The sequence below is a fragment of the Cyrtonyx montezumae genome, unplaced genomic scaffold (genome assembly GCF_038088225.1).
Source record: "Cyrtonyx montezumae isolate F1298 unplaced genomic scaffold, pur_monq_1.0 scaffold_0, whole genome shotgun sequence".
In the NCBI taxonomy this organism is placed as follows: Eukaryota; Metazoa; Chordata; class Aves; order Galliformes; family Odontophoridae; genus Cyrtonyx; species Cyrtonyx montezumae.
In genome coordinates, this window is record NW_027071824.1 from 31,261,726 (window position 1) to 32,415,158 (window position 1,153,433).

A 1,153,433-nucleotide genomic window follows, 5' to 3' on the forward strand; every position below is an offset into this window, starting at 1 on the left:
GTGCAGAACAAAATACATATCAGCTTTAGCTCTGGGGTGCTTAATAAACCTGTCACTCCTTGTGTGAAGTGATTTAATTGACGTAATATTCATGGACTGTATATATTCTCTTCCAAATATATGAGACTCATAAGAAATTAATTTATTTACAATCATTCTACATTATAAAACTATTTGATAAGCTGTTAATATGTTTCCACCAGCTGCAGTAATGCAAACTGATGGCAGAATATTAATTCCCCTCATGCTTCACAGAACACCTCAACAAAGTCATGCAGCACATTTTCCCTCATTAGCAGATGGTCAGCAAAGCCTAAGAAGAACAAATCCAATGGCTTAAAAGACAGCACATCATCTCTGAAGGCATTTTTGCCATTTAATGCTTCTCACGCCATGTTGGGATTAGGTGTGAATGGTATCATTCTCTGATTTCTTTGTTTCAAGTTGAAGAGGAGAGACTTACTGCTTATGTCTTAAACTTGTCCATCATTGAGTTTGTCGTTCTCTCCAGCTGCCTTGTGCCATACAGGTTGACACTAGTGGACCTTCTGTCACTGCTTCATCACTGGTCATGGTTTCCTCCACTGGGGACAACACCGGTCTCTTTTGAGAGCCATCAGCACAGAGCAGCATCCGCACACGCTGCTCCCATGTGGAGCCTCTCAGCCTGTGGGTGTGGTGCTTTCCTGATCGCCAGTGGGATAGAGCGCTTCACCAAGTGAAAATCTCACAAGCCCTGCACTCTGGGGGCTCTGGGATAAGCAGTGCAAATAGTTACCTCCTAATTTTACCCCGCTCCTCATGGTTCCCTTTAGTTTGATCTTGTTCACCACTGCCCAAAAGAACCTGCAGCAACAAAGACCCCAGATGAGGCTTTGCGTCACACATCATTGTCACTGTGACAGCATTTCTCATCTTTGCCATGCCCATCAGATTCAGGAGCATTTTGAAATCTGGAACTTCTAAATCAGTGTCGTTCAGACTGCGTTACACTTCTGTCTTGTCCAACGCCATTAGCTGCTGTGCAAACGCATTGGTCTGCCTCTGTGTGAGAGATGGAGTAGGACGAGGTCTGGGAGCTGGTTCAGACAGTAGGGCAGAGAGCCCTGAAGGATGGGGCAGAGATGGCCATTTGAGAACAGGAGCAGAGGCAGGACAGGACTGAGTGGGAAACCCAGGAGTTCAGGCATGAGGTGGGTGTGCATTTCTGAATTCTTAGGACTATAAAGAGAGTCAATCACTATGCAAGATTGCCCAGGAAAATTTCTGAGCCTTGAGCACAAAGCGAAGTGAAAGCCTGACTCCAGGGACTGGCAGTACAGTGGGAGTACACCTCACCAGCTGCTCCTCCCAGGAAAGAACAGGAGGACAGATCCCAGCTGGGCTCAGGGAGGCCAAAGTGCTGGAGCAAAGCCTGTCTTGGCTGCAAGGTCTCTGGGGGAACCACAGAAAAAGCCACCTACGTTCACTAACCAGAAAGATTTGTTCAAAAGCTGGACAACAGAAACCAAGCATGGTGCTAAAGGGTGGGAAGGATGGAGAGCAGCAGGAAAGAAGCACTGCCCCCGACTGCAGGCTGCCCATCCCTCTCAGGGGCTGTGCCAGCCCTCAGGCCTGTCTGCTCAAAGGGGCTGTGTGGGCCTTGAACTGATGTGGCACCTTTTGTCTGGCGCAGATCAGGGGGTGAGCAAATAAAAGATGCCTAAGGGATTATGGAAGAGCTCCAGCTGCCTTTCTGTCCCCATCAGCATGCTTTTCAGTTGTACTTATCATAGGATCATAGAATGGCTTGGGTTGGAAGGGACCCCAAAGATCGTCAAGTTCCAACCTCTCTGCCACTGGCAGGGTTGCCAACCGCTAGATGAAGTACTTGATCAGATTGCCTGGGACCCCATCCAACCATAAACACCTCCATGGATGGGGCATCCACAGCCTCTCTGGGCAGCCTGTTTGAGCACCTCACCACTCTCAGTAAAAAATTCCCCCTGGCATCTCATCTACATCTCCCTTCCTTAGTTTAAAACCATTCCCCATTGACCTGTCACTAGCTACCCATGTAATAAGTTGACTTCCCTCATGTTTATAAACACCTTTAAATACTGGAAGGCCACAATGAGGTCTCTCTGCAGCCTTCTCTCCCTTCCATTGTGATGCCCCCGGTTGCAGACACCCCCCAGCACCCCTCACTGAGCCCCACATATGTCCTGTGGGATCAGTTCCCATGACCCAGCAGCCTTATTGGAGCAATGACATCAAGCAGTTCCAGTCCCACATCCCAGGGGAGGGGCAAGACTCAAGTGGTGTAGGCAGCTGTGGGAGCTTGTGTGTTTGCAAATCCTCTTCTTTATGTAGAAATAACAATGTCTACTGAAGGTGTTTCAGGTGCAGAACGAATCATTTCTGTGTGGTGAGTGAATGTTGCTTGTCCAGTTATGCTGGCTCTAAGTAGTTTTTTAAACAATGGGAAATTATAGCCAGGCATGAACTTTTGGAATCAAAAGCTGGAGGCAAAGCAGAAATTTCTAGCTACATCTTTTAAAGCAAGCTCAGAACATGCGACAGCTGCACCCGATCACTAGAGCCAAGTCTTATGAAACAAATAAAATATTCTGCATTAGATCAAAGTACAGAAAAGGGGCTGTTGATGATTCTCCCACTGATTTCAATGCTTAGAAATTCAGATGAACCTCGGGGGTGTCAGTGGTATTACTATTTGGAATTGCCATTGAAGCCACAAGCAATAAAAATGCTTTAAGACAGAGTTTGGACTACTACTTTTTTTTTTTGTTGTTGCATAATGAAGAATGTTTGGGAGTTGGGCTCTTTTTTTCATAACCCTCACTATCAGTACAAGCAGGAGGATATAAGGATGGAGCACAGCCCTGCTGAAAAGGAATGGGGGGTCCTGGTGGAGGGCCAAGAGCCAGAAATGTGCTCTCACGACCCAGAGAGCCAACCATAACCCAAGCTGCATCAAAAGAAGCGTGGCCAGTAGGGTGTGGGAGGTGATCCTGCTTCTGCTCTGCACTGGCAAGAGCTCACCTGGAGTGCTGCATCCAGAAGTGCAGTCCTCAGCATAGCAGAGCTGTGGACCTGTTGGAGCATGTCCAGAGGAGGGCCACAATGATCCAAGGAATGGAACATCTCGCCTACAAGGACAGGCTGTGAGAGCTGGAGCTGTTCAGCCTAGAGAAGGCTCTGGTGAGACCTGATAGTGGTCTTTCAGTATCTAAAGGGTAGCTGTAAGAAAGAGGAGGGCAGACCCTTTAACAGTCTACTGTGATGGGAGTTTTAGGTTAGATGTAAGGTAGAAATTTTTTACAATAGGACTGGTGAGGCACTGGAACAGGTTGCTCAGAGAAGTGGTGGGTGGGTGCCCCATCCTTGGGGACACCCAAGGTCAGGCTGTATGGGGCTCTGAGCAACCTGATCAAGCTGTAGGTGTCCTTGTTCATTGCAGAGGAGCTGGACCAGATGGCCTTTAAATTCAGTGACCTTCCAACTCAAATGATTGTATGAATGAAATTTCTCAACAACAATCTGCCACAATGGTATTTTAATGTGAGAATACTGAGCTCCTCTGCTGCCAGACTTCCACCCTGAGAGGTCAATAGCAGGAGATGCCCTGAGAGGATACCCAGTGGAATAGAGACATTAACTCAGAAAATAAAAGATATCTAATCATAAACATCTGTCAAAAAAAAAAAAAAAAAGCATATCAAATTGTTCTTGGAAAGATAAATTCTGACCCAAAATGCTCCATTTGCAGGGTTAGATAATTATCAGAGATCTTTACAACTGTTTCACTGGCATTATTCTTTCCAACTTAGAAGCTAAAGTAAAACCATCTAATGGTGCTGAGTTTCTCAATGACTGCTGTTAGGAACTCTGTTGTAGTTTCAGCCCTGATTTTAGGAGGCAGCAGGTTTGATTTCTGAGCTACCAGCTCTTGAAGCCACTCAGCAGCCCTGAGGTGCACTTCTTCAGAGCTGTAGTGACAAGGCAGGTTGCACCACTTCAAATAGGTTTCACAAGAACAAGAAGCACCCCCGCTCCTTGTAGAAGGCGTGTAGGAATGTGTACCACGAGAACTACTCCTGATACTTCAACTTTGGTTAGTAACAATTCCCCAGTCTAGAGAAAAAGCAACAGCTGAGGTCAGAATGGCCATGTTCAGGGAGATTCTGTCTTGATCTAATGCTGCTTACAAAAATCTGAAAATCTGTTCCCACAGCTAAAATTTGCTGCTCTGATTTGTCAGTCTGGCCCCCAGCTAAACCATTTCATGGGAATTGACTGCTAGTACATCTGACTGATGTCTTCAAAAGGCTCTGAGCAAGTGACCTTGGGTTATTACACACTTGTTTCTGAAAATCCACCCCTGAGGAAGAGAACATATTCAACCTTCTCACATTTCTTCTTCATGTATATAAGCTGAATGCAAATGTAACTGGTACATAGTAGGAGTACCTAGTGGATCTACAGTGTGTTAAGTTCTCCCAACTATAACACAGGAAAGCCAAGCCTTGATTCACTACAATATTTTACTTCACAAGGTGAGCCTGTGCCTTGGAGGAGTGGAAAGTATTGTCAAACCTAAGGGGTCTTTACCAAAAAGGGGTGAGAGGAGCTCTGCTTTACTCTGAAATGAAGCTTGTTCTTGAAGCTTGTTCTTGTAGATGAATTGAGAGAGAAATTGGTATTGCTAGGAGCTGATTCACCATTCGTCTGTGTGTCATATGGAAAAGAAAATGGGAGAAAGGAACCAAAATTTAAAGACAATACAATCAACTTCTTTGTTACTTAAAGTGCATGTGCTCTTAAAGTGCTTCTCAGAGGTAACAACTTCTATAACCTCACACTCCTTAGACTGTAAAGATGAAAAGTAAAAGGCTTTACCCTCCCCCCCACCCCCAAATTTTAAGTAGCTATCTGAAAGTGAGAACTTTCCCAAACCACACAGTTCAGAACCTGTGCTTTCCTTGACACAAGGATATCTCTAGTGATGCTAAAAGACAGGAGGAATGACAGAATAAACAGGGAGATACTTGCACTGGTATTTAAAGGAACGCTGTGACAGAAATCCCCATTACTGAAGGGGTTAAAAAAAAAGTCAGATCCGTTACTTGGCTGGCTAGAAGCTATCTTATGAAACAAGAGCTGCAAACCACACGCTGTGCTGAGCTCAAGAACCACATCTGAAGATACAGTGCCCTTTTCTCCAGCACATCAGCAGAGCAGTTATCCATGAGCAACAGAGTGCCAAGCAGACTGCAATAATGTCGTTGCTCTAAGGTCCTCCACCAGAAATAAGCATTTTAGGGTAAAGTAAGGGCAGATTCTATATATTATTTGACTCTGGGCACTGTTAAATTAGGTGCTGACTGATGAAATCTAGAGACCGTTATTTGGACATCACGAATCAGCAGGTTGTTTTTAAGAAGGAAATTTATTAAAAAAAATGTCTTAAGCTTGCAGTCCCTGGGCTGCCAAACAGAGCAGCTGTACCAGACTGACCAACAATGCACACCTGGTGGTATCTTTGGACAAAGGAGCACTCACATGCTGTGCACTAGAAGCAAATGGAAATTGATGCCAACTCACCTGACCTGTGTATATTCTACAAATTGGAAGCCAATAAATTCCCATTAGCTGTGATTATCTTCAGCTCTATCACTGAAATGCACAATGCTCACAGCACTGTAAGTCATTTTATATTCTCAGTAATACTTCATGAGCCTCTGGAGTGGCTTCTGCATCAACTCTGCTCATTTCCAATTGGTAACAGTGACATTTCCCCTGCTTTACAACTGCCGTTAAAAATAGTCTTGTCCATTTCATAACTTCCAGAACTTCAGCACAAATGTGTTCTATGCAGCAGAGCAAGCACTGAGAACATACTGGCTCGTGAATAGCTGCAAAGAACCAATAGAAGATCAAAGTAAATCAGTCATAAAAGAACAATGTGCACCTCTGCAGGAGGGGGTGGTCCTTTGAACAGATAACAAAGAAACACGAACTCAACCCAACACATCCTGTTCAAAACCACTTCTCCAAGAAAGCAATTAAAAACACTATTCTTTTTGCTCATGCTTTATTGAATGAAATGAAAATGAAACACAACAAAGCAAACATTCAAAACGAACAAACAAAAAAATGATCTGTTCCTCAGGGCTCATTTGAGAGAGTTATGGCGAACAGGAAGGAGCTCCTCCAAGCACAAAGGCCAACAGAGACCACAGTGCCACGATACCAGAGACTCTAAAGGGCAAGAATGATAAAACACTGATAATTTTATTCTTGTTTTATTCTTTTCCAGTCTGTGTCACAAAATCACAGAATTGGAGGGGTTGGACGGGACCTCTGTGTCACACCATAAATGCACTACAGACAAGCATTGCTGTCACTGCCTCTCCGGAGAAACATTATTTTGAATCTGGAATTCCCTCCTACTACTGAGTTTTCAGCTCTTCTGTAGAAAGAAACACAGCCATCCCACACCTGGAGACTCTGCCTCTTCCCCCCAGGCTCAGAGCTGGCACTGCAGCTCATCAAGGTCATCCTCTGTCTGTTACCATAGCACATGCTATCTACCCATGGGGAAACCTTCCCTAGTTAATAGAACAAAGTTAATGTCCAACTGCTCAGGGGTGAAAGCTCATAAGCAGTATCCCACAGTCAGCACAGGAGTCTGCTTCTGAACCCCCTGTTCTCTGAGACATGGCTAGAGAGCAGCAGACTGCAGCTGTGACAGAGCCCAGGCACTGAAAGAAATGCCTTTCTCCCCCCTCCTACCCGTTAGATTTCCCTAACTCACTTTAACAAGCAGTTCACGTTTGGAGAGTGCCTCCAGTGGCGATAGACAGAGATGTGCAGCTTAGGGTGATGTCTGTAGTCACGCAGAACACGAACAACACTGTAACAAGAACAGATGTCATTAACCACGGCTCACAGGCTGCTTATGGCATCTCACAGATCAGGGCAGGAATCTCTCTGTTTAAACAGAACGATACAGGAGAGAGCGGGAGAGAACTTGGATTAGAGGGTTAAGGTACAGGAAGTTAGGATTTACTGGTTACTCACTGCTTGTATCTATTGGAGAGCAAAATGAATTGGTTCTCTGAAAGCCGTCTAATATCAAAGCGACAAAGAGGCTGTAGCTCCTGGTAGATCTGCCTTTCATCCAGCCGAGGCCAACCTCGGACATAGACAACCAAGGGAGGGGGGTAGTGGCAGGAAGCATCCTCCCCACAAAAATTCTGGAAAATGTGCAATATTGAGGCATATCTGAATCCAGAAATACGGCAGAAGCACTACTAACAGGACCAGAAAACATGCAAAACGCAACACAAAAATAAGACAGTCCTCCGTACAACACAGCTGATGGTGTGAGATTATGTTTCATCTGCCCTAGGATTTTTTTTCTAAATGTGAGTCATAAAAGCAAACTCACAATTATCGCATAGAAAAAAAAAACAGAAACAGCAACAACATAAGCGGACTAATGCCACCTTCCAGGATAACAAATTCCTTCTGGCAGAAATTCAACCCATCCATGTTTTGAAAGGTCACTTGTGCCAATTGCACGGAGACAACTTCTGCCAAGGTGGGCCCAGGCAAGGGTGGACAGTTCTCCTCTAACGAACAGCTGGGCTATGGACCTACACACCCCACCACCAGGTTACAGACCTGCAATTCATACGTACAATGCTCGAGACGCTGCCTCGGATGAAGTTCACCTTGTTCAAATACTCAGCTAACGTGGTGAGATACTGAGAGAAACAAGGATTGGCCTTCACTGCATCTCTACGTCAGGAAACAAAATGGAACAATACTGTGTTTCTCCAGCAATGCACTGCCACACAAGGTCTCTGAAGCACAGAGCCCTAAATTAGTGAGAAAATGGGTACTTCGAAACTTGGCATCGTCTACAGAAGCCAAAAAGTTGCAAGAAGAGGGAAGGGATTTGAACAATAGCTTAACTGAAGTCACTGAATCACGCAAATTTCAGAAGTGGAAACTAATGGAAAATGATTTGACCCTTAACCAAGTGAACTGACCCCAAGAGAGCTTGTCCAAGGATAAAGGATTCACTGCGCCATTTCCCAACCTCTGAGCAATCTCATGGCCCACGATTTCATTTTTTAAATGTCAGCTTTTACATAAAGCTACTCCTTTCAGATTTATAAAATAACAATCTAATTAGAACAGTGACATTTTCGATGATGCTCTCTTTTATGCAAAAGGAAAGCCTGACCAGAGAACGATAGCCAGAGCCAACTCACGACTTGTTTTCCCTAAGACCCGTCCGTGTAACCATTCCTAATAAACCCTTAAGCTCCACTCACTCTGTCAATCTGCACAGTTGCAAATGAGCTGACTTCAGAAGAACTAGGAGGAGGAACAGTGAGGCAGCATTAGAACAGAACTGTACAAACACAACTGAAGGAAATTTCTTTATAAAGTACGAAACTCACTGAAGTGCTGCGTCACTAAGAACAACGTTATATAAACAAATGCTACTTACCATTAAATAAACAGAGCTACAGGGCAGGAAAGGAATTGTCACGTTGGAACAAAAACTTTCAAGAAGTGCTGAAGCAGCATTTTACCTGAACCACAGAGAAAGGCATCATACGCTGCCTCATGAGGAGACTTCTTATCAGCTGTAAGTGTCCAACAAAATAAAAAAGAAACAAACACATCTAGCACACTGTGGAAATTGCTCAGCCACAGAACCTTAATGTCTGTAAGATCCATTCTGTTCATTCCTCCATTGTTCAGCTGTTCCCTCCCTCCCCTCAAAGCCCTTACATCCTATGGCATGCCTATGATTCTACTGGGTGTTTTAAAACGATCCCAACAAGAAGGCAGCAGTTATACCAACATCTGAAGAGCTCAGTGGGATGCACACAAAAAGAACAAAATCAACTTTCGTGAAGACCTAAACTAAATTGTGATTTATGCTACTGATGGCATGGGAACTGCTTATCAGAATGTCAATGTAAACTCAGCAGTCCTTCCTACTCATACTCATCAATGCTGTGCCTGTGGATATCCACAGATTAAAAAAAAACCCCAACTTGACAAGTGTGCCTAAAAACCGTACCGTATCGCGCAGAGTCACTTGCAAGAGCAATCACTGGACACACTGGATCCATGGGATTTAGGTCGCTGCTGAAGATAAGTGGATGAGTAAGATTTTTGTCTTTCCTCAGTGTGCTAAAGTTACATGCCTGCTCTCCAGTAACCTGTGGCTTCGTTCTAGAAAAGGCTACTGAACATTTCAGAAGGAACTTATAAATTATCCCGTGAGAAGGGGGAGATGCTTTGCTGAATGCAATCTTCCAACTTTTCTGAAAACTAACTCCTAAATACTACTTCAGCCTCTTCCATTCAACCCTGCTAAGGAGTGTATGTGTTCTAACTGCACACAAAAATGTGAATTAAACTGAAAATGAATGGGCTGGACTGAATTTATACTCATGGAATGGCTGAAATGGAAGAACAAAAAACACAAGACCTCTGAGAATCTGCAGTCTGAAACAGCTAAAAACAGTAGCAACACCCACCACAGAATAATACTGTTTTTATAAGCTCTAATTTTCTACCTGATTCTTGGGAGTGGGGTTGAAGGTTGACGGGGGAAATTTTGCTTTTCCTACCAAGTATTTACAACATACAGAAGCAACGTATCCACAGAACAAATGAATAAAGGTAAGTCTAACACACCGCAGCTAAGCTGATGAAATATGGTACCTACTGATGCTCCACTTGATTACTGCACTTAGTCACAGCTTTCAGCTCAGTGCTAAGAGAAGCTTTCTCCTGGGAGCTGGTATTTGAAATCAGTGTTTTCACTGACAACTTAAACTCACTCCTTTCATAACATGCCATAAGCAATATCCAGCTGTACAGCTGTGTATAAGGCTATTTGCAAACAAACCTTGAGACCAATTAAACAAAGGCAGAAAGCCATTACAAAGCTATGAAGTCCTGCTTGGTATTTTGGAATGCAGGCATCTCTACGACCACAAAACTAGAACCAAAGAATACCTCAAGTTAGGAGGAGCCAACAAGGATCAATGAGTCCAACTCCTGACTCCATGCAGAACCAAACAAAATTCAAACTCTCTGTTTGAGAGCAGTGTCCAAATGCTCCTTGAACTCCAGCACTTGGGGCTGTGCCCACTGTCCTACTGTGTAACTGCGCAGTTACACAACAGACACTACAATACACCTTACGGACTCCAGTCCCATAGTGCTATACAAAATTTGACTTATAAAACAAAAATATGATTCCACAATTACTTTATAACAAATACAAGCAAATCTTAAACTCTTAAATTTAAGAAGAAACAAGCTTGAAAACTTTTGGGAGGAAGAAAATTATGAACATACAAAATATTTTTCCCACGAAAACAAAGGAACTACAGAAGCTTTAGACTCCACCACTGACCTGCACAAAACCTCATACGCCTCCAGGAGATTAGATACATGAGGAAACTGGTAGTCCTGCAGAACAAAGCTATGTTAGAAAACCACTTGAGATCATTCACTAGTCTTGCTGCCTTATTAAATGGGATCTGAAATCAGACCATTTCAAGGCAACACTTAGAACTGGTTACAGCTCTGCGACATTCGGGAAAGGTATCTTCTTTTATGGATGAAAGAGATTAAAATCCACATAAAAAGTTCTTTGCATCTCACCTTCCAGATGGATTTTGTTACAGTCTTGGTGTCTATGAGGACAGGAAACAGGTGGTGAATATTCCTTTTAAACTCCTCATAGCTTTCTGAAAGCGAACCACATGAGTAAAGACATGATGAATTTGAGGAGAAGCCAATGGTATTTCAAACGATTAAGAAAAGGAAGTGTACTCAGAGGAATGATGCCCTGCTCCAGCAAGACACAGAAGAGCTGACCAGCACTGCTGCTTGCTAAACTCTGTGGGTGGCTGGAGTGGCGAAGGGTCACCGTCTCCCACCCTCCCATCCCTGCTGCAAGGTACCTGCTGGCAACACAAATCCTGGGGACAGCAGATACACACAGCATTACCTGGCAGGGGGTTGTAGAACTTGTCGTGGAGATGACAGAGGTCCATTAGCATGTTGTGTCCCACCAGGGGCTATTGGAAGAACAAATATAACAGCTCGCTGTGGCACAGTTTTGCAGGACTCAGATGTAACCAACCTCAGGCCTACTCAACAGCTGTAATCCTTTCCTCCCATTGGCAGCATCCACATGCACTCGCACAAAAGTCATTCAGGATGCATGAGTTATATCAGACTAATGCTTTCAGGAAATCAAATTTGTGATCTTTCCGAAGAGGGTATTTTTTTTAGCAGTACTCTATTTTGAGTGGATTTAAGGAACTATGGGATAGATTCCCAGTTCAACTGAGCAGTGGTAGTGTCTTCCAGTGATCAGATCTACAGTCCTATCCAGAATGGGAAGGACATCCTCTGCTTATCACCCATGAAGCCCTCTGAAGCTGAAATTCATTCAATGATCTGGATACAGAATGCAAGAATTGCCATCTATAATCATACCAAGGGTCTACATGGTCCAAGAAACAGGGCTGCCACATGCTAAGAATCATAACTTGTCCAAAAGGCAAAAATCTGCTCAGCTTTCTTAGATGGAGACTCATGCAGTCTAACAAGGATTCTGTGTTGCAGACCCCTGTGTTTACTCAAGCAGACAACTAAACAAACATTGAATGAGCTGAGTCATTTAATACAGACTACTTTATCTTTTATCACGCTTTTACAGACAGCATAGCAAGTTAAATAAAAGATCAAAAAGAAAAAATGAGAGTAGTGATGGGTCATTTTACCTTTCTAGCTTTAACAATTATCTGGAAAAGGTTGGTAAAGCCCCGGGCAGATGTGAGAATGAGCTCTTTCCGGCAAGAGTCATGAGAAGAGCTTTCCAGAAGGTAACGATGCTGTGGACTCACTTTTTTCACCATTATCTAAAAAGAACAGTTACTGGATATCAGCCTTGACACTACTTGTGTATACGGAATGCTGAAGACTCAAGATCCACTTCTAGGCCATGAAAAATGGAGAAAAAATGAGAAAACCTGCATCCCTGAGACCTCAGAGCAGTTTCACTTCTCATTCTTACTGAGATCAGTGCCCCAGTAATACAAGACCTCTTCTAATGGTACCTTATTAATCCTTCTCTTTTTAACAGGATGGATCACAGAATTGTAGGGCTTTTCTCACTCAAAGTATTTTGTGAACATAGGAAAAACAGAAACCAAAGTTATTCAATGTGAGATCCCAAGAAATTATATTCAGAATCAATACTTCCCAGAACATTCCTTCATCACTGCCCTCTCCTCTTAGACCCTTATCATTAAAAGCACAATTAAAAGCACTTCAGAGTTTCCTGTGAGAATGTCAGTCTATTTAGGTGGAAACTCTTTTCAAAAGGTCCAAGGTTACAGCTCACCTCATTTTGTCCAAGAGGCTGTGTCCAAATGTTCTGGAAAGCTTCTCTCAGAACCAGTTGAACATCAAGCATCTGAGAATCTAATACAGAAAAGAAATAGTAAAACCTTTAGAGGTGCAAATAACTCTATTTAGGAAAACACTTTTTTTCTAGACAGAAGGACTAACCAGATGGTTCTGCTCCAGGCTACAAAAAGAAAAGTCCTGAATGATATGATCTTAGTACAGTACTGCACACATGATGACAGCAAAAAATAAAAACAACAACAAAAAAAGCCACATGGAAAATTTCAATCAAATAAGCTTATGGGAGACACAGAGGAAATGAAAAGACCAACTGAAAAGGAGAGGAAGGGGGAAGACAATGAGAGTTCTGAGGAAAAAAAAAAAAAAAAGCTGTGTCTGTGAAAGGTGTCAGAGCAATACAAGCCGCAAGTGGGCTCCTATCCCCACTAGCACTATTTTCCCTGTGGCCTTGTGAGCCTTTCTTGTTGCTGCACATGATCAGTAATATACTCTGGAAGAAGAGCCATCTTCTTCCAAATCATGCTGAACTGAAAACAAGCCTACTGCAGACAAAACCAAAGCTCTCCTGTTTCAGAGCAACTAAGAATTCTCCAGCTGCTACTCAGAAGCACAAAATGGAAGCCAATGACTGCAAAGCAAGCTCTTCTGCCCCGAGCACTCAGACATCCATTTCTGCTGCAGGAAAACCCAATGCCATAACAGCACAGAAAAGCAGAGCTCAGAAACAAATTCCTGATGAAAATGGAGGCATGGACAGAGGCAGGAAAAGACAAGCAGCACCAGACATTCAGAAGTGACGAAGCCACTCAGAGCCTACAGGAAGGCACTCTGCTTCATACCGCTCAGATCCTGCAGAATCACTGTGTCCCCTTCCTTGGCTGCTACCAACCAACAGGTCACTTCATCAATAGCCTTCTTCACCACCTTCATGTTCAGAGCACTAAAACAGGATCAGGGATAAAGGAGAGTGGGGGAAATCGTTTTGTTTGTTTCCATAGACGGAGACCGCTGTGGGGATGCAGAAAAATTTCCCAACTATTCAGCCAAATATCCAGACTGCATCCTGTGATCCTTTCCACCTAAGTATCAGGAAGCACTTCTTTACTGCCCAAGTGAAGAAGCACTGGAATAGGTTGCCCAGAGAAGCTGTGTAAACTTTCTGAGGACCTCTCTCCCTCTTTGGAGATGATCAAAAGCTGCCTGGACGTGGTCCTCGCAAGTAGCTCTTGGTGTCCTGAGCAGAGGCTGGAGCAAATTGCCTCCAGAGACCCCTGCCAGCCTTAGCCATTCTATGATTCCATGATCTAAGTCCTTCTTAGGATAGACCACAGCATGTGGGATCAACAGGTTTTACTCATTTTACAAAACATGATCTGAGAAAAGATAGCTGTCAGCAGCATTGTTATGGGAGCCATCTCTCTGATCAATGCTCACCTGCAGACTTTCCAGCTACCCTCTAGGAGACGCTGGCTAAGCATCTTCTCCTGTAACTCATTCATGTATGGGATTCCATCTTTCAGGAACTGAAGGGGAAAAAATGCCAGGTTGGTTATTCTCCCCTGGCCTTTCTTGCACCAGATTAGGGAACAGCAGGTTAGCCAGGTTCAAACCTGGAAAGTATCTGGAAGATGAGTTTGTGTCTCATTTTAAAAAATACCCTCTTAGAAAATACCAACTGTTGTTAATTTAAGATACATTTTTACATAAAGGAAGGCATGAGCTTTTGTTCTGCTTTCACCTTTCCATTAAGGAAATAATTCACGTGTCAACATAAAAATCACACAACACTACCTGCTTAGAATTGCTAACCAGTGCTGTTATCAACATAGCCTCAGTTTTACGGGAAATGCAGTGATAGAAAAGATGCAGGTAAACTGAGAGCTTCCCACCCTCATGGCTAGCAAAGGCCCTCTGAGCTCTTGTTTACTGACTTGTAAGCTTACTAGAGATGACTCTTGCTCTTCAAAGATGGGGAAATCTGCCTTAGTCTGACAAAGATGTGGTTATTGCCTCTAAGGCACTTCAGAAAGCCACTGCTCCCTCTCCCCATTGAAAATAAACCACACTATGTATTCATACATTAGCAAGAAGCTCTCTACCCCATGAGTATGTGGACTTCAATTCTAATTTCTCCTGTAATTGCACAGACTTCATCTGTTCTAGATTCCTAACTCAGAGACTACCTACCTTATTATAGTCAAAGCCATAGTGAGACAGGAATTGGATGCTAGATGCAGAGAGGGTGAGTTCAGCATCCGTAACTCCCAATGTTGAGGGAAAGAGAAAGAAATTGTATGAATGCACCACGTACCTACAATGAAAAGAAAAACTCCACTAGAAGATAATGACAAGAAATTACATAATCTTCTGCAAGAGACTTCTCCGTAATAGTACAACCACAACTCCTTCATTTTAAAAGAGACAGCGAGGTAACGTGGAAAAGTTGATTTTTACTTACTTGTTTGAATTTTCTTCTGAGAATATTGCTAGCCCTGCAGAAAAGAAATTTTAATTGGAGTGGTGATGTTGGGCTGGTATCTACAAATACTGTGACAATTAGGAACGTGATGACCCTGAGAGAGTGCATTAGCAACTTTAGACCAGTGAGAATTACACGGCCCGCAAGACTTCAAGTTACTTACAGTGTTAAAAGCTGATTCTATTAAACCACGGAGAAGAACAAGCAAGCAACCACAGTAAACCAACAGCAATGTGCACAGAACACAAACACAGCTGCCTGCAGGGCTCAGCAGTAAGGCTGGAGACAATGGGCTCCCTGCCAGCATGGCACTCACCCAGCTGCGCAATGGTGAAGTGCTGCACGCTCTGCCTGATCTTCTGGTACCGCTCAGCTGGGGAGTCCAACAGGCTGATAAATGATAAATGGGGTGGGGAAAGGGATGAGAGTAAGAGGAGCTGCAGTGCACAGGTTTGCTGCCAGAACACATGAGCAGCAACCCTTCCCCACACGTGATGTCCAACACCCTCACCTGGGCTGGTTATTTTGTGGGAAAGCTGAATGTAGGCCGGTAAACTCCAAATCCAGGCCTGTTAAACAACAAACAAAAACATGGAAAGGAAGCACGCATTGCACCTGAGCAAGGACCGTTCCTCAAACCCATCAAGATCAAGCTCCAAAGAGAAGAGATCAACTGTGACCAAAGCGCAGGCTGCACGAGCTGCACAGCGAGATGGCAACAGAGCACAGGGGCCTCAGCCACAAGCCAGGATCGCGGCGGTTCTTGATAAATGAGAGCAGCACCCGCTGTCTTTCTGTTTGCTATGGGGTCTTTATGGAGAAGGCCCTGGAGGGCTTCTCAGCGCACTGCCATTTTCCTTCCAGCGGTCTCCACACGCTTTCACTCCGCAACAGCAACCTCACATCCCCCCCTCCACCCCTTTCCAGCAAACGCTTAGTTCCGGAGGCGCAGCGCCCGAAGGCGGCGGGGCGGGCAGCAGCCACACCACGCAGCCCGCGGCGCTCACCCAGGAAGGCGGCGCGGCCGACGCGGTCCCGCACCCAAGGCAGGCAGCCCGCGAAATCCGACGCCCCCACGTCCATGGCCGCCGCCGGACAGCACGCTCCGCCCGCGGGGCTGACGGGACGGGCAGGCGCACAGGGGCCGGCGTGCCCCGCAGCTGCGCTCCTCGGCCCGCGCGTAGCCGCAACGGGGTGCGGGCTGCAAGGAGTCGTTATGCGAGCGTCAGCTTTTCGGTTTCCTTTTTCACGAAGCGTTGCACGCAGCTTTGGTACTGTTCTAAACTTTCACGTGGTAATGGCGTTTTGCTAAGTCACACACACAGGCACCCGAGTGATAAAGCTGAACCATGACAACGCTTCATTCCAGTTTTAGAAGAAAGGTGTTGTTTAATTTCAGAACCTGAAATATGACACTTCTATTTATTTACAAATATTTTATTATTGGATGCCACGTTCCAACTCTTTCCATTTTCAGTCCCTCGCTGTGCCTGGACACACACACCCAAGGAAGGGAGTGCTGTTCTTTGGAAGTTGCCCCAGTGGTCTCCATGTTACTGGTAGATTCTCCGTGGCTCTCGCAGAACAACACCACCCTCCGTCATCGCTTTTTCAAATTCCTGGATCTTGTTGGAAAGAGAGATGTGAATAAATAGAGAGAATGCAGTCAGTACCCAAACAACACTGTGAACACAGAGCGTGCAGCTTGTCAGGGTCACCTTTTGAACCGTTGCAAGAAAGAACAGGCAAGCCACATAAGAAAAGTAATGGTGAAAATACATAAATTAGTGATTAGAAAGGGAAAAAAAAAAACACTCATCAAGTATAAGGAGACAGGTACTTGCCGAATCACAGCGGTATTCCCAAGGAATAACAGCTTTAAAGTTCACAAAGTTGATTCCCGCTTCCAAACAGCGCTGCGCCATAACGCGGCCAAGGTTTCTGCAGGCTGCAACGCCCTTAGGACTGTACAGCTGCCTCTTTATAGCCCACTCCCGAGTAGAGGCAGATAACACAACATCGCCATTACTGCGCTCCACAAAGGCTTCCACATAATGCTGCGTCCGCTCCAGCCGTAACCTGGGCGAGGGAAAAACGCACCGTGCAGAATGATGCCTTCCCCAGAGAGAACACACTGAAATGCAGTAACCAAAGTTCTGTGTTTTATAACATTGAATGCACTGGAACTATTAATATAATGATTTCTCAATACTGCTTTTATTAACTTGGCAGGCTTTCTTTCTTACTTTATTTGGACACAAAATAGGACTCCTTTTACCAGTTAAAAGGACTGAAGTTCCAGGAGTGACTTTTCAGCAATCACGTGCCTAGCCATAGAGTGCTTCGCATGCACTCGCCCCAAAAACAAACACTGTGCATCTGTACCATGCTGTCTGCATGGGGGAACCGCTCCAGCTGAAAAGAAGCTCTAGGTTTGTCACATAGCCTCTTGAAGTCTAATGCTAAAGGGTCAACTCATTCAATAACCCAAAAAGTACATTTTATGGAAATTCCACATAGTATATATATCACTGATTTTTATTTCTTTTGGAGTCTTCACCTCCTCTAGTGGTCTTCCAACTCACCTGTGCCAGAATTCACGCTTTGGCCACGTTGTCTTCCAGCCACGCTCTTTCCTAGCAAGTGCCAACTGCTCCAGGTTCCGAGGGTTCCTGTTAGTGAACTCTGGGGAAATCACCTCATTCTCCCTTGTGTCTATTTCACTCTCAGATTGGAGGCCAGCTGTAGCTGATGCATAACGGATACCTTAAAGGAAAGCATGAAAAAAAAGAAAACAGGAGGGGAGAACAAACAAAATCACAACAAGTTAGGAATTATATATAACACAAGTAGTAGACCAAATACAAAGCAGTGGGTAACCAGAGCTCGGCCTCTTTCTTCAACTTGTGAGATGGAACATAAGCTAAAAATTGAAGGTACATGGAACATTCAACTATGTTTTAAGAATGTAATACAAACTGGAGAATAATTACAAGATTCTTAGAATTAAAACTCCAAGAAATACCGAAAGTGAACTGCACAAGGAACCAACTGACTACTAAAGAAGTAAAAACCCATCAACCTTGCCCCATCACCAACCATGCTATCACCTTAGGCTTGCAAACTCACTCCGCCACGCGTCTTTTACGTCCTGAACGGCAGCGGGAGCCCCTCCAGCAGGCTACGTCTCAGGGCCCCGCCTCATCCCACAGCAGCCGTTCCCGGTGGCACTACGGGTCTGAGCAGGGCGGAGCAGCCGCACCGTGACACCGACCTGGCAGTACAGGGGCTCGACGCCTCCTGCCGGAGAAGTCTGGCTCAAAGAATACCAGAGCAATCGAACCTACCCGTTCCCCGCGCCTGCAGCCGGCCAGCCGCCAACAACACGCAGCCGCGACCGCCCAGCGCCATGGAGAGCCGGCCCCGCCGCGGCCTCAGACGACAGTGACCTCTCGGGCGCTCAGAGACCGCTGGGCGCCGCCATCTTGGGTGAGGCCGGCACCTCCCTCCGGAAGCCGGAGGAGCACTTCCGCCCACAGCGGGCTGTCACGTGGGACCATTGGGCGGGCTGCTGCGCGCTTATTACGCGAGTTATCCCGGTGTGTGCTTTGTAGGTAGCGCGTTAACGGGGAGAGCCCCGGGAAGCGCGGTGGCTTTGAGTGCCGGCCACTCGTCGCCTTTCTCTAGAGCTAAAGGAAGAAACTCGGGCTCGAGACGAAACAGATCGTGGCTTTGTAACTAGGAGAATAATAAATTCAGTTCAAAAGCGAAGTAACGCATTGTAATACTATTGTCAAAAGTGCGGAAACGCCACACCACAAGATGTCGTGTTAGATCTAGCCGCAGTCCAGAGAAGAGCAATTCCGTACCCACCCAGACAGCCGTTCCCGCCCTACCGGGACAGTGCCGCCAGAGGTCAGCGCGCTAACGCGCATGCGCAAAGCAGCCGCGCACCACCCCGCTTTCTAGAACCTCCTGGAAGCGCTGCCGCCTCTTCTTCGGTCCAGTGGCTTTGTTCAACGGCAAGGACCAATCACGGCTCGAGGCTGGCCGCGCCGCGCCTCCGGATTGGGCGGCCAGGCCACGGTCCCGCCCCTCGTGCCCACGGCCTGCCCACGCCGGTCTCGGGCAGAGCTCCCAGCATTCCAAGGCGGCCCGTTGGGTGTTGTGCGGCTAGGCCTTGCGTCTCTCTGTGTCGCGCCGAGGCCCGGCGGGAAGATGGCGGCGATGGAGGGGCCCCTGGCCGTGTTCGGCGAGCGAACCAGCGGCGACACCATTCGCACGCAGAACGGTAATGGCCGTGCTGCTAGCGGGGCCTGCTAAGCGGGGAGGGAGCGTGGAGGAGGGAACATGGCGCTGCCATGTGCTTCCCCGCCCCGGCTGCTGCCGTAGGGTGCCCGGTGCTGCTGGGGAAACGGGCGCCGTCCGAACTGTGCTTTTCACAAGCATCACACGGCTTTCGCGTTTTTAGTGTGCATCCTTAGGGTGGGGCTACGTGTCCTGGGATTGTCTGTATTTGCGAGAAGGTAAAAGGTATTGAAGGAGCTGATCTGCCTCCTGGTGATTGTGAGGGTTGTTCGGTTCTGATGTGCACTTAAGGTCAGGATTGCCTTAATCTGGCTGAGATGCTCGGTTGTTGCAGCTCTTTTAAAAAAGCTGCTCTAAAGAGCAGCAGTTACACCTTTTGAAGCTCAGAGTGAGGGCCTGCATTGAAGCTGTTCCCATTATACTACCACTTTTTCAATCTCCCGAGGAAGTGGCTATGCTTGTGGGATAGAGGAAAAACTTGCCACGGTCTGAAGGAAAAGGTTGATTGTATCTTTTTCCTACATGAAGTTGGCAGAACAACACATAAATAAGCTGCTTTGTTAGATGCTCCATTATCATTTCAGTGCCTGAACGCCCCTCACTTTAAACTTTCATGACTAAAAGGGTTTTAAGTATTTATGTTAGTTACAGACTTAATTAAGGCAAGAAGATAGGTTATTAGTTCTTATATCTTACGTTATATGGTTGTACCGTAGGTGTGTATCTACCTTGCTACGTGCTTCTTGTATTTCATACTGCTTAGTACCAGCAAACAATTAGAGTGTTTAGGCAAACTGAAATTGATCCTAAGTTAGTTTATTTCATCTAAAGTTTCTGAAAGTTTTTTTTTTTTTAACCTTGATTTTTTGTTTTTCATTTATGCAGTTACTGCTGCATCTGCTATTGCCAACATTGTGAAAAGTTCCTTGGGGCCAGTTGGTCTGGATAAGATGTTGGTGGATGAAATTGGGGTAAGTAAGTAAGTTTTTTCTTAAGTGGAAGTTACCAGGAAGTTTTTTATTCCTGTACAAGTGCTTCCACCTAGCGTGCTTCCTAGGTCTCATGTTCGTGTACTTGTTTGGAGTTCATATGGTGTGGAAGGAGGAGCACTTAAGTTAAGTAGCACTCAGGTGGTTCATGCTGTATCGCATCAGCAGTTTTTGTATTACAGTTGGTCTTTTTCTACATATAAAAACTACTACTTGAAAAAATCACTTTGACTCAAATGAATATCAAATGCTGAAGTCAGACCTCGTGATGGTGTTGACTTGTATACCCTGATATCTTCACTCTGAGGCACAACAGAATAGTGATTTCAGCTAACTCTTAACAACTCTAAAATCTGCTTTTTTGCAATTCAGATTATTCAGAGTTTTCATTGTAGAGTACCACAATAAAATACAGTATTGGAGGTGATTCACTACTTCGTTGTGAGCATGATACGTGCAGAACATTTGATATCTAACTAGTATTTCTGATGATAATGAAGTGGCAGTCCTGCCCTGGTAACAATGGGTCACTTGGTTACAAAAAATAAACATTTTGTATAAATAGCCATTTCACAAGTATTTATGAAGAAAAAATAGTGTTCTGTTATATTAACTTTGTGAAATGTGACAGAAAAAACAATAGACATTTTGTACTAATATTCAATTTCTGAAAACTAGGATGTGACCATTACTAATGATGGTGCCACCATTCTGAAACTGCTGGAGGTCGAACATCCTGCTGCAAAAGTCCTGTGTGAGCTGGCAGACCTACAAGACAAAGAAGTCGGTGATGGGACAACCTCAGTGGTATGCAAAAAGTTGTACAGGCAGATGCAACAAATGTCAGTGTTTTGTGATCTCATTTTTTCTTAAAGTGGGTTACAGAATACAGAAATCAGTTGTGTGCTTATATTTTATAGATGGTTTTTTTCTATATGCAGTTGGTGTACTGGGATGAAACTTAATCCCTGCAGAATATTAGTTGATTTTTTTTTCCTTTCTTGAAATCAGGGCTAGGTTTTGAATTGACATTTTTAGTTTCTAAGCAGTGTGAAAGTAAAGCACTAAAACTAATGGGTAAGAATGGTGAGTGCTGTAAGAAGTTCTAGGGAAGTGAAAACTATTAAGCTGTTTACAATTGGGTGGCTTTTTCATAAGGTCAGTTTTAGGAGTTTTTTTTCTGCTGAATAGAGAGTGAACCATTGGGGATTTGACTTTGTACTGTATGACAGCAGTCAGTTGTTTTGGTTGTATGGAATACGTATGTTTGGTGTTTGTATTTCAAACAGGTAATCATTGCTGCAGAACTGCTGAAAAATGCAGACGAACTAGTCAAACAGAAAATCCATCCTACCTCCATTATTGGTGGCTACCGACTTGCTTGCAAGTAAGGAACAGATAGATTTGAATTATATTGCATTTTCCAGGTACAATAACTGCGTGCTTTTTGTTCTGTTTTTATAACTGCATTAATGAAGATTTCTTTGTGCAAAAAGGATACTGTGGTTTCATTGTTCTTAACTGTTTTAATTCTGCATTTGCATACTGTCATGTAAGTCATTTAACTGTCTGAGGAGAACTGATTTGGTTTCTGTGTAACACTTAGCAGGGCTGAGGGCATGAGATTTGTCTTCTGTAAAGGTGGCGTTCTTTATCAGCATTTTGTCTTTATTCTACAGGGAAGCAGTTCGCTACATCAATGAAAACCTTATTATTAACACAGACGAGTTAGGCAGGGAATGCCTAATTAATGCTGCTAAAACATCTATGTCCTCGAAAATTATAGGAATGTATCCTTTAACTTGGTTCAGTTATTTTGTGCTCAGAGAGCTTGATCGGTTGGGCTAGTTTCTTTTACAGCAGCAGAAAAGATAAAGTATTCTCCCGTTCATAACAAGGATGCGAAGAACATTTCACTGGTGTTGTTATCTGGCATGGGAGAGCATGTCCAGACCTTTCCAAGTTATTTGAACCTGAATAAGGACACCGTAATAGATGGAACTGTATTTCTTCCTTACTACTGTACATGCTAATGCTCTGTGTAAAGGAACTAAATGAAATTTCATAAGTATCAGAGGAGTGAAACTGCAGGAAAGAAGGTTGTGTTTTGGTTGATAGTGACAGAAACAACTGTATTCCTTGACCTTTGTGCTAATGGGATATGTACTGTAATAGATGTTTCTGTTAAGTGCAAAAAAGAGTGTCAAACACGAGCTTTGCACCAGTGTGTCCTAATTTTCTTCTCATTGTTCCAATGAGTTGCTCATTCCTTTAAAAAAAATCATATTTTATACAAGAAAGTCAGCTTTTTTTCTTTTCCATTCCTTAAGCACAACAGTAGTTTTCATCCTGAGTTTTAACCTTGACAGCATTTTAGAGATGGTGATTTCTTTGCAAATATGGTGGTGGATGCTGCGATGGCAGTTAAATACACAGACCAGAAGGGGCAGGCCCGGTATCCAATCAACTCTGTTAATGTTTTGAAGGCACATGGCCGTAGCCAAAAAGAGAGCATTCTTGTGAATGGTTATGCTCTGAACTGCGTGGTGGGCTCACAGGGTAAGAACATATACTGTGTTTCATAAAGTTTTTGTGTGAGTTTGGTACTTAGTCATTCTGCATGGATCTTCTGACTGACATTGGGAGACTTCTGGTGTTTCGATTCCCAAATAGAGTTGCTTTGTGGTTAAGTAACATAGAAGTGTGTGAGACTGATGGTTAGAAGTCTCTGTTAGTATTTTCTTACCCTCAGGCAGAACTGGAGATTGAAAAAAACAAGTTGATTAAATAACTGACATGTAAAAGCAGCGTTATTTTCTGATGTGAACTTGAGGGTCTGTTAATTCAGTTTGACACAGCCATTTTCCTTCTTCCCTTTTGTACTCTGTCCTTAGGTATGACAAAGAGAATAGTTAATGCAAAGATTGCGTGCCTTGACTTCAGTCTGCAGAAAGCAAAAATGAAGCTTGGTGTTCAGGTTGTTATCACGGACCCTGAGAAGCTGGACCAGATAAGGCAAAGGTGTGTGGGAGGTTGACTTAACAGCCAGTGGGATTCAGAGGCTTAATTGATCTCTTCAGTTCGTTTCAAAGAAATGCACATACACTTGGGTAGTGCTTCATTCTTGCAGAACTCTGCATGGCGATTTCAGGACATTGGTTAATGGAACTTAATTATGAAATCCTAAATCTGTTTTTAATTTACACATTGCCCTTGCAGAGAATCAGACATTACAAAAGAAAGGATCCAGAAGATTTTGGCCACCGGTGCTAACGTTATTCTAACCACTGGAGGTATTGATGACATGTGTCTGAAATACTTTGTTGATGCTGGTGCCATGGCAGTACGAAGAGTTGTAAAGAGGGATCTTAAGCGGATTGCGAAGGCATCAGGAGGTATGTTGTGGGGTAAATAACTCACAAGGATGGTACTTCACAAAGAAATAGTATAGATGATGGTATATTTTGAGTAGGTCTATATAGACAGTATACAAATAATACAAAAGAGAAGATGGCTCACCTTCAGGATGACAAGGCTCACGGGGAACTCCACATGGGAGAGATCTCCGAGAAGGGATCCATCCCTGGTGGTGGTCAGCCCTTAAATGGGGTCTGGGAGAGGTGGAACCAGGCTCCACCCCTTCCAATCACACAGGTATATCACCTTCACCTGTGCCCCCATGGCTGACTTGGTGCTCACCTCAGGTGACCAATCAGTGGCTCGGGCCGTGATCAGCAGTTCCCATACATATGTGTATGTGAAAAGCTTCTTCAAATAAATGCTGTAACTAATGTTCAAAGTAAGTCCTCAAGGCGTGTGGGCCATGCAAGGGGAGGATAAGGAATGCTCAACCACTTCCATTGTGTTTTAACTTTACCATTCCTCTTAAGGAACTTCTGGTTCTTGAAAATGCTGCAAAAACTGAGCAAAACCAATAACACTGATGACAAACTGTAGGGTACCATTGCTATGTGAGATTTAATTAATCTTTGCTCTGCTGAGGTGCTGCTAATTGAAGAAAAAATTGCTTACTCTGCTTGTACTTGTTTTGTGTGTCTGATGTGCTTCTGAGAAGTTGGCAAAGGATGTGTTGGAACTGAATGCTAATTTCACGGTTTTTTTGTTTGTTAAAGCAACCATATGTTCAACCCTTGCAAACCTTGAAGGTGAAGAAAGTTTTGAGGCATTAATGCTGGGACAGGCAGAAGAAGTGATTCAAGAGAGAATCTGTGATGATGAACTGATCTTAATCAAGAAGTAAGGACCTCTTTGAGAATACTGTTTTGTGTATGATTTTTCTCTTGGATTTGAGATAAAATCCCATTTATTTGCTTCCATGCTATCTCAGTGGCATGAGTAGTTATACGCATGGGAAAGAGTATATCAAGTCCACTGCAAATGAGAGGTGAAAGTAGCAGTATTTCATCTTGTCTGCTGGGGCTGGACAGCTGTTACAGCAACCATGATTTATCAGATGGTTAGATAGGCTGTATTTAACATTTAGTTATAGTTTCTTTAACAAGAATATACTTGTGTATTGACTTAGCTTCTTTTGATCTCGGTGTTCAGTGATCTCAGTGTTCAGCTTACTGTAGTCTCTTTCTGTAGTTGTTTCTGAGGGAATCAAATACACTTACTCACTTGTATGACAGCTTTTTGTGTGTTTTTTCAACAAAGCTGCCTTCTTATTCCTGTATTTCACAGCACAAAGGCTCGTACTTCAGCATCCATCATTTTACGAGGAGCTAACGACTTCATGTGTGATGAAATGGAACGATCTATACACGATGCTCTCTGTGTTGTTAAAAGAGTATTGGAATCCAAGTCTGTGGTTCCAGGTGGTGGTGCTGTAGAGGCAGCACTTTCAATATATCTTGAAAATTATGCAACAAGTATGGTGAGTGTTAAACAGACAAGTAACAGCACACGTGTGTTTTGTTAGGACAGCATGGATATTCTTCCTTCTACCAGAAATCAGTTGTATGGTTCTTGAAAGCATAATCATTTTACAGAGTTGTAAGATGCTTCTTACAAACAGAAAACATGAATTGCTGATAATTCAACTAAATGTGAAAGATGTTTTGTCCTGCTGTCTTAATTGTGGCTGTGCTTTTCTTATCCCATCAGCGACAGTGAGTTAGTTTTAAAACTGTTCTCTTTTTAGGGATCACGTGAACAACTTGCAATAGCAGAATTTGCAAGATCTCTCTTAATAATTCCAAATACACTGGCAGTGAATGCTGCTCAAGATGCTACAGATCTTGTTGCAAAGTTACGAGCATTCCACAATGAGGCTCAAGTTAATCCTGATCGCAAAAATCTGAAATGGCAAGTATCAGTATGGAAGTATCTCTAAGTGGGTGGGAGAGTTGGGTGGAAAACTGTTCTGATGGTTTAGGGAGCCATAATTTGCCTGCGGAACAGTGTAGGCTGTCCCTGAATTATTTTCCCTCTGACCTTCAGTTCTGTGTGTCACCAGGAGCTAGTATTAAAGAAACAGCGTGCTCTCTGGATTTATTTCTACCTTTCCATCTGATGATAGTTTTTCTTTCCAGGATTGGTCTTGACTTGGTCAATGGAAAGCCTCGTGATAATAAACAAGCTGGTGTCTTTGAACCAACTGTGGTCAAAACTAAGAGCTTGAAGTTCGCAACAGAAGCTGCAATTACTATTCTTCGAATCGATGATCTTATCAAACTGCACCCTGAACCTAAAGAGGACAGAGGGTGCTATGAAGATGCGGTTCACTCTGGAGCACTTGAAGAATAAGTAGGCTTTATTTATGTTTATCTAACTTACACTTCCCACTCTTGTAACTGAAACATTAATAAAACAAGTGGTTGAATGCTGCTATTTTTTATGTGGAAAAAAATTATTTTCAGAAGTGAGAATTACAGTGTATTAACCCTTCATCTTAGTTGACAAGGCAACCGAAGAATAAGCACAAAAAGCATTTTAGTAAGCCTCCTTTAATTGTAGGGAAAACAAAAACAAGTCAGTTGCGTGATTAGACATCTGCTAGTAAACTAAGGCAGTTACTCATCTCTCAATGCACATGGCTATTCCCATTCCTCCTCCTATGCAGAGAGCAGCAACACCACGTTTTCCTCCTGCTCGTTCCAGTGCATGTAACAGAGTCACAAGGATGCGGCAACCAGAGGCGCCCAGCGGGTGGCCAAGAGCAATGGCTCCACCATGGATATTGATCTGGGGGGGAGGAAAGAACATAAGGTCAGGTTCAAAAGTCATCTAACCCGTGTGAGTTTTGACATCACTGACATCACACTGGGTACAGTCTCTGATAGTGACTAAGTCAATCTGCTACACATACCTCAAGGAAAACTAGATCCAGGCTGTATAAGCTGTTAAAGGCCTGAGTAGTTAAAGGAAATGCCTCATGTGGTATCATCTATACCAACAGGACTGCTCCACTTCAGCTTTGAATACAATCTGAATAGAATCAATGCAACACAACCTCATGTTTGTTACCTTTTCTGGATTCACTTTCAATTCTTTTGCTATTGCAATTGATAGTGATGCAAAGGCTTCATTGATTTCAAACAAGTCAACTTGGTCCAGAGCCCAGCCAGCTTTGTCAGTCTGAGAGAACAAAACAGAAGTTTTAGCAGGAGCTTTGTTTTCCACAGCACCTGAGGGAGGAAGCTGTTAATGAGACTTGTATCAGTGGTACAAATTCTGTACCACTATTAAAAAAAAACTACAGGACAACAGGCATCGTTTCACAGGGTCAGCAAAAAAAAAGTTCAGCGTGTTCCCTGCTGGTAAAACTCACAGGTTAATGTTTCACCACCAATGGGGATGTTAGCAATTGCAGGGAGTCAAACTGCACACGGTGCCAAGCAAATAACATCTTCAAGTATTGGTTTTAGCAGATTTAAAAGTAAGTTTTTACAAACCTAAGATGAATTTGTTAGAGATTCTGAATGCTTAATGTAATTTGTGCATACAAGAAACAGTGAAACGATCATTAGTGGTGGGTGTCAGGGTAATAGCTCCACTCCTGCATTTATTGAGAAGTTGCCACTAAAGCTTTCATGGTGCCACTCTAAAGGACAGTTTGATTAATGCTTTCAGGCGAGAACTGCCTGCTTAGGTATGGGCTCAGGCATGTTTTATGTATTTAAATGTTTACTTCCACTGGCTGTTTCTAACAGCAGTGCTTTATCAGCAGAATCATCTGCAGCAATGATGTTTTGCAACCAGCTAAGCTCTCCTGAGTCAAGGCTGAGAGCCCCTTTGTACTACACACAAGAGCCACCTCTTTCTGAGAAAGCAGTATCTTAAGATTTACAGTGTTGCAGCACTGAAAAAGGTGACCTTGTACCAGTTTCTCTGAAGAGTGACTGAAGTTCTGAAGCAAACTCATTGAGAAGTACTTGGTAACTTTACTACAAAGCTCACATTAAGCACCCTTTTTCAGAGTACCTATACAATTTTAGTTAGAAATATTTGTAGTTGTCTATCCTACAGTTTAAACTAAAAACGTGTATTGTGTATACAAAAAAACCAGCATTTATGGCACTGATTTAGAAGAACAGGTCAGATAAAAGGTTGATATACACTTCCAGTAAATTCAATATTAAGGCTCTTAGGTGATCGAGGAGGCCTATAAACTTGATCACATTACATTCTAAAGTCTATACGTACTTATTTGAACTATTTATTCAATGAGTAGGCACTGCCAGAAAATGAAAAGAGATTATAAACAAGTATTTTATTAATGGATAGACAGATAAACAATTACTTACAGCTTTCTTTATTGCTGAAATGGGCCCTACTCCCATTATAGATGGATCTATACCTGTCTGAGCCCAAGATACGATCCGGGCCATAGGCATAAGACCTCTCCTAGCAGCTTCAGATTTCTTCATTAGAATCACAGCTGCAGCTCCATCATTTAAACCTGTGGAATGACAAACAGCTGCTGTATGTTTGCTGGGTAACTGCAATCAAGCATTACTATTGTCCAAACACTTGCGTTACTTCACAGAAAGCAAGCAAACAAAATACATCTCCTCAGGTAAGAAGCCCTTCACAGTAATATTTGAGTTTATATATATTGTCAAACACTGCCACTTCCTTTAAAGTGCATTTAGTAGTGACCACACAGCAGCCACACCTCTTGCACGCCCTTCCTTGAGCTACAGCAACTATTGTAGTCTTTCATTTGAGATTCAGCCTGACTGACCAACCTGAAGCATTAGCTGCTGTTACTGTCCCGGTTCCATCAGTCAGAAAGCAGGGCTTTAACTTCGCCATTGCTTCCAGGTTGCTCCCATGTCGAGGGTATTCATCTGTTTTAACTTCTATAGGACCTGCAAAGCAGAGTGTTAGACACACGGGAGACCCTGGACACACATACACACACCTTAAACACAGAGCTGACAGAGCCAACAGGGTGACTGGGAATTTATGCCATATTCCTTTCTACCAACAAATCAGTGCAAATTAAGGTTCCCTCCAGCTGCTTCTGGCAGGACAGGCAGCTGGGTTTTGTGAAATAAATGCTAGCAAGCAAAATACTGTCTAGCTGTACAAAAGCATACATCGTTCTTGCTCTTCCTAATAGAACCCCTTCTCTTCCAAGTGGAAAGCTGTTATAAGAATATCACAGGAATGAACAGTCAAGTAACATGAAATATAATCTAAACTAGTTTTAGGAAAGTCCTGAAGGCCTAATGCCAGATCTTTTCCCACAGGAGCTACTCGGTGCAAACACAAATGAGTCATCATTTCTCCTTGAAAAATTCAGGTTTTGTATCCACCTCACAAAAAGGTTGAGGGAGTGGGCCTAATAGAAACAGACCTTTGGCTCATGTCCCGTAAGAGGCCTGCTTAAATCCTAAGCATACCTAAAGAGAAACACATACAACCTCTGTAACAGGACCTAGTTAATTAACTAGTAATTCTAACTGTTGTTACTGTGTATTTTACTAGGCGGTCAAGACTTGCTTGATCAACATGACTGTTTTTTGTCTAACAAAACAATACTGATTTTAATACAGCCTCCAAAGATGAGAACCTATGTTAAGCACAAGTGCCTGTGCTGTAATTACTTCTCCGATAAAACAGACAGCAGAACTATTTGCATAGAACCACATTTGAATATTCCATATTTGCATTGCTTCTCTTATTTCAAAAAATAAGACCTGGAAATTGGAAAAGAGCGCAACAAGTCACAGATTTACAGAACAGCGTATGTAATGGGCTGCATAACTGGGAAACCACGTAGTAGAAGAGACATGATAGAAGACATTATTTTCTTTAAAATTAGCTGTAATCCTCCATTTAACACCTACCTTTTTTGGAAGGTACAAGAACAGGAACAATTTCTTTTACAAAATAGCCAGCTTTCTGTGCTGCCTCTGTCCTGTTTTGAGACTGTAGAGCAAGTTGGTCTTGTTCCCCTCTGCTAACTTGCCACTGATTGGCCACGTTTTCAGCTGAAATTACAATGAAATGCAAATTACTGACTGTACCACCTATAGCTGTAAGCTTTAAATTGAAAGCATGCAGGTACTCATTAATGTCTGCTGTAGTGAGCAGTTAAACTCACTGAACAGTTTTCACTCCGATTTCTTGTTTGGTTGCTCGTGATTCTCTGCTACATTTCATTTTGCAGGTGTACAGTTCTGTGCACGATCTCCTCCCAGGAAATAAATCAAGCTAAATACAAAAGCCAACAAGCTTTCCTAGTTGCTCATCTGAATCAGATGATCAGATCAGATCTCTCAACAAGCAGTTGGCTGACTATGCCATCCAGGATGCAATAACCTACGGTTGCAAAACTACATGCATCCACACTACATTTCACCCAACTCCTCCCCACCATAAATCTGTGCTGCGGAATGCTTCAATTACATAGGAATTAATTTTGTCACTTTTCCTGAAATTAATTTAAATTGCTAAGAAAGAAAAGAGGTGTGGTGAGATGAGGTGCCAACAGGCACGAGCCAGGGAGTCTGAAGATGTACTCCTCCAGGTCAACATTTTATTTGCTCAGATAGGGAGAAAACAAAACAAAACAAACAAGCAAAAAAAAAATACTGAGTGCACTCTTCTCCCACCTTCCCACTTAACCATTTGATTTTCAGGACTGTCACCACTTACCTGTTATACCCATATGATACTGATAAAAAGCATCCGTAAGGCCATCACGGATTATAGTATCCTGCAAGGAAGCCTCTCCCATTTTCACCCCAGCTCGCATGTGAATTACATGAGGAGCCTGAAAGAAGGTATTTCAGAAGTTAGATAGGTTCTATCAGCTGTATGCAACACAGCTAAGACAGCAGGACAGAGAGACAGATCTCCACCTTGGGGCTGCAGGTAGCAATCCCTTCTCACAGTCTCCCTCGCACACATACCCCTCCTGCTCCCCAAACCACCCACCTTAGGTCCTTTTCTCACACTGCAGGATAGAATAAGAAGTAAGAGGTCAGTTAGGGTCCTTGGCCAGTCAAAACATGGGGCTCCTCAGCTGGCTGCTCTGCCTCTCCTTTCAGGGTCTGATAGCTGGCATGGTGCTTGCATTTCTCAGGCAGCACAGATCAATAAGCAGCGAATGTTTTCTCAGCACAGATGGAATCACACAGTACTGTGGGGCAATACAAGCTGCGCATCCCTCTAAATGTACATCCCTACTGTACTCTAAGTGCTACCAGGGAGCACCAACCTCACCCTAAGCACTTAAGACAGCCAGTGAGCCTCTGCATTAGATCATTTCCCAAGCACCAACCCATGACACAGCCTTGGGCGGAAGACCTTAAAATGGAAGCATCTTGTTTCCTTTCCAAATTCATATTTCAGGTTACTTACTGACTAATTAGTCTGCAAGAGAATAACATTTCCAGTCATTCATTCTTTGAGCCTCTTGCAGCACAGAAACCCTCTCTCCATTGTCAGCTGTCACAAGTAATTCAACAGTACAGGACTAGATGGCAATTAAAACAGAACTTTAAATGCAGTGTGTGTTTGCATGCAATCTTTTCAGTAGCTATAGAATCATTAAAAAGAAGAAAAGCTACCAAGTCCATTTTTGCATATGTAAATTCACTTTCAAGTGCAAGAACTGCCTCCAGAGTGTTAACCTTGAAACATGTGGTTTCAGCATCACTTACTGCTATCCTCAATAAGCCAGAAAATGAGAGAGAAATCTCTTGCTTTACCTTGCTCATGCTTTCCATGCCTCCTGCGACCACAATACTGGAGTCTCCCGTCATGATGGACTGTGCCCCCAGACAGACTGCCTTCAGGCCAGACCCACAGATCATCTGACAGCTCCATGCCGGCACTGAGTATGGGATTCCCGCTCCAACACTCGCCTGCCGAGCTGGGTTCTGGCCAGCACCTGCAAGAACAGACAGGGGATGTCCTTATGAACTCTTTAAATGAAAGATGGATCCCACCACATTCTATGACTGTGCCCCAGTTCCTTCAAAATGTTGAGCTTACTCCCATTATTAACTGGTAGATAAATCTTTGCACTGCAACTCAGTTCCCTCCCTCATTTAATTGGCTATTTGCTACTGATACTTTATATGTGCAACCCCGCTTCTGACTGTGGGTGAGATGAAGCACCAACTATTCAACGTCAAAACGGCACCAACCTGTTGCACGTGTATAAGAAATACACTCACTTAAACTGCTGCTAGCTGAAGGGTTTCTTTCAGACATCTTCTGTACATTATGAATCGACAGTTTTTGCTACAAACTCCCTTGAAAGCCATAAGCACATTTGTGCAAGGTCAGCCACAAAAGCGCCCATTCTTGCTCGCAACCTTGATGTAGAGAATAGGAGCACTATATTCAGATACCATATTCTTCATCTACATCTCCTCCAGGCCAAAGCGATGCCGGCTCTTTTGTTCACAAAGGAGCAGATAAGCAGAGCACAGCACACAGCCAGCTAAAAACATACAGATATCCAAACCAGCTTTAAGTGTGATGTTCAACTATCTATTTCCTCTGTCTTTAAAGCACAACGCACCCGACTGCTTAAACACCACCCCGCTGTAGCTCCACCAAATCAAGTGACCCTCTCCCAAGCCCGCAGCCGTGCCGCAGCCGCCCCACGGGCGGCCTTCATCCCGCAGCGGCGGAGCCGTGGCCACGCACACCGTCACACTCACGAGAAACGACGCCCGAGGTGCGCGCGGGCGCAGCCGTGCCCTACCTGCGGCCAGCACCTGGCCCAGCACCACCTCGGACACCTCCTCAGGGCCCAGCCCGGCCCGCCGCAGCGCCTCGCGGATGACGGCGGCGCCCAGCTCGTGCGCGGGCAGCGCGGACAGAGCGCCGTTGAAGGAACCTGAAAGGGAGAGAGACGAGAGCCGTCACCGCCCGCAGCCCCGGCCGCGCCGCGCCCCGCGGACATACAGCCGGCCCCTCACCGATGGCGGTCCGCACGGCCGCGACGAACACAACGGGGTCGGCGCTCATGGCGGCAAAGCGGAGGCTGCGGGAGTCAGCCGGAGCGTGCACGGGTCCGGCGGCGGGAGCGGGGCCGCCCCTCGCGTGTTGCCGGGGCCGCCCCTCGCGTGTTGCCGCGCGGGGCGGGGAGGGCGGGGATAGGGGCGGGGAGGAGCCCGCACCGACACTCGGAGGAGGCAGCTGGGGCTTCAAAAAATGAAGGTGTTTGCTGCTAGAAATCACGAGAACTCTGCCATCAGGCCTCCCCTGTGCTCTCCTCTGGGCTGAACAAACGCAGGGACCTCACCACTTCTTACACACCTTGCTGTCTAGACCTTTCTCCATCTTCACGTCTATCTTCAGATCTTAGTTTCCTTTTATGATAAAAGGAAACTAAGATAATTAAAGTTAGTTGACCAAGGAAAGCCAGCTGATATAATCCTGTAGGATTTCAGCAGATAGAGAACATTTCTCATGTTATCCTTCCAGACAAAATGTCCAGCTTACAGCTCGGCAAAAACATAATGCAATGGGTAAAGAATTGGCATTTAGTAGAGAATGACACAGGTGTACAAAGGCAGCACCGAGATACCTAGTTTATCAGCTGTCCCATATGCCAATAACGTCATTCTTCGTGCAATATTTGACTGATTACAATTCGAGGTCATCAATGCAAATAGAAAACCACTAATGTAAGAGATGAGCTCAGACTAACAAGTGTCAGCAGGTGTACAAAGTCCAAATATTCTAATACAGCTACTGTGAGTCTTACAGGATCCCTCTGCATTTCAAATTGAAATAGAGCATAGAATGTGGATTCGAATCCTTTTCTCCCCACATTTGATCTTTACCCGCTATTCAATCAGAGTTTGAATTTGGAGGCCTAGTGACCTCATGACAGCTGATCTGCTTCAGCTTTGTTCTCAACCACAAACAGCAGAACTGTTTTCTAACTCTAGAGAAGTGGGAGACCAGACAGTAATAATGGGCCAGCCTGAAATCAATAAGAGATATCCTTTTTTTTTTTTCTGTTTGACTTGTGCTATCCTATATAACTTTGCTTGTACATAATGTCCAGGATTGAGATTCAAATGCATTACAGGAATGCTTAAAGGAAAAAAATAAAAAAACAACAAAGAAAACCATAGCAATTGCATGAAGACAAATAATTGGGAAACATGTATGGTACAGATCAAAGTTATTTAAACAAACAGAAACACAGCGATGACTCACTAAGCAGCTGTGCTTTGAATTCACTGTAGTTAATGAACAGCACAATATCCAATAACAACCTGCTGCCTAATATTGGTACATTTTCACATTTCTTAGAAATCTAGGCTCTGTGAAATTCAGACAGGAAGAATTAGGACTTCACCCGGAACAGTGAATTTACGTGCTACTATTCAAGAATTAGGGCTATGTTGTGCAAAGTTTATTTTCCTGTAAGCACAATGAAGTGGACTTATGCCTTGTGTGAAACACTCAGAATACTCAAAGGTTTTGGAAGATTCTTTTGGTATTGGATAGTTCAGTTTTATTAGGAATAGGCTAAAATGTAGAACATTTCAGTGTTCACTAATTTACCCTCCTCAAAATGCTTTCCACATTTAGCCTATGCAGATATAATTGTTACCAGATAACACTTTTTACTGTAAGTCTGACACGTGGTCAGTGAACATTTACAAAAGTAATTTTGCTGGGGGAGTGACTTTGATACAAACTAAGTTGCATCTTCTATAGGCCAGGAAAAAAAAATATGTGCAAGCAACTGTTAATTTAAATTAAAAAATCAAGATAGAAAATAATTCCATAATTAAAAACAAAAACAAAAACAAAACCCCTAATTTTATAACTTTAATATAAAGATTTATAATCCTTAGTATCTCCTGCCAAATGGTACAGATTCATATTTTATGGAATTGGCTCTTTGCAGTAATGTAAGATATTCATGGTAATTAAGTTTAAGGTCAAATAATTGACCAACATTTTGGACTTCTGTTACTAACAGTAATGAGGGTATCCTGCTTTTCTGTTTTTCTTTCTTTTGTAATTATTCTTTCTCAGAAGCATGAGACACATTTTGACTACTTTGGTACAATGTACATTAAAACAAGCATCCTCAAAGCTAAGAGTCAAATATTACCACAGTAATTATATGGCACTTCATAATATTTGATCCTTGTGGGGTCTGCAGCTCTCATCTGAGCTCATTAAAAAGGCATTTACTCTGTGCTTTAAATATTTGAAAATATTATTCCTCTGAAGTAATAGGACTCGTTCTTTGGGTGGTTTCAGCAAAAACAACAACAACAACAGAAAAAAAACCCAGCAAAGTCACATTATTTTTTGTTTGTTAAAAAAAAAAAAACAAAAACAAAAAACAGTTACCAAAACAAGTTAGCTTAACAGCTAGCAATATTTCATGAAAATCAAATCTTGAGATCTGAGAAAGGTTTTTCCTCTCTCCACATACTTTGGCATTGTGCTGGGATAATACAAAGCATTCAGATTTGCTGAGCACCTTTAGCATCTTGAGGCCCTTTCTGAGGTCTAGACAGAACATCCTTTTTCTAGGTTGTCTCATTGGAAGACTGGCACTTACTTGTCTATGGGTAGGTCCAGCATATAAGGTATACTTCAAAGAACAGACTGTTTTCCTAGTGCAGATTAGATTTACATTTTCTAACACTCTTAAACCTCAAATTTCATCCTCAATAGCTTCGTTCTTGGAAGTCAAGATTCTGATAAGCAAAATACGTTTTTGTCTGTATTAAGGGAAATCTTCGTTTTCCTCGCTTCTGTTTTTGTCAGGAAAAGCTCATAATCTAATCAGTATTTACTAAAAAACGCGGTCTTCCCCTCAGACAGAAATAACATTGTGATATTAAAACGTAATGACTTTAACATGGCTTAAAAACAGGTGTAGTAAATACCTAATTTCATATCCTTAGTAACTAACTATATACACATCTGTATTTCAAATGCAAGCACAGCGTCTGCTAGGCATCCCGAACCTGAGCATAACTGAGTCACCATTTGGCTGTAATTGTAGCTTAACTGATTGATTGCCATTTAGGTGATGTCTTGAGGAGACCCTCTGCAACTTACATTCCTAACCACTGTATTGCATGCAGCAACTCACAGGTGTGCAGTGGTATCACAAGTGTTGCAGATGAGTGTTAAATCAGCTCCACACAGTAGTTATAAAATCACATGTAGGACATTAACACTGTAGACAGTGCTGTGGTGCTGTCTGAATGTTGCTTCGGCACTGCTGTTTGCAGAACATTGTGCGCCTGTTCATGTTAGGACTAACAGTGCTGCTGGGAGTTATCACAGTACCTAAAAACAAGGAGAAAGTGACTGCAGCTACCACACTGTGAGCACAACTCGGTGCAGGCGTTAGTGTGTGTATTCCAGCACAGAACAAAGCCCCAAAACGCATTATGTGCATTTTTAGCGTTGTAGCATTTAGATTTGAGCACGAGGGAATCGAGTCAGTTTGGTTTAAATATGTAGTAAGGCCTGTAACACCTACCCTCACTTTATCTTCATTTAAAGCAAACACTTGCAAGGGATTTGTGAAGGAAGCAGGGCAGGAAGTCCTAAAGAGCAATCACAGTTCACGTTTTACAGTTCAGAACTAAGATAAAGCTTTGAAAGAACTCGAGCCTTCTGTTGCTGTGGTCACTGTTCACGAACAATTTGTGCTTTTTTGTGTAACCACACCAAATCCGCGCGTGCCTTACGCCCTCAGGATCCTTCCATCGCTCACTTAGAAACAGTTGCTTCGGCCCTATACAAATACAGATGCAGGGAGTATACACGTTTGGATCCCTCCCGCAGCGAGTACGCTCGTTTTGCTACCAGTTAACGCTCCTATTTCAGCGAGGGGGTGGACTACCTCCAGAAGCCCCTTCCTGCCCCCGCGGTTCTGTGACGCTAAGAAACACTACAACCATCTAAAGCAGGCCGGAGCGCCGAGCTCCAGGCGGGCGCTCCATAGGAGGCGGGCGCTCCATAGGGAGGTGCCCGCGCAGCAGCGCCTCCCGGCACGAGCTGCGGTATCCTTCCGCCCGTCCCATGCCGCCCCGCGCTAGCCGCCCTCCCCGCCCGTTTCATTGACAGCTTTGAAACCAACATTCCGAAAAGCGACGAAACGGCCGCTGCGACACAGTGGGCGCAGCCCGGCACCGCCTTCCGCGGGAGAAGCGAGCTGCCGAGGGATGCCCCTCACGGGCCGTGCCGAACGCACCGCAGAGCGCGCCGCCGATAGAGGCGACATTGCCGAAACGGCTCCCGGCGCGCCTCGCGAGTTGCGCGCGCAGCCGCCGCCCTGTGGCGCGGGGCGGGCGGTGGGAGGGGCGGCCGGGCGCTCATTTCCTCCTTGGGCGCCATTTTGTAGCGCAGAGAATCCGCAAATAAAGAGCGGGCGGGAGCGGCGCACGGGGACGTGCGAGTAAGGGGGACGCGGCGGCGGCGGCGCCGGCTGCGGAGCGGCGAGCCCGGCGGAGCCAGCGGCGGGCGCGGAGGCGGCGGGCGACGCGAGCGGCGGCGACGGCGTTCGGGCCTCGATGTGACGGGTGCGGCCCAGGCGATAGAGTGCGCTGCTGAGAGAGCTGGGCCTCCCCACGGCCGTCGGGAGGTGAGTGGCCGCGGCGGCGGCGCCGCCGCTCCCCCGCTGTGGAGCGCCCTGCGGGCGGCGGCGGCGATCAGAGAACGGCACGCACCCAGAGGCCTGGCCCTCGTCTCAGGCGGGAGGGCAGCGGAAGCGCCTAGAGCCATTTTGTGCCGGGCCCGGCGCCCCGCGGGAGCCCCCGCCCTCCGAACCGCCGCGCCTCGGCGCCACTAGCACTGAGGGAGGCGGGCGGGGCCGGAGCGAGGGAGGGGGAGGATCGCGGGGTCTGCAGCTGCGGCGGGCCCGGGCCGCGGGGCTCCGCGCAGGAGGCGGGGCTGGGACTCGGCGAGGGGCGGGGGCGGGCGCGGGCGCCGAGGCGGTGTGAAGTCATCCGCGGAGCCTCGGCGTGAAGTGCGCGTGTGTGTGTGTGTGTGAGAGAGAGAGAGAGAGTGGGGGTGCTCATTTCTCTATTTCCCTTTTTTGCCGGAGCCCGGAAGCTTTGCAGGGGTTTCCCTACAACGCTCTTTTACATATCGTTAACGTAGTTGGCAGTTACTTTCAACTAGGAAAGCTGCAGCTCGCTCGCATCTAACGCTTAACTACTTAGCTTCTTGACTTCCTTTTTCTATCCAAACTCCCTGCTCGATAAGTGTAGTCAGTGAAAGCTGTGCAGGCTTGCAAAAGCTTTTTCTGTTTTGAACTATATGTGCTTAAATTGCCATAACAAACTCTGTTGAAATTCCATGAACACTCTGTTAATGCATTAAAATCAGACTATAATTTTAAACTGAGAAAACGTAGAGAGACCGAGGTGTAACAGCTGACGTTGCCCAAGCGATGGTGGGAGTGCTCAGCTGGGATGCCGTGGTTAAGTTGTTCATCATGTAAATGAACTTAAAAAAAAATGGTTATATGGAAGCATTGTTTTCTTTGTACTTTTTATTGTAGAAAATTACGTTTGATTGTGTTCTTGAAAAATGTTTCAGAAGCGTGTAGTGGAGATCAGCCCTTTTTCAGAGGGCAGATGAGTGACGAAAATGCTCATAATGCTTCCAGAAAACACCGAGTGTGATGGTAGAAGTTTGTTTTAGACCACTAATAAATTCCTGACCTCTTTATAAGTTGTTTTAGACCCCCAAGCATGCATGGGAGTTGGGAGATGACATTCATCCATACAGGAGAAGCACTGTTATCTCACTCTGTATATGCAGGCAACCTAAGTTTTCCAAGATAACTTGTTGAGTACTTTTAGTAAACTTTCTGTGGCAGTGTTTTTTATGTCTATCACTGTAAAAAATAAGTGATAGTAAGACTTAAGTTCTGTAATGCAGTTGCTGTAACTTCCTCAGTTTTTTTTGAAGTGAAGATGGCAGGAGGCACCATTATAAATGGTGGAGGTGTGAGTAGCCTGCTGTGCTGCTGCTGTAGAGAAATAAGTGTCAGGATCTTGTGCTTGCCCTGGAGATGCCAGGTGGCCCAGCCTTACAGAACTTAATTTTTCTCCACAGTTGTAGTATTTGACAATTATATTTGTGGTTATATAACACTATATACATTTCATGTTGGTGCAGAGATCACGAGCCAAGTGTTTGGGCAAGCTCATGTTTTTTTGTCATTTGCATGCTTCTGTTACTTTTTGCAGGACCATGCAGTTAAATGCTTGCATTATCTTCGCGTGATTTCATTGGTGATGCTGTTGTTTCAGTTCCCTTGAACATAGGAAGTTATGTTTCTGTCAGGGACTTGAATGCTGCTTAAGTTTTCAAGGCTGGTATTCCAAACGTGGAAGGAGTAAAAGATTCCTAAAAACACTTAGGAAAATTGTATTGGAAGTAATAGGTAACTTAAATACAGGGTCACTAGCATTCTCTTCTGAGTTATTCTGTATTAGTTTGAATGACTGAATTGAGCACCATCAGGTTTGTATTTAGCTTCTTGAATGTATTTAAGGTATGTTAGGTGGAACAGGAGCCTTGCCCAGAAATTAAAGCAAAATGAGCAAAGTGCCTCAGCACTGAGGAGTGGGGAGGAGAGGGCTTACTATCTTGGGGAAGCACTTCGGTGTCTGCCACAGGAAGCTTCCATTCATCAGTGAGATGCTTCTACTACATAGTTCTAGAGCCATTCCTGTGGATTCTGATGTCAGCTTCTATTTTATGAAGGGCTTAGCATCTGTTTTCTCTGCACTTTGCCTACTGTCTTGTTTGTTTTTTTAAACAATATTTGAAGGTTGTACTCTGTATTTGTCAGTAGTTGGTTAGTGTCAGTTGAAGCAGTTGCGCTTCATTTGGCATGTATTTGTGTTATTGCCAGTAATGGGGCCCCCTTAGGATTTGTAAGAGTTACATTAGTTCACTGGGTGCCTTTGTGAATATACCAAAGATGCTTTGTGCAAATCTTTCTGAGACTGTTTTTTTTAATTGAAAGGTATTGTTTTAGTGAAGCTGTGTTCATGACCAAGGATTTGACCATGTGCTTTTTCTGGTATATGTAATTTGCATCAGCTTTACAAACCTGTCAAAAGTATTTGCCACTTACTTTTGGAAGGCGAGTTGCAGAGATGCGTGGCTTCCTTGTTAAATATGCTTGTAGTACTGTATGTTTATGAGTTTTGTAGGCCTAATCTTTAAGGTTACCACTTACTTAAAAAAATCTCAATTTGCAGGTAAGGAAGCATGTCTAGTAACTCAGGGAAGTGTGAATATTTAACTTAGCACAAATGCAATCCTATTATGGTGCATACACACAAGGCAAATTGAATTTGATAGTGTACCCAAGCCATTAACTGACATACTACCTTCCCTAAAAATAGCCGTGAGGGTTTTTAAGTAACTGCTTAATATTTTTTGTCTGTAACAATTTTAAAAGTAATGCAAGAGTTGAAAACATAGTTTTAACATAGCCCAAACTTTATTGGCAATGTCTCCAAATCATTTGTGTTATTCTAAAATGGCAATAAAGTAGTAGTAAGAATTGCTTTTATAGCTGGTGTTAATCTCCTTTCTTGTAAAATGCTGCATTAAATAATTCTGGTCAAACAGGGAATGTCACTTTGCATGTATTGTTTAAATTAACGAAGTTTGATGTTTTGTTCTTAGTTAAGTAGGAAGAAAGATTACTGTTAGCATTTTTAAACACTAAAGAAACCTTTGGGTAACTTCTAGAAAGTCTGCTGACTTTGTATCTAGATAACAACAGTAAATGTGTCTTAGTTCTATTTTGTACTCTGGCTCTGTGTGGAGCCAATACTTCAGTAACCTAATATCAGAAACAGAGAAATTATGAGTTCAGGTGAAATTAAGAAACAAGTTAAGTAGAGGTGTCTGACTTATTGTTTCATACACAGTAGTACCTAAACTAAATAACACTTCTTTTCCTCCCCTTCAGAGTTCACAATGACGAATGAAGAGCCTCTCCCGAAGAAGGTAATTTTTTAAATATTTCTGACACCCCCTTCCCCTCCTGCTCCCAAGCGCAGTAGTTATGATAACTTGGTAAGTTGTGCTTCTACCTTTGTTCCACAGGTTCGCCTTAGTGAAGCAGATTTTAAGGTTTTGCCCAGAGATGAGCTTATCCTAAGGTAAAGCATCAGTTTTTTTCTTTGACAGCATTTCAGTGAATTCTTTATGGAAGGTGTATCCTACCCCTCCTGTTGTTTTCAGCTCTTGTTCTGAAAATCTGTAGCATTTTCACAATGCATCTTTTTTACTGTTTTCATACTCAGAAATGTTTTCATATATAGTTTGTGTCCTTCAGGAAAAAGTGTTTGCCCTGAAAGTGCTGAACAGTGTTTTCTAATCCAGAAGTAGGAGTTGTTTTTCCTTCGCTTGCAGCTGTAGAAGACAAAGCTGTGTACATTCCTTGCTAGAAAGAGAGTTATTTAAAAATATCAGAAAAAGTAAGCTACATACTTCTGCAGTGTTTTAGACCCTCCTGGTCCATGCAGTTTTCTTCTCAGCACATTCAGGTATTAACTTCATTTTTTACATTTTACTTTATCATGTGAAACTTGCACAAAGAAGAGCCCAGTTATGTTTTTCACCTTACTGAAAATTTAGAGCCACTATGAAAAACAGATCAGTGGTTCTGTTGTATAGACCACTTGATTAAAGAAACAGACCTAAGCCACAAGTATACAGAGCCTGTGTACCTGAGTTTCCTGATTGATAAACAAGAAACTAATTCAACGAGTAATCCGTAGGTCATTTATTTATCTCCTAGAGTAGTTTGTGCATTTGGAAAAGCTTTAGCTCTTGTTTTGTACATTGTGAGTTATTTGCGTTATTGCGGTCTCTTGAGTTGGTTATATATTGCCATTTCATAGATGAGTTTTAAAGACTAAACTGTATAGAAACATGAGGATATTGGTACTACACAGCTTGTCCCTCTTCTGCTGGAGTGATATTTTATTCCACTAGGGTCAGTGTTAGTTGTTCTTTGTTTCAGACTGGTCTCTGGCTTCATCTACTCCCAATATCTTTTTGATAGTGAAGAGTAAGGTGTTACATAGTAGAAAGATGCTGCTCTGGTGTTGGGTGGTTTAGGTCTTGGGAGCCTTGAACAGAAACTTCTGTTCTCAAGAATGTCTCTGGGAATGTTTTTGATTACTTTCTGCCATAGAAGAAATTTATTTCTGTTTATTGAAAGGAGAATATGGTTGGAATCTGCCCAAGGAGCTGAAGTATGTCAGCAAATAAATTGAACTGATGAAAAGAGGGGAGGGAATGGGCAGGAGGGAATGGTGACACCTTTGTTGCTGTTGTCTTCCTCTTAATGTAGACAAAACAACTTTTGTTCTCAGAAGGGTGTTACTGCTTTAAGGACGGTAACTGTCCTTACTTAAGTGCCACTGTGGGTATGTCCATTTTGTTTGCATTCAGCAGTCCTGCAATATTTTTTAACTTGATATGCATGTGAATGTTTTACACTAATGTTGCTTTTGTTTTTGGCTTTGTGTGAAGCTGGCAATTATTCCACTCCCTGCTAATACCGTTGGAATAAAATGTTATGCAATTATGCGTGGATCAATTTAATTAAAGGCATCTCCTCTGCTTTCAGGCGTAGAAAAACATGTTGACCCCTACCAGATCATTTTAAAATAAGATGGAGAGTGTTTTTATTTTTTTTCCCCACATTTCAATGGAGCAAAGGCTTTTAAAATAATGTGTGTCATCTGTGGTTTTCATCTTAGAGCTTGGTGCATTATCTCTGTGCAAGTTGCACTGTAAAGTGCACATATGAAAAGTACTGATGCTTTCTGTTACTTCCTGAGTGTTGTGTTGGAACTTCACAATTGTTTTCCACACAGCATGTAATTGAGGTTTGTTTGCTGTCACTTCCATTGACTGAAAGCAAGCAGGAGCAACAAGACATTGTCTGGCCTTTCTGGTCACTTACAGCTATGCTGTCACCTGCTTTATCTTCCCTTTCTCTTCAATGACACGGGCACTTAAATCCTTACCTCAATCTGTGAGGGAGGAAGAGCCAGGAACATGATAGCGAAGCACTCTCCGGATTGTAGCTAAAGAAACTTATCTCTGTTCCCTGGGTGGTTTAACTTATTGATCAGTATGTACAGTGTTGAAGTACCTATATTTACTCAAGTGGTGGATGAAATGCAGTGCTTTTACTGACTTGTACTCAATGTGGACATATACCCAGTCAGTTTTGGAACTGGGCTCAGTGCTGTTTATTCCTTCAACTTAGATTCAGAAATGTGCTCAAGAAATGTTTTGTTGGTATGCTTGCTAGATATTGTCTTAGTAAGCTTGTGATGTGTCAGGTATTTTTGTGGTTAAAGAATTGTAACTCCAAATTGAGTTGAAGAGGAATTGATCAACCTTCAGTGTGGGCCTGTGAGTGTGTTTGCTTATTTTTCAGAACATTGGTCATTTTTTTTAATAGGAATGAACTATTTGTTTCACATGGATAGTTATATATGTTAGAGCTTTTTATTTCATTTTCTGTTCTGATGCTTTTAGCTTAGTAGATCGTTTTAATGGTTTAAAAAGAGTACTAAATAATTGTACTAAATAATTGATTTTTTTCTTTGTAATTGTTAGCTTTTTGGTTTGCCTGAAGTGAGGTAAAAATCTGATCACTAGTACAGAGTTTGAGATCTGTAGTTGTACCAAAATGACTGAGACCACGCTTGTGTACAAAATAGAAGCAGCTTTAAGAGAAAACCTCTAATTTTTGGATGGCTTCATTGCTGGAGGAGTTCTCTCTGTGATGATCGCGGGTTTGTTCTGAACGGTTTCTTAAACCTTGGAGAGTAACTGTTGAAATATTCAGCAGGTTTTGTCTGTTGTGACAAAGTGTAAATAACTTTGCCTTCAGGGTCTCTTCTCTAGAGGAGTTGGTAGTCATGTAATTTGAAAAATGTGACGTTCTTATTCAGCCTATTTTATTTTCCAGAGCCTAGGACTTGTTGAGAGGTGGTCTGTAGAGATGTTAGCTCTGACTTGAATAGTGACTGCTGGCCACATGTTTTCTTTTTGATAGTGATCTGTTAAAACTTCTGTTTCAGGGCTTCAGTTTGCTCGCTTTGTCTAACTCCCGTTACTATCAAGGAGTTGCAGTACTGACAGAGCTGTTATTTTTAGGCTGTGAGAAATAACTCAGCAAAGTAATGCTGCATCTGTATTTGAAGACTGGCTTTATTCTGTCATGTAATTAATTCGTAGAAAATACCGGTTGTTTCTTTCTGTCTTTGCTCTTTAGTAGACTGTTTCCATTTCCATTTTTGAGGGTTGACATTGAGTTAATATTAAGCTTCCAGTGGTTGACCATGAAACCTTTGTTTCTGACCAAATGTGTTTTTAAGAGCAGTGAAGATGCTAAGTTTAAGGGTTCAGTGGGAGTGGTACTGCTCTCCTACAGGTCTTAAACGATCTAACCCATTTCTTATTCAGCTGAAGAGAGTTTTTTTTTTCTTTTACTGCTAGAAGGAAGAGATCTTCTGCATACCTTTGTGTTTCTCAGTGATGTGATTTCACATGCTGATATGCATCACGTGCTTCACAGGCATGTTTCTTGGGCTGCTTGTTTACTAAACCATTCAGATCTTACAGTTTGGAGGTAGTATTGTAGGTTAGGAGGTAGTTATAGCAGATCTGGCATAGAATGGTGGGGAGAAAGAGCGCAAGTTTGGAGGGAGGGAAGATAAGCCATCCCTTTCTCTAGTGGTAGAGTTTATTAGTTGAGCTTATTTAATCTTGTGGAATTTTAATGTTGAGAAGAAGACATACAGATAATAGTACTCTTGCCTCCCAAAACAAACAAAAAAAAAAAGACAACCCAAACAAACCCAATGTCAACAACCAAACAGGAGGAACCAAAACAAAAGCAGCCACAACAAACAGCAATGCACAGAGCTTGTTGATAAGACATGTCATGGTAAACTTTACTGTGGACTTAGCTATTGAATCAAATGCAATGCTATTTCTCAGTGTCAACTTTTCTGAATCTGGGTCATTTTAACGGCATACCTTTGAAGAGTTATTTAACTGGTTGACTGTTCAGTAAATATTGTCAGTATGGTCTTGCTTTAAATGAGGTGGAATAACTTCTTAACCTAGACTGAAAAATTGTAGCATAGTATTGAGATATATATATATTACTTCTACTTGCTATGCTGTACACGTGGCAACAGACATGTGGTGTTGTATTATACTTCTGTTACAGAATCCTGTTTGCAGTGTGCTTTGAGAATGTGAGGCTTCCTGAGCACTTAGCACAGATAACTATGTAATAAGCCATTGATTCTAATGTTTGTCAAAAATATTGGAAGTAGTTTTTAAGGTGTTCTTTATTACCACTTAACATTTACTACTCTTGTATTCTTCTGCAATGCAAAGTAGAGTTGTATTTTCCCATAGAATTGTCTTTTATTCAGTTGTGTAATTCTCTTGACATTTCTGATTTTTGTATAAATAAATAACCTAAAAGTTTAAATCGGATGCTTTGATTCTATCTATTAATAAATAGCTTCAGAAAAATATTTTTCTTTCTGTAATAGGTGGAAACAGTATGAAGCATATGTGCAAGCTTTGGAGGGCAAGTACACAGATCTTAATTGTAAGTTAGCAAAATTTCAAAACTGTGAGTTGCCTTAATGTTTTGAATGTTTGTGTAAAATAGAGTGGTCAAGTAATGTCATATTACTGTTCACTACAATGTCTTTTTTCTATTTTTTTAGAAAATACTCTATTTTTCCTAGTAAGAATGTTTAGACTTTTCCAACTGTTTAACGAACTTTTTTTTTGCCAATATTAAATGAATTCTAAAAGTTCTGCTTTTGCATCTGTGGAACCATCTATACATGGACTGTTAGGAAAACATGTCTACTTTTAGAATTCTTGCAACAGTGAAAGTTTCCCTCTATCAGAATATTGTTTGTGCTTTCAGTATTCTTACACAATTGTAAATCATTTGGGAGTGACAACAGTTCCTAGAGGTCAAGAGCTAAAATGAATACCCCACTGATTCTTTATCTGATTGAGTAATTTGAATTAGCAACTTAAATGTTGATTTTTGTTGTCTTTAAACTTTGGGCTGCACTTCAGTCTTTTGAAAGTGAGACTGTGGGAGAACTTCATCCTGCTCTCAAGAGAAGATCTGAATTGAAAATGACTGAATTGCTAGTCTGAAGTCAGTTTTAAAAGTTATGGGAGCAGTTTGAGACTCTTCTCCTGTCTTCTGTTCACCTTATTATTCGCCTTATCTATCTAAAATCTTGGTAGCAGTAATTCTGAAGGGGTTTACTTTTGTCAATCCAGACAGATGTTGTCTTACCTCTGATGTTAAATCTCTCATCTACTGCCACGTGTGCTTTGTTAATTAGTACTATTATATGCAACAACAGCAAATTAGAAATAATAGCTCTGAAGCAAGTTGTGACGTTTATAGTTTATATTTAAAGCAGGTCTAGTAGTTGTCTAAAAAATAAAAAAATACACACACAAAAAAGACCTTAATTATTCCAACTTTCAATCATTTTGTATTTGACAAGTAGCAGAATAAATATATTCTGCTTGCATGTATTCCAGTTCAGGTAACTTGAACAGTGGCTTTCTTTCATGTTTCGTATATTAACTTCTATGAATCTTCATAGATCAGAAGGCTATATGTGGCTGAACTGTCATTTCTGAAGTTCTCCACTAACTTACTGTTCCCTCTTAAGTGTTGAAGCCACTTTGAGAACTGATCCTATGTGGCACCATTCTACACACAGGATTTGTTACAGGTGTCAGAGTTCCTGACATTTTCACATCCCCAGTTTCACAATGCAAGCAATAGTGGTGAATGATGAGGCAGTTTAATTAATGAAAATTTAATTATTATATAAAGTGTGGAAACATTTTCAAGTTTTGTATTAAGTACCTAGATGTATTTAAAAAGAAACTTCATCAAGCTTTTCTAACACCTAGTGATACTTGGATCTTTTTATTTCTCCTCCTTAATATTTGGTTAATTGAACTCCTTGCTGCCTATGAATTTGGCTTTGTTTTTTAAGATGTCTTTAAAAAAATCCTTGTGAAAGGATGCATTAAAACCTAGGCTTTTTGTGTTAATTTTATCAGCTAATGATGTGACAGGATTGAGAGAATCTGAAGAGAAATTGAAACAGCAACAGCAAGAATCTGCCCGAAGAGAAAATATTCTTGTCATGAGGCTGGCAACTAAAGAACAGGAGATGCAAGAGTGTACTGTAAGTATTTAGAAATGTGTTTTAAGAGTCTTACAGGAGTTGATGGAGAGTACTTGTGCTGTGCTTTTCATACATCTGTAACATTATAGTTTGTGATTAAAAAAAATGGCAGGGTACCAAATTAGTAAATAACATTCTGTAAAGTGTTTTTTTTTATTTTTTAAAACATTGGTTATTTCAGTTGATTTTCAGCAGCATTTATGCTTGGAAGGGCATTGCAGTGCTTACTGTACATATGTGCCATAAATGTTACTTTTATCTATCTCTGCATGTGGGAAGAATTTGAAACCTGAGGATAAGATTCAGTATACTGGATTTTGTTCAGTTTTTCAGGCTGATGTATATGGTGGATCAGATAACTGTCTAATGCATCCATTTGTCTGGTTAGGGAGTCCTTTTGAAAGGAGTCAGATCTGCTTCTTGGGTTTCTAATTTTCTTTGGACCGAATGCTTTTGTTGCTGTTCTGTTTTCCCTCTCCTCTATTTCTGTTGGTTTTCTGTGATTTGTTTTGGTTTCTTGAAACTGCCTTTTGCCGATTCAGGGTTCACTAATGGTTTTGCATTATCTTCTTCATTTTCACCCTGCTTCTTCAACTAGCAGCTCCTGAGAGAGAGGATTGTAAAAAGCTTCTTAATGCTAGTTTTTGTAACATACCATGAGAGCTTCTCTTAGGAAGAATGTAAGCTTTCTGAAAAAACAGTAACTAGTTTTGTCGCTTTCCTGTTATTTCCTTCTTTTAGCCTTCCTTTTCTCCTGTAGGAGTCCTGAGCTGTCAGGTATTGCAAGTAGTGTAAGACTTCTCCCTGTACACTTCACTTTCCTAAGTCTGTAAGATGGTATACATTACTCTGTACTAAGTGTTTGTATGAAAAGAAACAATTGGAAGAGTAGAACTTACTTTGCAATGGTTAATTAAAAAGAAGTTAGATATCTCACTGGAGTTGAAAGGGACTTGTGGATATTGTCTGGTCTAATCTACCTGCTCAGAGCGGGGTCAGCTGGAACAGGTTACTTAAGAGCTAAGTCAGGTTTTCAGTACCTTCTGGAATGGAGACAGAATCTTTCTGGGCAGATTGTGCCACTGTTCAACCACCTTCTCAGTATAAAGCATTTTCTTATAGTTAAATGGAATTTCTTGTATTTCAATTTGTGCCCATTGCCTTCTGTCCTTTTCAGTGGGCATCACTGAGAAGAGCCTGGCTCCGTCTTCTTTACTCCCCCCACCAGGTATTTATGCATGTTGGTAAGATCCTCCCTCAGCCCTTTCTTCTCCAGGCTGAACAGTTCCAGCTCTCTCAGCCTCTGCTTGTATGTCAGATGCTTTGAGCTCTTCATTTTGTCCTTCATATAACCCTTCATTGGCTTCACCCTAGTATGCCCATATCTCTTACTGGGAAGCCCAGAACTGAACCCAGTGCTCCAGATGACTCACCAGCGCTGAGTAGAGATGAAGAATGGCCTCCTTCAACCTGCTGGCAGTGTTCCTCCTAATGTAGCCTGAGGTGAACACCCATGTAATTCAAAGAAGCATTGGAGGATTTCTTGGCTTGTATTGTCAGATGTTTTTTTCCCTGTAAAGTGGCAGTAGCAAAATAAATCATTACTTGTAAGCTGCAAAGCTAATCTATAAGTTGCTAAATCATTTGGTAGATGAAGAAAAACTAGCCACCATATCATAAATGAATGTTAGGTAGCACATCCATAGAATAACTTCCTTAACTTGTAGCACTTAGCTGTTTTGAAGTCCATATTTACATGCAAAATATTCTAGTGACACTGAGTTATCTGAAACTTTTTCAGTCACATTCAGTGTCTCTCTTGTCAAGTTTAACTAAAGGCAGTTATTTTCTGTATAATACCTAGTGATCATATTATTCTTAACATATTTGGTGGGGCGCTTGCTTTGTGTGAAAACTTAGCACATTCAAGTCTTGCAAATTTAAATGGAGAAAATCTAAAGTACTGTACCATATTCAAATAGTGGTAGTTTACAGACATGAGCAATTTTTGTGCTTCTGAAGGTGTATAAACAAGGTTTATAAACAAGATGTATAAATGCTATTAAAATTCAGTAGTTTAAATTGAGTGTTACAGGCTCTGTCTTGGTTACCTTTAATTTTTACCCTTTTTCCATTTTAAATACAAAGCACAGCAAATTCCTGTTAACTGACGGAAGTCACTTGTGTTCTTGAACCTTTGTTGACAAGTATGTCAACAGCAACTGCTGTTTATTATAACAACTTATTATAATATCAAATAAACGTGAAGGTAGTTGAGTGCATACTTCCTTTCTCTGTTGGGCTCTGTTTTGAGTCTGGTTGGCAGAGTGTGTGGATTTCTTCTGAGCTAGGAGCTTACAGAGTCTGATAGGTGTTGGCGACTTACTTTGTGTAATTCAGATTGACTACTTGAAGGACTACTTCGTGGTTTATGGATTTAATATTTCAAATACCCCACTGTAAACAGCTATTTTTTACCTTACTTTCCCTACCCCCCCAAAAAAGAAAGACTGGTAGTACAGAAGGACAGGTAAGGTATTGACTGTTGTCTGCAAAGAGCTTTTACGCGTTCAGCAGAGATAGAGATTGTTACTTTAGGGAAAGACTTTTAACCACTCCTCAGCTACTGCTTAGCTGCTGTAGCAGGCAGGTATTGGGAAGTGCTTGCTTCTCAGTGGTTTTTCTGTGGAACAGATAGCAATAATTAATGTAAACTTGTAGGTGAAGATGGATTGTAGTACTGTGAAAGTAAGTTAATAATCATTTACTTGTGGTTTAGGTTACAAACGTTTTTTTCTTCATGTTTCCTCCTTCCTGCTTTTTTTTCTGACACAAAGTATTATGCTTGCTTAGATGACTTGTACTTCTTGTCAAACAGTTGCTTTATGTTTATGTTCTTCATGTCGGAGTGTCTGTTCTTTGTGGATGTCTTTGGATAGCCTTGCTGAAGGGCTTCAGCTGTTTCGAGAAAGTAAGAGGCAGAGTTGAAAAAGAAGTCCACCCAAACTAAAATGCATGCAGCTTAATGCTGTCCTGTCTGGAATACTTCAGCATTCTCTTACCTTGGGTTAGAGCAGACAAGAAGAATATATAGTTACTGATTCTGCTTGTGAAAATTCCTCCCTGTTTGATCACCTAAGAGACCTCTCAAAAGTACCAGCAGCACTTCAGGAATGTGAACAGCCAATAGGTATTTTAGGTGCTTGTGTATGTTTGGAGCTCAAGCAGTTGACACAGTAGCCTGTAATTGAGTAGTTGGACCTGAATGCAGGCAGGCCTTTGCTCTTCACCTCTTGAACTCGGGAATATAGAGAGGAAGAAAGGCATGGTAGGGAATTTTAGGAAGTGAGAATGGGAGACGTGGACTGGCAAAGCAAGAAGGTAAATGGAATAAGGAGTTAGATTGGATTAGTAGGTGTGGATTTGTTTTAGTGGTGCAGTGGATCTGGGTAAATGACAAGTCTGGCAAGTGACAACTCTGGAGTTGCTACTGGAAAAAGTGGTTGTGGAGGTATGGATAAAACTGGACGCATAAATGATCTTTTAAGTTTGGGGACGGAGTAGACAAGAGTTGGTCATCTCAGGCAGACTTCTCCTACGCTGTTTCAGGAATGACAATTGAGGTACTGTACAGAGCCCACGCAAATTCTCCCTGCTTGGCCTAGTTATGTGAGCTGGAGATATCCAAATTATGTGCTTTAAATAATTGACACTGGACAGAATCATCTGGGTTGTATTGAGCTTTTTAGTTCTGGCCATAATTCTTTGTGCTAGTGATCCAAGGAATCTGGCATTACAAAAGGGAAAGAGCTAGGTCTGGGTAAGGCAAAGAATTACTTTTTTCTCAGTGATGCCTTTCTAGAAATGGATTGCAAAACTGTGTTACTGTAGGATAACATTGCCAGCTGGAGGAGTGTCTCTGCAGAGGTCAGTTAATAAAGTGGTTTCACTTTCTGCTAGCAGTAGCTCTCAGAGTGACAGATTGTTGAAATACTTCCAGTAGTGCAGACATCAGAAATGTGAGTGAGTTTAACAGTAAATTAAATAACTTAGTGAATGAGAGTCTGTGTGTTCAGTGAGGTGGAGTTTCTGTGGGGGGTGCAATGCTATACTAGAAATGTTAGGATAATCTTTATTTGGGCTTCCTTTTTATCAGTAGTATTTGTATTGATGGGTTCTTGACTTCTACATTTCTTGAAAGTTTTTTTTATTCAGTGCTTTACTCCTTTTCTGGGCACAGAGAAGTTTATCTACTTAAAACTGTTTAAAGAAGTTTGATCATTTCAAGTATTCTTGAGTAGCTAAGTATTTATATTTTGATAGTATCATGTGAATAAGAAGTCAGTTTAAACTATTTCATCTATTTCAGTAGCTTTGAAGTGGCATATATTTGAAAAAGAATCCAAGTATTGATGCTGTTCAATACATGAATTAAACCATGTCTTCCTAAGTAAGTGACTGAGGTTACTACTGCACATTTTTGTAATGAAACAGTATGTTTATACTTGCACTTTTCGTTTCACTGTTGTGTGGAAGCTTTCTGTGGAGGTGATTAGGCTGACTGCTATTGACTGTGCGGTGTTCTTAAGTAAAGCGAGCAGTGGGGGGAGGCTAACTCTTTCCTCAGTAATGCTGGTACTGACTTGTACTGTGCTCATTTTAACTGTTGCTGTCAACCTGGTCACAAGATTTGTCTGCAGCAGAAGACAAAACCCCTGACTTTGAACTAATGTTTCTTATTCAATCTTGTGTAAATTTACCTCTTGGTGACCAAGAAATGTGTAATATGAGGAGCATCAGAAATTCACCTTTCGAATGAATACTTTCTGTGCAGGTTGATGTGATTTTACTCACTGTCTGAATGAAGATTCAAGAAACTTTAAAAAATGCATTAATCAACTATAAGTACAATTAAGTTCTGATTAGTAAGCGCTATATTTAAAAATACAGTTACCAAAATTTCAGGAGTAAATATAAGGCTGTTCCTAGGGTTGTGCTTACTGCAAGAGAGCCAAATCAGTCTAAACTTATTTACTTGATGTGAATGGCTCTAAATGATTTTTTACCAAAAGGAAAAGGTGGAAACTTGCATCATAGCTACTGCACTTAAAATAAATAAATAGGTGTTTAGAAAGGCCTTTCAGTAGCTACGTAAAGATACTACATACCAACAGTAACCTCAGTGTTCTAGAATAACTTTCATTTAAGTTACATGGAAATTAGTCTTCTAAGCAGGCAACTCTTAGTATAAATATTTTTCTTTGAAAGTACACAAGCATTTTTAAAAGAAAGGGGGAACTATAATGTTCCAGTAATTCAGGCAATATAAAAAACAATTTGAAACCAAACAGAAAGAGATCAGCTTTGAAAGTAGTTTTGAAGGCCTTGGCAGGGTTGGGGTTGGGAAATTGGGTGAATGTGCTTACTTATAGGGCATAAGTGGGCAGAGGTTATTTTTTATCCCATCCTTAACAGGTTAGAGTGTTGTAAGAAGTCAAGTTTCCTCGATGTCGCTTTTGGAATAACTTTTTAATCCTACCTAAATAATCATAATTGTACTGAATTATGTATAAATAAACATCTTTTCTTATTTTGTGCAGAATCAGATTCAGTACCTCAAGCAAGTCCAGCAGCCTAGCGTTGCCCAACTGCGATCAACAATGGTGGACCCAGCCATCAACTTGTTTTTCCTAAAAATGAAAGGTGAACTGGAACAGACTAAAGACAAACTGGAACAAGCCCAAAATGAACTGAGTGCCTGGAAATTTACGCCTGATAGGTAAACAAAACAAATACTCCCCAGTCAAGACTTCCCTGACAGTCCCACTACGAGAATGCTATGGTGGGACAGCCAAGTACTCGTTTCCACACCAAGACTCAGACGTTTTGAGGCAAAAGCCACATTCTTATACTGTCCAGCTTGTAATGCTTAATGTAAAACTTATCAGATGAACCTTGTGTTTCAGCTTTTTTTCTCCCCCTTTGCTTCAGAGGCCTGACAGCGTCGGACTATTCTGAAGAAATTGCCATCTCCGAAAAAAAAATATTTTCTAGAACACGTAGACATTTGCAAAATTGTTCTATTTGAAGAAAATAGAGGGGAAAACAGAAGTCTTAAGTCTGTGGCACACTGTGTCTACAGACAGTTTGGAGGAAAGAACCTAGAGATTATAAATCATGAATTGAACATGTAAAATTCCCGTAAAATGTAGAAGTGGAATATGCTTCACTCTTAACCTTGAGCCTAGTGACTTAGAGGCACTAAGTCAGTTTTCCAATAAGACTGTGGACTTCCTGCTTGTTCACTGAACTGCTGGGTCAAAACTCGATGAGGTGAATTTTGCATTAAAGAGTTTACTTGCTAACCAGTTTTGAATAGCCATGACAGTGCTATTTGATATCACGTCAGTGGTAGTGTACACATTTGACTGTTAAGCATTTGGGCTCTGTGGCACTTGACGGAGCCCTTAAGTCAATGTTGCTAAATAATGAACTGTTCTGGATGGTTGGTAATGCTGTGGACGCCTCAAAATTAGGATTGTACAAGAACGTACATTCTATCTAATTGCAGGTTTGAAGTTGTTGGAAGCAGTATATATTTGATCACAACTAGTATGTGTAAGAAAAAGTAGTTGTGATAAGTTTTCGCTGCATGTTTTCATGCAGAAATGAGATTTTTTTTATCTTCTATATTAACTCATCTCATGCTCTATGCAGAAGGCACACAACGGCAGCTGTCTTCAGTGTTGGTGGGGTGTTTTTATTCCTTTGTACACCTGTTTTTTTTGTATTGCACTTCTATATAAAATGTGCCTTGAAATAGTTGTGATATATAGTTCAAGGAACACTATTGGTTATTGTTGTACTGTGAAACTCCTGGGATGAACGAGAATCAAACAGATTGTTGTTTCTGCATTGTCTCGTTCTCTGAATTAAAAAAAAAAAAAGACACTATTTTAACAAAGCACAATAAGTTAAATGCATGCATTTTTCCTTGGTGGAATCAGCGAAGGAACGTTTGCTACTCTGTTGATGCCTCTGTTCTGTTGTCCCAAGTTATTTGTAAGATTAGCAGTAGGGGACAGCTGAGAGTGCAGATCTGAGGTGTGTAAAGTGAAATGTGGATTTGATACAGCATTTGTATATTTTTTTATCTTGGCAAATTGAGCTCTAGTAAACTAAGGTTTTCTTTTTTTTTAAATCAGTTGGGTGATATTTTATGGTTGTCTGATTCTAGAAAATTCAGTTTTAAGTTGCAAAGAGATTCAGCTGTCACAGAAGGTGATGTATTCTCTTTGAATGATTTTAACTAAGGTAATGTTACGTATTTAAGTTAAAAGTATCACCTGTGCTTTAGATGGATTAATACGGGATTGAAGATTAGTGTACTTACACGGATTTATTCTTTTGCATGAGTAATGATTTAACAGCAAAGGAAAACATACAGAAAAACTTTTAAAACTGATTCATCTGGGATTATTTTGCTATAGCAGAGTCTAAGATTTTAATGATCTAGCATCAAAACAGAGGTAAGACTTGCATTATTAAACTGTTAATGTGTTTCCAAGGCATTTGTAAAGCTTACTATGTGTTGATAGATACATGCCATGTAGATTGCTTGTTTTACTTGGAGTTCAGACATGATTTAAATACCATTAAGTGCAGGTTGGTTGGCTTCATCAGGTTCTGACTCGTAAGCGTGTATACAACTGAGACACCAGTAACATAATAGTTTCTTTCAAGCAAAAGTATCAAATTTTTGTCATTTTGTAGTTATATTGTGCTTTAATATGCATCATATAATTTTAAGTCTCAGTGGTGTGAATGTGCCTTCTTCAATATGCAGTAGTTGGAGTAGAGAAGATTAAGATTTATTTCTTGGTATAGAATTGAAGCTATCTTCATAACTGGTTATGATTTTATTGAGTTTTTTAAAATATTTCTGAAAAGGAAAAAAAAGATTACTCATGTAAAACACTTACAGAATTTTAGATTCTTTGCCCTTCTTTCCCCAGTTGGTTTTAATTGTCCTTCCTTGTATGCAACCACTCTTATTTCATGATATCTGACCTAATATTTAAAAGAGCTGATGCTTCTATTCACATCACCAACTTGTGTGTTGTTAATATATTGACTGCAACTCTAAGCAGTACTAGTTCTGGATCTTAACCAAAGATAAGAGTGTACAGTATAATCCTTACAGTGCCTAGGAGGGAGAAACAGAAGGGCATGTGGTTGAGGGAATGGCTATGTTAAGCTATTTTAATCGTCATTACACGTACAATGTACATTTGAATTAAAAATCAGTAATATCATTTTTGCAAAAGCTTTATACAACAAACTAGCTTTTTGAAACTTAACCATTTGATTCCTACAGGTTTTGTTGCGTGTGTTCAAGTGGATTTGTGAAAACGATGCCAAGTTTAGTTGTAAAGCTAAGAGGAATTACTTTATAGTTACTGGATTTGATTTTCTTGCATGTGTTGTCTTCTGTGTAAATTGCAAGGGAAGGCTACTTGGTGCCTCGCTAATTCAGAACATCTGGAAAAAACTTGATGGCAAGAAATAGCATTATAGGTAACTATGCAAATTTCTATACAGGTAATAAATATTTTACAATAAATTTTACTATAAATATTTTGGCAGGAATTACGTGAAGGTATTAATGGGATTTTTAAAACTGTCCCAGTGTCCAGCTGCCTGGTATTTCTAATTCTGCAGATGACATTGTTTTGTGGAGAGAAAAAACAGTAAATGACTTCAGCACTGTGAACTTCTTAAACTTGCAGTGAATGATGAATACAGTAACAAGGATTTGCAAATGCCTAAAAATCAATACACGTCTGCCTTAAAGCTTGTGGGGTTCATCACATTTGGTCATCTCCAAAGTGGTCCTGCTTCTTTACACAGAACGAGCATCTCTAAGAAAACTTGCATCTTGTGTTACAATGGATTGTATTAGCTCAACACAGTTTAAACTTCAAGGACCCGACATTGGACATCACATCAAGAAAAAGAAACAGGTTGCTGCCTTTAGCAGAGTTGCAGGCTTCCAGGACCTTACTGCAGCCAGATTCCTTCTGGAGCAGCCCATCTGAAAGATTTGGGAGTGTCAGTTGGAAAATGTTCAGTGAGGCAGAGTTTGCAGGAATTGTTTAAGGCTTGAATGTTTAAAAGGTAGTTGATAAGAAAATTATTTAAAATTCTTTTTGTTGGTTGTATTGGTTGCAGTAGAAAAAGAACTATGGCTGTGAATTGCAGTAGTGGAAGTTTCCAGTTCCTTTTTTTAATCCTTAGAATTACTTTCTTTGTCAATTTAAGATAAAATGACCTTGCTTTTGGAAAGTAACGCAGATCCTGCCCTGGAATTCACAACAATGACTTATTTATTTAGCTACAGAGCTTATGCTTCTGTAGAAAAAGACAGCTTCATTACGTTGCTGAGCCTCATAAAATAACTGATTATGGTTGCTTATTCTGACTTTGGCCAACAGTTTTGAAGAACTTTTGAACTCTTATATGGAGTCAGACATATTGCCTATATATTAATTTGCATACTATTTCCTATAATGCTTTACAATACAATTTAATTCATGAAGATTAAAGATGTGATGTTACCTGTTCAGGAGAGAAAACCTTGACAGTTCAAAGTGCTTTTTTCTGCCCACTTTTCAAAGAAACTGGATATCCAAAAAAATCTATGATCTGAACCTGTTGCTCTAAATGAGTATTACAGCTTACTTCATTGCCTGCCAATTTTTAACTGCATTTTTCTTTATCCTCATCATGTAAGGTTTGTGTATCAAAAGGTGACTATCATGTATCATGAAACACTGTATACGACTGTCAGATACACAAATAGAGTTGAAAAGTAGACATGCAACTCTTCTAAACATTCTTTTGAATGTCTTAGCCTCCCAAAGACAAAAATGGATGTCACTTAAAAAAATTAACATTGTTTTTATTTTCTCTCATCTTTGTTCTTAGTTTTACTAGTATGATAAAGGAAGACTGTTAAGTAGTGAATTAAAAAATGGGCAAACTGAACTATTAATCTTTATAATTGCAAGGCACATCTTTAATCGCTTAAACTCAGTTGAAAATTAGCACATGCAAGGTTGTGCAGACTGATAATCCAGATGTTGGTATCAAAAAAGAGCAATGTTTGTTCATATCTGCAGTAATAAAACTTGCCTTCCACTTTATGGGACGCCGACAGAAGATCAACTGACTCTGGAACAGCATGTGGTAATACAGGGAGATTTTCTGCTATGGCAATTACGTTGAGACATAATGTTCTGTGAATTGTGACATGCAGAAATTGTCTCCTTTTTGTCTGTAATTGTGATTGAGGAAGATTACAGAAGGTTTTATATTCAATTTGTGATAGATTGGTTCTTTCCTTTGCAGCCAAACAGGCAAAAAGTTAATGGCGAAGTGTCGAATGCTTATCCAGGAGAATCAAGAGCTTGGAAGGCAGCTGTCCCAAGGACGTATTGCACAGCTTGAGGCAGAGTTGGCTTTACAGAAGAAATATAGTGAGGAACTTAAAAGCAGTCAGGATGGTAAGGGATTTTCTTAAGAAAATGGAAGTTGCCTTGCACTTCTGCTAGCTCAATTTTCTGATGATACGGATACTGTAAAACCTTTGCCAGAATTAAAGGGCAACGTCAAGTAAAATATGACTGTTGTAAGTCTATTGATAGCCTTAATTAAAAAAAAAATGCCACCAAAAACTATAGTACAGGCTAAACTTGACAATATTGGTGGGGTTTGCAGCTCCCGGTAACGCAGGATTTGAACATGAAGCTACTAGACTTCATAGGTCTTGCTATTTAATATGGGATATTAAGGTAAGCGTGCACTGAAAACAGAAAGCTTCTTGTTAACTGACTTGTTTTGAAATTACTTGAAGGGTAAAGAAATGTAAGAGTAAAAATGCAGTTTTTGATTAAATAACTCAGATTAATTGAAATGTTCCATTACTGTATTCATAGTCCAGATTTTACAGCATTGTGAACCTGAATTGAAATTAGCTGTGAACTCTGGCCTCTTGTACATTTTTTTAAATGGAGGGGAAATGCTAATGTTAAAAATCTTCAGCTGAGAGTTCAGTGTAGAGTCTGTGCTCCTTGAGATGCTTGATGAAAGTACTTGTAGTTGGTAGAAGGTTACACCTGATGATTACACTAAATCTTGAGAAAGCTAATTAATTAAAGACAGGTGTTTCACACCTTGCATCTGAAAGATAGCATGGATGTGAATTGACATTTATCTAATATGTCCTGCATTTTTAAGAGTGTTTTTTTTAAGTAGCTAAGTGGTTCTTGCTGTAGTGTTGTTGAAATAGTTACCCTTTTGCTTCTCAATTACTGTTTATAAATAAACTTACCTAGTTCATAACTGAAGCAAATATAGACATCTCTTTGAAGTTTTCTGCTCTTGAGTGCAGTGTAGTAAAGTAATTTTCAGATTTGTGACGTTCTTAGGCCCTAGCTTCTTCCACATATGAACAATGACTATGATATTCCTGATGTTTTTCAAGTGATTTTTTTTCCGTAGCAGTGGACTTTATAACTTTTACAATAGTAAGCAGTTTGCATGTTATTTGCTCAATTGCTTAAACATGCAGTTGAATTTGGGCTTCAGTGTTTATCTTTCAGGTCAAAATTCTTTCTGGTCCAAAATGCAGTCCCATTTGTAAAGGATTTTTTCTTTGTACATAAGTATTTTGTAGAATTAGGAACTTTTGTTGATAAGAAATCCAACAAAAGTTTACCTTTTCTCTTTGTGTTATGTTACACAGAATTAAATGTATAAAAAAGCAGTGAGCTGATGTTTCCTTAAAATGTGACTAATTTTTTTTGTCACAGAGTAGGTTTTTGTAATTATCAAGAACTATCATATGCATATGCAGCTTATGCTCACTTTTACAGTATTTCTGCAATGTCTTGCGCTTCAGTAAAATTAGTTATGTTAGAATCTTCTTGCAAAATACTAATTATTGGAATTGAGCTGCTTTCCATGAATCATCTTGTCCAGAAATTAGTTTCTTCTCACATATGCAAAGTTGTGGATATAAGAAGTATAGCTGATGGTTTAGCATCTCCTTCAGAGGCAGAGTATCAAAATGGTGTGCATATCTAATGATTGGAAAAGTTGGTTGAATAACTTCAGCGTAAAATGTTGCTAGAGGATTTAAATGTTCTTGTGTGAGATTCGAGCTGTATGTGGGTTATTAAGTATTTGCAACACATGTGTTTTCTTTACATAGAATTGAATGACTTCATCATCCAGCTTGATGAGGAGGTAGAGGGTATGCAGAGTACCATTCTAGTGCTTCAGCAGCAGTTGAAGGAGACTCGCCAGCAGTTGGCGCAGTACCAGCAGCAGCAGTCCCAGGCCTCCAACCCAGGTACCAGCAGGACTCCATCTTCCGAGCCTACAGACCAGGGAGAGGCTGTGGGTAAAGACTGCAGCCGTCTGGCTAACGGACCAAGCAATGGTAGCTCCTCCCATCAGCGGACGTCTGGGCCTGGATTTTATAGGGAGGGTAGCAGCACGGAAGATGACTTCCTGGCTTCTCCAGGGAATGGTAATAAGCTGTCCAACCACTCTGAAGATAGAACTGGTAGAGGAGGTGGTAGCTACATAAACCAACTCAGTACTGGGTATGAAAGTGTAGACTCTCCCACTGGCAGTGAAAACTCTCTCACTCACCATTCAAATGACACAGACTCCAATCATGATCCTCAGGAGGAGAAAACAGTAAGCATGAAAGGTAACAGAACTGCGGGTTCTCGGCATGTCCAGAATGGTTTGGACTCCAATGTAAATGTGCAGGGTTCAGTTTTGTAACATTTTTCTGCAGCATTTTTATACAGTGTCATTTAAATTGGGAGAGGATACTGTTCAGAAGCCGTTTAAATTAGTGCATACTTGTCACAATTTTTGCCTTTTTGTGGATTTCTTTTTGCTTCAATACCTCTGCCACTTTGGAAATTTTAACAGTTAATTACATTGAATGTTGCTAAGAGGACATTTGTGTAGCTCAAGTTATTTTTATATGAGTTAATGTGAAGTTGAAATGGAAGTTATTTCCATAAAGTATAACATAAATGATGTCTGTACAAATCTGTGTATATCTAGAACCTGTGCTGTGTAAGGGCATTCTTACTCATACTGTTATACTTAACACCACCTTCAAGATTTGTCATGATAACTGTGGGTTTATGACTGCCACGTTTGCCCAGTACAGTAGTTTTATCACTAAAAGATGGACTTGCTGAAGGAGTCCTTTAGTAGTTTCAGTGTTAATTACAGTTTTTCCCACCATACATCTGTGCATTTTCTCCTTAGGTGACCGAATGTTTATGAATTGTGTGCATAGTTACTCAGTTTTTAAGAACTGTTGTATCCTGTTTATGCATATTGCTCTGTGACTCCAATATTATCTTACCTGTACTGACCAAACCTAAATAAAGACTTTTAATAATGTAATTTCCTCATTGTTCTCCATTGGCTTACATGGCTCGCTTGTAGGCGGTGTTTTTTACAGTACATTTTTTTTTCCATTGAATTTGTTGCTGTGCCAATCCTATCTAATTCAGTTTATGCCAAGTACCTGTGCTTATAACTGTCATGTTAATTTCAGACCAGCCTTTTAGTATTCTACAGAGATTTTTTTTCATGGTTGGAAACTGGCTCTTATTAAAACCTAGGAAATATCTTGGAGGTAAATGTATGAATTAAATTATGACACTTCTAAGAGGTTGAAGTTCTTCAATGGATGGGATTCTTGTTTTTGAGTACTCTCCATGAGGGGAAGCTTAGTGAGCCGACTTTGCAGGTGGGGAAAAAACAAAGTACATTGCTAGTGAACAAAAGCAAGTTAGGAATTTCTCAGTACATGAATTTCTCGTGATTGTTTTGTCTACTAGTTTGTGGTGGCAGCAATAAGCAAGGTGATGAAGAGGGTACTGACTTGAGTAAGCGCTGTTCAAAGGGCAAATAAAAGTATTTAACTGTACTTTCAAGTAGACTTAAGTCTGTGGATTCAACATTTTCCCAACTGAGAATCCTGCAATTACCAGACAGCTGGTGCAGTTCTCGCATGTGACCACTAAGTAGTAAATTGCTTACAGTTTGTAGTTCACTTTGGAAGTGCTGAAACTGTTGTTTGGAAGCACTGTTTCTCTAAAGTTAGGAGATGTTTGGATGTAACCGATGTTTAGTTTAAATTGTAAATCATAGAAGGGTTTCCACGGTATTAAATGAGAACTAGCACCTGCAGTATTACTGTCCAAGAAAAATGTAATCCGTTGTAACTACTAGTAGCTATCTTGTGTGTTGGAAACATACTAGTCCTTTAACTTCATAGAGCTCAGGTAAAGGTTTAAAACAACTTGGCAGTCACTGGAAGCATGAATTCCATTGGCAATACCTGATGGTTTTTCTTTGGAACATTCCTTCAGCCCTTAATGCCTGAAAAGTAGCAGTTACTGGATAGTTGAGCATATAGAAATGAAGTGATACATACAGGAAAAAAAAGCACTGGCATCTGAAGTAATGTCTGGTTTACAGAAATCACTGATAAAAAATAAATCACCAAAATATAAGTTGCTGGAGCTTTACGTTTGGCTTTAGTATCACCTGATTTTAGTGTGAATATATGTATACAAGATACTTCATGGATGTTGCTGTAAGTTTAAAAGGATAAGAAATTACAAAATCGTGCTTTTAGACCATTAAAAATGATTTGATAATGCATATGGGAGAAAGCCTTGTGAGAATGGTGGTGGTTCAAATCTGAAGTAGGAAAGCAACTCATGATGCCATCTTCTCAACTAGTATAAGGAATTAGTAAGGTAATTCTTCTCTTCAAAGTAATGGCTGTTGTGCTTTAAGGTAGGGACAGCTTTTCACTTAAATTTGACAGTTGTGGGAAATCAGGCCTTATCCTCTCATGAGGATTTGAATTTTCTTCAAGACTCTGTGGTGCTTGTTGAAATAGTTACACAGCTAAACCATAAAGCTTAGCTGAAAAATTAGAAATACAAATTATACCTGCATGCTAAAAGTTGGCTTAGCTTATAGGAAAATAAATGCAAAGCAAGAAAAACCATTTGATTTGTCATTCTCTACATACATTACTTCCTAAATAAGCAGGCTGGGATGTTAGTTGTTGTTTTTAATTATTTTAAATGAAAGCATAATTTAAAAACAGTCCATATAATTGGCTTGCTTTCTAGCAATGATTACTGCAAAAAAAGTAGTGAAATGCAGTGTAATAATTCACAGGTAAATGCTAAAATTGATCATGTTCTGGCTGTCAATGCACATGGCCTATACTGTGGCTTTTTATAATCCCAAAGATGACTGTTGATGGTTTGTTTTCAGGAAAATCCTGTTTTCAGATTGATTTTGGGTTCGAATAATTCATCTTGTGTCATATCTACTGATAAACTAGATAATTTCAGTGTTGAGATTTCCAGAGTGCAGCTGGCTGGTAACACTTAAGTTTGCATGTTTTTCTAGGGCTCTTTGAAAGGGCACTGAAGGAGAACTACCATTCTGTACATCTGTGTGTTACAGTGCACTTTGATTCCCTTTGTGGCTCTCTCCATGTGGATTTGCTGGCAAATTCCAAGAGGAGGTAAGTTATCCTGAACACGGTTGTTCAGTCTTTACCCCTTCTGATTTATTTTAGTCCTATAAATTTAGGTTAAGAGCTTTGAACAAAAGCTCTTATGATAATGAGTGGTTTGTGTTACTGTGTTAGTCGTGTTTTTCCCTAATTGAATTAAACTTCATCTAGTGTTAGTCTTGATCTTGCAGAATGCTTTGTAACCTTGAGGGAAGGACTCTCTTCACTGGCCTTAAGGGAGAACTAATTTTTCATGGTTTCTAGAACTCCTTCGTGCAAACTATTCAATCCTGATTATTTTAGCTGATGGAGTTAAGGTACACGAAGCATTCTCATGAGCACTGAGGGCCGTGGATGTTGGGAGAAAACAGATACTGGAAAATAAGGTATGCAGAGATGGGAAGAACTGAAATGGAACAAAGAAGTAAGTAAATCAGATAACACGGTGTTCTTGCCTTGTTCCCATCAATTAGGTGGGTAGCTCCTAATGGCAGCTGACCTTTGAAGGGGGATACCTGCAAGGCTTCTTACAAGCTCTGGTGCAAGCTGCTGCCTTGCTTCTGCTTTTGCAATACTGGGACCGATAGGTTTCTGGTGTTAATGGCTTCTGCTGTATGCCCAGGCATTACAGGATGAAGTGACGTACGAAGTTGAAGACCTCTGTATTCACTTTCTGTTAAGAAATTGACTTGTTGCTTCACGCTGTGATACACTGAAAATGCTGAAATGTGGAGCATTCTGCACATACCTGCTCCACCAACTATCGCGTTTAAGGGTGAGGGATGGCTATGTTCGATATGTCTGCTGTAATAAAAAATAAAGGCTAGGGAAAGGGTTAACTCCTGTAATTCAAATGAAGACTGCAAATCTAGTTTGGTCTAGTTCAACCACAGATCTTTTTGCCTATGCTATGTGTGGGTGAAACAAAGTGCTCGTACAGTGGTTCTATTTATGATATTCTACTAGATATGTTGCAGGGAGGGGGGCTTAAGATGGATTTATCTCAGCTTGAAGAAATAGGATGATTCCAGCATTATCTCATATATACTAAGACACAGCTGCAAACTTGAGGAAATTATTTAATGAAATGTTTCACCTATACAGGTTTCTTTTAAAACTGGAGAGGAGGATGTGTCTGTTCTACAGTTATTTCTGTAGCCCACTGCTACTGTATTACGAAACCCTGAGAACATCCTGCTCTGCATGTGTCAAATTCTGACAGATTCATACAGTTTATGGCTTGTACAAAACACAATTATAAATGGGGAAAAATATATGTTGACTCCTGAGGCCAAAGGGAACTGCTGTGGTGCCTGCTACCTCAGGCCTGCTGCCAAGCCTTGCTCCAGTGGGCTCTCAGGGCTGAACTGCCTGCAACGCAGTTCTGCACAAGTGAGCTGCACACAGCAAGGTGCAGGCTTCTTTTTTAGAGAGCTTTACCTTGCTCTCCTCAATAACCTCCGTTTTCTCTCTGTTCCAGAGTTATTTTTGGAGCACTGTGCCTAGTAGTCTCACTAGTGTCACTTGGAAAAATGGCCTCTTTCTTGTGTCTCATTTTAATATCTGAAACGTCTAATGGTGGATTAAACAACTTCTTCAGTGAATTGGATTAAGCATGCTGTATGTGACTCATTTTTTTCACATATTATTATTTCAGATGGACTTAATGTGCTGCAACTGGTCCTCAAAGCAGTGTACCTCTTCTTCTTTATCCCGTTGATCTTCGTGTCACCTGCTGACATATTCTCCAAGGTCATGGTTACCACCAGGACTGCTGGCTCAGGCCCTGACCCCACAGGTGGAATCCTGTTAGCCGTGGTTCACCGCAGCCCTCCCACCTTCTGCCGTACGGGCTATTAGCGGGGCGCACACCCGTTAAGTACCGACGGTGAGGCATCCCCTCGGAGCCATCGCTATAGCGGTCCTCCCTCAGACGCCCGCCCCGCCGGCAGAGCCCGCCCCAGCAGTGCGGGCGCAGGCGCGGTGTGCCGCGGTGTAGTGCCCGCAGCGAGTTGGCAGCCATGTTGTGCCGCTGGGCTTCGGCGGGCAGGTGAGCGCCGGGACGGAGCCGGGGGCCTCCGTATCCGGGCCGCGGGAGGGGACGGCGGAGGGTTCGTCCCCGCCGTTTCGGGCAGGAGGGGGTGGCGGTGCCAGCGATGGCCCCGCAGGGTGCGGCCGGGATCGGCCTCTTTTAAGGCTGCGGGATTTCCAGCCGTTTTCGTACCAAGGTCACCGGTGCGGGGCCCTCGGGGCTGGCCTTCTTCCCGTCCTTGCGACGCACGGATGCGGCTTGCGAGGTGGCAGCTCAGCATCGAGATGCCCCATGTATCTGTGACCTTCACGTGGGCAGCCGGCCGTAGCGGGCCTGGTTTCGGTCCGCTGAAGCGATGAAGCACGAGTGCTGCACGGGACTGCTTCCTTCTCTCGTTTCTCATCCAGGAGCAGGGCCGCGCTGGTAGCACCGTTGGGGTGCTTAGGTGCGAGGCACAAGCACACTCTTCCTGACCTGCCCTACGACTATGGCGCGCTGGAGCCCCACATCAGCGCGGAGATCATGCAGCTGCACCACAGCAAACACCACGCTGCCTACGTGAACAACCTGAACGTTACAGAGGAGAAATACAAAGAGGCGCTGGCAAAAGGTGCGTATGTCCATCGTCAACGCATGAGGACAGACAGTGTGAGCTGTTACGGATTCACACTGGTGACTGGGACCGAAGGCAAAGTCAGTAGAAGGTTGCCCCTGAGAAATACCAATGATGTGCTTGAATAAGGAATGTTGATTTACCTGTGAAAGTTTAGAAATTTTCAAGTGGCCTCATAATCCTAAAAATGTGCAGTCTAAATTAACCTAACAAATGAGGTTTGATGAAGAATCAAGCAAACAAGATTGGCTGCTGCTTTGTCCTGCTAGTGGTGGAGCCAGGAAAACTGTATTCCAGGGATGTGTGCAACTGAGGAAGGAAACCAGAGTATAAGAAAGCTGTGTGCCTGCTACTGGTATTGTTACTGCTGTATAATGGCAAAGGATTCTGCCCTTGGTGGAGGTGGAAACATGCATTTTTTGGGTCCTCTGAGGTATTTAAAAGAAAGAAAAAAACAACTCTGCAGAAGGATAGCTTACTGTCCTTTAGTACACTATTACTACTTGCTCTTGGTGATAGCATGTCTGGAGGTAAAACTTAACTTTTCATAAGGATTTTGCTAGTATTATTCTGCACCATGTTGGTGATGGTCACAGGCAACAAAGCATGCTTACAGCGTTTTTGTGTTTGTTTTGTGTTGGCTTATTAGGTGATATGCTTGTATAGAACGTGTAATCTGATCCTCACTGGAAAGACTAAGGCCAGGTTTTAGAAAAGGGTAAAGTCTGAATTGCCACCTGTTTTTGTCAGTATTGTGATTCTCTTCCCACACTTTAAAACTGAACCTGGTCGAAACTCCTGCACAGCACTTTGGTTGTGCAGCATATCTCATGACTGATTAATATCTCTTCTGGATAACAGACCCTTGAGGCTGACTTTTCTAAGCAATAGTAAGTAAAATTTTCAGATGAACTTTGATGTTTCCTTAAGCTATCTGTATCTGTTCTGGTAACTCAGAAGCTGCCTTGAGTTGAGCCCGTTGTCTCCTGTTATTAGTTCTTCTGAAAACAAGTCTGCACATCTCTGATAAGGTCCTGTGCAGGAACTAGTAACTTTGTTCCAGAAAGCTTCGGTGTAAGCTGGTTCTGATTACTACTTCATCAAAATGTACAGGATATTGCCAGTTGAAGGATATAACCACGAAACTTACTTTCACTGAAAATTTGTACCTACCAGAATTTTCCTGTTTTTTTTTTTCTGACAGTAATTTGACCTGCAGTTTGCTCTTAGAATCGAATGATTGAGTAGACTGTGAAACTGAGCTGACTGGTCTCTTGAGCACCACTTCTTAGCTGGACTGTCCAGTGTGGCTGTGTTAAGGAGTGTGGTAAGCTAGAGCAAAGGCAAGGGCTCTGTATACAAGTAGATTCCAGGATACTTTGTGGTATCTTTTGAGCTAGTTACATTTTTCCATCTTCTTTTCCGCTGCTGTGTTCGTCAGGACTTACTTGATAGTGCCACAAATACTGTGCTTTAAGACAGTGATCAAATGTCATTTCTACGTAGTGATCTTGGAGAGTAAGCTCCTCTAGGGCATGGCGGGATGAACAATAATGAAGATGTTGCAGATATCCTGGGTTATTTTTGAGTTCCTGGCTTATTGTATGTAGGATCACATGCATGAGCTTGATTTCCTAAAGGCATGCGAAATTCAAGGAAAGTGTTCTGAAAATTCTGTTCAGCTAGATGTGAGAGACATGTCACATCCTCAGCTTGATACCCAAATGCTGTAAATAGTGTTGGTACTAGCTGCGTTGCATGCTTTGTTTCAGGACTGTTCTCATCTGGTTTTCTTGTGCTAGGTATGATTATGGAGGTAAGGTGACTCAAAAACAGTCTGTAACTAATATCTAGCTTATAGATGTTTTTCTGAATGATAAAAATTAAACTGTCTGGCTCATTTCTTCCTTTAGGAAGTCTGCTACCACTCTTGGTGAGTGAGGGAAGCAGCTGCCTGTACTGATTCCTTATTAGAGAATGTATTGGAGTAGCGGAAAAAGCCTCAAACATTGCAATGTTCCAATTCTTTTAAAGTCAAAAATAATGTTGAAAATACTTGTGTCAAGGTGGTGTAACACCTGTCAGACACATAAGGCACAGCAGAGTTATTTAAAGGAGTATGACATTTTTTGGAGGAGGTTTGGGGCCTCCTGATATTTGGGTGATGTTATGGTTGGGGGCTGTTGCAGGGTTGTAAGCAAGGGTTAGCATTACATGTAAGCTATTAAGATATGTTATGGATGCTTCTAGATGAACTTTGATTTTTCTCTTGAAGTTAAGGCTTACTGAACTTTGATTTTTCTCTTGAAGTTAAGGCTTACCTGGACTGAGAAATTATAGGGAGTTAACCAGTGTTAAACAGTGGTATTTAGGTGCAGAGGTCTGTTATGTTCAGTAGAATGATCTTGGTCATTACTTCTTCCTGCAAACATCTCCCTCTAAAAAAATAAGAAGCACCTCAACCAACCAAACAAAAGTCTTCCTCCCCAGAACAAATGAAAAATTGGAAGGAAAGAATATCTTGTTTGTGTATTTTCTTACTGCACTTGTCAACTGTTCCTGGAATGCATGCTGCTTACCCTCTATATGATGTTTAAGGAATTTAAAACTACTTAGTTTGAAGATCAGCATCTTGAAGGATTAACAGTGTTCTTGTCCAGTAATGGTAATACTGAATGATTTTCTAGTGCTAGATCCTTAATTCATTCTGGCACTGCTGTTAGTTTTGTTTAGCTGTAGAATGGCAGTAGATACTGTAATGGTACTGTAGATATAGTATGAGTTGCCTGGTACGTGCAGTATTGGCACATTACGTACAGTTACAGGACAATAAAAAAGTCTTTGTAGTTTGTCAGCAACTATCTGAAACACGAGTAAGAGTCACAAACCCTGTCTCTTCTGTAGTTGTGTTACAGCCTAGTAAGACTTGATATCTGTGGGGTATTGGTGGAGACCTAGTGGCAATTTAATGACTGCTGTGGTGGTGATGTTGTTATTTATGTATATATTTATCTTCTGCATCCTCAGGTGATGTTACAGCTCAGGTGTCGCTTCAGCCTGCGCTGAAGTTCAACGGTGGGGGTCATATCAATCATACCATCTTCTGGACAAATCTTTCTCCCAGTGGAGGAGGAGAGCCTAAAGGTTAGTGCTTGTTATGAGTGTTCATTGACTCAGTTTTGACTGACCAGTAGAACTGATGATCTTTCTTCTCTTTGGAAGTTTAAATCTTCATTTTTCTGAGTTAATTTGCCTTTCTGTATGACAACTGCCATAGTTCTGAGGAATTCAGAGTCTTGTGGATCTAAGTGAAAAGCTAACTGTGTTCTAATTACATTTAATTTTTAAAGATGATTATATATCCATTGCAAAATGCTTTACTATTGCTACATGTTGTCCTTTTCACTTTCGTAAGAGAAAGTACTTATCCAGAACTGTGCTAATTGGCATCATATTTGCATACTCAGTTCACAGAAAAGGATGAAATATGCTGCAGACTTCCCAGCCTAGTGAATGGATGTAAGCTCCTTTTTCAGTTAGGGATAGTTTGGTGGTTAAAACCTAAAGGATAAAATCTCATTGGGAGGATAGAGGAATGGTAATCTACAGGTGATTTGCAATTAAAGGCAATGGACCTATAAAACAGGTCTAACGAAGGCTGATGTGTTAAACTTGAGGATTCTCAAATGAGACACATATACTCATCTGTAAACTGTTCTGCTTCAGATGCATGAAATATTGGAAGCTGAAACTTCAGCTAGTAGTTCTGTCTGTTTCTAGCAGAGTTAGAAGAGTTAGAGTTCTAACAGAAATAAAGAATGTAGAATTCTCCAGCTTTGTCCTGTATGTCCTATTGATAGCACCACGACTATGTCTTTGATAACAGCATGTTTGACTGCTGTTTTGATTTCTTTCCTGTCTGCTGTCTGGAGCAGGTTGGGACAGTATCGCTCATGATGCATCTGTTCTGTCTAGAGAGTTCCATCAGAGCCCAAATACATCTGCATCTCTTTTCTTCTATTTCCAGGTGGCATCTGGAAATCAAAATATGTTAAATATGTGATATTTAGTGATGTTTGTGGTGTTGTTTTTTTTTAAAGGAGAATTGATGGAAGCCATCAAACGTGACTTTGGTTCCTTCGCAAACTTCAAGGAAAAACTAACAGCTGTATCAGTTGGTGTTCAAGGATCAGGCTGGGGGTGGCTTGGCTATAATAAGGAGCAGGGACGTCTGCAGATAGCAGCGTGTGCAAATCAAGACCCTTTGCAAGGAACAACAGGTCAGGTTTCTTTCTTCCTTCTCTGCTTTTTGTAGATTTCAGAGGGGATGTATGAGATGCGAGAAGGTTTTTATGAGGAAATGTCTGGAAAATTGAGTATCACTTCTAGCAGAAGCAAAGAACAGTTGCAGTTGTTTGTAAAGCAGGACTTAGAAATTCTGTTTTGTACTAGGTTTTGCTAGCAGTCTGTCTAATCAAAAGGGAAATAGATGGGGGGTATATTTTGAAAGAGCATTGGACGTTAAATTTAATTTAGGTTCCTTTGGACTGTTTCTGAGTAATGGGCATAGCCTGCCTGTCAGAGTGTTGGGAAAATCAAGTCTCTTACCTCTACATTATTTTCTCATGAGAAGCTGTTAATGGATCTGTTGGTGTAAATGAGACACCAAGAGAGGGGAAGATGTGTATAATATCCCTTGTTATGAAACAGGCTAAGTATAAAACAGAACACTTACAGTGTGCTTCTTTACTGTTGATAGATAGTGATGAATGACAGAATAAGGTTTGGATGGGGGATAACACTTATGGCTAGATAAGCAGCTTATTACTGGCTGAATTAACTTCTGAAGATATGTTTGTTTGCTTATTGAGATATTGCAGTGATGAAGACAGCTTGGACACACTCACAGAGGAAAGAGCTAATCCCCAGTGAGAATTCTGTTGTGATGGCTGTTGTTCAAATCCTGTTACAGATGTCTTTAAAATACGTTCTGTGTAATGCACAGAGAATGACAGAGAATATCATGTGTTTTCCTTGTTTGAACTTTTACAGTGATCTGTGCACTACTTATCAGTGGGGGAAAAAATAAAAAAGAGCAGTTTTAGTATTGAGACAGATTATAATGTGATAAATTTTACCCTCTCCCACATGTTGAAAACTCCCTACTAAAAATTTAACTAGAAAGATGTTCTAGCACAAAAAGAAGGAAAGCAATGAAACAATGAAGCAAAAAGTTAAGACTTTGCAGATGAAGCATTTTTTCACAGACTTTAAAGATGTTATCCTCCTTTTTTACAGGTCTCATTCCATTGCTGGGAATCGATGTATGGGAACATGCCTATTATCTTCAGTATAAAAATGTTCGACCTGATTATTTGAAAGCTATCTGGAATGTGATCAACTGGGAGAATGTATCTTCACGATATGCGTCTTGCAAAAAGTAGAGTGGAATTCTTGCACAGACTACAAATATGGCACCACTTCTACTTTGGTTTCACTCTTGTCATAGTTTCTGTGGCATACAAATGAATTACTCTAATACAGAAAACACTTAGTTCATTCAACAAAAGCATTTCATAATCAAGCAACGTGTCTGCTTGTCTAATCCTATGGAAAGTGTTTGCTTAGGTTTTTGAAGCTTTAAACTGTTATGTGACAAAGGGGAGAAGTAATCTGTTACATCGCATATAGAAACATAGCTCACTTTGCTGAAGCTTAATGAGGTAATGGATTTCTTTGTTGCACTTAAATACCTAAGTGGAAACGTACGCTTTGTGTTACTACGAACAAATAAAAGAATCTTATGGAGCCATCTATAACGGACTCTTTTATGGTAGCAGCTGCTCTGGTTACTAGATTTGAAAAGGGTTGGGGAAGGGAAGTGTTTTTTGCTATTTGTTGTGTTACAAGCAATGGAACTTTCTTAGAAATCAAGAAGATAAATGAAGCAGAAAATAGACATTGCGGTGCCTGGCTGACTTTGATCTTCAGTCATCCCTACCCTTTCCTGGGTTACTTGTATGAGATCTTTATGTGGTGTAGCAGTATAATAGCTCTTGAAATGTCATCTTGGGCAAGTGGTTATAGTACTAATCAGACTAAATTGTTTATATAGGGACTGAATAATATCATGTGGTACCTGTTTCGTAATAGTTATTTGAATATGTCCTAAAACTACTAGCTCTAGAGACTGATTACATGCATCTACAAGTATAAACTGTCATTCCATAGCAGTGGCCCTGAAGCAGTAGATTATGAACTTAGTACTTCGTTCCCATCTCAAGTGTTGTCTGGTATTACAGAAGCATTCTCAGGAGGTCATCAGAAGTACAAGAAGTTGGTGTGTTTGGGTTGCTTTGTTAATTCTGTTGCAGGTAGTTCAGATAGAATGCTACTGAATGTATGTAGTACCTTGTGTATGAATTTTCTTTGAGCATTTCCAGAATGCTCCTTTAAATTAAGGATGGATTATCAGAGAAACAAGAAATATGTTTGCATTACCAGACTACTAGGCTCCTGTTTTGAAGTATCGTGTAAAGTTAAAGTTGGAGATCTTAATAAAAATAAAAATAAAAATCATCATCAGTTGATGGTGGGAGAGAAACTGCTACCACAGTCTTCAGTCTCAAACCAAAACTCTGAATGTCCAGTGTAAATTGGAGTGTGTTGCACATGACGGCTTATTTTACAGTTAAAATGTTTGAGGGGTTTTTTTTGTCCTACTTGGGATATTCTCTAGACCTAATTCTCATCTCAGATATGCAGCTTGAGCTGCTTAAATCTGTATTGTCTCATATATTATTTAAAACATATTTGTCATAGCTTTCATATCCTTCTCATTGTGAACAGTGATAAAGGAAAGTAGCTCTGCTGGTAATCAGTCTGACAGCTTTGACTTGCATTAAAAACAACAACAACAAACAAAAAACTCCAAAACAAACAAAAAAGGCAAACTGTTGGAGTCCGTACTCATACTGTCCCAATTCCACTGGAAGTCTGGAGGGCTGGTGTGGAAGTCTTTATCATGAATTATGCATGGTGTTTCTTCTTAGCAAGCCTCAATCTCCAGGAGTAAAGTCTAGCACCACACTTGTCCTCTGGTGGATACTTCCACATAGAAAGGATTACACTTTCAGGAGTCACTTCTATTAAATGAAGCTACATCTTTATTTACTGGGATGTGGAGTTTATTCCTTACTTAGTGTTTGGATCTGTGTCTTTATTTCCTTCTAAGCACTTGAGAATGCTTCAAGTAATTCATCCCATAATAATCCCGATAGATTACCACTGAGGCAATTCCTTTTTTAATATTGTTGCAGAAATGCCTAATATTGCTGACAACTTGGGGAAGAAAGAAACAGCGTTTACGTTAGCTTGTAGATTCTGTGTATTAGTCAGCAGCTACCTATAGATATAAAGCTTAATTTAAGCAAGTTGATTGCTGAATGGGTTGATACATGAGTTATGCAGTTGTGTTTTGGATTGGGGTTTTTTTTTGCTTTTTTTTTCTGCTATTGAGTTGGCATCTGGATTAGTAAGTGTTGATAGTTAGGTTTCAGTTGTTAATCTTCTGCTTACTGTGGTCCTGCAGAGAAATTGGATTGGGTGACATTTTTCTAGATGAAGTACAGCAACTTCAGATGAGAAGAGAATCCTTTATTTCTTACTTTCCAGAAGTATGTTCAAGATATGGATGAGGTATGTTGTGTTTACAATGGAATCTACTCAAAGTTGAAGGAAACAACAATTTTCTTCTGCTATTGAGACTACATAGTGTGGTGAAATACCACATAGCAAAGAGATCCAAGAAGCTTTCCTAGAAGTAAATGCTGAGGCAATGCTTTGGTAACAAGAGCCATAATGCACATAATGGGTATCAGATTGGTACTGTGTGCTTTTGAAGAGCAAAGATGGATGTGCCTGCATGCTGATGGCCTAGGAGGGAACATTTAAGCTGTGCAGGAAGTCTGCATTATCTTCAGGCCACGAGGATGCAAACCACGGAGATCTCCTCAAGCAGGCCCAGCTCTTGCTCAGTCTCTGAAGCCTGGCACATACTGGTAAGGCTCAGTTTGTGCTGTGCACCTGGTTAAGAACACTTCTCTTGCTTACAGTCAGCTGGTGAGGTTGTCTGGATGCCTTTGAGTGCAGGGAACTTGAAAGCTGTATACAAACTGGAATAAGAAAATTGAGCCGATGAAGGCAAATGCTATGAACTGTGAAGCAATGAAATTGATTCAGTGCCTGTTCTACTAAATAATTAAAAAGGACTGGTGGTGTGTGTGTCTGCCTTGTGAAGGAAGGGCTTGATAGTAGGAAGTAGCTTTGGAAGCAAGCAGGCATGTCCCTACGTGAGCTGAGGAACAGGAAGGTAGACAATGACAGCCAATCTCAGGTGCCATATCTGAAGGGACAAGTCTGAGATGGGTTACTCAAGATCTAAACTGCTAATGTGATTTGTTTCACCTAGAACTTCCTGGGCAAGTGCAGGAGGAGTGTGTCTGTAAGTGCCATCGTAAGGGATGTGCCTGTGAGCTGGCACAGACTTAGACATATTGAAAACTACTCACAGAAGACACAACTATCTTTTTGTTTTATTGACAATAATTTAGTTTCCTTTAGCATAGCAAAATAAATTTAAAACGCTGCTGTGCCCTTCTGCTTACATTTGAACAGTCCTAGTGCAGTGACCTCGCAGTACTTAGTCGTTATGATTGCACAGAGGAAGACTTCTGTTTGTAGTCATGTCTAATGCTGAACAGGTAATGTAGTGGTACCTTCATAGGCTTAACGCGCCTTTTTATTGTACCTTCTGCTTGCAGAGTTGGAACCGTTCCTATCGTGGATAACCAGAGCCGTGCACTCGCCGCTAGGTGGGGGTGCGTGTCTACTTCATTAGGTTTTCTCAGCCGTCTTTCCGAGAGGCAGATAGATAGAGGAGCGCGGGAGGGGAACTGTTTGGGCTGCTGCTTCCTCGTTGTAAATAGCCAGGGTGACTGTTGTCTCTGAAGCTGTCAGTAAGCAGTATGTGGGGAGGAGGCAGTGCTGCTGTAGAGAAGATGGTTTAATAAATACGGGCAAATGTAGGTCTTCCTCTAACTAGAAACAGGCACACAGAGCCTAAGGAGAGATGCTACTAGTTAAAGTAAAGATGTTTCTAAGATTTCCACCTGGTTGCCTCATCATGCTCTAGCTTTGTCTGTGTGGGGATGTGCGTTGTCTGTGACATCCTGAGCAGTCTTTCAAACCCAGAGATTTGACAGCAGGGAGTGAAGTCTCTTTCGTTGATGTAATTAAGACAAGGTTGCAAAGAACTCAGCAGGCTACGAGGTTTCACAGTTACAGCTGTGTTGCCTTGCAGAGTGGTTGCTGCTCTGCAGAAACTCCAGCTTTTCACTGGATCTTTTTACCTGGAGAGATGAATACACTGACAGATCAGCAAACTTCCTGCCCTGGGTCCCCCTTGGGACCTGCAGAGCTGCTGGTTTCCAGCGTATCCTTACAGCACCACAGAGAAATTTTTGAGATAAATTTAAAAGTTTTCATGCTGTTGCAGAGACTGTCATTGCCATGGTGGAACCTGAGTGTGTTGGAGGTCTGGAAACTAGGAGGTATAGAGAAAGAACATCTGTTAATGTAAGAGTGGGGATTTGAAGGTAATCCTGCAATTCTGAGAAAAGCTAATTCATACTATTAGACTATTTGGCTTCAGCAGGAATGGTAGTATTGCCGTTTCTGTTATAGCTCTAGAAATTCGGACCTGAAGTAGCTAAAAGGAAGGGCTCCTGGTTTGCAGAAGTTTTGAAATTTGGCTATGGTCAATACTGGCCAGAATAAAAAAACTTGTCTGTATTTCCAGGAATCCAGAAGCAACCCAGGCCCTACAGCTGCCAGAGAAGTCTGATGTTTCTGTCTGTCCCAGCAGCTGTCATGGGCTTCGAGCCTCAGACTTTTCTGAAGGTCTTTCAAGTAGAACTACTTCAAACAAAGTTTTGGGACTCACCAAGGCTGCATCCCTCTCCCACTGTATCTGATATCTGTATTTTGACTGAATGTTTCACTGGGCTATTACTAGCCACTCTCATCCCTCAAGCAGAATTCTGCTGAGGAAGATGTGTAGGGAGGAGGGGAAATGGAGGCTCTCTCATCACTAAACTATTTTTGTCTTCTCCCTCCCGTAAAAGATGCACACAGACCTGGCTAATGGGTCAGTCTGGCTGAAGAGAACTTGACACTTGGGTCCTTGGAGTGTTGTAGTTCATTTCCAAAGCTGCTGAGACAAACCTGAAGTATGTCAGAAACTGTGTACTCTCTTATTCAGCCTGGATTACCCCACTTCCACTTAAGATTTCAGGCTATTTCAAAGGACCTTGGACCTGATTACGATGTTGTATTGATGTTTTCAAGGAAGAAATGCTCATGAGGTTTCTACCTATTAATGTTTCTTACAAAAGAACAAGGATCACAAAACCAAAACTTTCACCTTGGTTTTGGTGGAGGAATGGAGGAGTATTATTTCTCACAGCTAAGTGTAGGGTTGATGCCTATTTGCATAACTAAATGAGATGAGAACAATAAACTGGAATTAGCCTGTCTGAGGGTCAAAAACTCCAGAGGGAGTTCTTTCCTTGTCTATATGGGACCCAGGTCGATTAAAAGCAGTTCAAAGCTGGAACTGCTGCTTTTCTGTATTATCTAGCTGGGAATTGGAGTTGTTCCTGGAGTTGTAGTAGTTAAGTGGTTGTTGTTGTCCATCTGTTGTTACTCACTGCTGTTCCAATTGCATTCTCTGCAGCTGTTTTAGGGCTGTACAATGCACACTGTGTGTGACAGGCAAAGCCATGCTTTTCATGGGTGAAAGTACACGATATTAATTGGAACTGAATGATTTTCTTCCAAATGTGCTTGTCGGACATAGATGCTGGGATGGATACAGGTGTGAGCTGGCAGTGAGGCTTCAGTATTGAATGTGGCCATTGAAAGTAACATCTGCACCTTCTGGTTCTGGACCTGACTTGCCCAGATTTTTCTCCAGTGAGCTATGATTTCAGCTTCACTAGAAAGAATTGTGCTTCTGTGGCCTCAAGTGAAGTATTCCAGGAGCTGCTGGGATATAGGACTGTGGTATCAAAGCTTTCCTTTGCCTGAGCCCTTTGCATCAGAAGATGTGGATGTGTCAACAGTGTTGTGATCTTCCCCTCTGTGTTTGTTACTCTAAATTGCACAGAGCTCACTGTAAGTTTTGAATGGGCAACAGAAGCAAAGCTCTCCTTAGCCAACTGGGAATTTGACCTCAAATGCTGTATCCTGGAGCGTGTTTGGGGCCGGCTGTAGGAGAATGCTGTAGGCTGGGTCTCTGGGCAAGTCCCAGTGTGGAGGCAGTGATGCAGGGAAGTCCTCCTCATCTGGCTGCTGCTCACTTGGAACTTGTTGCAGACCTCAAGCTGGACATGACACGTGAAAATCCCAACTATGCTACCCAGTTATGGATCCTTGCAGATTACAGATTTGAAGGGGCTAATGTGTATGTGCCTAAAGATGTCTTTATAAGCTTATCTGTGTGCATTGTTCTGTTAACCACTACTAGGTGTTTAGAGAAAAAATGTCAGAAAAAACAGCTGATTGCAACTTACTCTTGCAATCCAACAGATTCACAATCTGCACAGTGAGGGTGATGGAGCACTGGCACGTGCTGCCCAGAGAGGTGGTGGAGTCTCCTTGTAGAGACCTGCCTGGACGCCTACCTGTGCAATTTGGTCTAGGGAGCTGCTTTGGCAGAGGGGGTTGGACTGGATGATCTCTAGGGGTCCCTTCCAACCCCTACAATTCTGTGATTGTGCGAACATCTGCCTGCCAAACTCAAGAGGCAGTGTAATCCCTGCTCATGTGGTTTTTGTACTTTGATTTCCCACTAAGACCAAGTGCTGGAGAGGATCTCACCCCTCTGTGGCAGAGCGCAAGCTGATAGTGTATTGGTAGGACAGAGGGCATCTATAGTTGGACCTTGTTTACATCCCAGCATTTCCAGATTAATCAGAGGGGCAGTATATATGTATTGTTCTTGTATTGCTTCATTACTGAAGCCTTGGACTTAGGAAGCTATTGCTTGGGCTGGAACTGCTTTTGCAGTTACTCAGATGGGTTGTAGAGGTGAAATGCTGGTTCTGTGCATTCATGTGTCTCAATAAATGAGGACCAGTGGGTATACTGGTCAGGTCAGGCAAGATTTCCACTCTTCACTACAGTCATTTCCAGATGGGGCTCTAGTTATGAATGGTTTTCCTGTTAGCCACTGAACTGATTTCTGAGAAATAAGTGTTTTGTTTTCTTCCCACTACAGTGAAATGAGACCTCATGCCTTCTCTTGAGTTATTTCTGGATGACAGCACCATTCATTGAAGAAGCTTCGAGGTGAGAGCTGTAGCTTCACTTCTCTCTCTGGGTGGTAGGCTGTTAGGACATTCCTTTAAAAAATGCAGAACAGTAGTGAATTCTTCTGCTGCTTAAGTGGACCTAATGTGCCTCTGCTACCGGAGTACTCTACCTGGTCATCCGAGTAGCATTTTGAAGGTGATAAAATCTGAGTTTCTGTGGACAAAATTTCGGAAATGTTTGTTAGCAGTCAGACAGATATGATTCTCCACAGCCTATGCCTGAGCTACTCACCTAAAAGGTATGATGTGGGTTTCAAAAAAATACTGCAGGCAGTATCCTGACTACTCAATGGAAGCTGCGTGCCCACAACATGGTCTCATTCTACTAATTTAGTCTTATGTCCTCTTTCTGGCTCCAACTGCTTGATGTCTTTGGATGAATTGGCAAGACATTTTGAATCAGTCAACATCTGATATTCAGTAAATAAGTTATGTGCTTCCCCTAGTCTTGCCCAGAGCATTTTCCAGCTCCATAAAACTCTTTTCTGTTGGTTTGAAAGGGAAACAGGAATGAAGTACATTTTTTAACTCAGTCATAGAATGTGTAATGGCAGCTGAACAAGAACTCTGATTTAGTGATTTTCATCAGAATAAAATTTAGACTTCTTCATCTACAGATATTTAGACTGCAGAGTGGGCGTTGTTGGTCTTCATTTTTTTCCCTTCCCCAAAATAATTTACAATGAATTAGTTCATCTCATGTCAGCATGGCCATCTCGGTGGCAGTTGGCAGTGATGCTTGGGTTGTACTAGATTGAGTACAAAACTAAACATAGTGGCAAGTAGGAATCAGCAGTCTGAAAAACAATGGAAAAAAGAGGAAGAAACTTCTTGGAACACTGCAGGTCAAGATGAGAGAACTATTGGAAACTTACTACATTGGTATTTTATGTTAATATTTTTCAGGGAAAAACAGACTATAGGCTAAAAATTGGCATAATTTTCAAGAAAAAAACCCAACAACACAGTGACTGGGATGAGTGAATGGATTCCACCCTCAGCTAGTTTGCTGATGATATGAAGTTGAGAGGAGTGGCTGACAGACCAAAAGTCTGTGCTGCCATTCAGTGAGAGCTGGACAGACTGGAGAGTTGGGCAGTGAGGAGCCTGATGAGGTTGAACAAGAACAAGCGTAGAGTCCTACACAGGGGAAGGAATAACTGCATGCAGCAGTAGAGGCTGGGTCTGATCTGTTGGAGAGGAACTAGGTAGAGAAGGACTTGGGTGTCCTAGTGGTCAACAGGTTGGCCATGAGCCAATAGGGTGCCCTTTGTGGCCAAGAAGACCAATGGTATCCTGGGGTGCATTTAAAAAAAAGTGTGGCCAGCAGATTGAGAAAGGTGATCCTCCCCCTCTACTCTGCCCTCATGAGGACTGTGTTCAGTTCTGGGCTCACCATTTCAAGAAAGACAGGGAACTGCTGGAAGGAGTCCAGCAGAAGGCCACAAAGATGATTGAGGGGTCTTGGAGCATCTCCCTTAAGAGAAAATGTTGAGAGACCATCTAGCTGCTGAGACTGGAGAAGACTGAGAGGTTTTATCAATGCTTCTAAGTATGTAATGGGTGGGAGTCAAGTGGGTAGGACCAGGCTTTTTTTGGTGGTACCCAGTGACAGGACAAGGGGCAAAAGGCACCAACTAGAACACGAGAAATTCCATCTGCCCATAAGGAAAATATTTTTCTTTGTGGGTGACAGAGCATTGAAACTAGCTGCCCAGGGAGGTTATGTAGTCTCCTCTGGATATACTCAGAAACTTGCCTGGATGCTTTCCTGTACCCCCTACTTTAGCAGACTGCATACCCAGACGTCCCTTCCAACCCTTGTGACTCTGTGAAAACAATCTCAACGTCTCATGGAGAAATGATTGAAAGAGACAGAGGGGAGAGATCCTTGGTTTTGACTTTTTTATAAATAGAGTAGTTCAGTTGGAAAGGACAACTAGTCCAACTGGCTGATGACTTCAGAACTAACCAAAAGTTAAAGCATATTATTGAGCGCATTGTCCAAATATCTCCTGACCACAGCACCCTGTTGTGTTTGTAGAAAGAAAATTATTTAATCATCTATTACCAGTAACTTTATGATGGAAGATTCAAAGCTGCTCACAGAAGACCAACATCTACCCAAAACAGCCCGTCCATCTCCTTTGACCTTATCTGTCAAGCAGCAGAGACCAGAAAAACTGCACTGTTCCTGCTAAATCATGTCTGATTTGTGTGTGTAGTTAGAGAAAGCATGAATACCCTGAGTAATGTTTTGTGCAGTTGAACTGGGAATTGAAAGAGACCTTAGGGGCTCCATCCAGGAGGACACCAATCTATGAATGAATGATAATGCTGGATTAGAACAGCTATGAGTGAATGGGGTATGAGCTTTTCTTTCATTGCAATTTAACAAATTAAATTTAAGAAAGTTAATTTGGTGAAATGTTCTGCTTAAACATTTACTGCTGGGGCTGCTGTAGTGTCTAGAAGATCATTCCCCAAATTATTGGCCTGAGTGAAATTTATATTAAAAGAAGACTCCTTGTAAGTAGAGCCCAGAGACCATTCTTTGGCTTTGCATAGGACAGATGATACTGTCTGCTTACTTTTCCTAAAGCACAACCATAAATACTACTGTAGTAATGTGAGATCATAATAAAATCTGAGGTTGCTTTTGCTGTAAGGGATGCTTTGTCAGAAGAAGCTTGAATGTGTTCTCTGATTAGGAGATCTAGTTCATCTTTTTGAGATTACCTTGCTAATATATTGGCTACAGCTGAAGTATTTTTACACATACGAACAAAAGTTTACACCTGCTGTTTAGAAGAGGGTATATAAATGTATATAGGATACATGAATTCCTCAAAAATAGACATGACCTCTGTTCTCAGAACAACAACTAATCCCCAGTTAAATCACGCTGATGTAATACATTTTTTTTTCCAGTAGGCTGAGGAGTTTGGAAAGGAAACTCTCATGGGAAAACTAAAAACCTATGGTACTAATGTGGAGAGAGGATTCATATTGCTAAGAAGTTGAATTATTTGTGGTGAACTGTGGGCTTTTCTGTAAACAAACAAATATAGAACCCCAACAAGTAATTAATGTCTTCACAAGCCAGTTTCATGTTGCCATGCCTTGCTTTTTTAACCTCAGATGCCAAAAGTCATATCCTGTATGGTCTCTCACTGATTCCATGGACATGAACACCACCCAAGGGTGAGATTTTTCTTGCTGCTAGTCTATGAGCCTGCTTTAGTTTTCCAATGTCCCTTTGTGATTGTCATCTTGGTGCTTCGAATCTCCTTGTCGTGCCTTCACCAGTGCTGTGAGAGTGAGAACATCCACTAGTGATGCTTAATACTCTTGTTTACTCACCACAGCATCCCATGAGCTCTGCAAAGAATCTCAGGCTGTTGTTTTCTGGAGAATGGAGGTTAAGAGAAGTGGTGTACTAGAGAGAGCTCAAAAATAGTTCCTGGTGATTATGTTGCAACTTCAGAGAAGTCTGAAGTGAAAAGCCTCATGTCAGAAACAAACCCTCTAAAACCACAAACTCAATACCTAACAAAAAAATCCCGCCATGGCTGTGGAGGGATGGCTGGCATGTTTTTTCTTCTCTCTGCAGAGAAAGTGTATTGCTGTTTGGAGAGGAGGTGTACCTGAGGAGGTGTACATGTCTCTCCTTCTACTGCAGAACATGGAGCTTGGGATACAAGGAGTCAGAAGGGAGCTCTTTTCACACCTTTTAGAGATTTTATGCTAAACAATTCTTTTGAGTCCATGGAAAAGCTGAAGGCACTGCTCTTTTGACTGATGACTGCACAGAAATCTGTGGAGAAGCATCCTGCTGTTGTGCAAGATGGGCTCCATCCTGAGAACCACCTTCTGCAAATCTGGGATACTGTTGTTGCAGCATGTGACTTTTCTCATTGGTTCCTGGGAATAAGCCTACCTTGTTATGTGTGACCATGCCACCTCTTTTGGAGCCTTTCAGGATACTTTCCCACCCAGCTTCTGTTGTGCTGGTAGTCGTTAAATCAGGGTGGTAGCTGATCAGCCATGCCCTTTAAGAACAGTACTTAGTATAATATTACCTTTTTGGCCAATGTTTTTTTAATGTACTATACTGCTTTTCTTTTAATAGCTGTAACTGTTGGAAGAAAAATGCAAAAGTAAAAATGAAACAAACTGGAAAACTGGGAAGTGTAAACTTAAATCATCAGCCTATGTGAAGTTATGCAGTGGTGTGGTTTTCAGTAATAAACCTTCCGTGAAGGGCTGAGATATCTTTTTTTCAGTAGTAAGAAAGTCAAGTGACAAGTCCAAAACGAAAAGAGAAGAAAATCACACTCCCATATGAATTGCCAAGTGAGCACATAATAGCTGCACTTATTTTATTAGCCTTCTGACCTTTCCTTTCTCTGATGAGGTTTCTTTTTCCTATTAGCTCTACTAGGACGTCTACTGAGATGGCAACAAAACAAACACTGTTATTGTTGGCTAATTCATCTTTTCTCTGTGCAGGGATCACAGACATGGAGGCCCATGAGCTGATGCCTGCCTTGTAGCATACACGAGAACCACCCTATGCCCATGGGGTACTGGGAAGAACACAGCTGTGTTGGGGGCAGCACATCCATGCTCTCACAGCAATTCAAGTCGTGCTTGGAGCCTGCAAGCAGTTTCCTTGCCTCCAATGGAGCAGTGTCATTTTGTTCAATACCAGACATATATTTTTGCACAGATATGGTATTTCTTCTTTGCTTTTTTAGCAGCTGCTTCGCAACACCATATTCTCTGGAAATGATTAGCACCAGACCACGTGGGAAGGGCTTGGTACTTCCAGTCCCCACTGTTTCTGGGGAAGACTGGTTTGCTGCAAAGTGTTGCTGGAAAGATGGGTATGTTAACTGTGGCAACACTTGCCCAAAGTCCTGAGTTTGGTGTCCTTAATTTACTGATCAGTGTAACCAACTGCTCAGCATCAGTGGGACTGAGTGCTTCAACACTTTCTACCAAGCAGCAGTAAGGGTTGGCTGTCGCGCTGCCACGGAGCGAGACTATGGAATTTTTGGACTTATATGGAAATCTGAGGAAACTTCAGAAATAATTCTGGAATATGCCCAGCAGACTGCATGGTAACAGAGGAGCTGGCTGAAGAATTTATAGCTGTGGAGAGAGAATAATAATCTTTTTTCTAAAGAAATGTTGACCCAGGGAAAGGAAAAAACAACTCAGAATGTTAATGTAGAATCTGTTGATTTTTTTTTTTATTTTTATTTTTTCTGGTGGGTGACTTATGTGGGACCTATACCCATAAATCACAAATAACACAAACACAGCTGCAATTAACCAGAAACATTTAGACAGAATTTGGGGTGAGGATCACTCCAGCTTTCTATAATGCCAAGACTGCAGTGCCATGTTGTTCTAATGTCAGTCACTTCCAGCAGATAAGGTTGCATATAAACCACAACCCATCTGCAATTTCAGAAGGGCCAAACCAACCCCTTTAGCAATGACTAAATTGCTACTTCTTGAATCTAAGTGGCAGCATGATAAATGTAACCCATTTGATGTTAACTCCAGGGAAGCGTAGCCAATTTTTCTTTAGTTTAGCCTAAGGGAAAAAGCATATTAAATCTTTGCACGTTGACGTTTAAAGTCTTTTCAGAACAATATCACACCATTTTAGAATTTAAGATTGAATCAGTTACTGTTATACATTTACTTTGTTAAATTACTTTGTTCTATTAATTCATTTCCAGACTCTTTCACCATTCAGGAACCTTAGTTACTTGCCATGATCCATAGTACTAGACACTCTTAAACACACAGAGCCCCAATAGTTGAAAGAATAGTTAAGAACATCTTTGTCTGTTTTTTCTTTCTTTTCCATGTGTCTGATCCAGGCTCGTTATCAGGGTTCCCATGGACCACTTTAGCACAATAACATTGGTGTGAACAAGTAGCATCCTGTTCTGTTTTAGCCTCCTAGGCGCTGTTCTTACAACGCAAGGAGCTATGCACAGATACTCCTGCAAAATCCCAGTTTGAAGACAGAGAAGATTACAATTGCTCACCCGTTTCTGAAGTGTGAGTTAGACCCAGGTAATATCTTTAGTTATGTTGATTGGCTCAGCTAGAAATATTTGAGTGAGCGTAGCAAAACATTCTATGTTTTCATAGTGGTTGTTGGTCTCTTGCTATTTTTTCAGCAGTCAAGAGAGTAAGAGTCAAAGAAGTTCCTACCCAATGGATTCATAGCATCACATTTAATAACACTGAAGCAAATAGTGTGCATTGCCTTAACGATTCCTTCCAGTTTAATAGCTGGACCACCTCTGTATTTTTCAAATAACTGAGATTGTAAAGTTTTCTGCTGTTTAACTAGATTGTTTCTGGTGTCAGTTAATGTCGTGTTTTATTGAGTCAATGTACTGGTTTCCCGCCAGTCGTATTTCATGTTTTACAGACAAGTCATCTCTATAGGGTACTATTAGAAAATATTTTATAACGTCTCATGTCTATTTGCAAACCACAAACAGTCTCTCTGGTAAAAACAGAATGCATTCAATTATCTTAATTTTTACTAATTTCACTTTTCTCTGAAAAATCCCTTCTGATGTGGAAAATGCAGCTGTGGAGGAGGAAGCCAAGAGCAGCCCAGAGAGAAAACATCAGTGTTGTCAGAGTGGTGGGAGCCGTGGCAGGGCAGGAGGAGAGCCAGGCTGACAGCACAGGAAGGGCTCTGTGCTCCAGCTGGGACCTTCACAGCTCCACCAGTCCCTGCAGCACTGAGGCGGTTAACCTGGGGAGGCTGAGGCTGTCCCATCTGCAGGTGACAAGGGCACAGATGGAGGTGTACCAGCCCTTGCTGGTGGTTTTGGCGTGGTCTTGTGTGACAACTCCACGGCAGCAAATACTGAGGAGTGAGTTAAGCAAAGCAGTGACAACAAAAACCATGCTGCTGTCCACTTTCTCTTCTATAGAGATGTGGACTGGCACAGCCCTGTGCTTTGGGATCTGCCCAGAAGGTTCTTATTGCTTTCCTTTCTGGAGAAAAAGGGTAGAACAAGCAGGCTAACCCAGGAAAGCTGATTGTCTTGCCTTTGGGGTATACATGGCTTGTAATCTTGGGAGGTTGGTTAACATCAACCTCTGTTAATGAGAGGGGCTGTCCTCAGCTTGGACCTCCATTTGGGATGCCAGATCTTGACCAACTTCTTCAGCCCCCTTTAATAGAAGGCAGCTGCTCCAAAGACTTTATTTTGAAGGTTCAAAATTCTTACTATGTTTTTTTTCAATATATTTTCCACACGATTTTGTTTTAAATCCTGCATGTGGCCCTGTGGCCAAAAGACTTCTTCAACTCTGCAAGCATGTGAATGTGAAATAAACCCCACAAGGTAAAAGCTCTGAATCATGTGAGAAGTTGAATCGTTATGTTGGAAGCAGGGACTGACAAGTGTAAAGAACAAAGCTGAGCACATTCTCTCACTGCAAGGTGGTAAATATGTGCTGGTTATAATTCCTATTTATACTTGTATTCCAAAACTACCAAAAATCAAAACCTAAGATGGCTCTTTTCTTCACACAGTGGAATAAAGCGCTCATCCCACCCTGGGCATGGATGCCCAGGCAAAAGAAGAAAGGAAAAAAAAAGGAAGCAGCTGGTAAGACAACAAATTGATAAACAATAAATAACTCCGTTGATCAAACTTGCTACAAAATGCATCTATGGGAATATAAGAGCTGCCAAGTGGGTCAGGACAGAGATTCACCCCTCCTGACTATCTGTGTCCTGCCATCCCTGGTACTGGATGCGAAGGGATGTTTCTCCATTCTCCAGCAGCTTGTATCTGAGCCAGGAAGGAGTGCCTCTGTATTATCTCTTGATGTGTTTTTTGTATGTGAATTCTCCTGGAAAGAGTCCAACAGAGGGCCACAAAGATGATAAAGGGCCTGGAGCACCTCTCTTATGAGGAAGGGCTGAGAGACCTGGGTCTGTTCAGCCTTGAAAAAAAACGACTCAGAGGGGATCTGATCCACGTCTGTAAATATCTAAGGAGTGGGAGGCAAAGGGATGAGGCTGGACTCTTCTCAGCAGTGTGTGGTGATAGGATGAGGGGAAACGGCCACAAACTGAAGCACAGGAATTTCCACACAAATGTGCATGGGAACTCCTTCCCAGCACAGTGACAGAGCAGTGGCACAGCTGCACAGAGAGGTGGTGGAGTCTCCTTCTCTGGAGACGTTCCAGACCCGCCTGGACGCCTACCTGTGCAACCTGGGCTAGGGAGCTGCTCTGGCAGGGGGTTGGACTCCGTGATCTCTGGAGGTCCCTTCCAATTCTGTGATTCTGTGAATTTATAAAGCTACATCTTAAACCCAAATAGACTTCTATACCTGCAGTATCTTGTGCTGAACATATTTGAAATGGGAAGAAACTAATGCTGGGTTCTCATGACATGAACAAAACTGAAGGTTTTATCTGCCCTTCTACCACAGTCAGCAGTCTTACTTACAGATTTTTTTTTTTTGTAACAAGATGATGCAAATGACTTGAGATTAAATATTTAGTAGTTATAAACATAACATATGCTAGGCTTTTGATACATAGGGTCTGCAGCTATGTCTGCCTTCTGAGGTTCCCATATACCCAAAGAGCCATGACACCTAGTGCAGTGTTTTTCACACCTTATTTCTGTGTGGTTATTTCTCCATCTGGAATCCTTTATTCACAGCAACTACTCTTCCAGGTTCCTGTTTCTTTTTACTTTGCTCTATTTCCTTTGGGGTTTCTTTCCACTCTGGGGAAGAGAAGTGGGTATGGAGATGATATTGCAGTGTGAGAGAGTGCATGCTGTCAGAGCAAGCAGCTGCTGTCATCAGCTTCTCTGGTTTTGTTAGGGCTCCGGTACTTGTCCTTAGCTGCCTTCATCCAGAAAAATCCCTGAGTAACAGCAGGACCCAGCATTCATCCCTTGCTGCACAGGTGGCATGCCAGCCAGGCTGTGCCCTGTCTTTATCTGTTACTCAGAATGCAAAGTGTAAAGACACTGAAGGCAAAAGCTTGTGTTCTTTCCTAGGGAAGCTTAAATCTGCTGCTGCCACTGTCTGCCTACAGGTCATAAACCAAATACAATTAAATGCACAAGACAGGGCAAGTCACTGCTTCCTACTGGGTGTCCTCTTGCTTTGTTTACTAGGGCAGTGAGGAAGTAGCTTATTTGTCAATAAAAGGAGAGAAACCCATCCCTCAACTCCCCTGAAGTGAAAGAACCAAAGAAAGCAGAAAGGAAGCAAGCAAACACAGAAAGACAGGTCTTGTGACCTATTAGGTCTCTTGTTTGCAGTAGGAATTACTCTGTTATAAACATAAATTTGAGCACATAATTGAGCTTTACTTACAAATCCATTGCCAGTGATTACAGGCAGAGTGCCTTGTAAGACAGTGCCTACAGCCCCGTGTTGGTGTGGTCCGGGGGGCCTCAGGGAGGGGGACAGTCTCAACAGTCGCCACAGTATTTTCTGTGAGCAGCTCTGTAGCTAGAAACAGATGCTCCATGCTGCAGTTCATGCAGCAAAGTAATGTAAAAAACACTACAAAGATACCCATCAAAACATTATTTGCTAGAGGGAGGGGAGGGAAGAGGGGAGCAGAGGAGAGAGGAAAGTGTTGGATTTATTCATGAATCTTGGAAACAAAAAGGCCACCACCATTTTTATGGAGGCAGCTTTTGAAGCCTTATGACGTTTCACAGCTGCTGTAAGAAAGTGCAGTCGAAAGGGGAGGATTCTTGCCCTTCCAAGTGAAGGCGCTCTGCCAACTCCCGTCATCAGCATAGGAACATGCCATTAATGTTCTCTGGGTAGGGTGTATGTAACCACTCACTGGAAATCCACTGCCTTTTGGGGTGAGGGTGTCATGATCTCTAGACCAAGGTTGGAGGAAGTCTTTGAATGTCACATACTGCAGCCCCACTATTGACACGGCACTAAGGTTAAGTGAAATCTGCCACACCACTGCGTGTAGTCATAGTCTGCTTTTATATCATCTGGCACCAGTGGGACCAGCTTTGCTACCTTCATATCCCTCAGCTTTCTGCCGTGTGGCTGATGCATTCTGTTACACAGGCAGCACCTGCAACCACCTGGTGGTAGGAGAAGTGATGCTGGGGCAGGGGCACACGGCCACCTTGATTTGTCACTCCCCCCACTGTTAGGACAGGTGATCTAACAGCCTGGAGTAGATGTCTACATTGCAGACAGTAAAACTGGATGAAATGACACCCGTGGTTTGTCAGACTTTTCTAACCACGTGTGTTAGACTCGCAGGGCTTTTATAAGGAATGAAAGTTGAGATCTTCATCTAATCCAGATGCTTGCAGGAGTGGGGACTTCATTAAATACTTAGTATCAGCAACTCATGATACAATTGCAAAAGTTGGCAGCGCTGAATTTCTGTTCGCCAGCGTTTTTAGACGCCAGAGTATGCAGTGAACAGTGGCAAGGATTGCAATTTTCCCCTCCATTTTAGAAATGGTTGTAACTCTTTGTAATATCCCCGGGACCCACCTGCTGACATTCTTAGGTAACGTTTTCTGACTGATTGCTTTATACAAGCACTTAACAGCTCTCGCTGGGCAAGTTCTAGTTTACTAATGACAAATTCAGAGCAGAAAGCAGATATCAGTGCCCACAAAAGAAAAACAAAAGCCAAATTGTATGTAATTTACAATAAGATGATGTAGTTAGCTCTGTTTAACATATGTTAGCGATGAGGGCAGTGGTGTTAGGTTTAATTGAATCCAGAAAAATGATGAAGATTAGTCCCTCTAGAATTATTGCTGGTGAATCTCCAGGAAGATTTGCAAGTGTTTTAATAGATTGAAGACAAATGGAAAATAATAATAATAATAAAAATTAAAATAAAAAAAAAAAGGAAGGAAGGAAGGAATGAAGGAAGGAAGGAAGGAAAATAAACTTTGTTTTCTTCTTGTTATCACACAGATTCTATTTTCAACCCCCCATGGCCCTCTAGGATGCTGCACTGAACCAGCATCTTCACCTTTGATGGTAAAAGTAGCTGCAGAGTTGGCTCCAGCTTTGTTCAGCTATGAGCTGAGGATCCTAGAGGCAGAACATTTGTTAAAGTTGAGCTAAAAAGACAGTAAGATAGCTCTCATAAGCAATTTTCTTTCAAGGATCCCCCACTGGAGGTGAGTATAGACTTATCTCCTCCTGGTGGGGATTAAACTGCAGTTACACCCTCACAACTGCTGTGAACTGATGTGAGCTGCCCAGAACAAACAGCAGAGCAAAGCAGATTGCCGCCCAATGCATATGCGTGGTCCTGTGTCTACAGAATTAGCCAAAATTCCCAGTGCAATGGCTACAACAGTTCTGTGCTTTTTGCAAGTTCAAATGAATGGTCCCTGCCCTGAGAACACGGGCAGCACATAGCTAGTACTGATCAGTACTTCCTCCCAGCTTGGTATCATCTGCAAACTTACTGAGGGTGCACTCAATCCCCTTGTGCAGATGATCAGCAAAGATATTAAACAGGGCCAGCCTCAGTACTGGCCCTGGGGGAACACTGCTCATGTCAAAGATTCTCTGTACATTCAAAGCCATGCTTGGCAATCAGGAGAAAGCTGCTTATCCTGAAGGAAAGAAAGAAAGAAAATCAATTACAAGGGTACTTTTGAGGCATATATATTACATCATCCATATACTGGCTTTAATTACTACCTCTGTGTCAAGTACCAGAGGCAGTTTACCTTCACTTGCAACTACTTCAGTACTGCTTTCCATTAATCTGGATCTGACAACATATGAATTTCTGTTGCTCTCACCCTTATTTGAAACCCAAATTATTTTTTGAATAATTTGCTTGGAATCAAAAATCCATTCCTATAGCCAGGGCTCTGTGATCCTCATGGAATATCCCTTCCAGTTTGGGATATTCTATGATTCTACGGAAAACAAAACAAAGCAATGCTTTTACAGTGCTGCAATCATATTTCTCATCCACAGGAGAAAACCTGAAGTGACATTTTTGCTTATGGAATAGCTGGACCTCAGGAAGATATAAGGAAAGGGAGCTGTAAGGGAGCATTAAGAAAATCAAACAAAATGTCATCAGTGTCAGAATCTCTGCAGAAATAGGGATTTTTCTTGAGATGCATCATGCAGAATGGGAAAGAAATCTTAAGAATCTTGTAAAGGCACAATGGGAATCTGGATTGGAAAAGGCAGTAGAGGAAGAGGAAGTTCTTGTTGCTGAAAAAAAGGCACTTTTGGCTTGGAAGAATTGAGCCAAATAAAGATGAAAAATAAAAATAATAAAAAAGACAGAATAAAGAAAGACAGCATGTATTAAAGTTTAACTCAAAAAGAACAGCAAAAGGATGTGGCATGTACCCAGCAGAAAAGATGCTGAAGAAAGAAGCAAGGTGACCAAGTGGAGGAGCTACAAGTGGAAGTTCAGGAGTAGCTATGTCTGGGTGCTTGCTGCAAGTGGGCTTTGGCACAGAGGAGAAAACAGTTTGTTAGGCTGCAAGAACCTAATAACCAGAATCCTGAAACTGGGCTGGTGCAGCGAGAGACAGGGTGGGGATCTGTTTTCCAACAATGTGCACATGCTAAGAAGCAGAGTGCCTTCAGCAGACCAAAGAAGCATTTCTCTGCTAAAGCAGAGGTGCTTCTCTGCTATAGACTGAGCAACCCACTTGACCATAACATAATACAGAATGCTGTATTATCCAAAGCAAAGGAATGAACGCCCCTCCTCAAGCTTTTTGCTGAGAAATGGGAGGTCACTGAGGGGCCAGGCACTGGTGATGAGATCAAGGAAGAGATTTTAAGAAATAGCAGATGGTGACATATTTTAAAAAGGTTATAAAAAGGGGAATCCTGAGGGCAGATGTTTTCTCAAAGACATCGGAACAAAGCACTGCAACGACTAGGAAGTATGTGGAAAATGTGTGGCTGTTAGAAGATGGCAGCAGCCACATGGTTCAGATTAACGGCAATGAGTGCAAAGACAAAGTGCAGCAGCAGGTGGGTCCAGCCTCAGCAGAGCCACAGCTGTGCAACAGGTCCTGAATCCCCTATTCAATTTACAGTGATGGAACCACCTGGAAAGGTGACTTCAGACATCACTCTTCATCTTAAATGTTAAATTCTACAACAATCTCTGCTTTATGCCTTTTTATTATTATTATTTTTATTTGAAGGGATAAGAAGGCCTGGAAAGAGAATAGCCAAGGGAAAAAACTGGCCAAAACAATGTACATGAGAGACTTTGGAAACAAAAGAGCATGAGCCTGTGAATGTATAGATCTGTCCTACAGGCACAAGCTGTGTAATGGGTGCAGCCCCAGTCTCTGTTGTAGAAAAGCCAACAGTGCTGGCTACCATCTGAAAGGATGCAACCACTTGGGATTACCAGGCTGTCAGTATAAGCTGTTTTGGCAAGCCCAGCACTGCCCTGTGGTTTGGGCAACAGGAGCTGAAGTAGGGCAGGTTCCTGAGGAGTGTTAGACTCATTTAGCTTGGCTCCTGCTCAGCAAGATCTGTTTTATTAGTTTTCCTCTTTGTACAGTGAAATTTTATGCTTCATTTTTACTGTATAGGAATTATCTGCACATTTTGGACAGAATGCTTGAAAAAAACTTACTTCTGTTGCTCCAAAGCATAAGAATATTAAAAAAAAAGCCTCTTAGCTCCAGTGCTGAAAACGTGGCATTTGTGCACAGATGTCGTCCTCTCCAGAGACACTCTGGCAAGGGGAGGTCAAAAAGCAACAGGACTTCTAGGGCTTTCTTCTTGCAATGCAGTGAACAGGACCTGCTTTTTCTGAATCATTCTCTATTAACAGAATACGACTCATCATTAACATTTGGCCAGTAACATTTTTTATTGGGTTGTCTGAAGCTTGGCTAGAAGTTTAGGCAGGCACTGAACTTATGTGTTTCTAAGCAAACATTACAGAACTTTAAAAGTCATCAAAATTTAACATCTATTTGAGGGTGAAAAATAAATTTTCAATAAAACATTTGAATATCAACGTATGTCAGCTGTACAATTAACTTTTTTATAAGTCAGTGCCAGAATCATAGAACCAAAGAATACCCCAAGTTGGAAGATACCCACGAGGATCATCAAGTCCAACTTCTGGCTCCACAGAGAACCACTCAAAATTCAAACTCTGTATGTGAGAGTTGAGAGTGTTGTCCGAATGCTTGGTGCTGTGCCCACTCCTTTGGGGAAGCTGTTCCATGCCCACTGCCCTCTGATGAGGAACCTGTCCCTAACCCCCAGCTGCCCCTCCCCTGGCACAGCTCCATGCCATTCCCTCAGGCCCTGTCACTGCCACAGAGAGCAGAGCTCAGTGCTGCCCCTCTACACCCTGTGAGGAGCTGCAGAATCTGGTACCTGCTCTTCTTAAACTTCATGCTTTTGGTGACTGCCCAAGCCCTACAGTTTGTTAAGATTTCTTTGCGAGGCTCTCTACCCTTGAGGGAGTCAACAGCTCCTCTCAGTTTTGGGTCATTCACAAACTTGGATACAGGACTCTAAAGTATACTAAGCCACTGATGAAAATGTTGCAGTGAGATGGCCCTGAAATGGAGCCCTGGGGTGCAACACTAGAGACTGGCTGCCAAGCTGATGCCATTTACTGTGAACCCATCAGCCAATTGTTCACCTACCATGTTTTGTTTTTGCCTAGCTATAAACCAGACATTTTGTCCATAAGAATACTGTGGGAACAGTTTTGAAATCACTGCTGAAGTCCAAAGTTAACATCAACTGGCTTCCCTTGGTCAACTTGGGCAGCCTTGTCATCAAAGGAGATTAAGCTTGTTAAACTGGACTTGTCCCTTGTAAACTCATGCTGGCTGTGACCAACGATTGCATTGTCATTCAGGTATTTTTCAGTAACTCCCAGAATGAGTTCCCAATAATACCCAAAATGTGGAATTATACATTTTTTGACTTACATGTATCCCTAGCTGCTGAAGCGTGAACTCGGAAACATCAGCATGAACATCAAGAAATCATGATATGAAACTCTGAAGTACTGTTACATGCCTGCCCCACCTGTCTCCCCTCAGAATAAAGTGCACTTGTTACATTCAAACTGTTGTCTTTTCAACCTTATAGTTTAACTGCATTCAACATGTGCCTTTATTGTATGCCTGCTGCTCCTTAAGAATAATCTCTATAACCTTCTGCATTTATTGCACTGTCTACTGAGAGCTTTGTCAGGCCCTTTCAGGTAAGTCTCACAGGGTGTCCATTGGTTCTCAGCAATATTTTTCAACTCATTTTTCCCTCTACCTCCCTAGCTCTTTAGAGATTTATGCTGCAGTGACAACAGTGGTGTTTTCACATCTCTATCCAACATCTGCAGATACCACATTAATGATGTTCTCTAAAGGGGTTTTGTTCCTGCCTTTTAACAGCATCACAGATGAAGACATGGAACATCAGCATCAAATGGATTAAAATCATCCCTGGCAACTGGTCTGTAACATTCTGACTTACCTAAGAGTTTATTATATTTCATTGTTACCAACAACAAATTCTTCCCTAGCTCACAGAGAAACCATAAAATAAGGGAAAGCTTTCTACCGGTTGGTTAGCTGCAGGGAATGGATAATTTAATGAGAAAAGTTGAGGTCAGTGCACTGCAATCAGGAGCACAGCTGGAAGCCTTTGCCTGTTGTTTAAATCAAGAAGCTGGCAGCTATCTCCTACTCACTGAGCAGGATGGTGGCTGCAGGAAGAGGCAAAAGCTCTGCCAGTGGAGACACAATGGAGCTGAGAGCAAGGAGAAGGGAAAAGTTGGACTAAAACCATGGCTCCCAGGATGCTGCTATTCTTTTGTTTTACCTCTGGCAGGTTTGTGCTCACTGAGAAAAGCTTGCAGCTTTTGACTGGGTCTTGCACTTGTCACTTGAGCTCCTCTAAGGACATGTCAAACTCTTGTCTCTGCTGGGCTCTCTGAGCAGCCCTTCTACAGGAGGAGGCAGAGGCACAACACTTCTTACAGATATTTCTGTTTATTTCATTAGAGAAAAATTCACCTCTGGACAAATGTGTTTTCAAGCTGATGCTATGGTAATGACTTAGGAAGTTAGCAGAATTGGCATGTTCATACTTCACACAAAACCTCTGAATATTTCAGTGTTCTTCCACTGAAGGAGGAAAACCCAGCCAGCCACCTCAACCTACAGCCTGGAAAATTATCATTCACCTCCTTAATAGATAATGCAATTTGTGCCAAAGTCTTTGCATACTCATCCTTAAACAGCATCCCATGGGAGACAGCAAGTGCTTTAAGAATAAGAACTATTTAGTGGTGGATTTGCCATCATGAGGAGATAGATCTTTTCCATATATGTACATATATATAGCTATGTTTATGTATCTATTTTACATACGCAGATGATTTCTTTGTGACCAACTGCATTGGCTCATTCATACAGCTCTACAGCTGACCTGTAAGGTCTACAGGGAACTGTCTTCAGGCAATATTACAGACATCCCACCCTACCCACACATTAAATGTTTTATTTCAGACAGTTAAAAAAGCAAAGGAAACAAACAGCTTAAAACAAAACACCCAAGAAGGCAGCAGTGGTCACCCACTTTTTCCCCATGGATCCAGATCCATGACTACTTGTGTTCTTTGAGCCATCTACTCTTACAGTGTCCATATGAGAGACATTTTGCACCTGAATGCTTCTACACTGTCCTCCAACAGCATTCACTCTTTAAAAAGATGTGCTGAAAGCCATCAGCTCCAATAGTATTCAAAATTGTCACAGAAAGAAGTATTTGGCCTCAGGCACACGTAGACAGAAAGGCACAATTGCATCTTTAAACTCAAGCATGAGAGTTTTTCTTCTTTTTAAATTTAAGTGAAGCAGTTAAATGAGTCACAGGTTCTCTTATATTTAGCTTCCCTGATTAAAATACATGAGATAAAATGTGGGTGCAAGGTGTCTCACTGATCCCAGCTTGGTATGTAGGGAAGGAAGGAAAGCTGACTAACTATATTGCTCACAGCAGCTACATGAAAAGCAGGATTACACTCCTCTTAGGGCTTTGTATGCCACCAAGATCTCATCACAATGTCCAGCATAAACAAAAATCACTAGGTTGAACTCTGGCTCTACTGCATTCAGTCAGGTCAGGGACAATTGCCAGGTGCTGGGGACAGGATCTGAGCTTCCCCTGGTGAAGATGTCTGAGACATGGTGCAGTAAACGATAGAGGGAATGTGCAGTCACTCCTTCATGAGCAGCCACTGCCACACAGACGTTCAGCAAAGGCCCCCAAGCAGGCATTCACTTGAACCTGGAAAAACAAGGTTACCTATGATGGTGAGCCAGAGATAAGGACAAGCTCAACAGCCTGCTCCAACCCAACACAACCATGCCTGCTGTTGTTCCATTCAAAATTATATTCACAACCGCTCACGAATCAAAGCAAACCATTCTTACACCGAAATTTTATGATACATAGTTTTTCTTTCCTAATACTCTGTATGTTCTCATTCATTCTTCTCTTTTGCTTTGATCATAGACTTGAAAGAGGGTAGAGAATCATTCTGTCATGTGTTTGCATAACACCTTAACAAGCTGAGCACTGGTCTGTGCCTAGAATTTCTAGGCACTGGCTTGATATAAATAAATACTAGTAATCAATACCTCTGAAAAAGACCACAAGGCAGTAAGTTTGATGTTCACATAAACATCCCAAGTAAGAAATAACAGAGCTTCAGTTCTCACAGCTGAGGGAATGTCAGATACACTATTTGAGAGTCACCAACAATAACAGCCTAAACAGTAACAGATACTGTGATTCATATCATAAACACCATATGCCTGCTAAGAACATAGCTTTGGAAATCCACTGACACCAGATGAGATAAGGGGTGAGGTACAGGGGAAGAGGTTGCTGCAGCAGAACACATGCAGAAAACCCAAACAGCTTCAGCATCTTGCTCCTCACCAACTCATGCTCATGCACAGCCTGTCACGTGGATGAGAGGCCAGCTCAGGATGGATGCGAGCAACACAGCAAAAGCCAAGTGATACACCTGCTTTTTCTATTTGTCTCATTCGTGCTCTTACCACTTTATCAGTTCCACAGGAGATGGAGAACAGTTTATCTACTGTTTGTGCCTGGTGAGGTTAACAGGCAAGTGAGAGGGTACAGAATAAGCCAGACAGTGCTTGGAGGAGTTAGACCTGGCAACTACTGCTGCAAAGTCAACTTTCTTTCATGCAAATGCCATTTACTCTGTTGGTAGCCACATCAAATTTAACATCAGTAGCCCCTAAATGGCACAAGCAGCTCTTCATCAGCTTCTTAAACACAAACACACCTTCAAGCTTAAGTACTTTGTATGACAACAGTAATGTGATGGAAAGTACAGCAATAGTAGCAAGGTGGTACAATCTTAGGCTGCTGCAAATGAGAACAAGCCCAAATCAGCAGCCATAGACACAGAAACAAAGGAAAAATAACTGCTTACATTTGGAAGACCTCAGGTAGGCAGGAATCTCCAGCAAGATACTCTTATGTTCACTGCCAACCCTTAAATGAGGTCTGAGAAGGGGTGGATACTGGCTCCACTCCTTCTGATCACTCAGGTGCCGCGCACCTGAGCTCCCCTGGGTTGGGTCTGCCTTTCCACCAGGTATTCCATCACTGTTTAAAGCTGTGACTTAGCATTTGTGCTGCAGCACCTTTATCCGTGACTGGGTTAGCATGTATTGTGAATGAGGGGTCAGTAAAACCAGATCTGTTTATCTGGAGAGTGTAGGAATGGAAATGGTGGGTGAGCTCAGCCCCACAGGACTAGCAGCAGGGGCTAGGTTTTAGGCATGAAAGATTTGGGCTTCCTGCCCATCTTTTGACATTCATTGACAGCACTACATTGACCTCATGCCCGCAACTGTCTCCTGGACTTCACAGCTGCTTTAGCAAACTCCAGACTCTTAGTAGATGTCCATAAGTCACCAGTGTGGGGTACCAAAGCAGACAGGTAGAGCACTGACCATGGGTTCCCACACTGAACTTGTTCCAATTAAAAGTCCCAATATTGTGCTATATGATTTTTCTTTCAGGCTCTCTTTTTGCTGGTCTGGAAGTACCTTTGTCTCCACAGGTGTTCCAAACATGGTTTCCTCTCATGCTGATATGAGCAAGTTTCCTTCAAACCACCTTCATGAATGTCAGCCTGAGCTCTGCCAGGACCAATGCTGTGATCCACTAGGAGCTCCTGTCCTCATAAGTCAAATGCCAGTTTGCATTTTCTGGTTTTATATAAGTATAAATGCACTTTCAATATCACATACAATAAAAAGCCATGCTTCTTTCCCTGGGAATTCATTATTCCTTAAGCACACACAAAGCCCATAAAGCTTCTTGGGATTTCATTCTTGGCAAAGGATACCATCCATATTTTAATATATAGTGATCTTAGGATCCTATGAGATATTTATATGGAAGAATGATTTATACATGAACTGTTCATCTTTACAATGAGTCCTCTAAGACTAATATTCTTCTCTGTCAGCTGTGGAAGAGAGTAACAGCATGCTCTGGATATACACAGAATCTGAATGAAGAACTGATTTTGAGCACCTGCAAGGCTAGTAAATATTTAGTCGATCACTTAATTTAATATATTAATGAGCTCCAATAAGCATGGAAATGTAGCAGTAGTTACTTTGGACTTGATGGACTTGTCTCTCACTGGTATCCTTTCAAAATCCTATCACCATTGCTTTCCAGTATAGGATTACAAGGAACTTGGCTCCTCTGTGCTTTCTCATGTCAAACGTACTGTAGCCTCCATAAAGCAGAGGACCTGACCAGACCTTCCTAATTAAAACTTCAGTGGTTCTGACTGCACTTCTCACCCCAGGATCCCTTTCCACTGCATTTTCCCCAGGGGAGATAAAGATGCTGCCAGCAGAAGCATCTCATCTCCTGCATGCCCCTGCCCCAGTGCCCATGGTCCTGGCTGCACCACAGTGAGGAGCCTGAAGACTCTTGCATCTCATGCAATGCCTTGCACACCACAGCCTTGCAAGCTAGAAATGAAATTGCCTCTAGACAAGCATTTCTCTAGCCTGGACTAAGACTACAAGGAAGGATTTGTCAGTTTATCTGAGAAAGCAGCTTCTGGGATGGCTCCATGAGCATCTGTGACACCAAGAGCAGGGAGCAGAGTTAGTAGCTCTGCTTTGCAGGTTCCTTGGCCTCTTCCCAGACTGACAAAGACCCACAGCATATCATATCCTTCCAGATGGGACAACAGAGGGCTGTCCTATTGGTAATTTTAGTATGTCAATAAGCTAAGGCCTATGTATGCTGGGCCATATCTGAGCCATATGGAATCTGGAGTCTTGTAATATCTTGTATGTAGAGTGCCTGAAAGCAAGACAAGAGGGATCTCAGCAAGCTGCAAGGAGCTGTGTACATGCTGGAAGGCTTGGGAGCCCCGGCATTTCCTGGAGAAGTTTCCTGTGATGAGTACATGGGGAAGGAGATTAAGCAGGTCTCCTTGGTTGGTTTCCTTCAGATCCTCCAAAGACAGCTCTTCTGCACTTGGCAGGGGGCCTCAGGCAGCAGAGATGGAGTTGGGCACAGCTCTGACACCAATTTCAATTCAAAAAATGCATGTTATTATTATTATTATTTTTACTGCAGAAAAGTATTTATGGAATGTCAGGGACTGTGGGTCCAAACTGTGCCCCAAATAACTGCCTGCTTCCTCCTGGGACAGTGATTTTGATGGGGTGGGTGCTTTATGCTAGGAACTCAGTAAGATGTCATTTCTTATCTTATCTTCATCACATTTCTTTGGGCGTGTTTGAGGTCTCCCAGCTGACCATTTTTGCACTTATATGAAAAACAATTTTCTATTTCTATTAACTTTCTAGTCAGTCTGAGTTAATACACTGTGAGAGACAATAATGTGTTTCTGAGTGGTACGTTTTAATGTAATGGTCGACTGCTCTTTGTCTTTGGACAAATCTTGATACTGCAGTGTCTGGTGAGACTGAAATACTTAAATACAAGTTACTTACTAGTGGACACTTATTTTTTTTGTCATACATGAATTATTCTATCCTGCTCTATTGCTGCAATTACGTGAAATCAGCCCATTTCATTTTCTTGAAAATTCAAGGCTGACACTTCCATTCCTATCATGCTTAACTGGACATGATAGATACTTGCTCATTGATGATTTTAGCAGAGCTGAAGGCTCAATTCTTCAGCAACCTTTTTTTATGTGAAGGAATTGAGAAGTTACATGGGACTAGTTTCACAAAATTTGCAAGAGGTGCCCCTTCAAGACAAAGTTTCCTTACAGCAAATGTAACAGAATTTTGGTGAAGGTATATTCCAACCCACATATTAAGACTTAGGAGTTTTATAGATTTGTATAAACAAGGTCTAATATCCTTTGTGGTGACCTGCAGGTTACTGCCTATGAAATAATAGGGGGTCTCCCATTATTCCTCTACCAAAGTTTGATCCAGAGTATCATAGATTTGGCTGAGAGTGTGGAAAGCTGGAGATTTAACAGAAGGTGATATTGTACATCTGCACTGATTTCTAGCTTACTTCTGAGTGCAAAAAAGCATGTTTTAGGCAGGGATGCTCTCTGTACATTTCAGTGCCCATGTCTGCATGTAAGGAATGGTTGGATTATGGCCAAATCCAATCCCTGGATCACCCTATTCACTTTGTGCATGGCTCTTCCCATTAGGGACATGTCTGAAAGGATCTTCCAGGATTATGAGTTTGCCTTTGTCCAGTTGAGGAGCCTGAGGTGACCAAGGGGAAAACAGAAGACCCTTCTGCTACTTGTAGACCACACAGAAATCTTCACACCGAACTTCACCTGCAGACTTGCTATATCAGTGCACTTGGACAGATGTGAGAAACGCAGCAAAAGCCAAATGATACACCTGTTCTTTCTATCTGTCTCACCCATGCTCTGTCATTTTGCCAGTTTTGCAGGAGATGGAAAACAGGTTATCTACTGTGTGTGCCTGTGGAGGGTAACAGGCAAGATACTGACTTATTTACATTTAGCAGATCTTTGCTGGCATGTGTCACTAACACTTCCAGAAATGACTGACATCTTGGATAGCAGGCTTTTAAAAGTGGTCAGAGAGATTTAGGAACATAAGTCAATCTAAAAGAGGTTTCAGAATCCCAGTGCTCAATTCCAGCTGTACTGGTATGTAGAAGAGAAGGCCAAAGATCTGGTTTTGATCTAAATAACTCCATGTACTGAGCTTACGATAAAGGACACTTGCTGCTTGTGGTCATGGTAAACTCCTACTATGATTGTTGGCATTGTCAGAAATTGTGAAAATTGTCGGTACTGTCAGAAGCACCATGTCTGTTCCCCAGGTTTTCTGGTGTGAGATCATCACATCTTGTCAAGCCTCGAAGTTAAGGGCAGCTAGTGGTCACTAGGGACTGCAATTTTCAGGTTCCAGCAAAAAATTGTCTCTTTGCTCCCATGAACTCTCTTTTCTAAATGAATGACTTCTTTGTGTAGATTTCTTGAATATCTCGGCCTTTGGGAAATTATGATACCATTACCTCATCCTTCTATCTTCCATTCTAATGCTTCTTCTCTCCTAGTGTTTTTCCTACAGTAATGCCTGCTTTAAAGTAGTTATGGTAGAAAAAAAAATCTCTCATGGGAAACACATTTAGAAGATGGGATTTCACATATATAAAATTCAGACTACTAAACCCTTGGAATGCAGGACTCCCTAGGAAAAAATGAGCTACAGAAAATGAGTTTTCTTCCAGCTCTTGTAAGGTCTGCTGCAACCTTTGGAAATCTGCAGACTGCTCCGTGGATGACCAGTTAACTGCAAAAAATTCCAAGAAAGCTTGCAGTCAAAATTCCAGGCTTTTCTGAAAGGACCGAATAAAAAGCATCTGTCTGAGCTAATGCATAATCTCTTTTGATCTGAGTTCAGATATGAGGTTTTACAGTGGTTTATGTCAATCAGGGTATGAAACTATCATAACATGCAGATGATACTAAATTTGTTACAACAAAGTCAATAGCATATAATGATTTTACTCAATGGGGCTGCAGCAAGAGCCATCCAAATATTTTTAGCACGTATTAGGGAACAGACATCAGGGTGGATCCCTTCTTTGCTATGCGTTTACTTCTGCTTTTGTAACTTCGAGGCAAAAGTGAATAACTTTGTCCTCTTGCAGAACAATTATTATAATATCAATAATATAACCCAAGAATCTTTAAGTCAGATATTCTTGTACCAGTCTGATGTAAATAGCCATTGATATCAACACTAGTCTTGAATAAACCATACAGACTTTATCTTGTAAAGTTTTTGCTCTCTCTGCATCTGAGATGCTCTGAAGAAGTAACAAAGGTGTTAACCTCACAGCAGGTATAAACCGACATTGCACTATTAACTTCATGGAATCTGGTGCCTTAGAGGGATGTCAGGTGGTGAGATGTACCGTGGCTCTAACAGAAGTTGGTCAGTCGTTCTCCTGGGGATTAAATGTGTCATACTAATACAATTTTTTGTTGAGCCCCTAGGTAGCTCTGATCCATGTTGCTGGTGGCAGCCTCCACACCACACCACAGCCACCCAAGCCTGGTGCTGGGAGTTCTTATCCTCATCTCAGGTCTGCCACAAGCTTATGTGGCTAGTGTCAAGACCCACTTAGAGACTAACACAATCAGGGGCTGCTTCCATTATCAGTGTGTACAGTTCCCATTGTTAGTGATAAACAAAATCTAGAGCTTCTCATCGCATAATGCTTATTCTATATTCTATATTCCTCTGCAATGCTGTGGAGAATAAATTATTTCTGTTTTGATTTTGGCTTGCTGTGAAAAAACAGAGTGCTTTTGGTTTAGAAGGAATACTTCATCTTCTGTTTTCTTTAATCATTAACATCAGAATTAAGTCTCCAAGCAGGCTGTTTTTTGTTAACCCCAGCACTTCCTTCCTTCTCTTTCATGTGTGCTGGTGACTCACCAAGGGCAGCAGCACAGTGAAGGTGAGTTACAGGGTTGTTCATAATATGTATTGGAGAATTTCTAAACACATCCTTCCATTTGCAAATGATCAGCTGAGATGCAGACCCCTTCCTTACAAAATAAAATAAAAATAAATCCCACATGAGTTTTACATTTCTATCTTCTCCAAAAAAAAAAAAAAAAAAGAGCCTTTGAAGAGATATGTTATTCAGGGCTGCCTATAGGCATATGCAGAGCTTGACCTTTTGCTGCATGTTGACTGTCCTCATCCTTTTCCCTGTTGATTTTCAGGTATTTCTAGTCACCGTTGTATCTTTGTTATGCTGTCCCTGAGATATTCTATTGCTTCCACTCCAACCAGTCTGGCATACACAATCTTTTTTTCTCACACTCTTGCTGTTCCTTCCAAACATTCTTTTCAAGTAGTCCTCTGTTCTTAGCGGCAGTCAGAAACAAAGCCACAAGTTCTGGGCTTGGTTGAAAAACTCTACCACAGCTGTTCTGGGTGGGGCTGGAAGCCAGTGACCTTTTTCAGTGAAATAAGTGTTGAAGTTCTGAAGTAACATTTTCTGTTGCATCTTAATTGTTCAACCCAGGCAGACTTGCACTTAAGTTCAAACAGCTAACATCTGATGTTTTCCTCTCCTCATGTCTACATTTGAGGGTAATGATCTGCTTCACTATATTGTATCACAGTTTTGGAAGTGTTCCTTTGGTTGTTGAATTATATCTACTCCAGCTGAAAGCAACCAGTTCTGTAAGCGTTCTTATCAAATGTTTACCTAGATCAGACTCTATTTGAAACCTACATGGCTGTCCCACATCTTGTCTCACAAATGGTCAAGAGACTCCTGACACTTGAAGTTCTACCAGTTCTACTCACTAGGGTCTTTGTGCTACAGTTGCTCTTTCTTTCAACAAGTCTTCCTGAATTCATTCTGATTGATGCATTTTTAGAGAGCAACTGCATGTATTCAAACTTGTTTTTCTCTTCATTCCATGTAGAATAATTTCTCCAGTCACTTTATCTCCGTGGTAGTCTTTCTTTGCATTGCTGCAATTTCATGTATTTCTTTTAGAGTAGGGGTAACCAAAATTGTCCGCAGCATTACAGATGGACTACCATAGAGCTTTTGTGTAATCTCATTGACTCATGGGAAATATTTGATTCATCTTATGATCATGACTGCCTTTTTTGTAGATCCATGACATTTATGGCTTGACATCACTCTAAGTAATACACTGAAGTCTTTCTTCTCAGCTTCAAACAAATTATCTCCTGGGCAATCACAGATATCCCTCCTATTAGATACGAAGCATAGTTCAATTTCTGTTGCTCCAGACTTCAAGATCATCTAGTTTTCCCAAATGATATTGCAGTCCTCCCTTGGCAGTTTTTTTTCTATGCTGTGTTAGCGGCAAATTTCATTAACATATGATGAACTGTAGTTAAATCATACAGACCATTGCTAAAGTGCTACCATAAAATCCAATACTTTCTGCTGGAAGAACTCCACTAATAATCTCCCATCGGTGCAACCGTTCCCTTTATGTGGAGTCTGCTCTCTGTTTTTAGCCAATGTACTGTTTCTTGTAATAATTTCCCCAAGCAATATATCCCCAAGAAAATGTTCTACTGATGGGTCTACCATTTTCTAAAAGTATTGTATCCCCAAAATCATATCATCCCTACTAAATGCATTTTTTGTTTTGTTCCCTTTTCCTCTTGTCACTGTACATTTAATTATTTTGACTTCACCACTTTCCAGCTGCAAATACTATCTTTTCCAGAATTTGGGGAGAAGGAATGTATGTTCAGTCTACATTTACTGCAATATCTTCTTTCAAATTTACTTACACTGTAGTTTAGGGCAACAGCTCTTTACTTCTATCACTGTTCTTAACCATTGCAGCTATGTTCCCATATTCAAGATGACCACTTCTAGCCAAAGCTCAGATCTTGGTCCTTGTATAAATTATCCTTCAATTCAACCTTCTTCATGCTGCCCACTGGAGTCCCTCTTGCATCCTTCTACTCTTTCTATATGTGATAGAAAACTTTCTTCATTTCTAAGTTTTTGCCTTTTTAATGTCAATAGCTGTACTCCTTGAATTCTTAATCAGAAGCTTCTTTGTTAACTACTTCTTTCCCATTCCCTATATCCTTCAAGCACTTCATCTGTTTAGATGCAGCCCTTGTGTATGAGATGTATATAAGATATTTTTGTTATCTGAAATAAAAGCTGGAATTAGTTGTTCCACCTGTGATAAAAGCTCTTCTAACAGATGTCTAGAGTAATTTGCATTTGGATGAATTTTGCAAAAGCGAAGTGTCACTCCTGTTTTTGTGCCTGTTCACACTAATTTTAACTTGTTTCTTAGTGTAATGATGGCATGTAAATGAAATAAATATCAGTTAAGGATAGCTTTATTGAACTGATTGACCATGTGCAAATCAGATAATGAAATTAATCTGATTTTATAGTAGACAATGAGGATGCAGGAAGAATGCAGATTTCAGTTCATGGTCCTTTGCTAACAAGAGACATAATATCTCAACTATTTTGGCAAATGCTGTTATTTTTGCATATTAGAATGATCTAATCCTAAAGTCGGACTGTCTTTGCAAAGTGTTGCTTGTATCTGTTTAGTTTTGCACAGCTTTTATCTTAGTGTGTTTTCTTGATTCTAGAAGAAGCAATAAAAATAAAATCATTCTACACTGCACAGCCTTCCAGGCCTGGTAATGACCTGTGGTGTCCAGCGTGGTTGGAGCCCATGGCAGGTTGATTATATAAACCATAACAGAGCCCAAGCCATCTGTGTCACATTTTCATGTCATTTTCAGAGCTGGCAGCTCCAGAGTCTCCAGGAAGTTCTCCACAAGCTGAGCTGGCAGCTGGAAAGGAGTATGGGGGCACCCAGATTGGGCCTCCACCAGCAGATAGCATTACCATCTTCTCAGTGTCTGCTGCCTCACTGAAGGCACCAGATGTGTGGGGACACAGTGGCTCTCCTTGCTTCTGAGAGGCAGCAGCAGATTCCACCAGTGTGCCGGGTACAGGCAACCCTGAAGGCTCCTACTAATCTTGGGTTACAGTGGTTTGAAACACTGCTTCCGTCTGCATCTCTCATCACTATACTTTAGCCTCAAATTGATTCTGAATATGAAGAGGGGAAAAAAAAGAAGTGTCTGACTGGCAACTGTGCTAAGTATCACACCTCAAGGATGGGATTTCTGTGGGGAAAAAGCCCCCAGATGAGACTTATTCCTGCATATTAACCTTAGCTAATGTAAGCAATCTTCTTTTTAAGTCCTCTCAAGTATGATACCTTTTAATTTACTTCAGGTCACACAAGAGACAAAGTACTTTGAAATGTAGACAAAGGCCACAGGATTGTTTCCACTGAGAGGACCAGAATGTGTAGGATTGCATCTGAAGGATGGCACAGAACCAAGCAGTGTGGTGTAATTGAACGTACTAGCCTGCAAGAACAAACATGAGCACAAACTCCCCCCTTCAGGAGAAGAAGCCCATGGGAGGAGGTAGAGATCTGATGAAATTCCAATCCTACTGAAGTGGGTGGAAATTTTGCCATTAATTCTTCAAGAGGGGACTTTTCCCTGCAGACCTGTAAGGAATTTTTTTTTAATTGGATGGTAAAGTGTGATGGGAAATATGGTAATATGATGGGGAACATTTGGTGCTTGGATAAATGAACCATAGATATTGCATCTGTTAAATTGTGTTTCACCAAAGGGCCTCTTCTCCAGTAAGGAGAGAGAAATGTATGAAGGAGCAAAAAGAGCCCATTTCCTGCCCAGTTAGCTGTGACTTATGCCAAGAAAGCCACAATGCTGCACTAGCGCTTGTGGCTCTTCTTCAAAGGCTTCAGTTCAAACAATCAGAGCTGATGAGGATTGCCCCTAATGTGCTCTTTTGTTTTCTAACATAGCCTTGTTGGAAAATATGATGTTACAATATTGGCCTGTCAGTTGGTCTGTCATTTTTGGTTTGCCTCTTCTGTTGTAACATGATACTGGTTTTTCTCATCAGCCTTAGAACAGGATACAAAATGCTGACTTCCTCCCAAACCTTTGGATTCCATTGGGATCTCCTCTTCGCTGGCCTGCTTACATTTGAGGCTTCCTTCCAGGTAGTTTTTGGCATCCTCTGTAGAGCTGCACCTCTGGTTTATCGGTAAGCATTTCTCTTGCAGCCTTCACTGGATATCTGACTTCCTCACAAACATAAGTAGTCATTTCACAATAGCCTTGTTAGAAAAGGAGGAATTATCACTTTTACTTGGATTACAAATGCATGGGCTTTCATAGTGACCACAAACATACAGCTGCCAAAAACTGATAGACTTTCCCGTGGGGAATACATTGTGTTCTTGTCCAGAGGAGATGAATCTTTCCTGAGCTGGTGGAGGTTCCTCTGCTGACATGGGGTGCAGCAGAAGTTACTGAGGTCCATCCCTGGAGAAGTGCAGTCACTAATTTCAGTGACTGCTGAAAAAGGATATTCCCTCATTTTGGCTGGCAAGCGTGTGGGGTCGGTTTAATAAACTACAAGGAATTTTTTTTTTAATTAAAAGAAGGAAGGGATATGTTCAGTTTGTAAACACAAATGCAAACACATTTGGTAACTAGGCAGTTTGGCAAGTATTCTGCTTATGAAGGACAAAGTTTGCTGTTAGGCTTTGGAATAAAAGCATGTGGCAGTAGACTGAACATTTGTCATTGAGTGATTTCATTTTCTGTGCTAAAGTAGTCTACCCAGCACAGAGAATGATATTTTTAAAAAGTTAGACGTGCCAAAGGGAAAAGTTAATCCCTCAGACAAAGAATAACATACTGATTAGACTTCTTACTTTGAGCTATATGAATATGCATTTAGATCATGCTGGTTTTAACATTTCAAGACCTGGATGCAGCTCCTAACAAATATCAGCTCCTAAGAATGTTAAAAATGCTTTTATTTTTAAAGAAAATAAACATTTTTTTCTGTACTTTTATGGCTAACATCTTTTAATATTAAAATTCAAATATAAAAAACACTGAAATAATTGATGGACATTGATACTGTACGTTTACATATTACATTTTGTCTGTGTGTGTGTGTGTGTGTGTATGGATACTGAAAATAGGTTAAGTGATTACTGACTTTGTTTTCAGAAAATGCCAGCATCAGATTCCTATTAACACATTGTGTCAGCATTGGACAGCTCTGCCTAAAATCAGCCTGCCATTGTGAGATGCAGAACTGAAGGGACACCATCAAAGTTTAAAGTACAGTTTTACCTCACAGATGTGTTCTGAAGAAGGTACCCTGTAAGATGTGACTAGAGGAAGAAATGCAGAAATAGGAGAAAGATGATTTTTCTTGACACAGCTTGGCTGCAAAGACATTGTACTTCTGTTGGTTGCCAGTGTGTGGAGGTTGAAGGATGTTTCCACATCTGAGGCAGTTAAACTCTCCTTTTTATGTCATCGTTTTTTCCCTTTGCTACTCTAAAACAAAGTGAACCCCATTGATTTCTAAACGTTTAAAAGGATTTCATCAAGGAGTTGCTCTGTTCACTAAATGTCTTTATTTATTCAAGTCTAATTCATAGGCTACTGACATTTTCTTGTTTTTCTATTTCTAGGAAAGAAATGGGGCTTTAAACTGAGACCTTTACTATGCCTTAACTGATCAGAAATATTGTTTATGCTGTAAATCTCTTAATCTCCTGACAGTATGTTATATCATTAATGGCATATCTTTATAGTCTGATTTTCTGGTTCCTGCATAGCATTTAAGAATGATTTTTCTGATGGCTAGATTTGTGGGCATCCAGGGGCAGAGATTTATGCAGCTCTGAGAAAGACACTTCTAAGGAAACCAGACTTTATATCTCCATAGGCATATTGGCTCGAGGGGTTGTGAATCTTTCCTATACATTATAACTCAAGGCTGAACAACTGTTACATAACTTAATGGTACAGAACCTGAAATGGGAGTGTTCATGTCCTGACCAAACATAAGTCACTTTTATGAATTTGAATTTATTTTTGCTCTGCAGCAGCTGACTGCTTGGCATTAGCTGGGGGCATCTAGGATCTGACTTCTGCCCCTAGTTAGATTTCTGCATCACTGCACCACTGACCCTGAGTCCAGCGTCCCACCTTATATCTCCTCTCCTGGCTCACCACTGGCTGCTTACTGAGTGTGGATGAGAGTAATTCAGTGAGCATTTTCTGATCTGCGGTGGAACTTTGGGACACATCTGTTATAAACAAGAAGAGTTTCTAAACCACTTGCAAATTTTTGGAAAATTTTACTCTTGTTCTTGCAGATTGGTAAATATCTGCTTCCAAAAAGCAATGTATTTACTGACTCAAAACCCAGAGAACAGAAGCTTTAAAAGCAAAGGAAGAGCTCCAGCATTCCCTAATCCAGTGGGTTTGGTGTATGCCAGCAGTCATGTGTAATTGTCCTCAAAGGGACACATGCATCACTGCTGCGAGCTCCCTCAGAAAACTTCCCTCATCAAATCCTGCTCTCAGAGTCTCCCCAGCAACCTCCTCCCACATGTGGCAGTGCACGGAGGTAACTTGTCAGAACTCGGTTGGTTGTCTGTGCTCAGAAGATAATGAAGAGGATAAAGTGGGTTTTACTTATTCCTTCTGATTTAATACTTACTGTGTCAGCACTGCTTTCATTTAGTATACTTATATTGGAAAAATGGGGGCTTTTGTTGTAAGATTTACTTCTTAGCAATGAAAAACTTGATATAAACCATAGTTCAAGTAGTCTGTCATTTTGCAACAGACCAGCTTTAAATCTAGCGCTGGCAGAGAGCACAGACTCTGTGTGTAGTATAGATTTGGACCCATTTTCACAGGAACATGGGGGCAGAAAGTTTTACTGCTGGAATGCTGTAAAATCCCTTGAGTGGCCATCTGTCTTCCCCACACAGGCACCGTGAGGAGGACGTGGGCACATGAGCACACACGGAACAAGCAGAGTAGGATCTTGCAGCAGATCAGCTTTCTGATAAGCAATTTAATGACCCTTTCAAACTTGAAGAGATTTTTTCTCTGATCTTGGTAGGTTAACTCCCTCCAAACTCTTCTAATGCCTTTGATCTTGCTTGTGACACAGGACTGCCCCTGTCCTGCAGAAGGGGCAGCATCTGCTGCCTCAAGACCAAACTATCTACAGGGTCAAAAGAGATCTCTCTGGTCAAATGTATCTTCAGGATAGGGACTGACTTTGCTACTATTGCTTCATCCTATCTAATCTTTTCTTCCTCAATTTTTGTTTGTTTGTTTGTTTGTTTACACTTTTTATTCAATTATCTTCTCTGATTACTTTTCTCTCCACTCATCACTTTGCATTTTTCTCTCTCCTTTTTTCTCATTTTTCCTGTCAGTTTTCCATTATGTTTTCCTTTTCTTTGCCTTTCTCATCCACTGCCTTCTCTCAGGTTATTTCTTTGCTCTCTATTTGATTCCTTTTGTCTAGCTTTTTCTGCTCATCAGACACATTACAACAGCGAGGAGCAGCTCACAGAGGCAGGACCAGCTTGGATACATCCCAGCAAGAGCACCTGCTGCCCAGAATGTAGAGCAGAGATGCCTTGAGATGTTTTTGGTTTCGAGCATGTGATAAAGATAGGGAGGGAGGGGAGCATTTTTCAATAGACCTGCTCACTTTGCACATATGGCACAGCCATGGGAGGCAGCAGCAGAAGGACAAGCTCTGAATGCATGGTGAAAGGAAATCCAGGGAGGAGGTACAGCTTTGCAATGCAAGACAGCAAGCCAAGGAAAAATCTTTGAGAGTAGGGCAGAGCTCTATGCTGTGCCTGTCAGGCCCAGCATGATGAGGTTTGACTTTCTATATGTGAAGGAAGCAAATGCTGAGCATGGTCCTGCTCCTGACCAAACTCTGCATTCTGGGTATATTTTTCAGGAGAATATTTCCTGGCTTGTTAACCGTGATTCTCTTTGATAGGATGGGAATGGGCATCCACTGAACATGTGCAGAAGTGCTGAGCAGCATGTGTGAGCAGTGACAAGGAACTACGATTAAAGGAAAACTCATAGAGGCGGAGTTGGGGGCTGAGTTAAAAGACAGTGTAAACAAAATCATCCACCAGATGCAAGGCTTTTCTGAATGAACATTAGCATCAACAGCAGTTGTGATGCACACTGCTGACTGTGGTTGTTTCTGGGTCCCCACAAGCCATCAGCCATATGACATGGTTTGTGCACTGCTGGTGGTACTTATATCTGTTCAGAAACTCTGATTCTGACTTTCCTCTTCCTCTCAGAGAACAATTTTGTGGAAGAGTCTATAACACTCTGTGATGAAGATGAGGGGTGGCCTGAGGTGTACCAGGAGTTTATATGTTAAGTTACTTAGTGTGGGAAGGGGAAAGAGGATGCTGGGGCTTGGCTCCTGGCTTCTACTAAGTAAGATGGAGCAGCACAGAAAGGCTGTTGGAGGGAGGCCACTGGCGATGCTGGGCTCCAAGGAGAGCTTTCATATGTGTGAGTAAAGGAGAGTGGGGGGATGTCCAGAGAACTGCTGTGCAACAGCATGTTTAGGCTAATCCCACGTTGCTAAGAAGCCCTACACATGTTTGGTATTGACTCCTGCTACTCTGCAGTCCTTCCTCAGGTGGCCACCCCCTCCTCCCAGCAAAGTCCATCTGTTTGGCCATGAATCTCATGACTTCTGGCTCTGTTAAGATGCAGCATGTCACGAAACCCCTGAGTGTGCCTTTCTCAGCCTCGATGAGACTCCAAGCCCAGCACTCTAGCACTGATGAACATCTCCAGCTGTTTCTTGACAAGCAACTCATGCCTGAGTCAGAACCCTTTACAGCTCTGTCCTGAGGGGTGTGCTGGACGTGGGCAGGGAGATTTCTCTGGCTCTTGAACTTATTCTTCTGAGGAGAGCTTTTAGTCATGTCCAAAGCAGCTCTCCAGGGCAGACATCCCTTTGAGCTGAGGAAATGCAGGTCTGCTGGACACCACTAAGTCAGCCAGCACCTCTGGAATGTTCCTGAGATCCCTTAAATCCCAGCCTCGTGCTGAACCTCCTGAGGTGTTCTCCTAGCACAGTAAGCACCTATCTGTCTGGAGTTGTCCTGTGGAAAGTGGCACTCAGCAAGAGCTGAGGTCTGCAGTTGAGTCCATGTCTGGTCTTTCCTGCCCAGGGTTGTCTCTATGGTGCAGTTCCTGCCTCACTGACAGTGGTGTGCACCATAGGGAATATGTGCATGAAGCCTTTCTAGCTGGGGTTGCTTTTAGAAGAGGGTATCCCAAAATGCTGATCCACACAACCATTACCTGGGGTGCCAATGTGGCTGCACCCCACAGAGCCACCAGTTCAGATGCAGGCAGCAGCAAGTCCCAAATGTGCCCTTTCTGCCACAGTGCAGGGAACTGTTCCCTGGTGCCACAATGTCTGGGAACTCCCATGCCATGGGCTCTGAGGCTGGTTCAGCCAGAGCCTCTTTGAAACTGGGGAAGACCCTGCAAAGATCTGAGCTATCACACCTCCATCCTGCCCTAGCCTGAGGGACAACATGATTTTGCCACTGAGGAGGCTCAAAGGAAGGAATTCTGGTGCAGCAGCCAGGGCCTTGGCCAGGCTATGGGCAATGTGCATGCTGTAGTGCAGAGACATGGTATCATTTCTTCATGAGTAGCTGGGGAGAACTCCTGGCCTGGCATGAGAATTTTATTACCAGTCAGGGTGAACAGCAGCACTTCGCAGAGACATGGCCTGCAGAGTGTGGGGAAAGGCAGTGCAGGACATCTCCTCTTTCTGTGTTCACAGGGAGTAGTCAATGTGGATGCCACCTCAGTGAGAAGAAGCTCTTCAGCATCATGGCAAGAAGACACTGTAAGTTATCTGAGTGGCCCAAGGAGAACTTGGTTCTTGTCTTCAGGGCTCTGCTACTGGAAAGGATGTTCCCAAGATGACCTGCTTTCCCTTAAATGTCACATTTGCCAAATGTAGATATCAGCCCTTCAGGACTAAGTTGTTATGTGTGAACTATCCTCTAAAACAACAACGTAGTTAAGAAAAGATAGGACTAATGTTTCCTATACAATGTCAGCCAATCTTGATACCTTTATAGCATTTTCTCTGTCTTAGAATCTCTTCACTGTCTCCAACTTCACATTTCTTTTAGTAGAATCTTCTACCTCTCTCCCGTTTTTCTGCCAGCTCCAGTCCTTTACTATTCCTGCCGCTTCTACTGAGCCTCCCTGAAGTTGTTAGCTCCCAAGAACAGAGGCTGCAGGCTGTGTTCTTTAGACTACAGGGGCTGTGGCTGGGGCTGTCAGAAAAGTGAAGGCATTTCTCAGTTAATCTGACGGTTTCAGTTATTACCTTCCAGGGATATGAATTCACAGAATATCACAGCAACAGGTCTGTGATATTTTCATGAGGCAGAACTGCTTTTCAGGCTGTTACCTTTTGCTGGCATGGTAATTTTTTTGTGGACATGACACAGGATGTGTAATGCTGTGGGGTTTTCAGCTGAAGTCACAGTCAGCAAATAGAAAGCTCTGAGTTATGATCATACGATGCCATAAACTGCCCTCCAGGTTGAGGGAGGCTGGCTGGTCAGAACCTGTGCAGATGGCTTTAAAATATCACGGAATGAGTTTTGTTTGGAACAACTCTGAAGACCTCTTCTGGCTTTTCTGGAAATCTCGGCTCCAAGCTTCTAATGTCAGCCAAAAATATGTAAAATGAGCATTAGACAGGTTGGCACTTCAGGCAAAGTTTAGAAACCATGGTTATAAATGTAACCTGACCGAGTAAACAAAACTACTTCTTCACATGATTGTATACCACCCCTTTTGTGCTAAAGAAAGAAGAAACAGGCTGTGAGTTAGCTCAGTGACATACTTCCAGATCCAGATCCATTTTGTGAAGTGCCTATAATCACAATTCCTGAGTAGTTGCTATGACATCTGAGTCAGCAAGTTTGTTCCAATAAGTGCGTTGCTGGCTGAAAATAAAGAGTAAATGCGGAATTACTTTATCCAGACAGCGACAAACTGTTGGGTGAAACAAGCTAGCTCAGAAAATTATTGTTTATTGATAGGGATTGGTAGGGATGGTTTTCTTTTGATTGGCAGAATGCCCATCTCCACTTATTAGAATTATTACAGAGGTGCATCAGAGCTAAAGAGAGATAATGTTCTGCATGCCTGGCTAACAGTTTGATGACATGGGTGGGATGCTCAGACAAGCTATTGTATAATAAATAACAGGTTTTGTTTTTTAGCAGAACTTACTGTTTTCTACTCAGAGAAAGGAGATACTATGCCTTCTGAATATTCAGAACTGCATCAGTTTAGGATAAAATCCTGGTGAGATTTTCCAGGTTTCCTGCTATCTGAGCCAAATCTTTCCACAGATGTGACTGTAGGTTAGACAGACCTGCAGAGTTTTGAGGATTCAGTTTAGAACCAAAACTTGAAGGGAAAGCTGGGAATTATGGGTGAATCTGCTGCCTCTCTTGAATCCCAGAGAAACAGGTATTTTTGGTTTGCATTTGGCTCAGCATCTATGCAGCTGGCATTCTGGAAGACCACATATGAAGCAAAACAAACCAGTCAAATTAATCATCATGCCATTTTACTTGTTGTTGATTTGTAAGGAGAAGAAAGCACTGATCATATTTCACCTACTTGCCTTTTGCAAGTTTCCCACAATACAGGTAACGTGTTTTATGCTTTATATTCTGCATTGTTTAGCAGCAGCCTCATGAGTTCCTTTTCAGGTGTACAGGTCTTTGTTCTACCTTGGAGGTCTCTCATGTGGGTGCTCTGGAATTTTTGCCTCTATTCTTCTCAGCTACTTAAAGCTTTTTGGCCAGGAATTTGGAAGAAGAAACTAGCTACAGGAAACACTCAAGACATGATGGTTCAAAGTAAAACAATCCCCTGCTGTTTGCCTCCAGCAGCTGTCTCTGATGTACCTGCCTGTACCTCTGGCCCTCAGCCACCACCCACCTCCCAGCCATTCCTCTCCTGCTTCTCCTCCACCAGTTTCCCATCACCTGTAGAAAAGACTGGAGTTCCCCTCAAAGTTGCTATGCTATTTTTGAGGCTAGTTTCCTCCTTTGTGATTATGCCATGACCTCGGAAAGAACAGCCTCTATATGCATAGCTAAGATGCTTTTTCTCCCACTACAGATCTTCTTGTGTGAGCACCAGCGAGCTGCTCGTGCCTCCTTCTGTCTCCTGATCACACCAAACCTCTGTCCCACAGCCCAGTCTAAAAGCAAGCTCCCCGGCTGTGTGCAAAGGGCTGAGCAGCCACTGAGGCATCCCTGAACCGCTCCTAGAGCTGGAACAGCTCAGGATCTGTTGGCCTATCAATAGCAGTCCTCACATGTGTCATTACACAACCATATAATATTGCTCGTTAAATCACTTGTTGACATGAATTTGATTTTCAGCTCATTTACGATACTAGCTCTGCTGAAAGAAAATTTGATTTAATTATTACCGTAAGTTCTTTCCACAAAATATTATGCGTTATTTTGAAATGCCTGGCTGTGATATAACTTTAACATTTTTGTAAGCCTCTAGTGAAACAGTGTGAGATTGTCCTTATCCTTCCTTCTCATTGTCAAATGAATCAAAGCAAACACATCTCTGCAAATTTTAAATAAATTTCCCCTTCAACTTTTGCATAAATCTTATGATACAATTCAAGTAAAACTAAGTTGATATATTTTTTACAAGTTCCTAGGCATAACGTGGTTTTATTTGTAGATCAGAATGTGCTGAAATGATTGAGATTCACATAGCTTAGGCAGGTCCCACCACATTCCTGCTCTTGCTGCAGCCTTGGAATCTGGGACCTTTTATCAAACACGTAACGAGTCTGGCAAACATGGGATATCTTCCTTGGGGGCCGCAGCTGGACGTGCTCTCCTTGGCCTGTGTTCCCAACTGAGAGGAGCTGCAAATTGGCTGGCCCCAGAAGCACTGTGCCCAAGGCCATATCCCAAAGCACAGCAGAAACAGGGATCCCTGGTCAGCTCTAGACCTCATGGTCGTTGCTCTAGGAACAAACTTTTTTAGACTGGTGTTGTAGAAAGTGGGAAAAGTGCGTTCCTCAACAGCCTCTCCTCAGACAGATTCAGCCTATGGAGAGAGGAGAGCCCCTACACTGCATACACTGTGTTTTGGTAATGCAATAATCCTACACCTCTGAAATACCTTTATTATTTTTTTCCTCAGAATAATGATCTCATGTTTCTGAATGGCAGACCTATTGCTGTAGACCCTAAGCACTTGCGGTCATTAATCTTTTTTTACCCGGCTGCAATGGTGGTGAGGTCTGTGTCTGTTTCTCCATGTTAATTCAAACAGAAGAGATGAGATCTCTGTGGTAGAAATTGTTTTTCCTTGATACCTAGAATATTTGGGCCAGATGTCAAAAAAGAAGTGAAAGATCCTACAGTTCCCTAAAGGGCTCCAATACCACTTCTATGGGAGAGGCAGAAGCAGAGCCAATTAATCCCTGTATCCGAAACAGAGTATCTACTTTGGCAGTGGATAAGACCTTTAAGGGTCCCTGCTCTGGGCTGAGAAAAAGCTGTGCAAAAACACTGTCATTGCAATATGAAGGTCCATCCTGAGGAGCCAGCCCAAGGAATTTGAGTGCCTGTCCCCAGCAGGCCTGGGGGCTGGAACCAGTGCAGCCATATCCATGTGGCTTTTCTGGACCCTGGCCATGGGCTGGTAAACTCTCAGCAGAATGCTGGGTCAACATAATGAGCATGGCATCATGCAGCAATGTGCTGACTTCAGCTAGAATTGAGCTTATTTTAATAAAAACCCTCAGGATGCTCAATTACAGATGCATCCCCCTCCTCCTTTTGAAGCAAAGCAGCCCAGTGGCATGTAAACTGGAGGAGCGGAGAACTGTCAGGGTGCTGACCCTGCTCCTGAAGATGTTCCACGATAGCACACACACATCCAGCCCGGCTGGAGCTACTGACTTCTTTGAAATGACAATTTGTTCTTTGCTTTGTATATTTTCCAGATGTTACCTGCTGGCTTCAGGCAGAGGGGAAAAAATAATGTGAAGAAACTATTTTAGTAATTTGCCTGAAAAGCCAGGTGCCTCTCCAAGCAGCTTGAACTACTTTCAAAAACTTCAGTAGGAAGAGAGTGGGGATTTCACCACAGGCAACTGTAAAATAGAGCAACCAGCTACCAGAATGTCTTGAGAAAGAGTGTTTTGCCCTCAGACTGAAACATACCCTTAAAGAGCCTGAAAACATTATAAAACATGGAAAAAATATGTCCATGTAATATGCAGTAGTGTCATAATTTCCCCTATTAACACACATTAAAACAGAGCAAAATGATGGCACTACATTTTAGTGAGCCTGTTTTTAGGAAGGTGATCCTCATACTTCTTGCGCAGTCTCTTATATTCATTAGTTAGGCAAAAAGAGATGTAAAATAGCATCTTTCTTGTTGGTGCCTAAAGAAACAGAGTTCGGTTCCTGGCAACTGTAAATTAATCCCATTGCTTCCTGGAAGTCTGTCAGACTGATGGGACTTTTTTCTTCTTTTTTGAGTCAGGAAATATGCTATTTTGAGAGAAGAATATCCTTGCATTCTTGGCGCCCTTTTTTGCTGGCTTGGAGTGCAGAGAATCAAGGCAGGTTTAGGTATTTTTGAGTAAATGCAGAAAAGATTGAGGGGAATATTTTCCTCCTAGGATTAAGGTATACACCAACATTCCCTCCCATCCTGTCCCCAGGCACTACTGTATTAAACAGTCTTGCAGTGGTGCATGAGTTTTAGAGAGAAATCACTGCAAAAATGAACTATTAATACATGTATTTCTATATTTCTTTGCTTACCTCTTCAAGAAGTACTTCATGAAGCCAATTAACTTTTTTCAAACAATTAAAAATAGTTTATCAGTGGAAATCAGTGCCTTTCTTAAAATCTCAGTGTTCATGTCTTCCAAAGAAACAGCAGCCATGAATCCTTGGTTTGTTTTTTGAATTTCAGCAGATAAGGACTATTTTCTGGTTTTGCTCTTTCTCTTCACTCTCTCCCACACTTTTTTTTTTTTCTTGACAATGGAGAGAGAAAGAAAAGGTGGAGAAACAGCAAAACGTGAACCATTATGAACATGAAAAAGCACAAAAGCAGGTTATATCTATCTATCTATCTATCTATCTATCTATCTATCTATCTATCTATCTATCTATCTATGCATCCAGGACTGGGGCCCCAACTCAAGAAAGACCCAGAGCTCTTGGACCTGTTCCAAGAGGAGGGCCACTAAAAAGATCAGAGGGTTGGAGAACCTCTCCTATGAAGGAAGGTTGAGGGAACTGGACTTGTTTAGCTTGGAGAAGAGAATGGTCTGGGGAGACCTCACTGTGGCCTTCCAGTACCCAAAGGGTGCATATAAACAGGAGGGGGAATGACTGTTTTCATAGGTTGATAGTGACAGGACAAGGGAGAATGATTTTAAACTAAGACAGGGGAGATTTATGTTAGATGATGGGGGAAGTTTTCGCTCAGAGGGTGATGATGCACTGGAACATGTCCCATCCCTGGAGGCATTCAAGGCAAAGCTGAATGTGGCTCTGGGCAGCCTGGTCTAGTGGTTGGTGACTCTGCCCATGGCAGAGGGGTTGAAACTAGATGATTTTTGAGGTCCTTTTCAACTTAGGCCGTTTTATGACTCTATGATTCTATGATCTATCTATCTCAACCACATTCAATGATCTGCAGATAAGCAAAGACTAACAATTCTGACACTCCTGGGTAGCCACTCCCATTCTTTTTAGTCCTGCACAAAGGAAGGAAACCAAAATCATAACTATTTTGGATGACATGTTCCACTCATCTTTTACTTTATCTCGCTACTGGACAACTGGCATTGCTGCTGAGGTGTTTGTCATGGGCAGTACACTGTGTGACAACCCATGGACATGTCATTGTGGCTCATTGTATGGACAGCATGGCTGACCCAGTGTTTGCTCCTGAGAAAGGCTTCTGCCCTCTTCCTTTACTACAGCCCTTTCTCTGCCTGTGTAAAACATTTCACCTCATCAAACATTGATATTCCCATTGCCTCTCTGCATCCTCCTGTCCATCCTTCTAGCTCTGCTGCAGGAGCTGGCAAGGCAGGAATGGCATGTCAGAACCTGACTTTTTATCTCAAGGAAAATCTCACCAAAGTAAGGCTGGATAGTGCTGGACGAGCCACTTGCAATTTGGGTTCCACTTGAGCATGCATTTCTCTATGCAATTTTACCATTACAGCCAATTCTTGGTGTACAACTAGAGATGACCAAGAAATTAGACTGTCTGGGTTTAGAACTTGTGTATAACCAGCCCAGGAACAGCAACCATACATCTGCTACTAAACCTACCAAGTTCACTGCATCAAAGACTATTTTCAGATTCAGACCTAGACTATGATCTAGTTTTGTACATAAATCCTGGAAAAAAAAATCCCAGTCCTTGGCAGTTTAACCTTTTGTTTCAGTTCAATAAATATCTCCTTTCAGCACACTGTAGATTTGCAAACATTGATTCACATCCTCCTGCCATCAGTGAATAATCTGGCAGACAGCTCTGCTCCTGCCCTTCCTCCCTGACAGAGCAGACTTTAAGCAAAACACCAAAGCACTGGGTACAGATCATTTAGAGAATTCTTAATCAACCAGTGATAACTTCTTCTTGTGAAGCCAAAGCTGCATTCTGTGCTATACTGTAGGGTTTTCAGGAAGCTTGTTATCTGAGTGGAACAAATGCAGTCTGGCCCATTACATTTTCCTGGAAATTTTTGAAATTTTTGTGAACTTAGTAAAAAAAAAAAAAGTCAGGTTTAATATATTCAGTATTGTTCCTTCTGTAATTTTTCTGGGATTTATTTCCTTTGCCATTTGTATTCACTCTCCTCCTTTACACAAGATGCTTAGGGACATTTTGTAATTCAACATAAGATAATGTTCTGTTTCCTCCTTGCAGAGATAATGAACTTCAGCTGACTGTGCTGGGGAATATTTGGTACATACAGGGGGGAGGCTCTGTATTGCAGTGAGGAGAGGGTAGAGAACAAACTTGCCTTCATGTGTACTGGCACAGACTGGGTCGATTCTGTTCTTATATCATTAACAGAGCTGGAAGGACATTGTTTGACTATATCTGCACAAGCATATGCAACAGCTTCTCTGTGTCTGCAGTCTCGTAGGAGTTCATCTCTGCATTGTCATAGTCTTTCCTACTTACAGTCTACTTTCTGAAGGCACATCTCACCCATAACTTTCAAACTTCTCTTGATTTCTTGACACTTCCTCAGAAGCTCAAGTGGGCCTGGAGATGAATGCCAGGGTCACAAATTTCCATACTCTGAGCTATAACTACTGTATGATGTAGCTGCGTCCAAGGTCTTACCCACGTCCATCAAAAAAGCATGTAAACAACTTCTTGCTGCATTAATTTGAAGAGCACTCTAGCACTGGGCTCGTCTGGTACTGACAAACAAGTTCATGATTCCTGGTGTAAGGGTAGTGATGGCCAGTTCACATTCACTGGAACATCTTACATTTTTTCCTCCCTCTGTTATTTTTTTTACACTATTATTACATTTACAGACAACAACAATGTTCATTTTCAGCCTTTGCTTACTTCTGGTTGAAAAGCCAAACTCATCTATTCTTCAGATGGCCTTACCATATCCCCATGGTCAGCACCTGCTGTACTTTCACTTCATCTATTACGTAGTGGGTATATGGGAGCTCCTTTGAGAATGATGGGATTGGATTCAGACCCTTCCAGAATCAAAGCAGGGAAGTGCCTGACATCTGGCATGGTCTCAAGTGAGCATGGGTCATGTACTCATCATGAAGATGAATGCACTGACTTTCACGCTGCAAACACCCTCTCTGTGATAAGGTTGGAAAGAAGTGTCCTTCCTGATTAATTCAAGAGAGCCATTGAGTAGGAATGAAAGAAACCAGTGAAAAAAAAACAGGGATAGTAGCTTGACTGAACTATCTGAAAGCAAGAAATGAAAAAAAATATTTTCACTGCAGTTAAAACCACAAAATTTCCTGATGTTGTATATGACTTTGTAAAAAATATTTTTCTGTGATCATCATAACAAAAAAGCATGGAATTGAAAAACCATCTTGAACAGAAAACATGTTTTAGCATCTTTTGGTCACAACAAAGTGTGGTGGGAAAATGCAGTCTGAAAGTAGTAAATTGACAGGTAAATAGGTCAAACTTGAATATTTTTTGTAATTTTTTACTTTGCAGTAGGTCCATAAATTAAAGTACCCTTTGCCTTTCTCTATTGTTAATTTAATTGTAAGTAGGAGACAAAAAGCTGACAGAAATGCAAAATGTTAACAAACAATATCTATGTTGAACATACCCATTCAACTATGTACTCAGATAAATAGGACATTCATAAATCATACAAAACAGACAGACTTGTGCAGATCGAATACATTCCATGCTAGGGTGAGAAGGTTAAACTTGCAAATAATCCCCAAACCTGGGTTTTTACCTTGGGAGAAATTTAAGAGCTGAACAGGTAGATTATGTCATTCTTTCTTTCTTAAAGATAGCCAACATCATGAACTGACATTGAATCCAACTAGTCTGTCACTACTGATGACCAATCTCTATCCTACATGGAAGAAAAATGAAAGATCATAGGAGTCCCACTGCTGGATCACCATGTGATCCAGGGGAGGGGTTGTGTTAAGTCTCTGCTGCAAAGGAAGCATCTCAGCTAATAGTGATCTGAACCCAGATGCAGTCATGAGAACAATTCTCCCCAGATTCCTGGCATTCTCATTTACCCTCCTATAGGCATTGCTTGAACCTTCCACAGTACTGTCCATGATGAAGGTATCACAATATCACCAGGTATGATAACACTCAGAAACATCTTGGACGTGGGATAAGTGGCATCCAAAAGACTGCTAGATGCCAGTGGGGCAGTGGCAAGCCACTAACAGTTGCTTCCCAGATTATATCTGATTATAGACATTAGGCAGTTTGTGAAGTACACTGAAGGCAGGGAAACTTCTCCATAATTTTCTAGGCTTAGGCCTTTTATCTGGCTTCCTTTCAGAGACCTTAATATGCAGCAGCATTGCTGAGGAAAAGAAGGCATGCATTTAGCACCATCCTAGCTCTGGTAACAAGGAGATGAGATAGAGGTGCAGGTACTGTGAGAATGGATGCTGCTAAGTACAACAAAACTTGCAAAAAGTTGCAAAAGGTGGTATCAACAGTGTGCAGATTAATCTTACTATCATAAATACCATGAAAATACCAACAACCAATTTCAGTATTGCATGCATTTAAGTTCACTGTCTTCTGGTAGCCTGGTATGACTATGGCTGTAGTGACACTTCCTTGTGAGAATAGACTTGTAAGTGCCTGTTACTCTCTTGCCTAGTATTCCCCTGGAAACAAACTCCCCAAACAAAGTACAAGTAAATAAAATACTCAAAAAGTGATGTTGTGTGCCTTCAGCCAAAGCAAAAGTGAGGAAACACTGACTTTTAAGAAAACTTCCACTAACGGAAAAGCCAAACTCCCACTAATTCCAAAAGAATTTGATGTCTTTCGTGTAAGTCACAATAATAAATGAGGGAGTATATAAGATTCAAGATGTGGTGAAATATCATGATGTGGTCTGAAGACTGATAGGGTCCAGGTTTTCCATGGGTAAAATGAAGGCAGCTGTAAGTGACCAAATGAAACTGGCACAGTAAACTGCAGCACTTGGCAGAGACGCCAGCTGTTTCCCTGCTGTGTGTAGAGCAGAATGAGGACTGTATTCTATGTCTGCAGAAGTCCTGAAAACCTACCATTGAATTTGCAGTACATTATACTAGAGCCTTCCAGCACTGTTTATCTCATTAGCCAGAGATACAGCATCTATGTCTTTTTCAGCTGAAGCAAATCATATTAGTGATATATTCACATAGATACTAAAAAAAAAAAAAAGAGTAATCCATGTCTGACCTCTTTCAGTACTTCTTCTTGCTAGGTAGCTGCAAATTTCTGCTACAGAGCTGACAGATATTATCGTGATGCAATGTTTTTCTTTGGATTTTTACAAAAGGTCTTGGCTTTGATCAGTAGTTGCTGTTTTGGTAGTGGTGAACCAATCCACCATGGCTCTACTTTCAGATAAACTCTGCACATACTTGTGTCTCCACCATGATTTATAGTGCTGAACTTTCCAGCCCACAATGGCAGGTGATAAAGGTTATCCCAGCTACCAGAAAGAAATCTGCCCTGCAACAGATGTGAGGTGTTTACGTAGCAATCACAGACTTTCAGATCAAGTCCATACTCTGAACAGAAGCAAGGATGCCAGCTTTTGTTCTCTGGATTTAATTTCATGAGTACATTTCCGTGAGCCATTTGCCAAGATCTCTGAACAAAGAATTTGACCAAGAAGCCAAAACCAAAATTTGTTCAAAAAGAAAAGAGCATCCATTTCTGTCTTTCACTATCAGTGTGTTGGAGCTATCTGAATGTGCTTTCCAACTTGCATTAGTGGGCATTCAGACCAGCTGCCTACTGTTCACAGATCTTCTTAGAATATAAAGATTCATCTGAAATGACCCAACCTGGTAACAACAGCTGGTACTTTTTTTGTGTAGCAGAACAAAATGTCCTGTGATGTGAGGCAGATAAATGATAAAGCTGAATGCCTCTCTGTGTAAAATCCTGCATAACTGCAGCAGTGAAAGGCTGCAAGACCCTTAGCCAAAGGTATGGACTGTATTTGACATTCACTGGTGCCAAGACAATGTTGTCATGTCAGCCATGCAGTGGATGCAGAGCAGTGGATGGGCCCAGATGAAACCTGCAGCCTGTGCACATCCACTTAGATACTTAGATAATGCTGTCAAATCAGAGAGCCTCTTCCAGTCCTTTGATTCTTTGCCACATTCAGTAGTCCTGTGGGTTGACACCTCTGAGCCAACTACATGCTTGTTGTGTGGAACCCAAATAACCTCTTTCGGGGGAGCTTTTGAGGTACAATTTAAAAATAGCTCAGTACTAAACTTTTTGCCTTGGCATGACTATTCCTATAAGATCTCTGCTTGAGACCTGCTCTATCCCTGTTTGTCCCCAACATGGGGGGGGAAATTATGAAATCTCAGTTTCTCAGAGCCCAAAACCACAATGCTAAAATGCTGAAGCAGCAAAGAGAATCCTATAGCTCCCTTTTAAAGCCTCAAGTCCTCTTCTAAAATATGCTATTGTAAAATAAGAAGATATCCATTCATTTTGGTTCAAGTCTGTACCTTTACTGTAGATGGATAGAAGATTTAAACACAAGGAAAGAAAATTACTGCAGAGCTTTTTTTTTTTTTTTTGCCAGGGCAGAGAGAGAAAAAAGAGAAGCCAACAAATGATTAATCTTTTGTTTCTTGATGGTTCAAGTATCCATTCATGTATGAGTCATATGTCTAAATATTCAAGGTCACCAGTGACCTCGTCTTGGACAGCTTTGCAAAATTTCTCCCTAGCTGAAGTGTCTAGATGCACTAAATCCTCTTATCTTTCTGGGCTTTCCCAGATCTATGCTTTTCTTTTGATCTCTGGGGACAAGTGACATATTATATATAAAAAAAAAGAAAGCATTCTTCTTCCTGTTGTGGTTTCCATTGTCCTTATGATTTACCTGTCTTTTCTACGCATTTTTGCTGGGTAGAACATAAATTGTATTTTATGTGGAAATGAAGTATTCAAATAAAGTGCACTCCTAGCCTTAACAAGTTTCATAGAAACCTTATTTTGAATCAAACTGATAGAGATGATAGCAGTTACAGAATGACATTTATAGAACCATTAATGGCCAAAGTTACTCCACAAAACAGGAATAAGCAAATATTCACTGGTTAATTTAACTGGGCAGGAGGCATCTGAGACAGTACCCACTCATTGCTCTACATCTCTGGCCTCTGGAAGTTCAACATCTAGAACATTAAAAAATACTACAAGACTAAAACATGTTAAATGAATAAATAAATAAAAAGTGGCTATATTTTAAATTCTCTGCTAACTAATTTTTTAGGTTGTGCTATTTGCACATCCACACCTTTGAGTGATCCACAGTGATATTTGCTCTAAACTGTCTGAGTTAAGATGAGAGCAAGATTTAGGAACTTGTTCCTACAGATGTTCACAAGGTTAGGTGAAGGAACTGCTAGAGTTATGGTCAGGAATCAAAGCTATTCAAGCATTTACTGATCATATTTTAATTCTTCATAAAATAAATTACAAGTATAAGAAATTAGACATGTGAGAAGTATGTATTTGACTATGTGAGTGCTAAGTAGTACAGCAGTGCAAATAGGAACTTGATAGTCAAGGAGAGGAATATAAAGAACTTTATAGATTTCCACAGAAAGCAGTTAACACCTAATGGACATATGAGCTCTCTGCAGTCTCAGTATACCAGTATGTATCCTATGCCTTGGTTCTGACTCTGTTCCTTACTGCTTTTATTACCCCATTTTTATTTATTTATTTATCTACAGCAATTATACCATTCATTTCCACGGATTTACATTCAGTTTAGATTTTTATTAAGCAACATATTTAATCATTACTACAGAACAGGAGATGAAGCTGGTGAGGGGTGTGTAAGGACTAACAATTCTTGAATTAAAAATAACTAACAATAGAATGTTGTACAGAAAGCAGGAAAACCCACAGCTTGTCTTGTACTGGCATCTAATTACACAAGTGTAATTGTGTAATTATGTATTCCACAGGAGTTAATTTTTCAGCTTTGCTCAGTGTGGGTGAGGTCTTCACTGGAGTACTGTGTCAGCTTTGGGGCCATGCACTTGATGAAAAATGGAGATTCATTGGAGAGGAGCCAGAAGAGACAAACAAGAATAATGAGAAAGTTGGAAAACATGATCTATGAGAAAAGGTTCAAGGAACTGCTTTTTAAACATTTCTTTTTGTCTAGAAGAAAAAGCTTCTTGAGATGAGACATGATGAAAGACTTTCAGTACTTTTAAGCATTACTGGTAAAGACAATGATGAATTATGCCATAAAGAATATGGAGAAAATGAGTTTAGTTTTTGTCAAAAGTTAGACATTAGAAAAACATCTCCTACTGTTAGGAAAATCCAGAACTGGAGAAAAACACCCAGGGTTGGTCTTATTATTGGAGTTTTTAAGGATGAAACAGACACAAATTTGATAGAAGAGCCAAGTGCATGGCATGGGCAAGGTGCTCTCCTGATATCCATTACAGCCCTGTGTTTCTGTGATTTATGGTCTCAGTGAGACAGAGCTCCACTGATCCCTCAGATTACAATCACCTAGACATCAAAGGCTTCATCCGGGAAGATTCACTGGCTGGCCAAGTGCCGAACAGCTTTCCATTCTGGGAGGAGAAAGTATCTCTACAATGGACAGTTTGCTGCCTTGCTCATTAGTTGAAATGTGTCTGCAGCAGCATGGTAAGAAAGCTGGAAGTTTCTGTAGAGGTTTTACCAAGGATATTTGAATGAACCCAGGAAGCACCAGGAGCTGATTGACTGCCCTTTGCACAGTGTTTCTGCACTGTTCTGCATCGTTCTTGCCAGTGCCTTGGTGTTGGAAAATCCTTCAAGAGCAGTGTTCAAGTGGAAGAAAGATGCTCAAGGGTCAGAAGGGCAGCCAAAAGATAAAAGCTGAGGTTTAGGTAAAAACGGGTGTGGAGAAAGAGTTGTCCAAGGAAAAAAAAATGAAAACATGAGCACACCAAACTTCTCAAGGCTTTATTTCCTATGAAGAGAAGTCAGCCTTCAGAGTCCCTGTGTGCACATAACCAGGACAGGATTGCTGTGTTGGTGTTCATGTTTCCTCCTTCCAGGGTCCACAAGGTCAAGCGATTAGAGAAGAAGGGCTCTCAGTTCCAATTTTCACTCAGATGTCTTCTCCACTGTTTTTGTATGAATTCTGTTACTGGTGATCTGCCTTGGACTTTCAAGAAGATCATTTTTTCTGCTATATGCAATTCTATTTGCCGTGTGTCATCAGATACAGCACTGACTGCTGACCTTGGCCTTACACAGTTGTCCTGCCCTCATCTGTCAGCAATGGTCCCAGGCACTTCAAGCTCAGCTGGTGCGAGCTATGAAGTGGTCACAGAAGAGTGATGATGCAGAAGTAAGGACTGAAATTGAAGATAGCAAACGTTAGTTATCTGTAAGAGATGTACTGCCACAATGATGATAGAGATACCACCATCCTGTAAAACATACAGCAGATAAATGTAGTAAAGAGTTGTTTCTAGTTAATAAGTTTTCCTTAGAATTTCTTTTCTCTTGATGTTTCCTTTGATCAGTGCTGCAATCTGAAATCCCGTTTGGCCACTGGAGGGCAATCCAAACTCTTTAGCACAAATATTTCCAATTTACCATTTGTCAAGTCACAGTATCTAACTGTGGCTCTCCCTCTCTGTACCCTTGCACACACAGACCACCAACAGGCTTGTACCTGTGAAATTTTATTACCACAGAAAGCCTTTCCAGCAAAATGCCGTACCAAATCAAAGCCATACCGAATCAAGCTCCTTCTCTGCTATGATTTATAGAATCATAGAAGTGCTGAGGTTGGAAAAGACCTTCAAGATCATGAAGTCCAACCACAACCAAACCATACTACCCTAACTCTTAACAACCCACTGCTAAATCATGTCTCTGAACACCACATCCAAATAGTTTTTAAACACATTCAGGCATGGTTACACAATCACCTCCCTGGAGAGCTTATTCCAGTGTTTAACGACACTTCCTGTAAAGAAGTTCTTCCCTATATCCAGCTTAACACTCTGCTGGTGCATCTTGAGCTTGAGGCCATTTCTCCTTGTCCTGTCACAAGTCAGAAGAGACCATCCCCACTCTCACTGCATTCACCTTTCAGGTCATCTCCTATTTAGTCCTGTAGGGAATGTTTAACCTTAGCAGATATGCTCCATGGTCCATAGGATGTATACATAGCCATCAGTCATAGGCATTTAACCATGCCAAGCACAGAAATGACGAGTTGCATAGAGGTGGATTTCATTCTGTTGTATTTTGCAGGTGGTATGTTATACAGGACTGACAACTTTTAACTTGGGAAGACATCTAGACACTTCAGAGAAAAGCACTCTTCACTCAGTACAACACAAGACACCCTGCCATCTGTCTACCTATAAGATTAGGAGTGTCCCTGCTCCTGCCTAAAATTGCAGGGTCAACCAATAAGAATAAGGGACAAAAACATTTCACTTTGTGTATTCTAAATTTGAGGATGACCATCTTTTTACTTCAGGTTATGCCATTCTGGGTCAAAAACAGGGACCCAAACATCTTGTATCTGGTTCAGAATAGTAACGTGAGGTGTTTTTTCTCTAGTTTCAAGGTCTAATGAAAGTTTGAGTGTAACTGGAAGATTTTCAGCAATTCCTTAGCAGCCTTCAGTCTTCCACTGAGCAAATTCTTTCTTTCTCCTACAATTCCCATGAGACTGGGCACAATAAAAGCCTCACCAGCTGTGGCTGCCTCTCAGAAAACCTGCCACCCAGAGAAGTCAAATATCGTCTTCACGAAGGGAGAATGTCAGCACACAAAATACCTCCTGACCTTAACTTTACAATCACAAAGCTACAAGAAACCTTGTCCAATACTCAAGCCCAGTGTCCCAGGCAACGTGCATCACTGTGGTGTTTCAGCAGCTCCCCATCCCACTGGCTTTGGCAGAGCTCATCCATAGGCACATAATCTTTCCATCCATTCTGCAGACTGTATGGTACCTAGCCCACTCCTCCGAAGTCCTGCAGGAAGTGGGAAACTCTGGGGTGGGCACTGCTGCACACGTGTGTCCATACCCTGGGTTTGCAAAGCCCATCAATGTGCACTGATCATTCTCTTGCGCCATTACCTATGAAACCTGCACTCTTCGGTCTCAGCTGGCTTTTCAGGTTAAAGGTAGACGTGTGAACTAGAAAGACCCCGTCTAACAGTATAAGATGGGTTTCATGGGCTTAATAGTCAAATTGGTCACCAGAAAGAAATTGGAGAGGGGAAATCTAAAATAAATGCATTCAAATGAAAGCAAGCAGTACACTCACAATTCTGTATCCAAGTTAAACACTTTTTTAAATGAGAGTGCGAAATTAATATGAAGGGCAAGGGTGTAATAGAAAATGAAAAATAATTAAATGTATGCGACCACTCAGGTGTTCTTAGCCAGCAGGTGTGATCTAGGATATTGCCTCAGAGGCTCTCCCTGTTTTTTTGTTAACTGCACTCCATGGGCTGGTCTCTGACCTGGCATGCTTTCTGTGGCACAGTACTATGTAACTCTAATTCAATTTGGGCACAATTTTGACTCCTGTCTTTCTTCTGTGTTCAGTGGGAAGAAGATCAGGTGGTCTATTTTTGCAATGGTTTATTTTTTCAAAGCATCTTGAGTGTCTGTAGTAGTCAGTGGTTCACATTGCAATGCAGGTCATAAGACATCCTTGAACACTTTGTCACCCTGTAATTTCTTCTTGTCTCTTCTGCAGTGTTTCCAGAATAATTCCCTGCCTCATTCTACAGAGGGAGTTCAGGACAGATCAGTTAAGTCCTTGGGTCTATTCCTTTACAGTTACTGGCAACTGCCCCCAGATGCTGGTGCAGAAGAGTTCACACAGTATTTGTTTCCTAAACCCCATATATCAAAAGCATTTACTGATACCCTTAACAAGCATACTAAATTTAGCTTAAAAGATCAAAGGCCCCAAAACTGCACAATGTACATCAGGAAGAGGGAAGGAGATAAAGCATAGAGGTCATGGATGTTTTAGGTTTCTGAATACCAGAACATATCTTTGGAGAAAAGCTGATTTTAGAAAACATATGTTGCCACAAAGAAATCCAACTGCTGTCTCCTAACTTACCCTTCTACTCCCCTAACCCCATGTGAGCAACACATGCACCAAGGTTTGTAGGTTTTTAGTACCTAGGAGCACAAACTGTGTACACCCTAATAGCTCATCTCTGGTACATCACTGAATGACAAAAACTTATTTCTGAAGATAAATATTAGGAAGCACAGTGAAAAAAAGGTCTTTCCTTATCCCTACAGACCTCTATCAAAAGCCTGAAATGTAATAATACCATATCAGCTGGCTTCAACATATTTTGAAGTCCTTCTACTTCAAGCACCTAGATCTACGGAACTGAAATGCCCAGCAAGCACAGCCCATTTAACCTTGTACTTCAGGTACCTCCTGTGTCTTGCTTTGGGATGGCTGCAGGACTGTATTTCTGAGTGCTTGGGAGAAGAATATCTCCTCAGGTCTCTGCAGATACCTCTCTCCAGGCTCCTCTCTCCAGGCTCATTTCTGTATGTGCTGTGCAGGCAGCCCCACTGCAGCAAGGCATTTGTCCCAGCACCAGGACAGTCTGTGGAATGCCAAGAAGTTCGTTTCCTCTCTTGGGAGGCTGTTGTATGGGCACCTCATCTCTTAGCAGCCTGCCTCGTGGTTTCTGGAGAGCTTCTAAACACCCAGCTTCAACCTCAGCCCACAGGAGAGGCAAGGCTGGAGCTTTCAGGCTCCTATGGCACAGTTCCCAGTCAGTCTAGGTGGTGGTGAACTGGCAGAATGCAAGCCACAGGGCCTGGGCTTCAAGCTGTCCAAGTCACTTGAGTAGTTCACATCTTCCTAGCTCCCCTAGAAGTCACCAGGTGGGATATGCAGGGTCTGGAAGTTCCGGAAATACAGACTGCTGGCTCCCATAGCAGCTAGCAAGCCACACCAACATTCTGTTTGCCCATTCTGGGGCTGCTCTCTTCATAAGCACATTGGTGACAGCTTAGTGCCCAGCCTGTACAAAGCATTGCTTCTGTCATAAACAGGATCTCTTAAACTCCTTTTTCTATGCTAAAAATAATCCTGTATGTAGGACACTCTGCCTAATGGTTGGTAGCCCTACCTATGGCAGAGGGCTGGAACTGGATGATCTTTAAGGTCCCTTTCAACTTAAGCCATTTTGATTCTATGATTGATTCTATGATTCTGAGGTATAGGATAAAATTATAAAATTATAAAATTTTACAGCCCTTCCTTTAGTTTTTCCTTTTGAACTCATAAGAACAACAACAAGTTTTTCTATAGATAAGACATGACATGTAAAATCTCCTGGGAAGTGGGAAAGGAAAAGAAATTCAGACACAAAAAGCTGTTTTAAATGAGATTCAGGAAGGGGCTATGCATTTTCCATCATCCAGGCTTTAAGGGGACTGGGACACAAAACAAAATCCAAGCCAAATACTGAGAGCAATGTAACCAATGAAACAATGGGAAAGTTATTTAGCAACATACACAGCTCTGGAACAGCCACGGTGTAAGTTATGCACGCACACCAAATGTATTTTGGACTGCTGGTGCCAGAGTTCTCATCTAACCCTCTGAAAAGAACTCAGATGCAGCATGCTTACATTTCTCTCTCCACAACAGCTTGTGAGGTAATCACTGCAAAGGAATATACACTCATTTGTTTCAAATAGCCACTCGTGCAAAACAGCTTGGGCTCCGTGATGCTAACCAGATGCTCTCTAGCAACGCCACATGCAAGGTGCACGGCACTGCTCCTACATACATTCCCAGAGTAGCATGAGCTGCTCCACTGTGCTCTGTCCTGGGCACCCCGGACTGCTCCACGCTTCATCTTTCTGCTAAGCATCGCCTCTCCTGAAATGACACATGCAGGACCATTTCTGCCACACCAGAGACATTCTGGTCTTTCTCTCTCTTAGAAGGGATGCCCTTTCTTTCTGGTAAAATGAAGCTATTACTGACTGACACACTGGATGCATTGGGCTTCCCTTTGACCCAAGGCCTCTCTTCACACCAGGATTCTCCCTGGACTGAAATCTTGTTGCAACTAGAAGAGATGCTGCCAATCTTGCTAAAGCTTGCTTGCTCTCCTCTGGCCCTCTGAGGATGGTTTGGCTGAAAGCTGATGTAAAACTCACTTTGAAGGCTGAATTCATAAGGAATGATCAAATTCAGGGGAACAACCAAACTGAAGGGCCCGTGTTCTCTGCCATCATGCAGAAGTGTCTCACAAACTTGTGTGAGGGATTTAAAGCAGCCCACATTTCTGCTTGGATTGTTTCCTTGGCAATGTTAGAAGAATATTTCATTTGTTTGTGATGGATCTACACATAGAAGAATGCTGACAAAAAGCACTGATTTTCCTGTGTTTTTTCCGCCCCATGTCTAGGAAGAGAAGAGCTTCAGTATTTTCCTTCCAGTTTCCTTTCCAGTAAAGCCTTGGGAAGACTCTGTAATCCTGAGCCTGGAGAGCAGTGGAGTACACAGCATCATCCAGCACAGAGCATGCCATGGGGGCATCCTGCATCCCCACAGCTGGATGGGAGCAGTAGGAGCACTGTGTTTCCTCTGTATGATAACATTCCTCCTCCTTTTCAGCAGGATTATATCTGCACTTGCCACCCAGAGCCTGCTGGCTCCCACAGGGAAGTCCTTAGCATAACTTGCTGTTTCTGTTACAGAAAGCAAAGGATTCAAGATGTATTTTTCAGAATTGAATTTTTTTCTTTCAGGAATATTATGGAATCATAGAATCCTTAGAGTTGGAAAGGATCTTTAACAGTCCTCTAGTCCAACTCCCCTGCAATGAACAGGGACACCCACATCTAGATCAAATTTCCCAGGGCCTGATCCAGCCTTGCCTTGAAAGTCTCTAGGGACAGGGCATCAACCACATCTCTGGCAATCTGTTCCAGTGCCTAACCACCCTCACTATATAAGACTTTTTCCTTATATCCAACCTATATCTACCCTATTTGAGCTTGAAACCATTTCCTGTTGTTTTATCACAACAGACTCTACTAAAGAGTCTGTCTGACTGTCCCAAAGCAGCCATTAGAACTGCCCTCCTCAGCACTGTAGTGAGAAAGCATGTGGTTTAGGTGAGGAGATGACATTTTCCCATATCTAATCACTGTCAAAATTGAGGGGGTTTCCTCTTATTCCATTGTTTTAATTGTACAAGGTTATGAAAATCATGTGGCTGGCTCGCACAGATGTGAGCTCAGAGTACACTGAGTAATGAATCGTTGCTGAGTGCTGAGCCTGCCAGGCGAGGTTGACATTGAAGAGACACAAACCTCTCTTTTTTGAGTTTTCTGGGCCAAGAACAAGGTCTTCTTCCAACGAAGTCTTGATTCCTCCTGCATTTTTAGAGTGCTGTTACTGGACAAGCAAGTCAGAATAACTGAGAAATCCTGTTAGGCTGAAATCAGTTTGACCAAAATGGAAGGAGAGAAGCAGGAATCCTGGACCAGGGTCCTGCCAGAGAAGCACACACCTTGGCATGCGTTTGAACTTGCTCAGTATTTTGACTCCTACTCTGCAACTCTGGGAACTGTCTAGTTGGCTTTATTTTAAAAGAAACTGGAAAGAGGAATGCACTCCAAAAGTCATGAAGAGGTGTGAGGAGCCAGCTTGTCCCAGAAGGTTGATTTTGGACACTGAGTCCAAGAAGTCATGTTTAGGCTTGCCTGGGCCTGGTTAGACTTGCTGGTACTTCAGGATCAGCCTCTGTCACAAACCCTGTTGCATTTTAATTGTTTCAGAGGCAGACTGTTAGAGGACACAGTTAGCCACACAATGTTCTACCACTACTTGTCATTTACTGGGTCACACCAAGCAACCTCAGAATGTCCGTATCATGCTCATCCCCAAATCCTTCTCTGAAACTCAATGGGAGCTCCACAGTTTTGGTTTGTACCATATTTGCCATTATTACTACAATTAACTGAGACTATTGACCAGCCACAAAAATGGAAATAATGCAAGCAAATGTGCATATGATGTATTCCATGGGCTAAATGTGAGCAAGTTTAAGCTTAACAGACATGGAGAATAGATGCTGTGTGTGTTTTCGTGATGGGGTTTGCTTTTGCCCATCAGTGAATTTGAGGGAGAGCAGTAGGGCAAGTTATGTAAATGCTGGCATATTAATGCCTTTGTGGTAGGTACCAGAGGGCTGCACTGCCATCCAGAAGGATCTCAGCAGGCTAGGGAGTGGGACAGGGGATCCCTCACCACATTCAATAAAGAGAAATGTAATGCATTACAAGGAGCATCACCATCAGCTTGAGGGAGGTGATCCCTGCCCTCTGCTCAGACTGGTGAGACTTCTGCAGTGCTGGGTACAGGGATGAGTGAGGCTGGGAAAGCTGGGAGTGTTCAGAACACAGAAGAGATTCAGGGGCTCCTATCAATGCTGTCACTGCAGCTACATAAGAGCTGCCACAGACAAGTTGGAGATGACATTCACAAAACACACAGCATGGGAAATATAGGCATTCATGTCAGCTGGGGATTTGGTTTTGGAGTTTACTGGAAGCAACAGCACAAGACAAAAGTCACAATAAAAAGAGTATTGCTGTTGGAAGCCATATCTGGGGTGGACTTCTTCCCAATCACTGAACATGAAACAAACAGCTGAAGGAAAATCATTGCATTCTCGTGGCACTTCAAGTGGAATTATAGAACAGTAGAATCATTGGGGTTGGAACAGACCACTAAGATCATCTAGTCCAACCATCAACCCATCACCACCATAAAATAGTTAAACTCTGGAGGAAAAGTATCCTTAACTTGGAGGTGGAATAGTGACCTGGAAATAGAAGTTCTAGGGGTGGATAAATCAGATCTTTTCTTGGTGTCTTTCCTTTCTCAAACCCATTTGGATAACAAATGAAGAGAAGGCAAGGTTGTCTTAGGACATGGGACAAACTGACTCATCTTGGAAGATGGCTTCCAAGTTTTTTAATGGTTCTGAGAAAGCAGATACCTGGAGGACAGGGACACATGAGGCAGTCAAATACAGGAACAATTTCCTTACTGTGAGAGTCTTAAGAGCTCTGAATATTTATCACAACTAAACAACAAGAAAAACAACCTGAAAACAGCTTGCCTGCTAATTCCTCCTTGGGAAGAAAACCCAGGGCGTTGAAGAGTGATTTAATCTTGTTGAACTAACAGGAATCAAAGGCTAGAGAACGTAAGCAGATGAATTCAAACAACATAAGGCCCAAGGGGAAAGGCAGCCACGGGAGATGTTCTCCCTGTTTCCTCCTTGAAGCCACATCTCCTCTATGCAACTGAAGAAAGTACAGATGGAGGGGAAGAGTACCTGGCCCCGACAAAGTGTTGGGATGAGATGTGCCTCAGGCAGGTGTCTCTCACCATGGCATTCCCCCCTCCCTGACTCTCTCCACAGAGACCAACCTCCCCTTTCAACTGAGGAGCCATCACCACCAAGAGCAGACACTCCTCTTAACAAACACCCAACTGCATGGCCCAAAACAAGGTGAATGCACATAGCTACTCTACTGACCAGGCTGAGTGAGCTGGATAGTTTGGTAGGTCCTGCAGGAACCTTGGGTAGTGTGCGTGCATTGACTCTACAGCCCTTCATTAATTAGGAATGTTTCAGTACACTGTTTTTACACATGGATCTACTCTGATGTGCATCTGGCAATTAGTTTACTCCCAAGAATGTGAAGTAATTTTTGGCATCTAAATCTAAGGCGTGAGATTCTGTTTTTTAACTCTTTGCTACCTCTGGATGTTCATACAGCACAGGATGCTGCACAAGAAATGGCTCTCCCTCTGCTCAAGCAGTTGCTGCACAGATAAGATTCAGGGACATGTGGGAATGAGTGGCTTACTTGTTACTATTGGAAAGGCTTTCACTATAATGAATGTCAGAACTCAACAAATCACTTCAATGTAAGGCTTTTGCTATTTTTAAGTAGGCAGGGGAGCACTCTGGAAAAGCATAGACGGATTTGGCTGTTACCTTACTGGTTATTAACATTTTGTATTATATTTTTCATATATTTTCTTAGGAAAGGAATTTTTTACTTCTGAAATCTTTGTTTATGCTAGCTTTGGCTGAAGGACCAAGTACCATCTAAAAATGCTTTATTGCAGATTTCTGTGTTGAAATCCAAAAACATTTAATCAGACAAAGATAAATGTTTTACATAACTTGAATCAGCATTTATTACTTTAAATCCCATGATCTAACTCTCCCAGGATGCACAGGTTTTCTATTGCAGAGGATAATGTGTAACTGGGTGATGTGCACAAGAACGTTTTGGCAGCAGAAGGAATATTGTGAATCCTTAAATGTTTGAGATCACATGCATCCATGTGTACACACAGACAGCTGGATAATTTTCCTATGCAAAAAGAGTAAAGAAGGGGAAACACTGATGAGCAGATGGTTTGGGTGTCAGTTTTATGTTCTCCTTATGGCTGTTAAAATAATGCTGCAAAGAGAACCTGGACATAATATGACGTCAGTGGAGCTGATAAGCAGTGGAAAGAAAATACATTAATATTTTTATTATTACTCATACTAGGCACAAGATAAAAATGGTACACACTGTTAGTCATTTAGTTCTGAAGTCTGAGCTTCTTAAGGAATGAGAACTGAGTAACAAGTGTTCCAGACGCTTGCTGCTGCAGGTTGTATGCCATAACTTACAGAGTGTGGCATTTTCTCTGTTCCTCCTTTTCCCACATGGGATAACTCACTGCTACTGGGTTGTCACCTAAAACGTGCCTGCAATGTGAAACGGAAATCATGCTTAGAGGTAGATAATCCATCTTCTCAGAACAAAAACTAGAGATCAGAGGTGTTGTCTGTCTGTGGCTCTTCCTTTAATCCTTGGGGATGACCTTTGTTCTGTGAGAGATGCTACATCTAGCACATGGATAAGTGCAGAGACCTTCAAGTTCTCACTCCTACCCATAGGAACACGGGCAGAGAGACAAAAAGGAAGAGAAAAAAAAATACAGTTATTTTCTGCAATCCCCCCCTTCACACAGCAGTTTTGTAATTCCTGATAGAACCCAAAAGACATAAAATCATGCAGTCCTGATAAGGTGGTATTTGGTACCTTTTTAAACTTGGATGCATAGTGAGGTACTGAGCTCTGGGGAATCACACTCTCTTCTTAGTGTGATTTCTTGCATCATTCGCTTTCCTTATCTTCTTATGTGCTCTAATATTGACTTCTGGTCAATTCACCACTTAGAAAAGAGCACTGCAGCCCTGGTGTGGATCCATGTTTGAATGGCAACTGGAGGTACTCTCTGCCTCTGACAAGGTTACATGAGACTGACTGGGACAAGATGATAAAGGGCAAAACTCACTAATCTCCTCCACTGACTGTTAAAGTTCCATTTAACACTGTTACAGGACTCCTACAGGACCCCAAAGCCCTGGTGATGAAGCCATGTCCTTACAGTTGCAGTCTAATGTCTGGGAGTTAATCTTATGAAGTTGCACCCTGTCTAGGAATCATCACTACCCCTACAGACTTTAGACTGGAGCACTGGGCGTGCCCCTTTGAGTCTTTCAAGCTGCAGCAGAAAGCAGCTTTTCTTTTCTGATCATCTGAACTTTTTGAAAGTAATGGGCATTCATTTTTTCTCTCTTTTCTTTCTCTTGTTTTCAGGCTAAGACTGGAAAGCAGTCTGGCTTTCCTGCATCTTCTCAAGCCTCTGGCCTCCCTGCATCTGACCTGGAAATGAGCAATGACCCTGAGCAAGCCCATTTGTTTGAGCTAACAGTTTGCTAGGACACCTGGCTTCTCCCAGAGAAACTGGGAGGATCCAGCATGAATAAACAAGCTGAGTCATCTACATACTCACTGAGAGCAGACTCCCAACCCCATCACTCTCCCCTTGCACTGGAGAGAGAGGGTTGTTGTGAGGAGGAGCTCATGTTTACCACTATTTATGCATGTGCATAAGAGGCAGTCAGTACAGCAATGTGGCTGCATGTGCCAGGTTGGGGTTTGAGGTTTGTTCTCACACAGGTGCAGCAAAACAACTCTGATGTGTGAGTCCCTCCAGTCCACATCTGCTGGATACAAAGCCGCTTTGCTAGCTTCAAAATGGAGATACAGCTGTCCTCATTCTTGCACTGTCCAACATGTCACTTTACCCTTGCCTGATCCCTTCAGCCAGGTACAGCTCAGCCTTATTCCTCTACTTCAATTTTCCTCTCTCAGTGTTTGCCTTTTACCTCTTTTCCTCCTGTTCAGACAGGGTCTGGCTGCCTCCCAAGTCCTCCTGTGGCTCTCAGACACCTACTATAACAGAGATGCTCATAGGATTCTGTTACTTCTGTGGGCCTTTACCAATACTTTCGTGTGGTGTAGACCATCAAGACCCACCCAGGGGAACCTGCATCCTTTTGGTGAAGCCACAGGAGTGGTACAGCTCAGCCTTGAGGATGATGCACAAACATCTTCAATGTCACTGAGAAGGGGGCTCTGAAAGTAAGGGAAGCTGTGGTTGCTGGAGGTGGTGTTTTGTCAGGAACCCCAGCTTGTGTTGCCATTCCTGGTGGGATAACTGTGGAGAAGGAGAAAAACAAATGAACAGACTCCAGTGTGCCTAGTCTTCTGGAATGGACTGGAGCAACTGATTGCTCACCTGCTGGTCATCAAGGACTCTCTAGGGTGGAAGCAATGCAGCTGGAGGCTGTGCATCTGCATAAATTTTACGAATTCATGTCATGACTCCTACATGTTATCCTTATCCATTATGGGAATGGGAGTTACCTCTCGAGTAACCATCTGGAGCTCAACAGCAGTGTTGCTATGAAAAATAAGTACATAGTGCAAAAGTTGACCTCTAATAAATTGCTTCCTACTTTTCATACCATTGATAAATGCTCTCAGTATGTCCATCAGGCTGAAAAATAAGCCAGGATTCTGTCTTAACTGTACTAAATCATGAAGTACCTGTCACTCCCACTCTGTTGTGGTGGTTGTTTTGTCAACAGTCTGTAAAGCTTTTACATTGGTAGTGATCCAAGGCTGTGTACCTGTAACTTAGAGGAAGAGACAGCAGGCCTAAAAATGTCAGTTGAAAAATGTTCAGCCTCTTAGCTATGTGTGTTTTGGATGCTGCATGCTCCTTTGCTGTGCTGGCTTTGTAAATTCTGGGACAGAAAAGCACACCATGATGCACTGGAAATGCACAGTCTACAAGCTCTTGGAAGTGACCCTGGGCTGCTGGAGCTACTTTTCAACCTATGGCCAAGGTATGCTGTAGTCTCAGACTACCCCAGCCCTGTAGCATCTCCAGGACAATGTCCATGGAACTGGACACTGCCAAGGAAAGGAAGGACTGAGCCTAAAGGCCAAGAAGCTCCCAATGCTGGTGTCTGCACATCGTACATCTGTGTTGGCTTTTCTTTGGGTAAAAGGTTCCTTTCTGCTTCCTGATCACATCTGAGTCACCCTGGGGTGACAAGTGAGGTGAGAACAAGAAGACAAAACACAAACACAACCTTATGAGGCTTTTGAAACAAGATGTAGTCAGCATAGTTTTCCTGGAATCCCTGGGAACTTAGTGCTGTGATTTTACCCACCTCTACACTCACATTTTTTCCATTATTGCACAAATAACATAGTGAGTGACTACAAAAAGGAAAACTGAACAGTGCAGAACATCAAGTTCCAGGAAAGTATATGCTTAATCCATGTTCATGTGAAGCACCATGAAAGCAAAGTGATGGTGTATGCTCTGTTTTACTGACTGAGAAAAAGAAAAAAGTATACATACATTTTTCAATTATTTTATTCTTTTTGGAGCATTTCTGACACTGGAATTACTGTTGTTCATTGGACAGTTATGCCAAATTTGGAAGCAGATCACACCTATGTGTCTAGAGGGACAATGTTGTGTTAGATTGGCTTCAATCCACTCACTTAGAAACCTACCCAGAAAATCTGTGAACTTGCCTCTGTGTTTCTTATCATGAGCAATGTGTGGGCTTTTATGGGACTGGCCTTGGTAGTAAAGCACAGCAGGTGTGTGTGCTTACAGAACTGAGAACTCTATAGAGAACCCACCTATTTTTGCAAAAAACAAAGAAAATTTATATTTAAGGGAACTGAAAACAGTGCTGTATAAAGGCAGCCAAAGCAGAGAGATTTTAGATTGTTTTTGTTAAGTTTTATGATTGTTCCAGTAGTCTTATTGAAACTATTATCAAAATCATGGCAAACCCTTCTGCTTCAGAAAAATAAGAATGGCTTGTTGAAGTGGCAACGCTTTCAGCACTGGTGTTTGTGGAGCCCTTGGACTAAATTCAGCACCAGTCAGGGGCTTCCTGCAAACAAGTGCTTGTTGTTGGGATATGTGGGAGTGGAGACGAAGCTGGGTAGCTAGAGCCTGGCTTATGGAAACACAACCATGACTAGCTGTTCACACACCCACTCACTCTGTAGCCAACAAATAAATTCCCTTAATAACTAAACCCTGAATGTACGTGATCTTTGTTGGCTTAAATTTCACTTCTGCCATAACAATATTCCTGTCAGTGGAGTTGATGGAGTTGTTCATCGGGACACTTGTGTTTATCCTTGATGCCTTTCCCTTAGCTTTGTGTTTAGGTTTTTCTAATGTCTCTTTTTAGCTGTTGCCCTCTGGCACACACTTATTCCTCAGGAAACAATAGGCCCCTTGTCCTGAGAAGGACCTCACTGTCACCCACAAGCTCTGTAAGCAGTGTGTTTATACAGCATTTTGGACTTTACATAGTGGTTTGGGAAATGCATAGGTATTCAGATGATTGTTCTTAGAACCGCGTATGTGGTGGTGTGCAAATATTTGAGGTGCACAACATGTGTAACAGATAAAATTTATTTTCTATTATTCCTATCTGTTACTCCTAACCAGAAAGGCCCTCAGCCTGAGTCTCAGCTGGTGGTGGTGCTGACATCCGCTCTAAGCTTGTTGGGGCTGCCAGTGGATGCCACATGCATGGGAGAAGAGCCCAGAGCCTGCCCACAGGTGGCACGCAGCCTGTGGCTGCTGCTGGCTGTGCCCAGGCTCTGAGGTCTAGGCCTGGCCACTTCTCACATTTCCATGTCCAGGCCTGGCCAACTCTCATGCCAGTGCCTGGGGCTATGCTTTGGTCATGGAGGCAAGGGGTAAATGTATAAACCAGTTAAAATATTTGCTCTGATATAGGCTGGAGGTGTTAAAAGTGAATCCTTAAGTAGTTGTTAATATGCTTCCTTGCCCTTACCCAAGGGAGAACCATTTATTATAAAACAAAATGGAATGCTTTCTGTGGAACCTGCTACCTGTTCTCCCTGGTGAGCAACAGCAACAGCTCAGATATCCATGTCAGGGGCACATGCTCATAGGAAATCTCCAGTTGTCCTAATGGAGTTTCTGGTCTACCACACTAATTTTGCCACTAGCTTTTTACAACAGTGCACTATCTACACTATCTAGTCAAACTAGCCCCTTTAGACCATATGGCCCATGTGTTTGTTTAATTTGCTAATGCCAAGAGTGTCCTAAAAATATCCACTCAAGTTTCTATGCATAGGTGGGTTGTTTTTTTTTTTGTTTTTTTAAGACTCATCATTTTTTTGTATCATCTTTCAAAGAAGCTGCAAAGGGTCTGGCACTCAGACAGCAAACCTGTGCAACAGATTAGGTGGTCAACTCATGTTACACCTGGTGGAGAGAATAATAGCACTAAAGGCAAAGTAACTACATGAAAGAATATGTTGCTTTCTATTTGATGGCCTCTCATGGTCTTTAACTTCATCTGTTCAGCAGATATTGAACAGCCACTGTACTCTTTCATACTTCTGAGAAAGGTGTTTGCTCTGCATGCATTTGTTCCAGCATCCAGCACTTGAGATGTATTTAATAATTGAAGCCCTTCTGCCTTCAGAGTTACTAAAAAAGGAGTCTCCTTAAGAAGCCAAAATTTGAGAAAGATTCCCCCAAATCAGTTTCTGTAAATGAATATTTTGACTAGAAATAAACTTAAGTTTTGCTCCTGAACGCTTCTTTCACACTTGAACATCTGCTAAATGTAAATTCTTTTGCAGTCACAATTGACCATATTTCTCAAATCAAGGCTTGAAATGACAAAGGTTATTTGCAAGAAATGTTTTAGTTCCCATTAATTACTTTGATATATTATAGCTTCTTCAGAGAGAGACAGATTTGTCTGTCTCTTGAAGTAAAATTATGTATGGAGAATATTAAATGCTGTTTTTTTTTAACTGACTTTTCCTACAACTGGTCAAATGAAAAATATTGTCTGGAAAGATGCAACACTGATGCCATTTGGAACAAGGTGCACTACACTCTTCTTTACTGTGACTCAGACATTAGGTCTTTAGAAAAAAATTTACTTTTTTCTTCTTTTCATTTGGTGATGAAAAACAAGGCACTGAAAATGAACATTCTATAGAAACAGAAACATTTCCTCTATGAGAGAAAAAAGAAACAAATGAAAAAAAGCCAAGGACTCCTTGACCCATAATTTTCCATAGTGTGCTACTACAGGAATTAAAATGAATGCTAGCAGATGAGGAGTGGAAAACTTTGCTGCTGCTGCTAACACTGAGGTGATGTTGCTGTACTTAAATGCAAAAGGAAGGACCATTTCCATTTTATTCAGTATCGCCTGCACTTCTCAGATTTGTCCCCAATGCATCTACATGAGTTTGGTCATTTTTTTTGGTCATCAATCAAATAAAGAACTAGGAAATACTCTTTCTGTACTCTTCCATCTCTCCAAGTCCTTTGGCATGTGTTTGTTTCTGCAGACCAGTACATATCTGTACAACCAAGATCGACACATAGTATTTGAACAATAGGTAAAAAACTTCTTGTCAGGCTGGTGTTCAATAAGTCTCTGTTCAGTAAGATACTTACACGCCTATTTAAATCCATCAGTGAAGCACTGAGCCGTGAGCTTAATGACATTCACATGCTTAGTTCCATTAGCTTTAATGGTGTTTAAATCCACACTGAAAAACAGATGCACACTTCAGGATTTTCAGAAGAGTAATGGCTTACCTGGGAAATCAGAAGCCTAGGGACTAGGGCTGACCTGGTCACCAGGTAGTTTGTCTTCTGTAAGTAGAAATGATCCATGACTGCTAACATGGAAGGGGTGGTGGTCAATCCCACACAGCAAACAGATGTACATGGAATGGAGTGGGTGGGACACTGAGCAATCTGCTTTAGAGATCTGTGTTGGGTGAATTTCTGGGTGGAGACCTTATTTGAAATTGAAATTGAGGCAAAGGCATTACTGGGAACCACTTGGCACTTTTCCCAATAATGTTGCTTGAAAGGCTCTGCTGTTAACTACAAACTTCTTCAGTTCAAATCTAGACTGAGAAGTTTTTCAGGATATCAAAATACACTATCTCAAGCAAGAATAAATTTGTTTTTGGAGAAGGTTAGGAAACGCCTCTTGCACCCTGAGGGTAGCAATCTTCCCTGAGTGCTGATGGACATCTACAGAGGCAATGGAGTTTTGCCCTTTTTCAGTAGCTGAGTATGTGGCCTAAGGGGAATTGGATGGATGCACATAACATGCAAAGAAGGAAGGGGAAGGGTTTTCCATGCAAAAGGAACCTTACTTTTACCAAATTTTCAATTAAGAACAAAAGGGGGTGGAAAATAGACAGATGAGGGGAAATTGCCCACTGATTGCAAATACAAATGGAGAGTCCAAAGAAAACAGACTTTTCAAGAGTGCTATGGAGAGGTTACCATAAAGTTTCTCTTCACCTTTTGACCCATCCTGTGACTCACTCCAAGATAACACTGAGCAGAGGATAGTCATATGGGAAACTAAGTAAAGGCAGTTCTTCACAGAGATAAATAAACACTGTACCCAAGGGGAATTAGAGAAATATAAATTTGATCTCGCTTCCCCTTTATATATATATCCTTATATTATAATATCCTTTATTTTTGTGTTTCTGGGCATTGGTACTTGAAATACTGTGGAATAAAACCCAACCCTAGCCCTGAGCTCAGAACCTAGTAAGTAAAATGAAGTAAAGAGTTACAGATTATAACAATAGCCCTCTGCCCTTCGCCACCTACAGGAGCTCATTGTCTGTGCAACCATCTTATCTCCAATTGGGTTCCAACAAGCAGCAATCAACTTCTACAGAAAGATTCCCATGATCTGCAAGTGAGTTTATAGTGGGCCAACTGAAATTAGTGGCAAACTTCTGTCAGTGTCTGGGATGGGATCCATCCCATATTCTGCTGCTGACGCGAGAACCTTTGTGTTGAGTGATTGCACAGGAGAGCCACTGAGCTAACAATACCCTATGCTCATATTAGGGTTTACAGAAGTCACACAGAACTTTGAATGGCACAGCAGAGCAGAGCTAAAACTGACTACTTTCCAGGTGGGTTTTGAGGACACATATTGTACTAGAAAATCTGCACTTATTTCCAGTTCCTAAAGAGTGAACATGCATAAAACCATTGTGACCCTCCAAGAAGCTGAAGTGATGATTGTGATTGGATAGCCCTAATTTAGTCACAGCCTACAGAATAAACATGCATGTTAAAATGTCTTGAGCTGTTGCTGACATGCGTTTGGCTAGATTTTTATTTATCTATTGGACTTCAATGCACCATTTTGGTAATGATAATAATATTTCTGTCTCTGAGGGGAAAAAAAAAAATTGCCTGATAACTGACAGCCCAGCTTTCCAGTGACTGTCACCAAGCCTACCCCATTATGGGAAGGGAGGGAATATGCACAGCTGAATGCTATGAATATAAGCCATGAGGAAATGGTGAGGCTTACTACATAAAAGTATTTTTGGAACACCACTTCCGTATAAAGTATCTGTGATAATGAACGCAAACAAAAGAACCAGCTAGTAAATGCAAGCAGATGGTATTTCCAGATGCTCCCAGTAGTTTCTCTAACACAGAGTCACAGTAGTCAGCCCACTGTAACTATGCTGCCAATTGAGGAATGGGTGACATATAAAGATAAGAAATGATCTGAGCTTATTTTTAGCAATGCTCATTTTCTCTTACAAAATCTTTAATTTTATCTGTGCTAACACTATCATTCTACTAATTTTATTTCCATTTATTTGGAGAGTCTTCTACTTTTTCTCACAATAAAATTGGCATTTATCACCTTGGAAAGAGGAACTGTAGGAGTAAGAGCCCACCAATTCAAATCTAAATGACTTCTCTTCCATCACCTCTCCTCATTTCCAACCCCTTGCATATATCCTCATCAGAACCCCTCAGAAGCCTGGGGATGGCATCTTAAGTGGCATTAACTGACAGATGAGCAAGTGTTTTATTTTCAAAAAAATTTTGCCATTTCAAAGCCAAATGACAGACAAGATTTTAAAAACCTCTTCCGTCTCTAAAGGTTCTTGCATTCTGGTTTTGGCAGGAGAGGAACAAGATAGAGTGTCCTCCCCAGACCTAATGGGGCAATCTCATCCTTATTGCATCTCCCACAGCAGGTGTTTAATTTATCACAATGAATTGCTGGAATGTCATGGTCAAGGCTGGCTCTTTGATATGTAAAAGTGAAACAGAACCCAACCGAAATACCACAAACCCAAAGGAAACAGATTGTGTTTTGCTGACAAAAGCCTGACAGTTACAAGCTAAGGCCCCATTTCCCCCACAGGCTATCAAAGAGTAACTTGATCAAGACATATGAGATAAATGTAGATGACAGTCCTGCTGGGACTGGAAACGTGCCTCCAGCAGTGGCAGCAGTGTGTATGTTTGTGAAGGGAATTACAAGGGTCTTACTCGATGTCTGGAGGTGCAGGTTTCTGCTTCAAACAGCTGCTATGAGCTAGTGTGAACATGCTTGGCCCTTGCTGTCCCAGTCACTAACAGTGGTGAGAAACTGGGACCTCCCTACAGACAAAGTCTCACGCAGTGCAGTGAGAATAACTCTGCTTTGTGAAAACCTGAGAGGCTTTAAATGCCTTTTGTAGGAAAAAAAAAAAGCTGAAAACACAAGTCTGTTTGAAACTTCTAATAAAAAAACTATCAGAGAGCAGAAAACATTTTACTGTGTGATTGCTATCCTTACCAGAACCCCAAGAAGTGGGATCTGGTCTGCTCCAAGTTTCTGTCTGCTCTAGCTTATGTGGTAATTATCAGGCTATTCTGGGGTTACAGCATTCCTCCAGCAAAAATTACATCCTGCACTCAAGATGAGGTTGATCAGTGCCAACATATATCCGCAGAGCAGTTTGGTTGTTAATGAAATGGCATTTTCGACTAAAAAAGGTGTTTTGTTGTTGTCTTTTGAAAAGTATTTCCTTTGTTCAGGTGCTTTTGCACTGCCTCCAAATGTCTATGGTACCAAGTGGTTTGCTAGCATTCAAATGCTCTACATTTTCTGTTCAATATCTGAAAAAAAAAGTGCTTAAAACTTGTGAAACATAAGGCAAAGCCTGTTCTTGTAGTCAGGTAAACCTATAGTAGAGACATGGTTTGAAAATTTTAATGACATTTTTTTTTATTTTATATCTAGATACTGACTTGATGTTGAAAACATTTTGCAAAGATAAAGTGTTTGCAAAAGTATTGTTGATGGGATAACTCCTTAGGCACTGAGATAAAAGAGAATGATATGGAGATAGAAGCTATGATTGTGTTCTGGAAAGCATTTGGTTTTCTTCCTAGTCTGGGTCGAAAACAGCTTTACGCTCCTGTGTACATTTGTCACATAGCAGCATTATTTATTGCTGAATTTGATAACACAGGCCAGGTGTTCTGTTCTTAGCAAATCCTTGAGAAATCTTTGGAACAGACTACAAAAAGGAGTGTCAGAGCCCACATAAACCTCCTTAAAGCCCTCATCTTCAGGTTAGTTACAATTAATTTTATGCCAGCTATGACTCTCTTTTTTGGGTGCCACAGGCATTTTCTCTGATGTCAGAGGTGCCTCAAAGTTTTTATGTGGCTTTCAGCACTTGCAAGGCTGTGGGATTCCTTGGCTTAGGTTCTATTTCAGCTGACACTAACAGCAAGGAAATGGCCATCAGCATTGCTGCTTAGGTTGTTGCCATTATGCATTTCTTTCAGCAATCCCAGAAAATGCTCAATAGTGCTGTTCTGCACACATGCCACTTCTCTGATGGAATTTCTCTGATCATCCCATCTGGAAAGCCAGGAAGTCAGATTGTAGAGGTTCAAGATCCCAAGACCACTCTCCCCTCATCCAAAGTACAAAAGGAGGGTGAAGGGGTTGTGTGTCAGTCCCCACTACATTCCTGTGCTGCTGCAGAGCTCTCACATTCAGGATGAGAAGATGGGTTTTGGGAGAGGAAGAGTGCTCCCTCATGTGAGACTGCAGGGAATGGAGTCATCCACAGCAGGGTCATGGCGTCTTTATTCACATGTAGGATGATGCTCACCTGTAGACTTACCAGTTTGGGAAATCTGAAACCTTTGTCACTGATACAACATGAGCATTTCCTAGCTCTATAGTCTACTTGCAAGGTCATTTCAGTCTAGTTTAGGAGCAGTGAAATTCAGAATAATGACAGCAGCTACCTTATGTTAATCAGTATGTGATTTATAGAAATACATGCTTTTTAGAATTTGTGCCTTCTCTACTGGAGAGGAAGATGTCTCCATAGACCTGCTTCAGAGATCCAGAGAGAACAGTGTTCTTTTCACAAATGTTATTATTTAAAATTCACCATGAAAGAAAAAGCAAATGGTCTGTATTTTGCAGCACATACACTGCAATTCCAGGTAGTAGGAGCTTTTCTCCACAATGAAATTAGAAAAGTTTATAATTCTTTTCATACACAACGTACTATCTCTCACATAGGGGATTTCATTGTGTATGAAATGTATGCAAATGTCAGCTGCTTAAGGCACACAGTTCAAGTAGGTATAATCTGTCATTTTCCACAACATTTATTACAGTGATAATTTGAGTAGAACCCAGGTGTTAAGGGGAAGAAATCCCTCCTCTTCTGTAGACAGCACTCTCTTACCCTCGGGTAGAAAAAATCTTTTCAAAGTGATTCCCAGGTATTCATTTCCTCAGCCTGTAATTAGATTTCCTAATCTTTCTCGATTCAGAGTCATGGTCCTTTACAATTTTATAGCTGGCTGTGTGTCTGAGTTCTGGAAGTATGGATGATCAAACCAAAAATGTACCCCCACTCCAGGCTTCGCTGATACCATCTCACAGCTTTGTTGCTGTCATTGTTTGTAGTGCATTCTAGTTATGGAAAAGTGATGATAGCTCAGTCACATTCTCTTTTGCAGAGGTTCATCTGAAGTGGAGAGTAATCATTTGAGAATTTTTGCCATTTCAGAAGTCTTTGTCAGGAGTCCCTAAAACAAGGAAATATTTTTTTCTTGTCCTTCTTCCAAAATCTCCATCATATTCATACTTCTTATGAGTGGGCACTGCCTGTGCACAAACAATAGATGTAGCCAGAGTGAAGGGGAACAGAAACCCACAGCAGGGATAGGTGTCTTCCTAGCCAGTGTCACATCCTCTGAGGGATGGTGCCCACTGATTAGAAATAAAAAGTAGAACTATGTTTTTTGTCCTTCAAAAGGATCGGAGAACTACTGTGCAAGCTGCAGTTCAGTGGGTGGAGATCTGCATGACTACAGCAATTCCTCCAGCAGAAATTTGGAATTCCATTGACCAGTGACACACCAGATTGCAGGTACTGTATGCATCATGGGGGTGTCCAGCTGGCCACTAGAATTACTTCAGTGTAGTAACCCAGACCACCCAACAAGGGGTGGGAGCCATTCTCTCAGATCCACCATCTCGTGGAGTCTCTCTGAAGCCAGGTACTCAGAATCTCCATAGAGGAAGGTCACCTCTGCTCCCAAACATGGCTCCCTGTTTCCCACGCACCTACTGTGGGGTAGATGCACTGATAGGCTACAGGCCCTGAATTGTGCTCCAGGGAAAAGGCATTTCCAAAGCCCACATCAACTTTGTGGAAAGTCTTCATGGCATGATCTGGGGCTGCTCTGGTCCACCCTAGTGTGACCGAGGTGTAGGGAACCTGCTTTGGCAGGGGGTTGGACTCAATCTCTAGAGGTCCTTTCCAACCCCTATGATTCTGTGATTCTGTGATTCTAGTGAATGCTAGCAGGTCCAAGAGCATACCCATGACCTGCTGATGTTTGACCATGCTTGAGCTCCCCCTCATGTGGGCACTGGGCAGGATGGAGGGAGGAGAAAGTGAGAGCTCTCCAGGGGACATGCTGAAAGCAGGGATGGTGTTACAGACACTGTCCAGTCCTTGGCACCCGCTGCAGTGACAAAGCCTGGGGAAAGCCTGAGTAAGTGTTAGAGGCTGGCTTCTGCCTCCATCTATACAGCAGATGCATTCTCAGCCCACCTAGCTCACAGAGAGATGTACTAATGGATTTGGACTTGTCCCAGAAGGACAAGGGCTGTAAACCTCCCCTTCCTACAGAGAGCTTTATATCTTCTGTAGCTTTTTGACGAAGGTGCATGTTTGTTTTTTCAAGGATACAGTTGATACTCTAAAGGAAGTGGTACCCCAAACAGATATGAAATTTTAGGATATTTTTTTTCCTAAAGAAAGTAAGTATGGTGGGATAGCATTTTTGGGCCTTCAGTGACATGCTGTAGTGTGTGAAAATGCCTCTGTGGGAAAGCAGACTCCATCTGAGGACAGCTGGATGTACTGGGGGCATCCTGAGTGCCCTAAGCATGTTTGACTGCCTTCCCTTTAATCTCTGATCATTAGGAACTTTTCTTTCACCCTTCCAAGATATAACTTCTGACTCTTGCCTGTGTAACAAGACGGAAGACAACAGATAAACCTTGTGAAACTCCAGGTGTAACATACTGAAGACAAAGTAGAAATCACAACATGTTCCACTTAAAAAACAAATCTAAGGTATAAAATGTTATTGTCGGTACAAAGTCTTACTAAGTAGTGCAAAGGCACAAATGATCTTTCATTCTTACAAGTGGTCTGAGAATTCAAAAGACTCTGGGATAGTATTTATGTCAGATAAGACATTTTCATTTACACTGAGAAATGGACATTCGGGAAAGCATACTTTGTTGGGTTGGTATTATTTCCAGTACATGCAGCACATTTATCTTTGGACAGCAAGACCCCAGGAATGTTGTAAAACAGTCTGTCATGGACCCATTTGTGTTAATGTGTCATTGTCACAGAGAAATGTTCAAAAGCTGCTGTCAAAACTTGTGATTGTTCAAGCAATAGGCAGATGTGGAAAATGGAGTGTGTCCTTTCTCACACACTTTTTCCAGAACACCTGATCTCTCTGCTCTCTTGCTCTCCCTGAGCAAGACTCTCAACTTGGAACTCATGAGCATCTCCGACCCACCAAGCATAACAAACTTAAGGCATCTTTGCATGAGGTTGTAGCTTCCTAATGTTTCACTCCTGAAGAATATTTTTATAACCCCACATTACTGCACGTCAAAGTTTTCTTACAGAACTAGCTCTAGTCTTCCTTCAAAGTGAACACTGAGCAATCCTGATATGAAATCTGTACATCCCATGTTACAAGAAGTGCTAGTGCAGTAACTAATGGTCTAAAAATCCCTTACAGTTACCGACATTAACATGCAACCTACAATACTTGCCAAGACAAACATGAAGTATCAGAGGCCGAGCAATTTGTTATCACCATTTTTAAATTATCTTGTTACCATAAACTGAAACATGTTTCCATGTTGTCTCTGGAAGAATACAGTTTTCTGTTATTTGACCCCTGCTATATTAAATAGAGGTGGGATAACATCTGATTTTGAATGATGTCTGAGCAAGGGACTGGGGATTTGAGAATGGTTAAAAAATATGTATATTGAATGAATGTATATAAATACATTTTCCAGAGTTTTATGTTTTTAACTGATTTCCAGGTTTTCTGTCTTTAATACATACTTGCATTTTGTTGTAATTCTCCCTATGAGATCATCTGCATTTGAACCAAAGTACTGAAATGTCTTTTGACCAAGATGACTATTTTTGAGATAGATTTACAGAGTATATTGGCAGAAGCATGTTCTTAACTTTGGTTTTGGCACAGTAGCACTTTCATCAAGAGGAAAGATGGAGAAAAGTTTCCACACCAGTATTGGCAAAAGTTGTCAGTGTGCTATGAGAGAACCACAGCCAAAGCTTCTCCTCCTAAGGGGTAGGAGCTCTGCTTCATGCAGAGCTTTGGAGGTTGCCTGGCTCCGTGTTTTTGTGCTGGAGGGTGACTTGGTCCCCACTTCCTAAAACAAGGCATTTGAAAATGGACTATTTTGACTGTGTAGGCTCCTCTGGTCAGGAGCTCGAATGGGCTGACCAGAGGGGTGATGGAGTCACCATCCCTAGCGGTGTTCAAGAAACATTTAGATGTTGTATTAAGGGACATGGTTCAGTGGGAAATATTGGTGGTAAGTGAATGGTTGGACGGGATGATATTGGAGGTCTTTTCCAACCCTGGTGATTCCATGATTCTATGATCTCTACATCACTATAGACTATGCCTTTCTCTTTCCATAAAAATATTATGCAGCAATAAGTTCATGCATTTGAGGGGCTGTACTACCTCACCTGTACCATTATACTTTAAAATATGCTGGAAAGTGTTCTGCTGGGTGTGTTATGCTGGTGTGAAGTGAGCTGCACTACAGGCTGCTCTACCTTTTAGATAGACATGGAAATAGCTGTTACAAGCAGCTCAGCACAGCAAGTACTGCTGTTCAATACACATATTAATGCAAACCAGCTTTTCTTGTCAGAAACACTCAGGAATCAGTCCCTATCAGGATAGGTTTAAGGCTTATGAGGCAAAGGAGAGATTTATTCAGAGGTGATGTGAAAGAGTGCTGTGGCACCTTTTTCTCTCTGGCCCAGAGCTGCCCAGAGACTAAAATGGCTCCCAGCACTAACAGGAGGAAATGGTATACCTCTGCTGACACATTTGCCATCTCCCATATCTTTATGCAGAGGGAGAAGCCCCTCAATCTATGTTTGGAAAGGGCAAGAGTAGATGTCTCAAACTGATTTCAAAAGGTATTTATTGGTTAGGTGCTACTTTTGTGATTCATTTACTCATTACCTTAAATAAATCCTATCATATGGGTTATATGTATGTCATCTTAGCTTCAGTGTATTTCAAAATCCTATACTAACCTGTGTATGGATTGAAAAGAAAGTACTTTGAGTAGTAATTTCTCTCCAGGCTATTCAAGATGGAAAAAAATGTTATGTGAAAATATTTCTCTCTTTGTATGTTGTCTTCTGTTGATACAGAAGACTAAAATTTGGAGCACTGTGTGCGAAGACATACATGCCAACAATTGCCATTCACATAAGAACAGATTTCCCTGAGCTCCACCCCTGAGACACGTCTCACTCTTCAATTATATGAGGAAATATGCACCTCACACAGCACTGCATGATGGATAAAGAAGAGGCACAGGTTGTCCCAAATGCTGCAGTTCTGGAGGTAGGTACTGATCAGTGAGTGGAAATCCACAAGTGCAGCTGCAAGACCCTGAGGAGACACAGGCAGAGAAGAGTTACAAGAGTGAACCTAATTCTGTACCCTCTGGAAGGTGATGAGCCCAAATAGAGGTGACCACGAGAAAGGAGTGATTTAAGGAACTGGTGGAGTGGAAGTCCTGATGTTACAAAGTATGGGCAGACAGGCAGTTAAAATCTGGAAGAAGCAGTAGAGGAGCAAGTGGCCTGTAAAGGATGCTGCCTTCCTCCAGAAGGGCTGGAGCTGTCAGGTCAGCCAGTATGCTCAAGATTCCGATCTCCCAAATGATGAGATTTGATCTTGTGCTTGTGAGGGCTTAGTACTGAATAACAAGGGAAAAATGGGCCAGAAATATTTAGCTTTATTAACTCTTATGAAAACATGCAACACAGGCTGATATTCATTCTCACTGCTTGGAAACATTGAACAAAACTTCTTTAACTTAGACAACATCTCCACTTCTGAGGAATTCTGTGACAAGAAGAATCATTCTCTTGGTCTCACAAGACCAGGGCCTAGCTCTCTTGTACTGCTCTAATAAAGCCAAGTCCTATAGTTCATTTTTTTTCTATTAGCTCTGTTCCAAAAGGATACTGCTTGTGTAGCAGATACAGATGGGTTCAGACGTATCAGTCCCAACTGTTGTGCATAACAGGAAAGAGAACGGAGAGATCAGCAATCACTGCCAGGAAAGTTCCTACAGAAGAAAATCTTGGTGCTGGTACCATTGGGAACCCACTACAATGAGAAAATAGGGTGATTTCTGTGCAAGAGAAAGGAGTGGAGAAATATTTGTATATACCTCAAAACCTAGTTTTAAATTTTGATCCACGGGGTATTCCCCACATAAGCAATTCTTATGGTGTGAAAAAACACAGGATTAGGGCAACTACCATAGATACTGTGGATGACTGCAGCAGTCCCTGGGGTTACATGATGGCTATTGCAGTATAGCCTTCAAGGACTAAGATATATCTAAGTGGCTATGTCCAAACTCGAGGCAACAGAGATGCTCTCATGTGACAGAGCAACAGAGCTGAAATTAATTTTACCAGCTTCTTAAAGGCAAGCTTTCTGTGCCCTTTTTACAAAACAGATGAAAAATGGGAGCGTGTCACAGAAATTTGGTACAATATGTTAAAGCAGAAGAGGCCAGGCGCAGATGTTCTTGCAGAACTGGGGCCTCAGGTAAATGCAGAGTTTTCATTGATATTGCTCATCAAAGAAACATTGTCCACAGCTGGATAAAGGGTTTTAATGAGATCAGACAGGATTACAATCAGTTATTTACAGGCAGAGCTGCTGAAATCTCTACTGATCTGGCTTGTTTAGGGAACAATGTTTTAAAGCTTTGAACTGTTATCTGTTCAATCAAGTATCTACTTGTTCATTTGTATCTCTACAGCGACCATGGCAAACCTCAGAGATGTGGAGATCTTTCCAGATTAGCAGCTTCAAGTGAGATTTCTTCCTTTCTGCTGTGCTTTATTCTTCTTTAGCTTAGTGGCATCACATCTTACGGAATCAGTCTTGTCAAAACTGAACATTCTTGTCTTGTTCCAACAAATACGTAGCACAGCCATTCTCTTGCCATTTTGTCAATTCTAGTCCTGGTATCAGTATAAAATGAAAACTAAAAACTGTAGTTACACATTCCTTTTTGTTAGAAGAAATCACCAGAAAGTTTACTCTAAGGGTTCTTGAAATGGTTCAAGAGAAATTGAGTCTGTTTCTTGACTGAAGTGTTCAGCACTTAACTAGGAAAAGATATTAGGAAGAACTCTGCCACATTATGGACAGTTGTATGGGAACTGTTGAATCACGGCCTGAAACCACTGATCACCTGAGGCAAGCACTGAGTCAGCCGCAGGGGCACAGGTGAAGGCAATTCACTTGTGTCACTGGAAGGGGTGGAGTCTGACTCCACCTCTCCCAGACCCCATTGAAGGGCTGACCAGCACTCGGGAAGGATCTCTTTCTGGAGGTTGGTCCTTTGAAGTTTCCTACTGTGAGCCTGGGATACGGGTGAGCATTTTTCTTTATTTTGGTTGTCTCCATCATGATAATCTTTCTAACTATACCATCTGTAAAATATCTTGGCTGCAATACTATTTGACATTATTCGTTCTGTTAGCCGTACAACCATGAAGCAGATAGAACAGATTTCCTGGTGAGCCCGTATATTTTTCCATCAATGTAGGAAGAAGTTACACAAGAAGCAGTCAGTGATTACACAGTTCTTCCTACTCAAGGGTAGGGTAATGGAGTGGATGGTCATTCTGTTCTCTGTCTGCAAGAGGACAAATGTTCAGCCAGAAACAAACAGGACAGCAATTTCATGTGTTGTTCTCATCAATGATCTCATTGCTGTAAAGGTCTTGAATAATCAAGAGGATTATTTAAATGACTGTTAAACATAACTTTAAAGTAGCTGAGCTAAGTCAGTAAGTATTCGTTAAAGGTTGCTAGTTGCACTTGGTGTGATTAAATCCTCAGGGACACTTTGCTCACATGCTTAATTAGGCATCCTAGACGCTAAAGAGGCTTTTGAGTGTGTTGAGTTGAAAATCATGCAGTATGGAGAGGTTAGGAGAGCACTAGGGCCATTTTTTATAGAATAAGCCTAAAGTTTATGTAAGTGGCCAGCTAGTCTGAGGGAGCAATTCATCAGGTTTTCTCTTTGCCTCTCTCCTATATCCTTATGCGAGGGGAAAAAAATAATAAAGCTGATGTGATCCAGATGGGTTGAGCAGACAACACAGATTATCCCTTTGGATGCTGTTTGGCTGTTTTTACTTCTTGGTCAAAAAATCAACTGGCACACCCTATCATATGTGGAAAAGAAGGCAAATGTATGTAGGGCAGTTATATTTGAACATTTTTTCCTGAAACAAATACGTGCACAGTAGGTGACCTTTGTAGGTAAATGTGATGCTTAAATATTAACAATGACATCCAAAAAAATAAAGCTTTGTGGGTTGCTATTATATATGAGGTATAAAAAGATAGCTTTTAAAATATTAATGGATAGCTTATTTTCCGTTTTCTTTGTTCAGCCTTTCAATCAAAATTATGCACAGTCCAAGAAGGCCGCTTGCCTAAAAGAATCTTTGTGTGCAGATATCACGTGGCCACACACTTAAGATTTTATCTTGCTTTATTTGCTATTTAAGCTGCTTTTTGGAACCAAATGTTTTTTCTTATATCACCTCTAAGAAAATATCACCTCTAAGAAATGTTGATCAACTAGAAAGACAGACATTCCTTTTTTATTATTTATACATAGAAAAAAGTTATGCCTTTAACTTAGGGTCAGGAAACCAGCTTTGACTATTCCTGCTGAAGCAAACCATATTTTAGCTACTGAAATTTGTTAAAATGTCAATCAAATAATAAAATTGTATAATGATGTGCAACAATTAATCTGTTGTCTACTTCACAAAGGCTGGTTTAGACTGTTGGACCATCAGCCGACAAACCTCTGTGGATTTCATTGGAGCTTCAGCATTTCACAGCAGCAAGGGAGCTGGTGGAATATGTACCATGTTGAAGAAACCCATCAAACAGTTTGTGACTCTTTATGAAGGCCTGCCTTGCAATGAGTTAAACCTTGAGAACCTGAGGTTCTTCAGCATTTCTTGAGTAGGTGCGTTTGTCTCCAAGTCCACACCACATAACATTGCTGGGTGTGAGCAGAGAGGTTTCTCCACTCCTCCTGGAAGCCTGCCTCAATGGACTGTAGGAAAATTAATTTATGGACAGCTCTAGTTGAACACTGTGAGCAGTGGCTAACTGAACAGTACATGCAAGGGCTCTGGAGACATACATAGCACTGTGGAGCTAAGATGTTTTCCCCAGGGAAGGGCCTGGTTGGTACAGCTGAGCACCATCAACTTGCATAGCCATTAGGTATGTCTTCAGAGTTCAGAAGTTGTGCAGCCCTGAGCAGTATCCAGCGCCTCATATGAGCAAGAAGGGACTATCAAGTCTTAAACAAATTTCTTATTTTTAGCACGTGAACTGAAATGCAGTTAACATATATATGGAGGTGCTAACTACATGGAAACTCACTTAGCTCTGTTGGACTCACTGCAGCCCAGCTTATAGCATACTGCCTTCTGAGCAGTCAGATAGGAGGGGAAACAGTACATCACTGACACTGTTACCAGTTAATGCTATAACTTATCTAGCATTGGTATCATGCACTGGTTGTGTCTCCCTGCCTGCATGCTCAGTGGGCTTTGAAGGAGTATTGCTGAGAAAAGGGACCAATGTGGTGATTTTGTTTAAAATAAGCCTGCTGGCAAGAACTGATCTTTCCCTCTCATTTGTCTTTCAGCTGGAGGGAACCATGCCAGCCAGTATGTTGTAGATGATTCAGATCCTGGCAGGAAAAAATCAATATCAAAAGGCAAGTTTTGGGTGGGAAGGAAAAGCTTTGAATCAAACATGCTCTTTATTCTTTTTATTGGGTGCCAAGAGTTCTGAGTGATCTGAGTGGAAGCTGTAAGCACTTGAAACCCTCTCCTCAGAAGGTTGTTCAGACCTCCCTCTAAACTTTGCAATAGGATGGGTGAGAGCCTCGTCACCTCCATTCTATACCTAAAAACTGATTACCTAAACCCAAGTCAGTCACCTCAAGTCTATTGGGGAGAAAAACCTTTCTGCCTTAAAATATCTGGATGCCTGTTTCTCTTCACTGGCTACAGGAAGAGGCCTCGGTGCCTTCATCAGTCTCATACCTCTGAACTTTTTAATGCCTGAAATTAATATGAAAATTCACTAATCAAATTCTGAAAGAGAAATATGAGTAAACATACTGGGTGACATCCAGAGTTCACCTAGGCAGATGGACTATTGTGTGCCTCTCTTCAATCGTAGGTAATTGGAAAGGACACAGAAATAGGGGAAGACTACCGAATAATTTCAGGCATTGGTAATTTCTTATTCAGGGACTTCATCCCATCAGGATCCTCAGTCAGTTTTTTTTTTTGTTTGTTTGTTTGTTTTTTTGAGAAGTTAAAACCAGCAATAGCCTGCTCAAGACAGAAACTTTTTCATTCCAACTCTGCTTTCAAAGATCTATACGCAACATCAATTCAGAGGCCCGTGAACAGCTTTGTGTACTCCCTGAAAACAATCTGCTGGAAATACCTGGGTTCATGAACATCTGAGTATTGTCTAATTCAATGGAGACACACTGTGAAGACCTTCTTGTGTAGGTTCAGATGTAAGCTAGTCAATGGTGTTGAGTTCTGCGTTTAGGATTGCCTAAACCTTATGTTCCCTTCTGCACCCCATCTGGCCCACCTATGCAACTCTGTCAGGGTGTGGGTCTTCTGTAGGTTTGGTGTTCAATCTATGATCCATCCAGAGGGACCTGGACAGGCTGGACAAGTGGGTCTGTGTGAATCAAATGAGGTTGCATTGCAGGCACCCAGTGCTTTCTTCTCTTTGTTGAATATGATGCTTTAATGACAGTGTTAAAGCCCCATTTCTCCTTTTGACTCCTTTATTTTTAAGATTAATTAGGAAATGAAGATAAGTTGTTTGAAGAAGAAAAAAAAAGCACAAACTGAAAGATGTGTAGCAAAAAAGGCTCCAAATAGTTATGTGATTGATCACTGTGCTAGCACCTCTTTGTCTACAGTGGTATGAAGCAAGTCCCACAGATTTGAGTGCATCTACGACAAGCTAAAGAGCAAGGGAAAAGTAAGCACGCTTTACAGCCACTAATTTGACTTCAGTAGACTCAGCTTCTCACTGTCTGCCCAAAAAACAGTAGCTTGTCTTTGCAAGCTTTCTTTCCTTTGATTGGACTTATGCTCATTTTAATTTCTGAGCCTTTCCATCACCTTGTTCTAAGGTGTGGGGCAAGTAGACACTCCTTGTCACAGAAAGGATCACTGGTGATATGTGCAGAGCAGATGGGTGAAGGGGTCAGGCCTCAGCTTTCTCCCCCAGGCAGCTGTGTTGGAGTCCAAAGTAGGGGATGCCCATGTGTCTTGTGCCCTTCTAAAAGGCACTAAACACTTGAAACTGGCTCCAAGTGGGAGCAATTTCTCAGTTATTCCTCACCTTCTGAGACACACTTGAGAATAAATACATGTTTTTATTAAAACTTAGAAACTACATTCTCAGTTCTCAGATATCTAAAGGACAACTGTGCTGCTAGTTTCAGTTATTTGAACCATCACCATTCCATATGTTTAGATAAAAGGGTGAAGATGTTCCTCTTGTTATCTGCAAGAGTCAGTAGTGGAAACATAAGGGGTTTGCTTGTTAGAGCTCCTTAAATTTAAGTTCAAAGCCAGCTGTGGGCTTTATTTTTATTTATTCTTGGAATTCTTCTCTTCACCTACCTTTTTTTTTTTCCTTCCGCTTCTTCTTTTGAAGGTTCTAAAGTCTGTTTTATTGGTTGGGATCTAGAATCCACATTTCTTTGTTGGATGGCATTTCTTCAAGCTGCCACTGTACTCAAGAGGATCATTCAGTGGAAGAGAGCATGTCCTGACACAGAAGGTAATATGTCAAGTTTCCATTAAGAATTGCCAGAGTAGCACAAGCTGACTCTCTATTTATCTGTCAGAGCTTCCCTTTTGTAAGCTGAGGATGTTTATGTGCATCAAATATATGCATATATCATAAGGATTCAGACATCTGCTGTGGAAAACACAAGTACATTGAAAGCAGACCCAATATGTTCAGTTTTCATATCATCCAAGAGTCCTCAAAACAATGACCTGTGTGCAACAGTCTTCCCCAATATCTAGACTTGATGTCTGGAACTGAGTAGTTGATCCACCATGATCATTCCAACATACTTATTCATTAGTCTCCATTGAACTAAAACCAACAGTTCTTTAGTTTCACACAGGCTTGCTCATCTGGAGCTCTTCCTCATCTTGTTTAAGTCTTCTTGCCAAGAGTCATGGGGAAAACTGTTAAGAGTCCAAAAAATTATCCCAAAACAAAAACAATCTTTTATTTCCCACATTCCAAATCCCCCCAGAAGACCCAGCTAGCCAACCAAAAACATTTGTAAAATTGTCATTACAAAATAAAACAAACCATGTTAATTTTCCATTTTTGGTCCTTCATAAGTAGGAAGATCAGAGTGAGGGGTAGAGGTGAGGCAGCATAGGGAGTATCTACACACAGAGGGAAGAATGGGGGGGAATGTAGGTCATATGTCTGGAAACATTTTCTCTCTCTTCCAGTGAGAGATGTGTAAAAGAGGCCCTTCTAAAACAGAGAGCAGCAGGAGGGTTTCATCTGTGAAGGGCCTTCTCCAATGTGACGCTGGTGGAATGCAGGGTTCTCCATGTGTGGGCTGACTGCCTTCCCACACCTGACCTTTCCAGGTAGAATGCATCAGTGGGGTTCTCAGAGCTCAGGTGAAGCAGGGGACAGCAGCCATAATGGCAGCATGGCATTTAGTGGCACACTGCATGGATGGCGACAGTGTTGCTCTCTTTGGCCTTGCTTCGTGCAGCTGTGATGGCTGTGCTATCAGCCCTACCAAAACTGAGCTCATCTGGAGTGTCTGTACTTCTTTTAGCCAGAGGTACTGGGAAGCCCAACTCAGCCAGCATGGCTGGTACTGAGCTGGAAATCATGCCAGCAGTAACACTAAACTCTGTGCTGCCCAGCCCTATGAGCACATCTGCACCTCTGTCTCTAGAGCCCTCCCTGCCTTTCAGGATGTCAATTGCCAAAATGCAGTACTAATCCCAGGTGGCTCCATGCAGACAGAGCTCATAGAGCCAAGGCAGACACACCAGTGGAGGATGCAATGCAGACACTGCTCACCAGCAGTCCAGGGAATAGCCCAAACCCAGACAAAAGAAAGCAAAACCAGAGTTGGAGAATCTGGATGGACTCCAGATGTCCCACGGCCACTGCATAATGCTCCCAACAAGGACTGCATCAAAAGCAGAACAGCAGCCCTTCTCTCCTTGCATAACACTGAGCAGACTGCACTGATTCCTTTGCAGGAGCTAGCTGAAGGCAGATCCCAGTGACCAAAAGCAACAAACCCAAGCAAGCACAGCGCTTACTACTTCTGATTATGGGGTCTTCATGTTCATTGATAGAGTGAGGGTAGGATCCATCTCACCTAACAGCTGAGCTTGTAGGTCAGGCTGCATTTACACCTTGAGAAAAGGACATCATTTAGCTTCTAAAAAAGAATATTCACTCTGTGCAAATGTATAGTAGAGCAGGATGAAACCAGCTACAGAAGTCCAGCTTTTCAGATCTTTTTTTTTTTCCTCTAAAAAACTGAATTGCAATTTGCACATATTGATCCACATTACACTGGATCCAGTTGCTCCATTTTCAGCCTGCATAGATTCCAAGTCGAGGAAATTAGTTACAACATCGCAGTCCAACATACACAACCTTTGCTCTTTCTTATTCTCAGCCACTTCAGATTTTATAGGCTATTATTTCAAACTCTATGCAGAGGGGAGCAGGAAAATGGGTGCCATTTCAAGTACACAAGATCAGAATAGCAATAGCAGAAACCTCTTGCAGACCGTATTATTGTCTACAACTAGATGCATATTTTTCTTAATTGAAGAGGACTGTTTATAAATAAGAAATCTCTGCTTATGTGTGATCTCCAAAAAAAAAAAAAAAAAGATTAAAGGATTATAAAGTTATTTACCAGATGTTTAATAGATGCTACATAGCTAGGATCTCCTCTCCTTCTTCTCTCTCACTTAAAAGCATGTTTGAATTCCTCAGCTTCAGCTGCTAGCCTACAAAGAAATCTCAAAGAACTGAATCCCCTTTACAATCCACCTACCTTCTCTACACATGCATTATCTTCTGAACATAGATAGCTACTATAGTAATCATGAAGTGCACTTGGAGATTAATTATTTTTAAAAAACACATCTTGTTAAAATTGTACAGTAAATATTTGTGGAAGAGGTTTACATTCTTATTTTTCCAAGTATAAATAAATGGGGTCAAAAAAAGCTATTGCATTAGCAACTGGCAAGCTGCACAGTTAATCCATTTTGTTTCCATAACTGCAGAGCTCAGAGGGCAAGGACAGGCACCAGGCACTGACAGGCTTCCCTCTCAAATTGTTGTGATCTCACGTGCAAAATGCATACCCGCAGATATAACCTTTGTGAAAGTTACACTTTGCTAACAGGCCTTGCCTGATCTCCTGAGTAAAGATAAGGACTGTACTGGGGCTTAATGTGCACATTCTGCACCCTGTTCCTCTTCTCCATAGAGTTGCATGGGATCACACAGAACGACTTGAGTTCCAACCCCCTGCCATGGGCAGGGCTGCCACCCACCAGATGCCACCCACCAGGCTGCCCAGGGCCCCATCCAACCCAGCAATGAACGCTTCCAGAGATGAAGTATCCACAACCTTGCTGGGCAACCTGTTCCAAGCACCTCACCAGCCTCTGAGAAAGTAATTTCTCCCTAACATCTAACCTAAATCTCCCTCATTTTAGATTAAAGCCATTTCCCCCTTATCCTATCACCATTAGACCATGTAGAAAGACAGGCCCCTTCTTGCTGGTAATCTCCCTTCAAGTACTGGAAGGCTATAACAACATCTCCCCAGAGTCTTCACTTCTCATAACTAAACAAGCCCAGTTCCCTCAACCTTTCTTCATAGGAGAGGTGCTCCAGCCCTCTGATAATCTTTATTGCTTCCTCTGGACTCACTCCAACAACTCCACATCCTTCCTTCACCATAGCCCTAGGCCTGGACACAGTGCTTAAGTATCCCCATCTGGAGTAAAGGGCAAATCACACTGAAGTCATTATTGACAAGGACAGCCCAGTATCTCCTCAGTACTTTTGTACCTTCTAACCACCTCTGAGCTCTGTGTTTTGTCCATTTAAGCTCCATTCTCCAAACTAAAATAATTTAGATAAAGTGAAGGAAGAATGCTATATATCTGAACACCTGGCATACTGCACAGAACAACAGTGTCCAACTTAATTTTAAGTCAGGCTGCTGGTAATGAAGTTAATTAGCCAGTCTGATATGGCAAGACCATAGATAAATGGTCAGAGCAGCACACATAAAAGTATTGATGGAGAACAATGTCAGGGTTTGGTTTAGTATTTGATATTTGCCATAGTAATAAAGACAAACTGAAAATAGTTTTGAAACCTCAGCTTCTCCCTGTGTGCTGTGAGAGGACAGATGGCTGAGTCTATCTCTCCAGGCCTAAAGCTATCACGAGTGTCTGGATGACAGCACACATCCTGCTGCAATGCAACAGCCTGCAGCATCAGAGCTGTAAGAAGTCTTGCCATCGTCCTATTGCTAGGCAGTCCTTTCCTCTGCTAGAGAAGCACTCCTTCTAGCAGCTGGCACCTGATGATTCCAGTCTGTAATCCTAACCACGCAGATTAACAATGTCTGTAGACCAGAATTTTAAATTCCCAAATCCATCCCAAAGTCTGGCATCTCCAGGGCTTTATTTGTTCACACTGGTTTATTTAGATCTGCTGCTATAGAAGCAAACGCAAACCTTGTTCTCACCTGAGATCACACTGCACATCCACCAAAGCACAAAAGCTTTCAAGCAGTCATGCCAACATGAGCAAAATCCATCCTACTAGCCTGGACAAAACCAGAAAAATTTTATATGTTCAGTTTAGAAAGTAGTTGTCTGAATTCTTAGTTCTATATCTCAGTTGGAATACAGAAACAGAAAACCCAAGATGATTTCCCTAGGTTTTTCAATGTGCTTAGGTTCCTCTAGTCCATTAATAAACCAATTCAACAACACTCCAAAATCTTGTCCATGATTTCTCTCTCTTCAAAGCCAAACATTTCCATATAATTTTTCTGGGTTATATTTTATTAGAATAAATCCTCAGGGTATCTCTGAGGACCTCACCTTATTTCTCTTCCTACTGACTGATCTACTCAGACTTTTCAGACTTGATTGGCTTATATCTGAGAATGCAAATAAAATGCACTCCAGCTTGCTTGCACTGAGTTCCTTTTATTGTGATAATAATTCTCTGGAATGTGATTTCCTTTTTTCTTCCTTACCTTCTTTCCTAGGAAGCCAATTTAAACCATTTTTCTTGACTTCCTTTTTTCAAGTTTTTATTGGCTTTATAATGTATTTCAAAAGCCACATATCCAGGCATGTTTGTGGCAGTGCTGTTCTTATAGACCTTACCCATTACATATTAACATAGCAGATCACCAAACTGGCACTGGGAAGACTTTTAAAAAATATATATATATTTTCACCCTTTTGTCAGTTTATGGTTTCACAGGTTCATTGCAGATTTTAACTCAGCAAGTGTTTGCTGTACTAGTTCTGGCATGGAAAGTTCAGGAAAAAAAAACATTCCAGTGAGACTTCAAGCCAAAGCAGCAGAAATATTGCACATGGTTTTCATTCCTTAGAGCTTTCATGTTCACACCCAAGGGCTCTTGCAAGAACAATTGTCTTTGAAATTGACAAGTTTCTTCAAGTTTGGTCTTAAAAATTAGATACCATTTCACCTCTAAAGTGAGAAAAATCTATTTCAACATCAGATCTATGGTACTGGTGGATTCACTAGCTATTACTTTCTCTGGAAAAGGAAGCCATGCCTAACTTCGGCTAGTTTGAAAACCATGAAGAACACTTTTCATATGTATTGCACATGTTTTTATGCTGTGGAGAATTTCAAGGATCCTCAGGCAGACCAATTACAGCAGTGTCCCTGGAAAAATGGCAGGAAGGAAATAATTATTTTGTCAGATTAAAAGGGTAATATATGCGTTATGATAGAAATAATTCTTTGCAGCTTAATGCCCTCTTAACCAACACCATACTTCAGCTCTTTTAGCTGATAAGGCATTTATAGCTAGGCTTCCTTTTGCCTACCCTCACTGGTACCATCTCATAGAAAAACAATCTAGTCATGTATTATGTACAGGACTTCACATCATCCCATCAGTAAAAACAAAAATAAATAAATAAAAATGACCTCAACTAAGTTCTGCTACATTCTCACATCTAGCATCAAAAGATTCCTGCAGGAATTTCATTTATATGATACTTTCTTTGTAAGTATCCACTCACACAAATACTTATGTCTTGCAAAGGATTGAGTTTGAACCAAAAAAAGTGATAGTGACCACTATTTATTTTCATATCTTTCAGAGTTCTCACCAACAAGATAAATAGAGTGGATTTACTCTGTTCCTGTGGATTTTTACATAATAGCTAAGTGTAAAACACATACACACCCACCCATACACTCTAAAACTGTCTACTCTTTTGGCTCTCTACTGTCCTAACACAGGTAATGAAGCAAGTATGGTGAAAAAGCTCACAAGCCGTGGCATGATCTGACACCTTGCATAGACACTATAGGCTGCAAGGACCCCATGCTGCAATGCTGTGCAACTTCCACATACCACCATGGTCAGAGGGTAAAAACCTCCTAGAATTTAACAATAGCCTCACAGATCTCTAAGTACTGCATAATGCAATGGAAAGTATAGTATATATGTATAGTATATATATATATATATATATAGACATATATAGTATATATGTCTAACACTGCAGTACAAGTGACCACTCAACACTAATAAAAGCACTGTTAACAATGATAAGTTTCTCGAGAGTAAGACAGTGAATATAATAAAAATTCAAATGCTGATTTGAGCAAATGTTACACTTGCACGTAAGCACTGTTTTGTTAAGGTGCTGGAAATTCTTCTCAAGCTTAATGCTATTGAAATCCTAAGTGGCCACATAAACCAAAGGCTGACCAATTAAATACCATTTATCAGCAGACTTTCAAGAACCATTATTATTTCCTGTATTCCTGACAAATATAAAAAATATCGCCTGACTCAGAGTGATACTTACGTTCAAAGCACCACATTAGACTTCCACAGTGATGAAAATCAACTTTGTCTCTATTTCTTCAATATTCAGAAAGGGTCCCTGAAAATCTGCTCTTTCCTGAACATTATAAAGATTTTTTATTTTTCCCTAAATTATTGCTTTAGATAGATAAAGACTCCTATCTTTCTTTTAACCTTCCTTAATTCTGTATGCCTTACAACATTTCTGACTATTAATTCCAATAATATGTCTGTTTTTTTCTGCAACTATCTGACACTGTTGATTCAGTATATCACCATGTGATAGACATGTCTAATCCCCAGGTCTTCTTCTAAAGACCTACAATCTTGCCAAAATACTCAATCTTGTACTGAACCAGACAATTTTTTCCAATCCAAACATGGCACTTAGCACTTTGTTTGCTGAGTTTTTCTCACATCATTTCAGACCTCTGCTTCAGCTTGTCAAGATCATTTTAAACTCTCACCCTCTCTTTAAGCATTTCGGAAATTTGGCAGCAAATCCTATTTAATAAGCATATTTTTTATTTTATACTTACTGAAGCAGTGACTAGTGCTGAAAAGGCAAAAAGGACCAGCACGAACAAGGAGATGTTACAAAGGAAGGAAAAGTGAATGCATACCCACCCCTGAGGATCTAGACTCACAGGGAAAGAACTCCAGAAGTAAGGATCTCCAACAAGAGATACCTCCTCAGTGGAAGTCAGCCCTTAAATGAGGGCCTTCAGCTGTGCCTCCAGGGCTGACCGAGTTTTTCCTTCAGGTGCGCAGGCAGTGGTTCAGGCTGACTCAGCAGTCCCCCAAGCAAGTGCTGTCACAGTGAGAGATAAACCCAGTACCCAACTTCCAGTGTAATGCTGCCTCTGTAGTAGCTACTCTTTTATTCAGTTTTCTATCCACTTTGTTCCTCCTTCTCAAATTCTCTTATAAGGATAATTTGCAAAATATCAGGATAAAACTTTCCAAAGTAAAGATGCATTATATCTTTGCTTCTCCCCCATTCATCCTTGATGAGATGGGATGGAATTATTTGCCACTGAGTTATTGAGTTAATTGTTCTTCAGCACTTTGTATCTTCTAGGAATCCCAACATAAACTATTTGACGACTTTCTGATCTTACTCTGGATAACTAAAATTATACTGTTCAGTTTGTCATTCCCTCAGTCTTGTTTATCCCCTCCTCTAAGGGAAGGTCACTATCTCTTCTTCAGCCTCCAGGAGCATGGATTGTCTCTTTCAGGCTATGTAAGCTTGGTATATCTCTGTCTTGCCGCGTGGATTTCTCCAGGTCAGGTCCATGGCCTTGTGCACAACATAGTCATTGTTGAGATTCCCCTTGCCACTTGGAAGACTACACATGGTGCTAGATTTATTCTTGCCCTGGATGCTGTAGTCCCACTCCTATATAGGACCCAGCTCCAGAAGATGAAAGATATAATACCCCAAATATAGCAAAATATACATGGAGATGGCAGCCAGACTATAATGATAATTTATGAACTTGTGGTCCATTTTAATTTCTTTCCTTCAGGTTAAATATATATATATATATATATTCTGATATTGAATTTTCTTTCAAGTCATAATACTCCTGCGCTCCTATTAGCAAGTCTAAGGTGTTTCAAGTGTTTCTGCATGTATCAACATCTCATTCATTTCCCTGCCTTGCAGACTGTATAGAAAAGAGCTTTCCTCTCATTTTCTTTAAACTAATTATCCTTCTCAAATATCATCTTTGTAACAAGGCTGAAGTATTGCCTTCATTGCAATCATGCTTTCAATTTTATTTTTTTCATCTTGAAAATCAGCCCTCCTGGTGTTCTGAGCATCACATACTGTTTGTTCCCATCTGCCTCTTCTTTTGTCTATTCATCACAGCCACATCCTTGCTGTGGGGTTCAGCAGACTATTGGTCACCAGCAGCTTCATATACCATGTACTGGCAGACAGTGCAAGGGAATTTCCATCTTGCAAAAACTGAACTGGCTTTTTACTGAGACAAAAGTTTCTGGAGTTGCTATGATCAAGCTAACACTCTGAGCAAGTACATGCAAGCTGTCTTCCTTGTTTCCCTATAAAATAACCCCATCTTGTCCTACCCTTGAAGATTCCATGCAAGCTGTTTTGTTCAAGAATGATGGAGTCCAGAAACCTCGGTGTAAATGCCTGGGGAAGTCTGGGGAAGCCTCAATTTGCTGTTCTCTGATTTGAACCAGCTCCTCTCGTGTCCTGTTCCGTGTATTGGTCTGTGGAGATGGTTTAGAGTGCATAATGACCGGAGACAGTCCTAATGAATCACATTATTTGCTGTAGAAACACTTGATGGCTATACAGACAGCTATAAAGGAAGAGTGTGTATTTGGTGCCTAAGTAAATAGCCCTCTTAAATGTTTCACTCAATTCCTTGGGCAGCTCAGGCTCAGCAGTGAGCAGTTTTACAGCCACTTCATAAGGGAGGAGGACGGGAAACAGTAATTAAACTATCTCCTTTTGGCAGCCCAGCTCCTGTCACTCAGTCTAATGGGGAAGTCTGGTGCCAAGCAGGAAGGCGCACTCGGCGTACAGGATGGGAAGCACTCCCTGAGGATGGCCAGTCTCCAAAAATACCTTCTGAGGACAGACTGTACCTGAGATCTGTTCAGTCCTACTTCTCAACTCCCTGCCCAGCTGGGGAGGAAGCAGGTGCTGCAGCTGTAAAAAGGATGAAGGTCTCTAACATACGTGCATACTCCTAGCTGTCCGGGCAAGAGCTTTGTACAGCTACATTTTTGTCCTGGCTCTCCAATCTCACAATTATTTTATACCAGTTGCAATACATCCAGCCTCACTGTTTTGCCTGGGGAGCATTTCTCTCAGGGAGCCATGGGCAAGCTGAAAAATGTTGATCAGTTTTCCAACTGCTGGTGTTCCACTCACACTATCCAAGCTGCCGACAGCCTGCTCTTGAATTGGCCAGGCCCCTGGTTCTGGGTCATAGCTGTGTTTCAGTGGCTGCACAAACTGGTAGGCATGGAGATGTTTGACTGGGAACTGATGGAGCCAGCTCTCTGCACAGACTGCTGCTGGGCCTTTCTAGGGATGCAGGTCAGCAGCACTTTAACAGGATTTGGCTGAAGGCTGTTTGAGCCTGAGATGGTAACCGACATCCATTGTGGTAATGCTGACAGCCTTTCCACAGGAATTTCTGCTCAGACTTTCCTTCATTCACTGTTTCTGCCTGGGAAGCTTAGGCTTTTGTCTTCACCCAGAAGTACTTGGGGAGCAGAGGCTTCAGCATTACCCACTCAGTGAGTTACCCATTAAATCAGAACTACTGCAGCTCTTGTGGAGGAGTTTGACCCCTTTCAGTACCAGTTCTTCCACTGATATGTGGCTTATCTGAGACTGCTGTGCAGCCAAGCTTTGTACCCAGAAATAGTCGGTTAGGTTCATTTATCTGACTTATTTTGAAATCCATTTTCAAAAATACTATGTGGGATTGTTTTTCTTTTCCTTGCCTCCAGGTTTTTGAGCCTTCAAGATTGTTTTACTGGTCTGCATTATTTTGGATCATTTTCTAAAGGAGATCAAGGCCAGCATTCCTCTCTGCCATGGGACTGCATATTGAAGAAATGTCATTGGATACTGCACTAAAGCCGTGACTGCTCTTTCTGCTTCCTACATTCATTTTCCACTGTGGAGTTGAGAGAAATGCTTGTGGAAGTCTATCTGTGTTCTTCTAGTCACCTGAGACCTCTGATATTTGTCATCATTAGTGCAGTAGAAAATCTGAATAAAGATGGCACAAAGGAAAATCTTTATTCTGAGCTTGGCACCCCAGCTAAACTACCTAATTTATTGCATCTGGCCTGCCTACAAAAACACAAGACAAAAACATTTCCAGCATTTCAGTAACAAACTTATCCAAAAAGCACCAGCTAGTTCTTTCTTTATGAGACATTAGCTTGCTCATGACTATTCCAACACACCCTATCATTCCAACAATTTGTAAAGCCTGGTCAACACCCCTGATTCCCGAATGACTTCTGCTTTAATCCTCTTAGAGCAGGAATGCTGGCTTTATTTCTTGGCTCCAGTCACAGACTCTGTGGTTTTAGGGATATTTGAGTACCAATATTGGTTTTCTCTTTAACTGTTTATGCTTTTCCAAGGCTGCAAATGCAGTTAAACTGCCATTGAATGCAATATTTTTCAAATCTGTCTTACTCATTACAGTATGAGATACTAGCTGAAAGTATAATCTGTATTAGAAGCCTGCATTTCTTCTGGTATTGGGTAATGGAACATGCTGAAGATATTTCCATGTTGCCAAAAACAACAATAAAATGAAGAGACAGCGTGTCGCATTTCCCTTATAGACAGATCCAGCTGTTCTCAAGTGCCTGGAAAATCACAAGGGTGAGCAGCCACAATAGTTAGTTCATCCACACTACTCATTTGGCTGCCAGAATCAGCTGATCTGAACCTTCAGTAGCTACATTTTATAGGCAGTGCCCGTAACTGTCTTGAGAGTGCAGACTTTTTCTCCCATCTAACCTGAGTTTCTCTTGCATGAAAACAGAGACAAGAAGGAATAGGCATCCACTCATTTTGTCCCAGGCTGGCAGTTGCCTATGGGCAGCTCCAGATAGAATTGTCTTTTTATTTTCCTGATGAAGAACAACACATGGTGGACTGAGATTTGCTTGAGCCCTGAGATGCAAGAAGTCAAGTAGTGTGTGTGTGCTCTTCGTACCCCTGTGAGAGGACAGCAAAGTTTATATTATGCAATTTCTTCAAGGCATATCTAAGTCTGCAATTGAGATTGGTGTTCTCATCTCTGACCTCAGTTTGAGGCTTAACCTGTACCTAGAATGACATTTCTCTCTGGGGACAGACTTTTCAAAATGCTTTTATGTCAAAGATTTACATGAATTGTGGCAGCACAAATAAACCAAAGAGTCCTTCTGTGCTCCTACACCAAGTCTCTTTTCAGTGATATTTTTTGTCTTACAGTGATTTTGCAGTCATTTAACGCCCTGATGCCTACCCTGGCTGAGTGATCTAACCTGAGCAGAGCAAGTGGTGTAGCCTGCTTTGACCCAGAGAGGGTCTCATTAGGGCAAATCTTCTGCGAAGAGGCACAAGGTGAGGATACTCCTTCTTAAACTCAGTACTTACTTAGCAACCAGCTCTGAATTGCCTTGATATGACAGATCTGTATGATATCAGTAGCATTATTTTGGATGTGCTGCACTTCTACACTCATATGATTTTCCTTCTTTCTTAAGTTCTAAGAGACTTCACCAAGAAGCTATCAAAAGCAGGAAGGGTCAAGAAAAATCTCATACTTGCCACACTCTTGAGTAAAGATGAAGCTGGACAAATTCAAGCATAGTTACCAGCAGCACATTAAGGAAAGGCATATGTGTTGGAGCTTTTTAAAAGAAACTAGTTCTTCATTTAGATTCAATTAGAGTTGGAAATCGATTCAGACTAAACATTTCAGTTATGAATATAGTGCCTTAATGCCAAAAATTGCTTGTAAACAGACCATGACTTCTCCTGAAAAACTTACTATTAGCTGCATGTTTTCCACCAGTAAACATCTGTCTGTGACTGGCTCTCAAGCTGTTCACCAAAACTATTTGTTCACATATTTGAGCTACATGATTAGTTAGTATAAGCCATATTGTGTTGCTTGTCTTTTCAGACACATCTAGATGTCTACAGAAGCAGCTTCGGCACAATTCTTATTGAAAATTCTGCATGTATGTGATCATTCACCACTCTTGCAGCAAATGCTGTCAAAAAATAGATCTATCCCTTTTCTCTTCAGATTAGTGACTGTAATATTTACAAAAATAAATGAGTCACAATACATTTAAGGATTAAACAAAATATTTGCAGAATTCTTCACTCAGTTCTGGTTTCTGCTTAATTTACCATACCTTTGTCAACAAACATGCTGCCTGTCATTTAAGGGCTTTGACTAATCGATCTTGTATTGAAAGCTTTTATGAAGCATACACTTGCCTTTCTGGCCCTTTCAAGGGCCACAAGCAGAAGTGAAGGAGCTTGATTACAAAGTCATTATGGTCTCAAAGTGTGAGTGAGCCCCAGCTATGTTTAAGAAATTGTGCTATACATTTCAGTAAAGTGTTATGTAATTATCATCCTTTCTGGCTTGTTTTTTTCTTCAAGAAGATCTAATCTGCTTTTGTAGTACAAGGTCAGCCTTTATTGTCAGTGTAAGTAGACTTGCTTTCAACAATTATAAGTAAAATATGTAATTTTACAGTCTGAAGGCAAGAAAGCATTTCCCTAAATAGAAGCACTGAAACCAAATGCTGGAGAAAAGATAAAGGAGTTTTCAAAAGCCTTATCTCTCTGTCACTCTTCTCATGTTGAGATGTGATGCAATTCAGGAAGGAACTGAGATAGAACCAGTTCAAGTATTTTTGAAAACCTCACTCAGATTTTTATAGTGTTATTTTATATTGTTCCAGTTTACCCACAAACATAGAATCATAGAATCATTAAGGTTGGAAAAGACCTCTAAGATCATCTAGTCCAACCATCCACCTACCACCCATATTACCCACTAAGTCCTGTTCCTTAGCACTACATCCACATATTCCTAGAACACCTCCAGGGACAGTGATTCAACCACCTCCCTGGGGCAACACATTTCAGTGCATGATGACTCTTTTGGAGAAGGAATTTTTTGTAATGTACAACCTGAATCTCTCCTGGTGCAACTTGAGGCCATTTTGTCTTGTCCTGTCACTGGTTACCTGAGAGAAGAGACTCACCAAAACCTCTTTATGGCAACCATAAAAGTTTCAGTACCTCATGACCTACAAAACAAACTGTTGAACATTGTTAAATACTGCCTTTAAGGACTATGTAAGTTTCATGTTAAAATCTACTGTCCTAGTTACCCAGACTTCTTTAAACACTGACTTTTTTTGACTTACATACAGTGCTACTAAGTCCTGCAAATATTCAAATAGGACTTCTGGATGGTTTTCTTGGCTTTCTTCACTTCAGGTTCCTAGAATTTCCAGTACCGCAGGCTTGGATTTCTCTGTCCTTGTAAGTCTGTGTTCTGAAAACAAGAGTTTTATTTGGTTTTTAGGGGACAGAACTGTGCCCATTCTAACCCACAAAGCTAATAGGACAGTTAATAATGAGTAAGTGAAGAACTTGGCCCAGAATCTGCCAATTTGACAAGTTGTTTTGGGAAGAAGGTAGCTTATGTTTAAAGATATTGTTAGCAGAATCACAGAGAGGCAGGAACCTCCCACTACAGTTATTCCAGAAAATTCATATGTCAATGTTCGAGTATAAATTGTGTCTCCAACTTCTTTAAAACTAAGTAAGGAGTGTCCACTAGTAAATTTTCTACTTGAAGTATTAGCAGTTTTATTTTGGAACTTTTCATTTCAGTGATTCTGTGAGAAAGAGCCTGGGTCAGTTTACATCAGAAGATGTACAATTATGAAGCAAACCTTGGCAAACTTTGCTGAGACAAGTTTAGTAGTCTCCAATAGCAGACCTTGACACTTTGCTTAGGGACATTTTTTATCTATTTTATTTTATTTTTATTTTACTTTATTTTATTTTATTTTATTTTTTTTTTTTTTTTTTTTTTTTTTTTTTTTTTTTTTTTTTTTTTTGTCTAAGTCTCCATCCCATTCTCTCCACACCCATGACGGTAGTGGGCTGAGTCATTCTGAGAAGTCTGGATGTAAATTATTAGAAGTTTCTGTTCTTCATCTTCTGAAAGCTTTGCCAAGGAGCTGGCAGCCTGAAAAACCTAGCAAAGTCAGGGCCAAATCAAAGGCCATACAGCCATTTAAATTTGCTGCCTAAGCTCAGCAAACTGCAAGTGTCAGGGAGTATTTTCCACCTAGAAGCCCACAGCAGTCCAAACTGCCTCTGGCAGAGAGCCCAGTGAGTATGAAAAACAGGGAAATTATGAGGACCAAGATATCTTTATGTCGTATGGGATAATAAATCATTACAGGTCACTTACAACTTTTCAGGGCTGGAGTGGGAGAACAGTCCCCACAAGTCTGGGGTGTTTCAAGGGGCACTGGGCTGAGTGGGCAAGAGGCAGTAGCCTAGCCCCTAGCGGTTCTGCTGTTTCTCAGCCTTGTGCTCTACCATCTTAGGGACTATGAGCAAGCCAAGCCTCCCCATTGCACAAGATGTACACTGAAATGGCTTTTGTGGTGAGCTGGGTAAATATGCTGTGCTGGAGTAACTCAGAGCACATGTCATCTGTGGCACTGAAAACTGTGTTTACTGAGATATGTTGTCCAAACCAGCATCCTTCTGGAGAGAAGACCCTGGTTTGGAAGGACATTTGCAGTAAGCTTGGGATATCACACAAGAATGTGTCATGATATTCTCTGATCTTCTCTTGAAGTGATGAAGCAGCCAGGCTCTGGTTTATATTAATTTTGTGGTGCATGCATCACTCTGTCCCCTCCTGCCCTTTTGACAGGTGTTTCACCAGCATCCGTGGTTTTAGCCACAGAGCACTCAGACCCCTTCATCGAAAGACAGCAAATTCTCCTGTGCTCTTTAAATAACTCAGGCATCAGCATGGTGTCCATGGTGCTTAGGCTGTTAACAAAGCAATTAATACAGCTTAAAACAAGAGTGAAGAGTTAAAAACCATCAGCAAGATATTATCAAGACCTGACTGCCTCCAACTTATCTAGTTTCTTCCACTGCAGGGATAATTCTCCTGGAGAATAATGGAGAAGCTTGAGTTCTTGTCATTGTCTAGTCCAAATTTCTTATGTGAAACCAATCAAAACTGTCCTTGTGGAACTACTCGCACATGGATGTTTAAACACATGCAAGCAAGTTATCTGTGTCATGTTGTCCACCTCAGCAGAAATATCCTGCAAAATCCAGAGGTCTGCTCCATACCTTTATCTTATGTACAGTTTGAATCTGAGGACAGAGAAAATTCCTGTAAAACTTATTCACAAGACAGGAAGACAGGAGAGAACAGTCACCAAAACGAATTATTTTAATAAATCAGAGAGGTGGTGTTCTATCTTCTTTTTGTTTTGTTTTCAAATAGCTGTTTGACATTTCTCTATAATATTCATGTATATTTCTAGGCTGACTATTTTCCTTTTTTTACTTGTAGCACTTCCTTTTTTTACTTGCAGCACTTCTCATTCCTCTTTTACCAGTTTACTTCATAGATGAAAGCGGAAGACAGGAAAAAATTTGCAACAAAGAAAGTTACAGATCAATATGAGGGAAGACTGTGAATTCTGGGATGGGAAAATATTGCTTTCAGTGAAGGACAGATTATGGACTACCTTCTACAAGTGTCTCTGAAGAGCAGATTTGACAAGCGTCTTTCAGATCTGGTCTCAAAGTTCTGAACCAGATGTGACTGAAGACTCTTCCAGCCCTGTGTTCCTATGATCAACTTCAGGAGACATCTCTTGAAGATCACGAGCTATAAAATTTATAAAATGTATAGCTAGGTTTTGTTGTAAAATATAACATTTCCAGACTGTCCTCAATTATAGGCAGACAAGTCATATCGCATCTGCACTTCTGAATTCTTCACACAATCCTCCTATCACATCTGCTTGTGGAGAGCCACACTGCAGATTACAGCCCTTATGAGAGCCCTGCTGGGACAACCCAGTCAACACCAGCTGCAGGAGTTGGGAACTAATTAGCCCCAAACCAAATGCTACAAATAGCATGATTTCTTGCATGCAACATGGTGCCTGGCTAAGTTAAGTATTTTCAAATTATGTGCTACACTCTGGGAGAATGGTGTTTCCTGGGCATATTCAAGTTAAGTATATTCACGGTGAAAGAAAACAGCTTTTAGAAGCCATAAAAATTTCTGTATTCCTACAATAAACAAGAAACTCAGTTATGCTTTAGAATCTTATGGATCTGTGGAGAAAAAACAACTCTATCCTAGCTGAAACTAAGACAGCAGTTTAGATCCTAAAATCCTCTGGTTTTCTCCATTAGCAAGATTCTCAAGAGGCCTTTCAAAAATGAGAACAAACTGACTGAAGGAAAGCATATCAGGTCAATCTCACTTGTTAAAAATAAATTTTCCCTAGAAAATGGAAAGTCTCAAATAATCCTACACAGTCCATTTTGGTATATGAGGATACTTGTTCATTCATTCATGCTTAAGTTTTTCAAATAAACAAAAAGTTTGGCAGCAACCTAAAATGATCTAATTTGATGGAATTTCTTTCCTGGTCTGCCAGCACAACTCTTCATAATGCCTATCTCTCCAGGGATGTGCCTGAGACTGACTGGATGTGTCAAGGGACTTGTTAGAAAGTGGCAAGACATCATCATGTCTAGTTCTCAGCTCAATGCTGAGGATGGGCTTCCATAGCTGCTGCTGACTGGAGCCACACCAAAGATGCAGAAGGAATGGTTTTCAGGAGACAGCATGGGATGTGTCAATCTTCCAGTGTTAACTAAGCTGTTGTTGTAGGTACTAACACAGCTTCTTGGCAAACATGGTCAGCATGAATTGGTTGTGGTGCCACAGGCATACCCTGCCTCTTGAGACTGCAGCAGTGCCTCTGCTCCTGCCCAGCCAGTGCCCTCCAGCAATGGAGTTGGTGGTTCCTGTGCACTGTTTGTCATCCACTTACCTAAATTCTGGGAGTCCCACGCACTTATCTCCACCAGACTCTGAGATTTTTTGCAAGATGGCACCAAAAAGGGCACTTAGAAGAAAAGCTGAACCCTGTGTCCTGGACAGGAGTGTAAGTTGTACAGCTTTCTTTTGAAACAACTGCCATTTGCCTTTTCCTTTCTCTCTGCATAAGGTCAGCAAGGGATTATCACCAAAGGAAAGCATTTCTAATATCCATCTAAGCCACCTTCAGCACGCCTTTATGTTCCACCCCAGCTGCACCCTTTCCCTCTGTTATCTTTCTGGTATCGGCAAATGGAAATGTTTAGAGATGACTGTGACTGGACCTGATACAGAAGCTGGCTTATTTTATCTGGGCTGCTCTAATTCTGTGGTTCGATGCTGGCAGCCAGCCGGAGAGACAGAAAATGAGCATTATTATTTCCAAATGAATCCCCAAGAGTGCATTCAATTAGAGAGGTTGTTTTTTGACCTTTTGCAGGCTTCATTAAAACCCCTATCACTTCTCCAGAAAAAACAATTTTGAAAACAGATGGGAGTAAATGAAAAATTTATGCTTGCAATGCCACGTGGCTGAAAATGAGTAGTCTTGAACAATCTCTGCTGTGTACCATAATGTACAATTAAAAGGACATGTATGAAGCCTTCATACTCTGAAGTGCAAAGATTTGCCTATAACCTACTGGGAAGAGCCTCACAATAGACAATAACATACACTCTATTAATGGAGCTAGTATGGAGTTTTGCATGTGGATCATAAAGTGACTCAGAAGCTGGGAGCTTGTGGAGGCTGGTATTAATCAGTATGTAATGATACAGAGCAGGAAAAAATAGGGGAAATTATTACTTCTTAGAAACAGATTTTTAAAACACATAGAAAAACTCTAAGAAAAAACAACAACAACCAGGAAATAGGTTTGGGAAAGACCCAAGAAAGTTATCTCAGGTGCCTAAACTAAGAAATGCTAGAGAGATGGGATAGTTGTCAGGTCAGTAGTGCAGGACAGTGTTCAGAAGAGGTGACATTACTCATAAAAATTAAACATTGCTTAATGGGCACATGTGGTCCTGTGTTATTTTTAGCCCTTATGTGACTCTGCCTAATTCCCTTTTGGATCCAGACTAGAAGTCCTTCTTATACCTGGAAGAATTGTCCATTTAGTGGAGCTGGAATTTCTTTTTGGAGCTGCTCTGTCCACATGCACAATGCGATGTGCTATGTCTGCTGCATGCTTGGTAATGCTCTCCTGGTTTAATCACAACAAGCTGCTGCCCCAAAAGTGAGCTACAGCCCATCTTACTTCCTTACTTGGAGCAGTTTAAATGGGAAATAAAGATTGGAATTCCTTTAATTCATTTTATCTGTATCTCCATCATGTGCTCTATTCAGTGTTCTCACGCAGTGTTTGTAAAAAAGACTGTGGCAGGAAGGATTAAGGTACCCATGTACCAGCTCTGCAGACAAAGCTTTTCACTCAGCTACTTGAAATGTGAATGAGTGAAAATGATCACAGTCCGTTGCACTTCAGATGACTGTAGCAGAGCTTTAGGTGTCAGGGCAGGACCAAAATACAGTGTTATTCTTTGCTGAAGTCAGAGCAATCATATTAGGTGAATACTGTGCAGAGTAGGGCTGCCAAGTCTTGCTGAGCAAGCCCAGAAGTTCAGCACAGCATTGCATAACAATACTTGGTTGTCCATCTATCTTCAAAAAGCAGTTTGGCCTTTGGCCACAAAACAAGCGTGCTGGTGCTTTTGTCATTAAGTTCACTCCATGTATACCCTCTGTCACTGATCCTTGCCATTTATTTTAGTACAGTCACAGGGAGTGACCTGAGTGTTCAGCATCACAATTTACTAACAGTTCATTGGTATTTTCTCCAAAATTATTCCTATCCCTCTGTCCTACAGAAATTCTTGCTGATATCTGTGCCCCTGGTCAGCACTCACACGATGCAGAGTGGTGACACCGCTTCACCCCAGGTGACAGGGCTCTGCACCATGCTGCTGGGGACTGCGAGTGCCCAGGTAGGTGAATCACTCCTGGCCTGCTGGGGGAAAGGGAAGAGTTTGTCCAGTCTGCAAAGTGAGCATATGTGTAACTGTATGGAGAACATATGAATCAATTTCCTTATACCCAGCTGCTTACTTTGTTTCTCTGGAAATATACTTTAAGAATCATTACTGTCCATATGATGGGCAGCAGTATGGATAAAATGAGCTTAGTCTGGAATAAGATTAAAAGGGGTTATTTTACTATGCCAGTGGCAGTCTGTTTATGCTGGGTAAGAAGCATTTAACAATTCTGTTGTCACAACCAATGTTTGGTCATGCAGGCACATGACTTCTGACATTTGCAGCCGTGTATATGACTAAATGTCAATTCTAAATATAAAGAAATAAATCAAAGATCATGCTTTCCTATGGAAAAAGACAGCTCTTAACACTGGTATTTTTAAAGATATTTATTTAGTGTGTGAACATCTGAAAATTATACCCTGACCTATGACATTTTTTTACAATTAATCCTAGTTCTTCTTGACTGAGAATGACAGGGAAGAAGGAAGGAGGAGTATCTGAACCTGCTTCTGCCAAGCTGACACTCACAAAATTAGGCTTATTATGCTCATAATAATTTCCTGCTACAACTTAATATCACCCTGTAGTCTATCTATTAAAAGGAAATAAACAACAATAACAAACATAAGGTTATAATTTATAACATCAGTGAAATCTGCTCCTCTGGAGATGCCACAAGCATGAGCTTCCTTCCCTAGCTCTGCAAGTGCTCAGAGACTCTCTGCATCCCCTATCTGGCTGCACTCTGCTGACAAACCAGGAGTGTGTTGCAGTGCCGTCAGCCCCATGTAGCTCATTGCCAGAAGAAGGCAGCAAGGGAGAGCCAGCCAAAGCCAACAAGGTCCTCCACACTGGGGAAGAGGTGCTCTATGCTGTGCCCCAACCTAGGTTCCCAAGAGGTTCCTTAGCAAGAGTGCCTCTGCTCCTATGGGTTTGCTGCAAGGAGGAAAATCTGCAGCTGGAAAGAGCAGCTCTAGAAAGAGACCCTTGCTGTCCTGGAGGTATCCATTGCTAGACTTTTTTTGCAACTCTTTGCAGCATATGCCTTGTGAATCAGAAACCATCTAGCAGGCAGGAAATTTGAAGTGAAGAATCAGAATATGCAGCAAGGATTTAGATTAGAGGATGCTGGGCCAGTATTAAAATTGTCACTTCTAAGTGACTCCCCATCCTGTCTCCATTTCTTTTCAGAGCAACGTTTTACACTTTTAAAAAGGGCACAAGAAGGAAGCTATTTGCTGTTACTTGGAATTAGCAATTTAAAGAGGGAGAAGATTGAAGGAGTTTCCAGAGAGAATGTGAATTGCTGAGATTCAATTCTCCTTTGCTGCAGGGAGCTCCCATTGAGGCAGGCAATCTCCCTGCACCCTTGGCTGAAGCTGTTTCTAGCACCTCACTCTTTTGTAGGTTTTAGAAACCCTATCCCAGTTTCTTCTCTTTCAGGAAAGCATGTGTAACCAGCAGAGATCCAAAGTTACTTAAGCATCATATAAAGAAGAGAAAAGCTTTTTTTCTGTGCATCTAGCCATCCTGCTTCTGTTTACATTGGCCAAGACTTTAGGGGAATACCTAAAAACTGAGGTTTTTAAATGCACAAAGTCCAACATGAGCAACATAAAGTAATTAACACTTCATGCCAGTGTTCTCCCTCTACATGCTTCTTCCATGTGATCCAGAAGCTTTGAGACAACTGATGTAATTGATTTTTTTATACAGATGACAGGTTACATGGCAATGATATTGCACTCTTTATTAAATCCCTGAAGCTGGCCTATTGCTTGCTGTTAATTCATTTAGTGACTCTTGTCTTGAACTGAAACAGATGGAATTAGCACAAATCTGGTTGTTAAGGTTCAGCACTTGGCAAACAAAAGTGCTTTGTTGCTAGGAAAGCAATTTCTAACAGTACATTTTTAAAATAGAAATTAATGCCTTACTCTTTGCTTGTGTGATCCAGTGTCATGTGCCTCTAGAATTCATTTCTCTTCTTGGAGCAAAAAATTCCACTCCTCAAGTCCAAACTTTCTCGTCTGCTTGGGAGCTATGAGCATATAGTACACAGGAAAAAGTAAGGCTTATCCAGAAACAAGTTACTTCTCAGCGTTAAGAGCTGGATATTGTCTTCACATTGAAGCACCTCTGTAAAATAAGCAGCTTTTGTTAGTGAGGAATCCAGGCCCATGTCTCGAATCCATGGGATTCTTACTGGAATAATTACTGGCCCATAATCAAATGTGGCCAACATACCATTCTTGCGTGGAGAAGCGGAAGAAGTCATGTTACTGTACACAGGGACATTTGGAAAATGACCATGAAGCAGGCACAGATCAAATCTAGTTATGCTGTGCACAACGAAGTTGATGACAGGCCATGATGGAGGCAGGACTGTACTCTGAGTGCACTAGCTATGCTCAGAAGAGATCAGGCTGCATTGGCACCATTTTGGGTAGCACATCCATGCCAAGGGCCTGCATCTGACTGCCCCAGAAGTGGGTGCTTCAGCTCCATGGCAGGAGCAGTACCCTGCTGCTGGCATATGCCCCAGGGTGGGATGGCAGCTAGCAGCAGCTGGGAGAGGTGAGGGAGAGTCACAGGGGAAGCCAAGGGAAGGGTGAGTTGTGTAGACTTGTGCGGGAGTGTGAGGGGAAGTCTGGAGCCAGAGAGGGGGAGCAGAAGGAGAAGAAAATTGCAATGAAGACTCCTTAGGATAAGAGAAGGTGCCTGAGAAAGGGGGTCAGTTTGGCAAGCAATATAAAGAGCCTTTATTTTCCTATCCAATTACTGGCTGCTTTTACAGTCCAAAATTAACTACTGTAGTCCAAAACAATTACAGGCTTCATTAAAACCATGGGAAAATGAGCTGTCAGACCGAAGAGCTGTCAGGCCTTTCATCTATGGAGAGAGTGAGAGGCTGCAGACTGCTGTGAGCCACACTAAAGGCAGCCTCAACAAAGGAGCAGGGCTTTCCTCTGGAAATGGGACAGTGTGCATGCTGGAATGGCAAAGCCAGGAGGACTTGTGCCCAAAGTAGGCTGCAGCTCAAGCTCCAATAGCCACCAAGTAGGCAGGTTTGGGAACAGCTGTGTAGGCAGGCACTGCTGCTGCTCCTTGGCCCTTTGGGGATGGGGCTCCCATGTGCTCTAGCAACACCTGGCAAAGCCATGTTACATAGCCTGCATGTATACATGGCACTCCTCATTAAAACCATCCTCCAGATGCTCTGATTTTCTTCAGCTTTACAATATCTCTGGCTGGGCAATGACAGGCATCTAAAGAGACGCATTTCAGCCTACAAGAACAGCTTTATGTAACTTGAGAGCGTGGAGGGGATGTGAAGACGGCACACTCTGCACAAAGAATAACTGAGATAGATGGCTTATCACACTGAAATGAGCATGCCATTGTTCAGCTGGTTTCACATCAGCCAGATGAATGGCTTGCACCTGCCAGATGAAGTGCTGGACAGTGTATGCTCAGTATAACACTTGCAGTTGCCATGGCATGGAAGACTCCTTGCAATCAATTCCATCTCCTTCTTCTTCCAAGTGTTAAACTTACATACTTCCTCTTCTCTGGGACATGAAATAGAATTTGAAGAATACTTAATGCTTAAAAAATTTGTGCAGTTGTGTTCTATTTAAGACAGCAGTTTTACATGGAAAATGTGTTGTTTTTTCCAAATTGTTAACTTCTCACAGCTCTGCTTGCCAGTTGTAGATCCTCACTTTCAAGCAATTGATGAGCCTCAGCATCTGTTTTTCTGGGCATCCAGGCCTTTTGCAGATTCTTTCAAAGCAAAAGCCATGAAATATTAATTCCACAAATTGATTGGCTATCTTCCAGATTTGGAGTCAATTAGTGAAATAGGCCTTCAATGTATTGTTGACAAAATATTGCAAGAAGAGTATTTAGAGGACTTGTTCATTCACTGTAAAGCTAATACAACCATCTCTCACGCTAACCTGAGCAACAGAGGACTCCCAGGAGCCAGCATGGGAGTGGAGAAGTCAGTCTTCCCAATAAATGGCAAGTTCAGAAACCAGTTTTGAATATGGCTAAGCCTAGCTGCTCTTTATGTCTGAGTTACAACACAGTCTCCTTATGTTGAAAACAGACCAAACATTTAAGAAGGAAAAAAGTGCATGCAAAATCTCTGGTTAAAACTAATAGTATTTTTTCAGCTAGCAACATCAGACCCCTGTGCTTTTTAGACAATAAGAAGAGTATTCAGCAGATGTCTGTGAATCTAGCCAAAGTTTTGTGACAGATTGCCACTTCTTTGCTATACAGCCAAGTTTTGTCCATGGAACATTTCAATAGTATTGCTTTCAGTATTCAGTGACTCTCACAAAGGAAAGAGTGCACCTTATCCATCACAGCTAATAACCAGGTAAGCAGTAGAGCCCAGACAGAGAGTAGGCCTTTTGCAAAGCCTCTCTGAAGGAGGGCTTATCGTTTCTTATGGATAGATGAGTTTTAAGTTTTCCCAAGTGATGCACAGAGCGACACATTTTTATCACTGCTGAAGTGATGTGGAGAAAATGCCTTTCTTTTCATGCTAATTGACAAGCCTGGGAAAGAAAAGTGTGGCTGGCACAACATGATAACCGAATGTGTTGCCAGTGACTGCAAAGTGGCTTTCATTGTATCTTTTGCTGTATTAGAGTTGTCTGCACATTCTGGGCCACTGTCATTTTAGGGACACAAGGAACTGGAAACTTTTATGTTGGAAACGGAGTCAACCCCAAGGTCTGTCACAACTCTACTCTCTTCCCCATGCACATCCTCCCTGAGAAAGCCAAGGAGAACAGATCACTTTCTTGGAACTTGTTGGTACAGCACCCATGTGCCCATGGCATAAACCCATCAAGCCCTTACCCAGTAAAGCAAACCCACACTGAAACAGGAAACGAGCAGGAATGAATTACGACTGTTTTCAGTGTATCTATCCCTTGGTCCAAACACAAGTCCATTAATCAAGATCTTTGTTTTCCCTTTTTTTCCTTTTTCATCAAGTTAGTCCTCCACAGACATTTTTCTCTCTCAGTTTTTCCCCCCTTTAATCATGCTGGTGACAACAGCCCTCAGATAAATGTGTTCACAGACCAGAGCGGGGTTGGTATCTGGAGATCCTCCCCACTGTAGACAATAGTATGACTTCACACACTGGCAACGCAGTAGCCAGCAAGGAGTTGCCAATGGGTGTTGTGTTGCAGGTGGTGGCCAGGCAGCTCCCGCCTCACTCCTGGCACCCACAGAGACCTCAGACCAGCAGGAGATGGAGACACAGCATGCTCCCAAGGAGTAGAGCCCCAGTGGCAGGTGGGGAAATAGATTGTGATTGTGTGTTTACTCTACTTAATGTGGGAGGACTCTGGGCAGGCCCAGGTGCACACAGCAGGACCACCCAATTCTATCCTCCAGTTTTCAGACTTGGAGATAGAAAGTTGTTTTATAAAGGGCTTCCTTACAACTTTGTAAACAGGAGAAGTTCCCAGATCTACTTCATCATTTCTCTGCTGCTGCACAGACTGAAGACAGTGATGGTACCTTTATCTTGCACCCTGCTTTTCTAAGGCACACACTCATTTTTGTAGTATCTTATTTTTGTATCTGAAGGGCTGGAGTTTGAAGAGCCCATTGCGCAACTGTGCTTGGGTAAAATGCATGTTTTAACAGATATCACAGAAATGCAGAAGACAAAGGATAGTAAATTATCAGTGAATCGTGTCACAGTGTACTCTTTCTAGTACTAGTTCTAATGCTGCATGTGCTGTGTGGGAACAGAAGATAGCAGAAAACAAAAATTCCCTGCAGATGTTTAATAAGAAGAAGGCCAAATCTGAGATGCAGCTTTACATGTCCCTCTCTACTTCCGTTACAAGCTTTTAAGTAACAAGAGAAACATATGTGGTTCCACCTGATAAACTTCAGCTTGTTGTAGGACTTTAAAATGGTCACCACTGCACTGTAGAGGGACAGAACAAACACAATTAACTGGGGCGTTATAAAAGAGATGTTTTTCTGCTCTGTTTTCCCACAGGAAAGTTGCTGCACATGGGGAATAAGGAAAAGCTGAAACTGTGCGCAAACAGATGAAGAAATAAATCCAAGGGAAACAGGTGCTTGGAATCAAATAACTTTACACAGGACTGTGTGGTTTTTGACAGCACTGCCACCCACCAATGTGCAGAATCATCAGCTCCACCCACGAGGTCAGCCAACACTGTTAACAAGTAGTTTCACTATTAGGAACACAGAGCTCTCATGTAGAAGAGATCAGATCCCAGTGTGAAAATCCTCGACAGCATGCTGTGATCAAAGTGACTATCTATATAAAAATGTGCATGATTCCAAATTGTTGTACATATCAGCAAATTATAGACACCCTACTGATACTCTTTTTCTGGTGCCCTTGGGTCAAAATTTAATTTATAGTTCAAAAGATCACTGCCGTTTCCAGTCTGATCTCCTCCAAGTTTTATTTCCGTATGAAAAAAAAACCCAAAACCAAAAACAATTAAGGTGAAAAGTATGTCCACATAACTGCGGGAGTGATCCCTGCAGTAAGGAACTTGTCTTCTGTGCCTTTGCATCCTTTATTTACAACACTTTCTGGGACCTCAGACTTCAGTGTGAGGTCCCCCAGGAAGCTTTGCACAGAAAGGAGTAATGTTACGTACACATACTAGCAAACGTACTCTACATCAGTTGCATCAACTTCTTCCTAAAAGCACGGGGAAAGAAGCTGATGTGGACGATGTTTACCCCGCAGCCCATAGGGAAGCTGAGATGTCTCTGCTGGCCTCACCCTACCCAAGTCAGGCATCTGCTAAGCAGCCTGCTGGGGAACTTTGTGCTGCAATGGCTGTCCTGTTTCTGGTAGTTGGATCACCTTGTTCAAGACAGGTTTATCTGTGCTATTCTGTGGTCTGTGGTGTAGATGTTTCCCTGGAAATCCAATTTCCCAAATAAGTAGGACAAAACTGAAAGCCAAATTTCTGGAACCCTCTCCTAGCTATATTTAGTTCTGCATTAGCTTTGCAAAAACTCAACTGAAACTTCAATCACACACCAGCATCCCCCTAAAGGAAAGAAAGAAAACAAAGACAGAAGCTATCCTTCAGAATTTCTGTTCCATTCAAGGTTTTAGCAGGGCTAGGTCTTGCTTGTGAAATATATCAGACAGCCAGTGGGGTGGTGCAATCAATAGCAAGATATATATATATATATTTCCCTCAGCATTAGTTTCCTGTTCTCCTTTCATGTGAAAGGCTACCTGGACCAAGAACAGTGCCTGGTTGGCCTTCTATGCCTTTCCACATAATTATAAAACATAATGAGACCAGAAACTGTTCAGGGAAGATTTTTATCAACCAAAACTAAGGGTTTACTGTGGAGGGCCTCCAACATAAATTTCCTTTTTCTCACCACAATTTTATATGGGATTAAAATCATATTCATCAGCCCTTTTGTAAATGTTTTTCACTGACATTACAACTGCCCATGTCTGATGTTTTCACTTAAAAAATCTCTTGTTAAACATCTTGATCAATTACCAAGCATAAAAATTTCCCCATGATTCCATCTGTGTTGTAAGAAGGGGTATATTTTAGCAAGCTCTGGAAATTTCTGTTTACCGTAGCCATCTGTTTGACATAGCTCTCTCAAATTTGAGTCATAGTGGTTTGTTTGCTTCTTCCTTGGTTGGCAGTCTGGCCATAACCGAGGCTTCTTTGTTCATTACCCCATTGGTGCACGTGGGGACTAACAGTGCTTGTACAGATGGGTGAAAAATCAGGGTTTGGAAAGAATGAAAGAAGAGTAAAGGTCCATTGAAGACTGCAGTACCCTGTGCAGCCCTTGTGCAACAGACGGTTCACATATAAGGAGATTTCCCTACCTGATTCATCTCGTGAAAATGATCCCCTGCAGACTGTCCCCTCAACATGGGGAATAGTATGTTGCTTCTGGAGAACAAGAATCCTAGAAATGATTCTGTAATGGTTGCAAATGTTACAACAGTGAGTGAATGGCATATACATACACACTGGCCCTCTGTCCCCTCAACTTTGCTTCACTCCAGTACCCCAAAGTTATTGTGGGAATTTGCACATGCACCCTCTAATACCCTGTACAGGGTCTAACCAGTCTAACCTGCTAGTTTCCCCCACTATCTACCAAATACATGTAGGGCTTGTCATTTCAGAGCTTCTCTCTCCACACATGACAGGTAAGAAAACTCTTAAATAAAGGGTTTTACCTTACCTAAATAATAAGCTGTTGTTGGTTTCAAAATCTCCCAAAACACATTGAAAAAGTGTTTAAAGAGGAGATATTGTTTTATCTCTGTGCAAGGAGTAGGGTGGGTAATCTCCACAAATAGAGTGAGCCCCAGTCATCACACTATCCACTATTTAAAATCCAGAAGTTCACAATATACACTTATCTATCATGTAGGGCGCATCTATCACATATTCATGAGATTACTGTGATTACAAGGCTACACAAATATATTTGAATCTTCTGTGCTTGTGCAGAAGGTCTCCACTCTCTTTGGTGATCATTTGGGGAGATGTCCCCATGCTTGTTTTGTCCATATACAGGCACAGGTTTTCTAAGGACACCTGGTTTCCACCTTGTTTGCACTGATTGGTTTCTGTTTCAGACTTGAGCCCCCATTTAGAGGATGTTGCTCTTATTATAGAAGCCTTGTGGTTAGGAAGGACACCTATCATAGATAAGAAATATGTACCTTAATTAGACAAAATATCAAATCTTCAAGGACATTGCTCTAATTATCTTGTGCAGAACTACACTTGGAAATCATAAGCACCAAAAATGGCAAGTAATTTTTTTTCAGACAACAAAGTAACACTGAGCTCAGTATTTTGTACCTGGCTTAAATCTGAGACCTAAATTAAATCAAGCTGAGAGTTTAAGGCCTGACCCAGCATTCATGGCCTCTGTGTCTCATCCCACTCAGTGGGTTGTGAGCCAGATGAATCTTAGGAATCCCACTGAATAGCTCCAGGGGTCACCAAAGCAACAGGTTCAGACTATGAGCCAAAGGAAGAATACAGGACAGGATTTCCAACAACAAAACGACTACTTTGAGGCAAAATCAGGCAATTTTTCAGATTTAGTAAGCAAGTACTTTAAGACAAATATAGGCGATGGCTACTTGAAGAAGAGTGAATAGAAAAAAATCTAGAAGAAAGAGGAGAGAAACAGAGGCTGAGCTTTAGAGATAAAAGATACTTCATCATTCCTGCCTGGATCCACCATTGCCTGCCATCTGTGATCTGTCAATGGTGGGTCAACAAAGGCAAACGTGTGTGTTCACTCTTACATATTCTAGTTGGTCCAAGACGGCCCTTTGAGGTGACACCCCACTTATGTCTAGGAGATTTGGGAGTATTTGACAAAGATATTTGATAATCATGCACCTCTCCTCCTTTTTCTGAGGTTTATCTGCTGTGAGCAGCCATGAGAAGAAGGTAAGATAAACAGTCTATTGCTCTGCCTTTGCAGAGTGATGTTCTGTAGACCTTACAGCTTCCAACTTGAGTCCTTAGGGCTCCATGCTTTCATTCACAGATACTAATTAAGGCTAGCTGACAGTCGTTAAGGAAAGCTCCATTCTATCTAGTTGTTTGAGTCAACAAGTTGCAACAAGTTCATTGTAAGGCTCGACAGCCTCACTACACAATCCCACAGTGCTCTTATAAGGTGTTAAGATCCCATAAGAGCTAAATCCTGGCATGAAAGAGTTTTGCACTGTGGAAAAGAGAGCATGAACTCATCTAGTACAGTGATGCACTTCTCTGAATGAATAACAGCTTAAACAGATTTCCAGGGTAATTCTAACAGTTTACCTTCCATACATTGGATTGAATACACAGAAATCCAATTACTACATCAGTTGCCACCACACTGTTTCCTCCTGCCACAAGCACTGCAATTCCTCCTGTTCACAGTATTGTGCCAACAGGTAACACATTTATTCTATCATCTCTTCCAGACCTAGGCAAACTCTTGCTGGTCCTTGAAACGCTATCCCCAAAGCCAGTGATGAACATCTGTATTTAATGGCTAGGAAGGAAGATTTCCATTAGTCAAGCCAGTTCTGTTTCTTGACAGCTCATGCCAAGAATCAGCTTTGCAGTAAGTAGGTTTATGATTGATTCTGACTTGCTGCATGCTGAAGACTGGGCCATAGCTTAACTGCCATCGTCTCCTACAATGGCTTTTGCAGTCAGGCTTCAGTCTGACTTGCCTCTTGCCAAGAAGTCCTCTTAGTGGCTCACCCTTTTAAAGGAGAGCAAGCAGCAATATATTCAGACCAGTGCTGTCTGACATGCATGTTTTCTGGTCTGCTGGCAATTCTGGTACTTCAGGACATGTTTTCACCCTGAAATGCACCAGAAGTGCCTCATTCTTGTAAGAGGAAACCTCAAGAAAAGAAAAAGAAATGCAGTGCTTGGGACACTTAGAAATTTTAGAGTTTTATGCCTCCTTTCTGGGACTCTGTCCTCCTGTGACTGAGAGTCGTTTCATTCCTCCTGTCTTTGGATGCTTCAGGCCAGTAACACACAGCAAGCAGAGCAGTTCCTCATGCATAGCAATGAGATGCACTGTCATGACCAGTTTATTCCATTGATGTTTGGACAAAACAGTAATTAGAATAAAATGCAATGGGACAAGATCTCCAAATCTATGAGTGGTTTATTGTTTACTGGCACTGTATATACCGATGTGAGCTCAAATTGTTGACCATTAGATGTAAACTAGGGTGGAAAAATGCCTAGGGATGTTACAAGAGCAGTTCGAAAGCAATGAAGAAAGTTGTAATGATTTTGTGTGGTCATAAACAGCCCAGAACTGAGCAGGACTCCTCCGTGCTATATATAATCACCTTCTCAAGGAGAAATAATTTTGGCTTTCACTTCTTTTCAGATACTTTGTGTAGATACTTTCCTTCTCTGTGGACTCAGAATCCTTCAGTACTTTGTGTCAGTTTTCCAAACACTTGTTATATGAAAATAGTAAATATTTTTAATCTTTGAATATGAATCTCAAAAGGCATGGAGCAAACAAACAGCTGGAGAATGTATCATGAACATCTGCATGTATAGGTTCAGACATCATGAAAGAGGCCAAAGGCAAATGCAAACCAGGCCCAGCTCCTGCTCTGGCCTAGGGACCAGCTCTGGATCCAGCACTTGGCATCCAGCAAGCGGTGTGTCTTCAAACAGGATATTGGACAGCAAACTGGAAACTGAGGTCAAACAAGACCTCCTGCAGACTGATTTGAAACCATCACATGTTGTTATGGCCCTGTACCCCCTATCAACATCCTGCTAGCCAGCAAAACTAGGTTCTACCAAATGGAAAAGGGTTAAAAGTAGATGTAAGATCCTTTGTGTTCTACCCATTCTCATTGCTGGCTATACTGGATCTAGCACAGTTCAAAACAAGGCAGGCAGCCTTTAGATTGCTGTCATTTGTCTGTGATAGCTTTTGACCCTTCAGGCTGTTTTCCAAACTCTGTTGGGGTACAGGCACCCCATAGCCCTGTACTCTCTGCCCCACACCATATGTCTCACTGTTTTTAACCACTGTAGTCTTTACAAGCTTATAACAAGTGAAGCTTTGGATGTAGTGTGACAGGAATAAACCCTGTGTGGCCTTAAGACAGCTACTGTTCCCTACTGTCCTGCAACTTTGAATGTCTGAGAAAAATCTGCCTTTCTTTCTCTTTTTTTCTGTTCTCCTTTCTGCCCTGTAAAGCTGAAAGCCAGGTGGAGGGTAGCAAAAAAATGATGTCCCAGCTGTGAAACTGGGCTAGAAATGCTCATCTGATTCACAGTGTGCCGCTAGGGCAGTATTTATCTTCTCCCTTTCCAAGCAGACCCAGAGCCTGAGGTCATTAAAGATGCCTGACATGAACAATGAAGGCACCCAGAGAGCATGGGTTTGTCACTGTCCTCTCCATCCCAGTAACCAGCTCCTCATTGCTGTGTCCCAACTCAGGCTTCTACAGTGGAAGTGGCAATGGTGCACATGGACCTCAAGGACTTATCACACTGCGGAGCAGGAAATGTAGGAGGTAGTTCTCATACTGGCTAGCTACAGATCTGTTTAAGTCTTCATGTCCTGGCTTGTTTTTTCTCCAAGGCTCCTGCTCATTCTCCAGTTGGTTGGAGCAACTCAGGAGAAGTTGACCACACTCTGAACAGTCAAAAACTTCACTTGAAGTCTTCATATTCATCAGTGTCCTGTTTCTTGGAGCACAGGAGTAGAAAGAACACAAAGATCTGCATTTTCTACTGGCAGAAGCAATGGGGATGATGTTTTCTGGATGCAGAAATATTTATTAGATCTCATCCCTCTTTGGCTGATTTTATTTTTTCCCATTAACTAGCAGAGATAGGCTTAGCCCTTTGAGCATTGAAATGCCTGTAATCAAGATTATTGTTATTACTATTTTTATTATTATTAATGAAATAGTAATAAACACCTCTGAGCCAGAATCTCTTCATGGGATACACTGTCATTTTTGTCCTCATCCTTTCAGAAGGGCAGAATATTGTAATAGTGATTGGGCAGACTCTCCTTGCTTTCCCAGTCACAGAACTTTCCCTATTTAACATGCTATCCTCTCAAACTAATCTTTTTTTTTTCTTTGTGTGTGTGTAAAAAAAATATTCCTTTGACTGATGGCATAACTCAGTCTCCATCAAAATTAAAGCCACAGATTCCCCATAGCAGCCAAAACCACTGAGCAAGGGAGTCTGGCTTGGAAGGATTTAGAGGAGAGACATTTTGGGAACTCAGGTGTGAGATGCCTGGAAGGTGCTCATACTGTGGTGCAACTCAGCTGAGGGCCTTCTGGCTGTCATAAGTTGTGCTCCAGAGAGGAAGAGCTAGAGAATCATTGTTTCTGACAGGCAAGTCAATAAAACTGAAATTTGTTAGTTTTACATATCAGTTTAAGACACAATCCTAAAGCCAAGGTGTCTCATCTTGTGACAAGTTCAAAAAATATTTCACTAAAATCTGTTAGATGTCCGCTTTTCCCCAAGAATTAAGGTCCTTTCCACACATGAAGAGGTCCATACTTTCCACACTCTCTTGCTAGTTTTTCCCCACATTATGAAATAGCCAGCCAACATGAACAGAACATGCAGAGAGCGCCCATCTCCTTACCAGGTGCATATCTGGTTCATGTCTGAAAGGGACAGGAGGCAGCACCTGTCTTTTGAGAAGGACTGGTTTGGTCAGAAGCAAACTGGGATAGGTCAGTCCTGAAATGAGTCTATTGAGGACCGTAAGTACCTCCAGTTGACTCAGCTGACAAGTACAGGCATGTACACATGGCTTTAAGTCAAAAACTCTCTTGCATGTACCTTCTACATGGAGTGGGAGACAGCTCAGGTGCGAGTGCAGGTCCTCAGGGACTCTGCAGGAGCAGGCAGTAGCAGCCTGGCCCCAGCACTATGCCATGGGCAGAGTCCCCACCACTCTCTGCCTTTGATCACCCCTATGTTGCACTGAGGAGCCATTGGTGCACAAAGCTCCTGCACCCGTGCAGTGTCCCACAGCCAAGAGGAAAGTTTGGGTATAGCTGGAATATTTGGCCACTCTGATGTGCCAAGAATTTACTTTCTAACATTTTTAATGTCATTTCAGTTTGAAAGGTTTGGGAAGTCATTTCAGAAGAAGAAAAAAAGTATTTGGAAACATTTTTAAAAGGTCAAAATCAAAATAAATGTTTGGAAAATAAAAAAATCTGCTCACCCAGTCTGAAATGTTCATTTCCTTTGGATTTGCTGTGCATATTTTTTTTTTTTTTCCAGGGCTTCAACATTTCTTCTGTTCTGGTCAGAAAAGAATGTCAGATTCTGACAGTTCCTGTGGGGCAGAAGGAACCTCTCCCACTCTGCCCTTCTGTGTATGCAATGTTCATATGAGAAATGGGCCCTTGAATTGTACACCAGCTGAGCAATTTGCTTCCAAAAGGAAACCACCACCAGAGTAGAAAAAGATGTTGAGAACAAAAGTTATTGTTTAATGCGATAAAGGAAATCAGTGTTGAAAACAGCTTCCACTGCATGCCATCTCCTACAGCTCTGTCATCTGGAAACAAAGAGCCCACTCTCTCTCTTCCGCAGACTTGACTTAAAGCTTATCTTTCTCTTGGTTGTGTGTCACTTCAATTCTATGAATTTTATGCTCCCTGCAGTCTCTCTGACTTTGCTTGGCAGGTCCACGGGCAGGATATTTTTGTTACACATTTTCCAAAGCACAGTGGGCTACTGCTCCCTGATGCAGGCACTATACCAGTACAGATAATAAATAAAGAGGACCGTGCCAAGCTATACAACAGTTAGAACTTTGAAGTTTTCTTTCTTTTCTGTTTTTCTCATTGCAATTTTAATATAGCCATTGAGAAGTCAATATATTTCACCCTTGCTGCTCACTAAATATTCTCTGATCAGCAGAGATGTAGAGATGTTGAACACGCTTAAAGCAAGAACGAGAAACTGTTTGCCAAACAGATGTAGAACATTATTACTAATTTCTTGTTTTTCATCATTCCTCCTCAGTCAAAGAAAAAAAAAAAACAATTGAAGTCTGAAACTAGAAACAAACCTTACGGCATTTGGATTCTAAAGTAAAAGAGAAATGCGGAATCGGCCACCATCCTCCCATTTGTCCTTTAGCCTTCTTGTGTTTGTTGTCCTTGGTGTTATTTTTAAAGCATTTCTACCTCAGAGGTTATCTTTCGACAAGAAGGGATTTCTGAGGTGTTAGTGGTGCCCTCTCCATAACCCAGTGAAGGGAGTAGGCTGAGAAGGCTGTGATATCTCTGAGTATCCCACATAGGGATGTCAGTAAGTACAGGCTCAATTAACCTAAATGCAACAAAGCCAGGACAAATGCTGTTTTCCCCCTATAATGCAGGTTTCCAAATTCCCAGCAATGCTCCTCACACACTTGTGATGTCACCATGCATATTTTCAGAACTCCTGATTTTCCTTATCTTACAAGTCTTCTAAATCCATACCCAGTGTGATAGGGTTTCAGAGCTGCAACAAATGTTTGGCATTCCTAGAAGGAAGGATCTCATGTGCTGACACTGACACATCAGAGGGTGTTCAAAACGTGTGAACTCAAAATGATAAACATAGAGCTCTTTGTGCTTTGCCAGCCCCTTGCACCCCTAGTCATTCATGTTGGATTGTCAAACTCTGATGTCCAAGAAGCAAAAAATGGACTGAAGAGAAATCAGCTTTGGCTTTTCAGTGACTTCACAGCAGCTGCTGAGAGGCCATGCCCATTTTAGCTCACAATTCCTAATCTGCTGCCTGAGCTCTCCTCAAGTGTGGGAAAGGGGCTGAGGGCAAGGTGCCCCAGCTGGACCATATTCACCATGTGATCTGCATTGCTGTAGGCCTGGTTCAGGATCAGACCCTGATCTCTCCCTGAGTTCAGTTTTGTAACCAATTGAAAGTTTTGTGGCTGCACACTCCTCCCTCAGTTGATGCTAAAGGTGAGCAGTGCTCTGAGGTGAAACCTTGTTCAGCTAAAGGTGAAGAAAAATCTACTAACTTCACTACTTTAAGGCTTTAACCCTCATTTCTGTGTTCCAAGTATTTATATCGTCTTCTAAATAAGTAAAGGGTCTCCAGCCAAGAGACAAACAGCTCTAAGGTCTCAAAGTGGATCAGAAGCTCCCTCAAAAGCCGTGCACTTGCCCAGGGATGCTGCAAGAGGTTCTGCAAACAGCAGCACAACAAGAAGCCAGAGGAGGCTGCCAGAGATGGAGGTGGTTTGGGAGGAGGTTAGAGGAAGATGAGGTGAAGACTTTTCTCTAAACTGTGTGAAAGTTCATCTGGAAAGTGGGTGAAAGTTGAGGGCTGTGCTGCTTTTATCCAAGCCAGATTTCCTAACTTCTCTCTCCATGTGCAGAATTATTTTTCAGTTACTATTTCCTTTCTTCCCTTTTGCTGCTTGCAGTTATCCTGAAGGACATTCAGCTATTTTCAAAACTTTGAGCTTCATTGCCAAGGTGGGTTTTGGGAAAGGCCACAGCCTTACTTTCATCCACAAGCAGTGTGGCACAGTTAGAGCAGATCTCTGGAGTGAGCTGGTGCTGAGGACCCAGCCTCACCCATACAGATGCTGAGGGTTCCTTTCAGTCAGTCCCAGCCTGGCCAGTTGCCCATTAGGTGGCATGCACCAGGAATGGTGTTGGGCAGAACCTCTCCCCATAGGCTTGCCCAGCTGAAGCTTCTGCAGAACAAACCTCAATGGGTTGTACCTGGGGAAGGCACAATCACTTTGTGATTTTGTGTAAATTGCAGCAATTAGACAGCCCTCTCTAAGGTTAAGGACTAGCTAAACTTGTTCTGACTTCTCTTCCATGTGCTTGCTGCCTCCTTGTCCAAGAGTGGATTCTCAACACTGAGTAGAGTTCAAAACATTCAGCTTGAATTACCAAAGCCTTTTACTAGAGCTGTCAAGACATAACTCCTGGGCTTAAGCTGGAAATGTGTTGAATAGGAAATAAGTATTCCATGTTCTGATCCTACAAATGCCCATGAGTCATTAAATCTAAGAAAGCTGCTCGTGCACATAACCATTTGCAGAACTAGGTCCCCAAAAAGGATCTTCATGGTAATGATCAATAAATAATGGATAGAGGTCCAGTGTAGAAATTTGGATGCTTATTATACACTTATGTAAACCTTTTGAATTGACATCACTTGGCTGCAAATATGCAGCCTAAGACAACAGAAAGTGTTGTAGCACTTCTACTATTAGTCAGACCCCTGAAGAGCAGAGAGCATCACGGAGAAGAAAAAACACTGGAAATGAAACAAACCAAACTTTGCTGAAATAGCAATAAAAGCTTGTTGCAGATGGAAATAATATGATATATTACCAGAAATGATTAACCTTTCCAGGTCCATCGCAGTCAACACTTTGGCATGTTTGTAACTTGAATACTCTCATCTGAAACTGAACATGTCACCGCTCTGGCTCCTGAGCGCAGTCATGCTGCTTCCAGTGTCGTACTGGCTGGTGGCATCTGTCCTACCATGCTTCCAGGACACTGTGGCAGCTGATCGGCAGCTGGTGCATGTGTTTCACAGTCAGAACCATGACCATAGGTACAAAGCATATAAGGAAGAAATCACAGGTCTAAATAGGCAGTTCAGCTTAATGAAGGGATACAGTATTTTTCTTCAACTCTCACTGACTTCATACAGCCAGCATTTCACCCTAAGTCTGTATTTCCTTATCACTTTCCCAGTGCAATTTTGGATACAGCTACATCATGATGAAGAACTCTGTAATCTTGCATCTGGAGATGGGACCCCTCACAAGGGAGCATATTTGTCCCTCAGAGCAGCGCAGTTGAGGAATCCCGGAAGAGTGATACAGCTCCCTTAAGTGCCAGAAATTTCATAGACTTTGTCATGTGCATTGACCATATGGATGTAGGAAAGTTGAAAAGAAGTTAAAGATCCAGTCTGAGAGCACTATGTCTGGTGCCCACAGGGAGGAAGTGCCTGCCCAGCAGCCTCTTCATGGATTTTGCTGTATGGATAAGATAAATGTTCTGTTTCCTTTACTTTCATCCTTTGAAGTTTGGTGGTTAGTAGTTTAAAAATTTATTGGTTTTTGTGGCTTGACATATTTTACTTATTTTTAAAACTGGTTTCTACATCCCTCTGTTGCCCCCCTCCTCAACTCATGAGAGGAAACAAAACACAAGTACTGAAGGCTATTTAGTCTGATGCTCTCATGTCTACCAGGATAAAGTTAGTGACTCATTTAAGCGTGAGCAGAGTCTGCCCAATGACAATAAAGAAGGCCAGAGACACCACCACTGCCTGAGCAGAAGCACTGCCAGCAGAATGAGGGAAGTAACTACTCCTACTCAACACTCAGTAGCCCACATCCAGAATACTGTGTCCAGTTTTGGATGGCCCAGTGTAAGAAAGTGATCAATAATCTGAAGAATTTTCAGTGGAGGGTTACAAGTATAACCAGGACTGAAGTGATTGCTTTATGAGAAGAGGTTTAGGGGCTGGGATTTTTCAGCCTTCAGAACAGACAATTTTGGGGAGAAAGAGGATGGAGACAAGCTTTATACAGTGGTGGATGATAGGAGAATAAGAGACATCAGGCATAAGTTGAAATAAAAGTGATTCAAGTTGGATGTATGGAGAAGCCCTTTCACCCTTCAGAGAGTCAGGCAAGGAAAGAAATTGCCCAGAGAGGCTGTGGAGTTTCTTCCCTTGGGAGTTTTCAAGATCAGACTGGGCAGCCTGCTCTGACCTCAGCATGCTCCTACCTCGAGCACATGGCTGGGTTAGAGACCTCCTGAGGTCTCTACCAGTCTGAATTTTCCTGTGATTCTATGACAAGGGAAGCCTGGTATTTTGAGAGATTCCCCAAGGCAAGCCTGACCGCTGAACCTTCTGTGAGCTGCTCATCACCTGTTATATCCAAAGTAAAAAGAGAACATAGTGCATTGTGTCAAGGACTGACAGGGTGACAGATAGACATATTGCTAAGGCTTGGACACAAGTGGAGGAGCCCTTCTCTTCATGTCTATGCAAAGTTTGTACATTAAAGCAATGTCTATTTCAGGTGTAGCAGCAAAACTTTTATCACTAGTGACTATTTGGGGGGGGGGCATTCTGAATTGGGTTGGGTAATTAATAATTAATTATTAATTAAGACATCAATTGTTCTACAACCAACATCAGTGATAATGACTTAAAAGAAATATTATCTTCCAGTATCCCTTCATTGGGATGTTTTTGGAAATAGTTAGCTATTAAGACATTAGAGATTCACAGACATTATAGATCTTAAAAGGTATCTTATATTGCCCACTACTTGGTAATTAAATAAAAAATTAAAACATTTGGTCCAGACACATTGATACATAATAATCTCTTAGACTGATTTACTAACTCTACCATAGAGTTTCTTTTTACTACTTGTAGTTTTATTAAATTCCTGGCACTGAAGCAAAGGAGAATAATAATAATAGCTGGTAACTGTTAGTATCCAATTTAATTTCGTTCTGCCTATTGTAAACTCATCCAAAAGTGTCTCCTTTAGAATTTCTGGTGGTCTTTTTTAATTCCATCCAGTGCATTACACTACTAGCTGTGGCTAATGTGGAGATAGAAGTACATACAAGGATAGAGAGAAGTATGGTATGGAAGTCTAAGAGTCAGGAACAGAATTATGTACATATTGTAAGGATTTATAGATGAGGAAACAGTGACATTAATTTTAGAGGAGAGACTGGCCTCACTTGACTTTTTAAGGTATTTAAGAGAGCCAGCTGTAACTCTCCTTGGGACACTTTCATGACGTTTTTTTCCAGTTCATATAAGATGCCAAAGCAGTTCTTCTGTTGGTTGCACTGTGATATTTCCAGGATCCTTGAATTTATGAAACACAAAGTTTAGACATTCTAGCAAGAAAATGATATCTGATAACACTGCCAAAGCTGTGTCCTGTACTGTCCAGCAACATATGGAGGACTAGTGACAGAAATATGATCATGTTCGTACTGACAAGTCAACAGAAAGGGTGAAATGTCCCCACCACTACTTTTTTGTTTGTTGGTTGGTTTGTTTCTGTTCTCTGCAGTCATATAGATATCCTAGGTATAAAGCAAGTTGTCTTCTGTTCTGACCTCCGGAAATGCCAGGAACTGCTAGGAGGTGATTTACCTGGGTTTATGACAGACTGTTGTGATGCGCTCAGCCCTGTACTAGTTCATCCCTAGAGGAGGACCCTGGCTCTGCAGCTGGTAACTTGCTCTATCAGCCAGTAGAAATGACACCTTGCTTTGCAGAGAACTTTCTGTGGGCTCAGTCAAAACTGGTGCTTGGTGCATTACTGACAGCTTGAAACTATCATGAACAGAAGGTGGGGAAAATTTTTTTGTTTGTTTTTTGTTTTTGCTTTTATTTATTTTTTATTTTTCCCCACATCTGATGGTGTTAATAAGAAAATTGAATTGCCTCTGTAGTTCCCACTGGAGTCTGTATCAAGTATAATGCTCTTTCATGGAAATATTCCTCACCTCTGCCCTGAAGGAAACATCACATTTCAAAAGTATACGTGTATTCAGGTAGCTCAGCATTTTGCTATCAGAGGATGCTACCTTCAGATCAGATCTTTTGTATCTAGTGGATTCCTAGTGAGACTTACGATGGATGAGAATGTTGGGCTCTTCAGGAGGTCTCTGCACCGCATGACACTCCAAAGGGTTTACTGTTGTCCTTCAAAGTGCCAAATGGTATTTAATGTGGGTCTACATTTCAATGGTATTCTAGCTTCTGTATTATATCCATGAAGTGGAAAATGTACAATAGTAGTAGAACCTATAAACCTCAGAAAATCTACCCTTGCTTCCAGGAGCTAACAGAGATCTTAGTAGGATGTCTTACTTGCAAAGAGAAGTAACGGGGCTTGAAAAGCACAGGATTAGAGCTGCCCAGTACCAGCTGGTGCAGCTGGCCATAGTCTGGATAACAAACATAGGAATCTGCCTTGAACGTTCTGGCTCTGTTAGATCTTCTGTCTTTTCACTCTCAAACCTTTCTTGTCCTTCATAGGCTTGAGAAAACTCTTCTAAGTGTGGATGAGGGAGCAATACTCCAGAACTTACAGTACCAGGTTCTGTGTATTTTGGAATGCCTTTTCAGCAGAAGTGGAACCACTGAAACTCTGAGCCAAACTGATGATTTTTCATTGCTCGAGGGCTTTCTGAGCCTGCCCCCATTGGAAATGGCAAGGCTTAGGAATGTAACTTTTAAAATTTATTTTCAGTTCAAAACTTCCAAACACTTTTCCAGTGCTCTTTGGGAAAAAAAAAAAAAAAGACACTTCCGTTCTTAAAGCTTTACTAGTAGTGGGGAAAAAGGAATGAATATTGGCATATAAATAATGTGTGAATTACAACAAGGGTAAATTTAAATTAAGTGTTTTTTTTAATTTTCAACTCACTGTACTTTTGTCCTTTTTTTTTTTAGCTCAGCAGAACATTTAGCCAGCTCAGATGTTTCCTCAGGGACCCATAAAAGCTCTACAGCCCAGAGCAAGCCCCATAAAATAAGTAAAATCTCCCAGTGTAACGTTCTGCCTCCCTCCCACTCAGCAATTAACTCTTCTTCCTCTCACTTACATACAAGTCAGCTTCCCACACAGTTAATGCCAAGTTTTCTGCTACTTATTTTTCACACCAACCTCAGGAGAAGGGGAAGGGATTTGTAACCACCCTCTCCTTGGACTATTCTGGGTCCTTCTCATCTTCAGGTCTCTCTTGGGACATCTGCAGTCTGATACTGGCTTGTCTTGATTTCTCAGCCATAGGACACTCAAATCTACATCCTTTCAACAACTTCGCAGATAAGAACATGTCCTACCCAACCTATGTGCTCTCATCCCCCTGATTACCACCTATGCTACTTATTTAGAAAGAATTAAACACTTCAGTTCCTGAAATCAAAATTCAGGTGAAAGTCTTGGCGTTCATTTGGCAGAACTTTAGCCTAGCTCCAGGAACAAAGAAAGGTTATAGTAAAACTCCATGGTCTCAGATAACTCACACATTTCCCTGTGACTTAGCCCCAAATCTTTTCTAGCTCCCATTCATCCTTTGCTCTTGATGACAGACCTGCAGCACCTCTCTTTGAACACACACATTAGCCTTGTTAATCATATTTTTGCCGCTGGAGGATGAGGAATGATTTATGCTCTACATTTCACTTTCCCACAATTATAATTGCTTAGTGACTGAGTTTGTTTGCTCAGAAAAAATACAGTGCAGTTTATTTTAAAGACCATATGCAAGAGCAAAGTATAAAATGCTGGTAACTGTGCAGCACTTACAAGATAGAGTTCCCCCTTTAGCATGTTCATATGAAGTATTCATCACATAACATCATAAAAAATATTTGACACTGACTAATTGTTCTCAGAAACAGCAAAGTCTCTTCAGTAGCTGGCTTCCAGCCCCTCTACAGCTGGCTAGCTACTGCTGGTTTTACAGGGACAAACTGGATGAGTAAATGCATGTGTCTGAATGTGGCCTATTCTACACTCAGTATAAAAATCTAAAAGCTTTGGAAGACAAATCTTTGAAATCTTTGAAAAGAATCAAGACATGTTCAGATGTGGATGCACCATTTCTTGAGATACTGTCTGGAGTTCAAGACCAGGTTAAGCATCCCATGTTGAGATAACCAACACATGGAATATCCACACAACAAGGGAGCCAAATGTGAATCTGGCACCGTTCATCAGCTTCTCTGTGGTTGTTCCAGACATTAAAATCTCAGTTTCCCACCTAAGTGGAAGAATTGTGATTCATTTGGATTTGAGTGTCTCCATCTAACCATATCTGTGCATTCTGCCATGTATTATTTCCTGCTAGATCTACTCAGATCTTGAGGAAGAATCACTTCACAGTTCATCATCATAAGGCACAAAAGAATATAACAGTAGCCAAATAAACATTTCTCATGAAATAGGACAAGGCATTGATAATGTGCATGAAGAGAAGGCACGAGAACATTTGCTGTGTGAGTAGAACAGAGTCCTAGAGTCAGTAAGAACTGGAGGAAATAGCTTATGTGGGGAGGCTTTGCATCCACTTACATGGCAGCATTCATTCTTTCTAAAATGCAGATTTTCTTGTGGTCACTTCTAAACCTAAAAATAATGAGTCTCTGAGATGAAGCACAGCAGAGGCATCTCCACTGATGCACCATGCTGGCATACTGACATGGCTGCTCTGCATTACTGGCAGCACATGGAGGCAGAAACTGCAATTTGAACCCAATACAGTCATTTAGTTTATTGCATTTGTAAACAGTTTGTTGTTCAATTTTGTACACCAATTCAAACTCAAGACCACTAAATGTTCCTCTCCTGAGGCTGACAGCTGATGCGAGACCATAATTCCAATGCATTTCTGAGGCAACCAACTACTCCTATTTAATGCCCTATTTTAACAGGAAACCTCAGATTTCAGAAGGCGTATTTTGCATTTTCAGGAAGTGAAAACATCTTCTGCTATCACCTAGGGAAAGATGTGGGGATTATGAAGCTCCTCTTTCCCTGTGTCTGTTAGCAGATGGCTGACCTACACCCCGTGTCTCTAGGAGCCTATGATTCTGGCTGTTAGTTGAGTTCCTGCTGAAGGAATACAGATGCGTGTGTGCAAAACATGCAGATCCTGTACCAGAGATATTTCAGGCTCAATGGCAATTACAAAAACAAAAGGTTGTGGAAAAGACATGAGAAGATTAGAAACAAGATCCAATGTGAAGCAGTTTTGCTTGTAACTGGACTTTGTAAACAATGCACCAGCCTCCCAGAAGAGATGAGACTTAAAGGAACCCATGGACAGATTTTGATCCACTCTGAAGGATCCCCAGAGTCACTGAATCTAGCCCTGTGAAGCGTCTTAAAGTGGTGAAAATTCTAGATGATCCTTTTTATACTTGCCTAATTGCGTAAAGCAACATTAAGACAGATCTGCAGAAATACATGTGGTGAATCTTGTGGTAAACGCTGGAAAATGGCTGACCAGTTGAGATATGGACAGTTCAAAGAAGCTCTGACCTAACCTGGATCATCTCAGTGCCAAAAGCAAGAGTGAAAACTGGGTATCAGAAATCTCACTGTTTCCTACCAGAGGAAGATTTCCCATCACCTTGGAAGTCATGTCATGCTTTTCAGAAAGACCAGTTCTGAGCCTTTGCAGACAGAGTAGTAGAGTATCTGTCAGGGGACCTGGTGGGCTGCATGGATGCTCTGTGTAGTTTACTAGTAGGCAGTTTTGAAAAGTAAACATTCAGAGCCAGAAAGTACTAAAAAAATAAAAATAAAAAATTGCAGAGATAAAAATAACCCATTGACTTCATAACTTAGAATTAACAGACACATCTTCATTCCAAATAGTTATCTGATTGTCAGGTTATGCTGCCTGAAACCAGTACTGACACTTTTATTCACTGTGTAGGTTGCGCTTTTCTCTCCTTCAAGGGGCAGAAATGGTAACATTCACAGCTTGGACCCATTTTCTCTTGTTTGTTCACTGCTGATTAACAGTGTAAACTGAATAGGATCTCTGCTGACTTGTATTTATATACTCTATTGTTTGGTTAGAGAAAAAAACACATGCACATCTACCCTTCGCAGCCTGTGGACCGCTCTTATCCATGTGCTGGTGCCTTTAGGCAGCTCTGCCTGTAAGGGTGTCCATATCACATGGGCTTGGGTTCTGATCCTGCCCTACCATGAAGGACAGGACTGTCAGCATACGCCTGTGGAGGCCTGGAGGGACAAGGGGTGCAGCTCTGCAGATGTCCTCTTCCTTTCTGAAAGCTGTCTCAACCAGAAAGCAGGGGAACCAGGACCTTCTGAGAAGCCATTTGGAACCGCCCCTTCCTTCCTCACCACAGCCTATCCAGGAATGCCAGCCTTTCAAGGCTGGACAAAGCACTCCTCACCTGGTCTGATGGCACACACAGCCTGGTGGAAGGAGCTGACCTGATGGTGTGTGATCAGAGCCCGCGGGCCTGCTTGATGAAATGTTGAAAGCAATTCACTGAGCAGAAACACTATTGCAATTATATTCCAGAAGAATTTGAAAGTACATTTTCCCTCCTAGAAATGTTCAGTGATGTTTTTGCTTCTACTGCAAGATAAACCGGTTCTTGCTTCCCACAGAACTTCAGGGCAAAATCACAGAGCCGGCAATTTCAAGAGCAGTATCTCCTGAGAAAGCACAGCAGGAGGGCATTGTCTATTTGCACTTTGTCTGGTTCTACTTATAACCTTCCAATCCTGCAGATGTAACAGACCATAAATTTTGTGAGGAACGGGCAGTCTTTCTAAAATGTTGTTTCTAAGGGCTGGGAATGGACTTTGCTGCACCTGAATCAAAACTGGGCTCCTGTTAATACTGTTTTCTGGCTGTGCATGTGAAACGCTGAATGTACATGCCGTCTGCACTGCTGCCACTCGTCTCTGTTGCAGGGAGCTGCTAGAAAGTCTGGCCAAATAGCATCTCCTGCCATCTAGAGGCTTACTGCACACGTGTGAGGGTATCACCAACACTCATGTGTCACCTGCTCCCCAGAGGCAGCTGTGAGCTTGCACAGATCGTATTTGGAGAAACGTGCAGGAACAACTCACAGTGAGAAGCCAAGCTCAGAAATTCTTCACAGGAGTCCAGAAGACTTCTCTCTTTTCTTTTGTTCTCTCACAGCCTTCCTTACAAGTGCTTACTTCCTTTTCTGTGAGCCACTTTGCAACTTACATTTAGAAAAAATCCATCAACAAAAAATGTTTCTTTTTTTCTTTGTTGTGTTTTGAATAGCATTCATTTCCAAAAAGAAAAGTATGACATTATGGTCTTGTAGACAGATTTAAAGGTGCTGATTTCCCATAGCAAGGGAATATTTTCTAGCACATCTCTATGGAATGACAAATTCAATGACAATTATGAAAATCTTCAGGTTTGGAGTTCCCTTCACCTCTCTGGGCTGCTGCTCCTGTGCCTGATCACACCCATATTAAAAACAGTTTCCGAAAACTTCACCAAACTGCCCCATGTTGCAGTTTGTTTCTATTGTGCTCCCTCCTTTCACAGTGTGCCTCTGAAAAAAAGTGTGGATCCATCTTCTTTACAGCCTCATTAGGATGTTGGAGATACCAGTTAGATCCACCTCACTGCCATAGCTTCCCTCCCCAGGACCAAATAACTGAAGCACTCAGCATCTCCTGTACATCTTGTGCATATTCTGCTCTGAGTCCTTCCCACCATGGCCATCCTTTTCACCAACAGCTGCACTGAAGTGGGCACAGTGATGTGGTACAAGTCCTGTGGGAGTATTCCCAGCTTTATGAGACATGAAAGTATGATGATAAAGGAAGCTGAAATACAAGGCATGGCTTTGTTTTCAAATGTTGCTAGCTCTGATCTCTCAGGCAGGCTGGCTGCTCTCCAGGGGTGGGATTTTTCAGACAATTGCTGATGCCAGCCTCATCTCAGGAGGAAGCAGAGTCACACTGCTACAGCACTGACCTCATTCCCTTCTCTTTACCTCATTCTCTTCTGGTGGAGGAAGGCAGTTTTTCACAAGGATCTGTATCTGCCAGGCTGCAAAAAAGGACATGGGCTTTGGGGATAGGAAACCATGAAATTTCTTGTAGGGAGAAACCACAAGGAGCATTCTACATTGTTCTGTGGGCTGGGTTACCTCCTGCCAGGGCCTTCAATTATCTTTCCAAGTGACGCCCAATGCTTCCTTCATCACCAAAGAGCTCTTCCTGGGTCTGCATGCTGGGCTTTGGCTGCCCCCAAGAACTCTTGGCATTTCTCACATGCTGACAATTGTTCCTGCTGCCTTCGAGGCAAAAATGCCAATTCTCACAAAAAATATGGTGCAGCGAGCAAAGATTAGCATCTGGAACTGACCAGGGTCAGACAATGCTTCAAGCAACTTCTCTGCCTCTCTCTTCCTCCCCACCCCTTCTCCCGCTGTGTTTTTCTCCCTTTATTTGCTAGCTCTATAGAATTCCCTACCAGGCAGGGCCCTCACATCCCTCCACCCTGGAGTGACTTGGACAAGAGACAGTGCCGGAAAAATCTGTGTATTCCCCTACAAGGATCCTCCCTCTTTTCCATTCCATTCCCTCAAGGATTGCTCAGAGGAGAAGACAGGGTTGGTGCAACACCACTCGGAGCCTGTGAAGGGACATGGTATTCACCAGTCTGACGCCAAGGGTTTGGAGACCAGACACAAATGTGAATTTGCCAGCGGGAGGGGCATGGGAGGAGAGATGGAGGGAAAGACCTACCCCTCTTTCTTTAGCAACATCTACAGCAGTGCAATGTTCCCTTTTAGATAGTGCAGTCACAAAGCTGCACAGATATTTTGATAACATAAGGTTTTACCTGGCACATGGGCACACTGTTTGTCCTACTGCTTGTTCTGTGAAGCAGCAGACCAGTGTATCATGGGGACAGTGGGGAAAGGAGGCAGCAAAAGGGAGGATGGCTTCCTGGGATCAGGGCAGTGCCAGAGCCTGAGAAAGAGGATTGGAAGAGAAGTGGCTTTCCTGACTCATGCCTTCAGTTTCCTCTTTCTGATTCCACCACCTTGTAGATAAACAATGAGCACTGTTCAGAAATAGTATCGTCCAGATACAGTATTGTCTCTTCAGAGAACTACCTATTATCACAGTAATGTGCTACCTTGTTCATGGGGTAAATGTGTTGATCAGATCAATTCACACAGGTGACTTATCCTTACTCTAGATGGAGGGAACATATTGCATGCTACAACTACCTGAAGGAAGGTTTTGGTAGGCCAGGCGTTGGCCTCTTCTCACATGTAACTAGCAACAGGACTAGAGGGAATGTCCTCTAGTTGTGCCCAGGGAGATTCAGGTTGGATGTCAGGAAATATTTATTTTCCAAAAGATTAGTCTGGTGCTTTAACAGGCTGGTGGTGGAGTTATAGTCCCTCGAAGTGTTCAAGAAACATTCAGATGTTGTACTAAGGGTCACGGTTTAGTGGAAAATATTGGTGATAGGTGAATGGTTGGACTGAATGGCCTTAGAAATCTTTTCCAACCTTGGTGATTATATGATACCATTGCATCTCAGGTGTTTTTCTCTTGTGTCCTGCTGCTGATTTGGTGCTGGTTGGCTTAGCCTCATCGAAAATTTACACTGGAGACTAAAAACAGGCAATGTCCTCCACCCCTTCTCCCCAGCACTTCCCAACTATTCCTCAGCTGAGACCGTGGGAAAAAATTATACTCCGAGCTATTCACTCTGAATGGGACTGCCCAATTCAACCCCTGAATAACAATCCCTGAATAGGGTTACCCCACCTCAGGGGTATTTCCAGCAGGAGATGGAGGAAACAGATCTCTGTATATGAGGAAATCAAAACCTACCCACGGTCTTCAAGAGTAAAAATACAGAATGCATTGACCGTAGAAGGTAATATTGATCTTCAAAGAGTAAGCCAGACGATGACTGGTGAAACCAGGCACTGCTCTTCCAAGTCAGTGGCAGAAGCCCTGTTCATCACTCATAATGAAGACTGGGCTCCAGGCCAAGCTATGATTTTGATTTAATAATGGAAAAACTATGTTTTATTATGGGATGTCTGCCCTAGAATCATGACAAGTCACTGAATAAATTATAGTGGAATAGATCTCTGCAGTACTTATATTCAATCCGTTGTTCACAAGGATCCCAAGTCCTCTTCAGCAAAGCTGCTCCCTAGAAATTAAGTCTCAGCCTGTATTGCTGCAAGGAAATACTCCATCTCACACTCCGGACTTCATTTCCCTTCGCTGAACTTCAAGACACTCCTGTCAGCTCATTTCTCCAGTCTGCCAAGGTCTGTCGGAACAGCAACTGCCTCCAATGTGTCATCCGCTTCCCAACCCCAGTTTAGTATCAGCTGCAAGCTTGCTGATGGTGCATGCCTTCCCATCATCCAAGTCATTAGACAGTACTGCTCCCAGTACTGGACTCAATAAGTCATTTGGACTTACTGATGTCAACCCTTTGAGTTCAGTCCCTTGAAAAAAGTCAATACCTCTTCTCCTAATGAAGACTTCAAAGAAGTGAGTAAATTGTCACATATTCAGGTTGCTTGACACAGATGACCAAAAAGGATGGAATAGAAATGGAACAATGTATCATAGGTTTATTAGGGGAAGAAGGTGTTTTCCAAGACCAAAAATTTGGCACTGTATAGAAGCAAAATCTGAGAACAATTAAAATATTAAAACTCATTTCACCTTGAAAAATAAAATGTTCTCTAATCACTTTGGTTCCTCTTCTCCCCGTACAATTTACAAAAAGTACTCAAAGGAACTCAAAAGGTGTTAGTGCTATGGTAAATGTAAGTTGGAAGGAGACCTGGGCTGTCAGAATAGCGGAGACTTACTAATATAAACAAAGGAATTGAAGTGTTACAAGGAAATGTTAAGACTACAAAAGTTACTTAGTAAACAGTTAGTGCTAGATTGCCCAGGAGTACCTAAATCTTACATTATTAGAAGCCTACAAATTATAGCTTTCAGCCGTGTCAGCTTTAGCTTTCTGATCTGGATGGAAGAGATTATAAGCATTTTAAAGGAAGTGCATCCCAATTTGTCTTAGGATGGATCAAAGTCAGAGGAGTTTCCTGCTATTTGAATCTTGTAATAGCTTGGTGGCTTTGGCTTCCTTTTGGAAGACAAATAAGTTAAGAGCAGTTTTCCATTTGCAAGTTACCTGTCCCATGCCACCACAGAGTGAAGTGAAACATAAGGAAGGAGCAAAGAAATAAATAATACACTCATTTGATGAAAATTGATTGAAGAAAGGTTGCACTAAACCTGTCCGTATCTCAACCTACAAGCTTATAGTATTTCCCTCCCATGTTATTGAGGAGGTAGAATGAGAGTGGTGTGGTGAAGCTTAGCTACTTAATGGCGTTAGACCACCACACTGTATGGGACAGAAAGTTTAATTGATGGTGATAAACTGCTGGATAAATGTTTCCACTGGAACATATGTTGCCACTCTAATATGGACAGAGCAGTAGATTCCTCTTGAACATTCAGTCCATAGGTTACCAAGGCAATGGGACACAGGTGTCTAATCAATAATCCATATGTCAGATCAAGAGTACTCACAAGAAGAATATAGCTCTTTCCTTGGTTAATATATTGTGCATAGTAGTATTTCAAAGAATTAACAGCACCTTTTACATAAAAATTCCAAATATATTTATCTAGTGAACAAGAAAATCTCAGCATCTCTAAGCAATACTTCTGCAGATGTACAGTACTGTATTTATATAGATATACATAGATATATATATATATCAAAGTGAATTTACACTGTGACCTGGTGATTAGACCAGCAGCGAGTGAACCCACAAGAACCCACAGAGTAAGTCTTCAGGAAAACAGATTGCCTTTGGCGAGCGGCCATCTATGAGACATGACTGCATAGGGAAGCCCTGGCAGCACCCGCTGCTGGCAACGAAGGACAGTTTAGCATTCCATTCAGCAAGCACAGCATGCTTAAGTCATTCCTGCAAGATATAAGAAACTTCCACATTTTCATGGCTAACACAGTTCTAGTTTTCACAGGTCACGCGTGTTGCAACCACCTCTCTCTGCCTTAATAATCCAGAGGAGGAAGGTAGTACACCAAACCTAGATCCTGTCCATGCTTCCAAGTGGAAGTCAAGCAGTACCAGAGATTTAGAGATTTAGGCTTGTGAAGTCAGGACCACATCTGGTTTCGCAGGGGTTTCTTGAGCAGATGGTCTTCACTGGTGTGCTTAATTTCTGTTTGCTTTTCTTTTTTTTTTTTTCTTTTCTGACTCAGCTGCTCACAGTCCTCTGGTAGAAATCATTTAAAAAGCATAGTCATCCTGTCCTGCCTAAAATGGGAAAGCAGACTGCTACCATTTTCCTGGGATGGGCACACCACACTCATACCAGCCCACGTAGTAGTAGGGTGTAGTATATCCAATGCGTCCAAATGATACAGGCTCCTGGCGGTACTGGCGATAATATCCTATAGGGAAAAAGACAGAAATCTAACAAAAGTGACAGACACAGTGGGAGTCAATCCTACAGTCCAAATGAAAGCATACAAGCTGTCTGCTAGTGAGTTTTATCAAAAGGATATTTGTTAGTCCTAGTATTTGGCCTAGGTCTTACTTGAATGATTTAACTCTGGTCTTTTATATTTCCTGTAGTTTTGATTGGTTTTACTGCTCAAAATCTTTTCAGCTATTGTGTAATGCTGTGGTCTGCCAAAGAGCTTCTGCATTTCACTCCAAAGGTGGCTATATTTCAGCAGCTTTTATGAAGTTTGCAGATTAGTTTAAATATGTGAAGTACTCTGGGGCAAAAAATACCATCAGATCATATTATCTCATCGGGCTCAAGAGACTACCAATAAACATCAGCTTTTCACAAAATAAAAAGGTATCATTTCATGCAGTAAATACAAAGTTAAGGCTTTTCTGCCCATCTGGTAGTCTTCTTCATCCATAGAAAGAATGCAACTGCTTAATGCATTAGGAGAGGCTCAGCATTCTTCTCTGCATAGCTTGTGCACTGGAATATCTGAAACACTGATATGTTGGGCCAAAAACATAATTCCTGTGCGCTCTTTATCTCTGTCCCCTAGACCTAGTGATACATCATTCCTCATTTTCCTACTGAACAGAGAAATGCAATACTTCTCAGGAATATATAAACATCAGTGACCAGTTCAATTTCTTCCTGGTAACATCACTATGAAGAGAATATCAACAAATAGCATGGAAAACATTAAAGCCAGCTGAATAATTTATATCAACCGATTCTTTTAAAAGATTGGCTGAATGTCATGATTGAGTTTTCTTTTGTGGAGTAAGCCATCAGCCTGTTGGCTGTGTTAGTTGAGCAGTGTCTCAGAAGAGCTCCTTCAAAGTGACAATTTTGACTTGGAAAGAAGTTTTACCAGGCCAGAATAAAAGTGCTGCAGTCTGACCTAGACACAATCCTGTGTATTTTGTACTGAATGAATTGTTCAGAAACCACTTGCAGAGTAGACTGTTGAGCTGTAGCTGTCCTTTGTGTCAAGTGGAAGAGTTTCTGCTCTTGGATTCAATAAAGCTGGTCTTAAAAATGGGGAGAAAGATTTTATAAGCGTATACAATGTCTTTCTTCCTTCCTGTTTTTACACTTTGTTCATGTAAAATTATTTGTATGATGTGCCCTTCTTTCTCTTTCTTCCTGTGCCTGCTTCCTACCCCTTAACCCTATAGATAGAGTGACAGGCACTTGACCAGTATCTCTCTCCCACATCGCCATACCTCTGATAGTGGGCAGGGCTTCAATGTACGACTGAGGTCCCGTTCTTCCATCGAGGTGTGAATCCACAAACTGGCAATGGTCTTCACCCCTTCCCCAGCTATCCCCAATGCTATAGAAGGTATCTGAAGAGTAAAAGACACATTATTTGATTCAGCATTATTTTTGTTTGAGATGCTCTTCTACCACTTGGGAAACAGATGTGAAAGATAGCAGGAAATATATTACAGTTAAAAACACATCACCACCCATGAACAAACAGTGGCTGAAAAGAGAGAAAATACCACTTTCACATTACAGAAATAGAAATCATGGAAAAGATAAATGTTTTATAACTCAGTAAGGAACATTCCCCGTTTTTCAAGTTTATAGACATTGTACCACAGATGATAGGTACAGAGAATTTCATTGCAATACACGAAACACAATTGCATAATCTGCAAAGCCATTGAGACTGCAGAATCACAGAATGGCCCAAGTTGGAAGGGACCTCAAGGACCATGAATCTCCAACCCCCCTACCACAGGCAGGGCCACCAACCACTCTGTTTAATACTAGACCAGGCTGCCCAGAGCCCTATCCAATCTGGCCTTGAACACCTCTAGGGACAGGGCATCCACAACCAATCTGGGCAGCCCGTCCCAGCACCTCACCACTCTAAGAACTTCCCCCCTGACATCCAAATGACTGCAGTACCCCAGATCAACCACATGGAAAGTTTTGTTCATTATCCCTCAGCAAATACATCCATACAGGAACTACTGTTAACCCATGGGAGTACCGCTCCTCAACCTCTGTGATACCAGTCTTTCCTCCTCCGTTCCCATCTGGATCTGCTTCAGAGATCTCAAGGGCACATTGTTCTGTTTAGCCATGTGCAACCAGTGATCACCTGTCCACGGGGCAGGTATGGATCTTCCCAGGAAGATGTGTGGGGAGCAGTACACTGCTTTCAAGGGACAAAGCACAATGTCCCCCTCAGGGTAAAAATGTGCATATGTTTTTCAAGTGAAAATTTCTGCTCTGTCTCAAGAGTTCTGCCTGAAATGCTATTGTAGGAAGAAAATGCGGAGGGGCAAGGCAGCCTGGCTATCATACTGAACCTTCTTGAGAAGACTCCCAGATAACCACCACACAAGACTCAGCAAGAAGTTAAGAAGGTGAGAAGGTGGCAATGACATCAAGTAATCATATAGCAGGAAGATTATCTCAGTGCCTACCTTTCAGGTCATCACTGAGGTAAATCTTATACCTTAAGGAGTTACAAAGAACCACTCCTACAAACTTGCGATACCACGTTCGCTTCACGTACTGTTTGCCACTGCAATCTGAATAGGTGGGGTCATACTTGAAAGTGAATGGGATCCAGATAGGCTCACCACCTTGGAGGAAAAAAAATCAACATTACGGACAGACATTAGCAGTTTTAAGTAAAAACTCACTGAATTTATTAAGAGACTTCTGTACCTAGTGATACTTAGTTTCTTTTCTAAAAAAGGCTGATGGTAGTTCTGACAGTGACACTGCCTAAATAAATACAGCCATCTGCACTTTAACCCAATGTAGAAAGCTTATCTCTTTTGGTAAGCAGATGTTCAAAACTCTATGCTGGCTAACAACTTGTGATGTGAAGTAAAGTCTTTTCTTGCTATTTTGTTACAAAGATGAAATGAGAAACCTACTTTTATATTTTGTGTTCTCATATTACATCAAAACAGAGGGGGTTCCAATAAAAGACAAGTGAGTTGCTTTGCGGAGAATTCTGCCCAAAGCACTAAGGACTAAAGAGCACAACGAAGTAACACTGCTTAGTGCTTACTACCAAGCAATGAAAGCTGTCATACCAGGCAGAAGATGGTCCCAGATCAAGCTCATAATCTAACAAAAATTTAAAGTGTTTATTTTCAAAGATAAAAGAGTATGGTGCCCTAAAACTAACACTGTGAACTATTTCTCTCTCCTGCATAAAACTGCAACTCCAACTATCTGTTAGCATGCTTCTAACATGTATGTTCTAACTGTTTTTCACAAATATTATGCACCCAATGCAAAAAAAAAAAAAAAAAAAAAAAAAAAAAGGAAAAAGACTTACCAGGTGGTCTGACAATAAGGAGGGGATTATCTAAAAGAATGAAATAAATACAAAGGGAATCTTAGTATTTTAATCCAGATCTTATTTTATAATACAAAATGTACAGTATCTCTCAAGAAAACAAAGGTGAAGAGTAATTGCCATTAATTATGCTGTGAATGTGGGATTTATGCCTCACTAATTTGCAGAGCTAAGCAGTGTAAGTAACACATGCAGGTCCAACTTCCAAAGGAGAAAGTAACCAACCTTTTGCATGGAAACCTTAGTCTCACACATTCATCATGTTAATTAGCACTGTTGTATAGTGGTATTCATTAACATGTGAAATTTATCATTTTAACTTCTCATATCACAGTGATTGATTTTCAAGAGCCACCTGGACAGTGCCGGGAGCTCTGTCCAACACATCAGGAGCTTCTGCTAGCTTGAAATACTTTCTTTTTTAACTTAAGGAGGATGGAGTAGGTGTGGAATAAGGATGACATACCAACAGTATCTAATGAGTGAACTTCTTCATATTCACCACAATGCCACTTCTGTTGTATCTTAACTGGCCCATATTATACACGAAGTACCCGAAGAAAAAGTATGGTGCATATATACTGATGAGGAAAATAAACTCTAGGGAGTATTTACAGTTTGATGAAAGAAAACAATCGATTTCTTTTCTCCAGTACATTATTGAGGGTAAGATGTGGTATTTTCAGTAAGCTACTTGATCCAACGATAGCATTCTTTATGGAATACTCTCATCAGCGGAAATCTTCCAATTGTGCTCAAACAGCACTCAGAACCAGCAGTTTCTCTCTTTTCTGGTCCATTAGGTAACTGTAACTATACCATTTGGCTTCAGTTTTAGCAACTGCTTTTGTATTTGTGCCAGCTGGAAAGCCATCTTTGGCCATGTGACAAGGATCAGTGCTGCAAATAAAACTTCATTTAACAAGTTAATCCATCAAAATTAAAGATCATAAGGTGGCTGGAAAAACTGTTTTTTGGTTGAAAAAACTGGGCAATTCAGAACTGCGTACTGGTAGTTAGCTGATCAGCAAAACTCCCCACAAGATACAGCATGCTGTATTTGCCCAGTGCCAGACCTCTTTGGATTTATAATTGAGCTTCTCTTACTCCTATAAAAAGAACTCAATAATGTTACACAGGACCATTCACTTCTCTTGCACTTTTGTCTCCCTTCTGTGTAGACTTTCTTTCCGTTGGTTCTTAACCGCTCTTCTGAGGTGAGCACTACAGGTGGAAGCTAAATGACCAACTGTAAAGATTACATAAGCCCCATGCTGTCAAAAGGGCAAAATTCATAAGAGACAACTGACCTATTGCTCAAGCAAAGATTAAAGAATTCGCCCTTTATTTATTCAGTGGAATCATTGGCCTTTGGCTCAACAGAAGAAGAAATGGGTAAAAATAGCTCACTTAACACACTATTTTTAGAAGAGGATGTTACTTTTGAGCACACTATTAGCCCTGTAAAAGAGAAGCATGCTTTGTCAAGAAAAAGAACAGAGAACTTCACCCAATTCATGGAACAATTGTTTCCTATATTTCTTCCAGAGACAGCCACTCCCAACTGCTCAGCTGTTCACAATTAGGAAACCAATTTACCAAATGTTTGGTCAATCTATCAATGACATTAAACTTCCCCATTGCTTCTGTATTTTGGAACATCAGTAGTCTTTTGTATTTTAAATTTAACTTCCTGTTCCCCTGAAACTTATATGTCACATATTTTTACAGCAGTGTTATGACTGCAAATTATTTTCCTAGCTTTACTGAAAACAAGTAATTAACCTAAAAAAAAAGTCTTGAAGTAGTGATTTCAGGATAATCACCATTATTACTATATTTATTTCAGTAACTGCCCTCCCACATCTTTTATTATGCATTCAGTTTTGTGATGAAAAGTAAAAACAGAACGTACCAGATTCTGTGATAAATGAGACTGAAGAGCTAACAGGTCCATAACCAAAGGGATTCTTTGCTTGGACTTTAAAATAATACCTGAAACACAATGAGAAGAAAAATAAGATTAAGCCATTGATTCTACTGCAAATTAGAAATAGAGTAAATTAGAGTAAATTAGAAATAATATTAAAATTAGGAGATAATCCACACAATTCCAGGGAGTTTGGGTGACCTTTCTATTACATCGCAGAATTGTAGAATGGGGTTGGGTTGGAAGAAACATTAAAGACCATCCAGTTCCAACCCCCTGCCATGGGCAGGGCTGATACCCTCTGGACAAGGCTGCCCAGGGCCCCATCCAACCTGGCCTTAGGCACATCCAGGGATGGGGCATCCACAACCTCTTTGGACAATCTGTTCCAGCACATCACCACTCTCTGAGTAAAGTATTTCTTCTAACATCTAACCTGAATTTCCCCTCTTTTAGTTTAACACCAATCCCCCTTGTCCTATCACTATCTTCCTGTATAACAAGTTTATTTCCCTCCTGTTAGCAATCTCCTTTTATAAACAAGACTTTGGCCTTGGATACTCAGCCAGTCTATGAGTTGGGTGTTACATACAAATTTCATCTTTTTCTAATTCTCATTTATTTTTATCATCCTTACAATTACGCCCACTTTATAAAAAACAAGGTGACAAAGAATCAAATTCTGATCTCAGGAACCTTTATCCAGATTAGTTCCCAGGAAAGCAGTGGTATAAGCTGCAAACTAAAAATGTATGAGATTTACACGAGATCAGAAGCTAAGCTTTTGACCTTTCAGCACAAACTCTAGCAGCATCAAGTTTATTTAAATCACATGCTTAAATTAAAGCACATGACTAGCCACTAGAAGTCCATTCTTTGCTTGACAGAAACAAAATTATTATTCTGACTCAGGGGGAAGAATGTGTAAGCATATTTTCATTTCATTTCCAAATATCATGATTTTTATTTGCTGCCAACCCCGACATTTATTTTTATGTTTTTACCCAGTCCAGCAGAAACAAACAAGAATGGAAGATTACTGTAAAAATTTCCAGCACAACATTTTTTAAGTGCCTGTGTTTAGGATTCCCTTTCTTGTGTGCTTGCTCAACTCCAGTCTTGTAAATAAACTAGGGAAAATAAATAAATAAATATAAAAATCTCTGTAATATCCACACAGCCTAGAGCTAGCTTTTCATCTAAAAGCAGACATCTTTAAAACTACATTGTGTGATCCACAATATTGGGCAAGCACTTACAGGGATGGGTGCCACCAAGCATTGACGGGCAACGTCTCATGCAAGTGGCATGTCTGATGCTAGTGAAAGTGAGCTCTATGAAAAGCGTCAGCCTGCTCATGGTGACAGAGCTCTACCCATCCTGCACAGAAACCTTTTATCACTGCTGTGCTTGAATGGCGCAGCAGCAGAGTGGAGTGGGTTAAGAGAAAGCTTCATAGCAAATGTGGTCTGCCATCCCCTGGAAGCTTCTGCCACCTGCCATAGTCTGCATACAAACTATAGACGCCATCTACATCAGAAGCTTTACTCCCCTTCCTTCACTTCTGTGCACTAGAAATGGCAATAGTTCCTGCAGTGTAGGAGCATAACATGCGGCTTAATGACGAGAAAGATGCTCATGCTCTCCAAGCTAGCAGGCAGCAAGCAAATTAAACACCATCCAATTGCAGGAACCTTGCAGTTTCTAGTCTTCCACTGAGTTTTTACCACATGCACTTTCCTGTACCACGCGTCTGTTCCACAAAGACTTGGCCTCAGAGCAGAGCTGGGATGGCTGCTGAGAGGAACCTCTCCATTCAAAGCACTGGTTCAGAACACACAAAACTATTAGCACTGATAAAGTGGAAAGGACCCTGTTGAGCCAGCCCTGTGGCAAAGGTGGATCTCTTTTTTCATTAAAAAGAATGCTTTTTTTTTATTGTGTGCAGCAAACTCTAGATCAAACTGATCCCTATGAAAAGACTGAAAAGTTGTGCCAATAACATCCAGTTCTTCAGCAGGATGGTTGTCATGTGAGCAGAGGTTTGCTGTGGAGTAAGTGGGCAGCAGGAGTGAGAGCATTCAACATTCCTGACACAAAGGGCACACGGTTTTCTTTTAAAAGACAAACACACTGTGACAAAATGAAACCACATTAAATAGTGAAATTTAGCAAGGCTGTGTTTTTTTGATCATTCCTAGCATAATCCTGGCTAAAGTCCTGTCCTGTGGTTTCAGCTGTTGGCCTTGATTTCCTGACAACAGCTTGTGAGTGTTCAGTGTGGTTGGGGAAAGAGGACAGGGAGGCAAAATCCTCCTGTGCACCCCTGTACTTTGGCCCTCAAGCAGAGCATGCAGCTGAGGACTGCTTCCATTCCCAAGGGACCCTCACACCAGGGACCATGGTCCATTCATACCTCCTTCACTACTCACACTGGGGCAGGGAACACTGGGTGGGCATGAGGCTGCTCACATGGATGGGATGCAGGCAATGCTTCCTCTGAAATGGTGGCAATGCAGCAGCCAGCTCTTGGTTTTACTGCTTTAGAAAAGCAGGATATAATGTTTGCTAGCCAGAAAGTGCAAGCCTTTTGATACCCTTATTTAATGTGTATTAATATTAGGGTGAAAACACTTCTATTAGATATATTGGTGCCACAATCCACATTTAAAATAGGAGTAAGCATCCCACAAATCTCCTACACAAAATGCATCTACACATAAGCAGAGAAAAGCATGCAGCTTTGTATTCAATGCTCAATGCAGTATCTGATTACCTAACTAATCAGGGCAATTGTACTCTCAGGCATCCTACTGTGCACATAAAAAGCCTACCCAAGGTACATGATTTGTGGGGTAGCCTGATTCACTGTCTGGAAAAACAGTGATGAAGTTATGAGTACGTTTCTCTTCACTAAATTGGAAAATTAGTTTCTAAGCCTTTAAATATACAGGAAGCCTTTCATAGTGCCAAAAAGAAAGCCAGGACTCATGACATGCTGACCTGTGATTTAAGCATAGACTGTGCTATGCTTGCTGTATTAAGCAAATCAATAAAATAATGAAGTTGGGATATATTTATTTTTCAGACATGACAAATAAGAAAGAAATTGCCAAAGCCTTTCTAGGCCAGGCATCTGACATTTTCATTAGTCAGAATCTTATTTGCATTAAGGTTGGTGGATTTGCCAAGAAGTCTCAAAATCATTATAACTCAACTGTTCTTCATCACATAAATACACAAAGAAAAACTGTAGTGTGGAAGTTGATTGTGCTTTTATTACACTTTGCTCAGCCAGACTTGTAATAAATTGTTACCAATAGGCATATAAGAGTCTCCACTGAAACAGATGCAATACTGTTTGTTTTTAAACACAGACACGAAACACTTTTTTTCCTAAAATTAACCTCCTTTGAGATTTCATATACCACCATCTACTGACATGTAAAGAAGATATTTAATAAATGCAGCAGAGCAATGAATGTGTGATATTTATGTTCATTTACACTATCAGACTATTCCTATCACCATACCTGTCACTTGGAGCAAAATGATTTTGACTTAATTCCAAGTGTCTCCTTCCTGCTGGAAATTAATTGCTGGCACTTGTAGCGACAAAGGGAGATCATCACTCAGCAGAACAGTTAGGGAAGCAGCTGTTGCTAGGAAGATTAATCATTAACAAATCACTTCCCAGGTCCCACCAGCAATAGCCTGAGATGATGGGGCATGTAGGCTGTACCATGTGCATGCCCTCTGCCTTACCAGGGATGACCTCAACGCCACGGCTGCATGTTAGTGAGGGGTTAAGGAGGGACTGCAGCTTCTGATACCCCCTCAGCACTGGAGGAATGGGATGGCGGCTGTGCAGAGGCAATGTGGGTAACAGGGCCTGCTCCTAGCAGGGAGGAAATGGCGCTTGCACCTGACCTGACTGCTAGGAGGAGACCTACGTGGGTGCTGCCTCCAACAGAAAATGGCTCAGCGCCAAATATATCATGAGTATTTATAATAAACGTAATAATTCACTAGAGTGGTGCTGGAAGAGAGGTTTACTGCATAGCTGTGGTCAGGTAGGTAAGCATCAATAGGTCTACTGCTTGCTTGAGAGGAGGGTTTCATCCACATCTTACCTCTTTCGTGCTGCTTTCTGGTGACACAGAGCAGCCAGTTGTGGATGATGCTTCATTTAATGGAGATAGAAAAGGAAACAAATTTTTGGCCCATTTGGCCCTTAGAGCCAGAAAGTCAGAACCTCCTTTGACATGCTCTGCACAACACTAGAAGTGGTAGCAGACACTCTGGGGTCAAAACAACCCCGAAGGGAACAGAAACCAGAAAGGGAAGGTTTGGAGATATGGCAGCAAAAGAGCTTGTTGGAAAGCGTAGTGCTATCTAACTCCTACTGTAAGGCACTGCCACAGCTTTCACGTAGAAAGGCAGGGAAAAGCCTAGCCACATTGAAGAAGGAGTTGGAAATGCTTACGAAGAGAATTATGTGATTGCAAGAGATCAGATTTAGTGGTCAAGAGGATGCTCTCCAGCCCTTTTCATTGCCTTTCTGTGAAGGCTAAGAATTAAGCTTAGGGAAGGGACATTGTCAAGACTTTAAAGATTTAAGGTTTGAAGTAATTTTAGCATCTACATTCCTGTATCATGAGGAAGCAACTCCTGTACCCACCAAAGCTCACCAGCATTTTGCAAATGGAAAAATTTCCACTTCTCAACTGGAGGCTAGGCCAGGCTTCCAAAGAAAATTTATCATATGGGCTAAATTTAGACTTCAGTTTTGTTTGTAAAACCTAAATACCAGGCAGACATTTTCCAGGACATGCTGACAGCTTCAAGTCTTCTCTGGAACTGACTTCTGACACAATATCAACCCCTTTCTGGTATACTGTGCATGCTACAGATTGTACCGCCAATAACCCCACAAGGAACACCCACCACTCAGCATTACTTGCATACAGCAATCTGACTTAATCAGAGATTTCTCACACTATACATTCCTAAGGCAAATATAGAATTTTTAGACCAACTTCAGATACCACACCATGTTTTCTTAATTAGAATGGGGTTCTTTCCCAGTGATTAGGGAGTTATTTTTAAGACTACAAATATGCAATCAATTCAGCCTGTGGATGTGGAGAATGTGAATGAGATTGGCTGATACACACAAATTTTCTGTTGTAAAGAACCCTCCTTCACCACCACAGACCCCACACAACGCCTCTCTTTCTTTCACAGTGCATACAACAGAGGCCAATGGATTACACTGTTCTTCAGAATTAACAAATGGATTTTGTTTCAATCTCTCTACTTTGAAAGAGTCTTCATGTTGAACAAAGAAGTCAGTAGATTTCTGGAAATGCAAAGACCTTGTTGTTCCTACCAAAATTCATTCCATTACTGTGATCTTCTGAAACCTGGAGTTCACATACATCTCAGCAGACCTATCACTGGTTGGCAGCTCAATTCCTACTGATTCCTCTGCTCAGAGCATGGCCAAGGCTCCATGGGATTTTCACTGCAATTGCACTGCCTGGTGACTGAAAACCCTTGAGGTTTTGGGCACAATAAAGCAGACATATAGTAGACATTTTATACTGTCCTTGGGGCAGCAGGAGGCTTGACTGAAAGACATTTAGAGGATGAGAAGCTGGGGCTAGAAGGTGGAAAGGGCAGAGAAACAAATGATGGAAGAGCCTTCACAGAGGAAGCTGGGGCACAGGGGCAAGTGCCTTTCTGGCCTGCACAAGGTAGAGTGAGAGTTGGGGAGTGGAGGAGAAGCTGATGAAGAGGAAGAGGGGATGTAAAGGAGTCTGGGTTGTGGAAGCAGAAACTGGTACTAGAGGCAAGAAGGAAGAGGTTTAGGGAATTGATATCCTCAGGGAACAAAGACATACACACAAAGGCAAGAGGGTCTGCATCTGCTTCTCTCACTGACTAGGAACAGAGTTTAGGTAATCTTAAATGTCTTCTGTCTTGTTCTAACAGGCGAAATCCAGAGGTAAACAGTGCCCCACACCTTCCTCAATATTTTCATAACAATGATATTTTATAATAGGGACGCTAGCAGATGCAAAACATCCAGATGCAGTTCTCTGCTGTACAAATAATCCTGCCCTAATGCACCATGCACAACTCATAAAAGACTTAAGAGGTCTAGATTAATAATCCTTAGTATAGGTGTAACACGTTTAAGCAATTTAGATAAATTTTTATTTCTTGAACACATTCCTGCAGCAGTCAACAGGAACATGGCAAACTCTTCATCAGTGCATTTCACAGCTAGTTCCTGCTCAGCATTACTCTATCACTGACAAGGAATTCTGCACCTTAATATTGTCCTTGGGAGCTATGATAAGATTGACAATAGCTGGGCAAAATTTCTCTATAAAGCACAGTGCCATGGTCAGAAAAAATATGGCAAGTCAACTTTGAGACCAAAATACTACACTGAATTTACTTTTCCTAAATTATTTAATTAATTATATGTTCAGATAGCTCTTCTGTGCTTTCTAGGTTGAGGTTTATGGTTTTATCAATTAACCAGACTCTTGAATGATGTGAGAAGTTATACAACAGTTAAAACAAGTGAGATTACTCTCAACTGCTTTTAACACTCATCCACAAATCATTTAGGAAAGAAAAGATCCTTCAAAGAACAGTGTGTCTCTCTTCTGTGTTACTGTGGCACAGTTTTTGTGTGCCTGTTCTAAGAGTCACTGGTCTGATTTATACCTTCTCATCAAGTAAGGCATGCTAGTCACCAGGTTCAATCCCAGTGCATCTCCCAACACTATCAAAAACATAAGCTGCACATGACACCAGTGCTTACAAGACTGTAGTCCTCATAAAGAGCCATCATCTAGCAAACAGCAACAACAGAAGTCTTTCAGACTTGGAATCTGAGAGAACAGTATTGAAAGACACTGAGTATCTGCCAAAATCAGTAATTTTAACATATTCCCTCTGCACCCATTCACTTCCCACCCAATCACCATAAAATATTCCAACATCACGCACAGCATGCATTCTTGTTTTGAGACTTCAGTGAGATTTTATGCAAGATAAAAAGCTACAGCTCATCCCAAACTGACTTCTGAGCAAGTCTCATTGCCACTTTATACCATGAAGTCTCCACTATTGGCACAACTGATGTGAGCAGACAGCAAAAACACCCACAGAGCGTTGGCACCTCTTCCCACCACCCTCTAACTACTAAATCTTGGGTATGCTGGTATGTCAGAATAGCCACATCACATTACAACAAAAGTACACGTTAATATCTCTTCCCACAAAATTTGATTCAATTATGCATATGACTAGAACATAAAGTTTTTAAATGAAATTTTCTCTTATTGATAAGCATTTTTAAATACACAACACATACTTTGTACAGACAGTCATCTACTCTAGGATTAACATGGTAAATGTATCATATAAACAGCAGTGAGATTTATAAAACCATTTTCTGACAAACAGAATGATTAAAATCTAGATCAGGCATAGGCATTTATACTAAGGCCAAGAAAAAAAATGATTGTAAATCGCCAAATTTGTTTTACTCCCCTTCCAGAACTGAAAAGAATGGATCAATTCCTTACCGTGTGTTTGGCTTCAGGTTCTCAATTGGCAGATGAGTAGTACCTGCAGTCCTGGTTGACCACTTGTTTTTTAAAAAGTCATCGTAGGATGCACTGTAAACCAGATAGCCTATAAAAAGGAAAGACAAAGAGTTGAGAGGATTTTAAACTGAAGTGTTATCCCAAACCTTAGGTGTCATGCTAAATTTCATGAATTAAAAGGAACGTAAGCATCTTTGAATTTGTGAGTTGATGCCTAGGTCTCCTGGAACATCCCAGACTACAGAAATGTCCTGTCATTAGCCAATAATGACAGTGCATTGTATTATAGGATGGTACCAATACACAATTACTGATTTAAAAGACACCAAAACCAAAAAGATGACAGAGTCATCCCCTTTGCTACTTTAGGTTAGACACTGGCTATGCAGAAACTAATATATTTAGAGATGCATAAATTATATATTCACCTCAACACCGTAATGTCACATTTATTTGTTTATCTTTAGGCAAACTATGCTCTGTGAGGTACTGGATCTACAGTCTTGAAGAACGCAGTGCTGTAGACAGACACCAAATGCGCTGTTCAGTTGCAGCCCAATCCCTTAGAAACCTTTACCACTGTTTTGGCTCTGCTAGTTCCCATCCCTTTGCTACTGCTGTCATCCACAGAGGTGGAAGCAACAAAGCAGTGGCCCTTTCCATGGCTTACTTCAGATTTTTTGGGCCTACTGGCAAATGGGCTTTATTTTTCTTCTAAAAATATTTTGGTCATTTATTCCAGTGATTTTTAACAAATTTTGAGATTTACTTTTGAAGTCAGTGCTTTTCTGAGGCTCTTAAAAGATCTGAAACTGCCTTAGCTCAGAGCAGACTGAACATTAATGTGAAAGATGCTCCAAAGGCAAATCTGGGAAGTGCCTACAGTGGTGCTGAGTGCTACCCAGGGGCAGAAGTAGTCAGTCAAATTAAGTGCTATCACAGACACTGCACTGGTGAGAAATAATGTCTTCACAACTGCTGGCACAAAAGCAGAACTGATATCTGAAATATCTGGACCAGCACTAGAAGGTAAATCTGGCACTGAAGGATGACAAAAGGACCTTTCTCATCCCTAAGAAAGCAGCTCATCTCCCTCAGAGAACTGTAATAGAGAGAGAATTTCATGAGCAGTTGGCTCAGTTTGATAAAAATGGTAAAAGGAGAAAAGCCCAGCCTACCCATGTGCTGGGGATACCAGCTCTGCAGTACCTGTTACCATGTCTCCTTGAGCAGGCTTGTCCCAGTCCACGATGACAAAGGAGTGACAGCCTTCCACTGCCACCACGGTGATGTTGTGAGGGGCTTTGAGGGGACGTGTGTCTTTCTCTTTAAGGTCATTAGGGATGATCTCATCAAGGCTTTCCACTTGGAAGTGCTCCAGAGCCTCTGTCAAGGAGCAGGGAGCTGCTGGATCTTTATTTAGATAGGTCACGTAAGGTGCTGGAATGGACAGGGAAGGGTGGCATTTAGCACTTTGTAGACTTCACAGAGTAACATACAAGCTGATGATAACCACGTGATTCCTACAGCTCTGAGCAATAGACAGGGACCTCTGTGGCTTAAGCCACTTGGGATCACACCAGGACTTCCTGTGTTTCAGGTTATGCCCACTGCTTTCTCTTTTTAGTGGGCACGAAATGAGTAGAGCCTGGCTCTCTCTCCTTTACTGTCATCATCAGCTATTTATGCACATTGGCAAGGTTCCCCTTGGTTTTCTCTTCTTCATGTTCAAGAGCCCCAGCTCTCCTCAACTCCTCTTCATACATCAGGCATTCCAAACCCTTTATCACTTTCATTTGCCCTAGCAGCTTCCTACATTTCTGCCTGGGCAATTCTAGCTGTCCAGTCCGTTCATAATTCTTTGTAATTTAAGGTGACAGTTCCTGAACTGGTCTCAGCCAAGTTGCGTGGACTTCCTCACGCTATGGCAGTAAACCTGAACTAAAGGAACAACATAAAAAACAAAAACAAAAAAATACCATGGCAGAGGAAATGATTGGTGCTGCTTGTGCTCTCCTTTAGCCTTTCCTTAGCTTATGCTCCTCAGACCAGACTCTTGCACTTTACCAAAGGAATTTAGAAATGAAAGCTAAGATTTTGGTGGTCTTCAGGTAAGCAAACAGCGTTCAAATGCCATCAGCTTTGGATTATGGCCTTGCCCTTGCTTGGCAGACAGGAATCTTCTTGTGAATGTTATCTCATTCCATACAGAAATCATCTCCATGAGGGAGGTGTGCAAGAAACCATTTACTGGTCTTTGTAATCAGAAACCACTGCAGCAACAGAGCATGGTTCCTGCTCAATTTGATTCATAAACAGGGGAAAGTGAGATGCCCATATTCAGGGGTACCCCACACACGCACAACTGTACCCAATTACCTAAAGAGAGGAGGTCCATTTTTACTGCAAGAGGCAGAAGAGAGTAGTCTGGCTACAAGACCCTCTGCACGCTACCTACAGCTGCTCTGGGTTGTTGGGTGGAAACATCACACGCATTCTCGGCATTTTACATGTGGGAACAGATCCCTGCCAGGGCCTTTGATCAATATCTAAGAGTTTACCAGGTCCTGCACAAACATTCTGAAACTACGCTGAAACAACAAATGAGCAAGAATAATAACTCCAAAGCAACGCATGAACACTTAAACAAAGCAGTTAACACAGTGGTCCCCTGGGTATTAAGGGACTGGGAGTAATGAGTTTCCACCTTTCAGAGACACAACCTGTAATTTCTATTTTTAGAATCTTTATACTGACTGGAATTGCACTTTGGCTCAGTAAATAGATTAGACCACCTTGTTATTTATTTAAATGTCACAATAACATTCAAAGTAAGGACTATAACACTTGCCTTCTGAAATGTTTACTCAGTTGCAAATGAAATGGTAATGTTTTTTCCATAGTGCCTTTAAATGCTCATAAACTAACGTTTCTTGGTTTACCTTATTAGATTTCATGCCCTTAGGGATTTTTTCCAGATCTTGCAATGAAGCTATTTTTAGCCCCTCTAGCTAAATGAATCAAGAAGCACTGTCAGTGAAAGAGCTGAACAGAAACATCATGAGATTGTTTGGACAGCAAAACTGAAGATGCAGTGGAAAAAGCCTTAGCAAATATAAAAACAAATATTTCACTCCAGCAGCAGAGCTGCACTGTAAGCCACGTGAAACCTGCAGATGTTGGAATGGAAGGCAAGACATGAATCAAAGATGACTCTCCATCCCCTTGAACTCACATCTGAAATGCCAGGCAAGCTAACACATAACCTGACCTCAGTTCAAAGTCCAGACATTTGCAAATGTCTACCAGGGATCTAGCAATCTTCCTGGAGGCTGAAATACAATGACCTAGCACCTCAAAATCCCTCCAGTCTGATCTCAAGCTGCTTCTCTGACACAGAAGCAGAGCAGCGATGCCTATCTACACACTTGAATGGCTCACATATGCTGGAGCAATACTCATACCTCATGCCAGCATACTGTGGGTTCATTCCCTATGCTTCTACAGAAGAAAGAAATAGCAAAACCAAATTTATGCCTGCAGGTTTTACTTTTTGGAAAGTTCATATCCAAAATACCATTCATTTCTTGACTTTCCTGAAGCACACCTTTGACATACATGGTGAAATCATAGGCGTTACATGAGGCAGTGAAAAGAGCTAAGTCCTCCAGAGGATGACTCACATCTATGTGAGACTTGCACTGCCTGAACTAATGGTGTGAAATTGAAGTGATGCAGTTGAGCTTATTAGAGCACCAAAGTAGACACACTTATTTTCTCAGTGACTTTAAGTAAACTGAATGTGATGCAGGATATGAAGCAGAATACTTACATTATAAGAGTAGAGAAAGGTTTGCATTGCTTCAACAGTACTGGTGCGAGTCCACATGTAGATGTGAAAACATGAGCAAAGTACTACTGTTTAGGTTTCCCTGGTGACAGTCCTTACAAGGACCCCACTGTTGGTCATATTCATGCAATAGCCTTTGCTTAACGGCTTATCTTCCGACAAGAATTACTTGCAGCACTAGCAGCAAGCTATGTAATACAAAGGATATCCTTACCAGTGAACCGTTTCTTCCCAGCAATGTCATACTCTGATACAGGGCCGGTACCAACAACACTAGTCTCTGGATAGACAATTTCTGATTCTGTTGTTGTAGTCGTAGTGACAGTGGTGGTGGTCGGTAGCAAAGTGCTCTCGAAAAACTCATAATCTTCAAAGGAAACATAACATAAAAATGTTAGTCTGTTTTCACATCATTTTGGCTTAAATATGAGAAGGAAAACATTTCTGTGACCAGAGACAGTCCCAAAGAAGTGCTGCTGATCCTACTACAGCTACTGTACATTCTTTATGGGCCTCGAAGTCAGTCAATCACACTTCAGTCTTGCAAGGGTTTCCACTAAACTGATGGACAGCAAGCACAAAGCCTTAGAAAACGAATGCCACTGCTGACTGGGACCTCATTCACACAGGTAAAAAGAGTGACAATGAACAAATGTATATCCTATATTCTACATTTCTATATAATCTATATTCTGAATGTGTCTTATCTGCCATCTCCCTTACCACCCCTAAAAGAAGACTCCACAGTAACTGAATCTATCCACAGCCTTCAAATGCCAAAGGAGGGAAATAAAAGAGTAGAAAATATAACTCTTTAAGCAACCTCTGTGTTACTTATCTAAAATCTTAGAGCTGATTCACACTGATCTTAAAACCCTCCTGTAACTAACTGACATGGTGTCTTTGTACTTGCCATTTGTGGTCCCATTAAAGGAAAACAAATTGGCACATACAAACCTCCTCACATTCAGTCTTCCTTGATATCCAGTCCCATTAAATTCAGAGCTCTTTGAAAAGCCATCATGCTACAAGACTGACTGAAAGGAAAGAAGCATTTGACATCCCTGCCATATCGTCATATGGGCTATGAAAACTCATCTGATTACTTGGATTGCTTTTCCCCAAAATTGCTGATGTCTTCTGTAGGTGACCTGCCCCTATAAGGAGCCTCAGCAAAAGACCTGCATGCTCAGGATGTAAAGAACATAGACGGTAGGGCTTGTGCAGTTTTCAGTCCATTTTCTCCTCCGCAAATTCTAAATGCCAGCCTCAGTATGAGGCTACTAGAATAATAAGCACAAAACTCTCAGGCATTTTTCTCTCAGCTGCTGCACCCTCTTTCTCAGAGCTTATTTTGGTTGGTTGGTTGGTTTGACTTATATTCCCAGCACCACATCCACAAAGAAAAACTTTTTTTATTCTAAAGCCACAAATTCTACTACAAAGCCAATACTAAAAGCTTTGAGTTCAGCAAAGGCCTGTATTTATCTGCTTTAATATGTGGGTGTAGGAGGTGGAATCTGAGAAATAAAAGAAGCAGAACATCAGAAATCAGTGGTGGTGTACAGTGAATACTATTCCCAGTAATTTATTATTTGTTTTCCTACTAGAAACCTATAATTAAACGCCAGGACTTGAAGCTTCCTCGTTACCTAACTTTTGCGTGTCCTGACTTACAGCACCAAAATGGCATGAATATAACTGCAAAAACATTTCCCTCTTCTCCTTTTATCTGTTTTCAAATTTCTTTAATTTAAATTCTACAAGGATTCGGCAGACTAATTACTTTATATCTAGGTGATCTCATTCAGAATGAGAATGTTTTATAGTCTAAATGCAGACTAAACATACAAAAAAGACAAGAAAATATTCATAATGCTGGGTTTGTAATTCATTGGCACACTAGTGCTAAAAACACGTTTCCAAGACTCAGACAGTACTTTGATTTTCTATTTTAAAACAATTCAGTGATTTTGGACTAGATGTTGTACCAGAGAATGTCTAGCAGTGAGTGCATGAACCAGTTCTGAATGTAATTTATTTCCAGAATAGGCTCCTGTTATATTGCAGACAGAAAAGGACCCTCGTGTCCAGAAACAGCTGCACTTACACCACTGTTCTTCACATATGATGCAAGACTATGGAAAGATTTTCCATTCCAGCTCATCAATGCTTGCTTAAGCTTCTGCGTATGTGCATTAATCAGTCATGCAAACTCAATTTCAAAGAAAGAAAAAAATGCAATCCAAAACATGTCATTTGCAATAGATACTTATGGTTAAACTGTACCATCATCGTATATCACATATGCCTCTGGAGTTGCTGTCACTTCTGAATCCAGTCCTGAGAATGTATCTACTGAAAGAAAAAAAAAATGTTGTAACAACTCAGTGGTCTCATCTTCACACTCCTATAAAAATATTAAAATAAAGTTTTAAATTAAAATCTTTATCTGGTTGATTTACAAAGAAATAAGACAACTGCCAAGCTTGCTGGATAACACAATGACAGTCCGTTCTGCATATTTCATGTTTAGAATAACAGATGAGTAGCTAACCACAACAGCTAGGAGTTTTGCTGGAGAAAAATAGTTTGAGAGCTGTAACAAAAAAATAAGAGTAATACACTTTCCAGGGGCTCTGCACTGGGCCCCAGGGCTCTTGGAGCAAAGGCAGATTATCTACAACCACATAACACTCACATCAGAACAATATTTTATAGTCTCGAGCGTAGCATATATAAGAAATTTATATTAAAAGAAAAAAGAAAGAAAAATTCAAAGCAATTCAAATAAACTGAAAAGTTCCATTTAAATATCTTTTGCAAGGTATGAAAAAACAAGCAATCCACAAATGGCTATCACTGAAGTCTGAAATGCATGGATTTGTACAATGATGCAATTGGTGCTGGGTCTCCCAGTGTCCAGCACCCAGATCCAGAAGACTGAATGCCCATTGCATAATTGGGGCACATGCATGCAGTCCTGAAGTCCTGCACTGACTTAATCCAAAAGAAATTGAAATTGTTCACAGAGATTGCCCCAAGATACAGACAAAAGCACGGCAAGTAAAGATGACTGGGAGGTGCACATCAAAACCCCCCAGTTCAACCCGAAGGCTAATGCAAATGCTTCTAAATTGCCACTCATGTAAATCATCTTAATCTCTTTGCAGAGCAGGTATGTAGCACCTGATACACCAACTGCCAGGTAACTCATCTTGTGAATTCTGAAGGCTACCCAGCGTGCTTGGAGAAATTTCTCCACGATATTGTAAGTACAAAAAGCTCAGATCAACCATGGAAAACAATGCAAAAATATCAGAAGTGTGGTGCTGAAACCCACAGCAGGTAAAATCAGAAGTCTTCAGCTGAACACTGAGGTTGAGGGGAGGGCAGTGTGCAAATAGAAGAGACAGTCAGCAAAGACCTCCGGGTAACTATGCTGAATTTGGAGTTTGTGTATTACTTGACATGAGAGAAAGAAATGTGATTTTCACCAGGTCAGTACTATGAAGACTGGAAATTTTCAACTCCCAGTAATAAAACTACGAATTTGAATGATACATATTGTATTGCTTTTTTAAAATTTAGAACCAACAATTATTGTAAAAGACCATTTTCTTTTCTACTATGTGAAGTTTCTTTTAAAAATGAATAACACAGCAGTAATTTCAACTCCAAACTAAGCTATGAAAACACAGGAAATTGGTTAATTCTTGCCAGACTTTCACACCAATTCTGACATTTTCTAAGAGTACATTTAGGCTACATTTAGTACATTACAGAAGATCAGCCCCTTGAGAGCCACTTTGACAGTCTAGATTTTCTGCAGAATTATGCAGATCTTCTCACCACACTGGTATCAGCCAGTATCAGAACAGTAATGCACACTGTTCTCTTTGACCCCATCAGAGTCATCAGGAGGCTCAGATGTGCTAGAAATTTGAAGTCTATTGTAGGTAGATTTCAACTCATTCAGTCCTATTAAATGCTCAGCCTTTGTTTATATAGAATCCAGCATAAATGAATAGATTGTATTTTCAATTTTTATATCTGTGCAGACTCTTCTGTTTCACTTTCTGTGTTTTGTGAGCACTAGCAATGGCATGAAGAAGATGGGGTTGTCCCCAGAAGACCTGTTATTATCATTTTCTCCACATATACCAGCTGTGTTTCCCCAGCTTGCTCTAAGCACCCTTGTTGCATCTTTTCAGTTAACCCTGCCCGTAACAAGTAATGCTATCTCATTTCCCATGGTCTTTTGCCATCTGTGAAAACTGCTCAAGCGCCAATTGATTTTATCACACAAAGCAAGTGACTGAGGCTCCACTTTTAATCTGTGTGAGATCACCAAAAAATCTAACTGATTTCACTGTCAAACCACTCCAGCAGAGTCAATCCCCTTCCTGAAAGTTCAAGACTGCTGAATCAAGTGAAATGCTGGTAATATATTCTGTTGGGTTAAGCAAAATTTCTGCCAGAGAGTAAGAGAATTTGCCAAAGCTTAAGTAGAACACGTGGTGGTGTTTTTTGGCACTTGCAGCCTCTGACTGTTTTAGGAGTAAAGCTCTCAGAAACAAAATATCAAGCTTTGGAATAATAACCATTTCACTAAATGAACTGGAGCATTTTCCAGATGCAGATTAAAATGAAAGACAAAATTAAAATATGATTTGGAAACCTTCAATGGAGAACAGTATGAAATGTTTTGATAATTTAAGCAGTAGTTGTTTATCCCTCTCAAAACAGACATTGCACTTGTTAAACAAACAAACAGCAATTGTTAAGTAATTACTATCTTCATGCTTTCTTTCCTCTGTGGAACAGGCAGGTTGTTTCACTGCATTCATTAATTGTTGAAGTAGGACACCAGGATGAACAGGGAAAAAAAACAGATGGAAGAAAATCCTAATAACCACTCTTCAGGCAAACTTTCATACTTGTTAGGTAGGAAGCAATGCTGCTCAAGTTATGTAACAGTAAGGAGTAGAAATCCAGTACCATCTTGTAATTGTACACCTCAATGCATTTGCAGACTTATTGTTGAAAGGCCAGACAGTTTAGGAGTGACTTTGAGAGTCATTCTCACTGAACACACAACGTGCACAAAAACAGTTTCTCGTTCATGGCTCTGACAAAGTTCAACACATCATCACGCTACCTGGTGTACGTTGAGGGTTTTATTTTGCTTTCTACCATGCATGATGTTTTTACATGTTCCTAAAAATCACAAGAAAATTCCTTAATCCACACTTCTCCTAAATCTTTCCTAAAAATAATACTCCAGAGCTTTTTATTTGGAGCTTGTTCCCGGATTTAGAACAGACATGCTTCATGAAATGTTATTATTCTTATACATTTTCAGAAGTCATTCAGGTATCAAACAGCACAGGTGGTGGGAATGGGAGAGACAGTACCAAAAATACAGTCCCATTCAGGAAACTTTGAAAATATCACGCTGACCACGTACAGAAATATTTATAACACATTCATAACTAAATATAAAAGCAGTGAAAGTACCAAAGGGAAAATTAAAAATCTTCAAAGAAACATTTAATGACATAGACAACCATGGGGCTAAATATAACACTAATGTTTATCTGACAAATTATTGTAATTCCATCTGCTTAAGGCAATAACGTCTCTACCTTATTACTTACCCAATGAAACTGGTAAGAAATTTTTTTGTCTTCTCAGATCATTTCCAAAGCTGCCATCTTCACACTCACTACTATTTGCTGATGCCACATCTTTCCATATCTTCTGTACTCTTCAATGTGACAGTTCAAATTCTCAGGCAATGGTTACATAACCTACTTGTATATCTACTTCAGCTTCAGAGACACAGGTGTACGAGGAAAAGGTAAACAGGCGTAGTTACCCATTGAAACTAGCTACTCCAGATGGCAGATGTCTGACTACCAATTCTTTCTTTAGGTTATAGCCATGCTTCTGCTGCCCCTGGGTAGACTGAGCTGGAGTCTACCTGTAAGTGGAAAGAATAAGGACTGCCATGGTGGTCCTTGATCCAGTTTTGTAAAATAAGTAGCTAACTGATTTTCAATGCAACATTCAAGCGATGAAAGGATAAAACCTGATAGGAACAAGCTCAGAAGACTTGTGAGAAGACTGGATTCAACAAAAGGTGAGGATTTTCCTGAAATCAATATATTTCTGTGATAAGCTTCAGCTCAGGGGAAAACTGACATTTCCTAGTAAAAAAATATAAAACATTTAATATGCAAACCCTTCTGTAGCTCCTCTAATCTCAGCTCCTTATCTTATCATGAGGACCACAACCTTCAGAAGTAGATTCTTTTCTGCTTTATGTTTATCCAAGCATGCTGTACAAAAAGCACAACCAAACAATTTCCAACAGTAAAAAAAGAAGTTACCTTCTGCATTGCACTCTGGCAGGCCATCAAACCCTAACAGCAACTTGCCCTCGTCATCATACTGTGCATAGGTACCCGGAGGACAGGTAGGGGGTGGTTTCTCAGTGGGAAGTTCAGTTGTAGTTGGTTCGGGAGTGGTAGTTGTAGCAGTTGTTGTGGTGGTTGTAGTTGTAGTAGTAGGTGTTGTAGTTGTTGGAGGTGTTGTTGTAGTAGTAGTAGAAGGAGTCGTTGTTTTCTTAATCATTTCAAGACCAATTAGAGGTTTTCCTCCAAGGCTTATTATTGGTTTATCTTGTGCACTTGCTACAGGCTTGCTAAATCTGCCATGTCCAAACAAAGGTAATCCATCAGGACTCACCATTGGGGCACCCTTTTCGTCTAGGAGAGAACAAAGGCAAAATATTTCATTTATTATAATCACAGGTTTCCTGCAGGCACTGAATCTGCACTTAAGATAAATATTCAGATTAAGTGATATCAAACCAGCAGTGTTTTCACAAATCATACACAGGGCTTTTCGCTATTTGTAGTCAGTGTCAGAAAACAAACAAACAAAAAACCATTACATATACATGACTGGTACAGTTCAAGTAGGGGAATAATTATTTCTATGTACAGAAATAAACAAACAAGTTATCAATCTCTATTCTGGCTCAGTTCTGCAGTCCCTTCTAATGCTCATACATGTGGGAAAGACTTGGATGATTCTTGATGCATCATACTCAAGAACCCTGCATTGTGCCCTCATGCATCCCCAGATCCTGAGATGCGCTGACTGATGGTGACCTGAAGTACAGTAATCCCAAATGGCTTGCACAAGACCTAGGAATGCTTGGAGCCCTGAATGGCTCAAAGATTTGTACCATGTGCACAAAAACTTTGTATTTTTCTGTATGTATTTTTGTATTTTTTCCTGTATTTTTTCTTGTATTTTGTATGTATTTTTTCTGTAAAATGGAAGCTGCAACTTACCAACAATTGTACGTCCATCCCCTCCTAATTTCACTCGAAGTGGGTTGCCTTGGGAATCTTGGAGGTATTTTCCTTCAACATTTAGCACTAGTCCTCGGTCAAGATCTACAATCTAAAAGGAACAGATGGGACTCAAATTTAGCTAACATAAGAGAATATGAAATGAAATTTCACAGCAGCAGAAATCCTGGGGAAATTCAGATGTTAAGTGTGATGAAGAACATGTACAACACCTTCAGACAGACTTGGAAGTGAGTATAGGAATCACTGAAAAATTACTGCTGAAGAAGGCCCCAGGAGCTAGGCTCCAGAGTTGCACAAGCACCAAATATGTATTGGCTTCTGTAGTGCTGGCATGTACAGGAGCAACTCCCTTGACTTGTTGCACTGAGTTGCTTGGGCTGCACTACTCCTAAAGCAGATTAATGTAATGCTTATCTGAGTGTGACCCCAAGTCCTTTTAAAAGCAGTACTTAAAAGCATACCCACTAATCAAAAAAAGAGAAAAATTAAACTAGTTAATTTAGATTGAAATAGCAGTGAAAACAAAGTAACTAAGATTTTAAGTGAGGTAGGAGACTGAAGAAAAGCCTGTCTCATAAAACAAATCTGCCTGAGAGTCTGGACTGAATTTAAGAGGTTACTTCAAATCCAGTCCTCATTGCTGTTTCAGCCCAAAACAGCTGAACTGTGTGCTGTTTTAACCTGAGTTAATATACACTGTGCCACAGAACACAAAAATACAAAAGCTGCTAGCTGCTGAGAAAGAACTGGGAAGAGGATAAGAGCAGCACATTCAAGCTGGCAAGGAAAAACTTGAATTTGGTGTTGCAGAAAAGACTGCAGCAGGAGGAAAGTAAATCACGAGATCAGGCCGCCTGCTGTTGCAGTCTCTGGAGGCCTCCAGGCACCAGATGATGACAGACTATTTCTCTTGCTTTACAAAATATTTAGAAGGTTCTGCATATAGCAATGTCCTCCTCTGCTGCAGCAGGGACAGATGCCCCACAGTCTCCCTAGCACCTCTCTGGCCCACTTTCTGAAGTCTATCTAAAGGGTCTTGGACTTGCTTTTCAAAATGCCTCCCTTGAATGTGAGTTACCTGGTGCAATTCTCTGTGCTCCTCTAATACAATCAAGAAGATTGAAATGGCCATAAAATAATTGGTATTATGCCCCTTCTTTTACTTGTATCATGTAGTGTTCTACTGTATGAGCAGCTCTACTGACACCACTGAAGCTGGTCAGAGCCTTACCCTACTCAGTGTTCGAACAGCCACACATGAAACACTATTTTCTTCGCTACACTGGTTGGTTATAAACTGACTGGAAAGGTAAAAGGCAAGCATTTAGGCATCTAGCAGGACTTGCCATTAATGGTGCCAAGTTCTTCTGAAAGTACCACTAGAAATCTGACTGAAACACAGAACAGTAAAAAGTATAACTTCGAGGCCTGTCACCCCAGGAAAATACTGTGACATACTTGTTTTTACAGCACCATGCCATTTATGGAGCAACTTCTCATGCTGACAGTCTTGTTCATGAGCTTCTCCCAGGAGCATGAATTTGGAAGAAGCATCATCACAGTGCCCATCTTTCATGGGAACTATGTTGGACAATTACTATTCACATTGTGCAGCAGTGTCCTGAGTCACTGGGGAGCACAAATTCCACTGACAGTGAGGAAAAATATTTCGCTAAGCCTATGGGAGTAACACTGTAGTTAAGCATTCAGGGTTTTAAATTAGATATTTGAAATGTTTGAATAATGAAATGGAGTATTTATCTTTAGATTTTAATTAAACAGTGGAATTACATCATTAAACATGACCTCATTTTACAGCTTCTTTGACTAGGGACAGTGTTTCTTCTCTTTTCTCAGTGAAAAAGTAAAACAAAAGGCCAAAGCATCTCGAATGTGCAGAGGTCACCCTACCCACTTTGTTCCTTGAGGGCCATTGATTACTCTCTGTCCACTTGGTTTTCCATTATTACCAGCTAATATTTTTCCATTTCCATTCTTCGTTGTAAGATTAGGTCGGCCATTGTAACCTGAAATACATAAGAAAATACACTGGTTAGACAAAAACTGTGCATACTACAAACCACAAAAAGCAAAGGTCTTCAAAACCTCTTATGAATATATGGTTACATGCAAATCCCGTATAGGTGTTTTACTGGTAAAGGCTCTAAGAAGACTCCTACTAGCAACCCTTAACTTTGTTAAACAGATGCATATATTCCAGACTTCCTCATTATGATACATCTCAGAATCTGTAATCAATATTCAAACAGTAAGCAGCTGAACCAACATGTAACATCACTGCTGGATCTCAGAAGCCATAACAGACCTAATTCAACAGCATGTTTGGGCTGCCATGCATTGCAGCAGAGATGGAAACACAGCCATTAAGATATTCTTGAACTTTGTAAATATCTGGGAAGTGTAGTGAGAGAATGTATCATTATTAAACAGAACAACTTTCCTAATCTGAAGTCCCAGAAATCATTATGGATAATTGGACCCTTTGCAGATCAGACTGCAGGACCAAAGGCCTAGAGCACATCACACAGATCAGACAACGTCCTCAAAAACAGGGCTCCCTGAAAACATCTGAAATAACTATGTTATACCGAACAACTTAGTTTGCTTTCTGATAGAGAACTTTTCATCTAATTGTTGATCTTATGAAAACCTCAATTCAGCAACAGTACTAGAACAAAGACAAGATACCTTGTCTATAAGGAGGTCTAACAAACTGCCGCTGGGAAGGGCTCCGTAGCCTGGAGTTCAATAGTCGTTGGCGAGGGGACAAAGTGGAAGAGGAAACTGCTGGAGGAACAGTGTGTGTGGTTGTAGATTGAGAAGAATGTGGCCAGATGAAGCTTGGTTTAGATGGGGTATGTTTGTTAGAAGAATGAATAATCCGTGATGCTACAGCAGAGCTGCCTGGTGATTCAGGAGAAGAAATTTTTAATGTTGGAGTTCCTTCCTTCTCTTCCTCTTCAGATCTCAGTTTGTGAGGTAGAAGACTGTCCATAGATTTCCTCTTATTGCTAGTAGTGTCATCATATGTTTTTTTATTATCTCTAGAAAGAGAAGGGGACCACTTTGCTGCCAAAGATGTAGGTTTCTCTTCCACCTCTTTCTGACCATACTCACTGCTATCATCATTCTCTTCATCAGAAACTGACTGACGAGATTTAGAAGAGGATGAAGAAGGAACTTTTCGAGGAAGTGCAGTTTGGGACATTTTAGATGGTAACAGGTCATATTTTTTCTCTGTATGGGACACTATTCTTGTAGCAGCCCTTGACTGACTAGGTAATGAGGGATGAGTTTGTCTTGACATGGATGACAACTTTGAATTATACTGGTTGTCTTTTACTTTACCACTGGCAGAACTGGAGTCAGGCTGAGTAAGCTTTGATTTGTAAGAAGGTACCTGAGAACCTGGCTGCTGTTGCTTTGAGAGAGATGAACTTGAGCTTCCCTGAGAGAAAGATGTAGGCAATCCCCTAGAAGTGGACAACTCCTTAGGAAACATAGAGTGGCTGCTGGCTCGGTCACTGTCTTCTGTTACATCCTCATCATCATCTTCCTGCAATTCTTCATTACTCTGGGATGAAACAGGAGATGGCAGCCGCCGGCCCCTGGAATGAAGTAAGGAAGGACTGGTTTGTACCTTCTGCAGAGGTTCTGAGGGGAAGGTCTTATGGGTTTTTTGTGATGGAAGATGAGAAGAGAATGTCTTTTTAGGCAAAGACACACTTGGATGACTTGGGTCCACCTCATGAGTTACAACAGACTGCCGATTCGATGGTAAACCCAGGAGACCAGACTCTGTTGTTTTAGAAGGCACTTTCACCAGCAAAGGATCTGGCCTTTCTTCCACATTGCCAGAAAGATCATTATTTTTGGCAGGCAGAGAATGGGTAGAGGCTTTAGGAGAAGGCACATTAGAGTTACTTTGCCTCAGTTGCTTTGTTTCATTATCTGAGTACTTTGGAACAGATGAGGCAGAAGAGCGTTGTGCAGAGGATGGTGACAGTGCTGATGGCTCACGTTTCTCTGTGCTACTCTGTCGTGACAACTCTGATGTGCGAGTTCGAACAGGGGTCCCCCCTGAGGCAAGAACAGGATGGATGGTCCGACTGGAGGACAAGGGTCTAACAATCCTCCTGTGATCCTGGGCTTTTGGTAATGCCGTTGGAGCTTCTTCTGATGAATCATGATCCTCTGTCACTTCAGTAGATTGGAGATCGAGTTCCAGCTCTCCTGTCCTTCTGGAAGGTAACTGAGATTTATTCAGAACACCTCCTCGAGTCAAGACTTTATTCTTATATTCAGAAAGAAGATTCTTTTTATCCCCAGCACCAGGTGAATGAACAGATGACTGCTTAGAGGAAAGTGACACCTGCCCTTGTGAAGAAATAGAGGATCTCTGAGAAGGAGATGAACCAGCATTCACAGGTTTTTTAGCCTCTGAATTGTCTTGAACCTTTGTTTGTTGCTGAGCAACTGAATCCTCATTACGATCTGAAAAAAAAAAAAATGATTGTGTTTATTCGTAGCAATAGCAGAACAAAATACAAGAAGAGAAACCAGTCAGGTAGCAAGAACAAGACTACTTAAGAGATGGTGAGATGGTATTTATCTCTGTACTAATCCACTTCTGTGGATTTTTCATAACTCACGTAAAACTACAAGCAATTAAAATAAAAAATCTAAAAGTGAGGACTGCAACATTCAGTCAGCAGAATCGTACCATTAGCAGAACTCAGTCATGTTTACAACAGTATGCTGCATTGTTCTGTCTGAGGCAGGATACATTTTTAGTTTAGAACTCAGTAAATCCCCACAACAGCACCTCTTTGGCAAGGAGGCAGACCAGTTTAGCTGACTTTAAAGAGCAGGAGTTGTAAGGAACAGTGCAACTGTTTAGTATAGTTTTACTTGGCCTTTGCATAGCAAGAGCACATGTATTCCTGCAGCATACCAGGGAATAGAGTATGGTGTGCCCTTATTTAAAATGTTACAATGTCCATAACGTCACATGTTACAGAGCAATGAATGCTTATCTTCAAGTATCTCTGGACAATGTGATGATGAAAAGAGTTAGCAAAAAGAGTGTTGAAGAAGTAAAATCCCATGGGTTAGATGAAGGGTGTGCAGGAGAAGCTAAGAAAAGTCACAGAGTAAACACAAGTGGAACCAAGGCAAGTAGAGACAGACTAAGCAATTAGTGAGTGGCTTGGTGCTTACCTGCTGGTATGGCAACACTGAAGGCTTTAGACTGAGGACCGGGTCCCCTCCTGTTTGCTGCACGAATTTTGAAAATATAGCGTTCCCCAGCCTGCAGACCATCTATTATGGCTGATGTTGTAGCTCCAGAGTAGGTGATGGACTTTGCTCCAAAAGGCTTGAGAGCAGGGGCGTATGAAAGAATGTATTCTGAAATGATTTGGCAGACGGTTGGAAGGAGGAAACTGAAAACAGTCCTGTTTCCAGCGGACAGACTGTATGGGTAGGATGAATTAGAACGTGCATTACTAAAATTAATACACTAGCAATGCACGCCGAGTCAATAGCTGGAGTACAAAGACATGATATATCTATAGATAGATAAGTTAAATAAATATTTGTTCATCTTAATAGAAAGATAAAAACGAATCATTTCAATGACTTAATGACTGAGATGACTTAAGAAATTTGCCTTGCTCTCATCTTTCAGATTAGGATTGCACATGTACCCTACTAGTTTTCTGTAGAAAGGGATAATTGTGGGCACGAAGAGGAGCTTAGCCACATGCAGGTTTCCTTGTCTTTTGCCTTGGTCTGTAAGAAGCCATATAAACTCCACGTGAATAAATGAAAAACTCTAGAAGCATAACACTACTAAGAACATGGAAATTATTCTTTTTTAATCTAAAAATGAGACTGCATTAATTGCATTAAGAAATAATCCAAGCACATGACGTCAAAACCAAGAAAAAAAGTCATCAGTATGGAAGCATATTTGCTGCCGAGACAAAACAAACACCACACGGTATCAGAAGGCATCGTGAACTTTGATTTAGACTTTTGTTTGTTTGTTTGTTTTGGAATGCAGAGGAAACATTTTAATTACAGAAACACTGGCGTTACTCCTGGTAGCTTTCAAATGGCTACCAGAGGGCAGTTCTTTAATATGTGGTATAAATACGTAAAAGGGAAAGAAATGACTATGAAGTGCTAATTCAGTGGTTTCACTTAGCCAGTGTAAATATCATGTATGCTGCTTATTTAGTTTAAATATAAGGTTTCTCTTGTAATACTTCATACCCAAGCAAAATGTAATGATATATCAAGTGCATATAAGTGTTCAGACCTTCCATCTGGTTGAATCATCTAAAGATCAGCAGACCAATTTGGAAGAAGGCTTACAGGCTGCTCAAAATTAGGAGCAGATTTTAAATTTCAGATAATGTCCCTGCATGATCTTACTTCAAGAAATAGTAATTCTTAGACAGAATTTCAGTTCTACTGAAGTAATTGGCAAAATTCCTTCTGACTTCAAAGAGGAAAGAATTCCAACACTGCCTTGAAGAATGCATACAGTAGATCTTTTACAGGGTCACAGTACACTTCCCTCCAGGATTGGGACTTTTTAAACTCTGAGATGCTACAGTGCTGATAAGACACTTCCAGAAACTTGTGTAACTGGAGAACACAATCTCATCAATCATGAGGAATGAGGGCAGCCAAAAATCCTGCCTATTTCTTTTTGGAGATAAAAAGGGGGAAAAAAATCCAAGAAAGCTTTTTTATTTTTATTTTTTTAAAACATTCTATGCAAGTAATGCTACTGACAAATGAGCTTTCCACCCTCATATGGCAATGCTACACTGCACAAGTTTTACTTGTGAAATCTGCTGAAATCTCTATTTGTGCTTGCTTTATAAGCAGAGGCTTCCCTTCCACAATAAGCCAGAAATTAAACAGTACAATCTCACTCATTTTCTTGTCAGCCACTCAACTCTTCCTTAACTTTTATTTACGTATTTATTTGTTTGTTTTTGTTGCCTAACTGTTACAAATCTATTGGGAAACATCCTTCCTGAGCTCCATTTCAACCTGCTTAATGATGAAGAGGTAAGAATACATATGTGCTTTGTGATATCCTGGGGACAAGTTGATGGCTTCCCAGCTGTGCAGAAGCTGAATCTGGGCTGGAAACAAGGAAACCTTGCTTGGGTGTGAGCCACTAACAAACCAAGTAGTCCCAGGCACAGTAAGCAGTTTCAGCTTGCTGTAGTGCGGCAGTCTGCTTTTGAGAAGATTAGATCCTTTCCAGAGTTACAAACTGAGAGTGATGACTTACCTTTGACTTTTCCTTCACTCTCTGGGAGAGCATCCCAGGATGCTGCTACAGAGGTTGGCTTACCCTTCAATGGCCAAACATCTAAATTTTCAGGTGCACTTGTAGGAGCTGTAAAACAGAGAGACATAGAAAAGGCAATTAAGAAAGCATGACCCACATGGTGTATGCTTTTTGCTCCTTCTTCCCATAGCAGAAACGCCTATATGCTCATTTCAAAGACAAATACAAAGTACATACAGAGCTCAAGTCCACACATGCCCATTTACATCTCTGCATAAGGCTGATACATCCAAAGGAAGAGACAAGTCCAAGCTGCTGTGCTGTTTCCCAGTCATACCCAAACCACCTCTCCCACTCCCTTCTCACTGCAGCAGCACCAGAACCTTTCTATACACACCTGCCTCCGGGGTTCGCTGAAAAACAGACACGCTCCATTTGCCTTCCTTTTCTCCATCCATGATTTGGACTGCAAACTCATACATGGTGTCTGGTGCCAAGTTCTCCACCAGTGCCCGTCGGTTGGACACCTGCTTGTAGTCCCACCTTGCTGATTCTCCTTTTTCCCGATAACGAACATTGTACTGTCTGGGATTAGATACAGGAAAACAAAAGTTCAAACACAAAGCACATCAGCAGAGCAAAAACAACAGCCTCCAAGGTCCCAGCCCCATGCTGCTGCATAGCCCCATCCCACGGTGGTTTCTCTGCTTATTTTTTTCTCCAAATGGTGAAGCACTCCCTACCAGCCACTATCACAGAGTTACTCAAGCTCCTGTACCCAAAGCTAAACTGTTCCTATTACCAACTGTTAAATAAATGCAGAAGGAATCAGTACTGCACTGTCAGCATTTCACCTCTACTATCTATTCAGAAAAGGACACGTGGGCTGACTACCTGTTTGCTGCAACCTTCTGCTTCTCATACTGTGGGTCCGTCCAAGCAACGAGCACAGACTGAGAGGACATCACTCGAACAGTTATGTCCTGAACCACCTCCACCTCTTCCTCCTCTTAAATTAGAAAAAATGGCACATCAATAACAAGAATAGTTGAGAACTCATTAAATCAAATTAAAAAAGAACTCAGTAATTTATGCTATAATAGACAGACCACATGGTTGTATAGCAAAGACAACAATACTGGAAAAGCACACGTATTTGATTAGAGGACTTGAGTACTCATATATTTCACAGTCATTTAATATTTTGCTCACACAAGCAGCTACAAAGCACATTTCACTTCTTCCAAATGGGTTTTTAGTACAGATGGTTCTCAGACAATACAAGATTTTCCAGTGTAAACAAACTCACCTCTACAGTGGTGAAGAGGTCTTATCTACTACTCAAAAGTGGCTTAGAGGACCTAATTGCAAAGAACACACATTTTTCACCACCTCTCATGATGGCAGCATCTCATAAACAAGCCACAGAAGTGGAAACCTCTGCCTTTCTCCTAAAAGTGGTTGCTTGCAATGGGAGCATGTGAAAGGAGAAAGCAAGCATGAGAAGTTGGTGGAAGCACCTCCACAAAGAATATGCAAGTTCTGACAAAGGTATTTTCCAACAAATACTTGAAACAAATCCATCCACCCTACACTGTTCCAATCTCCTGTGACTGCTGACTGGAAATCAACCCTGCAGAAAACAAGGCAGAAGTGTGACAAAAAGGCATCCAGTTGTGGAGGTGCTGGCTTCAATTTAATCAAGTCTTCACATGCAGTTACTGCAGTCTGTAAGGTCTGCCAATAGCTGCAGCAGAGGAGATTAAAAACAATAAAGAAAAAACAGCAAAAACTCAACCATATTGTAATATTCTGTTATTTTATTAATACTGCGTGAGTCAGAGGAGCAGAGACAACCATGAAGCTCTTTAAAACCCACACAGAAAAACCTACCTCAGGCACTTGCAGTCGAAAAACAGAAAGCTATCTTAATTCATTCAAATGTCTCCAAGAATCAATAGTTGATGTAAAAGAAACATACCTATGACTTTCCTTTTAGTTAAGGATGACCTATAGACAGGTTGACTGCGTCCTTGGGTACTCCGTGATGGCAAAGAAACCACATGAACTGATTCAGAGGCTGTATGTGGAGGGAAAAAACAGTCTCTTCTGTAAACTTGTATTTGTAAACAACAACAACAAAAAAAAACCAAAAAACTTCAGTCTTTACAGGTAGAAACACATTTCATTATTTCTTAAGATACAAAAGGATCAGTAATTTATTTTGATTCATTCATTATTGTTATTCACATAATATTTCATAAGTTTCACAGCGCATATGGTAAGAACAATAAAGATGGTTCTAGAAGTGGGAAAGGAAATTATTAACATGAAAAAAACACCTTACAAGATTTCTGTATTCTAGGTTTGAGCTCTTCTCCTGATCATTTGATTATTCAAAAAATATTTGTCCTCCATCTTGAAAAAAGTGAAGTTTAAAAGCAATAAAAACAAGATACTTGAAATCACATTATATAGAATTTCTCATCAAGATGCACTATAATATTGAATATCCACCAAAACTGTGGCTAAAAAGAAACGATAAAACAAAACAAAACCCCACAATATCTAATACCTAGAGACAACCTCATCCTGAAGAAACTTAGAGTACAGATGAAAGTATAAGAAACAGAAGCAGCAGCAGCAAACACAGCAGCCAGGCACTATAGGGAAACCAGAAGAGTACTGGATTGCCAACACAACATTAGCACAGACGTGGAACCACTGTCAGCTACAGTGAGTCTCTTTCCAGAGCTGTTCTCAGAAGAAAGATGAAAAAAGATGAAAAGTGAAGAGAAGGGATGAGAATAGTTAGGAGATCCCTGCTAGGAAAGGCTGTGAAACCCTGGAATAACTGATAAAGGGTGACCTAGAAGTTCTCTCTCTTTGGATAGACCAAGATAAGTATGTTCTTTTTGTACAAAGCCTACAAAATAAAAGAGGAAATAGATATTTAGTTTACAACGCCAGGAATTCTGGCAGCCATGTGTGATTTTTGAACTATCCCCAGCCTTGTAATCCATGACCAGACTGTCTGTGGGATAAGCTTCCAATATACAGGAGAGATTAAGAAGTTTAACCTTGAGCAAATGCATCTGAACAGCTGAAACTTCCAGGAAGAAGGTCAAAGTAAGAGCCATTAGTGCAGACCTTGAGCCCACTCAATGTAGAAGAGCTCACCGAACAGACAGGTAAGAGAAGAATTACATAACCTACACCAAAAAAAAATCTTCTGCCTCTGGAGAAACAAAACTGCTGCAAACCCCATGATTACAGCAAGCTAGAAGTCCTCCAAGTGCATATGAACTAATGAAGGAGAGCAAATCATTATAGTATGGAGGGACAGGACAGGAAGCACAGCAAAGGCCAAAACCTGACTGTCTCAGGAGCCCACAGTGAATAGGACCTCCCTAGGGAACTGCTGAGAACATGGGCACATGAAGGTAACAATCCAGCATGGAGATCATGGAACCGTTCTACTGGTAAACATGAATACATTTAATTAGGGTTAGCTTTTTATCCACTGGTCTGAAATAATGCAGGGGCACAATTTTTAAGAAGAGGAGAAGAACCAATGGATTTGAGAGGTGCCCCACCACGTGCAAAGAGACTGTGAACTATGCCTCTTCTTCTCTGTCCTCCCTCTACTATTAATATGGGTAACTTGCACACGGTCTCTCTTTGATGCTGCATCACATTGTACTATACTTTCCAGCTTGGTAATCACATTTTCATGTAACACCAAATACACTTACAGCAAATGTTTTCATTTATAAGAGGAAATCATTCTGATGGCTACAATAATGTGATCGATGGCCACGTAGAAGCAACAAGCATTTACAGAAGATGGCTTTTTGCCTGGAGAGCAGCCTTGCCAGATATAGAAAGAGAAACCAAAGACACAGAACAAATCGATGGGGTAACTGCCAAGGGCAGTCTGGCAGCAGGTCTCACTTAGGTGTTATCATAGAAATCCGGCTTACCAAGTTTTCTTGCTTCCTGGCTTTGCCGTTCTTGCGGCAGTGGGACATAGCTCATCCTTCGGCTGCTCTCTCCATACCCACGGATCTGTGATCTGCTGCGTGGACTCCTGAAGCCTGCTCCATAAGGTGGCCTCCACCGAAAAGAAAACCTGCCATCTGGAGCCTGGGCACGAGCTCTCAGAGGTCTGCTTGGCATGTCCTTCTCTTCAAAAAACAAGCAAACACACAAAAAACCCCACCACAGTTATTATGAAGCATGTGACATATATAGCAGCCCACATACACCTGTTGCAAGCACACCTTAACTGACATCAGAACAAATAATTTAATTTTACAGTTTCTTAATTTTGCTATAAAACCCAACTGCAGAAAGAAGCTTTCCTAGCAGGATGCTCAATACTCTACAATGCCTTTTCTCAGGCATTCAGACAGGGTGGTGCAGGACACCCAAAGTGAAAACACACTGTAGTACAAGAACTGCTGCCAGAAACTAGGATTGTCTTGCAGCCTTCCTGTTTAATCTTTCCCCATTTTTTATAAATCTCCTTTCCATAGTTGAGGCACACAAGAACATTATTTTTCTGGCAAGTGCTAAAGGTCAGCATATAACAAAGCACAGAACAATTTCACTATTTTTAAACTTTACTGTAGAAAACAACCTACATTAAAAGCAGGTACTCCTCTCCTAAATCCCTCACTAATGTTTCTGCTCACTGACAGCCTCACATTTAACAGGTCTGTTCTACAAATGCCTCTGCTCTTGACTTCACAAACTCCCATGTCATGACACTTGGGCATTCTGCACTGTAAGAGCAACTCATGCAAGCCATTTGTCAAGTTAGCAGTACTCTTTTAAGAAGCAGCATTAAAACAAAGATTTCCCAAACATCTAGTTTGCCTGTTCTCAAACCCTCTCACTCACTGGCTAAGCCAGTGCTATTGCAACTATGGAAGTGTCCGAAGAACAAGAGCCTGGGACAGTACCAGCTGCAGAGACCTGGGTAGACATCAGTGCATGGAAGTACCCCCTTCCAGAGCAGCAGTGAGATCCTCTTTCCAGCACCAGCTTGGTAGTTCCTACTTATTTCCATTTAAATTATGTTACTCGAACTATGTATTAATGCCCCCATGTCCTCACATACACCCAAAGCAGATTCTGTGTAATGTTCCTGTTCAGTGACGCATCTAAACCACACTTTTCACTGGTCTTGATCTGCTGACAAAGTTGCATCTTCTCACACTCTACCAATAAACTTTATCCTATTAACTTATCCTTTGGAAAGAACCACAGTGACTCCCAGAGCTGTCTGCAGACCTCTCTTTGAGACCTCAAAGAAATGCAAGGTTTCAGTGCTAAACAGGTATATAACACACACAGAGAACAGCACACTCCAAGGGAACTCTGCTATTGCACTAGAACACTGGGCAACAGTTCAGCATGATAAACTCTTATTTCAAAGTTTCAGCACCTACAGGAAGACAAGAACATCATTTTAAACACACAGACTTAGCTGTGCCTCCCTGGTGGCTGCTGCTCACCAGTCCACCAAAACGAAGCAGCTATAAACACAGATTAATCAGCCAATTAAATCAGTACAGTAAAGAGAATTTCTTTCATGAGGCTCTCCATTCACTTTTCAAGGAATATTCAGTCCCATGCTGTCAAACACCTGCTTCCACAGAGTCTCTTCTTGCTCTCCTGAGCAGTTGCTGAGCACAGATTTCAGAAGATCAGCAGTCACTGATCATGCAGACAGAAGCCTTTATTCACAGATCACCGTGGGGAAACAAAAGAAAGCAAAACACAAGCTGGAAGGAAGCCTCAGAGGTCTCCTCTCTGACACTCTCCTCAAAGCCAGACCACCTCTGACACTGAGCAAGGCCAGCTCAGTCTTCAAAACCCACACGGACAGGGTTCATGTAGTCTTCCTGGGGGCTGGCTCCTGTGATGCACCAGCTGCCCAGAGGGAAAGTTTTCCCAAATGTCCTACACAAACCTGCCAAACTGCAACTTGTGGCTGTTCCTAGCAGCCTGAAAAAAACAACCTGACAACCCCAAGGAGCAGCTTTCTTGTAGCCCAGGTTCAAGCAATAGTTAGCTGCTGTGAGCTATCCCCTCACCCTGCTCTTGGCCAGCCAGACAAGCCCCTCTCCCACAGCCTCTCCCAACAGCCCAAGTGCAGCTGGCAGCCACAACCTCCTCATATCTCAACATCCCTCCTGAGCCCCATCCTTAGAGAGCCATTGAAGCCCAGGCTGGGGGCCTGGGCAGCCTGATCTGGTAGGTGGCAGCAACTGCTGGAGCATTATGATCTTTAAGGTCCCTCCCTTCTAACCTAAGCCATTCAATGATGTTAAAAACTGGGTCCCATTGGACAGCAGGACAACAGACGCCTTTGTGGCTGCCCATCCCTGTCCAGATTTCCTCTCAGCAGTTCTGAACACTGTTGAGCACTGAGAGCCTGCTGATGCAGGGAGCAGGGAGGGACACTGCAGCCCATCAGCTCTGCTTCACCAGCTGAAGCTGAAGCCATGGCTTCCAACTGGAATCAAAACAGAGAACTGTAAGTGACAAAGGATACAAAAGAAACCATCCTAGCCAGAAAGCCATATGGCAAGAGTTCAATTTAAAACAAATGTGGCCTTAAGCAAAGAGAATTTTACCGGTATTGATGCTGAGTGAAGGACATCAGCTGAGATTTTAAAACCTATACTTCCTTAAGGATTAAGTTACTTTCCTCGCTGTAGCACATTTACTGCCTGTTGTTTCTATTTTGCTAGTTAGCTTCACTTTTATTTATCTTTTCTCATTACAGTTTGACCAACAGGAAAGCATCCAGGATAGCTCTGATGATAAGCGTGGAACCACCAAAAACAGTATTTTTATATGAAGCATGCTCCCAGCTAGGCAAGAAAGTTCTCTCTCAATAAGAACAAAGAGCAGTTTAATTAAACACCAGGTAGGAGAAAGAAAGAAATACAGTGCAGCATTCAAAGTAATTCAGTTCCTAAGGTAGTGATTGCTGTGGGGAGCCTGAACTCAGGAACAATGGTCTTGAACAGCTCACAGTTCATGAAAAAAGAAAGGTCAAAGCACTACAAAGGACAAATTCCAATACCTTCTTCTGTCACTGGGATCCCATTCATAGCACAATCAAGTGCTAGATGTGCACATGGAAATGGCAAGACTTGGATTTATGTATGCAGTTTGTTTATTTGCCTTTCTGGGCTAAAGAAAACAAAAGAAAGCAAAACCTCCTGAAAAAAAATCAAGGCATTATTTTCAGTCGGACTGTGAAGAAAAGAGGCTGAAATGATGAAGAACCAGGTAAGTAACTACTTTATGACAACTGTATTAAATATTATAGTAATACTAAAGGCAACATGGAAATATGAATACAAATGGAAATTTGATGTAATCTAGGAAAAAAGCAGTGCTGAAATTGAAAAAAAAAGTACAAGAGAGAAGTACAAGACAGAAATGAGGGATGGACAACCACAAAGTGGATCCACTGGAGTGATGCTGGGTTTCATCTACTTTCAACTGGCCTTTGTACAAATTCTTCAGCTTCTTCCAAACAGATTAACGTGACAGTAAGAACTGCCTTACCTATGCACAAAAGTCCAACATGTACGTAAGTACATGTACTCAACAACAAGTAATCCTGACAGGAATCTCTCTTTTACAATAGTCTAAACATAGACAAGTTGCTTGAATTCTCAGTAGAAGATAACTCCGAAAGACACAAAGACTTCAGATCAGTGTGAAAACTGAACAGCTGACAGATATGACAGTCCCTGTGACTTCTCCTATGAGACACAGTAGATCTGACATTTATACAAGCACACAAGTCTGCAGTTATTGTTCCCCAGTTAATACCTACTCTGGCACACTAGGAATTCAACTGGATTTCAGCAAACTCAATAGGAATTCAAATGGATTTCAGCAAACTCTTGATGAGGTTCCAAAACCGTAGCAATGAAAAGACACACTGAAAACACATTCACTCCCAATCATTTTTTTCTAATAATTTTTGGGATTGACTACCAAGTGATTGACTGAACTGAAAACTTATACTTGGCCACCTCCCCAGTAGTTGCACCTAGAAGTATGATGAGGCTTTTTGCCTGAAAACTGGTTAAACAGTTTTGTGGATCTCCATTCTGTGCAAACTACAAAGGTCAACTACAGACCATCTTCAGACCTCTTCAAAAGTGCTCTCTGCAATCAAACCAAAATCAAGTCCTTTCCCACATTAAGGACAATTAGAAGGAGTGACTCCCCCCTCTGCTCTCTTCAGCACAGAAATCCAACATTACCTACAGCTGCAGGAATTTGTATATTGCATCTTAGACCCAAAAATGCAGGGCTGATTAAAGCCCTGGTACTGACATATCATAGTTGAAACATCCACTAGTATTGCCAATGTTTCTGTGTGTGTCAGGAGTATGGGAGAACGTTTTATAAATGATGTAAGCCTAAAGTTTGAGGTCTAAGCTGAGGATAAAACATCCTCTAAACAACCACACAAGAAGGTAGCTTGCACTTGCCAAATCACACAGATTCTTCAGAAGGCCTCATCAATTATTGAGCAATGGAAAAACAGATTAGCTCCAGATGAAAAGGAGAGTACTGACCCTTAGTAATCAATCTGTAACTGTGGGGAAAAAACATCCTAAGCAATTCAAGCCTATTAGAATATGAATGTAAAAAGTAGCTGAAATCTGAAGCCACCAAAAAAATAGAAAAAATTATAAAAAAATTCAGGCACTGTTAACTTACCACCACAAGTCTAAGTGTGAAATGTTTGCTTTTGCCCTTCACAGTCAGCAAGAACTTTTCGGCATTTTCCTTCCATATGTCATCACTTTCAGGCCTGGAAAACTGGACCTATAAAATGTGTTCCACTGCAGAGAGAACACGTATTTGGCAGAGATGGTAGACAACATTCATATAGTCTGTAAACATCTACCAATCTTTTCATTCCACGCAGAAGATTGGGAGGCTAAGCACAGTGTCCCAAACTAGCAGACTAACAGACTGAAAAGAGACACTGATTGGTGATAATGAGCTCATCAGAAAGTGATCAAATGCACCTATTAGCGAAGGCCAAAAATGCCAGCTGGGAAGGAAATCCTGACATGGACTGCTCTGCTAAAAATCATCATGTCTACTCTGTAACAGTAAGCTGGTGAATTTTTTTTATAAAGACAGAAATATATTCAATATGTTAGGTTTTCAGATAAGACTGACTGACTCCATACCCTGTATTTGAGACCTTTTACCAAAAAATAAAAAAATAAGGACGACTAAATAAAATGTGCCAAACTGCTTACTTTGTTCACCCTCCTGAAAGAGTGGATCCTTGTCTCAGGAAGTTCTTAACTGCTCCCTGAGCACAATCAATTGTCCTCCGAGATAATAACATTGCACCACTGCCAAACTGCAAGAGCTATCCAGTTTCAGAGCTAAGCAATTCAGTTTACGAAAACTCTACAGCATCTCTTCCCAGGACCCACCACCAAGGCTAGAAAAATACATTATCTCAACCAGCAACAGTTAACTACATCTCTGAGATAATTCTTTAGGCTATAACACTATTGTATACCATGCACTCTCTTAAGCATTTGAGCCCTGCCATGGTGGAGGAGGAGACAAATATACCAGCTGTACATGTACCAAAGAAAACAACAGAAAACAAACAGAAAAGAGAGGCACTATATTTTTATTCTTCAGTTGGCAACGCAAAAATTAATTCCACTTGTGAGGCAAGACACTTTGTAAAACATCAGCACTCTGTAGCTTGTTATATCAACCTCCTCTAAATGCAACTGCTGAAAAATGTACATTTGGTGATGCTTAAGTTTGATGCTTGTGGCAAATGCAGCCACAGAAGGCACCAGGAAAGCCAAAGAGTGTTCATGCAACAAGGCCTGTATCACAGCCAGACCTCTGCCAGGAAAAGAGTTTATTGTTTTCAAAAATACTTCGCAACATGATCTCCTGTCATTTCTTCATGCCCGCAATGGGTCTTGTTTTCCACACAGCTCTCCATAGTCCTCCAGCAGGTAAACCACTTAATACACTGGTTTTAAGGGTTGGGACAATTTGGATAAACCATTCCATTTTTCCATCCAATTTGAAATAGACTATGAATCTGAAAAAGGAGAAAGCAAACCTTCAGTAGCAGAGCCAAACATCTAACGTTCTGCAATTCTTTGTGCAGCTCAAGGCTTTCTATCCAGCAGCAAAAGAAAAGCCACACTTTACCATCACTGAGAGGCACCATGGAAAGCACACAACTACCTTCCACATTCAGCAATCCACGCAGGGGTGGCTGCTTTGTTCCCTGCTTTCACATACTCAGTGTTACTTATCTTCATACAGCTATCCCAAAGCCACATCAGCAGAAAAGTAAAGACAGAGAACGGACAAAATAACACAGGAAGATATTTGATTTCTACCCAAAAATTAATGCACTGTGTCACTTTGGCAAAATACTAATGGATTTCTCCTTTTTTTTTTTTTTTTTTAGCTGATAGCTTGATCCAAGGTTCATTGAGAAAATGGGAGCAATTCCACTAGTTTCATCGAGGGCTGGACTTGGGCCATCCTGTGAGGAGTTCACTCCTCAAAGATATTTCCTGCAGTTGGTGAGCCAGCAGTGCTGATGTGGCCCTCTGAATTGAGATTCTTTGCCTGCTCCAGCTGCACAAGACCCTGTCCTTGACTTACTTCAGCTTGGCTACATCACAGAGCATGGCACTAACTCTAGCAAGGCACTTCATAGCACTGAGGCACTTAATATACAGAAAAGTGGAAGTATCTAATTAGAGAAAGTAGGAATGAAATGGGAGCCCAAGTCCAGCCTCAGGCTTACCAGGAGTAGGCACTGTCAACCTTGACCCTATGTGGACCGATTATTCCTCAGATCTCTCCCTGGCAATAAGCCGATCAGTTGAAGTAGCAGAGGCAAGTGACACACAAATCCTTGTTTCTTACAGAAAATCCATTTAACACATTTCCACACACTTAGGTTTGCCCATGGGGAGCAGGGACTGGAACACTTCAGTTCCTGTAAAGCACAACAGTAAGTGTGCCATAATTCACCAGGCTCCAGCAAGGAGCTTTGGACAGAGGACCGGTATCCAATGCTAATGTTTGATTTATGCAGAGCTATTCATTATACATCCACAGAAGAGTTACCTGGCACCCAGGAGACATTCCTTAAATTAACAGCATTAACAGAAGTTTCCAGGGCTCCCTCCGAAGATCCATCTGAATGCCAAGTAGAGCAAAACTACAGCAATTTGCAAACTCAACAACATACTTGTATGTGTTTAACAGGCAAATTACAACTTAAGAACAACAGATAGCAAGTTACTGAAGGCTTCAGATTCTTCTGTATGCAGGTTTCCTTCTGTCCCAGTGCCCTTCAAAGGAAGCCCATCAAGCCTGGGTCACCCTCCACTCTCACATTTGATGCTGCTGGACACCTTAATTTGAGGAGACTCTAGTGTCCAAATCACCAAGGCCAACTTCCACTGTTAAAATCCCAAAATCCTGCATGGGTTGCAAAAGCAAACTACAGCCCTGCCTTGGTCTGCAGGAGCTCATCTGGCATGTTGTTCACCACCCTGACACCAGATAGGGCCACTTCCTCAGCATCCCCAGGAGCAAGGGCTGGGGGAGCAGAGGGAGGGTCTGTAAGGAAAGGGGAATACGTGCACACACCCCCCACATTGTATACAGAGCAGAGATGTTTAAGAGAATAAGAAGCACTTCTACCATCAGCACAGGAAAGCAAAGGGGCCACAAGTTTATTTCAAAATACTTTTCATTTTGGATCCTCTTTCCACATCCTGACCATTAGGTCTATTCATCGGTCCATTCACTTACGTGAGCAATTACATTCAGTCATAAATAGTCTGTGTCCAGCTCTGCAAGCTTCACATCTCCCTTATCAAAAAGATGCACAACAGTGAGACACTCTCTTCTTGGCTCTCCATCAGTAAGTTTGTAAGAAAAGGCAGAAGATCTGTGAGTGGCACAGCAATGTGGGATACCATGACATCCACACAGATGACATATTCATTCCTACTTTTTCCAAGGAATACAAAATGACAGATGTACATATTTTCACTATGGTAGCATCCACCAGCAAAAATAATTCCAAATGCTGTTCCAGACTATGAGAAAGAGCCAAGTCCATAAATCATATTATCAGTTTAACATTTATTCTGAGCTGACTTCTTACTGAACCAACCAACCACATAAGCAGACTTTCACAAGTTCTGCTGTAAGAGCTGTGCTAAGTCATTCTGATACAGGATGAAGATTCAATGCTCCCAGTTCCTCTGGGACAGACTTCAGCAATGCTGTGCTGATAAAACTGCAACTTTAAATGGAGTTCCCTGAATTTAAAGCTTTAACACTAACACTCATGAAAAATGAGGTAAACGTGTAATAATAAATACATTCTAGTAGCGTGTGCTTGCAAGTTTAACATTTCCCTGCGGTTATATATACGTGGATATAAATTCCAGGTACATCTATACGATGCGCTGACAAAATCTATACTACACATTGGAAGATTAAAAAAGACATCAAAGTAAAGATGAAATGAAGAATACTATGCAAAGGAGCAGCAGCATCATTGCTCCCATACTGACCAAAGTAACAACATAAAGCCATAAAAAAAACCAACAGTGTAATTCTAGCTGTATTGGTTGGAGATTATTCTAATCCGCAGTGCAATAAAGCCTTTCTGCTGTAAGAACAGTGTTCCACAGCCAGTCATTATGTTTTAAGAAGGATATGGGCCCACCAAAGAAACTCAAAGGAGAATTAGAAAGATGTTAAGAGAACTAAAACATGTGACCACAGAGCTAGAAGAAAGGAGGAACATCATAGTGCCTGGGACTGAGGCATTAAGCGCTGTCTCTGAAAATGAAGGGTCAAATTACAGCTGGAATTCTCATGAGAAACACTCGCAAAATGTCTGCAAGGGGTACTTCCTATTGAACATCAGTATTTTCTGAAGAATGTTCTGTAGTCCTCTATTCCATAGAATACCCTATTACTTAATTTTTTTTTTAGTCAGTGCAATGTATTCAAGAAGGCAATTTTGTTTTTTTTTTAACATGCAAAAATATGTTTCCTTCTCAGCTGCTTGATTCCCTATTATCTACTGATAACAAGATATTTATTCACAGATAAATAGGTAGGTCTGACCAGACAGCTTGAACCACCGTCAAAGAAGATGGAGAAGCTTCTGCCATCTGGAGCATACCCTTTGGGAAGGGACTGCCCACAAAGACCCCAAGACAAAACCAATGATAAATCAAGCACAGAAACACAGGGATGGATTAAAGCTCACTTCTGATTACACAAAGAATGACAACTACAAAAGGCACTGACAACATCTCACAACCAACCAACATGGGAATGGTGTAAAAACACAGCTTTTGGAACACTAACAAACACTTAAAAGTATCTCTCTTTGAATTCTTTGATTCAAAACTTCATCCAAAGCTCTTTGGTGGTCATCAAGGTGAGACCTTGGTATCACACCGTACCCAGCTTATTTTGTAAGCTACTCCCTCTCTGGAGGGAGAGGAGGCAGCAAGTCATTGCTTCTTCCCATTCGTGGTGAAGATAATAAATAAATAAATAAGAACCTCACTCTAACCATCCAGCAAAGCTGAGCAGGAGGGCCCTGGGCTCTCTTGGCTGCATGGCTCAGACCCCAGGGCTCCCTGCTGCAACCCACACAAAGCACGCTGCCTGGGCTCCAGAGCATATGGTTTACATCAAGCCACTGTTTCAGCTCCTGGAGAACTATGGCAACTGCTTGACTCAGCAGCAATTTCTGGGAGTATAAAACATGAAACCCATTTCAATACCAGGTCTACTGAACACTTCCAGGTGCTGAGCAGGAGATGGAGATGGATATAGCACAGACTATAAAATCAGGTACAATACATAGAACTGTAACCCATCTACAGTAAAATCTTCAATTGCAAAGAGAAAACAGAGCAACATTGAGAGAATAATGTATGTAATAAAAACTTTAATTATTCTCAACTCCCTAATAAACAATAAATGGAGAAAGCTGAACATTTGGCAGAACCATTTCAGAAGTGTTTTTAAAACCAGCTACTTCAAAAGCAGTACCAGAAAGTGGCTTTTAAATCCACCTCTTGAGTCATTTCTTTGTCTACATGCACCTTCTCCACCTGCTGCTTAACTCACATTGGTATTACTCTGTTCTCCATGCTAGAACCTTCCTTTCTAAGTTCAATTACAGATTCTCTTCAATGCATCTTTTGTCACTATAATATTATTAGCTTGCTTACATTTGAAGTTCTTCATTTGGCAAATGTAATCTTTATTTCTAGTACATCATTCTCCTTTATATGGCTCAACTGTATCAGTTAGAAGCACTACCTGAATGACTGAGAAGGTAAGGATTCCTTTTCCCACACAGGACAGAGCCACAAATTCAACATCAACTGTTCTTTGAGAGTCTGGTGAACCATCCCAGGGGAAGAGTACATCTCTAATAGGTGTTACCATCAACAGAATTAGGCTTACGGCCTTGAGGTTTTTGATTGCAATTAAATTTCAGATCTCTAATAGCTAAGTTTCAATTGTATATGCAAGTATCCTTTTAATCTTTTTTTTTTTTTTTTTTTTTTTTTTTACCAACTTAGTTTTAACTTTTCTCAGGCTTTAAAAGAGAAGCAGGTAAGAAGGCTCTGGCCTCTGTGTTACTCCAAGTTTGACTCAATGTTCCCTGGCCTCAGGGAGGGAAATGCTCCTTTATCACACCTTTCACAGGAAATTAGGTTTGCAAAAGTGGAACTCGCTGATTTAAAGACAAGCTGTCAGTGGACCTGATAAAGCCATCAATCCCATCTAATTCCCCCAAGCACATCCCTTCAGTTGCCCGTCCTTCCAAAGGAGGGAATTTGGTGCTTCTCCTCTGCCATGCACTTGAGGTTTCCTAGTGCTGACCCTGTGCTGCTCTGCAGGACTCCTGGCTGTGTCAGCTGTGGGCTCTGATGGCTCACAGACCCAAAAAAATGGGCAAGAAATTCACACTTCCAGGCTTCAGTGTACATCCAACTGCAGAAAGAGCACAAACATCAACTTACAACATCTTAAGCTCTGAGATAAATCAGAGCCTAAGGGTGCTTGCTCTAAGTGGTGAGGTCTGAATTTAATCTGATAGCAATCAAAAACATGTCAGAAGCAAAAAATAAAGATAATAGAGTTTGTTTTCCTCTAGATAATCCTTTCACAAGCTGTTTCCTAGCTCTGATCAGAAATTCAATGACAGTCAGGAGACCTGCTAGAGAAAATCAGAACACAAATCCACATAAAGCTATTTATGCCATGGCAGGACACTGTCTGGAACAAAAAAAGGCTGCTTCAAAGCTTGTGTCATCCACTGTGGATGCAACTCTAGTCTCCACATTATTTACACACGGTGGTTTTCATATTCACATTCCTCTTTCACTCAATTTTGAGTGACAATTCTCTGGTCAACCCATTCCAGCACCTCAACACTCTCTGACATAACCTAAATCTTCCCTCTTATATCTTAATGCCATTCTCCCTTGTCCTGTCACTCACTGTGTAAAAAGTTGGTTCCCCTCCTGCTTGGACTCTCCCTTCAAGTACTGTAAGGCTGCAATGCGGTGTCTCTAAAGCCTTCTCTTTCCCAAGCTAAACAAGCCTAACACGCTCAACCTTTCTTCACAGATGTGCTCCTTTGACTACCTTCGTAACCATCTTTCAGACCCACTCCAACAGCTCCACATCCCTCCTATACTGGGGGCTGCAGGTCTGAACACAGTACTCCAGATGGAGCCTCACAAGGACAGAGTAGAGGGGACAGTCACCTTTGTCTTCCTGTTGGCCACTCCTCTGCTGATACCACCCAGGGTACTTTTGGCCTTCTAGATTGCATTAGCACACTGCTAGCTCATGTCTAGATTTTCATCCATCAAGACCTCTAAGTTCTTCTCTGCAGGGTCGTTCTTAATGAGTTCTTCACAGAATCATAGAATGGTTTGAGTTGGAAGGGATCTTCAAGATAATCTATTTCCAACCCCTCTGCTGTTGTCAGGGACACCTCCCACTAGACCATATGCTCAAAGCCCCATCCAGCCTGGCCTTGAATGCCTCCATGGTGGGAGCATCCAAAACATCTCTGGGAAACCTGTTCCAGTGTCTCATCACCCTCACACAGTAAAGAATTTCTTCCTAATATCTAGTCTAAATCTACCCTCTTCCAGTTTAAAGTCATTTCCCTCCATTCTGTCACTACATGTTCATACAAAAAGTCACTCCCAAGCTTTCCTGTAGGTCCCCTTCAGGTAATGAAAGGCTGCTACAAGGTCCCCCTTGAGCCTTTTCTTCTCCATGCACTCCCCAGTTCTCTCAGTCTGTTCCCATAGGGAAGGTGCTCCAGCCCACTGATCATCTTCACGGCCCTCCACTGGACCAGCTCCAACAGCTCCATATCCTTCCAGTGTTGGGGTCCCCAGGACTGGCTGCAGTACTCCAGGTGGAGTCTCACAAGAGCAGAGCAGAGGGCCAGAATCACCTCCCTCAATCTGCTGGACATGCTTCTCTTGATGCAAGCCAGGATATTGTTGACCTTCTGGGCTGCAAACACACTGCTAGCTCATGTTGAGCCTTTCATCAATCAACATCGCCAAATCCTTCTCCTCAGGGCTGCTCTCAAGCCATTCTCCACCCAGACTGTATCTGTGCTTGGGATTGCCCTGACCCAGATGCAGAGCCTTGCACTTGGCCTTTGAACTTCATGAAGTTGGCATGAAGCCACCTCTCAAGGTCCCTCTGGATGGCATCCCTTCCTCTAGGATGTTGACTGCACCATTCAGCTTGGTGTCATCTGCAAACTTGCTAAGGGTGCACTCAAACCCACTGCCCAGTATGCCTACAAAGATGTTAAACAGCACTGGGACCAGCACCAGTCCCTGAGGAATGCCTCTCGTCACCAGTCTCCACTTGGACACTGAGCCATTCTTCTCTCAGTCTGTACACATACCTGGGATTGCCTCAACCCAAGCACAACACCTTGCACTTGGCCTTATTAAATTTCATTAGATTCCCCTGTGCCCAATTTTCAAGTATATGTAGGTCCCTCTGGATGACGTCCCTCCCTGCTATTGTGTTAACTGCATCACTCAGTTTGGTGTAATCAGCAAACATGCTGAGGGTACATTCCATCCCACTGTCATTAATAAAAATACTGAAGAGCACTGGTCCCAAGATGGACCCCTGGGGTACGCCACTCATGACCAGGCTCCATCTGGACACAGAGCCGTTAACAACTCTATGGCTACAACCATCAAAAACTCTGCCAGGAATTGGCACAGAGGTAACAATTCTAGAATAACACAGATGCTCTCTCCAGCACTGATGCCTGCATGATGCTGTTCTGCCCAATCTGGACCTATGTCTGGGCATCACTTCATCACACCTTGTCCACAAGTTCTTATCCCCGTCTGCAGGTGAGCCAGCCTCTTCCCCTGCAGTGGGCCTCCAATACCTGCAGACCAGGTAACAAAAGAGAGAGCTCATTGTTCCTGGGCTGTCAAGCATTCCCTCCCCATCCCATGTCCCAGCAGTTAGCTTTGAAGTGGGTTGGCAAGGAACGTAAGTCAGAGCTTGAGCATGTACTTTTGTGAGCCAAACCCCCATCCTGCTGCCTGCAGTCATGGCCATCGATCTCCAAGCAGGAAAACACACCTATGAAAATTGCACTGCTCATTAAGAGGCCAACTAAACCACAGAAGCGTCCTTGTGTTGTGCACCTGGATCATTTCTTATGAACTCAGATCCCTATTCCATTGCTCTGTTTTCACATTAGTGCAGTTTATTAAAATCACTGGCACATTACTGAGGCAGTGGAGTGAAGAACATGGCCCTGCTCCTTCAAAGGTTGAAGGAAACACTGTACATAATTATCCCGATGGGAGATATGGACAAGGCTTATGGAAACTCACAGCAGGAGGTACAGTCCTCTGTCCACACCAGCTTTCACTCCAGCCCTGCCAAACAGTGGTTACTCACACACAGAAAGCACGAGACTTTATACCCTTAATATTACCCTTATTACTCACTTTTTATGCCTAGTTTCATTCAATGCAATACACCCATTCAAACACCTAATTTTCTTCCAAACTTTCCTCAAGTCTTGGCTGCTAGGATATTTTATGGCAGATCGACAAAGCACAAGATGAATACTGCACTTCTTGGTACTGGTTTGGGATGTTGTGTTAAGCGGGAATTGATGCCTCTCAGCTACATTCAGTGCTATATGTCATCATTTAAAACTTTTGAAGAAAGAGTTCGTCTTAGGTACCTTAACATCCACTAAATGGATTACCCTACTCACTTGCAGAAACAGTACCAAGTGCTAACTGAGCCGTAACTAGCCAAAAATTCATAGCTTCAGCTGTTCTTCAGGTACCTTAACCACAATTTTGAGCCCCCACCAAAAAATGAATAAATAAAAAAGGTCAGTGAGACACTTCTGAAGCAAAGATTAATTTTGGACCCAAAGTCTCATCAATTTGGGTGCTGTGGCTCTGATTTTGTCTCCTTTCTTTATGTATAACACCAAAATTGCCCTCCCTAAGTGCTCTGGAGAACTTGCATACGGAAGGGCTGGTTTACTCCTTTCTCTAAAGCCACCTCAATATATGCTAAACCTGCTTCTTTACCCTGTAAAGTAGCATAGATTTTTTTAATCTACCAGAGATTCACATGTTTATGTAAAGTTTTTCCATTCCATCTCTAGTTGAAGTGCACGTTTAACTTTCCACTCAAAACTGCCAAAAATTCCTCAGGCTCACAAAGTCAGAAAGTAGGAATTTAAACTTCACCATGCACTGAAGGAAAATAAGTTAAAACTCTCCATATATTTTTCACATTACAAACCTTTCATAAATCAGAAAAGTTTGAGTTTCCCAAAGCACATGTTTACTAAGAACAAAACACTGGCTCTGCACTAATCTCTGCTCCTTATTAGAAGCCTTTAGAGATTTCTTCAAAAAGATTTGAAAAAGTACATCCTAAAATAACACAATCAAACTTGCTTCTTCCTATTCAAAAAAGAAATGAAAATAAAAAGCATTAAAACATTACTTAATGACCTGTAATATACAAGTGGTCACAATTCACATCTTGAATTAATACCAGCTCTGATTCTTCTAAACAACTTTAATACACGTTGTTTACTGTAAAAGATCTTTCAAAAAAAATACATGCACAGGTCTGTACCCTGAAAAAGGAAGCTGGCTGCACATACTCCAAATCTCCCAAAGTTCAAAACTCATAGATACTGGAAAAAATTACAGAGTAATATTACCATTGTCTTTTCAGAACTCTACACTAGGTTGGACTCAGACAACAAATGGATATGCATAGATTTTTCTTGGTGATAAACAACCTTCCTATTTCCTTTCATTTTTATAAAGAAAACACCATCAGTCAAATCCAAAGTAATGCCTTCATGCAATGCCCAGGGTTGTACTCCGCATTACTCTATATCCAGTCCTATAACATCTGAGCATATATGACAGAGGTAAATGGCAACAGACCCCTGCAGTCACATCAGTTACAGACTGGGGTCTGCCAACTATTAGCTGGGGAGGATCAGCAAAGATTTTACCCAATTAAAACCCTTTGAAAAAAGCTGAATGTAGCTTTTTTCAAAAAAAATTTCTGAATGAAAAGACACACATCTCTGCAGGTTTGTGAAAGAGAATCCACTGACATCCATAGTCTAAACCAAGGGAGATATCTACAACTCTATACACACAGGTTCCTGCAAAACTATTTGTAGACTGGTACATTATCAGTCAGCACAACCTGCAGCCCGCTGTTATTAATTCACCTGTTTCTGAGCGGCCAACATGGGAGATTTGGTAAGAAGGGTAGAGGGAAAGGGGTAACTGGTGCTATGAAGAAAAGAGAGATAAAGAACTGAAGATACATTTTTTTCTTGACACAAACGCCCTTCAAAACAATCTTTTTTTTTTTGTATTTGCTTTCATAATGAAGAAAGTCCTCTCCATTCATTGCAGTAATCACCACCAATAGGTCTGCCAGCCAGCATCAGCTGTTTTCTATTACCAGGACAGGGAGCTGTAACAGTGTCACTGCATCCTAAGCACAGCTATGCTGTGGCTCTGTCACAATGTCCAGCAAGATCTTGCCTCCAGCACAATTTCCTACCATTGTCCTCAGCATAACAGTCACTGGCCACGCTGACTGGAAGGGAAGTAGGGCAGATGTTGGCTTTTAGGATACTACAGCAGTACATATGGGGGTTTGAGACTTTCCAAAGACATGGGGAGTTTTAAATATTCCAGAAGATAATTGATCATAGAGTTCTGCACCATCAACTGTCTTTTATATACTTGGAGTCAGATTATATCTATTCAGTCATAGTAAGTCTATCCTGCTGCATGTACCAGCATTAACTTCAGGGAATCTACTAACAGAGTAACTATCAATATGCACATGCAAATGTAGAAGAATCTGCTCTTCTCTCCCAGTTTCTGTTTGCAAACTTCAACTACGGTCTTCAAGGAGTACTACAGTAATTGCTGGTTAAATAAAATCACCGAGGCAGGACAATCTTACCCATGATTCTGAGAAAGAAAGACTAAATAAAAGGAGTAAGGAAGAGAGAAAAGAACAAGTGAGGTTAGAAAACTCAGAAAAAGAAAAAAGGTAATTAAAGCTGCTCTTACCTCAGTGTCAAGATGGAAAACAAGAATCCCTGCCCAGTCCATAGCAGAGGACTTGCAATTAGGAAAAAGGAAGAAGTATTTCACTGCATCTCGATAACGTGAAGAAGCAGTGCAATTGCTCATTTAGCATTGTCACCAGGATCAGATTTGGCATAGGCCTGGCACAGGTCCAGCGAGAACACAACTCTGTGCGGACAAAATTACAATAACAGAACAACCAGCTCAATAGCAAGAAACCCAACAAACCAGCCCTCTTGTTTATACTATTACCAGTGCTTTTATTACCACTGTTATTTGTGTCAAAAAATACACTGGATTAGTGAAATATAAACCCAAGTCAATCCTTTTGGTTTTGATCTTGAATTTTTTTTCTTTGTGTGTTGTGTTGTTTTTTTTTGTTTTGTTTTATTTTTAAAGCATACAATGGTGCAGCACTCTAAAGTCAATTCTCAGCTTGAGAGTCCTAAAAGCTTACTCCTTTCCTACCTGTGCCAGCACCAAGCAGAGCTCACAGGAGTGCAAGGGTCATCCTTGTGCCTGGTACCATCTGCACACAAATAAAGGTAAATACCAGGCCCAGAGATCTTGCTTTGAAAAGCAGCTCTTGAAATCCAGCTTGGATGAGCACAGCCCAGGCTCCTCTCTGACTGCTGGTGGATGGCCCTCTGATGCTGAGCTGGAACCAGCACAGCTCAGAGACAAAAATGTTTTCAAATATCAGAATGCGCATGAGGCATTGCCTGCTGCTTGTAAACTGTGAACATCCCCTCATGAACACTAGCCGGTTCCCAGAATGAGCTCCTGCTGAAAACCAACCCAAAAGTTCCATATCAACAACACGTACCACCACTGGGCTTTGACTGAACCTGCACAGCATGCAAGGTGCTGTTCAGCATAGGCAGCCTGGATCTTGAAGTTCTGTACTGAGGAAGCAGCTCTGCAGGTACAACAAAGACAGAACTCAACCTCCAGTCCCTCTAACCAAGGCTGCTCCCTACTGGCAAGGCAACAAAGTTTGCACTGCTCTATAAATAGTTGAAGCAATTTGCTACAGTCTCCTGGATTGGCCACCTGCTATCATTCAAAAGCACAAACATTCTGTTAAAGAAGTGAAGCTCCCTGAAAACACAATTTTCACAGCCCAAAAATACTTAAAAGCTCCTGCAGACAATTTGAAGTTTTAATATCTGTCCTCTCCATTTTTACAGGGAACACTTGTAGAAATTATAAGTTTAAAAGGTAAGCAAATAAAAATAAAACCTAAAACTATTTACACAGCACAAACAGATTCAGACATATATTCTGGAGGCCCCTCTTGCTCTAAGAGCCAAATGGGTCCTTTATCATTGCCAAAAATCTTGCAAACTCTACGGCTTTAATGGGGGCTCTCACATTTCCATTGGAGTCTGTTTCCACCACCTTTATTGCAATTATTGCAGCATGCTCTGTGTGACACTGGCCTTAGGAAAAAGTCTTCCTTCTCCCCAAGCAACAGGTTGAATGGTGGCAATGTGCTAACACGACTCACTCCCTGCTTCAGGCATCCTGTCTTTCAGAAACACTATGCTACTCAGCTACTCTGATGCTTGTCCTCACCAGAACCGGAAGTCCTTCAAATGTCTGAGCTCTCACTCCAGCACTCTTCACTGCACTGACATTCTTACTTCTGGATGCTCAGAAACAAGCCCATGGTTTGTGTATGACTGCCTATCAAGATGTTTGTACAAACAATGCAACTGTGTTGCCCACCTGCAGCAAAAAAAAAAAAAAAAAAAACAAACCAATAAAAATCTTCACCCTTTTTACCAAAAAGTCCTGATGGAAGCCTAGCCCAGAGCCATCTTCACACCCAGGATATTCTCTGCACTAGGGACAATTACCCCCAAATAAGTCTAAATCACATAGCATCTCCAGGAGGTGACAATCCTGAGTCCTGATGGGAAAAAAGAGACAACATCACAAAAACTATTAGAATGTAAGTATTACTACCAATACTGAACCTTCTCTTTGTGCAAAAAATCATCCTTTTTTTCTTCTTTGTTTTAAAATGTATGCTCAGGAGACCTCCCCTCTCCTTTAGGCAAATCAGCTGAGCCCAAACAGACAAGTTCCCTGCAGCGCTCCCAATAAGGCCATTTCTAGATGGTGCCAGCTCTCAAAATAAGCTCACTCTTTAAGATCCGCACAAATCTCCCACTATTCTGAGATATCAACACACTCTGCTCTCCACATACCTTTGCTCAGGACACCCATATTTATCACATACCCTAATTTAGATACTGCTTTTCTGCTTCCCTCCTGTCCTCTCTGACCACAGACCAGTAAGACTCTCCTAAACACAGCCACCCGAAAATCTCTTTCCACACCCAACCAAGCAAGTAAGCTGGACTCATTCATTCATTTCACTGTGTACAATCTTTTCCTTGTATTATCCTCTATCAGTATGCTCCCCTTCCACTGCTGGTCCTGGAAAAATACTTTTTTTTCTCTTTTACTCCCTCGTCCTGATACTAATATGGGCATTGCTTCCTTCAGCCTTAATGGGGAGCATGGAAACTGTACTCTCCTGGAAGCTCTCTCAGTGCACAGCTGTGCAGACACTGCGATGTCTAGGGCAGCCTTCCTGTGCCAGCACAGTGTGGGACAGCCCCTTGTCATCACCCCAGGAAGAGACGTGAGAAGTACAAAGCCATTTCTCCTTTAGTTTTGCTATAGTGTTGATTTAAAATCTATTCCCACTTCTCCTAGGTTTCACATTCATTCCCATCTACCTCACACCATTAGCTCAGCCACCCTGATGTTAGTCAGGAAGAGCTATCACCTAATGCATGCCATACCCACCTCATCCTTGACGTGGCATATCCCAGGGCTGCCTTGCGTGATGGCAGCCAGGAGAAGCAAACAGCAGGAGCCCAGAGCTCTGCCATGGGCAACACTGCACTGCAAACAAAACACTACATTGCTTCGCACAGCTAATGAGAATATTTGGCTTCCTAAGATTGTTTTAAAGTTCACACTTTCTAGGTTTTCACTGCTGTAGCTGTGCAGCCACAGAAGAGCCTATTTTTTTCCATTGCATTTCATTTTCTTTTCTTTTCTGGGGGAACTGACCCATTTCTTCAAGTGGTGGATGCCTTCCAGGACCTCCTTGGCAGACCACCACAGTGGTGAAGACATTCGGGTCTTCACACCACAGATACCAAGGGCAGCTCTTCCTCTCTCCTCTGGTACATTCATACACCCTGTAACTGAGGACTGTAGCATCACCAAGATTTCTAAGATACTACAATACCATTGGCATCTAGATCGACAAAGTTATCCCACTCACAAACCAAACAAATTAAGGAGCTCAGAAATGAACAAAAAGCAGGAATTAAGAAACAGTCCCAAGCAGAACTTAACATTTACTGATTGAAATAAATGGAAATGGGAGGTCTGGGCAACTCTTGCATTTTCAGGCTCTCCCAATCTGCACTCAGAGTCTCTTCCAACAGAAAACACGAGCTGATCACTAAGCTGAATTTATTCAACCACACCTCTGTGTGGTACAGCTGGATCCTCAGATGTCAGAGACAGACACCATGCCACAAGAGTTTATGGACTCACTTAAGCAAAATAATATGCACTTAATCATAATGTGTATTTAATCACAGAATCATAATATCATTTGAGTTGGAAGAGACCATTAAATGTCATCTAGTCTGACTTCCCTGCAATGAACAGGGAAACCTACAGTTTGATTAGGTTTCTCAGAGCCCTCTCCAGCTAACCCTGAGCATCTCCAAGGACATGGCTTCCACATCTTTGGGAAAACTGTTCCAGTGCTTCACCACCCTCATTGTAAAAGAAAAACTTCTTCCTTATATCCAAACTCAATCTCCCCTCTTCTACTTAGAATCCATTTCCCCTTTGTCCTACCACAACAGGCACTGCTAAAGAGTCCCTCCCCTTATTTCTTACACCTCCCTTTAGACACTGAAAGGCTGCTAATAGGTCCCCCCAGAGCCTTTTCTTCATGCTGAACAGCCCCAGCTCTCTCAGCCCATCTTCGTAGGGGAGGTGTACCGAACCTTGGATCATTTTTGCGGCCCTCCTCTGGAGGTACTCTAACAGGTCCACGTCTCTCCTGTTCTGAGGACTCCGCATCTGGACACTTCTGGAGGCAGGCCTCACCAACACAGAGCAGAGGGGCAGGATCCCCTCCCTCGACCTGCTGTCCATGCTGCTTCTGATGCAGGCCAGGATCCAGCTGGCTTTCTGGGCTGTGAGGGGACACTGCTGGCTCATGTCCAGCTTCCCATTTACCAGTACCCCCAAGTCCTGTGCTAAATCCTTTCACCTCCCAGCTTGTATTGGTAGTGGGCATTGCCATGACCCAGGCACAAGACCTTGCACTTGGTTTTGTTAAACACTGTGAGATTCATCTAGGCTCACTCTTCAAGCCTGCCTAGATTCCTCTGGCTAGCATCATTGTGTTGACTGTACTACATAGATTGGTTTCATCCACAGACTAGCTGAGGGCGTACTCAATCCCAACGTCAGTGCCACTGATAAAGACATTAAATAGTACTGGTCCCAGGACTGATCACTGATGGACACCACTCGTCACTCATCTCCATCCAGACACTGAGCCATTGACCACCACTTTCTGGATACAGTCTTGCAACCAGTTCCTTATCTTTCAGCTATGCCTAGGACCAGCACTTCAGCAGATAAGCAGGTGTACAAGCACTGAGTAAATCACAGCACCAAACAGAGGGAGACTACAGCAGCAACAAGAATAATAATTTGCTTCCTGAGCCACAGAGGGGAAACCTGAGCTCCTGCACTATTGTCCTCCAAGAAGGGTTCCAAACAGAAGAGACCAGAAGGCTGAGGCTGGACATCACTCAGGCACCAGGTCTTCAGAACTGGAAAAGCGGAGCTGAGGAAAGATGAGATATCACACTGAAAGTCTGTCTCTGACATGAATGGAAGCAACTCTGCTGTTCTCCAGCCCTCTGCCCCTGCAGTAAGATCCCAGACACTTAGCAAATATGTGTATTAAAAACACATGCAGAACAAAATCACATTAAAGCCTCTGTCCACCTGAGCCACATGGAGCCTTTCTATCACTGCCGTTTGCTCTTTAATTGTTTATAATACATTTACTTTGGGAGACCACAAACACCAAGCTGATGGCACAGCTCTGAGAGAAACTGAGGCAAAGCTTGTCTGATGCCGATCACGGCACAGCAAACACATAACCAAGAGCACCTACTCCTGTGAGCGCTGAGAGCCCTCTGCCAAGCTGGCTTCAAGCCACTGATGGCCCCTCTGTGCTTGAGCTGAAGGGCCATCTGCAAAGGATCCAGCACTAAAAACCCCACACAAATACGTCATCAAACTCAGCACAGCTTCAAAAGGTGGCAAATACATTCAGACTATGTGGAAGTGCAGCTCGGTTGTTCATGTAGGTCATGATGTTGGTACTGTGATGTATTTCAGTGGGTCTGCAATGTGAAGCAAGACGTTATCCAGCAGGAATAGCAGCATTAAAATCCAGCTTTCCATCTACCTGGATGGAGGGATGGAGCACTCCCTTACAGAACACCCAGACAAATTATGTTGACTATGCAGTTTCTCTTACTTCTGTCTTTTTTTCCTCCTTCTTTTTTGATACAAACGAATGGGAAAACCAACATTCCAGCTCCAGCAATTCCGTACTTTCTTCCAAACAAGAATTTCAGCCAAAAGTATTGCAGCCAACTATACAGTAAACATGACGACAAATAGTCATTGAAGAGTTGCCTTTACTTTACAGCAGACATGTATATTAAGAATGACTGACTCCTCCACTGGAAAAGTAATCAGTATAATGCCAAAAGAATACAACAGTCAGAAAGATTTGCTGGAACAGGGACTGATGCGAGATGCCCAAAAGGACTTGATGAGTAACAGTGAAATAGCTATGATGGAACGATGAAGTAGGAACACACTCCATAGCCCTCGAAGGGTAATTCACTATTTAATGAAGGGCTGATTTGATGATCAAGTTACCTCAATGAATAGAGGTGATGTAAAATGCTCACTTCTCCAGACCCCATTCTAACAGGTTCATAAGTAACTTGGATGCACATTTTAGGTTTCCTTCCAGAGCAAGAAACTTGGATTAACTTCCTCATAGCCCTATTTCAGTATTTCATCTGTGGTAATCAATCATAATCCATGAGTTTAGGAAAAGCTCTTTACTTAGGACATACAATGTGTACGTGACTAGGGTTACTCCTTCACCTTTCTTAATTTCCCCACTACTTAGGGCTGTCTGCTCCCAGCATAGACCAACTCTGCCAAACACAAGTCATGCACCAAAACAGAGAACAGAGCCACACACACAAACTGATTGCAGGGACACTGCAGGTTGTGCAGGCTCCTTTACCACAAAGGCTTGGAGTAACAGGAAATCCACGGCCAACAGGCTTCCCACAGGCTCTGGCTTTTACAGATCATTTCCCTTCATTTGTGGTAGCTGCTTATGCCCTGCTGCCACCACACAAGCACTGAAGAACCCTTGCCACAGTTGTTATCCCCATAATGAGTTGCAGGACTGTCCTGAGCTGTAACAAGCAGTACAAAATGTGCTTGAGCTTGGACATACATTTGCAGAAGCTCTGAGGAGCAGCAGAGAGAGGGCTCAATGTTACATCCCTGAGAGCAGACCCTGGAAGCCAGGGAAGAGGAACTGAAGTTGGCTGAGCTGTGAGCATCAGAGAGCCAGCAGCTGCCTGCCATGGGAGAGAGGGATATAGGAAGAGAAGTCCACAGAGATACATGTACCCAGAGAGAAATGAACCCACAGAATGCAGAGGTGGAGGGTGCTTGAATGCCATCACAGGTCCTGCTGGGGACACAGCAGTAATCACCACAACCTCCCCAGTCTCCAGGCTGCCAACACCACACAACGAAGGAGTCACCAAGAAAACACCTTTGATATTGTCCTTGATAGCAGCAGAGTGCTTAGGCACATGGCCCACGTTATTATAGACTTCTCTCAATTGCACGCAGGAAATCTGACACTCCCCAGGTGCCTGTTTGTCTCCAGAGCACCTGGGTCCCACAGTCCTACTACAGGGTCCTGCCAACAAGCACTGCAGCTGGGAATAAATCAGGGCTGGGATCAGAGCTTCAAGGAGTTCAGACAGACACGCAGTCACTGCAAAACCCCTCTAGTGCATACACAGGCTGTGGAGTTGCAGGCTAAGCTGCCAGCCCTCTAGATCCCAAATATTCAAGGGTGTGGATTAAAGCTTAAGAACGTGTGTCCCTGAGACCCAGAGAACAGACAGGAAAGCAAAACATCTCAGCCCTTCTCAATTTTAAATCCTGGGCTTTCTAAGCCACTGTCTTGATCTTGGCAGTGCTTATCTTGGCACTGCAGCCTGCGAACATTCAACACAAGCTGCAGGCTTTCTGAGCCAACAGCACAGACAGACTATAGCAAATACATAGACAAAAATGTAAACCTGAGATCAGCAGCTTCACACTGGTCATGCACAGCGGACAATCTCCCAGGCTGCCTCCTGTTGCTTCAGGAGTCCCACTTCTCCTTTCCAGCCCTGAAGACATGAGCCACCCCCCTCCTCAGGGGAGTAAAAGCACTTGGTGGTGTAACATATCAGCAAAACAGCTGCTGCTTTACAGCACTGAAAGCAGAAGAAACAAATGGGATTTTCAGGGAGGGAACTGCATCAGCCACCAGCTGAAAGTGCACACCGCCTGGTGGCAGCACATCCACATGCCACCTCAGCCGCACTCCTGTCCTCAGTGACGGTAACACTAGGTGACACTGGGACCAGCTGCCAGCCTGAGAAACCATAGCTCCAGAACACCTGGTAAGCATACCGCTCTGCTTCAGTGTCTGAAGACAGCAGAGCACCTGCAGGCAGTTCTGCACCACTTGGAGCAGACACGAATTCCAGCCTCAGTTATTCAGGAGCTTAGAAGCCATGTTTACCACTTCAGTGCCCTGCATGAGAAATGCTAACATCACTCAGGCACTGCACGTATATGGGGGAAAGGAGGACTTGTCTATATGAATGCACTCAGTACATAGAATCATAGAATGGAATCACAGAATGGCCTGGGTTGAAAAGGACCTCGAAGATCATCTAGTTTCAATCTCCCTGTCATGGCCAGCGCTGCCAATCACCAGACCAGGCTGCCTAGAGCCACATCAGGTCACACAGACAGGATTCCATTCCTCCCACTGCCACAATGTACACCATGTCTTCTTTTGAGCTGTGACCTACGCCTTCCCCATAGCCCAGCTTCTGCAAGTTTCTTCTTAACCACACATCCAGACAGCCAAGGTCCTTGTGCAGTCTGCAGGGCTGGAATTACATGCTTAAATAGCACAAGGGTTTTCACACCTCTGCACACCCAGCAGCCGGTACAGAGCTACACAGTTAAGACCATTAGAGCACCATTTTAAGTAGCTGAGAAGATACATTACAGAATTGTAGGGGTTGGAAGGGACCTCTAGAGATCACGGAGTCCAACCCCCTGCCAAAGCAGCTCCCTAGCCCAGGTTGCACAGGTAGGCGTCCAGGCGGGCCTGGAACGTCTCCAGAGAAGGAGACTCCACCACCTCTCTGTGCAGCTGTGCCACTGCTCTGTCACTGCGCCCTGAAGAAGTTCCCATGCACATTTGTGCAGAACTTCCTATGCTTCAGTTTGTGACCATTTCCCCTCGTCCTATCGCCACAAACTGCTGAGAAGAGTCCGCCCTCGTCCCCTTGCCTCCCGCTCCTTTGATACTTATAGACCTATCTATATTACATAGAATCAGCTGAAGTGGAAAGTTCCCTTGAAGGCTCCACAGCTCTCTCTGTGCATGTCACATAGCGTGGACAAGGAGGGAGCACGAGAGCTGGCTCTGCTGTCAGTAAGGCTCTCATTCTGAGCTCAGCTTTGTAACGTTCCTCCAAGTTTTTTTTCCCCATCCACGGACGGTGCTTCAGTGCTCTTCGTATGAGAGCAGCCAAGGAAGGGTTGCTCCCGCGGGAGGGCAGCTTTCCATGCGTCTGTCAGTAGGAGCTCGGCACCCTTCCACCCGCGGGACTCGGCAGCAGGCAGCGACGGTCCCTGTGCAGCGCACAGCCGCATCTCCCGCAGCCCTGCTCCGGCACAACACCCCGCTCTGCCGCCTCCTTGGCCCGAGCGGCTGCCCCAGTTCGACTGAGGCGACAGTGCAAGGCCAGAGCTCACCAGGGAAAGCCTTTTCTTTCTTTCCAGACAAAAAACACAGGGCTCCTTCTCTCCCTTCGCCACGGTTCCCCCTCGCTGAGCTCAGACAGCCTCCCCGTCCCCCACGCACAACTCTAGGCGAAATCTCGCAGACGCGGAGTGAATTTGGGACCGGTTACTTCAGCAGGGGAGCACCAAGGCAAGGGAAAGGGAACAGAACCGCTTCAGACGTTGCGGTTGCGGTCAGACGAGCAGCTGGCTGCCTCTATCCCGAGCAGTGGCACTTCTCACTAACATCGCCCGTGCAAACCAACTACCCTCTTCATCCCCTTCTTCTGACGTTTAGGAGACCCGTGGCCGGGCTCTCCTCCCGAAAGGATGCTCGGCGCGGGGCCGCCCCTTCGCGCAGTTACGGGACGGCGGGAACGCGCCCGGGCTGGGAGCGAGAGGGACGCGGAGCGGCGACAGGTGCGGCCCCACGCGGGACACGGTCCCGCTCGCTCCGGGGCCGCCCCCGCGTGCTGCCTACCTGCGGCGGCGGGGAGCAGCGCGGCGAGCAGCAGCAGCATCGGCAGCAGCGCGGCCCGGGGCTGCGGCGGGGCCGCGGGGACCGCCGCCATGGGACCGGGGAGCGGCGGGGAGCGGAGCTGCCGCCCGCCCGGCGTCCGTCTCCGCGGGGCTACCCCGCTCCTTCCTGCGCGCCCCACCGTCTCCTCCTCCCGGGCTGCCGGGACACTGCAGCGGGGCGGCCCTGCGGAGGCGGGCTCCTGCCCTCCGCCCCCCGCCGGCCCCGGCCCTCGGTCCGTCCCCTCCCGCCCTGGGGAGTGAGGGCTGCCCGGCACCTCCTTCTTCCATCTACAGGCTGTGCCGACACCCGCCCTGAGTGCAGCTGTAGCGAGTGCGAGACTGCGGGCACCGCTCTGCCAAACCGCACCTGCGCTTCTGCTGCTCGGTGTACCGCTCCAGGGCCCCTCGCTGCTCGCAGCCCTTGCCCATGGGAGCGCAGCGCTGAGGTCTAAGCTGTCGAGAGCAGTACTCAGTTCCCCTTAAGCCCAAGGTGCCAGAAATTAAGTGCAGACAGCGGTCCGTGGTTTTATGGCAGAACACTGCGGGCTGTACGCTCTGGTGATGCTACACTGCTATATTGGGGGCGGTGCCCACTCATCCTTGCTGGGTTTGTGACAATACCCCCCGAAGAACCGCAGCAGTGTTTGTTTCCCAGCAAAGTGACTCCTCTGCCCTGATGGGCGCCTGGGGGCTGGCTGAGGTGGATGCGGCCATGGGGCTGTAGCTGAAAAGTGAGCTGGAGATCCAGGCTGTGGCAGCAAGGCACAGCAGTACTGACTAACTAAGGGAGCTGGTCCCAACCCTCAGCTGTAGGAGTCTTCAGAAAAACACCTTTCAACACTTCTGGAGTATTTCCTCCAGAACCTTACTGCTATGACATAGAAAAGACTTTTAGAAGCAAAGCTGCCCACCGAGGAGGAAAGGAGCCTCCAGATGGTGGGATTCAGGCAGCTAGAGCTAAGGATCAAGTACCACCTCCCATCCAAATCTCAGAGTCTGGGATCTCAGCATTGGAAAAGTCCAAATCCTGCCTGAGATCTGTAACAAAAACATTTGATTGTGAAAGTTTGGTTGGACAGGGCAGCCATCTGGGAGTTGTACCTGCTTTGCATCTGTCCCAATGGAAGTGTCCTCCCAACCCACCTGCGTGTGCCATACTCCAGAAAGGTCTTTCACTTAAAAGGCAGAATTCCATCAAGACTGTGAATAACTCATGAATCAAGCAGGGTGCCACATTCTCATGAGTAGGGACTTGTTCCCATGGTAATGTGGAATTTGTTTTTCTGCAGTAAAGGCACTTGCTGTAATTATCCATTAGCCCAGCTGACTTCTGGTATTAACATATAGCCCAGACCAAGACAAGGAATATTTGGGATTGCTCTCTTCTTTATGCAAACATTTCTCTTCCAAGCTATGTGCAGCCAGGCAAATTATCACTGAAAGTCCCAGAGCAGAGAAAATGAAGCACTGGGAGCCTGCTTTCTGGATTTTTGAAAACTCACTGGAGCAGATCCTTCACTGGCAGAGCTTAGCTTCTAACAGAGCTTCTTGTCTCATCTCCTTTGATCCCCTTTTGCACTTCACTAATTATGAGGTAATGAGAAAGCTTTGTGCATTTGGCAAACAAATTTCTTCACTGCTGACTTTTCAGAACATTTGTCATCATCTTGCAGCCTCTAGGGCAATCCCCCAGGTTCACTGAGGCGGGTTTATAAGCAGAAGACAGACAGGGGCACATTAAAGATGAACTTTAGTAAGCAAAATTTGCCTAGATATTTACTGAAAACCTCAAGGGTTCTGGGCAACTTATCTCCTGTGCAATCCAGAAGATGGACTTGGACACAGCCGAGCAGGCTTCAGCCCCAGCACTGGTGTGGATATGGAGGTGGCAGTGTGGGCTGCAGGATGGGCAGCTGGCTTCCACACAAGATGCAGTCTTATCTTTGGATGCAAGTGAAAACACTGCAGCTTTTCATGAATGACAGCAATGTTTCCTTTGCTTACACACATAAAATTAGGACTGCTATATTAAAGGAATTAGAATAACTAATGCTTTTCATCACAGCATTGAGAAAATTGTTTGAGACCTGCAAGAAGTCCAAGAATTACATGTACAGATTAAGCCTAAACATCTATTTCACTTCAAGATGAATAGAAAACTAATGTTAATCACATAATGCTTTTGAGTTGAAGTGTACGCTTCTGTTTGAGGCCAGCAGCCCTCAGCAGAGAGAAACAGGATGGAAGAGAGCCAGGTATTGCCTTCCAGCTATATAACACTCCTGTGAGCACCTGGTAACCACCCCCTTCCCTGCAGATCGTTCTCCTTCAGTATCAGAGTACACACAGGTGTTAGAAGCACAGGCAGCTGCTTCTCATAAAATGCATTTTGTGCTCATCTTGTATCAGAACTCTGAAAAAGAAGGCAATGTAGAATATATTCTTGTTAGGAATGGCTCACTAGCAGTAATAATTCATTGGCTGAACTTTGTCTCTCCTGGTGATCAATGTTTACAAATAGTTTCTTAAGGTGTTTGTTAATTATATCCGTTTATATGTTCACTTACATTTGTATGCCCCCCACCAAATCCAAAAGAAAGATTCTCATTGTTTTAATAATGAAATGATTCTAGACCACCTTCATGAGGCTTGTAGATACATTTAAGAAGAAAAGCTGTCAAAAGAACTGAAAAGTAAAATGTTAAAGTGAAGCAACTGGTGGAATGTCAGCGTAGTCTGGGTTCCTGTGCCCATCTGGTAGACTCATTTAAGCAGAGATGAAAGAAGAGGTGGTTGTGTCACACAGTGTCTGCACGTGGACACACAGCAAGCATGGATTTTCAAACAGCAGTAGAGCTGGTGTTTTGTGCTTTTTGAGTTGTTTGTGTCTGAAATCAGTCTTTTCAATGCTGTTCTGATCACAGAAACGCTGATGTTTTGATGCAGGTCCCAAATGCCTGGCACTGCTGCTGCTGCTTTGCTCTGTTTGGCATCCCCTCCTTCCTGCGGGGCCATATGAAGGCAGCTGGGCCTCCAGCCCTGCAGCACTAAATAGAATGACCCAAGGTGTGCCTGTCTCCCCCATGCAAACATGCATTCCATGCAAGCACACATTGGTCCAGAAAGCCAGACCCACAAAAAAAGGCTTATGAGGCCACCACCATTGAGGCCAGCCAGCCAGGAGCATGTTCATAAGTTCATAAGTTCATAAGGTTGGAAAGGACCTATAAGATCATCTAGTCCAACCATCCTCCTATCACTATCTCTACCCAACTACTAAATTAAGTCCTTAAGCACCTCATCTAAACGCTTCTTGAACAGCGCTAGGGATGGTGCCTCAACCACCTCCCTAGGCAGGCCATTCCAGTGCCTGACCACTCTTTCAGAAAGTGTTGGTGGAGGCTGAGTAGACCACACAAAGCACAGCAGGTCAAGATGACTGAGGGGTCATGACTGCATTCAGGACAATGGTTTTATGGTCAGAGTTCAGTGGGAGATGAGGAAGGTGCTGTGCTTGGTCTTGCCTCCATTGCGTCACAGGCCTGAACCACCCTGCAGCAGTGAGGCCAAGGGCTGCAGCAGCTTCTGACTCTGCCCTGATTCTTCTCTTGCTTTCCTGAAGCACCTTCCTGCAGCATCTCCTTTTTAGCTTTTTCTTCTGGGGAAAAAAAAGATCCAAAAAGTGTGTCTCTGTAGTTGATCTGAACAAATTCCAATTTACTATTGACAAAAAAACTGAAAAATTAGTTATTATCATAGGCCCAACCCAAACTTCAGTCATGGATCTGAAATAACTCTGCCTTCAGTGTATATCCTGAAGTTCATTATATCAGTCTATTTATTCTAAGGTTCTTTCATTTGGTCTTTTTTATCAGTCCGCCTAAGGAGACATGTCTCAGTCACTACTGCTGCTGCCCCCAAATCCTAATTCTCCTCCTCCCAGTGCTCTGTCTGCACAGAGACTTATTATCCAACACTGTGAGAGTAGGTAGTGGTAAGAGCTCCTCTCTATTAAACAGCTTCTGCTCCTAGAATAAATGATTTCCTTTGAGTGTTTACGGATATGGAGATAGCACTGTATTATTCTAAAATGTGATCTGTCATAACAGTGAACATAATGATGACATGATTCCCCATTCCTCATCTCTTGGCGATTTTCTTTATGAGTCTGCGTTGATGTAATTCAACCATACAGAGTTGTAATCTTTACTACTTCACCAGACACCTTTCAGCCCTACCAATAGTCAGCAGTAAAATAGCAGAATATCAGAAATCTGATTCTGAAAGTGTTTGCAAAATTTATGCTTAAAGCCTCAAGAACATGTTTCCTTTGCTCTAGCAAGGTTTCACAAAACCCAAGCCTAGCTCTGGGACTGACAGCTTAACCAAAAATGAGGTGGGTAGATGCAGCAAGCCCTAAACTTTATCACATGTGAGTGTTGCTGTTGTCTGCCTGGAGCATACAATGCTCAGAAGTATAGGACCTCTGCCAGTGTGATGCCTGGAGAGGAATGTTCACACCTTGGGGACTAACAGGAGAAAAACTCACTCACTTGAAATCCAATAACAGGCACCATGAGAAAGCCAAGCTTGTCTAACTGGGTTTAAGGTTTCAACTGCTGAAACTAACAGTCAGCACAAAGAAGTATTGAGTCCTGTAAGTATCATCTTGGCAAGCAGCAGCCTAACAAAAAATGTGTCACCTTGGCCACTCTTACTGTGGGTTCTTCCAAATTAAACACAATGGTAGTTGCTGCTAAAATGAAGAAAAATGTCTTGTACTTCTGCACTGAGCCCTCAGCAACAGAAGATCATTTAACTGGAGTGGCATACTGAGTTTCAAAGCTGTGGTTCCTGCATGGCTTTCATATCTCCACAATGAAGCTGGTGGTGATGCTGAGACACCTGAAAAAAAAAATTAAAAAAAAAAAAACAAAACTGAAGGAGAGACAGAATTTAGGGCTCTACACAAAACCCCAATTTTAGCCACTTTGACAAAATAAACTGGTTTCCATCACAGCTCCAAGGGAGCTCCCCCTAAGTCATACAGAAGGAGTTATGCACTCTGCCAGAAATTCGGAGCACTGAGGACACAGAAGGGGCTGTCCATATTCACCCCCCTTTTCAGGGCCAGAATCTCAGAGGAAGCCAGCCCAGGGGCAGGGATCTCCACTCTTGTGAAGAATGGGCTTTCTCCAGGCTTGGAACTCATGGGGATTGTTCTCTCCATCTCTTTAGACTACATATTTGTAGGGATTGTGTGAAGATCGGCGATGCTTCATGAAACTGAAAGTCTCAGAGGAGTTATCTCTCAACTCTCATAAATGTCTGCAGGACCCATGTAAATTCTGTTAATTTAGCAATTTGTTCATACTCATTTTCCCTAACTGTCTCCCTCCACCCAATCAGGAAACAAGCAACAGGCCCACTCCTGATAGGCACCCTCTAAGAAATACATTTTCCTAAAACTCTGGAGTACAACCCCCCTTTTTCACATCAGTGCCAGACACAACTTCTGATTAATTACATGGATGGAAAAACCTTTTTCTAAGTTAACAGCTCTTCCCAAAAATATGATGTTCTCCTCCCTCCCCCTCAAAAAGAAAATCCTGACATTGTATGTATTTTCAATTCAAGGTTTCCTGAAGAGCTTTGCATCATGCCACATGGTAACCATAAAGAAAAATGGATGATTCAGACCTAATAAACACACTAACCCACATGCAGCAGGGTTTGTTATCTCTAGTTTTAAAGGGGGATCCTGATTAAGGCTTCCATGCAGTTTGTGCATGGGACTTAGTCATCGCGCCCCTGATTCTTCACACAATTCAGGCAAATCTTCTGCAGCACTAAGATGCTTGTGCTTTCCTTCATTCTTCAGAAAGAGTCCCCCTGGGCAAGAAGTAAGGAGCTCCATTGCCTAAATGTGTCAGTCTAGCGACTGGAAACAATGCTGCTATTGCATAAGTCAATCCCCCAAACATTGATGAGTTGTGCCCAGTTTCTTCATGAATGGTCTCTCTGTCACCAGGGCCATGAGGAAGGCCAGATCCCCACTCCAAGCCCTAGCTACCACCCTGCAATAGCTGGATATTTCCACTACAGTGCTGGGCAGCAAGCAGTGTTGTTGTTCAGCTGTTAGAGCTCAGCACCAATTAAGGTTTCCATGGCCAAGAGGTTGTCCTCCCGGCTGGATCCACAGCTGGGAGGGCAGCACATCCCACAGGCACAGCTGGAGCTGTGGGATGGGCTGGAGAATGCTTCCACAGGTTCCAGCTGTGCCCATGACTCAGGAAGAAGAGGGATGCTTGGCTGGCATGTGAAGTTCTCTGAGCTAAGTGGAGACAGCCCTGCTGCTACTGCCTTTGGAGAAAGATATTCCTAACAAACAATATCTCTGCATGATTTAAAGGGCTGGTTTGGAAACCGAGCGTAGGGCCACTGTGGCAAAACTCTTCTGCAGTATTTATCTTATTCAGGGTGCTTTATCTTTCAGCTTTGCTAGGATGAAATTCTTTCTCTGCTTCAGGGACCAAGTACTTTTATTAAGATTCCTGGCCTGGGAGTGTGGACTACAGACTATTGATATCCAGGTACTGTAAAGGGAGTTGGAGTTCAGCTTGGCAACAGGAGCCAGTGATAACATTGCTGTTGCAGGCAGCTTGAGTCCAAGCAGCATTTTCAGAAGTTCTTCCCCAGCTGCACCCACTGCCCTTGTCTTCTACAGCTCTGTGGTTTTATCACATCTCATTTTTCATTTGCATAGTCTAATTTTTTCACTTCTCAATTTTCATCAATCTTCCTCAGACTATATTGTATCACTGTTTCCTTCTACTTCTTCCTTTTCTCCCTTACAGTGTTCTCAGCAATCAAGTCTAGTCCTCTGTCCCAGGGAGACAGAAGCTGCTGGACTTTTCATGGTAACTGATTCCAGTACCTGCCCATTCTTCCTCACCCTGTTCCCATAATCACCACTCATCCAATGCTTCTTCCTATCGCGGCACTGCTGTCCCCTGACAACCTTTCAGTGTTCTCTCTTGAGCTCTGACTTTCCCTTACTTCATTGCCTCCTAACTCACCAACTCTCACCTTGACACTGCTGCCCATTTGATTACCAGGCATCCTTGCCCTTTTCCTTTGATTTGCCCTGTATCTGCATGTTTCAGACTCCATGAAAAAAAACCTCCCTTTGTCACGGACTACTTTGCTGTTGGTCTGCTGTGATGATGACATCTACTTTAGCACTGCCTCCTGTGTTTGTCAGGTCAGTAAAAGATTTCACTAGGTCCCCTCAGTCCTTTACACTAAAGGAGTGCTTCTACCTCTGAATAAAACTGCTTCTTTGTCTCAGTTTCCTTCACCTTCTGTAGTCTCTCTAAAATCTTCCTTAACTCACATCATTTCACAGCTCTCCTCCTTCCCGGTTGTATAGCACTCCCTTCAGAGTGCTACTCTAAATCATTTTCTCTCCATTTCTACCCTCTGTCTTCCCAGCACCTACTCGCTCCATCTCATCAAATAGTAGCTCCTCTTTTCATTTTTCAGACTCTTTTCTAGGTGAACACTTTTAGCCTCTATCATTCCTGAGACTTTGACATCTCCTTGCTTTATTCCATGTAGAACTTCTGCATGTGAAAATTTGCTGTTAAGGGCTGATCCCCGTGTAACCCTCATCTCTTAAAGAAGGGACTCAGCTCTCTGTTTTCTCACCCTGTCTAAGCAGAATGACTCCTATTCCTTCCCACCCCCAGCACCAGCTTGGAAAATGAAGTTGTACCGTGGCCAGTGAAGTGAAACTGGCTTGATAACAACAGCTATGTCATCCTCACCTTGATGGAGAATAGCTATACAAATGGATGGAGGTGGGATTTAAGCAATCTCCAAAACATTAAATACTTCCAGGTAATCTAAATTACTTCTGCATGCATCCAAGCTTAATAAAAGAAAGACCACATCATGGTTGACGCTTAGCAGTTTCTGGTGCCCAGCTATTTTACGTCTTTTTCTTTTCTGCCTGTAGGCACTTCTTGGCAGAGTTTGTCTCATTTCTCCTGCTGTACAACAGCCAGAAGAACACAACCTCACTCTCAGTGGGGCTCTGGCAGCACTGAAGTAGATGGCAGTGCTCCATTCAAGCAGCACTGCAAAGGCAATCGGCTTGAATTTTCTGGTAGGAGGTGAAGAGACTGCCTGAAGGGAAACTGCTGTTGCAAGTGGGATGCAAAACTCAGTATTTCCTCATACTTTGAATGTTTGGCACAGAAGTTAGGAAAATGAAGGACAATCAACTTTTTTCTAGGGAAATAGATACAAAGATAATTTTGATGGAAATTCTTTTTATAGACCTATTTCCCCCATGAGAATGCTGGCAACCAAATGTATTCTAAAAGCAAAGAAAAATGCTTAATTTGTCCTCTGCTGCCAGACAGGAACACTGCATTTCAGATTTGTCTCAAGAACTTCCTGAGCAAGTGAGTTTGACGTGTTAACCTCTCTCTTAGTTGTGGTTAACTTCTGCTAAGTGCCAGTTCTGCTAGGAGTTTATTGATTGCTTTTCAGGCTGAAGAACAGAGGAATGTTTTGAATATCCATTGGGACTTCACATTTAAACAACCACACACTAATTTTTATGGAGATAAGACTATTGTAGATCAGACCTTTTGAAATAAAATGTGCAGAAAACAATTTCTCATGTCTTTTTCATGAGAGGACAGTGAAGCATTGATTCTGATTCAATTCATTGAATTTCACCTCACCTGGCTTTTACTGTCTTAAGTGAATGGTCAATGAATGATGAAGACCAGAAGAACTAGATCTTTTAATCAATTTTGCCAGTACCTAGATGGTTAACCAAAGGAATCTATTGCATTCAATGCTAAGATGATTGCCAGTGGGTCCATTAGAGCCAAACATTTTTCACAGTGTTTCTAAATGGAAGTGGTGAGAATTCAGATGTGGGACAAACAGGAACTATGAAAACTAGTACTAGAGGTGCTAAAAGTCTCTAAGAGGTCAATCAAATATAAAGGTATGACCTCTTGTTCAGTGAATCCTTCAGCTGGAGTTCACTGCTGCTCAAATGAGTAGTGCAGGGAGCAATCACTGTACACTGGCTCTATTCTTTATTCTCTTGCCTAGGTTCTGTCTTTGGCCATTGCCAAAAAACAGACACTAGTCTAAGTGAAAATAGTGTGTGATTCAAACCAGACTCTTCTGTGGCTGTAATGCAAGTTGCAGGTAAGCAGAGCAGCTGCTCTGGTCACCCAGTTTCAGTAGAAAGTAGTCTGTTGTTAATATACAGCTAGGGAAAGAATCAGTGCCTCATCTCACCTGTGTCCTCCAGGAAGACTGTCTAGATGAACTTGCACCAAAAATATCTGAATCCAGATTGCATCTTTCTGGCTTGTAAAGAGGATCATGAACAAAGGCTATTCTGACACAACCCCTTCATAATCCAGAGAGGGAAGCTTTCACAGAATGGCATGGGTTGAAAAGAACCTCAGAGCTCACCTAGTTTCAACCCTCCTGCCATGGGCAGGGTTGGCAACCAGAGCCACATCCAGCCTTGCCATGAATGCTTCCAGGGATGTGGTATCCACAACCTCTCTGGGCAGCCTGTTCCAGTGCATCACCACCCTTTAAGTGAAAAACTTCTTCCTAATATCTAACCTAAATCTCGATGGTCTTTGTTTAAAACTATTGCCCCTTATCCTATCCTCCTTTCCTTCCCCCCCAACTACCACTGAAGAAAGCTGAGGGAGATGCTCTGGCTTTAATCAAGTACTGATCAGGATGAAGTCTTGGTCCTAAGCACATATATAAAGCAGCTAGCTGAAGATTGCCAACTTCCAAGCTACCTACCTAAGCATGATCTAACATGAACATTAATATATTTAATCAGCACTCTGTATCTAAGGAGAAACACTGAGAAAGCCCCTTCTTACACAGACTGTTGCTGTGCAGCATCTTAGTAACAGGTCACTGTAGATATCCTCACCCATCCTCTGTTGCTCTGTGACAGCCCCACGGAGAACTGATTCACATTCAATATCTGAGACATTTATCCCTGAGGCACTGTGGGGTATGGATCTCTGCTATCCAACCGACTTTCCACTGCTGCAGTGTGATTGAGGTTGAGGAGTTAATGAGCTCTTCCCACTGCTAGCCAGCAGCCAAGTACCAAACAGGGTTTTCTTGAGAGTTGATGTGACACCAAGATTCCAAGAAACATGCAAACTATAACATCAGAATTGGCCATGTAGGGATCAGGCCAACCAGTTGCTGATCCACAGATACACAGTGTGCCCAGTGCCTGCTAACATGGACACAAACATGAGGCAAACCTCCTCTCATTCCATTCATTAGTTTCCCAGTAAACCTGAAGAATATTGGTAATATCTCCAGCAACACAATTATTTGTGCTCTTGGTACAAAGATTCTGAACTTCGATATATCGTGGGGGATATTTTTGCTTAATTAGATTGTGCTGGGATTAGACAAACTGGGACTATTTGAGACCTCTGAGTCTGAGGTTTTATGGTCCAGTGAACTGATGATCCAGAAGGATTTCCTCTGCAAAACAGGGAGAGGACAGATTTCAAGCCCTCAAATCCAAAGGACTTTGTGAATTCTAGTACACTTACAAGACATTAAGCCCCACCTTCTGGTGAATGTCTCAATAGCAGGATGAGATACAGCTCTAGGTTAAATAAAAAAAATAAAAAAGGGAATTTTTACAGGGCAATAGTATTCAAGTAATAAAATGCTTTAAGTATACTTACAGTATTTTAGTAAATACACCAATTTCCACCAAAATGTCAACAAGAAAGTTTTAAAAACCATCACAGTGTTTTATTTCAAGAGGTTTTAATGTGTTACATTCCATGTTCATCACTTGGTATAAACTGTCATGCTATAAAATAAACATTATGTTTCAACTATTCTTAATCAAAACAATTTGGAATGCCCTGCTGCACAAAACCTTTCAGTATTTTGATTTTTCATTTTGTTAAAGCGAATAAAAATACACATTGAAATGTTACAGTTTCTCTGAGGACAGGGAATGCTTTCCAGGCAACGCCCCAGAGCCTTAAAGTCTCACACTGCTCACTGTCAACCACTTCTCTTTTCTGCATACTGCAACAGATGCAGCCCCAACAGATGTTACTGATGTGTGTTCCCTGGCTCATCAGTAAACAACTTGTGAACATCAGTGAAGTGATCTTCCTCCACAGGACTCAGAAAGGGGCTGTGCATACTGTGTACTGGGAAGAAAGGGGAGGAAAAGCAGGAACTGTGGCAGCTCTTTTTCACATTATAGCAAATGAATATTTTAAGAACGGATTGGAATCTGAAAGCAGACATTAATATAGCAGGGTTTTCCTATAGGTGCACAGGTCAAAAAAGGAGAAATCACAATGGGAGAGTATTCTTTCCAGTAGGCACAACAATCTTAATGTGTTATATCAGCTAGTTGTAAAATCAGAGTAAAAAACAGCATGACAAGAACTATGGTTGTGCTGACTGCAGTGCTGATCCTTGTCCTTTTCAAGTTTGGTTTCTGGCACATGCTTGTTCCTGGCACATCCAATAAGTTGCTGCAGAATTCTTAAAGAAAGTGAAGGGGGTTGTTTGTAGGCTCTTCACATCCACAGAACATCCACACAGTGTGAAATGACAAACAAAGCCGCATCCTTGGGAACAACATGTTTTCACGAGTCACAGTGTCTAGAAAACAGACTTGCCAAGACAAATCAGTCTTCCTTCGGTTAGCAAGAGAAAGATAAATATCTGAGGTATGCCAAGATGATTTTGGAAGCAGTAGCACTTAAAAATATATTATCCAACTGTTAGCCAGGTCTGTGTATAGTGTACGCATATATATACAGTGTCAGTTCATCATGAGTTTTTTTTAGCTGCTGCCCAAAGGCCCAGGGCTCTCTTTTTTAATGCTGCAAGAGATAAAATAATGCAAGTTAGACTGTCTGTTTCAAAGAGCAATTTGGATGCTTTTTTGGAAGGTAGGAGAAGGGCTGGATCCTGTGGGATGTTGGGCCTGTCTTTCATTACAGCACTCAGGCTGCGGGCTGCATGGCCTGGTGCCATGGAAATAAGCTTTGCCCTCATCACTCCTCTCCTTCTCTGATTGCTCCCTCTCCCAGCCATAGCAGACCCATGTTGATGGGAAATATTCCCTTCTGGCTAATCAGCCTCAGTGGTTCCTATGCTGACATCTTCTAACTGCTTGGATCTCAGGAGAAGGCCATCTTTCTCTGTAAAATCATGCTTTCCTTGCTGTAGAAGCTGGGAGTTGTGGGCAAATCAGTCATGACTTGGGAGGAGCTGACAGATGGTCTTGCTGTCATGGAATCTGCATTTAGCTCTGTGGGACTGGGGGCCTGACCGGAGGATTGGGGATGATCTACAGGGACACCACAAACACAAAAAGCAATTGGAGCTGCACATTGTTCTTCAAGTGACTATAGAGAAAAATTCAGCTCTGGAGAGTTTCCAGCCCAATTCTGTGATACTCATGCATGAATATCTCAAAACATATATATAGAATTCATCTGGAACTGCAGTCTTCCCCATATTATTCCTCTGGGCATCTGATACAAACCAGTTGCTTACTGACAGACCAAAGTAGAGCAATTAGTCATAGGCTAATGGGCTTGGCCAAATATTTTTTTTTCTCTTCTAACATCATTGATAGACAGAAGCAGATTTATCAGCACCAGGAGCTGTTGCTAGGCTGAGACATCAAGCAGTAGCATAACACTGCTAGTGCTTGGAATGCTATGCTAACTGTCTGCTAAGAGAAAAAATGAGATGAAAAACACAGGCAAAAAACAGAGTAAGAGAAGGAGTTACATGAGAATTGTCCCTAGTTAAAGCAGAAAGAAGGAAATGTGGAGAAAAAACAGTCAGTCATTTGACTTACCTGATGTACCCTATAGTACCTCAGCAGAAGGCAAATCAGAGAGGGCACAGCTGGCAGGGGGAGGAAATAGGCCAGCAAAGGTTGCAGCTGCCCTCTGAAGTGCAAAGTTCTTCCCAACTGCAAAAATTTTCAATCTTAACCATGGTCTTCCAGGTGCCACAGACTGGGACTCAACAGCAGGATACAAGACTTCCATAAGCAGGAATGGGAGGCCAGAGAAAGACCTAACCCAGAGAGATTACGAGGACTTGCAACTCTCTCTAGAATTCAGTGGGAAGCTCCAGATGAGATGTTCAAAGCTGAGTAAGATCCAGGTCCAGATGCCCAATAGATTGAATACCCAAGTGACCTGCCCAGGTGGGAAGTCCTAGCCTGAAAGTAAACAGAGTGTTGCAGGGCCAGACTGTGGCCCTGCATTGCTCCATGTCTTGACATTCCTCCAAGTCAGTCATCCTGTGCTGCTGCTGGGATACCACAGGCCTTGTTGCTTTCTGTGGCTCGCTTAATGAACATATGGATCGTTTCTTTCCCTTAAAGCCTCGTCATAAACAACTGGTCAGAAAATACTGGGAATGCAATCACAAAGCAGAGTCTGGAGGGAGCTATCTGCCAAAGGGCTCACTCTAGCTCTCCCAGGTCATCCCAGGACAGCTGCCGATAGCTCTGCAGCACAACAAGTTAAATTGCTCACAGATTTGTCTGCACATAACTGCTTCAGAACCAATTGCTTAGAAGGAAAATATTTTAACAAGCAGTGAAAAGCAGCATACAGCTCCTCAAACAACAGACTTTAATGCCACTTGTGTGAAGGCATTCTGCATCTACTCAGCAACACCACAAAGCCCTGCTGTGGGTGCAAGCCTCTTTCCCAAGATGTGGACAGTCCTGTCACACTCTCAGGGCAGCCTGTGGAGGTACAGCCCCATAGGTCCAGCCCATGATGCCTCAACAGAGCCCACTTCTAAGCCCCACACTTTGAACGGCATCCCAAAGCCACTGCTAAGTAGCTGAAGGGGAGGCCAGGAGTTTAGCCATTGTCATTGTGGTAATCCCCGAATGAATACTAACAGTGGTCTAAAAGGGTGACAGGTACCCTTGACCATTTCATGTATAAAGCACTGAATCTACATACTGCCACCCAAGATGTCCAGATAGGAACTGAGTTAAGCAAGTAGCATCCTGTCAGCAGTAAACAGAAAGCACAGGTCTACTCTTCTCCATTCATTATCATCATATATCCACTTTTTTCAGTGTTTATTTGTTCTGATAGAATACAAAATAAGAATGCTACAGAGTTCAGAAAATCTTGCCCCAGACTCAGCGCAGCCCAAGGCCAATCATCAGCTTTATCTGCAATCACAAGAGCGCATCAGGGAGTCATGCTGTCATGCCAAGACAGCAGGAAGTTAGTTTGCTTTTCATAAACCTGATGCTTTACAGACTTAACAGAAAGAAACAATACTAAAGAAGCACATTTCCCTCTAGTTCTTATGTCTTTTACTAGAATATAGATTGAATAAGAGCCTATTCTCAAACATTAACATGAAGACTGAAAAAGTAAGAGGCAAGAAGAACCAGATTCTGTCTTTGACATGTTCCTCCTTGTTTGATTGTGTTTCATGTTCTAGTCATTCTTCAAATTTTAGTTCAGATAGCTACAGCCTGAATGTTTTACATACAACATTGTCTTGGCAGGAGTGTTGCCAGCACCACCACCAGATGCAAATGCTACAGAAATGAGACACCTCAGAAAACTGAACCTAGGGATCTGTTATCTGTTCATACCCTTACATCTGAGTTAGCTCTCAGCATAATTTTAGAAAGGAAGAGCCATAGTATTGTAAAGGTTAGAGAAGACCTCCAAGGTCAACTAGTCCAACTGTCCATCTATAGCCAGTATCTCCCCACTAAACCTTAGTACAACATAAAAATGTTTTTTGAGCACCTCCAGGGGAGGTGGCTCAATCATCTTACTGTTCCAGTGCCTGACCACTCTTAGAAGAATTTTTTCCTAATATCCAACTTGAAAGAAGTGTCAGGTCAGACAGAAGTATCTGTTACAGAGCACAGACTGACAGACATGGCCTCCCACATGGCTGCTGCAGACAAGAGCTGCCAACTAGACAGACAGACAGAGGTGACCAGACATATTGTTGCTGAGGAAGCTTTCATGTCACATTTCTTCTCAGTTAGAAGAACCAGATCCAACAGGAACAGAGGAACTTGCAATGGAGTTACAAGTCAAGGATGTATCAAGACATCAGTAAGTGGAGATCAACAGCCTAGGCATAGGAAGCAGTAAAGTCTTTAAAAGCACTGTAACCTGACTGTGCTAAGGGATAAGCTTTAATAATATGCCTAAACAATAAACTTCAATAAAGCATGTTTGCAAGTGATGACACTGTCATGCTGCCATGCTATTAGATTTGGAAGATGTTACTGTAACAAGCCACACTGACACTGATGAAAGACAGCTATGTCCTTCAACACAATCCTTGAAAGCTGGATGATTTTTACAATACAAAACCATATTAACCCCGTGTTAGAAAGACATGAGAGGCATTGAGAGAACCCCTATAATCTTAACAACTGCCTTGATGCTTGTCAGATCAAACAAAGGATTCTATTTTTCTCAATATGAAAGATTTCCCTCCCATTCACATCAGCCTCTACTCCCCCAGAAAAGTGGACTGGTGTAGGGTGAACGGGGTTGCTTAATTTCCTTCCATGACTTTTCATTCCATTTAGGAAGATAGTAACTAAAGTCACCATTTCCCTAACATTACATGTTCCTCCAGGAAGTTTTGTCTGAATAGTAACATTAAGAGGAATATTTAAAGATCGGGTCCATGCTATCTCTGGAAAAGGTGGAATAGGAAAAAAAGATGCTTAAAACGTAACTAATTTTATCTAGATACTGAACATGACATTGGGAGGTCACTGTTCTTGAAAAACTACATTTAACAATAGCACTTCCACTGCCTTTAGATAGCACTTCTTCATGAATGCTGTAGGTCAAACAGCAAGCACAAAAAGCATGATGCATACAAAAACTGTAGGGATTAACCCTAGTTGCTGATATATACTAGGAAAATTGTTAGAGTGAAAACAAAAAACAAACAAATAAAAACAAATTTGAGTTTTATGCTGAATATAACTAAAGTGAAAAGTGACCTCGGTTGGATTGTGTGCAGGAAATAACTCACTAGTGCAATTGTTTCACTGTGCAAGTGCTAACTAAGGCACTGCTGGCATTCCAATGCATCAGAACAAAAAAGTACTCAAATATACAGCTATAGTACTGAACTAGGTTTTCCATATTGCTCTTTTTACCTATTCAGAATAAAAGGTATAATGTATGTTCTGAACCTTAGAACTGTCCCATAGGAAAAAGCTCAGTATTTCCCTATTGCTCTCTTCCAATATCTGAAAGGTGCTTACAGTGAGAGCGGGGTTGGTCGCTTCTCACTGGTGACAGGTGACAGGGCAAGGGGAAATGGTTGCACAAGAAGGGGAAAAGTTGCACCGGGGTAGGTTTAGGTTGGATACCAGGGAACACTTCTTTACAGAAAGGCTTGTTAAGCACTGGAATAGGCTCCCCAGGCAGGTGGTTGAGTCACCATCTCTGAATGCGTTTAAGAACTATTTGGATGTGGTGCTCAGGGATATGATTTAGCAGAGGGTTGTTAAGAGTTAGGGTAGTATGGTTAGATTGTGGTTGGACTCGATGATCTTTAAGGTCTTTTCCAACCCGAGTGATTCAGTGATTCGATGATTCTGCCTACTGCTAAGTTTTAGCAATTTTTTTAAGTATCCATCCATTTCTTTCAAAGGAACTTTGCAAGATAACACGCAATTCTATTTATTTCTAGTAATAGCATGTTGAACAACACTATCATTTGCTGCCCCCCAGTGTCATAAAAAAGAAAAACCACTTATGTTGGAAATCAGAAATGCAGAAATTGAGTAAACTGGCAAGATCTCCTAATTTCCAGAATGACTCAGTAATCCTCACATTTCTACCTAGTATATAAGGTGGGCACGTTACCAAGAAAATGGTAACAAACAGAATTAAAAGCAAAGGTAGTAGTGCACTTCTATTTTAATGTTCTCTATATCGAGTATATCCCTTTTATTAGTAAAATGAACTCTCTCAGCTCAAAGCTTTGCATCCTTCTTCTGTAAGAGTCAAACTTGACTCTCCCCTTGAATAATCCATAACTAAAGCACTGTGAGCAAGCCTTTCTCCTCCACTTACACCTGCCATCCTCAGTTTATTCAGAAATCTTACGTAAGTCATTTTGGTATTGTATTCTTAGCTCATTCATGATTAAATATGTAACATTCGATTTTTTAATTAAAAGTATCAATAGAATAGTATGTATACATTCTACTCCACAGAGAACTTAGGAAAGTGGGATAGCTGGCAGAACACGAGCAGATGAAATTCCTTTGTGCCAAATACAATGCACATCTACATTAGAAACAAATTATATTTCTCACATTTCATTTTATCTGACATTAAGCTACATAAATTCAGGAAATTGAGATGGAGATCACAGTGGAAAACCAAATTAAAGGCAGACTGCTTGGACAGAAGAACAAAGGCAAAACATTAAGCCATTTAATAGATCAACAGCATCCTTCATCTCCAAATTGGGATTGAGGTGAAAAACAAGTGCATCCCAAAGGGCTTGGTAGATTACTATGTTCTTTACACTTCTACAATATCAAAATGAGAAAGAGTTCACTGTCTTCACTGAATGGTTTTGAAAATGCTACGAGACTGAGGAAGTGTCAAAAGTTAGAAACGTACTTTTCACTTTCTCCCAGTTGTATCCAAGTCCGACCGGAATCCTTAGGAATACTAACTACACTTCAGGATTCTGCAGTTCCTAAGACAGTGTTTGTAATGTTTCACAATCAGAACTTAGTATAGCTTCTTTAAAATCTTTTCCCAACCACACTAAGAGGCACACATGCTTAAGTGAGATCCTAGTGAGCATACACAGCAGAACCTGCAAGCAGGTTAACTCATCACATAACTCAGACTTTTCTCAGAAGGCAGTTCTGATTATATCAAAAGAGGCCATGCAGGAGGGAGGTGTACAGCTCCACCCACGTGGCCTACCCTTGTGGCTCACATTTCATATATTCTGTGAGTACTGAGTATCTGTGGATGGAGCTGTTACTAGTTTAGACTACAAAAAACTGCCTTGAAAATTTCCTTCTCCTTTTTTGCAGGATTGAGTGGCATAGTTTATGATTTTCTATCCATGAAAGATATTCATTATTTGTTTTAATAAAATATTGCAAATTTGTTTTCCAATCTGTAAAATAATTCCTCCATGCTCTCAGTGTATCCTTAGACACTGCACTGAGGCTCAAGTTCCTGGCTTCTTCCTCCCCAAAACTCCCAAAAAGAAAGTATAAGGGTAAGAATGTACAAGTAACTGCAATATATGCACAGCAAGAGAAACAGGAATAGCAGCTTTCCAAGAGGGATTCCCTCAGGCCACCTTTTTCCATTGAGCATACTGCCCATTCATACGGGGAAAAGGCAAGTTCCTAAGCTTTGCTTTGGAACAGACTTTCATTAAAAATAGCAACAAGGAAACTTGCTTGAGTTATACTCGATTTTTGCAAAACTGTATTGCATGTCTACTTTTAAGTATCTCATTCAAGGAAAATTTTTCAGCGATGTTCCATAGCTGCTAAGGAACTGATTCTCTTCACACATACTGAGTGCTTGCACACATATTTCAAGCTGTTCTGCTACACAAACTTTAAATCTCTTCAACAAATACCAATTTTAAACATGAATTGCACTAAAAGTGCAAAAGAGATTTTAAAAATTTACTTCTACATATTAATTTCTTGAAAACTGCTGCATTCCCCCACAAATCTGTGAAGTTACATTTATTTAGGATCATTTCATCTTTACCTTCATTGTATATGCAACAAAAAAGCTATTTCTAAGTTCTTCAGATGGATATCGTGGCTTGAATGTGACCTCAGGACCTGTTCTTCCTTTACTCCAGTATTTTGAACAGCTTAGTTTTATAAGACTCAGTACAGAGTATGAGGTATTTATTGCTCAGTCTTGAGATCACCAGCTTCAAAAATGCCCTTAGTAAACTTGCATACAGCCTTTTTGTTTTACTCTGAGGTTTCTTTCCTATCAGAAATCAAAATCTACTATTACTGCTATAAGGGAAAGCCTAATTTAGGTGACAAACCTAATATCCATTTTGTTTGCAGTCTGAATATAACTAAACCGAAAGACAGCTCATGTGGATTTCCAGGCATTTTACTTTGAAGTAGTAATAATTTTTTTTTTCCTTGCAGGAAGGAAAGAAACATTGAGAAGACATCTGGCAAAGTGGTTTCTTTTCTCTTTTGCTTCCAAATCACCCCTATTTACAGGGCCTAACCCCACATTCATACTCACTTGCACAGTGAATCATGGAAACATTTTTAAATTGCTAGATGGCTACAAACATAAGTGAAAAAGAAGCTAAGGTGGAATAGAGACAATAAAAATTTGGAAGATGCAACACACAGGGTAAAGAAGATTAAGCATAGGTTCATAAGGTTGGAAAGGACCTACAAGATCATCTAGTCCAACCATACTCCTATCACTATCCCTACCCAACTACTAAATCAAATCCCTTAGCACCTCATCTAAGCGCTTCTTGAACAGCGCTAGGGATGGTGCCTCAACCACCTCCCTAGGCAGGCCATTCCAGTGCCTGACCACTCTTTCAGAAAAGAAATGCTTCCTCAGGTCTAATCTAAATCTTCCCCGGTGCAACTTGTGGCCATTCCCTCTCGTCCTGTCATTATTTATCAGGGAGAAGAGGCCTACCCCCTCCTCACCACAACCCCCCTTCAGGAAGTGGTAGAGTGCAATAAGGTCTCCTCTGAGCCTCCTCTTCTCCAGACTAAACAATCCCAGCTCCCTCAGCCGCTCCTCATAAGACTTGTGTTCCAGACCCCTCACCAGTTTTGTTGCCCTTCTCTGAACACGCATGAAACAGTATGTGAAGAAAAGTCATTCTGGAGTTTCAGGGCCCTTAAGCAACTGATTTGTGTTTTAATCAGAGATCACTCTATTCAGGAAATGTCCTGATCAAACAAATCAAACCCTTTCAGTGCCAACGGGCTTCCTCCTCTCCAACACACAGTGCTGGTGACAAGTACCAGTCAGCAGGGAAGGTGATTCCATACAATCTGTTAACCATCCAGTTACACTGAAAAACTTATACATCAGTATTCCCTTTAAAACGAGAAGCAGATTACTACGCAAAACGTTAGAAATGCCCAGTAGGTTTTATTTCCCATTAAAAAAAAACAAACAAACACCGAGGGCCAAACCAAGAGAAACGCAACTGTCCAAGAGCGGGCGTTTTGTAGAGCTTCCTTCCCCCTGCAGCACCCTTAGGCAAACAGAAGACGCTGGACACGAGAATCGGGGTGACTCCGTCCATGTGTCCGCGGGGTCACAGCGGGGCTGAGGCCGGTGCCGGCGGGCAGAGCTCCGAGCTAGGACTCGTCGGGCTTGTCAGCGGGCGGCCCGCAGGGCTGCAGCATCTTCTCCATGAGGTTGAAGCGGACGCGCGCCTTGCTCTCATTCTCGGCGATGGCGAAGTAGTTGAGCAGATCGAAATGGCCCATGTAGGAGCAGTACGAGTCGCGGTGCTGGTTCACCAGCCACTCCCACTTGGTGGTGTCGGCGTGGCCCGTCCCGATGTACTTGGACTGGAGGTGCTCGAGCTGGCTGTGGATGGTGTAGCGGTCCGTCATCGCGCCGACAGTCAAGCCCAATGGCGGCCGGAAGTGACGTAACAGCTTTTCCGCTCTCCCTGGGCCGAAAGCGGAAAGGATTTCATTGACTTCCTCGGACAGGACGGGCATATCGCAGTGCGCATGCGCGCCTGGAAAAGCATGCCGGGAGATGTAGTCCTGGGCAGGGCAGCGCTGTGTTGCGCTGCCACTGAACGGAGGGCTTCGCGTCGGGGGCTTCGGGGGCGTCCGAGCCGCGTTGGGGAACGGGATCGCGGCGGGAGGGACCCACAGCCCTGCCAGCGCTCGGCTACGGGGCGAAGCGACTGTCTAAACACCTGCACCGTTAGGGGCACCCTCGGAGACTGCTGTCAGTCTCCCTGAGATCGGTATACAATACGAAATGAAATCACTTATTATTAATTACTCGGAGCCATCTAGTAGTGAGCCAGGTGATGGTTATGACTGCAGGCCAATGTCTGTACACAGAAAAGCAGAAAGCTGTGCTTTGGGGACCTGGTGTTCCCAAGGCAGGCACAGGGCTGTGTCTACTGGCAGCCAGCAGCAAAGCCTTGCTCTATAGGCTAAAGCCTCAAGTTAATTGCTAAAGGAAAAACACAGTCCAAGCATTATAAATGCTGCTGAATTTACCCACGTGAGGTTCTGGTGATCCTAGCACAAGCTACCTAGATCTGTGTAAGTTATGGAGATAATAGGAGAAAATCTTCTTTGAAAGAGTGGAGAGACAGTGGCACAAGCTGCGCAGGGAGGCAGTGGGGTCACCATCCCTGGAGGTGTTCAAGAAACATTTAGATGTTGTACTGAGGAACGTGGTTTAGTGGGAAATATTGGCGATAGGTGAATGGTTGGACTGGATGGTCTTAGAGGTCTTTTCCAACCTCGGTGATTCTGTAGCTCTATAATGGGGCTTTGGGAACAAAACTAGAACATCTCCATTTTATCAGGAAAGACCAGAAAGCAAAATTAATGGAGTGTTTCCTAAAGCTCATGTTTGCCTATCTCTGTACAGATTATGTCTTATTTTGCTTTTAAACAAGTGACACAGGAAACCTCACTCTGGAGGAAGAGAGCTCTAACAAAAATAGCCACGAGATGTTAACACTTTGTCATTAGCCCTTTGCTTAAAGGGCAGCACAGCACTTCTGTGGTAACTCCATTACAGGAGCTCTTTGTTGAGAAATGCTAAAAAAGTGCATTGAATTTGAGGGTCCCCCGAAAGAAATATTTTGGTAAGGGTAATTTAGTTACAGTTAGCTGAGTAAAGGTACTATATATCCCATCCTATTTCCTTTATGTGAAGCAGAGCTCCTACTTTTCCCCAGGCAGACTTCACAGCTGAGCAGGTTCAAGGGATACAATTAAGCCAAAATTAAATGTTACTGTTGGAAAAGATTTTTCTTTTTCTTTTGCTGTTGCAGGTAATATTTCATGTGGATATTAAACTCATGAGCAGATATAAAAATCATAATTTATAATTTCTATCACCTATCTAACTTGTTCAAAGTTGAGATTGAAATAAATTCTATTATTCATTAGATAAGTAGTCTTTCTTCTCTAGCTCTCTTCAAGAGAGCTGTTTAAAAATTCATGTTAGATTTAAAAAGCCTGGAACAATACATGCTTTCATATGGGAGTGCTGACTTCAACTACTTGCTTTAAAATAGGAAAGTCATGTAGCCAGAAGTTTTCTGATAGGACACTTGTAAGTTATTTCTTGCTTTCCTTGTAAATGCTATGTAGTCCAAAGAAATCCACGGAAATCTAATCCAGATGATTCAAGGCCCCTTCTTTAAAAGTAAGCATCTTATAAAGCCAAGGCCATGGAAAGCAGTGTCAAAGCAATAAAGCAATATCCTAAACTGTCTATACCTATTGTTGCAATGAACTAAATGAGGACTATAATTTTTGTTTTGCTTTGCTTCTGTGAGGATCTGTAGAGTCATTATCTAGGCTTACTTAGCAGGAAGCAGTTTCACACAGCTGGATACAGCAATTGCATTCTGTAGCTGCTTCCATAAAGACCAAGAAAAAAAAGAAAAAGAAAAAAAATTAAAACACCACTGCTGCAGAAAAAAGGCAGAGGTATCCCACTTTTGGAACTTAGAAAAAGCTGTCTGTGATTTATATATTTTAAAAATCCAGGCCAAAGACAATCAGGAAGGAAACTCATTGGTCAAACAAATAAGAAGTGAAGTATATTCTTAGACTGTGTCAGGTAAGAGAGGCTGCAAGTTGGTTTTATTTTCTTGAAGAAAAAATAATGTCAAACGTGTAAAATTACATTTTTGGGGGAAATCACATGAAGCGCTTGAGATACTGTCTACAGTTGAGAGACTGAGTGATTGATCAGAGAGGTAATCTAAGGAAACTGTTTCAGAAGGCTACAGCAAGCTTTCTACTATTAGTGGCCTCTTGTTTCAACCCAGAATTGTTTGTACATGACTGTTGTTTATAGTTCATTTCATAATGTCTTCCTTCTCGCTCAGCCTTCCAACCTTAGTCCTACAAGTGGTACAGTTTAACATGGTGAGCAACTCAGAGATTGCATACATAGTTATTGAGAGTAGGGTGAATAGGGATGACCTCGATAAGGGAAAAGCCAAAAAGGTTTATTTTACTAGAATAAACATCACTGAGATGCTTGAGAGCCACCTGTTTTGCGGTGAAGGAATGCTGATATATAGAAGGGCATGGAAAACCATACTTAGAATGTGGGAAAACATTTGTTTCTTTTTAACGTTGTATCTTTATAAGGAGTGGGACTGTATGAAGAACATAACTATTTGGTAGTTGTTCAGAGACAACACAATGACATATAGGTTTGACCTCTGTAGTTTTCAAATTGCCACCTCAAGAACTATAAGCTAGCACGTGTATTGATTAAAATAATCCTTTTTTTTTTTTTAATAGAAAGATGCTCAGGAGCTTAACCATCTCTTGCAGGACTTTATAGGAGCAGCAGCTGTGTTAAACAAAAGAAACGTTAGACTTTTAGTTAAAAAATATGTATATATCCTGGAAGGGAAGTTTAAACCTGAATTTTTCATCAAGCTTGAAAATGGGACAGATTAAGACATTGAACTCTGGGAAAATATGCACAAAAATGTCACTGTGTATTTGATAAAAAACAACTCTGTGAATACAAGACAAGCTAACCAGAACCAAGGAGAAAAAAATAGGTTAAATTATTAGTCAGTAGGCAAGGAACAAATATTTATAAGCAATTCTCCTAATTCAATGATCATCTAAAAAGAGATGTGTGTGCATGCACAGATGTGGAGTTATAAAGAGAGAATTATTACTGAGTTCTAATGTGCTTGTGTGGTTGGCATTTCTGAATAATTCAGCATTCACAGAATCACAGAATTGTAGGGGTTGAAAGGGACCTCTAGAGATCATCGAGCCCAACCATCCACCAAAGCAGGCTCCCTAGCCCAGGTTGCTTGAAAGGCTTGAAAGTTTTCATACTGAATTCTATTAAATATAATTATAAAAATATTTTGTATTTGTCTGGGCCCCTGTTGGAGTGTTAATAAATACTTAAGAGTTCTAAACAACAGAAGCTTACCTATGGAAATCTCAGAAAGGCATTGGTTTTAAAGCTGAAATGGTCTTTTTGGCGATAAAAGCCGTATCAATAGAAGCCAAGTTTGAAATGCTCTGGAATCCAGGAGCACGTCAGGAGTGAAATGGCCGCTGGGTGTCAGAGCTGTACCTGCAGCAACCGTGTACCCACAGCACGGGAGCTGTAGATGAGGCAGATGCGCCAGCAGAGGGTGATAGTGACTGTCCCCTTCAAGGTATTACCGGGTTTTCACATTTCCTTCAGGCTCTTTGGGTGAAAGAGTAAAGACACAGTTGCCCCTCCGAAAAGGGGGGAAGGATTACTCTGAAAGATAAATGCAACAAATGCCCACACAGGTGATGAAATGAAGACAAGGATGTCATAATCTTTTTGAGAAATTCCTCTATTTTTCACTGTATTGATTTATCATACAAACTCAATTTCAGAGCAAAAAAGTTGTTTGAAGTTATGTTGGACTAGAAGGAATGAAGATTTCTTGTGATAGAAATTAAGTAAAGTCGATAAATTAACATATTTATGTGGGAAATGACATTTATTTTGAAATATGTTGCTTCCACTGTAACAGGATTCTTAAATCCTTACTTGCAGAGGCCACATTACAAATTAGCAATGTTAGGCTGCAGAAATTATCAGACACGGGTTGCATGTTCTTTTAGTATGCTTTTTTTTTCTCAGATTTCCTGTGTCATTACGTACACTGTGAAATCCTTTCAGTAGTGTATACAGTTTGTCAAGCGTTGTCACAGCCTACAAACATAAACGGCCTCAGGAAATGCTTCTTTTGGCCACGTAACAGGTGGAAGATCTTTTCACTGTTTTTTCTCAGAGGTCCCGTGAAAAACCTGTTTCATAAGCACGCATCTTTCTTCACCTTGTCTTGCGTAAGCTCCTGTAATTTATTCCCCTCGCTGTCATAACTGTAGTTCTGCTCTAGATACAAAAATAATGCCTTAATGCTGTGGCCACTTGCAGGCTTTGGGACTGATCCTGAGATGGGGGAAATGCAGTCACTGGAAGCACAGTTGAATTTTAAACATTCCCTTCTAGGCCTAACACTAGAAAATGTGTTTTGCTATTGCTTTGAAAGCATGAATTTACAGTCTAGATATCCCCAAATATCTGAAAGCTGCTTTTAGGGTTGTGCTGCTAATTCTTAGCCAAGAAGAACAGGAAATAAGCAATAGGAAAAGAAGCAATACCGTGTCTCCTGCCATTCAAGCACGCACTTAAACTGAGCGTCAGTGTTCTGGAGAAGGAAACCATATTTCAGATCAGCCTGCAACATTTAATTCTTTAGTCAGATACAAAATTCACTGCTGAAAAATCATCTTGTCCTGAAGTTCAGGAGAAGCAGCATTTAGTACTGGGCAGCACCATGCTCAGTCTTTGATATGGTGTGTCAAGAACTGGGACAGGAGGCTTTTGTACTGAGTGGTTTGCAACTTGCTGGAAGTTAAATTAAGGAATGAAAGTCCTAAACTTCTTATAGTGCCAATTTCAGAACTTCCAGGTAATTTTTGTTTTGTTTTCATTACATTGTATCCTGACACAAAACTCCATGAAGTATTTCTGAAATAATATGTTCTAGAGCACACTGCTGATACAATGTAAAAGACTTGATCAAATGACCTGATGCTGCATGAAACCCTTCGCAGTCAAACTGAGCAGGTCTGTGACCTGCCTTCAGGGTCCCTGCCTGGGAGCAGAGCAGCTTAACAGAGTGCTGAGGGTCTGCCTAGCAGCTTCAGCACTCCATTGCTTGAGTGTTAGCATGTCACTGTACTGCATACATCTGATTGCCTTAGGTCTGCTCTACAGTTCAATTAGCTGAATTTAGAAGTTAGAAGCCATTTCCTAGTATTGTGTAGGAGCACCCTGAAAGTACAGTCACAGTACCATAGCACAGTGCTTACAGGTGGGACTCTGAAATACTGCGAGCTGATTAATGTGGAGCACCACTACCAGGAGCGCACCCGGGCTCTGGGACAGGCAGCAATTGTTTGCTATCTTAGAGGGAATATTTATTATCCAAAGCCATTACTTGAGAACATAAAAATCCTCCCACTAATATGAGCCTGCTTCAGGCTGATAATAGAGCTTAGTTTGTGTCAGGTGAATTGAAATTGCCTGTGTCCATATGCATTTTTGTAGTGAGGAAGGATTGTTCTTTCCATGCATTTTGAAATAAAATGAATGGATAATAGTAAATGCAACAAAACTAGAAAAGACTGCAAGACTATCCAAGATGCAGCTGTACTCTGACCAAATTTTTCTATGCCTTTGCTTCATTCACTCCACATGAATTGTCACAGCTCAGGCAATTAATAATTGTGTTCAATAAGGTATGCAAGAATAGAAATGATGAAAGACAAATCTTTAAATATGCCTTAGAGAAGATACCAGATATTCATATGAGCTTAAATTAGAAGAAATTGATTTGACCATTGGGCTCTGTGTATCATGTTACTATCTTCCAATATGCAAGGTAGAGTTAAAGACACAGGAGATGATTTTCCTTTTCTAAGTTTGACTCTCGAAGTTGATCAGTGCAGCTCTTATTTTTTTATTTACCACGTAAATATTGTGTTTTAAATACACTGATTTCTTAAAAGTGTTCTCTGCTAAGAAGCCTGTCTGTAATTAGGTTTTTTTCCCACTCCAGCTCCCCCCTGCACACATGCACACATTTCACCTCTCTCTCTGGAGTAAGCATGGAGAACATCAGTGTCATAAACCTTGTCTCGACAGAACTCCAGCATGTGCAAAGGGCAAAGCTCATCTGCTAGTGCACAGCTAAGAGTCACTAAGAGTAAAAATAACAGCAGGAGAAGTGTGGAGACAATGGCATCAGGCAGTCGTCCACTCATCTGTCTGTAGCTGGCAGTACTATTTCATGCTAAGAAATGCCATTCTGTGGGTTGCTCATGCAGCAGACAGCAAAGGAGAGGGGGAGCAGTAGTGGCTGTTTAGGAAATTAATTCTATTACAGAAGAAAGAATTTGACTGTTCCTTCCTTGTATCTCTAGGAAGAGTCAAGCCAGTAACTGTCAGCTAACCACTTGTTTCTCTATTTCCTCACATGAAAGAAGAAATGGGCATGACCCTCTTGCATTTAGTACAAAAGCATAGCTTCAGTTGTCACTAATAATGCAATGCAATACATTCTGCTTTCAGCTTTATCAAAGTATTGCTTTTAATTAAATTTAAGGCATATAGCCATGAAAAAACACACATGTTCAAAGAACATAAGATAAATATCCTCCTCACAGGTTTATTTCCTGAGAATATCTTGTTTTTCAGAAGCTGAACAGCTTGGAATGCACCAGACCCTGAGAATACAAAAAAAGTAAATTCAGATTGTTAAGACTTGGCAAGAAAAAAAAAACACTGAAAGGAAGAGAGCTGTAATCAAGATTGGGCAAGATTCATAATGTATGGTGATAGCCATCGCACCCATGCATTTTGGCATGTGATTTAAGAGCATGAGAGAGAACTGTTGATTTTGGAAAGCAAACATATGCAAGGAGTGCAGCAGAAAGATTTTATCTGTTTTAGAAGTAGTCATTCTCTACTCCTCAGCATCATGCAGATTGAGAAACCTTGAACTGGACAAAATCCAAACATCTGCTGAGCAAAGTATTGTCAAACACAGGCCCTCAGAAGTCAGCTGAACCTGGAAACTTTTAAGTGAGCTTTTAAAACTGTAGGGGACTATTTTGATGTTGGTTTGTGGTTTGTTTGTTTGTTTGTTTGTTTGCTTGCTTGCTTTGTTTTGTTGTTTTGTTTTCTTGCACTTTTAGATTCTATGTTTCATCTAGTTCGTATTTGCTTTTCTCTGTATGTATTAGAAAGTGTTCATTTACATGATGTTTGAAAGTACATATTTTTAGAGAATTAAAGCCAGACTTTTCATGTATTCAAGTGACTGCAGGGGCAGAAGCTCTAAGAAAAGTGTCAGTCATTGTGAAAGCTGTCAGCACTGGGGGTATGATCTGGGACTCAACAGAACATGCATCCATCATACAGAGGACAGCTGATATAGCTCTCAGAGCAGTCATGAGGAACAGGCATTCTGACACTCACATACTGCAGGTACTCCATCCACCTGTGTATTGAAACTCATTTTTGATGTCTTGGAAAAGCCACTTGTGTGAAATTATAACTTTTGCAACCGTAAGTCTCTGATCCCTTTTCCCTATCTCCTTCAGCCTCTCATAGCTTGACTATGAAGTCCTCTTCCGCAAGACATTCTCACAGTGTTTGCACTGCAATTCACCCACTTGGGCCTCATTCACAGCCTTGTTGTGGGATTATTATAACAACTAATGTAGCTGCTGGTGAAGTTTGCCTCTGGGGCATGAGTGTAAAGATACCTTTTTTTGAACAAGAGTAATTGTATATATATATTCCTTACAGGTAGAGAGGGGGAAGTGCAATCTACGCACTTTGTTCTTTGCTTTCATCTCCAAATAAAGCCTAACTTTCTCTCACTAGGCATTAAGGATTAATTAGATATTTCAAATGTGAAGATGACTGGTAACAGTCATTCATACCCAGCACCTCAAAAAAAATAAAATCTGAGAGGTAAGGATAGATTGGTAAGGAAAGATTGTTAACTTAGATGTGCCAATAAAAATGTAATCCCTCCGAGATGAGGATGGGGAAGCAGTTCCCATGCCAAAGTGTGTATGTGTTTGTGACTGCCTTTAACTGCCATGATAATTCAATCCATGTGACAATAAAGCATAGGAAATTATTTCCAACCCTTAAAAAAAAGTTAAAGATAATGAAGCAATTCATTCTAGACTACAATAGCAATTACAAGAAGTTTCCTGTTGATTTTTATGGACAAGGGATGAACCCGCACCAGTAGAAACAGAAAATGCTATGGGAAAAGAGAATCTAATCTCTTTCTTTTAGTACAGGACTGTGAACACCACTCAGTGTAATCCCATGACAGCTTTTTATTCCCTCTTGCAGTTAGTTTCTTGTGTGAAGATGAGCTGAACATTATTCTGCATTAAAAATGTATTTATTCCATTTCACATAGGTAAGAACATGCAGAATAAAGGCTAAATTTATCACGGTAGGAAGGGCTGCAGGATGCATTGGTCTCCTCAGTGGAGAAGAGCTGTGGAGATGCTGAGTCACAAACTCATCTGCGTAATTGGAAGGTTGAAACTAGTTTGTTGAGTGACTCAATTCGCCATTTGATACCAGACTCATTCCCACATGCACACACACCTGTATTTTGGAATAGCAAAGACAGGTAATTGCAGTTTGAATCATTTCAGTAGCACCCATGGAATGTCTCCTTCAGAAATGCTCTTCAGTTCTATTTCTGTTCCATAATCCCTGGTGTCCAGCTAAGCACTTACTACTCATTCCCAGGGAAGTAAATCTGTGTTTTCCTTTACATCTAAAACCAATCAATGCTAGTTTCCCCACTGATCCTCAAGTACAGTTTAAAGGAAATAAAATCTTCTATGCATGTGTAATATTCAGAAACAGTGGCATAGAAATCATAAGCTAAACATTTTCTTGCAGATAAACGTATTTATTTCTACTGCATTGAGGGAGGAGAAAAAGTTGGCCTTTCAGCTCAGACCTGACACTCAAGAGGAATTAGAAAGCACTTTGCATTGAGAGATTGTTTGTCCAATGTTCTGTCAACCAAAGGAACAAAAACATGTAACTGTGCTTTAAGAGAAAGTGAGGTATACATCTAGAGAAAAAATAGTGTTGAGGACAGACATCTACTTTACAGATGTCACTGTTTCCTTTATAAAACGTATTAAGAAGTGTAATAGTCTTTCATCTGGGATCTTTATTGTGTCCTACAAGCACTAACTCTTGATAGCTGCACTAAGAAAGAAAAATAAAGCTAGAGCAATGGAACAGTCTAGAAGCTGACACAAACCACAGTGACACTGCCTGCCAGGCGTGACATGGCAGCAAGGCAGGGCTCTTGTAGGCCTTCATGTGTTCAGCACCCTGATGAGGCCCACTGCTCCATGCACATCTCCTGACTCAGTACATTGCACCTAGGTGAGACTCATTTATAACTGCAGTGGTTTGTTTGGGGTAGGTTAGCCCTTTGGAAAATTTCATTGTCAGTTAAATTTCTTGTTTCCTCCCACGTTCTTGAGCGGAGTCTGCTGAGCCCACACTTGCGCTGACACATTTCTCACCCTGCTCACACTGCAAGCTGAGCTCCTCTGAGATCCACATGTTGATTTATTTGCATGAACAGTCCTGGGTTCAGTGCCACTGAGCTCTGTCACCTTTACAGCAAATCTGATAACTGTCACTGTCTTACTCAAATCAAAACAAAACTCTGCTGGGATGGGCTGAGGAGCAGGGCGCATCTGAGTATGCTTTCAAAGTGCTACTACCAATGTGCTCCACACAAACAACACCTTGCATGGGTAGGCTCTTAGCAGAGCACCATCTCAAGAGAAAGGTCACACTCTTCAACATGTTTCTTAGTTTTCTCCTGAAAGTTGTTCACAGCTTGTGAAAGAACTAACTTGAGGCTTAAAGGGGCCTTTGATAGAAGCTCTTTTCTAAGGAATGAAGGTACTTTGGTATAAAATATCTATGATAGATGAGTGGAAGCAAGGGTCTTGGATTGTTGCCCCATCTCTGGGTGTGATCCCATCCTTCTCAAGGCTTGGGGCACTATGGATCAGCCCCCAGGTAGGTGGGACAGTCACTAGTCTGGTCATGATTGGCTCTGTGCAAGTACCTGAATTTCAGGTGATAGTTTGGGCTTGTTTCAAGGATCTGGAAGGCATTTCATCAAAAATATATGTTGGAACTGCCAAAGCCACATATTTAAATGCCAGAGCATTTAAATAATTAATTTCAGCTTGCTTTCTGGTTCTTGTCTTAAGGGCTTTGACTAGATGACATGCACAGTCTCTTCACTCACCTGGGCACAATTACTGTGTTTTCATTCTTCTTTGTACCAGTATAAGTGCAGGCAATGACCTATCTTCCATCTCACATCTGTATTTTTTTATATATTGGGCCTGATTCTGACCCTTTTGATGGTCAAACTTCCACTGCCTTCACTGAAAGAGGAATTAGGCAATTAGTTGCTACTGGCACAGGTTTCTTATTGAGTAAGACACAGTATTTTCTATGCCAACTGCATAGTATTTTTATCTAAGAAATTATTAAGAAAGAAGGAGAAAAATTACTGTATGAAGGCATAAGCCTGATGGGAAGAATATCTCTACAAGAAAATGGCAGAGATGTGAAAAGACACGTAATCTTTTTGCGAAAGGAGAAGACTAGCACTTGGGGGAATTTGGATGCAACTTCCACTTAGATTAAGGTTTTCTCAACTCCTGCAGGCATTCTGATGCTTTCTGTGATTTCTTTCCCATCTATAATATACGAGTAACCATATACATAGAAGTATTTTTAAAGTAATTGCTTGCAAATTGCTTTAGATAGCATGAAGTGGAACATAGTTAAAAAATGCAGTGCAATATTTGTTATCACATTAATTGAAAATCAAGTTTAGTCCATCAGCTTAATTTGTCACCAATATCACATGCATGGCAAGGCTTCTAAGATTATTTAGCAATCACCTTGCAAGTGAAAGTGTTACATTCAAGAACTGGCATGTCTATCTCCTTTCATCTTCAGAGAATAAGGATTTGAAAATTCCCACGTAGTATAGGTTTGAAGGCTGATGGGCATATTACCCTGTGTGTCAGATAAACTGGAGAGTGATTGTTTGCACCTGTTCAATCTGTCTTTAGGACTTGTAATGTACAGGAAACACCTGTTAAACTTTTAAGCTACCTGCTAATATTCTTTGACGGTGACATGGACAGCTTGGATACACCTCAGCCATTTTGCAACATATGCTGCCAGGCCACCATTTTATGTCTTGCACTGATAGACAGAGGGCAGAGAGGTTGCTCTACTCAGACACCTCAGCAAAGACAGAATTGCTCTCAAAGAAGGCTATGAACTGTTAAACTGCAGATACATATGATCAGCACAATAAACTTATGGAAAATAAGATCAATAGATTGGTAACTGAGTTTAAAATCAGATGTATGTATGTTGCAGTGAGAATGCTGACTAATGACTGTGCTGTACCAGCTCACTAACCTGTCTGAACCAACATTCATGCAGTAGTAGGCACTAGAATTTGTCTGTCTGTAAGTTATTAAATGCATCTGTGTTAGGCTGTAAGTCACAAAGTTTGTGACTCTTCGCTGGATTTGTAAAGCTCATTCAGATCACCTTCATACTGGGAGTCCCCAAGCTGCTGACTGCCTCATGAAAGAAGCGAGTGAGCAAGAACTCTTCCTAAACCTGCAGCAGACACTCTGGGTCATGTAGCTCCATCGCAATAGGGAAGGTTATTTATCTGCTTGCTCTTTCTCAAGAGTAAGCAAAATGTAGGACACCAAAAAGACCATTACTAAAGCAGAGCCGTGTAGGTAAGGAAATGACATTAAGAAAACTGTATATTACAAGGTATCTGGAGATGGAAATGTAGGGAGTTTGTCTTCTCTGTGCATCTTTTGGCTCTCCATATCTGCTGCTAGAAGATTTAAAGGAGGGAGGCTACAGGGCAGGTGGCCTGGATGCCTGGAGAAATGAAAGGGGAGAAAAAGCCTCTAAAGAAGGATTATCTTCCATGTAATTAATTTAAGTGTCAGTACACCTGCAGATACGGCAAGATTGCAAATACCACTTGGAAAATTTTCTTGTCATAGAAAAGAAACATTTGTCATCAGAAATTTATGTGTCTATCTCCCGTCATCTTCACATAGTGAGCACATAAAATTTGATATGCAGGTATTTGGTGTGTTATTTGGAATGGAAATGAAGTATAGATTTGCTCCTCTGCATGTACACAGAGTACTGACTACTGGTGAACTTTAAATAAATTTGCTGTTGGGTATTTCAGGAGATTAATTGTGTTTATGTGATGCTGAATGCTTTTGTTAAGTTATAGTTCATTTTAGGTCCACAACAAATTAGTATTACAGCAATTGTAGATGATACACAGTTAATACTAAACGTGAACAGTATTGTCAACTATTGTTTATGGAGGATCTTCTCTTGCTTTCTTTCCCTTACTGTGTTGTAAAAGATTTATTCTGTATGATGGAAAACATATTTCACATTTTTCTTATCAATACATGTCTAGCACTGCCATTATTATCTATCAGCTTTGCCATAAAACCAACGGTCATGCAGTATAATGGCAGTATCATTTTCTGTGTATATTCCTTTTCAGTGTACTTCTGTTAGGTAAATGTCTGTTGATCTCGGACAAGAAGAGTTTATTTTATTAGGCAATACACAAATGTGTATTAGATGATATATCGTCTCATAATTTATTTTTTTTCAGTAAAAGGATTTGTGAACTCACTTCTTGGGATTAAAATTACATCTTCCTGAACTGTATGAAGTTACTATATCTTGCAATCTAGTAGAAATAACAGATTTTATGTAATTTCTCAAAACCTTACAGTGTTATTGTAACTGTTTCTTGGCTCAAAATGATATATGTGCTTAAAACAATATATGCACTCTTAAACTTTTATTTGAATTTTGGAGAACTGACTTTGCCTATCTGAGGCCTTAGTCTTATATTTTAATGTATTTTAATATTCTATGTTTTTATAAACATTTAAGTACATCTTAACACATTTTAATAAGATGTAGAAAATAAAATTCGAGAAGTAATACCATCCATCAACCATCTCCACTTAAAGTCAGCTCTCTACATAAGGAAAAATTATTTTTATGACAAGTTTAGTGAAGCTCTGGAACAAGTTACCCAGAGAGGTGGTGGATGGCCTGTTCCTGGAGACATTCGTGGTCAGGCTGGATAGGGCTCTGAACAACCTGATGGAGCAGTCGGTGTTCCTGTTCACTGCAGGGGACTTAGAGTAGATGGCCTTTAAAGGTCCCTTCCAACTCAAACAATTATATGATACCTGAATCATTCCTACCAGATGTTTTCCTAGCTTAAGAAAGTTCCACAGCTCAATGTAGGTGAAACTACAAGGAAAGAATAAGGATGGAATATGTATGCACAGCACAGTCCTTTTCTGCTGTGGTAACACAACCTATACAGAGATGCTACTTGTAAGGCACATATGTAAGTATATAACATGCTTTCCAGACCATATAATTCTCTAGGTCGACACACTGGAACAAAGGCTCTGTGCTCTGGTTTTGATTCATCTGTTGGGACTTCCCCATTCATTTACTCACTCAGCTATGAACTGAGCCAACAAAAAAGCTAGCGTGTCCAATGCTTTCAAAGATCTGGAAGTTAAAGGGTATATGTAACAATGCCAATGTCCAGACCTATCCTGATGCTGATGTGCACAGTTAATAAACTAGAAACTAATAGTTGCATTCTAGTAAGCTATAACCACATGCTTTGGCTGCTGCACAATCCTTCCTACCTGTGATGCTTCCTGAGCTCAGAGCCAGGTGGGAGGCCGGCAGGAGCTGACAGCCATGCAAGACCCCAGCAGATTTGGTCAGGTTTCTTCTTTCTGGAAGCTCCAACCAAGGCAGATACATCTATCAAAAGTGGTAGCTCACAAACATAAATAAATAAAAAGCTGTCATTAAGCTGCCTTTCTGCCATACCCACCTTCATGTATAGATGCCATTTATAAACAGAGATACTTCCTGACTGGAGATAAGTGAATCTACAAGTGCTGGTGGCATTTGTGTAAGTATTTATAGTTGTTTGGTGCCCACAGTAAAGTTTGCATTTCTTACCTGTAAGACTTGATAACAAGTGCATCCTGGAAACCTGAAATACTTGCAACAGTCTACAGACAGGTCTGAAAGATAAAATATATGCCTTCACTTTTCTCAGATAGGTTTTGCAGGTTCTCTGACAAATACCTCTGTATCTTGACACACATCATTAATTTTTAACTTTTCCCAGCTAAAACACTACCCTGTAAAATATAACCGTACAAATGACTTTGTTTCATTCCATGGAGATCTGTCATGACATTGCTGTGTCACATATAACTTGCTTATAGACTCTCCACTGGGTGAGACCTTTAGACAGCAACTTGTGCTGTGAAATGTATTGCCCTCGGGCTGTGTATTCCAAGCTAGAGAAAATCCCAAGTGATTCTTCCCTCACCTTCAGCTCACCAAAAAGCACATTTTCATCTTAGATCTGTCACACACAGCTACCATGCTAACCTTGGGTTGACTTGCTGCAGAGCATTTAGATCTAGCCACAAAGCCATTTGTGCAGCATGCTTTCAGAGCCTGCATGGTGAAGAAGCACAGTACACCATCTCTGGAGGAATATGGTTATCTTGTTGAAAAGCACTGGCAGCAGGGGTTAGGTGAACCAGGCCACGTAAAACCAAGGAGTTCTAACACAGAGGTGTTCAATTTCATTGAAACATGTTAGTTGTAAGAAAAGAATGTATTTTCTGACTAATTATTTGAAAAGGATGCTCCATACAAACTACATATGTTTTCATTTTCTGATGGCTCCTTGTGAAGGTTTCTTTAGTCTTTACCACACTCTTACCAGGCTCTCAGCCCCTGGCTGTCCCTAACCCCCCAGGTACTTCTCCCTTCACTCTCAATTTACAGCCTGCCTATCCTCTGATCGGAGAACACTGTTGAAAGGAAAATGAGGAAGTACATTTTGGCAATGGGAACCTGCCCTAGATCCTGATATTACCCAAATCTGAGCTCCTGCTACCTGCTTCCCATCCAGGCTTTTCAGTCAGTCCTGTCACAAAGACTTCTGAGCCTCTGCCCTGCCAGACAACAGAGTGCTCCCTCTGTTGCTGAACCTGCTGTTAATTGAAGGGTAAGTGTAGAGAAGATACCTCATTCCCCTCTGATAACAGGTGTCAGAACGTGTCTTTATGGAACACAGAAACAGCTAGGAAACACTTTTCACTAGGCCAACGGTTGTGATAGGATCGTTGAAATGCTGAGTATGTAGGACTATACCCTTGTGTTCAAAAGCCATGGCAGCAGAATAGACAGCCAGTGGTTTACTTGATAACAACCCAAGCCTTCAGCTTGTGGAAATCAGTTTTGCTCCATTGGTTTCAGTTAACAATTTTTTTTTATGTCCACCATGTGAAAATATTTTAAGTATGCTCATTTATCAATTACTAGCTCAATAATTAAGATTCCATCACCTCCAGAGTCAACACAAGAGCCAGGGCTATTCCCCTTCTGTCCAATCTGGCATTTAATAGAATCTTAATTAGATTTGCAGCTCTTTAAGCACTTGTGTACGTGCAACTAACCTTCAGAGCCATGCATGAGAGTGAAGCTGTGGTTCGCAAGGAATTCAGGGACATTAAGCCCAGGGCTGGCTCCACTTGCCTTGCTGGCGTAACTGGAAATAATGTTAACTCCTTTCCTAAAGAACAAAGAGAAATAGCCCTGTCATGGGCTGTCCTACACCTCTGAGAGCACCTCTGTCTGCACAGCTTTCAGCAGCCCCTCCTTTTCTAACATTTTTCTTCATTCCCAGTCAAGGGGAGAAAAGGAGAGTTAGAAGAAAAACAGCTGCAGGGCTCAATGCTGTTCTTCGCTATCCCTCGCAAATCCAAACAACACTATGAACTTCAGCAAAGAATTAAGCTGGATTTAGCTAGCTAGTAGAAGGCCTTGACTTCTGAATTCTTGTCAGCAGCCCATTCCTCATACAAGTGAGCAGGATCTCACTGAGTCACTAACGTTTAGTGAAGAAGCTGTTCTGTGAGATCCCCTGCTTTTGCCAGAGGCTGCAAGGACAGTGAAGGCTCAGCAGAGGAGTGCTTGAGCATCATCACTTCGAAGTGGGAGTGCTGCAGCTGGAGACTCCTGAGTGAAGACATATAATGCGACTTCCTAGCATCACTCTAAGCCTTCCTGCACTCATCTTGGAAGCTGTCAACTCATTTGATTTTGGGTCCGCTTAACAATCCATGAGGTTGGAAAGAGAAGAGTTGGCATTAATATCAAGTTATCTGTCCAGGACCATGAAGCAGTAATTCAGTTAATCCACAACGTGCGAGGTTGCACCAGACTTAATTCTAGCTTAAAAGAGGCTTGTTTGGATTATCCAGAAAAGTAAAAATAAATGTTAGGTGTCTGAGAACGGGTTCTGTGATGCAGAACTGAACAGGCAGCAATGAGCTCTATTTTTAGCTAAAAAAAATGTCACAAGTATACATTATTAATCAACGTTAACTCCGTAACAGCTAGCAAGGCTACTTGTCCCCAGAGATACTGTCTGTTGTGCTGCCCAACCCCTATTTAAGAAACAATAGGTATCACTACAGTAGTCAGTTCTGCCTTTAGCTATGTGATCAGAGTTATTTTCCTTTCACATTTTCACAGAATGTCTCTAGTTTAATAGCATGAAGTGGAGAAAAAAAACAAAACAAAACATACTTTGTTACTTTTGTAGCTTTGCAAATAATGTCTATCAGGATTTGGAGAAAAATAAATTGATAAGGCTGAAAACTCTCAGTCTTGTTTATGGGTTTAATCACTTTGTTTAATCACTTTCATTATTTCAAACATTACAGAAATGAGCATAATAAATGCTCGTAATAATAACATTCACAAGAAATGAGCATTAAAAGTTTTTCTCATGACACAGTCTTTACATGTGACATACCTGGTTATGTTCCTCTTAACCTTTTTAAGTTGCACCAGGGGAGGTTGAGGTTGGACATTAGGGAAAAAATTCTTCTTATGAAGAGTGGTGAGGCAGTGGCATAGGCTGCCCAGGGAGGTGGTGGAGTCACCGTCCCTAGAGGTGATGAAGAACTGTGTGGATGTGGCAGTGAGGGACATGGTCAGTGGGATGGTGCGGATGGGTGGACAGTTGAACTGATGATCTTAGTGGTGTTTTCCAACCTTAATGAGTCTGTGATTCTATGATCCATGCAAAGCAGACTGTGTCTATGCCCACCACGCAGTTATATTAACATTCAGCTTCATTTTCAGCTCTGTCTGTATTCAGTCCCAGCATCCTGGAGTTCAAGACTCCACATGGAAAGAACCAAGGAGTGCAGTCTTAGGTGTTTCGCCTTATCCCTCAGGCAGATGGTCCTCGCCGCAGCACTGCGTGGACCTCGCCTCCTCTCTCACACAGAACGGCAGCAGAGGTTCGATGCGTGCACCCAGTAGCCATTCCGGCACGGCATCTCCGCGCCCACGTCCGAAGCGCTCAGGAAGGGGCCGGCGGTACCCAGGGCGCCGGCTGCCAGGCAGGGCCACCCCGCGCTCGCCCATTTCCCGTACAGCTCCGCCCCCCGCAGCCGATGGGCGGTGAGCCGGGCCGCGGGCGGGGCGTTCCGCCGGCACCGGCGCTGGCCTCGACGGCGCGGACTCTCCCACGGTGCTTGAGGCTGCGGGAGCGGCGCGTCCGGTGCGGGAGGTGAGTGCTGGGACGGCATCTTCCGCGCTGGTCCTCGGCGTCGCCGTCAGCGCTGAGTGCCGCTCGAAAAAGGGTCCGCGGGGTGCGAAGAGTGCCGTGCGGTTTGGCTTCGCGTGAGCCGCGAGGGAAGCGTGAGGTCGGCAGCAAGGGAGTGGGCTGTAGGTGCGGTTCCGTTTATAGCCGTGGTCACCTGGAAGGGGCAGAGAGCATCGCTTGGTTTCTGGCAGCGCATGGAGGTGCTTGCCTTCGTAAGGTAACAGCTTGTAACCTCTTCTCCTTGCGCATCCCCGAGGCCAGGTCTGTGAGCTGGGCGGGAGTTAGCGCTCTTTGATTGCTTCCTATTAAGCTGGCCTTAGTTTCTTGTCCTGCCGAGGAGCGCTGCTGTAGTGTGTGTGTCTGAGATAGCAGCGGGAGGAAATGACAGGGAAAGTATCGCTGACCTACAGTGATGCTTCTTGTTCCTGGGGTATTTTTGGAATCTCTTTTTTTAATTATTTTTTTTAAGCTGCCAGGGACCCAAATGGAAATGCTTTTTAAGATGAGAATGCCACTTGGATGCTGGCTTCCTGTTAATGGTGTCACTTGCTGTTAAAACAGTTTTTCTATGGGAGTGGTGGGACTACAAGAGGAGCACAAGTTAATTCAAAAGAACGGACAGAAGCTTTAACAGAGCAGAGAAAAACAGGGCAGAACGCCTCCTTGCAAAAGGATGCTTTAGACGCCTAGCACTTCTGAAGACCTTCTCTTGCCTCTTTTTTCTCGCTGCCTCTGTTGTATCACCACTGCTCTGAAACTGTCATTGCATGCTAAAGTAGAGGACAATTAAATATGGTGTTTTGGCTGAGGCTAAAGCCACATGTTAACTTCTGTTGTCGTAAGAGATCTTTATCCAGAAAATAAACATGATAAAGAAGATCTCTCAACATGTTAAAATGCCACTGCATACTGCTCCACAGTCTTGCAGATTTGGGGTGGTGCAGGGTTAGGCTCAGTATCTGACACCTTGTGTTGTGCGGTGCATACTGTTTTTGGAGAGGGAAGCAAGAGAGCGCCTTCTGTGAGGAAAGACACGATGCTAACATAACTAACCTAGATCTGCTCCAAAGAAGAGATGCTCAGTGATAACAGAAAGAGATTCTGGGTGGAGGATCCACTAGGACTTCCCTGGCTGCAAGGGAGCTGGCTGACCATGGACAAGTAGGGCCACGGAGAGATTTTAAGGCATGGCTCAGTCCATTCTGGGGCAGCAGACCAGTGTCTCCAGAGCAGGCCTGTAGGGTGGTCCTGTTGGTGACCTCTGAGGACGAGGGCTCCGTGGTGTTCCTGTGGAGAACTGATCCTGTTTTATCGTATCACAGCTAGTTCTGTGTAACTCACATGTAATCAAATGGAACAAAAAAACATTTATTTTTTATGAACTCCTTTTGTACATTAGTGTGGTGTGTTTAGGCCCCATCCCTTGAGGGACTGAAAGCCCCAGGGCCTGATCTGGTAGGTGGCAGCCCTGCCTGTGGCTGGGGATTGGAACTGAATGGGCTTTAATCTACCATCCAACCCAAGCCATTCTGTGATTTCTATCTGTTTTTTTTTTGTAAAGAACAAACTTATGTTCTCCTCTTCGTTCAAGCTTGTGGTTTCTAAAGCATTTGGAGATGCTATTCAGTACCCTGTGACTTTCCTAGCTTGGTAATGGGTGCTGGATACAGTATTCCAACCAAGGCCTTACTGATAACAAGCAGGGTACAACTGGTGCTTCCTATGCCACCTCTCATACAAGTCACATATGTTCTGTTTTGTTTTTACAGTGGCTTTATACTGTGAACTTGCATTATAGCTTGTAATCTACCGTAATGCCGCTGATACTTTCTTGCTTTTAACCCACATGTTCCCTATTTTCTATTTGTGCAAATAATTTGTTCTAAAAGTGCCATCCTCTGAATTTCCTTTAATTTTTCGTAGATCTGCTATGACTTGCCAGGCTTATCCTGCATTCTAAATGTTTCCCCTCTGCCACCAAATGCTTGGCTCTGCCCCCTCCAAGTTCAGTGTTGTCTGGAGGCTGTGAAGGCTCATTATCCAAGTTGCTAATTGAAATTACGGGTAACCTCTTAGACTGACAGAAGGCCATCATAATGTTGGCATATTTGAAAACAGTTATGACAGAAGATAACTACCAAACATGAAGGTGCCTGAACAAATACAGCCTCCCTTATAAGTCAGGTGAAATATTTGATTCCTCTCTCATCCTTGCAGTGCAGAGGTGACAAGACATGGTGCAGAAATATGTGAGGTAATGCTAATTTAATTTAACCTGATACTTTTACCTCAGCCTCAGGTGCCGTCTCACCATACTGATACAGCCTTGCAGAGAAGCCATTTCTGGGGGTGCAGCTCCGGGCCTGCCCCTGGCCATGCCCATGCTCTGTGGCTGTGCCACGCAGCTGGGGAGCCAGCAATGTGGTTCAGCTTCTGCCTTTTTGTTCTGCTGTTTTGATAGCTTCTGCTGATTGTGTCACCATCCTGCTATCTCATCTAGCCTTCTGCACACAGTGCTCAGTGCTTCTCATCTAGGCCCTGCTTCAGTAGTTAATCACAGTGTATCACGGGACCTGACTTTGTGAGGCTGATCATGTGTGCAGCTTCTGCTCTATCTGCTGGGCAGTAAACAGGGAAGCAAGTCTAACTGATGTGGTGTAAGATTATTCTTGATAAACTTGTATCAATAAAAGATGGGGAAAGATTCCCTGAGTTCTGGTGGCACCATATTCCCAATTACATCTGTACCTTGTCTCAGTGTCTCTGGTACTTTGAAGAGGCCTGTGAACACCCATAGGTGGTATGTGGTGACTGCTGTACTGCTGACTAGCATGTCCTGGGGTTGAGACTTTGCCTGTGCACGTGTGTGTGAGCACGTGTTTCCTGGCTGAACCTCTCTGGTCCAGTCACAGGGGTGTAGGTTTTGTAGGAGGACCCAGAACTCAGCTTCCTGTACTGGCCCGTGTGAGCAAATACCAATATGACACCCCATATGAAATGTAAAGGGATTTTTTTTCCTTTTTAAGTAGAACAGTTGATCTCGGATTGTAACTCTGTACTTTAAGCTCTAAATATGCATATATTAAAAAATAAAATAAAATGCTGTTGTGCAAATTTAAATGCTTCTAGAACACTTTGCTTCTGACTGATATCACATGCAGATGCCAGCCTAATGTCTTAATTGTGTCTAAATACCATTTGGTAGTAGCAGTGGTAGTTATGTACAGCCTGTACCCAGTTATTCTGCTGGACAGACCTGTGTCAGGCCTGCTGAGGTGATTCACCAGAGCAGGATTCACCTGTGGCACTCAGTGATGGCATCACGCAGATTTCCACATACCGTGACTCAACATGGTACTCAGCTGCAGTAATTGGCAGGAATGCATGGATGGCCATCTCACTGTTTTATGTTTCTGTATGACTATGTGCGAAGGCTGGGGAAGTATAGTCCGTATTCCCTTTCCCCATCCTGTTTTAACTGAAGACTTGGGCTTTGCCTATCACAGGAAGAAAGGGCATGCTGCAGTAGTTAGTCTGTAACATACTACATGAGAAGTACACAAAGGAGAACAAAAGTGGGATTTTTTCACTCCTCTGTGATAAAATACATTCTTATGTCCATGCAGCTGCCTGTAGTAGCACTGAATTTTCAGAAAGCCAGGCATGCTCTCAGCTCTGAGGCAGTAAGGGTTCCAGCTGTACAGTGTTTCAGAACCTGCAGCTGATAACCATAGGGTTCATAAAGTCCTTGGGAAAAAGCAGCAGCTAAATTTGGGATGTACGTTATACTTGCTTGTTTTCATTCCAGTCACATATAGGAGCGTGATGACTGTACACGTGAAGACTATTATTTTTTTTAATGGGCCATGTCATGAACATGGAGAAACTTTTTTGTCTACATGTCTGGTTGTGGAGGATTGGCATAGGCCCCACACGACAAGACAAAAACAAAGCTAGTTGCAATTGTAAAGCAGTGGTACTTGTGAGGAAAAATGCTCAGAGAAGATAGTGAGAATCCATCTTACTGTCTGTGCAGGTCAGAAGACTTGTCAGTGGTGATCCATAGCTTCCCAGCAAAAGTGTAGGCAGCCCAATAAATAGTAACAGCAGATGCCAGGATAATGTTTAATTACCATGTAAGCTGTGTAGTAGTAATGTAAAACTAAAGATTTTTTTCTTTTGCAGCCTCTTCATAAATATATGAAAAATCATGTGCATGTAATGTGTACAGCAGCTTCTCTTGTGCCTGGAAAACCTTATAACCAGTCTCTGGTAAGTACTAAAATAGTTAATGCTGCTGAATAATCTGTGAAGCAGGAGACGCGCTAGATCCTTGGATTTATAATATGCTCTGGTGCAAAAACTGAGAGTTACTTTGCTTAATACTGTAGGAGAAACCTGGGTAAGTCAAAGAAGCTCAAAAGCTATCAGCAGTCAAGCAATTATGTCTCATTACTTTGAGTTAGAGGAAACAACCTATTTGAATGTATGTGGTTTTTCTCCCCCCCCGTGCCTTTCTAAATAGCCTTTATGGTATGAAAGAAAGCAAGGTAGACATGGAGATTCAGATAACTGTAAATAGTCTGCAGACAATGAGTCCTCCATGTTTCTCTGAATGTAGCAGCTTGCAAACAGAAGTCAATGCTCTGTGTAAGGTTTGGAAAAAAAACGTTCCTAAGACACCTGCGGTTTCATGCACTCTTGCTTGTGTGACTGGAAGTAGGATGGGGGTGTTTGCTGCAAACAGGCGTTGACTACAGTATATGAAGTTGTTTTGTCTAATATTCTCTGGATACATTTTCAACTTTGTGATGAATTTGTGCAGCTTTATAGCTGGTGTTCTGTATTACTTTCAATCCTGAATGCACTTGGTGTATTTTAAAACACTGCCGAATACAAGGAACACTGGAGAAAATAACTTCCTTTCAGTGAGGCTACAAAAAGATTTCAGCATGCTGATCTCCATAGTGTTTGTTAATATTGGAGAAGGAGATACAGATGAAATCTTAAAACAGTTCCAGAAGGCATGGTACCTTAACCACTAGGTTATGATTTTTTGGTCTTCTGTCAAGCTTGCACAGATGAGGAGCAAGAAAAAGAGAAGCCTGCCATTCCACCAGTTAGGCATCATGGAATTAGGTCTGGAAATATGGCTTGCATTATGGAATTAGGTCTGGAAATATGGCTTGCATTATGCTCTGATTCAATTAGAAACTTTCTCTTTTTTTTTTTTTTTTGGATAGTGGAAATCCTATTGCAAACAATAGTCTGTTTTCCAAGTTAATATTATCTAACCTATTATTGGAAAACAGATACCAGACAAAATGATTGAATCTGCTCTAAAACAGAAATATAATTATTAAATATGACACTCCAACTCTCATTTGCATTTACTATAAATTATTCAGATTTTTGTGTAGCAGCAGCACATTATTTTCCTCACAGTTGAGTATAGAGGACTCTGGAAGTCGTAGCATCATAGAATTGCTCAGGTTGGAAAAGACCCTCAAGATCATAAAGTCAAACCTCAACCTAAGCATACTACCCTAAATCTAACAACCCAGCATTGAGTCCCATCTGTGAGCATTACATCCAGACAAAATTGCATCAGTACTGTGTGGTCCATAAAAAGTATAGAAAGTCAATGGAATGTGCTGATATAAAAGTGGCTATAAAATAATTCTGCTTAGGAGCAGAGTTGTTCACCACTTGTTTCTTGGGTCACATCTGTTGTGTTTCACACAAGCAGTAGCACATGGCATTCAGGGGTAGGGTACCAGGCCAGTTGAGCCATGGGGACTCATACTGAAGCACTTAGTGACTTTTAGCTTCTGAGGGAGTGAAGAACTGTAGGTAGAAATGGTATTAAATGACTTATTTTGGATTATCTGTTGTTCCTCAAGTAGGCCACTTCAACTGAACTAAGACTTTCATCTTCTAAGGTCTTACTCAAGGATGAAACAATTACTGACTAGACTTTTGTTAAGCTACAAACCACTTCTAGCTAGCAGCTGCCTTTTGGGAATGATGTAAAAAGCAAAAATACACACTGGCTTCCTTCCCAGCTGCTTGTGATGCAAATGTAGATGCTGTGCTGAACCTGCTGGTTTATTTCACTCCTTCTCACCAAACTCAGTGATGTGGACATACAAATGTTAACACTGAGACAAATAAGTGTGCAACTTGTTTGCTTTTATATATTACTCTCCAGCCTTTCTTATTTCTACTTAGATAACAGGATGGAAAACATTAGCACAGTAGTGGAAATACATGCTCGTAGTGCTGCTTTGCATAACACGCTCTTACAGCCAACATTTGTTACTGCAAATAGCTTATTTTATCAGGTATTTTATGCTACCAGTCATTCAGGACTTCTTGTCTGTACACGGGGCTTTTGGGAAGCAGTTTTCTGCAGCTTTTAACTTTCAGAGTGGATATCCTTTTCTGAAATCCCATGTCATGCAGTCTTATTGCAACAGAATAGCTTGCAACTTTCTTGTGCATCATGGGAAAGTTAGTCATAGTGATTAACACCAAGAAGCAGCGTGCTAGCATGAAGAGGTGAATGCTGAATATATCCCCTACTGACTCTGCTTGGTGGGTATTTGGCTTCAAAGCTGTAACCTTTGTGCTCATTACCTGGCTTGTATTTCCTGTGTGTGTATGTTTGGGTGTACACACCATGATGGGTTGCAGAAGGAACTTGATTTTAACAGACAGATTTATCTACCCCAAAAATACAGACAGGAAGGTAGATGTTGCAGTTTGAATATATGCACAGTATTTTAAAATAAAATCAAACCAGCAGCACATCTATTAGAGCACGTATTTGTAGAATGAAGGTATTTATATACAGGGTGCCTGGTGTCTTGATACTATAATGTGTTGAACATATCTTAAATAAAGTTGTGCAAGTCGTAGGATATATTTATCCCACATTCAAATTATCAGACTTTAGACCTGAGGCTGTGTAATAGAACAAATTATACTGGAGGGAACTTCTGGACGTCTTCTAACCCAGCGACCTTCAAACCACATGCAGGTAGATCAGGTAGCTGAAGGTGCCGTCCAGGATGCACATTCCAGAATTTCTTTTGCCATTTATTCCAGTATTCATGAGTCTGTGTTTGTTTGGTGTTACCTGTTTTCTTTTCTCTATTTTCTGGTTCCCACTTTGGTCTGCTGCCCCTGGTGTTGTACACCTCATGTCTGGTAGGTGCTGGCAGTAGTTAGGATCTCCCCTGAGCTTTCTATTTTCCAGGCTGAACAGCCCCAATTTTCCTGGACTCCCCTGACACAACAGGGGCTCTGGCACCGCAGGCCAACTTGGTGGCCTCCCTGGGACTCACTCCATGGTGTCTGTATCTCTTGCAATATACAGCATTCCAGATACAGACTCTCCGATGTCAGATGGGGGGATGAATCACTTCCCTCGACCTGTTTTGCTGTTCATGCCCACAATGCTGTTGGAGACCTGTGCCACAAGGGTGCAGAGCTGATTTATGTTCAAGTTGATGTCTACCAGGACCCCAAAGTCAGAGGGATCTGGATAGGCTGAACAGCTGGGCTGAGGTCAATGGGATGAGGTTCAATAACGCTAAGTGCCGGGTCCTGCACTTTGGCCACAATAACCCCATGCAATGCTATAGGCTTGGGGCAGAATGGCTTGAAGAATGTAGAGAGGAAAAGGACCTGGGGGTGTTGGTTGATGCTCGGCTCAACATGAGCCGGCAGTGTGCCCAGGTGGCCAAGAAGGCCAACAGCATCCTGGCCTGTATTAGAAATAGTGTAGCCAGCAGGAGCAGGGAGGTGATCATCTCCCTGTACTCAGCTCTGGTACGGCCGCACCTCGAGTACTGTGTTCAGTTTTGGGCCCCTCACTACAAGAAGGACATTGAGGCCCTGGAGCGTGTTCAGAGAAGGGCAACAAAACTGGTGAGGGGTCTGGAGCACAAGTCTTATGAGGAGCGGCTGAGGGAGCTGGGATTGTTCAGTCTGGAGAAGAGGAGGCTCAGAGGAGACCTTATTGCACTCTACCACTTCCTGAAGGGGGGTTGTGGTGAGGAGGGGGTAGGCCTCTTCTCCCTGATAAATAATGACAGGACGAGAGGGAATGGCCACAAGTTGCGCCGGGGAAGATTTAGATTAGACCTGAGGAAGCATTTTTTCTCTGAAAGAGTGGTCAGGCACTGGAATGACCTGCCTAGGGAGGTGGTTGAGGCACCATCCCTAGCGCTGTTCAAGAAGCATTTAGATGAGGTGCTAAGGGATCTGATTTAGTAGCTTAGTGGGTAGGGATGGTGATAGGAGGATGGTTAGACTAGATGATCTTGTAGGTCCTTTTCAATCTAATGTATCTATGAATCTATGCAAGTTCTCTTTGCAGAGATGCTTCCTAGCCAGAGAGGCTCAGTTTCTCCTGCTGCATGGGGCTTTATATAAAGGAAGAGATTGCTGCAGCTATCCCTAACAAATAGTAATGTACTGTATGTCACGTTAACATATGTGTTTAAATTACAAACAGTGCTATCAACATGTAAGTAAATGTAACTAAACTTTCCTGAGTAACAACAGGAACAGAGGTCAACTTTTTTAAACACTGGTCCATTTTACAAATGACTGGTCCCCTCTGCTCTCCCTTTTTTCTTTGTTTGTTTGTTTCAGTTCTTTTTTGTCACTTCTGTCACTGATACTATCAAAAGAATGGTTGGAAGTTACTAGCATCTCTTGGGAAGATGTGTTTCCCCTTTGTTTGAAATGGGGAAGACTTCTGTAATGCCACTGCATTTGAGTTTGTTTTTCGTTGTGAGAATCTCCTATATTAGCCTTTCTTACCCTTTTTTACTCCCCTTGCCAAGACCATTTCCAGCTGGGCCTTGGCCTCCTGACTCGAACCCTACACAGCCTATCAGCATACCTATAGTCTTGGGTAACCTGTCCACGCTTCTACTGCCTGTGCATTTTCTTCTTGCTCTCCATATTGACTAGCAGGTCCTGGTTCAGCCATGCTAATCTCTTGCCTTTCTTTCCTGACTTCCTATGCTTGAGGATGGAGAGCTCCTGTGCCCTGGGGAAAGCTTCCTTAAAGATCTGCCAGTTCTGCTGAATCCCTTGTCCTTCAGGACAGATTCCCAGGGATTTTGTTGATTAACTCTGTGAAAAGCTCTAGTCTTTCAGAGCTAAGCACTGAGAAACTGGAAATCCTCATGATGAAGATTGCCTACAAAACTTTAATTTGATCCCTCTGTTCATATTTAGAATTGGATTCTACTGGATCACAGAGATCGTAGAGGAAGCTGCATGTGTCTTTGGAGATGAACATCTCATGAATGGCCTAGATCCATGTGTTTGTTCACCAATGTCCAGCTTGTTACTTTGGGATCTTACATGGTCAAGTCCCTGAGACCAGCAGCAGTGGCTAAAGTCAGGAGCTGACTTCCAAATTTACAAGGTACAGAGCAATGTGCTTTGAGTGTCTTAAGTTGGCATTGTAACTCATCAAGAGTGATGCTGTTGTCCATAATCACTCTATGCTGAAATCTGTGTCTGTGGATGGGCTGTTAGAAGTGCCCTCCCCAAAGGACTATGAGGAGTGTGTGGAGCATTCTGGGGATATCACAGGAGAAAACTCTGAGGAAATGCGCTGTATTAACACAGTAAATGAGATATCTGACCGTGAGCTGAATGATGAGTATTACATTTTATGTTGCAGAACATTTTCTTCAGCACACACAGATTGTAGACAGACTTGGTGGAAGTGATAGGATGTAGGCCAGTGTTTAATTCCGTGATTGTTCTGTGTATGGGCAACATTACAGTGCAATCTGAGGCTATACTTGGGAGCTCTTTGCTCTTATTTTGTTGCTTCACTTTTTAACTTTTTATGTGTGTTGTATTAAATAAACAAAAACAAACAAACAATACTTTTATGGATATGCTGCAGAATTAATATCCATATACATTTATTACAGCATTAGTAATTTTCATGCTATGAATTACTGTGTTTCTACTTTTCCATTTGTTCTTATTGTTGCTTTATCTAACGCTTTAGAATACTAGTGAATAAGAAAGACAAATTGCAGAGTGCACCCTTGAGGGTAGAGGAAGGAAGTGTAGACCTATTCCTGCAAAGTTATCACATTATTGTGCAAGGGTTCTTACTCAATGTAGTTCTCTGTTTAAATGTACTTTCCCCAGTCTTGGCCTAGAACTCTTGCTTAAGTTTTGAACAAACAAAAAGCAGTTATTACTCATACCAAACTCATGATGTCTGTGCATACTGGAGAGCATCTCTGGATTAAAATCATTGGTAGATGCCTACATTCCTTGAAGTTTGGAAGAACACAGCATAGTGGCTAGTAGATATAACTGTTCTTATTTTTCCAGAGAAGCTCAACCCCTTTATTAAGCCCAAAAATAAAGAAGTATTAATTGTTGAGCCACTTCTAAGGCTGCTGTGGAGATTTCTTTAGGAAGTCTGCTGAGATTTAGTTTTCCTCAAGTTGAAGGACCATTCCTGTAAGCATGGGGGCAGTGTAAGCCTGCACACACATGATGTGCAGAAGTGAGATGCCATCTGCATAAAATAGATGATCACTTTAAGGTTTGGGCATAAAAAATATTGTTTCCAAATGTAGATGTTAAAACACCAAATAAATAAATCGCTGAGCACAACACATGGCGGTTCAAGGATCGGGCTAAAAGTGGGAGGACTCTAGGGAAGCCATTAACAGTCAGGAATGCTGTCAGACTAGCAGTGTGTGACTGCTTTTCAGACCCACATCTACATTTCAGGTGAAAAGCTCAGAAACAATTCGTTACTAGAAGAGATCTAAATAATCCCGAGCCATTGCAAGATGGCTCTTTTTTCCTTTTCCACCACGCTGTCTAGAGAACATTCCAATAACCATTTCCAGACATGGACAGTAGATATTCTAGCTACACTGACTGTAGGTAATCTTGGCCATGCAGTTTTCAAGTCAAGCAAACTAGTCATTAAAGCTGCCCTATGCAATTTTGTTTTCACTGTAGGTGGGGATTTTTCATCTCAGTGTTGTGGCGTGAGGTGTAGGTCTTGGTTTTGTTATTGCTGTGGGAGGTGGTGGAAAACCTTTGATATCTGAAAGCTTTCTCCCTATAATTGAATTACATCTATGAGGCTTCTGGTTTAAATTCAAACAGTTGTTACATATGTAGATTCCCGACTGAAAGCTCATTTTTCATCATATTCTTGGACTTGTTTTTTGTTTCATATTGCTTGGAACAATTAGTTTAGGTTGAAAAACTTTTTTTCACCAGTGTACATGAGATTCTAATCAGAACACTTCTGGATATCAGTGTGTACTCACTGAGCTGAAGAGTCTGTGTCTGCGATGGAATCTTCCTTCTCCTCCCCAACATCTTTAACATATCTAGCAATCCCAAGAAATTGGCTGTAAAACATAAGTCTTAATTCACATTGGATTTAGGCTTGTTATCCTAAGTATGTTCACGTGGGAGTAACTGATAAACATACAAAGGGATGTGTCCAGAGCAGTTAATGTGTTTATAAATGATCGTGAAGGTATTCTAATTCCTGGAAAAAATAAAGATGATTCCTCTAGACACAGAGATCTGGCAATGTCATGCTTGTTATCACTTCTTAATTTGGTTCTCTTTCTTATTAATTTAAATGATGTCATGGGAGATACAGTTTTTGTGATGGGAAATTTTCAGCTTCCTGCTTGCTGTAATACTTAGTACAGGGCTCTCAATGAAGCTTTCAGTCTTACTTTTAGCAAATATTTTAGCTCTAGAATTTCAAATGAATAGGAAATTTACAGGAGATTTATGTCTTGTTATCGCTTAACTAGTCTATACAGATTACTCATTCTGCATCTGTTGTAGAGAAATTTACAGCTAAATTTAGGTCTGAGGCAAAAGAACAGATCCTGACCTGTAACAACAGTGTTACTTTATCCTATCTGTAAGGTGTTTCCATCATACAAAAATAAGTAAGACTTAGTTAGTTGGTTTTACTTAGAAAATTGAACTATTGCTGTGTTTTTTTTATGCCTGGTGCACTATGATTAACAACAGCATCTGAAGACCCTATGTTATATATATGCGTATGCATATATATACACATATATATCTTGCTGCTTTTTACACCTCCTTTCTTTCCCAACAATATTGATTAAAGCTGTATACTTTCCTGAGAGGCTTTTGCTCTTCCAGGAAAAGCAAGCTTAGAATGATAGAGGACCTGCAGTATTTTGGTTTATCTTTAATGTATCATTAGTTATGAACTTGTAAAGCAATACTTTACTTACTGTAAATTTTTTTCTTTACTTTTCCTCTGTTATACAGGCAGAATGAAAGACCGGCTAAATGAGATGCGTGAACTTGCCAGGTTGCACAACCAAGAGTTTTCTTATAGTGAGGATGATGAAAATTCACCCCGTGACATTCTCCTTTATGAGACTGATTATGCCTTGGAAACTCTTCACAAGGACATAGAGAACATCCGGACTGAAAACAACCTCCTAAAAGAGGATGTCAAGCGTCTAAGAAAGCAAAACAGCCGCTTCCTTACTTCCATGCGTCGTCTTAGTAGCATTAAACGGGATACTAATGGTATTGCCAGAGACATCAAGGCCCGTGGAGAAAGCATCCACAGGAAACTCCAAATAATGAGAGATTTCTGCGAAGATGCAATAACAAAATATGGGGTTATGTCTGTCATTGCCAGGGTAGCAAAGAACCATTATGTTGACCTCATGCATGCCTTCCAGGAAGCTATGTTTGAGTACAATGCAACAGAAATGAACCAACGGGAGAACTGCAAGATCCGAATTCAGCGTCAGCTAGAAATCATGGGCAAAGATGTTTCTAGCAACCAGATTGAGGAGATGATTGAGCAAGGCAGGTGGGATGTCTTCTCTGAGAATCTCTTGACGGATGTGAAGGGAGCTCGGTCAGCCTTGAATGAGATAGAGACACGTCACAAGGAGTTGGTGAAATTAGAAGGTCGTATCAAGGAGGTTCACGAGCTCTTTCTGCAGGTGGCTCTGCTGGTGGAAGAACAGTCAGACACCTTTGACGTCATTGAGATAAACGTGCAAAACGTTGAGGACTACGTAGGAGAATCCAAAGAGCAAATAAAAAGAGCTTTAGAGTACAGAAGAAAACACCCACTCATGACAATCCTCTGCTGCTGCTTTTCGTTTTGCAGAAGGTGACTATCCTGAAGATATCATGGACCAACATGAATGTTTTCAAAATCAGATATTCTTTTCAATGATTTTTCTTTAATGACAAACCCTGTAAGTGTTGGAGCTATTGCACAGTTTGTTTTGTTTGGTAACGTGTTCCTAAATGTGCTGAAAAATCGTTCTATTTGTGGCCTGCTAGAAGTATTGATAAAACTATTTTCCACTATTTTTAATTGAAACTCACTCTCTTGTTGTAACTAGAGGTGCAAGTACTCAGAAGATCTCCGTGCAATGGTACTTGTTCCAGTCAAGAAAGAGGAATGAAGGATAGGCTGATAACAGCCTAGGGAAAATGACAAATTTCAAGTTTATTTAGTTCTTATTAGTCAAAGTGGTCTGCAGGCAGTGCATGTCTGTGGTGACACAATACACCACAGAATCAGGAGGTTGGAATTCCAACTAGTTTGGAGCCTACTTGATGCAAATACTTGAAGAGACTTTTGCTCTGCTTGTGCGACAAAGTACTGAGCCTGTAACCAGGAGCAGGATGCAAAACTAGTTTGTGTTTCAACTTTATTTTTATCTGTCACTGATCTTAACAGAAGTAAGCTGCACCTTAAAGCATAATAGGCACGTTTTCTCTGTTTGTGTTCAGGTAATTGTTTTTCTCCATCGTGAGTACCCATAACTGCAACATGGAAGCATCACACTGACTCTTTTTGAGTTATTGAAAGTCTTTATTTAAAAACTGCCACGCTTTTAGGTTTCAAATATGTGTTTCTGCCAATTGACATATAAGACAGCAAAAGAGATGTGTGCAGTGGCCCTCTGTAGAAGCATCCATAAGAAAGACGACAGCTGGGAGACAAAGAAAGCATTTTAGACTCCTGTGCTGGTGTTATACACACAAGCAGTTTTAGTTGCAGGACTACCCTGTCAACAGACTCTTAATAAGCACTCGTTTAAATCTGGAAATTTTATATATATTTTTAATAGCATGAAGGATTAAATTTATTAACATTGAGTTTTACTGGTTTACTGGATTTTCTCTCAGCATCTCTGAGGAAAGAAAAAGTCAGGTGTATTCTTCAGTGCACCTGAAGGATAAACAACATTTTAATGTCATTTCAGTGCCCTTTTCAAGCTTAAAAATAATCTTTCCTTTTATGTAAGAGAAGTCTGCCCATAGTTGGTTTGACAGATGAGGAGAGAATAGAACATTTGCAGCCCTGGAAACCACTGAGCATTGTCAGAGAAAGATGTATTCATAAGGTCTGGGGAGTGATTGTAGCTCCTACTTCTGTAAGTTTTCCAACTGGAATATTTCTAGGTGGCTTCCTGTTACACTGTGATCTGTTGGTATCCTTTGAATTAATGCAGGACATTTTTTCAGTGACTTCTTTTTTTAAATTCTTGTAATATTTATAGTTATTTTAACAAACACATTTAAACATTTCAAGTATTTTGTATTTAGAATTTTTGCCTAAATGTGCATAACCATCTTCCCTCACCGATCGCAGTGAAACTTCCCTTCTTAACTTTTGCACACTAATTTTTTATGTTAAAAGATTACCCGAACATTTCGTGCTATTTATATTGATATATTACAAAACAGCAAAAGAAATTCAGCTTCCAAGCTTTCACATCCTTGTGGGAAATGCTTCTTTGCCAGATAGGCTTTTTACACAAATAGAAGCTAAACAGAATTTTCAGAAACAGGAAGTCTCTTTAGCTGAAGTGCCTGTCTGTAGTAACATGGAAGCGTGAAGAACACTGCTCTTCTAAACTAGAAGAAATTTTGATATTTGGTGATGTCTTGATGATATCAGTGTTACCCTGAGACTCTCCCAACCCAAAATTCAAACTTGAAGTGGGAGAAAAAAACCTCCGTGGGTATTGACATTAAAGTCAATGGAATTGTGTTTGTAGAGAAATATCCTAAAGTGCCAACGGTCAGAACGTGGATGTAAATCAATGGGAATTAAAAAACATATTTCATTTTGTCTGCATATTCTTAGTACTTAACAGTGCTTTTGATAAAAAATATGTACCTGCTTGTTGTTGGTTTCTTTTTTGCACACGTGTATGTGTCCACAAAGGCAATAAAATATTTAATAAGAAAAACTGAAAATGCAGAGTGTTGTGCATCGAGTCAACAGCTCTGAATAGTTGCTTACATAGTCTAAGTTTAGTTTAAAAGCTTCTGGACTAAACTGTAAATTAGTGAAAGAAGACTAATGTCTAAAAGAACGTCCTCAGAATATTTGTTGCCACAGTAAATCAAATACATTGCATACTGAGATAGACTTATCATAATTTTTCCTATAAAAAACACGAAGTATGAGCTTCGTACATTCTAAGATGATTCTCTATTGCAAGAAAAAATAGAAATTTATTCTGACAGTTCAGAACTATCTTGATGATTTTGTTATTAGAAATGCAAAGCTTATATTCAGATCCTCAGTCTGATTTGAGGCAAAGCAGAAGAGAGTAAAAACATGAGGAAAAAGCTAATTAGAGTCCTTGACTTGACTTAAAGCTGTTGCTGTGGGGAAGAAACTACGAATCATTGAAATCCACTTAGTCCCCATAAAACTATTTCTCAGTTGCATTGTGAATTAGAAACATTTGAAAAGCTATTCCCAGTAACTAAAGAAATCATCTTCCTTTCAAACTTGTTCATTGCTTAATACTAAGGTTTTTGGTTTTTGTTGTTTTTTCTTTTTTTTTTTCCTGTTATGTAAGAACTCCATGAATTTGCACAGTAACAGCCAAACAGGCTTCTGAAAAAAAAAAAAATAGATTACACTACAGTTGCAAAGAATAATGCCACACAGGATGAGTGGAAGAAGATGATAAAAGTAAAGGCCTGATGCTGTTAACATACTACTAAATGAAGCTGCAGAATGGATGACTTCAAGCTTGCTAAGGAGAGCTGCCTTCTCAAAGTCAACACAGCTCCTATGGTGATGCAAGTAGTATAGCCTATGGATTTTTTTTTTTTCTTTACAAGATGTGAAAAACCTTATAGCTGGGTCTGAGGAGGTTGCAGTAAAAAGTGAGATGGGTCACTTTAGCTATTAGGGTTACTGGTATTTTTTGTTTCAGATCTTTCTGAGGAGCAAAGAGGATTGACAGCCAGGTTTCCATTGTTCTTTCTTAAAATGAAAGAGATAATTGTATAAATATGAAAGAAAAAAAATCCCTATTGCAAAATATAATGTATGGTAAACAACACTGAACTTCTTGTTTCCATTTCATCTCAGGGCGTTTTAAAATTTTGTCTTATTTTATTTTGAAACACAATTTTAGAGACACAGAGAAGCCTGTTACCCCAATGAGAAGGTCTACAGATGCACTTGTGTACTTGAGCAGGCATCTCTCTAGCGTCTTGGGAGAAACTTCTGGAAGTAAAGTCATAGAACTTAGTTTAATATACAGGTTTTTTTTATTTATTCTATTAAGAGGAGAGAACCTGAGGGTGAGCTTAATATCTGAACTGCTGTTTTTATAATCCAAATTTGTAGAGGCCAGTCTTCATCAAGAATTATTGAAATCACACCCTTAGCTGTATTTTCTAATTTCTTGAGAACAAAACAGGAGTTTTGAGCCATGGCAGATGTTTGAAATAACAGCTCTGAAAAAGAGCTATGAGCTACACATGGTTGTGTTTGTGTCTCTATAACACCACACGTGATTAAAGCAGGAAGCTGTCTTTTAATAGATACTGTATGTGATTACAGTTCATTTATTTCAGAAGTAATGTGATTATCATGTGAAGCCATCATATTTGTTTCTCTGATATGTAAGAACAGGTTTATCTTCTTGCATATTTTTACAGCGCTTTCCTAATAGCTGAGTTGAAGCCTATAATGGTCACTGGACAGATACAGTTCTGCTATCATACCTCACCTTATGAGGGTGCTGCGTTTCTTTGCCCCTTGGTCAGTACCATGGCAGGACCACCCTACCTGTTTATCCAACCACTGCTTCTTCCAAATTCCTAATGATCAGGATCCTATAACCTCCCTGGTAACGCATTCGCAGCTGTAATTTTTGTTGTTGCTAGAAAGCTTTTCTTGGCTCTGGTTTAAGAATCTCTTAAGTAAAACAGGGCACATTGCAGCCTATTCTCTTTGTAGCAAGTTTCCTTCACCAATGCATCCCTCCACTTTTCAGTTATCTCCAGGATGCCACGTGCCTTGACAGGAAGCTGAGAAATGACCTTGGCCTGGTCCATAAGATACCTTTTCCAGTGCAGCTGCTTCCTGAAGAGCTTCTGAGCTGCAAAGCAGAATCTGTTCTGACAGAGGATGCTTCTAGGTGTGTATTAGTGTAGCTGGCCATCAAAGCGCAGCCTGACACATTAAGAGAATCAGGATCCTCTTCCTCTTGACCAAGGAAGAGGAGCATGCACAAAGCCTTCACAGGAAAAACTAACATTTTACTTTGTCTCTCAGAAATAATTTCACACATGAGCAGGAAAGAAAATGATGATGCTTCTTAAAGGCATTTGCAGGGGTGCACCACCACATTGAATGTAGAACACCACTGGCAAATAGTGTAGCATGGTAAATGACAGTCAAGGCGCTGTTCTTTCATCAGTGGACATCGGAGCATGAATTATAAAATTAAGGATAAAGAGGCTGTGTGTTAGCATGTCCTATATCCCTGAAGGCTGACAACAACACGACCAGGTCGTCTATTTTCCAGAGGAAAAGTAAGCATGGCAAGAGCAGGAGCGTGGGGGAAGGACAGACGCAGGGCACGCCGCCAACCCTTCCCAAGCCGGGAAGGGCAGCAGTTCCCAGTCCCGCCTTCCCCGCTTCCCCCTTCCGCTCAGGCCCCGGCGCCCGCCAGAGGCACGCGGCGGAGGGGTGGGGCAGGCGCCCGGTCCCGGCTGGGCGAGGAGGGCAGGCCCGAGGCGGGGACGGGCCGCCGTCACCTCCCCGCACCGCAGGTCCCGTAGCAGCCGAACGGGGCCGCCCGCGCGCTCCGCGCTGCGCGTTCTGCGCCCTTCGGCGCTGGAAATGAAGGCGGGAGGGAGCACGGCGGGGGGGGGGGGCTCGGCGGCAGCCCGAAGGTCGGCGGGGTGCGGGAGCGAGCGGGTGAGCGGCCTTGTATGTAGGAACGTCTGCGGGCGGCTCCTGTATGTGCACCAGGATGGCCGAGTGGTTAAGGCGTTGGACTTAAGATCCAATGGACGTATGTCCGCGTGGGTTCGAACCCCACTCCTGGTAAGTGGTGAATTTTTTTTCCGGAGCGTCACGAATTTGCCGAGGAGGGCGCGGGCCGAAGCGGAAGCGTGTCCTGGTGGCGGGCGGCGAGCGGCGCCACGTGCGGGCACTCGGAGCCGGCCGGGCCTGCGGGAGCCGCGCTCAGCTCGGCTCGGCCGGCATCAACGCACCGCTGCGGCTGCTTTATCTTTTATCCTACGTTTAGTTTTGTCTTTTAAACCCTGTAACCTCAGCGCTTCAGCTTAAACTTGGCCTCACAGCTTATTTTTGTAGTGTTTATTTTTATTTTTTTTTTATTTTTAAACTCAGTTCTATTTACTCATCATTCCAGACGGCGTTTTTTGTTTCGACAGGAAAGGATCTGTGCATCCCGGGCTCTGCAAGGGTGGGAAACACAAACCCAGCACCGACGGACACGCTCTGAGTTATGCCCGGCGCGTTGCCCCCATCACATGAACTCAGGTACGTGTCGGTGTTCGCAGCCATCCGCTCTGTGTCACTGCAGCTGAAAAAATGCTTCTGAAGTGGCCCAGCTGAGCTCTCATGTTTGATTGTTTTAACTATTTCACCGTTCCTGCAATTAAATTGTAAATGTGAAACAGCGCCTTCTAGAGCTGCTCATTAAAAGCAGTACTGTTGGGTTCAAATGTTTTGTTAAGTAAACTTTCATTCCTGTTGCTCATTCAGAAACAAATGAGTAAAAATGGGCCTGTATTTGAATGCACGTTTTACTTGCAATATTGCAGCAGAAAATGACTGCCCTTGAAAACCCACAGCTTTGCATACAAATGGAGTAATTCTGCTGGGGCCTGTATGTACAAACAGCAGATGCACTGTAAATGTTTGGGATGCAGTTGAGATGAAAAGTCCTGACTGTGTCAGCCATGGGATGGGTTAGTGGCCTGCTGTTCAACATCCTAAGAAAGAAAAAAGAAAGTTTTTATTTTTATTTTTTACAAGAGCACTAATCACTCAAAAAAAAACCAAAAAAAAAACAAAAAAAAACAAACACAAAACCAACCAACTCTTTTCACATTAAAATGATACAGAAGACAGAGTTCCAGGTTGCAAATTCTGCTACAGGCCTAGTGCTTCCTATAAGAGATTTCTTTTGCAGGGGGCTTTGCTTTGTCCAATGGTGAAACTGTTCCCTGCTTTCTGCCATGACTTGCTGGAACATGCCAATCAGGGATTCTCCAGCCTTTCCTTTTGTCATGAAATACCCATACAGTCTACTGACAGCAAACGTGTCCCAATCTCTTCCTTCATTTTTCCATGAAGACAGGCATAATCTGCTCATTTGTTGGTCTCTGTTTAACGTGAAATGACAGAATGGTGTAATGTGAATATGCCTTTCAGCTCCGGAGCTGACCATGATTCTCATTTAAGGCTTTTATTTTATCAAGCAAGTAGTTTTCTTTCTTTGTTCTCCTTCATTAGTTTCCATGTTAAAAATTCATGAATCATTGGTTCTGGCCTTTGCAGTTTGACAGTCTTACGTGCTCTGGCCTTTAGTTAAACAGGTACTGGTTTTGGTTGGATTCCATTCTGTGAATGATTTGCCTTTCTATAAAGGTCATAATCTATAGGATGCTTGCATCATTTTATGAAGAAATTGGAAAATGTATAGTGGCTAATGCTAGAATCTGGAATAAGAAAAGAGCTTCTTATGAGTACAGTTGAGTGCTACTCTACAGAACTGCGTACTTGGCCACTGCGTATTTGCTGTCAGGTGAGGAACTGGTAGGTCAAAACAGATTTTTTGCAAGCAGTCATTCATTTTCACGTTCCTCATTTTGTGGTAACCAACTTGAGAACCTCAGTCTTGATTTGCAGAAATGCAAATCATGAGCACAGGTGAAACCAACCGTCATCTGTATTTTAAGCATTCTCTGAAAAAAATGCATGCTATATGTCTCTAAGTGAGCAGTCAAGTTACTGGTGTTATTGGACATTGATCTTCCCATACCTCAGTTTTCCATTGTGTAAAGTAAACATAACAGAAATTAACCATCTACGAAATGGTTCGCTCTGAAGTATCATTTTTTTGTGAAGAGAGTTCAGACTCTTCAATAATCCAGTTATGTTAGAAAAGCCCATGAATGGAATATCAGTTAATTCAGAAAATAACATGAAATAAATAAGGCTTGGAACCACACTTTGTGCTGTGAAGTATGGAAAAACTGGTTAACCAACAAGCTCAACATGATGTGTGTTGAACAAAGTGGGAGTTTTATAGCCATAATTTTAAGTGAAAATTATCTCTTCCTTCATAAACAGGAGACCAAATCAGTAAGAAGGCAACCTGCTGGTGAAATAGAATTGAGATTGTTTCAATGTCGTTTGTTCCATTTTAAAAATGTGAAGCAGCTGTCACTTTCTTCGCTTACATTTAGGAGTGTATCCTTTGTTAATTCAGTTGAACCATTTTCCATCATTCTTGGTGACCAAAACCTCAAGGAAGAGGATATAAAAAAGCTCTGAAGTTCTTGGTCTGCTGTATAATGCTGTAAAAGCATGCTAACATGCCTTCTTCTGGAAGTTTTCATTGCATCAAGATACTCTGAATGAATGGATTCTTTGTCAGGGAGGAGCTTTCGTCTGAAGACCAGAGAATATTTATAAATTGTAGTGGAGGTGATCTTACGTCTACAATTTGAAAAATGCCTTCATTCTCTAATGATTTTAGGAAGTGATTGCACTCTCCAGGTTTCTTCATTTGTTTGATTGTTTTTCCTTCAGACCTCATATGAAGAACACGCTGGAGCTCCTCTAGTTCAGCTCCCAGCACTGAGCAGGGTCAGTTCATGTATGTTGTATTTTGCCCAGTTGAATATCTCCAAGAACTGAGACTTTCTGGGCAACCTGTGTTAGTGTTTGACCACCCATTTAAATAAAACAGGAAAGTTTTCTTATGCATTAAAAAAAAAGATAAGTATTTTCTTGTGTTTAAAGCATTTTCTTATGCAGAAGCTTAACTCAAACTTAAAGATCCTTGATCTGCCTGCTTGCAAACTTCATGTGATTGTGTGTTTTCTCAGTGCTTAGATTTCTGTTCCTAAACTCCCCAAGGTAAAGTGAAGGAGCTGCACATGGCACCACAGGTGCTAGGACACACAGTGGATACATGGGTTTGCTGCCATGTGCATTTTACTGAGAGCTCTATTGAATGAAAAAAAAAAAACCAACAGTACAAAACCCTGCAAAGATCTAAGCATGTGCTTAGTTTTAGGTCCTGAAAGCAATTCTTCACATAATTTTTTTTTCATCAAGAGAAGTGAATTATTCTGTTGGCATGTTTGTACAGATCACTTCCTATAAGAAGTGAACACTTGAGTTGGCTTTATCCTATGTATCAGAAGACCTTTCTGGTGACACAATTCAACTTTGTCATCTGCACAGTTAGGTTACTGTGATTCAGTGTGAGTTCTTCAAAGTGGTGTCACAGCTGTAGTATTAATAAGCTGTGTCTGTCTGCTGAGTTGAGGGAAGGTGATACAGCTGATAGCTCTCACCTTCACCCTGTGCAATTTTCTTTACTATATTCAGAACACAAATAATTGTTGTATTTAAGTATTTTGACTTCTTCTGTCATAGTATTTTGATTTTTTTTGTGGTTTTATGGGTTGCTTTGCTATGAGAATAGCTGGTTTATTGATAAAATGTATGTTTAATTTTTATTCAGTTAATTTCATAGCCATGGCTTGCACATTGTGTATTTTGATAGCACAGTCACAATGCAAGATATATCTATGGCAGATAACAAATCTTACGGTGTTCTGTAACTGAAAAGACATGCCCGACCTGTTGTACTGCATTCATGCAGATGACCTGCCCCAAAACACACCTGACACATCAGTAGAGATTGCTGAAAGAAACTGGATTCAGGTTTTTTTGTTTGGTTTGTTATTTATTATTATGTCTGCCTGTCCAGCCCCCACAAACAAAATATTTTTCTACAGAAACAAAAGAATGATCGGATAAGGTAAGAATGCCATGGTATGAATGCATGAGCCAGATTTCTGTGAAAGGAGAAAGTAGTTAATGCCTCCCAGTGTATAAAACATAAAAACGCTGTGCATAGATAAAGTCAGTTTTCTGTAGAAAAGAATTAGGGTGAGAACTCAGCCATTTACACGTGAAGGAGGAGTGGGGTGGAATTGAGCATCTCAGAACTGTAATCAACTTCTTTTTGAGCTTTTTATTGTGGTTAGAAAAATTTTTCCTATACCTGCTTCTATTATTTTTCTTGGTAAGTTGTCTCAAAGAGGGATTTAAGTAGAGTTTCAGAGCGCACTTATTTTAGGTTGAGGTCTGCACAGAATGTGTTAGCAGATATTAATGTGCATGGTGGTGGTACGCACATCCCCAAAAAGCTGCCTGTGCAGGTTCTCTTGAGCCAGTTCAAGAACATGGACATCTGCGAGTGCTTTGCAGGCTTGTCTTCATAACCAAGAATTGAACCTTAATTTTAACGTTAACTATCAGAATGCTGATGGTTGTTTTTTTTTAAACCAGAATTGCTATATTAAGATACTGTCAGACTGGGCTATCTATACTTTGTAATGTACTTTGCATTGTTCCTTTTATCTACTGTTGCCGTTAACAATGTTGGTGTTACTGCTTCCCACGTTGTAAGTACGTTCTGGTGTAATTAAAGTGTTTGGCTTCCTTTGCAGATAATATCTCTGGAGGGAGACACTGGGAACTAACCAAGGAGTTACTGGCTGCTGTTTATCTGTAAACCAGTACTTCTGGAAGTATATTCCTGAAACAGCATCTCTGACCACCCCTATGTATCCAGGTACCTGCTCTGGTACGTGTGCATAAGTCATTACTTTGCCTAAAATAACACTGTATTTTTTTCAGCAACTTCTTTTTGTAGCCATTTGTGTGTGGAAGCAATTTGAAGACTTGTACATCATTCATATGAATATCCATTTGAAAATATAACTCAGTCAATTCTTAACCAGATAGCTGACTTCCCACAGGGAGATACTCATGTCGGGCACTTTGAGGATAGACCTTATTAGCTCTGCTGCTGCAGCCAGCATTTATGGATATAAACTCATGAACACTAATCCTGTGACAGTCTGTGTAAGCAGATTGTTTATCACTGAAGTTTTGAACAGGCACAGAGGCCTGTTTATATAATGAAAGTTGTGGTGTCGGCACAATAAGTTACACACTTAAAATTACTGTGCCTCAGCCTCATCTCCCCCTGTTGATCTTCAAGCATGCACAACATGAAATAGAAAATGTAAGTAGCTCCAGCAAAATTCCATTATGGCCTTTAAGGAGTATAGGATTTGGCAGAGTTTGTGTGCAAAAACAGGATTACAATGTTTTCTCTATCTCACAGAGATGTCTAAGAGGCATTAGTATTATGAGATGCAAAGAGACATAAGTCTGTATGGAAAAACAAAAAATACGCATAAGTAGTTAGACTGCAGAAAAAGAAGAGCCATAGGGTGTTAACTCTTCGGAAAGCCCTTATCCCATACCACTAGGTCATTTAAATAATGAATTTTTGGGAATTTGTTGAGTTGCAGAGACTAGAGTGGCTGTAACTTTGTGTAAGTGAGAAAGGAAATACAACTATTAATCTTGAGGGTTTAAAAACTAAAGGCCCAGTTAGCATTAATGAGGTTGAGCTGGATGACTTGGAAAAAACACTTGGATTCTTTCCTCTATGTTATACCCAGAAGCCCAGATGCAATTCAGGTGACTCTCTGCATGATATGTCAGGCCATGAACATGCAAACAAATTCATCTTCTGTGCCACTTGTCTGTCTTTCAGTGCTTGATTTATCCTTTCTGATATGTTGTACTAAATCCCAGATTTAGTCTGTGGGTGCAGACAATTCCCAAAAGGAATGAAGTGCCTTTCAGGCAGCAGTGCTGCCCCTTTCATGGATACAGCTGCTTCTGATGCAGAAGGGCCAGAGGAGCTGGGCAGTGGCCAGCAGGCTGAGTTACATGACTCCTCACTTTAGCTCAGTTGCCAAACCATTGCACTGCTTCTCTGTTAGGTGGCAGAAGTGTGTTTCTCTCGGGGTATTGACTAAAGAAACAAATTCCGTGGTGTGGCTACCACATCTGAGGTGGGTTAGTGAAGGTTAGTGAGAGGTGCAATTAAAATGAGTTCCCTGTTTCTTATATGATTATCTTGCCACACTCATTTCACTCCTTTTATGCTAATCTACCCTTCTTTTTGCCCACAGAAGTTTCTGATGGTCCAGCAGTTTTCTGGTCAGAGTGAATGTCCCCACAAAGCTGGGGGGGAGCGGGTTGGGGGGGGGGCCAGCAGGGCCCTAGTCATTAGTAGAAATTATCATCCAGCTTTTAGCCTTACTGGCCAATTTGTACTTTCTAGTTCCTTCATGGGAGAAGGGAGTGTGATTTGCAGTGGGAATCTGTTGCCTGCATAATTGCTTGTGATTTAGGCTTCTATGGTCACAATTCAGGGGGGCTGATGGCTGCCTGTGCATTAAGAATATTGGCACAAAGTCTGGGAAACGTGCACGGCTTCGGGCGTATCCTCCATTACATGGAACCAGAGGGCAGCCCTGGGGCACAGCAAACCAGTCAGACTCCACTAGAAGTGAAACTGTTTATGGAAGTCGGCTGTTTTCTCTTGCGATTTGGGTACGTTGTCTCTTGTTCACCCAGGCTCTGAGCTCTTATCACTTTGCAGTTAAATATAGCTTTCCCAGGTTTCCAGATCAACTGTTTTCCCAGAGGAGTGTCTGTTCCTGGCATGTAGCTCTCTTACATCATACCAATAACTATCTCAATCACTGAGAGTTGGTGGCTTGTGGTAGATGACCAGGAGCTTTAAAGATGGCTGACTACCACCCCCATCAGACTGAGGTTGTGGCATTCTGGTTCCGGTCATCCTGCCTCCTAGTTTCTTCCTCCCTTGCCATAATCCACAGAGGAGGTTTGCCTTCTGTACAGTCTGAGGTAGGTGGTAGTAGGGTTCATGGAAACAAGTGCACACCCAGCAGGTGTTTTGTCATGGCTTGTGACACCTACCTGGATCCAGTTCTCATATGCTTAATTGGCAGGGACAGTGCCTCAGTGCACGTGACAAAGCTGTCAAAATCAAGTGTTGTTTTTGTACCTTAGTCAAATAAGCTTTCTGTAACTTAGTCAAATACTGTACTTGAAGGAAAATCTTCTCAGGACTCTTGACTGAATGATATCCATAGATGGCATCTTAAATACAGATACATAGCACTTCTTTAACTTCATAGTTGATATATAATTAATATAATAGTAATTAATTATGTGATATAACTACAATGAGAAACACCTTTCTTGCATGCTTTTCTTTATAAAAAGCTTGATTCCATATGATTTAGTCCTCAAACCAAGCCTCATATTTGCATAACTTTTTGAGTCATTCAAAGCTGCAGTACGCTTGCACATCTGTTACTGCAAGTGTGCCATGCCTAGTGATGTTTTGCAGAACTCTTTAGTTCTGTTATTCTCACTTCAGGCTAGAGAGATGAAAGGTCTGGTGTTTTTAGGGATTTGGCACTTTCAGATAAAACATGGTGCACTCCATGCATGTCCAGTCTCTAAAGATAAGGAGAGAGGAATAGGGTAGAAGCCTGCTAGCTCCTTGGAAAGGATAGTCAGGATGTAATTTGCATAAGTACTGTGCATTGTAATGGCTTTCATTCTTCAGTTTACCTTTGTTTTTGTTTTCTACTTGCAATAAAGCCTTTTTCACTTTTCTTTTTTCCTTTTTTTGGTATTGATTGTGTGAACATTTGATGCCCGCTGTGTGAAGATTTTGTCATTAAAACAATTGCTTCTCAGCATTTCAATTGTTCGGGCAGAGTCCTACAAATGATTATAGCTTTTGGGACTTCCAACTGATGTTATTTTAACATATGGTAACAGTATTTGATAGTTTCCTCTGGGAATCCCACCCACTGTGTTAGCTGCAAACAGCCATATGAAGAATGCTGTTCTCATGTTTTAAACACTTGTAATGCTGTCCCACCCAATGTAACCTCAATTTGAGAATGACTTCTAATCCATGAAATAAGTAGTGGAGCTGTATGTTACTGTCTCTCTGATTTAAATGCATTTCTTCCAAGTAAGTTAGCACGGAGCTTCCTCAGTTTTACTCTTAATAAAAATACAATTGTGTAATTATAAAAAAAGAAGACAAGTGCTCCATCTGCTTTATTAAAGAAATGTACCACTGAGTTGCTTCTAAAGGAGGGTGTAGAATTATCTTAGTTCAATTGAGTAAAATACAGAGTATGACAGGATACATTTTCCTAAGTGAAACAGAAAATTGGCTTACGTTAGGTAAAACATTAATGGCAGTTTCATTAAAATGAAATCTTAATGCTGAAGTTCTATCTGTGCTGTAATTTAAGACTAGAAATCTTTCTAGAAATTCAGCCCATGCTGCTATAATGCAGGACTGTTTTAAAACAGAAGCAATTTCATCATGGCATGTGCATGGTTTGCAAAATTCAGAAGTGTCCCAGGTTATCCCATCTTGATAATATAAGAATTTTTTTATTTGATGAGAATCTTTGGATGATTTCTTCTGTAATGCTTTTCCCCCTCATTTCCATACTGCTGCTGCTAGCATTTTGTACCAGATGCTGTTCTGTCATGAAAGCAACTGCTTCTTGATTTTTTTTTTTTTGGTGCCTGAAAACTTATCTACCTTTTCTGAGTTTATTAGTTGGTTCAGTAAAATCTATTTCCAATCTCTTCATATCTCATTATGCTTTTCAAGTTGGATGTTAAGAGAAATTTCTTCTCAGAAGGAGTGGTGAGTAGTTAGAACAGACAGCCCAGGGAGGTGGTAGAATCACCATCCCTGGAAGTGTTCAAGAAATGCATAGATGTGGCTCTGAGAGACATGGGGAAGGCATGGTGGTGATGGCTGATGGTTGAACTAGATGGTCTTGGAGGGCTTTGTCAACCTTAATGATTCTATGATCCTTTCCACTTGTTCCATTGTGCAGTTTAATGGTTGAGTGAGTTTAAATGGAGGCCAAAGCAGGTGATGCTTTTTCCTTCTATGCCCTTGGCATCACTCTCCCACTGCTGCTGTCAGTACTGAAGCAGTTTGCTTAGAAGTCAGTTGAACAGCTGTGCTGGAGAAGCAGACCCAGTGGAAACACACAGGTGAGAAGAGAGAGAGCATCTAATTGTCTGGCAGCTGCTGTCTGGCTCAGCCATGACATGGAGCTGCTTGTCTGGATGCCTGCCTGGCCTTGCAAGGTGCCAGCACTTTGGCTCTACAAATCCAAAGCAATCGAGTTGTTGAGGAACTGTGTGGATTACAAAGGCCATAAAAGGTGAATATTGTCTGAAGATAAAGCTTCCACCGTCAAGGGAGTCAGGGCTTTTAAGTTTCCAAGGAAGATTAAATGATTCAGAAAGCAGACTCTTGAGAGGATGCATTGCAACATATGTTTTCTGGAAAAAAAAAAAAAAAGACTCCCCTGGAGCTCCCTTGCAATCTTCAGACTTCCCCAGACTAAACCTAAGGACTAACCTTCCTGTAAATAAAGAGGGAGCAGGCTCTGAAGGCCATCAAGGCCTCTGTTTGTGCTGGTGTGGGAGGGAAGGAGCTGTGGGTGCCAGCAGGAACACCACACTGCCAGCTGGTTTGGCTTTCCTGTACCCTGCAGCTGAGGGAGGCCAGCAAGGTTACTGGGATGTCTGACACATACAGAGCCTGATGTAGGCTTTCTCCCAGATTGCTTTCTGCCTGTCCTGGTGTGGGAAGGTTTCCAGCTGAAATGCTTGATGGAAAATTCCTGCTAAGGAAGAAAAAGCAGAGGCTTAACCCTGGTAAAAACCTTAATGGTGGACTGGGGTGAAACCTGCTAAAGCTGAGACTTGGAGTGGTGCCATCCCACTTTACCTGTGCTGTGTGAGGGATGTGCAGATGCTTCTGCTGTTATCAGGCTGCAGGGTGGTGATGCAGGGATCTTTGCTGGTTGTTCCTTTCTTACTTCACCAAATGATCAGAAGAAAATCTAAGCTCAGCACCAAAGCCAAGCTAAGCAAGGAGCTTTGGGAGGGGAGGCCCTGTGAGGAAAATGCAGAGAGCAACTAAATCACCACCCACTGAAATACTCTTCAGATAAAGTTGTGTTGTTTAATTATAAAGCTCACGTTGAAATGATGTAATCCTGAATGTGTATGGGGGAGAGCACCCAAAAATTATTACCTTAATTATTAGTGACAGCTTTGGCTGAATTTGAAAGTGTATCCTAAAGGCAAAAAGCAATCCTTGGGTTTACAGGATTTCTACATCAGCTCTAGGACTTGCAGGCATTCTCAGTCATTGCTGAAAAGGTTTTGTTTTCCTTCGTTTTTCATCTTCTAATTTGGTAATGATCCTTCCCTGTTGCTAGTGCTCCCGTGCTCTGTTTATTGGTTGTTGTTCCTAAAAAAATAAATATCCGAGCTTAGATTTTCGTGGGAAAAACATGTAGAGCAGAGAAACAGAGGAAGGCCTTCTGGATGATCTGTGGCAAATGTTACAAACAAGGCCAACAGCTATTTAAAAGAACTGTTCAACTGGTTGATTTGTAAAGAAAATAGTGGAGGCCAAAGAAGCTCTTACCTGCTCTGTTGTGAGTCTTGGGATATTCTGCCCATGGTATTTATCCCCCTACTGCATGCTTTATCTTCTGCTGGCCTCCTGGAGGATTTTATCACACACTGCTTATTTCACTCTGTTGCCCTGAGATGCCGGTGCAGTTTTGCACGTGGAATGCGTTATAAATAAATCATCCGTTTTCACAAAGCAATCATTTGCTCTTTGAGGTGAACAGAATATTTTAATGGCATATAAATTCAGAATCATGAATTTTAGAAGTTGGGTTTGTAGTTTTGATCTGCTGTTGTTTGCATTTATGTCCAGGCAGGTACAAAGAGGAAGCCTGGCTGACGGGCAACTGTAGCAGAGACGCAGGAGATACTGGGAAGTGAGCTGCTGGTGAGTCTGGTTGTCTGTCTATCTCCTAGCCTCCAGAGGTCATTCCCGCTCCTGTAGGGGTTGGCAGGCACTGCTGGAGGAAGCTCACTTAAAGCCCCTCTGCATCAGTTAGCTGTTGGTTTGGCAGGCTCTGGCTACCTCATAGCATCCATTTGGGGGCCAGGGACATTCCTAACTGGGGAATTTTAATTTAGTTCTGTGTTGCATTGACACATAATTGAGGCTTCACTGGTTATTTTTGGCAAAGAAGACCCCTTTGGGCTCAGCGCCGCATGGAAAAGGCATCCAGGCATTTGTCTCTCTTTTTAAGACAGGACATCCAGGAGCAGTCACACACCTCATTCCACACTCAAAATAGCATAGCTCTTTCTATGGAAAAGTAAACTCCCAGTTCCTGAGGGAAGAAACAGTGCTGAATAGTGCTATGTAGACTTCAGTACCATGCTCACGACAGTGAGGGCATGCTTCAAGGGACTGTAAGGACAAGGTGGGGCTGAACTCATAGGGCTTCCTGCTGAGAACTGGGCTGTTGCAATTGGTAACCCCAGTGAAATTCTTCCACAGACGTTTGCGTCCAGAGCACACTGTAGACTCCCTTCAAACATTTTTTTCTTCCTTCTGCACCTCCCTGCTTTGCACCCCTTGTCCAGATGATTTCTGTTCTGTGCTGGCTAAGTGCTGCCAGCTGATGATTGCTACTTCAGGGCAAGGGCAGATGGTTTTATATTTCATAATGAATGTTTCACAAGATTTGCTGTTTCTTTTTTCTCAGGTATCTTTACTAATTGTACAATTTTCTTTATTGTTTTCTTTTTTATTGTGTTCACAGCCTCCTATTTCAGACTACATTAAAACTCCGAAGCTCCCAGACTCAGGTGCATTTGTATTTTAAATGGCACATTTGTCCTGGCAGTAGCTACATTTGCTGGCTGAGGTGGGCAGTTTTGCAACACCAGCTGCCCCAGCCCAGACTCACTCTCTCAGGATAAGGGACTTTGCTGCTCTGTGTTTACATTTTGTCTCACACAACAGCAGCTCGTCCTGGCAGAGCCCTTTGGTACTACTGTGCTATAAATAATCTGGCTCTGGTGTATCTTGTAAATGTTTTTAAGATTTGTCTGTAAGTACTACAAGTGTAAGTGCTTGGGTATTATGTTACAATTATGTTATAATGGCATAGTATAGTGGGCCCTGTAGGAAAAATCTTGGTCTAACGTGCTTGGAAAATGCTTTGAATGAATCCTTATTCTCTGAGGTACAAAGTTATTCCCTTCAAAGTAGCATTGTTCCCTTCTTGAGCACTTGGCCTCTGCCTGCCTCCTCCAGTTAGATAGATCAGTGATGCATTAAGGTTTTCTGTTGTTCCCTCATTTTCTTTTGACAGAAACTCCAAAAAAGGCTTTTTTCAGAGTAGGAAAATTGTTTAAATCATCTTTGTATTCAGTTTTGTGGTCTCTTTCTTCGTTTCAGTGATTAGGGACTTGGCAAGGCTGGGCTTCTTTTTTGATTTGGAAGATAGCTTTGGTTTGGAACATCCCAAAATAAACGATGTCCAAAAGTTTCCTCTTTGTCTGCTGTGATTTCAAAGCAATTTTCATGGCTCCGTTCAGGACTGCCTAATAGAAGAAAATGCAACAATAATTACTGCCTGCAGAGATTCTAACACAGCAGTTATTTAAGTAGGGTCTGACAAACATCTCTTAGAAGCACTCCCGCTCCATGAAGAACTGCAGACTTTGAGCCAGACCCTTCTGCTGGAACTGACTGCACAGCTCCTGCCGCACTCAAGCGTGCAGAGCATGGGAAGAGCTGGTGCTCCTCAGAGCTGTGAGGCTCACACCCATCATCATTGCCCCAAGTGCACCCTGAGTGGCACGGCTTCTGCAGATCACGCCATGCACTCCTAATGTCATAAATCAGCGTGTTTGTCCTGCTGCAAAACCCACAGCGCTCACTAGGTTCAGATCTCAGTCTTAAACTGCTGACTGGAGAAGCTGTAACTACTTTTGGTGGTCGCTGACTTTACTCATGACAGCTTTTCTTGGAACAAGTGTTAAAGTGTGAAGCGGTGCAGAGCAAGGTGACACAGGCAGCACAGGGATCTGTGCGTGCACTTTGTCCAATGCCATGGCGTGCAGAGCACATGCCAGCTCGGGTGTTTTGAAAATATGGTGCCAGTGATAATTGTGTGAACCCAGAGTTAGCCCCAAAGTGGGGCTTTCTGTAGGGCCCTGTGGTGTGTCTGCATTGGCAGGCATGGCACATCCTAGTCAGACTTCATGCTGTCCATCCGTGCCCTGGAGGCCAAATCTGCGAACATCTGTTCAGGGCTGTGGGAGCAGCTACACAGCTTCTGGTCCGCAGCTGGAGAGATCAATGCCAAGGAATTTCTAGGCTGGCTCTTGTCCACCTTGGTAACCACCCGTGTCCTTGCATGATTCAGGAGGGTAAAAGCTATGGTCTATGAAGCACAGTCTGTGCAAGAAGATTCACAGAACAGTAAAGTTAAACTTTTTATGTTTTCTAAGAATAAATTTCATCTTCTTCTACTGCCTGCCTTGGAAATAAAAAGATATCCCAACACCCTGTCCTCACTTCCACGAGTTTCTGCAGCGTGGTGAGCGCTTTCATTTTGGAAATGTTTCCAAGCTGTCTGACTACTGTATGATTTAATTGAAATACAAATGCTGCTATGATGGAAGATGTTACTGGTGAGCTAAGAGTGAACCAAGTTACTACAGGAATGAGGCAAGTTCCCCAAGTTTGTGTGTTGTATTAACACAGGTGCCCTGCTTCCTATTGTAACCACTAACTGATAAATGCTGGAGTTATCAAAGCCTTATGTGTTTATTCATTTAGCCACTAAACACACCTGTGCTGACACACAGAACCACTCTTCAAAGGAGGAAGAAGCATCACAAAATAAATAAAAATAGCCAGGAGTGAAAGAAAAAAATAGCCAGGAGACAATTTGTACTTGACAATTTGTGATTTTGACTCACAACGTTCACCTGCCCTTGCACACTGGCAGAATGATGTTGACCAAAGGTTTCTGTCTTTTGATGATGGTGGTTTTCTGCTCCATCTTAAGAGTTATGTTGGGAGGGTAAATTGATGACTGCAATTGTTCATTAATGCACTCTTGTTTAATGTACTTTTAGGGTTGTATTCTTCAGAACAATGATAAATTACAATAGCTGCAATTAATGTCTCTGCAGTTAAAAGGATGTCAGCGTTTCTATTAATGCAGGGTAATTTTGGGGGGTTTTATAATAAAAGCTATTAAAAATGGCTGAAACTTAAGATACAAAGTCCCAGTGTACTTTTTTGCACACAGCATTCCCTTGATTCTAATCTAATCAATAGATGTATCCAATCTAATGAGGTAAAAATAGAATTGAGAGAACCTTCTGAAGATTCACATCCCAACTTGTGGATATGGAAATACAGGTAGATGAATGATGCAGGGACAACCAGAAGGAAACATGGTGAAGGCGATGGGCGCTTTTCTAGAAGGGCACTCAACCCCCAGCCTGTTCTGTTCGTTGGGCTGTGGGCCCACCCACCTTGCTTTCTGTACCAGCTGCTTTCTGACGCGCTCCTCCTGACACCTGGTTTGCTGTCTGTGGCAAAACAGTTCTGAATTTCATCAACATGCGTGAGTGGGTGCTGCTGGATGGGGTGCTATAAGGAAGTGAGATGGGGCCGTGTCTGCAGCATCTCCCATGCAAAGACAGGAGTCAAGTGCCTTCCTCACTGCAGCTGGAAGTGAGGCAGTGGGGCCAGGCTTGCTGCTGTGGGGCTTGGGAGAGAGGTGGATGGCCAGGGCCACTCCACGTCTGTGTCCCTGGCATCCTCTGGTAACAGCGGTGAGAAGGAGCAGCGGAAAAAGTGACGGAACAAAAATACATTAAATATTAACAAGATGGGTGATGTAGAGGAGCTCTGAGGGAGCTAATACACAAAGGCAGCCGAGCTTCAACTAAAAATAAGCAACCTAATGATAAAATCGGGTCCTCGACTGAGCAAGTGAGGGTAGGAAATGCTGTGCCCGCCTTTAAAAAAGCGGTAGGCATGATTTTCAATATTTCAGATAATCAGTTGAACAATATAGAGATCCTCAGGCACTTAGATTACAGCAAAAGAAAGGAGAAGAAACAAGCTACGTGTGGCTCTCAGTATACTCACTTTTGCGAAAGGTACTGCCAGAGGTGTCAGATAGGACCAACCCAAGCTTTTGTTAAAACCTGAATATTTCCTCACAGAGGAAATGTACAGAGAGAATTTCTAATTAATATGCTTTTTTTTTCTTTTTTTTCTCTGGTTTTTCCTTCAGAGGAGAGTTAATGCAGTCAGGGGGGACTTGCTCTGAGCGGTTGATGTGACACAGAAGCACCAAGGAGCTGTTACATCAATTAGGATGCAAGTTTTGCTAGAAATGTATGGGTTATATGGGGAGGGACATAAGGGACAGTCTCCTGACAGAGCAGAGCAGTTTGTTATCTCCTCTCTTCCCAAATATAGAACAGTTTTCTGAGATTATGACTAAACATTGATGAATGCATTATTATAGTGGTCAGTTTCCAGGTGATGAGATACAAAGAATTCTTGGTTATAGCAATCCTATACAGGTATGGGTGTTTTCCAAAAATAGAAATGCTGAGAGCAAAGACAAAGAGCCAAGGCAAGGTGTACTCAGTCTCGCGACTCTTGTTTCCATGCATTATGGAATGAGGTGTTATTTGCTTTCTGGTCAGAGTTCAAGGACTCCACATCTCAGCACGTTTCTTCTCAGTTTCTTTTTCTGCATTCCACTTGTCTTTGCCTTAATGTTGTTGGAGGGCTTCGGAGGCTTTTCCTTTATTTTCCTAATTTATTCTGCATTATGCAGAAAGGTAAACTCACAATGCACGGGATATTGATGGCCTGCAGCAACCAGGACGTTTGTAGATGAATGTTGGTTTTAGAAATATGACCCAGTGGGGATATTGCTGTTAGACATTAAATGCGTGCTAGTCATTATTTTCTAATTTCTCTAAGCACCGGAATACAAAATTAGAGAGACCTAACGTGTGCACGTGTACAGAGTATTAAAGTTATATCTATTTTTTCTATCTTTTTTCTTTGTTTCCTCGATGGTCTTTGCGCTTAAAGACCCGAATAGAAGAGGTCCTCAACGCCGCCGTGGCAGTCACGGCGGCAGAGCCCGGCGCCGCCTCCCAGGTGCGGCCGGGGAGGTGCCGGGGGCGGGGCCGCTCCGACCACGCCGTGCCGCGCCCGCCCCGCGGGAGCCCCGGCCTGGGGGCCGCGGGGGCCGGGGGAGGAGCCGCGTCCCGCCCCGCCCCGCCCCGTCCCGGCCGTGTCCCGCGGCGGGCGCCGCCCCGCCCCTCGGAGCGAGCCCTGGGCGCTCTCCCGCAGCCGCCGCGTCGCCCGGCTAACAAAGGGGGCCGGGGGAGGAGCCGCGCGGCCCGGTGGCTCGCAGGAAAGTTGTGGCTTCGGCGGCGCCGCGGGACGGGGGGAGCCGCGCGGAGGAAAGCGGGGCCGCTCCCGCAGCCGCGTCCGAGCGGTGAGAGGCGGCGGGGCGGAAGGCGCGGAGAGGGGCAGGACGGGGCCAAGTTCGTTCCCGGCTTCCCGCCGGACGAGGGGCCGGGGCGGGGAGCGCCGGGGCGGGCTGGCTTCCTGCCGCTTGCCCCCGGGCTGGAGCGGGGCGTCGGGCCGCCCCCGGCACCCCCTTCCGGGCCGGGTCGCGGCGGGGGTGTGGCGGCCGCGTCACGCCTCCTCTTTGCTCGTCCCCAGGTGCTGAGTCGCGACCCATGCGGGCCCCCGGGCGGGGGGTTTAGCGGCGCGGCGGCAGCGGAGCCGCATCGCGGCGGCATGGCCCGCGTCGTCCCGGCCGAGGAGGGGGCGGCCGCGCCGCACGGAGAGTTCGGAGACATCATCAAGTCCCGCTCCGGTAAGCGCCGCGACGTCTGCGCGTGTCCGCGGGGTCCTGCGGCTGTCCCGCCGTTGAGTGGCTGGAGTTGCGCGTCTCTCTCCCGCTTGTTTTCTATTTATTTTTATTATTGTTATTAATTTTTTTAACTCGTTTGTTTGTTTGGGATCCACCTCTCGCATTGTAATTACCTCTGCTTTTGTAAATAACCGTGTGCTTACAGTGTTCTTATGCAACCCGCCGTTGGCAGCTCTTGTATTCATCCCCGCACGGAGCAGCGATGCCATAGAGCGCACCGCGGTGCTGCCCGGGCTGTAAACCCGTGCTTTTCGCTCTCCACGTAAAGCAGCCATCTGACGCTCCCGGCTCGGGCGCTTCCTCCGGCAGATATGAAGGTTAACGAGGAATGTGCGTCGTTTTGGTACATCTTAGTCTTTCTGAGGCTCAGCATCCTCGTGTCAGCAGTGGAGGCTCAGTAGGTTCGGAAGGGTGTTGCTTACGCTTTGGCGGAGAGCTGCATGTGTCCAATTTCTGGCTGCCCACGGCTTTAACATTGAAGACTTTTCCTTCTTAAGCACCATGTGCCACCCGTGTCAGAGGAAGAGTTTTCTTTGATACATGTAACTTATATAATGTGCTTTCTTAAAAAAGAAAGGAAGTTCCATACATGAGGAAAACATAACTCCTCCGCTGACTGTGACTTGATCTGTCAGATGGAGCGTGTGTGCATTTGAATCTGGATCACCGTGGTGCTTGCATAGACAGTTCCCAGGTGTTTCTTTTACAAGAGCTGTGGTGGATGGAGTCTGCCTTTGCCAAAAGTGCAGTTTAGGAAACAAACACTTGTGGTTTGGAGTCTTGAGTGCTGTGGTGCTCGCATACATTTTCTTATGTTACCTTTAAAGCTTTGGACGTGACTTTTACTTGACTAACCTGTCAGTGCTCTGGGTTGGGGATGGCATGCAAACAGTTCATGTGTAGCATGAACATGTGTAACACATACTGTGTATCCAGAGGTACATCTGAGGAAGCACAGCTGTGTTTGAGGTTTTTCCTCGGATGCGCAGATTGTGACTGCTGTTTTAGTGTGGGCAGCTGACTGTAGCTCTCCCACTGAAATCACTGTTACTTTTCTCTCTCAATGAGAAAGTCATGTACGTTCTGAGACTTGGAAGGCTAATGGATCTGTGTGCTATGCTAAAATTGTGAGCAGAGATTGCTCTTAAATAATTGATCTTTTAAAAAACGATGCTCTGGCTTGGATCTGAATGAGTGATCTTGTGAAGCTAATCACTGTACAGCGTGGCTGGGTCTCAACCTTTCCAATCAAGTGAACCCACGGGAGGAATTCCCTAATGAAAGGGCTGAAGTTCACTCCAGTACCCATGGCAGCAAGTTAAAGGCCAGCTGTCAGGACTGGGGAAAATATTACTGTCTGTGCTTCCATTTTTCACAGCTACATGGAAAGGAGAGAGTTTTTCCTTTTAAAGTGTCAATATGAGCAGAGTTGTTTATTGCTGGACTGGTTTCTCCAGCATGGAATGGCCTTCACAGTGTGACAGGAAAACAGTAGGAGAGTTACCTTGTAACTTGCTGCTATTTGAGGTGTCCAGTCTGCCTCTGTTTTGAGGGCACAGAGGGCTGAGCCAGCCAAGGTTTATGGTCTCTGCATTATTTTCCTTTTCCAATAGGAAATGAGTGGTGTTCTGTTCTTGGAGGTGTTCAAGAAACATGTAGAGGTGGCAGTGAGGGACATGAGTTAGTGGGCATGGTGGTGATGGGTCAGTGGCTGGGCTTGATAGTCATAGCAGTCTTTGCCAACTTTAACGATTCTGCAGTTCTGTAAGATCATAACCAGTGATGTGGACCATATCTAGGAACAAATGGAGAGTGCATGCAGATATGCATTTAATTTGTTATAATTTGGAGGAAAAAAAAATCATTTGCAATGGAAGTGTTTTCCAGACATAGGCCTTTAACTGGTAAGAATGTTTATAATTACTTACATGTAAGTGTAAACTTTAGCAACCTATTGGACACAAAATGTTGTTGTATTTTGTAGTTGTAGCTTTAGTTGTCTTGTGTAGGGGAACTATAAAAGTTCTAAAGATGGCAGGAATGCAGCAGTAGTTTATTGAAAGCCTGAATGTGGGTCTAACACTGTTCTTGTGAGAATGCAGTTAAGACTTGTGGAGTTGTGCTGCTGCCCTGCACTGCGTGGTGCCTATCTGCACCCGTTCTTAGGAGAGGAACTGGCTGAGAGACTTCTTTCTTAATGACTTGTCGTGGGAAAGCTGCCAACAGATCGCAAGAGGAATAGAAGATGGCTGCAGCAAATCGTAATTTTTCTATAGAGCAATCAAAATAAATTAACAGGGGGTTGGGGTTTTAAGTATATCACTTGTGCAATCTTGTATCACAGGATTTCACAGATGGAAAAAGTGACATTGCGGGTATCTAATTCATGCCCGAACAGAGGATGGAGGGGGGAAAAAAGCATCTGAACAGCGATTCTTGTACATTTTTGATTATGTTGAAAATACTCTCTCCTTCAGCATTCTGCAAGAAAACTTGTGGGAGTGCTATGTGCTGTAACTGTTGTAAGTGACAAATGCTTGACTATGGAAGGGAAAAGTGTTGGGCTTGTCCAGTGATCTCACTTTTGTGATTTGTGATGCTAAGGAAAGAGAATAAGACTTTTCTTGTCCTGTTAGCCTTTGTTTTCTGCCCTGGATGTGGCTGTCCTTTGACCAGATGGTTTCAGTGCAGTAGATACAGGCTGGTTTTGATGAGACATCTTCTGCGCTTAGAATAGACTGTGGCAGCAACTAAAGCTGCCTCTAAAATAACTGTGTTGCTGTGGATTACCAAGGGGAGGTTGCCTCATGTTTGCCTCCCTTCCTGGAAGCCCAGAGCTGGAGACTCATTGGCAGGCTGCTTGCTCCTGGGTGGCTTTGCTGGGTTTGTAAGTTGGATATTTAGCATGTATGTAATCTGTGCTATGCCTGTGCCTCTGTATGGCTGCTTGCTGTGGAAAAGCAGTTTTTCTGTTCTGCTTCCCTGTGTTATGAAGTCATATGTACAAAGCCAGTTTGTTTCTTCAGACAGTGTCTTGTGCAAATAGGTGATCTTCCCTCTGCTTTTGGAAAGGAGTGCTGATTGCCTTGCAGTGGTGAAAGCAGTGCTGTCATTACCATGCTTGAAGAACAGGTGAATCTTTGCTATGATTAATTATGGAAAAAAGAAGAACTTGCTTAAAATCTGTCGTGGTAGTTTGGATTGGCAATATGTAATTAAACAGTAAGACATGACAGGAAAAACATTTCTGGAAGATTACTGTATACCGCTGGTGAATTTAAATATACGAGTTCCTGTCTAAATGGAGAGGAACTTAATTCTCCTCATCTACCTTACATTTTTAATTACATTTAATACATTTTGTTGAAAGACTGCTTTAAGAAACTTAATTTTGTAGTTCCTGAGCAACTCTCCTGAGAAGTACTGCTGTTTGTCCTCATGAAGTGATGGCTGTAGCCTCACTGCCCTGGAACACTGCTTTGATTCTGGAGGCAGTTCCTTCAGTCTGGCCCCATGCAGCTGTTTCTCTGTCACTTTGGTTCCATCAGTGTGAGATGGCTGCAGGCATGCCCTTAGGATCTCTGTCTGGTGTGCACAGGATGGGCACAGCTGGTTTTGCATTATGTGATCTTTTCAGGGGTGTTTGTACAAGGCATGTGCTAGTGAGGTGACACAGATGAATGGCAAACTCACAACTCCTTATTTCTAGCTGCTGAAGTGGAGTTGTCTAAAATAAACTTCAAGGTTGCTTCAGGCTGGCTCCTTTCTGTCAGCTATAGCTGCCTTGTCCTGTGTGGACAGATTGGGTACTGCGATGAAGACAGTTCTAGGGTGATGCTATAGCTTTAGCAAAATGGCAAATATATATATACCAGACTAGTTTTCTCTAGTCCCTTGATTGGTAGCTGAAGAAATAACATATGCTGTACCATGTGCTTGAAGCATGACTTTGCCTTGGAATAGAAAGCAAGGCTCCTCAGGGAAAGAAAGAAAAACTCAAACCATAAAAGCAGCCCATTGATTTCTGTGCACTCTGCCGGGAAATGAAGAAATAACCTTGAGCAGGAGCTGCTGCGTGAGGCACTCACTGCCTGTTGTAGTTTGAATCCCTCTGAAGGGGTTGCAGTGAGGAAAAGTGTCTGCTACTGTGATGGACCTTTGCTTCCAAGGATGCCTTGGGGAAGGGATGGACAGGCAGCAGGAAACCAGGAGACCTGCAGTATTCCTCCCCTCAGCCCTGGGGACTGATGAAGAGGGAAGAATCTCAAGAATAAGGAAAATAATGTGTGTATATGTAAATGAACGGCTGAAGTTCACAACATCAGCTAGTTTAACAAAGATTGAGCCATATCTCCATAATGGCTTGTCATTTTCTTGCCTATCCTTGGATGTTTGTCCTGACAGGGTCACCTCTATGTGATGTCTTTTGTGAGCAGGAAAGAGTAAGGTAGTATTTCTGTTAATGACTTCAGCATGTGTTCGAAGAACATTTGGACGTTGTGTTGAGGGACATGGTTTACTGAGAACTATTTGTGATGGGTGGATGGTTGGACTGGGTGATTCTGTGGGTCTTTTCCAACCTTGGTGATTCTATGTGGAGAAGTGAGGGGTATGGACTGGCATATGTAATTCAGCATTTGTGTGGCAGTGCGTGGAGAAAGCAATGAAGGTGTACTCCAAGTGAGCTGGTTTTGTTTTGGGACAGTGCAGCTGCTCTGCTGGTAGGTAGCTGTGTAGATTAGTGTGCTCAGAGCCTGCAGAATTTGCTGTTTTTGTGATGCTGTGTCTTTCCTCTGAAGAAAAATTCTCCATGAGAATCCCACAGCTGTTCACACCAGTCTTGGGAGCAGAGATGCTTGTAGCCCAAAGTTGGGGAGAGCTGCATCTAGTTTGGATGACTTAATAACAGCCTGAAGAATGAATAATATAGGGTTTAAACGTGGTGAGGTGGGAGGAAGGAGTTTTCATTGTCTGACTTCTTATTGTGTCGATGAAAGATTAAGTTTTAGTGTTCGTAGTTTGTCAGAAGTATGCTTTATGTCCTCCTCCCCTCTCTCAAGTTTCTGGAACTAAATGAGGAAGTGAGCTGAGCTATAATTTCCAAAAGTGACAGTGTATGTTCAGAAGAAAACCGGGACTTTGAAGATAGTGACAAAAATAGCAAGCTAAGTAAATAGGAGATCTCTCTGGCAATTTTGTATTTGACAGAAAGCAACAATACAGTTCTGTTGCAAGCTGTAGTTTTGGGAGTGAAGCAAAAGTTGACTGCCTTGTAGATAGATGCAGCTGCAAAGTTGGTGGAACATCTGTTATCAAAGGAGTCAGAAATCACTATTTATTTATTAGGATGTGACATTTTGGGCCTTTTTCTTTGAAGAGACTCCCAGAACATCTCATGGTCTCTTTGGAGTGAGAGAGTGAGAGGAACAGCTTATTTTGATCATGGGAATTGAGCTGTGCCATGTCAGGAGTGCTGCCAGGAGGTGGCTGGCTGCAGCAGGGAGCGTGCAGGCAGTTGTGGTTCCTCCTGCCCGGTTCTCATGGTGCCTGCAAGCAGAACTGAGGCTGTCTGAGTGCATCCAGGCTGTGTGTTGCCTCTGACCATCAGGCTTGGGCAGGAACCCCAGTGATGCAGTGGGCCTTGCTTATTAGCACTGTCCAGTCTCATCTGTAGATTTCTCTTGAAATTTAAATGCACCATTCCTGTCAAAATGAAGCTTTCTCTGGTGGTCTGTCTGCTTTTTGGGAGTGGGTGTTTCTCACTAAGTGTAGTGAAGCACTGCTGAGTCTTCAGCTGGTGGAAACTGGGATGGCTCCCTGTTTTGGTAGAGGTGCAACTTATATCTCAGAAATACTGTATGGGCATTATTAGGAAAAGATGTGGCTAAGTGTCAGAGATTAGATGTGTTTTCATAGCATTACTTCACTGGTTAATTTTAGGGAGTGGGCAGCCAAGAATTATTGGTAACAAAGGTCCCTTCTGGACTTTGGCACCTTTTCTTCTTGCCTGGTGGAAAACAGAATTATTATGCACCATCCAAGAAGTATTTCCCAATCTCTTGTAGAAGAATTCAACATCTTTATGGACTGTCACTGGCTTATGCATTTAGCTATGGAGAAACATGCACTTAAGCCATAAACCAGCATTCTTTGATGGGTCTGTGTAATTCATTTCACAAGTAACTCCAGTTAATTCTTTTGTACTCTGCTTTTATTATCTAGCATCAAATGTCGTTTTTGCTCTGTTCCCAATTTAGATCATGGCAGAGGACCAAAGGTGGAATATGCTCCTGACATACAATGTTACAAAGTATTGATTGGAGAAAGTAGTGTGATCTGTAAATTCTGAAGTGCTTTGCTAGATTTTTTTTATCGTTATTGAATCACCACAGTATCCTGGGTGGACAAAGAATACTCTGTGTATGAATAACAAATGGAAAAGATTTATTTGAAAAATTATGGGATCAAGCTTAGTATAGGGCAGAGCCTTTCGGTATCTGTGTTAATTTAATTGTTACATTATAAAATATGATTACACTAAGAGCACAAGTAAAGAAGTATTTTAATGCTAATAGAGCAAGACCTTACCATTCCTTCTTTCTAGGCTTTAACTTCTGTTATGACTTAATAATGAACAACAGCTATCATCAGCATAAATAATTTCCAAAGAGAGTTCATTGCTCTCACTCTCTTCTGGTTTCCACACATACATCTTGTTCTTGGGTGAGGCTTCTTGTAAAGCTTCATGGGAATGCATTTTGTTGATTTGCTGCCTCTTGAGAAAAGACTTTGTGGAAGCTCAAAGGCTGGTAGTTTTTTTTTTCTGAATATAGTTTTGCTCTCTAGATGTGTAATCCTTCTGTTTTGGATGCTTTTCCCATGTGTTTGGGAATGTTTCTTTTGGACTTGGCTGTAGTGCTCACTTTAGAGCTTCCTGGTTTATTTTACTCAGCAATTTTGAAATATAATTTTAGTCTATTTTTAAGTAATTTAATGCACTGATATAAGGTGACGTTAACACAATGAATAATACCAAATGGTATTATAGCCACGATATTTTATAGATGGTGTAGTTAAACAGATTATTGTGATGGAAAAGAGACAATTGAAATAAAGGGGGGGGGGAAATGCTCACCCATGTCCTAGACTGGCAATAGGAAACTCTGAAGGAGTGATCTCCAACAAGAGATCCTTCTCTAGTGGTGGTCAGCCCTTAAATGGAGTCTGGGAGAGGTGGAGTCAGACTGCACCCTTCTGATCACACAGGTACATTGCCTTCACCTGTGCCCCTGTGGCTGACTCAGCTTGCCTCAGGTGATTAATCAGTGGTTCAGGCCGTGATTCAACAGTTCCCATACAACTGATCATTAGGAAGAGAGTTTATTAAATGTAATTTGAGAGTTGTAAGTCACAGTACAGATGTGAAATGTTCACTCTGGCCTTCCTGAGAAATGCATGCATGTTTTATGGTCTGTGTAGTATAGTGTGTCTGGTGGGGCCTCAGGTAAGAGCTGTGCCCAGGGAGAGGCAGATAAGGACACAGTGTGCTCCTGACATGTTGAGTGCAAGAGCAGACTCTCCAGGCTGCTGCAAGTTCCCCTTGACTTAGGTCCATAGCACCATTGCATCCACAGGCTTCTGTGCTTCTTCCTTCTGACTGGTGCATCAGAAGAGAATGCATTTCATGCAGTTCCTCTGTAACATTTTTATTTTTATTTTATTTTTTACAATTTGAGCACTACTGTTCGAACATCAAGATAAATGGTCCTTTTTCCTTAGATTAGGTGGAAACAACTAAAAAAGAAAAATAACCCAGACAAATGCTGTTCTGGATTCACTGTCCATTTGAGAATTTATTAAAGCTGTGAAGCATGCTGCAGCTTCTGGAAGGTCTTGTTGCTATCTTGGTAAGAGAAATCAAATGTTGAAGGTTGTATTGATGTGGAAGTGAGTTCTGTACTGGACTGTACAACCAGTCAAAATTGAACAGAGTAAAGAGAAGGAGCATTCCCATTTGAGCTCTCACCTTTGCAAATGTTGTACCACTTTGGGTTTGTTCCTTTTTAGGTTTCAACTGCCTTAAAAAAAATAAATTGAAGTTCACTTTTGCTCTACCCTCTGAACATTAACTGAAAGTTCATTCTCAGTTACAGGAAAAAAAAGCAGTGAAGGAATGGAGAATCTTTGATTTCCATGACTTCACTGTGATGCTTTACAGGTGTGCTGTGGATGCTGGGCTCTTTTCCTAGTGATCTGTGCTACTGCTTTACTAAGCCCCTTATTGCTCTACTAAGCCCTCTTCATCTATCCTCAGGTGTAATGTTGAGTTTTGCAGCTTTAACAACTGTAGTCCAGTTCTAGTGAGACTGCTTCAGGTGCCAGGATACTTCATGATACTTTTTCTTCTGTTTGTGGTGCAGCATATTTCCATGTGGATGCTTTTCTCTGTACTATCTGATCTGGAGAAAACTAGATCTAACAAAACTTCCAGGGCTGTTAAGGTGTCAGGGAGGAGCAACTACTGTGTCACTTGAGTTGTTACTGCTGTCCTACAGCAGTGCTTCTAAGTGACACCTTTTCAGAGCTGGACAAAGTGCTTTTTTTGTGCCAGAAGGATTAGTACACTGTCTACATCTCTGTTCCACGTTCATGTGCATGGCAGGGGGAGTGTGAGGTCCTGCCACAAGACCTCTGGACTGATTTCTCAGCAACTATTTTTGTAGCGCTTCTGAAATGTTTTCATTCATTCTGTAATGGAGTTAAGTGGTTCCAAAACTCAGGAAACTTGAAGTTAGCAATTCTGTATGAATTGTATGTTTTTATTTGTTTGCTTTAAGAGGAGAAATAACTTCCATAGTAGGTCATGAAGGCTATTTGTTTTTCCTACTCTTTCTGGGGAAAAAAAATAAATATCCTGATTCTTGGATGCTTTTTCTCTACCTGTGAACTGCTGGAGGTTTTCTGTCACTGTGTGACAACAACCTACTCTTCTCATTAGACAGTATGAAAAACTTAAGCATCGTAGCTACCATCTTTAAACAGTGTTTACATACTGGCAGTATTGTGTGTGTTCATCTCCGTGAAGAAAGCAGTCATAACCTACATTTATTTTTAATTAAAAAAATAAATTGATCCTAACTTTAAGTCTCTCAAATTCTTTTCTTTGAAAGATCTCTTAATTTTAAGCCATGCACACAGCATGGTTAGGGTGTGACAGAGCTCTTTGCATGTCATGAGGTACCCTAATTGAGAAGAAAGGAACCAGGGTTAATCTTTAAACAGTTTTATTTCCCTTATGTGAGGAGATGGAATGGTTTGCTGCTGCTGTCATGAAATGGGTGGTTTTGGGGGGGATGATCTCTCCCAGATTGTCTGTGGTCAAAATGAAGTATGTGTTCTGTTCCCTCTCAGAGAAACTAAACTTTATGCTAGACATGCAGAGGGAAAAGTGAGGTTCTGTTGTCTGGCCATGCTGAGTCATGTAGCAGGATGGTCTCGGTGGCAGTGCATGCTGTCTTTGTGTTGCATGCTGTAAGACAGCCTCCAGAATAGATGGGCTCAATTAGAAGAACATGTGTTGTACAGAAGCAAACTTTTCCCACCCATCTTCTATGATCACTAGTAGTGAAGCTTAGACACTGATGCTTTTCAATTTTAGGCTCAGTGTTAACAATTATAAAGTACAATAGGCCTCTCTCTGCCCAAGTATCTAAACCTGCCTTTCTGTGTGTATCTGGCTGGGCTGGCACGATCAATATTTGAAAGATGTGTTCTGGAGTAACTGGAGTTAAGATATCCTGAATCTGATGTGATGCAGTCTGTTTTATTAAGGCCAGGTGTTAGCTGCATAGGAGCCAGGAGCTGGGTGGTTCATGTGAAAGGTGATGATGGCACAGAATGGTCAGCTGAGCTAATTTCCAGCAAGGGCATTTTGTAGTTGTTTGTGGCCTGATTTAGTACCAGTTGTCTCTCCAGATGGTTGGTGATGGAATGAATAATATTTAAAAATAGATGTCCTGTTGAATTCCGAGTATGAGAGAGATGATTTTTGGACATGACACACAGTTAAAAATAATTACCTAAAATAAATATCTCCAAACTTTGCTTTTTGAAAATCGTAACTTCCATTCTTCTCAGCAGTTGCTCTTTTTGTGTATGCTCTCCCCTAAAGTAATAGCTTCATGTTTTTTCCTTTTGGCTGGAGGAAGGCTGCTGTGACTGAGGCTGTGTCTGCTGCATGATGTATGTGGAGAAGACCAAAAGATCTGGAGAGGCACTTTTCCATACTGTCCTCAACCCTATATGAGCAAAGGGTGGGAGGATGGACTAGATGGCACTGGGTCCTGCTGCTCTGGAAGTCTGTTCACCTGTGGCTGTAGCAGGGCTGTGCCTGCGGATATCCCTGCTCCTGCATTCTAGGTACTATCTCTTCTGCAGTGTGAATAGAAAACAGCTCAATGAGCAAGTCTAAAAATCCAGTGAATTGGATGGAGGAGGTCATGATACAGCTTTCATGCTACACTCTACTACCTCTCTCTCACCTCCCTGATTCAGAAAGCATGTGCAGGGAGGAGACAAAGAATTTACCTGCTGTTCCAGTTGTCTTCATGGGAGATAACTGGTGAAGATTGAGTTACTTTACTGAGATGCTGCTATGAATGTTTGTACAGAGAAAACTTGGTGCAGAATGAGCTGATGGTTACTATGTAGGCCTAGACTAGAAAACATTTCAGGTACCTAGTGAGAAATCATGGACCTGGTGCTTCCAGAGCCATGAGTAGCTATCTTCAGAGACCCGGAGTGTTCTAAGGCGTTGTCCTCAAAACTTAATTAAACAGCTATTGTTTAGTCCTGAAGTTTGCTACCAGTTTATTATAGTATCATTACAGAAATAATGAGGGAGTTTTGTCATGGCTGAAGCCTGGTGCAGTGTCCATATTCCTGTGTCATCTCAAGGGCCACAGCTGTCAGGGATGATGACAAACATGCAGGTGTTATTTTTTCCAAAATAGTTACAGGAGGGTGGGGGGAGTTTGGGGTGGTGCCCATCTTTCCTGTAATTGCCTCTTAATTAGAGCCCTCGTGTTGACTTGTCACTCTTGAAATGCCAGTCCAAATTTTCAAGTGGTTTCCAGCCACTGACCATTGCCTTAAGCACCAGGCAGGAGTGCAGGGTGAGTTGTGGTTTGTTCTCCTTGTGTTGCACAGTGAGAATGGGCCAGAGAGGATGTAAGAGGGTTGAGAGCATTCAGTGTGTTTCTTATGAAGTCAAGCACAAGATTCAGACATGTTCTGGGGGAAGTTTTTGTATATATTTTTGCACTAGAGATGTACTGCTTGATGATTGTGTCTGAGACTTAAAGCCAGAAGAGGATTTAACGAGCTTGCCCATCTGCTGAAGCTTACATTGAGACCTCTGTACCAGAATTTGGTGCTGAAAGTTGCTCATCTAAGCTGAAGAGCAGGCTTGCAGCAAGCCTTGATATTTTTCCCAGGAGAAAGGCATTGCAAGGTCATTAATCAAGAGCTAGAGAAAAGGATCATTGGTCTCCCTTCCCCTCCCAAAAATAAAACAACCCAAACAAACCCTTGTGTTGCTGGCATTAGCAACCATCTGGTCACTGCTGTAGTTGGTGGCTGCAGAAGAACTTAGCATTACCACGATAAACAGCCCTTGTATTGCAGGGTGGCTGGCCTGCATGCAGGGACAGTTCTGGTAATAGAAACACAATGCAGAGGTAAAAAAAAAAAAAAGGGGGGTTGTTGTTGTAGTCACTTGCCCTGTATAAGATGACAATTCTGAAGTTTATATTAGTGTCACACTTCAAATAAATGAAAAGCCTAGAAAGGAGAGGACCTTAGGTTTATACACCACATAACTTTAGATACTTTTGACAAAAAGTAGAGTCTGTGTTTGACCTGAAGAAACATGGGAGATATGTTTGGAGAATTGTTGGGTTTGCCTGATGCTGGCCAGTGAGTGTTTAGCTATGGTGCTGCATATTGCAGAGCTTGCTAACTTGAGGAGGGGAGTTGTAGCATGGAGCTGACAGGTGTGCTCCTAGTTGGACTGTGCAGGATTATCCTGGTTAAATGCCTCCTGAGGTTGCTGTTGTTTGGGGCTGCTAAATTCCCACAGGAATTGTGTGCTAGGGTGCGATGCATGTCAGTGCAGCTGAGAAGGTCCCAGCCTTGCAGAAGAATGTGTGAGTGAAACATCTGCTCCAGGGTGCTCTCCCATTGTGGCTATTCCTGATTCTTGCTGCTATGTCAGTGTTCTCTTGGAACGCTTGTTTTTTGCTTGGTCATTTGATGCTACACCCAAAATGAGGGGTTACTGGGTTAGATCAGGGCCAACTCTAGCATATGATCCTTTTTTTCGAAGGCAGAATGCTTTTTCTTCAGGAGAAAATGGGATGGAAGAAGTACGTAGAATACCCAGTGGATCCTGTTGTTTTTAGCTTTATAAAAATATAGTTCAATCCCATGTGGTGTTTTTTTTTATTTTAGGCCAAAGTGTCACATGGGATGTGGTGGTCTGCTCATCTATGGGCTGGACGTAATACCTTTGGAACTGAGAAAACTAGCATGGGAGAAATGAAGGGTCCTAGAAACCTTAACCTATTTTACACATCAGATTTGCTTTTGTTCTTCATCACCTTCCAATATTAGGTTCAAGAAATTCTGGGCCATTGCATTCATCCTTAATGGATTCAAGTTTAAGTGATAAATTTTGAGATGAAGCCTGTACTTGACAGTGAACTAATACAAATATATTGAACAGACCCTTGGAGGAGATAAAAGCCACTGCATATTGTACCACTGGAGCTGACTAGGAAGGTGTATGAGTAATTTACACCATGTGATCTATTTTCGTAGAAGTTTTGGTTTTAACATGATTTGGACAGAAAAAATGTCCATATCTTGGAATTTCCTGCCAACTGTTGCCTGGGAAGTTCTAGTGCATCCTTTGCTCTGTAGTGCTGTCAGGGAAGGGGAGCATGAATCATTAGCCAGGCAATGATGATGAACTGTATGTAATACCCAGGTAGAAGGATTAACTGCTGAGAAATGTTTTGCTGGTTTATTTATTTTCCAGTCTGCTTCTTGCCACCTTTTATTAGAGGATCTTATTTTGGCCTTCCTTTCTTTGGTTTTAAGTTGTAGTCATGTGGTCATATAATAAAAAGACTTAAAAGTGGAGCTCCATTTTTTTGCCTGGGGAAAGAAGAAAAGGGTGAAAGAATATGAATTTTTGTGATGGAATGCATGGCTGAAAGCTGCTAACATACTGTAGTGGTCATCTGAATTAACAACTTAGGTGGCCTGCAACTGGTGCAGCCTGTAAGTGAAAGTGTTCTGCATAATTTGTGTGGGAATGGGAAGGAGGAGAGAAATTGTGCAATGTTGCGTCTTTGTTTCGTAAAACTTTTCTTATTATTTTCTTCTTATTATTTTTTATATTATTATTCCTATGTCTACTAAACTGATGCTTTTTTCCCCCTTTGTATCAAAAATGCACTCAATTGTTTTTTTCCTTCATGGGGTTGGAAGATGGAGGGCAGAAAAAGGAGTTTTGTTCTTCCCAAGACATTATATCTGCCTGGTATTCCCATTTGCAGTAAGGCTCCTTTCATGCTGTTCCAGCACTCTGTAAGGGTCTTAACTTGCTATCCTTTTAGGAGCCTCTTGTGCTGCCAGAAAAATGTAAAGAGGCTGTAGACTTTCAGGGCTCAGCTCTCATCTACGGCACAATGAAGAGAAGGAAATAATGCAGTCTTGGCTGTCCAGAATTTAGCATTGCCAAAAGGTTATTGGCTGACAGAGTAGATGAATTGTGATGATCACGACTTACGTTACTGACAGTCTTTAAAAACATTTGAATTAATTATATTTGATATTAGTGAGAATCTGTGGCTGTTGTGATAGATTTTAATCTGCATCTGTTATCTGGAGTGCAATGTTGTAAGTGAAGAAATAAAATGTGTGTGAATTATGTGACTCTATATCTTCTTTGTACCTCCCTATTATTGCATACTTAGATAACATCTTTTCTTTTAAAAATTTTTCATCTTCTTTTTGGATTAAGAAGTGGAACGCTGCTGCAGTTTGGAATCTGCAAGGTATCATGAAAGCTTTTTTTTAAAGTCTGTCAAATTGTGAAACCTAATTTCAGTGAGAATGTACAGTTTTCTCCTGCTGTAAAAGGTGGCTGTAACTTAAAAATATTATAAAACCTATTTGTCGGACTGATTTCCTCCACAATTGTTTAATTAATGCACAAAAGAAGAACAAAGAATTTTTGGTTAAATTTCAAATAATGCAGCCTTAAGCAAAGGGGGTAAGATAGGATTTTATGGCATAAAAAAATCCTTCTATACAGTGACTTTAAGACTTACTCTAACCTTCCTTTGCAGAATTCAGAATGACAAGAATAGGGCTGAAAGCCTGGGTAGGTCAGCCAGGTCACATCTCTGAAAGTCAGCCAGCTCATAACAAATAATAATCTGCTGTTTATTTAAATAAATGTGTAACCTACTGCTATACAATCCCAGCGTGTGTTTTTAAAAAGAGTAGTGCCATTTTTTTCCAAGTAAGAGGAAGCATCTTTAATTGCATCTCTATAATAAAAGGTTGTGCATTAAAACAAGGTGTGTGGTTTTTCTCTGCTGAAAACTAAACAAAAGCTGATCTGGTGATTGCAATTTCTTTTTCATAATAAGCAGAACTAGTTAAGCAAGTCCTTTCAGCTTTAAGGAGCTTCCTAAAAACCCTATTTCAGATTTCCTTCTGTAAAATAACTAAATTCAATATGAATAACCACATATTTAATTTTGAAAAAGATAATTTACTTTAAATTCCCATGTAAGTAAGAATATATATGCACGAACGACTAATTTCACCTAGCTGTACACTATATATACTATATTGTGTATATATGTATATAATACCTCCTTGGCCCTGAGTTCTTTCGTTGTTTTTTTCTTCAAAAATGACATATGCCTCTTCACTGTGGATGAAAAAATGTGGAAATAAAAACCCCACGAACACCTGATCTTACATTTTTCCTTTATGCTTAACCCAGTTTTAGACTCAATGTTAGTACGAAACAAGCCTATCTGTTCCCAAACTTATTTTAATTTTGCTTTGCTGGGTATATAGTTCTTGACCTGGTAATCAGCTGTGGAGGATGCAGATGGCTATCTTTAGCCTTTTTGAGCTTCTACGTTTAGCTGTGATGTGATACTCTAAGGTCTCAGGATAATCTTCTGGTAGTTTTGTTAGTTAAGGAATGCTTGCTGTACAGAGTGGTTGCCATTTCCTCTGTCCCTCTGTAAATATGCATATGGAATTTCATTCTGACAGGAGTTGTTCACGTCTGCTTTTGATTTGTTGTTGGGTAAAAGTCTGTAAGCAGCAGCTTACTTTGTTCCAAATGGAGTTTTATATATGCTCCATCTGCAAGGAAAATTGGATGTTCCTGCTTTAGTCAAGATAGCTAAATAACTTGGCATAAGAGTGCCCTGGGCTGGCCAAAATGCTTTTTATTGGTGGCTTCTCCACCCATTTCAGTGGAACTTTGCTGAATTCTCAGAAAAATTCTTACAACCTGACTATTTCCATTCCAGGGACGAGCGTTAGTGCACTGAGCAAAGTGTGGATGTGGCCGTGTAGCTATAGAACCACATGTACAGCAGTTACTCATGAATATATTTGAATATTTATATGGTGAATGAGCACCATGGTGTCACAGAGCTTTGGCAGAAGTCTTTTTAAGGATCTTGCAAGCTGCTCCATGCAAAGTTTGTGGTTTCTTTGTAAAAGTGCAAAAGAAACAAAGAAAAAAAGGCACAGATGTGCTGAATAAGGATGTCTGGAGTTGAATCTGGCTGTGTTTGATTCTGTAAATGCATCTTGTGTTATGGATTGTCATTTATTCTGTCAGATCTTCAGTTTTGAACTGCTTACGCAAGGGAAAAGCTTTGTACCTTCTCCAGTGGATATCTACGTTTCACTGAAATTCAAGCAGTTGTGCTGTAGACTCTCTTTAAAATAAAAAGCATTCACTAAAGGTTTCTGTGATATTAATGGGCTGGAGAAGGGAAGATCCTCTCTTTCCAGTTCAAGTGAAATTCTTCATTTCATGGAGACATTTGAGGAGCGCTCGCTTCCTTTCCCTAATTTTTTTCAAGCTGATTTTCTTCTTCAAATGGCCTTGTTCTCCTGTGGCATCCTGCCCAGACTGAGGGGAGCCTGCACAAGAGGTAAGGGGAAGCTCACTTCCAAGAATAAAACTTGGCCAATCTAGAAGAGCAATGGAGATATAAAAGTCAGGAGACAAGGGTTGGCCATAAAAAAAAAAAAAGTTCAAATCACACTTCACCCCTTGAGGCTGTATGCAGTGTGAACGTGGACTATTCGGCATGTGATTGAGGTGGGAAGGCAGGGCTAAGGTCAGCCAACTGTAGGCAGTTAAAATTCAGGACAGAAGGATAGGATGTTATACCCACTGCCAATCTTTCCTTCATTAACCAGACCTATGTAAATGAAACCTGGTCTGTTTAAAATTTAACCTTAACTGATTGAGTCTTCTAGTTTGGAAGGATCAGTGTTGATGCATAAAAATGGAGAGTGGATGGAAGTGCTTGAAATGCTTCTGAAAACTCTTCCAGTTTAAGAGAAAAGAACAACTGGAAAAAAGAAAAGCACTTTCTAAAAGCACTTTCTACACCTGAATATTAAGTGTAGTATGCTGTTGTATCCGGCCGGTACTGGATGGACAGTGCAACTGACTGATATGAACTGTGTGCTTCTCTGTTTAAAGCACCTATTAATGAGTTTGGATCCACTTTCTAATTTTAGGAGCCCTCTCATTTTCCTAACAGTTAAACCTGATCTATATACTGAATTTTGATATGGCTGCATTTGTTCATTTGTTTGCCCTTCTTTCATCCCACTCTCTCTTTTTTCCCTTTTTAATTTATCAGCAGAAATAATAGAATGTAGCACTAAAGCAACTGAAACTTTTCCATGTGTAGTTTTCCTGAACTTGGTTTGTAGTTGGTGGAACTTTTTGAACCACTGAATTACATTTGAAAACCTTCTGGTTCCAGTTGGATGCAATCTGTCAGTGTAACGGATTGCTTGCAGTAGTTTGCTTCTTACCAATCTGTCTTTGGTTCCTTAAGTGAATGACCCACTGTACTTTATAGGATAAACTTTTTTGTGACTGTCTTCTTCAACCTATGCAGCTCTTAATGTCAGGGCCTTCTTATCAAGATGGTTATGCTGGTAAGGAAGACTGTACTTCAGAGTGCACGTGGAGCTGAAATTTGAAGTGCTGAAGAACTCTTTGTGGTATCATCATAGTTTTGGAGCACTATCACACTTGCTCATTTTCAAGGAGCTGGTTTCTTTGGAGATGAGGCCTCCTTATACTGCTGAAAAGTGTTTCTTTCCTTTAGCAATTGGAAAGGAAAGCTATAAAATCAGTTACCACTGTGCTTTCAGTCACAGACTTTGAGCTTGACAGATGCATATGATGTTCAGGTTATTTGCGACTCAGATCTGCATCTTTGTCCAGGAAATATTGATGACATCCAGGAAGATCAGCCTTTACCTTTAACGCTGCAGCCTTGTTTCATTTAAGAAAACAAACAAGTCATAAAAAAGCAAACAAAAAAGCTTACCACAGCTTCCTGCTCCTTTCTCTTACCACTGCAAATGTGGAGTAGGCCTTCCATAATGGGAAGAAGACAGAGGTTTTAAATTTGTTAAGAATGTAATCCTTTAGTAACTTTAGTTTCACTCCTTATAGTAACACTCCTGAAAGGAGTGGCACATCTAGAAAGCTGCTGTTGTGCCCTTCCCCTGCCCGGAAACAAATGGTAAAATAACAAAAAATGTGTTTACACATCTTTGTTCTGGAGATTTCTTTGTGATGTGTAAAATGCCAACCCAATCACAGAATCAGAGACTGTTTTCATGTAATGGGGCCTGAAGCAGTGGCATTTTTTTGATCATCGTTGTAGTGTGTTTAAAGGTGAGGGAGTTTGTGTATATATAGGCTTTGTGTGCATGTGTATGTACATTCATATGGCCCTTCTAGGAATTATTTGGGAATAGTGAAATTCCTGAGCAATTGCATTCCTTAGAAGTTGAGAGTCATCATATGACAGTGTGTGGATCTGAGATTTTTGTCAGAAGTCTGTAACAGAGTGTTTCCAGTTCTCTGCTTGGGCAGTTCTGTTGGACAGACAAAGAATCAACCTCATTAGGTGTGAGTTCTTGTCGCCTGTCTGTCCACAGATACCTGGCAGCTTGTGGCATATCCAGCTTTTTTTTTCTCCCCTTCTGCCTCAGTTGTCCCTGGCTTGTGGGGGTGAACAGGAGACACCCAGGAGTCTGAAGCACACGTGCTGCCGCTCTGACACAGCTGGAGCAGACCAAGGGGTTAGCAGCCAAGGTGCAGCAAAGGCTCCTGTAGTGGGGATACAGGGTATGGGACTGATGAAACTCTTGTATGATAGCAGCATATGCAGTCCTGAGGTCCTTTTTTTTTTTTTTTGTAGGACCTACCTTTGGTCTAGTGTGTTAGCTTGCTATCTCCTTTCTTTTCAGTGCTCTTTCTTACTTGCAAGTGTGCAAATTGTGACTGAACTGCTCAACTGAATGAGCATAGATGAGGGCTGGTTTCATGGGCTAGGGCTGGAAAATGCTAGCTTTGTTCTTAGCAGGAAATCACTTGCTGCTGGGACCATGTGCTGTGCTGTGGTGGCCGTGCCAGGTGTGTACCTGAAAGGTTGTCTTTGTAAAAATTGAATGCTGGCTCAGCGTTTAAGCATCGTGGATAGAACTTGCTATTGGTTCCTGTTTGTACGATGTTGTACATTACCACCTCTCATGTGCACCCAGCTTTTTAAACAAGGGAACTGTTTTATGATTTTTTTCTTCCGTTTCCTGCATGTGTTCTTCATAAATCTTAGCCAGAGGTTTCACAATCACTTGCTAATGCAAACACGCGACATACAGTTGCTGTAGTCTGCCTAGCTTATGCTTTTGTAATGGATTTTATTTATGAACTCAGGGAATTTATATATGTGGTGATTGCTCCTGTCTCCTCCTCCCTTGTCTATCACTTGCTGCCAGTTGGACTGCTCGGTGCCAGAAAGGAAGAACTGGCTGCAGGGCTGAGCTCAGCTGTGCTTTACTGGAAGGCACTGGGAGCCTAGTGGCAGTGCTCTGGAAGATCTTTTGGTGAAGGTGATCTCTGCAGTGCATGCTTTGTAGCCTGCACTATGTAAAATGAATTTGGGTTATGGCAAAACTGTTTTGGAGAGCATCTGCTCAAGCTGACTGCTTGGAACACTTCTGCTGCATTTGTATGAAGTTGTTGTGGATGAGATCACTACTTTCTACTTACTGTGCTCGCAGAGCTCTTCCAACATCATTCCAATGTGTAGGTCTTTTTTGGTCAATAAAGAACTCTTCGGCGTGGGCTTAATATCCATCTTTTTTTTTATAGATAGCGAAGAATCCCTGTTGCAGCTAATATGTATAGCAGTAGTGATAGAATTACTGTGGTTTTATACTACTGCCAGCATGATGCAACGAGTGCTTCCAGGGCAGCAGAAATTGAAACGAATGAAATGGAAGCTTCTTTAGTCTTACAGCAGTTTTAGTCATGCAATTTTATTAAAGAGACTGATATATATATATATATATATATATAAATAAATATTAATCTTCAGAAAAAAGTTTGGCTCGAGCTGTGAAGCTCGGTGTTTTCCCCATGTAGTTTTTGTTAGCAGTAGACAGGGTTGGAAGACCGTCTGCTTAATTTCTACCTCTCAAGCCCTGTGTGGCTTTGACAGTGCTGCAGCTTGAACCTTCTTGCTCCCTGTCAGAAATAGACTATGACCATGACTTGTACCTCTCAAACCTTGGCTATCCTGTGACAGAAAGTGGAATTCAGATGAAGGAAAGATGTCTGAATAAACACTGTTTTCTGCTCACAGGGTCTGTTTTGTGTTTCATTCTTGGTCTCTGTGGTGTGTGTGGGCCATAGGATTGGCCATGACTCAGAGATGGCATGTTGGGACTCCCTTTCTGATGTCACTGCTGTTCTAGTGTGACTTCCAAGCAGACTTCCTTATAGGAGCAGTGGTTTTTATCATATGCAGCCTTTTTGGAAGCAGGCTTTTGATGAGGTTGGTTTGCTGAAGCAGTGGAACAAATGTCAGGCCAACTTACATTAGTAGTGCCCTTGGTGGTTTTGGCTGGAACTGATTGTTGAGGGTGTGGGAAACTGGATGGCCATCATAGCAACTGAGAAGATCTCTGAATGTTTCCATGTTAGTCATACTGGAATGGGAGGTGCAACGTTGCTTGTGTAATAGGGCCTGATGGTCACATGGGAGTGAGGAGAGTCAATGAACTCTCTTGTAATTTGCTTTGTGAGCTGATTTTTTTTTTAATGTCAGTGAGGTGGCTTACTGTATTTTTGCAGAGTTTTATTTTTAACTGAGTGTATGGAGGCAAGTGGTAAGAAGGGTGATGGTAGATGGGGATTGTTAGTTGGATGTAAAGGATTTGGAGTCAAAACAGATTTCTTAAGCTGTGGAGTAATGCATCTCTTGGTGACTCTTCGTGGTCATTTGACTGCATCTACCCCAGATCTGCTTTTCAGTGACCTTTGACCTTGCATATACTCAGTAGCAGAAGTTTTACTATGGTAGCTAGTGCTGTGGTGTTAATACAAAAAAGGAAAAAAAAATGAATTACACTTGCACAGAATTCTATTTCTAATTTACCACAGGCCTAGCCAAACTTCTAAGTTAATGTGCTCATCTTGCAAAATAAGCTCTTAAAGTCTTTATCATGGAGATGTCTGTTTATCCATGTTTAGGAGTACTGTATACAGTGGGAGGATTGGTTTATTTTCCTGCCTCCTCCTGTGGCTGATCTGAAGTACTTTACTGATAGGAAGTGATATTGAGACAAACTTGTGTAACAAGGAGTGGAATACGTCAGAGCTAACAGCGATTTTAAAATGCAATGCAAAAAAGCATCTACAAGCAGATCCAAGAAAACAACAAGAAAAAGTTTAATTCTGTAATTGTGATATAAATTAAAAAAAAGCAGCAATGAAATTTTACAGTGCTTCATTTATGTAACTGTCTTAAATGATACGTAAACAGTATAAAAGTTTATATGAGAGTATATGTGGATACTACAGTTAAAATTACATTACATAATGAACACTGATGTCAGATTGAATTTAGGCATGGTACAGAAGTACTCAAATCTTGGGTGAGCTGAAGGCAGAAAAAGAGACCGGGAGGGCTGCATGCTTGTATGCCAGTTGCAACTCACCAGCATAATTACAGCTTGCCTTGGTGTTCTGTTTTTTCTCTCCTTAAGATTAGTAGAACTCCAATATAGAAAGAGAGACGGAAGACTGCTGAACGTGCACCTTTAAACAACCTTAATGCAACTTGACTCACTAATAGCTTTGTTGGTTCAATGCGACTGTTGCCCATGTGTTGACAGTCTGTCAGAGAAAAAGGAGAACTGCTTTTTAGCAGCACCCTGTTGCCTCTCAGGAATGAGTTAAGGTAGTAATGAAATAAACTTATGAGAACACCTCCCCAGTGATTGCTAGAAGCAGCAAGAGCAATTAGGATTGAAGGAAAGACTAGACAAAGTAAAGAATAAATTAGCAGCTGTGTTGTGCTGCTCAGAGTACTTTACTTGTCATGCTGTGGAGATTGTGGTGTTAGGAATTCCCATCAGCTGAGTGGAATGAGGATCCCGAGCTCAAGAGGTGGTGTGTGGTATTTCGGAACTGTAATTTCATCCACTTTGGTGTAAAACCTTTCATCAGTTACTCATGTGTTGCGTACTCGTGAACTCATAATTATAAGTACAAATATACTTGCTACCTACGTACTTCAAAGTGCATTAAAGCTTTGTGTAGAATTTCCTTTTCTCTGAATTTTAGAGCTTCAGCTTTACTTCCACAGGAACATTTTAATGTAAAGTTTTATTTTACTTGTTGTAAGGCTGTTCTGGTAAACACCATATGGCTTCATGACAAATGCTGCAAACTGGACTAGAGAGAGGGAATGAATTAGCAGAAATGATGATGTTCAGACAATTAAAAATGTTTGCTTGCTTACACTTCAAGTTTAAGGTGTGATGTGTCACAAAATGATGGATAATACTGTCCATATATAGCATATGCATCTTTTTCAGCCGTCAGAGTAGTTTAAATCCAGGTGAACTTACATTTTTTACATTACATTTTTATGAGAGTGTTGTGTTGCATCTCAGTAATTCTGAAGCAGAAATCATTTCAGGGCTTCATTTTTCAGGACTGGGAATGTGTGTGGTTTGCATGAGTGTCTTGTACAGGAGGGCTTCATGAGACTTACGGTATCTTTGTCTGTGTTTCACTTTTTGCATGTGATGTAATCTTTAAATTCAGCTAATTCTTGTTCCTGATCGTGACACAAACCATACTGGTGATCGCAGTAGCAGTGTCTCAGCATCATTATACTTGTGAAAGGTAGAAGAATTCTTGAGACTGATAGTGAGTGATGTCAGGCTCACTCCTGCATGGTAGTGCTGACTTTGCTTAGGAGTTTACTGGGAATTTTATTATGATTACTTAGTGGGTGGTGGCATGTGGAGAATAAAAGAATGCAATCCTTCTGTCCAGTGAAGCTTTGGTAATTACTCCTCCACACACTTGAGCTTGGATAACTGAGCCCAGTGTTTTCCATCTGACCTGACATAAGGCTGCAAAAGATACACACAAAGAGCTTGCTAGTAGTCCTTGAAAACAAGCGAGAGTAAACACAGCCTTTTGCTGGCTTGCAGAATTGAATCCTTTATTGTCTAGTAGCTGCTTCCCACCACGTTTCTGCAGTTGGTGCACTGTGCCTGAGCTTTTCCTAGTTCGTGAGGTTTCAGCTGGCCTGGCTGTCATGCACTGTGGGATGGGCTGATCTTTGACCTGCTTGGGAACTGGGGTGAGAGGCTTGAGATGATGCACTGTGCTTGGAAAGGGTGTGTGCCTGTCCTCAGTGCTGCTGGTTCTCTGCCTGTGGCTTTGTGTGCACAGTAACTTTTTGGAAGTCTTGTTTTGTTTTGTTTCCCCTCCAGGTAACTACTTCATGTGCATTGTTTCCACTCTCTTCTCCTTTCCTAGGGTATCCAGAAACAATATGCTTAACTGAAGAGCTGCCCCACGGGAGCTTCAGTTCTGTTCTCTTTGGAGATGAGGCAGTCTGGCTTTTGCTGCTTTTTTTGCTCCCGTCTGACCTTGTGGCCAGGTATTGTGGCATGGCACTGTGACTGTATGATGGCCCTCCATGAAGTGACCTTGGTCATGGGCTAGCTTAAGAAGTCATTACTTGGCAGATTCCAGTAGGTTCACTGTTTAATAAAGGATGTGGTTTCACCTCAGTTTTTCTTGCAGCTGTAGTTGTATGAAGGAGGGGAAAAAGAAGGCCATGCATTTTAATGGTCCTTTTAATGATGCACTTATTGTATCTGACAAGTTCAGTGCAGCAGCATTTTATTATACAATTTTTGTACTGTGTTATACCAAGCAAAATGTTTGGTGCCGAGTTATCTATTGAAGTGTACTCTCTGGCCTTGTTGCAGTTTTGGCAACCTTATACACAGTGATTTGTGGTTAGTAGTTGTTAAAAGGGAGATCAGTGGCTAAGGCTCTGAGTTGGTGTCTAAGCTTTTAGCAGTGAGTGGCTTTTACTAGGGAAAATTAGCAAGAGGTACAGTAAACTTGCAGTTAACTGGAGGCTTTAGAGAGGTTTGAGCTGGAACATGCATTGTGTGTGGTGGTGTGCTTTTGTGGTAAAGGAGTCTTTCATGAAAGGAAAGCCTTATGTTTTGTTCTGTGTAGTTGTGCCAGCTCCTTTGTACCCAGCACTGCCTTCCTGAGCTGAGTTGGCATGCTATTTTTTTCCTTGTCTTTCTTCTGACTCTGATAAAGTCAGTGCTGTTTTGGAAAGAGATGCTTCTGCTGAGGCTTTGTCAGGGGACAGGTTTATCTTCTGGGGAGAGGAGATCTTTACAGTACTCCTGCTAGGAACTCGTAGTGGCTTTCTGCAGTACCCTTGTTTCCAGGCTAATGAGACTCTGTCCACAGTGTTGCCACTGTAGAAGTCCCAAGCACTTAGGTAAAGGTGCTGCAATGGGCAGAACAGCTCTGCAAAATGCTGTCCTTTGCTCAGCGTGGCTTTGCTTTTCAGAAGAGAGTGAATAAAGTACATGTTTCGAAGAGAGAGGGAAGTAGACTGTGTGGGAGAAATTTAATGCTAATTTTACAAAGACTGGTAATAAATGTGTACTTTTGATAGCTCAGCAGCAATAGAAAAATAAATATTATGTGTTCTAAATGGTATGATTGAAAAGTTAATGTCCAGCAGGGCACTGTTTGATCACTCAAGTGTCCTTGAAGGGCGTAAAATTGAAACCAGAACCAACCTTAGTGATGTTTGATGGTGCAGTTACCCATGGCACTTTGTTAACTGCCATCCCCTCAGTCATCACTGTAAGCATACTGCTGTGGAAATGTGCCTCGGATAAATTTTAACTCAGTCATCTCCTTTCCTTTTTCCCAGCAGTAGGAGATCAAGGAATGTGGGTATGCTTTCAGGATGGAGGCAGCATTAGCTGATGGAGCCTTCCTTAGCTGAGGCCCAAAGGCCTTGGCAAGCTGAGGGCCATGTGCTTGTTCTTGCTTCAGAAGGGCTTCTTCCTCCACCTCCCTTCTCTTCTGCCCGGAGGCTGAACCCACCATCTCAGCACAGCCTTGCCTGCCTTCCTGGGGAGAGCTTGCTCATGTTTATGGAATGGTTCAGTTGGAAGGAACATTCAGGAATCATGGTCCAACTGCCTGACCACCTCAGAGCTAACCAGAAGGTCTTAAAGCATGGTACCGAGAGCATTGTCTGAATGCCTCTTGAACACTGGCAGACATGGAACAGCTCTTGACTTAGTAAGGTCTGCTGCTGTTTGGAGTGCGTGTACATATATAGTGTGCATACTGTATGTATGTTGCACCTTTTGCTTTCAGCCACTTGCCCCATCCCAGAGTGTGGAACCCGAAGTTAGAAGCTGGTTGGTACTGCTGCTGTAGCTACTACAGAGGAGAGGAGTTGGCTCCTTCAGCATGGGTCCTGTCTCCTCTGTACATCAGCCTGTAGGCTTCAGAGTACTTCTTTGCTCTCACACTGTTGGTGGGACTGCTCTGCAAGTATGCACTATTGATGTGCACCTTGGCCAGCATTTGTTCTCAGAAAACCATTTAACTGAAGCAGATGAGAATGGGATACCCGTGGATTTCTACTCAAAATAAAATCAACTTGCATTAACTGCGGTTAAGAATAAAATCTTACAGGTTTGTCATTCCTCCAGCCTACATTTTCTATGTAGATTGGAAAGAATGTATCAAAAGACACTTTCTGAAGAAAAATCCCTATGAAATTCAGTTTTGAAATGTTTCTGTTTTGGAGGCGGAAACTGGCATTTACAAAAAGAGTGACTATTCTGTGCAAGGACAAGGCTCCTACTGAAATACGTGTTGTACCTCAGTCAGTGTACAAGTGCTGAGCTGTGTGTCTGTGTGGCATGGGTTGTGATTCCTTTTGTAAAGGTGCCTACAAATAGGAAGAAACCTTTTTTTTTTTTTTTTCAGCAGGAGTGCTTAGCATTTTGAATGTGAAGCAAAATGCAGAAGGTACCTGTGCCTCCTGTTGAGCTGCTCTGGCTCCTCTGGTGCTGCTGGAAACTGGTGGCTCAGGGTACTTTGTGGAAGGGTGGTGCTGGTTGTGTTTCCCAGGTATGACTGCAATGTAATCAAATCTGAGCTACTAAAGTGCTACAGAAGTTTGCCTAGAATTTACATTTTAACTGCTCTGTTCAGTGTCTGTATGAGAGGAAAAAGATGATGATTTCCTCTTTTCCAAGTCAAAGCATTCAGGGCTCTTGAAAGGCTCCCAGAACCAGATGGCAAGGAAGAAGTGGAAACCAATCTCACTGCACATGATTTTATTGCTTAAAGGGTATTTTTATAACTAAAGGATGTTACCCTCTGCTCCAGTTAATGATTGCAACTTTAATTTTACTTCGAACCTTGCGCTGGTATTGTTCGGATGGGATAGATAAGTGGTCTTAGGTATTTCTTAGTTCATCTTCAAATGAATGGATGCAGTTATTATTTTTATTCTTCTTCTTTCCTCTTTTGTGGTGTGCTTTCTCTCTTCTCATTTCCTGCGTAGTACTTTGTGTAGGAAATATGACATTCAGGCCTTCTCTTAAGATCTGAGTTGCCCTCTAAGCTGCTGTCTTGAAAACTGTTTAAGTGTTGTGTTGAGTCAAGCCTTGTTCTCCATGATTTGTAATACATGGGTAAGCATAAAAGCGTGTGATTTCTACTGATTAGGCATTTTTACTTAGGCCTAACTCTACTTTTTGCTTCTTATTGCTGTTTCAGCTGGTCTGTTTGGTTGGTCATTTTTATCTTACAAGATAAGAAGACTAGGCAGGCAGCCATCTGCTGTTGAACTATAATAGAGTTGGTGGTATGTACAAAATTTGATTACTGCTGTCAACACCGATGTGAGTAAAAGAGAGTACATACTTCAGGCAGGGAGCTGCTAAATAAATGGCCTATTGAATTCAGTAGTAGTAGGAATAGACCTTCCAATGAATGAAGTGCTTGTGGATAGTGTGTGCAAGTGTGTAGAACTCTTGAGTGTATTTTTTTGAAATAATCTCTTTTGCCTTCTTCAATTGCTTTCCCCCAGGGCTCCCATTTCTTTCTTGCTTATCGGTTCTTGTGGTTAATGCACAGACTTTACACCTCGTATTTCAGATTTTGGCAGAGGCCATAGCCTCGCTTTCTAAAATTCAGCATAAAAAAAAAAAAGAATTCCTGAATCTTAACTTCTTTGTTAAGTTGACAGTTCTGCTACTTGTGCCTGGTGGATGAGGTCTTAATTTGGGTATGGTCTTGTGAGGAGAGAGACAGGGACAGTCTGCAGTAGTGAGATGATGCATTGGATTGATGGGAGGGAGGGCTGTCCTAGGGAACGTGGGGCTGTTGGTAATGCTTCTGGCATGCATGCATGGCTGGCTGCAAATTGTTATATACTTGGTAGAATTGGTAGTATTTCTGTCTTGTGCATTTTAAGTATATTATAAAGTTTAAATTTGTATTTGCTATGGAAAAATAAATTATTTTTGGTTTGTCTCTAAAATACAAATCCTAGATGTAAAATAACATTTTCGTGGTTATTCTTGCTTGCGTGTTCCATGGGAACGTTTGGACACAAAAGCCTGATTTAGCTCCATGAATGTATGATTGTCTTTATTCATGGAAACAGAACTCTTTTTGTATGTATTTTTCAGTCTCCAACTTTGAGGAATTCTTAGAATTGGAGGTAAAGGGGAAAAAAAAAAAGTGCCCCACAAAACAAAGCAAGATTGATTCCTGTAAATAAAGATGAAAGGTTTTCCTTTTATGTATTTTCTTTCCCTGTCCCCCTGTAGTGTCTTTCGGGTATGTGATACAGTAAACTGTCACGCAAGCTGCTTATGTGAACTGTTCTTATTGTGTAATACACCAATACAGGCAAATCAAATAGCATCTGCTTTCCTGCTGGAGAAACCAATTCAGTAGCTCCTCTCCGAATGTGATACGTGTGCTTCTGTGTTACGCTTAGTTCTTCCCTTGCATTACTTTTTTTCTGCTGCTGGAATCCTGTACAGCTCAATATCCTAACGTGTAGTTTGGAATGGCATGTCATTCAAAGCTACAGAATTAAAAGTCCTCTGATTATAAAATCGACAACAGGATGTTGAAGGTTGAGGGACTAGATTCCCCTTCTGTACTGATGGTAAATGTAGTTAAAAGTCCCATTGTAAAATAAATCTTGTGTGATAGCCTTACTGTATTAATCTCCTGTTTTGCTTCTTTGGAATTACCAGACAGTGGAACCTGCATACCTAATCAAAGTATGTGATTTCTTTCTTTTTTTTTTTTTTTTTTTACCTTGGTGCTCTTTTTGCTTTTGTGCTGAAGACTTGTGCCAAATTTATTTTGCACCCTTTTGAATACCGTTGAATGATGTGACTGCTCACCTTGCAGCTTGGTTGTGGTTTCATGTTTTATCAAGTGTGTGGAAAAAGTGCTAAGGTAATATTGCAAGTTGTTTGTAAAGTAAATGCTAAAATTTTCAGGATTCTTAAATATTCCATTTGTCCAGTCAGTTTGATTTGAACAGAAAAAGACAGTTGCCACCTTCTTTCCTGTTTTCTGAACGTAGGCTGAAACCTGCCAGTGCTTGAAAGCTTGAGTGTTCTTCTGTTTTTATAAGGAGCAGCAAAGCAGTAAGTTTGCTTGTTTTTGAAGAGGAAGAGCTTTAATTTGGTTGAAACCTGTTACTTTCTTATGCAGGTTTTTTTTTTATTTTAAAGGTTTGTTTCCTGTTTGATTTGTCAGTCTCCGTGTAACTGAACGTGTCAAACCCTCTGAGGAAAACCAATGCTTCCCTCCCCCTCAGGTCCCGGCATGCTGTTCTTGTTGTGGGTATTAGTGTGCGCTTCCTCTCCATCTTCACTTTCCTGTTATTCAAAGAGCAAGCTTGATCATGAGTGTTCAAACAGACAAAAAAATTGCATGGAAAAAGTACAAGGTTGCTGTGCTGCAGGACCCTGCCATACAGAGCTGTTACCCTCCGCTAGGTAAGAGTGTGCTTAAATGTGTTTTCGATGCTGTAGTGGGTAAAAGCATCAGCCACATGGGTCTGTTCTTGTCTTCTGTACAAGCTGCTTTTACTGACTTTGTTCAGGTTTGCTGGTTGTAGCAGGAGTAGATTGTCAAAGGCATGGCAGAAAGCAGTTCAAGGAAAAGACTTTTTTATCTGTTTTGGTTTTGGGTGCTGCTCTGCTGCAAGCACTGACAGCCATGGCTGTTCAACAGCTACTGCTTCAGGACCTGCTCCTTAATGCTTGTCACAGCTTTTCCTTTCATGTATGAAATGCTATTTCTTCAGCCAATTCAGTTCTTCCTACTTGAAAGACTTAGTACCTGCACTTTTCTTAAGCTATATGTTATGATGATTTCAGTATTGATATTATTCTGTGTGGTTCTGCTTAATGAGTATTGTGGGACTTTTGATGCTACATACTTAAAACGGTTCCTTCAACCCTGAGGCTTTTTTTCTTTTAATTTTGATGGTATCTCGAGGGAAAAATATTTTGTGTAGCGTGGAAGGAATATTTTTTGGGCAAGGATGCCAAAGAGGAGAAGAAATTGGGAGTGTTTCCCTTTCCTTTTCTTTTGGCCATCCTGTCCCACCCATCCCTACTGAAATTTCACAGGTTAACTATTGCATTATTCTGTAACTAGGCTGACATGGTAGAAGTGAATTTGGGGATTCCTAATACTCGAGAGCATGCATTTTAGAGGCAGTAGTTGTCAGATGAGGGCTGATTATTTTCTGAATTGATGTCAGGACTACGCAGTTGTAGAACTGACCAACCCACAGAGACAACAGTCAATTTCATTTGACTTGAATTTGGACACGACATATGTAGCTGTACAAAAGCTGGAGTCTGAACTTTTTTATGGCAAAAAAAGAAAGGCTTCTTGACACATAGTGTGAAAATGGCTAATTTTAAATAAATAAAATGATGGGCTGAGGCTCTGGTCTTACGTGAGCTGGCTTTTATAACAATGAAGCGTGTTTGGATTTATGCCAGTTGAGCTGAGATCAGAAACTTTTCCTTTATGGCTCAATCTGAACTGTTAGAACTGTCGAAAATATTGAGAAAGCTCTGTAAATTGAGCAGAGTTGCTTTCCACAGTGACTCTGGAGAACTTGTTACATTGCAGGTCAGATACCTGGAGTTTTTCAGAGTCTGCATGTATTCATCCTGTTAAGGAGGTTCAATTTCAGTTGATTTCTTTTGTATGCAGATAAGAGGGATGTTTTTGTGCGTGTTTCATTTCTTTGATGCTGCCTGTCCTGACTGGGGCTAGGCTGGTGTGTGAAACTGTCAGTGTTAAGGACAACTACTTTGCTGATGTGCAAGAAATTTCTTGTACTACAATGTAGTGGACTTCTCATGAAGTGTAGGGCTGTAGACTTGCTTTCTGGGAGACTGATACACTCAAATTCACTATTGTCTGTTCGCTCTTAAATACTTTTTCTACTGTGTATTTGGAGGCTTTGACAGATTTGTGACTTCAGACAATTGAGAAATTACCAGAGAAGAAGAAAGCAAAAATCTCAAATGAAGGTAGGAGGAGAGAGGCATGGAAGCAAAGAGTAGAGAAGAAAAAACTGAAAGTGAAAGGTGAAATCTCAGTGCAGGGTCAAGAAGCAATCTTTCTCCAAATAAAAGACTGAATTTTTAAATTCAGCACTAGAAGAGTGTGGGGGGAAATAAAGGGTAAAAAAAAAAATTGTCGTTGGTGGTGTAATTGTTTCTTCTTCACACTCATCAGCATTCACGTAAATCCAGAATGTAAATAACAAGATGTTTAGAGAAGTTTATGAAGCACCTTGTGTGCAGGCAACTCTTTGGCCAGAAGGTTTAGAGGTTATTTATTAGCTTGTAAATTTTGCAGTGTTGGCAGAGGTGCAGCTCTGGTCTTATTGGTTTGTTTGTTCAAATGCTATGCATTTCCTGAACTGCAAGAAACACAGCTGTGTGAGCACTGGTGGGGGCTGGGAGCAGGGAGATAGGAGCTCGTATTGGAAGAAATGTGCAAATGTAAATGAGTTATTTCAGGTGAAGCCTCACTGGATGAAAGTTTTCTGTCCTCTGAAGCCTGAACACCATAGGAAGAAGGTGGAGGGAGGTTGTCTCCTCCCCCCCCCCCCAACCTGACATACATAAGTGACTTTCATTTCTCTGAGCAGTCTTGAATCTGCTTGTGGTTTCTTGGTTGCACAACCAGTATTAACAACTTCCTACTGTTCTCCTGTCCCCTTGTTTATGTACGCATCGCTTACCTGAACTGAGATTGTCGTGAGCCCATCTTTGCATGGGATTGACTTGCTTTATAATGGAATTTGTCAAAACCTGAAATACTTGTGATGTGGACTCTTATTTGTGAAGTAGTGTTAAATGCTTTGAAAAACAGTGCAGGAAAGCCTATAGTGAAAACTGAAGTGTCAGCTCTTTGAAATCAGTGTGTTATGTTGGAGTTGGAGACATACTAAGTATCAATTTAGGTAATGTAGTAGGGTGTCCTTATTTATGTATTAAGGTTCGATCCCCTAAAAACCTGGAAAGCTCTCAGATCAGTGCTGAGTGCGGTAGCACTTGTGGTGCCCAGCTGTGGCCTGAGCTGGATCTACATCTGAGGGGGCATGAGCACAGCTCTCCTGGTCTTTGGTGTTCCATGCAATGGCAAAGGATTTATATTCTTTCAGGGAAAACTTCTGAAACTGTTCCAGGAAAGCTATTGGGCTACACTGTATTCATATTTATATATACATACTCTACCTAGCAGTGTTTTCTGTTGCTTGTCTTTTAAAATTATTTCTTCCTACCTTAATTACCTAATTATTAGGTGGATGTTACCCTGCCACCTGAAGGGAGATTCCTTGCCCCATATTAAGGAGGTAGAAAAAGTTGCTGGCTATATGAAGCCTTCTAAATGGGATCACCCTGTGTCACAGCTTCCAAAAAATGCCAGCTCTTGAGACCAGTATAGCACTTTGCATTAATTGAATAACTCTTGTTACTCCTTGTCCATAAAGTTGTGAACAGAAGTAAAAGAGATCAGTTTACACCTTGTGTGATTTAATGGTTGTTCAGTACTCCCCACTATCTTTTATAAGAGTTTAACAATAGCTCCACAGTGCTTAGGGGTATTCTTTTGCATTGTTTTGTTTTTAATCTTGCATTTAGCTTCTCTTAACGGTTGGGTATCCCTTCTTGCTCCCATAGCTTCCCTTTGGAAATCCTGGGAATGCTAGATTATGAATTAATAGCTTCCTGTCAGGTGGGGAAGGGATTTATCTGTGTTCTCACAACATACATACACTGATAGCAGCTTGAAATTGTTCTATCATGAGGCCATAAGCTGCTACAATAGTAAAAATAATATTTACTGTATTGCTCATGTTACTGTGAGCAGTTGTAAAGCCCTGGGTCTGTTAGTTTGCTTAGCAGAGTTATGCTGAAGGATCAGATTTGTTTCATTTAAAACAACTCTGGCTCTTGAACACATGGAAACTGTATATTTCTTTCTTGGCAACAGACAATGCTGAATGTGTTCTGAAATACAGTTTAGCTTTAGATGAAGCACACAAGAACAGTTAGTTTTCATATTACAGAGTTATATTTTAAATTTCCACATGAACTACTTTTAAGGATTCTTTTTAAGCTCTCGTCTTCTTAAATATGTTGAATTACTGCATGCGTATATACACTGAAAAGCTGGATAACATTTTTTGTTTTCCTGTAACCCAGTCACTTCTCCAAGCCATGGGGGTGTTTTTTGCAGTTGGATGAAGTCTGTGCCCCTTGCATTGTCGGATGCAGCAGTGGCCGTGACTCACTCTTGCCGTATGGAGAAAATGTTCTTTCTTGCTGGTGAATAATCTGATGTTGGTTCACTTTTATGTTTTCACTGAAATGTTCTGACCCTTAACTGGAGGGCTCCGTATGCTTCCTGTTCTGGTCCCTTATGAATAGGCAGGAATTGGCAAGAATATGCTCTGTTATGTGACCTAATTTGTGCGGCGTCTGGGTGGAGTGCATTGTGATCGTCACTGAGCGGGTGGCTGAGAAAGCGAGCCGGAGCAGTTCCCTCACTGACCCTTCCAGCAGAGAAATGTGCACTTGTTTTACAGAGGCAGAGGAATTGTGATCTGCCACTGGTTATGCTCCGAGATTAAACATATCTGAGTATCCAGAAGAACTGCAAAAAGAGCCAGTTAGAAGGCTCTCTCAGAAACAGAGGGGTGGTGGCTGAGCCTGTGCAGTGTGAAGCAACAGCCCGCAGCTTTCCCTTCTACCCTGACTAAGCCTGGCACGGAGCAGCGCTCACTGATGACTTCATGTAGTGTTTGGCATTCACTATCATCTATGTGGATTACGGCAGGAGGGTTATAGCTGTCTTTTGCTAATTGTGGATTTCATAACGAGCCTATGAAATCTTTTTTTTTTATTGCTATAAAATAATATTCAGGCTTGGTTAGCTGTTCTGGGTGTGATTAACTGGAAATTAGGGCCTGAGATGTGCTAATTTACAGTGTGTAGATGCAATGTTGATTTATGCTTGGAATGCAAAGTGGGCTGGGCACATACTGGAACTATGACCATCTTAGCAAAAGATCACATTTTCCATTGTCCTAGTAAACTATCTAAATGGGGAAAATGTGGAGTTTTTAGCTAAGGCTGACTTCGTAAGGAGACAAGTGTGTGTGGGATGATTTGGCTGGTTCTGTCCTCGTGTGTTCCCACTTGTGTTGGTGGCTGGCTTGAGCCTGGCATTTTGGTGGGTCCAAGTCTGAGCTGTGTGTCCATCCTCACATCAGTGCTTCAAAGTTACCATCCTTGGATGGAAAGAAAATCATGCTGTGTTTCAGGGCTTGCTAGAGCAGAGCCTGTACTATCACTTATTTCATTTTCCTTCAGATGTACTGTTCTGGTACAGAAAAGGGGAAAGATATCACTCAATTGCTTGAAGCTTCAGATTCTTTTAAAAGGTCCTTAGCTGGTTTAGTATGCTGCAACACAAAATACTTTTAAAGTGATTCACAAAACACACTGTGCAGACTACTGAAATGATTTTTTGCCCCAAGCTATAGTTAAACTAATATTTACTTGGCCTATGTGACCGAAGGAAAATATTCTTTTCCACTGCAGTTTTCAAGGTAGCAAGGTGATAATAAAGTCTGTACTTTCTGAAAGGACAAGTCCTCCCCCCTCCCCACCCCCCAAAAAAAATATATCTGATAAAACTGTATTATAACTGATAGCAACAGTCTCTATGCAAATGTAAGATATACCACTTCATAAAATGTTAAATGCTGCTTCTCCATTTCTAACCCAGAAAGCAAATAAATAAGATTGAGGTCTTTCTAGTAGCTGAAATAAAAACCTGGAATTGAATATTTCAAGATAAATCTGTGTAACTAAGTAACATTCATTTTATTTTTTTCTGATGTTTTGTTGTGGAAGTCTTTTTTTTTTTACCAATAACTTGCTGTGAATTCTTTAGTAGTTTTCCTATCAGTGAATATGTTTTAAGATTCATTTTGCCTATGACGAATCAAGACTCAAAATTATACTTTGCAAAAAAAAAAAAAAAAAGGAAAATACTGTCAGTTGATGTCTCACCATCATTCCTGTATCTATTTTTTTAATCTCATGTCAGTGTTTCTTATCTAATCTACAAGGAATAAATAGCTTTTGGGCAGGGGGGTGGGAGGAAGTTCCCAGTAGGCATTGGGACGCTCACAGATAACTATCTTGAAGGGACATGTCTTTTCTTTTGCAATTATGACTAAGATTTGCTGGTTTATTAAAAGTGAGAGAAAATGTTATTGATACACTTAAACTTGAATGATGACTCGCTGACAGTGTACTTTGTTTGATGGTTAAATAGAAGTGGGTTTATTTATTTATTTTTTTAACTCCCCGTCTGTAGACATAGCTGATTGAGGCAAAGTTAATGTTAGCATCAAGGGTTGCAGGTAACCAAACCAATCAAACCAATTGCGGTATCTCTCCTATGGCTTTAGGTGTCTGATGTGATTTCATTGCTGTGTTTGATATTATCTTGGGGAGAACAAAAAGCTATTTCCTTTCCAGTATACAGCCTTCTATTGGAAATGTATTAATTTTTTTGAGTAACTTATCCAAGATTTTCCCCAAGTGTCTTTTGCTGTTTTTGCAATGGAAAGAGAAACAAAAACACTGCAGGTGAACCACAATACGTAGTTCTTCAGTGATGTTTCACTTTGGCAACAGATGAATATCAGAAAACAGTGATGTTTAAATTTGTTAGCATCAAATGATTTATATGGATGATAAGTGCATTACAGGATTGTGCATTCTTTTGTGTGTAGAACGTCCATCTTGTCTCTGTGGGGTATTTTTCTGAAATTTCTTAGCAATAAAAATAGCTTCAGGAGTGATATTCTCAAGAGTTGAGCTGGAATTATTTTATGGCTAGGTAAACTGTGTTATGCTGTCTTATCTGAAATTCTTCCTTGAGCTATCGAAAAACATTTTTCTGTATGAAGAACAGAAAGGATTCCTTATGGCAGTTGATAATGTCTTTTTTTTTTTAAATGCAAACAGCTTTGTTGTTCAGCCTCTGTGCTGGGTTGACCTGGCTGGCTGTCAGGTGCCCTCCCCCTCCTCAGCAGGACTAAGGGAGGAAAAAGGAAAAAAGAAAAAAAAAGAAAGGAAAAAAGATAGAAAAGCTTGTGAGTTGAAATATGGGCATGGAGTTTGCTTGCCAGTTACTACTGAGGGCAAAGCAGACTTGACTTGAGGAAAAGTATTTTCATTAGCAGTAAAACAAATTAAGAGTTGGATAGTGAGAAACAAAACTTAGAACACCTCTCTATACCTTACTCCTTCTTGCTGGACTCATCTTTTACTGCACTTCTTTCTTCCTGACTGCACTACCCTTTGAACAGTGCAGGGTGATGGGGATGGGGATGTGATCAGTTCACAGCAGCTCCTCTCTGTTGCTCCTTCTTTCCTTACTATAGTTTCCTGCTCCAGCAGGCATTTTTTTCCATGGGATGCAGTCCTTCAGGGCATATACATTATGTTCCCTGTGGGGAGTCTTTACGCAGGGGGACCGCATCTTCTACCAGTCTTCTGCATGGACTGCAGGGGAGCTTCCACTTGGTGTTTAGAGCACCTCCAGCCCTCCTTCTGCACTGACCTTGGTGTCCATAAGGCTGTTTCTCTCTCATTTTTCACTCCTTTGTGTGCCTTGCAGTTTGTCCTCTCTTAAGTGTGTTTCCCAGGTTCTGGGCTGAGCAATGCCCAGTGCAGGTCAGCCTGGCCAATCCTTGCAGAGGAGCTCAGCAGCCCCCTGCCAGCTCCTGGGTACTTGTACTCCAGGCCAACATACTTTTTTGCTCTAGGGATTGCTTGTGTGTGTAGAGGACATAAATGTTACATGGATTTAAGCCCTGACAGCTTGTTCTACTGTGATGTGGGTCCACTGCAGATTTTCCTCATAATAAGTACAGGGGAAAAAAACAAAAAAAAAAACTTTTCTGGACATGCAGTCTGCTGGCGTACCAGGTAATGATAGCTGTGCACCTTCGAGGTAGATGAGAGCTCTCCTGGCAATTGCATCTTTTTTACATTTCATTGGCAAGTGGTATTCTTTTTAATGTATGCTTTCCAAGAAGCCTCAGCTGTGGTGCACAGATGAAACCCAATGTTACCCTCCAAAAGAGACCCAAATGTTTGCAAATTACAGTGTAAATATTAAATAAATGCAGAGACATACATAACTCCTAAACTTTTATTGCAGACCACTTTCAAGATTGCAAGTAAAGCAGACATCTTGAGTAGGAGCTGAACAATACATGAATAGAAATGTAGGGAGTGTGAGTCCCAGGGCAGTGTCTTTAAGCAGTGCCTGAGTCAGGTGTGTCCAGATGAAGTAAAGCAGGAATCGCCTTTATGGCTTCAGGTATAGCTCATGTGCAGCACAAAACAGAAATCATATTTTATGTTGCTGCTTTTGTAGGCTCTTAATTTTGATGTAGAGTATATAGGAAGGTTGAGTGTGCATGTGGAATGCTTTTTATGTCCACTTTTGAGTGGCTGACTTCCTGTTTAAAAGCAACTTTGGGTTGAGAGAAACTGAATTTGTAAGCAGACTGCACTCGTATGGTGTATCTTGATAGTAAAGTTTTTAGGGGTTTGTCTTTTAATATGTTATGGAAATTTGAAGATCAGTGGGAATGAAAAAGCCTGTATATTTAGATTGTCTTTAAATAGGGTTGTTTTTTCGTTATGAGAAAAGCTAGCTTTTCTTGACAGGCGTGTGCAGCCAACCCTTAACAAGTGCATGAGCTTAAAACTGTTATCTGAAAAATTCCAGATAGTAAAAAAAAAAAAAAAAAAAAAAAAAAGTTTTAAATATAAATAATTAAAATACTATTTGTTAAAATATTTATATTTATAAATATAAAAATAGTTTTGAAAAAAAATAGATTGGAAAATAATTCAAAATATTATTCAACAAATACGTTAATACTGGTGGAAGAAAAATTTAGCTGATTGCTTAGTGTTTTCATGTACCTTCCTCAATAGTATATGATTCTAAAAAACAACAAAAACTGAACCTTTTTAGAGAGGGAAACAGACTTGTGTTAGATATTTGGCAGTCTTCGAGATAGTGGTGATCAGCTGCTAAGCAGGTGTACTGTTATGCTGTACTGTGTTTAATCATTGTATTATCATTTTTCATGGCCTCAAATGAAGTAGCCTGCAGGAGCAGTAGGACTGGTTTACATCCAAGGATATACAGGACAAGCAGATGCTTTCCAGTGCTCTTGCTGGTGTCTTGTGGCATGCCTTACACCTTCTCCCTGCCCTCTCTCTGGTCCCTATTGCGGTGTGCACAATATTATGAGCTCTGAAGCTGGCCCTGTCCAGGGCGATACGGGATGAGTCAGGCCACAGTGACAGAACTTCTGTATTCATATGATAGTGTTGTCCTAGCAAATATTCTTGAACGTTATGCACAGCAGTCTTCGCTGGCAAATAATTAGCTATTGTTTTGACTTTGTTAAAGCACTCTTTATCTTTAAGATGGGAGACATTTGGCTAGCCTAACAAAATGCACTGTAGCTATTCAAAATAAAAGGCAAGTGTATTCATTTGTGCACACAAATTGTTGGCATCCAGAGAATCTTAGGAAAATAAATATTCTTCAGCAGATCTGTAGTTTAGCATGCAGTCCTTCCTTGTCCATGTATCCCAATTCAATTACAAATTGGATATTGCAATATGAATAAATTCTTCATAACGTAGTCCACAGGAGCACATCAGAGTTGTAGCTAGTGTTGGTAGAAGTTCTTGTAAAATGGCTCAGCCTAGAAAGCAATGGGTTTTGAGGGAAAAGATTTACTGTTTTAGCAGTAACTCATGAAATCTTTTGAAACAACTAGATCATCCGAACGACTTGTTTTATTATTGATTGCTTTACAGTGGAAAAATACTCTATTTTTCCCTCCTTCCCTATGTAGTATAGCCTGGCAGCTGGAGTTCTTTATCTTCTAATGCTCCCTTACTGATCCCAAATTACACTGTGCATTTGTAGGGCTGAAGGGTTGTAGTTGGCCTTCATTGCTGTTCCTTTCTTTCTGTAGCAGTATAAAGACTTCAGGAATAAAAAAGAAGCATTGTAACATGAATAGAAGAAGTAGAACAATGCAACTCTGATTATAGACAACGGTAGAGCTTCTGAGCTTTTATTTATTTAGCCTTTGGTGAGTTGTTATTTTTTTTATTGTACGCTTATCTACTTATCTCTGCAGGACTACGGAGAAGCCTCTTGCATATGGAAGACTGTAATTAAATGCATCAAAATTCAAACTGGTGTCACATCTTGAGAAGGCAGTACTTAGTTGCACTAATTATTTTGAGAGCAAAATTCTTGCTTTATATTCCTTTTCTTGAATCTTAGAGGTCTCCTCTTTGACGTCCTGGTGATCCTTACTTTTCAGTCTTTTCATTCACTCTGTTTTTCACTTGTCATCTAAAACATTTGGGAGTTGTTTATCTGAATAAACAGAAGTTTGCAGAAGTGTTCTACTGCAGCCAGTCATGCCAGTCCATAGCTGAGCTGTGTAATTTTGAGGGGGAATGATAGCAGCATTTAATAACGTAACTGTACAACAAGGGGTAGTCTGTATTGCTTCTGATCACTTGATTTACAATTCAGGAGAGAATTTTAGTTTGGAAACATTATGAACAGTGATGATGTTTCTTGAGCTGTTTGAGCAAATAGCAGGTGGGTCACTATTCAAAGGGCCATTGGTCCTGCTCTGCCAACTCACAGTCTGAATGTGTAGTTGCAGGAATTCCTTCCTAGCTGCTTTTAGGTGATAAGCTTCATGAGTATCTGGGTCTTTTAAACGATTCTGCTCCAGCCCCAGGCTGGTCGTATCTGTCAGCAGAGGAAATATGAGCAGCATACTGCAGCCTGCTCTGTGATGTTTCAGACAGCTGTGTGCAAGAGTTCACGTGCTCATTATGACTGTTCAACAGCTTTGCTTGTGTGCTATGGTTAACAAAATAGTTCAACTTTCAAGAGTACCTTAGCAAAGCAGTAGTGTGGAAAATCAAAAGTGGTGGGTGGCACTCAATTATGGATCTTCAGATGTGAAGATCCGCTTTGTGGTATGCTAGTTATATTGTGTTGCAGGCAAACTGTGTGTAGGCTTGTTTTTTAACAAAAGAACAAAATCATGAAAACAAATAATGAACAAAAAACTCCAAACATGTTTGATTATGTGATTGCTTTTTGGACTGTTTTCTGAAGTAACAAACAGCTGAAGAAAAATCTTAGGCTGTTTAGTTTTAAGGCATTCAAAGCTTTCAGCTGTATTCGTACTATAATACTTAAGGTAATGTGATAAAGTGGAACAATTCAAGAGAGCTGTGTGGGTGAAAAATGGAATCTAACTAAATTTTAGTCTTGGTAACACTGCTAAGTGTCATAAATCCTTGGCAATCACCAAGTAGCCAGATATTCTTACTGCTGTGCTTTGTAGTTTGTCATAGGTTAGATGCATCATTTTGTTGGGACTTTGAAATTTGAAAATCTTAAATGTCTGTGAAGTTAATTTGTTACAGTAGCTTTCTCATTCAGAGAAGTGTAAATACGTGTTAAATGGAAGCAGTTGAATAGAAAGTCTATCTTTTCCTCATTCGAAAGCCACATAGAAGTGATTCTCCTTTGGTAAAGAGCCTATCCTTTTGTGTGCTGCTGAGATTGTATGCCTGCTTTTTCCATGTCCTCTCCCTCTCTTATTTGCCCCTTCACCTCTGTATGAATAAACATTAATCCAAACCCTTGACGGCCTGCTCAAATGTGATCTGGCTTTGCTTCATCACTGCTGTTAGTTTCTCAGGAGTGCACCCATGGTCATGTCTGATAGGCCTGGCCTTTAGCTCCACGAAGGTGTGCAACTCCTGTTGTTTTAGCAATGCTTATTCCATGCATTTCTGAAGGGAAGTTTTCTGCAGATATATATATATATTTTTCCCCTGGTATTATTTGTTTGTAGTAAGAAATTATATTTGTTGCTACTTGCAGATAATGTTTTTTTTTTTTTTGGGGGGGGGAGGGTGGAGTGAGGGTGGTGATGGTATGAAAGATTCTGAAGAAATTCTTCCTTGCATTCTGTGGGTCAGCAGTGGTGATGCAGTCTTGGCTTCTTTTCAGGTTTTAAGTACTGATCTTGTTTTTAATCCAGTGTTACAGTGGAAAAACATAAATAATTTTATTGATTAAAATATCTCAGGTGAAACACTCTGAATTTCAAGATAAAGTTTTGAATTGAGCAAATTACCATTTTATGTTGCATCGTTGTCAGCTACAGAAGTTGCATTGTGTATTTGTTTTCTACTCTGGTGTAGAGCCTCCCTTTCTCCCTGGCAGTAAGAGTTAATCTACCGTGAAGTTGTGTTCTTCCCCTCAAAATAAATGAATGAAGCCAGAAAAAAGCTCTTTTTCCTTGACATGGGTTTGGCTGTATAAGATATTTGTAATAACTGATGTCCACGTGTGTTTTCCATAAACCAAACTAATGTATTGGTGCTACCAAAACTTAGCCATGTATGTCAGTGCTTAGGTGCTGGCTTATGCCCATTGGTGGTTTAAAAAGTGTTTCTTCCTATGTTTACAGCTAGTTCTCATTACAGAGGTCATTTGAAGGTAGAAGTTCTTGTAGAAGTAATTCCTTCTTTAGGAAAATTTCTAGGTAGAGTTAGAACATATGTTTTTAGAAGGTCTTGACTGCTATTACCAAAGTAGTCTCATAATTTGGCAGTTTGAACATTGAAATTGGTGCAATGGCACTGTTTATTCTACTTGCATATCTTCAAACCATGTGCTCTGATTCACTATTCCTCTTGAATTTGGGCGAGATGCTCAAGGGACTACTGTGCTCCTGGAAGCGCTCTGCTGCCTTCAGCTTGGTGTGATCCCTGTGGTAGTATCCACAGGTTGATGCCATATGCTTGCTCTTCCATAATTAAAACTTCAGCAGTGCTTCCTCTAATATGCCTTACTTCTCAGTGGTTTGCATTTCTTTATCCATAAATTATAACCACCATTCTGTGGACTCTTAATTCCACAAGCTTATCTCCCAGCTTTTTAAGCTCATTTGTATTGGTGTCCTCATTTGTCTTGCTTTCACTGGTCTTTACTGTCATTAATTTTGGTACTCAGGCTGCAAGCTTCAGCCTTGCTGAGGCGAGGGAACCCTGTGCTGCAGTAATCTTTGTCAATGGGTGAAGGAGAGAGCTGGGGATGCAGATCTCTGGAGCTGGGTCTGCTTGGCAGTTGTCTCTAGGTGAAGTCTGAATCCTGAGCCTGGATGGTACAGGTCTGCTTAACAGCCATGAAGGTGTGCAAAACCCTTCTGGAAAATGCACCCAGAAGAGGGTTATGCCTGTAAGCATAACTGGTCTATTGGAGTTGTTGCTGGAGGCAGTAGTAATAATCTGATTTGTAATTGCCTGCTCTCATTAGGTGAGTTTGCTTTCCGTGTAGTCTGTTTCTAGGTAGGTGAAACATCTATTTCAAATTTTATGTGCTCTAACAAAACCTTTCGATGACAGTGCTCAAAATCCACATTATTACAGGTTTCAACACAGTCCTAAAAGTTGGCCATTAAAATAATAAAGGCACAGAGTTTAGGACTAAGTACACATAATCCTTTACTTAAACAGCTGGCTACTAGTTTCTTGGCTCAGGTTCTACCAAAGCCTGACAAACTTTGAGCTTAGGTTGCTCAGTTCATGTGTTCCTGAGTCTTCTCCAGTTTTAGGTACCCTATTTGGAGTGGTATGTCCTGCAGGAACTTTCTGAAATGAAATGAGAAATTTCACGTGGGGTCACACTGATGATCACTGCTTTGTTTGTATAAGTGCTATTATGCATTCCGATATTCATCCTGTAATTGTTAAACAATTCATGTACTTCCAAAGCAGTTAATCAGGGAGGGGCTCAACTTAGGGGGGTAATTAATAACTAAGCTAGGTGTGGAAACCAGAGTGCAATTGGATGCAGAACTAAAAGTTCCTCAACCTTCTGCTGAGCTGATCAAACAACAGATTTGCCAGAAGCCATAAGAAAGGACCATTCATAATTGTGCACTCTACTTCATCTTCTGTTCTTTCCTCATTAAGACGTCTCACTAAATATGTAAATTGGATGAGACACCTTTAACTGAGGTGCTTCTTTTTTTCTGAAGCAAGAATAGTAACTTCCCAAGCAAACCGTTGAAAGCTCTGCTTTAGATCATGTTTTCTGCACAAAGATTTCCTAATCCTCATTGACGCAATATCGCTTTTTCTTTGTTAAGCAAAAGAAAGTAGTTTAGAAATGAAATAATTTATCTCAAAACACAGACATGCTTTTTTGCTTCTTCTTTCTCACTAGTAGTGGTAACAGAACAGAACACTGCATCCATTTTTTATAGATAATGTAAGTATAGGAACGGCTCTACTTATGGTCCTGGTTTCTGTAGTGAACTTGCTGCAGTATTTTAGGAGCAGATATGAGGGAATACTTGGTGTGGCTTGCTCTGACATACTTTGGATTTTGATTCTTCACTCACCCTATTCATTCTTTTTATTTGTTTCTCCTTTAAGTTTAGAGCACCACTAGGGCAAATAGATTTTATGGGCTTCCTCTAAGCCTTCTACATTTCAGGTTTCCTCTTAGTAATTACAAAGGTTAATAGGCTGAGGTAAATAATTTACAGGCATCAGCATGATTCTGTTCCTTGACAAAATAATGGAATAGCTAATGAAGCTCAGGCTTAAAAGATCTGAAGGCAAGTAGAGGAAGAAAGTATAAATTGTTTTATTTTTTGCAACATCGAAGTTCAACTTTGTTGCTGATGTCAGTGTGGAGCAGGTTGAGTTAAGGAATACATTATATTTGGAGATTGTTTCCTCTCTGTATTCTGTCTTCAAACATTACTTGCACTGAGGATTAGTAGGAGTAATAGGGGTTGGTGCAAGTCCAGGTTGTGAAGCTACGGATAAATTGTTACAAGCTAAATGCAGAAGAATGTAGAATCTTTCACTTACTCCTGCAGTTTAATGACACTGTAAAGGAGCAGCTTTCCAGCAAGTAGCTTGATGGGCTTTAAGGTAGATGCTGGCAGGTTTATGGAAGAAGGTTGTGCAGCATGCTTGGCAGTAGCAGAAGCAATTCTCAGTCACTGGGGAGCTTTATTTCTTGCTTTCTTTTCATTCTTTACCACAAACACATTGTGTGTTCGTGGACATGTTCCCCTCTTCTCAGCACTGGTGAGACCACACCTACAGTGCTAAGTCCAGTTCTGGACTCCCCAGTATAAAAGAGGTATGGATATACTGGAGAGAATCCAGCAAGGGACCCCAGAGCTGATGAAGTGACTGCAACATCTCTTCTGTTGGCTTTTTTCCCTGTTTGAAATGTGTAGATGTCTTTTCTGTTGCCTGGTGTGTGTGTGTGTATGTGCTGCCAGAACCTGGTGTGTGGAAAAAGTGGCTCGGTACTTGCAGAGAGAGCAGGAAAAGCTGTTTGACCTAGAGAGGTTTAGAACAGGAATGATGAAGGGCTGTGGTGGTAGGAGATTTTGGTAGGGAGAGATGGGTGGAAAAGCCTGGGAAAATAATTGATTACTCTGAAGAGAAGGGTGTGACAAGACAGAATAGAAAAGGAGAGGAATTGGAAATTGCAGCCTTTGAGATCAGAAAAAGGATAGGAAAATGTCTGGTTTAAGAGCACTGGGTTAAAAGACTCTTCACTTGGAGAGAATAGAAGGTCCCCTGTTTTAAACAAGAATTTCGCAGAGTGCTTTTGTCCTTACCTGCCTGTAAAAGAAAAGAACATAATCTGTCCAGCTGTTTTTTTGTGGGTTTTTTTTTTTTTTTTTGTCATCTGAAGCTTACAGCAAGTCAGCCTTCTTGGCTTGGCACAGATGATATGGGTCCAGGGCAGAGCTCCAGGACTGTGAAGAGCAATACATGGAGTATATTGCAACTCTGATAATATTTCTGAGAAGTTGTCTATGGGATATTTCTGTAATTCCTGCTGCCACATCAGAGCAGTTTTTTTTTTTCCCCCAGTCAATTATTAAAAAAAGTTTTGAAAAAAATTGTTATTATGTGCAAGATTGTTATTCTATTCTAAGGAAGCTTGTCATAGGGTATGACATAAATGGAAAATGACATTAAGTCTTTTGTACCATGACCATTGTTTCCTGAAGAAGTTAAAAAAGGTTGTTTGGTATGTCGATCCATTCTGAAACTGCTGTAAGTAGCAGAGAGATCTGCATGTATACAGTTTACGGCTTGGTTTCCTCCTCTGCCCTGGCAGTATTGTTTGACTGGATTTGTGTAGGGTATTTAACATCAGTCATGTGTCCACTGCCTTCTGGTATGCAGATGGATCTTTTGTGGGAATGGCTCCTGTGTTATGCGGGAGATTGCACTAGATGTTCACAATGATCCTTATGACCTTATATCCTGTGAATCACCTCCGCAAATGCAAGTGAACCTAATAATAGTTCTAATTTGGACAGAGAAGAAAGAGCAGATGGCTAACATGAACTTGTAGAAAGCAATTCTATTTTCTCTGTAACCACTCAGAAATGCGAAGACCTAATTCGTGTTCATAATAAAATGAGCTGCATTAAATGTAGTTTGTATTCACTGCCTTTTTATTTATGCCTTTTGATTTACTGCATCTCTTTCAGTGCCGTCCTGTTTGCTTAGAAGTATCTCAGTTGTCAGATTTTGGTCAGGAGTTATCCCCCTTTCTCTCTTCTTTCATGTGCCAGCCGTGCTGGCCAGGATCATATAATCATAGAATGGCTCAAGTTGGAAGGGACCCCAAGGGTCATCAAGTTCCAGCAGCCCTACCACAGGTAGGGTTGCCAACCGCTAGATCAAGTACTTGATCAGATGGCCCAGGGCCCCATCCAACCTGCCCTTAAATACCTCCACGGATGGGACATCCGCAGCCTGTTCCAGCACCTCACCGCTCTTAGTAAAAAAAACAAACTGCCCCCTGCCGTCTCATCTGAATCTCCTCTCATTCAGTTTAAAACCACTCCCACTTGCCCTATCACTGTCTACTCTCATAAAAAGTTGATTTCCCTCATGTTCATAAACTCCCTTTAAATATTGGAAGGCTGCAGTGTGGTCTCCCCTCAACCTTCTTTTTAACATGCTGAACAAGCTGAGTTCCTTCAGCCTGATTTCCAGGAGAGATGGTTCGGCCCTTGGATCATCTTTGTGCCTCTCCTCTGGACCCTTCCAAAAGCTCCACATATTTCCTGTGTTGGGAGCCTCCAGACCTGGATGCAGTACTCCAGATAGGGCCTCATGAAGGCTGAGTAGAGGGGAACAGTCACCTCCCTCTCCCTGTTGTCTACTTCTAATGGAATTTCTAATGGCTTTCTGGGTTCCAAGTGCTCACTGCTGGCTCATCTTAAGTTTTTCATCAACTGGGACACACCTAAGTCCTTCTCAGCATGGCTACTGTCAGGGAGTTATTTTTCCCAGTTTGTATACATACCTGGCGTTACCTCGACCCAAGTGCATAACTTTGCACTTTGCTTTGTTGAACCTCATAAGGTTCACAGAGGCCAACCTTTTGAGCTTATCACGGTCCCTTTGGATGACATCCCTTTCTTCTGCTGTATCTACCACACTGTTCAGCTTGGTATTGTGAGCGAACTTGCTGAGGGTGTACTCAACCCCTTCATCTATTTCATTGCTGAAGATATGAAGGAGTACTGGACCCAAGGTGGACCCCTGCGGGGCACCAATTATTACCAGACATGGAACCACTGACTACAACCTCCTGCCTGCTACCTTCCAACCAGTTGCTTATCTGCCAAATATTTCACCTTCACATCCAAATCTCACCAAGTTAGAGATAAGGATGTGGTTAGGGACCATATCAAAGGCCTTGCAGATGTCCAGGTAGATGGCATCAGTTGCCTTCTGTGCCATCAGTTTGAATCTTGAAGAGATAAGAGGAACTTCGTCTTTCTGTCTCTATGGGTAAAGCTTGTCCTAAGATACCTATGGGGCACATATTAACCAAGGCAATTACTCTCATTATTAAGATTTTTGGGATACCTTTATTTTAGTCTTTTTTTTTTCCCTGCAGCGCTTTTTGCTGGTAGCTGAAACCCTTTGCACTGATATGTGATTCACTCTAGCAAATTGCCAGGAGAAAATTTAGTGACCTTGTTTGAAAATGTTAAGTTTGTAGTGGAAACTTTTATAGCTTCTAATTCAGATGTATGATCACTGGCAGTTTGTGAAATTTGTATCATACCCAAAGACATTGCAGTACAGTCCTCCCCTGGGAGCTGGTGATGGTTATCTTGACTGAAAGTTATGGATCTGTTGGACTGAAATGGGGAGCCTGCTATTGGAGAGCTCTGCCTAAATGATCAGGAATTTTCTTTTGTGAGCAATGTTTGCTGTCACCGAAGTGTCTCCGTTTTCTCAGTTGTAGCTGGCTTACCACAGTCAGCATGTGTGACTTGCCAAAGCTGTGGCAGCTTGGGGCTGATCCTTGAGGCCTGGTTTGGAAGGGAGTAGGCCTAAAATGTGTGCCTTCCACTCTCCAGCCCTTTCCACCTACACCCTGCCCTCCTGTCACTCTCTTTTGTCCCAGTGAGAATGGGGAGCTGTCATGCGTGCTCCAGAACAGCCCTATGTAAGTACTGGGGATGCTTTGCCTGGGACCCTTGGTTCTTCAGTATCATCACATGGAAGCAGTCAGGTGGCTGGCTGGTGAGCGTGGGAGTTAGAAAAGGCCTGTGGTGTGGTGTTGCAGCATTATTTCTGTCTGAGAGCTTTGTGCTCCCTTTAAATACCATTCCAATGTGCTGAGACCATCAGTGTGGAGTGTTGGATTGTTTTTGCTGGGAGGTATGGGAACAGCTATTTTAATATTGCTTCAGCTGTGAGGATTCCTTCTTCTTAGTTATCAGTTGCTGGGGAATTTTTTTTATTGTGAAGTAAATCCAATTTAGCTTATACTCACAGCACACTTGAGTGAAAACCACAGGGGTTCCTCATTACTACTCTGTGGTGCTTTGTTTCAGATGGTGTTTGGGAAACACCAGGGAGTGAGGTGTGAGGTTATTTTGATCTGTTTTTCTTTTACTAGTGCTTATTTCATAGTTTGGTCTATACAGAGAATTTATGATTTGGGCAACTGCGTTTTGTTGCTGTAGGCAGGTGCCATTACTCTCTTCTGTTAGAGGAACCCTTGCTAAAACTGGGTTCTTGCCCAACTGCTGACATTCAACGTGAGAGAAGGAATGAAGGAAACCACTGTGCTGGCCACTGATTGTGGGGCTGAAGATGTGATGGAAAGGCAGAAGCTTACAGAGTGAATACTTCATTTTTGCAGCCATTTATTTTCTTACAGTGGTGCAACAGAAGGGGATCCGCACAACAACCCTAATTTTTTTTTATTTTTTAATTAAAAAAAAAAAAAACACAAAAAACAAATCAGACCATCAACAACATAAGAAAGAGCTGCTAATTAAGCTTAGTCTGTGTTAATGAAGTCAGGGCCCAGTATACACTGATGAGTGTTAAAGAAGCCATGTGGTTGTGAACTCCAGTGCTTTGTAGTTTGCTCAGCTTTTCATCTCTTGCTAGTGGGGATGAAAACCACTCTGGTTTCCAGCTTCACATTTCAGTGTTTATTTTTGTGTCTTTAAATGTGAGTTAGTCTGAGTTGATATGATGAAAGAATGGTTACTTTCAAGATTGTTTTTCAGTCCAAAAAATCCTGTGCGCAAGAATAGAAGCACCTATTCCCTCTGCTAATGTGAGGCTGTCAAGATGTGCTAGTCCTGGGTGGGGCAGTGCCTGGGATAGATACTCTTGCCTGCCTAGAGGCGTAGGCAAAGGGATGTTTCTAACTTTGTTACATTCCTAGTGCCTTAATGGAAACCCACAGGCTAATTCCTTCTTTTATTTCTAAATTCCTTCACTGCACTTAAGTGAGAACTTAAATAAAGAGGCGAGAAAGGCAAACTTAAGTCTTAAAATGTGAGCTGACTACTGGCAGCTTGTGTTGAACTGATTAGTAAGTAAAATGCTGAATTTCTCCTGTTTGTCTGTTTGCTTCTCCAGGGCACTTCCATTCTAGTGCTGCTCTGCCAGCTACTTTGGGTGTGATAACTTTTGTCTTTCAAAAACTGAATAGCGCAGTTCTGTCATGTAAGCATGTAATGCGTTTTGGGGAAATAAGGGAGGTGGCTCTCAGTATGAAGCTGAGGTTAAATAAAGGGCAAACAGCAATCCAGTGACGTTTTTGTTTTTTACCTCCCTATTTTTAGTTCATTTGGATTCCTTTTTGCTCCTGAACATGGTTGTAAGGTAATAGTTTGAACCTGAACTGTACTTCCAAAGTGTCTCGGTAGAATCAAGGTACAATGCTTAGAGCGGAGGAGGTACATAAGACTGTAAACATGACTTCAGCTGGTGATCAACTGCCAGTTCTCATGAGCCATTTGTTTTGGGAGTACCCCAGTTGTGTAGATGTGCATGTCCTATAACAGAAGCCAACATTCAGATAGGAGGCTTTTCCCTTCTGTTGTCATCACAAGAGTTTAATTGTGTGTGTGTTGGTTTCTTTTTACTTCCTCTTAAAGGAACAAGTTGTTCTGACATCAGCTGTTAAAAGCCCATTAAGTGACTGGAGGGCATGCAGAGCCATATTTTTCAGAGGAAACAATCGGTATGATGGTGAAGTAAAAGTTGGCCCACGCTCTGTCCTTTGCTGCTATGCAGTTCTATTCAGTGTGAGGGTGTATGGCAGTGTGAAAGGAAACAAGTGTTTTAGCAACTTGGTAAATTTGTTTCGCACTCAGCTACAACTCACTGACATTTTTAATGTCTCGTGTGAAAACTGGTGTGTAGTACCATGTGTTTCAGTGACTGGTAATATAGCTTTTTGGCTGAATGTTGCTTATTTGTTATCTGAATCATAATGTTGGCCTTCAGGGATTAACTTTACGGACTCATAGGAATCTAAAGAAAATCAATTTGAGGGATAAAATAACTTGTCGCTGCTGTTAACAAAGCAGCAGTATTTTGGTTGCAGATTGTTTTCCAGTGATTTATAGCAGAAGGCTTGACATCACCCTAGATATAATGGCCAATTACAAAAATCCTAGTTTTAGAGGCTTTTATAAAGCAAATATGGAAGTGTAGTCTAAGTGGGAAGGCATCTCCAGTTGGTTTTATTGCTGAGCAGAATGCTTTGGAGAGACAAAAGTAGTGAGGACTCTCGTTCTTTGCTCAACTAGAAAGGACACTCTGAGAGATGAGGTTTATGAATCTGTATCACTTCTGCCTCTGTTGCAGATCAAGTTACTTTGTGTCATTGGGATTTTTGTTTGTTTCTCTCTCTTTCCCTGGGAAACTTTTTTTGAAATGAGAGAAAAGGGGCTGGATTTTTAGTAGATGTCCCATATGCTACTGCAATGCACAGTATAAGCACTAAAATTGAAGAGAGCCTTAAGTTTGTAAGCCAGGGCTGGGGGACTGGTACTGCAGCAGTGTGGCCTGACCAGCTGGATCTGGTATAATGCTGGAGAGTGGAAGAGTCTGTGTGTATGTTCTGGGAGGAGGGTTCACTCGGAGAAAGACAGAAGTTACTGAATGATATTTAAAAAGAGATTGAATTTTAAAGCTCAATGTATTCAGTACAGATAGTACTTGCAGTTAGTGTGAATGGGAAGCTTTATCAGTAGATGAATAGAATTTTGGATTGGATCTTGTACAAGGCTAACTTTCTGGTCTACCAATATCAATACAGTCTGTTTCCATCTCAAAGGAAAAGAAAAAAGCCTACAAAGTGGGGAAAAAAAGTCAAAATATTTGGTATATCTCAAGTTTGAATCTTGATTCTAACAGTCTCTTATGAGGTGAGTGCTTGGCATGGAACATCTCTATAATTACAGCTGACTCCCAGATGACATCCTTAAAAAGGAGACATCTCCCTGCTAAGCTGCAGGCTGCAGCTCCTCCCTGTGCTTTAACCTGTAGATTCTCTCCTGTCCTTCCTCCTCATCTTGCTGGGTCCCGGGCTGAGGTATGCTGATCCTGCACCAGTAGATGCCTGCCTGGCTGCCCAACCCTTTCACACATGGGTTAGTGACAGTTCACTCACCTTGTTTGTGATTCAGCTGCAAAACCAAGCTGGGGGTAGGTAGGCAGGCACGTGAGTGCTTCTAGGGCTGTCCTGGCACATTTGTTGCACTGTTGAAGGAGGCTATTAGCTGCATCACAAACTTCACTAAAGACCTCGGTGGCTTATGGAGTAATGCATCAGGGCTAAGAAGTGGTGACAAAGTGTTGATGAAAAGACTGTGGTTTTGTAAGCTGCTGCTCTTCACCAGCTGGGAAGCTTGTGATTTTGATATGTATGTCATTGTCCATCCCAGTGCTGGCGAGTGCTGTGAAGCTGAGCTTAAAAAGGAGGCACAGTGGTTTCTGTCAGAGCTGAAACTATACCAAAGCTTTGTGTAGGCTTCAACAGATAAAGATACCTCTGCTATTGAGTTTGGGTGCTGTTTAGTATTACCTGTTTTTAACAAGCTAAGATGAAGAGCAATACATTCTCACTCATGGCTTTCTTATTGTCTCTCTCCAGATGAACACAATGATGTACAGAAAAAGACGTTTACAAAATGGATAAATGCTCGGTTTTCCAAGGTAACATCAGTTTGAAAATACTTCTTTATTCTATTTGATTCATTGCTTAGAATGCTATTGGTTAAGAATACTTTGCACTTTTGTAGAATGTGTCTAGTAAAACGTGTCAAAATATTTAATGAAAGCGTACATCTGCTAGACAAATCAGTGTTTATTTCTTCATTTTCACCACATACATAAGCATTTCCCACAAAACAAAAATACTGCATGCCTTGTTTAAAAGCTCACTATGACAGATTCTATTTGTTGTTGTTAAAATACACTGTTGTCTGCATAGTGGTGTCTGGTCTTTAGTCATCTTTAAACAGTTTATTTTTGCATGCAGCTTTCTGAGTGTATTAAAGTAGATTCTGAGCAGCAGTCATCGTGTTTACTCTGTGCTGCTGAGTCAGCTTTGCTCATCTAAAATGCTCTGCAAACCTCCAGCTGAGGCCACCTGGTGTTGCCACTTTAAGTATTGACTGTGAAATTCTGTATAATTCCTTGCTCTTTCTGAATTTTCTCTGGCTCTTATGCTGTACATTTCTTGTTTTAATTCTCTGTATTGACTTGAGAGTTCCTGAGGTTCTTGTTTTATATTTTGGGATGAGAAGGGAAGTGGTAGTTGCTTTAGGATGCTATTTAAAGCCCACTTTTTATGCCATTCTGCTAATAGTGAAAAATGACGCATTGCCCAGGAGTGCTGTGCCTGTGGGAAGTTGCCCTGGTTTACAGTTTGGGTGTGCAGAGGAGCCTGGGTTATGATCAGAGAAGAACCATGGTTTTTTTTTTTTTCCCATTTTTCTTCTCTCTAGCCAGTATGGTGCTGGGTGGAATAAGGATAACTGCTAGTTATCCTGCTTTGAAAAGGGCCTCATGTGAAATCCCAAAAGTCAATGCATGAGTAGAAGGAATGTTTTGGTGCCTTTGAAATACAGCAGTGTGACAGTGCTATGGCAGTGAATGGTTGCCTCTGATATCAGAGCTATGGTCAGCTAAAAGAATGTTTTACCTTCCTTCCGAGCTTCCTATGCAATCAGACACCGGGCAGTGCAAAGTTTCTGCCCTCAGCTGATTCCTTTTGGCCTAGGTTAGTTTTGGCTGGAAGCTGATATCCTGTACTCTTTATCCAAGGCATGCATGTCTAGCTTCCTCTTTAGGGGAGCAGTCTGTACACATAACTGATTGTTCTTGATTCTGCCTTTACTGCTGAAGCAGAAGGGCATTTCTGGGGGAGCAGTTGGGTAGGGCAGGATTGTGTAAGGTGTGAAAACTTGGTAGGAAAAGAAGGCCTATTTTTAGAGGCTTACCTTGTCATAACGATGGCATGGTCTTAGAAATGATGGTGATGACAAGGAGGTGTTATTTGGCTTGTTGGTAGAGATTATGGACACAGCATTCTATGGAAATAAATACAATTGTTTCCAGTCTTTATATACCCATGAATATATTATATGAAAAGGCTTTTCCATTTATGTTATGTATTCATACAAATCCTGCTTGCTCTCTGGCAGGAAATTCTAGGTGTCATGGTCAGATACTAGTTGTGTTTGAAATAACTTGGTAACTTAATGGCCCATTAAAATATCCCTAGCTATGCAAGCCATGTTAATAATTAAAGAGATTTATATTTAAGGACATACTCCAGACTAGCACACATCTAATTCAAACTTGAGCATGTCCACTTTGCCATGTCAGGATCCGGACTTAGGAAGATTCACAAAGTGCTGTATTCAGATTGCAAGGAAATTGCAGATGTGAAACAGAAATCTCCTCAAAGAGCCTAGTTTCAACTGTACTTTGAAAATGGACAGAGATTGATCACATTGTTACTGAAGCTTTTTGCATTGTTTATAATTTCTTTAAAGTGAACTAGGCTGAGTGAGCTGCTTTGTAGGACTGAGAGATTTTTGGAGGCTGGGTGAATGTATTTGACTTGCGTGTCAGGAAATGAAACATTGACTGAGAAATATATGCTATTGCAAAGTTCACTCTAAGAATGTTAACTGTCCTTCCACATTAACTATATTATAGTGCCCCTTCATCTAGATGTGTAAATAAAAACAAGTAACTGAGGCTCTGCAGCCTGTTTTTATAACTGGGATTTTTGTATGCCATTGTGTAAAGTACTCAAGATTGCTAAACTTGATTAAAGCAATTCAGTATAGATTTAGGAAGGATCTAGAAAGGGAGACATATCTCTCCCTTTTTCTCATCAGAGGATAGGTAGGTGAAGGAGACACATAAGGCTCAACCGTGCTATAAGACACTGATAGCTGCTTTGGGCACCTATCCCACAAAATGCAAGTTCTTGCTCTATTTTAGAGTACACTGACTTGTTTTGTGCCCATTTAGATCTTAAATGCTTCTTACTTGAAATTTCTTTTGTAATGAAGGGACAGGTAATTTAAAGCAGATAGAGAATTAAAGACAATGAATGTGCTCAGCCAAACCTCAGTGCTTGCTGTAGGAATCTGCACTTCAGAAGAGCAATGTAATAGAACTCACAAGCTTGTGATAGTTACGTAGCATGAATATTTTGTATAATTTTAAACAAAATTAGCTGTTTTGTAAATTATAGTTACTATAAAATTGTTAGATAATCTATTTCACAAAGCTTTAACCAATACAGATTTGATTTTGAAAGAAATGTTTACGTAGAAACAGAGTGGCTTGGGTTGGAAGAGACCCCAAGGTTCATCAAGTTCCAGCGCCTCTACTGGAGGCAGGGTTGCCAACCGCTAGATCAAGTACTTGATCAGATGGCCCAGGGCCCCATCCAACCTTAAACACCTCCACGGATGGGACATCCACAACCTGTTCCAGCACCTCACTACTCTCGATAAAAAAAATCTCCCCCCTGCCATCTCATCTGAATCTCCACTCCTTCAGTTTAAAACCACTCCCACTTGCCCTATCACTGTCTGCTCTTGTAGAAAGTTGATTTCCCTCATGTTCATATACTGGAAATATAAATACTAGAAGGCCACAGTGTGGTCTCCCCTCAACCTTGTCTTTAACATGCTTCCAGGAGAGATGGTCCAGCCCTTGGATCATCTTTGTGCCTCTACTCTGGACCCTTCCAAAAGCTCCACATATTTCCTGTGTTGGGGGCTCCAGACTTGGACACAAGTCCATGATCTCATCTAACAATTCCTTAAAACAACCTGTGCTTTGCTCTCCTGAAGTTCAGGGTCCTTACTCCACTCTTTGCCAGGCCCATGCTGCTTGAGGTCACAAACTCAAGCAGGGCATGGTCACTGCAATCCAGGCTGCCTTTGATCTTAATATCATTAGCAATCAAAAGTGATTTTTTTCTCCCATGAAATGAAACTCTTTCCTCCAACCAGCCCTACTAACCGATGCAGATTGCAGCTTGCCTGACACATGGGTACAGCCGGAGCCTCAAAGGCCGGGTAATCCACAGCTCCTCAGTCAATGCCCCTAGGCTATAAAACACTCAAAAAAGTGAGGAATCTCACTTTAATACCTCGACCATGAAGTCATTGCTTGTTCCTACTCACTTCTTTCAGTACCATTCTCAGAAGTAGATTAAAAGGTTGCTCTTTTTAGTGTCACTGGAGACCTTCTGGCTAAAGGTAGAGTTGGAATCTATTTCCACAGAATAGATTTCTGCTCTGTCATCTGTAACACCAGTCTTTTCCTTTTTGCAATATTCACCTACGTTTAATAAATGCTTTAATAAGGCAGGACCTCTGGATCTTCCTCTTCACAGCAGTAATTTGCTCCTTGAGCCGATCTGGTCTGTGTGCAGAATAAGTCCAGGAGAAGGTAGAGAAATCGTTTAATAATGCACATGCATACAGTATTTGCTGCACATAAGTAGTGCGAGTGAACAGAGACTGTTGTGGAAAACTCTATAAGTGTACTAGATTTCATAGGCACATTGAGTCAGCAATAAGTACTTTACACCCTGCAAGCACAGGCATTCTGCCCTGTTTCTTTACAGCTCCTATTTACATTACCCTGTTCTTTTCTCCTTACTACCACAGCCTCCTGTGTTTGAAGGCCTGACTGCCCAGCAAATTCTGGCAAATCTGGAACTTTTAATCACACTGCCTATTCTGTTCTCACTTCTTTGTCACTTAGTTATATATCCAGTGAGACCCAGTTTTTCTTGACAAAGGTGCAGACGTGATCTGTCTTTCCTTCCTTTTTCCATCTTCCACTTGACATCTCCTCATCTTCTCATCCCTTACAGGATTTGATTCTTGCATTGTTGATAATGTTTTTGCATCTTTTGCCCTGTTTTGCCCTTTTTATCTCCTGGCAAAGAGTCAGTCTCTGATGGCTTTCGTGTTCCTATTTTCCAAGGTATTATTTCCCAAGTTTGCTTTCAGACTGTTTTTTTTTTTTTTGTTCCTCTCCTGCTGTTCCTGAACTTGGCAGGTAGGAGCCACAGTCAGTGCAAGAAACATGATGCCCTATATCTTAATTTAGATCCATGGAGTCGGATCTGTCTCAGCTTGTCGGAACTTTGCAATGTCACTCTAGAGGAAGTTCACTCATCCTGTATGGGCAAATTGAGACCTTTTCCCAAGGAATCTTATCTTCCATTTCATCTGGGAAATTCTTTCTCAGGGATGGCAAAAACACTATTGTTAAGAAAGTTGTGTTCTGCTGGAAGAACACTAAACCCCTGGTGATGTTTATAGTATATATATGTATGTGTAACATACGTATATGAGAAGGGCACTGATTTTTCCTTTTTCTTTCTCAAGTTGTGAGTGCAAATGAACATTCTTGGACCTAGGACTTGCTAACATTCACAGAGACAGATCTCTCAAGCTTACAGCATTGTAAGCTCTCTCCTGCTCTGTGATTTTTCCAGAATTTAGGGTTAAAGAGCAAAGAGGAAGCTAATGAGAGGAGACAGCATCATCCAGTGCAGCTTCAGTGAAGCCTGCAAGGAGGCAAATGTTTGGTATAGGGCTTCTGTGTGTGTATGTCCTGGGCTCTAGTACGTCCCCTCTCCTAGATAAGTACCTAATAAAACAGAGAAGGTGGCAGTGTACAGGTGATCTTGAACTTAAGTGCTTAGTGATAAGATGGATTTTGTGTGTCTTTAAAATTAACACATTCCCTCCTCTACTAGGAATTAATTCTTGTGAATACTGCAACGTCTTACCTAACTTTCTAAGTGGTATGCTGTATAAATATTTTCCAGCATTTTTGCTTTTTAATTTTCTTCTGTTCTCCAAGGATGATTTTGCTACGCAATAAGCATCTGACTCCATACTTATGAAGACATATTGTTGCTCTACTGCTGCCTCTTAGCAAATGTGATAAATCTTTTTAAAGACAGAAGTATGCCTATTCAAGGCAATTAATTTCACGTGACCTGGAAAACCTGAAGTCAAAGATCTTTTGGAAGGGATTTTTTTTGAGCAGTAAAATTCTGGAGTTAAGTATGTGAGAAGATAGATCAAAAAGATTGATTAGGCAATTTAGTCTGTCCTGGTAAATGTGACCTAAGATGGTCTGTAGTTCTCTTTCCAGTTGAGTCTTTGTGGTACCAGCGAGGAAATACTTGCCTGCTTGTAAAATAATCCACATTCTGCCCATTCCTACTGTTTTCTAATGCTCAATTAAACTGTAAGATGTAGCTTCACTCAAAAAGGTTAGCCAAGTTTTATTTAAAAAACAGAAAAGAAGAAAGAGAATTTGTCTACCTGAGAGACAACGTGAGTGGAAAAGAATTGGTGTTTGTATGAGCTGACAAAAAGCCTTGAAACATTTATTTGGTGCACTTTTGTTTCTTATGTGGATTATTACTTGACCTCTTCTCAGAGGGAGGCAGTGGCAATGCAGGAAATTATTTTTCTCTTCTAATAGGCTCTGAAATGTGATAAGGATAGTGAGGCAATAATAAATTCATCTCTTTTGCATTTAGATACAGCATGAGAATGGCTGTTTTTCAGCCTTTCTTGTAACTACTGTTGGCCTCTGCTCTACTAAGAGTGTGGAGTCAGCATCACCCTTGCTGGACTTAAAAGCTTACGATGGTGATATGGACTGTAACTGCTGATTTTAGTTAATGCTCTGGACTTTGAATTAGAGTTTGACTATAATTCATGGTCTCAGTTACTATCTCAGTTGTTGCAGTGTTTGTCTGTTCATCTTCAGGCATGACAGCTGAATCTGGTGTAGGTACTGAAGTGAAGTTGTTCCTTTATCTGGTCAGCAGGACTCTTTTTTTTTTTTTTTAAAGGATCCAAGTTACCATGCTGAAGTTTAAGTACAGGTTCATGTTAGTTCTGTTACGTTAAACATATATTAATGTAAGGTAATATAAATGCATTACTAGTAACTCTGGGACATAGGGAAAATACTCAGTTACTGATGACTTGTTTGTTTTGCTGGCTTCCTGTGTCTGATATTTCCTCTTTTTAATGTGTTGTCAACCAAGTATCTCAGGTGTCCTGTGTAATGAGCTGTCTTTAGGTTTTCAATTCCTTAAGTGATAGGTCTTAATTTTTTTTCTTGTTAGTCTGCAGTAGCTATTTAGTATTTTTTTTAGGTCTTAATTTTTTTTCTTGTTAGTATGCAGTAGCTATTTAAGTAGCTATTTAGTTGCTTTTAATTACTTTAGTGATATTTAATTCTGTCTGTAAGGTGTTTTCCTCCTGCAACTGTAAATTCTTATTTTATATTCAGTACTAGTTCTGTATACTGATTACACTTGGACATATTCAGCAAAGAAGTACCAAGGGGAATGGAGTGTACTCAAATTACATCTGCCAGGTTGCAGCACATCTAATAGTTACATCTGCACTTCCGTAGCTCCTCTGTGTCAGTGGCAGGAAAATGGAAAGAAATATTACTTTTTAATGATAATAAAGTTATATAACCAATGCTTGTGGTCTCAAATTAGAAATTGACAGGATTTAGCAGTTCTTATTTGTTGACATGATTGTTTACTTTCTTCATTGACCTTTTTGCTTTCTGAATTTTCCCACGTTGAATTCCCATGTACTGGTCACATGCTGTAGCAGCACTGGACATTTTTAGTCTGTATTAGTCATAATAAAGTATAGTTCTTACTCCTTGTGTTGTTTGTAACTGAGTTGAAACTGAGTAAGTGGTGTCCATGAATTTCCTGGGAATGTCTGAACGTGACCAGTGGTTCATGTTGTTCATTAAGCACTAAACTTATTCAGGGTTTCTCAACATAAAAAGGGGAAAGGGTCTTTGCAACTCTACTGCTATCTACTAAATACTTATCTGTTAGTTACAAACAAACAAAAGCATCAGTGCAAACAACAACTAAATAAATCTAACATCATGCAAAGTCATTGAAGCTCTGCATGGTTTTTATTCCACAGACTGCAATTCTGATGGCTGATCTTTGTGCTGTCCAGTAGCATTGAATGATTCTTTAGGAAAAGATAAATAAAATCTGTACCAGATTTTTATCTTTATAGCTTCCTTTATTTTTGGGGAGCGCTTTTTGGCAAAGGGAAGGAATCATTTCTGCACAGTCATGTTGACAGGCCTAAATGATCTTTCCTTGCATCTCCCTCACACAGCAATTAATCCCAGATGCATGTAAGGATGTGAGCCCGTCTTAGAGCTTATCGAGGTAGAGAGGCTTGAAGATGGCCAGCAGGCATGTAAGGACTGCTGCTGTCAGGATGAGGTCACTGGTTGCTCCTGCCCAGGTGGGGTGTGGCTCTCTTGCTAGAATGTGCAAAGCTGATGCCTGTGCTGATTTGGTCTTGCTCCTTATGGCCCTTGCCTTTCTCCAATTCAGAGGTCACTAAGAAGAGGCAGCTGCTGCCTGAGACTTAGAATTGTAGAATCATTTAGTTTGGAAAAGACCTTTAAGATCATCAAGTCCAACTGTCAGCATAACAGTACCAAGTGCACCACTAAACCGTGTCAATAAGCTCCATGTCCACATGTTTCTTTAGTATTTCCGAGGATAGGCTTCCCTGAGCAGCTCATTTCAATGTCTAACCACCCTGTCTGTGAATAAATTCTTCCTGATACCCAGTTTTAACTTCCTGACACAACTTGAGGCTATTTCTTCACATCCTATCACTTGACACCTGAGAAAAGAGGCTGATATCCTGCTCAATGTAGCCTCCTCTCAGATAGCTTCTCTCCTCTCCAAGTTTGCGAATCAGCATTAAATCCACTTTCTGATGTAGACAGCAGAAGTTCTTTCTGTGCCCTCCTTGCCTTACGTTATGGCAAGGGCTGGCACCGGCAGTGCTGTCCAAAATCAATGTAAGAAGGGTGGGCTGTTTCTGATCCTTGCTTGTGAATCCTCTGGTGGATAAAACACAAATGTTGCCATGTTGCTGAGGTTATAGCAGACCTTTTTTTTGAGATTACCTGCAGTCATTAGTTCTTTCTCTTTCCTTCCTATTGCTCTGCCTGCCTTTCTTCTCCCTCTCTCCGTCTTTCTCTTATGCCAGTCCCTATTGGAGTGAATCAGCGACTTTCCTGCTGCCAGCTGAAAGCATTTGGGAACCGACTTGGCCTTTTCTTAAGTCTGTTAATTATGTTCTTTTGTCTATCTTACGAAGCCCTTTTCTCTATTGTAGAAACTGTGCCTGCAGCTCTGCTGGCAAAGCGCTTTCAGGCTGTGAGAAGTTTTTGCCAATTTCATTTATTTATTTATTTTTGCTGTCACAGAAAGGGAAAAACTACCTTCTGTTCACTGATACAAGTGTTCAGTGAGGGGGATGTGAATGTTTTACACCCTATACTGGCACAGTTCTTCTGGTACACTCTGTGTCCCTGCCTGTCCTTTATACTATCTTGGTAGTGTAATCGGGGCCCTGTTTTGTCTTTGAGAAAGGACTCTTTATCTGCCTTGTGTTTGTATAGTGCTTAGCTGGCCCTTAAGTACTTACCAAAGCAACCGTGACTAGCAATTTGCCCTTGCTTGAGGGCTTAGTATGGTTTATCACTGTCAGTCTTATAATGCACATACTTGCATTTCTTCATCTATTATGTTTGGTGATGGACTGCTGCTACTCACGGAATGCTGGAGGAGGGTGAACTGTGTTCTGCTTGTGTCATCTTGAAGTAGAAAGCGAATAAAATACTGTCAGTTCTGAAAAGGCAAAATTTAGATTGGCTTAGCATATTGTGGACTCTGCAAGAGGATGCTTTTTTATCTTTCTCAAATATGTATATTTATGTGTGTGTCAGTGCATATCTGCATGTAGACTTTTTTCAGGAGGACAGATTTCTTTCTGGAGATGAGATGTGTGGGTGTGGGAAGAACTGATGGGGGAATCAACCTGCAGAGCCCCAGGGCCTTACCTGCAGGGTGGGAGAGGACTTCTGCCTGTCCCTTCTGCCTGAGCTCTGGTGGCTGCAGCACACCAGCACAGAGCTGTCCTTGAGGCTGCATACTTTGCCACAGTATGACTTGAGGCAGTGCCCAGTGGGCTGTGGTGACTTCATGTTGGTGGGCAGCTCAGCTCCACCACACTGTTCTTTAGTTTCCCCCCTCAAAAGAACAGGGAGAAAACACAATCTAAAAAGAAAGCTTACGTGCTGAGGTAAAAACAGGAAGGTCACTCACCAATTATCATCCTGAGCAAAACAGACACAGTGCAGGGAGATGATTATAGTTTATTGTCAACTACTTACAGACTGGAGTATGGAGAACTAAAGGTGAGTTAAAAACACCTTTCTCCTACCATCCATCCTGTTCTAACCTCCTCCCTGAGCAGTGCAGGGGAATGGGAGTTGTGGTCAGTCCATAACACTTTGTCATCTGCATCTTCAAGGTTATGCTCTTCCCCTGCCCCACTGCAAGCTGCTTCCTATGGACTGCAGCTCCATCCCTGGGTTCTCCATGGGCTGCAGCTCCTTTCAGGCCTCATCTGTGCTGCACCGTGGGCTCCTCCATGGCTGTGCATGGAGATGTGCTCTACATGGTGCCCATGGGTTGTAGGGAGCAGTCTGCTCCCCTGTGGGCCTCTCCTGGGCTACAGGAAGCTGCTGCTCTCTTCCTGAGCACCTCCTGCGCTGATCTTGGGGCCTGCATGACTGTTTCTCTCACATTCTTACTCCTCTCTCCCAGTTGCTGTTCTGCAGCCTTTTTTTAACGTTTCTTAAACGTGCTCTCACAGAGATGGGACCAGTATTGCTCACTGGCCCACCTTTTTGATCTGGCTGGAACTGACCCTTAACCAGCTTGGAGCAGCTTGTAGACTCTGCTTGCAGAAACCTTTGCAGTTTTTTCTCCCCCCACCTTTATCAAAACACTGTTGCAGAGACAAAACACATGGGGCAACTGGGGTGATGGTGTGTCATAGCCAGTGCTCAAAGTGTTCCTGGCCCCATTGGAACCTGGTTTGGATCTTTGACTAGACAGGTCAAACTAGGCAGGTTAGGGGTCTTGTGTTGTGGCCCCTATCTGCTACTGCGCTGCCCCAGCAGCATCCCAGCTGTGTGGTAGGCCCCACAGTCTGAGGTGCAGCTGTACGTCTATGATCGCAGTGCCTGGCCTGCCTTAGGGCAGGCTGGTGCCTGGGCAGAGGAGGACTCTTTCTTCTGTCAGCATTGCCCCAGAGTCATTCCTTGTCTTCCCTTGGGAAATGGATGTATGGAAGCATCTGTGTGATGGTAGCAATGTGGGCTGGCTTTGTACCCTGGTGGACAGGCTGCAGCCACCTGGGGGAATACTGCTACTAGATGCCTGTGTGTCTCTCAGGTGCACCCATGGGAAGCCAGGGAAGCAAATTTCTGGCTTTGATGATGGCTGTTCTTCAGTGGAGGTGGTGATGGGCAATGGGTGGGTACTGCTGCCCCTCCTTGCCAACCTGTGTGCTTTACAGTTTCCTGTGAACTGAATTCCTTCCTGGAGAGCACTTTGATATGCTAAACCCATTAAATAAGAGGCTTTTAATGTTGCTCTGTCTCCATTATGGGAATAGCTGATACTTTAATAAGGAAGGAGTAGTTTGGATTGCAGAAATAATTTAATATTCTTTTGTTTTCTCTCTAAACGGACAGAATTATGTGGTACTTTGAGGGCCAATGAAATGAAAAATTCTCTTGAGAAAGCAAATCTGCATTATTTCTGCTATTGCAGCAGGGTGCGATGCATGGGGCTGGGATGTACCATGACCTGTTGAAATGAAGGGCTGCATGCTTTCAGCATCTTTGGTGCACTGTATTAAATGATGCATCTTTCTGCTTTTTCAGCAGTTTTTTAAGTTTACTTTTTCAAACTTCTAGTTCTATGGCAATGAACTTATTGAGGATATATAGCTATAGCATTCTCAGTTTTGAAGTTTTCAATCTGGGTGTTACATGTATGTACATTTCTTTAATTGTTTAATGGTCTGTTATGTGAGAAGGTGCCTAGTTTATGTGTCTGTGTGCAGAGCCTGGCTTTGACGGCTGTCAGTATGTAGCTGGAATAATTCAAATGCTTTCTGTAATTTTAAGTATACTAGTAGTTGTTCAGAAAGCTTCTTGCCAAGGGGAAGAAATCCATAGGCGCTTGCAGTGGAACATGTCTGAATTCCTCTGCCTTGTATTGTATGTGCTGTGCTTCCATGCTGCCTGCTTGTGATAGGCTGTGCACAGCTACTTTATGGCTAATGGGCATCTGCTATTACAGCTAGTGTTTGAATGGTATTACATCCAGCCAGACCTCTGCTAGCTCCTGTCTCTCCTGAAAAGCAAACCATTTCTCCATGCCCTTACCAACAGACTTAGAGTATCTTCTGTGTGGTGATGCAAACCAAATCTAAATCAGCTGTCTTGTCCTTGTGAATCTTCTCCTCCCATTACATACCGCAAACTACATGAGAGGTTTTTTGTCCTGCAGCTCCAGCATGCCTTAAAGGTTTAGTCAGGTTGCTATGAGAAGCAAAGCATCTGAGAAGTGCATGCACTAGGATGAAAGTTTTGTGCTCTAGAAAGGGTATGGCTGAGCTTAGGCAGTATGTAATGACAAAACATTATCAAATGCTGGGGTTTAGTGAATGCTCCTACTAGCTGTGTATCTTTCTACATCCTTTATCTAAGCGTGTGTGAATGTGTACACACACACTTTCAGGCAAGACTTGTGAAAGTAATTAGAAATAAATTTGTCAGGAAAACTCATTTTGGGTCTGATTTACCATTAGAAAGAGGCCAGTGTCTGTGTGTTTTAACTAAATGGCCTTACTTATATGCTTATCCTTTTTTGCCGTTAGGTCAGCTGGCTGAAACTGAGTGAGTGAGATGTGTTTCTGTACAGGAAACTGAAATGTGGCACTACAGCTACTCAATCTCTGATATTGTGTGCATAGTTCTAGTTCTATCTAGTTTCTACTATCAAACCCAATACAACTTGACATTTAAGGAAAGCTCGAATGACTTTTTGAAGAAAACAGATATTTTGTCAGAAAATGGGATTGAGTTGGTGGTTGTCTTTTTTTTTTTCTTTTTTCAAATTACTAATGGACATCAAGGCAGAAGGAGGAGAGTGAAGGTACAGAAGATTTATGTCAGCTAATTCACATCAGATGGATTTTTAGCACCTTTTTTTCTGAATAGCAATGTTACAAAACAAAGCAATAGAAAAAAACCTATATTAGAGTCTTAGATTTTTTTTTTTTTTAAGAAAGTATTTATTTCAAATTGACTTTTCAAGGGGACAATGATAGCAGCAGCTTAATTGATCTCCTGGCAGCCAGCAAAAGAGTAGTAAAGGGAAAATGCACTTAATGACATGGTCAGCAGCTGTCTTAATCCCCCCTCACTCTGAAAGAATTTGTCCCAATAGATTCTTTCTGAAAAGCCTCAGTTACCTCTTCCTCTACATATAGTTAGACCAAAACATTCTTTCACAAATAATTCCTCATATATGCCACGTTGTATTTTTAGCCATTTTTGCATTTGTCTAGTGTTTGCCAGGACATGCTCATTTTCGGTATTAAGCTGCTGATGGAAAAAAGACAGGGATATCTTCCTGATCACTATCATAGTCCTGTGGTTTTTATCTACTACATTCAGTAACAAATAAGTGCATTAACAGATAAAAAAGAAAAAAAAATGTCCTTTTCAGGAGTGTACTGCTTAAATTATGTTTTTATTACCACGTTTGTTTGTTCTGCAGAGTGGGACGCCCCCAGTCAAGGACATGTTCACAGATCTAAAAGATGGAAGGAAGCTTTTGGACCTTTTAGAAGGTCTGACAGGGAAACCTCTGGTAAGAGAAACGTGTATGAGTTGTATTTCTGTTGAGAACAAAACAAACTGTTCTGTGATTGTTTTTTGCTTGTTTGTTTTAATAAATATTTCTACCATGAAATCTGACTTAATGTCTACAGTTCTAGTGAATTTCCTCACAGCTCTACTGGTAGGATATATAGAGTTAGTTGGAAACCATTTGTGTAACTTGCATTTAAGAGTTAGCATGCTGTTTAGCAAAGCAAATAAAAGCCAGTGATATTGTTCATGCAGTAAATATTTTTAATAGAGGTCTTCAGAGGTCTCTTTGCTGTTGATTCAGAAGAGTGAACTACTTCTAACATTCTCTTGAAGGATCCCTTAAATAAATGAGGAAGAAAGAAAGACAACATTTAGAAGGCAAAACAAAAATGTACATCTCCATTGGAAAAATCTTTTGTGATCTGAGGAGTTTGAAAAGGCTGAAAAATTACACAAGTTTTGTTTAGATTTGAGAACATGCTTTTGAGGCTGAGAACTCTTAGCTGTTAACACTGAGTCAGAGAAATGAGGTGAAACTTGTGCCATTACATGGGACTAACCTCTTGATTTAACTTTTTATAGAGATCTCAAGTTGGTTTATTGCTCTTAACAGGAAATCTTCAGCCATTTAAATTTTTTACCTTTGAAGTTTGCCTTTTATTTTTTTGAACTCAAGCATTTAACTACTAAGTACTTAAAATGACTTAGGGTCTGATTTGAAGTCTGTTGAAGTCAATAGGAATTTCTTGGTTTCTAATTCAGCTGATTACTGTATTCCACGTTCAGCTCCCAACTCTTGCAGTTTGGTGATGTTCTATTGCAGGAATTGAATTGTGGTGATTAAAAACAAATGGAGTGGTAGATACTGTCAAGAGTTGCAGTATTTTTTTTCTTCTGATTTAAAGAGAAGAGAAAGGTCGGGAAGCATAACTTCTTCCCAGAGTGCGAAGATTTAGCACAGCTTTGGTGCCAGAAGACTGAATTGCTGCTTGTTCCCTCTTGGGAGCAAAAAAAATTCCAGCTACTCTGGCAAACATTCAAAACCCTCAGATTTTCCCTCAGAACTCTCATTTTGCTGTGCGTAATTTTGCAGATGCTGGAAATAAGGATTGTAGCTTAAGATGAAGTGAAATATACTTAAAATCCAAGGCTTGTATTGTGCCTTAGATGGAGGAATTTGGTTCTGGCAGGTTTTCATCGTGATGATTATTTTGAAATTATTGTGGGTGAACATTTTTTTTCTATTAAAAAAAAGTCATGAAAAAAGAAAGATACATTTTTCTATTGCACACTCACTTATATTGCTTTGATCAGCTAAATTTGTTCTGATACAGATTGTCAATCTTTTTCAGCCTAAAGAACGAGGTTCCACAAGAGTACATGCCTTAAATAATGTCAATCGAGTACTACAAGTGTTGCATCAAAACAATGTAAGCATGCTTTTCCACAACCCTTTTTTATATACTGTTTAGTTTATTCCTGTGCGAATGTGAGTTCAAAATGCAGATAATAAAGATTGTAGCACTTAAAATGAGAATTCAACAGGATAGGTAAATTGTTCTCAGTTTTCTTCATCCAGTGTTATTTCAATGTCTGGCAACTTTGTGAAATCCTAAAATGCCAATTTAATCCTAGTATAACTAAGCTCTGTTGGTATTACTATGATGTGTTCTGCTCTGTAAAGAAAGCTGACTTGTAACCCTGCAATGCATAACTCATGAGCATGACAGGACAAATAGCTAATTTTCAGTGAAGATTCATGACTTGTGCAAAAGTCTCTGAGGTTATGACAGGTACTCTGTCTCTGTATTTTCATGTCCTGCTCTCAAAATCCATGGAGATCTTTCCAGTGACATGTCAACTCTGTCATATCTTTCCTGAGTGTTCCTGCCTTTCAACTTTGTTAATTGATCAGGAGAAGCAAACAGAAAATTCCAGCCACTCATCTTTAAGAAAAATGGGAATAATAGCTGTTTGCTTTATTTTAATTTTAATTTTTATTCTTGCTGACTGGAAGCTAGTAGTTCTATAGCAAAGTAATTTTATTTTTCCCCAGTTAACAATTCCTGATAAGCATAGTTGTCTATAATTAGAATTTCTATTTGTGTATATCAAGGCACTGAAATAGTTTAATAACAACATTCTGGCAAAGAAATTCATCTAGTGAAAAAGGCACTGATATATTTGTGTAAACTGCTGATTGAAGGGTTACATGAACATGCTATCTAATACTGCAATTTCCATTCCACATTCATAAACTAGTGTCAAATTTCTAGGAAGCAGCCAAGTTTTAGTGGTGGGTTGTTTGTTTTCCTTCTTTGAGGTACTGTAAATATTGATTTTTTTTTTGTAAGGATAAATAATAGATCTTTCCTGCTTGAAATTAATTTAATTTATGAATATAATAAATGATACGGTATTGAGTTACAATAATTAATTAGTTCTTCCATAAGCTAATGTTTCCAGAAGTAAACAGATGGTATTAGTTATCTGAAAGTTACTGAGGTCAGGTATGATTTATACCTACTGCTTAGCTTCATTAGAAGGTGTCTGTGTTTAACGTGAAGGGAAAACCAGGAAGCAGTTGCCTTCTGTGATCTGTGACTTTGTGGCCTGTACGGTTTTTATAACTTTGAAAACAAAGTCAGGAGATTTTTCAAATCTATATTGTGAAGAACAGGCAAGCCTAGAGATGTAGGTGTTTAAATGATGGGATTAAATGATGTTTAAATGATTGGGATTTCATATATCTGATGAGCAGACTGACGCTATGTAATGAATTCCAACTTCTTTTTGATTTATAGACCTTTTTTTTTATTTTAAAGCAAGCAAAAGGAAAAAAAACACCACCTAAATCATTATATATAGCCAATATCTATCTTTTTTCAGTAGTATTAGAAGTCTACTGTTAGCATTGTTTTATTGGTTGACTTCACTCAAGTCTTAGTTGTCCATTAACCATTTAGTGAATTGCTGGCTGTGTGCTGAAAAACATTGGTTTAATAAATAAGTCATTAAAATATAAAATTGGGTGTATGGTTTCTTTCATGTTTGGTGTAGGTTGCAAGGGAAATACAGTGCTTACCATAATAATTATGCTTGTGATTAGTAAAAAAGTGAAGTTTTTTTTGTTACCAATTCTCAGGAATGTTTCTCTTCTGTCCAGTTGAAAAAAAGGTTTTGTCATACAAGTGTTTTATTTTTGTGCCCTTCTCATTTAGTCTTTCTGCTCCTTGTGTTCTTCAGTGCTCCAGATTAAACTGTGTAATGGTGTGCACTGATGGCACTTCTGGTGTGTCCAATTTGCATTTGCCTCAAGAAAGTATATCACCAATATTTATAAAGAGGACTCTGTTAAAATCTGCTGTGAAAACTGGGAGAGGTCAATCAAAAAATCCAAGAACCCTGAAGCATAATTTGTGGTTCTTCTCAGAAGCATAATTTGTGGTTAATCTCAGAAGCAAAGTTTGGGTTTGATTTCACTAAGTAGGATGCCTATGGGGGAAAAAAATTGTGTAGATGGTATCTGAAAAAAAATATTCACAGAAAGCCATTGTATTCTTGCATTCTAGTTATGTCTTACAAAATAAAATGAAACTGACAGCAAGAGGGTGGGCTCAGTTGCTGTCCTCTAATTGGCCATGGTGTTGAATTGCTACCTAGCTCCTTGGTCTGAGTTTTGTTGGAATGAACAGTGCTGTTTCCAGATACAGCTCTTTGGTTAGTGTAAACTGGGAACTGGATAGCACAACTTCGTTCTGGGGCCAGGATGAGAAAGGGAGAGAAAAGCTTCACCACAGAGTTGACATAAGTGTTATTTGCTTCTGGTGCTGGAGAATGAGGCCCCAGTCTCTACACTGTATGGGAACGTGTTTCAGCATCTGCTGTATGGAGGTATTTTTTTCCTCTGCTGAAGTGAACTGTAACTAGCCCTGTTTCCATAGGCTGTGGTGGTGATTAACGCAATGTGCCCTCTTACATTCCTCCAAAAGATGGAGGTTGGTGCTTCTTTGCATTGACTGAATGGAAAGGAGGAGCCTGGATTCAGATTCTAAAGAAGTAGTGTCTGGTAGCGTGCTCTAAGCTCCTCTTCTCCTGATTTGTGGGTACTGAACGCCTTGTTGAACATCTTGTTTCTGCCTTGACTTTTTGTCTCCTTGTGTAAACTTGTCCCAATTGGATGCTGATTCATACAAAGCTTTAACAAATGTCGTTTGATAGAGTTGATCTGACCTTTCCAGGTGGAGCTGGTGAATATTGGAGGAACTGACATTGTTGATGGAAATCACAAGCTGACACTGGGGCTGCTGTGGAGCATTATCTTGCATTGGCAGGTGAGGAGGATGTTATGAGATCTATTCTCTTCCAGGAATCATGTGCATCTAATCTTCTGGGATTTTCACAAACCTTTCTGGAGTTTTGGCAGTATAAAAAAAATAAAGAGAGAAGCTTCTATTCTATTCTAGGCTGTATCTGTAAAGACAGGCCACTGTTTGGTTTCTGACCTCTGTCTGTTGGCTGCCTCCTGCCATGTGTATTCTCATATGTGCTCTGTTGTACTTGCTCAGTTCTGTACCTAGGGCTGTTAATTTCAGGGACTTTTTGTGCTAAAACATTGTTTATATTTCCTCCTCAAGACTTAAGCACTTATGTTTGCAAGTGTTTTTTTGCTATCTTGGTAACTGTGTTGAGCTTGCATCTTTTATGCTGCTCTGGAGGTTTGTTTCTCAGCGTCATAGATTGAATTGCTCCCTGTTTATCCACATACCTGAAAGGATCACTGGATTCACTTGGAGGGACTTCAGCGGATGCTTGTGCATAGCACATCAAACAGCACACTTCCTGTGTTGGCTGAACAGTTATCCTGTTCTTGCCAAAAGCCTCTGCAAAGCTGTATTTTTGGGGTTTGTTTACTCTTGGAACCCCAGTGCAAGGCATTTAGAAATATTATACTTCATGGTGAGTGCTGGCAGCACTGAGGAGTGGGGGAGGGCTGTAATGCAGGAGTAACTTGTCATTTATTACATGGTGCTTTACTGGTACTTGTAATCAGTAGAGAGTAAAGATGGCCTGAAGGCTCCTATTCTTACCTCTCATATAAGGAGCTATGTTTGACTCAGCTTTTCATGAAAAAGAGCCTTTCCTGTTTTGTAAAGTAGCTTGGTTCAAAAGTTTTGTAAGAAGAAGCAGAGAACATGTCTGTAAGGTGTAGGTGCTGCTGTCTTGCAGGTGAAGGATGTCATGAAGAATATCATGTCAGATTTGCAGCAGACCAACAGTGAGAAAATCCTGTTGAGTTGGGTTCGGCAGTCCTCAAGACCTTATAGTCAAGTCAATGTTCTGAACTTTACAACGAGCTGGGCAGATGGACTTGCTTTTAATGCTGTCATCCACAGACACAAGTAAGTGACACAGTTCTTCCCTTACCTATTGAAGTAAGATGGCCTTTTTCCCCTATGTCTTTGTGCTTGTAGTCTTCTGGCCTGTCTCAGTGGTTTATTTTTTGTTGTAGTAACAATAACAATGCATAGATATTGCCAGAGCCTTGCCAAAAACAGAGCCAAAGCAGCAGTGCAACCCTCACAGTTCTCACATGTGCACTCACTATGTGGATTTACCTTCCACAGGGGTATACACAGCATGTGCTGAGTGGCTATATATATGATCTGTATCAATTATGTTGCTTCCTCTTGCATTTTTGTTCGTTTTATCTTTCCTCCCATGCAATGGGAAAAATTCCTCTTGCAGTTTGCTGTGTCATTTCAGTGAGAAAGTACAGAAGCTTCAGGATGAAGAAATGAGAAAGATGGGCTTTGTAACTCTTTTTCGTTTTGAATATATGCTACTTGACAGACTATATTAAACACTTTCAGGAGAGCAACTTTTTTGCATTTATTGTTGAATAGAAGAATGAAAGGAGAATAAAGTAGTTTTTTTCTTTGTACTTTATAAAGAATGGTGTTAAAACATCTTGTGTTCTTTCTGATTTTGGGAGCTTACAGAAATCTTAATTTTACAGCCTGCTACAACACTTGCATACCTGTGTACGTGATCTATCTGCTTCTGGGCAACTTAAATGAACTCACTTCTTCTTTTGCATGGATTGACTGTTCTTTAACATAAATAACTATTTCAACACTGTAGTGCTAATATGATATTATCTCCTGCCCACCAGGTAGCTGTCATAGTAAATACTTCATATGTGCTGGGTGTAAATATTCTGGGTGTAGGTAAAGTGTTCACAAAGTCTGTGTTTACTTTGAGCCTGCTGTTCCCTGCTTTTCACCCTGTGCTGATTGAGCTAAAATAGGCTTGCTGCTTTCAGCCTGAACCTGATCTGATGTACCTGAGTGTCTTCAGGAACTGACTGGTGCATGGATGCAGGCTGTACACAGGGAGCATCTGCCCCACACCGAGGGCTTCTGAAAGTTTACAAGGGCTGTTTTGGAAAGAAAGAGAAGTACTAACAGAAGTCTCTGGAGTTTATAGTGTTGAAGTGTTAACAAGGTGTGATCATACAGGTGGTTTTCTTGTCAGTGTAATTGACCACAGAGGCATAGCTCTGCTAGTGAACATAAAGCTTTGTGTTAGAGCACCAGCTTTAGACACAAGTGAGACTCACTTTCCTCAGAACCAATACTGAGAAGTACAGAGGTATTAAAATCAGCTTTAGGCTATTTGTGGTCCTTATGCCCTGTGACTTTCTGCTTGGGCTTTCTGAGATCTGAAATCTGTGAGCTCTGCACTTTCCAAAGCACCGCTATGTAGCAGAAGCCCCCATGAAACCTTAGCATGACTGTGCTTTCCCCTGGCTTTGGAAAACTTCTCATTGTTACCTGTCTCTCTGCTGTTCTCTCCGAGCTTTGTATTTCCACTTCTGGGAACCTGGAAGGCTCAGAATTCTTAACACCCTAAGTCTTACAGCAAAGCACCATTTTCCCCACACTTCTAAGAAGTCTCTAAATCTAGTGGCCTTTGAAGAAGAGAACCAGTAAAAGACCCTTGCAAGGAACAAAGGGATTGAGGGATGTTGCAGAATTGGTAGGACTACAAAGCTTTTAGCTTACCTGGATCAGCACTGCCTCCCTGCTTAAGGAATATTTTCAATATTGTGTTTTTTATTTAGTTTTGTTCTCAGACACTTAGTATATAGGGGAATTTTTGTGGTTCCTATTAAGAGGTTTAATAGCTCACTTTTCTCTTTATGCCTATGAACAATCACTTGTAGTTCTAACTCTGTTGTAATGTTTAATAACTTTGTAACACAGTACTTCAGTTATATGAGATAATAGGACATAAAACATTTTACTGTGTTAGTCTCTTTTGTTTCCTGGTATTAGCCAAGTTCTTCTTTGACTTGAATTCTGTTCTTTGGTACAGGGTGTTTTTGTTTGTTTTGTTTTGTTTTGTTTTTTTGTTTTCGTTTTTTTTGCTCCTGGGTCAGTATCTGGGGTGCATTTTATTAAAATTTGTGTTACCATGGCAGTAGGAAGGTTACTGCATATCCAATACATGCATTTCAAAGAGTTTTTCAAAGTAAAAGTCTTTTCTAAAACTTTGTGAATCTGTGTGGCTTCTTGCATTGAAGTACGGAATTCCATCAGCATGTATTAGGATCTTTATATACTGGACCCCCTGCCCCAGCTTTTCTTCTGGCTTTTTGCTCCTCAGACCCTGCTGGTTTTATGACTTTCATACTTTTACTAAGCATGATGACTCAACAGATTTTAAAAGAATACTCTCAGATCAATTTATAACTGAAATATGAATTCAGAGAACTGAAGGCAAGCCCATCTCATCCTCTCTAGTTTCTGTAGAATGCAGGATCAATAGCAGTATTTTGATGAGAAGCCACTGTACAAAGGAATGTCAAGTATTTTAATGGTTCACAGCTTTATTGATGTGCTGCTGCAGCACTAGGCTGTTCATGCCCTGTGGGTATAGATAGCAGTGAGATGGGACTCTTTGCTGATCGTTTTTCTCTACTCCATACTCTCTTTATCCCTTAGATCTGCTGGTATGTTTTTGGGTATGCAACTGAGCCGGAGATTTGGCTTGGTTCATGCTAATGCAAGGTGAAGGGTGTTGGGAGGCTGGCGCTGTGAATTTATCTGCTCTTTGGTCTAATGCATAACGTGGTTCTCATGAGTAGTTTGGATTTTTTTTAAAGCAGGGAAAAAGGCCATGTGGAATGGCAGGTTAGCAAGTGTGGGGACTCCTGCTCCTCATCTCGGTGGTCACTGAGCTACATTACAAGTTTCAGTGAGGCTCTAGAAACAGAGTAGAGTGACTCTTGATTACGTGGCAGAGCCTGACACGAAAACCAGGTAGTGGGTATAACATTGTAAAGAGAAAAAAATGAAGAAAGTTGGTTCCAGAACAAATTATAAACACAGAATTTCCTTATTTTCTTGTAATTAGCATTTAATCTCTAGTTACACTTAATTAGTATATATACGAATGAGAGGTGGATACTGCTGTGAACGTGTGGTCACTGACTTTATTTGTGGTGGCCAGTTTGTCACCAATAATATTTTTGTATTTGTGTGCATATACACTAGAATTTGTATTCTGTATGTTTGTTCACATTTATATTACTTATGTAGCTACCTCTGCATCCATAACTTAAAATTCTGAATGGTATGGATTTTTAAATTTAAATGCATTTTACCGTTCTTTTTTTTTTTCTGTTTTGTCTTTTACTTTCAGACCTGAATTCTTCAGCTGGGACAAAGTTATAACTATGTCTCCAATTGAGAGATTGGAGCACGCTTTCAACATAGCCAAAAACCACCTGGGAATCGAGAAACTGCTGGATCCTGAAGGTGCAAGATAGTTATTCAGCTTGAATTGAAGCTCTTTGAGCTCTTCGGAAAGAAAATGCTTATATAGTCATTTATTATTACTATACATTTCAGCAATTTTGTGCAGTGATATTTTCTTTCAATCCCTCAAATCTGAGGTTAAAAGTATGTAAATTGTAGGGTAAGAGCGTGCTTCTGCATGTGTGTTTCAGCTTCTTGAATGTTAGGGTTCAGATTGGCTTCAGAGATAGCATACAGGAAGATAAACAAAAGCCAGGTAACAATTTTTATTTTATGGAGGGCTTCTATTGCAGATGTGCTTTGCTGATGAAGTAGAGCATTTTGTAGAATGGAATAGCTCAAGAGCTTGTAATCTTTTATTGTTTGTTATGTACACTGCATATAACAGTAGCTGTCAATGCTGTGAGTACTTACTGTGAATGCTTCTCAGGAAACTTGTATGGCCCTTTCTTAAAACCCTGAGCTGTCACTCTGCTTTGAAGTGAGTCTCCGAAGATCCATTCTGTATGACAAACTCTCACCACCACCACATCTATCTTATCTAATCAACTTTTCTACTCATTCAGCTTTGAAAATAAACTCATAACCCCAGGTGTATGTGAACCAGAGTCTGTAAAACTTTTCCATATGAAAAACAAACAGATGAACTGACCTATGCTGAGAGTGAGGATAGAACTCGAGTGGAAGTGTGTTTTTGCAGGGTTTTGTTCCTGATTTGCTTTTCTGCTTGGGACATACTCAAGAATGTTTCCAAAGCTGTTTTTATTCCTCAGTAACTTCAGCTTTGGGCCCTTTAAAGAGGTCATGCCTTTTAATATAAATCCACTGCAAATGTAGAAAATTATTTTTATTTCATTTTTTCCTTAGTACTTTGTGTTTCCAACATCCATGGAAACCTGGACTTTTAACCAAAAGCATATTAAAGGATAATTAACAGGGGAAGCTGCACTTTGCTCTGTGCGTGAAATATTACTGTCTTAACTGTATTCTATGTAATGATGTAGAAAAGCAGTTTCCTTATTAGTCTCCCATCCCTTTCTTTTTTTTTTTAATACAGATGTTGCTGTACCACTTCCAGACAAAAAGTCCATTATCATGTATTTAACATCTTTGTTTGAGGTCCTTCCTAAGCAAGTCACCATGGAAGACATTCGGGAAGTGGAGACCCTTCCAAGGAGATTCAAGCAGGAATGTGAAGATGGAGAATTCAACTTGAAGCAGGTGTGTTTGTTATCTGTTTGTTATCGAAGCCTGGATGCATCTCTTTGTCAGGCTTGTCAGTTCCCTGGAACATTCTTTCTATCTTATTCAACATAATTGGGAAATAAAAAAAAATCATACCATATTATTGATTGGCTTTGTTGACTTCATTTTCCTTTTTCTTTTCTATTTCCTGTACATGTTCCTTTCCACTGAGGCAGAAAGTTACATCTACGTTATGTGTCTTTTGTCTGTTTATTTTCCTTATTTATCTTGTGAAGTTGGAGGGAGTAGCCTGAAGTCTGTAATAGAGTTAGCAGCAGGGCTACTAGTGGTGGTGGGATATGGTGGGTATTTATTTCTGTGAGAGGTCCACTGCCCTGTTAAATAAGTAAAATTAAAGATTTCTATCCAGATTCTTTATATTGAAATGGAAATTCATTAGTGGTAACTGTTGGCCCTTCTAATTAGAAATATTCCTAACAATTAGTTTTACAATTTTGTAAAGGGTTGAAAGGAATCTTAGTTGTTCTTAGTATGATTTGAGAAAGTATCTTTTCAGTTTTTTGAAGATGTCACTTTTCTTTTGTCTGCCTAGGCTGTAGCACTTGATGAAGAGCAGAGCAGTTCTAGAGCAGAGACTCCCAGCACAGTGACAGAGGTGGACATGGACTTGGATAGCTACCAGGTTGCTCTGGAAGAAGTCCTCACATGGTTGTTGTCAGCTGAAGATGCATTTCGGGAACAGGAGGAAATATCTGGTGATGTTGAAGAAGTCAAAGAGCAATTTTCCACCCATGAAGTAAGCAGTAAGCTTTTCTTAAGTTATTTCATAGTTGTTTTTTTGTTTGTTTGTTTGTTTTTTGTGTCTGTGTGAATGTGTAGGGGCTGCAGAGCTTCAGTTTTCTAGTCATCAAAAAACTGTGTCTGTTTCTTTTGTCTTGGTGAGTTAAAAACACCTGTAACTGTTTGCTTTTTTCTTTTTTAATTTACAAATAATTGTTCATCTGACAGTAAAATAGCTCTTCTTAGAAGAAACTTGCAGTATAACAGGTTTGGAAACTTTTTTTTTTAATTGGTTTTCTGTTTCTGGTTCAGTGTTGTTATTGAATTTTTGGGTTGGAGAAGGCCATCTAATTCCAACACGTCTGCCACTGACAGGGACGCCTTCTACTAGACCAGGTTACCTGGAGCCTCATATAATGTGATCTTTAACACTTCCAGGGATGGGGCATTCACAGCTTCTATGGGCAGCATGTTCTAGTTCCTTATTTGCAGTATCCATGTTACAAAAACAGTCTAACCCAGCCTGATGCTCATTTCTCTGCCAACTTCTGAAAAGCTTGGTCAGCCCAGTGTTGTCTGCTGTGAAACTGATAATCATTTCAGTTTTAATTCAGTGGTCTCTCTGTCTTGATTAGTATAGTTTTCTAGAATTGTGTTTTCTTCTGAATTCTTGATTTTTTTATTTTGTAAATTACTTTGTTTTGGTTCTGTTCAAAGTCAGAACAAATGTTCCAATGTTGCTAAAAGATTGAAGTGTCATGTTAGATGTTTTCTAAAGTATCAGTGTACTGTATACAACTTAGTCTAAAAAACTATTATATATCAATATGAACTTTTTAGAACAGAAGAAAGGTCTTCTGGATTTTCATTAAGTATATGAATTTTAGTTAATAACTTTTAGAGTTAACTTGCTTGTGGTACAGTTCAGATTTTGTGCTGTTGATCATAGATTAGTTGTTGAGTTCTTGGAGCATTTGTACAAAGACTGTGCAAGCAGAGACTCCTGATTGTAGCTCACAGATCAGTGATGTGCTTGCTTGTACTGTTTTCCAGGCTTTTATGATGGAACTGACTGCGCACCAAAGCAGTGTGGGTAGTGTCCTGCAGGCTGGGAACCAGCTGGTGGCACAGGGAAATCTGTCACCTGAAGAGGAGTTTGAGATCCAGGAACAAATGCTGCTGCTGAACTCCCGCTGGGAGGAGCTCAGGGTGGAGAGCATGGACAGGCAGTCCCGGTGAGTCATACCTTGCAACCTCTCCTAAAGCTACAGGACTGGCTTCTGTTCAGTACTGCAGCTCAGTGGAATTGGTTTTCATCTACTTTGTAAGATTCCCAAACTGAAAAGATAATTCTGAAGTCCATCCTCTTCATACTTTCCAACATAAACAGAGGAAATGGATATAATGTTTCTTGGATTCTTAAGTAAGAGTATTTTAAGACCTTATGTAAGTGTACCGGACTAAATATATGATATCTACATGCAGTAGTTATATAAATGCTTTTTTCAATATTTTCAATAGTTTAATTTCCTGAATAAAAGGTACAGTAGATGTATGTAGCTTTATGTGTTTCCAGAGTTAAAGAGCAGTTATTAGAATGTTTTCCCACCAGCACATTATCAAGCTCAGAGGTATGCATCTGCATCAAGGAAGAAACAGATTGCAACTCTCAGCAGTGGTTCTGGTAGCAGCAAAAGTCTTATGAGGAGCGGCTGAGGGAGCTGGGATTGTTTAGTCTGGAGAAGAGGAGGCTCAGAGGAGACCTTATTGCACTCTACCACTTCCTGAAGGGGGGTTGTGGTGAGGAGGGGGTAGGCCTCTTCTCCCTGATAAGTAATGACAGGACGAGAGGGAATGGCCACAAGTTGCGCCAGGGAAGATTTAGATTAGACCTCAGGAAGCATTTCTTTTCTGAAAGAGTGGTCAGGCACTGGAATGGCCTGCCTAGGGAGGTGGTTGAGGCACCATCCCTAGCGCTGTTCAAGAAGCGTTTAGATGAGGTGCTAAAGAACTTAATTTAGTAGTTGGGTAGAGATAGTGATAGGAGGATGGTTGGACTAGATGATCTTATAGGTCCTTTCCAACCTTATGAACTTATGAACTTATGAACTTATGAAATTGCAGTTTCAAAAAACAGTCTGTGGTATAAATTGCATAATTCACTATTATTTGATGATACCTAAGTAGTTTATGAATGGCTGTGTGTCTTTTCTTTGGTAAACAGAACTTAGTCTGTCTCCCTGGGAGGTCTGTTTCTGAAATAGCTCTGCCTGTACTTCTCTGCAGCCTGCATGACATGCTGATGGAGCTACAGAAGAAGCAGTTGCAGCAGCTGTCCGACTGGCTGACAGTTACAGAAGAACGCATTCAGAAGATGGAGTCTCAGCTCTTAGCTGATGATTTAGAGGGCCTTCAAAAACAACTAGAAGAACACAAAGTGAGCCTTTGTAGTATGTATAGAAAAAGTATAGATTGGAAGGTTTCCTTAGCTGAGGACCTTTCTAGAGGATGAGAATGAGACAGGAAGGAGTTGAACATTCTGGAACACTTCAGCAGTGATGAATATAGCAGAAAGTTATAGTGTTATCTCTGCTTCATGAAGGAAATGGGACCTTTCCAGGTGAACTGTTGGTATAAGGGACAGTATGAAATGCACTGTAGATAACAAGACATTTAACGACTGTCAAGCGTTGCGAAGGCATATTTGAGATCTGCCACTTAAAATAGTACCTGGAGTATTGTGTCCAGTTTTGGGCTCCCTGGTACAAAAAAGACTGAGATCTCCTGGAAAGAGTCCAGCAGAGGGCTACAAAGATGATAAAGGGCGTGGAACGCCTCCCTTATGAGGAGAGGCTGAGAGACCTGGGTCTGTCCAGCCTTGAAAAAGGAAAGCTCAGAGGGGATCTGATCCACATCTATAAATATCTAAGGAGCGGGCAGCAAAGGGATGAGGCTGGACTCTTCTCTGCAGTGTGTGGTGATAAGACAAGGGGAAATGGCCACAAACTGAGACATAGGAAGCTTCTGCACAAATGTGTGTGGGAACTCCTTCACAGTGCAGTGACGGAGCAGTGGCACAGCTGCACAGAGAGGTGGTGGAGTCTCCTTCTCTGGAGACGTTCCAGACCCGCCTGGACGCCTACCTGTGCTACCTGGGCTAGGGAGCTGCTTGGGCAGGGGGTTGGACTCCATGATCTCTGAAGGTCCCTTCCAGCCCCTACAATTCTGTGATTCTGTGATAATGTGGGAGTCAAAAGTATTGGGAATGGCCTCTCAGTTCTAGTCTCTGCTATTACAGAGATTGCATCCTGGAGAAGTGTATAGATACCACTCTCTGCGTGCAGTGGTTTTGAATTGTTTTGATTCTCAATTAAATTTCTGGATGAGAGTCTAGCCTTTCTAGTCTGCAGTGGTTTTTTGAGATATGGCCTTTTAATATTTGTCATGCTTGCAACTTTGGTTTTTGCAGTCAGTGCTGAGGTTTGACCTCTCTGACTTGGGGCATACCTCGTTGGGCAAGAACTGCTAAGTGTTCTTATTCTATGTAATTTCTTGTCCCACACTTGCATTGTTTGCTTTTGTCTTCAAAGGCTGGAGAGCTCGAGACTTATTGATCATACAGTATGTTAACATTTTTTCTGGGATAAAGTGATATTTACAGTAGTTTGAAGGCATATGGATGTTGCAGTTATTTGGGAGGTAGGCTTTACCCAGAAGCTTAGCTGCCAGAATTTGTATGAATATTTAAATGTACAGATTATTTTAAACTAATTGGAATGGTACATTTTTTGTAGTTGCTAGGTATCAGTTTTTGTCTGTTGTATTTGATACTTAGGTTTTGAGAAATGTCAACTATTACATGTTCATAGTGGTTTTTCCATTTGAAAAATGTTTTATTAAAAAAACCCTGATGTTAAGCAAGTATCAAAGGGTAAGTTCTCTTATCTATATCAGTAGATATATAGAAATTCAATGCAAGAATGAAGCATACTTTCAAAAACATTTATTTGTTTTCCTCTATTTTAACTAAAGGATTTTAGATGATTTTCTAGCAGTCTTGCTGAATATTTGAAGTTTTTAATCAGTGATGTTTTTTGTAGAGCTTACAAAGTGACCTAGAGGCAGAACAAGTGAAGGTGAACTCTCTAACGCACATGGTTGTCATCGTTGATGAAAGCAGTGGGGAGAGTGCAACAGCTATTCTGGAGGAACAATTGCAGGTAAGGTGTTAGTGGCTCTTATATTTATTTTTTTCTTTTAATTGCAAGCATTTAAACTATTTGCATATCATTGCTTATCAACATTTTTGTGCTTAAAGACAATTTGTCCTAGATAGCAATTTTAAGTAATACGTTTTTAAATGTAAAATTAATGAAAAGAATTATTACTTTCTTGTCATAAAACTTGTGAAAGGTATGTGACTTTCAGACCAAATTCCTGACAAGCCAAGCTGCTTGCATCCCCGGTGACTTAAGCACTTTTATGATGTATCTTTTCAACAGTTTCACTAAAATGGAAAATGCCCAGTGCAATTATTCATTTCATAGAAGTGATTTTCATCAGAGAGTCATAACTTGATGGAAAAATCCATAAACACATGAACAGAATTTATGTAGGAAATATTGAATAAATTATTTTCCTGTTGTTTTTTTTTTTTTTCCTTTGAGTTAGGCTGTATCCCTGGTAAAGCATAGGGAGAAAAGAAAGAAGGATTGATTAAAATGGAATTCATGAGATTTTAATTGCTCCTTTTTAGGTCAGTCATATAGCTCCCTAAATTCAGTGAATGCTCTTGAAATGGTTAAGCTTAAGCTTTGCGCAGTACAACAGTGGCAGCTCATGGCAGTGATATAATTACTGTATAGAAAGAGGTTACTGTGAAGAAAACATTTTTCTGAATATGTGACTTTTGGTTTTCCTTGTGAGGCTTGATTCATGAATGTTTCCTACTTTTGTAGAAACTGGGTGAGAGGTGGACTGCAGTTTGTCATTGGACTGAGGAAAGAAGAGTCAAATTGCAAGAAATTCACCTTTTATGGCAGGAGCTGTTGGAAGAGCAGGTGAGCTCTGTGGTTGCTCATGGTGGTTTTTGATTTTTTTCTATTTTATTTATTATTTCTTAAAGTATCTCTTAGTAGAGCTCAACAGCTCTCAGAAAATAGCTGTAAAGAACTAGAACTTTGATTACTGTTTGGATTCCCAATATTTCTTGAATAGTACAGTACAAGTATTTATGCAACTTTTAGCAAGAAAATGTATGCTTCCTTATAAAACAATTTTGAAGGTAGCTTTTTGATATTCTTGTGGATTTAATACTTCTGAAAGCTCTATTGCTTTATATTCATCTATGTCAATGAGTTCTACAAATAAGAAAAATTAGAATCACTACACTCTGAATCTTTGTCAAAATCATAATTATAGAATGGTTAGAAGGGGCCTTATAGATAATCTTCTTCCAAACCTCCTTCCATGGGTGGGGACAACTTCCACTAGATCAAGTTGTTCAGAGCCTCATCCCTCCTCCAGGGATGGGGCATGTGCAGCTTCTCTGGACAGCATGTTCCAGTGCATCAGCACCCTTATTGTAATGATTTTCTTCCTCATATCTAATCTAAAGCTACTCTCTTTTAGTTTAAAATCATTACTCCTTTCACTGTCATTGCAGGTTCTTGTTAAAATTTACTCTCCAGCTTTCTTAGGGGCTCATTTTTAAGTATTTGAAGGCCTCAGTGAGGTCTCCCTGGAACCTTCTGTTATCCAGGCTCAACAACCCCAGCTCTCTACGCCTGTCTTTGTAGGGGAGGTACTCTGTGGTCCTCCTCTGGACTTACTCCATTAGGCCCTTGTACTTATGGTGCAGGACCCAGACTGGAATGCAGTACACTAGGTGGAGTCTTATGGGAGCATAGTAGAAGGGGACAATCGCTTCCCTTGGCCTACTGGCCATGCTTGTTTGGATGCAGCCTGGGATATGGTTGACATCCTGGAATTAAAATGCACTGACAGCTTGTGTTGAACTTCCCTAGTGAGACCACGTCTGGATTACTGTGTCTGGTTCTGGTCTTCTCAGTTCAAGAAAGACAGGGAACTTCTGTAGTCAATCTATCTGAGGGCCACTAAGATTATTAGGGGAAACCTGGACTATCCCTCTTATGAGAAAAAGCTGAGAAACCTGGCACTATTCAGCCTGGAGAAGAAAAGACAGAGGGGGATATTACTAATGCTTGTAATTATCTAATGGGTGAGAGTCAAGTGGATAGGACCGGGCTCCTTTTGGAGCTGCCCAGCAACAGAAGGGGCAATAAGCACGAACTGGAACACAGGTCAGTATGGTGAAACATGCAGCTTGTGTCAGTTTGCTGAGTCTAGGCAAACAGTTTTAACTGTGAAGGAGATGGCATTGTGAGTTTTCTCTTGCTCTGATATTGTGCATTGTGGGTGGACCTTGAATACTATTCAAACATGAATTAGCTGTTATCATACAAAAAAACCCACAATAATAACTACTACACGTTTTTGGCTGTGTTAGTCAGATTCGCCTGCCTACTGCTAGAGCTTGTTTTGGGAATTAGCTTAAAAATATTTGATGGCATTTCCTTTGAAGTTTTTACTTAAGTTGTTTTGTTCTCTTGAATAATGGCATTTATCACTGTAAAACATTGTTTAAGCTCTGCAGTACGCAGTGTGTTTGGACACTTAAAAGAAGTCAAACTGTGCTGATATAGTTGTTGCTGTTGCTATCAGTTACAGCCTGGTTTCTTTGACTGATATTTTGTCTGCATTTTGTAGGTTGCCTTTGTGTTTTTCACTTGCCCCTCCCATGTCTACAGTAATATTGCTAACCCAAAAATGCAACTCATATGATTCTTGTTAATATAGATGCAAGGTTCAAATTCTGGTTTATCCACTACCACATTACTATATATTTCTTACTTTAAGATACTGTCTTAAGATATGTGTGTGTATATTTAGAAAATTGTGTGCTAATGTTTTCTGGTACCTTTTGAGCAAGGTAATACACTAAACTGAGAAATAAGGAATCCCAAAAAAGCTTTTCTCTTTATGTCAAGGTACAAACGTCAAGTGCTGTTTTGATGACTCTTTTTCTCTCCTCTTCCAACCTGATTTGTTATACATGGAAAAATAGCCACTTATTGACTGTTATAAAACTGTTGAGTGTGTCAGCTTCTTTTGGACTTAATTGGCTCTCAGATTTCTTCTTTTCATTTTTTAAATGGCATGTAATTATGTTGCTTTGAAAAAATGAAAAACGTTCCATTCTTGTTTAATGTAGAATGTCAGATAACAAATAATCAGCAAGTAGAAATTCATTTTAGCTGTTTTAGGTCAGCCTATGTTTACATTCATTTTTCTAGTTTGTACAACACATTTATTACTATCAGGTTTGACTTACAGATTTCTATTAAGTAACAAACAGTGTAAATTTGAAACTGATTTAAACAGCTGGATAACAGAGAAGTACCTAAAACGTTTAGGGACTGTTATTTCTCCATGTCATTCAACCATGTGGAGAGAGGAATGGCTTCGATGCTTAAGCCTTTTTGTGTCTGCCTAGAAATATTTTGGAAACCATATTGTCAAGTCAACACATTTCTTACCACTCAGGAAACAAATTCTTCAATCAGTGCCAAATATTTCTCAGTGCTGTGATAATTATATTTCAGTTTCTTAAAGAGAGTAATCTTTGACTGCTGATTTAGCAGAACTTAATTGTATACGCTGAAGGGTTTTTAAGCTCCCCTGTTATGCATAAAATAAGTTGGCTGGGATGGCAGCTTGATTTTTCCATAGAGAGGGTATGTGGTGTTCTCCCAGCCCTTACAGTGTTTCCACCACTACAATATTTGCAGTCTTGTACATTTTGCACATTGTTCTACACTGGCAATGAAAAACTACCTTAACCCTTTGGCCCAGTAGTTGCTGTAGTCACTTCTAGGCCAAAGCTAGACCGAGGAGTTAGTGTCTCTTGTGAAGTGTCATTTTATTTTTTTCAAACACGGAGGAGTAACAGTGTGCAACTGAGCTTCACTGAGGAAAAAGCTGCATATTGATGTCTATGGTGATAGCTGTGTGGTGGTGGCAAAATAATACAAAATGTATAAAATCCTTCCTGCTATGTGATGCTGGGTTACTGCTGGAGTTTCTGTAGGAGTGCTGTGTGACTAGATTGAGTCCAGGAGAGATTTCCTAGAAAAATTTAAAAACTGGCTTTGCCTTGATTTAGCATTCTCCAGAACAGACTGCGCCACCTTTCAGGAGTTAATGAGATAGTGTTTAAAGCTATTTTGCAACTGGAAGTAGGTATAATAAACAGGGTGGTAACTAATAAACATTAGAGTCTGTGACTGTCTGGGCTAAAAAAGCACTGAATTAACAATGTAGCTTCTGTGAGAAAAATGTTTGTAATGGCTAGTTTTGAATCACAGAGGAAGAAGGGTGGAAAATGAAAGCAAGCCTACATGCAGTTTTGCTACATTTATTTCCAGTACTTATAAATCCTGCTTTATAGTGGATATTTTGTTTATATGAATAACTTGGAAAGTGTGCATTCTCTGATTGAACTGAATATCTTTTGCTGAATATAATTTATTAATTTTCCAGTTTGATATTTTTTGCCCTCCCTTTATGTATAGTATTTTGGTTAATGTGAACTGCAATTGTAAGAATTTTAGAAGTGTGTTTGAAGTGTAAAGACCTTAAAGAAGAAATTGTCAATAGCTGTTTGACAAACTTGGCATGTTCTTTTGATATTTTCCTTATAATCTGCAGTGCTTACTGAAAGCTTGGTTAACTGAGAAAGAAGATGCCCTAAGTAAGGTCCAGACAAGCAACTTCAGAGACCAAATAGATCTGAGTGTGAATGTTCGAAAACTAGCAGTGAGTATTGGTATCCTGGGTTGATCCTTTCAAATCTGAATTTCAGTGAATGGCAGGTTACCAGTTCGACTCCAGTAGGAATTGTGAATGCATTGTATCTTTGGAAGCCAGACTTACAATCTGTCCTTGCCAGATTCTTTCACTTGAATTTTAATAATCTGCATACAGCTTTCTTCATGGTCATTCTAGGTTGATGTGACCTACTCTGGAACAGCAATCCTGTTTTTAGAATGTTTTCGAGTGTTGCAATCCACCGTATTTTCCAAGTTATGATGTGTGTTTGTTTGTTTTAAAACATTGATACAGCTTATACTTAAAATAGTCCTTTGTAACTGTAACTTGTGAGCTATAGCAGTTTGAAAGCGTTTTCAGGGATTTGCTTTTCTTAAGTGTATGTTAGTGTTTTGTTGCACAAGAGTCCTATGATACATCTGGCTCAGGAAGTACATTGTTTTCATGGAATTAAAGGCTAAGAGGTGGCAGAATACCAACTGTTACATTTTGATATTTTCGTTTAACCTCAGATTTTGAAAGAGGACATGGGTATGAAACGGCAGACACTAGACCAACTGAATGAGCTAGGTCAGGATGTGGCCCAAATACTTGGGAGTAGCAGAGCATCCAATCAAATTGACCATGATCAAGAGGAACTAACTCAGAGGTGGGACAGTTTGGTTCAGAAGCTAGAGGATTACTCTAACCAGGTACTTATTTGTGCTCTATATTTTTTCTGCTAAGGCATGTATGCAAACTTTAGTGATACTATAATCAAAAGTGTCAAGGTGAGTTCTTGTCATCTAGCTAGACGTCAGTGAATTCTCTTTCACGTGACTTTTATCTGCAGAAAAGTAGTCTGGATTTTTTGGTGTTTTTTGCTTTCAAAACAAATTGTTAGCCCGACTAGTACCATTGCTCCTTTCTCAGAAAGATTAAGCATCATAAAGCAGGCTTGCTGTGTATTTTCTACCATTACAAGTACATTTTCATAAGAATTCTAGAACTGGATTAAATCTCATACTAAAAGAAAGCAAAGACAAAACCCAAATCTCAAAACATATAGATAAATGGGAGTCATAGAATCATTTATGCTCTGTGAGTGAAATTTCTCATCTACCTAAATCAGAGCAGTTGTTTGTTTGATAAGTAAGGATGATAGCCAAGCTGGACTGTTAATTGTTTATTTTAGCATTTTGAGTGCTTGCTAGTATTTTAATTAGACAGAACTCCTTTTGGCTTCTGTGAGAATTTTGTTTTAACAGTTTTATGACTCATTTGATTTTTTAAAGTGATACTGAAAGGTTATTATGGTGATGGCTGTTTAGTATGTAGTGAATGAGTTGTGTGATCTATGAGTAGGGGTCCATTTCAACCTTACTTGTCTCTTGCTTTTGAATCAGTGCAGTGCAGAGTGCTAAATCTTGTGCTTCATTCCCCCCAAATATCAAGTACATGCTTAGCTAGAACTTAGAGAATAATTCCCATGAGACATAACATATGGAAGAATGTGGAAGGATTCTACTGACTTGAGTGAGTTTTTATGTTAGTTTTTAGATCACCTATTCTGTGTGTGTGCTCTAAGCTACATGCTTTATTTTGTGAAGAATGTATATTGGATACAGAATTGTTTGTTAATAAACACAAAGGACCTTTATTTTTTCTATAAATGAACCAAGCCATTGCGGAAGAAATATACAAGTAACGGGTTGTGTCGATTTAAATTCACTTGTGCTGGCATGAAATTCTCACTGAACTGAGAATTTTGGTGCATAACTCTCATCTGTAAAATGAGAAAAATGATATTTTCCTAGGGAGTGCTTTGGCATCTATGATAACAACAATTCATGAGTTGAAAGCTAAGTGTGATCACTTGTAGGAGTGAATGAAAGGGCTTTTATGACTGATGAGTAAAAGGAACTGAATGAGCAAATTACAGTTTGCATTAGAAAATGGTATTTAACTCTTTCTGCTAAATCATTTTGTATAGGTAACTCAAGCTGTAGGAAGTGTGGGGATATCACAGATTTCACAGAAGACTTCTGCAGAAACAGTGTCATTGAAAGAAAAGGTGGTGGTAAAAGAATCCAGGCAGGAATCACCTCCACCACCACCCCCAAAGAAAAGGCAAATCCCAGTGGATAATGAAGCAAAGAGAAAGTAAGTATATCTCATGGGCAGGGGAAGATGGTAGTGATATAATGCATAAGTTCGTTTTCCTTGGGTCTTGGGTTTTGAATCTTCTTTTATGCAAATTAGGAATATTTAAGCTGCAGTTGTGAAGTTGTGTGTGGGGAGTGGGGAGTTTTTAAAGAAACATAAAGCCTGCAGCTTCCATTAATTTCAGAAGAAAGTAGAGATGGTGTTTTTTGGTGTTTTTTTTTTTTGTTGTTTGTTTGTTTCTTTTCAAAAAAGCAAGCTGTAAGTTCTTTGTACCTCTGCTCCTTTGCTGAAAGACAGAACTCATTTTATTTACTTTCTTTTGGAAAAACATCTTTGCATCGTGGCATAAGAAGTGTAGTGAAAGGACCAAGTGTTTTGATTTGTTGTGTATTCTGGTCTCCGTAACATGTATGGGTGAAGCTATTAAAAACAAGCAAACAAAACAGAAAACCTGTTCAGTCTCCCTGGTACTTAGCAATAGACAAAACATTACAGTGATGTCTCCTTTTCACAAGCATATCTAGAGAGACTGATTTTTTTTTTTTTTGCTTCTATTTTTAATAGTGTGTTGCAGTGCTTTCATTAAATAGCATTTAAACTAAAGGAATTGTTTTGAAGTTGAATGAAGGTAAATGCTGCATACTCATCATTTAGCTGTTTGTGTTTGTCTTAAAAAATAAATATTTTTTTTATTGGTGGTGTTATTCCTTTAAACTTTTGGCATGTTTTCTAGGGAGGTAATAAGAGAGCCACATCAAGAGTAAACAGTTTGATACTGTCCCTAATACACTTTAAGCTTTCCTCTGATGCTTTTTCCTGATCCTGATTACATACATTGAAACAACAAATAGCCAGCAACTGGAATTTTGCAAGCTTTCCCACAAAAACTTTGAGTGGCTGGACAATAAGTTCTGCATCTATTCTGTGACTGTTATTCCACATTAGGATTTGTATCATGTTAAGTCATACCATTGTAGTAAGATCTAGTGATCTGTAGAGTCTCTGCTTAGTCCTTCTCTCAAACTGTTTACAGTATTGGTAAATTTGGGAGGGTATTTCTGTGGTAGTGATGGTCGTGATTGACTTAAGTTATAAGTTACGATGCTTTGAAGTTTTAGGCATGAGAAAGTTATATCAGTTTCAGCTGTAGTGAAAAATCTTAAGAGATGAGGTAAGCGTTCAGAAAAAAAATTCCATATTCATTACCATGAATACTTAAACTACTAGCTTTTTCTTCAGACTAAATAGCACTGCAGCCTCTTCAAAAACCTAGAATGTATAGAACTTTAAGACTTCTGATTTTGAAGACAGTTGATGGAATAGGAAAAAAATGGACCAAACCATAATTGTCTAACCTTTTAAACCAGGTTTGATGCTGAAAGTGCTGAGCTGTTGAGCTGGATTTCAAAATCAAAAGCTGCCATTCAGGCCACAGACATCAAGGAGTACAAGAAGATGAGAGAGACTTCAAGTGTGAAAGAAAAGTTAAAGGTAAAATGAGGAGAGTTTTTTCCAGTGAATAATATATTTTGTTCCTTTAAGCTGACTGTCAGCTTGAGATGTGACAAGATCCACATGATTCATGGGGTTAATGTCCTTTTGTTAAATACTTCCAAGCTGGTCAGACATGAAAATGTGACCAACTAGACACAGGCTTTTGTTGGTACTGGGCCACACAATCCAAAGAAAATTTTAAAAGCATGTGTCACTAATGCTTGCTCTAGAATTGAGATAAATCACATCTTTGAGATTAGTATCTTTTCCACAAAGCAGTTTATTTTGGCTTCATGCTTCATGGTTGGTGGTGGACTTGATACCCACTCAGGGTCCGAAGTGTTCTGTTATGTTTCCAAGGTTTGGACACATTGTTGATTGGTATATTTTAAAGAAAACAGTGATAGTTAACAGCTGAAGTGCATTACTGCTGGTTTGCAAGATAAGATACACAGTTCTACAATAACTTGTGGGAACCACGAAATAATCATTTTATCTGTTTTTTTTTTCCGTTTCAGGAATGTGTGCTTGCCTTTTTTGATCCTATAGCCTGCTTTGCTAATGAAGGCTTACTGGAACTTTAGCAGGATCCAGGCCTAGTTTTGAAATCAAAGTCAATGCTTAAAATTGTCTATAAGGAGACTCCTTTTCAGTGCACTAGTGGAAAATGGTGCCAGTAGGAATGTTCTGTTGGAAATAAAAACCAAAACAGTCCTCCCCTATAGTTAATATAGCTTTATAGGAGCTGGTAACCATTTATAAAATAGGCTCCAAGATGAACACCATATTCCCATGAGCAACACTGTTTTTAAATGATTGGGCACACTAAGTGGATAGGACAATGTTTTTTTGTTCCCAACTGTGCAAATGAGTTCACGCTGCTTGAAAATTTACTATTGGAAGTCTAAAAAGGAGAAATTATCTTTGACATTAGTTTCAAAAGAATTTTATGTCTGAGGGAAGAACTTATTCCTCTAAAAAATTCTTTGTAGTTTCATAGCATTTTCCTTGTTCTGTCTTTTTCATGGAGTCTGAAGCTTTAAAGCTTAGTGCATTGGAGCCCTAGGTATGTTGTAGTTTTTGCTGGAATTCTAGGTAGCAGGTTGCTTTTAGTTCTTGCTGGAAAATTCCCAGTAGACAGTGTAGAGGTGAGGGAATATTCAAGATTTTCACACAGGTTCCCATCAAATAATTTTCTTCTTAGCAGAATTGTCATTTTCTAACTGGTGTCTACAACCCTTTTGACAATGTATTATTCTTGGTGTCATTTGTACTCATCATTTTGCTTGCTTAATACTTGACTGTATTTGTTGAGCTGTGTTTGTTTTACAAGCGAACAGAACCAACATCCCTATTGGAAGGTGCTGGTATTCACTTCGGGCAGTAGAGGGAAAATAACATTCTAGGTGAAAAACAAACAAACAACAGAACAACACTCCCTGAAACTATTCTTTTGGGGTTCAATTTGTAGGTGATAGAAAAAGAGAAGGTTGAAAAAAGCCAAAAGCTAGATGATCTGAAACGAAGTGGACATATTCTTTTGGATCAAATGGGAAAAGGTAAAAGACTTGAAGGTTTTTCTGTTTTGTGATTTAACTGGGTGATTTACTGGGAAGTAATACCGAAGTATATATTGTCTCCACTTAAGCCTTGCAAGATATTCCTTTCCTCTCCCTCCCCCCTTTATTTCCTTCAGAGACATTGGTCATTGTTACTGTTAATGGCAACAAATCACATCAATTGCTAGTAAAGCTTATAGACAAGCTTTGTTATTGTTATTTTAAAGCATGCGTACTCATTTGCGACCTTTTAAGGGTAATTTTATTGATGCAGAAGTAATTTCTTAATAACTTGCATTTGCATACTTCTCGGGAGATTTAAAATAAAACTGTGTGAAAATCTTAAGTGTGATATTTTGAAATATAACTGTCTTGAAGTGGAAATCTTGAAACCATATTTAAGTTGGATGAATGGGTGTATATGTCTTTCTATTCATAGTTTTCTCTATTTTTGTAAAAACTTGTCAGGGTGTTTTGATCATACAGTCAGAATTTATAGTTCAAAGGCAAGAGAAAAGCCTTACATGCTTGAGAAAATGATTGATTGACAATTGAAATACTTATCCCTAGAAAAACTGTGGATAGCTGAATCTTCAAGGCTTGCCAAAATCTTGTTTCATAATATGACTAAACTTCATCAGCACAGTGTGACTTTCTCCACAAAAGAGCTGTTCAGATAACCAAGATACGATCTTTTAGGTCTGCTGTGCATTTGACTGTTGATGAGCTTTCTGTAACCGGTTGTATTCAGATTGGGTGACTGGATGGTATCACTGTTTTGTGTCCTTATTTCCAACTGCCACACTTTTCAACTGTCACACTTTCTCCCAGCCAGTTCATTTGCTAGGATGCCTGAACATCCTAAGCATCTCCAGTCCTCCTTTCTTCCTTGATGCAGGTGAAGTTGTATAAAATACTTGTCATTGCCTGAACACTGATGGTCTTGAGGCCACGGATTTGATGCCGAGTTTGGATTATTAAAAACTTGTGGCTCTGTCTAGTTTTTAAACATTGACAAAGATCTTCCCCTCCTCACTCTTCTCTTAACTCCCTCCAACTGTGATAGGTTGTGGCTAAATAGCCAGTATTTGTTGATAATACTAAAAAGTACATAGTTGAAAAATTGGATTGTATCAGTGAAAAGGAAGATGCAGAAAACTGTGTCCTAATGTTTGCTACCTTAAAGTTACGTATCTCTAGAAAATAAGGTTTATATAACCAATCCACATTCCCCAGCATTGTTAGGTCTGCTAGTGTGTTTTGTTCAGCTTGGAATTACAGCCTTTCTTTCCAAAACCAGGCCCAGCTGTACTTGCATATGGGCACATCTGTATGCATCCATTTCTGGCTGTACAGGCTGTGCCATACTAGCAGTGACTGATCATTGCATACTTTCGTTACGGGACTGGTTGCAGCTGCTGTGCTTTTGTTTTGTAGATGTGCCAAGTGTATGGACAGTGTGTGAAGCACAGTGGGAGGATCTATGGAGCAGAGCATTCCAATTCCTCTGTAGAAGCTGGCTAGTTTCCCCAGAATGAAATACTGGGCTGTATTTGTGCTGAAACAGTACAGAAAATTGACCCCTCTATATGAATCTCCTTGTACTCCTGTCCAAATGACAGAACTGATAAGTTCAGATGACCCAAATATGCCTCATATAAAGAAGTGTATTTTGATACAAAATCAACATCAAAAGTGTGCAATGACAAGAACATATTGTTGAACACACATTGGACTGAAATTTCTTCAGCAAAATTGCCACTTGCTTTTGGCACTTGAGGAAATAAAAGAATATGGAATGTATGTGGATAGGAAGACTTTTCACTCATGGTACTGCATCCTCAACTAATGCATTGATTTACCAGAAAGATGGTGAAGCAAATGCTTCATGGAATAACTGAGTGGGAAATTACTTTTTGATATTGCTAATCATATTACCTAGTTATTAATCATATATGTGTGCACTGTGACATTGTCAACAGCTGTTCCCAGTTATAAACGAATTGATAAACCAACATGTAGGCAAATTAGAATGGTGAAGAGAGTTGTGATAGTTTGAGAGTCAGTACATTTCCAAGTGTTCAGTTTTTAGCAAAAAAAGCAAAATGGAATATTTTACTTACATGTCCTCTCACTTAGATTGTGGAAATCAGAAGTCAGAACACTGTTAAGTAATACATTTTAAGGATTGTTGACCTGGAAGTAAAGCTTTGAGCACGTTAATGCACCTACCTGTATCTGAAGAGATGAATGGTTAAAGCCTTGTTAAGCAAAATTAGTTGCAGTTAATCAACAGTAATTTATATCATCTGTTTAGAGGGACTTCCTGCAGTGGATTTAAAGAACGTGATGGAGAAAATATTGTCAGGATGGAAAGAAGTGGTTCAGCATCTAGAAGAACTGGCCAAAAAGATAAAGTACCAGGAAGATATTAATGCATACTTTAAAGAAATGAATGAGCTTGAGAAGATTATAGTTGAAAAGGAGGGCTGGCTTAAAAATGATTCTTCAACATCCCAGCCCTCAGCAGTCCTGAAAGATTTGTGTCAGGTAAGTCTAGCAAAACTTGTTGCTTTTGATTGGAAGCTGTCAGATGGAGCACAAAAATACCCTAGAAATTCCCCCAGAGCATCCTCAATAAGGTAACTTAGATTTTCTGAGAGGCACTGGATCTGACTGGAACATTTTGGTACCTGTGTTGTTTAGGAGTGCTTTAACATCATTGCCCTAATAATGTAGATAAGCTTTTACATTAGCTTACACCTTTGTGTTAACAAGGTGTGATTTGATTCTGTTTTTAATTTCTCACAGAGGGAGTTAACTTACCTTGTAAGCTTGAGTCCACGATTGGAACACCTGAAAGCTGCCTGCAAGGGGCTCACATCTCAGCCCATGCCTCCAGACTTCGTTCAGGAGAGCTTGAATGGTTTTCTTGATCGCTTCAAGTTGACTTGCCAGAAACTAGAGGAACGTCACCGGCAGCTGAAGGAAGGTAAATATTCTTTTACATAAATCCTCTCAATTCTCATGTTATGTTATAACATTCTCATGTTATACTTTTCTTTTGAGTAATACCTTTCGGATTTCACTGTAAACAGTCTGCTCTCAGAGCATGGGAAATGGTTTCAAACTAAAAGAGAGGGAGATTTAGATTGGATATAAGGAAAAGGTCATTTGAAGTAATGGTAATGAAGTGTAGGAACAGGCTGTGCAGAGAGGTGGTAGATGCCCTGTGCTTGGCAACATTCACGGTCAGATTGAGCTGGGCTCTGAGCAACCTGATGGAGCTGTAGGTTCATTGCAAGGCAGTTGGACCAGATGGCCTTTAAGGGTCCCTTCCTACTCAACCAATTCTATGGTTACTGAAAATGGAAGTTTGAAATACTTTCAGAAAGCTATTTGGTAGAAGGAAAGATAGTGCAGGTAACGTAAGATTGAAGGTCACAAAACCAAAAATATAAACAAAGCCTTTCACTATCATCCTATTCTAAAGATTTCCAGACTTTTTTTTTTTTAACCGGTTCTACTAGTTTTTGGATAAGACTGACAAAATCTTCATATTCACCTGAAAGAATATTTATATTATCTCCTCTCTGCACATATAAACTTTATTGTTCCCTGGTGTTAAGTCATTATGCAAGGATGTAGCATTCCTGGAACTACATTTAATAGATCAGCAAAACAATAATTAAAGTGAATAATATCGTTTGAAAAGTTGCTTGCGTCTGTCACTAACATAAATAAATAATACTAGAAATTAAAAATGGAAGATTAAGGAAACCTTTTAAAATCTAAATGTGAGAGTGGAGTTTATTTTTCTTTTTTTCACAGCTTGTTTGAACTTGTGAGTCATACACAATCCCCTTTGTAACAGTGGTATTTCAAATCATTTGGAATTTGGCTTGCTTTTCAAGGCATGTTCTGCTTGGGTTTTTGTTACATTAAAAAATTAATTGTGTGAGCAGTAAAACCATGATGCTGACTTCATAGCACAAAATAGATCTCTCTGTTATATTCTACAAGTTAATATGAAGAACACAGAACTATAAGCAGTTTTTTCTATTTTTTTTTTTTGAGAAATTGGAGGAAGCGTTTTGTTAATGGCCCCAGGTGGAAGAGCATTTACTTGGTGTGTAGTAAAAATAGACTCAAGTAGTAAATTAGTAGGCCATTTATACAGTGAGTTGCACAAGGCCTTAATACTTCAGTTATATCAATGCAGAAAACTGTATGAATAATATATATCTGTCATGGTTGAATTACAGGGTATACATTAATTCTTACTGTGAGGGGTAATTATTTTGATTATTATGAGTTGGTTCTTATACAATACCAATAAAACGGTAATCTTTTATGACTGCAATACTCTTTTTCATGCCACACATAATTTGAGGCAACATTAGTGTATTTAAGCCAATTGTTACTCAGTAAAGAAAAGTCATTTATCTTGGTATGCCACCTTTATATTTGTGTATATGTATATTTTTCCTAATGGCTGATTTTCTCTGGATTGCCCATGGTTAAAGAACAGAGGGAAAGGGTTTGTTTACAGTATAGCTTGAATTGCTGCAAGTTGAAAGAATTTCCAGAGCCATGTAATGGGGAGGAACAGCTAGTATAGCAACCAAGGATCTGTGAACTTGTCAGGCTTTCTTACTGACACGAGTCTTATTTTTTAATGATTGTTAGTTAAGTGTCTGAAAAGTCTTTGTTTGTGTGGTGCTCAGTACCATCAATGCTGGCAGCTTTTTTTTTGTGTGTTTGTATTTGTGTGTATGAATATGTGTTTAAGTTGAAGAGATTTAAGTGTGCAAAAGCCCAAGTATTACTGATTTTCCCCCTCTCCAAGTGATTTAGGTGCTTAATTACATAAAATGGAATAGAACTTTATATAAGAATATATTTATTTTTTAGAAAGGAAAAAAATGTTGCCATTAGCAGACCTTCAGCTCTTGGAGTGTCTCAGCAGGATTCAGTATCTCTCATGATTTCTCTTTTTAATGAATACGCTAATTCACATCTCTTACAGTTTCGATCTTGTGTTTATGTTCTTTCCTTGTGTTTGTATTAATCTCTGACAATAACAGAGACAGAAAGCCTGCCTAGCCAGGACTTCTTAGGTTCTCTGCAGAGGCTGAAGGATGTGCTGAGTGAAGTGGAGTGCAAACAGCAGGCAATTGCGAGTGGGCTGAGCGACCCTAGTAAGGTTGAGAAAGCCTTGCAGCAGACCAAGGTAATCTTTATCTTTTTTACCTACTTAAAAGTCCCAAAGTGCCAAAGAGGGTGTCAGGGCCCCAGGCGTGTCCCCCTTCATAGGAGTTTGGTTGGCTGAATTTGGAGCTGAGGTGGCTGATCCAAGGCTGGCTACTTCATGACTCCTGCAAGTGCTGGATGTAGCCAAGCTGGACTTTGAATGCCTTTCTGGTGAAAAAGGAGCACCTGGACAACAATTTCATTCAGTTTTATATTACCGGGATATTTTGAGAGGGTAACTGTACTCCAGCGGTCTCCAAATTTCAAAGGAAAAAAAGTGTTTTTGATAAATAAGAGTAATTGATATGCAAATTCAGTGCAGTAGAAATAGAATTTTTGTTTCCTGTTATAAACATCCAAAGTATATGGAAATCTATGGATGCCAGTTACTTTATAAATACTAGGGCTGTAGTGGGAGAAGGAGTCTTGTATCTCCAGTACTGCTTTTTTTTTTAAACACAAACAAACAAAAAGAAATCAAACGAACTCACATACATCCCACTCCTTCCCCTCTCAGTGCTTTTGTAGAATAATGCTGAATTCAGAAATACGTTTTCTTTTTCCGTATGGTAAAATGAAGATGGCTGCATGTAATTCTGGAGAAGCTCTCAAATTCCAGTTACTGGGTGTGGGGTAGGCCATGTCTTTCTCTCCTCTGTTTGGCAGAGAGTAATCCTTTTTTAATGTATTTTTTGAGAACACAATAAACAAGGGTGTTTGATGTTTCTTCTGTATTTTTTAAAGCTGGCAGAGATATTTTTGGTCCATACGCTGGCTGAATTGCAATGACATTTAGCCTTTGGGGATTTGTCATTTCCTTTTTGTCTCTGGATCCCTCCTTCCTGTTGTCTTCAGTGACTAATTAACCTGAGAGGACACAGTATATCAGTGTGGGTCTTTAGGGATTGTTATGTGAGATCAGAGCAAACATGGATAATGCACTGCCTGAAGGCCTGGGATTGAGCAGCTCCCTCTTCTTCACCATGGCAGGCACTGATAAATTTTTTAGGAATAGACTTGAGCAGGGGATTGACTCAGTCTGTGTCTCTGTGCCATGTTGCACAAAAGGCTCTGGTTTTCAAAAGTATGCATCTCTGTTCCCGATCTCATCACTGCATTATTAGCTATCCTTTTTGAGGAAATGATACATTTTGTGTTGCTTCTTCCTTGTAAAGAAAAGTAAGGATGAAAGCATAAACATATCAAAAAAAAGATTCTTTCTCATCACACTGCGTTAAAAATGTATGTGCATACTTTCCACCTGTATCTGTTTTAAACCTTATACTGCAAGCAAATGTATGTGTATTTGTTCCTTCCTTCTCATTGCAGACTGTTTGTGAGACACTGGAAGCCCAGAAACCCAAGGTAGATAAACTTGCTGAAGAAACAAAGGCTTTGGAGAAACAGTCTTCTGATAGAACGAAGGTCTACATGCAACAGTTCAGGCATGTGCAAGGTCACTGGGACAAGCTAAGGCTCAAGACTTCCAAAGATGTTAAACTACTGGAAGAAATTATATCCAAGTTGAGATTATTTGAGGTAAAATGAAAGGATTTTTTTGTTACACAACTCAGTTGTTACAGAGGCCATTCTTTTTTATACTCTTACATTCAGATGGTGCTGACTGGGAAGTGAAATGGTTGTGGAGCAGGACACAGCAAGTGTATTGTAGATGAGTAATGTATGGTTTTCAACATGTGTAGTATATTATCTGCTAATAACACTATTTTGCACTTAAAATTGGAATTCATTTTCTTCCAGTACCAGAAGAAAAGATTATACCAAAGTGGGGAGTAGGTCAGCTATATTGCTGAAGGCCTGATCCCACCAGGGGCTGGGCACCCTCTGTTGTGGTTGGTGTCAGATGCCCAACACTTCACTAGGCTGACATTTAAAACTGAAATTACATACTTGCTCTAGGAGGCCTGTTCCTTCATGTTTAATTTCTGTCAACAATAATACATAATTAGTACAGACTGTTAAAAAGCAAGTGAAGAAAATATTTAGGTACAGTGAGTTTTCCAGTTCCAACAGAGCAGGAGCTTTAATAAGTGCCCAATTATAGACTTATGCATGTATACTGAAATCTGCATTAATGTGGTCAGGTAATTGACTTGTATGATGTTGCACTCAGAGTTGGACAATCTGTTGGTGATTATGGCTGGAAAGAGTAAAAACCTCAAAGCATTTTTTTAAACCACAAATGTGGAAAAAAACAGTCATAGTAGAAGTAATGTGTTCTAACTAAAATTAAAAGCAGAATGCAAAACCACGCTCATGAAAAACTATAAGTGGAGAGAAGAATGAAGGGAGAAGCTTGCTCTTGCTCATAAAGTGTTATTCACTAATAATTTTGTTGAGGACTTAAGATGCCTTTCATTTTACTGCTGAGCTCCTAGAATGGGCTGCAGAGAGAAGGAAAAGCATAGTAGTTCAGTCTAGCCTAGCATGCTTGTAAATGAACTCCACAAACCAACCTGTGCATGGTAGGTAGAGCTGCAGCTTTTCAGAAGAAAAGTGCTTTTCTTTTTTGTAGTATTTTTATGTTATTGTTAGGATGTATTACTTGAACCATCAAAATAAAAGCCTGTTCTTTAAACATGTTCATGAATGCATGCACATTTGCACATACTTTTGAAAGAACTCCTTCTTTTAGTCTGTTTTCTTTAGAATCCATCCTTCTGTAGCTGTAGCTATCTGCTGCACCCTGAAGCTGAGGAGGAGCCACTGGTCAGTGGGATCTGCCTTGTGATCTGCCAGAATGGTCTGGCTTGTTGTAGTGGATCCTAAAAGAAATGATCTTTTACAGACTTAGCCAGGTCCTTGGTGGTTGTTCATGAGCAAACGTCTTGTCCTTAATTTTTCTCCTTACTCTTAGGTACATATTTAGGTCAATGTGTTGTTCTCTTCTCCCTCTTTCTGCTTACACTTATTAGTTGTTTAGGATGACAGAGTAAATACTATACATGTGACCATTTCTTAGTCTCATTTGTGCAACATCTTCCAATCAGTCTTGCTCATCAAATTATTGTAGCTTTCCAGTTGTCTTGATTTATCTGTAGCTGCACTGAGCTAGGTCTACTTACTTAAAAGTGTATGTTTTCTTCTTGTGGAGCAGATATTGAATGAATTACTGGAGCTGTAATACCAGAGACACAAAAATAACTTGATTGATAATGACTGGGTACTCGTTAACAGATGAAGTTTCTGACTATGAAAGGGGAAAAAATAAAAGAGGGAGGGTTAAAAATGGAATATGTGGATGGCAAGCCGTGGAGAACATGTGGTTATTTACAACTGTGCACAAGTGTTTGTTTATGTTTAATGCTTCCTTTTTTCATAATTCACTTCTAAAAATGAGACATTCTACAGCAGCACTCCTCACATTTATGTTTTTGAAAAGAAAATATAAGTAGACAAATGAACATGGCTTAAAATGCCCTCGTTAGTCAGATGAACAAGTCAGTGGCAGATCGGTCTGTAGGACCTACTTCTCAGATGTCATTTCTGCAGTTTCTGGTGTGATAGAGCTCCCCCAGGCTGACAGCGTGTGCATTGGTGACATGATCTCTTTCTGTGCTTTTTAGTTTTGCTGTGATATTGTCTGTAATAGTCATTTGAAGGAAAAAGTAGATGAGACTCCCTTGGTCAATTACTTCTTGTATTTGCTAGAAAACTTTTGTTCTGTCTCTAATAACATGTGGTTTGTTTGCTGTGCTTTTGATTAAGTATTACCTTCAGTTCTTCTAAATCTACTCCATAGCTGTACATAATGTGACTTTTCTCTGGAGTCCAAAAGCTGATATTCAGCACATTATCTTCCTTGCTGGAATAAATTTTAGAGATCAATCCATTGTTTTAGTTTACTTCTAACAATTGGGAGCTCTTACTCATCCACGGCCTACACTGGGTGTTTGAGCATTGGTAATTACTTACCTGTGCAGTTCAGGAGCATTTGCTTTGTTGAATTTCTGTATATTTTTCTTGTGATTTAGCAAGATATTTAAATGTGTGTCTAGCTTTGTGAGTAATCCCATTTAATTTAGTTTAGCCACTTATTATCTTTAGCTAGCTATGCATATCTTTCTGTAAGCAAGATAAGCTAAGTGTAAGCTAAAATGCCTTGTCAAATGGCAACTCTTTGTAATTATGTGTGTGTATATATAGGCGTGGATATTTTTAAACTGTGGTTCACTGTTAGAGCCTCCTGGGGTCTGATTCTGGAAAATGTTCAGGCTAATGAACTCCACAGAATTCCTTCAAAAAGGAAGAGGCTTGAGGACAGTGTCATAACTTTGACCTCTAATGGTAGTATTGTCCTAAGTCTAATGGGTTTTCTTTAGTTCTGACTTTTGATCTTGAAAGATGTGTGCATTTTCTTCCTTGTGATGTGTAGAATAGAAGATGATGATGATGAATTTTGACTTGGCTTCTCCAGTAACAGTGGTCTGTTGTGACAAATGAGTCAAAATGGAAAGATACCGTCTATTAAAAAAAACAAACAACTATATTGTTTTAAAAATGGTAATCATATAAAGTTTCATATATACATAAAAATGGTAATCATATAAAGTTTGTTGTGGTTTTGTTTGTAAGGGTGGTAGTTAACATTCACAATTGTGTGGGAGGGTGATGGCAACCTTTCTGTCCCACTTTACCCAGAATATAAGGCAACTGCTAAATTTTAGGTCAGGTGATTACAATTCTGTATTTATAATTTTATTTCTGTGCCTTGCTTTATTGAGTATATACTGTAACTACCATTGGCCTCACCAGCTGGAGTTTTTCAGTATTTAGACTAATCCTGTGCAGCATTTTCTTTTCATGCCTGTGTTTCTCTTCAGGGCTTTCCCTGCATAACTTCAACCTCTCAAGTGTGTTTACTATTACACTCTCCTCATCTTCTCTCAAAGATATCTATAGGGGCTGTATTTCCTCCTTTAAGTGCAGCAGACTCTTCAAAAGACTGTGATGAAAATGACTGTATGTAGCTTATAGTGTGAAGAAAAGGCTATTTCAATCCTTCCACCAGGTCCTTCATGTGAAGGGTAGCTACATTACTTCTTGAAGCCATGCATTTCTCTTTAGTTTATCCAATGTTTCTGTGTGACAGCCAGGACTAGTACAGTGCCAATTAAACCATGAGTGCAGGAATATAGCTATTAGGAATTATGTTTTCACATTAAGAATGGAGAAATTAAAGGAAGAAAATAATAGAAATGACGTCATGCAAAATCTGATAAAATTCTTGTGCATTCTGAAACAGTCTTTCAGCACTGATGAAACACATCTGCCATATGCTTACAGCATTATCAACTCTTTGTTACTGTGTTTGATTTAGACTAATTCAAAAATTGTTCAGAAATGGATGGATGGTGTAAAAGGTTTTTTACTGACAGAAAAGGCTGCTCAAGGAGATGCTGAAGGACTTCAAAGACAGCTTGACCAGTGCACAGTGAGTTCTGTTTTCCTTAGGAATCTTTTGAAATTATATGCTTACCATCTCTTCTTCGTTATTTTGCTACTATTGTTGCCTGTGGTATATTATGCAAAGTGATCTATCTTCAGGAAAAGTTTTAATTGCTTTCTTATGTGTATAGCTGTAATGCTTCATACATTTCAGAGGTCTATACTATGTTTAAAAATACTTATCCATGATTTACATTAAGTCTTCCATAAAAATGTTTACATTTTTCTCAGGTTTATTAGACACAATTTGAATCTACGAGTGAAAAGTACTCTCTGCATAAAACTTTCAAGGATGTTAAAAATTATTTTTAAATTTTAAAAATAATTAAAGCAAATATGTCTGATTAAACTTATATGGTTTAGTAATTGTATGTGCTTTGCAAGAAAGATTCCTTCCTAGCTGTTGCCAGATAAGGATCACAGTTAAGTAGAATGTCATCTGACAATAAAGTGATTACAGTGTAACTTCCAAAGTTAGTGTCTGGGGAAAGAATATACATCTGATTTTGTTTTTAATTAAACTTTCTATGAAGTAATTAAATACTGCAAAATCATTTGTACTCTATAAATTCATTTTATATTTTCTATGTGTGTTTAGATTTTTGTTAATGAAATGGAGAAGATTGAGCCATCACTAAAAGAAATGAAAGAACTAGAGTCAGCTTTAAGAAGTCAGTCTATTGCAGGTGTAAATACTTGGGCAAAATCTAGGCTAGTAGACTGCCAGACACAGTGGGAGAAACTGAGCAAACAGGTGAGTTCTTCATGTGTTGCTGGTGCTTACTAGTTTCTGCATCTGTTAATTTGCACTTGGTCAGATTGCCTAGGGCCTTAAACACCTCCAGAGATGGGGTACCCACAGCCTCCCTGGGCATCCTGTTCCAGCACCTCACCACTCTCTCAAAAAAAATAAAAAACTTCCCCTGACATCTCATCTACCTTTGTTAGTTTAAAACCATTTCCCCTTGTCCTGTCACTATCTACCCATGTAAAAAGTTGATTTCCCTCACATTTATTAACGCCCTTTAATTATTGGAGAGACACAATGAGGTCTCTCCATAGCCTTCTCTTTTCCAAGCTGAACAAGCTGAATTCCTTCAGCCTGTTTTCACAGGAGGGGTGCTCCAGCTCTTGCATCATCATCATGGTCCTCTTCTGGACCCTTGATAATATATTTTTGACCCTTTGACAAATATGCTTGTTCTGCTATCAAAATGGCTGAAATTCAACATGGTGCAGTAAATCCTTCTCAAGTACAAATGTGCTAGGGAATCCCTATGCAACAGTAGTTTTGTTTAAATATGTGCATTTCTTGGTATTTTAAGAGTTCATTGTGTTTCTTTCAGTTTAATTATTTATATATAAAAATGAAAGCATTTACTTTGTCTCATACTGCTTTACCTCTTCTCAGAGAGGAAAAAAAAAAAATCTGACCTTCTTCTCTTGTCCCTGAAATTTAGAATATTATTTTGACCTTGAGTAATTTCAGCCTCCTACCGGGCAGCTTTGAAAAATAAAAGGTTATAAATAGACTGCCACTTCAGTCTGGAGTATGTGGATGTTTCTTTTGGATGGAAGCTTTCTGCTTTCTACAGAAACATTTTTATTTTGTCACAGTGCCTGACAAGGAAAACCTTGATGAAGCTTGAACCTTTTTCCAGACTGGCCCAGCTGTAGTACAAAAGTGTGAGGCCTGATAGTGTCTAAATGTTCTGTATAAAGGTATACCTAACTATATGATATCTGTGAGCAGAAGAGTGTTCTCTTCACCTCATCTCCCCTCCCTGGCCTATCTGACTATTTTCCTACTAATTGTCACCAGTTTACATACAATAAGGAAAAAAATATATTTTTTCCCTTCCTTACCTGTAGATTTTGTTGATATGCTAAAAGTGATGTGGATGGGAGGGGAGGATGGACAGCAGTTGTGGTAAATGCAGTATTCTTTTGCTAATTAAAAACACCTGAAAAATGCTTTGGTAGAAAGTGTTTTAACAGAAACCTGTGTTTTTTCACATACGCAAGGGCATTTAAGTACCAAAACTGCTGTTTCTTTCTTCACCTTGAATTCTAGATCATTAGTCAGAAAAATCGCCTGTCTGAAAGTCAGGAAAAAGCTGTAAATCTGAAGAAGGATTTGGCAGAGATGCAAGAATGGATGACCCAGGCTGAAGAGGAATATTTGGAGAAAGATTTTGAATACAAGTCCCCTGAAGAATTAGAGAACGCAGTGGAGGAAATGAAGGTCAGGAATATCAGGTCATTGTACAGAGCTGATGAAAGGGAAACAAAACTTAATGGTTTCTAGGGACTGGACTTTTGTGGAATAATCTGTATGTAAAGGAGCTCAGGTCATGAGAAGATTAGTGCTGTTTTTCAGCTTTCCTTTATGGAAATTTTTGTTTTAAAGCATGAACTATAAAAGCAGATGTTGTATTTGACCAAGAAGTGTGGGGATTTAATAATGAGTAGTAGCACACAGAACCTTCTAAGCCAGGAGGGCTTGCAATGTATAGAGCATTAAATCCCGAGAATATGACACCTCATTACAGAAGTAACTAAAGGAAGACAGTGTGATATTCTATCTGTTTAAATTAGCTGTTTTAAAATCATATTCTTCTGCTTCCAGCTGTTGGACTTCAATTTCTTGTCCCATGCTAGAGTAACTTTGCATTTAGAAAAGCAGTTCTAAACAGCTTTGTAATATAGGTTATCTTGTGTTCCTCATCCATTGCAAATAGTAATGCTGATCCCTCTAATTTTGGAACTATTGACAAAAAATGAAGAGAAGGATTTATTTTTGTCTCAATATAAATTATCATCTGAATGGGTAATTTTTTTGAATTGTATGTGCACAGCAAACAGTAATTCTATTTTTAAACAATTCAGTAGGAGTTCAGGTGTGTCTTGACAAATATTTTGAGTTATTCACTACACTGTTACTCTGAGCAGAAAATAAGGGTGTTTTTTTCACTCCTTACAAGTGTTTTGACAAATCTAGTTGAAGTTCTGAAATGTTCTTTTTGAAGGGGTTTTCTTGAAGCAGTTTTTAACAAGTGTTTTAATATATTTGTGTCCTTTGAAGTTGTTCGAGATTTCAAAGCCTGACAGCCTGCTGGACACATGCCAAGAAAAAAAAAAGAATGTTTTCTTATAATTGGGAAATCTGATTGACTTTTAGCATATTAACCTCTGTCAAATCCAGATTATATTCTATGCTTTTTAATTGGGCAGATATGTCAGTGAGCCTGTAACAGTTCTGTATCCTCTTATATTTGCATTGAGAGTGTTATTGTGGGTCTGCCTCTAGTACTGAGGAAGAGCACTCTCTGTGTATTTGACCAAGGAGCATTTTTTACATAAGGTTTTGAAAAACTCTTCAGCTTGCCTAATTGTGCTCTTATTTGGATGAAGCTCCCACTATTTTGAGGGAGTACATTTTAAATGATGTGAGGTAGGTTTTGTTAATCCCACCATAAAGTAGAACATTACAAATTTCTATCCTTTGCCCTTTCATTAACTGGAACTTCTTTTCTGATTGCCTTACGTTTACAACAATATGTCCAACATTAATGCTGTCGTATATAAGGCTCGGTGGTTTATAGCAGAATTTAGTATGTCAGAGGTACTTCAATTAGATAAAATGATCCTTGAAACATGAAAAGAAAAAACTAAGGAAAATTTCTATTCCTAGATCCTTCTAGTTGTTTCCACATTGTCCAGTCCAGGTCTGTCTCTTACCTTTCAGCTATCCTGCTTCCTAAATACTGATTAGGGCAAAATTCAACAGCCAATAATGTAATCTTAGTAGCGATATTTTCTTGTGCTCAGACTTGAGAAGCTTTTGACAGCTACACTTACGGTGTTAAACTTTTGGTAGTTGTTTTTGAGTGGTTAATAGCCAAATGGATGGCAATTGAATTGTGTAACATGATTTTTTGGGCAGAGAGCAAAGGAGGATGTGCTACAGAAGGAGGTGCGAGTGAAAATTCTCAAGGATAACATCAAGATGTTGGCCACTAAAGTGCCATCTGGAGGTCAGGAGCTGGCAACTGAGCTGAATGTTGTGCTGGAAAACTACCAGCTCCTGTGTAATAGGATCCGGGGGAAATGCCACACTTTAGAGGTAAGACTAACAGATCTCAAACAAAACTCGGCTAGGTGACATGAAGAATGGAGAAGGATGCTAAATATGTCTAGTTGCTTTTAAAATCTGTACCGTAATCAGCACTTTTGCAAATAGGTAGCAAAGCCCTGAGACATTACCTGTCTGTCTTTCTTCAGAAATGACAGAAAGAAACTTCTGGATGATTAGTACAAGTTGATGATGGTTTGCATGCATCCTACATTTCAGGAGAAGGAGGGGGTAGACTTCATTACGTTCTCAAATTGTTACAAGTATCTGGATGTCTGATATTTTAGCTTGAGTTTTGAGACTTTTCTATGTGTTTTGCATTTTTCATTTTGTTATGCTTCTTTTTCAATTTACAGTAGAATGCTCTGTCTTTGAATGTGTTCTACTTGACTAATTTGGGGAGGTATCTGAGAAATGCAATTTCTTCAAGCCTATTGACAGGTCTAATTTCAAGGCTAATTTCAGTTTTTTTCTGTTGATTCTAGGAGGTGTGGTCCTGTTGGATTGAGTTGCTTCAGTATCTTGATTTAGAAACAGCTTGGCTAAACACTCTAGAAGAAAGAGTGCAAATGACAGAAAATCTGTCTGATAAGTTGGATGTTGTCAATGATGCTCTTGAGGTATTGTTGTCATTCTGTTGTACTGGTGACTTTTCAGATAGCTACATTTGAAAGAACATAAATTCTTCTCTTTACTAGAATATTGATCTGTGTGTTGATTCTTCCTGTTAAATTGAATTTGGAATGTATATTTGAATGATTTTGAAAATTGAATTTGACACTGAATTTGGAATGTATATTATTATACCAACAGCTTCCACCCTCCAAAAAAAGATGTTTTTTTTGTTTATAACAGTTCTGACAATCTTGATACCATGCAGAGATGAAATTTCATGCTTTCCTATCCTCTGTAAATTAATTCCTTCCAGCACTACTGTGTGAATTGTTGCTGAATAGGTGAGAAGTGCTGAGAAGTTTAGTTATCTAAAACAAAACTACTACTCTATTTGCTTTGTGCCATCGTGGATTAAGCCATAATTTATTCATTTTTACACTTTTTAACTTGAGAATACTCAACTTCTTTGCATGTGGCCAGATTTCTACCTCTGAAAGTTCAGAATTACTCGATGCGTTGACTTTACAACTTTTTCTGCTAATTAGTCTCTGGAATCCATCCTGCGTCATCCAGCTGATAATCGAACCCAGATTCGGGAGCTTGGGCAGACACTGATTGATGGAGGGATTCTTGATGATATCATCAGTGAAAAATTGGAGGCTTTCAATGCCCGCTATGAGGAACTGAGTCATTTGGTAAGAATTTAGGGGCTAGGTTTGTCAGCACAGGGGGCTGAATTCTTAGCTGAATTCATGAAACTTCAACACAGGAAAAGAGGAAAAAATTCATAATGTCAACAGCTTTCAATTTGGAATAATACCCTACGAGCAGAATACAGTTTTTCACCTGGTACCAGTCGTGCTCTGTCTTGCACATTTGCATTCCAATTTTCCCCCAGCCCACTCTGTGTTTTCCTAGATAACTTTCATTAAAAAGAAAAAAAAAGTCAATTACAATCTCAGGAGTGTCAGTTCAATAAAGTTCAATAACTGAGGTTAATGTTCCCTTCCTACTGTCATAAATAGTGGTGTACTGCTCACTAGCAGTAGTAAAAATGAATAGAGACATTTTCACTCTTTGAAAGTGCTAGGAAGAAGTTACAGCATAATAAGGGAACAGAAGGAAAACATTCTTTCCGTTTTTCATATTTTACCTTACCCCTTTCCTCTTTTCATACTTGTCTTATCTGTTCTAGGTTTTCTAGGTAGAAGATGTCTAGCAGTATTTCAGGTTGCATAAATTTGTTGAGTGTTATGGTAGCACAGACCCCAGCCAGACTGTAGGATTGGAGATGTTTTTTTTTTTAATTTATTTCCTGCTTCTATCAAAGTATAGTCACAGAGAAAATTTTGGTTCATCCTCATTACAGTGAGCAATGTGAATGCATTTGCATAAGCTAGGAGTTACGAACTTTCATTTAAGTTAGCATTTACTACTATTTTGTAGCACTTCACTGCCATATGAAAGCTATCAACTTTTGTATCTGCAGTGCTGATGTGAAGTGTTAACTACTTCCTGTCTCAGTGTGTGTGCTAGTAATGGGGATTTTGTGCACCCACTGGCTAGCAATTGGATGAACTTAAAAGTTTAGCTGTTTAAGAGGAAGAGGGGACAATGAAAGGAAGGAAATGTGAACCCCCACTTTCACTCTTGAACAGGGAGGCATTATTTACTGTTTTGAAGGAAAGGTTTGCACATCAAACAACACTAAGTTATAGCATATCACAATGTCCCTGACTCCCAGTGACTAAGTAAATTGTGAAATGCCTATTTTAACAGCCTACTCACCTCCTGGAGGTGACAGGAGAGACTTGTTTTCACCGTCTTGTATCTAGCAGCATTATTTATCAGTTAATGATATCAATAACATGTTTTAAGACAGTTCTCCTGGCGTAGGAATTCTAGGGTCTTCCCCACCTTGTTTTGAGAACAGAACAACTGCTCTCTCATGTTGTACTTTTCTTTCCTGTTAAGGCGGTGAACCGACAGATTGCCTTGGAACAGCAGCTTCAGACCATGCGAGAAACTGACCACATGCTGCAGGTCTTGCAGGAAAACTTAGCAGAGCTGGATAGACAGTTGACGTCTTACCTGACTGATAGGGTAGATGCCTTTCAGATGCCACAGGAGGCCCAGGTATTCTACTACAGCTCTCTAATACCAAACAGTTTGATAGGTCTGGTGATAGCACTCATAGTAGACTTACTAATTCATGCAGGTTTCATTTCATTCCTGTGCTGATGTACTAATTGACAGGTTTTGTGATCTCAATTGCTTTCCTATTTTAAGAATGTTTTAAAGAATAATAATGTTAATATTTTTCAATTTAGCTAGCTGTGACCAAAACCATCCTTAAAATCACAGAATCATAATAAAATGTTTCCCTTTAAAATAAATCTGATATCCTTTAACTTCACAAACTGGATTTACTCTGGAGGATATTAAATAGCTAGCAAGCTCTTCTTTCCCTCTCTTCAAGATATGTTGTAACATTTTTTCCCTGTTTTTATATGGTAGAAAATTCAAGCTGAAATTGCAGCTCATGAGGCCACTTTAGAGGAGCTCAAGAAAAGTCCTCGCTCTTTCCCTCCTGCTTCTCCTGAATGCCGGTCTCCCCGAGGTGGAACTCAGCTGGATGTTTTGCAGGTAAAAATATCAGAATCACACTAGGCATTTTAATTTGCAGAGGTTCTGGTTTCAAATAGCATACTGCTGTTGTCAGTCTGTAATTTGCTTGGTGAGGTCAACCAAATCTCAAAAGTTAATAGCATATGGTTCTACATGCTTTCATTAGAAAACAAATAGCACTGGATTAATTGAATAAGAAATCTGAAATCCTATAATTATCATGGGAGAGGTACTGAAAATAAGAAAGTCATTGCATTTTAGTAGAATTGATATCTTAAAAATGTGTTGAAAGAGGATTAGAGCTCTTCTGCACCACATGTGGAGATTAGAAGTAGGTGATGGAATTTGGCTTGGGAAATGGTGTTAACATGTATCCTGAGTTGTGGTGGCATGAGAGATGGATTAGACTAAGGGAGATGCTTTAAGTATTGTTATCAAAGTGCAGATGCTCGTTTAGATCGATCTCTTAACATAATTTTCATTAAAACAGAGAAAACTCCGTGAAGTGTCTACGAAGTATCAGCTTTTTCAGAAACCAGCCAATTTTGAGCAGCGCATGTTGGATTGCAAGCGCGTGTTGGAAAGTGTAAAGGTGGAGCTTCATGTCTTGGATGTGAAGGATACCGACCCAGATGTCATCCAAACTCATCTGGACAAGTGCATGGTAAGCATAGTGTTCTTAAGTTATGTTTGGAGTTGTTTCTTTCAAGTGTGATTCTTCTATCCTAATCTTTCCCCAGAAGGAAATTTTGCTTCAAGTCCTGAGGGAAGAAAATAGCGTTATAATTTTTTTTACTGAATATCAACAGAAAATTGAAAAGAAAAACACTGCAATTCCTATGAATTAAGTATAAACAGATGAGTTGATATGTAAAAAAAAAAAAAAAGTAAAAATAAAACAAACCAAAACAAAAAACCCTGCCTGACCAATGGGAAACATGACTCCAGGCAGGATTACTTGGTTCTTTGTATTTGTTCTGTTTAAATAAATTTACTAACGGTCAAGCACAGATCGCAGTAGTAGATTTTTGATTTGGGTTATGTTTTGGAGTAAGCTCTGCTGAGCTATTGGGATAAAATTTGCTTCTGTAAAAATTAAAACTAGAATAAAATGTGGGACATCAGGAGTTTGAAATCTGCTTGGTAGATATTTTTGCATTGCCCAGTGTTACTTTGATTTGCTTTTAATCCACAGCTCTGAGTTTAAGTGTGCCTAGTGAAGTAGTCTGAAGATTTGAACTAGAAGTTAATCACTAGTGTGTATTTTTGTGCTTTAGAAACTCTATAAAACCCTCAGTGAAGTAAAATTGGAGATTGAAACTGTCATCAAGACAGGAAGGCAAATTGTACAAAAGCAACAGACAGATAATCCCAAAGGAATGGATGAACAACTGACAGCATTGAAATTTCTTTACAATGACCTGGGGGCACAGGTAAGAAAACTAAATCTGTGTATGACCATTTATCCGCATATAAATTATTTTTATTGTTTTGATGTCAGATGGCATTATAAGCTTTTGATTTTGCAGCTGATAGTGCACGAGCCATTTGATACTGCATGAACTATTTGCTACATCCAGAATTAATCGGTTGAGAGAATGGAAGATTACAGACGCACCAACGGCATTATATGAGTCATACTAATAAAAGAAAGAATTCCACTGCAATTTCACACTTACTGTTTTGTTTGTTCCCTAACCCTCAGTCTTTCCTACCTCTGGCATCACGTATGAGAACATGGCAAATTGTCATCCAAAAGCAGCTTGCAAGCAGAGCCAACCTACCTAGTTTCACCTATGGGAATGGCACTTGTGAAGTCCTTCCCTCTAGTAAATGTAGAGCTTTGGTACATCCGTGATTGACAAATGCCTCATAGGAGATGGCCAGGCTGGACAGAGCTCTGAGCAACCTCATCTAGCTGTATGTGTCCCTGTTCATTGCAGGAGAGTTGAACTAGATGACCTTCAAGGGTCCCTTCCAACTCAGATGATTCTGTGATTCTGTAATCCATCTAAGATTTGCCTGAAGGGTGATATAAAAAAGGCACATACAATTGCTTTCTAAGAACTTCATTAAATATTATTTTGGGTAAATTTTGTAGTAGCTTTTATGTTCAGAAATGACTAAATGTTTGGGAGGGTGGTGGGGGGCGAAATCAAGAATTTTTCTCCTGCCTAAATTAAGACAGAAGTCCAAGCGAAATCAGGCTTATTCAGAATGAAACTATGTTAGTGCCCAGATAACAGCATTGTAGTTTCTTGAAATAGGTCTTTTATAAAGTTAAGAATGTTCAAGAGGGTGTGGATTTTAAAGTAACCTGTACGCCTACAGCTCATACCATATGAAGTCAAGAAATTAGGGAAGTGCAGTCAGTCAGGGATATTTGCAATATAGGGTTACAATCCTGTTTGTATCTCTGAATTTACATTTTTTTTTTACATCTTCAAGGAGTATATTATTTCGTATTAATACATGCAAATGCTAAATTGAGACTGAGAGAAGTTTTTGAAATGTCACTTTAATCTGTCTTCCATGGTTGGATTTGTTCTCAAGCGTTAAAGTTTGACCAGACAAATTGTGTAGTCAGTGTAAAATGGAAGGAATTACACTGCAGCTAACATCAAATTTCACGTTTATTTTATAGAGCTGTTTTCAAGGGTAGACTAGATTTCCTGTGAAACTTTTTTTGGCTTTCTGCTGTCATGTCCACCCCAAAATACTGGATTCTGTGTTGTTTCTTTTTCAGTTAAAAACCATAATTAATTTAATTTAAATTTTGACTTGGTGATTATTAGCTACAAGTAAGTGATAAGCATGTTTCTTTTAAATGTATCTTAATTGAAAATTATTCAGGTTTATATTTTCTGCTTTGTGTAGTAAGGTGCAGATGTTTATAATCAGTATTTGTGTGCAGAGTCCTTCATAACACAGGAAGACAGCTATAAAATGAAAAGATTTGAATTCAAGTGGATATCTTAGTTGACAAACCCTTCAGTTTTTTTTTTTTATCTTTAAAATCCTTGTTTTTCATTTTTTCGTAGGTTACGGAAGGAAAACAAGATCTTGAAAGAGCATCCCAGCTGGCACGCAAAATGAAGAAAGAGTCTGCCTCTTTGTCAGAGTGGCTGGCTACCACTGAGGCAGAGTTAGTGCAGAAGTCTGCTTCAGAGAGCTTGCTTTCTGACCTGGATTCAGAAATCGCCTGGGCTAAAGTGAGCATGCTTTAAAAATTTGTGGGATAAATTAATGTGTTCAACATTATAGCATCCAACATTATGTGGAAGTGACTGAATTTAAATCCCTGTAATTTGTTCCTGTGTCTTTTACATGATGAAGTTCTTGTAGATTTGATTGGCTGCATGTCAAATCTTGTAGATTTCATTGGCTAACTAAATCTGATCTGTTTCATCTCGGGCATCTTGACTCAAACTGAAATAGCCAGTGAAATATTATGATATTGCTACATAGTTGATATTAATAGATATCTAAGTGACTTACTGTGTCACTAACATGATTCATAGGTATATGTTTGTAATTGTCAGAAAATACAATTTTGGATTGAGTAAAATATCTTATTAGGAGAGCACATTGAAAACTCATTTATGTTTTTAATGAGAAGTTGTGTTTGTAACTTTTCATTGAAACAGCTCGGTCTTAAACAGTGTGCCTTTAAAAACCAAAAAGCTCCAGTATCTCCTTATTTTCTTTTTCATCCATAAATGGCAACTTTTCAGAAGGAGAAGAATGCCTTCTAATTATTCTGTCGAAAATGATTTTCTCACTTCCACAAGTTTGGAATCTTGTGTGTGTGATAGTTGGAGTTAGCAACAAATGTCAGTTCTTATCTTTCCACTCTTCGGTTTGTCACCTTTTCCTCTTGGAATAGATCTGTGTGGAATCTTTACATTCCAAAGCCTGCAAAATTAGAAAAGCATCTAGTCATAACCTCTTCTCACAATTTTGACTCAGAATTAACAGCCGTTAGTACTACACTTCTAATGTAGGAATATCTCTAAGATTTCTCTCCAAATAAGCATGTTAAATTGTTACTAAAGTAAACTAATTACTAAAGTAAATTTACTATACCTTTCTAAGCAATTAAGATAATTCATGAGCTGTTACTGTGTACCACCAGGAGGATAAACCCCTTGTGTTGCATGAAAAATAGTCTTTTCTGACTTAGCTTTTTTGGAGGCGATTTTAGAATGTATGTGGTAATATGAATGCTTGTTTCTTTCCCGAAGGTAATAAACTGAAATCATTCAGCTCACAGGTAATAAGATTTTCAAGAAGGTCCAGACAGTATTTTCAATTAACTGCATTATTTCACTTGCTGTAGACTGAGAAAGAACTTTCTAAATAGCCAGATGTTATCAGTAATAATTGGAGATATTGTGTGGCAAGAGATGTTTCTTTCCTCATGGAACCATACACCTAATATTCAGGAGATGACACATAATTTAGTTCTTATGCCTGACTCCCTTGCCCTTGTGGTTGGAGCTAGTTTGCAGCGTGCTATGTGTGAATGGCTCTTCTTGTTTCAGAATGTGCTGAGAGAGCTGGAAAGGAGGAAAGCTGATCTGAAGAGCATTACAGAAAGCTGCACCACGCTCCAGGCTCTAGTGGAAGGAAGTGAGACTTCCCTGGAGGAGAAGCTCTGTGTTCTTAATGCTGGCTGGAGCAGAGTTCGGACCTGGACTGAAGACTGGTGTGATACCTTGCTGGTAAGTTTCATGTGACAAGCATTTAAAGCAGTTCTACCTCTGTGCCCTCAGAGCAGTTGCCATCACTTTCTGTGAGCTTCTGTGGTGCATCATACTTTTAAAGGAATGTAGAGTACATTTCTAGTTACTATATGAATTAAGAGATGATTATTGAGGACTTTTCCAATAAGGAAGAACTATTTTGCAAGTGTTTGAACGTACATTGGCATTGGTACCACGTACTTAGTAGAAATGGGTGATCTTCAGTAGATAAGAGATGAAAATGCAGAATCTGGATGTGAGAGTGAATTTGTATAAATATCTCAGGCAGTTAACTTGACTTACGTGGGAATAATTTGCTTTAGTTTTGAGAATAAAACTGTTGGTTTAGTTTTATTTTTGTCTTTTATTTTTTCTTGAATCAGTTCTAGGACTCAATTCCGTGCTCTAACTTTCCAGACTTTGTGGTATGGCTATCTTTTTCACAGAAAATGCTTAGTGAACACTTTTCACATATACGTTGTTTTCATGCCTTCTTTGTATTTCCTTTTTTCTCTCCCTTTAATGTCTTCACATTACATTTTAATCTTTTGTCTTTATTTACTCCTAGTCCCTCTTGCCAATTAATGTGTTTTATCACCTTCTCTTCACCAGTAGTGCTAGCCCTTTGTCTCCTTGTTACTTAGTTCTTTACTGCTCCCACCTATTTTCTACTATTCCTACTACCTTAGTGCATAGAATAAGTCACTTCCAAAATAATCCTGAAAGGTAGCATCTACCATCTCATATAGCCTGAGCGAGTTAAGGGGCATAAAAGCATCAGAAAACAACTAGTGGCTTTGCTCTTTACCTTACCATAGCTGATTCTGCCAAATACATAATAAATGACAAACAAAAGCACGTTACAGAAGTGTTGTGTTTCATAACATGTTAACGAGAGTCCAGAAGTTGGAACTTATATTAATATTTTCTGTGTATCTTTCTATAAGCTCATGAATTTAATATAGTAAGTAGAAAACTAGAACTTCAGTAAAATAATAATCAGTAAAATGTGAAAACTTGTAATTATTATAATTGATAGGTTTTGCTGTAATGCCCTTTCAGTTAAAAATAAAACAAGGAAAACCAACCACATGTACTGTTGTGTATCTGCTAGCAATAACTTGTTCTCTCTTTGATTAAGAGATGTTGTGGTTTGGCTGCAATATTGTAATATACTGTTTGTTGAGGGAAAACTCACCTGAGTTTGTCTATTTCTATTTCTCTTAGAAACAATAATATATAAATTTATGAAATGAAAATTGCAATCTTGTGATTACCTTACTGAAGGTAAAAAGTGCAATCAGATTTTTGCTGCTTATCTCCATGACGTATCCACAACAGTTTTTATTTCAGTGTTGCACTTAGTTCTCAGAATTATATGGAGTGGCTGTTTTTTCCTGCTTTATTTCTTTATTTTTGTTTCTATTTTCATTGATGCATCCTTTTCATATTTTTCCAGAATCATCAGAGCCAGCTGGAAATCTTTGATGAAAATGTTGCCCACATAAGTACTTGGCTGTATCAGGCTGAAGCCCTGCTGGATGAGATTGAGCCAGCAAGCAAAAAGGAGGAAACTGTGAAGGTAGGAAACATTACAGTTTAAGGAGGAAGATGTCAAATTATCAGTTTTTGATTCTAAATGAAGTCTGCTGCCTTATTTGCTTAATACTCCTTCATTTTCCAACTGTAAACCTTTGCTTTTTCTTTTGCTCAGCGATTAACATCTGAATTGGACGATGTTAGTCTGCGAGTGGATAACGTGCGTGATCAGGCTGTCATCCTAATGAATGGTCGTGGGGTGTCATGCCGGGAGCTTGTTGAACCAAAGCTGGCAGAACTGAACCGTAACTTTGAGAAGGTTTCTCAGCACATCAAAAGTGCCAAGGTGAGGGGAATGCCACAAAATGCTTATTTTGGGTGTCATAATAAAGACAAATAACTTTAGGGAATTGATCAGATCTTTGTTAAAGAGGTGCCTATCTGCTTCTGATTCTCTTCTAAGCATAGATCTTGGCATGAAATTACCCAAAAGTGTATTTATTTATGTAAAATGTTGCAGATGCTTGTTGGACAAGATCGACTCCCTGTCATGTCGGAGCCCCACGAAGTCAGAGTGGCTTTTCCAGACCTGGAAAAATTTGAGAGTGACCTACAGAATATGTTGAAACTTGTGGAAAAGCACCAGGAGCTGAGTGAGGAAGATGAAAAGGTTTGTGAGCAATGGGAGAATTAAACAATGGGCTAAATCCTTTTCTTTTTTCTCCTCACATTATATTTCCTCTGACTACTGGGGGAATTCTGAGAAAATCTTTTTAGTGCAGGAATCAAAAATAAAAGGAGTTGCTAGGCTTTTGGAGACATGGCATGATTTTCCCATATTTTTCCTAGCTGATGCCTCTTCTTGTATAGTCTGTATTTTCATGATGGTTTTATATAATCTGATCCAGGTAGTGAACTTTGTGCATCTTTTCTTGTTTTTCTACTTAAACTTATAAGGCTGGCTTACTGTGAAAGTAATAGAGTGGAAAATGTGTGTGTGTTTTTTTTAACTTCCTTTTTCTTTTCTTCCTTTGTAATTGTCTATACTTAGCTGGACCAAGAAAGAGCTCAGATTGAGGAGGTTTTACAGAGAGGAGGACAGCTGTTACAGCAGCCTATGGAAGACAATAAGAGAGAGAAGATACGCATGCAGCTGGTGCTTCTGCAGACAAAGTACAATAATGTACAGGTATGATTACAATAGTTAATGGAGTTGAAGCTCATTTATGCTGAGTTCCCTTTAGTATCCCACTTACTGTCTGGTTATAACCTTTTTCAATATGTAACAGTGTCTCCAGAAGAGTTAAATGTGTGTGCACTCAGTCTGATTCTTTGAAGGTTTTGAGGAAGTGGTTTTGTTTTTTCCTTTTCAGTGTCACAGAGGGCTGCCCTGTATGTATTTGCACAGATGGGTGCAGACAACTGGGTGTTTACTTCACTACTTGTCCCTCCTGGCCCTCCAGCAATGGGTTACCTCCGCCACAGGGCTGGGTTAAGAGTGGCAACATTGACACTTGTATGCAAAGATATTCAAATGTATTCATGGAGTTCTTGTTCAGAGAAGTTGTAGTGAATGAGAATCTGACCCCAGATTTCTTCTGTTTCTACAGTGGGTATTATCAGCAATTACTGACTCTAGTATATAGTTGTGCTTTCATACGCTATATTTAAAATTTTTTTTTGCATAGGAGAAAGGGGATCTATATTTCTGTTCCTTTCAACTCACCTGCTCAAATCATATTTGAGTTTGTAAAATGACATACAGCTCAGATGAGATGTAGCAGGATAAGACCCTTCGGCTGACTTTGATACAGTCTATGCAGATAAATGGAATATATACCTATTCGTAAAAAATTAAATGGCTTCTACTGTTGTATATTTCTGGAGGAGGTCAAGTCTGGACAAACTGATCTAGTGATTGGCAGCCCTACGCATGGCAAAGGAGGATGGAGCTTGATAATCTTCCAACCCAAGCCGTTCTGTGATTCAATTGTACGATCCTGTATTTTGGAATTTTTCTTCATCAGATGAATCTGTAGAATAGTTTTGTTTTTCAAATAAATAAGACCTATCCTGTTCATTATTTCCCTCTTCTCATATATTTTTTTTCCCTGAACTCTGAACTGTAGGAGGGCAGGTCATTTCAGAGGAGACAAGTGGTGGAACTCTCTCCAGTGTTTTCTCAGTATAAGAAGGACCATGATAATCTAATGAAGTGGCTGGATGAGGCTGAACGCCGTCTACCAGGGCTGCAGGGAATGGAAGATGAACAGAAGCTGCAGGTAAACGAGGCTTTTTTTCTTAGAACAAACAGAACGAGGGCTACATTATGGATGAGCTTCAGAGATTGATGTATTAGGGCTTATGACTGTTCTCTTGATAATTTCTTGGGAAGAAGTGTTTTCAAAATAACAGGTTTCATTTTTCATTAGAAAATGATCTGCCTATATCCCAACCACCGTTTTCTACGTAGCAGTCATAGGTCCAATATTTCTCAGCCACCAGGCTCAAATTTTAAAGCAGTTAAATCAAGATAGTTTCTCTTGTCGATCTTGCATATGAGGATTATGCTTAGCTGTTTTTTCTGGATCAATTAGCTTGACTCAGTCTAGTTGGTGTATATGTGATAAAAGCCTGTTTTGAAGCTTAAACTACATGCAATGATAGCAGTATTGTAGCTACTAAAATGCTACCCTTCACTGCCTCAGACTCTAGGGAGTGAGAAGTGCCCTTGTGTGATTAATATTGCTGTAAACAATAAAGCTTTTAGAAAATGACAAAGTTTGAAGTATGTCTGATGAGAAGAGTTGTGTGCCACAGTGCGTGCAAGTGAGTCTTGACAAACACTTTAACAAGTGATTTAATAGGATGTCAGGGTCTGATAAAATTATCTTCCCAAAAAACTGTATTTCTTCGTTATTGAGGGTACAGATACTTTCAGTGTGTTTTATTTTGTCTTTATTATTATTTCTTCTTTTCATCCTTCAAACCATTGTGACTGCATGGTAATTACTTTAATATTTTTGGCAATAACCGTCAGGAACCTTGTGAAGCAGTAAGTAATTTCTTGGACAAGCTTGGGGGCTAGGCAATCTGTCAAGTACTTCTCAGTTTCTGCATATGAACCTTCATTATTAAAACCAATCAATCTCTTTTTGACTGCTGTGTAAGTTTTTAACTGCACCAATTAACTTAAAGGCAGAGGTAAAATGCTCTGGTTCCCTTTGAGACTCATAACTGTGAACTTGTAATGTGGTGCTCTTTATTCACAGGCATAGAGCAATGTGGCTTCAGCTGCCTATGATGGGTGTAGACCTGTGGTAGGCAAACTATTGTCCTTGCTTCTGCAGGCTTTAGAAGTGAACCTTCTGACTTGCTTCTCTGTATGAAGAATTGAATCATAAGCCTCCCATGCAGAGCTAGGCAGCAGAAATGGCCTTAAGAGTCTGCTTGCCTGGCTGGTTGCTCTGTTGGGTCCCCAGTGGACACTGCTGCCGAGTTACTGTGGTATTTGCATGTGAGCTGCTTAGGACCTGACATATGCAGTGGAATTTATTTGAAGTAAAACCGTGTGATTCATTTTTGCTTGACCATCTCTGCTTTCTGAGTGAATCAATTCCTGTACTGAAAAGGGAACAAACATGCACCTAGATGTTCTCCTCCAGTGTGAGTAATCCTGTCATGCCACAGGCTGGACTTCTTGAGCCCTGTTGGTCCCACTAGTGGTTGACTGATCTTTTCTAAGGAAGATCCTTTGCTTTCAATAAAGTCTTTGTATTTAGGGATATACTGTAGCTAATCCTTGGCATTTCTGGATAGAGGAAATTCCTTCATCTTGGTATTGGGGTGCTGAATGCAGAAGGTCATATAACTACAGATTACAAGAGGTATTACAATAGACTGTGGATGAAGAAATGCATCTTTGCTCAGATTTACTGACTCCCACATGTAATTTTTATTCGGACAGTGTCTGTTGGGCTTTCAGATGAGGGCCAGAGCAGTTTTTGTTACTGCTTAGAGACTGAAGCTGTTGCTTTTATTTCCTTGCGTCTTCAGCCTTCTGGTATCTTAGTGATAAGTAAGGCAGCTTGCCACAGTTTAATTTTTTGTCATTTACTCTCTCTCCTCTGCTTCACTAATTGATCGTGAACACTTGCCAGGAAGGATGTGCCTTGAGGTTGCCACTTCTTATTTTGATCTTACAAATTTTATTTATTTATTTATTTTTATTTTTTAATTTTTAAATCAGGACTGTGCTGTTTTTGAAGGGAAGCATAGTGTTCCCCTAAAAGATCATTCCTTTAGGTGAACACAGTCGCTTCAGAATTTCATTGGTATCAGCAGAGAAGGAATTCTGATATTAAAATTCCTTAAGAGCAACACCTTTCCTGATTGTTACCATCTTACTTGTGCTTGATCCCATACCTCCCTTGATGTATCCAGGAGGCCTTAGACTAGGAGTATCATAGAGCATCACAAAGTTGATAAAGGGCCTGGAGCATCTCCCTTATAAGGAATGGCTGCGTAGCCTTGTATGTCTCTTCAGCCTGGAGAAAAGAGGACTTTGGAGGGGATTTGATTAATAATGTTTATGAATATTTAAAGGGAGGTGGAAGACAAATGGATGAGGCCAGGCTCTTATCAGTGGTGTGTAGTGATAGGACAAGGAGCAGTTGCCCAAAACTTGAACATAAGATGTTCCATACAGTCATGCAGAAGAACTTTTTTATGGTAGGAGTGACAGAGCACTGAAACAGGTTGCCCAGAGAGGTTGTGGAGTCTCCTTTTCTGTGGATATTTACAACTACATAGACACCTACCTGTGTGACCTATTGTAGGAAACCTGTCTTATCAGGGAGTTGGACTCGATGATCTCTTGAGGTCCTTTCCAACCCCTGTGATTCTGTAACTACTGCATGGCAACTTGCTTCTCAGCCGTGAGCTCAAATGAACAGAAGGGTCTGTATTAAATTAGATGCTGCGTCGACACCTCACCTTCAAGTGAGGGAGTTGCAGAGAGCAGAAAAGCCCACATCAGAAGTTTGTAGGGATGCTGTGTGTTTCCTTGAACTCCTTCTTTTCTGACCTTGTTTTAGTATTTATTGAATTGTTCTATTCGAACTTAGCTGTAAATGAGGAAAAAGAAAAAATAAACATTAAATTGCAAAACTAATTAGTTGACTAAAGTTCCTGAGATAGTTTTCTGGGCTTTAGAAAGCTGTTCTGAATTTAAAATGATCGTTTTGCAAATGGTGAGTGAATTTGGTGCCTCATGCACCGTATTGTTTCTCAGGCTGAAACACAGATAAGTATTATTTCAATAATAAAGAAAACATATTTGCTTGCCTATTGTGTTTTTTATCAGGGAAGTTTTGGTTTACTTAAACGTGAACTGGTAGCTATGTTGTCAACAATCTATTGTTTACTGACTTCACCAAGTAGCATAGAAAAAAACATGGTTGTGTGAGTTTAGCATTGGAAAACTTCCTGAAAAGGTTATGAATTATTTTTGCTGAGAGAAGGCACGAGGATGAGTTAAGAAGTGTGCATTTTTTGATTGAAAGAGTATTTACTTGCTAAGGAGATAAATAATATATGGTGATCTGAGATTAGACTGAGTAAACACTTGATTATTACTTCCACATTATATTTTATGTCAATCTCTTGGTTAGTATTTTCAAAAATCCACTTTGGAAGCAAGTCGAAATATCACCTTGAGTAGAATCTTTGTTAGATTTTATTTAAGAATATGTTTAAGTGTAAAAGAGGAAAAGAAAAGAAATCCAATCTGAAATCCAATCTTCAATCCTCTCTTGTTTATAGAATGTATACTTGTAACTTTATTTTTCTTAATATTTTGAGAGAGAAGATTTAACAATTGTGTTCTGTCACCGCTGAAATGAAAACACAAAAGAGCAATTGTCATCCTGTCAAATCTCTTCCTAAATAATTTTTAACTTACAGCTTTTTGAGTTTACCTAAGAAAATAGTTTGTGTGTTTCAAAATTAAAATACCAACATCTTTAAAACTTAGATGTTTGCACTGCCTGAGATGCAGTTATGTCAAATTTTTGCTTTTCTGGTATTCCTTTTTTTTTAATACTTAATGCTGTAGTTTAGAAGCTGCTAGTCTGTATGGCAGAGAATAGCAGAACACTTAGTTATACAACAAGTGTTTACAACACTTACATATGTTCACCCTTAAAGGAAGGGCTGTGAAGGAAGGAAACATCTTAGTGATGAGAGACAGCTGCAGGAGATGTACTCTGAAGGAGCAGCACCAGGAGGAGTTCACTGCCATGCAGAGAAGCAGCAACCTGGCCCTGAATGAGGCTGCTTGGGATGCAGAAGGTTGCACTGTATGGCAGCAAGTAGAATGCTGGGACACTGAAAAAAAAAAAGCATCCTGATGCTTTTCAGATCATCACATCTCATGTTACTGAGTAAAATTTGCTTCCAGTTGTAAAAATTTTGTCTAATTTCTGTGGAACTGGAGGCCTCCTCTTCCACATAAGAATCACACTGCTGACAAAGCCTCTGGTGTCTACTCCAAATTTCAGCCATGGAAGCTGGCAAATGTGCGTACAACACATCAAGAAAATGTTTCTTTGGGGAGCATTGAGAGTCATGGTACTAGATTTATTGCTAAAACATATATAATAGCTTATAGCTTCTGCTGTGCCACTTACTTGCTGTAGTGTTATGGAAGCAAGCAAAAGTAATGTTGATTATTTTATGGTATTTGAGTTTGTTGGTCTATTTCAGTAAACTAACAGTTTGTGTATTTATGAGTCCTGTTTCTTTGATATACAATGAATGACTGAAAACATACCGTACTTAGTGATAAAGTTCTTGTGAAAGCGCACCTGTGTCCTCAGTACTGATAGGGTAATTGCTGTGTGCATTTATGTATGTCTTGTTGAGAATTCTATTTCATTGAGTACTAAGCTGTGACTTAGTTGCTTGAATTCTTCAGTACTTGGAGGTGGGTGTACCTTTTCAATGCTGATTTTAAAGAATGGGGCTCTTTTCAGAGATGGTGATGGAATTATATTGGACAGGAAACCTTTTCAGCAAGAAACTGCCTTCAGTCTTAGGAATATCTGCTTTGCTCGGCTACCTTTGCCAGGTGTGGCCATGTGTAGCTTCTTACAGCTGGTTTCCTCGCACTTCACATCAAGGTTGTGGTTTGTAATTCAAGAAAATGCTGCACACACTTACTGTTCTTACTTTGCAATCTGCTAACGGTATTTGGCTAGATGGCCTGGTCTTATAACCAGAGTGGATAGCAGTTGCCAGCTTCTCGAGGAGTTAGTACAACTTATTACCACAAAATTAATATTGTATTACTGGTAAAGCATCAATTTATTTAAATATAGTTGGGAAATATGGATGGGGATGCTTGCTGAGGAGAATCTGGAGAGAAGATGAATCTGCTTCAGTAAACTGGTATCTTATGGGAATTCTTGATGAGTTTATGAAGTTTATGTACTGAAAGGCTGAGAGTCAAGATGAGAGATGCAACAGCAATGCCCTTCCCCCTCCCCAGAGTTTTAATAAAGAAGAATACAGTTTTATTGTGAAGCATGGTATCTACTGTTTTGTAATTTATTTTTTCAATAAGTAGTTTTCTGCAGGATTTGGAGCTTTCTGAAATGACATGACTTGGCTATAAAAGCCTTTGTCTTTTAATTAAGAGGTTTTAATTCTGAATATAATCTGTTGACTTGTGACTTTTTTCCTTAAAATTTCTTGCACTGTGAAATAGTACTTTTGTACTTCTAGGCAGTTGCTGTCCAGCAGAGGTTAAAAAGCCACTTTGCTGCTGGGATGAGGACTCTGCCTTTTTCAGCTGAATACATGGTTGAAATCAACAAGGTCTTGCTTGCCATGGCTGATGTTGAGCTGTTGCTGAATGCACCTGAGCTAAATACTGGCATCTATGAGGATTTTTCAACTCAGGAAGATGCACTGAAGGTACTACATATCTAAACATTCAGAGGGAAGGAGAATTGGAGGGGTTAGCAGCATTCATGACATAAGTGTGGATTTGTTTAAAAACAAAGCTACTGCTCTGAGAAATATAGTGTGACCCTTTACCTCAGGAACACATGAGATATATAAAACATTTCATCCTCTTCTTAGAAAAAAAGTTGCTATGGCTGATCTTATCTATAAACTGCTGATAGCTATTATTGTAGGTACTGTTTTGGAATAACATATTGAGGACATAAATTTTTGTCTTTTTCCCTGCTCATGTTCATTTTACTGATGGCTTATGTTGTTATTGTTATTGTACTTGTAGAATGTAAAAGATATTTTGGATAAACTTGGGGAACAGATTGCGGTCATACATGAGAAGCAGCCTGATGTTATACTGGAAGCAACTGGGCCTGAAGCAGTACAAATAGGTGATGCACTCACCCAGCTGAATGCAGAATGGGACAGAATTAATAGAATGTACAATGATCGTAAGTGGTAAGTTGAAAGTGCCTGGTGTTCATGGTTAAGTGGTGCACATTTTATGCCTTGTCAGACATTTGTAAAACAATTCTGTCCATGTCTGACGTTGAAAATAAAGATAAAAATTGTTGGTGTTGTTGTCTAAGCAGAGACTTCAGGAAGTTCTGATCCACTGCATCAGGGAAGCATTAGGATTTCTAAAGCATCATCGGGCACTGTTGTTTCACTGTGTTTTAATTTGAGAATAGTGTTTCCAGCTGGGTATTGCTTTCTGTGTTTTTGCTGTCTGCCAATGGTCCCCTCTCACATTTGGATACAACTGTTCCGGAATCTGGTACCTGTCATTACTGATTATTCCTGTAGCTATATTGTTGTCTTCATAAGCCTAAGTCACACTGAGCTCTTAGATATGCCTTCCCCCCCCCCTCCCTATAACTTAATTTAAAAGCTTTAACTAATAATATCTTTCTATAAGTATCAGTAAAATTTCATTTAGTGTTAAAATTTCATTTCACTTAAGTAGCCAGGGTTAACTGGAAACCTAATCTTACCATTGAAAAAGATAATTGTGTCAAAGAGTAACCGCAGTGTTTATGATTAGCAGGCAAAACGCAATAATTCACCTTCTCAGTTAGCTCACTGAATACAAATTACTTTTCAACTTCATAACGTTTGTAAAGCTTTGCATTTTAATGAGGATATTATTAAGCACAATTTTCATGCAAAAAAGATTGCTGGACTAGGAATTTAAGCTAAAATGGGATGCAACTTCCGGAATATATTAAGTGCTACAATTCTAATGGGGTAATGTATTTTAATTAATGAAGACAATTTTAGTACTGTATGTTGGTGTTTGTATTTCTTAACTCTTTTATTACTGAGATTTTTTTTAACCAAATGTTTATCCAATCTTGTCCTAAGTATAAGAAAGAGAACAAAAATAATCCATCTCCTTAGTAATCTCTGGCTTTTCTATTTGTAGGGTGTGTGTAGATTTTGACAGGATAGTAGAAACAGCATCTGAAATGCTTGGAAAAAAACTGATTAGTTTTCCGAGCTAGTAATGATTTTCCTGATTGAGTTCCAACTAAGTAGTTAAACCTTGGGTAAAAGCTCTAATGTAGCCAAGGACAAGTAGAATTCAGTTGCACTTACAAAGCCTTTAAGCACTCAGCTGAATCTGATTGTCTTGGTTTGACTTAAACACACATAAATTAAAATGTATTTGGGTTTTCCATATGTGATTTTTTATTTTATATGTATATATACACAAAGGTTCAACAACATGTGTGGTGTTGCTTGTAACAATGCTGGCTTGCTTGTTCTGCTTCTTCTGACATAAACTTTCCACCAGAGTTAAAAGTACTGGTGATTTTGGAACAAGCTGTGTCTTGGAAGTATGTGCCTTCCTATGGAGGAAGCCTGTCATAGCCATATCTTGGTGGTATACTTACAGGACTTTTGTACTTATACCTTTCAGCCCAGGCATTCTGTGTACTGAAACAGTAGCAAGTGCTGCATTTACCTCAAAACTGTAGTGAAACCACAGCTTGATGCTTAGAATACTGTGTAACTGTAGGCTGGGAACTGAAACAGTGGAAACTTTCAGTGTTGTAAAGGTCTTAAATTGTAAATTCGGAAAAAAATTCATGGCTCAGAAATTTTCATTTTGAAGGAAGCCATTAAAATATTCGTTCAAACTATTTTAAATGCTTAGAATATATCTTCACATTAAAACTGAAATGAGATACTATCATGTGAGAAATAAAAGGAGAATGTGATCTGGGGTCGGTCTACAGGTTGAACCAGTGTTTTGCCATGGGGTGTATACAAGAAAGTACACCTTTAAGATGATCTAGTTCCACTCATCTTGCTATAGGCCAGAGTGCCTCCCTGTAGACCAGGTTGCTCAAAGCCCCACCCAGCCTGGCCTTGAGAGCTTCCAGGGGGAGGGCACTTACAACCTCTCTGGGCAAGTTGTTCCAGTGTCTCACCACCCTCATTAGGAATTTTGGCCTAATGTCTATTCTCAGTCTACCCTTGTCCAGTCTAAAGCCATTTCTCCTTGTCCTGTTACTGCCTGCCCTTATAGAAAGTCCTTCACCAACATTCCTATAGGTCCTTTTCAGGTACTGGAGGGCTCCTAAGTGCTGTTTGTCTCAAGTCCTGTGTCCTTGGAGACATTTGTCAACTTTGTTTTGTAATGGTACCATTTTTTTTAGCAATCAACCAGTTGAAGTTTTTCTCTATACCTTTTGACATGCCTTTCTTACTTAACATTCATAGACCCTTTTTAGTGACTTTGTTAGCATTGTAGAACTCTAAATTAAAAACAACTTTCTCACTGTGGTAATTCAGTCTTTTTCCTTACTTGAAAATGTTGCCCTTTAAGCTTAGCTTCACAGTAGTTTGAGACTGTAAAGATTGAAATAATAGCAAAATGCATGATAAATTACTGTGTGATTAAACTATAGAATTACTTGCACAAGTGTCTGGTAATACGGTCACTTCTGTGTAGTCAAAATCACTTTCATTTATTAAATTCTGGCACCAACACCACATGGTTTATGAATTAAAAAAATAATTTAAGCAATTAATCATATTTGATATTTTATATTGTCTGATGTCTGAACTGTTTTACAGCAAAAAAAAAAAAAAAAAGGTTCTGCTGGCCAATTTGATGCAGCTAATCAATCTTTATTTTTCTGAGTGATAGAAACAAAAGTGTGCTTCGCACTGCCCTTTTTTTGCTTCAGCTGGAAGTTATGCTCTTGGCTTTTACCAGTTATTACCATGTCAGGAAGCTTTCAGTACCAGGACTTGATCGTCCAGGCTACGTGCTCTTATTTTCTTGTTTTGCAAGTTAAGTTGTACGGAATTCTTAAATATCACTAGAGCATTAATTTTAGTCTTTTCATTGAAATAGTTGGATAATTTTTCAACACATTGTTTTTACAGTTCCTTTGATAGAGCAATCGAAGCGTGGAGGCAGTTCCACTGTGATCTCAATGACCTCTCCCAGTGGATAACGGAAGCTGAAGGGTTATTAGCTGATACCCGTGGTCCAGATGACAGCCTGGATCTGCAGACAGCTGGGCTACATCAGCAGGTATGTACAATACATGCTGTAATGGGACAAGCTAGGAAATCTATTTTTTTGTCTAAAATTGTAGTTTTTTTATGTGAATCGTGTATGCGTTTAATATGAGACTGCCATTGTGTATCTTCCATTTGTAGTTTAAAGTGATTCCTGGAAATCGGAATTCATGCTTGTAGCACTATGACTTCTGTCCTGAATAGTTTTCACTTAATTTGGTAATTCAGATACTGACATCATTTCTTCTAGAAAATGAGAAGATTTCAATTATGCCTTAGATTGTATTGTTCAAGTATTCAATTCTACGGTTTAATTACCTGATATTTTTCTGGATTCTCATTATAGAATAACAGACTCTTCTGTTTAGCCAAGCTACTCTGCTTCTTGCTGAAAAAGAGGAAAACACTGCTTTAAGGGTCCGATTTTCTTTCTCTTCTGTGTAAGGAGTGGTTATCCAAGTGTTATCCTAACACATAGTTACAGCTTGAAGCTTTTTTTCTTTGCCATCTCCCATCTTTCTTGAATTATCTTGCTTCTGTTCTGATTGCAGAGAAATTTCTCCTAATATTGTAAACTTGCTGTAGTTGTAAGGGATGTTTGGATTTTTGATCCTGACATCTGACTTCAGTTTCATGGATTTGCTGTGGTATTTGGAGGGCAAAGATGTAATGATCTTAGCTAAAATAGGATTCAGTTACGGAAATAGGGTCATGATTTACAAGAAGAAATAGTTTAGAAAGCAAGAAAGTCATACTATCTGTTGGGAGTACTGGAAAGGAATTATCAGTGAGCATGAATTCTAGCACTGATGATTTGAATGAATTATTGTGATCCTAGGTAGTATTCAGAAGCGTATTCTTTATCATTGTCTCTTTTTTATGACACTTTAGAAAATTAAACCAGTTTTTTTTAACAGTCTTAAATCAACAGCATCCAACTTTAAGTAAGATGGCTTCAAGTGCCTATTTTAGTAAAACAATATGCACTCGTTATTATATTGTGCACATTATGAACGATTGATCAAAGTTGTCTCAGGTCAGTAATAACATTCTGTGTGTCTTTTGTTTCTGACAGGAACTTGAAGAAGGAGTACACAGCCATCAGAGCAGTGTTTTGGCACTGAACAGAACTGGGGAAGGGATCATACAGAAACTCTCTGCTACAGATGGGGGTTTCCTGCAGGAGAAGCTGGCAGGACTGAATAGGCGCTGGAAGGCAATCACTGCTGAGGTCATGGATAGACAGCAGAGGTAACAAGTTATTCAGGAATTTGGATATCTGACCAGTTGTGGTGAAGAAAATCTCATTTAGCATTTATCTCTGTGAAGGATACTGTATTGTATTGCTCTGATTAGTCTAAACTGTCATTTATCACAGTTTTCCTGACATTTGGACCTCTTTAAAAAAAAAAAAAAAAAAAAAAACCCTGTCCCCTATAACTTTGATTTTTCTTGTTTTTTCAGAATTATTTCATTGCTAAGCCAGACCCCTTTTTGGGCAGGAGCACTCTTTTGGCTGAGGCAAAACTGAAAGTACCCTAGCTTGATTTCTTTTTTTGCAGTGTCAAAGATATGCTAATTGAAACAATTGTATTGTGGAAGTTAAGAGCAGTACTTCAAAACAAAAGCTGTAGTCTGTGTTTGCAGCCATTTAGTATCACTGACTAGGTATTTTCAGAACAAACCAAAATCCCTTGTGAAGGAGCCTTAAATTTCCTTCAAAAGTTTGAAGTGTGAAATATTCTAAGATAAATACATGAATTTTCAGTGTGTCTGAGGATACAAGGTTTCCTCCTCTGTTTCTTAATACTAGAGAAAGCTGTGAACTTAAGGCTTGAAAATGTCTAGCATGTCACATTTGCTGCAGAAGTGCAGGTGGATGTTTTGTTTTCCTTTTTAAGGCTAAAGGGAGAGAATCAGCAGCTGATAGATTACAGAAAAAAGCTTGATGAACTGCGTTGCTGGTTGGAAAATGCAGAAAATGCTCTGGACACGAGATTTACATTCAACCATGAAGAAAATTTACGAGAATTACAGGCAAGCTCCTTTAGTTATGTGTATGTGTGCAGGTATATGTTTAATTCAAAGTATCAGAATATGACTTTTGGAGGAGGATATTTTCACAGTGTAAATAGACAAAGAAAAATGATGGTTTTATGAGAGTTCTTGGTCAAAGAATGCTCACTTAAACAAGCAAGAAAGAAGCATCTTGTAATGAAATCAGGTTGAGTTGATAATGGTCATCTAGGCAGAAGATGATGGCTGTTTCAGAAAGTGACAAGTATATATACTACTGATAGAATTTGTAAATGGAATTTTCCTTGGGATAATACCCACAGGTCTACTTTATAATTGTGAAGACGTTAGCAAATAGTCATTAAGTTTAAAAGGGCGTTTTAAGAATGGACAGGTGGATGTGTAAGCAATGTTGTCTTGTTCATTGGGCAGCTTTAATACTTTGTTGCATGCTTAAGACTGTATTTAATCTGGTGTCTAAACTAGTAAAGGTTTTGCTTAGATGCATATATACTTGTTATTTTCCTGTTTATTTTGTGTTTGGCTTGGACAGCAAAATAGTTCTGGGATGTGTGAAAGAGAATGTCTCTGGAATGCTATAAAGAATGGGAAGAATGGTTAATCCAATAATCATATTTAAAGACTTTTTTAAAATAACAATTAAGAAATCTACTGCTAGATCAAAGTAGAAAGTCTTGAAGTTGCAACAAGTGTGTATAAGTACTGTGAAGCAGTTGCTGTTGTACTTGCCTATACAAGTTCAGTCTCTTTGAAATCTGTTAGGTATAGCTTCTGACTGGTTAGCGTGCAAGTTGAATTTTTCTTGTCAACTCTTGAAGTGAAAGGTAGAACGGGATTATGTCTGTATGTGGGTGGGGTGTCTGTGTGTAATATAAGCAGTATTTGCTAGAGAAGCACTGGCAGGGAACTAAATACTGTATTTGGACCTATTGCAGCAGGAACAACATTTGCAATTATGATTGTGCTCATTAAGGGAAGTGAATTTCAGGTACTAGTAAGATAACTGGGCTGCTCAGGACGGTAAAAAAAACTCAGAGCTTTCCTTGTTTTGTATAGTCAACAATGAGAGGGAGAGATGATGAGAAGAAATAGGATAACACGGGAGAGATTTGTTGTTTAAGACTGCTACTGGGGACATGGGAATAACAGATGTTAACTGATTGGTCAGGAGCAAAAACAAAGCAAACTTTTTTTTTTAGTAGATGCTTGGAAATTTAGTAAAAGTACTATTTGGTATTTTGCTAATTCTAACCAGTTGCCCTGTTCTGTCAACTACGTTTGTCCTGAGCTTCTGTCCCTTTCATGTGCATATCTCATAGTAACGTGTTATAAATATTAGAGTGGATGAACACAGTGCACACTGGCTAATGTCATTTGTTTGTTCTGGTGCTTTAAAGACAAAACTTATCATTCCTGCTTCATAGTTTTTCTTGGTCTGTGGGCATATGATAGCACAGTTATGTTTAAGTGAATGGGAACTGCACCCAAGCATAACCTTCTTTTTGCAGGATCTGACCTGTACTTTCATCTTAAAGATAAAAGAAGATGGTGGGAGGTTAATCAAAATTGAATTGTAAGGTTGTGTTTAGTTTTTAACTATCTTTAGAGCACGTATCATTAAGAATGAAGTATCTTGTGACAATGTGTCCTTCATCCTGGCTCATGTCAGGAGTGAGCCCTTATTTTTTAGATTATTTCTAAAACTAAGGCAGGTTATAATTTTGATTAAAAGAGTGTTGACTTTTGGATACACATCGTACATCTAGAGGTGGTCAAACAGAAGCGTCTTGTGAGGTCAGAATTGATGCGAGTGATACAAGGCTTTGTAGGCACCCTGAGTATTATATTTGCAACTTTGTGTGTGTTTTCCAGTTAATAATAAATGTTTATCTTTGAATATTTGTTTCAATAATTTCTACACATTAGAACAAACAAAAAACAACAAAAAGCTTCTTCTGTTACATATTTCAAAGGAAATTTCTAAAGATTAGAGCAGAAGGTTTCCTCTTGTTGTTTAACATTTCTGCGTTTGACTTCAGTCCAGAACTTCTGTCCCTTTTAGGTCTTAAGTGAAGAGATGGAAGTACAGGGAGACAAACTGGAATGGTTGAACAGAACTGAACCTGAAGTTATTCTGGATAAAAACGTTGATATTCAGGAAAAAAACAAGCTTTCTGATAGCCTGCAGTCTCTCAATATGAGATGGAAGAAGGTGTGTATTTCTTCAGTGTTTTTAGCTGTAGTTTAAAATATAGTGGTGTATTCAGAGTAATAGTTTTCCTTTTTCCATGCATCTATGATGTCTAAAATGTCTTGGAAGATGTGTTTGTTGAGGGACCTTCTCCAAGGCATGAATCTATGTCTGCATGAAAGTCCTGGTAGACATTATTCCATCAGAATGGGTTGATTAGTTTACTTTTTTTGCTTTCCTTTTTTTTTTTTTTTTGCATTGGCTTTCTTTCAAACTGCTGAATCAAAATATTTAGTCATAGAATTATAGAATGTTTTGAGTAGAAATGGTTCATGAGAGGATCATCTAGTTTCAACCCCCCGATGGGTAGCTATACTTGTGCAAGTTGCCAAACTGATCTCGAACACTTCCTGGGGTGGGGTATCCACAGGTCCTCTGGGTAACTGTTCCAGTGCATCACCACTCCTGTAGCAAATAATTTTGTCCTCTTATCTAGTCTAAAGCTACGCTCATCCAATTTAAAATCGTTACCGCTTGCTCTATCACTATCCGCCTTGATAGAGAGTCTCTTCCTATCTTTTTTGTAAGCTCCCTTTAAGTTCTGGAAGGCTACTGTGTTGGTTTTCTTTTTTTAATTAATTTTTAAATTAATTACCTATTGCCTTATTTTTTTGTCACTGATGACCACAAATCGTCAATGTTCCTTTGAAGTGTGCTCAATCAATAAAAATAAATTTATTTCTCTCCAAGGGTAAGGTAAGATGTGGAAGGCTTTGAAAAAACAAATACTTGCACACCTTTTGGCATTTGTATTGTTTTTAAATGGCACTTTGAAAAACTTCATTGCAATATGAAGGATACCAGTATAGCAAGCGTAATGTAAAATATTGTGTGTACTCTAATACATGAACTTTTGCTATGAATGTTGATGTACTCATTGCTTTTATTTGTCTCTGCTGGGCTGCAGGTGTTCAGAGAAGTGCCTGACAGAGTGAGACAACTGGAGGCTTTTGTTGGGCAGCCTCACCTTGTTGCACAGGGAAAGCCTTCTGGTGAGTAGTAGTGAGCTTAACTGTATTGAGCTTAGTACTGTTTGTAATCAAAAAGCCAAATCACAGCCAAACACAACTTCTGGAGAGAATCCTACTGTTCAGCTCATTCCTGCTTCTTTACAGTATCAGATTGTACTGATAGAAAAGATGGGGCTGAGCTACTGGGTGCCTGTCCCTTTTTTAGGGCAGCTATGTGTTGCCAGCTCTGTGAAGCCTCAGTTAGTTACTTGACTTAATTCTGCTTAAGTGTATTCTTAGTTAAGAATGGGAAAACCTTTCTGCCAAATAATGCAGAAGTGAGAAAGGAAATTTCAGATCTTTATCTTAATAATTGTTTTGTATGCTTAGAGTTCACCTGCCTTTTACATCTAAGAGGGCTTAACTTCATTCCATTTAATGTTAATGCCATTTTTTTTTTCAGTTGTATAGTATTATAGGTGATGCATGGGCTCTTTGTCATGCAATGAGATAATAACATCAAAACCAAAAATCATTGCATTGTGGTGTCTTAGTCTTAGATTATTGGGGTTAAAAAGCCTCAAATGCAGATCTTGCTGTGATGTTTTTTTTTTTTTTTTTTTAAGATGCTCTTGTGTATTCATAGAAACTACCAAAAAAAAAAACCCAATAAGTCATTCTCCAAATTGTATGTGTAGCCATGATTTTTTTCTTTAATGAAAACACCAAACTCTTTCAGATGTCCAAAAGGTGGTGCTAGTATCTTCTTCATTGGAAATTCCTGTTCAGACGCAGCACACTTTGGAACTGTCTGCACCTGCTGATCTGGATAAAACTACAACTGAGCTGGCTGAATGGTTGGTATTGATTAACCAGATGCTCAAGTCGAGCATAGTCACCGTGGGAAATGCTGAAGAGATCAACCGGACTATTGCACGAATGAAAGTATGTGTTTTAGTGAAGCCTAGTGGTCTGGAAAATTAGGAAACATAATTTCTTTACTAAACATACACTGCTAAAAATGTATTAAAAAAAAAAAAAGCAACTGAGATCAAAAACACACAAAACAACTGCAATAAATGCTTAACCTGCAAACTACACTTCATAATCTGTTGATATTATGCTCCTCTCCCTTGTACTATTTCCTCTTAATTCCTTGTCTTCCTTCATGAGCATAGATGTGAGAATGGTGCTGGTATTTTCTTTTTTTTCTTTTTTAATTTAAACAAAGCATATAGAGAATAAATGCAAATGGCTTTAGTGATAATATATAGATAACTTAGGCTGAAGCCTTTGGAGCAGTTTCAGCAGCCCATCAATGGAGGCTGACCTTTATGACCCACTTTGTAGTGATTTTTTAATGAATTTTGTTATGTTATAACTAGTCTTAACTGGTTTCCAGAGACACATTAAAGTAATTATAGGTTGTAATGCAAATGCTCATGATGTAAATACTTTTCTGTTGATAGCTTATGCTATGCTGAGTTGTGACAAAGGGTGGCATTTGTGAGATATGCTCTGTCATTAAGGTTCCTTGCATTTGACTTGATATCATGAGTACACGCTGCAGGTTAAAGAAATGCTGAACTGTTTCTGTGGATATCTAACATCATTTGGTATTTGATAAAATAAATATGGAAATGCTTTCTTTTAACTGTATAATGCTTACAATATGAGGTTCTGGTACATAGCTGTAGTGAAAAGAATTATGGTGTTTTGTCTGCAGTCCATGCTCACTGTTCTTCCACCTTTACCCATCTCCCTGTAAATGTGTACACTTGTGTGTGTCTACATAAAGATCAGAGCTTGGTAAGAAGGAAGTAAGTTACAGGAGAGAGAAGAACAGGTACTGGAAAATACTTCCCAATGACTGGTTGTAACAGTGATTTGTGCAGGTTAGCCTCCACATCTGGATTTTCACTTGTATTTCAGAATACTTTTGCATTTTAAAGCAGCACTATAATGCTGTGACAGCTCAAGGGTTGTAAATACTGATGAAGCAGCCATCTGTCTCTGGAGACATAGATGTTCAGTTTTATGTATAAGTAATGCAGAAATTCTTAAGTAAATTCTGTTTTTTGTACCTAAAAATCATATCCTAATTCTCAACAGATAACGAAGGCAGATTTGGACCAGAGGCACCCTCAGCTTGATTCCGTTTTTACATTGGCTCAAAATTTGAAAAATAAAACTTCCAGTTCAGACATTAGAACAGTGATTACAGAAAAGTGTAAGTTCCTCCATTCTGTGTTTTCAAATATAGTGTTTCCATGACAGTAAATCTTCATATCTTTCTCTCAAACTCTTGACTTTTAACCTAGCTGAAGTTATCTTCCTTGAGTAAACTGAAAATTAGCATTTACATGGGTTTCACTATAGCAGTCTAATGAAAATTCTTGGAAGAAAGATTGATGTTTATTTTCTTGACTGTCTGTTTTGCTGAGATTTTAAAATATCTTACGGAAAAACTTGAGTTACTTGTCAGACACAGATCCAGAGATAAGGGTTTTTATTATTTATACAAAGAAACTTCTGATATTTTTTTATTTTTGCTGAAACTACAATACACTGGACAGTTAGCAAAAAGCATGAATGTGTTGCCTTGGAAGACTATCTTTTGAAATTGTTGACAGAGAATTAGAGCTTTTAAGTCATTCATATGTAGTTTAAAAATACTTTGAAAATTTCTTTTACTGGTACTTACGGAAGGAAAATGCAACTGACACAATTAGAAACCAAAGGACATCATATTCTTTGAACTCTAGAGGCTTTGCCAATTGCTAAGATTAGAAAATTAATGCAGCAGGAAATACAGAAGAGGGAATCTATGGAACAATGGAAAGATACATTTTGCCATCTTTCTCTTCAAAGTACTTTGGTAGTAGGATAGTAGCTATTGTAGTTCAGTGGAGTCAGTCAGCAAGAGGAGATCTGGTCAGTTGCAAAGCATCCTTCACAAAGGTGACAGAGAATAAAGGAACTGTATTTTGAAAACTTATGTTGAGTTCCCTGATAGTTGTTCTCACTAACGATGGAAGTAGGGAACCTGTGTATGTTGCCATGAATGAAACTTCCAGTAGATACCCTGCATGTGTGAAGATTTTGCTCCTTTGAAGGTGACATTTGTAAAGAAAATGATTTCTGTTATAAGGGCTTGGTAGTAGTTTGCTCATTTTTCAAGAGAAGATCAGCACTGCTTTGTACATCTCATTCTTTAAATGCTCAGAAGAATATACAGTCTTCCTATGAAAGTGTGCAAATCTGCTAAGTGTTGTTAGATGAAGCCTAATTACTCAAATAGCTAGGAGCACAGAAGAAGTGAAGTTTCTTTTAGCAGTAAGTGCATAGGTGCAGGAAATAAAAAATGACACATAATCAGGCTTTCTTTCCCATTTTTGAACCCACAGGCAGATCATTGAGGCCTCAAAAAATTTTACTGTTTATCTGTCAGAGTGAAGAGAAAAGGAAATAAGTCTGTAGCAAATAATTGTACTGGGGGCTCTTGAGTGGAAAGAAGTTTCAGTCTAGACAGATAACAAGTTTAACCTGTCCGTTCATAGGGAAAAATCTCTAACATGTATTCAAGATATTATTAACAATTGAATATAACTCTATAGAAGCATCAACTATGTATCAATTTCAACTCAGTTGCTGTTGTAGACAGTTGTTTCATGGGGGTATTTTTCATTCCAGCTTTGTGGGGGGGGAATCTAAAAGCAGAGGAGACTTTTCTGTACAGTTCAGTAGCCAGCATGCAGTGTTATACTCTTTTAATTCCTGCTGTTTTTGCTTTTGCATATACATTTGCTGTTGGAGTTAGTGTTTTCTTCTGAGGTCTCATTCAATGCATTCAGTGACCTATATCATGTCAGAAAATTATAGTCACTCTGGCAAAGGCGCTTCATTGCCAGTCTGAGATCTCTGTGAAGCTGAACAGAAGATTATTGAATGTACTTTTGAAGATACCCTCCCAGGCAGATCAAGCAAAATAACTTTGGATGTTCATAAAAGATATATAAAACAAAACACAAAATAACAGTACAACCTGCAAAGGGTAAAGTTCACTTATATTGTTTTAGCTTAAACAAAAGCCTTGATGTTTTTTGCTTCATGAAGTATTAAGGCATCTTCATGGAAGATTAAAGCAACCTGAGTATCAACTATGTTGCTTTTCTAATAAAGTAAAATTACATACATTACTGGTAAGGTAATTATCTTGGGGATGTTGCTTATTGCCTACCTGCTGGTGCTGAGAACACAGATATTTTCAAGAAAACCAGCTTAGATTTTTTTTTTTTACTTTTTTGTTTGCTTGTTTTTATTTGCTCTTTAGTTCAAATGATACAACGTTTGCTACTGTCATGACAGGTAATAGGGAAGACCTATTTTTACCTCTATAGACTCACAGGGAGTATACCTTTTTATTGATCTGTAAGTATAAAGAAAAGAGTATGATGCTGTTTCTTTCTGTCAGGCAGACTTAGTACTTTTCTTGATGCTGTTTTTTTTGCTCTAGGCTTCTGTTGTGTTTTCTTTTTCATTCTTTGTTTATTAAAGGTTAAAGCTTGTTTATTGATTGTCTTAAGTAACTTTATTTATTGAGAGAGGAGTGTGATATTTGAAGGAAATGGGGTGAAATCGATAACTTCTCTGTTGTATAATCTATGCAAGCCTGTAGAAACCTGTGGTGGAGTGAAAGTGCTAAAGCATATTGTTACTGGAACATTCCCTCCTTAGCTGAAGTTACAGTGCAGGTGCTACTACACTGCTTTCATTGTGCAGAGTGGTCAGTAAACTTTAGTTCACATTGTAAGTGCACAAATAGGACTTGCTGGCACAGCCTTCAGCCTGTCCTGGTGCTCCCTGAGAACCCTGCTGGTGGCATTTCTGCTGTGGCATTTCTGCTGTGCAGCTGTGGCAGATCTACCTCCCATGTATGTGTTCATAATAAGCAATGGGTAATGATTTGGAGTCTTCCAGAAATAGTAGTTGTTACCTGTATGCTGACCTGCTTAAACAAGAGGCAGTCAGACACCTTCCTTTTGTTTACTTGCATGGACATATAAATGACTTGAGGAACTAAAATATGGAATACTGAAGGGACTGTGTTTGAAAATGAGTTACATTATTGCCTCTTGTCCTGAGGCGTAAGTGGTAGTTAGGGCTACTTGATTGATTGCCTCAGTTTTTTTCATTTTTTTAATGTCCTATCCAGTGGAAAAAGTAAAGAACCAATGGGATAACACCCAGCATGGTGTGGAGGTGCGGCAGCAGCAGCTGAAGTACATGCTGTCAGACAGCATACAGTGGGATGAGCAGAGGAAGGAAATGGAGCATCTCATGGAGCAGTGCGAGATCCGTCTGCGTATGCTTCAGCAGGCCCCAAAGGAGATGCTTGTCAAACAGATTTCAGATAACAAGGTAAGACCGTCTGCAGTTGCCTTCTTGGTCTCTGTTGTGTTATTGGGTTCGTTTGATATCCTAATGTAAGATTTAATTGTAAGGTTGATGCGGTGGTTCTGTGATTTTGAGCACTCAATGTTCTAAATCACTTTCCTCTTTTTTCATCAGCCTTCCTGAAAATTATTTTTGAGAAAGAAACAGGTGGCATGAACACTTGTGTGCCTTCCTACAAGTGTGGCTGAAAAGAGCATAGTTATAATCCAATGAAAGAAGCTCTGGAAAAAGTCAGAACCTTGCATTGATAAAAGTTTAATAATGCAACCACAGCACGTAGTATGTATCATTCTGCAGAAATCTATTAACAGTAGTAATCCAGACATGGGATAATTTCAAATAAATGTGTTCCAAGTTTCACTTCTGATAGATACAAAACATATTCCATCTTGTTTTTTTCTTAATTCCACGTGTTCTTGCTTTTTATATTGCAGTGAATGTAGTGTGATAATAAGTCTGATGTCCTTCGTTGTGGTGGCTATTTGAAAAAGGACAATATTAGGAAGCTGTAGGAAGCTCAAAATATGAACTAAAAAGAATAATTGTTGAGGAGGGGCTCTTACCAGTATGGAGCTTAGAACAGGCTTTAGTAGACTTATTAAAAAAAACATGTGTATGGATATTCACTGACATTTAGTGCAGGGAGGTGGCTAGGTATGGAAAGAAGCAGAGAGTTTATTGATAAGAATTTCTTGCTGAGCCATAGCTATTTCAGAAAGCAGTAAAATTGTCTGCTCTTCATTGTCTTTCCTTTGTGAAGAGGAAATTGGAAATGGGCTTTTAGGCCTACCTTTTTGCTTTCTTAAGTGAAAATAGTCATGCGCCCACACATAGAGTACAGATATACATATATAATTGATTTATAAATGAAATAGAGTTTTGGAAATAATCCTGAGTTCAAAACTCTGTAAGGTCAAAGTACATTAGAACACGCCGGTTGTATCACTGTTAGCATAACTTAAATTTGTTCACGCTGCTAAAAACAGAACTTTTACTTCTGTTGTCAGTAAAACACACAGGAGAGCTTTTCTAGTTCGTAGTGGTTATAGCAATATCATTTTTCTCACTTGTGTTTTGGTTGATTGTCAGGATGTTTATTATCTAATAGATTTTCCTTTTGAAGGGAACTTTTATTCCGTAAGAGAATTACGTGCATTTGTGCTTTCTTTTTTTTTTTTTTTTTTTTAAGCATAAAGAGGGTTTTATAATGATAATTGCATAATATAAAAAGCAGTCTTATTTTGATTTTGCTCTGATGTCTCATTTTGGAATTCCTTTTTAGCTGTTAGTGCACGATTTGCATAGAGGAGACATCACAGTAGCTGCATTCAATGATCTTTCTAATAAACTTCTTCGAGAGTATCGTGATGATGACACAAGGAGAGTGAAGGAAACCACTGACCAAATGAACACTTGCTGGGTTAATCTGAATCAAAGGTAATTAGTCCCAAGGTTTCACTATATATAGCTTTCTGTTTTAAACTTGTATCTTGTGTTTATTACTTATACCTATTTCAGTCTATTCTCTGCAGCCTTAACTTTACTGCAGCATTTAGCTCTGCTGTGGTGGTTTAATCCGTTGCGTGGAGCTGAATTTTGATGATAGAAATTCTCACAGATTACTATGGAAGGCTTTTAAGTATTTAAAAAACAAGTAATTAATAATAAAGGTACTTATCTCATGGTTGCTCTCAGCTTTGCTTATGGCTATTTTTTCTCTAAAGGTCTTTGAGCAATTCTTCCTGTTCAGTGTTTTTGCTGTGCTTTATATATACATAGTTTGTTACTGTGCTTCCTCTTTATAAAGACTGTAAATATTCATCTCTGCTTTTCAACATGTCAGTTTATTTAAGGCCTTTCATCTAACAGAAACTTTTCCTGAATGGAGCTGTGCTTTGAGTTTCTGAATGCAATGTCTGACGCTCCCATCTAGAAAGCGTTTTAATCTGTAGGAGCTGAGATTTGAAACATCTTTGTACTCATCCTATTCATCAGTTGCAAATAAGTATTCCAAACTAGATGCTGAAAATAGATTGCGTGTATTGTCCTATCTATAATATATATTTTTGTGTGCAAAATAATGTAATTGCTGCAAAAGGTCTTCAGCATTTTGTGGATGATCATCATTAGCCTAATGTCTGACTCAGTGGCGGCAGCTTTAAAAGCCGATGTGCTTTGCAGTTAGGACAGAAGAGAGAGCTGATCCTATCGCTATGGGAATGGGGTAAATGACAACCAATTTCTGTATGTATGCATGAATGTACGTGCATGCAGGAAGGGAAACTGCTTTTTTTTTTTAATGACTCGTGAGTTAATTGAAAAACAGCCTTAGATAGTAAAGCCTCTAAAGTTGAGTGATATGTCCTGGGGAATGAGAGGAAGAGAACTTTACAGTGGTAAGCTGTTGGTTTCATAGGTAACTAAGGAAGAGGAATATAATGTCTTGTTATCCTTCCTTGGAGGAAAATGTTATCTTTGTAGTTTTCTGCTTTTGATGTCACAAAGAGTTTTATACAACTGGCTTCCTGGTTATTTCCATTGAGAGATGAGATTCAGAATAGGTGAAACTTTGTATGTCTCGTTCTGTGTGATCATTTGAGAGAAAATAAAAGCTTGTTGATCTTTAAGTGTTTTAGAGACATCTAAGATAGGGTTTTCAAACAACTAAAATATTTCATAATTGATCTAATGTAGGTATCTTCTTTTCATGGTTCTTCAGGTAAACATCCAGTAGACAGAGGGAATGACTTGAGCATATAACAAAACTTCTGCAGCTTTTTACTTTCTGAACTAGATTGTAGTGATGAGGTCACCATCTGAAATGACCGTTCCTGACCATTCATTTGAATTGAGCCTGCAGCATGTTCCTCCCACCTTTTCTTGGAGTAAACTAGTATTTTTTTCCCCAAAAATGTCATTAACTTCATCTGAGTATGTCACGATGACATCTGGGAATAGAGATGTAATTAGTGGGTGACAAGAGAACTCCTTGTTGCATTAGCAGTACCAATAGATTACAGCTCTGTGGTGGTCTCATTCAAATTCAAACATTGCAGAGTTTTACCTAGAGCTAACATAAAACTACCCACCTGTGTCAGAGCAGGTGATCAGAAAGAAGAGCTCCTGACTGGAAGCTCTAGTTATTTTTGTATTTGCTTAGAGTATGGAATAGTAAGCACCTTGTGTTCTATTGTGTGTAACTGAAGCTTCACAATTATCATTGGGGCTGCTGTGCTGCAGCCTTACGAAGATGAATATCTGCTTCGTTTCTTGGCAGAATGTACAGGAGATTTTGGGAAATCAGTGGATAGCCAGAGCATGCTCACTGTAACCCTGTGGAGTAGAGCAGAATTAAAAGGAGTGTGTGTGCAATATTCCCCTTTTTCAGGGGAATGAAGGTTTTTATCTTTGCCTTTAAATACAATAAACAAAAATACTAGTGAACCTTGAGTGCTGAGGATAACTTAGTATGAGATATCTCAGGACAGACAGAAATTGTGCCTGCAGCATAATGTCCTATTGCTTCTATAAGCAAAGATCTGTGTTTGCAGCATAATGCTTTAAAATCTGGCTGTAGCTGTGCATGGAGGTTGCAGAAGAGGGTCCTTATTAGCATTACTTGGGATAATTAGTCCTGAATGTCATCAAGAGTACTATTGGAAAGGCTTGTCATGAAACACAAAGTTAAAAGGAAGGATAGTGGTGTTAAAAACCTGAGGCTTGCTCACCTTGACATTGTTTAAACTGACTATTCTGTCCAGTGGCTATTTATTTTTATTTCAGTATGAAACTGTAGTGGTTCTGTGTCATCCTGCTGCTTCAGTATTAGACTATAGTTGCTATCTAAACTATCTCAGGTGTTCTTCCCTGATTTTCCTTTCATCACACACTTATGTAAGTTGTGTATTTTTAGTGTAAATCTGAAAAAGGTAATTGTGTGGAACCAAGATCTGGAGCAGTGCCATGAAAGCTTAAATGCTACAGGTATGACTTCTTTTTCTTGGACACTGCTAATAGAATCTACTTAAACATTCTTCACTACCACCAAATTAAGTGAAATTAGCTTCAGTTCTGTAGAATTCTGTGGGTTCTCTTTACATTTAGTTCTTGCCTACTGGAAAGACTGTTTTTCTGAGACTGTTCTGATCATATTAGAATTGAGAATCCGAATCATCTTTTTAGCATAGTTAATCTCCAATACTGAATTATTCTCTTTTACATTTGAAGCTTTTATTAGAGTGAAAATGGAAGTGTTTGGGTCTACTCTGTAAGGCTGTTGTTCACTACTGCTATGTAGGTCCTTTTTAAAAGCTACCATGTAATCTTAGAACATTAATTGTAAATCTGTTAATTTATGCCACTGGGTTTCTTGCTTAGTGTAGGGAATGATTTTCTGCGTTAATTCGAATATCATGACAGCATTGTTTCTTTAATAGGATTTCATTCTTCACTTCAATTTCAACCAAGCAGAAAACTTAGAGAAATTAGAACTTTGAGCTGAAGATTACATTCTTCAATGTTGTCTCAGTTCCCATCTAGAACATCAGTACTTAGGCTTAGAGATCTGGGTCACTTAGTATTTTATCCTCTGGGCCTTTTCTCTTCCTTTGAAGGTCACCTTTATTATCAGCCTGTTCTTGTTGTCACTCTTGTTCTGCCACCTTTGGCCTTCACCCCCTGCTAGGGAAGAAAATCCCTGCAGAGCGAGAGGCTTTTGAAGTCAGAGCTCGTAAGTGGTTTTACTTTACACTTTTCCTCACAGTTCCTTGGTGTGCTCTAATTTTTGAGCTGATGCTTTTTATTTTTTCTTGACAATATGCTGGTCAAACATTTAGTCATCCCTAATTTATTTATTTATTTATTTATTTTTGTCAAGAGGAGGCAAGGCAAGCCAAAGCCTTATCTCTGAATGAAGGCTTCTTGTCATGCTACTCATTTGCCAGTAGACAAAACTTGGAGAGGCACAAAGTCAGGAGCGGGCCACAGAATCTCATTTTGAATAAAGCAGTTATTAACAAATGATATAAGATCTAACCTCCTAACATTAGGGTTGTAACTCTATCTTACTGCAAGTATTTTCTAGAAAATTCTGTTGTTTATGCTACTGTTTGGGAATGTGAGCCTGGCAAAGTCAGGGTTGAGTCAGATGCTCTTAGTGCCCTTGAAGGAAAGTAATATTTCCTTGCATCTGTCTTTCCTGATGTGCTGGAAAACTGGAGTACCTGCTTTGAAACAACTTCTCACACTTCAATTATCTCTGTTAATCAGAGCTCTTGAAATTGCAGACTACAACAGTTTTCGATCTGAGTTTTTTTTTAATGACAAGGAAGCAATTCAGTTTCCAGAAGCATAATCTGATCGACACTCAGGAGATCTACTCAAGTTGCATTCCAGAAATCTAATCTAAAGGTTTTGAATCAGTTCCTTGTATCTTATATCTGTTTACAAACAAAACCTTCTCTTTGTACAAGTGGAGATCTTTTTGACTGGTTCAAAATCTGAACTGTATTCTGATTCTGCCAGTTGTCTTTTATTTAAAGATATTGACAGACAGACTGTTATAACTGTAATGTATTACTCTGAGTGATAAAGCCCACAGTTTTGTCTTTCAAAAGAAAGAATCTGGTATATGAGTTTTCAAATCTCAGCCGTATAATTCTTGCAGGAGATACAAATTGAGAGAAATATTTCTGCTTACTATAGAAGAAGCAAGTTCTCCCAAGACCTCAGTGTTTTGACTCCATACAATTTTTGTCGATGAAGAAAAGCATTCATACATTTCACACATGGGAATAACTTCTGCTATTAAGAATAGCATAAGGCTGTGATGACAATACTCAGAAAGAAGATTCTTCTGATTCTTCCACATGCATTCTTTAGAAGCACTGTGAAATACATAAGTTTGGAACATCTGTTGATAACTAAAGATATAATAATCAGAGAAACAGTGGTATAAATAATGATAAAACAAGCCAACACAGGTGTATAGTTTCTTAATAAAGTAAAATTTCACATAATCTTTTTATAGTTTCATTATGATGTGAGTAATCCTGAAGGGAATATTCTGACGCTTGCTGTCTTGTTTTCAGGGCTGTTGATAGGCAGAATATTTTGGAGACAGAGCTGAAGACAGTACAGGTCTCATGCAAGGATTTGGAAAGCTTCCTCAAGTGGCTTCAAGAGGCAGAGACAACAATTAATGTTCTTGCAGATGCATCTTGGCGTGAGAACACAGCTCAGGACAGTGCCTCTGTAAGGGAACTCAGAAAACAGGTGCAGGTAAGAAACTACTGTTTTTTGCACTTTCTCTCAACAAATGTTATAAAGGAAAGCTAGTTTCACCCAGTGGAGAGTGGAGATGTACAGCCTATTTGAACATATTTAAAAACAGTATCTTAGAATTCAAGATTGGGACGGAATCAGATATATTCCCTAGGATTCAAAATGTGTATTTTATGGGCATCAGTGTCACTTAGTGCTCTTAAACCTCCTTGAATGGTGACTGTATTCAAGAAGTGTAGGAAGGATGGAGAGAACCTGAGTTGAATCTTTGTTAAGGGAATAATGTTTGGTGGGAAAACAGGAATGTTTCTTAAAATTAATACATTTGTGGCTATGGTAGGAAAAAGCTGAGCACCACTGTATTTTGTATTTCTATGGTGCATGAATTTCCTTTGTTGTTCTGTTTAACAGATTTAAATGCTTTGATGTGTTATAATTCTCCTGAAAATTTTAATGCATTTTTTCCTTCAATTAATTTACCTTATTTAATATGGTTATTTTGACATGCACGAAACTAGGAGGCTACATCAGCTCTCAAATCTTGTGCTCTGAGTTTGGAGCCATATATTCTGTGGTCGTAATTCATGGTGTTTGAATAAGATTCTGCTATCAGTAGGGCTCTAATCTGAACATATCTGTGTTGAATTTAAATGAAACAAGGCTATTTAAAGTATCTGATAGCAAATTACTCACTGTGATTATGAAGAAAAGAATAATTTATCGTGGTGGCTTGTGCCTGTGAAAGATGATGTATCAGTCAGTGATATTTCTCTGATTATGGTCAGCTAACTCCTCTGTAGAAATGTGTTTCTCTGATATCAAGAAAAAACTGTTATTTTGCAATTTACTACTGTTGGTTTTATGGAGCTGCAAAGCATGTTGGTAAGGGAAGATTGTTTGGACTTGGTTAAAACTGCTGTAGAAATGCTATGTGAGGGTAGAATGGCCGGTCAAAACTACCAGCTACGTGGGGAGGTCTGTAATGAGCTCTTTATCGCATCCGTTGTCCTGGCTGTAACCATTGAGAGGGCAGGTATAGGTCTGGCTATGGCCTCTCCTTGTATGGTATCTCTTTAGCTGAAATGATCTGTCTTGTCCTATGACCGCTTGCTCTTATACTCAGTGTAGATGCAGTAAAATCACTTGAATTACCTTGCTTTCCGTAATACTTTCAGCTACTAAAGTAGTGATAAATTGTAGGTGAAGTATATGCTGAAAACAGACAAAATACGATGGTTTATTTTATATTACTGTGTCATATATTTTCAAAATAACATCATCAGTATTGGACAAGGGAGATGGAGTTGTCTTCCATTACATTTTAGGAATGACTTGTTAGGTTGCAGCTCAGGTCATTCTGCACTGGACTCAGTGATATGGGGACTATTGAAGCCACCTTCTGACTTCCACTGTGACATTTGAGGTTAGGCTTTCCTTTCAGGTTGCTGCTGGGACACCCCAGTCTGCATCAGATGCTGTATCCACTATCTTTAGCAGCCACCTGAAAAAAGGTTTATACCCAATTGGAGGCAAGGTGCAAAAAGTGAACTAAGAAACGGGAGCAACTCTGGGACAGTAGGGGTGAAGACCTGTGCCTACAGATGTGAAAGTGTTCAGAAATAACTGTCTTGTTTTATTGTAAATGGACTGTGTTTGGTCTCCTGTTTGAGTTAAGCTTGTATGTTAGCTGGCAAGTTAACAAAAGGCAAAACTGTAAGAAGAGAGCAGGTGTAGGCTGTGGTTGTTGTTTCATGTAAATGAGGTTTGAGCTCCTGCATACTTAATTTCTGAATGTTTTAATGTTTTGGGACCTGTCCTGCTGCATGTTACTTCCAAAAAATTTATTGGCAGTGTAATAGTTAAAGATTATAGGCTGGAGCTGTATTTATGGTGGTAGAGGAGGATAGATGTAAGCCAGAAGTGAGACAGTACAGGGGAGTAGTTCAATGAGCGGTGGAGATGAGGGGAAAAGACTGAATTTGATGTGAAGGATACAGATAGTAAGATTTCTAAATATGGGATGGGAACAGTTTTTGAATCTGTCCTGTATGAAGAACCTGTGTGCCTGGCACTCATCCTGTCATCTGCAAAGTGCCTAAGAGGCATGCCAGCTTATAAGGCACCAGCATTGGAGCTGTGAAGTATCTTAGGATCACATGAACTTGTCAGGGTTGATGCTAACTTTAGCTAGTGCCTCTGTACCATTCTCATTGATGTTCTTGAAATGTGTATGTTCATGTGGCAATATGTATGTTAAATAGTGTGATCACTTGTTTTAGGGTCCTCAGATTCCAAATCTAGTCAGAAATGCAATACACTGAAATGTGATATGCCTTGATCTTACAGTAACATTAAGTAAAAGCATTTAACTTAGGAGTGAACAGATTAATTACATTTAGATCTGAATTGCATTTAGATTTATGTTATTTAACTGAAGCTAAAGATAAGAATTATCGTGTTCTTTGTATTGTGTGATATGTTTAGTTCTTCTCATGGAAGTAGTGGTTTACATGTTCTGTAGAGTGATCTAACTTGTCAAAAATGTTAAATATGATTTTTACATTTTTTAGTATTTCTCATTCCATCATTCCCTTGTCCTCCTATCTGTCAGGAAGGATTTACGTTACAGATCTGTGAACAATCCCAAGAGAAGGGAAAGATGGTCAAAACCCCAGGCTGAGAATACACATAATGACTTCTTGTTTTTTTTGATACCTGTTGGCATAATTTACTCTGGAGGATACATTTTCATTAATTGAATTTTTTTTAATTTTAGAGTGTATATCAGACTTGATATTTCATTTATTTGCCTGTTTGGACCTTGTTTGGTAGAAGCTGTGTCAATCTAATCAATTTGTGATGAATACTTCATTCCTGATGAAACTATACTTTCTAGATAGTCTTGAGAAGACTATATCAGTTTTCACTGATACTGTATAGTATCTAATCTGTATTGAGACAGCTACTGTTTACTTCTTGTTTTACCACCTGCAGTGTTGTTGGTGGCCTTCCTGAATGTTTGTTACATCAGTCCCTTTAATACAGTTTGAAGTAGATTGAATGTATCACCCTTGGAAGGAACGAGAAATAGCTGTCTCTAGTAATGCAGCACTGCCACACTTAGGGGTACATTGGCTGTATTGCCTTGAGAGTGTCTTGCTGGTAACTAAGCACTTCATGCTTTTTGAATGTTTTGCTGTCATCCTTAGATGACTTAACTAATTCTGCTTTGTCATGGATAAACATTGAAATGCTGTCAGCTATTTGGATTCAGGGATGGCTAGGAAAGAAGTGGTTGCACAACCCTACACTTTCACTTTGCCAAAACCCTTGTTTCTTAACCTAATAAGTCATTTAGGGAAAGACTTAAATTGGAATGGTTTTTCGGAGCTCTTTCCTAGTTTCTGTTGTGAGTGAGAAATCTTTGAAATCACTTTGACTAAATTAGTGTTGAGCTTTTGTAGCAGAGAGGTTTACCCCCTGTAGTTTTTCCTTTTGTATTTGGTAATGTCGTTTTGAGAAGCACCCGTGTGATTTATTAGTCTTTAGCATGTAGCTGATATAATTAGAGCAGGTATCCCTCTGCTTCTCTCTGAAGATTTATAGCACAGTCTGTTATTCACTCACTACAGCTCTGCCAGAGCTGCGTTCAGTCTGAGAGCGAGAGCATCCTTTGCCAGAGTGAGGGAGCAAACGCTCAGTCTGCCGATTGAAAGCAGCTTCTGAAGGAGAGCATCCGTAGTGACACACTGAAGCTGTCTTCCTGAAGGAATTTCTTTCTTGTTTCTGCAGCTTTTGTGCTTAAATTAATAACCTTTTGTGGCTATTTAGTGTACTCTTAAGTGGTGGCAGATACTCATCTGCTTAAGTTTGTTTACTCTCTGCACGGGCAGAGCTGAGCAATACTAGACAAATCTGTGAAGATTTTTTTTTCTTACATTTGCTTCTCGGGGTTATTTTGAGAGAGAAACTTATGCTGTATCAACCTGCTTTGCCTTTGAAGCCTGTAAAGCCTGTAGCTCTCAAAAGCAATCCTGGAAGAGAGCATGCTCAGAAAGCTGGCAAATCATTGTCCAGTGACCGGGAGGAAATGATAGTTGCTCTTCATTTATAATGCAAATTCTGAGGTGTCTTCAGAAGTGTGGCAAACTTAAAATGATGGCTGTGGTGAGAACATCTCTGCAGAAAGTTGTGGTGTTGTTGCATCGTTTACAAAGGATGGCAGTTTCTTCTCCACGTTACCAGAAGCTGTGTAAGGTAAGAAATGCAAGATCTGAGTCCTGAGAATATCTAATCCTAACTTTTATCATTCGTTGTTGTTGTTTGTTTTTGTTTTGGGGTTTTTTTTTTTTTTTTTGAGATAAAAAGAAAAAAGAACGGGATGAATGGGAAAAGTATCTAAGCTACATAGCATATTTTAAAGCCTGTTCATATGCATGTTTTGTTAAAAGAATGGTTACAAATAAACGCTTGTCAATTAAGAATACATTCCAAAAAAAGAAGTGCTATATTACCATTTAAGTGTCTGGACAGAAACCATTACCATTCAGTTGCCTTCTGTAAAATACATGCTGCTACATCTGCTTTTCTAAAGGAGTTGGTGAATTCTTGATAAATGCAGTACTTTAACTCCTAGGTACCCATTATGTGGAAGAACTGCATTACATAATAAAACCCAGTGTATTTGGTTTTGAGCTTAATGAAACTTCCAGTCAGGAATAAGTTCAGCAGACTAATACACAGCCATTTTCACATCACTTGCCAGCATTTACGGAGTACTTTCAGAAATCAGGAAAAAAAAAAAAGTTGCATGAAAAGCATGTTGACACAGACTGCCACCGGTATGGGTATTTTTGCTGTTAACTGCTTTGGGGGCTGACTGTTTCAGTTTCCACCAAGAATATTTTACTGTTTAATTGTTTTTGCTGAGAATGCAGTAGTTGAGACTTTCTCAGTACTGTGGTAACAGTGTATGCTACCTAGTAAACAAAGCTTTACAGGTTAATCACTACTCAGATGAAATTATATGTTTCAAAGTAGGGTATACAAGGTTGATGAGCTAATAACACCACTATGTCAGTTCCTGCATGGAGGGGTCATACTGTTGGACTTAAATGCAAAGGTCCTGCTCCATAACTTTGGCGAAATATAAAATCGGAGAGTTCTTCATCTGTGACTGATATTAACCATATATGAAGTGTATCTGGCTGCCTTTCAACTTGATTTTTTACTCTCACTACTTGTGATACTTCCACAAAAAAGAAACCTCAGGCGTCTTTAAAGTGCACCTAAGTTTATATACAAGGAGCGGACCAAAGAGTGTGATCATGCTCAGGAGCCTGATTCTTGTTCCAAGCAAAGCTACTATAACTCTTCATGCTTACTTCAATCCAAAACACAGTTTATGAACAACGTGTGTTAAGAGAGGTACAAAAATCTCATACAGTAAAAAAGATCTTACCTTTAGGATCAAACTTGAAAGTAAGAACATAATGTAACATGGTATTTATTGCATAACAGTCAAATTTGTAGTGTATGGGGAAAAGCAAATCATTTTCACGTGGGTCTTTCAATGTGTTTCTGTTTACAAAGCTTTAGAGGTGCATCTTCATTATGAAGAATCTTCATTTATGAAGAATTGTGTACATACAAACTACTGTTTCCTAAATGAGTAGTTTCCTAATGTGAAGGCTTAGATTTTGGGTGGCTTTTAATAAAGACTAGAAAAGTTCTTTAAACCTGATTGGATGCATTTTTGTATATAAGCTTGTTAATAGCAATTTTTGCCAAACAAGAACTATTTAATGATCCTTGCAGTAATCATTATTTGCTAATTGAGTGATAACCTAGTAAACTGTTAGAGACCTAATCTGATAAGTTTAAACCTACCCAAGGGGTAGAAAAATCTTCTCAAATTGTTGCTAATGTATATTTTCTGATTGAGAATCCATGCAGTGATGGAGATTTTTTTTTTTTTTTTTTTGTAACTTAAAATTAGGCTTTGTTTTTAACTTGCTGTTGTTTTCTCTTGTGCATGTGTTTCTGAAAGTTGAATTGTTGCCCATGGTCCGCCCATGGAGTTAAATCAGATACTGAATGAGGGAAAACTTTTACAATCCCAGTCACTTCCAGCAGGTGTCAATGTAAGGCAATGATATATGTGAATGATGGAAATGTTAATGCTTAGATGTGAAAATGACGTGGAAATTACAAATTAAAAACAGCTCTGTCAGTGGGCTGGTAAGGATCTCTGATAGCAATCTGTATATTTCTATTTTTGATATTTCACTAGTTTTTCCGTACCCTGTAAATTCTCGTGGGTACACAAAATAGTTCAGTTCTGCCTTTATTTACTACATAGGATGTGAATTATTGCTTCATAAACTAGCATCTAAATGTTTGATGCTGTGCCCTCTGAAGTTTAACTGCATTGCAATGAGATAAACATTTAAAAAGTGGCAATGAAATATTTAAGGCATACCCTTGAAGCTGGTGTTTATCTATTTTTAAGCACACTATTTATGAAAGAATAAACAAAGCTTTATTATTAAACTACTGAGGAGATTTGAAATTGTTCCTTTTATTAGCAGATTCATGTAGTAGTAACTGTTGGCAGTCATAGTCTTCATTTTGCAAATTTGTTAAAAGCAGGAACAGAAACAAACGTTTCAGTGTGATACCATTATAGCATTACTGAAAACATCCAAGGTTTAGGATATTTCTTTTTTTGGTGCTTCTTTCTTTCACTAACACCTTTATAGCAGGGTAAGTTTGGGCAGATGTAGCTTCTTTTCACTGGTGTTGTGCTTTGATTCCTTTTACATTCATTCTTCCAGTGGCTTATTTGTACATTTGGCAGCCTGTTGTCAGGACAGTGTGTAACACTGTATGCTTTATTGTGAGCTGCTTTGTCTTGTAAAGGTTTGGTGCTCAAAAGAAACAACCAGAAGAATGTTTTGTGGGGATTGTCATCCACTCTGTTCTTGCAAATGCATGATTGTTCCCTAAGGAATATCTCCTGTTAGGTATATCCAAACAGCTTGGACAAGAATGAATTTAAATTTTTTACTGGGAACAGAAAATTTCATGGTAAGGGAAAATCAATATATCTTTTCTGGGAGAACAGAATATTACATATGAAAGTCAAGTAAGAGATTGAGAAGCTTTCTCGATTTTGCCTGACTAAAGTGAAAGAATAGTATTTATCTGTCAGACAGGTAAATGATTAACTTGAAATCTGTATCTTGTTGGTGGAGATTGACTGTGGAATTTTTGAAATTTGCTGCTGACATTGGAGCATTCTTCTGCTGGAGGGAAAGACTGAAATATAGCTGGTAGCTAGGTATTTTCTTATTCCTGCTGTACAGCAACTTCCTGAGAACAAATAAGTATTTCCAACCTCAAAACCACCAAAAAAACAAAGCCCAACTGAAAATACCTTCCTAGTAAGGTGCTTGAAATCTCAAACTGGCATGTGAGCCTTCATTCTTGAAGGAGCAGAAAGTGAGTTAGGTGAATTACTGACTTCCTGAAGTGTAAAAAGAAAGTGTTCACAGATACATATTTTAAAGGATTTTTTTAAACGAATAGCTATTTTAGAATGCAATTGTCATACTTTCTGCTGTTTCTTTTTTTTATGGCTGGCGTTATATTTATAAAGCCACAGACGGTTCAAAGTAGCGTATGTTGAGGTCAGCCAGATTCCTCTTGCTGTGACAGTAGTGATTGCTTTCCAAAAGATACTTAATGTTGAATTTTTTGAGTTGTAGCAAATGTTCTGTTCATACGAAATCTTAAATGTGAGGGTCATGAGAGATAAGGAGATCTAATAAGCAAAACAAAACAATAAAAAAAACAACACCAAACCAAACAAAAAATACCGTAACAAGCCCTCAACACACACCTTGAAGAGCTCTGCTGAGAAGTGGGAAAGCTGATCTTGTTTCCACTGAAGTTAACTAAATTTTCAAATATTTGCATGTCTTCAATTTGATTTAGAAAATAAATCAGACCTTTGATCACATTCATATATGAAATACAGGTAACCAAGCATGGATGAGGAAGAGAATTGAAAACAAAATTAATCTTGGTTGTATGTCCTGAACTAGGATACTGAATAAAAGATGTATGGTGATAAGAAATTGAAGCAGTGACCCTGTAGATGGTTTTTTATTTTGAGAAGGTTAAATCTGGAGTGTTTGGTGTTCTTTTAATCTACTGTATGGCATTCTAGAAGGAAAGAGGCCTGAATTAAGGGGAAACTTGGTAATAGTGACTGTTGCCTACTGAAATATGATGAGGTTAAAAATGTACCAGTAAGAAGAGTTTACTATTTTGAAACATGATTGAATAAATATAATGGTCAGCATCTGATGAGCTTAGGTTTATCTTTTTTTTTTTTTTTTGGAGAACAGTTAAGAGGTGTATATGGTAACTACTTGACCTCCAAACACCCATACCTTGTCTGTGTTGGAAACAATGACGTGGAAAAACTGACATCTCTTGTGATTTCACAAGATAACATACGTGTAGGAGTGAGATGAGACTTGACTTTCTGTATGGCAGTCAGAACATGAGGCTAATAAAGAGTTTAAAGTGCAGTGAGACAGGCTGCTGCCTTTGCTGATAAACTGACCAAAAGCACTAAAGTGCCTTATCATTTGGAGAAGTGTGGATATGCCAAGAATGCATATAAGTGAATGATCATTTAAAATTAATGAGATGGACATAATTTCTTTTGTGATATGGATTAGAAGTTGGAAAGCTGAAAATTGGTGATAGAATGCTTGAAATTAGGGACATCTGAAGTTCTGAGAGTTGAAGGTTGTTATGTTACTGGCAATTATTACAAAATAATTACAGTAACTACAGAAGGAATGGAAGACCGAATGGAGAAGCTTTAACAGCTTTTAAAACTGACATAGATGAAGACTGAAAATGAGTATCTAGGAAATCTGATTTTGTTGTACAATACTCAAGGAATTACAGCAAGGATGTGTTATTTTTAACTGCAGCATGGAGAGAAAAGGGGAAAAAATCTTTTTGTAAAAATGGAAAGGTAGGACTTAGTTTGGAGAAGGACATAGAGAAATATTAATATTGTGTATTACCATTTAATGTCATTCACGGAAAAATACTGCTTTGAATAAGTTATTTGGGCTGAAAAATAGATTGAAGTAGTATATAGAAGGCTGCTATTCATTGGCAGAAGTATTTGATATAATTGTGAACTAACTTTTTTACAGGCTGTTAACAATTTAATGGCAGTAATAGTAGAAGTATTTTGATGCTGTACTGGAAGACCTTTAAACTTCAGTGCATCTGGCAAAAGATTTAAAATTTTAAATCAAAAGAAGTTCAAGTTGAAAATACAAATACTGTCACAGAAATATTAAAGTTATTTCTTTGTTGGGGTCAGCTGTTAACATGTTGTGGATTAGTTCCCTTCAGAGTTTCAGAGAGTCTGAATATTCTGACATTTTGTTTAACTAAAAAGACGTGAGGTCCTGAGAGCCCTTGCTCCTCCTGAGGACTGGAGAAATTACTCTGAAGCAGTCTGTCCAATGAGGCTGTGGTATTTCCATTTCCAGAGATATTCAAATCCACGGCAGATGAGGTTTTGAGCATCCAGAGTGAGCTTTGTAATTGGCTTCTGCCATTGGCGGAGGTCTGTGACCTCCAGAGGTCTTCCAGCTTGTGGTTTTCTGTGAGGCTCTGTGCTAGTCCCTTATTATCTTACGTGTGAAGACTAAAATAGTCAGAACTGTAGTGCAGCAGTTCTCAGCTGTGACTGCTGCCTACTTCCTGTCAAAAAAAAAAAAAACTTCACATCCTTGTCTCACACAAAAGGTTCTTATTGCTCTGCTGAATTCTGATCCAAATTTGTCTGCTGTGAATGTGTTCTACAGTTACTGCATGCCTATATTTGAGGGAGAATCCTTTTGCAGTGATTTAACTACAGTGGGAGCAATGTTATGCAGTTGGTGCTTATCTGGACTTTGTCATTATAACAAGAAGGTATTTTAAGAAAATGGAAAACTTGCTGAAGTCTAACCTGCCCCCCTCTTTTTCCAATACTTTTACATTATCAGGTGTCATTTTCAGTTCCTCTAAAGAGGAGACCATGCCACTATCGCCCCTTTCACAGAAAAGTTGTGTACGTCTTGAGTGATGAGGCTGACTGAAATGTAACTGCTTTGTTTTGCCATTTGCCTAATTGTGATCAGTGCCAAGTGAAACTGCATATTGAATGCATACTTTCCTGTAATTTTTTTAACAGGAGGCTGTGCTTTGCTGTACTCCTTGAGGATATAAAGCTTTTGTAGAAATGAACAAGGAGTAACAAAATGAGAAAGGACATGAAGCTTCATAAATTCTTTATTTTTTAACTACTGGACCAAGCATTTCTGTTTGCAAGCAGAGTGTAGCTTAACAGGAGATAGAGATGATGGGTTCTTGGATATAACTTTTTATGTGGTATCATTTTTTCATAGTATTTTGGAAGGAAGAAAAGGAGGATATTTCAGGAGAGCCTTTTAGAATCTTACACTTAAAGACAAGTTTGAATTTTTATCTGAAAATATGTTGAGATTGGAAATGAATATAAAATATGGGGAATTTTTATTAAGGCACGAATGTGGGATTAATGGGAAAATTGACTTCCATGAACTTCATGTGTTTACAAGGAGGTGGATCAATATTTGATATATGAGACCATCTTACCATAGTATTTAACCACAGCACTCTTTGATTGTTGCCATTTTTCATGGAACAACCTTTTTCCTCTTTCCCTTAGGGCTCAGCTACTGTGCCAAATTCTTGAAATCCGTAAGCAGTAAATGCTTAAACCAGCACCGTGCTTCACCATTTCCTGTATTAACTGACCATCTTTCTGGTCTTCTACCTCATGCAGATCACTTCAGCATATTTTTGTTAAAACTGCATTCACTACGTAGCTTGGAAAATAGTACTGTTAGGATCTGGCCTGTAGCTGCTGGTCTTCAGTGACACTGAAAGATCTGAATTCCTTTTTGTCTCCCTGCCCATATTTAATCCAAACAGGGTGCCACGAGACCATGTTCCTAAGTAGCCCTAGAAGTTTGCTATTTCATTGCCATTGCTTAGTTTCATGTGGCTTGGTGATGTTTTCATGCTGGGCATTCTTGATTTACTTTGCTGCAGTGCATTCTGCTTTGAAGTAACTTATACAGTCCTGTGTGGCTGTGTAATTGAATGTGGGTGGAAGGTGTCAGTGGCATTCCTGATAATTGATGTCCTGTGTTGTGCTACTGAAAGCGATTCCTCATAGTGGTAGCGGAACTATATTTCCTGGTTTCTTCTGTTGTGTGGTAAGTGCTGCAAATGAAGGAACAAACTGAAATGCTGCTGATGCTATAGATGTTCCTCGGTTGCTGATGAGTCCTGTATTTGTGGGCACAGTGTTGTGCTGGCTCTGCACTGGCGTTTAAAATTTCTGACCTGAAGAGATCGTCTGGGGGGAGGTGGAGACTTTTCAATTCCTGGCATTTCTGCTAAGACTGCTGACCAATTAGTGCTAATTGTGCTGGGTTGTGTGATGTGGTCCTGGAACAGTCATCTGAGGTCACTGCTCTCTGTCACCTGCCTTCTTTGGACTCAGTTTGAGCTATGCTTTTTTCTTTCTCATTCTTTTTCTTTTAAGGAAGAATTCATTATTAACCCTGAGATAATCAGGCACCCTTCAAGTATGATTTTGAATGTTCCATTTTAAATACTGTAAATCACTTGGTTAATATTATCTCTTATTGCTTGCTACAGAGAGAAACATTAATTTGCTGCAAGTTTGGACACTATAAACTAGTTGAAACAAAAATTTCCCCTCATTCTATTAATGAAAGTCTTCAGAATTTGAATGAATGGTCCCAACTTCTTTGTTTGAATTCATTTGTGATTCTTAGGGTGAAGACTTAGTAAAAGTTACAGATGACACAAAATATCCCCCCTCCCACCTTTTTTAATGCTTTTTTTATTAGCAAGCACAAGCCTTCAAGCCTTTCTTTTCTGGGAAAATGGGGCCAGAATGAGGAAAGAAAAGCCTCTCAGTGGAATTAAGCTTTTATTGGTAGGCGTTTACATTGGGAGCTAACAGCATTTCATCAGGTCTTTTCACTTTATATAGCTCAGTGCAATGATAGATTAGCTCTGAAATTTCTTCTTCTAGCCCTCAGTAAGATGACTACAGTTTTAAACTGTTCAGCTGTTATTTGTATGCAAATGAGTTAGCCAGATATCTGGATTACGGCAAGCCTGCCATCCTTTATAATGGAGGGCAACATTGTTTCCTTAATGTAAGGATACTTTTAAGTGAAAATTGGGAAGGTAATTGAGAGGTTTTTGTAGAGAAATTTGGATTTGAACGTGACCTTCCATGAGCCATTCTTCGTGGCAGTGTGACAAAATGCTTAAATAGCTTTAGTTACAATCCTTTTTTTTTTTAAATGCTTGTTCTGCCTAAAACCCCTCTTTGCTACACAATGGAGTTCTGTGTTAAGCTGTGCAGCTCAACTTCATATATAAATAGTACTGCATCTTTGCAGCAATCTCTTTTAAGAGAAAATAAATAATAAGGCCTTGAGCAATATATCATGTTACGATATTTTTTTGGTCTGTTTATAATAAAGCAGGACATCAGAAAGTTACTGAACAGTGAAAAGATTCAGTAACTGGAAATGAGTAGCAATGGTATCAAGTTCTTATACCTCTCAAGTACTAAGGGATGCGCGAAGCACAGCAGCTTTGTCTTAGAGGAAAATGAGGACATTTCTTTTCCTTTCCTCCTTTGTTGAGGAATGGTAACGATCCCTTTCACTGAAAGCAGCCAGCACTCTGACAGCCAAAACCAGATTGCTGATACATATTTTCACAGTATCACAGGAGTTGGAAGTGTCCTTAAGAGATCGAGTCCAACCCCGCTGCTAAAGCAGGTTCCCTACAGCAGATCGCACAGATGGGTGTGGATATTTGTCTTCAAGATCTCCATAGATGGAAGCTTCCCAGCCTCTCTGGACAACCTGTTCCAGTGCTCTGTTACCCTTACATTAAAGCTTTTCCACGAGTTAGTACAGGACTTCCTGTGTAGGAGTTTTAGGCCATTACTCTTTATCCTATCTCTGCACATCACTGAGAAGAGCCTGGCCTCATCCATTTGCTTCCCACCTCCACTTTAGATACTTATAAACATTCATCAGATCCCCTCTCAGTCTGCAAGCGTTACTGACTATCTTTCTATACTTCAGGAGTGCTTTTCCTTTTCTGAAGCAGCCTCATATTAAAGGTTCCCCCTAAAAGTTGTTTTCAGTTGTGGATTATGATAGATTCAGTAAGGGAAAAGTGTCAGGAGGGACAACGTTGCTAATAGCTTGTTTTCACTTTGACATTGCTGGTAAGTAGTGGTAATATGAGAATAGAACTGTAGCCTGCTTGCAGAATATGTTTGCTAATTGAGCTTGTCTGTGGCTACTGACCTGTTGCTGTGGCATCAAAGACGATATTCATTTGGGAGCATTAGTTGTTGTTGGTACACACACTGATCTGCCCATGGTTGCAACGATCAGTCGCAATTTTCAGTGGAAAGATGTTTTTCTGTGGTTAAAGAGGAACTATTTTTTCCAATATGTTTTTGTGTAATGAGCCTCTGTTTTTTTGGTTAATAGATTGTCTGTTCACAGTAGAAGTAATATGAAAGAAAGTTAAGTTGGAAGCTCCATGGAACAAGTAAACAATGGAATATATGAAAACTAGTGGAAGATGGCTTTGACTGATGTTTGACACCTCAAAAGAAAGCTGAATTTAGGAATAAAACAGAGTTATGCTACAGTTTAAGAATACTCTGCTGTGCATTGGGTTAAGCATGCTAATCTTTGAATATTCAAGGTTTCTAATCAAAATTTGAGGAAGCATTGAAGATTTTTTTAGAGAGGCAGACTTATTAGGTCTAGTACATTGTTGAGGTATGAGTTCCCTGGAGGTTCAAATTGGTTGCACTAAAACTTAATGATTGTTATTCTAAAGAAAGGAGTTAGAGTGAACAAAAAAGGAACAGCTGCAAATGAAAAGGAGTAAAACTCTAATTACTATATTTTGCATATTTAATACAGCTGGGCTGCCAGCATGCTCACTGTAAGTATCTTCTGTTATCACCAGGTAAGAGCTACTAGAAAGTATGTGAGTCAAAGTGCAGGCAACATACAGATGCTCTTTGAAATGGCAAGTAAGGACTAGTTTGAAAATAGAAGTGCTTGAATGTGATAGAATTTTTAGATTGCAAAAGGAGAGGAATCACACATACACAAAAAAAAAAAACAACCCAAAAAAACCCAAACACTCTTGTGGAAAACCAATAAAGTAACAATAAAGCCACAGCTGTAAATAAAGCTAATTGAAAAATAGGTTTTGTACACAGAAGTGATGTATTATGATATATATATCATACATACTATTATATTGAAACTTGGATTAAAGTACAAAGGAGTACTTTGTATACATGTATCTATTTTTTCTTGTATGAAAACAAGAGAAAGGATGCTTAATTGGTGGTTTTTGTAATATTCTCTAAATGGCAGATCTGGAGCAGAACACAACAGGTTTTTAAATAGAACCTGAGGTACAAGAAAGCTTTAAACCACCTTTTCCATGCTTTAGTCCAATTGCATTGGGCTTGTGAAAGAGGAGCTGTGATTTAGATCATCTCAGAATGCCCAGGGGAAAAAGCTAAGTATGGTCACTTGTCTTGTTTAGCTTTTTAAAATTTGATTATAAAGTATGTTTACATTTTATGGCTGGGATACCATCTTTGCATGAGGTAACTCTTTGGTAATGGTATTTGTGTAGTAAGGGACAGAAAAATAAAATGAAATTAAGACACTTTAGAAAGAAAAGCAGCTAGCTTAGGATTGTATGGATGGGATGAGTTTCCTTTTTTATTTTTATTTTTCTCACTTTATTGTGTTTTCCTGGGATGGTTTTTGAAGTTAGAATAAAAATGCTGTTAAATCAAAAGCTAGCAGTCACTCATTAGTGTACTTGGAGCATTAATGCTTCAGTGCGTAAGGGATCCGGGAACTTTTGCAGACAAAGCAACTAGTGTGAATGAAACTATTGGGAAGGCAAAAAGAAATAGCACAACTAGGCACTGAACTACATTGCGGTGGAACTGTCCATTTTGTTCTTCTGATGCAACATTTTGTTAGATGCTCTGAGGAGGAAAAAAATATCTTTTTTTCCACTGGACAAAGCTTCAGAGTCTTTGTATTGCATAAATACGTTTAGTATCTCTGTGATTAGAGTTAAGGATCAGTCGGAATTTGTAATTGCTCTAAAATGTCTCAGTTCAGAGAGCAAATGAACCATGCTGCCTCATCAAATGCTGATGTTTGTGTTGACTATTTTTTTTAACCTCTCCTTTTCTTCACCCCCCTTACCTCCTTCATGTCCCTAGGAGTTCCATAAACACAAAAAGGGCACATTTCTCAAACAGGCCCTACTCAGACTTGTTTAGTTAACTGTTTCTGATTTGTCTGCTTTAAATAGCAAGGCTTGTCTGGGTTTGCACAAAGAGAAAACTGAAAGGTTCTGCATCTGTGGTAAATCTGTGCAGATACACAGGCTGCCACCACCTCCATGTGTGCATAATTTGCTTTTGGTAAGAGTAAGTACAGTTCAGTTCCTTTCAGTGGAAGAAAGCAAAACAAAAAAAAGTGAGTAAAGTACCTTTCTATTTGATAGTCTGGCTAATTTTAATTTACAATATAATGAAATATAATTTGATCACAGCTGTAGGAATTCTGAAGAGCTACTGTAATTACTTTCCTGGTTACTTTCCTGCATATAGGTTTGAAATCTATTTTTACACATGCTCCAAGAGAAAATGATGACTGCTCCTTCCCTTTTCTGACCTTTTCCTGTCCCTGTCACCTTTGAAATTGCCTGCTTGGCAAGCATGCCAGCTCCAGGTCACCCAGTCTTTAGTTTTAGGCCTTGTGGTCCTGCTTTCATTGATTTTGCACATTATTTATTTCTCAGTGTAGAAAGGAAAAAGAGTGGCAAATCAAATTCTGTGGCTGTGGTGAACATTCTTGTAAGGAGCCACCTGTGGCATGATATTTGGCATATATAAAAAATAAATAAAAAAAATTCTTGCTTCCAGTATGTGCTTTCGACATGGAAGGACTGCTGCTGCCTGCACGTGGATTTCCTGCTCATAGTTCATGAAATGATGAAGGGTCTCCATATTGCAACAGCAAGATGAGATGCTGGTAGATGTTCCCTGGGGACACACTGTAATTCCAAAGTAAATGTCTGTCTATACCTAGCAGCAGCCAAACCTGCAGGAAATTTTCCCAGCTTATCCACTAGCTTCTCCCTGAGAGAGAATTAAAAAGCAGATTTAATTTTTTTTTTCTACTGCCTGTCTTTAAGTGAAAATGTTAAATACATTCAAGGGCAAGCCAGTATTTCAAGTCAAAATGTTAAATGCATAATTCAAGGGTAAGCCAGTCTTCTAACACCTGTTGCTACACAGCTCATGGGCATCTATCCAAGTGCCCACTGCTCTCTGGTCGAGTCACCTGAACCAGCCCTGCTGGCTGCTCTCATCCCTTGGGTCTCTAACTGGAGAGGAGTTCAAAAGAGATTCAGTTAACAATGAACCATGTTTACAACTTACAGAAGGGAGAGGATGCTGCATGGGAAGAAATGAAGTAAAATGGTGTACTTTTTTATCTGCTTACAGTTGGTTATAGGCCAGTTTTCTTCATGTAATGTGATGGTCATAGTTACAGAACTTTAAATTCTTGCTGTAGAGACAAAGCCAAAAATTAAATACAGTGGCAGTAGTCAGGCAGTAAGTTTTACTGTTTCTGTAAAAACATCACTTCAGTTTCATGTTTTCCCTGGTGTGATGAAAGCAAGAGGAGAATGGAGAGGGAAAAAAAAAAAAAAAAAGAAAGATAAGAACACAATTAATTTCACCTAACTTAATGGAGATTTGATATCTTAAGCAGGTATCCTTGATGTCAGCTGTACTGTTCCACTACTCCATTCTTTCCTTCACTTTCTCTATTACTTTAGCTGTAGCCTTTCTTTCTCATCCCCAGAGCAGCCATTTCTTGTACTATTGTCAACCAACAGTGACAAAAATGCTCTTTCCTATGAAGGATGAATCTTACTTGTAAACTCAGTGAGATCAAGTTTTAAATGCTCCTTATCTAAGGTTATGTAGTATGCTGGGAAATTCAGTTTGTAATTTCAGTTATATCAGTCCCTCCAAATGACAGTTTGAACACTAAGGCAAGGTTTTCTATTTGTAGTGCACTAATCATTGCTATTTGTGGGTATTTCATCTATTAATTTCCCTCAGTTAAGAGACCAGGTTGTGAGTGAATACTTTTTGGAAATTCTTCCTTAGGCTGTGAAAATGTTTTTTGTCTTCTACCTCCATGCCTCTCCCTGCTCCCCTTGAAAAAAAAAATCACCTCCCAACATGTGTTACCTGTATTACAACACAGATATGTCTAAAACATGGGTCCTTTGCCAAATCTTTCTTATAACTTTTCTCTGGAAGCATGGAAACTCAATTCTTCATATCTGTCCTAGACAGTGGATAAGCTTCTGTTTTAAGAAAACCTGCTGGGCCTACTAAAGAAATGGGTTTTATTAATATCAGCACTTATTATTTTCAGTATAACGTGTTGAGTTGAGATGTTTTTAGCCACGAAAAAAAAAAATCTACAAAATTGTCACCTGGCAGTCAGTAGTGAATGTACTGCAGTGCTGTGTACAGAGAGTGTCTACAGAGATCAGCTTTCCCAGGTTTTCTCTGCAGGAGGGCAGCACAAGAACTTGCATGTGATTCACTTAGTGAGGCAAGATGAAGCCCTCTTCCCTCCTTTTTGCTATTTCACTACTATTGCTTCCTAGCTGATGTGATACAGATGGAAGCTCAGTCATGAACACAAACTAGGATGAAACATTTTGTTGCTTTGTCTTTCTGGGAAGCCAGCTAGATTTTTCTGGTTACAAAAGTATCATGGTTTCAAAGTAGTGTGGTAGCCTTTATCTTCTGTTGTTCCTATCCTCTGGTTTTACTGAATTATTGTGCGACTCCTCAAAGTGAATGCCACAAGAGTTTTTCCTGTGGCACCACTGATAAATTACTTCCCTGGGGACTGGGCTGTATATAAAGTATTAAAAGGTATCATGCCTGTGAGATTGCAGTGGAGCTGTGCACAGAAAGCAGAGCTTATTCCTTATCCTCTTCTGTGTCAAGTTACTTCTGTAGGTATGTAAATGGGATCAGCTACCTATTTCAGTCTGAAAAAATGGATTTGGTTGAAAATGAGAGGCATAGTACTGTAGAGGTATGTGATATGACTGTACCCAAAAGGGCCTTCAAAGTTGCAAATGGAATTCAGCAATATTTCTTCCTAAGAACGTCTGTTCCTGATGATAGGCAAATATATGCTAAGTCTGCTACTGGAGTTTAGAAATGGATATAAGAAATAGTGTGCTTGCAATACTGCCTTCAGAATTTTCTTTGGAATTTTCAGTGTATCAAATATGTTTTTCTGTTAAGGTGCAACCCTTTTTCTGCACATGAAAAAAGGAACAAGCTATGTATGCATGTAAGAGTTGTGTGATGCAGTAAGTGGCAATAGAGATGCACAGGTTTAGATTTGAAATGAGTCTGGCTCTTGAAGATATTTTCTCTATGTTTGTGGAATCTACAGTTTTACTACTCATGAGTTTATTACAGAAAGATCTAGTGGGCATTTGAGATGATGGTGAGTATTAATAATTTGGATGGTAGTAAAGAGTAGTGATAAAAGAGCATGTAGAAATTACATTAGTTACCACCTGATTTCTTAGCCCAACGTTCAGATCATCTGTAGCTATGCCACTTCTTAAGGATATTTGGTCTGTTGTTAGCCGAGGGCAGAATTTTACAGCTGGATTTAAGCCCAGGTGACTCAGGTTTTTCATATCTTCACTATTACAGCTTTTTGTTATTGGTATTAAATGCTGACGAAATGAGATTAAGTGAAATCTCCATTATAACAGAGAAATGTATCAAACTACTTAATGTTGCTCCCTGATTATAAATACAAGTATTCACAGCCCAGCATGAAAGTTGACCTGTATGTGTTGGAAAACCATGGCAACTTCTCCCTTCTCAGTTCTTTTCAGGCAAATCATTTCTGCTGTCTTTAGGATTCTTTGCTACTGGTTTAAATAGTTCATGAATCTCACTGCCCGTAACTTGAAGCTGTTTGCGTGCTCAGCAGAATGAAAGGATTCTTCTGATGCTGATGCTTTTCCCTCTGTTCCGATTTACATTGTTGGCTTGTATTCAGTGAGACACAATGGTGCAACACCCAGCTCTTTCCTTACAGTATCACTCTCTTGTTCATAATTTCTGAGTTACATTTGTGTTGATTATTGTTAGTCCATTACAGTGCTGGATATTGTTCTCAGAGGCATGCCTACTTTCTGTTTTCCTAGACTAGTTCCTCAAATTGTCAAGATTTTATATTATACTAAAAAATACTACTATCTTTTCTCCAGATGGTCTGTAGCTTTACATTATTTGTAAAAATCAGTAAGTCGACTGATGAAAATATTCATATGGTCTGGTCTCTTGGCAGGTCCTTGTACAATCTTTATTTATGCAAACCTTGATGGTGAACTGCTCATTACTACGTTTAATTTTTCAGCTAGGTATGCTTGAGTCTGGGACTGTCTTGTAAGACTTTTGACACTCTGTGAAGTCCAAATGAATGACATTTACTACCACTCCCATATTCCCAAAGCTTGTTATCCTGTCAGTGAAATAAATTGCTAGTCTGACATGATTGATTCTTTACAAACCTTGTTGGCTGTTGTCGATTTTCTTGTTATGTTTAAGGCGCTTAAGATGTGCTTACTATTTTCTTGTAGAAATTGAAGGAAAGCTTATAGACTGTAAATTCCTCAGTTCCTAGTTATTCCTTAAGTTAAAGAACTGTGTTAGCGTTTTCCTGTACCCTTCTGTTGGTACTCAGCTGCTAATAGCGCCGATACATAGTGACTGCTATTTAAGTAGTTTTTTTGGTCAAATTTTATCAAGTGTGCCTAACATGAAGAAGTCAAACTTACCTAATTACTCTTTGACCTGTTCTTGTGGGTTGTAGCTCAAGTTTTTACTACTTTAACTCTGATTTTCTTTCTTTCATATCTTTCATTGTTTCTTTTTCAGCATAATTGTTCTCATAAAGTACTGTAGCTTTAGCACCTGGGTATAACATTTTAACATTACTGGTTTTTAAATATTCTGTGTATGGACCAACCTCTGTGCCATTTACAACCTCCCTTAGTTTTTCTCAGAGAAATATATACATGTTATGCCTCCTTTATTTATTTTTTAATTTAGAGTTAATTCTGCTGAAGTTTGGTTGCTGCTGGTGGCTATCTAGTCTTATACTGGCTTTGGTCTTGCTTTTTCAGCCCAGTTTCAGCTCTTCATAGCTGTGTGCCTCCTTTCTGTGTGCATTGTAGCCTGCCTTCATGCTCACCTGCAGCCCTGCTCTGCGCAATGCTCAGCCTGTGGGAACTCTCAGCTGCGTGTTCCTGGCTGTGAGGAGAGTGCAGGTGTCTGGGCAAGGGCAGCAGATGTGCTGAGTCCAAGGCTCAAACCATGGAGTATAGCCAACAGCAAAAAGCTGTTGGAGTCCTTCTGTTGGCATTTGTTCCTCATGTCTGTTTCGTTTCCCTTGTTGTTCTGTGTGTTTGTCTGATTTTTTTTCGCTCCTTAATTGGTAGATGGATGCTTAGTGTCTCACCACATTTTATGCAGTGCTTTTGTTTTCTGTTCCTCCTCCCACACGTTCACTTCTGTAGCTGTTCATAACGCTCATTTGTGTCCTTTGCATTCTCATCAGGAGATGACATTTAGCAGGCTTGAGATAAACCTTTTTTTTCCAATCTGAGGCAGAGTTGTCATCTTCTGCCTACCTTACCGATTTGCCTTGTTGAGTTATTGGCATCTGTTAATTTAAAATTTTGGTTTGTGATTTCATGGTTCAAAAGTTCAAGCAACAGTATCAGTCCAATATGAGAAGCTTAAGAACTATTTACCCCTTTTATCAATTTAAGTTCCCTAGTTAATACACAAAGGGTTAATTTGTTATGTCAGTTTCAAATAATGGTATCTGTTTTTAGCAATTCTTTTGGAACTTCTTGGTGGGAAAAAACAAATCTTAGATGTGTTTATCTTAAAAATCAGCTCTCTGGTAAATGCATGGCATGTTTACCATTCAAATAGATGTAGGTGACTTCTGTTTGACATGTTGCATGTTTACTCTGGGGTCAGTATTTAGCATGCAATTAATGCTATTTACATTTGTTTATGATCATTCTTCCTCCCCTGGCATAGGGATTTATATTTGTATAGCCTCAATAAAGGATAATAAATTATCCAAGTCTTTCAGAAGTTACGGTTGAGTTGTTCCATAAATTAAAAGCTTTTTCCCAAACAGTTCACTTAAAAACATTAATCTTAACTAACTTTGCTTCTTCCACCACTTACATAAATTTGAGTCATAATGGAGCAGCCTTTTTTCTGAGAAACAGTGGGCTAACAGTCACCAAGTATCACTGGTGTCTAAACAAGTGTTAGGATTCTCATTCCTGCTATATCATGAAACATAATAATTTAAAATATGAGTGGAGTGATACTGCTTTGGATTGAATTGTTTGTCAACAAAACAACAACAACAAAAAAACAAAAGTATTGGTAATGTTATAGTTATTAAAAATGCTAGACTTTGGAAGATAATTTTTCCTAAAACTTGTGAAAGCCATTGTTCAAAATACAAAAATATATTGTTGTTGTTGTTTTTTAATAAGTGTATTATGTATATAGCACAGGTCTTTATATACACAGCTTGGTTTTATTAAGAAGTAACATTAAAGGACAAAAGAAAAGTGATCCAGTGTCTAATTGTATTATAAAGCTCTTCTGTATTGTTTAAGCTGTAGCAGTATACAGTGCTTTTAAAAAAACAAAACCACCACAATTCTGAAGAGTTACTGAACTGAATTTTTATTATTTAAGTACACTATTTTTTGCTGCTTTCATGTTTGAGAACAAAGCCTCTGCAAAGTAATGAGGAGGAAATATGATACAAATACCAACTTGTCTTGATTGATGTTACCTTTCATCTTGTGGTCTGCTTGCTTCTTTTTCTGCATTGGAATGCAGGAAAATCTGTGGAGAAACATCAGCTGTGAAATAACAGCTGTCTCCCTGGCAGAGGAAGTCAGGTGAGTAGGTGTAAGTAAGGTGATACAGGTGAGTTAAGCAGAGGAGACTAGCTAGTGATGACCATGGTACGATGAGGAAGCCAACTTGATTAAGAACCTCTTTAAACAATGTTAAGATCACAGCAGGCAGGGGCTTACTGAATATAAGTGTTCCTATGCTCATTTAATGTCTACGATAAGCAATGATTTTGTCCCATACATTATTCTCATGTTGTGTTGTGCACTGAAAAGGTTTTTTTATTAATAATTCTTTTTTTCTCTGCTTGTCCTCTTTATTCTAATAGTCTACCATTTTTTATGTAATGTTGTAGACCCGAGGTTTTGGTTGTGGCACTTCATAATGAAGCAGAATGTTCCGAAGGAAATGGTTCCATTTGATAAGCAATGGACAGAGGAGCTCACTCAAGCTTCTTTGTGTGTGTATTTAGTTTATAAAAGCTGAATGTGAAATCTGTCACTGTAATATTTATCTGCTAGGCTGGGAAAAAAAACGTATTCTTCCTTGTTCCTGAATGGTTTTTCTAATGAGTTATCCCCAGTAGTATCTTGTCATGCCTGTAATGAGTAGGACTTATTTATGTTTAAATATCAACCATACCAGAACTGAAAACAGATGGCTATATGATTGGGGAAAATATCAACTGTCATAGCTGCTCTGGCTGCCCCCCAAGTAGTGTAGTTCAGTAGCATCAGCAAGTTCTGATCCCCAGAACTGCCTGATGCTGCTCCTGCAGTAGAGTGGGGTCAGGCTCAGGTCTTGGGAAGAGAGCGATATGGGATTCTCATCCATCCCTTATTTTCCAACAATCTTTACTTCTTGTCTGTTAAAAGCTAATTTGTTAGTATAGCAGCTTTTAGAAGTGTGTTAGCTCTGGCAGAGAACAGAGTTTGCATGAAATTAAGGTTGCTCCTAAGACTTAAATAAAATGCTTCCTAGTTCTCTTATATAATTTCTAGCTCTCAATTTTTTTTTCTAGGTAAATGCTTATCTTTTAGCAAACGTGCGTTGGCTGCTGCATGTGGTTAAGAACAAAGTTTCTGGTTTGAGGTATTAAGTGCAATACTATCTTTAAAATCAAAAGCATTATTTACTTTTTTTTCTGCTAAAAATCACATTTACTAAACAGCCTGGTAATTATTTGAGTCACAAGACATACATCAAAATGAATGGGAGAAATGTAATCTCTGGTCAGTGTGGGTCAATGGAATGTTTGGGAATCTGCCAGCTTCAAGGTGAAACTTTATTGCTCATTTTTTTACTGCAAGCTTAATTACTAGCTAAAGAGAAATATTTGGTCTCTGTGTGCTTCTGAGAGTGAAAAACATACAAGTTTTAAGTGATGTGTTTAAGGTTGAAATAGTTACAGTGACCTACATAAAGGAGAAATGTGTCTGGTTTGTAAGCACTGTGTCTTGGCAGAAATTTCTGGTCTTAGTGATTACCTTCCCATTTGAACGAAGGTTTGTAGTGTTTTGTCAGGTAAGCAAATTGATTTTTGACCCTTTAAGTGTAATTAAACTTTTAAAACAACATGCCAAATTAAGTACTTGTTAAGAGACAAGTGAAAACAGAGTTACTAGAGATGAGAACTCTGATGGCAAGTGTGTGTGATGGTGCCTAAAATGCCTAACACTTGAATCATCAGTTCTATGCTCAAAGCATAGAATATCAGTATATTGCAGAGAATATCAGTAGTATCAGTTGTTTGTGTGCTGAACTCTGCCACAAGGAAATGAAAGCAATGGTTCATCTTGTTATATCTATACTTTGTCTATTACATATCAGTGTTTAAAAGTAAATAAAATTAATTCGCTATGCCAATGAACCATTTTTTGTTAGTCTCCATTAAACTGTAGTCACTTCTCTTTCTGAAAAATTCTCAGTAGTAGAGATGTCTCCAAGGTCATGGGTGCATCAGTGCATCAGCATTATGTTTTTAAATTGAGGTGCTTCCAGTTCTTTTTCCCCTCTTGTCTACTGTCAAGTTGTTAACTTGCCTTGGTTCTGAGTTTGAATAGGACCTACTCAATGCCAAATTGCTTCTCCTAAGAGTTCTTAAAGATAAGGAGCTGTTAGCAGTAAGGTGTATTTTTCTACATCTTTTATGGATCTATTAGAAGACCTTATTCCTGAACTCTTTCTTCAAACTTAAGTGATAACACCATAGTTATCGCGCATTTTTGACATTGTGTTTCTTTCTCAGCTATCTGTTCTCTTGGGCCACCCAGGAACTTTTACTGCTGCTGCTTCAGCTGTCTTTGAAAGGACAAGGCTGGCACAAGAAACTTGTCAATGAGTTGCACCATTTCATAATCATTCAGCCTAGAGAAGACTGAGAGGAGATCTTATCAAAGCTTAGTAATATCTAATGGTCAGGAGTCAAGTGGGCAGGGTCAGGCTCTTATCAGTGGTAGCCAGAAACATGTCAGAGACAGCAGGCACGGACGGAGCACAGGAAGTTCCATCTGCATATGTGGGGAAACGCCTTTACTTCGAAGGTGACAGAGCTGCCTGGAGAGGTTGTGAAGTCTCCTTTTCTGGAGATATTCAAAACCCGCCTGCTCACTTTCTTGTGCAGCCTGCTGTAGGGAACCTGTTTTAACAGTGGGTTGGACTCGAATGATCACCAAAGGTCCCTTCTTTGTCCCACATGATTCTGTGACCAGGATCATGAAGTGATTGTGGATACCTTCCTTCTTGCAATGTTTCCATTGTGTGTAGACACGTAACTGTGGCTCAGTATCTTACCATGCCGTTACAGATTGGCTGATGTAGTTAAGGATTGTTAGCAACCTTTTTGTATTGAATGGTGTTGCAAACTACAATATTTAGAATTTCTGTAGTAGGTTCAAGTGCTGCGGATGTGCTTTGGGAAGCTTGTCAAGAGTCCCGATCTTTCTGGAGACTAGACTTGTGGAGGAAGCCATGATACTTTTTGAGAAAATATGAATGGGCTTATAAAACCAGCTGGCTATTTTTTATCATTATGCTTATGTAAAGTAGCTTTTTAATCTGTCCAGGAGTGTTTGTGAGCATATTTTGAGGGGATACTTGAGAGGGAAACCTTGACTTTGCATGGAAGATGGTCACTCTAGCCTACTTCAGCCCACTGTGTTGTTAACAATCTCTTTTGCCCAATCTAACTCCAGCTCAAATATGCGCTATACCATAACCTCAGTAAGTGGGTCTTGCAGGACAGCTGTGCCAGGCCAGTCAGCAGTAACCTTCAGGAAGCCTCTGCTAAGCAGTATGCTGTCCAGCAATGAGCTTGTGCAACAGATTCTTGCACTTGAGGCTTTGATATTCCTAGGGGACGCATCTTGTGCAACTGCAACCATGTGTCCATGGGGTGAACTGGATGAGGAAGTCAGGAAGCTGAGATGGCATAGAGCTGATAATGGTGAGCCGTAATTTAATGACTGGTATAATTTTTTCATTGCTATTAAATATTATTACAGACTGTGATGGGCTTATTTTTGAATAATTCTCTTCTTTTAAACTTTGGTGATGAATTGAATTAAGTGCACAATTAGAATACAGTTACAAATGAACACCTGTATGCCTCATCACATCAGTATGGTAAACCTTAGATATATGTTGGAACAAAGATAAGCAGCAAGGATTATGTCTCTCTGGAAAATTGAGTACCCAGACTGTCTGCGGGTTATTAAATGCTCTTTTCTGCCTAAATTATTCTCTGGTAGTTTGTTACCCCATAGCACGAAAACATTCTGAGCAATAAATGAGGGATTTTAAAGGAAAAGTGACTGAAGAAGAAGAGCGTGCTTTAAGTTGGCTGGAACTGCTGTAATGAGCTGGTATCAGCGACTCAACATATCTGCAGGCTGTCTTCTGCTTGTGGATTTTATTCACTGTCTTTTTTTAATTGTGATCTATCAGAAGCTCTGTGATGTTCTTTGGTGCATTCCACTCTGACACCAGCACAGTCTGAGAATTCCTCCCCTTTTTGAACCTAAACAAGACCTAATGTAAAACTGGGATATTTTTTTGTTTCTTCCTATTTTGGTGAGGGTTTTGAAACATGCATTTACAAAGATCTATGTACTCAAGAGTGGTGGTGTTTTTTTATTTGCAGACACATATATAAATGTGTGTGGATGTATTAATGCTGGGCAGCTGTCTTGAAAGAACCTTGTGGACTTTTAGTGGCCCTAACTGTGGAAAGTCACACAGTTCACTGCTGCTGAAGGTGTAATGCTTAATCTGTTGGATAAGCTAATCTATCATAGGATTGGATTCTTGTAAATATTGATTCTTTGCAAAAGAGAACAAAGTACAAAGGAGAAAACACAGAAAGCTAGAAATACAACAGGCATCCAAGACGCTATTTTCCATCAAATCAACAAACTGATGTTTAAACAAACCCGTATACTTTAATCCAGTTTCTGTTCTCTGTTGCCAATACTGTAATGTTCTTAATTATCTTAACGTAGCATTTATAAAGCATGATAAACATCTTATTTTACAGAAGTAGGAATTAGAATCTAAAGAACTTAGTATTTATCCAAGTAAGTTATAAATATAGTAAAAAAAATGATGAGAGAGTGTGATTAAAAAAAAAGAAAGTATGTATTTTTGGCAGTTTTTAAACTGTTATTGTTTTGAACAGTAGATTGAAAACAGTTGATGCTAGTACTAGAAAGCAACCAAATGTTAATAGGAAAGCTTAGTGCACCAGATGAGAAATCTCCAGGTATCCAGGCTGCAGGTTGGTGTGATGTATAAATAGGAGAGGGAGCAGAGTCTCCAAGTAGCATGTAAAAGTGCTTTGCAAAGAAAATTGAGACGTGGTCATGTTAGTTTGAGCAGTAGAAGAAAGCAACTATTTCTGGCTTGGCATATTGATTAGGAGATGCTGTAGGTAGGCTGGAAAGGAAGAGGTTTTGTAGTTAAGACAAAAAGGAAGCATGATGTAGGGTTGTTTTCTTGGAGTTGATGATGAGAAAATACACTTTATAAATAGCCTAGAAGGATGGAACAGTACTGATTTAAACCAAGTCATGGTGTAGTTGCAGATGACTGAGAAGATGATGAGACTGTTGCTTATGGAGGTAGAAATAAGGTGATTATTCATTATGAAAGTAGTTACTGCTTAAACTCCAGCAGTTGTAAGGAGTGTCAGCACAGGTGTTAAGGAATACTGTTTTGTTACGTAATACTAGTCTCAAGACTTTGTGCTTGAGAGAAGTAATGAAACTGTGTGGTACCTCACATTTTATTCCCTTTTTAAACATTCAACATCTTAGCTTCCTGTGCCGCTCCTAGTTTTCAGTCATTTTGTGGAAACTACAATACAATGAGCACAGTAACAGCATTTGAAAGAACAAATTCTCATCTATAAAACACTATTTTTCAACACAGTCACCACCGTTATCTGTGCATTTTCAGCAACAGTGAGCAAGGGCCTGCATGCTGCACTTGTGAGCATCCATGTGGCAGCCAGGAACATTGCTTGTCTTTCACATTGCTGTCACTGCTGAAATGCACCAATCGCTGCTTTGCTGTGCTCACGTTTGTTATTTGATCTCTGTCAATGTTCTGTAAGAGTTGATGAATGTCAGTGGGTGCCATTTTTTCTGTGTGAAGGAATTCAGTGACACCACTTTGCTTCATATGCACTTCCATGTCAGATGCCATTCTGTCAGTCTGCCCCTCTACTGCCATCTGTCACACAGCAACAAAATGTAATGGAATACTGGTGGGAAGGCTCAGCCTCTATTGCCATGCCACCACCATTTGCCTCTGATGTTGTGGGCTGACGTAATGAAACAGGCGGCTCTAATTTCAGAGCAGTCCACGTGTATATATACACACACACATATATATGTATTAAAACAACAACAAACAGACAGAAGCTAAATATATATGTTTATGTATACATGTTTCTGTAAGTAAAGCCACAACTTTTTCAACATTCTCTGGTTTTGTTCCATTTTTTTTTTTTTTTGTAATAAAGCACCATCTATTCATCTGGGAAAAAAAAATAATAATCGAGCCTTGTGTACTGACATCCATGAAGAAATTTGTGGTGTAGGCACTTATAAAGATAGCAAGAACTATTGTTACTGCAATTTTCTTCATTATTAACTGAATACTTTCTTTCCCATTTAAAAATGACTATGGGATTCAAGTGGCTAATTTGACAAGTATTGCAAAACTCACATGAAAATTAATGAGTTGTATGTAATTGCTGCACATACAAAGAATAACTTCGGTAGTGTGTGGTATTTTCTGTAGGTGAATGTATTATATTTGAATTCAGCAATGGAAGTTTAATGAGCTTCATCTTTTATACAAAGAACTTTGTACTTTGCCTGCTTTATCTGCTGAGCAGCAGAGTCATTGAAAAGTTCCACTAAGGAGGTGATGATGCTGAGAACTGTGAGACATTGGAGTGAGACACAGTGGTACAGCTGGGAATAAACAACTGGTCTGGTGTGGCTGTCTGTATCAGTGATCCATGAGGGACAGAAATGCCCTGTTGCAGAAGATCTCTCAAAGCAGGACTGTCCCTGCTTTTTGGTTCTGGTCAAGGAGCAAGCTTGGAGTACCCAAATGGACTGTCTTTCTGGATGAAACTAAATTGGAAGTTGTGGTCCCAGGGCAAATCCTTTGTGGTACTGATAGGAGCTCAGTCCACAGGACTGACTGAGAGCTAATCTGAAGTAATGAAACATGTCCCACATGGATATGTGGAATTTGCAATCTCACAGCTGTTGCATTGCAGTGATTCCTTATGGAACAGTGGTTCTAGGAATAGTTCTAAAGTTATGGCAGTCTGACAGAAGTGTTGCTGTTAGGACACTTATGGTAACCTCCAAGAATCCTGGAGTCTTACTATGGCAGGTGCTGTGTGGAAATTAAAAACGTGTTCCCTGCTTTGGCTAGCATAAGTTAGTAAAAGTAGGAGATGGGTGGACAAAGAGACCTGTGTCTGTGCTCAGACAGCAAGCTTCTCTTTTGTTGGAGGTGATAGATGTGAGATCATGAATGCCACATTCCATAGTGCTACAGTGGTATAGATCTGCTCCCCGAAACTTGAATACAAGCACTACTTCCCGACCTTGTGGGGAACAAAAGCACAAATTTGCTGAGAGCGTTTGTCTGAATATTCAGTGCAGAAATACTGACTTTTCCATGCCATTCGGATGCCTCTTTGTTTTAACTTTGCACTGCTGAAAGAGTAAGTTTGATGTAATTCTGAATATCAGCTTCACTTCTTTTTGGCTTTGTGGCTGAAGGAAGATGATAGTGATCTAAGGAATTACTCCTTTTGTTACTGAATGTGAAATTTCACTCCATATGCAAAATGGTTATTTGAAAAATGCTATTAACATCAAATACTCAAGTTACGAGATGCTACAGTTAAGGTTGCTTATATAACCCTAATTTCTCTATTCTTATGTTCATACATTGATTCAATCTGTGTTTCTAATATCTTTCCAGTCTTCCATCTTGCTTTGTTCAGTGTGCAGAAATCAGTACTTGTTTAATGAGCATTTCTTAGTGCTTTTCTTCCTCAACATTTGTGTGACCTCAGTCTTTTTTAGGTCATACTATTCAGATTGCAAACAGAGTTATTTGTTTGTTTGTTTGTTTTTACAGTACTTTTACAGTACAGTACTTTTTATGTGGCACTATGTTACCAAAGTGCTTTTCACATAGTAACAAATTTGTCTACTAAGCTGAGTGGTATGACTTTACCTTCTTTTTTCAGTTACAAAGAAATAAAGTAGAGAATCTGTATTCAGCAACTTTTGGATAATTAGTTTGAAATCTTCAGGATGTGTGGGGTTTTTTTTTGGTTGTTTTTTTTTGTTTTTTTTTCATGCTTACTTCTGTTGTAAGTGCTTACCATTACAAGGTATTTTGTCCGTGGAACTATTTTCATTGGCTTCATCTGCAGCTGCGATCTCTTGGCAGCTTGCAGGCTAATGTCTGGCATCTGAAGTCTGGCATGGGAATATGGGGAGCTTGCTTTTGTTTCTTTGGAAAAAATAAAAGCAAGCTCATGACAAACATTCTGCAGAATTTTTGTGACAGAGGTAGAAGTAGGCATAGATATGGAATCTTAACATTTAGGGTGTTGTCTGGGGACTTCAGAGTAACTCTCATGTCTTTTGCTGACATGAACCTGGCATGCATGCTAATTCTGGTCTTTAGTTCCAGGCTTTGCACAACATTTCATGTTTGTTCCTTTCTGCACATGTTGATCCTTTTTACCTTAACCTTCCCTGTCCCATTGCCTCCTGACATTTGTCCAGGATTCTTCATGTAGAATTTGCTGCTTCTCCTCATGGCTGCTCTGCAAGTCTAAGCCTTGCACCTGTGGCTTTCTCATTCGTCTACTTATCTTTCAGTTATGCTTTTCTCCTCTGTTATTCTCCTCCTTAACACTTCGAGGTCCTAGTCTCTCTTTAGATTCCTTATCCAGATTCCATTATCACCACCTGTTCTGTTATTCTGTCGCACTCATTTCCACACAGTGATCTGGCTTCCTGGATGCAGCATCTCCCCATCAGTTTCTTTTTTTCTGTTTTTACCAACCTTGCTTTCTTGAGCTGCCTACTTACTCAGCCTCACGTATGGGATCTGTCTTTCTTCTGAGTTGCTGAGTCAGACAACTTCTACCTAGCAAGCTAGTCCCAGAAGAGAGACACTGGAGTCTCTTGAGAGCATAGCAATGCTCTGTGATCTTAGTTCAGGTGTGTTGCACTGAGGCAGTGTCGACTCTATTTAGAAAGCCTGTGCCCTGGCTTGAAAAATATATGTTGTGGGAAGTAATTTGGAAGATTTTAGGCTGCTGAAACTGTAGCTTTTAATTGTTTGGACAAACTGGCTTTTATGCATACATTTATTTATTCATTTGCTTAAATCCCTAGAGAAATATGCAAATTCTGGTGCATTTGTTTGGTTGTTTTGGTGGTGTCAGAATAGGGCAGCTCCCAGTCCTGGAGCATGGTGCTGTAGTTATTTGAAGTACCATTTTTTAAATAAAGTGGAATCTTTTTTTCTGGTATCCTTATTAGGAGAAGGAAAGGGAAAAAGCAAGCATAAAAATAAGTACTTTTAGCTTGAATAGTTAAAGTTAGGTGGAATGAGTAAAGGTGAAAGTTTTACAGTGACTGTGAGTAATGTTAACAACAGTGTTGGTTTTATGACTTCTTATGTTAAAATATAATTGGGTAACTGTTCAGATATCAAAACTTGATGAAAACCTGGAGTCGGCTGCACTTCCAGGCTGGAGACTTGGTTCCAAAATTTGGGAAGAAAATATAGAACTTGAAGGAGCAGAAATGTATAGTTATTTCATCATTTATTTACATCATACAGGATTTTTCTACACTACAAATCTTACGTCTGTGTAGTCTCTGTGATATGATATTTCCTTTGCGCATACTTTCATGCTGAAATAGCAGAAGTATTGCAGCTCTGTAAAACAATGCTTTTTGTTTTGCTTTTAAAAATCATTTTATATTGGAAAAGTTTATTTGGCAGGCCATGTCATTTATTTGCTGCCTATTATCATTTGCTATGTTTTCAGTTCATTTGCGCTGAGCTTTAATAGACAACAGCTTTTATTTATATGTAGCAATATGAAGGTAAGTGACTAAATCAAGCACTGGAAAGATGAACTATGTTATGAAGACACTTACAGCTTATATTTCAAATACTTCCCTATGAAAATGTTTTTCTTTATTGCAGATTATATACTTTGCTATTTCTGAGCACCTTTTAAGTGGATATTTTCTGGAACAGCTTGAAGATGATGGCATACTGTAACACTTCTGTTAAAATAACAAATACATTTATAACTGTATAATATGAAATGCCTGTGGGAAATGTCTGATTACCTAAGTGGAATCGCAGTTTAAGTTATTCTTAAAGAAAATGCTGTTAAATTTTATCCATCACAATCAGTTCTTTTTGCATGGATGATATGCAGACTGTCTTGTGCCTATAGTGCTTAATATTTATCTTGATTATCTCCAAAAGTTTTAGCTTTTATTTCTGCTGAAGCGTGAAGCCTCTCCATTGTCATGTAGTCCTGGTAGAAATATAATTCTTCTTGCCTGGTCCTATTAGATAAGGCTTGCAGCAATTGTTCTAGGTGTCTTTTTAGAAATGTAGTTTCAGCACACCTGATAATGTTTCAGTTGAATAATTACCATTTTCTGTAAGGAAAGTGTGCTTATCTGTGCTTTGAAAAGAGTGGTAAGGTCTGTGGGGTTAGGGGTGGTGTGCCATTTGTTACTTTTGGTATCTCAAACCAAATTTCCACTGCAGTATGCACTAGCACCAAAGATCATATATACTGTTTCTGATATAGCACAAATACTGGAGATTAAAAAAAAAAACAGCAACCAAATTTGCTTGAATAAATGTGCTTACACTCTGAAATAGTAAACCACTTCAATCAGTAGTTTTGTTATTTAACTACAGGTTTGTTTTTTCAAGGGGGCAAAGCAAATGGTATTTTTTGTTTTAAAAACTCAAATGGACATATGTACTTTTTTGGCCTTCTGCCAGCTTAGCTTTTTTTCACCCACATAATTTTGCAAAGCAATAGTTCTTATAGTATTCTGTAGCAGCATTAACTGTTAGAGCCATCTCAACAAGGAGATGCAAGAGAAGAACGTAATGGATGGATTTTGCCCCTTTCTAGACTCTTTTGATTTAATTTTGCTACTTTTTATTTATTTCCAGTAGTATGTAAGAGATCCAGGCATAGAGTGAGACCCTAGAATTAAAGGAAGTTTTTTTACACATGAGTATACGGGGGAGGTAGGTAAACCTTGTACCATTTAGTACTGGCAGCTGGTCACTTACACAGGCATTCTCTTCGTTGGGTGAAAAAACTGGCTGGATGTCCAGGCCCAGTCAGTGCTGGTGAATTGAGTTAAACCCAGCAGATGATTTTGTGAGTGGTGTTTCTTGATGAGCTGGATGAAGGGACTGACTTAACCCTCAGTAAATCTGCAGATGATACTAAGTTGGGAGGAAGTGCTTATCTGCTTGAAGATAGGAAGGCCCTGCAGTGGGCTGAGGCCAGCAGAGTGAAGTTCAGCGAGCCCAAGCACTGGGTCCTGCACTTTGGCCGTAACAACCCCAGGCAATGCTACAGGCTTGAGGCAGAGTGGCAGAAAGACTGGGGAGGAAAAGGATGTGTGGGGGTGTTGGTTGACAGCTCTCTGAAAATGAGCCAGCAGTGTGCTCAGGTGGCCAAGAAGGCCAATGGCATCTTGGTTTGTGTCAGAAATAGTGCTGTCTGCAGGATCAGGGAAGAGATCTTCCCCCTGTACTTAACTCTGGAGAGGCTGCACCTTGAGTACTGTGTTCAGGCCCTTCACTACAAGAAAGACACAGAGGCCTTGGTGCATACCCAGAGAAGGGGAGTGAAAGAAGTGGAGGATCTGGAGCACAAGTTGTATGGGGGGCAGCTGAAGGAACTGGGATTGTTAGTCTCGAGAAGAGAAGGCTCAGGGGAGACCTTATTGCTCTCTACAACTCCACTGTAGAGGTTGGCCTCTTTTCCCAGGTAACTAGTGATAGGACTAGAGGGAATGGCTTTAAGTTACACCTGGGGTGGTTCAGGTTGGATATTAGGAAATATTTATTGTCAGAAAGAGAGAGAAGGCATTGGAACAGGCTCAGCTGGGGACGTGCTGAGTTGCCATCTCTGGAGGTGTTCAAAAAACACAGATGTGGCACTGAGAAGCATGGTTTAGTGGACTTGATGCTATGGCCTCAAGTTGTACCAGGAGAGGTTCAAGTTGGGTATAAGGAAAAAACTTCTTTACAGAAAGGATTGTTAAGCAGTGGAATAGGCTCCCCAGCGAGGTGGTTGTGTCACCATCCCTGAATGTGCTTAAAAACTATTGGATGTGGTGCTCAGGTGGTTTAGCAGAGGGTTGTTAGAGTTAGGGTAGTACGGTTAGGTTGAGGTTGGACTTGATGATCTTGAAGGTCTTTTCCAACCTGAGCAATTCTGTGATTCTATGATCTTTTCCAGCCTTAATGAGTCTATTTTATTAAGTCAACAAGTAAGAGAGGTTAATTCAGGTATTTCTGCCTGAGAGCATGTAAGCAGGACTGCTGTCTGGGAAGGCATACAGGAATGCAGCTGCTGCTGGGCTTGGAGAGTGAGGAGCAGCAGTGTTCCCTGTGGCACCATCTTCTTGCAGCTGCTATGAGATGTGTTCCTGAGCAGATGACATAGACGACCAAAAAGGGGCTAGTGCTTCTATTGCAAATGCTTCTTCGGAATGAAATGTTCAGACTGAAGCTTATTTTGCAGGTGCAATAGCATCTCATGAACTGCTTGACTTTAATTTAAGGTGCTCCTTCTCTCTCTTTACCCCCCAGGTAGATGTTGGTAAAAAATACAAAAACATAAAGTTCATTTAAACTTCTCATTTTAAACTAGCTTCCAGAGCTGACTCAAACTGAAATTTGAATAAAAGCAGTTTTAATTTATCTACCTACTAAGTAAAATATGTAGTAATGTGGCTACTATAGTGAAGTGTTTATGGAAGGATTTTCATGCAAATCTTATCAGGCATTACTGAACTATTACTTGTTGCATACAGCGTTTGTCTGTATAACCAACTGTGAAGAGGTGGTAAATGTTATTACAGCTTTTCAAAAAGGTCTTCAGTGTCCTGGAAATTAAAGACCAGCAAATCTGATCTACACACCAACAGAACTGCTGAAAAATATAGAAAGGAAGAAAATTAGTAGAAAACAAAGGAATGTTACATATTGAGAAAGGCACGAGTATTTTGAGAATGTTATGCCTCAAAAATCAGAATTCTTTAAGAAGTCAGAAACCTACTACATATAAAAAATCTTTTGATGAATTTTTTTATGTAAAAAAGAAACAACAACACTATTGTTAAAATGAAGCTATGATTTAAATGAAGAGCAACAAACAGTAAGTGTCATAGAGCCAGAGGAAATGTGTTTCAGATTCGATTTCTAGATGATCTTCTATGGTTCAGTCTGTTAGTAAATGATTTGTGAAGGTATGGAGGGTGGAATTTTGCTGTGTAGTGCTGGTACAAATGTATTAAAAATGACAAAACTAAAATGGACTGAGAAGAGTTGCAGTGCTTTCTAAAATTATTAAAATGGCTTATGGAAGATTGTGTCAGGAGAAACAGCACTAATTATACATGAATGGTAATGAGCTCTTAATTGACAACAGCAGAAAAAAGATCTTCAGGGTTATTCTGGGTTTGAATTTAGTGTCGATTCAGACACTGAGTTGTCTAAATTAAAATAGTATTTAAGAAAAGCAAAGACAATTTAATTAATTGCTGCTAATAAAAGAAGAGAGAACAAAATGGAAAGCATTATTTATGCTACCACATGTCCTTGATAAATCTTGTTAAATCTTGATAGTGTGTGACTTTCTTTTCACCTCATCCTCAAAAGGATGTGGTTCAACTACAAAAGATACTGAGAAAGGCAAGCAGAACAATCAAATATCCTGGTTGGGTTTTGAATAGGATGGAAGTAAATAAATTATGACTCTCAGTCAGGGAAACCATGCACCCTCATTCATCTCACTCAGATCTATGAACTCTTTGAATAGTAGGGAGAGGATAAAGAGGGAATGATTTGTTCCCTGTGTCTTCTAACATGAGAATGAGAAGGTATCTAATGAGACAGCAAGTTATTAACTAAGAGGAAGTACCTTGTCATATGCCAGATAATTAAATTGTAGAACTCATTTCTGCAAGTCAATGCAGTGGCCAAAAGTAAAAGGTGTCTTGAAGTGTTTGGACCATGGCAAAAATGAAGTTCATTAGGGCTGTTTTGGTTGTGTCTGATCCATGTTGCTCCCTTGCTCAGTAACAGTTGTGAATAGTGGAAAAGGAGGGATTATCTGCTATGTTGCAGACTTGAACTGCAACTGCTCTCCAGTTACATTCTAAGCTGCATGTCCCATTCGTCACCTTGAAGAAAAAGGAGATGTTCAATCACCCTTTCTGCCTTTATGTAGAAGCAGAAGCAAAAAGTGGTCTCCTTCATACTCATAAATGTGTCAGCCCTTCAGTGTGCAAAGCAGGAGGGAAAAGCGTTGGAGTGATTCAATCAAGCATCTGGTTGACCTGTCCAGATTTTCTGTTCTGCTATTAATTCTTCCATTGGGTAATACAGCCCTCTTCTCAGAATGTCCTACTTTGGTCCTCTTGACATGCAAGGTATGGTTTCTGCTCCAGACTACTTTATGCCTTGAAATAGTAATTGGTGAAACTGGAGTCATTTAGATTTTTTGTTTTTGATTGTTGTTTTTTTTCTCTGTATTTTTAAGCAAGGAAGTTACTTCTGTCCTCTAAAGAAAATGTGTTTCAGTTGACATCTGTGAACTAACCACCAGTTAGAAGTTTAAGATAGAAGGGAAGGAGAGAGAATTTCCAAGGATCTGGAAATGCATTTATAGCATATACATATAAAATAAAGTAAAAAACTTGAATGAAGTTAAGCTCAAAAGCTAACAGAAATTTTGTGAAGTTGCCCAGCTGCTGGCTTTTGTTGGGGTGACGTTTGTTTGCATCTCTCCCTGTTCCCTCTGTGCCATGCACATTACTATATCAAGCACAGGAATTTCCAAGCCCTCAATTGTTAGGTGGAAGTCAGCCTGGTATCTGTTGGTCTCAGAGGGCTTTTTGTTGCAGAGAGGGGGAGATTGCCTGCCTGAACTGATATTTTCTGTTAATCTCTTCCTAATTGGGTTTTCTGCTTCAGCTCAGTGCTGCCAGAACCAGTGTGAGCTTCAGAGCATTTGCACTTTCCCTCTGGGATCATGTTATTAAGCAATAATCTGTTTTTTATTTAAAAAGTGCAGGAAAAAAATGTAAAGGGACCAAAGTACACCCTAAAAGCCCTTGCATCTAAAGACTGTTAAGCATTCGTTTGACTCATGAGTTTTGAATCCTTCGTAGTACTTGACATTTGCAACCCCATATACTAACCTCTTCCCTTGATCTGCTGGAAATCAAAAGTGAAATTGTGGTTGGTAAAAGAGAGTTTTAAGACCAAGTTCTGGAAATGTCATTGCGCTCCCATATAGTTTATATGGATTGCATTCTGTATCTTCTGTGCTTTCAGTAAGCTATCTTCTGACTCCTCTGAGAGAAACGAAGCAATGATTACTGTCACGGGAATTTTCTACCTATTGTTTTCTTTGTCTTGGTAGTTCAGACCCAGGAACTCATTTTTAATGAACAAAAATTCTTCTGATAATGCTCCTATTACAGTTCAGTGCAGGAAGAATGTAGATTTTTAATGCCTCATTTTTCTAAACAGCAGTTATAGTACTTGGCAAAGATACTGCTCTGGGAAGAAATAATGCAAATTAAGTAGATAAACTAAATGGAAGCTTTACCTTGGACAGTACCAGCATGTAAATGACATAGCCAACTTTATTTTGGCTTTATGAGGAAACACAGGAATGTTTTTGATATGCCTTCAACTGCAAACTGAAGTCATGCATTCTACGTCTGCCAGAAAATTCCCAAATGCCACGGAAAGTGGAGATTTGACTTTAAGAGCTACTAAGAGTGCCAAGTATACTGACATACCCTGTACAGTAGGTTCTTTCTTTCAGCTGCTTAGAATAGCTTCTTGGTGAAATAGTATAACTTTTTTTTTTAACAGTTTGCTCAGTAGTTTATTCCCACCACTCCCATCAGAAGACTGCTAGGATCCAGTTCCTCTGATATTTAGAACCTTGGATGATCGGTGAACCATAATCTCACACATAGCTATCAGAAAGGAGGAAGCACTAGGAGAGGATAATTCAAATTTGGTATTTGGGAGCTCAGATTAACTGTTATGGGTTGCCCTTGGAATGATTGATTGTGTTTCCATGGATTAAATAAATAGGCTATTGTTTTATGTTTCCACTGCAAATCCCTTTGTTCTAGACCAAACGTATTAATGGCAGTTTTGTGGAATTAATGAGAGCAGAGCACGGTTCCAAACAGGATTATTATTTGAAATAAAGAACATAAAAATTGGCAGGATTTAAACTTGGAAAATGAAATAGTTTTTGTCTAAAATATAACTGCTAAGACATACTCCTTATTTTAGATTAATGAAATACTTAAAGGAAGTAAGAGATGAATCAAAAGTTAATGAGGAGGAGATCAGCCAAAGAGAAAATTATTTGGCTTGTTAATGGTGATTAGGAAGCTTCATCCAGGGGACAAATTTGGGATGATATAAAGGAGTAATACAGGACATGGCCCAAAAAGCTGTCCACTAATTAAAACACTTTGAGACACTTTGAGACTAGATGACTTGAAGACCTTAGCAGTGTCTTGTGCAAGTTTTGTATGCTGGAGGACCATTAGTTAACTTATGTTATAAACTGGATTTTTTAATTGAAAATGTCAGATGAAGATCAGGTTGTTTTAACTGATCACACAGTGGTATGTCTCCAGTGTGATGCAGCTAATGTGACTACTCTGTTCAAAGATTCATCAATGAATTAAAAACTGGGAATGTTTTATAACTTAGCTAGATACCGGTATGACATTTTTCACCTGTACATAATTTCAACCTCCCATGTCAAATGATTAGACTAAGTGCAATATAAAAAAGTGTTAAAAGGCATGTGGAAGAATGAACAACTCACTTTATGAAATCCTGCTTTAATGTAATGTAAGAGGACAAAAAAAAAAAAAAAAAAGATATAAAAACATTGGTGGTAAGAGGCTTCACAAGTGTTTTTTTGTCTATTGTTGTTTTCCCAAAATACTTCTGGATGTTTCTGGGGAAGGGTTGAGACTCATAATGTGTGTGCTCTTACTTCTTTAGTTTAAGACCCAATGCTGACTTTGAATGAGATAGTGTGAGCTGAAATAGGAGAGACATGCGTTTGTTTACTGACTTGTGTTCCTTATACCAAATCGGATGGTTTTTTTGCTAACAACTTTCCCAGAAGTAATGGGAGAAATGTTATGAAAAGAAATGTCAAGGAAGAGAAAACTGTGTTACTAATGAGATTTATTAATGTGAAAATATACTGCAAATCAGTTTTAGATTAAATAATTGTTTTAATGGACTGAAATTCTGTCACTTTAGACAATTTGTTCTGAGAAAATAGTGTGTCATTGAGTTAAATATGTTTATATACTTAAATCTGTGTGCTTTGTTGTGACAAAGTTCTTTTGTATTAACCTGAGAGGAGCCTAGTACTTGCTCTTTTGCAGCAGTATGAATTTGTGATGTAAATGAAATATTCCAGTTTAACTTAAAAGTATTTAAATTTAGTATAGTAGCCAGTTTTTCTCAATACATATGTAAGCTACATAAAAAAAAATCTTTAAATTCAAATTAAATATGGAAATATATAAGTAGCTTTCTTTAACACTTAGAAAATTTATGTATGCATTTCTTAATTATACGTGTCACCATCCTTTTTTTTTCCTAGAGACACTGATTTGATAAACCACAAATACCTCTACTACAAACTTAATACCGATACTGAAGGTTGCGTTTTTGTGGAATACTTCTCTCGTAATCTAACTTCATATTGAGTTCTCCAAATTCCTTTAATGCAGTAGATAATTAATATGGGTGGGACATAGAGTCCAGAAAAGGGACCACTGGAGGAATTAAGCACCTATCACTCCAGCGCAGTTCATTTGCTGTGTTTAGCAGGAAGAATATTAATGTTACGATTCCAGCTACAGTGGCAACAGTTCTTGTGGTTGGCAGTGAAACAAAGATTTGTCCTTCAAACTCTGCAAGGGTGTCACACAGACACAACAAAAAAAAAAAAAAAAAGAAAAAAAAAAGGAAGAAAAGAGTTGAATGTTTAATTACTGCAGCTAGAAATTGCATATCTTGTGCTGAAGGCTCCCAAATTATTAAGTGTTATCAACTGATATTAATCATCCTTGCTAGACTGTGACAATCACTATAAATAGACTCATGATTCTTGCAGGGTTTTTCTCTAATTTTCTTTCTGAATATATTGGGAACTGATGAGGAAATGGTGGTCTACATCAGGGAGAATAATGGGAGAACAACAATGTCTTTTATACTTTGCCAGTAGTGAGCCTCTGAATGGAACGTGTATATTCTTCTTTCTCTTATTTGTTATTTTGAAAAATATTTTAAAATGTTTTTATTTGAAAATGTTGACAAATGTAAACTTAGCATTCAGAAAAATGGAGTCACAACAATATTTCTCTTTATGTTGGTTAGCGCCTTTGTGTGATTTCAGTCAAGTCAGTGTCTGTTGAGATTGGTTCAGGTATTTTTAAGATGTGGATTCTTACACAAAGCTTCCTGTAATGTAAGTCTATTGAAAAGGCATACCAAAGATTGATGTGTATAAATAAAGGATGGCTCCATTTGGCTGGCTGGGTTTAAAAGTAAGTAGAGCCTTATATGATCATTAGCATCTTAATATTTTCCTTTGTGCTATCTTGTACTTAATGGAGTCCACTAACCATAAAATCTTGTAACCCCATTTGTGGAAGACTTATTCCATGGAAATTATTTGGCTACTGCATTCTGGTCTACTTCCTTAATATTCAGTCAGTTTTTTTATATCAACATTCCAAGGATCTATGCCTACTCACTTGATAGTTGACTGCTCAGTGCTCTTCCCAAGAAGATGGAGCTTACATTTGTTTAAAGCCATGACAGCTGTTTGAGTGCATTTCCCCTTAGGAATTTCATAGTGAACCAGCCATATTATAGCAGTTGAGCTCCTTGGTAGTGAGGTGGTTGCTAAAGTCCCAGTGATAAAAGCCCCCTGACCCCAGAAACCCTCTTCTGTTAGGTTCTTCAGTGATCCTTCTCCTGAGGCCTGCGATGATTGATCATTGCCATTGTCTTCTGTAGCAAATGGCTTGTGAGTGTGAGCAGGTGGCAGCTACAGTTAAGCTCTTCTACAAGTTTGGCTGAACTCAAGTGCTCTCTGTACTGAATAAAATCTTGTGACTGCCATGTGACACTGTACACTTTTTCTTTCTGTTTTTAAATTTTAAGTTATTTCACAGTGAAGAACATTTTAAAGGAATACACATTCCTGCATTATTTTCACTACATCTAAATTGAAATAATACTGAATAGACTTTGCCAAGGATTTTAAGTCATCAGTGATAGATCGGGGTGTTTATTCATATCTAAATTGTTTGCCAAATTGAATTTTCTTTCATGTGATGGTATAGGCCAAATGAATCACCAAGGGTTGCGCTGTGCATAGTGTTTTCATTATAGAAACTCATGTAAATGTCTCATTCTGCAGACAGTTATTAATGCTGCTATAATCTAGAGGTCTGCATTGTGTAATGAAACAGATGCTTAATGGATGGTGTATTAATCAGAACTCTCCAAGGGCTAGTTTAGATGTTACTTGCCTTTGTTTTGATTTTCATTAGGAAGCTGATTGCATGCGTCAGTCAACATTGTGAAACAATGCTCTAAATCTTGTGGGGGAAAGCAGCAGATATATATTTTTAGGAACGTACTATCTGAGTACAGGAATTCTGCATGTTGCAGAGTATTTTACCTCTTCTGAAAGTTGATTTTGGGGGGCAACATTGATGTGTGCTTATTGGTAGAGTAAAGACTGGTAAGCCTTATTTTTGTTTAACTAAATTGACTCTGATAGTTGGTTTAAAATTTTTCTTATATGTCTGAGAGAAAGAAGAGGGTGATTAAAATGTCTGCTCCTGTAATGGAAGATATACGTATTAATTCATTAAAGCAGCCATATCAGAGTTCTTTTTTTTTTTTTTTTTTTGGAAATTCTTACTGTCCATGTATTTTTAATTAAAGTGTCTTAGTTTCGTTATCTGAAATACAAAACTAGTAACTGGCGAAGGTCATGAAGATAATTAATTTTTCCCATTTTTATATATTCCTTATATAAGATCAGAAATAAGGCAGTAACAGGGGCTTTCCTTGGACAAAAATGGGAACTGCCCATCGCCTTCAATGCCCTTTAAAAAGGAAAGGATGGATTTGAATTCTTATGAAGAAACTTTAAAAAAACCATCTTGTATCCCACATGACCATGTTTTTTGAGGGATTGGAGGACTTGCACAGCAGTGAAGTACACCAGAAATCTGTTGTGAATGAGGCTGTTGATTTTTTTATTATTATTATTTTTAAAATTTTTGATATGCGTCGGTACAGCTGTGGTGCCAAACTTGTCTGAAAGATACATGTGTGTAGATGGATGGTGATGTAAGTGTACATGTATCCTTAAAGAAGTAACAAGGAAGGAAGGGATTTCGTGCGTAGGCTGTGCATGGGCTGATGCATAGACTGCTGCTGTGTTATTGGCAGCAATTCTGTTACTGAAGACTTGTAGTATTCAAGTGACAGTGTATCTGATAACACATATAAAGTACTTGCTTTATTTATACCTCTAAAGATTTTGGACTGTCATTTTAAGCCCTCCTGTTCTTAACACCACCTTTCGTATCCAGCTCTCATGGGCATCCATTATGACCCAAAATGCACCCACACAGCAAAGCTTGGTTCATGCATAACAAACACACACATCTGCAGGGGGGTTGGACTTAGATGACCTCTAGAGGTCCCTTCCAAACCCTACAGTTCTGTGATTCTGTGAACACCATGTAGATCTAGATCACAAACATACTTGCTTGCTCAGTATGTTTGGATATAATTTAATTAGAATGAATTACTATTTAAAAACTTGTATTTCTTCAGCCAAGTGTTCTGGAAAAAATCAACATTAACCGTTTTATAAAAGGAGGATCATCTGTTTTCACTTCTAAAAGAACCAATAAAGCTTTAATCTGTATTTTCAATTCACATGGATTTCTTAGATATCTAATGTAAGATATACTAACTGCTGCTAGTTCTGATTTCTACTAACATTTTCATATCAGCTAATCTTGAAGGGAGGAGTGTGTGTAGTTACTCATGTGAGGTGAGTAAAATAATCCCCCTTCATGTCCATCAGGATAATTGTTTAAATATATGTATATACATATATTTTTTTTCCTGTAGAAATGAGAAATTAATTTGGAGTTGATGAATTATTTTCACTGAAACTGAACTCTAATTATGCTTTTGTGTAAAGAACTGCTGCAATATAAGTTGCTTGGAATATGAGTGGAAGTGGCAAGGCAACTAATTTACAGTTGAGTAAGCTGTAGCTGTGTACTTTTTTGGAAGTATGTCATTATATAGCTTGAAACTTCACAAATTTCTGTGTGCCCCTGGTTTTACAAAATGAGCAATTTATTTTCATGTCTTCATCATTGAAAAAAAGAGACTTTGGGCAGATTTGCCAAGATTTTGATAGTGTTCTTTTTAATTGACTTTACGGTATGTTGTTTTGTAAAATAACGTGTTTTTCAAATGGCAATTTCCATGGCATTTCATTTGTTAATTGCTTCCATGTCCGTACTCATAAAGTGCAGCATTTTCTGTAATAAACAATTTTACAGCAGTTCCTATGAGTGTACTGCAAGGAGAGGAAGATGACAGAAAATTTAACTGAAAGGGTTTCGCCCTTAATTTTTTGTTTGAAGTGTTTTCAATCCATAGTGTATTTAATATGCCCTGGTAAAAGTTTTTCCTTAAACTACAGAATACAAAGTGATGCAGAAAACTTATCTTACTCTGAGTCATTACAAACTGCAAATTGAAAGAGGAGCATAGAGGGAAATCTTTCCTCATCAATGATCTGAGCAGGGTAACTTGGCTTTGATTTCTGCCCTGCCAGGAGCGAGAGGTAACCTGCAGAGGTCTCTTCCACTGTAAAGGGAATGGTATTTATAAACAGGAGGTAGATAAACTTTTTACACTGGCAAATAGTGAGAAAACACGAGGAATGATTTTGAACTAAAAGAGGGGAGATCTAGATTATGCAGAAATTATTTACTATTAGAGTGGTGAGGCACTGAAGCAGGTTGTCCAGAGAAGCTGTGGATGCCCCAACCCTGGATGCATTCAAGGCCAGCTTAGATGGGGCCCTGGGCAGCTTGATGTGGTGGATGGCAGCCCTGCCCGTGGCAGGAGGTGGATGGATCTAGGTGTTTGTTAAGGTACACCATTCTGTGATTCTGTGACTTGTTTCCAGCCCAGGGAGTGTCAAACATGTAAAAGACAGATTGTGTTCATTCCTAAAAGAAAGGTTAGCTTTAGAGCTATCACTGCCCCTGCCCTCTCATCTTTGAATGCACATTGTACAGAGGAATTTGTATGACATTTCAGGTATATTGATGGTTAAATTTGTGGTTTTGTTGCTCTTTTTTAAGGCTTACTGGCTGTGTACTAAAGTAACACAAACTGTTGTAGATGTCTATTTTCTCCCTTTTTTCGTCTCCTTTAATACATGATTATTTTTCTAAAGCGCTGGTTGAGTATGTACTTAGAGACAAATCTTTGATGTGTTAAATGAAAGCTGTTTTGAAATCTAGTCCATTCTGTATATTTTTTTCTGTTTAGCAGAGCAGTAGGATCCTGGTAGGATAATCACTACTGTCCTGCAAGGCAGAACAGAAGTGAATGTCTGAAACTCCTTCAGCAAGGTCTGACTCATAGACCTTGCTGAAGGAGACAAAAGAAATGGTTACTGGAACCCTGATTTGGTTTGTTGTGGGTGACCCAAAATACTCCTTCACGCTTCTAAAAACGGTATGATCTGCAGATCTTTTATGCAGTGTATGATACAGAAACAAGCCCCACTTTCAGAGAAAGGAAGCAGTCTTGGTAAAACTAAGTGTGAGCATGTGTGATGAGTGCAAACAGCCTCTTCTGTGTGTGACGACGTGTTAGAAAATAGTGAAGGCCTGCAGAAAAAGCTTGAACAAAAATAAGTCCAAACATTTAACTTATTTTGAAGTATTCTACAATTCATTGTTTGTGATTACTACTGATAGTATTTTCTGAAGTAAAATGTTAGGAAGTGCTTATTAGATAGGAATTTTACTTAGTTCAGAAAAAAGGAGCAGCATGTTACACACTGAGATCTTTTACATGAGATGTGTATGTTCTTTTTAAAGTGTAAATTGACAATTGAAAGTAAAATATAACAACAAATTGTAGCTTCAGTTCATTGCAATTCCATATCTCTGATATTTGTTTACGTTATCTCCCTTTCTGCCCTTCTTTAGGGTGGAGAATGTTAACATTAAAAAAACAAAACCAAGAAACACTGTACGAACACAAAGGAAAAACCCATGTAAAATGCCACATCAAATACCTTTCTATCACTGATGGCATTAACGAAAGTGAAAACTAAGCATGCTGCCTGAGCCTGTAGAACTGAACAGATGGGGCTAGAAGATTGGAAGGGCTTTCCCTCTCGCTTTTTGTCTGTTTCTCACAGAAGACTGCGATACTGCTGCTCTCTGAGATGGGGTGGGTGTGCTGAGGAATTCCTTGTGGGAAGCCAACTGCGATGAGGGAGAATGGGGCATCAGAAGTGAAGGCTGAGAAGGAGGAAACCAACTGAGCAGAGAACAATTTAGTGCTAAATAGCATTAACACTTTATTTAGTGATCTGCTTCATATAAAATACTGCATAATTCAGAAGACATTAGACGCGTGCTGCACTAAGGCCATACTTCGCATCTGGAAGCCTTGTATTGCAATTGTGGGAATTATGGGGATTAAAAGTATTTCCTGGTTTTAAGATGTGTCTATAAGATGCTGATGTTAATTCTTTATTGGAATGTATATCATAGTCTAAATGTTAGAAATCTTATATGTATTTTTAAATGGGAAGAGAAGCAACAAAAAAAAATCTTTATATGCTGAATATGTTAACTATTTTATATGTGGACAAGAACTGAGCAGTTCAAATACTGTGTTCATTTAGCTGCACTCTCACGTGTGGAATGTGAGTTTGGAGAATGCTGTGTTGTAAGTAGCTTATTAGCTTCAGAAGATTGATCACGTTTCAAACAACGTGTGTTGTGTGGAATAATCTTCCAAAGCAGAAAGTATTTCTTTTATCACTGGCTAGGGAGACTGTGTATTTTATGTTCTAAAAGAGGTCTTTTCTTTTAATATTATTCATAAGTTCATGCATGGAATTTCCTTAGTGACAAGGAACAATAGTTTTTATTCAGTTTTTAGAGGCATTAAGAATATTCAGAATGTTCTTTTCCTTCTCATCTGCAGAGCCAGTTTTGTTCCACAAGTGTTGTGTTTCTACATTAGCTCTTGACACTTCTGTTACTGCTTTGATCCACAGTGTGACTGTCTGGGTCTGCCAATGCAGATGCTTGTTGCCTCCACTGTATGTCTTGCATTAGCACTAACATTTTTCTCCCTTTGTTGACAGAGTAATTGTAGCTCCAAATGGCATTCCTCTTCTGCTTCTCTCAATTAGTGATTTATAGGAATGCAAAGCATTCACTCTTAACAGTAAGTTGTACCTTACTGCTTTGATCTTGGGCAACTTTTTTGCTGTCACTAAATAGGACCATTAGACACTTTACAAGTGCTAAGGGTGAGAGGAGGGCAGGAAGCAGTGTCCAGAGTTGGGCAAGACTTCTGAGCCCCCAGTGCTCTGTGCTGGGGCTAGGAAGGGAAAATTTCTGAAGTGACTATGTAAGAGCAGCAGCATATTTTTTCCTTCTACTTCCAGTCATTTTGATAATTCGTTTTTGTAACCTAATCCTAACACAATAACTTAAGTTCTAGTGGTTTGAAGTGTAGCATTTTGAGCATTTCCAGAGAAGGAGACTCAACAACCTCTCTGGGAAGTTCTTTTTCATTTTCATTTTGTTCCTTTCAGTCTCTTAATTCCTACAGTCCAGTGCTGGCTCTTCCGAAAATAGCTTATCAATATGTGAGAAAGAGGCTTTTCTGTGCACTTCTGTTACATGCAAGTGATAGATACCTGAGATGTTGGTGCCCTGTAAGGCACAGTTTTCATGTAAGCGGTTTGATTGTAGAATGCAGCTCAATTAAATAATTAATTTAATTTGTTTTTAAAACTTAAAAGAAAACTTCCAGGGTTTTACATGGTATTATGAATGTGTGTACCACTGTAATGACTTATAGTGCGGAGTCTGACTGCTGTCATTTCCTCTTTTTGATGGGAAATGTAGACGTGGAATTTGTATGAAATAATTTGGGAAGCCACTACTTGTATCAGTCAGACTGAACAGAGACTGTTATTGTTTGGTTGGGAATTATTAGGTAAAAGTGTTTTTCTCTGGATTAATTTAAATTACTGTTGTTCTCTTTAACTTTTTTTGTTTGTTTGTTTTTGTTTATTACTTTTCAACAGAAATTGTAGACTCATTGATGGACATCCTGAGCTATTTTGTGCTTTCGTTTTCCTGTTATAACTCATTAAACATCAGAACACACTTCTTTTTCTGGATAAGTGGAACAACAATCTCCAGAAATTGTCTTGTGATACTGTAGCCTTGACCCAGTTGCATCTTTTCTTCCTATATTGATCTATCTCATCCCTGTCCATTGTGCCCTGCTTTCAGCAGCTCAAAGTGATGAAGCTTTTAGGCGTTGTTTTAGCCAGATGGCATTGCAAGGAAACACTAAGTCTGTTTGGATGCAGTCTTCCCAGTTTTGATCCAAACATGACTTGAATCATTAGTTTCTAAAGAGACATTTGTATTCTAGCATGAGATCAATAACGTTCCCCAAATTCTGCTGGGTCTCTCTTCCAGGGTCATCAATCACTGTGGCTAAACAAGGAGAAGGGCAGCCAAGGAAACTGTTGTCAATGGCTGTTGCACATAACAATTATATGTCAGGGTAACTGAGACTATGAAAAGTAAAGGCTTAAGCAGAAGCCAGTAAGAGAAGCAGATGCTTCTCATTTCATTAGTAATTCAGAGCTTAAGTGGACTAATTTGTCTGTGCCATCTCCATGTCCTTCTGTTAATACCTGTTCCGCTGTCAGAAGACAACATCTCCTGAACTTTGACTCACTTAATTCTCAAATGAAGCTTACATTTAATGTGCTGCATAGCTTTACTGTATTCTACCACCAAAAATTTGCACTCTTGGAAGAATAGTTGGAAACTTGTCAATGTTAAGTAATATTTTCCTTTTTTTTTTTTTTTAATATTTCCTTCTTTTTCATTTGTAACTTATGATGCTTCAGATTAACATGTTACTGTTTTCACTTTGAAAATTCAGGCTAATTAGTGAAAAACACAGAAAGTTACACTCCTCCTCCAGTCTATTTTAACAGGTATTTTTGCAATACTAGTATTATTTGCTCACAGGAGTAGTTCTCAAATTGAGCTTTCTACATAACATGGTTACACAACTCTTCCTCCTCAAAATGTGCATTTCTTTGTTTTTGTTTGAGTTGTAAAGACCCATGGGTTCATTCCATACTTCAGATTGGGAAGCAGATACGTGAAATGCAAGTCCAGTGTCTGGTATGAGTTGTTTTTGTTTGGGTTTTTTTTTTCTTCCTATAGATTAATGCAATTATTAGAATAAACACAGCTTTTATATTGAAAGTTATTTTTTCTAGTTAAGTTTAATGTTTTTCATACTCGTCCTATCCTTCTTCATTCCAGAGAGAACATCTGCACAGATTCCCAGTGAGTGCATCCCTCTTTCAGTGAGCCTGGCAGCTGCTGTTTTCTCAAAAGGGGATGGATGGTTGCTGGAGGCTGTTCATGAGTGGTTGCTGTAGGAAAAGCTTTTTCAACTTCTCTCATGGGATTAACCCATCATTCGTGTTCTTACAGCGTCAACTAATTGACGCTGTCCCTAATTCAGTCCAACTAACTGAACAGAATTGGGTTGGATGTCTTTTGGCATTTCAAGTGTTCACAGGAAAGCTTTGCATAGCTCAGAGGAAAATTTACACTTTTTTTGTAGCTTAGAAGTTGATTCAAAATGGACTAATTTGACCCAAATGCACAGATACACCTAAGAGAGTGCACTGGTATTCTTAGGGGAGAAAGAGATGAATAAAAGCTTTAAGTTTAGCCAACAGAAATGAATAGAGAAGCATTTTTAATGTGATATATGTTTTTAGGTGGGCGGTGCTTGATTTCATGAGTTTCTAGCATCTTACTGTGTATTTTTAAATTCTATTTATTTTCAAGTTGATTTTTTTTAGATATCTTACTAAAAGGAAGATCAATTGGGGAATTCCTTTTAATAAGGCCATGTAAAGCTGCAGTCAGCAACCAGCGTTGAGCGTGTTACTGCCATTAGCCTAATAGGCGTGGATACACCTACTCAAATTACTAAATTCAGTCTCTTACTGAAAGTAGTCTCATTAACTGATGCTTTGTGGAGAGAGAGAGAGAGGGAGCTGTGACTATAGTAAAACCTTCTGCAAGTAATTTAGAAAATGGCTTGTATTTTTTCTTTGTTAATTTCTCATGTAACCTTTGTATATGTAAATGCAAGTGCTACTCTTTCTAAAAATGGAAAATAAAATTATCAAATAAGTAAGAAATGGCTGTGAAAAAGGGAAGACTCTTCTCCCAGTTTAAACATGAAAATGAACCTATTCTTACTCACTTGAGCGGTGATTTCGACAGCAGATCTGCAGGTTCCAGCTTCTTTATTGAACGTAACTCAAGATGGTAGTAATTCTGAACAAGTACTAAATGGGGAAATAGCATTAAGGTGATTGCAAAGTAGTGTCCAAAAAAAAGTTTGATTAACTCAAATAACTTTCTTGTTTTTGACTGTACAGGTGTGTAACCTTTTTAGATTGGCTATTCTCTATATTTGAATAGTTTGCTTGATGAGGTGGCTTAGGGCAGTGAAAGATGCAAAACGCATCTTTGCCAACATGTTCATGTTCAATAGGACTGGTATAGATATATTGTGATTACACTAAAATATGCACAGAGTGATGATTCTTAACACTTTTAAATAAAAGGAAATGAATCTAGCAATGTTCAGAGATGCTTAAAAGTTCTTAGAATGACATACATGTCAGTGACCATTTATATCAGCTACTGATGCTACTCTGTGTCAGCATATGCTGCTTCCCTTTAATTTCTAGTGCACCTTAAAGATATTTTACTTATTTTCAGCATAGTAGAGTACAGTTATGGTACACCTGATTGCAAGGATTTTTTGCATCATATATTCAAGTATTCCATTTGAAATGCTAAAGAGGATTTAAAAAAAAAGTGTTTTTTTTTTATAGGAACAAAATAACTTTAAAATTTAAAAATTCAACTCTTAGCTCCAGGAACAAGAAGATGCACTTTGGGATTTTTTTTACCCATTATTATCTGTCTGGAAAACAGCACTATTTCAACTTGTGGTTTTTAAGTGACAAATACATAAGAGGTAAAATACTAAAAAATGATGAAACTAATATTAATCTTGTAAGACTGTTAATTGTCAGCAGAATTAACTTCAGCTAAAATAACATTTTTAACCAGGTAGGAACAATGAAACTAGTAATGCAAACTCGCAGGAGTAATTTAAAGATTTTGTTTAAATAAGGTGGTAATTTAACCTAAAGTTAAATGCTTTAGATGTTTATTTAAAACAGGTAAGACTATAACAGATACCACTTATCATCTGAATCCATAGGTTTTCAGAGTGGATTGAGTGTATTTTTTAATTCACAAATTGGAACAGTTACTTGATATTTTGCATATTTGAGTCCACTTGAAGGAAATGAATAATACAATAAGTATTTTACGGTTGATTTCTTATTCCTTCGATTTGGTGCAGGTATTTGCTAGGTTGATATACTTTTCAACAGGAATTAGATTTTCAATGGAAAGTACTGAACTCATCAAGCAAAACAACAGATGGTGCAGGACAGAGGTGATTTGATCATGTTTGTTATGAAGAGTAGTTGTTAATGACATAATTACATTTATAGGTTGAAGGTGTTGTAGTTGAATTTTATTACTTTCATATCTATTTGATCTACTTTTCCAGTTCTTATTGGTACCTTAAAACAAACTACTAGGTTGCAATTTTCCAGGGTTCAGTGCATCTACTTTTTGGTCATTAGCTTAGGTGATCTCAGTTCCTGTAGTCCAGTGATTTTGCAGTTGTTTCAACAGGTGTATTTCTTTTGTTTGTTTATATTTTAAAAAACTGAGATTCTCTGTTTTTATTAAAACTGCACTACTGAACACTGGCTTTTAAGGTAAATGTGCTTAATGTCAGGAACAGCCTGTGTGTTTCTAAGTATGCTCAGACCCTGTTGCAATCAGTCTTTCATTTGAAATGCAAGCATCAACTTTTGAAGGATATTTTTCATGTTACTGCTATTGTTCCCATAGATTTTTGCAAGTGCAGATTTTGATAGTCACTTAAGAAAAAAGATGAGTGGTATTTTTGTCAATACCAAATGTTTATCTGGGTACCACCAAATGCATCATTCCATCCAGAATATCAACAAATGGTGACATGGGATACATGGTGCTCATTGACTGAGGTTTGTGCAGCATGGGTGTGGTATTTGGACATGTTATTTTGATTGTGGCAGGACAACCATGTATCAGCATAACCATTTTTCCACCCTGAAAAAAAAAACAAACCAGCAGTTAAAATTATGTACTCAGTGGATATTGACTTATCCAGAGAGCCCTGACTGTTACTTTGCTGAACAGTGCCACATGGCACTTATAAATGTATTGCACCTAAATTAAATACAAAGGGAAATTGCAACAAGTTTTGGACTCTCTTGTCTTCTAAGGGTTGGGATAATAAGTGCTTAGGTTATTTATTTATTTTTTTCTTTTAAAGAGAATTTCCTTGTTGAAATGTGTAAATCTTAATGAACTACATGCCATTTGATAGGCTTTGCTGGTCTTTTCCCCTTAAAGTCTTTTTATTCTTGATATTAGAAAATCTTTGGGGACAGTTTTGCTTTCTTTATAATTCTTCTTAATATTTTTCAGGCATTCTGAAATGTAGTAAATAAACCTATGTTTTGAAAACAGAGTAAAATGTAGTAAATAAACCTAAATTTATTTGTTACTGAAGTCTTCCTGAATATCTTCTTCCCCCATCATCTTATTTAATAAAAATAGCAATAGCAGTGGTTCTTCCACCCACTGGTATAAGTGTTTTGCAGATGGTAATTAATACTGGTAGACAAATGTTTCTTGTTTGATATAGCAGTTGCCAGCTTTCAAGAACTCGAAAGAAAATATTGTCAAGCATTGAAAAAGCATGTGTCAATCAGAATTCTGTCTCCTTTCTAAATTATTTTCTGTATATTTTTTGTATATTTTCACCAAACACCTTGTTAAACTATATCCCATATTGATGTGGGTGTGTGGTGATTTATTTCTGTTTGAAGTGACAGAAATGTAAATTGTCAGATGAGCTTGTCTGGTGGACTGTTAAACTCATATCATCCCCTCTATCCCTTAGAGTTCATAAGAAATTGTAGGATAAAATGTTCCATAATTGTATGCTTTTCAGGCATTATTGCTTTCCAGCCTAAGAGCTGGTATGAGCACTGTTTTCCATCCCTGACAGTTGGAAGGTGTTGTTATTTTTAATTGCTTGTGTTTCAGCTGGTCTCAGATCAGTAAAGCTTTGCTCTGTTAAAGATTGTTAAAGAGATGTTAAGAAATAACTAGCATGAGTATAAGATCTTATGGAATCATAAAGATCCCTTATGTGCTTTATAAAATAATATATTTTTTTTCTAGAAATGATTCTGGTTCTCCATTCCTATTATCAGTTTCACTCATACTATTACAAGTGACAACAAATCCAGTTTAATTCTGGACTTGGCTGGTGACTGTATCATGTCTTGTGAGAGTAACGTGACTGTTGCCTCAGCACGCAATAGCTGTCTCTGGATACAGACGAGCCCTGTTGGGCTATTTTAATATCATGGGAGCAGTGGCAGTCTTGCTGTGTCCAGGTTGAACCTGAGATGAGTGATGGAAAAAGTCCTGTGCATAAAGGGCAAGGCAAAGAAAACTGAATCCTGTGTCACTATTGAATGGCTGCAGGAGCGTGAGCCGAACTCCCCTCATGGCTCAGGGAAGCTTGAGACAAATTTATCAGGAGCTGTGCATCACTGAGTCCGGTGCTCGCAGATCACCTTTGTTTCAAATGAGCTTGTCTGTAAATGAAATGAAACTTCATAAATTCCATTTTTGGCAGAATTAAGAGCTCATTGAGCCCATCAGAGCATGGAATTGCAAACTTGCTGCTGCAGGCACCAAGATATTTTTGCTCTTTCACTGAAAGATAGTCCTGTGGTTGCAGGTGACATTGCAGAGCAGAGCTGAATAAAGAACTGTCCCAGGCTCTGCTTTCCTTTCTCCTTTTCTTTCTGTTCAAGGTGATTTTTAAATGCCTTTTTGAGTATATTGTACAAAGGACAAGGCAGCAATTATTCCTTGTCAAATTTATGTTTACCTGATTATTTACATCAGCTGAAAGGGGCCAAAATCAATAGGAGTTCTTTTGCTCTTACAGTGGAACTTCATTTTATCCCTGTCAGAGACCTAATTTGCCTCAGCAATTGCTATTGTCAAAGTAGGGCACAGCCACTTTCCCTGAAGACCTTAGAGCAAAACTGCCAACGCTGTTCTCCTCCCTTCTGTGCCTAGACACACAGAAGATGCTTGTACAGAGAAAATGAACTTCAAAAATTTAAGACTTGTGAATTATTGCTTTGGTCCTCTGTAAGATAGCTTCTTCACAGAAGAGTTCTTGAAGCTCATATATTTGTGGCTCTTCTAAATCCCCCTTCTGAGAAATCAGGACTTTTCATGCTTTTGTTATTGGTCTTTCATTCATTCATTTATTTCTTTATTTTTTCCCCGTTACTTTCTAGAAGTGTGCATTAGATGTTAAGCATTACACAAACTGTGAGAAGGTCTGTTTTAAAGTTACCTTGCTGTTCTTGACAAAGCTGTTTGGTGAACACTGTGTGGACATGCTGCTGTTCACCAGCTCTGGTGTCATACAGTGGAGGCTGTCTGTGAGCATGCCTGACAGTGTGCCCCATCTATTGGACTTCTATTTTAAAATTACCAGTGGTGTTGACTGTTGCTTTTTAATGTGTAGTGGGCCTTGAACCACCTTGTGTAGTCGTAATTTCAATAGGTTTCTAATAGAAGCTCAGTGCTTCTTTGTTCAGGTTCAAATTCATGTGCTCATTCTGCTGAGATGACAGCAACCATCACAGTGCTTGGAACCCAAGGGAGCTGGGAGATCCAAAGGTATGGCTTTTACTAAGAGGAAAATGCACAGCTGCTTACAGGGGAGAGATTCCTTCAGTGCGTGTTTACTTGCAATAAGAGCAGTGAAAGCTTCTTTGTTTTTGGAAGTATCTGACACAATAAAAACAAGCATTTGTCATTTACTCTGGCTATAGAATGTCATTCTTTGATGGGCTTTATTTCCTTGCAGACAGGCTTTCACTTGCATTTGTTTTAGCTTTAGTTATACAAATACTAGGCTTTGCAGAGATACTTATTTTCTTTAAGGTCCACATCTCAAGGGGAGCTGCATGTACTCAGCACCCTTGACTTGATCCAAAGTTGTTTTTAACAAATCTGCTTCTTGCAAATCTCTTCCCTCTTAGCATACCCTCTTTTATTTATGGGTGGGAAGCATGGAAGAATGAAAAATGGCATGCACAAACACATGAATATTGTTTGTTGCTTGGTAGTTAGTAGGGAGAGTAAGACAGTAGTTTGTAATTGATCTGTGAGAATGGTTAGCCCAGGCTAGTATGTCTGGTTATCTATTATTTGCTTTTCAGAGAAAGAATGGCTCAGCAAGAAAGTCTAATTTCCATCTTACGTTAGTAAGCATAAGATCAATTTTGTTTGGTTCTTGTTGCTGCTGTTTTAAATTAATGAGAAAACAGTAACACAGATCAATATATTGGACAAGTTTCTTCAATTAACAGAGTGTATTTTTATAGGTGAATGTAGAACAGTCAAGTTATATGGTTAAGAAGGACTTTAGAGATAAATACAACTTGCATGTTTTCCTCATCTTTTCTTGCCTAGCAAGTTTAATAGCTATATTTTATTTAATGTGCTAAAGAGCTCTTCTTCAGCTGAATAAGTTTTGGCATCTTACATTTTCTCCTTGGCATTTCTTCATTTTGCACAACTTGCAGTGAGGTTACCTTATTCCATGTTGTGCCTTTCATGTTATCCTTTTTCCGTGCTGAGCCTTTCATGTTATACCCAGGTGGCTGATCAGACATTAACTTTTGAAGGGGTAACTCTTGCATTAGAAGAGTCCTTTTCTGATGGGGGAAGTGCATGCGTCTGAACACTTAGTCTTCTGCCTTCTTCCACAGTGATTCTCAGCAGTATGCCAGGAATAGGGGAAATGCAGTGGGCAAGGGTCTCTGCCCTCTACAGCTGTTTGGATTGGTGTATTGTTGCATGTGCTCCCTGTGGGTGCTGCCAGACAAACCTTACCGGTCCACTCAGTCCTCCCTATTGTCATTCTGTAGGAGGTCTGTTTTATCATGTGTTTATTCCACACAGGGACAAGCATGGTTGCCTTTGACCACCCTCACAACTTAATGGAAACTTTCTGTTCTGTCTTAGTTTTGTGTGTGCTTCCCTTCTGGTTTCTTCCGGCATAGGGACTTAAAAAGATGCAGTTCTGAAGAATCAAAAAACTGTCAAGAAGTTGCTTGTTAAAAGCCAATGTGAGTTGAGTCCTAAATACTGTAAGGAGAACCCAGTGTGTTTTGTCCTGGTGAAGTTGACTGTATCATTCTTTCTGCACGTCTATGTGAAAATCCTCTACTTCCTTCCTCCAGCACAAACTCCGGTGTTTCTGAATAGCAGGTGGAGAACTTGTCTTCAAATGGCATTTAAATGATAATAAAAGCATACAGTAATGCAATGGAAATCGAATTTCTGATCATCCTTAAACAAAGAAAGCTCTGCCTGAATGAATTTGGAAAACTTATTTGTTTCTTCTAGAGTAACAAGTAATAAAATGGGACTAGAGGAGCCTCGAGCATAGTGTATTTAAATAAGCTTCTTGTTCAAGTCAAAGCTTTAAGCTGCAGTTATGGATAATGCAGCTTACATTTTATTTCAAGAATAAAGATTATATTATCATAATTTCAATTGTAAATGCTCTTTACTTTTTGTCAACAGGACATTGATAAGATCTCTACGTGAGCCTCTTAGTTGACAAAATGGCACAGCGTGCAGAAAGATAATAAACTTTCCTCTGTGAGGAAATTTGGTTCAGCGCTTTAATAGCTGTTGTCAGATTGGGTATTTTAAAAGAAAACTGTGCTCGCAGCAGCAGCACTGAGAAACCCAGTGGCAGGTTCCAAGTCCCTCTGTGTGAGTGTGTTTTGAGTCTTTGGAAAGCTTCCTTCCTACATGGCTGTCTTCCCCTTTGAGTTCACCTGCTGGGCTCTCCTTACCTTGGTCAAAGGAGTCACGGTGCTGTCTGAGAGCATGGCAGCAGCAACACAGCACATCTGCAAGCTGGACAAGGCTGGCACTGGGGCTGGCAGAGATGGGAAGCACAGCCTGTTTTGACCTTTGTTCATCACTTTGGTTTTGAGCATATACAAGAAAATGATCCCAGATTTCCAGTTCCCTTTGTTCCTTCTCTCTTCTACCACTAAGATTATTTGCTCCACTTCTTAAGCCTTTTGTGAAAGTATCCTTTGAAACATTAATTACTGCCAATGGCATGTTGAGTGTGAAGATGCACTGACAACCTTCACTGTAGTTCTCCCATGATCCTGTAAATGGGTTTGAAATTCCCTGCAACACAGCTAATCCTAGCAACACAGCTAGAGGAGGAGATAGTTTTTGGGGGGAGGAAGAGAGGTGTCCTGACTTCAGAAGTGCCAAGGATGAAGGTCTAAAAACATTACAGACTTCATATTTGGCATCCAGCTGCTTTTCTGGGTTTTGCAGAGTAGTCTTTAGCCAGAAAATAAGTCTGTTAAGCTGATCGTGGTTATTGGAATAAGTTATCAAACAGAAAACTTAGTTTTAAACTAGGCATTAATCACCACTGCAGGCTCTGGGGTGGTTTTGGTTGTGTCTATAACCCTGCTGAGGTCTGAGGGAGGTGTCTCCTCACTGCAGTCAGGCCACTAAAAGCAGAGTTCAGCCCAGCACCTTCTTATCTCTCCTCACAAAAAAAAAAAAAAAGAAAAAAAAGAAAAAAAGAAGACTGAAGGGCTGTACAATATTCAGAAAGCTGAAAACAAATGGGAGGGAAAGAACCCTGAAAAATAGAAGCATTTTTGCAAGTTTAACACTTGTAGTAAACATGACTTTACTACTTGCAATTGCATATAGAACTTTGAAAGAAAGTAGGAAGGAGTGGTTCAGTGGTATGGTTCTGGAAGTTGCATTTAAATGAATGTTTCTTAGTGTGGCTTCATTCTCATTTCTTATTCTGGTAAATGCTGGAAGTAATCTTCAGGAATTGAATTATTGAACAATTTAAAAAATGAAAAATAATGAGGGAACAAAAAGGACAAAAAATGTGTCTAAAGTAAAGATTATACATTTGACACTCAGCCATTGCAATAGAGAACTCTTTTTTCTTTTTCTTTAGGAGATGCTAGAATAATCAGGGTGACATGAAAGGCTGCTTTTCACCTTTGTCCAGGTGCTTAAGAGCATATGATATTCCCTTGGAAACCCTTAGGTAACACTTGTAGAAGCATCAGTATGGGAATAAGGTTTAAAATCCAGCAGTATCTGACTCCCGTGATGCCTTCTGATAAGTGAAGTTGCATTTGCTGTACTTAAATGTTAAGGTTTTGTCTGCGGGAGGCTTGTCTGTGCTTCCAGTTTGTAGCTGTAGTGCTTTAGAACTGCTTTGTAAACTTATTTTCATTTAGAAGCAAAGGTATTTTTAATGGGATCAGAGCAACATGGATTCCATCCTTTTTTTCTTAACCCAGAATGTTGTATTACATTTTTTGCTCTTTGACTCGCTGATTAAAGCATATTAACTTACTTATGATTACATGTATGTATAAAAAGGTATGGTTAAAAGAACTGACATGCATTGGAAGTCTCTCTCATATTTCCTCCATGTGTTTGAGTTGCAGGCAATGAACATGTAAACGATTCTCCTCACTTTTTTGTCAGGTACAAAATAGAGTAATTTAATCTCTTAATAGCAATGAACATTTGTGGTCTTTGATTAAAACTTAGATTTTTTTTGAAAGTTTTTTTTTTATATTACCCCTACTACTTAATTATTTATTATTTATACACCTTAATGCCAGTTTAAAATAAAAAAAAAATGTACTGAGTATTCTTTGTCATGTGGAGATGGAGGTAAAGAAATTAGATACAACATAAAACAGACAATCTAGGAAAAATCCAAATATTAAAACAATTGAGAAACATAAAGCCCAGTGACTCCCAAAGCATCTGATTTTCTCCTCCTAATGCATAAAATAATTGAACTTCTGCTTGCTGGCTGTTGAGTACAGAAAAGATAAAGTCATATTTACTTTATTTGACTGTTTGTTACATTTAATTAAAAAAAAAAGGAGTACTAGTAGTTTGCCTTGTCTAACAATTGTAAGAACTATCTTTCTGCTGCTCACCAGTTAATTTCACTCTGCATTCAATGAGTCATTGGTGATTGTCATTAATTGGCTCTATTATACATATTTATGACTATTTACTTTGATGTTAATAAACCTGTCAGTTTCATCCATCTTCTAATTCTTTACTAACAGAGCATATTACTAATGCTATCTTCTTTTCTCTTACCTTTTTAACCTATCTATGAGATGCTGATGGGTAAAAAAATGAAAAATCAGGAGGTAATAACTGACCCAGAGAACATGTCTTGCAGTTTGAAGAGTGTCTTCGTTATATGCATGTTGAGGCTGTAAGATCACCTTCATGTTCTTGAGCTATTTCAACAAAATTGAAAAGTGAATTCCCTAGAAATTTCAAGATGTGTATCTTTCAGTCTCCTCTATCTTGAGATTGTATTGGAAGGGATTTTGCATACTGTCTGTAGAGCTTAATGCAGCAGTGTGCTTTATATGTGTAGCGCAGAATCCAACTCCAGGAACAGTTTGGAGTGAGGGCAACATTTTTTGTTGTTGGAAAAGAGCTTTTTGCAGAAAGAGTGAAACAAAGATGTCCAGGAGTTGCAAGCTTCTTTGTGACTAATTATGGGTTGGTAGTGCTTATTTGATTTTCTGGCCCATGATGATGCTGGATTTCTGTGTCCTAATTGCTTGATGTCTGCTTGATTAATGAAATTAAGCTTAACTATTTTCCTCATCAGTGAAACTATTATTGGCTTTAGTAGTAACCAGATGAGTTACTTTCTTTTTATGGGGCTTAATCCTGAAAGAGGATTTTTCTGAAATAAATACGAGGAATGTTCATCTAGCTACCATGTGTGTACAAGGGAGAGAGTATAGAATGAAAAATAAACTCAGACCTAGGTACTTGCTAGGAAGCTGATTAGTTGGTTGAAAATGCCTGCTATTTGACTTGTCTAATCTAAGTTTTTAAACTGTATTTCTCTGTACTCCTCAATAGCTATGCAGTCATTATTACATCCAAGTTCTTTTCAGGACAAAGTCAAGATGATGAGAGTCGGCTTCCAGAGCAGTCACTGGGAGCTTACTCCAGGGAGAAGATATGCCAAATGTGTTTAATAGGATAATGTTCAAAAAGGAGAAATCCAGCAGGTGTAAGCATACCGGTCCCAGTTCTGCCTCTTTTACAGCAGAACTGTTGTAGATATAGGGAAGAAGTATGCTGTGGAGCATGGATGCCTGGAGGCAATTATAAATTTAAAAATCATAATGCCTGTGGGGAAACCAGAGGGGTGGACAGATGAGTGGGGAAAAGAATTTGTGTAACTTTTAGAAGCCACGGTAAGCCTTCTTCCTTAGCTGCCATCTGCAGGGGGAAGGTGATTTCCTACCACTTCATTCCACATTTAGAAGTATCAAAGATGAAGGCTTTAAGCATCATCCATAGTATAGATATATGCTTTTTTTTTTTTATGGCTGTCACACTATAGCATTTTAAATTTGGTAAAAGCAGATTCATCTATAAATATGGGTATGCTGACTTCAAAGTCAAAAAGTTCAAATAAGACAAATTACTTATTTTATATTCTTTAAATGCAGTAGATTATCATAATGGTTATGCTAGAAATTCAAAATGCATTGGTTTTTTATGCACAAATGACTGGCCAGTATCCAAATATAGAATTAAATGTTCATGGCACAAAAGTTTACACATAAAGCAAATGTTTATGGCTAAGATTGGAGTTTGCAGGGGGTAGAGCTGGTCCGGTTGTCTGAAACTTTGTTTAATTACAAACAATTTTTAATTCTACCCGGTGTGATTATTGCAAGCAAGTACAGGTATTATGCTTGAAGAAGGAAGACCAGGAAGACAGGCAGTCTTAGAAGAAAAGAGACTTCTCTGTTTAACATTTTTTTACAGACTGTCATTCAACAGGAATATTTTATTCGGTCACCAGTAATATCTAGAGAATAACAACCTGTTGAGGAAATCCCTGCCTGACATGAAAGCCAGTCTTCCTCCATACTTCCTGCTTCTTCTCTCATTTTGTCAGTCAGGATCAGAATTAAAACCTTCATGTTCAATCCTCTCAGCAGAATTCAAGTCTCAGTCTCTTCTACAGTGAATTTTGCAGTGGCTCCATGCCTGGGATGCTTTAGTGGTACTTTGCTGCATGTTTTCCTTTAGCATCAGGTCTCTTTTCAGATACAGACCAAATATGGGATATTTCTGATATTTTCTGCTTTTAGGGATGGGTGCCTCTGGGAATTGCTAAGAAGTTGAAACAACTGAATTATATTTAGTTCCAAAAAGTAGGAATATTGTTGTTGGTTCATAAAGCTGAAAGCTCTGTATTGCCCGAACAAGTCAGAAATAAGAGGAGAAAATCATCAGCAAGTCCTTTACTACTCTTCCATGGCAGTGTATTGTTTCCTGTCCTCAAGAATACATTATCTTACCTGGGATTATAATACATTTCATTCTTGAGTTTTAACATTCTGTCTTGTACCTCATGTTTTGAGCAAGGCCACCACCTTTCTGTTCTTACCTAGTATGGGACTGTTACCAAATGCGGTGAATATTGCCCAGGGCTTGCCACTCTAAAAATGCTTTTCTGCAGCAAACTGATTCCCTTTACTCATTAAGGAAAGAAAGTCACCAGCGCAATGCTTTGGCTCTGTGCTCCAGGGATATTGCAAATCCTTTGAGGTAATTCATAATCAGCATTGCAATCACCACTGTAATAGATACCTAAATTAAGAGGAAATTTGAGCAGTTGTGTTTATGTGACTTTTATTCTGCTACTGCTTCTTTATTGTAGCAGCTCAATTGGTCCATCTGTCTTGACAAATTCTCAGTCCTTGGGGTGCTGTGTCAGTGGAGTGATCTGCCTTCTGGCAGAGGTTAGCAGCAGGGCAGTGCTGGAAGAGCCCTCCTTAGAAACTCATGCATTGGGCTTTGCTGATAGCAAGCTTGTGTTCAGGGAGGAACTTGCCTGGGATGTTAAATTGATAACATAAACGTTGATTGCCTGCAGAAGGGAGAAGGCAGCTCTCCTTCCTTTTCTGGTCAGGTTAACACCGTGCGTTTTGTAAGGCTGATGAAAATACCACAGTGCTTTTGAACAAGTTAATTTTTCGTGTTCCTGCCTGGAGGTGCATCTCTCGAGAGAAACCAGAGTGTATTGATTTGCTGTAACCACCTATTGACCTCTGCATCATTCACATCTAAGTCATACAAGAGGGGACAATATCCTTCTAATCTTTTTGTTGTTGTGAGTTATATAAAATATATGTATGCTCAGTGCATATACAACCTGTGTCATTCACTCTTAATGTTTTTACCTCTATTGATTTTTGCATTTTTCTTAGAGGAAAAAAAACTTTTTTCTTGTCCTTACTTTGTAAAATTGTGCTTGGCATGTCTGTTTTCTTGATGTTTGCATTGTATCTCAAGTATGAAGCTAATTCTTTATGGTATCTTTGAAGTAATTTTGTTTTGCAGAGAGATTATCTGTATTACTTTTATCCTTTCTGAAGTTGAGCTTCAGAGGCATAAGAGGTTCAGATCATTTCGGAGTTGATCAGATATTTTTTTCCATCCAGAAGCAGTGGAGTAATTTTTTTTCCTTTTCCTTTTCCTTGTCCAGTGTTGATTTCATTGATTCTCAAGATTCACGTATTTGCAGTTCCCTAGCACTGAGTTACTAGATTTACATATGATAAAAAAAATGGATTTGTTGCAAAAAGATTCTTTACTGTACTAAGATTTTAGGTGTACCATTCTACTATTGATTTTATCATTTTGTCATTAGTTCTTGGTAAATGAGGAAGCTCTTAAGCCTGGATCTGATGGATGTGCATTTCAGGGCAGAATTCATAAAAAACAATGGTGAGCAATCACATGATTGTATCTCTGTCTGCTGTGCTTTTTGTAATATGGATAAAAGAACTGTTCAGCTGATGGTCCTTGCATTTCACAGGCTGCCATTAGTAACATTACCGATGGATAGAAAGTACAATTAACTGTTCATACTATTATCCAGTTTTATGTTATTATTTCAGTTTTTTGAGATAATGCACCGAACTAGTTTAATATCAAAATGTAATAACACGTTCCCAAGTACATGATCATGTGCACCAATGCATCAAATGCATTAACAGTGCAGGGTTCAGCAGGCTTTGAAATTCCTGTTCGTGGAAAATGTATTACGGGAAAGACAATACCCAAGACAATAAATGTTTGGGGATCTGGGCAGGGTACTATGCTTAGTTTAATTAAAAGATATTCCCTATTGATGCTTTTTTATCACTGCTGATTAGTGTGATAGGAGTGAGCAGACTGACTTTACCCACTAATGGAGGTAAAACTGCACCGTTACATGCTTCCCCAGACACCTGGCCAGTGACAGGAACCTAGTTCAGGCACCGTATTAGTTGGTTCCTGCTAACACAGAGCTGCAGCTGCTCACTTGGTTGCTGCCATCATTAATGCATGGACTTTGGGTAAATCAGGGAGCTGACAGCCCCCCAGGATTGCTGATCACTTTGTGTCTGTAGGTTTTGTTTTGGGTTTGTTGTGTGATCTTTTCTAGATTGGAAAAAGTCTTTAACATGTTAAATTAAATAAAAGGTTCTTGCCTTTAGATAGGAATTGTAATTCTTCTGAGGCTTAATATATAGTTTTTATGGGATGTACAGAACACAGAAAAAAGTACATCAGAAACTGCAGCTCCATAGTGTACTAGCTGACTTAGTCACTGTCTGGGACATTCTGGGGGAAGTGTTGGCAAATAAATGTTTAACAAATGATGGTAGTAGGTGTGTAGCTGAGAACTTATACGACATTGAGCAATATGTGGGTAAAATAAGATCTGCAGTTGTTGCAGAATTAACTACTGCAGCATTCACAACTGGGCTTTTTGCTTCCATAAGCAGTGGGTTACATTTAGACAGCCTGACATTACCCATCAGCAAGGCAGCAGGATTCTTGTTCTCTGTTCTTTGCTTGGGAAACTTTTCTCTGTTTAGTTTGCAAGCACTTCTGCAGTTTGCAAAATGCACCCATGCAAATCATACAGGCATGCTGCAAAGTACAAATAAAATGAAAATCCTGCCACTGCCAGTAAACTTTTCAAGTTTAATTCTTAAAACTACGACCATACTAACTAGATCAGTATAATCCTCTAGATGAGAATAATGTTGAAGACAATTTTGTCATTAGTGACTTTACTGGCACTTCAAATGACAGTTCAGTGAATTAAAAAGAAAGTAGAAGTAGCACATGATTTCCATATGGTCATAGGAGTAACACTTGTACCAGATTTTGCTAAGGGTTGGATGGTTTGCTTCTAACTACAGATTTTCTTACTTGCTGGCAACTATTGCTGAGGCTTTTTTTCTTTTCCCTGGCAGTTGAGTAATATGTGGTTGTACGGAAAACATTAGTAGCTTAAATAGGCCTTCTCATGCACACACACTGTTTCGAGTGGGAATGCTTTAAAACGGAGTGATTTCCTAGTAGCCAGCCTCCAGGTGTCAGGTTTCCCACTGAAAGGCCAGCGAAGGCCTCATACAAAAACAATCTGCATATGGTGAGTCCTGGGTAACGAGGGAGCTGTGGAGGCTTTCTGGAGTGCCTTTTGCTTTTACAGCTTTTACAGTCTGTTTAGCGACAAAATAGGCACTCTTCCCTTTGATAGGAAGGGAGAGGGGTGAGCGAGGAGAGATGCATGAGGATTTGTGTTCCCAGGGCATTGCAGAGGTGGCTTTGCATTGGGGAGGCCTCGGGGAAGAGGGAGTGTGCTTGGCTATGAGCAGCACCAGGGTTGGTGGAAGGGAGGATGCTCATTAAAATAATAAACAAACGCTGGAAATAGATCACTGCACGGCTGCCAGAGCCACCAGGACCAAAGGAGGATATCCCCAGTGAAGGCTTTGGGGGTTTTAGTGTGATCCCTTGCTGGAGATGTTTTCTCTTGCTTTGATGTAATGAAGAATGTGATTTTTAAGCTTTTTTTTAATGGGCCTTAGCTGTTCTGTGGTGCAGCATCCCCCTGGCAAAGTGGAGCAGGTCAGTGGTGGAGGCTTGGAGGTGGTGTAGCCATTACCATCACAGTATCTTGCTGGGGACTGGCTGCAAGGAAGGCTGAGTGGAGTGAGGAGAAGTGGCCTCCTGCCAGGTCCTGAGCTGAAGCGTGCCTCATCTCAGTTCTTCTCTGAAGAGCCTGCTTCTGGTGCTTCCTATAAGCAGAAGTTTCTCTGGAGATCTTTTTTACTTGAGAGGAGCAACATGGAAGCAATTGATCCTCCTCCCTACTCCCTGCACTCACCAGCAGAGCTCAGCATGTGCTCAGCAGCTCTTGCTCAGGGTGACTGAGACCAAACATCAAGCCGTCAAGGCCTTCAAGGAAGCCCTTGGAGCTCACGCAGCATTTCTGAGGTGAGCTGAAGATAGTCCTGGCCCGGACGCCATTTCTAACTGACTCGCAGATCCCCGAGGCCCATGTGACCCGGCTGACCTCACAACGATCGTCACGTGACCCGGGGGGCTGTTACCATGGTACTCTGTAAACTTCCCCCGAGGGGAGTGTAGCCAGCAACTGCAGGTCAGCAACTTCCAGAGAGATTTGAGACAGATTAGGCTGAAAAAGAAACTTTGTAGAAGCTATAGATGTATCTTGGAAGACCGGCCAGGACAACGTAGGCTTCGAGGGATGTTTGATCATGATCGGCCTGAATTTCAGCTTATGTGAGCTGCTGATTAAATTTGAAAAGGTATGATATGCAAGGTTTCTTCATATACTTGGCTATGCCTTTGAAAAACATGTAGTAGAAAGGACAGATGCCTGTTTAACTTGGGAGTTTTTATGTTTTGCTGTTAAGGTCTTCATAGGACCCACCTGAGAAAATCTAATGCTTCTTTCTTTCCCATTCCAGGTTCTGCAGACTTAGTTTAGAGTGTTTGCTTTGACTGTAATCATCTTAACTTTTTTTAAAGGAAATGATAGAGAAATTTGGCCTTTGTGAAGCTGAGAGTAGAGGGGAGCTTTCCATGATGCTTGTGACCTTACTTCACCATTGACATAAAGTGCTCCATGAATTACTATTACAGTTGAATGTTATCATAGTGAAATAACATTTCATGATGGCTTTTATCAGTACAACAACATTCCATAAGTGTGACACTTATCTCATTTCATCTATTCTACTTTTATTCAGCTAGTTACCAGGAAGTTTGGTAGCAATGATGCTGAGAGGCAGGAGGCTTGGGTTTGTGGTGATGACATTGATTAGTGAGAGACACAAGGCTTCTCAGAAGCAGATTGCTTTCATTTAGTTGACAACACTTCTGATGAAACCTGGATCATACATTTGCAGCAATCTTCAGCTTGGCTTTACATATCTATCTATCTATATACATATGCACACGCATACACATATACATACACAGAAACAAATATATAAAAATAGTATACAGGCACACAATCTTCCTGAGGTCATGCAAGACTGAAGTCTTTACCAAAGTATGTGGTACTTCATTTACAGATTAAGATTAAAGAAGTTGTGATCACAAAGCCCAAGTGCAGATTACAAAGAATGATTCTGTGGCTTAAAGATCAAAATTTTTAGTGTAGTATTTTAATCAATTCAGCACTGACCACATGAACAATGGTTTAATGGATATTACTAATAGAACCTAGATGTTTCATAAAACAAAATCAAGTTACAGTTTGGGTTTGTTTTTTTTTTCCCTGTTTTGTGTTTGTTGTATTGATTTTGGTTTATTTCAGAATGGTGACAAACCTGTGCCTTCAGATTTTGTGTGCTTTTCTTTTTGTTTGTTTGTTTCATACAGAAACAAACTTTGGAGGTAATGAGACAGATACTGTTCAGTATCCACCAACATTACTTTTTTTTCCCAGAAGTAGCTGTAAATAACAGATGACAACATTTGTGACAATGTGGAACACTGTTGCTTCTCTTTCCCAGTCTCTCAGCTGGGTTTCTGTGTTCTCTTGTAGTTGATGTTCTTAACCTTTAAAGTCTAAGATGCATACTGGAGTCTTTGAGATCCTTCATGACATGGTAAAGACAGGAGTTTAGAAACCAGTGTTTCTGATCATTTTTTGGCTTATACAAACCTTGGCATTTGCAAATTCCATGTTCTCCCATGTGATTTGAGTCTTTGTTTTCAAAATTTGTCCTGTTTGTTTTTAAATTGATTTTTTTGTAGGAATTATCAATGAATGTGTAACTTACAGATCTCAAAGCTCCCATAGTTTCTCACTTTAACCTTACTGTGTCATTTTGGTGTCTTGTGGTTAAGTTTGTAAGGTGCTGTAGGAGGATGCTTTGTCATGGGAGAAGAAAGTTAACATTTTAATTGGTGAATTTCAATCTCAAATTCTAATCTGTGCTTATTGAGCAATTATTTTATTTTATTTTGAGCAAATTCCTTTCCTTCCCCCCACTTCATTTCTCGCTCTCACGATTCCCACACACCCATCCTGTTCTTTCTTATTAAGGACTTTTCTGCTAGGAGAAACACCATTATGACAGTGATCCTGGCTGCTTTTAACTTTCTGGATTTGTTAATACATGTTGTAAGGAGAGAATTATGAGTGCTGTTTGTGGTCATAATGCAAAATCCAGATGGCATTTGTAGAAGTTTGCATGTCACTCCCTATGCAAAAGCAGAGTTACATTACACTTGAGTGGGCGGCGCCTACTTGGCTTCACTCAGTCTCAATTAAATGACTACTGGAATTAGTATTAGTGGATTTATGATGCTCCTCAGATGTTCAGTCAGTACCATGTGATGGAGCCACACAGGTTGTCAAATGCGTGCTTGGCTTTCTCAGCACATAAGTGCATCAGTATTCTTGCAGTGAAATGAAATCTTACCCACACCACGTGATACCTGTTAAGGTATTATCTGTTAATTTAAGTAGAGGTTGAATCAGCTTTTTGGAAACTTGAAGCTGTTTTGCAAAGTTTTTTGTAGTACGAACATGTGAAATTAGATGTAAAAATATCCCAGAAAAGCTTTTTCCTTCAAGGTTTCTTTTTGCCCTGAAATATCTAACAGTTAGAGCAGCAATTGAGTTTCTGTTCTGTCTAAAGCCGATTACTTTTCTAAATTGCTTTGAACTTACACTCTAGTCACAATGGCTGTAGTGATAGGCAGTGTGGTCTCCATATGATGTCTTGGAGAGGTTTAATCGTCAATATATATGCTTCTGCCGCTGGTGGATTTATGGTAATGGCAGTTCTGCCCAAGGGTTCTGCATGTGTACTGCTCTTCTGAATGTGAATTCGTTACAAAATGATTGCTTGAAGGCAGACTGCCACTGCAGGCCACTGATACAGCAGATGGGATGAGCCTTTCTAAAGTTACAACTTCAGAATTCTTCTAAAACCGGAGGAGTGGCTCTGCATTAGATGAATGCCTGCATTCTTCGGAGACATGTTTTCCTTTTTTTTCAGTGTTCTTAACTCCTTTTGCGAGAGCATCCCTCTCTTGCACCCTCAACATTGCAAGGAACAGAGCAACAAAATTCCCATTTCTCCTTCTTAATGGACACTTTCATATGCGCATATCATGCCCTAATTCCTGCTCCTTCCTTAAGAGCTACTGCAAATAAAAAGCTCTGAGAGGAGCAAAGAATAAAGGGAACATCTGACACAGCAGTGTACCCAACTGCAGTTGGCAGCAGCAGGTAAAACATATTTGCTTCAATATACAGTCTGCTATTAAAAAAAAAAAAAAAAAAAAACCACATAAAAAATAATCCATTCCCCTGCCACTTGCTGTGACACCTCAATGAAAGATGTTCTGGCTGATGTCTGTGGCATACAGTTACGTCCTTTGGTTGGCACTGACGTTTTGCTTTCCAGCTGTTCCAGCTGGAAGAGTTTTCTGCAGATACTTTGAGCAGTCATCACTTTTAAAGGTCAGAAATAAAGGAGGTAAATGCAGCATTTCTGTAACTCTGTCTTTGCTGGCTTGTTCTCTGCCAGTGAAGGAAATGGACAGTCATTCTTGAGGGACTTTCCCTGTACCAGAACCAAGTCTGCTGTCCTGTTGTAGTCATGAACATGATTTGTATTGGATGGAAGAAGCACAAAACTGTCCTGACTGAATAGCCCAGGGGTCTCATTTTTAGGGGAAAATGCAGTTTCAAGCTATTTTTCATTTATGAGTAGTGAACTTCAGCCCTACCAGCTCCTCTTAAGATCTTCATGTAGTTCAAAAGCCACAGCAATTTGCTGTGTGTGTGTTCTGTGGCTTGTACATAGATGACTATTTTTAATACCTTATGTGCCCACAAATTTTGCTTTCAATTGAAAGGCTCTGAGCCTTTAAAGAGGGAGTGTTTTGCCTCTGTTAATGGTGATGTTCTAGTGAAGATGGTATAAACAAGTAAAATGAGAAAAAAATGTGAGTGGAATATACTTAAAACCCACAGGAGGTTTCAGAGTGAATTAGAAAGCCCCGTGGTCTTGTCATTCAGAAAAAAAGGTGCTGGAATGCCTGTTATCATGGGACTGCTGTACTTTCCAAAGGACAATTATTTCTACTGCTGTACTTTTGAAAGTATCAAAGTATCCCTGCTATTCTTGGGGGGGGAGGGGGGGAATATAAAGCTTGATAGCTGGTTAAACCTAAGGTTGGATTTGCATTGTTTGGATCTGTTTGAGACTGTCATGTGTTTTCTTCTACCCTGGGCAGGTTGATATTATGTGCCTTTGGGCTGTTGCAGTAGCTGCTTCAGCTGGAGTCAGCTACATCTTTGGGTCCTTTTCAGAATTGCCATCTATAATGTTACTGAGTCTCTGATGCCTTACTTGTATGTTCTTTGAGAAGATTCAGTTCTGTCATGTGTGTTAATGTGATATTTTGATTGAAACTGAAGCAGGAAGTGTAGGCTCCTTTTTACGGAGACAAAATTTAGAATTAGACCCAAGCATAAAATGAAGGCTTGAATCCTTGAGGTAAATCATTTGCTCTAAAGTGGCAAGAGGAAGAGAATAAAAAGAATCTAAGTTTCAGACTAGAGATGAGGGGATTTGGAATTCACCAGTCCTAACTGCAAAACACATGCAGCAGTTTGATCTTGTTTCTTAAGTGGAATTTAAATAAATTGGTAATCCTCTAATACCCTGTCTGGGTAAAGTAGATTGTCAGCCTTGTTATTTCTTCTATCTTTCGAAACTTGCACCTTGACTTATATATAGGATGAGCTGTATCCTCAGAGAGCTTTGTTTTAATTTTGGACAGTTCAACACTTGTGTGTGTAAATAGGTCTGCTGACCTCATACCAGTAAATTATCAAGCAGTTTAACAGGCACGTGCATATAAATATTTGCAGAGTAAACAAAATATTACGTTAAAGAATTGCTTCTTGACTTCAAAAAACTCAGTTGATAAAGCTCTGTAACAGCAGATTAAGAACTATAAACTTCTGGCTTAAAAATGTTTTCTCTATTTGCAGTGTATTTCCTTTGGTTGTTTCTTTTTACCTTTTTTTTTTCCTTGTTTTTGCACACCTAAGGAGAGAATTCTTGCCTGGATCTTCTCTGCTTCAGTGGGCTAAGACTGTTTCACAGTTGTGTGCCCCTCTTTTTGGCAAAAACAACATAAGTTCATTTCCTCTTCTCCTGCGTTCTGCAGTTCATTGCCCCTGTGACTCTGGTCTAGATAGGGGAGCTTGTGTGTGTATTTACAGGGAAGTGTTTATAATGCACTGAAAAACAGAGTTAATCCTAGTTAGAGCCTACGCAGTGCTAATCAACTTTTTTCATCCTCTGCCACAGTCAAAGATGAGAAATGTGGTGATTCAGTGACCAAGAAAAAGGCATGAGTAAGTTAACAGTGAATAGGGGAGGTTGCTATAATTGGTAGTGATCCTGGGACAAGGTGGGAGCCCATCCTTGTTAGTTCCAACAGAGGAAAATACTTGAAAGAAAAGAAGTCTTCAAGCTCTTTTTAATGTCACTGTTGGGAGTTGGTGAAGTTTAATGTCCATGTTTTGTCGATACCTGTCTTTTACTTCCTTACAGGACCTCCGTGTGCATACTTCTTTTCTTTTTCCCTTTCTCTTTTTGAGGGCTGTGTTACACTGGAGTTCCTTGACCTTAACATCAGTCCTGTTTGTTTGTTCATCAGCTGGCACTGCTTTTTCTTCATGCAAAATTGAAGCCAGAATAGTAGGGAAGCAAAGTTGATTCATTGAACTGAACGGTTATAACGTGACCATCATAGTTGAGACTCAGAGATGTAACAGCAGATTTACCATGCCTTAACAAGTGTAACACAGTGATTGGCAAATGCAAGAATAAAACCTATTTTGAATGAAGCATTAGTTTGAACTACTAAGCATGCATAGTTAAGTGTCCACTCAAACGTAACCAAAGCTAGAATGTTTTATGTCATTTCTCAGTAGTGTTTGAGTGAGTTTTATAATGATGGAATGGAAGTTTAAAGGTCAGTTGGTGATGTAACTTTAGAGAGGCATAGAAATGGATTTGATGTGGTTAGGCTTCTGCAGTACAGATTAGTGTGCTCTTAAAATTGACTCTTTTGTTTCCTGCTGTTTGGACTTTGCTGGTTTTCAGAGAGTCTCCTTGCATGTTGGAATTGTAAGGTCAGGAGCTGCAAATGTCTTCAGATACGGATCTGATTTGTTTAACTTATGACTGTGCTGTCTTGTGTTATTGATGGTGTTTTTTATCATCATGGATCAAAGACAGCAAAAATGTCTTTTTACCTGTCTTTTAATGAGGAAAATCAGAGTAAAGAATTCATCCAAAGTGGCATAGAGTAGCTCTATTAAGGAGCTGGAGCTTTACTTACACATCCCCGCCTGCTCGTCTATCTCCTTCTCACGTCTTTCACTCCCTGTCTCTCCCTCCCTACCTCCAGCTGCATCCTTACTTTTTTTCATTTTCTCTAACTAATGAAGGCTTTCACGTTGTCTTAGATTCATAGATATTTTTCCACTGCTTCCAGCCATTATAAAAGGCAGGATGGGGAGGTACAAGGATCCTCTCCTCTCATGCCTCTGGGAAGAGATGAAAAATACTGAGGATTTGTCTCCAGTTAAAAAAATAAAAATCTTTAAAGGATTTCAGTTACTGAATTACTTCCTTTGCCAAAGAAGTTAATATACATCTGCATCAGGTTTCTGTTACAGTCTGCTGGTTAATTCACTTGAGACAACTAGCATACCTGGCTTTCACACATTCACGTTTCCTAATGTACACATAGATGTACGGATGCTGGAAAGCATTGATAGTGAGATGTGAGATTTTGTCTGAAACCATTATAATGTGTTTTAAGTATACTACTGTGCTTGGTTAGATGGAGACATCTGTAATGTGTTTCTTGAGGCAGATGGTGAACAAAATTGTTTAATTTCAGATGGTAGGAGAAATAAGCTGAACTGAAATTGGAAGCACTTCTCTTTTCAGTATTTAGTACAAAAATCAGGTTATAATACACCCTGTTTATGTCTCTATGTGTTGTAGGACAAGGTATGCAATTGTAAAAACAGGATTGCAGTAGCTATAGTCATTTAGATGCAGTTTAGGGCCATCATTTTTAGTTTAAAACTTTCGTTGTTTATGGCTCCAAATGCTGTATAGAGTTCTATTTCCATTAGAATTTGAGTTTTATTCCATTGATCTGTGTAAAGTCTCTGCAATATTTGATTTCAAAGAAGAAAGAGACAGCACAGGTAAGGGTGCAGCTGTGTAACGTCTGAGCAGGAAAAGGTTTTCAGTACATTTGCACTTGTGGATGTACGTGGAAAACAAGAAACAATTACCTCCCTTAGTACAAAAAAGTGCAGAGAATGTATTGTTTATAGTTACAAATACTGTTTCAGAGTTGAGGATAACTTTCAGACTCCTTTTATCACACATTAAAAAGCTCAGCCTTTTATAGTGCTGTTAATAGACTTGCAGGTTTTCCTCTCTGCATCTCAAAGAAAGTCAGACTACGTGCTCTGTCCTAGTGGGTAAGAATACTAATGGGAATAAGCTCTCCTTTTATTTAGAGAACTAAGATGTCTGGACTTTTCTTGTTGATATTCCAGGACATCCAGGCAGAGATTGATGCCCACAATGACGTCTTTAAAAGCATTGATGGAAACAGACAGAAAATGGTGAAAGCCTTGGGAAACTCTGAGGAAGCTGCCCTCCTCCAGCACCGACTTGATGACATGAACCAGCGCTGGAATGACCTGAAGGTGAAGTCAGCTAACATCAGGTAAGTAATTAAACATCATGACATAAATGGAGCAGAGTTACAGCGTTCTAAAAGACTGGAGAAATTTGATCACAGCATTGAAGTGAAATCTCTGTCTTCTGTAATGCACCCCTGAGCACTAATATGAAGATTTGGCATACTGACTCACCATGCAGGCTTGTTTTTCTTTCTCCAGAGCTGTGCAGTGGTAACTTGCTAATCTGTGCTTCATTTTCCAAAACATGCTGAATCTTTCCTTATTTTAAATTCGTAGCAATGCCAATGAAGTCATTCTGTGATGCTACAATTATCTGAAGAGAAATCAGGGCTTTGTTTTTACCACTGAAGGGGATACTTTGATAGGATTTGCATCTTAAGTATCTTCATCTGTAATGACAGTAGATTTTTTGATTGCTGCTCTTCAATTAAGAAATATTTTAAAATACGTATTAGTCAATCCATTTACAATTTTTGACCCTATCAATGCCAAACTTGCTGTCTGTCCAAGTGTATTAATTGTAAAAATCTTTATTATATCATTTGAGAAGAAGATATTACCATATTCATTAATGTGAATAAAGCTCTCCATTAATTTTAATTACAAATAAAAGTTTTACTGGAGCTTTTAATCACCACTGCTTCCTTGTTGGTTACAGGAGACTGTTCTTTAATAGAATGGGAAAATGTTAAGCATTCATGTGAATTTTCTAAAAGACAGAAAAATGCACTGAGTTTTCAATTCAGGCACCAGAGTTTGGGAGAGCGAGATAGAAGGAGGAAAGGTGACATTTACTTCTCATCTCCACTTACCCCATCACCAGCTAGCTAAACAGTTAATTGGAACTGATGGGATTGGCTGGGTAGAAGCCAGTAGGCAGAGCTTGAACCAGAGGAACTGAAAAACATGGCTTGAAGGAATGCAGAGGCTGTAAGAGCTATTAAACTTGGGCTGTTATGAACTGTAATCACATATAGGTCAACGTGAGAGAGAGAATGAGAACAAAACATGATGATAAGTTAACAAGTTAGTCAGCAGCTGCAAGTTCTAGCAAGGGCAATCCAGTTGATTGGACTTTTCTGGTGTTTCATAATTTGGAGAGAAATCGGTAGCCAGTAGTGGCCTTCAACCAATACATAATGGCCAGTTGTTTAGTTCCAAGGTAGGGAAAGCAATTGCACAGTGAATACTCAAAAAAGGTAGATCGTTGTTCAGAAAAGTGGGTGTTCTGTGTTTTCTCTTTTGCGTAGGTATGGAACATGCATCTCTCTGAGCAGTATTAACGTTCGCACTGTGTACATTATTACTCTGCTAATATCTGCGATGCTGCAGGGCCACGTATCAGTGAACTACAAGTAGAAAGCAAGCAGGAAAGAGAATAGCAGAGCAAACAGAAATGAATTAACCTTTTGAATCTGTCTCCTCTGAAAGAAGTGTAGTATGTCTGAGTTGGTGTATTTTACCCTGTTCGACTGCAGTTACTATCTCCCTCAAGAATGATGAAAGCCTTTTCAGGGAAGTAACAGCACCTGAAACGAACATGAAATCAGTGTGTTGATCTGTCTGTTTGCCTTCAAATTCTATTTTCTTGGTGTGCCTTATTTCAAGGACAAATTAGAGAGCAAAACTATGGAGACATCTTGTGAGAACAAAATATAACTGTCTTATGGGGTAGGGCTGATGATTGGAAAATGTGATTTTTTTTTTTAAATGGGTTTTAATTTGAGATATTTCTTCTAAATTAAGGTGTATCTATAAGTTTTTTAAAATGTTTTCAGCTATTCTGATTACGATGATTTTAAATTGCTGAAAGTACATCTCTCTCTTAGGGATAGTGTGAGGCTTTCTGCATTGTTTCAGCCCACAGAGCTGATTGATGGTGCTCGTTGCTGCACTGACCTCAGTTCCCTGCTGCTGGAACTAAGGGGAGTTCCTCATTAAAAAAGCAGAACTCTTGTGACATATTTTTAAGTGCATGGAAATCAGTTTAAAACTGCACTTGTAGTGACTGAGACACCACCCTGAGAGGACTGTGCTTCTCCATTAAATTACTCATAAACTTGTTCATGCTTCTTTCTTTTTCTCTCTGTCATGTTGTGCTCCCAGGAGGAAAACGAAGTTGCATGTTTGCCTTTTGAAGCCAAATTCTTAAGAGACTGTTTTCTTCTTGGGTGGGAGGGGATCAGCACTGTGGGGAGGGCAGAGGTAAAAATATGGGAGAAACAGGGAAGGATTCTCTATATTTAGACCACCCACCAGATATTTTTATTCCATGTGTTCTTTTGTTGCTCAGCAGGAGAAGTGATACCTAAATAGCAGAAACAAAAGCTGAAGAGGTCTCCAGCTGGGGAAGAAGCCTCTCAGGGCCAACAAAAGGGAGGTTGTGTCCCAGTTGCTGCTCTTCTGCAAGTTCTTATCCAGCTTAAGCAGAGAGAACTTGTTATTTAAGATTGCTCTCTCTTGCCTTTTTTTTTTCTTTCAGTCTCAACCAACATTCCCATAGGAGTGTTTCTGATGGTGTCTGATGCTGTGATATATTTTTGCTCCAACCAGTACTCAGAATAAAACAGTTGTCTATAACCTGTATTTTTATTAGAGCGGATTTTAAGCCACCATTTGACCTAGCAGACTATTTACTGATAAAAGTACTAACTCAAAAACAAGAGCAGAAATCCTCCATGAACATGGGGAAGGCCCAGAAACAATCCAAAACTTCAGCATAGTTTACTGGCTCTAGATCTGGCTAAATACAGCATTAAACTTTACATTGAAATAGAAATTGGGGCATATTTAGGCTCATTTGTTCCTGTGTAGCGAGCGTTTGCTTTGAATAGGTTATACTGAACATATGGCTTCTTGCTCCTCCAGAGGATTGAATACTTGTGACTGCTTTCCAACTGCTACTTGCATGTTGCTTTTATGTTGAGTATTGCTTCTGATGAGATTAGAAGTGTAACAGGAAAAGTCTAGGCTGATGTGATGTTTTCCCATGTTTTTCTTAACTTCTAACATTTCCGGAGAGATGTTAGCTTGCTTTGTGTTTAGAGAGAGGGATTTTTATGCCCTGTTAGTGCAGTCTCTCTCTTCTCTTCCCCCTGACCCTTACTACTGTGCCCCAACAAGTTTAGCTGGTCCTGGACTTGGAAACTGTGTCTTAGTGATGTTTTGTACAGTCATTATATTTGAATGTACGTTGACACTCAGCAGTAGTAAATTGTGATGCATTTAATTTAGTATTGTATTCCACGTTTTTCATATTAATACCACATTATTTTTTCCACTACTAATATTGTTGCAGTGTTATGTTAAATTAAGGGGTCCACCCTTAAAGTGTCATTGAGCTAGAGACAGGGGTTTCTTTCTCCTTACAAAATTCCAAGCCATTTTATGTGCAGTAATTCTACTAAACTGAGCAGGAGCTTAGAGAATGCTGATTTTTAGAGATGGGAGCTGCTTAAAGGTACTAGATACAGTGCTAAGTCATGATGACTAGAGATTTCACTATCAGATGCACAAGAGACTATAGATTTAAACTTTTTAATTGCTAGAAATCCATGGAGATGCTTTATTTTGGTAAACAGTCTGACAGCAACGCTGTACATTCAGATGCAAGCCAACTTGGCAGTGTGTTTCCTCTGCCTGATTACTAGGGAGTGTTTCTTTGTTCACACTTAGAAAAGAGGGCTGGATCTGTTGAGTATGTAAGATGGGAGAGCAGTGTGTGTTCAGCACTTTCACAGCTTGATTTTCTGAGGGCATTTTTGGTGGGAAGTGAAGCTAGTTTTGGAAAGGAGAAAGTGAATGTATATGAATGTATATTGTATATGGACGACACCATGGTGTTGAGAGTGTGTGCAGCTGGGAGCTGCAGGTTGGATTCAGTATTGAGGGAAGGGTCTTGGTGATTACAACAGGAGAAAGCAGGAACAGTGATGAAGGAGAATTTTGCCAGTAGAGGAACACCAATAGTAGTGTTCATTTTTCCCCTTGTAGTGCTTTCCTAAATGGAATGAAGGAGAATAGCTTCCTCTTGCTAAATTTAGTTTATCCTTTAGAAGACAGGACTGTTTTCTGCACCGTCGCCGCCCCCCTCCCCCCCCCACATACACACACTCTTGGTTCCTTCAACATAGTGTCCCTGTGAGATCCCAGTGTACCAAACCCAAGTCTGCCTCAAAGTAAAGCTTGCAGATCATCACTTGATTCAATCCAATTGTTGTCATGTCAGTACCAAACATGCATTCCGATGCCATTTAAGAGGATAATACAGTAGAGGCCGGATGAATGTTTAAAGATGTGAATCAGAAAAAATAAGACAAAGCTGTGCAAAATAGAAAAGAGAAGACCCAGGAAACAGAATGGTAAAGTTCAGTTCACTCATCTGTCAGCAGCAGGGCACAAAGGTGCCGAGATAGTGTCAGACTACACTGCAAAAACTGAGCTCTCTCATTCTGTCACGTGCACGGGGAAATAAGTTGTTTACTGGTATAAACTAAGTACTTCTAGGTCTCAGATGAGTCCATAGCATAAAATGACTGGAATAAAAGAAAGGTTGCTGGCCCTTATCAAAGATTTCGTGCAGCTGTGAAGGCACTGCAGGAAGAAGCCATCAGGTCAATGTATTTTTGAATATGAGAGAAGGGGAGGATAATGTGCAATTTGGGGATTTTGTTGATTTAACTGGGTGGCAGATTTACTCTATATTAATTCTCTCATAATGCATCTACTGAAGGTGATGTATTAAATAATCTTTGCCACTAATGCATTCAGCAGCACAGCTAATTTACTGCTGATGACTGCTGGGAGAGTTTGTTGCTCTTGATGCTGGAGATCCAAGGTCTTGTTGTGAAAGTTCAGTTTGGTGGTGCCCTCACTGACAAAATGAGGCTTGAACTTAATGTGCTGCTATGGTGGAGCTACAAAGCAGGACAGAGGATTTAAAGGTTTATAAAGGTCATATGAAGTACATATTTGTCTGCGTTCCCCCATTTTTCACCTGCTTATAATGTTCTGCTGTGCAAAATGATTCCAGGTAGAACTGCCTTTTTTTGTGTTTTGTTTTGTTTGTTTCTTTTTAACATGTCAAAGGTCCTTAGAATTATTCAAATGCTCAACTGCTTAACAACAGAAAAAAAAAACTATTATAGATAGGTAATATCTATCTGATTATTTATAACAATTTCTTGGTTTTTGTTCCTTTCAGGATATTAAATATGCTTTTATGTTGTTTCATAGGGCTCACTTGGAGGCAAGTGCAGGAAAATGGAGCCCATTACTGACATCTCTGGAAGAGTTAATCAAATGGCTAAATACAAAAGATGAAGAACTGAAAAAGCAAAAGCCCATTGGAGGGGATGTTCCAACTTTACAGCAGCAGTATGATCACTGCAAAGTAAGTTGTATAACTTTTTATAGATAGATATGTTACTGTGAATAACAGAATGAGTCAAATTTGAATATAGGAGAAGTGATGCATGCTTGATCTCAGTGTTTAATTTCTTGGAAAAAAAGACAAGTGCTTTAGATCTCTACTCCGTTTACTTTGCCACTTTCTCAGTAAAGCATAAGTGAGGTAAGTTTTTCACAATTTTATTCAAAGGATTTCTGATGTGTATGTTCAGTCCAAACACACTCTTGGTCTCCTAGTGGTTAAGTATATTTTGTCAACAAAATACGTTACATCCACATATCTTACTTTATGTAAATTGTGTGTTGCTAACTCTAATTTGTAATCAAGTTAGTACGTATTTGCCATTGGACAAATTAATTGTAATAAAGCTGATTCCATTGTACTGTCATATTTATTCTTGTGAATGGTGTAGAGAGGGAAAGAGAACAAATGTGATTTTATATAGCTAACTGCGTAACAATTATGTTCTCCCCCACCAGTGCAATAGTGGTATGTTTTCTGCTGTGATATTTAATGAGGATAAAAACTGAATTAAAAAAAAGCAAACAGAAATGCAGAAAAATACTGTGAATAACTACAGAAAAAAGTAGTATGACATGAGCAGTACTTTTGAGACTTGACTACAAAATAGTCATGTCTAAGGAATATTTCAGGAAATCTGCATAAGGTTTCCCTTAATTTAGTCTTTTAAGATACTTATTAGCATAAACTCAGGATCTTTGTTTTTTGAGAGTTCATCTCTTCCTATTCATATCCACTTAAGTCATTATGCTATGTTTGTAGGCACATCTGCTGTGAATGTTTTATAATGATCAAATGATGGATTTCTAGTGCAGAATAGCAATAAAAGGCTGGAAGAGATCCAAATATGTTTTAAAGGCGGTCAAGGGGAGGTGATAGATCTCTACCAGTCATACTCTAAAGGCTTGTTTGTGTCTCTTGCTAGATTATAGTATATGAATGCTAATAACAAGTACTGCTCTAGTGTGTCTCATTTAAAGATGTCTATTTGATTTGTAAAAAGTGCTAGATTTTTTTATGTCATTTCAAAGAGAAAGACATAGGCACAAAGATGTGGGATAGCTTATTTGGGTCAATTTTGAACTGCAGAAGTGAGAAGGAAGGAAAACTTCTAGATTGTTTAATCCTTACATATAGCTTTAAAGAATGAGAATTATTTTATTATACATTGAGGTTAACTTAATATTCTGTGTATTCGGGAGCTCTTAAAGATTATTCTTTCATGTTTCAAAAAGACAGTCCACTTGTACTATCACAAAGAGTATTGGATATAGTTGCCATAGCCCAGTATTTAATAAGATCCCCTGCACAAAGATAGTCTGTCACTTTTTTTGTACACCTATGCAGGCAACAGGTCATTATTCAATTGCAGATCTATCTCAGGGGATAACTGCACTTCTACTTTTTTCTGGTAGTTATTCTTGTAGGAACAAAAAGATTCCTGTATTTCATGTGATAATACCGTGCCACACCAAGTAAGAACTAGTAATGTGTGGTATTTCACTTTCTGTTGAACTTGCTCATTGTTGTTACCAGATACAGGGAGCTGGACTGCAGCTGTCCATTGGTTTGATTCTGCATGGCAGAGATGCACACTGTTTCTGAACAGAAACACACTTAACACAGGTTCCACACTTAAGTGATAGTTTAACTACACCAAGGTAAAAAGCTGTGATTTTTTTTTTAGTGTGGAAAGTGGAAACTGAAGGAGAAAAAAAAAAAAGATCTCTTTGTAGGTCCTCCTTCCTCTTTCTCAGCATCATTTAACATCTGGTCAAGATGTGAAATAAAAATGTGTTACAGAATTTTTTTGCCTTTTCAAAATCTACTGAATTATTTGTAAAAATAACTTTGTGATTTCACTCAGTCATTCTGTTCCTTGAGTTGATGTCTTTTGCACTGCACTGAATTAAGATGCAGATTTCAGCACTTGTGTCCTGTGTTAAGACGAAACTTAATCAGATAAATATTGCAGATACGACTTGATTTCTCTCGCTCTCAAGGATTCTCCTTTTATTCTGTCTATCCAGGTGCTATGTTAAATGACACAATTCTTTGTCCACGCTTCTTAAGTATTAAGCCTCCTAGACCTTTCACGTTACCTGTGAGATTTACTTTTTATCAACCACATTTTTATAAACTCAGCTTCAGTAGCACTTGTCAGCTGGTGCCTCTCTGCAAACAGCTTGTGTGCCTCTGCTCTCCTATTTCCTTTATTTTCACATTTGATGGTTGTTTTGAAATTGTCCTTGTGCAAATTGAGCAGTTCAATACAACATTTTACTCCACTTCTCTGTGATCCTTTTGCTCTTATTTCCAGCTTGCTTACCTGATCTTGTCCTTGCAGGTACTTCAAAATGTAAGTGGCAAAATATTCAGTGGGCTCTTTAAAATGTGGGCCGTGATATTATCGTTTCCCATCCTTCATTTTTAGGATGCTCAGTATTTCTCAGCATTACTTTTTGCCCGTAGTTACTCAATAATTATTCTTATTAACCTACCATTTTTTCCTCTTAGTTACATGAAACTTTGTCTTTCTTACTTCAGCTTTCCCTATGTTGGCATCTCCCCCACTCACTGCTTGGCTTCAGTAGCATTAGATAAATAAGTACAGTATTATGAGACAGTTTGGGTTAGCTCACATTGTTTCTGGCTGCTAAAGTCTGTTTGAACAGGAGGAATTAAATGATTTGCAATTTGATTTTTAAACTTGTTTTTGTTTTTAATAGCAATCATTCCTCTATGCTTTAAAAATAAACATTACCCGAATCAATGTTGAATCAGATTTAGCTCGCATTTTCCAGCTGAACAGAAATCTTTCAGGGTGTGGCAAATATTTTTAAATTTTGTACTCATTTTTATGCTGTTCACATGGACTTGCATGACCCATAGCAGATCACAGTCTTATCACATACCAAATTCCAAGTGCAGTCAGACAGAGAGCACACATCCTGTCTGGGTCTGAGCTGTGCTCTTTTATCTTAGAGGAGGAAGACAGGACTCATTTCACTGAAGAACCTCAAACTTTCTGTTTTACTTATTTTCAGAATTTGTCTTTGAGAGTGGCCTGTGGTGACAGTCCCAAGAACAGTAGAAAAAGTCTGTTAGTGCTTAATATAAAAGTTTTGGGACAGTGTGTGGAAGTTGTAGATGATTTTTGAACTCAAGTGCTTCTGTATGAGGTGTACTTATAGCAGAGGCCGTATTCATGTTCTCAAAGTATAGAAAACTCAGCTGCAAAGGTGCCAACACAGGCAGTGACCTACAGGGAGTGGCTGCCTTTTCAGAGTTGATTATCAGTGTTTTCTCTGTAATTGCTGTTTCTCACTTCTGCTTATCCTTACCAGCTCATTTTTTTTCCTTTCATTATGTTATTTCACAGTCTTCCATGTGAATATTCACATAGGATTTTAAAATATGTGTTGCAAAACTGTTCTGATCAACTGCCAAAATAGATCTTGACAAAAAAAAACCAAAAAACAAATAATCAAATAAACAAAGAACCTCCCAAATAATCTTGTGTAGATATTTCATGCTGCTGAGAATGAAAATCTGCAGAAGTATTGTCGAAAGTCACTGTTTCAGCATTTGGCAATATCTAGACTCATGCATGTGTATGAGAGGAGGTGAAATTATTCCTGAATGAAAATTTAAAAGTGGTTTCTTCTTTTTTTCTCTCTTTTTTTATTTTTTTCAATGTAACACAGAGACTACCTAAATTACATAAAATATTGTGGCTTAGATTTTAGAGAGAGAACAGAAAATTTTAAACTAAGCAGAATTGGATGCCACACTTACATTAATCCTGTTGGCATCTGTGTGAATGAATAAATGTCTAGCTGATACTAATAGTATGTGCATCTTGAATCATAGAGATGCTTAACTTAGCTTTGTTCGGTTTCATAATGAATTCACCAAGGTTATTTGAATGTTTGAATGGTAATTTTACATGTATGGGTGGATCATTAATATTTCAGATACTCATTAAACTTTTGGGTTCCTCTCAGTGTTTCAAATTTTGTTTGTTAAAGCTGTCAAATACTCAGAGTTGAAAATATTTGTTTCATTTAGCTATTTCCTTTTCATCGAAATGACTAGTTAGTTGTTAGGCTAATTGGTTGAAAGAGCAAGTTACATTCTGTAGGGTTCTATCTATCTATTTTTTTGAGTCAACAAGCCCCTTGTAGACTCTGGCACGCCTGCCTGATTTAGGGGAATGGGATTATCCTTAAAGTGTTTCCTGCTTAATTATTCTAGATTTATTTTTTCTTGACTACTTTTCATATTAAAATTTGCTTTAATTATTTACAAAAGAAAATCATTATGATATCAATAGTGTCACATTCTATACTTTTAATTGTAGCCTAGGAAGGAACTGTATCACTTGGTTACACATCTCACATAAAACTTGAAGCACGCACAAAATCTGTGTGAGTAGAAGTGGTCAGCTATGCTGCTGCCATACTGATTTTTTGGCTGAGGTCGGAGCTGTGAGTGGATGAGAAGAATTAAGTAGCCTGTTGTTGAAAGAGGAGGATCGATAGACCCTTTTGCAACCTGGTCCAACAGACAAGGATATGAATAAAGTGGGAGCTTTAGCATTCTGTACCACACTACTGTGAAGCATCTCTTCAAAGTAAGGAGATATCTTTAATTGAGGCTGTCCTCTCTGAGGGGTGTTTAGAAATAAGAGGTGGAAGTTGTAGGTGGGAATACTTTGTTACAGTAAAGGAAGAGCATAGTCAATGCCTGAAGTTAAATGAGGGTTCTCAGATGGTCGTGACTTAAAGCCATTGCTCAACTAAGGATTTACTGGAATTGATTTTTGTGTTCTGTGAATGATTCAGGTGTGTATCGCTCTGCTCTCCTGGACTATTGTTCCAAGAGAATGATGTGTAAACAAAAGCATGTTGCAAAGAATGAAGTGTTAAATTAGGATGTCAGTGCAATTTATATTTCAACTTGAGCAAAAAAATATTGCTTCTAGCTGTATTTCAGCTTGTTCCCAAAAGTGCAGTTGTCTTCTGATAAGTCAGGAAAGTTGCAATGGATTAGTACTTAGAATAAGAAATAACAAAGGAACAAAATATCCAGTCACTAAAGCTGAGTAAAGCAAGATATCTTGCTATGGAAAAGCCATTAGGCAGTAGTTCTTTCAGTGCAGTAAACAAAATGTTCCTGTAATGTAGTCTTTTTAATACTTCTTTATATAGGTATATATTTATATCAATATGTGTATTTCATGTTGCTCTTTTAATGAGGATCTTGTTTCTTTTAATCAAAGAATCCTAAATAAAGTATAAACTTTAAAGACACTGCTGAGTCTTTTTCAAGCCACTAAATAAAGCCTATACTTCTTGAAGTATATCCTGTAATTGTATATCAAGGAAGGTATTTTAACTTTGCATAGAAGGAAAAGGTTGGTTAGAAATTAGGCTAAAATTGCAGAAACAGCAAAGTATCAGCATTTCCACTCCATTCATTGAAACTAAGATGTATCCTTTTCTCTTGGATTTTCTTTTCTCATTCCAAAACATCTCTCTGCTTCCATCGTTATTAGCAGTAGCCTTTGAATTACCTGAAACCTCAAAACAACTTGATGTAGTAGGACATATCAGATTATTTGTTTCTTTTCCTATGTCCTGGACTGCAAAACTGACTGGTAGTGTGGCCTGAGCTTTACACGTGAGCCATGTGCTTTGCCAGTGAAGGGCTGGAGCACCAAACGTAGTGGTCTCCCATTCTGCAGTTGTGTTGAGGCTTTGTTGTAGCTTGGGTACTGTCCTGCCAGCACGTGGCTAAATTGAGTGGGAACTGGCTCATACCTTACTTGTACAGAGAGTCTGAGGTGGATCATGATTGTCCTGACTCCTAATAATCTGTGTCAGAAAACAATATTGCCATCATGGTATTTGAAGGGATCACAATTTGATCCCTTCAGGAGTCAACCTTATTGTCCTTTTGACGATTGATTACAGGAATTAATGCAGAAATGCTACATTCTTTCACCTCTGACTCTTTCCTTATGCCATTTCTTTTATACACACTTAGTCATTTTGTTGTTTTTTCAGTTTTTCAATTATTTGACTTGAAGTCCTTGTTTCACTGGGGACGTTTACACTTAAGCACTTAAAATCTTTTTTCTAGACCAACAGTTCATCCATTACAGTGCATTTTCTTCAGAGATGCCAACAGAAGACAGTATTTACTGAGAATCTTTCCTTCTGGCCACTTGTCTGTTAATCTTCATCTCCCATCACCATCACTGGATGAAGACAAATGTATATTCTCAATATTATATCTATCCTCTGGTCCTCATATATTTTTGTTCCTGTTTCGTGTTAACTTCTCTAATTTCTTGTCAAATTTGATGATATTTTGTCTCTGCAACTGTCTGTGGCAAACAGACACCAAACATTTACCACCAATTGTGTGTAAACAAAGAACCAAAATCCTCCCCTCTCCCCAACAGTGCCAAAACCAAAATCATATCTCAGCTGAATTTCTTCTCATTAAAGTTTTAGTGGGCTTTGTGCTAGTGCTGTTGAATTTGATTTATAACAGTTCTTTACTCACTCTGTCCACTGTCTTCATGATTTGAAACCTTAGTCATCCCTCTTTTGAGCCTCTTCCACTCCTGAATGTTTTTAGTCTTTAACCATAAGAAAGCTGCTGTACTGCCATAACTCCCTCTGCTGTTCAGCTCTGTGTATTTTTCTGACTACACTATGTCCTGGAGGCTTGTCAACTAGTACTGCCTGTGTTACTTAGGATGTGATTGCTTCATAACAATGGCTTTTTACCCTGTTCTTCCAGATCACGCACAACACTTCATTAAATTTTATTTGCAATCAAGCAGATAATTTCAGAAGATAGTCAGACTCACAAGATCTATTTTTCTAAGCTGTAAATTCCATAAAAGTTTTCAGGGGCTCCAATGTAGTGTGTGCATTAAAAAAAAATTAAAAACAGATATTGTTTCAGTTGAATTTAAAAACACTAGTTATTACCTGAAACTTGAGGACATCGACAGATGAGCTCCCACTTCAGATCAGTGAAATAGGGGGTGGTACAGGGAAACAATAAAAGCCATCTCTCTGAGTGTGAATGTGTTTTTGCTGAAGTCTGTTTTTCCAAAGTCAGAGACGGGGTAGAAAAAAAATCATAACTTCTACCCCCCTCACCCCCCCAAAAAAAAAAAAAAAAAGAAAAAAAAAGAAAGCAACAAGATTGACACAGAAGCAGTAAAATTGTTTTCCAACCATAGAAAACCACTAGAAAGTTGGTCACTATGATACAGTGACCATTGCCATATTTGTTCAGGTGGTTTCATAATCTGCATTAGGTAGAACTGAAGACTGTTTGTCCTGTTCATTTCCTTTCTATACTGAAACTAGTTTGAGATCCTTTCTATACAACCACAGAGTTCTGTGGTTATATGGAAAGGATCTCCTTAGGTCTCATTTTTTCTGTGATCTGTTTGGATAAATTGAGCCAAGTAAGAAGAGGCATACCGTATTTAGTAAAGCTGTTCACTTGTCTTTCAGGGTATGGAATAGAGTTTGCAGGGATTACTCAGAATCTTTTAAGAACCTCTTTACATAACTGACTTTTCCATATGCAGTTCGTGTGTTAGAGACTTTTATCCTCTTTCATTGAGTTTCATCTCTATAATTGTTTTGGGTAAAATGGAACAAGTGTATTTGTTTATTCTTAAATATGCAATAAGAGAAACTCTAGTTGCATGAGAAACCCTTCGAAACTTTGATGCCTGTTGCAGGCATAGACTGCAAAGAGTCCCTTTTATTTTCTGTCAAGGATATTTTCATCTGGATCCTACTTCTTGTTGCTGCAGGCTGACTATTTAGAGGAGAAGAGTATTTATTCTATTTAACTCCTGAACTATTGGATCCTCAGTCCCTTGTTATTGCAGCCAGTAATCCACCTTAGGAATGTTAGCAGTAAATTGGAAAAATTGCAGTGCCATGGTAGCAGACCACTCTTTTTTTCTATTCAGATTCTTGAGATTAAATAATGGGTTTAGAAATGTATGTACAGAATAGGGAAGGATTTTGTATTTTTGTATTTTTCCATTTGTTTGGTTGCCTTTTGTTTGTTTGTTTTGAATGCATAAGAAATCTCTATCTCCTCAACTCTATCCAAATGTAAAATCTGCTTCTTCTATACAAATATATTCTTAATCTGGCTGATAATTGAACTTCTAGCCACTGTGAGCTGTTAATTGCATGAACAGGCATAGCCAAGAGTTAAGAGAGAATGTTTTAAAGATCTTATCTATATTACTGAGTTTTTTGCTCAAAAATCCTAATACAGTGAATAAAAATCTCAGAAGTCTTCTCCTTCTGAGGCAGCTGGTTTACTGGTTTACTTAAATGCTTGAAGGATTTCTAAGATCTAAAATCTAAACTCTTGATTAGTGAAAGGATTAAGCTCATGATTTTACACACATTAAAAATACATACTATTATTAAGTGGGATTCACTTGAAATGTAAATTACAAATTCTTGTAATAATGCAGATTTAAGTAACTCGTTAACAACCACTTCAGCATTATTGTTTCATTAAGGCAAATAGGTTAGCAAGAATTTAGAATTAGTAGTAATTGAAGAGAAAATAGTGAGTTTTAATGAACCTATTGGAACAAATGCATCATGTTCCAGTTAAATACTACTTTGGGTCATTGTCTTAAATTTTTTCGCAATAATAATTTGCACATTTTATGGCGCCATCTCCTTTATGAATGACGAACCTGTCCCAGAGGAGTCAGACTATGAGTTTGTGTGAAGATTCATAACCTTGCATGGATCATATTCTCGGCAGAGGAGAAATACTTTGGAATAAAAATGGCTAAAAATGTAAAAAGTTTGATACCATAAATGAAAGGAAAACTGTGAAAAACTGTTACCGTCAATTAAACGCTGGGCTGGTGGTGTAATTTTTATGTGATGACTGATGGTGTCTGGCAGTTATGCCCCGTGCATCCTCAGCTCATGATTTTCCATCTGGAGTTTTGAAGCCAAGGGCTGCTCTGCAGCGCTTCACGCTGATAGCAGTGCTGTGGTTTGTGTGTGTGCCTTCATGGCAGGTCTGTATGCTTTCAGGAGGCTCAGCACCTGAAATAGAAACAAGTTTCCTATGTTCTGGCAGAAAAGTAGATGTGGATTAATTTTTCTTTTTTTTTCCTGGCTACAGCTGTGTCTCAGTACCCTCTATACTGGAAGTAAAAGATATTACTGAGAAGTTGTAAGGTTGTAACTTAAATATTGTATTTTAAAAGTAATGCCTTCTTTGTGATTAATTTTCTTTTATAGTGATAGGTGCTTAGTAATTCTGGCAGCTTTTCAGTATGAATAAAAATGAATTAGAACTTGTAACAATATATAGTTCTTTTAATTGTGAGGATTTAGAAAGCTTTTAGGCTTGAGTCATTAAAACTTAGTGGTAGTGCTTAGCTTTCTTATATTGATCTGCTGATTCATTATGAACAGCACTTTTAAAATTTCATTTCTACATATTTTTCTAATTAAATACACAGAGAAAGTAGGTGATGTATATTCATCACAGGAATCTGAGAGTTCTATTTCAATATTTGAATGTTAATTCTGAGAGGAAATTTAACTCCAAACTACCGATTGATTTCAAGGTTAAGACAAAAAGTACAGCTGACAAGAGGTACTGATTGGGCTATTTGTCAAGAAGATCTGGAGCTAATTTACCCCCCAAAACAGAAAATATTGGTTTGTTTTGTTTTGTTTGTGATTGTAAAGCCTTGTGATGCTCTTCTGAGCTGTTGGAAGAAAAAGAAAGCTGAAGGACCTACCCAGGGCATTACATAGGTGGCTGTAGAGGACATTGCCAGCATGCTGGATATTTTAGGGAATCTTGAGGGAGTAGCACAAACTGGAGTCTGTCAAAGCTGCGCACTTGTTTGGAAATATAACAATGTTATTTGCAAATCATAACAAAGCTTGTAATTATTATTATTTTTTTGAGAGAGAAGAGAGAAAAACACAAACTAAGACAAGGCTAAGAATAGCTGCATGTTATGTGATAAAGTCCCTTATGTGCACCTCTAGCCTTGGAGGAATGAACGTTCTCATAATATAGTTGCTAGGTGTACTTAAATTGGTATTTGGTCCCAGGTTGGATCAGTTGTGCTTTTTCAGTCTCCTGGAATTCTAGGTGGGAAAATGTATAATTTATGCCTTTGTTTTGACATGGTTTCTCATAGCTGAGTTTCTGGAGTCTTATCAAAGCTGTTTGCCAGTTAGTACTGCTAACTTGCATTTAAAGATCAAGTGAAGTTTTTTCCTTAGGCAGATTTCTGAGCAATTTTTTTCCCTTTTGGCCAACAGATACTCTGCCATTGCTCTCTTCTGTGAGGGCCTTGCCCTGCATTCAGAAACTGCTTCTGGTCCCTGTGCTTCTCCTGTGGTTTGAGTTGATAAATGTAAATGTTTGATTCAGCACAAGAGGCTTAAGGAGGCATTTAGAAACCATAACGGAGTCCTTTTCAGCCTTACACAGTAGCTTCTTTTAGAGTGTGATCTGCATGTTCTGCTTTTCTTTTGTGACTGCTCCCTGATCCACAAAGCAACCAGTGCCTGTGAAAGTGTGCACCAGGGCCACACCACAGGCTTCTCACCAAGAGAAGTGCACAAGTGAGGACGGCGTACTGGAAGCACTGAAAGCATGGCAAACTTTCCAGTGGCAAGGCCCATCTGTAAAGCTCTATACTCCTGAAAGAGACATTTTAGAATAAACAGATTTTTAAGGTAGATGACATAGATACCAAATAGGTGAGTCCGTAGAATTCAAAAGCTGTCCTATGGATACGTTTGGCTTGTAATAATAAGGAAGTAAAATAAATAAAGAAATAAATAGATTGTAGAACAAACTTTTTTTTTAATTGTATTTGACTGACTGACTGACTTCAAAGTGGAAAGGGAAAGCTTATGATCAGGTGGTCATAGCCACTTCAGCAAAGCTGTAGTTGCATCTCGAATTTCTGATTACCAGATTGCAGCCTCAATGTTACACATATTTAAAACTAAACTACTTCTTTGGCAGTATCGAGGTGATCAGTGCAGGACATTTACAAATGTAAATTATCTGAAAAGGTGCTTATAAAGATGTGCATACCTAATTTATGTCCAATCTCCTGTGTCAAAGAAGAGCTGTGCTGAGAAACTGCACTGAAAGATAAACTGTTTTTTGAAATAATAAATATCCAAGTATCCAGAAATAATAAATATCCAACAAATGTCCTTATCACTTAAGAAAGAAAGTCCTACACTCTTCTGCAGCTTTTCTTCTGTGAGGGAGAAGTGCCCAGTTGTGTACTTCCCTTTCTTGCACAAAAGAAGGCAATAAATGGTTTTTAAAATTGAATCTCTGATTTTCAGCAGTTAGGTTTATTTTGTCATTCCATGAAGGTGAATTAATTCTGCAGCATTGGTTCACTTTGCATGGAGGTATTACGGGAACAAACCACAGCTTTTTTAACACCAGTGATGTGCAAATGATCTGCAGTATTCCCTGTCATACTGTATTTGTGATGCTCTGAGATGCTCATAGCTTGAATGTGGTGGACAGACATGAGCACAGAGGAGGTGATGTATATGGGCAGAGAGAGACGTGCAGAGGAGTCTGAAGCTACAAGGCAGTCATGCTTGGTTGAAGTCATTAATTTCCAATAGGTCAGCCTTATTTGGGGTGGTTTCCTTATGATTTTGTGCTCTTCTGTATCAGCATGCAGCCTTCTGACATTTCTGACTGCTAAGAGATTCTTAGCATGGTGAGCATAATTTAGCTCCAGTTACTCAAACCTTTTTACTCAAACCCTTTTTTCATCCAAGACTTTAATTTATGCTTCTCATGGTGATGGTGCAGCAGCCCTGACAGAAGGAAAAAGATATTCTTTTCAACACTGAATTTAAAATTGTGGAGTAAATTTACATGGAGGAATGGCAGTAAACACAACACAATATTTAAAAACAAGATAAAAATCACAGCATGTGAAAGCAAAGATATTTTTTGAACAGACTTCTTTAGCTGGAGAGAAAATGAAAGAGCAAATGCAGGGGAGAAGTGAATCATACTGCTTTATTCTGTCCTGGAAAATAATGATGCGGGTATATGATGGTGTGGGCTAAGAATCTATGCAGAGCAACTGAACACGCTTACCAGATTTTATTATACTTGTAAGTAAATGTGGGAAGATTCCTAAGAAAGCAATTACTTCTTTCCTGAGTTGCAAGCACTGAAGTCAGAACACTCCAGTACTATGTTCAGTCTAAATAAATAGATGAGATTCCTTCACTGCTTTAAAAATCTACATTTGTTGTGCATATTACAGTAAGGCTCTCTGGGGTAAATGATCGATGTATGGGTGCCTTGCAGCACTGCAGTTGCATATTTTACATTCAGGTTGTTATTTACTTCTTTGGGAAATATTACTGTAGATATGTCAGAATATTATTGATAGGATCCAGTAACCAGAAACAAAAATCTGCTTTTGGTATTAAGACATTAAAATGTGTTTACTTTCTGCATTTTATTTCTTGTTATTTCTGTTTTTCTTCATGCTTTTACTAGGTAACTTGTCATGTCATACAGCTTGCTTCTGAGTATTCAAGACTAAAAATAGCAATTAGCTTTTATATATTCCATGCTTCTTAGCAAAAAACAGTTTGATTTCATGTTCTCAGATTCTTAGGAAAATGATGATCTTTTTTTAAAAAAGAGATTTTGGTTTTACTACATGGAAAATTTGGCAGTTCTTTTGTCCAAATAGTTTTTAAAACAAAATAGAACAGCAACCAATTACCCAACTGAAAAAGTCTAACCTTGTCATACTGGAGAAAAAAGGTAGAGAAAGTAAATGAAGCGAATGAGCATAAGTAATAGAAATACTGTGATCTGTGTGTGCTTTCTGGGAGAAAGTACTTCTGTAGCAGACTTAACTGGATATTACCATGCTTCATGGAAGAAACCCTGCTAAGTACTTCTGTTTTCCAGTAATTAACCCCAGATTAGTGTCAGCTATATTAAAGGATTTCTTTCTCATAAATGGAAAACCACATTGTAATCTTCCAAAAAGTGGTCAATGATGATATTTGCAGCAAGCCTCTGTATTAACAAGATTAAGTTAAAATAATAAAATAACAAACTCAGTTGGTTAGTTAGAAGGGCATGACCTGTAACTGGGTGATTTAATGCAATTTGCATTGACATTTTTCAGTCAGGTTTACCCTGGGTTTTTTGTTTGTTTGTTTTTGATTAATATATGTATACTGAATCAAAATCACAGAAATATTTGTGTTGGAAGGGACCTTAAAGTCCATCCAGTTGCAACCCTGTGTTGTGGGCAGGGTTGCCAACCACAAGATCAGGCTGCCCAGGGGCCCTCCAACCTGGCCTTAAATACTTCCAAGTATGGGGCACCCTTAACTACTCAGGGAAGCCTGTTCCAGTGTCTCACTGTTCCAGCAATATTTTAGTTCTGGCTTCTTTTTGGTAGGGTTGACTGAAAGCAGACTTTTTTTTTCATGCACCTTTAGCTTCTCTTTTTGCTTATATGCTTAGTTTACTTTGCAGCTCCAGGTGGGCTTTCTGTTGCTTTTATGAGACGCTTTATGATCTGTTTGAAAATTCAGAGACTTAGCAAGGCTGTTGTGTTTCACAAGATTAGTTTGTAGAGGGAGGAGTGGATCTACTTGAGCAGTGCAGTTGTGTGTTGTTACCTGTTTGGACCTTCCCTGTTTGAGAAGGGATGAAAGCTTCCTCTTTAATCTGTTTGTTATTATTGTAGATGTGAGTCACAATGAGGGAAATCCCGCTGCTAAAGGGATTTACAACAAACAAGCAAACAGCTATTGAAAACAGTATTGTGATACCCACTGCATTGCTGTTGTGCAGCAGAATTTGAGGCTTTACAGTTGGGCCTTACTTTTTCGTAATACAATTGGCTTGTATGGATATGTGTCACGTTCTCCCCCATTTGTGTGTGTGTGTTCATTTACCTTCTGATGTCAATTAGAACAAGCTTAAGAAGTGTGCATCCAGAGGGAAACAGTCTTGTTGCCCTTAGAGTAATCCTTCTTCATATCTCTTGCAGATATGCCCAAACTATTTAAAGTAGTAATTTTATGAAGAGGAATACTTCCCATCTCAGACACCGCTTACTTTTTGCAGCAGTGGTTTGTCACAACCACTCTTTCATGCTGAGCAGATGTTGGAAGTATTAGCAGATGGCTGAAATGCAAACAAGTGATTCATGGACACCAAATATTTGAGAGGGAGCCAAAATCAGAGCTCCGGTATAATCTGTCAGGCCACAGTATCCAACTACGCAGTGTAAACTCTACGAAGGCTCACTGATCAGATAGGTTTGAAAGAAGAAAGCTGTGGCAAAGAAGTGGAGAATAAAAAGAAATTCTGGGGTGAAGTAGATCTTGGTGATGTAAAATAACTGAGAGAAGTGCTTGGAGTATTAGGGTGCATTTAATAAAAAACAAAAAATCATGAAAAGTTGGAAGGGGAGCTGTAAGCTCCAGACAGGACCACCCAAAAATCATATCATATATCTGAAAGCATTGTCCAGATGTTTCTTCAACTCTGGTAAGCTCGGTACCATGATCATTGCACTGGTGAGCTTGCTCCAGTGCCTGATCACCATCTGGTGAAGAACCTTTTTTTGAAATCTAACCTAATAGACCATGTTGCAAGCACAATTAGGAATTGTAGTTTTTTAGGGGAAAAAAAATTCTGAGTTATGGAGTCACTTAACCCTTCTTAGAGCATCATTTGGTTGACATAACTTCTGCAATAGGTACGGCCAAATAGGACTTAGTTCTAAGCCAGCGTAGTTTCTCTGCTGCTACCCATCCCTGACTCTGGTTGTCTGCTGCAAAGGGAAATTCCAGCAGCTGAAGTCAGTCTGTTTTTCCTTTTAATAATTATTCAGTTGTATGTCTAAGCTGGCCATGTCCAACCCACAGGCCACATATGCACGTATGCAAACATAAGCCTGGCTTATGCCCCTACTGTGGCTCTGCCCCACTGAGCGACACAGTCCTGGGAGAGCACCCATGGCTCAGCAGCAGCCAAATGTAAGTGCACTATTAATGCACAGGGGGTAGGGAGTGTGCAGTGCAGCACCAGCTCAACTTACAGCAAATAATTGTATGGATTTTGATTCATTGGCCAAAACCGTCCTGTAAATAAAAAAATACATAGCTGTGCTTTTTGTTTTGGTAAAGGAAACTGAGAACATGTTTCAAATTGTTCATTGCTAGCAAAAGTACATAGCTAATAGCGGTGACTGTGTTAAAAAACAGTGCTTTGCAGCTAAGAATTTGCTGTCAAATAATGTTATTGTTCTCTTTGTATCAGTTGTAGTTTTCATAGAAATAAATAGGATGCATTACCTTTTAAGTGACCTTTGTGTATGTGGCCCAAGACTCTTCACTCATTGCAACCCAGGCGAACCAAAAGGCTGTAGCTTCATAGTCTAAACGTTTCTGAAGAGAAAGCAGAGTGTCTGCTTTTAAGAAGGAGGAGTGATTAGCTTTGACAGGATTTCTCCTTCTGAAAGGATTTCTGTCATGCATGTGTATGTACATGCATACACAACTAAAACCAGAAGAGAAACACTGGTATTGTCAAACTGTAGCTGGTCTCTTGGATTTGCTTGCTGCTTCCCAAGTTTTAGCAGAGTTCTCATGCTAATGCTTCCTTCTGCAGAGGGAAATATTCATCCCCTTATGCATCTGTCAGACAGGAGATACTCATCTGAGGCTTTTTGCTGTGATCTCACTGTTCTGATTATTTATAATTCATAAACGATGTCATGAAATACAACCAATTCCTTCTGATGATAGCAATTCATCAGAAAGGGCCCTGATGTGTGCTTGCACTGAGGAGGCTAATGTTACAGGAAACCTTTCACGTACTTGAGACATTGGCTTGTTCTCAACAAAAGTGCTTCCTATCTTCATACATTGATTATTCATAGGGCTGCATGCAGTAATATTGCTTATGAGGGTCTGGAGTGTGCGCTGCATTTAATAACTCTTTCTCAGGACCTGCAGTGGTATAGGATGCACTGCTTAACAGTGAAGTAGCTTACAAGACCAAACACAATAGGTCTCATTGATGTTGAAGAAGTGCAGAGTAAACTTTAATCTCTCAGTAGGAACAAAAGGTGACTTGAGATTAAGACTCTTCTCTGAAGAACAAGAGTTCAGCATCCAACTTGTATAGTATGATTATCCCAGTCTGAAACCAGCATCTGATGGTCCATTAGCTCTGCCAGAGTGTCAGTGCTCAGAAGAAATACAGACTACACAACACAGGCTTGTCTGTTGCTGGCAAACAAAGAATTGGGAAGAATTTCTCTCTTGCATGTGAAGAAGTAGATGATTGCTGCTGCTGTACAGTGCAGGGAAATTGTGCAAGATGTTGTGGATGTAAGAGGTTTCTAGTACTAATAGAATATAAAAATGCTTTTATTCATACTTTGTTCCTCCTCTGTCATTCTCTTTGAGTATTTTGTGATATAAATTATCAGCAGAAGTTATACAAGTTGCTACCCATAAAGAGGAGATATAAATTTGATCGTCTGTCAATGTTTCCACTCTAGCCTCATTTGGGGTCTATATAATTAGGTAGTAAAACTTGTCCAAAGCTATGCTGTTAAGTTATGCATTGCAGATTTTCCCGTTTTGAAACTATTTGTAATTAACATTGACACCAATCTCCTTTGCTTCTTCAAGTAAGGTAAAACTTTAATGTAGATGGAGGAAGAAATTTAACTTCTGTTTTTTAGATAGGTATGTAAAACAGCTCCATTTGAAGTGGAACTTACTTTGATTATATATTGCTCCATCTTAAAGGTTGATTTTAGAGAGTATAATTTCTTAGAGTACCTTAGAAGTAGGTTAACTGCTGTGTATTGTTTGGCATTGTACAATGACGTTTGGCTGTGGAGGTTTGTTTGTCTTTTTTCTTGGCAGAGCGTGTGAAATGCTGTTGCATTTTTTGATTGATTTCTTAGTGTCAGTCTTTGTACAACAGCTTTGTATATGTTAAGATAAACGTTCTGCTTTATCCAAAAATTTCTTATAGCCTGTAGTGCAGAAGCCACTCACAGAGCCTGTGGGGAATAGGTGAAAAAAGAAGAAAGGGGAGAGATTAAGAAAAAGAAAAAAGGAACAAATAGAGAACGGTTATTTTTCTTCCTATCTCTCTCCCACCGGTCCCTCCTCCCCTTATTTCTGAACAAATGGCAGAAAGCCATCATTATTTCTTTTGACATCTATGTCTAAAATATGATGGTCGGTGAAACCTTTTTCTTTAAAGCAAGATTTAAATTAAAAATAAGTAATTAGTGATAACAACTGCTATTCAGTTAGTGGGGCAAGTTTGCTACTCTTGTATCCTAGAGAAATGATTGGCCTTTTTTATGATCCCCTGGATTACTTGTGGTGATAATGGATGTCAGTAAATTTTCCAAAAAGAAAAAGGCTGGATAAATTAGAATTTGGTTTTACAGTTTCTTGTGTATTTTGTTTCCACTTGGTCAGGCATTTTTGTGCGTGTGTGGTTTTCTTTTTCTTTTTCTTCTTTTTTTTTTTTTTAAGGACGGTGAGGCCCATTAAGCATCTACTTGTGTTTAAAACCGGCTCATTATTATGAGGCTCTGTTGGGCTTTCTAAAACCTTTGTATCTCACGTCAGATTTTAGATTACTTTTGCCATCCAGTGACTTGTAAAGGAGAGGCACTTATTGAAGACGACACCCCTGTCCTGCTCAAGTGATCAAGTCTGTGTAGCTGGCAGAAATTGATTTAACTTTAGATATGGTCCTGAAAAATGCCTAAATGTAAAAATAAATTATAATGTAATTGTAAAGTGATTGCTACATTACAACCCGTCATCCTTCTAGTGTGCTAACATTAGTCAATGACAAAGCAATATCGGAATGTCTAAAAAGTGTGCTTGGAAATGCATTGCTGTTTTTACTGCTTGTTTTTAAGTTTGTCAGGCTCTTTTAGAAATATATATCACTAGCATCTGTAAGACCACTCGTGAAGTAAAGAATAAGATGAGAAGTTTCCAGTGCCCATCAGGCACTGAATGTAGTTGGATAGTGGTTACGGTAGGACTCTCATATTCATATTTCATAATCGAACGATACTAAGGCACAGTGAATTATGTAACAGCTGCATATAAATATATATATATATATATGCTTGCATCATACAAAAAAAAAAAAAAAGAAACACAACAGAGAAAATATCTGTGGGCTGCAATTGAATTCCCCTTATTTGGATCTGATCTAAAATGGAGTATTTGGTCACCTCTTAAAAACAAGCGTATGTTAACATTGTAAGTGATACTTAACAATTTTAGTATGAACTGTGTACTCTCCAGGAAAAATTCAAACCAGAAGTTTTGTGCTCTTCTGCCCTACAAACCTAGTCCAGACTTTTCTTTAGATTTTAAATCAAAACCAAAACAAAACAAAAAAAACACCAAACCTCTAGTATTTCATGGTTGTTGAAACAGGATGGCTGCCATGTTTCCATAGTAAAGGTTGCTGGGATTACTTTTCTTTCATGAAAAGCACATTTTAGTCCTGTGCTGTAAAACTGAATATGTGCTTAGAAGCAACTCGGCACATGAGAATTGATTTTACTGTTTGCACTGTGATTATTTCTGTTGCGTAAAAATACACACTATTTCATGTCACCCAAAAAGTAGGAAGCTTCAAGAGCTTCTTTTTCTCTTGTTCTATCAGATTCTGCACTCTGACTTAGGCATTTTGCAGTCTGTGGGTTGCAGTCTGTATGGATTCCTATATTAAATCCTGATTAGATATACTAGGTGGATATTTTTGTAAAAAACCATTATTTCATAAAAAACCATTTCATACCATTATGAAAGAAAACCAGATTACAGGATTTATAAAGGCTCAGTATCATCATTGATAAGAGTAAGCTTAATCATAGAAGGAGACCTCTCAGTATAGAGAAGTGTGAAGTATGAGTTGAATATTAAAAAATGGCTTTCGTGAAATAGATGAAGAAGAAAAAACAGCAAAATGTGTACAAACTGTTTAGCAAATCATTCAAAATAAGTTTCCTTTTTTTTTATTTTTTTGTAAATCTGGAGAGGCTATAATTCTGAGAATTTGAAAAGATTGTTTAGTTAGGAATTTGTGTGTATGCAGAGATCTTAGTCTTTTCAGATTCCTTTTGTGTGAAGATCAATAATCATGGAACATAAATCATAGCATTCTCTAAAATCTGTCTTCAAGACAATGTCTTTGGCAACAGCTCAGGGTTTTAGAGTGCATTTTCCAATGTATTTGTAAATTATATGGTTGCAATAATCCCACACTTTCCAGTGTCAAACTGTTCAGGCTAGCCAAGGCTTGGTTATCAGTGACCTAGAAACACAAATAATAAAGTTTTCCCTTAATGGGCTAGGAAATAAAAACTCCAGTTACATAACATTATTGGTGCTGGAAGACATTAATGAACATCATTATGCCTTATTCTTTGTAACCTTTGCTCAATTAAGCAGTGTCTCCCTTCATCCCTAGTTGGATTTAGCTCTTGAAGCATCTCTAGGGAATGCAAGACTTGAAGCAGTTCTTCTTTGTCAAAAGACCAGAGAGGTTCTCGATAATGACTGACAAATCATTAACTGTATGAAAATCAGTTTTTATTTCTTTTTTTTTTCTTAAGAATAAGTGTAGCCCTGTACTCCTTAAGTCAATAAATGCTTTTAAATGTCCTTTTTGATGCAATCTGTATTAAAATAAAGCTTACCTCTGCTATTATGATAGTATCAGATTCTGTTCTATGCTCAAAGGAGTCTGTTCAATGTCTCTGTAAGGTTATTTTAAGTGAAAACTTTCCAAAAGGGCTTCAAAATGTAACTTTATTCTTTTAAAATGCTGTTAAAAGAAAATGAAGAAAATAGCCTTATGGATGTTGAACTACTTTTAACAACATCAGAAGGAAGTCAGTTACCCTTTCTTAACTGAGACATTAGCACATAAATACATAGATACAGTTTGAGATTGTCAATTTATTAGTTTTTTAGAAGTAATATTTCTGAAAGTTGGAAGAGTAGGTGATAAAGCACAGTTTCTATCCTCTGTCTTTTTGAATCTAAGCTGTTCTACTCTAGAACACTTTTTGAAGAGGCAGTTTTATATGCATATTTTAAGTAATGCCTATCTATGAGTGTATACACAGAGCAGGATGTTTTTTTTCAATGAATAGCAATGAACACATCGTCTCATTCGCAGACTGTTGTGGAAAGGGAAAGAGATAACAGTCTCAGCAAAGAAGTGCCCCTCTTTTTGGCCTGGAGCATAATTTTTAAGAAATCCAGGGGGAAGTCTAAAGTAAGCTAACATTTCTTAGCCTTCTGGTAGAAGATAACCTATGTTCATAGTCTAATTTTCTGTTTTGCCCAAATCTGTGCCTTTACACTCCTGCTGATTTTGTTTTTCTGTTTATGCATGCACCCTACCAGTTGCTGCTCTGTTTTACTGCTCTCTATCGCCACCACAGCAATAGTGGCAGTAAGTCACTAGTGAATAGGAAACACAAACGATTCAGGAAAATACAGTCTTCATTACTCACTTGTCTTTGGCCATTTCTAAGAAGCCTTTTGCAAGTGCTGTGGGATATACTTCCAGACTTGAAAGTTGAATTTTAGATTCTTCCATTTGAAAAAGTCAATCTGAAATAATTAAGATGTGTTTGTTACAAATCATCTTGAGTGAGATCACACAGCATGTATGGGACTTCTGGGGGAATCAGGCCAGCCAGTGTGAGTTCATGAAAGGCAGGTCCAGCTTTACCACCTGGATCTCCTTCTATGATCGAGTGACCCACCTGGTGGAGAGGGAAAGGGCTGTTGATGTAGTTTACCTAGACATCAGCAGAGACTTTGATGCTGTTTCCCACAGTATTCTCATGGAAGAAGCTGGAAGCCCATGGCTTGGGCACATACACTCTTAGCTGGGTAAAGAACTGGCTGGATGGCAGGACCCAGAGAGCGGTGGTGAATGGAGTTAGATCCAGCTGGCAACCGGCCATGAGTAGTCAGTACTGGGGCCTGTCCTCTTCAATATCTTTATTGATGACTTGGATGAGGGCATTGAGTGCACACTTAGTAAGTTTGGAGATGACACTGCGCTGGGAGGAAGAGTTGATCTAGCAAGGAGTAGGAAGGCCCTACAGAGGGCTGTGGGCAGGCTATTTTTACACTATGATCCTTTCCTTATTCTGATGTTGGTCACTGTTGTCACTGATTATCCAAACATGTTGAGCTAGTTCTCATCTATAGAGCCCTGTGTGCTGCATAAGTCTCTTGTGCATCTCCAGGTATTAATTGTCACATATTATGCATCATTTTTCTCTTTCCCAGTTTCTTACCGCATAGATAGGGTATGAAATAACAACAGGTAGAGGCATGGTAATATGCACCAGCTCAAATACTGTTCTTTATTTGAATGCATTTTTTATCAGCTGGAGCAGGTGCATTATAAAATATACTTTCTCATAGCGATGTGTCCAGAGACCAAATAAGTACCGCTGAAAATTTGTGCATATGTGTTATATTAAATACTGTCAGTCATGGAGGAGCAGCTTTTAAGCTTGCTACGTTTATTTTGTTTTACTTGTTGATTCTTTAACAGTGCAGACAGCTGGCAAGGACTCTATCACAACCTCGATTTCTGTGTGATCTGTGTAAACAATCTTGTCTCCAAGTTTCCTCAATTATCCTTCTTATTCCCTCCATCCTGCCATATGCCATGAATGATTTTTCTGTTTCATTTTTGGGTATAAAAAGTAACAGAAGCTTTGCATGCACCTGGTGCAGAGTAAGGATGACTAAGTAATTAAATACCACAGGAGCTGCTGATTGGCACATGAAGCTACAGTGTGATGAACAGATACAAGCCACAATAACATGCATCTTTACTTCCTTGAAGAAGTGCATAATGAGACCTGATTTAAATATGTTCTGTTTTTAAGAAATATCCCATGTGTTTTCTTTGAAATTAGCTTTGCCTTCATCTGTTGGAACTGTTAAGCTGGTCTGCTCCTAGAATTATTCTGTACAAGTCTGTACCATTCAAAACAGACAAACAAACAAAAAAAAGGCTGTAAATCAACCACATGTAATTATCGAAGCTGAATTAATATGCTTGAAATATGACTTTAAGTACAATTGAAGGAAATATGTACTTACAAGGTACACTGATTTGTGTAAAAATTCATGAATAGCAAAATTTTGCTAGCACTGTTATTTCTTAAATGTGGAAATGGCTTCTGCTACAAAGGATTCCTGACAGAATTCTAAGTAGGCCTTGATTTAGACAAGTTCTTCTCTGTAAATGGAAGCAATTAAGTCAGGTAAGTTGCAAATGTTACCTTGCAGGAGAAGTTTGTTTTTAAGTTAGAAATAATAAGCATCTGTATAATTGAGTGGACATTACCATGATATTACAGAGTAAATGACATGTAGTTTCTAAACTTATACTGTGAAGAGCTTATATTTCACAGTTAGTGAAAAAGGAACAAATCAAAATGAGAGTAAGTCAATGACTAAGAATTGTTACAAATCAGATGTATAATACTACTTTGATCCCTTCCATAAAGAAATCAGTGATAGATGGCAGAATCAGGTGTAGTGATTTCTTGGGTTATTCTGTCAGTCCGTAAATCTGCAGGATCATAGAATGAGAATTTGTGTAGTGTATAAGGATTTTCAAGTTACAAAAGCAGTTAGAAAACTGGGACAAAATTGTGTTTGCTGTACAGGAACAGAGCTTCACAGCACTCAGGCAGACCTTGTCGGAGTATTGGCCCCAGTAGTGAAGCTTTATAGGTTTGAAACAACAGGACCCACAAGTTCTTTCAGGCGAACAGACACTTCAGGATGTCTGTAGTCCAACTTTCTCCTCAAAGCTATGGTCAACAAGCTGCTTAGATGAGGATGCTGTACTCAATCAGATCAAATCAGCAAGGAAAACAGCTGTAGAAACCAGCTTTCGGATCCCTTCCAAAGCCTTCTCTTGTGTAGGCTTAACAAGCCCAGCTCTCACAGCCCGCCCTTGCAAGAACAAATGCTTGGTAAATGTGACTGGAAGGTCTAGGAGGCAATAATTTGTTTGCATAGACTTAGTGATGGAATTTTAAATAAAAGTTTAAAATTTCACTCTTTTTGTTCTGAACTGAGAGGTCTGTTGTAACTGTATTATCAGCATTTTCACTTTTTAAAAAAAAGTTATTGTTGCTTAGCATTTAGTTGAATTAGAATCACAGAGAAAATACTCCATTATGAAAAAATGTTTTACTTTCCTCTGTAAATGTTTTTGTTTGACAGTGTCATTAGTGAAACTATACATATATGAGGCAGTGCTGGTGATGTGAGAAAATGAAAGAATAATGGCAGGAATGCAGCAGTGTTTCTTTATTTCACTTGAGCTAAATGTGAGCAAATAAGAAATCAGAAACTAACCTAGGGAGGAATTCTGAGAAGCATTATTTGTCTTCAATAATCTAGCACTTTTGAGACAACTTTTTCAAGACACGGTATTGCTTGGAATGGATGAAATCTTAAAACGTCTAACCCTCAGTTTTAGGATTGGCTTTTCATTAAGGCATGCTAAAGTTTAGAATCCTATATTCCAGGAGCAGATGGATGATATCCATTGTTGCTGATATTGTTGGATACATGCAGAGCTTTTCATCTTGTAGACATTTGCTCTCTAGTGAAAAAGTTTAATGTGATGTTCTGTTGTTCCCCTGAAGTTTTCAACAGTGATTCTGAGAATCTTTGACTCAAAGGAGTCCTTTTCTTTTGGAACAACAACCAACAAATTATGCGAGAAAAGCTTGTGCAAGAAATCTGGAGAAAAAATAGTGTTAGTTCAGGTTTTCAAGACAGGAGAGCCTAAATTACTTCAGCCATCCAGAAGTCTCTTCATCTTGTACCCTGGACAGGAGAGTAACCTTAACACTTCCACCACATGGAGGACTTTGGAGAAAAGAAGCCTTTTCTTCTGTCTGCCCTTATTTTCCACTAGAAACTATTTTCTCTTGTCTGAAGTATTTGTCTATTCCAATGCTAAAATAAGCATTGATTTACTAATTATGTATTAAAAAAATGTTGATATTAAGCATAACATCAAAGTAATATTTAGATAATATTTCTTTCTTGATGGGAGAATGTAGTGTACATATAAATTGTAGAAAGCAATTTCTTTCTGGTTTAGATTGATTAATAGTTAAAAAACAAGAAAAAAAGGAGTGGAGGAAAATAGAAAATAATAACTGCTTACTGTTTTGTACAAGGATGGTTACACTTAACCCTGTAAAAAATAGAGAACAAAGCATCATGAAATTCATTTCCATTATAATGGAAGCATTGTAAAAAAAAAATGTTTTCTTCTTGCTGTATATAAGATTTAATTGTTTCTACGCATTAAGATTGAAGCGTTTCTGACTAACTTGAGAAGAATGTTTTCAGACTATATTGAATATATTCTCATCATAAAGCTGGTTACGTATTGTCCAAGTTTAAAGAATATTCCTGTCCATTGGGAGACAGAAATTAGAGTGTTTTCCAAGGAAGTCATTTTGCAGTTCTTTTTAGAAGTTGTGAAATTATCATCTGAACTTTCAGTAAATACAGTTTTTTTTCTATTAAAAAAAAAGAAAAAATATTTTGTAGCAATCTAGTATATATTAGCAGTCTTATGAATATCAGTAAAACCAAAAATTATTTTTGTTTAAAGTTCAGTGTAATAGTTTCAGTTCCTGTTAGATGAACATTTTAAAAACCTACCATTATCATCTTTCTTGTATTCACTCATTCAAGTTAATTCTGTAATAATAACCTTTGTAACCATAATTCATTTCTTGTCATTTCAATTTCATAAAATTTACATTTTATCTTGCAGTCTGAATCACTACACAAGTCCACTCAGATGTGAAAATAGGGAAAATGATATCGTATCTGTTGTTTATAAAATCAAGATAAAAATGATATTCTTCTTTCTCTTTGCAAAAGGCACTGCTACGTGAACTGAAGGATAAAGAGCAAACCATACTCAGTGCTGTGGACCAGGCAAGAGTTTTCCTTGCTGACCAACCAATTGAGGGACCTGAGGAACCAAGAAGGAGCTTACATTCAAAAACAGGTCAGAAAATATTATCTTCTTGTTGAGAATAGTCAGAAGGAAAGAAAAAGAACCTACTTGTTCCTAATATATATTTTATATTACAATTATTTGATTAAGCTTCAGAATTTTCCAGTCTACTTTCTAATTACTTTTTTTTCAATTATTTAGCCTTAAATTATTATTAAACTGCTTTTGTTGGATGTATTCAAGTTTTTAATGAAAGAGGAAAGATTTTTGCATTTCCTTCTCCAGTTTTTGATTTAAAACACATCATTGGTTCTGTTCATTTTCTTTCTCTTACTAGGTTAACGTATACATCTTGAATATAGTCAGAGGAGCAAATAAAAGATGCATGTTTTTACATCATTATTACTCAATTTCACCCCACAAATAGAAATGAATGTATTCTCTGATGTATCTCATTAGAAGTAAATGTCAGCTTTAGGAAGGCAATCATTACAGAGTCATAAAGATTCAAATCTTCTGATGAATCATTGCTAAGGAATGAAACAACGCACTCATGGAAGTGACATTTACTTAATATTTGTCAAGATATTTGTCTGTATCAGAGACCATCAAGAAGGTGATAATTTTTCCCCATTAGACCAATAATTCCCAAATTATTAAAAATGTACCAAATATTATCTCTGTAATTACAGAGAAAATATGTTGTAATCAAAGTGTATTTAAGTCAGAAATGTTTTTCAGACATCAGACACTTTATAATACAATCATATTTCTTTTAGTTACCTAAGAGTCATCTTGGAAAAAGGTAGTAGTCATTTACAAAAATATTAGTTGCAGTAAGGTGTGAATAATTTACTGTTCTGTGTAATTTACAAAAGTATAGTTACTTCTATGGCTATGGCTTTGTAGCTTCTGTCAGGAGTTGAGTTTTCTTCCTACGCATCATTAAATCTCCATAGCAAACTTTTCAGGTTTGTTCATTGGAAACAACTAATCTTTCCTATGTTGATAGTGTAACTTCTGTGCAAAATTTCATGTGTTTTCCTATTCCCTAATTCAGCCTTGTGCTTCAGTTTGAATATTGGCAATTAAAGCCTTTTTTCTCTCTGATGTAAGTTAGCTGCTGTGCTGTGTCTTACTCCTTGGTTTTTGAAATCCTGACTCTTGAAAGCATTCTGCTTGTCTCGCTAAGTTTACTTACAGTCTTATTTGATATATTGCATCTCTAGTGTTTTGTTTTAAACCACAATAAACTTCAGAGTTGAGAAATAGGAGAAGCTCACTTTATATTTGCTCATTCTGTTGAGAAAGTTTGAGATCACAGACTTTCGTCTCGAAGCCATTGAATTACCTGGCAGAAATTATGCCAGTGCACTAAACGTTACCAATGTCAAATGTTATTTCTCTAGCAGGGGCTGATATCAATGATCTAATCAGTGCCGAATGAAAGTACAAAAACAAACTTCAGATGATATGCATCATTTAAAGTAATTTTAAAACTATTACAGTTATTATTACTTTAAAATCCTATGAGCTACAGATGGCAGTGATAACAGAATAGCAGGAAAGTTGATGGGCTTGGTAAACTGTGTAACAGTAATGACCAACCTAACAGATGGTCTGCAAATGATATGTGAGTATCTTGTCTGCTCATCATATCTGAAATGAGATATGCTCAGGTTGAGAAGCTTCGTAGGTGTGGTTTGAACTTACTTTCCTTGTCCTTCCTCAAGCTCATTATTCCACACGTCCTTTTTTGGAGTGTATAGCAGTCTAGTCTTGGCTACCATCTCAATACCCACCTCACTGCTCATTCATTCCCATGCCTCAACTGGGTTAGGGGAGAAAACAGGGAGAACTCAGGCAAGAAAATTTGTGGGTCAAGTTGGAGATCGGTTCATTAAAAGCTACTGCTACAGCTAAAACAGGCTTGGTGAAAATAAACTATTTATAGCCACTTAAAATATTTAATTAGTGAGTCAGTAATGGGAAACAAATAGACAAACAATAAAGGAAGACCTTTCCTTTCCCCTTTCCTATTCTAAGTTTGACTCCTTCCTTCTCTGCTCCTGGACACAGAAACCACATACAGAACAGTTTTTCTGTAGATTAATAGACTTTCAGGCTAAAATGTATATTTGAATCCTCTGTTCTGATCTCTTTTTTTATAAAAAGATGTTAAATTTCACCCAAGACCGAGTGTAGTACTTTTTTTTTTCTTTTTTTTTTTTTTTCCTGACAAATAATAGCACCAGTCTCCAGAATGCTTCTCTTCTGGACTTCAGTGCATCCAGAGACATGCAATATTTCTTCAGAACAGTGATTTTTAGTGAAGGATTTGAGCTCAGGATTATTTGCTTTTAAAACATTTAATGCTTTGCTTTCTGTCAGCCTCTCAGTTGTGTTCTCTGCAATACATGAATGTTTGCTCATTAACATCAGTGAAGTACATTTAACATTGCTAAAGGTGAAGAGCATGGTTTTGGATTGTGAGCTGTACTGCAAATAGCAGAAGCTTTAATTCTGGGGGGAAGTTATAATAGTATTAATTGCAAAATCACTGTTTCTTGAATTTATCTTTTTTTTTTTTAAGCTAAAAACAGAAGTATCAAAGTCTGGGGTTAGCTAATCCAAAGAGGTTGTAAAGTATCCAGCCCCCCAGGATATATTACACATAGGAAATGATATATATGCATTGTTTGCTCCTTGTGTAAGAGTTCAGGGTACATTGGACTAGTTATCCCAGGATTATTTCAGTCTCGTTCTGCAGGTTTTTCTCATTAGTGATAAAGTTGCCAAGTGATTCTGCTGTGGCATCAGTTCAGACTCTCTTGCACATTATAATAAATTAAGATAATCTGGGTAGCCTTTTCACATCCTCTTGAAATGCATAATACAATCAAAATGTAATTGAAAAAAAATTTCCTTGTGAGAACATCTTTTACAGGTATTCATAATATTTAAAAATAAACTCTTATCACATCTTTTCTTCTCAGGCATCATCTTTGAAGGGTTCTCGATTCCTTAATAAATATGCACTACAAAAAGAAACTGAATCATTAACTAATTCAGACTTTGTATTAATTGTCTGACTTCACCTAATTTGCACTTGGGCTGTTAGGCAAAGAAATAATTCTGCCTAAGCATGAAGTAGTCAACAGTCTCTGAGAGGGCTTTTTTTTTTCCTTTTTGAAATAGAAATGGTAAAGATAATTTCAAGTAACCAAAGTTTTAAATTCGAAAGTATCCTAAATTTAAACAGTGTGAAAATACACAGCACAGACAGGCTCATTTGCAATTAGTGACCTTGATTTCAGTTTTGGTGTGACAGAGTGAGAGCCTAGGTTGTCTCTAAGACTTCTTTTTCTGTGTTCTGATGCTCAAGTAAAAATTTGCTTGCTCATACAGAGGCTTCTCCAGGGAGATTTGCACAGATGTTTTCATCAACAGAATATTGGATTACTGAGCATTACAGTTCTGACAGCACATCGTGTCCTTTTGGAAAGTATTCTCATTACCTGCTTGTGAATCTTATTGTAATTTATGTGCAACTTCTGCTCTCATTCAAATTATCAAATCTCATTCAAATCAAGTGTGTAAGGAATTGTTACTTCTAGACTTGTTCAGTCTTGGAAGCATTCTTTCCAAGACACTCTCTACTACAGACATGAAGCAGCTCTTGTGACAAAGAAATGCTCATTAAAATGTGTTTTTTTTCCACTAAAGAAGCATTTGTTTCCTGCTCAAGGTCAGCTGCTATCGTCCTTCCCTCATAAACTGAGGAATAGAGGCTTTCCCTGCTTCTGAGCAGCTGCTAAAGTGGATATAATGTAATAAGTAACAAAAGAAAAAGGGGGGAAAAAAGGAAAGCTGATTATTTGGAAGACTTTGTATCAAGTAAGGACAAAAGAGCTGCAAGTAATATGTAGTATTTTTTCACAACATAAAGGAAACGTGTTTGCCTGCCAGTTTGTGTAATGACAGATGGATGAAACAAATTTAGAACTCTTGGAGGAAAATTCCTTCTGTTAAACCATTTTTTATGAGACTAAGTTCACAATTCTGTGATTGGCTTTGCAACCAGTATCTTGAAGAATGCTCTCTTCTTGAAATAAGTAATGTGGTGCTCATTAATAAGTTGGGTTTTCATTATGAAAAGGATGGAGTCATGCAAGATGTATTTCTCTCTTAACTGAATAGAAGCTGAATGGCTTTATAGCTCATAAAAGCGTGTGTTTGGCTTTATTTCTCCAGTAAATGTCTTTTTAAGGCAACTTTACAAGCACTCAGAAGACTTTTATAAAATAAAGCAGTCTTGCAAGGCATTAATATTTTTCAAATAAAATAGGTGGCAGATTCTGTTGCACAATGACACTGATTTGATTAATGATCTTCCAAAAAATAAAAAAAATAAAAAAATATTTTTTTTCAGTTCTTTTGGGATACTTAAATCACCCCAGTCATTCTGGAATCTTTTCCCTCCCAGGTTATGACTGCCCTGTCATGAATAAAGCTGCCTTGTTGTACCTGTTCAGACAGGTAACATCAGGCCATTGTTCTTCTCTTTGATTTTCATTTGTAGCTATAGATTTTTTTTATTGGAGAAAGAATCAATTGTTGAATCTCTTGTGTCAGAACAATCATACTCAACCAAAATCTTTGTAAGATTTTCCACTCTTCTTAAAGCTTTCTGGATGTTCCTTGTGAAGTAACTTCATTTTAAATGACCTTTTAATCATGTAGCTTAGAAGTGCTAAGGCATTCTGTCATGATACTCTTCTATACCAAAGTGATAGTTTTTTACTATGATAACAGGTGAAGATGATGCCAATACATGATGTTGGATAAGAGTAGCAGATGAGAGCTTTGCGTATGTGCAACTTCTACTTGGTCTGGTTTCTTGTTATGGCGTCTCCCTGTATTCATAGTTGCACAATGCCAACCAAGGAGACTCCTTCATTGGGTCTGCAACTTTCCCTTTTCACCAAAGTTCTGTATTTCCTCTCCTTCTGTAAAGAGTTTTGTCTTCAGGTGCTTCTTTAGTCCTCATTTAAGGTCCTGCAGCTTTCTCTGGCAAGGCCTGGTTGTCCATTTGATAATACTCAACATTACTGCTAGGTAAAACTTGCCTCTGTGCTGCACCTTGTCTTGGCTTCAATTACACGTGGTCCCTTTGTCACTAGATTGTAGTTGACTGTTACTAATTCATCAATGAAATATTCATAACTGTCAGTAATTCCAAAAGTACTGCAAGTGATAAGTTCTTTGGTGTCTTTAAGAAAGCAATTGATAGCTTTTTTTTCCCCCGAAATAACTTTTATTTGAAAAAAGATTTGTTTGCTTAGAATTTAAGCTTTATTTCTTTTCCTAAAATCTCTTGCAAATCTTGGTGTAAATGTAATCTCAGAACTAAACTGTTCTATGATGTAGTGTATTTTGCTGTGAATTGCTGGAATTGAAGAGACAAGGTACAATTTACCACAGTCTGTCTCTGGTCTTCATCTTTATTCTGGTTGTCTGTTTTGCAAAGTGTAGTTTACTGCTGTGCCTCTCTATTCCATAGCTACATACATAATGCTGGCTTAATCTTCCTCTGAGTATATGTATGTCAGACCATCTCCTCCAATAACTGTCTCAACACAGCATCTAGTTAAATGATACAGGTTTTTGTCTATACTGTTCCTCTCCACATTCTGCTTCTGAAACATCCTCTTGCTATTGCAGTATCCCTAAGCCTGGCTAGCCTCTACCTTTGCAAGCAAAATACGCATTAGTGGTGCTCTTGCCTAGTTGCTTACAACACTCAGCAAGTCACTGTTATCTTAATTACCCTGAATGCTCAAAATATGATTTATTCCTCTCAGCTCTACTCTTTCTTGAAATACTTCTCAATTGTTTGAAAGAATGCATTCTGCAACCTACAGCTACTTATCTCTGTCTTTTTAGGGTATTTGCTCTTGTTAGACTTTGTCTCTTACTTTGCTTTTGTTACCGTTGGTGATAGTTCTTTTTTTAACTGACCAATTACTAGCAAGTTGCCTCATGCTACTGGGCAACTTAGTTGTTTGGTAGTATCCTATCCACCCCGCACAACCAAATAAAATGAAAAATGTGCACATCATGATCTTCTCTCAGATAGCATCAGGATTCAGTTGTTGAATACTCTTCTAATGCAAGCATGTTTGTAGTCTCTTCTTTCAAGACTAGTTTGGGCATCAAAGATTTTAAAAAAATGTGAACAAATACTTGGAATCTGTTGGCAGAAATTGCAGTTTTGATCCAAACAACTTCCTTTTACTTCAACATCTAGAAAAAAAATGCACATGCCTTTCTTAGCAACATATTGAATGTTTTGTCATGATTTATTTTGTATTAATTATTCATAGCGTACGTTTCAATACTGCAAGATAAGGAACCTTATTTTCATCACCAGAAGCACAGTGGTTGAACATTTGTAGCTAGAACAGTGCATTTACTTTGACATTCACCTAGCCTTTGAAGAGCAAAAATGTTGTCATTCCACTTCCCTTTTCCAATCACCCCCTCTCCCTAGGTGAGCAGCTCCAATTTTATATCAATTATTATGATACCTTTAAAGATAGTATATTAAAAATTGTGTCTCATTTGCCTTCTGACAAAAAAGCTGCTTTCATCTTTGTGTTATTATATATAATTTATTCATAGGCAGCACTTGAATTATAATTGCAAAAGATAATGTAATAAATGTTTTCTGAGGTCTTTTTGTAGGAGTGAATAGAAGGCCATTTGACTTCGTTTTGGAGTCTGCTATATCTCTTTCTCCTTTAGTTTCCTGCTGTTTCCTTCTTTACGTCAAATTTCCTTTGCTTATTTCTCTGCCTACAGAAACTGAAAGGTTGCTATGCAGAGGAGGAGTCTTCCAAGATTAGTTTAGTTTGCTTGTCATTACTGAAAAAACTCTTCCCTAGTGAAGGAATCTGCTACTCTTTTCAGTAAGGTCCATCCAAGCAGTGGTTGGTAGGACCTGTTGGGAATGAAAGACCCAGGAAATGTTCTCTTACAGATAGACTAGCTGCCTGGTTTGCAGAAATCATCTGTTGTGGTGAAGAGCTGTGCCACTGGCTGACTCAGTGCTTACTGTCAATAAGGATTAAAGCATGCCTGTAGTGAGAATTGCTGTCCTATGTTTTAAAGGCTAAACAGGGACTAGGGTTTAAATACAAGCAAATTACTCAAATAATTAGTGTCACCTCCCATAGCTACACCTGGACTCTGTGTGTATGACCACTTTGGTTTTGGTTATTCAGTTGCATCTTGGTACTCGGGATACTTTATTTTTTTCCTAGCAAATGAGAAGAGGAAAATCTTGTGAGATAGGGTGGAAGATGGTGGTAAGTGATCAAATAGCAAAGTGCTCTTGTTCTTTCTACATGAAACGGGCCTCAAATCCCTAATACAGTTTCCTGTAGGGAAGGAATGGTCTTTTATTAACTCCCCTATGCTTTCAACAAACTGGCTGCCTTTCCTTTGCTGATACTGTAATACGTGGAAGCCAGGAATAGTTTCTTATCATCTTATCAAGCTTTATTTTTCTCATCAAGAATGATGAAGGTTTACTTCAATTATGGAGAAATGACCTTTCTCCTACTTTGTACTTGCTGAAATAAATTATCAATTGACTCTAGGCTTAAGGACCTTGAGCGTACCTCTCAGAGGCACTCTAACAGGGCATGAATAAGAGAAGAAATAAACAGCACAGCTTTTCTTTGTCTCTGCAGAGGTGACTCCTGAGGACAAAGCCATGAGGATGGCCAAAACTGTGCGTAAGCAGTCATCAGAGGTAAAAGAGAAATGGGAGAACCTAAATGCCAGTGCCAGTATCTGGCAGAAGCAAGTAGACAAAGCATTAGAGAAACTGAAAGACTTGCAGTGTGCAATGGATGACCTCGATGCTGATTTGAAAGAAGCTGAAAATGTGAGGAACGGCTGGAAGCTTGTGGGAGACTTGCTCGTAGATTCATTATCAGATCACATCGAGAAAACTACAGTAAGTGTGGAATTCCTGGGGAATACTTAGCTTGTTAGACTCCTCCATTCTACCATCATGTGAAATAATGTATACACTGTGTATTTAAACTCATGTACAATTTAAACTGCTCTTTAAATACTAGAATTGAGTTTACAAGGAAAGTCCAGTACTGTGCCGCTTTCTGTCAGATGTGATTGCGTAAACATGAGGGAACAGCAAACAACAGAAGTGTATGAAAAATAACATTAAATGAAGAGTGTTGTATTCTAGGATTTAAATATCTTACACCTAGAAATACTGTCTAGCCCGCAGTTAGGCCACGGTTATGTTTGGAGCTTTGCCCAAGCACTGCTGAGTCTTCAAGCTGAGTCAGTTCCTTTTTTTTTCCTAACAGTTAGCTGTCAGATCTGTTTGGCAATCACATGTAGCCACCTTCTTAGAAATAACACCGAGAGCTCTTTTAGTCATATGAATGTATATATATGCATGGTTTTAATTTCTGCTTCTCAGTTTTCACAGACTTTATGTGCATTGTCTATTTTAGCTTGTGTGAGTGGAAATTTGCTTTTACTTTAGCTTGGCTTCTCTTAAGGATTACTTTAAAGGAAAGAACAAACATTACAGTGGAAAGTTATCATGGGCATAACAGTTCTTGCAATGAAGATTCCAGGCTGCTCGTGCAAGGCTCAAAGCATTGCTGCTTGTGATGGATAATAGTTGACCTTTGCTTAGATGTGTGGGTTGGGTAGGGACCCAGTAATGCAGAACACCTCAAAGAAGGAATACCTTTTGATAAAATTACCCAGGAAAGCTAACTCTAAACAGCATGATTCTTTGGTGAGTGCCTGTATTAGGAGGGATTCCAGAAGAACATGTTGGGTATGCTTTTTTTTTTTCAATCAATATAATAACAGCAGTATGATGCTATCTCAGGCAAACTTAGCCAGTATCACCAAGGTCCTGTTTCACAAACACACGTTTTTAGTTTTCAAGCTCAGGAAGGAATTTGAAAAAACATTAGAGGATCCTGGTATCATATTCTTGATAATCCATGACTTTAGTATCAGTAGCTGGTACTGGAAGAATGAAGAAACATGCCTTGTGAAATGTTCACTCAAAAACATTTTTTGTGTATACAGCAGCCTGTGGACTTACATAAAGTAATGTAGCCCTGTGTTAATTTCTAATGTATCAATGGAAGCATCTTCATTCTCTAAATTTTGTTGCTACTTTCAGGTTTAACAGAACCTAAAATCTTGAAAAAAAAAGGTAGTCAAAGCTGATTTACTTCCACTATGCATCTGATTTGGGGAGAATAATGCATCTTCTCCTCCTCCTCTTACATTTCAACATAGATAACAGAGCTACTGATGCTGAATAGTTCTTTAATCTCATGTTATGAAGTGATTTGTCATATTTCAATAGATTTTTCTATAAAAAAAGTAAAGAATGCATAGCTGTGTAAAAATTAAAATATCTGCTAAAGTTATAAGGGCCAGCTGACTGTCCAGAATCCAGACAATTCCTTTTTGCCAGTAGGTACCTTTTTTTCCTGGCCCTCATAAGAAAGGTTTTCAAGGGAAGTTAATAATTGAGTTGTCCAAAGAATCTCTTTCCAGTTGTTTTTGATTTGTTTCATGATGTTTAGTCAAGCTGATTATAGGATTGAACAATTAACTACTCACAGCAAGAATGAAATTTGATGCATCTTTTCAACTGTTAACTAAAGCTTGCATCAATTTTGTCTTAATGCTGTATTTAGTTCCGTTTGATTCAATGAACCTTTTTTCTTCTTTTTAATCATTGTAATAGTTTTACTCTACAGTTATAATCAGGTAAAGCATTGTACTCTTTTTTTTTTTATAAGGTACATTCCTTCATGCTTTGCTAATTCAGTAATAGTTTTTAAATTGAATTTTTGTCAGCTGCTCCATACTGGAAAACTGTTGTTTCTGAATATATTTTTTCTTAAGAGCTCTTGACAGTGACTGTACTGTGAAAGCTCGTGCTTTATCTTAGTCTATTTCTATTTGAAAAGTTCAAAAGCCATATGGCATCACTAATCACCTCATTGGAATTTAGGGGTGAAATTTGGATGGGGGCATTTGGGTAAATTTCATGCAGTTTGGTTTTTATTTCTCTCTAAAGAGGTCGGTAATCAATGTTGAAATGAGTGAACTTTCTTTGCTGGAGTATTCTAGAGTTGTGTACAGTTGATACATAACAGTTGTACATAAGATGCTGAATTGGGCAAGTCAGCACCCTGTTGAGCTTATTGTAACTTTTTTTTTCTTGCTGCTCAGATGTCCATTGAGCATAAATGTTGGCCTCTTACTTTTTTAGGCTTTTAGAGAAGAAATTGCTCCCATCAACTTGAAAGTTAAAACAGTGAATGATTTATCCAGTCAGTTGTCTCCACTCGACCTTTATCCATCACTGAAGATGTCTCATCAATTAGATGATCTCAATATGCGCTGGAAACTTTTGCAGGTATTCTTTGGGATGTGTGCAGTAGGAGTGGGAGTGTCGGGGATGCTCATCACCCTCTTCTGTTCTCTTAAAAGACGTATTATCACCCTTTATGTGTAATTACTGTCTTTAAGATGTTAGTTGAGTGATACAGAAGCAACAAGGGGAGTTCCCTTTCCTTCTGTGGCCTGACAACAACTTTTCCTTTCAGACTGTTTCAGTAGTTCACTCACTCAAGAGACTACATTCATCTCTGGAGGCTAGTGATTATTACATAGTTTTGAATGTGTCATAGCAGCCTTTTTACTTCATAAATCATTGTTACTGAAAGTGTGTGAATATTTATGTTGTGCTTCCAGATCATGAGAAAGCTGCTTTGTTTAGTTTTGACTGGGTTTTGTTTTTTTTTTTTTTTGCAGGGAATTTCACTTAAAATAACTTAAGTATTAGTAGAGCTATGACAAGACATGAGTTGTACCACATTTAGCATTATAAAACAGAACTGGATATACTGTGAGAGATTCATATTGTTTAGCTATGATTATCGGTGATTAAATGGTCTGAGAAACATAAATCAGTGTGCCTGATTACAATTCAAACTTGTGCAGTTTTGCACTGAATAGTTTAATGATGTTTCTTATATGAATTAAATTTCATTTAGTAATCTTTGTGCTTGCTGATCATACAATTATTTTTTTTTGGTAGTAAATAATTATTGTCAGTCTTCTGCTATTTATTTCTTTGCCTGACTCCGAAGGGTAATATGAAGTACCTGAAAGAATTGAGAGAGGGATCGGTAGGGCGTTACCTCTCTGTTTCAGAGCAGTAGAACAGAACTTCCTAACCCAGGCATTGGCTTCTGAGCTTGTAGTTCTGAATCTTCTCTCTCCTGCAGAGTTCATACGTGTTATGTATGAGCTTCCCTTTCCTAATATAATTTGACAAGGAAGTATCTTATCCTCCCTCAACCTGATTTAATAAGCAACTAAACTGCTGCTGGATGCAGTTTCAGTTAAACTGGGGTGGAGTCATCAGCCAAAATGGTTCTGTGCTGGAAAGGCATTGTAAGATCAGTACAGCCAAACTGAGTCCTGCTGACTACAGAAATACAGACAACAGAAAGGCTGGAGAGGAGGTCAGAAACTTCAGTGGTCAGCTATAGCTACAATGAATATACTTTTGTACATTACTGATCTACAGTACTCATAAAAGAAGACTTCAATCTTTGAAAGGCACTTAAGTAAATTAAGTACATTAAGTAAATATAAAATTAAAAAACTGATGTAGCCTTGAATACCTGGGTAGCAAGTAAGAGCTATTGCATGACAGCATCTTAAACTTATTTAACTAAAAATGTGTGCATGTCAGTGTTTATATTGTCATGGCCCTCGTGGTACAAAGTAAATTTTGTAAATACGTGTTTGTGCTCAGGTGTCTGTAGAGGATCGCCTTAAACAGCTGCAGGAGGCACACCGTGATTTTGGACCTGCATCACAGCACTTTCTGTCCAGTAAGTTCTTTGAATTAATTTATATGTTTTATATATGACTGCACAGGAGACTTTCTCAAAAACTGTCTGCTCGTTACGTGACTGCCCGGTGGGTTTCTCTCTGAACTGAGGCATGGGAATTTCCTCTTCCACTTTGTCATCTACCATTCTGTTTATTTCCAGGGGTGTTTCATCTTCACAGCTCTGCTGGCATACTCACTGGTGTGCTTTCCATAGGGGTTGCTGAAGTATCTTGCTGAGTTATAACTGCATCTTTCTTTGCTTTCTCCTCTGTCCTCTGTTTGCTAAAAGGTCTCACCTGTGGCTGCTGCAGAATCTTTGTGTTCATTACCTCATCTGATCATCCCCTGCTACCTCTGTCCTTGGCTTTGGTTCCACGCTTGCTGGGATGGCACAAGGGAAGTGCTGCTTGGGTTTTGCACTATTAGATGCTTCATGTCATAAATTCCTAGAAGTGCAAATAAAGGTGTGCAGAATGCAAACCTGAATCACTTCCTCTTGAGAAGTTATCTGTGAATCTTCTATTAAAAAAAAAAAAGAGATGTAAGCCCAAAAGCTCCCAGTGTTGCTAAAAGAAGACAAAAACAGATGCTTTACTCCCATATTCTCTGATCTATTTATTATATGTAGATCTGTTGTGATGTTGAGATCCTCAATAATTATCTGCCCTTCTAGCCTGTCTACCATCATCAGAGTTAATAGTACAAGTGCTAATTCAATTGGCTGTCTGTCTTTTAACTGATGACTTGTATAATAAAAATAAAACCATTGCGAGAAATTAACATAAAAATGAGCAGCTCTGTCCAGGAAATTTTCAGTTATGTGACTGTGTAGCTAAATAGTTAATGTCATTGAAAACAGTAAATAAATCTTGATTTCATCTTGAGGTATATGACTACTCTTACTTGTATTATGCTCTTACTTGAAATTGACAATTTTTCAGTAAACAACATGTTAAGCAAGTTTTGCTGTTTAAAAACGATTACAGCTGTAAGGCAAAATTAAGATTCTTTGAGTTACTTTTATCTTCTTAAAAATGACAGAACAAAACAATTTTGTGTTTGTTTGCTTGTTGTTTTGTTTTTTGCTATGCACACCTCATTAGGAATGCAGCCTAGTGTGTAGCCATGGTGGGTTTTGTAGAGCTCCCAGTCTCAGTTTTGTAACCTTGACCCCAACGTTAAAACTTGCTAAAAATAATCTAAATAGAAAGGTATCAGATTAGCCATTTGGGAGATTAGTTCTTCTAGTTTGTGTAATTTAAACCTATTAGGAAGCAACACAGAGATGTATTTTTTCCTACTCTAAATGGACTTCAGTTCTGTGTAGCTGTTAGGGCTGCTCAGCTCTCCTCATCTGGATCAGTGAAAAATTGTAGTTGACTGATCTAAGGAAAAAACAAAAAAAAAGAACCAAACAAGCAGTGAAAGAGTCTACGTGAAAAACAACGAAGCCTGCCGTGCAAGGTCGCTTGTTTTGTTTACTTTGGCCTGGATTGTTTCCCTCATTTGGCTTCTAGCATGCTACAACAAATAATTGCATTCGCAGGACCATGAGCAGTAAACTGCAATGGGAGCTGGGGGCAATAGAGTCTTGGAATTTCATAACTGGCTTTGTTGCTGGATTAAACTTTTGTAGTATGATGTCCAAGGAGACTATGCAGTGCCTTATCAGCATGCCTCAGCTTTGCTTAGGGCATCTTTTTTGGTCTCAAGGGGACATGGTGTTTATGCTGTGACAAAAGTCAAGGAAAAATTTCTAAAATGCATGTTGTCAGATACTGCAGAAAGCTATAGCCAACTATGACTGCCCTGCAAAGCCAAAGAGTATGCAGTTATCCATTTAAATTATTTGTTAAATTAAATAAAACAGAATCACAGAACCCCTTCCAGTAAAGAACAGGAAAGGCTTCTTAAAAATTCTGTTTCAAGAGCTTGAATAGTTAACAGAACTTAATACTTACAACTTCATATAAAGTCTGTTAAATGAAAGTCAGAGATAGTATCTTTAAAAGGAAAGCAATAAAAAAAATCATTAAACCTAGGAAAATGAAGGGTTTATCCTGACAGTTTGAAATAGTATGTGTTCTAAATCAAATTCTTCAAACCTTCTTAGCAACCATAAATGACTTCTATCTATTAGAAGCCAGTGGGGCTGCAGATTGAATAAAATAACCTCAGACAGGTAAAGCTAAGGTTATGATGCACTGCATGTGTCTCATTCAAACTTTTACCTATGAAGTTGCATTTTTGAATGAGAGAGCAGGATTTTACGTGTTCTGATCTGACTAGCAGCTATTTTAAGTTTGTCACCTACCTGTTACTCTCCTTGCGAGCCTCAACAGGAGACCATAGCTTTCCCTCAGATGACTTTCAACTAATTGGCTTCCAATTGCCATTTAATCAGTAATTTGTGCTGGCAAAACACCTGTTTCTACCTGTTCATCAGACTCCATCCCCTTCATCATGCAATTTCACTTGTGCTGGATAGTCTTGTTTCTCTACATACTACACCCACTACTGCTTACTACTGCCGCTGGACTTCTTGGAAGACCAAATTTGTGAGTTTATCCAGACCATCACTAGGAAAATGCTTTGGGATATTTTTTAATTATAAATTATTTGAGATTTACCCCTCCTGAAGTTTCCTGAAATAGAAGAACTGATATAAAGCAATATTAGGAGTCCACTACAATTTATACTCCCATCATTGGAATGCAGAATTTAATTGTTCCTCTTTTCAGTGTTTTTGATAGCATTTCTTTTCTGAAAGAGTGGTCAGGCACTGGGATGGCCTGCCTAGGGAGGTGGTTGAGGCACCATCCCTAGCGCTGTTCAAGAAGCGTTTAGATGAGGTGCTAAAGGACTTAATTTAGTAGTTGGGTAGAGATAGTGATAGGAGGATGGTTGGACTAGATGATCTTATAGGTCCTTTCCAACCTTATGAACTTATGAACTTATGAACTTATGATAGAGAAAGTAAGCTCCTTGCAAGTTAACTAATGATCCATACATTTTATGTGTCCTTAATGTAAACATAGGTGAAGAATTCTCAGAAACTGCTAGCAAAAAAAACCAAACAAACCAAAAACAACAAACCCAAACGTTATGCTGTTGTTTCCATCCTTTACAAGCTAATTTTTCTAAAATTTCACTTATGTTCTAAGATCCACTCCCCTCTGTTTTGTTTCTTCTACTTTTTCTTAGAAGAATGTGTAAACATACACAGAGCACTGGCTCTGCCCCCTCTGCACCCCAGACCCCCAGGTGCCTTCCCCCATCAAATCCCCATACACACACCCACAGAGCACTGGCTCTGTGTTCCCTAACAAATGTCCTGGGCCTTCCATTGTCCTTCTCAAAGCATCTTAGTGGTGTTCAGCCTTTAACTAAAGTTTGCCCTACTACTGAGTGCCAGAATCAATAAACTATTTTGTTCACTTCTCATCAAGAAACTGATTTTAGAAAAGAATGGAAGTTTCATTTTGCAGAGATCTGTGCAAGCACAGAAAACTGGCAATGCTTTTAGAAAAGTTGTTCCCAAATAGAGTATGACTAAGTCACTTATAATTAGCAGTTAAATTTATTAGGTTCTATAGTCCATGTATGTGTCAGTGCAGAATATCTATGGTCAGTCATAGCATGTATATAAAACCTATGCTACCTGTGGCCAGATTTTCATTCTGGTTAGCTGACATAATTAGTGTAGTAATACCTGATGTGTCATAGGTGCCAAACTGCAGCATTAAAAAATGAAACTGTAAAGCCGATGGCCTCCATCAACCTACCTGATGGGTTTGTTTGTTTTTTGTTTTCAACATTATCTACTGTTGTGGTTTAACCCAAGAGGTGGCTCAGCACCGCTCTGCTCACTTTCCCCCTTCTCACTCAGATGGGAGAGAGAATCGGGGGAAAAAAATGAAGTAGAATTAGCAGTTTGAGATAAAGCTGAGTTTTACTAAGATGGAGAAAAGGAAGATGGTAACAAAAGAAAATAGTCATAACAAAGATATATATTTATATGAATGTGTATTACAAGTGACTGCTGACCGATGCTCTGCTAACCCATGAGAAGCAGAAGGAAACCTGATGGAACTGTGTATTCATAAATATCTAAGTGGAGATGAGAGGCAAATGGATGAGTCCAGGCTCTTCTCACTGGCATGTAGTGATAGGACAAGGAGTAATGGCCTAAAACTTGTACATAGGAGGTTCCATGCTAGTGTGAGGAAGAATTTCTTTACCGTAGGGATGACAGAGCATTGGAACAGGTTGCCTGGGGAGGTTGTGGAATCTCCTTCCATGGAGATATTCAAGACCTGGTTGGATGCCTACCTGTGCAACCTGTTGTAGGGAACCTGCTTTAGGAGAGCGGTTGGATTCAATCTCTTGAGGTCCCTTCCAATTCCTGCAATTCTGTGATTCTGTGAACTTCTACCATTTTAAAAACTTTCTTTCCATGTGATGTTGTATGATGTGGAGTATCCCTTTGTCCAGTTTAAGTCAGCTGTCTTGATTCACAGGGGCTGAGAATATTTCTATGTGTATATATATTTCTTTGTGTATATATTAATATATTTCTATGTGCATATATATATATATATATATATATATATATATATGTAATTATACATATATTTAGCCTTTACTAAGTTTTTTTTTACTTACATCTTTCAAGTAATTAATTACCTCTTATTGCAAATATTATTTTCATCTTAAGATAGTAATAGACATTTCCTCTAATTTGTCCAGTGAAATAATGCTTTTATACAGCTCGAGTAATTTCCAAAATATTCTTCTTAGTTAATGTCTTTCAGTACGTTAACCTAGTGTTTTTTAACCTATAAGCCATGAAATGTTACATGGTCCAGGAAGAGATCACAACCCTTAAATTCTTCAGGGAACATCTGGCTGGGAAGAGGCTGAGGCCTGTCCCCTCTCTGCCAGCCTTTGGGGGATTATGGTCCTTGTTAAGGGTTGTGAGATAGAAGAGTTGTTATCAAATAGATTATTCAAAGAGAGATGAACTCAGAAGTAATCTGCAGCAAATGAAATAAATCAAGAGCTTTAATTACTTGAGATCCAAAGTGGGTCACAGCTGCATCTCATTTTACCAGGTTTTTAAACAGAGGTTTTAGTGCCTAGAAGTAGTCACTCTGTTTTAAAAGTACTTGTGTGTTGTTGGGTATAGATTCATCCCATTGTGATAATCTGCTATTCCTAGAAGTCTTTTAAATCTTCAATTCTTTATTGTGTTCAATGAGTTTCTTCTGTGGTAGAACCTTAATTAAACAGATGCCAGTCTGGTAGTTTCTATCAGGTCTTACATGTTCCTGAAGTTCTTCAATGCATATAGCCACTTTTAAGGTATACAGCAGGAGTCCTGCTGACCTGAACACTTTTTCCTATTTTATCTCTTAGATCTCTAGATAAGCAGAACTGTAGTTTCATGTATGATTTTTTGCCTTTTGCAACATGGTGCACAGAAGGCTTCTTTGTGTTATGGATGATATCTCTTGTCTTACCACACTTCCACAAATCCTGCTGTTCAGCAAGAATGGCAAAGACAGGTTTTCAAGCCTTTGTTGTCTGTACAGCATTAATCACTATTAATCTGTGTTGCAAATTAGAACTAAGGTTTATTATAAATAGGAATAAGGTTGATATTTCTCCTTTTTGTTCTGTTGTTGAGTATTAATTGTAGTAGTGGAGGCATTTATTTTCATAACTGAAGCTGATGATAGTTCTGTGGAGGTGGGAAAACCACTGTTTCCATTTTCTCTGGATGGGTAGCTTGCTTGTTCAGAATTTATTATCCTTCTTTGAAGTAGAATCACCTCATTTGTTTTATTTTCAGCTTGGCATCAAATAGATGCCTAAAATCATCTTGATAGATTAGAGTTGTTCGCTCCAGCTGATTTTCTAATTACTGGAAGTTATTTGGGAAATTATGGTTGTTCTCATTTAATTTATTGTAACTGTTTCAATTGTAAAATAAATAAATATAGTTGGATTTTTTGACAGTTGTTTTCTAATAATCACCTTCTTTTTATTTCCTCAGCCTCAGTACAGTTTCCATGGCAGAGATCTGTTTCACATAACAAAGTGCCCTATTATATCAAGTAAGTTTGCATTGTTTCTCTATCAGCTTTCCTTAAGCTATGAACCTATGAACCTATAAGCAAAACAGATTTAACACCATGACCTGATAGAAAAAAATATGTGGTAAGTAGTAACTAGAAATGTTAATAAGAGTCTCTATACTGTTATGCTGCACACGCTGTATGTTTTCATGTTTATTGTTTTGCATGCTGTATCATTTCTAAATACGTCAAAATAAAATCATTGACAAACCTTAACCAAAACCTCTTCTCAAACATGAGAAACAACAGAGGCACCCGAGTACAATATGGTTCAAACTAAGGACACCCTTATGTGTGTGACTCATTCAGAATATAAACTATAATGGCAAAATGCTAACTACATAATGTGTTAGGAGAATGGTGGTGACTAATTTTAGCGTAGCCCATTCTTAGTCTTGCACAAAAATACCTGCAGAAAGACATGTTTTGATCATCCTGGCATTTTACTTAACGTTCAGGAAGTATTTATGAAGCATAATGTTAGTGTAAATGTAAAATTAATGTAAATATAAAATTGTAGAAATATCATAGTTACCAAAGAAAATCATTAATTATTTGAAGACGGTAAAAAATAATAACTTTTGGAGTAATGGTGATTTTGATGTGTTTTCCTGAAAGTAGTAGAGCTAAACTTTGGATTTTTTTATTCCAGTGGCAATTATTTATGTACTGCTTGTCTGTACTTTAAAGGTCAAAGATTGCAGCTTTGAGAGAAAGATAGCTCTTTGCTGGAGAGGTAAATGAAAATTTAAGAAGATACAGTGAACAATAAGCCAGACCCAGAGTTGCTGTTTTTAAGTTGATTGGCATCTATGTTAAAATGTTATTGGTTTGAGATTTAAGTCTGTACGATAACACTGAATTGGTTTGGCACATAATTCATCCTAAAAGACTATCAGTGAGAACTTTATACTATTGCATATTTTCCCTGTCATAAATTTGAAAGCCATGTTTTGCACTTCCAATTATTTATGAGTTCTTGAGAGCTCTGAAAAAGAGGCAATGGTATATCTTTTTGTTTACCTATGTTGATCAAACCTGTTTTCATCACTACTGAGGCATGACAGGTTTTTTTTAAACTGTGATCTGAAGACAGGGCTTTTGGTTTTTTTTGGTTGGTTGGTTGGTTGGCTGTTGTGTTGTGGTTCTTTTTGTTTTGTTTTTTTTTTGCATGTGTGTGTGTTTTTTCTTTTATAAAGAATCTATAGTAGGTAACTGGAAAAAGTAAAAACTTGCTCGAAGATCCTTGAATGCTGTATATAAGGGTTTGCACCTCTGCTGGCAAGTTCTGCAGGCAGTGGCAAAGGTTGTGATCATGCTAGAGGAGAGAGGATTCTCCCTTAGCCACCCCTGGAAGAAGTTGGATGGAAATGCATCCCAACTTAAGGTAGCAATGCATGTGGAAAAATGTGGAAGTGATCACACTACAGCAATTCAAAGAAAACTTAAATTGTCAGACTATACAGAACAAGAAAAGTTCCCTTAAGCAGTATTAATTTGTGAAGGATGCTGTCTGTGGCTGAAAAACAAATCCCAGCATTTCTCAGAAAGTTGTTTTTGTTTTTGTGGGTTTGTTTGTTTTTTTTTTTTAATGATGTTGCAAGTGGCGCAAGACATTTGACGAAGGAGAAGACAAAATCTCTGATGGCCAAGGTATTCATAGAAGCAGAAACCACTGGTTTATTTCAAGGATGGTTTTGATGAAGTCAGAAGAATTAACTACTGTATCTTGAAGATAACTTTCCCAGTAGTCCAACCCCTATTTCAGCATTGTATATGCTGCTGAAGTAATACCTTGATACTTGTACCTTTAAAGAGTAGGATTGATTTATTTGAAAGAGCATGAGGAGGAATGCTGAATTTCAGTAGGTCTATAGTCTGACAAGCAGACTGACCTTGGCAGTTCCCATAATTTCTTGTTGTGTAGCAATCTAAACTTCAGTGTTGGCAGCAACAGCTCCTAGGTAAAGCACAGGGTGGTAGAAAATAAAATAGAAAAGAGGTGGTCCTGAACTTTGCTTTTGTACGATTGAGTGAGAGAGAAGAATAGTTAATATTATTTTAAAACTTTTGTCTATTCTCTGATTTCAGATATAAGAGAGAGGAAAACAATGGTGGCATCAAAACTTATTTAATTGAAGCAATTGAATGAGTGCTTATAATACAATTTAAGAGAGCAGTCAGCAGTATTTAATGGTAGTTGCTATTTTTTTCTGAAGGAGCAAACTGGGAAAAATGCAAGTGTCAACTTTTACTTAAAAAAGACTTATTTTTCTTATCTTTTTATTTTGTACTAATGTCTTGGAAACAGAAGGAAAATTATAATGCATCTCAGTAATTTATATTGTTTGAGATCAGTTATATTTAGCTTTTTGTGGTAAAAATTTCATGTTCAAGGAGAGAGTTAAAAGGTACCAGTTCCTCTTTTGAGAGCAAGAAAAACAGCAGGACAAGGAGAATAGAAGTTTGATTCAATGACTAGTGTCTGAAAACAGAATTTTTAAAAATTTATTTTGAAAGTCAAATGAATTATATTTGAAATCAGGTTAGTGTGCTTGTTAGTTTTTTTGTTTTTAAATTCTGGGTGGGAACATGCATTCTTCTTAATCAACCCAAAATTCGTATTTGTATTTCATTTTTGTTGCTTTTTTGTGAGTGTCCTTGAAAGAGAAATGATAACTATTTAGGAAGTGACACAATGGCAGATGATGATGTAGTGGTACCTCTGTTAAGATTAATGTTTTAAAAGAGTACTGTACTCTTTGCAGTTTTATTGCCTATGGAGAAGGTAGTTTGAAAAGAAATAGAGAACTGCAGCTGAGGAAGTAGGAGGGAGAACTTCAAGTAGCGTGAAACTGTAAGGGAAACATCAAAAGGATGCAAGATGTCTGTATTTTCAGATGAGAAGCTTTTATTCTTTTTGTTTCCTGATTCTGAATGTAAATTATTAGCCTGCTGCTGGGAGACTGAAAAGATAGTATACAAACTCCTCTACCCCATAAGTTCAAACACAGGTAGTTGGGGTTGGGCACATTTTGGAAAGGAGTTAGTCCTATGCTTGGATGGATTCATAATTCATTGAGATTGGGTTTATTAAGCTGTGTGTGCCCTGTAATATGGCAGGTATTCAGTTGAACTGAACTTATTCACTTGAATTGTTTTATTTTGTAAATCAAATTTGGCAATTGAATTTGCTTCTGCTGAGGTGATCTTATTTAGTACTGTTCTCCTCCTCGTTTGATTTTTTTTCCCTTAATTGGAGTTGGTAGATGTTTTTGTATTTTTTTAGTCTGAGTCTTCTCTGTAGCAGCAGAATTCAATCAGTGAAAACACAAATCTATAAAAACATTGAGTCTTTCATACATATTTGTAAGAGAATGAGACTAATAAGCAGTCTGGAAAAGGATACAGCACATAATGCATGGTACTTATGGTACACTTGCTCTTGCTAATGAAACTTAAGTTTGGACAAATGGTTGGCAAACATACCACTGAATGCATCTTTCATAGGGTGGTTTGCAAAGATTTCAGATTTAATAAGGAGTATTTTCTGGTATTTTTAATTTATAACAAGTTGAATTACACAAATAAGAAACTCTTAGGCTGTAACAGAAAACTACAAAAACAACCCTATGTAACATGGCCCTCCAATAAAAAGACTATGAAAAGAAGCAGAATAATAAAGTAGACACTATGTATGATCTTTAGACATCTTTGAGAAATACATGAGTCACTGAAAGGAATGTGTAGAAAACATGATTACCCTGGCAGTTCTTGCTGTTGTTCTTTTAACTGTAATTTAAGTGTGTTTTGGTTGTGTTCCTTTCAAGGCCAAAATTTATTAGATATTTGTACTGTGCAGAGGAAACAAAAGGAAAATGCAGAAAGGGTCACAGTGAGTTTAATCTCATGCAGAGCAGACCAATTTCTTGGTGTAATCATTAAACTGATCAATATCAAACACTGTAGTCACTCTGCTTACTTCTGCCATCCTGCAAAGGGGCTGGGATCATTGTCTTAAAAATTACATTTTATTGCCTCCTATATCATGTTCAGTTTTTTGTGGGGAAGGGATAAAATACTTTGTGCATCTAGAATTTTTTTTTTCAAGACTGTTCGAGAAATCTGTCTGGATGGTTGTTTTATGCCTGTACAGGGAAGAGGAGAATTAATGGAACAGAGAAATTTAACTTTTTTCTAACTCTAGTTGTAATCATAATTCCATTCTTAGATGTATTAAAAAGTACCTTCTTTAGAAGGGAGAATAAAATATAATTTTCAGAAAATGATGATACAAATTTTAGTTTTTGAGAGTTTCTTCAATTTCCAGTTTCTGTACTGGCCTTCATTTTCTATTAAGAGAATTGTAGTAGTACATTCTCTCTGGAGGGATTTCAAAATGTCTGCATTTAAATTGCTCCACTAACCTCTAAAATACATTACCCTTGAAACGCCTTATGCCAACTCTTCTTCACCATAAAAGAGTATTTTTGTAATGGGCATAAAAAAAAAAAAGATCAGGCTATGCACTGTCTGGCTAAAGTACCGTGATGTTTATGAAGTGTTGGGAGTATTGTTATCCCTTCTGAAATTTGGCAAGGACAGCAAAGTCAGAATTCTATGTGCTGCAGGTTCGTTAGTAATCAGTAAAGATTTCAGTTTATGTTTTGGGCAAATGGCTACAAGAGCAGAAAGCTTCTTAACAGGGATCCCAGCGTACTGTTTCAGTGTCTACTCTCATGTTGCTTGCCAGTGACAATCAACAGATGTATATAGTTTGTCCATGCTAAGTAATTGTACAAAAGGTTGCTTTCTCTATATTTTTCTTTATTGCAGAGAAAAAGCTAAAAAGAGTGAATTTATTTATTTCTTCTTCTAAGTTGATGAAGCAAATGGAGGTTGGCAGCTTTCTCCATTTGTTTTGATAAGACTCTTATTTCTAGATATCATAAATGAAATGCTGATCCTCTGTCATCTTATGATTTACAATCACCATGTGTTTTTAACAGGAATTATGTTTTCTAATTGTAATTAGAAAACAATGGATAAGAAGCAGATTGTAAGGGCAAATGTTTGACATTTAAGCTTCAGTTCATTAATATGCAGTTGTTGGTTTTTTTAAACTGGAATATTATAGCAATAATGTTTGGCTCTAGTTATTTAAATTTAAACAAACACATTTAGACTTTTGAAAATTACAGTGTTTTGCCTTATAATCTATTCATGAATGCATGCTTTGCTGGATTCCTTATATTGTGACACTGAGTTTCAGCAGAAGAGACCTGAAACACTCTTTTTCTGAATAACTCAGTCATCTGATACTAACTGAAAAATAACACTGGGTGAATTCTCTTGTGACTTAGCCAGTGAAACACTTGAAATTCTTTCCTGACTGATCCATCTCTCCATATATTACTTAGTTTGGATGACAAGTGGCACATCAGTGATCACCTACACAAAGGACTTTACTTTTGGGGAAGCCTATGCCATGAAAAATGAGCATATGAACATTTACATACCAGATTTAGATCATGAAGAAATAGTATTAACATTGTGGAATTTTAGGTATATCTAAATGAAACTAGACCTTTTATTTTGTTTGTGTGTGGTAATTGGATTATCCTGACAATATATTAAGTGATTTTGCAAATGATTCTAAAAAGCTGCTGAATGCTTGTGGTGTTCAAATGGTCATAAAATGGTGTTCTGACGGCAATAAAATGAATCTGATTTTTCTGTATCTTCCATATAAAAAAGGTTGGCCCTTCAGACTGAAATTTCTTAGGATGGTATAACTAAAAGAGTTATAGCTTATAACTTTGCAATTTGAGAAGCATCAGACTTTAAACCCTGAGACCCAGAGTATCAAGGTCGTGATCACAAAGATTTCCCTTGGTTTAATCAAGTCTGTTTTATCTCTTATCATCCAATATTGTAAAGACTCTAAGCAAAATTTTCAGTCCTTGATCTTCTACCTTTAGTAACACAAAAGCTACTGTATCTACAGCAGAGGAAGAAAGATCTTATTTCAAAGATATGCTGTGCAAACGAAATCACCAGAAAGCTCTGTGTTTTGCATGCCTTCTGTTTGGAGTGCTTAATAAAATGACTCCTTTGTCTGATAATTTTATTTGTAGCATAGAAAGATTATCTGCACATCCATTCTTTTCTTCAAGTTAAAATCAGTCTTTCTGCATTATTGAAATCCTTGCATATTATGAAATTGTGATCAAATAAAACTTTGTGTTAAGGAATGTCACTGTAGAGACTGATTCCAACCTTCCCCCTCAACCCCATTTTGGGTAGTCTTTCTTTGGTGTCTCAAAAATGAAGCCTGACTTCTGGAATATGTTTAGTGGAGGCATAGACCCTGTCCAGAGCAGTGGGATTGCTGATTCCTTTGATGCAAACATGCTTTTCAGTTTGCGATTCACTCTCTGCCAGCCCACTCCTCTTCTCTTTTGAATCCATGTATGAGATTACTGGGCTGCTGTGGATGACTTCTTTCTATCTGTTTTGGGATAAATCTGGCACAAACACCTTCATTTCATATAGTTATTTTGCTGCTCTCAGGTTCTGTCTCTTGGGTAATGTGCCTGGCTAAAGGGTTTCTCTCTTTGCATTTTCTGTTCCACTAGAGAAACTGAACTCCTGTCTCATCTCATATAATCCCACTGGCAAGTAGCTACCACAGGTGGCATACAAAATAACTGAATGATTAAGTTTTAAGATGATTTGATTTTGCTTGTTCACATGCATTGTTTATACTAATACTTTAGTATTTAAAATAGTGAAATATATTTTTGTACATAGATATATTTGTAAAGGATCTGTTACAGTACTGCTGTTTATTCTTGACAAAGTTTGAAAGGCTTGGAATGCCAGAAGCAAAATCACTTGTCTTGGACTTTCTTTTTTTCTCCCTCCTTTTTTTTCCTCTTGATCAAAGAAGTAGAGGTAAAGCAGTTTAATAAAGCTTTATTAAACCGGTCGCTTATTCGATTGATTACTGTGGATAGTTGTAGTGAATTTTATTAAGACACTGATTTTAAATGCTTAACACAATAATGATGGCATCCAATTTAACATGATAGTGCAGATATTTGGCAGCTTCAGGACTAGTTTTGAGATTATTTTACAGCCATTATATTACATTTCTGTTCCTGTTTACAGAACCAATATATCTTCTTTCTAGCGTAATGTAATTTTTTTATACTTGGGTTTGTGAGAGTACAGTACAGTCAGTTACCTTTACCTTGGCACTGCACCAAAACCAGATACATCCTTCTTTTTATGTTGGCTTCTTCATGATTTATTTTTGTGCCCCTGCTAGGGGAATAATTTTACAGCTACTTGTTTTCTGAAATGACTTTTCTGGACAAGGATAAACAAAATGCTGTTACAAAAATATCTTTCTAGACACTGCAAAAACAGTGATTTAGATACCGGTGTGCCTTGTCTTTGGAGTTCAGCATGTCAAGACCTTGAACACACACCGTTTAGAATTTGAATCCTTGAATGTGATTCCTGCAGTTTGATACTATCAAACTGAAAACAGTGAAAACTTATAGTTCAGGAAAGGAGGTCTACTTAGGCAGGTTTTAAATACATGATAAAAATCAGGATTCTGTTCAAGTGTAAGGATGAACTTCAGCCCTTTCCTGAATTTGGAACTCCTGCAAGTCAACCAACACCTTAACAGAAGATGTTAATTTTATTTCAAGTTGAATAAAACCCTCATGTTTAAATGTAGTCATGTGCAGGGCTTTTCCTTCCTTACAGTCATCTATAATAATACAACAAAGCAAATGAGGATTAGTACCTACTGAATTGATAAGAAATTCGTATTTAGATATGAACTTCCATGAAGATCACCTCACAAATTCATGATGGTGTGAATCTACTAGTGGGATCTGTGGCAGAGAGATTGGCCTAATAACAGAGAGAAGCTGACTGCAGAGGCCCTGACTAGACCCAAACCTGGGAAGGTAACCCTGTTGTGCAGATTGTACAATGGGTTTCAGATCCCTAGTGCAGAGGCACACTGCATGCACTTTCCAGTAATGTATCTCAGAATGGTGTAGTGTAAAGGAAGACTTTCGACAATTATTTTGTTTGGAGCCTGCCTCCACTTCACCGAACCTGTTCTTTCTCTGTAGCCTTTTGCATCAGGGGCCTTCTAGCCTCTGGTTTTGCACCACAGCATAAAAGGGTTCATTCTTCATTGGTTACCCAGTAGACCATGATAATCATCAATGATAAATTATTGGGGCACAGCTGTGTTTACAATGTGAAGATACATTCCACTGCATTTAATGGACTAGTGCCATTCAAAGTCACTATTTACAACAAAGTACCTCTGCATGTAAGAAAAATTTGTGAATTTTTAAATAGAAGCAAAGATTAAATAAGACATGTTCTGTTCTTGTTAATAATTAAGTCTGCTAACCCAGCATCATTTCTTTGTAAAATCTTTGTAAAACAACTTCTCAAATTAATTTTTTAACAAATGGTGGCTAATTGATGCTGCCTGTTGAATCTCAGTTCTGTGAGTGGTAGTGTAGAGCACGCCCCCTGAATTGGAATACTTACGGATTGAGCGTGAGATGAGTGATCAGATTTTCAATCAGATGTGATGCACGTAAAGTGTACAATTGTGTTTTCTGATACATGTGTTCAGTTAAGTAGTGGAGTCTGAAGTAAGACATGAATGCTTTTTATTTTTAAAATGTGCATTATGAGTAATTTCATTATGCTACTGCTGCAGGTATTTCTAAATTACTGATGCACTTCAGCTTTACATTTATTTGTGCTTCTGCTTCATATTTAGAATGAAAAGTTAAAGTTAAATATGGATGGCCTATTGTCTAATGTAACAGTTAAAGGCATTGAGGAGCTGAGTGTCACAGATCAGATTTTTTAGTAGGAGTCGATGGAGTTCTTCCCTTTTTAAAATCAAGTCAGAATATCTTTTTTTTTCTTTTTTTTCCTTTTGTCCTTTTCACGTGTGTATATACGTTGCCTGAAATTTTGATTGTTTCATTCCTTTGTAGTCATGAGACCCAGACAACCTGTTGGGATCATCCTAAAATGACTGACCTTTTCCAGTCATTAGGTGAGTGCATTTCTTAATCTGTCGTATGACATTCGTTCCATGAGTGAAAGCTTGAATTGATCTGTTGACCACATCTGAATTTCCATGAGCTGTGTGTATTTCTCACTTGAGGAGATGCACTTTGCACAAAAAGCACTGTCTTGCTCATGTCTGTAATGTTCATTATGAAAAATATTCTCTGACTCTATTCTTTAGTGCAGTATATTATTTCCGTTGAATTCATGTGGGATTTTTCATTGATGTGGGCTATCAGTCTGGAGTGAACTAATTTTTGTAATATATCAGAGTATCTATGCTATCATTAAAGGCTAGACCTTATTACAGTACAACCAGTTCCACATGCCTGTAAGGATAAAATACTTTTAAGTGTAGGTGAAAAAAAAAAAAGCAATTACTACACTCCTATTAGTTTGTAAAACAGAACTTACGGTTATCTGATTGCTCCTTTCAGAGCAGTATTAACAAAGTCATGGCATAGAAATAATGGGTTAAAGAGCCATTTGTTTTCCATTACTGTGACCTTTGCTGCCCTTTATATCATGTTTTAAGGTATTTGATAAATGTACTATATTTTAACACTTACGTGAAATCTACTCAACACTGTTTAATACATACATGAAACTGACATGTATATGTGTTACATCTGCCCAAGACAGTATCCAGATTTCTGGTGTGACAATCTAACATGAACACACTGGACTGCCAAAGCCATGAGGTGTTCTCAGCAGGTGGACTTTTCTTTACAATAACTTCTCCATTGTTTTTGTTTGTTTTGATATATGCTATTAATTCACTGCAGTGAAAATAAGGGATGTCAGGCTTTTTTTTTTAGTATGTTGCATTGTGAAAAATTACAGATGAAGGAGGGTTGTGAGCTCTTTTGAAGACCTCTCACATTTCTGTTCTGCTCTTTCAGCTGACTTGAACAACGTACGCTTCTCAGCCTACCGTACAGCCATCAAAATCCGACGACTGCAGAAAGCATTGTGCTGTGAGTTTGCCCTTTGAGACAGTTTCTATACAGTACTTGGAGAAGGGAGGGTCAGCTTATGCATCACATAACATTTAACACTTAACAAAGAACTACATGCATCCTTGACAAATTGTCAACCAATTAAATGACAGGAATTCCCAATAGTGAGCGTCATTGTCAAGAATAAATAAAATCAGTGACCAAAAAGGAGTGCAGAAGGTAAACTGAAGTAGTATGCCCACTGATAATATTTTAAGAAGTGACAGGAAGATAAAGATCGATTCTCTGCTTGTGGTATACTGTTCCTGATAAGAAATGTTACAACCTAGTCTGAAATGATTAAAGATAATATTCTGAACCTTGACTTAAAATGATGAATTTTACAATACTTTATAGAACTACATTCAATTTTCTGGAGTGTTTACTACTGAAAGATGTAACTTCGGTAATAAGCCTCTCAGAGAGAATATCTTTCTGGGTGAACTCCAGATGAAGAGGAGTGTAGGCCATTCTAAGTACAGAAGTGTAGAGTATGGCTTTGTATAGTTGGTTATGGATATTTGGTATTGCTGTACGTTTTACTCGCACACACAAAAAAGATACTATAGATACTATGATATTTAAGCTGCTGTGTGTTTATACTGAGGGTATAGGAAAAGACCTTCAAGATCGTCTCTCTGCTTATCAGTGAACAGGGCATACAGTATGTATCAACATGTACCTTAAATATATATATATATAAAATAAAAAATAAAAAGGGAAAAGGGAAGGGCAAGAAAACAAAGTAAAAATCTCCTTATATTTGCCACTCCCCAAGAAAGAAGATTCAAAAAAGAGACTGCACATGATGGATGCTAATCATGCTGCCTGTCCTTGACAGCAAAGAAAACAGCAAGAAATTTCCTTGTCACCCTACTTTATTTCACGCCTACATTTAGCCACTGCTATTGATTTAATCAGGCCTTAGTACATTCCTACTGCATTTTGGTGAATATTTTAATAAAAGGCAATAGTCTTTTAACTTAAGTAAATGCAGAAAACTAAGTCTAGTGGATTCCCAGAGTGCATGCATCTGAAGTTAGGATCCTGTAATTCCACAGACTACTTTCTAAATGTTCTGCTGAGCTTTGCAATACCATTATGATGTTCTTGTTGATTCGTTTTTTTCATTGATACATTGTACTAAAATGCTGTCAACTTCTTGCAGACGATGCTTTTTTCCCTGTTCTTGGCTAGTTATATACATTGTTTGCCACAATATGCACATAAAAAGTTGTTTCAGTGCTATGCTCAGACGTCTGTATCCATGCCTTTTTTCTTTTCTTTGTTTACCTGTTGTTAGTGGACCTGTTGGAACTGAACACAACAACTGAAATTTTCAAACAGCATAAGTTGAGGCAAAATGACCAGCTCATTGGTGTCCAGGATGTTATCAGCTGTCTTACTACCATCTACAGCGGACTTGAAGAGAAACACAATGATATGGTTAATGTTCCTCTCTGTGTAGACATGTGTCTTAACTGGCTACTCAACGTGTATGATAGGTAAGTGATAAGCTTCTGTTCATGGTGTGTATCAGGATTTAGTGTTGCATGCACTTACTATGTATGAAGACAGCATGTCATGTATCAAAAATGCTAGACTTCTAGGACTGTTATATAATTTTTTCTGAGTTACTTTCTGGAGGAAGAAGTGTTCATGATAGAAAAGTGTTTCAGCCTTAAGTTCTTTTTTGAAAAGTCATGCCTTTTGGTAATTTTGACACACTGATTAAAATGCAGTGGATTGAAATGAGAAATTGCAACAGTTCATAGTACAGACCAGTGCTTCTATACTTCAAAGATTTTTACAGTTTTATTTTAGTTACTGTGGCAGGGGACTGAATGAGTGGTGACAGTACATATGACCGTTTGCCATTTATATGGTGGCTGCTTGTTATGTTTCAGCATTCCGATATTTTTGTCTAATGTGACATTTCTGTTAATTAGACTCCTGTCATTACTTCTGGAATATTGGAGTGTGCATAAAGTCATGATTGGGACTTCTTTGGGCAAATATTTTTATTTTGTGGTTCTTTGTATTGTGGATGAATATACATTTCACTCATAGCGGTAGATCAGTGGTTTGCTCCACTTACAATGTTGGATATTTAGAATGAAAGACTTAATAAGGTCTGAGGATTTTTTTTTGTAGTTACTAGGGTTTTATTTTCAAACTGATCAATCATCCATTATTTTTTGGTTTACCTTTGCTTACTGACTTCAGTCAGAAATCAGTTGTTTAATCTGTTCATATTTAAAACATATATAGTAAGCAACAACCCATTCTCTTTCAGTAGTATTTCTCCCATTAGCCCTTAATTATTATGTTGAAATCATTAGTGTATTCTTCAAACTGATGAAAGGTTTTAATATTGCTTCAAACTTTGAAAAATCGAGGATGGAGGTTACCTCCTACAGTGCTTCTTGCTCCCCTGTCAAATCCATTCAAGAAAAAACAAATTGCTGAGAGAGAACAGGCACCGATTTTCAACTTTATTTTTTTTTTAATTGGCCTTTAGGAAAGATCTAATTTGTCTCTTGGCATTTCTGTTGTTTATTGCACTGGTGTTATACGTATACAATGTTTCAAATCATTAAACTGTCTACAAAAAGCATCTGTTAGTCGCATGCTATTAACCTGAGATTTAATTACAGATTCACAGATTGATGGTTAAGATAGGAAGTTCTTCAGGCTTACCTACAAATGTCTTTGGCCCTTAAAAAGAACCAGTTTATTTTTAGAAATAGTAGACAAGCCTGTTGTGTTCTGGTGTTTTCTGACACATCAGAATGATTCATCCTTCAAGCTGAGTAGAGGAGAGAAGCAGATTAAATTTACTTGGTGACTTTTGCTTCCTCAAGGACTCACAGGTTGTTTCAGAAAGCAACATTTGCCCTATAACCGTTTTGCAAACTTAAAGCACCTTGAGTCGATTAGTCCAGATAATATTTAAAATAAAATTAAAAATAAATACTTAGCCTTTTTCAGATGAGATTCGTGAAATAAAGAGGTTGATCAATTTAATCATGTGGGGAGGCCAATGTTTAAATAATCCAGAAGCAAGAGGCATTGGTTATTATTCTGGACTATGTACTGACAAGTTTTCTAAATTGTCCAATGAAAATGGACTGACAGCTTTCAGTATGGGATAACTTGACATCAGTTATTTCGGGTATTGTAAAGTCTGTCATGTATTATATGAGTATATATACTACATTGGGCAACTACTGTGGGCAATGGCTGATTATTTCAGTAATAATTTCCAATTAGGAAACTTCTGTATGCGTTGAGTTTTTGTTACCTATTGTTGTGCTAGTTTACCTAACAAATTAAAACATCATGTTGAGTTTATATCTCAGGCCTCTCCCAGCCAGATGTTTATATGCTCTTGCACTGGAACCCCTGGGAAGTGGGAGAAATGAAGAACATGGTTTCTGTTTCAGATATTCATGGACCTGTTGCCCCTGTTATCTGCTTTTCTTTCTCTCACTGCCTGCCTTGCCACTCCCCTTGTATTTCTGTGTCCACAAATTCTGCTATCTACTGAAATATGATACAGGATAAAAGCACTCCCTCTTTTAACATTGAGGCTATTTTTTTTGCTCACCTTTTTTTTTTTTTTTCATCATTTGCTTATGATATTGTAAGGTAGTAATAGTCATTTTTTGCAGAAAGTTCTTTAACATTCTCTGTAGTTGTGTTGGATCTCTGAAACAGCTGAGTGATTGGTCTGTCCTTGGATGGAGAGTCCAAAACATGCAACAAAGTTCATTATGCTCTCTTCGTTCTCTACCTGTGCAGCATGGTACCCACTGATGAGTATGATGTCTTTCCTCAGCCAAAGGCTGCAGTTATGTGATTTCCCCCTAAGCTAGTTCTTTCTGTGGTATGTGCCTTCAAGGCACTTTCTGTCCTACCATGCCTGGAAATGATGTGAAACTTCTTTTTTTTCCTTTTTAATGCTAATTTTGGCAGGTTTAAAACTTGAATTAATTCTGGATTCTCTGCCAGCTCCTGACAAGGAGTAGATGAAGGTGCAACAGGGAGATCATACCTGAGGCACACAGCCCAGAGCCTGCCAGAAACTTAAGTAAAGACAAAAGAATAATCCAGAAAAACAAGACTTCTTTATTTTCCTTCTTTCCATAGTCTCTCTGACCACTTTCTTTTCCTACTAAAAAGAAAGAGGGAAATAAAAAAAAAAATCTAGTTTGTTTCAGGGTTAAGAATGTCAGTGTTATAAGGTCAGTGAGTCCTTAAACTGGGGCAGAAGGGCTCAGATATATCCAGGGTGTTGAATGAGCTTTTGTAAACATTGAATGCTTGCTATTTTTACCTGAGGATAGATCAGAAGTCAGTAATGTGCCATTTTTATACTGCCTGTCATTGAACTGAGAATGGGCAACTTTACACCAGTTAATAGAGATATGATGTTTTAGTCTTAATCAGGATCAGAGTGAATAATATCTCTGCTGCTGAACTGGTCTTACCAATTGACTTTGTAATGACAAGCATATTTGTATGTCTTTAAAGTGTCTTTAAAGCATTCTGGCACTTAATTCTAAATATTTCAGTCATAATTTTTGTATGAATTCATGTTCTAAAGCTTCCTGAACCTTTCCATTCTAAGAGCTTGATTTGAGGTGTTTGTATACACAGCCCAACTAGATGGTTGTGGGAACCAGGGGGGCCTGGACAGGCTGGAGAAGTGGACCAATACAAAAGTCATAATGCTCAGTGAAGGGAAATGGCAAAGGGAAATCCCCATGACCCTTTACAGGCAGGAGGTCTACTGGCTGGAAAGCAGCTTTTTTTGTGGAAAAAATCTTCAGGGTCCTGTTGGAAACCAAGTTGGACATGAACTAACAAAATGTGCTTGTGACAAAGACCAACAGGCTCCCAGACTGCATTCACAATAGTGTTATCAGGAGGTAGATGACGATCCTGCACCTCTCAGCAAGGTGAGGCCACGTATGGAGAGCTGGATCCAGTTCTGAGCTTCCTAGTATAAGAGATCTGAGAATACTGGGTATAGTCTGGTGAAAGAACTGTGGAGATGATTAAGGGCTATGAACATCTGATGTACGATGAGATGCTGAGAGCTGCAACTGTTTAGCCTAGAGAAATGACGGAGGGGGGATCTCATCTGTGAGCGCAGATACCTGATGGGAGCAGAAGAGAGGGTAAAGCTGGGCTTTTTTCAGTTGTGCCCAGTGAAACAACAGGAGGCAATGGGCTCAAACTGAAACACAGGTAGTTCCACTTAAATATATAAGAAAAAGATTTTTCCATTGCAAGGGCGATCAAGCACAGTGCATGAGTTGTCCAGAGACTATTGTGGAATCTCCATCCTTGAAGTTCTTCAGTACCCAACTAAACAACATGGTCCTGAGCAACCTGCTCTAGCTGAGTGTACTCTGAGCAGAGAGCTGGACCAAATGACCTCCGGAGGTCCTTTATACACTCACTGATTTTGTGGCACTGTAAGCTGAGCAAACTTAATCATTGAATAAGAAGTATCAGTGCTACAAAGTCTGTAGATTTGGTGTGAGGTTTTTGTTGGTGATTTTCTTGTGTGCATGCTTTTTTTGCAGTTTGCTTTTTTTGTTAGGAATAAAACTTCACTGCTAATACTTAGCTATTTCCAAGAAAAAGATTGGGGGAAAATATGTTGCTCTTTAGAAAAATGTAGTATAGGCTTTTGAATTCCATTTATAGTTATTGAGGAAATGTTTTTTTTTTTTGCAAAGGAACTTTTAACCTGCTGAAACCTGGAGAGCTTTGAGGCCTCCATGTACATGCTCTTTAAGCTGCCTAGGTCTCCCGAGTTTCTACCTTTAATAAACAAATGCACAAATGGTCTAGTCAGTCCTTAATTAAAACAAACACAAGTGAATGTTCTGTGTGGTTTTCCTTTGAACACAAAGGTAAGACACAAACAACCACACTCAGGAAAGAACACTGAAAACATTATCAAAGTTGCAAAAAGAACCATTTATGAGTTAGGCTCTGCCAGAATGATGTCTTGTCTGTGATTGAAAGAGGTAATTTGAAGCTAAGCATGAATGTATAAAATAGGTGGCACTTTTACAACATTCTGGAAAATTGGGTCCTGGTTTTCAAGCTAGGCAGTAAAAGCAATGGGCCCTTTTGATTAATTTGGCAATAATTTCTCTGTACCTGTTTCAACGTGTGGAGTAGAGAAGACAATACTGTCTAGTCTCACAAGATTAGGGGATGGTTTTGAAGACAAATGTGTTAGTATTTGTAAGGTGGTTAAGTGATATACTGAAGAACCAGGAATAAATTAATAATCTCATATTCAGTGCAGCATTTGTGAAGTAAATCAGAAGAGCGTATGTTGAATGGAGAAGAAATGAAGGAATATCTAATAACCACTCCAGAAGTAATTAAAGGATAAATCATAATCCATCACAAAAGTGATCAAACTAATGTTTGGATTATATTAATTGCATTATTGTCTTACTTGCTGACTCATCTAACCTTAAATGCAGAATGCTATGTGCAAATATATACAGTTTAACTGCTGTTCTCATGGTCTGTTTGCTGTGTCTCAACTAAAGACAAATTGTATAGTGTTATAGTCTTTGGAAACAGGAATTACCAGATCTCTCACAGAATATGTTTCTTGCACTGATCTTGAACTTTAAAATTGTCCTTTTCCATGTACGCTGGTTTTATTATTTTAATATCTGTTTGAACAGTATTTATCTTGCAGGTTTTAACATCACTTGCTTTGACAGTCATTTGTCTGTTAAGTTTGCTTAAGATTTGACTTGTGCTTGTGTGGATTTCTTTTCACATTGAACAAGATGAGCCTGAGGTCATCTTCCTTAGAAAGAGTAACAAGTCCACATTATCTAATTACTGCATGTGGTTAGATGTGTGTTGGTTGGTGCACGTATATGTCAGAACATTTTAGACACAGAAGGAAAAAATAAAGTGGAAAAAATTCCTTTGATATGAAAATCTAGTTGCAGTTTGAAGTGCTTGTTTCATACTGGATTTCTTGCTGCATGCTCATAAGCTTTTTCTCCGTGCATATCATATTCTTGCATCATATTGTGAATGTTACAGAGCTAAATTTCTGCCTTTTTGAAGCCGTATGAATGTTTTGACATATAAACCATTTAGCTGTTTAGCTGAGTATTTGTAATGGAAGCACTGATGTGATGCTCAGTGTTAATTTCTTTTGAGATACAAATCAGAACTCACTGATGACTTTTCATTTTGAATAGACTCAAAATTGTACTGAAATGAAATAAACTATACTAAATTGTTGTATTTTTATAATTTCAGTGGCCGAACTGGAAAAATTCGAGTGCAGTCCCTGAAAATTGGCTTGATGTCTCTTTCTAAGGGCCTTCTGGAAGAGAAGTACAGATGTAAGAATGTATTTTATAAAATGCTTTTTTGTATATAATTTAGAGTTGTAAATAATAATAATGCGAATTGTTGCAAAATTTTCCTGTGCTTGTAACAAGACTGTTTCTTTATGAGTAAGTAAAAAAGAATTGTTGTTTTCATAATCATCTATGACAGTGGAGAAAGTAGGATCTATATTCTGACTGGAAAGTATTGATGTGAGTTATGCATTGTCATATGTGCTTTACAATTCTTCCAAAAGCAAAGGGAAATGTAGCAGTGCAGAAGCTAGAGAAGTGGTCTGTTTGACTAAGTTTGTTCAGCTCTTCTCTGATTTTTAACAAACAACAACAAATAACTTTTTCTTGCATTATTGAGAAAGATGATTTGAATTCTCAAGATAATTTTCCCATATGTGTGCTTACTGCCAGAATTGTTCAGTGAAAGTTTAAATTATATTGATTTAAGTAACCTTGCAAGTGTGAGAAATATTGAGTAGTTTGAAAATATTTGCTGAAAATATTTGACCAAAACAATTGCAGGAGTAGAAGAGAATCAATAAACTTTATGACAAAACTTCATGACAAATACAGAACAAGAGATTAAGCCTTATATAAGAGCATCACAGGTGACTGGCAGTTATATATTAGGCACGTAGTCTTAAAATTGCTTTTCATTGCAGTAGTCCCTTTAGACATTTGGAGAAACCATGTAAAATGTTTAGCAGCAGAAATTTCCATGTGCTTTTGCAGTTCTGCATCAATATCTACTTTCTTTTAAAAGTGTTTGTAGGTCATCTTGTAATCCTGGATTCAAAATTTCAGATGATGAAACAGCATTAGCTGTTTGTACTTTTGCTCAGTGCTTATGCAATGAGGCATATCTCTGCATCTGAAGTAGAGCCCTTACTAAGACTTTGTTTTTTAATTTCTTTGTCATTTGACGTATCAGTGAAGTAGTCCATAACTAAATGGTCTTGTGGGAATACCTTTGTTTAGTAATTCAGACAGTTCAGAAGGCAATTTGCCATTTGGTGCAGAATTGAAAGATTTTCTACAGCTCAGAAGTTAGGCTGTGGTTAATGTAACTATAGCCCTACCAAAAGATGGCTTTAAAAAAATAGTAATTCTTACTGAGATTAAACTCACTTTTAACTGCTGTCAGTAATCAATATGTATACTTACAGTTGCTTAGTATAGACACTGAAGCAAGATGTGGAATTGACCATACTATATTAGTTTTTCTGTCTTTGCTTTGTGTCTATAAGAAAAATAAAAACAGCAGCAGATTTGCAGATTTTTGAGAAGTCCAGGAAAATTAATGCAGAAAAAACCCCAGGACATTTTCATCCAAATGGTCATCAGCTTGAAAATACATATGAAACTGAACTAGTAGCATTGTCTTCCAGGGCAGAAAATTAATATTCAGTTAATGTATGCACTTTTTTGTTTTTGATCAGTGTGCCTGGCCTTGATATCTTCAGTGTATAATTAGCTTTATTGTTTCTTTCCTGATTAGCCATGGAATTGTCACAAAGTAAAATATCTCTTTAGCGTGAAAGAAATTTTGTGGAAAAAGAAATGAAATGGCAGTGTTGTGTGTGGTGTGATGGCATTTGGTGGGAATGCAGTCAGCATTTTGAGATCATCACGTGTCATAAATGGATCTTTGGTGTGACCTTTCTTGCTTATTTTGTTTTAATCATCTACTAATCATCCACTGCTGAGACAGATTTTCTTATATCTGATGAGTTGAGATTCTCTGGTGAAAAACATTGAGAATACTAATATTTTGAAGAAATAAAGGAAAAATCACTTGAAAGAAGAACAGGCCCCTAAATATGAGTCCTTTATATGAAATTTCTGTGTTCTGATTTTTCCTTCCTTGCATTAGTTCCTGACATTTGCCCATGCTTTTCTGCTGCATTTCTTCTAAGTATTTCTGAGTCTTTGGCAATCCCAGGATTCTCTGCGCAGTCATTGTAAAGTTGTGTTTGGAGTTCTTAAGCAGGGCATAGACCATGCTGACTGTGAATTAAATATTGTCATAATAGAAAACGCATTTCTTCTCAGAGTACCTGGCTGTAAAACAAGCAAGTTTCTTGTTTGAAAAAAAACCAACTTCTGGTTGGATCCTTCAATCGTTTGTAAACTGCTTACCCAGCTTTCTGCTCAGGTGTTTTCCGTCACAGCCTGCTCAGAGTTTAGGTTTTCAGGAATCAGCTTGAAGAAATGTAATTTCTAGACTGCTGAGATGTTTGGTTTCTGAAATAATATGATAAACAAGGAATGACAATTTCAATATATCAATAAAATTGACCTTCATCTTTCTCTCTTCCATTTTGAGAAAAATCAAACTTATGCACTTCTTTTCTTTTTCTAATATCAAGACTTCTGGGAGGAGGGTTTTTTATTTTTTATTTTTATTTTTTATCTTTTTAGCAGCCAGCATTAGTCACATTCACTTCCAGTATTTATTTTTTTTTGACTACACATTCATTTCCAATATAGGTGGATCTTTTTAATTCACCCATTTTAAAGGTTTTCTTTTTAAATCGAGCTTCTTTTAACTACACTGTACTGCAGAGTTGACATGAGAATGAATCTTTTATTAAAAAAATCCCAATTACTTCTGAAAAAACATTGAAGCCTCAATTAAAGAATGCCTAGTCTTGAAAGTGCTTAAAAGACATGCTTAATATCAAGCAGGCACCTGGGTGCTCCTATGAGTAAAAATAGACCTGTGAACATAATCAAGTTGTGGCGATCTGTTTACATCTCTGGTTGTAGAGCTAATGGTCCAGGGCCACAATTTTTCCATTTGTGAGGCTGATTACTTGATCTAGCTGTATTGATTTTATGCTGTGTTGGGTCCCCAAAACAAAGGGACATATGTGAGCTACCTATTGGAAATGATCTCTAGCCTTACATTGTTCTCACATCATACCTGGTATTTTGGGGAAAGAGTTAGTTGACTTCCATCAATGAACCCTTCTCCCGAGTCTGCCACTTTAGAGCTGCTTTTTGGATATCCTTTGCTGGTGTATGGCTTATGAGTTTCTGTAAGGATGTTGGCCAGACAGCAGGAACATTTTTGCTTTCTGTACCTTTGGTTGAACCTCTCATATCTGTCACTCCAGTAGCATTGAGGATTTGCAGGGGGGAGTATACCATTCATTAACTCCTTTGAACTTGGGTGGTCAGTGATATGGCACAGATACCAGTGTTAAGCTTTGGATTTGTTTGGTTTTTTTTTGTACTTGCTGATTTCCTCTTTGCATGAGCCCTAGTCAGTTGCTCTCCTTCTCTACCCTACCATGTAATTTTTCTTCTGTTTTTTAGCTCCCAGTCAACTGAAGCTTTAGGGCTAGGGAAAGAGTTTTGTCCTCCTCCCAGCTTCAGCAGTAAGCAAATTGCTCTTGTGGTGCCTGTCTCCACTGACACTGCCTGAGTAAAAAATCAAGCAGGTATTTTTTACCCTATAATTTTTCTGAACTGGACTCTTAAATATGGGAAAACTATTCCAACTGCAGCTGAAAGCCTGCAGCATGGCAGCGCTTGTTCTGTCAGTACTGTTGTCCATGAAGTTTGTCTTGCTTCTAGGTGCTGAAGATACTGGAACATCAGCTTGACTAGGCAGGAAAAAATATAAGAAACTCTTAAAAATTCATTCAGTCATCTGGATTTCTGTTTTGTGAAAATCCTTTCTTCTGCCTCAGTTCCTTTTCTGAGAGAAAAGACATGAACCATCTTTCTGAAGCATGCTGGCAAAGCTTGACAGTTACTCCAAATGAAGTGTAAAACATTTTATGGAGCATAATAAAACAGTTTCTCTTGAATGTTTCTGAACAAAGCTTTTCTGTTTCTCAGTCACAAGTGCAATCAGATTGAATTTTCAGATTTCTTTTCCTTCTAATCTGTTAACACTTGTTTGACTACGAAACGTGAAATAGAGGAATAGTACAAATTATTTTGTTTCCTTTAAACATCGTTTGGAGCTTTTAATGCAAACCTGTGACTAAGTGCAAATGGAGATTGTAAAAACCAGCTTGAATTGAACACCAAGAATTTCACTGATTCTTTTGTAACTTAGAGCATCCGTAGATTTTAAAACTATTTCTAAGAGATGAAGTCAGTGTTTAAGGTATTTCAGGAGAGATTAATCTTGTGATGAAAAAAGAATCTACATAACTTTTTGCGGATTGTTAGGAGTAATGAGGGGGTTTTTTTATCTTAAAGTTTTAACACTTGGAAATGTCAAAAAAGCACAATAATTTCTAGAGAAACTAAGAAATATTTTCTGTGCTGCACATAAGTCTATTAATTCAGTACTTTTCAGTGATTCTCAGGCAAGTACCTGCAGTTCTTTCTTCCCAGTAAGTGTCTGTGTCGGGAACAATCTACTTGATCAAATTTTTCTGTGGTATCAGCTTCCCAGAGCCCCATTTATGTTTCAGGGCTCATTATGTGCCTTAGGAAAGGGAATCGATAAAAGGAACGTGTGTGGAAACAAATATAGTTTTCTAGAAAGGAAACATGATTCCTGTCAAGCGCAAAAAGCTATTTCAGTTTTGTCATGTCTCTTACTTGGTCACATGGCTGGTTGTGGGTAGAGGAACTGTGATAATGTTATTTATTGGGAGCTACCATATGAAGCTGTATGGTTGAATTCATTTGGTCTGAGTCCTCCCATTTCTATGGTTACAGATCCAGAAAAAGTAGTCAAAGTAATCAAGATTTAGATGAGGGTACGCTGTTGGAAATGGGAGAGTGGTCATCTGTAGCTACACCTGAATGAAAGAAATGACAAACCTCAAGTTGTGGTTTTACAAAGTAAAAGGGACATAGATGAAAATGAAGTGAGCTGGTTCTTCTTGTTGTTGTTGCAGATCTCTTCAAGGAAGTGACAGGCCCCACAGAAATGTGCGACCAGAGACAGCTTGGCCTGCTGCTTCATGACGCCATCCAGATCCCCCGGCAGCTGGGCGAGGTGGCGGCTTTTGGTGGCAGCAACATTGAACCCAGCGTGCGCAGCTGCTTCCAGCAGGTGAGATAGCAAAAACTGCATAAGAAAAGCCTGTCCTGAGCAATATAAGGTCTACTTTTACCAGATGTAAAAATAGGAGGGGAACTTAAAAACTCAACTTGCCATTCATAGAATCACCAAGTTTGGAAAAGACCCAAAGGATCACCCAGTCCATCACCAATAGTTCTTACTTAAATAATGTCCCTCAACACAATGTCCAGACGTTCCTTGAACACCTCCAGGGTCAGTGACTCCACCACCATTAAACTTTTGGACAGAAACAAATACACTCCTGCAGCTGAACTATTAAAATTACCAGGAAGTTATTGTTAAAGTTAAGCTGTGAAAGAATGATTCATCATTTAGGAGACAATCAAATTACTTTCTAGCAAAGAATGTATAAATATTTGTGTTAATGACAGTATTAGCTGCTATGAATGTTGTTAAATTTTTTGCAGCAGCCATTTTACCTTGCTTCACATCGTTCAAATCTGATTCTGTAGGGACAATGTACTTTTACCTGCTGGAACCTAGGATGTGATCTCAGCACATCAAGAAAACGATGTTGATAGTAATTGCTGACCCTATGCAACATAAAATTATTTAGCATTGTTTTTCTGACAATAGAACTTGCAGTTGCATGAAATTTCAACCACAGTCGTTTCTATTTCATGAGCCTTTATGCAGCAGATCAGAATATAAAGCTGTCTTATGGCCTGCTGTTCAGATCTATACTACATACAGACAATTAATGAGGCTGCAAGGAGCTTCTGTCTGTTTAAAGAAGATGAGAAGAAAAAAGATATTGTCGCAATGGAACACAACCTAACTCAGGATTTGTCAGGGATGCCTAAGGCTCTGGCTGTGTGGTAGTGATATCTGTGCATCTGGAGTAGATTAATTCTGTGAAAGTGGGTGCTTTATGCATTGTCAGAAATTATGTGTGGATTAAAAAATCACTATATATAAAATTACTGATTCAAATATCTGCAGTTTTATTGAATGCAACAAATTAAATGTTAGAAATAACTTGTAATAAATTTTTCTGTTATCATTCTTTTATAGGCAGTTTTGCTTTCAACCTCTGCTCTGAAAATCCAGTTGTGCTTGCTTCTTTTAAAGCTATTAGTTTATTTAGCTTTTCAAATTCATTTCTGAACTGTGAAATGATTGGGATTGAGAGATTGTATGTAGAAATCTTGAATAATTTGCTCAATACATATCAAAGTTGTTTTAACCACTTAACAATGTAAAACTTCTCTAAGGTTTGAACGCTGTTTCAGACAAAAAGGGATGGTGCTTGACATATCTATCACTGGCCTCAAGTGGTTTGAGTCACACTAAAATGAATGATTAACTTGTTAGTGGCAGACTTTCTGTGGCAGACTTTCTGTAGCACAGAGGAGCACTCTTTTATGTTCCTCAAGGCATCTACCCCATCTCCCACACTGTTCATCTGTGAGTGAGGTACACTAGCAGGGTGATGTTTCAGTGTGTTTAATAGTATTGTGATGATACTAATGATCTAGATACATCTCTCATCTGACATAAATGCCTCAAGTTCTCGTCCTTATGAGGTATCATCTAAAGTACTAAATCCAGGCACGAAGGCTTGAGTTTAAGAAGCCTTGAGTTGCTTTTCATCATGTGTAACAATTTTAAGTATAGCTTTCATTTGAAATTGTGTTCTGTTACTCACCGTGAGCTCAGAAAGGCAATGTCTGTTCTTATTGCTGACAAATAGGATGAACATAATTCCTTTATAGCTATGTTCCTCTGTTAGTTACAACTTGAATGGTAACATGTTTATTCAATATTAAACAGTCGTGCTAATATTTTTGCTCTGCCGCATTCTTTCAGTGATTGCCTATAAAGTGACAGATTTATTTTTCTCTGTTTTTCTTTTAACATATTTATTTGCATATTTAACATGCTACCTGGAAAGAATACCATGGACTCAGAATGTGATTAAAATTTTTTCACGAGTCTCATGGCAGTTACTAGACCCTTAGAAGCAGTACTCGCTTTTAGCAGTGTGGCATCAATCTTAACTGACAAGACTGCCATATCTGAAATGCAGAAGATGCTTCCCTTTAGTGCTCTTTCTCTTTTTTAAGTCCTTCCAGTTCAAAGATGGCTTTATCATGGACTGCTCCATCTTTATTATTGCCTGTCTCCTCTATCACAGGTGATTAGTCATTTTTTCTTACTGGTTGTCTTATTTTCTGTTTGCATTTCAATCAAGACTGTTTCATGTATCCTTTAACTGGTTATTAATTAATCTGACATGGAATGGATTAACATAGGGCGTTTTTTGTTTTGGTTTTTTTGTTTTTTGTTTTTTTTTAATTGAATTCAAAGGAAAATTTGATTGTTGAGGCTTTTAAAGTTTTCTTTCTTTCTATTTTTATTATTTTAAATTTATAAATATATACTTTCCACAGAACCACAATAAGCCAGAAATTACTGTAAAGCAATTTATAGACTGGATGCGCTTAGAACCACAGTCTATGGTATGGCTACCAGTTCTACACCGCGTGGCAGCTGCAGAAACAGCAAAACATCAGGCCAAGTGCAACATCTGCAAAGAATGTCCAATTGTTGGCTTCAGGTAAGAGGAGGGAAGCTGGGTGCAGAGTTTCTCTGAAAGTGCCTGTTTTTTTTTAACATACAACAAGCGCAAATTCCGTGATTTTGTTTTCACCATTTCACCCATTATAAAATATGAACTGCTATCCCTGGTTAGACCACAGTGTGGGTCTCCCTGGAGGAGCTCCTGAAGGATTATGTTTCTGGCTCATCTAAACCCACTGGTAGATACCCAGCAGTCTTGTGACTGACAGATGCAGAATGGGCTGTCATTAGATGTTTTGTAACTGGTGGATTCAAGAAGTAGCAAATGGAAGTGTAAATGCACTCCGTGTGTTCTGTGAGCACAAGAGCAAAAGAAACTGATGAGTAAGAAAAATAAAAATCTGTGTCTTATGTGGAGCAGGAGGATTCATGGTAAATGGGCTAGCTGCCTCTGTCTCCTTCATAAACCCTGTGAAGCAGTCAGTCATGTCAGCCAGTACTGAACACCCTTCAGCAGCAGTCCTTCCTTGCTTGGCACATTTATTTGTTACTGTGATGAGTATTGCACAGTTCCTATCTTGAAGTACTGAACATAGTATAAATCTAGGCTGTTCAAAGGAAGCTGTGAATTCCCAAAGGAAAAATGATTCTATTGATATTCTCCTTGTTATTCTTCTGAATGTATTCTTTTACTGTAAACCATGCAGCTTCGAGTATTTTGTGTCCTTTGTCAGTACTGTTAATACCTACATATTGTCTGTGTATTGATTGCTCCAGAGTATAAAAGATGCAAAACGAATTAGGGGAGCAGAGCTAAACATAACTTCATTTTTCCAATATTGTGGTTAGGAAATTCAGGGTTTTATTTAGGAATGATAAATCAGTTTTATCTTTAAGTGATTCTAAGACTCTTCTTCAGATACTGAGGCAGATGAGTAATTTTTGTTCCCCATGCTTTCTCTTTCTCCTTGCTTCTGTTATGTTCGAAGATAGTAATACAAATCTTTTGGTCAGACTCATCCCACCTAGCTTTAGGCATGCAAACTTTAGTCAGTCTTATAAGACCTAGTGATTGTCTTCCTTCACTCTAAATATTGAGGTGTAAGTACTTCCAGAAGGTATTAATCTTATCAGAGTCTTTTTCCTGTCTTGTGGGAGATGAAAGATACATGTTTCTATTTTTCTTAATTAACACTTGTTGGAGTGTAGCTTGGCCAAGCTCCAGTTTGTGTCTTTTAGATTTAAGTTAGGGCTGATGCATCTTGTCAATATTGAAATATCTAGTGTGGAAAATGAGAATGTGGAGGCAGAAGAGAAGACAAAAGAATTACTCATTTTTAATCATTTCCATAATGATATTAGAGATCTGCAGCAAAAAAAAAAAAAGCATCTTAGCAGTAGGCTGATGCTGCCATTTAATGCATGAGCTCTTGAGTAAAAACTACAAGCTTTTGCTTCAACTTCCTTTAAAGTGAACCTTTGCATTTATAAACACTTATTGTCATGCAGATCAAAACATAAAACTCACCAGGGAAAAATGTGGATGGTTACTGCTCTCAGGAATCAATTTAATTTAAACTTAAACTATTCAGTTGCTATTTAATTTGCCTCACCTAGCTAATTTTAGTTTCAGAAAAATGATACAACCTCATCCAACAGCTGTACTATAAACACAGTAGTGGGTGGAGTCTGGAAATGAATCATTGCATAATCCAGTTTTGGCATAAAAATAAATAAAAAATATCATTCTCTTCTTGGCTATATTTAGTAAAAAGGATATTATATGCATTTTTTGCTTTGTTGCTTTGCTTGTGTGTATATATATATATGCTCTTAAAGAAAACCTGTCTAAATATATCAACTAAATGTTTAAACTTATTTGCATATTATTCTTAGAATTGACAATCTTCCAGGAGTTTCAGGTTTTGAAGATGAGTGCCTGGTGGTGCGCTATCTGTCCCTTCTAAGTGAAAATACACTCACTGTGTCGTTGCGTTACTGCTGCTGAAAAGCTGGTGACACCATGCCAAATAGTGATTTGCCTTGTGAGGCTTAGTAACTAACAAATATTATAATGGAACCTAAGAAGCTCTAATCACTTTCTTCTATGTCCCCGTAGGTACCGGAGCTTAAAACATTTCAACTATGATGTCTGTCAGAGCTGCTTCTTCTCTGGCCGTACAGCTAAGGGGCATAAATTGCATTACCCAATGGTGGAGTATTGTACACCGGTGAGTACCAATTTACTGCCCAATCCTAAGGGATTGTTTCCATGTTATTTGTAACCTAAATTATTTTTAACAGTCCTTTGGCACCTTGGTATTCTGCAAGGATTTCTTTTCCATCTGTCTTGAAGAGCCTGTCTTCTTACTCTTCTCTTTGAGAGTCATTAGGTGCTTTGCTAGTGCTGCTGATTTTTTCAGGCAATGATTAGAGTGGTCTACACTTAGTATCCACTTCAGAAATATTAACTGAGGGAACTTCATTTGTTTTGTAAAAATAAAACTGGAATATTGAATATAATTGCAGTGCTTGAGTGTGTGCACATACATGCACTCTTTTTAAGGATGAGAATGTCAGAAAAAAGGGACTCTATTTACTACTGCCATACCACATAGTAATGTTTAATATTCATAGAATCATAGAATATACTGAGTTGGAAGGAACCCAAAAGGATCATCTTAAAATATTTTTGAAGATTTGTGATCTTTGGTTTTGTGTTGAGTATAGGTTGCTTGTATTATGAAAACAAAGTTGGACAAATCCTGTTTTCTCTTGAGTAATTAATGTTTACAGAGTTATTTAAAAATCGATGTGTAGCTGGAAGAAGAAAAAGAACTAGATTTTTACAGTTTCTATCTGATAATAATTTGAGACTTTTGCTACCATTGGCTAACAAAAATTAATTTACAGTACAATATTTTACTGATGAAATACTCAAAATGTTTCTAAGTCCATGACACTGTTTTAAGTGTAGGATTGGGCACCACTTTTGTGTTGTTTTTTTGTTTGGTTGGTTTTTTTACCCTAATCTGTTAAGTTGTTCTGAAGAATTTTCTTTCAATCATGTATATAATTTAAACAGTGGTAAAAGTTCTGTATGCTTAGAACAACCTCAGATCAGAAATGACCCATTATATGAACAGAATTAAGATGTTGCTATTTAACTTGCATAATCAGTACCTACACACAGCTCATTTTAACTGTTATCTGAGTTGAGTCAGGATTGAAGAACTGATTTCACAAAAAGGATCTAGTGCTATTTATTATTGAATCATAGAATCTTTTTGGGTTGGAAGGGACCCATAAAGGTCATCTTGTCCAACTCCCATGCAAGCTAGATCATGTTGTTCAGATCCCTGTCCAGACACTGCTTCAAATCAGTCCTCAAAGATGACAGAACTAGGAAAAAAATCACCTTTATTTACTTTACCTTTTACTTTACTTCCTTATTGCTGTTTGTAGCAGTGTCCTGTGTGTTGCTGGTGTACTGATTTGTTGTTAAGCCTCTTTACAGGTTGAACTCAATTAATGCAATATAGTATTCAAGAACTTGCAAAATTGTTTGCAACATGATAGTATAATAGCTTCTGTATTTAAATGAAATGGACAAAAATTAGCATAGAGCTGAGTTTACACAATAAAAAAAAAATAAAAGTGGAGATACTGAGTATCAATGACTTCTTCCTTAGAATCCATTGTATTAAAATTCAAATAGTCTGATCAAATAGAGTGCATCCAGTCTGCTAAGGTTAGCACGTTTTTAGAACCTTTTCAACTTGATTCTAATGCAGTTGATGCTAAAATGTTATTTTTGTGGCCTGTGTTGCAAAGCAGACTATAAATACATGCTCTCATCAAACTGCCTAAATAAAATCTAGCTTTTCTCTTACTTAAATGTATTGATACAAATGCATTAATATCAAAAGTACTGGCAATAATTAGAAAAAACAAATGCTTAACTGCTTAATAAAGCTGACATTTTGAACTGGAGCTTAATCACAGATGGAGGGAAGACCTTTTAATTGCCTCCCAGTACGTTATTCAGTGTAGGGATTTGAAGGGATTTCTCAGAAGCTTTGCTAACTATATTTATTATAACTTGAAGAATGGCTTAAGGAATCTGTGTTCAAAATTTCAGGATAAGGCCAGATAGCTATGTACTGCTATTGGAGCCGAACTCATAATGCCCTTTAGTGTTCTCCCTAGTTTACAGTTTGGTTTTCTTGATGCTGAAACTACAAAAATTAGTGATAACTACTTTGGTTTTTTGTTGTTTTTTGTTTGTTTGTTTGTTTGTTTCCTGTAATTCAGGCTTTAGACTTGTAGAAAGGGAAAGAGAAGTGAAAATGCTGAATAAATCACACTTTACATAGTGCAAGTGCAAAGTTACTGTAGTTAGTTATTCCCATTTAAGTTAACTTTTTCTAAAAAAAAAAAAAAGTGAAGAGATTTCTGATGTAAAGTATTACATGGGAATATGTGAAAACAAATATTTGTGAGGTTTTTCTATAGTCAGAATCTAGAATCAGAAATACTTCTAAGTGCTTAGTTTTTTGGAACAGGAATTCACTCAGTAGTGATACTTTGGTTACATTAATGTGACTCTCTGTACCAATGACATCTTTTTCTTTCCAATAGATATTTACTGCATCAATTCTGAATTTAATTCATCAATATGCTGAAAACTTTATCACTGCAAGCTTTATTTCTGTTGAGATCCTGACCTCTGTGTCACTACACACACCTGGCACAGCCATTAATTTGGGGGGACTTCTTTTTGTAGCCTCTCTGCACAAAATGATAGCAGCAAAGGTTAACCTCTTCAACATCAATAAGTAGAAAATAGTAAAGATGAAATGGATTTGACACGTTGGCAGAGATAACTCTAAAATAGTTCTTGGCACATCTGAATACAGTTGGAATCAACTTGACTGAATTTCACTTCAGGACATATCTTACTCCTTCTTGGAGCTCTCTTTTGCATTGTCTTCCATTACCTTTTGCTTGCAAATGAACTACTGTAAGTTTTGAAAGATTGTGTAGGAGTGGGTCCTTAAAATAATTTAATGTCCAAAATAAATATTATCGTAATGACCGTGTTTTTAATGTTAGTTATTCTTGTTGGCAGTTTATTTTTGCAAGAGAAGTGAGCGTAATTGTATTACCCTGAAGAAGCTCAGAACAGGATAAGAAAGATGTCAGAAAATATTAGCAGAATTTTACTTTACCCTATAGTGAAAATTTTGCTTCAGGAGCTATAAAGCTTATCTGCAATAGTGCCTGTTAAGGCTCCTCCTCTAGGTAAGGCCTCCTAAAGCTTGATGGCTACTGACAGCCGGACAAGACAGTTACATTCCTGAGCATTAAGCAGCCTCACTGTTTTATAAGCAACTGACATAAGAAAGTCAGTGGTTTCATCTTGACAAGTTTATCAAAGCACCAAGGATGATACTTCACTGTTAACAAAACAGGGTTGTTCTATGGAGAAGATTAGAGAAAACAGCAAGAGTGGGCAAATCTGGGTATTATATATGCAGAACATTGCTCCCAGCTGCGGAGCACAGAGATTATTACACCTTTCCCTGAAAAAACAAACAGCTATCTTTGATATCAAGCAGCTGCTCAACATGGTTTCCTCTAAGTCTGTTCAATTGCTCAGCTAGTCAGCTTATAGTCAGCTTATATCAGCTAGTCTGCTACTCTTTTGCAACTTAACTTGTAAAATTCTGAGTTAAAAGAATTAGTCTTGAAATTACAGCTTGATTTCATAGCTCACAAAATTGGTAATCCCTCTTGGTGAAAAAGTGCTATGAAATGCCTCTATTTGAGAGTGGTCAGAGAAAGGTCATTTTCTTAGTGCTACACAATGCAAACAGCACTGATGCAGTAGTGTTAGAAACATAGTTATGTTTCTTGTGTCTTTTATAACCTATTTTGTTATGGTATCTTCACTCCTTCCTCTATCAAGGACCATGAGTTGCTATTTAAAAGTGTAGGTGCTTTGCTGAATAGGAGTGAATTTGTAAATTAAATATGTTTAAGTGATTGGAGAATTGGGTGCCTCTGTGTCAATTTAAAATATGTGTATGAGGGTTGCTCAAAAAGTAATGCCTCCTATTTTATTCTGTTGGCCCACAATGTCAGAGGCAGATGTTGATGGCATGGCAATAGAGGTTGAACCTTCCCACCAATATTCCATTACATTTTGTTGCCATGTGACAGATGGAAGCAGAGGGGCGGTCTGACAAATGATATCTGACATGGAAGTGCATATGAAGCAAAGCAGTGTCATTGAATTTCTCTATGCAGCAAAAAATGGCACCCATTGACATTCATAGACACTTACTGAATGTTTATGAAGGTAAAGCAGTGGATGTGAGCACAGTGAGGCAGTGGATGCTGCCTTTCAGTAGCGGTGGCAGTTGGTCACCTCTGCTAGTGCCAGTTTTTATGAGCACGGAGTACAGGCTCTTGTTCATGGCTGGTAAAAATACATAGCTAATGATGGTGACTGTGCTGAGAGCTAGTGTTTTGAAGCTGAGAATGTGCTCTATAAAATAGTGATATTGTGTTCTCTGTAACTGTTGTAGTTTTCAGGGAAATAAATAGGAAGCATTACTTCTGGAGTGATTGATATATGTGTGTATTATATATCAAGTGCAGTCTGGTTCATGGTGAAGAATCTACTTAATGTTACAGATTAGTAAAATATCAAGAAAAAGAATATGGAAATGTAAAAAAAGCTTTTTCTCTTAAAAAAATCTTAAAATTTACATCTGTTCATATATATATATATATATATATATACATATTATATATTCATATTTTAGAGCTCTCCTAACAGTTTTATTACATTCTTTGTACTTTTTCCCAGAGAAGATTTTTCCTATTACTAATACATGAAAAATATAATCGCATCTTTTTTCTTAACCTAATAGGAAAACTGTGCCTAGCATCTTTTGTGTTTTCTACTGCTTTCCATATAAATCCAAGAGTTTCTTAAACGTGTATTGGTTAACAAAGATTTTTTTTTCTAGTTTCATTTTGACTTATGACTCTATTTATTTCTGGCTGTGTACTGAAGAGTGTTAATGCCAGTTTGTCATTTATTTCATATATTTTCCTCGAGACATTAATGGAGTTTGTTAATAATTTATGTATGCCAGCCATAGATCTTATTCATTCTTTCCTAAACTTCACCATTTTTTAACAACTGAGGTTTTAAATTGGGGCTGAAAGAGAGTAGTCTTTTGCCTGAGAAGTTTTTGGTTTTTTCTTTGCTTTTTGAAGTACTTCTGTTATTACTTTAGTTTCGTGCAGTTGACCTATGTGGACCTAGGCCAAGATGTCATGATGTAAGGGTTGTACAAGTCACCTGTTGTTTTTAGTTTAGTAGATAGGTTTCACACAGCAGCTCCTGGCTATTCTTTTTCAGAAGATAAATGTTATAGCACCTCTCTTTTGGCATGGTTTTTGATTGGATTGTGTAATGTGGCTATGGGCAAAAACATACGATAAATGCTTCCAAAAGTTATGTCTTCACCCTGTGAATAAAAAAAGTTCTTCCAAATCTCAAATTTCACTGGTTAGTATTTGCCATCTTCATTCAGTGCATAGTCAAATGAGACTTTTCAAGGAACTGGGTCAGGCTGTTGTACCAAGCAAAGAGTACACCAGACGAAAAGTTTGGCAGCTCACTGCACATTTATTTCTGTAATGTGTAGGTAGTAAAATTTTCATTCATTGGCCTTGGGACAGTTACATCTGCTGGAGTTACTGTTGTGTGAGATGAAGCAGCCTTTTGGAGTTCACAGACATTATTTGGATGATTCCATGCTCATAGCAGATGCTTTCTGAGCCTGATTTTGTGAGCCCTCTCTGAATTTTACCTGTATTAAAATTTGGGTGTTCAAGCACTTCTTAGTCCCAAATGTGCTGATTTTGTTGCTACTCATTAAAGCCAGATGCCACAAACAATATCAGTTTGATTATTTACTGTTTTTGCTGCTACTCTGACCTGCATTACAGATTTTATACCTGCCTATATTACACACATTAAACATATTTCCATGTTCACATATGTATTTTAGGTTTCAATAGTAGAAAATTCAATTGAAGAAAAAAGTTTGTCTGACCTACTTCTAGGCCCTCTAATAAGTAATGGGAAAAAAATTTATAAAACTAGAATGCCCGTAACGCTTTTATTTTTTAACAGATATTCATTCACTTTGGCATCCTTTTATGATAACATACTTCTCCCTAAGCACATCTGCAGAAATACAGTCCACAGTTTGTTACAGGATTTGGGCTGCAGACTGTGGAAGGTATTGCAAACCTGCAGCTAATACGGGAGGTGAATGGCCACTTAAGTTGTTTTTTTATTGCAGTTGCAAAAAGAAACACTACTCCATGTGCTGGGGACCATTCTGTTTAAGTACTTGGTTTGGTCTGAAAACAGGAGTACTATAAGATCATACTGTATACTATTGTTTCTACCCACAGATGTCTGTTAACAGCCTTGTTTTCACCTTGTATTGTCTCTTTCACCTTGCCTGTCTGTTTTGCTTGTATTCTTGCATTTGAAGCAGCAATTGAGTAGCATTACCAAAACAGTGTTGTAATTACTGCTGTGATTATTTCTAATTAAACCAATCCTTAAAGCAGCTGTGTCAATTTAAATTCTGTTCTAAATTCCAGCTGTGGGAGTGAGATGGAGCTAAGCATTTATTGGTTTTGGAAAAAGCTGCATCAGTGAGGACCAGTAAAAAAAAAAAAAAAAAAGCTTCTGCGGGGAGTTTTTACTGGTTGTAGCTTGTAATTTTAGACTTGTAAAATCTTGGGGCTGATTTTCTTACCAGCCTTATAGTGTGGTAGTAAGGAGGATGCTGGCTCAGTCAGTAGGTTTGTTACTTCAGGTGCAGATACGCTTCTGACTGCCTCTGAACAGTGCCCATAGGATGGCTTTTATTTTGTCTGTAGCTATTTCTTGGCCCTGAAATGAAACAGATAATCATAAAAACCTGTGGGAAGAGTTCTGGAAAAGATCTGGAAGAGATCATTAAAAGCTTGCCTCTTGCAGGAGAGGATGGTTTAGCACTTAACTGCTTCTGTTCCAGTTCGGATATATAATAGCAGTCATTGAATATTTTGTAGCAATTTGTGATTCTGTGGGGCTGCATAAGCCGTGTAGTGTGTTGGTTTTGTTGTTCTTTTAAAGTGAAGCCATTCCTGTTAGCTGGTTTTCATTTTTCAGCAGAGCCACTACAAGACTTTCCTTTTTTTTCCTGTGAAGGTGTGTCACAAGATTGATATGCATGAGTATACTGTCAGAATTGCTTTCAGTGGCTGAGTATCCCCTTATATCTGGCAAACTGTGCTCTTTTGAGTTTTGTAAGACTGTTTGTAAATGCTTAGCTTGAACCTGTTATCATTTTTCTCTAATTTATAAAATAATTGGTAAATTTATTGTATTTGTTGCTAGGATTTTGAAGCCTCGCTGCTTGTTTTTTCTTTTTCTAATAGAAGAGAGCCTATAGATGCATTACCATTATTGGAGTGCTATATTTCACAGCACTGAAAAGGCAGTTTTAACATCACTAAGATTTTGAAGTTCTTCCTTATTTTAGGAGAGTAGCAGCTGTATTATTGTCAGTGCTATTTAGCAATGTTCAGTGTGATTTCCTTTAACTTTTTAAGACAACATCTGGAGAAGATGTACGAGACTTCACCAAGGTGCTGAAGAACAAGTTCCGGTCAAAGAAGTATTTTGCAAAACATCCACGTCTTGGCTACCTACCGGTGCAGACAGTTCTGGAGGGTGACAACCTGGAGACGTAAGCTTAATTATAGAGCAAGTGCTCTAGATTAGAATCACTAGCCTGTTCCGTTAAAAACAAAAAAGTGAAACCAAAGAAGTAACCAAGAGTGTGCACTCATTTGCATTATTCTTGCTTGAATTTTAAAAGTGCATGTTTTTATTTTGATTTCAGAAGTATTTTGCTATAGAGCCTCGTAGCAGTTAATTTTGGAGGGATCTTAATGGCTATTCTTTTTAAAAAAAACTTGTGTAGCTTTCATGAGACTGGACTTTTGGAACCTTCCTGCTTATATGGTTGTCTTTAAGTCCCTAGAGTTAGAAATCTCTGAGCTAATGAGATTCCTAAATTAGTCCTCCCTATACAGGAGGACTGCATCTCCCCACTGTTATTCACTGTGCTGACAGAAATACTCCACTTTATTTACTTAGGTGGTTGATCACTTGCAGCAAAGGAGACTCTTATATTAAAAAAATTTTAACAGGGCACCAGAAATGGTTTCATGAATTGACTCTCTGTGACATGTTGGAGTCTGTGGTTGCTACTGCATGTGTTGTCTAAACACTGCACCACTTAGTCACCACCAGCAGCCACTTGTGGAGCTTCAACATATGTTCCCTGCTTGTGTGCTAAAGCTCAGTGCACTTGCAGTGCACTTGTCTGTGCTCAATTTTATGACCACAGAGGATTGTGTGGTTTATTTACAGTAAACAAAACCCACTCATTATCTGTTTAAGAAACAGAAGGAAGTAATCTGAAAACTGGCATAAGTGATGGCCTGTGTTGTAAGCATAATGTACACACATGTTTTAATGTTGCTCATCAGGGCAGTCCTTTACTGGTATGTATTTAAAAACAAATATGTCACAAACAAAAGAAAGCAGAAGTTTGCCAATAGTGCCACGAATTTGAATATCAAAACTGTAATCGCAGGTCAGGGTAAAACTCTTTTGGCCTGTCATGTGGAAAATACACAGATAAATTTTCAGTACTATGCTGAGGAAATTACTGGTATGGGTTCTCCCTGCCTCGGGTGACAAAGCTCAGTAGTATGGTTCATGAAGAAAGTTAATCCTAAAACCATGACACTAAATGCTTGTCCAAGTGACAGATTATTATACAATATATGTTTAACTTAGATTAATTTTCTGTAGTAGAAAAACAAGCACTGATAATTTTGATACACAGTGGTGTATTTTGTTGTTGTTTCTATTCCCCAGTATGTTTTTGTAGGAGTATTTTCTGATTAGTTTAAAAGGAATGCTCCGATGCTTGAACAATATTTAAACAAATTGATTATGGTTTACAAAGTGATTGTATTGGAGCAATACTGTTTTAATATTTTTTAGAATTTGATTTTTAATGAAATGAAGTCTGTAAGTCAGTCTCCTGTCTTTCCACGATAATGCTGTAGTATCTGATACTGTCTCTTTTCAATGTCAGTTGTTGCTGATTCGAATAATGAGAGGGTTGTTGGTTAAAATATTGTGTTTCTCTAGCATTCTCTTGCTTAAATGGCTCCAAAGTTTGTTTCATAGTTTCTTTCTTCCTTTCTATCCCCCTTTTTTTTTTCTTTTTGGTTGTCTTCCTTACAGTCCTATCACTCTCATCAGTATGTGGCCAGAGCAATATGAGTGAGTATGCAGAATCCCTTTCTTCAGAAAGCTTGATAGACTATTTTACCCTAAGCTGAATTGCTGCTAATCTGATGTGCATGAGCTATGGAGCATGGCTGACCCAAAGCAACAACCCCCTCAGCAATATTGTGAATTTGTTTATTTGTCAACAGTCTAAATTACTTTAAAATAATTGTAACTATATCAATAATAGCTTTTGACACAAATAACTTTTTTTTTGTTTGTTTAAATAGCCCTTCCCAGTCTCCACAGCTATTTCATGATGACACGCACTCCAGGATAGAGCAGTATGCTACCAGGTAAGAAATGCACAGACTGTTTCTCACCAGTACACTGCATTTTGTGATTGATTCTTGCTGATTTTAATCTACTCTACTTGGCTGGACATTATTTATTAAAAAGATACAATTCTCTGTACTCAGAAGTAAGTCAAATGTTTTTATATCATCAGCTGCTGGATGCAGTCATATTAAATGTAAAATAGATACTTTAAATCTGTCAACTGTCATACAAAATGAAAACTTGCAGAATTACTGTGCGTTATTACTAAAATGGGCTGTTTTCCTGTTTTCCTTTTATTTTATTTTTAACTTTTGGGAATAGATTTAGCTTGTTGAATACATAGTTTTTCTCAGATGTACGTTAGAGCCAACTTTTCTTTTACTTCTGTGATAGGCTGACACTATTCATTGCCACTGACTTATAGCAGAGGATATATTAATTGCAGATGTTTTACATTTTGACCTTTATGGAGTCACCCAAGTCCTTTTAGGATAAAATGTTTATTTTCTTCAGTCCATCTCTGTGCTTCAGTGTTTCCCTGAGCTCTCTTGTGAAGGCTTGGAGCCAATGAGATTTAAGTACTAACCAGAGGGACTCTTTCTAAAAACAAGTAAAGACAGTCTGTTTTTAGGCAAGACAGAAATCGATTCATATTCCCATAGTAACTGACTTGGTTTTGCTTTGGGTGTATTTTCATTGTAATTGATCTACATGTCCTACAAACAAAATTAACTTTTTCTGCTTTTTGAATAAAAATTAAGAGCTTATGCTCAAATCACCTATTTGCTGCTGCAATCTTATTTGTGGGCATCACAAATAAAGATTATTAAAGTTTTTTAATGAACATCTATGTTACCCATCACATGATCTTTGTAGAAAGGGAAAAGTGGGGTGGAACTGATGCTGAACGATTGTCTATTGTCAGCCTCAACTCTTTTTTATCTTTTTTTCTCTCAACAAGCTGCATTTTCATTCTTCCATAAAAATACAGTATATTGTCAAAGTTGTAGCACTTGTCAATTAGTTGGAACACATCATTCATGTAAATCACCCAGTGTTTCTTTGGATCTGTGACTTCTCACTTGCTTTTATCAGTTGAAGTCTATGAATGAGTCTACTGTCTGTACAAGAACAAAGAATCTAGATCTCACTACAAAGATGTAAGAATTCTTTGTCTATGTCCTTTCTTCAGTCTGTATTGCCATAATGGCTTTCTATGTCCAGTTGAGCCTCTATATACCCCATTAAGAGTCAACGGAGAATCCCTAGTGCTGTGAACTCTTTTTCCTCTCCTCCTCCTCCATTCTGTTCTTGGTTAGATTTCTAAAGGTAGATTATTTACTGTTTAGAGCATTTTTAGGAAGCCCAATCTTGTCCTACTGTGTGCAGAAAATAGCAAAATAGCAAAAAAAAAAAAAAAAAAAAAAAAAAAAAAAGAAAACCAACAACAAATTCACCCAACCTAATTGTTCTACAAGTAAGCTATCTAAAAGTTTTCAAGGTATTTTTCCTCTAGTAATAAATTCTAAAAAATGAATACGTAACTCATTCTGTATCTTTCATAATTTTTGTTGTATGCTTTATAGGTGAATCTGGTACCATGAATATTTCACATATAAATTAGTAAATATTTTCATCATCCTGATCCTTTCATCTAAGCTTCTTTCAAGAAGTACTGTGTGGATGGAAAACAGGCCCATTAGCCACCTAGTGTAGGATTTCAGTGTTTTAAAATATTTGTTGAATAGTGTTCATAACCATAAATAGTTATCCATACCACAAGTGTAAATGGCAGTGAACCTTATATTTACATGATTGTCTTTTTATTAGAGGAGATAACTAGGGCTTTGTTAAAAAGTCTGTGTAGCAAAAACAGTGTATTGGGGTTAAAACTGTTTTGTCACTGTTTGAAGAGCATTTAAGTCTGATAACGGTTCTTATGGTTATGTTGTGTTTCAGCAAAAATCCTATGTACATATCTACAATCAGATGCCTTCTCTTTCTGTTCTGTATCACCTAGGGGTTGCTTCTAGCACCCTTTCTCAGCTTTCAGTTTGTCTCCCACCTAATATTTGGCATTTGGTATTTGGCAGCAATGGAGTTCCTTCCCTGTCTCCCTCTACTCTGCAATCAGGGCTGTCTCTTGGCTCCGCATACTATTCTAAGCAATCCTTCGCTAATTGGTTTGGATTTAAAACATGACAATAACAGTAGAATCTACCTTTGCCATGACAGTTTTACTGACTAAGAGATTCAGGAAAGGCTCTGCTTTCTGAAAAAATACTGTACCACCTTATATGACAAGGGGATATGAAAATCAATTTAAAAATCTAGCAATGTTTCATGGAAGTCTTAAAGATGCTGAGCTGAAAAGCATTACAAAGACTTGTAAGCACCTTGTTCATGCTTCTTGCTTGCTAGGAGCTAGAGCTGCTTGAGATAGCCCAGAGAAGAGAGAGATGGCTTGGTTGTCTTGAGTCACTTAGCAGCTTTTTTGCCCTTCAGGGGAGGGATTCTCCCTTTAGGACACAGCGTTTTACTGGTAGTCAGGGTGGGGCAAGATGATCAAGACAACTTCATTCTGTGCATGCTTTCACTGATGCTTCTCAACTCTGAGGAATACTAGCAATACTAGCAACTGGAGAGATGCAACATTTTACATTTCCTGCATTCTGGTACAAACTTCTCCTTCCTCACTGGTTGAGTACTCCAGGGGTTTACAGCCTATCCAACACTTCTGATTCCCTTAGCCAATGTGCCGCTCTTGTTTACTGCTTGATTAACCCCTCCCTATTCTCTTCCTTTTCTTGTTCAGTTTTGATCTATCATAGTATGCTGAGACAACCTCTTATAGTTACTCTCTGACTATTATAGAGACCGTGGAACCATTTTGTACCAGTACTTCCCCTGATGTTTCTCAAAAAATGAAGATCTTCTGTTTTGCAAGCAGGAACTTATCTTGTATCCAAGCTCCACAGAACCTCTTATCATCAGTAGATCTTACTGTTATGCAAAAACGACATTTCTTTTCCTACACTCCCACTTTTTTTTTCTTTTGTGGTGAGCAAATCTACACATTTATTCCTATTCATGTGTACCAAAATTGCTGTATCTGAGCTGTTTTCTATGCAGAAGTGGTCTTCTCAGTGCTTCTGTTGAAGTTGTTCAGCATAATCTCTGAAAGTCATGGTCTTTCCCTGCCTTTCAGGCTTGCACAGATGGAAAGGACCAATGGCTCCTTCCTCACAGACAGCAGTTCCACCACAGGAAGTGTGTAAGTAACTCTTTCTCATTCAGGCTGCTAGGAACTTTGGATATAGCTGTAGAATATAATCCCTTGTAAGTTGTAAAACAGAATTTAATTTAGCTCCAGTGGAAGCAGCAAATTAGTATGACCCCATGAAGACCTGCCTAAATTTCATTATTCCAAGAATCGGTTGTATAAATGAGTGATTCTTGTTTGGTGATGTAAGGCAACACTACATTTGTCAGCCACTCTACTTCAAAAATGAGGAAGTTTCATGTCTCTGGAAAAAAATCACAACTCTATTGTTTTTATTTTGTGTTCCTTTCCTACTTCTACCATAGTATAAAAGAAAACTTCTGTGTCGGAGTGGGCAATGGAGTGAGTCAGTAACTTTTGCTACCTCCCAGAACAGTTATATTTGTTGCAAAAAAAAATGATCAATACTGCAGGCTATACAGACAAGTGTTGTTACTTCCTGCTTAGATATTAGTTTACTGGCTACTGATTCATGTTTGTGCTTGGGGATACAAACGATTGTCCTTCATAATTTTATCAAAGCTATTTTCTTTTTTGACATTTTTATTATAAAATCCTTCATTAAAATGAATTGATGAACCTGAAAAGCACAGAACCCTGTGAATTACTGATGAATGAAGTACGACTTTTTTTGGTGATAAAATACATCAGTGTTTTAACCTCTCTGTATCTTCTGTTCTGTTAATGAAATCAGTGTAGTAGGACCCTGCCTCTTTATAGTTATTAGTGAATAGGTCACAGTTTTCCATAGTTTTCCTTTCCACAGAGTTTCCTGTAAAAATATTCTCTATTTTAAAAAGAGGGAGGAACATGATGAACTTGTATATCAAAATAGAAGAGAGACTTACAAATTTGGGTATCGGGCCTGTTGTCAGAGGAGAACTATTACACAAAGAAACATACGGAAGTTCAGATGCCAAAGGGGAGAAAAAGAAACTGTTTTATCCAGTGACACTATTTCTTTTGTGGATAACATAGCATATTTTTGTTAAGCTGCATGCAGAAGTACTCACAAAATTCTGAAGAACTTTCATTTAAAACTTGTAATTAGATTATTGTAGAAAATGGAATAAACGTTAACTCATAATGTTAGGATCCCAGTTTCGATTATAATTTGCCTACAGGGAGAACATTGGGAATCTAGGTTTATGGCTCAGCTCTATTTGTATTGTTAGACAGCTTGACATTAAAATATGTGTGCTGTAATCATTCTGTATAGATTGAATTAGAAGGAGCAATTTGAATCTTGGATATGTGTTTTTCAGCTCAGAGGCATCTGCAGTAAACCTAACCAAGAAAAATCACTTTTTCTTATTATATTCTTTTGAACCTTTAGGAGATTATTGATGATTTTAAAATCAAGTGCTGTCTTCATAATTGGAGTTATATTCTGCGATCTTCATCAGTCCCCAACAGTCTCAGGCTTAGTTCTCAACAATCTCAGGGCTTAGTGCGAACATGTAACAGACACAAAGTTGCACGTAGTTTTGGGAAAATACTGTTTTAGCCTTGTCAGGTTAGCAGGTTCATCAGCAGTAAGATTAACACACTTCATTCTTCAGAGGGTATGTGTAAGTGTCTTTCTTAACTGAAGAATAACCACCAAGGAAAACTAAGAAGACAAGATAGCTTCTGCTGTCAGTTACACATCATGAGGGTTCTTTACAGGAATGTTCTGCAATATAAAGAAAGCATTCTTCAATGAAAAGTCTCGTTTTTTTTATTAATCTCTTGTCTTGAATATCATTATGATATCCTAAAGCTCCTTCAGGTTTTCTGCACTCCACTCCACTCTGATGTGTGCATTCTACCGAAATAAGTGTTTTCCTAAAGTAGTAAATTATCTGTAGACAGCAATAAATAAACAAATAAATTTTCTGCTGTTGTATGTCCATTCCCTTAACAATAACAACAGCAACAAAAAAAATCTCATTTATTTTCTGAAATAACTGTAGAACAAAAATATTTTTTTCTAAGTGTGTGCATTAGACTGATGGAATGAGTTTTCTTTGCCTTTATAATTTCTGAAAAATAGTGTATATCTGTAAAGCAGACAGGACTTCTTATTAGCAGAAATGATGGCTTTTCAACGAAGAATGTTAAATGATATTCCTCATGGAAAGCTGTGACTCACAATTTGACAAATTACAGTGTAGGAAAATTAAAAAACAGAAGACGTTTTTAGAGAGATAGGAGAATGTTGTTCTCTTATTCCTGTAATGTATGAACTGTCCTAGCTAGCCTACACTGAAATTAATCGTGTTGAACATAATATGAATTTTTTGTGTATAAATGTGAATGTTTAATATGTTTTGTTTTGATTTGTTTGTTTTTTAATTAATGCCTTCAGTACTGGTCATCTAAGTGTCTGCAGTGCTGCTGATGGCACTTCACGGCCAACTGAAGATATTTAACTTGTTAAGGAGCTGTGCACTCAGGTGCAGGGGTAGGAGCAAGCAATGAACCACAGTGGTACTTTGAGGTGGCACTGCCACTCAATGTCTTATGATTCAAAATGGAGTACATAGCACCAAAATACTTTGACATGGTGTAAATAGTTAAAAGGCAGCTTCTCATAATGAGAAATTAGCTTCAGATCAAAGGTAAAGGCAAAAGCAGCATTTCAGTGTTCCTGCTTGAACCTTCTTTGAATATTTGTCATGACATCAGTAGGTCAAGGTATGCTTTATCTGGACGTGGTGCTTGATATGAAAAGAACATGACAGGAAAAATGAGGATAATGGAGGAAGGAGAATCACAAATATACTCATCTCTTACTATCTGAAATCTTAATCAGACAAAATAATACACTGATGAAAAGTGGCTGTCAGGAAATCTGAATTTTTCTCTCTACATCTTAGTCTTGATGAAAGCAAATGATGTGCAGTGTTTTGTCTCTTGCCCCCTTCATGCACGTTTTGGAATTGATCTGTTGAAAATACTTACTCAGAGAGAATAGGATATTTCAGATCCCATTTTCATTGTCTCTCCTTGTTTGGGTGCTCTTCTTGTTTGAGGTGTACTTCTCTCAAAATCGGCTCTCTGGGATGTTATTTTCACTACTTTCTTGTATGCTGGAATGCTGAAAAGGAACTGCAGTCTCTACTCTTGAAAGAATTCTGTGTACAGTTCTAGTTTTTCCTCAGAGTACACAGACTCCATAAGAGTAACCACCAAGACTAAGGAAATTATTTTGATATTGTGCTTTTTATATTGGTGGCTGAGTGTTATCTCTGACTAATTCAGATGAAGAAAGTCCTGGATTTCTCAAAATTGGAGTATTTCTGTGCCACGGAGTGCATCTCACTCCATTTTGATGCAGGATGTTGTGAAGCCCAGTGCTGGAACTCCTGTGCTACTAATGAACCTTCGTTACTAATGAGCCTTAACTACAGATGTGATTTTTGTTGGGCAGATTTAAAGCACTGGTTATTGAAACAGTAATTCTGCAAGACAGACTAGATGTGGAACGCATGGTAAAATTAAATTCTTATTTTTGAAGACTGTTTTTATCAGATTTACCTTACCATATGAAAAGGATTGTTATCATTTGCAAGATATGATGCCTTGAAAAAGAACAGTCAATATTCAGTCTGTCATATACAGACTGTGAGTTTTTAAGCTAATGAGAGAGGAAGAAAGTGAATTTTTTCTCTCTACTGAATAATTGAGAGTCAAAAAAAATAACATTATCTGGAATCCTTCTTGAAGGAGGATTGTATTTATCTGTTTTGGTCTCACCTGTTGGACACAATGAAGTGAAAAATATCTAAGAATTTCCACTGTAAATTCTTTCTTAAAAGTGGTTTATATCTCTTATTAAAAATGAGGTTACAGCTAATGTAAAATCTTGACAGATTTTAAGTTTTAATAAATTCAAATATAATAAATCCAACTTTGCAGCACACTGTTAAAAAGATCTATTTCAAATGACCTACATAGTTGCTTATGAAATGATTCACCATCTTAAAAAGTAGACAGTATCCTTCTGATACCTAATTAAAATAAGCAGACTAAACTACTTTATCAGATGAACCTTCCCTGACAACATCAACACTTTTGCACAAAAGAAGCCTGTAATGCAGTTATACTGTATCATTTAAATTAATATTTAAACAGTGTTTTGAAACCTGAGTGGTAGAACTTTGTTCCTTCTCTGTAGTCTGTTTTAACACTGTGCTGCTTTGCTTGCTGAAGGTGTTGCCATTAAGGTGCTACCACTTCCCTGGTTATTGCAGCTGTTTCAGTTTGCAGTGTGGGGCATCCCTCACATTTCACTGGACATGCAGTGTACTACCACAGCATGTAAAGCCCCAACAGAGGTTACATCACTTTGGAAAAAACTTAGTTATTATGAGTTGAGTTTTTGGTTTGTTTTGTTTTTACTAAAGTAGAAGTAAAGGATAGAAGTGCCGTAGCATTCTCATTGTCACATCAGAACATGGTTCAAACTTGATTAACTACACTTCTTATAGTTTTATTTATTTTTAAGGCATTTTAAGTAAATCATTTGCATTTGCAGTTCTCAGATTCTTGCTTTCACTGTTTCTTTCTGAACCACGAGCAGCATTGGTTCTCCATGCATACATTAAACTGCTGTTGTACACTACTGCTAATCAATCCTCTTTTTCGTGTGCACTGTACTTGTATTTTATTTTTAGAAACAATTCATAAAAATGTGAAAACAGTTTGCTGAGATACACATCTGCATTTATATTTTAAAATCTTGCAGGCTTATTTCCTACTCTTAGTCCTTTCACGTAAACAAGCAGAGGAAACCCTTCAGCTTGACAAAGTTGTTTGCTCGTGTAATAAATGTGTTATTGCTCTGTCTTAATCTGCATTGTTGTATTGTTCCAGAGAGGATGAGCACACCCTTATCCAGCAGTATTGTCAGACGCTGGGAGGAGAGTCACCTGTGAGTCAGCCTCAGAGTCCTGCACAAATACTCAAATCAGTGGAAAAGGAAGAGCGAGGAGAGTTGGAGCGCGTCATTGCTGACCTTGAGGAAGAACAAAGGTGTCTGATAAGTGTCCTGTTTAGTGCTTGAATTGTCACCTCATTGTTTGAGCTAAGTGTATATTGTTGGAGAAGATGAGAAGGGATGCATTATTTCAATGATTTCACAAAAGAAATAATCAGTCAAGGCATGTCATGCATGGCATAACTCTATTAGGCAGAAGGGGGTGGTTCTACAATAAAAGACCATAGGTTCACTTCTACTTCATTGTGCAGATTTTTTTTCATAAACTACATGTCAAACATTGTCTTTGCATGAGCTGCTAGTATTCTCTAGTAGAAGGTGATGATAACATAATTTGATTTAAGGATGTTTTTATTTTAAATAATTTACATCATCGTTCTTTGCTTCTCTTCAACCTACCAGGGGTCTGCAGACAGAATATGAGCAATTAAAAGAGCAGCGTCTTCGGAGAGGAATAAACCCTCTTGCATCACCTCCTGACTCCATTGTTTCACCTCAGCATGTTTCTGAAGATGCTGTGCTCATTGCTGAAGCTAAACTTCTAAGGCAGCATAAAGGCCGCCTGGAAGCAAGGATGCAAATATTGGAAGATCACAATAAACAATTGGAGTCTCAGCTTCACCGACTGCGTCAGCTACTTGAGCAGGTAAATGTATACTAATGTCCGTGTCTTTTCTGGCAGGTGACTTCTGCATGATGGATTTCTTGGTCGTGTGAAGGTATTGGGATTTTACTGTAATATTTTCACTGTTAGTTTCCCCTGTTGCACTCAGACATTTCTAGGGTGAAGAGGCATTTTTTCTGCCCTGTTATAAGCTACTGTGTATGTCAGATGAGCACAAAATGATTACAAGTGCTGGAGTGATCATGGTAACTTAGCGAACATACAAATAAGTGCAACATTTTTTTCCAAATTGAAACGCAGAGGGAAGAAAATATATACAATTTTCCAAGTAGTGGTACTAGTCACACCCTGTATCTGACTTCAGTTTTCCAGTCTTTCCTTAATTTATTTTGTTTTGTTGCTGTGGTCAGTCACTGAAACCTTTCTTGACGCAACAAAGACAGATTGCCGAAGATATCTCTAATATGCAAAGGAACAATTATTTTTCCATTTAGAAATCCAAGTATCCATGTATACACTGATAAACTACACCAAAAGGTGTTGCAATGGAGAGCCTTTTTGCAAATGCCAGTAGCTATTGACTGTAGATTTTGTTGGGGGAAGAAATGTTGATCATTTTCGAAGAGCAGACACATCCAGATGCAAAAAAATAAAATGGCAGGTTCTACAAGGTGTTGTTAGAGAAGTTAGCTTGTAGAATATTGTGTGTGGAAGCTTAAATTATGAAATAATCATTACCATTGGCTCAGAATTCAGCAAGGTAAATGATTTCTGCCTTCCTTGAACTGGATGATTGGTTGTATGTATTAGGGGATTTAACTAAGCTGGGAAGCAGGCTGCATAAAACAAGTATCAGTATGGTGTAAGTCCCTACTGTTGATGATACCCTTATTACAGTAATGAAGATTTTGTTGTTGTTATTCCCCTGGCTGATGATCATTTTTCTAGGTAGTCTTGGCACCATAGCATTAGGATGCATTTTTTCCAGTGACTTCCCTACCCCTCAAGCAGAATATGATTGTTGTTGCTGTCATTCTAACATATTCAATCAGTGTTCGAGTAGTTTACATATTTAACAGGGTAGATAATTGGTGCAGCTGTTGATAATCATTCATGAAGTGAGTACCTTGATAACTATTGCTGACACTAGGTGTTTTGGAGAAGAATTTAAAAGTTGTAAAGAAACTGCTGTAGAATAGAAACAGGGAAGTTCTGCCAGAACTACAGACGGTTTCAACTCAGTGCTTAAAGCATTAAAGTGTTCACCCTTTAATTTTTTTTCTAATGTGTCTGTAGATAATCTTATTGATATTATATTTTTGTAATCATTCAGTACCTGTATAGCATTCTTAACAAGATCTTGAGAATATCTGTATGTGTTGTGCTAGTGGGGGGTGGCTTTGAGAAGAGAGCAACATTTTCTTCTTAGCAGTTCTGCCTCTGAATTTTTTTGACTGTTCTGCAGCTTTTGGTTTCTGATAGGGTAAGGTGAAACAAAGAAGATCTTTTGTAACATTTCTGATTTGTTTAAGCCTCATTTGCTATACACTTACTCTTTTGCTTACTGTCCACAATCTCCCTCATCTGGGAAATCCTGCTAGGCTTCTGGTTGTTCCTTCTGCTCTTCCCAAAGATGTTTCTGTTTGTCACTTTCTAATGGAGTGTCTGGTACCAAGTCAAGCATTTAAGATTATCTGCATTATTAATTTTGAAGGATATATGTGATTTTTCAATATAGCTTTCTAAATACATTCTTACATTATGATTTTGTGTTCTTTTGACCTGCCACTAAGCAGTTTTTTTTATTTTTTTGCAAGCTATCTCCAAGGATGGTGAAGCTATTGCCCTGAAGGGGCTTCAGAAACTTAAATAATTCAAAATTTCAGAGTATGTTCTTTGGAATTTCTTTATGTCAACATCAATACTGTTTTGAGGCAGCTCTGAATCATGTTACTGCCCTCTTCAACTTTCTGGAAAAATGACTGCTCTTCAGCATGTTTGTTTTTCTGTCTAGGCTGTTCACAGTTTGTGAAAGTCTTTCCATCTCCCACTGCTTGGGAAAGACTGTTTCAGAATCCAGCTGGAGATCTAAGTTTATTTCTTTCCTTTGTTTTTGTTAACTGTCTAAATTACTTTTTAGTGCATGCAAAAAATCTCTTGTCTTGTTAATGAGATAGATAATTTGCATGAAAGATTATCTTAAGTCCAAATGTCAAAATACATAACAATGTGATTCCTCCAGTAATAATTATTGGTGTTAAAGGACACCACTGTTTGTCTCACAGCATTTTCTTTACTGTGATTGGCATTTCATGTTCTCTCTGTTTCTTTCTTCTGACAACACCAGATCCCTCCATTTCTTCTTCTCCACTCAGCCTCCTGACCATTATGTTTATAAAGTACCACTGAATCTAAAATACTAGGACCTCTTTGTCTAATCAATAGGGGTAGAAAATGAATGAAACTTAGAAACTCCTACAGTAACTTAGATCTGTATCAGTGCATTCAAAGACATTCTTTAGAGAGCACCTTTAGCAGAAAAGTGTTTGCATCCTCACTGCACATTTGCCTTCTTTAGATCACAATTTGGAGGTTAACATGCTATTTTTATTTTAGCAAGCCCAAAGGATTGGTAGCTGTCACACAGTGTTGTCATTTTGTCCACCTGATTGATTATAGGGCCAGAGAGGAAGGTGAAACAGAATTAGCTTGTGTCTGCTTTGATACCACCGCATTATGCTAATCATAAAGGAAAAAAGTCCATTTTCACTTTTATTTTATACAGCCCTTTTAGATACTACATGTACAAAGTAGAATTAAGATCTATTATGAAGGGCATTTAAAGTCTCATTTGATTTTTCTTTATCTGAACAACTGAATAGAGGTTTCATGCTGGATCTGATATTGAATTTAATGGAAGTTATCATCTGTCAATGAATGTACGATAAAACCAAAAGACAGCATATATAGGGGCTGCAGCTCCTTCTCCTGCTGAAAGCAGAGGAGCTTTAGCAATAGAGAAACGAAGAGGGCTTTGTGTTCTTTTTGTGGCTGAGAGAATAAGCCAGGAACAAGAAGGAACATATGCAATGAATTTGGAAAAGGAATTAGCCTGCTTCTGAGGTATTCTGTAGCTAAGATGTTTGGGGGGTGTTTGTTTAAACAATGACAACAACAGCAGAAGTCAGATGAATAGAAAGTATGACTTATCTGTACTTCTAGCTACAGTTCAGGCTTTTCCACAGGAAAGACACCAGTAGGAGTCACACAGAAGTAAGGCATTGTTGATCCAAATTGGTTAAAAAAAATATCTCCCTTGAGATCCTTTAAAACTGCAGTATTGCAGAGAGATTCCTCTTTCAGAATTTTCTGCACAACTTATTTTTCCATTTGTATCTTTATTTAGTTTTACATAACAAAAAATTTCACATCCCAGAAACTGAAGTGTTGAGTTTTGATTCCACAAGTTCTTGGTGCTCATTATATAGCCTTAGAAAAGAGACTTATGACATTTTTGTACCTCCAGTTCTTTCCCGTTAAAATTTGGGTTATCTCTTGTTAAAACTGTTAAATCATACAAATATGTGCAGCTATATCCTCAATTATTTTGCATTTAACTTCACTCAGTATCTGCTAATTAAGACCTTTCTTCCACTGACACAGCTCTTTCTTTGCTGCTCCAAACCCCACAGTCTGCTGAGCTGTATGGTCTTGACTTTGTAAGAAGAGGATTTGGGTTTTGTTTGGCTTTTCTTGATATTGTAGTCATTATAACTCAATACTGTCTAATGGAAATGAATTCATTAGACATTGGCCTCTGATTAGAAGGGAATGTGTTTAAAAAAAAAGTAAAATTCAACTGTGATGTTTCATTCTGACTGCTACAGCAGTATGTGATAGATCAATGTAAAGTATTCCAGTATGCATTGTTTGCTCTCAGTTAATCCAGTTAGAGTCTTCATGCTGTGTTGTTGCTTTTTTTTTTTTTTTGTCATTTGCAACAGCACTCAGGGACAGTAAATAACCTTCACTACTAATTTGTCATTTAAGTTTGTAGATGTCTTTTTTTCTATCCTAATTAATCCTGATTTTGCAATGTCTTGCTATCTCTAGTCTAGCCTTCCTGTTGCTGTACTGCAGTTTATTGTCAAGTCCAGCACTGATCTGCAACATCTGATGTACAGACTCAGATGTGAACAATCAAAATCATTTATTACAGGTTCTAACATCCCTTATATACATTCACAAGTTTCCTCTCTTAACTTTCCCACCCGCCTTTACGTGTCAACAAAACATTCCGCAAACAGTCCTTAACTGTGCATGCAGGTGCTTATGGAATTAGTCATGACTCATTCCTAGCCATGAACTCTTCCTCCAGTCAGGGTCATCATCATGCAACCATCACACAGCTTACTTGACTTAGTTTTTCCCTTCTTCTGGAGGTGTCCTTCATTTTCAGCCTTGCTTTCTCATGCCATTTATCTTGCTCCATGGATTCTGCTCTGACTAGTCTTTCTTGTATTCCCACACTAATCTTCCTCACTCCGTCATCTCTGCATCATTTATCTATGTTTACTGATCCAAGAGGAACAGAGATCCAGTCCAGGTACAAGTCTGAATTTTGGATAACTCAAATCCTCCCCGTCCATTTATTCATGTTGTGGACAAACACCTATTCTGCCTCTGAAGCTACCCTTGTTCTACACCGAATTAACCTGTAACCTTCAGAGAGTTTACTTCATCTCCTTAGCTCTGAAATCTTCTTCAACAGCGGTTGCTGTACAGAATTTTCTGGGATTAGTTACCCCCATCTTAGTGTATTTTAAATCACTGAATTCATTTTATCAAGACCCTGTAGCTGGGCTGAAGCCTTATACTGAATAGCAAATGACTTAAATACTCAGTAGGCATTCACTGCTCATACCAATGTCTTGACGGTAAAATCCTTGCCTGACTTGAGATCATTTCCATTTTTCTTTGTCTCCTAAGTGCAGAGCAGTCTCTCTTGATTTATTCTTTTAGTCAAATGTGGAAGTTGGTATTGTCATAGGAAAGAGAGATGAGATCGGGAAGAGAAAAACAGATTCGCTGAATACTCAAGGGAACATTTCCTTCTGTCTCACCATAGTGTGTGCAAGAAAAGGTATCTCTCATTGTCAAACAATTAGCAGTTTTTTGTTGAAGTTTTTTTTTTTTTTTTTAACTTACCTCAGAATTAAATGTTGCTGTGTACTTAATGAACTACCAAGGAGTAAAGTTGTGCACAAATGAGCTGTTGTGTCTATTCCTTCTGCAATGAGTCTTATCTTGTTCTAGATACTTTCTCAGTCTCAAAAAAAATCTTTAAAATAATTTTTGCATTACTTCTGTATCTACTTCTGACAGATCTAGATAAATAACCTGCTTTTTAAACTGTTCGGAAATAATTTGATGATACAGCCATTTCAGTGAAGATTATGTAATTGGCTCAGATATAAATGCTGTTAAACATGCTTCTGGCTTTTCAGAACAGTTGTTTTTGGAGCTTAAATATTGTATAACTCTTCTTCAGAGGATTTCTTGATTTCTTACAAAAATAAAAGAAGGGAAAGAGTTAGAAATGCCTCTGCAGGGTTCCTTCCAATATTTCTGATCTTTATAGTGAAGAAGTCTTATGATCTTTTCTTGTTTTGCATCCACATATATATACATAATCTCAAGCACACACGTGACTACAGAACTTTGATGTTTGATTCTTAAGCTCACTGTAGGAATCTAGAAAGACTTGCCTCGATAGTTTCAAAGTATGAGGACTCCTGTTCACAATTTTCTGGAAATTATGTAGTAAAATTTGGAGATTTTTGCCAATCTGGAGTTCTCCATACACTGGAGAAGCAGCAACAGCAGAAGTGGTGGGCACTGACTACTTTTTAGATTTAGCAGTTCTCCTGAATTTGGCATCTTTGTTCGGCTTGGTTGTGAAAGAAGTCAGTGAAATAATTTCTGGATGGAACTGACACTATTGATCATCATCAGTCACCTTAGGTAAAGCTTCTTAGCATGGATTAGCTGGCTGCCTTGTGTGTATGCATGTATGTATATGTACATACATACGTACCCAACCTCATTAATTAAACTGTGTAGTCTTTAGGTGTAGCTGTGCTGAGGGCCTTGTCCAGCTGCTTGGATTGTACTTAAATTGTGGTTCTATGTGACACCACTCATAGCTGAATATCGTTAGTTAAAACGACAACTGGAGGGTTATAAAAACTATGCTGAAGCCTGAATTTTTTTTTAATAGGCTATTCTGTTTTGTCTTCCTGATAGCTGTATAGACCTAAGCCAGCTTTGAATACTTTGAAGAGAAAGACGAGATAAAAAAAGAAAAGAAGCAGGGTGACCATATACAAGCTCACGCTTAGATTATGTTAGGTATAACTACCCTAAATGTGCTTTTCACTGTCTCCCATGTAGCCTGAGTCAGACTCCCAGGTTAATGGTGCCTCTCCCTGCACTTCACCCCAGCATTCAGCCCTTGTCTACCCACTTGATCAAGAGACGAGCTCACAGTTTCGTCAGACAGGTGAGTGTCTGGTCAGGTAACATGCTGTGTGAGTGTAGACAAATACTGAATGGTTTTGTTTGCATCTTTCTGAAATTTACCAACAAAAACACACAAAAAGAGTCTGATCTTTGTGATGGTACTGGGTGCAATGCTTATTACACCTGGAGTGCTGCTTCCCCTCACCTAAAAGCAGATGCAGTATCACAAGGATCTGAGTAATAGATGTCTGTCACAGTTTTTTTGGTCCTAGTTATTCTGAGCTACTGGGTTAATCTCCTCCCCCTCCCCCCCTCCTTTTTTACTCCATTGGAGTGAAATGGCCAACAGCTGTTTGTCCTGCAGTATGTGCATACAGCCAAGTAATCTGACAGATACAGGAACTAATGTCCAAATCCATATAATTGAAGCTTTCTGATTGCTGCTTTAAAAATTCTGTGTATGCCCTCCTTATTCTGGTGCTTTGACCCCACCCCTCAAAGGCTTTACATCTTTAGGAATTATTTAGTATTTAAAAGTACAGCCTTTTCACATCAGGGGATTTCTCACTTGAAAGATTATTTTAAATTCTCCAATAGCAAAACTCATTAATTCCACTGGCAATTAGCAAAAATAATTATGGACCACTGAATGTTCAAAAATAGGAGAAAAAAATAACAGATTTTTCTCAAACTAAGTGTAATTTCCTCCCTATTTTTCTTTTCAAGCCTTTGTTTTATAAATTTAAGAAAATTATGGTATTTCTGTGGAAAGCCAGAAAAATATTCTTTTGCATACTGAGAAGTTTTCATTCAGCATTGATGTGTGTTTTCATTATAATTTCTCTGAAAAAACATGGAACTTCTCTGAGTCTGATTTAATGCAGTGGTAGATTTACAAGCAATGCTGTCTAATTACACAGCCAGTTGTATTCCCTAAACATTCCATATGCTAATTTTGAGCAGCACTTAAGAAATATCACAGCGATGAGGATTTTAACACTAGTGAAATTGCTGGTGCATATTGAATAAATATTGCCTAAAAGAGGATTGTTTATTTATTTATTTTAAAATGTGTTGGCCCTGGAAGTTAGGTGACAAACACTCTGACACAAAAAGTAAAGAATGTAACTGAGCAATTATTGAGTGTACTCCCTCCATCTTGTTAACCTTTTACTTAATTTAACCATAAATTCTCATAAGCTGCTTCTGGTTGATAATTCCTTCCAGTTAAATTTTGGAAGCAATGGTTGAGCTTTAATAACATAATTTTTCATTCTGTGAATCAGTAATTTAACTTACATCTCCTCTCCCAAATCTGTCAGTTACCAGTGATAGTTGCTGCACATTAAGGTACACATGCTTCAGCAAATGGTTGTCGTTGAAATGTAAAGCAGCATTCAAATGGATGGTTGGGTGGGAATGCCTTTAAGAAAGTTATCTTCTTGTTTTATTTCCTTGTTACTAAATTAATTGGGTTTTTTTTGTTGTCATATTTGCAGATGACTTGTTAGTTCCACCTCATGATACCAACACAGATATGACAGATGTTATGGAGCAGATCAACAGCACATTTCCAGCTCGCTGCTGTAAGTGGAACAAAATACCTCTCAGACAGTAGCCATAAATGAGATGGTCTTTTGAAGAAAAACGTCATTTCCATGGTATTGACTAAGAAAAGATCTCTCTGATAAGATTTCTTGTCAATACATACAAGTTACAGAATTCTGTTCTTTATGGCTATTCAACATTCATTCACCCATATTTTTGAAGGAAAATAAAAAATATTCTTGTGATTTCACTATAAGAAAAGTCTGTTGCTTCATGTGGAATTTCTATTTGTCTGCTGCATAAGGGAAAGACACCTAGAAGTCCACTTCTTGCTGATGTAAAATCTATGAGAACCTAAGTGAACGTGAATTCAGAAATTCTGAGCACTGCTTATTTAACAGAAATTGAAAATAATGCAATAGGGTACAGTAGAGACCATAGCCAAGTGCTGATTCCCTGAACTAATTATTGGACAAGTTACTGAACTGATTGACTGTAGGGCAAATAACCCCCAAGAATGGCACTCAAGGAAAATAGTGCAGAAGATGGTATATTTTTGGTAGGCTTATGTAGATGGCATACAGACAACTACCAAGAAGGAAGTGGCTCACCTTTTATGATGGTTGAGGCACACCATTGACTCCACACAAGAGGGATCTCCAAGAAGAGATCCTTCCCTAGTGGTGGTCAGCCCTTAAATGGGGTCTGGGAGAGGTGGAGTCAGGCTCTACCCCTTCCAATCACACAGGTATATCACCTTCACCTGTGCCCCTGCAGCTGACTCAGTGCTCACCTCAGGTGACTAATCAGTGGTTCAGGCCGTGATTCAACAGCTCCCATACATTGACCAGAAGAAGTAACTGTTAATGCAGCACATAACGCTATTCCCTGCTTAAGTACATTGAAAGTTAGTATTTTATTCAGTGTCCGTTAAAGTAAAATCAAATAGCTTCATATGCATGGTTTTTATCAGCCAACATATGTTTCCACTGGCACTGTTCCTTGAACAGTGTCAATGCACTTGGAAGAATGAGTAGCAATCTTTCTGGTTCAATCAGTATTTCAGACAGACTGTTGTTTTTTTGGCAGGCATGAATTAAAGTGGCAACTTTCTTATTTGTCTTCTTTTTTTTAACCTGTGTACATACCTTTATCTTCTTCATCAGCTCTTCTGCTTTAGAGGAACAGTAGTGAAAGCTGATACATTCTTCCACTTCCAACAGTTCTTTACAATGAAATGTAATAATGATGGCTAGTTTTAAAAGGCACAAGTGAGAGGGAGGTGCTGATGCCCAGTCCTTTTGGAAACATCAGAGCTCTGCTCTATTCTATGCTATAAGCTCCATGAACCTTGTTAAAATAACCCTTTTATCTCTTGTGTATACATTGGCTGTGAAGAACTGCATCAAAGAAGATGTGCTTTGCACATTTTGAGAAAGCAAATTAGGATTTAACAAAAGTGGTTTTGATACAACTGACCCTTTATATTTTCAGTGAGTTCAGTAGTTCAGAGCCCATTGCTTTGTAAATTAAGGATTTGATTGTAAGGAGCATCTCTTCTTGAAGCCAACAGCTAGTGGAGCTACCTGGCACACCTCAGAGGTGTGTTGCGTCATAAGCAGAAAATACAAGCAAAGTACAGTTCTTGTTTTTGCAAATTAATTTCTGGCATGTAGAAGCAGTGTAACAGCAACTTGGGCATTTGGCCCAAGTGAGATTCCAACAGATTTGTCGAAATATTCCCTCACATTCATGTATCAGGGCAAACTTGATAATAATAAACTGTTCTCCACACTGGGAAATGGGGAAACAACCAAATATTCACAAAACAACACTGAAGATAGGGCAAGAGGAGACTGTAAGTTAAAGTTATAACACCACGCATGGGAACTTCTTCACAGTTCTGTGAATTCTTGAGGACCAAACCTTATGAGAAAAGGAATATCCAGTTATAGAAATCCTGGTAATTTTCAATTTTAAGTTATTTCAACCTGTGGTCTGTTGAACCCTGGGAGTCTGTGGACTAATTCCAAAGGATGCTCAAAAAGGTCATAGACGAGTTCATGTACTGTGCATGATTCTGTGCGGTTTCCCCACGCTGTTACATGATCTTTTTTTCTGAAGTTTAAATCAGGAGGAAGGAGTCATCTTGCTACAGATTGTACAGGACACTTCTCTAAAATGCATTAAAAGAAAGTTGGAGGAAAAAGGTTGTATTATACTACTAACCACAGGACATTCTTGGATCCTAATCCCTTGGGACCCTTCCCCTAAGAAATGGTTGCTATTGGCTTCTGCTGTTCTGATTGCATACAAAACATGCTGGGAGAGTTCTGCATAATTGAAGGGACAGTCACAATGCTTAGAGCTCTCCAGAAAGATGGATTTTCAAAACTTTGCCAGAATAACTTTGAAGTATCCAAGCAAGTGTACAGAAGGTGTCTCATTTTTAAATCTCTGTTAACAGCTGCATCACTGAAATAAATAAGCAAGCAACTTGCAAACCTGATGCACTAAAAGAAGTGGGGAGGAAGCTACTAACTCTTGAGATAAAGATTCCAGTTTCTCTATCTTGTTTCAGTTTTTGTTCTTAATTCGCAGCCTTTCATCCCTGCATGCATTTGTTGCTTTAGGTCTCTGACCAATCTACTTCCTTTCTGAATGAAATGTCTAAAATGTTACAGCTATTATTGCAATACAGATGATACCAGTATGATTCAGTGACATACCAAACTGCTCTAGTATAATTTTATTTTAACACAGATTTTTATAATACAGTGTTCATAGGTCTATGTACTCATAAATGGTGAAAAAGGAACAATATAATCTGTATTTATAATGCTGTAAATTTTTTACAAGAAAAAAATATGAAGAAAATTATGTACATATCATTGCAACACTTGTCTTTTTTTTTTTTAAGATAAAAGCTTTCTATTCTTGACAGTACATATTTTCCTGTTACTGTGTTGTTGTTTTTTGTTGGTTTTTTTTGTACTATCAAGATTCAGAATCATGTAAATTCCTAACTTTCTTTCTCTTTTTTTTATTTTTATTTGCAGCAAGTTTCACTGGCAGTCAACAGGTATGAAGCATTTTGATGTATTTGCATAGCTGTTGGAACAGAGTAATCAAGTGGGAAAATTCCATTAATTTGAAATGGCTAGTTCCTTATTTTCTCCTAGCAGGATATTTTGAAGCTAGACCACGTAACAGGAAATTTAGATTTCAGGATATGCCAGTTAATAGAAAATTCCTGCTGACTCAGACATTACCAAAGGTACAGTGATGTGCAGTTGTAGGGTGCTGACAGTAAGGAATCAGCTCACATCTATCAGCTAGTTAGTTTCAAGCCAGTCTCAGCTCTGCGAGATCAAAACTGGTTCTTGTAAAGAATCCATGTGTGCCTGTTCCCTGGTTCCCATAGCTCCGGTTCCAGATGGGTCTATGGATCAAGGGCTGTAGAGTAGCTTCAGTATTCAATTATGCTGCCTTCTCACAGTAGGCAACCTCTTCACAATCCCAAAGAAGATATTTGGCTACTTTCACAAAAATATGGAAATCAGTCTGATATTTAGGTACTTATATACTATATTACTCATACTGAGTATCTACGCAGTATGAACAGTCTAATTTTTCTTACAATTAGGAAAAATAGGAAAAAAATAAACCCACAGAAAACAATAAAGACACTTCTTACAGGCTTAGGTTCATATTGGAGTAAAATTGTGACTAATAAGAAACAACATAATCTTCTGTCATTGCAGAGTTCTTACTTCTTACAAAGTTTCATTGTTAAATAAGTCTAATAAATCACCACGGATCAGTATGTGTAAGGTGTCGGAAGGATGAAGTGATGGGCAAAGTTAATTACTTCCGTAATTTCTTCACCTTGCCCATTAATGCACATTTTGTAAGGTCACACCTCTCCCACATTAATATCTAAAAATTCAGAAATATTACTTGACCAAACACTTTCTTGGACTATAATATCTGGTGTAATAAGATTGCCCTTCCAAAGACTATCTCAGACTTCGGGTTTTAGTCTCTTAACGAGGTAAATTAGTGAATTAAAATAACATTTTTCAGCAGTCCTTCCTGTCAGCAGATGTAGCAAGCTCTTTCAGTGTAAGCAGTGATTAATATTAATCTTCCTGAAAAAACATTTGATCTTTTAGAAACAAAATGATTTCCCAGTGATCTCACACTTGAAATGCACTACTCTAGCACTGTTTGAGAAGGGTTATTTGTCTGTTTTGCAGTGAAAAGAATTATAGAATCATGAGATAGCTTGGGTTGGAAGGAACTTTAAAGATTACACGGTTGCAACCCCCTGCCATGGGCAGGGTTGCCAGCCACCAGCTCAGGCTGCCCGAGGCCCCATCCAACCTGGTTTTGACTGCCTCCAGAGATGGAGCACCCACAGCTTCCCTTGGCAGCCTGTGCTATTGCCTCACCACCTTCCAAGTAAAGAATTTATTTCCTAACATCTAATGTAAATCTCTTTTAGTTTAAAATCATTCCCCCTGAAACAGGAGCCCAGAAATAATATCACATTTCAGGGAGCTGTGTCCAAGCCCCAGTTGTGTGTGCTCTCCAATTTACCACTTAGGATTCAGATAGAACAGTAGTTTGTCTAAACATTTTTTCTATGGGTACATGGCAAGGAAAGCCTGTAAACTATATTTATTACTCTGTAGTCATAAAATCCTTTGAGCTTTACTCAGTAAGAATTTTAAGTACTGCAGCACAGTAAAATGAGGATTCTTTTTACTAGATGCCTGGGTGATTTGCTGAATCTTGTGACAATACATCTGAATTTTTAAAATACAGTTTTTCTGCAAAATTACATCTGAGTCCTTAAGTGAACCAAGTCCAGAGTATTTAGAGCTCTCTGCAGGGGACTGTGCATGTTAGTATGGCACTGCCATGGCTATTTCTCATCATTACAGGCAATGTGAAGTGCCCATTTGGACGTCCACCAGTGCTTCCTGACGTGCAGTACAGCCCTTTCCTACAAAACACCAATTGCGAGTTCCACTCCATCAGAAGTCTGCATGGGACCTTGGGACATGCTGTTTGCTTTGACCGCATGTTCTACTTGAAATACTAAAACACTGAATACCCAAAGATGCGGATATTGTTTTTATATTAAAGATTCTTTTTCTTCTTCCCTTTCTATGCAACTGTAAATTAATGAGCAGTGGAGTATTTGTCACTGATTTGTATAAATATACAGCCGCGGGAAGAGGGGCAGGGGCTTTATATATGTTCTTTTTGATAAAGTGAATTGCATAAGGAGTTTGGAGCAAAATGTTACATTTATACATTCCTTTCAGCTCTTTGCTTTTGCATTGTAAAATATCCTCAGTTATGTTATCATTCATTTAATATTCTGTTCTGATTATTTATATGCTAACTATCTGACCAGGCACACTTCAGAATTACCATTGATTTGTTTTCAGAATTGGCATATCAAGTTCTAATAATATACATTATTGTTACTGTTTATTTCAAATTTCCTTTAAGTTCAGCTACAGTATTTTAACCCCATTAAACAAGGTAAATTCTAATTTCAAGTCATAATAATTATCTTGCACCAAAATAATATTTTTAACATTCTTTTAGTTGATTCTAGCCAACACACTCCATTTGGAGGATTATTTTTTAAGCTTTACTCTACTTTGAATCAGGAAATAACTAAAAGAGGACTTAGATGGTAGTTTAAGTTGTTTTTAGCAAGGTCTCAGTGTAATCTTGCCCAACTTTGGAGACAAAGCTTTGTTGTTCCTTTGTGTACAAAGCTTGTTTCAAGTTTTGGACCTACAGTGTGTGAACTGAAGCTTATTTCTGTGAGATCCCCTTCTGTTTATTCAAACACACAAATCTTTTATCTGCCTCTTACAAATGAAGAGACAATTAGAAAGCCTTTTCCAATACTGTTGGTTATAAAACGTTTTCAAAGCTGCAGTGCTCTTAGATGTTATGTGGCATTGTAATCTTGCAACTCATCTATATTTTTGAGATCATTTATTTATGTAATTTTAAGTAGGGATAATTATGGGAAAGTTATGCGACTGATCAGCTGATTTCTAGATTTAACACAATCATCAGAGTTTTAATGCCTTCATGGAGTTTACAATGCTGCATGGACACGTGCTTTCATTTCAAGACATGCCTTTAATTGGTAAAACTGCATGCAGTATATATCATGTATAGTGGAGAGAATCTAAATCGTGTTGTTATTGATTATTACTGAAGAAAAAAAAAAGCCTCAAAATGGTATTGGAAGAGTTACAAATTCTGTACTGCTACCAAAAGATTCTAAAGGACATTAAAACAAAGTCAGGAATATCTAGTGCTTTTGAGGTGGTGCCAACTAGATTGTCCTGCACCCACAGTAAAGCTCCTGGAACACTGCTGCTTGAGGAGCGATTTGGGCACAGCATTGACCATGTTCTAGTGTTGGCTTTGGTGCCAATTCTTTCTGAACACTTTGACAAATTATTTAACCACTCTGCCTCTGTTTTCCCATCTGTAAAATGGGAATGACAGTACTTACCTCTCAAAGGTGTAGAGAGCTTAGTTAGTTAGTCTGAAAAGCCCTATTTAAATGCTAAGTATTATTCTTAAGTGGGTGGAGCACAACTGTCAAGGTGAGAAGAGAAGATGCTGGCTACTATTAATGCTTCATCTATTAAAAAAAAATAAAGTAGCATAGTTATTCTGAGAAGACAAACACATTTTACAGAAGAGGAAAGCCATGACCACCTTTCTACCTCAGACCTATCTTCATGAGTAGTATTGGAAATAGCTTTATATTCTGTTCTCTGCAAAGTACTTTGCTTTTATCAAGCTTACGTCATCCTCTAGGTAAAGAATCCTTAAAAATAGCCCCCACGTAAGTTTAAAAATAAAAAGTCTAAGTAGTGAATTTGGTGGCTTTTATTTTTGTTCTGAATATGAGGTTATGTGTAAAGTTGTTTTTCTGCCTGTGTTTGTATGCAGCCTTTGTCCTCTGCTGCCAAGTAAATGCTACTTCAAACACTACACTGTAACATTATTCCTCTGAAATAATAATAAATAAATGGAATATATTGCAGTAAGGTGAGAAAATATATGGATTTCCTTCAAGTTTTGAGATCTTCAGGGGTGACTCTTCTCATTAATACATGCTGTAAATTTAATTCTGAAGAGAACTAACTTTAGTCTAGCACTGTTGTGGTTGTCCATTTCTACATACTGGCATTTTGGAATGTGGTTTTCATTTATGCAAATGAGATAAAACAGTATTTTCTCCCATAAGTCTGTGTGTATCTTCTGAAGTTTTCCACCTTCAGTGATTTAGTCGGGAATCTTGTTCAGCTGCATGACACATTTTAAATACGATCAACAGAGAAGCACTGCTTTAATTTAAAAAGTGCTATGTATACATATTATGAAACAGCAGTAACTCATGAAGCTTTGTCAAATATTAGAACTGTTAATCAGTCTAAGTTTCAATGCCATTTAGTCAACATGTGCAGCTGATACACAGTACTAGTTATTTAGACATGATATGTAATTTCTAGCCCTATCATGTGCTAATTTGGGGTATTTCCATTAAGCTTTTGTCTATGAGTGTTAGAATTACTATGCTTAAGGGAGGAAAAAAAGAGAATTCCTTGAGGAGAAAGCACTTGTCTTGGTGGTGAGGAATTTTGAAGGGCATAAATATCTACGTAACTCCCCAAGGTTGGATTTAGACATCTCAAGGACCTAGTTTTTGTTTGTGTATGTTGAGGCATCTTTCCTTCTCAACTTAATGATCTCTAATAACACAAAATCTCATGATGTGTGACCCTTTAATACATTTTCTCTGCCATGTTTTAGTAGTACTGGATGTATTCAAAACTCATGTTATTTTTTTTTCTTTTTTTTTAGCTTAGGAATCTGGGGAAACAAAAAGACAAACAAAAAACCTGAAGTTTTCTTTGAAAATAGCTCCATACAGAATACTTTGAGTCATGTGATATTTTTCTCCATTCTCAACTATTTTCCGTTTGTCAGAAGTACTTCAGACTTCTTTGTCATGGCATTTTTATTACTGCATAGTGTTGCTACAGTGTAATTCTTAACTTATGTGTATATATTAATGAGTAATACACTGTAAAATGCTAGGGCAATTGGTGCTAATAATGACTGGGAAGAGTGTCACCTACTTGACCAGTGGAAGAACAGCTGAGGGGTAAGGACCAACTAAACACCTCTCAGAGGTGAGTAGAGAGGAACTAAAGCTGCAGTGTTTGTTAGAATAAACCTCACAATAAACATTTGTTAGAAATAAAAGGCTCATTTTCTAACCACTGACTGCATTAACTGCAGTGCTAACAGCTGGAGTTGGAGCAAGATGAGTCCTTTCTTCTCAAAATAAAATAAAATAGCCTCAAAAAAAACAACATTGTTGTTGATGGTCAGGCATGTATTCTTGTACTTCTATATGTGAACAAATTAATATGTTTTAAGTTACTGGGGGAAAAGGATCTTCAGAATGATGCAGTCTTTGCGTAAAAAAGAGTAAAAAGAAGAGTATGATGTGGACTAGATGGCCTTCAGAGATCATTTCCAATTCTTAAGTATTTTATGATTCTATGGTTGATTCTGTGATTGATATTCTTTGTATTCAGGCTGCTGTCTATGTTAGCATACTTGGAGAGATTGCCTAAGCCATGTTTTCTCTGATACGGGATTTTCTTTGCTATAAAAACGTGACCTATTCTCCTTTTCCTAAATGTAAATGTCCCTCAGTCAAAGGGTAAACAAAAATTATTTTTTCTAGATCTCATGAATGGAGAGTAGAATTCATTCACTTATTTCAAATGTAAAGGTAATTAAAATACAGCCAGCTATATTTGTTGTGTAATTGGCTGTTCTTGTTTTTTTAAAGTTACGTAGGAAATTGTGCTTAGTTTCACCTCATCTTTCCCACCTCAATTGCACTTGTAGCAAGGAGCTGTTTAGGTGAGAGTTGGAGAGGTGGGGAATGGGCAACTTTCCTTCCATGTGCTACTACAAGTACTGACTATATGTTATTTTTATCAAGGAAAAAAAAAGTGGTATTTTCAGGAGAAGAATTAAAGTTCCTCTATACAGAGTTCTCGATCTCAAATACATGCATATCCATCTAATTAAGTGAGATGCTTTCCTACACGGCTCAGCATGGATGCATTGCTTGACAGCATATTTGTTCAAATCTTCATTACAAAACACCTTTGAACTGAAGGTTCCTTTCAAATCTATTTGTTTCCACGGAAATATGTGATGGATGGATCTAATACAAATCCCACTGTATAGTCTCCCCATGTACTGAGAAGGGGAACTTCAAGTCTGAAACAGATTTTCTTGGCTGGTGCTATTCTCCCTTTCTGGACTGAGGCAAGCCCTTCCAGATGTTCAAGTGATACTATGTGAGCTACGTAAAATATGAGATTTCAGCTCTGCCAGGTTAGAGAAGCAGGATTCTGGATCAAGGCTTCTGTCCTCACAGGTAAAATGTGGGTTCTCGGAGATCAGTAACTGTTCCTTATGTTCGTCACAAAAAAGAACTTTCTTCCAGTGGTCAACAAAGATGAAATCTTCCTTGCCTTGCACATCTTTGGGAATCTATCTCCCCCCTTTAGCACCACTTACATATTCACAATGTTCCAGCAGAAACTGTGCTCTTTGCAGCTTCATGCTCTGCTTTAGAAAGAACAGCTGTAGGCAAGCACAGCAGCCTTTGCTGGAAGGGGAAAGGCAGGGGGCCGCTTCCAACTGCTGCAGTAATCCCTTACAATGAGACCTGCTCTGCTAGCGTGCCTATTAAAAGTGATAAACCAGGGAAGCTGAATAGGCTTCCTAGATGCCAGTATGTGTTAAGGATTAATGCCTAAATAGAAAATACAACAACAAAACCATATAGATGGGATCTGTCTCATCTCTTAGTCGTCGTCTCTGAAGCGTATTATTTACAGATGAACTACTGGCACTCCTGTTAGTCACTGTTTTTACAGTCAGGTAAGCACCTTGAAAATGCATTGGTTTTAGATGTTTACTAACTAATATTTAGCTTAGAGGAATGTACTTCAGAAATACTCATTTTATGGCAATAATGTAGCCTAGGGTATGTAGCTCAAAGAAAAATATGCCGGTATTAAATGTATACAAAGCAGTAGAGAGTCATTTTTTAGAATTTGTTATGAGCTAGAAGTGACTTGGTTATTTAAAAAAAAAAAAAAAAAACACAAGTATTGCAGCAACACTTCATCTGCATGTGGAATTCCTTTTGCCTCCCCAGTACCCGCTATGTCTTTATAACTGGGATATAAATACTTTGAAAAATTTCTAAAAATAATAATTATAGAATGAGATCCCTTACCAACAGTTTCAGAGTCTTAAGCTAGTTTTAAGAGAGTTAGGAAAAAAAAAAAGCCCCTTGGATGAGACGGATTATGTCCAGTCTCCTGAATTTTATATGGAAATAGGCAAACATTTGATCAAATACAGTAACTTTGTATGACTACAAGCCTGAAGAGTTGTAGTGTAACTGTCCCTCTGCAAAAATAGGTAGCAAAACCATTTTTCTTCACTAGTGATTGGATTTTGCATACTGAAGAGTCGGTTTTTATCATGAGCAATTCAGTGCAGTTGTGTTTCTCTGTATGAATTTGCAGTATGCTAATACTGCCTAACCCACATATGAAGTTTCACACATTAATGAATAAGAGAGTGGACAGAAGATACAACTCCAACTAAAGTAAGCCACATCACTCATCTGAATGCAAACAGAAGGAGGGAAAGTGTTCCCCAGATCCATCTTCTTAAAAGCAGGAGAGAAGTTTGCTTTCTTCAGTCTTCAGAATTCTTCCCCATCTGACATGACCTTTCGGAGATTATTGAGATTGGCTTTTCAATGACATCAGCAGGTTTGCTCAACACTCACTGGTACACACCCTCTCATCCCATAGACCTATGTATGTGCATTTTAATTTAACATTCCCTAATCTGATCCTTCTCAAGTGTTAAGGAGGGACATTTCCCTTGCTCTAGACTTCCCCTCGGTCCTCAGGGACCTGTGTTTCCTGTAATAGGATGGAAATATCAGTAAAGACAGAGATGAAGAGGAGATTCAGCACTTCAGACCTGTGTGTGCTTTGCCGCCCAGTCCATTTCTGCTATGGGCCCACATTTTCCCTGGTTCACCTGCACAACTCTTAGCAGTTCTTCCTTGTTTAGGAGTAGGAGGTCCACCAGAGTCTCTCACCAGTTCCTTGTTCATGTGTTAGGGAATAGCAGTCATGAAATTTTCCCCAGTTACCATCACTGAGCCACTGTACCATCCACACAGAGCAGAGAAAAATCCTTTTGCCACAAGAGGAGCAATAGATGAGTAGGGAAGGACGTTTTAAATGCAGATGCATGTGTTGGTTTTGCTTAATGCCTCTGAAGAGTATTTTGGCAGTTGCAAGGAGTCTAATGAATGGCTGTGACAAACAGACATGCACACAAAAAGAAAAACTGTTCAGATGTGGTTCTGGTTTCCCCAGCCCAAGCAGCCCCTCTGGAATGGAAAGTGTAGCTCTGACCTACTTGCTTTCAGCAAGCTGCAATTATAGCACCTATCAATTTTCTATAAAAATACAGATGTGAACAAACAGAAAACCTGAGTGGCTCAAACATGAGCAGAATAAGAATCTTACTCCCTTACCTAGGTCCCAGTTCCTGCCAAGATTTCCCAGGCTGAAAAGGAAAACTAGGTGAAATGGAAGTAGAACATCAAAATAACTGTTCACATTTTTTATTATGAAATATGGGTCAGCCTTTTCACACATTCAGAACATAACGTGGTATCTTTCTGTTCTACTGCCTTCACATTCATTTTTTCCCCCCCAGAATGTCTCCTTACTTGCTGTGGAAAATTAATGGTTGCCTTTATGAAAGATCAGTTTTAGTACTGAATTCTTGTTTGGTTTCTCACAGCACAGTTTCTACTGCCCTGTTGGTAGCAAGGGCCTGAGTCAGTTGTCCAAAAGCAGACGCAGCACTCTAGCCACAGTCTCCTCAAACACAAGGGAATGTTCATTTGCTTGATCTGCTGATTGCAGTTTGCTATCACAGTCCCTGTCTGCTGCTAGAGCTCATCATCTGAAGACAATAATCATGGCTCTACAGGAAAGGCAGAAAGAGATAGATGAGTTTGCTGACTTCTGGATTACCCACATGTAGGGGAACTGTTAGGTCATGGCTTGAAGTGGTGATTGAGCACCTGGTGAAGGAGTGTGGCTGGCCTAGGGAACACAGGCAAGTTGTTTGCACCTGTGTTCCCCTTGTGAACAAAAGGGGTGGTCCCAGAATAGAGCCATCCTGGACTCATTTAAGGGCCAGCCATCAAATGGGCAGCATCTCTTGGACCTAGGCTGCTTCTTGTAAAGGAGTGCTGTTCAGCTAGAGAGCCTTTTCATCAGCTGGGTGAGTTGATTCTTCTTTCTGTATGTGACTTACAGCCTACTTGTGAATATTTTGTCTGGTATTGCTAGGAACCTGTCAGAATTAATTTTGCTTCTTTGTGAGTAGGACACCACTTACTATAGACCCTTCTTTTGGAAAAGAAATTATTCTGATAATGATTTCCTTTCTTGTTATTGCAGACATGTTGGCCTTGTATTCTTACCATTCCCGGTACTTGTAATGCTATTTTTGAAAAGTGTGATTAGGAGATAAATACAGAAATATTTTTTCTTATGCTGCTTCCATGTGTCTGTGTTTCTTCTAGACTTGCTTTCCCAGGCACAGACTTACACATGTACACTCCTTCTAGTTGACTCCTATTGTTCATGTAGACCATCAGTATCTAAACATAGAAAAAGACCACCAAAAAACCAAACACATAGCTTTCTAATTAAAAATTCTGTAAGCTTGTCAAGGTTGTAAATCACTTTGTTATTTATAGCATCTCCTACGCCCTATAAATTACTACCAAGTGGAGGAGAAAAAAAATGGTACAATTTCTATTTATTTGCTCAAAGCAGCGCTCCCATTGAAAGCTTCTTGGAACGTGTATCCTAAATTAGGAACTTTTTGTGAATAATACAATGTCATTACACACAACTGAGTTATATTTCTTACAAGCTGATTACAAACACCCTTAAATGAGATCTCTTCATGACACTGCTGATTTTAGGGCTCTTTATGGTTCAATATAAACCAAAATAGGAAGGCATAATCATGCTTTTCAAAGCTATTCGGAAAGTGCATTAGCATACATACTGCAGCTTAAGCCCATCAGCTTTGTCTGCAGTCACTACATCTATTTGTTAGTTTTACTTAGTTGCAAAGGGGAGAGAAGTGATAAATTAAGATTATAGCATGTCTGTTACTGCAGAGATTGGATAAAGTATAGCATCTTATTTAATGTAGTAAACAGATTTAATGCTAAGAGGACTTTTTTAACTGTATTTTGCCTGAATAGCTGATGTAGACAGATGTCCAAGAAATTGTGTTGTTTTTTTTTTTGTTGTGTTTTTTTTTTTTAAGTTTCTGATAGTTGTAGTTACATTAGTTACATCTCTCAAACCATACATGAGATTAAATGATGTGATTCAAAGCTGTTGCAGCAGGTATAGGGGGAGGCATGAAGATGGTCACAGGGCTGGAGTGCCTCTTTTGGTGAAGAATGGTTGAGGGAGTTGGGCTTCTTGGAGAAGTCTCTGGGGAGACACTATTGCAGGTTATCAGTACTTGAAGGGAGTTTACAAGCAGGAGAGGGACTGAATTTGTATGCAGGTAGATAACAGTAGCACAAAGAGGAATGGATTTAAACTGAGAAAGGGGAGATTTAGGTTAGATATTAGGAAGAAATTCTTCACTCAAAGGGTGGTGAGGCACTGGAACGGGTTGTACAGAGACTGTGGGTGCCCCATCCCTGGAGACTTTCAAGGCCAGGTTGGCTGGGGCCCTGGGCAGCCTGAGCTGGTGGGTGACAGCCCTGCCTGTGGCAGAGGGCTGGAGCTAGATCTTTGTTGTCCCTTCCAACCCAAACCGTTTTGTGATTGAAGTTGCAACATTCCACACCTACTGACCTTCTCCTCCTAAGGCTACCTGAAGTGGCAAAGTAAAATGAGAAGTACTAATACTGTAACAAAGCATATTTAGAAGTTCAATCCTCTGGGCTGCCCTTCTTGTAAAATTCTCTCAAAGTAATTATTGTATCTGGCATCATTTCAGTTAGTTGATATGTAGCACAGACAACTATGTATAACAGGACAGTTATGCTGAAAGTAGTTTGACAGAATTATCTATGACAAATTAAAAAGTAACATGGCTGAACCCCAGCTGGCTACTAGGTCAACAGCCTCAGCATCTCAGTTGAGATGCACTCCCACAGGAGAAGCAGTGCCAGCCCCTCAGGGGCTCTCAACCCTATCCTCCCACTGGGCAGGGCAAAGGGAAGGGCTGCAGCCCAATGTGGGTTCCCCTGGCCCCAGATCAGGACCTCTTAATATTCTTTTGTTCAGCAACTCTTAGAAAGGAAAGTTGTATTTACCTGGTGGATATTAGCAGAGCAGGTAGGTAATTAAGAAATAATGACCTTAGAAATGTGCCCTTGTCTTAGTGCAGGAGAAAGAAAGGTAACTAGGGATTGAAGGAGAGTAATCATCCCACTGTTAAGCTCCAGGGAACCAAGCACCAAATAAGCATTCCTATCAAATCCAGTAAATAACTTGGCCAATTACCTATTCCCTCATCCCCATCAAAGTTGCGTGACTGAAGATTCCAATCAGTTACGTTCAGCCTTCAGCTTAGTGGTTAGAGCACTGCATTGACTTTGCATTAAAAATTTAATCATGAATTACTGCTTAGTGTCAACACAATCTGTGTTCAAGTCTTTGTGAGTGGTTATATGTAGGAAACACTCATTCTTTGATCACAAGCCATCTTTTATACATTCAGGCACAATGTCTGTCATGGACTGAACTGCACTTTTGGTTCTCAGCTGCCCTTGTGAGAAGATTGAGTTGGCAAACTGAACACGTGCTAATAGAGCATTATGTAAAATTACTTATGTTAGAATTATGGAACTATATATCAATGTGCACCAAGGAAGTTTTATTTTTTTTTCCCACAAATTTCCTTGCTTTTTTTCCTTCTTCCTATGGAGTCTGTCCTGTCTGTTTACTTGTGGGCACTAAAAACCTGCCATAGGTCACTGTTGATTTCCTATAACCCCATCATCTGAGGACTCTGGACTTCATGATTATGAATTTCTTTCTGAGATATTTATTTAACAACTACAGAACTTTACACAGAAGCATGACTGGAAGTTCCAAGAGTTATGTTGACAAGATGACTGCAGTGCCCAGAGCCTAAAGCTGTGATTCTACCTGTGCCAGAAGGCAGCTGATATCTGGAAACAGAAATTCATTACAGTTTCCTACACATTTGAACTTTTGCCTCTGGGCACAGACAAGAGTAGCTCATTATAGCCATAAAAAGGCACAAATCTCACAATCAGCCATGCAGTGGCTGACACACATTCCTCAGTTTATTTCAATTACAGGTCAGATCCCATTAATCACCTGAAGAGCTTTGCATTATGTCCGATCTTTTACAAAAACACCCCCTTTCCCAGAACAGGTGTATGTGACTCCAGACAGACAATGGGAGATTGAGGCAGCATTGCCTTTTTGCTTGGTTTCTCAAAAAAACTCAGCTACCAAAACACTTGGAAGAGTTTAAACAACCTAGTACAAACCCTGATTCCTTTTGTTCAACTTATCCCATCTTTAGTAGGAATGCTGCTCAGAGTCTGTTTATACATGTTATTCGTATACTCTTATACTGCAGATATTGAATGAAAGAGATCAAAATGACTGCCATACTTCCATCTATTTGGGAGATATTTTTAGTTTTCTTGCAATTATATATTGAGGTCCAGGGTTAGCCATCTATGTCAAAGTACTTACAGAATTCATCATGTATGTACGCCTAATTACTCTGCAAGGAACTAATTAGTGGCTTAACAAGGTAATTTAAGGAATAAATAACCATTCAGGTCAGCAGAAGGCTTTATCCTGTAAATAAGGCTTTGTACGCAGTTCAAAAGTAGTAAAGTATAACTTCATACTGTTCAATGAAGTGCTTCCTAGGAACAATCAGAGGCAACCCTTTCCCCGTTTACTTGTATCATTGCACTAAATTTCTAATACATGCCCTTTAGTTTACCCATCTAGCCTTATTAATGCAGCAAACACAATGCCTTTCATACCTCATCTCCCTTGCTCCTTATTGATGCATGGTCCTTGCCTTCACCAGAGAGGAGAATCTTAAACATCAACATATGGTGTAATAGTAGCAGATCCAAAATTACTGCTTACTGAAACCACAAGATTATCAGTATGACTTTCTTATATTCATTCTTTTTTTTTTTTTTTTTTTTGTGGAGTGTATAACTCTGGTTTATACTGGAGAGCTGCCGTTGGAGGGCAGCAACAGGGCTGTAAGTCAGCCCCACAGCTCTGATGGAAGGGATTCAAAGGTCTGCAAGATGGATGGCAATGTAGAAAGTCTTCATGAGCAGGAGAATGAAATAACTGAAATCCAACTGTAAACTGTATATTATCAATTTCAGGTACAGTATTATATTGATTGACATAAGATGTGCTAATCTGCAGTCCAGCACCTGCCTCAAGCAGTTTGGTTTCTAAAACACCACAACTAAAAGTACAATCCTTAGTTTACAGTTGAAGCAAGGACCCATGAAAAAGCTCTGAATGCTCTTAGGATATCTGTTAGCCTTGGGGAAAAAAAGAGCAGACCTACCTAATCCTATCAAACATGCAGTAACAGAAGAGTCAAGGTAATTCCTTCAGTGAGAAAGGTTAGGTTAATTAATATTATGTTTATCCCAGTACAGAGGGGAAAGTTTAAAAAATCAGCAATTTAAGAAATTGGAGCAGTATCCAGAAATTGTACATTGGTTGTGCTGGATAGTCCTATGAGGGAGAGGGGAATGAAGATATCTAAGTGTGGAGAGATGTGCAGGCAGTTGCTGCTCTTTCAAGTGAAAAGCAGTATCAGGACAAGAGTCTGGGGAAACCAGCTGCTTCTAACTTATTCATCTGAGGGCCACCTTTCCTTTTCACCTGAGCTCCACAGCCTCATGCAGCTGCTTGGCTTAAAAAATCACTTTCTGAATGATTCCAGACTCTGCAGAACTTAATGTCCTGCTTCCATCAAGTGCCCAAGGAGTAGTTTTAAACATAAGTTCCATTCAAGCACCTGAGATAGAAGCAACCTGCATATAGAGCTCATGTTTCCAAAGCTGTTACATTACCCCATTATAAGTTACAAGAATCACTACACTTCCCCATAGCAAGGCAAGTCTTTACAATCCACTTGATTAAAAATACTGCTAAGGGAAATGTTCATTAGTTTGCAACTCTGCTTTTCTCTTGGGTAAACCTAAGCTTGGGTACTGATTTACAGATTGCTTGATCTGTCAGATGTGAGCTGCAGCACACATTTAAACAGCGAGAGGTAACAAACTGTGGACTCAGAGAAGGCAACTCCTCACTCACTGCAGTGCAAACTGAGCAGTTCAGTGAAGAATGTGTTCTGCAGATGTCCACGTTGACAATGGAATGGAGCTGCAACTGTGAATAATAATGATATATGATCCATTGACTGTCATGGGAGGCTTGAGAGGGCTCAGACATGATCGCTACAGTAATGTAACTTAGATTCAGAGGCAGTCTTTTGGCATGAACACCCTTAGTTATTAGTATTCCCAGATGACTTCAGTTTCAGGACTGCCACTCTCAGAGGACAAATTACTCTTACCAAATCCTTATTCTAAGATACAGCATTTTTGGGGGGAGAAAAATGTGATATTCCCCAAACACATAATTTTTTTTATCAAATCCCAACCCTGTGTGTATAAATCCACCACAGTTTAATCTCAGCACAGGCTATTTATTTTCTTTCTACTACTGGCAAAGCCAAAAGCTAACGAATTTTTGCCTTGCAACAGCAGGTAATCTCTGGAGGCCTTAGTGAGATATCATCATCCACTTCTGTATCTCAATTCTACGTGAGGTCAAACAGCCACTCAGAGCAGGACCCTCTGTCTCCCAGTGAGTCTTACAAACCATTAGTGATGGTCTATGATCATAGAACTGTAGAAATATTTAAGATCATCTAGTCCAACCATCAACCTATCCCCACCATGCCCGGTCAGCATCTTGTCACTCCTTCACTTTGCACAGCTGAGAGTGGCTGAGTCTGGAAACTGAGGCCCTGGGCCAGCCAGGCCTGCACAGAGTACACTAACTTCAGCAGCTCTTGTATGCTAGCAGCATGGTCTTTGCTCTTTCCCTGCCAAATTGTTGTGTTCCTGGCACAAATTCACTGTTTTCTGGAGAAGTGATTGGTGCTGAATCACAGAATTGTAGGGGTTGGAAGAGACCTCTGAAGATGACCTATTTATTCCAGCCCCCTCCTAAAGCAGGTTCTCTACTAAGCGTTATACAGGAAAGCTTTCAGGCAGGTTTTGAGTAATTCCAGAGAAGGAGATGATCCAAACTGTTTGGGCAGCTTGTTCTAGGGCTCTGTCACCCTTCAAGTAAACAGTTTTTTTCCTCATGTCTCTGTGAAGCTTTCTGCATTCCAGTTTGTGCCCTCACTTTCAAGGAGCTTGGTGCTGGCTTTGCTTATCTGTTTTATTACCTATGATTTTCACTCTCCCCAAGGGTTGCTTAAAAATGCTTCTGTTGATGAGGGTACACAAAGAACATACAACTCACACTGAAGATAAAGGAGTTATGCCTCCTGGATTATGAATTTTAATACAGCAAGTCTAAGTTCCACTGATCTGGATTCACTGAGTGCAGCCTAATAAAGCAAAAACCACCACCTTGTGGGTATGAATGATACGTATATGATATGAAGGTACCATTTCATTTTATCAGCTGAAGTCTATAAATGTAAATTGTATGTTTATGCTTGTGAAGAAATGAATAAAAATCGCAGAATCTAAAGTTGTGAGATGCTCGTAACAGCTACCACCATGCAGGTTATATACATATATAATACACTGAAGAAAAATATTTGCATGATGGTATTTCCATGACTGTTATGGGGAGGGGGCTATTTAGAATTTCTTTTTACTGCTTCTTGAGTGACAGGGGCAGTGCAGAAGGACCTCAGCCATGACAAAAATGCAGTAATTAAGTGTCTTGAACAGGAAAAGTTGACCTTATGGGCTTTTCAAGAGCTAGAGAAAACCCCCTATAAAAGATCTAGGGTGAGTTCATGTCCTGGGATCTGATGAGCACTTGTAAAGAAGGAAAAAAAGGGACAGATATAGAATGAATTGATGTGGCATGACCACACACTCACAGACAGGGTGGCTACTGAACAGCAGAACCTCAGATGTGCAATTTAGGCCTTTCCAGAGCTGTAGATTAAAAAATGAAAACAGCCTTTCTTTTTCTGAAACATTATATAAATATTGGCATTTGGGATATATCTTTGTGCTAAGCGTGGCAAGCTGTTTCATGGCATCAAGTTGCCCTGCAGTATGAATGGAAGGGAATGTGCTGTGTATAATACCTGCTTCAACAAAAGTAATAAAGCAAAGTTAAGAAAGGAATACCACTCTCTGCTTTTCTCTATAAGCAAAGATTAATTCTGCATTAATTCTTTTCTCCTTAAAATAGAAAAAAAATTAAAAGATACACTTAGTTGGGTTGGATTGCTGTTCTGTATTAACAGCACACTTTTGAAGAATAAATATGTGAAGTCAAGACAGTAGTGTCATTTATAAACCTTGTTATTGACTGGTTTATAACATGGATGTAATAGACTCCTGTGTTAGACACTGTATTAGATATTGTGCTGAAATTTGGATAGAAGAACTCAGCTATGAGGTACTTTTTGATCATTTGAAAGAAAGCAAAGACAAAAAATGTCTTAACCTTCAAATTGCTCTTGATAAACATTCATTCTCTTCTGCTTTTTTGATTATTCTGATGTATGAGCAACGTGTTTGTATCCATTTTTCACATTCCTAAACTCTGGAATCTAGGAAAATGCTGGTTCCTAAAATGATCTGGTTTAGAAATACTATATTTAACAAAAAGATGGGAAAAAGAATTATACCTAAGTTGTGCATTTATAATGACAAAATCCTAAGCAGTGAGTGTGAATTTTTTATATGAAATTTTTATACTGATGGGTGGGCGAAACATGGTACAAATAATAGACAGTGTATCTCTGTGGCTGACCCAGATGTTGAATCCATCAACACAGAATGAACTGTGAGAAAATACTTTTAAAATTAGTTATATATGAAGGTTATTCTGTAATTCTGTTGTTCTGTTATCTTGATTATCTTTCACATAAATTATGGCTCTGCATGAGTCTCTTATGTGAAAGGGAGATAACCAGGGGGAGTGAAATGAATGAGCAGAACATGTACTGTTGAAATCAGTAAGCTGTTCAAATCGCCACTGCTGTCAGGTAAAGTGTAGTAGTGAATACTCTGATGATCTACCAGGTTGATGCAAATTGTAATTTGGGTATGATTAGGCTCTAAATGCTGGGTTTCTAAAACAGGCTACAAGTCAGATTGATAGCTAAATAAAACTATGAATATTTCTTCCTTAAATAGTGTTCACATAGATTATTTTGACTGAATGTGATTACTACAGAAGACTTGTGTAATTATCTCAAAAAGTAAAAAATAATGTAATTGTTCTTAAAGGAAGTCAAACATGAAAAATGCTCAGTGTAAGCTTCATTTTGGATGATTTTGTTCCAATTAATAGCATGCATTTAGAAAATATCTCCTCAAATTAAAATTGCCTTAGCTTCTCCATTCAACTCTAAAATATTTTCGCTGATAGCTTCGTTTCATATTTTAACTGATTGGAAAATTAACAGAAACTACAGCTCAGATTACACTGCAAAGCAATGACATCAAAAGAATTAAAATCTTAGAGCCCACGTGGTAGGTTTACTGAATTTTGAAGCTTGCCTTCTTACCTCTAGCATAACTGGTGCATTCAGAAGTTGAGTCTGGCCTTGTCTGATAGACAATTTTAGGAGCAGATCTAAGGCAGCTGTCTGGGACTGTCACAGAGCACATCGAAATTTGCAAAGCAGATCTTCATCTCAATATGTCCCATATTGAGCTCTATGACTTAAGAATATGTCATAGGCTCTACCAGGTGGCAGAAGCCATCAGCTCAGTCAGTGTCATGATGTAGTGATTAGAGTTGATGGTTTATCTGGGTTACAGCTCCAAATTCTGCCTTTATTTTCTTTCAATTTTCTCTCAAAAGAAGGATAGAGGCATATCTCCTTGATGGCCAACCTTGCACAGAGTCCGCACTGTGCTTATGCGTTGAAGTGTAGCCCACCTACCCATCTTTAGAAGCTCACTTATGGAGTAGGGTCAAAAATACATTAACTGGCAGCAATTAGAGGAAAAAACCAACTTGTCAACTCAGTGAGAGTGTGTTTAATGCAAGGCAGAGAAAAGTGCCTCCATTCCTCTTCTAGCCAACTGACTGTGGACTCATCTACTCTGGGATCATTTCAGAATTAAAATGTATAAGTCTTTATTTAGTACAAAAGGGGGAACTTCCTTGTATGCACCTGGAGTGTTCATGTAGGTAGCCATTTGAACAAGCATCCTTCAGTGCCAACAGAGAGACTGGCCAATCTCCAGCAAGACTGGAGGATGAATGATTCTACCCATACTGTTTGCACAGCAGCAGGCTTCTTCTTACACTGCCATCTCTCTGCACTTCCAGCACACAGGACATTTGAAATGTTGCATGAGTCAAAACATGTCTTCAATAGCACAGAACATTCTGAGAAGAGACCTGATCTGCTGCCACAGTGGCAGGGAATAAGTTGTGTGAAAGTAGGCCTTAGGCAGCTGGATATCCTTGGATCATTACCAAAAGGATATTGTGATGAGGGGGTAAAACATAGAATGTGTTGTAATCAAGATAGGCACCATAAGTATCACTGCATAATCTGTCTCACTATGGTTTTTCATGCAGCACTTTTTTTTCTCACTGCTCTGCTAATGGACCAGATTTCCAGAAGGTTGCAATTTTGAGTTGCTCTGAATTATCTGCAGTGCTACCTGAATTATCTGAAGTGAGAGCCCTTTCCCTACCTTATGAATTCACTCTGATATCCAACCCAACATATAACCTCTAACTTCTGATACACCTTCTTGTTCTGCAATTCATTCCCCACAGTAATCATCTGTAAGCGTACTTTGTAAGTGAGATGGAACCAGTATAATTTAGGGATGAATTTGGGTCTCTTAACAGCTGTGATAAAATAATAATTTTGTTTCATTAAGTGAAGAATGAATTTTAATTTGTATAACAGTCCTTTAATGAGTACACTAAAAATCATTCCTTAGTGTGGTTGCATTGCAACAGCTGATACCTCTATTTTTTGGAATTACCCAGAAAAATAAAGCTTTTGATCACTGCCCATCAACCTCATGCTAGTGGCTCATGGGGAAATGCAGAGAGTCTCACCAGAGATTTATCATAGTATTTTTCATAGTGGCCTAAATTTTCATATCCAAAAATAACTTCAAGAACAGACTAGTTAATAAGAAGAGTCAAGGTGAATTTTTCAGCTCAGATCTTTAATTGCTGGGCTTACAACTGAGAAGATTCCCAACAACAAACACTTATGGGTTGTATAGAATATGCTTGGTTCTGTATTTTCCTATTTTCCCACACTTTTTTTTATTTGTTTCAGAAAGTTACTGCAAAGCTTGCACTCTGCTTTAAAAAACAAACAAAAAAAAACCCACAACAGACTCAAGGCCCAATTGTCCAATTTCATTTCTCCCCTTACTCTCAACATATTTTATAACTCTTGAAGTCCTAAGGATCTTTTTAGTAGATACATTATTTTATAAGATTTAATCTCTAAACAACCCTAAACCATATTGAAACACTTTCACAGCTGAGTATCACAAATGACATATGCTGGGGCACAACCTTAATGAAGTGTTTCTTTATGACCTGTGCTGGGCCTAGAATGAACAGCAGGAAGTGAAAGTCAAACCCATTTTTACCAAAGGTTGTGATTAAGCATTGAAATACACTACAGCAGCAGAACCTGTTTTCCTTAGTCCTCTAATGAAAACTGGTGATATACATTGAATGGTGTTAGACAGTCTTATAGTCCTTCCTAATATCAAACTGGGTTTCTACCTGTCCAACTGCTGTGTCCTGTTTATCATTTGGAGAGCCCTAAAAGGTTTGTCCCATCTCTCCGTTGCCCTTAATTTTGCAGGTGAGTTTCAGTAGGCAGCAAACCATGGCTTGAAATGCTTCCTGCTGAAAAACAAATACAGCTTCTTGGCTCTGTCCCTGCAAGGCTGTAGGGAAAATTCCAACACAACTCTAACCAAACTTTGATTTTTCACTGGTTTTTGGTGTGTTAATATTTGATTGTAGCTGTGCCACCAGTGAGTGCAGAGGGAAGTTGTTGATGGAAAAGTTGACAGCTGTTTACTGCAAATCCTAATGGCGTGTCCTAGATTAGCAGAAAGGCTTGACGTGTTGATGTTTTAAGTCCCTTCTCATGAATGTTTCATCACTAGCAGAAATAAGTCTTTGTACGTCAATGATTTTCTACTTGATCCCTCTGATTTTCTTCCAAATTAAGTTATATTCTCACTTGCACTATTACCAAGATGCCAGATGCACAAAGCAGTTCAGGCATATCTGTGCGACTGTCACATCATGGCTTTTAAGGCACCCAGGTTTTGCAGAAACAAGTCATGAATACATGCTAGGTGAATTATCTCCAGCAGATAGACAGATGCACAGGGAAGACGTACAGGGAGTGAAGTGGATCCTGAAGGGACCCTTCAGAGAAGGCTTAGAAGAGCCAGCTCCTGGAGAGCAGCCCTGAACAGAAGGACTTGGGGGTCCTGGTGGATGAGAAGCTGGACTTGAGTCAGCAGTGAGCACTTCTGGGGCCAACTATATCCTGGGCTGCATTAAAAAAAGGATGGCCAGCAGGGAAAGGAGGTGGTTGTCACCCTCTGCTCAGCTGTTGTGAGGCCCCATCTGGAGTGCTCTATTCCAGGCCTGGAGGCCCCAGCATAAGAAAAATGCAGAGCTTTTGGAAAGGGTCCAGAGGAGGGTCACTAAAATGATCAGAGGGCTGTAGCACCTCTCCTATGAGGGAACAGTTGAGGGAACTAAGGTGGTTTAGCTTGGAGACAAGGACTCCAGGGAGACCTCACTGTGGCCTTCCAATACTTGAAGAGAGCATATAAACAGGAGGGGAGACGACTGTTTCCATGGTTTTATAGTGATAGGACAAGGGGGAATATGGGACTACAAGAAAGTATGTTTAGAGCAGAAGCTGTGGAGCAGGTTAAACAGCATGAGAAGGGATGGCTGAGAACCAAGGACACTCCAGAAGAAAAGGAAAACTTCGTCAAGTAAACTGTGTGATGGCAGACCCCAATTGGAGGAAGAGTGTGTGGCTTGGAACAACTCATGACCCTGTTTGGATAAGCGCCTGTATGCATGGTTATGGACTCTTCAGGGGAGTATTTTGTTGACATGTAAAGGGAGGTGGGAAAGTTACAAGAGAAGACTTTTGAAAGTATATAAGGGATGTTAAAACCTGTAATAAATTATTTGGATTGTCCACATCTGAGTCTGTGCCTTAGACACTGCAGTGGAATGGTTTTAAACTGAGACAAGGGAGATTTAGGTTAGATATTAGGAGGAAGTTTTTCACTCAGAGGGTGATGACACACTGGAACAGGTTACCCAGAGGTTGTGGATGCTCCATCCCTAGAGTAATTCATGGCAAGGCTGGATGTAGCTCTGGGCAGCCTGGTCTCACAGTTGGCAGTCCTGCCCATTGCAGGGGGGTTGAAACTAAATTATCTTTGTGGTCTTTTTCAACTCAGGCCATTCTATGATTCTATGACATTCATATGATCACCTATGTGAGCTTTACTTCCAGAGCTCTTGCATCACTGAAACTGACACGCTCTTTGGCTGTGGGCAGTTATCTCACTGTTTCTCTTGTACTGCTGAACTACACATCTGCCTGCTCCCAAATGGTAGGTGAGCCAAGAGCCGGGGTTGACTGGTTCTTTCAGCACTGGCCAAGCAGTGATTGTCCTGTAGGCACTCTCTGCTTCTCCCAGCTGAGAGGGATGAATCATGTATCTGGGGGGAAGGCTGACACATAGTGCATACAGACAAAGTAAGAAAGTAAACAGGTGGAGCAGTGAATATCGCAATGGAGAAATACATCCTCTCTCTTACTCTGTGAAGTTCACATCTAAGTTGGCAAAGCATGTGTGAAACTGCCCATAGATAAGTACAGCTCTATTTCTCAGCCTGAAATATAAATGAAAAATATGATGCTGAAAGGGTAAATTTCATTGAATCTTTTCTAATATCAAGACTGAATAAAGGCCATAAATAAGCATCCACAGTGAAGCCTTGCTCACATTTTCCCAGTTTATACATTCTGTACCAGCCAACCATAACTTCTCTTCGCATGGGACAGTACCCTTGGTACAACACTGACCAACCCATCTAGACAGCATTTCTGTAGATTGAGAGATCCTCTCTAGCTCAAGGTTTTAAGACTAGAGAAGGAAAGTTTCTGCAGTTTTCTTAGCTGTCATAGCAGCAGGTAATAGATAACTTTCGTGCCTGTGGGGCAGTCGGTACCCAACCCAGCCCGCAGGGTGGAAGAAGCTGCCTACTCATCTTTCAGAACAATGGAGACCAGAAGGAAAACAAGAAGTGATCTGGGGAGCCCGAAAGGAAAGGGATGGTATGTTTCACCATAGAAACTTTCTGTGGGGCAGGAATGAGAATGGGGGAAAATGAAAGATGTATGAGGAAGAGTGGTGACCCATTCAGCAACTGTCGCTCCTTCTTTCACTCTATGAAACAATAAAAAGCAGTGTGTGATCACATTTTCTTGTTTTATTATGCAAAGGCCACATGACAGCTCAGATTTCAATATTTGTTAGCTTCTGAGATCCTGATCATTGCAACTGAGCTGAAAAACCCTATGAAAATCTAATATTTTATCTGCTATACAGATAGACGTAAATATAGGCACATTTGGCCCAGTAATGACTGCCCAGTTGTGTGACACAGTGTTTTCCTAATATAACTTACTAATTACACATTAGAGATGAGAGTGAAACTTTATAAGTGCAGACACAAGCAAGAATGATACGTCTGACATTTTAACTTCTTGAACATCTTCTAATTCATAATTACCTACTTCTCTGTATCCATCCCTAGCTGAAATAACTTGGACAAAATGAGCCTGGATTTCACTCCTGATCTGAAACAGGAATAACCTGTGTGGACAAAAGGAGCACACGCAGACTGGTCCTGATGCTACTTGTACAAATTTTACATGGTCAGCCAAATGAGTTGCACCTTATCAACTGTGGGTGATAAGAAGTTGTCCAGTAACTTTAGTTTTCTAAAACACTGAGGAATTGCCCCTAGATGTTTTTGGTGGGGTAGTAAGTGAAAAGAAAGTAAGAAAATATGAACAAGCATAACTGAATTTGTTATGAGGAACTCAGTTGTGCAGTTGTGCCGCAATTCTCAGCTAGTTCATCTTTAAAATTGTAATTAGATTTTAATTACTGAAGCAGATGGAGCCCCTATGGTCCAAGTAATAGATGCAGCAGAAGTAATGTTGCTTGTACAGCTCACACTCAAACTCTAAAAACAGTGGAAAAACTTTTCTTCCATCTTGTCTCATTCTGGTGAATATGCAGGTGGCTGGTTATTGTAAGAACTCCCTGTATTAGTCTGAGTTTAAAGCTGCCTTAAGGAGTTCAGAGCAAGCACTGAACTTAGCCATTCATACATTGGATGAAAGTGTAGTACTGTGAATCTATTAGTGAATAAAAATCCCTTTTTTACCGTTATAACATTTTACTTTGCAGCAAATGGAGTTTCTTTAACTATTAAAACCTGTATGACTCAAAATGGATCTTTGCTACCCTGGTCTCCCAGCACTAAATTCAAAATCCACCCCCTGACTGTCCTGTGGAATGCAATAGGCATTTGATATTCCAAACATATTCAAAATTGCATTAATGACTCCCTCCAATTGATTCAATCAGAGTCATAAAGTATAATGGTTTATTTTGTAAAAGCAATAGTAAACATGAACACCTGCCTCATAAGTTCCAGGAGACTCTTTTAAAAAGAAACCTTCCTAATCATTCTGATGAGCTCAGAGAAGCCATTAAAACATCATTCCAGAGTTGCTCTTCAAACATTACAAAGACCTTTGCAAAGTTTTTTATTCGCTCTCTCCCTTGCACATCCATTGAAATCTTGGGACCAAATCCTCCTAGTGGAGCTGTGCCACAGAGTCAGCTGTAAGTTCTGTCCCCTCTCACAGCAGTCCAGGATGGTCATAAAGCCTCCTGGCTGAGCAGTTCTGTGTTGTAGGTCTGCTGTCTCATGCCAGGTCCTGGGCTACTTGTACATCAGTTCATGCCTGTCTTCCACTGCTATGAAAAGGAAAGAGTTCTTCGTCTGAGGAAATCTTGGTGAAGAACAGAAGGTAAAGGTTTCTAAGGTTCAGACCATGAGTACAATGGAGATGCAACTTTTCTTCTGGTCTGATTGTGCCCAGTTCTCCAGAGACACCCAAGTAGGTCTCCTATGCATATTTGTCATGCTGCTGCACCATTCCTTGGTTCAGAACTGGTACGATTTGCACCAGCTGAAAAGAGCTTGGAGACTGTTGCAAGGGGTATCCATGCCCTAAACAAAGCTTTGCAGGGCCCAGGTGCAGGTAGTCACCTGGAACATATGAATGTGATGAGCATCTGTGTTAACTTACAGAGGCAAGCTGCCTTGAGGGTTCTCCGCGGTTTCTAGAAGCTCCAGAATGTAGATACTCCAGAGTTATGAGCTGCCTAGTGTGTCTGAGTTTCTGACTGGGTTGTGTGGGAGTGGTGGTATTTACTGAACTCCGGGAGGGAAAGGGAAAGCTTTGTGGAAAAGCATTTCTGCTTGTCTGGAGCTTTGTTCCTCCTTCATTTTATTTATTTGGACAAGAAAAAGGGAGCGTAGCTGAGCAAAGGAGCATAAGAAGGGGCTCAGGGGCCTTGTATAGTATTTACTATCATTATAACATTGTGCTTCTGAGCCAAGTCTGAACTTTGCTAGGAAGGTGCAAAGGAGCATAGGACATCTCCATTAATGGCCATTCCACAAAGCTTGATGCTGTAAGTGTAAACAAGACTACCAGCTCAGGAACTACAGGATCATTTGCCATTTCTAGCTTCCATGTTGTAGGAGTAGCCATTTCCTAGTTAGTCCTGGTCAGTAGTCCCACAGCTGTCTCCTTGGCTGCACTCACATTCTCTGTATGTGAAGATCAATGCTGAGAGGTAAGGATGTCATAAATCTTAGCAGGGAGTTTCAATCCCTGTTCTATCCTCTGGATGTGGCAAAAACTAATCCTCATCTAAAATACTGCAAATTGTCACTTCATGCTGGGGGTTAACTAACAGTCTTATTGACATCCATTCTGCTCATAACATCTGTGGGATAAATTCTATCTACAGTTTTTTCTGTTGTTTCATCATCTGTGCTGATAATACTTAGGTCTGCTCAGAATGAAATAGGTGTTTCTGAAGATGCAAATCTTGAGTAGAGCACTCTGATTCTTATGTTAAATTTGGTGTATTGTGTTAATAGATCCTACACCTTTTTGTAAAAGAGTATTATTGGTTTTTTCTTTAAATGTGGAAGTAGACCAATATTTCTCATGGTTATGGAGAAGACAACGTGGGGGATAAGATGCGGGGTTTTGTAAAAAAAAAAAAAAAAAAAAAAAAAAAATTCAGGGAGAGCTGAATTCTTGTAGCCAAAAATATTCTGTCAAAATTAATCTTGGTAAATCTTCCCCTGGGAAAGTTTCATGTCCAGCTAGAATTTGAAAGATCTAAAGTTAACTCTTCTATAGTTTGAAGAGAATCCTAGTATTCACAGTTAATTTTTTTTGAAGTTATAATAATAAAAAAATTGTTTTGCTATACTTTCAGTAAGCCAGAAAAAGTACATGAGAAAAATGTCAGCTACACTTATACACCAGATTTAAAAAATAAAACTAAAAATAAAAATCAGACATTGCTTTAATAGTCAGTACATAATAGTTTTTATGTCCTGTTCATTTGGAAAGCTTTCATTTGCATAATTTGGTTATTGTAATCAGAATTACTAGATCTCATTAATGTCTTGGGACTGTGAGCAGAGCCACTGTAGGTTGAGCTATTTCTATGGAAGTGCAGTAGTAGCTTGTAGGGTCCTTGGAAAGATTCCAATTGGGAATATAAACTATTTCTAGGTATCTGTTTTAGAGCATCTAGTCCTATGCCAGTGCTGCGACATCTAAAGGTTTCTTTTTTTTTTTTAATGAGTGTTAGGATGCTTTTGTCATTTGAAGAAGGTAATTCTGGGCAGCCTTGGGGTAGAGGAAAGATTTAATTCTACCACTGAGGAATTCTGATAAATATCATTAAGATTAAAGAGATATAGTTGTGGTTTTTGAGACAGAGCAAACTTAATTATGATACCATAACCTGAGGGGGAAAGAATATATCAATTGAGAAGCCTAGGTGAATCTATTTTGAGATGAAGATGGCTGAAAGCATGAAATACTTTGTAGCCCTCTGAGTGGAATCCATTCACCTAGACCTATTCTTGATCTTGCACAAGTGCATGCTGACATAATCTTCCCCTAGATTTGTTTTCATTTTTTTCTTGGAAATATGAGTCCATAACAAATCTATCATTGGATTGGAGAGTCCTGATTAAGGACAGTGTACACAATAGGCTAATGAAAATCTGAAACTTTCAGAATGAATGGCACAGAAGGATCCTCTGATGTAAACCATTATGGGAGTAGTTGGTGAGGTTTGCTTTAGAAGATAGGTATGCACTCACATGATGATAGATATGGTTCACATGATGATCTGCGTTGGTGGTCTACATGGTTTCTTGATAGCAGTAAAATAAATATTTGCAGGGCATGGGATCAGATACTGCCAGTGATCATTCATATGATGTAATACTTAGCATGGCTGGACTTTCTCTTGTTCCAACTAAATTAACACTTCTCAGGCTATGCCTTCCTATTGACTAGGGAATTGCATGAAGCTGTGGGATTTCTCAGATTAACATGGAAGAGGTAGCCCTTTGAGCTGTAGGAGATGGAGTGAAAGGGAAATCAGCCCTGAGAATGAGCTGTGTTGTGCCACTTTTCCTCCAAAATAATGAAAGAAATATTACTCTTGTTTAATGTGCAACAATATGTTAAACCCACTGGTATGTCTCAGACTGGAAGTCTAGCTTTCTTCACTTTCTCAAAAATTTCTGAAAATACCCTTTCAAACTTTATAACAATGTCTTGGGGAAATGTAAGAAAATGTGCTTGCAAAATGTGATATTCCATTTGGTACTTGTATGAGAAGGACCACCTCTCCCCTCCTTTATTTCTTTTTAGTTAAAATCTTGTGTTTAACACCCTCCTCCTCCAAGTAAGCTTGTTTCTTTTTCTTTTTTTTTTTTTTAATTCCACCTCTGTATAGCTATAAAACAATAATATATGAAGTGAAATCTTAGTTTTGTAGAAGTCAATAGCAAATCTTCACTAGAGGGAGTAGGACTGGTTTTATGCTTTTCTCAGTTTGCACTGACTTCTGACGGGCTTGCCCCCAGCAGGAAACCTGACCTTGTTTGGAAACCAGCTTTGGGAAAAAAAGCTGTGATATGAATATAGTGTCAGAGCACAGTGAGGCTAGCTGTTCCCTGAAGGCAGATGATCCGGGAGCCAAAGTGACCCTGGTACAGGCCATGCCCTTACCCTTGGACACTACCCCCTGAGCATTCAATATGGGAGCAGAGCTAAGGCTGCCAGGGATACTCCAGGGAGTCTGGGCCAGGCCAAGGTGGGCCCTGATAAACTGTGTGAAATCAATTTATGGGTAGGAAGAGCCAGGAGAATAATTTAAATCATACATTGTCATGACATTTTATATGACACTTTACAGAATTATGCTTCTCTTTAAAATGGTTTAAAATCCATCTAGTTGGTCTTTACCTTGAAACAGTCATCTGCTACTTAGGTGATCAATATTACTGCATAATTATTTTGACATACATACTATGTAAAGTGACTTAACCTCACCCTCCTGTAGCAGCAAGTCTTGACATTCTTTTTTTGTTTGCTTCTTCACCTGGGAACAATTCTTTTTCTCTCTCTGTATGTTAGCATGTAGTAGATGCCAGGCTGTGATGAAGTTCTCTTCTGAGTGGCTCATATAGTTATGTAAATCTATTTCCTTTTTTCCTGGTTAAAAAAAAAAAATCCCAGCAATTCAGTTCCATGGTTTTTTTTTTTTTCATATTTATCTAAAACTACATAGATAGATTAAAATTTTACACAGAAGTCATCAAAGCTGTGGTGGCACAATTGTTGCTAAGGTTCATTAACTTTCTACTGCTCTGTATGGTTTTGAAGTCTGTGTTATCTTGAATTTTTACATGATCTAGGATTTGCAAAAATTGAACAAGAAAACTTGTGAGATTTTCTTACTGTTTTCTAGCAGTTCTCGATTTCAATGTGGAAGTGCTATGAGGCCAACCTGGCCTGTAATGACTGTATCAATTTCATTGTATTGTCACAATCTTCACAGAATTCTGTATTTGTCTGATATGTTTCTGTGGCTTCATCAGGACTGGGATATTACTGCATACCTTCAGAGCAAATGTTAACTTTCACATAGGCTTGTTATTATCAGCACCAGACTTTACATCTATACACTGTAAGTGTTGGATTCTGAAAAAAATCTTATTGCTATAAAAATGAGTGTGCAACATTGTGCATTTTAATCTTTCTAGAAAAGTAGTTCTATTTGCAAATAAAAATGGGCTTTTCTTTATTAATGGAGGATGCATGAGCAGAAAGTTAAAAAGAGTGATCTCTAAAACATATTCAGGTAAATATCCAGTGGAAGTTACTTAAATACATTCAAATTGGAGAGGCATAAAGAGACATACTGATTATTTAAAATTATTACAGCCACTGGATTTTTTATTTTTTAGAAATGGAAAAACTATCTTTGTTGACTTTGTTTTCTGATGGCAGCCTCCTCTCTTCATGTCTATACATTACAAAATATAATAGCTTTCCTATTATTTTATCACTGTAATTGAAATTTTCTCTTTTCTGTACAGTATTTTTAAAAACAAGGAACAATAAATGTAGATAAATCTTCAGTTTTTAAACTTGGTTTGGTCATTTGGCCTTTGAAGATAATCACTTGTGGATAAAATAGAAAAAAAGTATCATTGCCCTGAACTCCTACTCCTAATACAGAATTTTTCCATTTGGTTGAGTATTATTTCTCTTTAATTATGTTGTTCTGTGGATGCCATTATCAGTAGGGTTCTACTATAATTAATTTTTATCTGGAAACCATCAAAAAAGAGATAAAAATGTTGATAAGACTTTTTCATAGAACACAAAACATAACAGATGAGCAGATAGTGCTAATATATTTAAACACTGAATCCACAACCTTTGTCTGGGGCGAAAGAAGGTGACTCAGCATGCTAGTGTTTGCTTTACCTTTGTCATTCAAGCAAAATTTATCTGGCTCATTTGAGTTTAGATATCTACAGTCTGGCACGTGAAGTGCAAGAAACACTGTACTTCTAAATTGGTTGTTGATTACTAAATTGGATGATAGTTGCAAATATGACCTGAGTTAAATCCTTCTTAGACATGAAAATTAATTCAAGTAATAGCATCCATTATGAAAGCAATCTACAAATGCAGACATCTTGCTACTCTTGATGATTGACTAAGTTCCCTTAATAGAGGCTTCTTATCTCTCTCATACTAGTGTTGAATATGTTCCCTCAGTAGAGTTTCTCTGTCATAAAATCAAGTGAAAACACAGGAGGAGGAAGGGAAAGAAAAATAAAAGATTTGTGAAGTAACTTAGAAAATTCATAGACAGAAAAAGAATGTTCCTAGAGTAAGAGCTCTTCCCCACTTAAAATTTGAACAGAGATAATTTCTTCTTCACTATTATTGCTTTTTCATCTTTTTTTTTTTTTTTACATTTCAGTCCTTCAAAATATGTCCTTCTATAAACAAAACCAAAGAAGTGAGAATTCTTAAAATTTCATTTATTACATATTAATACTTAATTAAAACTTGCTAATAGGAAGCAGATTAACTGTGCCTTCCTGGAAACAAGTAGAAAGATATTATCCAAAATATACAAGTATCCTATTTCAACTAGCTCAGAGCTTTGGATATTCTAATTTCAGTGACTTTAGTGAGGAGTGTCAGAGTTTCCCCGCAGATTTTCCTGTTCTTATATGACACTTAGCTATACGACTGTTGGGACATATGTAACTGTTGTTGCTATGAGACTGATGGCAGCAGAGGGGTAGTATGACAAAATGGCATCTGACATGGAAGTGCAGATGATGCAAAAGCATAACATTGAATTCCTCCATGAGTTAAAAATGGCCCCCACAGATACTCACTGATGCATGCTGAACATTTATGGAGATCCATCACTGGATATTAGCACAATGAGGTGGTGGGTGGTGCATTTCAGCAGTGGCGTCAGCAAAATAAAAGATTGTTTGGAACAATGACAGATTTTGTAGGCAATGATGATATAACAGTATCTCTGAAACAGTGGGTCACCTCCACTGGTGCAGATTTTTACAAACATGGCATTCAGGCTCTTGTTCATCACTACCAAAAATTCATTGCTAATGGTGCTAATATGCTTAGAAATAGTGTTTTGTAACTGCAAATTTGTTTCATCAAATAGTGTTCCTGTACTCTTTGTATCTACTGTTATTTCCATGGGAATAAAGAGGAGCCATTATTTTCAGAGAGGCCTGCATACTCTGTTTGGCAAATGTTTAACTTGACTTTAGACATCAAAGCGTATAGTATATTCCAGGTCTCCTTAAATACTTTCTTTAGAAGAATATTCACTTCTGTGCATGAATAAATATAAGTATTTTGGATAATTCTGATAACATGGTGAGAGCAACAGGGGAGAAAATTGAATACAATGACTGTTGAGCTTGAAGACAGTATTTTCTGATTTTTACATTATTATTTTTTTTCCATTAAGAAGATGTGCTTGAAAGAAGCTTGTGGATTCAAGCTATACATTTCAGAGTACATTTTTCAGGAACTATAGTGCTGTGCTTAGACAGGTGGAATCAGATTTCAGCAGTCTGTTCCAAATTATCTTCTCTCCGGTAGACTGTGAGAGAAGAAAAGCAATGTGAAAACAAGCTGTAAGCAAACAAAACCCAGTAAATATCCATAAGAATGACAGGAATCATTTTATTAAGTGATTAGCAGACTTACGGACAGATGAGAGTTGAAATGCTGAGAAGCAACTTAAGATTTTATTCAAGGAACCAGACTCTCAACTGAAGATTAATTTTAGCCTTTGTACAACTAAATTTTCTAGAGATTTGAGCCCTGCTATATAAATCTTCAAGGAGTTCATCTCTTTCAGGGTAAGATGATGTCAGGACAGAAAAGAAAGCAGACTTGCTTCTGATTGAAAATAATTTTTGGGGCCAGTGGTTAAGACATGGCCTCTTTATTCCAGCTACTACTTGTGTGTGTCTGAAAACATCTAAGACACACCCAGTGCAATGCTGCTGACATACAACCCCAACTGTCAGGTGCAGCTTGATGATCATGAAACATGTTAGTATTTATAATTCTTAAAGGTATATGCCTAATTTATGACATGGTCCGCATTTATTAGTTGGTATAGTTTATAAAAAAAATGAGCTGGTCAGAATCTCAGTGTTAGTAGAATGCTAGGAACATACAACTGGACCTTGAAAGTGTCTATTTTCAAAGTAAGAGAAATAAACAAAATAAAGCTTCTGGAATGACTGTGGAAATGTGGTTCAAGCTTTATAAAAAGAAACGTGCATTTTACTGGCCAGAGACTAAGCTTGAATAGGGCAAATCCCAAAGTTATTTGAAAACATTACTGAAAGAAGAACTGGTGTTGACTTTAACTAATAGAAATATTTGTAGCAGTACTTGAACCAGAGCCACAGTGAGTAGCAGATGCTGGTGTGATCTCCAGACATTATAGACTAACAATAGGTTAAAATACTGGCTGTGTTCTACAGAAGCAATAATAAAAAATTGACTAAGTATCTTACTTTAATGTCAGTGACTCTATAGGCTCTCATATAGGGTCTGTTACTTTCTGAGTTGCACTTAGCACAAAGTATTGGTAAAGAAAATGAACAGGAATGGAAGCTTCTAACACTATTTCAACAAATAGACTGCAATGGAGGAGTAACTGGATGGTAAAGGTACAGGCAAAGCAATTTAAGAATTTTGAAGAAAATACTCAAAAATGTCTAACTCTGTTCTGCATCAGAGCAAAAGGTAGCAGCTGGCAGCTCCAACCAGAGCAGCCTGCAGTAAAGATTATAGATTCCCAAGTTAGACCTTAGAAAGTGAACTCTTGATTAAACATAAGCAAGATACTTCAGGAGCTGCTTGGCTGTGCCTTGACCTACTCTAGTGAATGAAAGATATAAATTCAGCAGGGTGAAGTAATGCTGGAGACACACAGACCCACTGGTCAAAAGGCAAGGGACATGCTGTTTTTCAAAGAGAATGACTATAAGTAGGTGTGCAAGCAACCTGCTCCCAAAGTCCATTGTTCTGATGGCCTTTTGCATATGCAGCTGCAGCTGGAACAGCTGAGTGCTCTGGGAGGTTACATGGCAAACAGAACTGTGGGTATTTGAAATCCTGCAGCTCTGGATAGATGAAGTTGCTGAAAGAAAAAAGATTTTTTTCAGGATTTTTAACAGCTTTATTGTTTAATACCTCTGTACAGACTTGTTTGCCACCCACCTGAAAAATTACTTTTTGGATTGCTGTCATGATGTTGTTGCCTTTTCTTTATGGCCATTTCTCTTATCCTTCCTCACCCCAGTTAAATACTTGATCTGTGTTGGAAAGTAGTTGTAAAAAAAACTTGCCTCAGTTCGCAAAGCTAAGGTTTATTTTCTTTGTGTCTTTCACTCTCTCCTACTCATTTCCTTTTCCTCTCCTGCTATTTCTTTTCTTCCCATGGCTGCCTTGTTCATGCTGGCTTTTGTTGCTCAGTAAACTTAAATATTAAATGAGAAATGGGGTTAAAATTATCTGTAATCTTACGCATGTCAATAATGATGAGATTTTTCAGTTCCTTCAGAAACGACAGTTTGTTAGTCTTGATTGCTAATGGCTGAAAGGCAAATAGATCAGCTTACAGGAAAGAAAATCACAAAAAAAAACCCAACCAAACAAACAAAAATAACAGAACTTGAAGAAACATTAATTCTGCAGCTAAAAATACTTGTATTTTTTATGTTGATTCTGTTGCCAAAAGCAGCAAGCCTGAACATCAACAAACAGGTGTGTTGGAGAAATTATACTGTCTGAGTAATCTGACATCTCAATATTTTCCCAATAGAATATTCAATGCCTTTTTACTTGTAGCAGTTGATTTATTTTCTGATGTAGCGCTATGATGACTCAGTGTTGTTTGCATGATCATTTTCACTTCTGTGAACCACAAGGATGGATAACAGAATGGGAATGAGAACCCTTTCCCTCTCACCCTAAGCAGTAAAATCCAAAATAGCAGCTCTTCCCAAAGGTTTGATGGGGCTGTGCAAAACTCCTTCCTTCCCTATCCATAAGCTTCATCCAGGAATAATGGTAGGCAAAATACTGCCAAACAACAATCCTGCCTCCAGTCATTGGGTTGTTAGTATTTTGTAAGTCTCCACAAACCTAGATGGCTATTAAAATACAGGGCAGTAGAGAATCAGACAGTAACTGTTCTATGGAAGAGAGAGTTATAACAAAGTCATCCAAGAATTTGGGTTGCCCAAGGATGCAGGTTTTGCCTATTAGTATAGCATCTCTAGCATGAAAGATTATTTTGCAAAACACACATTTCTAAGCAATAGCACAGAAAGCCCAGATTTCCAAGTCTGACTTGGATTTACCTACTAGATCCAAAATCCGGGAGCTAATTGGATCTGTTAGAGAAAGTCGAAGGAAATCAGAGTTAAAAAGGTTTTAGGAAGTTCTATTTTAGAAAAAAACTTCTGCTTTCTTAGGAAATGCAACTCTTTTTACATTTTTTTAGAGTCATTTTAATTGGAGTTAATTACCATACTAGTTTCTGTTGGTTGATCTGGATCTAACTGTGGGGTAGAAAAGGATGATGGCATTCAGAACCGAAGACTCTGTTGCTTTCTTAGTCATAGGATTTCTTAAGGTAAGAAGTACCTATTTGTGATGAAACACTGGCTATAAATTATAGGAAACAAATCCTAGTAAAGTGACTTACAATGACCTTTACTTCTTTATACATATTGTTTAGTCATTTAAAAATAACATTACACGGTGTTTCAGAACCTTTTAGTGTTTAGAACTTTCCTCTTTCCCTCAGTGTCCCTGAGCATTAAGTAAATGCATGTTAACTCAGAGATTTTTTTCTCTAAAGAATATGCCATTGCAGCATACTTGTTTGAATCATCTTCAGTAAGTAAAAAATAATAACCTTAAAGTTTTTCTCAGATGTGTAATTTGACTTCTGCTTGGCATCTGTGGTGTTGAAGACCAGGGCATTTTCAAAAAAGAAAATTAAGAAAAATACCATAAGAGAAAAAGGGAATCAAGTCTTTATCAGGGAAGACAAAATCTATAGGTAGAGTCTTTATCTACTTTCTGAGTATTTAAAACCTTGTCTCCCTTCACTAATCATTCCATCTGGTCCCATTAAAACCGCATCTCACTATCTCCCCCTACAAGCCTTTTTTTTTTTTAATATATATACATATTATAATTGCACTATTATGATTACAAAATTCGAAGGATGATTTAACAGCACTAGTTAAAACGTTCCTTAACTTTTATTTGTCATGTTCTGGAGGAGAAGGTAAAGTTTTTTTTTTTCCCCCAATAAATTTGAATATTACTACAAATATTTGTGCTGTGACTCCTTTCTAATTTCTATGAACAAATTAGCTTTGGATACAGCTTTTTCCTCACCTTTTCCTCCCTTTCCTTGGAAATATTCCTTTTCTGCACAATTCTTGTCTAGTAGCTAGGATATACTGTGTAGTGGAAAACAAGTTTGGGATTTACTACAATAAAAATAAAGACCGTAAGTACTTTGTTTTTGAGGAAAGGAAGTAGTTCGCTGGAAAGGTGATTTCTACTGATTAAATAACTAAAGATAATAAATCCTTTTTAAAGCCATCTAGTGATTCCAGAAAGACAGAAGAGATGGTCTCAGAGAGAATTTGTTTTCCAAATGAGAAAAGCATCACACTTGGGGGAAAAAATAGATGTATCCACATTGTACTTGATTTTCTGCAGAAGTCCGTAAAGAGAATGACTCACTGGAAAGTTGCATTACTAGATGGACAGATATACACTAAATTCTTTATATTCTAAAAAACATCACTTTTTCAAAAACAAGAGTTTTTGAGTATGCTATATATGAAAGAATATACTCCATGATGCTATCAATATTCTCAAGCTACTGTAAATGGGGGGGGTCTTAGATTCTGTGTCCCTCGTCAATGCCACATTAAGAGATATTGTCTACTTATGACTGGGCTGTGGAATTCCCAGGTCTCTGTTTGCAAATGCTTAGTGTAGCATTTTGAATTCTGCAAGTGTTTTCATTTCTAAGAATATCCATTGAGCAGAGAGTAGGTTGTTTGCAGGCTGCTCATTTTAATTGCCTGGTAAGTATTAGGTAAGGACATGTATATGGACATGAAATAATACTACCATAGTTCTACATCTAAAATGTTATTATTAAGGTTCCAAAAATAAGTATTAAAAATATGGATATATTTTGCTTAACGAAATTTCCATGAAATTTATTATTTTCCCTGTCAGAACTGATTTGGATATTTATGAAGTATGTTTGTTCATTGTTGAATAAAACTCAGTGTCAACATTAAACAGGAGTATTAGTGACTATTTCTATTTAAAATGCAGGATGCCAAGAGGGCCAGTCAAGGCTATTTTGGACCCTACTTTAGAAAATTGTGTAGCTTATTTTCCCACACAGATTTGGATCCAGTGATGTCATTCTGTAGTTATTTTCTACTAGAAGTTAAACCAGAAATTCAGTGATTTGCAGAGGAAGAACAAAGCCAAACTGTGAGGTATTACTGAGCTATATCTACCTACATAATTATTTGTGGTGCACATATTGAATAGAAGTTTTACTAAGTATGTCTAATTAAGAAATAAAAACAGACCTCTAGTTGCTGTTCTCCTCTGCTGAACTTCTGCATTGCATTGTTATCAAGTTGCTAACGTATAAAATCAAGTATATGCGCCCATTGACTCGAGATATCAAGCACAATGATGTATGTTACTGAACAGTCTGGTTCTTTTTATTTTCAACAGACAATTCAAGTAGCCAGCAGCACAGTGTATAGAGGGCTTGAGATGTGCAACAGAATCTAGAAACCAACCAACAATTTCTTAGAGTGAGATATTTAAATTTTAGTAAACCTTTCAGGGACAAGTTAGAAAATGTTAGGAAACAGTGTGAGGGCAAGTTTTAAAATTATTCTTTGTTTAGTAAGTGATTTACTGTGGCACTCATATTACGTGAGAAGTATTAGCAGGAAATTGCTGACATCTATTATCATAAAAGCAATAGTGGAAACGATTATCTCCTACTTGCCATAACCTGACAGTTTGTAATTATTAAGGTAACAATTAACTGCAGCTCTTAAATGTAATTAAAAAAAATGTAGTAATTGTAATCTTTTATTAGTAAAGCTACTTAACGTTACCTAAGGGAAAAATAAATAATGGAATACAGCATTAAGTTCCTTGGGACTTTCTGTTCTTCTTGTGTGTGCAAATATACAGAACTGCTTGTATAATTCATATAATGTACCTTAATTCCAGGCTTCTTTCTTAATGGTGTGGATTGACTTCACATGTGACTGCAAGAGTGGAAAAGTCATACAATGGGTTACAGTACTGTTCTTGGACAGAAGTAATGGGTGCTAAAGAACAGCAATGTGGTAAGGCACTACCCATGCTGAAAGTACTTACATAGGCAAAAGCACATGATTGGTCTCTATTGCTTTGTTCGGCACTGGTATGTTAAGGGTAAATAAATGAGAAAAGTTTCTAAATATTTAAGTAATGGGTTAAAAAAAAGATCAAATGCAAACAGGAAGGCTTCTATTCTTACTGTGCTCCATCAATTCTGAGTATTTCTGTTTTACTTTCTTTGCATATACTATTCGCACTAGTTTTTATCTGCTTTCTTTTGCATTTCCTGTTCCCTTTTTAAACTTTTTTTATCCATGACCAATAAACTGTACCTCTACAGATCTGTCTTTCCATGGAGATATATATATATATATAATATAAATATATAAATATTTATTTGTTCACTCAATTCTTTCATTTCCAGCCATTGGTTCCTTTTGCTCTAGTGGCTCTGCAATTTAAATAAGGTATAGTCTTGAAAAAGAGTAATATTCTAGTAAATTATTGAACTTTTTAAGGTTGCTTGCATTCAGTTGTTTTGCTTAGTGAAGTTAGACTCATAATTCAAAATTTCTACACCTTCATTAAAAGATTTTAGTTATGAATAAATTTCAGAAATTCACTTCTTCATCTATCATCGGTCATTTATGACAGTCTGTTAGCAATGAAATCAAGGACTTCTAGCCTCTGTACAATATAGCCCAGTGAGTCTGAAGTATCATAAACATAAAATGTAGAACTAGAAACAGATAAGGTGTCTACGCATTGAACAATGATACAACATCATTCTTTTTGCTAAAACTTCTTCTCCCTGTATTCAAGCAACAAGCTTAAGGTGGTAAGGGTAAGAACTCCACAGAAAAACCTTTGCAGTGGGCTTAAAGCCTTGACTTTTCAGCTGAATTGTATCCAGTGCTGAGACATCAGGTCAGCTAGATCCTCCCTGTAAAAAGCTGCAGTAGCAGGTACTGAATCAGAATTAATAGTTCTCAGAATACTAAGGCTTCTGCTAATAACCATCTTAGAGAATGTCTAATAGATCCTCTTTGCTCTCTGTGCAGAGGTAGTTGTTCAGAGCACCAGCACATACTTTACAATCTGCTCTAAGATATTTGCGTTGTCATATTTTGTTGGATATAAGAATTTTAGGTGCAGCTGTATTAATGCCGTGGTTGAGTTTTGTGCTCTGAGAATCAGCATTGTTGCCTGAGGTATGTTTAGTTTCATATGCTCCATGACCTTCACACTGTGAGCTCCATCCCTACCAGTGTCAACATTTTTCAAAGGATTTATAATGTTCCTATTTGTCATTGTTTGAACGTTTCCAGTCTCTTAAGAGGGAGAGGTCAAAGAACAGAGCGAGTGAGGCTGTTGCTTGGACACAAATGGTTGTTGCTTGGACACTGATAGCTCTTTTAAGAATAGCTTTGCTTACCACAGAATAGTACGAAGCCAATAATTCTCACCTTTTCTGACTTATTAAAAAAAAAATAGCCCGAAGCAAGCTTCAGCTAAAACTAGTCCAGAAATCATCCAAAGTTACAGTTGAGAGAATACAAGCAAATAGTACTGACATTTCTTTATAACTTCAGTTTTGATAAGTTAGCAAAGCAGAAGTACCAACTCTGAGGCTTAGAAATAGTCTGTCCTGAGAATGCCACTTATCAACTCTTTGGTTTTCAGGACAACTGAGCTGGTGTAAGTTAAACTGGAAGAAAGTTTGGTCACACTAACAGGGGTGTGATTTAGGAGCCTGCACTTTGGTATGACTTGAACTAAGGAATTTTCCACCCATTGCTACAAAATACGGAGAATACATTTGTGAATATGATCCCAAGAAGTTTCCCAGTATTGGAATACAAGTTAGCTATCTAAGCTCCCACTATAGTCACTGGAGATCCTGGTCTTAGGGTAGTTACAGTAATAGAGATTTACAGGGCTTTTTTGAGGTGTCTTAGTGTTTCTGAGCTGTCCACATAGTCAGGAATGAGGTGAGACCTATGAGATACCAGAGCTCTTCCATGTGGACGACTGGAGTGATTTAGGGCTTTGAAAATGTCACTTTGCATCTCTGTTAGAAGATTATTGTACTACTTCATATGTTCTGTATACTGAAGAGAAAGCTGAATTGCTCCCTGTTGACAGTTTTCATAACTACAACCCCTGAGTAGGTATTCTGGATATCCTAAAAGATATCAAAGATGTCCACCTTTAATCATCTGAACTGAGCCCTTGATCTCTATTATAATGGGATCTCAAACACGAACATGAGTTCAGGTGTTTTATTAATGAAACAAATGCTACTCAAGATGCCCAGTCACTGACCTTTCATGCTATAAAACATCTATATTTTATAGCAAAATAAAAGTATACATATAAGGTATGTATATATATAAAATAAAAGAATACAGGAATCTAAAAGAAGAGAATAAAAAAAGTCCTTCAGCAACGTCAAATTTCCATGAACAATATCAGGCAAATAAAACATTAATCTAAGGGATGTGGCTTGATATTAGTTGCAAACCCATTTATTCAGGTTTTAAAAGTGATGTGCTGCAGAGATATCATAACTTCACTCCTTAGTCTTTATTGAGATGGGCATAAACTTCTCACCCTGCAGTTATCTTAGGAAAGGGGAGTGTTTCAGAATGGTTTGGCAGTATCTTATTTACTTGTATCTCAAAATGGTTTGGCAGCAATGCACTAAACAAACAGTGGATGTGGGGTTTATGTTTCATCCTTTTTCTTCAGCCCAGCCAATGCTAATACTTTAAAGATACTTAATCAATTTCTTCTGTTTTACTTACCTCTTTTCTCTGAGACTTTATCCATCATTCTTCTCCGGTGTTAATTTCCTGCACTGTTGAGAAATGTAAGTGGAAAAATTTTGCTTGGTTGACCTGCTGTTACTGTATGTTCTGAGGGTTATGGGCATCCAACTCTCAACTCTCCCTCTTTATCTTCACCTTAATCATGAAATAACAAAAAGAGTCAATCCCTTTGTTCACACCCACAAGATCTGTGCTTAGTTCAAATTTTATCTGTTAAGAAATTATTTGTGCTTCTAAATGCCCTTATGCTCCTGCTGTCTTTACATGTATTGTCTTGTAGCAGGCAGACTCATAAGCTGTGTGTCAAACAGCTGTGTGTGTCTAAAATGGACAGCAAAACATGAAAGTCCTTAGCCCTGTTGATTATTTTGTTCTTCAGTGTATTTCTTCATTATCTCTTAATGTTTCAAATGTCTCAGCAGCTTTGTCTGTGACCTTCATTGGTATTTCATCTTACACACTCTTAGCCAATACCCCATCAACAGTACCAGCCTGGAGGGTTAGGTTTGGTCAAAAAGATGCTTTTCTTATCTTCTATTTGTGGAAAGTGCAGAGATCCAAACTATTTCTTTCACTTTGGTTTAGAGCTGAAGTAATGTTCTGGAAGTTATATAGGTTATATATTCATAACACTGATATATGGGGTACTCTGCTAGACTAAGAAATTCAGATGACGTTTTTCTGGCAGACCTCTCCAGTGCTATTAACAAAGGACGTGGGTCATTACTGATGTAACTGCTCTGCTACTTGAACAGAAAGGGTCAACAAACTGTTCCCCGAGGCTGCAGAATAATTACAGTGTTCTGAATTGTTTTTCTGCACTAAAAATCAACTCAGAGTTTTGTGCAAGTCTATAAAGGGGCAGTCTTTTTCTTCTTTTTTTCCTCTTCTGTCTTTCTGTTTCTCTCTCTCATTCTTTGCTGGAGTAAATATCCAGAGAAAAATTCTTCATATGCTTTCATATGCTTTCATATTCATATGCATATGGCACAAATCTGCAAAAATTTTACTAGAGACCAGATTATAGAAGCAAAATAGCTATTTCAGAAAGCCTCTACTTTCGTATTAGATATTTTAATATAACGGAGTATATATTGTAGCCATCTGTAATGTAGCCTATGTAATACATGAGAATATAACAAAATGCAGTTTTTGTTAGCTCAGGATGTCGCATACTTTATAATATGAAATAGAAAAAAAAACCAATGTATAAAAGTAATTCAGGTGCCTCATATAACTTCTGTGTTATACATAACAGGGAAAGTTATACAGTCTTGCACACATTACTTTATTTAACTTTATTGTGTGAACTAGTGTTTGACAATTCTGCCCAGGCAGGAGATTGGAACTGGATGATCTTCAGGGTCCTTTTGAAATCAGGTCATTCTGTGATTTTATATAAACATATATAAGAAAATATTCTAGTTGTCTAAGATCAAAGGCAACTTTAACAACAGGCGTGTTATGTAATTAAATTACTGTTTTTTAAAGATTTAAAAAAATCAGCCTTTACAAAGATACATAATTCCATAATGTGGAATTCATTTCCAGTACACAGTGATCATTTCTGTAGTGTATTAGAAGCAAGCAATTGTGTTTTATCACAAACTTCACATCAATACTTCATTTCCTTCTCCTCTACCAAGGCAGTAGCCACTCTCTCTTCCCACAGTACATACACTGTGATGAAGTATAGTCATTCATGTGACACAATATAGTAATCAGAAGTAAATTACACCCTTTTACACTGCCACTCCCAGTCACAATACCTAAAATGATGAGATAATTATTGTCATGGAAACGTTGGAAAAAAATAGAAGACTAGAAGACTCGTCATTGAACGAATGCTATAATCATTAATAGTAAATGCCATGTGAAATAACAGTTTTCTACTAAAGATTATCCTAAAGCTGTAGTGCAGACTCTAGATACCCTCAGTGAGCTGACTGCAAGTAGACTAAAAAAAAAAAGCATAAACTTGTCAAAATATTTTGTCCAGTAACAGTTTCTTTGCTGCATTTTGTATACTGTACATTTCCCACCATGAGTTTTCATTTACAGTCATACCTGAATATTTCTTCTGACTTCAAATTAAACTATCAAGCTTAGGCTGCTGGGCTTTATTATATGAGGACTGTTCCGAAAGTAATGCCTCCTATTTTATTATGTTGGCCTATGATCTCAAAGGAGAATGTAGGTGTTATGACAGTATAAGTTGATCCTTCCCACCAATATCCTGTAACATGTTGTTGCTGAGTGACAGATGTCAGCAGAGAGGCACTCTGACAAAATGGCATCTGATACAGAACTGCATAAACAGAAAAGGTATGTCGTTGAATTCCCTCATAAAGAAGAAATGGCACCCACAAACATTCATTGATGCTTGCTGAATGTTTATGAAGACCAAACAGTGGATGTGAGAATAGTGAGGCTACAGGTAGTACGCTTCAGAAGTGGTGACTGTGATAGATTTTTGAGAGTGCATCATGTGGGATTTTGTTCGTCCCTGGTGAAAATGCAACTGTGTTGAAGTGTTTTTTAGCTGACAACTTGTTTTATCAAATGTCATAATGCTCTTGGTGTCTGTTGTATTTTCCATGAAAATGAATAGGATGCGCTACTTTTGGAGGAAGCTACACGCATATCTGCTTGTTGCTAGTTTTCCCTTTCACCTTTTACCATCTCTCATGACCTCCTTGGTCCACTTGCCTCATTTGTTCCTTTGTTTTACTTGGTGGAGGGAGAATCGTTAGCATGGATATCCTTTACCTTGCTGTCATGTTCTCTTTGTCCTCAACAAGAAGCCAGCTTGTTTTCCAAAGACAAGAAAACCTCTTTCCTCTGTTTTTTTTCTATTTTTTTGCCCTGTCTTTTCAGTAAGTTTATTCTTTTCATTCAAGAGAGGATCAAATAAATACCTTGCAAAGAGCACCCATGAGAAAGGAAATATGCACGGAAGTGTGGATTTATCATACATTGGAAGATGGTCTACGTTTTTTTCTAGATGCTCAGCATTGCACTTGGCTGTTTCACTTAGTATTTCATTTCAGCTCTTCTATTTCAAAAAAAAAAAAAAAAAGAATGCTCATTTTTTGCTATATTTACTGCTTATCTATTAGCACAGAGCTTTATTTAAACTAATCTTTAAAAAATGGATCTACTTTTATGAGATTCAAATGGCTACAATAAGTTGTCACTTTTGTATGTTTTCTTTTTACAAGGGTAAAATGACTACAGAGGAAGAATTAATTCAATTCCATCACAGGGAATCCCTATTCTTTAAACATGCTTATCATATTTTGAAGGAAAAAAAACACTTTCTGAGGTTTCATTTTAAGCCTCTCATTTTGAAAAAGCAACTTCAACCAAAGAAACAGTATCATACTAGAAACAAAAGATACTAGAGCCCTTTTTCTTATTGCTGGCCCTTTGCTCAGGCAGACAGGAGGAGGTGAAGGAGTACAGTTAGCAGGGAAGAAAGAGATGATACTGGTTGATTTGGCTTGAGATAAGAAGGGCTTTCTGTGATGAATATGGTCACACTATAAATAAATCTGGAGCTCTGGCATATGCTTTTTCTTTGCTAGAGGTTCTCAACAAGAACTTCAGAAGTATGAATATCTGAAATCTTATCAAGTGAAATAGGGGAGAACAAGACAGAGCTGGGCAGCCATATGCATCCTCCAGACATCAGCAGATGTTGAGATCCTGAAATACCACAGTGACCAGAAGATGGTAATTCTTTGCAGTGGTAGTAAGTAAACTTTCCCTATGTGTCTCTGTTTTTTCTGAAGTAGAAGAATGAGATTCCACTTTGGTTCACATTAGAGCATAAGCTTAGAAATAAAGACCTCTCCTCCCCCTAACGTATACCCAAGTCAAATATTTAGAGTAACGCATATAAATGGTCATCTGTAAATCAGACTCTTGCTCAGAGGAAGGTGAGCCAGAGTCTTTGTAGCATTCATGAGAAGTGTTGCTTTGACTTTTTATTCTGCATGGACTAAAAATCTAAGTATCACTTTGCTCATGAACAATTCTATCTTCACAAATCAATTATGACACTATGCTGAGTGAAGCTGTGACCTAAGTGTCTACTTCTGTAAGGAGAACACTTTCTTTCCAGTTTTCCTCAACAATTTGCTTCATCAGAAGAAATGGATTTTTGTTCAAGTATGCCAAAAACCCACTCCTGTTGTTTTCCATTTGCATCTATCAAAACAAGCAAACAGACAAATTATAAAAGCGCTCAAAATGCTTATCTCGTATAGAAATTACCCATGTAAGTTACATCTGACGAATGTTTTGTGCACTATGTCCTCATTTGCTTCCAGTTGTCTCTATTTTTTTGCTTTTTAATGGTAATTCCCCAAGCTCCACGCTAGCCTGATAGCTACCTCTAATCTTTATAGCAATGGCTTTTAAAATATTCAAATGGAGCAATTTATTTTTAATAATCTATTAGTCTGAAACAGTTCAGGCAACATGCTTTATACTCTGGAGAAAATTCCTCCTTAATCCTCAGGGCAAAGTTGGATTTTTCATGCCAGTACTGTTTTGACAACCAAAATGTTTATTGAAAACAGGGAGAGAGCGCAAGCTGGGGGAATAGTATTAAAAACAGTGCCTCTCAAAGCATAATTTTTAAACAGAGTAGTACCAACACTAATTTTTAATTGCTTTGAACTCTCTAATCATTTGTATTTGGAAAGGTTAGTATGAGATTTTCTTAAACAAGAATTGCCTTCTTTATGTACACAAATAGATGTATTACATTAATTGCTCATGTACAGTTTCACTACACCAAATAAAAGGTGTTGGAAAGCTAGAACTCTGCCACTGGTCAGTGCTGCTTCTATCTGGAAGCTCCTAGAAGTTACATTCCACAATGTCATTAATGAAGATTTTGCTCTGAGAGCAAAATGAAAGTCTTAAGTATAAAGCAGTTTTTGAAGGCACTATGAGATTTAAGTTATGTCACCCAGAAAACTCTGGAATGAAGGCCTGTTTAGTTTGTCTCTCCTCTGTCTTTCAGTTATCCAGGTTATATTTCTTACATATTATTTACCTTACGCACTGAGACATTTCACTGGGCTTTAGCTTTGACAGTTCTGTATACTGTCTGCATGCCAGAACAAGATTTTCCATACTGTTCCTCTGTTCAACCAGCTTTCTGCAGCAGTTTGCTCACCTGTCTTCTGCCTTGCCTTGCTTTCCTGCAGAGAGACTGTCTGTTCTGGGTCCTGGTGATGCAGAAGGACCCCTTCCTTACAGCACTGCTGCTGTTCCTGTCCTGAATGTTTTGTATAAGGATTATATTTACCAGCCCTAAAAATGTACTTTGTCACCAGCAGACTGGGTTTTTAAAGATTTTTTCAATATTCTCAAATTTCTAGATTATTTCAGTTGTGAGATGGGAAGTTGCATGTCGAACCTTACTGCTTCTCTATCTGTTTTCTCTTGTTATAGTTTACTGTTAAAGCACTGAGTTTGATACTGCTTGCCAGTGACTGAATCTTTGGATAGGACAGCTGAGCTCTCTGTCTTCAGCATAGAAGATATGTTGAGTTCTATGCTGTTTTTGTGGTTAACTTTCCTTATTTATTTAGTCTGGAAGAGATCTTCTGAACAAAAACTCTGTATTTCTTCTACCTGTGGAAAATGGGGATCTTATTCACGATTATGGGGATCTTATTAATATTTATCTTAAGTGTGGGAAACAAAGGGACATGACCAACTTCTTTTCAGTGTTTATGGGGACAGGACAAGGCAAACTGGAGCATAGGAAATTCTGCACCAATATGCAAAAGATCTTATTCACATTGAGAGTGAAAGACCACAGGAACAGGCTGCCCAGGGAAGATGTGGAGTCTCCTTCTCTGTAGATATTCAAGACCAATCTGGATATAGACTGTGCAGCTTATTTAACAGGGAGCCTGCTTTGCAGGGGGGTTGGACTCAGTGATCTCTAGAGGTGCCTTCCAAACCCTACAATTCTGTGATTCTGTGATGAGAGTTGTTTTTCCAGTCAGGCTGAGAAAGGCCTTACTGCCTGTGGCACAACATCTTCAAAGTGGACTCACTTCCTCTTTAACAGCAGTTCCTCTGTGCAGGAGAAAATAGTGAGTATTGCCAAGTGACAATTGACATTGCATAAGTGACAGGAGAGAACTGAATGGGCACATCTACCTTCTGGCCATTCCAGACAGTCCAGTGTGAGAAATTTTCAAAACTTAAGTTTCTGGAAGCCATTTTGGAAGTAAAGCAAATGAGGTTTTTTGTTCTTCTATTCCACTCCTGCTATGTTCTCATGCCACCCCCATCATTTTGCTATTTCTAGAAGTTTCAATGCATACATCCTGTATGCTATGAATAGAAATGCTGTGCTGTGAGATTGCGTAAGCTTTCTGAAGTGAATTGTGCTAATTTCTTGTATGGAAAATAAAACATGGCTTGAGTATTTAGATTAATTCAGATAGAACTTAACAAGTTATGATATTCCACCACCTGTTTGGCTTTTCAAAATCTTTTCAAGATTCACAGAGATATAAGGAAAACCATTCATCAACTGAATAAGGAATTAAGCAGCAGCAATGTGATACGTATTTACATAAATAATATAAGAAATAGGCTAATGATTTCAATGTTGAGCTTTCCATAATTGTACTTGTGAAAAAAAAAAAAAAAAAGGAAAATAACTCAGGAAACTCAGAGTATTTGGGATGATGTTAATATTTTACTGAAGAAAATTGCAGCAAAATTTCCATAAGTGAAGAAAAAAAACCTTAAATTCCTGCTGATACATATGACCAATATAATAATTAAAACTGCTCAAAAGAAATATTTTACTTTCAGAGATTTTTTCTGTTAGATCTTTTCATGAGAAGATCTGTAATATAAAACATTAAACTTCTAAAAAATGTATATTATCCAGTTTCTTTATCATTTTCTTTTTGTAGAATTCAGGATTTCACTTTTAGTACAACTCTATGCACACAAAACATCACTTATAATAACTTTTAGTTTATAATAGTTTACAGGCAAGAATTTCTTACTCTAAAAGAAAAGTTTGCAGTTGTCAATTGCTTTTCTCTGGTGACAGCTGGAAAATGATTTAGAACACCTGTAGTTCTTACAGTAGCTAGCCAGAGCATTTTAAACTCACAAAGAAATACTTATTCCTTGTCTGAAGAATATAGAGAAGTTTTGAATGATTAAGAAACATGCAACTGTTGTCTTTTGGCTAAGAAATAATGTGTTTATTTTCTTGGAACAGAGGGAAAACAATGAATTGTTCATCTGGGTTTGTGTCACATAAACATAGGGGGACTAGGGAAGACATGAATAACCCATAAAAACTGTCCAAGTATGGATGAAATTAATTGTAATCGAGTGCCAGGAACAAATAAATTTTACCAGGAGTGAGGCATAGAAAGGGATATATTAAAAATAGCAAAATTATGCACTGTGAGAGAGCTGACATAGATGGGCAGATTATTTTTCATTGTAAAAACCAATTCTGACAGTCCCCTCTTTAAGTGTTTATGTGTCCACTGAGCATGTTCTTTACTTTGGCTTTTTCATCACCAAATTTATTGGTCAGTAACAGCTAGCATTCTACACTAATGTAGGAAAACAGTAAAAGGAAAACACTTCTGTAGTATTTTTTAATAGTTGGAATGAATTTGTTGTAGAACCCAATAGATAACAAAATGCCCTGCAGGCATTTAACCTATGCAGCTTCTCCTTTAAATTATCCTTCTAATTAGGTTCCTCAACTTCATCTAGCTCCAGTTTTTGAAGTAAAGTGCAATCATTGTGAATTTTTTTTAATCTTCCTTATTACACTGAATGTGCAAGTCTTATGATTGTAGTTCTACGTCACTGTGTAAAAGCATTGATCTCCAACATCACATCACTATTTTTACACAAAAATATGATCATGACAAGGACAGAGGACCACAGTATGATCTTCTCTGTGATAAAGGGCAGAATTAGAAAACAGAGCTAAGCAAACGTATTTCCAGAGTACTTTTTAGCTGTGGGGAAAGATACTCGGTGGCAGTTTATGTGTGTCCCATAGCTAAATAAAAAAAAAGTGTTTTATTGCAGATAGTTATCTCTTGTATCACACAGGTGTTTAGGTGATGTACTGAGGGACATGGTTTAATGGGGAAATATTGGTGGTAGGTGGATGGTTGGACTAGACGATCTTAGAGATCTTTTCCAACCTTCTGACTTCATGTTTCTAAGCTGCCATTTTACATTTTACATCCATTTTACATCACTATATTAATATTTTACCAAACAGAAGAAGACAACTCATACCTTTCTTGTAATAATTAATCGCCAATTAACTAAACAAATATATAAACTTATTATACTGAAACATGCCTTCCTTTAAATGAAATAATTGCATTAAGAAGTTACAGAATTTAACACGTGATTTTTTTACTCAAAGTGGGACCAATCAGTGAAAACCCTTTTTAAACCAATGAATAAAATGTCACTATGAAGATAATTTTGGAAGTCAGAAACTTAACACAAAGCTGGGAATTGTTAGAACACTGAAACAGTCCTCTCCATGTCTGTCAAGAACTGAAAGAGCAAATATTTTGGATACATGGAACTCTTAAAGCACAGGATATATGCTACCATCACAGAAATATCCAAATGTTACGAGTCTTTAATACAATTTTTTTTGGAAACAATATTGTAGGAAATATTCAAGTTTATTTTGCACCTAACTTCTCAGAGTGCTGGGACTCTCTTAATTTAAAAGACTATCACAGTTTGTCAAATTCAATACTGAGTGTTATACAAGAACTCACAGTCACCATGCATATTGCCATTACTGTTAACGTTCCTACAGCATTATGCTCATGAAAATTGTGAAACTGACATCTTACCCACAGAGCTCAATTAGATTTGTTTCTTGGAGAGGTGACGCTTCATTGCTTTTCTAGTTGTAAAGGATTCTTGTGCTAATAGAAATGAATTGTCAGTTGTCAAGAATTCTGTTATAAACAAAAGCAAAACTCTTAAGTCTCATCAGACCAAAATAGGGACTAGGCATTAGACTCTAGTAAGATACTGAAGAACTCTGTACTTGCTGCCACATGCTCAGACAATTCTTGCAATTACAGCAGTGCAGTGTGTTCAGTAGGGTGCTCATATTCCTCTTCTTAGCTAAAAGTACCTTTCTTCACAAGAGGCATGTATATTGTGCTGTTTATGTTGTCTATCTGAAAGCTTACTGGCATTTATGTTGCCAAATAACCATCTGCTGCCTCTTGATAGCCTGAGCTGGGCAGTCAGAGTGGCTGTAGAGCACACCAGTTGTGCTATGTGCCATAGAGGGACATCAGCCAGATTAAGTTGTTAATGGAAGAGCCACACGTAATTATTGTCTTTTTTCCTCTCTGGGATTTATTCTGAAAACATTTTTATGTTACCTGTGACAGTGGTCTGCATTGGAGTTTTGAAGATTTTTGGAATTAATATAAGAATTCCACTAAAATCAAAATTTGACAGAAATGCATTTTCTTTGAGAAAAAATCATTGAAAAAGTTACTTTTTCTTGTCAGTTTTTATTTCTTAAAAAATGACACTATTTTTTAAGGTGATGGCATAATCTTCATTTTCTAAATTTAAGTGAACCCTTTTGGGAAAAACATGCTGAAGAGGGATCCCACTCTGTCGAAGAAAACAAAGGCTTTGAGGATTAGGATAGACCTTCAAGGCTCATAAATCAAATTTCAGGTTTTTGTTTATATATTTTGGTCTTCCCATTTTTTGAGATCTCCCCATATCCCATTTTTCTGTTGAAAATTGAATAGAAACATAACAGAAGTGTTGTTCGTGTGTACTATGCTGTCTGTGTGAAAAACTGTATGATATTGACCGCTTAATTCTCAGATATATTTTCCCTGAGGTGAAGAAATTGCCATTCTATTCACCACTTACAGCTTACTATGGTAAGACAAGTGAACAACATCTTATTTACCTGTGTAAACAAGAGCATTCTTGTATTAACATCTACCTATTTTGGCTGAACACTCAGCAAGCGCTTTAGTGCATTTGAAAAAAAGACACGAGTTTTTATTTCTTCTTGTTGTTTTCTTCCTTCTCTATTTTGGAGTTCTATTGGGGAAAAATAGCAAAAACATGTAGACACTAGGAGTGTAGCTATTTCTGTGTGATAAGGATGTAGTAGAAGTTATTAGTAAAATATATTTTTACCTAAGTCTCCACAATCAGCTTTTCAGGTGTAGAAGATTTAGAAAAGAAAAACATGTAAACCTAATATGCCATACACACGTTTTTACTGAGATTTCATAATGTGTGAGAACATTTCAGATATTCTGTGCTTAATTAGGAGTGATATTTGCACTCATTGTTAGAGAATGTGATTAAATCATTTTTGAAGTCAACTACTTCTATTAGTTTATCCAGAATACAAAGAATGACAAGTACTATTTTCTAGACAAGACTGAAAGAAAAAGCTAAGTTTGTAAAAATGATCTATGATGGCTTAAGTTATATCTAACCTATATAAAACCCTTTCTGCTCCTCTTAAAAAGCAAGAATTTACCAGAAAAGTCATTTAAATTTTGCCTTATGTGGAGAAGACAGTTTCAGGGACTCTTGTCCTTGCTCGTGTGTGACTCAGATGATAAACTGCCAGTACAAGCCATCAGACTGGTGTCTAGCAAGAAGAAGAACTGTCCTTGTTCAGTACTTTTCACTTAAAAAGAAAAAAAAATGTATATAGTATATATTCATGTGTGTATATGTATGATTTCTAATGGAAGAGTGTTGGACAAGGGATCAGTAAGGAGAAATGAGGAAAAAAGGAAAATGCTCAGAGGCAGTTTAAGGCTCCCTTGCATTTCAGCCAAAATCATGAGTGCTAATGATAATGAGTTTTGGGATGTGAGAGGAGAAAAGATAATTTCCTTCATTCATCAATCTGGCTCTTTTAACTCAACTGTCCAGGTAGCATTCATCCTAAGTTTCCCAGAGGTTTGTGTGGCTATTGTAACATTGATAATGGTAGAGTCCACTACCTCTCATTAGGCAGCCTGAGGGGCACAGCATGAGGAAATTTGAAGTATGAATATTAGTAGTTCAAATATATGAATTTAATTCAGGCTGGTAAGTGCATAGACTTTCTGGAAAAGAGCCAGGAATTTCCATCCAGCACTTTGGCATCCATATTGAAATAATCAGGCAATCCTTCAGAGCTGCAGGGAGGTCCTCCCCATCTGTTGAAATGGAAATATTTTATAAACATCTCAGCTTTGAGAAATGCTGATGGTGGTATGGCCAGAGATCTCTGCCAGCTTTTCTAGAGGGCTGCTCTGCAGTGTCTTTCCAAAGCCTGTGGCCACAGGTACACCAGCTTAGAGGCACAGGCCTGATGGTTCAAGATACCGCAAGCACAGAAAGGGATAAAAGTTAAAATAGCACTTAGGATATAACATAAATAATAATGTTTTCTTTAACCATGAAAAATTTCACAGAAAGTTTGTGCTGGGAGGATAGTTCTAAATTGTCAGGGGAGCAAACTGTCTGACTGCACAAACCAGAGATGATTTAAACAGAAATAATCCCATCCTCGTCAATAACAGAAAAGCAGAAGAGCTTAGGCTGGGCAAAATAATTGTACAAAGGTGCCTAAGGCTTGTTCTGATGATATGAAGGATATTCTAAGAAGTTAACAATGAACAGCAATGGTCTTACCTATGTCCTGTGAAACTGAATATTTAACTGGTGTTATAATATGAAAATGAAAACTGAATTCTTTGGTAATGCTTTGGATGAATCTTTCTGTTCCTGGATGACAAAAGAACACTGCTGTGTGGATGGTTGTTTGCTTTGGCTGTGTTTTTTGTTCTCAGTCCATTTGCTGTTATTGTCCTTTTGCTGTTTATTTTGTATTCAAAGATGAACATTTATGATGAATGCTGACTGGTTGGGGAAAGGGGCTGAGTAGGCTTCTGCTTTCTCTAATTAGGCTGATGTAACTCTTTGTTTCATGACTTCTTTATTAGATGATGTGGCTAAAAATTTAGTTGCTATAATTAATTTTATTTTTACAAACTTATTTTAATGGATTATTTTATTATATTAATTTGAGCTTATTTTCAAGATAATAGTACTTCTATCTTGCTTTGGAGACTGTTTTAATTTATTTTTTTTTTCTGTCTGGAAGTTATTGGAAGTTTTTCAGTCACAATTCTAATGTTTTTTGTTCTTTGAACTTCATCAGTGTTTAAGAGGAGTGAGAATTCTACCTCAAATATCTCCACTGCAAAAGTATTTCTGTTTAGTATGATTTGTTTAGAATACATAATTAATACTTAGTGAAAACTTTCAACCTTAATTTGTCACTGTTCCTTCTAAAATATTGTGAATACTATTCTTAAATCTTTTCAAAGTAAAGACAGAAAAATTACACCAAAGTTATTTTTACATTTTTAAAGTAAAAACATCCTATCCACACAAGGCCAGTATTTAATCCTACAACTACGTATTTTTTGTCAAAAGCAGGATGTGAGCTATTTGCAGATAGGGAAGAGGCTGCTCTAAGTGCTAAGTAGATATGCAGAGGACAGACTGAAAGAATGGGTATCTACTTCTTCAGGACAATCTGCTACTCTTAGCAAGGAGGATACAGTTGGTAAAAGAAGCAATTTTAAAGCCCTTGGGAGTGGTCAAGAGTGATAAAACTCTTTCCAGGCCTGAGAGGGTCCTGGTTGGGCCAGGAGTATATGCAGCATGGTTGAATTCTGCTGATGCTGGTCAGATTCACAGCTGCTGTCATCTTTGTGATTCTTCAAAACTACCAATTGTTACTTTTCTTTGGAAAATATCTTGATGACACTGGGTGCCATAATGTACAAGTAAAGATCAGCATCAGAGACCATATGCTAAATAAATATGAAAAATACATTTGAAGTGAAAAAATTAAAAGTTAAACGCTTTGAAAAAAAAAATTGTCTGGTCTTGAAAAATTGAAGGGCAGTTTAATGGAGGTGTTAAAATCATCTCTCTGCATTTCAGTTCCTTGGCTACAGAAAGATGTGATTCATACTGCCTAGTTTCACAAGACAAGTTTATTCCAATCTATGAAGGTCTTCAGATATTATCAAGAGAGCATCACCCTGCTACCATCAGCAAATGCATGTGTAAACACTCATGGTGAGGTGTGCTAGCTCCTTGTAGTGCAGATGTGTGCTCTTATTAGGTACTCTGTTGGTACAAGAGGCAGAGGTACATGGGATAGATCCAATGTGTCCAAACTTGCTGATGGCACATGTGAGCATATGATTCAGTATGATCAATATGATGCAATGTAATAATAGATCTGATTTTTTTACCAAGTTATTTTATTGCAGAATTATGCACAATAAACATATTGTCAATAGAATTTAAACACTTCAAAAATAAATGCTTGTAAGTTTTGAAGAACTAGAATTAAAGTTTCTAATACAAGTAGAGAAAATCGTTTGAAACTGTGATTTGGATGGATTAATATTAAATATGCTTTTGCAGCAAAGTGTAATGCTCCAATTGGGCACAAAAATCAGTATGAATGTCACCTGAGTGTTAGTATCATTACGGCTCTATTACCTACCTATAAAGTGAATATGTTAATATGTTGGCTACCCTCAAAAAACATAATATTTATCCATGACTGTGACACATTTTAAATAACCTGTTTAATCTGTAAGAGACATCAACACAGAAATTAAACATTCTTCTGGTCTATCTAGCCTTAATTGATGTATGAAAAATAAGGCCAGAGGCTGTAATATGAGTAGCAGTGTTACATTGAATAACTCCTTATTCATTGAAGGAGACAGGAAACAATAAAATATGGTAATTTAATTAGGGCAACATCACAGTACAAATGTATCGGGGATGAAAGGGTTGGAAGGTTCTGCATAGTCTAACGTAATTGAGTAGTTTCTGCTTTTGAGTGTTTGACTTTGCAAGCTGTATATAGTTGTATAATGGTGGGAATTTTTATTGTACTTCTTTTTGCTCAAGATTCCAATCTACTACTTGTACTTTTCAAATTGCTCTCAACATCCGTTCTTGTGGCTTGTAGCTCCGGGGCCTGTGTAAGAACAGTTATGACACTGCCAACTGCACCTCAGCTCCTCCTGGACAGGAAGAATATGGTGAGTGCTCCAGTAGATAATTCAAGATGGTGAAAGTAATTGTGTTCTAAAAAAATACTGTAGGAATGGAATAAGAGGTACCATCAAACTTACGAGTCGATCTTTCTTATTGGATAGTAGGATTCTTTTTCAAAGAAACTCGGAAGGTTCTTTCTGAAAGAAACTAGCCAGTATCATCTTGACTACATTGGTGAATTGGTGAACATTATCACTTGCAGTAAAAAAGCAATCAAACAAAAATGAGAGTTCACAACCACGGCTGATGGTAAAAAGGGGAGACAGAAATAACATCTGTGTCTTTTCATCGCATCACAAATTTATCCAAACCAAGGGAATGACAAAAGCACGTATTATGGTAATTTTTGTTTTCAATAAGGCTTAAATTCATGAGAACAAATTCTTTGAATATAGCATGTTAATACTTACTGCCCTGATTAAAATCAAACTGAGCTGGATTGACTATCTGCCTTAAAATATACCCAGTGATTTAGTGGAGAATGGAACAAAAGTCCAGTTTACATAGAGAATGGTAAGAAGTGCAGCAGCATTTAAGATCTGTAACTCTAGAAATTGGAAATGAGACAAGACAAGAGTGTTGAGGAAGGAAGCAAATAAGGAAAAGTACAAGAGATGAAGCCATCTCCTGTCTATGTTTTTCAAAGATTTCTTTAAGGCATTGGCCTCAGCTCTATGATGCTCGTGCGACCACTGTGAAAAGGTCTGTTAGCCTGCCCGTGTGCCATGGCACTGACATCAGAACAAAACCTACTTGGGCTTTTTATCAAAAATTTCCCTCCTCTGATTTCTTATTCTTTATGTCTTACTGAAAATTTAAGTGGACATTGCTAGAGCATCTGCTGGCATTTGTCCACAACAGCAGTACTTTTGTGGATTAAGTTTGCTGAGAAACTACATCTATGAGCTTGTAGGTAACTTATCTATTTGTGGTAAATTGTTATTTCTCTAAGAAACTGCATTTACCATAATGGAGACTCCTGACAAATTATAGACTTCCCTGGACTCCATATGTCACCTTATCATCAGCTTTACTTTGAAAACCAGACAATTTCAATAATTAATCTCAGGAACTTCTGTTTATTTAAGGAAAATTCATGATCTGTTATTTTCATTACTGGCTAATTACCTGTCACTTTAAATCCAGTGACAATGAAGTAAAATGTCTGCCTGTGATTCAGTGGGATTTACACATAGTAATTATTTTTAAGCAGACCTAAATATAAGAGGGATTGGCCACTTTTGAAGCAGAATTTGAAGCTTAAAAAAAGCAACCAAGGCAGCACGTCCCAGAAAATTCATTAGATGATGTAGTAAGTTAAACCAGTACTAATATGGTGGAAAGATGACCTTAAAGAGACAGAGAGAGAGATGAAAACACTAGAATATTTCCATATGTGTGTCACTCAGAAAAGATAGCTGCCTATGAGAGCTTCAGCCTAGCTCACCATTCACTCCCCTTACAGTTTTGATACCTCCTACCCCTCCATGGGACGTGCCCAGGGAACCACACTGCAATAGAGGAAACGAAATTTCCTTTACCGTGGTCCTCCTCTGAGCTCCTGCAACCTCTGGGACTGAAGCTCAGTTCAACAGAAGTGATTCTTGTTGAGAAACTTGCTAATTTTAGCGGTTGTATTTCGCTCATTAAATATTGATTCCAACTCATGTTTTCTGGAGAGGCCACCCAGACGTGTCTATTCGTTTCTTGTCAGCTGCTTGTTGAGAGCCATGGGACTGCTGTAGGAGCGAAGAATGTCTCATTTGGCAAGTCCTTGGGTAATGTAAACTGTCTCATTTCAAGGTGACAGCTTTTTGTCTTCATTTTGTTTTTACTTGAAATCTAATCCCTGCTCACATTCTGCCAGTGGTTTATCATATCAGAGCCAAGTGAGAGTGAACAGCAGTATGAATTATTTTTTGTACAGTAATCATTCATAGGCACAAAGCTGCCATTAAATTCCCTGAGCACAACAATTTTGACAGCAGTCCTATCAGACTTACACTGTTTCATTGGTCTGATACGCAACAGTTTATGTTATTTCTAACTTTTTCTGTTTAGTTATCCTACTGCAAGCAGCCTTTGCAACCCTTCTGGCAGGAATCATGTCTATCTGGAACTCATTTCTCATTTCGTCATGCTGTTTATCCATATCAAGACCTTGCAAAATTGAAAGCTGCCAAGATGTTATTTCAGTGTTTAATATTTAGAATTTGGGAAAGTTTAGCACAGATCTATCTGACATAAACCCTCCTAGGCCATTCAAATTTCAGTGTGTTTTTGATTGATATGGTGTAGGGAAAAAGTCTACTCAGGATGAATATCTGTAGGTTGTGAATTCTCCAAGATGTCTTCTTCCTTATGTGTATCCTCCAGACAGATCAAGACTTCATCTGGCATTGGCAATGTCTTTCAACTGGATTTCCTTGCAGTGAAAAGCATAACATTTTTATTTCCCAGAACTATGAATGTTCTTGTGATCTATCTTTTTTCCTTGTATCTTGAAAGGGAAGAAATAAACACAGGATATTTTGCTTAATATCATATTCAAAACACCTTAAGGATGGATCATTTTCAGAAAAACAGATCACATTCAGTCTTATCTCTCAAAGAAGTTTAAAACTGATGCTCCTTTTGCATTCACTACCTTAACCTGATAAGTCACTACTGAATGTTTTAGAATTCAATCATTTTGCCTGTTCCCATTTGTAGTTACTTGTACTTGAGTGTCAAGACCATGTGTTAGGGTGATGCTCCCTCAAGGGAGATATGGGGCACTGTAAGAAGGACTGGAACAACTGCAGCACAGGTAGGTACCACTACTCTTTTACCTTGGGCTCAAAATGCAACTGATTTGTGCTAAGTTACATTTTAGAGAGAAGTTTTGCAGTGGAGCAGAGAATGGCAGTGTGTGTGTAATCATAGAATGGCTTGGGTTGGAAGGGAACCCAAGGATTGTCCAGTTCCAACCCTCCTGCCAGAGGCAGGGCCACCACCCCCAGATCTGATACTAGACCAGCTTGCCCAGGTCCCCTATCCAACCCGGTCTTAGACACCTCTAGGGATGGAGCATTCACAGCCACTCTGTTCTACTACTTGCCTCTGTAGTACTCCTCTGCTATAAGAGATTCCTTATTATTTTTTTCTTTTTCTGTGACATATTTCTTGTTTTGTTTTATCCAGATTTTTAGAAGATTTGAATTTATGTGTATGGGACTCAACAGCCATCTGTGCACTTGAGGAGGGCATTTGTCCACTAGCTCCAAATGACAAAAGTATAATCCTTTGCAAAGGGAAACTTTGCAGTATTAAAACTTTAAGTAGCAGCTAAAAATATGTGTGTCACCACGATAACACTGACACTACTGTAGGTGTGAAGGAATAAAAATTACAAACTGTCAAAATAGCATATAATATTCACAAGTAAATACAATTAGTATCTAGGTACATACTTAAAATTTGTGCAATATGTACTTACGACATACAGGGATAAGTTTCTGAATTCATTCTCTGAATTTATGGCTTTAAATGTATAACTGAGAAACTCTAACTCTTCGGTCACAGTGTCAGTCCTCTCACATCAGTCAGTGCTCTGTTCCCTGTAATGCTGTCAGCTGAGTGAAAGGCTTATGTGTGCATTACTCAAGCTTGTGGAGGGATTTCTGTGCATTCACTAACATGATTTGCTTGTTATTTGCATCATGTTATGTCTATTTTTTCTTGCATTGTCTGAAATTAATCTCCCTATCACAAAACCTCCCAAGTACCTCAGTTTCTTCAAGTTACTTTTGCCTCTGTCGGTGTTGTTAGCCAACTCTATGTACACAGGAGGGTGTATTTCCAGCCTTCTTTAAGAGTACAAGTTACTAGAGCATTCCTTATCACATGAAATACATCACTTGAAAAGATCACATAATTTTAAGTATGCTGCTGAAAAAGTCCAATGTTCTTTTATAAATATGGTAAAATTCACTCCAAGCTCCCATGGAGCTTCCCCTTTCACTGGCTTTTTGCAATAATTCTCATTCTCACACACTCTATGGCAATGTCTAATATGTTGTTTCATAAAATATATGCTGTGCTAATGGGACACCTTCCATGGATTTTGGTCCTCCTTTACAGAGGAAGGCAATAGCTGTGGACATAAACAGTTCCTAGGACAAATATTAGGAATTCTGCTCCTATTTGTATCAGGCATGCAAATATTATTTTTGTAGATATCTTTAAAAAGGCTAAGTAAATTCTCCCTTTATCTGCTGCTTTGTTGTTTTGCTTTTAATCCTTTTTCATCCTCATTCCTTCTTTCATAATAGGTAATGTCTTTCTTATATTTTGTGATTACAGGCTAGTTGGCAAACTCTGGATAAGTTATAGGTGACCAGTATCTCTCATTTTCCATTTCAGAGATTCCTAATTGACACTCAGGTTTACATTTCCATCCATGCAACCACAACTCCTTTCTATTTATTATTATTATTATTTTGCAGTTGCACTATTTATCACCCAGGAGCTCATTGGGATTTGAAAAACCTCCACAAAATTTATTTAATATGATCAGAACTTAGTTGTGTCAAGAATACTTAACAACCTTAATTATACATCTCTATGTATGTGAAAATGAGAAAAGTTTTATTCAGGAAGTGATGTAATGACATTTGATGTAATATTTCAAAGCAATTGTTACCTTAAGAAGAAAACTGTAGTCTGAGATGCATGCAATATCTTACAATACATTGAGATTATGTGTAGTTTGTTAAGTTTAATGTTCATGTGACATGCTTGCAGGATTATCCACCAGGTCCAAGTCAAAGACATACATACGTTTAGCTTCTGTTGAAACTACATTATTGATTTAACATTCCATTTTTCAGAGAATTCCTCATAATGGCAATTAGGATGGTAGATTTCAATACCTGTAGTAGTTAATCTTTAGACTAAACTACTCATCTTGGAAGTTAATTGAAAATCTAATCTCTCAGATGAGCAGAGTTGCGCCACATTGTGTTCTCATCTATTCCAGGCTGCAAATCGCTGAGCATGTTAGTGATGCTGACAGTATTGATATATTTGCAGTTTGGGATAATGGAACAGTTGGTTTACCTGGAAGGAGGCCAGTTGTTCATGATGTGGTGAATTCAGTGGCTGTAGTTGAAGTACTATGATCATTTGCATTCTTATGATAATAACTAACTTATCTTAATGTTATGGTTTTATGATTTTTGTTGTATTATTGATATTCCACATCATAACATCATGTGGTGTATTGGGAGTTAAACTCTTCTTTCGCCACCTCTTCTTTGCGTTCTAGGCGTGAGGATGCACGTTTCCATTTCTGGCCTTCCACCGGGGCAACCGACTTTGATACTGGTGCTTCCTTTGGCTGGTTAGGTGTGACTGGGAGTTTTTCCTCTTTGGTTCGAGCTTCAGTTTGGACACTCCCTCTCTCCAGAACAGTATATATACCTTGGTAAGCATAAGCCAAGCCTCAAATAAGCTGTTCCACCTCAGATCTTTCTGAGCCGCAACACCCCTTACTCAGATACAGGCCTAGCTCCTCAGGGTAGTAGCTAATGCTCTTGGGCTAGTGGTTAGGAGCCAGTGTTCTCACCTGCACGGCCGGGGTTTGATTCCGGGACAGAAATACCCAGAATGCAGCCGGAGCATTAACTCTTCAACTACTAATACACAACATGATGTTATGATGTGGAATATCAATAATACAACAAAAACTGGCTGCATTTTTTATTAAATCCAGTATTCACAAAACTTCTTTCCTTGTAGCCCTGCACTGTAAAATAGATTTCTTTTCAGGGAGAAGTGTACAAGTCCTGGCTAACACATCTCCATGTGAAATACTGGAGGGAAAAGAAAGAAGAAAATGAAAGGTGATTGTTTAGAAGCACAGGATGAGAAGAGGGGTCTGAGATTACTTCCAAGAAAAGCCATTCTAGTTGGTGTAGAAGTGTACTAGGAAGTAATTTGGAGAAATGTTGCAGTTCTTAGCAGCTCACTGATAAAATTTTACTTTTGCAGCAGCCTGGACAATTCTGCTACTTTGACTGAATCATTCCTTCCCAGATTTGTATATGTCTTCTGTCAAAATACAGTTCTAGATAGACCCAGGAGATGTCAACTTTCCATGTCATTTATATCTAATATTGAATTTCCTCCTGGGGCGTTACTGTAATACTAATAAACCTCATACAAAAACATTAGTTTCAATGACTAGATTCTCATACATAATTTTTAAGCACAAGTTTGCTATTTACAAATCTTCCATATCTAGAAATTAAGAGAGTTCACAGAGCCTGCAATCAAGAAATATCCAGTTAGAAGAAATGCTAGGGACCTGATTAATAATTAGTACACCAGGCAATTAGGGGATTGCAGTTTTAATAGAGTGGGATAGGAAAGAAAAAAAGGCAACCCTTAAAATGTATGGGAAGACAATCTCTTTGATATAAAATCATTCTAACATTAATCACAGGGAACAAAGTTGTCACTGGTTATGTAATCTAAAACTGATCTTTCTATTTCCTTTCAGTCACTGTGGAAGTGGAGCACGAAGCAGTCACTTTGGTTTCTTCATCAGCATTTTGAAAAGCCTGACTGAACTGAAGAGATATGGGACATTGTCTTTTATCTATATGCTAACAGGTATGGCTATGCTGTGCAGGTCTGTAAGCCTTCTTTGCAATATGTTTCCAAGTTTCTGCAAAAATTGTTCTCTGCATTTCCAACAATGCATTGTGTAGAGTTTCAAAGGGAGTATGAATATTTGCTGTGGATATATTGTCTACAGATTGCTTTCTGTATGCAAGTAGGGGAAGCTCATCATTCAAGTGCGTAAGCAATAGTTTTCAAACAACAGAAGGAGGGGAGAAGGAAAGAAAATATTAGAGGAAACAAGTATTTTTTCTTCTCATGTTTGTTGAGGTGATTTCTCCAGAGAAGAAAAGAGAAACATCTTTGACATCTTCTTTACCATATCTGTCTTTATTATAAAAAGAAAATGGATAAAAACAAGTTGAAATATTTCAAAAAATATATGCCCAGGCAGTAAATATTTTTCTGTCCCAAATGTCTGGGACAATGGGACAAATCTTTACACATGCACACATAGACACAGCCACACTGTATGGGAAATGCAAGCACACATCATTCATGTATACAGGAGAAGTGGCAAAGTTTACTAAGAAATTATGCCGTTGTCAGTTGAGAGGACCATATTTTGGTCATGGCTAACAGGATGGTCACTCTGTTTGATCATTACAATTATTTGATGATTTAAACATCTGCTTTTGCAGCACTGTCCAATGCAGTGGGGTTTGATTTGCAGCTGTGAATGTATTTTCTATTACAGTTATGGAAAGCTATACAGGGAACACACAGATCTTGTAAAAGAAGCTCATGGTGCACCCATCAGAGTGTTCATTAGTGCACAGAGAGAAGATGACCTGTTGGGGAATGACCTTGTAGCAGTGGTATACAATAGACAAAGATAGGCTTGATCAAAAGCAAGCAGTGACCTCAAACTGGTTTCTGTGTGTTCATCAAGTTCTTGTGCTCAATGCTGTATGCATTCAAGGAAAAAGGTGGACTTTCCATTTTCTTTTCAGTTTTCAACTCACAGATAATCCCACTCTTTCTCTTTCAATATGCTAGGTAGTCATTTGGCTAGAAAAATCCTGGAGTTTAGTGTACGTTGTTAATGAGATGGAAACATTGCAGCTCAGGAGAACAAGAGCACAGAAATTAGAGATCTTTTGGTATCTCTTCATTCAAACAGGCTTAACAGTGACTGTACTGAATTACTTCAGTGACCAATGGAACCAAAAAGGGCTACTTAACATTATCCTGACAGTGGCAGATGTGCCCTTCAAGGTTAACAGTAGAAACATTTTAATTCAAAATGTTTTAGTTCCCCCTCCATTGATTTTGTTATCTCTCTGTGAAATCACTAGTTGCCCTAATTGGCTGTTGAAATAATTAGTTGACTCCAACATTTGTTTGGACTTTTAATTAGGAATTCTCTTCCATCAGATACCATGCCAAAACAGATCCTCTTTTCGAAGGATATTTTCTGACTTTTTAATTTTCTTAAGAGCAGTTAACTCTTGAAAGCTGTAAAAAGACATCTCAATATTGTGTTGCCTAAACTTGCTTCCAAAACATTGGGAATGAACATTTAAAAATGTTCAACATGACTGAAAATAGGTAAAATAACATTTTCAATTAGCATCTATATGGCTTTCAAAGAGCTAAGATTTATCTGCTAGGAAGATATAATTTTCTTATCAATGATTTCTGAATTGGTATGTCCAATCTAATCAGAAGCTATGGTTGTTGGAAGTCAGTAATGAACTAGATTTTCAAAGTCTTACTTCAGCTGCTTTAAAGGTTCACCTGAATAGTCACAGACAATCATAAGTGATGAGTTTAAAACAAACCACAATGCTTCAAAAGGAAGGTTTCTGTACTTAGTGAATTAACATAGTTCAAAAAGTGGAATTTGCAACTCACTACTTATAGATTTGATATTTAATTCTCTGATTTTCTTCGTGTGTTCTTCTGCATTGTTATTCATTGTTGATCCTGTAAGTGACAGTAAGTGTAGAATCATAGAGGCATAGAATCATAAAATCATAAAATCACAGAATGGTCGGGGTTGAAGAAGACCCCAAAATAGAGTTTCACCCCTCTGCTGTGGGCAGGGTTGGCAACCACCAGACCAGGCTGCCCAGAGCCACAACCAACTTTGCCTTGAATGTTTCCAGGGATGGGCCATGCACAGCCTCTTTGGGCAACCTGTTCCATTGTGTCACCACCCTCTGAGTGAAAAAATGTCTGTCATGTAATTACACAGTACCTGACAGGATATTAATAAAACAAGTAGGAGAATACAGCTTACTGTAATTCCCAGTCAGATATGACATTAGACTAAAATAGCTGAATTACTACTGCTCTTTGTGATCTGCTGCAGGAGAATTCATTGTTCTCCATCCTCAAATACATAACTCCAAGGTGACTACCAAACTGACAGCCCTGAGGCATTGTGTCTGAACTGACTGGAAAGAAGGGCAACCCCAGCCATCATAGCCACAGTCTGTCTGTCAAGCACACAGAGCATCCCTGCCTACCATCGCATGGCAAGCAGACTTTCTGTGGGTTAGACACAAGAAAAGACAGGCACAACAAGAAGTGCAAAGCACAGTGAGATAGCATATTTGAATTAGAAAAATTTCTCTGATGTTACTCATCTTGTGAATGAATGAGAATGAAGAAAGAAAGTGAAATGTAATAATTTATGTGATGGGAAATTCTGTGGCAATATCAGGTTATTTGTTGCCATTTAATTACTTTTAAATTCTTCTCTCAAGTTACACGCGGACTGCTTTATTAATAAATAAATAAATAAATAAATAAATAAATAAATAAAGGAAGATGGTAGCTTGTGAAGTTAAAGTAAACAAGTATGTCCCCAGAGCAGCTTTGAAACTTCTAGGATGACTTCAGTTAAGACTTTCACCTTGTTCCAAAATTGTCACTCAAAGGAGACAACAAAATCCATGTAACTTGTATGGCTAAAATGTCAGAGGATTTCTAAAAGCATGTGCTCTGCTTGGGAGATCTCTCCTTGGCAACTGGGTCTAGATATATGAATTACAAGTATATGTCAGGTTGAGTAGAGAAAGAACCTTTTTACAGCTGGTTAGTCTGTGTGTGTGTCCAAGCAAACAAGATCTACAAAGAATCAACATGATCCCCAGAAACAGTATTTTGGTGGGTGCAGATAGCAGGGACAGTAAGGCCTTAGCACCACTTCTCCCTTTATTGGAGAAAAAATTCAGTTTGCTCTACACTTTTCTGGTGACTCATGAACATAGCAACAAGTGATGGGATGGTGCAGACAGATGATGCTTTTATTCCTTACTTGTGTTCTTTTTGTTCAGGAGTAGCACAATTCCCACTGATAGAAAAATACCTGGTAAAAAAAAAAGCATTAAAATGATAGCGTGATACAGGGCGACTTGTTAGCTTCATGCTCAGGGTTTGATAAAAGAAAATGTGCATTTTGTATCAACGATAAAGTCACTGAGGCATTTTTCTCACATTGTAAAATAAGTTCAAATCATGTTTTTCACAAGGCAAAATATTTTAAGCAGTTTCATTTACAAAAATAAGAGAGAAGGATTTTTATAGTAAGTTAAGCCCAAAATATTTTCTTGCCTATTTAATGATAAACATTTATATGAGTTTTCCCTCTGAAATATTTTGACTGCTTCAACATATATTGCTGCCTTATTTTTTTGTGACTTAACAGAAATCACATTACACTGTTAACATGAAAAAATGTCTGCCAGACTCTGTGTTGTGTGTCCTGATGTTCTTTAAATGTTGAATTACTTATGGATGAGCAAGAATAGCTTTCCTGTTTTCTCACTTTAGATGGCCAAACTCAAGGTCTCCCTTCTGTTCCAGATTTAAAAAGACATTAAAATTATTACCTGAACATTTGATTGACTTACAAAGGATCTTGGTAACCTGTAAAGCCAGTAAAACAACAACCAACCAACCAACCAAAGAAACAAAATATCCTCAAAAGACTGCTATGTATTCCTTTGAAGGTATTAATGTTGCCAGAAAAATAAATGCAATTTTGGAAACAAAGTAAAATATTCCTGTTAGAATCCAAGTTTCCCCACACCTAATGCTTTACAGTGTTGTTCTAAGATGTGTGCAGTATCTATGACAATAAGAGTCCAGCCTGAATGCCGTTGAAGGAAATCTATGAAAAATTGCTATAGAATTATTAATGAAAACTTTTTTTTTCAGCATTAGTCATACTCCGACTGTGAAAAATATGCAGTCTTGGACCTGTGAATGCAGAAGCAGCATTTTTTTTATAATGGTCCTTTCTGAATTAGAAACAGCTGTCACCGCTTCCCCATTCTTTCCATTAGTCATTGTTACTTAGATAATATGCTTTTCCTGTACACTCTGCTCATTTTTTGGAAAGAAAGCAAGCTAATTATGGTATTAAAATGCAATGAAAAGGAATTCTCATTTTCAATATCTTTTCTTTCTTATTTTTTCCCACTTTCTTTAATATAGTTGGTAGATAAACAATAGATGTCTAAGTGAGATGAAAGGTTCTTTGATCATTAATCATAATTTGACACATGTTCTAATGAGTACCTATTGAATTATGTCATATTTTATTTTGAATGAAGATTAAAATTAATAAATTCTACAAAATAAACTACACAACTGAAATTGCCTAATAAAATCACTGCTATGGAACTCACTGATTTTATGTATGTATGTAATAAATGGTTATAGACAGAGAGGGAAATGATGCAATGGAAAATCAGTATAGGGTGACTGCCACATAAGTAATGGTTTAAAATTACTAAGCATTCGCTATTGCAACTTACTATTATCATTTCTTGCTTGAAATAGTTCTTATAAATACAGATTAAAGATTTTTCCTTTTAGTTGAATGAGATACTTCATTTGTGTTAAATAAAAATGCATTCTTTTCTGTTTGTTCATGATTTTATTCTTTTAGCCTGTATTTTCTGCAAATGAATATCCTTCCACTCCTTCATTTACGTATAATATTTTATTCTGGGTAGATAGTGAAACATCTAATGGACTTATGCAGATATATAAATTTTGTCTTTTTGTGTAGAAATAGGTTAAAAAACAACCAACCAACCAACCAAAAAAACCAAAAACAAAAACAAAAAAACCTTATGACCAGGAAAAAAAAAAAAAAGGTCTGGAATAATTAGCATACATTTGGTGGTTAGACTTTCAATTACACATCTGTTTCCAAGTCTGAGAAATATACTTTCCTTCATCACTAACTTCTGATCCTATATTTTTCCTTATCTGAGTCTGTGAAGACAATGTCGCACCCTTTTTAAGAAGGGTAGAAAGGAAGACCCAGTGAACTACTGACCTGTCAGCCTCCCCTCCCCTCCCTCACTTGTGTCTCAAATTAATCGCTTTTTCTGTTATTTAAATAGCATTCTGTAACAGAAACATACAGAGTATTTTCTTTCTTTCTTCATTATTGAATATCTGGTATGGAGATAACAAAGAATATATTTTTTTCTCTTTCTCTCATCTGTTCCCCTTTTCTTTCTGAGATTGGCATAAAATGTATCTATCATAAAATGCACTGCTCCTTCTAGTTGGAAAGGGGCAAGATCTATTTGGTTTCTGGAGAAGTGTTATTTCCTGATCTGAGTATTTGCCTCCGAGATGTTCATCAGCAGATACTGCCAGATGACTAAAATGATTCTACCGTTTGGACTGCAGCTGCAGAGAAACAGAGGAGCATAAATCATACAATCAAATACTATATGGGCTTCTTCTTATTTACTGGGAAAAGCCCTGTCACCTCCAATAACCAATTGATGAATAAAAGCAAAAATAGGCCTTTCTTTATTTCTTGCATTTTTAGAATGAACTTGCCTCACCCATGTTTTCTTGTTTCACTTGTCAATATTCTATCAAATGAATTAACTGAGCAGCAGGTCTATGGATTTTAGAAGACTGATGTGTATTTACAGCAAACAAAAACCTCACAACAATCTGAACAAAGATCTGAAATAATCTCTTGTATTCAATATATAGCTCATACAATAGACAGTAAAAATTGAAAGTTCTGCTAGACTTAGATGTTAAAAAATCAGAATCTCCAAATATAAGAAGTTTAAAAACAAAAGGTAATATTAAGTTATTTCTAAATTGTCTGAGGATTTTCCAAATATTCAGCTCTGTTTGCAGCCAGGAGCAGAGATATTCGGGCTGTACTCCTGTTTTAAGTATTAGACCATATGTTGCAGCACTTACTAATTTGGCAACTACAGCTGTGTGGTGATCTAGAGCATGCAGCTCAGGCACTTAGATTTCTATAGATCTGTTTTCCATGCAGCAGCATCATGTGGGGAGTTTATTAACAGAAACCTAGCTAGTGACATTACTAGTGAGAAAGGCTAAATGCCAAGGTATGTTTGAATACCCTCCACTCCTAGCACTCAAGGAATCAAAGGAGAAAAAAATATGATTCCATTAATTTAGTTGCCATTTAAAAGACCATCATATTTTAATAGGAGGAAAGTAGATGGCAATATTTCCTCAGTCCTGAATGGGCTGAATTAGTATCTGCTCTCCTAACTGTCAGATTATGGGGTGTACAGATTACAGAGGGAACTGGCTGCTCTTCTGGTTGAAATTCCAACCACCCCGTACAGTGGACTTCAAGTATCCTCAACTAGGAGAGTTTCCATTCATCACAATTTGTACAACTAAACAATAAAGTACAAAGCCATTAAAGAGAGGAAAAAAAAAAAAGGAAATACAGAGTAATGGCTGGATCAGATATTTAGGATTCAGAAATCATTGTGGCTCTGCCTGAGCCCTAAGAGAAATGTATTTTATACTTGCTGAAGTTCTGTCCCATAAAGAAGGAAAAGGTTCCATGTAGGAGGTAACACGTTCAGGTACATCAGGATGTCCCTTTGTCTTACAGTGTGCTACCATAGCACAGGTGTTAGAGTAACCTATCCATCAAATGACACTGACATAACACTGCAGATGGTACAGTCTTACTCATCTTTTATCTTCATGTCTTTCACAGCCTTTCAAGAGTGCCAATGTGAAGGTTTATCTCTAAGAATAAGTCACTTTATTCAATTAAAGTGATAAGTAGTTTGTCTGTACTGAGGCAGAGAACGTACGCAGTACCATTTCAAACAGTGTCCTTGAAGAGTTTCATCACTCAGAACATATTGTTCCCTCTGCCCTGTAAAAGGAGCTGTCTCTGTATATGTCATTTTTTGGGCTGGAAGGTCATATTTTTGCTGGTATGATATTCAGGGCTTTCTGCAATCAGTGGAGTGTTGCAATGATACAAAGGCTATTGGATTCTTTTTTTTTTTTATCTTTCATCAAAATGAACATGATCAACTTTCTCTGCCCCTGGGTTAGCGGAGAGATAGAGAGATTAGCCATAGCAGCTGGCTGCAAAGTTAGTTTTAAGGATGAGCAATCAGAGCTATTGCTTGAGATAACAGGGCATAGTGGGGCCCCTGGGATCGTTATGCAACATTGTAAGCCACTGCAGAGTTAGAAAGTAGAAGTCTTTTTGCTTTAGTTCGTGTTTGGGTTTGAAAAAGCCTAGCACCATCTCTGACAGTGAAACTTCAGTATGTGCTCAGTATCTCACAGCAACAATTTCCATATTTATGAACATAAAGTTGTAGGTAGCCTCGTAGTACAAATCTAGACTGTCCTCCAGACACACAGATATAACAGGCTGGCTGAATTTAACCTTGTTCTATCAAAGGTTTGACGTTCCTCAAAAAGCTATGCATCTGATAACCATCACCTCCCTGTTTCCATAATATCTGAGTGGAATGGCACTTCACGATTGGGAACTTGCTGTTGTTTATTTATTGTCAGCGGGGTCATCTCCACTAGTGCAGAAAGGCAGCTAAAAAGGAGATTAAAAACATTGTCATGCTCAGAACTGTTCTTCATAAGATCTTTTTTTTCTTTTTTTCCAAGCTATAAGGTACAACAAAGGTGAATGTATGTCAAAGGAGAAACAGTACGATGCTATTGCTGGACTGCGCAAGCTTTTGACTAGAGATTAGCAGCAAATTAAAGAAAAGGCCAATATAAATGCAGGGAATGTGCTATTCAGAACTTGATCATTAGCTGTAATAGAAGAGAGTCCAGGTCCATCTTTTACAGTGATTATACTGAAGCGTGAGCTCAAACAGCAGACAGACTCTGTAATTGAAAAAAAAAAAACCTAACAGACAATACAATAGCTTCTCCTATCTCATCACATGGATATAAAACAGTGTATGCACTCAGATCCACCTTGTAAGCTTACTGCATACCTGAAGGCTGCAATTTTATCACAACAAACCTTCTATGTCATTATCATGCCAGAGTTCACAGACAATGCCATTCCAAGCATGTCCTCTCATCTCTGATATAAAAGCTTGAGGTAAACGCTGAATGTGAGTGTTAACAAAATCAAGAATGTTGAGATAATTACATTGTGATCATAAGATAAAGGAACTGTATTGTTTTTATGATCTTCTGGCTAACCTCTGACTGAAGACCATCAGCCCGAAGAAATGCATTCTCTCTAATTTATCATTGGCTTTCATTGCAGCTAAGCCCTATGTCATAGCTCAAATAGTTGGTAAAAACATTATGTATAGAACCACTCTCACAAAGATGCTTGTGTTAGTTTCTGCAGGAAAAATGGAGATGTTTTTCTTACTAATTTTGTATAATTAGCCCTTCTATATCTACACCTATAATATTTATATTCAGATGTCTATTGCTTTCAGTATGGTATATTATCTGTTCTAAACATTTGGAAACTCTGATGGTACGCATTACCCAGTGTTAACATTTATGTAGTCCATAAAAATGTCAAATAATAGTGTAATTGCCTATTACAGTTGGTCACCCATGCAGCAAAGCAAATGATGTAAACAATCTATCCTTCACCTAGTTTAAAGGAATGATCTGTAAAAATATTTTCATTACACTATACCCAGAAAGTCTAAATCCATAGTTCTGCCAATTCTGTTTGTTGTTGTTGTTGTTGTTTGTTTGTTTGTTTTTTGTGAATTCTAAGTTTTTTTTACCAGAGAATTCTGTTGCTGCTAATGCTTATTAAGCTCTAGGAATCAACTGCCAGAATCACCTAGAGGAAGCAAGTGAAGGTACCATACAAAACTAGGTAATGGAATAGCGAAAGCACTGATTACAATGGCAATGAAAAACCAAGCAAGATACTTTAAGATAATTAATTTAGAATATCTGTTTGTTTTCATTATCTATTATATTCTAATTAGCATCTGCTTTTTTTCCCCCTCCTCTCTCCTCTCTTTAAAATGACAGGTGAGTTTTGACTAATAATGAGTTCTTCATGTTGTTCTCCAGGGGAAACTTTGTGCTATGAAGTGAAGCCCAGTGGCAGTGCATTAAGCAGGCTCTGAGAGTGCTTGAATTCTGTCTCTGGCACTGAGTTAATCTTTGCATTTTCTCAGTCTTAGTCATTTCACTCAGCAAAGACCCCTTTGAGGCTTTCATTCTATTCCTGCCTCCTTCCAGATGGCAGCAGTCACTGCAGGAGCTTGGTGGCACTGAGTTTCTCCAGTATAACTCTATTTAGCTGAGTGTGAGAAAACATCATGTGGTGCCTTTGACAGTGCCAGATCTGTTACCTTTAAATCTTTAGTGAATCAGCAGACTAATGTAGTGAACTAAAGCAATTTGTATGGAATGGGAGTAATCTAAGGTACAAAATGGCAGCTGGGAATTTAACTTAATGGGAATAGATGGTTGTTGCTGGAGATCTTAATTCTTATTAGACAATATTCACTCTGTTTCCACTGTTGGTGCTTTTAAGCAAGGGAAAAAAAAAAGTTTAATGGAAATTATGTTTCTTACTGATTAGTGCAATGCTGAGAAATAAGTCTTAAACTTTTGTGCAGCGTGGGTCACTTTGTTAGGTCACACTTGCTGACCACCATCATTTCTCATTTGCAATAAATGGGATGCTTTTTCAGCTGTTCACATTTGTAAGGTCAGCTCAATCTATCCTTTGGGACATCTCTAGGCAACAGCAGTAACTGCCTATCTGGAAAGACAGTATCAAGAAAGTACCAGATACTCAAATATATTTTATACCTTTTATTATTACTTGTTATTATTATTTTTTGTTGATTTTTTTTTGTTGAATTTTGTCTTTCCTTAGGAAGGTAAGTGTCCAGCAGAGCTGGACAAGTGACCTTGCTCAGTTCCATGATGATCTTAAAGGCATCAGATCTGAAGAGTACATTCTTGCTGTAGTTCCTTAATCTGCCTCTTTCCACCCCTTAACATTCATTTGATTCTATTTTTATTAACAAAGTTTGATTAATCTCCTTGTTGACTTCTTTATCTTCTTCAAATGATGACCTACTTTTTCATCTCATTTGCTTCCCTTTGTCCTATCAAAATTCTATCCGATTTCTTCTCTGCTTTATAAACTTCCATAAATTGGAATAGTTTAACTCTATTATACAATTACTTCTCACTTAGATGTTTTATTTTTTTTCTGTATAAAACTATTTTTAACCTTTCTGTATGTCTCTGAAAATTCTTTTGGTATTTCCCTTATTTAAATCACAGAACAAAATACGCAAATCCTTGTTGGATAAATTTGGCACCTTTTAAATTTATTATAGCACTGTTGTTTTGTTGATGTTTAATTCCACTGAGAAAAACAGTAAAATGAGTGCTGCTGACAGTTCCAAAAAGTATGCTTTAAAGAGAGTTCACTAATGCTGGTCTATGGTACATTAGTATGGCCTCTTGTTTGAGGGACACTGAGCCTAAACTTTCCATTATCTTATGTAGTTGTCTACACCTATGTAAAGAGTACACAGAGAAATAGAGGATGAAGCTCCAGGGCTGGCTTCTCTGAGTTAAGAGTGTGTATAAAACCAGACCCACACTGCGCTGTTACTTCCCAATTGTTTTTATCTTGGCTATTACAATGTAACTGGTAACATAAAAATGTCTGAGACTAGTATGACTAAAACAAAAGTGAAAGGATTGTGATTACAACCACTTAATGATTTATTGGTGGTGGCTTATGACCACTGGGGTGCTGGAACTAAATGTTGTTTAAGTTCCCTTCCAACCCAATCATTCTATAATTCTACGATTCTATAAATTATGTTCCCAATGTTTTTGCCAGTGGTGAAGCTCACAAGAATGGCAGAACTGAAATGTTCATACAGCAAAAAAGATAGTTTTCCAGCTTGGGGACATGAGGAAGTATTTTTGTTTTTATTAAATCTCTGGTGAATCTTGTATTGCCTCATCGCTAAAAAAAAGTTTGAATACATTATAGAATTACATCTCTTGCACACTGACATGCCTGTAATAAATGGACAATAATGTTGTCCACTTGTCCCTGTCACTAAATAACTTCTAGTTTACAGGCAACTCTGTGCCTTCTACAGATGCACCTAGACAGCCAGACATACATTAAATTACACCATTTTCAAGTATTATAGGATGCAAAATAGCCCCAAACAAACTAATTTATATTGTTATCTTTCCTGTTTCTTCAGATGATGTCTTTGTCTTTTAAAAGGTCTGCAAAATATTCTGAATGTAATCAGTATCTGTTGAAGGGTTATCCTTGCACATCCGTTCAACATGGGTGAGGCAATCATCCAAGTAATCATTCTGACAGCATCTGTCAGTATGGACATTTTAAAGGACTTTGTTTCTTCTACTTCATCTTGAGGAGCTGAAAGGATTAATTATTTAATGCATATAGCAGACTTCACAGACTTGTAGCAACAATGTGTAAATAAATGACTTGGTGAACATATTTGCTTGTATCAGATCAGTCACTTAACTGTGACTCAGCATGGGTTTTGACACTGACAGCAAGAGCACTAAGGGGCCAAATTCTATAGCAGATAATTTGATGCTGCTCACACTGTCCTTTCATAAACACTACTTAAGTGAACATGCTGCAGTTTTCCTTCTGAATGTTTATAAGAGAAGTTAGATGGTGTAGAAAATATATTCTGTTAAAGATAAATTATGGTTTATGCATTTTCATATCAATCTTCAGGAGATGTACATATGTGCTTGCTCTCTCCTTTTTCCATACTAAGACGAGATGTGGCATAGATTATGCAAACATACATATTTTCTTTAACTAACTATATTTTTTTTATTTCAGTTAAATATGGGAACTGAGATTAATTTAGTCAACTGGAGCCCAGCCATATAAACACAAAATTAGAAGCTTTCTGCCTTAAATATCCTATTAGAGATAAATTTCAAAATATAGCTAGGTACCTAATGAATGACAATGACAGTCATGGAAGAATTTCAGAATACTTATGTACCTAAATCACACTATAATCAGCAGGAATTAAACATTGAGGCATTTTTGAAATCCCTTTCTGCCTAAGTCCTTATCTATCAAAATGTCTAGCCATCTTTGCATTTCTTTCCTAACACCCCGACTACATTTTAGGGAACTTGTACTAGGCATGCATAAAACACAACCTATACAGATTATTTTTACTGCTATCACGCATTCTAATCACTGAGAGAGGATAATCTGAATTTACAGTGTATTCTTACTCTGGAACCCCTCTGATGGTTTGAGAGATTCAGTGTTCTCATGTAAACAACAAGGCTTTATGTCCACCACAGACATTTTCCAAAGAAAGAATGTTGTTTCCTTCCTTATCCTACCAAGGTGAGCAGCTACATTGCCATTCTACAAGTTTCTCTGCTACACTGATAGATGGAAACAGGCTTTTTCTAACCAAGTTTTGACACAGCAGCATATAGTTGGAAAAGGAGCATACTTTCGGTCTAAGCTAGACTGAAAAAGGGATTACTATTTTTTTTTTAGGTAGGAGTAGGGGAGTTGTTATGTCATGGACTGAACTGATGATTCAGCACCTAATGAAAGGGGCACCTGGCCCAGAAAGCACATGTACAAGCAATACACCTGTGCTTTCCATATAACCAGAAGGAGGGGACCCAGGACCCATTCCACTCTGGGCTTATTTAAGGGTTTGCCTCCAACAGCTGACTATTTCCTGGTTGAAAGCTGCTTCCTGAGAAAGAGTGTTCCATAGCCAGAGGTCCTTATCATCATCTGGGTGAGTCAGATTTTTTTGAATGTATGATTGTTTGTGTTCCCAGTGATTTTTGCCTGGTATTGTAAAGAACTTGTCAGAAGTCAGTAGGCTAAGACTGTTAAGAAGCAAAATCACAAGCAAAATATCTCTGAATAAGATGATTTCAATGCGGGAAGGACTTTGGGCACTGTCTTCATTCTTTTTGTACCCTTTTGACATGGAATGTATTATCTTCTGATTTGCAACATGCTCCAGCCTATTTTTTTTTTCGTGTGTATTTATTTCAGAGGAGGGTACCTACCATAGTGAATTCTGGATAGGGAAAAGATTGTCCATGTAATTTTTCTTGGCCTGTTGCTGCTTTCTCTTTAATAGCCTGGTGAGGAGAGAGCTGGGTGGTGAATATTACTGGTTGAAAAGCCAACAATTCTTGAACAGTCATATGCAGACAGAAGAGGTTTCAGCAAGGGCAAAGGAGCTATTAATAGCCATCTAATAGGTTTCACATATGATCTTTGGAGCTCAGTTATCAGAAACCTTTGCAATTTATCGTTAATTGTTGTGCGCTGCTTCTGGCCTTCCTGCTGAAGATGAATCATCCAAAATGAGAATTTAAGATGTCAAAGGCTGTAGGAATAGGTACATATTTCAGACCTTTATCTCTTTTGCCTTGTATATGAAGTCATTGTTTACAGCTGAGCAGTATTAACAGATTAGCAGAGAGTGAGTATTTAATTGAGGAGCAGTATAAGGATCCAGCCTTTCTAATGTTTAGCTATATCTCTGACAACAATTGTTTGACAATGCTTAGAAAAGATGGATGTAGAAGATTGCAGGAGGCTTTTGAATTTCTTCCTCAGTCTGCTTATACACGTGAACAAGAGGCAAGACCCTGGAAAGGCCAGCTTTCCAGATAAAGAAGCACTTATTGCTTTGGTCAGGAGCTTGAAAGAGCTCCTTGTGGAGCAGAAAGCTTCCTTATTTTCACTTACTCATCTTGACAGCTGAAATGAACAATGTCTGTCTCCTTGAGTTAGCCTCTTCTCCTCCTCCACTTTGCACTGATATATTTTAGATTATCCATTCTGATCACAGAGGTCCTGCTTTGCTTTTCTGAGCACTTAATTTCCTGGCTTTATCTACTGACAGTAAGTGGTGTAACTTACGATTGTCCTCAGTGTTTTCATTAACATTCTCTTAGCGAGACTTTCCTGCACCTGTTTTACTGTTCCTCCTTTAATATTTTTCTGTGCTTCATTTTTAGTACTGAATGGTATGCTAGGCTTAGGTGGGATTACTTGGGTGGGACATATAAAACGCCAAAGTGTTGTTTTGTTATTTTCTTTAAACACTCTTCTAGGGAGATAAAAACCTGTACCATCATGCTATTTGTCTATGTAATATGCCTTTAGCTAAAAACTTATGAATCCACTGGTTATCATACTTGTCTGGTGGCTTTTGCAAAGATAGCTTGTAAGTTTCATTAAGTCAGAAAGAAAGGAAGAGGAAGAGAGAAGGATATGCTGTGCCTTCCCTGCTAGAAGGTTCCAGAGAATCCAAAGTGGTCATGAATGGAGTTGTAGGAAAGTAGGCTTCATTGCTTCAACTACTGTCAGATCTCCATTTCTCTATTTTAGATGCATCAGTGAGCACTAAAACAGTAAAAATAATAAAATGACTGAAATACCATAAGTGATGTGGGGCTTTGGTTATAAATATGCAATGTTTCTCTGATTCTTTTTTGTGCCATATATGGTCCATGTTTTGCAAATGAAGCAAAGGGGTTCAGAAGGGATTATGGTGCCACTAGCCAGCACCAACCCAAATACTGCAAAGATAAAGTGACATGGAGCTCTGGTAAGAAAGAAAGGGAGGGAGCCCAGATGTCCTCAGCCAGCAGTTCTGCCTCTTGACACTACAGATACCGTGTCAGGGCATACAAAGAAGACTGGTGAGTTATAGGAAGGTCAGAAACCTTTGAGGTTTGATCTTGGTTATAATTTACATAGCAGCAGTAAAAACAAGAATAAAAACAAAAAGACAGGAGCAGGAAGATTTAATTCAGCTGAAGATTTGTTGTCATAAAGAAAGGTGAACTGCTGAAAAAAGTAGGTGAGCTTTGATCTGGACAACTATGCTTTGTTTTTTTTCCTGGAACTAGATGGAGATATAAAGATTAGTATAAAACTGCTTTTCTTTGGTCTTCTGAAACAAAGCTTTGAAACAAACTGATCTGCTTTCACTTGCAAAGAATGGATTGGGCTTTGTTTGAAGTGGCCTGGATGGTGGTCTTCAGTTTACTTAGGGAAGGATTGAAAGCTGTGGCTGGTCTCAAACTGCAATGAATGCAACATTCCTATGGGAAGAAAGAACCTCTTTGGTTAACTTGTTTAGCTTCTAAGTTGTCATCTAAGGCAAGATCTTTTCTGCTAGAGGATGTAGAAGCTCAAAGGAAGACAAGACTTGTCTCCTTGCTTAAGATAAGGACAATTGAGTTCTACTAGCAATAAGGTGTATGAAAACATTTTGCCCTTTTTGAAGAGAGGGCAGGAACAACTCCACTGAGATTTTGACACATCAACTAGACATGTGTAAAGCTAAATTTCATATATTGAATTACGATTCCTGGATACTCACATCAAAACAGTTAGCTGATTATCTAGTGTTGGGTTTTTTTGGTTTATTTTACATGTAAGGCCAAAGACAGGATATAGTTGCTGATTTGTTCTACAGTTGATTCTGCAAATCAAGACCTGGCACACTTGTAACACTCATTTGAGGATTTCAAAGCAGTTGGTGAGATACTTCCTATAGATAAACTGATATACTTGACCCCTTCAAACAAAAATATGGTTCCCAAAGTTCATATCTCGTTCTACTTGTAATGTGGTCTTGTAGGTAACTTTCAGTTCTGGAGTTGGCAGACAGTGCAACCCGTTAGCACAACTTCTCTAGTTCTTTCTGGCAAGTCCTGACAACTGCTCCTATTCATTGTCCAACTCCTTCATGCTGTCTCTCACTTGAAGTGCATCAAAGCTATTGTTTAGGATCCTTTCTGCTTGCTTGCATATACATCATAAAGGAGATTAATTCTGATTCTGTGCCTTCAGCATCAGTGAAAAGATACTGGATACTGTTACCCTTCTGTAACACCCTCCATATTCCTGTTTGGTTATCAGTCTCACACATAAATTTTTGCTGGTAGTTAAGTTCAAGAGATCTCAGATTACTTAGTGTTGGTTCAGCACCCAGTATTTGTTGGTTTCATTTATTGATTTATTTTTAGCTGTAATAAGTAAAGGATAACTACTGCTCTGGAATTAGGACCTACAGCTTATTTTTCAGACAGCACAGGTTGGAGTACACAGCATAAAAATGCAAACACTGAGGACTTGTGAAGGAAGGATTTTTAGAGCTGCTTGTGTTTTAGTATTTCTCTCTGAAATGAGAAAAACAATATATTACCAAAATACCTGGTTTGTTACTGTCAGTAAATGCCTGGAGGTTTGTTCATGGAAAAGAATATCAGAAGTTTTCCAGGGCATACAGCAGAAGCCTTATTTTCTTCCTAGTCATTCAAATGGCTCCCACTCTATACCAATTTCTCATGGCCATGCACCGGTGAATTTCATGTTTACGTTTTGTTTCTTGCTCAGTATAAACTGAGAGCTGACGCGCTGTGGCAGCACAGCAGCAGTATTCTGGTAAGGTATGTTGTATGAGTTGGTCCTATGTGAATTCTTGATTTGTATTTCTCAAATTCCATAAGCCCAAGCTCCCAATGGCAACATATATACATCATGCATATTTCACCACTAATGTTCATTGGTAAGTTTAATGATGTAGCTTACCCATGTTTATTTAAACAGAATAGAGGCATGAGTTTGCTTGCTTTAATCTAAGCCACCTTCCTCTTGTATATGTCATTTGTTTGTGAATTTTGTTCTGTGTCAAGGGTAAAATATCTGTTGTCCATTGTTTCATTTTACTAGCATAAAACATTGATTCCACATAAAATATTGGGTATATTTTGCAGAAAAGAATAGTGGAGCTAGTGTTTTTGTTTTTTCTGTTATCTTCTGCTTCAGCTGATAAGGTTTCCCATATCATGCTAGGTTGTCAGAAAGTAAACAAAATAATTAGAGATGAACATTGAAAACTATTTGTCCTGAGATTTATAATGAAGTGTTTTAAAAGCAGCAAAAATACAGGGTAGTAACTAACAGGAGATATCACAAATGAGGATTTGATATCAGAGTTTCTCTTATACTTGAATCAGGCACTGCAGCAGTGCCTTTCACAAAGCATGTGAGAGGTACTAATCAGTACAACCCTTCTTGTCAGAAACTTTTTGAAAAATGCATGTGATCTTCTGGTCTGTGATGCTCAGATTCATTGGTGTGATCATACATGCCATAGTCTGTATGCATGTCATTAGTGAATATGATAAGCTAATCTTGTATGTATTTTTCACACTTCCAGGCAAGCTTGTTCTGACAATTCACGCATTATTTTGTTTTATGAATCGCATTTGTTTTATTTCTTGTAAAATATGAGGAGTTACTTTAACCTGGGAAAGAAAACCTACAAACTCAACAGGTAATATGGTAAACGGTGTGCATTTAAATTTTTTTTGTTTTTAAGACACAGTCCTCTATTCAGATAAAAGAAAAATACAGATTAAAAAAATGAGAAGATATTGAGGGGATGGAAGACATTTCATGTGTGAAGAGAGAGGCTATTTCTTCACTATGGAACACTAGACAGTGCTTTGCAACAGAATATTGCAGGTTGTTAGTTATCAATTACCAGAATATCTGCTGATAATCTTCCTTGCCATTCCTAGAGGAAGCAGTCACATATAAAGAAGTGGATTTGTTTCGTAAGTACTGATAGTTGCTACTGATCGTTCTTTCTGAAAGAAGAAAAAAACTTCTTAAATCAGAGGAGCAGTTAAATAGAAGGGGAATATATGAAAACATATATTAATGCAGCACTCTTCTTTTAGGAAGTGGAGCGCAAAGAGGATTCTGATTAGCTCATTTGGTGTATTTGAATATTTATCTGTGCAACTGAAACAGCAGAAAGGAAAAGAGTACATTCGTTTAACTATGCTGAATACCACACCTACATCAGCTATGCCAGAAATCAGTCATTTTAATCGGCTTGAGAAATATCCTGAATGAGAACACAGGTCTCTGAGGCAACTGTAGAGAGAAACTCTGTTATGTAGTGCCATAGGAAACAAAGATTCATTTACTTCACTAATGAGCATATTTCTCTAAGAAAAAAGTTGGTTTTAATTTTTATTATTAGATAATGGCATTGGTTGAATTATTCAAACTTCCCAAATGGTACTAACTAGTTACCAGGACCAACATCCCCCCCCTAAAAAAGGTGCTCACTGCATTTACTTTTTTTAATGGTTTTGATTTTACTCAAGGACATCTGCCTTAGAGTTGAGAAATAAGATATTTTAGGGCATTGAAGGATTTCTCCTTTTATGAGCATCTGGTCCAGTTTGTCATTTCATGTCCACACTTTTCACAATTATTTACTCTTCACTTTAAATTTTGTATAAAGAGTTAATTTATGTAATGCTTAAAAATCTGACAGAGTAATGAATAATACAGCATTTCTATAAATGCACTGTTCCTGGTAGAAAGGTGCAATATGTGATAATCTTTTGTTAGAGGGATGTCTTTGTTTGCAGAGACTTGCAAACTCCTCCAAAGTTTGGCAATGTAAAGTTTTGGACTTGTGAATACTTTCTTTCTAGCCCCAAGGATCATATTAGGGAGTCCTACAAAGGAATAGGGCTCACAGCATTGGGAGATAATTCAATTCTTTGCTGCTTCCTCCTGGTTATATCTGGAGGATTAGTTTTTTTGGTTCCTTCTTTTTACATTCTGACACTGGCAACATCTTGACCATGATTAGTTTTCCATTTCTTGTATTACCGAAAACATTCGTTGAATTTCTTTAATGAATATTTTACTAATGTCAAAAAGGAATACGAATTTTTTCCTTCTTAGCATTGTTATCTTTATTTCTCTCTTTAGAGGAATCTTCCTGAATATATTTAGAAAGTTAATGCCTGCTGTCTGTGTGAGTTTCATTATCAGATATCAATATGCATTAATAAGTACTGTGGCAAATCAATATACTCTTTCATGACAATACTTTTTATAGCAGTTGACTTCTCACCATGCTGGAGACAACCAATGTCATCTGCAGCTCCTTTCTTTCAATCCTTAGAAGTGAATTCCAGTTCACAGGGAGGTCTTAAAGTTAAATATTTTAGAGTTTACTGTATACAATTTGCAAGGACTGGGATGACTTCATTGATAAATAAAGGTGAGAAGGGGAGATTGAATTTCTGTTCTGTATCTTGATTAAAGCACTGGAAAACTCAGAGTATATTCTTATTAGCATAATTGTATGTTCTAGGGAGTATTGGCAACTGTATTTCAATCAAGTAATTTGCAAGATATTTAACAAAACTAGATTTGTACAAAGTGAATGGGTACCATTACTGGATAGATGAGGCAAAATTTACTTATTGAGGTGTTTATAGGAGAGAAAAATTAAACTACTGTGCAAATGACACTCTTGTTCCTGGGGCTGATGCAGCTTCCACAAGTTGTGAATAGTAACAGTTGGATAATGTTGTTAGTTTCCACACCCCGCCATCTCAGTATTCAAGAACTATATGGCTGCTCCAGATGTACTGCCATCTCCCCTTATTTTCTGTATAAATAAATAATTTTTCCTGGTCTTAAATATAATAAAGAAAAGAAACAAGCTGCAGTGAAAACAGTGCTGGTGACTAACTCAAGGAGAGGAGATAGGATATCTTCCCAAATACCACTGTTAGAGAGAGGAGAACATATAAACAAAACACTTTCTGCTGTCCTAAGTTATAGCTCAGACTGGTATAAACTGTAGAAAATGAGAAGTGATGAGGGTTTTGCTTATTTTAATCACTGGTGCTGTATACTCAAGGTAGTATATTACTGTCCCCAGTGTTTTAGTGATCCATAGAGTTAAATGGTCTTAATTGGTACTTCAAACTATTTCTAAGATCTGAAGAAGACCAGTAATAGTATTTTGGAAAATAAACACAACTAGAATTCTGCCTGAGGAGGTGGTAAAGCAGGATCAGTGGTCTGCTTGCAGCTATCTGGAAGGGAAAAAGAATGAGTACAATCTATACAACATCATGCCTTAAGGCAAAAGGAGAAGAAAAGAAGCAACGTGCTGAGGGAATTATTTGGGAAGATGCAGGAAGGAGAGCATGAGACAGAAGACAAGAGTAAAAGGAACATGAAAGATAAACAGAATGGCAGGCAAAATCAAAGATAAAAGAATGCAGTTATTTTTGTGAAAATAAACAGCCTTAAAGACAGCTGCAGATGAAACCCTTCTTCAAGCTGTTGCTGGAATTATTATTGAGTGAAAAAGCCCTATGACAATCCTAGGTGAACACATGCAATGATCTGTGTAAAGTGCTTTGAACCTCTTATACCTGAAATTCAGATGTGCAATTGGGAGATGTCTCTTCCTTTTTTTTTTTTATAGCTATCATATCCAAAAAGTCTTGTGAATATGATATGATTTCAATTATCCTGCTGTTAGCTCACTGTACTCCATCTACAGACTTGGCTTGGATGTTTTCTGCTATCACATCAATCTGTGTTGCAACATCAGCACAAGCTTTGAATAGTTCTGTTTGGCATTCTCAGAAGTTCTCAATATGGTCTATCAAGTACCTCTCCATCAAAATCAAACATAATTAGTTACTGGCATCCTTAGATTGGGTATAAATATAAGCTTGCCATTTTAAGCAATTGTTTGAGTATAATCTCCATAAAGGGTGCTCACTACAAGAGAAACATTCATAGCAATTCTCTGCACACGTAGTCCAAGCCATGACTTTGGGAAAGGGATTTGTCCTTAGTGGAACCCACCAAAAATGGCTTTTAAATGAAAGCAAAAATGCATAAATATTAATGCAATGCTTATCCTCCTAGGAAACCGTTTCATTCAAGATAATTTGTAGTGGTTAAGATCTAGATGCTTACTCTTTCTGTACTCCATAGAAAATGTACCCAAATATAACAGTAACCAATATTTCCACAAGAAAACCTCCTCACTTCCTCTGTGCGGTAAATAGAAGCAAAAAGTAGTTACTCTGTGGATTCCTCTCAAAATATAAAATTTTCCTTTTTTTTTCATTTCCTAATGTTTATCATCTTATTTCATTTCTATGATTAAATTACAATTTACTCTAATTCTTAAGGCATAAATTCTACATGGCTTAGAACTGAATTGGTGTGCTGTAATTAACAATGACTTTACTACGAGGTCAGTGTTCTATTTCCTGTGAGCTTTTATTCTTGAGAAAATTAATGCATATTTTATTTGAGTAGATAGTAGCTCTTATAGAATAGGAATCCATGCCAGAATGCACTTGTCTATATTCAAGAGCTTTAGATTCTCTTTGACAATTATTTAAATACACAACATATTAATAGCTACATCTGACAAGAATTATCTTGAAATTACTTTCATTTGAACAAGAACAGAATATGAGTGAAGAAAGCAGTTCTGCTTCATCCGAGCTGCAATCTGATGTTTCAAAACAGGATGAGAGATATTAAAGTCGAGCTTCATCCTTTTTTGGAAAGTGATCCTCTTTTGGACCTCGTTTTATTTTATGCACCTTTGAATTTGGAGCTGAACCTGTGCTTGTTGGAATATAATGAGCATACACTTGCACCAGAAGTTTGCTGGCAATATCTCTGCTGGAAGTCAAGCCTCTGATGAGAGATATCTCTGCCTTACAAATGTGTTAGACTTCACAGATGGTCTAACTACCTGGAATGGTTTCAGTCCCAGAGAGAAGAATGAATTGGAACAGGCACAATGCATCAGGTTCCCTGCATAGCTTCAACATACGATGTCAAGCCATGATGTCATAGGCACAAAAGTGTGAGATCTTTCAATACGCTGTATCTGAAGAAAGATATTAGTCCTACTATGCAAGCAAGGCTTTCGTCTCACAGAGAACCAACTTTCTTTGTGTGCCCCACTGCCTGAAATTCACATGGTTTTGAGGTGTATTAGAGTTTGTTTTCCTTCATCTCCAGGATTATTTAGGTACCTGTAACTGTAATTGCGTGCATATGCAGTCTCCAAACTGCAATGAAATATGAAGATATTTGAGACTTCATGTATTTTCAGTAACATTTTCATGGAGTTTAAAGAGTTTTAAACTTCATTATTTTCTGAAGTTTATGTCTTCAGTTACCAGATTTATCCCTGTCACTGAGGAGAGAAAACAAAGGTTAAGTTTCTGAATCTCAAAACAGATAGGAAATTAGTTTTGAACAAGTAATGTCACCTGTCTAGGAAAAGAGTGCACATTTAAATATTTGAAGATGCGATCCCCAAAACTGTGCAGCCCTTTTGTACAGGAAGTTGTGCTTTATGGAACAGACTGGGATAAAATAAACTGATATAAGATCTTAGAGGAAGGAAAGACTTCAGAAGGGGGGTTATTTAAGACTGATTTGAGGATCAGGCAACAGAGTTTCTAGCTGATCAAGGGAAGGAATTGTCTTCTCAGTTATGTGTGTGGTAATGCTGGTCTGCCACTTCATCCTTGCAGGTTGTTGTCCTTAAACCACCTTGTGGTGACTTTCATTTCAAGTGCAGCACTAGCTGTGAGACCATACTTTGAATATTACGTGTTTATGAAAGATTGTTAGCAGGTTGTCTGTGCTTTAAGACTGAGTTCTTTTGCAAACTTTTTTCAAGGTGACTTGTTTCCTATTAATATATACTTGCCTTTTCAGGCCCATGGACTGTTGCCTATCCTATTTCTGAAAGTACTATGTAGATTGCTGAGTCAGGGCACAAGAAGAGAAGCTTTGCCTCCCTAATAAATTAGCAGTAAATTACAGATTGAAAGGCCCTGTCATAGTCAACTAGACATGGCAAATGCTTGGCATTTGTTGCTGTTTTTATTTAAAAGTTATTAGTTTGTATAGTTTTTAAAGCAGTTTTTGTATGTACACATATCTATAGCCCTATATTCCCTGTGCAAGTGCGGAGAAGATGACTGATTGTGGATGCAATATTTATGCAGACAAGTAACAGATGTATAGTAGGTATTAATATATTTGTGAATATACAAAATAAAGTGGAAACTGGGTTGTTTGTTTTGTTAGAGGTGTAGATGGTGATGTGATGAAATGTAGGAATCATAGGGTCTAACTTAAACTACAAGTGTACCTTATTCAGAAGACAGAAAAAAACATCACCTATTTGTTCCCCTTCTTCAGGTTCCTGGTATCAGACAGAAAGAAAAAAAGGTTCATGTCAAAAAAGAAAGTGTGAGAAGGGTAATTCCAATTCTTGCATTCTCTCTAATTACACTGGCATCAAACAATACCAGAAATCTGAAATAATAAAGCTTATATTAATGATATTGCCAGCCCTGATGTTGAAGATAAAGACATTCAGATAATTTTCAAATAAAGTTGGTTACAATTTTATTTGAGCTATTAAGTCTTACAAGGCTCGTGAATTGCTTTATAATGATTATGATACTGTTATGGCTCTGCATGATCTTTTCAGACATGAGGTGCAATTGGTCAGTGCAGCTTGTAGATGCAAAGCTGTCAGGTTCTATGCTGAAATGAATATTAAAGTAATTCACGTGTCTTCTAGATGTAATCTTTGTCTTGTTTGACGGGTATTATAGGGGAGAAAAAAAAAAGAGAATGCAGTCAACTTTATAAATTACAAATAAGATGTTACAAGTCTGTGATGAAAGGATCACCCGACATATATGCTTTTATACTTTTAATTTTGTCCTGGACACATTCATTCTTGTTGCAGATCCACAATAGTTTTCAAAATGATTGAATCTCAGAAGCTGTTGATTTGGCTAGTATTCAATCTTCAGTACACTTAGGTCCCTGTTTAATAGTTTGCACACAGTCTAGGAATGACTTCAAAGCTTCTCTTCTCTCACAACTGATATTTTCAACTGCTACCAAACATTTATGCAGCATCGCAGCTACAGCTTGGCTTTGATTCTCTGATTTCCTTTGAACTAGATGCTTTCTCTCCTCTGTTTCCTCTAGCTAAATGCTGTGATAGCTCCTTGCTGTAGCAAGGGGCTCCAAGTTTCAGGTAACATGAGGAGTGGACAGACCCACAAGGGGGCACAGAAATGCTCATATTTGCTAGGGTGGGCTGTGGAAGAGCCCAGCGATGCTCATGTCTGAGTCCAGAGCACTGCTTTGTCTGCACCTTCACAGCTTTCTGAAATGAGTTTCTTAGCAGTTTTCTCCTGAGTTTTAGAGAAACAAGTAGGACTGTGTTGAATAATGTGTTGCTATTCTGAATCAAGTGAAAGATCTATTATTTATAGGCTTTTTTATAAGAACTTCAGTGATGTGCCCGAGATAATTATTTGAAAATATAGTCAATAAAAACAGACTGAAACCAACCACCACTCATCAAAATATGAGTAATTAAATAGATGACACCATGCAGATAAAGAACCTGGAAGAAAAATGTGTAGCTCTTTCTGAACTGCAGGTCTAATACAAAAAGACGCCAACATTATTCACGCATACATGTTTATATGTATTAACACACACTGCTTCAAAAGTAATGCCTCCTATTTTATCATGTTGGCTCACATCAGAAGTAGTTATCCATAGGATATTGGTGGTAGACATTGAACCTTCCTGCCGATGTTCCCTTACATTTTGTTGCCATTTGACAGAGGTGCAGTCTGACAGAATGGCATCTGACATGGAAGTGTGGATGAAGCAAAGGTGTGTAATTGAATTCCTCAAAGTAGAAAAAATGGCACCCAATGGCATTCATGGATGCTTGTTAAATGTTTATGGAGACCAAACATTGGATGTGAGAACAGCAAAGGTAGTGGGGGGTATATTTAAACAGCTGTGACAGGGATGTGAAAGACAAGCCATGATCTGATTTACATACACCGTGATGCTGATGAAGCTGAAGGTTTGAACTTGCAGCATCAGGCTAGAGAAGACAACCTTCCTATTGTAACTCAGTAATGCCAGGTCTCATACCAATTTCAAGACCATAGAGCTCGTTGCCAGTCTTGCTGGACTATCCTACCGTACCCACCATGCAGTCTGGATTTAGCATCTTCTGACTTTCCTCTGCTTGGGCTGATGAAAGATGGACTGAATGATCAACATTTTCCTAGCAGTGATACTGTCACAGCATCTCTGAAACAGTGGGTCACCTCCCTTAGTGTGTATCTTTTATGAGCACACCGTGCAGCCTTATATTCACCACTGGAAAAACTGCATAGCTTAATGGTGGTGAATACATTAGAAAACCTTGTTCTGTAGCTGAGAATTTCCTCTATCAAATAGTGTTTTTGTTCTCTATGTATCAGTTGTGGTTTCCGTGGAAATAGATAAGAAGCATTACTTTCAGAGTGACCAGAATATGAATATTAAAAAGAAATAAATGCTGAAGCCTTCAGCTATTGGCATTTAACCTCTAGACAGCAAAGGTAGCTTATCTACTGCTTCTCACTTCCATAGCCTTGTTAGATTTTGGCTGTCCTATGGTCCTCTGTCACCCTGAGATGATGAGAAACAGTCCTTTATGCCAATTATACCTTGATATAAGGTGGTACTAGTTTGGAGTAGTGACGTTATTTCATTTATGGAAATAAGTACATGAGGTAAAGAGCAAGGTCAAATTTGTCCTAAGAAGAAGCAGCATAGAAAAATAAAGACCACTCAGGCACTCCGTTATTTCTTCCTTTTTTTTTTTTCTTTTTCTGGGAGCAGCTTTCATGGCTACAGCTAGATGGTATTTAGAAAGAGAACTTAAATCTTTTATTTCCCCAGGAATTCCTGAAGAAGCATTATATTATGTTTCAAAGGAGTTCAACATGGTTAGGTTGTATCATTTTTCTGAACGTGCGAGGCTGTTTCTGCTTGGAATGTAGCATCTCTTTCAAGCTAACATGTTCAGTTTCTAGCTGTGATACTGCAAAAATACACTACTTCTCTTTCTAACTCTCTGCAAACATTTATCACAATAACACTAGCTGGGGGAGGGGTGGGATGGAGTGTGTTATTTATTTTGTGGTGGCAAGAAGCTTCTTCTTTTCCTCTATTAGAATATTCATTTCTAAGGTGATTATTTTCCATCTGAATGATCTTGAAGCTCGCCCTTTTGGGAAAGGCCAGCATGAGAGTATAGCATATATGAGAGTATAGGTGCATTGACTTTGCACTGGCTTTTGGTGGATAGGTAGATTTTTACCTTCTGCTTCAACTATTGATTTACAAAATGCATTTTTCAAATGTTGCAGAGCACTCAAGCCTAACAATGTGCACCTTATATTTTCTCTAAAACCCTGAGAGATCACTAAGGAATTACTAAATCATTCATCAGTGAGTGGTGTTTTCTTCACAAGGCAGCAGTGAGCCAGCACATCTTAGTAGTGGAGATGAGCTGCTATGCAGCAGCATGCACACAGTACCAGAGCTTTTGATAGAAACACCCCTACGCATCCCTTCCTTCTTCTTTCTGTTACTGTTACCAAGGACAAGTTTGCTTTTCCAAGCAACATAAGGCAAAGCACTGCCAAGATGAGGTCAGGTTAGCTTCTTTTCTTATGCCAATTTAACATTTCAACCTTCCTGCCACGGACAGGGGACATCTTCCACCAGATCAGGCTGCCCAGGACCCCATCCATCCTGACCTTCAGTGCTTGTAGGGATGGGGAATCCACAGCTTCTCTGGACAGCCTGTGCCTCACCAACTTCTGGGTAAAGAATTTCCTCCTAATATCTAGCCCAAATATACCCTCTCCCCCCCCCCCCCCCCCCCCCTCCCTTTCTACTGTCACTGTACTCCATGATAAAGAATCTCATCTTTTCAGTCTTGGAAGGCTGTTGTGAGGTCTTCTGTTGACTATGTAATCCCAGCTTTCTCAGCATTTACTTCATAGGACAGGTGCTCCAAGTTCTCTTGTAATCTTTCTGGCCTTGTTACAACAGGTTCAAAGTCCAAGTCTTCCTTACAGTTTTAGATTTAGAAACCATCAAGTGCCAATCAGGGATCCTTCCAATTTTCCTCATCACATTTATGAAACTCCAGAATAATGCTCTGGCTTCCTGGTTTCTCTCGATTTAACAATCTGTGTAACTGCTGTAACAGATTGTGTCAGTTAGAAACCACTTCCAGCTCCAGCGACCAAATACCTTGCAACAAGACAGCCCCCTCTAGCTGTGAAAAATGGAGTCATTTTGAATACAGACAGAAGAACGGAAGCACAAATAAAAAGGCTTGAAAAAGTATTCCAAGTGTTTTAATCCACTCGGTCTGTTACACAGTGCATAGGGACTTCTGTTCACAAATCCTGTTACCAAACCACTGGATTTGCGTATATAGTTCCCAAGGCACAGCTTTCAAAATTGTTCTCATTATGATTTTGCTCCATCAAAGCCAGTTCACAGTTTAAAAAAATTACTCGTGGAGATAAATCTTCTGGGAATATTGGTAGTGCTTTCCAACTTCGCAATCTTGTTTCAGAGAGCTACCTTGGAAGAGAGTTCTCTGACTTCTAAAACTCTTGCTTGAATCCTTTTCTGAGTAAGCACATTCTGTTTTATTTTTATTTTTTCTGTGCTCACATATTGCTTTTTGGAACTGGCCTGAATATATATTCAACTTCCTTGCATATATATTGATTGTTTAATATACATTTTTATTTTCCAAATTCTAAATCCAGTTTTCTTTGGAATTTATGAAACCTCTTCAAAAGCAAGTTTACCTAAAACTGTAATTTAATGTCAATAATGGCAAAATTCTGGGAGAGAATGTTTATCTTTAGTGAGAAAGAGGAAATAAAGTAACATCACTTTATTTTTTCACTGCCAGTAAATCAAACCTTATTTATATGTGCTACTTTCTTTAGTAAGAACAACTATGTTAAATATTTAAAATAATTTCTATGGCACCAACAATTCTTGTCTTTGAAATACTTACAGAACCATAGTATGCTTTGCAGTAATTTTCTAAATTAGTGAATTTCTGTCAACATAAGCAGACAGTTTTGTTTTTATAAGGAAGCCTTTAATTTTTTTGGATTTTCCTTTTACTTTTTTTCTTCTAAACACATCTATTTTAAAACCCTTCCAATTTGACTCGTGCTGGAGAAATTACTGATACTGGAAAAAAATAATCATTTTTAAAAGTTTCCTCTTTTAGTAAGTGAGCTTGCACAGAATTGAGACAGCAGGTTCTCTGAAGATATGAATAGTAGAGGAATAGCTGAATGAGTCCCTGGTATCCTATTAACGTGATCAACTGGAGTCAAAATTCACAAAGAGTTACTAAATCTCAGTGAATACTGGTGGAAAACAAGAAGAGGTACTGTATAAACAGAGAGTAGATCTTAGTTTTAGGTTATCTACTGATCTACTCTTATCTTCTAAGTAGGCATGTTAATACATCATTACTGACACCAGAGATGACCAAAAGAAAATAAAAATTGATGTTATCCAGGAATTTCTGCCCCTGAAGCAGTATCTAGGGGACTGTGCAGCTGCTCCAGCACGGACAACCAAGGGCTGAAACAGCCCATAGCCAGTTTCTTCCTTCTTGCAGTCCTGACTACATCTGTGGACACAGAGAAAAGTGGTTAACTTGTTACAGAGAGGATTTGAAGTGGCTTTTGGTGAACGTATGACTCTCACGGCTGTATTAGGATTGCTCTGAGCTGTTCCTAAGGCTTGAGTTTTGCTATAGGGCACTCACTTTTGTACTTGAATAGTCACAGGATAAGGGGCATTTTAAACAAATTAATGTTATAGACACAATATTAAATTTCAGCTAAAACAAACCCAAGGCAATTTTCAGAAAATAAGCTTGAGCAATGTGAGGTAAATAACTCCCAAGGATGGTACTTCACAACAAAATAGTATAGATGATGGTATATTTTAAGTAGTTCTATATAGATAGTCTATATAGATAGGATACAAACAATACAAAAGAGAAGATGGCTCACCTTCAGGATGTCAAGGCTTGCAGGGGACTCCATATGGGAGGAATCTCTGAGAAGAGAGAACCTCCCCTGGTGGTCAGCCCTTAAATGGGGTCTGGGAGAGGTGGAGCCAGGCTCCACCCCTTCCAATCACACAGGTATATCACCTTCACCTGTGGCCCCATGGCTGACTTGGTGCTCGCCTCAGGTGACCAATCAGTGGTTTAGGCCGTGATTCAGCAGTTCCCATACAAGCAGTAAATTGTAGGGGGATCTCATAAATGTAAATATAATCCCCAAGGCTTAACATGTGCTTATTTTCTCTCCTCTTTTTTTTTTTTTCTTCCATTTTATTTTGCTTCTTCAAGCAACAGTTCATGTGAAGCTTCACAGCATATCATAATTTTTTCTTCCAACAATTAAGTTATCTCTGCGTAATATATCTTGCAGAATGACAGCATGGAACAGATAACAGTACCTTGGAAGATGTAGTAATGGTGTGGTGCTTGAGGTTGGGAAGAAACTTTTATGAGTTTGCTTAACCTTTCAAATTAAACATGTTAAAGCTTGCTTGTGGGGAAGAAGACATGAATATTTAAATGACTGAATGTATTGCTCAGCCTATTCAGAGACCTATCATCAAAACCAGGGCATGCATCAGATGTTCTAGTGTTGATCATAATCTCTGAATTCACAGCTACCTGTGCCTGATCATAAATGCTAAAAAAAAATAAAAAAAAAAAAAGCAAAAAAAAAAAAACAACAACAACCACACAAAGTAAAAATAGATGCAGAGTTTTTTTGGTTTTTTTTTTGGTTTTTTTTTTTTGGTTTTTTTCTTTTTTTTGTTGTTATCAAAAACCCGTAAATATATTTAACCGGTTTTCTTGGCAGGGTTTTAAAAAGGCTTTCACGAGGGAAAGAAATGTCTCTGATAAAGAGAAACAGCAGTGAAGGTGACAGTATTTGGTGATCAAACAGACTACTTGATTCACACTGGAGTTACTGAATGATAAGAAGAGTTAATTCAAGATGTAGAACTTTTGCACTGTTCATTGTTTCCATGGAATAGAAAAAGCCAACTCATTCATGAGAACCAGTTCGTCAAAGAAAGTATAAATAACGAGGCTGAAAAGGAGGACTTTGGAGTTATATCTATTCCAAGTACAGAAGCATCACCTTGTTCTCATGGCTTCGTATATAACCAGTTTCTTGTTTGGCTCCTTCAGAAGATCCTTTTCCTTGAAAGATCAGAAGCAGAAAGAAATTCTGACATATTAAAAAACAAAAATAAAGAAAAAAAAATGAAGTCTTAGAATGTTTCCTCATATCTACAGCTCTTATCATTATTTTTTGGTTCCCAGATAATTCATTTCCAGTGTTGATTTTAGTTTCCCTTTGCAAAATATTTCTGAAGACAGATAGTTTCTTGGTTTCACCAATAAGTTTCACCAAAACTTATTTGGTGAAAATATTTTATACTTTTCATTGTACCACTTCTTCTGTTCTTGTAATAACTATTAAGGCCAAGAGGGAACCAGCTAGGACTGGGTTTTAAATTGGCTGGTCCCAAGCATGAGACTACATACCTAGAGAAATTTTGTTGAAAGCTAGGGCCAAGATGTGTGACAATTACGGCAATGGGTGGAGAAGAGGAAGATTAAACTTCAGACCTTCTTTATTTGATAACTACTTGCTCTTTATAAACCCCAGATTAACTCCCCACTAGGTACTGAATACTTCTTGCCTTATTCATAGGTTCATAGGTTAATTCACAGAATTACAGAATGATAAAATCATTAAGTTTGGAAACGCCCTTCAAGATCATTCAGTCCAACCATTCACCTATCATCAATATTTCCCACTAAACTATTTCCTTATTACAACATCTAAATGTTTCTTGAATGCCTCCAGAATCAGTGACTTCACTTCCCTGAGCAGCCCATTCCAGTGCCTCACTACTCTTTCGGAGAATTTTTTTCCTGATATCTGACCTGAATCTACCCTGGAACAACTTGAAGCCATTCCCTCTGGTATTATTGCTCATTACATGGGACCTTCAGATTGCAAAATGTCTTAGAATGTCTCTAGTTCAATCTCCAGTCCATAGAAGGATCAACAAGAACCTCATGTAGTCTGAGTTTGCAGTCAGGCCTTGAAAATCTAAGATTGGAAAATAGTGTGGATACTAGATCTTGTGGTTGAAATAAGTTACCCCAGATTTGCACCTTTCTGGTCTGAACAAGTATTTTATTTAGTTCTTCCTTACCCTTTGTATGTGTCTGTATGCATTGCCCTGCTACTTCCTTTTCAGCCTTTGTGTCCAGTCATTCAGAAGTCAGATACTTATCTGAGTTTGCTTTCTATCTTCTAAATGAAGTTTACATCCAATCTGCTGAAATGAGAGGTAGAGTTGACTTGATAGCAAGCAGTTACTGAGTGAAGAGAGCACTTGAAATGTTTGTTGACAAAAATGGCAGAATAATTTGTCTAGGGTGGAAGTGTCTTGGAAACAGATATAACACACAAGTGATATAGGTGTTATTATTTGCCTTGCAATAGTCATAGATTCTAGGCATTGGAAACAGTTTCTTATTTTGTGATGATTCTTTTTTACTAATAATCTGATTAGATATAAGAAGCAACAAAGAACTCTATTTTTTATGTCCCACGTTGTCCTATATGTTAGTGTAGGAATACATCAGCCTGAGAATCATGGTTATGAGATTCCACTTGTGTTACTGATGGGCATTTCCTCTATCCCACCATGCCTAGTGGCATTACCAAGTCAAAAAACAAAAACCAAAAAAAACCCTAAGACTGGGAGATAATACTTTAGAAAACAGTTGAGCTCAGAGGACTCCTGCATGACGGCATGCAATCTGGAGAAATTTAGATCTCATTTAGAACCTCAGATAATCTTATATATGTAAATTAAAAAGGCTCCCATATTACCACAGTCTTCCCTGAAGGCAAGCTGTAAGAAGGTCTTACGTAAGAACAACTATCTCAAAGATATAGTTGAGACATCTCCTTGACAGACTGATAGCTGAGAGATGCTGATAAATCACTTAGAGCTTGCTCATTCAGAGTAACAGTATTTGAGGGGCAATTTTTATGTTTTTCTTCATGAGCAACTGAATAGCTTGAGTCTAGATTGTACTAATCAAAAAATTATTTTATCTTTTTCTATGCTTGTGTTAATGGTAACTTCAGATAATCTGAAAAACTCTACAGCATTCTGCTGCTTTTAAATAGGGATACTGGAATACTTCAGGTAAATCAGATTCTTTTCATTTTTCCCCCCAAACTTTTTGCAAATGAAAGCCATAGGGTCTTTTTGTTGTTTTTGTTTTTAAACTGAGATTCAGAGTTATTTAAAATTGCAGCCAACACAGAAGGAAATATGCAGGCAGCTCCTTCAGGATTCTGTCACAGATAATAGGACAGCCAAGTTTTCCCAGCTGGCATGTAGTGTGTGCTCATCTTGAGGGGTGCCTGTCCTTTAGTAAAATGGGATGAAGAAGGTAAGGTTAACATGTCTGATAGCAGTAGAGATATACTGTACTTGTACTCTTCAGCTGCAGAAGCAGTGTTCTTTCTCAATGCTTGGAGCCTCTCCTAGGAGATTTGCAAGGGAAGGAAAAAATAAGCAAGAAGTGGGAAAATGAAACTAGCATAAGAGAGAAAATGTTATCATTAAGTAAGCTGAAGCACACATCACTCTTGTTTTTTAAAAGCATTCTTCTGAAGTGTCTGCCACTTGCAAACCAAGAAGTATGACTCATGTGTTTTCCTTCTTCTACTCTTGTTCCGTATGCAAATGAAACTGGGAAACATAAGTTGTCTGGAGTTACCTACATTAGGTTTTGGCAAGCATTTTTGGTGCTTCATTCCCTTGCTTATCAGCAAAACAAGACCTAATATTACTAGAGTCATCTTTTTTACCCCTGAAAGTTTCAAATGACTTGAAAAATCTTGCAACACTTAACTACTGTAGGAGCTAACTGGATATGGTTGCTGCTACAGTTCTACAGTTTAATCTGGTTTAAATCCTTCATCCTAACACTCCATTCTGCTGGATTCAGTGGTCCTTTATAGAAATGAAAGGACCTCTGTGACATTGACAGAGTCAGGAGGAATCTGTAGGAAACTCACGAATGCTGCTCTGTGAAAGGAAGCAACACCAGTCATGTGCCAGTTCCTAATCAAGATTTTTCAAAATTTGCAGTGTTCTTCCCCTTGTTTTTTCTTTCATTGTTCTACATGTCTAACACTGTGCCATTTTGTGTAACACTGTGAAACAACAGCCAAAAATGTTTTGTTTTGTTTTCCCTTTCTCCATTGCACAATGGACTCACTGCAGCAGATCTGATTTTCAGTTTACCCATGCAATATTTCTAGTAAGAGAATATTTATCTTTAGTAACTCCTTCTTTTCTTTGCTTTATTTATCTTCTCTCTCTCTCTTCCCTTCTTTCTTGCTGAATCCAAACCCAAGAGAAAAGCTTACCTTTCACTCCCAATTACTATCTTGAAAAGATAGTAAAATGATAAAATTCTGATACCAAAGAAACTCAGGGGATTAACATTAAATATTGTAGTGAATATGTTGAGAAGAAATTGCAATAAAAAAGAGCAAAACAAGCTTTAAAAATCTCAGTTGATCATGCAATATACATCCTTATTCCAATGAAAGTACTACTGAACATACACAAAAATAAAACTACTATTTTATTGTCACAAGATTTGTATGGATATTAGTGAGGCAGGGAATTCTAAATGAAATCTATTAATTATCTGGTGTTTCATTTGTGGAATAATAATAATAATTAATAGTTTACTTTTAATAATTAGTAGGATTATTGAATTAACTTGCAAGGTGCATTATTTTATTCCCTGCAGAGTGTTATTTACTGAAGTATTTATGTAGCTTTCATGTCCAAAATGGCCAAATTCTGAAATCTTTGTCTACTCCTTGCAAACTCATCTGCTTCTTCTCTGGATTCAAGTTCAACAGGTCACTTCTCATCATCTCACTGTACTCACAGAGCTTGCAGGGCAGGTGGCAAGTTGTGCTGTTGGTGGGTTTTTCAATTAATTCACAGCTGGGTGTTCTCTCCATGCTACCTGTTCCACAGCCAACGTTTGCTTACTCTCTTCTGGTCTTTCCTCATGAGGGTTTGCCAGGATGGAGGAATCAGGGAGCAGCAGGATATCCTACACATATCATTTCTGGAAGCTGGGGAACTAGGAGCACAAGAGTGTTACCTGTAAAGCTAAGTGGTGGACTCAGTAAATTCATAGCTACTTTTTTTCCATCCTACAAACTGCTTAAAGGTGTTGTACTGTTTTTGTAATGGAGAATTATAAGGGTAGATCATCTTAGGAAGGGAAAAGAGCCTTTATGTGAAGATCTGAGGAACTCATTTCCCAGTGGGCCAACTTTACGCAATGGGGATTTCATGTGGTAGGACACTATCACACATTTGATCACAGCTGGGAAAAAGAGAGGCAGAGATCCTGAACAGGAGTTGAGCTTTTTCCTCCTCATTTTTCATCTCCTGTTTCCTTGCTGTGTTTTCCCATCAGTTCCTTAAATAAAATCCACAGGATCTGAAAACTGGAGAAAAGCTTGGTATTTTACTGGATGAGGGAGATAGAAACAAAAGGGACTGAGCACAAACCCTTGTAACCTGACAGCTGTATGCCTGTAAAGTAGGCACATTTGTTGGGTTGCTAGTTCTTATTGCATGTTAAATGCTTGGGTAAGGGGTAACTTCAGGAAGGCTCTGTGCTAACATAAATAAATAAATCTAGGCAACAAACACTGAATAAACATTTACTATTTTTCCTACTTTTTTTTTCTACCTTTTCTGAAAGTCTCCCTGCAGACCTAAGAAAAGCTATTGTACATGATAGGAATGATGGGCTGCAAAATCAAAAATGGCAAACCTTTAAAATAGGTAGTTGACATATCTTAAACAAATGCATGCAATACTGATGTTACAGCAGTAATTATACAGTGCACATATATATATATATAATATTAAAAAGAAAACAAATTCTTCATTGCAGAGTAATAAGGCATAATTATAGATGGATAAATTCTCATGTTTACTACATATACTTTCACTATTTCTTTTACATTTAATTTTAAATACATCATTCATATGTATTAAACTTTCTGTTTTGTACTGCCCTGATTGGTATCCTCTAGTATTGACTCAAACACAGCAGGTCGCAACAGATTCTATGTTTACAGGAAAAACTGTTTCTGGGGCCTTCCTTCTTTTCAAGCTATAGAATTTGCTCCCTAAAGATGCATTTGCTAAAGGTACAAAACCAAAAAGGTACATTGCTCTATCTAGATCAACAAGAGTTTTAAGACTAATGTACTGTGGAAAAGTGAGGGTGAAAAAAAAGCATTTTAAGTTAATGGTGATAAAAATTCTCTTTTTGTCTGTTCTCTTTTGTTTTGAAATTACATTATATTCATGCAAGAAGCATCATAAGCAGACTGCAGAAACTGAACTGAAGTTGAGATGTTATATAGAAATATAAAATGTGAGGGATAGAACAATGGCAAAGTGCCCCGTAAATCTGTGTAGAATATCTATCACAGACCTGGAAAGCCTCTGGAAGCCGTAAGACATACTTCCTGGCTTGTAACTTGACTAAAACACTGCTGGAAGAAATCTGTTCTCAGATCTGAACAACAATTTGCTTCGTGCTGGTGCTGTGTGGTCATTGCACACAGTCCATCTGCTGACTCTCACTTTGGGTGCTGTGCACTGAGCTTGAGAGATATGATGGCTTTGCTAGGGAGATATGGGTACAAATATTCATGCATACAGTAACAGTGCAGGGAGTGCTGTATTTAATTCCTGCTAGAGCACGATAACCTGGAAGGGCAGGGATATGCTCTGGTGTATGTGTCACCATGACAGAGTAACTTGCTGATGGCATTATTTTGGAAATGCTGCTTATATCCATCTGCCTTTCTTTCTCTTTCTGCAGCATGACTATAAGGATACAGGCCATTTTTCAGAACAACGTCTGAAAAGTTTATATAAAGAACTCCTCTCTTTCCATACTAAGAATCTCTTGCTGTAAAGGATAACTATTCTAAGAGCGCTAATGTCCCCTATCTCTGTCTTGAATTTGGCTGTGCTGTTCAGTGTGAAGAGTTCATTAAAAATATATATTTAGCAATAATAGCAGTTTCTTATTAGCAGAAAAACACTGGGAAATAATTGCTGACCCCTGGGATCAGTTTCCTTTCTTTTACAGCCTAATCCTTCAGTCTTAATCAAGAAAAATTCATTTCGTAAATTTATCTCTGTGACTGAACAGCATTTCTGCGAGCAAGAGCCAGCAGATCTAGTCTCAAACCCTTTGAAAGAGCTGATCTGACTTGGCACTCTGCTTTTTTGTCATCTTAGCAGGGACTGTAATTGCAAGCAAAGCCTTTCTGGGACCATCTGACTTCTCTGTGCGAGGAAAATAGCTAAATCTGTTTTACTGAAAGCAGAATGATATCCTTTGGAGATTACTGAGCAGTATCATGTTTTTGACATTAGCTCTTCTCTTTTTCATCTGGGAAAGTAGCAACAACTGCAAATGCATGCAAAAGCCAGAAAAGGTTTTTTCTTTTCTTTTTATTTCACGAGGGACTGTAGAGTTTTCTTGCTGCACATATCTTGGTTTTGCATAGTAATCTCCATGACAAAGTGTGCTCGATTCTCATGTCAATGATGAAACTCTCACAGATTTTAGCTGGAACAGCATCAAACACTGTTTTGATGATAGTTCGAAAGAAAATACGTATTTTGCTATGTCTCATATATAATTACTTGGCCCCTTTCCATCAGAAATGGAAATCAGGCATGAAGACCTTGTGGAGTCTTAATTTATGATATCCCTCTTACTGTCAGAGGAATAAATTACGATGTTGAAGTCCAAAGGATGGTATTGTTACAATTTACAAACAGTCCTTTTGAAAGTAGAATACTGTTAATTCCACTGAAAGTATGTGACAAGTCATGAGAAATGGCATGAAGATAGTACCTGTCTGAACATCTGCCTTTGCATGTGTTTTCTACCTCTACCCTTTGTCTTCATAAACCATTGAATTATTGCTCTGTGCCTAATCCAGCCTTGGGGGAAATGTTCTAAATGCTGTGCCTGAGGAGCCAGAATCTGACACAGCTCAAATATGTTACCTAAATGTCAAATTGCATCTCCTGTTGTCGGACTTTTTTTTTTTCTTGTCATTCATCCCATTTCCTGCAGGGAGTCTAGCTTCAGCCTTAAGTACCAGAAGGAACATCTGCAAGTGCTCCATCACAGTAAAAGGCACCAGCCTGTAATTCACGTTTGCAAGGCAAGCAGTGTGCAGAAAGATTCCCTCTCCCTTTGCTGTGCTCACTCTATTTCAAAAGTTCTTATGTAGCTCAAAGAAGGAGATTAATTTATAGGTGAAGTGCATGTGCAAGTTATGGCAGCTTAATGTTTATTCTGGAAAACAGTTCCATGGGAACATCTAAACAATGCCTTTCATTCTCAAATTAGACTGCCAAGTGAAATCCTCATTATGCTACAAGCTCTATTAGCCTAATGAGTGTGAATGCTTTGCTCAAGTTTTTCCATACAGAGAATTCTTGAAAGGTGGTTAGCATGAGGAGAATAGATTTTACTAATTAGCACTAACTGGAAATACTGATTGTACGTTCCTTGATTTAGCAGGATGGCTGTATCACTGAAAGGTGAACAGTGATCACACTCATGGTCTGAGCAGTGCTTGGGGAAGGATGTTTGCTAACTCTGTTTCAGTGTTCTTATGCTAGAATAAAACTGACTTTTAAAAATTAGATTGATCTAGTCTAATTAATTTGATCATATTAGTTTAATCTAATTTAATCAAATTTGATAAAAAAAATGGATTAAGCATACAAACAATCTTGACAAAACTGTTCATGCAGAAAGTCAATGAAAAACATCTGCTCCAGAAAAATATGCTGGGTAGATAAGCTATTTGATATGGACAAGTGAGTATCAAGTGACTGGGTGGCTGCAGCACACTATCTCTGCAGTCACTGATGTGCACACACATTTAGACTCAACCTGCTGCAAGATGAAATCTGTTATCTTAGCCTACGGTAAAGGTGTTGTAAGGTCATACATTTTAGCTGCAGTCAGGGTAGTGGAGGGATGGCAAAATGCAAGTACTGTCTAGTAATATGATTTGACTGAAGATGAGCTGATTGCTGGCAATAATTATTAGAAATTCTCTGGCAACCACTGTGACATCTGCAGAACTGTTACAAGTTTTGTATTTGCCTTCATTTTTCCATAAACTAAAAGAAACTGTGAAGGTATGACAACACAGAGGATGGCCCTCTGAAATGAAGTAAATGGGAATTAAACAGGATTTCTCTGAACTTTTTGGTGGATAAGTGTCCTAGTTTCAGTTGGAATAGAGTTAGTTTTTTACAAAGTCTGGTATAGCTCCATGTTTTGGATTTAGAAGACAATGTTGATAAAATAACGATGCCTTAGTTGTAGCTGAGCTGTGCTGCATAGAGCAAAGGACTTTTCAATTTCTCATGCTACTTTTAGTGAGGAGCTGGGGGTGCACAAGGAGATGGCAGGGGACAGAACCAGGACAGCTGACCCAAAGGGATGTCCCATACCATATGGCATCATGGTGGGCAATAAAACAGGAAAGTTGGCTGGGAGGGCTGCTGCAGCTTGAGGACTGACTGAGTATTGGTTGGCATGTGGTGGAGAAATCATGTTGTGCATCACCTGTTTTGTATAAATAATAATAGTACAGTTACATAATGTATAATCATTCATTATTATTGCTGTTGTTATTATTAACTCTTCCTTTTCTGGTCTATTAAATGGTACTTATCTCAACCCAGGAATTTTATATTTCCTACTGCTGTTTTGATTGATATGTAAAACCTTCAGTTAAAGCATTTAGCAGGATTTCCTCCAACTTCCATGAAGAGACATCTTTTTGTTTCAAGATTAACTTTTTCACTATTGATCAAAAGAAATTCTCTAACCCCTGTAGTCTGAGTGAGAATTGTTGCAGCTAGGCTGACAGATTTAGCAAGATAAACAAAAGCACAACAGGATGCTATAGCAAGAGATTGCAAATAATAGTAACAGTCATCAGTAGGTAGCCTTTAATTCCGTTAAAGACGGCTTCCACCCTGACTGGATAAAAACATTCTACTTTCTGACTCTGTTTTATCCAAGTGTTCTGAAAGATGTTCTTGAGAGATTTTAGTGCTGTCAGCATTAGCTTTACTTCAGGGCTGTCCAAGCAAGAGTTAGAACAGGGGTCTGTAAAGCAACAAGTTCATACAAGGTCAAAGGAGACAAGTTAAAAAGAGATGCATTGCCTTTCTGAGGAGTTACTGAGAAAGGCTAGATATTATTTTAATTAGGTCAAGCACCTCAGGATCCTCCCATTATGTTCAAAGTATAGAAATTAGCTACAGTGGTAGACAACTTAAAGCATTTAAATTACTCTGTCTCAAATCTCTATCTCTTACACTTATCCCATCCTGCCTCATCACAGCTTCCTCATTCTGCGCTCAGGAGCAGTGTGTGATATCTTCCAAACCATGGTGGAGTGCTTTGTGCACAAAGTGAGTACAGCCCTACTAGCTAGGATTTCAGCACCTGAAGAGAAAAAGAAGTAGGTGGAAAAAACATAGGGTCATTTTTGTACTGCTTGGAGAACATTGGAGGGAAGAAGATAGGATTCTCTGTTTGCATATCTTAATAAGCAGCAGATTTGCAATAGACTTCAGTATGGCTACACTTAGCAGTGCAGTAACTTTGAAAGACAGACAACTTATCTATGGAGCTAAAAGCAGAGGAGTCAAGGGAGGGTGCTGCTGTGCTCAAGCTAAATTAAACAGCTGAGAAAGAAATGAGCCCTGGTGGAACTTGATGCTAATATAACTATTCTTCCACCCTGAGCTGATCTCTCTGCAGAGCACATTACTCAACATACTTTTATTAATCCTTAGAAGAGTCTTAAACATGGAGTTTGCTCAGTCAACTGGAATAATTAGGAGAGCAGATATCAAGGAAATGCATCTCTTCTAGTAGAACAAGAAGATGATGGTCTGATTGATGCTACATTAAGTACAACTTAAAGCTTCCCCTATGTACCTTACACAAAGCTGGTCTCATTCCTGAGTGCTGAATGATGTCCCCATAATAGTCATTCTTCTGGTGGGGTTCCGAAATTTGTATTTCTTTGCTGCTATCTGATAAAAGTTCTCTGGGAGCACTGCTGGGTAGATGGAGTGAGCTTAGAAATGGAGGAGGATAAACAGAATAAAGTACAAATAGGTAACAGATATGTTAAAGCAGTCTGGAGTTTCTGTTGCAAGTGAGTTGTGAAAATAGAAAGATCAGAAAACACAAGCTGTGGAACAGTAGGTCGATTTAGATGACTAGAGAACATTCAATTTTTTTGCTCAGATTTTAGCTTAGTTTAAGGTTCACTGGTATAATTATAGGCAATGAGAAGATAAGGCTTTTGTATCAGGATATTAGGAGACATTGTTTGAAAAAATGGGTAATCCTTCAATGAAGATTTACTTTACAATTTGGGATAGACTCTGTGTGTATGCAGAGTTAGAATTTGCATTAGAATTTATCTCTCCCTGTAGAACGTGTCATCCCTGTAATTATTAATTCCTCCAAAGCTCCATTAAATTATACAGTTTATGTGAATTGTCTGCTACATAATACAAAAAGTGCTTGAAATTTGAAGGAAATCAGTTTGCAAACACAGAAAAATTGAAAGCCAAAAATTATGTTTTGTAAATAAAAGCAGATTGCTACCTGAAAAGATGAGCTTTTACACCTGTCTGCAATGTAAGAAACACAAAAGGATAATTACTTGTGAAAGAGCTGGAATGTTGACAGACATGTTTTCCACTCCTAAATGGTCATAAAAGGTTACTTTAATCACTACAGAGGGAGGAACATGCTTTTAAAAACTTTTTAGTGTACATAATTTGTTCCTCTTGCTCGATCAGCACTACAAGATCACCAGAAACAAAAAGCATTTTGTGAATATGTAATTTAGTACTGTGATTCCCTTGGTACATGGTGGAAGTGTGGAGTTAGGCTTCAGTGAACATCTTTAAAACCACTTGATGGGGGCAATTCAGCTTTGTTAGAAACATTTCTTGAGGCACACCAATCACCAATCACCTACAGTATAACTACGGTATAAGTCGTTCTGTGTAACTACCACTCTGACCCCAGCTGAGAAATAATTGAATTTTAGTTTCAAAGTTACATTACAGCTTGGGTAACTGTCTTATAATTCTAAACAGGCTTAAATCATAATGTTAACAGTGAGCTGTAATGCAATTGTGCCCCCAGGAAAGGCTCTTCCATTCTGGTAGAGAAAGTGATTCTGGAATATAGAGAAAATCTTGAGAACTTCTGTAAACTTAGCAGTCAAATCCTCAACTAATGTAACAGAAAGATTGCTGTCTCTGAGGCTCTTGTTTCCCAACTGAGTTTGTTTACATGATGGCAATGGGAAGCTTTCTGTTCTGTATGTTTGTTTTCTTTTTTAAATTGGCTGTTGTTCTGTGAACTCTGAGTTCTATTTCTAACATGCATTGCTCACCTCTAAAGCCACCTCTACAGAGTATGATTCCTGTGACGGGGAGCTGGTATTTAATATCAGAACAAAATATTCAATATGCTCGAGTATGCTTTAGCAGTCATCCATATTGCTTGTGATACCGGTAGATAAAGACTTAAGAAAAAGTGCATTCTGCTCCTTGTGAACATAGTTCGGATACAGTATTGTAAGTACTCTACTGTTGGCTGTTTATATCACTAATTTGAAGAACTCTTAGTCTCTACGATGATGAAAGTAAAGGAATCTGAGTAGTGAGAGGTATTTCCTAAAAGATGACACATCCCAACAATGTTTTATTCTTAAATAAAAAAATATTTTTGCTGCAAAAGACCTTCTCCATCTGTGATTCTGTGTATTAAATGGGGAGGTTTGTGGCCCTGCTTATAGCAGGGGGGTTGGAGATTCATGATCCTTGAGGTCCCTTCCAACCCCGGCCATTCTGTGATTCTGAAAATAGAAAAATGAGAAGCTGCTGGTAAACACTTAAGATAATCTTTTCAAACTCCTGTTCTTTCACAGCATTATTCAAAATTCCATAATGTGCATAGCCTCTTGTTTACAACAGTGTTGATTATTACCTATTTTGGGAAATGATCAGTCAGCATCCATCATCACTCCCCTTTTGATTGGTTGTTCCTCCAGTGTGATCATTTTCCACCAAGCTTCTGCTCATTCCTTGTTTGTGATCATTCCCTCTTCTTTTTTCAGGGACATGTGGTTAGCTTTGCTTATGCTCCCAGATTTCCTGGACTTCTTGGACTACAGTTAACAAAAAGCTCTCTCAATATGTGATTAACTAGAATTTCGTCTGGTTTCAGCAGAGGAGCAGTTTTTCACTCAGATATATATCACACATGCTTCCTAAAACACATTTCCCAAACACTCTGGAGCTTACAGTTATCTTCTGTGCAACAGCAACAAGACATTTTGTGGTGTGTAAACATAAGAAGCTGATCCATACAGTCCAAGACAGAGCAAGAAAACTAGGAAGAATAGTATTAATTCCACTATATAAACTTTAATACTAATATTTTAGGCATATTTAAGTTATTTTTACTGTTGCAGAAGCATTTGAGAAGAATCTTCGTATAACAGTACCACTGAGATGCAGCAGATCTTTGGCTGCTTCTGGATCTTGTAATTTTGATGTCTCAAACCTCTGCATCAAAGTTTTATTAACAACAGGAGTTAGTAAACAAAAAATATTTCTTTCAGATGCACTGATGGAATTTAAGACTTGCGTCCAAATGATTTCTAATGTGCAACAGTCAAGATTAGCTCTCAATATTTCAGCATTCTGAACAAAATGATTTCCAGATCCACCACAGCAAATTGATAGCTATAATGATCATTTAGTATTTAGTGCCTAATTCAATTTAAAAATGCTGTCTTTTTGCTTCTACCAAATGGGTACTCACCTTACTCAGAATTCAGGTCAGCCTCAATCACTATTTCCCAAAACTCACAGCTATTTAAAAAAATCTTCCTCTTTAGAGGCTCATTAATATAATTTATGTATTATTTTTGAGCACCAGGCATTTTTTGGCACGGCACTAGGAGATGATTAAAGTACACAGACTTTTCCCAAACATTCCACTGTAGTTCAGCCAGAAACTATATATTTGGATGAGAATTTCTGTTTGAAATTCTGCAGCCTTTGCAATGTTGGATGCCATAGTTGTTAACAGACAAGATCTCTTAAATTAAGCATATAACCATATGGTCATTATTCACTGATGCAAGTTCCACCCGTAACAATGATCTCCATATACCTAGAATAGGAGGTCGTGTTATTTTTGTGTTATTTGCTATTTTTACATGATGTGTACGTAAGAGGAAGTGTGTGTAAGAGGAAATCCACAAAAATTCCATTTTTTGGTCCAGTTGTCAAGCAGCATTTTGTGCCCTGTAAATAAGAAGCAGATCTACACAGTCCAAGACAGAACAAGAAAATTGTGAGGAATAGTATTAATTCCACTGTACAAACATTAATGCTACTCTTATATGAAGCACTCCTTTGCCTTATTCTTCTGTCTAGCAGTAGTGACTTCATGCACCATAAATCAGACTTAATGACTCATGAATTAGCTGGCCTCCAAGTATACACTGACAGGATAGTAAAACAGTCCAGAGAAAAGTGCTTTCAGCCCCTATATGGCAAGTGCTGAGTCACAGCCTGAACCTCTGACTGAGCACCTGAAGGAAAGACCAAGTTAGCTCTGGGAGCACAGGTGAAGGCAATTCACCTGTGCATCTGGGAAGGGTGGAGGCTCAACCCCTCTTAAACCCCATTTAAGGGCTGACTGACACAGAGGAAGCAGATCTTTTCTCTGTGGAGCTTTCCCCTGAGAGCCTTGATCCTTGGAGATGGGTGAGCACTCTTTTTCTCTTCTTTTGTAACATCTACTTGATTGTGCTAGTTCTATTGCTGTTTTACTATTACAGCCATATACCAGAAAAGGAGTGCCTATCACCACCTCATAACATTGCTGATGACGACCTTCACTTTTTTCTTTCAGAGGTATTATTTTTTTTCTCTTTTTCATTGTGCCCTGGTTACGTTAAGTTAGTCATGTGGAAGGCTTAGAACCTGGACTTGTAAATTACGTTATGTGAAGTGAGGCAGAGCTTGTGCCAGATTTTAGCTTAGTTATGTTGCCATATACGTACTTCATGTTTTTCCTATTGTTACTGCTAGAGTAGCACAATTGATGCAGGCTGTACCCTTTATCCTTAATTTCCCCCTTCAAATAGTGCCACTTTCTAGGAATATGTCTTTTGTTATTGTTGTTCTCCTTCTAAAAAAAGTATTTCAGTAACAAAAGTAAAGAAATCTATGAGAGAACTAAGAAACTTATTCAAATCATGATTGACTTACTGGCTTTGAATAGAGATTATGCTGAAACTATGTTCTGAGTAATTACAGTTCTAGCAAATGTGAGAGGTTTTGAGGAGAGTTGTTATTAAGGACTTCCTGACAAAACTGTTTTTAAGTGACACAAGAACTTCCTCATTCCTATGTCACTGAAAATATGAGTGAAACTTATGAATGAAACTTATGTATAGCAGATCTGTATTTAAAACCCTGAGAACTTCAGAGTAAATGTTAAAACACAGAAATATGGAAAGATATAAAGGACTTTAATCTTCTCCCAATAATATAAACTATTTCTCCAAGAAGTGTAGAAATCTAAGAGTAGATCTTGTGGATGGGGGCAGAATAAAAGAAGAAACATTGTGGCTATTTATGGACAAACTTTAAGTCAGATGAGAGAGCATTTTTAAAATGCCAAAGGCTGCTGTTATTCAAAATCTCTAGGCAACTATCCCACTGAAAGTCAAACATGATCTAATAGTTCACTTAACTGGTGAAATGATTAAACAATTATAATGGGCTTTTCTGCACTGTGATACTTTTTTTTTTTTCCCAGAAAATATCTCTGTGGTAATTAAATCCTCAATAAAAGACACTGATTTGCATCACCTATGCTTTCCTTTTGATGTTCTTGTCCCTGTTGCATCTGTGCTGGTCTGGAGTCAGCCATCCTCCAGCTTGAGGCAGGTACTCTCTCTTATGTCCTTTAGTTGCTGACCCTAGGGCTCATTTGCCAACCGAGGCCACAGGGAGAGTAGGAGGAAGGTCTGTTCAGCTACTGCTTTTGTGTCCACTTACTCTTCCCAACTGAGTCCTACCTGCTAAACTGCTGAAATGATCAGTTAGCAGTGGGTTGCCCCTAAAAATTTCCTTTCTGGTTGCAGTCATAAAAATGGACACTTAAATTCAGTATATGTTGTATTCTGTGAGAGGGAAAGGAATATCTATGTCTCTGTCAAACTTGAGTTATACTGGAAAAAAATTATAGACCTGTGGTGTCATTTCATAAGTCAGACTAAGGAAGTGATATAATAAATACTTGTGCTCATCCTCTTTTGCTGATGCTGTTTTTCATTTTGATTAGTGAATTAAAAAGGCACATTTCTTAGTTCTTACCTTTAGGAAGGTTTTTTATTATACTGCTCCTATAAGTACATGAAAACAGTTCACAATAAACCAATATATATATTCAGAGTCTAGAACATTCATTTTCTCAAAGGAAACGATGTTGGTACTCTAAAGGGCTGAAAATATTCTACTGAACAATAAACAGCCTGTGGATCTTTAATAATGACAGGCTTGTTAATGTGTGAAATATCTCCTAACTTTTCTTCAGGATGTTTAAACTAATTAACTGCTAGGAATAAGATACTGATTTTCCTTTCAATATCACTAACATCATTCCATTGACTTTTCTGATATCTTTTCTGCTGTATACCAATGTGATCAATGCATTAAGCCCTAAGTCCATGCATAGCAGCTGGTCTTCAGGGTGTGATGGAAATAGTATTATCATCTAAACCTAAGTTTTGGATGATTGATAAGACTAACTATATCACCATAACAAAAATGTGCCCTAAATTGCATTCATGAAAAACTTGTTTCTTCCAATTGACAATTGGCAACTGTTTCTCAATTAAAATATGAAGCAAAACAAAAGACAGACATTATTAAGTAACAAAACTTGTATTTGTCTTTCCTTTTGTTCTATGCAGCAGCAAAAACTGATGGGACTGTACAGTGCCAGGACAAGAGGCAGTGAGCACAAACTGGAGCACAGGAGATTCTCTCTGAACACCAGGCAGTACTTCCCATTTCTGTGCTGTGTGGGTGACAGAGCACTGGCACAGGCTGCCCTGAGAGGCTGCATAGTCTCCATTGAGATCCTCAGAAGCCACGTGGACATGGGCAACCTGCTTTTCTGGGGATTGGACCAGATGGCCTCCAGACATCCCTTTCTATGTCAACCACTCTATAATGTTGTGGTACTGTGATGCACTACTCAAAATGGTGGTTGGTTTTGTGTGCTGTTTTAGCTCAGGAAGGGAAAATCTGTGCAAGGGAATTTTTCATTTTGTAGTCAAAATGAAAGACATAAGATAAGCATAGAGTTGTTCAAAAGATAAAGGAAAAAAGATAATTCTTTCAAGCTGTGAATCAAAAATATATAATTCCATCCAAAGTTCAGTTGAATTGTCTAAAGGAGCCTGCTACAGTTATACATAAAAATTCTCTAAGTGTAGCTTGGAATATTCTTTGATACAGAAATCCTAACTATTTGTTTTGATAAATGCGTAACTGTGCATCTGTTGTACAGCCACAAACCCTGAGGGCTGCTCTGCATGCAGTGCTTTAGGAAAGTGAAGTTATCTAGTTATCAAAGTACAGAGCTATAGAATAAATAATCATGGCAACGAAACTGGTGAGGGGTCTGGAGTACAAGTCTTATGAGGAGCAGCTGTGGGAGCTGGGATTGTCTGGAGAAAAGAAGTTTCAGAGGAGACCTTATTGCTCTCTACAACTACATGAACGGAGACCATGGTGAGGTGGGAGCTGGACTCTTCTCCCATGTGACTAGTGATAGGTCTAGAAGGAATGGCTTCCAGCTGTGCCAGAGAAGTTTCAAGTTGGATGTTAGGAAATACTTCTGTGAGAGAGTGGTTATGCACTGGAATGGGCTGCCCAGGGAGGTGGTGGAGTCCCTGGAGGTGTTCAAGAAATGTTCTGATGTTGTACTGTGGGAAGTGGTTTAATGAGAAATACTGGTGATAGGTGGACAGTAGGACTGGATGATCTTATAGGTCTTTTCCAACCTCAGTGATTCTATGATTCTAATTGCTGCTGAGATTTGTGATTCAAGTACAACATTACAGAATAGGGTCTTAACTGCTCTCACCAGTAAAAATTCAGTGAAATACTGAGAAGGATAGAAAGAGAAAGAAGATACTGATAATGGTATAAGCAATCAACTGAATAGAGTGTATGACAGGGGGAAAATACTGGAAATTGATACTGACAGTGTACCAAAACCTCTCAAGCTTCTGGCTTCCTAGTCCCTTCAGGTTTTCAGTGATGTTATCTTGGCTAAAGGATAAAACCAGACTGTAAATGCCCTTGAGTCATATGTAATTTGTGTAACTCAAGTTTGCGTAATGTTTGTTTGTGAATAGTTTCAGGACAGTGTATGGGATTAACTCATTTAAAACTGACTACAAGAAGCACACTTTTGATAATCATATGTTCCCTCCAGTCATGCTTGAATTTATCTTCCCAATTATCTTTATCAACAAACATTTCCAGATTGCTTCTGATTTCTGTTAAAATAATACTTGGTGCTAATCAAAACTGTGCATAACCTACTAATCATGCTGTTGTGATCATATGTCATGCTCCTAACTCTATGGAGATGGCAAGATTCAGGGAAAAACAAAACTTCAATTATACCATTATCTAATCCGGTATTTGTTGATGGGCTTATTACGTAAATTTCTAAAAGGGCAGGAAAAAGGATATATTTAAGAGAGTTGGACAGAAGTCAGCTGATAGTCCATATCTCTAGTCAGGTTTTTAAATACTTCTACATGAGAAAGGGTAGACAAGCACCATTAGTGAGATACATTCCAGTGTGCTATTCTAAGTAAGTAGTACTTAAGCAATTCATTTCAATTCACATGCAGAGAACCATTGCATGTAAATCTGAAACCATTAAATGCACAACTGTTTTGCAGCACTATAAATTAAAAAAAAAACCCTTCCTTTTCACTGAAAAATACTACTTACTATTCTGAATTTGCTCTTTTTTGTTTACTGAATTATTTCTTTATTAATTACTTCCATGATGATAGCACTTGTGCTCAGAGAAGTCTCAGTGATTTGTATATGTGATCACACACACTCTCCAACTCATAATCATCTTGCCTGAAATGTTACAGTGATAGTCAAGAGGGCAAAAAATAAATAACATTATTATTTTTACTCCTTGGCCTGGAAACGAAGATCTGGAGAGATCAGGGTTGTTAGAAGTTCTGCATTTCTTTGAGTAGAGGTAAGTAAAGTAGTAACAAACACAGAAGTCTATCTTCAGAAACACTTGCTTGAACATAGCAGAGACCTGGATGCAACAGGCTGCAGGGTGAGATCTTAGTTTGTCATATAATTACAGTCAAATTTACATCTTCTTTTAAAAGCATCTTGTAGAAGTTTGGCAAGCTGCAATGGATGGTTTGCTTATTGCTTTGAAATTTGTCAAATTGTGATTCTAGGAAAAAGGTAGAAATGCATATTTTAAGGTATAATAATTATGGGATTTATAAGGAAAATATGAAAAGGCCACTTCAAACCAATTTAAAATGATTGTGCGATGGCTGTCTCTCATCCTGGATTAAAAAAAATTATTTGAAATCAGACCAGGAAATGGGCAAGAACTGCCTATGTTTCCCTTTGGGTCTAAATTCCTCTGAAAATGCTTGGGTCTGGCCCTGAGTCTTTGTGTTGGCACAGCTTGTTTTGAAAGCCATCTCATAGAAAGATCAAATATCTTACTTCTTACAATAACCACCAGTGCAGTGAGCTCACAGAATAGAGGAATTTGTTCGTCAGATCTCTATTTCCAAAGGCTCCTAAGCTGCTTCATAACTGCTGTTGGCCATTAGTGCATTCAGACTCTGAGTTACTGGTATTCAGGGAAACGTGGAGGAGTGAGAATCTGCTTCAAATGCACTGACTGCCTTGTTAAATGGTGCAGAGATGGGATTCTAGCAATATTTACAACTCATAAACCTCAGACATAGCCATATGATGTTGTGCTCATGCCTTAGTTAGTGAAGAAGTAGATCTTTAGAATATCAGATGCTTCCACAGAAGGAGGTTCTTTCTCTTCCCTGTCCATGCAGGAAGACATCTCTGTAGTTCTAGTGGGTATGTCCTGTGGTGTCCTTATGGAAACAATTACCAGTATAAAATTACTAGCTAGATCTTTTCACATACTTCCCTCTATTTTGCTTAAGAGCCTGTTTAAGATTTATAGACTCAAGTAAGCAGCATTTACTATGTGCAGTAAGTACAAAGTTCAGTGCAGAACGTATGCCAATTTCTAGGAAAATAGTTATTAGATAATTTCACAAAGAGCTGAAAATTCAGGTTATTTTCCTGAAAAGAAGAACTGAGGAAGACAGCAAGAAGAATGAGAAGAGAGAGACACGTTCTCTGTGCGGATGGTGGTGAATGCAGATAAAAAAAATGATGTGTATGCAGTTCCCAGAAGTCATAGTGAATAGCTACAGGTAATCACAATAAAAAAGATGTTCACACAAAAGAATATACTGAATGTAGATAGTATTACTGTTAAATAAACTGTTGAATACATCTGTTTCTGAGTATGTTAGAAATTCTTGGGAAAAAAAAAAAAACCAACAACAGAAGTCTTATTCTTTGTCTCCAAAGTGTGGATGTACACTTCATCAGGATCCATCAGCCAATCTTAAAAATTAAGCCAAATCATGACACATAAGGCATTCTGAACAACTACTGAAGGAAAAGGAGTAAGAGATCTAAGATTTTATGAAAATAGCAGGTATGATTTTCCTGTAGCATATTAGGAGAAGCGGTATCTTCCACTCAAGAAGCTTATCTTAGCAGTGCTCTGGACACAGTCAAAAGCAGCACACGTAAGGAAAAGATGTTTGTCCCTCTTCCAGTTTTTTGCAGATACTCCTGCCTCACTCTGAAAGACTTTCCTACACCTAAATGCCTAACAGCAGAAAAAAAATTCAATAGCAGCCTCCTCCCATGACACCCTGAGGGAGTTCTTCTGGCTGGAATTAGCCCAATTTTTTGTCTGCTTTCTAAACAGTCTCGTGATCTTCTCCTGCCAAACAGCACTTCTTTCCTGCAAGGATCTCCTCTGCTCTAACACATTCCTCCATTGCTTCATATTGCATGCTGCTTTGTCCCTAGCTCCCCTGCCTTTTAACTTTTCTATTATGGTTTGTGTGTTTTTCTGTTATTGTGATTTTTTTTTTTGCTTAGCCTTCCATTCATATTCAACTTACTGTTTTTGAGCCTCAAGTCCTTTGCGTAATTCTGCTCCAGTCACCTTTGCCAACTGTGTTTAGAAATGTCAAGATCCTAACAGGGTTATATTTTATAGGTTGTTTTTTTGTACAGATGACTTAAAATAAGTTGCAAAATATGAGAGGGACAACATTTTCACAAATGCAAATAGGCAAATCAGAAAGGTTGTGCAAGGACCCAAAAATCTTCATTGCTTTGAGAAGCTGTAAATAATTCAGTACTTGACTTTCCTTAGTAGGTTCCTTTTCCAGAAAAAAAAATAACATCAGTATTATTTTAGCAATAATTTTATGCAATAACAGTTTTAAAATATCAATTTAGTATAATGCAATTTTAAGCAATAATTGCATTCCTACTGCAACAACACAAATAATTGTATTGTATTAATGCTAGAAAACATGGAAGTAATTTAGCTGATAAGCAGAACATAGGAGAAAGATGGTAAAGAAGTTCAGCTGTTAAACTGGGATTTGGGAAATCTGAGTCCAAATCATAAGTTTTTCGTGTGGTTCTGAGTGAATAACAGTGTTTCTCTGTCCTTCTATACACTACAGAAGAAATTGGGTGGTTTCATTTTCACATTGTAGTCATTCTTGAAACTCTTTGTTTGGTTTTGCTCTGTTCACTATGTAACCATATATGCCTATAGAAAAAGTGGCAATTTATTACTCTTTTCTGAATGCTAAACAGCATCCTGGTAACATTAATAAGACATGTTTTCAATACCTTTGTTTAACATATATTCTCTTTCACAGAGTATTTGTGTTTATGCATTCCTCCACAAATAATTACAGAAATATGTTACAATATCTGGTGAGATGGAGGAGGCCCAGGTTCCTACAGCCTAAGGAAAGCCAAAAGAGTGATTTAGATTTCTTTTGGCTTTAAGTGGGACTGCCAGTTATATAGTTAAGAAGAATGTTTTGTAAACATCATTTTCTGAATGAGTATTCATTTTACATTTCTGACTACCCTCATTATCTTTCCTCTTATAAAAATACAAAGGATGCGATGCACCGTAAAACACCTTAGGCATCACTTCCAGTCCTTGTCTATTTTGTATGAACATTTTGGCAAATCCTTTTGTTACTTCAAAGGGGCTTTGGAGGTCACATTTTGGTGACAACTCCATGCAGCCATTCCTAAGAGGCTATTGGCATTAGTCCAATACCTTGATTAAGGGACTTCAATTGGCTTGCACAATGTTTTGAGGAAGAAATAACTATCACAGAAGAGAAGATCAAGTTACAAACAATGTGTTCTCTTTGCTTCATTTTGAGAAACTTAAAAACAGCCATAAGTGTTAAAAAAATTTTAAAAAGCTTAAAAAAAGAAATTAAAAATCTTCCTCTAAGCTGCTAAATTGTGAGATTTTCCCTAAAAGAGAAATGGGAAAGCTTGAACATTTTCTTAAACTGAATTAAGGACAACTTCAATCATGATTTAATTCACAGCTTGTAAACCTGTTATGTGATGGAAAGTACTGCAACAATAATAGAGTAGCACAATCTTAGGCTGCAGCAAATTGAGAACAAGCCCAAATGCAGTAGCCACGGACACAGAAACAAAGAAAAAAATGCTTACCTTGAAAGGGCCTCCAGTAGGCAGCAATCTCCAGCGAGATACCCCTTGCCTCCACTACCAGCCCTTAAATGAGGTATGGGAAGGGGTGGATCCTGACTCCACCCCTTCCTGTCACTCGTGTATGCACCTGAGCTCCCCTGGTTTGGCTTGACCTTCCCATCACATGCTCCATCACTGTTTTAGGTTTTGACTTAGCATTTCTGCTACACACCACCCCTCCAGCATGAACCAATGATTGAGCAGGTTGAAGATAAGCTCTTTCCATTACAGTGATCCAGTATACCATGATACTTTGTACAATTTGCCCACCATGGTGTAGATCGACAAAATATAAGATAATTGATGATTGGTTCTTGGTTGAGGTTCATGTTGCTTTGTAGGCCAATATTCAATGCATCTTCTGGAGGCACACAATTGCTTGGAGCAGGGAAAGTTTGGCATGCATTCCATCAGTCCCTTATGGTCCACCACTGGATGTCACACTGATCTTACAGCAACACTGGAGCATCTTGACATCATTTTGCTCCTCCTGGTGATCCTGTGGATTCAAAGAGACACATGAAGAGTAGCATAGATGTTTCAGAGATATCAGAAGGGGTAGGTCTGCCCTCTACAACAAAATACAGGCTACATTCCTGTCCTGGGTCAACACTTCAGCTTGCACTGACCCAGCCATCTGTAACATATCCTTTGGCTCAATATCCAAGACTGCATAACTATATTGGATACCAAAGGGGGGAGTCCTGTTTTACCACAGGGACATGATTAAGGTCCCCTTAGCAATGAAAACTGGAGTGTTGACCATGATGTCTGCAGGCCATGCACTGGGGGGGACTACCAATCCCCCAGCCTCTAATAATCTCCCCCAAGGTGCAAGTAGGCCACACCACTTTGGTCCTACCTGCACCTTCCAAGGCCCTTCCATTTTATGGGTACCAGGTTCTAGATTCTCAGGGGCAAGGAGTGGAAGATTATTTTTAATTGCCAGTTTGAGGCCTTACCTGATTATTGGTGCCTGTAGTTTGGATCCTAAGCAGGGAGGCCTGTTTTGCCTTTACATCTTCAAAGCACTGGGTCTACCATCTCTAGGCCTTTAATTCAGGTCCCACAGGGTTTCACAGAGTCTCTTTGTCCACCCTTGCAGGGACTGAGAGGGTGTCTTCAGGGGAGCCTTAAGAATACTGTTTTAGCATTCAATAATGTCTGCTCCCATCAGATTATATGGCAGATGGAATCACCACTCATTTTCTTCTGCCCAGTGTTGTACCATTTTGCCAGAAAAATGAGTCCCTTGGTTGCTCTTGATGACTTGAGGTGCCCCATAGGCAGCCATCAACTTGGTGAGTACCTTGATGATATATGCCTGGTTTGCTCATGGCACTGGATAGGCCTGCATTAGTCCATTTGCTGTGTCAGAGCAGGTCAGGGCATATCCCACCCCCTCAGATCAAGGGAGAGGCCCAGTGTAATTGACCTGGCATTGCTGGAAAGGATTGTATCCTCTAGCAAGATGAGCTGTTGTTTTGGGCAATGGTCTTGGTCTCATCTTGAAGCAAGCACTGCAGTCTCTGCATGCCTTGATAATATCAGACAGTTAAGTGGGCAGCCCCCATGCTTTATAAGCTGCCCGTATTATCTTTTGTTCTGCATGTCACAGCTTCTGGCATAACCAGTGAGCTATGTTCTCAGATACTGAATCCTCAATCCATAGAATTCAAGCCAGTGTGTCAGTTTCATCCTTTTTTGGCAACTGTATAAGCTCACGGCCAGAAATATGGTCGATATGTACAGATCCGTGTTTAACTGTGTGCCACGTGTCTAACCACATACCTCTATCAGGCATGACTAGACAATTCCTGATTGTCCCACCATGCAACCCAAAGGGTGAGCCCCCAGTACACAGCCCAACTATCCGCGCAGATATTCAGGATGCTGTTACTAGGTTTTTTAGTTGTAACCCTCCACATGGCTTACAGTTCTGCCCATTATCTACTCTGACCAGCCCCTTCTTCAAGCCAGATTGCATAAGTGGAGGGATGGTATGCCACTGCTCACCACTTGCTCAGGCTACCCTTTCTAGACCCACCCATGTACTAGCTATCTTCAACAATGGGATATCTCTCTCCAGGAGACAGTGAGATACTCTCCTAAAATGCATCAACAACAAAGTATTTCTCTCCTGGCATTGAGGTACTCTACCACTATAACACAATGGAAAACATAGCAATAGTAGCAGGGCAGTAAAGCCCTACACTGCAGCAAGCAAGGATGTACTCAACGCAGCAGCCACAGAAGGGAGGGGAGAAAGAAAAACAAACAAACAAACAAACAAACAAACAAACCTTCCTACCTTTAGAAAACCTCATGTAGGCAGAGATCACCAGTGAGATACCATCATCTCCACTGCCAACCTTTAAATGAGGTCTGGAGTGGAATCAGGATCCACCCCTTCCTATCACTCTGGTGCAACTCATGCACCTGAGCTCCCCTGGGTCGGCCTTGCCTTCCCACCAGGTGTTCAATCACTGCTTCAGGCCATCACTTAGCATTTCCACTGCACAGCTATATAGTGTTACACATTTAGCAATGTGTAACATCAGTGCAACTCAACAGCAAAAAATAAAAATAAAAAAATAAGAAAAGAGTTCACACATTTAAGCAAGAAAAAAGTGCAAACAATTAATTTTCTCAATGCAGGAATGCTGGTAAATACAATTTAAATCTATGCAATCTTTTCTTGTTGACAGTGTGAGTGATTGGTAACAAAGCAAGATTTCTTCATAAAACAGTTCTCACTGCGGCATGAACAAATGGTTCTGTTCACAGAAAGACTGATAAAATAAAAACTAATTGACTGTTCTTGATAAATACCCATCAGTATGGAACGTTGCAAGGACTTTGAAGTGCATTCAACAAAGAAAATATGTCACAGTCTGAATCTGCCAGCCCAAAGAATGCCTCCTTAATTTTTAGCCACAGACACATTAACACAATGGGTAAAAACAGACATTTAAGTGACATGAAAAATTAGCTTTGTAGAGAGCAACTCTAGGCTACTTGCAATCACAAAATAAGAAAAAAATTAAAGGCAGCAATGACTTCCCCAAAGACTTTATAGATACTGAAGTCTTGCAACAATGTGCATTTTAATCACCATGTGTCATATTGCAAATCATGTCAGATTTTTGGGAAGCCCTTCATACAGCCTGACACCTCTTCAACAGCAGCAGAAGAGGCTGAGATGACTACAGTATGGGGGATGCATGGTCTGTCAGAGTTGCTGGTAGGAAATGAGGACAAATTCAGGCAAACGAGCACCCTAAGCAACCACTGCCAGAGATTTCTGATTGGAGGGGTTGTCCCTTGAGGTGCAATTTGCTATTTAAATCTGTCAAAAGCTTTCAATATGAAAGTTTAATTGCATCATTTGGAAAGATTTTTATGAAGAAAGATGAGCTTAGCTCAAGGATGTCCAGTTAATACAGCACTTTAGGTATCTACAACATCATGATATAAATGGCACTGAAAATGATGCAGGGACATATTTCTGTCTTTATTCCTTCCCTTTTCCATTATTTGACAATTTAGTCTATGGATAGAAAGTTTACGCTCCAGGCTTTCTGCCCTTTATGTCTTCTCACTGGTGTAACATTATGTACAGCATCCTCAAGTGCCTGGCACCCAGCCCCAGTTCTGGTAGGCACTGCTGCCCCTGCCACTCTCCCTCATCTCCTAGTTGCCTTGGGCTGCCTTTGGTGGGAACCAGGTACTCAGAAGTGGCAGAAGCAGGAAGATTAGGTAGGACAGATATAGAGGAAGTGCTTGGTCCCAGCGGGTCCCAGATGCCCCAGCACCATCTAGAAGAGCAGGGTACTGCACTCTCCTCCTGCCTACCGTGGTGTTATCACAAACCCCAGAGAGCCCTTCAGTGCATGCATATCCTTCCTACCTGCCCAACCCATACATTTACCTCAGCAGTCATAGGCACCCTCTCTGATTTAGTCATCACTGGCAAAGTTTGTGCTTGTCTCTGTCTCTCCCTAACACTATTCATTAAAGGGGAATTTAACCATAAACCAAAATTAATTGGCATGTAAAATGGTTTGAAAAATGCAGATTAGACCATTAGGTCATTTAAAATGCCATACATAGCGCAGCACAAAAATTTGGTAGGGAGTAGGGGTGATTATCTGCAGATGGCTGTGGGCTTGGGAACATCAAAAGTGAGAAAAGGGTGTTGCTCATAACTCCTGGACTGCCTATTTCCATGTTAATAAACAACTACTACAGTAATGCAATTTCTATTAGCACTCTTTGCTGTACTGTGGAGACTGTTAACACTGATATTTGCATAATCACAATGCTAGCACATGCTTATCTCTGCAGGGTCAATCTAAACCTTAATGTTTCCAAAGCTGGTAAACTCAAGCTGGTAGAGTAAATGGGGTTTACAGTGGTTGAGAAATGATGCCCATATTCAGGCTTTTATGGAGTGTTTTCATAAATATTAGCTTTAGTTAGATACCACTACAATTGATACTACACATTGCACAGTAGTTCAAGTGGACTGTGAGATGTGACTACATTTCATCATTTTGTTCATATCATTTGCTGTTCCTTTATGATCCAGCTAATGATAGGGCAAAGGGAAATGATTTCGAACTAAAAGAGGGAGATTTAGGATGGATAAAAGGAAGAAGTTCTATACAATAGGAGTGGTGAGGCACCAGAATATGTTGCCCAGGGAGGGAGGTAGTGGATGCCTCATCCTTGGAGACACTCAAGGTCAGGATGGACGGGGCTCTGAGGAACCTGACAGAGCTGTGGATGACCCTGTTCACTGCAGGAAAGTTGGACTACGTGGTCTTTAAGAGCCCCTTCCAATTCAAAAGACACCGTGACTCTATGAGTCAGGAAACACTGTATCTGCAGTGAATGCTACAATTATTAATCAGCTGTAAGATGATTGTATAGGAACGTGCACAGAGCCCAGTTAGGGAGCTATGCCATTCTTACAGTGCAGGAAAAGGAACTGTGAGCTATAACCAAATAGGACCAACCTCAGAAAACCAATTTGGATGTTGAACTGGTGGCAGAAGGAAACTGCCCATGTGGGAAAGTTTGGGTGTTTGGAGCTGAAAATATGATACGCTGGGAAGGCTGGACCTTCATTTCAGTACTGCTGGCATCTCTTACTTTTTTCTGGGCAGCTTTAACCCAGGAAACAATAAACCTTTCCAGCCCTATTCTATCCCTTTCATCTATAGGAGAGAGAGCTGTTGAATGGAGTGCCATGATCAGCAATATCAGGACAGGAACCCATGCCCAGCATAAAGAGGAAGACTTCTCTGGAGGAAGATCAGAAAGGAAATGTTGGCCCTCATAATCACCTTCTTGCAAGGAGAAGAAACAAGCAGCAGTCTCAGGTTTGACGGTGTCCTGTAAGCCAGACTACAGGCAGAGTAGACGCAGCTTACAGTAACACTCTGGATCCATACAAAGCCATATCTGATGCTGACAGAGGCTAGCATCTGAAGGCAAAAACAAACGAACAGATAAACAAAACAAAACCTGTTTTGATCCTAGGCAGGGGGATAAGGTGAAGATAATTCAAAAATGAGGCTTTTGTCTGTAAGGGATAATGTTTGCATTTCCTCCAAATAATAGCCCATACATTTTGCAAGCCAGTCACACAGTGAGATGGTTACCCAGGGTAAAATTCCCTGGAAGTGGTGCAACATAAGGTATCTTCAGGCATCAGTATTCACTGATATCTATGGGTATATCAAAACCTGAATGGACACAGTCATGGGCAACCTGCTGTAGCTGATCCTGCTTGAAAAGGGGAACTGGAGAAAAAGTTCTAAAGAGGACCTATCCTACCTCAGCCATTCTGGTTCTTAGTTTAGAAGCAGATTTAGGGCATAGTGATGAAATAGAAACTGTAACTTTTAGAAAGTTTGGAAAATGTTTCAAAAAACGAAGTAGACAATCTGCCAGATGGCCAGTAAGAAATTTCCACAGAGTGGATTTATGGCACCATTAGTTTGAAATCAGACATCTCCGTGTTCTGCTTTATTGAAAGTACCAGTTCTGCCATTAACTGTTCTACTAAAAGACAGATTACTTTCAGTGGCACAGAGCATATCAACTTCAAGTTCATTCCTAAAACTAGAAATTTGGATCGAAGCGAATATAAACCTCATGATTTTCATTTTCTTCTCAATCTGGGCAGGAGAATATCGTCAAACAGATGTTTTTACGTAAAACCTTTGAGGAGTTAGGATTGTAATAACTAGCATCCCTTTAAACAAGAAAATATTGTAAAGAAATAGTAGATTGTGCAGCTAAAAGAAGATATGTCAATTCATGATCAATATTAGTTACAAATGTACTTACAATTCATGCTTTCACTCCAAAGCATGCAATTACTATTTCTTTCTCCCAATAGCTTGCTATGTGATACCCATCACAATCACATACCTACACTGAGGTGAAATCAATCCAAGAGACCCCATACATATTTCAGGTTAGTTCGTATACTGTTCATAAGTTCATAAGTTCATAAGTTCATAAGTTCATAAGGTTGGAAAGGACCTATAAGATCATCTAGTCCAACCATCCTCCTATCACAATCTCTACCCAACTACTAAATTAAGTCCTTAAGCACCTCATCTAAACGCTTCTTGAACAGCGCTAGGGATGGTGCCTCAACCACCTCCCTAGGCAGGCCATTCCAGTGCCTGACCACTCTTTCAGAAAAGAATGCTTCCTGAGGTCTAATCTAAATCTTCCCTGGCGCAACTTGTGGCCATTCCCTCTCGTCCTGTCATTACTTATCAGGGAGAAGAGGCCTACCCCCTCCTCACCACAACCCCCCTTCAGGAAGTGGTAGAGTGCTATAAGGTCTCCTCTGAGCCTCCTCTTCTCCAGACTAAACAATCCCAGCTCCCTCAGCCGCTCCTCATAAGACTTGTGCTCCAGGCCCCTCACCAGTTTTGTTGCCCTTCTCTGAACACGCTCCAGGGCCTCAATGTCCTTCTTGTAGTGAGGGGCCCAAAACTGAACACAGTACTCGAGGTGCGGCCGTACCAGAGCTGAGTACAGGGGGATGATCACCTCCCTGATCCTGCTGGCTACACTATTTCTAATACAGGCCAGGATGCTGTTGGCCTTCTTAGCCACCTGTGCACACTGCCGGCTCATGTTGAGCCGAGCATCAACCAACACCCCCAGGTCCTTTTCCTCTCTACATTCTTCAAGCCATTCTGCCCCAAGCCTATAGCATTGCATGGGGTTATTGTGGCCAAAGTGCAGGACCCGGCACTTGGTCTTATTGAACCTCATCCCATTTTGCTCAGCCCAGCTGTTCAGCCTATCCAAATCCCTCTGAAGGGCCTCCCTACCCTCAGGCAGTTTGACACATCCTCCCAGCTTTGTGTCATCTGCAAACTTACTGAGGGTACACTCAATTCCCTCATCTAGGTCATCAATAAAGATATTAAACAAGATGGGCCCCAAAACTGACCCTTGGGGGACACCACTCGTTACAGGACGCCAGCTGGACTTAACTCCATTAACCACTACCCTCTGGGCACGGCCCTCCAGCCAGTTCTCCACCCAGAGAAGAGTGAACCTGTCCACACCACGGGCTGCCAGTTTCCTTAGGAGAATACTGTGGGAGACCGTGTCAAAGGCCTTGCTGAAGTCCAGGTAGACTACATCAACAGCCTTTCCCTCATCTACCTGTCTGGTCACCCAGTCATAGAAGGAGATGAGGTTGGACAAGCACGACCTGCCCCTGGTGAACCCGTGCTGGCTGGGTCTGATCCCTTTATTGCCATGCACGTGTCGTGTGATCTCCCTCAATATCATCTGTTCCATAACTTTCCCTGATACCGAGGTCAGGCTGACAGGCCTGTAGTTCCCCGGGTCTTCCTTACGGCCTTTCTTGAAGATGGGAGTCACATCGGCAAGCCTCCAATCTTGTGGGACCTCTCCAGATAACCAGGAATGCTGATAGATGGCAGAAAGTGGCTCGGCAATCACCTCTGCTAGCTCCCTCAGCACCCTTGGGTGGATCCCATCTGGCCCCATGGACTTGTGGCAGTTCAGATGGAGGAGAAGATCTCTGACCGTCTCTGCTTGAATCACAGGGGGTGCATTATGCACCCCGTCCCGGACTTCCAGGTCAGGGCAAGTACCATGTGGACAACTGTCCTGTCTATTAAAGACAGATGTGAAGAAGGCATTGAGAACCTCAGCCTTTTCCTTATCATCTGTGGTTATATTGCCTGCCTCGTTGAGTAAAGGAGGGAAATTTTCCTTAGTTTTTCTCCTGCTGTTAATATATTTGTAAAAGGGTTTCCTGTTCTCCTTTACAGCAGTAGCCAGCCTAATTTCAAGCTGGGCTTTAGCATTTCTAATTTTCTGCCTGCCTTCTGTTGTTACATTGTCATTCTATATTTTTTAACTGACATACGATTTACAAGTTTATTTTACTTCACAGGTCTTCTGTAAGTGTGTTTGCTTTAAATAGTTGGTACAAACCAGAGATAGTTCTGGAGTTCTTGTGTGTATTGGTGTGTGTCTTTTGATTTTTTTTAGTAATCCTTGCATCCATGCATTCAAATAAGTAAATACATTACATGAGAAAAATGTCAGTCTGAGCAGTGATAGTTTCTAAGTTTTTGGTGTGAAGTTAATCTTGGAGATCTCTGCAAAACCCATCAGCACACCACAAATTATTCAATGTTCTTTAGCTGCTTTATAGTCTTCCTATAAGACCCATCAGAAGACCGTTTCTCAAACAAATGATAACCAGAATTTTCCCCATTATGATTTATATTAAAACTTTAAACATATATATATAGAGAAAAGAGTAAATACAAATTAAAAGAACAAGAATATGAGGTCCCTCACAAATCTCATGACATAAGGTTTTTTCTTGATGTGAGAGCGCTAATTATCATGACTGCTCAACTCTGAGGCTCAATTAATGTTTGCAAAAGGCCTTAAAATCACTGATTGGAAGGCATCAAGGAGAAGCAAGTGGTTGCACAGGGCACTGTATCATAAAAGTTACAGTAATTTAAACTTAAACCTACAAATAAATGTTTAAAAGCAGTATTAATATTGTTCTTTTCACACCTATAACAATATTGCTATAGTTAACATAATACTATCCCAGGTTTTACTGAGTACAGGTTTTTAAAAGGAAGGAGCATCAAAATCCAGTAAATTGTCAATTTTTATCTCATTATATAGGCTCTCTGTCCCCATTGCTCAGAATTATTATTATTGCTGTCTAGCAGTAAATGAAGGTTCTGTTCAGCTTGCTGCCTGACAAGAAAAAGTCAATGCAATAGCATTTGTCAAAGGAAAATGAGATGCTACTAAATCCTTCGAGGCAACATTTGCCCTTGCCCTCTTCCCTATTCAAAGTGAATAAACAAACCTTTGAATGGAAGAAAGCATCTTCTGAAAAGTGAGATATTCAATTAGGGAAAACAAACAAACAAAAAAAAAAAACAAAAAGAAAAAAAGAAATAAGAGAAGAAGAAAGGAAAGAAGGAAAAAGGAAAGAAAAGAGGAAGAGATAAAGCAAGACCCTATTCTGTATTTAGAGAGTAGACAGATTTGATATTTTAGGAATAAAAGCACAGAACATCAGCAAATCATATTCAGGCACTACACATCACACTACATTAAAGAGAAAGAAAAGGGCTGTGAAAAAGAATTCTTTCTCTCCCTCAGATGTTTGCCCTTGCAGGAGTCAAAGAAATTCATACATAAGTATATATTTGGTCACTCGTATATTCTGATTGAATTTAAAAAATACATCAATTCATTAATTTATCTGCCATCCACTGCTCTATAGCAGTTTTGTCAGTAAAGTCTGAAATCTAAAGCCTAAGGATCCTATTTTACTCCTGCGTTGTTCCCAGCCTACAGATTAAGGAGAAATGCTCATTCTGATATGCACTTTTACTGTATTTCATTGTATTGGTCCTCTGGCTATGATAAGGTAAGTATTATCATTGGGAATATACCTAATATTGGAAAAATCAAAGTGAAATAGTCTTTTGTGTGTTTTAAGATTTTTCAGAGACTACAGAGACAAAAAAACAATTCCCCAGGATACAAGTTAAAGTAAGGATCGTGATTAAGAATTTAAGAATTTAAAATATAAAAAAAAAAGTAAAAAAATCAGAAAAGAACAAATTGGGACTATTCTGTTTTACAATAAGATTTTCTTCTCCAATAACATCAGTCCCAGTGATAGAATTAAGTTTAGGGACTGTAAAACAGAAAACTTCAACAATCCAATATACAGAATGGTTCTGCACACCCTGAAAAGATAGAAAATAGGTAATAAGATTTGGGTCGAGCCCTTCCATCATACATGTCTGCATGGAGTGTCTGTAGTTGAAGTTCAGAGCTGGAGTCAAGGTTCAGGCTTTGCAACCTGTAGCATAAGAAGCTGTATTTGTTTGTCTAGTTGTAGCCCTCAGCATTGCAAAGAATGCTCTCCTGTGCCAGCAGTATTCTTATACTACTCTATATTTGATTTCTACAGCATCATGGCTTGCTATAAAATAACAAATAATAAGAGAGTACGCTCAGGCATTGGCCTCCGAATCAGTCCTGTTGTTTATCAGCAGCTAGTCCACCCTTCCTTCACCTCCTCCAAATAACACTTTTCAAGTGAAATTTCATATATGATGTTAAAGATAACTTACTCCAGGGGTAAGTTCTCAAAGGCCAGGCTGGATGGGACAGCAAATCTATCTTTTCTCCAAAACCATTTCCTTAGACTCTGTACCCACTCCTGTTTTTATTCTTGAGCACTCAACACACGAATTCAGTTGTGGTTAAAAACAAACAAACAAAAAAAACAATACCTAAACCTCTGCCCTTTCTGTTTCTAATCTAGACAAAAGTGGCAATTCCTGAATAGAAGGCACATCACTATATGCAATCTCAACCTGAAGAAATTTTGCCACTAAAATCAGGTCTGCTTCATAATTCTCATTTTAGCCACAGGAAGCACCGACCATTTTGAAGGAAGAATCTTGGAGTAAAGTTCCTGAAAAGTCTGTCAAATTAGTATGAAAGCAATAGCTGTGTGAAGATATGATAACTTAGAGCAATTCAATGGTAAACCTGCCCTCAGAACAAAGATGTGACTACTTAAATTGCTCTGTAGGTTTATTACCCTAGGGCATCTCAAAAATCCCCCTAATCTCAATTTCAGCAAAATCCATCCTTGATCCAGCAAGTTCATTCTGAGATGTCCTGAAGGGTTGAAACAGGGAAGAGAAGTCTGCACTGAACAAATGTAATGGGAAAAAAAATAAAAACTGAAGTTATACCTCCAGTGAGTAATATAGATGGAGAATACCCTGAGGTTTCTTAGATGAAGGTTAATCCAAAACATGACCTTTTTAAATGCCCTAAAAGCTTTCACCTTAGAAAAAAAAAATTCCTGGCATTTGCCATACTAGGAACATTAAGAAATAGGAGAAATTCAGATATATAGATGCCATAGGTATTTTTCAGTATATAATCTCTTCTCTGCTTCTTGTAGATGAATGAAATATTGAAACACATAGGCACAACTGCAGCAAAACTACCTCAGTAGCACTAGCTACAAAAACAACACAATTCATAAATGCATTGTGTTCTTGAAATTACATGCACTTAAAATAAAAATTAAATATTTGGCAGTAAATCATCTGTGAAATCTCTCCTGAAATTCTTTTTTGTTTGACTACAAATTGCTTTCACTGTGCTTTAAATGGAAATTGTGCAGAGATATTTTTAGTCTGTTTGCCTTAAGAAAAATGAGACAGAAGCATCTTTCAGACAGTCATCCATCCCAGCAGCACACTTCTATTTTTTTATTCTGAAAATTCCTTTAGAGCCACAAATAGAGACTGTGTATCTAACTCAACACATCAATTCACTGTACAGCCTCTGATTTCAATATGAAGTAAGGGCCCATCTCTAACAAAATGTAGTGGTGGCAGAAGCAGGTGCTCAGGATTGACAAAGGATGCATTTTCCAGCCTCTTGGAAGTTAGTCTTAAAATGATACATTTATATAGTGGCTGAAATTATCGTGGGATTACTGTAGGCTAACAGTACAGTGTGTGAATAATGTTAGTTTTAACCTATTTCTGTTGTAATGAATCCAGCACCATGCTTAACATAGCAGAAGTGAAGATAAGGGCCAAGGGACTATGGAGGATGAAATACACAGATGCCTAGAACTCAGATTGCAGCTCTTCAGTATCAAAGCTGAGATACTTTAAAAGCAAAATGAAGGCTCTTCCATTGTCAGGTTCTGCTGACCAGAGATTTTGCAACTGAATAGAGCACTATGATGGTATAAGGCATTCATTTCAGCTCTTTGAGTATGGATTTCTCAATGTACTTGCAGGCATACATGTTCATGAATACAAATAGACATGCTAGTTCTGTTCATATGTTTCCAGAGCTGTATACTTTAACCCTCCATTGCTCTTACATGTGGCTAGATGGTTACCTAGGTTTGTGTATAAGCAGGAGGGCAAAAATGTCTATGCATATTCTCTACCATACAAGCAAAAGAAGCACATTTCTCTGATTTATAATAAGCTGAGCAGTCACTTTTGTACTGAAGAGTACTTATATTAAAACTTGAGAAATGCTGAGCAAGGTGTCTAACTTTCTTGACTGTTTTATGCATTATGAGAAAATCAAAACACCCACCTGCCTGCATGTCAGTGTGGCAAGCTCACTTCTGTTTCAGAATCAATAAAGGATTTGAGCACCTATCTCCAGATTTTTGAGAGACATTGGAAAAATCAAATCAACAAATTATACTTTTACTTCCTTTGTCCAAACTGTTTAGAAATTTTAAAGCTTTCATTACTGCAGCTACACTACCACATACATACTGGCATCTGTGGTCATCCAGCAGAGGACTCCCTGTTTTCAGTCACCATAGTGCCAAGGAAACTTCTACACTGCCCTTATGGGAAGCTCCCATTCCACTCTTCATCTCAGAGCAAGTGCACATTTGTGGGGTTCCCCCATGTGCCATTTACCTGGAGAAATAGCTGGTTGGCACGGACTGGAATTCTGAATGGTACTACAACAAATCTGAAGCAGCTGCTGAACACCACAGTGTCTCAACAAATAAGCAGACCTATCTCAATAGAACCTACCACACATACACACACAGCCATAATAACCTACTTAGTTACTCAGGAACATTCTTCTCACAGCTTTGCTTACTCCTCCTTTCCTGCTTTTCTTCTTACACTCTCTCCTGCTGCCTTCCTCCCCTGTTTCAGCACCACTTCCCACACTGTGATGCATTGTTGCTACCTCACTGTAATCTCCCTTGCGAATGTTTCTCACTTAAGACCTTGTTGCAAATCGTAAGTCATAAATTAAATTCTATGTTCACTGTCCTGTGAATTAAGTCAGTTTTCAAACTCTGCATAATTTCCAATCACTATAATTAAATGCATTTACAATGGAAATATTCCCACTGTATTACTAATTCAACATTTTTCCTTCCATCTTAAAACTACTATTTTAAGAGGCAGAATGCACGCAACTTTCATATAATTTATTCAAAAGTTAGCTTAAACTGAACTATTTTCCTGACAATGACAATCATCAGTTTCTCAGCAAATGAAATACTGGCTATGAAGTTGGCTAACATTTTCCATAGCGATATCAGATAGCTCTCTTGAAACTGTTTACTTTTCAGTTTATCCTGTTTGTATTCTCACTTTCTCAACTTTCTGCTCTGCGTAGAAGTTATTTTCTTTTAATACTGATATTAAGAGGAGACACATTGTCTTTCTAAATATTATCCCTTGAATTACTTTTCTATAAACGTGACAGATTTTGTCACATTTCAGCCAGTGCCTTCATTTTCTTCTGCCCTGTCCCACGTGTTTCTTTATCTGATCTTGTAACTGTTTAATACAAAACATGTATGGTCACGGGGAAGGGCAAGCATTCCTGTCTCCTTCATGTGAGACTCCTAGCCCTGAGGCTAGCAAAAATCCTCTCCTGAAGCCTCCAGGCTGCAGTTGCAAAGCTCACAGCCTAGCTGCAGAAGCATCCTGTCTTCAGCCAAAATAAACTTCCCCCCTACGTTTTGCCAGTCCACCACAATCAAATGTTTATTTATTGATTGATTTATTTTAAGACTTCAATCAGATGTAACTGGAACATTACTAAATCAGAAGACACCGTCATTGACAGTGATCTACAAGAGACTGATACACAACACAATTAAGCTCATTAGGGAGCAACCTGGGATGTTCCAAAAATTGTTCTTCAGTGTTTAATTGCATACAGCAAAGGAAAAAAACAACTGTTCAGTAAATCCAAGCACCTATTCTTTCCTGTTTATCAGTCTGCTTGCCATTTTACAGTGTCTTCTTCCAGGAAACCACCTTCTGTTCTTGCTCAAGCTCTCTTCCTCACTACAAAAGATCATTAGTTTTGAATATTATTCTGCAGAACAAAAAGATTTGATGTTGTCTTAAGTAGCTAAATCAAACAAAATAAAAACCTTTTGTCAGTCGTACCTTAAATGAAGAACTTATCTCACAGAGTCACGGCATGGCCTGGGTTGGCAGATACTTCAAGGATCATGAATTTCCAACCCCCCTGCCACAGGGAGGGCCACCAGGTTCCCCATTTAATAATAGACCAAGCTGTCCAGGGTCCCATCCAATCTGGCCTTGAACATCTCCAGGGACAGGGTATCCACAGCCTCTCTGGGTAGCCCATTCCATCACCCCACCACTCTCATTGTAAAGAACTTCCCCCTGACATCCAACCTAAATCTTCCTTCCCTCAACTTAAAACCATTTCCCCTTGTCCTTCTATTATCTATCCTTTCAAAGAGTTGACTCCCCTCCTGTTTCTAGGCTCACTTTAGGTAATGGAAGGCTGCAATTAGGTCACCCTGCAGCTTTCTTTTCTCCAGGCTGAACAAGCCCAGCTCCCTCAGCCTGTCTTTGTAGGGGAGATGCTCTATCACCCTGTTGATCTTTGTGGCTCTCCTCTGGACCCGCTCCAACAGCTCTCTGTCTTGTACTGGGGACTCCAGTCCTGAACACAATACTCCAGATGGGGCCTCACAAGAGCAGAATAGAGAGGGACAATCACCTTCCATGTACATGCTGGCCACCCCTTTCCTGATGGAGCCCAGCATATCATTTACTTTTTGAGCTTCAAGAGCACACTACTGACTCATGCTAAGTTTTTCATCCATCAGGCCCCCCCAGGTCCTTCTCTGCAAGGCTGCTCTCAAGGGCTGTTCCTTTCAGTCTATATAGATGCCTGGGGTTCCTCCAGACCAATTGCAGAACCTTGCACTTTGCCATGTTGAACCTCATTAGATTCACCCTACCTTTCAAGTCTGTTGAGGTCCCTCTGAAAGGCATCTCTTCCTTCCATCGTTTCAACTGCACCATTCAGCTTGGTGTCATCAGCCAACTTACTGAGGGAACACTCGATTCCATTGTCGATGTCATTGATAAAGATGTTAAAGAGCACCGGTCCCATCTCAAATGTTTCTAACCTGTATTAAAAAGGAACAATATTTTACTATATGGTAAAATGAGGAATTATGTAATTAATCATATTTATTTTTAAATCAAATGGAAAATTGTCCCATAATAATCATAAAGCAGGAAACAATTTGTAATTATAATAACTATAGAAAAAAATAGATGAAAAATTATACACAAGTTTCCAGTGGTGCATAAATCCAGTAGGCTGGGAATTTACTAATGCTATGGGAGACATTCATTAAAACTTTCATATGTCGTTATGAACGACTATAATTACTTTGAGAAGAGTGATATCTTATTACAGATAATTACACCCATATCAAGCAGCTTTAGGCTATTGGAATTTGCAAGAAGAACCCTGGGGGTGCTGGGCTTTGTACTCTGGTGGTACACAGGTTTCACCATGTGAGGACCTCCCAGCACAAGTCAGCTTGGCCTTGGGTTCTCACCACTGAAAAGAAACTGGTGGGAGGGTTTCTGATGACCATCACTTATGGCCACCAGTTTCTAGAGCATGCATTGGTGGTACATGAAAATCTGAAAAATCTGAATGGTAAACTTTTAAAACTGTGTGTGTTAGATAACAAAGTCAAATTATCTGCATGCATTTTCTTCAACTAATTATGTTTACAGGGAAAAAGATCTTCTAGAAGATGCTCACAAGGTATGTGACATCAATAAAACATACCTGGATGTGTATTATTAGGCTTCATGTCACACTGCCAGTCTCAGATATGATCCACTAGCGTTCTGATGCTAGCAACTTGGGCCTTCATAGAATCATAGAATTGCTCAGGTTGGAAAAGACCTCCAAGATGACCAAGTCCAACCACAACCTAACCATACTACCCTAACAACCCACTGCTAAATCATGTCTCCGAGCACCACATCCAGACAGTTTTTAAACACATTCAGGAATGATGACTCAATCACCTCCCTGGGGAGCCTATTCCAGTGCTTAACAGCCCCTCCTGTAAAGATGTTTTTTCCTTATATTCAACCTAAACATCCCCTGGATGTTTAACATGAAGCAACATGAAGCCAATAGAAATGCTTAATTACAGCCCTCAGGCAGTGGCTGAAATAACTGACAGTGCGCTGGTCAAAATATTGACTCAACAGTCTAATTAGGTAGGACTATAAAATAAACGAATGTGAATATCACAGTTCAAATGCATACTTATTTATTTATTTAAGTATCAGTTCATCAAGGTTGGCTGCAGACACTTCTCTTGATTTATTTCTGGAAAGGAAAATACTCAAGAGAGGTAGAGCTGAGTATCAGACTTTTTGGATCCTATCTCAAACTCAACTGACCACAACAAAAAATAAATGTATAAGCATAGCAGATTTAACTGTCCATGGAACTATCACAGCAGGACAGATTATGTGCTGTCAAATGTCACCCTCAGGAGTTCAATATTTCTGCTGCCACTGAGAGCTATGAAGGCTGTGACCTGCCAGAGGTACTTCTATGGGCAAGTAGTGAAGTGTTAAATTCTGGTGCTGAAAGACCTGCCCCCGAGGAACTTACTCCAATATATACAGAAAACATTTAGATTATATATAAGTCTACAGAACTATTCCCCTAGGAAGCTTGATTTGTATAAGTTTATGAAGTATTAAGAAATCCTCAGAGAAATTTTGTAAGAAACAATGCAAAATAGTCCTAGCGAGCAGAACTAGGAGGAGGGAAGGTACATTTTGTGTGTTTCCATTACAGCCCAATGGCTTCAGCTCATACAGCATAATATTGTGATTACTGCCATTTAATTATTTGCCGTATTATAACAACATAACTCTGAATAATATTTTGGCTTTACTGTTTTTCTTCAGTGTTCATCTAAACATGTAGTATTTCACCAGATTTAAATTCAGTGCTTTCTTTCCCATCTCTTAAAGGTAATCTTGCTTGTTTTTGCTTTTTTTCTACACTTAGCTCTGTAATATGTCTAAGGAAGTCATCAGAGGGCAGAGAAGTGTCAGATTTATCAATTCTAAAGTCACTGGATTCAAGGCATCTTGTATTTAATAAAATTACATTAAGAGTACAGAATACATCAACTAGGGAAGCATTCGTCTTGTGGAGAGTTAAATAGTGTGGGAATACAAGAAAGTATATTCAGAGGAGATGCTGTGGAGCAAGATAAACAGCATGAGAAAGGAAGACTGAGAACCAAGGACACTCCAGAACAAAAGGAAAACAAGTTCAAGTAAGCTGTGTGATGGCAGACCCTGATTGGAGGAAGAGTACGTGGCTTGGAACGACTCATGACCCTCACTGGATAAGCACCTGTACGCGCAGTTAAGGAGTGTTTGTGGAGTATTTTGTTGACAAGTAAAGGTGGGTGAGAAAGTTAAAAGAGAAAACCTGTGAATGTATATAAGGGATGTTAGAACCTGTAATAAACAATTTGGATTGTCCGTATCTGAGTTCGTGCCTCAGATGCTGTTCTTTGGAACTTGTTTTTTTCCTACTATTGAATGCAGAAAAAATATCAGAAAAAAAAAATGGATCATTGAAATTTTTGTGTCTTGTTGTACTTGCTAAGCCTTGCTGCCCACCTACCTGAAGTGAGAAATATCATCCCTAACCTTCTTGGGGATAGGATCTGACAACAGTTCAACTACATCACTATAAATTCACTGCCACTAAGAAGAAAAGCAGAAGTAATATGATTACACCAGTATGTCCAGGAAACGTTTTTTCTGCAGGATAATCACTGGGAGTAGTTTAATTCTACTTCTTGTATGTTTTTATTTGCCATCCACTTTGGATTATTTCCTGAACAAAAAATAAATAAATAAATAAAAATGTTCCCTGATAGATCTGTTGCAATGAGATGCCATTAGAGACCACTTCTTCCAGCACAGCTGACCAAAGCCTGGTTATTTCTCTAGAGCATATTAAAAATAATAAACGGAGGAAAATATATACAAAAAACCATAAAAGGACAGCATCATCTGAACTCTGATGTATTTTAGATAATTCTAAAGAAAGTATGTGTTTGACAAGATAATAAGATGGATGAAGAAGCAAACTAAAAAACAGCATGATACCAACAAACTGTGAAGGAAAAAGAAACCCACATTCAATTCTCTCTTTTACTGTATTGAGATTTCACTGAGATTGTGATCACAGGAAGACTACTGTTCTCCTGTCTGAGTACAATTAAAATTAATAAATTAAAAAACAGACAAACAAAAAACAAAACAAACCCAAACTGTATACCAAAGGAGAGCCAAAATGGATAATCAGATGAAGAGAAAAATTACCCCTGATTTCTCATTTCATTTGATTGCAGGATCCTGAAAGGAACTTTCTAGGAGCTACCAAGAATACATGCCACAGAAAGAATGAAAATGCCTTTGTTTCTTCTAACCTAAGTGTGTTGAAACATCTTGAAGAAAAAGTAAAAACAAAACACTTTCAATAAAATCAATTCAGTGAAAAAACAATTTATTTGCTTTGGCTAGCAAAATATTTGCTAATGGTTCCACTGAACCGACATACTCCCATGGAAAACTTAATGGTTGTCTGCTCATTCCCCTTTGCACCTCCTACTTACCCCCCTCCCTTCCTTCCCCTCCCCTCCTTTCCCCTCCAAAAGAGCAATACTTGGGCTTTGGAACTAAAACAGATCGGGAATAGTTGTAACAATTTTACAGTGTAGATGATGGAATGACAACCTCTAGGAACATTCCTGTTTCAGTGACTGGTATAGGCACAACCAAAATGTCCAAGGGTTGTTCACATTTAAACTCGATGTTCTGGAAAGGCAGGCTGCGCTTACTATAAGGTTGACATGCTGTGATAGGATATTAAAGGGAACTAATTCATCTGAGTTAAGCACATATCTGTTTCTTTTAGTAAACAGTCCCAGTGAACTAGTAATTCCATACAATCCCAATAATGACAAAATATTTGAATTACTCAGCATTACTCACTTCCTTCCAGAGAAACATGAAGTTTTTGAAAGCCATATTTTTTTTCCTAGTCCTATTTGAAATAATGAGATGAGACTTGTTCAGGTGATTTTTCTGGAGTAACACATTGTGGCATTCTAATATCCTGAAACTGTGAAAAATTACATTCTAACGTTCATCAGAGTCTTTACTAAGGTTCATCCAATTCATTTTAGATAGGCATCATTTAACTTGTTCTTCCTGTTATGTGATGTTTTGTTCTCCTCAAAAATTTAGTCTGATTCCCATCTGGTTACTGATTTCTTGGTGCATGGTTATATTAAAATCTTCTATCAAGCCTTTGTAAAAAAATGTTCTGTTGTTACACTTCTTCATAATTGAGATTCTTCCAATTTATTGAAGTCCTTCTGGTGCTAGTTTGATTAACATTGTGTTTAGGTGGGAGCTAGATTTAGACAAGTGAAATAAATCTGTCATTTTCATGAACAGCGAAAATAAATTTTGGGAATATCTGTCAAAAATAATCAATTATTTCCTTGGGTTTCAATCTGATACAGTGTCTGACATTTTTCTGGACCATCAAAGACACAAAATATTTCTATGCTAGTGATTTTTTATTTTTTTTTTAAGGAATTAGTTACTTCCTTTAAAGAATTCAGCAGAGGTGTTTTTGCAAATTTGTCACACAGTTGTCCATATCACAAAACTGTTATCTAAGCTTTTAAGTAAAGATATGGTCATCTGAAAAGGGGGGAAAAAAGATAACAACACCTTTTTCAAACGTTTGAGGGGTTTTTTTTGTTTTTTTTTGTTTTTTTTAATTCTTCCATGTCTGTTTCACGTTCAGTGACAGGTTCCTTTTTGTTTCCCAACTATTCCACCACATCAAAGAACTCTGAGAATGGCAAAGTAAATCTGCAGTGCCCAAAGGTGAGCACATCCCTCTGTATCTCATCTGACCTCTAGAAGTAACAGGCTGTTTCTATCAAATACCGCAATTCAGCTTTCCTTAACTGTAGCAGCCAGAACACTGATGGTCAGTGAGAAGGTCCAGATGTCTTGTTATGCCTATAAAACAGAAGAGACTGGACTGGTTTGTGCATAAGACAAAAATAAGATAAAATATAAAATATAAGATAAAATAAAAACATAAAGGAGAGAAAAAATAAAAAAGAAAGCTGTTGCCATTTTCCTTCATTTCATCTCTCTCCTTCATAGTTTCTCAGAATGCTCTGCAGGAGCAGCTGAGGAGTAGCTGGCAACAGAAATGTAACACATCAAGTGGGGAGTGAAAAGAGTTACCAGATATGTAAACAACCTGGTGTTTATATTTCTTGATATGTAAATATTGCTGTCCAGAAGTTCCAAACCTAGCAAAGGATAGTAATGAACACCTTCAACACTACATCACTAAATTAAATATGACATTAATAGGAACCATTTAATGCAGTTCGGCTCTGCTTTGATGGCCATTTTAATTAGATTGCTGCTGTGCTGAACTGAAAAGCTGCTGACAGCTTCAGAAAACTATGGCTTGCAATACAGAATCCCACATGGTGTTGCTGGATCCCAATTTGCATGTATAATTGATGAGGTACGTCTCTCTTTGGGCAGCTCTTACAGGACTGTAATTTGATTCAGATGTTAGGCAAATGCATGGGCATTCACCAGCAACTCCCTGGCCTATGATCTGAGTACTAAGGACTTTTTCTTTGATGGGTTCCAACAGTGGGACACAGCAACTGCTGTAAAAATTGCTCCCTTATTATGATGTTAATAGCTACTTGGTCTGTTGATTTAAATGTCAAATGTTTCTCACCACGTGTATGGACAAGAAGGTTAGATTAATTTTAATAGTAAGGAGGGGAAGTACTACAAATACCTCTCAACAGCAATCAAAATTTCAGCAGAACTAAAACCTTCCACAAGAAATGGTATCCCATGCCATTTGTTTGATCTCATATATAGGACATCGTCCCTTATGTAGCTTTGTAGAGAACTAAAGAAGTTAAAGTCCACCTTCCCTTGAGCTCCACAGGAAAAGAAGGAGAAAAATTAGTGCATGATAGAATCATAGACATCAAATACATCAAAAGGGAAAAACGCCATAACATCAGCATTTCATTATATGTCTTGTCACTAGCTGTTTAGAAATGCATACAGCTATTGCAGTTTAGCAAGCAATATTTGACTGTCAGAAAGTTCCATAGCCAGTTTTGCTCCAAAAATTGAGGCGTTAAACAGAATTTGCTACTGCCACCCTAAATTACTTGAAAGTTCTCATATTGTCAATCAGCTGACAGTGGCTTTTACTATAAGCCTCTCCAGTGCAACAAGTATAGTTTGAGGAATTCCATCTTTCTCCACACACACTTAGGAAAGCAAAGATCAGCTCAATAAAGAATAAGACTGAAAATAAAATGAGTTATTTTTGAGGGTTCTTTACATCTCCAGTGCAGTACCTTGTGCTTGTCATTCAGGTTCAGGAAGGGCTCATAGGAATTTGGAAACATAAGCCGTCCATGCAGGGAAAGAGTTACAAAACTATTCTAAATGCTGTTTCATTGAAAAGAATGATGGAAATACAGTACAATCAGATCATTCAAATGGGAAACAAGCCCACTTTAAATGCTACATAAATATCAAGAGCTTCAAATTTCCCCTTAGTATTTTGTTATGGAAAATAATGGATAAAATATTCAAAATAAGCAGCAACACTAAGAGGTTAGACTTGAAAATTCAGTTCAATCCCACTTAAAAACCAGATACAAAGAAAACAGTTTTACACTGAAAAGCTGGAAATGAAAGACAATGAAGAGAACTTATTGACCTGTTTTTTTAAAAACAGTGCAAGTTGTGCAACTCATTGTCATAAGATGCAAGGAGCTAGTTAAGATTTTAATAAAGGAAGGAGGCATTGTAGTTAGATGTCCCCATGTTTCATGAGATAAATCAGAATAACAGGCCATAAATGAGGGGAGAGTTAAAAGTAGAATAACTAACCAATATGTATATCAAATGTGGTCTGTGTGATGTACAAATCTCTGTGGTGAGATGCTGGAAGTGGCTGACCAGCACATTCAAAATCAGGCTGGATGGGGCTTACAGCAACCTAATCTACTAAAAAACATCCCAAATGGCATAGAGTTGGCCTAGATAATCTTTGTAGGTCAAAACCAAAATGGTTTTTCCAGCCAAAACCATTCTGTGATTCTATCATTCTCTCTGATTATTGCTTCTTGCTCCTTGGTAAGGTCGACAGTGTGTAAGTCTTTCTGCATTCAGTGGGTGTTCTCATTTTGTTAGCGTTTCAGTTCAGATCAGTGCAATTCTGAAGCAAATGCCTATAATCTTAAGAACTCCACTGTACACCTCCTTCACTGGCTAGTGACACCAAAACTTGAATTTTGTGAATGCACTAAAAAAATATGCTATAGCCATGCATGTATTATCACAAGTTCCCCTATCGGGTGAACAGATTTCAGATGACAGGAAAATGTGTGATGAAGGTCTGCAAAGCAGAGAACGAAGTGCTAGTGTGATGAGCAGTCTGGGCATGCTATGGGCAGCAGGATGAACACATCCATAGTGTGTTAAGAAGAAGAGTACTCATCTGGAGATGTTAATGGGGCAGGAGACCCAAGTTTTGCTTCTCCCACATCAAAGTTGCTTTATTAAAAAGTGAAGTTGTTATCTTGCTAGCAACTTGCCAGGTACCAAATTAAGGTCGTCTAGTCTACTGGCTCTTCATAGATGAACTGCTCTTTCTTCTCTTTCTCCATACATTTCTTTTCTTATTCATTTGCACATGGCTCTACCAGACATTTCCCTACTTTTCAGAATTTCTGTACTCTTATCCACTTGCTATACTTCTGCAAAGGGTGCAGAGTTAAAGGAAATGTATGATGTGAAAAAAAGGATGCAGTTGTTCAATACAAGAAAGAAGCAGCAATTGTGGTGCTTCAAGAAAACCTGAAGTAAAACTTGAATTGTCTTATAATCTTTAAAATAATTTGTTCGTGACAATTGATATTTTCCCTGGACAGAACTCTAAATCCTGCATTTATATATTTCTGCCTTATCCCTTCATCTTTTCAAATCCTCTCATTTGAGTTCTCCTGGGTACAGATCTTTTGGTTAAGTAATAAAGCATCTACATGAAGTACTATAAATCCAAAGAAATATCACCAGAGTTACTGACAAGAATCAAGATGTGAGTGTTTATCAGAATAGTGGTTGAGATAATTGTTCAGTTAAAAGCATTGTACGTTATCTCCCTAATGTAATTTATCTGAATGTGTAGATCTACCTTTTGAGATCCACCTCCTCAGCCTGAAGTTTGCTGACAGAAGTGAATAAGCGTGGGAGCATATTGCATAAATCCTGGCATTACTGAAGCAAAATACTTCAGATTTTTTTTTTTTTAAGGTTGACATATTTAAAAAGAGGAAAATGCAAAAATCAGATTTTTTTCCCCTATCTTGCACAACTTCTTTTCCAAGGAGAATTTCCCTCCATGCACGAGGTGAAGGAGCTACGTAACTGGGATTAACTATTTCAGAAATAGAAGGGACCAGTGCTGCAAAAAGTTAGTGTAAAATGACAAAAAGAAAGAAAATGACCAGAAATTTGAGGGTCTGAAACAGGACTGTTAATCCCAAAGAAAAGAATTTACTAAACTATAATGAGAATGTGGTTGGAAAATGTAGGGATAGAGTGCACTTTCCATGTCTGGAGAAATGGAGGTGGACAGTGTGGATAACCTTAAGAGGCTTTTGTGGCCTGCAGATGCAGAACAAGAATTTCAGAGGAAACAGGCTGTAAATCAGCACTGGTAGGAGCTGGGAGAGCCTCCACAAAAAGCTCAGCAATCGTCCCTGTCAGCACAACTCATGTTACTAGGCAGAAACATTAGTAAAGATCTGAAGGTTCACCAACATCAGAAAGAGACAGACAGCTCACAGTTACCATAAGTGCTGACTGGAAGCAAAATGCACTCCACTGATGTTTCCTGCAGAAATTCAGCAGTAGGTGGCAGCAGTTTGAGGGACTTTTCACTTCTACTTTAGTTTAATGGGGTCAAATATGGAGCATTTGTAATAAACAAGGAAAGATACCTATTATTTGGCATCTAATGATCTAACTGCATAACTATAAACTTCTGCTAGCAGATGATTAACTACTAATCAAAATATATATATTCTATATATTTCAAGGCACATTAAAGTAAGCTTGTTTAAGTAGGTAACCTGTTCTGTCACATTGACATAATTGGAGGAAGCTATGAAAACTCTGAGCAAAGAATTGTCATTTGCTGTAAATCCTGCAAGTCTCTATGCAAAACTTAAAGAAATAATAGGCTTTCTAGAAATTGTGGTGAAATATAAGCATTTCACTTCTGTGAAACGTTCTTCAAACTAAGCCATCACCTAACAAATTCATCAAAATTAATCTGTTTTCTTTTGACTGGTATTGAAATATTGGTAAATTTTATGCCCAACATTGCAATAAACAGAAATACATTTACACAGATTTAAACATCTGCCTGTCTGTATGAAAATACATGTATTTATTCAGCAAAGGAAATTTAAAGATAAGCAAATATCTCTTTAATGTATGTTCAACACCAGTACCAATGGAAGGCAACCTTTCAAAAGCTTGAATAATATTATTAGTGACAAGTATCTTGAAGCATTTTTTATATGTACACTGGGAGGTTTAGCAGAGGAGAAGTGTTTGGTCACCCCAGTGGCCTACCTCATGACTGGTATATAGTACATACTGGTTTATATAGAACACAGCACAAAGCATCCTTCACCTGAAGGGCTTTCTCCTGCTTCTTCTTCTCCCTTTTATACCTTGCACCCAGAGTGGACTTCTGCACATAGTGATAACATCCTAGTCTGAAGTTTCTTCCAACTCACACTGCTCTCTTGCACTAAATCAGTAACAGAGAAGAGAAATTACTATAGTGGTTTTTCAGCAGCTCAGGAAACAACCAGAAACCCCAGCCTCAGCAAAGTGGGCTGCTTGGGGGAGCCCTGAGGGTCAGTTGTCAGACCATACTTTCTTCACGTTTCTATTTGCTTATAATTTCACGTGAATGGATAAAATCAGACAGTGACTCTGCTCATGCACACAGTTGGAAGCAAGCAGAGCACAGTAAACTAAACAAAATGCATAGCCTAGCCTATGATCTCAAATCCCTGCCTCAGGACAAGGCTTACAGAAGGTTTTTGTTTGTAGGGTGTATGTACTCTGGGAGAAACTGTCAATGCTGGTAACAAGTTTTCTTTGAGCACCTCATAGAATTCTACAAATATTGATTAAGCTTCATAATACCCCAAAGTAGCTCAGATTTCTGTTCCTATATGTAACAGATGAGTGCCTGAGGAGCAGGCGGAAGTTTGGCCCAAGGTGACATCGACAGGATTAGAAATAGGTCTCAGGAATCACAGTACAACTCTCCTTGCTTAAATACAGTGCCTCTCAACAACACATATACTGCAATCATGGCTTACTTTTCCCAAAGTTTACCTACGTAAAATATGCTATAAAAACAGGCAGAATGCAGAAGATATTCAGTATAATGCAGAGGTATTTTAAGAGATTGTGAGATGTTTTCCAGACCAATTATTTTTATTCCTTTAAAATAAGAAGATCACACACAGAGAAACAAGAAAAGAAGAAGAAAATCAGAAAAAAGAAGAAAAGAAAAACAATCAAGTAGTACTGTTCCAGCTAATAGATGACAGTAAGAATTGAGAAAGAACATGTCACTCTCACCTGCCACAATTTTTCTTTTATTTGCCAAACATTATATCTAGGGAAACATGAATGATATGAGGATATCTATCTTCCTGCTCATGACAGAAGTACCTTGGGCAATTTCCAGCTAAATTGCTAGAGCTGGTTGAAATGTTTTCAATAAAGAAATTGAAAATGTTTGCAGAATATTTCTCCCTGCATTGAGAATTATAGTGGATGTGCTGTCTTTTCGTTGCATCTTATAACCTTTCCTCCTTTCTTCCTACAAAACAGGTAAAAGAAAATAAAAGAGATTAAGAAAGCGAGGAAAAAAGCTAAAACAAATTGGATAGAAGTGGAACACAGGATTACAATTGTTATGAGAAGTAAATAGTAAAATAAATAAATAAATATCAAGAACACAGAACCCATCCTGAGATTAAATATTCCAGAAATTAGCTTATTGAAATCGTGCTTTTTCAATTGCACTTAGTTTGAATTGAGCATTTTTTTCCACAATTAAATATTTCAGTCTCAAGCCAAAAGTGTAAACCACTAACTTAACCAGTTAACCACTTTTCTTGCCACAAAACAACCTCAGAAAAATAATGCTACCATAGTGCAGTTTAAATTTTGCTATCACCTCCTTCATTCTGATTGCTGGATGTTATTTCCCTCTTAAATTTAGTTGTGGATGCTAGATCTGAAACATGCAAAATGAATGAAAGCATTTGCACTGGGACTTGTACCAGTGCTTCCAAGTCTTTGGAAAGGTTGAATGTGATTCACCACTCCATTAAACCGCTTAGAACAAGAGTGGTGAACCAGACACACAATTTTAAATAGGGGTTAGACAGTCTCCAACAAGCTCCTTCAACATACATTTAACTATAATTATTCCACAGTAAAGCACATGGTAAAGATAAATACTCTTTTAAAGCCCGCTATGTTTTCCACTTTCGTCATGAAACATAATTTCTCGCAAAGAGCGTTGTAGTAGAAATTATTATGTAAAATGTTAAAAGGAGCAATGAAGGCTTTATAGCTTCTGCATTTACAGAGCCCAAGTTCCTTCCGTGGCTTTAAAAACAGAGATTCACAAAGGAATAACATTACCACTTTGAATCTTCCCTTAACAATAATCACTTTTTATTTCTAATCAACATAAGAAGCTTATCGAAACTTATCAGCAAAACAGGTAGAAGAATCTCCATGTAATGCATAATGCAAACAGGGGTTAATTAGAAAAAGAAAAGGTGAACTTGCAAAGCTGTCCTGACAGAAATCTACATCCTTGGCACGATAAATGAGGGCTTCAGAAGCATCACCTGCAGCTTTGGCCATCAGCTAAGCTGTACAATATTTTTTAATTATTGCAAAATCTGTAGTCAGAAAGGTTTGGAAGGCAGTGCTCAGCAAGACTTTCTTAAGAAAGAACATTCTGGAACTACACAGGGTAGGAGCAAAATTGGGATTCGGATAACTGGGCAACCATCTGTCCCAGGCTGTTAATAAACACACTCAAAGGGGCCTCCATCACAGCTTTTACTTGGATATTACTCCAAGTGCTCATGGGAAAGAATTTATTTTTCTTAAGGATTTTTATTACCATTGCTATCATCATTCCTGCAGCCAGGAGGGGCAGGAGATACAGAATATTGGCAGGAAATAACTGGAATATGAAAAAACTCTGGGAAATATGGCATGAGCTGCAGGTGGGTAATGAGGATGAGATAAACTAAAAACTTTGGCAGGGAACTCTGGCTGAATTATTACTTCATATTATTCCTAATCTTAAATTACTTCCAAATGACAACTACTGTAGTGCAAACTATCCTTACCTCATGTGACAAACTCCTAGACTGCAAATGCATGAGGAAGTAAGATTTAATAAGTCCTTTACTAGCTCTGGGTGGAGGATCCAGCCTCTCTTCTCCCTCATTATATGTTAAGCTCCCTGTTATACTAGCTAGGACATAAACTGAAATGGTAAATCTAGCTCAGGGTTTTCTGTAAAATGAAATACAGGGTGGAAATGATTGGGTCTACTATCAGAAGAAATCCCTAAGACCTGCACAGTATCACTAGAAACATATAAATAAAGTTAGGTATGTAACCTTAAGTGACCTGCAGTCTATGATCCCTCTCACTGACATTACCCTACACTGATGTGAATGAATATGTGCAGGTTTCTGAGATGATTTCGTAGGTGGCGTTACTGCTGATTTATTGTTGTTTTATGGAAAAAGAAAGGTTCCTGGCTGGATGTAAATTGCCTCTAGATACTCTTCCCTATGCCTGCTGCCATTGGGAAGCAGAGTGTGTATTCATTACATTAGTATTACTTTCAGCAAACTGTAGAGAAACATATACCCTCACTTTGCTATGAACATGCTGTTTCTTCTGGTTTAGGGACAATTAACAGTGGCCCATAAGTCTTTTAATCACCTCTTGTTTGGGGCTGTTGAGACCCATTCTAGATTAAGTGCAAGTTTTCAATATAAAAATCATTTCAAAGTGATGTTTTTTCTACTTGCAGCAGTTCACTCGATTGGAATTAAATTGTGAGCCTTGCCAGCAATTCACATTCAGGTGTATTATCAGTACTTATTGTTGGCCTCACTTGCTGCACAGCATACCAGAGAGATGGGCTGTTGTAGAGTAAATAACTCCTAATGACGATACTCCACCAGGGAATAGTATAGAAGATGGTATATTTTAAGTAGTTCTATACAAACAGTTATACAGGTAATACAAAAGAGAAGATGGCTCACCTTTAAGATGACAAGGCTCGCAGAGGACTCCACATGGGAGGGATCTCCAAGAAGAGATCCTTCCCTGGTGGTGGTCAGCCCTTAAATGGGGTTTGAGAGAGGAGGAACTAGGCTCCACCCCTTCCACCCACACAGGTATATCACCTTCACCTGTGCCCCCATGGCTGACTTGGTGCTCACCTCAGGTGACCAATCAGTGGTTCAGGCCGTGATTCAGCAGTTCCCATACAGCTGTCAGCAAAAAAAGTAGGAAAATGGCAGAGATATCATAGTCTAAATTATGATTAAAAAATGAGTATTCTTATATCTTGTGTACAGTTCTATCAGATATACCCGCATATAACTACATGAATGTACAGATACAGTGTTTGTTATAATCACCCCCACCTAGATTGCTGGAGGATCCATCTATATCTCCTGCCTCTTTGCAGCTTTTATAATTTTTATTTACTCCAAGTAAGAAAATAAATAGGACTTTGTTAGGTTGATGTCTGTCACTTCTCAATCAGCTGCACACAACTAGTCTTCATTTTCACAGGAGACAATAAAGGGCATTGAACTTGCCTAAGTAACCTCAGTCTCAGCACTGTTGGTTTCAGTGCTTTTTATGTCCCAGCCACACTCCTTCTGCCCCCATAACATTAACCTCCTAAGGAGAAGCCAGTGTTACCTTGCTAGGGGTGCACGTAATAGAAATATTTTGCAGGTAATATACGTTGTGCCCAGTAGATTAGCTTTCCTAATGGATTTTATCTCACTTCCTGTATTTTAGATTAACTGTTTCTGCAATCATCACCAGTTCAATTTAGCAATTTCCATTTTCTAATTTTAGGTTATGTCAAAGCAAAGGTGTAGCTGTTTGGATAAGCACATGTACTCAATATACATAGCTACAACCTATGTTAAAAAACAAACAACCCTCAATCAATATTTGCCAATATAATATGACAAAACAACTCTGCAGACATTTATCATTCTAATTATTGACCAATAGTACATTATCCCCTGCTTGGTCCTTCTGTAAAAAGAAAAAAACAAAACACTTCGTAGCATTCCTTTCCTTAGGTACCATAATTCGACTGCTGATGACACGTTATTAAAATAGGTTCATGGATTTTTCTTTCATTAACCAACTTTTGATTTTTGAATACACATTTCCATAACAAGATTTTCTGAAACTACATAAGGAGAGTTGGATAACAAGTAAGAGAAAAAGCAACATTACTTTACAATTTTCTATCCTATTTTTGTGACAAAACTATGAGGTTCCTTAGACTTCCTTGACCAAACCTAGAACAGGCTTCCTGCAACTGACTTTGGCCAGGTACTGGACAAAATCATAATCAAATGTATAAATCTCGGTGCCCAATTGGAGCTTTTTATTTAGACTTCTTCCCTCTCAAGCATTCAGTCTGTGTAGGAAGAAGGTCTTCCAGACTAGTCTGTGATTCTCTCTTTATTGAAGACACTTAGGGAACTAACAGCGTTTTCAATAAACATAACAAAAGCCTGTGTTTCATTCTGCAGAGCACATCCAGCCATGCCAAGACAATAAGGTTTTGGTTTCTTTAAGTGTCCCTTGCCAAGGACCCGCATGGGATTTGCAGGACTTTCTTGGACTCTCATTTTAATAACTATCAAGAAAATCTGTTACAAAGAGAGTTCACATTAAGTAACTTCTTTTTGTTTAGTACTTCATATTTTAAGTATGTTAATCTCTGCATGAAGATTTTGGGATCTTTATGGGTGGAAGGACTCTTGGCTTTTTCAGAGGGGACTGGATCTGTTTACTTAATTTGCTCTTTGGAAAGGAAACAGATATAATCCCTTTTTAATATCCCAGGAAAGGTTTTGGCTGTCTATCAAGGTACTCTCCTCAGTCAAAAGGTCTCCTTTCTTTCTCCTTTTGAATTAATGTAACAAATGCCAGGTAGTGGTAAAGCTTTGAAGACAGAAATCACTTCGGTCCTTTATAGTTAGCAACACTTTTTCTTTCATATCCTCGTTTAGGAAGTTCAAAGAAATTCAGAGCGAAAAACAAAAACAAGAAAACAGCTTTGACATACAAGAGGTGTGAATCATTCCTAGTTTCTGTGCTGATCAGCTCTTAGCCTCCATGATTTTCACATCTGGGACTTTCAAGGCATAAATTGGCTTCAACTATATATTTACTACCTCCCACCCCCAGATAACAAGCCAAAGGGAAAAAAGAGCTTGAGTAGAGAGCGTAAAGACTTTGTGTATTGGGCTACACAGCCCATGAGTACTCACCTTCCCAGGGGCTGGCAGAGGAGCAGGCAGAAATGGGCCAGAGGCAGAAGTCATCAAGGGTTGCTTTCTGCCTCTCTGTCTCTTATATGCTGGGACTCCTTCACCTGAGCGGAAAGGAAAAGAGGCAGTGCCCTGAGCTGAGCATGAGTAGCAAGGGTTCAGCAAGGCAAGGAGTCTACCTTTCCTTGTTACTGAAGATACCTAGAACATTACCAACACACTCAAACTATCCAAGTTCTTTTTCTGTGTGACAAAGAAGTCTTTTAACAGCTGCTGTAGAACTGAAGTTTATTGTAGAGGGCAAAAAAAAGAGTCTGTCAGGATGTCTGAGAACATTTGAAGTCCACAGAATGTGTGTGGACTAAGCAGCTACTTACTACATGGTTATTTGTAGCTGTGAGAGAAAGGGCTGTGTGATCCAAAATAACCCTCTGTCTGAAATCCACAGGAAAGAATCATGCAATGATTTGGGGGTGAAGTTTTTGTTGTCTTCTCCAAGATTCCTTAAGTATACCACTGCTGAATATATAATCATTTAAATGAATTTGCGAAAGGAAGAGGATCTTTCAAGAGAGATGAAACGAAGACAAAACAAACAAACAAACAAACAAAACAATATGTAACCCTAAAAGCAGATGTGATGGCTTTTGATGAAGGTGAGTGTTGAAATCTGTTGCAGTCCTGTGGATTAACTCAGAGGCACACTAGAAGTACAGAACTGCCAGTCACAACTTTGTCATTAAATGTATTCACTCATTCCCTTCACAAGCAGCTTTAAAAAATCAAGGCTTCTATAATGTTAGCAGCAAGCATTCACTGCAATTCCAATCTCAGATGAACAGCTTGCAGAAGCTTTTATTGAGTGGTACACCATAGTTCAACAGATAAATCTGGCAGTCATGCTGCTTTCAGAATCTAGAAGTCACTAATAAACTGCTTGGGTCTCTACATATTTTAGTTTACAAAAAGAGATATAAACCCAAAGAATGAATAGTAATCAAATAATATATGTCTGCTATACTTTTGTTGAGGAGAGTCCCGTGGTGATATGTCAACACATCAAAGACAGAATATTAACTTCTTTTATTTTAACACTGTAGATACTAATCACTGGTAGAATTCTTACAGAGAAATGAAACATAAAGGATCCAGTATTCACTACAGATTTCTATCCATGCAATCAGAAGTGTGCTACTTGTTGATACAGCAGGATGATCTCCTTTCGTCAACAAATGGGCAAACAGCATAAGGACTCCGTGCACTTTAATATCAGCACAGATTAAACTTAAATTATTCCCTATTATTTGGACGGTTCCTTTATTTTTTTTTTTCACAGGCTGTATGGACAACTAATTTGTTTTGTCTTCCATTGTTCTGATGCAGACTTAGGCTTTTCAGATCTTTTAATTGTATAAAGCACCTTTTTTTACTCTATTAGTTCAAATCATCATGGATCTCTGGAGTACAGGAGGCATAGAAGAGCTAGCACACTGACATACTGTTAGTCAGTATTGGCTCATGGAATGTGCTTTTTGGTTTATCCCAGCTTCTTTGGCCCTTTGCTGTGAATGGCCTTGATTATTCAACACTGCTTGGCAGCAACTATAGACACTGGTGTGTTACCAGTATTGTTTTTCTCCTAGAACCAAAACATAGCTTCATACCAGGCACTCTGAAGAAAACAATTCCATCCCAGCTGAAACTGAAGAAGTTCCCTAGATGGACTTGTGGAAGAAAAAGAATCATGAATTTTCTCTCTCTCTCTTTATTTTTTAATAGATCTAATTTGTAATTCAATACTTAGGATAAACTTTCAAATCTATTATGCTCCTGTTCTTTTTCACAATATTAACACAGTTGTTACTTCCTTCTGAAAACTTTCGCTATTGGACTAACTCATTCTCTTTTCTGTCATCAGTTCCTGTTACAGGTTATTAAAATATTTAGTTCTCTAAATCTTTTGTTTGAAGACAGAGTCCTAGGTATTCCAAATACTAGACACTCAGCTTCTGAAGGTCTGCTGTCTGCACAATTGCCATGCTAAATAGCAGTTGTCAGTGCATCCTAAAGAAGATGTGGTTATAACTTCTGTCCCTTTCCCTTATCTAAAATAAGGGAATCAAAGCTGAAATGATATAATTATTTTCCCTTCTAGAGAAAAAAGCTCAGCAACAAAGAGAGAAGAGGTTGTTTATAAAAATACACAAACTGGAACTGCTGGAAAGATACTTATGACTTAAGGGGTTTTAGGAAAAGAAAAAGAAATACCACCATGTTCTGTTAGTTCTCTGACTAGAGCAAGCAGCTGCAGAACTAGTTCTGGCTGAAGGTGCTCTGGAAAAATGAGTCCAAGGAGGCACTCTTCAGACAACCATCCCATTCCACAGAACTTAAATTTGGAATTGGGAATCCAAATGGTTCTTCTCTCTTCCTTGTCACAGGGACTTGATACAAACAACTTACTCTTGAAAATTACGTAGATGAATGAGCCAATAAATGCTGATATGGAACTCTGGAATAATTTTGGGATGAGTCTGGGGACTTGGGATGCACTGAGGTCACCAAGTTTCCTGAATGGAAGGAACAGTTTAGGAGAAAAGATTGGGGTTATGTGCATTTTTCCCACTCCATATTTATAAATCAGGAATTCTCATATTAATAAAACCAGGGGCACATCTGAAAGACTGCTGGCAATTGCAAAATTTATTGAACAACTACTGTAAACCCAAGGGAATATAAGAGTTGTTTTAATTTTTCCTTTTTTTTTTTCTTCTAGCTATGGTTATTGAGGAGGCAGATGAGGTAGACCAGTTGACCCATCAGTGGAAAATGATAAATTTGAGTTTGAGGAGTAAGATGTGAATATGAGGCCCAACAGCAGTAGTCAGTCAAACCAAGAGAAACAAACTAATAAAGACAAAGCTAGGAAAAGAGCATGAATGTCACTGATAAAGAGAGACTGAGAAAATTAGATTCAGGCTGAAAAAAACCACCTGAATCTGTTACTGAACAGGCAAACAGAAAGGCTGAGAAGTGAGAGCTTTGAAACAGGAGGAACAAGGAAGTCAGTGGTATGTCAGGCTGAAGGAAGAAGCTCCAATGGAGGGAAAAAAAAAACAACCAGAGAGAGAGCAATGAAATGTGATTAAGGGTTGAGGGAAATCACACAAGTATTTAAAGGCTTCTGCAGATGACAGTATTCATTAAAAGCAAAATAGAAAAATAAAAATCTAATGGTTTTCTGAAAGCTCTGGAGATAAATACTCTGTCCTATGAGTTAGACATAATTACAATGGCATAAGACACAGAATTTTATTTTAATCACCTAAGGAAAAGCAACACTCAGAGATCCAATGCAGAATTTGTATATATATGTGTATGCATACAAAGAAGACTATTTTTAGATCATAGAATCATAAAATCATAGCATCATAGACTGGCTTGGGTTGGAAGGTACCCTGAGGATCATCAGGCTCCAATCCCCCTGCCACAGGTAGGGCCATCAACCTCCAGATCTGGTACTAGACCTGGTTGCCCAGGTTGACCTTGAGAATTTTACAAAGCAGTTCTAGTTTCATTAGGATGAGTTTTTCCAAGCAGGCCTGTCATTCTAGCATGCAGCTCTGAAATATCCTAACAGCAGGCAGGCCTGAGGCCAGGGCCAAGGGTGCAGAATGTAAACATGGCAGGAGAGATGACAAATGCAGACAAACACCAGCCAGGCACTATGTCAGGGCTCTTGATGTGAGAGGACACCAGCAGCAGCCCCGAGCCACATCTCCCTTTCTACAGCCTTGCTGGGGCAGGGCCATGGGGCTGGAAGCACCAGCAGAGACCCTAGAAACTGCCACCTGAATCTGATGGTGGTGCCTTCAGACAACTGCTCGTCACTCAGCATCCCGACTTACAACCATGCCATTCTTCTTTGCTGGTGCACATCATAGTGTAATACCTTAGCCTGAGTGGCCTGCCTTAAAATTCTTATCTGGAATGGGTTGAAGTGAAACACATTAGGTACAAAGTGTGCAGGTAATATTGATGATCCTACAAAATATGCTTCAATAAAAGCTTAATAACTTACCAAGAGGCAATAAATCCAAGTGTGACCTTAAATGCACTACTCATAGCTAATTTACAATTTCTGGCAGGTTTCTACCTTGGAGACACTACCAGCGCACGCTATTTCAGAAGAGGGCTTTACAGATAAGCAAAATGAGTATAACAGCCTCCTTAGCCGGCATAAATCAACATTACTCCTGCGACTGCCAAGCCAGTTTACTCTGGCTGTGTACCTGTCTCCACTTTGCTTGGTGTGACCAAAATAAATGATTTCATACACCTGCTGAAGCTTGTTGGTGCTGGAGTGCAGAGGGGCAGCTGTGGGAGGCCTGTGGCTCCCTGGGCAAATTTACATACTCAATTTCAGTCAAAAAGATTATGGTGCACTTGTTATCCTTTTTCTGAATTAAAAGATATTCTCTGAGTGAACCCTTGGGAATTGAGGGCATGGTGGCATTGTGATAGTTTGGAAAACTGCCATAATTACTTCTATAAAAAGAATCTCTGAATCACATGATGCAGAGTGGAGAGTTTTTAAAGAGATGAGAAAAATGGACTTGAGCAGATTATAGGTGAGGGGCAGCTTTCCAACTGGATAAAGTTCCTGTTGTGCTGAAATAGTCCTGTCCTCCTTACAGGGACAGCTCCTGGGTCTCTAACAACCTCTGGATGGGTACAAAAGACAGAAATGTTCAGCATGCTGCTGCACAGTGAGAGGTCACAAATGAAAATGAGCAAACTCTGTAAAGCAGGCATGTCCAATCCATGGTCTAGAATGGCTGTCAATACAACCCACCCCTGGCCCTACACTATAAAGGTGGTAGCTCTTCACTATGGAGTCACGAGCACACAACCATCGCTCATCAACTAACAAACCATTGATGTGCTATTAACACTGTGTTGACTGAAACCAGGGCACGGGACAAGTCAAGTAATAGCAAATAACTGTATGCATTCTGATACACTGTCTGAACACAAGGCTCTTAACAGCAAAGAATACACAGCTGTGCTTTCCAAGGAATTTGAAAATAGATATCAAGATTGCAAAAAAAAAAAAAATATTAATCATCAGTTTACATTTCTGACACCGTTTTCAGTTGGTATAAATATTTGGCCTGCGAACAAATGAAATTGATAAAGTTGTAATCAGATATTCAGATCAAAAATCTGATTGTGTCTCTTCACCAGACCTCTCTTACCAGAGAAAAATATCCTTTGTTTCACAACCACACCTTATTCATGTCATTGTTTTTTGGCAGTACACACATTTGTGAACATAGGAGTCCTGGAGGAGTATAATCCTCTCGGATCCTGTTAAGACACAGTCACAGGACACCCAGCTGATATGTCTGAGAATTCATTTTCAATCAAATAAGCAAATTTTGTGTACTGAACCCTTCAATTGGTAAAGGTCTGAAATGGCAGAGCTGGGTTCACACTCCACATGAAACTCCATGGAAATCACTCTGGCACAAACTCAGTGTTTAATCTGAATCGTAGCTATTGCTAAGAACATCCACGTCACATACTTCACTCTAACATCTTTCTAATATCAGCTGAGAAGTCTATACTATTTTGCAGAAATATATATTGATTTACAATATATTGATAATATTGATAATATATTGATATTACAATAATTTGATAAAATGCTGGCCTGCACCACAAAGAGAAAAATATCATTCTCTGAGTATTGAGTGCCAGCAAGCAAGCAAGCAGGCTGCCATTTGAATTGTGAAGCAACGTGAACATCTACAGCATGAATTTTCTTTATCAGATATCATATTATCACAAAGTTGATGGCAGACAAACATATTGTACAACTTCTTGCAAAGCAGGGAGACACAAATTCCAACTTAATGAACGTAAAGGATGAGGATTCTGTTTTCCCTTAAAGCTGATTTTCTACATTTCTCAAATGGAGGAGAGGAAGAGGAAAAGAGTTCATTCAAAGAATAAAGAAAATTTGTGCAAACTCAGAATAAACACTATCGTTTCAAAAAAGCAATGCAATTTTGTGTTGTAATGAATGAATAAATACAAATATTAGCAGCAGATGCTGGAATGCAGAAGCAAACAGTTGCATAACAAGTAATGTCCATTACAAAATGGATAAGGAAAAATAATGGAGATGTTTTTACTTTCCACGTTGCTATAATTTTTTTCAAGTAATTTGCTCCAACTCATAGAGCAAAAAGGCCATTCCAGGTAATATGGCTGATGACATTATTCAGCATTTTCAAAGTAATGGAAGTGTCATTACTGTTATTATTTCTGGTGACAGATGTGCCAGCAGAACAAGGGCAATAATTGTGTGCATGCATATTTGTGTGTCCCCTATTTAAATCTATCCTTACTATTTTGGGGGTTATTCAGTAAAAACAATGATTTCTTACATTGTAACTAATCATGTAAACACAATAAAAAAAAGATAAGAATGGAAAAATCAGATTTCTGTGTTTTGTTACAGGTCACTCAAGAGTGTGACCCAGGGAAAAGATTCCAGTCAGTAAGACAAAACACAGTCATCATGCAAATTCATCACAGTATGAAGTTCCCCTTGTCATTGGTAAGCAAGCTCAATAACATGTTTAATGAACTCAGTCACAGATGGAGACTACACTGGAGACTTTTCAGAAGCAATTCTAAGTCCATTTCAAAAAGTAACTGTGTCAGGCATTTTGGGACTGAAATTCAAGCAAGAGCCCACCTTGAAAGGACACAGAATTGATTGCACGTGTCTGTGCCTCACACAGAAGTTTGTTAGAGCAAAGGGAGCAGGGACGGAAATGATGACGGGTACCTGAAATGGCACCGTTTGTTAATTCCTGCTGGTTTCATTCTGGGGGAAATAAAACAACCACTTCTCAGGCAGTGTCCTATACATGATTTAAAGATAGGAGTGGGAACAGTAAATAGACTGGCTTCCAGTCCTTTTTCCCAAAAATCTATTTTTTTTCTCATCAACCCATCTAAAAAAAATGCCTGCCTAGAGGAAGTCACCAATAGGTCTGCACCAAACATCCCCCCGCACCCAGCAGCACCCAGAATACAGGCTCCTGCCCACAGGGACTTTGCTTTCTGCTTTATCTTAGCACATACAACATGCTGCTGCTGATGGACGTGACATTTTATGCATTCTTGGTTCTAGTTCATGTTTAAGATCTTCTGCAGTCTGCAAAACACCTTCTCAGTGGTTCCAGGTCATGGAGTTTCCAGGGCAATTTCCCCGAGCACACCTCGATACTCTGTTCCTGTGGCTCCATATCCTGCTCTCTAGCTCCAGTGGCAAATTTCTTCTCTTAGTCATACATCAGGCATACTTAGTTTCAATGGGAGGGGCAGAAACATGCCACCAGCTCTATTTCTGCAGAAGCAGGTCCCTGCAGGCTGCACTGTCAGACATCCCATGAAATGCAACCTCAGGGGACTCCTGTGCCCCAGTCCCTGCTCACACAGAGGTTTTAGCAGAAGCCAGGCCAGCGCCCTGCTGTTTCCACTGCTGGAGATGGCTTTAGGCAAGCGTGGTCACAAGTTTGGATCTAAACACCCAAACTCTGCTGATGTTCTGCTTTGGACTCCTGCCTGACACGTGATTCTCAGTCCAGATTTCCCAACTCCTAGCTCAGCCATCCTTTCTAATGCATTTTAAAATAGCAATTTTATTACTGTTATTATTACTTGGAAGGTTTAATTTGATCCTCACAGCTCTCCCTGAAACTTGCACATCACTCTATCTATTGGCAGGGAAATTGCAGTTGCTGTTTTGTTTTTCTTGAGAACGAGCTTGGCTCTTTCTGTTGTTGATAATGGCATTTCACATTTCACTGGTGATGCAGGCCTGCAGCCCAGATCCGGCACAGAGAAATGGCTACAATCCTTCACACAGGATGACACTTTGGGTTAAGGAATAATACAAAATCACAGGCATGCCAGTAACATTCCTCTTTCTGTGATTTCACTGCAATGAAATAATGTTCTGTGAAAAAATATGATGCATTACCACATTATTACTTTTTTTTTAGTTATTATTTTTTTCTGATGCAGCTATGAGCAAAGTGAGGATCCAAGAGTTTCAGAGTTTAAAGCCAGAAGGAATTATTTGATCATCTAGTCAGGCTTCCTAAACATCATAGTCCATTAAGTTTCAAGCCAGTATCTTACATAAAATCCAAAGGCTTTTGAAAAACTGGAGAACTTATGGAGCTCACATCTTTTGAGGAGATTAAACTACATGTTTCGGGCAGAATACCAGAGAGACCAAGCCAGTGCCTGAGGAGCCTGGAATGGCAGAGAGCTGATTAGGTAGAGCATGTTTCCAGAGAGCAAACAGTGCTCTCATTGCTGAGGGAAGTATAGAACTGCTCTGTCAGACCTCTCTGGGAGTTAAACTGCATTTCTAACCCCTAAGCTTACATGATTGTGTCACTGAGTGTGACAATCTCTCCAAACCCTGAGCCTCTGGATGGAGGGGTGTGCCATCACCCCTCATTCAAACTGGCACAGGAAGGCTGAGTCCAATCCAACCCAAGCAGCACCTGTCCCCCAGCATCCAGTGCTTGCAGGCAGGGAAAATCCAGTCTAGACTGGGCTAGTGTATTGAGGAAGTACACTTTCCTCCTGTCCTGATACAAAACTGTCAGGAAGGTTTGACTAGCAAAACTGGGAGCATAATGAGCATGTTGTGGACAAAATAAGCAATCTGCATCGGCAAAACAAAGGTCAGCAGGGCAATCCAGTTTCACCAACTTCAGAAACAAAGGAGCCCTCCAGTGCTGTCAGCTCAGCTCTCCCACAGCATTTTGTTAAGACAGAACATTAAAGCCTCCCTTTTAAGAAAGGTTTCTAGACGATCCTTTTGCTGATGGGAAATCAAGTCTGCGTGGAGAAAATCAATAGAAAGAATTGATTGCAGTTGCTCAGTGGTGCTGGCTGGTGGGCAGAGCTCTGCAGTCCCTGACAGCCCCAGGATTGTGCAGCATCTCAGTCCCACTGACAGCTTGCTCCTCCAGATAGAGCTCTCCAACACTGCTGAACCTAGAGGTCAGGCCATGCTCCAAAGAAAATCCTGTTCAAGTTCATCATTTTTTTAATTTCTGTGATTTTCCAAGTTTAAATAAGAAATCTGAATATCTTTGACAATTAGTGACCAGTGAGTATGGAATATCATAAAGTGGGAACATGTAGAGAATTATCCTCTAAGGAAGGCAGCAGAGGAATGAACATTTTGTTGAAGTGTTCCAAGCAGCCACCAACGAAAATATATGTTTATTCATTGGTCTCATTCTGCTACAGGCTTCAAATATCTAGCATGAAACTGTTCTCTACTTCTCAGTGATTGATAAGGAGTTGAAAGATACTCAAAACTAGAAGACAAAAAGACATAAGAAAGGCTAATGTTAGCTAGATGGATATGGGCAGCCCTTCATTATAATCATCTCGCAGTAAGGTGGCTGCATTCAAGAACTGCTGAAGGGAAGAACTGTGAAGAGCTACTTTGTCATCTCATTGCATCAGGATCCATTTTCTTTGATTATAGCTAAAATCGATATGTTCTGCTGGTTCAGGAACACTCAGTGTATTTCTTAAGTGCTACTTCTTGATTATTGAGCAAAGATGAAGTAAACAGTGAATGTTCTTGGAGTAGCAAAGACACTATTCTGGAATATAAGTTAGTAGAAGTCACAAAAGTCTTGCAAGCAATCATGGGCTGCATAAGCAGCCCGATTCCATTTTGTGCTGAGTGTCCCATTGTCTTCAAGGGATACTCCTGCACATTTGCAGTCAGAAAGAGTATTAACACATACAAAAGCAAAACACAGCAGGATTCATGTTCCCAAAAGAGCAGAGGAACAAAGTCTTCACCTCATACAATGAACATATTGGATCTTTATTCAATTAATTTCACAGAGCTGGAAGGGTGCAGTTTATGCTTAGGGCAAAGTGACCTTAACATGTCCTATGAATCTCTCTGCAGAGATCAGACCTTCACTTGAACTCATGGCTCATTTATCAGCTTTGTGTATGTTAGAAGAAATGACTCTGAGCAGCTACACTGGTGGGCTGTGAGCATTCAGCGTTCAAGCTCCCGGAGCATCACAGTGCACTGAAACAAGGACGTGACTGGTATTTGGTTCAGCTTGCACATGAATAAAATGAAATTGTCATCTAGGGCTTCAGAATGAAAGAAAATAATTCCTTTGGACAGGCTGCTCTAATTTTATCATCACTGACTTGAGTTGCAGGTCAGGGTGAAAGTCCTTAGAAATTTCTGTGTTAGAGCAGGAGAGATTTGGCAGTCAATACAGAAAGAAACTGTAGCCAAGATTTATCTTCTCTGACAGATTATTAGGAAGTGGAATCCATAGGTGAAATTTTGTGTCTTGTGTTACACAGGAAATCAGGCTAGATTATGATAATGCCCTGCTCTGAACCAAAAAAAATATCCATTGACTGTTAAGGTGAATATGTTTTTTAAAGTGGACAGAAAACAGTGGGAAATTTTTAAAGGAAAGAATTCTGCAGCAAGAGTGGAACAGTTAATTTTATCACCGATAGCATTTCTCAAAAGAATTTTTCTCTGCTTTACAAGAGGAAAAAACACCACTATCTTCCTCAAATTTTGTTTCAACATAAAGCAAAGAAGAGAGATCTCAGCTCTGCACAGCTGGAGACAAAGTCTGGGTCTGCAGGTTGAAAATTTGTAAACCAGGAAAGCTAATTTTATTGTAACATATATGAAGAAAAGAACAGATTTGAATAGCTTTTTGCACTCTGTAAAACCTCTTAAAATCTTGTTCTGTGTTTTGTCAACACTGCAGGCCAGATAGGGAATATATTTGATACATTTCATTGGTACCTATCCGAAGTTTTTCTGCACACAATGAAAGCAAATATTTAGTTTCATTTATTACTTCACATTTTTTTAGGAATATCCAGAGTAGGCCATGCTTAATATTTATGTTCATACAGTTCATTGCAGGCAACACTCAGTGATATATATAAATTCTGAGGATTATTTCCTTTTCTTTTGTGAGCAGGGAGTGAGTAGACTCTTCCTCCCTTGCTGTGATGAAATGGACTAAGCACTTGCCTATGTTGCATAGGAGGAAAAGAATGCCAGTAGAGAAGCGTAGAGTTGTGCTTTCATATCCTTCTCCTAACCTGCCAGTAACAAGCAAAAAACAAAACAAAACAAAAAAAAAAATTACAAGGAGAGTCCCATGCTGCAGAGCTTGCTTGCCATGGATGAAACTCTCCATCCTCTCTGACTCCATCCCCTCTTGAACACATCTGGGGGACCCTTGAGCCTGGAGCTCTTAGAAAATCAACCTGCTACCATAATAACAGAGCTGGTATAAATGGCAGTTTTCTGCAAATAAATGATTTTCACCTTAGTTTTTAGATTTTTTGTTGTTATTAAGCTACCTAAAACTTGAAAAACAATATATATATATGTATTATGTCAAGATGAGAAAAAATATTTTCTTCAGAGATCTATCTTTCATATTCCTAGGTGGCTGTAACAGCTAGGGCTATAACAGCACAGCTGGGCCTTACACACTACCTCCCATTCTACAAGTGATGAGTGAAAAAATGGTTATTAAAACGGCAAGTGTAAAGTAGTAGCATGTTTTTGTTCAAAGAGAAGGATTAAGAACATAAAATCAAGCCTTTGTAATTCTAGGGAACTTCACAAGAGACTTCCAGTTTACACTAATCTGCAGCATCCCTGTCCCATGCTGATCAACCTGGGCACTGAGAGAAACCTCGCCAAACTTCGGGTGCAGAAGAAGAGAAGATACCAGGGGAGCTTTCTACAGGAAATCAAACCACCCTCCAACTCCCCTTCTGCGAAAACAAGTTATGCAACAAAGAAATCCTTCTCACTGACTTCAGGTGACCAGCAGAAGCCCTGAAGCAATGGAAAAGCAATGGTGGTAGTGACAGCACAGATGGTCCCAGAGCAGGCTTGGGTCCAGCTACAGGCTGAGCAGCACAAAGCCAATTCTGTGAGCGCAGCTTGAAAATGCTTGTGGTAAACTTAATGAGAGGTTTTTCTTGATGAAAATTGGCAGCTGTTGACAAGTTCAGTGGTTTTGAAGGGTTTCATTAAAAGAGAATATGCAAACAGCCTTAACAAGGTTCTGTTCGGCTTTTATATGCTTCTGAATGCACAACAGCCTTGATTAGGTAAACACAATAATAGCTATTTCTCTTCAAAGGTGTACTTCTCAGTTAGCTGTGCAACAGCACAGGATAATTAGGGTAAAGAATCAATGCTTCTAAATCTGGGATAGATAGCTGTCTGTTTATTCTCTTTCAGCTAAAATCCTTTTGGAAATTTGGTGCCAGGTTTGTGGGTTTATTAGTTTTATTTTAATATTATTATTACATTTATTATTATTATTATTAGTAGTAGTAGTAGTAAAATATAGCACTGAGATCACAACCTTTGATTCCCACTCAATTCGGAGGGTCTTTTGACTTCATAACCTCTAAGAGAGACAGAAGTATCTTAACGCACTTCATTTTAGCCAACATGGAAAAGCAACTAAAAAAAGTGACAGATATTATATTCCTAAAATTGGAAATGGAGTCTTTTGGACAAACTGTGAGACTCTTGTCTCACTCCCTGGCAATCAGAAGACAAAATGTCAGCTATTTTCTCTAAAAAAAAAAAAAAAGACAACAGACTAGATGCTAATTCTGGACCGTTATAGCTCTCCAGGGATTGTCTTAATGCAGATGACTCACATGACAGATGTATTTTATCAGTACAGATTCCAAGTCATCTTTTGGCAGCATATTTTCAAGGACCATAATCAAAATCATACACTTACTTTTTTCCAAGTTTATTATGTGCCTGCAGTGCCCTTGGATTAACGTGTCTGTGCTCTACAGCAGAGTTTCAAAACCAGCCAAGCAAAGGTCCTGGACAGTTCACTTTTACTGAGAAAAAGGCTAATTTAGCTTATTGCAATTCTCCTCCCGTAAAATGAACAATAAAGATTAGACCGATTCAATTATGTCATGCCATTTTTTTTCCTGAACAGTGAGATTCTCTCTGCTTTTTCCAGTTCCACACTTGGTGCAATAAGAAAAAGTATATTCAGCTGCACTTGAAAACAAAATCATGTGCTGCTTTATTCTATTGTTTGTTTCTTTTGTTGTTCACAAGATATTAGTACAAGATGTATGTGTGTTCTTGGGAAGAAGAAACCTCTATACAAAATGAATAACCCACTGAATATATATACTAAGCCATAACTAAGATGCTATACACTTTTCACTCTAGCTCTCCCTCTCATAAAAATCTTCCTTTGTATACTGCTTAAAAACGATCAGACTTGAGCAGCAAGATGCAAAAAACCCAGAGCAGATGGTCCCAACCTGGGTCCCATCCTCCCCAGCTACATTTTACAAGACTGAAATGTGAAATCTTTAGCACCTTGTACACCAAGAGCAAGACCAGATAATACATTTAGAATTACCACTGCCACAGGTGCCAGACACTGCATCAATACTCACAGCTGAAGACAGGAACAGTTCGTTCCTCAGTTGTTTGAAGGACTCTTTTTAATATTTTGCTAATTTGAATGTTTTCCAGTGCTGTTATTCTCTGACACTGAGGTCTGCTTATCAAAAGCCTAGGGGAGAAAGTCTGGTGCCTAACTCCAAACTTCTCATGCTTTCACAAATTTTACAGCTAAGTTTATGGCAACAAGGACAACGTCATCATGGTGGTAAAATGATGGTGGTAAAATGATGGAGTTGAAGGTTTTTACTTCTTGAATTATTTCTTCAGAGAAATTTGCTTTCCAAAGTAAGTTATACATTACGTAAAACTCATATACAAAAAGATCCTGATTTTGACTTTGGATGTCTTTAATTTATAATCACCTTCACTACATGTGAAAAGAGTTAGCATTTAATTTTGTTCCAGGCAATGCTGGTGTTCTTTCCTGCCTGTCTCTCTCCCCCAGACCTGCAAATAGAGTTCAGATGCAGTTTGCAACAGCTGCTATTAACACTCTGGAGGAGTCCAGACATGAAATCTCTGAGTAAAGAGCTGTAGGAATGCAGCTTCACATCAGTTTTGCCTGGTCAACAAAAACAAACTAGGAAAATGTGTCCAATGCACTTTCTGTTCAAGCTTCTAGCAAATCTGAACTACCCATTAGGAGGATGACAAATTGCCAGACCACAGCATCAGAACAACCCTTGGCAGAGCTTGCCCGAATTCTTTCTAACCTTTTGAAAATAATATATTGTTGCTTCACATGAGCTGCTGTGTGAACAGTGCTAAAAACCCTCACTCAAGCACCACCTTCCAATTTGTTAAGGTGATTGGGAATTTGTTCATGTGTTCTGCTGGTTTTCTACTACTGTTATTCCCCTAGGTCAGTTGATAATTGTGAGAACCCCGCCTAGTTTCAAGTCTATTCCCAAGCTGGCCTGGTTTGATCGTATTAAAACACTTTCAGAACGTAAAAAAAAAAAAAAGTCCATTATTATACTACTCAGAAAGACTGAAAATCCCAAGTTTAATGTTGGTTTCAGTTCCAGCTATGTAAGTCAGTGGTTTGACACGTGTCCGAGGTCAGTATCTTCATTTTATCAGAGCTGTTACCCTGTTTGACATTGTTTTTCATAATGAGTTCACTGAGTTATATCGCCTATAAAGAGAGGCCATTATAACGAGAGGCCATTCTGTGCTGCTCATACGAACGTGCTACACATTTCTGGCACATTTTACATGTAAGCTATGCTGAAGGCAGGAAATCTTTGAGGAGCAGCTTTCTTCCCATTTAAAACATCATGTCTCTAGTTATCACAATGAGCAATCAAGCATTTATGGAAATTTTTCATTTTAATTACACTCAATAATTCCTCTAATTTCTGTTTATTAATATTCTTCCAGGCAATATCGGAAACCCAGATTTCAAAGTGCCACAAAAGAGTAATTTGAATAATCTCCACAGAATGGCAAGAGTGCTGGAAGCTGAAGAGAAGAAGGGCTTTTTGCATCTTTTTATTTATTTATTTGTTTGTTTGTTTTACGGTTACAGCCCTGATGCAATATTGTGGCTGGCTCTTTCATTAATTTCACCTAACACCTTTTAACATTTTCTGCTCACGAACTGCAAATACTCCCAGTGTCAAACCATAAGTATGGAGACAGTCTTGAAAAAGACAGGCAAGACTGAAAATTAATGTCCATTTCTACCATTTAAAAATACACTATGAGGGAAACATGGAGAGACTCCCAAAGCCAAAGAAATCTTTATGAAGAGAGAAACATGAAAGGATAATGTGAGGATGCTTCAAGTAAAACTAGAAGTTATTCATGTGGCCAAACTATTAAAACCTACATGTCATTAGCAAGAAATGTCCTTCAACAGACTGCTAAGTATGAAATTTTAATAAATTCATATCTGAGTTTCCTTGCATGTGTAAGAGCAATGGACACCAATGAGTCACATTGTGATGTCTACTTTAGATGTTTTTCTGAGTAGAAATGGGTCTTATTTCAGCCACTATGTAATTCTTTTTAAATTTTCAGTGAGAATTGCAGAGAAATAACAGATTCACATAACAGATGAATGCCTGTTCAAGAAGGAAATTGCTGTCTTCAAAAGATATCTTGAAGCCCTTCAGTATTGTGACAACAGCAGTGTAAGTAACGCAACAATGCATGTGGTAGAACAGACGGCCATGAGGAACAATTACATGTTTAAGTATGTTTAAAGGACATAGTTCAGATGGTCATCATTGGACTTGATGATCTTTATGATATTTTCCAAAGTGTACAATTCTATGATTCTATGAGATGGACTTCACCTAAAAACAAGATTTGCAGGTCAAGGCTAATGAGGTATGTGATACTACATAAACACATCCTGTGGCTGAGCTCATCCAAGAAGTTGCCCAATATTGTGAACAAGTCTAATCTAATACCAGAGGACCTCAGCAGCATTGCTGAACTGAAATGAACTAAATGAAGACCTTATGCGTTTTCCTCATTCGGAAACTCAGACGTCTGCTGCCTCTACCTACTGTGCCAGCCAACAGTACCATGAGCTGTTCAAGCTGAGAGGCTGCTACAGAGGAAAATATTCTTTGGGGTGTAAGAAGGTTAGTGTCTTTCCCTTCTTACTAGATACTACATTGTATCTTTATTTTTCCTGAGAAACTCTTGTTCCCTTAATTACTGTTTTCTGCATAGAAAAAAAAAAGTATTTAAGAAGGTGATAAGGAAGTTGCTAAACTTGTGAAAGTAGAAATGTGAGACAGAAAAACCTGTGAAGAGTCTTCAGAAGAGTCGAATGGCAGTGACTGGGTCATCAGTTGCAAAAAGTCAATCAGAACTATGATATCCTGTTAATCAATCCTCTCTGAGCTTCATTTAACATTGGAGAGTCTGCAGAAACTTGGCAGAGCATAACAGAAAGAAAAGTCTCTGAACCAGGCTAGGGATGTCACTGCAAAGCTGATAACCAAATTGACATACAGAGATATCAAACAGATCAGCTTCCCTCTTTCTGCCCTAAATGGAGTTTTGATGTAAACTATAAACTGTTCTAAACCTTAAAACACATTACTCACATTGGCCTTTTACTGCTTTTATCTATTCACTTTAAGAGGCAGTCACCTGATAGTAGGTTCTTGGTGTTTGTGAAAGCAGATGTCAAGATCATCACTGCTTCTGTGGCTTATAAAACAGATAGTATTGGTATTAGTGATAGAGAAGGCCTTGGGAATTAGAGATCTCCTCCCATCTCTGTGCAGATTACTTTTGCCTCATCCCACTTCTCAGACCCCTTTTTATGACAGGGAAAGGCAAATGGCAACATATCAAGAGCAGGATTTGCAGATGAAAAGGAGCATGAGGTGTACACATTCATTGAAATATTTGAGTGAAAAGCACAATAGGAGTACAAAGAATTACTTTTGCTGCATATATTTGGCTTCTGATTCTAGCTGTTGCAGTGTTTAGATGAGGTGTGTTCTCTCTTATTTGCTGTGTTGCATGTCTAAATGAATCAGCTGGTGGAGGTCACAGAGTCATACAGAATCATTCGGGTTGGGAAAGACCTCAAGATCATCAAGTCCAACCACAACCTAACCATACTACCCTAACTAACAACCCTCTTCTAAATCATGTCCCTGAGCACCACACCCAAACTGTTTTTAAAAAACATTCAGAGATGATGACTCAACCACCTCCCTGGGGAAGCTTATTCCAGTGCTTAACAACCCTTTCTGTAAATTAGTGTATTCTAATACACAACCTAAACCTACCCCAGTGCAACGTAAGGCCATTTTCCCTTGTCCTGTCACCAGTGAGAAGTGACCAACCCTGCTCTCACTGCAAGCACCTTTCAGTTCTTGAAGTCCAGGTGCATTTTGCCTCCTGTGAGAACACCACATCAATGTTTTACTGAGCACATGGTAGCTGTTTAGCTCCTATGTCTTCCACGTACAGCAAAGTATTGGCAATAATTCAGTATCATATGATGGTCTGGCTCTAAAACACCTATTGTCCCGTCCATAAAATGCATGGGTCCTCACAGCGTTATATTCATAGGCTTTGGCATTTCCAGATAATGGTTCTGAAAGCTTTTGAGCAAGGGTCACTCAGCAGTAACCCTAAATGTCAATGGTATGTCCTTTATTGCTGGATTTCATTACAGCTCTCCTGCACTTAGCAGCTTCATATGGTAATTCTCACGCAATACTTTTTTTTTTTTTCTTATAGTCATTATTTAGGATATTACTTCTCTCTTCTGCTGCAAGAAATATGTGAAGTATGCCACATTTTGGGAAGTGTATCTCTCAAGAAATAAAACAACAAAATCAGAAGCAAGTTTCAGACTGAGCAGGCACTGGCACAGCACAGTGGACCAATACAGAATTGAGTGACAGCAACTATCTCCACAGCCTCTATGCTGAGTAAATGATCATGCAGAAAGGTCCAGGCAAAGAGGTAGTTTGGCCCCAGGCATCACATCCACACAGCATGAATCCACACAGCTCGTTGATCTCATACAGCTGTAGTGGGGAAAGAGAAGACACAACTGTAGGCTCTGGCAAAGGCTGGTAATTGCCTATGTGGATATTACATTTACTGTATTTATGCTGAAGTCTGGACACCAACAAAACTAGGTACCCGCTATTAAAACAGTAAGTGACTTGTTAAACCATCCTATAACCTTGTGAAAACCATAAATTTATGGTGAATCTGTGGTCTGATGCTTTTTATGCTAGAAGCCAACTGGAAACTGCTGATGAGAAAGGAGTCCTTTCTCTGCTGTTGCAGCTATTTGCAGCATGTGATTTAATTAATCTTGGCCCTCCACTACCCCTGCAGAAATGACTTGTTTGCTCGTTTAACAAAATTCAAGCCTCAAGAATCTCACTGGCCTCTGGAAAAGGATTGACCTCTTTGAAGCCAGCATCAGCACCTTCAAGAAGCGGGTGTGAACTGCTCTAGTACTTTCATCTCTCACTTTGTCCTCTACTGTCTATTTGAAATGCAACTTTAATAGAATCAAATGGTGTTTGCCCAGAACAATCTTCAAAGCATACTGGACTCAAAGCAAAAAAGGTTACAACACAGCAGCTCATCCAGCCTCTCTTGTCACTGAAAGACTGTGCAGATGTTTCTGAGATGTAAGAGATTAGGAGAGGTAGAAGTTTTATACAAAGGGCCAGGTTGCTCTTGGGAGAGACTTTGGCAACATGGCTCTGATTCAAGACTGCAGCTGAGGAGGCTGTACTTGGCCAGAATTTGTGAACAGGGTAGTCATCATCACTTGGTCAAAGAAAGATACAGGGGTTAAAAAAATAAATCCAAATCATAATAAACTCCTAATTCCTTTCCATCCATAAGAGGAATTTATCTCAAGTTACTGTATATTAACAATAACACTGTTACTTAACAGACACTTTACAACAGGCTATAGTCTCAGCCACATTTTCTTCCTTTGGCAAACACATTCTCATAGCAAAAATTACAATGGAAAAAGGTCTGAGCACAGTGATTATGGAAAAGATAGACAGAAATTAGACCTTTATACAAATAATGTAATTTTAAGCTTTAGCAATCACAGGCTAGATGTTGTAAAATGCCTACAACATATTACGTTAATCACATTTTGGCTGTATATAAAGAACAGAGGTGTCTCATTCTCCTGGCCACAGTGGGGTTCTAATCTTTTCACACTTAAGATGGTACCTTTTCAAGGATACCTTGATAACTCTTACTTTTGGATTTGCTTGTTTGAGGTGGTTTTAAAAGGGTTTTTTTTTTTTTTTTTTTTTTTTAAGAAAATCATGGAAATCTTCCTGGTAGAACAAAGCTGGAGTTTCCCTGGTTTCTACCACCCTGCTCCAACATTTTGCAACTTATTTAACTCTTCCCACCTTAAAACACAGTTGTTTTGTGGGTTTTTTTGTGTTTTTTAATCAATTTTTTTTTGCATAGGAAAATGAGGTAGTTGTCATATGCCTATAAACTCTTGAGCTGGCTTTCCAACTTCAGAGATCCTAATTTGTCACCTAAAAAATGAAAAACAAGCAAGCAAACAATAACTCCCCCCCCAAATTCCACAGAAACAGGGTCTCTGAATATTGTGCTAAAATGGTTTCCCAAACCAATTTATTTATTATTATTATTATTATTTTTACAACTACATACAATCCCATAATTTGTCTGATAGGTTATGATAGATGACTCTCAATCCATTTCAAAGACAAATATTGCTGGTGCACATAACATTAAGGAAAGACCAAACTTCCAAAATACTGACTGATGAATGAACACGATCAATACCAGCAACGACAAGATGTTTATGGGTTAATTGGACATCGTATTCCTTCATCATTTACAGAACGGCCAATGAGACATGTCATGGGAATTTAAAAGAGAGATGGGAAATAGAACAAGTTAATAGAATGTAACTGCAGAATAATCACAAATTGATTCAGCTTATATTTAAAATCAAAGTATAAATATGAGTATGTCTTTAGCTGAGGATTTGGATTTCAGAAAAGCAAATTTAGACAAGCTAAGGAAGCTGATTAGCAGAATCATCTGGACTGAGATGATACAGTAACTTGACAGGGGAATGAGAAAGGGATTTTCTACTATCCAGAAAGCTAGAAGTAACATAAAATGTTACCCCACTTTTTAATGTAATTAAATATCCGTCTTTGAAAAGATACTAGAAATATATAATTCAAAGCTATATAAACAAAATATATTAGGAAATAAGGGGAAAAAAAGGAAAAAAACTTCACAAGAACAAGAAAGGGGAAAGGATAGATTGTTAAGTAAAGCTAGATTTCATGAGCCAAGACTTACAAAGAAAAAAAGGAAACTGCCGACATCAATCTGAGTTAGATTCCACAAACAAACAGGAAAATGCTCTGAAACAGCAAAATGTCCTTTGGCACAGCAGAAAGAAACAAGGGGAAAACTATCTTCTCATCTAGGTGGTAGGGTAACCTGTAGATTAAAGACTAGCTTGGTGTGATGCCAAAATTAAAGGAATGATTTACACAGATTTTCAATATGGATGGATGCATTGACAGCAATGGCAATAAATGGGAACAAAATAAAGACATGGAATTTAAAGCTACTACTCTGGGGAGGAAAGCAAAACTTGAGGAGGATAGCACTTTCAAATGAGTATGGGAAGGGAGGAAGTGGAAGTAGTCTACTTGCTAAAAGTCTACTTACTATCTGGCACACAGTGGAAGAGTTTTTGTGACCCAATTTTAGGAAGTGTTCCAAATCAAACTTGGTGGCTTGTAAACGGAAACAACTTACAAAGAAACAGGAAAGGGGAAACAGGATCAGGAAACTTCTCCAAAAATGATCCAATCCAGTGTCAACTTTGGTTTTACAGCCTTAGGTCAGCTTTGGAAGGAAAAGAGAACAAAAGGCAGGGAGATAAATACAAAGCAGCCACAGAGGCTTAATTTCAGAAGTAATTAGCTATTAAATATGAGTGCTGCTTCTGGCTCTGCCCTGGTCCAGCTAGTTCCCTGAAAAGTCCAGAAAGAAGGAGAGCGCAGGAAGGAAAAAGCAAGTAGCCGTACCAAGTATTTATTTTCTGTCACTTGTCAAGTCATGGGCATTCAAATATGTCACAGTCATTTCCTCTTGGTATGAAACTTTGTTGTCCTAAAGGATTTTTTTTTTTAATATCCTGGAGCCAAGTATTTCTAGCCATATCTACCTCCCTTCTTCCATCCTTTCCCACTGTTTCTTTCATACTGTTGTATGGATGCTTCCCAGTTCTGTCAGTGATGCATTTGTCCTGTATGTGCAAAGATCATTAATGAAAATGAACAGGGTCAGATCCTCCCAGAACTTGATGCTACTTCATCTTTAAAAGTAGGCTATTTCCCCTGCAGTCAGTTCCTGGCTGTGCTCTGCTTCCCTCTGCTAATACCAATATTTCCAAGCTGACAGCAGTACTGAAATCAAAGATGAATGATGGTCAAAACAGATATGGAGCCCATAAACTCTTACTGAAACTGTAAGACCATTTCCAGCCTCTGCTAGGACTTGCTAGGGGTCTGGACCAGGGCCCTCCCGTAGTGTGTCCAGCCTGAACTATCCTACAGAGCTGTGAGGTGTTTGAGGAGCCCTGACACAGCCCTGTGAGACCCAGCAGTGGTGCTGTGAAGGAGCTTGAAGCTACACAAGGAGAGCAGCAGGAGCCACATAGCAAGCAAAGCTGACGTCTGTCAGACACCTGCTCACTGAGTATTGTTCAGTATCCAAGCAGAAGCTGCCCTGAGGCTATTCTGACTCTCACGCAGTCCCCTGGCAGGTCAAAAAACACAGGGAGACATATAAAATTAACTTATATTCACTCTATCACTGCAGTGAAGTGCTTCTACCATGAGCACAGGAGGGAGGATGAGGAGCAGTGCACTTTCCTGCCTGAAGCTTCTCTGCCTTCCTTACTCTGGAAAGCAAGATGAGTGAATAAAGAAATCAAACATAGGTCTGCTGATTCCAGGGATGATGTACTATGAAAGAATAAACCTGATTGTTGCCAAAGTGCAGTTTCCTGCCTGCTGCTTCTCCAGGCATGCTGCATGACCCGAAGAGAGGTTGAAGAGAGAAAGCTCCACGGTGGTCAGTGCAGCTCTGCTCCAGCGAGTAGCCCTAGGCCTGAAACATCCCCTGACAACCCACTAGCATACACTGTCCAGATAAATACTGAAAGAAAGCTGAAGAAATACTACCGTAAATGCCAAAGGTTCAAAAATGTATTCTGAAACAGTAAATTTTGCATTTTGCCTTAGAGAAAACTTTGGTGTATGTATTCAAAGAGAGTTTTCTTGACCCTGTTTGAGAGAGCTGATTGGGCTCCAAGGTTTCAGAAGTGCCAGGGCTGTGTTCGAAGAGTCAGAAAAGAAGCAGAGACAAAACCTTCCAGATTCAGAGCACAAAGATCCTGGCTGAGTGCATGCTGCTGGCTTGAACAGCAAGAGTTTGCTTCTCTCCTGGGGGTGGACAAGAGCATGAGCGAGACACATCTTCCTGCAGCACAGCAGAGAAATGTGTAACATGCTCCTTAACTGAATGAGAAAAGAGATTTAAATCCAACTGCTTTTCCAATGAGATGCGACTTCCACTAAGTTGAAAACTCCCTTAGGAAAATTCAGCTTTACTGTTTTTAATTTCTACCTTTCTACCAGAAGGCCTAAATTAAACAATTTGTCTGAATGGCTTTGGCATTTATTTCTGGCTTTTTCAGCTGCTCAGTGCTCCATGGGTGCTGTTGCTAGGTACCTGATGACTCCATGGTCTCTGGATGTGCTGCCTGAGCTGCATACCTTGTGATGCACTGGCTGCATAGCCAGAAGGACTCATTGCTCCAGAACATTTCAGCTCATTTCAGGAATATCTCAATGACAAGCTTTTCTACTTCTCCTTTAAAAAACAAAACTAAAATGCCGGAATTGGCCTCCAGGTAAAAATCTGTTCTCCCATTATTTCTACCTCTATTTGAATAAACAGAAAATGAAAACGATCACCTCCTTGCTAAATGCTAATAACTCCAGAACAAAGGCAGCATTGAAGTCAGGTTCATTTTGAGCTTATTTTGATTTCCCACATGAAACCAGCCAAAACCCTTGAGGTCCATTACCTAATGGGCTTTGTCACTGACCTGAGCCAGATCATATCTGCAGTTCTCAGGACAGCAGGGTAGACCATGGAGGGTGGCAGCTGGTAAATACCCGCAACAGCATACCAGCTGCTTCTGTAAGAACTATCATATGAAAAAAAAAAAGAAAAAAAGAAATGGTAACAGCAACACAGAGCTGGCCCCCACCCCTTCTGGTTAAATTGTCAGAAGACATTCTCAGAGCACATAGTATACTGACACCATAGTGTTTATCTATGACTCAGTGGCACTGGGAATTTAGATTTCTACAAAACAAAATCACAAAGCAATAACAACAAGGTGGGACCAGAAGCATAACTCCACCCCTCTGATCCAATAGCTGTACAGCTGATACCTCCATGACCATCATCACATTTAAATGCTTTCCAAAATTTTATCCAGGAAAGCAAACGTTATCACTGCTAAGTGAAGTACATTGAGGTGAACAGACTGCCACGAACCTCCTAAGCAAGAAGGAACTCACCCACTGGGAGCCTTTCCCCTGCTTGAGCTGTTTGCTGGAACAACCCACACTAGTGCAGGCATTTACTCTTTCAGGCCTTGGCTTGGTTAGCCGAGCTGAGTGATGCCAAAGCGGTAAAGGTCTGTAGCATCTTCTGGCATGAGAAGATTTGGCAACACTGAGAACAAAGTCTAAAGGTTATCTCATTTTCTGGCTTTTTTGTCTTTAAAACAATTATTAATTGAGTTCCTAGAGCACTTTCTGGCTCTGCTGATGAACACAGAATTCAAAACATATTTCTGGATATCAAGCTTTTTTTCTGGGTATTATTCTTTTTCAGTTGCTATTTTGTCACACATGACATGCAATAGGGAAATTATTCCTTCTCATGCTTTTGTGAGAGTCATGCAGCCCAAATTATTGCACTGAATATAAGGAGTTAAGCACCACGAACCAGCTCTGTAACCAGGAAAAGGGAAAGCTCACCTCTTCAGGTACAGAAAATGCAGCAGTGGACGTCTTAGAGAAACTATATTAGAGTACAAGAGAGAAATGGAAATTGCACACCATTTTACTCTGTGAAGATCAAGAATGGGTGAAATGTTAAGGCAGGGTTGTTATAGCAACGAGATAGCTACTTCAAAAAAGCCCCACAGTCTGGTTTCTTCACAGATTGCTCCAACAATAGAGGGGTGAGATGGTGTCTTTCAGTAACATGGGAAAAAATATATATATCAAACAAGGTTTTGGACATATCAGGTTTCTTGAAGAACAGTTTGTGCTCATGAACATTTGTCTCCTTTATCCAGTTAATGCAGTTGCCCTCAGAAGACCTTCACATAAAACGCTTCTTACTTATGCCTTTAGTTTGTCTTGGCTAGAACAGTACTCCTGTAAGACTGCCACAGTGAGATGCACAGCTGCTTCCAGAAATGCTGTGTGGGGGAGCCCAAAGCTAGCTATCAAAAGGCAGCTGGACAAGAATTATAAAAGGTAGGATCAGCCTTCTATGTATACAGAGTCCAGCTCAATAGAAATACAGCGACTGTCGCAGTAGTTTCTGTGATCAAAATGCACCTGGAAAGTAAAATTAATTATAAAAGAAAATAACCACCTACTATATGCTTTCCTGTAGTTATTTGATTTAAGAAGTGGTGCTGGAAAATCCTCCAACAGCAGCTTTGCATGGGAAGAGTTGTATGCTGTAGAGGGCTGTATTAAAAAGATCATGAAGGGAAGGAGAAGAAGTAAAACATCAAGGAGGAGCTAAAGATACGATCAAGAAGTGAAAAGAACTTAGAAAAATGTTGAAGTCCAACTGATAATGCGGGAAGACATTGAGCCACTGTTGGACATAGGCACAAAGTCAAGAAATGCGAACATGGGCAATGCCTCTTTCCCGACCACTGCCGTTCCACTGCAGGGAAGAGTGGCGCTCACCAGATTGGGCCTGGTAAACAGACAAGCTGAATTTGAGCTGTTTGCTATTTGCACTACACCTGCTATTTGAACTACCCTGTTCCACAAAGAGAAGCCCCCACTTCCTCAGAACCATAATTAAGTTTCGAACCCTTCAGGACCTTCAACCTTAATTCATTTTTCCATACAACTCTGAAGGAGACAACTCAATGATTTGTCTTAAATTTTCGTTATTACTCTGCTTTAGATATTTGTTGGCCTCTATGCATAAAGGGTCTTCTGCTTGGTTGAGCAAACACACCAGCTAGCCCCAGACTCCAGATGCATGAAGAAGGGGATATGTGACCACCTGTGGGTTGCAAAGGATGGGTTAGTTTGGGCTGGAGTGCTGGCAGCAGTGGCAGCTGGCTAGGAGTAAAGGCTGGGGAGAGGGAGCAGCAGGAGTCAGAACCCTGCTGGCTGCTGGAATTAAATCTTCCCTGGAAAGGATTTCAAATGCCTCAGCCATTATGGACTTTGGCAGAATATCTAGCAAAGGCTATGGTAGATGGTGACTGATTTGGCTCAGAGTATAATACTGTAGATGAGAGGAGCTCTCTCAAAATCTCAAATGCATTGGAAATGGGAAAAAAAGCACAGGAGATGCTATGTGATGAACCAGAGCTTTAGGTGAGCATTTAAAGCTGGGGTTGTCTTGGAATGCTACGCCACACCAGTGCCCAACTGGCATGGGACACCCTTAGCAGAATACACAGAGATTTGGAGTTATCAAAGCTCATTTCTGGGTTAGCTCATCTTGTTCCACATCATGTAGAGTTGTTGTCTCAGGCTGCACGCTGGCCAGGATAGGGATTTTTCAGACTCTTTCATGAACAAAATGGTAATGGACTCATTTTCTCTCAGTGCTCATTCTGCTTGAAAACAACAGCATTTAAGGCAATGACACGAAGTCTGTTTAGCAGCAAAATAGGGAAGGTTCACATTTTTCCTCACTCTGTCCTGAGGAGTTACCTTTAATTTTGAAAGAGGACACACTGCTTCAATGGATGAAAACCTCAGTAAATAATCTGTGCACTCATCCTTGCCCTGCAAATGGCTTTCCACGTGACATCTTTAGCTGGTCCAAGTTTTCTGTGCCTGCTGACCTGGGATATATATGAGGAGATTTACCTCATCTAGTCCGGACTCTTTATTTTGGTACTTGATACCCTTAAATTAAAGAACGACTTGCTTTTCACATCAGATCTCATTTTGTAGGTGCCCCTGGATTAACTGGTACACAGGATGGATTTAACAATGGAATGCAATTCTTGATGCCCACCTTGTAGGGAATCGTAATGGAAGGCACCAAAATTCAGCACAGAAGCCATACCAACACCTTGTGACTTCTACTGGGCTGTGATTTTGCAACTTCTCTGCAAGGGCTGTCTGTCTGGAATACATAGAAATAACTGAATACACAGAAAACTCTTACCTATTTGCAAACAGCAGCTTCCTGTCCTGATGTTTACAGCAATGAAAATATTCTTTCCAAGTATTTTGAAAAGGCTCTGAGGGACAAAGAAGAGCAGACAAATATAATACTGTTGATACCATTGTAAAGCTGAGTGTAACACCAGAAATTGAACACATAATTGCCCTTCAGCCCCTAGCTTCCTTTTACTTAAGTGTTGGTTTGTACATATTGGGTACAAAAATGAACGACCATAGATATTTTGGTTCAATTTTACTTAGAGTTAAGTATGTATTTAAGGCAAGCCCATAGGTTGTTAAAACCTCTTCTGATACAAGTCTTATAATAGCTGAGAACAGACATGAACAAGACATTAAGTGAATGAAAGAGCAAATGATTAAAAGGGAAAAGACATAGACAGATGTCTAATTTTAATAAAGTCACAGTGATTTTCATGGCTGTTTTTAAGCCTGAAAAAGCAAGCCTTTGCTTCCTGACTGCCTTGTTTGTACCTCCAGACTGCAGCCCCCGATTAACATTTATGTGCTGTTTATGCCTGGGCTTCTACTGCAGCTGTATCATTATTCACAGTTGTTGTCTTTTATTCCACACTGAGTTTGTACTGCTTCTGATCAGGACATGGAGCATTTCTATGGATACAGCAGACTCCAGTGTGGTGTGACAGGACTTTCTAATAAGTCATGGGCTCTATAAAAATAAATATGTATGCTCAACCATGTTGTCCTAAGAATTTTTGCGTGTATAATGGGGCATTATTCCTAAAGAAAGTTGAGATATTTATGATTCTAAACCACTCTGATGTGAATATATGAGATAAGAACAATTAAATGATAAATTGTTGTGTTGTCTTCTTTATGCTATCTATACTTTCCATGTAAGCTTTTTTCTTTTCCTGAGAAAATGGGAAGACTACAATTTTTTTTGTATTATTATTAGCTTTCTTCATCATATTTATTTTATTTCTGCACCTTCCTGTTACTAACGACACCTTTATGTAAATAGATGCAGCAATTAGCATTACTGACTATATGTTATACTTGAAAATAGGCAATTAACCAAGGTGTTTTTTCTTAATTAGAAGGTAAAAATGATGTGTTTTAAGGTGTGATATTAGTCATCTATGTGACCTTAGAGAAGCAAGATGACAGCCTAATTCTGCATTTCTGTGAAGTCTCTCAGCAAAATTAATTTCATTGAGTCCTACAGCCAAAGCTTCTCAGAAAGTATCTAACATTACAAAGATGCCAGGTTCATCCATGTCTCCCCTAAAGCAGTTTCCACTGGAAAAAATAAATAAATAAAAAAAAAGGTGACCCAGCATCCTTTTTTTTTTTTTTTTTTTTTGAGAGAGAGAGTGGATGAATAACCAGATGGCATATTCTTGGAGTGAAAAACATTCCCTTACTTTAAGCAGAGCCAGGAGATATGACTGCCTGGCCCACAGCTCTGAGGGCACTTTAAAAGCCCTGGTAATACTGTATTACTGCATGCCTGAGGCTGATGGCTGGTGTTGACTTTGGATGGCTGATCTTGGTCTGCAAAGGGAAATGTTAAGTTTTCCTGCTTGGCACCCAGCAGTAAGATACTGAGCCCAGAGAAGGTATTGCAGCTTCAGTCTGGGCATTGAATATAGACCAAGGTAGTTAAGGGAGCTGAGTGCCGTGGAAGCACCATGAGCTGCACACTTTGGCCTTGAACAGTTGCACAATAAAACTGCTGAACATGATAAAGCTCTACAGCAGCCCTGCTTTATATTCTCCTCATGAGGCCACCATTCATGTAATAACCTTTACCCATCTTATCCTGCTCCTTTTCTTTCCTTTTGCCTCTTGCTAATATCTTCCTTCCTTCTTGGAAGCAAGAGATCATCTTCTCTTATTTGAATGTAGAACTGTTTACCAGCTTGCAAAAGTTTTCTAAAAGGAAGAACCATATTTATTTTAACTGAGTGTAAATTCCCACACTTTGATTACCTGCACACTCTGAATTTCCACATATACAGTAAAAATGAAAACAGTAGGTCTTTTTCTTAGTCTCAGCTTGAATTGAATTGTTTTCTTCAGTGTCTGGTATGATGCTATGTTTTGGTTCTGAGAGGAAAGCAACGTTGACAACACAGTGATGTTTATAGTTGCTATTAAGAAGGGTTGTACAGAGCCAAGGCAATCCTCAGAAAAGGCCCTAAGGAGCTAGGAGGGAACAGAATTAGGATAGCTAACTTAAACTGCTCAAAGGGATATTCCATACCATATGACATCACATGGAAGGAGTTTTGAAGGAGGTGAGAGTACAGCGCTCTCTTCTGATGCCCAGCTAGCCCCCAAGCAGCAGTCAGGGGATGGTGAACAATCGCTTGTACATTACTTGTTATATGCATTCATAAATGCATTTGTCACAGCTGTTATCCTTTTCCTGTCTTAGTAAATAGTTCTACCACAATTGACAAGTTCTATTATTGTGTTTTGCCCAGTTCTCTCTCCCATCCCACCAGGAAAGAGGAAGAAGTGAGGAAACAACTGCACCGTGCTAACTTGCCTGCCAGGTTAAGCCAGGAGTAGAGGGGGAGGTTAGAATACTAACTTTTTCAGCACTATTAAAATGCACAACAACAAAGCTTTTCTCTCCTGGCACTGAGATACTGTAACAATATAATGTGATGAAAAGCACAGCAATAGTAGCAGGGTAGCAAAGTCTGCAGCAAGCAAGGATATGCTCAATGCAGCAGCCACAGATAAGGAGGTGGGGGAATAAATAAATAAATAAATTAAATAAAATTGCTTGCCCTCAGAAGGCCTCGAGTAGGCAGGAATCTCCAGCAAGATACCCTCACCTCCACTGCCAACCCTTAAGTGAAGTCTGAGAAGGGGTGGATCCTGGCTCCACCTTTCCTGGTCACTCAAGTGCACTGCACTCACTGGGTAGGCTCTGCCTTCCCACCAGGTGTTCAGTCACTGCTTCAAGCTGTGACTTAACATTTCCACTACAGGTACCCAAGAGAAACTTACTGAAAAAGTTAGGAGAGGATTTTCCTTCCTGCTGGGAGTTGTCAGAACAGATGGATATTCAGTATAGTGCTTTGTCTTCATCTTCATCATTCTAGTCATTAACCATAATTGTTCATTGAAAATCTGCGTCCTGAAGCCTGAGATAGATATTTCATATTAAGTGTTAATACTGTTTTCAAGTCTTTAGGGAAGCAAAATTCCTCTCATTGATTAAGGACATGGTAGCATATGTCTCTGCCATTATCATGGTAGCACCTTTTCATACTTCTTTTCAACAGTAGAGGATGTGTCATGGGAATCTAATAGTTTTGGTAAATTACTGGAATATCTTTAAAACTTTGGCTGTAAACAGATAGGGAAAGTGAAACTTCTACTGAAATACTTTTATTGTAGCCATAAAAAGATGAAAGAAGATTTTGAGTAAAAAGTAGGCACTGACATCCACAAACACAATATAAGATCTAGACTCAGCTTAGGACACGATATATCAATTCCAACAGTGAACCGTAGAAAGTGCTTAGACAAAATTTATGAGGAATAAGGCGAATAAGGCAAACAAGGCATAGGCTTCCCCTAGCAGCATTTCCAGCCTGCCTTTGCAGATCTTGCATCCATACTGTCATTTAGGACAAAGCTGGTAAAGTAAGACCTCAAAGTTTTACTGCCTTTGAGGTATCACATCCAAACAGCAGTGCAATGTAGCTTTAGAAGGCTACTCTTCATCACACAGTGCTGTTCAGCATTCCCTGAGTGTCTGCTCAGCTCAGCATACACTAGCTGGAAATAAGTAATGAGATGAGAAGATGAATTTGGGGACCAGGAAGAAATATTTTTCTTTTTTTCTTTTTCTCTCCAGAATTTACAACAGAAAAGTGAACTCTGAGGCTGCGTGATCATTGTGCTTATTAAAAAAAAAATAAAGCACAGTTCTTCACTTCTAGCTTGATTTATTGCCAGTGAACAGGAGCCTATGCACAGGTCTTGATACATGTGTTCAGTGGTCAGTATAATATTAATTGACTATTAGAAAATGCGCATTTTTTTCACAGCCAGGCTGCAATACAGAATATATTTTCAACTCCTTTATTTATGAAGTTTTTGTTGTTATTAATAACTAGTGTAATAGTATCAGACTTTGAAGTCTGTAGGATCGACGAGGCAAGGGAGTTGGGTGTATACGAGGTTATCAAACAGCAGGTTCTGCGACCAGCCTAATTTAGGAGTGAATCAAGATGTGAACAATGAGAGGAGAGAGAGTGCTGCTGGAATAGGCACCAGCAGGAGGGGCAGGAAGCTCAGCATGAAGGACTTTATGAGAGAAAAATGTATGCAGAGCGTGTGGGTGTGATAGGAAGAAGGACCCAAGTGGGTCTGACTGGAGGTAAAAGGAAACATCATGGGAGGATGCAAGTAGAAATAAGTAGGAAAATAAAAACCAACCATGAGAACAGAGGCAGTGCCTGGCACTCTCTTTGCCTACTGCTATAATCCAGGCTGATGATAACCTTACCCCTTATCCAGGAAGGGCAATGATTTGCCAGCTGCAAGGAAATAAAGAAATGTGATATTAATAGGTTAGCTGTTGCTTCCTATAACTCTTTTTTTCTTAACCAGTGAAGATAAACTTTGAGAAATGAATTGCTTCTGAAAATTTAGTATATTAGGTAGGTATAACCTAGCAAATACCCGGAAATGGGACCCCGGAGTCTCTCCATGGGCTCCTTGATCACTTAGACCTTACAAATTTAACAGCTGTTCTGGTCACCTTGACTGCTGTATCTTTAGTACTCCAGAGCCAAAATTGAGGGTGACAACCCCAACCAGTTCTACACAGCTACCATAACAATAAATATATGATACATTCAGATGTGAGCAACCCAGAATTCCATGAGGAAAATTACTGCACTCAGACCAAAACTTAACAGCACACAGGGAGCAGCAGAGGGACAGAAGTTTCCCTTGGAAAACAGTCAGGGATCAATGAAGTAGATCAGCCATCAAATACGGAGAGAATGTTTTACATACCTGCGTTTCTTCAGAATGCCACTGTTAGTTGTGTCATCATTCCTTATTTTCATGTCAAGTTGTGGGCAAAGTGTACGTCTCTATTCCCACAATTTCACGGAGATGTAGGAGTGCTCTTCGTGTCTCTAACTGACCTTCAGAGGAACCACCCCACAATGGCTTTCAGAAAGGGTCTCAGCATGTCATCTTAGGGCTGTTCAGATCTCAGGAATAAAATGTCACCCCTTTGCAGGAAGCATTTCTGGGGACAACAGTGTAATTCAGCTCATCAGAAGTGCCAAGCACACACTTAAATCATTTAGAAATTAGAAGCACGATGAGGGCAATGAGGACCCTCTAATGGAATAATTGCATTAGCATGGGAAAGTGATGCTGCTGAGCTCTGCGGTGCTTAGACCACAGCAATGAGACCTTGATGTGCTGGTGAATCAGCAAAGCAGCAGAGACAAAGCAGCTGCTGGTCTGTGAAAATCAGGGCCATTAGAGCAGCTGAGCACCCTCATGCCAAAGAGATCCTTCTTTCAAAAATGTTGACAGAAGCAGTAGGAAAAAACCACCAAATTACCTGCTTTTCAGTTCCTCTGAAGCTGGCAAACTAGGAGTTTTTGAACCTATCACATCAATATCTCATGACCTCATATCTCTAAAATATTGATATGAATAGTATTTTAACTCGAAACGCAGTCTACTCTTTTTTTGGCTTCTGGGTGATGTCAATACGTGTCAGAGCAAGCACCAGGTAACATGGGTTGGCCAAAGTGTTGCCACATCTCAGAGATCCCAGGGTTGAGATTGAGAAAAGAAACCGAATGGAAACACGAGGAAGTGAGAACATACGTAACAAACACATCTGTAGCTTTTGTTTCTAAAGGATACGGATTTTGTTTCTGGATGAAGCACTTTTGTTTTCTTTCCTGCTTCTTCCATTAGCAACATGTACAAAAAAAAAAAAAAAAGATCAAAAGAATGCATAAAAAATACATTTTTGTATACATACAGATTCATATTTAACAAGGGAATTGTTCTATAATTGCCAGGGAAATGAAGATACTTTTTTTCCTATAAGAAATCCAAGCTTAAAGCCTACAGGAAATTTATTTGTGCAGAGTTTACATGCTGTTAAATGTAATGTGAGAGTGGAAGAACAGTCAAATTTCACAGCAGGGGTCCTATCCAGGAGTTTGATTATTTGTTTATGCTATAAATCACTATGTAAGTCCCTGTAGTTGGAGTATGCAAATGCTGTAAAAATTTGCTAGACTTTTAAATATCTTTCTGAATGAAAATACGAGAAAAACAGACACTCCATAAAATTATTAATAAAAGCCATTTCTTGGTGAGGCAGAAGAAAAATGAATAGATTTAGGCAGACCAGGAGAATTTAACAGTGAAACTGAACTTTGGGGATTCACTTGGACTCTAAATCAGCACAGCAATAAGAAGGAGGAAATCTTTGAATTGCAAGTGATGACTGATGTGCCTGAAGCACTGTTTTGCTGCACGCTTGACTGACACAGCAGCCACTGTGGTCAGCCAGAAGTGGTGAGGGATGCTGTCCTTCTCTGGCATTGCTAGGGTAAGGAGCAGAGTGGTAGTTTGTGAGGCCTTTTCCTTATTTTCTGTTGTAGAGGGCATCATCTGAACTTCTCCCACTTCTGAGAAAGAGACAAGTTTCTTTCTTTCTAGATGTTTTCTTCTGCTCCAGCCACACGTACTTACCTATGAGAATTTGTAATAGTGTTTTACACTATGTGGCTTCAGTTCAGTAAAATGTTAAAGGTGTTTAACTGCTTTCCCGCACAGCAAAACCTTAATATGCTAACGGCCAAGCACTTGTGTTAGTTATTCCTTCAGTGAACACTCTATAAGCCAAACTAACCAACCCCGAAAAGTAATTTGTGCATACTTACACTATAAAGTGAATTTCACAACGTTATTAAAATGCAGTTAAACACCAGTAGTAGAAGAATCATAATCCAATTACATTTTCTATGGTATTTCATGACTGCTACAACTTCACAATAATAGTTGTTGTCACAAAAGATATTTTTCTGCAACAAGAGACAATGCATAAATTTTAGAAATAGAATAGGTAAGTTGCTCTGAAAGTAATGCCTCCTATTTATTCCCACGGAAATTACAATAAAGTGTAAATAAATAATACTTTTTGGTGGAGCAAATTCTCAGCTACAAAACACTATTTTTCAACAGAGTCATCACCATTAGTTATGCATTTTTACCAGCCAAGTACAAGAGCCTGCATGCTGCACTCAACCAGCAGAGGTGAACCACTGTCACTATAGCTACTGCTGAAATGCATCACCCACCTCCTTCACATTCACTGTGTGGTCTCCACAAACGTTCAGCAAGCATTAATGAATGTCAGTGGTTGTAATTTTTTCTGAATAGATGAATTCAGTGACACATCTTTGCTTCATCCACCCTTCCATGTCTGACACCATGCTGTCAGACTGCCCCTCATGCTGCCATCTTTCATACAGCAACAAAATGTAGTGGTATATTGGTGGGAAGGTTCAACCTCTATGCCGTGCCACCAACATCTGCCTGTTGTGGGCCAACATAATGAAATAGGAGGCATTACTTTCAGAGCACCTTTTGTATCTTCGTTCAGCCAGAGATTGCATTATGTGTCTGTAAGCAGAAATTTCTTTTCTCGAATTCTCCTCTTTTCAAGAAATCTCTGTGCCAAGTACAGCACAGACATGTAGCTCCAGTTCCAGCTGGTCCACCCCAGTAAGTGAAAATGACTGTTTCACTGCTGCCTTCAGCATCAGCTCTTCAGGCTGATGTGGGCGTTCAGCCTGTAAGAATTATACAGCAAATAGAAAATTTCACCACCTTTCTTGCACCACCATACATAATTTGGAGAATTATACATATATATTCATGGTGTATATATAAATCCATGTGTGCCTTTTTGAAACTATAAAACCAGCATCATACCTGTGTGGAAATACCTTGCATGCTGGACTCAAATCACCTAGACTTGTTGGTCCTCATCCCCACATGGGTACAATTGCAGTGCAGGGCACAGCTGCCCCTCAGATCCCCTCTCCAAGAGCTCCTCATAAGGACATGGCTGATGCCCATTCCTCTCACTCTGACACCAACAGCTACACATCAGCCAGCTCCATGGCACCTTCTTATTCCATAAGTTTAGGCAGGAAGACTGCCTACTCCTTTTTAGAGATGAGGTGGAAACCACGATGATTGCTTTTCTGACAAGCAATGATTTCTTCTTAGCAAAGCCATTAGAACCATCAAGCAGATCTGCAGTGCAGTACATAATGTAATTTCAGGGATGCATGTTATTTACTCAACTGCCTGTAACGAGGCTGGTTTGTTTTAGCTTTAGAAATACAGACTGCATTTCTTCTGAAAAATATATCCATCTCTGTCACACAGACTATTTTTTGGAACACAGATTTTCAGAATACTGTAAAATCCCATGAATTTTCAGCACATACTGAAATTAACTAACTATTTGATACAACCAAGTGTCACATTTCTCTTACATACACCATTTTGTTGACTTCCCAGGGAGCTTAATAAAGATTTATATCAGTGACGTATTCCTATGCAAGCAAGGATCTGGTCAACCAATTATTTTGTTGAAGTCCTGAAACCAGACCTTCCACACAGCACAATGGTCTGAATTCCAAGTGAATGAATTTATTTACAATAAGACAGTCCTTAAACAGGAGAGGGCAGCAAGGCTCACATTTCTATGACACAGTAATATTTTGTCCTTCTGAGATAGTGGCACACAGCCTAAAATAAGCAAAAAGGGTCAAAACATACTTAAAATTACAGAAAATCTATCTCCCTTTCAATTGTAATGGGCTGTCAAGACTGGCCTGACTTCTGAGGAGCCCACCAACCTTCTTTGTCACTTATTCTTTAGGAAACTTCTTCCCCACAGGAAGTTTTATGATGATAAATTTTAATCTGAAAAATTCAGATTGCATTGAAGTTTCCATTAAAGCTTTAGGAGATTGCCAGTGCCATCATTTCAGCTTAAAACAGCCAAAATCAGTGGCTGTTTTTTATTGGTACTGTGTAATTTATTTTTTTCTACTCTGGGCATTCTCATTTTTTTACTTTGAGAAGACTTCAATTAAAAGTCTATCTACTTTCCTAAGTATAAAAATAAAACATTTAATAGCACAGAGGAAATGCAACCCTGAGCCCTCTTGCTCAGAGACAAGGTATCTAGTTTGTGTTTTCTAGAATTCTCAGCATTAATTATCTGGAATCATTAAAAGTGCCGAGTGGAGAAATACTGCTATCCACTTGATGCTGGGGAGATTTAGTACGTAGAAATTAGAACTTGGAAGACATTCAGAATAGAAAGAGAAAAAAAGAAAACCAAACAAATCCACAGTTCCACATTTTAAGCTCACAACCCTACACAGAAAGAAAAATGCCCACAGGCAAATCACCCTGCAAATTCACATTATCTGGGTTATACTCTGTGATACACAGCAATTCACTCAGTTGTTCTATGCCTCCCATGCTTGTGCTCTGTGTTTTCTCATTCTAAGTTGTCTCTTCTGCAGTCTGTATTTCTCAGTAAGTGCCCCCCAGATCTTCCTTCACAAAATAGAAGTAGCTCAGAACAGAATGCTACACCAAATATTTCTTGAAGAATTCTGTGCTACACAGGAATTGGTTGCCTTGGAAGGGACCCTTAAAGGTCACCTAGTTCAACCCCTGCAATGACCCTCCTCTGCCCTGCAGTGGTAATGCACAAGAAGCCAACAATATTCTACCAGAGCAAAACAGATGTCACAGAAGCAGGAACAGTCTTAGACCATTCCCCCTTGTCCTGCTCTTGCTGCTCATCAGCTGGTGATGACCCTTCATTTCTCTGCACCCCTCTGAAGAGCAGTATCAGTCTAGAGGCTCACCTGAGAGCTCCTACTATCTGCTTTAAGAGAGGTGCAGAAGTGTTGATCATTTTGGGTAGTTCTTGCTTGATCTATTAGGATGCAAGAACTAAAGTAACTTGATTTTCGTAGGGTGCAAGAGTGCATACTCTCACATCTTCCTACTTCTGAGCAGAGTAGCTGAATTCCGCTCACTTGTAGCAAAAAAGTCAAGTTCTTTCCATAGTTCTTTATCTTGCTTTAAAGCCAATTGTTTGCTTCTGCCAGCTCATAATTGCACAGAAAGGTGGATGCCTGTGAGTGCGAAGGGAGCTTTTCTATCATTATGCCTAATGGCTGTTCCACTCTGCTGGTGATTATTCATCTGCCTCTGATGTTTCCTGCTCTTGCCAGAAGACTTGCAGCAGGTCAGATTCTTGCCTTATACGTCTTTCACAGAATCGTTTGTTTTCTCTTCCAGGAAAACTTCAACGTCTTAATGCAGTTTATTCCTCTGATTAATGAGAAAAGTAAATCCACCCATTTTTTCCGATTTGCGCTCATTTTACTCAATAAACTACAGATGCAAGTGTTCAAGAAATCCCCGTGTGGAAAAGAAAGCATTTTTACATGATCAGTCTCTCTTTTTCCTATTTGCTACTTGCTATATTCCTACTTGCTACAGGAAACAATGGTATTTGAGGAAATAGGTTCATAGGTTCATAAGGTTGGAAAGGACCTACAAGATCATCTAGTCCAACCATCCTCCTATCACCATCCCTACCCAACTACTAAATCAAATCCCTTAGCACCTCATCTAAACGCTTCTTGAACAGCGCTAGGGATGGTGCCTCAACCACCTCCCTAGGCAGGCCATTCCAGTGCCTGACCACTCTTTCAGAGAAAAAATGTTTCCTCAGGTCTAATCTAAATCTTCCCCGGCGCATTTTCCAATCATCAAGTAAGTCTGACAAAGTGATATTTGGTCTCTGTGCTTTGTTTTGACCCATCAGGAGGCAGCTGGCTTTTGACTGCCACAGGCAGGAGGTCTGCCATTGTGGAGCATAAAGGATGACCACCTCTTTGTGAGCCCCAGGACCATGCCCAGAAAACCACCATCCTCTTTAGAGCCCCAAATCCACATTCTCTAAGTAGTCCATATTGAAAGTCCATTGACTCCATCCAGTAGTCTTTTCCTGTAAATGCTGTATAATTAAATGATTTCTTGCTAAGTGTGACACAGGCCAAAATGAGCCCTGGTATGTATGGGGGCAGTGCCATGGAAATGGGTGGAGAGAGACTAATTAACAGGATATATATTTTATCCCATCAGTACTGGTGAAAAGTATAAAACTGCATTTTAGCTGACTGCTTGGTATCCTAAATACTTGAAATAGACCCTTCAGCTGTATGGGGCACTCCCCTCCCACTCTCTAGTTTTAGAAGACAGTTTTACACTTAAAAGGAGTTTAATTTCTTTCAGCTTTAAAGATAAAGCCTCTTGCCTGAATTTTTAGCAGGAAGAACTTAACTGTCTCTCACTGAGTAAGCAATGACTCAATACATCTTAATCAGAGCATATGTCCTTCAGAGACTGAAGGTCTTGTGAAATTCACCTGCAGCCCATTTGTAACGTCTGTTTGACAAAGGTCAGCACTTGTTTGGTACAATCAAAAACGCAGACTCATTTCATCATCTTCTCCCTTATGCTTTCTCTGAAGGACAGAAAGTTACTGGCCTGGATCTCTCATCTAGATTGTATCAGATGTATCAAATGTAGGATTTCTCACAGCAGATACTCTTAACTACTTGCTACCTCTTTTCTTGTATGGTTCAAATCCCTGTCCCTGCTGATCAAGGGGAATGTTTTTGTACTGTCTTCCCATATAATTTACATGGAGCTTTGTATCTTTGTCCCCAGTTTTCCATGACAACAGAAATACTCGTTCAAGTGCAAGCCTTTCTGTAAAGTTTTTAAAAGACGATTGTTGAATGACTTAATTTTCATCATTTAGTTTGTTTTGCCTAATGAACTTCATTTTTCTTCTCCAAGGACACAGTCTGTTAATTAGCTCACCTGCTCATTCTCAATCAATGAAAAACAATGAATTCTACAAAAGAAGTTCTTCACAACATTCAATCAGATTCTCCCCATTGTTATATGTCACTGAGAGGGCAGTTAGGCTCTGGTGCTGACTGCACAGGGCAGTGGATGCCCCATCTCTGGAGGTACTCAAGGCCAGATTGGATGTGGCCCTGGGCAGCCTGATCTGTTCAGGGGCAGCCCTGCCTAGGGAAGGAGGTTGGGCTGGGTGGGCATTGAGGTCCCTTCCAAACCAAGCCATTCTGTGATTCTATGATTCCATGGTTCTATAAATGGTGTGTTTAGCTGGAAGTGCAGTGTTTGGCAGAAGCTATCAACGTACCACAGATGTGGTCACCAGCAAGTCCTGAATCCAAACTCCTGCAGCAGGAACTGAGAGCTCACAACAAAACAAAACAAGCAAAAAAACCCAACCACCTTCTCTGAAAAAAAAAAAAAATAGCTACTTCTGTACAGCAAATGCAAAGCCATGAACTTCAGCAGGGAAGCCTAACAGATTTGCTTCTGAACGAATTTTGACATCCTGTAAAACTTCCCTTGGGACTAATTCTGTGGGTATGAGCAAGAGGCTCAACAAGATAAATGTTGCCATGCAAGTGGATGACCTGTCACTCACCCTCACAGAATCACAGAATTGTAGGTGTTGGAAGGGACCTCTACAGATCATCTAGTCCAGCCCCCTGCCAAAGCAGCTCCCTAGCCCAGGTAGCACAGGTAGGCGTCCAGGTGGGTCTGGAACGCCTCCAGAGAAGGAGACTCCACCACCTCTCTGTGCAGCTGTGCCACTGCTCCGTCACTGCACTGGGAAGAAGTTCCCATGCACATTTGTGCAGAACTTCCCATGCTTCAGTTTGTGGCCATTTCCCTTCGTACTATCACCACACACTGCTAAAAATGTGGAACACTTCATGAATTTGCATATCACCCTCCTCAGGTGAGGAGGTAAACCTCCTCAGGTTTCTGCAGACTGTGGCCCTCACTTGGGTTTTGCTGGAATGAGATATAATGCTCCGGTTACACAGAGTGGGTTTGTTTTTTTTAAAGGCTGGAAAATTTCATGCAATAATTAACCACCTCTTGCTGCTTGGCTTGCTGAAATAATAAGGGTAATTGAATAACATGCTTATGGGTGTAAGCTAACTGCCTGCAGGGATCTGGAAGAATGTATCTTCCCTGTATACTGCACAGCATAATTGGATGGGTAATAGCTATTATGGGAACCTTCCACCTTCCTTAAGAATTTCAGTGCAGAAGGCACGATGTCAGGTTAGATGAACAAATGATTTAATCTGGTATGGCAAATCCTCTGCCCCTGCAGTGCCATGGTGAGCAACCAGCTAGACTGCAGGATATCTGCCTGCCATTGTGTAATGAGGTCCCGGGTAACCTGGGTCATTACTTTTAATCTGAAATGCCAGCAAAAGCCCCAAACATCTCAGAATGTTCATCTCTATGGCAACCTCCATGCAAAGTATTGTTCTGCTCTGAATTAATATGTATTTATGCTTAAGTGAGAACCAGGAGTGACTATTCTGGTTTTACAAGCACACCATCTCCTGAATCCCTTTAATCTCCTCTGTGTGCTGTTGAATGTCAGGTAATGGAGAGGCACAGTGTGAGCTCAATTAGTTTAAAATCTTATCAGTGTAATTGGGCAGGATGAGCTGTATTAGCTTGCCAAATAGGACTCAACACTTTGAAGTTATTTACTCAATTTTATATTCTTCCAAAAGCAATTAATTGCATAACCATTAGCAACTAATATTAATTAATTAATGGGGTTCCAACATAATCGTGTGTGATAGACATCACCAAATGAGTCCACTGAGATGGCTGGAAGGAAGGGGATTGCCATCATGAATACCAAATCTCCTCAGCAGATTGACAGCAGACTCACTCGAAAACCATGTTGAGGAATGATTAGAAAAAGGCCAGTGCTAAAGATGGCTCAGAGCACGCACTGCTCCACACGTGGCTGCAGCATGGTGGTGCGAGGCATTGTTAAATCAGCATAGCCTTGCTGAAAACGGGACTGTAGAGTCTCTGCCTGCAAGAACAACCTAAGTTCTTCCCTCTGCACTAAACAGCATTTCATTTGCTGCAGCAGATTTCTGCCCTTTTGAACTATTTCTTCTTCAGTCAGTGTTCTTCCCTATCATTCCAGGTAACTGAGGCTGAAATACTTCAGTGTAATAAGCCCTTTACTATAGGCTTACCTGCCAAGAGCCCTGCCTACGCCTGCCAGCACACTGCCACTCCATTTCCTCCTGTTCACCACTTACAGCAGCTGCTGCCCAAGGAAATGGAGTGCACCACAGGTATGTTCTGCACTGCTGTGCTCACCGCCCTGCTGCTCCACAGAGCAGAGTGATCTGATCACTGATCGTGCAGCACTGGACTTAAGTGAACATCCTGGATCAAGCATTTGTTTGACAATTGTGACTTGGGCTATTGAGATAGCATGGCCTCCAGTGGGATGTGAGCTGGGCATTACTGAGTACTGATCAAAACACTCACTCTGGGGTAGGATAGGTAGACAGGATATAATCCTTGTGATAATCATAATAAAAATGGGTAGGAAAGGAGATGAAGCGAGATGTATTATTTTCAGATAATGTTTTTAGTTGGATATCCATTCTTAGCTGCACTTTTATCTAAAGGTCCCCTTCTGTTTCTGTTGCATCCTGCCTTGCTTCTGTCCCTCACTGTGGGACTGTGTTGTTATACACAATTAAACACATTTCCAATTTGTGCTCCTGAGACCGTGGCAGCTGTACTTCAATAGAGGGTGAAGGGAGACCAGATGGAGAGAAGGTGAAGTGCTGTCAGTCTGCTGAGATGGAAGATGCCACAGAAATGCAAACAGAACCTATAGTTTATAAGGGAAAATAATGTCCTGATAGCCTGATGAAAGACTAACTCAGAAACCCCCTAGTCCTTCCAAAATGAAGTTCTGGGAAGATTGATATGGGTGCATAGTCAGACACTTCATCATTTTTATCCTTCTATAGCTTTCCGTGTGTGTGTGTGAGAAAATGTACCAATCTAATCTGAATGAGGAAAGTCACCTTCTTTGGTGCTCAGTTTCATTTTGTTCAAGTAATAGAAGTGAAAATGAAAATCCCACTTTAAAAGCATGAAAAAGGAACATCTGAGGTGGAAAGAAGTCTGCAACAGCCCCACAAGGAAAACTCTTTAAAACTGTCACTTATATCCTTAAAAACTCAGGCTGCTTAAAACCATATGTGTCTGCTCCACATTTTTTTATTCAAAGGCCGATAGAAACTGCAGTGCCTCAAAGATCCAGTAAATGCATAGCAAGGGAACACTTGAGAAGAGAGGGAGAGAAGGGAGACAGAGCTGAAGTTGAGTTAATTTGGGAGGCACTTTAAGAGAAACACACTGGAAGCATATGAAAGCTGACAGAACAGTTCTTCTGGGACTCACAGTTCTGCACATTAGTTGGTAATGAAAGAAGGTGCTGATGTATAGATCAACATCTAAATCCATAATATTTTTGGCATAGAATGCTATTAGCTGTATCTTCTCTCTTTTCATACTGTAGCTATTTCACATGCACATGTTCGTATTTCTTACAGACCAGATGCTGCACATCCGAAGCAGTGCTAAGTCCCAGGACATCAATGAAACTTTCAGCTCACTCCACAAATCAGGGTCTGATCCTGTTTCCATGTGTTAACCTTTACAATCATCCTTTCCTGAGCAAAGCAACAATCTGCAGCAGGCTGGGTGCCCCCTGATCCCAGCGGGACACTGCACTTTGCTCAATCACATCAAAACCAATTGAAGGGAGTGAATATCTGCTCCCCTTGGGGGGGATCAGCTCTGCCCTTTGTACATAGATTGCAACAAAACTTTCAGTCAACTGGTTTGACGTTCTTCTAACTGACTATGAAATTAAGCAGATCAAGGGCATTTTGTCCAAGAATGTCCAACTCAAGCGTGGCAAACATTAGCTGAAACGGTGGATTGTGAGGGCTTGCCTGGATTTTCCATAAGCACCTGAAACACAATTAGTGTTTGCATTCCCAACATCCCACTCGCTTTACAGATACAACATCCAGATGCTGCAGCCAGAGGAGCTTTTTGTCTGCTCTGTAAACAGAGAACTGAAAACATCTCCCTTGCCAAAAACCATACAGAGAAATCTGGGTTTCCACAGGTATACATTTTTTACCCTGTTTTGGAGGGATGAAAGGAGCAAAGAAAATAAATTCAGTGTTTCTTTGGTCAGTGTCCTTAAATCTGCAGACGGAGGATGAGCCAGGAACGAGGAAACCCAGTCCCACACCATGAGGTGCTCTGGGGGCAGGGAGCCCTGGCCCAGCTCTGCCCCACCAGGCATGATAAAGGCAAAGGCCCTTTTGGGCAGCTCTTCTGGGATCCTGCTCCATTCACAGCCAACTATTTTCCCTGCAAAATGTTACCTGAGATTCCTGGGCTCCCTTGTCAAAATCTCCCACACGGAGATCAATCATAGAAAGGAGGTGAGATACAGGGAAAACCACAGGGGAGGCTCATCCTTCCTTCTGTATTGTATTGAATTACAGATGTTGTAATGTGAAATACTGTGACAGGGGTATGCATTATCCCCTCGCAAATATCTCTGGGAAGGAATTCAAAGAGAAGTAAATATAGGGGTATTTAAGTCTGCCAGTTACAAAATGAGTATTTGAGGGGCAAGTAGCTGCTCTTTGCCAAATGCAAAAGCATTATCATATATTTTAAAACACCAAGCCAACAGAAAAGGCTGACTATAACCAGCACAAAACCTAATACTAAACACAGGATCATCTTCAGTGAACTTCCGTATTTCTACATCATGTACATATATATATATATGTATATATATATATATATTTGCTGACTATATATATATATAAATATATGCTGACTGAAAAAAAAAAATATATATATATTTTCAGTCAGCAAGACACAGAATACATTAAAAACATAAGAAACAGGTTTCTTGTCTTTGGAACTGTACATAGGCAGCAGACTTTTGTGCATATGCAAGCAACAGACTTTTATTAGATGCTGCAAACGCAAGGATCTGGAAAGCCAGCGCCTTTTATTTCTACCTCCTCGCTGATGCTGGGAACATTTTGGCATAGTTGCCAACCCACACACACAGGGCAGTTAGCATATTTTCTTATCCAATTGTACTTTGCCTCTCTTTCTGTGTCTTTGTGTGTCTTTTGTTACATTTTTCAAGCTGGCTCCTTCATTTTCACAAATTCAAATGGCAAATTTAACTGTAACGTCCCAAATGTTCTATCACAACTCTTAAAACTTTGGAGGCTCACATAATATTTTTAAGCTCTTATTTGCCTCAATTTTTGTTCCAGACTGTAACAGCTGACATTTCATAGAATCACAGAATGGCTTGGGTTGGAAGGGACCTCAAAGCCCACGCAGCCCCAACCCCCTGCCAGCTCAGGCTGCGTAGGGCCCCATCCAGCCTGGCCTTGAGCTCCTCCAGGGATGGGACACCACACCTTCTCTGGGCGGCCTGGTCCAGTGGCAAACCACTCTATGAGTAAAGAATTTCTTCCTAACATTTAACTTAAATCTCCTCTCTTTTAGTTTAAAGCAATTCGCCCTTGTCCTATCACTATCAGACTGTGTAAAAAGTCAGTCTCCCTCCTGCTTGTAATAACCCTTCAAGTTCCGCAAGTCTGAAGTGAGGTGTCTCCAGAATCTTCTTCGAACTAAACAAACTCAACTTCCCCAACCTTTCTTCATAGGAGATGTGCTCCAGCCCTCCTTGCTCTTCTCAGGACCTGCTCCAATAACTCTGCATCTTCCCTGTGCTGGTGGCCCCAGGCTTGCAGAGGGACTACACAGTGTGTTACAAAGTGGGAGAGATGTCAAACATCTATTATCACCCATTCCCTTGACAAATCAATTGAATTCACTCTTCCAACCCACACAGCTTGCTTGAATCACAGAATCACACAGCAAGCAAGTGTCCTTACCCTTTTCTATGGGCTGATGACTCATTGCATGTTGCAGAAGCCACCAATTTAGAACTCATCTCATGAAAAACTCAGGTGGGGAATGCAGCAAGGCACTGGGAAACCAAGTAGAGAGCCTTCATCATGAAATCCCCAGTACTATTCTTGTATTCAAATTTCCATAAGTGGCAAGTGCTTTGTTACATCACTTTCTATCTAAAGCATTCCTTGAGCACTGCCTTTCCATTTGTGGAAGGAGAATCTTTTCCCCTCCTGCCTTGCCCTTGGACAAGAAGATTAATGGCAGGATAAATATAGCGGTAGTTACTGATTTTCTCATTGATGCTCATTTTAAAGGGCTGTTTTTGTTTTCCACACAAATTTTAACACTGTGAACCTTGAATATATACAGTAGCACAAAAACACGACATTTTCAGCAATGGTTCCAAACCTAGATATTTTTCAGTATTTTATGTGCAACTCGAGCATATGTTTCAGCTTGAAATATAGGACAGTGGAAAAGTAAGAAAGAAGATAATTGTATGTTCTAAATTCAGTAATGCCCTAGTAAACAAGGATGATGATAATTAGAAGCACAGAAATTATCTTAGATCTGTATCATTTTTATCAATTTCTGGTATGTTTCTTAGAGGCATTTTTTTCTTTTTAAACCTCAGTGCCACTGAAAGGCATCCTGAAATTACCACTATTAAGGAAAGCAAAATAAGAAGAGCAAAATAAGAATACAGTTAAAAAAGTTATTGATTTCATTTCCATAAGCAGAAAAACACAAATGCCTCAACTCAGCATTTTTCAAAGCATACTCAAGTCATGTTCCCAGCAATCAAGAGAGACTTAATCAATTTTTTTCTTCTCAGAAAGAATGATCTAGGCAGATTTTGTTGAATAGATTGCAAGGTTTTGCTGTTTCAGTGTGTATCACTGAGCCTTTGTTGATCATTGGGTACTGAGATGTATTTGTGTCTCACTGCCTCATGTCAACAGATGGATCCTTTTCTTAGGTCACACATTTCCCACTCCTCCTTCAAAATCTTTCTCTGGTGCACAGACCCAGCACACCTAGGAAACTTCTAGAAACTCACCCTGGGAAACTTCTAGTCCTTTTCATGAAACTTGCTGCAGAGCAACACGTGCATTTTACCACTTAGAAAGGGTGAAAGCCATCAAACACCGAGCAGCATTTTCTGTTTTGGTTGTCCATATGGGTGGAAATACAAGCACCCCTACAACTATTGTGGTTGGACGTATGGAGAATAGCAGTTGTTGTATTCAATTACTGACAGTAAACTGAGGTAAAGAATTCTTCACATCACTGTAAGAGCCAGCACGTTGATCGTGTTTTCAAGTGAGTTGTGATGTTAGCCCACTCCAATACTTTTTCCACTGACATTAGCCACGGTTCTACTTCTTGTTTTTATATTTTACCTTTCTGCAAATAGAATCCTTACATTCCTTTCGTAACCTCTATGTTTATGTATTTTATTGAAATTGTGGAAATTAGATTCCTTTTCAGTGTTTGATTCGTTGCAGTGACTTCGGGCTGGCTGCCCAACTTAAATATGGTTGCCACTCTTGGATTATGGCCTGGCTGTTAATTATTTCCCTTCTGAAACTGCATTAGCACAAAACAAATTTTGTTACAATGACATTAAGTAATGACCACAGAAACCTGCCCAGTGTTGGAATTTTTTTTTTTGGCAACTGTTTTATGTTTTTCCCTCACATTGCATAAATTAAGAATGAGGTTTAATTTAATATTTTACCAGCTCATGAATAAATAGGCCTTCTATTTTCCTTGATGTAAATATAACAACATCAGTATGGGAATAATTACCAAATAACAGACATTATCTTGCAATTTTTATACATTTAGTCTTCCAAATAAGACAATATATTTAAGCACAAAAAAGGCTGAACTACACAGGGCTAGGATTCATAATATCACCACCCTTATTTTACGTGGTATAGCTGTTATTCTATCTTCATCTCTAGACAAGTTTTGATATGTACAGGCTTAAAATTACTTTTAGTCAGGAACTCTTTCTAACCAGTCAAGACTGAGATGAAGCATCTTGAGGTGAAAGGGGGGAGCAAGCAAAAAATTTATCTAAGAATGAATACCCTATAGCTTCAATGTTAACATAACAAAAGGTTCAAAAACATCTTCTGGTTGCTTATATCTCAACTACACAATTATGCTAATGTATGGTAATGACATTGCCCTTGAAAAATTTGCTTTCCTTTGTTAATTTAGGAAGAAGATTAGTTATGAATTCATATGATTTGGCTTCGTTGGTGACATCATTGCTGTGTCACAGGGCAACGGAAGAATGATTAATTCTTTAACTTCCACTGTTCTTAAGGCTGCTCCCTCAGAGCTGCTCCTTTAACTTTAAGCCATAAACATGTGTAGAATAAACCATAATTCTTTCCAGCAGAATATTTCAAAGAAGCAACTGCAGAGGTGTTGATTTAACACACGGAATGTAAACAGTGAGAGTTGGAGAAAGTCATCTATTTCCTGTCCACTGCTACATTAATCCAATTCCATTTTAGCTAAAGGCTGTCTGCTGTTCATTATTCTACAAGAAGTTAGGGATTGCTTGCCAAATATATACTTTTGTGGTAGTTATTATGCTTCTAAATATTTATTCACAGCTTCCCATTGCACAGTCTCAGTGCACTTTTTTAATGAATTACATTACAATTTTTGTTCTAACTCTACTATTGGTATGAAACTTCTCACCGCAATTTAATGAGGAAAAATAAGAGGCAGGGTAATAAAGTTATGGTAATTTTTTGATGATTTTCAATCACATTTTTTTTCTTCATTTGGAGATCAGTAAAGTGCATGCGTTATCCAATAAATTAGAACTCAAAAAGTAGGTCTATTTTATCTAGATAGTCTTCTTATGGTAATATACAGAGTTGCCAAGAATTTTTCTGGTGTGTTGTACATTTTTGTTTTAAATAGGGAGTTAATTCCCTGCTCCTGCACAACTGACAGCCTGACCTTCTCCATCACATTTCCTCAGAAGGGCTTGGCAGGCAGTCTTGAATCCTACTTCCACCCTGTCCTGGTGGAACAGCCTGGAGAAGAGACTTTGTGATGTATAAGTTTTTGTGCAGCACAAACAATTCAGTTGCCCACTGTAAGACTTTCCAGTTACTCTGGAGTACAACCTGCTACAAAACCACAAAACCAGCAGTCCCAGCCACATCCAGAGCTCCACTACACTCAGTGCTAGATAAGCAGACAGGGAAGACTGAGAGTTTGCAATCTAAGCATGTAGAGCACACAAGTACCAAAGGGGCCAAAGTTCCACCTAGGCACAGGAGGAACCAGGGATGAAAAAGAGTATTCAGCAGCCCTGCCAGTCAGCCCTGTGTCCTTCATCAAACCACATTTCCTGACTAAAATCCCATGCAGAAGGTTCACACTAACTGCTTTCTGACACCAAAAGGCAAAATATTAATGAAACCAGACCACACAGATCTCAACCCATTCATTAAGAGGCTGCGTTTGTTATAACATTACTGGTAAGAGCTAGCTGTGCTCAGATCCTTAACGTGCATGGCTCTGGGAAAGAACATGCACAACTGCTGAGTGTATTCATGACCCTGGGCTACTCTAAGTATCCTGAATCATAAACGATCCCATCTAATGTAACAAATTCTGCTTCTTTCTTCAGTCTTGCAAAGGTGAAAATCTGCTAGAACAGGACAAAGAACACTGATGCTCTCACCAGCAGAAAACCATTTTCCCCAACTGAAACTGAAAACTGAAACATTTTTCCCAACTTTCAATAGCAATTCATCAAAATATTTCTACCTGGTTCCTTTTACTGTCTGTACATTAGTTTGGCTTCTTGGGTGCTCTGTAGAACAACCATTATTGTTTATCTGTGTGTTATTCTTTCTATGTGAGTTGCCCTTCTTTAAGTATCATGGCACTTTTATGACTAAGCTGGTAAAGTATACAAGGATGCAAACAACAGAGCTATCCTCATCCTGGCATCCAAACTGCATAAGGAATCTAGTATGTGGAAACAGCTAATGATCCAATCAGCAGAAGAACATATTGCAAATTGCAGTTCTAATAAATAAGCAGTGATGCAGCTCTATCATGTAATTATACATTAAATTATTATATTATTGCTTTTTCTATTGCTGTAGCCTCTTCCAGTAATCGCTTTAGCTTTTGAATTCCTACTGGCTTTCAACAGACAGAACTTTTAATGGATGTTACTCGACAGAGTTGCCTTCAGTGAAGAAGGCAAGGAGGTGGCAATGAGAAAAAAAAGTGACAAATCAGCATAATGGGATTGCAAGGCATAGGAACTCCTTGTTCTTGTTAAAATGATACTGACAAGTTGTTTTCATGTATTTCATCAGCTAATGCGATCTGCGTATGATACAGCTCCCCATCAGTTTAACAGACAAGGAAACTGAAATGGCAATAAATATCAACCCCTCGCTAGGGCTTCCTTGGATATATGGCTTCTGTATTGTTTGAACTCCTGCACTTCAAGAGAAACACCAGTCTACTTCAACTGACAAGAAAATGGGCACTAAGGAATAACCAGCACAGCACTGTTATACCTTAGCTGTATACTCACTTGCGTGTACCACATTACGCACTGTTCAGTCCCAAGAGCCCTGAAAATGAAATATAATCAACTATGAAACTAACAAAATGTCAGGAGCAAAAGCACAAGTGCTGTTCACAATATACAAGTTGCATCTGACAGAAAAGAAACACGATTTAAGCTTGGGCTTTCAACTGTGTTCCAAAAGGACTGTAAAACTTAAGCAAGCTCCCGTTTCTGTTCCTCATGGCATCCTCCTCCTCTCAGTGCTTGATTTGGAAGGGCAGCCAGCAGACCCTCAGAACTGGCACAGCACAGCAGACAAGCAACAGATTATTATCATCACAGAAGTGGCTGATTTTGCCTCCATACAGTGGTCACTCATCACTCTTCCTGCTATATATGAAACTGACAGCCAAATATATAGGACAAAATGGACTGCTAGAATCATCATGATGATATTTAATGGTGAACCTTTCTCATCCACTTTCTAAACAGGCAATGTTATTGCAAAGCAAAAGCAAAACCAAACAAACAAAAAATGTAAACAAACAAACAAAAAAAAAAAACAAGATCAAAACCACACATATAGAATAACTTAAATAAACATTTTTTTCCCCTTTTGAAGACTACTGAAATATAGGATAAATAAAACATATTGCATTATGCTGGGCATCCTCCATTAACAGTTCATATCCACACAAGCAGTGTTATTTCAAAGGAAAAACAAATAAACAAACCAGAAACGAAGTCATGATCAAAACCACACATTCAGAATCACTTAAATTGCCATTTTTCTTTTGAAGATAATTAAAGTAGAAGATAAATAAAACATTGTATTGCATTATGCTGGACTTTCTCCATGAACAGCTCATATCTGTTTCTACATTAAGAATTCAGATAAACTAAATTTTTCAGTTATATCACTCTGGCATTGATTGGATTTAAAGATCCACAGTTAGTTGAAACAAGAAAAGATTTCACTGAAGAATAAATCTATATAACTCTCCCTATATAATCTATATAACAATCTAAAATAACTCAGCAGCTTTGACTATCCTCAGCTCCAACTAAATCTGAACCTTAACTCAGTCAACATGACATGTTTTTCTGAGAATGTCTTCCCTTTCTTGTCACTGACTACCAATAGTAATTATTTTATTTCAAGTCTTGTCTTGTTATGTCTACCCTAATCCTCAGAGTTCCTGTAGACAAATAGTTAAAATGGAATATCAGTCTCCTTTTGCAGACCTCCTGGGTTTCATACGTCCATCAAAAGGCTTAAAAACATGAATCATATCACCTAAAAGAACACAAATGAAAAACACTCAAAGGCACTTTTTAACAAAATTGCCAGAACTGTTAAGGCAAGTGTGCAATCTGGTGAGTTGAGGCAGAAGTCTCAATCACGATTTCTAACTCAGGAGGATTCACATGTAAGGATTGCTCTTCACCTTCCTGCTTCCCCTTCAGCTTTTCTACCCTTCCACTTTACATAAGGAATGAAGAGGTCCAAATTTCTGGAAGAAATCATCTTCAGCACGAGTCAGAGCCTCCTCATCTATGTAGACCACCGGTCTCCTGGAAGCCAAGAAGTACTGCACCTTCCGCAGGCTCCATCCCATCACATACTTCAGCCAGCCACTGACAGCAGCTGTAGACCTGCCAACACCAGCATTGCAATGAACGTAGACAGTGTGTCCATTCTGCAGCAGCCCGTGCAGGAGGCAGACAGCCTGCGGCAACATCTGTATTCTTCCTAAAGACAAACAAAAAAAGGGCACGGTCACTAGCATTTGAGAAAGCTAGGTTCACAGTAGAGATTTTGTCTGCACAGCCTGATGTACTGTAAATCACAAGGGCAAAATGTGATGTGTTTTTCTGTTTTCTCTCTTCTTTTTTTTCTGTTTTTTTTTCCAAATGACCTTCTACTCTAACCTTCATTTCTTCTTGCAACGTAGATTCAGATCATACAAAGCCTGTAAAATGCCCCAAGTCCTGTCTAAATATACATTCTGATTAACACTGAACGTGCATGGCATATTCATTTTTCTGAGATAAGGCAGGAAATTACATCAAGCAGCACATCTTTTATAGCATTCAAATCAGCAATCCAGAAATGATTTTTTTTCAAGTTTTTTATTTTTATTTTTTATCACCAGCAGTTTGCAAATCTATCTATGCACTGCTGCTTTCCAGAACCACAAAACAACGACAATAACATCAATCGTAAGGGAGGAAGGGAGAACAGAAGAGTATGTTGCTGAACAACCTAACACTCATAATCTAATTGTGTACTAAGCATATGGTTAAATAGTCACTGTATGATTAAGAACAGTCTTTCTCACTTCCAAAGGGATGAATTTACTGTATTTCTTGATGCCTCTCCCTGCTACCCTGGGAATTGAAGCTGCAGACATCAAAGTGTGACTTTTCCTCACAGCATAGATAAGTACTGACATTAAGCCCTTTCAAATCCCTGTCTTAAGGTCTCCTGTCCTCCCTGCTGTCCCATTCCTGATGTGACAGCTCCCTGTTTGTGGCAGTGAACTTCACTCTGTCGAAAGCACTCTTGTATGGCTGGTAGGCTGCTCACTCAAACACATACACATTTCCTACCTACAGGCTAAAAGCCGATGAAATGAGCATGCCAAGGGAGAAATTAAAAATATTAATTTATTCTATGGTGCAATGCACTATGGGTGTTCTAAATCGATTACAAATAATAATAGAAATGACTCCCTGGAGATTCATCAAACCAGGATATGATAGATAAAGAAAAATCATGTGCCTGGGGAAGGGAGAGGCTGCACCAGACATACTGCACTATCTCCCTCCATTTTCAACCAGCAAGAATGGCAAGCTGTCCTGCTGTGCAAGCTTGCAGTCTTCCACCTACATGGCATATTTTCGTTATACAAGCTGAATGCAAGCTGAAAGCACAAGCAGTCAAGCAGTTATCAGTGTCTGATGGCTTTAACCTCAAATACACACATACAGTAAGACACAAAGTAGCTTAGATGGACTCTCCACCTACCAGAAAATGTAAATAAAACAAAAACTATCCTTGTACTCTAGCTGTATTTTCACACAAAATTTATGCAGGGAAAAAAAAAGGCAGCCATGACAGCAACAGTTTAGTAACTAAATGGTTTTACTGCAACTAATATAGCTGCAAAACTAGTCTGAACATTACCTTCAGTGCTCATGTCTGGGGTTGGCATCCAGACATAGGCAAGACCTTCCTCTTTGTACAGTTTCATGAGGACTTCAGGGCTCATAGGTTCCGGGTAGCGATTGCAGCCCCAGGAGTTCTGAACAATGTCCCACTCGGTCTGGAAGTTCATCACTGCTGTGACACCCAGCTCGTGCTTTAGCTTGACCGTCACATGCTCCAGCTGCCGAGGGCAACTTCCCAGCCAGATGTTTGGCAGAATTCTAGCATGGAGAAGACATTGCAGTGGGTTTGATCAAAATATCTGAATCTAGAAACTGCCAAATTAAGTGGTAGGCTAGCTCAAAACCTGTTTAGTATCATCACAAGAACTACCTTTCATTACATGCAGTGAGAAGCTTCCTCCTTCACTGCAGTTTAGTTGGTAATGGTTGATGCATGGGATCAAGCTCCTAACATACTATGAAGACAATCTGATAAAACAATTCTGAGCAGTTACTAGCACAGGTCCCCAAGGCATCCATCATTCAGTCTGCAGTGGAAACTTCCCAACATCACAAATTAGAATAAGAGAACTCTTTAGACTTGTGCAATTTACAGAGAAGAAAGAGACCTAAGAGATTCAGTTGATCCAAATCTGAATAACATGGCAAATCACAGAATTCTTCCTGCTTTGTAGCTACCACCATAATGAGGACAGTAGACAGAGGGAAAAAAAAAAAAAAAGAAGAAAAAAACCCAAGGAAATAAAACCCAACAACCCTTCTCTTCTGTGAGAAAACTCAAAAAAGAATTTAATTAGTAATTTTCTTCTCATTTTTCTCTTCACTAGTGGAGTCTAGAGGGAACCAGTGCAGAATTACAAATCTAGCTTCCCTGAAGGTTTGAAGAACTAGATATTTTCTCAAGAAAACTCAAGAGATACAGTTAGAATGGATAAACATCTGCATTTCCAGTATTTCTTCAAATCAAACTTCAAGACTGCTAACATTTTCCCACTAATAATTATCATTAAAATATCCTATGTCCCAACAACTATTCACATAAACAGAATATTAAGAGCCTTGTTTTTAAATGAGAATATTTAATCTGCACATACAATTATATTTATGTTATCTAAAATGAATTCTTGACATGCATGAATTATTAGTGATGTCTTTTTTCTATGTGCATAAACATGTATTTTGAATATGCAATCCACAAACTACACTAAACATACTCAGTAGTTGAGTAAAGTTTATTAACAGCAAAAAAAAAAAAATGAATGCAAGCTACAACAAAAACAAGATCCTCAGAAATAAAACATCTGCCATAAATTTCTTAAAGGATTTTTTTCCTCTTCTTCAAATTTAATCTCAGGGACAAATGGGAAAAGTTATTTTTATTGAGGAACAGTTACTCATATAAACAGCCCTTAAGTCATCAGGCAGCTATTTCCATCTGATAAGACTCTGACAGTAGTAGTAAGTGGTTACTAGCATTTAATTAAGCCCTGCAATTGGCAATGACAAAATCCTGCTGTGTTACTATTGAAAGACAGTCAAAGATAAAAATGCACTCTAGAAAGAACATGTTATGGTTATTGCTTCCTATTCCTATTTCAATTGCATCCAGAGTGAGTAGTGTACAGATATGCCAACATAGCCAACTATCCCAACAGCCCCTGCATCACTGAGGAAAGGACTTGATCTCAAGGTACAGTACCTGAGTCCCAGCTTTCTGCCTCACAAACAATGAGTGGAAACCTGAGAATTTGGACAAATATATTACACAGCAAATAATCATTTGAACCTGCCGCTTGAAAGACAAATGGAAACATTGCAAATGCTTTCTGACTACATGAGGATATTTTTTCAATAACTTTACTATCCTCCCTTCAAAAGCTTTCCTGGAGATATTCACACATCATTTTCTTGATATTTTTCGAATTACCTAATACAGTAAGTTACTTGACAGGCGAGCAAAAGTGTGTTTTCTAGCATATGATTAAACCAGGAGTGACAAAAGTATTCCTGAGATAAATAAAATTCTGGGTAATACTTCTGTTTATAAGTAAAGCAGTGCGTAACAATTTTCTCCCCAGTGATTTAGTGGAAGAATATCATAGCTGCACTATCCACAGGACCACTGAGATACATAACACTTATTTATTCTGTTTTTTAAGTCTAAAAGCCTGGCACGTTACAAGACCTTCTGTACTGAACAATAATAATCACATTTACTGAGCAACTGATGGGTTTACTAAGTTTTTAATCACACTATTTCCCTGTAATTAACCAGACCACAGTGGTAGCATTCAGAGAAAGACCAGAACAATTGCAATATCCCTGTATTTAGGAAAAATATCTCTCACATACTAGTTTTCTGAAAAGATCAGAGTTTTGTCTTTGACAGCATCAAGACTAAGCTTTGATCTTGGTATTCAAGTCTCTTATTTATCCAGTTCCAATGACTGTAAAGTCTTGGTTTTGCTGGACAAGGCTTAACTGCTCTTTTTCCAGGAAAACAGTCCCCACACAGAAAAGAAGGGCAGAGCTTTCCCGGTTATATATCAAAGTTCTGGGATAATCCCACTGTACAGTACCCATATTTCCATTTGGCTTTATATGGTTCACACTTTATCTTAGCCTTTTATCAGAAGGAAAGGATTGATGCAATTGCAAGCACAGTAGCTGATGAGGAGTTTAGCTGCTGTTTTATATAGAGATTACTGACAGCCCTGCTGAGGGCTTGATCGTGCTGAGGACCAGGAATTTGCTAATTTCATTTTTTCATCTCTTACATTAGTAATAGGATTTTTAGTTTCTTTTTCCAATGTGTCCTTAGTTCTTTAAGCTGCCATTCAGTAGCAGCTAACTAGATTTTAGAAACAGAGTACACAGCATGTGAGAAAGACCTCTTTTATTTTCTCCCCTCAACTATCACGCAAACTGCTTTGAACTTCCCAACAGCTGCTGCTTTCCAGCTCACACGTGGTTGTTTTCCAGCAGTAGATTAAGTGATCCTTATGTACAGTTGAAAAAAAAAACAACAACATTTGGGGATTATGTGTGATTGGTAAACCTATAATCTTCTCGTCCATTAGCTCTTTTTGTATTAAAATAGCATTTTGTTATTGTACATGTTAATTCCCTGTTACTAAGGATAGTATACCATGCCTGGTCTCAGAAAATATGGTCAATTCAGTCACAGTTTAGTAATAGAGAAATTACATTACCTAGAGCAACATCAAAATGTTCAGCTAACCTGGGAGGCTAATATCTGCATATTTTCTAAAAGCTGTTTCTTTAAAGCTACTTTCTGCAAAGTTACTTTCATTCTGCCTTACACCTCAGCTCCCCATTGGGAATGTGAACATGACATTTACCTACCTCAAGAGGACTTTGGGGGATTAAATGAATGAACAAATGTGGAAAGTTCTTATCTGTGGTAAAAACAACAAATGTGAGATGGTCATCTATTGCATTTATTTGACTTACAGATCCCAGACTGAAGGCTGACATCTTAAAAAATACTGCATTTTGTCTTATAAACTGAGAACCCAATAACAATTTATCATTACTGAGGAATAAATATGGAACACCCTGAAATCACTTGTATGATTATTTTCCAGCTGCCATCATACTTAAATTATTTTTAATGATGCATATATGCATTGCACTTGGTTGCTTCCCCCAGGACTTTGCACAGCCTAGATTAAATTATAACTATTCACTAAGAAAGCATCTGGAACAATAAATGCATCCCATTTAACCAATGCATATACAAATGGTCTTCCCATCCATAAGGAGTCTGAGGCAACGAAAGATTAGCATTCTGGTACTTTTATCTTTAATGGTGCAAATTGTCATTTTCAGGCATTTCAGGATGGCACACTGCCCCTTTTAATCTCAGACCTCCACAGGCAGCACAAAACCAGTCAAGCAGCTGTGGGGGTATGGTTCAGAGCATGGGTAACCTGCAATAGGGGAAGGTAGCAAGTTACTGCATCCAGCCGTTCTGCACATACCAATGTCTACACTGTTTCTGAAGAAGCTCCTGTACTGTTGCCATTGTTTGGGGTTTAAAGCAAACAGACTTGAATTTCAGTTTTCCTGAAAATGCTGAGCTGTAAACTAGGATGACTCAGGTACTGTTTCCAGACCTGTTCAATCATCAGTGCACTAGGAGCAGTCATCTTACAAACTCACAAAATCAGTCAGTCTTTCTTGGGAGTCATGGCTCTTACAGAAAATGTTAGGATTCAATCATTCGGGGAACATACTTCATTAGAACATCTATCAGGAATAATATTTCAGATGTCCATTTATCCCTACAGTTGCCAGATTTAATCAAGAAAGAGGACTTCATCAAACTAGAGGGTTTTTTTCACTGGTTATTGGCAACAGAGTTATTCATTAGCCACCCCATTTGTTTATACTGATAACATTTTTGATCAAGATCCAGCATGTTATTTTAAATGAAAAGTGATGGATTCACCCCTTAGTGCCAGCTCAAGGTGTAGCGTGCAACTATGGCTACAAGCAACTTGCAGCAAAATTTTATTTTGCATTTCCATAGGAATAATGTACACAATTAAGTCAATTTAACCCCAGCATCTTGTGGTGCTTCTATGCAATATGGTTTTATACTGATGTGCTGCTGTTACTCTGACATGTGTACAAACAAGCAGTCCAAGGGGAACTTAGGTCTGAAGTACAACTCAGAGGTGCACGTGCAGCACAGTAACTACTGGAGACAGCTTCAAATTACAGTACATCCATTCCAATGACAGAATTTTTTAATAAAGTAGATTTTCAATGGAAAATATCTGTCTGAATCAAAGGACTGCACTGAAACTTTTTATTTTTAACCAAATTTAAACTAGTTTAATGACTAAATGTCTGATGAGAAATAAAGGAAGACTGAGGGATATAAGCAAAAATTCCTACCTCGCTTTCCCTCTCTCTCACTTAACAGAAAAGAGGTTTCCAATAATATTGCTTTGGGCATATTCAAAATGAGAATACAGGAAATCTTACCAGCAGTAGCTGAGATGCTCTTTCATCTTTTCTCGACCCTCTGCCTTGTGACAAGGCACATCATATTAAACAGTAATACCACCAGATCATGACGACCCATAACTATTATCCTGTATGTGCCCACTGTTTTGCCACAGCTATTTTTTTTAAATACCACACTGCAGCTTACTTTTAGATACACATGCATCTTCCCTGAGGCACCAAATTAGATACCTCTTTCCGGTGCCTTACTTGCCCTTCTCTCCTGATCACTTGCTAGAATTGAAACAGGGTTCCTGTTACTTAGATTCCTATCTGAAGTCCTGAAAAGCATTTACAGGCAAAGAAACGTTTTCAAATGACCACGCTGTGCTTTCCAATGGATGATGTGAACACTTTCAAATATGGCTTGATATGTAAAAATACACTGATGACTATCCTTGACTCCAGAAATATTTTCTTATTGTCCAATATGAATAGTTTAGTTACAGGTTACAGCAACTTCTTGTCTCCACAATGGACATGAAGAACAGATTATTCACTTCCACTCTTTGAAATCTTACATATCTGAAGATTACTGATACACATCCACAAAGCTGTGCCTTCCTCACACTAAAATAAAATAAAATGTATTCAATCTTTCCTCACTTGTCATATATTCAAATTATTTAATGATTATTGTTTGTCTTTGGACTCTCTAGCTGATCAACACCTGTCATAAGGTGTTATTCTCAATACTGGAAAGAAGTCCTACTAGTTCAGAGCAGAACCAAAGATTAGTTACTTCTTGTGTCCAAAGACTATGTTCTTACATATAGTTCTCGGACTGTCCTTTTACAGCATGACACTGTTGACCTATGCTCAACAAGAAATTCTATTTACAAGTTAAGATCTCTCACAAGAGATGAGACTAGTCAAGAATGGAGCAAAATCTGCTGGAAACAGAATTATTTAAGATCTTATTAGTTACAACTGCCACTGGTATCAAATAAAAACTAAATGAATATGCAACACAGAAGCAGATAAGATTGACAGTTGATGAGATGCATCACAGTAATACACACTGGAATAAATAATCTCAGCCACTCACACACATTGCTGGGTTTAAGTTAATTATAATCAATTCCAAAAAGGAAACAGTGCATCTTAGAAGTTATGTCTAGTTTAAGCATTGCTTTGAAGTAGTAATGTTAGCTTGTACAAAGAAGTGAACTGCAAGTGATACAGAATTTATAATAACCTTCTCAAATCAGTGATCTCAGTCTATGCACTAAAACTTTGAACCTTCTGATAACTATTGTACTGTATCTAAAAAGATACAGAAAAATGAAAACACTGAAAATACAGGAGACATCACCTGTTAACTAAGAAAATAATTCCATGCAAGGACACACTACGAAGGTAGAATATTTAAGAGGGAATTAGATTATAAGTTACGGAAAAAATAAATTGGAGAGATAAATCCAGTGGCCCTATCTACATAAACAAGGTAAAGAATTTCAGTTTCCATCCAGCTTCATCTGCACAGCAACTGCTAAGAGATAAGAAAAACAGGCAGGTGTTCTGTTTTTGTGGGGGGTTATTATGTTTGTTTGTTTGTTTTCTTGCTAATTCCCCCAAATAGTAACAATATACGTAGATGTCAAAGCAGATGAATCCCTGGTTTGGTCTTGTACAACAATTCGGACTTCACTCTGCTCTCTTTAAATAAAGGACAGAGAGATAACTCACTAAAATGTATCCTTGCCACTGAAATATAACATAATAATGCAGATCTGAGGGGTTATGACATTGACAATTCATTGCACATCACAGAGGCACATGGGTAAATTACTGTGGTCTTAATCTCTTCTCCTGCTGACTTACTGATGAAGTCTCCCTGCAGAAGAAAAGCTGACGGAGGCTTTGTGATGAGAGGCTTGACTTAAGTAGGATTGAATGAACACAGTCTCATGCACTCAATGGCCCAGCATGCAGGCAAACACTACTGGCCACAGTAGGAGAGCAAGGTTCGATGACACTATGATTTCACTAACCAAATACCAACATCTGATTGCCAGGCTTAATTACATCACTCTTCTCAGTAAAGATGGGTTAAATGGCTGTAACATTAGCAGAACCTTCACAGAAAAGTGCTGATTAATGATAAAACTATATCCTGCTGAAATGACACAGCTGCAAATCTTGTAATAACTATTTATATTTCTGAATACTTCTGCCTAAATGCCAAACACAGAATGAGTCGTACAAAACTGCTCTGCTCTATTGCTGAAAGTGTGAAGCTCATTTTGAAGTTAATAATTCTAACACAGGCTTTAAATGAGGGGAATTAAATAGACTACAATGTATTTTCAGAGTGGTTTATTGTCTGTTTTGTCTTCTTCTATTTTTGATTTGTCTCAGTGATGAGAAGTAATTAAGCTCGTGCAAATGTTCTTCTTATATGTAATTTGGACTACCTATCTAGCCTCTCATATGGGAGCGTACTTTGCAACTTAAAAGAAACACCTGCTTTTATCACCTTTGAACAACACTTTGTCAGCTTAGCAATATGCAAAGTTTCTCAAGCACTAAAGTCCTGAGTGCTACACTTAATAATATTGTATTTATTCCATGCTCACAAATGTATGAATGCAGCATCAAATTACCTAATTTACAGACATACAGAGCAAACAAGCCACTAAGAATCGACCTCAAGGTAACAATTTGCTAAAACGAAAACAGCTAATAAAAATACCAGAGTAATACCTGAAATACAAGGTTACCCCTTCAGACACAAAGCAGTTCCAGCAGCACAGTGACTCAGAAGATTTCTGCAACACAGGGTACAAAAGGGCTGTAGCTGTCTTCACCTATCAGTCTGTGTTTCAGGATCACAAAAATGAGCAAAAGGGTGGAGTTCCTCTCCTATGAAGTAAGGCTGAGAGAACTGGGCTTGTTTAGACCTGGAGAAGAGAAGGCTCTGAGAAGACCTCACTGCAGCCTCCCTGCTTAGAGGGCTTATAAAAAAGATGGAGATCAATTTTTTACACAGGCAAATAGCAATAGGGCAAAGGAAGAACAGTTTTAAACTAAAATAAGGGAGATTTACATTACATGTTAGGAGAAAATTCTTTATTCAGAGGGTGGTGAGATGTTGGAACAGGTTGTCTAGAGAAGCTGTGGATGTGCCATCCCTGGAGTTGCTCAAGACTAGGCTGGAGGGGACCCTGAACAGCCTGATCTAGCAGGTGGTGACCCTGCCCACAGCAGGGGGACTGAAAGTGGATCATCTTTAAGACCCCTTCCAACTCAAGTTATTCTGTGGTTTTCAACTGGCGGTACGATACGCTCCTCAGACTATGAGACAAAGCACAACCATGCTAATTGCTAAGCATAGCTTTCGATATGGTTCATAATATTCTGTCGGTTTCTGACTGTAGGAGAAGCCTGTAGGCCATGCCTGTTCTAGCTTTGAATGTACTAGGAACACGTGATAAAGAAGCATCCACATGAGTAAAATTCAAGTCACTCGTATCAGAGAAATTTAGTGTAGATGGGCCCATTTTCTCCTTCCACAGGAACCTTCCACGTTCCCTTATAAGGAGCATAAGGGCTTAATTGATAAGGAGCATAAAGGTTTTATTGAAAGAAACTTGCAAGAAACATCACACAAGACAGTAGCAGAGAACAAGGGCATTCCTAAAATCCTATATCCTGCCACAATAGGCAAAATATTTGATGAAAATACCTAGATAACTGAGAAGTAAACCACATCCCACATCACAGAGAGAGGTAACTCCCAAGATCTGTGTTTGCATGAGCAGTTTGGTCCAGCACAACACTGTGGTTCTGAAGCCAACTTGAGCTGTCCTCAACTACAACAGATTCATTCTCAAAGTTCCCGTGGTGTGCATAACCCAGAATACATTTGGATGAAACAGATGAGGAAGCTCGACTTCAAAGACAACTTTGTCCCAGATGGAGATATGCAGGAATACAGCAATGAGCAGGCTATACTACCAGAGCAGCCTTTAGCACAAGTGGAACTCCAAAGCCCTAGTAGAAATCAACATGAAGATAAAACACATGGAACCAACTCACCGGAGACAGTCTTAACCATGTCCCTTCACATCTGCTGTTCATCATCCTATGACTTTAGGCAAAGTGAACATGACAGTCTGGTCTTATTTTTCTGGATCACAGCCCCCAGTTAATTTCAGGCAGAACCACTGCAATGGCATGAACTCATATGAAGTCATCATATATGCCAGAAAATGGAGGCTGAGGATACAAGTTAACACTTCCCTCAGTATCCTTCCAGAATAGTTATTGTAGCTGCAAGACTGGCCCTCATTTCAGCACCTTATAACAGGTGCATAAACAAAATGGGGAAGGTAGTTGGTACCAGTGTCACTCAGAAAAATAGGACCAGAACTAAGGTTTCACACAGGTAATCAAGGCCACTGATGTGCTAGCATAATGTGTGAAACACAAAAGGTCAGTGCAGTGTATGCTAGAAAGACAGATTAATCTGAAGTCTGTTGGCACTGCATGTAATAGAGGTATGAGCCTCCCGGCTACTCACTCACTCCTACTTCACTGAGTTATTTCTTAACGTATACATAGCCTTGAAGCTTCTGTTACTCTGACTCAAGCATAAATGCTCTCCTGACCACAAACTGAACCTGTGCAGCTTAGTATCAAAAGCATGGAAGCACAGAAAGTTAACCAACTACAAAACTTTCTCTCCACGCTGTGCCACTACTCTTAGTCTTTGATCCTTCAGAAAATGTCAATAGCACTCAAGAAGCCAAATCAAATAGGCATAAAACTTTCTCATCATTTTATTCGCAGAAATCACAGAACTGGGTATGCCTAGCTAAAGATGTTATAAATGTAATCCAATAAATGCAATCAGTAAACACTTACAAAGGATCCTTTCAAATCTTTCACCAGGAAACAGCAGTCTGATAAGAAGTCCCAGGTATTAATAATCATCTGAAGAAAGTTGACAAACTTTCCAAGAAAACTTCAAGTACTTTGAAAGAGCAAAGAAAATTGAGAACAGCTCAGAAGAACAATCAACTGCACAAAGACAGAACAGGAGACATCTGTTTAGCTACCAATCCTAACAAAAAAGTAGATTTATTGTTAACGATGAATCAAAAAATACTGAGATGTTTCACCTCACCAATCATGTGATTCTGCGAAAAAGGATAGGAATTTCCAAGCATATTAGAAATGGCCACAAAGGAGAAGGATATTAATTTGTGCTGTATGTCTGATGTGAGCAAGAGAACAAGAAATGAACTTAAATGGCAAGCTCAGGAGACTTCAGTTAACATTACGAAAGCATTTTAAAGGCAAGAATACTGAGATAATTGAATGAAAGAATGGGCTGCAGAATCTCATAACTGAGATGAGATCATATGTAAGACCACACTAGATTAACTTAGAATTATTTAAATATAATTGAGACTAAGTCAGAGAAAGAAAATGGACTGGATGTTTTCTTATGTCTCTTTGAGCCTATGATCTATGACACTATAATCCTCCTAATCTCCCTTTCTAGGATCACTACCTATATTTGCTTATCAAGCTCCATCTTTAAATAATTTAGGTTCCTTGAACCCCTTGCCTTTTGAAAGGTCATGCCAGAATTCAGCTATTGTTCCTTTGATGTCAGAAATACTGTTCCAGTTTACACTCTAAATTCAGAACCAATTAATACACCTTTGAATTTACAGAAAATTCTTCCTGCCTTGTACTAATACCTGAATGCTTTTCACAAATAGCAATACATTCTTTCTTTCAGTCCTGATTTAACAGTGCCATCTACCTCAGATACTAGAGGTAGATCAGCTATGGAAATACAAAGTTCTTTGAAAGCAAATTTACTTCACTGCAAATTCAGTGATGTGTCTGCTACATAGCCTCTGGAAGATGCCCTCATTCACTCCAAGCTCAGGTATCTCCAATTTCCACTTCAGTTTGTGTTGAAAGCATATCTTAGGTCAAGTAATCTAAAAACAATGTTCTGTCATTTCATATTTTAAATACATTTGTGAAACCAAATCTATCATTCCCATTGATCTCATGGTACAAGGAAGACGTAAAGTTCTTCCAATTAGAAGTCTGAGGGATTTTTTTTTTCTTTTTTTTTTTTTGTGTGTGAGGTATCTGAGGACCATGAAGTTTATCTGAAGAAGACAACAGAGAAAGTGTATCCCCAGTAACAGGGGTTACATCATTACTATAAAGGTTAATTACTGAGAGAACTGAAAAACCAGTTCTCTTTCCATGGGAGAACTAGAACATGTCCCAAATTCATCCCCCTTGGGAAACTGAGTGCAAAAGGAACTGTAAACTATCTTCACTCTTCTGTCACAAAAATAGATAAATGAAATTTAATTCTGCCTCAGGAATAAATGGGCATGCTCCAGTGAATTCAGTGGAACTGTTCTTATTAAGCTCACAGTACATTGGTATCTATACAGGGAAATAAACTCTTTCTATCTTCTCATTCACCTCACTCCATTAAGAAGCTTGAAGCCAATGAATTTATATCTTATGCATTTTTAATAATCTATTATATCTCTGTTCTAGAAGTGATCTAAAATGATTTGGTCATGCAAGACATTACGCGCATGACCAAAATTAAATTATGGAAGATAAAATTTTATCTTCCCTGCGTTCAAACTGAAATATTTTATGTCATACTTCACTATGTACTTCTATCATGAAGATAAGATACAGTGAAAATAAGAATGTGATCTTATCATTGTGCACACTGAATGCCTTGCAGGACAAGGTGTCTAGATCTAGCCTTATACAACACAGTATTTGTTTTCAAACATGCATCCAAAGTTTCTGCTGATTCCTAGGAGCACACTGCATGCAGCAGAAGGTAGCATTTACCTCTGCAGGGAATCCCTCTTCTCCTGACCTCCTTTGTATAAACACTATCAAAAGCAAATGAAGTGCCAATTGCAAAAATACACTGAGATGAGAAGCAAGTTCCAAAGCTTGCACTGAACAATCTCAGGACCTCATTCTGGAAATGACTGCTCAGTTGACTTGTGGGGATTCATATTTAAATGCTCCAGTTTTAGAATCTTGTTTCATAACTGGCTGCCAATGGTTACTTCCTACATATGTCTCCATTGGGTTGCCAACATTCCCATTTGTTTTGAATTAGAACAAATACTTAGAAACACAAGAACAACAGGCTTCTAAACTAAGCCAGATAGTAATGAACCATGAATCCCTTGGCAAAAGGAATGAGAATTTCTAACATTAATGCTTAGTAACGGAATGATGCCACTGCTGGCATCTTCAAGTTAAGGCATCTTAACAAAACTGACTTTAACACTTACAGATGAACTTTAAGGCAGTACTCGAGAAGTGTTAGTAAAAATATATTTCACATTTTTCAGCATTTTGTGACCCAAACAGTAATATGTACACACATGCAATGTACTGAAATACCCTCAGAGCTAAGAGATAGTCAGAGGAAAAAGCACAACCATTTCTCCCAGTACCACCCATACACAACAGTCCCGATGGATACTGCACCTGTGTTTATTCCAGTTATATTATTTATTCAGAATTTTCAAAATTCCAACATTTTTATTCATTTAAAAGAGGGAGAGGTACATTCTAGAGTACCACAGGCTGGGTAATACAATTTTAGAAATATTGAGAAAAACAATTTATCATCACAGTCGGCCACAAATATCTAAAAGAGCAATCCCTCACAAAAATTGTCTAGTCAAAGGGATGATGGCTATCCAGTAATACCACACTAAATTGTCAGCAAATTTAATTTTAGCTAAAATACCTGGATACTAGATCATTAACCTGAGATTAATAACCCTGGTGAATGAGTTGCCAACCTATAACAGAACTCTATTTTAACGACCTCTTTTCCCTTCATTTTTTTTTCTTGATTCTGCATGTATATGAGTGCTTTTCTGCTTAATTTTCTGCCTGAGAAAATTAACAGACATAATAATAAAAAAAGCTAAGTTTGTCTGCACCCTTCACCCTGTCATAAACAACATCTCTAGTACTTAAAAATCAAGCAGACAGCGGAGCATTATACTAATGTCAACTCCCACATCTGCAAGCAGGGTCTGAATAATAGAGATGGAGAGGCACACATATGGAAGGAGCTGTAGAAAGCATCTTTGCAGGGCATGCTTGGAGTGTTGCATGGATCAGAAAAGAGAAGCAGAGTTAGCACAGTACAGCTGCAGGGTGCTTCCAAAAACAGCTATCCTGCTTCAGGATTTAAGCTAACTCATCTACTAGCACAATTCATGAAAGACATAGCTCTGTATTTTCTCCCCTGACTCCTGGAGGAGCTGAAGGAAGGGAAAAGAAAAAGACATCTGACTCAAAAATTTAAAAACTAACAATTCTGAAGTTTTTATGGGAGTCAAAAGAGTAACAACAAATACAGCAAATACGAATGAGGTTTTAACATACTTTTCCAGCTTTATTTCTTTTCCTAGCAGTATCATTTTGGAGATTGAAGTATTATTACAGTATCATTGGAGAGTTTAATTGCAGACACTTGAATAAACCTAATAACGTCAGCTACTGTTACTAAAGTTCTTCTAAATGTGTTTGTGTTGTCAGCTGAAGCACAACCTTGTAAAACATTACTCAATACTGGATAGCCTTACTACCTAGACCACTGATATTCATGAGGTTTATTCCTCTTTTGTTTTACCAGATTGAAGCAACTTGGCATTAAAGGAAACTGAGCAATTCCATCTTTGGCAGTGGAAGCAATAATTAATGCTATGTTTAGGAATGGCCTGCACAAAGCCAACCCTTCTAGCTGGCAGCCTGGCAACAGAAAGAAAAATGCTAAGGAAATCATGAAGAAAATCATATGTTCTCTTCATCGGATTTTTATCTTAAGATAATGAAGGCGCATGTCATAACTGTTCTGAAGAGTTTTGAAAAGACAGCCCTGGAGAAACTAAATATAAAAGTTCCCACAAACAAGAAACCCACAGATCTCAATACCAGCACATCCTGCTTCTAAACTGAAAGATAGAGCCATAGAGAATCTTGTCCCTGGCCCACAGCTGATCAGTGGATTCAGTGTGCACGAATGCTGCCATCTTGCTTCTGCTGATGCTCATCTACCTGCCAGGTTAAACAACACTATTTTTCACTCAAATACTTTAAATTACAGACAGGTAGGCAAGTAAGTAGGTAGTAAGGTATATAAACAGACAGATAAAGTAGACAGAAAAAATATCAACATTTTACTTCATTACTGATCGAAGTTATAATCTATGTTCTTGTCTGTATTAAAGCTGAAATGCACATTTCTCCTTTTCCATCTTCTTGCATTCCTAAAATCAATCTTTCTTTTTTTTTTTTTTTTTTATTAGTAGGCTTTTCACATCAAAGTGAAAGACATTTCATTTAAGCTCACAAACCACTGTATCTTCTGAGCCAAGAAAGAAATCCACATTTCTTATTACTTGGTAACCTTTATGACACCTGACTCAATTTTTATCTTAGTTCACAAGAGGACACACATTAAACTCATGAACAGTGTCATGGATTATGTACCTGACTCCCTGAAATTAAATTTCCCAAAGTAGAAGCATAAAAGGAAGGAACAAGAGATTTTCAGAACAGTCTCTTAATATGCTTCCTAGGAAGACAAACGTATTTCATTTCTTTGGTTTTGTTTTTTTTCTTGCAGAAAGTAAATTATACATAGGAAAATGCAGCAGCAATTTGATAATGTTTACTTGCTCCTGGGAAATAAAACTGTTAAGCTTCTGAGACAAACTTCAAACAGATTACAGCTACATATAAAAGTTTCCTTTCTAGTAAGTAATTTTTTATTCTTTAAATAGAATTCACCATATTTTTGTATGGAGGATCTTTTTTAAAAAGTATCTGGAACATTCAAGCATGAAAACTAGCAAATTCCTGGCTACAAAACACTGCTTTTCAACAGTTACCACCGCTAGCTATGCATTTTTGCCAGCAATGCAAGCTTGCACACCATGCTTGTCAAAAATCTGTGGCCATCCAGAACGTGGCTTCCTTTTCTGCTGAAACACAGCACCCAACTCCTCACTGTGCTTACATCCAGTGGTTTGTCTCCATCAATGTTCATCAAGTGTCAGTGGGTGCAATTTTTTTCTTTCATGGAAAACCACAACTTTGCTTCAACTACACCCACAGCAGATGCCACTGTGTCAGACTGCTCCTCTGCTGTCATCTGTCACATGGCAACTATATGTAATGGAATATTGGCAGGAAGGTTCGAAGGTTCAACCTCTACTGCCATACCACCACCATCTGCCTCTGATGTAATGGGTGAACATAATAACATAGGGGGAATTACTTTTAGAGCACCCCTCATATCTGGTGGTGTCACCTTTCCCATTTGGAAAATGAAAACTCCTTAGGATTCTTCTCTGCTTTGTAAGAGCCAGCTGAATGCCTGTGGGGCTAGACTGGCCTGGGAACTGTACCTGTGAAGACCACAAAAAGGTGATGCAGGGACAGCCTAAATGGAGAATGCCAAGTCCCTGGTTCAACTGTTTTGCTGGTTGTAAACTTTGGAGTTTTTTTTAAGTGATATTCTTCCAGTGACAACAAAATGCCTGAGTATCTGAATTCCCACATTCCCAGTAAACAACACAGAAAATTGACTGTACGATCTCTAGTTCTGAAAAAGAACTTCTGCTATCTTGAGATAAACTATATTAAGAAACACCAGCGATTACAGTGGACCTGACAAATGCATGTAAAAGATAATGAGCAGCAAATATCTGCCAGACCTCTGGAACATCCTCTCTGGTGGAAGCGCTGCACTGCCTCCCTCCCTGCCCGCAGCCCAACTGTGAGCTAAATGGAGCAGGATTTCACCATCTCAGGCAATTTCATTCACAGCCAGTACCACCAGCAAATTGCTTCCCAATAAAGGCAGAGCTTTACTCTCTCACTGACCGCCTGAATGCTAAAGACTAAAGAGGCAGGAAAAAGGGCTGAAGACGTTCAGAAGAAATACTGGCAAGGGACAGGAAGGCTCAGTAAAACAGAAAAAAAAATAGAAGTAGCAGTAGGTTTTGCTCCCTAACAGTGATCCCCACATAAAATTCATACTTGCTAGACTGTCAACATTTGTCTGTTCTATCCTGCAGAGAAAAGCAGAACAAATAAGTAAGTTTATTCCTCAATCTTTTTTCATGAAGGGCTCCTGGGCTTTGCTCCTGGGTTTTCAGCTTTTCTTACGATAGAAACAAATTATTTTGTGCAGCAACACAGCTATGAAAAGATCCATTTAAAAGGGAAACATTGGTTTTAAGAAAATATTACCCATTACCAGATATTTGATGAAAAACATTCAACTTGCCAGCAACTGTCGGGCTCTGTTTGCCGACATTTTATTAACAAAATACTCATTTTGTGAACAATCACTTCCTCCAAATAAATAACTCTTAGTCAAGTGCCAGTTCCAAATATCACATATGAACAGTGGAATGAAACAAACAAACAAACTGATAAAACACCATTCTATCAAAGTAGCAATATAAGCTCCACTTTGGGTCCTGCTGCCCACACCCTCCTTGGAATTTACATAGTTAAATAACTATAGTTCTTTTTCCTAAAGCACCCTGCAAGTCACAGGCTCCCAGCACATGAAGGAAAGCCATTTCCTTCCATGAAAGAGCAGCTGGTCTTCACAGCTTCCTCTGCCCTGGCCGTGTCATAGCACTTAGTTCAGCTCAGCTACAGACTTCTGACCAGGTACATCGGCACACAGCATATAATACCTATTGTTTAATATTTTCAAAATAATTCTTGATCCTGGTGGTAAATACAGTTCTGAAGATTTGACAACTTCACTTAGCTACTTAGAAGCACACTGAGACATGCTCAACTTATGTATATACAAATTATTTGGCTTCTGGAACAATGTTACTCTAACTACTACTTCCTTTCTGAGCTTTGTGCCGATGTGGATCCTCGGAGTGATCCCATCTGTTTTGTCTTTGCCATTCTCAGGCTGACAGTCCAGCAGTGGCACTGCACAGACCTCAAAGTTCATGCCATTCTTCTGACAGACAAAATCATATATTTTTTTAATAGCTAACAAATGCAGGAAAAAAAGTATGTTCATTATCTCTCCAGAGGTCCCTTGCAACCTCTGTGAGTCTGTGATTCTAATACAGGGAGACATTCAAATTAAATAACAAGGACTTTAAAAATTGGTAAAGTTCTGAGCTTACAATATGGTTCTCTTCTCACTCCTGCTCCTCTTCCCTCAGATAAACTCACCATACACACTCTGAATTTTCAAGAACTTGAATGGAAAGCTGCTAAAAAAACCACTTCTTACACTGATGTTTTCTTCCCATCCAGAGACTAGTAAAAACATTTCATAGCTCCAGTTGAGGATGGGACAAAAAAAACCCAAAACTATTTCTAAATCATTCTATAAAATGTCATTCACACTGGTAAGTAAACTGTGGATCTGCCATGGATATCATGGTCCGAGTCGACTGCTCTCGGGCAGGGAAGCATGACAGGACTCAACATATGAGTGATCAGGCTTCAGTTTATTACCTGGACAGCCTTATTCTTATAGTGTTTAAGACAGGGGCGTATAGAAAATATCACACAACCATTGGTAGAGAGCCTTGAGAAAAACAACTTTAAACAACTCCCAACAATTAACAGCAGTGAGAAACACATTCTGGAGGAGGCAACTTTTGATATCATCCTAATTTTAAGAAACCAGGCAGGAAAGCATCGGCAGTGGATGTGAAAGGCAGTGCTGGCAGGGCATGCCCTGCTTCAAAGTGCACTTTACCTCTCCCACTCGCCACTCCTGCCTTTACTTTTCTTGAAGTTCACACAGTGTAGTTTCCTTTGAGCACCGTATCAGTGTGGGCAGTGCATAACACAGAGCCCAAAGGGAACACCTGCCAGCTAAACAGAATAGACTATCAAGGACAGCTTACTCTAAAAAATACCTATAGTTACAATTATCAGCAGTCCTGTGAGGCCCTCTTTGCTGAAGGCAAGCTGAACAACATAATCACAGAAGTTTCCCACAGACATCTTGGCAACTTGGGCTGCTCAGCTGAAGCAGTTCATGTCCACCTTGAGTTGTCTGTCACCTGGCCCAGGGACATCCTGACCTCCTATCAACATCTAATACTTTTCCGTGAGTATATGGTCTGTGCTGCCATGCAAACTATGCTCGTACATATCACCATGACCTCCCTGCTCCTGCAGCCATTTCCCAACATGGATCTAATTTAGACTAGTTTATAGCTAGGTATAATGAAAGCAAATTTAAACAAGTGGTCAGACGTCCTAATTTATGGGATATGCATGTCACAAAACGTGGCTTAGAATATTTTAATTATTAAAAGTACAAAAAGGCCAGATAACTTCACACTTAGAGCCTCAAGTACTGAAATCAAAGCACAGACTCCTATTATGTTAAATATTTTTAATCAGGACTATTTTGCTAGAATACAATGGAAAACTTTTGATCTGTAGCTCATTATTACTTACTCTTTTCTCTAATATTGTTACCACAAGTCCTTTCCAGGCACAGGGGACAGCTAGCTCTCAGCTTTTAATGTTAATTGCTATAATCTCAGCAGACATCATCACCTCTTAGTTCATAATGTAGGCATGAAGTATCAGTTCCACTTTCTACTACAGTAGCATAGTTCACTGCACCGTAGGGCTTTTTTATAACAGCTTCCTCTTGTAAGCTTCTTTTTTTTTTTCTTTTTTTTTTAATAATTCAGTAATAAAAGAATTGCTTTAGAATGACACAATATAGAAAAGTATTTTTTGAATGAATTAAAAACAGTTAAGCCAAAAGAGAAACTCTTCTGAAATTAAAAAACAAATAAAAGTGCTCTCTCTTGTATTTTCCCAGTTACACAATTCAAAGGTAATTCTGGCCTCATACTGAACTGAGATGAGCACTATTCATTAATGCAGGCTAGGGAAAAATGAAGGTTCCTTGAACTCAGTATCTACAAATGGAGGTGTCCTCTGACACAGCAATGCTCAACGCATTGTCTATGTTCAGCCTTCCTAACATCCCATATGTCCTGTAGCAACTGGAACATCTGTGTGGCACTCACAGATGTGACCAAAGAGCTATAAAAAACTGTGTTCCCGCATTGCACCAGCTGGAGGTCTGAAAGTAAACACCAGACAGCCTCAAATGACACTACACATTTAATTTCAAGCAACAAGACACAAGAACTGGATGCTTTTTATAAACGAGTAGCATAATCAATGTCATGTGGAAACCATTTCAGTTCTTCAGTTCACTCCAAAGTAGACACTGAGTCACCAGTGAGTGGAACTGCTTTATACAGACAGCCGAAGTCAGTACTTAAGTTTTAAACTGAGTTTTACCAGATGTCTTTAGGTATACCTTTAAATTCACTAGTCCCAATATTGTTGCACATTCAAACAACAGTAAGTGCAACCCAATTAGTTAAATGAAGTTACCTTATTTCCTTTTCTCCAATAATTCTCAGGCAAACATGCCCAACAAGATTACTGTTTTCCACCCAGACTAAAGATGCATGTCAATCAAGTAGATGCTCATTATCTTCACAGAAGTACTACTAAGCTTTAGTTCAGCTGTATCTGACAAGATTCACTCCTTTTGTTCAAATTCGCTGTTAGATGATTCACTGTTAGACTCCACTACATCATAAAGCACAGTGTGGTAAGTAGGAATGATTAGGAAAAGATGCATAAAATGTGCATCCCTGACCTGTACTAAAATCTCAACGTAGATATGCAAGTGGATGAGGTATAACCCAGGGCTCCATCCCGATGCTTTTCATTGACCTTTCCGTTAAAAGCAGTATTCTGTTGATAATTGCTAATCTTCCTCTGTAGCAATTCTCAGAGGTGGGAAGGTAGTAAATATTGATTTAGGGACATAAAATAATTCTAATAATAGAAAACTGTAACTAGAGGGCCTTTCCTCTCAATGATACGCCTTCCTGTATTACCTTTGCCTGTCATAAGGCAACACTGCCTCCAACACATTATTTAAGGATTTTGAAATTTCAGGTGCCACTCCTACTCTGATCTCATAAAGTCATTCTTCTGAGAATTGCACAGTTTGTTTAATAAATATTATGACACAAAACACCTACAAATTAGGAAATTCCACCTTTCACAAATGGAAGTAAAACAGCTGAAGTGACCAATTTTATACATATTTTCCGAAGCCACCTTCTCCCAAAAAAGATGACAATAACTCTCATTTGGAAAATCACCGTGTCCTAAAAGAACTCTACCATTATTTCATTAATACCCAACATGAAAGAGAAAGGGACTGTTATTTTTTCTGAATCAGACTTAAGCATTGTAGAAACGAACGCTAAAACTATGGAGGTATCAGTCATGACTCTGTAACTGTGAGTGAACTCAATTTTGCACTTAAAAAAGAACTCGAATCCTAGTATCCTTAAAAAACATACCATATACTCTCCAACTTGAATGATCAACACAAACTGAGTTCTCAAAGTATAAATTTAAGTTCACTCATAAATGAGTGAATACATATATATCATTAAGATAAATATAATTCCTCAAAGCTGTCAGCATCAGCGTTATTCAGAATGATTTTTGACCACATCTCCTACTGCTACATCTCATTTAAAATTTAAACACTTGCTTTTTGAGGAAACAAGGTGGTAGTGAAGCCAAGAAAAGCCACTTTCATTTGCTGTGATTAGCCAGATAAAAAGCAGAATCACTTCAGCAACTCTCGTGGGAGGTCATTTTGATGAAGATAAACTTTCCTCTCTAGCTGATTTGCACATGGCAATCTTATTCAGTGTAACAGAACAGTGCCAATGTAGAGACTTGTGTCAAAAGTTGTCCCCAATAACAAACTTCTTTCCAGCTGCCATTGCTATATAAAGATCTTACAGCTGGTGGAATTATTCAGAATTCATGGTCCTAAAGACCTCCTTAATACTGGTACCTTGTAACATCAGAAAATATAATCTCAGATGGAACTAAGACCAGACCACACAGTGAGCTTTCAGCTGGTAAACACAGAGGGACTTCTCCTTGTTTGCTTGTGTTGTTTTTTTTTCCTGTTTTGTTGATGTTAATATCCACAGTACAAAATAAATGAATTTTCACCAGCTCACTTTAACTGCTCAAACAAATGGAAAAAAAAATTAACTAGCCAATAGCATTGGGCTGCTTTGTTATAACCACTGGAAGTGTGAATCTTTCCCCAGCTGTTAATAACTAAAAAGCCATTTAAGGCTGCATGTCTTCAAAGTATTAATAATTACGCAACAGCAATGTTATGGGATATGCTCACTTAATAAAGCTTAAAGATATGAGATAAGAATTACTTACAGAAGCTCTATATATAACACTGTCTTGCAATGGAGGTGTGTATGTGAGAGGGAAACAGAGGAGATCCTCATTGGGAAATGACTACCTAACACAGAAAATTTTCTCAAAATATTCTTCAGTGCAACCTGAAGGCTTTTACCTCACTTTGGAAACACAGGGATGCAGATAAGGCAGTATTAAATGGATCACTGCTGTTTCTGGAAAGGAAGATAAGTTAGCCTTTGGTGCTTAAGTACTCTCTTTCTGACAGCTGTTCTTTCTCACAAACTTTCTCTGCCAAGTGAAGATTATTTGGGATTGACAAGTTTCTGTTTTGGAGGAAACAAGATCATTTCTGTGACAGCACGCTGGAAACGGATGCTTAAGATACAGACAACACTCTGTCAGGAGCATTACATAGCTAAGAGGGAGTCTCCAGGAAACAGTACCAAGTCACATACATACCTGCATATGCCTAACAGTGTTTAAGAATGTGTAATATTCCAAAGGATACCAAGGGAAAAAAAATTCTTCCTCATTCACTGCAACTCTCGTGAGAAAAATATTCTGCTTCCTGCATTCTGTCAGCATTCAGACAAACAGCAGAAGGAGTAGACAAGACAATAAAGCTAGAGTAGCCAAAAGAGTAATCCAAATAAATTCACACAAAGGAATGCCAAGACCCAGAGAAAGTACAGACTTTGACTTCTTCAAACAATAGATAATCCTCTAGGATCATTAAAAGCTCTATAGCCAGCATCAGCTACACATGCCATACCAGGGTTGCCAGTGATGCAGCCTTTATTAATCAAAATCTCTTGCCACTTCCACAACAGGAAAAGGGGACAAAATTACAAATAGTCCTCAAGTCCTTGGTGCACAGTGTCAGTCCCCACTGCTAAGGCTGCTGCTCTAAACACAACTTCTGCTCTATGTGCAGCCCCAAAGGGTGCATACTATCAATTTAAGTATTGCTGGCTCCTAACTCAGGCCAGCAGGCTTTACTGGTGAGCCAGCAGTGAGGCATGACAGACTCTTTCAGTGTATGCTTTGAAGGTCTTTTTATCTTCTTATTCTGCTTTCCCTCACAAAGCAGCAGTAATTCTAGCAGCACTTCTTGAACCCAGTACTTCAAAGATGAGCTACAATTACGGGAACCCAAGCTTACATGGGTCTTCTGGACACAAAAAGCTGTGGGAATCATTTGGACTCTACAGAACTACAGGGAAGCATGTATACTTTAAGCCACCCTTAACTTTCTTTTTTTTTTTTTTTTTTTAAGAAAAGAGATTGCATACACTATGTTTAAGATGTACACATATAAGAGCTGTCACTAGTTGCCATTGCTTTCCACACATGAGCAATAATATGACACCCTTATGATATACTTTTCCCCAGATAACGTACTTCAGCAAAATAATCCCCAACACAAACATACCAGGTATGTATTATATAGATGCATATTTACAAACTATGCATTTATCATAGATTTAGCCATAAATTACTGATAACATTTTCTTATGTGATGCAACTGTTCTTCATAGGCTGTGGATGTCCTTGAGCATAGAATCTCTTCTTTTTATTGCAAAAACATGATATCTAATTGCAAACAGGTGTTAATCAGATTTTCTGAGGAACTGCTGCATGCATAATGCCATTCATCACTTCTAAATCAAAGTCTTCTGATGTCATGTTGATTCCTTGTTTGAACGCTTGACACTTAGACAAATCTCGGACCTGTCTTTTACCTTGAGTAATGGATAGCCTGATGTCCTGCAATATTAAAATAGAAGTCGGTTGTATGTTTCATCTCATCAGTATGTCCGGAGACTTCAATCCAGTGTGCTATCGGGAGGCAGTAAACTCCATCAACTATGTTGCTCTGGTTGTAAACACAACTTCGATCATGATGGGGCCCATTACCTTGAACAGAAGAAAGGACAATTGTAGGCTGTGTATCCAGAAAATTTTCAAAAAGATCTGCAGGGGATGTAAATTGAGTATTCAAGGCAATAAGTGGTGTTTGCTACCTGTTTAGACCGCATTTCTAGAACACAATTAACACCTGAAATAGCTGAAACACAGGTACAGCCTCAAAACAAATGTTCAATGTTACAATCAATCATTGTGAATGAATTAAAGACAACACTAGAGCTCTATCAGTTTCCCAAATAGTGTACTGTGGCACTTAGAATTTCAGGAATAATTAATTTCATTTAAGTTTCTCATCTGATGTCTGATAATATTTGACCTCGGTATGTAACATTACTGCTGTGTGATTTCATTCTCCAGCTTTCAAATTTCTGTGATTCAAGGTCCAACTCTGATACAGCACAGCTTCATGACCCTATTTCAGACTTCTAAGGAAATTGTTAAGCTACTAGACAGACCTTGGAGAAAATACACAGCACAGCCATGCAAGATAACAAAGGGGCAAGTACAAAAGAAGGTAGGGCTGTCAATGCTGGAATTGTTACCAGACAAGGATTCAAAAGGAAAAACATTGACACAGAATGGTATAAAATCTCACAGGAAGAAAAAGCAAGCACGTGGAAGACAGGAACTTAGAAGCACTGAAGACAGGCTCTTCCCCAGGCTCTACCTGGCCAGCTAAAACTCTGCAACTATCCTCCAGGGGATTACAAGCATACTAATGTCTAGCCTAGAAGCCTACATCCCACTTGTCTTTTATGTTTGCCAACCAATGAACGATTGCTTTGTACTCTTTGGGAGTCTCATCGTATACAGGAAAAGTTCCCCAAGGTGATCCACAGAGAGTCTGATAAACCTGTAACAACAAGTGAGCACTATTACCTTAAATGATCTTGTGTAAAGTAAGAAAATTTTATTACAGTTATCCACTATCTACTGTCCATTACCCCTCTGACTTACCTTACATCAAGTCTGAGCTTTATTACAGGCAGCCAATTTTTAATATCTTGCCACAGTAAGCAACTGAAATGAATAGGCTCATGTCAGTAATGGAAAGTTTGTCTAGACTCCAAAAATCCAGAACATGTATATTCTTCCCTCTCCATTTTTACAGACTTACTGTAATACTGATTCCTACGTAGGAATTATTGCACTAATTAAAAATGATCTAGTCTAAGGCTTGCTTTTAATGTAAACCTGCTACATTTAATGTTAGAACATTTTGGAGTAAAATTATGCCTGCAGCAATGCCTTCAATATCATGTAAATGTTTCCAAGTATCATTCATAAGAAATTTCCTAAAGAGCATTCTAGGAGATGCATTAATGCAATGATTAGAGCATAAAACAAACATTTGGCAATAAAGCTGAAAAAAAACCCCTTCTTATTTCCATATGTGACACCACATTTTTTATCATACTGTAAAACACCACTACTTACCAACTAAAAAAAAGAAAATACTAGGCAGGAGGCCATTTTCTCTTTCTATACTGTTGAACTCTTACGTACCATTTGCAAAGGTATAGCACATCTCTTGTGAATGATCAGGACTTAGCTCCTGAAACTGGAGTCCTATCATTTTATTTTTACCTTACATCTCTAATGGTTTACACATACTACATCTAAACAGTACTGGAAGACAGCAGTATACATCGTATACATCAGTAAATACTACAGCACAACAAAACCTATTGATGAAATGACTTCACCCATCCAGTAAAATCTTCACAGCTGTAAATAGTACATCTTTCCTTCCCTGTTTTATCCTCTGACACCTGTCTGTAGCAATGCACATCCATCACCATGGCCTGGCTCAGTAAGCACAAGGCAGTGCCTGATCCTGGTCCCTCCCAGCTTGCAGCTATATAACCTGGCCTAGCCTTGTTTCATCCCCAGGGAGGTGCCAAGTGCCAGGGCTAACCCAGTGCTCTGTTCCTGGTAGCGTGGTGGGATGGGCACAGGCAGCCAGTCCCACTGGATATCCCCTTTCATTGTTCACACTTGATCCTGATGGCAGAGGAGGAACTTGCATGATTTTCTGCAGTCAAACCACATTCTCTCTCTCTTAATTTCTGGGGCCTACTAACAGAGAGAGGAGAAGACTCCCTTGCTTTCTCTTCACATTGCGATCACAACTGCATCACTACATACCTTACAGCTGTCCATTTCCAGTTGCTTCTGCTTGAGGTTCAGGGACTACCATTTGCCAGTTCTACAGTCCAACCTCCCCCTCCTTCAGCTTCAGTTCTCGGTTCTCTTCCTCCCTTCTCGATCATCTGCTCTCTTAAAAGGCAGTAGTCTCCATGCCTTGTAATCTTTTCACCTTCACCATCGTTCATTTCCTTATCTAGCCTACAACCACACAGTGAAGCCAGGAGAAAATTGCCACTACGGACATTTGCTTCATTTGTTCCCTAAACAGATTTTGTCAACTCTCATTCTTAAAAGCTCCATCCTCTGACTGTTATTTATCACTACTGATTTTTCTGCATCACTCAACTTCACCTCCATGCTGTGGCCCATATTCAAACAAGAATCTTCCTGTTTCCATTTTAATTTTAATACTCGAGTAAGCAATAACAACTTGCATTCATAGCACTTTTCATGAGAGTTACATATCTCGTCTCTTAACATAACACGCTGATCTATGAATTAACACCTCTCTTACTGAAATACGATGGCTGTGAAACAGAATATATATGAATACGAAAACAGATACAGCAAGATGATTTCAGACAGGAAGGGAAGAGGACAACCACATTTAAAAGAATATTACTATGGGGAAGGAAAAAAGGATCACAGTGAATTGTTTAGAACACTAAATGCTCAATTACTCTACCAAGAGTTACCAAAGAAAGCGATCCTTGGCACAAGTGACCAAGATCTCACTGCCCAGGAAGTATCCAAAAGATGCCAATTCACACAAGTACTTTCTGCCACCACCTGCTCCAAAAGATGTAGTTAAGAAAGAAGTTTTTTGTTTTGTTTTGACTGAACACTATTTTATCAGTTTACATTATGCATCTGCTACCAGGGTTTGTCATAGGAAAACTAATTTTTTCTGTTTGCTGATAGACAACAAGGGAAGGAACAGTTTTTATGTATAGCCACGCTATAGGTTTGAAGGAGAAAAGTAGAATGATAATTTAGAGTTCCCATAAAAGGGATAAAGATTTAATTATCTTAACTTTTCTCTCATAGAGTCATTTAATACAAAAATAAAAGTCAGCCAATTAAACCAGCTTTTATTCAAGTTAGCTGATCATAAACAGTTCTTTAAATAGAAAACAATTAGGACCACTTACATTTTTGTTACACATTCTATTATACATCTGTAGAACACGTACAGCTGTGAAAACAGACACAGCTTGAGGGATGAGTAGAAAACATTAACCACGCAACCTTCAGTTCTTCCTTCTCCAGCCCTGTTTTTACAAACCATTCCTCGTGAGTCTCCTCTGCCTGAAGCAAGGTGCCTCAACCTCATGGTACACTCAGGCAAAGCATGCCTTGCTCTCAGCTTATCCCTTGATGGAGCAAGCTCCTTGCACCTCATTTGTGAGAAAGTTACTCAACTCTTATCAATCTCAGACTCAAAAGACCTCTCAGAAAGAGTTTGTGCAAAGAAAAAAGTATCTACCAGAGGCTGGATAACATTTTGGTACAGCATAAACACTTACTCTCTTACTCTCCCTTCTCTTGCCACTACAGGCCATACAAATTATTTCCTGGTTTTGATTCATTGGATCATGAAACTTTCCCAGTCTACAAGTAACAGCACTAAAAGACCGTCACTTCCTCACTCTGGCCCAGAGCTGTTTGTTTGAACAGCATGGTTGGTTAGGAGCTTGTTGTTTTGGGAGAAAACAAATCATGATGAGGGCAATGGTATCAAGTTTAGCAGAATTTGAATCTTCTTAGTGCACTGAGAATGTGTTGCTGCTCTTTTTAACTTCTTACCTTTTGCTTAAAAACAAGAAAGAAAAGTGGCCAAGGCAGAAAGAAGTGCCATGAGACTACTCTCACACAGTCTAGACATGAGCTCACTGACTGAAGCTGCTCATGTCGCCATCAACTTCCTATTCTACTTAACCCCTCCACTTGTCCTACTCCAGACTTCATTCTGTTAGGAGGAAAACACTTTGAAGCATACTGGTGCTGCACATAATGCAATATCCTTATGTAGGATACAAGGTCAATTCTCATCAAAGGAACCCTTTGGTGCATAAACTGTTCATGGAAATGCAACTATTCCCTTACGTCGGTTGTTCTCTCCAAGCTTAACCAAAACTTGTATGAAGACTTCAAGATACTTTTAATAAACTCCCCATGACTCCAGCAGTCTTTTCAAGAGTGAGAAACCATCACAGCTCTCACTTAAATACACCACCCAAGCAGAGCAGCTGTATGCCCCCTCAGCAGCATTTGCTGAACAAGAACGTGAGCCTCAGAACTAAACGCCACTTTCTCACAGGTTGCCCACAGAACCCAGCACCAGATCACCAGGCAGGTTTCCAGGTACTTTTTTTTGTGAAATGAACAATTATTTGGGTGAAATTTTAATTTGTAAAGTCTGTAAAATCACGTATCCTCAATGACTTGGGAGGATTTTAAATAACATTTCAACTTCCTTTTTCATAGAGACAATAGAAACAAAATAAAATCCGCTTTAGACTATTCATCTTCAGGGAAAAGAAGGCAAGTACTTATACACTTTGAGAGAGGACAATACACAATAAGAAAGACATGCTTTTACAGCCCAAACATTTCTACATTATGACTTTTTTTCAAGTGGCAAACTACTGATTCAATTACTTTTTTGAAGGGGGGCAAATATATAAATAATTTGAAAAAATCTATGACAAAGGGTGAGTTAGCCACCTAACACTACAGAACCTCTTATTCAATCACGTGGGCATTCCTAATTAAAGAACAAGAGAATCTCAGAAGGTACAAGACCTAGGTTAAATGTTAGGGTAGCACTCCTTTCTTTCAGTAAGGTCTAGAATGATTTTGTTTGAATTCCAGCTGTGACTCTTCATGGCAAAAGTGCTTATCAGAAAGAGAAATGGAAAACAAGTTTCTAGTAGTTGAATTATAAAGTCCCATTGGTTTTGTGACCTACTTGTTGCTCTTTCTACTACTGGCAGTTGCTCAGTGAAATTCACTGATCTAGGGAATTACTCAAGAACAAAGTAATCAGCAGCCATTCTTAGAGTTTGAGATTCACAGAGTACTCTTCTCAGATCTACCCAACTGCACATATGGCTTCTGCTTTATTGCACATGAAGGATGATCAAAGTGCTATACGAAGGAAGCTGGCTGTACAAACAAACAAGAGTTTATTCTTATCATTTTAATTTTTACAAAGTCCCCCACGTAGCTGAAAAAATGGCACTGACAAAAGACTGAAACAAGAATAAACAAAAATAAAACAAAGGAAAAACAGAAGAAGATATAAGAAAAAAGATATCCAAAGATCAAGAACAAGAAGATCAGTAGGAACCAAAAGAGGATTTTCTGAGATTTGAACTAACAACGTACAGTAACAGAATACAGGGAAAAACTTTCAGTTTCTATCTCATTACAGCTATGCTGAAGATATGAAAGAATTATAATCCAACACTCTGCCAAGAGTATATTCATCTTCATAAAATTGCACACAGAATATATAATGATTTGGAAGAGTAACACTGGTAAAATTATCAGCTTGATCTTAAAAGACAGTGAGCAAAATCTAAGAGAACAAAATTTCCCATCGCCATTAAGTGTCCTGAAAAAAAACCCACATGAATGAATGAAGAAAACATAAGATTCTTAACTCTGTCACTACAGAGCTCTTTAGAGCAAAGCCATTTCATATAGTGTCTAGCCACAGCTCTGCCAACTACCAGCTTGTTGTGTTGCTACCTGGTAGAAGTTTTAATTTTTATTTTTTATGAAGTGAAGGATGTTGGTATGTGGAAACTACACAGCACTGAGTGGCTATAGACATGTCATGTATCTCATTCTTGCCTTAGGTAGAAACTAAACCACACAACTTCCTTTTCCAAAATTCCGAAGTCCAAACAGGTCTGCGTATGTCTCAGTTCAGCACTAGGTTTGAAACACCACAGGGCTACTCAGATGACTTTGAATATGCACATTAACTTCAATGGCAGCGAACAAATTCAAAAATAAAGCAGTCAGGCAATTTTCAGATCATTTACTTTCAAATCTTGGTCATAACTTCTGCATGAACCAGCAGGCTTATGCACACTGGACTCACATTTTCAAATATGCTTAAATGATACAAATAATTAACATTTGAAATACTAAACTAGCTCCTTTAACAAGGTAAATGAATACCTTGAGTTCATGCTTAGAAATTTCACTGGAAGAGTTTAATAACATCATAAGCACTATAAACATTCTCGGAGTAGGGAAATGGAGAGGTATCAATGAACTGAAGATTTTTTCTTATTTTTAACAACAAAGCAATGGGAACTAAAGGAAGGATTTTAAAGCCTAAGTACTTGCAACCTTTTTCACCTTTCATATCTATATGAAAGTGGAGAAAATCCTCAAGACATCTTTTGGACCTGATTCTTACAATATTTCAATGTGCTGCTGTGCAATATATCAGGCATATTGTAACTGGACTTCCACTACTACACTTGCAATATCCAAATTTCCTTATCCCTTACATCAGATTCTGCCACAGAAATCCCCCTTCTGCCTGTTAGAATGAATCCAACCTTTCATGTCTGGAAATACCATCTGTCTCGATCCCACCAGGTCCAAATTGCTATTGATTGCTAAAAAACAGATATATGGGAAGCTGGAATTTATCTAGGTCAGGTATTTCAGCAGCCTGAGTCTGCCACAGACGCTTAGACAGAAGTCCCTTTCAAGAATCTAAGTAAAGCCCCTGCATGGCTGGCCTTTATTTTTACATCTCAGACAAATACTGTCAAATAACACATTTGAATTCTGTATGTCATATAATAATCCTTACTTGCATGCTTAATACAAGTATACCCGCTCTACTTTTCATTGCCTTTTCTGCTGTCACTAAGCTTGCACTGCTTAAATATGTAATAATGCTCAACAGAAAATTGTTAATTTGCCACACTAGCTCACTGGCTCCTTGTTCATGCCTGGTTAGGTTTTCAGAAATGTTTCCTTGCACGTGCTAATCCCCTAAAAGTATCCAAGAAACAGAAGACCATTCCATGACAAGGTTTGTTTTCTGTGAGACTAAAAGCATGCTGGTTCAATTTCTCATCTTGTGGACTGATATACATAACCAACAAAATAACTTTAAATCTTACTAAAATCCAGAATTAATTCAACATTTTTTAGTCTATTAGCCTACTCCTAAAAACATTCTTTTAATAGATTTTAATTATGCCAAAATTATAAATAGGAGGTCTACAAGAAACTCCTCTTCAACACTTAATGCTGTTTATCAACAAGAGTTAACTTTTTTTTTCAGCAGAGATGAGAAAATAAAAATTTTCTAAGGCAACTTTCAAAATCATCTGTTTTATTTCTCTAAGTCTGCTTAAGCACAGGTGTTTCACAGTGGGAGCTGCTGCTATACTAAGGACGTTTAGCCATATGTCCAATCTGATGATATAGATTAAGACACAGAAAAGCAACTCAAAGGAAATCAGATCATGAAATGAATGTTCTTCTCAGATGGTGAAAATAAGAATTAAATAAATGCAATGGTAGAACAAACTGCTTTGAAACTCTATATGGTATTGTATTGTATATTACTGTTTGCTACTTAATAAATCTAAAAAAGCCACTAAATTACAGCTAGGAAACAAGCCACATCAAAACTGTAACCATGGCAAAATCTTAAGCAAAAGATTATCCCAGTTACCTTTCTTTCTACTGCTCAGTGCTTTTCAACGTTGAAAATAAACACTTGACCCATACTGAATGCTGCCACCCCTTAGAAGTGAGAGCAAGGAGCGAAGTGAGGGACAGCAATAATGGTAAGTGCAACATTTGCATAAATAATACATTTATTTTAATTTTATCATTTTAATCACAAATGTTTGATAGCCTTTCACAGCAGTCAGAGCTGTCCTGTGATTATTGCTGTGGGTAGGAAATGACACATACCTGTCCAATTCATGTGTATGGATTTGGAAAATGCCACTGCACATACTTATTTTCACTCTTCTAATTTTGCTGTTTCTTGGGCAACTCTCCGTTGCTTTATACATCTCCAGTAGACAGCTCAGCTTAAGTTGCTTAATGCTGATGTACAGACAGAAAGGAAGAAAAAACTTGTTACTAATCAAGTCATTATGTGTGTTGAGAGAGCTGAAGAGCTTAAGAGCAGGAGCTATTGTTCTTCATAAACAAAAGTTTCTCTCCATACAATAGCATAGTGCAGGAAGCAACAGATTCATGTGAATGAAATGCACACTTCACAATTACTCAGCTATCAATATCCCTCTGCACTTTTTGTTCCTTCCTAGACATTATCTTTTTAAGAACAAGACTAGAGTGGAAGGAAGGAAATAAAACCCTACATCATTTTCAAAGGTGGAACAGATGATGCTAAACTAAACAGTGATGAGATCTGTGAGCAGTTGCAAGAGAAGCAGTCACTGGCTATACACAGGTGAAATGGCGACACCCAGTGGGAGTAACACTGCATAAAACAGATCCGTTAAAAGGACTGAAAAAATGTTAACCAAGAAGACAGGTTCATGTTGTCACTCTAAAAAATGAATCAGTACTTAAAAATAACTTTCCTATCTTTGTTAGCAGCTGGACTAAGCTGTAAGAACAGCTGCTGTGAAGAGTTCTGCCATTTCCAGGGAAGTCTCAACAGACACAAACTTCTGTTCTGCATTGTGGGCCTTGCCCCAGGACAGCTAACACAGTTCCTAGGCTGAGCAGGCAGACCCAACAATCTAAGAAGACATCTAAGCATCTAAGAAATCAGTAGCAGAAAGATAGAGTGAAGAAGAATTGGTGAGGTACAATGTGTCCAAACAGAGAGAAAAGTTTAACAAGATATTCTCTAACAGAAACATGTATCAAAGTGAATTTCCTTAGAGCCTTTCCTTGTGTACCTTGGTTGCTTAATTCTTAGACTAAAATAACTTACCCAATAAATCGGGTTTTTTTTCCACTTTATCTAGAAAACGAGTAGCCAAAGTCAAAATAAAGACAGGCTACTGAGCCACAATCCACTGGATGGGATCATACCAAAGTCAACACAATGAGTCTTAAACTGCTGCTCCTAAACTGAACCATATTATATCATTTTGGGCCCCCAAGGAGTCACAGAGAGCCACAATTACAGGTGAATGCAAACAAAATATATTCTTTTCTCCTTTCTCCCAAAAATTAGGGTGTTTTTTTTGTTTTGGTTTGGTTTTTTTGTAAGGAATAATGCCCTGTTCTGGTACACAAATTGCTATAATCCAGGTTTACTGTGCTCCAAAGCCTTAACCAGTATTACTGTATTATTTCCTAATGGCTAAATCTCTTCCAGATTCTGTGATTCTGAAGCTCAACATCATCACCTGGTTTTCTATAAACACTGCAGCACAAAGCTTTCAGCTGAACTCACTGCAGGTAAGCGAAGTATCATTCCCAAAGGAACATTATTAGGACCACAGCACATGCAGGAATCAGGACTTGAGCCAGAAGAGCCTGATGGTCTTAAGGCACAGGCCCCAGCTGAAGACCAGAGTCAGTGTCAAATCACCCTGGGACACTGTAAGCATCTGACCCTCTGGGGACACCACATCCTCCTCTCCCACCTCATCCTCCTATAGAGGGAAAGCAGCTTCCTCAAGATGCAGGAGACAAGCCAGCAACCCTCCCACTGGCCAAGCCTGACTAGGCAGCTTCCTATCAGACCATCTGACAAAATCCAAAAGCCAGAGAACACTGGCCCACAGTTTGACCCTGCTAGTCCACGAATACCCTCATTTGCTGTTTCAGTTTTCCCACCACACTTGAATGCAGTGAAGATAACCTAAATTTACATTTAAAACATATGATGCTGCAGTACTACAAAAAAAAAAAAAAAAAAACCAACAACAACAACAACAAAAAAACCCCACCAACAACAAAACAAACAAAAAAACCCACAATACTTAACACACAGTGAGATTCTCATAAATATATTACTTAAAAACAAACCAACAAAAAAGAACAATTTCCATCCATAGCTGGACAGGACTTTCCTTGGTTACATATGCAAGTCTCAACAAATAGATTAGAACAACTTAGAGCAAGTGTAGTTTTGCTCATTCCTCTATATCTCATAACTATGTCCTCAAAATTTCAGACGTTCTACTAAAAAAAATAACAAAAAAACCAACAACAAAAAAAACCCTTCCAAACTGTGATTTTTTCAGTAAAAACCAGATGAGATCCAAACCTGTTTTTCCAACTGTAGCTCAATAAAACAATTAAAACATATGGCATGAGCATTATCTTGCAGTCTCCACACAGCTTAATTTTAAGATTATATTAATAGCAGTGCTGCAAACAGAATCTACCAATCAGCCCCATTTACTACATGCACTCCCAGCTATGGACAACCACACTGAGGTAACAATAGCTCTGAACCTGACAGTACCATCACCTTGCAAGTACAAGATTCTCCACAGTCTGTTATATTTTTTAAAATATGTATTGTTTCTATATTCTGTGTGGTGAAGGCCTGTTCATATATCAGTATCACTGACATATTGTGTGGAATTTGTCACCTTCCAAAATAATAATAATTAATAGACAATAGACTCAATTCTTCTTCCTGGGACAGATGCAAATATTTTTATGTCTTAAATTCACTTTTCCTGCATGTCTGCAAAAGAAAGACACGATTAAAATGCATTTTAAGCCACTATATACTGCTTATGGAAACTACTAAATAAATCTGTTACTAGTACATGACATAAATAGTGCTTGAAGATGTGAATTTTACATTCACAGAACAAACTCAATAGTTATGATGATATCCAGGCTCTAGTCTCTTGCAGAATCATAGTATCATTTGAGCTGGAAGAGACTCTTAAAGGCCACCTGGTCCAACTCCCCTGCAACGAACAGGGACACCTACAGCTCGGTAGGTTGCTCAGAGCCCAGTCCAGCCTGACCCTGAGTGTCTCCGAGGACTTCCAACACCACTCTGGACAACATGAGAACGGCTGCTTAAATGTGTGACAAGCACCCCTGAAAAGGATGAGGAGTAACTGCCCTATAACTTGCTACTTCTCTACACGGATTACAAAACTGTTTTACAGGTTAAAAACGTATTCTTCAATCAGCCCTCCTCTGTTCACCGAGTCTCACCCTCTCCTTAGAGACGAGAGGCAAATTTAGAGCTTTTTACACTTGTAGCCAAGAACATCGCTTGCTCCACCTGCAAGCGCAGCCCACCCCCACCCGCGCCGCTCGCTCCGGCGGGGCGGGACGGAGCGCCGGGCCCCGCCCTTACCTTCCCAGAGCAGGCGGCCGCCGTCCCGCCGCAGGAACTTGTACCAGAAGGGGCTGGCGGCGTCCTCGTCCGGCAGCAGCACCTCCCCCAGCCACAGAGCCGGCTCCTGGGCCGCCAGCGCCGCGCCCGGCCGGGCCGGCTGCATGGGCACGGCGCGCTGCGGGTCCCACTCGCCCAGCTCCGGCCGAGAGCCGGCCACCAGCAGCGCGCCGCCGCCCTCCGCCATGCGGCCCGGTAGCACCACGCCGAAGCGGAACAGCATGGCGAGTCGGGCCGGACCGGGCCGAGCTCAGCGGGTGCAGGGAACGACGCCGCGCTGCCGCCAGGGGCCGCCCCGCATCCTCACTTCCGGCGGGGGGAGCGGGGCGGGCTGCGCCTCGGTTGGGTGGTGCCGGGGGGCGGCAGGAGGTGAAGGGGATTTTGGACACCGGTCCCGTAGGGTTTTGGGTGGTGATGTGTGGAGTTAGGGGTTGGAATGGTTGATCCCTTTGGTTCCCTTCCAACTCGGGATATTCGGTGGATCTGTGACTGTTAAATAATGATCCGAGGTTGTGAAAGGTTGCACGCTACGCGTATTGATTTCAGCAAGCGTTACTGCTTTGTTAAATGAAGCTGCTGTGATTACTCCGGAGAGGCTTAATTTAGGGCAGCAAACACCTCATTAAATCACTATACCTGCAGCGTTACAGTCTCAAGGTTTGGTCCCGAATAACACGCTTAGTGCTCAGGATAGTTCTACCTTCCCTATAGGCAGGCAGCTGCCAGCCATGGTGAGACCAGAAATGTGAGGGATTGGTGGGGGCAGCAGGTGGTAGACAGCTCCATAAAAATTCTGCAGCTCCCAATTGCCTGCATTCTGCCTTGCCCTTCTGGCTGTAATTTGACATCCCCTACACGTAGCAGTAATCAGGGCTTGCAAAGACTGAGGGAAAGGATGCGATCCAACCATTTATAGGACAGTCCTTGTCTGAATACAGCCATTTCAGAAGCATTTAAAGACAGAAACAGAGAAGTAGTAACTTTATTTAGGTCAAGTTCTGGGAACAGGATGAAGGCCTTTCAGTGAGTCAAAAGAAATCCTGCTTCAAAAGGTGGCTGCTTGTTTCCTGTGTCTGGTGGTGATGACACACTGAAGAGTATGTACTGCCAATTTTATTTTTAAGAATGCTTGAGCTCATTTTCACTGATCCTGATTCAACTTTTGTAAGCGATATGCTGCCACTGTTCCAGACATAACCAAAGTGTAGGGGATTCTGGCAGTCCTCCCTGTATTTCTGTTAGCACCAGCCCTCCTCCTAGCCCTGTTGCTTTTGGAGAACAAAGCAATGCTTTTTAATCCTTGCTTTTGCTCAACCTTACAGTCAAGTTAACCTATCTCATAATTGTCTTTCAAGTATCTACCCTCATAGCATATGCCTTCATTTTAGTATTATGGATAATACAGAGTGTAGTGATAAACTCAGATTTTTACCCCAGAGATCAAGCATAACAGTAGCCCTAAAAGCATCTTGTGTCGACATAGAACCCCAGAGAGGTGGTGGAGTCACCATCCCTGGAGATGTTCAAGAAAAGGGTGGGTGTGAAGGACCATGGGTTAATGGTATGGTGGTAGTGGACTGATGGCTGGCTGAGTGATTTGGAGGTCTTCTCCCATTGTAATAATACTGTGATATGCAGCTGTTCATTCCAGGCACCATTCAAGCTAAGAAGCTGCAGGATCCAGCAGTGCATCAGTTTAACTCCTGGCTGTTGTCTAAACCTTAATTTAAAAAGACTAGAACACAAATGTACATTAACAAAAGCTTAACTTCTTTGTGCCTTTATGTTCCAAACTCTCATCTTAGACTTACAGGTGAAGCAATAAAAAATATCTTGGTTAGTCTTGTGCAAAATACTAGCTGTAAAAATAGTTCAGTCCATTTCCTCACCAGATTCCATCGTAATCCATTTTATGTCCACCAACACTGGGTGCTGGATTAAGGTTGAAGATGACAGGGAGTCACGTGCTTGAGTTCCTGCACTTCTCTCAAAAATGCACTCAAGATAAGTGTTGGGGCTGAGAGAAGTAGATGTCTGTTTATTAGTTGTAGGTCTCCAGACTATACCTAAATGAGGGAGAGTTTTGGCAAAGTAGTAAGTGAAAACTCAAGGACTTGGATTTTCAACAAACCAGATTGCTTCCCAGGTGGCTATAGGTTTTCTGACTGCGATTATAATACTCAAATATACATATAGGGCTAATGTTGAGAGATAAAACTATAAAGGCTGAGAAATGATTTATTTCTGGATCCTGCAAGATTGAGATAAGAGCTAGAAGTGGAGGTTGGCTGGGACTCTGGAGTTCTGTGGGCTGGGGATAGCAGGGATAGAAAAACAGTTCTTACTGATGAATACTAGCAAACCGTAAAGTGTAGACAGGGTGAGGTAGGATGGTATGGGTCCTTATTAAATCTAAGACTGGTGAACTGTAAGTACCATAAGGTTTGACTACAAGCTCAAAATTATTCCAGATTTGCATGATCTATGGATTTCTCATCTCTAAACTGTTTTTTTATCAAAGAGTCAAAGGCTGAAGGGGCAATAGACAGCTGACATCTGCTACTGGAGTTGGATATTGCAGGAATTGAAGAAGTACTTTCAGTTTTGGGCCATTACTATCAGCCTAAATTTAGTTTTAAGCATGAACCTAAGCCTCCTAAGGAATTAATGATAAACCAGTGTCCTTTGCCAAAATGCCTAATCCTTGTACCGCATGACCAGCACTCCTTCCCTGCAGATCTCAACACAATTGTCAAACCTAAAAGCCTTTCCTGTAAGCCAGCCATCTTCACTAAGCCACAAACATAAACTGGACCATTTCCTGGTTTTGCTGTATTAAGTCCCTATTCCATTTCGGCATGCCTTACAGGTCCCATCAAAAAGCTTTGGCATAAAGATACCAAAACCTAATAATTGAATTGTTTTTAGCTGTCCCAGAAGCTGTTAGATTTTCGTTCATCTGGGAATAAACTACCTTCTGGACACTGTGACCAGTTTGATTCTGGTAATTGATACTGTGCCTTTGTGACCTTGACAGTTCTGTCGGCTGTGGCATTATACTCAGAGCTGCAGCATCTGTGAGTGTGTGCATAGGCCTTCCTCAAATCTAACAAAAAATAGCAATGGAGTGATGTTTGTGTTTTCCCTATGCTATGAAACTTAGAAAGTTAGTTCCTTACTTACAGAGAAAAGAACTGCTGCCTGAAATTATAATAAAGACTCTAACCAAGAAGTTTGGTCATCCACAATTCAGCTTTCAAAGTTGAATCTTTTTTAGCCACAGTTGTCTTACTTGAAAAAGTATCTACTAAATATAGAAAGAGAAATGGCAATGAACACCACTGAAGTGGCAGATGAACTTAATACTTCTGTGGTAATGCAGCCTCTGTCTGTAGCATGCATGTTCCTTAGTGATTGTAAACTTTTACACCGTGGGCCTGTTTGCTGCTTGGCACAGCTTTATCTTCTGTTGCTGAACAGCGATCTCAAACAGTAATATTTCCAAGTAGGGAAATCTGTAGCGAAGGCAGAGCTTGAAAAACAAAACCAAAACATAGATATCAAAGGGATCTGGTTGGAGAAGGGATGACATTTAGATGTGTTTTTCTTTTTTTCCCCAATTGCACATTTTGGCTGGTGTTTAGATTAGCCATCCTCCTTCCTACACTAGACTTTACTCCCTTTTTTGGTCATTTTCTTTCTTGTAAAGATAATGAGAAAGAATTACTGCAATTTTCAAATGCTTACTCTATAGAAAAGAGGCAGCACACTGTAAAAAGAAATCCACGTACATTATGTGGTAAAATCTGAGGACTGAAAGATTTTAAACACTTTAAGATCCCATTACCAGATAAACATCCCAACTTTTTCATTTTAGCTGCTGCTTCAGAGGCATGATAACTACATTTGCTGTTCCAGCTGCTTAGTGCTAATAGCAGCCTTTTATGCAGACTAAGCTAAGAAGTTGTATCATGACTAACCATTTTAGGAATTATGTTGGAAAATAATATTGAAATAATAGATGGACACTGCAGCAGATTTTTATCATTTTTGCAGTTTTGTGTAGCATATTTCATTAATTTAAAAAAATATTTTTTTCTTAACAGTAACTGGGCATCATAAATATGCAATAACATTACAGTAACACGTACAGAAATAACTGTTCTAGTGGATTTGCTATTCAAAATCCAGTAAAAATTACAAGCTATCTCTGTACCCTCCCCAGCCTGAAATGTTTGAGGAGCTCTAGAAAGTCCCAGTATATTTCACCAGAGGGCCCTTTCCGTATGCTGTATCAGTTTCATCAGTGCCCAGATATGAACAAATGTTGTAGACAAACCCAACCACAGCTCAGTTCCTGCTTCAAGCAAAGTGATTCACACAGCTCTTGGAGGGGTGCTCTAGGCCAGCCTTATGTATTTCTCATGGAACATCTGCACCAGGGAATCACAGAATTGCAGAACCATAGACTGTCCTGAGTTTGAAGAGACCCACAAGAATCAAGTCTGACCCCTGACTCCACTCAGCACCACCCAGAATTCAAGCCCTGTGTGTGAGAGCATTGTCCAAATGCTCCTTGAACTCCAGCAGCTTGGGGCCATGACCAGTGCCCTGGGTGGCCTGTTCCATGCCCACCACACTCTGATGACAAACCTTTCCCTAACTCCCACCTGATTCTCCTGATGCAGTTCTATGCCGTTCCCTCAGGTCCTGTCTCTCTTACCAGAGATCAGCACCTGCCCCTCCCAGTGGCATCCTCCCACCCATGTCCTGACCACCCACTGTGGCCCAGCACTCCTCAGGCTGCCTCTGTCCTTGTGGGCAATGGAGTGTTCACACCCTGGAGTGCTGCCTACTGTCAATGGGGCTCTGTCTCCCCTGGGGTCTCCCTGACTCAGGGGACCTCTGGGCCCTGCCTTCCCAACACAGCACACTTGCGCCAGTGATGGCCTCAGCAAGTGAGGTGCATCCCAAGCCCATGTGGAGCTCTAGCAGCCCTCACAACAGTGTGGCTCTTCTGCTTGGTACAAACAGGCAGAAGACATGCCAGGGATTTACTCAGAGGGCTTGAGTAAATGCTCAGTGAATTGTAGATTTAATGACCATTAAGTACCTTGATGTTCTCAATAGTATTAGTATGTAACAGTAAACAGTTGCAATACTAAACTCATTGTAAGGTACCCTGTTTTAAACTGGTCTTCTACCACCTCCATGAGTAAACAGATCAAGCAATCATCTTTAAAATACAGGTAAAGTGGTAGGAGGGATTAAAAAATATATATCCAGATATCACCCTGCCTACCAAGCTGTCCTACTACACATAAGAACAGACTGCACCACCAGTAGCAGATTTAATGCTAACGTAGACAACAGTGCACAGGGATCCTGAATACCTACTCCACTTTTTATTTATTATTTTTTATTATAATTTATTTTTATCAACATGATATTATACCCACTGTATCAATCCCATACACTGCAGCTTCCTCATCTTCTAGGTTTCTTCTATTTACCAAATCTTCAACAATAGAGTTCTTGTTTCTCTTTTTAAGGAACTTTATTTCAGCTAACCTGGCAACTTTTACTGAATTCACTTACCTGACACAGAAATAATCCTTGCTGAGGAATAAACACTGTTTTAATGCAGGTTTAAATAAAAAACTTTGAAAATATGAAGTGTGGTTGAGAATGAGTGTATAAACAGTCTGAAGCATAGCAACCTTCCACAGGACATGGCAACAGATTGCTGCCAAGAGCCAGAAGATGTGTATGGCATAGTTTGGAGACTAGGTCATAGACAGGGGACTCCTACTACTTAATTTGGCATGTGTATGTTGCTGTGTATCATAGTGACCTGTTTCCACTGGAGCCTGTGCCCTCCCACAGCTGCCTTTCCATTAGCACAGCCAGTCCCTCAGGGCAGCTCCAGCACAGGAGCCACAGGTGGCTGCTCAGGAGCAGTACCCTGACTGTAAGTCACCAGCTGACCATTTCTCATTGATTCCTCCCACTCCACACCTGTTTTGAAGGAATAACAGTTTGGAGCTGAAAGTGAATCTGTCACGATAATGAACAATGCTGTAACAGCCTCTGAAGGACAGGCATATGTACTTCACTGTAAGCCTTTACTGCATGAAAACACAATTGTACAAGCTGTCTGAAACGTGTTATCCTTCCCTCCATCTTCTCCAGTGCTTTGAAATTTACTGAAAAAAGCATATAAACTAGATTCATTCTTGGTTTGCATTATCTTATATTACTTGCATATTTACATAGGCAGAATATTCTCAAGCTAAGATCATTATGGAAGACTTGGTCCTACAAAAATATTTCTGCCAAAAGCCTCTCCTGTTCTGAGATAGACATAATCAGAAATGTCTACGGATTCTCAGACCAACATTTAATAGTCCTCGAATATGCCACTCATGACCCCAAACATGTTAACATTGCAATCACGTGCTTTTACACCCAATTGATTCCTTGTACTGAAACATATTTAAGTGAAATCGATTTCTTAAGTTAACAGAATTAGTTCACGCTTGGTAGCAAATTCCTTGTCTTGGAAATCTGTAAAATAAATCCTGCTCTGATCTTTTTTACTTTTCAAGGTCATGCCCATAAAAGAATGGAGTTTTTTAATGTATATACTTATAGACCATTTTAACTAGTCCAGTGCAAACTTTGAGTGCTTGAGTTGCTGTCAACCAACATTTCTCTGTAGTATATTCTACTTTTGCAAGTACATGTGGTAGAATTTTGTGTTCCAAGTTCTCAAGAATTTAATCTTGTTTTAAAAAAAAAAGTTACTTACAGTGTATACATTTATCAGTATGTTTGATTTGTTACTAACTACAGTTTATCCCAGTGGTTAAAATATTTTTGAAGGAAGAAAAGGAAAGGGGAAAAAAGTTATCTGGCTCCCGCAATGGCCAGTCTGGATTGGCACCTGCAGCACAACAGAGCACTTGATGATGAGCTAGATTTGACTTGACTAGATTTCCTTTATACGCATTCTGCAGTTCCATTGACTTAAACTGAAAGCAATAATCAAGCCTGTATTTTCAATTACACTGTAGGTTTGAATATGTGTACACATATATAATTACTGTTGTAAAAATTCACTAGCTTGATTGCATTAAATGGCATAGAATATGAACGCTATCCCTCAGCATTTCTAAGAGATCTAGATGTGATAACTCCATTGACTTTATCAATATCCAGAAAGACTTAAACATGCTAAAATAATTGAGAGTGTTTTCAGCAAGTGATTACACTCATGAAAGGCATCTTTAATATTTGCATGTTGATATGCATGTTTCCTTAGTAACCATCTACAGATACTTGTTGGTATTTATCAACCATTTGGCTGTGGGGTGGAACTAAACGGTTTGGCAAAGTTACCAATCTCAATACTTGATAAAAAACAAGCGTGTTGCGTTGTGCGGCTGGTTGAATAAGCCATGCTACAGAAGCCTTGAAGCCAAGCACTACAGATGAGATGGCAGTCGCAGTCTTACCCACACTCATACACACCAACCATCTATAGGAGAACTTGAGTAATTTTTTCTTCTGTCTCTACTAACAAACATGAGCCTTACATCTTTTCAGATAAACTAAAAATATTGCAAAAACTGAGCCGAGTGGTGTTTGCCTGGCAAAACAGCTGAGTCAAGGTGGGGTTTTCTGTTGGAACAGCTGAATTAAAATAATCTAATGCTCCTCATTTTTGTTTTCTTTAAAGAGAGAGCACAGATCAGTATTTGTATCATTCTCGTCTTCATTGTCTCTGTAGAAAAACTTAAACCAATCTGTCTCAGCACGTGAGGTTCTCTGATATGTTTAGAACACTAGGCCTTGGAAGGTTTGTCTTTCCTCTTATTTAAAATATGTAAAATGCAAAACACTGGCTGCCAGTGCCTTCACTTACCAGTGGCAAAATTGAAAGTGACTCTAGGAAAGCATTCAGATTTAGAAGCCTATAGCTAAGACTTCAGTTATTAGAGCTAACAGATAAAACCGTACCCTCTATTGATTTTATCAGCACAGAAAGGATTGAGCCTGTAGAAGTATACCTTTTATTTCCTTTTTTCTTAACAACTTAATGAAAATAGAACTAATTGCCATTTAAACAGCTATTAAGAAATAGTGTTTTACACATGTAATTCAGGCTAGTATGACTTCGAATTGGGAGTCTCACTGGGAACAGATAGTGGGATATTTTTTAGAGCTGTGCAAGGAAATGGAAAGAAATAAAGGGAACAACAAAAAGAAGTGGTTCATTTTCTGGACTTTGTACACTTCTGGAGAGGCTAAGTCTGAGCTCTTTAAAGAGAAATATTGTTTTCATTCAAGTCCACATACAATCAACTAAAAACTTTAAGTGGTTAATGAAATTTCAGCCGCTAATTTTGGTATTAAACACATCTACTTGAACATTGCAAATCTCTGCTTTTCACAAACACTTGCAAATACAACAGCTTCTTATTTAGGGACATGTCATCAAGCAGAGAAGTATAAAGCTACTAAATTGTTACTTGGCAGCTGACTAGAGTGATGGATGAATTGCATATTATCACCCACAAGAGCTCATTTCAGACTTAGAGAACTACTACTTTGTGCTACAACTGAGACGCATTTAAAGCAGCAGCCAGTCTGACCTGGTTTAGAACACTCTGAAACCTGCATGGAAGTCAACGGAATCCACTCATTTCTCCAGAACACCTATTCTCTGTACATTTACTAAGAGCATCACCATATGCCAGAACATGGAAATGTACAGCACAAGTATTCCCACTGCTAACAATCTAAAGCCTGTTCTTCTGAGACCAAAATACTAAAAAAATCTGTTGGAAGTTTTGTTCACATAACAAATCCAGCTGGCATCGTTTTTCACTGAAGTACTTCAAAGTCATATAAACAAGTTGCTGGCATTCTTTCCCAAGTAAACAAGTTAATCTATTTAGATTTCTGTCCATACTGCTGCAGAACAATTATTTTTGTCTTACATTTATTGTTCCGTATTTATTAATACCTGCTTTGCTGTAGCGTTACCACCTGCATAAATTCAAAGAAATAGAAACTGACAAATGTATGATATACTGATCAAACTAAGCATAAAAGGCACTCACACAAATGTTACACGTTTAACACTTCATTTCATTTTGATGTGATTACATCCATGTGGTCCGCAGGGAGCAATAAATAAAGTTTTTTTTTCCCCTCACCCAAGTTGCAGAATGGATGAATTTGTCAGAACACCCACTTAAAATTTAACAGCAACTTTAGAGATCTTTTTAAATACTGGCTTCAAAGTGCTTTGAAAAAAATTGTGACTTTTATGGTTAATTTCAGGCTTATGAAAAAAACAACAGTAACAACAGAACAGCATTTAATACCAAAGGGAGAATTAGGAATTACAAACCTGCTGGGGGAGTGCATTTGGCTATGATGGGATCACTGATGGCACAGGCTGGATTTTGGCTCCCAGCACATCCTGCTGCAATTCCTCAATCACATTATTGTGGAGCAGTATGTCATTAGCCAAGCTGTACGTGGTCACACAGGTCTGGGAGCAGGAGACTGCCTTCATAAGTTCATAAGTTCATAAGGTTGGAAAGGACCTATAAGATCATCTAGTCCAACCATCCTCCTATCACTATCTCTACCCAACTACTAAATTAAGTCCTTTAGCACCTCATCTAAACACTTCTTGAACAGCGCTAGGGATGGTGCCTCAACCACCTCCCTAGGCAGGCCATTCCAGTGCCTGACCACTCTTTCAGAAAAGAAATGCTTCCTCAGGTCTAATCTAAATCTTCCCTGGCGCAACTTGTGGCCATTCCCTCTCGTCCTGTCATTACTTATCAGGGAGAAGAGGCCCACCCCCTCCTCACCACAACCCCCCTTCAGGAAGTGGTAGAGTGCAATAAGGTCTCCTCTGAGCCTCCTCTTCTCCAGACTAAACAATCCCAGCTCCCTCAGCCGCTCCTCATAAGACTTGTGCTCCAGGCCCCTCACCAGTTTTGTTGCCCTTCTCTGAACACGCTCCAGGGCCTCAATGTCCTTCTTGTAGTGAGGGGCCCAAAACTGAACACAGTACTCGAGGTGCGGCCGTACCAGAGCTGAGTACAGGGGGATGATCACCTCCCTGCTCCTGCTGGCTACACTATTTCTAATACAGGCCAGGATGCTGTTGGCCTTCTTAGCCACCTGGGCACACTGCCGGCTCATGTTGAGCCGAGCATCAACCAACACCCCCAGGTCCTTTTCCTCTCTACATTCTTCAAGCCATTCTGCCCCAAGCCTATAGCACTGCATGGGGTTATTGTGGCCAAAGTGCAGGACCCTGTGCCTTATCACAGATGAGTCCCTAGGGAACAGCATGCAGCTGGTAATGTTCTCTGCACTTTCTCCAGTCTCTCCCCAGGTTAATTTGGGCTTGATCACAACTCCACAAACATTACTTGCATCAATGCAAGTAGTCTATCTAACCTGATGTGCTGCATCAAGTGTGGAAGAAAAACATGCTCATATAATCTTAATGTAACCATCAGGTACATAAATAGCACAACACATTTCAGGTTGCCTTTTGTCAACTTTTTCCTGACCTCTGCTGGGTCTACTCAACCCCTTTGAGCATTGATCTCAGTAACCATCTTAATTAACACTAAGTTCATCCAACTGCTGTCAGTCAGAAGTGGCTTAAAATTCAAGGAGAATATTCACAAGTCAGGCTGTGCCTTAAGTCCCTCTAGAGTGGGGATTCACAAATACATTTTTAATGAGAGCCTATCTGTACTCACAGCAATTTACCATTTATCTTGACTAATTAACAAAGTATGCATTTTGAAGATCAGGCCCTTCCTCTTCATAGTAGCAGGGGTAGTGCTTGTCTGTCTCCTTAGTCATAGGACACTGTAGTCTCATATATGGTACAAACAAACAACAGTGAACCTTGCATCTCATCTTCTCAAGCCCTTGTGCATGCCTTCCAAATCCCACTGGAAATAGCAGGATGTCTGCAGGGCTGTTTCTTCCATTTTTTCCTTGCTCCTCTTTCCCTCAGCTGCCGCACAGTGGAATTTCTTTAGCCTTTCCTAAATGCGTTTGCACAATGGCACCACCAGCTCTGCTTTAAACCAGCAGGGGGAGCACTGCAGGGACAGCCAGGACCAAATGGCTGGCATGGAGCAGCCCCACGAGTCTTCTCAGAGGCCACCACTGCTGCCTCCTCACTACCAGAATTTTGCCACAAACACAACACAATCCTGTTCAAGGTAAAGCATGCCTTATACCACAAAGATAGAGAGCCTCAATCTCGGATACACATAGCTTAGGACGAATTAGGCAGAAATTTCCTGTTTTCATTTGCAGTAAAACTGTATCCCAGGGAGAAACATTTACTTTGGAAAGGCAGGGTACCATGCATAAAAAAGATCAACCATAAAGGTTCAATTTTCTAAAATCATAGCCATCAAAAAGGCTGTTAGCTTCAACAGAGAATAAACTGGTGATAAGAAGCATCCTCCTCATCTGCATCAAAAAACAGTATGTACAGTGAGATACAATATGAAACTCTTCTCACTGCAGAAGCCACCTTGCTTAGACAAAGAGGTACCACTCATCCCTTCCCTCACACTTGAAACACACAATGAGGCATTCACTGACAGCTGAGGCTCTTAAACGGCTGCCACAGTATTTAACAGGCATGTTTTTACCTTAGCCAAGGTTCAAATCTCACTGATAAATTATTTCCCATCTGCTGCCAAGGCCGCCAGAATTATGTACTGAACACAATGTAGTTGTTGAATATGTGCACAATATTCAAACAATTACACACTTAGTAACTGTCAAACACTAACACTTCTGAGCAAAGTCCAACATATGCTAATGTCAGGTCCTCGATTGCTCCTACACTAACTGATCGCATAATCAGATTAGTTTTGTTCTGCTGCCTAACCCTTTGCTGTGGTGTTCACATGAAAGTACTAATAAATCCCAACCTTCATGTTGCTAGTATAATTTTCTCCATTTAAACCACAATAAACTTAAAACCAAACCTTTTTTGTTGTTGTTTTTTATACGCTTGAAAATGTAACTTTTGGAGGAAGCAAATATTACACAAAAAGCAAGTATTGCAATCTATTTTTTGTGTTCCATTACTTTAATACTGTAAAATACTCAGTTCGTTACTAATTCATGACACAGTCAAGCTGAAATAATGTTGTATCATACACGTATTATATTCATTTTATGATTTTAGAGAAATATCACCACAGTTAGGATGAAACTTTGCACCAGAGTACTAAAATAACAATGAGACAGAAATCACATTTTTCTGACTGATTTTACAAATGTTGTGTTAAAGTGAATCAAACCTTGGGAAGTGCTAGTTTTGATTACTTGAGGGTTTTTTTGTGTGTGATCCTCCTGTATTTTGCAATTGAAGTCACACATGCCTATTTTGCAGACATTTTTCTACCTGTTTCTAGTCTGCATACCTACCAGTACATGTTGTTGCACTTGGTTTGTCAAAATGACAGAGGTGAGGACTTCTGCTCACATACTGTAACACATCTGATGATGACTAAAGATGTTTTCTAGACTGTCACTCTACCAGCAGCTATTAGCAAGTGACAACTATCAGTCTCCTCATTTTGCTCCTTCCATACCCTAATACATCTTTTGTTCCCTTTTTCTGTGAAAGGCTGATAAGAGCAAGCAGGTAAATTCTCCATATCAGAAGGATCTTATTTCCCTATTACCCTTATGAAATACTGCCTCTGACACCACCAGCAGGTAGAACCTGCAGCAAATACATATTTGTATTCAGTAGAGGACTGCATAGCCAACACTTGCTTGGGGAATACAGGTAGCACTTGAAGACAGCTTATAACTGAACTGCAGTATAGAGCTAAAGTAGCAGCAGGGTAACTCCTGTTATAATAGAAAGACAGATGAGTCATCAGTAGAAACAGCTGCAGAATACACAAGCCTGAAACCCTCTGCACTCTCAGAAACCATCAAGGCAGAAGAGGAATTTTCTGTGCTGGAAATGGATGCCCTCGTATGGTAAGCCTATTTCTCCATTCAGTTTTCCTCTCTAGTTTGCATTATTGCAATATTCACTGCATGCATAACAGCCATGCTAAGGAAGCTTCATTCTTCAAACTGTCTCTAATTACATGTTGCAACTTGTTTATAAACACTACCTGAACACAGCATTCTCTCCATGCTGTAAACAACCACTACACTTCGTTCATCTGAAGATGACCAAAGATGCCTGAACAGCCCTTGTGATTGTAAGAATTTGAATCACCTTTCTGTTATTACAGAAAGCATCAAACTCTCCATTTATTTTACATCTTTCTTTGGTAAAGCGTGTTCACCACATAGGACCCTATGAAGAGTTTTAGCAAGCACATTTAAAAACTAGTAAAAGGCAAATCTTCTGAAACACTTGAGGCATCAAGGAAATTAAAGCAAGACAAAAATGATTTCCTTATAGCATAGTAGAATGTCTAAATACACTTACGGAGAAGAAAAGGCTAAACATGGCACCTTGGGTACACCTGTACAAAAAGCAGAACAGCCAAAAGCGTCTAATGGTGGTCAAAAAACAGTGAGCCACACAGCACAGTACTAAGCACAGTTTAGAATCATTTATTAGTTATCAGAGTTACGAAGCATAGGTACATTTTTATTTTTGAAGACTGTCAGTTTACTTATGGAGCAAATCGCAGGGCCAACTATCAAATTCCTGCTCAGCCTTCCACTCCAATTTTAATGATTCTATGACTTCATAGAAGTTTTGTTTTGCATTGTGCCATTCCACAAACAATCAGAACTGCAACTATTCTCTAAAAGCCACCCTAGGTTTTTTTGCTGCTCTTCAAGCAAGAGCTTTCTATAGAAAAAAATTAAATGAAACAATACACTGAAAATTGTCCTTTGCAAAGAAGTATTGTAAACCTCTATACTTCATCCGGTAATCTTTCCAACTTATTCAGAAAAAAACCTTCAGGTACAATAAAGAGTCAGTGCAGCATCACTGAATCTTTCATTGCAGATGAAAATCTATAGCATTTAATAGATTAAAGCAATGGAAACAGGTCTACAGTCTAAGAAGGAATGACCGATCTTCAATGTGAAGCAGATGTATATTAATTACAAATATTTAAATGCTGCATGATTTGCAAGAAAATGGATTCCTTTATGGAATTTGATTTTTCAAGTATTTATTGGAATCCTACAGATTAGCAGACACTGAGCACCGTATTTGAATACTGAAAGGCTTTAAAAAAACAAGAGTCGTACTAAAAGAGAAACTCCAAAAGTTTTATTAGGATTTCAACAGACATTGCAAAAAAAAAAAATTGCATAATGATTGAAAACATTTTAAACAAAGTAGCAATGTGGTATCAAGTAAAAGGAAGACTGGAACAGCTGTCTATGTATGGTGTAAGGATAATGTACCAAGAAAGGGATATGACATTTTTAAAATTGAAGGGCAAATGGGAACAAACCACATTTGGATAGATTGACTATACACCATAGATGTTTTATGAACTGCATAGCAGTGTAAAAAAAAAAAAAAGTTTTATCCTAACTATATTGTATTCCTGCAATTGCAGCAGTTTACAAGGCAGAGATTTTGTTTACAACATCGATAATTTTAATAGCTCTGGATTCTCATAAAAAATAAAACTAACTTAACAAAAAAAGCCTGTATCTACATTTGAAAACAAAAGTGCATGAATTGAGAAGTAGTGTTATTTCTTAAGAAGAACACTGAGTACTTAAAAAGTTCATTTCAATAAATCAACAACAGATACTTTAGATGTAGATCTGCACTGTGCTACGAGTGAGATTCTACCAACACCAGCTCCTACATCTGGATACCCTCTTTTCCTAAGGAACGAAGATACATGCCCGCCTACCATCACTTATCAAGGTTCTGGGTAGTTATGAAGGATGCTAAGTACCAAAACCACCACACTGCTGACCAAGACAGATGTTTTTAAGTAGATTTCAGCATAAACTCAACCATAAAGCTCCTCAGCAGTCAGGATCCCTCCAGTCACAGCTACTTTCAAACATAGGAGAGCAGCAGCAAGGAGCCATTAGAGCTAAAAGTAAAGAACTGATTAAAGTCACTCTCCTGCCTTGTACTGAAGAATTTTTGGGTAGTAAGCATTTCAATGCCCTAAAAGAACAGGGTTGCTGTTTTTATTTTTTATTGTTTTTCTTTCTTTATTTTTTAATTCCTTCCTAAAACCCAGTTGGTTAGATTTGTACTAAAATTCTCCTTTCCACATAACTGTGGTAACAGCTGAGATTACCACAAATACTGTTGACTTCTCTGGTAGGTTTACTCAATTCCTCTCTTCAACCAAAAGAAGTTAGAAAGTATGGAAAGAGAACTTGTAGCTTCAGGATCCAGGTAGAGCTTCTGTTTGAGCTCTTGTAATTCAAACTCATGGCACTAAAGAATTAGTTTCAATTGTTCTTTAATTTTTGCTTTTTCCTGGGCACTCTTAGCACTCTGGATAGAAAAAGGCAGTGAATGTTTAGCTGGACCGGACCCAGAATGGGAAACGCACAGATACCAAAGTTGTGAACTGCAGCCAGACTAGCCATAAACAGCTGTCCAGTACAGAAGTTACAAGTAATAAATTTAGCCATTTTTGTAAACATCTCCTCCCTATTAATCTCTTATTTTTTCCTACAATGGAAATACGTACTGTATTTCTTTGTTCTAAGCTCTGGTCTGTTTCTGTTTTAGCTTTGTGGCACAGTTGCTAAGTGCAACAAACTAGAGACACCAACATTAATACAAACAAGTTGGAAAGTCAGTTCAAGTAATTACAGTTTTGCTATACCAGGGTATTTCTCATAGCATGTATTCCCTATGCTTTGCAAGATCTTTTATTATGGAAGACTGTTCACTTAACAGATGTGGTTGAATAGACATTTCTGATATGCTTTATGCAATTAACAAATCATGTCTCATCTTATGAAGATGATACATTTGATTTACATACCAGTAATTTCAAATGCTCCTCAAAAAAAAAAAGCAGCATTTTCTAGACAAATTAACAGAAAAGGAGACAATACATCTCACAATACCATAAAACAAGTAAAGCCCTTTCATTAGCTGCGTTATAAGGTCATCAATGTTCATCACATACTTTGAATTTCTGACTGCTCAAGCAATTTAACCCTCAGCCAATCGCAGGACAAGGAGAAACATTTTAAATCGGGTGTCATTGTAGGTGTGAGAATAAAACTAGCATTCCATGTTTTTAGCTCGAAAAGTTTTGCTCCCATAAGTGATGTAGCTGTTAATAGCTCAGAAGAAAAGTAATCGTTTTTGACATGTCAAAGAAAGTTGTACTAAAAATTAAGCTGCTGTAAATCTGAACTCACTTAGATCATTCCTAAAAAATTTTTCAAAAGCTTTTCCTGGGTCACCTGTTAATGAGGAATATCACTAGAACACTGATTTCACAACTAAAGATGTGCTTTAATGCTGAGTGTCTGAGATATCTACCATGAAGTTTTAAATTCTTCCTCATCTTTCAAATACTTGGATCACAATTTGTGAAGAAAAATTGACCAAATGCAGAAAGTGCATTTGGTCAGGATTTTGTCTCAGTATGATTCAAGGTTTCCCATCTAAACATGCATACCATTTAGAGGCCATTTTTGAAATGTTATCAGTCAACAGCAACATGGGCACCAGTGAATTAAAAAAAAACACACCTTAGGATTCCTTTTTTAAATTACATAAGTTAGATAAAACTACCCTGTCCAGCAAGTTCCAAATTTTTCAAACGTTAAGGCAACTTTCATTACTTTCCAGCTAAACAGTATTATAAAAATAAATGTCACTTCAAACCTTATATACACAGTGACAGAGTAGATTTAGCTAGAAAGTATCTTTAGTACATTAATAAAGTGTCACGTAATATTACCGAGGTTATGTCAGGTGCTTGAGTGTATGTGCAACTGGAGTGGCTGCAATATTTAAAGTACAGGTTTCAAAACAGAACGCAGTGAACGTCCTTCTTTAGTGAGTTCTCGTGTTACACACATACATGGCAGTGGAACAGCCTCCTCTCTTCTCTCTACAGCATTATAGCTACACTTCTTCAGGTGGTCAGCCATGCTTACGATGTCAGCAAACTTCCACTCATTCACAGTACAGAAGGCTGTACTGAACCGCCAAACCTAGAAAACAAGTTGCACACAGGCTCAAAATGTTTTAAAGCATCTGAACTCAGGAGGTTCAGTGTTTGTGCTATACTTTCAAGACATGTTTTGGGTCAATAAATATCAATACGACAAAACCATGCAAGAGTCCAAGCTTTGGATAGTCAGTTTCAGGCTGATTCAGATTACCAGTTAGCTCTGAATGCTGGAAAGAAAGCCAGCCAATAATTTTTGTGTGTGTGTGCCCATAAAGGAGGTGCTATCAGAAGTAAAATGATAAAGTGATACATTATCATAATTACTGGTCATGACTGGTTACTTCATTAGAAAATTATCCATTTGTGAAATGACCAACTTCCTTAATTCCAAATGATTGCTGTGAATACTCTGCGCTTTCGAGGGTGGTAAGATTGAGAAACGATTTACAAAGGTCACTCAAAGGCTTTAGAAATAATTTATATACTTAAGGCAATCTATTATGGCAATAAATTAAGATCTGAACAGTTGAACAAAAAGCGAAATTGCTTAAAACAGTATAAATGCAAGAGATGCAAACTCTGTAGGCAACTTTCCCACTCTCATGGAATATTTAATATTAAATAAAATAATGAAGTAAAAACTAAAACCCATAATTTTTCCAAGATTTTAAAATGTTAATTTACACCGAATAAAAATGGGCAGACACTACTTTAATTCTTGAAGTACGTGAAAAACTGCACCAAACTGCTAGTCATTTTCGCTAATTGTATCTGTTTCTTGAAGGTGTGTCATACCAAAAATCACTAATAACATTAGATCAGGAAAAATATTAATAGAGAAGCAGGGACGATCAAATTAATATTTTCCCTTTTGCCACCAAAACTAACTTACCTTTTCTTTTATTTGCCAAGAAGAACTTCCATCTGGGTACTTTTTCTTCTCCCAAAGCAGTATCACCATTCCACGTGCTTGAAGCAAGCTTCCACACACATCTCTCATTAAACGTGACACTCTTGAAAGCTGACATAAACTAAAGCCATCTAGAAAGCTAGCAATGTGCTGCAAAACCTCAAAAGGTAGACTACTCAAATGGTCATTGTGTAGTCCAATTAAGCAGCTTTTCGCCGGTTCTACTAATACTGTAGATATACTAGGCTGAACTCCAAATGACCGTAAGTGGCGGTCGTGAATAATTTTTGCCCCTTGTGTTGAAGGACAAAACCTTCGTTGAGAATATGTACACCCATAATATGCCAAGGGACACCTCTGCTCCATCCAGCCATTAAGGCCAGCATGAATGTCACCATGCACATTCTTAAAATGAGAAGAAAATTCATTCCTCCTAAATAACTGTCCACAAACAAATGTAAACATTGAACGCTGTTTTGTTTGGTATCTAGCCACGTATTCCAATACCAAATCCAGTCCAAGGGTCTGGAACGGACTCGGATTTGAGAGCTGTGGGTTGGCATGATCACACGCAGATGCTGAAGCTATTTCCCCCACCATTGTATTTGTGGCCAATATAGCTGATGGGAGAGAAAATGTTTGGGTCCCAAAGTCAACACGATACACATCAACACTGCGACTTTCTGATATTCCCCTACCTCCAGGAGAGTCTCCTAGGCAAAACAACAGAGCTGCAGTGATTAGATCAATTCCCTGAAGACCCATAGGATCTTCTGTTATCTCCAAATCTGATGTATCTACAGCTTTGTCTTCTTTTGGTGCTGACCAAAGGAATTTGTACGATCGATGCCGCATAATTGAAAATACATCTACATTTCTCAGTCTTTCCTGCTCCACTTGCCTCTCTAAAATTTCTTCTTCATTAGCATTATGGGGAAGCAGCATATGACTAACATTGCCATTAACTAAGTGATCAGATGGTATTACTTCTGTGAGTTGCGAAGTTACAGGGAAAGAACTGCAAGACTGTAATGCTTCATCATCATGAGATGCATTACATTCACCATTTGCTACATTGGATGACTCTGAATTAGATACACCAAGATCTTTGTTCTGGTCCAACACCTCTGAACATTCATTTTCTACATGAAAACCATTACACAATAGCGAGGAGTTATGAAGGTTTAGATTTAAGTCACGATTTTGTATTGCATCATAACAAGTATCACTAGAGCCATTTTGCTTCATTTGTGAATTTTGATGCAGGTTGTCAAAGTTAATTCCCCCAACTGCTCCAATGTTTTCTTCATCTGGATATTCACGGTCAGACTTACTATCCTGAATAATGCCATTTGAAGCTTGTTCTTTAATCTCAGTATCTTCTTTCATTTCCTGTGGTGATGTGCAGAGCCTTGAGTTTAACATACTAATGTCCCTAGTAGCAGTGTTCAGAATATCCAGAGCAGCAGCTAAACTCCTTGTTGTTTCTACAGTTGCCTGATAGAGTGCTCCATAGGACTCTTCATCAACAGGTATCAAACCATTTGAGCACACCGTATCTGGGGCATTTGTTTTGACAGACGTTTGTTCTCTGGATTCTGACATTTGATCAGCCGCTTTCGACATCATAGTTGCTACTTTAAGTGATTCTAGTAACATGCGCTGGTCTTGAAGGGCTAAAGCCATATCTAGCTGTTCCACTTCATCAACATCTTTGCTAAGATTTTCATAAGATTTTCTGTCTGCATAACTGACAGGCCATCTGTTCCACTCCATGGTGCAACATACCACACTTGCAGGACAAACTTCTAGATGATCAGCGATTTTATTACGGGCCACTATGAAGGGACATCCGAAGCCACTATTCAGACAAGGCACTCTTTCAAGAGGGCATAAAATGCGATGTTCCTCAGCTTTACATGAGTGAAAAACTGCTCCACAAACCAGTGGGCAGCCTATCAAATCGCATGAAATGCCAGGTTCTGGTCTGGTCATACAACGGCGGCTGACACAGTTTACACAGTGCAAATGTTGCTGATGTTCCTCCATGACTGTAAATCCAATTCTGAATGAAGGGAAGGGAGACAAAAACAAAAAACACAGAACATTAACTCAATGTTGTTAATAATTACCAACAGTTATTCGCATTTTTGTTCTCCATGCATATGAAGAAATGTATATTAAAACAACACAGATTGATCAGTGGTCATTTTAAGAGAACAAGTAGGTGACATTTTACCTCAAATAGTGCTTAAAGTTCACCCAAAAATTAAATATACGCATTTGTATCAGAATACATGCACAAACAGCCCCCAGATATTAAATATGTAACTTAGATAAAAGCATTAAATGATCTTCTCTCAAGAAGAGATCTTTTTCCCTGCCCAATCCAAATAGATGATTCAGCTAAAACCAAAGCGTCATCATTGATGACCGTTTATTACCTAAAATGATAAACCACACAACTTCCAGAGAAAGGACACAAAATAAAGGAAGCCAGACTCATCCTCATCTGTGCTAAACATCCAGATCTCTAAACTAAACTTGCCTGGGCTACTTGCTAACACTTTAGCTTCAGGCACCTTCTTCATGCAGTTCTCTTTAAGGCAACCTGCAACCCACTTATTCTTTGTGTCTCCACACACACTTCTGACAGAGAGCAGTCCTTTACAACAGCTGTTCACTCTTACTAATTTCATCTATAGCTCCTCTTTCACTTTTATATTTTTGCATAAATGTAGTTAAGTGTGGAGTATAATTGCTAACTCCTCTTATTTCACTGAAAACTTTGACATTAAAACTATTCTGCCCAAAACAGCCCTACTGCTACATCTTTAGTTCAGCCCACAAAAGGTAATCTATTTAACGCATTCTACCACTCACCCTATTTACAATGCTAGCAGTTCAAAGTGTGGAGTTAACGTGGCAAGTCCACATAACAAGTAATGATTAAAAAAAGTTAAAACTTTGCATCTTTGTATCATACCTCCAGAAGCTCTGGAACTGCTTACTAGCTTGAGTGCAGGCCCACGTAAATGACCAAACCCTCCCACGTGCCGGCACAAGTGATACCACTGGATTAGAGTTCAGAGATACCAGAGTGACTAACACAGAGCCAAACCTCAAAATACATTGCTCAGTTCCATCTTTTGGTCGCTCCCTAAGCTCCAAATAAAGTTTGTTAGTTGTTGTTGTTTTGCTTTTGTTCTGTTTCATCTTAATAAAAATGAAATGCTTGCAGAAATGAAGATTAATAGAGCAGAAACGGCTCCTTATTTTTTTTTCCACTGGCTAAAAAATGCACTAAAAACAGTTTTAATTCACTAAGACTTCTTAAATGAAAAGTACTCTGAACTGTAAAAATAAGAATGATGAGTATTATTCCTTTTGTTCAAACTGGAGATAAGAGGAAACAAAACAGCTTTTCAGAGACTCTAAATTATGTAAAGCATTTCAATAGAGTTCTATCTGACGTCACTCAGCTGTATGCTTTTAACACTTTGAAATCCATGCCAACTTTAAGTACCAATCAGTTCTCATCCCTCCGTCCCTCGTAATTTGGATAACTCAAATACTTTAGCCACCTACTCTCCCCAAACACGTCTAACAAAGAAGCATATGTGCTACACTTAGCAGGCAAAACACAGCTGAATTTTCCTCACCGTACCTACATGCTGAGTAATATACTTCAAACACATCAGTCACTGAAAGTAGTGACTAACGGATCTGCTGAAGAGCAAAACTTTATGGCACATGACACACTTTAACCTTACATATCAAGTCTGGTGGCAACAAACAGAAAGATCGTAAAAATGTTCAGTAAAGAATCAAAAGGGGATATTATTGGAGAGACAATGCAATTTAATTTGTAGTTCCACCAAAAGCTTTCTTTTTAAGTAATTCCTGACAAACACAACAGTCTACTCGTTGATAGACCAAAACAACCTTGGAGTTTTGCATCAATACTAAAACCAAACTCCAGGTTTCCTGGAGTCAATCAGTGAAGGGAGATCAGAAGGAACCTCTCAGGTTACCCACCTATTTTAAAGCACTTGACACAATGGAAATAGCCTTGAGAAGAAACAAGTTACCTGATAATAAAAAGTCTTCATAGGGCCCAGCCTTCTGTATGTCTAAACACAGTCTGGCTCCCATCAAACAGTCTGGTTGCAGCAAGGCTTAATTTGATCAGTAACACGCAATTATATTTTTAAATAAATAAATGTTTACCTACTTTGCAACAAGTTGTGCCCCTGGCTCACTCTAAGAATGGAGCTGTTTTCTAGACCAGGAGGCAGGTCTGTTAGCTAGAGCACAGGGCTATGCTAGCACTGCTGTCTTGCTTCTAGGCCAAAGCTGGCTTACATTCAGGCTGCTCTGAATGCAGTCAACCAGGGCTCATGTTTGCCTGCACCATTTGTGTAGACATACCCTAAATTAGTCAACTATCATTAAATACTACCTTTAAATAGCCTATGTGAGCTTGCACAGAAGTACATTCTATTAAGACAGTAAAACATCCTCCTCCCTAGCACGCTATCTTGGTCTTTACAAGTCAGATTGTGAAACCCGAGTTGTGTGACTATACTAGCTTTTCTCAAGCTCCAAACTCCTTTCACACAAGCTAACCCTTACCAAAATGTAATGACCTCACAGAGACAAATGAAATGCTGAAGTGTGCGAGGAGGAGAGAAAACCTGATAAAAACATTAAATATCACTAATGGTTTATGAAGACCACATCTGACTCTAAAATATCATGTGTTAATAGCAGTTAGATGTTAATTCTGATAGATGTTCACAGGTGTTTTTTTAATGAAAAAGCAGTTATGCAACTGAAGAATTAAACAGAATTAAATTCTGAAAGAAAAAAACCCTACTCAGTTCCTGTAAATTAAAATTTTATTGTCAGCTATAGAAGCTATACTGGCATTAGATGTTTTTCTCCTATTAAAATTCGAATTCTGTGGCTCCATGGTCAAATATACGATCTAAAAGCTATTTGGACATCAGCAGAGCATCAGCGTGGTATTCACTAATATTCTGCACAAGCCTTAACTTCATAGCACCTGCTGCAGAACTGCTTGTGAACCAAGGAACTCAGCACCTCTTTGATTCACTGATTAAGTGTATCCACACATGAATCACTGTCCTTTGAAGTTCCACAAATGAGATATTGCTAGTAGTACACAGAGAGCATGAGGCACCACCTTCTTCCCAAACACTATCTGACAAGCAAAAACTGTTGGGTAAAGGATAAAGAAAGTTATTGCTGGACTAAACGAAATCTAAAGCTACTTCAGTAGACAAAACTGAAGGCCTAGCAAAGTGCACCATCCCTTACCAGAAGAAAACCAGATGTCATTAAAATACACACAAATAACATTTACAGGGTTTAGACCCCACTGTGATTCTTGTCACAATTTGGTGAGAAGACAAAATGTCAAATCATTGACTATAGCAAGAAGGAACAGCTGTCCTTTTCTGATAGCATAGTGTCAGCAACTGGGTTCAGTTCATATGAGATGCTTAAGTACACACACTTGACTGTTACTAGCAGAGAAACCTAAAAATACATCCAGTTCCAATGAGGTGACCACTGGTCTCAGAATCTGTGCAATCACTTGATGTTATTGTACATACTATACAGTCAGCTGACCAAATCAGCCAGAACATGCTTTGAAAATCTGTCATAATTAAAAGGATTAAAATTCCAGCTGCTACAGCCACATGATTTTCAGTTGCTGTTGTAACACAAACATTAAAATAGCATAACAGGATTTTTAAACAGTCACTGCACAATAGTTCAGCTGGAAGTGAGAGCTCTGTCCCCTATACCACAAAGCATGAGTGTACTTAGTTTTAGCAAAGCTGCCATCTGCTTACTCTCCTCCACGTCAACTCTTTGGTCCAAATAAGAAGGAAATCACAGCAATTATTACCGCTGTTGCAACCTCTATTACTCAGACACTTTCTATTCAACAAACCTATAAAGGCTCAACTCTTAAGTCCTGAAGACTTTTCCTTCTGTCAAATTTGATTAAATGGGCCAACAGGTTCTTAAAATACCGGTTCAAGTAGAAGAACAGAGGTACACGAGCAGTACGACAGGTTTAAACTCCCAGGAGCATCCTAAACCACCCACAAGCAACCAAATGTATGCAAACCATTCTAAAAAATGCTCTGCTGTTTTGGAGATTGAACAAGACACCACAGTATTTCTGAATCTTCAATTTTTAACCAGCTCAGCAGCTAAAATAACATTAGAAGAAGAAGAAAGAACAATATAAAAACATTTCAGAATATTCTGCCAAAAATAGGTTTGGTAATACTATAGATAACTACTGAACCAACTATAGTCTTTTAGAAGGTAAGCTTTTCTTGCTACAGCTGTCTCAAACTTTCACATTCACAAAGGAGACACAGTATCTTTGTTTTGCCAGCTACACTCACTTTTTTTTTTTTGTGGAAGTTCTATCTGCTTGGTTGTTTTAGTGATTTGTTGATTTTTTTGTTGTTGCTTGGTGTGGGTTTTTCTGATGTATTAAGTTTTCTAATGACGGATAACAAAGTGGAGGTTTGGTCTTCCGACGCCACTCTAATAGGGGGCATGACAGGTGACATCTCTATCTGCCACCCCAGCTTGAGGTGAGCAACAAAAGGCAACTCATCGAACTCTACTTACCAAGACTCAACAAAGACCAAGGTTAAGCAGCCTCATTCTGAGGCTTCTCCGAAACCAGTGCAGCCTTTGTTTCCCACATTAGGGAACAGGTCACCTCAAATCCTACTTAAACGTCCCTCCAAAGCATTGGGAAGACAGGCAATGCAGATAAGATTTTAATCTAATGCTACACTAATTTCCAACTACTCATTCAAGTGAGAAATTCTCAAGTGCAACACTCAAAATCACAAACTGCTAGATCGTTATGTGGAATAACGTTACGAGGATGTGACAAGTTTATAAGTTATGTAGCACGGTTGCACAGGTAATAGGGTAGTATATGTAGCCATCTTACAGTACCCTACAGATGAGGCAATAGATTTTTTAATACAGTTTTTCTAGTTTCAAAGAGTTCTTGACAGGGTTTTTATGAAGCCTTATCTCATCAAACTGGTTACATCAGAGAGACTTCGAGGAAATAAAGTCTTCTCAGATGCCACACTTCAAACCTCAGCTCTATACAAATGACACTGCAACCCCAACTTCTGTTACAACTAGGTGCATCACAGTTGTCAATCCAAATATTCTGAATGTAGATTTTAAAAGTTCTCCCAGAACACCAAAGACAACAACATCACCCCTGGCTGGTAGTGACTGCACACATTGGACATATGAGATTAAGTCTAGATTATTTCATAATCAGTGAACACATACCAAGAAGCTTCAACTGCTAAAGCCCGAACTACTATTCACGTGGTATGCTTTCACCATTACCAAAAGAGGCTACATCAACTTACATATAATGCATAACAGAGGCAGAAAACAATTAGGCTCAAAACATGGCTTCTTAATGCAAGGAAAAACACAAGCATACATCCTTCTGCAAGACTCTACTTTTATCATTGATATAGCACAAAGGATAAATCAAAACCTCATTATGAACTGTTTTACGAAGCATAATTTAAAGTTATCCAATCACTTAAAAAATACAAAGCAAAATAGAAATTTCTAACTACAGCAAAAATAATGAGCATTAGAATTTGAAAAAAATAAAGTCCAAATTTTTACATGCATATCTTGAAAAGAAGAGCTTTTCTATATCTGTCTTCTCAAAAAAACCACATCCTATTACATGAGCTGACCCGTGTTTTGCATTTTTTGGTTAACACTTCAGGAGTTCCTTTTTCCCCTAATGGTAAAAACATCTTTCTCCCATTCATAGAATTCACAGAGATATTTCTTTTCAAATCACAGCAGATGAAAAAAACCAGAACCAAACCCAAAACAAAACACTGCTTTGACTGAAGCAGACACTCACTATGCTCTCTGTATCTGGATTGCTTTTGTTTTACAACAGAAAACTTTCTCTATAGCTATCAATTTCCAAGAATGTTTAAAAAATACTACTAATAATAATCAACCCCTAAATTACCAGACTTTCGTTAGAGTACTTTTGTGACAGATCTGCCATGCATTCTTCTTGACACATTCCCCGAAGAAGAAACCTGAAGGCCTAAATGTGCCTTTTGCCACAGGACAATCACAGCAGGAACAGCTATGCTTGCTGCATGGCTCAGGCACAAAAGCACTCTACCTGTTGAGTCGGTGACAGGGCAAAGTCAGCTAGAGAGCCAGTAGATTTCATGTGTAAAGTACTTCTCAACTTGAGCTCAGTGTGACTCCTTGATTGCTGCAGACTCTGCAAGAAACAAGATCAGAAAGAAGGTCTGATTTCTGGTGTATAGATTACTTTCTATACGTACAATCCTCTGAAAAAGGTAATCTGCCTAAACTATCTGTAGCTACAAATGGTTAAATATTATTGCATTTTTTCAGGGAAAAAAAAAACAGGTTTTTAATAGACTTTACAACTGCAATGTCATTCTAGCTCATTGCTAGCTGTTGGTCACGCTAGATGGTTACTCAGATTTAAGGCCAGAAAAGAGTACTCTTAAAAGTTACTATTATGACCTGCTTCACTTTACTCTCTGGTTTGGCTCAACAGGAATCTCTCACAGGAAAAATACGCATGAAGCTTTAACTAAAGACTGCAACAGTTCGAGAACTAAATAAACATTTCAAGTTTGATTATTCTTTAAACTGCATTTTATTCTAGTTAACATTTGTTCAGCTTCAGTCTTCAGATTTAAAAACCACTGTTTGCTTGATATTACAAAGTTCTTCACTAAACAGGCTTCTTCTATGTGTTCATACCCATGCACTTATTAAAATTTAACAGAGATGGAATAGAGGTTATATATCTGAATGAACAATGTAATGCTTGGGTATCAACTCACAAATCTTACAGAAAAACAGAAATGAAAGTTAATCATCTTCAGAAATCAGAACTGTAACTCATAAAATGTAATGCTTCCTTCATTACAGTTGGTAGTTTCAGTCACCCAGAAGAAGACAAAACTAAGTTCTTATTCTTCTTCCTTACATAATATTTTAATTCATACACATTGCTGCAGAATACCCATCCTAATATTTACAGAGATCAGGCCAAAAATCTTGTTACTATATCACTTCAGGTCTTACTACACAAGTTGAACCAGTTTCCATAGCAAAATAAGAAAGCTACTTCAAAACGGAACGTGAACACAACTACTCTCTAAAATCAAAACAGATGTAGCATTCTCTGCACGTATAAGGACATTTTACTATTAAATGTATTTATCCCCTGTTAGTAGCACGGAGTTTGACTGCTTTACTAGAAAAGCAGTTAACATACAAAAATGTTAACATCCCACCTCTCTCCTCCCCACTGCATCAGATAACAGTGAAATACAAAGACCGTCCTAAAGTAGCTGGAAAACTTTGAAGTAGATGAGAAAGAATAGGACAGCACGATCAGAGTTGATGTGAGGAACTTCAGCCTAATCCATCTTCAGGTATTTAACTTTTTGCATTACCTGTTTGGCTTTTCCCCCTCCTATACGACTTGGTTTTAAAAGCAATATCCAGTTTCAAAGAAACAAAAACCAACCAATAACCACAACAAACAAATGACAAGGAGCAGCAGAACCCCCCCCCACCCCCCCACCATTTTTTAAGAGAAAAAAAACACTCTCAAAAAGCCCATGGCAGGAAGCTGGGAATTTATCTCCTGCTGAACACGTTATGTGCTGATCTTTCAATGATTGTAACTCAAACCTAGAACTGGAAAACACACAGATCTGTACTACAACTTCCTGCAAGGTTTGTGGATGTACAAGTCATCAATTTCTGATCTCTGATACAATGTAAACCACCCTTCCCAAATGTCAGTGGGCACGAAGCTATTACTTTTTCCATAGACTCCAGCTGAACATTCCCATCCAAATACATTCCATGGCCGATGACAATAGTGACTCAGCTAAAAGAAGTTTTTGCAAGAGCATTACAGTTATGAAAATAAAGCACTCTTGAAAAGATCCTATTTGCAAATAACCTGCCATTCCAACGAATTTCTCTATCCCACTGGGTTTTTGGAAAACCAGTTTATGCTTGAGATGCTTCTAAGTAAACAAACAGAAAGCTTAAACTTCCAAAACAAAACACCACATCACCTGTCTCCCAGCACATACGTGATGAGGTCCCAGCCAGGTATCACTATACAAAGATCACTGAACCAATACCGTTAAGTTCTATACAAAGCTGTAACCACAGAGTTTCTCTCATTGCGCCTCTCGTTCTCATGCCTTAAGTTTAAACCTATCAGGTTTTCATCATGGTTTCACATTAAGCTTAGAGATCAATGCTTGACATTTGGTCAACACTGCAGTCTACTCAATAGTTGTCCTACAGGCTGGAAAGGTTTGCATGGTATTTTACATTCAAATGGCATTAACAGATTATAGTGAAATGAAAAAGAGTCACGCCAGGTGTCATCCACAAAACTATTAAAAACAGCAGCTTACAAAGTAAGTCAGAATCCAGAGCTCCCTTGCAATTTCGATTCCCTTTGTCTGTTTTGTACCACAAGATTTATATAGTCCAGACTGAAAAACAGCACCCAAACACTCAGGAAAGCTTACACAGATTTCTCTATAATCCCCATTCAATTTTAAGCTCTCACTTTCAAGCCCTCGCTAATTTGTGGTCCTTTCAGGAACATTCAATCATTGCATGATCAAACTGTCTCACCAACAGAAACTCATATTTACCCTTACTGATTAGATAAGGAAACTGAAAGAGAACTGTTACCAGTACAAATCATCATTAGATATGTGATACTTCGTGCTCATCTCTGTACCACTGGACCCCATTGCTAGAGGCAATCAGCACTGCTCCACTTGAGACAGAACTCACCAAAGAAACGTGTTCATCTATAAGAAGGAAATTACATTGTTGTGCTGGTTTTCTTTCATTTCAGTTGGACAGAAAAGCACGTGTTTGCTACGATGCTGACATCCCTATGCTGTCACAGCCACCTGCTTAACATAGGTACTGGGGAAAGCCCTTCAGGACATAAGTTAAAAAAAAAAAAATGGGTTGCCTATGAATGTCCAGAAATCTTCCCAAGAAACTTTCCAACCAGGTACTGCTAGTTAAGACTTATCACTCATAACACTACTATCATCAAAGGAAGAGGCAAATTACAAAGTTAATTGAGTAAACAAATAATTTAGTTCCAAAGAGAAAGAACATCCAAGAAGCACAGCAAAGACACTGCTCTTGCTTTGACTTTGTCCATTCTGCTAGGATTCTCCTATCTCTAACACCCTCCACCTTGAGAAAATAATGAGACAGAGACCTCACAAAAAGTCCCAGTTTGCAAAACAACCTCAATGCACACTGTGAACCCATTTTTGTTTCCAAATACACGCAGATCAGTATTGAAAAAATATTCAAAGCCATTTAGATGCATACAGAGCAGAAGACAGGCTAAAGTTGCCAGCGTATTTCTCAGTCTTCTGGCTTAATTTGCTTAGCAACCAAAGAGCTTAACAATATTTTTTGTACTTTTGGAAGAAAAGCACAGAGAAGAAGGCCACAGAAAAGCACGGCTAACATTCTCATCACCACGCATCACTGGGTATACGTGAGCCTTATCCCTCCAAATCACAGCACAAGTTGTATGATGTGCATCAGATGGCAGCAGCTGCCCAGGGAAAGGATTTGCGCACTCCCCTAGTCTGAAGCAAAAGTGTTCTGAAAAAGAAAAAATAATAAAAGAGAAAGAAACAAACAAAGCAGAGGGAGATCTTCCTTAAGCAGTTTAAGCAGTAACAGAAGCAAAGTGATGCTGTTGTTACAGCAGTACAGGCCCAGTTTGGGATCAGCACGCTCACACACTCCGATTTTGGCACAATAACAACACCATCAGCAAAAGGGAAGCAAGGATTATGAAAAGCTCCTCGGCCAAACCTGCGCAGAACTTTACAGAACAAAAGACAGCCCTCTCTCCAGCCCACGGGATTTCTCCCTGGAGAATTCAAACAGCGGCAGCATTACAACTCGTGCAAGCCGGGCTACAGCAGCGCTCTTCTGCATGCCTTGCAACGAGCTGACCACCGACCCGTGTGCTCACAGCAGCGCAGCTACACAGCCTTCCTCGCCTTTACGTGGCAGACAGAAGCTTCCAGCACAGGCCTGCAACCCATTACAAAAGAAACGGAGACAGAGCGAAATTCTGAAAAAGCACAACCTCTCGCATAGTCCGAGCACGGCGGCTCGGCACCCGGGGGACTCCTCCCGCTCTTCCCCTCTCCCCGCCCGCACTAATGGCTCCCGCCGACCTCACCGGGCAGCCCCCGACCCTGCCCCGTCCGTGCCGGTGCCGGGACAGACGGCTGCAGGCCTGCGGCAGGGCCGAGCGCGGGGGCGGGGCGGGCACCCTACAAGGCCCGTTCCCCCCGGCAGCGGGCGGGGGCCGGGCAGGGAGGAGGGGACGCGGCGCACCCGCGGGGGGCTGCTGCCGGCACCGCCCCCCGGAGCTTACCCGTCGCCGTCGCTCGGCAGGCAGCAGGACGCGGAGGAGGGCAGGACCGCCGCACCGCGCCGCGCCCTTTCCCCGCCGGGATCGCGCCAGGCTCACGCGCGGCCCCGCTGCCGGCCGCGCCCCCAACGGGCACGCGCGCGCGCGAGTGGACGAGACGGCTCCTTCCCCGGCTCTGAAGGGGCGTGGCCACGGGGCAGGGCGAAATGCCCGGATGTCGCGTGCTCGCCTCGCATTCCGCCCCTCTCTCCCTGATGCGCACGCGCGGCCGTGCCCACGTTCGGATCTGCGTGCGGCTTTGTGCCCGAGCAGCCCCCGCCGCTCACCCCGCGCCTGGTGCTGCCCTTGGCGTGCCGCAGCCCGCCTCCGACAGCCTCTGTCGGTGCGCGTTTGGCCGGGCTCTCGGAACCCCGCTGAGAGAAATGTTTTGTTTTATTTCCTAGAAACCTGGCCGGGCTCCCGGAGGCGCAGGGTGCTGCCGGGCCAAGTGTATGGCGGCCACAGGCAGGTGGGAGGCACGCTGGTGTTAGGGTGCCAGCGGGCTTCGGTGTGGGAGCAAGCAGGAGTCGTGGCAGTTGCAAGATCAGACATTTAATGTCGTAGGAATTTTTTACCTTTTCTTGCTGTAAGAGAGCACGGCAGAATGATAGGCGTAAAAGAAGCCGTTGTGTTAATGCTCGGAACGTAGGAAAACATAGGATGACCTCAGCAGTAGGCATCGTTGCCAGCTTTTCCTTTAATAAACACTCTCAGCTTTGCCCCACCCTTACGCTACAGCCTTGATCTTCCTTGATCCCGAGGACAGGCCATGTATTTTCTTTATAGGTTTGATTATAGGACCAGCACATAATCGTCTAGCCGAGTGAGCTCCAGAAAATGGTAGGGATGTGCTCCGTGACTCACAGAAGCCAAACAAAATCATTTCATCTACTCAGTGGGCAATTATACAAATTGCTGGCCAGAATCCATGTAGGTGCTCACTGCTTTTCTCAACTGCTTGTTGGTAACGTCTTCTGTGGGACAGGTGAAGTTTGCTTTGCTGTTGCTTCTCCCCACAGTGGAGTTTACACCGTGATTGACAGATCGACCTGCTGCAACAGTATTAGTTACATAGTGTGTTGTAGAGCTTTTGTTTCTGATAGGCTGCACGCATCACCCAGGCATCTGTGATGGAAGCGGGGCCTTTTTATTTTAGTTGTCCCTTTTGAATGAAGAGAATGAACTTCTGTGGTTTAGACTTCTCCCGTGACTCAGCTGAATCTCATCTGCTCTTTTGGTCTGTTCAGGGAAGAGTCTGCTGCTTCTCTAATGTTTTAGTGCATAGGCGTGAGCTGTCGCTGAGCTAGCCCCTTCAGTGTAATCTAGCAAGTTGGAATCTCACCGTTTGGCTTACTACACTGCCCTACAAGCCAAAAAGTCTTGGAGAATACTGTCAGTGAACAACTGTAGAGGCTATTTTCTATTGGCTTAAGTCCCAAATGAATGAAACTTCATTCTGGTTGCTCATAAATGGAAAATGAGCATCTGTATCTGGTCTGGTATTGTTCTATACATGACACTGACACTAAAGATGTCAGAAGAGTGAAGTGTAAATTGATTCTTGCAGTAGTATAATTTACTTCTCTCCCCTAGTCTGAAGCAAAACCTGTATCAGATGCTGAAGCAGTTGGTGAGCTGTGCAGGCTATCTCCTGTAAGCTGCTAACTGTACATGAAATAAAGCAGATTCCTTCCTGAGGTCATAAAAGGTGCAATCTGTTTGCCAACACACTCTCTAATAAAGGCAAATAATTTATGCACGCTCTAGTTTCACATCCTAACAAATCACAGTTGTTTTTCTCTGACAGTTGTTTGTGTCTGGAAATTCTTTTTACATGGAGATATAGGAAAAAAATATTACCATTGTTTCCGAAGCGCATTTGCAAGTGGATTTGCTAATGCTTGAGTGTTCATATTTAGCAGCGTGCAAAGTAAACAGCTGAGATCTGCCCACAGAGCCCCATAAGCAATTTACACTGCACAGCTTTGACAGCAAAATGTTTCCAAACAACAGCGACCTCAACAGAAGTTTTTTTTTTATACTTCCTGAGTTTGCAATTTCAGCTTAGGCCCATCAGGGGATTTGAAACTTACTTAATAAATACCTTTATGGTTCTACATCTCTCCTAGAAAAGCCTCTCCACTTCAACAAGGCACCTCTTCTGTCGTTTAAAAAACGGTAGATAACCTATAAGCTTGAAGTGAAGTAGGAGTCAGATGCTCCTTTGTAAAGCTTTTGATGGTAGTCATGTTTAAGCAGTCAGAACTTCTGCCATACGAACTATTAAGCTGTGGTGGGTGGGTACTGCATATGTTCTCAGGGAATGTTTGGTGCTCTGGCCCAGGTACTGGGATATAAATACCTTCAAGTCAGTATAGTTTTAATCAGTCCAGCTGTACTCTGTTGGCTGTAGACCTATGGAGTAGCAAGACAGAAAGGATCAATGCTTTATCACAGAGTGGAAAAAGAATGTTATTACATGAAAACTCTTTTTGTTCAAGACAAAGGTGAAAACTGCCAGATGATAGTTATATACCTTTCTCACAGATAAACGATAAATTAAAAAAGCACGCTATAGCTGTAATAAATTACAGCATTTATATTTCAGCTAGTCTTTGTTAGCTGCACAGGTCAGAACTAAATTAAATATTGAGACATCAGAAACGTTAGTTCTTTGACACCTTCAACTGTATGTGAAAGTGAAAACCATAGACTTCATCGAAATAAGCTTTAGTTAGGTTTTCTTGTGATCATCTGTTGTGGTAATTTAGACCAAATACTGGAAGACATGACAGAGAAATCAGCAGATCATGAGGCTGTTTCCAAGTTGTGAAAGTATGTCATAGTCAGCTGAGCTGGCAGAGAGGGGGGTGGTCTTATTAGATGAAGAAAAATTTTCTAAATATTCCATATACGATTAAAAGTACCATCAGTGCTCCCCTAAGGACTAAGGTTTCAGCTGACCAAACTTTTGGTCTGGAGAGAAAACAATAGGCAGGGTTTACAGAGGGTCCTCTTCCAATAAAATCTAACTAATAATATATTATCTTAGAAGAGATCAGGTTTCCTCACTTCAAAAGCATTTATTAAAGAACATTCCCGCAGCAGGAATTACCGCTTGAGTGTTTATCTGAGGGGGACAGGAGCTAAGGATCAAGTGCTACATCAGGTGATTGAACTTGGGAGTACCACGAAGGGCTGCAAGGGGAAGCAAGGGTCAGAATATCAAATACACACTGCTGCCAGTAGTGCACTTCTGTAGCTTACTTGGGTCTTTGGCAGCATCATGATAGACAGATTGAGAAGGAGCAGTCAGGAGTAACTGGAATGCAATTAGAGCTGGTTGATCTACCAGTAAGCTGTCAACCAAACACAGCACAAACCTGTGCCTTCAGTTTTGATCATGACTTACACACAGGAAGGCATAGTCATTGAGACTGGTCAGTTACTCGTTAGTCACACAGGAACATTTGGCTGGGTTGTGCCTGTATGTGCTAATCCATAAGTGTACACAGACAAAGAAATCATGCCCCTTCATGACATGTGCACAAGTAGATTTGAGGTTTTGGATTACAGTAGATTTGAACTTTAGTCAATTCAAACTGTGGTAAGAACCAAACTTCAAAGCATTCTCAGGTTGTATTTTTGTTGTTGTCTTTCTTTAAAAATGTACTGGTGAGTTTCACCAAGCTGTCTGAAAAATTATATTTTAAATGAATTTCTTTACAAATTACTTTCCTGAAGTTGCTTCCCCATTGTCTGCTTAATGGAATACAATGTGAGTGGGGAATATAACTGGGTGTCCTCTATTTCTGGTCATTCTGACATAGCTTATACAATGCAAATGAAAGAAATTGCAAATCATCAGACTCGTATTCACTTTAAAAGTAATAATAATAATAATGCATTCATACACAAAAACACTTGTTTAGAAACAAAAGGTCACCAGAAGGTTACCACAGAGCTCTGTGAGGCCCTATAGAGGAGCTATTCAAGGAAGAGCTCTAACACCTATATATGCAAACCAATACATCACGTACACCAGAGACACAAGACACAGCTTGTCCTGAAGCCAAAGCAGAAGTATCTGCTACTGAGAGGACTTGCAGTGGAACACTAACTTTGTTTTTGTAGACAGGCTGGTTCAAAGTCATTTGAGGACAGCAATGGCCTGAGCCTGCAGACCAACACGAGGAGCTGCAGACAGCCTGCAGCAGCTTGCATGGGTATAGCTATACCATAGTTCATTTTCTGCCACTCCAAATAAAAAGATTTGTAAGAACTCTGTGCCATTCACAAAGAGATAATGAGCATTATATCTGAGGATTAACTCCGAATCACATATGCTTTTAGTCATACAGGTGCATTCAGATACACTCAGCAAAAAGAACAACGAAAGAAACAGATAGGGTTTAAGCCTGAACATTTTTGTTTCACTTCATGGAGTTTTTACAAACTCTCCCAACTGTAGTTACATTTCAGAGCTGATACCAGCAGTACAATACATTTGCTGGTCACATCGTGTATGGGAAAGGTTACCGGTATGTGTTAGATTATGAAATATTAGGGTGCTAAATGACATACTAGAAGATACTTTAGTATATATGTATATATATGTGTGTGTGTGTGGATATATGCACACACACGTATCTGTTTATTAATATGTATTATAAAGAAATATATATATATATATATATTTGTCAGCACTTGCTCTCATGTGGAACAACTTCCTACATGCAATGAAAATTCTCAGCAAAGGATTGAGTTTTGGTGAATGGCAGACACAAGGACAACTGCTGTGCTGTGTCTGTTACAGTGTATGATTAGTACACACTTTGCTCGTCATGACAAAACTGGAACAGTTCTGCTGACACTGCAAAGAGAGGTGCAGCGCTATTGATATGGTACTGAAAAGAATAATTCTTCTAGGAAGAGAGTGTAACCAGGAGAGCAGTTTTACAATGCATGTTCAGATTTAGAAGTCTACAGAAAAACAGTGTATGGTATATTTTTAAGTGATTTGTAAATTTGGCATTCAATAGTAATTTCTGTCTTTCCACTCCTTCTTTCTGAACAAGCTGGCTCAATCAATACTCTCTGTAAATAGAAGATAGACCAATTATTCATATTAAATGCTTCTGCCTGTAATCACACATTAAATTTGGCATCCTGCACACTCCCCTTTTCCAAGAACAAAGCCTCACATAGTGATCCAGTTCTTGAGAATGATGCTGGGGAACTCCAGTGAGCAATGCCAGTGAATCCCTTAGCATCTTGCTTGGATCAGAGTAGGGAATTCCCAAAGCACTCAGTCATCGAGGGAAAGACCTTGATGTTTGTGGCATTGTCCCAGAACAGAGATGCCCAGTTCTCAAAAAGAGTGAATTTCAAAAACAAGACTGAGGATTAAGGAAGAACTTTCACTATCCACAATAAAACAGATCAGGATTCAGAAATTCTACCCCTTTCACACCCTTGCAACATACCCAGGACTGGACATCCAGGTCAGCTGCGGAGACAGAAATAAAACTTCGCTTCATTGGTTAGGCTCTCAGCCCATAATTCCCTCCAGTCACAGCTGTGCAGGGAAGTTACTAGGGCTTCAGCTTCCTTCATAAACACATATTCTGGAGGTTTGGAACTGTCCAGTTAAAGATAGTGTGCAGTACCAAAGAAAGAGGTCTACAGAATGAATCAGTGGGCATAGGACTTCATTTATATCTATAAGATTTCCTACAGCAGGGCAATTTCTTTCCTGTAAGAGAGATACTACATCTTCTGGACCTTAGGCCCATATTGTAAGCACTGACAACTGGTTAAGACTGAAGAAAGCCTGTACCCGTACACTAGGCTAAGATCTCAATGCCACTTTGTTCCAAAACAAAACGAAACATAATTCAGCATGGCAAAGATCTGCTTTACTCCACAGAGAGAGAATGGAGTCAACTGCAAATGTTGACCGCATTAGGATGTATATTTTGGAAAAGAGGTAAGGTAGGCCACGCTTTTTAAAGTTTCGTTTGTTTGTTTTGTCTCCCATAAATTCTACTCATTTGTACATGCAACACAGCTATCGTTTATTTACAGTAATACGAGGGAAAGGAGAGTCAGGTCCCTTTAAGTTAACTGCTACAGGATAACTCTCTGTGATGACATCAAAGAATGGGTCTTCAGATAAATCCTGTAGGAGAAGCTGAGGAATCTTAAAGTCTCACATTAGTAGTGGTCACTATGGAGTATGCCCTCCTTGCTCTGGTGCCATAGCATCCTTCCTTACCCAGTGCTGGACTGTATTAGGCTAGGTCCTATCAGGAAAAGTTAATAAATCAGAGCAATTATAAGTGACTTATTTATGCTCTTGAGTGTATTTCATTGAAGTCTGGTAACACTGAATTGCCAAGATTTTGGATCACAAGATAAACTAGACAGTGATGTAATAGGATCACAAATTACTAAAGGTTTTGTGCTTTGTCTTTTCAAAGGAAGTCCATGCTGTTGAGTGGACAAATTACATAACAAAGTCTGAAGCAATAAAAGGCATTTATAACCAGAATGAGAAGCAAGCCCCTACTATTGTTGTTGTCAGATTTTTCTTGTTGGGTACAAGATTTGCAATCTTATGACTTTCAGACCCAGCATGCTTTCATTTCATATTTATCTTTAAACAACAAACTGGTTCATAGAACCTTGCTGTCGTGAGGCAGCTGCCATTAATGTCAAAACTTATACCACCAGAAAACAGTTAAAATATATTGTACTTTGTGTCATAATATCTCACAAACACTGAAAATATCACATATTTTATGTTCCAATTTACAGACTATTATTTGACTAATAAATCTGATAAATGAAAAGGATTCCACAGCATAAACACTTTTAAAGGAATCTGTTCTTCTGGATGGAATATTATATTGCCCCTATTAAAAAACTCCTATTTCAAGAGCCCATAATTCATTAGCTGAATTCTTGTAAATGTCACCCAGTTGGAACCCAACAAGCAAGTACTAGTCTGTGCTTTCTGGTACCACATCACATTGTCCGATCAGAGAAAGACAAATTCTTTGCTGTTTGTTTACCTTTGGAACTACAGATGTGTAATTTAAGATGTAACCTACCATCAGTACAGACCTTTTTTTCTATGCATGGCAAGCTGTGGACATGCTGCTCTAAAAATAATATTAAGTTCAGTCCAAATAATGTAAACTAAACACAGATAGATTTCAGTAGGACTTTTGCCTGTTCAATCATGTTTAAATAGTTTGATACATAACTATACATTAAAGGCTAAAACAAAATCCATTGTTATTGCTCCTTGCTTGCAGTAGGAATTATCATTCTTGAGAATGGGGTTGCTTTGTGTCTGAATGCCTTGTTCAGGGCTACACACCAACTGAATGATGACAACTGGGATTCAGAAATGCCTATGTGAGGAAACTGCCCTCAACTTTTAAGGTCGACAGTAACATAATTTCATCTTTATCCTCACATCACATGCAAGTAAAAGCTTATGGGGTTTGCAGACAGCTGCAGTATTGTGACAAACATGAACTTTGCTGCATAGAAAAATGTAGTTATAAGAGACACAAACAAATCTGGACATCTCAATCCTAAACACTGAGTCCACTCTTTCTCTGTTCATTAATACAGAAAGTGTTTCATCCTTGACAACCTGTGGGCAACTATATAAAACAAAAGGTATGGCACAGTTAGATCCAAAGGCAACAAAACTAGTACCGTGGAACTGATTCTGTCTGACATTGAAGAGATTTAACTAGACAACTGGCTCTGGCGGCTAGACTTGATATCTGTGCATCCCACAAAATAATCAAAATTAGAAGTAAAGGAACCAAAATCAGACTGAGGAAAGTAGAAGTGAGTGAAAGTTTGATGATTTTTTATTAATGAAATGACTTCTTATTCAGAAGGCTGTTTAGAAAAGGCACTTATACCATTTTACTGTAGAAAGTCTCAATTTGCACAAAATATAACTACTTCAAATTTTCCCATCACTTTTTAAACATTTTTTTTTGTTTTCAGATTTCGTTTAGCCAGGAGCTCTGTAGAGAAGAACTAGATAAAGTAACTCCAGGAAACGTGGTGCTGTCCTTAATCAAAATGTTTTAGATTTCAGGTTTCATTTTTTAACATCCTTAATGAAATGCAGTGTATCTGGAGAGGGGCAGGAATGAGCAGCTCTGTCTATTTTAAATAAATTTTCCTCTGAAAAATTTCAGTATATATATAAATACCAGTAATTTTTTTCACAATCTGAAATGTTCTATTTCTCCTATCTCTTCTCTCGTATTTCCTTTTGTGTCCAGCCTCTACCTATGTTACCTTTTCTGCACATTTAAAATCATCTGCTGAAGTGAAATCTGTGACGATCAGTGTGTTCAAAGGTTTAATGACAAAACTGCAAGACAGGCCATCCTAAAATTACTGGAAGGCAAATCATTTGAGTGCTGCCACTAAGAAGTTCCATTAAGGATTACCTGTATTCAGTTACAGGGAAAGGGCATACGTAAATACGTCTGTCATGGGCAACAGCTTCTGCTAGCTGAGTTGGTAAACCAGAAAACAGGAGGATTTGGAGTGGAATAAGTGATGATCAGCTGGGAGAAAGCAATATCTTAACCTGGATCAAGAGCAGCTGATAGTCAAACGACAGCCCACGTCCCTGCCGTCTGCAGCATCAACTATTGTTCATCTGCTGCTTGTCGTTCCATTCATTACTGGTGGAGAAACACATTGCTTGGTGTTTCTGCTCAAATTATCATCAGTGAAAAGGCAATACATTTAAATTAGTACCAATCTTCATTTTACTAATTCGTAGAGATGAATACAAGCTCCTTTTAGAACTTGGTGTTTTATGCAGACTTACAGAGTGCAAATCTGTGTTTACACAAATCCACTCTTATGCAGTGCAAATCTATATTCACTTAAGATGTTCAGTGTTTTATATCCTACCTGCTTTAGCTAGAAACTGTTGTAATGCAATCACTATTTCTGAAAAAAAAAATCACATTTTTAAATATGACTGTTCTTTATAACACATTATCTTCAAATTCAGTTTGGAGAGAGGCTGAAATCAACTCGTTTCAGTTCTGAAACTAGTTTTGCTTACAGGGAAGAAGGGACTTTGAAGAAATCTTTTTCCAATATTTTTTTGAAAAAAATCAAAGTGAAAATAGTCAATTATTGCATTAAAATAGTACTTTTTTTTCAAAATTCTAAGTAAAAAATGGACGAAGGGTGGAAAAGAGTGAACAGGAGTTGAGATAAGGGCTCAGCTGCCAGCTCAGAGTAGTCATGATGATGAACATGGGATCTCATGGCAGAACCATGTCCTTCATTATCTTCTCTGCCTTCACCTTTCTGTCTGAGCTCACAGGAAACTTGGTTGCCACAGTCCTTCCAAAGTCTTTTCTTCAGTTCATTCCTAACAGTCATTTTTATTTAAGAAATATGGTGCCTATCAACTGACATTATTCCTTCATTATAACGTCTGACCCTCTTAGTTAAATACTGGTTAAATATCATTGAGAGCTCTCTTAAATTAATGGTAAACACACTTTCTGTGTCTGCTGTTTGGCACCGCCGCCTCTCTTCCAGTCTTCACCTCAAAAGTATTTGAAAAAAAAACAACAATTAGTCACAGAAGATACCAAATTGATTTTAACAAAAATGTCCTCTTTCATACTCAAAAAGGATATAGTAGTCCACATATCCTTGAACTTTGGATCTTCTGATACCAAAAAATGAGAATTTCCCATCTTCTATGTTTAGTGTAGTCATTCTCTGAAAATTTCAGATTGACCACATGGTTAGACAGCCCATGAACAGACTACAAGGAGTACGTCTGAACTATAAAATTGCTTGTTCCATACTAAAGAGGAAAGCTAATTTGCTAAATAAGATATCGGAAAGCAAAATAACACAATATAATACACTAGAATTGGAATTGAAGCTAATAAATCAAATAAAATGAGTAAGAGAGAGTGTCCAATAAACTGAAGGCCTTACACTAACGCTGAAGGCGGACGGCAGCGAGCACCCACTGCTGAGTCCAGTCCATCCCAAAGGAAAGAGAGTGTCCCGTGACTGCAGACAGCTTTTGTCTTTCCCTCTGAGCGTAAACACGTAAGAACGCAAAGCATCGCAAAGTCCTCTGGGGAATGGAGTTCTTCTTCTCTTCTGAGACAGGTATACCTGGAACTATCGATGATCCACGGAGCTGGAACATTAACTCTTTAACTCTAAATGCACTACATGATGTTATGATGTGGAATACCAGTACCAAAAATCATAAAATCAAGACATAAGTACTATAAATTTCAATTCTGAATTTGTTTCTTGGGTGGTTGAAGAGCTTCTTACTTTAAATAAACAAAATTACTGTTTTTAAGGTCACATGAACCAGCATATTTTCTGAACAACAGTAGTGCCGGACTCACTGTGCTTCTGTTGTTTTCATTTGCCAGGTCATACACGAAACTGAGTTTGTTCCAGAGCCCCATTCAGCAAAGCCATAAATTAAAACCCAAATTCTACTCAGTTCACAAGGACACCGGTATGAAGGAGGCTTTATGACTGTTTTGGGGCTTGCTGTCCTCCCCTGAGGGGATACGTATGTCCAGTGTTTGTCACACTCCCTGCAGTAATTCAAGAACTTTCTGACTGTGAGACTTTGATCTACGGAATCCTGGAAGATTTATAGAAAATCTGTAGGGTTGCGTGGCCTAAATAGAGGCCACAATGGAAGTTAAAACCTCAGTGCACTAAGTAAGTATAAAAAATGCATAAAATAATAGAGAGATCATATGGCCTAAAACAGACCAAAGCAAACCCTGTTAGCCTCGCTCCTCATTACAGCAGACAAGGCATAGCAAGATGAAGCCATTTGTTCAAAGCCAGACAGGAGGTGCAGGGCAAAGTCAGACAGCAGATGTGGGGCTGAGTCAGTCCAGGCCTGAAAACTGTGTGTCTGCCCTGGACAACATCAGCTGTCTGTGGGTGATGGACAGGTAGCTCCAGAGGGGCTCAGCTGGAAAGGCACTCTTTGGTCAGAAACATCACTAGACTTCATTTGGCTGCCTGTCTTTGGAAATCTTTAAGCAGAACAGTTGAATAGCACCAGTTAGGAATAAAAATTACCTGATGTCAACAGCGATCTTGCTCTCCCCATTAGGGCATTACTCTGCTTAACTGGAAGATTATTGGCAAACAAATATAATACTGATAAAGGTTCTTGCAAGCACATTGGAGAGATTACTCTGTGTTTGTGAAGACAATATGTGCATCATCAGAAGTCTGGAAGTTAATAAAGAAACATTAGGAGACCTGCCAGCAGTTGCTGTTTATGTGAAACCATCATAATGGGAACATTTCTATCATTGCACTCCACAGAGCTCCATTACAAGTAATCACCATTAATAACAATTACATTTATTTTGTTAGTGCTGAGACACAAAGAAAGAGCTCTCCTCCCACTGTGCAGAGCACAGACTGCAGACAGCCTGTGCTGGAAAGCTTCCCATCCTCAAGTACATGTCTGGCTCTGACTGCAAAAAGAGACAGCATTTTGTCGTTTAAAACCCCCAGGAACTGAATAGCTAGAAGGCTACCTAAGGCTTACTTTTGCCCTCACACCAGCACACCCAAGCACCTCAGCACATTACAGCGATGCACTCAAAGCATCAGACAAGAGCCTTAGGGAATAAGCAGAGAGCTGCTGCGATCACACCGTCTGTCTGCCAGTGTGATACTGGCAGCTTTTGAGCCAGCTTCAGCCACATCTGACAGAGGTATAGTTCCCAAAGACAGTGAGGTTTCACACACACTGCATGTAAGACAGCAAGTAGATGGAGAAGGAAAACCTTGTCAGTGCTGACAGAGAGTAGAGCCACATCTCTGTCACGCTCCAATATAAAGGAGGGCGACGAAGGTTCTTTGATTATGTGTATACCCGGTGTGAGTTTGTTAGGGACCAAAAGGGATGTGAGAGGGAGTGGGGGGTATTGCTGCACAAGGGCCTAAGGGGAAGGAGGCAGCAGCCCTGGGTAGATGAGGACCTGGAGAACCTCATCTGCAGGCTGATACTTAATGTGAGCTGGGACTACTGAACTCCACAGGCCCCTCCAGCCCGGCTGCCCTGTGGTCGATTCAACAAATGCTTGGCAGAGGTTGGAAGATGCAGAAGACTTGAAGGGAAACAGAACGTTGTGGTGGAGGCAGCAACAGAAGCTGATACTGCAGCAGTGAAGCGGAGGGAAGAGATAAGATGCAAATCCTTAAGGAGCCAGGTGCTCTTGAACCGGAGCAACTATAGATGGAAAAATGAACATTCCTTAAAGTAATTTAAAGCTAACTGTTGGCTCCAGACATGATTAAACCCACACATCAAACTGGGTGTAGAGCCAAAAGAACTCAATGACCTTTTTGGTGATAGATGCCTAAAACTCAAGAACTCTCAAAAACTCCTTTCTTCTTATATGAAGGATCCCCTATGAAGTGGCTTTTGAGATAGTATTTTTCTCTTAATTTCCTCAGCACACACATCTGTTTACCCTGATTTTTTTTTAACATATTTCATTAATTCAGATTACAGATTATATTTATGGCTGTTAATTCAAGGACTGTAATTGGAGAAAACATCTGTTCTTCATTTGATTTTTCTATTTACCTGTGGTAAACTTATGGTATCCAATCTTTTTATCAATAAGAGATTCTTTCTTTACTTGTATAATCTGAAGCAGCATATACAGCAAGTTCTTGTCTGTAGGAAGATCTGTTCCCATGGACTAAACAATGTCAGCATTTTCATAATTGTCTGTCAGTTCCTTAAAGAAAATGTACAGTTTGCAGAATATGCATAATTGCTTTTGTTGCCTAATGCTTTCAATATCACAGAATCACAGAATTGTAGGGGTTGGAAGGGACCTCCAGAGATCACGGAGTCCAACCCCCTGCCAAAGCAGCTCCCTAGCCCAGGTTGCACAGGTAGGCGTCCAGGCGGGACTGAAACGTCTCCAGAGAAGGAGACTCCACCACCTCTCTGTGCAGCTGTGCCACAGCTCCATCACTGCGCCCTTAAGAATATCTTACTAATGATGCTATTCAAACCACATGTTAAGTTTATGCAAACTTTTCATTGTCACTGAATTTTCTGGAAATATCAGCAGTTCTCATGTAGGGTGATAATCAGAAACCAGTACTGGGCAGCAGCAGCAGAAGACAGGGAAAATGCAGAACTGTTTGCTTCAGCATCAAACACATGTGCTATTCTGTAGCTTAAGCCCTAGCTGAAGTACCAGAAGAAATAAACATGGCATTTAGGAAAAAAGGTTTTTTTTCCAACAGCAGCCCTTTGTGCACATTACCACTCTGCTTCCGCAGGCCATCAGATTGGTTTTAATGCTGAACACTTAAACGTTTCCTTTTTCAGTACCACAACATTCAGCGCTGTTCAGGTATAGATCAGAGATCTGGAATAAAACAATCACTTTTAACAGATGATTATGTTTCAGCTCATTTTATGTCGAAATGGTCATTACCATATTTATGCACACTCCAGGCTCTAAAACAGAGCACTTCATTTCTAAGGAATGGAGCAAACAAGGAGCTATTAATTTTAGCTAGGCACATCAGCAAAAAGCCCCTCATCATTCCCGACTGTTGAAATGGGGGCTTGGGTTTTTTCTTAGTATCAAGCTCTCAAATGCTGTGAGACAAAACACGGCTTGCAGAACCAAAGCATGTACAGCTGATGACTTGGAGCTGTGCTGGCACAGAACAGCAAGTGGCAGGGCTTCTGTGTCCCCATTCACCCCGAATTCCTGTGGTTGTGGCACAGAGCACACAGTTAGGATCAGCATGCAGCTCTGGAGCAATGCAGGAAAAAGATCTGTGATTTTTTATTCTTGCAGAGTTTTGCTGTTGAATTGCAAAAGGAGAATCTCTCACTTCTAATCATTTGCCTGGATCATCTGTACTGGAAGACAGCCATAACACAATCCTTTAAACTTGATTTAGAGAGCTCCAGCAAAATCCTTGTTCTTTTCTTACTGGTTGGTTTATGCTGCACAGCAGTTTTCTTAAATAATGGATGACTTCTCCAATAACTTACAATTATCAGTATGTTTAGACAGTTAAAAGACCTTTTTAATTAACTGCCAAACCCAAGAAAGAAAAACACCACCAACAAAAAGAAGTTGTCTGGATAGGAATTAAATGGATTTTCCTCCTGATGAAAGAAGCTGAGCATCAAACAAGAACATTTTGAACCAATTCAAATGCCCGCTTTTTCCTCAGGTTAATTCCAAAATGAGAAATCTGATTTTAAAGGCATCAAACGTATTTCAGGAATAATCAGCATATATATATATATATATATGTATATATATATATATATATATATATACATACATACATACATACACACACACACACACATATATTTACTTCTCCAGCATGAGACAGGTCATTAAAAACATGAAAGCAGAATATTTCAGTGTTATCATAATTTAGTTCTCCCTGGTTTTGACTGAAGCATGCTGTAAGATTCAGCTTAAACTTGGGTATAGCTTCCCCCACCTTTTTATGACACGAAATCCAGTTTTTCAACCATGCTTGATTAATAAGCTGTAAAAATAATAAATTGCCCAGCACTAGGTAAGAGATTAAAGCAAGACAGTAAACACCATGTGGAGATAGTAAACACCGTGTAGGTGTTTACTCTACAGCTCTGGCAAAATGCACGCAAAGAACAGATTTTGCTGTATTTGTCATTTGCACTTCAGACCAGATGGCAAACTGGTCTCACTGTGCCCTATAAAGTCCCTGGACAGTTCAGGCTACATTAAGGGGTTTGCAGGTGAGCTCAAGAGAGATGGGACCAGTGCTCTTTTATCACTTCTATTTTAACACGTTCTGTTCTTTCACCAAGTTGATAGCCTGGAGTTATCTCTACACCACCACCTCATTTTTATTTTCTTTATTATTGAAAAGGGGAAGAATGAATTCCTTTCTGACCACTCTCCTGACTCAGTGATTGTCACTAAGACATCTACATCCAGATTCAAGACTAGAAGGCACTGCAGAGCCAAGTCCCCTTTGATTTCAAAAATGTCTTGCACAGTCTGTCAAAACTCAAGTTTTACATTATTACAGTAATTCTGACTATAGGAATATGCAATTGTCACTGATATCAAATGAAAATATACTGATCACAAGGTAAAAGACAGCTGAAGGCATAAAAATACCTGATTTGTTTAATGTGGATGTGCTCATAGCATTGTGAAATACATTGAGGTTGGATCCCAAATCCCACTGTTAGCCCATCCGCACCATCCCACTGACCATGTCCCTCACTGCCACATCCACACGGCTCTTCAGCACCTCCAGGGACTGTGACTCCACCACCTCCCTGGGCAGCCTGTGCCACTGCCTCACCACTCTCTGAGAAAAGCTTTTCCTAATGGCCAACCTGAACCTCCACTGTTGCAACAAAATGCCCTTTAAAAATGACCTTTCAGAAGGAACTGAGTATTGCTGAAAATGTATTTAGCCTAAAAATTACACACTGGCTCTAGGAACAAAAGTAGAGCAACAGCTCTGGCCTCAACTTACCGGTTATACTTTATGAGTTCCTAATTATGTGTGATGCTGCATGAACAAGTCCAGCTCAAGCACAGGTTTTACTCTGGGGAAATAATTCTCTTTGGATCATAAGCTCCTACCCCCAGAAGGCACTGCTGTGAAGCATTCTAAGAAATCTGTAAGCATCCATCCATCGTGTTGATGTAACAAGCACCTCTTGCTAACCCTAGGGAAATCTCCCAGCCATGACAATCCCAATTCTAGGGTAATTCCAGCTGTGGCAGCACAATTTCCTCGTGGTCTGCTTTGCCTCCTGGCAGTGGTCACAGCTCAGGCTGCCCATGCAGCATGGTGAAGCTGGGTGGGACTGCTCTGGGTTTGCAGCCACAGCCCCAGGTTGCCTGAGCGGGTGACTCAGATTGCATCGTGAAACCTCACCATGCTCTGCCCTAACCTAGCAGTTCCCTAGCTTGGAGATCGCTGACACAACATGCCAGGAAAGCAGTAATTACTGCCTCACACCTTATCACACCACGGCGGTTAGCAATCACTGAAACCTCACCACAACCCACTGGTAGTCGTAGAGACAAAATAAACCTTTCATGTGTGACAGCGAATGGCTTTTGTCGTCAAAATGGCTCTGTTACTTCATCTTTCCCAAGGCCACATTGGATGGGGCCCAAGACAACCAGATCTGGTGGATGGCAGCCCTGCCCACAGCCAGGAGGTTGGAGCTCAACAGTCTTTGAGGTCCATTCCAATTCAAATGATGCTGTGATTCTGTGGTCTTTAGGCCAATTTTTACAGCACCACATTTCTCTGTAAACTGTTTACAAACCTTTTAGGGTCTGATATCTTCTTTCTCCTTACCCAAAGCACTCAGTGCAAGTTCCTTAGCAAAGGACAGCACATCAAATAGAAGTAATGCAAACCTTCTCCTTGGTTCACATAGCAGTTTGAGCACAGACAGCAAGACGCCAGCTTGGCCTTGTGCTGCAGAAGAGGAAGGTGGCACTGAGGATCAGAGTGGCAGCTGAAGAGCAGCTCAGCTGTTGAGTGGCCCCAGAGTGCAAGAGGGAGACCTGTGGCAGCCTGAGGAGTGGCCAAAGGAAAAATAACATCGTCTGCTAGATGAAACCCATGGTGTTTATTTTCAGTTTCATTAGCACTGCTAAATATACACTCTAAGGAACTAGAAATTAGCTCAGAGAGATCTGGTGTGTTTATGTTCTATGCAAGAGTTACAAGTACCCATTCATCCACATCTGTACCCAGCACAGGGACACTGTGTACCCAAAACCCAGACAGGAATGTGAAGAGCATCCCATGGGCTTCCGGGTCAGACTCAGGACACTTCTGTCCAGATCTCAGCAAATGGTGCAAGGGACTAATCATAACGTGGAGTTCATTACAGAGAAATCATGGGGTTTTTTTGCAGGTTCTTCCTAGTAGTAATACTGATGGGCTGTGGAGGGTTGGACTTAGGTACATGAACAGGGGTCATGAGCCTGAGGAAGTTCACAAGTACTTACAGTTTTGGATGGGATAGAGAGCAGACTGTGCTGCTGAAGGGACGTTCCTGCCCCTCAGCATGAGACACTAATTTTGATGAATGTCCAGTAAGGCTGCTGGAACCAGGTGGCTTTGGAGGCATCCACTCTTGACATCAAATGACATCCTGGCACCACTCCACAAGTGCTGCCCTGAAATGCCCTCTTCCAACCACATGTCATCCTGCCTTACAGGTGAACCAGTAGAAAGGCCACTTGCAGCCTACTACCAGAAAGCCTGCTCTGAAAAAGGGCTCCAGGAACAGGGACGTGCAGACTTGTCCAAAGCAGTCTGGAGGACTGTTCACAATGTGGGAGGAACAGCTCTTAAGCTGAAAACAGCAGCCCGCTCCGTTCTGCCTCGGCAGAGCAGCTCCTCCTGGCTGCCAGCTAACCCTGGCACAGAGCTACAGCACTTCTGCCACATCCTGATGGTTTGTGAGCAGCTCCTGCTGTAACTGAAGCAGCTCACGGAAGCCTTTAAGGCATCGTCTTCCAGAACCGCACGGTGGCTCTAGGTTTTAAAAGCTGTGTTCTGGAGCTGCAGGAGGTAACTCGATCTGTAACTCAGAACGCCTCTGAACTTTAGACCTAGCTACAAGGGAGATCTGAAAACCAATGCTGCCTTTGTAAACATTCAGCATCGTTGTCAGCTTTCATTGTAGCTCAGTGAGTCCTCTCTCAGGACAGAGGCCCAAGTGTTATCAAATCACACGTGCCCTGGTGTGGAACAGGCTCAGGCTGGAACTGCCAAAACATGGGAGAAGGCTGCTCTGCTCCCACTGCAATTTCACAGACTTAAGTGAATTAGTGCAATTAGCAAATGTGAAGGAGAGGAACTTCTCAAGCAGATGTTTCTGTACAGGAATCAACAGAAGCTAATTTTAATCCTCCTGAATGTAGGTTTTCTTGCAGAACAGAACTCTGACAGCAGATGCTGTCCTCGAGTTCTCAGATGTTTTTTCTTGGAAGAAACTCTATGCTCCTGTGAAATAGTTAGCAGGGGCCTGATTCTTCTCTCATTTCTATAAACACCCTAGTGTTTACAGCAACATCCCAATGTTAAGTGTTACTGTACCAAATCCAGATGTCCCAACTCACACAAAACTTTATGAAGTCAACAGGAATGCCTCTGGATAAGGCAAGCTGCAGCTTGCTCTAGATGGATGTAACCAGAGCCAAAGTTTACTCTCACAGTTGCGCTGGCAGGAGGAGCAGAGAAACTCCACAAAACCTCAAATTTACAGAGGACTGACTGACAGCAAAATGTGTCCCAAGGTACTGAAACATACTCAAAGGAACAAACTTGTTTTAAATATCTTGCTGGAGCTGGCCAGCAGCACACCCCAACTTTTGACCTTTCCTGCCTCCTGAGACTCCTGTTCAGCTTTTATCTCTATCAGAAATGCAGTTTTTCCCTTCCCCCACACCACATGAACACTTACAACTTTTGTTCCATTAACATACCATATCCCTTATTCAGAATATCACAGATACCTAAGCAAAGGTAAACTAGATGTAGCAGAATTTCTATCTGTGCATTAGGAGGAAAAAAATTGCCACTCAAAGCATCAGCTTCGCACTCATGCATCTCTCCTTTACACCCTCCTGTTCTCTGTCTCTGATCATTCAGAGGTTTCAGCTAGCAACCATCCCCAACGTGCTTTTGAGTCTCCTGGAGCCAAGGGCAGCTTACAGCCAAGCTATGGGAGCAGCCACGAGGTTCTGCTGTCACTTGGCTTTCTCAGCCTCTGTCACAACCTTCGCAGCAGTGCAGCCCCAGTTGCTGACACTTGGCCTGCCCATCTCCCAGAGCTGGAAGCACCTTCTGACTCTTTCACAGTGAAACCTGGGTATGAAATGGATGTTTTCAGGGTGATCCACTGAAATACTAGCTTCCATTTCTCCTCATTCACATTATACTTCAGAACTGAATATTAAATGGATCTCTGAGAAAGTTTTAAACTATTAAAAACAAAAAAAAAGAGGGTGAGGGACTCACTTCCTTTCAGTTCAAGTAGAAGCCCCTGTGTAGACTGTCTCTGATAACTTCCTTTTAACAACCAGGCCCAAAGAGGCTCAGAGCCTTCCTCTAACACACTTAACACTCAGTTACTTATCTATTTCAGTGTACAACACATCCATAAAAACCTGACCAGTGAATGCTTTTGATTGCTGCAGTCCTTTGACACAAAACCTTCATCCCTTGTCAATTTACAGCAGAACCATTTCAGCAAGTCACACTGTAAGATGCTCTGCTCTGTTAATAGACGTGTTTTTACCAAGTCATACTATCTGGGAAAAGCAGTAAGCTGAAGTGTGGGAACACAGCAGACTACCCTGCTCTGCCTGCATGCAAAAGCAGGGAGCATTGTGAGGAACAACAGAGTAAGGCACAAGAGCCTTTGTGGAGCTGCATCCCTACACAATAACAAACAGGAGACTACACAGAAGAATTACCATAGTCAGTTACAGCACCCATACTGAGCAACATAACTGTAGACTCCTGTGTTTTTACATACACAATAACTGTAGTTCTGAATAACAGTTACTTACATATGCAGAGCATTCCTATTCATTGATACAATTTAACAGGCAACATTTATTAGACAACTCAGTGACATACTAAGGAAAAAAACAGATTACTAGGCAGTCTCTCAGAAAAGGCACCACCTACTTTTCACAAACCAGAAAGGAGGAAAGAAAACATTATTTAATGAATATTACCATGGTCATCAGTACCATGATAATATAAGACCAAAATTTGTGTTCCCAAAGACTTCAAAATAGCTGCAAACCTTGAGTGATGATGTGATGCAATTCTGAAAGAAAACTGAGAACGTGGAGTGAAGGATATTGGCAGGAATGTAAAGTTATTCAGAAACAAAGGGAAGATCAACTCCTACCTTTATTCACCATTGGTATGTTTCAAACTAAAACAAAATAGTTTCACTACTTTGTAGATAAATTATTTCCTTAAATAAAACATTCTGTTAGATGCAAGGCATCAGGTCAGGTAATCCAAATGCTCATTCTTGGTTCATCATCTAGGAATGTCAGTCTTGGAACACAATTGAAAACTGCTGCTTTCACTCTCATGGGTTGATTTCTAGAAGTCATTAACTCACCACTGCGAAAGTGATGAATCTCACTATTCTAATAACAGAACAATTATACTCTGTTTGCACACAGAAATCTGTAATTATCAGAGAGAAACATAGAAAAGTGCTTATAAATACCAGACAAAATACTTCATAGCATTTATTTGAATAGAATAAAATAGTTCCCATCAAAAATTTATTGACTTTATATTAATCTGATGACTAAAAATATCTAACAATACAAAGAGAGTGTAATTTAAAGAAATTTTTGAGGATTAGTTTGCAAATATACATTAAACTTAGCATTATTACAGTAATCAAATCATAACAAAAGAACCACCAGCACAGCTGACACTTAAGACAACTGAACATGGCATTTCAGAATCTGTTTCTATTTATATCTAAAACATTACGAAGGCTCGAGCTATTGTTTTAAAATAAAAAAGCTCATAGCAGCACAACTCAGAGGTTATGAAAGAAAACTTGTTTTGGTAATACCTAAAAGGGTTCTGCTTCCCGCTGTACACCAGTGTGACACCATTTTGTATCATTAGACAGGTTCCTATTTGAGTTTTAAACTGACGACTAGACCAGCGTTCACTAAATAGTTGGCTCTCAGGGTTTCTGTGTTGCTACAGCTCTTCCCCTGTGGTGATACTCTTTGTTGACAACCAACAATGGTATTTTCAAGAAAAGTGCACAAATCACTGTCTCTCATGCCAGCATAATCTGCTGAAGTTAAAGGCATCCGTGCAGAGGCAGCCAGGATATCAGCAAGCAACACGCTGCTAAGGACACTCAGCAACTCAGCTTTCAGTTCTACCATGGAAGCTTTTAACGAGAGCTGTAAATGAGCCAGGGGCACCCCAACATGGTTAGAAATGAATAGAAAAAAGTAATACTCCACAAGGGAAACAGAGAAAGCTCTTATGGATAGTGGGAGTCTGCTAACAAAAGAAGCATATACTAAGAGTTATAGAAATTTTAGATTTGCAGATTTACAGAAAATCTGTGCTTACAAGATGACTAATGATCAGAACACACAAAAAGATTCCCCAAAAACATCTTTGAGATGACCCTCACTGTGCCATCTCAAGTGCCTCCACACCATCACCCTGCAGGACAAGACAGCTGTGCACTTACTGCCTCCCACCTCCTCTGCTGACGTGGGAGACCACAGGGCATGAAACTTCCCAACCATGGCAACTACTACATCTGTTGTCTTGCTCCATCAGAGACACTTGCACACTTATAGCAAAAGTGACCTTTCCTTTATTAAATAAGACTCGGCAGCTTGTTCCAGGAGGTCCACACACTCAAATGATTTGATTTTGAACTATTATCCTTCAAATCCATGTTGTATGTTTGGCTTTGCTGTCCTATAGCCTCTCTTACATGCACATTAAAGCAGATATTGCAGGGCTTCAACTTCTCAATATTCCTGTTTTCTCAGTCACTGTAAAGCTGTGTACACTCACATCCCAAGGTTTCAGTAGGAAAACGGCTATAATCTCAAGCCATGAACAACCAAATGTGCCACTGCATTAGATGAACGCTGACCTCCAGTTAGTTACATATAGTATCTGTCACACTTTGTTTGCTCATTGCTCATATCAGTGACTCATTCCTCCCACATGAAAACCAGCAGAAGGGCACTCAGATTATTTTGCCTATATTTTTTTGTCCTGTTTGTTTTTATTCCTTAACGTTCCCCCCAGCCTCTTCTCCCCCCAGCTCCACCCAGTATAGGTTCTTGCTCCACAGCAGCAGGTACCACCACAGCAGCAGGTATGAATGGATCATTAGGACTCGCACGTTCTTTTCAGGCTCGGTGAAATGCTCAGAGCTCCTTTGAAAGAGGAGCTATGTGACAACATCTTTTTATCAGATCTAACATTTTCAGGATCTCACAGCAGTGGCAGCAATTAGAACAGTACAATTGTTACCACAAAGACAAGCGTTGCTTTGCTAAGACTTCCTAGAATACCAGAAGAGACAACAAGTACATCCTCTCCTTGCTGCTGGCCCACTTCCTGCAGAAACACAGCACGCTGTATTTCAAGGTTAGCACCATGAAGGTAGCATGGTAGAACAACAGTGTGCAATGCAAGATCAACGTGTCCAGAGAAGGGCAAGGAAGCTGGTGAGGGGTCTAGAGCACAGGCCCTGTGAGGAGCAGCTCAGGGAGCTGGGATTGTTCAGTCTGGAGAAAAGGAGGCTGAGGGGAGACCTTATTGCCCTCTATAACTGCCTGAAGGGAGGTTGTGGTGAGCTGGGGGTTAGCCTCTTCACTCTTGTAACTAGTGATAGGATGAGAAGAAATGGCTTCAAGTGGTGCCAGGGGAAATTCAGACTGCATGTGACGAAATACTTCTCCGAAGGAGTGGTCAGGTGCTGGGATGGGCTGCCCATGGAGGTGGTGGAGTCACCAACCCTGGCTTTTTCTGGTTACTCTAAATTTTACTTCCTATCAAATTGACTTACAGCAAAGCTTTAAGTGCATATGGAGGAAACAGAAAAGTAGCAGCTCCATATCAGCGTATAATTTTGATAGCAAACATTTGATTATCCAAGACTATATGCTGAATGGGTATATGAATATATGCATGCTCTATTTGTGCAGAACAAGCCATTAAAGATGTCTGGATGCACCCTGATGGCTGAGTGCCAATATATGCTCAGAGACTGACAGGACAAAACTCCACTGGGCTAACAAGAACAGCAGCCTAGATTTTCCTCCTTAGCCTACTGACATAGCCAAAAAATGTCATAAGATTCATTAACACAAGTTATTTGAGCATTAATGGCAAGTGGCTCACGTGCAAAGAGGGCAATTCACAGTAGCATACTGGGAGTCCTAACTCCCTAGATGCATGACAGGATTGGAGGAAAAGGAGAATGAAGAAAGCAGTCTATGCCAGCTTGCATTAACAACCAGTCAGGCCTTATACTTGGTTTAATAAATACGTGTAACTAAGGAACTTGGAATTTAAGACCTGGCATCTTTTATGTGAAAGAGAAAATGAAGTCAGAAGTTGTCAGAAATCTTACACAATTTTCAAAATAGAGTTATCCTAGTTTTCATTTACTTTCTCCCCACAAGACTTCATTTCAAAGCCACAAGTTCAGTGAACTGTGCTCTGTAAAGTGCATCACGTAAAACAACCACTGCCAGGGACTGAATGCAGTATTCTGGTGATTCAAGAGTTCCCAATTCTTCTTCCTACTCTGAAGAGGAAGGGAATAAAGCACTAGATGTAAATGGAACTGTGATAATGGTCCACGTGCACTTTTTTAATCCCAAACCTACAGACTTCACAACAAAAAACAAGTAAGCCTCACTGAGTGCTCAGTAACTAGATTACTAGAACTTTTAAAATGTGAGTTGTATGATATAAATCCAGAAATACAAACATTAAGACACAAATTCGGTACCTACAGAGATAAAGAACAGAGTTTAATAAAGACATTACAGTTACCAAAGAACCAAAAAGCCTGGCAAAACTCGCCACAAAAACAAAACCCAGCAGGCTGAAATTCCCTTCCCGTCGGACACTTGACACAATCAGCCAGTTTCACTGCAGCCATTTCATGGACTGTGACTCACCTACTCTACTTCCACTGAGCAAACACATTGTGTGCAATAAGCTGAACAAGCTGCGAGAGGCAGAGAGGAAGACACTGGTTTCTTGAACCTACTTTCTTCCAGTTTAAAATTCTTTCAACTTACATTTAAAGAACATAATCTTGTAAAGAACATAATTGTTTCAGGCAGCCAAAAAAGGAAGAAAAGCATAGGCTTGGTGGCTTTGTAGCTGGCTCTTCTGTCTGTAGAAAAGCTCATCATGTTGATTTTAGGCAGAAGGTTTTTAGATTAAGCTCAAAGAATAAATTCTATTTTAGCAAAAAAAAGATTCTTCTTCTTTAGGAACTCATCTAATTCCTCACTTTCAGGGAGCAACACATTTTGAGGTTAATTGATGTTCCTCAACACAAGATCAACCCATACCACCTTTCCCACTCTCTGACTTATCTGAATAATAACAGCTATTAATGCAGTAACTCAGAGTCACGTGGAAAGCATAATGTCATAAGGACTGCAGAAAGAAGAGAGCAGATATTCTTTGCGTTGCTTGCACTGTTTGTGTTGGAAAAGACAGCAGTAAAGTTGCCAATTGGTCCTTACCCACTAATTCAGAAAGAATCACACAGGGGAAAGTATGTCTAATTATGGTTTTAAACAAGAAACATCTGCGTGATCCTACTCACATTTGTTTTGAAGTGCACTTTACTCAGAGCAGAGGGCACTTTGCTGGCTGACAGCTTGTCAGCATCCAAGTGGAGATCCATGAGTGGCATTCCTCAGGGATTGGTGCTATTTAGCATCTTTGTAGGCAACGTGGTATGTGTAGACATACGGACAGTGGGATTGAGAGCATCCTCAGCAAGTTTGCAGATGACAACAAGTTGAGTGGGGCAGCTGGCATGTTAGAGGGAAGGGATGCAACCCAGAGGGACCTGAACAGGCTCGAGTGGCAGGCCCATGCCAAGCTCATGAAGGTCAGCAAGGCCAAGTACAAGGTTCCACGCCTGGTAGCAGCAAATGCAAGCAGAAATACAGGCTGGGCAATGAATGGCTTGTGAGCAGCCCTGAGGAAGAGGATTTGGTGACACTGGTTGAAGAAAGACTTACTGTTAACCAGTAATGTGCACATGCAGCCCAGAAGGCCAACCTTGCATTAAGGGAAGCGTGACCAGCATGGTGAGGGAGGTGATTCTGTCCCTTTGCTCTCATGAGAACTCACCTGGAGTACTGTGTCCAGTGCCATGGCCCTCAAAACAAGAAGGGCATGGACCTGTTGGAGCAGGTCCAGAGAAGGGCCACAAAGATAATCAGAGGGCTGAAGCACCTCTTCTATGAGGAGAGGCTGAGAGAGAAGGCTCTAGGGGGAACCTTACAGCACCCTTCCAGTACCTGAAGGGGGCCTACAGGAAAGCTGGGGAGAGATTTCTTATAAGGACATATAGCAACAGGGCAAGGGGAAATGGCTTTAAAACTGGAAGAGGGTAGATTTAGAACTAGATATTAGGAAGAAATTCTTTATACTGGAAGAGGTTGCCCAGTGAGATTGTGGATGCCCTCTCCCTGGAAGCAGTATTTCCAGATTTTTGCCTTCTGTGGAAAACACCATTCCTATTGGCATATTGGAACTATTAAGACAGGACAACATTCGTTCCCACCTAAGATGCATTCTTTCAAAAACGTTTACTCTTGATAGAACAATGAGGCTTACTCTGCTGTTGGTAAGAGAAAAGCCCTGCAGAGGTACAAGCTGCAACCACGGCAGAAAATTAGTTCATTTCATGAGTCATCTCAAAAGCATCTCAAAGAAAATCTTTGTTAAAAAGTTAAATGTTGCAAAATGTGTTAAACTACATTTCAATTGCCTCTCCAATATTATTCTTTATATTTAGTTTATGTACTCTTGTGAAATTCAAAGAGACTATTTTCCTGCTGACACTGACAGCATACTCCAATGATTCAGCCTTCCAATTGCAAGAAGTGCATTAATGCTGTATCTCCAAACTCTGCATGCTCATACTCCAGTCCTCTGAAAAGTGCTCAGAATCATGTCTCTGGCATTGCATGTGGTTATATAAGCATTAAAAACCACTCAGGTCTAGAAAGTCTCATGCACCACTTGATGAGAAGTTATGCTTTTGGCTAGGAATCCTAACCCTATGCTTCCGTAAATAAATATTCAAACAGCCATCTCTATATAAGCAAGCCAAAAACTTGCAGAGCTTGGGAAATCTCTCAAAGAAGACTTTTCAGTTTGCTTCTCTGCCTTCACATTCAATGACAGCTATTATTCCCATGTCCAGTTATTTAAAATGGAAGCTATAAATGTAAAGACTATTTGCTTCCACACTGTTTTAAACATAGATGCATCATTTCTCACAGTGAATCACAGATCTTTGTTCAGCCATGTTGTATTGTAGATATTAAAAGTTCTCTGAGGATGATAAGAAAACTGCAATGTTGCTGCCCTTACAGTTCCAGGAGTATCTGTACAACATGATCTCCATTATACTGTAATACAAGTGAAGCTGAAAGGGATTAAATGAAGGTCACCTGGTCCCAACACACCACTGACAGTAGGGCCACTTTTGAAGCTAGAGCAGCTGGCCATCTGAGTTCCAAACACGTTCAAGGATGGAGACATCACAGTCTCTGTGCAAACTGCTGGATCAATATAACTGAAAATAAGTCTATTATCTACTAAGTTTCCCTTATTACAAACTATAACCTGCAAAACATCCGTAATTTCCATAACAAAAATATATACACATTCAGTACATGCTACAAATACAAGAAACGAAGATGTATTGTCTGTATATTCACTCAAATAATCTTTAGAGCAAACAATCTAATTGGCCCAGATGAACAATTGAGAACGCCAAAGATGGACTTCTTGATACAACATTCCCATGTAATTCAGCTCACATTTGCTGTCAGCAGAAAAAAATCTGTCTGCCATGCGGACAGACATAACAAACAAAGGGCAGCATTGTTCAACTTAAAAAAAGCATGCCTGAACACAGTAAACAGGAATTAATGGCAAACCTACTCAGGAGACAAATGAAGAAACTCTAACATTAACTAAAATTTCTTAAAGAACTCTTAATTTCAATCCCAAGTACACAGAAAAAGAATGTTTTCTGAAACAGTAAATATTTTAATCTGAGGGAAGTAGCCTGTTGCTTATAGAGTTCTCTGAGTTTCTAAACATAAAATGTAACTAAGCTTCCTTAACGTTAAGTAAACTTATATCCATAACCTGTGCCAAAAAGTTTACAATTTAGTTTGCCTATCTTCAGTAGTCTGAAAGTCAGCCTAGATTTGTTTTCTAAATTCTCTATATAAAATAAATTGAGATTGGGTAGAGAGATCTCACATCTAAGCTCACATCTAAGAAGGGAAAGTTTCATAAGTTTCTTCTAATTGACTGCCTAACTTAGACTAGGTACATTTTGGCTGCCTAACAATCTCAAGAATTTTAAATATTTAGGTTGCTGCATCTTTGAGGGGCAGAAACAGACATAAAAATCAAGATGAGTAAATGTACACAAACACCAAATTATTACGTTATCTGCAGCTTCTTCATTCTCTAAAATTCTGTAACAAATGGTTAAAAAAAACTTCAAAGCACTAAATTAGTCCTGGTTTCAATAGTAAGTGAAAAAACACGTACATTAAGTTCACGAGTTTAACTGATTTCCAGACCAACACACATCCAAAAACCATAATTTAATTTAACATGATTTTGCAGTGAGTGAGCATTAACAATGAAATTTAATTGTCACACAAATCTTTATGAATATCTGAAAGTCTAATACAAATATCCAAATAATTAGTAAATATTGATTATTTAAAGTGTTACCAGTAAGACTTTCAAGAACTTGGCATTAAATGCTAACGACCCTAGAAGCCCTTTCTAGAAGAATATTTATTTACAATCATTCTTCCTAATAATTCTTTGTACAGTAAAAAAAAAAGTATATTTGTGTTTTTTCTGCTTCTCTTTCCCAACCCACCACCCACAATTTTGATCTCAGACTGAAGCACCAGCCAACCAAACCTGGTGGTAAAGATCCAGCAGTCCAAGATCTTTCAGTGTCAGTATCCGAGGCTTAAATGCTCTTTGGGAATAAAAATCCATATTTTTGTTTAAAGCATAAAGTGCAAGTTTTCTCCAGTGCTATCAGAAAAGTGTGCTGCTAAGAACATCACCACAGAATAAAATATTAACAATTAAAAGATTTATCTACTTCCAATAGGTCTCTGAAGGGCAGTTGTTAGTGTTTAAAGGAATAACAGTCAGTATTATATACAGGAGATTATTAGATAAGGTACTTTCTGATTTCATGAGGTCAAGCCACTTCTCACTCAAGTTCCTCTGTTTCCTCTGTGAAAAGGTCAGCCAGATCTGCCACTGTCAGAACTGAAGCTTCTGACTGTTTCATGGAAGAGCTTGTGTGGCTGCAGGAAAAAAATACATTCAGACATCAAAAACAACTTAAGTAACAAGCTGTATGTACTGAGGATGGACATCAGGGTATCAGGGTCCAATAAGTGGCTATGAGCTCTGCAGAAGAAAACCCTTCCTACTAGAGAAAGTTCACATACTGCTCAGCCACTTCTCTTGCACAGCTTGAGTCTATCTACTATCCTTCACTGTGGTGAACACCAAATACTTCAGAAGCAGCAAAAGATGAGATAATTCACTTTACCCACCAGATCATTACATCACTGTACATTTATCTGAATTATACATGCAAAAGTAGGGCCACTTCACAGACATGGAAACTGATAAAAATCATTCTTTTATGGCTAAAGGTGAAATCTTTCATAACTAAAGCCAAAGATTTGCACATAATTTTTTTTTTATATATTTTGACAGAAAAGACACCTGGAAAATTTACTCATTTTCCTAAACTAATGCCACTTTTTTTAATGTGCACACAATCTAGTTAGACAAATTCAACATTCTTACATTTTCTGCACAAAGAACATGAATAGTGCATCGTTTCAGACTTGGTCTGTTGTTACTTTGTTTTTGGAGAAGTACAATAGTGAAAATTGCTTCTTACTTGCACACCCAACTGATAAATGATCTGACAGCTGAACAACTCTCGTACTCACTGCAAAAATCAACCTATGTGACACAGAAGGGTCAATCTAGGTTTGTCAAATTTAATATGAAGAAATAATAAGGCCAGATATTAGAGCTTATAATACATGCTGTTGCTCTGCTAGCATGCTTTGTTATATTCCACTTGTTTCAATGCACTTACAGTAACAGAAATAGGTAAGCTGAAAAATCAAATCACAACACACCATGTATTAATTAACTGTCCTTTTCTGAAATACAATGTGCAAAATGTATACAAAATAGTCTCCAGAGAATTACGATACATTAAGTTTCCAGGACCTGGAATCAAGTTTTAAAAAGAAAAAGAAAAAAATCAATTTTTCAAGCTCTAATACTTTGTTTCAATCAAAAGAATTTGAAGGAGAGCGAGTGTTTGTTTCTGGGACAAATGTATGTAATTGTAGCAGAAGAATGTGCTGGAATCATCTTTTCAACTTCATTGCAATAATAATGTTTAAAAAAATTAAACACATACCTTCTGTCCACAGTTTTTAGCATAGTCTGCATTCTCTCCTCTATTGTTGCTTTTATCAGGAACCTATGGACAATGGTAGACCTGAATGTGTTTAAAAAAAAAAAAAAAGGAAAATAAAACAAAGTGAGTATTGGATAAGTTGTTTCTCTCTACTGTTCAAGACTACTTTTGTCTCATCCTAATTTTTTTAAGACTCCTGACAAAAGTCATAGTATTTTAAGATAGAGATCGTTCAAGTGTATTAATAATTTCCACTGATATTTTAAATTCCATCCTTTCACTTGGATGGATCATGTATTAAATTAACATAAAATAAGATCTAGACAGGACTGAAGGAAGAATAATGACTGAAAAGCTAATAAGCTCTGAACAGCATGTGCTATAACTAGACTAAGTGCCCTCCTGTTTGGTGGGCATCAAATAATTGCAAAGCTATGTCCCGGCCCTTAGCACTGGGGTTGGAACTGGATGATCTTAGAGGTCCTTTCCAACCCAACCCAACCCATTCAATGATCCTACTATCATAATGTTCCTCTTACACATTATAACATAAGACTACTAACGAGCACCCAAAGCAGGGCTACAACGATGGCAAAGGGCCTGGAGGGCAAGGTGCATGAAGAGCAGCCGAGGTCCCTTGGTTTGCACAGTCCAGAGAATAGAAGCTGAGGTGAGGCCCCATAGCAGCTGCAGCTCTCACAGGGAATGGAGGGGCAGCACTGAGCTCTGCTCTGTGTGAGAGCAACAGTACCCGAGGGAACAGCATGGAGCTGTGTCAGAGGTCATGGCACCAAGCTGAACCACGAGGAGCATTTGAACAACACTCTCAGACATACAATGTAGATAGTCCTGCGAGAAGCCTGGAGTTAGATTTAATGATCCCTATACATGCCTTCCAACTTGAGATAGTCTGTGATCCTCTCAACTCTTCATTACTTACCATAAGATGACTAGTACTCTAAAGCAATAAAGAAAGCTATTTCTTTATACAAGCTATTTAGAAAAGTACATAAGCTACATAGAAATGATAACTTGCATTATTCAAATAAGATACACTTCCTTTTAAAAATTATTTTTCCTTTTGCAGTTGCAGAGATTTTCACAAAATACCCTATATCAGCAGTAAAATACCTCTCCATACTTTCAAACTAACAATAAATATTTTACCCCATCAGAGCAGGGCAGCTCAAATTATAATCATAGTATGATTTCTTTAAATATTTCCTTAAAAAAATAATACAATCACAAGAAGTACTCTGCAGGGTAAAATTTTCCTATTATGGATTACTCTTTCGATCCTCATTCAGTCCTCTCTGAGCTTATGCATCCTGTACTGTCTGCAAAACTGCTTCCACAGAAGTATCAATACTGAATACTGCTTCCATCTCCCAGACTTATTGGGACTCTCAGATAGCTTTCCTATTAAAAAAAAAACATTAAATCCTTTAATTTTGTATAGTATACACTTTCATAAAATTATTTTGAATGTCTATATTTTTATATATATATACACACACAGTTGGAGCCATTCTCTAACCATAGAAAATAAAGAGAAATACTTGGAAAAAATACAGCGACAGACATACACTTAGTTAGAACAATGTCCCATCTAGTCTAGTAATCTGTCTCTGGTGGGAGCCAAAGCCTGCAAAAGACTACTTAAAACACACAGAGAAGGTGTACAGACTATTTTTCCCTAGTACTTTCTACTCTGCAGCCACAGCCATTTGCTAATCAAATACTTGAATCAGATGTGGTATTTACAAATTTCTCTTCTGAATTTGCTCAGTCTCTATTAACTAAGATCAGTATAGGCAGAGTGCTAATCTTTGACAGCGATTAGGGCATTCTCCTAAGTGGAAAGTGTGCTTGAATACCACAAAACAAACATTATGCAGCTTGTAACTCAGTGCTAGAAATGACCAGACAGAATAAGCTTCTCAAGGAAACCAGGATGGGCAATACCTGAACTTAGCCCCATATGACAAACAGAGTTGCTCACACCTGCAAATCTGAGACACACCTGGACATGCCTAGAAGGAGAACTTCAAAGTTAAAAACTAAGGCTCTAAAGGTAAGCAAATTTCCAGTATCCCCAAAACTGAGATGTTCGGTGAACTAGATTTATTCTGATTACAGTATACAGGTCTATTCTGGACCGTATGTAAGCCTCTTAGAGCAACCTGAATTCTTACTTTGTCTGGCCAATACGATGCACTCTGCCAATGGCCTGAAGCTCATGTGCAGGATTCAGAATAGGTTCCACAAGCAGAACATGAGTTGCTTCAATTATGTTTAGTCCATTAGAACCAGTGTGAAGGGGTAGCAGCAAAATATTTATCTTGGGATCATATTTAAATGCAGAGAGATTTTCCTGAAAGGCAAACATCACAATGCTGTGAAAAACATTCCTGAATAAAGAGTGTGAAGGACAGCTTTGCATTTTCAAGAAGTTACAGACAAGCCCCATTCTGACAGTATTGCAGTGAGATTGATTCAAGACCAGTCATGACCAAAAAGATACAGACAGCTTCTCAGGAAGGCAAGGATTTCTTGCAACACTGACCAGTGTCTCATCCTTAACATTTCAACACTAGCACGAATATGCCAACAGTTCTTTTCAGAAGGGAATTTAGTGTTTTTATCTCCAAAGGTTTTAAGCTGTGACTTCTGGCAAATACAATTTTTAGAATTAATCATTTGGAGATTAAAGATTCTGCTAAACATTTCCTGCTCTTTCACCTTCTGAAATGAAACAACGATGGATCAAATTAACTTCTACGATTTGTAATTTTCTCCCAGTGAAATAATCTAAAGAAAAATATCATTTACATACCTGAAATTTACTAATTCCATTGATTTGAGAAAAAGTCATATTATTGTCGTACAAAGCTTTTGCAATTATGTCCAACACATCTTGCCACTGTAAAGAAAAATAAAACATAAGAGAAGTAACTCAAAATTACAAACAGCAGTGACACTTAAATATACGAAGGCTTTTAAAAAGCACTAACATTTAATGTTTTTAAAAAAACAGAACTTACGTGGCAGACACCATACCTTTCCTAAATCAAAACAGGAAAGGTACTTAAAATTCAACTTGAATAAAAAACCGTCAGTCACCACAAAATGGTTTTATGATCTATCAAAAATAGATAGACAAATTAAAAAATATATTGAACTCCTAATTTCTAACTTCTCCCACTGAGGTGTTTGTTGACAAGCTGTTACATCTGTTGAAAAGGATTACTGTTCATGCCCCAGGTAAGCGAACTGTCCTACAAATTCTCAAAACCATCAAGAGGCTGCACAGAACAACTCAACATTTTGGTACCCAAACTAAATCCCTGAGAATATCATGACCATTTTAAACTCACAGCAAACACATATGCAAAGACAAGACAGAAAATGATGATAAGTACCGTTGAGAAAACCAAGGACTTCGCCCCTGGATCTTTAAACTGAATTCTCTTCAGTGTTCGAACCACAGCTTCCACTTTGGTAGAATGACTTCCCTTTGAAAACAAAAGAACAACATTAGTAGAGCAGTATGTTAAACAACTCCTTCCAAATACATTCCTTTATTACATTTTTCTGTATTAGGACTCTTACATATCTCACATCTCAAAAAGACACGTGCAAACTGTTTCATAAAGCTGTGCTTTTTAAAAAAGAAAAGATAATACTTAAGTTTTTAAGACTCCTGACCTATCTACATGACAACCCTCCCAGGTATAGACTGGAGAAAAATTTAAACATTGCTACCTTGGAAGAAGGGTAGGTTAAGCAGTGCCGAACTGATTTTAAACCTCTCATGTAATTAACCACTATAAGATTGGTGATGTATTACAGTAGGAGCAGCAGCTAGAACAATGAAGGACTAGAGATACATCTGCCCAGTTCTGGATGAGGCAAAACAGCCCAAGTAGAGCAATTACACCAAACACAACAGCCAGGCTTGCCGAGGTTTCACTTACCAGCATCTTCTTTACAAAATTATTCAATTTTACGTTTCCCTCTCTTCATACTTACAGAAAGGTTTTCACAAAAAAAAGCCGGCATTAACCTTTTCTCTGTTGCTTTTGTTTCCTGCTCTGGCAGCACTAAAGCTACACTCAATACTATAAAGATATTGTATTAACTCAAAATATTAAGAAACTAGTATGTGTAATGAATGTCATTATTGAAGGATTGTGCACTGCCATGAAAACAGATGATGTATTTGTAAGTAGTTCAGCACTTAAGGAAATCAATACTACATTCCTCTTGTTCACTTTTATTTCTGTAATCTTCCCTTTCCCAATAAGCTGGCAGATGGATTCTAAAAGAGTTCTTTAGTATCTCTCTATTTCTTTTAGTGTGCACATTTGTAATACAGTTATTTTACCATACATACGTATGTAATGTAAAACAAGTTTATATAAATATTAAGAACCCCTTATTTAATTGCTTATTAGTTCTTACGTGTACAGCAATTTTGAGCTGCACTAGATTCAGCTGGACATAATGTTTTACTCCTGTCTGTACCTGTGCTCTGAACACTGAATTAACTATGTTGGCTTGCTACAATGACAGATCAAATTTACTCAAGTTATGCTGCTTGCAGAACTGGTGGGGAAGGATGATGGCAGTCTAAGCACAAGTTGGAAGCCAGTATTTGTACAATCATTCATGTGTTATGCAGTTAAGTGAGTGCTCCTAAAGACCTTTTGTAGGCTGTTTTATCAAAGGCTGCAATAAACAGTACCATTTCATTTCCAAAGGTCTTCCACAACGATTGCAGTTCTGTGTCACAGACATAGTAGCAAACCCATTCTTTTTCATTACACCTCTGTTGCTCCTGGTAGACATTAAGACTGTTCTTAAAAGTCAAATAGACAATTAACAATGCTTAGGTATTATGATCTAAAAGGATGGAAGACATTTGCAGACTCACAGCTGCTGCCTTGCATAACCATCTTCAGTTTGAAGATCTGAAGGTAACTGAACGGAATTTCTATAGTTTCCAGAAATACTGATGTGTTTTTTCCTGAAACTATCCACCTGTAACTCACTGATGACAACTCTAGCTAATCTGCTCCAACTGGGTTTTCTGCAGAAACATTTCATGAAAGAAAAACAGAGAGGGAAAGAGCAACCTCTTCAACCTCAGACCACATTTTATTTTATTCTCTCATGTAAAACTATTTACATAATGAAGTTCATATGAACTTGGTGAACGGTACGGTCAAGTTTACTCTAACAGCATCTAACCCAATTTTAATAAATGTCTAAGTTAACCATTTATCCCTACTGTACTGTGTTCCTATGTATTAGTATAGTTTTGTTAATTCACATCACTTTACTTTCCAGAAACTGCGTTTACATTACTCAGAACCTCTCACTGTAAAGCAGTTATTATTATTTACATACAATATCAAATCCACTGAGAAACAAAAAGCAATTCACTAACAATAAACTTCTGTCAATAAGAAAACTACCCACAGAAAGCCAACCCATCAAATTAATGCCATCCTATGTTCAACCCATGTACCTGTCTAGTCTGAGTAACAGTCACACTCCTCTTCAGGTATCAATAATTCCTGCTAATACTCTTTGTTAGGATTATTCATCTCAGCATTCAAAGCTGGATACTCACAGAGAATACACTTCACAGGTGTAAGCTTCTACAACACTGAAGTCCTATACCCTCTCCAAAGGCAGGGCATGCACTATATTTCAGCTGACCATTGTTTAAAAGTGTGTAAATGACCTTTCCAAGCTTTTAATACTCAGGTATTTTTGCTGAGATGAACTAAAGAAACAAGTCAAGTCTGCTTTCACTGTTTTTCTGTCAGTTTCTTACTGCCTGCAAGTTCCACCCCTCCCCCCAAATAAAACCCACAACCTTATCAGGTCCAAATTTTTCATCCTAGAAGATACAGAAAGCTATAGCCACTATTGTTGATTTTTCCACCCTTTACATTTCCTGTGACTCATGTGTAACAAATCTGACTTTGTACAAGATCAGTTAGAGGAACTAAGATGGAAGAAAAACAACACAGTATGAAGAGCTTACACTTTTTGTTCTATTTTTTAAAACATAATAGTGAAGTGTGGAAAGCTCTTCCTCCCACTGCCTAAAGCAGTTTTCTAATATGATGTAGACTTGTCACCAAACTAACAATTGACCTGAGCTTTGGTTCACAGCATGCAAAAAAAATATTCAATTTTGTTCTCAACCTTTATGATGAGGTGATACTGGTAGAAGTACCCACAATAGGGTACTTCTCTTTTATGAGTTCTTGGTTTTCAGTTTGCCTTTATGAAAAGAAAGTCAGCCAACTCATTATACCCACATGCCTTGAAGTTTGTTATTTCCTTGAATATCCAGATGAGAATGTGTAAATAGATTAGCCACTTATAATCAAACAGGACACCTTACAATGAAAACTACCAACAATTCCTCAGATGACAGGCTAGCAATACCCACTGTAACACCAAACAGACACCAGAAGCTTTTACAGAAGCAAAATGTACAGTAAAGCTTTCTCTGAGTATAAGACACTCCCTTTTAGAGTAGTCTTTTTTGCATCTAATGCAGTAACTTAACAAGGCTAATGCTGGTAGGAAGCAGCAAGATGTATATGAGAAAAAGAAAAAAAAAAACATCAAACAAGGTACTGAATACTGGAAGAGATCAGAGTGTCTGAGAACCTCCAGATGAAAGCGTAAGTATTGAATAAATGACAACTGTCATACACGCAGCCGTGAATATTAATCTTAACCTCAACATTTCACATAAATCACGAGTTAGTTAAATTTTGTTAACAACTGTCCTCAAAGGAATATCAAGTGAAAAGTTATTTTTAATAATTGTCTGATTTGACAGTAAATACAGTAAAGCTACAACAGAAATTGTTCTTTTTTAATGAGATAATACAAAACACAAATTCACTGACCTTAAGTTTTCGATGCAGAAGTACTTCAAGGAAACCCTATTGCCTTTTATGCAGGACAGCACATGAGCTGTTCCTTCTGCATTTTAGTCAAGAAGTTTAGTTATTTTACTTATGTGATTTACATATTTGAAGCTTTATTTCCAGTATCAAGATGGTTTTTTATCTAAGCACCTAGTAAAATTTTTTCTCAAACTCATTTAAAGTGAGGTCTAGCACTTCAAAAACACAGTCTGTTTACTCCCCCTGGTGCCACATGCCGTCAACTACCTTAACTCTAATAATTTGATCTAGGAAGCAACTACTTATAAAAAGAAAATTCCAGTTTAACAGGAAGGCTGACATACATAACTGGCATGAGTATGGCAGTGTCAATTTCAGCAGAAGTCTGCAACTCTGGTATACCCACAGGGTTCAAAGGAGGCTTGCATAGGTAACATGGAAGGACATTATTACTTATAATTACACTAACCAAATGGAAACTACGGTATAGTTATAGTTATATCCAGATGTACCGTAATCACATTCTAGAAAAGACAGCCACATCCCCTAAATCAAAATATTATCTAAAGTCTTTATCCTGCACATTTTTAAGCAGAGCCTCCCTTCATGCTTTCAATTTTCAGTTGCCCATATTTAAAGAGTTGCATTTTTCCTCCCTAATTATGGTTTGTATAGCAGACATCTCATTGGTAATCAAAATGCAAAACAATTACTGTACACAGGAAGCTCAAGAAGCATTTCAGATGACTAATCTCTGGTTCAGAATTGGAATTTATATCCTCTGGCGAGCAATGATGATTTATCAATTAGCCTAAATATTTTTATCCTAGCAGTCTTATGGCACATATAGCGAGAAGCTTTATTTTCATAGCTTTATTTTAAGTAATGTATAATTTTAATCCATTTACCAGGCCTTTCCTCAGGCACATTTAAAGACTATTGGTAAAAAAAAAAAAAAAAAAAAAAAAAAGACATCCTCTGTCACATCACTTCACATTTTGTTTCCAAAACCCTTAAAAGTTAGAGAACCAAATTCAAAAACCCAAACTATTTTTATTTGACAGATAAAAAAAGAAAAAAACAGGCACAGAAAATGTATATTTTTCCTTGGGGGTGGAAGCAAAATGTTGACTGTACTATAAATAAGGGCTCTTATGTCAACTAAAAAGCAAAAAGAAGAGAGCTATATCTGTTATAAGCTATTTATAAAAGTAAAGCTACTTAAAAACCTGTATGGTAAATCTGTCTGTGTAAATGTAGTATGCAACAAAACATTTCAATATTAAGTTTGGGTCTGAAAGCTTACAGAAACGTCTTACCTTCACAGGAATATCATCTTCCTGATTTGCAGTTTCTGCAGTAAAGACATATGATATCTCTTTATGAGAAGTTGTCTGCCTGCAAATGGCGCATTTAATTGAGCTCCGGCGGGTGCCAACACTGTACTGTTCTATGATGATAGCTATACACTCATTACAAAAACAATGTCCACATGTCAGCACAGCCCACTGTACAGGGAACAGAAAAAAAAAAGAAAGAGCAATGGTTTCACACAAATACAAAGGAAAACCAGTTCCTTCATGTGTTAAATTACATTTTCACAGCAAAATTCTTTTTCACTGAAGTCATCAGGTTAAAAATGAAGAATTTTAGAAACATTTTCAGAATTTTAAGCTTGAAGACATTACAGACTCCTATCTATGAATGTGGATTTTTAATGCATAGTTATGCAGACTACGAATTTACAACCTTTTTAAAAAAGATTATGAAAACGTTTGCATTGGTCTTTAAAATCATAGAATTATATTATGGTTTGAGTTGGAATGATCCTTTCAAGACTCGGTCCAACCTTCCTGCCACAGGCAGGGACATCTTTCACTAGATCAGGTTGCTCAAAGACTCGTTCAACTCAGCCATAAGCACTTCAAGGAATGGGGCATCCATAACCTCTTTGGGTAACCAAATGTCTTTATCTATACAGTTTTTTCTTTAATAAGGAAGATACTAAATTAATGCATATAAATTAGAACATCTTTGGATTTTAAAATTTTGACAGAGAAGATTAACCTTTTTACTGCAAAAACTATATTTCCTTTAAGGGGTTAGATTTACATCTCATCTGTGACCTTCCTCAGCAGAGAAGGAATTTGTAAAACAATCTTTTTGTGCCTACAATTAGAGTCTGAACAATTCTCATGGGTCCAGGCAGCAGAAGGAACTGACAGAATGATTTATACACAAGAAAGCTAAATTTTAGGATTTGCAAGGTTTTTCCAATTAAGGAATGGAATTAGGAGTGCCCACAAATAAGCAAGATATTATTTCAGGTGAAAGGATGGTACAATAGAAGAAAGGGTTTACTTCCCATTCCAATACAACATTCAGTTAAAATTACATGTTGAAAAATTGATATATAACTGACTCAGCTCTGGGTAAAGATTTTATATAAGCAAAAACTGCTGACTAAAGTGTCTTACCTGTTTTCCCAGTTGACGTGCACAGATAGGACACGGTTCTGGATTAACTCCCCCAGTAGTTTTATGTTGAGACTACAGAGTAGAAAAATATAAACTTTGTATTTCAACAAATAAGAAGTTACTCCACACTTGCAAGTTCCTTGGAAAAATGAATGCTGAAATCCTTAAAGTCTGTACATACACTCAAAAGTATTTCTGATGAAAAAAAAAATAAGTCTACCATGAAGAATTAAAGAAAATACATAGTTCAGAGTAAATAAAGGAAGTCCTTCAGACGGCATCTGTATTTCTACTAAAGCTTTGAAAAATCTGAACAAAATAAAAGCTTCAAATGAGATCCTCCTCATACTCTGTCAGTTTGATATCATGGGAAAACAAATGTACTTAATCATGCTTCCTTAAGCAAAAATTGTACATACTCAAACAGTAAGATTAACACTATAATTAACACTATACAGAATACAAGGAGTTTGATTTGTCTTTTTTATATTCATTCAAGCTATGAAGCTGCTTTTCCTGTTTAAAGAGATAAGCTCTTCATAAAATAGTGAGGGTACGTGAAGAGGTATATTATTTTACAAGGCTTCTACTGAAGGCAGTCTAGTTAATTTAGTAAGTATTTAAACCGACTAAAAGTATTTCACAGTTCTGTGTTTGTGTAATTAAGCAAACGGTCAAAATGTGTAATGTAATAAACAACTATGATGAAACAGTAATACAGAGAATAGCACATTTTCAACACATACTAAAACACATTCAAGAAAAGGTGTTCTCTGTAAAGGAAGTTTTAAATGAAAATTTTTAATGAAAACAATATAAAGTTTCTTCAGCTAGGGAGATACAGCACATCAGTTTAGTTTAGCAAAAAAGCAAGAACTATAAACCTTACTTTCTCCAGATTAGTGAGATATAGAAGTTGTCCTAATTTCTTTTGAAGCTGTGATTTAGCAACTGCCTTATCATTCAGAAGTTTCACACGGTTTTGCTCTACCTATAAAAACAGTGTTAAACACAAGTATTAAAAAAAACAACACAGATGAAATGTCTATTTTCCAACAGAGAAAAAAGGAAGCATTTTGATCTAACACTGTCATAGAAAAAAGAAAGGGAAAATAAATTTCTACTGTTGCAAAAATAAAAAAGTCAAATTAACCCATCATTTTCTCTATGCTAACGAATGGAAAACTGCCCCTACACTTCATTCAAAGCAGTATTTTTCTTTGCTCCTCCCAAATGTTCTGAAATTGAAACAGAGACATATTGTAGACCTTCTATATAGATCTTGATAAATTTTGTTGTTGTTCTGAGATATAGCCTTCATAATTTATTCTTTCAGAAAAAAAAAAATCTTTGCTGTCAACTTGTTTACCTCGTGAGGCTCTATGATGTGGAGAACTGGTGGATTTGGTTTTGGCTCATCGGGATGACGCACCCTCAGCCGTTCTGTAGCCATTGCTAGTTCATCAATAGCAGACACGTGATCCCTTAGTACCATCCAATATTCATGAAGTAACTATAAGAAAAGCCTAAACAAATTAGCAGCAGAACTGAGTTGAGATCCCTTTATACGAGTCCACCATACAATATATATTATGAAAATATTTTTGGAGTATGAAAATTTAACAGAAATGAAGACACCACGACAAACTACGAAGGAAGACAAGACTATTCCTATACCTTTTACTTGTTTTCTTTTCTCATCTCTTAATGAAAAAGTTTATCTCATTTCTTCTACCACTGCTACTATAATAACTAATACATCTAAAAATGCATTAAAAAAACCCTTGAAAGACTAAACAAATGTTGAATAAGGGAAAACAACTAACTAATTTTTGAAGACTTAGCTATTCCACAGTTCAAAGACCAAAAGTGAAGTGTTGAAGTATGTTCTAAAGAAATGTTAACAGCTACCTTGATTAAAGAACAGACAAGCAACAGGTAAAGATTAGATCAGATCTCAAGCAAAAGCAAATGCTGATTTCCTACAAAAGTATGACTAGTACTGGAAGATCAGAATACATTCAAGTTGACAAATGTTATATTCATTTCAAATTACTGGTAACACTGTAAAACTTCTCAAACTTTTCGTAATTTACATATTATATCAAGAAGTCATTATTGACCTTCCTGAAATTCTAAGACCTTTTGCAAATGCCAAAAAATTACTACTTATTGATGAAAAATGAGAAGGGGAAGCCTTCAAAAGGAACACTTCTGATTACATCTACTTTACGACATCTTTGCAAGCAAAAGCTCATCCCCTTTCTCCATCTCTTATTTACTGCAACAAAACGCAGTCACACAAGCATGCATGAAGAGAGACGTATCCTCCAGCAGTTCCCTCCAGAAGAGGGAACAGGAGATCAATGGTCTGTTTGCCAAACAATATCCAGGAGAAAAGAAGAATAGTGAAGCAACAGAAGACGGAAGGTAAACTGAATTAAAGAACTGATTGACATTTGATTTGCTGAGTCTCACTACAGTTTGATTTAACTGAATATAAATATGCATTTAATTATATCTGTATACACTGTCCTAAGAGAACGAATTAAAGCACTTAATTGTTCAGCTACTAGTATAGCTCTTATAAAAATCCTTAAAACAGATCGCTTAATAAGCACCATGAAAATGTTTTGTGGAGAAATAATTTCAGGAGCTCAACTTAGGTAACTGTTTATCACAGCTTAAATTTGTTTATATTACATAAAATGAACCATATAGCCATTTCTTTGCCTTCGCATTTACTATACCTTATATTCCTTTTTCCATGCTTCAAAGAGTTCCAGAAATATGGTACCTTCTTCTGTTAGCTTAGCATCCAGCCGGTGAGCTTTGGCAAAGGAGAGAATAGCTTTCAAGGCACGCTCAGTTTCACTAGTTGCCCACAGTCCTCTACTTGTGGTGGGCAAACGATCATCAACAAGCCCTTCTTCATCTTCTATCATCTCTTCAAATATAGCCATTTGGCCTTTAACACTTGAAAATAGAAACAGCAACTTATCACCGATTTAGAACTCCACATCAGTTTCTTCTATTCACCATATATTTCAGCTTTCTAATACTTAAAGGAAAAAGCAAATCAAACAAATACAGACATCTGCTTCACTATTTGATATCCCAAAAACTTTCTTTGAACACAGCAAACTTGGCACCAGTAATTAAATCACTGTACACACTATTTTTGCAGCTCAGTTTCATTAATAGTTTTTTGTAAAGGCTTAGTCATCTTAACTACCTTCATTAGTTAATGATTCTAGAATATCACATTCACAACAACAACAAAAAAGACAATTGACCTCTTCAATCAGCAGCAGAAGCAAATTCTGAAGGAAAATAAAATCCTGTGTATTGCGCTGTACAAGAATTGCGCAGCTTCTCTGCTCCCTCCTTAACCGACAAGGCCTATTCAGAAAATACCCTAATTTTTCTTAATTATTCCATTGATCATAACAGAGTTCCCACTAGATCAGCAATCTCAAGATATTTGACTCTGGTTTTGTCATTGTGAGGGATATAAGAGAGAAAAGAAAAGAAAAAAAAGGACACAGAGGGCTGTAACCCACATCTCAGCACTATCGACTCCCTATTTCTTTCATACCATGGGCTGGTGCAACCTTTCCTTCCCATCACAGCTGCATTCAGACCTAAAATCTCCTCTTCTTTGATTTAGTAAAATTGTGTTACTATGCGTTATACAGAGTATTAATTTAAAAAAAGTCAGTGACAGGGTATGATATTACCATATTATTACCATTCATTACCAAATTGCAGACATATTTGCACAAATGAGAAAGCCTTCATCTAGCATATCTGTAGTTATACGTGCACTTTGTGAACACTTCAACACTGCACTTCAAATGTACTACCAAGTTATAGCAACCTGACAAAATGTGGCATGTATCTGTTCTATCTATAAAACTTTTTCTATTTAATTTTACACAGACAATTAAATCTGAATAAAGATATTGCTATCAAGATGACAGGCAATAAGTTGCTGTAATCTGTTCATAAAATATCTCAGAAAACTTGAAGTAAAAAAAAAAACAATCCAGTTCTTACTTCTCTTTCTGTAATGAGAAATTCATAAGTACTTACGTATGAGAAAAGAGTTTTGACTCATATTCTGTGAACAACTCATCAGCCTTACAGAAGACACAGCTGCAATATAAAAGACCGAAAGAAAGCACTCAGAATTTGATCAGGAGATAATTCATGTGATTTCTTGTTCCAAAATATGAAAAAAAACACACAGAGCCCTCCAAACAAGCAACTTAAAGTCTAATATTTACACAGTAGAGCACCTGATGACAAAGTATTTTATGTGCATAACATTACTCTATCACTCTATATAGTTCTTAATTGACAGGGTGGTGAAGTATAGGAACAAGCCACCCAGGGAAGAGGTCACAGCACCAAGCCTGTGTTCAAGAGGCATTTGGACAATGCTCTTGAATGTACAACTTAACTCTTAGGTTGGCCTGTGTGGAGACTGAGGTCAGATTTGATGATCTTCACGGGTTCCTAACTAACTTCAGATATTCCATGATTCTATAAAAACAAGTCATGATTCTCATAGTTGGACCTGTGATGTCTGTGCACATATAAACCCTGAATACAAAATGAAGACTTTAATCTTTTTTTCCTCATCTCAAATAAAGGAAAAAAAACTTTAAAATATATTTTATATTTCCTAGGCATACTTGTTAAGAGGAAGTCTAACAGGTCGCAAATGGCAGATAGTGGCAGCCTCAATAACCTCCTTTGAGGGAGGGCCTTCTAAGTTCTTCACTGCTTCCCTTACAGTCTTCTGGAACTTCTTCACTTCATCCATCTGGGTCGTAAGCAGGTACTGAAGGCCTCTACAGTCTCTGAATCTGATGTAGAGAAAGAGGGAACTAATAGCACACAGTCACCTAATCCAAATTTAATTCAGTATTTTGAAGAAGACAAGCGATATTTGACAACATATCAAGTTCAAACAAATGCTTGCTACTACTAAATGTAATGTCAGCTGTTAGGAATCATTCCGGTGCATCCCTTGAGATGATGCCTAGTGTTTGTTGAATAGAAAGACTATTAGCAAAAATTCAGCTATTTAATACTCCAGATTTACTTCATGGAACAAACCTCCATGCAAGTTGATCAACATAAATCTCTACAGCCTATAAGCACGGAGTTGTGCAAGGTGACCTCCAGATGTCATTTCAATCCATTATTACTAATTCCACAAAGAAACTGGAATTGCTTCAGAGTACCACACAAACACTACTGAATTCTTGATCTGATTTTCCTTATCAGGAATTCCATTCTGTACAAGTACAGTAAAGAGTGCCCAGTAAGAGAATTTGTTCACATAGCATGAGCCTTTAAAGCACTGCTTCATAAGTTTAGAAATTGGTGGTACAGCACAATTCTTTTTACCACAGTGATGCCATTTTATGTTGCTACTTAAAGACTTTCTGATAAAGTCTGTTCACTTCCCATTTCTGAGAGTCAGTTTATTTTAGAGGTCATCCAATTTTAACGTAATAAACTTGGAATCTTTCATCCAGAAGTTGCTATAAAAACTATAAAACCACAGTATGATAATACAAAGGAACACTTTAAAGAATGCTTACCTAGGAAAAAAAGTGTAATTCTCTTATTTTTCTTTCCAAGTCTAGGTAGTTACAATTTTTTGGACTGTAAATGAAACATAATTGCAGCCCATATGCTCTGAAGTCTAAGTGCCTACTATTTAACTGCAACTGTTAGCAAAAACTGATTAGAAGATTTGAGCAGACGTAACTGTACTCATTATCCTATTTTAGCTATTATCTTACTTATCTGCCATGGAGAGTTTATTTGTCTGTTGTTTGTAGTTGCAGGTTATTTCATTTTGCACACGCTGAACAAGCTCTTCATCAATGGCATACTGTATTGCTGTCTGGATGACATCCAACCACCAAGGAGAACTAGAATGTATCTGTCCACAAACAAATGGATTTATCCATGAACATTCAACAATCAATTCACACCTTGCAGCAGAGGCTTTTTTGCTCTTCAAGCTACACTTGCACACAAAATCTTATATTCCTGTTCTGATATGTTTCTGATATACACATGGTGGAGAGGCTAGTGCCACAGCAGGAATTTTGACTTTTTTGACCCTGGGGCAATTTGCTTGGTGCCTGGCCTGATGGCCACTGACAATCTGCCTAGGTCATAGAGGGAAAAAAACTCCTGGCCCAGGAGCCGTCTGGGCTCACTGACAGGGCTTTAAACTAAGTTCAAAGGGGGAAGGGAGTGATAGCAGCAGTTTACCTTAACTGAAAAGGTAATTGAGTCTTAAGCATAATGACTAAATGCACATCAGAAAGGACAGTCATCTGACATCACAAAAATGTTTCAAAACCAAAACTTTTAACATACTGAATTAAACTGTACAAGGAATACAGTCAAAGTAAAAAAATAAAATTAAATTAAACAGCATGGAGTTAAACTTCACCAGAATCATCTTACCACAACCATGGGCTTCTTTTCTAAGCCATCTTTTCACCAAACATTGTGAACCTCTTTGTGCAATCAACAGAACATTTTGGAGTGCTGTGTATATGCACATACTGCTTAACTTTCACTACAAAAAGAGCTTCAAAGAACTGTTATAGACAACAGGTGTCCGCAGTTCTGGATAAACTAAAGAGTATAAATAGTAATAAGAGTATCCACAGACTGAATATGTACAAGGTACCTGCCTTTCTCTGGAGCTCCCGAATGGTCTGTAAAACAGGCTGTAAAGCCTGATGGGCTTCTGCAACTTCTGCATTGGATTTACTCATATAATGCTGTCGAAGTTGTTCTGCCTGTATGGAAATGAGAGTTTAACTTATTTACAAAGTAGAGTAGGAAAATGCAGAAATGCCTCAGTTACCATGTTCCTTTCTCCAGCAATATTCATCTTTTTTTCCCCCTCTAGAATCAAGCATTTATTAGCAAGTCCAAAGAAAACACTTGAGAAGTCCAATTATTGAAAAGATACTGTGCAATTTTTCCTTTGGATAAGCCCAAAGGCAAGTAAAAAATGGGCAGTAAAGGCTGGTGGAAACTTCCCTAAGTATTTAAAACAGCAATTCTCAGATAAAGAAAACACTGCCTACATGCAGAATTTGGCTTGAAAAGAGAAGTATTAGAGGATATGCAAATAAAGAAGCTGATCACCAATACACAAATGGAGAGGCTGAAAGAACTGGACCTGTGCAATCTGGAAAAGGGAGACTCAGAGGGTACAAAATAGCAGATTTCAAATAGGGGTACCACCAAGAACAGGGGGCCAGGCATGCTACTGAAGTACACTGTAACACGTGTGCCACAGGGAAGGACAGGATTCAGAATGGCATAGCCCACCAGGAAGGAACTACCTCCAAGGTACTCTCAAAGCATCCTTGGCATATCACGGTCTGAATTACTGCACCACGCAGGCTGACCAAAGCTAAGTGGCAGGCTGCAGCCTGGTGGTCTCCCTGCTCCATAAACTTTATGGAATGAGCACTGACACCACAAACTCTCATAGCAGACATACAGGAAGCAAAGGAGGCAAGTGCTATATGAACTGAAAGATAATGACATATGCTAGAAACTAACAGGAACACAAGCTGAGCATGAGCTCAGCGCCAGATTTAATTAATTTGAAAGGACTGAGTACATAGCGTAAGAAAAGGCATAATAAGAAGGAGCCATAAATTCTGTGTGGATTCAGACTTGCTTTCAGTTGCCTCTGGGTCAATAACCCATCCATCAGTAGGGAGGACCCTTCTGCCAAATGCCAGGGGATAAATGACTGAACACAGCAGAGTTGTTTTCCCGGGGGAAAACCAATACCAGAAGGATGGCTCATGGGACATGGGTGAGAACAATATTTTCTGCATTTGTGTAATTCGGAGAAAGGCATTAAAGAATTAATTGTAAATACCCATCCAGCAACATAAGAAGATGTAAACTCTTCCTTTCTTTTTCCCACCATCTCTCCTCATTTCCTTTGTTTTCACTTGACTTGCACTGATGGGGCTTGATTAGTCCCAGAACCTAAAAGAAACCCTGAGCATCCTTTCATTATTTGTGAGTCGCACAGGGCAAGAAAACACAAGAAAATGGCTATAAATTGATATGGGAGGTTCCTCTCTAGCACGTGATGCCAGCTATTTTACCAGAGTTTTCCCTGTTAAGGATACAGTTTAAAAAGGATTATATAGACAGTGAGTGTCATGCAGTGACTTGACTATATGGCCAAAAATGGTCAATTTTTCTAGACAGAGAAGAAGCAGGGCACGTGATCACAATATAAGTAATACAGGGAGAGCCTGAATAAACACCAGTGGAAAAATTTAGTCTGTGAAGAAAGTTAAGAACCTTCTAAAGTGCATTTCAAATAGTTCACACACAGGGTCAAAAAATAGGTACAAAAACAGCTTCAAAATATGATTAAGAATGTGAATTATGACCAGACAGGAAAGCTTTTTGGGAATTGAGGGAACCTATAGAGGACAAATAAAGTACATCTACATAGAAAAGACTCTAAATATTTAAAATTATAAAAGTGTGGGGAAAAGCAATTCAGGAGGCACAGTAACTTCTATACAAGTTACTTACATGTGAATATTGTGGGGGAGAATTATAACTCAAAGAATGAGTTAGAGCTTATATAAAACACGGCATAATATATAATGAAGCACTCAGAACAGTGTCATTTTACTGGTCATTTCTGTCATACCTCACACATTAAATATCATTTGATTTTACCAATCTGAAAGGAAATGCATGTAGTTAACTTGAAAGTTTGGGTTAAGGATAAAATATAGTAGGGTGTTCTTCAAAACATGTTTATATAAAAATGAAAGATTTACCTCAGCTGAAAGCTGACTGTCACGCAAAGTTGGAGGAATTCCTGTGTGCTTTGCCAGCAACTCCATCAAGTTGTGTGTAGAATGAAGTCTCTAAACAAACAAAAAGCTCACAGTAGTAATGGAAGGATACATTGCAATAACTGTGACAGGAAAAGCTTAATCAGTAACGAAATCAGCAAGAAATTAGTATTCATTTAAAAAGATTTTTTCCCCTTCATGTTAATCTTGAAGCATATTGTAATAAACATCATTTTCCTCATTTTATTAAGGTGGGAATGGTAACAGCAAGTCAATAGGCAAATCTTCAGATTCTGTCTTGTGCTCATCCTCTGAATTAAAACTGCCTTTGACTACTACTATGGAAAACAAGTTATCTATTTTATAGCACATTCTTGGTAAATAATTCAGAACATTATAGGTAGACGTCACATGATCCACTAAAGCAGTATAAAATATAAGAAAAAAAAGCTCCAAAAATCTTTAACCATTTTTTATAAATTAAGAGACTGCATAAAACATAACCTTTTTGCTTACTTTTCAGGAAAGGTGGAATAAAAACACTATATTATTTCAAGGCCATTCTGTTCTTATCCTAGGTTCATCCTACCTGTCCCATACGAGACTCCTAATGTTATGCTGCCTGTATATTCCACAAACTTTTTTTAATAACCTCCACTAGCATTGTTCTTAGGCCCTTCTCATCCCCTGAATTCACTTCATCTTTGCCCAGTTACTACGTTAAGCCAGTGAAAAACACCAGCCAGCACAGCAGTGGCTTGCCATTTTCCTAAAGAGTCAAAGCTGCATCACTGGGAAGCACTCAATAGAAGGATAATTATTATACAGAATCAATGTTAGGTAACATAGGTTTTTGAAAGAAAAATTACTTTATATCCAATCCAGTAAAACAGATTAATTAACAACCATGTTACAAGTTGCTTAACAAATTTATGCTGATATAGTTACATTAACTGAAAAAAAAAAAAAAGAGTCAATTTCACAAAGATTGAAGCAGCAAAATGGAGGCATCAAATACCCACAGTCACTGAAAGACTGAGTTGCTTAATAGAGCGAGCAAAGTAAAGAAATAGATAGCTGATTATGCTTTAAATCTTGTCATACTGAACATTTTAGTCAATTTAGAACTGATAACTCTTGAAATATATAGCCGTTACTGACATGATTATTTATTTATAATTAACATATACTCTTTTATATTGTATTCAGAACATGATCATATTTTTCCTTAGTATTGAAACATGGAGAAATTAATGTTCTCTGAAATAACATCTTATTCAGTGCAAACAATTATTTTATCGTTGTCTATCATTTCCCACATTAAAATCACTCAGTGTCATCCCAGCATCCTATATTTGCACTAATTTGTAAAATAATACCATTAATGGGAGCAGTCATGGTCACATACACAATTCTAGGAATTCAGCTTGTTAAGTTTATTACGGAACAGCAGGTGGAGATCATACACTGCTTCTGGGATATCATTAAGACTGAGAAGCAAAAGCTTTTTAGAAATGCAACAGCTTTTTAAAAAAGACAAATGAAGGTCACTAGAGAGACTATTATCTAAGACCATGATAATGACAGCTGGCTCTAAGAGTAAATCACCACTTGGGAGAAAGAAAGGCATAACCTGTTAAATTAAATTTAGATTATTCCAACTATTAACTATGCTCTCTGTTATGGTGTTCACTCACTTGCAAGGAATCTGTTTTGAGCTTTTCTTTGTGCTCTTCAGAAGAACGTAACACTTCTCGGTACAGTTCTGCAGCCAATGCATATTCTCCTAGATTAAAAAAAAAAAAAAGTAAACAAAACAAAAACATACCCATACACACATTGTGTTGATCTTTAAATATTGCTATCAGGAATGACCATTACTTGAAAAAAAAACAAACAAAAAAACTAAGATATTTTCAGAGAGGCTGTATAATATCTGCTTGCTGCCAAATAAATGATCCCATGCTTTTTCTTCTTGCCCCAAAACAGGAAGACAGAGTTTTGTACCTTACAAGTACATTTACATTTCTAGGCTAAGTATCATTTGTGACTGCAAGTTTATAAAGTTCTTTGATCTTAAAAAATTAATACAGAATTGCCTAAGTCAAAAAAATCTTATACATTACACTACAAAAAATTCACCACTTACAACTCACTGTGGGAATTTAGTCACAAATTTGCACTGTGTTATACAATCTTTCAGAGAGCTAACTATAAGAAAAACTGTCATGCTTCAGGAACACAGAAATAATTACACACACACAAAGCATGACTGCAGATGGTGCAGCATCACTATCACTTCTCAGAAAACAGATTATATAAATTGATTTGAGAAGAAATACAAAATTAAAGTTGAACCTATAAAAGCAGTAACATTTAAAAAGATAAGTGGAAACTGACTAAATCAGTAACCTTGAGAGTCTTAAAATAGGGAGTGCCCAAGGGCACAAGTTGTATAAAAACCAAAGAAGTAAAATAGAAAGTTACCTTTCTAGATATCTGGAAGTGTACTGATACTACAAGATTTATTCTTCCTTACATTGAAATAGTTGCCAGTTTCAAGGGTTTCCCAAAATACTATTGTCACAACAGGCCTGTCAGGCATCATTTCAGGATTTCTTGGTCTCCCTGCACCTTTCCATTTGCTTAGCAGTGACAGTAATTTCTCTAAGTCACTAGGTTTTTATGGCTAACTTTACTTTTATTTCATTAATCTGTGCAATAATAACAGTCTGACACAGAATAGCAGCTTGCTACTGATGTTTACGTAGAATGAGCTATTTACAATTGAAATCACATAGCATAGAAAAATGCAGATCTAGTACAGCAGTAGAAGCTTTGTAAAGAAGAGTTACAGGATGCACAGTTGAGGAGCACAACAGCCATGAGATGATGCACAGGCTAGGCCTTGAATTAGGAAGCCATGGCTGTGGAAAAATTTCAGCCACAGGCAGCTGAAAAAATGCAGACCTAGAAGTGGGGGCTAAGTTTCAGAGGGAACAAAGATCACTCAAAACAGTACATTACACTAATAATAGGCATTAGGATATACAGTAAACTTGGCAATGAAGAGGAGCTACAAACGAAGAAAAAAAAAGTGTAAAAGCACAATAGCAAACAAAAAATACCCTAACTGTAATCTTAAATGAGAAACAAGACACCATCAACACACTTTATTTCTTCCAATGGAGAACTTCAGATGCTGACAACTGCCTCACACCCACACCTCCCTTCCCAGCAGAAGGGAACCACCAGCATCACAACCCAGAGGAACAGTGGGAAGGTGAGCATAAAAGCAGTACAAACTAAACGCGACTACAGCAAATAAGTACACTACTCTCTGCCTACCCATAATAATTCAAACTAATAACAAATAGATTAATAAGATCTCAGTTACACTAATAATAAATTCTTGTCTTGGCTTATGTAAAAAGGTATGCTTTCTCCCTGCTGATCAACAAGATAGAACATAAAATGCTGGGGGAATAAAAAAACTAGAATAGAGCTGTTTGAGTTCTGTTTTTGTTTCTCAACTAATGCAGTTTTTTTTTTTCTTTTTAATTAGTCTGCTTCTCTAAGAAAGTGAGCTGGGAAAACCTCAAGCATCTTATCAACATTAGAATACCAGGTACTTGGCAGAGCAGCATTTCTCATGCACATAACTAAGCCATTATAACCTACTAGTATTGTCGTTTTGTGGGACATTTAGAATTAATACACTTACTGTGTTTTATCTGAATTAGGAGGGAAAAAAAAAAAAAGCTTTGAATGGAAAATAAAAGCAACTGAGCTGCACAGTGGGCAGCACAAATCTTACTGCTAGGCAAAAGCACAGACTCTGAAATGCAGCAAGGAGACTCCAGTGTCACTACAGACTTTCACATGGTAGGGGACACATCGGTAGCCAAGAGAGCAATGTGTGTTGATAAAACATATGTATAATTGTGCTTAAGCTGCTTATGTGATTTCTTTTATCCTTTCAGTATACATAGAGGACAGAAAGATAGAAGTAGAAAGAACATAAAACAAGACAGAGAAAAGTACTTCTGATTTTCATCTAGAAATGACAGTTTTGTTACAGACTCCATAATTACACTCTGTACTTCCCCCCAGGATTTCACATGGAGGGGGAAAATCTCTGATTTCACAAATGCTATCTAAACCATGACTAGACACTAAAAGGCTTAAATACCATCCAATCTTACCTTTAATGATATGGATACCAGCTAAGCCATTAAGAGCACACACCAGCTGTCGGTGAGCTTCCTCACACTCTGTTCTACATTTCTTCTGCAGAGACGTTAGCAGTTCCTCCATGGTCATGGTGCTGGAATAGAGACCAAGTGGCTCAAGTCTGATACTAAGCCACAATACTACAGAATAAAAGCCGCCATGCTGTGCAGCACAAGATGCTATGTTACATGCATGCAACGTAGCTGTGCACATGTTTATCAGAGACTAAACAGTAAAACAGAACAGATTTTATCAGCTGTTTAGTTTAGTTTCGGATAAAGTAAACTGTTTAGGAAGTGATAAAAACTCACCTTTTCTGTAATGGCAAGAACTCTCCTCGAACAGCTTGTGGATGACAGCAGGCCTGCCTCAGCCTCAACAAAGGGTACAGAATAGATGTCACAGTCCTTCTATCTAGGCTACTAAGCTTAAGAGTCCAATCTGAAATCTTCCTGAGTTTTGCCAATGCATCCTGGCAGCATACCTCATGCTGGCGATGATAGAAGTGTCTCTCCACAGGAGAAAAGTGAAGCCAGTGTATATTTTCTGTCTGTGGGGGAATCTGAATCTGCAATTTAAAAACAAAACAAAAAAGATATTTGTAAATAAAGCTACTGATAAGTCACCTTCATAAATTTTAAAATAAAAACTCCTCTTTCTTACTTGGTCAATCACATCCTTCTTTGCTGATCTCCACATTATCTTGGCAATCAGACTGTAGAGAGGCCTGGAATTTTTCCTACAATAAGGTCGATATAAAAGCTGGTCCCACCAATGTTTGACCCAGTAAGGATCAATTCCAAGGAAAAGGACTAATCCATATAGATCTGCCAAGAAAAGGAAGTTTTACTACAAAGTTGTTAACAGTCCTCAGAATATGCCTCAAAAAAAAAAAAGTTAATTTTCAGAGACAATTTATTATACATGAAGCAACTATATTTTAGCTATTATCACCTTTACCACTTATTTTCCAGTCATTCCCTCAAAAAATGATTAGCAGGAGGCAGAGGACTAGGTGTGGAAGACAAACCTCCATGCCCAGTTCGCAGCTGATTTTCATAGAACCTGCTGGAATGTGACTGTAAGACAACTCCCTAACTTCAAGTTTAACTGAACAGACTGACGAACCTAAACCTACTCAGAGCAAGGGTGAGAGGCACAAATTACATGACTGCATATGGTTAGCTAAGTTTGCCAGATTTTTCTAAAACAATACTGCTCAGTATTATTACTTTACAACCTGCTGTGCACCGTCTGCCCACCATCCTAAAAGTGGCTATAATGCAGGAGATGCACACTCTTCTACTATAGCAGCAGAAATTAACAAAAAATACACTATTGTTTTCTTACCTTAACAGAATATAGCTTGCTAATTCTGCCTAATTTAGAAGTCCATCATTTTGAGAGGAAAAACCTTTAGAACATGCTAACTTTAAACTTGTACCTAAAATGTACTGGAAAACTACAGGAGTACATGTTAAAATGCTTCATGTGAACAGCACAGGAACAAGCACACATGACAGTACTCTCAAGTTCTGTAAGACCTGATAGTGGCTGCATTCTTTACTCTTTTAGCTTGATGATAACCTCAGTGCACAACTGAAAGGCCATAAGCCATTCACCATAGATGACTGGAAACAAACTCCTGGAACTGTATCTGCATAGGAAGAGTGTGATTCTTACTTCATGACAGCAGTGGCAGCTACAGATTCAAATTAGCAGTTTTCTGTGTCCTGTGTGGCAAGTGGGTCCTATGTATAAGCCTGAGTGCCTAACCAGCAGGTATTACAGACAATACGATGTTTCAGATATATATCAAATCAATCCTATCACATGTGAGGGATTCAACAAAGGTAACTGCGACAATCAAATCAGTCACTTCCTACTACAGTGTCTGTTGTATTAATTACATATACTCAGATATATACATATATTTATAGATTTTATTTGTGTTTCCATAATGGATTAATATCCAATTATTGACTTCTACAGTAATTTTAGATGTGAACAATAGATTAGAAATGCCAACACTCATTCATCCACTTTCAAACTGATTGCCTCTATGTGCAGTCTTTATTCCTAAATCCATCAAGGAACACAGGGATATCAAAAGATTCAGCCAGTTCCCTTTACTCCTATGCTTGCTTAAAGCCTGTCTACAGAAACTGAGTACCTCATAAAAAAGACCAGCTAAATGAGACTAACATATAGCTCCCTACTCCACACCTCATCATTAAGTCCCTATATAATGATTTAAAACAGTTTCAGAGAGCTTTATTTTAATACGATTTCTAGAATTTATATTAATGGTTGGTAAGTACATGGAAGTCTACACCCACAGTATTTCTTACAACGCTATGCAAAAATCAAATACAGCACAACTTGCTCTATTTGACAGATTTTGCAACCAGAGCAGACTCTTTAGCTGTAATAGGTTAACATTTACCCACTCAGATATGAAAGAAAAGGCCTGAGACAGCTGTTTGACACACAGCTTCTCCTTTCCTGAAAGTATTTTCCTAATGCAGGGAGATGAGATTTCAGCTGTGCAGTTTTTGTATCAATACGTTTATTGATGACTTCATAACACACTTACAGTTTCTGACTTGCAAAATCAGAGTACATTGTAAACACAGAGCAAAACCTGCAGATATTTCAAACAACTGCCTAATTATTAGAACAAGGAAAGCCTATATCTGACACTGCTGCATTAAATCTCACCTTCTAATCCTCGCTGCACAGGAGTGCCACTGACACACCAGCGATTTATTCCACTTAAACGGAGTGCCATTTCAGCAGCCTAGAAAAAGACAAACAATGGAAGGGAAAAACAAATAGGAGAACAAAGTCAGAAAATATTATTATGTCTTTTTTGTCAGAGCAAATTTCCAGTCTAAAAAATTAACATATCTATAAGCAGCATTGGTACAATGTATTATGAAAATATGCAAAAAGTTACTGAGCTATTTTGAAGGTAATCAGAAGTTCCTAGAAGCCATGGCCACTTTGAAGAAATTAAGTGCAATCAAAGGGACAAATAGTTGGCAAAAGCAATGTATATAAAAGGAATACTATGGCTGATGCACCGTTATGTAAGCAACATTTCTGTCTTCTGATCTTGGGCAAACAATGGAAAAGCACTATTTAAAATTATCTCCACCTGCAGACCTAAGAATTTTCAGAGACACTGTAGATTATTTCAGCTTCTAAATCCAAGCTACGTATCTATGCCTCCGAACCATGTTACAGAACAAGCTAGCACTGTTTGAAAATTATCAAACCTTACATACAACATGGTGACCTAGTTCTCTGAACTGTCAGTATAGATTATGCTTTTTTGAGCTGGATAGATTTCCATCTGCTAAAATTCCAGTGGAAGAAACATTTAATGATAAAAATCTCCAAGAGAAAATTCACTTTGAAAGAACAAGCCACAAGGACAAGCGACCCAAGCACAGTGAACGCTAGGAGTTGAGGGATGCTTATTTAATTACTTACAATAAGCCTGTCAAAGCCTTTTCAGGTTAAATACCACATGACTGGGAATGTCATACCTTTGCAGTAGTACATTCAACCATTTGTGCTTCATCAAGGCAGATCCTCCACCACTCCACTGCTACTAAGGGGCTTGGGATGGCCATGTATCGCTTCTGGTTCCTGAAACGGCGCCCATCTTCGCTGTTGCTATGGGGTATGTCTACGTAGTTCAGTTCAGTACGGAGGACATCGTATGTTGTGATCACCACATCCTGCTCTGCCAACATGTGAGGCTGCAAAAAGCCATGCTTCTTCACACCTTGATACACCTACATTGATTTGTATGCAATAGTACAAGAAAAAAAATTAAACAATAATAAAAAAGCAAAAATATCAGTATAGCTTAAGGCATGCACACTTTCAGAAGTGTTCTTCATAAAATGAAACCTGTATTCATAAAGTAATATAGTGGAAAAATACAGATTATAAATGCAAGACATTGATGCAAATTTTTAAGTATAATTATTTACACATGCCTAAGGCTTCAAAAATTGATTTTTTTCCTCTTTTAAAGAAAAACTCTAGGATTTGCTACTACAGTTATTTTTTACAACATTTGGAAGCAAGATTAAATACCCTGTTATGCTGTAAGAAGCAGCATTACGTCAGTCAGTGTTACACACATTCTCCTCTCATTCACTGCAGCTGGACATCACCTTTCTCATCTCATTCCTTATATCTTCCACTCCTTAAGAATTCCACAGAAGATAAGGCAAAAAGAGTGGTATGCAGCAAAATAAAATATATATATATTTAAAATAAAAGCAAAATGATCTTTAAAGAGATTCGACGAAATAACACCCCAGGGAGAAACAATCCCTGTGCACTGATAAATTTTTATTATATATCCTTCATAGTGGCACTTTTTCCAGTATCAGTACTTTTATCTCCCTCATCATTTTGAATTTAAACCTTTTGGAAACATCCGAAGTTTAAAACAAACAAACAAACAAAAAAGAAGAGTTAAATCAAACATTCTACTATGTTTTCAGTACCTAAAGAAAACACTGCTAATATTATGAGTCTCGATATATAAGAATATCAAAACATGATAAATCTTTAAATAATGTGCGGTACAACACACAATTTGACCAATAAAATATATTCAGCAGAAGTGTGTTTTGTCCTTCAGCATTTTCAGCTAAGAGCAGTTATGATCAAAGATTCACAGCAATTGATTTTCTATGAGAAAAAAAAAAAAATCACATTATTTCTCTTGCTTTCTATTTATCTTGGGAATGTACTTCAAAATTACAGCCTTACTTAAAACAATTTAGCAATGAGTACTTCTTGCTATTCACCTAGGCCTCTATACATTAATCCTAATGTTAAAATATTGAAGATTTTCTTCTCACAGATACAGGGATACTCCCACATTCTTAGAAACAATCTAAAATGCAGTTTCATCTTCAAACATTGATTACCTTTTGGTACTTCTCTCATTCTGAGATATTAAGGTTACATAAACACTTCAATCAAGACAGTTCGTTCTCATCTAAAATTGCCTGTAAACGCTTGTTTTTATTGTTTAAGAATACCACATCACCTACCTAGTCCTTCAAAGTTTAACAAATCTTTAATATGCTCTTAACAAATACTTAAAAATACCAAAACTAATCTGATACTATGAAACTTTAATTGATTTACCCTCCCCTCCTCAGCCCTTGATCTATTTAGTTGCCACTGCTAACTTCAACTGTTTATTCTCACTATTACAGTACTTTTTAGTGCAGTAATCTTGTTCCACGTTTCAGGTTAAGGCAACAAAGTTTTTGTCAACTGAAAGAAATGCTTGCAGAAAATTCCTGTTCAGGTTAATGCACGTGAACAAGGGAGAGAGAAAGAAGACTAAAACCAAAATGCTGAAACAACATACATGCAGAAGCAACTGTTAAAAAAAAACAACTGTCAAAGTCTAATGATCTCAGCATTTGTGAACAGATCTGAGGGGTGTAAATTCATCAAGTTCTGCTTGTTTCCATAGCAGAAGGAAAAGACAACCTGCTGTAAGGCAAGGTCTAAGGGTACACTGTAATTGTCATTTTATTACACAAAATCATTAGAATTTCATGTAGGTCATAAGCAGTACAAAATCTGTTAATGTGGGAAAGTGGTTCTTTGAAATGCCTGTGCTCTTCTCATTTCAACTTCACAAGAAAAAAATAATAAATGGAAACAGTACTGAAAGCCAGCAAGGATGGCTTACAGTTGGCAGTTAAAAAAAAATGTAAACTGTGTTTTAGAACGTAAGATGTCACTACCTTAAAGAGCTGGTATTCAGTATTTAAGTTGTTTTACTATTACCATTCTGACAGTCTTCAAAGCCGGTATAAAACTTGGCCTGGGTCCCAGGAAAACTGTGCAGGTTATGCATTTGTCAGCTGCAGCACTGCAGCTAGTTGTCTAAGATAGTTATACTAGTGGCCTAGATTTCAGTTGTACTCTGGACACCCGTGCAGATACCAGATATATTCCTGGATGCAAAGATTCCTCTCTTAATCAACCTACCACTACTACTATTTTATTCAAAAATGAGGGATCTGTGGTTCTGAGCACTTCACCATTACAAAGACTCTTGCTTATTAAAAATACAAAAGACAAGACTTGACTGCATCATTAACCATCTAATAGTTTGCATTGGAACGGCCTTCCAAGATCATCAGTTCAATTGTTTGCCTGAACTAGAAATAAATTAATTTTGACAAAAGACAATGCCTACCCTTAAATACTGTGATAAGCATATAAAAAAAAGTACACTCTTTACCTACTGAAACTTCTTATTTTATCTTTTAAATCTGGAACTGAGAAGCAACTGTTAATAATCTATGTGCAAAATTACATAGTAAGACTGGACATTGCTGCAACACTTCTATAGTCAGGTCTAAGTCCCTTGGTAATCTTTAGGGAAAAAAAAGACAACAGTTTTACTTCTTAGAAATCACACTGCTCCTACTACATGAAATTTGCTTCTATAAGATAAAGACATTTAGTCCATTGTATTGTCTACTAATGATCAACCAGTAAGAAAAAAGTAGAAGAACTAAAACCAGACAGTTTGTTCTGGAAACAAATGCCAAAACAGAAGTGTTGGTCTAATAGAAAGAAATACAGAACTCTAGGAGAGAAGACAAAGACACCTCCACATTTTACATAATACAGACACAGATAGGAAAAACTGAGCCTCAATAAAAACTCTCCAGAATATGAAGATTATATATAATCTTACCAGAACTCGAAGAGATGATGACCTCACATGCCTGTTGATCTCATCTACCCACTGATGACAAATTGAACTTGGAGAAATGATTAGAGTTGCTCCTGTGGAAACTGGTTTCATTGCCACAAGGCAATGGGGACAGTAAAAGGGCTTGATTTTCAAGTTCTCCTCTTTATAGTTTACACATTCTGCATGCTGCCATAAATGGCATTTCAGGCACTGCACACGAGCTTTATAGTCAACCAATCCAAGCTCACCACAGATGCATTCAAATCGATATTCAGAAGTATTAAATGGAAATACAGAGCTGGTACGTTGTACGCTACTGCTAGCATGTTCTTGTGAATGTGAAGACCTTGGGATTTCCTGCTGGACATCAGCTGCACCTTTAGAAATATCGAAATCAGAATGACTGCTAATGTCACTGGAGATGAGGAGCTTGCCATGCAAGTCAGGAGATTTTGGGACCACAGCTTTCTGCTGAACATTATTCTCTTCCATAGAGTTCTCATTATCTGTTTCAGATTTCTTGTCACTTTTGTTAGTTGCACAATAATCATGCTCTTCTGTAGCAATATTCATTCGTAAAGGGATTTTAAGGACACCTGTAGAAGTGACATCACTATCTTCTGATTCTTTGGTTTGAGTATTAGCATCAGACAACTGCCTCTTCTGAATCCTTTCTGAAGTCTTCGTTATCTACAAAGTAAAATTCACAAAGATTGTCACCTTCTCCTTTTTTAGAAGGAAAAATAACAATATCAAGACACTGATTTTAACATTATTATCACTGAATCCTGAAACCAAAGAACTAATTTTCACCAGAGTTAACCACACAACTTCATGGTAAAAGCCAACACACCTGCTTGCTTCTATAGTAGTAATTCAGAAGTATTATTACAGTTGTAGTTAAATGTTTTTACGCCAGATTTAACCTTCTTACGATTTCTGCCTCTTTGCAAATTTCAAAGGAAACGATGCAGGTTTTGTTTTCACAAATAAGCTATTACCACAGAACCTGCACACATAGGCAACACAACTGACAGTGGTATGCAAATAGCAAAGATCTGCCTTCATAACACTATTTGAAGTAGCTACTGAAGCAAGTTTTACCTGTTCTTTGGTTTTCTCTCGTCTCTTCTGTTCCTTGTAATTCTTTCCCAGCTTGAAAGACCCAGCCAGACCATGTCCTTTCACTTGTTCTACTACTTGTTCTGCAATTAGTTTTTCCAGTGTTCTTTTGAGGAGCCGTCTATTTCTCTGTATGTCATACCTATACACAGCACTGATATACTTAAATATTGCAAAAATGGATGCTCCTTTCTTCACATTCATTTCCTTTACAGCTGCCAACACCATCACTCTTAAGCCTGTAGGTATAATCAAAGCAAAAAAAAAAATACAGCTCAGAGAAAATGAAAACCACCTTGGAGAATGAACACTAAATTAACTCCAATCATTGTCTGTGCTTATAAAAAAAAAAAAAAAAAAAGCAAAAAAAGTGTACAGGAAGCAGTTTTCATTATGTGCTTTACTTGAGGTACTGTTACAAATGCCTGTGTTTTAGATGAGGCATATGCATTCCAAGACAATAATGAATAACAGTAAAGTCAGTCTTTTATTATTTTCTTATTGAAGTTTATTAAGACAGCGTAATTCAGTTTTACTCATTACACTCTTAAAAATGACCTCAAGTTACATGTAGTTCTGTAGCACAAACATCTGAGTTGGTAACTTAGTTTTTAAATGCAGATTGTTTGTTTCTAGTAAGCAATCTTACCCCACAGTGCTCTGCAAAAGAACAAGGTCATTCTGCAGAAGCAAAGAGTGCCCTGAACTCGCAGTCAATGGCCATGAATTATGTCAAGAGCAAACTGTATTAGAAAAAATGTCATCGGAAATACTTACTTGGATATTGTATTTTTTCCTTCATTTTAAGTTCCATTTCCATCGTTTTTTTCTTTTTACTTCCTTGTGAAGGTTGAGGTGGAACAAAGAAGTTCACAAGCTTACCCTAATACAGACAATATTAAACAGTGTTATTGGCTCATGCCCTTCTCACAGTAGTTCCAAACTTAACATTTGAAAAAAAGCTTCAGCCACTATAGAAGTATGCACTCTTATGACACACTGATTTCACTAATTTGATCCGCTCATTTTAAGTATAGAGAATAACATCCTACTCAGTTCAGCTTCTTGGTAAATAGCCTTCAGCACTCAGCATTGATAACTGAAGCAGAAGAGTGGCCCAGCAAGTCTCTTGAGCTCTTCCCTACTTCAGAATTGAGCAGCACCAATCTATAGATCAAAGTTACTGACAAGGAATGGTAGGGAAAGAGTAAAGTGTATACATATACTTTTTTATATATATATAGCTAGATAGAGAGAGGGGGAGGCAAGCAAAGCAATACAGGTTGAAAAGCTTAAGTTACTCGAATAAATAAGTTTCTTGTTTCAGCTTTTGTCATAAATGACATTTACTCTGTTATTAGTGATTTGGGACTGATGATTTAATTCAAGTCAATGTATACTCAAGAATCTGGATATAAAAAGGAATCCCAAAACCAGAATGAATCATCCAATGCAGATATTTCTATGCTTAGTTGTTACACAGACATATTCCCTGACACTTCATTCACATCACAGAACTCTGTTGATAAGCAACCAACAATCTGTCCCAACATAACTGAACAGTTTCACAAGTCCAGCTCTCCATAAGCTGTGGCGTCTAGCTACTGTTGCCAGTGCATATCCAGACGTTCTAGTGCTAATACTGCTCTCATCACAGTCCTCATTGTTGACTCTCTGACACACTTGAAAAGAAATCTTACTCTGAGAATAAAGTCTTTAACTCACAAGATTTAAGAAAGCAGGAGATTGTGAATAGACATGCAACAAAACAGGCTGCCATGAATTCAAAATGGGAGACTCCACAGAAGTGGTGAGAGTAAAAAAAGCATGAAGGCGCTACCTCTGATACCTCTGAATTTTTTATTTTAGTGAAATATCAATTTCATAGGATGCAGGAAAGCTGAACTGAAAAGACAGAAAACTGCTGCTAAATAAATCCATTTATTACGTAAGATTTAGAGGAACCAGAAATCTTAAATCAAGAGTTAAAACCATCCTTATTTCAGCACAAAATGCACGATTAATACTCACTAACAGAATGAATGGAAGGAGAGGGATTTCCAACATAGACTGAGTTGCATATTTATATGCCCCTGGATTGTGTGTAAACTACTAGCAACTGCTGGCTAGTCCCCTTCAACAACAGGAACTACTATACTACTCATTCAAACCACACCAGCTTTTATGTCACCAAGAATCAAATACTCAAGAGCTAAAACTTCCACTGTACTCGAATCCAGCTTTCATTCTGGACGTACATAAAGCAAAAAACAATGAACTAAAAAAAAAAAAAAAGAATTTCAGTAATTCTGAAAAGTATTTCCTCCATAATAGATAATCCCATAGTTTTCTCACCTCAGGTAATGTCAGATCTTCTTGTTTAATGTCTTCTCGGGTGTGAGTCAGAATAAGTGCCAACACTTCTACTGTTTTACCGAGACCCATCTCATCTGCCAAAATTCCTCCAGGCCACTGAGGTCCAGCAAATGGATATTCACGGATAACACTGAAATTCAAGTATACTCACAAGTGAAGAATCAGTGACTACAGAAAGGTGCGACAGATGCACGTCTTGAGACAAACACAGTACAGCTTCAGTAGAGTGAAGTTCCTAATAAATTATACTAGTCCTCGAAATGCTGAGCTGGTAAGAGCTAATGAGCTTTTTGGGTGCTCAGACCTGATAGTGATGTATGTGGCAGACATTTTTTAGTTTTTCTCCCTCCAAACAGGCCTTATCTTGATCATCTTAGTATATTATAGCATTATTCTCAAAATATATACACAGTTATATTTATTAAAAAAATTAAAGTTAATTTATTTACTACAACAGCAAAAAAAGCAAACTAGCTAGATTCTATTCTAACCAAATAAAACAGAGCTAATATGCAGGTTGCTCCCAAGGTAGTGCTTCCTATTTTTTTCCTTGGAAAATACAAAAAATACAAAGAAAATTTTCAGCAACAAAGCACTATTTTTCAGCATAGTCACCACGATTAGCTATGCATTCCACTAGCCATGAAAAAGAACCCGCATTCAGGTTCTTGTAAAAATCTGCACAAGCAAAAGCACTGCCTTACTGTGCTGACATCCACTGACTGGACTCCATTACCATTCAGCAAACATTGATGAATGTCAGTGGGTGCACGTTTTTCTGCATGGAAGAATTCAGTTCTACACATTTGCTTCATCTGCACTTCTATGTCAGACACCATTTTGGTCAGACTGCCCCCTCTGCTACCATCTGCCACATGGCAACAGAATTTAACTGAATATTGGTGGGAAGGTTCAACCTCTACTGCCACATAATGGGCCAATATAAAATAGGGGATATTACAGAGCAGCCCTCATAGATGCAATATCCAGCATTAAAAGTAAACATTATACTGTCTCCTTCCTTTAGCTTTTAAAAACATTAAGTGAAGGCTGAAGACTCTAGCATTCTTTTCAGATTACTAACCTTGTAACTAAACATTCACAATGAAATTAATAAAAGCAGCTTTAAGAATTATGTCCTCAAGATTTACTTATTTAGCCATGTATTATATAAGCCAGTTTGCTTTTTATTTTTTTTTCAAACTAAATATATCAGCTTTGAGGTGTTCTCAGAAATAGATAAGCACAAAAGCATACCAGCCAGTAAAGGGATTATAGTAGATTTTCACTCCATCCAAAGTGATGACCTCTCTCCATAAGAAATGCAGTGTGTTTTCTACAGAGAAAGAGATAACGTTGCTATTACAAAGGTTTCTCCACAAACAGAACACTAGTTAGAACTGCTTAGCCATACTGCAACACAAAAGGCAGACATCTACCTTCACCGTGCTTGATGATCAACAAGATCAACCACCTGCAGTTCAAAGTAGGTTTATTTTCTCATTTACTGCACTACCCAATAGCTTTTATAAAAATGGTAATAAAACAATTAACAAAACTTTCAATGAAACAGCAAAAAGACACTGCACTAACAATGCAATGCCATTTGCCTTGATTATGCAAGTTTTCAAGCTCATATACTTGCCACCATCTGAAGTGCTTGTGAAGTTCTCTCGGTGAAGCATCCAATTCACAGCTTCACTTTGGTATGGCCTTAGAATGGGAATTAAGGCAGGATGCTGCACATCCTCTCTCAGTAGTTGGATATCCTGCTGATGGGTATGCCTTACAAAGTCATAAAGCTCTTCAATATTTTGCCGCTCTAGTTCCATGTCAGATTCTTCCTCATCTTCCTCCAACACATCTGCACACACAAGAGATGCATTATCACTCACTTTTGGTCAAGATTTCAGGAAGTTTTGCTGCAACTTATTTACATAAGACATGAAAACAAGCAAAGCCTCAAAACCTCTCTTAAACATAAGTCAATTAAAAATTAAACCATCTACAAGGACATTAACAAGATGGGTACACTGAGGAAAATATACAAAAACAAAATGCAGAGATAGGGACAACATCTCTTTCATTTGTTTCCTTTATTTGTAAATCCACCATGCAATTTTCATTGTAATGACTTTATAATATAAACCAAACAAAAATTTTGTTGCCACAGTTTGTGTGTTGGGCACCAAACTAGGAACAAATACTTAATGAGTTTAATTCACAGAATGACAGCATTGTAGGGCCTGGAAAGTACCTCTAGAGATCATCGAGTCCAACCCCCCTGCCAAAGCAGCTCCCTAGACCAGGCTGCACAGGTAGGTGTCCAGGTGGGTCTTGTGGAGTCTCCTCTGGAGACGTTCAAGCTCTCTGGGCAGCCTATTCCAGTGCTCTGTCATCCTTACTGTGAAGGAATTCCCATGCACATTTGTGTGGAACTTCCTATGCTTCAGTTTGTGGCCATTTCCCCTCGTCCTATCACCACACACTGCTGAGAAGAGTCCAGCCTCATCCCTTTGCCTCTCACTCCTTAGATAATTATAGACATGGATCAGATCCCCTCTGAGTCTTCTTTTCTCAAGGCTGAACAGACCCAGGCTGCTCAGCCTTTCCTCATAAGGGAGGTTTTCCACGCCCTTTATCATCTTTGTGGCCCTCCGCTGGACTCTTCTGAAGAGATCCCCGAGATTCCTGGTACTTTTAGACAGTTCCTATATAACTTGGACAAGATCACTCTAGATCTAGCCAAACAACCGATAAGAATTAGTGAAAGTTGCATTTATTCCCCAGACAGTAAGGTCTCAAGCTTCTATAGGCCTGAGTGCCTTATCCACAGAGAATAAATGTTATTATTTGTAACCAGACCATTAGTTAATTCATATCTGATTAACAATCAAATACTAATACAGAGAGACTAATAGCTAATAGTATTACCTAAAAATATAGCTGCTCTAGAGGGTAAGAATAACTTAAGAGTGTCCCTTACATTGAAATTTAAAATTATTCAAATGGCATTTTCATAATTAAAATTATTAATCAACATCCAAATTTAATCACATTACCTGGAATTACAAAACTATAGAACTTTTCCATGAGTTTCTGAATTAGCTGATTGGCTTTTTTGGGTCTTCCACCTCCATCACTGAGAAACTCTGGTTTACTTAGCCCTGTTTCCAGAAGGTAGATTCCAACCTGTGAAATGTTTATAGAATTAATCATTTAATAAATTATCAGAACACCAAGAGTATTATAAACAGAAGAACATGAAAATAATAGTGCCAATCTTAACGACCAAATTAGCAGATGAGAAAAGGTACGATGAACCTACCAAAATAGCTATGTGAAAGACATAGAATGTCACAGCCAAATGTTTCCTTGATTCCTTTGAGTAACACATTAGGAGCAGTGCAATAACAAAAGGTAATTTTCAGAAAAAAACACACCTGAGAAACATTTGTATAAGCACGTAGAAGCTATATATGTCATCACATTATAAAAAATATGATAGCTGACAGACTCATTGTTCTGTTACTATATATATGTGTATACACACACAGTTCCATCCCAAATATATATCTATATATTCCATCCACTATATATATGGTATACACACACAGTTCCATCCCAAAAGAAAACAATATAACTAAATATATGAAACAGTACCTTTAGAGCTTGACCCTCTCCAGGTCTTTGATAAAGTCCAATTATCTTTTTATTTTGCAACCACCTCAAGCCTTCCAGTATTTCACCACCTAAAGTTGGTTCCACCAAAATAACTTGGCCGTAAGCATCCAGGCATTCTTTTGTTCTGTTATTGTACTCTTCTTCACTTCTTTTGTGGACACAGACCAGCAAGTGATTGTCAGAGTCCCCTCTCATTAACATAAAGCCCCTTTTGTGGAATTCCTCACTTACAATTTGCTCAGAAGAAAGATAAAAAGCAAGTTCTCCCAGTAAAACTTTCCAGGACCCATCTGCACGGTATGGCAATACTACAATATTTAGCTGTACTGACACGGGCGCTGAGGCAGAATTAGAGTCTTCACCATCATTAGCAGACAAAAATTTATCAGATTTCGAACGACTGTCATCTTTTTGAATGAGATCTTCATCAATGCTATCATCATTAATAACAAAGAAGGATGCAGACGAAGTGCTAGGACCTGGAACATCATCCTCAGTAGTCAATTCATCATCTAACGTTATCAACTCATTTCTCCGGTCCTCATGCATATTCCAGCAGAGCAGTTTCTTCCCCGCCTCATCTATTTTTGATGGAGGCGCACGCTTCCGACGACCACTCATTTTGTCTTTTTTCTCAAGAGTATTTTCAGTCTCTGTGAGAAAAATAAACATTAGTCAGTGATAAGTACTGCAAAATGTCCACACTGAAATTTCACTGCGCAGGAGTTGCTGAACTCTTCAGTAGGCAGTTCTACAGGGCATCTCCTGTTCCTATGCAAGAAGCTGGACATGAAGCACTTGCTTTGTGCTCCATTTTATTCTGCCAGACAGAGAACAAGATCAACAAGAACACTGCATTTCACAGTTGTTACTCACAATATTGTGGGACAGGTACAAAAGCAGAAGCACTGGAATCTACCAATGGTCGGGGTGGTGGGAGACAGTAGAATAAACACCACAAACATTCAGGATGAACAGGAGATTTAGAAGTGAGAGTGGGGAGAAGACACATTTCTCCTTTTCCTTCAAAAATTACATGGGAATTAAACTTTAAGCAAACTTAGCAGAGGGTTTTGTCTACAGCCTACAGTTTAGAGCCTAAACTTACAAATTCTGTCCTTAGAAGTCCTTAATGGCCTTCCTAAAAGTATCACTTGATCTTCCCAAGAACCTGTACATCCTGAGACCTGGATATAGAAATTACTTGCAGAGCAGCTCATACTTATTCCACTGTGAGTTTCGGTGGGACCAATCAACAAGTAAATATATCTTCTTACTGATTCTGACTAGCCACAAAGCAACACACAGGTACTACTCCCATTTGGGCACTAAACAGATTTTTTACAGGTAAAATACTAGAAAATAAAGGATGCTAAACACATAAAGTGTTTATGCTAAACAAGAAGTATTTATGTACACAGAAAGCAAATTAAGGAATATAAGACATATCTGGGAAGCAAATACATATTCAGGACTATGTGCTCAAGCTTAAATACAGAAATAAGGAGTCACCTTTTTAAAAACACTACTTTTTGACAGTTGTAGTGCTTTTTTTCTTAGGAGCCTGAACAGAGTAATAGATTTCTTACATCACAGCACTTTCTTCAACAGCAAAAATACTTAAGACATCCATGTCAACTCAGCTTCTGCATGTGACTTAATGAAACATAGACACAACAGCTAACAAAGTGTTGTAAGATGAGGATCTAACTTGCTAATTCCAGATCACATACGCTAACGGGACAGGGTAACTCCGAGAGAAACAAACAAACCTCCTGACTTTTGATAAACCTATCAAAACCAAACGAGTTGTTTGTTTGAAATGGAGAATTTCCTTAGGAACTGCCTCCTTAGCAATCCGCAAGCCTTGCCGCGTTAGAATTTCAAACGTAACGGAATTAAGGATAGAAAACACCACATTTTTTTCCCAGTATAGCGCTCAGGCGCGACGCGAGAGTCGCTGACACTTACAAAAGAATAAAGCAAAACCCCTATATGATAAAGGCAGGAAGATACCAGCAATCGGCGCGGCTCCTTCGCACCGGATGTCCCCCAGCTGGACGCAGCCCCCTCCCCGCGGAGGGCCCGGCAGGCAGGGGGCCGCGGCCGCTCCCCAAGGGCTGCCACGAGGGCCTCGCAGCACGGCCGCTACGCCGAGCCAGGCGGACTCTTCCCACAGCGGGGACTCGGGAGGGTCCCCGGAACAGGGCCAGCTGCAGCAGGAAAAGCGGGTAGCAGACGGGAGCTTCGGCCGACCGCCAAGGAGGAACGACCCCGAGCGGGGGGAGGCGGGCACGGGGATGCGCGCGCACCCGCCCCGGCATGCCGAGTAGCCAATGGCAGCCGAGGATGGTGACAGCTCGTCCCGCCTCTCCCGAGAACGTAGCGGGCAGCGTGACTGCGACGAGGCTGCGCAAGCGCAGTCAGTCCCCGCAGGGGGAAGGGGCGGGGTGTATGTTGTTTGCCCACAGAGGGGCGGAGCGGGAGCGGGGCAGCGGCGTCGTGGGCGGAGTGCGCAGGCGCACGGGGATGGCGGGTTGGTGCTGGTGGTGGGGGCTTGAAAAGTCTATCTGAAACGTGTGCTGCGCGCTGAAGCGCGTGTTGCTGCGCTGTTCGAGAGCAGAAGCAGTCGAATGCTTTTCTAACTGCAAGTATTATTTCAGCGAAAAACAGTGAATGTTTTTATCTTCACGTGAAGTATGCAGATCCACGCTTGGACTTGTATCATAAGAGCTGTAAATTAGCCGTTTAAAATCAGGGCTGCTTTTATTTTTTCCTTTTTACCAACCATTTGTTAGCCTCTACAAATGAAGCATGCCAAATCGTTTTTGTGGCTGATTCTCCACTGTTCTCAGCTGCAGGGCTCCCGCCATCACAGGGGAGTTGCCCAGCACTGGCAGGCAGCGCAGGAGAAGCATTCAGGGTGCTCACACCTCCGTGGTGGCAGTTTGACTGCTTCATTTCCCTTAAGTGCGGGTTGCTGTGTGGCCGTCTGGTGCTCCTGCTCAGCCTCCTGGGCTGAGGCCAGGCCATGGGCGTGCATAGGGCAGGACTGTGGGGAGCTGAAGCCTGGCCCTGCTGAGTTACCTTTGGGGCCTTTCTGTCTTCTCGTGACAAATGGATTTCATTATATGATCTTTTCTATCATTATTTTTAAATGGAGGCCTTGATTTTCTGGATGTGCCTTTTTGGGAGTTAGCTGTTGACTCAGTAAGTGAGAGAATGAGGAATTTCAGCTTTGTGCTTCCTTAGGAATTTCTGAAGCTGCCACGTTTCGCTCCCACGTCCTGGCAAGTAGCCATATGCCTGGATAGACAGCTCCCACCAAGGAGATGACACCCAGGGTCACGCTGCAAGTTGCGAACATCAGACTTTCCTGTTCTTAAGTGATTCTCTTCAGTGAAAGGAGCTAGAGCAGTTAGAGAACAACTCCCTTAATGGCTACTGCAGTGTGGGAGCCACGGAAATGTGCTGTCAGTCTGGGGCCAGAGGGATTCCCTCACATGGGAGCTCAGACGTGGGATTCCTCATACAAGGTTTCTGGACCTGATGTTGGCAGGAAATACCGGGACCAACAGTGTGTGCTGCTCTTTGTCTTCCACTTGATGAAATCTTTGTGGAAAATAGGAAAGAGAACTGAATCCTTCCAGCTGGAGTAAACCCACTTTCTCTGACCAAAGGTACTTGGAAATCCATGGAATATATACTCTACCCTGCTCACCATGGACCACTAACCTTTTTATTTTGAGTTTGGATGTCTCTGAAGTTTTGTCTCTGGTCTAGCAGTAGTAACATCATGCTACCTGACTATCCAGTTGTTGAAATTAGAGACCAGAGGTTACACTGGGGCTGTACCCTTATAAAGACTATGCAGGGGCATTCACAAGTAGGAAGGGCAGAATATGTTTCAGGATACTTCTCATGCTGAAGGTCAGCTTAAATGAAAACTGTCTGCAGCTCCTTCCAAAAGGCCTCAGATACAATATAGGCTGTGGCACTTGTCCAGGAACTGGCCTGTATCCACTGACTTGTCTGATAGACACTATATATGTGCAGCCTAAAGGGCTACCTATAAGGATCCATAACTGCTGTCAAATCTAATCCTAAGGCTGGTAATAGGAAAGTATTATTAATGTCCTGAGGTCTACAACTAGCTATAATGGACACTGCTATGCCTTATACCATTATAAATCTGTAAAGCCTTCTTGAACATGATGGATCTATCCTGCCAACTCATTCTTACAGTTCAGGATTTTCAGCCTACAAAAGCTCTTTGTTAAGTGAATATTCTTAATTTCTGAAGGAGCTGTAAACTTTTGGCACAGGCTTCTCTTCTGCATCCAGTAGGTGATGAATCATACAGAGAAATTTTCCCAATCTCCTTCAGACTGAAAAACCCATTAGAGATGTAATATTCTAGCAGTACCCATATTACCTAGCCCTTACCCAGGCTCTCCCAGGAAATGATAACTATCAAAACTTAAGACCCTTCCCACTAGAAGCACAAAGAACATTTCTTTCACTTGGACTTCTCTGATACAAATAAATAGCACCACATAAAAAAGCAGACAGAAATGCCTAAACCAAAAGATCACACTAGATTCTCCCATGGGGAAAAAAATGAAAAAGAAAAACCAAAACCACACATACACAGAAATCACAGATTGCGGTCAAGTCGCTCACACATTATTAGAAACTCTTCAAGCAGCATACACTTTAAGAATCCACATAGAAATAGCAGACAACAATCTGTGCTTCAGCAAGCTTTGTTCACAGGCTAACAGCTGTGAATCTCTTAGTTCTCATCTTTTAATTAACTGTTGTATTTCTGTATTATGCATTTCTTCTCTAGGATTTGTATTTGTGCTTCTGTCAGTTTGCTGTTTTTTGTTTGTTTTTTTTTGTAATGATTGTGCTTTTTAAAGACGATAAATAAAAAGCGCTTGTGAAAGTGAACTTCATTTATTGTCTTAGCTGGATGTCATCATAAAATCAGTAAGCAAGACCTTCTTCAAAAGAGGGGAGAATACAATGGCACCAAGTGAGTGCCCGTTCTGCATTATGATTTCTGCCCAAGTCTGTTTTTCTCTCACTCCCATTCTGTAGCAAAGATCTTCCTTCATTCTCAGGATAAACGAATTCTATTTTGAAATAAGGGTCAAGAGCAAGTGGAAGAATGCCCATTTATATTCAGCAGCTAATAACTAAGTATTCTAGTGATTAGTAACTAGTAATTTCCCTCCTGTTCTAAAGAACATGAATGCATGAAAGAAGATAATTGCCATTTAATTTAATGAAATAGAAAGGAACAGTAGAGAGGGAAACGTGACATAAAAGGAGACTGTGGGTTTTTTTTGACCACGCTTGAGAACACGGCTTTTCTTCTTTGTGGATACAAATTCCACTTTGCTCTCAATAGCAACTCTTAAACCTCAGAAAGAGTAAGCACATAAAAGCAGCAGACATAAAACTTTGCATAAAGTTTTTTTCTTGAGGGAGGATAGAGAACAACATGGTAGTCAACATACAATATTTTAGGGATCTTTCACCAATATTTTAATTGAAAAGGCAAGAAGAAGTTTTCTAAAAGAAATCTAAATTGTACTTTTCTCCAAATTGGCTGTGGCAGCGGGAAGTGTAAATGGTTGCTGTATGGGAATAAAATGGAGGGCAGATGTACTGTGTTCCTTGTGCAGCAATGACTGCATATTATGCTGAAGAGCTAACTGAGTCTCTGTGTGCATTAGCAAATTAGGGAAAGGAACACTCACTGTGTTAATTGGTTACTTAAGAAATAAGAGAAATCTTTTGAGTTTTATAGATGAAATCACCAGATAGAGGAAGTGAAAAAATGAACCACAGCAGAGGCACATTCTATGGAGGCTTCAGTCTATTCCAGATCAGTAAACTCACAGTCAGGATTCTGTACACTGGTAGGAAATTGTTTGTAGGTTCAGTTCTACTCAAATTCCTTGTATTCAGTATTTCAAAGAAATTTAGCTATCATAGTGGGTTTTCTGTATATTTATCGTAGAATCGCTGCCATCCACATCTATAACACTGCTTCAGGGAGGAGTAGAAGGTTTAAATATTTTTTCAGAGAGCTGCAAAGAACGGAGTATCTTTGTTTGCCAAAAGCAATCATGTAAGCCAGTAGGCTAACTCCCCAGCATGCACAAAACAATACCACTTAGCCACAGGATTGCAAGCCTCCCATTTTTCACTTCATATTCAGGGCTTCACTTAGATTTCCTCAAAAGAAGAAAATTTAATATATCACTCATGTCCTTCTACCTCTTAACACAGCATCTCCTGGAGGAGCCCATCTACACTCCACAGGATAATGCTCTTTGGACCATCTGTCTCGGCTCACGTGTACGTATAGTTCTCGCACACCCTTGTCCATCTGCCGCACAGCTGAGCTGCGTGCTGGTTTTGTGGAAAGCAGGTGACGCACCTGACCTCAGGACTGACAGTAGCAGCTGATCAGTCGCTGATGGGAGTTAAGCCCATCTCCTTCTTCCAAGAGAAGAGGACAGTTAAAAAGACAATCTAAATATAGACCAGGAAAAAAAAAATAACCATGTCATTGCATCTAGGACATTGCTGGAGATACGAGCTAGGATTTAGAATCCAGTTCTTGAAGTTATTTAAATATATACATAATAAGGTTATTTCACTGGTTTAATATTACTCTTAGGAGCCTTATTTTTTTTTTTTTACATAAAAAAATGAAGTATGCAGTTCCTGAGATAAAGCAACCCCTCTAATAAGACAGAAATTAAGTAAGTGAAATATTTATTATTAATCATTAAAGACATTCGGAAATTTAGGCTTAAAATATAGATATTTATGAAATAACTAATGACACGGGTTCAGAGAAGAGCTGAAGGACACTCGTGGAACATATTTCAGACATTATCTACATTTTCCTCACTTTTTTTTTTTTTTTTTTTTTGTGGCTGAGAAAAATCTTCATTTTCACACTCTAGCAATATGGGATTTGAATTAATAGCTGACTCTGATATGGAGATTAAACCAATCAAAACTCTTTTATGCAAAATTGTTCTGTGTGGTCTGTGCTGTGGGTTAAAAGAAAAATTGAAGGAAAAATTTGCAATCTTCAGGGACAACTTTCCTTTGGCCATTTCCCTTTTAAAGAACTGAAAAGCAGTCTTTGTGTCTTCTGTCAAAGAAAATGTGAATTTCACCAGTGATCAGGATGTTATTTCCTTGATTTATAAAATGAAAGTTACACTAAGATCCGCAGTACTCAGACCACAGACCAGTGTATTTAATTAACACAGATGAAAATCTGGCAATAAATGTTTTCCCTAAGTTAAACAAGGTTTGACCTTAAAATTACTTCATAAAGATCGATGTTGCTTCATGAAAGATTAATAACAGTTCTCTTCTGAGTAGCATTGTACTTAATTATCTGTCTGGAATTCATTTTTGATCCACTTGAGTTATTGCACTGACTCAGGAAAACCATTTAGTTTCACACAGTGGTAAGAGGTGCGTTCCGCACCACACAGCATTTGTTCTCATTCTGACCTTAGGAAAGAGGTAGTGTTGATTCCTGTACTGTGCAGCCCATAAAGCAGCCAAGGAGACACTACAAAGCTGTCAGCACACTACCAGGTGCTTCAGAGTAGTTACACATTACCTTCACATTGTTAGTGCAAAGCAGTACAAGACAAGCATGTTTCTAACTACAGTGGATGAGGTAGTGAGATAAAAGAAGCTCACGTGGCACTACATCACAAGGGAATTTCAGCAAAGCAGTTCTCTCCTAAGCAGCAGAACTGGCTGCCTTGTATGCTTATGCAATGGGATCTGGTCACTTATAGTTGAGATATACATTAAGAGCTCCAGCCTGCTGTCTCCTGGTGCAGTGTGGACCCCTGGAGCAAGTCTCTTGTCTCTTGCATTCGGTCTGCTGGAAAGAAGCCTGAAGTATCCTGGACATGATCTTTTACTTTGGCCTGGGGAATTAACTTGCTAAGACAGCGACCTTAACCAATAAGAAAGAATGATCTATCTGGATATAAATGTCCTTGTGCTTCCAATAATATATACACATATATTTTTATTTTTATATTTTTATGCTTTTATTAATCAGTGTCTATTCATGTCTTTGGCCTAACGTGCTCGGAGAGGTTTTGGTTTTGATTTGCTTTGTTTTAAAGTGTTTTCCTTCGTGGGGTCCCAAGTATGAGCTGTTCATACCTCTTGGTTGGAACTGGTGGCATCTACCTTCTTTGACCAGGCTAGTGAGTCAACATAAATGACCATGCATTGTTGAATGCAGTCTCAGGGGAAAAGAAGCTTGTCACCCAGTAGAACAATGAAATATTACATGTCACAGCCCTGCATGAACAAAAATAACTCTGTAATTGAGGAGGTAGTTGGTGCAGAGAGATGGGAAAACAGGCTTTTATTTGAGAAATGATTGTGAGAGAAAATAACAGGGCCAGAACAGAATAAAATGTTACTATTTTTTTTTTCCCGAATGAAATATTACTTTTCACTTACTTTGGTTTATTTCTCTATGCAATAGGAACAGAATGTAAAAAAGTTTTCAGAAATATTCTGGTAAGATGCTTGTGGGCCCATGTATCATGTGGGCCCATCTTCCTAAGAGATGAAGTCCTGAGTGTGCAGCACAGATGGAAGGTGATAAATGATTAAGATGTTATAGGATATAAATAACAGTACTATCATGTTGTGTGTAGACATGTAAGCAGAAGCAGGAATGCTTCTAAGCATCTTGTTTGTGGACTCACAAGTTTCTGCAGTGCTGGTCCCTGCCCTAAGTGCTCCCCATCTGCATCAGGGCACCAGCAGTACTGCCGGCATAAACTGCCCCTGTCCAGCCTCGCAGGGCAGAGCCAGCTTCATGCTGAGCTCAGTGCATCGGCATGGTGTCAGGAGACTCGAGAATAGCAGACAAATATTGCTGATAACACCCTGAAGGCTGTGTTATTTTCAGAGAGTCATTTAGAAGTTATCGTCTAAAAGGGATTTAATCCCAGAGTTTTGTTTTTCTTTGCTACTTTGATAATTCCAGGAGAGTTGTCTGCAATTTCTGGTATTATTTCACTTTTTTGTCACTTGTTCTTAAGTCTCATAAACACTATAGTTTATAACTCACAGTAGAGAGGAGTGACGGGTAAAATCAGGGGGCAGCATCTGCACGAAGCAAACCCTCATCATCTCCCAAGATTTTTTGTCCCAGCTTATTGCAAGTGATGAGTGATCCTAGGAGGCTCCTGGTCAGGCAGTCACATTGTCCCATTCTGCCTAATTTTGATTCTGCAGATTCATGCAGCTCCCTCTGGAGCCATGGTTATGCTTTCCTATTTATGACTCTTGTTTCTGGTGGAAGTTAACTTTGTGACAAGCAAGATAACATCAATTTGAATGATCACTAAGCTATCCATAATGTAAAGTAACATAAGGTACAATCAGCTCCCAAGTGGTCCTTATTGTTTATTCTTCAAATCCAGACACTTTCCTGTCTCTTAGTCCTAAAGTGCTACATGCTAAGCAAATAGCTTTCTCCTGAATAGCTAAGTTCCAATGTGCAATTACTATAATTAGTAGAGGTATCATACACCTCTGTCTACAGAGTAAGTACTTCATCTAATGAAAAATATCCAATAAACTATATAAAGACGTGATACTCTTCAGCAGCTTTAAATGCAGACTTCCTTCAAGGAAAGGTTTCTGAATATATTATCTACACTATGGAATTAAAAATAACCCCCAAACTGGTTAACGGCTTCCTCTCACCCACATTGCATATCCCCAACCAAGGCAGTTAAAATGTGCAAAGGGAAAAGAAAGCTGAACATCAACATTTACAACAAGGAAGTGTTAAGAGACTCTTCCATAACACCCCTCAGAGATCCTCCATGCTCTCATAATATACTCTGTCACCTCAAGGAACCAGAGTGAACCCTGCTCCTGCAGCATCAGGTCTTCCTTGCAGCAACAAAAAGACCTGTGTGTCTTACTTTTCACCTTTGGGGATCTTAAACTAGAAAGGATATACACTAGTAGAAAGCATAGCTGTAATGCACAGAAAACATATGTGATGTTCCTTTAACAGAGTGGTAGTCCTTCTGAGTATTTACTGTGCAGATCTTCTTTTAGGGGTTATTTATTCATGAAGCTTTTACTGCATTAGAAATGAATAAACAAAATTAAAAATGAAGTAGACAACTGAAGCTGAAGGCTATCTTCTCAGCTTCTTTCCTGAATACCTTACCCTCCTCCTCAATTTCTAAAAAGAAAACTGAGGGCACAAACTTAAAAGCTCTCTTAAATGAGAGTGGAATTAAGCATATGTCCAAATACTCTTGAGGATTAGGTTCTACATGTTGTGCCATTAGTCTGTTTGCACATAGCCACAAAATGGAAGTGAACAGTGGATTTTTAATGCAAATTTAGGCTGAGTTAGACAACAGACTGAAAAAGTTGCATAAATTATTTGGATAGCACGCGCTACATTGGCTGGTAAGGAATACTATGAAGAAAGAATGATGTGCAGATTTGCTTCCTCTGTTGACAAGGGTTGGAATTTAGAGAAAAATAACAGCCAGCTGGGAAGTAAGATGTTCATTTAGGCCAAGAGATCTAATAATACATTCAAAAAATACATTTTCCTGTGATTTGAACACAACGCAAGAAAAACAAACTCAGTGCAGGTACCATTTGGAAATCAGAAACACAATAGGAATGAAGATGTTTCCTATGTAGCACTAGCAAGCTTCTGCTGAATTTAAATAATGACATGGAAATCAATCTCTGCCCATTCGTGTAGTGACAATTAACAGCTGTTAAATCAATTGAGCTGCTTTGGTGTAATTTATTGGGAACTTACATTTTGCAGATAATGTGCAGTGAAGATGAAAAAGAGTCTTTTTAGAGATTGTTGCCAAGAAAGAGGAAAACAAAAATAAAAATAAGTGCATACTGTTGCTATCAAGAGATGCCTGCTAGAATAAAAATAGAAGGATATACCACTAAATTAATGTGTTCTCACACAACAGGCATGTACAACTGACTTGAAAACCATGATGGTACTTTACCTTAAACTCATCATTGCAAATATACAGATATTCTCTAAATAATACAACTAACTGCTATTTAGATTTTTTTCCTTAAGTAAATCCTCTTAATTCAGTGAAGCAAGCATTAATTACATACATACCTTTTGATTTACAGGATGATGGCAGAATACCTCAGCCATATGTTCTTCCATTTCCTTCATCCATTGCAAATCAAATTTCACGAGTCACCTTGTGAGTTACAATTAATAGCCTATAAATACTATTTACACACATGATGGGATTAGTGTTTACATAAGGAGCCTGTCTTCATAACTGAGTCATGTAGTTATGCACATATGATTGATCTGCCTAATGATTGCTCCATCCTCCACCTGTGGTAATGACCTCTCTTTAGTCCCGAGGGCAAAGACATCCCATTTCATGGTGGGCCCAGCATGGTGCCAGCTGGGCACTTGGTTGTTTTGCCTGCTTCTCAGTGTGATTATTTATACAGGCTTACTCCTTCTATTCAGCTACAAACCTTCAAAAGGTTGAACAAAAATATTTATCTTTGAAACTTATTCAAACTTCATTGAATTTTATTTTCTAGTTTCAGGCTGAATAGTTTCTGGTATATGGGGGGTAGAGGCAGGTAGAGTAAATACAGTACCTTTTTCTCCTTAGACAACTAAGGTAAAATGTTCAGTAATTAACCATACATGAGTTCTTCTCTGTGGGTCTTGTTCATTGCTTTGGGCCCTTCCTTTTTGGTCATTTTCAGTTTAACTCTCAGCTACAGAAAGCAAACAAGATTTTCTAAAGTAACAGAGGGGTTTAAACGCATCATTTTTCTTAATGTCCAAATAAAACACGTGAGATGGTCTGAGATTTCAGAGCATTTTTACTCGAGTGTTCACAAAATGTCAGGGCATGTTTGTGTCTTATGTTTTGCTCTGTGAGACCCAAAAAAATTATAGCAGCAAAATATGAAATCAAATATGCTTTTGGGCTTAGGTGAATAATTTAAATCACAAAAGTATGAGGGCTGAAAAACTGCTGTGAAGTTTCCGAATGGCCAGGTTTACTTGTTATCAACAGCTACCAGTGACATGAAAAAAATAACAGAAAGCTTGTCTTCTGTTCTGTGTGTTTAAAATTTAGCATGGTGTTCACGCTTTTGGTTCTGTAGCATCACCAATTATTCAGTAAGTAAATGTAGACTTTCTCAGGTTGGTTTTCACAGGACTTCAGCAGGTGACCCAAGCTACCACCTGGCTCCTTCATTATTTATGATTCCCCCTACCAAAGACAGTGACAAGCAAATGTCTTTTGCATTGTAACTTGAAAATCATCCTAATGGTGTATTACAAGCTCTAGTGGTTCAGCACCTCTACAGAGTGCTCCTGATTTCAGCAACATTTGGAGTGTCTTCCTGATCATCATAGTGTAGCATAGTGTTACATAGGGAGAAAAGTGATTTGATAGCTCACAAGACCTCTAGATCAACATCTAATGTGTCTTACCAAGATAAGCAGGCTGTAAATTTCTAAGCAATGGTATAGTGGGGTCCCTCTCATGGAGTTACTACCACTCTTCATCCAGAGGGAGGTCTGCTTGAAGAAGTGGTCTGCCTGAGTCTGTTCTCAGGCAGATATACACAGCTGTGTTTCCAGCTCTATTAAATGTGCTATCAAAAAGAATATTCATTAGAACGATACATCAAACTAGTGCAGCAAAGGACTGCTGATCCATCACAAGGATGTAAAGGCCAGCTACACTGTCATCAGTACCAGCGTGGTACTGTAATGGTCACAAGGTGCTTCAGAGAAGTATTTGAGCCTACAATAATCACAGCAGGATTAACTGCTGCAATCTGAGATACAAAAACTGGCTGAGATCTGACCTGTATCAATCTCAGAAAAGGAGGATTATCAGTTGTATAAGAAGTACATGCAGGAAAACAAACACCCAAGTATAGTGTTTGAAGGCCTGTGACCTAGTGCATGAGCCAAATGCAAGCCATTAATCTTAAATGGATTGTAGAAATAAAGAAAATATTACCTAGTTATCTAATGGGTGGCAGAAGGCAAATAGCTGTTGGAAATGCAAGACAGGAGGCATTTGATTATATATACAGAGAACCAGCGTGCATGATCAATGCATTCAAGCTGCTCTATCACCTGGACCTTAGCCATTTTGTCTGCAGTGTTGGTGATATGCTTAAGGTTTCTTATTCTGCCTTAATGATGGCAACTTGATGATACATCCAGTGTTAAGTAGAGTTGCATAGCTGGACAAGAATAAAAAAACTCATCTGATTCTGGAGGAACTCAGATTTGAAGCACCATAAAGAACAGGCAGTTACATCTTCTGGCTGAGGAGCCAGGTACTCCAGGTGAGGAGCGAGTTCTCAGCATCCCTTAACTGGCTGTGGTCCAGTGAGACAGTTCAGCTATTTGACCACAGTGAAATCACGGAGAAAAAGCAATTAATGTGTCACCAAACCACAGCAGCATACTGTCAGGGAAGTGAGAGAAAAGAGGGTTATTACAATGATCCTAATAGATCTTGAAGTAATGAAATGCTTCCAGAAATGCTTTGCCTAGCTAGAAAGTCAAAGTGATCAAGTCTATATGGAAATGCTGTTATCAAGGCAATTCCTCATGAGGACTACAAATAAAAGAAGTACTTAAAAGAAACATATGTACTCAGATATTGTTCTTGTTTTTATTAAAGAAGATGCCAGAACATGTAAACACTTATTAAGAGCTATTTTATATTTTCTCTGAACTAGGCTGTGATATTGCAGATCTGTTTTTGTATGTGTCAATATTTCAAACAAAATAATTAAACAATGTGCAACTGTGTTGGAACTGGATGATCTTCAAGGTCTCTTCCAGCTCAGGCTACGTTATGACTCTGTGAAATAGTTAAGTTTGCACGTCATACCTGATTATCAGCTTCTTTATTGTGTATTAATTTCTTAGAGTAACAGCCATGTGTTAAAAATAAATATTGTATTGCCTAATAATGTATGTAGTGTTCAATTGGCTGAAGCATTGGGTTTGGCCCGAAGCTTGGAAATGTGAAAATTGCACACATGTAAATATGTTGGCTGTAAGAGTTGTTACAAAAATCCATGGCTGCTCCTTTCTCTTTACCTTTTTTCTTTTTTCTTTTTTTTTGTCACAGAGAAATTTTCTACTGCTGTCTAGAGCATACTGTGCATTTCCTATGTCTCTTTATTTCTGCATCAGTGTAATACAAATCCAAATCATGTTCTCTTCATCCTGTCAATCAGTTTGCTCACTTTGCTCAATCCTTAGTGTTTACACTACAATGCAGGCAAGACTGATACAATCTCAGAGAGGAGAAAGCCGTGACACCACAGTCCCTTTGAAGCCACTGACATCTCTGCAGCTTGCAATGTCTCAAACAGCAGATCCTCTCTGAGATATGCCTATTCTTCTAAATAATTCCTTCTCTGTGTTCACTTACACATATGTATAAAGAGGGTAGAAGGAATAAAAGGAATCTGTCTGATGCTAGTGGGTTTCAGGCATGCTATCTGCTCAGAACAAATGTAAATGCATAAAGAAGATGCAAAGTAGAAAATGAGATAGTTTAATTTAAAAGGTCACCACGAAATCCTATTTATCTTTAAGGTTTTCCATTCTCTCATTCCTTATTTACTATCCCAATGACTTTGAAATTCAGTATTTTTGGAAGCTGATAATGTCTCTTACACAGTGTTACCTAAATGGGAGAAGGCTGTAAATGGCAAAAGTAACCTTCTGCCTAAGTCAGTGTGCCACTTTGATCCACTAATTTAGGAGTGGATTTCTTTTCTTCTTTTTCTCCCTTTTTTGTTTTTGTTTGTTTGTTTGTTTGTTTGTTTGTTGGAGAATTAGATAGGTTCTTTGAAATGTGTCAGACATTTATTACACACGGCTTGATTGCTAAACTGGCATTTGCAAAACCCCTGTCAATTCTTTAATCAAGTGTAAAATAATAATGATGTTTGGGGAAGACTGTTAGCCTTTCCTGTCTCTGACATTTGCAATTTTTAATGTGACTTTGTTTTTCTTTGTATTTTTATTTTTATTTTTTATTGCGCAAAATATCTGAAAGGGAAATGTGTGGTAAAATGAAGGACACAAATAACAGCTGGTAAATACAGAACTGTTTTCTTCAGTGCTAACTATAGTTATTGGAGAAAATTTCAGAGATTAGTATGTACTTACAAGTTCCCCTCCGAGTGGTGCAGAGATGTGTTGTCATACTGCAGCATGACAGTGAACTTTTGGTCTTCCTGAGTTACTTTTTCCTTTTGTAACTAAATTTTGCAGTGTAAGGGCTTACTGACCCACAGCTCTGGTATGGAAGCCTGCATGGCAGAGAGCAGGAGTACCTTTTCCTTGTGTGCACAGCAAAGATTTCTTTCCATGTGCAGGTTTTATTGCTTTTCTTTGGTACCAGATTGGATTCCTGCAGGTGTCTTTACACAGAGCTGTCCTTGAAAATCACAAAAAAATTTCAGCCAGTGGATGCTTGGACTGTCAGACTTCCCACAAGCACAGCACTACATTGGGACCACAGGAACTTCTAGTGAAATTCTGTGTCCTGTTTGTAGGTCCTGCCGTAGGTGTGTCTATTTACCCTGTGTCCAAGCTATATAGCCAAAATAGCATCTCTCCCTTCACACTTACTCAATGGAAGTCCCTGTCTGGTGAATCCAGACAGAGATGCTTATAACCAACATTTCCAAATTAACTTGGGAGTCTGTTTTAAATAGGGAATCAGAAGCTCAGAAATTGTAGCCCTTTGAATCTGAAATGCTTTTTCCTCTTTGGCTTGATGTAGAACAAGCCTGTTGGTGTGCAGGTCCCAGCACAAATTTATCTGTTTGTTCAGCTTGCTTCTTAGGGGATTATTTCAGGGAAATCAGAGGATTTCAAGGCAAGAGAGCTCACTTTATCAAAGCTGATTGAGCTGGATAGAATCAGTATGTTTAAGAATGTATCATAAATATTGTGCAGCATTTTGGCCTAGAGGGCACCATAAGTACATTTTTGCAGTTAAGAAATAAGTAAATACAGGAGTGGCTTGGAATATTACCTGGGAGTAAATATCCACCCTGCCTTACACTGAAGACAATCCTGTGGCTTCTCATTCACTCTTAGTGAGTGCTTCCCCACAATCAAAAAGACAGAACTCTTAAGACACCCAATAAGGAGCCCCAGGGTAGAGCACATTCCTCTTTCTGTGGCAATGGGAAATGGGATGCTTTTATCAGTTGCATGTTGTTTGGATGGCATATCTTCATGGATGAGAAACCATTTGGGAGATGAGTTTTTCTTCAGGAACGCCAAGCTCTGCTCCTTCAGGAGCAGTTTGATCCCTTTCCTTGGCAGTCTTCACAGAGAACTTCTATTGAGGGTTGTTTTTTTTTTTTTCCTAATACGATCTTATAAAGCAATCAGTTGTTTATTTAAAAAATGTAAAAAGAATCAATTTTAGCTTATTAACAGCTCTGCTAGGCAGAGATTGAAACTGCTGAATGTATGAATAAACCCGGCCTATTCATCACATCATGGAGCATGTAATCCTTAGAGAGTGTCAAAAATCCACAAGACGTCCCTGAATGCTGAATTTTGCATTGATTTGAATCTCACACTTATTTGAGAAACATTTGAAATCGTAATGAGGCAAAATTCTTTCCTGACTAAATCTCTGAGGAGGTATTTTGGTTATTTAAAATAGATGTGAAATCTCCTCAGTTCTGTGATACACACTCAGGATGCTGTGACATGAGGCAGGGCATGATGAGGAGGTGGACAACTAGCAATGGAAGCCTTCATATTCCTCGGGATCCTTGTGGCCAAGGAATGCATATGCCTGACACAAAAAGAGCAGAGGAGAGCAGACCAGAATAACCATAAGATGGTAATTGTTATATGTGTAGATGCCATTGCTCAGTTCAGAGGGTCACAGAGGTGAGTCCTAAATTTCATGGGTTAATCCTATTTAATTTTAATGGATCTCCTGGTACAGCTGAGCAATCAGATCTCTTTGAAGCTCCATATATGCTGACATCGATCCATTAATGTTCATTTTTCTAGCTCTTGAAATAAAGGTAAGTATTAAAAACTTTAAAATGCTGTTTCTTTGTTTCTTAGAAGATAAGAGTGATTCAATGGCTTAAATATAAAAAAGGGTGGAAATGACAATGTAGCCAGCACATTTTTTAAATGAAATCCAATGGGAAGCATTTGCTTTGCTAAGAGAAGAAAATATACCAAATATATTAGGAAGATTAAAATCACTGTTTCAACTGAACAAGCCTGTTACATGAGGACTGTAAGCCTTTGTACACAAGCAAATATTTCAGTATCTGATACAGGATACCTGTGCATGTTTTGTATGCATACTGTGTATATACAGGAGGTGGCTTCTGTAAATCATGAAAGAAAAGCTTTTGAGTGAGCAGAATAGAAAAGATTACTGAGAACTCATAAAGTAGTCAGTATGTGTGTTAACTGACTTCAGACAGGACAACATGAGCTTTCTATTTGTTTTCAAGATGTAATAAAATTACACGGTTTTAGAGGCATTGATCCTTGCAGAACACCTTTAAATCTGCCCAGTACTGTAGCTGGAGAGGCTGAACACTTAAAAAGGCAACCCAACTTTCCTATTGGTGGGAGATGGTAGAGGGATTTTAACAAATCAAAAGTAGGGTCTTTTTAGGTCTGGTGTCACCCTTCTGTCCTTGCTTCTCCAAACCACTTGCTGTTCAAACTGTTTTGTACAGCACACTGCTCTTACCTCTTTACAGTTGACCAGACCTTTCCCAACAGAGAACTTTCTGATGAAAGAGGACATGTTGTTGAAATGAAAACTTTTAACTGAAAGAAAAAAATATGTCTTTTGGAGAAATACTGGGAAAGAACATCCATTTTAAGCTGATGATTGAATCCATTTGAAGTAAAAATAATGGTACACTGTGCTTCGTAATATAAAATATTTAAACTGAAATAGTAATAAAACATTTTTCATACTTTCTAAATAAAATATTTCAATCAATCTCTATGTGATTTTTGAATTGTGTTTCACGGGAGACTTAAAATTGTTCATTTCAGGGAAGAAAATACTCAACATCACATAACCTCCCATGGAAAGCCAGCTTTGCTTACAGCCTGGCTCCATCTCTCCTCTGCAATTGCCCCACACTCCTGCCTGTCTGTTGACAGCTCCTCTCTGCACGAAGTGCAGTCCTGAGCAGTGCCTCAGGGATGGTTATCTGATGGTGAAGGCCCCTTGTGTTCAGAAACATGGGGCAAGGGTGCCACTGAGAGAATGTGTTGATTGTGCAGTGAGCAGCTCTGGGTCTATGGGCAGGAACAAGTCCAGGATGTCACGTGGTGACACCTCCCTGTGGTGTGAGCCTTTGTTCATAGAGCAGCAAGGACAAAATGGCAATTCTGTCTGGTCTGCTTGGGCTGTTGGGACAAACCAGGCTGCCTGTGTTGGTGACACCTGGAAATGTCACTCGAGAGAAAAGGCAGCATGAAAGACCTGACGTCCCACTGCCTTTTTTTGGCTTCCAGAATCCCTTCCCAAAACCTGCAAGAATCCCACATATCTTCTTCTGAGTTCTAGATCCCTGCCAGCTGCCCTCCTAAGATTAGTTAAGCCATGATTGGAATCATTTGCTGGCACAAGTTGCCCAGAGAAGCTGTGGGTGCTTCATCCCTGAAGATGTTCAAGGCCAGGTTAGATGGGGCCCTGGGCAACCTGATCAAAGTTGGCAAGCCTGCCAATGGCAGGGGATTGGAACTTGGCGGTCTTTAATGTTGCTTCCAAACTAAGCCATTCTATGATTTTATAATTCTGTGATTCTCTGATTTTATGTTGCAGGATCACTGTGCCAAGGATGCAGAGTAAACTCAAATTATTAAGACACGAACAAAGGGGAAATTGTTCCCCCTTTAAGGGCACACCTGGTTGCCCCTAGGCCTGGTGCTGGCAGCGCTGCCTGGGGCAATCCTTCATAAGAAGCACGCCAGGTCACAGCTCTGTGATGATAAAAAGAGCACAAATATTGACATGGGGAGGAGACAGCTCTAAGGTAGCACTTGCTGCAAAGCTTTCTCATCCAAGCAATAGTTAAATGTTTGTCCTTGCCTCTTTCTTTCAAAAGTAGGACAAATATCTATAGAGTTCCCAGTGGGGAGGTAATCTAACTTTAACTTTCCCACAGCCAAGTAAAACACCCGAGACCTATGTTAGGGATGCAAGCAGGTCGTCTGAATTATGATTATTCAATCTGGTATTATTTTAATCTGACATGCCTCTCACGTGCTTTATGGAGGTTCATCTTGACCCGAAAACTGTAATCTCAAGGCGTTCCTCCTTACAGGTGATTTGTATCGTTGCAATACCTTTATAAATACGTGTATATATTTCTTTTCATAGTGACAGCCTGTCTGTTGGGGTGGTACGGGGTCTTTTCCAAGCGCTGGTCCCTTGCTTTGGCTTTTTCTAATTGTGGCGAGAGGATAACGAATAAAGAGCCGCGGGGGGAGAGACCAACACCTCCCCGCGGCGGCTGCGTGCTTCGGGTGACGCCTCCTCGTTCGCTTCCAAGACAATAGCCGAAAAAATTAAGGAGGGGGAGAAAATGCCCGATCCTGCCGTGTGAGATAATGGATGAGCGCGGGGTGACCTGTTTTTTTCCTTGCGGTGGAGCTGTGCTGAAGACAGAGGGCACCAGCGCCCAGCCCACAGCCGTCGCCCCGCCGCCAGCGCGCCAGCTCGGGGCGCCCGGGCAGCCGCCGGTGCCTGCTCCGAGCGGGCGGCGAGCACCGGCCTCACCGCGCCAGGTACGCCCCAGGCTGCCCTCCCGGCGGGGCACTGCGGACCGGGCCGGGCGAGGGGCACCTGAGGAAACCCTCCCACGGGATACGCGGCTCTGCCCCGAGCCCCGGCTGCCCCGAAGCGCCCACAGCCCCGCCGCTGCGGCGACGCCCGCACCTCCGCGCGGTGCTGGGAGGGCAGGTCGGGAGGGCGGCCGGCGTGCCTCGGGCTGCACGGGCTCTTGTCGTGTCGGTGTGTCGGAGTGCCGGTGTGTCGGGGTGTCGGTGTCTCGTCGCGTCGCTCTGTGTCTGGCTGCGTGTGCGGGAAAGACCGCTGCAGCGGCTCCGGGCGGGGGCAGAAGTTTGGGGGAAGCTCCCGGCGGTCGGGCCGGCGGTGGCGGGACCGGGGCAGCGGAACGGCTGGACAGTGAGGGGACGGGACGCCGGGGCACCCGTTCGGGAACGGTGGGATGGGGCACGGGCGGCGCGGCTGCCGGGCGGCGGGAGCCCGGGGCCGGACTCGGGGGCTGATGCCGCCGGGCGCTGTCCGTTGTGCTGACGGCTCAACAGGGACCGCGCTCCTTCTCCCGGGCGGCGGAGGCCGTTTCCGCCGTGCCGGAGGTGGCGGCCGCTCCGCCCGGCCCCGAGCGCGGCGCTGAGCCTGCAGGAATGGTGGCCGGGCTCGCCGGCACCCCCTCGCCCGAAGGCTGCCTGCGAGGCGTGCCGGCAAAGCGTAGCAGGACTTTGCCCGCGGTTGCCGTAGTAACTGGCGTGTTTTCCCCCGGGGCGGGTGTGTGTCCCTGGTCGGAGTACAGCTTTGCTCCTGGCAGGCGGAAAAGTTAAGCTAAAAGGAGCCCCTCTCTCCTCCCCTCCGCTGACCTTTAAATGACATTTCCCGTCGGTGGCGGAGCAGAGCTCTCGCTCTCTCTTCATCTCCTTTTTCTCTCGGGAGAGGAAATTCCCGAGCTGAGGACCTGAGGACGATGCCTTCGGAGGGCAGGAAGGAGAGAGGGGCAGCGCTCGGCACAGTGCCCCTGGATGAGGCCGGCTGGGGCGGGCTGTGCCGCCTCCCGGAGCGCCGAGTGCCCCGCCAAACTTTCGACTCAGCCGCGGGCGGAGAACGGGAGGGCTCGGCTGCCTGGGCAGGAGAGGCGGGCTCAGAGAGGTTCCCATAAACTGACACAGGGGAGTGTGGCAAGATAATAAGCACACACCTTAATCCCTTTCGAAACATGCTTCCAAGAGCCCTTACCAGAATCAACTGTCCTATGAAAGTATTGACCTCCTCGAACGGTGCTCTTTCACGCTCTGATTTGACGTTGAATCCCCAATGAGCGCTTCATACGCTGTTTCTGTGCCACCAGGTTAAAAGTCTCTAGGATGACAGCTGCCTGTGCACCCTCGAGAGTTGCGCCGTGAGACGTGGCTGCGATGGTATTGGGAGCAACCCGAGAACCGGCGGGGGGCAGCGGATGCCGTTTCCTACATGTGCTCACAGCATACGCAGCCAAGAGGAGCCCACCGGAGCCGTAGCCCGGCCACGGAAAGCACCGTGCACCACAATGACTGCCGTGCTGCCTCTCGTGCTACCTGCGCTGCTGCTGGCAGGTGCCGCGCTGCCACCAGTTGCCGCCTCTGCGCAGCGCTCGGTGGCCCGCATGGACGGGGATGTCATCATTGGTGCCCTCTTCTCAGTCCACCACCAACCGCCAGCTGAGAAGGTGCCTGAGAGGAAGTGTGGGGAGATCCGGGAGCAGTATGGCATCCAGCGGGTGGAGGCCATGTTTCACACCTTGGATAAGATCAACGCTGACCCGGTGCTGCTGCCCAACATCACGCTGGGCAGCGAGATCCGTGACTCCTGCTGGCATTCCTCCGTGGCCCTGGAGCAGAGCATTGAGTTCATTCGGGACTCACTCATCTCCATCAGGGATGATAGGGATGGTGGTGGCCGCTGCCTCACTGACTCACAACCGCAGCCCCCAGGCCGTTTGAGAAAGCCCATTGCAGGAGTCATTGGCCCTGGCTCCAGCTCGGTTGCCATTCAGGTGCAGAACCTACTGCAGCTCTTCGACATCCCACAGATCGCCTACTCTGCCACCAGCATCGACCTGAGTGACAAGACGCTCTACAAGTACTTCCTCCGTGTGGTCCCCTCTGACACACTCCAAGCTCGTGCCATGCTCGATATTGTCAAGCGCTACAACTGGACTTACGTGTCCGCTGTGCACACTGAAGGTGGGTTCAGGGGGAAGGTGGGAGCCCACAGTGCCCATCTGCTGCCCAGGAGCAGGTGGGCCCTGCCTGGCCTGAGTGGGGACCCTGTGGTGCCTGTCCAGGTGGTCCTGTGTGAAATAGAGGCCAGTAGGGCTGTTCTGTAGGGTTCTACTGCAAAGTCACCATCCTGAACAATGTGTTCATAGTCAACAGGTTTCTTTCATTTTAAATGTCTGGTATCAAAAGTAAAGGCTGTTATATAAAGGAGTGTGAGCTTGTCAGTGAGCTGTGTGGACCAACATAAATCACAGAAATTATTTTTTCTTATGGAAGGTGAACTCTTGTGATAGATTACTGTGACATTTCTATAGCTCAATTATGGACCCAAAAATGGGATTTTCAAGTATAAAATTGCAAAGCTGATCATATTATAGTTGTAATTGTGCAGCTGTTCTCTTTACCTGAGCATATCTCTGCTATGGATTTGATTTACGATTCCCCTCAGTTACAGAGCTGACTCCACACCTTTTTTTCTCAGAGAGATGGCTCAGTAAAAAGTCCTAAGAGCATACACAGTTATGAATAAACAAAGAAATTTCCAGTAAGATTTGCATATACAACATTCAAAGATGAATTGGGTTAAACTGAATGCTTAAGACATAAAAATCCTGCAATTTTCAAAAAATGCATATGTAAGAGCAGGAAGCAATGACCTGGCATTTGCAGTTCGTTTTATGCCCTGTCACAGATGAGAAAATGAACTGCTGGAAGGAGTGGAGCACGAGCTGTTAGGATTCCTTACTGCTGACAGATAGGATTAGATGTTGTGTCAGGCCAGGGCGACAAATAAACATCGAGGGGGGAATTGTGTGTGGATGCAAGCTGCTGATCTCCACTCCATGCACTTCTGGGGAGCTATGAGCTCACTCTGGCTTAGAGCTGCTTGGGGAGGTCTGCTCACTCCCTGAAGATGCAACTCCTTAATACAGGTGGGATTCACCTCTTCAGGAAAAAAACAATAGCTTCTGAAGGTTATTTGTTAATTCATTTTTAAAAAGATGTAAGTAGTAATTTAATCCAGTGATTGTGAGAAATTTTAATTCTATATCTATTTTTACAATAGATGATGACTGAGGAAAAATGGTTATCGCAAGATATTTTTACAGGATTTAGACTGGTACTTTTGAAAATAGTGGATCAGTTCTGCCCCACAAGGTAACAAGGAAACGTCTTAGGAGTTCCTCTTAGGAAACGTCATGAGGATTTTGCAGATTATGCAGTTTGAGTTACATATTTACTTTTTATTATTATTATTATTCTGTATCTGTCATACTCTTATTGCTAGAGAGAAGCTACAAATCCCACCACAAATATATATCTAACAAACCTCAACTTCTCTGTTCCTTCCAGGAGGATGTCATTAGCCCCATCCCAGTTGCTGATGGGTAAATTCTGAAGAGGTTTTTTTTCCCCATATTAATTGAAACTAGTACACATGAAATAGGCATGAGTTATTACAGTTCCATTGCTTGAAATCCCATGTATTCACAGTGAGAGCTACTTGCTGATATGTTAAAGATGGGATCACTCTGCACAGACAATACATATCCACTCTGAGTAATACTTTGTGAGAATAGGAGATTGGAAGTAGAGGGATAAAGTGTAGTTAGAAACATTCCTCCCCTACACATACTCATAGGCCTCTGCACTGTCTTACTGGTGGTCTGCAAATCATGCTGGGGTCTCATGGCTTGGGGAATCACATCAGTGGGGACCATGAAAAATGGGACCATTCTTAGGAAACATGCAGGTTGAAGCTGTGAAGAAGTTTCACTTTCAGAGAACTTCTGATCTGATCACCTCTTGAAAGCTGCAGAGCTGCTGTTTCTGCCCAGTCCCTCACTTTCACAGGGCCCTGCAGCTCATTGCCTGCAGGCACACAGCCACAAGGGGTTGACACCAGACCATCAACCTATGGCCTGTGGGCAGCCAGCATCGTTTGGTCACCAACAATCCAAAGCCAACCTGAGTGTCTCGGCTTCTCTGCTCCTCCTGCTCTGCTCCCATTCTCTATCTGGAGCTATCTGAGTGTCCCAAACAATACTTGTCTGTGGCAATGTACTTCTAATGAAAATTAGAAATAAATGCCACCAAGTTTGGTACTGATCTTTCTTAAAGTGGAGCCTGCACATGTCACAAGAATCAAGAGAGTAAAGTCAACCAGCTTGTGCCATGGTGTCTTTCAAATAGTTCCCAATATTCTTCTTTGCATGTGATGCAAAGACTCACTCTTCTTGTGTTAATGCCATTACCAGTGACAACATTTACCTGTATACAGTCTCTGCACACTAGTATATGATATTGCATGGTGTTCTTTTTGCATCATTGTTTATTAAGATACATAAATACTGCACTCGATTAGAAACTGGTTTGTTAGTGAAAAAAATCTGTTTTCAAAGGCTGGCTTAGCTCCCTTTAGATTAAAACTGACACAGAGCTCCACATTGCAGAACAAACAAAAGCAAGTTACTATGTCTGGTTGTTATGTATCTCAGTTGAGCGTACTTACACATGGTGAGAGCACATTTATTTCAGAGTAGGCAGCAGTCATGAAATGATGTGAGAAATCTGTGCGTCTGCCTGTGGAAGGCTGTGTGACTATAGGGTAGCTGCAAGGCATTTTCAATTATTTTTTTAAGGATTCTTCAAAGATACTTCAGTGTTGGAGTTCTTGGCATGGGTACATCTTCTCAGCTCTTAGGCTTGGAAGAAATCCTTATCTAGAAATGCAGAGAAGTGTCTGTATAACTTCAAGCCAAGGCTTCTTATGGAAATCAAAGATCTTAAAAGAATGTGTATGAAGTTGGGCACAACTCTATGGTTGTTCCTGAATTCAGGTCATGTTCACGCATACTGAATGTGATTCTGGCTATTTCCAGAAAGCACAGGGCACTTTTGAGATTGCTGTGTGTTACACCAGTTTCCAAAACCCATGAGATGTCCACACACTGGCTGGTACACAGTAGAGTCTCCAAAAAATACCTCATCTTTATCTGAAAAGTATGAGAGACGATGGTGTGAGAAGCCTTTTTATGAACTCACTGCAGAATAAGCAAATATAAATAGTTAATGCTTGTGCCTGAATTTTCATTTCATTCACTGGCCTTAAAAAACGTGTGTAAGATTTTTGGTTTTGTGAATACAAAATCTGAACATCTAGAGTAGATCTGTTTGACTACTGACCATTTGCTATTTATGGACTATTCTTGCACTTTAGTGTACAAATACCCCTTTACAAACCACATTTAAATCCCAGCAGATCAACATGTGAACTTCGTAGAAATATCTTTGGAAATGGACCATTTAGTTAATTGCACCAAATTCTGATTATTTTTAAGTTTATTATTTATAAGCATATTTTAAGTATATTTTAAGTATATTAATTATAACCCAAGAAGTTTCTGGTCATGATCAGTTTGTCAGATTTGTGTGACAAAGTTTGAAATAAACTACGATGAAACAAATGGCAAAACTGCAAAAACTTTCCTATTAAGGTAGACAACAGTGTATTTGGTTATCTTCACAATGATTTTTTGATAACCTGACTACCACATACCGCATAGTAGTATCACACAGAATACTCACGTGCATCACTATATATGTGTTGGAATGAGGGTGGCAAGGAGTAGATCTTGCCATTTGGTGCAGATTTCACAGGAAAAAAGAGTTGTTTTGTAGAACTCACTGCAGTAGCTTTAGATGTGCTAGAAAATAACACTCCTGTTTAAAAGTAAGTGAGGGGATATCCATCAGATGGTTCGAAGGAATGATTTTGATACAATAGTATTGCTTTATTTCTCTAGAGCTGTTCTTATGACTATTTCAAATAATTACATATCATCAGTTTCACAGTGTTACTAGATGATTGATACTTTTCGGTTAAATTGTGGTCAGGCAATAGTGAACAGAAACTCCAATTTATATGCTTGAAATCTCAGAATTTACCACTGTTTCTACCAACAGTCATAACAATTCTCATAATCTCATGAAGAGTGTACTGTGCCTGAGATATGTGTTTCCAAATACACACTCCAATCTATTTTTTTCTCCATTTAAATAGCTTCACCTATCATGAGCAGAGGCTTCCTGATAGGGAAAAGGAGAGAGAAATGTTCTAAGGAAGATAAATATTAATTTAAAAACAGGAAAGGACTGGAACTGGATGCATTAATTGTATTTGTTATAAGGTGCTGTGCTGGGAGAATCACATTGATTGATGTTGACAAAATATTGTGTGTTACCAACACTGCAGAGGATCAAGAGAAATTCCTTCTGAAATATATATTGCTTTTCAGTCCTCCTAAATTCACAAATAATCAAGGTTTTCAACTGCACAACTGGCAGCTACCTCAGTTAAATCACCTCAAAAGGCTCATCTAACTTCTTTGCCTACCTTCTCAGCAGTATTACTGGAGTACATATTTCTCAGTAGACACAGTGGGTTAATTTGTGCTTTTCTCCAATTTTGTTCCTGAATTAGCCCTTTGTTTTCAGATTTGAATGTGCCATACTTGTAAAATCTTGCAGGATGTCTCAGTGAAAACTGTTTTAAAATAAAAGTGAAATGATCTTGACTATCTCAAAAAAACACATGAAACACCTCTATAATAATTCCTTTGAACTATAGTTCACAAGATGAAGGTGCTTTTTCTTAGTTTTCTCAGATAGAAAAATAAAGATTGTATGACATGTTATAAGTAGGAGTAGTGCGATCCACTCAGAAGGAATCTTCAGGGGTCTGATGAGCCACTGAATTGGTAGCTGCAGTAGTACACCAGAAGGATTGCACTTGCTATACACTACCCAGAAAAATACCAATTGAAGTCACTGCTAACTGGTGCTCACTGACCCATATGAAAAGCACAGTGATTTCAGTATATTTTCTGGGTAGCAGGTGTTCACAGCATAGGCCACCATCACAGATGGCACTAATTAACACCTGTGCTGACAGTCTGATGGGAACGGCCTAACACTGGTTGGACAGTAACTACAATAGTTTTCCAGCGAAGGAAGCTATCCCTCCAACTCTTTGCTAAGGGAATTATTTATTGTGAAAAAATAACCTCTTAGCTGAGAACTCTATTAACATGAAGGAAAATCTTGAAACTTGTGTACTGGTCCTTCATCAGTGGGATGAATATTAAAAGTAAGAGCAGGGCACACATAGAATGCACCTTCACAGCTCCCAGGTTACTAGCTGCCAATGGACCCTTCCTGTGTGAATTTGACTAATCCCTTTGTGCATCTCTTTGTATACCATTCTCTCTGGTGTCTTAACAGTGAATTTTATAACTTAATTATATATTGTTTGAACAAGTGTTTCCACTTATTTGCTTACATCTGTTCCTTACTGACTCCATTACATTCATACATTTGTGCAAAGCTTCTCATCATTTGCTAATCCTGATCGTAATTTTTTTTGTTTTTTTGTTGGAAATACTTGGGTTGTAGCTGTACGCATTGCTTGAGGTGGGGGTACACCATGATTAAATTCACTATTGAAGTAACTTGTTCTGTTTTGCTCTTGGACCTTTTCCAATAAACTTCTACTGGTCCACTACCCTTTTAGCTCCCACAAGTTCACTGAATGGATGCCATCAGAAATTACATTTAAATGACCACAAAGCCTTTTTCTTAAAAGGTAAAGTCTTGTTCATAGGCCATCATAAACAGGAGTTTCCTCATGTATTTACTCTTCGTTAATTAACACAAAATTTACTTCCTATCCTTTTGTTCCTATCTGTTAGCCATCTTAATCCATAGCAGGACATTCTGTCTGATCTCATACTACCTCTGCTTCTGTGAGAACTACTACTGAGGGATCTCATCAAAAGCTCTCTTAAATTTCAGATATTTATAGTTATTGGGTCATTCGTATGGCTATTTGCTCCATCAAAGGAATCTAGTAGACTTCTGAGGTATCTACATAGGTCATTCTGAAAGTAATGCCTTCTATTTTTCTTTTCCTTGGAAAAGCAACAGATACACAGAGCACAATAATAGAATCTGATAGAGCAAATTCAGTGGTATATCACCTACAAAACACTATTTTTCAACAGAGTCACCATCATTTTTGCCAATAATGAACAAAAGCCTGCATGCCACGCTAGTAAAAATCTGTACCAGTGGAGGTGACCTACTGTTGCCACTGCTGAAGTGCACCAGCCACTGCCTCACTGTGCTCACATACACTTTTTGGTCCTCATCAATGTTCAGTAGGAGTCAGTGAGTGCCTTTCTGCTGCCATCTGTCACATGGCAACAAAATGTTAACAGAACATTGGTGAGAAGGTTCAACTTTTACGGCTATACCTCCAACATCTACCTCTAATGTTTTGGATTAATCACTCTCACATTTTCTCTGCAAAAGCTGTGTTGGTTCTTCCCTTTTATGATGTATTTATTTACTTGTGCATTAATACTGGTTTTGTTATGATTTCAACCAGTCAGCTTCATACTGGAATGTCATAAGTCTTTAATCATTGGGTTACCCTCTATGTCTCTAAACACTATAAATTCTCCTAATGATTAAATCTGATACATGAAAATATAAAATGACTTTTTCCACTTTACCACTGCCATCTGTTTTGGTACTAAGGCCAATTTAATTGGCATCAAAGTACCACAGCAGAATTGTGCTTGGAAAATCAGCTGGTATTGGCAATTTGTTAAATCCATCTTATGGATTTGTTATAAAATATTGATACTCTGAGACAGATGTTTAGAATTGTCCTACAGAAGAAATGACCTTTCTGTGAGGACTATGCTATCTCCCTTCACAGACAGTGTAGATCCAGACAGCTAATTTAACTTTTCTGCTATGGTTTTATCTTTCCCAAGTGCTCTTTTTATGTATCTGGTTATCAGTGGATATAAGGCAAGTTTCTCATTTCTGGAATATTTGCAGAATGGTGGATTATTATATTTTATGTCTTTGTGTCTCAAAATTGTTTCATATTGTCTTTTTGTGGTTTTATGTTTCATTTGCCGAGGTATTCTCTGTTCTCATTCCCTCATTAGGACAAAATTTCTACTTGTTAATTTTTTTTTTTTTTAGTTTTATTTTAATACCTCTAGAGAGCTTACTTTTCTGTTTTATCATGCTGGGTTTTTGATCTTTTTGGAGCTTTGGTAATTGTTTTTGAGCAGTGGTATATAAAACTGCTTGCAGCCTCTTATACGTACCTAAGTCATTTCCATGTAATTTCTTAGGGTTTTATTCTCTTAGCTGCTCCTTTTAATTTCCTTGAAATTGGGTTTTTCCTTTTTTAGAAAAAAAAAAATGTTGTTTTCAATTAAATATTACCATTACCAATTTTTATTTCTCTTGCAGCCTTTTCATACCAAATATGACTTAATTTCACTCACAATTACAGACTTTTTCTTATACTTAGGTTCTAATAAGGCCTTCTGTTTTGCTCTAGGATAACTCTTCTTTTGTGAGTTCAGTGAGCAGATCAGGCAACACATGCATGAAAAGGAAATCAATACACAGTATATATCATGGAATCATAGAATCATAGAATGACCTGGGTTGGAAAGGATCTCAAAGATCACCTAGTTTCAACCTCCCTGCTGTGGGCACACCACTAGACCAGGCTGCCCAGAGCCACATCCAGCCTTGCCTTAAATGCCTCCAGGGATGGGGCATACACAACCTCTCTGGACAACATCTTCCAGTGCATCACCACCCTCTGAGTGAAAAACTTCCTCCTAGCATCTAACCTAATGTAAGATTTGCCTTCATTTTCCATTAGCTAACCTACAGTCTGGCTGCACTACATACAGAGCCAGTGTGTGTAGCACTCTGAGACATGTGGAGTGCTTTTTATGAAAAGTATTGTGTATGACAAATTCTCTTTTCCTCTTGTGACATGCCACTACCTGGATGGCTTGTGTTTGTCAAGAACCAATGTGGCAGATATTTCATTTTAGTGAATACTCATGCTATTATACAGCACAATGGTTTGAACAGTTTCCATTTGCATTCTCTGTTGAATGTTTTTAAACAACCGAATTGCTAAAAGGATCCCTGCATTTTATTAACAGGCAGCAATGATTAACAAGTCCCTTTGAAATTTGATAGAAATATTGTAAGGATAGGCATTTGACATTTCTGAAGGCAAAGCAGAGAAGATCATGTCCTGTGCTGGTGCAGAGGGTAAGTGTACCTGTAAGGGCTTCTGATACAATCCTCATTTAAGTTAGCTGTTGGTCCTATGTTTGAGATCAGGATCACACATGGGGATTAACATGGATATCATATATTTTCAAGTTGGAGGAATGGTATTCCTCAGAGAACATTAAAAATCCCCAGGGCTTGTGAATCCTCAGTTAGAAGCATCTCATAATTAATCAAAAGTGGTATAAAATTGTGTGAAGGCAAATTGTTTGCTATATTTGCATAAATATTAGAAGATATTCATATAGATAATATTTTTCTTCCAACTAGAAGAAGGGTGAATCTAGTTCATTTCTAAAGATGAACTTTATTCTTTTTTCTCTTGCATGTTGTTTGTGGAGCAGACTTTCATTTTCTTCAGTGTTGCCACAATCTGTGGTTGTTTGACCAGGACCCTTCATCCTTATTCATCTCTGGCTGTGTGTATTTGTAAAGGCTAGTAGCTTCCCACACATTTATTCAAACAAAACTCATCTGGACAACAAGAATTAGGCATGAATATTGTGGAAGTCATTTGAAATCTGAGTAGATGTTCATAAATGCATTCTTAAGACATCAATCTAGGTTCCACAGAACACTGAAGGTCTTTTCCAATACAAAGTAGAATATAAAAGATAAATTTGTAGTTAATTGTCAGGAATTGAGAAAATATTTCAGACAAATATACCTGCATGGTGCTTGGCAGAGAGGCTTGAGTGCAAGGAAATTTGGCATGTAGACCATAGTAGCCGTTGCATTATATGCTGGGTATTGAAGGATGGTAATCCTCTTAGAATGAATGTTTTTCTCCGACTGCAGGTTATACCTGTTTAATTTCAGTCCCTTGCCTGAGCAGCAAGAAATTAAATCTTGACAATAACATATGGGCAAAAATATATATATGTATTTTTTATATAATTCAATACATTTAATTAATAAATTAATAATTTAATAAAAATATAATAATATTTATACTATATAAATATAATTATTAAATAAAAATTATTATTTTAAAACAATAAACCCATTGACATATTGGCTGTAAAGGAATGCTACGTTATCATTGTTGCTGAAACTGGTGGCATGATTTGAGAGACTGAAAAGTTGAAATCCATTACTGCTGAACTGGGTAGAACACATTACTGACATGGGCCAACAGCATTCTCTCGGATGATGCTCTTATTTTCTAGGACACAGTCTCCTAGGAGCATGAACATATATTTGGGATCAAATTAAAAATTCCATAGATACATAAAGTGCTGAGCTGGGACAGTCACTCTGCTAGAAAAGAAATGTTCAAGATTTTTGGAAGGCAAAAGGTGGCAGTCAGAGCCCTCATAAGCCTGGATATCACACAGTCATAGAACACCAGTCAGGAAGTTCTTTAACTAAATCATGTGGCTTTTCACTAGTATTTTCTTGTTCTCTTCCTCCTCAAGGCACCTGGTCACGGTTCTCAGGTGTCACTGCATTCTTTTGTAAAAATAGGATTATCCTTTCTCTTTCATGTGGTGATCTGCCTAAGCTGAAACAATCTGCTGTTAGATTTTGCCAGGACTAAAACATCCAGCAACTCTGTCTGCACATATTAAGGGACAGTGCTTTCAGCACAGGCCAGAGTTCCTCCTCCTTCCCAAACAGTGCAAACCTGCAAGTGGAATTACAGGAATGATTAGAAGACTTTCCAGGAGCTTTTGAATTTGTCACTGACCTCAGTATGATATGGTCAATATTCTCTTAAACCTAGTCCTAAGCATGTCCATAATTATGTCCTCCAGTGCTGGCATCCTGCAAAAAGCTAGCATAAGGATAAGGATGTAGTGAGTCTGAGTCTGCCACATGAGGAGAGTGATGTCCAAAACTGATGTTACGAAGCTGAGTGAGGCAAAGAATATTGATTTAAATCTATAATGGAACAGGCAAAATAGTTAGTGTCGAGTTGTGCCAAAAATCCAAAAGCAAAAGACTAGTGAGCTGTCCGAGACAACTCCTGCTACCAAGACAGCAAATTATCTGTCCAGAAAAATAATAAGATGCTAATTCAGGATTCAGCTGACAAAAATTTATAATTAAATTACAGCCAATCAGAGTGACACCATGGGAAATATTTTAAATGCCATCTTGATTTTATTTCCTGATGAAAGTTCAACTGTGGTAGCTGATTTAACTGTTCTGATTGAGTTTATCTGACTTTTATAAGGTGATTAATTATTATCAAAAGATATTTTGATTTTAAAAAGTAATATACGATATTGGCAAAACAGACATTGCATAAATTACAGCTCAGCTCACCGATCTCAGTAAGTAGGGAGCAACCATCAAATGAGGTCATTTTAACTGCATTGCACAGAGATCAACAAAGAGTCCAATGCCTCACTGTCTTCATAAATGTTATAAAACACATCAGTGCTGACAAGATGTGCATCTGTGAGATGATAAGTAATGGGGAGAAAGGGGAACGTCCAAATCTCTTGGTAAACTAGGCCCAGACTAAGAAAATATATGCTAGTACAGCCAGATACAAACCATGCATTAAAGATTAAGGCGCGTGTCACTTCCATGAAAGTCTTAAATGCAGTGTATGATTACAGAGGACCTGCATTCAAAAACAAAACAAAACAACCCCCCCAAAAAAACACTACCCACCAAGCCAAACAAAAACAAAAACAAATAGAAAAAACACAAACCCTAAAAAATCGATTCCAGAGTATAAAAAGCTTATATAACTCTTCTGAGGCTGGGAACTTTACCTCCATGTGTGTATTATTATAACTAACGTTACTATTGTCTTTTCAGTGCCATTATCAATATTTTAGAAAGGAAGTTAAAATACTGGAAAGGGATTTGTGGGATGGAAAACAATGCCTTAAAGAAGGAACCTAAAACAGCTTATTCCAAATGGTTTGTCAAAAGAGAGGTACAACCTATTTTATATATTAAAAAATATTTAATTTCCTCCAAGCAAACAAAATCAGTAAGAAATAAAGTGTTTTTTATGTTAATGATTAAGAGCATAACACGTGTCATTTGCTGCTCAGTGAACAAATGTGTACTTTTGAAGATGGTTGACCACAGGGAAAAATGACTAAAGAAAATGATGCATGTTCAGCCTTTTGATATTGTCTAATCAAAGTGCTGCAGACATTCCAGAGTAGTTCTATTCCAATGCAAGTCAACTCGACCCAGTGCAGTGTTAGCCTGTGTTATCCAGTGTTCCAGTGTTACCTATGGGCTGTCATTACAGCGGTGGTTGGGTAGGTATGAAGAGCTGAGGTCCTATCGAGCACCAAATTCTATTCATTGATGAATACTTCTGACTGTGTAAGCAGTGAGGAAAAACATTCTAAAAGAAGCTTAGGGAACCTGCTTTGGGGGGGTTGGACTCGATGATCTCTTGAGGTCCCTTCCAACCCCTATGATTCTATGATTCTGATTCTATGAACATTCATGTGTTCACTCATGATCTCAGCTGCCTCAGAAAATCAAAAGTAACTCATGTGGTAGATATTAATTATATAGGAAAAGAAATTCAGGACTAAACAAATTCCTTAGTCAAAGATAGTCCATTGTTGCAATTTGTGTGCATAATTTTGAGTGCATGTTTATTCATTTACAAGCAATTGGTGCTTTTTTATGCATTTTATCATTAGTTCATGGAGCCCTCTTGTTTCTACTATTTTAGTTTGCTGATTGAAAATTCCAGTGTCCATGCAGTTTTTATACTGCCCTTGTTCTCTGTCCTGTGAAAGAAATATTGTCCCTTGTGACAGAAGAAAACAGAAAGTTCTTTAAAAGAATGCAGTGACATTTTTCTCATGATGTCATTAATTGTAACACTACTTTGATTCTAAACTGATATAATTCATCTGACAGGACCTGCAAAATACAAAAAAGAACACACCAAAACGTATGGAAGAAAACAAGAAATTGATAACTAGGTTAAGTGACATTTTTACCCATCAGTTTTTCTAGAAAGGAAAGCAGTAGTGAATTTTGTGAAGATTTGCTGTGAAAACATAGATGGTAATGTTTTCTGGATGTTTCTTAACATAGCTAATGTGTTATAGATGCTATTGCTTCATTCAAGAAACACATTAATGGGCTCTTACAGGGCAATTCTTAGTACAGTCATGTTTGAAAAATTAATGTTTTTGTTGCACCTACTTGCACATTTTCTACTGTGTTCTATATATGTGAAAATGTGTATTCCACTGTTGTTGTAGCTCTGGTATTGCCTTTCAAGTGTAAAGCAGAAATGTGCTGGTGCTACAAATATCTTGAGACACATCACTGCTTTTTACAGTTCATACCCTTAGGATATATGGATAATAAAACGCTCTTTATGATTCTGGCTATACATCTGTGTTTACACTTAGACCTATGATTCTGCCTTAATAAAGTCAAAGGGAGGCTAGCTATTGACTGAAATTTAGCTATACATCTGGCTCTGTGGGGAGATCCGTTAAGATGCAGAACAGTCTTGTGTGATCCAAAAGGACATGTGAACAGTGACTCAACTTTAAGAACATGAATTATGGAAGACAAGAATTAACTGTATACTTACAAGACATTTTTCTGAGGATTGCTTACTTCACAGAAGTGTCCCATGCCTTAATAGTTTAGGCACATTGTGCTTTGTGTTACATTAAAGGCAAGCTTTCTATAAATAAAATTAACATTTTTAAGCCTAGTAATGATCTGTGTACAGAGCAGAGGGAGACCAAGTGGCCTCTGAATTCTGCATTTCATAGGATTATGAAAACTGATGAGTGGATTTACTGAATGCTGCTGCAGCCCAGTGGAGAAAAAGGGTGATATTTTGTATGCACTGTTCTGTAGAGACAGGTATAAGTTAGTTGCTGCTCTCTTTTGTAATTTAAAGTAGAATATTGAAATAACTGGTTAGCTTGGCCATCTTTTTAGCTTTGTAAATGAAAAACCAAGGAAAATGGACTGAATGCTGAAACTTCGTTGTATCTTCCCAAATGAAAACTAGGATTCTTTTTTTTTTTTTTCTTTTTTTGCCCATTTGTTAGCAATTGGATTACATTAGGTTAAGTTTCTCCTGAGTGATTTTTTCTCTGCCGTTTTTAATGAATACTTTTCATTAACTGTGTTCTGATTTGTCTTTGCATAGTTTCACAAGCTCATACAAGACTTTTGTTGTAAGACATGCAGGAAAATAAAATACAGAGAAGAAAGAAAAGGAATTATTTCTGTGTTTGTACCACTCAAACATTTCTCTTTCTGCTGCCTTTTTGCTCTTGCGAGCTTCCTTCCATACACTAATACAAATTTTCTCATCTTCCAAGGAAGCTATCTTAAATTGTTTAGCCTCTAATAAATACTAACTCAAATAACAGAACGCACAGTATTTTGTGAATTATATAAGAAAATTACAAATTGTAGCTTGTGTTCAGAATTTGCACTGTGTATGTTTCATTGTTCAGTAAGCAAGTTTCGCTGCATACATAGCAGAACATAAAAAGTGGCTGATGGGTGACTGGCATAAAAGAACAATGGTCTTCCTTATTTTGAAGAGATATTTACTGAAGAGATTCCTGTAGAAATATTTGATTCTGCTGAATTAACACCTCCCAAAGGAGAGAACTTTCTGCAGGAATCTTCTAAGTGGCTCTGCCTTCAGCAGTATCTTGTCATCCTTCTACAAATCACAGCCTGCACCTTTCTGTATCAGCTTCTTCTAGTCTTTCCTTTAGCTCCCTCTCCCAGTATACTAATATCAAAAACACTGAAAATCTCAGTTGACTATTCTTTTCAAAAGCTATTGCCTTCTGGAAAAGAACTTACATATCTGTAAATCTCTCTTCTTCAGTATTGTTCTTCCTTTTCATGTTTTCAATGTAAGCTGCCATATTACATTAATTTGAAGCACTAGATGTATACATCCTTGAACTATACAGAATGGATGATTCTATCCTCAGTCAGAGAGAAGTATATCTTCTTGAGAAAAAAAATCCATCTGAGCTAACCTGCAAACTGAATTTTTAGACAGGCAAAGGTAAAAATTTGAGAGCAGTTTAGTAGTCATTACACTTAGATCATAATTACACTTTTATTATTGTAAGTTATTTGAATCTAAAAATAGAATTTGCTTTCACCCTGATTCCTAATTGATGTCAGTGGAAGATTTGCCACTGATTTCTGTAGGAAGCATTTCTGGATATTATTACTTCAGACTTTCAATTCAAATGCATGTGCCTATATATGTGAGGAAGAAGTCTAAGAAAAGAATGCAGAGGGAAAGCTTGCATATTTTATCAACAGCAAGTATATCTTATCAGTTTGTTCTTTGTTGTTTGGGTGTTTTTTTGTTTTTGTTTTTGTTTTTAGAAGAATTCCAGAGTTGCAGTCCAAGAAATGTAAATCTTTACAATGAGTTTCTTCATGGTAATGCACATATGAGTTTCAGTCTCAGGGAAACTTGAACTTATGCTGCTGCTAGTGGTCTTTGCGACATGCCACTATTGCTTCAGAGAAAGGAAATAGGATTTTTGGCATATTGTAACCAGGAACACCAATAAGCAAGGGCTTATATTTTAATGAACAAGAAGGTGGAGATGATACATTCCCACAAACACAGATGTTTTACTCTTCACTTCTACAGCTGTGATTTTATTCAGAGCATATAAGTTATGCATCAAGGAGTTCTGCTTCTCTGCTAATTAGGGAACAGATCCTGTAGACAATGGAGGTCCAAGTATTATCCAGTTATATAAGGGAAACAAAAGAAATCGGGACATTCTATTCTAGTCCTAACTCACCTTAAAATAGTGATTGGATCTGCTGTAGAGCAGAGTGATTGATTCCTGTATTTACTGTGGAAAAGCATACTTCAGGCAACTGAAAATAAATTATTTCAGAATTAAAAATATATTATTCTGTGGTAGTTTTAATAAGAGATGGGGAGGGAAATGTGGTGGTTCTTATTTTAGGTTCTCTCTCTTGATTACAATAACTTAAAGGAATTCTGTGTTGTCTTATCCTCTGAGAAGACTAGAAAGTCCATTAAGGAAGCATTACTGTCAAACATTACACTGTTGCATTTCACAAGGTTTTTTTAAGGTTCATTGGTCCATGCAGTGGGCTGACCCTGACCAGCAGTCAGCCACTCACATAGCCTCTTATCTGCTTCTCCCTGGCATATGCCAAGGCAATGGGTAAAAATTGGAAAGACAAAAATTGGGAAGTCATGGATCAAGACAAACACAGTTTAATAGATGCTGGAAAGTATTAAAAACTAACAAGTGACACAAAGGAAATTTCTCTCTACTTCCAAGAGGCAGCCTAACACTCTACCAGTCTATGAACAGTAATCACCTTGGACGCCCGAACCCACCTCAACATCATTTTTTATTTCTGAATATGCTATAGTATGATATGGAATATCTTCTCAACCAGTTTGGGTCATTTGTCTGTGTCCACTCTGGATTTCTTGCTCATCTCCAGCCTGTTCTCTAGGAGAAAAGAAGGGTCAGAGTGGGAAAAATTGAAAGCCTCGGTGCTGCATAAGTACTGTTCAGTAATAGGCGAATACTAGTTTGTTATCAACACTGTTAAGGTCACAAATCCAAAATGAAGTATCATACAGGGTGCTATGAAGAAAGTTAACTCTATCCCAGCCAGACCCAGGATAGTCCAGCTCAGTAAACACTGTATTTTAGTAATTATGTCACTCTTCTGAGAGAAAGGTGTTTTCTCATCCTCTAATGTCAGAAGTGAAGCTATACTGTCCAATTCTCTGATGAATGGTCTGAACAACAAACTGCTTGACATGAACTTATGAATCTATAAAGGCCTCAATGAGTTCTTAATGTTGGCATAGTGCACCTTTCAAAACTAGCACATTAGACTTAATAGCCAATCAGATACTGAGAAGTGTAATATTATTTAATCTAGATTTACAACATAGAGCACTCTGAGGAACAGTTCCCAGGTTGTATGTTTCTTGCTTAAGTATTCTGGGTATCCATGTTAACAACTGTGCTGACAAGTTAAAAGGACATGTTCCAGCTAAGTGACATTTGCTACATTAAGCTTGAAAGATTGTTCATTTTTAAGATACTTCTAAGTGTTTTAGAAACTGTTTACATGAGAACTTCAACTGTTTTGAAATAGGATATATATTTTAGGAATACAGAATAGAGACAGAGGTGTAGCTTTGGTGCCATTTGAACAGAAGGTTTCCCAAGGTACTGTGCAACTCAAAATCATTTGATTTTTCAAGTACGTTCTTCACAGACTCCCCACATGATATAGTGGTATGTATATACAACCCACTTTAAAATCCAGGCTGGTTAAGTTCTTTAATATGAATGATTCTCTTGTAACACTGACGTATCATTTTGTTCTTTCTATAGTTAAAATCTGCTTTGGGTTTCATGCTTTTGGTTCTTTATTTATTTATTTATTTTCTGAGTAGATCTGAATTCTTGAATAGCTCAGTTTAAATAGCATCTTCCTATCTTGCTTTGTTTTGATGGCAACTCCTTAAGTCTTCACCAGTTTTGCTGGATAGCATTACCTAAGAAGTCATACTGTTGCCAATTAGAATGAAGGTAGTATAATCTCACTATTACTACAGTATTTCACTAATTTACATAAATAAAAGTAACAATTATGTATATATATGTATTTAGCCAGAGCATTACATTCGATACTTATGCAATCTGCGAGATAGTACTTTTATTCCATGATGGGATTTTATATCTTGTGTGTGGCATTTTTAGTTCCTGGGAGTTTATATTCATGTGTATTTACCTGCATGTTTTATTGTTTATGCCCAGTTTACTTAATGACCTAGATTCTGCTGTATTAGTTACTCCTAATCTTTCTGTCATTTCAAAATGCTATTGGTAATGCTTTTGTATTTTTGTTTTTTTTTTCAGGTCACTGGTTAATGTTAACTAGATAAATCTAGGAACAGATCCTTGCAGGACACAATAAAAAGACCCTCAATCTATTAATATTTCTTCACTGCAAGTATATGTCAAAATCTAACGTCCAGATTTTAATTTATTTCATGTATACAATATTGATTGTTATCGTTTTAGGTCCATAGCAAATACATCACACAAAATGAAGGAAGATTTCTTGTCATGTAGATATCTATCTCTACTTCACTGATATTATGACTTTTAATAACCAAAGTTGTAAATCCATTGATTATTTCAAATAACTGATTTGGAAGGTCTGTTTCCACCTATCTGATACATTATACTTTTCCTTCATTTTTTTTTTTTTAATCACTCATGTTTCGTGTCAGTTCCTGAGTCATTTTGGCCAGAATCAGTGTCAGGCTGACAGATCTGCAATTAATCAGGTTAACTCACTTTTCTTTTTAAGGTATTGCACAACACTGCCTTTTTTTTTGCAGTCTGGCACTTTACGACTTTTGATAGCTATTGAAAATCATTTCTAGTAGCTCAGAGAAATCATCAGCCACTTCTTTTAAAAGTTATCTGGGCACATCCATCTTAAAATGCCTGCCTTTTGGAGCTGCTACTTCATTTCCTTCTGAGCTGGAAAGGGAAAATATCCATTCATCATCACCATCAACATAATCATCTTCTGGTATGTATACATTATCTGTCTCTTTCTCAAAATACAGAACATAGAAACTTACTGAATGCTTCTTCCTGTTCTGCACATTCACTTCTAGCAGTGACCCAATATCATTATCTTTTATTGGCAACTTTTCCTTTCTTTATTTTCTTTTCTGCCATTCCCAGCTTCTAGTGTATCTCAATTACCTTTCAGACTCTCACACCACCAACTGTAGTCAAGTGACAGAGTTATGTTTTTATTGAAAGACTGGAACCTAATCAAATCTAAACAAAAAACTTGTCTGGACAGGCTTTTTAGGTGAGGAAAGCACAGGTCTACTAGCCAGTTTGCTCATGTTGAGTCTGGCAGGCTGCTGTGGTTGATATCTTTAAGGGCAAGAGGTCAAGTGTGAGACTAATGAGCTAATGCTGTTGGGGGGCACCAGCTCCTGAGGACATTAATAAGGACTCATGGGCTGCACGTTTCAGGAACTGCCAGGAACAATCATGCTGTTACTCCAGAACTTTCCTTCAGTCCCAGGGACTCTCTTCATTTTTGCTTGTGCTTTTGATAATTTTGAATCAGCTTCAGAGACAGAGCTACATCCTTAGCAGGAGGCTGTTGCTGAGTGTAGTCAGATGATGGCAAATATCTGATGTCATTGCTCAGAAAGGTTGCTCAGCCAGTATTTGAACCAGTTCAGACAATAGGTTTTGCACTGAAGAGAAATATAGATGTGTCTATTCCCTGTGTAGTGTTGTATGATGGACCTCAACTCTGAAAAAATAGAGAACAAAATAGTTTGTTCTCCTACTGCTGTACATACCTACACGAACATACAGAATTGCTTCAGATGTTTTTTTTATGTATTGTTTTCTGTTCATTGCTTTCTGCTAACATGGATATCTACTCAAAACAAAGGCACTATTTAGGAGAGGAGAAAAAACAACTAAACCACTTACAGTCATCAAGACGAAAATAGCTTGCAGAGACCTCATGAAATGTTAAGAAAACCAGATTTCTTTCTGTCTTTGACTTCCTTTAGATTTGCTAGATTAAAGTACAGGCATCGTGTCAAAAGAGCAACAGTGCTTGTGAGAGAACATTTATCAAGGGCTAACAAGAGGATGAAGGAAAATTAAAATGGCATTACAATCTTATTCTTCATTAAAAGTGAAGTACTAAATTTTCTACTAATTCATTTTGACAGATATTATTCTGACAGAGCTGACACCTGTGACAAAATGTGATTAAAGTGGATGCAATTCAGGAAGCAATGCTTTAATTTCTTTCCTAGCTCTATGATGTCAGTGACATACATAATTCAGATTTGAGTTTGTTTTCCTAAATCCATTTATCTTTGTCCATCATTACTTTTTGTTATAGGCAGATATCTACCTTCAGAAGTGGTGAAAACAGTTTCTTAGATTACAGGCAAAATGAAGTGATTAATCTGATCAACACTGCCATGGAAAACTGAAATGCCTAACATCTTTTCCTAGGCAATGTATGAGGTGACATGTTAAAGGATGACTTTTGTTAACAGTCTTTTCTGTCTCAAGTTGGAATTTTTTTTATTGATGATACTATATCATCTTATTGTAAACATTAATAAGGCTTAACAGAACATGGATTGCTATGGGAGGAGTCCTTGCATGTGAGTTTCTTGTAAAACTTCAGTTACAGCTGTCTATGGGAAGCAAGGTTGAAAGCAAGTTTGGCACTTGTGGTTCAGTGAGATATTTTGTATGTGTTTCAGCAGTGCATTTCAGATACAATTATCACTCATGATGCTTCGTTTGCTGATTACTGAGATTAACCTCTGCTGCGTCCAAGAACTGCCAGTGAAACTTATCATACAAAAAAATTTAAGTCTTACCATTCCTGAGCTGTTCTTTACATGTGATGCTGAGGATTTTTTAATACTGACTGAAAACAATTCAAAGAAAATATATCAACCACACCTGCTTTTGGCAATTTGTACCAGGTAAAAAAAAGCTGAAAAGCCATTGCACCAGTTAGAGACAAAGGAAGAGAGGTGGTTCTCCTTGGGCAACTGCATTAGCAGCATGCCACTAGCAAAGGTGGTCCTAGTGCCAATAAGAACTTGGATATCAATTCTCTGTCTGAGTGTGGTTCTCCCTTCCCACCAACAACTGAATGTCTCTCTGCTGCTAGGGAGTAGTGAAAAGAGATGGAAGAAAGGGTCACCAGATGTGATCCCTTCTGCTACTGACCACTATGCCAAAAATATTTATTTCAGAAGATCCAGCATATTCATTTAGAATGTACACTTTTAAACTGTTTTTTTTTTCTTTTCAATTTTTAACAATTCCAGTAAACATCAGGTAAACACTGCCTTTAAACATTGTATTCAGAAAAGCAATTAAATTTAGCTGTAGAAGAATCTAGTGGTTTATAGTTTTTATCAGATCTTGTCTTGTTTGTTTTCTAATCTCTTCATTTCATTTCTAATAAATCTTATTGGTTTGTTATGCCCTCTGTAAGCTAAGGCAGATGCAATAAGATGACTTGAAGATATTGTTATTCTGTATTATAAGAATTCTTAGAGGTATTAGATAAGCCAGTAGCCATCAATTTTATCAGCAATTTTTTGCTTGAACTTCTGTTTTTAAAAACAAAATCCATAGAAATTCAGTTGCATGGGGCAAATTTTAGCCTTTCATGTTATCGTTCAGTGTGCTTTCCAATGGCATATAAAGTCAAATCATTAAAGCTGAAAACTGAAGTCTGCCTGAAGCCTCTCCTTTTCATAATATGTTAATATGAATAACCATATGTTTTTCTGATTATATTAAAACCTGGACAGAGGTATATGATAAGACTGTAGTTCCTTGAAAACACCATAGAATGCAATAGATGATTTTAAGGATAAAATTATCTTAAAAAACAAATTTCATATATGTAAAATGCAAAAGTTAACGTAACTGTTGTTAAGAACGAGGAAGACCACGGAAGAATCTGTCAAACATCCAAAAAAATATCTGTGTTTATACAGATTGTATGCAAGATTTTATGTTCACTGTTGCCAAACATTTTGTAGGAATGGCCATGCTCACAGTTGTGCCAGTAATGTCTATAATCAGGCTGGTATTTCAAGAGCAGCTTTCTGCACTTGTACTCACCCTCTTAAATGCATTGAAAACACAACAGAAGCCCCTGTGTGGGGCTGCAGTGGCAGTGAAGATTCCATTGCATTGAAAGGATAGAGCCAGGGCCAGATGGTCCCGGATGGGCATCTTCTGCTTTATCTTAATACGGGAAAGAAACAACTTGGAATTCGTTGCTTTCCATTGCTCATTGAAATTGTGCAAATAAGGGAGCTTCATATTTTATTTTTCTGCGTAATCATCCTAGAGGTGTCTGAGTTGAATCCCTGAAGGAAATATGCAGAAATCTTGACCAGAGTTTGTTTATAATTTTATTTATCAGTAGTAATCTTTTATCCCTCTTTTCCATGTTTATTTTTTTATGTTTATGTGACCAGAGAACATCTTGAGTTGGATACTGACAGTACCAAAATAAATGAATGGCAGCAAATTTCAGTATTACCTTCTGAGGCTCTAAACAGCTTCAAAGAAGATAAATTAAGATTTGCATCACATTTTAAATAAAAACACTGTTAACTTTTTCCTTTTTAATTGAACACATAGATATTAAATATAAAGCAGCATATTAGAACAAATTCCTGCTACAAATGGAACAGCTAAACAATTCTTGCACAGTCCTCTTAGCACCTAAGTCGGCTTTGCTCAGTCCCTGGGCATCTTTGCTCTCATGTAGTGCAGACTCACAAATGCCCTAAAATTCTTTATTCCAAGCAACCATGGTTTTGTTTCTATATAGAATTGGATACTTACAGAAATATGATAGGAGTTCTAATAGGAAGGTGTTCTTCAAAATAGCCTGTGTAAAGGAAAACTCATTTAAAAGTGTCCTGTAGGATTACTGAATCATAATCAGCTTCTCAAATGGGCTAGTGCATCCAAGCCACATAAAATTTCAGTTTCATGAAAAATAGTGCTAAGAAAGAGAACATTTAAAATGAGTGAAAAGACTTAACAGTGCCATCTAAAGTGGAATGAGACTGGCATATCTCTTAGTTAAGAAGAATCATTGACTTCTTTCTATAAAAGTGTGGGAAGCATATTTTTGTTCTCTTGGTGAAATCTTGGTACTGTATTAAAAACAGTCAGATGTAACTGAAATATCTTGTTTATCTTGGAGGAGTGAAGGCTGTGTAAGACTTATGCAAAGGACTACCAGGTCTTCATTTAAGAGCTGGGTGTGATTTGACACAGAGAGAAAGAGTGTATGCACAAATTTGGTGGTATTACAGAATTTGAGGTAATGATTTTTTCCTCTAAGAAAACTTATCATCTCCAGTTACTTGTCACTGTTTGAATCTTTAATGAGCTTGTTGTCATAAATAACCTGGTCATTTTATTTTTATTATTTTTAACACTTGACAATCTTAATACTAATTTATTATTAGGATCATAGCATCATAGAATTGTTCAAATTTGAAGGGACCCCTAGAGGTCATCTAGTCCAACTCCCCTGCAATGAACATGGACACCTACAGCTCAATCAGGATGCTTAGCACCCCCTCCAGCCTAACGCTGAATGTCTTCAAAGATAAGGCTTCCACCACCTCTCTGGTGGAACCTTTTCGGGTGCCTAATCACCCTCATTGTCAAATACTTCTTCCTTATGTCCAATCTAAATCTCCCCTCTTTTAGTCTGAAACCATTTTCCATTGTTCTACCACAACAGACACTGCTAAAAACTCTGTTCCCTTCTTTTTAGCCCCTCCTTAGATACTGAACGGCCACTATCAGGCTCCCTGGAGCCTTCTCTTTTCCAGGATGAAGAGCCCCAGCTCTTTCAGCCTGTCCTTAGAGGGGAGTTGTTCCATCTCTTGGATCATTTTTGTGGTCCTCCCCTGGATGTGCTCCACCAGGTCCATATCTCTCCTGCACTGAGGGCTCCACATCTGGGTGCAGTACTCCAAGTGAGTACTCACCAGTGCAGAGCACCTCCCTCAACCTGCTGGCTATGCTTCTTTTGATGCTGCCCAGGATACATTTGGCTTTCTGGGCTGCAAGGGCACATTTCTGGCTCATGCTCAGCTTGCTACCCACGGTTACCCCCAACTCCTTTTTGTCTGGGCTGTGCTCAGTGCTTTTTACCCTCAGCTTGTGTTGGTAGTGGGAGTTGCCATGAGCCAGGTACAAGACCTTGCACTTGCTGAACATCACAGAGTTCCTTTGGGCCCACTGCTCAAGCCTGTCTATGTATCACTGGACGGCATCAGATGTGTTGATCACACCACATGGCTTGCTGTCATCTGCAAATATGCTGAGTGTATGTTAAATACTACTGTCAATGCCCTTGATAAAACTATTAAAGAGCATCAGTCCCAGTACTGAGCACTGAGATACACCACTTCTCACTGATCTCTATCTGCACATTGATCCATTGACCAATACTCTTTGGGTACAATCTTGCAACTAGCTCCTCATCCACTGAATGGTAAATCCATCAAATACATATCTTTCAAATTTGTAGAAAAGGATTGTGCAGGAGACCATGTCAAAGGCCTTACTGAAGTCCAGAAGCTTCAAAGGACTGAATATTAGTAGTAATGCCATAAAGAGACAATGAACTTATGAGGCTGTTTGCAGAAAAATAAATAAAGAAAAGAGAAGCAAGAAAATTATTCAGTATCATTAGCAACTGAAAAATTGTTTATTTTTGGAACTGACAAGTGTTTTGGTATCAGCTTCAATTTAGTTGATTATATTTGGATTAGATACAAAAGGCAGAAGATATCTGGCCTGAAAACATTCTGTGCATCTGAAAGATTCAGTATCTTTTCACTCTGCATTGTTTACATCTTGTCACAGAACATTATGTTATTTCATACCAGAGATGTGTTAGAGATGTTGCACTATGCAATGCCAAAATAGAGTTTGTAATATTTATTATTTTTGGGTCACAACCCCATATTATCCAGGCAAGATCTCAGGGACTGATTTCCTAATACTCCAAACTGTAAAAGCAAATCCATTGAACTGCTGCACTCATCTTCATCAAAAGTAGGCCAGGAAGAAATATATGGAATATTTTAGTTCTGTGCTTGTACAGATTAGATTTACCACACTCAGTATCACGAGACAAAGACTCCTCTATGTGATCATTTATTGATTCAGCCAAGGGAGACTTGCACAGCAACCTGAAAAACCCCATCTCTTCTCTGCATCTTTGATATAGACCCATGTTGGTGATGTCTAGTGCATGTAGGGCTGCCCATCTAACTATTCCAGAGCAATGAAGTGGATGAGGCTTGGCAGAGATGCCTGCCCTGCTGGCAGCCTCCTCTTGCATCCAAGGCAACTGGTCTGCTAGCTTCTGCTGTACAGTCCTGCAGCCCTGTGTAGGGGCTCTGCGTCATCATTATGGCCTGCCAGCATCCTCTCCACCAGCCAATTTTCCTGGCGCCTTGTTTCTCTGAGTGCTTCAGCCCTCACAGGTGTGATTTAGGAAAATACATGGTGATGCAAATACTCAGAGCTGAATTGCTCTTCCATGGTGCACACCAACCTTTCCAGGCCCTGAGGAACTGCTATTAGATCATGGGACTTCAGAATGGTTCCTTCTAGGAGGGTGCATATGAGGGCTGAGCAGCTGCAGCTGTTCTTGGGTTATGTGTTTGTTTTAAGCTGAGGTTGGGGAGCTGCTACAATGTGCTGGATGACAGCCCTCCTTGTGAACATGCATACGTTGTACTTCAGTACCTGTATGTATGTCACAGGGCTGTGGACATGGAGACAGCAAATTCACATTGTCTGGGGAAGCTGTTTTGGCTTTTTCTGTGAATTGTCTTTTCTTATCCTACATAACCCCTGAAAGTCCTTCTGTTCTCCCTCTGCCACCTGTTTTGTAGCAGTGTTACAAAATATGTATAGCATTGTTACACACATCTCTGTAATGGACACGATGCATGAAGACACACACCAGGCATGCTGCAATGGACTCTGATTCCAAAAGCCTTGACTTACCTGATCTCCAGAGTGGAAGGCACTGGCGGTATATGGGAGCATGCCAGATTTTGCACAGGTGCTGGAGGAATGATAACCAATTTTCTTGACTTTATTATCAATAGTAGTGTGCAAAAACCCAGCTAAGAGGAAGCATAAGGACATAGAATACAAGGTGGCTGATCGTTCTGGAGCACCTGCTGAGGTGACATTTCTCCTATTTGTTTTTACAAAATCTATCTTTTTTTTTTTTTTTTTTCCAGCACTAAAAGGATTTTGTTTCTTGTGCAAGACAAAAAAAAAGTCTGGTAGACTTGACAATATTATTTTGTTGTTTTCCTTTAACTAAGGGAACATTAACATTTAGCAACAAATAGCAATTAACATTTGCTTGATAATCACTGTAATAAAAGAGTTGTGGGATGGCAAGTGAATCTATCTTCAAGAACTTTGCTGAAGGAGCTTTGCTTCCAGCCTTCAGAAATCAGTAACTATGAATTTCAGAAATGCTCAATTTCTTTCAAAGAGGTGTGCACTAATGAATGGCATGCACTCTTGCATGCTCTTTAGGACTTGATAGCTAACTTGATGCATCAAGTCTTCCTGCTGCTCAACTAGGATTTTTTTCCATTTTTATTATTTTCTAGTAGAAAAGAACAGGAGCTCAAGGTTTGGTCTTTCTTCTGAAATTCCTTAGTAGTTTAGGTTTGTTATTCCAATCTCAACTAGCCGTAATACAGATACAAAGACACAAAGATGAAAGTAAACCAATCAAGAATGCAAGATCATCAGTCACAGAATTTGTTGTCAATTTTCTGACAGTTGTGACAGCTTTGTTCTTTTAGGACTTGTTTAACTCAATGCCTACGCTCTATCACAGCTTGTGATTCTGTAGCTTAATGGCAAATCAGAGAAGAAGAAATGTTAATTTTTGCTCTTAATTCGCAAGCAGTGTTTTTTAAGTGTTGTGTAATATCTCATATTTTAAGCTTTTTAACTTTGCCCTACTTACATTTAGCCAGGTTTTCTATCTCAGAAGCATGACCTTCTCAAGCTCTGTCTTTTATATTACCTCTGTGGGAGCTACACAAAGTAAACTAATAATTTATTTTTGCTTGTGGTAATCCAGATTTTACATTCATTTCCTGTACCAGCTCTGCCTGGATTCTGAGCATTAAGCCACATTTTCACCTGCAGATACTAGAGTAGCCTGCGGGGAAAGGTATTTCAAACATTTCACTGATCAGTATCAGATCTGCCTTTGAACACTGAGGGATTTAAACATTTATATTGCGTTAATCCTCACAGTTATGAACTCAATTGGCAATGCTGGCGTCAGTATCTCACCTCAATATTATCAAAGGGAGAATTGCTCAATATTAGGGTTTGATTTTGTTGTTGTTTTCAGTTTACTTCTGTTAGGATCAAATTCTGCAGACACTTGGCTAAGCATGTAACACTTCTAGTGTACAAATTTTAAAGCGACTCTGTGAGTACTGACATCACCCTCCGTGACAGTGTTTGCAGAATAGGAATTTCAGCTTAGGAGTGGCTGGAAATATTTTGACTAAATGTATTTTGTCTGGGGGTTCTTATTGAAAAAATATTTACAAAGTAAAATTCAGTCATTTTGAACACATTGATTCTCAAAAAGTGAAAAACTTCTGTTCAGATAATTTTACTCTGCTTAGGCACTCCAGTTCTATTTACCTAGGCTTTGTTCTTAATTATTAAAAATAAAGCTTTTGCTTCTTATCTCTAGCTTTCAGAATCAGCATCTAAACTGTTTTTAGCTTTCTTTCTTCCTTTATGTATAAATTCAAGAGGCAGAACTATTTAAAAAGTTACAGTTTCTTCTTGCTGTCCTGATATTATTATAAATGATAATTCACAATAATAAAAATAAAAAGTAGTCTGCATGTGTAAACAGTTGAGATAATATTAGAACTAATATGTATTTTTTTCATTCTTGAATGGACCTGCAAGTCAAAGCAGACACTTTATTTTGTAAACAAGACTGAATTAAAACATGATTATTTCTAAAATTGCAGGTTTTCCTTCTGAATATGAATATCACAATACATGGGGTCTAAATTAAGCATATAACAAAAAAACTTTCTTCTCAATTGCAAAAAACTCAGAAATTTATTCAATTTAGATGAATCAATTTCTTTGATGATGGATAAACTATAATTAAATATAGTTTCTCAGGCAATACACTAAGATTCATCCAGTATTCATCATTCCAAACCCCACATAATAACATCCAGAGCTGTAGATCAGAGCTCTAAACAAAGTATTGGGTTCTAAAATCATCTATAAGTCAAAATTGCTCTAAGGACCATGAACATTAACATCTGGTGTTATGGTTCATTTAAGTGGCTTCTTGGATATTTTTTCAATGCTGCATACTAAGAGATAGCAAGTAATAAAACTTAATAGTTTGTTTATCCCCCTTAAAAATTAATACACATTTTACATTGTAGCCACTGAAATAAAAGATTTCAGAGCAAATGGTTAGAAGTAGTAACTTCTCCTTAATGAGAAAAGAATAGAAAACATGCTTCAAAGAGAAATATCAATTCTAACACACTTCCCACGTGCTTCCTAAAACTATCAGTGATGCAGGTTATCAGAAAAGCACTTCTAATCTTACAGACACTTTATAGAAAATCACATGACTTTTATCCCTCTCAATCTTTCCATATTATGAGCGTAATATAGCACTGGTACTCTCATCACTTCAGGACTGACTTCACCTATGCTTGTATTTCAGATAAGAACATCTAATAGTAGTTCAAGATGATGCATCTGGCTCATTCAGGATGAAGGTTTAAATACAATCACTTTATCTAATAGCACAGTTTTGCTTATGTCTGGGTCTACTTTTCTGATTTGCCTCATTGCTATAGTGCATTCTTGGCAGAGCATGCATATTTTGTAATTAGCACTAGAAGGTAACTTAGTGTTGAATTAATTAATGTATGTTTTCTTATCTAGTACACATATACATGTATGTATATGTATATTTTTTTTCCTTGGAGGGTGAACCATGGTGGGAATGCGTTGTTTCTATAACAATCATTTTCTGTTTTAATTTTTTTTTCCCATTTAGTCTGTGCTATTTGAATTCAGAAAATAGTGTGGTCTCAACAGCTCTCTTTCTGCATCTCTATAAGGGACAGAAGTCCTAAAGAAAATAGGCTATGAGCACAGATGGTAGAGTTTTGTAGCGTACCAAAGATGACTCAGTTCATTCATTTAACGCATCTCTCTGGTTTTCATCAGGCTAGGCTGCTGTTGATTTGAGATCTGTGGCGAACACAGGAAACTTTGTGAAGGTGGTTTAAAAGGACATGGGATGTTTATTCTGCTACTAATGAGCTCTCTTCTCTTAATAAGAGACTGTGAGGCCTTCACCAAATGCAAAATCTCACAAGTGCAGTCAGGAAAAAGTAAGCAGGGAAATGTGAAGGAAAATCTGACTTTAGCAGACCTGTAAGTTGTGGGATTCGGATTGGTTGTGTTAAGGAGGTCTTTAGCACCTGAGAGCATACCAGGCTAAAAGCAACCTTAGAACTAAGGAGTAGGGTGACTGGATAAGAACCAAGTGACAGGCAGATAGGGCGCAGTGAGTAGTCTAGCCGGTCTCCAGAAGAGCACCTGTGGATGCTATCTGTGATCTTTAACCTGACAAACTATATTCATGCTGTTCTGTTTAACTAGGGTCAGTCTCAAAAGGGCTTCTGTTCTCAACATTGCCGCTGTACTTGAATGGATAGCTACTTTAGTGTTCTTTGTAAAGCAACCTTTTTCCTTGTTCATTTACCTACAAGCCAGTTATGATAAATAAGAAATCAAATTTTCCTTTTAAGCTTTGAGTGTTAGACTGGGATTTTAGGCCTAGTGAAGATTTTATCTTTTTGTACTTTCTCCACTGTTTTGTTCTGACTGATATCAGAAACGGCACTCGCACTGATGCAGTGTTCGTCCTACTGCAAAATGGATGGTCCCTTGGTATTTCTGGAGTGTTTTCTTTGCCTAGCTCTCCTGCTTTGAAGTTGTCCCTTAAAACATGAGTTGAAGTATATTCAGTGAAGAAAACAGTGCTGAAAAAGCTATCAGAACTCTGGAAAGAAACCATGTGGTAAAGGACTTTAGGCAGCAAAATCAACATGAAGTGAAGAGCATTCACTGAAAAGAAAGAGAGAAATCCTATTTGGGATAACTGGTAACTTGAAAAATTCAACCACTTCTGGCATCACTGTGGTTTTAACTTTGAAAGAGATTTTGTAGGGAACATGGAAGTGTTTCACCTTTATTTAACCTTTGCACATCAACAGGCAACTCTGTCAGAGGGGAGGGCTTATGTCAGCTTAATTGTCTTGATAGCCCTATGCCAACAGGGTGGGTTTAATTCCCCCAGAAGAAGATAAGAGTATGCTGTTGGTAGGCATATGAAAGGTATAAAAATAAAGCAGCTGGGCAGACCTATTTCTTAAGTTTTTTTTTTTTTTTAGTCCATCTACTGTATTGATGAAATGACTTGAGACTTTGGTTTTTATTTTTAATTACCCAGATCAAAGGCGTGGACAAACAGGTTTGGGAAGTTGGATGCCTACAGATTAAAGAGTGACAGCTTGTCAGCTGGGCCACATTAACTGAGGAAATATAAGCTTCCAGACTGTTGCAAACATGCTATTTAAATCTATGAGTTGACCTTTTCGTTTTAGTTTTCAATGGACCTTAGTGCAGGCTTGACTGATAGGAAACAAATTAAAATAAGACATCTAAATCTTTTAGTCATTAACTCTTCCCATTCACAGATTGCTGACAGTTAAGGGAAATGAAGGGTTTTATTATAGACAAAAATGTCACTTGCCTTTTTTTTCCCTCAAGTTTGTTGTGTGGTTCAAAACCTTTCAGTCTTGCCAAACTTGTATTTAAAACTACTATATAAAAAATCACAGTGTCATATTTAACATTACAACTTTTTTTAAATAAAATTAGTTGTTCGAACAAATCAGAATGTAACTTCTTAATTAAATCTTGTCCTTGCTTGATTCTCTCCACAGATATCCTGTCTTTGGAGTGGAGAAGATTTTAAGTAGTTATTGCTGTTAAGTCATGCAGCCATCTTGTTTTCTCTCTGTCAAAAAGCAATTAATCACCTGAGGAAAAGAGGTGTTTCTATAGTGATGCTGAAACATTGAAATGAACTTCATACCTTGGGCAATGTATCTACAAGCTTGGGACATGTGAGCAAACAGAGCATAAATCAAAGGGGAAAGAAGAGGATGGAGATTAATTTCTGGCTTACTTGTTTGAACAGAGGCTATCTGATGATAGAACTGGTCTCTGTAGAACCATTCAGTAAAACTAGATTTTGTGGTTCTAATTGGCGTGCTTCCTTCACTGTCTGTTTGCAGGGTATGTTTGTTGTTTTATTCATCTTTAAGTTAAATTGTGGTTACTGTTGAAGGGAATAAATGTAGCCAATAAGCTGCTAATAGCACATGTCTCTTGAAGCATTGCTCACAGCCTGTGTGGGTGAAGTGCTTCTTGCCTTTTGCTGTTTAAGTACATTTGGAGCATTCTTCCATGTGTAGTCTTGTTTGGTTGTTTTTTCCTCTTCTTTTGCTATTTTCCAGGTGTGTCATTAAAGGGAGTGATGGATGGATCTCTGAGAGAACTTGTTATCGTTATTAATCCTGAAAACTATGCAGGAGAGGAGTCTTACATAATCTTCCACTTCAGCATTATGATTCTCTTGATTTTTTTTTTTTTAATTAGATCCTTGCTTACAAGTTTCAACAGGATTCTTTCTGCTGCACAAGTATGAGTAGTTCATGTTTTCTTATGCTGTTCCACAAATAATTCCTATTCTTGAATGAAGTCAGTGATTGGATTATACAGGATGTTCAGGATATCCTGAAAAGTCAACACTTGGTCATGTGGCTGAGGACACACACAGCTGCTCTGTTCACCCCCCTAAAAGGCAATCTCCAGGATTCTCATAAGCATCTAATTGCTGAGGCTACATTTTCTCTTCATTTCATAAATGAAGTATAAGTGGTTCTCTTGACAAACAGAATGAAGGTGAAATTGCCAAACAACTGTAATAACAGTATAAACCTTTCAGATGGAGCTTGTGGGCTCTGCTCCCCATAATCTTGAAGTGCTAATAAAAGCAAATAGTTCAACTTCCTTGGCAGCTGTGACACAAAAGTAATATTGTCTCAAAGGAGCAATTTATGAGGCTAAATTTTTGAAGTAGTTTGTTTCAAAATGTTATACAAGTCTGGTGTTAAGTATATCCTTGAAAATATCTGTCTTCTGTTTATCAAGCTGACATCTTTGATTTTTAACAAAGCATAACAATATTTCTGTTATTTAAATGCATGGAAAGCAATGAGTTAGAATAATTCCCACCATCTGCTTCTCTCTTCAATGTCTTCAAGCACAGGGATCCCTCAGCAGAAATGGTCATAAGTAGGATTCTTTGAGTTCTGAAGCAAAGCTGTCTTTGGCACTGAGAGAACGCTGCCATGAAAAATTGCAGCTGTGGTAGGGTGAGAATTTACCAAGCTGTATAAAAGCACTAAAGCATGAAGGGAGAATGCCTGATTTTCTGAGCAGGATACAAGTTGAACAGAGCTTTTGTTTGTTTGTTTGTTTGTTTTTTAAAGGGATAAAAACAACAACATTGTTAAAAATTAGCAAGGTACTGTGAGGCTTTAAGTATGTTACTGGTTCAACTGGTGTTTGAGTACAGGTCAAAATGAAAATTGGTCGTTTGTGATCTCAAGATAATAAATAGATAATAAAAACTTCACCTTTTCCCAGTTTATCCTGGTGACAAAAGGGCTTTTACAAAAGAGATTGGATTTTCAACTGCTCTTTCAAAGCAAAAATGATCTACAGCCCAGGGTCTTGCTGTAGCTCTTGATCCTGTTGTAATTCTTCACCAAATGCCATCTTGTGTAGACTTCTTTCGTTTCATATCTCCCCTCTCAGCTGTTGCATGTGTTGATTGATGTGGCTATACCTAGCAAGATGGTACAGATGGATATGTTCTTGGCTGTTGCACAGAATTAATTAGTGGTTTCTATTCTGTAAATGTCTTCAATATTGTGCTTACTCTAGTAGGTGAGTGCACTGAACAGTGCGTCTCCCATCTGTCACGTGCTCATTTTCCTCCTAATCCTTTCCACTGAAGGAGGAAGATATGTAGAGTGCTGCTTTGCTTTGGGATTGCAGGAAACAGGCTTTGAAAGGACCTTCTGGGTCATCATGTCTCATCTCTGGCTGTTGCAGACATCTACGTTATATAATGCTCTTGTGAGCTTACCCACCTTCATTCTAAAATAAGATTTCTTTTCTTGTTCTGCTTTTGGAAAACTGCTTCACTACTACATATAAGGGTTAGAAAGCTTTCAATTTCAGACTCAAATTTTCTGTCTTGTTTTTCCTTATTTGATCTTGTCAATGTTGTTTTCATTTTTAATTATCTTTTATACCTGCTAGGCTCATAATCACCTTCATTGAATTTATAGGCAACAATCTGACTTCCTCTTAGCTTAGTTTTGTTAGGCTGTTTGATTGCTAGAACAGGTGTGGCTGCATGTTTGAAATAATTTTAGTTCCATCAAAATTAAAGCTGGGAAAAAGCATTGCAAGGAGAATTCTCTCTCTTTTTTTTAATCATTGACTTCAGCTACAGCAGATTTTGTGTTGATTATAATATATGAAAAAATCTCATCCTAGCCATACATTTAGAGTGATATTAATTCAGGTAGAAAGCTTGCTGTATTTATTTTCTAACATGCTTTTCCAGATCATCTAAGATGATTCACTCCAGGGGCTAATCTAAAGTAAGGTGTTACTTCAGGATGAATCCCACTGATTTCCAATGAGTCTACATGTTGCATGAAGTTCCAGGTGAAGCTGGGAAATATATTCCAATTTCCTTCTGAACCATGAGGTACTTGTTAGTGGCAAGTCAGCTACAAGGCTGTCCTGCTGTAGTTTGTGACCAAAGACAGGTATTAAGTGTTGTAGCTCAAATTGCCCAGCCTCAGGTGCAGGAGTCAAATCCCTTGGTGACAGTGAGCTATTTTTTACTCTTAAATGGGAATATCTCCACAGTATCTTCTATGTGAGGCATTAAACCAAGTGTGGAATCATGGGATAGGGCCTGGTAGTACAGGGCTGCTTGATGATACATTCCCACTGGGCACAGCTTTTCCAGTGCTCTCCCCATAGCCATGCAGGACCAGGGCCTTGCTCCAGTTCCAGAGCACGTCTGGCTGACAGGCACCAGAAAGACCAATTTGCCTGCTGTATCTGTCATCGAGTAACAGATTGGAAAAGAGGCCATACTGCTGTGTTGCAAATTTGTAAGAAACTAGGGCAGTTCAGTGCAAAATGCTTTGGAAGTTGAGGGGTTTTTGACACCAAATGTGGAAGATTTGGGCCTACATCATGAGTATGACTATGTGAAACTGCAGTTTGTCTCATATGCTGCAGATGATGAAGGTTTCTGAAAAAATGCATTTATTTTTCTTGTATTTATAAAGAATGCCTGAACTGTTTCTTGCTGACTGTTCTCCCTGGTAGCTGTGCATTTGAGTTGCGTTTTCTTTTTCTTTTTTTTTTTAAAACAAAACTTTTGGATGAAGGAATTTAGGCTGGTTCAGGAGTCCTCCTCATTGCAGTTTGCTATTTGAAACCATCTCTGCAGGTAGGAGAGTTGGATTAGTTCAGCTACCCCAGGTTTGGAAAGAGCTGTGTCTAGAAGTGCTCTTCATATCTAAGGTTACTTTCTCAAGAAATTAAGTAAACATTATGGACGTGGATAGCATAAAACGGTGCTTTTCTTTTTTGAATAGTTTCTTTTTACTCTAATAGACTTTACTGTAATCCATCAGTTCACTTTGATTGATAGTCATCACAAATCCTGTGCTCATGGCAGATATAAAATATTCAAAGAAAATATAAGATTTCACTTAGCTGAAGGCAGTTTTTTTTACAAAGCTGCCCTGGAGCTTCTAAAATGTATGAATACAAAAAAAAAACCAACAAAAAAAAAACTTTTGGTATTGTCTGAACCCCAAAATTCAGAAGTTTCTGTATTAGAAAGAGCAATTTTTGGAAGGTGTTGCAAATATTCCAAGAGAAACATCAAATCTTAATTTTGTCTGTCATTAACACTGGTCAGTCAGGTCACATGGCTTTTAAAGTTCTCCCAGATTAAGATGTTTTAAGTTCACTTCAATCTGTTATTCACTTTTGTGCATCAAGAGAGGGGTGGCCAGCAGGGAGAGGGAGGTGATTGTTCCCTTCTACTCTGCCCTTGTGAGAACCCATCTGGAGTACTGTGCTCAGGCCTGGGACACTTAGTACAGGAAGTGTGTGGAGCTGTTGGAGCAGGACCAGAGGAGGACACAAAAGTTTTCAAAGGTCTGGAGCACTTCTCCTAAGAAGAAAGGTTGAGGCAGTTGGAATTGTTTAGCTTTGGGAAGGGAAGGCTTCATAGAGAGACCTCATTGTGGCCTTCCTGCACTTGTAGAGAGCTTACCAGGAGGAGGAGCACTGACTTTTTTAGAAAAAAAAATGCATCTAAAAATGATAGGACAAGGGGAAGTGATCTTAAACTAAAAGAACGAAGATTTAGGTTAGATGTTACAAAGATATTCTTTCTTCAGAGGGTGGTGAAGCACAGGAACAGGTTGACCAGAGAAGCTGTGGATGCCCCCTCCCTGGAGGCACTCAAGGCCAGGTGGGATGGGGACCTGGACAGACTGAGCTGATGGGTGGCAGCCTAGCCCATGGCAGGGGGATTGGAATTAGGTGATCTCTAAGATCCCCTCCGATCTAAACCATTCTGTGATATGATCCATTCTGTAATTTTACAAACAGAGAGTACAGAACAGTTTAGACTGAAACCATTTTTCTGTAACTGTTTTTCTGGAATAGAACGACTGTGATGGTTAGCAGAGAACTGTTAACAAAACTTGGAATCTACTGTCTAGGCTATATTTGTCCCCTTTTCTACTTTTCTACCTTGTTTGCCTTTGATACTTACCAGTAAACTAGTGCAAGGGAAGAAACCTTCATTCCACTAGTCAGTTAAGAGCTAGCAATACACAGTTATCTTGTTCTGCTGAGTATGTTTACTCTGGTGAGCCTCCTTTGCTCTTTCAACTGATGCTAGCTGAATTCTGAGGGAAACTATTCCTTTCTCATCGTGCCACTCTCACTCTCTTAATTGGTTAAATGTATTATATAATATCAACAGTTTTTTTTCTTTTAAAACAGGAAATTATGGGGAAAGTGGAATGGAGGCCTTCAAAGAGCTGGCTGCCCAAGAGGGTCTCTGCATTGCTCATTCTGACAAGATCTACAGCAATGCTGGGGAAAAGAGCTTTGATCGCCTACTCCGCAAGCTGCGAGAAAGATTACCCAAGGCTAGAGTGGTGGTTTGCTTCTGCGAGGGCATGACAGTGAGGGGGATCCTCATTGCCATGAGACGCCTGGGAGTGCTTGGGGAGTTCCTGCTAATTGGAAGGTAAGGCTGTAAGTGGATTTCATTGCATCCCTTCTCCTTCTAATCCTTCAGGCAGTCCTTTGGTTTCAGACTGTGAAATTCAGTTTACCCGTCATTTCAGTGTTTACCTTTCTAATGAATGAAAAGAAGTGGCAAGATGGTAGAGCAGATCCTGAGAGGAAAATATGAAGTTAAGTGACAATTTAATTGGTGGTGTTAACTTCTGCTGAAGTAAATGTTCCTTCTTGCCTGTTTTTTACAAATACATGACATTAGTATTTTTGTGTTTTCACATACTCTTGTAGAATATTTCATGCATATTTTTAGAGAAAATACATAGGATGAAGAATCCTGATTTCAGAATGTGATCTGGAAGTGTGGTACGTGGCACTACTAAGGAGAGACTGAATGTTTCTTGATAATTTGAAACTGTTAATTATTGAATAGTTTAGATTGGTTGAACTGTTTTCACAGTCTTGTGATTCTCAGCTTTACACTTTATTCTGATCTTTGCTATTAAGAGCTAGGACACTGATATTGCACAGATATTTTTTTTAAAGCATCAAACTTACAGACAGCTAAGTCAGTATATGCTGTGTACTTATATTGCTGCAGTAAACAGTGCTACTATGTATCAGATAGGCAAAGCCAGGCTTACTTCTTCTAGAATTATGATTTTTTTGTTAGATATTCACTGAACTATGGTAATTCTTAATTCCATCAGATGTGATCTATCTTTGTTCCTTTTTTGCTGTTTCTTATTTTGAGGCTTTTTTGATTTAAACTTGATTTTTAGTGTATTTGTCTCATTTTCCATTTCAATAAATCTTGTTCTGAATATGAAGGATGACATTTTGTCGTCTGTTAGATTGATAGTGTCTATTTTATTCTCTCTGTTCTCCCTTCTGCTCTTATCTATTGTTTAAACTTCATTCCTTTATGGCCTTTGAGAGTCAACTCCTTACCTACTTTGCTTCTGTTTTCTTTTTATTGTTTTCTTTCTTATCTATAAAAATTCTTTTTGTCCCTTTCTCTCCCTGAAGATTTTCTATCAGTGTTGTGGTTGGAATGCTCTCTTTAGCTCTGTGATACAGTATTAGTACTTTCCTGCCTGCATCACTCCTCAAAGCCCACAGTTCTGATTTCTACAAGTTAGACATCTAATCTTACTGAAGTAATTATCCAGTAATTGTCAGTGACTCTCTATTCGGCATTCCTTTTTTTTTTTTGATTGTTTGTTGTTGGTAATTTTTGATGACAATCAGTTTGGAGCAGAGGCTGTACCTCTAGAAGTATGCGTAGACAAGATATGGCACATTGGAAAGCCATCAGCATTCACTGAAATGAGTAGTATTGAAAATGATACTCTGCTTTAGAACTGCGCATGTGCCTTTCATCTGTATCATTCACTGTACGTTGCTTGAAATGAATGAAATATTTCATCTTTCATGTTTTATTTTTTTTTTTTTTTTTGGTGAGTTGAAAAAGTTAACTATAATAAAATTGGTCTGGATCACAGCATCCCTGGTCACTCTGTACATACTCTAGGAGCTTCAAGAATGTATTGTATTAATGCATTGTTGCTTTGAAGTGGTGTCTTCCTGTTCACCTGATTTCAGTACTTCCTCTGATACTGGTCTTGCTAAGAGCTAAAGGAAATGGGTCTTCTACAGAAAGCACCAAAACTAGATAACATTGGTTGTATAAACCTTATTTCCTATTAGGCCACTTGGTCGACCCCCTTCTCCATGGATAATGTGAAACACTTTATATTCAGAATTTGACTTTGAGCCTTTACCAAATATTATGACACTGTTTTGATTGTTTATCTCAAAATCTGCCCAACAGACTTACTCTGAACTTCTCAGAACCTCTCAACTATTAAACGTTAATAACAAGATTTCCTTAGAAATCACAATGCGTTTTTCAGACAGGTTTCCATGCATTCTTATTTTATGTTCGTGACTTAGTATGAGAGAAACATTTTTAACAATGTGTGGGGTGATCTGGTTATAAAACAGACTGGTTGTTCCTGTAGATTGGGTTGTGCCCAACAGCTGGCTGAATTAAAAAATATTATGAGACTTGCACATGTTTTAAAGTGCATGTAGAAAAAAATTTTGAATTGTCCTAATTAAGTGATTTTAAAAAATGGCAAATCTAGCAAACTTATTCACAAGTGAGTTGCAGTGAAACTGCAGTGCTATGAATTTGGTCATCTGTATACAAACAGGAGCTGAAGCATGCATTAACATTGCTCTGACATACTGTTCAGTCATTTTTATTTAAGTTTCTAACTAAGCAAAAACCCCAAAAGCCTTTAAAGAGCATTCTTTTTATTGACGGAAGCAGGACTGAATGTGAAATCAAGACTTTTTTGTCAATAGTGGGCCTAAACAAAGCCTTTAATTTACTCACAGGTTTTATTATCAGCTGCACTATATCAACTTTACAATCTGTTCTGACTCACTGGAAAGAGGAAGCCTTTACAAAAAGGACACCTGGCTAAATAGCAGTTTTCCTGTGATATCTTCAATATTGCTATTGATCAAAGCAAGCAGACACTAGCCTAGATCAAACAAATTTAAAATATCAAAAACAGAGCTGAGAGAAAAGTTTAAATTCGGTTTAATTTGAGAATGATACAATGGGGATTATTAGGTGTTGCACTGAGCCAAAACTAGATTGTCACATTGTGGAGACTTCTCCAGGATAAGCTGTTCATTCTCAGGCATGGAGTTAGGATCCTATTTGTGCCACACCTTAGCAAGAATTCCTGGACTTATACTGAAGATCTGTCAAGAAATTCAACCTACTTTGCTACTGGAAGTGGGAGGCTGTAATATTAGTGAGAAGAAATGCAATTCCTGCTTCTGCCGGAAGCTAGTGTGAGATAGGATATGTTGAGGGGTTATAATTCTGCCATAATAGCAAATGATTCTGAAACAGTATCAAAATTCAATGGAGAATCCAGTAGGAAAAAGCAATTGAAATATGAAATTAAGGATCGTGTAGCTTTAATAAAAACAAAACCAATCATCTAAACAAACTAAACTAAAACTGAACTGATAATCTAATGGAAAACCAGAAAATCAAATGTCTTCGTTTAAAAACAGTGATTGTAATAGTAACTAAGGGCAAAAAATAAAACAGTAAGCTGCCCTCTTAAAAGAGATATCATCTGAATTTCTTTAACAGTGATTAGTTTTGTGAAGTGGCTATGTAGAAAGATGTTTAACATCATGCTTCTTATTATGTTCACACAGACTACTAGGTTTTATATTACATAATAAGTGTAAATTAGGTTTTGGAGATTCTTGTAAGATAGATCAAACTCCTGTGTGTCCTCTGAAATGATGTGCCAATACAAAGCATGTAAATGAATTGACAGCATCTGTGAGGGCAATGGAAAGCAAATGAAAGATACAGACAAAACCCTGAAGTTTAAGGGTTTACTCTGAGATAATTGGAGAATTGGCATGTTAGGTGAACTACTGGAAATGAAAATTTGCTTCTGCAGTTTGAAAATTTCTTAAATTCCTACACAAAATAGTTTGTGTAAATATCTGAGTAACTTCAGGAAGGAACAGATATGTCAATGTATGTTCTATTTTTCAGTGTAACATCTGGCAATGGTATAATTACTGCCTTACTTCTGTAGGCTTTCTAATGTTTTATGGTCTTCATTAGAATTGGTCTGTAGGATGTTGTATAACCATGAATTTTATGTAGTGGCCAGCCTAATGCATTTTGAGAGGGACATTCAGAGGGATTTTATTCTACCTTATAAAGCTCTTTTAGCATAGGGTGACAAAGCTTTCAAAGGAGATGCCTGGAAACAACCAGCATTCTTTCTGGTTTCTTGGGGAAGAAGAGGCATCCTCAGAATGTAGATTGTAATGTAGCAGATACCACTAATTGATGATTTCCACTACTGTATGTAGTGGAAATGTTAAGTCACATCTTGAAGCGGTGATTGAGCACCTGGTGGGAAGGTAGGGCCAACCCAGGAGAGCTCAGGTGTGTGCAATGTACATGAGTGAAAAGGAGGGGTGGAGCCACGATCCACCCCTTCCCAGACCTCTTATAAGGGCTGGCAGTGGAGGTAGGAGTATTTTGCTGGAGATCCCTGCCTACCTGAGGCCTTCCAAGGGTAAGCATCTTTTTTCCTTTGTTTCTGGGTCTGTGGCTGGACACGTCCAAACATATCCTCCCTTGCTGCAGTGTATGACTTTGCTACTATGCTGTGGTTGATACGCTTTCCATCGTGTTACATGCTAACTGTACTCAACTCATTTTGTCTTGGATTCAAGGCAAAGAAAACTACTGAATGAAAGAAAACTAAAGAATGAAGTGTTTCTTAGTGCTGGCCAACTCACAGCCAGGCTGGGTACTGATAACCTCTTATTCAAGTTGTGCCATTGATAGAAAAATTCTGTTGACCTGGCAGCATGTGCTGGTAGGAGTTAAGGGATTTCTTGAACTGGTTTCACAAACTTATTCCTAACAGTTCTCACAGGGCAGATTCTCTTTTCCACAGACTCCCTGAGGGCTTACTTCTGTTACTACTCTTGTAGAGCCTTTTCTTGGCAGCTTTTGAGAATATGGTGAAATACTGTACTGAAACTGGCAGGAATTGAGCCTTTATGGTGCTGTACTTTGCATTTTTGACTAAAATGGTGTTGATAACACAAATGTTCTGGGTGCTGTTGAACAGTGCTCATACAGCTTGAAAGCTTTCTCTTCCCCCTTCAGCCAAAAATGATCAAAGGGATGTTCTATACCGTATGACGTGGTGTTCAGTGATAAAACAAAAAGAGAATGGGGGAAGCATTTGAAGTTATGATGCTTGTTTTCTGAAGGAATTGTTACGTGTTCTGAGAGATCCTGCTTTTAAGGAAGTGGCTGCTTATATGTGTAATTTATACTTTTCCTCTTAAACTCCGTTGTTTTTTATCTAGAAGTTTTCTCTACTTTTATTTTCTCTGTCCTGTTCATGAGGTGATCTAGAGTTGTGGGGTGTTTGTCTGTTAGCAAAGGTCATTTTTGATGCTGAAGGTGTGGCTTGAGATGGTGGCAGTTTGGATGTGAGCACAGTGTAGGCATTTTAGATGTTAGCTGGCAGACTTCTATACTAGACATGGAGTTTGCTTGTTTTACTGTATATTAGAATGTAGGGATTGTTAATGACCATTTCTGGATCTTGATATTCTTTGTTCTGTTTATTCTATTTCATTGTGCCTGTGAACATGATGATGAAAACAGTGGCCATGCACTTGGATTGGTATATGTCCCGGCCAGATGATGTTCCTTTGTTGACTTAGCATCTTGTGGGGAGGATGAGGGATTACACCTTCCTCTTTGCCTCTGGCGGTGGCATCGCTAGCTTTGTTGCATGAGCTCACAAGGTTTTCATGTATCCTTATGCAAGCTCTTTGGTCTTATTATCTGACTTCTGTTGGCTTTTTGTTGAGTATATGAAATCTGATTTCATTGACCTGATTTAAGAGTAAACAACTTGTTGGTGAAGCAGCAGAGAAATATGCCCTGAGGCAGTCAATCCTTGGATGTCAAGGTGAATGGATTTGAGCTAGTGCCCAGGGCAGTCACTACCACTGATAGGATGCAGCCTTATGGCTGAACAGATATGTAATCCCATTGAATTGGGGCATCTCTTGACAAAAAAAAAAAAAAATGCCTTGCATAACCTGCTGAGACATTAATTCAAGCACTTAGCTGGGGACTTGGCCTGTGCCTATGGAGTCTTCTTTCAGCTCCACTACAGGAGCAGGGGAAGAAGGGCTTTACCATCTGAGGGTGCCGTTGTTAAGACAGAGATCCAAACCCTACCTACATCAATTGTCTCAGTAGTCAATAGGAAAACTGGAAGCAGAGATGAATAGGTCCATCAGGAAAGGAAAAGGAGGGAGTATTTAATTAAGAGGCTTGTCCTTTCTCAAGAAAATGAAAGGAGATGATGGAAGTAACCTAACAATGAAAAATCACCTGGTCCCTAACCCTGAACAGACTGAGATGTGTGGAAACATTATTTGCCATACAGGTGAGTGGCTTGCAACTTGGTTACTCTGATCCTGAGATTCTGGGGTTTACAGTCAGAAATTAAAAAACAAGTAAGAAAGCTGGTATGCCTCACAATGGAATAGGAAATTAATGAAGAAATAGTGTAAGAGGCAAAAATCAACTGCTTTTGGAAGTGGAACTTAGAGATGGAAAGATATTTCCTCAGAAGTTGCTGTGTAATGTGATGGAACTGGACCACCACTGGGGAACATGTTTTAACTGTTATATTTGTTTCCCACTATCCAAATCTATTTTAACTGGCAATAAGTTGAATTAATTTGCTATAAGTGTATTATGTTTTTCCTCTTCCTTGCAGAAGAGTCTCTGGTGCCAGTGACTTAAACATCGCTTACAGGGTGGTTGGGATTTTACTGTTGCTAGATCAGGAAGTTTTTTTCTCAAAGATGACCATTGAAGCACATTACTACTCTTTAAAGTTAGAATAGCTAAAAAGTCTGTAAAAAATGCTGTATTCCAATGCAGTATCATTGTTTACCACAAGGGCTAACCAAAGTTTCTGAAAAATCAATTAGAAATGCTTACTTCTTCCAAAAGATGTGAATTTTTGCAGGGCCAAATGATATGATTAGTGCTTTTTAAGGAGGTGACTGCAGAGAAGTAATGGACAACGGTATGCTGGAAATGGAGAGAAACTGCCTTGTGCTAGTCTAGCTTGTCTAGGATAGATTTGGGTCTTGTTAAGTCTTGTAAAAATAGATATAATAGAGTGTTGCTCATGCTAGTGTTTTCTGCCAACTTGTCATGAGTGGAAATATGGTGTTAAGAAAACTGGTAGTAGTCCAGCATAGCAAAATAAATATAATGGAATCCAAACCACTGGAATGTAATTTGCTCATTTAATTTGGAGTATAGTGTGAGTGAAAAAACTACTAGTGATTTGAAAGCCTGAAGTAAATAAAACTTCACAAGTGGGATGCTGACAAATAGGAAGAGAGTCATTAAGCAGCAGCGGGTTTGCTTTTCACACAGTTTACTGTAGGTAGAGGATTAATTCATCTATCTGGTGCCTCCAAGGGTAAAAATATTCAGAATAATTTTTACTGATTAACCTGTTGTTACTGTTGATACTCCAAGTTGGTGTGAGACTGTATTTACACAGTTGTGTAAACTCTGTAGATTGAAAATGAATAATTTCTGTGTTTTCAGAAAGTTACCTGAACTTTAATGATCAAATACTTTTAAGTTCTAACTGATGTTGGCAGATAAGTAAAATATTGCCTATTAAGATAGTGCCAGACAGCAATGTCAGCCCATTTCCTAACCATTTTCAAGGTTGGTTATATGATCCATTGCTAATTTTGAAGTCTAGAACTTCAGCACATGTCAGTCACTGAGTTTTATTCCTTATTACATCATGATCCAATTAGCAATTGCAGTCTAGCACCTGCTAACTATGATTATCATTTATAATCAATGTGGATGAAAATATTCCATGATACAGGAAGAATATGAAAAAGCATATTTTGTTTACTTTCTAATCTAAAATAACATCAATCTATTTTAAAATAATCAAATTACATGTCAAGCTTCAATAAAATAGGACTATATTACAACAGAACCACATTTAATTTGAGTTTTTCTGTAGCTTTAATTTAATGCTCATTAGTATTCAATTTTATGGCTGTTACTTGGTGATAATGATGATGAATTAAGTATAAAAGTGTTGTTTACTTAGCAGGCAAGTATCATGAGGAGTGGCACAAAATATGAGACTTAAAACTGACAATAATAAAACTCATAGTAGAAAAACTTTGTTTTGATATTCATGGTAAGAACTTAAATTATTCTTTAGTTCTTCATATTTTTGCTTAGCAAAGGGAAGCTAAGACCTGGATCAGTGGTAAGTTATTTTGGGATTGATTCTGGAGAGAGCTGTGTATACTATAAATGTCCAATAAGATGCAAAGGTGGTATGAACTTGGCAGATATATTTACCTTTAAATTTTCAGCAAAGTGTTCCAGTGCTGAAAAAACGCAACTGTTCAATCTTTTCAATTTGTCTATGAATTAATATGGACACTAGAAACACCGAGTTAATGTACTTTACTATGTGTTGTTGATGGCTTATATACATTATTAGATAGTGTGTGTTTTGCCAAGCACATACAGATATCAGTAGCTGGGTTGTTGCTGCTCACCTAGAAGAATATTGTATACTTATGGCAGTTGGTGATATGGAATAATGTTACATCAAGGTTCTTTGCATAATTTGCTGTAGGACAGATGTTTTAGTCTCTGTAAGTCTGGGTTTCTTTATGAATGTTTAGGAAACTAAGCAGTTGTATTTCTAATCACATAAATTAAAGTAAGACCCTAAAAAATCAACTTTGGAATTTCTGCAGTTTACTTCTGGTGTTGTTTCAGTGCTCAGATAGAGATGCATCTTAGAGAGGAGGTAGAATAAACAGCAGGGTTAACTGCTGTGGGAAAAGAGAACACTTCCTGATTTCTGTTTTTTTTTTTTTTTGTTTTCCTTTTATGAATGTCCTCAGCCTTCTGACTTTGCAGGACAGATCTCAGTGTCTTACCGATGCTGGAAAATGTGCTCAATATCCAGCACTTGGAGGAGCTGAATAAGTCTAAAGGGAGGCACTGGTATAAACACTTGAAGTGGAATCTTCAGGCCATGCAAAGGTTGTAATCCAACAGATTATATCCAACAATCCAACATAAAGATTATAAAGCGAAATTCAACTTGCAATCAAGGCAGCTGGCCCACAGTGATACACTTTTGTTTTTCAGCTGAAACTTTCAGCTAAGCTAAATCCCTTCTGTTTTGGTGTTATGGTAATGCTTTAGGACACAAACTGATGTCAAGAACTCACTTCAGATTGGAAGCTGACTTGCATGTTAAGATCGGATCTTCAGCACCAACCATCTGTTTTGATGTAGGACTGAAAGACTTCAGTTCTGCTGAGCTGGCCGACACTTGCCCACGTTTCACTTCAGTCATTACTATCTGCATCTTTGTTCAGTTAGTTGTGCTTCAGAGAGGGAGAATCAAGGAAAGAATTCTGTTTCAAAGCTTTTCAAATTCACTACTGCCTGATAACTGACCTGGCACTTATTTCAACTGGTTTTAAACCACATGCATAATTCACTATGAGCTATTTTTGGGTAAGCTTTGGTACCCAGGGCTCATGTAGTTACTTTCCATGGTAGTGATTTATCTGTGTTTACTAATTCTATGGGGGTGTAAGGTTTTCATTTTTTTTCCCCTCCTCTCCATCTTTGGCTAAAAGACAGAAGGGGTAGGATACTAAACTAATTACAAACTGAAGTAAGATTAAGTTAAAGAAAAACGTATTCCTGTTGTTTAGTAGAAATGGCATGTGCTATTTTTCTGCTTAAAAATAACACTGAGTTCGTTGATCTCAATCCATTGGAGGCATCGCTAAGAGGATGCTCTATATCAGCTCTTGCATGTTAACCTGAGGATTAGGAGAACTGTATAATAGGTCTGATCTAAGCAATTCTGTATGCAGGAATGACAACCTGAATGCGACTTTAGTTATCGTTTCTGCTGGTTTCTCACAGCAGGCTGTGAGTCATAGCTGCTATTTCTGATGAGAAATCTAATTTTTCTCTACTCTTCCCCTAATAAATATCTTTCCCTGCTTCTCCTTGCTGTTTTATATTATTTACATTCTTTGACTATTCCTTGTGTGCTGCATCATGTTCCTTGCATTTTCATCCATTCTTATTCCTCTAATCTACTTTTGCTTGAATCTTAAGACTTCACTGCCAATTAAATTATGAACTTTTCATCACCTGAAACCATTATGGGACTTATTTTTGGAAGTGAAAAATTCTGTACTGTTGTCATAGCTTTCTGCAATGCCAGGAGGAGTTCAAGCTTTTTTTTTGCATCAGGAATAGAGATGTGCAAAATATGCTCCTGAAAATCCTACCCGTATTCTGTGACAGTTGCAGAGGAAATTGATTTGACAACTCATCTGCCCCATCTATTTGTTCATATTATGTGTTAGACATTCTTACTTAGACATCTAATACAATACCACGGTTAAGTAAATGTAACAATTTAGAAATGATGCATACTGTTGTTTTTTCTTGTGGCTAAATGATTGCAGTCAGGAAAAATAAGTACAAGAGTAATTATGCAGCTTTGCAGCTATGTAAGACCAAAGCCTTTATTTTTTTCAGCTGTTCTTGTTAGGATTTTATATCATTGTAGCCATGAAAAAATACAGGACCGAACTTTTACCTTTTTAACCACTACTGCCTTTACAGACCTGAAATGCTATATGAGTGTCTGACTTCAATCTGGTCTCATGCTTCATCATTAAATTTAAACATAAAAGGATATGCAATGGGATAATTGGAAAGACTAGGCAGTTCTGATTTTGCAGACTGGCAGTTGATCATTTTCATAGATTCACTGAGAGATGGTATAATGTAAGCAAATGAATGAGATACTACAGGCTGCTGGAAGTGCCACTGTGAAGGCCGGTGCCAAGACCGAAACACCTAGAATACAAAATTAGATGCATTAATCTGCATGCATTTCAAATGAATTTGTCTCAGCAGCGTGATTACAAAGTATGTTAAATGAACACAAAGTGGGAATGGAGAGTTTAAAGCCTTTGTGAAACTTGCAGACGCTTATCTGGTAAGCATGAGAATAGAACAGAAAAGTAACTTCTCCCTGGAGCAATGTTGTTGAAATATGGCTGATTCCCTTTTCCTGTTTCCCAGTAGGTTTGTTGGAAAACTTCTTAGATGGAAAGTATAAACTCAAATAATTGCGCAGTCTGCACTCCAGCAGGGTTAAAAATTACACTCATAGAAGCAAAAAAGATAAAAAGGCTGAGGAAGAGGTGGTAATAAACTGTGAGAAAGAAGACACATTCTTAGGGAATAAGGCACATAAAATGTGGAAGTGGGAGAGGATGAGTTACAGTAATTCTTAAGAAAATAGGTGATAGTGAGTGATAGGAATTTGGTTTCAGGCAAGGTTTGTATATTCTAATCACAGGTGTGATGTTAGATAACAAGAAACTGTATGTCTATAAATTGCTCTTGTGTAATGGAAGCACATTCATGACTCCAAATTAGAGAAAGCACAGGATAGTTGGTCCATCAGGATTCAATAGAAGAATGCTTTCTTCTGTTCTTGCTAGAGCTCTCCAGCTCTGCGGGCTGAGTTCAGTTTTCATGCAGCCATCTGGACATCAGTATTACTGAAGGGAGTGTGAATTGAGAATAGCTTTTTGATAAAGAGTGCTCACCTGTTAAAATTGTCCATGTCTGCTAGAACTGTCTTTTCATTAGTGGTTAATATTCACTGTGTGCAATTCAAAGGAAGATCTTTTAATTCCATTTTTTTCTTCTGTGAAGAAAAGTTTACTAAGAATATTTGCTGACTGGATGATTGCTCTCAAGCTTGGATGCTTGACGTTCATTGTAATTTTCAACCTCAGTATGGAAAATACAGATGCTGTGCTTGCTTGCTAATGCCTGATTCTTGTTTGGATCTTCCCAAGCTGTTTATTTGCACAATAACTCAGTGATGTTGTGAGTTCCACACATTAGTCTGAATATAAAAGTATGTCTTCAGTGTACTTTAGATTTCATAGAGTCATAGAACGGCCTGGGTTGAAAAGGATCTCAAAGATCATCTAGTTTCAACCCCCCTTCTGTAGGCAGGGTTGCCAACCCATAGTCCAGGCTGCTCAGAGCCATGTCCAGCCTTGCATTGAACGCCTCTAGGTATGGGGAATCCACAACCTTTCTGGGCAACCTGTTCCAGTGCATCACCACCTTCTGAGTGAAAAACTTTGTCCCACTGTCCGACCTAAATCTTCTGACTCAGTTCAAGATATTCCCCCTTGTCTTATCATTATCTACCTGTGTAAACAGTCATTCTTCCTCCTGTTCACATCCCTCCTTCAAGTATTGGAAGGCCACAATGAGGTCTCCCTGGAGCCTTCTCTTCAAACTAAACAAGTGCAGTTTCCTCAACATTTCCTCAACAGGAGAGGTGCTCCAGGCCTTTGATCATTTTAGTGGCCCTCCTCTGGACCTGTCCTAAGAGCTCTGCATCTTTATTGTGCTTTATTGTCCAGGCCTGGATGGGGCCTCAAAAGAGCTGAGGGGGGGGGGGGGGGACGATCAATCACCTCTTTCTCTCTTCTGCCCCCCCCCCTTTTTTTTTTTTTTTAATGTGGCCCAGGTTATAGTTGGTCCTCCAAGCTGCAAGCAACATTTGTTGGTTTTTAATTTAAACTAAGTCTTCTTAACAGGAAAGAAAATAGGAGAACTGTTTTCATTATTTGTTAGACATGACTTCATGTTTAGTCTCACATAACTTTGCACTGTTTCTAAGGTTCTGCAGACTACAAATGCTATGAGGAAGGGGCAGTCCTTTAAGTCTGTGCACGATGCTATGCACAAGAAGAATCTCTGACCATATTTGTGCAGCTGATCCCTACATGAATCTCAACTAAAAATGACTTGAAGGGTATACACAGGAAAGCTCAAACATAGGGCAGAAGAGTGGGCTTTTCTGTTGATATTTTTGTTACTGTTTTTAGTGCTTTTCTTTCTCCATTTAAACCAGGTATTTTCTGCAGTAGTAGGATAGATTTTATGTACTTTCTAAATTCCCATTATGAGTTGGCTTGGAGGCAGATGCCTAGGTGAGGGAAGGTTCAGGATCAGTGTGACCAGCTGTGCCACTTGTCCTAATGACCCTGGAAGGGTTTATTATAGGAGTGCGGCAGGGAAAGTGCCTCTTTAAAAGTGGTGTCATTCTTTCTGTATGGGGAAAAATAAAGCTTCAGTTTCTCTGACAGAGCTGCAAGAATAGATACTGAAAGGTGACTGAGAACTGCCTTGGCCACTGCCTCCTTTGAGTGGCTTGAGTCAGTGAGAGTTGGAGAACAGAATCTACCCCTTTGTCTTTTAAAATCTCAGGTCTTTCTTATGTTGGAGTGAGAGAAACTTATTTTTTTAGTCAGTTGTAATATCTGGGGCTCTTTCTAGTACATGACTTTGAGACTGAAGTTTCCCTACAGAACTCAGCTTTACCATCGAAGAGCCACAGTATAACTGCCAGCTATTTAAACAGATTCAATTTTACTTCGTGTTAACCACAAGTCACTTTTATGTCTCTCTAGATAAAGGAGAGATTTATCTACATCTTATTTGCCCAATTTGCCCAGATTCTCCAGTTCTCTGTTCCTATCAGCCTTTAGATTAAGTTTTATACATTGTTAATGCTTGAGTCTGTTAAAAAGCTCAAGTAGTGGAGACATTGTGGGAATAATTTGAGTTTAACATAAAAATAGGACATTGACTGTTGTATGGACTGTTATCCAATGTTGTGTGTTAATTAGTATACTGCTTTGTGAATCATTTAAAAGAAGCTGACATATTTTCAGTCTGAGAAGCAGAAGGAGCCTCATAGTACAGCTGACATTTTCCTCCCCCCTCCCCCCTCATGAAGTAAGTAGTGATTTATGTACTTCTTAGAGGAGATGGAGTTTGATCATTGTGGAGTGCACTGGGAGGTAAATGATAGGGGTGAATGTACAGCCATTTCTCCCACTGCACAGTACTCCAGGTGATATGCATCTGCTTATCTTGGTTCTACAGTATAGGAAATCAGTTTTCATGGCAGAGGGATAGTAGTCAAAGAGAAAGAGGCCACAGAACTAGAATATTTGCAAGTGGTACATCCCTAGCTTCTGGATTTTTTTGTCAAAGAGCTGTAGGAGTCATGCACTTCCCTCTTTGAAAGTTTAGTGGCTGAACTAAGCATTCTGGAGGCAGTGCTTGTAACGACAAGCTGAAACAACTTTAAATGAGTTTGTTTTCTTTTCCCAGCAGGAAGAAAAATCTTCTTTGCCAACCTGAAACATTTTTGTTAAATCCAGAACAATGTTGTGTCAATTTCAAAACAAATATGCTATTTCAAAATAGAAAGTCTGAATGTTCTTGTTTTGAAAACATTTAAACTATTTCTACTAGAGAATGTCAAAATAAATTGTCATAATATTTAACCCTCTGTGCTTTCCAAGTTGATGAATAATTTTGATCTCCCCACAAGTGTAGTTTCTAGCAGATGTATTATTCATCAGTTTCTTTGTAGTTTTAATAATGCTTTTGAAATCCCTGTTGATAGTGGTTCCACATACCAAAATCTCCCACCATTTCTGGTAGCCTGAGACTCCATTCTCTTCTCATGGATAATAGTAGTAATACAAACCTTTGGTATTTTTTTTCCTCCTCTGTGAATTACTGCAGCACACTATAATCATACAGATTCAAGTCTTTAGGAGTTTGGGGCATTGCAACACACCTCCTCAGCAGTGGGGGTTACCATGTGTGCATCAAATCTATCATCATCTGTTTGCACTGGCTCCCTGCAGAATAGTGACGCAGCTTCAAAATCCTTAGTGAAGGTCAACTTTATCTTTAAGGAGTTCAGTGATCCATGACAAAGCTATCTAGAAGATGTCCAAACCCTCTGGGGTAAAAGCTGCATCCAATGCCTTGGCTCAAATAGCAGAAGGGTGTTTTCTGTAATAGCGTGAAGCAGTTCTGTGCAAAATCCAGTGCTGCTGAGATTGGCCTGAGGATGTGGACTGTAATGTGTAATACTTCAGTGCTTGTTTCTCTCATCAACAATCATAAAAATATATGCATGAGTATAACACAGAATGCCTAACTTCTAAACAAACTCCTTAGCAAGCATCTGCCAACTTGTGTTGCAATACAAAAGATTAAAGATATGTACAGCCCTCTGTCAGAGAGAGAATAGGCCTAGAGGAGGTTGCTCAGGCTCACAGTCCTTCTATTAAATGTTGCCTTTTTCCAGCTGTGCCTGAACATGTTTAGTAGTTGCTGGCAGCTATTGGAGCTGAAGGTGACTGCCTTGTCTATTCCTCCATCCCCTTGCTCCCACTCCACTGGTTAGGAGGTTCTGGTGCTGTGAAGCTGCTCATGAGTAGTATTTGGCCCTCTAAAAAACTGGATATTCTATTGACAGAATTTTGAAATAATTAAATGAAAATAGATTCCATTTCTAGTTTACTTCAAAACAGTTCATGTTTGTTGTCTTCTATGATGCTGAGTTTTTTTTAAATAAATAAAATGCTGAGGGATACCGCTCTGGGAAATCATGCTAATTTAAGATGATTAGAAAACACAGAAGGGAAGAAGATTCAGAAAAAAATAAATGAGCTAAGTCTTTGCTGTCGTGAAGGTCAGAAAATCAGCTTGATCCAAGAGCCGGTAGATGTTAGTAGTCAACATATAGCAAAAAATGACTGTTAGATATAGGTTTATTGATTCATATATTCAAAAATAACTATTCATACTACACAGTAGCTATGGAAGAGAATAATAGAGTTTTTTGTTAATATGTTAGGAGGCTTCTGAAAACAGCATTCCTTGGGCTATAAGTCTGCAGTTGTACCTTGGTCCCTGTCTACAGGTATATCAAGATTGTATTTGTAATTTGATTTACGATTTCATGTAGATGAAACAACATTTCTTTGTAATAAATAAGTGATTTGTTTATGATTTTCATGGAAGAATTTGACTTTGGTCTACCATTTCCCTTTCTCTTATATTATCTCTATAATCATATTTCGTAATGCCAACATATGTTCTGCTTGTCATGAAAGACAAAAGATGCTGTATGTCATTTTTCTGTATTTACTTATAGTGTATGCTATATTTAAGATTTTACTTAAATCCTTTCTTGTTTTATGTTTTAAGAACTGGGTTTTTTGTTTTTTTTGGAGGGAAAGTTCATTGAGCCTTATTTTACTTCGCATTTCCAGAGAACATCTTATGGTTAAAAATCTCAAGGGGCTTTGAATGAAGGAGAGAATGTGTGTACGTCAGAACTTTTTTTAGCAAGTATTTAAACTTTTATTTGTGAGATACCCCATGCAGCCATGTTTTTTTTGTCATTTCTCCAGCTTTATTCTTCACATTATCCCCATTTTTATGCCCTTTCAAAAAATGAGCTTAATGTTGGAAAAGATAAATGCATGCAATTCACACACCTTCTCTGTTATATCTATTGTAGCATATAAGTTCTTTAGCAGTAGAGAAACAAAAAGATTTATGATGCTGAGACATTTTTTCTCCTGAATAATACTGGATTTAGTCGTGAGATGGGAATATTTTGTTTCTGAAGGCACAGAGTCTCCAGGAGATGAACTTGTGCTTTGCAATCTCTGAAAAATAAGTTGAAACTGGGAATAATAGGAGAAACAGAACCTAAAATTGTCTTGAGTGAGTTTTTTTTGCTTGGCACTGCTGGAATGAGGACCACTGGCCTAAGGATGCTGTTTCAAAAAATGGGACTTAGTCTTGGACCGTGGAAGTCAACAACATTGGAGGCTCTTCTGTCCTTTCTTTGACACCTCTGGACTCTTTTTATGATTTATGGTTTCTGCTTAGTGGTGCTGAGCAATTTCTTATGTTTAAAAGCTAGAGTATCCTCCTTAAGCTTCCCAAAGAATGGGCATAAAATTTGTCACTAATGTAGTATGTTAAGCGTCCTTAATTTACTAATTTGCTTGAAAAAGTTAAGGAGTTTCATAACAGCTTTCATAGGGCTATTTTAGATACATAATAGTACCTAGATTTGTAATGAAAGTTAACATATAACAGATTGAAAACTGATTTCATATTTGTGGTAATAGAAAAATAATTTGGGTTCATGTTGACAGTCAGCTGTAATGTGAATACATGTTTCAAATTATTTAATAGAACAGTGTGCTAACTTACCAATTTTTAGTATGACTAACTTCCTGAATCTATTGTTTGTATTAGGAAATTAGATGATATACTTTCCATTTACACCAGCATACAGAGTGTGCATGCTTGATACAATTAATGAAAGGCAGATAGATTCTGATACAAAGGAAGATATGAATCAGTGACTTTCTGTCATAAAGGGTGCAATTACCTAATCTTCAGCTCTGACCTACAGGAAAAACTGAACCTTGGCTGCAATAAGCAAGTAAATAGCAGCCCTCTACTTTGAAGAACAAAGGGTGATATTTACAGCAAAGACAGTGTATCATCAGTGTCATTATCTCCACAGTTAGCAGCAACTATGGTTGGTCGTACTGTATTATAATTTCACCAATCAAAGTCTGAAAAAAATTGAATGTTTAACTTTTTTTTTGGTACAGAAAGTATCTCAACGATTGTGTATATAATAGTATATTTCAAACAGTCACTTGCATAAAAGCTTTTGATGCCCTTTCAAGTGTCAGTGGTTGAAGCACTGGCCAGGTAAAACCTACCCAGGTCCTATATCCCCAGGCAAGGTTCTCTTGCCCTGGATTGGTATTCTCTGCAGGGTGTTTTTTGGTTTACTTCTAGAGCCAAAATACATGTCTGGTAGGCACATATGTCTGGCTGAGAAATACTTCAGAATAATTCTGTTCTACTTTGAGAAAGAGAGACTTCATTTCTTCCTTGTTTGCATTTAACCAGTGTACATTGTTCAGGATTTAAGCTGCACTGGAAATATTTCAGAACTGCTCAGCATCACTAAGAAAGGCTAGACTTTTCTCCACGTGCTTAGCTCTCTCAAAAGTCTCCTGTAAACTTTATGCACTAAGTGAGCATTAACAGTTATCAGAGGGGTCCAGAAATATTCTGGATACACAGCTGGGAGCACTGTTGAGAAGGAAATGCCAAACTCTAAAAGCTACTGTTACTGCATCTTTCAGGACTTCTGACTTGCTAAACAACAAGAATTTCCTTTCTCCCATCTCTTCTTTCTTGGTTTGTCTCTTACCAGAGAACTCCTTTCTCTTTTGAAATTCATTACAAGAAAGTCTTGCTCAGCACTTCCTTGATTTCCAGCTGACATTCTCCATCCTTGCAGCAAAATAAATAAACCTTGATCATCAACACGTTATAGATGTGATATTTGATGCGAGCTTCTTACTGGCTGCTCATTTCTCATGCAGCAGGTTAGGGTTTTTGGTTGTTTTTCTGTGAGTGTTACAAAGGTAGCCATATACCCACCTTCCCGATGGGTATGTGTTAATTTATAAGGTGAATTAACACTTATTTTCAACTTTTTTTTTCTACATGCCAAGAAGGGTATTCTTTCAAGGAGAAATCTAGAGAGCATGTGCTAAATATCGCATTCTAATAGTGGAATGAGCCTGTCACAAGTCTCAAACACAGAGGTTTAAGTAACTATCAGTTTCTTCCACAATTGTGATTATTTCCCATCAGTTGTTGCTCAGCTAGTCTTTTTCACCAGACTGTTATGTGTAAGCAGGAGCTGATGAAAGATTTGCTGAGCCTGGATAATGCATTTGACATGTCAGTGTATATGGGTAGGGGAGGGATTGAAGTGTTACGTTGTGAGTACAGCCCCAGAATTGTTAATTACATTTGGTTATGACAAAGTGAAATGCATGGCTAAATGTGCGTTTGCTTCATAAAGACAAATCTTAGCTCTTAGCAGTTTGGCAAGTATTTCATTCACCACAGCATTTAAGTATGCAGTGGAGAGCACATGCAATCAAACAAACTTTTAAAAACCCTTTTAATATTTTAGAATATATTTGCTTTAAATACTGGTCTTTAAGTTCAAGCTCTGTGGCTTCTGCTCTCTTGAAAGATGTCTCTGAGGTTACATGGTTAGTGTTTTCTGTTCCTTCAGGTAAAAACAAGTTATGAGGTGCTGTCTGAATCCTGAATTTTGTTGTAGGGTGCTGTTGCACTACTTGGGAATAATTTTTGAATCACTGCTTGACATGTCTAGTGTTGTTGACTTTCAGAACATTCAGAGTCATTAAAAGTGGACATGAAAAATTGTGGTGGAATGGTTGCTAAGAGAACAGAAACACCTATTGGATTTCACAGTTATCCCCATCAGCACAAACACCTGTTCATTTTTTTTCTAGCACCTTTTGAAGCAGTAACCTGCAATGTCTGTAGCTGTATAAGGGTGTGTGCTACATTATTGGACTATTTTTCCGGAGGGGGTTTAGAATTGTACTGCTACTTTGTTGGATCAGGTTTTCGGATTGAGGGCTGGAGACTGTGTGTCTTCAAGAAGAGAGTAATCTTTAATTGACGCTTCATAGGAAGGAAATGCTGAGTTATCACTATGGTTTCTATTTTGTGACCCTGACAAAATCACTGCTGCAAATGTCTGATTATTATTTTTTTTTGTAGTCTGCAAACTGGATCTAGTAATGTTTTCTTGTCCTTCCTTATCTGAAGGAGTGTCTAGAGAATTAATGTGTTGTTTTCTAGATTAGAAGATCTCTGTATTTAGGTGTTAACTCTGAATACTGGTTACTTTTTTATATTTTTCTCTGTTGTCCCAAAGTAAAAACATGCTGAATGTCAAATAGTTTGGTCATATAAGGAAAATCACAGGGGATCAGGGGATAAATGTGGTATCTAATTGAAATATTACTTTTTAAACTTTTTTTTGGAAGCGAAGTTAGTTTTCACTTAAGATACCAGAGGGCAAACACCAAAAATTTGCTCTCAATGTAATAAACAGATGTAGTGCAACACCTAACAATATAGGGCTCAAAATGAAAGAGGACTACTATCTTTGGCCTGCTGATTTGATGAGATCAAATGTTGCAAACTACACCTGTGATTCAATGTTTTTTTCATTAGGAACTTTATTCACATCAATAAACCTTCAGTAATAGTCATGGTAAGTTACTACTCCTTACAGCAAGATTGAACTTGTCTACTGATAGGAAGTTTCACATCTCCATCCATTATGGATATCGATTTTAAAAATATATTTTCTTGAAATCACCAAGGTTACTTTGTCTCTCACGACAATGTTTAAAGTTAAATTCCTAATCATATGTCCTAGAGCTTTTTAGAATATAAGACCTACTCTAAGTTCAGTGAAAAATGTGTTTAATTCCAGCAGTCTGTGACTAGTAGCAGCTAGTTTTTACCCCGGCGAGTTGGAAGGGACTTGTTCAGGGCAATCTTCATCTCTGAGAAGGTACTAAATTGAAGGGGAAAGTAGCTACCTTCTGTTGAAATAGGAATTTGTAGAGCCCATCCCTCTTTGCTCCTAAAGCAGCCTATGCAGCTGCTTTGCTAGTAATGGATTACTGCATGTTCATATGAATTTCTTCAATGGAAGGCACTGAGGGTAGGTTAGCTTTTACTTTATGGACAATCCTGTCCAGTTATAAAATTTTTGTTATATAAGTGAGTGTGAAAATGAATTAATGCAGTAGAAATGGACTCTTTCTATTGACCTGCATTCTACAGGGGGGAAAAAAAGGCTGGCTGGTCAGGCCATCTGCCTGCCTACCAGGCAGCCTAGAAAAAACATTGAGCCACTTGGCTGTTTCAAAGAGATTTAGCAGGGAAGTAGAGCTCTTTGGGATCTCAATCCCTACCAGACAGGCCCCAGTCAATATTTGTGCAGTGGGAAAATGCCAAAGCAGTGCCCTTACTGCAGAGATGAACACAGTGAAAACTCAGATTGCTGCTTCTGTGCTCTGGCTCTCCCAGGATGAAACTCCCTCATGGATGGGGCTTGGAAGCAGTACATGGCACTGGGCCCCCTCTTTCCCAGCTAGTAGCCCAGGGCTACAGGGAGAGCTGGAAAAATAAACGGCTTGGAAGAGGTCGACTTGAGTTGTTTCTGTTGAGCATGAGGTCGAAGAAAAGAAAGAGGTAGCATAACATTTGCAGGTGTTTACTGGGGATTTAACTAGGAATGCAGAAACCTAATAGTTAGGAAACTGTTGCCCTGTTACTTGTGGTGCTCATGGAATTAGTTTATTACCAAAATAAATAGGTATTAGGACTTAATACTGTCTCTACTAATAAGAGTTTTTCACTGCATGAACTGAAAAAGTACAGGGATATCTGGCATAATGAGGGTGTAAGAAAAGATGAAAGTGATATTGTTCTTTTAATGTAACACAATTAGCATTGCAAACGGAGTTCGCTATTCCTTCAGCTTTCTAACACTGCATTTACATTAAAAAAAAAGGATGCTGAGCTGAGTTGTAAAAAAAAAAAAAAAAAAAAAACCAAAACTTTTAACTTTTCAAATAATTTGGAGAATTTTTTCTTTTTACAGTGACAGTTTAAAAAATTTAAGGCCTGTTAAATCTGAAGGAGACATGTTGGTGTACACAGAGACTGATGCAAAGTGAAGTTCAGCACAATAACAGCCTTGGCTAAAATGAAGTAAGTGATGGATGATTTAGTTCACAGTAGAAGGTGTGACCTTGCCATGTTAAATGAGATTCACTGACTGTTCAGAAATGGTATCTGCTCACTAAGGCATGAGTTTAATATATGATTTAATAAAGAAAGTGGTTGATTACTCTCAAGAGATCTTGTGACAGAGGATCCTAGCAAAAGGATTTGGCTAAACTGAGAAACATAGAATCAAGTGATACTTAAAGCAGTCTAACAGAAAGCTAGAATGACTCCCCCATCCACATACTGAGGCTATACAGGTTAATGAAACTGAATTCCTTTAGGAAAATGAGTTTTGAAAATGATGAAATGCCAATTATTTTTTTCTCTGAAGTTGTGTTGCCTTTGCATACTGATTTATATCACCAAACACCACAAGCTATATAGTTTGCCAGTTTACGTGGAGTGTTTTAGCTTTACTAGAGTAGTCTATAAAGCAAACTAGTGTTATCTGTCTCATCTAATATGTTTTACTAGTATATTAGTGAAGTAAAACATGCTTATATTGAATAAAAATGAGCTAGTCAGTGACTGCTGTTGTATGATGAACAAGAGGTTACTTTCAATTGGACAGATAATCTTTTCAGTAAGACAAACTGTTTTAGCATATGTGAAGTACTACACTAGGGACATTTAGTTATTTCTGTAAAGATGGTAGAAGAGTCTGGAGCATACATAGACATGATAATTACAGGCCACATATTTAATCATCTGACCATGCACTATCACAGGAGGAGGAACTTAGGTCCTGGACTTTGTGTTTTAATCTTACAGCTGATCTCATTCACTGAGAAGAAAATATATTGACCCAGTTTGAATCAGTGTGGTGATACAGCCTTTCAGATTACCCTTTAAAAATGGCACACTATGGTTTTCTCTCGAGCAGAAATTCTGAATGTGCTCTGCTCAGCCCTGATGAATGTTTTTGATTAGATCGTCATGTGAGGAACATCAGGGAGATGTTCCTCAGTGATATGCAAGCTTTTAATTGTGTGGGGAAAAGCAATGCAACTTGCTAAGCATCGTAGTGTGCTCTTAGTGTAGCTCTAAGCACTAAAATGACTATTGCTCTTTAATGCAAGAGGGCTAAATGATATCTTATTAAAGTTTTTGATGTCTTCTAGTTCAGCAAGCTTAAGGCATGCAAAGACAAGCTAGATAGACTATGATTCTATGATAGACCAATGGTGCGTGAAAGTGTTGTCTCTCTTATGTCATGTATTTCAGAGAACATCTGCATAAACATTTTACTTTATCATAGCAAAAGGACTTTCCATGTTAGGCTATAACTGTTAAGGAGGAGACAGGTCTTCATAAATGACTTTGCTGTTTGATACTTAAAATTAAATGTTTGCACCTCCATGGTATTTGTAGATAATTTGTTGCGTTAGTGTCGTGTTCCCCTGCTTTGACATTTCAGAAACTGCACCAAACAGGGAAAACACTCTATACAAGTCTTGTTCACGAACATGTATGAGCAACTTTGCTTCCTGACCAGTCCTATGTAATTTGTGTCTTTCTTACTGCCTTTATGTGGGTTGGTAATTACTTGCAATCTTTTTTTTTTTTTTTAAGATTTTTTTGGGGGAGGGAAGGGAAAATATATACTAAGGAGCATGTACCTTTAAATCTAATATAATAATAGAGGCTCCAAAATTGTATCTTGGAAGCATATCTCACACTATCAGTTCTACCTTAGAACTATGAATGTTTTTGTTGCCATACCAACAGGATACCTGAAAGTTCAAATATGCTAGCGATAGCTGTCTGGGGTGTGGAGGATGTTTCCTCTGTATGTTTTTGTCTTCCTATTCACTTTTTGTAAGATTGCCTTCTGTGAATGTCTTTATAATAAAGGACAATGCCACAATGTGAGAATAAGCTAGTTCTTTCAAATAGTGTGAATAGTGTATGAAACAACTTGATACAAGAAAGGGGAGCCTTTAACAGTGCAGGCATGACATTCTTTTATTTGCAAAACAGACTTACTCTGCGTTTAAATAGAAAGCTTTTATATAACTTAGAATAAACTATTTTTACCTGACAACTTATAGATTTTCTTCCCATAGAAACTACATCTTCCCTAAAGCCTTCTGGCTCTTATGCGACATGTAATGGAAAAGATGCTTTTTTGTTTATCAACCTGGTAGTTATGCGAATAACTGCTTTGTTTTTTTTATTCCCATGGCATCTATACAATATTAATAAAGTTTTTAATCAAAGGTCAAGTTTAGAATGTTTGTTTTAAAATTTTGTATGTAAACAACGAAAATAGAGATGAATGTAGAAGAAAGATGGTGGCAAACAGCAGGAAGGAAGTAATCATGGAAAAAGTCACATGATGCTATCAATAGCATTTGGAAATCAAGATAAGAAGAACCTAGCATGAAAACTTGTGATCTTATACTTCCCACTGTAGAATGAAAATATTCCCTTTGCTCAGGTGGCACCTTACAGTGAAATGTGTTGTGTGTGTAGTGACAGTATTACTAACAGAACATCAGAGTATCAAGACTCCTTTGAGATTTCTGAAGACATGGTTCAAAATGCTTTCTTAGGTATTTCCTTTGGAATTTGGTTGATGGATTGCTAGGCTGAGCAGATGGGTCAGAAAAGGAAAACAAGAGACCAGGCATGCATTATACAAATGTGGCACATTGCTCTGAGATATCGAATAGATAATTAAGCATAGAAATATATCCTCCTATATAAGCATATATGCAGATATGATTCATACCTCATTTCTTATATGCCTAAGACAATGTCAGAAGGCCTAACTTCAAGCATGGTTCTTCTCTCATTGTTATCACTATACTGTATGCTGTTCTGAGGTAGGCTTCAGATTCATGTTTACTACAGAAAACAAAACTTCTGTTAACTGATAGTCTCTAGGGGGAAAAAAAAAAAAGTTGTTTACCCTGTCTTTTGATATGACATACATAACACTAGGCTCAGTACATTTGGTGATATTGTAACTTGTAAAAGGCCATAGGATTAATGCTTGACTAAAGGTGTAGGCTTTGCTGGATTTGTCTTGGTCTTCCTGAAAATTTTTTACCTTGCATCTAAGTCTAACTATCCAATTACTGAATGACTAGGTGACTACCTCCTTTGTTTTGCTTTTTTTTAACTCTAACGTCATGAATTTTGATGCTTACTGCTGTTCTTGCAGGTAATAGATAAGTCTTTTTTCTCTGGAATGGTCTGCCTGTAATCGTAGAATGAACTGCAGCATAGAGCAGAAAAGACAGTGTGTTTGGGATAATCTTTGAGCTGTGTGGGATCTGAGTGGCTTCGTACAAGCTCCTTGCAGACACCGGTGCTGTCAAATACGGTTATTTGGTGGTTCAGTTAAATAACTCCTATAATAAATAAATTACCGGCAGAAACCCACATAAATGAAAGAAATAAACACATGAAACAACTTAAAAAATGGAAATGCTGGGATTTGGTTGGTTATAATTGAAGTAGAGCAGAAACTTGTTTTGCAAAAGGTATTGGAATGGGGAATTACTTCCCGTTCCCTCCATGTTCTGCTCTGTCTCCTCATGCTATTTGTTCTGGGAGACAGCATTGTTTAAGTGCTACGGTAAATATATGGATACACAGGCCTGACTTCAGTGCAGTAACAGCTGAGTTGATATTTTCTCTAAATCTTTCTTTTTAGGCACTTTTTGGGAAATTCTTTTGTACAAAATTTCTCATTTGTGTGTCTACATAGAAGTGTTTACATGATTTTCATAGTAGGAGAATCTGAGAAAGTATTAATTGACAGGTTTTATTTGTACTAATGCAAAAAACATTTCAGGCTTTTCCTCAGTCATCCACATAACCACTTAATTGTTGAAGTGGTCATGATGAATCTAGTCAAAACATTTCATACAATTGTTCACCAGTCCAACAATGACAAATCTTAGCCAATAAAACTGAATATAAGATATCTTTCTTTGCACAGTTTTAAAAGTTCACATATAATCTCCTTAAGCAAGGGAAATAATTGCCTGATGCATTTTGCAGAATGGCTTAAAGCTTGAGAGTCCTTAATAAACCATTAAGTACTACTATCCTGGCATGCAAATCATACTATAATAAGGTGTTTTTTCCCCCACTTTAAAATACCGATAAGCTGCTTTCTAGTAACAAGTGATTACAAGAAATATGAAGTTGCTTGTTCAGACTCTAACGTACATTTAGACCTGTTAATAAAAAAGGAACGGTAGACTTTACTTGAGTTATTTCTGAGCTAAGTAAAGATAGTGCAGATGTTTTTAATTGCCTAAAAGTTCCAGTGGATTTGGTACCTATTTCTGGAACAGGCAGAAGCCAGTGTCTATGCTGGAACTGTTCTTTTTAACTCAGAAAATAAATGTTTCTTTGGCAAGTCTGTTTAATGTTTGTATTAGTAAAATAGTGAGTTTGAATTGTGTCAAGGCATAAAAGTTTGAAATGCATAGTGCTTATTTCTCCTTTTCAATCTGAATTAGGTGAAGGAAAATATCCAAGGTTGAGCTGAGTTGGCCAGGGATGTTAAGGTGGGGCTGAGGAAGGCTCTCCAGTAGCTTGTTAATTGTGTGACAAATTTCTTTAAGAACACAATCTAGTTAAGCCCTCTGCACAGTAAAACTATCCCTCGCGCTAAATTCACTCCTACCTGTGAGGCCAAATCAAGACAAATGGTTTTACAGATACTTGTGCATAAACATTCACCTGGGAGTTCATATGCTCAAACTCAAATTTTGCTTTCCTAAATGAGAACATGATACATTACTAGGTAAGGGAGGAATAAGCACCTATTTTTGTCCCTTCTGCCTTCAGCATTTCCCCTTTTATTGTGTCTATTTTAATATGGAAGAATTAAATCTTACTTTTCTTATATATGTTAGAAATGTATCTACAGTTTGACATCTTAACTTAAGTGCTTGTGTGGGTGTCTGCCATTTGACTAAGATCACATCAGAGTTTCTGAAGAGCAAGTCAATACAATCTAGAAATCCACTCAGTCTACCTACAGCACACACACGCTGCTGGCTGTCTAAACCACTGTCAAGTCTCTGTTGTCTACATCTGATTAAGTTTGTTTTGGTTGCAATGACAGCTTTGACAACTAGGTCAAGTACAGGCATTTCAGCAATCATACCTCTATGTACACATACAAATTAAGTCTGTGAGACTGAATCCCAACCAGTATGTCCCTTTGAGATTGTATAGATTCAATACCATGTATGGAATTGAAATTGAATCAGTTTTGATGAAAGTGGTTCTGAAAAATTTTTTGAAGAGGCTAACTGGATGAAATGGCACTTTCATACCTTCTATGAAATCGTAGGCTCTTTTCTTTTCAAAGCATCTTTAAAAAAATGAATTACTACAAAATACGTGAACCAAAATTAGTTATTCCACTTCTTGAAAAGAAATTTTCAAAAAATATTTTTAAATATTGGAATTTTGTGTTTTTACATTACAAGCTGTTAACAGTTTGCAGGCTGGTTTGACCCAATACCGTGACAATTGAAGCACGGGCCCACACCCTGGGGAAGTGGAAAAGGGAGATGGGCCTAGGAACAAAACAGTGGCAACGATCTGAGGAGGAAAGCTAATTTACTAAATAAGATATCAGAAAGCAAAATAACACAATATAATACAATATAATTGGAATTGAGGCTAATGAATCAAATAAAATGAGCAAGAGAGAGTGTCCGATAAACCAAAGGCCTTACACTAACACCAAAAGTGGACGGCTGCAACAAACACCCACTGCTGAGCTCAATCCCAAAGGGAAGAGTGTCCTGTGACTGCAGACAGTTTTTATCTTTCCCTCTGGGCGTAAATATGTAAAAATGCAAAGCATTGCAAAGTCCTCTGGGGAATGTAGTCCTTCTTCTCTTCTGAGACAGGTACACCCAGAACTATTGATGATCCACAGAGCTGGAGCACTAACTCTTTAACTCCCAATACATCACATGATGTTATGATGTGGAATATCAACAATACAACAAAAATCATAAAACCATAACTCAAGCCTACTCAGTTCAGAAGTAAATTGATAAATCACATGTATAATTGCCTTCTCTCATTGCAGTACTTAGCATTGCTATAGTGAGCTTTGTAAGCATAAAGAATCTGCTGTCGTTTATGAACTTGTTTTGAAAGTGGCTAAGCCAGGTTCTCTACTGAACTGCAAATATCAAATATTGAACAGTTAAAATGTGGCAGAAACTACAGTCCCATAGAATGTGCAGTGCAAGATTTACAGAAGTTCTGAGTGTAGTGGTAGAGTCAAAAACTCAAGTGTCTTAAATGCTTCCACTTTCATGTGAAATTTTGAAAAGAGTGTAACTGGATGGTCTTTTTTTTCTTTATTTTTTTTTTGTTTCTTTTGTGTTACAGTGGTAACATAATAAATGCAGTTGGTAAAACCTACATATAAATGCAGTGAAGAGGTACAAGAGCCATGACATTGACTTTCCATTTAATCCAGAGTGAGGATGCTTGCATATGAAAGTACTCTGCTCTCTTTGTGTACAAATCCTTCAATGGTTGGGACTGTGGTCTTTTTATATGGGTTGAACTGCAGCAAGATTGATCATTTATTAGTGATCTTACTGAATTCACGCTTTTTAGGATATAGGTAACTTACGCTTCAGTTTTCCAAAATGCCCATTTTAACTCTATGGCTGACAAAACATTTATCAAAACTAGGAACAAATGCATCTCTAAAGCTTTTCATTAACTTGGCCTGTGAAATATCCAGTTGTGTTTCTATAGCAACTGCAATGGACCAGTAATGATGTCATCACTCAACAACCAGCTAACATACTTATCACCTTAATGCAAATACTGGATACAAATAAACATTGAATCATCTAATTGCTAGTATGAATAATCCTCCTACCTTCTTTAACAATTTACTACAAAGAAGAAAAGGAATCATACCTGACTGGTCAAAATAGAAACCATATGCAATAATTTGGAAGAGGGAGAGAAGCCTTTGTTGTCAAACTCTATTCTTTTTGAGGATGTGCAATACAGGTAATTATTGACATTTTTTGAGTTTGTAGTGAACTTGAAAAACTTTTTGTGGTGCTATATGTAAATAGAGGGAGATATTTGTACTTTAAGCTGCAAAGGCCTATGAAAATAATTACTCAAACTAAGTCACTGGCAGACCAGCACCTGGTTGGCTCTGTAAAATGGTGGAGCTTTACAAATAACATGTGAGCCTGGTAATAGACACAGTAGTTTCTGCATGATATTTCAGTTTGTCAGAAACATTTGAAATGAAGGGCTCAGGTTATCTATGAATTTTGAAAGGAATTAATTTGCTTTTGTTATGTCAATCTGTCACTTTCCTCTTATCACTAACCATAAATTAATAGACAGAGGAAAGAGTTGGTCAAAATCTAGAACAAAATTTATCAAACTTTATTAACTTCATAGCAAGATGATTAAATAATTTTCTGCTAAGTTTATGTGGAATGGCTGTGTAACACTTTAAGTAGAAATGCTTCCTTCTCCCCCCCCCCTCCCCCCACCAAATAGTGGGTTCGGTCTTTAATTTTCTCTGTGGGTATGATTTTCAGCAACTTTATATGTGACTGAGACTCAGCTCTTTTCATATGTTATGAAAAATCTTAGTATTTATAATCAAAGCCTGTTTGACACTTCCAGGCATGTCCTCTTCGTATATCCATTCTGAGAAAATCAGATTGCCAGTTAATCACTAGTGCTGTCTGCTTAGTGGTTTTCTTCTGCCTTGGTCTCCTCTTAATACTGAATATAATGACCCCACCTACACCTTAACATTGTGATCCTGAACTTTTTGATGGCTATTTTAGTCATCATAATTTCCATTATTGCAATGGTCTGGTAAGAGAATGCAAGCAGAAATGGCAGAAGTGCAAACATAATGATGTGATCTTTGATACAAAGCTCTTATTAAAAGAGGAAAAATGCCATAATAGAGAAAGCAATCAGGAGAATGGAGATGGCACACAGGGAAGATGTTAAAGCTGTAAAATTAGGTTGCTTATCAAAATCATCATAGTGGAAGAATTTTTTTCCCTGTATCCTGAAAACTTTGTATGTTCTATTCACTTGTTAAGCTATAAATCAGCTTTTGTGAATGTACATGTGTGGCAAAGACAGCATTCCAGCAGGAGGATAGGCAGAGCGAGAAATTGAGAATGAAACAGAAGAGGCTATGAGAAAGTAGGGTTATGAGTCTGATGGAAGGGAAAGAGCTAAGTAATGTGGCAAGGAATGCACAGAAAAACTGACATAAGGAGAATTAACCAATAGAAGTAGAGTAAGCAATAGAAAAATTTGGCCTAAAAATGATTAAATCAACTGTCTGGAAAGACTATATCATGCAAATTTGATTTAATGGGACAAAGAAAGACAAGCAGCAGTCAGACCAGAACTTGAGCTCTACAGTAAGATATGAACTGAATCTGTAGGAATGTTGTGGGAGAAGCTAAGTAGAGAGTTGAAAATGTATGTAAACTGTGAGCCAAATCAGTAAAGAAGGGACTGATGGGGTTGAGGGACAGGAGGAATGTAGGCTAGAAATCAATGTAATGCACGTTTAAACTGGTGGGGAGATGTACAAATGAATTTCTATAGGAACTAAGATGTGGGAATGAGTTGTAGGAATTATGTTGGGATCTATGTGGCAGACTGATAAATTATTGATGTAGATTTGTGAAATGCTTGATCAAAAAAGGAATAAAAAAGAAATGAAAGAATACAGTAAGAAATAAATGGGGTAATCACTTAGAACAGGAATCCTTACTGCTGCTTATTTTCACTTCCTTTTCACTCACTGCTCTCAGGAGTTTTAATTGTATCTCTTCAGCACTTGGTCGTGCTTTCCAAGCAACAGCTAATGCTCATTGACTTCTGCTTCAGATACACATATTACTGCTGTCTGGCCTCGTGGAGTTGTGAAAATCAAATTTAACTATGAATATATTGGCAAATAGAACTGTTGCCTGTTTCTTCCTTTCCTTGGAGAATGAGGGGGAGGCAGAAAAAGGCCTGGATTTTCCCATGGGTGCTCATATATTTGGTCATACTTTATTGTTATTACAGTTTTTGTCCTGCAGCTTCTCTTTCCCCAGTTTCTGTTGGTACTTTATACATGCTTCTGAGGATAACTTTCAGGAACATATGAGGGTAATATTTGCTTTATGGAAGAAAGAGTGACATGCTTTTCTTCCCATGCAGTTTCTTTGGAATGTAAGCTTGATCTGGGATGAACTGTGTTAGGTAGCAGGTTTCATCACAGATCAGTTTCTATGGTTGAATACTTTGGAAAACAAATATATCTGTCATGCACAGACTCAGTCCTCATCAGAAAATACAGTGGATTTCTACTTAATGCATTTCAGTGACCTAGTGACCCTTTCCCATCCTTTTTAAAGGACCAAGTTCTAATAACCCAGCCTCCCTTCCTTATCTGCTGGAGAAGTTTCAGGAGGTCCTCCTAATTCACTTCAGGAAAAGGTCTTCTGTGAATTGCAGGTTCATTCTTGTTCTCAAACCAACCTGTCTAGGAGTTTCTTATTGCAGTCTAACTGGTCTCCTCTCAAAAAAAAAAAAAATTGTTCTGTTGTCCACAGGACAAACTTTACCAGACTTATGCACTAAAATGGGAACAAACTCATGGACTTAAATTGAACAATAGCAGCTCTCAATCATACCATGTATATATGAACTGATAATAACTTCCTGTATCGAAAAACAAGTTAAAATTCTTGTTTAACCTCATTTTCAGTAGTGGTCTCACTGTTGTGGGTATTGTTTTTTTTTTAATGCCATTATTTCTACTCTAAAATCATACATTGTACGTTGAAGACCTGATCAACTCCCTGTTACAAAAAGTGTTGCAACTTTCTCAGTGTGTTGAAGAACCAGATACCTTGTATTTTAAATCCATATGATAGCTTTCAGTCTTCAAAAATCACAAAAGCTGCTCCTTGCAGCATGTCTGACTGAACCTCTGAAAGAAATATTGTTAGAGCATCATATTTTACAGTACATCTTGTCTTATACTTCTTCTCACTATCTGTTTGAAACTGGGAGTTTTCCCTAGATGAAAATCATTACACTTTCTCTGACCTTAGGCTAAAGATAAATAACAGACATATTACTCCTAGTGGTGACATTTTAATTTCATCATCATAACTGCATCAGTAAAAAGGGCAAACATTTCTTAGGCTAAGCATCAGACCCAGCTGATAGAAGAACAATGAGCTTTGCATCTAAGGTATTAAACACCTAAGATATAAAATGTCTATACTGACTATATTTTCAGTTAGGGCTACTGTCTTACTCTCAGCAGGTGCTTTGTGTGCCTGAGTTATGAGATACCAGAGAAGATACTGATATATGTGCTTCATTGCTGATACTTATGCTCAAGATGAGCCCCTCTCTGTCACTGAAAAGCAAGTTACACTAAAAATCTCAGATTGGTGTTTTCCATTTTAAAGAGAAATGATGATCTAGACTATGTGCTTGATGACCACTGCCAGACTTTTTATGTGTGGTAGGATGCATAGCTGTGCTTCTAAATCAGAACAGGGTTGAATGAACTGGTAAACTGAAAATGGTCGTAAGTATCCTAGTTGCTTTGATGTCATGGTATTATGATTTTTGTTATATTATTGATATTCCACATCATAACATCATGTAGTGTATTGGGAGTTAAAGAGTTAATGCTCCAGCTCTGTGGATCATCAATAGTTCTGGGTGTACCTGTCTCAGAAGAGAAGAACTACATTCCCCAGAGGACGGTGCGATGCTTTGTATTTTTTATGTATTTACACTCAAAGGGAAAGGTAAAAACTGTCTGTGATCACGGGACTGTCCCTCTTCCCTTCAGGACCGAGCTCGGCAGTGGGTGTTTGTTGCGGCCGTCTGCCTTCAGTGTTAGCGTAAGGCCTTCGGTTTATCGGACACTCTCTCTCTTGCTTTATTGCATTATTATATTGTATTATATTGTGTTATTTGCTTTCTGATATCTTATTTAGTAAGTTAGCTTTCCTCCTCAGATCGTTGCCACTGTTTTGTTCCTAGGCCCATCTCCCTTCTCCTTTTTGTTTTCCCTGTTCCCTTTCCCCGGGGCATGGGCCCGTGGGTCCCCTGCCTCAATTGTCACGGTATTGGGTCAAACCGTTCTGCAAATCGCTGACATTTGGATAATGAGTATTTCAGTATTTTCAATTATATCACTTGGAGCAATATTTATGCTATTGTACTCTTGTGGATTGTATTGCTTGAAGATATTTTTTCAGCTACTCTTTCTTATTTCGATCTCTGGTAAAATCTAAAGTAATGAAATGATACGTATCAAGTGTCCAAAATATGACATTTTGTGTATATTTGTAAGTAATAAAAAAAGAATAATTATGGTTTTGGTAACTCTTAATTAACAGTGAAATCCTTCAACTCTTGCTTATTCCAGAATTTCTCTTTACTTAGTATGATAATTCACATAAAGTGAAAGCTCAAACCTTTTACTGTTGCAGAACAATACTAAAAGTGAATATGGATGACATGGAATAAAAAATACTGTGAATATTATGAAGAGGCAGTATGTGTCTATCATATTTAGTTGTAATAGAGATGTGAGGCTCAAGGATATTTCCAATATAAGCTGATAATGCACAAAAGCTACTAAAAGAACGATAGCAATCATATGGTACACAAAATCCTTTAGTTTTTCTTCGGGAAAATGTTTTGAGTGTTGGGTATTTTTTCCATCTTTAGTTATTCATAAACTAAAAAGCCATGTTAACACATCCACATTCTGCTGGGAAGTCCTGTAGAACTTCAAGAAGAATTCGGATGCTCATCAGTCCTTGGAAATGTCAAATATCAATCAGTCTTATATGCTTTCCAATAGGCTGGAAGTTGGGTTTTCTCTGTATCTGATGACTGCCTTCAGAGACCAGGCAACAATAGTACTTTGATTTACATCCAGCACTTTGCATTTTCAAAGAAGCTTATACTGAGATTAGTTACGAGAGGTCACCTTTCCTCTAAGAAACACAGGTCATGAATTTCTACCGTACTATTATTTATAAAATGTTTCTACTCATTAATTCAGTATTTTTATCCCTCATAATAAACATGGTAAGAGATAAAAATGCAATAATCTTTGCAGAAGTTAGAATATCTTCTCCAAGAATGGGAAGGCTTTGTTGCATCTCCAAGGACTGTACATTTTATCATAGAGCTTAGAGTAGAAAAACTTCTGTTAATCATGCAGTCTGTTTCCTAGATAGTGCAAGGCAATGCTCCTCACAGCGCATTTTCTGTATTTGCCAGGTCTGGCTGATATATTGGAAGCAGTGGCTTTGTTGGTTTCTGCTACTGACTTTGAGTTGTTCTGCAGCCAAATGGGCTGAACTGTCAGAGACTCGTGACACATATCTCAGGGTTTATTTTTTGCCAGTTTCTTTCCACTGCTCACTTCTCATTTCCACAGTTTAACTGCTAGGACTCTTCAGCATATTTTGTATTTATATATTGGGCATACTAAATGCAGAGATCTAAGGATGGATCTTGTTAAAGCTGTAGTAGGACCATTTTGTTTTCTGCCTGCTCTGTAACTGTGACATTCTTCTGTATAAAGTGAATCAATCCACTTGTTAACAATCAGTTCTATCTTCCTTACATCACATCCAGTAAAATGTTTATCATTATTCTGTGAGTAATCCCTGAGATTTTAATTGAAGGAAGATAAAATAATGACCCACTGCTATTTTGGTAAAAATAAATAAATAAATAAATAAATCAAGTAAAACAAAAGGTACTGTGCCTTGGATTAATTGTATGTAGTCTTGACTACAGTGTTAATTGGAACCTACCTGTAATTTGCATACGTGTATATCTCAAAGGAGACTATATTTCCTATATGGGATTAAAGTGTGTGTGTTTTTACCTGTGATATTTCATTCTAGTCTGCCAATATACTTAACATGTAAAAGTAGGAAACTGAATTGGTTGAAGTTTTGTTCTTAACAAATGTGTATTTTCTGTTTTGGTCACTTTATTTCTTTGTGCTTATATACTGTGCTTACATGTAGTCGATTTAAGTTTGTCATGTGTCCTTCAGGGTGATAAACTAGTCTGGCAGTTTTGTAATTCCCTAAATTCTCTCTTACTCCTACCCTTTTAAGGTAGGCAGTGTTCAGCTGCCTTTAGTTCCCTGAGACTTCTTGAGTTCTTTCACGTGATCTTAAAGACAACTGCTAACAGTGCAGAGACTGCCTCCATTCATTTCTTAGTACTCAGTAGTGTTTCACCGCATTGGCGTTGTGCCATTCTGCAGTTAATGCTGTGTCTCTCAGTAACTGGTGCTTTCCACGCTGCTTTATACATTGTTATGGTACCAAGACACCTAAATGTTCCCTGAGTTGATTAACACTTTTCTAAGTACCTTATCCTTGGTGACATTCACATTCTTGTGATGTGATAGCCCTCCATGTCAATTCATGAATGCTTTAATCCAAATTTTTTATTTTTGCAATCTCAAGCAATTCTTCATTATTGATTGGGAACAGCTTTAAAATATCATTTGCTGAAAGACTTCTTCCACTTTCCCAGGCAAAGAATATGATCACCCTTCATAAAAGTGTCAGCTACCATCCTTGGATCAAATGGTTTCCAGTTGGTGGGTTGTATATGTATTTCAGATTCTTTTATATAATCATCAACTATTGGACAAGTATATTCCTGTCACTGCTTCCTGAATTTCAGATACCATCTCTAGCCTTGACAGGAATAGGAATTGCTTATTGCTGTGACATTTGTAGATCTTTCCTGTGTATCTTAAAAACTTAATATTCAACCATACAACATTTTGACTATGAATAGTCCAAAACAACTGAGATTTTTATTAACAGTTGATCCCTTCCCTTTATTTTAAAGTTCATTCAAATCATGTTTTCCATGTGTATAGGTGTATTTATTTGCAGGAAATAATAAAGCATAGAGAGAAAGACCTCTCTCATCTCTGGCAAACTTTTTTCAGCATACTTTCAATCCTGTCTTAAGTAGAAATGTGAGATAGGACAAAACTGATCGGATGTCACCTGTCATAATAATTTAAATTTCTCTTTTTTTGAAATACACAAACAAAACTAGAGAATGCTTCATTTTGAGCAGACTGTTATCCTACCTTTAAATAGTCTTCAGTAAATATTCAGACTTGTTAGTGCAGAAGCTTTACTGAGAGTTATGTTCATTATGTCAATGACATTTATTCTAATCTAGCATAATTTGATAGTTAGATGAGCCTCAACACAGTGTCAGTCAGTACCTGTTCTGTATTCTCATGTAAATGCTCCTGTCAACAAGAGAAATCCTTGAAAAGAGAAGCAGAAGCTGCACGTTCCTGAATGGCTCATCCTGACAAGGCATAATGCACAGTTAAGAAAAGCTGGTGCAGTCTTTTTTTTTTTTTTTTTGAAGGATCACCTGAACAGAATTTCCAATGATTGACTTCATAGTAGTGGGCCGAAAGAGGAGAAACTCTGATTGTCTGAGCCCTTCAGTAATTTTTCATTCCAGAGAGCAACATGGAATGTGCTGCAGCTGGTTGATCAAATGCCTGTGTTTTGCCAAGTATTTAATTTTGATTCAAATCCTTTTAAAGGCGCCTTCCTAATCCAGATGTTTTCACTCAGTCACACTGTTGTCCACTTGAGAAGTCTGTGCTCTGTTGTTTGCTTCTAGTTTGCTGTGCACTGCAGGCAATCTTAAAATGAGTAAAATGACTATTAAAGTGAGTAGGAGAGGGAGAAGTGCTGATGTATCATAGCACTTGCTGCACTCCAGGCTGCACAGGAACATCTGTGTTGAGTGCTGGATAAGCATCTGGCTTTGCCCAGAATCTGGGATGAGCAGAATAGGATTGAGGTGCGCCTCCAGAAGGGACAGCAAGGATTCAAAGAAAGGCTTTAGAAGGGTCCCTGCCACTTCTGTTTCAAGCTAGAAAACAGCTCAAATCTTCTGATCTGCAAAGGAGGACTGCAGTAAAGAACAGGTATCCACAAAGGAGACAGGAATCAGGGAAGAATTTTTCACAGCTGTTCCTCAGCTTGGTCCAGCAGTTAGAATGTCTCCTCCCTTGTGGGGGCCATGCCACTGTGCAAGCATCTACATGGTCTCATAAACCTTCAGCCTGGGAGGCTGGAAACAGCCAGCTTTTTTTTTTTTTTCAAGGTGAAGGCAAAGGGGCTAGGTGCATTTCAGAGTCTAGTCAACTCAGGATTGTTTCAGCCTTCTTTTCCTTTCCATCCCTCAAATCAAAGGATTTTATTTGCAGCAGAAAATGGTGCAGTCTATTTTGGAACCATACCTAATTCAGATCATTGCTCGTGTACTGTGTTGACTCAAGTCATCTTTATTCTTTGTGTATTTTTTCCTTATCAACAGATAGTGCCTGTTGCTACCTTTTGCTAATACTGAAGTGGAAATCTGTGGTCAGTACGGAGTGTTACTGGAAAGACAGAAAATACAGCAGCCATCTTGCAGAGATGGTACCTCCATGCAAACTGCCTAATTTAAAATAGGTAGTTTTTGTTTGTTTATTTATTTATTTAATTCTGTGTCTCGTCCGAAGTCAAAACAGTTTCAAAACAGACTTAAGCATCAGATAGAATCAGAGTATATTACTGAAAGAGTACATAATTTTTGCTGGTGGATGTGCCTCCTATAGTAGGAAAATGTTTACAAAAAAAAACAGAAAAACTACCAACTGTAGACAAGCAAGACTGAATGTCTACCAATTTGGGGTGGCTTTTGGTCTAAACACTTCTGATTTAACAAGGAAAAAAATAGAGCAAAGAATTTGAAGCAATACATCAAGTCAGATCAAGCTCGGTGTTTCAAGCTAAAAGGAAAACGGAATTTCTGAAACTTTCTGTCCAAGGACCTATGTCTTGCATTCTGAGATTTTTCCTTTGGAGACGATCATACTAACAGCAAAGGACACACAGAGCAGCCCACCCTGCCAGAGAACGGTCTGGGGATCTGAATGGCTGCTGCATCTAAGAGCTCAGTACTTAAGTCACTTTGATTGTAGCTGACATGCTATTTCCTTTCTTTGCCTTCTTGCACTTTGAATCTTATACATTTTCCACCTCCTAAATGTGTGCTCTAAACTTCATAGTATAGAGAGTTATGTATTTTTTTCTATTTTTCTCTCTGCTTTACTGAATAAGTAATTGGAAATTTCAACGTAGTTTTAATTAAGAATTTCCTTGCTCCTTTCATTTGCAATTAAAGGAAAAATATTCATACCAAGTGCATAAGGAGTCGGGGAAAACTTCTCATCTTGCCCCTCATGTAGCAGTCCAATTCCAGGCTATGGAAATGGCCTCTGTGCTCTTCTTTTTAGCTTCTTCTGTACGCTTTGGTCTAGCTGAAGCTACTGCAATTGAGGGTGCCCATGTGCTTCACCTGTGGCTTGAGATACACCTGGAAATGTGTACAGCATTAAAAGTATGTTAGACTGAGAAATAAGAGCAACCCAGGTTTCTGTTACTACTTGCATAGACAGATTCACCTGCAGGTTGGTGGGCAAAGGTGGACAATGCCCCTGCCAAGTCTGAGCTCTGCCCTCTCAGTGCAGTACTGTGTCCTGCAGGCCTAGAGCAGGGGCACTCAGAGAGGATCAAACTGTCTGTTCCTAGTTTGCTGTTTGAGATGCACTAAGGAGCCTCCCACTGCTCGCCATAGGTATGCATGTCTCTTCTGACTGCATATACAGAGTCTAACCTTGTCACTTAAATTGTTCTAGTTTTTTGTGGTTTTTTTCACCTCTACTTAAGAGAATTTGAGTGACCAGTGTAGGTTATCTTAATTTGACCCTTGTCAAAATGTACATGCATAATTAAGTGCTGAGCAGTTGAAAGAGATGCATACTCACATTGTAATTCCAGCTCTGGGAAAGAGTTCTGTAACTTGCTCAAGCTGGTTCTGGCAATAATTGCACTCTGAAGTACAAATTACTTTCTGAAAAATTAGCTACTGCACATATTATGCTTTCCCTAAAGTTGTTGACAGTTTTATGGGCAAAAAACATGTCCAGAGATGAAGTTGCCTGCCATCTGATTGACTGACATCACGATCACAGCAGTAAAGCACCACTGGCTTTATTGGAGTCAGTTATGACTTGCACTGAAAGGAAAGCAGGTTATTGCTTCTCACCAGTCTCTCATGCACCTCTCTTGCATATTGCTTTAGATTAGGACAAAATTGAATTGAAACGTCCTTGTAACTTTACCACTGCTGTGTTTAGAAGGCTGGCAGCCTGCCCGTTGCTCAGTTTCCTCTTTCCTCTCTGATGCATATGCACCACTATGTTTTCCTGATGTCTGGTACAATTATTAAGTCCTTACAAAGCACCACAATGAGTTAAAAGTTGTCCAGGATAATTGCAGATGCTATGCTATTAGCAGGTACTGTAAGGAGCTTTCCAAGTGATGTTACTGCTGGTTGTCACTGGTGGGGCAGTCACAGCTGCAATAGTTCATGTGCCTACCCATGCTGTTATTCTTGGAGTCACATAAAGCATTTTTTCTGAGGAGAGTTACAGAAAACAAAGTTCCAACTGAACAAAAAAAATTATCTCACCCTTCTGGAGTAAAAGTACACATTTCATATGACTTTGTCTTTAATAGCAATCTTAGGCTTTCTTCATATTAATTCATACAAAATCCGATGACAAGTCTCCAGGACCAGTGATTTAAGAATTTTCTCAAATGTGTATCAGAAAACTTCTCCTGTTGGAACCAGATCCGGAAAGATATTTCATATAATCCATTTTCTGAGGTGACTGTGTCTTAATTCCCTTCTGCAGGGGTAATTTGCAAGCTGAAATTTCAACTGAAAATCTGCTTTGTGAATATAATGTAAGGGAATTGGGCTCTGTTTTAGTTTTCAAAGAAAGTACCAGATATTTAAGATATTGTATCTAGAACTGCATTCTTACACATGGAAAATTATTGAGGGGGGAAAAAAAAGATAAAGGAAGATTAATTCTTATGCAGTCAAAGTGACCTATGCTGCAGTGGCCCAGCTTTAGAATTGAATTTGGTACAGGTCCATTGCTTGATTACAGATTTTCTCTAGTGCAGCACAGTCTGTGTACCTTGTAATAGAGCGTATTCGGACAGGCCTAATTGATGAGTTTTGGCCTCTGTAGTGACTTCTACCTCTGCCTCCATTATTACATTTTTTTTCTTGCTAGATAGCAGATATTAAAATTCACTGTGCACAAAGCTTTCTAGGTAGATTAAATGAAATCTGCTAACTCTAGTCATACAGCATTTCCAGGTGACTCAGTCTTTCAGAAGACAAGCTGAGCTGGTTGTTGCATTTAGACTTGGGAACTCTCACCATCTGCAGGATATTCTTAACAGAAACCTGATTATTATTAACCACTCATCATCTGTCAGTATTAGAAGAACATTAAGCTGCAGTATGTTCCATCTTCTTGCTTGTATACTTAAGGGCTGTAGCCCACAACTGTGAAGCTTTCTAACGTATTTTCTCAAACGTGCAGATAAATTTTACCAGCAGTTCTTTCCCTTACTAATTGTGCAGGGACATTCAAATAGCTGACGCTTGCTTAGAGTAGTGAAAAAAACCCACCCAAACACGCATGAGAGCTGTTCCAGAAGTAATGCTTCCTGTTTTATTGTTGCCTCATGACATCAGAGGCAGACATTGATGGTATGGATTAAGAGGCTGAACCTTCTCATCAGTATCCCATAGCATGTTGCTGTGTGACAGACAGCAGCAGAGGGGCAGCCTGACAAGTGGAGTCTGACATGCAAGTGCATATGAAACAAAGGTATGTCACTAAATTCCTCCATGGGGAAAAGGCACTTACTGACATTTGCTGGAGATTATGAAGACCAAACAGTAGATGTGAGCACAGTGAGGCAGTGGGCTGTACATTTCAGTTGTAGTGACAGTGGGTATCTCCACTGGTGCAGATCTTGTTCGTTGCTGGTGAGAATGCATAGCTAAAGATTGTATATTGAAAAGCAGTGTTTAGTAGCTAAGAATTTGCTCTATCAAATAATGTCATTGTGCTATGTATGTGTTGTAGTTTCCATAGAAATAAACAGGAACAATTATTTGGAACAACCTATGTATATATCCTTGTGTTGAAGACCAGTCGAAAGCATGTGTGTACTTTGAGTGCTTTCTTTTGGAATATTATGTTCTCTAGTCTGCACAGAACTTATAACCTAGAAGATTTTTCTCCAAGAGAATTAAGTGTGCTTGCTTCATGAACTGCACATTTTTTCATGCCACCCTGCAATGCTAACTATTTCAAACAAATCTGCAAATATGTTATTTGAATCACTTCATACCTCTTTTCTGTAAATTATCTTTTTACGCATTGAAGTAATAGCTGATATTAGTGCTGCTAAAATGCTCACTGAAAAAAAGTCATGGATAATTCAGCTAAGGCGTTTTCAAGGTGTCATTTACTTGCTAAGTAGGAAAGGGAGGCAGATGGTTGTAGTGGGACCTATGGGCATGTGACAGGCTTGACTTAAGCAATCATTTCTAATCTGTTTTTGTGGGCTTCACTTTTGGATGGTATTTTGTAGGTCATAATCTGAGCAGAAGGGATGTGAGAGAGTCAGACTTTGTTCTTTCTCCAGCATCAATGCAGCAGTAATCAAGTATGAATCAATTAAGTGGTCTTTCTCTTGACATACATTCAGTTTCTGCCAACTAGTCATTGGAGTTCCTACTAAATATTTGAGAAGGTGCTGTTACAACAGTAGCTAACAGTGTTGACACCAGTGACTTCGAATTAGTTTTTCAGCTGTTGAAATAATGATGGTGCAAAGCATAAGCACTAGAGCACTGCCAATGACAGTCTCTTCTAGTTTATATCAAATTTCAAGCTGAACAGGAAAGCAGAGCTTCAGTCAACTCAAAATTAGGTTTGAATTAAGTTCAGTGAGCTAAACTTGGTTGATAATTTCAGGTTGACTAAAATGTTTGGGGAGTTAGCTAGCATTCTCATAACCAAGTAATCTTTACATCAGTCATCTAAGGCTAACCATTCGCTTCTATACAAGTTAAAGCCAGAGAAAGGATGTAAACCACAGTTTTTCACTGTTGTACTGGAATGTTTTGCTCTTCTCATGAGCAAAATTCAGCAGTGTTTATACCCTTGCATATTCCATCCTATAGGCAATGGGATGGCCTGGCCTCTTGCTCTGCCTTGCTGAGATTACTTAATTTCATATAAACATCTCAAAAAAAAAAAAAAAGTTATCTGATTTCTTGACGCAGTTATCAGACTTCGTAGCAAATCTCATTTACTCAGTATTTACTCTCTTAATGTTCAACTGGACATTATAAACATGATGAATTAAAAAAAAGAAAAAAAGAAAAGCCCAGCATGTTGATGAAGTTTCTTTCTGCATGTGGCATCATCCTGAACATTGCTTCAGATTCCTACAATGTACCTGGTGGGATGACATTTCTGAATCTAAGCCTTCCTATGGCAAGCAAGGGTCCTAATCACATAACAAGCATCTCTGTAATTTACCTATGTCCTTTTCTTTATCCAGTATTTTGCCTTTACTGTGAAGATTTAGAAGCAAATAATATTTTAGGCTTATTATTTTTATGATATTGCTTAAAAAAAATTTTTTTTTGCTTAAGTTTTTTTTTTCCTTTTGATGTTGAGTGCAATTAGGACAGAGCTTTACATGTTACTGCTTGCAACAGTAAGAAATCCAGTGAGCTCCAATGAATTAATATTTATAGAAAAGGACTGATAATTGCATATTAATAGAGACAAGATCATTTTGGCAGAAGTATTTTAAAATATACTTGTGTTTTATTATCTTTGCCCTATTTCTTAAATACCACATCTGCCAAAACTTGTGTAAAGTCTTTGGATTATTTTGACAAAAACCCAGAAAACAGAGCTATCTATCTATTACATTTTACATCAAGCTAAGAACTGCTATTGCTGCTGTCAGATGATGGCTTGAGGCGGGCCACATAGGTGGATACTAGGATTTGATGTACAACTGGTAGCTGCTGCTCCATTAAATGCATTACTTGCACACTGTTTGTATCTGCTGTGACAGGGTTAGGGCCAACTCCACAGCAGTGCTTGGAGCAGAGAAGAAAAATGCTTTAGTCTGTTTATGCTTGGGATATTTTTATGGCATAGAAACAGACGTGGAAATAGGTGTGAGTGCAAAAGATACGTGTGAACCTGTGAAAGCTTCTTGGATGGGTGTGTCCTGCCCAGAGAGCCCCGTGCTGTCCTGCCCTCATATCACCAAAAAAAGCTGTGCTGAAGCTGTGCGCACCCCGCGGGGGGGACTTCTGGCTGAGGTGCTTTAGCCCTGACTCTGATGCTGCACCCAGCCCATGTGTACTGTTGACTCAGCACCAGAGCTGGGCTGAGCACCCTGCAACTGTCTGCCTAGGCTGGTGAAATAAAGAACTGAGGAAGGTGTTAAGGGAGCTGCAGTTTTTCCAGGAGCAGTTCCTAGCAAGCTCTTGAAAAGAGGAGATTTTTGAACTAGTTTGACCATTGTTCTCTAATAGATATCTTTTGTTGGTGGTGGGTTTTCTTGTAAGATATATCATCTTGCATATAATTTATTTTTCTGAGATGGGCTGAAATAGCAGTTCCACTTGACTGCACTTCTTGTAAAAACAACTTATTTGCTAGAGATTCTCCTTTGGAAAACATATTATGAGTACAAGAAAGACCTTGCACATCACCACCATGTGTGTATAATGGAGCCTTATTATTTAGTGAAGTAATTGCTTTATTCCTTTTTCTTAGTCCCATTTCTTCTTCTTTTATGTTTTTGTTTTAAAAGGGAAGAAATAACAGCTTGTCTCGTTGAGAGCAAATAACACTCTTTAAAGCAGTTGCCAAGCAACCTGCGTTTACAGTTTTGGTGGGCTGCTGCATTTGTACAGCTCTCTGAACAGCAGCAAACCCTCCACTTCCAGCCCTAATATGAAATAAAGTCAAAATACTGGAGCTACAGACCACCAGTCATTCTGATGCTGTGCACATTTTTGGTACCACAGAGTGTTTCTATTGCAGTGATACTTGTTGTGGAGCAACCAGTTAATATTATAAAACAACACGTTCAGTTTGACAAAGGGGGATTATTTTCTCTTCATAAATTCACTTGTTTACCACAAGTTTGAGAGTGGAAGCAGAAAAACTGCTGATATTTTTCCAGTCAAACACAGAGAAGATAAAAATTGCATGCCAGTGCCCAAGAAATGCTGTGAATCACAACTTCTGGGAGTTGTAAGTGCTTATGCACTGAGCGGTTCTTGGTATTTGAGCTTGTATTTCTGGGTCATGCATTTTCCCCTAATGCCAAATCTAAGCACCTTGCATGCTCTGTGGTGCTATGAGGGAGCTGGCTGAGAATCTTCAGTGGTGGGGAATTGCTTCTTACACTAATTCGGATGTTTTTGGCATAGGGAGTTTTCCAGCAGAGCTCTAGACAAAAACATGAACAGGTTGAGATGTAAATAATTTGAGAAAAGTGCCTGACTTTGTCACTTCCACGGGAACCCATGTACTACAGAGCAGAAATTCTTGATGCAGATGTGAGTGTTTGCAGACAATTTCTGTATCCAGTTTTGTAATTGTGGTGGTTTGATTCTATGTTTCGTGAAGATGTCAGAATGCGAGAAGAAAATGTTAGTCTGTGTACTTTTTCCTTTCCAAAGGGCAGAGCAGAAGGACAAAGTTCATTTCTTTTCTGCCTGTATGTATTCTACCGGCTGATGATTGCTCTCTGATGCTCTCATCAGCCGTTTAGTAACCTAGATCAGTTCAATTCCTACCCTGCCACATCTTCATCGCTAGATCATTGGGAATCTTCTAGACTCAAATTCTGAAATTTATTTCAGCTAGAGTGCAGCCTCTAGAGCTCATTTCTCCATTTCTCTGAAGTTCAGGGTTGTTTATTTGTTTGTTTTATTTTAATTCTTCTGTCTTGTAGTTCTGTAAGCAACACACCTTACAGGGACAGCTAAGACTGTGCCTAAACTGGTGTCAGACAACTGTTAAGGACCACACTAGGCCTGGTCCCTATTATTGAGTGGGATGCGTTGACCTGAGCCCCAAAGTTTTTAGGCAATCCTGGGTAATGCAGTCCATTTGAAACTTTAAGTGTTCCAGATTAATCCTCTGATCTGCCATTTCTCTGCTGCTCCATGCAGAATGAAACAAGCCTGTACAGAGCCTGTGGAGTCTCCTTTGAAACTGCTTACCTGAATTTGAACATTCTGTATAGCTATGTTTTATGTATTCGGAATTTTCTTATTGAGTGTAATTTTCCTTCTCTGATTTCTCTTTTTAAACTTCTGTGTAGTGCTTCTGTGTATCACTAAAACCCGTCTGCTACATCCTAGAAGTTAGGAGGGAATTTATTCCAAGTTTTTAGATGTCTTGAACTGATTTAGTAGGGACTTAAGCAACTATTATGTTATTCAAGGCCGTAAGTCTTTAGAATACAAGAAGGAAAACACATATAAGGTGTGTAGAGGACTAAAAGAATCCTGCTTCCTTTGGCTGAAGAGTGCACTCTATTGATATCAGTGGTGTGCTTTGTGGAACATTTCTTGTCTTAATTTCATTTAACTGACAGTTTTCTCTGTCCTCTTCCACAAGAGGAAGCCACGCAGCACTGTACACCTCTTTGTTGGATTGCTCTTGTTCTGTGACTCAGCATTTAAGCTGAGGGACTTAGTTGGCATATTTTAAGACTAGCAATAGCTTAGGCTAGCACAACCAGATGGACGAAGCTCATTGCTCTTCCTTCTTTTGAGACAGTTTTTTTTTCTGTAAAATATAGTAAACAAAAGCATATTACTGTCTAGCTGCTTCCTTGTGTTTCATTTGGAATATTTTTGCAGTCACTTCAAAGTGAACTGCACTTTAAACAAAGCCCTTATTGATGTCTTATCCAAATGACTTCTGTGAGTGGCTTGCTCTCCAGTGACTGCTGAGATAGTTCCTAATCTACACATCACAAATAATAACAGGGAAGGATCCAGATGTGAGCCTGAGGAACTGTGCAAGCTTACATGGCAATTGAATGGTGAGGTTTCTTGGAACACACAGAAAGCACTGTGCTGACGTCTTCTGCTGTCAGCAGTGCAAAATCAGTTTAAGAGACAGAGGAATCATCTCACGTTCTTTATAGCATTTTCGGATGCTTCCTGCGTAATGAAGAAAGGACACCAAGTAGTATTAAAAGACTGAATTTGTATTGCTCAAATAAGTTTCTGTCCAAGAGTTTTTCAGAAAAGTTCAATGGAATATTAATGACTAAAGAATGGAAGAGAAAAGCCAGGTAAGTCAAGACTTATCTCAGAATCAGATTTTGACTGGCTGAGGTGGGAAGAAATCACTGGGTCCATCTGGTTTGATCAAATAGGGACGCCTAGAGCAAGGAAGTACTGAGATCCTTTCAGAATTCATTGTATCAGTTACTTAGCTCCTTTCCATGTGTTATAACAATACTTAAGAAAAATAAAAATAAATCTTCAATTAAGTTAAGCAGAAAAGACAGATTAGTATTAGTTGTTAGAAAAAAATATTTCTTCTCTGACTATAGAAACTCTGTATTCTATAATGATGTATCCACAGAAAGTTCAAAGTAAAGGAAGACTGTTTTTAAAGACTTTCAGCTAGTTGTACGTCAAAAATAATCTGTGGATATGGAGACTCATCTGTCTTTTCAATGGTTAAATCAGCTGTTGATATCTATTTTTCCAGCCACTGAAACTTATTTTATTCTTGTTAGGGTTTCCCACAGTTCTTGTAGGACTGCTGTGGGCCAAGCTGCCTGTAGCAAGAAGATGGCTGCTCCTCCAGTAGTGCTGATGCATGACTAGGAACTGCCTTGGCCTTTTGCTAAGTCTTTGAACTGCTTCACTTCTGTTATTAATGTATTTAAGAGAAACAAAGGTTTTTCCTTCTGCTGTGATTATAATGTGATTGGTTAGAAAATCTCTTAATGACTTCTTAGCTGTACCTGCAGACTACAAAACTGGTAATTTACTCTGTTTAAGCTTGCAGGGGAAAGGTACTCACAGAGTGTAATGATAGAGACTGTGTCTTTTGCAATGTCTGCATACTGTTCCCTGTTTTGCAAACATTGAAGCACACTGTCTTAACGCATAAATACGTTCCATTAACCTAAACAAGTATGTTTTTATCTTCAACACTGCAACAATAATATATACAAATTTTACTAAAATCTGTCTGTATGCTCTGGAGAAGGGGAAACAGAAATTGCAGATACCCACACAGCAGTGTTGGTGAGACTGCAGGGAGTCTCCTCCCAGCTGCTGGTCTGTGCTCATAACGAGTCTCTTGTTTCACTTGAATGTCACCCCTGTTTATTACAACACAGGGAAGAGATGCAAAAATATTAACTTTCATCAGCATTAGCTAGTAATGGGCCTTAAAATGACTTTTTCGATCTATTTCAGCTATTCCAAATGCTAGTTAAGGTGTTGTAACAGTAACATAAAGGTTGTAGTTCTCTGTGTTATTCACTACTGCAACTACCACTGCAACTGACATACCATCAAAACGTAACCAAAATGCTAAAATTATGAATGGCATGTCACAGAACTAAAATGGGGCATTGAAATGTTGAGAACAATCATAGGAGTCTGGAAAACTATTTCACTGGAAAGTTTCTGGCATGGCAAGAGATGAAAGTGGCTTTTGGTTTGTGCTGTGACATGTAGTTGATTTTTGTAGAGATGTTGGTTATCATTACTTAGACAAATCTAAATGCTTTTGACATTTATTCTGAATAAAGGACAGTGTTTTTACCCTGATAGGACCGTAGCTTCATTCAATTTAAAACTGACTCAACGACTCCTCCATTTAGAGTGGATTGTGGATTATTTGTTTCAAAAAGTTCTTGTATGTTTTCATTTGTCTTTTCAAAGCTCTTTCTATTTCACAAACTGATGTAACATCCTTATCCTCTGGCAACAAACCAATTTCATTATAAATATATAAACCACAAAATAAATAGTGTGATATTTTATGTCTTCTACTTCCCTTACCAATAGAATTTATTACTTCTTTAAACCTGCAGGTTCAGAGGTGCAGTTCTCAAATTAGACTTCTTTCTTTTTTAATTATTACTTTGTATTCAATTAGTTATAGGTAACGTTTTCAAATTAGCACTTCTAATATTACTGTATTTTCCATCCCAGCCATACTGTGTTCTCAGAACTGTCACTATAATTTAAAACCAGAGTAAGTTGAATTGGCTTTAAAAATTCTATTCTTAATTTATTGAGTTTCTTAAGTATTTCCATGCATATTTGTCTAAATGAATGTGAGAGCCAGCATTTCTTTTTAGTGGACAATGAAAACTGATGGGTCATCTTTCCATTTTTTCTTGCAAATTTGCCCAGCACAGCAGTATCATAGAAAACTTTGTCATACCAAAGTTCTGTGAAAATCAGCACAGAAATGCTCTATTATATTTTTATATATTCAATGTTTTGGAAAGTAAAGATTTATATAAACATATTAGGTCAAATATATATTTTTTTAACCAAATCCCACATTTTGTTAGTAGTCTGAGTCACATTGTCAGTAAATATTCTGTTTTACTAGCTACAAAAGAGAAATACAGAGTGCTGACATATACACACAGTGCTGCAGCTGAGATACCTACCTATAATCAGTAAAGCATTTAAGTCATATTGATTCCAGACGTGCTTGAGTACATGCCTAAAGGTAAGTGCTCTAATGAAAAAGTGCAGATTTGAGTGTGTTCTCAAATATTATGCTGAACAGAAACCTGAACTTGTAATGCAGTAGAGGTCTATTGAATCAGTCTGTAGAGAAACCACTGAAATCAGCAAGTCTCTGCAGGGCCATAAATGTCTGTGTGGAGTTTTATGCAGGATTAGGCCTAGAACAGAAGTGACAAGTGTTCATCTTCCTTGATGAGATGTAAAGATGCCTTAATGCTCATACTCGAAAATTGGTTTTAAATTGGTGTAAAGTCTGACACAACCAGAAAAGCTCATGAATGCTTTGAATCCAATTCACAAATCATCAGCAAATATCATATGACAAAGATAATTTCACAGTTTCTTTAGGCAGAGATGTACATATATGCTCTCGATTAGATGCTACTGTCAAGATTTCTCAAAATATAGGTTGCTAGCCAATTTTAAAAATTAATGACATAGAAATTAGAGAAAAACATCTGTCCAAGGGCGATATCTAATATACTCCTAGTGAGAAAGGTCTAGAAAATGTCTATTTAAGCCACATAATTTATAGATCCCAGCATTTCAGTGCTTAATGTGTTAAAATGGGCGATAGGAAGACTAAGTTCTTACTGGGGCAGGCACACAGGCTGTTATTGTTCTCCTTAAAATGTTGCAGAAATTCGGCCAGATGTAGTATTTATTTTTTTGTCATGTAGCATTTTGAAACCTTATGCAAAGTGTGCTTTGTAGGTGTGCAAAAGTTTTTTTATTGTTCACTATTGATTTTACCTTATCACTTGCTTCTTGCATCTCAGTGTCCCAGCATACAAAGTGAGAATATTTCAAGGGAAAGGCAATCTCCTTACTATTGTAGGACCATCTCAGTTTTCAGCATGTTCAAATTGAACCAGAAAGAGATGCTTTGGGCTTCTTTCTTTCTTGCTTGCTTTCTCCCTCTCTCAGGTACAAAAGTAACTTCCGGGTCTTGTGTAACAAAACAATACAGGTTTAAGTTCTCCTTGGAAGTCACTTTGTAATGGTTCCTAGATCTTTCTTTTCTTTTTTTTTTTTTTTTTTTTTTGCTATCTCTAGATAAAGAAAAGAATAACTAGCAATCAATCTCTCTCTGCACAGGAATTATACAGAAATCATTTTCATCAGCTGGAGAATTCTGTACACTTATCCCATTTCATAAATTGATTCTGGCTCACGAAGACCACTGCAGAAAGTACAACAGTGTGACATGTTTTAGTCATTTGATTACTGAGTGGTGAGGGCAGTACACAGAGGATAGAGTTCATATTTTGGGGATCATCCTGAAAGCTAATTTTGTGAGGTGGCTATTGCACTGAGTGATCTCTGATTTTATCCACTGTGATTTACTGTTGAGAGAACTCATGCTGTCTCAATTACACTGAAATCCAGATCTTATGCCAGATAGCAGCAGTACTCATTCAATTGATTCTCACCCTGACATTTTGAAAGCAGCGCCCAAGGTTTTAGCTCTTTGACTCCTGGTGATTTTAATGGAAGTACAATAACATAATTTCTCTTTAGTTTGCACATGTTATTTTGAAAATCCACTCTACAGACTGAGTAGTAAACATAGGAGCAAACCTATTTTCTAGACAGTAGGGTATATTCAAAGTCTTAGGCTTTGTTACTCTTCTTATCAAGAGTGGTTCTGTGGCCATTGCAGTAGGAAAAATAAAAGGTCAGTGAGGGAAAAAAAATCATGAGTGGTAGATAAGCAGTTCAGTCTGGTAATCACATCCCTGACTTTTATCCATTCCAAATGTTTCATAAACTTAAAAAATTGTGTATTGACACTGCATAGTATCAAATATGTCAGATATTGTCCACATTTTTGTTTAGAAAAAGGTTGTACTGAAGGTGATGCTTGGAACCTGAAATGGTAGAAGCTATTATTTAGCACACAGAGGGCACTTGGTTATTTATGACTTTGGTTGATAATGAACAGAAGAAAGCAACACATTCAGTGTATTTTTTTTTAAATGAGTGAGATTGTTCACTTGTACATCTCGCCTGAGCATTTTTTTCTTTAGTTTAGCTGAAAGCAGTATGTCAAAGGTGTTCATTTATCAGCTGTAATTTCCTGTTGGATCCCTTCCTTAAATATCTGTGTATTGATGAAACAGGCAGGAATTTTATTTTCTCCTCAGAGTATTCCTATTAGTCAAGACCAGGAGCTTTAAATTAGTGCTGAGGAGGTGGAAGTACATAGCAACGAAGTCATGCAAACAGCCTATAACAGTCAATCCAGACAAATGGGAAAATATTTCTAAACCTTGCTACTTAATAAATATTTAGTATGAATTTACAAAATTATCATGCAAATTTATCAGCCGAAGCACAGTGGCTATTTTGTAGTCATTTACTGAAGCAATCATTCATTAAAAAAAAATACTCATTAAGGACATGTAAAGAAACTGAATAAGCTGGGGAAGCCTCAGCGGACACTGTACATAAAAATCTGAAATCAAACTTCCTAATCTAAGGGAGTATTCTAGTGCATATGTCCTATTAGAAAGAAATATCTGCTCATTAACTTCTTTAGTAATCAGATTTTATCTGAGTGTGATATGTTGGTATCGATATGCAACAGCCTATGTTGCATTATCAGCTCTGAGCTGATAAAAAAGAGAGAGAAAAAAGACTAACCTACATCAAGGCTTGAAATGTTTTTTTCTTTTTTCTCCCTTACTATGCTTTGAAGAAAGTGGCTGTTTAATTTTTTTTATGCAAATCAAAATTCAACAATGAAGAGGTAGTCAAAGGAAGAAAACAAATAAGATCCAATTTTATTCTTTTCCTATTTTCTGTACCCTAAGCAATACTTTCTTTCCTCTGTGTTTCTCACAGAGATAATTAGAGTCCACGTTTTTCTGAATTGTGTAGATTTTCAGGAAAAAAACCCACAAAAACACACCATTCATCCTTGAAAATTTTAATGTCTAAGAACACACAAAAAAAATCTGAGTTTAAGAGCTGAGATTTACTTCTGCATAGTACTTTTTTCCAATTTTATTTCACATATTTTTTCCAGATTTACTCTTTTTTATCATCAACAGTGAACTTTTCTTTAATGCTGTTGAGAGTTTTGAAGAAACCTCTTGGCATGAGCAAAGAAATAATAAAGATGATTAGAGCTGAGAATAATAAGTGCTCTTGGGCTGATAACAGGAATAAACATTCACCTCATAATGGCAGATATGGGATTTCATGTCAATGTAATGAAGATTAGCAGGCACATTAGATGCTGATAGAACCTGCACCTATATGTACAACCTATAGTAAATTTATATCTCTTGACAGGCAGAATATTGAGGGCTGGGAAGAATCCTTAGGAGGCATCATATTACCTAAGACCGAATTAATGCACTTACTGAAGTTTATTAATACTTGGTTAATAATGCTAGCATGGGTTAGCTAACAATTATATCTTCCCCTAGTCTTATCAGTATGTGCCACCACCTCTGCAGGCATCTCATTCAAGTTAAAAGAAAACACAACAACAACAAAATAATAATAAAAAAGGAGGGATTAATTAGTCCTGACAGTCATTTTCACTGTATATGGACTTTCTGCTTTATTTTTTCTAAACTGTCAAAGCTCATGTTGTTCACCAAATGACTGTATTTACAAATCAAATGGATTCCTGTGGGATATGGGATAAAATCTACATATTCAGTGTCACATACTTATTAATGCTGTCCTCCATGTACTTGGCCTGGTTTCTAGTTATGAGAATCCTTATAACTGTAAAAATAAAGAAAGTAAGAAGAGGATATCTTATGTAACTGTGCAAGAAAAATATTCATGAATCATCAAAGCTGTGTTCACATCCTTATTTATTTTCTTGTGTGATCCAGTTTCATAAGAGGAGATAACATAAAGCTTATTGTAATCTATTATGAAGTGTTCCTAGGAAATGCTAACTTAAAAAGAACAGAAATAACTGGAAGAAGAGGGCATCCATAATGTGCACATGAATATACACACAGACTCACCCACAGATAATTAATTTAAAAGCTATCCTGAATTTGTAAAGTAAATTACCTGGAAGTTAAGAAGTACCAGAGTTAAGATTGTCTACAGATGTGCAACAAAGAAACATTTAATTACTTAACTGTGAGGTTCTTTCTCCATAAGATGCTGCCTTATTTACTACATGCTTCAGATCTCCCCTGGGGTCAGGCAGGGCTGTGTCAGGAGGCAACTGATGTTTGGCATAACTTAGCCCCAGGGAATAATGAAGAAAACATCAGGTATGTAGTAAATAAAATTGAGGAAAATAGGACAAGGATGGAGAGTCTGTTGCTTTTGACAGTTCAGTGCCATCATTTATTATACAGTTTTTTTTTTAAATCCATATATCTGCCAGTATACCACATATCCATCAAATTTCCCTCTGGTACTGACTGACTAATTTAGAATAAGATTTTAGGAGGCAGCTGGGCTCTGAACCCTTGGAATGAGATTGCAAAAGTGCTGAGTGCATTCAACTGTAATCAAAATCAAAGGAAAACACAGAACATTGTGTGCAAATGTGTGTGTGTGTGTGTATAAATACATAAATTTATGTACTGTGAAAATCAGGTCCTAGGTGTCTCTATCAGGTGTCTACATTGGTCTGTACCTAGTGTCTTACTATCTTTTATGTTTCTCTTCAACTTCTATTAAAAAAAGATAACTGAACCCCTCTCCTCTTGCAGGGATATTGTGAAGATAAATCTATTGTTGTGAAGAAATTCTTCGTAGTCATCACCAGTTATGCAAATAAGAAAAATACATAAGTAGCACTGGAAGGTTTTTTATAATTTTTACTACTGAAGCATGCATTTTTGGGGAATAAGTAACAAAAAATTAGAAGGTTTGATGAACATTTTGGTAATAATTGCTTTAAAGATATCAAAGTAAATGTTTTTTTTTTCTTCATTTTTCTAACTGAAATTCCTTCCCTCGGAAGTGCTGCATTATGTTTTTCAAGATTTTTCTAAATCAGTCTTCCATCTTTTGTATCTAAAAGCATTTTTTAATGAATCCTAGTGAGAAGGGAAAAAAAATACATATTTTAACCTCAAACTGAAATAAAATGTTCATATATGAAGAGTATCTTAGACTCATTTCACATTCATGTCTATTTGTTATTGTGCAAAATCTGAGAGCCATGCCAAGGAGTGGTGGGAAATAAATCTTTTTTTAGAGTTTAAACACAACAGGCACGCATATGTTTTGCCAATGTATAACCACTGAAGAGCAGATTTCAGTAGTGCATCCTATAACAGGTAGCGATGTATTTATAGTTCGTAAGAGCTGTTCTTTTAAAAATTCTTTTCATAAGAGAAATATGCTGAAGGTGTAGGTGTCTATACCAGCATATCCCAGAAGCAGTGATGCCATCTCAGGTAACTAACATTGATTTTGTGGAGGTCACTGTTGGGTCCTTAGGCCTGCCATAGTGGTCTTCTGCTCCAGCTCTAATCCCAGCTCTTGGGATGGGTCAGCATGGGCCTCAGCCTGCTCTGGCCTCAGTGCTGACTGTCTTAAGCAGGGGGGTGGGCTGGAGCACACAGACCCCTGACCACCCAAGTGCCTCCATGGCTATTGACTGCAGGCAAGTTTTTGAACAACCATTCAATAAAATTAACATACCCACTTACGAACTCCAAAGAGGGGTTTGCAAACTATATTTTCTTCAACTATTATATTACGAATTACAAAACTGTTCTGGATGACATTTAAAATATATATATAAATAAAAGGAGAGCTGGAAGAAAACAGCAGGCAAATAGAATTTCTGTCCACACAGCTATTTTTCTGAGTTAGAAATTACTGTAAAGAAAATCTTACCATAGGAAGCAACAAGCAATTTTAGTAATAAGCAGAGACATCAGACCAAGTTTTAATAAATGTTCAGGATATACTAGGTGGGTAAAAGGATTTGCTGCTGGGAGCTGTTTCTAGTGGGCTTAAGAAGTATGAGATAATTCAAGTAATCTCTATTCTTAAATGATGATCAATTTAGTAGGGCTTTCTCACGTTCAGTCTGCATGAGATGGTTGGGTGGTTGATTTACCATTTTTTTTATTCAGTCTCCTTACCTGGATTATTTTAGAGATTTTTCATTTAAGGCTATTCAAAATAAGAAATCATTGAGTAGGGAAAGTTACTGATAATTGATGCAGAGAGGAAATGAATTCAGCATTTACAAGAGAAGTGTCAGGAATGAGAGTGTAAATAGAAACCAAAGGGTTAAGTAAAGCTTGGTTTCTAAATCCTAATACTGATGCACAGGTGACTCAGTGAAACTGTTAGGAGATGCAGAGATGAAGCCCTCTGGTATGTGTTATTATCGAGCTTGATTATGATTACAGATTGATAAATGTTTTTATACTTCTGTGTTCTACGAGGTAGCCATCTTCCACGTGCTAGCTGTAGCACTAACAGGTACATAAACACAAACCACACTGCATGAAATTCCCAGGCACAACTACTCAGGCATGCAAACTTGAGAAGGAAGACTTTTCTTCATGAGCTCTTATTACAGTGAGTGGTGGAGTTAGATAGTGAACTTTCATTGTTTTAAGCTATGTGCTCAAAAATTTTTTTGAAATTATTACAGAAATAATGTTACTTCATCTCTAAATACACGTGAGAACTTTTCTCTAATATTTTCTTCTTTCCATGATTTCCTCTTTGCATGTTACTACTTTAATAATATACTCCTGATTGTAGATATCCTAGTTTGAATTTACTTTTTTCTGTGATAAAAAAGAGTTGCAGAACTAAATCAATATCCCTGGTGGTCAAAAACAACATTGTGGATCAGTTAACACCTTTGTTTTTCCATAGGTCAGACTCAGATAATTGTCTTTGAGTGGTCTTTGTGAAAATGCTGTTTATGAAATGCCATTTACACAAAATGATAGTATCTGAAAGTCTTGATAGCACTTGACTGTCCTAAAAAATCAGCACCTTTTAAAAAGTTTTACCTTGATTTGCTGTGAAATCTCACACTGGCCTTAAGAGATTACTAATGTCCAAAGTCCTCTAGGAGTTATGCTCCAAAGAGTTGACTGGATTTTATCACCTCACATCTGCGGACACTTGTTCTGTTTTGTGGTTTGGGACATAACTCAGCTGCACTGTGTTAGCATCTTAGATATAGAGAGTTGTTGTTTTCTCTCAAAAATTTTTGAAGATATGTTTGCTACAGATTTTGAGTAGAGACTGGCAAAATAGTTCAGCTTAAACAGCAATCACACATCTTTGTCCTTACCAAGTTGGAACTGTTTCCAAGTTTTAAACACTGCCTTTTTTGCTTGTCTCTGCAATACTGTTTATAATCATAGAATGTCAGAAAAAGAGCTGTGATTTAACCATAATTTGAATCCAAACTACAGGAGTAGGTTCTGGAAAGTCCACTTTCCCCTGGTAAGATTTGTATTATGTTGGTAAACTTTAATCCAAAGAACTACTTGTGGTTTTGTATCCTGTAGCTACTAGAGAGTTTAGTTAACTGCTTTGCATACCATCTGTGTTCTGCTTGGTTCCTCGGGCTGTTATACAGGGCTTTACTTTTGACTGTAAATTAGTGCAGCCTTGAAAACTGTGGCATCACAAAGTAAAGTGGTTGCTGCCGCTTTTCAGAAAAGGATCTAGTGTGAGCATGTGCTCTGGAATAAATGGGGGAAGTAGAATTGAAGCTGTCTCTAGCTAGATCTCAAACATGCTTTCTGGGAATTTAGCTTCATTTAAAGATGAATAAAAAAATAAACACATGTTGTCCCAACATCTTGAAAAATATTATTTGATATTCTATGTGTTTTAAATTCATGGCGTCAAACATGTATAACCAGTAACACGAACACATTCCCTTTTTCTCAACTCCTCTATTCAATTTCACACTTTTATGTCTAGATCAAGAGCATATTTAGTATATCATAACCTAATGTGATGTTTCCTGGTACAAGACAGGAAACAGTAGATCATTACACATTGTAAGTTTCTATCAGTGGATGTATTTTTTCTTCCTTTCCCTGGAATTTCTGCTGAGAAGACGTAACATAACTGTGCCTTAAATTCTTCAATTCCAGATTTAATCATGAGATGGTCATAACTTGTGGTTTTCTTCATTTTAAAAGTATGACTCCTCCTTGACGCCATAATTAGGGATTTGGTGAGTCTTTTCAAACTCCTGCCAGCCTCCTGGAAACACTTTGTATTTAATGATAAGAACATAGATGCTTCTGAGATAGTGAAGTCAGCATAGCTCCTTGAAAAGCTGCGGAACTGGATTAGGCAAGCTCTTTCAGGTACAAACTCCATAGGCCACAGAAGATCCAGCTCGAAGGAGTGAACAGAATTGACTGTTACCTGACCAGATTGTCCTCTGGAGAAAAATCAAAACATATGAGAAGGATGCATATCTATGAAAGGTCTGAAAAAAGAGCTAACTCTAAATATAGTTGTTTCTGATTTTTTTTTAATTTTAATCTACTTCTAGACTTTGTTTTCTAATTTGCTTCCTTTTGTAGACCGCTATAACCTTTGAGTCTTCTTAAGAGAGCCAAACTGTCTTTGAATTCTACTTCATAAAAGAACAAACATGTGTAGAGAAAGTTACTTTTTTTTTAATGTACTGGATTTGTCATCTATAAAGATGTCATAACATTATAGATTTGTACATGTTGGTTGCTGTTGTTTCAGATCTAAAACTTATTGAGTGGATTATGACTTATTCTTTGACTTTCTTCAGTCATGTACTTTAAGGTCATTAGTGCAGATCTTACTCAGTTGTAGCTACATGCTGTTTTACTAATCTTCAGCTTTCTATGCTATGATCTTAGTAATTCATCCTGCAGGTCACTTTCACAAAAGTGGGACACGTATTCCTGTAAGGTTATTCTACTACTACTACTATTTTCAACCTTCAGGAGATGTTTTTTTTTTTTTTTATTACTGATCCTTTATGAAGACTGGGTAGTTTTTTGACATTTACTCATCCTGACATTGGCCAATAAAGCTTTCTATCCATTTCTTCCTTATTTATTTATTTAGGCACGATGTCTGTTTTTCATAATGCTACAAGTAACATGGCCTTAGATTCTTATTTTGGCTTAAGATTAAACTATTTCATATTTTCAGGTCTTCTTGTTTTAATCATCTTAATTTTAACTTTTTCAAGATCTAATGTAGTTCTTCAGGATAGGGGTAGACATTTTCTCAATACATTATGGTTGTATCTCTGCTCTTCTACGCTTTTTTGCAGTAGGACAGTCTCTCCTATATATCCTAAGCATTTCTTCACAGAGGGAATGTCATGCTCATGGGAAATAAAGGTTTTTTTTTAAATGTCTGTTCAAGCCAAAAGGGCACACTAGCTATCATAATCTGCCCCATATCTGCTTACTGCACTTCAATATCAACTTGCAATGCTATGTAACTGCTTGTCTCTAGGCTTATTCTGAAGAGAGACAGACTAGAAAGCAGGCTAATGCTGAGTGCAGCTAAATGGTAGGACTAATACCATTCTATTTTGTTGTTTCACTGTTATATCAAGGAGCTTTTGAAAGTCTGAAATTAAAAGAATGTAGAAGATAGATATAAACTGTGATACAGATTTTTATACTATGTTGTCCTGCGTCCCCATTAGTTTCAGTTGCTTATGTGTCACTCAGTGAGGTCAGAATTTACCTTCCATGTTGGTCACAGAATTAAAATCATTGCACGGGTGGTGGAAATTTTTTATTTCCCATCATTTTTGAATGAAAACTAGCAGTATAATTATTGTAGGATTGCTTGAATCTAACCAATTTCACATTTCCAGAGCAGTCTGATAGCTGCCAATAATGTCACATCAGTTTAGCATGTTTCGAGGTGCCCTGTGAAGCTTTGTTGTGCTCTTGTGCTGGAAAAATTGATGCAATGAGTGGAGAGAAGATGTGGCAGCAGTGTTCTAGCTGCTGGGGAGTGAGACATCTACTTGCATCTGGGATCCAAGTGGCTCTGCAACTATAGCTGCATGCAAAATTATATGCTTACATTGCATGCAGCTATAATCTTCTCTCTTAGAGTTTTGATGTGTTATATTCGTAAAGCAGAAGTCAAGTACGCTGCTTAGAGGGTAAGGAGTAAGAGTTTTGCTGGGAACCAGCAAAGAATGAGCTGTTAAGCCATCTCTCACTTTTCCAGTAGTGTAAGAATACAGCTCACTTGCTGTCATGCAGATGTGTTTAAACTTTTATGTTGTGCTGGATCAGAGAAGAAAAAAAGTACTTAACAGGTCAATCCAGATTCAGACAGTTGGCAACTAAAAGCCAGTAAATACTTGAAGAAACTCTTTCTTGTCATCTCACACATTCATCAGCATTAAGTGTGCATCTGTTGTAGAGCTGCTGGTGAACAATCTTTTACCTATTTTATTTAGGACTATCTGGGACTTGATGTGATGCTCACTGAAATCCATAATCCTCTGCAACTCTTTTATCTATTGAGTGGTAAACCACGATCAGAAATAACAACTTCTTGGACTCCTTGGCAAATACAGATGTAATGCTTCCAGTTAAAACTTCTTGATATGAATATCTTCATTTAGCCTTATGATACACAAATAATAATCCAAGAGTGTAATTTCTGAGACTGACTTTATTTAGTATTCCTATGTGCTTAACACTTCATTATTTTCAAGAACTAACTAATCCCTAGGAAATATCTATCAGACTTTTCCTGGTTTATGCTATATTTTCAAATATTGTGATTTCAACTGAAGAAAACCCTTTTATTTTGCAGTTATAACCAGTGCCACCTTTGCAATGCGCACAAAAGCTACATAATTAGTTCCTGCTATTGATAACATTTTGTAAGTGAATATGCGAAAATTTTTTCACCTGCTCTTTTTCTCCATTGATCCACAGGGTCCTTGTAATCTTGTGTCTGGTATTTAGCATATTCCATAAAAGTCCTGTCTATTAGCTATTTTCCAAAGCATCTGAAAATGTCTACATCTGTGTAATGATGTATAGGAACATGATTAATGCTGTAAGATTTGAAAGTGACTTTTGAAGTCTGGAAAAGCCTGGGGTTGATTGTTTTCTTTGTATTATATTTCTTCACCATACTATCAAACATGCTCTGGAAAATTAAGTATTGAATTTTTTCTATAATTTGGATCCTATTTCTCAGTCTTGTCAAATGCACTTTTTTTGTCATTTGTAATATTCTGCTGCTGTTTTCTCGCATCATCAGTATTCATTTCAATTGGACAGGTTCAGTTCCTTTAGATAACATATAGCACTAACTGCAAGCTCTCAGGCATATGTTTAAATTCAAAGAAAGTCTGTGAATGTGCTATATCCCACATAGTGCACTGGAATTGTCTTATCTTAAACTCTTCTAATCAGTGAAGATTTGTAAGAGCAAGGTAGATATGCTAAATATTAAAAGAATAACAGGTCACTTCAGTGAATAAATATTAACAACCTGTTTAGTTCCCTTAGATCTAAACATGAACTGATAATGCAGTTTCTTTAAATGTTAGTAGTTTATGTTCAGTGGCCTTTTCTATTCTTTCTCTTCACTTGTTAACTAAATAGTTAAGTTTTTCTTGGAGCTTCTGTTTCACGATCAAGAAGACTATTCCTGGCTTAGTAATTTTCAGATGAGCAGAGTCAATGGGCAGCGTACACATATTGTCAAGGTCATCTGGTCATCTCTATTACCCCCTCTGAGTTCTTTCATCACGTTCTTTCATCATATGTTCACTGTTTCTGCATCTAATACTGACCATGCAATCCTTCATTTTAGCTTCTCCCATAAGCTTTTGATTTTATTAGACTTTCAACTTTTTGTATTTTGGTTTCTGACTATTTTTGCTCTTCCCTTCTCCCCTCTTTTTATAACCTTGTAATAAAACACCTGAAGAATAGTGACAAGTTTACCTATTACTAAAGTCCAACTAATATTCTTCAGCTACAAACAGTGGCCCAGAGACTGTCCCATTTCAAAGTTCCCATATGTACCTTCCAGATCAGCTACACTCCCCTGGGGATGAGCGCAAATCTGAGGAGAAGGACTGGGAAAGTTGCAGTGAAGCCTTGGGACCACACACTTAAGCACAACCCAGACAAAAGCCACACCAGATTAGCAGTGCATGTGCTGATACACACATTTTAAAGACACTATGGGCAGAGAAGCAACATAATCTAAAACCCCACAGTGTGCTTTCTGTCTTTCTGTGGAAGGAGACTGTGAGTGAAAGGGTTTTCCTCCTGAGTACAGCACTATTTTAATGTGTTTTTTTTTTTTTTTCCAGCTCAATGACCAAAGTTCTGAAAATATTCAGAGCCAGTCACTTCATTTTTCTAAGCCATTTAACACTAGAAAAGAGCTGGTTCACAAAACCCAAGAGATGATGGCAGTGATCTCCCAGTTCTCATGTGCAGTACCTCTGCAACAAAGGTGTCAGGTAGCAACATTCAGCCCAGAAGTTTCCCATCTTTCCCTACTCCTTTCTGCATACACTGGTACTCATCAAGGCTTGATGCCTCTTCCTGCAGAGGCCAAGGCAGGTACTGGGTGAGCTAAGAGGAGCAGAGCTGAGTGGAGTGGCCTGCAAAATCCTTGTGCAGGTCAGAAACAGAAGTCTGTTCTGGAAGAAGTGACACACTTTCCATTTTCTTTTTCACTTTTTCTTTTTTTTAATTAAATACAAGTGTGTAGAAATATATAATCCAAACAAACACAAAAAATAGAAATAATAAAACAAAAATTTTAAGTCCTCTCAAGGCTAATGCCTTCTCTGCTTCTACAGCTATTGTAAGCTCAGCATTTCCAGCCATTCAGGTAGTAAGTAATGTACATACGTCTGAAGATTAAATAAAATGTGTTAGAGAATCTGCTTCTAATTTGGGTTATTTCAAATTAATATTGAAATTCCAAAGAGAGGGTTTTTTTTCTTTCTTTGTACTTGCAATATAAATTACAAGAGCAATTATTTCAAAATGTACATAAGAAATGCATATTAACAAGGTAGGTGCTATGTGTTCTGCAGAATATTATTTGTTCAGCCTGGCTATTTCAGCATTCTTATTTTCTGCCAAGTGCAAGGATGTGACAGTAAGCCAAACAAGAACAGTGAGTGAAGAAAGGAAATTGCACCACATATAGAAAGAGATAGCTAGCATGTTAAGAGAAATCAGAGAGGCTTATACAATTACAATGAGGAAAAATAAATAGCAGGAAGGAAATAAACTCATGAATAAAGATAGAAAATAATGAATTTAAAATGACTAAACTAGCTGCTGTTTAAATTTGTCTCCAGGGAAATAAATATGAGGCACACATCTAAAACATATTGAAGGGTATTTCAAATATAACTGTTGATATAAGGGGAGGAAATGAAATGTAGAAATGAACGAACAGATGTGAAAAGGATATAAACTGTTAGGCAGGAGAAGGAGAGACGCAAATTTATGTTTTGTGTGTAAGTACATTACAAAATAAAAATATATTGAGGGAGATGATTTAAGAATAGAATAACATTCTAACAAATCCATGGAAAGAAGGTCATGAGAAGACTTTTGAATGTATTTCTATTTCATGAGGTTTGAAATCAACAAAACTATGTCAGCATGAACATGCAGCAATTTTCTGAAGAGTAAGAATGTTCATTATTTCTACTAAATGAAAAAAAAATTCTTTTCGAAACATCAAATTTCAGATGTGATAAAATATTAAATGGTTTGTGTTGATGAAAGAGAGATTGGTGAAGAGCATCTCAGAGAGAGAGAGCAGTAGTATCCCTCACCATTGTTGTTAAATGAGCATGTTAGCTTTAAATGAGCTTATGTTTCAAAACAACTAAAAACAGATCCATTAATTAGACTTTTTTTTTCCTTAAGGAAAGAAAAGAAAAAGAAAAGTGACAATGTCCTTACTGAGCTTCATTATTATATATATATATATGTATTTATATATATATAAACGCATAAAAAAGATTTACACAGGAAAAAATAGATTGTCAAATTAACACTGGTGTGTTTCTCTAAGGATTTCCTGAATATGCCATTTGAAAAGGTTATCTTATTAAACAAATTCCCATTGGACATTTTGCTGTCAAACCTTCCCTGCAAAATAATCCTTACTATTTTCTGTCACTAGACAGACACATAAAAAGAAATGCCTCTCCTCTTTTTGGATATTAGAGAATATATTCCCAACTTCAAACTCATTGATGCCTGCAGATTTTTAGTCCTCAGGTAGAGATTTCCCCAAAACAGTAATGTAAATCAAGCTAGCAAATGATGCTTTCATTATCTACTGATTTAATTGCTTTTTTCAAAACTTTTTCTTACCCTTACTCATTTCTTGCCTGGTGGAATTACATGGCACACATATAAAACATCTACACATGATTATAATATGACAGAAGGGTGTCTTTTTTAGGAATTATATTTTAGTTCCATCTTGGTGACATAGCTCCAGTTTTTCTTCTATTTTCTGTGCAAAAATATAGTTACTGAATCCTAACTGAGTTCTTACTGAAAATGTTGTGATGTTCTACCACTCATATTTTGGACAGTTTGACCAGTAATGGATCATATTCTAGTTTTTGTATGGGGATGTATTTACAGTTTTGTTTTAGAGTTTAGGATGCAGATGTATTTATTAAAAGATTATTGCTAGCAATAGGCCAATCTAAAATTAGTATATCTGTTGCTGTACATGTATCTTGTCATACAGTTAAACTTAATATCAGCGTAGCAAACAATAAAATTCTTGTTGTGATCTTAATCTTTATACTAGGCCAGTCTTACAGAACAGTTCTGTTCTTCCTCTCTCAAAGCTACATAATACACTTCCACTGCTAATTCTCTTTAATTAATGTCTTATCTTTCTACTTTTGCACTGCTTCAGAAGGAACTAAAATGTAGTTTCCAGTGTGCACTCTCTGGCTGTGTATGTGGACATACTGTCTATAAAAAAATAGTAACTAATAAAAGATGTCCTTTTCTTCAAATGTGGTGAACTTTTAAGATTCTGTACCACTTAAATTATAACAATATGAAGAGGCTTTCTTCAAAGGAAGCCACAGTGTGAAAGAGCAGAGGTCATGCAGTGCAGAAAGGAAGAATAACTGATGAGATAATAGATGAGCAGATGAGAAAGAAAGATATGGGTGAGAACAGGTTGCTTGACCGTGGTGGGAGTCATTATGCAGGAGATAGTAAGTCAGCTCTAAATCATAGCATGGGAAACTTGCAGGGCAAGTGTCACATGGAGAGAACCAATTGGCAAATAAAGTTCAATCCCATTCCTATAAATTCCCTTCTGACTTATATCTGTGATTACTACAGTTTTAATATCTGCTCAACTTCTCTTTCTTCTTCCTCCAGTGTCAACTGCTATTCAAAGCTCACTGTGCAAAGTTTGAAAATATATGACTATTTCTAATTAATTAGTAAAACAAAGAAAAACAAACCCTCTGATTTTAAATAAGCCTTTATTGGCCGAAGGGCTATACCTTTGCTCCAGTGTAAATAATTAAGTCAAAGAAAGCTTCACTTCATAAAAATACTGTAAAAAAGCTTCATTTTCTATTTTTTCCATAAATATTATTTTCTAAATATTCTGAATTTTTTAAATTTTGTTCTAAATTTTCAAAATAGGCATTTTACTAAAGAATTTTATTTTCTTACATCTGGAAATGGAATTAATTCCTATTGAACAGATTATGAACTGTTTGTATACATATAGTAATATATATCCTGCAGTAATATACTTCTTTTCTCTCCTTCTCCAACTGTAGTAATATTATTTGAAAAATCATGGTATCAATTATGTATTTATATACCTGTTTTTAAACATTTCTTATTTTATAACTCCAAAAATATAATCTAATCCATAGTTAATCCATATTCTTTCCAATAGTTGTATGCTCTGCCTGCCTCAAAAGTTAAACAACCAAAGCGACCTTAGTGCTATCCTCATATGTCTTCCTTTTTCTAACTGACCAGTATTAATGAATGCTGAGTGACATCTTTTATTTTCTATTGTATCATGTTTAGTTCCCCACTGGGAATTAAACAAGGAGTTAAAGCACCAGTGAACATGAAGGTAGATGTTTAAGCACTGGTGGCCATCTGTGAAGGTAAAAGGAACTCTGTAAGTTCCTTTCTAACATATCTTGAAGTAGCTGAAAGCTGTGTCTCTTTCACTTTTAATTGCACCCCAGGTTTTTCCGGAGGTAACGGAAACCATAAAATGTCCCATTGCTTACAGTGCATATGTCATAATATGCAAAATTGGTAGAGCTTTTTATCTCACTCTGTCTTCTCCAACTTTTTCCTTCCTTCAGCTTTATACTGCTGCTCTTACATTTGTCCCACAGCAGTATTTTGAGGGGAAGAAGCAATTTTCCTTTCTTTTTTCCACTTAGAATTTTTTAAGTGTGCCTATTACTTATCTTGAGGCCAGTAGGCTGTACTGGTTTTCCAACAGATAAATAAAATAATATTTTTGTTAGTGTTGTTATTTTACAATGACCTTTAGGTCTCCACGGCTTGTCTTGCTTGGGTACAGTCACACCAAGCCCTGTTTCAAGGCCCTGCACTACCTAGGGATGTCTCTTGGCTTTTATTTTTCCACCTTCCCTTGCCCATAAATGCAGCAGTTTTACACAACGGCAGGTTTTATATTGTCTTTCAGGTTTTCTTTGCAGATCTCCCCTCTTCTGCATGAAGCAAAGTGGCAGTCATCTATTTTATCTGAATCTATACGCATCTCTCTTCCCTGGCTTGGAAAGACACATATGATAGAAAAGCTCACAAGCTGAAAAATGTTTCTCTTTAGCTGTATTATGTAAGATAAAAGGCTGTGCATACACTATTCCCATCATGTCTTTGGGCAAAAGCTGGAGAAAAGTAGGTTCTATTTTTAAAAACTTACTTCAGTTTTGCATTACAAAGTTGTGACATCATCACTAATTAATAAAACTCAATCCCAGGAGAGCTTTGATTGTTTCAGGCTCAGTAGATTAATAACATAAAAGAAGTCTTGGCTTCCCAGTTAAAAGCATAAAACTTAAGTTATAGCAGCAAATTCGCTGTCTTTCTTGTAACATGACTCATACTTTATAGAAAGACCTAAAGACAGTGACAGGAATAAGACAAATTACTTGAAGGGAGATTACAAGGACAATATAGCTTACTGAAAGACAAAATTTAGGGATCTTTTCTAACCTAAACTAGTCAGAGAATCGTAGAATGATAGAATCATAAAAACACAGAATCATAGGATAGCTTAGTTGGAAGGAATCTTCAAGATCAGCTAGTTCCAACCTCCTTGCCATGGGCAGGGTTGTCACCCACCAGATTATGCTGCCAGGACCTCATCCAACCTGGCCTTGAATGCATCTGGGGATGAGGTATCCACAACCTCTCTGGGCAATCTGTTCCAATGCCTCACCACTCTCCTCCTTTGATTGCTGCATTTCTGTATTTTTGATTAGTATGGTGAAATGTTGGTAGTTTATACAATGGTACATTTGCTTGATTTTGAGTTGTCTTGACCATATGAGGAGTACATTTAACTATTTTACTTCTCCAATTCTTAGCACATTTCAAGTACCTGTAAGAGCACATTGCCTGCTCAAGATACTGTCAAACTGCTGCTCTTTTTCTAAATATACCTCTCTCGACTTCACTGTTTTTATTAATTTTTATAGCAGAATTATACTTCTACTCTTTTTTGATAGTGTTCAGTATACTTTTCTGAGTAGCATAGCTTACAATGACACACGTAGCTTTTAGAAAATATTCCGCTGCTCTCTTCAACATTTGGATAGATCTGCGTATTAATCATTATTTTGAAATTGAAGAAAATGATTCACTGAGTGCTTTTTCTAATTCCTAGATAGCCAGACTGGTAGACAAGTACTGCTGTATGCAAGTTCTATATTTAAGTACGCATCTCTCGACAGCTATTCAGTACCTTCACCACCATAAAATGAGGTTACTGTAAGATACACTGTAATGGTAATGCTTTTCAGCAACTGCATGATAGCGGGAGCCTATGTGATCTTTTTCCTTACATCAGTGGTTATCTGCCATCCTGACTCTGTTGATATCAGCATGGTCCCTAGAATGTGTCACACTTGAACAATAGAACAGCAGTTATTAAGTAGCATTTAAACAAGTTTGTGCATTTCAGCGGTTCCTCTGAGCAAGCTGGCTGATGGGTGTATTCTGGGCATACTTTGATTTAGTATGGGTTGGATCCCGTACACCCAAATACCTAAGAAGGTATAAACACTGATACTAAAGTATCAAGTATCTGGAAAGAATTAAAAAGGAGGAATTACGGATATGCATATTTAAAAATTTTGTAGAGATATTTGTTTATGGAAATATTCTTACAATATTTGCTGAACATTGCAGTAGTGTTTGTTTCTCATATATGTTTAGCTTTGATTAATCACTTCACAAGTTTTGTAATTCTATCATATTTCACATTTTGTTTTCCATTTTATTAGATTTTTGTTTTGAAAGCTATTACAGTATGCTTTGGTATAGAGTGGATTGTAGGCTTCTGTCTATGTTACCTATTTCTCTGTGGATACAGTTTCAATTAAAAGCTACCAAAGAAATGAGCAGTTCTTGCATAAATGTGTGTTAATGAGTAGGGAAATAGCAATCCAAAAACCCTGTAGGACAAGGTTTCAAAATAGGATGTCTGTGAACCATTTATAACAACTCGATACAAGATGTAGGATGTCTTCTTTAAATTTGCGAATTTGAAATGTGATTTGAAAAAAGGACTATAAACTTCATACATGTTTCTCTTAAGCACTACCTCATACAAGAGGATTACAATGAGGTGTGACTTAAAAGATTTACTAAGAATATGGACCACGGAAGAAAAATTCTGTACTATTGTATGAGAATCAACATGGCTGGAAATCTAAAGGCTGGAATTCAAGGTATATTTTATTTCAACACCGTTTACCTGAAAAATTGAGGAAATCTAATTCTATGATATTTTCCTGTTTTCCTGCTCCTCAGCACCTCAAAAAAGAAAACAAGAGAAGAAGGAAGAATATGTTTCTGCTTTTTTGCTTGTGGTTAAGGAAAATGTCTATGATGATTTTGTAAGGAGCACAACAGAGTCACATCCAAACATCCATCAAGATCTATTTGAGTGGAATGGAGCAGATTAGGCCATAACTTTACCTGTTCTCATTCCTGTATGTATAATTTTTCATGCACTTCTAGGCTGTTTTTCTGCCATATGGTTTCTGTCATTCCAGTCCTTCAGATCTAGCCCTGAGTCTTGAGAGCTTTCTAGGTGATTGGATCAGTGGTAATAAGCAGTCTATTCCCATTTTTGTTTTGCAGGGTTGCATATTGAAAAACTTCAATCTATATGACTTTTGTACAGAATAGAAGTATTACCAATAATATCACTTTCAAACTATACTTTCTGAAAATGGGCAACATTTGAGCTCTCTGTGGCAGAAGCTACCTCTTATTATCAGTATTTGTTCTGCAGTGGAGTCTCCTTGCTTGCAAACTGCAACACAGTAGCAGCATGACGATAAAGTATCCCCATGAACTGGCGTAAATAATGTCAAATTTTGGTATAATAATAAATTGTTAAAAATCTTGTATTTGGTTTCACATGCTGGAGCCTAGGATGATATTTTATGATGCCAATGGCTAAGATTAAGGCAACCTAAATTTTTGTTTAAAATTAGACTATCTCCTCCTCCCTCCTCCCTATACACATACTTTTGTTTAGAAGATACTCTGTGCATTCACGATGTCTCACATTGTGAATCTCAAATATTCAGAGCAAAGGTTCAATCCCCCTGACATGCTGGGGTGGAAGCACGTGTACAACTTTTGAACATCAGCTTTTACCTTTGAGAATATAAGTATGGTTGCTGATTTTCCAAGATATGCACCATTGTACACTCTTGAGAATGGATAAACCTTTTCAGCATAAAAGAAGCCACTACATTTACAGAAAGGTGTATATGCTAACCGTGTCATGAATCTTCGCAGCAAAAACTTCCCAAGATAACGTCAGCATGATAGACAGTTAATTTACATTATACAAATTGATGCAAATATATGCACTGTATGAGATAATTAAAACTTTCCTAAACACATATTTACGAAATAGACACTCCATCATGGTTCATGAGGTTATAATCTATTTTTTTTTAATGAGCAGTGCAAAATCTGTGAAAACTCACACAACAAAAGTGAGCGATAATCATTTGAAACATAATGACGTAACATTCATCAACTTTCATTCTGTTCTGAGCGTCATTCATTCAAAAAATACATTGATTCACTCAGGTAAAAGTTGGAAGCTTGTATCAACAATTTGTGCTAGTGGAAAATATAGGAAGAAATGTGCTACTACAACTGTACAGCATCAGGAACCATAGGAAGGAAGTGAAAAATTCCATATGCAGTGTTGTGAAATGAAACAGACATGAACAGAAAATGTACTAAGAATTATGACTAAATGCTTGCAGAAGGTAGCCTTGGATACATTTTTTTAGACCTCATCTTTCAGTTTAACTCAGAAGGTAGCACCTCCTGCTGGACATTTAAGTTCAAACTATGATAGGTAACACATGCCTGTCTTAAAGGCATCAGTTAATGGATAAACATTACTGCACTTTTCCTAAAACACATTAGTGCTCTCTAGAGATGTCCATCGAGTCCTCAGCAGTTTTGACATGTTCTTCAATTAACAGTCCATGACTGGTTTACAATCCACAGTGGTATAGTAGCCCTATGTGAATTTTGAGTCTCAAATCAGTAACTGTAATTGTTTGGCACCTAATGATCCTTAATTACCCCTCTTCTACTTTGTCTTGTGCATGAGGGAAATTCTTAAAGCAGTGATCTCTCTACCGTTTACTTTCCATTGCCCTCCAAGAAGATGCTTCAGTAGTTTTCTTGTTCTGCTCCCATACTGCATAGCTAATATCTCATGATGCTCTCAGCTGATTTGAGTTCAGACTGACCTATGAAAGTTGACATCCAGGAGAAATCTAAGAGCTGCAGCACTATCAGCCTGTCAGACTGGGTACTCCAGTCCTCTGATCATCTTCACGACCCTCCTCTAGACCTACTCTCTGAACCTCCAACAGCTCCATGTCCTTCCTGTGCTAGAGGCCCCAGAAATGGACACAACACTCCAGGTGGGGTCTCATGAGAGCAGTGCAGAGGGGCAGAATCATCTCCCCCGACCTGCTGCTCATGCTTTTCTCAATGCAACTCAGGTTATGGTTGGCCTTCTGGGCTGCAGGCACACATGGCTGATGTTGTCTTTTATCAACTGACACCCCCAAATTCTTCTCAGGGCTGCTGACAAGCACTTCTTGTCCCTGCCTGTATTTCTGCTTGGAGTTGCCCCAGTCCAGGTGTAGGACTTTGCACTTCGGACCAGGAACAAACCTGAGTGTACCTTGTGGTGTATGCTGCAAAAGACAGCCATTTGGGGAAAGCAGTGCCTGTGCTACCAGAAGCAAGAGCATTGGCCTATTTACCCTGTATTTCTTCCAGTTGACAGGATGTAGCGAATTGAATTCTTCTTGTTTTGAGGTTGGATAATGCTCAGCAAGCCCCAGGTTATAGCATTACAACATGCAGCTTTTCAGCCTGATCTTGCCAGTAGTGAGATACAGTCTTACCTGTAGCTGCTGGATTAATCTGCTAAGATTGTCAGGATTCATCAAACATGTAAAACTATGCTTAAGAGCTTATGGTTTTGTGGCTGAGGAAAGCTCTTCTAGCTTTAATGCAAGTATGATGTAATGCTGCTGAACTAGGTTAATGAATTACTGCAGAAATGGCCTTTTGCTTCTCAAGCTTGACCTAATGCTCATTAATGGTAATGGTCAGCACTTTTCAGCTGGTGGTGGCCATTAGGATTGACTCACAATGCATATGCTGAAGGAGAAAAGTTACTTTGCTAGCTGATGACTTGTGTATATCAGATGGTCTTTGTTTTCTTTATATGACATCTTGTTTGAGGCCTGTATTACATGAACACTGAATATCTTGATAGAGTTCCTTTTTGCCAGACAAGAATTCCATCCTCCTTCACAAATAAGCAACATGTTTGTTTTTTTCTTTCCTTTGTACCAGACAGGAAAGATAAATGCTATTTTTTAAGTCTACTCCCAGAGCCAGGCAGCCAAGAAGCTAGTTACAATACTGTAACTCTGGGCCCAATTCTGCCATCTTAGCTCATAACAAGTAGCAACACTGACCTTTCTTCAGAGAAGCATATTTCACCTAGCACAATAGGTACTCTCTGGGCAAGTCTTAGGTTGAATTCTATACTTCCATACATTTTGCCATAAGTCATATTCTGCAGACAGATATGAAAAACCATGCTGGGTTTTCCAGTAGAGCACTATCAGAAGAGACTAAAGAGAGAGAGAGAATTAGTATTTCTAGTCTTCTAGGTCTGTTCAGTCATCAAGAGCATTGGCATTTATCAGAGCCAAATTAGAAATTATTTAAACTCCATTTATCATTCTTTGAAGGACTGTAGTATTTTAAAATGCCTCTAAGTAATCTGCTTCTAAATAGGCAATGTCTGCTCACCACTCAGATAGTTTTGCAAAAAAGCACTTTCCAAACAAAATGTCAAAGTATAACAGCATATAATGACTTTCATTAAAAGTACATTTACTAACATAAATGACAAAATGGCAAGAACGTTTTATTGAGTGTTGAACTGTCCTCATATTTAAATCTATTTGAAATTTAACATAGCAGCAGGTTATGGCAGCCTTGAGAGCAATGGAAAGAAGGCTTTCAGAAATGTGCTCTGTGAATCTATATATTTACTTTGCAAGGAAAGCATACTGACATGTGCTTTAGTTTTGTGGAAACAGAGAATAGCAAGAATATAGACGCTGATCCATCTGTGTGACAGTTGTGATTACCTGAGACCCTACTGCCCTAACTGAGGGGGATATCTGCTTTATTTCATTTTATAATAATAACAAGAATATCTGCACTAGACAGGAGCATTACTGCAAAAATAATTCACTTGGAATGTATAAAAGACTTTGTGCTATAATTTTCTTTATTTATTCTATGAAGAAGGCCAGTACAGAAGAAAAGAAGTTAACATTAGCAGAAACTTCTCAAAAAAACATAACCTTAGCTAGTACAAAAGGGCTGGACAAATATGCCAGCAACTCAGTGCTCCAGCCACATGGGTCTGAATCAGTTGCCCTCCATCAAATCAATACCTGTAAGGGTGCAGTGTTCAAAATGCCAGTCAGTTTCTGTGACTGACAAACCTGCTTTGTTTTCTTTACCTATGAAATGCTACTTCCCACAGTAATCAAAGAGCAACTTCCAAGTAGTCTTCATATGCAATAGCATGTTTCTGTGTGCCGTGTTTGTCTATTTGGGAAAAGTATCTGAAACAGTAATGCTCCAAGTGTGGTGCTGGGAAGCAGAGCCAAACTGCTGCGGCAGAGTTAAGTCCTGGGGAGATGAAAATAGAATGCTTGATTGCTGGTTATCTCATCAGGCCCTGTGAAAAGCAGCTGATAGTGTTCATGTTTGAAAGAGGAGAGGAAACTGGGAATCCATTACATTTCTCCTGGTGTTTCAGTCACAAGAATATACATATCTGCCATTAAGAGAACACGGAGAGACTAAGGTGCTTAAGCAGTAATTTAGAGATATTCATTCTAATATAGTAAAAGAATGGTAAATTGGTAAAGAAAAAATTAGCTTTGTTTCTTCAAACTCAGTGGTAATGGAAATAGGACTTCTGAAGGTAGATAGCATAACTCCGGGGTTTTTCCCTTTCTGCCTGATTTTGTAACTGAATGCTGAAATTTGGATTTGACACTATGAATGTTTGCCACTAATTGGCATTTAAACTGAGAGTAGCTTGCAGAATTATCAGTAACCATTTCAATTGCAGTAAACTCCACAGAATTGTAACAAAAGCAGGTGGTTCTTTCTCTTCTAACAGAGAACAGAGTGGCTGCTGGTTTGACAACCACATGCTTGTCCCACCCTCAGTATTTCTGTCTTCACACTTTAAACACCCTTGCAGAGCTCCTGATCAGCTATTGCACAAGACACCCAACAGGTTTTAAGGCTAGACAGTTGCACAATACCCACAGTCAGCAGGGAATAAGGTTTGGGTGATAGATATTGGGCCACCTCCTGAAAATTTCAGTAAAGGCTCATGGAAAAGATGTACTGCTATCATGCAGTGCTATTCTGTACTCAGTCAAATGAAAAAGGAAAGTGGAAAGTACTAGATTCTGAGCATAAGAATAGCATGCAATGTTTTTGTTTGTTTGTTTGTTTTAAATGAAATTTCATTTTTCCTTTCAATCAGCTATTGGTCTTATGTTCTTGACACTGACATGCACACTCTGGGCTTCAGAATCGTGGTGATGCTCAGCTTTAGATAAGTCTTTTTTTTTTTTTTTTTTTTACATTGCCATCTGCAGTGCCACCTGTTCATCCATGTAGCACTAAAGATACACAGTATCCAGACGATTTTTTTTTTTGTAATTTTTAATTCCTTTATTTCATAGTAAAAAGGAATTTAATTAGATATTGTAAAGATCTTAGGTCTCTTATTATCCTCCTCCCCCAGGTGCTGATGTGGCTGCATGGCCCTAGGGCACCTCTCAGCACTGCCAGCCTGAGCCTGCCAGAATGGCAGGGGTTTCCTCAGAGACCAGAGGGCTTCTTTTTACTTTCTTGACATTTCTGAAAGTAGAGCAGAGCTTCCATATGACGTTCAACACATATGAACCTTTTTTTTTCTGATTTCAGAAACTTTTTTTCACATTTGATTGGGAACAAAACTTAGGAGATGGATTTAATAATCCGAGATAGTTTAAGAAGGAACAGAAAACATCTGGGGCTATGAAAAGACCTAGGAAGAGGTCTCTTGGAGGAGACCAAAGAAATATTAGGTGCTGAACTGTGTTCCAATTTACAAGAACTTTTCTATCAGCTGGACTCAAAGAACATGAAATACACTTTTTCTTGTCTTTTCAGAATTGCTCTTCATTGCCTTCCAGAGTGAATGTGGCAATTTTCCAAGGCAAACTTGCAAAGGAGTGAAAATAAATCACTTGCAGTGTTTGGCTGGTAGGAATCCAAGCACTAGAGAAACTACCTCATTTCTAGAAAGCCTTGTGAAAAATGGCTGGGTTTACTTAATCTTTTTGACTCAGTAATATTTCTGCTTGAGTCTACAGTTTGCAAGCCATAAACATTGTGACAAATAATGAAGTAATCATGCAATTAGGGCTCAATTACTTATGCTGTGACAGTGACCTCTTACATGTTTTTCCCCTGCATAAAAAGAAATAAATATTGTGTCTTTTTGTTCTCTTTGGTGCTAGTTGCTGGCTTGCATTATGTGAAATCCAGCACGTTTCTCTCCTGGTTTTGCCTTTCTAGGGCTGCCTAGACTGTTGTGCTATGAGGTAGTAAGGATGCACTGTATGTTTTATTAGTTGCACTGAATGAGGAGTGGATGAGGTGTTGTTTCTTTCCCTCTCCAAAATTCAAGACAGCTGAGTGGGACAGGGAGCAGGAATGGACAGAATTTAGCCTTTGGACTCTGTGCAGTTCTATGGCAAATCAAAGGCAGCTGTCAGGCCAGCATCATACCGCGTGGTCATGCTTAGGGCTGTGCTGTTACAAAGGCAGGACCTGGGCATCACAGGACTCTAAAGGCCTGGTGTAGAAAGCCTCTTTGGAGTTCAATCTCATGTCCACCATCATTTCATAAAAGGACTCATAAGCTGTTACTTCCTCCATCCCATGGGCTACTCCCTACACTTTCTGTTTTCCTCTCTCCTTCTCTCCTCTCTCATATCACTTATGGAATTCAGCTTGCAAACTGTGTGTTTATCTCACTCTGCTTGGCTATATGAAGATTTTTGGCAGCGGTTCAAACAGTTCAGCTACTTCTAGTGCAAAGCTTTGGCAAAAGGGAAACAAAGAGGAAACTTTGGCTCAAACCAGCCCTGTAATGCCATCTTCAGTGTGTCTTTGCAAGTTCCCAGGCCTGGGCTGTCAGGATTCTGTTGGTCACTCAGTAAGTGCTGCTGCCAGATATTCCTGTCTGAAATGACTTCCTGTAGTAGAGGCTTGGGCCCTGTGTCCCATATGAAAAGTGCTTAGTACTGGGCAGACCTGTTTTTCCATGGAGACCAGCTATTTTTTTTTTTTTACCAGGTGCTTGCAGTCCATGTGAGTGCCAGTGAAACCATGCAACTGCTCATTCTGGTGGATGGGAACCACTTACAGATGTTCAAAGTATAATCACCTTATCTCTGTCTAGGACTGTGACAGTGCTTGCTGCTTCCAATCTTATATATTTTCCACTTTGGAGTCCTAGAAACATCTATGTCAAATGTTTTATAAATTCCTCTGTCTTTGGTCTGCACCCTGATGCTGTTCTGAAGTCTGTGTGAAAGTCTCCTAAAGAGGAACTTCTTTCTGTCTGTGTAGGGGTCAGGATGAAGTCACTTTTGGGTAAAACAGGGACTTTTTTAATGGTTGGTCACATTTTTTTCTTCTGAAAGGGCTTCATCTGTCTGCTTGTCACAGCAACAGTACTTCAACTTGATTCTGAATGGATGTAGCTTGATGTGAGATCCCAGAACAGCCTGTTTCTCTTGTGAGATGACCGATACATTAAGATTAAGCAGTGGCTGACATAAATTTGCACTTAAATTAGACCATAATACCACTATTCTTAGGAGACCCTAATAAGAACTGGAGAATGACACAAAATCGATAGACATCTAGTTAAAAGAACTAAACTAAAACTCAGATGCTAAGCAAAATTGACTTTGTTTAAACCTATTAAAATAGATTTTCCATGGAATAATGTTTCAAAGAAAGAGTTTTTGAAGGATGTCTCTTTAGTGAATAAAAAGAGAAGTAGAATGAAAAGCCGTGGTTTTAAAATAAATTAATTATTAAAAAGAAAAAAAGAAAAAATGTTGTCATTGATCCCATACATCATGAGAATAGCATGTTGTTTTCTTTTGAATTTGTTCAACTTTATCAAGTATTCTTGATAAATAAAATATTCTATTTCTTCCAATGCAATATACTTCTCACTTCGTGTTTGATTTAAATTATACTTCTAGCTACACAATCCACACATACTGAGAGATCCCAGGATCCTGGGGTGCTTTCCTTTCCGTCAGTATTAATCCTGTTTCCACCTTCTAGAATAGCCTGAAAAAGGCAAAAAGATTCAGTCAGGGAGACATCACATCAGAAAATACACCAAAAATTCTTTCAAAGAGGACAAAGATAAATTCTTTGTTCCAGGTGAGTTAATGAGGGCTCGGCATGAAATCAGTCAGACTGCTCATTCATTCCAAGTCTCTATTACTGTGTTTTCTCCTTTCCCTGTCTGCTTGAATTTAGAAATTCCTTTAGATATCCCTCTACTTACTTGCTTCTGAGGATTCTGGTCTGCCTGTGTCCAGCTGGTTTTTCAAAACAAGTTTTCTTTCTCTGGAAAATAAAGTATTTTTGCTTCTTTTCAGTGATGGTTGGGCAGACAGAGATGAAGTAATTGAAGGTTATGAACCGGAAGCAAATGGAGGCATCACTATCAAACTGCAGTCTCCAGAGGTCTTGTCATTTGATGACTACTATCTGAAGCTGCGTCTGGACACCAATACCCGCAATCCGTGGTTTCCTGAGTTCTGGCAGCATAGATTTCAGTGTCGCATCCCTGGGCACCCACTAGAGAATCCCAACTTCCAGAAGAACTGCACTGGTAACATATCAGCTCTTTATCTATTTGAATATTTGCTCTTGAAAAAAAAACAACAAAAATTATCTTTGTTTTGTTTCTTTGTTTGCTTTTTATTTATTAATCATGGTAAAAAGTGATAAACAAATTGTAAACATATAAATCAGAACTCTGGGAGGAAAATGACTAGCACAGATTCCTCTCAAAATAGTTCTGCTCTGTCATTAAGCAGCTCATTCCACTTTGAAATTTAATGGCTGTACTGAGGCTGAGATGAGTGTCTACATCTGTAATATGGATTCAGGGCCATGAATGGGATAAAATAAGTAACAGTTAAATTTTAACAAAAATTGGGACAATAGATACTTTTATTTTTTTTTCCAAAACCTGTTTTTATAACTACCAGGATAATTCAGAAATTCAGATAAAATATTATTGCAGTAAACAAATCTAAGGAAAATCAATGTGTCTTCAGATTGGGAAATCATTTGTTTTACTCTTTCTTTTCTTCACTCATTAAGATACATACTGTTTTGTTTTTCCACTACATAGCATGCATATGAAAAATGGCAGTGTCTTACGAATAGAAACAATGCTTACCTCATAGTTGGAGAATCATATCAGCTCATAAACAGTTTTTTTTTTCTTCCATATCAGAACCCGAGAAAATAAACTATTTTTTAAATGTATTTTACCAATACATTTAATCACTTTTCTATTAAATCTTTATAGAATAATTTTGGAAATACTTAATTTTAGTTGGTAAATATTTCATTTTTAGTCACAAGGATACATTTTAATAATAAGGAAGTTATCCCATGGTGGACAATAATAATGAAATCTGGCTTCCCATGGCTTTTTGTCCTTAATGTATCTAACCCCTTTATCTAATAGCAGTAATCTCGTTTCATTCACCTTGAGATAACTTCTCACAGTATGTATAGTTCTTCACTCTCCATTAACAGCACTTCTTAACAACACCTTTCAATCTTCCACATTACCTTTAGTTTCTCCTGAGTTCTCTTATTAACAGATGAGTCATATCAACAAATACTGTGACTGACTCAAAAGTGGCCTTATGTGCTTACTTGACAGACTGGCTGGCCCATCTGGGCTCTTGGGACCTAGTAGGAAGCCATACTGGCTAAATAATTGTTGATTTTATACAGATATTTTTTTCCTCAGAGGAATAATTAACTTTAAATTCTACCAAAATGTTCATTTATGTTACATATATTTCTCTTGAGACTGCTTCACTTCAGAGAAAGGAGTTAACATAGGCCAACAAGAGCAGAAATTACTAAGGGGAGAATACACTCTGACAGTTAATTGTAATAATTCAGGCACTCTTATCATCTTTCCCACCTCCAAGAAGCTCTACATTTTTTCATGGAGCTTCAAAATATGTTGTACTTCTTAGGCTTTTCTGAAAATCAGTCAGCTTTTAAACTTGAGAATGAATTCTCAGGATCATCACACAGAAATAGAAGTTCATAAACGTCTCAAATCATAAAAGAAAAATGTCACTGAGTATCTATTCCAAATACTGGCATACCTGTAGAATCAATAGACCTGTGTGTCCCCAGAGAATGTGGGGGCAACGCACTATCCTATTGTATTTTTCTTCAGCTGCACAGAGCTGACTGGTGACTTCACACACTCACACACATACTTCACCATAGCTTTCCATATGCATATCTTTATCTGAATTTTCTGCAGGGTTAATAATGCCACTTAAAATGCTAACAGCTTCAAAGCTTGCTAATGGAGCCTTCCTCTTCAAGGAGGTCTAATATGACAGTGTTAAGAAAATGCCACTTTTTACTTCTCACAAATTTGGAGACAAGCTTCATTATAAGCACATGGAAAAAAAGACTGAATTGCCTCTAACACCCTTCACAAATCTGTTCCCAGATTTGAAGAGGAGGGCCATACAGCTCAGTAAATAAACAGCAATATTTGAAATCCACTAAAAGCACCGATAGACTACATTCTGATTTTGTTATATCAGAAATTAAATTCTTGCTGTTACTACTCCATCGCTCCAGGAAAGGTATCAGTATTGAACACTGGTATTAAGCATCTCAACTCCATTATATCTGAGAGCTTTCATTCTTACCTCACAGTATGCCATCAGTAATCCTTTAACAAGGCGGCAAGGCGAATAGGATCCTGCGTTATGAAAAACATTGAGTCCCCTGTGCTCTCAGGACTCCTTGCACATTATTAGCATTCATTGTGACTAAGTCTTGGTCCAGATCTGTTCTGTATTCCAAAAGTGCATTGGTAGTCATTACTGAAAACACAGCATGCCTGCACTTTTGTATAACAGAAATTGATTCAAAGGTAGTAGTCTGCTCAGATTCATCTTCAGTCTCTGGAGAGACATAATTTCAGGAAGCTTTCTAATGAAGGAGAATACCAAGGGCAAAAGATACTTGTGTTGTCTAGAGGAGCATTGTGTATTTGTATTTAACCATCAGCAAGATCCCTAAGAAAAACCACAAGCAAGAGAAGACAATGTATTTCTCCAACTATCTTGTTCAGAATGATTCAGAATTCTTGGTCCTATTCATTTTGAAGAGAAGATTAATTACAAAGTTTGTGTTTGAGTATCTTCAACTACTTCTTGCCCAGTATAATTTTCTCATGCACGAACTAATTATATTATTGAGTAATTCATTCAGAATTGGCACTGGAATGTGAAGTCCAATTTTCAGCATTCATTGATAGGCAAGGAATTTTCTTCAAGCAATTACAGCTGCTGCATTTGCAATTTATAATGTGCTGTTGAGTCAGCACTAGATCAGGATTGCAGACTCCAGAAAACAAGGGAAAAGCAAGTTCTTAGAAATTCCCCTTCCCTGCTGACTGGAATTGTTGCATGAATTCTTCCACTCGGTTCCCGAGAAGATTTATGCCATTCTTCAGGCATGTTACACTGAACTTGGTGTGTATTTTTTGAGAAGGAAAGAGGAACAACCAGAAGGTAGCAAATCTAAGTGCATCCCAGTCTGTGAAGCAGTCTGTGCAATCTACCTTAAGACTGACCACATTTGCAAGATAGTTTGTCTGGATGAACAAATACTATATCGTAGTAGTAGCACAAATTCTTGAGAAGAAAACCTGCTCTTTTGGGAACATTCATTTATTTCCTGCAAAAATTAAAAAAAAAAAAAAAAAAAAAGGAACGCACCAAAAACAAAAACCAAAACTCCCTACTTTTCCCATTTGGGTAGCAGCCAAATGAGTGGGAGCTATTTCTGACTCATCCTTTGCTAATGTTATAGCCAAATGAGTCTCATAAGTGACTGCCGCGCTGTCTCTCTCTCATAGCTATAGAGTATATATTCTTCCCAACACGATAAGATTCAAGTCTAGAATTTTTCTTGTGCATAGAAAAGAGATATTTTTGTGGAATTTTTTCTTACTCTTCAATTGATTTCTAGAAGGCCAAAACCACCTTCAGTACAGAGTTATTCTTAAAATATTCATTCCACTACTGAGTTTTCAATGTAGTGACTACATTCTTCTGAAAATCCAGCAAGTCCTGCATCTCTGTATGGACTGCTGATTAATGGGGAGCTTCAGAACTTCACAACATTCTTCATGGCACTCAGATGACAAATCAGGACAGTGTAGTTCATTTTAACACAACCAGAAAAAAACTGCTTCTGAATTTGAGATGTTAAGAAACTACCTACCTCAGAATGATCCTGATGCTATGTTCCCTTGACACACAACCTCTAGCACTGCTCCAAGCAGCAGTCTCTGCTTGTGTCTATTTGTCAGACAAGTCAGCCAATTTCACATCTTGGAGACTGTATGCTGACAGCAAGATGTGGTGATAGACTGTATTGTCAACTGACAAAAGCTTTTCCAACAGCTCTTTAGGAAGTTTACTTCTCTCTGAGCTGATAGAAATAGCCTGAATAGAAGTTCTTTTCTCTTCACAAAACTACAGTGACAAATGTTTATCTATTGGACTTGACAAGCTCACATAAGCCAGAGTTAAATGCAATTCTCACCTACATGGAAATGGTGTAGAACTCAGTGTAATTCAAACTCTTCAATGGAGGTTCCCCTGTTCATTTTCAGAATGCCTACTTTCCTCTTGGCAGATAATACAATGGCTGTAGTTTATGTGAGCTGGATGGGCTGAATACTCCTCTGCACCACAAGAGAGTTATGAAATTTGCTATGGAACTTATGCAAACATCAGATTATGTTCACAGCAGTTCATCTGCTGGGACAACGGAATACATTGCTAAGCAATCAGCATAGACATTTTTCAACAAAGTGAAGTGGAACAAAGCAGGCAATTCAATGATTCATTCATTGACTTAACTGATTTTTGAGGAGAAGGATTATTTATCAGTGAACCTATTTGTGGTGAACAAGAATAAGAAATGTCAATTTTTTGTTGTTGTTGTTCCGAAGGAGATTGCAGGCCAAGTTCCCTTGGATGCTTACTCATACCTTGGTCATGCCTTAAGGATTACTTTATCTGCTAATTCCTGTCTGTGTTGAAGGGAAAGACAAACAATCAGATGAGTGTAGCCAGAGTCACAGAATTATGTAACTGGCACCTTCCACTGGAAGGTAGGTTAAGAAGGCTGTAGTCTAATCTCCAGATCAAAGAAGGATCAGGTACAAGTTTAGCTTTGAGGGTTTCAGTATTTTATCCACTGAGGACTTGAAAACCTCCAAGGATGGAGTCAGCAAAGCCCTCTGGGCAACATTTTTCACTGTAGAGGATGTGAAAAAGTTATTCTGAGTCTTTGTTGTTTCAGGGTGTAGCTGTTTTCTCACACTCCCACCATGCTTTACCATGAAGAGCCTTTCCTTTTCTTAATAACTTCCCTCAAGTTATGAGAGGACTGTTGTTGGGTTTTCCTTCAGCCATATCTTCTCCAGGCTGAACTAGTTCAGATCCTTCAGTCTATACTCACAGGACATGGATTGCAGCCATCTTGATGGGCCTCTGCTGAATGAGCTCCAGATTATCAATCTCAAACTGTCCACCATACTCCAGATGCAGCCTAATGTGTGCAAAGCATAGGGTGGCAGTGATGGTAGTTGTGATGAGGTGATCCCGTCCCACAGGCAACTGGGGATCTGCATCATCAGACTCTCTCAGAAAAAGAACATAAGACTACATTATACCTTAGCAGTTCTGGATGTCTACTGTAAATACTCATATCATGCCCAGTCATGGGCAGAATGTGCTATTGATAGCAGAAAATAGCTCATAAAGAGGACTACATATTCTCAAAAAGGTGTTTATGCTTTGGTATGAATAATGCTGACTCATAGTTCTTGAGACAAAAGATACAGCTTAAACAAATGTAACTTGCTTTGTCACTGTGATGACCTTGTGTCATTCACTTGGCTTCGTCTGGGTCTGGTCTGAAAGAGACATGGAGTGCGGTGCAGAGATGCTTTAGAAATCAAAGACACATGCAAGAACACACAGAGTAGTACATTACATGAACATACTGGCTCAAGTCTGTGAGCAGCATAGTTACGTGTGTAGGACACTATACCCAAGCTACTAAATCAGCAAGATAGTCTCTGCACAGCATCTGCAAGTGTTTGCCACTGTTAACACCCACTCATTAAAAAGTACCAAGTTAAATCTCATTCAGATACAAACAGATTGAGTACAGTTTTAATGAGGTGGATGTTTTTTTCTGACATAGGCGAATGTCTTTTTAGAAGGTCTGCAAGTGTCTCTACTTAAGCTTGCCATAGGGTTTGTTTTTCTCTGAAGTTCTCCTTGACTGCACTTATTACATCAGATAGAAAACAGAAAATTGATAGCTGACCTATTCCCATCCTCAGACAGCTTTGTATTCACATATTTCCTGTTTCAGTGTACATCTTAGTCCATCAGTAATGGAATTCAAGACTTTTCTTAATCATGGACTTTTTTTTCTCAAGACCTTTTTTTATTCTAATCAATTTATATGAAATAGCATGGCATCCTCATTTACTCATATCAGTGGAGAAAACTCTTCAGGCCATGTACTTGATTGTGTCGATCATTTGTTTAAAGCATGAATAAATTTCTAGTGGAAGCTGATTGAGTGGTTTTCAAAATGTTAAAGGTTATGTTGTGTACTGGATAAACTAAATCCAGCAGGCTTTAGGGTTTTGTTAGTTCATGTTCTGCTGTGTCCACAGATGCTTCTCAGAACATTCCTTTAATCTTGATGCCTGTAAAACTGCTTCACAGAGCACCTGTGCCATGAGTCTTTGCATCAGTAGAAGCACCTAGAGTAGGAGCCGATTACAGTACAATACAGAAAACTTAATTATAAGAAAATTTTAAACAATTATTATTTAAGAAATTTTATTATTAAGAGTACAGTCTAAGCACATACTCTTTCATGATAGTCACTGCTTCTAAGTTGCTTGATGCAGTATATATTAGACACATTCATAAACTGAAGAAATCAAGCTACAGATGTAGCACGAATTCCTCAGTATGAGTCTTTATGTCTCCTGTGACTCACCCCTTATTTTGTGTTGTAATTAAATTCTTAGGTTCTGGAGTAGAAAATAAGATAAGTCCTATGCTACTTCTTTTGGCCTCAGTATGAGGCAGGACATCCTAAGCTTTATCCCTCAGCAGGGTCAAAACTGCTCTTAGTTTTTCAGGCACCTGGAATAAAATGTGTTTGGGACAACTTGTTTGAAAGAACTCTGGTTTCTACACTATTTAGCCAAGGCTTCTTTACAGTAGATAAGATAGGAGAGCTGTAGCCTCATTTTATTTCCCAGACAAAGTTACAGACAACTTATAAGACTTAATGAAGAGAACTATTAATAATGTGCTTTTCTGTGATAAATCATAGGCATTGTTAAGAGGAGACATTACCTACTGTCTGGTTTTTGTTCCTAGCCTCTTATTTCTGTGGTTGGAAGAAAGTAGCTGCATTGATCCAATATTTCATCTCTTCAAAAATACTTTTTATACTGTTTGTCAATCAAAAATACAGACACAAAATCTGCTTTTCTTCTTTTGGAATCCATAAAAATGATCTACACACACTGTTGAAAGCAGTGTAGAAAACAGTCTGAAAAATGTATTCATGTTACAGTGGGATATATAACAAAAGTTTTCTGAATCTAGTATTTACACCTACATTTTCTATTGTGGATTGTAACAGCCAGAGTCAACTGGGATTAAAACAGTCCTCACGTAGGCTTGTTACATTCAGCCTTCTCCATTACATGAGTAAACCAGAAGAGCTGCAAAGAAGCAAGACATATGAATCATGGTCCCTCATGCCTCTTCCACGCTCCTGTCTGCTGTGCCTGGGGAGCAACAGCACACTCCAGGCTGCTCAGGTTGTCACAGGTGCTTTGATCTTCTGTCAATAGTGCGGGGAGGAGAAAAGCAAATAATTAAAATTAATTGATTTGGTCTTATAAATCATTTTTGTGTGCGTGTGTGCAGGTCACACATCAGACCAATTAGCCTAGATATAAACATTTAATCAAGTCTGTAAATAAACCTGATGAAATAGCACTAGTAAATGATTAGGGAAATAAGGCCAATTGCTTTCCGTTCACCCTACTGGTGTTCTGTTAGATTTTATCTTTTCTCATTTACATGGAGGTAGAAAGCTGTTTAACTCAGCTAGCAGTTTTATAGCTTTTTATAACTGGCATAATTGCTCCGTAGATGTATGTGCAAGGAAGTACAGCGGTATTTCTAACATGTAGGTGCACACCTGCACGTTCACACATCTAGCTGCAGCCCAGATGTACCATTTTTGCACAAGGATATTTGCTGCAAAATAGGCTAAAGGGTTCTTAAAATGAACAGGGGTCTCTAAATGATCTTGGGCAAACAGTGGTGTAAAGAACAATAAATTATGAGCGTATTAAAACTTGAACCATAAAAATAACAAACCTTCCTACCTAGAATTAACTGTATTAATATCCATAAGGGGAATAATCTGATGGAAAGTGCATGCTCCAAAGAGCTAGGTTTCCAGGACAAACTGCTACTTTTTTACTCTGGAAGGAACAGTGAAGTGCTGAAATTTGCCAATGTGGAGGGAACTGGGGAGAATTAATAAAAACAGCTTCTCAAGCTAGGCAGAACAGCCTGAGAGGGCTGTTGCAGCACAAGAAGATATGAGGCAAGATGATTTCTAGAGGTTTCCTTCTGCTTGAATTTTTCTGATTTTTGCAACAGAAACCAGCTTTGGAGGAATTTGAATGTTAAAACTTTTAATTTAGCTCTGGGTTCAGGCCTGGCTCTATGGGAGCAGAAACTTAGGGCTGTTTTCTTCAGAGCAGTAGCACTGTATACACCATGCATACGATCTACTCTCTAAAAAAGCCAGTTTGTTCTGTCTGTTTTTCCAGACTTTGACTTAGGTTCACGAGGACCAGTGTTCCTGAGAAATCTCAGGTGTTTTAATAATTTGTGTTTGGCTGGGCTGAATAGCCCTCTTTTGCTGCATTGTCACATTTGGCTACACAGAGAAAAACTGGAGATGTGCTAAAGTGAATGCTTTTAAAATTCTTGCACACCTGAAAGATGAGCTTCTGTTTTGTTTTCTCTTAAGTATGTGAATAAAAATTTGCCCCGCTAATTTTATCTTCTGATTTGCTTAGCTCTATCTCACTACTACTAATAGCAATGCATTAACCTTGTGCAGATGTCACTTGGAGTTTCTAATCTAAGCTTTGCTTTAAACTGAGTCTTTTGTACAACATAGTACTTGAATACAGCTCTGGATATATGTCGAGGTGGCACATAAAGGGATAAATAAAGAGTACCTTTGTGATCTGTGCATGCTTTAATAATACATATTGCAAGGATTGCAAGAGAATGTAAGGATCCTCTACCATTTGAAACATATACTTAATTTAACAAGGGAAACCATGAGTATGCTCTGCTAATTTGCTTATAGTGTGGTCTGGGTAGGGTGACTGAGACCTCTTCGCTCTGCAGAGCCAGAGCAGCTGCAGCAGCTGCCTTTGATCCCAGGAAGCAAGAGGAATTTCTGAGAGGACTGAGGGGCTGCAGGGCTGTAGCCGTGTATGCGTGGCAGCAACGATTCATTTCCTACATGTAAAGTCCACCTGTCAGCATGCAATCTGTGTGGGCCCAGGAAGGTGGCCCTTCAAACAGGAAGATTTTTGAGGAGAGAAAAGCAACAGTAGACTCAGGAAGAAAAATGCGCAGAGAGCTATATTTCTGCAAAAGTGAGACACATTGGTGTTTGTATTAATTTAACGATGGTGTTCCTTATATCACCTTATCAATAAAAACAGAGGAGAGGGAGGATTTCTCTTTCACAGTAATAATTAAATAAAAAGTAAAATGATAGAATTAGCTGATGGGAGATAAGTGGTCATGCAAGAATTGTTAAGTTCATCTTAAATCAAAATTTTTTTGAAGCGTGGTAAATACTAGATATGCCTCTTGGCTGTTCTTCAAACTCATGCCAAACCACTGGAATTTTCATTAAGAGAATGTAAGCCAGCTTGTCTGTGCCTGCTGGTCACAGGTAGTCACTAACCATATATGAAGGGCTTTGTCCAGTGTTAACATGACTTATTGACTCATACCTTTGAAGTCTTCGGGATCTCATGCTCATATACTGAAAACTGGGAACTAGCACTTAGGTATTTTGAGGTCTCAATCAATGGACTGAGATGAGTTTGTACAATTTCTTCTGTTATGACAGATAGGAACACAGATCTCCAGAGCAAACAGATTAGTGAATAATCTGTACTTAATTACTTTCACCATATTTTCCACCATGACGTAAACATCCCAGTTTCATTTTAGGTGTTGTACTGTTGTTGAATATTTAACATCTAGTGAGTATGGGTTCTTACTAAATTCCCCATTCTGTGGTAACGCTGTCTATGCTTTCTTTATATGAAGATTGCCTATTTTCCAACTCTAAACTATCATTTTCCAATGAAGACACTAAAAATTAGGCTCCTGAAATGCATGCTCTGAGACCTAGATAAATTGTCCTGGTTTTTAAGGGTACTGATCTCCCATAATTCTCATGGAAGTTAACAGCAGCCAGGGAAGTTCAGGTATTAATCAAGTCAATTAACTGGGGGCCTGAATATGTGATCAGGTTCCTAATAAAATATCGAAGATTGTTAATGTTTTGAAAGCTGCAGAACAATTAATGAGTTCTCTCTCTTTCAGATGAAGTCTGAGGCTTCATACCAATAGACTGACACTTGAAGTTTAATCAGTCCTATTTCCTGTGCTTTATATTTTCTCCATCACTGTGTGTTATAATTGAATATCTATGAGGGTACCTGACTCAAGAATTTCATTTATTAATGGTGAAAATCATGATTGAAGCTAGTCAAATAACATCAAAATCTGCAAATATTTCTTTAAATTTTTCAGTGAGTTTGATTTTAAGTGTGCTCATTCCTGTCTCCTATAAGAGCAGCAGCAATTCATTATCTGCTAGACTTGTTCCAAATAACAGATATGTTAAGAATAGTAGTTCTAAATATGTCTTTAATGAAGTGTGCAAGTAAGGCAGCAAGGTTGCATAGTTACCTGAGGGAAAGGGGAATACTGAAGGTTGAATTTTCTTTTTTTTTAATTGTTTTTTCACATGTCATATAAAAAATGTTATCTGTGAAATCCTGTCTTCAGAGAGACTGGATCAGGATCCAGGATGGTACTGCAGGAAGAAGTTAGCTTAATCAATTTGTAAAGAAAGCAAGAAAAACGTCACTACAATAATAGCCAATCATATATAAATGGTGCCTGAGGCTTTGAGAGCACTCTGGGGGCATTTGTAGAACAATGCAGAATCTCAAAAGGGGCTTAGGGAGAGTTTGTGGATGGACTGAGAATGACAGAATCAGATATGGAATATGCAGGAGAAGTAACAAATTGAATTCCCTGCTTCCATATTTCCCAGCAAGGGAACAGAGGAAAAGAATTGAAACAAAGAAAAAGCAGTGAAAGAATAATTTGAGATGGGGGGATTGCAACGTCAAATTGGAATATGGTCTGTTCAAGATCAGACAGGGTAAAAGCCCTCCTTTCCATTCAATCCCTTTGTGAATCTTCCATTAAAATAATAAGATTATTACCATCATCCTTTAAACACAAAGGTTGGGATTTGTTGGCATTAAATTTTATTCAGCTAATGAGATGGATATCAGATGCTATATCTGGATTTGAAGTCAGTGTCTTTGCTGATTACCTGTACAAGCCATTCAATCAGGGAACAAAAATGAAAATCTGCAGGCATATATTATTCCTGTTTATAAGATGAAATATTCATTTCTAATTAAAATAGGAGCTGAGAAATAATGGCTTGCCGTAGAAGTTAAATAATAATCACAAATAAATAATAGAACACGTTGTGGTCATTTTACATGCAGCTTGTATGCAGTCCAGCTTTTAAGAAAAACAAAATTAATCATAATAATTATTTGTCAGGCTCTCATAATAATTACTGTATGTCTCTAAGACAGACAATGAAATCACATCAGTTTATCCTTTATGATGCTTATTTCTAGAATAAACATGTCATTTAATGTTTTTAAAAGGCGCAAAATTAGTGTTCTGACTATCTGAAAGAGAGTAGAACTTAAGTCTACACTACGTCTAATTTGGTGGATTCCCCAAGTTCAGAATCACAAGTAGAGTTTTATTGATTTCCATCTTAAAACGTTGAATATGACCATTCATTACATTTGGATATCTAACCTTACATACTAATAAGCCACTGTTGTTTCATTCCAGATTCCTGGTCAGTTCAGTGAGTCTTAAGATCACAGAAGTTTTTCTGTCCATCATGTAGATTAAATGTTTTTTTACTTACTCTGATCATGATAAAATTAATTCCAAGTTTCTTCATTAGAATGCACATACTAATGAAAATCCATAATTTTCCATGCGTTATTGCAGCCTTGTTGTATAGTCTCAATTTGGTGTATAATGACAACTCCTGAAAGGGTGACCAGTATGTACAAAGTGATGCTTCCTTCAGACCATTTGAACTGATACTGAAAAATGTGACATTTATTTGCCTGGGAGTCCAAGATACAGAAATAGACTTATCTCAAGTAGGAACATTTTTTTTCCTCTTATGTTTTCCAGTTTATTCATTCCAAAACAAAGAAAATAAGACAATACTTAAAATGAAGTAATCAAATCAATATTAAAACTTATCTTTCTGGTCAATTTTTTATTCAACACTGGGTGATCTGGGAATTGTATTTTTCAAGCTAATCACACTGCAAGAATACATACAAAGATCATGAGTGTATATCTTTTCATTATTTTTTGTTCATTATTTCTTTTTTTTGTTTGTTTTGTTTTAGTGGGAAGGAAAAGGTGGGGGGCATGTCTATTTCTTTCCCTTTCATTGAGCCTTACTGTGTACATCCATCAGTCTCTATATCGTTAAAAAACAGTCTTCACTGCAGAAGAAATTTTTCTACTACAAACAGCTAGGAACATAGGGAAGATGTGCTAAAATTTCCTGCCAGGCCTTGAACAGCTAATAGCAGTGGGTATGTACAGTAGTGTCGAGAGAGGTTTCAAATAGCACCTTGCAGGTATGTTTAGAGATGAAAGAATCTCAGCAAGTCATCCTCATAGAGCCAAATACCTTAGTTTCTACTTAAGTAAAATTCCTTATGAAGTCACAGAATTTTAGCCCAGAAGGAAGAAACAAAGAGGTTTTTAACCACACTGTAATCTTCAGTGCAATCTGTATTAGGCTAGGCTGCTGAGCTTCTGTCAAGATATCTAGGTGTAAAAAGGCTTCTCCAAGACCTACACACCACATGCCACATACATTAACTTGTCGAGAAAGTTCTCTCCTTGTTGACCAGTTTCCTGCACTTCTTTCTTTTGATTTAAACACTTTCTGTGGACACATACCCATGCAACTTTTTCAACTGTGTCCTGTTTCTTTTGACTCTTTCTGACAAGAGTCACAAATGTGTGTGGACATTCTGTGCAACTCATGGACAGTCCTGCAATGGTACAAAGCTCCACTTCTCTGAAGGTGGCTAGCATAGTCAGCTGTACTGTTAACATGGTCCTTAGTACAGTGTAACATTTCCCTTTGAGTACTTTTTATTTATTCATTTATTTTTAACTGATGGTCAACACAAGAGAGAGAGTAGGCGATGCAGAGTTAAAGGGAAATGGAACAGGAACTTTTCATCCACTACAGGTCTGCTTCCCTCTCCAGTGACAGGATGCTGCCAAAATCACACTGCCAACTGCGCAAAGGTCTCCAGCTTCACTCTTGCCTCTCCTGAAACTGGAGAGGGGTTGCAGTACTGCACAACACATGAGATAGTATATCTCATCCAAACACACTGTCCTGCTTACCCAAGTACTGTCACATACAGACATCAGGCATGCCTCCTTTTCTCATTGATATGAAGCTCAGCCAACCATTGGGAAATGGCAGTCTCATCCCTTGCTTATGTCCTTGCATCAGTGGAAACGAGATGGAAGAGGAAAGCCCTCTTTGAGGCGCTGGCACATTTGAACACAGCTCTGTATTCTCCCACAGTGTGAGTGAGTTATGTGCATTGCCACGTGGTATTTACATTTTAAATCTGCTTTTCCTGGAATCATGTGTTTGTGTGAGAGTCTGAACATCCATGGAAAAAAGCAGAAAGGGCAAGAAGGGGAGATGAGCTCTAGCCTTCTGTGTACGCTAAGCAAATTTTCAGGCTGGGGAAGAAAGGAGCAGTAAGAGATCTGTTACCTATTGTTTTACTCCTAAGTTGCTTTGTGTGTGGTCTGGATCTGTGAGTTCAGCATGGCTCAGGGTTGGCAGCACTGCTGAGTCCCTTTTCTCCTGCCCAGAGCCTAGTGTCTCTGAGGCTCTCCCACCTCTGATTAATGAGTGAATCAGCAGCTTGTGTAGTCATTTCTACTCATAATATTTCAGCCTTACCATGGCACTGCTATATTTTGTGTATGCCAGCCTCATTCTAGAGCCTCTGACACTAAGCTCTTAAAGCCCTAGTGTACTTACATAACATGATATGGAGAACCAAGAAAGTGAATTTAATTTAAGAGTTCCCTGCAGCTTCTGACACACAGGGAGAAACAAAAGAAGGACATATCTTTTTGAACACTGAAGGATAATGTGGTACCCTCACAAAAACAGGCATGGAAGCTGAAGACACTGAGGGTGTATGTATACAGTGTATCTAAAAAGGGAACTGAATTTCTAATGTTAGACGTCTGGAATGAATGGGAACCTGTGTCTCTTGATGGCTGAATTAATATTTTGGTTTTCTTTACCCAATGAATTGGCATCTGTGAAAGAAATGTAGGTGAAAGTAAGGAAAGAACAGCCTCATATGTTCATGCAATGTTTCTTTTCCAGCAGAGAAAGAGTCATTAGTTATTTGTCTTACTTTGTTGGTGAAAATACATAACATCTTACATACAAATATTGCTGCAGTTAGTATCCAGTTAATGGCTTTGGTAGAGAATATAGAGGAAAAAAAGTGAGGAGCTTCTGCTGAATTCCTACCCTTTCAATTGCTTTAATTTCTCTCTGCAATCTTATCTAAAATTATATGTAAACCAATCTCAATTAAAAAGTAGCATTCATCAGATGTAGCAGTAACATCTAGGTGACCCCAAGATTTTCTTGTGCTCAGAAAGAAGAGTGTCTCAACTAGTAACTATAACAATATCCTAGCTTTTCCAGGAAGAAGTACATCAAATATAATTGCATGAATAGAATCTCTTTGCTTGAAAAAAAAATAATAAAAAATTGAAGAATGGAAATGGAATCTTTTTGATGTAATGACATCCTGAAAATGAAGTCTACAACCCTGTGAACTCCATTTATTGCTTCATTAGTATTGTACAATTTGAAATGTTTATCAGTGTACTTTCAAATCTGTTGTGGAATCCACATGTTGTAAGATATTCCCTCCCTTTATGTGCCCCAGAGAAAGACTGCTGCCTTCTTGCCAAATGGCAGAGCCACCTGCTGTTCTACAGAAAGCACAGCATTATTTTGTATAGAGAGAGGAGGCATTTAGGGAAAGATCCTTTTTCTTAAATAATACATCCTTCCTCACAAGTGCCTGGTAAGCATTAGTTGCATCCAGTCAAACAAATAGTTCACATTGCAGTGGGAATCAAGTTCCTCTTTTACCTCGTGCTTTTTTTTTTTTTTTTTTTTGTCATTCTCTGGCATTCTTTTTGAATCTGCTGTCAGTCAGGGTCCTCTCATCTCTGTATGTAGCTGCCTCTTGAACTTGCCTCCCTGAAGCAAAGATACATCGAAGTGGGAAGTGACCGTTACACATATGATCTGCTTTTGTTGGAAAATAATAAAGGAGCTGTTTTTCTGGGGGTAGAAACCATAGTACAGACAATGATTTAGCATGATGGGATTGTTTGTAGTAGGTTAAATGAAACACTTATGGTTGGTGGCATATCTTTCAGACTATTGTTCTGTCTCATGCAAAATGAATGAAATGAAATCATTTTTTAATTCAGATTGAAACAAAGCCTTTTTATTTCTTATCTGCTTTTGGCTTGGTAAAACAAAAGAAATTACTTTTCCACAAAAATTTTGGCAGTCACATTAGCTTGCACAGTCTTTGAGAAGAATACAAGCAAAGCCTGCAGCCCTCATATGCAGTTCCTTGTTCTGGTCACTTGGTAGCATTTCCTGGTCTCTCCTTCATTAATGGGCAGATACAGCTGGAATTGCCCGGATAACTAGAAGTTACATCTGAAAAGACAAATTAAGTAATTCTTCTCAATGCTTACTTGACTGTGGGCTGAAAGAGGTGGGTGTTTGGATATTTTCATATACAATAAAGAACGTTTATGAATCTAACTTGTTACCTCTGCCTACATTTGGACATACTAAGTGCAGCAGAGTTGACAAGAGTCATCAAGAGATGAGGATTTTAATCAGATTCCATTGCCATATAATATTAATGAACAGAATGCATTTGTTTTTAAAAAGATAGTATGAAGAAAACAAGCCATTTAATGTGCAGTTTGTGAACATATCAAGTTTATACTAATTACATTTAGAGGCATCGTGATCTGTGGTACTCATTTTGCAATGCCTTAAGGTGAAATCTGTTAAATAATTATGTTGTTATCCTTGTTGTTAGATAACACAAGAGATGTTAGATAACATAAACAGTGTAAGAATGAAAGAACTGGCAATATTTTTATAATACCTGAATGCACGATGCTAAATGAGCTTAGGAAAACAAAGCCTCTTGCAAAAGTTGTTTAATAGAATCTTATTTTGGCTCTTCATAATGCAACTTTTTAAAAACAGATTAATAATTCTGATAGATTAAAAAATAAGCAAGAAATTGATGACAAAAGAGAAATGTAGAATTGGTTGAATTTTCTCTCCTTTACAACCAAAGGTAAAGCTATAATTAGTCAGTCATGCATCCAAACAAAAGTGGCCTAATATTTCCAAGTAGCCAAATTTCACAAAATGATATCAGTCTATTTATTGCTTTCCATGTACCATTTAGTTACCAAAATAATCTGTAGCTGCTACTTGTAGTGACTGCAATTTGAAATGACTGATCAGGTCAGCTACTGGCCTTCTGCCTTTCTCCCTGCAAGATCCTATGACACAGATTTGGTGTGGTCCAAGTTTGTCAGGCCTTTTCTAATGTGGGACACTGCAAGATATGTGTCTTCTGGTTTTTTTTCCCAAGGACATGTCGTATCATTAGCATATCTCTGCACATATTTGTACAGAGCCAGATGGTCATCTTTGCTCCAAGTCACTGGTTAAGGCAGTGCACACTAAAACTAAGACAGAGGGAAGGAAATCTGCATTCCTGATTTCTCCAACAAGAAAGGAGCAAGCTTGGGTGCAGTTCTGCTAGTTCATGGCGTAACCTTCGCTCTGTCTCTCTTGGCATGGCTTTGTGCTAGGCTATTGTGCACACAGACCAAGTGTGACCGTTTTTCTTTTTGCATAATTCCAGGGAAATTTAGCCCTGGTTATTCTTCCACAACAATTCCTTTGCCTAAATGACCACTCTTACTGAATGTAGCCCATCACCATACTGCTAGCAACAAAGCTAAAATTTCACATGGCATACCCACAAAGCATTTCAATCCTGAAACTGACCACTACTATTAAAGAAGATAGTGCATATTATTTCTAAGACTTTCAGCCTTTTTTCATGGAAATGGCAGAAAAGACTTTCAACCTTTTTTCAGGAATGCCAGAAAAGATGATAATTTTCATAATAGATCAAATGAGACCAATGGAAAAAGTAACTTTTTATGTGAGATTAAATGCTCAGTTTGTTCAGTGATCTGGAAAAAAAAAAAGCCATAAAAATATCTGCCTAATTCAAAAATTATCACTTGTAAAAATTTTATTCAACAGATTTTGGCTTTTATTCTAATCAAGAATCATCTGTTACCAGACTGTGTTCTTCATGAAATGTGTGTGTTTGTTCAAAATTTACCAACTGGCCAGCTATTGATCTGATTCTTCAACCAAAATGTTTTTACATTTCTTTCCATTCCACATTCCTTCTTGCCCTAACCTTTTCAAGAACTGCAAACATGACACTCTTTCTACTCTATCTCTTGTTGAGAACATCAGCATAGGCTTTTCCTACCTTTATCTTATGCCTTAAAGTTTAGGTTACTTCTAGCTATAATTTCTATATATAACTTCTAGCACAATCAATTGTGCTGTTTTTCTTAATTTCAGTTATCGGGTGAGATTGTATGAGTACTCTCTCTGTTCTTGAGAATGTGGTAGCCCCATACTTGCTTCACAGCAAAGACACTAGATGTTAATGGTTACTTTACGTTCACCTCATTCTGAGTCCCTGCCTGAAGGTAATATTAGTTACATTTGAAGCACATTATAGTAAAATGAAAGGAACTGAGTTCCATGAAATTTTGTTCTCTCCTTCTACATCTACCAAGGCTATTACTTTTAGCAGCGTTGGGAGCATTTTTATATTGTGTACAGCCAGAGTGTGTTGTTGTTAATAATTATTTTTATGTAGTTTATCCCTCTTTTTCATCTTTGATATGATGACTGATAAAAAAGTAAAAATTAAATAAAATGACCCAAAGTTTTGAGGTACTGTTAAAAGGAAACGATCAAGGGAGGATTTCCATTGCATTCAATATAAAAATAAGTATGAAATGTAGGAGACCTGAATTCTTCAATGTCATTCAAAAAGGTAATGACCTATTTTGAGTGACTTCAATTAATTCAGTACTCACACAGCTTACAGTTTTTCTTTGCCTAGTGAAAACTAGTCCCTACAAAAAATAAAAATAAAAAAATAAAAAATAAGGAAGATAATAAAGTACTTCTCTGTTTTTAATGTTAATTTACCCTAGTGTTCAGAGTAGTTTCTGTAGATCAATGATATTTTCTTTGCAAAGGATGAGAGGAGAAAGAAAAGTATAAATTTCTCAGTCCAGAGTTCTACTTTTCTCTTTGTTACTTTTAAAAGACCTTTTGAGGAAAAAAAAACCAGCTTTACAGAGAGCCCTGTAACAAAGAAAATGTAGTTCTTGCATTTATTAAAACACTCTTCTATGAAAACTGAATTGAACATTGATTGCCTCCATCTTTTTCTCTGACTTAACACAATTACCTTATCTCCCTTGTTTAAAAAAAATCAGTTCCTACTGATTCTCATAAGTGAATTTTTACCAGCTCAAATACATAAGTATATTGATAACTCATGATGGTGAAAATGAAATAAATTGGATTTTTCCAGCTGGAAACTAAGTTTAGGTAAAGCATAACTTCTCATGGAAAATTTACTGTAAAATCTCTTATTTACACATAGGCAAGTTTATATTACTGACAGGTGGACAATTCATTATCAGATTAGGCTTTGCATGTTACTTTTCACTTGAGTACAACTACTTCTGTAAGTGCAGAAAAGCAGTCATCTCTGCAGTTGGAGACTGTTTCAAGTCTCAATACAAACAACATGCTCACATCTAATTTTTCAAAGCCACCATCAAGCATTTATTCTCTTTGGAGGTACACATATTATATTGAAATATGAGAAACCAAATCTATACTTTGCTGTGACAACACATACTTGAATAAAATAGTCTCATTTCAAAACATCAGCGAGTTCTGCTACATTTAGTTTTCTACTTCTGGCAGCCATCTGAACATTTGTCTCAGGAAAAGTATACGGATACTGTCATTATCTCCTGCAAAAGTCACTGATGTGTATGTTTCTATACTTTTTAAAATTAATTAAGAAATTAGGGAGGCATCTGAAATAAACTCTCAGGCAGAAAACAGTTGAGTGCCATGACTGCTCTTCATCTACTTGCTACTGAAGGCTTCATGACAAAGAGAACTGCAGTGCTGAGCTCAGGATCTTTCCACCTCTCTGTCCCATCAGGATGGAGACCATACTCATTCTCTGTCTACAGCCAGGCAGGTGTGCTAAATTCACAGACTGTTAGTCCTATGGGACTAATCAACAGATAAAAGAAAAGAAACTGAGAAGTCCTTCCAGATCAGAGTCTTTCCTAAGGGTGAATGTAAGGAGATCTTCATTATCTGCTTTGAAAGACATACAAAATCTTCATTAGGAGAAGGAACTGTTTTTTAACTTGAAAATTTCTCTGAACTTATAGATTTTCCTCTTTTCTTTGTACTAGAATGACAGCTACCTTCTTCAACCTGGGTTCGAGAAGTGTCAGTTAACACCTAGTCTCTCACACATCCTACTTCTCCAGCCCAGACAAGGTGTTACTGTGTCTAAGTACCAGAGACTGGATTGCAAATGCCTGTTAACACCGAGTAATGTGGGAGGCCCACAGATAGCAGCATCTTGCAGCTTGGAGCATATTGAGAGAGAATGACTCAGTGGAAGGAAAACAAAACAGGGAGGTTTCTTGTTCCCCCAGCCCTCAGGACCTGTGTGGTTCAGGCTTCTGTGACTCAGGGTTAGTGCTGGCAGCATCCAGCAGCTCGTGACAGGAAATAGGGGACGGTCTGACCCCCACGGGGTCTGGCTTGAGATGCAGCCACAAACGGCACCCTCTGGCAGGGCCTGAGCATCAGCAGATCAGAGCTAAAACCTTCACAAGGGAAAAGCCTTCACTGCCACATTGTTTCTGGTCAGTGGACAGAGACTTGTATGTCTGCTCTTGCTGGATCTTCTGAGCTGCAGTTACATAAAATGCCTTTTAGTGTTACATACTTCCTCAGACTTTCTGTAGCAAATAATAATTGGCTTCCCCACTACTGCTTTCAGCTAACATTAATAGTTCTGGTAACTTGAGAAGTGTTGCTGATTTACATTGTTTGCTTACTTCCATTGGAAGGACATTGCTACGCTGGCCCTCTAAGCTATGAGATTTAAAAATAAGTAAATAAAACAGTTCTTCAACTGTGACAAAAATCAAACTTCAAAGTTGCATCCTTCTGATGCTGAGCTGCTTAGCCCTTTTTAGCATAAGCAACATTGTGGAATGATAAACAGAAATTCTCAAAAGAGCAAATTAAAGCTGACAATTTCATTAAGTTGTGGTTTTGTCTAATGCCATTTCATTTCACTTTCAGTGAATTAAAGATTTATGACAAATATATTTAATCCCCTCCTTACAATTTGTTTATATTTCTAAATATTCATAATAGGAATAAAAACAAACAAACAAACAAGCAAACAAAAACCTTTCTCTCTTACTGCTTTTTTTGTATATTCTCCTTGTTTTCGTGTTTATAATAATATTTCTATTTTTACTATTTTAGGCAATGAAAGCCTAGAAGAAAACTATGTTCAGGACAGTAAAATGGGATTCGTCATCAATGCTATATATGCTATGGCTCATGGACTCCAGAATATGCATCATTCCCTTTGTCCAGGACACGTTGGGCTGTGTGATGCTATGAAGCCAATTGATGGAAGCAAACTCTTGGAATTTCTCCTCAAGTCCACATTCATTGGTGTTTCTGGAGAAGAAGTTTGGTTTGATGAAAAGGGAGATGCCCCAGGAAGGTAAAGAAAAGTTACATCTCAGCATGTTATACCAGATACTGGGAAGAGGGTGTTGGTGCTGGTTTGGTTTTCTTTGTCTGCTTAGCTAAAGCACACAGTTAAGCACACTATGAGACAGAAGCAGAGTTATCTGGGTGAATCTTACTAGTAGATAGAAATAGCACTGATGACACATGATAAATTGATAACTACAGATTCTATTGGGATAAGAGTTACAGTAAAGCTTGTAACATTTCTAGTGTTTTGGGAGAGGACAGTCTATGTATCTCAAAGATTTTTGTTGTCTGAACTAGTAATGGGCTCAGCACTAGTGCTTTAATATGGACAAGTGGTTGGAGTTTAATGAAGTATTTGCTTGCTGAAATTTTGAAGTTAGGGCTGTAGAGCATATCCTTTTCCAACTGGAACTCAGCTGCTCCATGTGCCCCAGGACACAACAATGCATCCATGCCAGAAAGTGTTTAGTTTTGCTTGCTGAACTCCTGTGTGCTCTCCTTAACTAATTTCAAATAAATTCAGCTATCTCAGAATTCAAAGACAGGTCAGAGTAGAGCAAGATAAGTTTGTGTTTGTGTTTCCCAAAAAGTACTGTACTTCTCCCATTTGGGGTCCAATAGATTCTAGCTGTGGTAGCTGCTACTGTTGACATCCCTCTCTCCCTCCCTCAAAAGACAGTGTCTACCCCAAGCAATGAGAGAGATAGCAACATGTGGAATTGGCCTTCACCTTTATATCTCTTGTGGAAGACAGCTGACAAATTCTTTCCTCTTCATTTAGGTTTGTAGGCTCTGTCCAATGATTTTAAATGAGACATCTCCCAGATTAATTTCTTTATTTATTTATAATAAACTTAATTCAGCTGCTGATGCACATGATCCATTATTAACTGAATTCTGCTCAGAGGTTTCTTCATTTTAGTTAGTTTTCCTACTGAGTTATTAAAGTGTTATAAAAGACTCTCTCACTCCATCTTTGGGCTTATTGCATAAATGCACTTGAGTGCTAACATTGCACAAAAACAGTGCTCTGGAATAAACAAGAGTTTGCAGCCTTCAAAGAATATTTGCAAGACACGATGGCTTTAAAGCAATTTGTTATCAAAACTAATTAACTTTTCTACTATTCTTTACATTGGTTGTTGCATTTAGGTAATATATGCATTTAAACAGCTTATTACATTTAGAATAAGAAAAAGCTGGTCAATTTGGTCTTGTTTCTCACTGAATACTGCATGCTGTAGATTTTTTTAGTTAAAGATGTAGATGATCTAGGTCAGACATTGAAATTAATGGGCAAGCAGTTCCTCACATTCTTACACATACATTTGACACGTATAAATCAGATCTTGGCACATATAGTTTAGATAACATTGAGAAAGTGATGCTTAGTGTAACTCTAAATTTACTACAAATTACTTATTTCCATAAAATCATTTGCATATTCTGATTTGTCTACCTTTTATGTATTTACTTTGATGATTAGATGCAATTTTCCAATTTTAGTGCAATCTTATTTATTATCTTGTCACCTGAGAGCATTTCCACAACTCTCATCAGTACAAATCCCAGAATTAGAACAGATGGTTCCTGAATTCAAAATATAGAAGGGTTTATATTGGGGTATTTTTTGAGTAAGTCAGGATGATAAAATTTATTCCTTCTATTTATTCCTTTGGTCTACAGTGTGGTTCTTTTTTTTTTCCTTCCCTTGCCTATTTAGAATTTGATGAGTTATTTTAGTTAATTTTTGTTCATCATTTATATTTTCACAGTTAGAAAGTTCAATCAATCTTTTTGTTATTCATACTGTAATCCTTCTATCATTCTGTAGTAATTATGACATGGACAATATCATATTTATGAATGAATATATATATATATGCAATGTGATCTGAAAAGCTGATTGGATCTTTGTATGCAAACAGTAGTTTATGCCCAGAGGTATGTGACTCTAGATTCATATTGATGTTGCCACAGCCCTACAAAGAAAAGGTCTCTTCAGACAAGTGAATGTGCCATGGCACTGTATGTAACCAAAAGATCATTTATACCTCAGCAAAACCAAAAACTACACATTGCATACAGTGTCTAAATATATCAGAGATAGATAGACAAATCAGAAATTGCCTGGTTTGTCAGCTCTTCTATGCCAATGCAAGAGGGTATCATTAAATATGCAAAAAGTTTTTCAATGTTAGGTTATTGTATCATGTAAACAAAAACTCCACAGGATGGAATAAAGCAGTGTTCCTTCTTAGAAGCTAGCAATTGTTTGCAAGATCTGTGAGTTTCTTTGAGCAGCAGTCTCTCATAACCCCCTGGTTACACTAATCATGGTTAGAGAAGGTAGAGATGCCTGCAGTTATGTTTTCCTGGCATTCATACAGTTCCCTGTTTTGAATCCTTTACAGCTCTGTCAAAGCTTAAGCATTTGTTTAGATATAACTTTTTTCTATCTCAGGCCAATTTATACTTTCAAGCTTTTATAAAAATGAGATTTGAAATCATGAGGCAATTTTGAAAGGTTTATTTCTTTGTATGGAATCTTTTTGTTGGAGAACATTTATGCAGAACTGTGAAGCAGAGCTTTATCAGAAGGGCACAAATGCAGTCACTTAACTGACTGTACTGCCTCCAGGAAAAAATGACCTGGATACAGCTCTGGAAAAGAGACAACATTACGTGCTCCCTCTACTGCCATTAAGAATATGCTTGTAAAATTGCTGAAGTTTTGACATTCACTGAGTACATCCCTATTACTTTCTTAATAGTAATCATGTCACCCAAATTCTCAGAAAGGCTGCAGAAGGCATCAGGGATGCAGGAATCCACACCATATCCTTCTTCGGGCCTTTGCAAGGAGATATATGCATTTTGTGACTGAACATTTTGTGACTGAAAATCTACTTGTCTGTTCTAGTGTGTCTACTTTCATCTTATGGCTACTATGAAGAAACTTTCCTCCCAGGGACAATTTGTAGAGATCCCTGACTGTAAAAATCTGAGAGGAGTTGTCTCTAGTCCTAACACTGGGTCTTTCATGTGTTCGTGAGCTAAAAGAAATGTTGCTCATTTTATCCTGACTAAACTTAGTTTTAGATGTGTATAACACTCCAGTAGTTGCTCTGGTTTTAAACATGGTTATTCTATTGAATAACCCAATGTTTTGAGTAAATTATCGATGCATAGTACAAAGACTCAAAATACACAGAGGGAATGCAGGGCATATATAGTTGGTTGTTTTGGACTTTGAATCCATGGGTGGTTCTTTAGGCCAGTTACAACCCAACATTGATTAGTGTTGATGTTGGCCATTTCACCCTCCAGAATACCAAACTTAATGTCAACACAGGTGTTATGACTCTTGAGCAAGGTACCTTCAGCTATCTCAGGCTAATCAGAGTTTGTTTCAGAGTATGAATGTGACCGTGACCAGCTCACAAACTGGTCCATCTCAAAAGAAACTTGTTTACATGATTACAACACACTGGTCATGGCATTTCCCAATATATGTGAGAAGTTCTTGCATTTAAAAAAGTGTTCATTTTCTTAAATGCAGAAAGTTGTCATAGTTTCTGTAAATGCTGCCATATATGTGTGATGTCCAGCTGCCTCTATGATTCTCTCTTTCTTAGAGCTTCATAGCTCTTGTCAAACCCACTTATTTTGAGATAATCATTTTTAGCTTGGACATGGGTCAAAACTCTCAAGGTCGTATCTGTGTATATGGGGGAACGGTGATAGAAGGAGGTACTGAAACACTGAATTTGTCCTTAGTCAAAGAACAATTTTTTCATTAAAGAAAAGAAGATAAGTATGAAGAACTTATGCCTGCCTCCATAGCAAATGTATTTGTTAGATCACGTTCTTCCACTTAAAATTCAAGCTAAATATCAAAGCTACAAGCATTGTACTACAATTTGTCATATGCAAGACTACATGAGATCTTGTAGTCTTCATACTTCATTCTTTGACATATAACTGATAGAAAAGGGAACAGTGTCATCAGAAAACATAAGAATGGCTTTCAACCTAAAATAAAATCATATCCTTGAATTTTCCAGTTCTTGACTGATATTACTGTAATGCCACTCTATGCTTCATAGTGTATCTTATTGAAAATGAAAAGAATTTGTGTAGGCTTGAAAAATCCATTAAGGGAATATGAAGTTTTAGTAATCTTTTTTTTTCCTTCCTGTATTCATTTTCCAGCCCATAGTAAGTTATTTTGTATTGGTCTAATTCAAGATCATACTAAAAACCGAGTAGGTTGTGCTTACTAGAAAGAACCATCTACATTCCTGTTCAATTACTCCTGTTTATTTAATCTACATTGTAAAGCACCCTGCTGTTACTGCTTCTTGCTATTCTGAAAAAGTCCTTTTTATGTTATATCTTTGTAAGAAATGAGAGATAAGAATTGTTTTCTAATGACTTTGAAATTTACTCCTTCTCTTAGCAACTCCTCGGTTAACAGCCAATTGCCAACCACACAGCTGCAGAGCTGGTTTTTGTACCTGTTTGGAGCTCTATTGAAATCAGTGGTGAGAGTTCCTTTTCCTGTGCAAATCAGCAAATCTGTGCAGTGGCACTGACATTGTCTGAGTATGCATATTTACAAGACTGAGATCTAAATAGAGTTTTAAGTAGACATTTTAAAAAATCATCTTTCAGTAGAGCGGTCTCAAAGATTCAGTTAACAAAACTGGGCATCTAGAGAATAATTCTGCACCTTTCCTCTGTGAACTACTGAGTTGAAATTTTGCAAATTTGAACCTCACAGGGAAAAGAGAAAGCATTGGATATTACTCCCTGTTTGCCTAGAACCAAACATCTCAGTTTTATTTATAGCTCGTACTTTACCTTTTATTCCTAATGCGTGTACAGATTGGCAACACTCACTACAAACTAAAGAATATACTGTTCTGAGACAATCCAGTAAGGAAAAACAAGGCAGTGAATACCAGATTTGTAAAACAGAAAATGCTGATTTCTGGTTTGCAGCTCTTTTTTTCCTCTCTCATGCATACCTTCCACCTAACTCTCATCTTCAGAGACCATCCGGTTGGTTCATCCTCTTTTGTGGTTCTTCCTGCCTGTGCTCTCTTCACTACTCATTCTCACATTCTTGCTTATTTCCTATTATGAAATTACTACAATTAATCATTGCTTTGCACAAACCATATTCTGTGAGTAAAAGAAGAAACTGAACACTTAGAAGTAAATGGTATGCACACACATTAGGCCTAACAAATAAGGGGCAATGATGGAGACAGGGAACCAGAGTGCTTTTTGCAGCAGTTTTATGTTTCCTTTATATTAGCCTTTGGAAGTTCTGTCTTACTTGCCTATGGGAAGGAAGTTAATATTGTGGCAGGGTTTCAAACTTTTCACATCAATCTCACTGATCTGGATAATGCAACTGGTGCCTGTAGTTAAGGTATGACCTACTAGTTTAGTTAGAGTACTTTTACTTCAGGGTTTACAACAGGAGCTATACTGCAGGCAGCTTGTGTGTATCCAACAACTCAGTGTTAAAGACTCTGAAAAATGGCTGAACAATGCCTCATCCAAACAGTGCTTACATGTGAATTTTTAGCAGTTTACTGTCTTTGGTGTATAGTTCTTCCTGGGCTCACAGTTCTTTTACCTGCAGTTCTCTGTAAATGGGACAGGCAACAAATAATAACATGGCAATCCGAGATGTTATTTGCTGTGATTCTACTGCTGGAACA

General features: G+C 39.2%; 14 protein-coding genes and 2 non-coding genes across 24 annotated transcripts in view; 8 read left to right on the forward strand and 8 right to left on the reverse strand.

Annotated features, from left to right (window-relative positions):
* Positions 1 to 6,092: 6,092 nt before the first annotated feature.
* Positions 6,093 to 16,051, reverse strand: PNLDC1 (PARN like ribonuclease domain containing exonuclease 1). Its single transcript, XM_065731420.1, is given in 20 exon segments — positions 6,093 to 6,261; positions 6,818 to 6,916; positions 7,084 to 7,259; positions 7,707 to 7,806; positions 8,349 to 8,391; positions 8,528 to 8,544; positions 8,546 to 8,666; positions 9,110 to 9,177; positions 10,460 to 10,515; positions 10,711 to 10,796; positions 11,060 to 11,129; positions 11,841 to 11,978; positions 12,464 to 12,543; positions 13,329 to 13,429; positions 13,924 to 14,012; positions 14,677 to 14,800; positions 14,948 to 14,981; positions 15,285 to 15,358; positions 15,480 to 15,537; positions 15,976 to 16,051. Coding segments are annotated over 20 exon segments (1,683 nt in total). The 3' UTR covers positions 6,093 to 6,188.
* Positions 16,052 to 16,384: 333 nt separating this feature from the next.
* Positions 16,385 to 18,486, reverse strand: MRPL18 (mitochondrial ribosomal protein L18). Its single transcript, XM_065731432.1, has 4 exons — positions 18,316 to 18,486; positions 17,554 to 17,734; positions 16,813 to 17,047; positions 16,385 to 16,593 (listed from the first exon to the last, which is right to left on the reverse strand). Exons 1-4 carry the CDS (start codon positions 18,377 to 18,379, stop codon positions 16,522 to 16,524), a joined length of 552 nt encoding a protein of 183 aa, XP_065587504.1. The 5' UTR covers positions 18,380 to 18,486; the 3' UTR covers positions 16,385 to 16,521.
* Positions 18,487 to 19,140: 654 nt separating this feature from the next.
* TCP1 (t-complex 1) lies at positions 19,141 to 26,118 on the forward strand. The gene is made up of 12 exons (XM_065731474.1): positions 19,141 to 19,259; positions 20,162 to 20,247; positions 20,944 to 21,072; positions 21,555 to 21,652; positions 21,945 to 22,055; positions 22,643 to 22,824; positions 23,160 to 23,286; positions 23,485 to 23,660; positions 24,399 to 24,522; positions 24,970 to 25,162; positions 25,430 to 25,593; positions 25,821 to 26,118. The coding sequence occupies exons 1-12, from the start codon at positions 19,187 to 19,189 to the stop codon at positions 26,032 to 26,034; spliced, it is 1,677 nt and encodes a 558-aa protein (XP_065587546.1). The 5' UTR covers positions 19,141 to 19,186; the 3' UTR covers positions 26,035 to 26,118.
* LOC136049011 (small nucleolar RNA SNORA29) lies at positions 19,686 to 19,822 on the forward strand. The gene has a single exon (XR_010622255.1). It is a non-coding gene; the product is annotated as a small nucleolar RNA SNORA29 (small nucleolar RNA).
* On the reverse strand, positions 26,118 to 32,761 carry ACAT2 (acetyl-CoA acetyltransferase 2). The gene is made up of 9 exons (XM_065731489.1): positions 32,679 to 32,761; positions 32,462 to 32,596; positions 31,455 to 31,636; positions 30,397 to 30,514; positions 29,586 to 29,729; positions 28,479 to 28,601; positions 28,035 to 28,189; positions 26,755 to 26,865; positions 26,118 to 26,472 (listed from the first exon to the last, which is right to left on the reverse strand). Exons 1-9 carry the CDS (start codon positions 32,725 to 32,727, stop codon positions 26,305 to 26,307), a joined length of 1,185 nt encoding a protein of 394 aa, XP_065587561.1. The 5' UTR covers positions 32,728 to 32,761; the 3' UTR covers positions 26,118 to 26,304.
* Positions 32,762 to 37,060: 4,299 nt separating this feature from the next.
* WTAP (WT1 associated protein) lies at positions 37,061 to 60,527 on the forward strand. 3 transcript variants are annotated; one of them, XM_065731446.1, is made up of 9 exons: positions 37,061 to 37,342; positions 40,703 to 40,740; positions 40,840 to 40,895; positions 45,336 to 45,394; positions 46,900 to 47,027; positions 48,205 to 48,255; positions 52,628 to 52,806; positions 57,438 to 57,592; positions 59,302 to 60,527. In XM_065731446.1, the coding sequence occupies exons 2-9, from the start codon at positions 40,711 to 40,713 to the stop codon at positions 59,883 to 59,885; spliced, it is 1,242 nt and encodes a 413-aa protein (XP_065587518.1). In that variant the 5' UTR covers positions 37,061 to 37,342; positions 40,703 to 40,710; the 3' UTR covers positions 59,886 to 60,527. The 3 variants fall into 3 exon arrangements, 2 of the variants coding, with proteins under 2 accessions (XP_065587518.1, XP_065587527.1); XM_065731455.1 differs by lacking the exon at positions 48,205 to 48,255 and having other exon boundaries at positions 37,063 to 37,342; XR_010621915.1 differs by lacking the exons at positions 48,205 to 48,255; positions 59,302 to 60,527 and having other exon boundaries at positions 52,628 to 53,360; positions 57,438 to 57,527.
* Positions 60,528 to 64,634: 4,107 nt separating this feature from the next.
* Positions 64,635 to 71,117, forward strand: SOD2 (superoxide dismutase 2). The gene is made up of 5 exons (XM_065731504.1): positions 64,635 to 64,723; positions 65,113 to 65,315; positions 68,346 to 68,462; positions 69,419 to 69,598; positions 70,617 to 71,117. Exons 1-5 carry the CDS (start codon positions 64,695 to 64,697, stop codon positions 70,760 to 70,762), a joined length of 675 nt encoding a protein of 224 aa, XP_065587576.1. The 5' UTR covers positions 64,635 to 64,694; the 3' UTR covers positions 70,763 to 71,117.
* A 136,273-nt stretch (positions 71,118 to 207,390) lies between these two features.
* On the reverse strand, positions 207,391 to 243,343 carry FNDC1 (fibronectin type III domain containing 1). Of its 2 annotated transcripts, none has more exons than XM_065731527.1 (19): positions 243,148 to 243,343; positions 241,146 to 241,244; positions 240,059 to 240,173; positions 239,562 to 239,749; positions 239,165 to 239,272; positions 237,067 to 237,255; positions 234,535 to 236,340; positions 233,737 to 233,852; positions 231,802 to 231,913; positions 230,830 to 231,207; positions 226,724 to 226,789; positions 224,649 to 224,801; positions 221,794 to 222,024; positions 220,564 to 220,672; positions 212,939 to 213,018; positions 211,003 to 211,032; positions 210,131 to 210,292; positions 208,913 to 209,035; positions 207,391 to 207,621 (listed from the first exon to the last, which is right to left on the reverse strand). In XM_065731527.1, the coding sequence occupies exons 1-19, from the start codon at positions 243,341 to 243,343 to the stop codon at positions 207,506 to 207,508; spliced, it is 4,377 nt and encodes a 1,458-aa protein (XP_065587599.1). In that variant the 3' UTR covers positions 207,391 to 207,505. The 2 variants fall into 2 exon arrangements, with proteins under 2 accessions (XP_065587599.1, XP_065587589.1); XM_065731517.1 differs by having other exon boundaries at positions 226,724 to 226,792.
* Positions 243,344 to 289,995: 46,652 nt separating this feature from the next.
* Positions 289,996 to 290,515, reverse strand: SF3B5 (splicing factor 3b subunit 5). The gene has a single exon (XM_065736587.1). It carries the CDS (start codon positions 290,486 to 290,488, stop codon positions 290,228 to 290,230), a length of 261 nt encoding a protein of 86 aa, XP_065592659.1. The 5' UTR covers positions 290,489 to 290,515; the 3' UTR covers positions 289,996 to 290,227.
* Positions 290,516 to 308,742: 18,227 nt separating this feature from the next.
* Positions 308,743 to 323,872, forward strand: STX11 (syntaxin 11). Of its 2 annotated transcripts, none has more exons than XM_065731551.1 (3): positions 308,743 to 308,758; positions 317,800 to 317,992; positions 320,890 to 323,872. In XM_065731551.1, exon 3 carries the CDS (start codon positions 320,895 to 320,897, stop codon positions 321,759 to 321,761), a length of 867 nt encoding a protein of 288 aa, XP_065587623.1. In that variant the 5' UTR covers positions 308,743 to 308,758; positions 317,800 to 317,992; positions 320,890 to 320,894; the 3' UTR covers positions 321,762 to 323,872. The 2 variants fall into 2 exon arrangements, with proteins under 2 accessions (XP_065587623.1, XP_065587613.1); XM_065731541.1 differs by lacking the exon at positions 308,743 to 308,758 and adding an exon at positions 312,723 to 312,943.
* Positions 323,873 to 326,891: 3,019 nt separating this feature from the next.
* TRNAL-UAA (transfer RNA leucine (anticodon UAA)) lies at positions 326,892 to 326,974 on the forward strand. The gene has a single exon. It is a non-coding gene; the product is annotated as a tRNA-Leu (tRNA).
* Positions 326,975 to 372,656: 45,682 nt separating this feature from the next.
* Positions 372,657 to 668,988, forward strand: UTRN (utrophin). Of its 2 annotated transcripts, XM_065731580.1 has the most exons (75): positions 372,657 to 372,756; positions 394,955 to 395,016; positions 408,098 to 408,190; positions 409,545 to 409,622; positions 412,434 to 412,526; positions 413,422 to 413,594; positions 416,902 to 417,017; positions 418,075 to 418,238; positions 418,816 to 419,019; positions 420,057 to 420,238; positions 421,290 to 421,440; positions 423,104 to 423,223; positions 423,962 to 424,063; positions 427,794 to 427,901; positions 428,426 to 428,605; positions 429,886 to 430,055; positions 431,426 to 431,549; positions 433,024 to 433,111; positions 435,429 to 435,661; positions 435,923 to 436,103; positions 438,199 to 438,344; positions 439,694 to 439,903; positions 443,706 to 443,819; positions 444,432 to 444,587; positions 445,908 to 446,078; positions 447,780 to 447,959; positions 448,454 to 448,588; positions 449,129 to 449,278; positions 450,558 to 450,719; positions 451,101 to 451,229; positions 451,702 to 451,875; positions 452,489 to 452,644; positions 454,253 to 454,423; positions 455,756 to 455,935; positions 457,416 to 457,538; positions 457,671 to 457,841; positions 458,016 to 458,165; positions 458,547 to 458,684; positions 459,625 to 459,777; positions 465,281 to 465,472; positions 465,801 to 465,973; positions 468,917 to 469,067; positions 470,130 to 470,305; positions 470,956 to 471,091; positions 473,154 to 473,303; positions 474,250 to 474,334; positions 475,032 to 475,237; positions 476,405 to 476,522; positions 479,508 to 479,713; positions 481,032 to 481,186; positions 485,839 to 486,028; positions 558,954 to 559,126; positions 564,339 to 564,495; positions 589,665 to 589,794; positions 597,501 to 597,769; positions 600,095 to 600,241; positions 601,652 to 601,730; positions 607,791 to 607,851; positions 616,926 to 616,987; positions 617,904 to 617,978; positions 619,303 to 619,504; positions 625,323 to 625,408; positions 630,277 to 630,434; positions 632,858 to 633,024; positions 635,107 to 635,218; positions 642,687 to 642,823; positions 644,401 to 644,439; positions 644,676 to 644,741; positions 647,933 to 647,998; positions 652,868 to 653,026; positions 653,394 to 653,637; positions 660,070 to 660,178; positions 661,638 to 661,724; positions 664,746 to 664,768; positions 666,636 to 668,988. In XM_065731580.1, the coding sequence occupies exons 1-75, from the start codon at positions 372,663 to 372,665 to the stop codon at positions 666,642 to 666,644; spliced, it is 10,440 nt and encodes a 3,479-aa protein (XP_065587652.1). In that variant the 5' UTR covers positions 372,657 to 372,662; the 3' UTR covers positions 666,645 to 668,988. The 2 variants fall into 2 exon arrangements, with proteins under 2 accessions (XP_065587652.1, XP_065587645.1); XM_065731573.1 differs by lacking the exons at positions 372,657 to 372,756; positions 394,955 to 395,016; positions 408,098 to 408,190; ... (40 more) ...; positions 470,956 to 471,091; positions 644,401 to 644,439 and having other exon boundaries at positions 473,158 to 473,303.
* FBXO30 (F-box protein 30) lies at positions 574,451 to 927,321 on the reverse strand. Of its 3 annotated transcripts, none has more exons than XM_065731605.1 (5): positions 927,197 to 927,321; positions 922,865 to 922,969; positions 914,590 to 916,672; positions 912,447 to 913,737; positions 574,451 to 574,462 (listed from the first exon to the last, which is right to left on the reverse strand). In XM_065731605.1, exons 3-4 carry the CDS (start codon positions 916,654 to 916,656, stop codon positions 913,534 to 913,536), a joined length of 2,271 nt encoding a protein of 756 aa, XP_065587677.1. In that variant the 5' UTR covers positions 916,657 to 916,672; positions 922,865 to 922,969; positions 927,197 to 927,321; the 3' UTR covers positions 574,451 to 574,462; positions 912,447 to 913,533. The 3 variants fall into 3 exon arrangements, with proteins under 3 accessions (XP_065587677.1, XP_065587686.1, XP_065587695.1); XM_065731614.1 differs by lacking the exon at positions 927,197 to 927,321 and adding an exon at positions 926,903 to 926,986; XM_065731623.1 differs by lacking the exon at positions 922,865 to 922,969.
* On the reverse strand, positions 859,552 to 896,789 carry EPM2A (EPM2A glucan phosphatase, laforin). 2 transcript variants are annotated; one of them, XM_065736608.1, is made up of 5 exons: positions 896,467 to 896,518; positions 893,118 to 893,255; positions 884,816 to 884,990; positions 861,703 to 861,944; positions 859,552 to 860,265 (listed from the first exon to the last, which is right to left on the reverse strand). In XM_065736608.1, exons 2-5 carry the CDS (start codon positions 893,128 to 893,130, stop codon positions 859,985 to 859,987), a joined length of 711 nt encoding a protein of 236 aa, XP_065592680.1. In that variant the 5' UTR covers positions 893,131 to 893,255; positions 896,467 to 896,518; the 3' UTR covers positions 859,552 to 859,984. The 2 variants fall into 2 exon arrangements, with proteins under 2 accessions (XP_065592680.1, XP_065592671.1); XM_065736599.1 differs by lacking the exon at positions 893,118 to 893,255 and having other exon boundaries at positions 896,467 to 896,789.
* Positions 927,322 to 955,036: 27,715 nt separating the features above from the next.
* On the reverse strand, positions 955,037 to 995,233 carry SHPRH (SNF2 histone linker PHD RING helicase). Its single transcript, XM_065731643.1, has 30 exons — positions 995,182 to 995,233; positions 993,145 to 993,818; positions 992,544 to 992,673; positions 991,127 to 991,345; positions 990,739 to 990,817; positions 989,461 to 989,611; positions 987,883 to 987,988; positions 987,088 to 987,344; positions 985,984 to 986,673; positions 982,775 to 983,026; positions 981,942 to 982,020; positions 979,884 to 980,047; positions 979,532 to 979,788; positions 979,193 to 979,314; positions 976,685 to 976,773; positions 974,970 to 975,059; positions 972,825 to 972,932; positions 971,913 to 972,055; positions 970,791 to 970,964; positions 970,186 to 970,248; positions 968,841 to 969,066; positions 967,460 to 967,603; positions 966,980 to 967,081; positions 966,091 to 966,162; positions 964,933 to 965,121; positions 960,095 to 960,187; positions 959,509 to 959,595; positions 958,868 to 959,046; positions 956,673 to 956,753; positions 955,037 to 955,524 (listed from the first exon to the last, which is right to left on the reverse strand). Exons 2-30 carry the CDS (start codon positions 993,784 to 993,786, stop codon positions 955,428 to 955,430), a joined length of 5,085 nt encoding a protein of 1,694 aa, XP_065587715.1. The 5' UTR covers positions 993,787 to 993,818; positions 995,182 to 995,233; the 3' UTR covers positions 955,037 to 955,427.
* A 19,322-nt stretch (positions 995,234 to 1,014,555) lies between these two features.
* Positions 1,014,556 to 1,153,433, forward strand: part of GRM1 (glutamate metabotropic receptor 1) — a 173,502-nt gene continuing 34,624 nt past the window's right edge. Inside the window, exons 1-4 of the mRNA XM_065731770.1 lie at positions 1,014,556 to 1,015,321; positions 1,050,472 to 1,050,721; positions 1,126,458 to 1,126,693; positions 1,147,453 to 1,147,699. Of these exons, the coding sequence (XP_065587842.1) occupies positions 1,014,556 to 1,015,321; positions 1,050,472 to 1,050,721; positions 1,126,458 to 1,126,693; positions 1,147,453 to 1,147,699 (1,499 nt within the window). The remainder of the gene's footprint in view (positions 1,015,322 to 1,050,471; positions 1,050,722 to 1,126,457; positions 1,126,694 to 1,147,452; positions 1,147,700 to 1,153,433) is intronic.

What these genes read in the sequence shown, in the direction of transcription:
- MRPL18 (XM_065731432.1), bottom strand. Translation starts at nt 18,379, where the DNA reads ATGGCGCTGGGCGGTCGCGGCTGCGTGTTGTTGGCGGCTGGCCGGCTG. An exon ending in GCTGCAGGCGCGGGGAACGG is followed by an intron (nt 17,735 to 18,315) that starts GTAGGTTCGATT and finishes CTTTCCTTTAAG; the next exon opens with GTATCCGTTATGCATCAGCT. An exon ending in AAGCGTGAATTCTGGCACAG is followed by an intron (nt 17,048 to 17,553) that starts GTGAGTTGGAAG and finishes TCCCTCGCCCAG; the next exon opens with GTTACGGCTGGAGCGGACGC.
- TCP1 (XM_065731474.1), top strand. Translation starts at nt 19,187, where the DNA reads ATGGCGGCGATGGAGGGGCCCCTGGCCGTGTTCGGCGAGCGAACCAGC. An exon ending in CTGCGTGGTGGGCTCACAGG is followed by an intron (nt 22,825 to 23,159) that starts GTAAGAACATAT and finishes CTCTGTCCTTAG; the next exon opens with GTATGACAAAGAGAATAGTT. An exon ending in GATCGCAAAAATCTGAAATG is followed by an intron (nt 25,594 to 25,820) that starts GCAAGTATCAGT and finishes TTTTCTTTCCAG; the next exon opens with GATTGGTCTTGACTTGGTCA.
- ACAT2 (XM_065731489.1), bottom strand. Translation starts at nt 32,727, where the DNA reads ATGAGCGCCGACCCCGTTGTGTTCGTCGCGGCCGTGCGGACCGCCATC. An exon ending in GCATGGAAAGCATGAGCAAG is followed by an intron (nt 30,515 to 31,454) that starts GTAAAGCAAGAG and finishes ACCTTCTTTCAG; the next exon opens with GCTCCTCATGTAATTCACAT. An exon ending in TCTTGTACCTTCCAAAAAAG is followed by an intron (nt 28,602 to 29,585) that starts GTAGGTGTTAAA and finishes TCTGCTTTGCAG; the next exon opens with GTCCTATAGAAGTTAAAACA.
- WTAP (XM_065731446.1), top strand. Translation starts at nt 40,711, where the DNA reads ATGACGAATGAAGAGCCTCTCCCGAAGAAG. An exon ending in CAAGTACACAGATCTTAATT is followed by an intron (nt 45,395 to 46,899) that starts GTAAGTTAGCAA and finishes TAATTTTATCAG; the next exon opens with CTAATGATGTGACAGGATTG. An exon ending in ACTTAAAAGCAGTCAGGATG is followed by an intron (nt 57,593 to 59,301) that starts GTAAGGGATTTT and finishes TTCTTTACATAG; the next exon opens with AATTGAATGACTTCATCATC.
- SOD2 (XM_065731504.1), top strand. Translation starts at nt 64,695, where the DNA reads ATGTTGTGCCGCTGGGCTTCGGCGGGCAG. An exon ending in CAAAGAGGCGCTGGCAAAAG is followed by an intron (nt 65,316 to 68,345) that starts GTGCGTATGTCC and finishes CTGCATCCTCAG; the next exon opens with GTGATGTTACAGCTCAGGTG. An exon ending in CCCTTTGCAAGGAACAACAG is followed by an intron (nt 69,599 to 70,616) that starts GTCAGGTTTCTT and finishes CCTTTTTTACAG; the next exon opens with GTCTCATTCCATTGCTGGGA.
- FNDC1 (XM_065731517.1), bottom strand. Translation starts at nt 243,343, where the DNA reads ATGCCAAGCAGACCTCTGAGAGCTCGTGCCCAGGCTCCAGATGGCAGG. An exon ending in GCCCTCAAGGAACAAAGTGG is followed by an intron (nt 231,914 to 233,736) that starts GTAGGGTGACCT and finishes TGTTCCTTTTAG; the next exon opens with ATTGTAGATCTTGACCGAGG. An exon ending in AACCTGAAGCCAAACACACG is followed by an intron (nt 213,019 to 220,563) that starts GTAAGGAATTGA and finishes ATTGTGTTTCAG; the next exon opens with GTATTATTTTAAAGTCCAAG.
- SF3B5 (XM_065736587.1), bottom strand. Translation starts at nt 290,488, where the DNA reads ATGACGGACCGCTACACCATCCACAGCCAGCTCGAGCACCTCCAGTCC.
- STX11 (XM_065731551.1), top strand. Translation starts at nt 320,895, where the DNA reads ATGAAAGACCGGCTAAATGAGATGCGTGAACTTGCCAGGTTGCACAAC.
- UTRN (XM_065731580.1), top strand. Translation starts at nt 372,663, where the DNA reads ATGAGTGTTCAAACAGACAAAAAAATTGCATGGAAAAAGTACAAGGTT. An exon ending in TCAATATGAGATGGAAGAAG is followed by an intron (nt 473,304 to 474,249) that starts GTGTGTATTTCT and finishes GCTGGGCTGCAG; the next exon opens with GTGTTCAGAGAAGTGCCTGA. An exon ending in TGGGTTAATCTGAATCAAAG is followed by an intron (nt 481,187 to 485,838) that starts GTAATTAGTCCC and finishes TCTTGTTTTCAG; the next exon opens with GGCTGTTGATAGGCAGAATA.
- EPM2A (XM_065736599.1), bottom strand. Translation starts at nt 896,728, where the DNA reads ATGCTGTTCCGCTTCGGCGTGGTGCTACCGGGCCGCATGGCGGAGGGC. An exon ending in CGGCCGCCTGCTCTGGGAAG is followed by an intron (nt 884,991 to 896,466) that starts GTAAGGGCGGGG and finishes CTTCTGTTCAAG; the next exon opens with GTAATGGGCCCCATCATGAT. An exon ending in CAGGCTATCCATTACTCAAG is followed by an intron (nt 861,945 to 884,815) that starts GTAAAAGACAGG and finishes TCTCCATGCTAG; the next exon opens with AATTCTGCCAAACATCTGGC.
- FBXO30 (XM_065731623.1), bottom strand. Translation starts at nt 916,656, where the DNA reads ATGGAGGAACATCAGCAACATTTGCACTGTGTAAACTGTGTCAGCCGC. An exon ending in CTTGGCAAATAAAAGAAAAG is followed by an intron (nt 913,738 to 914,589) that starts GTAAGTTAGTTT and finishes CTTGTTTTCTAG; the next exon opens with GTTTGGCGGTTCAGTACAGC.
- SHPRH (XM_065731643.1), bottom strand. Translation starts at nt 993,786, where the DNA reads ATGAGTGGTCGTCGGAAGCGTGCGCCTCCATCAAAAATAGATGAGGCG. An exon ending in AGAAGGATGTGATTGACCAA is followed by an intron (nt 979,789 to 979,883) that starts GTAAGAAAGAGG and finishes TTTAAATTGCAG; the next exon opens with ATTCAGATTCCCCCACAGAC. An exon ending in ATGGAATTAGTAAATTTCAG is followed by an intron (nt 959,047 to 959,508) that starts GTATGTAAATGA and finishes TTTGCCTTTCAG; the next exon opens with GAAAATCTCTCTGCATTTAA.